The sequence below is a fragment of the Neopsephotus bourkii genome, unplaced genomic scaffold, assembly GCF_033783945.1.
Source record: "Neopsephotus bourkii isolate Nb327-2 ecotype Australia unplaced genomic scaffold, CSIRO-AGI_Nbou_v1 NB_1052, whole genome shotgun sequence".
Classification (NCBI taxonomy): Eukaryota; Metazoa; Chordata; class Aves; order Psittaciformes; family Psittacidae; genus Neopsephotus; species Neopsephotus bourkii.
This window is the reverse complement of record NW_026901541.1, coordinates 1959146-3112578: the sequence shown is the minus strand read 5'-3', so window position 1 is coordinate 3112578 and position 1153433 is coordinate 1959146. Positions and strand designations below refer to the sequence as shown.

The following is a 1153433-nucleotide window of genomic DNA, read 5'->3' as shown; positions in this document are numbered from 1 at the left end:
AAGTTCCTACTGTTGTCTTGAAGAGTCTGAGTGCTAAAATAACACCAGAATATTTTTTTTAGGTGAAATAAAAATATCTATATTATGTTTAGGAAAAAAAAGAAGCATATATATCTACATGTTTAGAGAGCATACTACAAGAGGGAAAAATAACAAAAATATTCAAATCAAGCACCCTGTTTGCCCAAGTGAGGCTTACTTCAGTGTTTTGACCTACATCAAGTTTTGTTTTCACTAGACAAGACCAAATATGGGTCAAAAAAGTCAGAGGGCTTGTTCTGATATTTTACTTACTCTGAAGAATCCTGGGAATTTTTGTCCCCTGGAATGTGCTTTTAATGCACTTTTGACAGCTGATTTCAGGTTGGTAAGTTCTTTAGGGATGGGTATGGAATGCTGAGATATGCATTTTCTTCTTTTCCATCAGAAATGTTTAAATCACAAAATGCTAATTTGTGTGTGCTGGACTGCCAATGTGAAGTGTTACATACAGCTGAATAGAAAATGTACCCATTTTCAGCTTTGGTGGTGAAACAAGTACATGCATCACAGAAAGAATTCTGTTATCACAGTATGCCTGTCTCCTACACTTCTTTTGTAAAATAATAATTCTGGCCCTCATTTTTACATTTTTTTTTCTCTTTTCTAAACCAAAGAGTTAAAAATACCATTTGCAAATAACTAATGGCCCTTCTAATTGAATTCTTTAAGATCAATATGCAGGTACAGTATGAGGGAGCCCTCAAACAATCCATGACCATAGGATTAAAAAAAAGTAAATATGGAGAATGCTTGGAGGCAGTCCCAGATAAGACTGAAAAAGCATCAGAGATTTGGTTTCAAATTGGAAAACTTTCCTGGATGACATGGCAGAACAGATTGACAAAAAGAACTATAGCAAATTATCAGGACAACATGCTAGTTCTAAGAGTCACTTAAAAGTATTAAAGCATTTCAGGGCTTAAAAAAAAAAAAAAGTGTTCAAAGTTATGCACACTTTTGCTTGAAGCTGTCTTTACAGTGCCTAAAGGTGGAAAATGTGAGTTTTTAAAGAGAACTGCAAAGAAAATCCTGAGATCTACAGATAAGCCTGACAAGTTTGTTAAGGATGTTTAGACTGTTTAAAAGAATGGATTAATTAACATAATATGATACATCGAGAAAGAGCTGGAATGCCTTTTGGAAAATGGCTCACAATGTCTGTTAGAGCACTTGGGGATCCTCAGAGCAGTTGATCAAGTCCCCGTTAAATATTTGTAAAATGTCTGGGAATTAAGTTACAAGAACAACAAAAAAAACATAGGAAATGAATAGTCCTTCAAAATGAGATGGTTGCTATGGATCTAGCTGTAGGTATCCCATGCTGTTCAGCATATTAATAAAAGGTTTGCAGAAAAGCATGCATATTGAAGTAAACACATATATTAATACAAAATTATTCCCACAGTTGAGATATGCAAAAGAATCGCACAGCCCTAAGTGACTGGTAATTCCTCAGGATTTAGATTTTAGGATTCTGGTAGGTAGGTCTGTATAACTAGCAGTGCTCAGCAGAAATTAATATGAAGGTAAATCAAACATTAAGAATAATTAGGAATTGAATGGAGAACAAAGCAGCAAATATCCTTAGAGGTATTGTATGAACCCATCAAATGACTGTAGTTAGGGAACTTCTTCCCAACTTCCATTGCAAAAGGTCTAGATAAAGTTCATAAAGGCACCTAGACAAAGCTATGGTGTGTTTTCTGTGCAGGCAGTCAGTAAATACACTAAAAAATGGGCAGAAGGAGAAGGGAGAGAAGAAAGACTGAAACAGGTCTCTCTCTAAAATCTCAAGTGGCACTGAAAATAGGAAAAGGGCATAACTTGTGCGTATAACATAAATTAATTACCAACTACTAGTAATAATTGGCATATTAACTCATAACTGTGTTTGAATAAAGCATACATTCCAAGAAGGCGTTCCTACACAGTGAAAACGGTTTGTGTATTCTTTATGAAAAGGTCTTTTACCACTTCTTACTTTCCCTATATGAAAGTGCAAATACATTATAATCAGGAAGGAAAATTATCATGACACCAAATATAGAAAGATAGCTCATAATGCTGGGTGTGTCTTATACTGAAGAATAGAATTAACAATGGGCGTAAGAACCCTCATTAAAAAGTCTTTTTATTTAAATGTCACACAAAGTAATCTCAAACTTTCAAAGATTCTGTCATAATGTTTCTTTTTCTTTTAATTTCTTTTTCTTATTCTATGTTGATTCCTTGTATTGAGTGTAAAATGTAATTACAACAACATTTTCTTGGTGTATATGCTAAAAATGTGTTGTATTCATACTTCTGAGATTTGTACATACTACATTCTTTCCTTATCCTTTTTTATCTTTATTAACAGTCAAGCATAGGTCATAAAATTAAGAAAATTTCAGTCCTGAATAGTTCATTTAATAAAATCCTTTTTGAGTACTGGACTAAGGCAGAAACTTGGAGAAGAGGCAACCTGGGGTTTGAAATTGCTTTGAATTTCTAAAATTATAATTTTATATCTTTGTAGTACAGCAGATGAATATAAAGCAAGACCACTGCCAATTTGAACATACACTATACATAATATATTCTGCCATACTTCAGACAGGCTTGCGAAGGCTAAATTGAAAGTGATATTTTTCTTCTTTTAGCAGAAACATATCTGAGGTGAAATGTGTGGCTGATCTATAGTAAAAGGAAGTATTTTCCAGCCGAAAAACATACTATGTTTGCCTTAAAGTGAATTCCTTGCTCTTCTGTTTCAAGTATCTTATGACAGCTATTTTGTAGTTCATGCTTTTATCTGTGATTCAAACATGCTATAAACAAGCAACTTTAAAGACTCGAGTGACAAATATAAATCTTGCTAACATAACTACCCAAGTAATAACATTATTTTAGCTAATTGACTAGTTCATTTGTTAGAGAGCACTTTCCTTAACTTCTTAGAAAGCTCAGAATGTCTCAGCCTAGATCTTACCATTTCCACAAGTAATGCATAGTCCTAGTGTGTCATGCTTTGATAGGCCAAATGTATACCAATAACAGGAAACCTGATGCTCCATCTTTAATTACTGAAAGAAAATAAGATTAGTGCCTAATGTTTTTATTTAGATATTTTACTCTTTCTTGATTTTCTTAGTTTCATACTGGAGCAGAAAAGTTCAGGAGTAACTGTGCCACAATTATTTTAGGGCTTTGTCAGACCATTTTATTTCTAGAGAAGACTGAACCATTATCAGAGAGAAAACAGTGTACCATGTGTGTCAAACACCCACAGAAAGCAAATAGCTACAGCACTAATTAACAACTTGCTAAGGTAATGCCATTTGCCATAGATAGCGATGAACCATATTAGCTCTTGAATTATTGCCCATAGGTGATTGCTAGTTCTTTTGGGTCAGTTTCTCACTTGCTACATTTCTCTAATAGCAGCACCGAGTATTTCTAGCCTTTCAGTGTTTCAGCCTTTGTCATGTGAAAACCAAACCAAATAGAAGTTCAGGAATTTCCATTTAACTTCATGAGTTGATGGACAGAAACCTGACCTTTGATAAAGTCTTGTTTCAGCTCAGGCTCAAGGATATAAAAAACTGGGAGAATTTTACAGAAGTCTGCTCCCTGTACTCATGGCTGGTTTAATACAGGAAATGTTTTTCAAGAATTCAATACACAGCTTTTTCATTCAGTCTAAACCAATGAAAAGAGAGCACCTTAAGATACTCATCTTAAGACCTTAATAACAAAGAGCCTGGACATTCCTAAATAAGGCTGTCTAATGATTTACAACTCACAGAGCTAAAAACAGCATCAACATGAAAGTCAAGAATAATTTCAACAAGAGATTCTGCTTACCATATAGCTCCTAACTGACAACTGGCACTGACAGATAGATAAAGGGATTTCTAAAAACTTGCTCTCATTAAACTTACTGCATATATGATTTAACATACAGAAATACTATTCCTTGATGTTGTGAAAACTGGAAAAAGTCATTAGAAAGGTCTGACTTTCAGTCAGATGTTACAAGACTTGGTACGTCACTACAACTAAAAAGGTCTGGTCTCTGAAGATGTGGGATATTTAGATAAATTACTTCAGACTTACCTAATAGTTCTGTGCTTAAGTTGTTACCATAATTTGCTCTTCAGAAATATGACAGATAAACCAGGATCTCAAGTGCCTAATGCTCATAAGAGAACTTTCTCTTTTCTGGCATGACTTTGTGTCTGCAACTACTGCTTGTGTGTGCTGTATGACTAACACCCCAGTTTGTGTTTCTTTCTTTGTTGTTTGAGACTGCTTTTATACCTTATGGTTGCTGGGGCTTGAGGTGACATATTTGTAAATGGAGAACTTCCTATTTCAAGAAATCATTTTGCAATGTAACACTGATCTTTCTTACATGGGAAAGAAAGCAAGATATGAGTTCAAAGTGAGAATCATTCCTGTCCAAATGTGGATAGCACACATGAAGGATAATCTTTAGCCAAATATATGTCTGTACAAAGCAGTCTTTTACCTTTGAGCTAATCATTTGGACACTTGTTACAGGCAAGGAAATGGAACAGGTTGTATGGAGCATGATTCAACTTCTAAAGCAGACTTAAAACTCTGACAGTAGGTATCTTAATCAAGCTTATTACAGGAAATTGCTTATTACACTTTAATACTCTAAGATAACTACAATTAAATTACTGTAATTGCTGGAGAATATGTCAAGTTTCTTGCCAGGAGCAATTAGACTTCAAATGATCTTAAATTTAGCAGCAGTCCAGTTGTTTTAAGGGTTGAATGAGTAATTCTGCCTGCTCAGTGTCATTCCCAAGTTTTTTCTGAGGCAGTTTTATAACTTACTGTATTCAAAGGGCTGATTCTGCATCCTTAGCAATCATCAGTTAGTTTTGTGGTGTGCAATAGTACCTGTTCAGCTAGATGGAATAAGAAACACATTGAATTCCTTAGAAAAAATAGAATCTAATATCGTTTGAAGTCAAGTCATAGAATCATAGACTATCTAAAATTGGAAGGGTCCAATGAGGATCAAGTCCATCTCCTTTTCCTCATACAACTATCTATAACTAAACCATATGACTAAAAGCATTATCCAGAGAGATTCCTTGAATTCTGACATTCTTGGCAACATGACCCCTTCCCTGGGGAGCTTGTTCAGTGACCGACCACCTTCTCAGTAAAGAACCATTTCCTAATGTCTAGTCTGAACATCCCCTGCTGCAGCTTCATTCCATTTCCTCGTGTTCTGTTGCTGATCACCATAGATAGATCAGCACTTCTCTGCCATCATCCTTGAGAACATTGTAGACTGTCATGAGGTCACCCCACAGCCTTCTCTTCTCCAAGCTGAACAAGCCAAGTGACCTCAGCCACTCATCCTAACTCTTGCACTCAAGGCCCTTCAGCATCTTAGTCTCCCTCCTTTGGACACACTGTAACAGTCTTATGACCTTTTTATATTGAGGCGCCCAAAACCGCATACAGTGCCCAACGTGGGGCTGCACCAGTGCAGTCTAGGGACAAGCATCTCCCTTCAGCAGCTAGCTGTGCTGTGTTTGATGCACTCCAGAACACATTTAGCCCACTTGCCTGCCAAGGCACACTATGGACTCATATTCAAGTAGCCATCAACCCCAAACCCCAAACCTCTTCCCTTGGGCCTGCTCTTCAGCCTTTCAACCCCTGATTAGTACATATAACCAAGATTACCCCATCCCAGTTAGAAAATCTGGCAGCTGCTTTTGTTAAATTTCTTAAGGTTGGTGACTGCCCGGTTCTCTAGTCTACCCCAATCTTTCTGTAAGGCCTCTCCACCTCTAAGGGAGTCCACAGCACCTTATAGTTTAGTATCATCAGCAAACTAACTTAATGTACATCTTACTCCTGCATCCAGATCGTTTATAAAAACATTTAAGAGTGCTGTCCCTAAAACTGAGCCTTGGATAATCCCCCGGTGACTGACTACCAGTGTGATGTAACCCCATTTACTCTAACTCTCTGAGCCTGACCTATCAGCCCATTGCTCACCCAGCATATTATGGACTTGTCTAGGTGTATGCTGGACATTTTCTTCAGAAGGATACTGTGAGAGACAGTATCAAAAGCTTTGCTAAAATCCAAACTCACCACATCTACTGGTTTTCCTTGGTCAACTAGATGGGTGACTGTCATAAAAGGAAATTAAGTTGCTTAAGTGGGACTTTCTGGTCATGAAATCATGCTGGCTGTGACCAATGCCATGTCTCTCAAGTGTTTTTCCATAATTCACAGAATAACCTTCTCCATAATTTTACCAGGCACTCAAGTGAGATTGAAAGGCCTGAAATTACCAGGGTCTTCCTTCTTAGCCTTCTTGAAAACTGGGACAACAGTTGCCAGCTTCCACCAACTGGGACCTCTCCAGATTCACAAGACCACTGAAAAATAATGGAGAGGTCCTGTGATGACATCAGCCAGCTCTTTCAGTACACTGGGGTGAATCTCATCTGGCCCCATAGATTTATGCACATCCAGCTGGAGGAGAAAGTCTTGGAAAATGTTCAGGGTTGGCTAGGAACTTATCCTCCCCGGTCAGTCTTCCAGCACAGGTCTGCAGGGGTTCCAAGGCCCATCATTGCTGTTAAAGGCAGAGGTTAGGAAGGCGCTAATCATGAAAGCAGGGAGGCCATCAAGGGAACATACTAATTTATGTCCAGTATACATATACTAAAGTTAAGAATTAAAAATGTATTGATGGGAAAAGGAAAGGATGGGAATTCCTTCTGATCATTAGCACTGGTCAGTGAAATACCATATCAAACAAATTCAGAGGCTCATCTGTCTTTTCTTATACAGAACATCCATTCTCCTTTAGAAAACAGGATTTTGCTACAATAAAATCAAGGTATAAAAAAGTACTTTAAGAATGGGACTGTGGGCAGTTTTTGAGTATGCGTTTTTTAGAAATGTTCACTTAAATATCTGAAAACTCATAGCTCCCAAATATGTTAAAATAATTTGGAATTTTAAGCCATAGTGATCTTAAATACTAATAATAACAATGATCTTAAATATTAATAACAACAATTCCATAAAGGCCCTTCACATTTATTTGGAAATATATAGCACTTGAACTCTCTTGGCTCATTAATTGCTTAACAATATAGACCAGAGATGAAATTGGTGGAAGGTGCTGAATGCAGTTTAGTGATTTTTTTGAAATGCTGAATGAAGTTTAGATTCAAGCCAACTGACCTTGTGAAGATCACAGATCCTCATTTTTACTACACACATCAGTTGTTTAGCTTCTTCCTCTCCAAAAGCATTGCCTATCAATCAGGTATCTACTCTGTGAATATCATGCTGCAAACTATAAAACATTACCGAAGGTTTCTATGTAGAGGAGAGGGTAAATCTAACCTTCTTTTGTTCTTCAATTTCTTTTATCTCATACCAGTATGTCAGACTGATGTAACCCAACTGTGTTTTCTCCTCCTTGTTCCTTCTTTAGTTACTTCTATTTGTCAAAATCCTGCATGTGCCTGTGTGCTGCTTGCTGCTGACATTGCAGAACTACATTGTGCTCGTAAGTGGTTATAAAAATAATTAAAACTCTGATGAAGGAGCTGAGCAGTCATAATAGTGTTTCTGTAACAAGATAGATATATGCAAATAAATATACGATCCTGATTTAATTAATTTGTATAGAGGAGAAAAAGGATTAAATAGTGTCAGCCAGTCACTGTAGCAATAAACTGAAACCTAAAAATTATGTTTCTTACTAACATAGATTAATACTTTCTGTCAGAGGCGCATGGTGCTTTTGTATTTTCTATAGGTATACCTATTTTCCTTAGATGACTCATTAGTAAAGTCAAATCTTTTGTTCTTGTAAAATTACAGCTTTTTTCTTCTCATAATGTCTTTGGCTCAGAAAAAGTTGATTTAGCTTGTTTTAAAACCCCTTTTCTATCATCTGCGTAAAAAGGAGACTTAGCATGCAATACGTATATTGGCAAGCATATGTTTAAGTTTGGGGTGGTCTGTTTTTTAGAATACTTAAAAAATAAAACTATAAGACCATTAATTTTCTATAATATTTGGGGGGGGACACACTGTTTTGTTTCTTCTTTTTTTTTTCTTTTCTTATCCTTCTAAGTTGATTTGTAACTCTTATTTATTCAAGTAATATGCAATCCTGTAGTCTTTATAAAGCAAAATGTCTAATGACTGTGCAAGACTTCAGTCTGAGCAAGGACTGTAGGTCTGGTACAAATATACAGGTTGTTTGACATTCTCTTATAATAATTAAATTACAGTGTTGTCTTTTTTACAAACACAATCAATCTCAAAATGTAAGGGGTCCAGTTTTGGGGTAAGGGTTACAAGGTGAATGTGTTTTCACTTCTTGATTAATTGGTGTCATTACTGGTTAACTGCCCTAATTAAGTATCTGTTTAAATGCTTAATTTTTATAGCTGGAATGTCTTTAATTTTTACATGTTAGCCTAATATCTGTTTTATTTGCTTACTTCACATTATTATAGCTTACATTTGTATGTTGCTTTAAACTGACAGTCATTAGAACAAAAGTCAGCCTTGGAGGCTACCTTAAAAACTAATCTATATTTTAAAGCAAGACTGTTTGTGCATGATACCTACAGTACTGATTCATTTCATCCCACTTGATGCACTATATGGAAGCAACCTATCCATATCTGCACATTCTATGTACTTATGAACCTTTTGGAAAGGGGATCATTTTGATAAAAAAATGCCTCAGTACAATAATTCAGTTAGCTTATGTCCTTAGTCACCTGGATTATATGTCTAGAACTAGGAAGAATTAATCTGGATCTACTGCCTAATGAAGTATAATCCTTATTCTTTGGTATTGAGTGCCAGACTGAAAAACAAAAATTTTTTCATAGCATTTCAAAATATTCATGATTCTTCCAAATGTGTCACTTGTATCAAGGGGTATCTATTCATTACCACTGTATAGGGTTTGATCTTGGTACTGACTTTTTAATAATTTACTCTTGGCTGTGGCCAAATGCTATGATATTTTTGATTGCTTACATTCCAAGAAAGTGCATACTTGTAACATGATTTTAGTGATCAGTATGGAATCTCTTTTGAAAAGTAACCACTGATACAAAGCAGCCTTAAAGGGATTTAAATTCAAAAGGCACAGATTAAGGACCTCAGAAATAATAGACACTGGAAATACCTAAGGCAATAAAATAATCTTCAAATTATAAATTATCAGATTATAAATTGTTTGGAAAATAGGCATTATAAAAAAGACTTCAAGTTTTTGAAAGACTAGGAAAACAGATGGGATTTTGGTGGCATAGACTTACAAATCTATGAGATAATCAGGGTCACTAGGGAAAGTGTGCTATAATAACCAAGTGAAGGGTATTTGAACACATGAGTTTGTACACAAACAAAAAAGGAGCAAATGAGGAAGACTGAAAGTCTGAGGAGGCTCCTGTCTCTTTCAGAAAATACATGAACAAGAAAATGAACTTTCTGGGTCTACTGTAAGCTTAAATTATGCCGTTAATGAAAGTATATTGCAATTTACGTTGACTTCTAACCAACCATTACAGAAAGTGCTTATGATCGCTCTAGTCAGAGAAGGAGTGAAAACATAAAAAATAAACAATTGAAACCCCAATTATCTGAATATTAAAGCAACTATTTATGTCAACCAAAATAAAATGGTTGTTTATGCAGCTTTGAAGATAGGGTGACAGCAAGAATGTGAAAGATTGTGTTTTTCTCTAAAATACCTTCAGGCTATGTTATTTTTTTTTTTATTTTTTTTTCTTCAGAATCTTTTAGTCACTTCTCTTTGTAATGGAAAAAAAGTTAGAATGCAGTAGGTGAATTTTATTGTGGCAAGAAACACACATTATGAATCTCTATCATCCGATCATCTTTTCATGTTGAAACTTATAAATGCAGTAAAACTAGAAGAGGTTATCTTGCTATATATTTCTAGATGAAACAATACTTATTTCAATCAGAATATGCATTTTCTAACCAATATTCTGACAGTGAGCTACCAAATAGACCAGCTGCAGAATAGCAAGTACTATCTAAGCAACATGAAACATTTTTTTTGAGTCAGGTCCTTTCTACATACTTTCTGTGGTGAACTTAACGTGAAGAACAGGGGACCCTACAAACACATTGAACAAAAGGGCAATGTTATTCTGAAATCCACTAAAGTATAGTTATGCATATGAACTGTTATAATTAGTTAAATTTCTGAAATGAACACAATTGCTGCTTCTTGAAACACTAGAGGTTAAAGGAATTGTATTTACTAAGGTAAATTGAAGACAATTTTCTTTTTCTTTCAGGGAAAAACTTCCATTAGCTAATCAGAAAGAGAGGAACAGTAGTTTTCTGCAGTGGGGAAACATCCTGATAAACCATGAGTGTCTTGCAAAACTTCTGATAGAATAGGTTTTCTTATCTGCATATTTTCCTGGGTTGTTTTGTTGTTTTTTTTGTTGTTGTTTTTTTTTGTGTGTGTGTGTTTTGTTGTTGTTTGTTTTTTTTTTTCAAATGAAATGTTCTGTAAATGTCTGAAAGGTTAGAGGGTTGTCTGCTTGTCATTTGGGTACACTTAGCTAATCTTCATTAACGTGCTTTTGACAATTTACTCTTGAATATCTCCAGGGAAGCAGATTTCACAACCTCATTGGACAACCTGTTCCAGTGCTCAGTCACCCTCACAGTAATACGTGGTTCTTCCTCATGTTCAGGTGAAACTTCCTGTAGTTTAGTTTATGCCAGTTGCATCTTGCCCTATTGCTTGGCACCAGTGAGAAGAGTCTGGCCTTATCCACTTAACACATATGATCACAACCCTCTGAGACCTGCTGTTCAGCCAGTTCTCAATCCACCTCACCATCCAGCCCACACTGCCTGAGCTTGCCTATCACTATGTCATGGCAGACAGTATAAAAAACCTTGCTGAAGTCCAGATAGACAACATCCACTGCTGTCTCCTCGTCTATCCACCCAGTCATCCAATTGTTGAAGGCAATCTTGTTGTTTGAGGATGACTTCCCTTTGGTGAATCTATGCTGATTACTCCTCATCACCTTGTTTTCCAAATACAGATGGCCTCTGGGATGAGCCATTCCATCATCTTTCCAGGGACTGAGGTGAGGCTGACAGGCCCTTATTTGCCAGGGTCCTCCTTCTTGCCCTTTCTGAAGACTGAGGTGACCTTTGCTTTCTTCAAGTCCTCAGGCACCTCTCCTGGTTGCAATGACCTTTCAAAGATGATCAAGAGTTACCTAGCAGTGGTTCCTCTCTCCAATAGAGCCAAATGTAATTCTTACCTAATCCCTATATAAGGTAAAATTTCATGGCCTTTAATGAAAATTTTTGTTTGACTATATTAAATGACTTTGTCCTAGTAGAATACTTTCTGTACTGCAAAAAAAAAACACCAAAAACCAAAACAAAGTAAAACAAAGACTTCCCTCCTCCCCACCCCCCTCCCACCCCTCAAATCATGTTAGTCAGGGGCCTTCATTTATAGTGTTCTAATCTTGTTTTGGCTGCTGTTTCTTGAAGTGTTATTATTTGCTTGTACTTCTGATCTTAATCTTATATTTGTCTTTAAAATCAATGCATATAAATTTAAGATAGCCTGGCCCTCTTTCAGCGAACGAGTGCTTGAAAGCACCTTATTAAGGAGCGCAGGCATAATCAGAGAAGGAGAGTTACTGTATTACATCTGGCTAAAGTGTACTAAGATAGGGATTTATATGGGGAATACATGCTGTTGAGAGTAGAAGTAAGAATGGTAGTTGGGAAAGAAAGCTCTTGACTAAATCTGTCCCAAATAAATAAATCTAAAATAAATAAGTCCCTTTGATATTCAGAGATAAAATCACTCACACGGCTCTTGAATTACTTTTTATTATTGATAATTTGGGATGATGCATGAGGAGATTAGGCTCTAAAAATAATATTGAAATATCTGAACATTGTGGGGGTTTTTTTGTGCACATGTTTGGTTTGGGGATTTTTTTTGGTGTGGGTTCTTGTTTTTGTTTGTTTGTTGGTTGGTTTGTTGTTTTTCTTTTGTCTGAAGAAATGTAAAACAATAGAAAGCAATTCCAGAATCTGATCCTGGATTTTTTATTATTTTTCACTTCAGTCCCCAGAGCCTGGTTATAGCATTGGAGAAAGGAAAGTACTAAAATAAAAATTAAGATTGCCTGCTCTATATGTCTGAAGAGTTGGAGATAACTGTGCTACCCAGAATACCACTACCCTCCTACCACTACCCTCCTAGGACTCTGCTGCAAGAGCACCTACCACCACAAAAATTAACAGCTGATGTTTAGCTCTTGCTAAACATGGTCTTCTGCTTCAGTGCTGAGGGTGAAGTTGGGCAAAAAGGGTGACAGATACTACTGCAAGAGATAACCCTTCAAGTAGAAGTCCCCATATTTTAGACATTTTTAGAAAAGTTTGTTTACCTTAATAGAACTTCCTTCTTTTCCAGAAGTACACTGGTGACAACTGCCACTTTCCCATTCAAGTAGCTCACATAGGTGCAGCATGGAATAAGAGAGAAGAAAATTTAAATTGCTTATTAAAGGGTTTATGGGATGAAGTGGTTCTTCAGTAACAAGACTACAAGTTATTCCAATAGAATCATAGAATCAAAATCATAGAATCATAGATTGGTTTGGGTTAGAAGGGACCTTAAAAATCATCCAGTTCCAAACCCCCTGCCACAGACAGGAACACTTTCCACTAGACCAGGTTGTTCACAGCCCAATCCAACCTGGCTTTGAACACTGCCAGGGGTGGGGCACCAACAGCTTCTCTGGACAGCCTGTTTGTATATCTCTGTTTCTTGTAATAGAAGATTATGCATATAATTCACAATTAATTCAATGTGATACCCTTGTATATAAATAATTAAACAGAGATGTTTAAAATATGGAACTGAATTACCCCAGTAGTCTCTATAGGCAATAGAAAGATATAAAAAAATCTGGCTTATCCTAAACAGGGTCTTGGAGATGTGTCAAGAAAATGCAGCTCAAAAATGCGTTCTGAATGTTCTGTAGGGAACTAGCCCAGGAACAGACATCTTCTCGGAAAATTTACAGAGCTGAATGTCGGTTGTTTGAGACTTCAACAAGAAGCCACATAACCAGTAACTTACAAGGAAGCATATACTTTATAAAATACACTTGTTAATGCTTGAAGTTCAATATTATTATGAGGCAAAGAAAAAGCAAGCAAGCAAACAACACACCTGCAGTGTATGATAACCATTCAAATTCTGAAATAAAAGCACCTCAGGATAAATATTTAAAACACAAATAATGTTTCAAGCAATTTTTCAGAGATACAATGCATCAAACATTAAAGAAAGTAAAATATGAAAGTAATTTAGAAGTGTTATTGTTGTTAGATGCTAACAAGAGGGACATCATCTTTACTTTCAAAGTAATTTGTTTGATGTTATTTCTGTTATTTGCCTGTAAAGTGTCTCCTCTAAAGTGACTACTCACCACTATAAGGCTATTTGCTGTACCCAAGGTCAATCTAAAAATAGATCTTTGCCAGAATTTTTTCAATGTCTGAAAATCTCTCCTCCTTGTATAGGCCAAACAATTTTCTATGCTCATCTTTATACCAGCCAAGCCATTTTCACCTTTCTTATATGTGTGTTTCTTTATGAATTCCTTTCTGCCGTTTTCTTTCTTCTCTCATGGTCTCCCTCAGGTCACTGCCCTAAGTGCTTCAGTATCCTCCAATTTTCACTTATGTGATTTCATCTTTCTTATGATTCTGGTGACTTGCATCTGATACATGCTGTGTAGCCTGGAAATCAGTTCCCATTTATTCCTACCTCAAATATGTCCCAGTTCTCACCAAGGAATTGATGTCAACTGTGGAGACAAAGGCAGAAAAGAGGAATAAATGTATAGAAATGAAAATTACCACTGCTAACATAAGAATAACATTGAAAAAGTGCAATGCGCTAAAATTCAGTTTTCCCTAGAAAACTGAATTATATCTGACTGACTACTGTGAAACAACTGATATTTGAAACCAAAAGTAGTTTGAATATAATTATTTTAAAATCTGAAGTATTATCATACGTCTGAAGAACAGCAAATTCTTAAAAAATGGGGAAAAGTTATCCAGTCTAGGTTGTCCTCTATAAGATTTAGAGTACATTGGGAATAAAAGAACAATCAAAGACCTGGAAAGTAAAAATTAAATAAGAGGAAAAAACCCTACATTGATTTCTAAATATAAGTAATGCCAGAATAACCTAATATTTTTCTTTTTATATATCAGCTGACTCTCCAAAGCAAGCAAATACAGCAAACTAACTTTATCATTTGAATTTCAGCAACACATTTTTTTTGGTGCCACATGACATTTCAGATGTTATGGTGGAAAAAAATGGAAATGAATTTAAATATTATAAAGTTGTTGAAGAGCTGAGAAAATGAGTGATAGCAACTGGTCCCTCAGGAGAAATACAGAGCTGAGAGGGTAACAGGTTTCTTAGGATTACCCTTTGGAATAATCTTTTTGGGAAGGATTTAAACACAAGATACAGGAAAAATAAAGAAATTGACTATTGGCTAAGTTGAAAGCACCTTTGTATAAACTAGTAGGAATAACACTTTCCTTGAGGGCTGGAGCAGTGACAGTGTCATAAAACCTAATGACGTTGAACATAAGACTACAAGAAAAATGTTCTACTACAAACTAAGACTTTATCAGCTCAGAATGAAACAAAGATTTATTATAATGATTAATCTGAGACATATGATCAATGTAATGCATCTGATGACTCTTAAAGTTATTGTATGCAATGTTCGTATTAAAAACTTCAGTACTGTGGTACAAGGCATTGTACTCATTACCTTGAGTCCTGTATGTTCTTCTGGTCATTCACATTCAAAAAAGGGTAATTTAAGAAGAAACATCTGCAAAAATGGCTCTTAAGATAATCAGGAGAATGAAGAGCATTTATTTTCTAAGAGGAGAGTAAAACAATTTAATTTACTTAGCCTACAAAGATTAAGGTTAGGAGAAGAGATATAGTTACATTACAAACACATCAGGGGAGTAAACACTGGGGAGAGAGAAAGATATTAAGCCAAATGAAGATGGTGAATGAGAACAAGCATTTATCACTGGTCGTGAATAAATTTAGTCTGGAATTTTAGGAGATGGCTTGTTGGTGATATGTAAGCAAAATTCAAGCATATCCTTGCAATAGAAGCAGTAGCAACTGGAAATCTAATACATTGCCATGTGAGGCCTGGCAAATTTTTGATGTGACGTAAAGTGACTGCATTCGTCAGTCCATGAGATCATTAAAAATCCTATGATCATGGTAAATTTACAGAAAAATTACCCCTTTCTCTGAACTTATATATGCTATTTCCTTAGAAGTGTATCATAATAAATACTGATGTCAATCATACCACAATGATTTCATCCCAATTTATATACCTGAAGATAAAACCTTGGCTGAATATAATGTTGTATTTTGAACCAAATAATAACCATTTTAATCTTTTATAAAAGCTTTTTTGTTTTCTTATTCTAAGAAGACAGTCAAACTTAATATTTATTTTCTAGTATTCCAGTATGTCTATTGTCCTTGCATTGTCAGCATTTTAATTAGCATGGACTATGCTAAAATGTTCTTAATACATACAGGAGTTTAATTTTTCAGAGTGAAGGGTTAATTTTTACACAACTGATGTTATTGTCATGAGCCATGTAAATTGATTCCTAGATGGATTGCTAAGGTTGTTCTTTAGAGGTTGCATTTAAACCCTATGCTTTTAGCACAAAACCAGGCTGTATAGGGCAAAGCCAGGCTGGATGGGGCTTTGAGCAGCCTGGTCTAGTGAAAGGTGTCCCTGTTCATTGCAGGCAGTTTGGAACTACATAATCTTTAAGGTCCCTTCCAACCTAAACGATTACATGATTAGTAAACTGTGAAAGAAAAATAAGAAAACATACACTATGCTGTGGAAAAATAATATGGTGCCCAGTATTCTGTAGTCTGACAAAATTGGAGAGGATAAAGGAATGTGTTAAATAAGATTACTTAGCAGAAAAAGTTATATTCACTTATTCAAAACAAATGTGTACTAGTATTAAACCCTATTCAAAATAAAATTATTCTGGAAAGAACTTGCTATAAATTTCCTTTTGTCAAAACAAAATTATCTGTTTCTGGTGATGAAGGGGTTACTTTAAAGCATACCAAACTCAGTAGATCCCTATGGCTTGATATTAATGAGAGCCAGTTCATCCTGCTTAAATTTGATACTTAAGTGCCACCTATTAGAGGACCTCTATCTCTTCCCGTGTTATCCTTATTTGACAAAAAGAAAATTAAGCTTGCTTAAAGTTAGAATTACCTTACTCATTCTTTCATTTAAAAACTAAATGGCAAATAAATGAGTGGGAAAAACTCTGACTTTAGGTGTTGATTCAGGAGGATCCTTAAGTACATCCCTAAATACTTTACAAAATACAGCCCAGATTCCTAAAGTTATTTTGAACCCTAAATACCCTTGAAATAGCCGGGAATTGCAGTCACCTTCCTTTATGGAGTTCTGCCTTATGATAGGTCTTGCAAAGAAATAAAATACAGTAACATAGGGTTGAAATACCTTAGAGTTTTTTCCCTCCTGAGTGAAGAGATTTATAAAATTCCTTATCACAGATGGGTTGAGAGATCCGGTGGATTAACATCTTTCACATAGAAAAATGAAGGCTGCAGGTGCACCAGGGCAGATCCTGTGTATTGATTGGTAGTATTTAGACACCTGAAAAATACAGTTTCTGAAGATGCAATCCTTACAGCTGAAAGCACAGATTTTAAAACATTTTGATGCCATGTTTTTGCAGTCAATTAAGCTTTTTTTTTTTTCTTTTGTAGTCAGTATGCTTTTGAGACTGCATCCTGGTACACTTTTTAGAGTATGACTTAAAATAAAAAGTACAATGTTTTGTAAACCTACACATAATTCTTTATCCAAGAGACACTGAATCTGTCACCCAATCACAATTTAACAAACTTATTTCATAATTTACTTGGTAATGACACCCGGAAAGCATAACACAAGTTAGAATACTATTTATAAAATCAGCTTAGATGTGTGTGCTCATGGCATATATATGAAAACTGACATCTGGAAGCAGCTGAGTTTTATCAGATACAATATAATTTTTAATTATATCTGAGAAGTCATTAGATTATTTACTGGTTTCTAAGAACTGGTTAGTCATAGCAAAAAATAAATAATCAAAGTGACAATGAAAGCAGATATTAAACTAACCCAGCTTCCAAGTGTTGAAAAGAAACATAATTGCATATTAATATATGGAAAGCCTGAATATACAATTCAGTTATTCCATAAAACAACATCTTGAAAGCTAATCAAAGAGTAGAGTTTTTAAATATCGATGTAAGGTAATACTAGATGTATTACAAATAGGGTAGGTGGTACCCCTGCGGTACCTTAGTAAAGAAAATATCAATCAACCAGCTGACCATTCAATATTTTTATCAAGGTTTTGTCCCAAACAAATATTTTTCCCATAGTAACTGAAAGGCAGCATAATATCCACATTTAGTAGAGTAAGAAAAAAGCAGTTTTACGGTACAAAGTGGCAAGGTGAGATATGTGCCACAGCTTCATATAATGCCTGTGAACAGTGGACATATTTTTAATGGGAAAAATTACACTCAGATTTTACTTAAAGAGAAAAAGCTATTCTCTTTACATATTTCTCTCTTGTTCCTCCCACTAGGGTGTTTCAGTATCTGCACAGGCACAGAATGAGGTAGAAAAAGTGAGGCTGACAGCTGATGTATGTTTTCTGTTTATATTATTCAGTCTTGGGAGTCCAATGTATTGACTGTTCTACCACTGAAAATATATTACTCAAGGAACTGACATTTAGACTGATATTTGGTTTGATCTGGTTTGGTTTGGTTTGCTGTTTTTTTTTTTTTTCTGTGGCAATGCACAGAAAAAGCTAGATAGGACTGAATTTCCAATTTACATCCTAATATACAAGCTGCGCCATCTTAGGCTGTGGGCAGATTACCGCTGACTGTTTTGTTAATATTATTAAACTACATCTTCTGATTACTACTGTTCCTGAAAGCAGTTACCAAATGTAGGTTTCTTATAAAAAATAATTTATTTAAATTACTTTGATAGTGTTGTTATAATCCCTTAGACTTACTCTTAACTACAAATGCAACACCAGTGTTATTGATAATATTCTAAAAATCACTTTTGACCAAGAATTGCTGACAAACACATGGAGGTTCAGACCAAATTTGAGGTATGAGCCATACATCCTTGGATGGCTTGCATCTGCACAGCTTTCTTCTTAATACAGGGAATTGTCCCCATGGTCTCAGCTGCTCACCAGGGAAAGCATTTATTTCAGTATTGCCTGCCAGATGGACCCAAGTAATGAGATACAAAGTGTTTCTTATTCTCACAGAAAGATAATGAAACCTAGAAACCTCATGTTGCTCTGAAAGCTTTTAAAAGAGTTACTCTTTTTATTTTTGTTGAAATAGATGTGAACTATGATGATGTCCATGTTATATGATAGATGCAGTCTAGAGGACCGTCTTTTTTAAGGCTATTTTGTGAAATTATATAATCTTTTGGACGGAATAAAAAGAATGTTAGTTCTCAATTTATAAAGAGAAGGAATAGTTTTGCATAGAAAAACATTGCACATAATACGTAAAAAGTTGAAATAGCTAAAAACTATCTTTATTTTCTTTCTCTAAAATAAAGTGATTTTGTGCTACCAAGCAGTGAAGTTGAAAACCTGTATTTCTATTCAGTACCAAGATAGATATTTCTCTGCAAAGTAGCAGTGAAGTGGAAAAACATGAGATTGTTGCTGTCAGATCAGACATATCTGTTTTTACCGATACGGATAGAATTAATCTGTCCTAATTTAGGTATCAAAAAATACCAAAAATATCAAAATCTAAGTCCTTGAAAATACATTTATTTGTTCAATAGAAAGATACAGCCATTTCCAGGATAAATTTCATCATGTCAGATGAACAGTCTACTGCAGATTCTTCTGCACTGACCGTAAAAGGGGGCATTATTAACTTGTTCAGACTTAGATATCTAAGTAATAGATATCTAATAGCTAGCATATTCCTAACAGGTAAAAATGTAATTCTTCCATTAAAAAAAAAAAAAGCACACAAACGTTAAATAAGGAAGAAAATAATAGTGTACTGTCAGTGTGATTTCTTATGTTTCTTTTCCTTAATAAAGACCTTAACAGTCTTGTAACAATGATCCTTGGATCAAATGCAACTACAGGCAAATAGGTTTGAAAGCTTTTGAGAAGTAAGAGCACTGGCGGCTATACCAGAGGACCCATCCATTGAAATAGTCTTCTCTATTAGAAATCATATTGTGCTACACACAGTCCAGATAATCAGCTGTGTTACGTTAATATCGCACAACAATTCTGAAAGTATGTTTACTTGGACTTAACCTCTAAGGAAAGATGAAAACATCTGACGTAGACTTCCTGTATACTAAAGAAAATGTTTTATCGGTGTTTCAAGTTCCGGCAATTCCTGATCAGCTGTAATTATCACTTCATGCTGTAAAGTGTTGCTTGAAATGGCAACTAAAAAGGAAGTCTGCAAGGAATTTTGTAAGGATAGTCTTACCAGGAAGGCAATGGACTGGGACTTAGAGACTTTGGTTCAGTTCCATGGTCTTAAATAACCTTAACTGTGTGGTCTTTGGCCACATCTGTAGAAATGGAGATGACACTTTCCTGTCTCCATGGGATTTTGTAATAACAAATAGACTAATGGTTGTGAAACATGGAAATACCGCATTGGTGATGGTCATGGAAAGTGCTTAATAGAATGGCAGTTTGTTAGAAAATTATTAAGTTCTAATGAAAATAAATATCTACATGAAGCCTAGGAAGTAAAAATTTAAAAATCTTTGTGTGTGCCCTAAGAAATATAGACAACATAGATAGAATCTGTGGGTTTAAATTGTTATCACAGAGTCTACAGCTATTACAACATTTTATTATACCTACTACGGAGAAAACTAGCTGTCTTTGGTTTGTATAACAATGATGTTAACAATCAAGCTCTTTAACTGACCTAACTATCTTAGCACAGGGATAGAAACCTGATATTTCTTTAAAAATGTAAAACCAAAGAATTCTGATGAGAATTAAAATGTTTGTTTGCATTATACATATTTTATACATAAAATTTAGGAGGGATACTTGCTTAAACTTATTGCTGCAAAAGGCAGTGAACAGACACTGTTTTAAGGAGTGAATATCTGACGGATAAATATTTTATGAAAAGGTGTAACACTGAGGCACATTTTTAGCGAAGATATACTCCTAAAATAACAATGCTTACTATGCATTTCAAGTATTGTTTCTTTCCCATAACAAAGGCCTGAACAGCACAGAGGGAAATTACCCAATGTTTCTGTAAAAGCAAACCTACCAAAATTCTCACAGAGAAATCACAGGCAATTTTCTTTTTCATGAACATCAGAAAAAATGAAGCCTATTTCCTACAATTCTGTGTTGTGATTGATTGCAGTTTCTGATTGAAGTTTCTATTGTTGGCTGAAGTATTTATAAGGTGTCTCTGGCTGTGTCTAGATGACATCTGGTCCAGAAGCCAGAAGCCCCCAGGAGGGCTTCCAAGATTGCAGACCTGGATTCCCTATCTGCCTCTATCAGGGCTATGGCCTTGTCTCCACTCTGTTTTCCACACAGATGAAATCTTATTATGCATCCCAAAGAGCTTCTATCATGAATGGGAATCAGAATTCTAGGCGTATGTGCTGGGGTGCATCAAAGGTCAATTGAGATATATGCTGAAGTATGAACTCATGAATAAGGTATTTGTGCATACCTCAGCTGCTCTACCAGACAAGGCAGCTGTAGGCCTCTCCTCCTCTCTCCATTTGCTACTAACACAAAACACATAAAGAATACTCTCTTTGAAACTTTTTCAAAGCTAGCATTGGATTAAAAACTTACTGGGTACAACACAAAAGCGTTGTACACACATACATATGTGCAACATAGCTGCATGAACTAGTTTCCATATGACCAATCTGCAAAGCTGGCTGATAAATAAAAGGAACAGAACACATATCACTGTGATCAAAACTTTACCTTCCTTTTTCTACTAATCCTGATATTTGTGTGATGTCAAATTCCACATACAGATCTAGGAATCTCCTGTAATCAAAAAAGCCCATGTAACTCCATCCAGAAAAACTGGTCATACAGTTTTGAGCAATACAGAGAGAAGGAGTTCAACAGAACATTCAAATTCAAATACCTTACTGTATGAGAAAAATATAAGCATATCATTATTAATGGCAGAGAAAGCTCCAGCATTAATGTAATTACTGAGTCTAGAAACAGATTTTAATTACACTTATTTAGAAAAATAAACTCAAAAAATAATCTTCTGTGAAATGGCTCAAATGAAATTCTTCACTGTATCATTGGTGGATAAAATTCATTTTAGGCTTTGCAGTAGAAAGACTAAAAATAAAGTCCACTTGGTTATGTTCAAAATACTGATGTTTATGATATTGACAGTACCGGTGGAGTGTGTATTGTGGATATTTGTTCCATTTCACCATTTATTATTTAGATGAGAATCTTTAAAAGGAGAGCTACAATATATAAACCAAATACTCAGATAAATAGGAGTGAAAGTTTCTGGGAAAGATAAGCTATAGACTAATGTGATTCCATGCAAGATTGACAAGTGTTTATAAGCAGATACTGATTTTGCTGAAGCTATAGTAGTTTTATGTTTGTCATAGAGGCCTACCAATGAGATAAGAATTCCTGCTGATTTATAATTTTCTAGAAGAACTATTCCACGTGTCTTTTATTTATTCTCAAGAAGATAGACAAATAAAATTATATCAAATAAAATGGAAGCCTTCCTCATCAATGTACTCCAACTCAAGAAATTATTCATTGTAAAATCTTGTAAATCTTTTTGGGCAAAAAAGTCTAGGAGTAAGCTCTTTGAGAAGTGCACATCTGGAGTTTCACATACAAATTCTGCTGGTTTGGCTTTATTCCTGAAGTTTAACTCTCTCTCTGGTAAATGCAATTAGGTCATATTATTATCAACAGGAGATTTTAACCAGAGTACTGGAGCCTACAATCAGGATTTGGTCCACATAATTTAAAGCAGAATACGAAGTGGAAGAATAACATAAGAGTTCAGAAGTAAGATGTGAAAACTGTTCTTCATTCTCCTGATCTAAGAAACATTGCCAAAGTCAAATTAATTTTAGTTAACACATTAAACACCGCACTAAAGTGCTTTAACACTGTTTTCAATCTTAATGTTGCTCTTTCTGCTTAGGGGAAGGAGACTTTAAAGCATCTATGGCAAGAAAGCTATTTTTATTTAAGAGAAAGAAAACCGTTAAAGTCCTCTCCCCAGAAATATAGAAAGCGGTCAATTTCCAAGAAAATAGGAAGAATATTTCTTTATCTGGACCGAGAAATACATTGTCACAGCTCAGTTCTCAGCTGAAAGACAGGAAATGTGTTTCCATAGGACATGATGGATTCATTTCTCTCAAAGGGCAGTCCAACAGCTCAGTTAGGGAAAGCATGGTAATTTGAAAACCCGTCTGATTGACTGGAAAGCCCTTATGATGATACTGTTTGTTGCCAAGAGTATTAAGAATGTGCCACTGCCATATATTTTAGAGGAAGCTTTTCCACCTAGAATCTGTGACTGTCCAGTTTCTTATGCATTGTCTTCTTGATGAGTTCACACAACCTGTGTGGTACTTAGCCCAAGTATATTTAAGCCTCACTAAATTACAATGCAATTCATGGGATATGATTTTTTCTGGCCTTGTTAATGGCTCCCTAAGTAAAAGCTATAAATATTTCTAGCTTTTCTAAGAGCTCTGTTAGTGATACTCATGTCTGCAAAGGAATCTCTCTTACCCTTTCTATAACATTGCCCTCAATATTTTTGTTTAGACTCATCTATTAATAGTGAGTGGAAGATTTTTAAAGGCTGAACTTAGGAGTAAATGATATTTTGGATCAAATCTGCAATCAAAAATATGTAATTAAAGTTCTATATGTACCCTATCCATAAAAACTCCCACACTGTATCACCGTTTCAGGCAAATCAAATATTATCACCATTAAAAAAACACATAGTTTTTATTAGGAAGGACCATAAAATTTACCTCAATATGGAATCTGAACCATACATAAAACTAACTTCAGGTGACAAAATCAAGTACAGGCCTGTGTGGGTGTTATCTAAATCTTAAAACAAACACAGTAGATGTTTGCTTTGCTCCAGAATCCAGGGAGAGATTAACCTGTTAGATTAAGGTGTTCAGATTTAGATGTCTACATGTAAACCAGGTGCGAAAAATCAATGAAGATCTACAGTCTTATGCAGTAGCCTCCATTCAGGCATCTTGTTCCATTTGAGATATCTTACGGCAATCTTTTAAAATTTATGTTGATCTAAGATAACCTCCAGTCCACACCTCAGAAAGGCTCAGATTCCCCCGTAGATCCTCATCAAACCTGGCAGCCTTATGTCAATTCTTGAAAACCCGCAGACATCTCAGGTATCACTATATTAAGCAACAGCCATTGATGTAGAACAGGATTACAACATCTGGGCTACTGTTTGACAACTGAGTTTAGGGTCTGAATCAGCAGTTTTTCCACTCAAATGCCTGGCATGTTGTGTATGATGACAATGCCTACCGAAGATTGGCAGGATCAGGTTCTGCAAAAAGTTGCAGTTCCTTCTTTTTTTCTTCAAAGATGGCCAGGCAATGTGATATTGTTCCTCTTTTATATAGTACCTTAGTGGTTAGAGTAACAGGAAAGAGAAAAGGAGAGCTTCCTGCTCCAACACTGTCTTCAATATATAGAAACTCATGTTTCCTACTTCTTAACAGTTTATCCTGACCTCTAATTGATTGCAAGGAACTCTATCCTAGTGTCTGACTGCCTAAAATATAAGATGTTGATTTTAGGTATTGATGTCCTTGACTGGCTGCATTTCTATTATCAAGAGACTGATATGAAAAGTCTCAACCACTGAGGAAAAAAAATATAAGACTATTACATACAACTGAAAACGGGAGGTTCATATGAAGTACAGCTTTAACTATAATTTTTATCACAGTACATAGGGTGTCTTCTCCCCTGTAAGTATGAATAAGGGTGTCATTTCCTCCCTCTGACAGTCACCCCAGATAGAACAGTGAATATTTACACATAAGGTCCTTTTAGATGTTTTCTTGAAAGCCTCAGTTGCTTCTTAGGGTGCAAACACTTGCAATAAATAAGTTTGCATGCCAGTCTGTGTCTACGATAGTATGCCTTATATGTATACACTTGTACAAAATCTGAACCCTACATAATTTCTCTGCCTATTACATTTTAATAACCATGATGAACAGGAAATACAGCATAGATTTGAGGCTGTTATTACCACAGATTGGCTATTTGTGCTTTATGATGCATCTGATGATCAATTAATATTTACTGTGCATTTTGCCACCTCTCATCCACTTGTAGATTGCTAAGTCTTGACTTGCATATTTTTATTCCACAAATAGTGCATTTTTTTAAAAAATGCTGATTGCAGTCTTATAAAAGTAAGAAAAGAGTCAATTTCCCCGATTCATAAGTGTATCAAAATAATAGATGGGACTCCTTGCTTTTTTTGGATCATGTTTGCAATATTTTTTCTCCACGAATTTTGCAGTGAGGAGGCTCTTTGTAGTAGCTGATCTCTTCTACAAAAGGCCCTACACATTAAATCCACACATTTTTCTCTGAATTCTCATTATGGAGCACTGACCTGATAAATTTATTTTGCCTAGTAGATATTGGCTGGTAATTCCTTATGTATCCTTGAGGATATTTCCTTTGTAGTGGCAGGAATGAAAATTGCAAGCTTCCACAACAGCCAGACCTAAACATCTGCCCAAGTAACACAGGAAATTATCCATCTCCTCTTGTTTCTAGTAGTTCTGGGTAAATTTCTGAAATGAATTTTCCCTCTAGCACCTGGAATGCACTTGTAACATCAGGTATGGCTCTTTTCCAACAGTACAACTACATCATCTTAGAGCAGTTCACACAGCTAAACATAACTGCTTCTGATAATAAAAAAATGCCTCCACATTTATATTGGAAACATTTGTGTGTACAACATTCAACTCTGTTGATGTTCAGATTAACTAAATCATTATTTAGACTCTTGGAAATGTTTCCTTTCACACTGTGTAATAACCTTTTTGTTGATTTGGACCCAAAGGAAGATATAGCCCAAAGTTAATACTTAGAAAAGATAGCATCTGTGCCTGTAAAATCATTGCAGAGTAATTTTGAGAAAAGGCAATTAAATAATGTAGAAAGTTTGTGACTATGTAAACTCTCTGAGGGATTCCTGATAGAATCAGGACCTTTGTGACATAACATTAATAGCGATATATAGTCCTCAATCAGTTATTTCACAAAAGACTCGGTGTATGAGCCTCAATAAAAAGGAAACATTTCAAAGGAGAATCATCCAAACTATTAGAGACTGTTTAGTTAAAGAAATAGGAAATCATTTAAATATCATTGTAGGAAGACAGATTGCTACTCATCTTCACAAAAATTATCTTATAGAAAGAGCATTGTAACATCATGACAAAAGAACATAGGTGGATATCTTAAGAAACTGATTCATGCCTTTTAAAATATGGAGAAAATTTGAAAATGTATTAGCTTTTAAATTTACTTTACATAATTACAAAACATAAATATGAAATTAAAATAATATTAAGAAATGGAATAGGTGACTGGTTTTGTCCTGTGGAATTTATGCTGGTACTCAATGCTAAGAGGAGTTAAATATTAGAGTATCGCAAAGAACTTTGACCGCATTATTTAATATGAAATGTGGCTATTACCCAAATCTTACCAAGGTAAGATTGTGAAGTGTTGTTTCATTTAAAAGAGAGCTGATTCTCCAGATTCTTAGCAACGATACTTTGTGCATTGGAACCACGAAAGACACGTTTTGTTCTTCCCTTCCTCACTCCTAATTTTCACTTCCTCATTTGACCACATTACAACCTAATCTAGTTTACTAGATTACTTTCATTTACACTTCATATTATTTTAGTTTGAATTAGGAATAATTTTACTGTAATTACATAGCAGCATTTCTAATACAAGATTCTGACAAATCTATAAATGATGCATCTTAGATAATTTACCAAGTTAAGGTCACTCAAACAAGTGACTTTAATAATAAAGAAGTAACTTTATCTACAAGGGTTTCCATAGAACTCAAAGAGTTCTCTAAGAGTATTCCCCCATTTCCTTTACATTGGCCAGTTGGATAGCTGCTCTTATACAAATCTGGAGGGTCAGAATACCAGCAATAACTAAGAAAACAGAGTAGTATGTAGGGAGATATGCTAGATATTTGAAATCAAAGGGTTCTCTATCAGTCTGCTACAGACTTTATTTTTCTTTCTTAGAATTAGATGAGAAATAGAACATTGAATTTGGAAATACTAGGATTAAGATTAATATGCAGGAACAGTTTGTCGTTCAGCTTAATGTTCAATATTTATTATATCACAGCTTAATACTTTCTTCACCTCTGAAGAGAGGTCTTTCAATTCTCAGGCATCTGATACCCTGATTTTGCTATGAAAGCCCAAAAGCAGCACTCCACCCATTGTGAGAGAAGCCAACAACCTTAAGATTATTATTCTTTTTCATTAGCTGCAGCAAGCTAAATCTGCATAGAACTTTATTACTAGAATACATGTACTGTATGTAGATTACAGGATATCTGACATGTCTTTTACTTCCTGACCCATTTTCTGTTACAAATATGGAATGATAATTGAGATCTCTTTGATGGACCAAGACAATGGTACCTAAGGGTTCCAGGCTGAAAAGCAGGGCTAATATGTCTACAATTCTGGTATTCATAAACCTTTCAAAAAGGGAAAGAATTTCTGGTCAGTATAAAATTTCCAGTGATTTTAGAACTAACACCTAGTAGAGCCAAAAATCATCCAAACCCTGACACCCCTTCTTGAAAACGAAAGTCACCTGCCTCCCATCATGACTTCTCCAGTATAGAAGTTCATTTGTCTGATTATTTTTAGAGCAAAACAAAACTAAAAACATTCAAAATGAAGCTGCATCCATGTTCTACTTAATGACAGGGTCAGAGAACACACCTGTGAACAACACATTTGTGTCAAGTGTTAGTACTGTTGCTTAGAATACTATTGGATGCACTCTGCTAAAAAGAAAAATAACATAAAATAAGATTATCTATAAAATAATAAAAAAGTGTCGTTATTCTTGTTGCTTAATAAGTATTATGTGCTTAATAAGTATTATTTTCTACAATTAGATGCCACATTTTTAAAACTCAAGATGACACTGGTTAGTAAACTTACATGAAAATTAGGTTTTTATTCAGAAAAATTCCTTTAAGCTCTAAATCCAGTCTAAATAAATAGTTGCAATACCTTCTGACAATTCTGTATGTAACAGCTGCTTCTTAAATCTGTTTTACACATGTGAAGAAATGAACAGTTCTTGCAGGTTGCTGTTTTTTTAGGAGAAACTAACATCTGTAGTTAAGAATATAACTTGATCTCACACATGAGAGTACGTTAAAACTGAAAACATTTCCACTGGTTAAGGAAGTATTCATATGTTTATTCCTTTTTTTATTCTTTAATCTTTCAATTTTATTTATTTCCTGATAAAATTATGATTTCTACACTGAACCAAGAGCCAGTGTTTTTACAAGCTATAGATGAGTCCAATCTATTAAACAGAAATTTAAGTTGTTCAGTTACAACACAGAAAGAATTGCTTATCTCTTTGTAGTAAAAACTTGCATCAATGGCTACCTGAATTTTCCAGAGCTCTATTCAGAAGCTGAAGAAGCAAGCTCATCCTCTTTTGTAATTTCATAATCCATATTTTTTTTAATTATTTCATAATATGTTATAATTTGTTGGGTTGTGGGTTTGTTGGTTTTTCTTCATGTTTCACCTCACTTCAGATAAATTTTATAAATATTTTAACTTATACTTTGATCTAAAAATTATATGTAAGGTTTTTTTTTATCAAAATGAAAGCCTATACTGCTTCTCAAAGCTGCTGAAACTAAAAAGCAAGAACCACTCTGTTCTTGGCTTGATGCTTGCACTGTTTATCCTTTTTATTCTGGACAGTGACTTGATAAAAAGCAGAAAGAACTGAAAGCGTTAGGAATTTAACACAGACCGGCATTTTTCTAGCTGAGTTGTGTAACTATTACTGTGTTTCCCCCAATGTAAATACTGGCTTCTGCATCCCCATCCTCTGCTGCATTTCTCAATCATGTGGTTCCACTTCCTTTCTTGGGCTGGCTTAGGGGCTTGCTAGGCCCTTCAGTCACCAGTTCTGTCAATGCTATAAAAATCACTATATGACTCCCAGAAGGAACTAACAATACCTGATTTGAGTACCAAAAAGGCGTATCAACCCACAGCTGAAATATACGTTAGTACAAAATAACAACATACAATATAAGCTGGCAGCCACAGACTCATAGGCTGCATCAGGCTCTTCCTCTTTTTTCTTCTCTAGCCTTTAACTTTTTGACTCTGTGAAGATCTAAATTCAGCCAAAAAGGGCAATCTTCTATGTCGTTAGAGAGAATTATCTGAATCTCCCTAAAGCGTGTTAAGAACTTAGCCTACGTTGTCTTGCCAGTGACTACGTTTAGTCTATTTTATCATCTAAAAGGCTGATGATTTCTACTCTATGTCCCCCAAGTCTTTGAGAAGGGCTATGCCTTGTGCTGAACTCTGTGCTGTCAGATTTGCTAAACCTGCTCAGAGCATGCAAAGTTCAGAGTTAGATCTGTACCAGTACCCTGGGCCTGAACATTCTTGCAGCTTGCATGAGAGAACCTCTTTTCTCAGACATTACAGAGCTTATATATTTAAATGCCTGATGCTCAGTTTTGCTGCCAAATGAAATTAGCTCCCATGGGACATGATCTCCAGGGCTATGTGAAACCAGACAATAAATTTTCTGAATATCTCTCTGACTTAGGTACCTAATTAAGCCTATGTATCCAAATCTTCCTTGTTTTCCCAAAGCAAACAAGCAACATTTGGGACGGATTTGGAATGGGCTGCAGTGGTGATCAGGAGACTCTTTGGAGTGAGATCCATCAACTGTATGAATGCTTTACAGTGTTACTCTGTAGTCTGGATAAAATCATTTGTCTGAAGCAGTTGATCCTTTGCTTTCAAGTGTTGTCCAGGCACAGCTGGGGAGGGGAGGAGGGAGGAAATTGTAATAGAGATTTTAACATATTATTTTATTAAAACATTTATTAAAGACTTCAAGTGAACACATTGAAATTACTGAATACCTAAATCTTTAAATGACCAACAGTTTCCTGTTTCATTGATGGAGGTACAGAATCATTGTATAGGATTTCAGTATTAGATGATCCCTTACTAGCATAACGATGACAGTGTAACTGATATTTTTGTACAGTTTGTTTTCAACCTCTACTATCTCTTTCTATAGTTTTTTACAGTTTGGGCCCCAAGTTTGTTTTATTTTGGCTTTAATCTAGCATCCATGTAAAGAAAAGAAAAGGAAAGACATGTGAATCAATTTCATTGAATTATCCCCACAATTGTATTTAGTAATCTAAAGAAATTAAATAGTGGTTTATACAGCAGGGTACACAAAATAGTGTTGATGAGTAGACAAGTTCATTTCATTCTAATGAGATAGCTTGCTGTACCACTGATACTTATTTTACCATTTTATTGTGATGTACTATAACATATAAATGTATGAACTCTATAAACATATTGTGACATACTAGAACACATCAAAGCTCATTGAGCTGCTCATGCTAGTGAAATGGCAAAAAACTCCAGCATATATATATGTATTGAAAACCACACACACATACCCATCACACACCCCACCCACATACATGTATTTTTACATATATATAGCTATAGCCACATATATATTTACACATTAGCATGGAAAACTGTTGTTGTAGTGCTCACCACATCTGAACTCTGCTTGAACTGTGTCTGTGTGCTTCTTAGTGTTCGAGAATAAAGGAAGTAACTGCTCATAGTGTATCAGGTTTGCCTTTGAAATAATACCACAAAACTGTCTACAAAATGCTCACCTAACAGCGGTGCTGAGATTAGGTGCTTAGGGTTATTGTCTTCCTCTAGTCTCAGAGCTATGTGAAATGTCAGTTAATTGAGAATGGTAATCGTTCCACATAACAACATCAACTGTTTCATTCCAGGAAATGTGCTACTCTTAAATTAATAGCCATCGATCCAGAGGTATTTTGTGATTCTTCTCCATCCTTTTCTCAAATTATCCAGCTATCAGTTCTTGGGAGAAAACCTATTTCACCATTTTTATTGACCATTTTTTACTGAGTGACCTGGCTTCCTGTTCAGACAGACAAAAATAGGCCTATCCATCTGAATGTATGTCAAGCAGACTGAGCCACCTAACTTTCAAAGCACCTGCTGCTTCTCACTATAAATACTCAAAATGAAAAGAGTTAAGTAGCAGTACAGCACAGTTAGGTGGTTATTACTGATTAATACGATGAACTACTCTCTTGTGGTAGTAAAAATTGACTGCACTTCAGTCAAACTTAAATCTCAGTTTGATTTCTTATGAAGGAATGTAGGACATCTGGGATTTTTGTTTGACAAAAGAATATGGTATTAATATAACCTGGCAATATGTCTTCATTATTGCAAATGGCAATATGTCTTCATTATTACATAGAGAACAATTGGAAAAGCTTAGGAATTATTTAGCAGCTATTTTGAATGTTGTCCTGGGTTCAGTGCATCTTTTGTTCCATTGTAGGGACATTTTTTGTTCTTTGTGTATTGATAAAGGAATCATTAAAAAAGTCCAATATATCATTTACATTAGCTGATGAAAACACTCATAAAGATGCAACACGTGTTATTTTTTGTGTATTTAGTTTTGCAAATTATCAGTCTAATAAATTTAAAATTTCATTTCAAAATCAGTTGTAAATTTTGTCAATCTAAATTCCATTTTTGGAATCAAATTATTTTTGGTAGTACTGAATAAGAAGACATAGTTTCAGAGCTCTCATTTCCATTCGGACTTGGAACAGTTTCACCTTCACTGATATATTAAAAACTGTTGTCCATTTATTCCTAATGTTTAAATTCCAGAGTGAAATTTATATGAAAAAAGAATGATGAAAAAAGCAGACAGAAATACAAAGTTTTTAAATAGATGTTTATTAAAACCTGGTTGTGCAGTGGGATAGAAAATACCTCCTTTAATCTCAAAAGGAAGTATTCTACATTTCTGTTTTCAATGGTTTTTGCTTACAGGGGTTGCAATTCAGTGTAATCTCTAACAATTGCCTGCAGGAAAGAAAAAAGAATTCTTGTATAATACACCTTTTACTATTTAAAAAATAATATGTTCGTTGCAAAGAGCTTCCATGTGTGATCTTAAGTTGTTGTATTTTTGTTTTCTCTTAGTTATTAATAGACAGTTTTGTATGAGAAATGGAAGAGAGAAATCTGATTAAAGTTTCTAGGACAGCTACAGTATAAAGTCAATTGAAATTACATTGCAATATAACATACATAATGAATTCTGTTGTTATATACCAGTTTTAATGTTCAATCTGGTTTATAGTTAATCTAATCAAAAGGTAAGGGAGCCAGGGAATATTTTAAGAAAAATGTACAGCAGCTCAGAGGGGATGAAAAAGGTCCCCAGGCATATGGTGCTAATGAGAGTAGAATGACTGTTGTGAAGAATCATAAAGGAATTAGTAACAAAAGTTGGGCATCTTTTTGCATCGTTTATACCTGTGGCATTGAGCATGTGCACAATTCATACTGTTTCTTGCCTTTTCATACATACTTTCTCCTTGAGCAGATTTCAGATGCATAGTTACAAAGTAAGTGTGAATCCAGATATAATTGAATGAATGGTTTGGTGGTTATGCAAAACAGAGCAATTTTGAAATGGTTATGGAGGCAAAAGTTCCTTTTCAAAATCAAAAGTTATCCTTTCTATTTTCTTTTTGCAGATTCTGTATTGCTATTTGTCTCCATACTCTAATTTATTCTATTTCAATATCTAAGCTTTCCTATGCTTCATTCATTTTATTAGTTAAAAAATGAGCAAGCGCTGTTACAAATTATTGAAACTTCAGTATCATCTGTCATGTGTCACTTTAAGCTCACATTATTTCATCACGTTGCCGGTTTATTGAGAGCTTTTGGAAATTTGAATCACTTAAATTTCTACAGCCTTGAGAGTCAATTCGTATTATCTGAAAATATTTTAATATGTAAGCATAGCTCTAAGTGCTGCTCTTATCAATAAGCCTTGAAGATCACAGCCATTTCCAGCCTTTGGAGCTTTATCTCTTTAAAGCTTATATTAACAGAAAAAGGATGACTTTATCAGACTGATTTCACATTAAAATATCATAAAAATAACATTAATTATAGAGATGAAGATTACAGATGTGGATAACAGCTAAAGATTGAAAGTGCTAAGCAAATCTGCAAGATAGCAGTAATGACTTAATAAAAACAAAATGCATCTGCATTGAAGCACAGCGATAAAGGAAAAGTGTCAATCCATGGCAAATAGTAATGAAAACACGAATGATTCAGCCAAAGTATGTAAGAGTAGCATGTAATAGATTGGCTCTGCTAAGTATAATTTACGCTAACCTTAAACATTAGCATTCTAACAGCTGCCCAAAATTTAGAATATGTTGTCTTTTGAGTGCCAGGTATTTTACAGGGTAACTACCAATTACCCCAAAACTGAGTAATATTAGAAACGACTTAATGTTTTATTTCCTCCATGGACAAGCTGGCTCTGATACCTTTGCAACAGAATTCATTAACTCTACTCCCTGACTTAAAGTGAAGCTGCCCTTTCCTAGTTATCAAATGGACTGAAATGACCTCAACAGAGATCATTGCAAAGTCAGTGCCAAGAAGCAGATTTACATCAATGCCTGTTCACACCAGGTGGTATACTACCTGGTACATATGGCCTACACTTGGCTCATGCACAATTTATCTCGTGTTCAGGATTGTTTTGAAGAAACCCTTTTATGCCTTATTCTGTATGCTCTGAAAAGTCAACCATTAGTAATTTATATGGAACAATATTAGTGTTTAAAAAAATGCACCTTACAAAGGTTAAATGAAGCAGTCTTTTCTCTCCCTGGTGTAGAGGGGATAAAAACTAGATTCCCCTTGTGTTGACTTTTTCTACATAGTGTGTAGATGGAAAAAGTGCACAGAACAATTCTCACTGGAGATGCAAACAGCAATACCTGCAGTTGTTATAATGATCATAGCTACTTCTTTTCCTGCTCTGCTCCTGTCACAAACCATATGACTTCACTCAAAAGAGTACATAATCCTAAAAAAGATCTTTTTTTTTGAAACATTACATAACACTGTCTTTATTTTAAACATGCACTTAGCTTCTTGTTAATGTGAGAGAGAAGGAGTAATAACGTGAATCATGATAGCAGAAGGTTTGTGCTACAGCAGTCCACACTGCACGTTGCCTCTAAGCAAACTGAGTATCTGTTTTTTGTCTCATGTTGACGTCGGACAAGTAGAATGCATATATTGTAGGAACTTCTGCAATTTCTGATTCTGCATGGATATACATTCTTTAAATATTAATATAATCACTTGAAATTATAGAAATTAAATTAAGATTAGGGTTTTACTGATGGTGGAACTTGCATCAATTGGCTGGTACTCTGCAGTTTTTTAATAATAGGGGAGAAGTAAAAGGGACTTTAACTTACATGTAGTGTAGACATTACATTTATTTGTGTCAATTAGGAGACACTGAATATTACTTTTAACATAGAAATATGTATTGTTCAAGATATTTAAGCAAAAAACTACACACCGTATCCAACTCACAAATTATCACTATAATGACAGTTACTACCTTTGTTTCCCTGAAGTATTTTGGTATGTTAATTGTCTTTGCTTACATATGTGCCTGACTATTCTCACATAATGTTCTGATAATAAGAAAAACTATCTTTATGGTGGGAAATACCTAACTACATTTTTAAAAGATAACGTAGCTTTTGTAAGTTTTGTAACTTCCCCTGCTACAAAAAACCTTCACATTTCCATGTGCAAAATTCTGCTCTGGAAAATGTCGGTTTCAAATTAGTTTCATGTAAACCAGAAGTTACTTCAGCCTAAAAAAAAGAGAACTTAATGAAATTAGTTCTGTTGAACATGTGCAAAAAATAATGAGAATTAATGGTAGCACACATCAATTCTGAGGGAGCCTGAATATGCAAAATATGCAGCATCACCACTGCCACTGAGAGCACCCTCTCTGTAAGCCACTAGACCACCTACTCTCAAGTAAACTTTAGTTTTCCATTAGTCTTTATTGTTCAGCACAATTACTTTGCTGAACAGCATGTTCTTTTTCATGCTAAGTAAAAGGTCCAATTTTCCTACATTTTATGTTCAGGGTGTCATCTTATTGAGAGAATTAGGTTTATGCTACAGTATACTCTGATGGAATATTAAGTAGATTCCATTCAATGACCACTTCAGAGCTACATCATTTTCAAAATATCACCAAGGCATAAGTTAATTAAATTACATAAATTTCAGTCAGTGATGGAAGAAGTAATGTTTGATAGAAATAGCTGTAAGTTTTTACTGAAATTCCTATAAGGGAAGAAAAAAAAAAAAGTGTGGTTATAAATCATCAGTGTAATTAACACTCTTTTTATAAGTCTAGGGGGAAGACATCTCAAAAGTAGGTTAGCTGTTCCTGGGTTGGTAAGCGGGATCATTGGTGTTTCTCCTTCCCATGCCTGTAGGGTGGGCAGAACTCATTCATAAGTCAGGCAGGAAAATCTAATGATGTATAATCTGATATTAATTGTGCATATACTCATGGGTCACAAGAAAGAGCTTGCCAGAGGTGGCAGTTTGCTGCAGGTATTTAATGTCACATGATTCAGAATAATGACTTGAAGCTCCCAAGTATCTGCAACTAAAAATAATTCTGTTCTGTGCAAGTGCCCTCCAGAGCAGAGTGGCTATCTGTCAGCACAAGACAGTGGGTAGCAATTGACTGTAGCTAGCACCATCTATGACCTATTTCTCAAGGATAAAAAAGTGATAATGGCCAACTTCATAATTAGAAACCGTGTTCTTTACACTGGGTTAATTTTTTAATATTTCTCCTTACTAGCAGTATAAAAAACCAGTATATAAAATTGCAAAAGGCCCCATAGGCCAGACTTTAAAAAATACTGTAGCAATTTTTTAAGCTTCCTCAACTGTAATTTCAAAGACAGAAGCACCCTTCTTTTTCCCATTTATTCCCTTAATTGAAACAGGAAGCTTTCCTTGGGGTTCAATTCACATCATACCCAAAGAAAATGATGGGATGAGGGACACTGGAGATTTTGCTTAGATGACAGTGCTGAGCACACTTGAAAATCCAGTCCTTTGGGATTTCACAGTTGACCTAGAACCCTCATGACAACTGTCTTGCCTCTCAAATTTCTAGTGCAACTTCTCACTTCCAGTCCTGCTTAGAATTGAAGAGCTGCAACACAAAGCTGAAAACAAGAAAAAAAGAAATGTAGAAAATGACTAGATAACTTCTAATCTTAAAAATATCGATTCTTTGCTATTTTATGTTTTTAGTAGAAACCACAGAAAGCATATTCTTATTTCACATGAGAGAGCTTTCTTAGTCCAGCACAGAGCATGGAATAATTTACTGAGTATATCCTAAGATCTCATTTTCTAATTTATCATTTTAAATTTGAAAGCAACTTCTAAGCATATAATAAATTGAAATTGCAATCCTGTATTCAGAAACAACACATCAAAGTTTAAAAACATGCCAAATGACAGAACGGCTTTCAGTGTGAGAGTTTTTAAAACACAGTAACTAGATTTCAATGATGTGTCTGTCTAAGGCAGACAAGGTGTTCAAACCACATAAAGAGAATACCTTCCAGCACTCTATCCTGATAACACTGGCAAGTGGAAACAGAGTAGAATTGCTGCATCTTTGGCAATCAAACTTAGTCTCTGCAAAAGTACAATAAACCCAGGAGACCCTATAGCAAGACTGCGTAACACATTTGTGGTGAGGTTCCATGTCAGTGTCCCTGAAGCACATGAAGTACTTTCTCCAGCTATGCACCATGTCCATTCACTTGGGGTTATTGGAAATCTGCTTGCCTTATTTCTGATGGAAACCAAGACGTATGGACATCCTCTGGAAGATCTCTGCACAAAGATCAATTCTTAAAGCTGACATTCTGCTAAGAAAGGGAAGGTACTTGGACCTTCAGATTCAGACACTGAAATTTGTGTGTCAGAAGTTGATTCTTACTTCTGCAGATTTGCATATGTAGGCCCCATTCAGTGGGAAGGGAAAGGAACACCACCTGAAGGTGATAAGGGAGTCTAACTTAAACACCCTGAATTGCTCTGTTCTGACACTCTTGTTCAATGTTTTAGCAGTTGCTATAGTAAGAATAAAGAGAAAGATTATTGACAAGAGGAAGCTGCCTTTGTTGAACTAGGAAAGAAAAATATAAGTTTAACATTGTACCACAAGGCTCTTTCAAGCAGAGAAGACACACGGATTTGTATTTTCCTTCTAATATGAAAGCATGTATTCATGCTACTCACTGTACAGTGCATGTAATTTAGAAAAGTTTCCTCTTTCAGCTACATCAATAGTTAACTGGGAATGATAAACCACTCCAGAGATTTTAGGTGGGCTAAATTATTCCCTGGAAGGAAGGGTGACTGGCTATAGTAGAAAACCTTGGTAATTAAGATTCTGAATTAGACGCTTCAGCTAAGAAGATCGCACACAAGGGTTTTTTTAATAAATATAAAACATTACAGCTAAGAGAAGGTATTAATGCTGTGTATGAAAAAATATTCATCAATTGGAATATTTTTCATCCTGATGGAAATTTTTTTCCTAATATAAGCAAAATGTATATATTTTAGAGATCTCTCAGGCTACCAAAAATTTTGAAATTTTTATAGCTGTATTTGTACCCACTTTTTCATCTGATTTGTAAAATACATAGAGGTTATTCTAGCCATTCTTTCCTATGACTTTCCTATGTGAGTTGGGTCACACAGACCATGAAATCTGTTTTAAAAGGGTTATGGTCTGAAAGAGAGTGGAAAGGTAAATAAGTACTGCTTGTTTTTTGCTAGTGAAGTCGATAACATAAAACATGTTACAAATTTGACAAATTTTATGTCTGTAAATATAAAAATATTTAAGAAAGGGTCTTTTTTGATATGAAACCAAATGCGACCTTTAAAAAAAAATACTGGAGGTGGAAGAAATGATCAATGGTCTTAATGAATATGTAGAAAAGGAGAGCTGGAAAGGTTACAAGTTAAATCGTTTTTCCACCTGTAAAATGCAAATAGTTCCTCATATAGTTGGTTATGCAACACTGATGCAGGAATATTTGCAAATGTTTTCACAAATCCTATCCAAAAGCCACAAAATGCTAACACATACTGTCAGTCAGAAAACAGACTGGAAGACACAGAGGGCAGTGTTCAATTACAAGCCAAGGCAAGAACCAAAACACAGCTGAACTCTCTTAGATGCTTTTAGGATAGAGAAGAGGCAGAACAGAGCCAAAGAACTGAATAAAAATGATAGGTTGAAGTATTAGAGATCTGTTGATAAAAATCTTGACAAAGCCTGCTTTCACAGCTTCTACGTGTTGAAATGTGCCCCAGCCACAGGACTGCTGGTCTGCTGCTGCTGGAGAACTTGCTCTTTCTTAGAAAATCTTAGAAATTTTATGAAGGTGAAAGTCTTCTTTGTTCAGTGAAACATTGAAAGTCTTCTTTGTTCAATGAAATTTTTGGTAAGAACAATCTGGTGAAATTAACTAGCATATTTTGCCTGGGTCTACTTCTGTTCAAAAATTGTAATATTTGTAGACAAGATTTGCAGATGTGCTAGTAATCTAATATCAAAACAGAAGCAAAATGTTGCATAGACCAGCTGTATCATAAAAATGTATACAAAGCAGTAATGGCTGCATTAGTATTTGGAGAAGTGTATTAAAATTTCAGAAATATTCTGACAAAAGGAAGCAGGAAATTGTCTTCTAATGCACACTGTAGATTCTGTGATCTTCCCCTTGTCTTCTGCAAGCACAAAATATGGAAACAATTTAAAGATAATTTTATAAATGGTCTTTAAGGCTGCATACATTTGAATAATTTAATTTGGGAGATAATGCATATACAACTTTCTTCACTAGAAATAAGCTGTATCTTCCATTAATATTCTTTTAATAATGAATTTAGTCTAGCTACAAGTGTAGTTTGATGCACTTGCATTTAAAAGTTGGTTGAGAAGCAGAGCATTCTAGAAGAGCATTCATAGTGCTTAAGAGTAGTGTTTAACCTGACTGAATATTCTCAGGAGTCTTGCTGGCAGTTTTTTAGAAGAGGGTGTTCTACAGTCTCCTAGTCTACTGTTTATGCAGAGTTGGAAGGGAAAATGTAAGCATACCCTGGTGCAGCAAAACCAGCTGGGAATGAAATATTACCTGGAAAAAGGTGTCTACCATTAGGAAAAGTAAAGAGAAAACAGAAGGCACTGTATTCTAGCCTTCTAGCAGGTCCTTCCTAACAGATCCATTCATGGCTTTGATCATGTTTGGTACATCCTTACCCAGCCCCCCTCTCAGAGAGGTGGGACTACTATTTCATCTTTGTACATTTACCTAAAACAATCAAGTTAGTCTGCCTAATGATACTAATAAAAATTGAATAGAAAACTTACATTTTCAAATAATTTATATTGTGGCTTAACATTTGCATTCCATTTCTTGTCGTGAATTTTTTCACATGACCAAAGCAAAACAATATGAACTCTTCATTGGATCAAGCTGTTCCTTCATGTAAAAGGGGCAAATAAATATTCACAGGCAATAAAATATATGGTGTTATCAAACTCTTTTCTGAGCATCAAGGTCAGACATCTGTATGAATAATAAATATCTCAAACTTGATATTCGTACTTGACAGTAGTTTTTACTTCACAGTCATTGACCATGGCTTTGAGTGCAAATCTTCAAACCCCACATTTGTAGAGATACGTGAAAGCTGCTTCACACAACAGCATGCACATGGACCTAATAGTTTGGTCTTTGTATACCCTGGTAAGGATGTTACATCGCTATAATGGTGCACCTTATTTTGGGACCACTTCACCTCATATTCATTTAGTAGAACAAGTAGTTAAAACATTATACTTGTAGTATACCTACGCTCCATTAATATTATATTACATCTTCTTAGCTTGCCCTGCAGCTAAAGCACTTAAGTTTGCACTTCATGACTGTGTGCAGGAGTTTACAGAAATCACAGTTAAATGACATAAGAATCATAGAATCATAGAATAGTTAGGATTGGAAAGTACCTTAAGATCACCTAGTTCCAACCCCCCTGCCATGGGCAGGGATGCCTCACACTAGACCATGTCACCCAAGACTCTGTCCAGCCTGGCCTTTAACACTGCGAGGAATGGAGCATTTACCACTTTTTTGGGCAATGTTTTCCAGTGCCTCACCACCCTCACAGAACTAAATGAGGAGTAACATCTTTTATTATGATTTCTCCTTACATACACACATAGTAGCGTCTCAAATTCATGGAAAGCCCAAAAAAAAAAAAAAAGAAAGAAAAAAAGAAAAACAAAAAAGAAAAAGTTTTGTTATATAATCTCTGTATTATAGCTTAATGTGACACTTTACTTACAATTTCACGGTATCTTGGAAATGTCAGTTTATTAATAATAAAAGTTTTGCAGGCTGTGAGCAATGATGAAAAACTTAATTCTGAGAACATAGAAAACTGCCCACTAGAATTCTTTAAAATAATTTTCTAATTAGTTATAAGAACTGAAACATATTTTAATGGATGTTAGATATGTAATTTAATAGAATCATATGGTATTGTTTAAAAAATTCTCTTGCAGAATTCTTCATTGTAGATATTGTAATTTACTGTAAAGCTATTCATCCTGTCATTAAGCCTCCAAAGGTCTGGCTACAATGCATTTGCAAAATCTTCAAGAATAAAATGAAGCTACAATGATCCCTATTGATGACAAGTAGCAGTACTATTCTCACTGAAGTGAGCTTATACATTCTTTTAGAGTTTGTGAAAGATTTATTGCTCTTGGCTGAACTTATGTGGATAAAGTAGGAATCAGTCTGAATTTTAGCCAAAAGCTGAACTAGATCTTCTACTTTTCTTTTTAGATTAACTCAGATAATATTTTCTACTCTGTACAGATTGTTAATGGTCTATATATGTTATGAATTCTACCCTTTTATGCTTGCTACCATACTATGTCAGCAGATTTGACAGTTGAGATCTGATGTTTTAAATTTGCTGATATTGTAGTTTAAAAAATATTGGATAAACCCTCATGTGTGTAGTAGGGCACTAATAAGAAGTCTTAGAATGTACAAGACTTTCTTCTCTGGATCTGTGTATCAGTGTATGTCCTGTTACTTGTAACAGGAAATCCCTTCAGTGCTGGCAGATTTCCCATGTGTTTTACATTGTGCTGAACAGATGGAGAGCAAACTCACTGTACTTCCTTCCTGAAAGAGGCAAAAAGGAAGGCTCTAGTAATGACTGCATAAATGAATGGCATTTCTGCTTTAAACATTTTCTAGAGAGCACTGTAGACAAGCATGTATAACTGACTGCCGTCTAATATAAAAAAATTAATACATCATGAAGTAAACCTGTCTTCCCTTCTAAAACTGACTAAGGAGGTCACTGATTTAATTTCGTCTAATAAAGTCTTGACAGGTATTTCTGGCAGGGCTAATGATATCACTAAACACAAATATTAACATTTAAGAGGTTAGCCTAAATCACCATCTTTTTTTTAGTTTGTTTTCTTTTTGTTTTTTTTTTCAGGCGTCTGTATCTTGTATGTTGATTTTCAAGGAACTGGGAGAAAAAGCAGTTTCTAAAGCTGTAGGCTTTTATGTTCCTTTTTAGCAGGATAACATTAAGGTAAGTATTTCCTCATTCAGTGAATCATGCATTTATTCCATTCACTTTTTATCAGCAGCTTACAGAGTTCTTGTTTCCTTCATCATTACGAGGTACTCTTTCTCAGCTTAATTTGAACCAGTATGAATGTAGGGTCTTCTGCTGTAACATGACATGTGAATCTAACCTTTTTATTTTCTACCAGATACACTAAATCACTTCATTTACCTGATACTGATTCACTGTATAGTCTGTTGTCACAAGCAGTGACAACTAAACTGAGGTGGCCTCTCAAGTGCAGTAGAAGAATAAATCAAATGAGAAAACAAGGCTGCAGCTTCCCTGTCCAGAGATAACACAGTTGCTTTTCTGTAGTGCATTTAGATCTAATAATGAAAAGCTCTTTGAACTGGGAAATATTTTCAGAAGATTACCAGAAAATAATTTTCAGATTTTGTGTTACATTGACAAGTTGTTCTGTCTGTAATGAAAATCTCAAACAGCATTATTATCATTGTTGTTATTATAAATTGTTAATAATAATAATTATTGGGTTTTGTTATGATTGTTGCTACTACTGCTACTACATAAGGAAATACGTCTCCACTGCTGCCCTGCTTGATTAGGGATTAAGCAAAATCACGATCAAGATCTTGGGATCGTAGTAATAACATGTCAGATGAGACAAGGACGCTGCCTGCTCTGCCCTTTCAGAATCTCTCAGCATTTCAGCAGTCCATGTTACACCTTTCATACACAGGGTTTTTGAACACAAAACCACTGTGCTTGTGCTTTGCATCAGGCTTTTAATGGAAACAGAATGTGCTCTGAATTGCTGAATTGTCTTCTCTACCAACTGCAGCCTGCGCACTGTGCATTTTGTTGTTCAGTTTGTGTCAGACTTTTGTAAGACTTATCTAATGGGACTGAGATTGCAGCCAGCTATTCTTAGAGCTGACTTAATTCCAGAGTAATTTTTTAGTAGGGTTTTTCATAAGTAATTAATAGTTTTTAATTTATTTTCAAATTATTTTCTATGACTTAAGGTACTTCCTTAGAATACATCTGCTTACTCCAGAGATTCTTCTGTACATTTCCATCTCATATCAAGGATATGCAGCCCCTTTTAGAGCCATATAGGATAGTGCTTGCATTATGATTAAAACCACAGATGAATAGATTAATGCTGGGCTAATAAGACCAAGCATTTCAATAGTGTTTCTCAATTTATTACCTTTCTGAAGATCCAAGACCTGTTTTAAACTTCTGGTTTGTTATTTTTGTCCTGATTGAACACACCATTTACCTATATCCATATTTTCATAAGCTTATGTGTTCCTACTAACTAAAAAATTCATATTTGGGGCGAGTTCTGCACAATAAAAAGCACAGAAAATTGTCATAAGAGGGTAAATGTGCCTGTTACAAATACCATACATCTGCATACATAGACTTACCTGCTATGTATCCCATAACTGGGAGACATACAGCTTCATAATGATTTGCACAACAAACAGAACTAAATCAGTATTTTCTGAGACTGCTTTCAGTGCTATTTGTTGAGCCCAAAATGTTTTCTTTTTATTTCTACATTTTATTACTGTATTTACTTCTATGGATTTTCTCATAATCCTCTGAAGTTTTTCTTGTTTACATTCTTGCTTAACTACCTAGAGCCAGAAACTTTCCACCTTTTTAGGTTATGGAATCTGTTTTGTACACTCCCCCTATGGGAACATACAATAAAGAAACTGGCCATGAATTATGTGGAAAATGCATTAGTCAAGTAATATTAATGGTCCGATCCATTAGTGTTAGAATTTTGTATAACCACATAGGTATAATTATGACCAAAAAACACTGAAAAGGTAGAAAGAAAGTAACAAAAACTTTATTTTGACCTACAAGGTCTCTATATAATGACATTCTTGCAGTGAAGAATCAGAATGCTTTCACTAAATTGAGCAAGATTAGAGGATGGACAGCTCTTTGTAAAAACAGATTAACAGGGTAGTGGCAAACATCTTCACAGCATCAGGATTGCTTTGACAATGGAAAAGGACAAATAACACCCTGTGAATTTGAAATTGCTTTCCTAATGTTACTTTTCAAGAGTACCTGTTTATCTCTTGGCTGATGAATTAACACCACAATACTTAATAGCAAAGGCTGACCTGTTGATTTATTTGAGGGATTAAAGACAATATTACCATGTCTTTTGCCATAAAAGGAGGACATGGGGAAGTAGAGGAAAGACTTGCCATCATTAAGGTTATAATAAAGTAATCTTAAAGGTCCTATAGACATTGTCATAACAGTTGTTGTAGTCTAAGTTTCAAGGTGAAAATTATCTTTCCAGGACTGGCAGTCCAGTTAGAAGTCAGGATTTGTTTCCCTCTCTAATTTTGATTACAAGGCTATCTAGTGTGTTTGCTGCAGGGTGGTTTATTTAGAAGAATTTTCAATGTATGAAGGAGTGAAAACTCAGTCTTACATATGTGGCCTCAGCAAAAATCTCTAATCCCCAGTCTGACCAGAGAAAATGCCTCTTTTTGAAGTCCTAAGAAATTAAGGCTTTGAGGGTTTATGTACAGCAAAATAGTGTGTGCATGTGAAGGTTTTTGGATGCTGGAATGAAAACCTTGAAGCCAGATAAGTTTCCCAAAACCCTTGCCTAGGAAGACTCACAGTAATAGTTAATTCTGGTTCCTGGTCTAACAGATGTCAGTAATGTTAGTATGGAGAGGCACAGGTATGACACATGGTCTCCACCTACATTTTAAGAAGGCAACATAAAAGATAGATCCAGTCCAAAACATTTCTTCAAATCTGTGCCTGCATATAGATCAATCAGACTGACCTGAATAGTCACTGTGTTGGCTATCACGTTCAAGAGCGCATCCACAGGGTTTTCTGACTGAGGCTAGTTTGCCTTCTACCAATTCGGCCAGCTATCATCTCAACTCAGCCTAATGCATATTAACATGCCTCAGATAATCCCTGCAGATAGTGACAGCTGGTTCTCTATATTCACTATATGGCCACAGAGGAGTAGGACTTTATGCACAAGGCAAACTGCCTCTACTTCTCACCTTCTTTCTATATTACCATTCTTCCTGAGGAACTGAAAGGTTTGGGTCCAATGCCTTCTCCAACTCAACACATCCCATTCCTACCTGTTTGGTTGCACTACAGGTTGGGACAGATCCACAGCTGAGGTTGAATCTGGGCTACATTGCACAGGCAAGAATGACAGGAAGGTCTGGACCACAGAGAAAAGTAGGAAAGCATAAATGTAACATTGTAGACAGATCTTACTGGCATAACAGCAGCAAGAAAAGGTCCCATGCTGTAACTAGGTCTTTTAACTCATTTATGATTTTTATCTGGTGACTCTTTTCTGCAAACTATGTAAGTAATTTGACACAGTAGGAATTAAGACACCTGAAAAAACTCAAACAAAATGTAAGGTGAAGAAGTCTGGATCACGTTTATAAGTGTTAGGTTTTGCTTAAGTTGCCCTTCATGATTATAACATGACTTTAGCTTAGCCCTAAAATCCTTCTGAAGAAAATTGTGCTCAGAAATTAATTTTAAGCTATTTATGACTTCGTAAGTACTATTCCCCTTTGTTTTTTTTTTTTACTCCCTCCACCACATAGGCTTCCTAATTAGGGCTCTTCCTCGTAGAAATTACAAGCTCCATTTGGTTTGGCTTGGGTTTGGATTTTTGAGGGAAAAAGTAAATGTCCAAAGTTATTATTCAGTAATGTATACAGAAGTGTTTCCTAATTTGGTGCTGCTGCTCTTTTTTAATAAAAATTCTTGTCGTTCCTTGAAAGTTACTCTAATACCTTTGGTACATATAATTTAAAGGCCTCGTGTCTCCAAAGATTTATTGTCATGATTAGTTTTAAACATCTGCTTAACTCATTGATTTTTATGAGGTTAGTTGCGCTCAAAGTTAAGCATGTGAATATTTTATGTACGAGCAAAGCCATGATTTACAGCCTAACAGGGTTAAATAATGAAAACGTTTTAAAATGCAACAACATTCGAAAGATCTACATTACAAGAGTTGCAGTATTTAGATTATTATACTGTTTGATGTAAGTGGAAACCTTTTTAGAACAGTAAAAACTATATTTTCACTATTTACAAAATTAAATAAGAAATTAAGATGTAAGTATATGTATATAAACTAGGAGTGTTAAAATGTTGGAGTGTTATGCATACAAACAACTGGGGTTGGATGATCCTATGAACTCAAGAATTACATTAAAATTCTCTAGATCAAAATAAGGTTTGTTGTAATATATATATAGGTACATACGTGGACATGTCATAAAAGTGAACATTTTGTTTATTCCTATTGCCTGTTTTTTTCCCATTGCACTTGTGAGTTAAAACCCATAGTCAAACAAGTCCCACAGAACAGCGTGTGGAGTCCCTCATAGTGGGAGGGAGGAGAGAATTGGAAGAGTATAAGTGAGAAAACTTGTGAGTTGAGACGAAGACAGTTCAATAAGTAAAGAAAAAGCCATGTGCACCAGCAAAGCAAAACAAGGAATTAATTCACTATTTCCTATTGGCAGGCAGGTGTTCAGGGAAACAAGGCTTCATCACGTCTAACAATTATTTGGGAAGAGAAAAGCCATAACTCTGAATATCCTCTTTTCCTCCTTCTTCTCACAGTTTTTATTGATGAGAATATCATATGATATGGAATATCCCTTTGGTCAGTTGGGGTCAGCTGTCCTGATTTTGTCCCATCCCAACTTCTTGTGCAACCACAGCCTACTTACTAGTGGGGTGGTGTGAGGGGCAGAAAAGGCCTTGACTCAGGGTAAGTACTGCTTAATAGTGAAAACATACCTGTGTTATCAACACTGTTTTCAGCACAAATCCAAAACGCAGCACCATACCAGGTACTATGAAGGAAATTAATGTTATCGCAGACAAAATTAGTACAACACTAAATCTAGGAATCTGTTAGTGTATGCTACTTTAAGAGAGCAAACATGTTTATACTCAAAGTATGCCATAAAATGCAAAGCCTCAATAGGACTATGATGGACAAAGGGGTGATTCCATTAATACAAATTTGATAGACAACTACCAATCTTGCTTCTTTCCTTCTGTAGCATTTCAGTACAAAGCTCATTTATTCTTTCTGCAGCTTTGGGTAGTGAGCATGCAAAGACATATTAGAAGGCACCACGAGAGCCCATGCATACCAGTGGCACAGCCCCAGATGTGGGCTTCCCACAACATGTGCGCAGGCAAGTCCTCAAGCACTACGATAGTGTGGTGTGTACCTAGGCATGTGCCCATCTCCCATAGGCTTGGCAGCCTTCAGCCTGTCTATGCAGCAGCTGGGTGTTGAAGACAGCTCTTGGGGAGAAGGAGCCCTTCCCTTTCCAGCCACTCATGTAATTTCTCTGTCAGAGAGGGCACAAATTCAGGCTGATCTGAGGAAATGATCCCAATCTGAGCTTTCCGGCCAAGAGGACCATCTAAATCCTCAAGCACTGTATGTCCACAGCACCACAGGGTATCCCAGACTTTTCCAGGTACTCCCTAGTGGGCACCATCCTGCAGGTTCTGAACTCAGTGGGCAAAACTAGGGCCATGATACTGGACCATTGGCAGCCCCTGATGCTGGCCCACCATGTGGAGAGAGAGTGCCAGAGATGAGGCTGGAGATAGCCTCATGGTGAGGACCCAAGAGGAAGATGAGCTTCCCACAGCATCAGGTCCAGATGTGGCTGGAGTCAGCACAGAGAGGAGTCTGGGCATAGGCATTCCCATGGGCCAGGATAGGGCCCAAAAGAACCAAAATGAGGTCTACAGATCATGGTCAAGGTGTCCCAGGTGAGGCTTATTGAAGACAGCAAGTCTAGGGGATATCTTTGGGGTTCTGAGGCTATATCTGTCCTTGATATGTTCCCATAGAGTTTCCCCGGCCGCAGAACCATAGAGTAATGAGAGAAGTGACAGAGAAATGATTGCCCTTGGAGTGAGTGTGTCCTCCCACCTGCCATCACACGGCTTGTCTGCCTACTGAAAAAAAATACAAACATGTAATAAGAGTGTGACACAGCCAAGGGCCTGGAGTTCACAGAAGTGACACAAAGAGCAAGAGAAAGGAAAGATCGTGTATGGCTAGTGGCAGGGAACTAATGGCATATTGCTTCCATCCCCTCACTCACATAATTTCATTATTTGTTGATTGAATGAGTGTACCTAAGAGTGGGTTTTCATTTCCATAAGTAGTCTGTTGAACTTTTAGGGAATGAAGTAGTGTAGTATATTGCTGGGGATTGTTAAAGGGTGTTTTCAGAGCTGCTGTCTCTTGGATTTAATTTGTTGCTGTATTATTTGTTGTATGTAAATTTCTATTTGATCCTAGAAGCACAAGGTCAGCAGAGGTGATTAGTTTATATTGCATCAGGCTGTGGGTTTGTGTGTAGGTTTGCTTTTCAGACTAAACAAATTTACCTTTTTCTTTCGATAGCAAAACTGACTTGCCAAATCTTTTGTCATACTCACAATTCCTTTAAGCACGGTTGCATGGCATCTAGTATCAGCCAAGTACCGCCCTTCTCCCTTTTAAACTGAAGTATCAAAAGGTGTTTCTGCCAAACTGTATTCACCCTTACTTGAGTGGGGGAAGATTGTGAGGAATGAGTAATTGAAAATATAAGAAAGTAAATAATTTAGACAACAAGATGAAGCTTTAAGACAAAAGCTTTCTTTGTTAAAAAAAGCCAAGCTACATTCTCCAAAAGTAACAATGATGTGTACTTCTACTTTTTTTCAATGATATATTTAAAGGCAACTTAAAATGTCTTCTAGTATATTGCTAAAAAGAAGATTTTTTTATTGTTTTTAGAAACAGCTCACATGTGAAAGTTCTTTGGGAAAGGAATCTTCTTCATTGCCCATTATAGCACAAAATTGGTGGAAATGTTTAACTAAACTGTAATGAAACCAAGCAATTTTATCTGCAAATTTTAGATCAAGAGGTCAGTCATACAGACACTCTGACAAAATGTTTCCTGAAAGACAATTAATTTATTAGGATCTTTTACAGAGGGTAACGCTCATAGGGGGAATCTAATCACCGGAACAGGACATTCAGCTGCTGTTTGGATGTGACAGCAGTCTCCATTGCAAGGGTCCCTGTAACCAGATTTTTAGCTTGACTGAATGGGATTCTCTTAAGGAGTGTTTTGCTGAAGACTGATTTCTTAATGTAATGAGATAAGAAGGTTATCCCCATGTAAATATATTCAGTCTCTTTCAAGAAAGCTGAATGTCTGTCAGATTTAAGCATTAATGTCTTTCAAACCATGCTTAACACCATTTTTTCTTGCTTAATAGGCATATGCAATCTGCTCCCAGGTGAAATAATGAGCTACACTCAGAGTTACAGCATTTGGAACGGTATCCTTCCACTTCACTGAGTTAATCTTTATCAGCTCTAGGAAGGTCATTCCTGACAGATTTGGTTAAATCTGTTCTTAAGGGCTGCCAGTCTTGAATCTCTACACTTTAGCTCAGTAGCCTATTTAATTCTGAGAAGCCTTTCTGATAGAAACTTTTTTTCTTAGTCTCTAGTATAAATTTTTCTTGTTTTAAGTAAGTCTTATTCTTTTTGTCTTCTCCACTATGGGCATACATAGAGAACAGGAGCTTTTAAATATATTCAGACTGATATAATGTTTTTAGTTTTCTGTTCAGGCTATAAAAACTCTGCTTACTAAAACTTTCTTACTAAGCCATAGGAGCTAGAACCCTGTTAGCCTTACGGATTTTTTTGTGGACTTTCCCAAATTGTACCACATCTTGGATCTGCAATTATCATGAACGCGATATCTTTACAATAAAGGACCTGTATTTAGAGAATAGAAAGCAAATTTCTACAAGGTTAAATTGCTAATATGAAACTCAGATGAAAAAATTATGCTGATTCACATGCAGAATTACCATAAAACATAAGGATAGAAATAGTGTTAATAGTGTGGGTTCTGCCAAGTCAAGCTTTGAGTTTGAACTTCTTTCAGTATGACAGAAATTCAGGGAACCCTGTAGTTAATGGATTCAACAAAGATTTGCATTGTGCCCTTTTCCTGCTCAGTTTCTGCCCATTGTATGGGATAACAAAAGCAGCAGCATCTAGTACAGCAATGATGTCAGGCCTTGCATTTATTGCATGAAATTCTGAAACATACTTATCTTCCACCTAGCAAGTTGCTACAGACTGCCTGATCAAGAAGAACCTGTGGATGAAGCACTTTATAGATAGATAGGAAAAGCCTCACGCTCACAGGCCCTTGTTCTCATGGGTGACATCAACCGCCCTGTCATCTGTTGGAATGCTGGTATGGCCTGGCACAAGCAATCCAGGAGGTTCCTTGATTGTGTGGAAGACAACTTCCTTCTGCAAGTAATAGAGGAACCGACAAGGAGAGGTGCCATGCTTGACCTCGTGCTCACCAACAGGGAAGGGCTCGTTGGAAATGTGGCACTCCAGGGCAGCCTTGGATGCAGTCACCACGAGATGGTTGAATTTGAGATCCTCAAGACAGTGAGAAGAGCGTGCAGCAAGCTCACCACCCTGGACTTCAAAAGAGCAGACTTTGGCCTCTTCAGGAACCTGCTTAGTAAGGTTCCATGGGATATAGCTCTAGAGGGCAGGGGGGCCTAAGACTCTTGGCTGATATTCAAGGATCATTTGCTACAAGCCCAGGAGTGTTGCATCCCAACTAGAAGGAAGTACAGCAGGAGGGCCAGAAGACCTCCTTGGATGGATAAGGAGCTGTTGAGGAAAATTCAAATGAAAAAAAGAGGCTTATAAAAGGTGGAAGCAAGGACAGGAAGCCTTGGAAGAGTACAGGGATGTTGTTTGGAAAACTAGAGACCAGGTTAGGAAAGCCAAGGTCCAGTTAGTATTAAACTTGGTTAGGGATGTTAAGGATAACAGGAAGGGATTCTACAGGTACATAGCAAATAAAAAACAGACTAAGGACAACATAGGCCACCTATTTCCACTATCAGGAGAACTAACTACACAGGATTTGGAGAAGGCTGCGGTTCTGAATGACTTCTTTGAGTCGGTCTTCACTGGCAAAGGCTCTGACCGCACCACCCAAATCTTGGAAGGTAGGCGCAGGGACTGTGAGAATTAAGACCTTGGGCCCACTGTAGGAGAGGATCTGGTCCGAGACCATCTTAAAAACCTGAATGTGCAAAAGTCCATGGGTCCTGATGAAATCCATCCGCAGGTCCTGAAGGAGCTGGCAAATGAAGTTGCTAAGCCACTGGCCATCATATTAGAAAAATTATGGCAGTCAGATGAAGTTCCCGATGACTGGAAAAAGAGAAATATAACCCCTATTTTCAAGAAGGGGAAAATGTATGACCCAGGGAACTACAGACCAGTCAGTCTCACCTCTGTGCCTGGCAAAATCTTGGAGCAGATTCTCCTGGAAGGCACGTTAAGACACATGAAAAACAACAAGGTGCTTGGTGACAGCCAGCATGGCTTCACTACAGGGAAACCCTGCCTGACCAATTTGGTGGCCTTTTATGATGGGGCTACAGAACTGATGGACAGCGGTAGAGCAGTTGATGTCATCTACCTGGACTTGTGCAAAGCGTTCTACACTGTCCCACACAACATCCTTGTCTCTAAATTGGAGAGACATCAATTTGATGAATGGACCACTCAGTGGATAAAGAACTGGCTGGATGGCTGCATTCAAAGAGTTGTGGTCAATGGCTCAATGTCCAGCTGGAGACCTGTAACGAGTGGTGTCCCTCAGGGATTGGTGTTGGGACTGGTCTTGTTTAACATCTTTGTCGGTGACATGGAGAGTGGGATTGAGTGCGCCCTCAGCAAATTTGCCAATGACACCAAGCTGTGTGGTTCGGTTGATAATGCTGGAGGGAAGGAATGCCATCCAGAGGGACCTTGACATGCTTGTGAGGTGGGCTGATGCCAACCTCATGAAGTTTAATCATGACAAGTGCAAGGTCCTACACCTGGGTCGGAGCAATCCCGGGCACAGCTACAGGTTGGGCAAAGAGGAGATTCAGAGCAGCACTGCAGAGAAGGACTTGGGGTTGCTGGTTAATCATAAAATGAACATGAGCCATCAGTGTGCTCTTGCAGCCCAGAAAGCCAACCATATCCTGGGCTGCATCAAAAGGAGTGTGACCAGCAGGGCGAAGGAGGTGACCCTGCCCCTCTACTCTGCTCTTGTGAGACCTCACCTGGAGTACTGTGTGCAGTTCTGTTGTCCTCAATATAAAAAGGACATGGAACTGTTGGAACAATCCAGAGGAGGGCCACAAGGATGTTCAGGGGACTGGAGCACCTCCCATATGAAGACAGGCTGAGAAAGTTGGGGCTGTTCAGCCTGGAGAAGAGAAGGCTGCATGGAGACCTCATAGCAGCCTTCCAGCATCTGAAGGGGGCCTATAGGGATGCTGGGGGGGGGGTCTCTTCATTAGGGACTGTAGTGACAGGACAAGGGGTAATGGATTAAAACTTAAACAGAGGAAGTTTAGATTGGATATGAGGAGGAAATTCTTTCCTGTTAGGGTGGTGAGGCACTGTAATGGGTTGCCCAGGGAGGTTGTGAATGCTCCATCCCTGGCAGTGTTCAAAGCCAGGTTGGATGAAGCCTTAGGTGACATTGTTTAAGTGGGAGTTGTCCCTGCCCATGGCAGGGGGGTTGGAACTAGGACTTAATTAAGGTCCTTTCCAACCCTAACTATTCTATGATTCTGTAAGTTCTGGAACTACTGTTTGTCAGATTTTGAGGGACAGTTTATTCTGTCCTGTGTCTTATATTCTTTACCAATACATCTACAACTGACCAAAGAAAGACTTTTGTTCTGATCCAGTATCATGGGTTTTGTATTGTTATGCTACATATTTGTTCTGATGATCACTTTGTTTTATCTCATTAATTTCTTCATGGCAAAAATGAGAACCTTTATCTGTTGCATTCCTTAACATCTTTTTTTCTTTCCTTCTATTACTAAAGACCTTTCTTTATTCTTTGCCATTTTTTTTGTCTTTTCTGTGCCAACTGATCGTATTTTGCAACTTCCCTTTTTCCCATTACCTTTCTTCTGTTTTGTTTTACAGATAAAGGAAAATACAGACAATGATGCAGAAAATGATTTCCACTTTTTGTTTGGACTGTTGTGTTTATAAAACATTTGTACTGTCCTTATTTCTCATCTGTTTATATTTCTCATGTGTTTTTAGGACAGTAACTGTGCTTGGTTCGCTAATGCTGATGATGTTTATAACAAGATGCCTGAAGTTTTATTTTTCCAATTTCAGTGTCTGTTACCAAAACCACACTGATAAAAAAAATAAATCGCACTTGTACTGTGCTTTCTATCTTGTATGTTGCTGAAATTTCACTCAGATGACACTCAGGAAATGCATTGTCATAGTGCATAAAATTCAGCAGGAACCAGCAATAATGAAGTTAATATTGTTTATTTCTCTGAGTCATTGTTTCTTTCAGTAACTTTACTATTTACTGTCAGTGTCGGGATTATTTCTTCTTCTTATGTTCAGCCTCTCTGCTAAGATGATTTTGAGTAGGTGATAGAATACTTTTGTGAATGTATAAAATTAAATGGGAACATGTGCACTTTATGGCTTTTTATAATTAGCCACTGCCAAGATAATATCTCTCACATTATCTAAAGTTTGTCCTTGAAAAATTTTCAGGCATCTTCTGTTCTCATTGTGCTTTGTGATGATCTTTGCCTTTTTATTGTTTCAGCACTTACATTTGAGCCTTACTTTTCAAATATGTTGAATTTGCCTTTTATCAGCTTAAAAATGTAGATCTCGTACATATTTACACTGCAAGCTGTGACAGCTCTAGAAGAGGTTGGTTGTGTCAACTGCTTTATATGTCTACAAGAAACTCTATTATCTGTTCAACAGACACAGCTTTACAATATGTAAAAATAAGCATATTGTTCTAATAATAATACCTCCTCATTTTGAAAATAATAGTTTGTGGGTTTAGATACCCAGTTTTAAATAAGATCAGTGTCAAATTAATACTGAAATGAAATAGACGTGGTTTGGATGACAAGTCTTAGTTTAATCGTAGTGTTGTGGCTCTCACCAAGAAACTGTGTCAGTTTTAAAATGATAGCTATGACTTCCTTGTCATTGTAGCTTTTCTGATGTCATGGGTTAAGCCCAGCTGGTAACATAGAACCACACAGCTACTCGCTCACACATCCCCTTCTTCATCCCCCTGCTCCCAAAGGGATGGGGAGGAGAACTGAAAGAATGTAACTCCCATGAGTTGAGATAAGAACAGTCCAGTAACTAAGGTATAATACAAAACTACTACTGCTACCTCCAGTAATTATAATGATAAAGAAACAACAGGGAGAGAGAATACATTTGCTCACCACTCGCCGACTGATCCCAGCCCGACCGAGCAGTGATCTGGGCCTTCCACGTAACTCACTCCAGTTTATATACTGGGCATGATGTGCTGTGGTATGGAATACCCCTTTTGGCTGTTTTGGGTCAGGTGTCCTGCCTCTACTTCCTCCCAGTTTCCCATAGCCCTCCTCACTGGCAGAGCATGAGACTAAAATGTCCTTAATCAAAGTAAACATTACTTATCAACAACTAAAAACATGGGTGCTTTCAGTGCTGTTCTCAGACTAAAGTTGAAAACAGCACTGCACCAGCTACTAAGAAGGAGAAAAATGACTATTATAGCTGAACCCAGGACATCTGATTATGGGATGAGAAGAGCAACAAATTTTGACAAAAAAGTATCAGGCATTACCAGTTTTAGTTGATAAGGCTGTTGAATCAGATATTTCATAGGCTAGTACCTGATTCAAAACTGTTCGTTGCAGTACAAGGAGGACATAAAATATTTGCTTGTCTTTGAATTTTATTTATCTTTTTCTGTACCTGGAGTAAGTCTGTGATATCATTTAAAAAACATGTGTCTGTTGACGATGATCAACACTGGTGTCAATTATTGGTGAGACTGGGTTTCAGCTTGATTTAAAGCAGATTTAAAGGTCATGGGGAGAGTTAGGCAAAGGAAAAATTACACTAGTAAAGTAGGTGAACTCAACCCTAATCTTCAGCATTTCAGAGTAAGAGCTGCATGCAAGAGAAAGAGATAAGGCTAGGATGGCTACAAAGAGAAGAAAGAAGGCAAAGTTTTATAAAAATACATAGCAAAACTGACTCTTGGTGGGAACTGATTTCTTATAGACAAACCCTAACCTATCCATAGAGATATTCTTAAAGCAATTGCAGAGTACTGCCTGAATTACTTACTTTGACCTGACCTGAAGCTTAGTTCTGGTAATTTATGTTTGCATTGACACTATCTTTGCTACTACTTTGCTGGTTCCTTTGGTCACTCTGAGTATTAGTCTCTAATATGTACAGTTCTATCTCTTTTACAGTAGCAAGATATCTATTATATAACAAAGGAGGTTATACAAGAATATCTGGAGCCTTACTATGCTCTGATGATAACAGGCTGAAATAACCCAGAAGGGAGTTCTAATATCCAGTGAAACAGAAGCTCCAGTGCTGGAAAAAAAAATATTTAGAAAGTAGAAATAACTGTAATTTATCATTTATGCCAGCATCTGACAAACACTTTAAACCCTGTTGCATAGTTTTAAATTCTATAAATAAATTAAGCATAAAACTAGAAGTTCCTATCTTAAGAAAGAGTGCAAATGGAGGCATTTTAATCACAGCATCATAGAATAGCTTGGGTTGGAAGTGACTTCAAAGATCGTGTAGTCCAATACCCCTGCAACAAGCTGGGACATCTTCAGTCAGAACCACATCCAGCCTGGCCTTGAATGTCTCCAGGGACTGTGCGTCCATCACCTCTCTGCGCAACCTGTGCCAGTGTTTTACCACCCTCACTGTAAAGAATTTCTTCCTCAAAATCAGCCTGAATCTTACCCTTTAGTTTAAATCCATTACCCTTCATCCTATTGCAAAAGGACCTGTTAAAAAGACTCCCCCATTTTTCTTAGGCCACTTTTAAGTACTGAAAGGCTGCAATAAGGTCTCCTCAGAGTTGTCTTTTCTCCAAGCTGAACAACCCTAACTCTCTCAGCTGTTCCTCGTGCAAGAAATTCAGAAGGAAAGAAGGCAGTGCTTAATATTTTCTCTTTGAGTTACAATAGGTTTGTGTCAATGTAATGTAGTATTTTAATAGAAAGAGTAACGCTTTAATTTTTTTTTTTTTTTTTTGAGTTCTTATTAATGCCTCAGTCTCAAGTTAGACTATGGAATGCATTGTTCCATACTCTAACACAGTTAAAATTCAGAAAGTGTTTCTATGCACTGTTACAACTAATGACATTTATTTTATCAGGGAATATATAAATTTCTCTTTTCTTTTTTTTGGGGGGGAAATTACCTGCATTTAACTATTAGAAACTATAAAGTTCTCTAGAATAGAAAAGAAACTCTTCAAAAGAAGATGATTGAAATGACAGCAGAAGAATCATCAGATACTATTTATTGTGTCACAAAACATACACGTTTTTAGCAGTGTCAATGTTGTCCTTCATTCCTCTAGCCAAAAAAAAAAAAAAAAAAAAGACAGAAAAAAAGGGATTTTACTCATGTATTAAACTAAGATTTTATGTTTTGAAATGTATTTCCCCTCCTCAGATTTCTTCTTGGAACTTTCTCATTCCAGGAGATGTTAGGAATCAAGGTAACTTGATCTGAGTGTAATTTCTTAACCCAGGACTGCTCCATCTGTGGCAGCATTCAAGGCCAAGTTGGATGAAGCCTTGGGTGGCATGGTTTAGTGCGAGGTGTCCCTGCCCATGGCAGGGGGGTTGGAACTTGATGATCTTAAGGTCCTTTCCAACCCTAACTATTCTATGATTCTATGATTCTGTGACTCGTCAAGGCATGGAGTCACCTCTTCTTCAGGCATTTATATTCTCGGAGTTTTATCAGAGATTCCTACAGTGGCAGGGAAAGCCTTCAAACTGATACAACAGTATTCCAAGAAATACCTCAATTTATTGTTCCTGTCACATATTGCCCAAGGTTTCTTCCTTTCACGTTCTGATATTTTTGGCTTGTTTTAATTAATGAAAGATAACTAGCCTTAGTTTTTCTTTCCTACCATTATATTCATTCCTACTAAAACATAGGATATAAGGTTTAATATGTGTAGGATAAAACAGATGTACTCAAAACAAACCAATCAAACAAAAAATTATTCCAAATATTTTCACACATTCACAGACTCATTTCAGCACGTTATAATTTTTTCATATTGAGTAGTATTACCCTTGGTAAAAAGTGAGAGTGAAATTACCACTGATTATGGTTTTTGCTATCAGTAAAAATATTAAAATCTGGTTCTTACACATCTGACATTGTTTTAAAACTACTCAGTATCTGAATTAGCATTAAAAAAGATTAATGTTTTTTATACTTTCATTTTTAAGGAAGTGAATCTATATGGTCAGAAAGTATAAGCAATGCTGTCATTGCCAATCACATGTGCACACCGGACCATAAAAATGACATAAACTGTGAGCCAAATGCAGATTAAGAACACCTACTTGAAAGTAGCTTCTTTAGTTCTTTAATACTTATAAACACTTCCACGAAACTACATGCTTCAAAAGGAAAGAAAATTATCAGCTTTTTATTCTATGTTAGCAGGAAAGTGGAAATGGTACTGAAAATTTTGCAGATCTCTAATAAGGTCTGTCTTTGGCCACTGCATCTTTTCACTTTATTTCTTATGTTTGTCATTCGTATTTTTTAATTTTTCTGGGTAATGTGAAATTAATACTTCAGTGTGAATTATTCCTCTGTTAGAGTTTCCACAGCAGTATTTCAGCAGTGAATATTGTTTGTAGCAAAGGCTTTATCACAGGGCAAGGTAGTTTTTTTTCTTCTTGTGTGTGTCAATTGAGACAATTTATTTGAAGACTTTGAGAGTGAAAGAAAAAGCGAAAAGCAAAAAGAGGCTAATAAAAGTCAATATTTCCCCTTTGAGGACTGTCAATCAATTTATGCAAAATAGTTTCCCTGTTTGTTCGATAAGAAAAGTACTTGGTGTCACAAATGACCTAAAAAATTCTTGAGTGTCCTTCTTATCAAGAAATACCTAGTGTTTTGGTCTTGTATTATCCATTTGATTGGCAATGGTACATTCATATTAAGCCATCTGTTTCTGTAGACAATTTAGAAGAAAATATAGTTTTATTAAATTATGTTATACTGCAAGATTAGAAGTTCGCATGATAAAAAATGCCATGATAAGTCTGAATCTTATTTGGCATCAAAACACCATAGTAAACTGAAAATATATAGTGGATGTTTAATCAACTTAGCAAAGACATAGGATTTAAATTTTTATAATTGTATTTATCTAAAGATAGATTCTATTATATTCTTACTCTCTCTTATCTGGCTCGTAATAGTGAAAAATAAGGCAAAGTAAATTTACTTTAAAGATCTTTTTCATTTAATGGTATCAAACATTCAGCTTATGTATTGAATCCAGCATTCCTGAAAATATTAATCATGTAAGATACACTGAGCCTTTAGAAAATGAAGAAATATCAAGTTTTAATAACTTGTTCTAATGAATAATTTCTTTTTAGGTAATTAATCTGCATCTAGGTACCTAACTAAACCCTCCTTTTTTTTTTCTTTTTTTTTTTTTTTAAATAGTTACCATATAGTTAGCACATCAGTCTACAATGGGTTTAAATGGGGAATGCTAAGGATAACTTTGCCTGGATTTTCATAACAGGCTTGTTTTTTTGGTTTTTGACTCAGTATTTTTTTCACAATTTGTGTTTTCAATTTCCAATATTTCAATTTGGGTTTAGTTTTTCTTTTTGCTGGCCAATAAGAACATGCAAAAGAGTGCCAGAAAACATTCCGCAGAGGCATTAAATATTTGTTGGGGTTTTTATGTTTAACAATATTTAAATAATTTTTAGTCCTTATTCAGACCAATCTTCTTAAGGGATCTCTAGGCTTTGTGGCTGTTTGAACACTAACCATAGCTTTGGGACTGTTGTGATAGGAGAAGGGGTAATGGGTTCAAACAAGTGGAGTTTAGGTTAGATAAGGCAGAAGTTCTTTACTGTGAGGGTGCTGAGGCACTGGAACAGGTTGCCCAAGGAAGTTGTGAAGGCTCCATTGCTGGTGGTGTTCAAGGCCAGGTTGGACAGAGCCTTAAGGTCCTTTCCATCCGTAACTATTACACTATTCTATGATTCTATGAATCTATTGGATTTTTCAACTGTATGCTTTCTTTCAATACGTTAGCTTTTTTAACAGGGGAATAGCAACATGTTTTTCTGTTATATTGACTCCATTTCACAACATAAAGGGATGAGCAACTGAATATATGAAATGAAGTGATTCAGTTAGTAGTAGAAATTGAAGGGTGACCCTGAAACCTGCCATAAAAAAATAAAATACCTTTGTTCTGTTACGTTTCTTAAGACTTTTGACATGGCTTCTGAAAGAATGAGTTGCTGGATAATATTGAAAATATCTCTGGCTGAAGTTTGAGAATAAAGTAGGAATTATGATTTCAAAATATCTGAAGGTATCACATTCTGATTGAAGAAAATAAGCAAAGTACTTGACAAAGCAGAGATAGTACTGAGCAAAAGGATGTGGATAAAAGTCAGGGATTTTCTAGGAACTAGAAATTTAGCAATTGATGGGAAATCAAGAAAAATTTCCAGGTGGCAAATCACATATCTCTGAATGCATAGGAGTAATAATGAAAACTTTGAGGGCGACTGCAGTGACGACAGATGCAGGTGGATGACAATATACCCTTACCAAGCAGATAACAGAGATATTGGAGGATGAGGAAAGAATTGTTGAACAAATAAAAAATTAAGTGTGGTTTCTGGGAAAAGAGTGCATGATCTTATGCAGAAAAGAATAGGGAATAATGGCAAATGTACTCAGGAGCTGAGAGTTCATGAAGAAGTAGTAGGCAGAAAGAATAAGAATTTTAATATTTTACAGAATAAGAATTTTAATATTTTACAAACATTTGATGGGATTGCATGCTAGACAGTTTTGGTGGTTTTTAGGTGGTTGGTTGGTTTTTAGCTTTGTTTCTTCTTAAAGGGATATTTCTATAATCACACAATTGCAATTTATTGAAGAATGCTGGCAAGCAGTAGCTACTACTTACTCTTTGTCTACCTGACTTCCACCCAGGGAGTCTAAAAAAGATGCATGGTGAATTCTCTCCATTTGACTGAGCTTAAAGCCTCCCTTTTGCCACTATTGCACTATATTTCTTTTCTCTCTCTCCTTTAGAAAGCATTACATGACCCTGGGTGGTATATAAGAATGCTGTAAATCATGGGGGTGAATAAGAAGCATATCATACAATATAAGAACCTGGAAGTATCTAAAGAAATTCTCAGGTAATGTGTTTAGAATCAGCAACTTTGATACTTTTTCACTCAGCACAAGATATTACACCTTCCAAAAAGTCAAGAAAGAATTCAGCAAGTTCATGGAGAAATGGTCTATCTCTGGCCATCAGAGACCACATTTCAAATACAAGTTTCAGATATAAGAGTCCCATACTTTTGATTCCAGGAAGTGGTAGAGCAAGGCCAACCTTACACACATCCTGGTTTCTATCCTTCCATACACATAAGTTATGGCCTGCTCTTAGAGGTGCTGTAGTCTATTGTGCCTGCTCTTGTGGCTTTATACTCTTAACTTGGTAAAATTTAAGTAGCCCAGAATCAGAGCAATAATTATTTCAGAAATAACTGAACATTGATTTCCAGATTATATTTTCCTGTTGCAGTATTTTATTATTTTGTTTCTACTACAGGAGATTTTTCTTATTAATTTCTGATATAATTTTTTTCCTGGTTTGGCTTAAAATGTGCTCTGTTTCAGCACTTACTGATGTCATGTTTAAACTCTTTTTATGAATAGTTGTGTTTGTATGTCTGGAATGATTCTCAGTACATGGCTTTAGTACAGAAAAGCCTAATACTTTTCACAGATAACATCTGAAATCTCTTAAAGAAAAGCCAAATTAGGTCAAGCTGTAAAACACAAGCAGAAGCATGGTTCATAAAGTAATATTTATAGTTCTTGTATTAGAGAAATTTATATCCTAGAGTTCTTATCATTTCTAGGAAGATATAAATGTACATTTGCAAATATTTAAAGGACTGTGAAATACTTAGCTATGCAATAGAGGTTATTTCTGACTTATGAGTTACCGTGTAGTAATTTACATTTATTCAAAATATTTATGAAGTATCCATGTTAAGGGTAACAGTGATTTTCTGTTTTTTTCTGTTTTAATCCAGATTTTTTTTTTTTAAATATGGATAAATGGATTTCTTAACAGCAACAACGAAACAAAACAAGACTTGCCACATATGTGTTTTGTTTTTTTTTCTGGGTTCAGATTTTTGCAACCAGTAACTAAACTGGGTTTCTCTTGTTATCAAAGAACAAATTTATATACTCTGAAAATGCCAGGACTGTATATTCTGTAATGGAAATGAGAAATTATATAAAGCTCAACAAAAAGTTTCTCACAGCAAATCCATGATCATACAAAGCTAAAGTCAAGAGAGTGAAAAAGCAGTCTGAGGATTTTGTTTTATAGCCATATTGCCAAACTGGAACAGAGAAAATATTTTGCTTCTAAAAGAATACCTCATTGGTTTAGGTCATCTTTTCATTATCTTGTAGAAAGATAAGTTTCAACATAAATCTTAGCAGAAAAATAAGGCACTTCACTGTACATTTTCAAATTACTTTAAAAGAACTACATGTTCCCAACCAGCATCTATTTCTCTAAACCTTTTAAATTAAACAACTTCTCATAATACCTTTTATTACACCTGAAAAATGGATGATTATCTTAGTAATAATAATTCAAGGGCACAAAAAAAAAAAATACAGCCACATTCTATGAAAGGCAAAGCAAAATTATCAAGAATATTATTGGGAATGGTGTCATAATTTATGCACATACAAACTCTTGAATTTTTGGATGATGACTTTTACTTCTATTACTTCATTGTCCTTGAGAGCTAAAAGACATCTTTTTTTAATAATGTTATGTTCCTAAATGTCTGGCAAGATAACAATATATTTTGAGTTATTTTCTGAATTCAAAAGAGCTGTAGATATCTGAGCACACACACACACACACACACAAAGTATTTAGGCAGCGAACAGACATAACATTTATATCACATTCACTTTCCCTTCACCATCTCATGATGAGGAGCATTACAAGCTTCTGACTGAATTATATTTGTTCTGCTTTTCTTCCATAACAACAACCAGCAAAATACAAAATCCTTATTGCGAGCATTGGATAGAGTGATTGGCATCTCAAGTTGCGGACTTGAATCACACATTGAATTCAGGAATCGTTTTGGGTCCTGGTGCATTATGTAACTGAGAAACATGGGGTAAAATCTGTCTGTAGATGTCTTTCAGTAGTCTAGTCCTCCCTTCTTAGGAAAAGTCACGTGCATGTTCATGACCAGTATTTAAACAAATAACGCTGGAATCACTACAAATGTCAGTGTTTGCCTTCCTTGGAACTCTCTTTACCCAAGCAGGATCAGGAATATGTATTATGGTTTGGACAAACCAGTAGACCTTGAACCAATAAGTTTCCAAGAACTATATACTTTCCAAGGTATGGACTTCGTAAGGTGACTTCCTCTGGCCTGTAGATGATGATATGAAAGGAAATAAACTGCTTTGGATAGATATTAAAAATGGACACTTGACCAGAATGCCAGATTGGTTATCCCACTTCATACAGCTTTGCATTGAGTCTGGATAGCAAGGCTTTGGTAGTGGGTGGGATGCAGAGTGGTCTTTGTGAGACAAGAGGCAGCCCTGTGCCAGACAAAATTGGTTCCAGATAAATCCAAAGAGCAAAGCAAGGGGATTAAAAAAGGAGAAACAACAGTACAAACAGTAAGGTCAGAGAAGGCATAGAGGGGAAAATGTGCTCCAAGTGCCAGAGCAGAGATGCCGCTGCAGCCCACAGAGAACACAGTAAGGCAGGCTATCCCCCTGCAACCCACGGAGAACCACATTGGAGCAGATATCCACACTGTGGCCAGTGGATAACCCTATGCCAGAACGCATGCATATTTTCTGAAGAACTTCAGCCCCTGGAAAGCTCACTCAGAAGCAGGTGAAATGTGTGAGGACAAAGGAGCAGCAGAGAGCAGATGTTATGGATTAACCTCAACTCCCATTCCCCATCTCCCTGTGCCACTTGAGGCAAAGCAAGGTGGAGGAGTTAGAAATGAAGGAGTGCAGCTGAATCTGAGAAAAAGGTAGGAGAAAGCTTTTTGCCACTTTAAACTTCCCACTATACAAATCTATTTTAATTGCCAATAAATTCCATTAATTTTCGTGAAATAGAGGAAAAGTTTGGTTTAGAAGGGACCTTTTAAGTTCATCTCCTCTGACCCCCTCCCCCCCCCCGCCCCCCCCCTTCCCCGCCATCATTAGTTCAGGTTACTCAAAGCCCCTCAAAGATCAGGAACACTTCCAGTGATGGGGCATCCACCTGTTCCAGTGTCCTACCACCACCATCATAAAAAATGTCTTCCTTATGCCCACCTAAATCTATCCTCTTTCAGTTTAAAACCATTGCCCCTTGTCCTGTCGCTATAGGCCTTAGTAAAAAGTCTCTCTCAATCTTTCTTATAAGCCCCTTTTAACTATTGAAAGACTACAATAAGGTCTCCCTAGAGCCTTCTCTTCACAATGCTTAATGACCTAAACTCTCAGTCTTTCTTCAAAGGAGAAGTGTTCCAGCCCTCTGATAATTTTCATGGACCTTCCCTCAAGTGAAGTCCGTTTTGCTCATAACAGTAATTGGTAAGTGATCTCTCTTTTTATGTCTCAACCCACAAGCTTTTTCATACTATTTTTCCCCCTTGCCCTGTTGAGGAGGGGAAGTGAGAATGCATCTGGGTGAGCATCTGGAATTCTTCTATGTATCTGGACATTAAAGCTAGCAAACTTCCAGTGATGAGTTCCCCCATTTTTCCATTTATTATGTGTAACATAGCTTTATTATTTATACATAGAGATGAATCACTATTGTATCTTTACCCCCAGTCCTCAAATGCTAGTGGAAATTATAAGAAAAAAAAAGAAAAAAAAAAGAGCAAGCAAAAACCCTAATAATAAAAAAGGTTAAAGTCCCCATTGTATGGTAAATTTTAATCATTGTTCCCTCTGGATGAGATGTACACATTTTCTGACACTGTTCTTTCAAGGTTCTTCTATCACTACCCTGTGCAGTTAATGCAGACTAGCATTATATTTCTGCCAGCAAAGGATTAGATTTGTAAATCAACATGTTTTTATTTGAAAGCAGAGGTCATCCTTGTTTCTGTCTGTGCTATCCATTTCCAGCCTATTGGAACATCAGTAGATGTATTAATTGACATGCTATTTGAATTGCTATTCCTAGGCAACATCTATAATTATGAGGAAAGTCCAGATTAGTGATGTGGTTTTCTAGTTGCTATGTGAAAAGCAACCACTTAGAATCAGGTGGATATTTTGGGCTGCAGCTCAGTCCTTATTAGTGTGTGCTTCTTTTTAAGTATGATTAAATTACCAACCCTGGACTCTATAATAATGAGAAAAATGTTGTGAAATACAGAATTTTTACATAATTGATGTCTCATCTAGCAGCTCTGTAACATATTAATCTCTGAATAACGTTCAATTCGTACCATAACATGGATGTTAATGGTAGGAATTAGAGACCTATTTGGTCTTCTATTTCATGTACTCATTGATTGTTCTCTGAAGAATATTTTCTAGTGCTTTGTCTCATCTGGATTTTAATGTACTTAGCAATAAAGCTTCTACTACTTCCCTTTGGAGACTATGTCACCGTGTAATAGATTTCATTCTTGGGAAACTTTACCTTATTCAATCATGGTAAAATATTTCACCTTCTCAGAAATAAGAAAGAGCAAATCATAACAAAACCAAAAAGATTTATTGGCTAGAAGCTAGCAAGAGAGTTCACTAGAAACCAGGGATGTTGCTTCTTTTAAGAGCTCATTCCTTCTATGATGCTTTTTAATTCTGCTGTTGAATTTTTCATCACATTTTCCTGAGGTAAAGGCAAACCTTACCTGTTCCCTTTGACTGTGTAATGCGGCTGTTATTTAACATTTCTTCTTTGGAGTTGCAAGACTATCTTGCCCTTGAAAATGAACTGCTGAAATAGCCACATAACCATCAAATTTATTTAAGTCAGATTTATTAAAAACAGCAGAAAGGGATTTAAGACAAGTTAAGAGACTTGTTAAGTGTATCAGGATGTTGTAACCTTAATGAAGTACTATCTTTTATCCCCCAAGGAGGGAACAAAATTCCAGAAGCAGCAGAACAAGTCCTGGTTCTGACTGACCTGTGACTTTCAAAGAAGGTTTATGAAGATAGGCTATTTTTCAAATTAATAAGTAAGGAACAAACGTGAGGTTAGTGGCTATATACCTTATAGACCTCTGGTTAGAAGATATCAAACTGACTGGCAGAAACACATGCAGTCACCCATTCCTAACGCATGCCTGGCACAGAGTTTATAGAATATTTTGACTGTGTTAGAATTTAAGAAAGTATGCATTTTGAGATGTAAAATAGCCTAATCACTATCAAACTATATAACAAAAGACATGAAAAGAAACTAAAACAAAGTCAGATAAAGGACAATGGAGGAAAACAAACTGTATCTGGGTTTATGAGTCATAACACTTTACAAGCAAGATAGAGTGTTACAAATTAAATATGCATAGCATTTGCAGGGAAAGACACACACACACTCATGCACATACACACCCAAGTACCTCCCTCAATGCACAGTCCTGGAAAATGGCCTTAACGGGTCAAAAGGCTCTTGAGGAATGAAAGGCACTTCAAGAAGACTGAGAGAGAGAGAGCTGCTGCTCTTGGAGTAAGCAGAGAAACCAGGCAACTCTCCCACTGCTCCAGTGATCTCACACCAATTCAATTCTTCACAAACAGTTCCTGTGGTAACTACTTCCTCCCAACCCACATTCCAGATCCTGTCATTTTACACAATGCTGGCACTTCTAAGAGTTTTAACCTTTGGACTCTTCACCTAGACTACACACTGCACAATGAGGGTGTTAATTTCCCAGGCAGGTGCCTTATCTATTAGGCTATGTTGCTCAGCTCTTTTTTCTTGCTTACCTGCTTCTTTTTTTTAGTATGCTGAAAGCAGTCCTTTGCCCACTGTCAAGGTTGAACTTGAATGACCAGTAATTAATTGACCACCTGTGGGTTGTTTATAGGTCTAGGTCTTCTGTTTCAACTATATTTTCAAGGCACTTGCTATTATCTTATGCTTAAGCTCTACATCATAACAAGAGACACCTGGTACCAAGCTCCAGTTCACACAGCAAGTTCTCATAACAACAACATGCTTAGAAGGTCATGACAGAGTCTTTGCACAGTTGGCATAAGCTTTTGTTTGCATTTTTACTGGGCCACTCTGTAGTATCCCTGTCCTCTAACACTTTTTTTATAGGTAGATGGGAGGGGGTGGGGAGAAATGAAGAATTAAAAAACCTAAGTCACCTTCAACATCAGTGAGTCATACCTATTTGCAAAATTTAAGCAGATATTGAATCAACTTATCTAATACGGTCAAAATAGTTCTGGTCAAAAAACTTTAATTCTGCTCTTGGAAAAGGCACTTTCTTCAGGTTGAAGTTTTTCTATTCCACACAAGTCTCATACCTTAAGAAATTAAGAAACTGGTGTTTCAGAAGCATGTATGGTTTCCCCTTCCTGCTTTCAATGAATTAACAGATAGCGCTTTGTTCTCCCATCATAGAGAAACTTTGTGTTTAAGTGCACATCAGCCTATGGAAAAGAAGCCTTCTGTAGCTATGCTTTTTCATACAGATAATTTATTTCTTTTTTCGGCCTTGGTGGTGAAATAGAAAATAAACTTACAGCATCCAAACTAATTGTGCTCCAACCTTGATATTTTTGTAGCTATCAATCCAAACTCCTTGACGTAATGTTATGCATGTCAGTGAAGCTACAGCTAAGGTAAATGTCTGACTTCTTTTTCACCCAGGAAACTGAATTAAATAAGTATGCCACAGAATGAAATAAATATGGAAGAATAAGGTGGTTCTTTTGATGGACATATTTGCTGTAACTTTTAAGGAAATTCTTTTTTTTTTAAACATGTAAGCTGCTGTAAAAGCAAAAAAGAATTTGTCATGTGGTAAGACATGACATCTGTTATCTGAGGAAAACAGTTATAATTTATAAAGTACAAAACAATACAGATAGTGACAGTTTATTTGTGGTTTTCAGTGCCTAACACTGCTCTTAAATCAAAAGAGAATTATTTAACACATTAGCCTAGTAGATGTGCAGGACTCGTGAGATCTCACTTGGAGTATTGTGTACAGTTCTGGTGTCCTCAACATAAAAAGGACATGGATCTGTTGGAATAAGTCCAGAGGAGGACCATGAGAATGATCAGGGGACCTCCATATGAAGATCGGCTGAGAAAGTTGGGGCTGTTCAGCCTGGAGAAGAGAAGGCTGCATGGAGACCTCATAGCAGCCTTCCAGCATCTGAAGGGGGCCTATAGGGATGCTGGGGAGGGACTCTTCATTAGGGACTGTAGTGATAGGACAAGGGGTAATGGGTTAAAACTTAAACAGGGGAAGTTTAGATTGGATATAAGGAGGAAATTCTTTCCTGTTAGGGTGGTGAGGCACTGGAATAGGTTGCCCAGGGAGGTTGTGAATGCTCCATCCCTGGCAGTGTTCAAAGCCAGGTTGGACGAGGCCTTGGGTAATATAGTTTAGAGCGAGGTGTCCCTGCCCATTGCAGGGGGGTTGGAACTTGATGATCTTAAGGTCCTTTCCAACCCTAACTATTCTATGATTCTAAGGTATCATAGTCTGAGGGCACTGGGCATACCAGATTTTAGAGTGTTACATGTGATTCCATTGGCAGTGCTTTTTAAACAGAGTGAAATTATATGCTATGCCTGCAGAGGCACAATCTTTAGGATTTATGATCATGTATAAACCACCTTTACAGCTTCTGAATTCTAGATGGTTCTGGCAAAATTGGATGTGTTGAATAACTGAGTCCCCAGAACAATCTTTGTAGGAGAGCTGCTAATTTTCTCTAATTCAAAGCATTGAAACAGTGTGAGGATATTTTGTTCCTGAGTAGCTTTTACAGTCAACATGAATGAGACAACACTGACCGATGCCCTCTGGTTTTCAAGACATACCTTTAGGCCTTCAATATATATGGTATGTCTTCATGCACATGTACACAAAATAATTATTATACCTTGAGCTCACAAGAGCTCAGGAGAAGTGCTAGGCAACTAAGACATACCTATTCCTGAGCAGGGTGATGAGATATAAGGTTAATCTTGCATACTAACAGCTACTTGTAGTGTAGATGAGGTGCAGAATCTGCAACCATCCAGAGGAGTACCCTAGTAAGCATGTAGTTCTGCAAGCTGTGTCCCTGCTCAGTTTCTCTTCTTCAACCTCTAAAGCAGGTCAGAAGAGCAGAGGCTGTCTACAACTTAATGGATACATTTCATATTGTAGCAGGGGACCAAAATATCCTGAACTATTACTCATAAAAGCTCCCTTCTGATTTTCTCACTAGTGTAAAAAAAATGAAAACAACAGAAACCAGATTCTAGTGGTTTAAGAACAAATCACACTGTGAATACTAAGTGGACTTGGATACCAAAATGCTTTATTCACAGACATATGTAGTTTTATGAATTACACCTTCACCATAGGAGAGTCAGGGGAGAAGTCGGACAGGTTAGCACTGCAGTCCCAGCCATGTGATGTGCATTACTAGGGCTGAGCCAGAGGGCCTGCTGTAGCATTGGAGAGATGTCCCAAATCCTGGTGCATCAGTCTCACATCAGTCATCCTGTCAGTCTCACAAATTCTCCTTTTTTTTGGGTTCCCTTTGGAGTCTCTTCCTCTTGTGTCTCTGAGTCTTTAGTGTCCTCATTTATATGATTGGGTAGAGAATATGACATTGTGGTAAGTCTGATCAAATTGGATTCTTTTCCCACTTTTCTGTCACTGTTGTTGGCACTCGCAGTCTGTTTTCTCTGGACACTTGCACATGATGATGAGAAGGTTATTTTTATAGTCTGGCTATCTCCTTGAGCTCACAAACCCCCCTGCATTTTGCTGTTTGGGATATGCAATTTATCATAATTTATTTACTCTACTACACCAAGAAGTTGGTACTCTATGCTAACAGCTAGTCTAACTAGGCTAAATTCATGCTGCTAGATTGTTTACTCCGCTGTGAGGTCTGAGATGTAACACTGAGTAAAGGGGAAAACAGAGATTGTTTCTGCATGAAATTTTTTTAAGATGACTTTTGCTTATATCCTGTAGCAAATATATGTATGACTTTCCATGAGTTGTTGTCTTACTCTGTCTTCTGCCCACAGACCATTGACAGTTCTCTCAGTAAATAGAAATATTCGCTGTAAATAAATCTGTCCATGAAGTACTCACTGAATGCGAAGCATTCTGACATTCAGAGCTCTTTCTATTGTGGAATATATTACTGAAGGTACCATTGCATATCACAGTGAGACATGTTCCCAGTCCTTGAATACTCCAGTTGCTAATGCGCTTTATGATCAAATCAATACAATGTGAAATTGAACACCTTTTCTTGTACTGTTTAGAGAATTAACCTTTATAATCCATGCTTCTTCACTTAGTCCACATTTGAAATACACTTATTGTCAGTATTAATTAATCAAGTCATCCCTTTTGGCCCTCTTCAATTTACCTGTGTAGCACATCTACCATGGAAGATTCAAACCTTGGCTTCAGAAAGTTTGTATACACAAACATAAAAAAAAAAAAAAAAAAGTGTATGAAACTGTAAGAAAGTATACCTTTCCCATTGACTTAAATTAATTGTCAATATTAAGAAGAGCGTGCTGGTATTAACTATATTGGATTTTAAAACAGAAATTTTCTCACAGAACTATTATTTAACAATCATAAGAAGTTTATTTACCATTTTTGAACACAATGATTTAATCCATTTTGCTTTTAATAGCAAGGAATTGAATTTGGTCATGCAAGAGGTCTTTACTGTGCACCTAAATATCCTTAATATAAATGGCTTTTTCACAACTGTTTAATTAGCTATAAAAATATAAAACATTAGTTAAATTCATTAGGTAAATCTCTCACTTTTTTTTCCCTATCTGCACTCTCCAATGCTACTTTATGTTCTATACTGTGATGCTTCAGAGAGAAATGTTCTCATTGTGCCATTATACTAAATTCAAAGTGCTTTTTACTGAAGTGTAAGCAGACCCTTTGACTGTTAGTCTAGAACTTTGGTGGTATCTCTTTTTTTTCCTTCTCACCTAAACACATGGTATATGATGTCTTCCCTTTAGATTTCAAGATAGTTAAACTGTATGGAAAAATAATCGAAGCATGGAAAAAGATTTCAGTGTGGCTTCTGTATGGTTTATGAAAAAACATAGTACCTACAGGTTCAAAGCAGAAAACATTTCATTTTCATCGCAGTAGTATGAAGTAACCCATCTGGACTACTAGATGTTAATAAAATTTAGCCATTAGTGTGAAATATCTAGAACTAAAGAATAGTCCAAGCAGAGTTATGATTTAATCTTCCTGAAAGCTAGAATATTTTCAATTCATCATTTCTATACTTATGTGAAAACTGACAGCATTATTTGCTAAATCAGTGGGAGTTGCAGTACCAGGCCAAAAAGTGGTATAGCTGGACTGAGGAGTAAATATTTTGTTCTTTCAGGTTTTATGAGCTGAAACTCCAACTATTGATTCTAAAACCGAAACAACAACAAAATACTTAAAAACCCACGCTACCCTGAGCACTTGTTCTAATACATTTCAATATTATTTCTATCGTGTGTCACTCATTTTTAAAGATAAATATTAAATGAACTTTCATATACAGCATTCTTAAACCTTGAGTTCTCCCATTTAGAATAAACTTCAGGGTTTTGTTTGTTTTGGGTTGTTTTTTTTTGGTGGTGGTTTGTTTGGTTTTTTGGTTTTTTTTGTTTGTGTGTTTTGATTGTTTATTTGTTTGTTTTGTTTTTGTTTTTTTTTAAGAGGAAATATTCAGAACTGATTTTGAATGCCTGAAGAGAAGCAGAAAGGGAAAACTAAAGTTTCCGTTCAGGGGAAAAAGAGGGAAGAAGACAAAAGTTTAACTGCAGTAATTAATGGACCTCATATGTAATATAAATCCCAGCAGTTATGACTTTTTTTTTGTTTATTTGTTTTCAGAAGAAAGTGCCTTCATGCAAATAAGCAAATTCTATTGTGTTTTGTATCATATTTTCGTGGTTTAAGCCTAGACCATAAATCAGAACCACACAGTCTACTCCCCCCTTCTGTCCTTTCTTTCCCCCATTCCCGGAGGGATGGGAAGGAGAAGCGAAAAGAATGTAACTCCCACTGGTTGAGATAAGAACAGTTTAGTAACTAAGGTATAACACAGATCACTACTTCTACCTCTAAAAATAATAATGATAAAGGAAATAACAAGTGAAGAGAATATAACACCTCACCACCCCAACCAATAATACCCAGCCCCCAACAGTGCACTAGTGCTTCTGGGTAACTGCCCCCAGTTTATATACTGAGAGTGACATGCTGCGGTACGGAATACTTCTTTGGCTAGTTTGGGTCAGGTGTCCTGTCTCTACTTCCTCCTGGCTTCCCCTCCTCGCTAGCAGAGCATGAGACTCACAAAGTCCTTAGTCAGACTAAACATCTGAGCAGTAACTAAAATCATCAGTGTTATCAGTGCTGTTCCCAGGACGAAAGTCAAAAACACAGCACTGCACCAGCCACTAAGAAGTGACTCTTACTGCTGAACCCAGGACACGTATGATGAAAAGCAGTGGCAAGTCCTTCAGGGGTTTGTATTGGGACCATTATTGTTTAATATCTTTGTTGGGGTGATGGACAGCGGGATGGAGTGCCCCCTCAGCAAGTTTGCAGATGTGTGGTGTGGTCACACTGAAGGGAAGGGATGTCATCTAGAGAGACCTTGACAGTCTTGAAAGGTGGGACAATGTCAACCTCATGAAGTTCAACACGGACAAGTGTGAAGTCCTGTACCTGGGTTGTTACAATCTCAAACATGGGTGCAGGCTGGGTGATGAGTATATTGAAAGCAGCCCTGCAGAGAAGGACATGGGGATAGTGATGAATGCAAAACTTAACATGAGCTGTCAGTGTAGACTCTCAGACCAGAAAGACAGCATCCTGGGCTGCATCAAAAGAAGCATGATCAGCAGGTTGAAGGAAGTAATTCTCCCCCTCTACTCCACTCTTGTAGATCCCACCTGAGGTGCCAGTGAGTACGCCTCCAGCACGAGAAAGACACGTACCTGTTGGAGTGAGTCCAGAGGAGGGGCACAAATATAATCACAGGGGCTCTCCTATGAAGACAGGCTGAGAGTTGGGATTGTTCAGCCTAGGCAAGAAAAGGTTCCAGGGAGACCTTCTAGCAGCCTTCCGATACTTTTAGAGGCCAAAAAAAAAAAAGATGGGAAGGGACTTTTTGTCAAGGATTGTAATGATAGGACAAGTAGTAATGGTTTTAAACTGAAAGAAGATAGAGTTAGATTGGAGATAAGGAAGATATTTTTTATGATTAGTAGGACACTGGAACATGTGGATGCCCCATTCAAGATATATTTGAGGTCAGGTTGGATGGGGCTTTCTGATCTAGTGGAAAGTGTCCCTGCCCATGGCAGGAGTGTTGGAATGAGATGATCTTTAACATCCCTTCCAACTCAAGCCATTATATGATCTATGATCTAGGCACACTGCCACCATAAAATGGCCCACTCCCTGGAACCAGAAGGAGCATGGAAATTTAGGATGTCATCTTACAGTGTCAAACAGGGCTGTTAAGCAGCATTGGCTATGTTACCAGAGGTGCATTCTCATCTGTCATTCAGAAGCTCTGGTGCTGCTGTCTGTAACTGGTGAGGTTCAACCATTACTGATGCAGGCACTACCGAGGATGCCATTACCTGCAAAGTCCACCATTTGTCAGGGGAAAACAGAGGAATAATGTTAGATGGTGAGCTTTTGGAGAACCCAGGGAAATACCTCCATCTGTCTTCATGAAGGTGATGCTGTCATGGCTGAAAATAGTCATTGTGCCTCAACAGAGGACAATCTGTTGGGGTTTTTTTGTTTTGCTTTTTTTGTTTTCTCATCTCTCCTTCTGTAAAGACACTAATATATTTCAAAACCATGGTCAGGAACAGGTGAAAATCCATTGCATTTACTGTCACTTCTTTATAATATTTGCAGGAAATTTAGAGTATTGAGGAAGAATAAAGAATGTAGTGTAATATGGATGAAGATATTTACTCTCTACTTAATGTATACATTCTAAGCAGCAGCTACTTTGCTTTGTCATTTAGGTGGGCATGGAAGAATATTTAAGAAAATGGGAGCAGTTGGTTATTTTAGCACATTCATAAGAAAATAATGCGGCTTTTTATGCTTTGCTTTAGGTATTTAAAAAAAAATCAACATTTAATCCCATAAAGTCAAATTTCATGGGTTTAATTCAAATGTTAATCTTTATTTTCAACAAATATTTTTAAATTTCTTTTTATCTTTGTATAGTCTGGATATTTAAAAAATTTCTTCCATGAAAGGTTATATTGTGAAAAAACCCATAGCATATGTGTGCAAAACATTAAGTGAAACTTGACACATATTGGAGTGTTTTCTCAGTATGTAACTGAATAGAATGCATTATTACAGTTGCTGTTCCAAAGTGATCACCCTGCACTGTTGTCGTCTAGAACTGCCTCTAAACCTAATAGGCAGGATGTCCTTTGAGCTAGTAGTCTTCATTATTTATCTTGACTAAACATTTAGATAAGGATTTAAAGCAATTACAGTTCACTCTCTTCCGTAGTTTAAGACCCCTAGTGATTTCTTGGCAATTTTTGTGTGCAATCTCTGAAGTTGTTTTTTTTTCCAGGTCCTTCATTAGCTTCAGAAATTATAATGTGGGGTTTGGATTAAATTATATGGCACATAATTTATTGCAGATACATAGTGAATGTTGTACATAAATGGGTAGCTTTTATAACCTTGACATAAAAGTACATTTCACGCTGGGTTTTTCACTTGTTTTCTCTAACAGTTTGTATCATTTGCATGCAGTTTGGGGATTTCAATATAAACATTCAAACAGAATCCTGATAACCTTTGTGTAGATAATGCCTATCTGATAGGGTCTAAATTTTATTAGTGTAATCTTTCTGCTGAATTTAAGATTGACTCTGAATTTCATATCATATTTCTTTTGTATCCCTGTTGATTCTAGAAACACCATTAGAATCCCTATAGTCATGTAAGATGTGAGGTTTAGTTTTGTTAAAAATATGACAAAGTTTACTTTTGTCACAGTGTTGGGAAAGAATGCTAAGTAGATGTGTACACTTGTGTACAAAAGTACATAGTGAGAAGAAGCTCATTACACTTTTAAACTTTGCATAAAATTAAGACTATAAACAGATGTACAATACAAAAACTCTTCAGCTTTCATGTTGTGTACTAGTAGCTGTTTAAAAGAACATCAATCACATTGTGTTGCTGCTCACGCATTATTCAGGAGACATTTTAAAAATACTTTTGTGTCTTCTTGGTGATAAAAATAGTTTGTATGATTCTTGCAAAAAGGAATTATCTGCTGGATTGTATTAATTTATCTTCAGACATGTCAGAAGCTGAATATTTATAACAGATTTAAACACAGTTCCCTGAGGGAAAACTGCATTGCAAAGCATCAGGCATGTAAGGCAGATTTTCTATTCCTTAGAAAGTCTGTTCTGATACATAAAATATCCTGCCTGTGAAGAATATACCACAGATTTATCAACAAGTGAGCGTGTTCCCTCACCTTCAATTTTAGGATTCTCACTAAGTAATTCTAAGGTTTGAGTATGATTTTAACTCACCAAGCAGCTAACTAAGGTCTTCAGCAAATTAATTGAAATATCTTGTCTTTAGCCTTGTGTATGCATCTTCTGATGAAAGCTTTGTCCACAGAACCATATTTTCCTCAAAGTTCTTTATTTGCCAGTGTATTTAGGGCAGTTTGAACTACAAAACTGTTGTTTTGATTTGTCTTGGTTATTTGCCAGTAAGTTGTGGAAGGCCTTGTCCAGCTGTTTGAATGAATACCTGAAAATGCATAAAAGGACATTGATCACATATATAATATTTGCCTGTGTTTATAACTACAATACAACAGAGATGCAGTCTGAAAGAATTCCCTAAATGAGAAATACTTCCAAAACCAAGCCAGCAATTTTCTATGGAGGTTAAGGGGAAAGGAAGAATGCTAGATGAGGATTAACAATGGCTTCAGCTCTTCCTGAACCAGCCTGTTACACCCTGATAGCCCAAAAGCACTCTAGCCACATGGTTCAAAGGAATCATTCTAATACCTAGGAGCTTCTGGTAGAAGAAATATGCCATTTTCCTAATTATCAAAATACTTGGAAATTGAATTTGTAGGTGTCTTTTACAATGAAAAAGAAATACAGTTTACTGTCTCATTTCATTTTTGATGTATTAGGGTTTTGGATTTTTTTAATTTTAAATTATTTTTGTTCAGGTAAATATCAAGACTACATGCATAGAATTAACTAAATTCACAGTGAGACTAAGAGCAACAATACATCTCCTACATCGATCTCTAAATTATTGAACACAAAGAAGAATATTTTGCAACTTTGATTAGGGAATTGTTAATCAGCTCCATAGTAGGATGTAGGTCAAAAAACAATTAAAGGCATCTGACTTGAATTTATGATTAGGCAACCATTAAAAACACTACTTATTAAAGGAAACAAAAAGATGAAGTAGATCCATAAATATGAATTATTTTTTCTGTGTTCTGTGTATGACAGTTTGAGCAGCAATAAAGCAGTAAGTTAATGATCAATTACTAACTTCAGGAACAGAGAAATATTTTGGCTGATGAAAAGCTTATTCAGCCCTTGACAAATACTTGGCTGTCACAGTAGTTTATTTCAAATACCACTGCAGCAACCCCAGCTCTGGCTTTTATTCTTGTATCTTCCAAACAAATAAACTGTGGATGGTGTTTTTAGACAGGCTTTGAAGTTCAATATGTTCTGGCAAGGCAATGGTACTTCACAAACAGTAAAAATACAATTCCTGCTCTTACTTATCCTGCAGAATAATTTTTTCTTTTATCAGAAAGGCTGAAAGGCTTGCACAACAAATGACCAGTTGGATCTCTGCTAAAGGTAAAGTTTTGTAAAACTGTACCAAAGAAGCATGCTATAAAAGTAGCAGGAAAAAAACTTAACAATTCCAACACTTAAAATAAAAAAATCCAGAGAAGAAGTTATATATCTCATCTGATTTTTGATCACAAAGTGACTAGCATACCTCTTCATCCCATCTTCAATTTTATCTCTAATAAGGAAAAACATAATTTCACTCTATTAGGAGCTTTTTTCAAAAAGGCTTTGTCAGTCAAATGTCAATGCCAGTCAATGTGCCTATATGTTCATAAAACATTTACAATCCTATCTTTGAAGTTTAGTAAACACAATGCATTTCACTTTCAAAATACTTTTCTTTTTGTCAAGGTTTGAAAAAAAATCAAGGAGAAAAGTAATGCTTGATATGAGGAAAAATATAAAGATGAAACATTCTCTTAAACTGCAAACTGCAACTGAGTTTCAGAAAAATCTGAATGAAGAAATTCCAGATGGAAAGGGAACACTGAAGAGATTGTTATGCATGAAGTATACACACTTTAATAAGATTACCAATACTGATATGTTCAAGCTGTGAAGAGAAAATTTCAGAGGAAACTAAAGGAATCAAGTGGGTGTTCGAAGAATTACAGGGTGCAACATGTGTCTCATCTCTTTCCAGTGCAGTGTGCTTATACTTTCACAAATTTCAATAAGGAAAAGTGGCAATAGTGTCTCCTGATAGATCCTTTGTGACAACAAATATATGAAATTTCAAGAAAGGTTCTGTGTTTTACAGAAATAAATATGCTAACAGGAAAAGAGATACCCTGCAGGAGGAGGAAAGAAGTGCATGTCTACTGAGCTTTTAAAAATTAACTTGATAAGCTATACTATTTCTGTTACTGATTTTTAATGGATACCTATACATTTATTCTCAAGCAGAAACCTGAGATATTAGGAATATGCATGTTTGTGTCTGCAATAATTTGGGGACTACATCAAACCTTCAGAAAGAGGTAGCTTCAACTAAATTATTTAGAAAGAATTGATAGCAGTATTTCAGTTGTCCCTCCAAACACCTTCAGAAGATCTGAAATCAGTGTTTTAATCTCCATTATAAACAGAACGAACACATGCATGGTGATATAAATGGTGCTACTTTGTCAAGAATAAAGTAGTCTGGTAGCTAAAGGAGAAGATCAACAGCATTTGAGCATGCTGCTAATAGATAAGACCCATGAGTTTTCTTCTGGCCTTGAAGCCAGAGGCAAAACAGACTTGCTGTGTTCTACCTTCATAGCATCTAGCTCTCGACCACCTCTGACCCTGAAAAATTACAATTATCTTACATGTGCATTGTCCTTTCTAATGTATTATGAAGACTGCCTTGTAGCTCATGACAGTGAAATTTTTCATAGCATGAAACAGAGGTTAGGTATGTGCAGGATGTCTTGGATATGAGACATACTAGAATAGCTGAAGGTGCAAGGCTTGCTATAATAGTGTTGGAGGACTGGCAAGGGTAACAGGATGCCAGTTTTGAACAAAACTGCCCATAGATAGTAACTTCTTCCAAGTATTTTTCCTTGAGTTGTGCCTCGTCATTGTCCAAAAGCATGTTGACCAGAGGGGCCAGAAACTTTGTCAGAGTCAGTATAGGCAAGCCTTCCCCAAGGCTCCTGCTCCCTCTTTTATGCATGAGTGCTGACCTGGCTAAGGGGGCTAGGGCTAATGTCAAGCAGCTAATTACCCTAATCCTTTGATTAAAGAAGGAAGAGTCCAGACCTCTTACAATAGGCTTCTATCCTCAGTCTCCAGAAGTATCTATCTGTAATTTATTCCATTACAGGAAGGAAAGCAAAAAAAAATAACCAGCATTTGCATATATTTTGCCACCTCTGTGAAGTGGCCTCAAGACATACATAAATAATAAAACTAAACCCCAACATTATGATATTAAAAAAACTTAAATAATTTAACTTTGCAGTGACAATCAGGTGAGATAGGTAAGTTCTATCCCATGTTTTGCCACGAGGGAAGCAGGACCATATTTACACTTTCAGCTAATTCAGCCGTCACAATTAGCATTCTAAAATTAAAGGAAATAGTTACTTTTTTATTCCATGTTTCATGGTTTTTTATACCATGTTTTATGTCTATATTGCAACTGCAGCTATGACACCTAGGACAATTCTGAACAGGAGATGGCCTGAGTTACTAGGTATGTCTTGAACTGGGTGTGATGGTTCCAGCATTTTATGTAAATCCAATAAGAAAGATATGTAGAGATAGAATATGCTCCCCACAATTTAAAGATGATAGATGTCTGTATGTACTTGAGAAGCTCCTGCTATTTGGTTTCTTTTTTAGGCATTAAATAATGCTATATAAGCTTGAAAATTGGCAATTTTCATTTTAATGTCCCCCTGCGGTGAGTGTGAACTTTCGTTTTATGTCCTTCCAGAGACACAGCTGGAGGTCATGTGGGCACCCCAGGGCATCTAAAATGACACTCAAAGCCTATGCTTAGGCTACAGAACCCATTCTTAGATTCATTTTATTTCAATTGGAATTCTACAGGAGGTGCCAAACTGACTACAGTTAGCACCAGCTCAGAAAAGGAGCTATACAACTCTATTGATCCTTTTTCATGTACATGCATTTTCCAAGGGAAGTGTTTTGGTTGAAAACTCTTAGCAAGCTTTCTCAATAACTGGAGTTTTTTTGGTCATTAGCTATGACTCTTCACCTGCAGCAATCCACAAAGTAATTTCCTGCTTTTACTTATCAGTTTTGAAAGTCAGCTTAAAGTTCTTCTACAACATCCCTGGAAAATATGTGTAACTATTTCCAAAATAATTATGCTCCCTTTTGTATGTATTATACTCCCTATATAGACAACATGATCTGAACAGGTAAATAGGTAGTGTGACCTCTAACTGTGACAGTATGCAATGACTAAAGGGAAGGACATACTATCAATAAAGACATATGAATGCCTGTTGATTCAGCAAGTTCTTAGTCAGGAAAAGTATCAAACTAAGGCACAAGATATTTAATTTGTCTTCAGTGAAGTAAGCTATGAGAAAATCTCTGATTCCTTATCAGACACTTATTCTTAGAGAAAAAGAAACTTAGAATTTAAAAGTGACCTTGACAAATCAATTGGTATATTTTGGTTTATATTAAAAATATAGGCTAAAATACATGCAAGATTTCTGTTGCAGTAAATTAGAAGCAGAAAAATCTAACTTAAAGATTTGATTGTCTATATCTATGCTTTAATTTTCATAGATAGATGTTACTATAGAGACAAAAACACTAGTTTAAAGCAATTTAATTTACAGATCATATTCATATATCTTCTGAAATCTGTCTATAGCAAGACTGCATGCACGATCAGCTCTGTCAAATGGTGCACACTGAATCTACCTTATGCTTCTATGTTACTCATCTAGAAACAGAGAAGATGCGCCCTTTCACTTCTGAAGCCAATATGTATAACTGTATCTAGATTTGTTAGCATAGAAAGGATGGAACTGAGCCAGAAAATTTCTCTGGTGCCCACGAGTGAGCCCAGAGAAACACTATTATTCCTGTCTCTGGTACATGCTTAGAAAATTCATATTTTTGAATGTAGCATATGCACGTGTACAAACCCAAAAGGTCAAGTATACATCTGGCAAATTGCAATGATGTAATTCTAGCAGCTTGGATCCATCTAAACAATATGTATTTTGCAGATGCATTGTAAAAAAAAAGAATCCTTTCTACTCAGTGTTACGCAAACTCACAAGTCGCGGTGTGGTACTATTCTATGGACCCCTAAGCTTTGCATTTTCTGAGTTAGAAAAGCCGGTAGGCATCTGTAACTCTTGAAATAATTGCAGAGGCATTAGAAAATCAAATTTTGTTTCAATAACAATGGAAGAAGCACAGGTGAGAGCAAATCACAGTGACCTATCTTTACTGCAGCTGTTCGTACCTATCCAAAAGCTGCTTTTTATTATACTATACTGAAAAACAGCATAGTGAGTTAAAATAGTGATTCTGATTCTGGTGAGTGCATGGCTTGATTTGTATGATTTAATATTACACACACTGGAGCAATAGTGCTACAAATAAACTATGAACAGTTACGATTCCTGTCTAAAGTTGGTAGGATGAGGACAAAAATCCCAGCTGCAGACAGCCTATGTGGAACCTGGATCTTAGCCATTTAAACTGAAGCGAGAATCACTTTCAATTTTCAACATTGCAGAATTAATACTGATACGTAGTTGGCTATTACACTCACACCTTCATCCGTATTGAGTCACTCTCCTTATGTGTTCTTTGTTTCTGCGTTCGAGATACACATCCTTCAGGATTGTAATGCCACCTGCTCCTGTACATACACATATTGGTACATTTTCTCTCTTGCAATTTTAGATAGATATACATAGACTCATGCACATCAACAAGTAAAATAGTTCCTATGAGCTATTGCACACACATTTACAAGGTGTGAATGAAAAAACTGTGAAGAAGCAACATATCTTCTAAAAACACTGTAGTGTGTAAGACCAGAGAAACAGAGTGGAAATTGCTTTGTAGATGTAATTTTGCACATCATCCCATGGATTGCTTAATTGCTTTTAATAGATATTAAGAATCTGGTCATTATTATCTAAATAAAATGAAATAGTAATGCTTCAGATAATTAGCTTGAAGCGCTTATTTTTAAGTGATAAAGATGTGGTAATGTTATTCTTGTGTTCTGATTTGTATTTTTTTACAAGGAAGCTGCCACCACTCGCATATGATAACCATATGATTTTGTGTATCATGTACCTCAAACAGACCAAAAAGCAGAATATCCTGCTCACTTTTTCCTGAAGTACAGAGGCATTTGATCTTTCTCCAGTTGTAGCTGCCAGTGGCAGATGATGTCTATCTGTTTTAGCTGCAGTTGCTTAAATTCATATTATTAGAATCAGTGGGCTAAGTCTCTAGCTTCAGATTCAGAAGTGTGACCCTGCCATAAGACCTGTGTTATATCTGCCAGCTTTTGGGCAGATGTTTTGGGTACTGTGGGGTTAGTTGCCTGCATTTAGATGCATAAATCCCACCTCTGTCATCAAAACTGTTGCTCCGTTTAGCCAGAAATCAAAAAGTCTATGTCCAAAGAATTTTGCAGAAGTCAGCTACAGTGTCCCCAGTTTGCTAATTTAAGCATAAACATAGTTTTTCCTTCAAAAGGAATCAAGCTTATGACCCTGAGCTTGTAGGCCTATTTTTAAGTGTTCTTCAATGAAATATCTCACTGCCTTCAAAGGTTTTGTCTTGCAATTTCACTTTTCTCTGCTTCTGAAAGGTTCTCTTATAAAGCTTTCTTGCTTTCATGAAAACAAAACGAAGAATATTTTTATCTCAAGCATCTTTACGCATATTAAAATGACAGTAAATCATCATTGCTTTAATAAAATGTTGCATCAAGGCTGTTAAATTTCCATCGCCCATGTAGCTGCATTAAATCTGCAGTTTTTCCAAGGCTGATAGCAAAATGAGAATCCCAGAATGATGTCTTTCAGAAGCAGAATAGGGGTAGCATATTGTTGGGAAAAAGGAAATACTGCTGAGTGTAGGAAAGTTCACAAAGTCTGCTTATGCACAGCACCTGCAGCGGCAGCACTCCCAGACATATGAACAGATTTGCAAAAAAACACATGTGAACTGGTTTGTGAAACTCCTCTGTGTTCATCCAGTTTATTTGGGTTTCCACGGGATAGCAAAGGACCACATCTCTGATATCAGTGAGGCTCAAAGATCAAGCCCTCAGCCTGAAGCAGGACATGCTCCTGAACTGAGAGGTTGCAAATCTTGTTCATGCGGGCAAGACCTGCTCATTGCCTTGTGATTTCCACCCACTCCCATCCCCACCCCTCCCCCAGATCCTGGTTTGTAAAAATACTTGAGTTGTTTCTTTTGGAGCAACAGAACACAAGAGCCTGAGAACAATGCTCCATCAGGAGTCCATCAGACCCAGTACTCTCTCTCCTGTAGCACCCCATACATGTCTAAAGGATGAGGAGTGCAGGTCTACTTCTGTCGGCATCCAGAGGGTTAGGCCACAATGCCTTGGACCAGCATCCCTTGGGATCTGCACTGCAGGCAGCCCCTCGGACCTATGTCAGAGCTTGTCATGCAGGACTATGTGCATGACATATCATAGCTGTTCTGTCATATTCAGTTCTGTTCCATTCAATTTTCTCCCATTCCATTCCATTCCATTCCATTCCATTCCATTCCATTCCATTCCATTCCATTCGTATAATAATGAGACCGTTATTTACCTAAAACGCCAAGGGGCTGTCAGCACCAAAAGCACTTTGAAAGACACAAATCAGAAAGGTTACAGGTGGAAAGAGTATTTTATTTATTCATAAATAAAGTCATTTTATCTTATTTTAGCTTAGCTTAGTTTAGTTGATTTTAGCCTAGTCTAGTTTAGATTATATCTACTTCTCCTAAATATGTCAGAGCGGTGCTGTGGTGGTGTGTGAGCAGTGCAAGAACCCAGCCAGAACGGGCCGGGGAAGACTTGACAAGGGGTGATGCTCAATGCCACAGAGGACAGGCAACAATCCCGTGGCCACGCTGGGGCCACCCTGGGAGTCCAGAACTCTGCCTCCCCCCGGATGCGGGGCACGAGGGCCAGCTGCGTGGAGCACGAGCCGCTGCCTTTGGGTCACAATAACCCAAAGGAGCCCCGCGAAGGGGCTGGGCTCGGCTGTGGGGGAAGGCAAAAAACCCTGGGGACACTTGCTAGTTCACCTGGGGGCAAAAAAGCTCTTCCCCCCAGGTGCAGGACACGAGGGCCACCTTCGTGGAGCATGAGCACCGGGCGATAACCAGGCCAGAATGCACCAAGAAGCCCTGACAAGTGGTCGTGCTCAGTGCTCAGAGGAAGGCAAAAAACCCCCAGAGACCAGTGCCAATCTGACCTTGGGGGAAAATTCCTTCCTGACCCCAGTGCTGGTGATCGGCTACTCAATGAGCCTCTGAGCAAGACCTATTCCTTGTCCCTGGGCTGGTTATGGCTCTTGTGGGACACTGGCATTGCCTTTTCTGCCTCCACCTGGAACCATCTCAGGGGTTTCCAACAACAGCAAAATGACCCTGGCCTGACCAAGGGGCAAGAATCATTCCTGTGCCTTGCAGTGGGAGCTCCAAAGCACTGCAGGAGAGCATTGGGCCATCTGTGGACCCTCTTCCTTACGGCTGCTGCCACTATCTCCCCAGAAGATGAGGACAGCGATCTCCCTGCAGACTGAAGCAGGATTTCCATCCATCCATCCATCCATCCCATGAGCTGCAAGTGTGGCGCCTCCAGGGGCTGGAATTGCAGCAGAGAACCTCCCGCAGCTTCGGGCAGTCTTCCACCCTCTGCCCCTCCAAGTAATTCCACAGGTGTCTCAAGGAATTCCTCTTGGTTGTCTTCAGGCTTTCAGCTCTGTCCTGGTGGCAGCACCAGGTACTCTGGCAGTGGGAGCTGGGAGGATGCTGCCTTATACTGCCCTAGAGCATTGTGATGCTGCGCTGGTGGGAGGTGGCACTGTGACATGGGGCTGCTGCTGCCCTTTCGCAAAGCATCCCTTGGAGAAAGGCCTTTGGGCTGCTGGCCCTGAGGCAGTGCCTGTGCCCAAGAGGCCCCTAGGATGTCCCTGCCCATGGCAGCCGCACACTGGGCACTGCTGCTGGGTGTCCCTGTAAATTAATCTATGTGTTCAGACTGTATCAATAAAGCCTTTATACCACATGCGGTCATTTGACTGTGGCGATCCAGAGGTGAAAGAAAGGGGTTCTGGTCCCCTCTGCATGAACTTTGCAGAAACGTAGAGAGCAGACAGGATTTCCTCACCACTCTCTATTATTACACCAAGTGGCATTTGCTGCTACGCTGCTTATGGTGAGGTCTTCTCCTTGGAAAGAAGAAGAATTTCAGAAATCTCCTCTGCATTTGTGACACAGGGTGTTTAGATATTTGCATGTGTTCCTTAACATTCATGTGGCTAGTCTGGGGGTTTACCTCTTCTTATTACTACTTGAATGCAACATTTCACTGACTGCTAATATTCCTAATTCCATGTTCTTGATAGCTCAATAAAGTGTTTTGTTTCAGCTTAAACCACGTGGACTGAGCAGTTTTTCCCTACAACACTCAGGAAGAAGAAGTAACTGACTCAGTTGTGTAGACCAGTTTTAAAATCCTTAGTTAAGTGTCATGTAATGTTATTGTATGGAGGGCAGGGATATAGAGATTTCAGTTTCTGCAAAAGCTAAATGACCCTGAGGATGCTCCTGGACATCTGTCCTTCAGACATTCATCTGCTTTTGCCTCAGATTTAACTCAAAACAATCATAATTTCAAATATCATTATCATATCTTTTTACAGATAATGCATACTTGTTTTTTAAATAGGGAAATAAATCAGGTTGCCTGTTTTCATTGTACCTGATGTAGCAAGAGACTGTTTCACTAACTTGTTTAAAAATCACATAAACAGAATCACAGTATGGTTGAGATTGAAAAGGGCTTCTGGAAGTCATCTTGAATAACCCTTCTGAGCAAGCAGTACTACCTAGAGCAGTCTGTCCAGGACTGTGTCCATGTAGCTTTTAATATCTAGAAGAAGGTTTTCTGCAACCTCTCCAATCAACCTGTGTCATTGCTCGGTCAACACTACAATAAAAATGTCTTTCCTGATGGTTAGAGGGAGCCTTCTGTGGTTCAGTTTCTGCCCATTGCTTCTGATCCTGTCACTGGGCACCACTGAAACATTAATAAGGTCTTTCCTGGGTCTTCTGTTCTCCAGGTTGAGCAGTTTTCAGCTCTGCCTTTCCTCATAGGTGATAGGCTCCAATCTTTTCATCATCATCTTAATGAAAATTGCCTGGACTGCCTCCGGTAGGTCTATGTCTTTCTTGTACATGGGAGACCAGTACTGGACACAGTACTCCAGGTTTGGCCTCACCAGTGCTGAGCGGAGAGGAAGAATCATCTCCCTTGTCCTGCTGGCAACACTCCTCCTAATGCAGCCCAGTATACCATTAGCCTGCTTTGCACCAGGGGCACACCATTGACTCATGTTCGATTTGGTGTCCAGCCAGGATTCCCATATCCTTTTCTACCTGACTGTTTTCCAGCTGGGTGGCCCCCAGCCTGTGCCAGTGTCTGGGGCTGGTCATCCGCAGTGCAGGACTTTACAGTTTTCCTTGTTAAAGTTAATGAAGTTCCTCCTAGCCCATTTCTTTAGCCCGTCGAAGTATCTCTTGCTGGCAGAACAACTTTCTGACATATCAGCCACCTCTCCCAGTTTGTTGTTACCAGCAATCTTTCTGAAGGTACGCTCTGCCCCATCATCTAGATCATTAATACATACGATAAACAGGACTGGACCCAGTATTGACCCCTGGTGTATTCTGTTAGGAACTGGTGTCCAACTTGACTGTGAGCCACCAGTCATACCCTCTGGGCCCAGCCATTAATCCAGTTTTCAATCCATCTCACAGTCTGCTCATCCAGCCTGTACATGAACAGCTTCTTTACAAGGATCTTATGGGACACAGTGTCAAAGGACTAACTGTAGTCCTGGTAGACATTACCCACTTCTCTCCCTTCATCTACCAGGCCAGTCACTTCATCATACAAGCATGACTTCTAATTGGTGAATCCTTGCTGGCTACTCCTGATGATTTCCTTGTTCTTAATGTGCCTGGAAATTATTTCCAGGGTTAGCTGCTCCATCGTCTTCCCTGGGATCAACGTGAGGGCTCCCTGAGCCCTCCTTCTTGCCCTTCTTGAAGGCAGGGGGTAACACTTGCTTTCCTCCAGTCTTTGGACAAAAACTACTGTTGGATCTGGGCCTAAAGAAATATGTGCTCCCTATGGCCTTAAATGAATAGAGTATAATTCTCAGTGCACTACGCTCAGACACTTTGTTACTTTATCATAAATGGCATTTTTGTTTCATCTGCTTATTTGCATTTCAATACTTCTTTTGCCCCTATATTTCCAAATTATTATCAGATTTCTTTTGCAAGCAGCTCTGTGTGTCACTGGGTGCATTATCAGAAATCCTGAAAATAAATACAGTTAGAAAGTGCTGTAGTGTCTTAATATCTGTGAAAAGTATACTGTCTTTAAGTATTTTTGTGTTTAAAACCATATAAAGAGCAGAGTAAATACATATTACTTGTGCAGTACAAGCCAATACTTTTTCTTGCAAACATCTGCACACATATTTAGTAATACTTGCACGAGAACAAATATTTATAAACTACTCAGGATTAATTTTAAGAGTAAATTAGAAGATTCGTTTCTGAACAAGTAGGCTCTGAAACAGCCTTCTCATCAAATTAGCAGAGGCAACAAAGGCAGCTTCTTCTAAAAAAAGTCTAGATGCTTTTCAGATTGACTAATATAATTGCATGGGCATGTAAACTACAGAGCACAGTGACTCAGGACATGTCCTCTACTCTTGTTTACCTAGACTTCTGCACATAAACGGAAAATAGATTTATCTTTGAATGTCAGTGTTTGCAGTATCAGAGATTAAATAATTGTTGGATAGTTAATTTTATAGGAAGCCTGCTGTCTTAACTTCAAGTGTAAATTGACAAATTTGTCCTTGCTTGTGCTTGTAGAGATTCTTTCTCATTACATTTTATAAAATACTTTTCAAGCTACTTCCAGTAAGAAAGAATTAATAGTTATTTTTTGCTTCACATTCCTATGAAAAACTGGCAATTTGACTGTATGAATTGTGATTTGAAATCAGATGATAAATAATGAATAGTTCAAGTGATAATTACCTTATTTCAATATTTACAGAAAACTGGCACTTCGTTATCAAAGCACATTGAGAATTATCTTATTACCTACACAAGTGCCTGCTTTCTATAAATATTGAAATTTGGCAATTATCTCTAACACTATTTCTTCCTTATCTACTTTTCAGAATTGAGCAAACAGAGGTATTGTTTAGTCATTAACATTTTCCAAATATATATCTGATTTCTTTTTGATGAGAGTACGTAAGTAAGAAAAGTAAGTTGCAAAATAAGGTCAATGAAATGCAATGAAATACCATTGTATCAGAGGCATCCAAAATAATGAGTTAAGAACATGCTATTAAAATATCTGGATTTAGCCTGAATACATTCCTAAAAGCAAAGGCCACTTCTTAGTAACAATAAGAGACACCGACTACAAGAAAAGGAGCCATTGACATGTATGCATCATGAAATTAAAACCTCAATTTTTTTCTGACACATATTAGAGCCAGGCTGCACAGTAACATACAGCCTTCTTCTCTGGATCAGTAAACATAACATTTCCCCAGATTGTTATCCCTTATAAGTCTATTTGGGAGATGATAGACAGGATCAGACTGAATTAAGGTGTATGTTGCAATCATGTATTCCTCTGACTTTAGTTTATGTTTACACTGATCTGTACCTCAGATAATCAAGAAAAAATAATCCATAGGAGAAAATGTATGGAGATCTTTTATATTCTCATCATTCATAAGATACTATGAAAAGTAATGGGGCCCTATGAAAAGAATTTTGTGTGGATTTTAGGGAGCCATCCATAACTTGGAGATCTAGCACAGGTTACTCCACATCTGTATTAACTGCATTTTGCTGTTTTCAGGGAAAGAATGTATCAGTAGATCCATTAATCGTTCTAACTTCAAAATCTCTTGTTTTGTCAATCCATTAGGCATGCTATGGAGTTTAGCTCTATTCTGGAGGAATCTTGGGCTATGTCATGCTTGTCTAGAAGGGTTGGACGAGATGATCCCTTAGGTCCCTTCTGTGGTTCTTATGTCTGTACTAGTGTATGAATCAGGGCCTGAGAACAGCCTCAAGCACTGTCCAGTGGTTGTCCAATCATTTGTTTGCCTGCTCCCTAACAGGTTTGGCTCATGCCATCTTGCACGCTCCCACATGTGCTGGAGAAAAATGTTGAGAATGCTCACAAGAGTAATTTAGATTATTTTCTTATTTACTGGTTGACATACTTATTTTCAACATTCACTTATCTTCCTCTGAAACTAGATGAATTGACCACTAAATATTTTTATGAAGCTGGTTGGATAGGATTCACATCATCTAGCCTGAAATGTCAAGAGACTTTATTATCTTAACATTGTATGAACTGTGACCAGAAGTGTTTCTTTCACTGAATATAAATGGAATCAATACATGAATGTCAATGGCTTATATTATGTCTATAGTATATATCTGAAGGTAGATGAGATTAATTCCTCCCTTTACTGCTTTCTTAGCATCTCCTTTTATACTTCAAGTCTCATTTCTTAGAGGTTAACACCCTGCATATGCTTCAAATAATTCATTATATCTGCATTAAAGAGGAGTTCAGTCAATTTGAAATTTTCAAATGTTTCCTTCCCTATAAAAGAATCATTTGAAATGAAGAACTATTGGGGATTTTTTTACCACCTTCCACCACACAGATATCATAAAAGGGCTGTCAGATAGTCACAGAAGTATCTAATGCTATAGGAGTTCAACATGAAATTATGCCATAATAAAGATCCTACAAAATAATGTTAATTCCCTTCCTTCTCTAGGATTCAAATATGTATATACCTAGCAAAGTTGAATGTGCATTTTTGGAATTTATTCCAAAAGCTATTATCTTCCCATTTGAAAGGTGAGCATTATTTAAAAACAACAAAACATTATTTATAACTTAGCCAGTTATTTATACATAGCCAGTCCAAGCTCTCTATGGAATTCTCTACAGACCAAGGTATGGAACTATTAGCTCTCTATGTAACGAAGTATAGAACTATTTTCCCAGTTTGCTGTGATAGTGAAAATAAATAGGAAGTCCTTGTGCAAATACTGGACTGGTGAAACTGGTAACAAAATTCTTGGGTATCCCTTTACTGTCATTTATTTTTCCCTCTTCTACTGAGGGAAAGCTGAAAGGAAAGTTACTTCCCTGGTTATTCAGTGTATTACTGAAGACAAATACTAGTGTCAGTCCCTGTGCACTTTTCAGAGGGCAACAGGAAAGCTACGAACCCCCTAAATTTTCTTCAGTGTCCTTTGAGGTAGGGAGAAAGAAATTAGGAAGACATAATTTAGACCAAATATACGTAGAACGAGATCAGAGGTGGAATTTATTAAAGAAAACTAGAAGCGCAGATCACAAAGGTGCTCATCTTACAAGTAAATCCTGTTATTAAAAAAAAGTTAAATATATAAAACTAGTAATATACCAGGTCTAGGTTATGAAATTTTAATAAGGAATAGGGGTGAAAGTACCAGCACTGTGAAAAAAATATATTCCCAACTTGTATGATGCCCTTTTTTTTCTGTTATGTTGGCTGAATTGTGCTTTAAAAAAAAAAAAAGGGACTGATATTCTGCAAAACAGCAACACCTTTCTCAAAATTTATAAACCTTCCATTACTCTAGTCATCTTTGCATAAAAAGCATAAAAAGGACTACAGACAGAAAGTAGAAGATGGAACATAACAGGAATAAGAAACTCACTAGGTAATATCTTACATGCAGCACACATGTTTGGTACCATAAAGTGTTGTGGTTGTCTATTCCTATGCTCCTGCAAGTTTCTCAGTCTTAATTCTGAGATGCTTGTGCTGGTTAGAGGCAAGAATCCACTTTGACAGGCAAGCCTCTTTCTGCAGAGCCTCATAAGTGGGACCTTGCAAAGGCCATTTCAACAATTCAAGGACTTTGTCAGAACAGTGTTATCCCCACAGCATGCAACTGTATCAGAGAAATTTAGTCCTTCGCATTAGCATGGCATCCAGTTCCTGAAATTCTGCATCCACCATAATTCATGAAACACTTCTCCAGTCCTATTAATGTACAATATCTATAGCAAAGAAGTGTAAAAACCATAAATTATAATGTGCCATAAAAAGAGACAGGAACTTGGATGTATATGCAGTAAAGTCACCTAATAAAATGTGACATATTCCAGATTTCTATACCGTTTTCCAAGGTTCTCAAGGCAGCTTTACAAATATTGTGGGTTTATTACTTTGGCAAGGGAAGACGATATGTCCAAATAAAGAACATTGCAAACATTCTGTATTTTTACAAAGAATCAGAAAGAAATATTCCAGAGTATCTTAAAATGAGATTCTCAAAACTTTATCATCATTCTATACATTCTTCAGAAGTGGAAAATTGTATTCACATCATGAAAATTACGACAGAAAAAAAATATCTGTTTTCAAGTTACAACTGCATTATCTTCCTTGTTATAAATAACTCAAAAAGATGTTTTAATTTTCATATTTCAGATCTTTAAAATAAGAAGCATTATTTCCAAGTAATCGTGCCATTTTAAAATGTTATACAAGAAACAATCTTGTTTCCTGAAGATACTAAAGAAGATAATAGACAAATCAGAAATAGATTTCTCAAAGTGTCATAAAGGCTGTCTGTCCATGATTTATGAAAAGTTAATACATTTATAAACATGCACAACTTACAATAGATTTACAGAAAGGAATAATTTTAACATATTAACTACTGCTAATGCATTCTCTATATTTAAAAGATCCATATTTCATTATAAATGGTTTACTGAATTAAGAGATGTCTTTTATATCTGTCTTTATTTCATTTTGAGTGTATTATGGTTTATTCTAACCTACCAGCAGCTACAATTCTCCTTACTTCTTTTTCAGAAAACACCATTTTCATTACACATAGCTTCTAAATATCTATAAAGTATTTACAATGAATTTTGAAATATGAAAATATATTTTATGTTATTACAGTAGAATTTTGTGTCAACTGTAAGTGTACTATATTATAGTTTTTAAGGTTTTTTTCTATTTTTATGTTTATTTGCAAACGTTTACATATTACTACTACTGTAATTGCTGTGTGAAGAGCTGGCTGAATGGCAGGGCTCAAAGAGTATGGGGCTGCATCTGGCTGGTGGCCAGTCACCAGCGGTGTTCTTCAGTGCTCAGTCCTAGGGCCAGTCCTAGTATAATATATTTACCAATGATCTGGATGCAGGGGTTGCAGCGCCTCCAATTTTGATGATACCAAAATGGGAGGTGGTGCTGATTCTTTTGAGGGATGAGAGGCCTTGTAGCCTTGTAGAGGGATCTAAACAGAGCATCCAGCAATCATCAATGGCATGACATTTAACAAGTCCAAATGCCAGATTCTGCACCTGAGACAGAATAATGCCTGGTACAAACTGGGAGAGGAGTGACTGGAAAGCAGCCCTGCAGAAAGGGATCTGGGGGTGCTAGTTGGCAGCTGACTTTGTACTTGTCTAGTTTGGAGAGAAGGAGGTTGAGTTGTGACCTGAGGGAGGTGCTTATCTCTTCTCCCTGGGATCAAGTGACAGGACTTGTGGGAATGGTTGAAAGCTGAGCCAGGAGAGGTTTAGACTGAACATTAGGAAGTATTTGTTTATCAAGAGGAAGGTCAAACACCAAAACAGGCTTCGTAGAGAGCCCGAAGCCTGTCAATGTTTGAGGCATTTGTTGCCAGGCTTGCAGCTGTGAGTCCAGAAGAATACAGTTCTGTTGTAGGTCTGGTATAATATATCATCTCTGAGCAAATGAATCTCCTCAAATGGCACAAGATGCTTTTGCTCATGCATCTGAAGAAAAGTCCCATTGGTTGAAGCATTCTCTTACTTCTCATGGAGGCTTTCATGGTTGACTATAATGGTAATTTAGACAAGTACACCTCACATGTAAACATCTGCACTTTAATATTAGGGCACTTTGAACCTCATGCCAGCTGCTTGCCACTGAGTTGTATTCTAGGATTGTACATTCCCATGTCACCTACAGTTGAAGTTAGATGTTTGATTTTTTTGTCCCATTCATACTATGTTATAATTAATCTCCCAAATTCTGACAATACTAAGTAGCTGATTGAAAAAAATTGGCTGGGTAATAGTAATTACCTACATTAGACCAGAAACTTTTATCCTTAAAACAATCCTATAGGAATAAAGTGATTTGAAGATAACCTTAGGTGAAATACTCCATTGAAGATAGTTCAGAAGGGAGATAAAAGATGAGTTTTATTTTGTTTATGATAATGTCTTCATTGTCTTCATCCTTCATTGGTATCTGTCTTGTAGATATTGTAGATTTTGACATCACTGGGGCAATTAATATGAGGACATCAAGCAAGATTAACCAAAGGTTAAATTAAGACAAAAATTTGTTTCTAACAGCAACTAAAAGTAAACATCCAGAGAAAACCCACAACAACATATGGTAATACTTCTTCTAGCCCACAAGACTACCTGAGGCAGAAATGGTTTGAATGGATTTTTCTGACACAAATTTGTCTAGTCTTCCTATGAGCCCATTTACATTTTTATCATCCACAACACTCTGTGTCAAGGTGATGCACAATGTATCTGTAACTGTTTTGAACCTGGCAGCTGACAGCTTAATTTGATGCCTACTAGTTCCTTTACTGTCAAGGGGCAAAGAACAATAGATCAGTTCTCTACATGTTCTGTCATTTCCCCCTTAGTCATTTCTTGTTCAAACAGAAGAGTCCCAGACTACTTATTTATTCCTTGTAAAGACACTGTTTCATACTTTTCATATTCTTTGTTGCCCTTATCTTAACCTTATCCAGTTCCTCTACATAATTTTATTTTCTGAGAGCCTACACCAGACATCGTAAACAAAATGATTTATACAACTTTATAATGGCATTCTCCATGTTGTTCTGTGTTTCATTTCTAATTACTCAGTACATATTGTTACGGAGATTCACTTAATATCTTAATGATTTTCTCTGTTATAAATTTAAGATCTTCACTCTGATTGATAGTGGATGACTCAGAGCCCACTGTGGAAGGCAATTCTTCACCATGAATGCCACCTTATAGTTATGTACACTGTGCTTTGTTCTTTTCTTCCCCAACGCCACAAGAATACTTGGTGGATACTTTACAGTTGGCCTTGGTCTTTTCTACTTCCGATGGCTTAGTATCATCAGCAATGTTTTCAATTTTCTTTTTCACCTCTTTTCTAGGTTATTTATGAATATTTGAATGATGTGGGATGTAGAACAAACTCTTATGGAACCTCATTGATGGCATCCACGCACCATGAAAGCTAGCCATTTACTGACAATTTCTGATTCTCTTTTTGAACCATGTTTAAATACTTGCAAAGACCTGTTACTCTGTTACTGTTATCTTTGGTGATAGTAATAATCAGCCATTTCTTCTTCAGCACTTGCTTGTTAGTCAGTCATGAAAATACAGGAGTGAAACTGTGTGGGTATCTACCTCCAAGAGGTGAGGATATGTGATACTAGGGCCTCCTTGGCCCAGAACTCTGTCAGACTCAGAAGGCAGCTGCCATCTGAGAATGAATAAAAATATGAAGGGCATAAACATAAGAGATTCATTCACTTACGAAAGGGAGGATTGTATTTATAAATTAAGAAGCTCATAAAAGTATATGACTAGTATGTTTTATTATTAAAATGCAATCAAATCATACTGAATCTTCACATTTTTCCCTACATGTCCCAGTAGGCATTCTACAGAAGGACTACAAGAACAACTATGAATCAAGTATAATTCTGGCTGCAATAAATAAGATCAACAAGCATCCCTAAGAGCAGATCCAGCACAGCAGTTTACCATCTTTTTTATTAGTTATATAAACAGCCTCAAGATATTTTGTCATATGATATCCCCAGGGCTTCTTTAAGAAAAAAAAAAAAAAAAAACACAACCTTTTAATCTGCCTATGAAAGCTCATAATGTGTAGCTCAGCCTTGCAACCCTTTGCCTTATCTCCATGTACAGCTAATTTGTCCCCTTTAAGCCTTTCACTGCAACCTGATGCTCTCTTAATCACCCCCTGAAACTCTGTTCTGTTTATCCTCTTTTACAAAGACAGGTGCAAGGATTTTATTAATACAATACCTTCTTAAGTGGTTTAGTTTTATCCTTTACTATTGATCCAATGGTTTAAATCCATTAAGGTGGTGCAAACAGGCACTTTATTCTTTGCTTAATAGAATCCACTCTAGAAAAGATAGGTAAGAGTATTCTGTCCTTTTCTATGCCTTTTTTTTTCTGTAGAAACAATACAGAACAATAACGTATAACAAAAATATGGAACCTCTACTTACTGCGCAATTTTGGTTGAAATGTTTGGTTTTCTGTTAATATTTGGTGTATGCAGATTTTAAAATAATAATATATTATATTTTTAAAATAATTTCAATATTCTAAATAAGACTATATACTCAAAACCTACAGAACTTTTCATATAGGTTATATGTTACACTGGATCCTTCTGTTTCCAGACAGTAATGCAACAATGGTGACATTCACAGTGATCGCATGGTAGTGTTTTTCAAACACATAGCATGTTCTACGTGAGCATATAAAGGATAATTTGGATGATGGGCCAGCATACCTTCAGAAAATTTGCTGATGAGAGGCTAATGGGCCGGAGAGTTGTTCTGCCAGCAAGAGAGACCTTGACAGGCTAAAGAAATGGGCTGGGAGGAACTTCGTTAAGTTTAACAAGGAGAACTGCAAAGTCCTGCACCTGGGGATGGCCAGGCCCAGACAGGCTGGGGGCCACCCAGCTGGAAAGTAGTCTGGCAGAAAAGGATGTAGGAATCCTGGTTGGAAACCAAGTCGAACATGAGTCAGTGGTGTGCCCTTGTTTCAAAGCAGGCTAATGATATCCTGGACTGCATTAGGAGGAGTGTTATCAGCAGGTAAAGGGAGATGACCCTCCTCCACTCAGCACTGGTGAGGCCAAACCTGGAGTACTGCGTTCAGTTCTGGTCTCCATAGTATGAGACAGAAATGCACATATTGGAGAGACTGCAGTGAAGGACCGCAAAGGTGATTAAGAGTCAGGAGATTCTCTCTTATGAGGAAAGGCTGAGAGAGCCAGGACTGTTTAGCCTGGAGAACAGAAGGCTCAGGAGAAATGTCATCAATGTGTATAAATACTTGACAGGAGATTGCAGAAAGGATGGAGCCAGGCTCTTACCGATGGTACCCAGTTACAGGACCAGAGGCAATGAGCAGAAATGGAACTACAGAAAGTTCCTCTGAACATCAGGAAATACTTCTGTACTGTGAGGGTGGCTGAACACTGGAATAGGTTGCCCAGAGAAGTTGTATAGTTTCCATCCTTGGAGATATTCAAAAGCTGCCTGGATGTGGTCCCAGACAACAGCTTTAGGTAGCCATGCTTGAGAAAGGGGTTGGACAGTTTGACCTCCAGAGGTTCCCCCCAAACCTGGCTTTTTTTTCGATTCTGTGTTTCCTTCCAGGAGTTAATGAAAATTCAGTCTTAGGTAACCTGAACATGTATTATTAATAATTTTTTGGAGAAGGCTTAGAGGTCCCATTCATTCAAGATAATACTGACTTTTGTCAGTCTGGGGAAGTCTTTAATGCTTATTTTCTACATGAGTTATATACGTAGATGAATCAATCCAAACTTACGGTGTGCATTGCCCTAGAAACAAATGCAGCGATAGCTTCCTGCCACGAATATTTTAGCAGGTAAAGTAAACAAGCATAGTAAGATATGGCAGTGATAATAAGCAGAAATAAAACAGGAATAATTTTTTTTATTATTTTTATAAGCTTTTTAATACCAATAAATAAAAGTAATGAGGTTTTGAGCAGTGTCTAAGCAATTGCATGTTTAGCCATGGGAAACACGAAGTCCTTACAACAATGGCAGTGGAACCAGCAAAGCACACTCTTCATTAACACGACCTCAGGGATGCAGACTAATTCACCTATTTGTTTGATGATTTTTTAAACATTTATTCCAGCATGACTGTCAAAGAATGATTCATGTATATGTGTAAAGGAAGAGTTTTTAGAGCAGTCCAGGCTGTTCTAATGAAAAGCAATATTCTATAGCATCAAAGAAAACACTAGTGTGCTATTTACACATTCAGTGGAGATGTACTTGGGGTGTGTGTATTGGTAACATAACAGAGATACATCTATTAAAGTTAAAACAGTCCATACATAGCAAAAGAGAAATAGTTCATAGAATCATAGAATAGTTAGGGTTGGAAAGGACCTTAAGATCATCAAGTTCCAACCCTCCTGCCATGGGCAGGGACACCTCGCACTAAACCATGTCACCCAAGGCCTCATCCAACCTGGCCTAGAACACTGCCAGGGATGGAGCATTCACAACCTCCACGGGCAACCTATCCCAGTGCCTCACCACCCTAACAGGAAAGAATTTCCTCCTTATATGCAATCTAAACTTCCCCTGTTTAAGTTTTAACCCATTGCCCCTTGTCCTATCACTACAGTCCCTAATGAAGAGTCCCTCCGCAGCATCCCTATAGGCCCCCTAAATAGTTCTATTATGAAACATCTATGTTGAAAGCTACCTTTTTTTTAAGATATAAATTCTATGTATAGAGGGGAAAATCATGTTCTCTACCCAAGTTACATACTTATCTAAGTTTTCCATGAGTTTTTATATTCTGTTATAGAAGGAATTTCATGTCCTCCAGGTTACATTATTTTTTCCGGTGAAAGAGTAGTACTCCCTTCCTGTAGGACAAGAGGAAGTTTGCAGTCTCTTGCACTTTAGCACATGCTCTCAATGAGGTTATTGTGCTGCTATTGGCTCTGCGACAGACTGAAACCTGGGTAAGCATGAAATAGCCACTTTAGTTTGGGTTGTAGGGCTAGATTTCTGAAAGATAATTTGGTTATATTTTATATCCCTGCTGCCTGTAGGAGCTCTGTTCTTTCTTTAAAATCCTCTCAACATCTTGCAGTCTTACAGATGAAATAGCCATATATTTACACAGGTGCTCTCGGTACCAGAATATAGAATGACTTACAAGTACAGGCAGAGGCTGAATGACAGACACAGGTATGTTCTTCTTCTCCCTTTCCCATCTTCTCCCCTTGTAGTCTGGTTAATGTCAGTGTGAGCTGACAACACACATGACACATGCAAACTGCCACAGAGTCTGTCTCATGCCAGCTGATTGCAGTTCATGCCAGCTCTCACTGAAGGCAGCAGAAAGGCTCCTTCGAGCCTGTTTTTCTTTAAAGTCTGGGTTTTCTGTCTTGTGAGAATTCATGTACTTTAAGAAAGGTCCAAAAAGTTCCAAACTAATATCTTGTTAGAACACTGCAAATCTGAGTCATTAATAGACACAGGATAAAACATTGAGGCTTATGCATAGAGCAGTTAGTGAAAAGGATTAAAGAGGAAGTGCAGCTTTTTCTTTTTTTTTGCTTTCTCTCAATATACTACTTCTCAGGTTTCCACTTTTTACTCCTGAAGGAATTTTTTAGGGTGCTGACAATGCAGTGCTGGTGTAAATATATGAAATCTTTTTTTGCTAATGCAGTATCCAAGCATTGTATCAGCTCTTTTTTATCAGGTGTCAAGGGTATTTGGTTATGCTTCCAGCTATCGGAATTGGAGGGATTACTGCCTACTGTAATTGCAGTCACCCTCCGTTTTGTTACTGCTGCCAGTTACACTGAGCCAAATCAATTCTGACAGCTGGCCAGATGCTTCTTGTGCCAGTCAGCAGGACTCTGGTCTCAAAAGAGCATCTGGTTATAAGGAAGTTCTGCAGCAAACTATACAGCCAATCTTATTTTCTAAAAATAACATCATAAACTCTGAAGAAGTATTTAGTGACTTCACTAATACACCTTTATTTTTAAAGGGGGGGCAGGAGCCCTTTTTCACAACAAATTCTATTTATAATGGTTGTGGGTTAAAGAAGACTTATATGAAGCATTTTTAGTTGATAAACTGTATATGTCATATCTTCATTATAGTCTGTGAAGCCCACAGACTCAAGAGCACCTGCTTAGAATGTAAGCCAACAGCACAGAATGCTTTTTTCCTAGTATTTGTTTAGTTAGGTCACAACATTCATTTTAATTTGGAAGGTCTTTGGGGCATGGACCCTTTAGCTGCCTTAAAAAGGTTTTTTTTTACTACATTATAATTAGCAAATAATAGGGTTTCTTTTTTTTTTTACTGATCAAAGCAGTCAGTACAGTACAGAACTTTCCATAGAAGACGTCATTGGTTTAATGTAATTTCTTTAGATGAATCTGGTCTTGTTTTCTTACAGCTTATTTTCACTTTGCTCACAAAACATTGTAAGGGAAAAATGAAGAATGGATCAGGAAAAAGGAATACTCTTTTTTTTTTGGTACTGTTTTCACTGCTTCTGCTTGATGAAGTAGCTTATATATTACTGGACACAGTAAAAAATGCTAAGGATGGATAGGCTGCCTAGTTTTCTTAATTTATTTTCTTTCCTCAATTGGAACAATTGAGATTATGATCTGAAAATATCTCTACTCATCCAAGGATTGAAGAAAAGGAAATAAAAGTTTATACTTGACAAAGGCTGCTGATGTAGTCACAATGAAGGCTATTTTTTTTTTCTTATTCTTTTGTTGCATATGTAAGTATATATGCTTTGGATGCCTCTGCATATGCTGAAACATATTCACATATGTTTCTTTCTTGCAGAACTGGAAAGCAGGTACAAATGGAGAAACCCTACTAAGCCCTCAAAGAGGCCTCCCACTGCCTGCTTGTATTCAGTTGTTCTAGCAATACCACATAAAATGGCTTGTTCTGCTGACATTTTCTGTGATTAAAACAAGCTGATATTGTCTATATAGAAATTCCAGCATCTGAACTCCACATGCTGGATATAGTTGTTTCTTCTTTGCTGAGAATATTTCTACTGGGGAAAAAATAATGCCACAAAGAGTGTTTATGGTGCACTTTGTTTATTGAGTTAGCATGATACATGTCAACAAAAGTATTTACAAATTGCAGCCTCCTTCCTATGGGAATTTCAGGTTTTCCCTCTGCTGGACTTTTTCAGTTTGGAAGTATAAAAACATCCTTTAGAGTCATTATACTAAAGAAACTCCCAAGCTGTGTAGTTCAAAGTAGTGGGGAGAGAAAAATAGTAAGGTGAAACTGGGAATTAAAACTCCTGGATTCTCATTGTTCACACTTAGAAATAAATGCAAGTGATACCTGGATAAAAACAGGACTTTTGTCATTACCTTATTCTTAAGTTTTCTCAACTTATTTTTACCATATTCAAAATGCAGTTAACATATGTCCGCATTTTTCCCCCCTTTTTGACACAGGGCTTATACTGAGAGCGTATGTTAATTGAAAATTTCTGAGGTTTGAATTGGTGTTGTGAGTGCTGTCTGGTATTAAATTTCATGTCACTATGCAGTAAATTCCCTACACTCATTCTTTTTTCCAATTAATGGAAAGCCATGATTTATGAAGCTTAAATATATCTTGCATTTACATCACTTCAGAAATACAGGTACAGGTGTAAATATCCTATTCACTCAATTTCATCTTTATTTCACCATTTTCATAGTCTAACTGAAATGCTGGAGATTTTACATCTGTTTACCAATGGCCACACATCATTTAACGTAATAACTCATTTAACGTAATAACAGCAGTCAAATGAATCTCTCTCAAGTGTAATGATGTTACGCATGTCACAACTGAGCAGCAGTTGTTATGACCCTTAGTTTAAAGGTAGTGAAATTAGCTCCTAGGGATATATTCCTTTTAAGCAGCAATTAGCATATAGTTCTTTTCTTTGCCATTGCCAGTATAATCTAGTGTGACCAGTGGACAGCAATTCAGAAGATACAAACATCAGCCCAGTCTTTCTACTTATTGTGCTGGGAAACAGTAATTAGCCTATTTACATTCCCTCTCCTTTACAGCAAAGTGATTCTGAGCTTTTATAAAAAAAAGCTCCATATGTGTGGTGTATCCTCGTTATTAAGTTACCAGAAGCTATTTCTGTTTAAACATTTTTCCCACAATGCGCGGTCTTTTTTTTTCCATGACTCAACTCTGCACCACCCTTTAGGTATACTAGGAAGCTGCCCTGCCCATCCCATGATTAATCGTTTCACATTTTTTAGATCAGGGCCAGCAGCATCAAACCTGCTGACTGAAAGGGCTGGAAGCCTGCTGCTATGGAGACCCAGCTGAGGAAAAATGACTGGTGGTTTGATGTTACTTGGAGCAGGAGAAAACTCTATGTAAAAGACTAATAAGCAAACCAGCACAGAGAAGATACACGCCTGTGACTTAATCCTACACTTCAGGAGGCTAGGAAGTATGGACAGACTGCTCAGAATCTATGGCTCATAGTCAAGAAAGCAGGGTCTTCCCCTTCCCATTCTCTTTCTCATTCCCATTCCCTTTTCTATTTCCTGTCCCACATGATTTCCTGTGCAGCACAAATTGAGGTGTAAATTACCAGTATGCTGTGTCTTGAGATGAGACACTATGAATAATGAAATTTTAGCTTGCTCATCTTGGTGTTCTAAAAGCCAGGCTTTCACTTAGAAAATTTACTTATTTCAACTCAGCTACCAGTTGAATGGCTGGTGAAAGTACAGAAATGTTGAAACAGGCATGTTTGCAGAGAGTAAGTTTTCTTTCTTTTTTTTTTTTCGAAGGCCAATCCAAATTCTACTAAGTGATCAGTGACATAGCATGATCTTTATTTGTGTACCCTTATTTTAAACTCATAAGAGACTTTAAAATGTCAGAACAATGAAGATATTTGGTTATTGGTAAATATAGCATTTAAAAGCAGCAGTCTGTTCAATTGACGAGTAAAATATTTCTGAAACACATGACTTCATATAGAAAAGTTTTTTGTTTATACGTCTTAAATTATTTTTATGTTCACTCCTTATGTTATTTCATGAGCTTTATGCTATATATACATTTGTTAATTAATCCCCAATATTGATTTTAAATCTGCCTGAAGAAGAAAGAAATCTTGTAGAAAATATTGCAAAAAATAGACCTAAAATGTAGATGAATAGACAGAAGCTAAGTGAGTATAAATAATTTTAAAAAATAAATTAATTGTTTACAGTTTATTTTTATGCTTAATAAACCTATAAAATTTAAACACGTGGCTTATAAAACTAAATAGTTACAGTTCTACTTGTTTCTGTATATATTATTTTGTATTCAGCATAAAATCCTTGGTTGTCTTTAATCTCAAAATTTAATTTAACTTTAAAGTGAATTAAGAATTGTTGGCTAAAAAAAAGTTATAAAAATATATCTATGTGATTCAAAGTCTGACCTCCAACATACACAAAATATTCAATTGAAATTAATGTTGATTGACTGCCACAGATGAGAAGCAATAGCAAACAGTAGGAATGAAAGCATATCTGACTGTGGGCTGCCCTGGGATCTTTAAAGTGTCTGCAGCCATCCATCTGGGTCTCATGGAGTTGAAGATAAGGCTTCAGCTTATCTGTTTAGGAGAAAAAGGAAACCTCTTTTTATGCTAAACTTCTGTGGTGAAAGCTTTGATTCAGGAAGAGGAGACTGGATGTTTGACTCCCCTGGAGGGATGAAGCAGCCACTGTCTGGGTGGTAGCTGAGTTGCATGCAGACAAGAATTCAAAAGGTATGAAGGCAGAAAGGGAGAATAAGAGCAGTGGTCAGGCAGTATTTATTCTGCAGCACCTACAAGTCAATCTGTGTTACTTCCCATGACACTATATCTATTCTGGACCAAGTTTATTTCTATTTTTAAATATCTTTTGGGGAGGTATGTAAGAAAAAATGGCTTCATCCCAGCTCACCGAAGAAAATTCAAAAGCAGTAATGCATCGAATTTAATGTCTTTATTTAAGCAGATGTTTTCAGACATGTTTCTGCCAATGACTTATTTCATATGAATCAAGGAAGAAGTGAGTTGCCAATTCATATTCAAATATTTTAACATGTCAGATCTCAGGATTTATATTCACCTCATCAGTGATCAGAAATATTACATGAGACCTCTCTATCAAAAATAATTTAGAAACATGCTGAAAATCAAACAAATGACAGAGCAAGAATTATATTCTAAATTCTTTGGGAAGCGATTTCTGATAATTTATATCTTAAAAACATGCAGATGATTCATGTAGCAAAATAGTGACATTTGCTGAACATATTTTGGTAATTACTCATCTGTCCTAACTTAGTGTGCCATTCTATTTAAGTCATATATTTGCAGACTTCTAAAACAAGAACTTTATTTTTAGGAAGAGGAAATTGAGCAAACCACACATTTTTAATATAATCTCTTTTTTGTTGTTGGTGGTGTTTTTTCTTAAGTACATTTTGTTTTGAAGAATAAAATTTTACAGATTTCCAGAGGCTGTTTATTTATGTTGCAATTTATTTCACCTAACTTTAGATGTCTAAATCGGTCACCCTAAGCTACTACAAACAGTGGTAATTGCATTCCAAAGCACCTAAGGCATCTAATCTCTCTGTTTTATGCATATTTATCACAATGAGATGAATTGTCTTGGGAGACACTTTTCTCTACGTTGAGATAAAGGCCTCTTTGAGCCTAGAAGAACTAACTCAGGTACCCAACTTGTAGGCACAGGAGTTAAATTTGATTTTCACCTATAAATTAAGTACATTCCTGTCAAATTAATGACTTTTTGTTGTTGTTGTTGTTCTGCAGAAAGGCTTAGCATTTTATCAATTGTTTGAGAAGGCAAGAGTAAGATGAATAATGTTCATGCTGTGTTTAGAATCAACTAGGTTGGAAAAGACCTCTCAGGTTGTCAAGTCTAACCATTACCCCAGGACTGCCAAGCCAGCCACTAGACCGTATCACTGAGGGCCTCATCTGCACCGGTTTTGGACACTTCCCACACCACTTACCTGTGCAGATTCCAATACCTGATCACCCTCTCTGTGAAGAAATGTTTCCTAATATCCGATCTAAACCTCCTTTGGCACAGCTTGAAGCCGTTACCTCTTGTCCTACAACTTGCTGCTTGGGAAAAGAGACCAACCCCTGCCTCACTCCTTCGTCCTTTCAAGTAGTTGTAGAGAGCAATAAAGTCCCCCTGAACCTCTTCTCTAGAATTAAGCAACACAGTTCCCTCAGACATTTCTCATAAGGTTTATTCTACAGACCTTCACCAGCTTTGTTGCCCTTTTCTGGGCCCATTTGATTCTCCTTCCCTTTGCCTGTGCCTGTAATAGACTTACTTATGATAAACTTACTTTCTTTGCCCACTCTTCTAAGAGGGTTCATCTACATTCAAATGTAAGATCAGTTTTCATACTACTCAAATAAAGATAGCTCCTGAACCACAGCTCTCATAAAGCTTAAACAGAAGCTGGGCCATTTAGGAGTGCCAGGTAGGAGGACAAATGTTTAGCCCAAATGCTACATATATTCGTCCCTAAATCATAGGAGAGAGGGGACTTCAGGAAACTATATGAGAGAAAAAATCAGTCTTTCATTCTTTATTTTAGATCTGATTTAAAGTGTTATGATGCCATATTGAATCTTTTAATGTAAGTTTAATGATAATCCAGACATCCTGGAAGAAAACTCATTGAACTGAAACTCAGCTTCCATTTTCCTGCACAGCTCGTAGAGATTAAAGGCCTGAAGTATGAATTTATCTTAACTAAAAACATTGTTTGACATTATTAGTGTTTAGTCCTCAATTTTTTTTGTCTTTTCTACTATAACTGAAAAAGTAATGAGCATTAGGAAGTAAATTTAAGTGATTGACACCTTTTCTCACAGAAAAAGGAGCTTTTCTTCAAAGATCTCCTGCTGCTTTTGAACACTGAATACTCTCACTACTGAGCTTCTTAACAGTTGGAATAACCGTGATCTCTGAATTGAAGCAGATCAGCCTCCAAGCAATTGAAATTCCTTTTTCATTCAAATATTATATTTATTTATTGCAAACTCAAGTAAGAGCCAAAATTAGATAAGGCAAGACCCAATTTTCTGTTTTCCAAAAGTTTAATATATTGCAAGACCATAAGGGTAAATGGCAACTCTAACTCCAGAATGTGTTTTCCAATGTCTCTGCTGCTGCACACCTACTGTAGATAGATTCATGTCGGAATTTGAAATAACAACAGAGGCTGATTTTTTTGTAGACTTCATTAAAGAATATGCTCACTAAGATTTGTAAATCCAAAGACACTTCATTATATATAACTTCAGTTTTTCAATAGTAGCTAACACATATTTTCCAACAATATTTATGGAACAAGGTCTCTTGGCCCACAATTGACACAGATTTTACAAAAAGTGCAGCAACAGCTGTCATGAGGTTTTACAAGGTAGACACGTTTTGTAATATTAAATTGTCTTATTGGATATGATTATTCCATTGTTCTGTTTTCTACAACTGAACCAGTGCCTATATAGATAACAAAACCCATTGCTGTAAAATGAGCAATGTAATATTGCATTACTTTAGGTTTATGCAGCTGTATCTTTGCTGTTGTCAATGAAAAATATATCGATAAAATCTGTTTTATCACCAGCATGAATTACACTCACATTAGTAATTTAGATCTTAGGGGATAATATTCATAGTTGAAAATGCATTATCTCTTATTAATTGTAAGATTCTGTGTACATGTATTGAACTGATTTTAGTTCTTGCTAGCAATACTTAAGATTCACTGAATACCCTCTAAAGTTTTGTTTGCTTGTTTTAAATTTTAATATTTAACATCACTAGGCTTATTTTTATAGACTCATTATAGTGGGATAATAATTGTTCATGCTGAGGAGTATATGAAAAGATTAATGGGTTATGACTCAGTACCTGCCTAGGTTTCAAGAAAAATCATTTATGCATTCCTAACACACTTATCTTTGAATTGACTCCCCAGCAAAAACGATTATCTAAGGTGAAAGTTTTCATTGACTTGTAATGGTAATAATGCTATCTGGATTTCCAGGTAATATTATGCATATTATTGGTGTTAAAGATAAGATAAAGGCTGCAAAAAATCAAAATGTGTTGAGTCTAGGCATAGAGGTCAATGTGAGAGACACAGTCTTATACAAATACATCAGTGGCAAATGAATTACTGGGGAGAAAGTAGATCTATTAAAAGGATAAAATATTGAAGGCAATGAAAAAATAGTAATTTAAAAGTAGCTGACATATTATTTTAATTTAAACATTCTCCACAGAAAAGAAGTAATATGAATAATTAGCAAGGAAAAAAACACCGTAAATGTACGGTTGAACATGTGCAAATCATCCAGCTTCAATCTTTTGTTTCCCAAGATATTAAAGAATCTATTTAAAAGGTAGAAGAGATTTTCAAAGGTGTGAAGGACAAATGGTTTCCTACTCTCTGAAAGTCAGCAATAGTCAAGAGTGTAATGACTTCATGTTTTGGTATGCTTACCAAAAGAAGATACCAGTTAGGTCTTTTCACCATAGAGAAGAGAAATCTCAGGGGGATCTTGTCACAGTTTTCCAGTACTTAAAGGGTAGCTACAAAGATGATGGAGGGTCTCTCTTCACAAGAGTCCACGTGGAGAGAGCAAGGGGCAACAGGTACCAGTTGCACCAGGAGAGGTTTCATCTTGATATAATATGGATTTTTTTTTCCAGTGACACAATCAATAGCTAGAACAATCTCCCCAGGGATGTGATAAAGTCCCCATCACTGAAGACTTTCAAGTCCCAACTGGACAGGATGATAAATAATCTCATCTAGGCCCTCTTTTCCATGAAAGGATGAATCAGGTGATCCTTCAAGGTCCCTTCTGACCAGGGCTGTTCTATGACTCTGTTTCTGAGGAGTCATAAAAAAAAATGCTGGTACTATAAAAACTCAGTGTAAGGCCCTTTCTTAAAGGAGGTAACAGTATTGGTACAATACCCAGTCATGGGTACTGAGGAGCAGTAGCCGCAAACTAAATACAGACCTAGATAGTCTTCCTTTTCCCTTTTATTTGTGAAAAGATGAAGAAATGGGCATGGTGGGCAGAATCCCACACATGTGACTTCCATTCTGTCAATACTGAAACAGATGTTCTAGGGCAAGAATAACAAGATAGTAAAGTCCTGGAAAGCAAGCAGTATGGAATTATAAAGTCATTTTGGTTTTCAAATTACATTAATTTCTTATACAGCCTTGCATAGAAAGTCTTTTTATTTTATGAGATTATGGTGACCAGCATTGGTCATAGATGAAACAAAACAACAACAAAAAAATCAGTCACACAAAAAGGAAGATTTGTGAGGTAAGAAATGTCTTCTTTTATGTATGGCATACTACTTTAAAGACCTTATTTTCATGTATCTTTTAATAAATCAGCTTTCATCAATTGAATATGCGTGACCAGCATCTTACCACTGCTTGCAGTGCATGTGGTGGGTATCCACATCTTGTTCTCAAGAGAGTTTTTACCTGTCGCTCCCCTGCATTATGTAGCAGTATGCATACACCACATTTATAGCACTGCTCTGGATGTGAGTCTAGAGAGGATCTTTCTGAGTGAAGAAGATGAATTGTCACACAAATTATCTCATATTGCGCCCAAAGGCCTTGTTCTAAATAGATCCACAAACTAATGCAACCTTCAAGGTACATTAATGATGTATTCTTTTCTTATTCTCAGGCTATTCACAATCTCTCCATTAAAAGAGTTGTGCTAGCAATCAGGGTCTGGGTCCAACTTACACTGCTGACAACAAAACAAGTATTCTTGGTAGCCTATTCTGAAAATCAAGATCTCAGTCCATAGCAATCCATATTCTGCACCTGTCTTAAGTACAAGCTTCCAGAAGGAATCTATAGAAATATTGAGAAAGATACAAAGGATTCCAAGGGGGGAAATATTTAAGTTATTTGGCCTGTTTAACTTAGGAAAAGCACAAATATTTCATAGACACGTGAACTACACAGAAGGTACATTTTAGGTACCTTCCACAGTCTTTGCTATATGACTTTTTTCTCATGGTAGTAAAACAATAGCTGGTAATGTGCAATGTAACTGAGGAGGTGGGGTTTATCACAGATATAACTACATCAAATTATATGAGATGTATCTCTTCAATTTCTGCAAACATTGCTTTGAGGAAAGCTGGGAGTATGTGATGTACAAAGCTACATAACCTGACACATTGGGGTGCACTTGAGCAACTGTCTATGAGCTGCACAGATGGCCAGAATGCATACAGTATGTTTTATATGTTCTAGATCAATTGCACTGATTGCATATGCTCAGCGGTGTTATACAGAATGTTTAAATACTTGGCTACAGATCAGAGTTGCAGCTTCTGCTCAGGCCTACAAGGAAATGCAAGAGGATACTCAACATTTTGTCCTAGAGATGTGTATCTCTCTTTGTAATCACAAGAGTACTCTAAGACAACTCTGGACTCCAAACATCATTCCCTTAGCTAAGCACTGAAAGTGATGATGGTGACTCTGATAAGATATGAATATTAACATTCTTTGCAGTTAAAGTATAAAAGATTGAATTTTGAAAAAAGAATTATTGAAGAGAGACAAGGTCTTTTTTTCCTCTGTTCTCTACGTAATACAGAAATAAACAGAATATTCCGTGTGTAAGCGCATGTGGTTGTCTCTTACGTTGTTCTGAAGCTCTTAAAAATTTCCTCAGTCAGACATGAGGTACCTAGGTGAATCACAACTAACCCAGTAGAAGTCTGGGGGTTAATGTAGTCTAAAATAATGAATATTCTTCATCAGTTGACTTGGTAAATTTGTTCCTGAGTTATTTATAGCAAATAGAGAATAAGTGTTAGCATACATAAATAACAGTGTAATTGAACTAAGTCTCTTTCAAAAGCCTAGTGAGAAAAGCACCACTGTACTTTTTATCTATTGTGATATAATCTTTCATTATACCTCTGCTCCACTTTACAGTTGTTTATTAGCTCCCTGCACAACCATTTACTGTTCAGAATTGCTACAGGTGCTTTTCTGAATATAAGTATACTGGGTCTAATAAAAAAAAAAAAAAGTCAAGGAAGATTGTCATTTGCGTGAGGCAATTAGCACATCAAACATGTTGTTAATAGACATATAAATCACTCAAAACAAGCATTTAAATATTCCTAAACTAATAGTAAGGCAGACTCCTAAAATAAGAAAAAAAAAAAAAAGTTGTGAAAAGCTTTCCAGTACTTGTGATTGCCTCCATCTTAATAATAAACCTGGATTTATTTTTTTTTTCCCCTTTCCTAAGTCTGAAGAACACTACTGATTTTGAAGACTAATAACTAAAGGAATTATGAGTTTTGTCATAAGGGCCAAGTCTTCACCTGCTCCTGTAGAAGATTTGACCTTCATAAAGGTCATAGTCATTTGCAGCCTAAGAGTACTGGCATTACACTAATGCTTTGCGGGATATCTTCAGTTAGGCTTCTTGAAATCAGCGTTGTTCCAAAATTCAATGGCCATCTTTCCATCTCTGATGTACCATGCAGAATGCTTACAAAGGGCAAAGTAAAGGACTGATTTTAAAGCTAGCTTGATCAAATAGCTTGATTAGTTCTCACCTTCTACCCAGCTCCTTGGATAGGGATGTTCCAGGGCTGAATTTTCATGGCAGCATCAGCATTTCTGTCTTTTGCCCACATGTAGAGGAACATTAAAGTTATTTTCATCTTTGATTTCTTTCTTTGATGTCTAGTAAAATTTAAAACTAAGAAGTTTATTTATTGCATATAGGACCCAATCCTGCATGGGGCTGGGCATGCCTTACAAACTGATTATGCCTTTAATGCCTGTTGGCAGTGGTGTTTATGGTATTTGAAACCTGATAGGAAGCACTTAGCTTATTACAGGTGGGGAAAAAATACTGCATATAGTAATATCCCATAGGAAAATTCTTAATTGCTATATCTACTTTTATGACTTTACTGAATATATATAAATCCCTGTGCACAGATAAATCTATTAAAAGGTGACCTAAGTTTTTAATTTAAAAAACAAAATTCTGCTGTCCACCACTCTCCCCTTTTTATGATCCTCAGCTAAGAGAAAATAATGCACCTGGGATTATGAATAACATAATTACATTTTAAATACAAAATTAACACCTGAATAGATTGAAAACTGCTCCTTTTAATAACATACAGTTTGAGGCCAGCACTAGGAAAAAGAACATAAAATCACGTGTTCATATATTTAGAACAGCAAAATGATTAATTTATCCATCTGTACTGCAGTATCTTGTGATCTGAACACTGAGAATATCTGAGAATATAAATTCACAGAATTTGAGTCATTTTTTGGGAAGACTTGCTCAAAATCTCTGAAGAAAAAAAGTGTATGGTCTTTCAGCTTTAGGGAAAGGATGAAGAATCATCTCATTTGAGTCTTCATATTGAACTACTCTTGTCGTACCAAAGAGTACAGGTCTTGAACCTGCTTAAGATGAGAAAGACCTGGAGAACAGGTCTTTCTGTAGATAGCACTAGACATTACTACTCTGTTTCTTCTCCTCAGATGCATTTATTATGCCTCTTTAATAATTGATAAAACAACCTAGAGACCTGACTTCTGTGATCTGAAGTAGCCAGATCAGAAATACAGATATTGTGTAGCACCAACGGCTGCATTGAAGAACATGCTTAAAGCTGGCTTGAAATGATTTTCTTACTGTTACACAGACAATTGAATTAACATTTTTCATAGCTCAGACAACTACCAGGAGAAAAGGGAAAACTCTGTTATTTAATCCCCTCGTCTTTATATTCCATATGGCTCACTGTATTTTGTCTGTTTGCCAGTGAAATGTTAGTCTGTTTCTCTGACTTCCCCTTTTTGGGGGGGGGAGGGGTATTTTTTCTTTTTTTTTTTTATTGCATACTATATGAGACTAAAACCATCTCCAGCAAAAAAAGAAGAGACAACATTTCAAGTTACTAGAATTTGGGTGGAATCTTCCAGTTTGCTTGTTAAATATATTATGTTAGTGGAAGTTCAGGTGACAGCAAGGTGCTGGATGTGTGTGTGCATGTTTTACAAGGGAGGAAAAGGGATGCAGCCAAGTAGCATTCTGGCTTTCTTCCATGGTAAAGCAGGAGGTAATTCTGATGCTACCCTATTGATTTACTCAATGTATTTGTTGGAAATGGCTGCTGTCTTACCCATATATTGCATTGTGTGGACATTGACCATATGTATTTGTCTGAAAGATTATTCTGGGTTTTCACAGTGCAGCATGAGTTCTTTCCTAAAACAACTGTCCTAGGTCTCTAAAGCAGATGGTGCTATTTTATTCAGAGAGGGGTTATTTTTGTGGACTCTCACAAATTTTGTTTTGCATTAAGTAATAAATATTATTTCAGAACAGATGTTTGAAAAGATAAACAAGTCCATATCAATATGTTATAAGTCAGTGTAACTAAAATCTTTTGTGCTAGGAAAGTGATGAGATAAAAGAATCAGCACTACTGTAGTCATAATTTGATCCTCTTCCTGGATCCAAAATAGTTGAGAACAAATTCAATTAATGTTCTCATTTCTCTTTTGCATTCTTACTGTAATTCAAATAATTCATTCTAAACCCACAATTGATGAGGAGGCCTGTTTTGAATTTCATGTAAATTAAGCAGGAGTCGGATGTGTATTAAGAAGTTTCTGTAGAGGACATTCCCTAGTTGTGAACGTTTTTAATGGAAGCAATTGTTGCTTTAAAGAAGTAAAATGAAGTTTCAAGAATAACCACAACTTGGTTAAGGGTTTGAAAGAAATTAATGTAGAGCAAAGGATTAGAATGGTCTAATGTGTCTAGCTTGTCCAGATGCCAATTAAAAGTAGATATAGAACTTATAAAATAGAGGTATTTGAAACAACTGAAAATACAGTTCTGTAACAAATGAAGATAATTTTAGGTGGTGCTGATGCAACTGCTTCTTCCCTCCTGTACTTATTTGTTCGTTTCTGACTCTCCTATGCAGTAGCTGATGGTCTCCTGTCCTTTCTTGTGATTATAGAAGAGAACTAAAGCAAAAGAATGCTAGTAGATCTAGGTACCAAAAAAATACACTCTGAAAAGCCAGAATAATAAAGTTTTAGGAAGGAGGAAGATAATCTTGGAATATTCTAATTAAATAAAATATTGTTTAGTTTTAATTTTAAAACATCTAGGATTAAGTAATGACACAGATTATCTTCAGAAAGTCTCCTTATCCAGGATACTTTAAACTTTAGCAAGAAAAATAAATAGGATATGGAGAAAAATCCCACATTAGTTGTGGAAAAAAAAATCATACTTTGTCACTGTTTTTGTTAATTTTTACTATTTGAAAACATAAAAAATAGTAAGCAAGATCTAGATATTCCCAACCGCTAGAAAACTGGTGGAGGAATTGGAAGTGCGAAGAAGTGTTCTATGATTCAGTTCTAAAAATTGTCACTAGCTTCAACTTTTGTTCAAAGAATATAGATATTTTTTTAAACAAAAGCTTGAGAGAAAAAAACACCCTGCAATGTATCCACCAGAGAGCTATTTGTATTGATTATTAATTATTATAGCTGTTATTAACCTTCATATTCAGATTCATTTATTTAAAATGTCTCCCCAGTTCCATACAATTATATATTTATTTTGTGTGACCAGCTTGCACCTTTCTCTTATTAGTAGAAATGTAATACAGCATTGAGTATTTAAAGCATTCAGGGAAAACTAGTCATGGAGTTGAAATAAGTTATTCTGAATATATACTGATATAATGGATTGCCAGTGAACACAAAAAGCTTGGAATTCAGCCACTAAAATCCATCTGCAAAGCATTAATTTCGTTCCAAAAGGAGAAACCTGGGAAATCCTACCAAGAGGGAGTGAGATGATTCTGTGTGAATGAGGACCCCTAAGAAATGACTGATTGTGCTGTGCTTGAAAGGAATGACTTATAGCTTTATTACACAGGCTTGAAATAATGAAAATTAAGTTTAGCTTGTGAATAAAATTTGAACATTCCCTCAGCTGCAATTGCATGCAGGGAACCACTGGCAAACACAGATAATTTAGATGTTTGTGAGTAAAAGACTTGTTTCTAGCTGTTCTTTTTCTGCCCTTATTCCACTGGCTATTTGAGTATCTCCAGTGCTGTGTCACTGCTGACTTCTGTGCAGCAGACTCCATGAAGAGTACCTCAGGCAGGGTTTCAACTCCAGCCTCCTCATAGATTCCCAGCAAGAATTATTCAGGATGGTTGTGTGCACGTCTTATAGACTAGAGTAGCATGTATGCAGAACCCTGATTACTCTTAGGACAAAGGAACATTGAAGGGAATAAGCCATTAATTTAAGAGAAGTCCTTCATGTTATTTTCCCAGAATTCTAGGCACCAGATACCTTTATTTGCCTATTGTTTTCATGGCAGAAGGAAATATCTGTTATCATAGTTCTAGCTCATTCCTTTAGTCTCTAAGATTTTGTATTTTATTTAAGCTACATCAACAGCCTCAGAAAATGACCCAGTAAGAAACCAAGTTGAGTAAATATTTTATTAAATAGACGTTCAGGAAACCTGTCAAAAATACGTGTTTAACTCATTGTGCACAGAGCTTTAGCTACCCCAAACTCATCAACAGTGTCACGCAGTGGGTAACTCAGAACCACACAGCCACTCACTCACTCTCCTCTTTCTTCCCCTCCTGCTCCCAGTGGGATGGGGAGGAGAATCAAAAAAATGTAAGCCAGATGAGTTGAGATAAAAACAGTCAAATAACTAAAGCATAATATAAAACTACTACTACTACCACTAATAATAACAGTGATAAGGGAAATAAAAAGGGGAGAAAGCATAAAATTAAAAGAAGGGGAAAAAAACAATAAATACAAATTATGCAGCTAGTTATCATTACTTCTGATCAGAACATGTTCTGATATGATCAAATTCAGATTCCTAGTTGTGCTTTTTGAGTATTCTTCTTTGCTACTACTGAGAGGTATGAATCATTAGTCATCAAGGCTGATGCAAAGACCAGTAAACAAATTTTTTAAGGTAGAATATTCACAGATTGTCCATATTATCATATGCATTTTGAGAAAGTGACTAGGTTTCATTAATAATAAATTAGCCTGAGCTGTTATTAAATAGTTCTCTTGGGCACAACACTGATAATGCCATATGTTATTTCTTGGTGTTCCTCTCCCTCTCACCATTTTTAATTAAGGGTGCATGGGTGAAAACAGTGAAGTCTCATTAATTTAATTAATGGATTTAAAGGCCAAATGACTATGAATTAACATGAATTACTCTATGGAGACAACATGTTTTTGAGCAAAGAAACATTTCAATGACTTCTAGTCACCTAAGTAAAATGAGCAGAAATAATCAACAACCAGGACTCCTTAATTAACATATTAGGAAATTTAAATACACTTCAAAACCTGAAGGTCTTTTAAAGTAGACACTTCAGGTTATGGAGATTTGTCACGGTATTTCAGTCATCATTTAATATTCAATGGTGTATTTGCAAAGGAGAAAGAATGAGCTCTTTTTAGTCAAGCTAGATGAACAGAAATCAAGATATCTGTAAGAATTTTTATTTTACTTTTCCTGCTAATAAAATGTAAGACTTGATGAAATATTATTCTGTAATTTAGGTTTCACATTTGAAAAATTAAGATGTTCTTTTATAGGCATGTTTATTAAGAACATGTTAATGAAGAATGATATACATATGAAAAAATAAGGTCTTTTTAACCTATAAACAAGGGGTAGAGCAAGAAACTTGCAATTTTTAAAGAAAGTACTTGAAGAATTTTTAGAAACTTCCAGATGCCTCCTTCTAGTGCAGTAGTTGATACTATCATTTGACGACCTACAGAATAGCTAGTTTTATTTATTTTATTCTAAAACTTAGACGTGCAAAAATGAAGCTGCAGAAAATATTTTTTTGGGGGGGGGGAAGAATATGCAATAAACTGTAAAGTGAATTTTTTAAATACTTATTTTAAAAGAAGAAATTTTTGCAGATAATCAGCAGGAACCTATTACTATATTTAGGATGTGTAAACTTCTGAAGGATGGGTTATGTAATTGACTTCTTGTTTAATTTTTTGATAAATAGTTTTATGGTGTTTAAACTGGTTTGTTGTATATGTGTGACATTTGTAATGGATTTTTAGAGATGTGAATAGACACGTTGTTACCTACATAGTTGCACATAGGAGTTGTCCGTATATCTTGAATATCTCTATATCTGAAATATGAAAACATGTATGAAGCAATATAAATTATTAGTTCAATAATTTGGATACAGATTTGTTCAAATATCTGCAACAGCCACGAGATTTATATGGATATAACAAATGTACCTGGGTCTTGAACCAGAAACAAGAGCAGTCATATATCTAATTACACAACAATAAGTAAGCATGTTTTCAGAAGAGTGTTAAAGTAATTCTTGCCAATTTGCCTAATTATTTGAACTGCTTTCAGTATTTGAATCGCCTTTTATCAGAAAGGTTGTCTTGATGCAAGCATGCGCTGGTTGTTTTTTTTTGTTTACAAAGTTCTACTGGAGTCACTTGTGGATCATTTACAGATGTATACAAATGTAGTTAAGTCTGCATCTGAAAACTACGCAGAACTTTTTTGGGGGTTGGGTTTTTTTTTTTCCAAATACACTTGCTCTGCTAATAGCAGTGTCTTCCCTGCAAAGGACTCTTGCACCACTCCTGCAGTATTTTCTCTGTATTCCCACTTTTTTCCAAGTACAGTTCAAGGTACTGTATTTTGCCCATAACACCTTTAACATTTGACTTCTATGTATCTTAGAAATCTGTTATGTCTCTGTTTCATTTCAGTAGTTGAGATCAACTGGGACATTTAAACTGACTGCCTCTATATTTAATTTAAATGTCATGGGGCTGGTGACACATTCTTACAGCAAAGCCATAGATTTCTACAATTCACTTCTTCTGTTGTTACATTAATCTTAGGCAGACTTTATTCACTAGCTATATTCAAATAGAACAGGTTGCTTAGGAAGATTTCTAATGGACTGGGGAATTCTTTCTTTCTCACTGTCAATCTGTATTGCTATGTGACATGTCATCAAGGCATTTTTCTGTATTTGTGCCTACACTTTTTTCCCCTCCTCCATTGGGAAAAAAACAGTTTTACTTGCAAATTGTCAGGACAGCAAGAATGGGCTCCTGGGCGGATATACAAAATTTTTTTTTTTTTTTTTTTGAGACCTTTGCTGAATGGAAAGTAGTAGTAAAAAGTATTTTAAAATTTTAAATGTATAGAAAAACTCAAAATATTCTCTGCACTAGGCACAGAGCATCCCTCACAAAAAAAAAAAAAAAAAAAATTAACCCATCACTTCTCAGTCTTCCTTATCTATAATACATTTTTATCCCCTCTTTTACCTTCCATTAGACTTTGGAATATATGAAGGTCACCAGCATGTGAAATGTTCTTCATGATACCCACTGATCTATTTTAGCTATTAAATGTTCAGTTAAAATACAAAAAGCAAACATGTTACAAAGTAGTTTGGAAATTTTCTGTGCAGTCCACCTCTTACGACTGTCTGCAGGATGATTGATAACATAAATGAGGATGATGTGACCAAAATCTTACAGATGTAAAAGTTTACCCATGTTTCTGACCTTCAGCTTAGGGCATGACTGTATGCTTTCTGAATAAGTCATTAAAATAAAAAGCAGTTTTCTTCTATGTCCATTTGTTTAGCTTAGCTTAGTTCCACTTGGTGTTATTTAGTAGAACGAGCCCTCTGATTTTTATTGGTAAAGGAGGTCAAATTTACTAATGACAATACACCCTAAAGTAATTTCCTTTCTGCATTTAAAAAGACTTTGGCACTGAAACTCCTTAACAGTTAAATGGGAACAATGTTGTTGGACCAAAACTGAAGTTTATAAATGTCTTTAAAGATCTAGCAAGTAATTGGAGTCACATAATATCAACAAATGCTTTAAAATTTTCAACTAATTTGTATGTTGGCTACCTACATTACAAACTTCTACCTGCCTTTTGTGCCTCAGGACAAAAATTATAAATTCCTGCTGATTCACAAAAAAATAAGGTAGAATTCCATCAAAACTCATTTCAAGTTAAACTGGATCCTATCTCTTAAGTAGCTTCTGCTCTCCAATTATCAGTTTTCCCTCCTGATTTCCTGGCTGTTCTGATATAGTTTGTTAGGCAACATGAAAGGTGAAACACCAGGGAAAGAAACAAGGGCATAGTCAAAAATTATGGAAATTGAATTGGGAAGGTTGAGGGGTTGTGTAAAAAATAAGTCTACATATCTGTATGTGTGTATACATACATATGCGTATATGCTATCCTCTTAAAATCTGGAAAGTATTTTTTCTAAAATTAAAAAAGATTGATATACTATAGAAGAAACATGTTTATTTTAGACAATAATTTTATAATGAATAACATAATACATAAAGTATAAAATGCAGTTAGTAAAAGATACATGTCTATAGCCTAATGACTACATTTAAAATGACAAATCAAGTTGCCAGTGGAAAAAATTATTTGCTTTGTTAAATATCCAGGGTAACACAAAGTTGTAGGGTTTTGGATTATAGGGCAGAGAGCACTGAAATTGTGCCTCAGTAATGTATATGGGCTTCAAATATAGTTACATTAATATCTGCATTTATTTCTCCTCTGAAAAACAGTACAAGGTTTGCTAGAAAGTTGTAACAGCCACAGTACTCTAGTGGTTAAAAAGCTTTTTCTAATTTCCCATTTAAATACATTTTATGTATAGTCCAGTTTTCCTCATGTTCCTTATGTTTCCTTGTGTTCTACAAAAACAAAATAATCTTGTCCGAAATGTTTAACACCAAAACATCTGTAGACAGCAAATATACCTCATCTGTTTTTCACCTTGTAGATAAACTAAATTATTTTAGTCTGATACTCATTATTCAGACATCCAGACTTCTGGATCATACATATCTAGATATACTCTACTAGTCTAAGGGTACTTGTCTGTGTTTCAGGTAGCTGTCAGTATTAGCATAGCTGCAAAGTGCATATAAACACTACATACAGCACTATGATTTTCACTTGAAATAATACCTCCCACAGCACATGGAGAGAAATAATCCAAATAAACTCTACATCACTTAGAGCTGTCTGTCTCTCATCTATGACAATAGAGGGATCTTAGAGAACATAAAGTGCTAAATTAGGCACATTCATTAGATTTATTAAAGTTAGGAAATTTAGGAAGTGAGTACTTAGACTTTGGGTACTGAAAACCAATTCTTGAAGGCCTAACCAGGCAAGTTTCTCCAAAATCAGGTTTTAATGAGGTTGCACACAGGCAAAAAGCATTTTGATCCTGTGTCAGGCTTCAAACTGCATCTTAGATGGAAAAAAGTGCCCAAAATGCACAGCATATCTTTTAAGGTTAATTTTGCTGGTCCGCACCGGGCTCTATGCTTGTTTGGTAAAAAAAAAAAGACTACACTTTAAATTTGTTGTTATTCTGAGCTGTAAGGCAGGATAAGATATTTCTCAAAATGGAGGGATAAGTATCATTAATGAGTAATGCAAAATCTAACCAAACTTATTTCTACACTGGAATAACACATTTATTTTCTCTGCAGGGCTTCAACATTTCTTTAAAAGAAAGCATTGCTATATCAAGCACAGTGATAAAAGTTATGATTCCCAGGATAACACCTTTGCCTTTCATTTATTGTCTAAACTACCACAAGTCTTCTAAAGCTGTTTTCTTCTTAGACTCCCTTCTAATATAAATAATTATTATCTAATTAACCGTAGTTTGCATGCAATGTAAGAAGTAAGAAAAAGTATGGTAGTTTAGTAGTTTTCTTGAGGGTAGAATAAAGACTGGGAGGATTTGTCACCAAATAAATTCCAAGATTCTATAGTTTAATAATGGTGTAAGTCAACTTGCAAATAAATTACTTTGGAAACAATCAGTTCTATCCCTAAATCATTAGACTTTCTGTCATGAAGTGCATTTCATACATCATAGTTCATAAAACAAGAAGATAGCAGACCTGAGCTAGCTCAGCAGCATTCTGATGACAATCACTAACAGGTTGACTCTAGCTCAGAAAGTGGTTGACTAGAAGATAAACGAGTCTCCAGAAAGAAAAAAATGACCATCAGTGACACTCCCTAAAGCAAGCTGATTGTCCGACCTGTGCAACACCACAGGCTTTGATCTTGAAGAATATTTGCTGTTCACTGCAAAGCTTTAGAGAATAATAATGGAGTGCATTTTAGAACACAATTTTTAACTCTGCCAGTGGGATTTATTAGCAGAACACAAAAATCAGATGACTGAAATGGGTTTAGAACTGGAAGTAGAGTAAACTATCACTGACCCTCAAGGTTGTCTGAAATTGCTGATGACAGATATTCTACAAGAACTTTAATCTGGTATTTCCAGATGTCTGCTGCTAAACCTATTCTGAGTGTCCTGGAGAAAACAAACAAAAAATCCAAACAAACAGTACAGTTTTGTATTCACTAAAAGCGTCAACTCAATCTAATTTACATACATTCAACATCACAAAATGTTAGGTCACCGGAAGCAGTTACCACCCAAGCTTCTTTCCCCAAGCACACATGCTGTGTCCTGTGGTAGGGGCAATCAAACTGCAGGTGACAATGCAATCTCACAGCAACCCACATAAACTTGCATCAAGTTTTGTCCTCCTGTCATGGTTTAACCCCAGCCACAATCTGCTAACTCACCATCCCCTTTTCCGCTCTCCCTGGGCAAGATAGGGTGAAGAATCAAAAGAACATACAACCCACAAGTTGAGATCAGAACAATTTAATAACTAAAATAAAGTACAATATAACCCTAATACTAATAATAGGAAAATAACAAGGAAAGATTTAAAACTAAGAGGAGAAAGGGAAAAAAAAAGACAATAAACACAAGCAATGCACAATACAATTGCTTACCACCTCTGACTGATACCCAGCCTGACCCAAGCAACAATCAGCCCCTTACGGATGACTCCACCCCATTTATATACTGGGAATGACATGCTGTGGTATGGAATACCCCTTTGGCTAGTTTGAGTCAGGTGTCCTGTTTCTGCTTCCTCCTGACTTACTGTGCCCCTCCTCACTGGCAGAGCATGAGACTGAAAAGTCCTTGATCAGAGTAAGCATTACTAACTGATGTGTTATCAGCATTGTTCTCAGACTAAAGCCAAAACACAGCACTGCACCAGCTATTAGGAAGAAAATTAACTCTATTCTAGCCAAAACCAAGACACCTTGATACAGGATTTCATAATTCCTCAAAAGAAAAGAAGACATCATACCTTGGTATGACGACTTCTGAAGCTGTAGCTCAATGTCAATGAATGCTAAACACCCAAAGTCTCACACCTTCTGGGGTACATGCATTTGTAACCATTTTAATAAAGAGAAATGAGCACAATAGGCATATTGCTATGTGCACAGCCAATATTGTTCTCAAGGTTATGAACAAAATCTATAGCAGAATGTCTAACAGAACAAAATATTGAAATCTTGACTAATTTCAAAACAGTGGCAAATATCAATCCACTTCAATAGGATTATTATTAGTATTTCATAATAGGTATCCTTCAGTTCAGTCTTGGACCTTGGTTTTAGTTGTATGACATACTATACAAAAATATTATGCAAAAAGGAAAAGGCAATATACCCAGACATAAAATGAAATTACCAGTCTGGAAGACCTCCCACTAACAATGTGGGAATGCCAAGGTTGTCAAAAGTCTTCTGATGACACATTAAGGAATCTTTCATCTTATATTTTCATGCTGGCATTACTGAATGCTTTCTAAGAATCTGGGGAAACCATAAACATATGAGACACAATTTCATATACCGTAAGAATGAAAAACTGTACCTACTGCATTAAATTAATTGTGAAAACATGTTTTTATACATTTTCTAGCTATTGCCAAGTACGACCTGGAATGTCAGTATCGTAGAAATCATTAATTACACCCTGTGCAAAATTATCATCTAATGCCAAGGAAAAAAGAAAATATTAGATTGGACTGTATGAATTATTCATCCTCTCCAATTCAATATGAACACTGTTGTAGTTGAGTGTTATCGTAGAAGGTGAATATTTTTCTGACATTAGAATACCAGAAACTATGATCTGACATTTATAAAGTACAGGTCACAAGGAATTAAGAAGATGTATGTCAGGAGAAGAAACAAAAACATTAATAAAGACTTTGCTAATTGGGTCATATAAATATTTGCATAACAGATTAAGATCACATCCATTTATAACAGATTAAGATTCTCAAAAATAATTTTAGAAATCTCTTGCTATGTAATGTCATCTCTCCACTCTTCTAACAATTTTTTTAAGTTGTGTCTTCAGAGTGAATGTACACATCCTGTTTTGCATGCACCCTTTAGAAGACTAACCTCTTCCTTATGTGAAGGAAACGCATTCCTAGAGCAATTGCTACAGCAATTGTTGTTACTGTTCTGGTGCAGTAGCATTTTGACTGTATTTTTCTGAAGGATGCATATGTTGCGGGAGATATGAAGAGGGCTACTGTTCTTCATATCTGTGTATTGTTACCGTAGCTACATTTCCCAAGTTTAAATGTTTAATATCACTTAATGGAGGTGCTATTTGGATAAAATACTGCAACTCAAGTTCTGAAGTTTTCAGCATTTTCCCTACTATTTAGTGAGTAGTTCTCTATTAATTCTTTATTAGTTTATTGCAAGGTTAATTGTAAGCATTAGTGTGATACAGTTCTTTACATCTCCAGATACCATATCCAGCACATGATCACTGTTTTATAATAAATAATGAAGCTTTGCTGTGAAACTTAAGTTTAAAATAATATCTTCAAATAAGTTATGAGTAGGCAGGAAAGTAGGAGATCCTCTGAACCATTATTTTCCACAAAAAGATCAACAATCAGCTATTCCTTATTTCTAATTTCCTGGTAGAAAAAAAATAGAGATATAGAGGAGATAAATGCAAAGAGATATTTTTTCTTTCTCTTTTCTTTATTTCTACCTCACCTCCTTCCTGGCACAGCATGAGAGACTGAAAAGTCCTTGATCAGGATAGGTACTACTTAGCAACAATTAAAACATCAGCGTGTTATTAGCATAATTCTTAGACTAAAGCCAAAACACAGCACTGCACCAACTACTGGGAAGAAAATTAACTCTATCCCAGCCAAAACCAGGACAATCATATTTTATGCTTAACACATCACTTCTTCTCTTTATTTTGGATCACCACTCTGACCTACCTCTTGGAAGAAAAAAAACTGTTGTAGAAGAAAACAGGTCTAAGCAGAGCAGGTAGAAGATAGTCCTATGGATGAATCAAGCCTGTTGCACTTGACTCCAAGCTCCAGGTCTGGTGTCTGGTCACCTTTTTATTTAGTGGGCCAGGCACAATCACTCTCTCTACCTGGATTTCTAAGCACAATAGCAGCTTGAAGCAAGCACTTTGAAGGCTAGGTGATCTTGACTACCTATTCCTCTTACAAAGACAAGCACCTGCAGAAGGCAATATATTCACTTCCTGAGGAGACTTACCAAAAAATAAGGTTAGAAGTTGTCTGTCTCTAATTTAGTGCCTAAACCAAGATGGTACAAATTTAGTGCCTAAAATGAGATAGGGCAGCTATGTAAAATATACTTTTATACTAAAAATTTAACAATAGCGCTAATGCTTCCAAGAAGCTTGGTTTGTAAGGGACAGAAGAAAGTGGTCAAACTAGCTAGCTCTTCAGAATAAATTAGTCCAAAATTATGACAGTGAAGGTCCACTTACTTCTATTTAATCATATTTTTCCAGTGTCTGTTTAGTGAAATTGTAGTTTGTGAAAAGGTTCCTAAAGGATTTTTAATGAATCAAGAAACAGGCACATAACATGACAGACTGTCATTCAGATGATCACCAGGCACTGCATGATGGATACTAGCAAGTTACCGGATCTTTTATGTGATTGTCTGAGACCACAGTTATGCAGCACAGACTAATAGCACACCTACTATGGTTTATAAATATATGGATAAATATTTATCTACAACTAAATTTTGGTACACTCTGATACTTGAACAGCGTGGAAGTAAAATAGCTACGTTAAAAGAAAAGTGCTAAAAATACATTAATGCATAAATTTATCGTTATTTTTTGCTTTAAAAGGTCAAGGGTTTTAAACAGCAGGCATATATGATACAAAAACATTATGTTATTTCAAGTATATCCTGAAAATAGAAACATGTATACACTGATCCCTGCATTGTAACATAGCAATTCTGGTTGTCATGTAGAATTTCTGTAAGAAAGGGTAATAAAAACATTCAGTTAAGAAAGGAAGTTCCAGAATCATGGGAATTTAGCGCAATATGCTGCACCTCCTTTATGCAAGAGTAGTTCAGAATGGTAGAAATTATCTTAAACAATAGTAAATAAAAAACAACAAACCTTTATCTTCACAACATTTACTTTATGGAAGACAGTTTATTGATAGGTGTGCACAGAAGCTTGACGCAGCTATCTAGACAAAAGCACCTAGTGTTTTCTGAGATGCTCTAGAGAAGATGAGACAGCTGCATAAGTTTATCTACTGTGACACAGAATCTGTAGCAGAATCGACTACCATCAGAGGGCAATCACCTTTATGTGGGCACCTGAATTGAGCCCAGGGTAATCCATTAAATAACAGTACAAGAATGAAAAGCAAAATTTTTTTTTGGGGGGGAAGGGGGGGGAAAGCATTTAGTTTCTTGGATATAGATGTCTCACACATTTTTAAGCATTGAGAGTTCTTCCACCTAGCTTCCATGTCTAGAAAACCATAGGTCTCATGCTTAGATCTGTAGTAGATGATATTTAAACAACCTTCTCAGATGTTCTAATTCAGGAGGCACTTATGCTAATACAACTGAATACAAACTCTAAAACCCTACAGTCATACTATGCTTTGATGCCAGATCACTTCTGATGACTCTTATTTCTACTCCCCCTTTATTTTAGGTGGTCAATTACTTATCTGTATCTATGAACTTCCTTTTCTGAACCGAGGCATCTCTCCAGCAAGAACTGGAGGTGATGCATAAGTATCCCAAACACTACAAAATTTTTAAATCTTTCTGTAATTCAAGAATAAAGACAATTCTATCAAACACTACAAAAATTAGAAAAATGAAAAAAAGCATCAAATTTATCTAAAGAGTTTTTCTATTTCATTTTCCAAAGGATTTGATATAAGTATGATGATAAGAAACACAGAGATATGTGCTTCAATGTATCTAATAGTGCTACTCATTCTGTTCTTGAGGCTGCCCCAGCAATCAGTGACCTGTGTGAGAACCTGTGCTGACAAGCTCCACAGGTATCCAAGCTTAATGTAGCTCTGGAGTGCTTTTAATAGATAAGCATACTCTATCTGTTTTGGCAAAGAAAAATAGAGCAGGCAGTCAGACAATCGTCTTCCTTAACCTGAGTGGAATACTTAAGTCAAGGGTAAAGAAAACAGTCTTCCCAGATTGTTTGATGTCTTGAAATACTCTTGAAAAGAGATCACCTGTGTTTATACACGTATGTGTATATATTTGTATTTATTCATGCATCCATTTATAGCAATAGGAGTACAAAATTAGATATTACTCCTTTGCTTAAATATATTACTTGACAAAGCAGAAGCCCTTTCTAAATAATAGCCTAGATACTTGTCGTGGTTTAAACCATGACAATACTGTATCTAATAAAATGGCTAGAAAAACATAATGACAAAAAAGTGTTGACCCATCAGAAAATGTTTTCCTTAGTCATTTCAGTTGTCTAAAAATGATTTTAATGTTACTGCATAAGAAGGCACACAAAAAAAACACCCATAAGGTTTATTTATATTTTTTTACATTTTCCCTTTTACTGAATTTTATTCCCTTTTTGGCCACTAGCAATCTATAGTAAAATGATTCAGGTGTAATTCTGTGTATTGTGAATTCCCTGCTACTACTGGATTGCTTCTTTTCTCCTTTTTTTTTTTTTAATTTATCATGTACAACAAGTTTCTATGGGGAATGAAGTCTATTGTCATGAATTAAAAAAAAACCAAAAAAAAACCAGAAGACAATTTATTAGATTATTGGTTACAAAAACTTTAATCAGTTTTGAAGTACAACACATATGGGAATTAGAAAAATATCTCCATGGACCAATGAGGTTGGACTACCAATAAGCTGACAAAAAGGGATAAGAAGTTGTTAAGGAGTTCCTATTCTCTCTGAACTGTCATCTCACATGATATGATCCATATCTTAGTAACATCAGTGCGAATGTAAGATGAATAATTCTATGGAAGTGAATACTGGCTTCCAGTCAAGTTTTTGAAATGTTACTAGATGAAAACTGTAAAGGGGGGTAAGTGAGGGGAAGGGATAAAAGGTGGGGAGGGGAAATTAATTACCGGTAGAGAAAGAAGGAATCCAGGAAAGAAGAATTAAGTCAGAATCCTACTGAAATATATCATAGAATAATTTCTTATGACATAGAGGAAGACTGCCCAAACATGCATATTTCCTGACCCCAAATGTCTAAAAATCATGAGATTTGTGAGCTAGCAAAAGGCTGTAATTCTTCCTTATGAGGTTGAACCTACTTAGGTCTTCAGATTTGTAAAGATTACACAAAGATTACATGCTTTTTCTCTTCCATGAAATTTGAGATCTTTACATAATCATCACTTCCAAGAGCTAGATATTTATGTAAAATATCAGCTATTAAGAGATCTATGACCACAGCATGAGAGTTGACAATGTTATACATGCAAGTTTGTTAAAAACAATGAACAAAAGGAAAATTATATATATGAATTGCTAGGGACCCTGTACTGCTGTAATATCAAAATCAAGTGGTACAGTGTTCCTTAAACTCACACTTATTTACTATGACTTAGCAAGCTATCATGGTATGACAATATATGCTCTCACAACCACAGATGTAAGAAAAAGAGATGTGAATAGCACTTTGTTGAGAAAAAATAAACTTTTTTCAAATTTAAATATTACTTTTTTCTCTGGCATTCACTTTATGATCCACCCCATATTTTAGACTTCTTGTTAGTACTACATCCAATAAAAACATATTCTGAGATGATAAAACAAGGATAGGTTAAATATTGATAAGTAAATATTAGTCTGAAGTCTACATCTGTGAAGAGCAAGAGATGTGTTTAATGTACTGCTCTTTAGTTGTCTCATTAAAGTGGTGATAAAATTCACACTGCTGAAATCAGACAGGGTTTTTCCATGGTGCCAGCATTTCACTTACAGATTCAACACACACTGTATTTCAGAGTGTGTTGGCTCAGCTTACTCTCTGTTCCATCTCCTAGAGACTGCTATCATAAAAGAAGGTAAAGCTGGTCCCGAACTGATTGATGGTGGATGATCCTGAACAATGAAGGTATGAATCCGTGTATGTGATTTGACATTTCTTAAGGTGCCCAGGACCTCTCAGGGAGCTGTTGTATAAGATCACGAGGCCTCTGTCCTTCTGGAGTTGCAGCCCAGGGTTAGGGAGGTTATGGTAGCTCAAAGAGAACTGGACATCTTTGTTAGGCAGTGACTGAACTTTACAGGCTGTATCTTCATACTGATAGGGCACCTCCTTTTGCTTATTTATCACAATGAACTTGGAGATGTGCTCTGCAATCTGCCACCAAGTGGTTTCTACCTGAGCCAGAAAACAGATTAGTTTTTGTCTGTAGGTATTTCAAGGAAGGACCGTCTTCCTTGAAATATATAGCTGGAGTTGTGTATTTGTTTTAGAGGAGACTGAGCTGGTCATGGAACCAATAACAAGTCTTTATTATCTTTGTATCTGTTAAAAGATAAGAACTCAAATTATTTTGCTGCCAAACCTAAATTGGGTTTTAGAGACTTCTGATAGACTCAGATGTTTGTATAGTGAATGAGGCTTTTGCAATATATGTATCTTTACAGAGAGAAAATTCAGCATACTGTGTAAATGTTTTGTATAGCTAACGTATTCCCCTGAAGAGGAAGTGAACTCCATTAGAAGCATGATTATCAAGATTCTGCATTGCACTTTATTTTCATGTTAAATTCCCCCATGGTTTCCTTTACTACTGTATTTGGTTTAATTGTCTTTTTCCTCATCTCAGAACACCATGAGCTTTACAACAGACAGCATCTTTTAATGACAGTGTTGTTTTCAGTTTTGCTTGAATAAAAGGTGTCATTTAAGTTCTATTGAAAGAAAAAGACCAGAGGATAAAAGAAGGTTTTATTTGCTTGTTTGTTTCACTGACATTTGCTAGAGTCCATTCTGGGATGCAAAATACAGAACACAGTGGTAGAGACTACACTAACATTATGTGATGCACTATGAAAACCTTTTATCACATTGAGAAACAAAGACAGGAAATTATATCACAGTTGAACAGACATAAAACAGTCAGCCATCTCACTGTGATTAAGGGAATACCATGTAAGGTTTAAAGTAAGTTCTTCCAGGTCTGTGTGCCATGCTTTCTGCTGGGAAGGAAAATTCCTCCTGCAGGGAAGCCTGACAGGTGACTCTCCTGTGGACTAAGGAAAAACACTGCATCTTGAGCAGAATTGCTTTTCTTTTTATCTCCTTTTATAGAATCTTATTTTCTTTCAGCGAACAAGCAATAATATATTGTGCTATGACACTTCCATTTGAAATATCTTCTGCACAAATAGAGCAGGGGCATATGATCATGTTTACTCACCTTCTGCTGCTCATATGGTAAGGTCAATGATGAGTCAGACTTGGGCTCTGTTTAAGTCCTGCTTTCCAATCTCAGTTTACTTAATTCTTGGTTGAAAGACAAACCAAAATTTTGTCTTTTCAGACTTATTGGAAGCATTACATGAAGTTAACCTCCAGGGCTATTCTCCATGTAACTCTGTTAAGCACGTATTAACAGTTCACAGGCTGCTACAGCAAGACAGTCACAGAGAAAAGCACCACATTGTTTCTCAATAAATTAATGTTCACTGTAAATCAAAGGCATTGAAGATACTAAAAAATGACTAGTATATAGAATTATCTAGGTGTGCTTTAAAAGGAGGTACAGTACTCTTTGAGAAAGGATTAGACACAAATTATCCTTCTATTTTTATTCACATTCTACTTGCTTTTATTGGTTGACTATAGTACACCACTGCGTGCTGTCAAATGTTTAAAGAGAGCAGCTGTATACATTTATATTTCGCTAAAAAAAAAAAGAATAAAATCTGCTGTTCTTTTGATACATTATTTTCTTAAAAAATCTGCTTTCTAGCTATCCATATTCTGAGCAGAAAACATATCTTTTGATTTTAAAACTTTTGTTTTATGGGAGCAGTAGTTTATTGACAAGGATTTTTCCATTGTATTATCTTTGTCACAACATTATCCTTTCTTTTACAGTTATTGCAAGTCTTGTTATGAATGTACCATTCTCCTATTTGACAGCTTTGCAAGGAACTTAACTGCAAAATTTCTCTTGAGACAATGTTTGGCTTCCAAAGAGTGTATCAACACAGGTGGGTGTATTCAAATCCAAACACAGCATTAACTTTAGTTTCTTATGACTTACGACAAACTAAAAAGCTAAAAAGTGAACAATGGGAACATATCGAAACTGTTAACCTGACAGCATACAACAACCATGGATTAGGTTCTCACAGATTCTGAGAATGAAAACAACTCCCATTAAAGAATCCTGCTGATGTTAGAGACATTGTGTCATATGAAAGCTAGGTATTTATTTTAATGATAGGTGAGATCGTCATGTTTACAGATTCTGAAGCATTAAGGAGATAGCAAGTATCAGCTTCTTGATATTTAGATGTAATGCTGCTATCCCTGGAAGAGGGATTTTATGTGATCATGCTCCTCATTCTACCTTTAGGTGCAGCAACTTGCTTATTTCAGTGTGAAAGTACTTGTGAAATACAAGGTATAAAGATATGAGTTTATACACCTCCCTCAGCTTTTTTTTTTTTTTTCAAGTATCTGTAATATTGCCTAAACAGTTGTAACATTATGGAAGAGCAGAGACAAAGGATTAACTACGCAAAGTATTTCTTTTCTCTAGGAATTGGCTTTTAGTGTTGAAGCTATATTGATTTTCATCTTAATATTTAAGTAGTAAATCCCCTTCTGTAGTATGATATGAACATTTCTCTGCAGCATCTGACACAGTATTCTTGTGTTATATTCTATAGTGTGGTTTTCTACTGCCGTATGAGTACAGGAGATTCAGTATATTCTAGCTGAATTAAGAGTATATTAAGTATGAAATATCTGACTCAGCTTCATATTTTAACTTAAAAAAAAAAAAATCAAACCCAAACTTGCTATTACATGGGCATCATCGATGATAAAAAAAACAGGAATTTTGGTGCATAAAAATGGTTCATAACACAAACGGTTTATGGAGTACATAAAGTTGGAACATAAACATAAATGCAAGATAGTGCAAAAACCCAAGGATGTGAAACTACATTACCTCTGATTTTAAAAACAAGTAATTCTTGGTGGCTGGAAAGAAACATCAGCCATGCTTACACTGCGTAACGACAGAGCTAGCACAGACCTGATTAAGTTGCTAGGTTCAGTGTTACATCAGGGAGACCTAGTAACATGCACCTTAAACGTGTGCTGGCTGAACGAGCCTGTTGTTTTATGTCGGCAAACAGACTAAATTCATTATTGACTGGTCACTACACCAGGCTACAACCATGTTAATTACTATGTTGCACATACAGCTTATATTAGGATGAAAGCTGGCTCGTATAGTTTGGGGTTTACACAGCTGTTTTTTTCCTTCCACCCGGGGGTGTCTTTCTCTAATTTTTGCCAGTAAGGCTATAACCAGATTGGTCCAAACTGAAATGTCATGTGAAAGCTTTGCACCAAGACTCAGTGCATAATATCATGAGGTCAAAGAATCTTGTCCTTTAGGAACTATTTGTCCCAAAAGAGCACAAATCCTAAGCTGCAGCAAAGGTTTTCAGCTACCAAGGTAAATGTAGCACAGAGAAAGTGATTTATTTTTTTTTTCAGGTGCTTTCATAGCAATTAGCATCTGTGAAATAGACAAGTAATAGAATTTAGTCTTAAAATTCAGTTCAGCCATGAGACATGAAAGGCCAACCTTTACCTTTACCTTCTACCTCTGCTGTAGAAGTGATCTAAAGTAGAACATTGATATAATAATTGCATAGATTTGCTACCTGGAGTTTCATTTATGTTTCATTTTATATATTCATGTATTTATTTCAACAATCAAACATATACAGAAAACATCCTAAAATGGAAAAATAGGAAAATGGAGCATAATTAATATTGAAATAAAACACTGTTTGTATAATAACATAAGTAAGTGAAATAGAAGAACTAATTGGTAGTTTTAAAACAGAAGCAAAATTAATGCTTCCTGCTCTCTTTTGTGCCTTTAATAAGCTGTTAAAGCAATTTTGGTTTTGTTGTTCCTGCTGTTGTTTTTAATTTTTTAACCTGTCTAGTTTTTCTTTGCACAATTATTTCCATGAACTCCTTGAACAATCTAGCAACTAGTTCAGATGTACATACGCACACACTAGAGATAAGATGTAGTTCCAAACCGTGGGCATCTAAATGTAGGTTCCTACCTGTGAGTGGAATAATTAAATGCTCTTGCAGTTAATGCTTATCAAATTAATATAAGCACTGGTAACTGGCGAGTTAGTCAGTTTACCAAATTCCTCCATATTTAGGGAAGCAAAAGAACTTTTCAGATGGCCAGATTGATTCAATAGCTCACAAAATATCCACTGTGGATCTAAATCCAACCACATGTATTTGGCTCCATATAGTATCTTACATACTGGTATAATGCTATTTTGTTCACAAAATGTCCAGTGTTACAGCAACTTTTCAAGACAGCTAAACCTTCAGTTTTCAAGATACTTATTAACTATTGTTGTCCAACATTTTATAATAATAAGATAGACAGACATAGGTAATGATAGATAGATGATAGATAGATAGATGATAGATAGATAGATGATAGATAGATGATAGATAGATAGATGATAGACAGACTGAATTAGGAAGTTTCAAAACTACTGTTTTCTAAAAAAATACAACAATCTTGCAAGTATAGGCATTTCTTTCAGACTTTCCTCAGCAAATGTGAAGGATGGTAACTTAAGCAAAGGTCACTTAAAGCAGATATCCACTGCAGATATCCACTGGTATGACTACTGAATACAAGACTTACTTACTGACAAAATAATTCCTTAATGCAATTAATAGGTGTGGGTAGTTATGCACCTTAGGGAAGTATGATTACTAATCCTTTTGTACTTGTACTAGCTGTCTCATAGCCCTAAGTGGTGGAACGTGTTCAGTGAAGAGAAGATTAAATTTATGTAGATACAATGTCTACTTCTCTACAGACATACACACTTTTGAATTGTAAGACCAGTGAAGTACTGGAGTAGGTGGCTAGGAAGGTTGTGTAGCCTCATTATTAGGAAGCGAGTTAGGCAAGTCTGTCAGGAACCATTTAAAGGTATCTGAGAGGAAATGGACTACATGGTTACTTGCATTTTCTACCAACTGTTTTGTTCCTGATTATAACTTTTAGTCACCACCAATAAGCTTTTTTTTTAATGTTAAAAGTAAAATTATCACCTTAAGATAAACAATATAGCAGCATGTTAACGGGTACCAAGTGCATGTCACTGCTTCTGCTTTTATCTGTAAGATAGCTGTGACAATGTCAGATCTTCTATTTGTTCTGAAATGTAATTTTTTTAGCATTTGTTTCAAAATGCATATGCCAAGCTTTTAGAGACTTTTGTTTTGTGCATGCACTAAGCAAACCAAATGAGTTTTATCACACAGCTGGAAATTCATAGTCTCATTTTAGTTTTGCATATTTTGCAATATTTGCTCACAATAACAGAGTGTAGAATCCTGGACTGTTTCCACAGAAAAGACAATCCTAAATCTGGTTCAGGTCATTTTGCTGAGGGCTGAGTCATCACTCAGATAAAACATTTACCAAAGTTCAATCAGTGCCAGGATCATAAATCCACCAAGTCTTTTACTTTGCATTTCTCTCTACTAGTTTAATCTGGTATTTCTCCCTTGCAGAGGCATACGGGTGTAGTTCAGCTCAGATGCTTAAATGGATATACTATGCACTGCTTTAGATGTCATAGAGTCTCTAAGATAACTACATGAGGCTGGTAAAAACGATACATGAGCCATGGGAGGTCTGCACCCTTTAGAAGGAGCAGCTGAAAAGCCAGGGAGGATGTCTTGAGGCATCTCAAATCAGTAGACATCTGTGGTTAGACATCAATTATCTGATGATAACTGAGACATGCCCTTCAGGTCTTCATTTTACCATTTAGTCAATAAACAGCAGTCAAACAGCATATTCAACAGCTGATAGAATATCACTCACTGATTTTTGCTTTTCTTGCTTCGTGCTATCACAGTCCTTTCAGTCAGTTTTTGCTTGGAAGGACTTTTGCTTTTTTTTTTTTTTTTTTTTACAAATAAATCTTGTTTTCTGCCACTTACAGTCCTTTTTCTTGACTTGTTCTTTATTTGTGGTCATATGTATTTTATTGCAGAAGCTCTCTTTAAGTATCCAAATATCCACAGTCATTTGCAAGATGCAATCCACTTTCACAATAGGTCTCTGAAATTAATTATGTGAAGACATAAATACATTCATATTCCCTGTGAATAGCCCACATACTAAGAGATTACAGGACTTCTCATATGTCAGGGCAAAGCAGAAATGCTGTTATACCTCTAGCTGAAACAGTTTATGAAATTATTCTCCACAGCTGCTTGTTACCAGCCTCACAGCTGAGATACCATGACCAATCATGTTAATTTCCAGTCGATTTCTGTACAAAGTGAAATAGATTAGTTTAATCTACCACTGAAGCTGTTTTAAAAAGATTTATTTCTTTGCATAGAAATGGAGGAGGTTTTTCTAATGAAACAGCTGTGACTCAAAATGTTCTTGTTACATGGAAAGAAGTAAAACTACGTGGAAAGGAGTAAAATTAAGAGGAGAGGAGATGTATAGGTAAACAATACACTTCAAACTGAGATTTAGTAAAAAAAAATAGTGAAAGTTTTGCTTTAGGAATAAAACCCCTCTGATTAATCATACTGTTTGCCACACACTCTGCCTTGTTTTAACCATGGTTTCTCCTTGATTAAATAAAACATTTTATTAAGCCAAAATTAAGCATGGCTTGTTCCCTGAATACTCCTTACCCCTGCAGTTACTTAACATAACTGACATTTGCAAAGTCACAGAACAATTACACCACAATTTTTTTCTGATCCATAAAATGTTGCCAGTAGGTGGCCTGAACAACTAGCCATCAATTGTCTTGAAAACATAAATCCTCAGGGAAGAAGCTGATCACTATTGTTCCACATTTCTCTTATTTTTCCTTTCCCTCAGGCTGGCTTGAATCATGTTTCCTGTGCTGAGACAATATATTAAATTGCTAAACTTCTCAAGTTAAGTGAACTGATTTCTCTGCTTGCTTTCTTTCTTCCTGGTCTATTTCATATGATCAGTTACTTCCCTTTGGAAGCTGAAATTCTGTGGGGGAGGCAGCAGGGGTGGCATATACCCTTCATCATCTTAAAGACTCTGCATACATTTGTATTCACAAGTATGAACCCACTGCATGGCAGCAGAGATAGCGCTATTGGGCACTAAACAGGTCTTGATCTGTATAACAGCTAAAATGATTTGTAACATGAAGTACTGTGGACTCCAGTGTGAGTATGTCTCATACAGCACAGATACTCCTTCTGCGCCAAACATAACTAATACTGCTAAAATAAACCAGACTGTTACCAGCTTCCAAATGAAAAAGTCAAGCAGCTGATATGGAAGACAAACAGGGTAGGGGCTATGTCAAGTGCAGCATATACATGCTTTTGCTTGCAGCTACAGCTGGATGTTTCATGACCAAAATTAATTAGGTTGGGAAGGCTTCCGGATTGCTCTCTGGGAGACACAGCAACTAAAAGGATGCACTACATTCACTTGTTCAAAGCCTAGGCAGCTCTGACTGCTCTCAGATATATGTGTTCTACCATCTGGGATGAGACAATACAACCTGGGCATGAAACCATCATCAGCCTGTAGGAAACTCCAGCTGCTTCATGACTTACAGCATATTCTCTCACCAAATAAATCAGAAAGTGTAAACACACCCAGTTATCTCATTTATCTTTTCTTTCTCAGAATATTGAACTATGTTGAAGAGTGAGTTATGTAAGCAGTAACTTCTAGAGCTCTAGGAGAGACACTGCACCTTATGAACTAGTTTTTAGGGAACTTACTGTGACTGATCATGGGTGGAGCTTAAGTGACAAGTTCTTTTTGTGGATGCAAACTTATGGGGTTTAGCCTGTATATTAATCATCTGACATTATTTCTGAGAAGCTGGGAATTTTACAAGAGCACTGGGTCCAATAGTCTGTGATCTGCATCAATATATATAGCATGCATATGCATAAAATCCTGATAGTTTATTTCTCTGAAATTTTATTTCTCAATTTCATTTTTACATGAACAAAAGAATTTTTTTTTGTGTTCACTAGAACTGTTTATCAAGGGAGTAATAGCAGTATTAAGGTTATGTAAATACTGATTTAGTCATAATACAGATCAGCTGGGAAAAAGGGGCTTGTTTGAGCTCCACTGCCTTTCCCTTTCCTCTTCACTATTTTACTTTTCTAAAGCCTTGGAATAGAAAATAGAGATGTTAGAGTAAAGCTGAGCCTAATAAAATGTTTTTGTGGTTTTTTTTTTTTTTTTTGTGTTTTTTTCTTTTAAATGGAACTGCTTTGAGCATTGATGGGCCTTGCCCCCTAATGATCCTGGGCAGATAGATTACAAAGACAACACTAATATATTAAAGTATAACGGATATAAATACCTTCCTTTGAAGTTTGCATCAGTGACCTCAGGAATGGGCAAGCAAAAGGTTTTTCTAAGCACAGCTATTTTTCTCCTCTAATCTAGTTTTTTTTTTACTTCCAGGTTGCATCTGGTCTGTGCTAGCCCAAGCATAAAGAGAAAGTGTCTCTAAAATCAAGCATCCACTTTTGATACACCTTTGAATAAAAGCACCCTAGCCATTGTATTCTGTTTCTCAGAAGCAGGCTTGTAAAAGATTCTGTGATGAAGCTTTGATCTTGAAATTTTACTTTCCCGATTTGTCTGTCTGCTTTCATTCTAAAATCAAATGCAGTTATCAGGCAAGTCCAAGGCTGCTTTTCATCTTTGATATAGAAAAAAGCTCAATCTGCATCTAAAAGCATGCTCAAACCATACAGTTTGTTCCCATTATAGAGACAGATACTGAATTATGCAGCAAGTTCCCAGTGAGCAATTACATTTTAATCACTGTAAAGATTTTTCCTGCAAAGACACTCCTATAGATGATTTATTTCAAAAGATAGGAATTGTGCCCATATAGCTTAACTGGAAAATTGTTCAGCTTCCCCAGACAAATTTCCTGGCAGGCAGAATGTTTAAGGAGACCAATAACTAATATCTAAACCACTTTTGTTATTATTATTTCTTTTTTTCTTCAGTAAATCTTTAAAACAGCATGACCCATAGTAGCTAAGTCTCAGTCTGCAGTTCCGTTTGGTTACCTGCAGCTTACTTTCTTGGATTAAAAACTCTGAGAACTATTTTTAATTTTCTTAAATGGATTGTGGTGTTTACAGTAGTTGCCTTCTGTGCTGCTAAATTGAATAAACATATAGTACTTCAAAGAATGGCTGAAAATAAAAGTATATTATAGAATAATGTACCAGTACAGTTGATGTTAAAATGAAGGTTTTACAGTAGGTGAATAGATGTGATATTCTTCAGAATTAGTAATTTACTTGCCACCATATGTAAGATATAAAGCGTGTAAGCAAAGATTTAAATTAAAACTACATTAAAAGTGCATAAAGTTCATCCATTTGTTTAGGTTCTGACTTCAGATAAATTTCAAACCGATCTATCACAGTGCTACCAGGAACATTTGGTACACTTGACATGGAAAAACATGAAGGACACAATTACAGTAAGAAAGCGATCAGAACACTTCTTCTCTTGGTCTTTCCACTGAGAATTTGAGCACAGTCTTTGTATAGCCCTAATAAACAGAAATCTCCACATTCAGTTGCCTGAACGTACACCAAAAATGAAAAGGGTTTTTTTTTTTGTTTGTCTGTTTTGATTGGAAAAAATTTACAGACTCTGGTAAGAGACATGCAAAATGAAGCAGTCCTTTGCATAGAATATGTTTTTATAGCAGGCAAAAGCAAGCTGGGCTGTGATTGCTTGGTCCATCCCTGTCGTTTTCACCAGCACAAAGTAGCAGATTCTGAAATGGAAATGCCAATCCACTTAGAGATTTACAAGAGCAAACCAAAAAATTTCAGCTCCGCTCAGGAAACCAGTGGGTTGTGTGTTGTTTGAGGAATGTAGGCTTCTGCCAGGCAGCTGGGGCTGCAGAGACACTTCTGTGAAGTAATTCTTAGCTACCATAGGTTGTATCACTAACTGCCTGAATCCATGTATATAGCTATTTAAATAAATAAATAAGGGCTTAACATGGATAAATAAGGGCTTATGCATGGTATAACTATGCAGTTTTTACCACAAGAAGATTCTGGCGCTACATTTTATGACCTGCAACCAATTTTATTAAACTCTATAAAATGTAAATGGATGAAAAAATTTTAGAACCTGGACTGCAGAAATTCTTCTGATCTACTCCAATAGCTCAATATATTTCTAGTATTTTTCTATAGGAAAACAAATGAACAAGATAAAAGAAAAGCTTCCATCACCACAATGGCTAGCTGCAAACAAAATGCACACTATGGTATGGGCAAAATCACTAAATCACTTAGCAAATCTTGTCCCAGTCCTTTTGTATCCTGGAAGACATAGTTAAAAAATACAACATAATAGTTGTTATTTTAGCATTTCTTTCTAAAATAATCACCATATGATTTTCAAGATTACTCTTTTAATAATCAGTAGTAACTAGGATTTAATTATACAGGGATGTAAAATTACTTCAGGACAAATTATTTTTAGCAATACACATTGTCCTTTTAAACCAATATGCTTGGCCAGTTGTTAGCTGAAGTCTTCACATTTTCTGGATATTTAAAAACCTTTAGTATCTTAAGGAACTACCCAGGAGTAAAGGTATATTCTGTCAGTAATCTCTATTAACCACACACAATATTTATCTGACAATAAAGTTAACTAATTTTAATTCAAACCCCCAGTTGCTGACCCAGTGATCCAAGAATCTCATGTTTTATCTATTTTTCAAATACACTTAGAGGTCTCATTATTATGAAAAGAAGTCTAATGAGCAAAGCAACTGTATTATAACAGCTCAGAAATGAATTGCCTCTCTACACAGAGACTTCAAACTTATTTATGTGTTTCTTGACTGTTTAAAGACAATGTTATGAACTTTGTGCCAGATTCTTTATTTTCTGAGTGCTTGAGGTTGTCAATATGAAGTTACAATAAAGCTGTGATTAAAGATTTTCCTGATGAGACCCATAACATTTGGTGTGCCAAATAAAAATAAGCAAAACAAACAAAGATTAGGAACTAGAAGTGAAAATGAAGCAGTGGAACTGAAGCTAACGCAGTCAGATGTATAGCAGGGTTTGTTATGAGCAAAGTGTTGAAATTCTAAATAATATCCTTTCTTCTCTTGTTTCCTCAAAGTATTCTCACACTTATTCATCCTCTCATTTTTTTACTTTTTAAAGTCATAAACACTATGCTAGCTGAAAAGTATAATCCTCTTGTCTGGATGATTGTTTCCTCTTCTGTAGTCAGCTTCTCCACCTTACCTTATTAAAGCCTCCATTTTTGACCCTTGTACGTAGCCCACTACCATGGCAATTTTCCTTTCTATTCCTCGCCAGAAATGCTATTCCTTTACTTAGAGCAAATTTGTCAGCATACTTAGTGAACCTAGTCAATGTTTGCTCAAGGCTTTCAAGACAGAAAGTGGTATGTAAAGTTTAGTGCACTGTATTACACAGTCAGATTCCATTCAAATAATGTACTCACTGTATTTATAGAATAATACAGAAGTGATTGGGTCCTTGAAATAGCAGAAGCACATTTCACTTTCCACCATCCTTATTAAGATATGTTATATTATTATTGGTGGAATATCTTATTTCATGGAAATGCAAGGAATCCCCAAGAATGAAGTCAACACGTAGCTTTGTATTTGCATAAAGCTCTGATATAGGGTTATACTGCTTATGGTGCAGGTGTATCAGCTTCTCATTATGCTTTCATAATATGAGACTTATAAAAGATCAATAGTAAAAGGTAAAATACTAACTTTTTATGATTAATGCAAATTTTACTGTTGAATATATAGGTGCAGGATTTCATGCAAAAATATTTGTTGTGGGAAATGAAGTGAGGAAAGTAATGAATAGGGTTTTTTTTATTTATAAAATATATTTTTATTACAAGCATGCATCAGATTAGTAAATGTGAGGGTTTCAACCAGATGGACAACCCTAAAAAGTACAACAATGACAATTTATTGTATGAAGAGTACGAGGAAGTTACCCCTGAATCTACAAATATTGGTTAGCCTCCTTAGTTTTGTTTTGGGTTGTTTGGTTGTTTTTTTTCATAGATGTTTTCATGCATTAAGAAACAGCCTAAGAAAAGGGATCTATAAATGGGTTTTCTTCTAAAATTAAAATTTGAATAACTTCCTTTTTTCCACCTCAGATTACTTATTCATTTTGTACTTGTCAGCTTGTGAAGCCATAGTCACCCACCAGAAAACTTGCCTTTGCCATGGATTGCTTTATTTCCTAAGTCATGCTGTATATAGTATACTCCTGGCTAGTGAGATCCTTAAAATTTTATTCACAGGCACATGACAAAAGCAACTGGGAAATCTGTCTCTTCTACTTTCATTGTGATATCTAAAACATATTTGGATAACATCGGTGCTGTGATAGGAACTTTTCTGCATCCATACTTCTTCTAGACACATTAGCATTTGAATAGATATCATCCATTCACTTGCAAAGATTAGTTAGAATGTAGTAATTGTCACTAGACACAGCAGCTTTTGATTAACACTTAAAACTCATGAGAATAACTACATGGATTTCATTTAAAATGAAAAAAACTCTCCCCCAAAACTAGTCAAAACTCCAAGCTACATCTTTTGAATCCCATATAGATATATATATAAAACTGGTGTGGGAATAACTTGTAGTAAGATTTAGCGTAACCATTAAAGTTAATTTACTTAAAAATCCCATTGTGAATTTCCCTTTTTATGTTAAAATTAAGTGTCTTTACTCTTTGACCGTCAGCTTAGAGCAAAGCAGAACATAGCATCATTTTCTCAACCACTGCCAAGATGTTGGAATCTCTTTTACATACTAATGGCAATAAAAAAAAGTACAAATATTCCTGGAGCAAGGGCCAGAATCTGGTGCTATCCTCCTCCAAATAACGTCTTAATCATCAGGTGATGGAATCAGGTTCCTTATTTGTGGTCACGCACCTGTCCTGGGCTGAAGTGATGCCTGTCTGGAATAAGAAAAAGACAACACTGAGGATCTGCAATTGCAGTTCAATGCATTCTCAGTGACCTTGAATACAAATTCTCTCAAGCTGAAAGAGGTGGGGCAGAACACCAATTTTCTGTTTCTAGACTGCTTACCTGAACAGATTTTGTCTGAAGCTACTTGTAACAACTGATGTAAGTATTTTTAATGGTGACATTTGAAAAATAAACAGTCTGAATTACCTTCTACTGCTCTGAATTTACTTTGCCTGTTTTCTGAGCTGGCTGAACTTAAACCAGTTCTGGTTCGTGCTCCACACACATTAACAGCATGCTGTAATAGAGTGGATATTCTTTACCGAGTGGCAAGACGCATTAGGTCAGGCAGGGGCAGGATAAATGCAACTGTATGACTGCTGAGCTAGGCTGTGGTTGTTCAGCGCAAACTGCAGAGAGAGATGATTGTGGCCATCCTAACCTATCTGTAGCCAAGGCAAATGTGTCAAAACTGTGCCTGTACTAATCTTGAGCAGAATGTGATATTCTAAATGTCACCTCTAGAGTTTTAAGATTAAACTCTTCTCTTCATGAGAATTAATATGTGATATCCCAGGGTTCACTTAAGCTTTAAAAATATGGAATTTGGGAAAGGATAAATGTAATTAATGTCAAATGGTGTGAATATTTTCACTCAGTGATCATGAGAGCTGAACTTTAAAATGGGGTAAAAGGGACTGAAATAGTTCAGATTTACCTACAGTGTGAAAAAACCTAGGTATGTGTAACTGACATAAGGCAGAATCACACAGAGATTTATTATTAAAATTAAAAAAGGTAATAATTGCCAAGACAGAAAGTGCTGTGCTATAACCTCACACAGGAGTCTGCTCTGGGTCCAATACCACTTTCCCAAAAAACTTTTGGGGGTGAATCACAGAGAAGAGTAATCTAATTCAAAGAGGAATAAAAGCTGAGAAAAAATCTAAACAATTTGGAAGGAAATGCTTTTAACGACAGAACTTTAAAAAAGTATTATTTTCGTAAGCTGGAGGAATTGATGTGGCTGAACTTAGATTCAATTACAGTTTTATAATATTCACTTTCCTTTTAAAGGAAAACAAAACCAGAAAAACTTCATTGCAGTAAGCCAGGAATCAAAATATTATAACAAATAATTTGATTTTTGTTTCTTCCTTCACTTATACTTAATAAATATTTTCTATAATTGTGATCAAGATTTCATTTTTTGAATAGCACTTTATAGTGAGGTACTATGTATACAATAGATACCACAAAAATAAAACCAAGGTTTGGGAAAATGTATGTAATACCCACCATTTCTAAAGCAAGCACTTGTTTTACACTATTACTCTGTTTAAAACAAAACATTCATGCACTTGTTGCAATATCATAGATGTTTCCCAAAAGATAGATCACATATTTTGGTTTTCACCTTTTAAAAACTAAATAGCTGCAACAATTTTTGAGGTACTATCTACTGACACCTCTAAAACTCATTTTGCTGAATTGTGTTACAAGTAGCAAAATACTCATATTTTAATTGAACGCACTGTTTCACTAATAGAAATTTCATACATGTTTTTTCAAAAAAGAAAAAAGTCAAGCTTGTGCATTTAGTGCTGTGCTAAAGAAGCATATATTTATAGCTAATAACATAGTTTTTTTATAAACCTGAAGCAAAACCTCAGCTGTGGCATTACAAACATTCCTTTAATTTACTGCAGCAGTAAACACCTAATCAATGGGAGCTCATTTAAAAAAAATACAAATAGCAAGAACAAAAAAAACAACAAAAAGGATCAGTTTAATCAGGAGAATCTGCGTGTTTTAAACAGCCAGTTGAAGGTCTTGTCCATCACTGTCTATTTCAGTTCTGAGGGCACCATTGACAAGCAGCTCTGTGCTCCACTAAGAAACACTGGTGTGTGAACTGATTTGGAGGTCACCTGTCATTTTAAAACATGATCAATGCAATCCCAAAACAGTTCTCAGATTCATTTAATAAATAAGAAAGGAATAGGTCAGTAATGCCCTGGTGATTTACCTGTTATTTTGTGAAAGGCTCTGTTTTCTGTCAATGTAAATCAGGTTCACTTTGTGCTTTTAAAAACAACGGCATTTTCATATTTTCACAATGAGAAATTCCCTACAGAATATTTATTAACACACTTCCCATATTTTCACATTCATGAACTTGCTTTTACTTCTAAAGTAAAAACAAGCCCTTTTGCTGATTGCTAAGTGGTTTGTCAATCTTAAACCAGAGAAAATAATGGAATTAATAATAGGTGCATTAGGATGCAATAAGAACTTAAACAGTATTTCAAATTTTGTGTTTGAAATCACTAACCTCTAGGGATAATAGCTGGTCGTTACAATAAAGAAGACAACATCTTTGATATGGCTTTGAGCAACCTGGTCTAGTGGAAGGTGTCCCTGCCTGTGACTGGGAGTTCGACCAGATGATCTTTAAGATTCCTTCCAACCCTAAGCATTCTGTGATTCTGTGATTTTATGAGTGTAAAAGACACAGGTTTTTTTCCACTGAAAAACTTAATTGAAGCCATTCACAATAGAAACTTTTACTGGCTGCTTTGCGGCAGGAGGAAATAGAAGTTGGCATAACAATGTTGAAAAGTGTCTTTCCACTCATGACGCCTAGCCATTTGTTCATTGGTCTATATATTCTTGTCTACAGGTGGAAATTTAAAATTTTATGAAAACATAGAAACTATTTTGGGATGTAATGTTGGAAAATAGCAGCAGCACTGGAGTCCATGTCTCAGCAAGGACACCAAGCCTTGAGTGGCAGCACAGATGGTCCCACGTAAGGACAAGTGAGTCTTCCCTTCCCACTGGCTCTGGGTGCTTCAGCAGGATCTAGGCATAAGGGGGTAGGGAATAAGGGGACAAACCAAAAGGAAGGGGGACCTCAGCCTGTGCAGCTCCAAATTGCAGAGAGCTCTGGACTACTGGAGGGTGTTCTCAGTAGCTGGGGTCAGTGTAGTTCCCTTCCTTTTTCCTCGTCTTGCCCCTTTCAAACGTAAATGAAACAAAGCTTATGTGCCCTTAATCTTGGAAGATGCCAAAACACCATACTCATAGCTATCCATTGCAAACAGCCTGTCTTTCATCTGGAATGCAGCTGTCTCCTCATAAATCTGGTGAGATTTCTCCTCAGCAACTTTATTAGCAGTCTGATCCTGGATGCATCTGTCATCCCTCGTCTCCTGTGGCATGCGTTCCAAGAAATTTGACCAGCCCTGAACTCCTGCTCACATGCCCTCAGCACTGGCTTCATCCTGATGTGTTCTAAGGGTTTTTGCTTAGCCTGTCCTGTAATCCAGAGCCTATGAAGGGACAGAGCCATTTCCTTTCAGTGAGCCCAGCATATGACCACCTTGGCTGGTGAGGATGTCCCCTCCAAGCATGGGAGATTACTGACCTAAATGCTAAGAGCTGCTGATTTTGACTCAGGACTACTTTCACACTTCTTTCCTAAGCCGCTTCATGGTGTCTGCAGGTGTATTGGAGGCTGTAAGATTTTAGGACTGGTACTTTTGTTCTGATTTCCTTAGCTTTTTCAGAATTATTTTAATTTCTCTTTTCTGCATTACAGCAGCTTGTGCCTGCTCAGGGGTTTCTTCAGATGTGTGATTATTGGTAAGGATAGCTTGCATCCTTGTATCTCACTGGATTCTTTTCATATCCCATAGGCTTTTCTATTCCTTTGCTGTTCATGCAAGTGAGAACTTTTGTACTATGGAACATTAATGAACATTCGTCCTAAATATGATCAGAGACTATGTCTTCACTAGCTGGTAATGAAGCAGTACCTCTTACTCCGTTGTTCTGTGGAGTGATCTTGAATTCATTCACATCTTTTGATCACCTGTGAAGTTTCGTACCCTTTCTAACCTTCCAGGTACACTTTGATAATTTTTAACAGCTAAAGTAGTGTTTCTTCTTACATTTCCCAGATAATCATCTACAAAGATGATGACAGAAGCCATGGGACACTTCTCCTGGCTTATGCCTAACCCTTCTTTCTTTGTAGCCTATGCTCCTTATAATGATTTCTATTTAAGTTGCAATTCAAATAAAATTAAAAAAAAAATCCAAAGAAAAAAATAATCTTTCATCTTTATTTTAAAATTCTTTTATTTTAAAAACATTACTGAGTCACCTATCAATAGATTCTTGCAAGTGTTGCCGTTAAGAAGACAGATTATCATTGCCTTGTGAGAAGAAACTGGTGATCTTACCCCAATACCCAGGCTTCAGTATTTGGGATAGGACACAAAAAGTTCCCCCATGGGGTACTTTTACCTTGCTACACTAAGTGATTTGGGACCACAGACCAAGAAAGATAAGGTAGACTCTTGGCCAGGGACTAAAACTGTAAAGCACTGACCTAGAAGAACAACCCAAATCGAGGTATATAGACACAGTAGTATTTCTTCTTTTATACCTGTGATGGCTAGTGCAGAATGCCAAACAGACCACCGCCTTGTGCGTTGCAAACTTAATTTCCACTTCAAGCCCAAACCTAAGAGGGGCGGCATTCCGAGGAGGAGGCTCAATGTTGATAATCTTCAAATAGCTGCAGTGAGGGACAGCTTTCAGGCTAACCTTCAAACTAGGCTTGAAGACCAACTTATAGATTCTTCTCCTGAAGCGCTTTGGCAACATATCAAAAATAGCATCCTGCAGTCCTCCGCAGAATCCCTTGGGTTCTCCTCAAAGAAAAACAAAGACTGGTTTGACGATAGCAACCAGGAGGTCCAGGAATTGCTGACAAAAAAGAGATCTGCTCATCAAGCACACCTCGCTCAGCCACTCTGCCATGTAAGAAAAGCAGCCTTTCGTCTTGCATGTAGCAAACTCCAACAGAAACTTAGAGACATCCAGAACAAGTGGTGGCTCAACCTAGCAGAAAAGACTCAACTATGTGCAGATTTGGGTGACCACAGAGGATTCTATGAGGCTCTGAAGGCAGTGTATGGACCCACATTCCAGGTTCAAAGCCCCTTACTTGGTGCAGATGGCCAAACACTTCTTACAGATAAAATCTCCATCCTGAATTGTTGGTCTGAACATTTTCAAACCCTCTTTAGTGCTAATCGTGTAGTCCACGGCGAAGGAATCCAGCACATTCTGCAACATCTGGTGAAAAACAAATTGGATTTAGCCCCTACCATGGGAAAGACTCTTAAGGCCATACAGCAGGTGAAAACTGGCAAGGCAGCTGGGGTTGACGGAGTCCCACCTGAAATATGGAAGCATGGAGGCCAAGCACTTCATGCTAAATTTCATGAGCTAGTTGTGTGCTGTTGGGAACAAGGCAAAATACCGTCAGACTTTCGTGATGCAATCATCGTCACTCTGTATAAGAAAAAAGGTGTCAAGTCAGACTGCTCAAGCTACCGTGGTATAACTCTGCTCTCCATCCCTGGTAAAATTCTTGCAAGAATACTATTGAAAAGACTAGTACCTGCTATCGCAGAAGAACTTCTACCTGAAAGTCACTGTGGTTTCAGGGCTAATAGAAGTACCACAGACATGGTATTTGTTCTCAGACAATTGCAAGAAAAGTGTGGAGAACAGAATAAGGGGTTATACGTAACCTTCGTTGACCTCACCAAAGCTTTTGACACTGTGAGCAGGAAAGGCTTGTGGCTGATCTTAGAACGATTAGGTTGTCCCCCCAAGTTCCTCAAAATGATTATTCTGTTACATGAGGATCAGCAAGGCCAAGTCAGGTATGGTGATGCACTCTCTGAGCCTTTCCCAATAACCAATGGTGTGAAACAAGGTTGCGTTCTCGCAACGACCTTATTAACAATCTTCTTCAGCGATGCTCCAAAGGGCTACAGCAGACCTCGACGAACAAGACGGCATTTATATTCTATATCGTACCTATGGTAGCCTATTCAATCTAAGGTGACTGAAGGCCCACACTAAGACCCTAAACGATTTTGTCCGTGAACTGCTCTTTGCTGATGATGCCGCCCTTGTTGCCCACACAGAAGCAGCTCTGCAGCGTTTAACATCTTGCTTTGCGGAGACGGCTGACGTTTTTGGGCTGGAAGTCAGCTTGAAGAAGACAGTAGTCCTCTGCCAACCTGCACCGCAAGAAGATTATCGCCATCTCCATATTACCATCGGCGAGTCAGACCTTAAGACAGTTCAGCAGTTCAGCCACCTGGGAAGCATCATTTCCTCGGATGCCATGATCGACAAAGAGATAGACAACAGAATAGCAAAGGCATACAGAGCCTTTGGAAAACTCCATAAAAGAGTCTGGTGTAATAAACACCTGAAGAAAAGTACAAAGATCCGTGTCTATAGAGCCATTGTATTGTCTACTCTTTTATATGGGTCTGAATCATGGGTCATCTACAGTCATCACCTGCGACTCCTGGAACGCTTTCATCAGCGCTGCCTCCGTACAATTCTAAACATCCATTGGACTGACTATGTGTCTAATGTCACTGTCCTCGAACAGGCAGGGGTCACCAGCATCGAGGCCATATTGCTGAAATTGCAGCTGCGCTGGGCAGGGCACGTCTCTAGAACGAAGGATCACCGCCTCCCCAAGATCATGTTTTATGGTGAACTTGCCACCGGTAGCCGCAAGAGAAGTGCCCCAAAGAAGAGATATAAGGACTCCCTGAAACAATACCTTAGCCTTGGCCATATTGGCTGCCATCAGTGGTCCACCTTGGCCTCCAATCGGGAGACTTGGAGGCACACCATACATAATGCCGCTGACTCCTTTGAGAGCTCATGAAGAACTAATCTTGAGGAGAAAAGACAACGCAGGAAGAATCGCGCCCCACCTGTTCCACCCAAGGAGACCTTCTGCTGTGCTTTTTGTAACCGGATTTGCCTATCCCACATTGGCCTTCTTAGTCATCAGCGCGCTTGTAGTAAGCGTGGGTAAAGCCTTTCCCAAATCTTTGTTCGCGAAGTCAAGCCATGATGATGATGACCCATGTCAGTAAACACATGAGATTCCATACGGCAACTCCCAGAGCTGACCCACTGATCTCATTTAATACTGAGAGATATTGCAACCAGATGCTGATGTACACAACTTTTGTCCACATGCAGCAATACATGGTTTGGTCAGACTATTTAATCATAGATGCACTGCAACAGCCTTCCGTACTTAAAAATGTTGTTCGTGTGTGTACCTTTGTTCCCTTTTACCTTGCATCAGTTAATGTACTATTTGAGATGGAGGAAATTAAAATCAATGTAGTTGGCTTTTTTAATGTTTCTTCTGAAACTACTGATACTAATAGTAATTTGGCTTTCACAAGGAGAAAAAGGAATATGTGTATTGACAGTAGAAGTGAGAGGTTTTGATTAGCATTAGCAAGCATTAGCAAGCATTAGCAGCATTAGCAAGATTATATTGCTTCGTGCTTGTAGATACCCACATATTGTGTAGTTCTTGTTCTATGTTTACTAGATAGGCAAAGCTGAAAGCCATACTCATTTTCTGAACAGATGGATTTCTTCCAGGTTCAGCTGGAAACTTTCTTACCTTGGAGAGCCTTTATCAGTTTCAAGAGCTGTTCATATTGCTAAGGTAGGAATCTTTCCTCAGGTGACTAAAATGGCAATATTATGTTTGTTATTAAGGAAATTAATGTGATTTATATTGTCAGTTTTGTACTTACTACACCTCTATGTTGTAAAAGTACAAGTATTTTAACTGTCAAAATAGTTGTAGCCATTTGCTCTTTCTGTGTACAATAAAAATCTTTAGACACATTTTTACCACAGAAGTCTTCTTAGCTAGTGGTTTTCCAGATATAAAGGCAGGACAAAAAAGAGTAAGTGTTCCCTAAAGAGGGTCAATTGCGCCAGGAGCAGCATAGCAATACCTCAACCTCAGACCTATCTGTTTAAACGTGCTTAAGCCAGACAGAATTCTAAAGATATAGTAAAGCTTTGGAACAGCCAAAATAGCTGTTCAGGCAGACACAAGTGAGTGGGAGGAGAATAAAAAAAAACAACCCTGAATGTCTTTGTTACGGATTTCTCTGCAATGGTATCTCTCATGGTTTTACCCACAGTATTAGGATTCTAAATTATTTGGGAAGACCCACTACGGTAACACTTTCTCTCATCCATCTCTACCTTATTTTTTCCCTCCTTTTCCCAGCATCCAAAATATACTGGCAAATTTCACAGTTAACAGTGCTTCCTGGAAAGCTGATGAGCCTTCCTCAGAACACTTGCAAATCTATTCATGAATTCCTTATCCATGATTCATGGAAGTAAATTCTTGCTCAAAATCTGAATACTTTATTCATAAATAAAATGATATGAGATGGAGAGAAAATAATTCGTTTTGGTTTATTAAAACTCCAGGTGGCACAGTGTAGCCATCTACAAATACATTTCAGAAGTTTGTCACACAGCATAATGTGTGCTGTACACATAAGGGAGAGGTTGTTATTCTAAAACCAGCATGTGGTAATTCAGCATGGATTTTCTGGTGTGGAGCATGGGGAGTTTATTATTGTTATGGAAACCTGGAGCCTCTTTAGCCAACTATAGCCCTAGCTAGTCTCATTCCCACTATGGCTGCACCTAGGCTAAACCAAAATCACAACTAAGTGCCACAGTGCCTCATATCACGTATAGCTTTTTGTCAGAAGAGGATGACTGCACCCAAACTGCTGATAGAAATAGGTAACTTGAGCTTTCTCTACACCTAGCCATTCCTGAGGGACAGCTAGTTTCATGGGCAAAACTGCTGCAGGACATCTACCAGTGATTAGCAGTAGATCTAATAATAATTTATAATTTACCAGGAATTAATGATTTACTAGTAAAAAAATAAGACTATGGACAGTCCCAGCCCTATACCCAAGCCCACTCACTGGTTCCTCTCTCCACACTGGTGCAAGGAAGGAGAAGCAGGACCTGCGTGCACTTGCTCACAGTGGGAAGGTGAGGCTGCAGGTCTGTAGGAGCAGGGGTCTGGTTGATCTGAAATGAGCAGGAGCTACGGCAAGCCCTGACACAACCAGCAAACCATCATGTGTACCCTCCAGCCAGTGTCTCCACCTCCACCACAGAGCTGATGCATCTCACAAGGGTCTGGAAGGTCAGGTGCTCCCAGGGGGTTCTGAAAGTCCCTTTTGCTCAATCCCTTAGCAGCTAAAAGCGATTTTCTGTTGGTGAAATTACACCAGTGAGTGTTGCTTTTTGCTGCCTAAATAGCATACAACAGGGAAGATCTGAATAAAGTCCTTGGCACAATAATTTTTTCTAATAATAGTGTTGGTTTAGCTGTGATAATATAAACGGAAGAAGGCTGTAGGGGGAGTATCTATTATTATGCCAGCTGCTACAGTTGGAAAAATAAACAGTCAGATCACAGAAGTCGTCCTGCTGGGTTTTAGTTATTTCATGCAATCCTAGTGAATGTGGACATGCAAACAACTTCACCTGTTCATTATATTGATTTCAATTTATTATAACTAATGCCAAAGAGAATGTATATATTTTTTCCTCACCAAAAAAGAGGGGTTTAAGTTATGTTTGAAAATCCCACTGACACACCCTCCTTCCCAAAATAAAGCAAAAAACACCTGTCTTGAAATAAACCATATATGAGTAATCCCAAATTACAATGTTACTTTTGTCTGTTTCCTGAAAGATCAAAGGGGCTGGTAACCAAAAGCAATACTGAAAATGGAACAAGATCTTATAGCTACCAATTAAAATATCTTGGGGTGAGGGGCCTGCTAATGTTTTGGGGTTTTTTTCCCCACATTTTAATACTGTGCTCACTTCAGGTCTGCTCTTAACCCATTGTGTCGCTTTAAACTATGCTGTGCTTCGTATCTCATGTGTGACATCCAGCACTGTGTGAACATTTCCCAGCTTCCCAAAGCAATTTCCACTTTAGGCATATTTCATGAACATTAATGCTATTTTACAAAACTACTTTAACGTTTTGTCTTTGATTTTCAAGGCAAGTTTTTTCCTTTTGCAGTTTTTTCTTTGCTGCTTTTAAGCTCTAATGAAGTATCACCCTGGTATTTTTTTTCTAATTGGAGAATTAATAGATTGGCAAAAGGATCAGAAGTACTCATTTTACACATGTTCTAAAAAGCTTACTCCTTTGTGGTGCTGACTTACTAATTAAACTGGGATTGTTTTCTACTTTTCTGGAAGCTCATTTGAGAGGTACAGAGCAACAAACAATCTTCGCACAAGTAAAATGGGTCACCAGACCATTACAAATTCCTCCATTTGGGCTTTATTTGTTATGTGCTTAATATTTCCAGTGATCTGTTGAGTAACTTATTTTTCCACCAAGTTCAAAAGGAACTGAAGATTCTCCACATTTTGTTAAACTGTTCATTTCTTTGTGAGTCTCTGCTGCTTTCACTGAACACCATTAATGGTATACTGACCAGGAATTTGAACTTATGTTTGCCAACTATTTTCTATTAAGATGATATTTCTCGTCTGCTTATAACTTGCCAAACATGCCTATTTAAAAAAGGAAGGAAGAGCTAAGTTTTGAAGTCTAACAGCCTAAGATGATTCATACACTTCCTGAATATAAATCAATGCTTTAGATTAGGGTTTCAACGCACACTGGCATTCAGACAATGAAACAAAGCAGATGTCCCAACGACACTTTGCGTTTAACCTAACAGTTTATGGTAGCTATCCTGCTTTCAGCAAAACAGAATATAAATTCACAAATGGAATTTAAAAATGGAAATGAACCAGAGTATCCTTGTGCATTCATACGCATTTATTCTTAGGTTTGTGTAGATTATATAAAATAAGTCTTTCTGTGGATATGACCTAGGGAACCCATTTTCCTCTTCCATTTGCCCATCTGAATTGTTTGGAAAAACAATGGCATTACACATCATTAAATTAATTTCAGGCACAAGTGTCTGAGTTTATTCGTACATGATCAAAATATAGTAGTATGGTGAAATTGCTTCAGGAAAGATATATTCAGGTAAATTCTTCTATCAGTGTTCAAGAAAGAATAGTTTCATCCAAATCTCTACCAGATATATTGTATAAACTATTGTGACTTTTATGTCTGACATTAATGTACCTGAGGTGGAATCAGCTTCTGCTAAAAGCCATTTGCAGTGCAAAATTACAACATAAATCTGTGATAGATACTTATTTTTCTCCCATTATGTAACAACATAAAAATCCCTTAGGATTTTCTTTTTTTTCTTTTAATTTTTAGTATTAAGACAAAAGATACACAAACACTAACACAAGCAAAGTAGGAACAAATAATACGTGTGTGAATATACTATTATGCATGTTATAGAATCATAGAATCATAGAATAGTTAGGGTTGGAAAGGACCTTAAGATCATCAAGTTCCAAACCCCCTGCCATGGGCAGGGACACCTCGCTCTAAATCATATTACCCAAGGCCTCGTCCAACCTGGCCTTGAACACTGCCAGGGCTGGAGCATTCACAACTGACCTGGGCAACCTATTTCAGTGCCTCACCACCCTAACAGGAAAGAATTTCCTCCTGATGCACTATCAGGACAGATTATAGAAACCTCCTTGGGAGGGCTCAAACAAGACAAGATATACTTGCAGTGGTTTTTGGCATATGGGATGATGTCCACAAAGAAAATCTCTAACAATCCAGTAAGCATAGTCTTCCCTTATGAATATATAAATTAGGTCTAGGAACATAAAGGTGCTACCTCATCATACACATCTGATAAATGAGAAAAAAAAACCAAAACAAACCCAAAAGCAAAAAAAACCCAAACCCAAATCAAGCTACTGCGTACATAGCACTTTGCCATAGGGATTTCACTTAGGGTTGCAGACATGCTGAATTCCTACATAGGAAATGCAGAAAAAAATACACTCTTCCCTCACACATTTTTTTCTATAGAATGCTAATTTTCTTTGGTAAGGTCCACTGTAGGAGAGGATCTGGCTCAAGACCATCTTAAGAACCTGAACATACACAAGTCCATGGGACCTGATGAAATTCATCTGCAGGTCCTGAAGGAGCTGGCAAATGAAGTTGTTAAGCCACTGGCCATCATATTTGAAAAATCATGGCAGTCAGGTGAAGTTCCCAACGACTGGAAAAAGGGAAATATAAGCCCCATTTTCAAGAAGGGGAAAATGGATGACCCAGGGAATTACAGACCACTCAGTCTCACCTCTGTGCCTGGCAAAATCTTGGAGCAGATTCTCCTGGAAGGCATACTAAGGCACATGAAAATCAACAAGGTGCTTGGTGACAGCCAGCATGGCTTCACTAAGGTGAAGTCCTGCCTGACCAATTTGGTGGCCTTCTGTGATGGGGCTACAGAACTGATGGACAGTTGTAGAGCAGCTGATGTCATCTACCTGGACTTGTGCAAAGCGTTTGACACTGTCCCACATGATATCGTCTCTAAATTGGAGAGACATCAATTTGATAGGTGGACCACTCGGTGAATAAAGAACTGACTGGATGGCTGCACATAAAGAGTTGTGGTCAGTGGCTCAATGTCCAGCTGAAGACCATTAATGAGTGGTGTCCCTCAGGGGTCAGTGTTGGGAACGGTCTTGTTTAACATCTTTGCCGGTGACATAGACAGTGGGATTGCGTGCGCCCTTAGCAAGTTTGCCGATGACACCAAGCTGTGATACGCTGGAGGGAAGGAATGCCATCCAGAGGGACCTTGACACACTTGTGTGGTGGGCTGATGCCAACCTCATTAAATTTAACCAAGACAAGTACAAGGTCCTATACCTGGATCGGAGCAATCCCAGGCACAGGTACAGGCTGGGCAGAGAAGAGATTCAGAGCAGCCCTGTGGAGAAGGACTTGGGGAATGTTGGTCAATGAGAAAATGAACATGAGCCAGCAGTGTGCCCTTGCAGCCCAGAAAGCCAACCGTATCCTGGGCTGCATCAAAAGGAGAGTGACCAGCAGGTCGAAGAAGGTGACCCTGCACCTCTACTCTGTTCTTGTGAGACCTCACTTGGAGTATTGTGTGCAGTTCTGGTGTCCTCAACATGAAAATGACATGAAACTGTTGGAACAAGTGCAGAGGAGTGCCACGAGGATGATCAGGGGACTGGAGCACCTCCTGTATGAAGATAGGTTGAGAAAGTTGGGGCTGTTCAGCCTGGAGAAGAGAAGGCTGCATGGAGACCTCAATGCAGCCTTCCAATATCTGAAGGGAGCCTATAAGGATGCTGGGGAGGGAATTCATTAGGGACTGTAGTGACAGGACAAGGGGTAATGGGTTCAAACTTAAAGAGGGGAAGTTTAGATTGGATATAAGGAGAAAATTCTTTCCTGTGAGGGTGGTGAGGCACTGGAATGGGTTGCCCAAGGAAGTTGTGACTGCTCCATCACTGGCTGTGTTCAAGGCCACGTAGCACAGAAGTGTAAGTGACATGGTTTAGTGGGAGGTGTCCCTACCCATGGCAGGGGGGTTGGAACTAGATGATCTTAAGGTTCTTTCCAACTATTCTATGGTTCTATGATTTACCACATCCTGTTAACTATAGATGGAACTGTAGATGACTACATTCCTGCCTTTAGGGATCTATGTTAAATTCCACAAGTGGAATGAATCAGATCAAACTAGTCAAGTTCATGAAACAGGTAGCATGTGTTAAGATTTCTGAGAATATGATCTATGTAAAGCACTTATACACCACTTTTTGTATTCATCAAAAGCAGGCAGGCAGGCAGATCAGTCTGTGGGGTCACACAAAGTTTTGGCAAATGCTAGAAAAAAAGGCAGAGACCAGAGCAGTAAGATGAAAGTGTCACAAGAGTGAATTTGTCCAGTAAATACTGCAGTGCCAGAGCAACAACTAAAATGGTAGAATTGACGTCAATATCTTAGAAAGAAAAGCAAATATCAAAGTGCTGCAAAATGTGCCTGAAGACCCAAGAATATGTTTAGTATGATTACTTTAGTTAATTCTGAAGTGGGCAAAGATATAAATTTGGAAACGACACAGAGTCCACATTGATAGACAACCACGGGCAGTGCAGCAACACACTCTCTAACAGAGGACTCCTTCACAAGTGTAGTTTGGAACGAACTGGCAGGAAATTTCAAAGGAGATGCCAGCAGTGACTAGTGAGTGACTGCATGCTCCAGCCTTTTAGCAGTGTCCTCAGTGCTCAGTGGTCAGTAAATGTAAACAGCAAATGCAGCTCTTCAAGCCCCAAGTTAAGGAAATAATACCTAGGACTGAGCTTCGTACACTAATGAGCTATTTATGTAAATGTTTTTTATATATATATATATAAAAATGTTTTTTATATATTTATATAAATGTTGGATTATATAAATCAGTACTTTTGAAGACTACATTGTATAAATCAATTAGGGAAAGAGCATTACTTGCAATATAACATACCTACTTCAACATCACCTTTTCTTTGTTAATTAACAGCTCTGGGATACAACTGTGCAATTAAGAATACTGTGAGTGGAATCACTTTGAGATTGTGAGGAGTTAACTCCCTCTGTTAACTTTGGTCATGATTTCTTGGTTCATTTTCCTCGTATTGATTGGGTTGGTATTTAGGGGTTTGTGCTTTCAGAAATTTTGATGTTTGCATTAAAACAGGCAATATTTTCCCCTGCACTGCACTGCCCGCCCTTTCCCATCCCCAGCAAAAGGCTTAGGAAGAAAGCCCTGTTTACCAGGAACATAGATATAAATCTTCTACCTTTAGGAAAGTATCCTGAGGAAAATAAGTAAAATACATAAACATGTTCTACCATCAGTGAGTCACCACTGAAAACAAGCTGTTGATTATTTTTTTTTTTAAAGAAGCTCTGAATCCACTCTCTCCTGCTGCCAACCTCTATTTCAAATGTGAAGTGTTGACTTTCCCCTAGCTACATTCATTCAGGTGACACCGAGACGTGTGCTGTCAATAGCAGGAATCTTGCCCCAGAGCTGTCCTTTTTGCCTTTGCCAGAAGCTTTAGGTATCAGATGTTTTAGCACTATCATTGCCTAAAAACTTGATCTCTATTTCCCATTGACACAGTACTCGCTTTTGCTGCTGCTACCAAGGGTAATACACAAGTGTCTTGATGGGCATCTTGGTGGACTGGATCAGAGGCCCAGCCTGAGTTTAAGGGAGCCCCTGGACACTGGCCTGAGGGGAGACTTCCTGCCCTCAGGGATCTGGTGCAGTCTTTCCCTGCCATGAACATCCTCAATCTTCACAGCAGCTTCACAACCTGGCCAAACACCTCTTGAAATCTGCCTGATTCCTTTCAGCCATTCTTCATTATTGCCCACTCCCTTCAACTCTACAGCTGGTCTGCTGCCACTTTATTTTCAAGAAGAGGAGAAAAAAGCTTATTTTGCCTTCATGTTGGGGAAAGCAAAATTCAATTTTCTCTCACAGTGCTGAAAAAAGCTTTGTACTGGCTTTGAAATTAAAAATAATTGATCTGAAACTTGAGTAATCACTTCAAGGTTTAGTTCAAAATAATCAGCTTCAGCAGCCTAGGCACAAGAGTAAAGGATGAAAGGTTAAAGAAAAGAAAAAAAAAAAATAATTCATCTTGACTGAACTGAACATCTATAATTTTTAAACAACATTGGTAGACAGGTGAAAACTCTTTCTTGGCCATTTCAGATGCCATTTTACTCTTAAATGATAAATACGAGTTTTGAGGATATAAAATTTTCCAAAGGATCATTTTTTATTTAAAAATATGTAAGCAGGCTTTCCCAAAACATTGGGGTAAAGATTTTCACATTCCAAACAGTTTTGTGGAGGAAAAAATCCTATGTCACTGAAGGAAAATCTCAGCTTCCAGAATATATGTGTTGTCTCACTTTTACAATATCCAGGTTTCATGATCCTAGATTAAATTAATCATTTACACAATCTGGCCTAAACAGATCCTTCAAATGTTCTGCTAGTGTGGCAAAGATATTCTAGGACTGAAATCCAAATAAATCAATAGAGAAATGACAAATAATTTAAAGGGGAAAACACTTTCTCCTAGACATCAGCTTTTTTGGACCGTTTTATGACTTTTCGTGGGAGCACTTATCAATTCCTTGATTTTTAGAGATGTGAAAAGAAAAGCTGAATATTCTGGTAGAGTAGGAGAACTAGCAGTATGATAAGCAATAATGGGAGCAGGAAACAAACCTCAGTTGTGCAGGATCTTGAGTGTTAGCAACACTCAAAACTACCCTCCCAGCATCTTTCTGCTGTATCTGCCTACGAGGAGGTTACATCTGTTTTTTAAAATGGAACTAGGGGTGAGGCTTGCACTGTATTCGTTGTTCTGCCCTTTCCACCTTTCCATGAAGGAGGAAGCTTTTCCATAGTTCTAAGAGAGTTTGTACTGACATCTCATTGCCAATAATTCAATGTCCTTGCACTTTAAAGGTTTACTTTGCTAAGTAACCTTCTTTAGTGTTGAGGTATATATAGAAATCTAACAGTTTTTTTTTTCCTGTAAGTATCAGTAGGTAAGCTTTTTTACCTATTCAATTATAGCACATATTAGCTTTTTAGTCTTTCCCCATGTCATGGTTTAAACCCAGCTGGTAACTCAGACCCATGCAGCCACTTGCTCACTCCCACACTTATTCCACCCCCCACTCCCAGAGGGATGGGGAGGAGAATCGAAAGAACGTAACTCTCACAGGTTGACATAAGAACAGTTTAGTAACTAAGGTATAACACAAAACCACTGCTGCTACCACCAATAATAATAATGATAAGGGAAATAACAAGGGAAGAGAATACAACCACTCACCAACCTCCTACCGATACCCAGCCCAACCTGAACCATGATCTAGCCCTTCCAGGTAACTGCCCCCAGTTTATATACTGGGCATGACATGCTGTGGTATGGAATACTCCTTTGGCTAGTTTGGGTCAGCTGTCTTGTCTCTGCTTCCTCCCATCTTCCCCTTCTTCCTGGCAGAGCATGAGACCGAGAAAGTCCTTGACCTGTGTAATCATTACTTAGCAACAACTAAAAACATCGGTGTGTTATCATCACTGTTCCCAGGCTGAAAGTGAAAAACACAGCACTGCACCATCTACTAAGGAGAAAAAAATGACTGCTACTGCTGAACCCAGGACACCCCATTAACCACCGCCTGTAAACTCTTCACTTTATTCTTCTTCCTTAGCTCCTTATCACATGTTGTGTCAAGCAGTTTCTTTTCTGTGGTCTTTTGGCATCTGGCTCCTCTTAGACCCATTGTAGGCACCAGGGTTCCTAATACAAGGAAGGGGGGAGGGAATTATGCCTTTTCTAAGAGATGAACTGCAAACAACAACAGCAAGAAGGGAAGAGAGGGGTGTTTTTTCTAATACAGGCACCAGAACTCAAGTCACATGTGTATTTACTGCCAAAAGCTTTCACCCCTTAAGATCTTCTAGAGCTTCTGTTTAAAAAGTGAACTACAGCAAGGTGTTAAATGTATTAATAGCAGTCCTGTAAACTAACCTGAGGTTTGCAAAAAGATTTAAATGGTTCTGACTGATTATTTCCAAGTTACATTATCTAATGCTTACAGCTGTGGCAAGTCCAAAGAAAGATGAAATAACAGCATTCTTCATTTTCTTTTTTTTTTTTCCATTTTTTTTTATTTTACATAAAGAAGAGGCTCTTAATAGTAATTCTCCTTTTGTTCATTGAGTATATCATTGCCCCTACTAGACAGAAGGTTTAAAAAACCCCCCATCATTAACAGAATTCCTGTAAGTGTCCACATCTTGTGATGTGTGACTGCTGATCTGCAAAATACATCCTACGAGTAGCAGAAATGCACATTCTTTCAGGTACCTTTGCCCTTGTTACCCACCTTGTTCAGATTCATGTTTCTTTCACTGAGACTGGGCTCCCTGGGGCAGCCACTGACCTCTTTCTAGTGAAACATAAACAAACCATTCATTGAAAATTAAGTGAAAGGAACATCTTTTTCTTTTATTGTGGGATCACTTTTACTTAGGAGGAAAAACACACAGAAGTATATATGTTCTTTGAATCTAAAAAAAATAATTGCAGCTCTGTGCTTGCCAACTTTTAAATAGAAACAGACTGAAAACAAGAAGGAAAATTATACTGTTCTCCTCACATGTTTTTTAACAGTCTTCCAAATAAGCCATTCATTTTGGTATTTTTACAAGCAGAACTCCCAGCATTCTTCTAAAAAAGTGCTTGTGTTCAGGGTGCAGCTTCTCACATTTTTTTCATTACCGCAGAGACAAGTCTACTCCCCATGCAAAGTCTGGCAAGTCCTGCAATGCAAGACAAGGTAGATTACCGCCAGTTGCAAAGTTTAACATTTTCATTCTGTTTTTTCTATGATAGTAGATTTCTCCAGAAAACCTTTTTGAAAGAATTAAATTCACATTTGGATATGCGTAGACAGGAAGGTGAGGAATTTAACCTTACTTGCCAGTTCCCTTTCCCAGTCTGTGAATCATTTGAAACTAGAAAAATACAGTAGGATCCAGCACTGGTAAACTGCCTGTGGCTCCAGCAGAGCTGGACCACTGGGAAAATGTAGCAATACTGTTGGCCAGTGAGGGTCAGCTGATCGTTGTGTCTTCAACCGGGAGTGTAACACTGGGCTATAGGCACGATGCCCTTAAATTAAAGACCAGGGAATAATCAGGCTCTTTTCCTTCTGTCATTTCTTTTACTCAAACAGCAATGGATTCCCTGTGCCTTTCCTTGTGCTAAAGTTTGAGTGGGGAAAATAAAAGCACCTTCATAAAGTCTCTCTGAAGTATAGCTGCATCAGTAATGATACAGTTTACTCACTATATATGGCTCTGCTTAGAATCACCACCTAGCTTTACAGCATCTTTTCTGTGTTATTGTAGAATTATAGAATGTTTTGGATTGGAAAGGACCTTAAGATCAACTAGTTCCAACCTCCCTGCCATGGGCAGGGATGCCTCACACTAGACCATGTCACTCAAGGCTCTGTCCAACCTTGAGCACTGCCAGGGTTGGAGCATTTACCACTTCTTTGGGCAACCTGTTACACTGCCTCAGCACCCTCACAGTAAAGAACTTTTTCCTTATATCTAACCTAATAATATCTAAAGATTATGTATTTTTTTAGCTGACCATTGTTTTGAGTTGAAAACAGCTTCCCTTTCTCTCTTGCTATTGATGTTATGTTCAGCATTGCATGAATAGTTAAGTAGACAGCTGAAGGCATGCTCCTGCTCTTTCTTCCATCTGTTTTTGAGTGCTAGCTCTCATTGCAATGGTGTGCATGGACATCAAGTGCTATGACATGTGATGTCTTTGGATCTTCAGGAATATGAATACAGCTGACAGATAGGACCTTATCATTGAGAGAACATGACATTGTATTGTATGATAAACTAATTTGGACATTAGTGTAATAGAAGTTCTTTCAGGCCTTTAGCTAAAGATTCTGCAGTTAAATGCAGAATGGGAAGACGGTCTTTTGTTTTTTTTTCCTTTTTTTAGAACACCTTTAATATAAATGGTGATTTATCCTTGGGTGCTAATATTAACATAGTGTCATATTGGTATATTATAGAGAAATATCCACTTAGTTGAAAGTGAAAACTAAATATGAAGTGAAATAGAGCCATGTCAGCACTCTGTACTGCTAAATTGCTTTTAATTTAAAGAGACAGACAGTACTTTCACTTAATCTTTACCAATAATTGTGAAATTTAAAATTCCATTAAATACCTCCAGAAAGCACGACTTTCCAAAAATACTGAATTGTGCCACTCTAACTGGCACCAGCATAGATATGGGCAGAAACTAGAACTCTCCATTTAAACATCCATTACATTTTAATGCATCCTCTGGACAGAGAGAGAGTAGTGTTGTCGTACATTTATTTTGGAAGGACTTTGGATGTTATCACATGACAGTCTTATAAACAATCAAGGGAAAAGCTGTCCAGATTAAAAAACTGCAATATGAACACAAAACTGGTGTAAAACTGTTTTAAGAAAGAATTAGCTGTGGTTCATTGTCAGAGTGAAAAGTTTATTGTGTGATATCACGAAAGTCCATTCAAGGCTCAGCAATATTTTTCACTCATGACAGTGAAAGAAAGAGCATCTTTATTAAGTTTTCAGAAATTATGAAACTCTAGTTCTGCAAGTACTTTGAGAAAAAATATAAAACTTCAAAAAACAAAACTGACCTACTGTGGCAATATGCTTAAGTAAAATATAACTCTGTAGAAGAAAACATTTGTATTTAGGGAGGGACAAACTATGACACAAATTCAAAATGGGAAATAACAGGTTCTGTAGAAAAGTACCTGAATGTTATTATGGGCTGCAAAAATGAACATTTGTCAACATTTATTGCAGTAGTGCAAAGAAACAGCTTCTTTGTTGGGACTTATAAACTAAAATGACATACAAACTGTTTTTTATAAGTTTTCACTTTCTTTCTTTCCCCTCCAATTCTTTGATCACTGATCAAAAGAAACACAGAATAATTCAGATTGGAAGGGATCTGTAGCTGAGCCTCCTGCTCAACGCAGGGTATCTGCAGTATGCCCCTTTCTACCAGTCTCCAGGTAGGGTGTGACCCGTCAGTGCCATCAGTCAGATGGCAATTTGGCCTCATCCACACAGCTAAGCTCTCTTGGAACCCAAAGAGATAATGACTGGGACCAAATTTATGGGAAATATTCCTGGAACAAGTTATGTCAGGAGTTATGCCCAGCTTTGCCATCTTTGTAGTAGCTGGCAAAGACCAAAACCATTAACAGGAACCATGTTAGGAATTAAATAGTATGATTAGTCAGGAACTAGGCCTTTTATTTATTTCTATGATCACCTCTGCAAAGTTCCTCCCAACCTAGTTTTTCTACAAATATAGCACATTGAAGCAAAGCTTTTCATATTGTGTTCTCCTTTGATAAAAATCAGATAGGTTTATTAGCTGTTCTTTTGTCAGAAGGAAAGTCTTTACCTTACTACTATGATAAATTGTCCAGTGGTGACACAAAGAGTAAAATACTATCCCAGAAACAATCACTCATTCTAAAAAAAAAAAGAGAAAAAACAAAACAACAACCAAATATTTCTTTTCATTTATATGGGAGAAAAAGTGTAAGTAATTTTATAAGTCCCTGAAAAAGTTTGCACAGAAAGCAATACAGCCCAGAATTCCTTCTAATGGCATGTCTATACCTTTGTGCCTTCTGCAGGTAGTATTGACGTATATTTGGAAAAGGTAAGAAAAGTCTCCTCTATGCATTTGAGATGAGATGATAATTCCGCAGTGTTTGCGTACATGCTTTTTTTTTTTTTTTTATATATGTTTAGTCTTTTTTTGTAGCTTTTGAGGTGAAATTAAGTTTAAATCTGTTCTACATACTTTATCCATTGTGCACATTTATTTTCAATACAGTTCTATTTGGTGAGAGAGATTCAAACTGTTGTTTATAAATGTCCTAACTCCACACTAAATAGGACAAACAAAACAGCATACAGAAAATATAATACACAGTGCAATCTAAAATTAGGTCTTTCCTCCTTTAACAAAGTAAGTAAATTCATTTTTAAATTGAGGATGCATATCAAAGACCAATAACTTTACCACCCTTTGTATTAATTTGGCACAAACATACATGCCATAAGTTTTCTTTGGTAACTTTCATCTCCAAAATCTGTTTTCTATGAGCCTGATTAACATGATTAACATCCAGATTTTTTTGTAAACTAACATATGACAGATAAATTAATCTAATTTTATATGTAATCTGCTGTATTTTGCCTATTTATGTATTGCAGTGAAAAAAAATGAAAGCAATTTTTCATATATATTCTGCTAAGCCTTGTTGTAAATTAAAGCTTTCTATTTCTTTTGGAATTAATCTCTAGATCATTTTAGGTCTGCTACCTTTTGACTTAATAGGTGGTTTGTTAGCAGGAACCAGCACACAAAGGAATTAAATCACTAGATATTATTATTTATACGCAACTTGTGTATTTTAAAGGGCAGAAGACTGTGCTGTATCTTACTTGTCAGCCATGTCAACAACACTGAATGCTGGCATCAATGCTCCTTTTACTCTGTGTTTTCTGTTATTTTATTCTGGACTTTGTATTGTCTGGAGGAAATACTTTTCTACACTGTTTCTCCTCTTTTTGAAATCTCTTTTCCATAACATGACTTTCATGAAGAAAGAAATGTTACTCTCTAAAAATGTTTGATTCCTTGAAAGCAAAAGTAATCCAAGTTCCCTGTGGATCTAAAAGTGCACTTTAATTAGTCTGACCATATAAATTCTCAAAGAAAATCATTATTCCAGTAGTGTAAATGAAGGGCAACTTGCAGTTCACTAAGATTTTCTATCTCAGGACTTCACAGTTATATCTGCTTGCAATTTTTCCTTTGCACGGGCTTGTAGACTTTGTTGAATCAAAAGCTGCATGTAGTTTAAATAACTATTGGCAAAGAAATTTAAATAACTGTTGGCAAAAAGAGATAAAAAGGGTTGACAGGTCCTTTGAGTACAATACTTACTAAAATACTGCTACATGCAATCATGTGAGATATAGTTCAAATCACATCTTATGCAGGGTCAATCACAGACCCTGTTAACATTGCTCTTTTAGGGAACAGAAGGTCATATAAAACATTGCATATATTTGGAAAATTTTGAAAAACAGTTTATGGGAAAATGAAATGACCACGTAATAGGTCCCTTAGTGTGAATTTAAGTATAGCTGTCTTATATATCCCAATGACAAATTCCCAAGTTTCTTCAGTGAATAACCCATGACTTATGAGAGTGTTCTTAGTAGGAATCTGAGAAAATATTCCATTATGTCAGTGTTTTAACTCATGCTTTGCACTTTAAAACCGGTTGGAAATGTAAAGTTTTCTTTGTTAGTATCAAATATATCCATGGTGATTGCCAAATTCACAGGTAATGACAGTCTATCTAACAGAATAATGATCACATTTATCACTGTAGCATACGTATTAGTACATAGAACCCAGTGTATATACTGGTGTTGTGATACAGTAACTGCATTGACATGTTCAATCTCCATTCCAACAGACATCATTGGGTTTGGCAATTTATAAGAAAAGTATAAAAATACATTGTTTCCCAAAAAAGATTTTCTTTGTATTCCTGAAGGTAAAGCTAGAACTTTTCTTGGTACACACTTTTCTGAGAATCCATGCATTATTTAGAGGACCTATCTTGTCCTTGTACTGCATTGTGATGAGGCTATTATTAAAAACCATCTACACTTCAAGGGAGAGAGGATTACAGAATTCATATCTACATCTGAACTGGTTGCTTCACAGAACACACAGTGGGATTTTTTATGAGCGCTGAGATTGACCTAACTAGCTGAAGCTCATGGTAGGATCAGCTATAGAGGGCAGTTGAAACACAAAATAAGCACAAGGAAAGCACAGAGTTAGGAGAGAAAAGGACGATAAACCTGTGATATGTTCCAGTACCGCAGGGTTGCTTGGAACTTTGCTTAAGGACTGGTTTAAACAATTTTTGGAAAAACACTCAGTTACATCTATATTAGTAAATAAAACATTATATGTCTTGATTAGAAGATGAATGTCAAGGCATTTTAAAGTCAGATAGGTAACCTCCTCCTCTTTTTCACCCCAAGAAGAAAAAAGTATTGTTCATCTTGCCTGTTGAGACTAGCCTATGTTGTATTCTCTTCTTCAAATGACTCCTAGGCTTCATCTGGAAAAGTGGATCAAAATCATGCCAGGAAGTGTGCTAGCCATTACTGAGGACAGATAGCTGTATGTCAGTGGTAAAACCTGTGCTCTGGATCCGTGTAAATTGTTGCTATAAATGGAGCTTGAGAGAACATGTAAAGAAGGATTTAGAAATAGCTGTGAGGTAGACACAAAGGTTTTCAGTACAGAGGTAACTTAGGAAGCAGAAAGGGGAAAATAATCTGGTTTAGATATGTAGACTTAGCAGTACCTTGATGTTTTGCATGTGTTCATGCCTTCATATAGAAGAGATCCAACAACTCAAGCCACTACATGGAGCAAGTAGGTCCTTTATATTAAGAAGCCTCCAACTCTTTCAGGAGGAACAGTTTGTTTCATACAGCAGATATTGTAAAACACTTCTCTACTGATCTCACCTGAATTTCACTGAATTGCTCAATAACCTTGATAATTGCTTGATAATATTTTTTTCCCCTATTCTGACTTGATCTCAACTCCTAACAATACACAACACACCGTTTCCAGATAAGAACATAAGGGCATATATGTTGCCATACTAAGTTCAGGGTCTGTCAGTGGCATCTACTTTACCTATTATGTGTCTCCACTGGCTAATAGTAGCTGCTTAGATAAGGATTTACAAAAACAACAAGAATACAGCAATCATTGATTATTTCCTGGAATATTTTCTAAGTTCTTGTCATTCTGAAGCTCAGGGATTTCTTGAGCCATAAACAGTTGCTTTTGGTGTTAGCAAAACATTAATACTCTTTCATTTGTATGTCTCCATGCAACTGCTTAGATGTGAGCAAGATATCTAAGCTTTAATTATAGTTAATGGACTGACGTACAGTTAATGAACTGTCTAGTCAAGACAGTCAATACAACCTGAAGAGATTCAGTTCATGTTAAACATCTGGGGTTCAGATGCAGAAGTGTTGTTTGAAGTACACGAGTTTGTCTCACCAACTCTAACCACAAAAGGAAGGGTCTCTTTCAGGTTTAACATCCACTTATATGTCTCTAGGGTGTCTGAAATGACAGTAAATGCCAAAGCTAAAGCAGATAAGCTGAGCCTTTTGTATATAATAGCTTCAGCTGAAGTTTCCTGCATCAGGTTTGCCCAGCTGATTATTGAACTTCAGTAAAACACCAAGTCCACAACATCTTGTGGGAAGATTTTCCACAGACCTCATGCATGTTTTGTATGTAATAATTGCTCACTTCATTTCATTCTCTCTGATCATTTTTTTAGCAGGAAGGTTGAACAATTGTTTTCTTTCAGTCAGTCATGATTTTGTAGACTGCCTTATTATCTTGTGACCTGTCCAGCTACTAGGACTCCACTCTGGTGACCACATCTGAATATTCCAGACATTTTACGTTTTATAAAACACCTCTTGCAGGATCAATTATAACTTTCCAAACACTTAGTTGCCCAAAAACACTGCTCATTCAGTCTCAGTCGATTTCCATCTGCTTCAATTTTGAGGCTTTATTCTCTTGCCAAATCCTAACTGTCATGGGATCTTTTAGTTTTTGAGACAGTCTTCTACATTGTCTCATGTACTGTCTACTGTCTGTCTTGAATGAAGTTACTTTTCTTTTAGGCACACATTTAAGTGCTTTTCTGAAATGATGCCCAATCTCCTACTGTTCTCAAGCAATGTTCTTTCTTTTTCTAATTTTATTCTATTAGTTTATTTATTTCAATAAAATCATCATTACAGTCACAAATATTAAAGTTAGAAAGACATTTCCAGTGAAACTGGAAATCATTTAAACTCCGTTTTGACTGAAATACAGGCTAGCTATTGGACACAGTTGAAACAAAAATTTTGGAGCTCTTCAACCTTTTATGGAAAATCAAACTAAGCAAAATATTTTTTCTGCCTCTTCAGAGTAGCACATATTTTGAAAAAGAGACATTTAATTTCCTAAAAAAAAAAAAAAAAAAAAAGTTCTGAAAAGTCTGGCCAGCAAAATTTAATGAAATCAACCCAAGAGAATCATTAGGCTCTCTCATGAAGCCTTGTATTCTGATAGAAAACTTAAAAGCAAAAGCCAAACTTTAAAACCGTAGAACATGTGCTTACTAGTGAAAAGAAAGGTTTAAAACTCAGAATATCACACCTGCCTGGTTTTGTACAGATCAGGTAAGAATTCATGTTGATGATCCTTTGGATGCTTATAGCTCAAAATCCAGAAATATTTTTAGACTAGACTATTTCACTTGGAAGGACCTACAATTATCATCTAGTCCAACTGCTTGATAATTTCAGGGCTGACCAAGTTAGAGCATTTTGCTAAGGACATTGTCCAAATGCTTTTTAAACACTGACAGGCTTGGGACATCCACCACATCTCTAAGCAGCTTGTTCCAGTGTTTGACCACGCTCTTGGTAATGGAATGCTTCTTAATGTCCAGTCTAACCCTTCCCTGGTGCAGCTTTAAACCATTCCTATGTGTTCTGCCACTGGGTACCAGGGAGAATAGCTCAACACCTCCCTCTCTACTTCCCCTCCTCAGGAAACTGAAGGGAGCAATGACGTCAACCCTCAACCTTCTCTCCAAACTAGACAAGACAAAATACTTCAGCTGCTCATCACAGGACATGCTTTCTAGCCCTCTTACCAGCTTTATTGCCCTACACTGGATGCATACAAAGAAAGACCTTCAGATCCTTCTTAAATTGTGGGTCCCAGAAATGCCTACAGTACTCAGGGTGAGGCTGCACTGATGGGGATAATTACCTGTTTTGACCCCAGGATCTGCTTTGTCCTCTTGGCTGTCAGCGCGCATCTTTTCTGTTGTGTGTTAACGTTGTGGCTTAAGCGCAGTCAGCAACTCAGCCATGCAGCTGCTCTCTCACTCTCCGCCCTTTCCTCCACCCTGCTCCTGGACGGATGGGGAGGAGAATCGAAAGAATGTAACTCCCATGGGTTGAGATAAGAACAGTCCAGTAACTAAGGTATAACACAAACCAATGCTGCTACCACCAATAATAATAATGATAAAAGAAATAACAGGGGAAGAGAATATAGCTGCTCACCACTCGCCAACCAATACCCAGCCCGACCTGCGCACTGATCTAGCCCTTCTGGGTAACTGTCCCCCAGTTTATATAGTGGGCACGACATTCTGTGGTACGGAATACCTCTTTGGTTAGTTTGGATCAGGTGTCCTGTCTCTACTTCCTCCCAGCTTCCCCTCCTCCCTAGCAGAGCATGAGACTCAGAAAGTCCTTGGTCAGACTAAACGTTGCTAAGCAGCAACTAAAAACACTGGTGTTATCAGCACTGTTCCCAGGCTGAAAGTCAAAACCACAGCACTGCACCAGCTACTAAGGAGGAGAAAAAAAGGCTGCTACTGCTGAACCCAGGACAGTCAGCATAATTAAATATCTCAAATATTGCAATGGACACAGGGCCATTGCATTCATGCTGTTGTAGAGATTATTTTTTAATATTTAAAGAAATGTATAATGAGAATAAAACCTTTTTCAAATGAAAAATACCTTATGAAATTGTCTAAAGCAAAACCAAATTAAATATACATGTAGAGTAAATTACATATGTATATGTGTATATAAATATAAATATATATGTCCATGTACACACATACATAAATATACATATATGCATATAAGCATACATATTTATATACATATAAATACATGAATAGGTAGACAAGCAAGTAGCTGGATTTTTAAAAGATCTCATTGTCAGAGAGAGAGAGAGAGGCTTTATTTATTAAATGTAGGTCTTTTTTTCATTCACCTTCCTCTGCAGCATAAAACTTTGGAGAATTCTAAAAGCCCTTCACAAGAAGCAGTGTTTACCATGAAGGGCAGAAAACACAGCCACACATAACTCCTTAGAGGTGTATCTTTGTTGGCATTTTTATCAAAACATTTCAGAAAAAAAAAAAACAAACAGCAAAGTGTAATGAATAGCTACTCTAGTCTGGAATGAGGTATTCTCTTGATCAGTGCTGAATATATTTCTCACCTAACATTCTGTTTGTTGTAACACTAACATAAATAGAAAGACTTTTCATTCACATAAATGTCTACATTTATCTGAAGAAAAGTATTTGTCTTAAACTGTAAGTATTTTGCTTTAAATTTTACCATGCAAATTGTATTCTTCCTGATGAGTAAAATTAATTGAGAGTACATGTCATTTTTGTATATCTAACAAAATATTAAAAAATAATAAATCATGAAAACGTCACACATCTACAAAATATCCATTAATGTATATAAAAACCTTTCTTCAATATTCATTTTGAATATTTTTTCTTACATGACATAGTATTGTGATTAGCTATATTTTGAAGAGTACACTCAGTAAATGAGCAGAGAAAGCTTACAGCAACAGCTTGAAATATTTGACAAGAAATGGAGGTTCGTCCATTCAAGACTGTGACAGGGCAAAATCAGAAATATTAGTGACTCTCCGAGCAGAAAAGATTGAATCAAAGAATAATGTATTTTTCCAAACCACTAAGTATTCTAGCCACAGAGCACATAAAAAACTTAAATTGGGAGCTCCTCCAGTCTCCTATTTCTCCTATTGTCTCCTATTTAATCTCCTGAATAATAAAACAACAACAAGAAGAATCCCACACAAACTTAAGACAGCTTTCATTATAACTACGCAAGTCTTCTTCCATGAAAGTGCTGTGTACTTTTCATTCTCACCAGAGATAAAGTTATATTATTGAGAACAATGTGTCACACTACACTAAATCTTTGAACACTTAATATTACTTTTCCATGAAAGTGGGCTAGACTACAGAGAGAAAATTTCTGTGCAACGTTATTTTTTTCTAGTACCTTATCTGGGACAATCTTTGCCTTTTTTTTATTCCTGTAGCCTTGGAGAAGGGACAAAGTATGACTCCATCATTTTACAAACAATGGAAGAGAAAGCTGCATTGATTTACTCACCTCCATGGCTGATAATGAAAGAACATGGGTTTGTGATTCTGGTTTTTGTGTTGAAGGTTTAGGCTTGTGGATTTTATCATCACATATATTTACTGCAGCTGTGTGGTTTGTTGGTTTTCTTTTGTAGTATCTGTATTAAAATATGGTTTATATTCCAGCATACTTACTTACATTTAATATCTGTTTGGTTTAAAAAGTTATAAATTTTTACTGGATTTTTTTTCAGAGTGTGAGATTTATTTCACAAACAATGAGACAATGAGAATTAATCCCTGTCATTTCATTATGATTTTTAAAATGTCATGTCCATGTTAATACGTTGCTCTATGGTGTTTACCTGCAAAAGTATTGCTCATGTTTACTATTTTACCACTCCATTCCTGAGGGAAATGCAATCAGAATCTAGTTTCTTCAAATTGTGTGGATATTTCAGCTTGTGACTTGCTAACAGGATAGGCTGGCCGGTTAGCCAGATAGAAAATTCTTACTTCTCTTTCTGGAACAGTAACAGGGGAAATGATAGTTTGCACATGAGAAGTTACTTTTTTCTATATTAATGCAGGTGTCACAGCATGACTTTTGAAGAGAAATGTGAAAACAACACAACCATTAAAATGGACATGAAAAAAAATCCTTAATTTTCCAAAATATGCAAATCCAAATATTTTTATTTGTTTAAGAAATTAAGTATTCTTTAAGCTGTAAAGAATAAAAAAACCAAAGTGATTTATTTATAGAAACGTGGTATCAGTGATGATTTATTGCAATTTAAGCCTATCATTCTAAAGTGGTTTAAGATTTTCTGTGTTGTCTTGGTTGTGATTCTCCATGGTAAATGCTATTGTCATAAATGAATATGTCATAGAAACAGTACTACTGGAATTTTCATAATGGTTTAGAAAAGAAACAGAAATTGGAAGAACAATAGCTTAGAGATTAAGTCTCTGTATGGTCTCATGCATGCTAAGCAAATCCCTATTGCATTTGGGGCAGTAATTAAACTTGGGTTTCCCTCTTTTTAAGAAATCTATCTGCTTGGATTTATCCTGGCATTTATAACTTTGCTACCTTTTGTCAAAAAAAATCAAACCCACAACCTAAGCATAGAATCATAGAATAATTTAATTTAGGTTGGAAAGATCTTTAAGATCATCGAGTCCAACCATTAACCTGGCACTGCCAACTCCACTGCTAAGCCATGTGCCTAAGTGCCACCTCTACATGTCTTTTAAATACATCTAGGTATGGTGACTCAAACGCTTCCCCGAACAGGCTGTTCAAATGCTTGACAACCCTTTTGGTGAATAGTTTTTTTTGTAATACCCACTCTAAACCTCCCCTGGCACAACTTAAGGCCATTACCTCTCATCCTATCACTTGTTACTTGGGAGAAGAGACCAACACTCACCTCACTGCAACTTCATTCAGGTAGTTGTAAAGAGCGGTAAGGTCTCCCTACGGCCCCCTTTTCCCCAGACTAAACAACCTCAGCTCCTTCAGCAGCTCTTCACGGGGCTTGTTATCCAGACCCCTCATTAGCTTTGTTGCTGTTCTTTGGACACCCTCCAGCACTTCAATGTCTTGCAGTGAAGGGCCCAAAACTGCACAGTATTTGAGGTGTGGCCCAACCAGTGCCAAGTATGGAGGGGATGATCACTTCCTTAGTCCTGCTGGCCACACTATTTCTGATACAAGCCAGGATGCTGCTGGCTGCCTGGGCACAAACTGGCTCATACTCTGGTTGCAGAGTTTGCTCTTTTTTTTTTTTTTTTTCTTTTTTTTGGCCTACCATGAGCATATAGCCACATTTTTTTAAAGCATTTAGATGCCTAAACTCTGCTATGGCCGAAGGGGAGAGTTACTGTTTATCTTATCTTATGAAACTATTCTTAGATTTCTTTTCTCCTAAAATAACAGACTCAGTTGGAGAGCAATGAGTAATTATTGTTTGCTGAATTTACAAAAAGGCTCTCATTCAATGTCTGCAGTTTGCAGAAAGTGCCCAATCCATGCCTTCTGTCATTATCACAGGCATATTCAAACTCAGTGCAGCTTTTCCAGGCAGATTTGTGTCACTGATTGTCACACTGTAGTGGTTTACAGGGGACTGTTACAAAAGGCACATAACAGAGGAGCTCACTTATTCTAAGTGCTGTAAAGGAACTTACAAATTTGATCTGAAATATAAGACTTTAGGATTCTTCATAACTGCCATCCTGACAAACTAATCTGATCAGTACTACTACAAATATACCTTTCCTTGTTTTTCTGGTCATGTTTCATTGTTAAAAATAAATGAATTATTTTGTTAACAATAAAAACTCTAGAACCACTTTTATGATAGGCTGTATATACAACTGCTTACTCCTTCAGGATAGATAATATTGAACAACTTGGGCAGACAGGAAAAGAAAATAACATTTGATTTTGAATTTAAGATTAACTCTTTGGCTATATAATAATTTTTTGCCTATACTCATAAACTAAATGTGTAGGGGACTCATATAGTACTAAAGCCAACTGTCATGGAAAACTTAAGCCCTCTTGTTTCCCAACACAGAGGGTGTCCATATTCAAATTGGCTATTAACTTACATGTCTACCTTACAGCCTATGACTGCAGTGGATTTGGAGAGTTCTGGTCAGCTCAGGGCAAAAATTACCAGGGGCCATTCTGACAATATAGGATTGCAAATGATCTTTTTCCAGCACCTCAGAACACTTTCTAATAGTGCTTAATCGGTAACAAAGATGTAATACAAGATCCAAATCGATTCTGTAGAAGTAAGTTTGATTTTTACATTTTAGGTTTTTAAACTGATTGAATTTTCAGACAGATAATAATGCTTTAAAACATTTTTGTTCTTCCTATTTTTGCGGGTCTTTTTTTGTGGGTTTTTTGTTGTTGTTTTTGTTTGTTTGTTTGTTTTTTCCCCTAAAAAGCTAACTGGAAGAAATGACTCCATAATAAAAAGAAATCACATAGTCATTTCCCTGATTCTTCATACAGCTACTTACATTGACTGTCAGTGGGTCTCAGAGTTTCTGATCTACTACAAAAATCTCTGCTGTCTGAACTAAAAGATAACAACATGAGAAGGAAAACAGCAAATTCTTTTCAGTAGCAGTTATACAATATCACTGTCTCTGCAACTCTAGAAGGCAGTTCTTCTTTCTAGTGTGGGTTTTGGTACCCATTTAACCCAATGGTAACTGATTTTGTTTGATCTTTCTTTTCAATCATTTCTAGTCTGTTTAAAAACTTACCACTTTTCATATTTCCACTCCTTCACATTTTCCTTTCTAGCTTCATGTCAAAGTTAGTCTGCCTCAATAACTGATTTATTCCCTTTCATCAGATTCTGCTCCAGCACTCTTTGCCCAGCTACTTTATTCATTCTTAAGTCTGGTATTCCTGTCAGTCCCACTGCCTCCCTTGTCACTTATTTTGAACTGAATGCCCTTTTCCAGGAAAAGAGTTTCTTGTCTTCCCTGTATTCCCTTTAGGTTCCAAGTTCTTCCTTCCCCTTCACTAGTTTCACCATCTTGGTATCACTTAATGGGTCTAGCCAGTGAATTCCCTTCTCCACAAGATATTTCCACTGCATTTCACTCCCTGCAGAGGTTAAATTTACAGTAAATATTGAAGAAAATACGATAAACACAGGTTTGACCTGTATGTAGAAGCAATTCAAGCAGAAATAAAATGAGACCCTCAGATGTTCACTTTGCTCCTAACAGTCCTACTATTCACCGTTCTTGATGCACACAATATTTTTATGTGAGCTGTAGAGGGAGAAAGCAGAAACAAAATCAGTTACTGTAATATATGCATCACAATGTACTTCATAAAGAAGAAGATGCAGATGTTTCTTGTGCAGGTGTAAAATCCAAAAGGATTATAAAACTATCAAGGAACATGCAATGAAGTTTGGATTAAAGAGCGCGGTCTTGTTACAACATACTTTCTGAACTTTCATGAGATAGGATTGTATAACATTAGGCATGTACTCATGAAAACAAGAAGACTGAAAACACCTGCAAAAGATGTTTTCTGTTTATGTTCTGACAGGTACAACCTACAGAAGGGGATGAATGCAGCATTAACGTGCCATATGAGTTGTAGAGGTGGTCTGATGCATACTTATCCATTATCCAGTACTCTGAGACTAAAAGTGATCAAAGGTCATTATGACCAGGACATAGGTCTCAACAGTTCCTGGAATTTCTTTTGGTAGAAACAGTGTCAATTCAATCATATATCTGATTATTTTGATTAATATTAAAATGAAAGGACTCATTTCAGATACCTCATTCTTCTCTAGACATTTTGGGTAGGATTAATTTTAATTATAAATGGAAAGATCTGCCAGTCCTTGATTATGGGGCCTAAACACATGCCTTCATGTACTTCTGTGCTAACTAGACACAATATACGTGTCTAGGAAAATATTAGATTTACTTAGAAGGTTATGGGCACTGTGATAAACCCAGGTGTCAGTAACACATGTACACCAGAATTTCATTTTTCATTTTATCATTATCACACACCAGTTAGGAAGTTGCAACAAAACCTGAGTTTCTACCTAATATCAGTGCTTTGTCCAAATTTGCATGCTTATAACTGTAACCATGCAATGTCTAATTTAGAGCAACTGATCATAAACTATAGACATAGAAAAATAATAAATAAATTAATTGCAAGCCAAGAATTAAAAAATAGGAGCTAAAAAGATATAAAAGGAAACAGCTTTACTATGCATGAAGCTTTAGAAATTCATAGTCCTCTTGTACACACTTTCATATGGACACAAGTGAATATCTTCAAGTTATGAAACCATCTGTGAAATGAAGAAAAATAGGAACCTGCCTTAACTCTTTCAGACAGCCATGACCTTGCAAGTGCTTCATTAACATCCGTAATCATCCTGTTTACAAAAACCAAGGACAGCAGTCAGTCAGATAATCAACAGAACTGCACATTCTCTGAGACAGATACTGGATCTAATAGTCAAAATTGGAAGAAATTTAGAAACATTTTGCTTCTGATAAATGCTTATTTGGATATTCATCTGGATGTGACATCTCTTCATTTCAAATTATTTGGGGGAAATTGCTTTGTCCACAGGCAAAGAGCATGCCCAATTATAAACTAATCATGTCAAAGAGCGGGAATATCTATGATACCCATAAATATTTGTTACTAGAGATGGACCATGCAGCAAATGCACAACAAATATAAACATTATCATGATGTCAATTGAAACCACACCTATCCTGATAGACATGTAGCATCTTCCAACATACACAAGGTTATCAAAAATATGAGGCTGATATTTACAACACAGGTCTTACAGAAAGTCACCATTATTCTAGACTGACAGTCAGTAGGTAAACAGGGTACCCAGCAGTGCCTAAAACAGCCTTAGTAGCTGCATGTAGGCAACAGAATTACATAGTGTGTGTCTACATTTAGGAAATGCATCCTGCTGGTGTTATACCGGGCAAGTGACTCCACAGCTGGGATGTACAGAACATCAGAAAGGCTCTATAGACTTGTTCATTCCCTAGGGGGTTTCATCCCCTGCCCTAGTTTCTGCCCTGCTCTGTGGTTCTCCTTGCCAGATACTTTCTACTGTATTATGTTAAAGGACTCCTGCTGTCACCTACTGGTCTATGTATCAAGGCCTTTATTACAAAAGCACATGAGCAATATGGGAATCCATATTCTAGTTGGTTTTGTTCTGAGCCCCATTCAGAATCCATGTCCCATCAGCTCCCTCACCATTCCTTCTAAACACAACAGGCTGCTTGGAAAATTTAAGGTGTGCTTATGATATAAGAATACTCACTTGGGAAATGGCAGAGAGCGAGAGCACAAGCAGATGTACTGGAAAAAAAAAGGAAAAAAGAAAACCAAACAAACACCAAAGAACCTCAGGGAAACTGAGCACAGCTGGAGCAGATATAAAGGTGTATATAAATTTAAAGCATGTATCATATCCAGGTTCAAATGGAAGAATCACCAAGAGGATTGCTCAAAAGCACTAAACCTTTGCTCAGCAATTTCAAGAGCTGAAAGCTTCCACTGCTGGAGAAATCTGGAATAAAGGTATATGGTGCTCGGGGATCGAGGTATGGTTTGCTACCAGCCAGACTGGTAGCAAAAGCTTGAAACATTTTCTGAAGTTCCTATGCATCTAAAACATTCTTACCCCAAAACAACTCCACTTGGAAATTATTTCCTTTGATCTGTTCTAGCATTTCCCTTTGTTCAGCCACAGATGTGCTCACAAGCATGTGTTTGCTTGAATGAGGTTTTCCTTCTTTAGGTACTTTGCTTCACTTCTGCATATGCAGAAACTTAATTTCTTCTCATTATGTTGACTAGAGAACATCTTCTTATTATGCTTCACTAGAGAAGAAATGCTTCAAGGCTCTGTTTTCTCATCTGGAATTTTTGGCTAGCCATAAATTCAGCAGTAACCAGGACCACTCCTGGGCAGTGGAATTCGGAGATCAATATTAATAAATTTTTTGAACAGTAATCAAAACATGTTTAGACTCTAAATTCACAGGTACTGGGTTGAGTGTGCTCTGCTGGGAACACAGGAATTACCTATGCCATGGAAAAGCCCTGTGTGCACGGAAAGTTTAGTCCATTCTTGCTCCCTAGAAATTATGTAGATCATGCTGGGGTTCTGTGCAGCTGAACACACCTTCCAGCTGAACACCATAAAGTTTCAGTTTATTATTTTGGTTTTTTTTAGAGGTCCTTCATGTTTAAAGTTTGCCCACCATGGCCTGCAGTGCCTGCAGTTTATTCAGAAATTGCTTTAAAAAACTGTGGACAGTAGCCAAGGCTCAAAGGCAACTCTACCGAGAAAACATCCCTTTATCGTTAATTGTAAGGGTGCCTTCAGTGCCTAGAGTCTCTAGGCACAATTGATCCTATCATTTGGCATATCTTCGAAAGTCTGAAGCTTTGAACTTGTTGGCTGTTCAGCTTCTTCCTAGTTTGTACAAGTTTTGCAGTGTGATGGACTCCTGTCCCTATTACCAGTTTGGCAGAGGCAGCAGGCAACACTAGGGCTGTTCATGCTCTTCCTGGCTGCCCAGATCCCAGCAGTCTAGTCTGACTATCTGTACAGAGGTGTTCAGCAGTAAGTTCACAGGTAGCTTATCAGTTTCTGTCTGTAAGTATTTGAAAGCCTATCTTATCTTCCTCAAGAAAACAAACAAACAATCAAAAACACAACAAAACAAACCAAATCCCACAAAACAAAAACAAAAAACTCATACCCAAACAAAACTAAAAAACAGCAGTTTTTTAAGTAAGTTGAAAATTATTAAATTTGTATTTCAGCTGAAGGGGGCTTGACAGCCAATTTTGCTTAGTATTGAAACAAATGTAAAAAAATCTTTACTCAAATATATTTATTTTTCAGCCAAGTATATAATTTGCCTAATGTACATGTATACTCCCAGCAGGCAAGGTATACATACATTTACACAATTGCCTGGATTAAATATTAGAAATCCCTATTGCCCCTGGAATTTTTCTCCAGATGCTCTAACAAAATTAAATTCAGTTTGAAGCATCCACAGTTGTTTGGTTGGTTAAATTGGTTTATTGCATACTTTGAAATCATAGAATATTATTCCTGTTTCTTTCTCTGCGTGAATCCTTAATTTTATATTACTCCATGCCAGAAACAAATTGAAATAGACGTGCTGAACACATGGATATGAAACAGTTTGCCCAGAAATAATTGCTTCATGACAGTTTTGTATTCTTCCAGTTTTTCTCCCTTTGGAATAGTTTAGTGGTTTGGTTAGCATTAGTAAGAGTGAGATAAAATTACTATCTCAAGCTAGATATTATTACTGCAGACTTGATAAAAATCTAAACATTTTTGAAACGATGGCCCTCTGAATAATTAAGTGGAGTCTCAAAAACCTCCAAACATTACTGATTTTTACTACACTTTACATTTTTCAAAAGATCACAACTGAATTCCATTCCTGGAGAGAAGTCAGTTTTGTACTGCAGTTGAAAATATTTCAAGAGCAGCAGCTATTCAGAGCAACAGTTCTTTTCAATACACTACTTTTCAATATTGTTGATTCATAAATAATTACAAAAATGTTACATATAAATAAAAGTTTTCTTTAAATTAGCTTTCCAGCTTTTATTGGCATCTAACAGAAATATTGTAGTCAGGAAATTCCTTGTTTAGAGTTCACTACAAGGCAAAAAACAATCACTGTCTCCAAATAAATAAATAGATAAATAACAGCTGTTAATAATTCTTGCACATCAGCTAGTCTTTGCTGTTTTAACCAAAAATAAGTTCTGTCAGGGAAATATGAAGTCAATTCAATACAGAGAAGTTAAAAAAAAACCAACCTTTTTTAAAAGTGTTTTGTTTCACAAAGTTGTATTTTGGCAGCTTCACAGTAAGTCTGTTCAGAAAGCTGAAGGGAATTCTTCAAGTGTCACGCTTGTTTTAGGTTTAGGTCTTGATATTAATCTCGATTTATAGATGAAGGGGTCATTTAAAAAAAAAAAAGAAAAGAAATCTTAACAAATAACACTGAAATACTTCTGCCATATAGTTTCCAACATTAGTAGTAGAATAGATCTTATAATATTTTGCTCAATATTTTGTACAATATTTTTCAAGTGGAGCATAACTATTTGTATGGATAAAGAGTCTAAACAAGTAATATCTTTTTAAAGATTTAAATAATTTATAATACTTAGATGTTGACTTTCTAACTTGTTTTATGGTGAGATGATTTTATATTTCTTTTTTTTTTTCTTTGCAGCATTTATTAGGAAGTTAATCCAATAGATACATAGAAACCTGTATTGTGCATAGAAAGGGCTCCATAAATTAAGATTTCTAAATGTCCAATACTTACAGAAGGGAAGATATTAAAAGTATATATCCTAGTTAAAAATTTTTTTTACAAAGTACTATTGATATATCTGACTAAATTTTTGCATTTAAAGAAAAGAAAAAAAAAAAGTATATTTCTGCCCTATGCCAAATTTACAATTTTGCTCAAGGAAGAAATGTCAGTGCATCTCACCAGAGGTAATTATTTATTTCTTTTAAGAGCAAGCTTTGCTAAAATATCAGCACTTTCACACAATGTTAACAGGCAGCCATCATTTTGCTGACTTTGTAAATCCTGTTTTGCCATCACTGGTAGACTCAAAACTTGATATAATGAATCTTATAGTAGACTTACTGGCACATGCTTTGATTTCCATGTCTTTCTATGGATACAGAGAGGCCACTGGGATAGGTTTTTGGGGTCTTCACTCTCTTGAACGGCATGCAAACTTGTTAGAGGCAGTATGTCTGTAAATGTCTGTACTGTTTCTCTGGGGGGACAGTGTTGTAGGGCAAAGCCATAATTAAACCAAGGGATGTGGACATGAGCAAACTATACAGTCATGCAACTCTAGCATCTTTCCAACATATATTCTTAATATTAATCATAATAAAACATAAATAACTTGACAACAGTAGGTTGTTTTGTTTTTTTTTTTTTCCTTTCAATTTCAGTAAGGAAGATGATAGCTCCTTTGTTCTCTTGCAAAATATCTGGAAATATTGGAAACATACCAATAAAGAATTACGTATTTCGAATCATGAAACTGCTTAAGACTCTTAAGGGTCCTCCTTAAGATGATTGTCTCTAGCTGCATTTCAGTTTGAGCCAAATATTTTGGAAAATCTGGGCCAGATTCTGAGTCACACTGTTATGCTGAGACCACAGTGTAATGGAAAACGTATTTAAAAATAAAACAATTCACATACCTTCTGTTATGCAAGCTGAAATTTTGGTCTAGGAGGTGCAACTCTGAGTAGGAAATTTTTTTCTTTCATACTCGCTCCACAGGGCAAAAATGCTGAGTACAGCCTAGCTGTAGTTTTAATATTGTTATTGAGCATTTAGACCATGAATTATTTTAAAATACTCCTTTAGAAAATAGAGAGGAAGATATAGATCAGTTACACAACAGGCACAGAGGAAGGCTACTTATATCTAAATCATCTTTTTCTCAGACTCTTAGCACCAATAAAGAACCCACAGAAATCACCTACCCTCCCATAGGCACAATATCTTTCTGGGGAAAGTATTTGCACGGAAGAACACTTTGAAAAATGTCATCTGAATACAAAGCTTTGGGAAAAGACTAGGGACAGAATTTCTAGTTTCTAAGTTGTGCCTGGGGACTTGAGTATGACAGTGTTCCATACAGTGCTTCAGGTTAAGATTCTATCAACATTCAGCTAGTAAAGCCCTATTTATTTCACCTTTATTCTAAAGGCATTTATCCCTTTAGAATTTGCAAATTAATTTTGACACCAAAGTGCTCCTGACATAGTGTCTCATCATGAGAAACAGTTTAAATTATTTTTCATTTTACATGACTTTGAAAGATTATTGTCATTTTTGAATTATGAAAGTTCAACAAAATCTCGCAAATAGATTAAATGGAAGAAATCTATGGTAAAAATCAAGTGTTTAAAATGTCTGCATTGCTTTCAATTTTTTTTTTTAAATATGTTGCAAAGTATTTCAAGAATTAAAAATAGACACCACGAGTCTGTTCAAGAAGAGCTCATTAGCTCAGGCTATCCTGTACTTGAGCACTTATATCTGATTTCATATAATTAGTTTTCATTTGGAGAGATAATGTGGAAGTCTGGCTAATAAGTATTAATTCCAGTTCAAGAGGATTACAATCTGCACATTAACAGGTCTACAGCCAAAAGAATTCAGTTTTTAATGTATGTTGTACATTACACAGGCTACTGAATTTCACTGTATTAAGATAACTGTACACATTCCAGATGTGTCATCTAAAAATATGCTTGGGAATGTATAATTATTTGGGTCTGTGTGTCTCCATTTTCCTGCTTACAATTTCTTTTCATGTCAGACAAAAATTTGAATGAGATTGACTAACTGTCCCTAACATGCTATTTTGGGTATTTGTGTCCAAATGTTTTAAATACCACACAGTCAAAATAGAATGTACCTATAATAGACACCCTGCTGTGAGATTGACACCTAGAACGGTGAGAGAGGATTCTTGGGTTTCATTTCCTCAGGAGAACAAGGACAGGAGATATTTGGGGTAATGAAGAGGGAAGAGAAAACCACCACCAAGTTCTTAGGAAGAGTTCATAGAGAATAGCTTTCAGAATGATTTCTGGAAATAGTTCTCAGTCTCCTCCCTCCCCTCCTATGCCCAGACTTTCCTGGAAAGAGACACTGAGTCACTGCATATTGGCAGCAGACAAGTATCTCAGAGGCTTCCATTTTTTGGGAGGATTGTGTTCCTCAGGCTGCTCTGTTGAATATTGGCTAAGAACATAGATGCAGTCCAAGAACAGATGGATACAAGATATCTCCTTCATGTATATTTGACAAAATTAAAACCAGCATGTAACTCCTTCTTAGTGACTGACTACTGAATTTCTGCCCCCAGATGCTTTCTCTTTCCTCCCAGTAGGCTTACCTGGAGGATAAAGTTCACGGCAATATATGTAGACAAGTGGACCAGAGTCATTCACAGGCAGATTATGTTCTAGAAAAACACGTTGGGAGTTAATTCCCAGAGTGTGAGCCAGCTGCTGCTGGCATGTACCCCCAATACCAGCAGGAACTCTCTGGGGCTGGCTTTGACATGCAGTAGTTAATACTGCAGCAGGGGAGGGCTGAGATGGGTGCATGAAACAGGGGGAGTGAAGGGAGATGTGCTGAGTTGTGGCTCAGTGTCCTCCTGGAGACATGTAACAAGTGGTGTCCCTCAGGGATCGGTGTTGGGACCGGTCTTGTTCAACATCTTCGTCAGTGACATGGACAGTGGGATTGAGTGCGCCCTCAGCAAGTTTGCCAGTGACACCAAGCTGTGTGGTTTGGTTGATATGCTGGAGGGAAGGAATGCTGTCCAGAGGGATCTTGACACGCTTGTGAGGTGAGCTGATACCAACTTCATGAATTTTAACCATGCCAAGTGCAAGGTCCTACACCTGGGTTGGAGCAATCCCAGACACAGCTACAGGCTGGGCAGAGAAGAGATTCAGAACAGCCCTGCGGAGAAGGACTTGGGGGTGCTGGTCGATGAGAAAATGAACGTGAGCTCGCAGTGTGCGCTTGCACCCCAGAAAGCCAACCATATCCTGGGCTGCATGAAAAGGAGCGTGACCAGCAGGTCGAAGGAGGTGATCCTGCCCCTTTATTTCGCTCTCGTGAGACCTCACTTGGAGTATTGTGTGCAGTTCTGGTGTCCTCAACATAAAAAGGACATGGATCTGTTGGAACAAGTCCAGAGGAGGGCCACGAGAATGATCAGGGGACTGGAGCACCTCCTGTATGAAGATCGGCTGAGAAAGTTGGGAGTGTTCAGCCTGGAGAAGAGAAGGCTGCGTGGAGACCTCATAGCAGCCTTCCAGTATCTGAAGGGGGCCTATAGGGATGCTGGGGGTGGACTCTTCATTGGGCACTGTAGTGACAGGACAAGGGGTAATGGGTTAAAACTTAAACAGGGGAAGCTTAGATTGGATATAAGGAGAAAATTCTTTCCTGTCAGGGTGGTGAGGCACTGGAATGGGTTGCCCAGGGAGGCTGTGAATGCTCCATCCCTGGCAGTGTTCAAGGCCAGGTTGGACGAGGCCTTGGGTGATATGGTTTAGAGCGAGGTGTCCCTGCCCATGGCAGGGGCGTTGGGACTTGATGATCTTAGGGTCCTTTCCAACCCTAACTATTCTAAGATTCTATGGACACTACCAATCACTCGTTCAAATTGCGTGCCTGTTCCATACTTGGAAGAACAAGTGGAACAAGGACCTTTCTCAGTTTTAGCCATTCCTCTGGAAAGAGCATGAGATCTTGGGGTTTTCCTTGGAAGCTGGGGATGCTGAGAAACTTTCACAAATTAAGAATTATTTTAAGACAGTTTCTATAGAGGTGTAGCCATAGTCCCTACTCCATATCTTAATGGCCCTGACCAGCCTCACCTGCAGTTTCTACCTATGCCTTCTTGGCCGTAGACCCAGTAGCTGCATTTCAGCTCTGTTCTGTACACCTGGGCCTTCCCTGAGGTATTCTGTGGATATAATCTCCAGTCCTGTCTCCTGAATGGCTCCAGACCAATGTTGAAAGAAACATTTTCTCCAGTCCTCTCTGTGGCCCTGTTTGCTGCTGCTGCTCCTGACTGGTCCTCATGGATGGAACTGGGTCTGATGCAACACCTCACCTTGCCTGGGGATCACTGGATAGCTGACTCTTACTGTCACCAACCCAAGACTGCTCAGGTTCCACAGGACTGCACTCCACCAGCGAAAACATGAACTGTGCTAGGGTCACCCTCAGTGCTCAGACAGACAAAGAAGCAATCCCCTGGAGAATTCATCTCTCCTTTCAACCTTCTGTAACCCCGCTCACAGACTCACAGCTGTGTTTGTCAACAGCTTGCTTGGCGAACTGAAGAGACACCAACTTGATCTGGTGTCTAGGAGGATGTGGGAGCTTTATACTCCTCTCCTGATACACACATTGCTGTTCCCTAGTTCTCTGCTGACTGTGAAACTGCTGGAACATGATGAGAGTGTACTGGATAAGTTCTGGGACAGCTTCATTTGTGGAGGAGGAGCATGACATGTTATCCGCAAACCCGAAGGAAACAGAGGGCACAAAGGAGGAGGGCATGCCACAAGGGAGGAAAGAAATGTCATGACTACCATTTAAGCTTACATGACATTCACAGCTTTATAGTTTTATTGACTTACTAAAAACCTAGAATCTGCGTTTTCAGCAGTTCCGTTCATCTGCTTATTCTGCTGAACTATTCTTGGAGAATTTCCTTTGTCGTTTAACTTGCATTAGGTTTTGAATGCATTCATTCATTCTGCTTCAATTCTGCCTTTTTAGTTATGCAAGGTTTCCATCTTTTCACGTCAAATTTCTGGTTTGTGTCTTGATCTTCTTATACTGGTTGCAGATATTGATGGTACTAGATCAGTAGTCTACTTTTCTTAATATCTCAATCGTGACATTACGTTAAGGCATGACCTTATCTCATCTGCCAATTTTTCCATAAGCTTTTAAAAACTACATGAGTGGTAAAACAAAAGTAAACCCAACTTGGATATAGCTCCTAAAGTCAAATGCTTTTGAGTATACAAGTTATTTTAACACTGAGTATGTAAGAGATCTACCTAAATAAATCACTTTCTCCTAAGATGGAGGCTTTTTTCACAATGTAGTAATTATTTTTCTTTATTTATTTTAGGACCCAAGCACTCTAACCTTTTTACGTTATACACACAGTAATTTCCTCCAGAGCTCATATTTGGAGTCACTCAAAAGAGAAAAGCCCAATAGTCCTGAGAAGATAGCTTGCTTCGAGACTGTCCATATTGCTAGAAATAGATATAATTTGGACCAGGTTTTGCTTTTTCCATCCTGAACAATCTCTCAGACCTATGCCAGTGACTTCATGGCTTCTATTCTCTCTAAAATAATCACAAATCTTTTGTGTCATTCTGAAAAAGAAACGTCTGATGGTCTGTGGTGGTCTATACGCCACTGGATATATTCCCTTTTTTTTTTATTAGTTCCCAACAAATGACTGCTGTGCTAAGGTAAGCACCTAAGCTTAAAAAAAACCTTTAGGAAACATACAGGAAAGACAGGAATGTGAATTACTGTTCTCACATTGTCTGGCGTATATTCATAAACTTTTGGGTATGGGCTTCTTGAAAAGGTTTCTGTTTCACTGCCCATGGGATCTCAGTTCAACCTTCCTTCTTTTCATCTAAAAGAAGAAAAAAGTGAGTAGTGTTGTCTGCCAAGGTGACTCTTATTATTTCCCCTTCCCCTGCTAAATGGTGATGCTTCACCAGAAAGCAGGAGTGTGGTGAAGGAGGTGGTCTTGGTCTGCTGGTGCTTGCTTAATTAGAACATTTATGCTTCATGGACAGTGAACAGTCAAGATAAGAACTTGGTAGCTTAAAATAAAAAGAAAGCTCACAGAATGACTCCATAGTGTATCCCCTCAGTCCCCATGACTTACCCATGCATGAAAAGCTAGTGCAAAAGCTAGTGCTTTTAACATTTTCACATGCCTCTTCACTGACAGTAGTTCAGCTCAACTTACCATGTCCCACGAGAAGTAGGTCTAAAGCCAAAATTAGTGTCTCCCAACCCCCAAAAACAGTGCAAACTTATCATACGTTTAAAGTTTAAAGTTAACTTTAACTACAGGTCCACATAGTGTTACTTTAAATAGAGGTCACCTTTCTCTCTTTCTTCTCTTGCTTTTCAACTCTCATCCATTTGTTACTCAATTCTTTCTTTCTTGGATCAATACCTTCAGGTTCAAAACTTAAACTCTGAAAGTTAAGCTGTTTCTCATCTATCTGTTCTTTTTGAAGAGCTAAAAACCTGTTCTGAAAATAGATCAAAATTATCAAATTAGCATGAAATAAAATTTCAGTTTCTTTTTTATGCTTAAGTTAGCTAAGTAGTTAAGTTAGAAGGGCCTTCCGCTTCAGTTAGAAGGAAGGAGCAGACAAGCTTATGTATTTTTAAGAAGAAACTCTTGAAACCATATAGATTTGCTTTTTGTTTTGGCTTCACTCATATCCACACTATCTGGAAAACAAATAAATCATCTTCTTACCTCAATTTGTCTTTTCATTTTTCCCACATGTTATCTTGAGAATTGTTATTACATTACTTGTTTTTTCTGTTACAAGCCTGGAGACTGATATCCTGCTTTTTTTAGTAAGTACTTCCCCCCAGTCAGTTGATCAGAGCCAATCAAGTAAATGATCACCCTTGCTAGGCTGTGGGAGCATGAAGGGGAGAGCAGGCTTTTCCTGTTCAGATACAAAGAGAAGCAGCATTATTTGTGTATTGCTGAATGGGAAGTGTGTATTTGTGTGAAACCTGCATATTGATATGAATTCAGCAAAGCCATCTTTCCTAGGGAGAGGTAAAACTGCTACAGGTATCAGGTGTATGCTTTGAATTGCCTGACAGTTATCTCTAAACTTAAAGAATGCACTTATTTAGATGTTTAACTGTCTATTTTTAGTTACTTCAGATCACAGATTAAAGATCTTGTACCTGTGGAATGCACTGAGACTCAAAACTTCCCATGGCATTTCAAAACATGCTGAGGGATGCAGATCAATATTCATCAGCAAGCACCACAGTACTTATCACAGCCTGAAAGAAATTGAAATGCTCTGCCAGAAAGGACTGTCTCTGAAATCAAAATCAGAAAGCAAAAATTTGTATGAAAGACTATATCTTTAAACCTCATAATCTATTTAGGAAATGCATTTCTAAGAAGATATCAGAAACTAGATTGTATGAGTCATGGGCTTTTGACACATTTTCAACACAATAGATGAGCTAAAACTTCGGGAATCAAAAGTAATGCTAGAAAGGAAATCAGTGACTGAAGACAGTCTTATTTATAGCAAGAAAAGCTGTGCTTTTATTTACAGGGAAGGAATGGAGACAAGGATGAGCACCCACCTCTGGGAACAGGTTCACTCTGGGGATCTTGCATGTGCCAGTGCATGGCAACAGGTGGGTTTATAGCCTCCACCTGGCCAACATGATGAGGAAAGAACTGCAAGCAGTTCTGTCTTAAATCAGCTTTAATTGGGAAAATATATCATTAAATATGCTTTACAGCAAAAAATTAAGGACAGCTTAATGTATTAGTGTTTGGGGGGATTAACCTGATCTACAGGTTATGATTCTAACAGAAAATTGAATGAAAGGAATTGTAGGTGGACTAACCTGAAAAAAAAATAATTACCAAAGTTACTTCATAATCTTAAAAATGGAAATCAGTTTAGTTCAGATTTCTTTTCTGGAGAAGGCTGATTTTATACTTATATTTTAAAAACACCATACGGACAAACGGTAAAATAATGAACTGCTACAGTGAAACTGGGCCATAAATCTTGGGAACCTAAATTATTAAAAAAAAAAAAAAAAGATAAATTTTCTTAATGGGATTAACTGGTAATATTCCACTTTAACGCAAGTTTACACACCACTTTCAGGAGTTTCAGTTCAAATTCTTCTCTCTTTTCTAGATGGTAGTTTTGTATAAAGCAGAATTGCTGATTATAAATCTCCTACAGCAAACTGAAAAAAAAGAGATTAAAGAATAATGGAGAGTAATTTATATGGGACATCTGACTCATAGGAAGGGAATTAGTCCTGATCAGATAAAAATTCAAAGAATGAAGAATTTGCTTACTTTTACTCAGTCTGATTTATGGGTCTTTAGCTTTATTATAATTTTGTATTGATTACAAAGCCTTTGCATAGGTTAATGATAAAGGCTAAAAGTTCCTCAATAGTGAAAAGGATTGAAAAGATGGATTTCTTCATTTAAAACAGACATTATTGACAATGCTGATTCTAGCACCCTGGGGCACTAATGACCAAGACTTATAATGAATGTGAATTTAGAAGCTGTTGCATGAGAGAGCAACAGGAATAGGTGTAATGAAGGTTACTGTGCTTCTGTCTAATTCAGATGAAAAATACAGTTATGCTTTAGTCTCTGTATGCAAAATGAAACCAAGCCTGATAGACATCTAATATTTTGCTATATGCTAAAAATTACTTACAAGTAAAACAGTATGCATTAACTATTTCGTTATCTCCTTCTGATTTTTAAGAATGCAAAATAAATGGAAGTTTTGCTTTGTGACAGCATTTGTTTGTGTTATATTAACTCATGAAAGCTTTGTTTTCCAAATGGCAATATTGGGTTCATCAATGTATAATGTGGAACAAATGACACTGTCAACTTCAAAAGAAAACTTTCAAATTCTAGACTAGAGACTTAATGTCTGCTGCTCTTGAGTTAAAATGACTTATATGTTAAGATCCTTGGTTACACATTATTTTCTCACATATACAGTTTGCTTAAAATATGTGCAGTTAAACATAATATGTTGGATTCATTTCCTAATATATCATTAACCATGCAGAATTTTCTCACTAATGCTGTTAGGCACACTTCTTAATTACTTTCTGCCAATAACAGTAATACTATTCCTTTGTTTGTAGGTGACATTTCTTGCATCTTGATATTCCCTGTGTATATTTAATTGCTTAATGTGTTAATTTGTGTATTATTACAATGATCATTGGAATATATGAGGTCAAAAAAGGAGGATTTAAGATCTAATTATTTCCTCCAAACAAGTGCCATTTACCTGTTTCAGAATGTTTCTTCATAACAGCATCTATGGTTAGTGCATTAGACAGAAGGCAAAAACTTCCAACAACTCAGTACACTGTGTTTCAAAGAGGTCTTACCTGCAGCATGTTATGGCATACTACATAATATGTACAGTGACTTCATTTTCCTTGGAGAAACTGGTGGAAATTCTGTCACGTAAGGATAGAGTGGATAAAGCACAAAAAGTTGCTCTGAGAGATAAAGAAATGTAATGGTGGCTTGATTATGACCACCCTTCACATACAGACTCAAAAATCCCAGTCATTGATGATGTCCCTTTGTAGAGGCAAGCTAAATGTAAATTTGCAGTTCGCTTGTCTCCTGAGTGAACATCATTTTCCTGTTCCACATCACCCTGTGGCATGTAGTTCAGGTTCAGTCCTTCGGTAGTCGTCCTCAAGGTCCTGCCTCAGGTCTGATACAGCTTTCCTGAGGTACTTAGCCATGAAACCTACACAATTGCATTTCACTGAATGAAATGACTGGCAAAAAGCAGAGGTAAGACACGTGAGGACATTAAGTATTTGCTGCTAGAATTTATGTCATAGTATAGAACTTTCCTATGATTCTAAGCAATTCTCCAAATTTAAGTGATTTTTACTGGCTATGTCTATGCTGTCAGCTAACTTAGCTTGTGAATTGTCTGCTGGTTTCAGTTCCCATTACCCACACTGCGTATGAGTTACTTCACTCCATGGCTTAGCATTAAGGAAAACCACATATGTCCCTCCAAAACAAACCTCAAGTTCTGTGGATAATTCATTCCAAGAACTGCTTCCAAAAGACAACACAAACCAGACAGCTGAAGGCTTGGATTTCTCTGCCCCACAAAGTCCCTCAACAGCAGGCTTTTCTTTTTCAAAACACTTTCCCATGCCTGGTTATCACATCCCAGAGCCTGCAATGTGCTGCTTCAGTTTTATGTTTTAAAAGCCACTTGGTGGGTTGCAGCACAGCCCTCTTTTTTTCTTTTTTTTTCTTTTTTTTTAGGCACTTTGAGCTAAAAGCAAACAAACAAAATGGTAAGAGGTTCTTTAGGCAAGTAGACCACTGTGTGTGGCTTAAAGGAGATGCAGGCCATTGTACAAGGTAGTGGAGATTTGTTTAGCACTTTCTTCTATGTGTTTCTCTCACTGAGCACAGTAGACAGAAGCACTCATCACCACTTTGCATGAAGGATCTCCTTCTGCATTTAGCTGCATTCTGTATTTAGCTGCAATGACTTTGTACTGTAACAGTAAAAATTTGCCAGCTATATGATTTGGTATTCAGCTTTGCACTTCCACCAAAGATATAAAGTGTAATGACAGGGAATATGTTGAAAAATATTCACTGGTCACTCTGGTGAGCCTGTGAATGTGGCTAAGTATAGGATTTATCTGTCCAAATTCAGTCTAAATATCTACATCTGGATATTCCATCTTCTTCTACATTTATTTATTTCTCTACATTCATTATGATGGGAGCTGCAGTAAGTAACTTTGATGCAGGGCACTATTCAATTGTCTAAACAGATGTGCCAAAAGCCAATGGAGATGCTCTAGGATGTCCAAGAAATCCTTAAAGGTTTTTATAAGCATAAGTCTTCTTGGTTTTTGTTTTTCTTTTTTTTTGATAAGGCAACTGTATGCCAAGTGAAATACCTCCTCCCCTGCACCTAAAATATCTGTAGATAGCTATGCTTAACCAACTGAACCCTAGCTGTAGATATAAACCATACAGATATGAAAAACTAAGTGGAATTAATGGTGCCTTACATATCATCTGTTACTATCTTTTTTAAGCTCACCATTTAAGCATCAGCATAATGCCATAATCAGTGAAGCCTATTTTGTGTGCTATTTCATTAATTTCATTGGTAGGGCAACAGTTATACATATGTTTGTGTAACAATAGATTCCATAATGCTAAATCATTCATTCTAAATGAATAATGTTGAGTCTTCTGTTCTTTTCTCATGAACCTTGTAGATTTTGCTTCACTGGAAGAGAAGCTTGAAATATTAAGAATTCAGCTGAGTAAACTGATTTATGATTCAGATACTGCAAACCACTGTGCAATGCTAAATAATTTTTTTATTTTTTTTTTTTTTTGTCTAAACTTAAAGCCTAAAAATCCCCAAAGCTTCATTGGAAAAATCGTTGAAAGTTTTGACATTCTTCTGCCTCTATGGAACAGCTGTTAATTTCTCCTTCATTAAATGAAAACTAAACAAAATAAAGCAGAGATACGCTTTTCACTGGGTTGATTCCTGACTTAATTCTCAGCAGAAAATCTCTTATATCACTGTTCACAACTTCAAAAACCATGTAGTCAAAGAATTGTAAGGCAGTGTAAGTTCTTTCCCTCTGTACTACTTGCAGTGAGATCCAGTGGGGTATTTCTCTTTGATTGTTTGCTCATGACTAATGCGGAATTGTGAAACATTTAATACTTACTGAATCACCTAATTGTTGGGGTTGGAAGTAACCTCTGACATCTTCCATTCCAACCCTGCTGCTGTTTTCCATTTCACTTACTGTGCAATGGAGAAGGCAAATGTTGCATTACATCACAAAACCACACACATCACAAAACCACATAGATTTCCTGAAGAGGGTGAGCACATACACTGCTACATGTGTACTGTAAGAAGGGTATAAGTTCAAGCACAGTATAGCATATGCTTTCCTTTTAGGGACAGCCCTATCTTTACCAAGAAAGAAGACATATTCTTCTCCCTTTATTGACACTTCATGCCAACATCACATGAACCTCACATGGAAGAGTATTTCTGCTCATTGCTTGCATTACAATGCGCTTCTAAAAAATGTATGGAAGAATAATATTTTGTGATTATTTTAAAGATTGATGTCTTAAACTCACTAGCTGGGGAATGATCTGATGTATACTGAATATTTTTTTTTCTCACATATAACGACTGTCTTGCTAAAGGAATACATATATTATTTCAAGTAGGAAATGCAAGTTTCCACAGCAACTACTACATATAAACTGAAACGTGTCCAAGGTGTTTATATACAGCTCATGATCTAGTTAATATAACTATGTTTTGAAATATTTTTCATGATATTCTGTAGTTAGGAATGAAACTTGGGAAAAAACCAAACAAACAAATAAACAAACAAAAAGCATACCACCAAACAGTAAAGGGGATGAGACATCTATTAGAAGCTTTAAAATTTCCAGATGGTAAAAGATAGGCTAATTAAAAAAAAAAAAAAAACCCACAAAGTTTTGTAAATAACATTTTAATTTAGGAAATGAAAATGCAAAGAAAATGCAAAAGAAAAAATTGGGGGAGGGAATCTCTTTTTTTTTTTTGTTAAAATCAATGATTTTTGTCTTAAGGTTAACTGCATAAAGTCATTTTGAATTAGAGGAATCAAATTAATATTATGTCTTCCTTCATACTACAATAATATGTTGATACTAGGCAGTGTTGGTATTTCCTTGACACAGTAAGGAGATTGTCCTAGCTCTTGCTACCTGCAAAAATCCTGAACTCCGTGCTTTTGTGTTACTGTCCTTTCATTCCAATAAACCATTATGTACTCTTCTTTTTGCCTTTTCCTACAAATTCTTCAATTTACTTTATCAGTTGCATCCAAATTTATCTTCTGCTTCCCCAAAATATTATTGCTTCTTAATAGCATCTATCAATTCATGGCCAACATGCTTACATGTCATCCATTTGCAGTTATTTTATTATTGCAAATTACATTTCCCAGTTAACATTATACATTCATGTACAACACATCATGGTTTTGGTTTATACACCTGACCTTTACATATTTCGTTAACATCTCATAAAGCTTCTTCTTGATCTTTCTTATTAATTTTGGGACAGAACTTCATCTAGGTATTTATGCTTTTATTCACAGCTCATGTGTAACAAGATCCCAAAATTAGCTTACATTTAATGATTGAAATAATTACTTGCCCTTCTAAGAAGAATTTTGCATGCAACTTCAGAGTGTTGCCTTGCAGAAGTTACATTACACTTTTTTTTTCCTACCATCTGAAACACTGTTCTATCTTTAACTCAAATTCTTCCTCTTATTTGAGGCTCATAGAAAATGCTTGTGCCATAAAAGCTGTACTTGAATCTTATGAAGCAATGTAAGAATGATGCACAGCAATAAATCCAGTTCTTCCTCCTTTCTGAGTCTTTGACAGTGTTTGCATCCAGCAGGATTCCCACAGCAGCTCATTTGGCAGCTTCATTTCCCTTGAAGGCCCATGTTAGTCCTGATATATGTTACTCAGCAGATAGAATATAATTCAGCAAGGTGTTGGAGGTTAGACTGCAGTTACGCAAACACTTTCTGATTGTGTTTCTTACTAGTCCATTATTAGATAATGTTCAATTTAAGGTGTTCAAAGTTAAAGCATGGCCCTTAGTAGGCAAGCATCTACTGCTCAGGAGTCATAGCCCATTTTAGTGGTATTTTTAAAATCTCAATAGAAAAGTTCCATGCCAAATGCAAATCTTCCATGACTTTAGGGTTGACTCATCAAATGTAGCTTAAAGGCTCTTGCTGACTATTGTAAGGTAATTGTGCTGTTGCTGTAGCTATTCTGGAGAACGTAACAGGTCAGCTCTCGAGGCTGCCAGTACCATTACCTGTTACAAGATCATCTTTAGAAGATCTTAAAAAGAATTAAAAGTATTCTGCTGCTATTATACTACAATGAGATGCTGTAATATTTATCACAGTGTCTGGTGAAATTCTTTTACTGATTAGTTTTTTCTAAACCAGAGCAGGACAATATTTTAAATTGCATCCACTAACTGCATTTCACATCTGGTACTGGGGACAGGTAATGTGAAACTTGGCAGCTTTGCTTTATGGAAACATTATATTTGAATTTTAATACATATATATATAAAGATAGATATATAATATATATTTTGGATTGTAATTCACAAGCAATTTATCTTCTGTTCTGCTGCAATTCTTGTTTTTCTTCAGAAAAAAAGCCTCTGAAACTCAGCTGAAACTTCTGAATTCTACCATTTTCCATCAAAATATATTTCATATGATTTTGATACTAAGATAGACATTTATCAGAGACAATTTGAAATAACTGGGAAACTTATATGTCTTTCCTGTAACATAACTCCAGCTTCTAGCATGTGAGGAAACTAAACCAAAAAAGTTTGCTTTTTGCTTTGGTCTATTCTGCTTCAAATATTTGGGTAGCTCTCATTGCAAGTTTGCTGTGAACTACAAAATTAATTTAGAAGAAAGGTTAACTTCCATTACTAACTATGATATGTGAAATGTGACATATATATATATATCCTGATGCATAATGGACAAGAGAACCTAATTATTTAAATAGGAAGTACAATGTAGGTGTAGGAATTAAATTTATAGTTAATATTATATTTTATAATAAGTGATATCCTGGATGTTTACAATGTTTAAGGCCTTATCTTTCACTGCTGTGACAGTGCATCTCTAAATACATTGGGAACAATCTACCCCATTACAACTGTAGCAATTAGTAAACTGCATTACTGAATAGGTGAGAGTTGAATTTTTCACTGTCTGTTGAAATTAGTCTTTTTAAACATTGAAAACCCTCACTTATGCTCTGAAAAACTCACCCAAATCATTTTTATTCATTGTTCTACTTAACAAGACTTCCCTGAAAAAAACCATCTTGATAAACTTTCTTTGGTGAGCTATGAAACATTCATTCAGTGCACTGCTGTGTGACAGATCTTTTTCTAGACAGGTTACCAAACATGCACGATAAGGAGAAGTTGAATTCCCTCTTTTTCAACATCTATTAGCATTCTTTCTCCTTGTACATGCACTTGAATTGTACTTGTAGAGCTAATTTTCATCAGTTCCAGGCAGGCATCACTGGATCAATAAATCCACAAAAATATAGCAGTATATTCTGCTGTCTATGTACAGCAGCAACTAAAACAAATTCATTGTAGAAGGTTTTTCAGACAACATGTTTGGCTTCAGCTAACTCTTCCCTTAATGCATTTTTTCAAAGCTACAGGAAGGAGATTTGAGTACATACAGCAAGTTCACAAAGAGCAGCTTTCTAGCTGCTTTTAGAGAAAAGAGTATTTCTAACACAAGCACCAAAAAATGTTGTTCCTTTTAAAAATGAGGTTTCTCTGTAGCTTCTGTTAAGCTAGCTTAAAAGAGGGTAACACCATGACTAAAGTACTTATACTTCATCACAGTCTTTTTGAATATTATTACTAATAAAAAAGTCACTAGTTTATTCATCTTTCATAATGATACAAAGAAGTACCTAAACAATGAATAATAATGCAGAATTCAGACTGTAAAATCAATATGTCAGCTCAGCAGAGCTTCTATTAATGCTGCTGTTCCAACAGTAGAGTTTACCATCTAAATTATAGATGTATTGACCTAATTACATAAATATTGACTTTGCTTTATATGAAGCCTTTTCAGTCTCAGTGTAATTACAATGTCAATATTTGTTGCATGTATTAACACTGAAATTAGACTTGTTGATTTTGATTGATAGTGGCATGCCACAAGCTGTTGTATGGGATAAGACAGTCTAGAAGTATGCACAGCAACTGACAATGCTACCAAATCTGAATTGTCTCCAAGACCTTCTGTCTCCAATTGTTTAAGCAAGCATAGGAAACAATGTGTGATTACAGCCTTCTTCCATACAAAGCGTTGTTTTGAGATGATGAAATATTTACCCTGGTCCAAAAAAGTACAAATATTCAACAGGGAACTCAGTAAATGATTTCCTGTTTAAAGTTAGCTTTACAATTTTGCCTAGCAATGTTGTAAAGTCTCTTTAAATTGCCCTGAAATGAAGAGTTTACACAGCAACGAGTATACTTCACTGCATACCTTCCACCAGGTATATCATATTTTGGAATAATATTGGAAATTTGGAAACACAAAAAGTTTCATATTAAATTATTTCACTTTTCCTTCAAATCCAAGAAAGATATGAGCAGTAGACTTCTAGGTACTACTGGGACTAGCAAAACTGTTCACTTCAGTCTGCAAATATTTGTTGAGATTTATTTCTACAAGAACAACTTTGTTCAAAGCTGGCAGACTGCTGAACTACTTTCAACGCTTCTAGATGCAATTATAAATGATTTTGAACTTGGCAGTAACATGAGAATTACAAACCAAACTGTGACAGTCTGTGTGCTGAGGATATTTAAATTTGTTCTAGCTATAACATGTTGCCAGTAGTGACACGGCATGCATCATACTGTATTGTCTTATTTGTCTCAGCAAGGTTGCCAGACAAGATGAGCCTCAATGGCGTAAAGCAAATCCATCAAACCAAAGATGGCAGCACTTTAGACATAACTGGAGCAGGATGTACAACAACAGCTGATTATATGACATTTATGCTGATTAGTTTGGTAACACTGTTTCTCAGTCTTTGGTAACTGTTTAGCTCTGGCTTGCTATATGTCTCATTGTCATCTATTTATCCCCACTCACAGGTCTGCAATAAGAAATCAGGTGGATACAGCAATATTCATGATAGCTTATATAATATCTGCCTTCTGATCTTGGGCCTGAACATGAACAAATTTGTGTAATATTTTTCTTGTGATCTTTTTTTAACACCTGTATAGTCACACAAAATCATGCTTCCTTTTCAAATATTTTATGTTAAAAATAGGTTGACTATGATAATCTTTCTCTTAAAAACAATTTGTAAAAAGGAGATCAGAGAAACATGGAGTCATGGAGGGGCCGCGGGAGATCATCTAGACCAGCCCTGTGCTCAAAGCAGAGTCAACTAGAGCAAGCTGCCTAAGGCCATGTGCAGTTGGTATTTGAATGTCCCCAATGATGGGAGACTGTGTAGCCACTCTGGGTAACCTGTTCCACTCATCACAAAAAAAACTTGAACACTCATCACAAAAAAAAAGTTTTTTCTTACACTGAAATGTTATCTATCATAATTCAGTTTGTGTTCATTGCCTCTTGTCCTGTCACTGACCACCACAGAGAGTTTGGTTGCATCTTCTTTACTCCTCTTATCAGTAATTTATACACTTGACAAGATCCCCCTTGTATCTTCCCTTCTCTAAGCCAAACAGTCCCAGCTGTCTCACCATCTCCTTGTATAAGACTTGTTCCCATCCCCTCGCATCATCATGGCCCTTTGCAGGACTCTGTACAATATGTCCATCTCTCTCTTTTCCTTGGGACCCTGGGCATAGGCACAACACTCTAAGTATGGTCTCACTAGTGCTGAGCCGAGGGGGACAATCACCTCCTTTGACTTGCTGGCAGCACCTTTCCTAATTCACCCTAGGAAGATGTTTGTCATCTTTGCTGCCAAGGCACATTTTAAGGTCATGTTCAACTTGGCATCCATGAGGACCCCCAGGCCATTTTCAGCAAAGCTGCTTCCCAAACAGCATGCATTAGCATGCACTGGTGCATGGGGTTATTCCTCCCCAGGTGGAGGATTTGGTGTTTCTTGAACTTCATGAGATTTCTATCAAGCCATTTCCTCAATGTGGCAGAACAGCTCTCTGGTGTATCACCTACTCCTCCCATTTTTGTATCCTTTGTGAGAACTTGTTGAGAGTGTGCCCTGTCTAGGAAGTTAATGAAGAAATCGGGAAGTATCAACCCCTGGGGTAAACCAGGAATAACTGGTCTTGATGTGGAGTTTGTGCTGCTATTCAAAACCCTACATATAACTGATAGAAACTGTTTCAATAATTGACCACCACTTGAGTTTTGTATTTAAAGTCCTGTGTTTTGGGACGTGATCCCTGTAAAATAAAAAATGTTGAATTTTCCTTTCTGTCTTTTTCCAAAAAGGAAACATATCCCTAGTGTAAACTCAGCTAATATTAGTAGGAATGACATTTCGTAGTTCAGAAAATGCCTACATATTAGATGCTGTATATGTATACACAGATATATATATAACTGCATTTTATCTAGAGATAACAGAAATGTTAGGATTCAATGTTGGATTAAGGTATCTTAGTCTGCATGTCCACATACAGATATTTATATACATGCTATATAACTATTGCATATGTACTCTATGTCTCTGAGCTGTCACTGCAGTCAATGAAAATACAGGGTAACATTCAACTGCTGAAATAACAGCAACAAGTGCCAGTTAAGATGCTGCAAAAAAAAAATACACCTGGGTGTCCAGCTACTGCTCTGAAGGGCCTCAGGTCTTTGTGTGGGCAAGTGGCCAGAGCCGTTTGTCAACACATTTGTCACTGAAGCCCAGTAGATTATTCAGCTCATAGACACCTAAGAAAGCGATTCATTTGCCTGAAACAGAGTGTCTGGTGCACCTGAGATTTCTTGGAGTATCCAAGACATCCTGATGTGACTGACATGTATGATGCAGGATGTATGGGAAATTCCAGAGGCTTCCTTAAATAGGAGCTATCCAGAGCCACAGGTGTAGGCTAAGTGGGATGCCGCAGAAAATATATGGACTCAGAGATCAATATGATCAGACCAAAGCCGTTTATTGCAAAGCGTTAACTCCTTATATACTATTGTTTACATGCTCTTATAGTGATTTGGCATATTATGATTGGATACATGTCTTGAAGACCCTTAGTGACTAACATAAAGTTGGTTAAGCACAGGTGTGAGAACTTGACCTTGAAAGCTTGCCAACAGTCCACAGTTCTCATAACTCAGTGAATTCCAGCTTCTTCTTATCTTGCTTGCTTAAGCTTCCTCGGGCCTCTCAAGGCCTTGCTGTATCTTTTGGGATTATTCAGAGTTCATGTACCAATTATCCTTTCTCTCATAAGAACACTGTCTCCACAGTGGGATATCCTTGTGTATCTCAAAAAGATCGAGACATGCATATGTGGGTCCATGAAGCATAACGCCAAGTGTTCCTCAATAATATAGGGAGCTTAGATACCTAATTGAAGCAGTGACACACATGAATGCAAATCTGAATCACAACATGAATCCTAGCTGAAGTTGTTATGCTTATAAGATGAGGCAAGCTAGTGTTCCACAGTACTAATAGTACATTATATATAACTGTTACAATATTTGATTATCCTACCATGACTTATTCCTATATCATCTTAACCAAAAAGTATTTAAGAATAACTTGTAGATATTTCTCATTTAGAGTCCTTTAAAAGACAAAAAAAATAATTGTTAAGTATTATATGCCATCATACTGTACCTAGAACTTTTCCTAGATTGTAAAAAAAGTTAATTTTATATGAGACATATAAAGAAATATATGTAAACATTTCTATTCCCAAATGCATGCATTAGTCAGTAGTGCATGCAGTACAACATACAGGTAAATAGATATAAAATTTAGAAAAGAAGTGAACATTCCTAAGAGCAATTCCATGCCTAGTTAAACATCATTAATAGGCATGTGTACCAGTGTGTACATTTTACTTGACCTCTTTTTTCTTTTGTGGGTTTTGTAAACCAGTCTTTCAAATTCACTTGTCTCAGCATACACCAAAATGATGGCATCCGTAATTCAGGGAGAAAAGTCTGATTTCACTCTTTTCCTTTTATATGCCAGCTGAAGCCAATAGTTGATCTAGTCTGGCAACATTATTTTTGTACAATGACCACTATCAGTCACTTCAAGGAAAATGGAACAAAACTTTGAATAAGAGATTCAGAAATGAAGGAAAAAAATCTACCAATACTTATTACATAGAATTTTATTTATATCTTGAAGCACTGGCTTTCCATTCCTCATTTTTGTGTGTTGCTCAAGACCTTATTGATAGCAGCAAGTAGACAAAGAGATAATAGTTTATTCTATAGTGCTTTGGAAACACAAGTCCCATTTTCAAATAATGACAGTAATTAGATCCTAAGGCCTTTTCAGGTATATGTTAGCTACTAGTCTGTTATCTTGCAGTTTTGTCCTGGCCTGTTTCCCTTATCTTCTACATTGCACAGGTGGTGGGATCAATTGCCCAACTGAAGCACATCTACACCAAATCATGTAGTATGGGCAAGAAACAGGAGGACCTAGAAACCACTGTACAGCAGGAAAACTATGACATAGTTGCCATCAGAGAAACATGATAGGATGACTCACACAACTGGAGTGCTGCAATAGATGGCTGAAAGGTCTTCAGAAGGGGTAGGCTAGGAAGTAGTGGGGTAGCCTTGTATGTTAGGAAAACATTTTGATTGTCTAAAGCTTAATGATGGTGATGATAGGGTTGATTTTTTTATGAGTAAGAATCAGTGGCAAGTCCAACAAGGCAGATATAGAATCAGAATGGTTTAGGTTGGAAGGAACCTTAAAGATCATCTAGTTCCACCCCCCCCTGCCACGGGTAGGGACACTTTTCTCTATACCGGGTTTCACAGAGCTCCATCCAACCTGGCCTTGAACATTTCCAGGGATGGGGCATCCCCAGCTTCCCTGAGCAACCTGTCCAGAGTCTCAGCACCCTCACAGTAAAGGACTTCTTCCTAATATCTAGTCTAAATCTACCCTCTTATCATTTTAAAACATTACCCCTCATCCTATCCTTACATGCTCTTGTAAAAAGTCCCTCTCTAGATTACTTGTAGGTCCCCTTTGGCTACTGGAAGCTGCTAGAAAGTCTTCCTGGAACCTTGTCTTCTCCAGGCTGAGCAATTCCATCTGTCTCAGCCTGTCTTCATAAGAGAGCTGCTCCAGCCCTCTGAGCTTCTTTGTGGTCCTCCTCTGGACTCCTTCTTCTATAGGGGCCTCAGAGCTGAACCCAGTACTGCAAGTGGGGTCTGAGAGCAGAGTAGTGGGAGTCTCTGTGGGAGTCTGTTATAGATCACTCGGCCAGGATGAAGAAGAAGACAGTAAGCATCTGGGGAAAGTCTTGAGATCATAAGCACGGTTCTCATGGGGGACTTCAACTTACCAAATGTTTGCTGGAAATACTGTACAGCAGAGAGAAAATAGTGTAAGAGGTTCCTGGAGCATGTGGAAGATAACTTCCTGACACAGCTGCTGAGTTAGCCAACTAGGGAAGGGACCTCAGGACCTGCTGTGTGCAAATGGAGTAGATACGGCAGTTAGGGACATGGCTTAGTGGTGGACTTGTCAGTGAACAGTTGGACTTGATGATCTAAAAGGTCTTTTCTAACCTAAATTATTCTATGATTCCTTAGTATTCTTTTTTTTTTATTTTCTTTAAATGTACCTGTAGGTTTAAATGTACCTCCTGGGGAAAAAGTACTGAAGTACTTTTTCTCATAATTAATGTCCTAGGATTTTAAATAAATATTTCAAGGTGCCAGCTTTCCTATGTGTAGCTCATGAAAGAGAATAAAAAGCAATTATTTTCTTCAAAAAGAAATATAATTGTTCCTGTCATGACTAATAAAAGATGAAGCATATCTACAGCAATGTAATATGCTTTTTTTCTGTAGATGGACAGACAGATAGACACACATTTATTTCTCTATGCCTGCATTTTCGTATGCTTACTAAGATAATATTCTTGTTCGCATTATAGCAAGGTTTGGTTTAGATTAACCTATCAAAGATTTGAGTTTAACCTTAATATTTCCATAGCATGTTCTCAGGAACCTGAATTATAAGAAGTGGTTGAAACTCTGCTTAGTTGTTTTTTGTTGAGTTTTTAATATACTTCATATGCCTGTGTAAACATTAATCTTATTCAGCAAACTATGCATTTTTCTATGTGTTCTGAGTCACCACTGATTATAATAGGAATTAAAAAAAAAAAAAAAAAAGTGTTCCTAACTACATTAGACTACTAAACCCCAGATTCTCCTCCTGCAAATCTCAGCAAGTTATTATTAAAGTTCTAACTCCTGGTAAATGCATGAACAAAAAATATGGCTTCACAGATTTTGACAGACAAAATTTGCATGTCTGGCAGTTGGAAACTTTATCTTTTTATTTTGGAACCTGTAAATGTGAAATGCTAGACACTATACCTGCTATCCTGTGAACTCTTATCAGCTCACACTGAAGAGGAATAACATGCTAAGCTTCTGTGACTGAGAAGACTTAGTCGATGCATCTCATCACCTGCTGTGCATGCCTAATTTAGGTGTCACAAGTAAGTCTCTCCAGGTTTCTGAGGAAGTCTAAATCAATTGTTAGTCTCTTGAATTTAAGTCACATGGAGGTTTTTCTCAGTGGCAGTTCCTGAATTTCCAGCTTCTCTGTGTCACTCTCTCCCATTTGTGCTGGTATGAGAGTTTACAGGACCATTCAGAGAAACTGTCTGAGTTATTTCTGACACAAAAGATCTCCTTGATCCAGGTCACCTTGCATCTCCACAGCTAACAACACTGATACAACAGACAGGGTCGTCTTAATGCCCATGGAAGTTTAATTATACATTTACAGCAAATGGACACAATGTTATGTACAACAAAACATCTTAATAGCATAAACACATAATGTAAAAAATTATCAGAGTTGCATGTTGTTCAAGGATTCATAGTTCATCACCCAAAGCAAGATAAGGGCATTCAAAAAAATAATCATAGTAAAGTCTGATTTTATTCAAACACATGCCACACATGAAAGACCTCTTGCCAATGGACAATAACCTACTGTACATCAGTATATCTTACCCTGAGCCATTTCCCTTTCTTTGTCCCTTATAGCTGTGTCTCTAAGGGATTGGTATTGTATAGTACGAGAGTGTGCTTTCCTGTTTCCTTTTGGTTTACTTTATTTCAATATATATAGCTAACATGTTTGTGCTGGCTGTTAAAAATATTTTTCATGTCTGTTCACATTCCTACTTTTTGGCAGACAGAGGTGTTTGTGAAATTCTTGTCTTTTACCTTTTCATTTTTTAAAGATCAGGGGTTTATCAAATAAAACAAAATATAGGGCACCAGGCCTTTGGAAAGGTTAAAAGCAATATGATCCTGAAGAATAATTGTTCTTTGTCATGTGTAACTTTACTAAACTACAAAAAATCCTGTGTCTGTGATTCCAGAGCATTGGTAAGACTGGTAACTAGTGCATGAACCATGTTCTTCTTTTAGACATTTTGATACTACTGAATTCTATGGATGCAACTGCAAGCATAGCTTGATTTTGTATTCTCTACAAGGAAAACTGAAGTGATACATTTAATATGGTAAGATTGTTCTCAGAGAGGCATCACAACATTACAGGCAATAGCAGCTTGTATTTCTCTGCTCTATACTGGTTACACGTATAACATGACAAATAAAAAACTAATATATCAAATTAAAAAAATTATATTGTGAAGACTTACCTGCATGATTCCAAGGAAAAAAATAATGTAATTTCCTATGAAATATATAACTTGATGATAAAAGTTTCATCATTTTAGTAACCTAAACAGCAAGGGTAAGAGGAAACTACTTGTGTTCAAATATGTAAGTAGACTTGCACACTAATACCTTTATAAAACAAGTATTTTGAAATGCTGCCTTAATTTCTTTGACTTTAAGCTTTTGCCCTGAAAATCCTGTTTCTCTCTAACACTTCAGAAAATCACTAAGACCATGGACAACAGTTGACAATGGAATTTCGATAAGAAATGTGAAGGTATACTCCTGACATATTTCTAAATTGTATAGTGTTAGTTATGGTGTTCTATGGTTAAAAATCACAAAAGATCAGCTTTATGGAAGACTGTAAGTATCCATGCAATTTCAAATCCTAGGAAACACCACAAATGCACTGAACAAAAAAATAAACAATATCAAGCAAAACTGCCTTATACCTATTTGTTTCTTCAGGCAGAAGGGAAAAGCAGTCTCAACTTATCCATCTAGAAATTAAACCCTCAGTGACTGCCCCTTTTCTGCATTCAGGACTAGTCTAATTGCTGAAATATAGGGGCTAATTTTACACTTCGAGCTTTCTTTGTAAATATCTCAATGAGAGTATGAGAGTGGTAATACAAATAAATTGTAATACATAAGCCATGTAGTTGCTGTTGCTTTTTCATATCTTGATGCTCAACCTTCCCCTGGCTTTAAACTGGTAGCTTCAGAATGCAGAAGAGGGATTATACTGGGTCATAATCATTGGAGGTCCTTCAAAAGGAGGAATATGGTGCTGATGGTTTATTCTTCCTCACCTCAGGTTTCACTTTATGCCATTTTTATGTTTACTAACACTCATAACTTTGCTCTTCTTTCATTCATCTGTTGCTTCAAATTACATGTGAATTTACTATACATGGTCCTATCTACATATGATAGATACTACCTCTTGATTCTCTTTGTTACCATTGAAGCCACTTTTTTTCCACTCTAGGTCTGCATTTCTTCAACTTACCATGGGTCAGTAGCTTATAGCCATAGAGTCCACAGGCCAGCCTCATGCCTTGTCTTCTAGTGTGTAGTAGTATACTATGAGGAACAGTAACTTTGTCTCTCAAAGATTTCCGATGTTTGCCAAACCTCAGATTATTCATGCTTTCTTGACCATGACCTCCTTAAATTCCTGCTTAAGTAAAGTCTTTTATGTGACTTATTGCTATCTATCAGTGAAATGTTCACTGGGCAGCTAGACAGTACAAATGAGTTTTCCACACTTCTGGGTGGGTTTTTAGCCACACTTGCCTACAAGTTTAACAAAGAGAACTGTAAACTGAATCTAGACCTTTTGCTTGGAATAAGTTTCTGTGAGGATTAATAGTGCTATAAACAAAGTGAGTGCTAAAATAATTTCCCCCTATTTCACTACTAAATTTCATCCGCATCCCAGCATCCTAAGCATCTGTCATGGTTTAAGCCCAGCCAGTAACTCAGAAACATGCAACCGCTAGCTCCCTCCCCTTCTTCCTCCCCCACTCCTGGAGGGATGGGAAAGAGAATATAAAGCATGTAAATCCCACTGGTTGAGATAAGAAAAGCCCAGTACTAAGGTATAACACAAAATTACTACTGCTACCACCAATAATAATAATGATAAGAGAAATAACAAAGGAAGAGAATGTAATTGCTCACCACCTGCCAACCAATACCCAGTCAGACCCGAGCATGACATAGCCCTTCTGGGTAGCTGATCCCACTTTTTATACTGGGCATGACATGCTGTGGTATGGAATACACCTTTGGCTAGTTCAGATCAAATGTTCCGTCTCTCGTTCCTTCTGGCTTCCCGTGTTCCTCCTCACTGGCAGAGCATGAGACTGAAAAAGTCCTTGATCAGAATAAACATTACCATGCAACAACTAAAAACATAGGTGTTATAAACGTTGTTCTCAGACTAAAGTCGAAAACACAGCTCTGCACCAGCTACTAAAAAGGAGAAAAATGACTGCTACAGCTGAACCCAGGGCAGTACCCTTCTTGACTACTTTCACATTTCTTTTTCACATCTTTTGCTCATTAAACCTCATATATGACAGCTTTTCATGTAAAAATCACAGTTCAATAGTCACATAAATATTTTCTGATAAGTTTTCTCTATATGTCTTTTTTCTCCTTCCAGCAATGATGGCTGCCACACATACAGAGGTAAAACACATCTATTTCCAGGGATTTACTGCATTAACAATGAAGCTGTTTTCTGACCCTGCATGCATGACAGCATGAGGTTAATGCTAAAAACCTTATCAATAAAGAGCAAGAAAAAGAATTACAGATTATTTTGTTCTTTTTCACTCCAAATTTTAAAATTATGATGAAGACAAAAAACGTTTTGAAAATAAACATACTTTATTGAGAAAAATTGTGTTGCAACTCTACAAAATATTTAAATTTTTGGCAAAATTTCAGGGTGAAAACAAGGGTCCTACTATAACAAAGACATAGAAGGTATTTGTGACAAAGCTGTAAATCACACAGAGGTAATCTACTTCTACATTTCTAGAGAATTACTGCAATTTGAGAGTTTAGAATCTCATAAAAATACTTGATAATTTGATTTAGATAGTATAATAATGAAGAAAATAGACCATGTCAAATTCTGTGGCTTACTAAGGAAATTGAGATGAAATTTGCTTGTATCTGCTGAGAGTTTCTTCTCAGTTTTCTGTTAATTTAATACAAAAGCTTGATGCCAAATTCACTGATTGTCACTCCATAAAATCAAAGCCAAAAAAAAAAAAATAAAAAAAAAAGAAAAAGAAAAGAAATAAAGGAAGACCATTACATTAGTCTAATAGTTAAAAATCTGCGATGGAAGTCCTAAGAAATTTCATTCTTGCTCCGTAAGTGGTTTATACATTTTAAATGTAATTGTTCCCAGACAAAATACTGACACAGTCCAGAGACGATAAGATTTCTGACTGTCTGTGAGTGAATCTCACTGCCTGTGCCCTCTGATGTTGGAACAGCTTTTTTGTTGTGTGCCTATAAAATATGTAATTGTCCATCTAGAAGATACCGTGTCTGTTCCTGCATTACCACATCTTACAGCCTAGTAATTTGCAGAAACACTTTAGGCTCTAAATTGCTGTGGCACAGACAATTTGTAGGCAGTAATGTTTGGCATTTGTGTTTATATATGCTATCTTCTTCATCAGTTACCTTTTCCACTTTCACTCTATTTTCATTTATTAGGGTGATAAGACATATCTTATCAGAGACCCCACCATCCAGAAGGACAAATTTACTTCTATCATGCGCCAGCCTTTTCCAGGGAATGTAGTCACGGGAGCTAGATAAGCAAGGGAACTGATAAGGTATTTGTGAGATGTTTCCATTTTAGACAGGTTCTACAATTTTAGGCAAATTAGCAGTACCACCTCTTGTTTTGATTCTTATCTTTCTCCTGGATTATATCGAACACTACAGCTTTAGGCATGTTGCTATTAGTGCATTTGATTGGCAGCTTCAGCAAAGAGGAAGAGGTTTGAACAAGCAGAAGCTGAACTGAGCCAGTCTCTGTCACTGATTCTTCCAAAATGGAGCTGAAGATGATGCTTTGACAGGGCAATGTCAGAAAGCCTACAGTGCTGCTGCTGGTGTTGTTTGCTCATTGTCTAGATAAAAAATGTTAGATTCTTGCACTGTCACTCTGACACATTTCAGAAACACAAAAATGGCTTGTAGAAAAGACCCTTAAAGCTATCAAATGTTAATGCAAAATTAAACCTACATTTAATGAAGGTTGGTAATTATAATTTCTCAAACATTGCTAGCTGGTTTAGATAAAATGTTCTTGAGGGTTTGTGATCTACAGCACATTGTATTGAAACAGCTTTACATCAAATCCTGACACCAAATTGTATCTTTGCTATATGGTGCATGTGTAGGGAAAGACTCTCAAATTGTGAGGTTAAAAACAAAAATCTTGCTTGCAGACCTTGCTTTGCCCTTTATTTCTATATCCTTCAAGCTATATCTTGTTTATTCAAAAACCTTCAAAACAGTGAGTTTCAGAATTAAATTGAATTAAATTGACACATTCAAATATCCAATCTAAATGTTGCCTTGCCCTTTATGACACAGGGCACTGTGAGAGCTTATATTCTCTCCTTCGTTGCAAAAATTGAAAAACTCAAAATAGAAAATCCATAGTGTACTGTAAACAATGGCCAGTTTCTTGTGCAGAGAACCTCTAGTAGATAAAAATTCCTAAAAAAGCACCATCTTATACCCTCTAAGAGAAGAAACTATCAGGGATTCACTCCTTGATGCCTTACAGGCACATGGCCCAGGTTTAGATGCTGAAAAGACTTATTTAGGAAATTGCTCCAATCAAGCATCTGGAAGCTACACACAATGTTATAGCAGACTTTTTTCCTGGAAATTGTTGTACCAGCAACATGCAACTCCTTATAAAAAAGACCTGTTAATTTCAGGAAGTGTGAAGTTACTAAAATGTTGTCTGTGGGATCTGGGATTTTGCTTCTATGATTCTTTAGACAGAAGTATGTAATACATGGTGATTCCTCTTGTGGAAAGATTAAAAATGTATTATTTGTGCCTCTGCGGTAGAGATCATACTTATTCCTTAACACTGTATGTATGTAACATGACTAATTACTCAGGGCATTCACTATACCTCTGTATCTGGTTTACGTCTCATGGTTTAATTAAAACTTTGAAAGTATGCTAAGGCTTCTTTTTACCATTACATATGAATTTACATTTATATTAGGGTATTGTGAATGAATGCTCATTTTAGAATATCAGAATATTCCCCTACTCTCAGCTATAACTTACAAGTTTTTTGAAAAATAAAAATAATTTTTAAAAACTTTATTCACTGCTTCCTTTGAAATAACTTGATAAATAACTTACAGTAACAGGATCAATACAAAAAGTTTCTGACTTCCGGGCCTCTTTGCACTAGATAATACTATTCTAACTCTTTTCAGATATATTATTAATCAAGACTTTCTTCAATGCATGAGGTACAGCCCAGCTCACTCTGAACCTTCTCTCTATTCTATCAGCAGTGTATACAAAATGTCAAAAGCAAGTAAGTTTCCACTGGTACACCTGAAAAATGAATGAGCGTAAAGATCCATAGTCACAAATAAAAAACATCAGATTAAATTAGAGCTTTTTTCTGTTGTCTCCTCTTTTTCTCAAAAGTAATACCTTAGCTAACAGTGAAGGCTGCTAATTTTGAGTCACCTGGAGGGATATCTCAGCCTCTAGCATTGAAGAAATGACTCATTCTATGATAATAAACTAAAAAAAAAGGTGGGGCAGGGGGAATTAGGTAAGAGGTTTTAATTCTTATGGCTTTTATATAGCAAATAACAAGATTCATCCCCACCTCAGGTGTCCAGCAGGAGTGAGAGAAGTAATTCTGTCTTAATCAACTCTTTCCTTCAACTAAAGCAATTCCAAATACAGTTATGATTCTGAAAATCTCTATTGGAAGGTTGATTATCTATTATGTAAGAAAATTAAATTGATACTTGTCCTGGGTTTAGCAGTAGCAGTCATTTTTTCTCTTTCTTGGTAGCTGGTGCAATGCTGTGTTTTGACTTTCGGCCTGGGAACAGAGCTGATGACACCGATGTTTTTAGTTACTGCTCAAATGTTTAGATTGGCCATAGGACTTTGTGAGTCTCATGCTCTGCCAGGGAGGAAGCAGAGACAGGACACCTGACCCAAACTAGCCAAAGAGGTATTCCATACCACAGCACGTCACGCCAGGGGAGGTAACTGGGAGTTACCCAGAAGGGCACTCTCTTCTCAGTCGGGCTCATTTCAGCAGGTGGTATCGTATTCTCTTCCCTTATTTCCTTTATCATTACTATTATTGGTGGTAGCAATAGTGATTTGTGTTATACCTTAGTTACTGGACTGTTCTTATCTCAGCCCATGGGAGTTGCATTCTTTCGATTCTCCTCCCTATCCCTCTGGGAGTGGGCCGGGTGGGGAGAGGGGGGGTGGCAGGGAAGGAAAGAAAGAGGGAGGGTAGTAGAAACTGTGTGGCTGACAGGGTTTAAACCACGACTGTGCTAAATACACAGATTAAAAATTTTAATGCTTTCCAAGGTCTAGAGACTAAATAAAAAAAGTAGTCTTAACTGCACCTATCAATACAGTTTCTCCAGTATACTGATTTCAACCAACCAGCACTGCAGTTTTATCAGCCCCATAGGAAGAATGAACACGTAATAGAACTTTGGACTGGATACATTCATAAAGCCATGATTAGACCAGACAAAGAAAATATTTTTTAGAGAATCTGACCTTCCAGCTAACAATTAGCATTGCTACAAACTCAATTTAACAGGAGCACACATAAATTCAGCTTTCTGCTTCTAGCTGTAAACTTCAAAAACAACCAAGTCATTTCCAAGGGATATTAATGGAGATGGTCTGGACCTAAAATGAAGGGTTGCTGCATTTTATATTTTTGCTAATGAAATTAATGAAGTCATAATGTCTAATGGATTAAATATTACATTAGCATCCATTTCCAAAGGATTGATGAGTTCTTTGCTTGTTTCAGATGGTATTTAAAGCTGACAAGACTGTCTAGCAGTCCAAAGATCTGAACATCTCCAAAATGCAATATAAAAAGCACCAAACCCACCACAACCACCACCACTACCAAAATAGCAGTAAGAAAAGGCTTTCGTTGATAAAGTTTTGCTTGAAGGCAAGATTAGACTAATGTTCCCTCAGGATATGACTCAGTATCACAGATGCCTCATACAAAGGCTAATGAGCCTCTTGCCAGTACTGAAAACACTATTTGCCAGTGGTGAATTTAACAGTAAGTCTATATTACAACTAATTTGCTGGCTATTTTTCTTCATTCACTAGCTCATAAATTCCAGCAGTGTTGCTTCTGGGGAACTATCAATTGCTATGAAAAAGGCATGTAAATATGTCATAACTCTAAGTGCTTTTGTGACAGGATTATTAATATTTGCAATTCCATATATCTCTAAAGATATGAAAGTTAAACTTTTCTGAAATATTGAGTCAAGGAAATCTGTTTGTTTGGATTTAGAAATGAAGAGTAAAGAGAACTAAATGGCAATTAAAAAAAAATAATGCAGGGTTGTTGTAATATCTTCAGGTGATTTCTAGTTTACTTGCCTGAGAGGAAGAAAAGCTAATAATTTGACAACTTTTAAACACAATAGTTTTCCTGAAAATACTGCTATACACGTATCATCTAATAATGCTTAAAGGGTAAATAAAATATTTATTTCTGTGGGATGTATTTTTGTCAACTCTTAATATCGCTATTGATGGAGAAGCCTTCTTAAAAAAGAATATGAAAGTTAATGGCAGGAAGTTTTTACTATATTGAGCAATTGTTGTTTTACTATGACACAGTAAAATGAACAGAGACCTGAACTTGCATTAGCTTGTGTTTTATCTCCAAAAAGTTTTGTCTGCAAACAGTCCAGATAAGCTTGGTTTACAAACATGATGTAACTCAAGGAAAGAAGGAAAGAAGGACATTTGACTTCTATTAAAAAATAAAATCACATACTGCTAATTTTGCATATTGTATTGGTAGCATTTATTTTTTAAATCCCAAATAAATAAAGGTTTACTTGTAGCAACAAAGATATTGAGATATAGTTTTTTCACATAAGATCGACATTATATGACTGCCTAGAAGACATATATTTTTATAGAAAAAGTGCACACACATTATGTGAATATATGACAAATTGAAAGTCTCATAGAAAAAAATATTTTTTCAGATGTTATATGAAAGGGCAGCTATCCTGGAAATCCTAAGTATGGTACCTGTTCAGTTTTTGATGGAAGACTTGGTGTATATACTAGCAATCTTTCTTTCTTTTAATTTGCCACTTGCTTTAATCTTCTGGCTTCATATATAAACTGGCTGTCATTCAGTAAGAATGCAAATGTTCCTTCTGATTGACACTTGAAAGAGAAGAAGGAAGAAAAGCAAGCAAACACTACCTACCTTCATTGCTCGCCAATACCACCTTTTGTTTTCCTTTTTTTTTTCAGGATGTCGTAAAAACAGATATGTATCAGCAGAAAAAAATTTGATTTGTTAGACTGAAAGTCAATGACACAGACAATAGAGATTCAGAAGATCTTCGCAAAAAGTGCACTGTCCTCACTGTCAGACTCAGATGTTTCCAAAACCAGAAACTGTATTATAAAACAAACAAACAAGCAGCTTGAAGGAGAAGTCTCCTTAGCTGGCTTTATTAGCAAGATCTTTAATATACCATATGGTGGCTTAGCTCTTCCAAGAAGCACAAATCTGCGGATGAATGTACTGAAGTGTGCTGACCAGCACTGGTGGAAAAATTGAGGCCACCCAGGAGAAAGAAGTGCTTTCAGCAGTATTTTTCACTAGCGTCACTTGTGATGCACGTCCAGGTAGTTCGTTTTGCCTCAGTATGCTTTTAATCAAACCAGTGATCCCCATTTAGCCTGTTGTTTAGAAGAATCTCTGGACATCTTGGTTACAAGAAATGAAGAGCAGTTATAAGATTCATCATTTATCTAACACAGCTCACTTGTACCACACTATTCTGTGTGGGAAATCCAAACAAAGGATTTACAAAGGTTTTAAAGCCATTATTCAAGTAAATGAAAAATAGGCAAAGCACACGTTGTTTAAAATGCTGGGCAACTCAAGATAAATTTTTATTTTACCTGAAAATAAATGAATACCCTTATTTTTGCTCATCATCCAGGGATAAATGCTTTTATTGCAGAGTTTTGTGTTTCCTTTTCATTAGGAACTATAGTAAATTATAGTTACTTTTTAGAGGAGTTTGGAATATGAAATGTAATACACATGCTAAATTCATCCTCAAAAAATATTAGGTATAGTCTTTATTTCTCTCTAAAACTTCTAGGCCTTATTCTGTATTATTTAAATGCTTTTTTATTACAACATTTTGCTCTCAGCGTCATGTTACTTGTCATTTTGCAACATTAGCCAGGCACTGAAAATACAAAATGGAAATACTTAAAAGATACCAGCAGACACTCATTAAAAGCCGTATCCTACCTGTGAAGGCAGCAGAAAAAAAAAAAAAAAAAAAAAGAGGTTTAACTCCCTTCTCTGGCAGCGTGAAAAATGTAAAGTTACTGTTGCCTGAAAAATGTCATTAGCTTTAAATTCAGTGAAATAATTATTTTACTCAAATGTATTATCAACCAATGGATTTTATTGTTAATAACAGCACGAAGGCAAAATCTTAGCAAAATCCAGAGAGTAGGACATTGATAAGAACAACAATATTCAGAGTTCTGAAAGAGATGGTCAAGAGGAGTATATTTCCTTCCTTCCTCCCTCCCTCCCTCCCTCCCTCCCTCCCTTCCTTCCTTATTTACCTATCAGAATACAAGACATATTTCTGTAGATTCTTCTCAATTTCTGATACACAAACATAAAAGCTTCTTGATATATTTTTGTTCCTTTTTCTCTGTAAGGCTTCCTTACTGAAAGTTTTCAAGCTATGTTACAGAGAGTTTTTTGTGCTTACCTCTGTTTGCAGCCATACCAGTTGTTCATGGTAACTATCTACCCATCCCACACATGCTCCCTCATGTAGTTCTGTTACTTTTCAATAAGGCATAGCACAAAATATTTTTGTTAAATGTGTTGTTGAAAACACACCTTCTAGCATTTGGGTTGGCTGTGGGCTTTTTGTTTGTTTCTGGTTTACTGTTTACCTCATCTGTTCTTTTCCTTTCCCTACTTGTTCAACATGATAAAACATAAAAGCATAGAATAGTTTTTTTTACCTATTGGCAGTGAGGCTTCCCAAGTGCCTCAAGCCTGTGTGGGACAGTGTTATAGAGTGCCAACCTCCAGGCCACGTCTGTAACTGCACACTTCCACTGCCTCGTGCATTTCAGCTAACCATGCAGTGAGACAGATCAAACTGTTAATCCCCCTGGAAATTTATACAGCAAAAAATCAACATTGTTTTTTCAGTCTCAGTACAATTTGACATAGCAGCAACTGCTTGCAGGATCACCACTTCAGATCAACAAATGCACAGTATCCTCACTTTAGAAGTGCCTGAAGCTTGAAAATTAGGGTAATGAGGACACACTCCCAGACTTTGAAAGGTGTGAAATTGAACCGTTTTGGCCTGGAGAGGTAGGGATCCTTCACTGATCAATCATTCTAGCTAGTTCACTGTCACATAAAAGTGAACAGGTCTGCCATCACCACTAGCTGTTTGTCCAGGTGGTGCCCAATATGAACCTATCGTCTGTGGCTCATGAACAGGTAAAAGAGCACACACACACATACATCTAGAGCCCTACAGGACACTGGAATTTCTGACATAGCTCTACCCTCATCATTCCTGTCAGGCAGTTCCCTGCACATGTGGGACCTGATGTCTTCATGTATATTGCATGGGAAAATTAGCTACTGAACAAAATCTGCAGTCATAAATGTCAGGCCTTATAGAGAACTTTTTAATCCTTAATTGAATATTTTGCTCCCAGACTTAATAACTTGGCGTTATCTTTGACTTCTTTCATTTATTATTCTTCACATGAGTCCCTTACTAGAATGTGATACGATTTTCTGTTAGAATTCCCTCAAAAGCTGAGGGAGGAAAACACACTGCAGCTAAAGCTCTCTATTCTGTAGCTACTTTCTGTCTTAAGAATTACATTATTTTCATCAGCATCTATTTTAAGGGCTGACATGATGCCACTAAAATGATCTTCTTTTTTATCATTCAGAACTTGTTTTCTACCTTTCTTCAGTCTGGCCACTGACTCCCTAATTTACTTTTGCATTTACCCTCTTTAAAGCACTCTATATGTCCACCTTCTCTGCTATCTCACATTTTGTTTCCAGCAGCAGAGATTCCTGTTCCTGACACAATCTGCCAAGCACTTTCTATTAAATAACCCACTGTGTTGCAAAAGAAGCTGATAATCATGTGCTGCATGACCTTCTTCTCTGTCAAATTGCCCCCTCAACCCCACTTAAACTGTGAGAATTGTTCTGTTTGCTAAAGACATTGTTAGGGGTTTTCCATTGTCCATTACTTGCATTCATTGCAATGAATGCACCTTAATATTCTATACAGCAGTACCATAATGAACACAGTTTTTGCATTTCTTGGCTTTCTCCATGGTCATTGCAATCTGTACTTTTTAAAAATCTTTTTCTCCAGGGATTTCAGTGCTTCAATGGGCTTTGAATTAGGACTCTACATTGAGTTTTCATGAACAGCAACTTTGTCTTATGGATATGACACTTGCACTCAATGTGGTTTTGAACACTGGGTGTATCACTAGTGTAGTTGGGGTAGGTCATGTCAGTAGAAGGACAGGGAACGATTCTCTCCACATTTTGAATGAAACACTGTTAAGGAAATGGCTGAACTTGCATGAGGTTTATAAAGGTCTTAGAATTTGAAAAAAGGCTGTATGGTTAATTTGAATGATTGATGATAAAATTTAATATTGGAGCCACTTTAGAAGAGAGCAGTTTTGCTATAAGTTAAGCATCTTCTTGATATACCAGCCTGGTACCACTGGGTCTTTTCAACTCCTTATTGAAGTGATATTATTAAGTGTAAGTACTGATAGTATTACTGTAAGCGCTACTGTTTGCAATATTACATCACGAAAGGTAGTATTCACAAGGGGAAGACTGAAAGGAGCGAAAACAGGATGGAAAAAGAGTAGTTACTTAGTGAAACTGTTAATAAATGTTCAATAAATAATTACTTAAATGAGTGTTGTAATCATAATCGTGATTTTAGCAATAATAATTTCTGCTTACCTCATCTAGAATTGTCTACAAAATAGAGTTGTGCCTGGTATCTATTTCTGGCATGTGACTATGAAATTTTAATATTTATTAAGGCTTTTATGTGCACTTTTGGGAATGGTATGTTTTATATTATGGTTTTGCTCCTTTTCATACACACATTATAACAAGGCTTGGGCTTGCACCTGGTAAACCTTCCTTTCTTGAAACCTTTCTTACTGTAATTAGTGACTTTATTTCATGTTTTGTCAAAATGCAATTTAAAGTAAGCCCCAAAATAAACAGTATTTACCTTCAGAATAATCTAAAATCAGGTTTAAGCATTAGGTCAATACTGTAAGACAGTTTCTTCCTCATTTACAACAGCAATCTTTTATTTAAAATGAGTGTAAGGTAAGATTTTTCATACCACGTGTGCCTATAAGAAATTTCTATTGAACACAGTTGTTTATCCTAATCATAATGTCATCCTTGCCCATTTTATTTTCCATTCTATTGGAACATTATGGTGTAATAATTTTCATAGAGAGAGATCTACTTAAGGTTTTATGAGACAGACAACTTTCAGAATTCCTTTTGAGCTTTGCAAATTGAACATGTGAAAATTAAGTTGCCAGGTGTTAAGAGCAGTGGAGCATTCTGCTAGTCTGGTTTAGAGGATGAAATCACATGGTGCTGTCCTGGGAAAACTGATTTTAGTCACTGTGAAGTGCATCATTATTATTCAGTCTGATAGGTCAAAGAAAGGATTCACTTAATTTAGATCAAGTAAATCTACAACCAAATTATTCCGTACACTTGGGTTCATGCCACCTACCTAATCTAAACCACTCTAGTACACTTCATTTTGTTACAAAAAGTAGACTTGCTCCAGCAACTGAGAAGTAGTAAGTGGATGATAAATAACTCATTGATTGTCAGGCTATATGACCACAAGAGAATGAAACAATACAAAGAAAGACAACTTTTAAATCTTGCACGTTACGTGGAAGGAAGGACACATTTCATTTGATTTTGTTTGAAATAGTGTTGGTGTCAGATAAATTAGATGTAACTTCTGCCAAGCTGTTCACTCAGCTTTGGAAACAGGTGGAATATTTTTATATTGTCAGACTGACCAGCTGAGAAATAGTTCACTTGGTCTGTTTATAAACAACTCTCCATTATTTTATTAGACCACTGTCAAGAGACTTAACATGGCATGTGATTTGGTTTTGGATGTGAAGAAGAAATTTCTGAGCTCCTGGAACAGTGAACAGAGAGACAGTTGAACTTACAAATGTATTTTTTCCAAGATTTTATTTCATATATTCTTTAGACTCATTGACCAGAAATATATACATATTCTGAGATCTACAATGCTCCTTTTTTCATGCTTCACAACAAAGTCTAACTTTCTTTTGTAATTTTTAAAGCAAGGTTAAAATGTGATGATGCCAGTGAGAAAACTTCACCTGTGTGACACCTGAACAAACATTTTCTGAACTCTGTTTAAAACTCTAGTTTAAAACTCAAAGGGTAAAATGCGAATAAAACATTGTCACTTGTTACATATTAATTCTGCCTTTAGCTATGTGTAAAAGAGATCACCATTCATGTTAAGAAGTTTGTAATCAATGAGCTAAACCAGATTATGACCAGAGCCATTTTCTGATGAAAGAGAACACCTCTACGGAACAATGTGAGATGTGATCCCAGACTTTCACCTATCCATGCCAAAACCAGTATTTTAACCATTTTAATGGATTATGCAACTTTTGCTTTTTAACATCAATAACTGGTACTGCTACACAGTAATAGCAAGCACGAACACAACATCCCTTCTTCTTGCACCTCTTTCAGGTTCATCATGGATATTCCACCTAAAAAGACAATGCTGACCCTCAGTCAGTGTTTTTTTATTTTTGTATTTTGAAACAGAGGTTATAATATCCCAACTGAATAATGAAATAAAACTATGAACTGACTAATGACATAATGAAACAACCACCGAAATAAACTCTACCAGAAAGTATGTATCCTGTTTTCAGAAGTTAAGGGGCACACACTGAAAAACAGTGAGAATAAGATAAACTATCAAATCACCAGAGTTCTGTGGAAGGTTTGTTTCTGTTGGAGTTATTCTGATTTTAACAGCTGAAAAGAAGTGCCAAGCGCAGTGAAATTTTTGTAGGTGTTTATCAACAGTTCTGGCATAAACATCATTGTAAAAATGAGCTTCCTAACCTAACACATTAATTTTTATCTAAAAATATGACCAATGAAGAAGGATTGTGGGATAGCAATGAACTTTATGCAATTGGAGAAGTCATTAAAAAAGTTTGAGATTACACTTTCTCCCAAACTTCAGTTTTATTCCATATCATCTGCCATCTCTACCACGGAAGCTAAGCCATGGTGGAGTTAGGAACTCAACATTTATGAGTACAGAATAAAATCCAGATCTATAAAGCTACTGAATCTCACTGAGTACCTTCATCGTGCCCCCATGGTTGCTACATATTTTATGGTAGATGGTTACTGAATAAAATATAGTTATACCTCAGAAGTAAACACCAAAACTCTGTTTGCTGTGTATGTTCAAGCCCATAAGCACATTTCTCTAAATAATTTCAAGATCTACTACATGAACACAAGGATTTTGAGGATTTTTAGTGGGATTTGGGATTGGAATTTAGGCATTAAATTAAATTTCTAAATTTCTATATTTCACTTGAAACATCTTTGTGAGTGGTGTTTTTCTTGAATACGGAAGACTCTCTGCATGATATAGCAGTTAAAGTATATATCTCAATGTAAAGGACCAAATGATGACCCCCAGGCAACTTTAATTCTAAGCATTTGTATCTTCTTGCCTTCTTGGTTTTCTAACTTCAACATTCTTTTAACACAGACATCTAAAATATTTAAAGTATGTATTTTTGAGTAGTGAATAAAATTACTAGAATAAAGGGAAAAAAGAAAAAAAAAAAAGGCAACTCATTGCAAGAACTAAATCCAAGAGGGATTTATTTGATAATCCATTTTATAAATAAAGGATGGATCTCTTCTACCTGTTCACTACCAAACATTTTCTCATTATACAGGAATACATGACAGGGATATTCCAGTCCTTGCTATTGCAGGCAATTTGCTGCTATGGTGGTTCAAAAGAAAACTGAAAACTTCCTAAATAGATTACTCCTTTACAAATATTAAGGGAAGTGTACTCAATGAAGGCTAGAGGATGGTGACAAGAAGGAAAGGATTTAGGTTTCATAGGAGGGCTTAAAATGAAAATGCCTGGGAGATTTCTGATGTTGACTGTACTTATAGGTGAAATTAGTAACATAAATTCACCTATAAGGTGGGGTGAGTGAACAAATGATTCTGTGATATTTAGCTCCCTGTCAAGTTAGACCATGACATTGTTACCTTCTTCCAACATTGACTGCTGGTTGTGATCCATACACATTATTAATTTGTTTCATCTAAGTATGTTCTTAAGTATACTTCACCCCCTATAACTTATCTTAAATAAAAAACTAAAACAAAACCCAAAGCCAACACAACTTAATCAAAAACAAAACCAAAACCCAAAGCCAACGCAAAAGCACATTTATATAACCTATGAAAAGATACCCCAGTATAAGTAGTTCTACAAAAGACAACCAAAGAATGACACAAGTTATACTACATATTAACGATCTACAGTCTTTCCACATTTAACTTTTCATTTAATCAAGATGAGTACATAATGACTTCCTGGATTGTTTACATTTCTTGGTCTTCTGGCATGACATGACTATTGTTAGATATAGAACATCTAATAAAGGACTTTTTCATCAGTTTTATCATTCTCAACTTGCTCCTGCAACTGCTAGTACTACCAGTGAACAGTGAAATTGAGAATGATACAGCTGATAGGTTTTACCCTTTATCAGCCTCATGCTAATTTAATGCAACACAGAATATTATTTGCATTACTTCAAAAGTAAAAAGATGCTTCCTGTGGGATTACATCACTATTAGACATTTCTTACTCTATTACGTGTGAGTCAACACAGCACTCAAAACAGGGATTGTACAAACTTCATTTGTGATAATAAATTTACTGAGCAGCAATGAGAAATGTCTAAAAAACTGAATTATGATGACATCGCATTTGCCAAATAAAGTTTTTTATTTTTCTGTGTATTGTTTCATTAAAGACACACTAGCTCTTTTGGCATGCAATTGAAAATGAAAATAGGAATGTGCATTTTAGACATCTGCTATGCTGGGCAATCACAGGAAGGGAAACAATCTCCAAAACAGATGCAAGATGTAAAATTAGACCATTCAAATTTGTTCTCTATAAAATAAGATGGTTATACTGTTTGTTACATTTCCTGTTGCTGAATCAGTAAAATTTTCTAGTTTCAGTGTGTATCATTGACAGGGAAAGGGAGGAGAGATCAATATACAAGACCTCTTTCATAGAATCATAGAATAGTTTGGATTGGAAGGGACCTTCAAAGGTCATTTTGACCAACTCCCCTGCAGTGGGGATCAAGAGGAGCAGGGAATTAAGAGATGTAATTTTAATCACTTGGTTTAGTATTGGGGGAGGGCTGAAAATGGTGGTACACCAACCAAAGTGAATGGCACCTAACCTGTTCATTATATGCAACCACTGTAGAAAATGAAGAAAAAGATTTTTTTAAGGCTTCGTAAGTCCAGACTGTGTTTTGACTGGTAGCTAGTGACTCTTCTGGACAAAAGCTGAGAGAGATCTTCCATATTTGCTAGCTTTCATGTCTCAGAAATTTAACATGTAGAAGACTCTTAAGAGTTACTCTAAAAGAAACTTACTTCAGAGAGAAACAAAGAAGTGAAACAAAGACTTCATAGGTGATATGTTTTCCTGAAAATGAATATATCACCTTTTGCACTAAGGTTATCTGATACTTCTCTATGAGTCTAACAGTTATGATAAAAGATGTACAGGAGATTTTTGCTCTTCCAAAAGGGCATTTGAGAGCAGAGGGATTCTCCAGAGAATTATGTAGGATGATGGAGATCAAAATGACCTGTGAAGCACTGCATTTGGGGACAGAAAGGTGAGAAGAGAGTTTTCTTAGTTTGAAGGACAAATACACATTAATTTATTTATTTTATAGGAATGTTGGCACAACTTCAACTTGTATAGCTTTTTTAAATCACTTTCCATGACTAATATTCTATTATTTCTAAAATAAAATACTTTTTTGGTGGGTTGTTTTTTTTTTGTTTTAATTATAATTAAAAAAAGAAAACAAGCTGAGAAAGCTGGGACTGTTCAGCCTGGAGAAGAGAAGGCTGCGTGGAAACTTCATAGCAGCCTTCCAGTATCTGAAGGGGGACTATAGGGATGCTGGGGAGGGATTCTTCATTAAGGACTGTAGTGATAGGGCATAGTGATAGGCGTAACAGGTTAAAACTTAAACGGGGGAAGTTTAGATTGGATATAAGGAAGAAGTTCTTTACTGTAAGGGTAATGAGGCACTGGAATGGGTTGCCCAAGGAAGCCGTGAATGCTCCATCCCTTATGGTGTTCAAGACCAGGTTGGACAGAGCCTTGGATGACATTTTTTTTATTGAAAGGTGTCCCTGCCCATGGCGAGGGGATTGAAACTTGGTGATCTTAAGGTCCTTTCCAACCCTAACTGTTCTATGGTTCTATAATATGAAGGACAATTTCAGACTACATTGTTCACCTGGGATAGAGTAGTTAATGGTAAGCTTTCACCCTTTGGTAAGGACCATTATAAAGCTGCATTAACAGAATACAATTTTTTGTAACCTACATCATGCTTAGGGACTGTTGCTATAGTCTACAGGAGCTAAATATTTCAGACTATATACAGCTTGCTAACTTTTTGATCCATCTTCAAACCTGGTTAGGGAAAATATTTGCAAGACTGTGTTTTGCTGCTCTGCTGCAGTCCACAGAGCTGTTTTGAAAGAGCTGCATTGTATAGGTGGAAGAGGAAAATGAAAAAAAAACAAGTAATTATAAATCACTTCAAATTCAGCCTGATCTTTGAAAATGATGTGAAAAAGCTCTGAAGATACAGAAAGTTTAAATCTTGTTTGCAAAAAACCAAAACAAATACATAATTAAAAAATTCAAAAGGGGAAGTGACAATTTTAACTATTTTAAAACTATTTAAACTATTTGAAAAAATTATGTCAATAACTCCTGACAAAGTGTTTGAAAGAATCTCACTAAAATGGTACAAGGAACATCAACAGAAATTAATTTTTCAAGTAAACATAATATCATTCTTGTTATAAGGAGTGTTTCCCCAGCAAACTTATAGTCTTATTTTCTCCTAAGAATAAACATCCTTTTCACTGCTGTACAACTGATAATCTTAAGAGTTTTTTTCACGTCATTAGCATATGTAGAAGTATTTAGATAATCCTGAGATGAATTTTGCAGCCAGAATTAATAAAGCTGACTTTTTCATTCTTGGCTTTTGTTGAAATAATAATAAAAATATATATCCAGCCAACTTAATACCTTGATTTATTAGCTTTTCCTTTCCAGCACTTCAACCCATTTTTTGGTTCACAGAAGCATATGTAAACTGAGCTACATTGTCTCAGTAAAATGCAATTCTGGGAAGTCATCCAAATCTGGGAATGCTGGTTTATGGTCAGCAGATCAAAACTGGATAGAAAACTCACCTAAGAGTCAAATAAGAAAAGCATACAACCAAGGATTTTGAAGCTAAGATTTTGTATTTTATAAAAACTACGTAAGACACTTTCTTGTTTCCTTACAAAGAGTGACAGAGTTTGTACTCTTTGAAAGATTGCTTTCAATTTGCAGTTGTTTTGTTAACAGGTAATATAGTTTCAGTAGTCTTCTACACAGCCAAGATTTCTTCTGTGCAAATATTAAAGATTTGCAGACAGAACCACAACACGGAGTGGTGTTGTCTATTGTTTAAAATCTGCAAAGCCTCAATTAAAAAATAACTCATTACTTGCAAAATCTTTGCAGTCTAACGGTGTTTCTGCTTCAGTAGTTTACTAGTTTCCTTACCCTGGAATCAGAAGGTTATTTAAAAATAAACAGACAAACAATATGCCTTTGTAGGAGGAGTGGGTTAGGGAAACAGTTTAGAAAGGAAGAACTCTGGGAGTAGCAGAGCTGAGTGTCTAAAACAATGGTAGAAATTGCTTTCCAGTGCTGTTTGTGTTCTCTAGCTTCAAGAACATGCAGTGTGGGATGAGTGTCAGCTAATAAACATGACAACTCCAAGAAGGAGTCAAGAAATGACAACAAAAACACCTGGTAAGTACAGCAGTACCCAGAAATCCCAGAACTTAAAAATCACAGATATATAACAGCAGAGGCAGGTAGCAAAGTATTAAATATGCAGCCGTTCTTTCTCAGGTCTGTAGCAGGTTACTTGTCATGGGAAATAACCTGCAAGGCAGGTTTTCTTGTTGGGCTTTCTGCCTTTGTGATTTTGGGGCTTGTCGGATGCCCAGAACTTAGTGTCATATTTTAAGTTACATTACCATTTACAGAGTCTTTACCAATTAATCACCTTAAATAATATACTTAGTTTTAGGTACAATCTACACTGATTGCCGATGTTTCTCTTAAAATCTTTTGTTTAACCTTTATTACTTGCAACTGAAGGGTCATTTCAAGAGCAAAGAACATTGTATCAGGTGAAAGAAAATGTTCATTTCATCTTCAGGTACAATTTGCTCTTTGCAGATCACCCCAAATACTGTTGAAAGCTGAAATGAACCACACAATTATTATTATTTTTGCTGGAGGTTGAATAACAAAATCCAGGCTTACTGACAGAAAATAAAGTCCTCCAAAACTTTAAAGGAGCAAAACTTACAGGTCATCTATACCCAAATGTTTTGGAACAATAGGTTGAGCATAATCAGCACAGGCACAAATAATCCAAAAAACCAATAACCTCTTATAAAGACAAAATCTGAAGCCTTTCTTTGAGAAATTTAATAGAATAGAAAAGATCAAGCCAGTTGGATGAACATGATTCAACACATCTTCACTCCTTGTCATGGAGTTTAAATTAAATTCAGATCCATTTCTGATCTCATCTGCCCATCACATTCTGTGTGGGCATTTCTAACCTGAGGGTAAAACTGACAAAACCAATAATTTGTAGAACAACCAGCCTTTTAAGGAGGTCTGTGCATATCAAAACCATAAAAAGAAATAGGGCTAGGAGAGGCAGACAGGAGAAAAGAAGCAGCAGAGCAGAAAGCTCTGGAAAATGAAAATAAGGGAAAAAGGAAAAGGAAAAGGGAGAGGGAAAGGAAAAGGAAAAGGAAGAAAGAGGAAAGGAAAGGAAAGGAAAGGAAAGGAAAGGAAAGGAAAGGAAAGGAAAGGAAAGGAAAGGAAAGGAAAGGAAAGGAAAGGAAAGGAAAGGAAAGGAAAGGAAAGGAAAGGAAAGGAAAGGAAAGGAAAGGAAAGGAAAGGAAAGGAAAGGAAAGGAAAGGAAAGGAAAGGAAAGGAAAGGAAAGGAAAGGAAAAAGAAAAAGGGAAGGAAAGGAAAGGAAAAAGAAAAAGGGAAGGAAAGGGAAGATAAGCAAAGAGAAGGGAAGATAAGGAAAAGAAAGGAAAGGGTAGGAAAGGAAAAAGGAAGCAAAAGGGAGGAAAATAAAAAGGAAGGAAAGGGAAGTAAAGGAAAAAGGAAGGAAAAGATGGAAAGGGAAGGGATGGAAAGGGAAGGGAAGCGAAGGGAAGGGAAGGGAAGGGAAGGGAAGGGAAGGGAAGGGAAGGGAAGGGAAGGGAAGGGAAGGGAAGGGAAGGGAAGGGAAGGGAAGGGAAAGAGTCTTTTCTAAGTGAAAACATCTATTGCTTTCTTATTCTATTTTGGTTGAATTCTGCATACTATAAGGTACATCTAATGAAGTATTTTCATGTACTATTTGGGACTACACAAGACACTGACCTCATTAGAAAGGAAAAATCATTAATTAGACATTTGTATGGTGAATTGCAAGGTTGAAGAAAACTGTGGCAGATGCTATATAGCATAACGGATAAAATACCATTTTAACAATATTATTAATACTGTGGATATAATAGTAAAATGGAAGGATAAGTATGCCAGTTACAATTTGAAAGGGACAGAAAGAAGCTGAACCTGAAAACTCTATTTGCACATTAATTTCAAAGTAGCTATCTATACACTGCAGGGGTATGCATGAATATTGGATTCTGAATCCTGTATTATGAATCATTCCAAGTTCTGATAAGCAAGGTAGATATGGTGACTAATTATTATTCATATAAATATGTCTTTTTTTTAATAATGACAGAAAGTTGGGAGAACTTTAAGTAATGACAAAGTTGGGGCTGTTCAGCCTGGAGAAGAGAAGGCTGAGTGGAGACCTCACAGCAGCCTTCCAGTAACTGAAGGAGGCTTATAAGGATGCTGAGGAGGGACTCTTCATTAAGGACTGCAGTGACAGGACAAGGGGTAATGGGTTAAAACTTAAACGGGGCAAGTTTAGATTGGATATAAAGAAGAAGTTCTTTACTGTAAGGGTGGTGAGGCACTGGAACGGGTTGCCCAGGGAAGTTGTGAATGCTCCATCCCTGGCAGTGTTCAAGGCCAGGTTGGACAGAGCCTTGGGTGACATGGTTTAGTGTGAGGTGTCCATACCCATGTCAGGGGGGTTGGAAATAAATGATCTTAAGGTCCTTTCCAACCCTAACTATTCTATGATTCTATGATTCTAATAATATTAATGTATTAGTGAAAACTATAGGTTGTCATGTGGAAGATACATACATTACTAAAAATAAATTACAGAAGTTACAATACAGAAAGAAGATATGACAAGATATATGTATCTCAGAAATGCACTACAAAATGAAATAAGCAAGACAGCAAGTCAACTGAATATGTTAAAGAATATGTGATTTCCCAGCTACATTTTTATGTAAAAAAATCCTTCTTCATTCCCTATCTCTTCCAAACTTCTCTTTATTGAACACCCATATGTACAATTTTAAGATGCTGACAGAGGACTTTCAAACTTTTCTTCCAGAAAGAACTTCAGGATGAAGTTATAGTAGTCCAGTCTAAAAATGTTTGTAAATTAGTCAATGTTCCTGAAAGACAAAACAATTTTGTTGTATACTGTGTACTTTGCTGCTCTTCAAAAATGTTGAGTTTATATTAAATTTTATCTTCCAGAAAAAAATATCATTCAAAATATTGAAATCATGGACAGGTAAGTAAAACTTTCATTTCAATGGGCGAAAGAGATAAAGCCTTTTTCAGCTTTTTTTGATTTACGATACCTGAGAATCTGAACCAGTATAGGATTTTTTTTTGTTTCATTTTGTCTGTATTTACTTTGTTCTGAAGTAGGAAGTATGGTAAACATATGGAGAAAAATTTACATGTCTTTCAGACTGCTGTTTTCTCCAGATGTTGCTCAGGAATGCAGGAGAAATAGAAAATGAACAGTTTGTTAGCAATGAGGAAATAATTTATAAACAAAAGAGCCAAAAATACCTCCTGTGTAACCCTGCTGCAGAATTTTGGCCTGGATACAAACTTCTGGGTAATCTGAGATTGAACAGTAACTTCAGAAATACAGAAATAAACACCAAAGTATACATGAGGCCGCAGTTTTAATCATGCTACCAATCTCTTTTATATTTGTCTGTTGAAAACCCTTAATGGGACTGAAGTTATATTCTAAGAGACATATTTTAGAGAGTAGATTCAAAAGCAGCTGAGCTTTCTCAAAATCAGTACAAAAATACTTTTTATTTTTTCTGAAAGCAGTTGGATTCAATTGGTATAATGTTCTCATGCCTTGCAAAGCATTGTAATGACTGGTGCTAGCAGACAGAACAAAATGTGGCTACAGGCAGAAAAGGCTTCTGAATCACTACTCAGTAGGAGTACTGTCCTAGTTCAGCTTAAGCCAGTTGTAAAAACAAACCCCAAGACATTTAAGAACCATCATCTCAAAGTGCTTAAATCAGTCTGTCAGCTATAGATGGTATGTTAAATGATCTAATTCAGGTTTTGTACAAGATTACACGAGCTAAATTTGGGTTTCAACCTCAAAATCAAGGTTTAAAAATGTATTTTGCAACTGAATAGCATTTTTCTCTTTTCTATCTAGTTTGTCTTGTCCTCCACCCCATGTTAGTGATGTACTCAGATAACAGTTCAGAGAGCCTTTATAGCCCTGAAAAGAAAAGGGTCTAAGACATATTAATCTAATCAGTATTTCCTATTAATTAGTTTGCATTAGGCGTTAAGCACTCTGGCTGCTGTAGATTTCAGTGCAGATCACTGGTAAAAATACTCATTTAAGAGCTGTTTCTTTCTGCTTGTAAAAATGGGCCACAGTTATGAAAACTTAATGCAGCCCATTTTGTGTTCCTAAGTTAGGTACTGCCATATCTGAAAAGGAGGTGTTAGTGTGAGCCACGATGATTCTGACAATACAGCTCTGCTGCCTAAATCAGGATGAGGAAAAAATAAATTTGGTTGTTAATAGTTTCGTAAGCTTAAGCACCTAGATAAGCTTGTTCAAATGGAATTACTCAGAAATCATTGAAGTTATTAAAATCACAAATTGAAATAATACATCTTGGTAAAAATGTTTTGCTCACTTCATGATTGGAAAAGATATTTTTTCATATTGCTTAGTAGTTAAAGTATCAGTGAGGGATGTGTTATTCCTTCATCAAGGACTTCATCTTTCTCTTTTCCTGATGCTTCAAGTTTTATATTTTGGGATGTACAGTTACGCTGCTTCAGTGCGTGGCACGTAAGGGATACTCTATTGGTTCTGTTGCCTTACAGACTGCTAGTCATTTAACTACCTGAGAAAACCTACACTGCAGCTGACTTAAACAGTTCTTAAAATGCTCACATCGACAAGAGAATTTTTAGGCAGACTGGGCTATGAAAAAGAGACAGTCTATATTGTTATCTAGCTCTGAACCTTCTATATTTGGTCTCAATGCAGTTAGAATTAATTTGCCTGGATCTCACCTGCTGGAATTAATCCATTTCATGCTGAAGCAACTGACAATTAAAAATTCTTCTACTAATTGGGAGTTGCTCTGAACTTTTTTGAAGATCTCTAGCAATTTTACAGGGAATCTGATTTATATTATTTATCTTTTGAGAAACTAGAAGGATGAGCAGAAGAGTAGTCAGTGTTTCATTTTGGCTTGATACATCTACAATTCATTGTTTTCCCTACTTAGCGCAACAGGAAAGGAAACAGAATCTCCCATGTCTCTGAAGGATTGTCCTTGTACTGAAGATAGAAGCACAGACTTGTATAGTTCAGAAAATACCTCCAAAGGTCATCTAGTCCAACATCCTACTTAGAGCACATCCAGCAGGTTTCTGAAGGCCTCTCTTGGGTGGCCTGCTACAGTGCTTGATCATCTATATGGCTTCTTTCATTTTCTTATACAGAAGGATTTGATTTCATTTCCTGATGTGTTCCAACTTGTGTCTGTTAATTCTTGCTTTCCAGTCTGCACTTCTAAGAAACTTGTCTCTGTCTTCTCTACTTTCTCCCATTGGCTGTTTTTACATAGCAATGAGATCCCCCTTGGCCTCTCTTCTACAGGTTAACAAGACCCATTGTTTCAATATTTCCTCATGGGTAGGACATGTGAATCAGTCCCCTCAATGCTCTTTGTATCTCCCTGCTGATCTCACTCCAAAATGTGTTTCCTTATGCCACTTCTGTGAACAGAACCTGGTATGTACCATTGGTCCACCCTACGTATAGAGTTCTCTTTTCTTTATTCAAGTAGAAAAAATATTGTCTTTTCATTTGCATCCTGGATTGTTTACCATAAAGATATCTGCTCACTACTCCCTCTAAATAGAACAGAGGTCACACATGCTTGATTATTACACAAACAACAAATGTCACACAACACTCTTGGAAGAATCATCTCACAAAATATTTTGAACAAATTATGATGAGTTAGTAACTTCTCTTAATATTGTATAATTTTAATCCTTCAGCTGCTGGGAATATAGAGTGGAATATATTATTCACTGCACGCATACATATATGGACAAATTCACTTTTCCTTTCCCTTTATTTCCAGTGCAAGTAAGCTAGAACAGCTCAGACTCCTTGGAGCCAGAGTTTAATGAAGGACTGTAGCTTAGTATACTTTGTTCATTAATTCTAAATTTAGCCTTGTTATTAAACTAAACATTGAAGCAATGTATTTTTTATAGCATAGTATCTTAACTCTTAAAGTCCATTCAGAACAGAAAACAACAAAAAAAGGTTCTTTTTAGAAATGAGAATTTATTTTAATGACCACATTTCTTTAAATTAAGACTCTTATTTAAGATTTCTGTTTTCTTAATGCTTTGCATATTGAATGAGTGGAATCACTGGGTTTGAAGAGACCTTACAGACCATCTGGTTCCAACCCCCTTACCATGGGCAGGGACACCTTCCACTTGACCAGGTCACACAAAGCTCCATCCAACCTGGCCTTCAATACTTCCAGAGGTGAGGGATCCACAGCTTCTCTGGACAACCTCTTCCAGAGCCTCACCATACTTACAGAAAAGATTGATAAATGGTGGAAAGTGGCTTGGTGAGCACTTCTTCCAGCTCCCTCAGAGCTCTGAAGTGTATTCCATCTAGCCTCACAGACCTGTGTATGTCTAAGTGGTGCATCAGGTAACTGAACATTTCACCTTGGATTATGGGGACTTCATTCTACTTCGCATCCCTGTTTTCCAGCTCAGAGGGCTGGGTACCCAGATAACAGTTTGTCTTACAATTAAAGACTGAGGAAATAAATGCATTAAGTAGTTTTCCTCACCCTTTGGCACTATGTTTCCCCACATCTAATGAAGGATGGAGAATCTCCTTAGCCCTGTTTTTGTTGTTAATGTATTTGTAGAAACATTCTTTTGTTGTCTTTAATGGCAGTACCCAGATTACATTCTAATTGGGTTTTGGCTTTTCTCATTTTCTGCCTGCATAAACTCACAACACCCTTGTAGTCCTCCTGAGTTGCCTGCCCCTTCTTCTAAAGTCATAAACTCTCCTTTTTTTACCCTGAGTTCCAGCCAGAGTTCTCTGTTCATCCATACCGATCTTCCCCACTGGTTCATCTTTCAGCACATGGAGATGGCCTTCTCTTGCACCTTTAAGATTTCCTTCTAGAAGCATGCCCAGCCTTCCTAGATTACTTTGCCCTTCAGGACTGCCTCCCAAGGGACTCTGTCCATCAGGCTCTGAAACAGGCCTAAGTGTGCCTTCCAGAAAACCAAGGCAGCAGTTATGTTGTGACCCCCCTCCTCACTTCTTTGAGAATTGAAAACTACTACTTTGTGAATGATGCGCCCAAGACATTCTCCACAACAATCACATTACCTGTAAGTCTTAGCCTATAATGGGAAGGACATCATTCCCCCAGTCCCTGCCCTGAGGTTCAGGGACTTGAGAGATTTGGGAAGAGTGATTAACAGTGAAAACTGAGTTTAAAAAAAGACAAAAATTTTTGCAGAGATCCTCAGCCTTCTCCATGTTGTTTGTCATAGTTCTGTATTTTTTAAGGGGAGGTTGGCTTCATCAAGGGCCCAGCTGAAATGCTTCTGTGCAAACACACATAATATGGGAAACTGAACAAGCAAAATTAGAGACTTGTGCACTAGGTATCTGCAGAGGGACTTTTTACAAGGGCATGTAGGGATGAGGGGAATAGCTTTAAACAGAAAAAGGGTAGATTTAAACTGGGTATCAGGAAGAAGTCCTTTATTATGAGGGTAGTGAGGCACTGGAAGAGGTTGCCCAGAGAAGCTGTGGATCCCCCACCTCTGGAAGTGTTGAAGGCCAGGTTGGATGGGGTTTTGTGCAACCTGGTCTAGTGGAAGGTGTCCCTGCCCATGATAGGTAGGGTGAAACTAGGCAATCTTTAAGGTCTCTTCCAATCCAAACCATTCATAGCCATGAACCACTGTTCATTATAGATCATCATAGATCTATTGTTCTCATGACATTTAAAGTCAGCCATATATTTACACACACTTCCCAAAACTATCAGTCTTGTCATATAGTCCTCCTACAGAATTTGTATAACTTTCCCGTGAACAGCATCACCATTATTCATTACTCCAGTAAAATGCAGCAGGAAGTTGAGATTTTTAGAAAATATATTTATTGAAACATAGCTGGACTGCAGACCCTCACATTCATAATACTTTTTTTACTTCTGTACAATTTCTGTTGAAGCTTTTATCTACTCTTTGTTGTGATGAGTGTGTTGCCATCTCTTAAGTGATGCTTTAAATTTGTTCTGAATTTGTAAATCTGTTTGATTATGTCTTGCAAGTCACTTACTTTACATCAGTAATTGTTATCTGTATGAATGTTAAAAAAAAAAGAAACTATATTTTTAAATCTCTTAGCTTCCTTTCAATATATTAGACACTGCATCAGGCAATGAAATATTTTCATAACCTCATAAGACTTTCATTGATATTTTGTATCCCAGACAATATTCCAGTTTGATCTCTAGTTACAATTTAAACGTCTACATACTGACTGTGAAAGAAATATTGTATTGATAATACTACATGTACCATCGATCATAACAGAAGATCTTTAAACAATTCAGACAACCATAGAAAGTCCAAAAGTTTGATTTAGATCTTAATATTAGCTGAGGGTAGGTACAAAGTTTTACTCCACAAAAATATGGAACACAAATGATTCATTAGCAAAATTAAATGTTAAAAAAAAAGTTAACAATGCTGAAATGCTGGGAACATTGTTTACAGACTACAAAAAACTTCCTATCTGATCAAGATTTGAATAATCTGTAATGGCAACATCTCTTTTTTGTATGTTATATTCTTCACTGGACAGAAACTTGAAGCACTGCCAAGTGATAACTTGATCATTTTGTGCAAATGAAATATCTATCCAGTAATTCCAGATGGTTAGGTTGGGATACATCCCATCTACTTTTGGGCAGATTATCAAGGTGCTCTCTCTTTAGCTGATGATTCTTTTCATGATTACACATGAAGGGAACACAAATCTGATGCTAACAGAAAATGTTAACTGCCTTTGGCTCTACCAGTAGTCTGGACAGAAAGGTTAAACAGTGAACAGTGAACTTGCAACAGTCTGATCTGTAGAAAAAACATGGCCAAAAGAGCTCAAGAGAGTTCAATTTCTAGAAAATCAATTTAGAAAAACAATATGAAAAAGCAAATTAAATTAAGTAGAAGATCAGGAACATAGCATGAGATGTTGATGGTCTTGCATATCAAAGGACATCTTAACTCTTCTTTAAAAAAAATCTTTAATGTGTATGGTTCAAACAATAAAAGCATGCACATTTAAATGTTCAGTTTGCTCTTAAGGTCAAAGTGAAAAACCTCTAATTCAGACACAAACACACTATTTCATGAAACCAAGAAATGAAAGAAGGCATAATAATAAATAATGGAATCATTTGAATACACAGCAGTTTCAAAGCAGTAATTCTCAGATGTGAGTCAGAAATCCCTTTGAGAGAAACAAACTTTTCATTCTTTTTGCCACCTATTTCTTCATCTCAGGTTTAGAAAGGACAAGTCATTTAAATACAGAAGGAAGACATTGTATTACAGGTATTCCATAGAGATTATATTGCAGTTACTCCCACTTGAAAATTATCTAAAGCTAGTTGTACAGCATTAAAACGCAGTATTTAATCTTTGAAGACCTTAGTTAATTGCAGTCAGTGAAGAAGCTGCATGCTTTATGTAGCTAAATATTAGGTTACTGAGTAATGCTTGAGGCTATATATTTAATTAAAATAAATACTGTGCACTATATATTATACCTATTAAAACTATGATAAATGTTGCTATGAAGTTCCTTAAATAACTAATATTTATACTAAAATTGTCCTTTATATATCTAATGACTGCTAAAGGATGGTCAAAAATAATATAAATTAATCAGACTGTTTTGTTAATTAACAAACGGTCTGTTCCACTTTTTCTGTAGCTATGTTTCAGGAAGTCCATGGAATTCCAATGCTTTTTGTTTTATTGACAGATGTATTTTGAGATATAAAAATAAAAAAATTAGATTACTGGTATTTTATAGAATATTAATTTGAAACGAATGTAATTATGCCAATTTTATTTAATAAAATATTAGATTACTATCCTGGGTTCAGCAGTAGCAGTCATTTTTTCTCCTTCTTAGGAGCTGGTGCAGTGATGTGGTTTTGACTTTCAGCCTGGGAACAGAGCTGATAACACCAATGGTTTTAGTTACTGCTCAGTAATGTTTACTCTGACCAAGGACTTTGTGAGTCTTATGATCTGCTAGGAAGGAGGGGGAGCCGGGAGGAAGCAGAGACAGGACACCTGACCCAAACTAGCCAAAGAGGTATTCCATACCACAGCACGTCATGCCCACTATATAAACTGGGGACAGTTACCTGGAAGGACTAGATCACTGTTCAGTCGGGCTGTGTATTGGTCAGCAGGTGGTGAGGTGTTGTATTCTCTTCCCTTGTTATTTCCCTTATCATTACTATCATTGGTGGTAGCAGTAGTGGTTTGTGTTATACCTTAGTTACTGGACTGTTCTTATCTCAACCCATGAGAGTTGCATTCTTTCAATTCTCCTCCCCATCCCTCCGGGAGCGGGGGGAGAAGAGGGGGAGTGAGAGAGAGACTGTGTGGCTGACTGATTTTAAACCATGATAATCACTTTTTTTTTTTAACAGAAATTTCTGTTTTATAATTTTAAGGGAAAACATAAGAGAGATTACCACTAAAAAGGAAATTTGTGAAAAGAATCACTTTTCTGTCTAATCAAGACAAATTGAGTAGCTGTTTGGGGGGGGTTTATTCCTATTTCTGTTTCTAGAAATATCTATGCTTTTCAGAGCATTCTATCTCACTATACTACCTGCTTGCTTTTATTCTGTCCTGTCTTTCAGTGAAGTAATCATATAGGACTGAAATCCTATATACAGATAGTTTATCATCTGACTTACTGCAGATCAGAAATTACATTGGTTGAAATCATTTTTGTGGGAGGAACAAGAAGGCATCTTCCTTAAATATCATATAAACATAGCATCTTCCCATTTTCAGGACCTGTGAGAGGCTCCCTAAGAGAATAAGTGTTTCATTCTTGAATATTGAAAACTTACAAAATAAATCTTTCTGTACCTTATCATAGTGTCAACTGGAAGTTCGTGATTTCAAATGAAATTAATTCAAATTACTTTCAGGCTAATTAATGTGAATAGGTATTAGTCTGTAGATACTCTTTGAACAGGCCTCTAAGAATTTGGTCCTTGCTGATTAGATGGTGATGAAAGAGTCATTAAAATAATTTCCCCCCCCCTCCAATTAACATAAGTAATTCATATGCCACTGCTTCCTTTCATCCATTGGAATGGCCATACTAATCTCAGTTTTATGATTATGTACAACTGCTTGTTGATATTAGTCCCATTGATTGCAACTTGTTCTATTTACAACATGTGACTAAAGTAAATACATACAGCGACTTTTTTTTTTTGTATAAATTCAGTTACAAGTTTAAAGCTTTCTTCTATAAAACCTATCTACAGCTGTTTCTAGGAAACATATATGAAGATGACTGATAGGTAGCTGATAAGGAGACAAGAAATTTTATTAAATTATTAAAATATTAATACATACTCTCTGTGTTTCTCATGTGCTTTCCCATCTTCTGCACTGCAAGCATCCAAGAAAACTTATCATTCAATCCAATATTTTAAAACATTATTGTTATAGTTACATTTTTTCTTCTTGTATATTTCTGTCTTTTCAATTATTGTAGTGTTTGTTTAAATGAGTGATCCGAACTTCTAATCATAACTCAGATTATTTTTCTTACAAGATATTTTTATTACATCTATAGTAAGAGACTTACAGTTTTATGCAAGAGCTGTCTAAGACACATGTATTTTTAAAAAAAGAAAAGCTTTAAAAATCTGCAGTATTCAACAGCAGGCAAGCTGCGTTTTCTTAAATAGGACGCCACACATTCTTATGTTTTTAATATTTCTGTGTAAGATCAACCAGGTGAAGAGGAGAGGAAATGAGTCAAAGTATGCCAAATAACTCTTATAATTGGCTGAAGCAGCAAGGAAATTTTTATAAAAAGCCCTTATTACAGTAACTTACAGCAGTTTTAAAATTAAGATATATTTTAAATTGTCCCCTGATTTGCAATTCCTTTTTCTAAAGAAGACATATTTACAACTATACAGATCCCCAGCTAAGAAGCAAATTTAATATTCATTGCAGAAGCCTTCAGTTAGAAAACAAAATTGATATTAAAATCCAGGTTAAAAAATATTGGGCTTCAAAAAATTGCAAAGTATATTTGCAGATGTCAACAAATGTTACTAAATATCTTTATACAGAAGGTTTTATTCACATTTGATACATTTTTATTCTTTATTAATCTAATTCATATCATGATAAATATAACTATATAGAGAATTATATATATAAGTTAAACATTTTTATATATAAAATTTTAAAACCACCAGCTTTTTAGTTTGTGCTTTGATTAATTTTCTTTACTTAGCTCTAAGGTAAGGAAATGTGTTCTCCCTTATGAGACTTTTTTACCTACACGACTTCAGAGGATGCCAGGATGCTGAAGATCCTTTTCCTGATTTTCAATTAGATGAAAAAAAAAGCTGGCACCTAAGCACCATAGGCAGGACAAAAGGTACTGGACTATGATCGGTCCAGGGTCCCACAGCGCCTGGCTATTGACTGTCACCATGGCTGCTCACTGCCCATCCTTCAGAACGTTCTCACACAGCCTTCAGCTGTGGTTCAAAGTTTAGTGTTTTAACCTGTTCTGGGCCTGCCAAACAGAGGTGCATACCTCGTTCGCTCTTGTGAAAGCCAGATGGGCTGTTCCTGATACTTCTTTTCCATGTGCCTGAAAAAGGTTTTCCAGATAATTTAGCCCATAAACTTTCCAGGTATCTCCCATATTAAAAGGGAGTGTGAGTGATGCCTGCCTTTTTGCAGTCACCAGAGACCTCCCCTAGTTACTAGTTAGCCTTGAAGAAGTTAAAGCCTCTTCGCAATGGCAGCCAGGTCCCTCAGCACACTCAGATCTATCCCCTCCAGTCCACTGGTTTGCTGTAATGTTTCCTAACTGGATCATCTCCAACTGTGGGCAGCCATGCTTTACAAAATCCGGTAACACTATAGCTATGACAAAACAAAACATTGTTTTGTGTGATTTATTCTGTCTTCTCTCTGTGATAATACCTACTAAATACATATTAAAAGATATGAGCTACCAGATAACCAGAAAATTTGGGGTTTGCAATTCTACCTAAAGTGCTTGTACAAGTACTTCTGACTGAGCAGACAGTCTAGTCATTCAAGCAGCTTATGCTGAAATAAAAAAAGAAGAAATAGAAGCTTGATTTGTAAGCTTATATTTCTGGTTTACAAGACCCAGTAACCACAGAGTCATATTTGAGCTACCTGGGAAGGTGTATTGGAAGCTACCAATGCCTTGTATTGATCACTGCCCTAATGCTATTAAGTTCTCCTTTATTAAAACCTCCCAAAACTTCAGAAATCCCTTCATACTTTTCAGAAATGAATTTTCATCAAAAATTGTTTCCAAGATAAGAAAAAAAAGATAAATAAAAAAGTTTGATTTCTCTCTCTGGATAGTAAAAAGAATGTCTCTCTTTTGTCTGCCTGATATTACAAACTCTCTTACAATGTGCTAGTCTTGATTAAAACCTTTTATGCAGAAACATTAAGTGTAAAAGTGTAAAAGAAAATTCTTTTTCTCATCTTTTGAGATTAAACATGGGTTTGAACTAGAATTTAAAATTGTGATCATTCTTAGCAATGGACATGATTAAATTCTTAATGTCAACATTACACTGAAACTGTGGTTTATAGGTTTCAATACAACAGTAATTCCTGGCACATTTTGTCTAACTTTCAGAGCTACTGCAAAAGCAAATCAAGTATTTCAGAAAGGTCCACTTTGTTATGTGAGTGAGTCCTTTCTGGTAACTCAGGAACACAAAGACAGAACACAACATAATTGCATTCTACCCAAGTACATTGTGGTTAATAAATAAAAAAAAATAAAAAAAAAAAAAAAAAGAGAAGAAAACTAGTAATGTACAAAACCAAAGGAAATATTGGTAGGGAAGGATATTCTTGTTCTACAAGTCATTTTTCTAATGGACTTTTTGAATAAAAGCATTAGTAACAATTTGGACACATGAAGATGCATCAGTCACTCACATCATTTCATTGACCTCCTCACCTCCAGAATGATGCTATCTGGGAGAAATCTCTATTCTACATTTTTACTTTATTAAGGGGCCTCACTAAAACGTATGTACTTATGTAATATTTTATTATACTTTATATAGAAGCTGCATAATGTATTAAAGGAAACTGAATGATTTTAAATCACATTACTCAGCAGTGCACTCCTTTACAGACATAATTTTTGAGAAAGTGGCATTACATACATACTCTCTCTTTTAACTACATACTTGATTTTTACAGCATTTACTCATCTAACTGTCAAGAATGTTTAAGCTTGATTGTACATCTCAGTGTATTTCAGATATCCAAAAAGTTACCTCTCATAGTAACTTTGCTGGTAGGTTTTTCATTCTGCACATTTGTTAGCTTGGAAAATAAAGTTGATTTACTTCAGACAGAACACCTCAAAGTGGACTTTGAAGGCAAATTTATATATAAAAGTTTCATGGGTCAAATAACTTCCTACAGGATGCTTCCTGCCTCCAGATTCTTCTTTGTACACATTCCTCTACATTTGACACACACACTTCTCTGACAGTTCTTAGCATAGCTCCACATCAGCAGCACACTTTTAAGAGAACTGTAAGTGTTCTCATCAACTTAGACATAAGCCTACATTTACTCACCCTTCTGTCATAGAGGGGTGTTGCATCCAGTCATTCTTCCAAAAGGCTTGATTCAGCAAACTCTTGAGTAACATGCATAACAGAGAATATTAATCAATTCCAATTGTAGAGCTTGGGGTTTTTTAGGCTTCCCAATTATTGTTATTATCTTGAAATGAATTAAAAAAAAAAAAGTGCCACAATCAGTAAGTTTAGAGTACTTTTGCTAAGCAGAAGTAAGCTACATTCACAGATGCCCATTTGCAATAAAACAGTAAAATAAAAGTTGCCTGAAAAGGAGATCATCTAGAAAATAGTGGTGTTTTTTTTTTTTTTTTGCTACAGACCAAACTGATATTGCTCAGTTACTATTTTCTCTACCTTATTTCTTTCATTTCATTTATGAGCTATGGTTGCAGTAGAAGAAAATGTGGATCATGAAGATAGATAAGAAGAAAAGTAGCAGGGAAAAGAAGCAAAGAAGGAAACAAAAAGGAATCGACCTTTGAGTCTTTTTCTTAAAGATACTGAGTACAGATGAAAAGTGAGAGAACAGAAAAAAGAAATATAATCATGATGTAAGAAGAAATGGAAAAATACAAAACAATATTTGCTGTTGATCTTATTGACTACTAATGTGAGCAGTTGCATGAGAATTAACTAGACTTTCTGCAGTATGCATTTTTCTCAGTGTCTAACATTTATAAGATTCAATCTAGAAATTTCAGTTCCAAAATTTAGTTGCAAATTCACCTGACTGACCTGATCTGCAGCCGTGGAAGGGGCATTATGAACTGCTAATTGCAATATTCTGTATATGCATAACACAGGAGCAGGTGAACTGAAAATGCAGTGGAGAGACATAGTGTCAGTCCCAGATCAGACTCTAAAGGAATTGTTATTAATAAAGAATGGGGATTCTTTTTACTGCCTGACACAGTAAGGCAGTAACTTGATGAAAATTTTCTGTAAGATTTCTAATTATCTCATCCACAAGGAGTTTGAATTTTGAAAAATATAGAGCATAGATACTTAGTACAACCATAATTTATTTCTGTCTTGTTTCACTTTTCCATGATTTTTTCTATGACACATCAAATTTTATGACAATTTTTTTTATTTCAAAAATTAATTTTTTTCTTAACACATAAAAATACAAAGCCAAAGCAAATTAAAAAAACCTCAGTGATGGAGCCACTTTCTACTTCAGAGGTTTATCAGCTTTTTGAGATTTTGATGTTCTGCCTTTCATGCCAATAAGAGTTGTGGTAACAGCCGGCCTGGATCAGAGAAGAAGCCTGAGTTCAGATAGAGGATTTGACATTGAAAATGTGATTCATTCACCGAAACACAAATATCTAATTGATTCTAGCAGTCCTTGTATGTTCATGCATCTTCCTATGGGGTACTTCTGCAGGTAGCACACACTTTCAGACTATAAAACCTAAAGCAGAACCTGATATGAAATAGAGCTCTTATTATCTTGGTCATCTTGTGGAGGAATATTATTCACTGAAGAACCTGAAACTAAAGTTACTGTAAGTGAGGGGATTCCTCAGCCATCTGCAGGAGTACAGTAGGGTAGCTGCTACACAGTGAATGGCTCCAACTCAACTGTTCAGGCTTGCTGAATTTGGCAGCCGATATACTTGCCTGCAACAGCTATACAGGATGTAAAGCTGAGGGAAGAAAAAGGAAGGGGTGGACATTCAGAGTTACGGCATTTGTCTTCCCAAGTAACTGTTAGATATGTTGGAACCCTGCTTTCCTGGAGATGGCTGAACATCTGCCTGCCCATGGAAGGTGGGGATTGAATTTCTTGTTTTGCTTTGCTTGCATGCGTGGCATTTGCTTTACCTATTAAACTGTCTTTATTTCCACCCACGAGTTTCACTTTTCTGATTCTCTCCTTCATCCCACCAGGCGGGGATAAGCAAGCAGCTGTGTGAGGCTTAGTTGTCAGCTGAGGTCAAACCGTGACACACAGGCACAAAGAACATAGTTGAAAATAAAATTTAATAAGAATATGAACTACACTGAGGCGATGTAGTGCAGGGAGCTGGTAACCTGGTTACATTTGTACCTCTTATCTCAGTTTCTCTCTGTTTTCACAGTTTTATTCCATCCTTTTCCCAGCCTTTGTTTTTTCCAATGAAAATTTTACAATACGCCTTGCACATTCTCAGTCTCTTGAATATTCCACAATTAATTTTAAGCAGTCCTAAAATGATCTTTCCCCTGCATCCCATAATTATTCCTATACCCCTCTTCAGCAATACTCCACTTTGCTCCATAAGGCATCTGGGGTGTAAGCTTCTTTTCATGACTTATCTTGAGGGATGAACACTCAGATGCAGGGCTTGCTGTTCTTCTTGGACAGCCTAGGGCCAAGCAAGGTGTTCTTGCACTTATGTATTTACTGGGGTTCCTTGGCCTGTTGTTGTTCCTCTCTGAGGCACACAATGAAGGTGGCAGAGGATGACCCAGCTGGTGAAATGGTCTAGAAGAGCCATTTACCTCCATTTACCTCATTCCTCTCTCTGTAAAATGGGAACAAATATATTACCCTATTTTAGAGCCTGGAACAATGCACAATATCTGACAGATACTCAGAAATCATGCCACTACTATAACAAATGAAGTAAGCATTTCTAATGGTAAACAGTGTTTCCTTTTCCAGGGAGCAAAGGCTATTTAGGTCTTGTACAAAAAGTCATTAGAAGTCCCATGTCTCCTTCTCCACCTGTATATTTGGGTTCCATCTGAAGAACAGCATGAGGCAGTTCAATTGCTCCATTGTTATTTCAGTATACAGTTAGTATATATGACTACAGACAATGTCAAAGATTTGGAACTGAGAAGTGCTCCCTACACAAAGAACTTACCATGTGCTCTTCAGGAACTTAAAACTCTCTTGTACATGCAGTAAGTAATCATGACTCAGCTTTGAGATATTTTTTTGAGAAAGTGACAGCTGTAGTACAGTAAGGTTGGACTCCACTATTTACTTTGTTTTCCCCAGCTAGTGAAAGAGAAAGAGAAAATATAGGAGTCAAGATAATATTTCTCTAAACCACAGATTTGAGACACCAAGATTTTCAAAAGAGTGATGACAATTGTGATGTGTACTGTGAATGCATAGACTTCTCTAAATGACTCACTTTCTGGCATGCTGAAAAAAATTATTTCCTGCCAAGGAAGATCAAACAACTTTCTACACAGAACAAAAGACATATATAAAAAATTGCCTTGCAAAGTAGCATATCAGGGAGTTCCTATGCCCACAGCAGTGAGAACACCACAGCAGGAAGCCCAGAACCAAGCACCTGGTCTTAGGATAAATACAATTTTCTTTGGGTAATTAAATAATTAAATTAATAATAATTATGCTGTTTGAAAAATATTACATTATCAGTGTATATTTCACACAAGCTACACTGAGATTTATGAGAAGCAGTTGATGTTCAGGTTAATACTGCATATGCCAACTCAGTGACATAGAAGTTCCTTCTTTTCATCTCAGAAAAGTACTGTATACTGTGACATCTGAAAGAAATATCATAAAGGGAAATAATCACAAATTTCATGTGGAGTTTTTCAATTTTAAATGTCATGATTTATTGAAAAAATCTCTTAGTAAAATTGTTTCACTGAATTTCCTACTTAAAATAAATTTATAACTGTCAAAGCTTTTATAAGCTTTTAAAAATCTATTTTCTGATCTTCAGAAGAAAAAGGCTTTTAATATTAAAATATAAATACATTTATAAAGTGAAAAGTAAAAGCCAAAACTGAGATGAAATGTTTTAGAAATTACTGCAGCAGAATGTTTTGATTAAACTTTACAGATGTTTTTCTCTCTTGCATTTTCATGGAGATATACTTCTCATATATTCAGTGTTTTTTTCCAACTCGGAAAGAAGCAATTTAGTTGCTTAAAAATGGGCAGCTAATGTCATTATAGGCAATCTATTGTTTTTTCAGATACTTGCATGGAGCTAGCACATGGCTCACCAAAGTTCAGGACATGAGGGGCAGCAGATGGGTACCTCAAACTGCCCTAAGTGTCTATGTTTAGGCAACTGAATCCTGCATTTTGTCACCCTGCAAGCCAAAATTATTTGGTAAACATAGGTAAGCACATCTTCACATTCAGCCATGCTGGCTCATTTGCCTTTGTTTGATTCTTGACAGAAACCAAGTGAAAAAAATCCACTCTCCTTAAGTCTAATGAAAAATAAAAAAGGGAATTTGCAAAAAGATTACCTACTTATACTCCAATCAAGTAAGTTACAAGAACATTTCAGCTGTTTGTTTGTCTTTAATAAGTTTATATTGTTGATCCCGGGTTTTGACGGGTTGAACGTGAAAATGGAAACTTTAACATCTCACAGCATTGTACTATGTGAAGAATGTAAACAGGAACTGAGGAGAAAAAAAAGAAGCTAAAGTCTTCTGAAGAGTGTTGCTCTGATTTTACATTTCATACCTATCCATAATTTGATACTATTAAATACAACATTTGAATTCACAAGGAAATCAGCTATTTGACTTTTCCTTAATGTTTTGAGGGAAAAAGCAGTAGAAATATTTGCATTAAATTAAGTAAAAAACCCAAAATAGCAGACACTTCTGTGTTTAGTTGTTAGTATTCTGATCCTTGGTTCATAAACCATATTTCCCTTATGAGTATCCGAAATCAAAATTGGATACTTAAGAAAAAATTATTTTATGCTTACATTTATGCTTGTTACAAATCAAGATTGCCCGAGACCAATACTCATATTTCAGCCATAGAGCATGACACAAATACAACATAAACTGTAGAAACTTCTTTTCACCTTATCCTTAAAGCTTCTTTGTTTCTAGTATCTTATCTTTCTAAGGTTTTATCTAAACCTAATTCTAAATACATTATTTCCTTCTTCTTGGATATGTATGTATCTCAAAGTATGAAAACCATGGAGGAAACGTGAAGAATTTGTTATTTTTTTTATTCTCACTACTTGGGGAAAAAATGCTAAATTTTTGAACATGTATTAATTTTTTTGGTGGACATCCAGTGAATTATTACTAAAAAAATTTAATGCTCCCTCCAGATTTGTTTCACTCAAATTAATGGTTGCTCTGAACCAAAATCCCAGGTCTTAATATACATTTACTATCGCATTACACGGATCTGCAACTTGACAACATAGTTTCTAATTTCCATCATGATCCAACCAACAGTTCTATATCTCAGCTCTTACCAGCTTTGGACAAATGAGGACACAGCACAGCTTTGTAGGTCTAACTCCCTTTGCAGTTTTTACAAGTGATATATTCAAAGATATTCACTGGTTTTGAACAAGCAAATAGTGTATATAAGGGAAAAAAAAAGAAAAAAAACAAAACCAGCAAACAAACAAACAAAAGACAACCCATGCTTTCTTTTTTGTAAATATAGTCCCTTTTCTAGTCAGAAGAAATTAGTTTCAACCCTACTAGCATTTGTGAAAAGCTTCGCATATTAATGAAAATAATGCAAAACCTGTGAACTTTGGCTGTGAACAATAAACAAGGCTAATGCTTGAAAATATGCAGTTAGGTCCATAATGACTAACAGTCCTAAAAATGTGCTGTCACTAAACTAACTTGTTGAAGGACTTGAAGGTCAGTTTGAGACAATGGAAGAAGTCACATCAGTCATGGAGCTGCCCTGTCATAAGAAGTATTTGCTTCCAGAACTGACTTAATGACACTTCTTTTCCAACACAATGCATCCTTGACTTATCAGGAATGAGACACACACTGTTAAAAGAGGATATTGCTGAACGTCTTCACAGGGAAGATCTGCTGAGCAGCCTGCAGAAGTGTCACACTTTGTTAGAGCTGCTACCCTGTCCTCATGTTTCATTATGCATGTAGAACTATACTTGAGGGTATCAGCTGATGAAATTAATGTTGAAAGTGAAATAAAACCCAGGATGACTGCATAACAATGCCACAACACATCTGCCCACTTTAGAACGTTACAAAATAAAGGTACAACTCTATTTCAATTGGATTTCTATATTATAATTGGTTTTTATGTACTTATAAATCACTTTAAATGACTGTGGGAGGAACCTATTACTTCTGCTGTTTAATTTATGCAAACATGTCTGAATTTACTATTTTCTTTTCCTCTCGCGTGCATTACTCTGTCTTTTTAACCTCCTGCTATGGCTTGTTAAACAAAGATGTTTTTCATTATTTGCCTTCCTGAATTTGTCTATGCTGGCTTAAATAACCTGTCTAAGATGCATTGGAACCCACAGGCACTATTCACAATGTGCATAATAGAAAACAACAAATAGCAACTGAGAGAATAATGCAAAAACCATCCATCATACAGTTTGAGTGACACTAATGTTGTTTTACCTGAGTATTCTACATGGATGTTATGGAGCTTTTCATTCTTGAAAGAAGAATCTACCACTGAGGCATCCACTATATCATAATAAGTAATGCCAGAGTGTTACTACAGCTCTTGAACAGAGTAGCATTCATCAGTTCATCAACAATAGCTACTCTTTGGAGCATTTAGGCAAGGTTGTGCCATCCAGCATCTCTAATACTACAGTGATGGGGTCCTGAAGGAAGATAAGGGAGTCCACTGGTTGCACAATATAGGTTGGTTTGTATGGTCTTCCTAAATGGCAATTCCTACTGCTCTTGGAATAAAACACTGGGCAAGATTCGTTTGATTTGGGGTAGGGTGGGCATTTCTTGTGTTCTTGTGATGAGGCTGAGCCCAGATCTGCCCCAGATAAATTTCTCTTTTGCCTACCCTGCCTTCCATTTGAAAGGTTATATGGAACGAGAAAGACAAGCATACAGAAGAGTTTCCTGTTGAAAAATCAGCACACAGCTACAAAGTAGAAGAGATTTACAAGATAAGAGGCATCTGGACTTCAGTCTAGTGGTTAAAGCAATTCGTCAGGCTGTGGACTTCTGAATTATACTCCCTGGTTTTTGTTTTGCATTGAAGAGCTATTGATTTAAAAACACCTGTGGTAGTATGAAGAACTGATTCCCAACAGGGTTTCCTAGCCACTAGGATAGCTACCAATGCTTTAAGCCTTTAGCACTGAAGAGAGACAATTCAATAGTCTGGACTGTCATTAAATAACAACATAGATTCTTTAAGTTTTAAACTTGGATACTATATGGCTCAGTCTTACAGAGATAATAGTTAATGATAGTCATAATCTTTGTTATCATTATGCAATTCATTTTATTTTCCCCTTAGATCAGCACTCATGGTTATAACTTTTATAAAATAATTTCAGTCAATATTCTTCAGGATCTTGATTCACAAGGGCATAAGGGAAATGGGAAGGAGAATGTAACGTATCATATAAAAAAATTAGATATATTTTTCTTGGTATTGTTTAGCTCACTTTCTACTCCATCAAGATGTGTATTCTGCTGGACTTTTTTGCTTCTCTCTTTGTATCAGGTAAACGGAAAAAAGTTATTTCAGAATGTGCAACATTTTCACCTATTGTTCCTCAGGTAATCAATAAAGTTGTGCACATTCGACACTTATTTAACTTGCCCATGTGTTAGATTGTACTTTCTTGACTAATTCATTATGCTCCTTAGATTCACGTAGACAGGATACGTAAGAGAATCTGGGATAGAGACATGAAACTGTCGAGGAATTGCTAGCATCTGAGATAAAGTTATAAGACAAATCTGAACCTCTAGTAAGCTAAATATGTAAAAATGGTGCAGAAATGCAAGACCTTTCTTATAAAATTCACAGTATAAAACTTTCAGGATGTAATTCTGTCAGCAGCAACATAGTAGTAGATTAAAAGATGTCTACAGAAACACTACACTATAACTGTTAGACCAGTGCCTGAAAACCACAGCCTTTTTAATCAGAAAGTAATCTACTCTTCTGAAAACACAAAGGTTATCTTGTACACTGTTGGCAGAATGGTTTTCATCTATATGCTATTAAAAAGAATAAGATAAGCACAGAATGCTCAGTTGTTTTTGTGTTTTCCCATTTTGATTGTTTCCTTGCCTGTATGTGTACAGTTGTCATTATATGAACCACTTGCTCAGATCCTACAGACGACTGGTAATCCAGAGATCATGACTTGAGAGACAACCTCAGATTTGGCTTCTCCAAGAACTTCTTTGGTTAGTCCTTCTAGCCAGATGAAGTGTCATGAGTAACACTGGTTGTTATAAATCTTTAGGAGTTATTCTATTTTTTATAGAAGCTGTTTGATAAACCAAGGAACCAAGATCAGTGTTCTGTTGCATCATCAGTGTATACTGTCCATCTTCACATACACACATGAATACACAAGGACTCATTTTACAATGTTTTCTTTTAAGGTGATGGAAGTTGGGTAGTTAAAAAGGTGCTCTCTCTGAAGACATTCATGGTCTCTCTGAAGATACTAGGAGTTTAAAAGTTGTAAAGTGTATTTATATCAGATATCACATGATATCTGATTCCATGTTTAGAATTGCATTTCGGCAGCCATGAAATATGTGATTTTTCCTGCTGACTTCTTTGGAAACTGAACTGTACCTTCAGATCAAAGTAAACATGTTGAGTAGAAAGACAGACATTCATGTGAATTCATAGATGACTAGAAACTAATAACTATTTCATTCTGTACTCAATATATTATGAGATGGGGTTTTGCACTGTTTTCTTTCATATTGTACTTAGTATAAAAGCAACAGCAGGAGATGAGGGAAATATTCACTGTTAAAATCCCCATGGAATTCATTATAAGGATAATTCATTGTAGTACTGAAAAACAATTAAAAATTAGACTGAAAACAAAAGTGAATAATGTGGAGTTTGGCCTTATGGTTTAGGGCTTTTTTTAGTATGCTCTTGTTTTGTTGATTTTTACACTTTTGTTACTTGTTCATCACTGAAAATTCTATTTGTGGTGCCAGAGAGGGTTTGGAAAACTGCAAAAAGGCTGAGAGAAGTGTAATAGAACTCAGAGTTGAACTGATATCTTGAGGGAAAATGGATTTTCTTGTTTCAGAAAATTTTTCAGTTGTTAATTCTACCAAATTTGATCCTTACTGCAGCCACAATGACAAAACATGAGGAAAAGAATATTAGAAAGGTACTACAGAATTTTGTAAGCACAAAACTCTCAGGTGTTAGGGGTGAAATATTAATAAACTTTTTTCCTGTTCTTAACTTTGGTTACAAATTCTTGGGCAACTGGCTCTCGGTGACACTGGCTGAGCAGAGGGGTTGGACCAGACAACCTCTACAGGTCCCTTCCAACTTCTACTATTCTGTGATTGTTTGATTCTGTGGTTAAAAACTTTACTATCTGTGTTTCACAAATGTCAACGAACTATAGAATTTTATTTTTTTTTTTTCTTAATTCCTCTTTAACTGTAAGGATATTTCAGGGGGAAAACATATTTGTTTCACTGACTTTGTTTCTTCAGAAAGCAGTATATAGGCAGTGTAGCTGAACCTATTTTGAAGATGTCTGTCAAATCCATAAGAGATGAGGTTTGGATGTTGGGTACAAACATCACGTTTTCGCTCCAGTGGAGTAGTGAAGCAAATTGAAAGGGTTAATGAGTGCCAGAATCATCCTGCCACATTCCCTTTCCTCAAACCCTTATAAAGACTTTAGCTAAAGAGATTCCTGAATTGCAACAATATAGGATAGATGAAAATCTATCTTACAACGCATCTACAAGATCTTTGGAAGGAAAGCAGAACGCTCATCTGACAGCAATATCTCTAAACCGGTGTCAATTTTTGTAGGTTCAGCTAATCTACACATAGTGTTGCTGTTGCTAATGATTTGCCAAGCTAGAATAATAGTATTTATGTTATATATATATACATGTACATATATAAAAGCATTTAACCAACACGTGAAAGAAAGCAAAATATGGTTTTAGTCAAATGATTGGTTTTCTTCTTATGCAGATTACTTTTTCAAATCAGTTATGGGAATATTATGCTTAGTTTTAAATGATTTATTCATTGCATTTAAAATTGTATTTAATTCATTGCATTACAGTTATGAATGATGACTTTAATATGCTTATCCATACCTAAGTGTACTTTTCCCTCGTCATTTCCCATCAACATTAATTCCTTATAATCACTAAGGGAGCCAATGATAAATTGGATCAGTTCATACTAACATACTAGAATGTATTCTGTTTAATGTAGTAGGGTATTGATTCTTGTTCTAAATTCAGGTATTGCAAGATATTATGTAAGTGTGAAATGCAAGCTCTAAGAGCTTTAATCTAGTTTACCAAATATGGAGCTCAAGTGCCATTTGAACTGCTTTGGGATATACCTTCTGGTCTATAGGCACTTTTTTAAAGGTGCATGGGCTATCCGTAGATCTCATATCAACTAGCCCTATGTAGATAGCTGAAATGTCCAAGACTTTCCAAAATGGCACTTGGTTCCTGTGTACAGGCATTAAAACCTTACACCAAAGTTATTATTCACCTAAGTACCTACCTTCCCATTACAGTGGAATGAAAGCTGGTATCATACTCTCCATTGGCTAGAAAGCAGTAAGATGATAATGTCTTAATGATAAGACATTAGTGACTGGTGCCATCTGAAATATTATGCATTATTGTATTGGGCCCATACTCTTCCAGAAGGGCACAGGGCAACCACAGATTGAATGTAAGATCTGCCAATGTGTGATATCTCAAAAGACAGCAAAATCTCCAAAAGCCTTTAAGTGGGCACCTGAATTGAGTCTAAAACATTCTACAAATACAGTGGCATATTGGATACTAGCTTATAAGTAGACACCTAAATGTAGGTGTTGAAATATGCTTCGAAACCTCTATATTGGCAATTGTCTTGCATTCACTATAAGGGAAGTCACACTCAGCAGCTGTTCTAAAATTGACAATATAACATTTTATTTCAATACAGGGAACAGTGTTTGTGCTACTTTTGTGCAGTCAGTGGACAGCAAGACCCTATGAGCTGAAAACAGAATGTCAACTTATATTGCACAAAATTATCTAAAGGACAAAAACATTATAGTAATATAAAAAAATATAACCAAAACTGTTAATAAAAGTGGGTTTGGGTTTTTTTTTTTTTTCAGAAGAAAGATTCCTTGTAGTGAAATCTGAACTGAGATACTGTTGATTACGTATCTAAGATTACAAGAAGCATTAAACATAGATTCCTTTTCAATTACTTTGCATTAAACTTCTCAATTACTTTGCCTTGAAGTCCATATTTGTAGCTCATGGCATTTGTGCTTAACAATACCTTGTATCTGTTGGATAAAAAGCAAGAATATTTGTTTCCTTTTTAAATTTAAAATAATTAAAATATTAAATTAATCAATTAGCTTTTAAAATTTCTTGTGTAATTGGAAACAGGTAGGAATCTGAATTATTTTATTCATTATGCTAGACAGTCACCACTTTATATGCACCACAGAAGCTTTAGTAAGTACTTGCAGCTGTTTTGTAGCAGATGGCTATAGTCAGAAAACTGATTTTTTTTTATTGCTGTATAGTACACAGCACTTAATTCATCAGCCCAATTAAAAAAAAAATGAAAACAAAACCAAACAAAACACAACTCCCCCCAAACAAAAATAAACAAAACCCCAAAATCAACAAAAAACCCCAACAGAACACTGTCCATTTTTTAAGACATAACTTGTCTTTTTTCTCCTTTTGCTTTATAATTACCATAAACCTTCATAATCCTTTTTCCTCAGCTTGGTTAATATTATTTTTGTTTTGCTATTTTTCAAGACACCTGCTTGATAGGTTTTTGAATTAACATCGTATGTACCACCTGCAGACATTCTCTCCTCCGAAGGAAACTTATGCTGATAGTCTTAAGACTTAATTTCACAGCTTTAAAAAACTTACAATCATTTCAGTCTTGTTTGGAGAAGGGCTGGGAATCAGGAAGGTAATAATCAGGTGCGATTTTACCAAGCAGACTATAAAAATTATCTACTTCATCTGTAATGCCAGAAAACAAGACAAATTAGTCCGAGCTACCTTAGTCAACTTCTAGCCCATTCCTCTTGGAAGGGAGCAGGGACTCAAAGATTACAAGGAATAGCTTCTTAAGCTATAGCCTGTAGCCCACTGCCAATCAGTAATTGAAATGTAAAACAGCCTAAACAATATTGTCCTTGTAATTGTTTCTTTTTCTCCAATAAATTTCAATGCACAACTGTCTATAAAAGTTTATATATGCACACACACATATATAAGTCCTTAAGAATCTATAACTGGACAATAAATAACCCTCCCATTAGCATGTATTAATTTCTAGCTTCATAATAGCCTTGATTTTTTATGCTAAAGCCATAGAGAAATGTCTTTTTGCTGAAGTTCCTTTACTGTTTTTTACACAGTTGTAGTAGGCTTTTAATGGAGAAAACTGCTCAGGTCTGGCACTTTTAACTTCTATAAACTCTGCTGAAGGTCAGGAATTTCTACACTGCACTCAAGAAGGAACTGTTGGAGGCTTTGAATTCAGGACTAGTATTAAGTATAAGGAGACAGCTACTCCTAAAAAGCTAAGTTCTGCCTTTGTATATTTTAGGTCCTTCATAAAAGCAAACTCTTTATAGCCAAGGGAACATATTAGTGTTCTCTATATCATACAGTTTCTGTTAATCAGAATTTAGTTAATCAGATGTCCACTTGATTCTAGAGTAATTCATTCTAGGATAAATTGAGCATTATTTAAGAAACATCTTAGAAGTATCTTAAAACCCATTCATAATTTGCAGGTTGATTGGCAGATATATTAAGCAGCCATAGGCTTGCTGTTGCCATCCCTGCAAAAAGTATTTTGTTTTTCTTTACAGCTTGTTCTAATACAGTCTAAGCTATTGTAAGCATCATGAGAGAAGACAACAAAGGGAGCAACTCCAAATGAAAAATCTGCAGCTGTTTCACTCTAGTCCGAAGCATACAGAAGTAGAGAGACTGATAAGCACAGAATTAAAAGAGGAAGAAAATCATTAAAGAGAGGAAGTCATAAGATCTATAAACCATACTAAATAAAATACCAGGTGAAGTGCTTGCTTTAGTACCAGTTCTCCCATGCAGACTATTATATAGAATAATATCTTGATAGTTGGAACCCAAGGTATCTTAATTCTATCTCTCTACTTTCAACAGCATCTTTTATAGCAATTTTAAAGTTGCTTGGAGAATTTAATTTTTCTTCTCCCCATCCATGCAGCAGATGAACTAACCTAATGTAAGGAGAAATCAAGATCAGGACTCCATTATGAAAGCTGCTGTAACATAACGTGGAAAGAGATACTTTAAAAGACAGTTGCCGCACTATCACTTAGGAAAACTTAGACCTGCTTTGACTGGGGGTTTGGAGAAGATGACCCCCACAGGTCCTTTCCAAGTAAACAATGTGATTCTAAGGCCTGGGTTTTTTTTTTTTTTCAAGGAGTTTGCAGCTTAATTAAAGACAGATCATGATGGCCTATCTTGGAAAGATAGGATTATTAAAGAAAGTAAGGACTGGAGCAAAACTGTACAAACTACCATACTACTGTATTATGCAGTGGTCCTCACATGTAAATCAGCAGGAATGATTTACAAGGAGAATGAGCTATGAGACTAATATGTCCAATTGGAAAATTCTGTCAGTCACTGTCCCTTACTTAATTCAGGGTTTATGCATAGTTGAAAGAAGGGTAGACTTCAGTGCAACGTGTTGTGACAGGACTACTGAAAGCTCATTACTTCACTGATAAATCCACCTAAACACGACTACTCCTACTAAAAGTGTAAACACCTATCACTGTACTGGCTGTCCTTGGTACCCGTTTTAAGCACTTTCTTTACTGTTGTGTGGGTTAGAAACTGACCATGGTAAAGGGAGATTTTCCCTTCTTGTCATGCCTTTCTTTTGCCTTATTTAATCAAAGACAGATATGTCAAAAATCATTCAGATCCAGAAAGCAGGCCTAAGCTGAAGTCTGAATCTGCCCTTGGAATTTTAAAACATGATGAATGTAATAGAGATATTTTTTCTTCTTTGAAGTACTTATCATGGTTATGCTGTTCTAATGTAAACGGCATAGTTCGCTATCTTGAGAAACAGCACTAAACCACATTGATCTGCTTGCATTGTATCTCCCCATCATTGTCTTGTTAAGAGTACACTCAATAATTTCATTCTGTAGGAACAGACTGTTACTTGAACATGCTTCTCTGAAATTGTTATGGGTGCCTGAGTGATAACTGATTGAATGACCTGCCTACACTCTAATAATGAGCAGAATATAGAAAGTAATACAGCGTATTAAATTGAGAATATAAATCTCTTTCTATTACTGCTGTCTTCCACAATACTAATGGAAACTTCAGCTTTTTATGGCAGCTTAAATAAGAACTGGAGAATGATGAACAAGGCAGGATTAACTGAATGCCCAGAAGACATCGCTGTTGGTCTGCCTCCTCTCTACTGGTCTCCTGCTTTCACCCTGCATCTACACATTCAACTACAAATTCATCTGCAATTTAAATTGCATATTTATTGCAGATTGAGTTTAAGATTTTCTTGCTTTATTTGATGGGATTAATTTTCTGCAAACTACAGGGGCCCTCTTGTTGCTGTCACGTGTTTGCGCATAACACTAAACATTTCCAGTTAGGATACTTGCCCTTTCTGTAACTACTACAATTCAGTGGAGTCAGACCCAAAGCCTTCTCACTAAAAAGGAAAAGGTTGTGCTGGTTCTGTGTCCAGTACAAAAGTGTGTCTTGATCATTTCCCTGAACCTCAGATACATAAACTCTGCCTGAAACTTAATATTCTTGGGTTTACCTGCATAATATGCCACCTGATGTGCATACAAATTAACTCTGTGAAGATAAACTCAACTTAGGAACTTTAAAAGAAACAACTGTATCTGACACTGACAGTTTACTATTGCAGACCTGGGCTGTCTGTTGGGTTTTAATTTCTTTTTTCAGAGTGAATTTGGCTTTGGTAATAAAAAGAGGGTTTTTTTGTTGGCTTATTAAACTCTTTTTCTGAAGTGTATTGATCTAGGGTTCAACACCAACAGCCAAGATAGTAGTTAATTACTATTCAGTACCTTTAATTGCAAGCTACAGTTCAAATACTTCAGGTTAAAAAGTAAAGCAAATAACATTTGTCACCAGTAATTACAACCAGTTTTCACCACCCTGCCTCGAAGGCATTGAGCTGCTGCTTTCTTAAGAGGTCGCAAAAGATAAATGAGTGAAAAGATCATACTTACAAAATATTCAAATAGCACTTCACTTTGAGAATTCTTTTTTTGTCCTGAAACATTGCTTTTCTTCACCTTTAACATTGTTTAGACACAGAAAAAAAATGCATTTAATTTCAGTTCTGTTGTTGTTAAGCATTCCAGGAAGCCTCTATATGATTTACTTTTGCTTATGTGTAATACTAACAAGGTCTGAGGTTAGGAATGATTTGGTGACTGTGCTGGGTTTTTTTAACAAACTCCCAGAAAGGCCTGATAGGCAAACACCTTTGTAAGTAATATGTGCAAGCGAAAAATGAATAGAAAGCTCTATAAAATGGAATGGTCAAAAGGATAATGTGATTGTTTCTAAAATTCATGCATACCTCTTTTTCTCTATGCAGCATATGTGGAAAACATAAAACAAGTAAATGGAGGAAGAAAATTTACATCAAGCTGTTTCTTAATTGAGCTCTAATGGATTCCCTTTGAGACCCATCATACCAAGAAGTTCATATGTAAACTGATTTAAATCTCTGCATTGAGCTGACTCACAGGTGTTTACCTTTGTTATCTAGCAATAACAGCCAGTTTTTAGGGCTAGCATGTGATCTAAATCCTCATCTCTTCTAAGCAACACAGCCCAGAGCTTCAAAAATAAGTGTGCTGATAATGCTGGTTCTGGCTGGGGTAGAGTTAATTTTCTGCATAGTAGCTGATATGGGGCTGTGTTTTGGATTTGTGCTGCAGTGTTGATAATTCAGGGGTATTTTAGTTACAGATGAGCAGTGCTTGAGCAGTGTTAAAACCTTTTCTGCCTCTTACCCCACCAATAAGCAGGCTGGGAGTACACAAGAAGCGGGGAGGGGACACAGCTGGAACAGCTGACCGCAACAGACCAAATGGATATTCTGAACCATATGGTGTCATGCTCAGCGTAGAAAGCCTTGGGAAGAAGGAGGAAAGGAGGACATTTGGAGTGATGGTGTTTGTTTTCCCAGGTAACCATCACATGTGATGAATCCCTGCTCTCCTGCTGATGGGAAGTAGTGAATGAATTCCTTGTTTTCTTTTGGATTGATCTGAAAAATGTTCAATGTTCAGTCTGTTGAGAGATGAAACAATGCAAAGAGATAAGTAGAGCTTGCATTGCTATTGAAACTACTTTATGCCTAAAGAAAAGACTTTTATCCTGTGTCTTTTCTATTTTCCTGACTTTCTATGTGGAGAAAATCATGCATAAATTGTCAAGATCTGGACATATACTGGAATAAAAGAAAAAATAAATTTTTGAGAAATAAAGCAATTTAATATGGCAAAGCTAGTCCAGGGCTATGGCTTACTTCTCTTGTGTCAGTTTTTGCACCCTGTAATTTCCTATGTATCACCTTAACCGTGTGAGACTCCTCAGCACCCACAGCAGGGTAAAAACTTGAGGTGGAAGTGGCAGCGGCAGCGCATCAAGTATGAGCACACAATAGACAATAAACCTGAGCTGAACGTGTTTTCATCACTAGTTTGGTTACACCAAATGCTTTGTCAGCAGAGTCCCTAGCATATATGCAGAGCATGGCACCAGAAAATGCTTTCCTGCCATCATAGTTTCACTAATCCTCTGAATGACATAAACAAAGTATGACAAAACTCTTCTCTATCAGCATAAATGTCTCTGCATAAGGTATTTTTCTAACATAACAATGTCAGTCAAGGATATTTTTTTATACCCTCAGCTATGAACGCCCTATTGATAAAAATGTTGAGTGCAATTTAGATTAAGACTGCAAGACTAAGAAATCAACATTAAAATCCCTAAGAACCCTCCTTCCTTTGCATCTGTGTGGAAAAAAGTTGAGATGGCAGGAGAAGGATTTGTGAACCACAGAAGGATAACATCAGGATGAGTTTGATGTGGGGCTGTAAAATTAAGTGTTCATGTTACCTTCATTCAAAGATGATGTCAAGGAGTTTGGGGATAATTAAGTAGTGTTTGGGAACCATAGTGATTTTAATCTGTGATGAGGTTATCAAGATACCACTTTCTGCACAGTGATACACTGGAAAGTTGTTTCTAAGAAATAGTCTACATAACGGAAGCTGTTTTCAATAGGATGCTGCTGGGTCTGTTGCCATTGCTCCTAGTTCAATGCAAGTGAGTGCTCTGTAATACAAAACTAATTTATTTTGAAAAATGTCAGAAATTATAACATTTCATACCTTCTCTTCTTAGGGAACAACCAAAAATGTGCTAGTCTAATGAACACATAAAAATATAGGTAAATAATGTGTATTATGCAGCATGCATATAGACACATACATACCTAGATATAGTATAAACTACTGTAGTACATAAAGTATATGTAAACATATACATATATATATCCATACTCTAACTCATGCCTTGAGATGCTAAGTTTTAATTGATTGTTTTAACTTATTTTCTGAAGCATAAAATGCAATTTTACTGGAAGAGCCCTGATATTTCACTCCTTCCAGTGACAGATTCTGATGACATTTTAGATACTCTAAGGTCTGATCCACAAAATTTGTACATTTCAGTCAGTTAAGTGTTTGTTTGTCATTACCATTTGTCATGGTTTAAATTCAGCCAGTAACTAAGTCCCACACAGCCACTAACTCACCATCTTCCTTACCCTCCCAATTGGGATGGGGAGAAGAATTCAGGTCTTCTCTCATTGACTGTGGCTCAATGTCTCTTGTATCAGTGGTTATGGAGGGAAACACATGTTTTCAGAAGTGGAAAAGGAAATTCTTTCTCAAAAATATTCTAAAATTCGATTACCTATATTATCTAGATTTGATTATCTTGATTATCTAGAGCAAGAATGGTGCTTAACTGACATCTCTGACTTGGTATACTGAATCTAGGACAAGCCTGTGCTTCACCAGTCCTGTCTTTTTGGTGTGGGAGGTCCTTCCTCAGCTGAAGAGTTCCAGCATTCTCAGGTCTCTCCCTGTCCTTAGATGAGACCCTAAATACTGAAAGTCTGAGGTCTGAATCACCAGCTAGTGGGAGGTTCCCTATGCCTGTGTCTGGTTAGATAAATGAATCTCACCTTCAGCTGATAGAAGATACTATATAGTATCATATAATGAGACTTAACTGTAGTATTCATCTAGTTAAATTAATCAACTGTTGTCAAGATGTGATTGCCTTTCAGGAAAAAATGTATAGTATTGAATATAAACCTTAGAATTCATGGACAATTTTCTTATTTTACTGTAGCAGCTCTTCAATCCGTAACTTTCTTTACACTTTTGTGTGCACCACATTAAGATGAATCTTCAAAATCAAAGGCTGTCAGTGCAAGTATGGTTTCCAGACTGTGCAATAAGGATTTGAAAAGCAAATCTCAGCTATTAGCTTCCCTGTGAACTAGAAGAGACCTATTTTTAAATCTATCTCAGCAATTTCTTGAGAATATGCAGATTGTCTCATCTTTTTCATGTGCCTGCAATTCTGAGATGTTAATTTGATCAGCATCTTTTCAATTTCTTTAACTCCATAGCTTTATTAGACTTGATCATCTATGTGTTCTGGCAAGATACAATCTCAGTATCGCAAAAGTATTTTGATTTGTTTCTTCTAACTGCAGATTTATGGATGGTATCCTTGTTACCATCTCTGTATATGAGACAGTCTGCATTGTCTTTAGCTGAAACAACAAGATTTCACATAGTTCACTTTCAGTGCTCTCTCTGAGGCATAATTTCTTATAACAATTACCTAAACGAATGTAAGATTCAATTATCTGTGGGTTTTTATTCATTTTCACCATGATGGACTCTTGTTATTATTCCATTCCTATTGGAAAGATACTTCATAGCTTTTAGCTCCAGCAGTGGGAAATTCTAAACAGTGTTTCAGAATTTGATGCTGATGATCATGTAATAGTTTTTTGCATGCATAATTTCAGACAATAAATAGCTTAGCAAGTACTAAAATCTTTATAAAAAAATCCCAATTGTTTCTTAGAATGCAATTCAGTACCATTTTAAAAGTAATATTTTTCAGGAAGCTGAACCTCTTTCAATATGTCTAAATATTGACAGGTACTAACATTTGAGTCTAGGTGAAACATTTGCACAGAGCTGGCAGACAGAAAGATGGAAAGGCAGAGGATGTATGGCAGTCCTGTGCCTTTCTGGAGTGGCAACAGGCTGGACAGCATGCTCTAGGATTATAAAAATGGCTCCAGACACCTATCTTAAGCACCTGAAATCGTCCCTAGTTGAAATTTTGTTGTGCATATAAGATATCTGAATAACTGTGCTTTCAAAACAAGATTTAAAAGTTTAAATCTCTCAGAATCTCATACATTCAAAAGCATTATCATAAAATTTTATGGGCTTTTTTTTTGCATTTAACACTTATTTTTTACTACAGATTTTATTCAAATATGCAGGGTGAGGTGTAGTAGGGTCTTTCTGAAGTATGTGTTAGACACTTCATGGAAAAACATGCACAGACTATCACTGCAAAAAAAAAAAACACATCCAAAAGGACACAGAACTGAGGCCCCATCGAAAATTAGAGATAAAACTAGTGTATCAAACTTCGTAAGTATTTAGGTTTGTGCAATTCCACTTGCACAGGGACAACTGAGAACAAAGTCTTTCCTGCTAATATTAGTTGGAAGGTGATGAGATGTATTATGGATTTAGCAATTATAATACATTTTTTCCACCAATTAAAAAGAAGCCTCCAGAACAACAACAACAACAGAAAAGCTGGATTTTTATTTTTTTTTCTGGCATAAAGGTACAGCTCTCAGCTCCAACAAGAAGAAATTCCTTGTCGTGATAAATCCAGTATTAGATCTTGATGTTCCAGTGCTGCACTGAATTAAACTTATGGTCAGAGTGCTTCTGAAATGAACACCATTTATACCTGCAATGACAGCCTGTAATTAAACTATTTCATGTTCTCTGAGTCCTACAGAAAGGTTCAGAAAAGTAATTAACATTCTTCACTACAGCAAAAGGAGTTATCAATCGACACTAAAATAAACACATGAAAACAACTGTAAAATAACGGGTTTATAAATACATGGATTTGCAAATATATAGGTTTGCAATGTGAAGATCTGTAAAGTTTAGCAGCCATTTGAGAACTTACTGTAAAAACACTGCATTATTTTTATGTTCCTAAAAGCAAAGGTGAACTGCCAATCTTGTCTTAGCTAGATAGATCAACACTTGTGACTTAAGTGTTGCAACACAGAGATAAACATTAGTTTGAATTTGCCATCTGATGTGATTGATAGCATTATCTCAGCTGTTGTATTTGCTAACAAAGGGGGTATTTGTGAAGGCTTCTTAAACCTCTCATAATTACATGAGATTTATAATAATTTTACATCAACATGTAGGTACAGGTACCTGCAGGTACGATAAATGTATCAGAAATTTCAATGTCTTATTTGAAATGTCTCATTTCTATTATGTACCTGAGCTATGCTGTAGGTGTGATCATGCCTGACCTGATGCCAGCCCGCTGACTTGACTTCTTTGCTTCACCTCAGTCTTGACTGGCCACTGCAAACTTGCCCAGTGATTACAGGACTCTTGGCTGACTGTAGGGACCATCTCCATACTTGTTTGCATAATGCGGAGCAGTGCCCTTCCCAGGAAGAGCTTGCTGACCTGTCCACCTCATTGTCACCTTTGGCACCACGTGGAGGGGGTGGAGACACTGATGTTCGGAGGGATCCACTGCTGATGCTAAGCTTCCTCTGGCAGGGCAGCACAGACTGGATCAGGACTCCTCTCCTGAAGCAAAGGGGCTCCTTAGCTGTAGGCTGGATACAGGCACAACTGCTACATTGCACAGGTGAAAACCAAGAGCAAGGGCTTAGATGAAGTTCCTGAGCAAAGAAACGGAAAGTCCCTGACATGCTACCTAGCAGATAGCTTATCCACTGTCCAAAACCGAGATCCACCTTCTCTCTACCAAATGATTACCATTTTTTCTTTTAACATTTTATTGAAGATCTGTGCTTTCTTTATCAGCTCAGGATGAAAGAATCAGTTGTTACGGTTGACATGGATTGTCATCCACTAGCACTCAAAAATCATTCTGAAACTCTAGGGAAGTTTAAACCAACTCCGCTAGTTCTCCTGCCTTCAGTCTTCTCAATTTCTGTATTCAAGCTTTTCTATGCAATAGTTTTATAATTTTGTGTTTCTTTGACTCTTAATTAAAAGCTCACATTTTCAGGTAATGATACAGGAGTTAAGACATATGAAAAGAAAGTATTTGATTCAGTGAAATCTAGTGACTCTGGGAAATGGTTTCATGCACGTCATCTAAACCAAGGTTGTTGGTATAGCGAGTTTGGAAAAATCCTTTACCAGCAGTTACACAATGCTTCTTCATCTCTGTGTCATATTGTTAACATTATGAATGAAAAGCTGAGAAACCTTCAAAAATTTCCTTTGAAGTAGTTGGCTCTCCTATACACTGACATTCAGCTGACACAGTGGTTGGCATTGCAAATGATCCCTTAAGTTTCTGCAATTCAGTTTGAAGCCAAATCAGCTGAGTAAACCACATTCATGTGGATCAGCTGACGATGTTGGTATAGGGGAACTTATTTTTGCTTTCAACATCACTCCATACATAAGGTAGCTGCAGCTTTGCCAGCCAGTACAAATGTCTTGAAAAGGACTGTAAAATAGGCAGTTTTTACAACAAAAGTTGCCTTAAAAATGTCCTTCTGTAAGCAAGAAAAGATACAAAAAGAAATTAGATGTTAAATAGCTTCCATTACATTTGAGCATACAATATATGTTTTATCTCCCTGAAGCTGTATGAAAAAAAAAATACTAACCAAACAAAAAAAAACCAAAAACAAACATAAAATGTTTTAAAACTCAAACACTGTAGACATAATTATTGGACTCTCTGAACACTATTACTATTCATTATGAACATGTCATCCTGAAAAAAGCGTTCAGCCCTCTTTTTTGCTTGTTACAATAAAGACATACATACAACACCTAGGTTCATGTTTTCCTAATTGTGGTTTTATAAGCAAACAGATAGTTGAACTTTTACTAGAACATGGAGAACCAGGAAAATTAATAGGGAAAACAGCACGTCCCCCACAACATCTATCACCTTCTCCCTTATCCTAAAATTGTCTGGCAAAAGCAACAGCAACCTTGCTCACTGAATTTTTAGTTTTATCAGTAGCAGTAATCCAGTATCCCTGCCAGCTTTGAGAGAGATGGGTTCCAACGTTCAAGGCACACGGAACTTAGTCCACACTGAATATCAAGTCCACATAGAAGGGATTGGACTGAGAGGAGAACAGAGAAGCTTCCCATTATGATCAATCACTGAAACCATTTTCTGCAGCGCCATTACAGCCTGTGGCTGCAGGAACATTCTTCCATTTTCTCATCCGTGCATTTAGCTTAGGTACTACTAAATGCTGAAATCAACACCATAGCAAGTCCCATGAACCAGAGTCATTGAGATTCACAGCTCAAAGGGCATAAATGCATGCAGAAAACAAACAAAAAAATGTCAAAAACTGTAATCCCCAAAAGTAAAGCCTTATATATTCATTTGTTCATATTATGAGGATGAAAACAGGTGCTATGATTTAAAATGTTTAGATTGCCATGTATTTCTTAGCATGATTTTTTGTCATTGCAATCTATCCTAGGCAATACCAAATTTTCACACACTGTTCCAGATTGCTGAATTTCCTGACTGGGGTATTTTGTGATTGCTTGTTTGTTTTTTTTGTTTTGAATGGGTAATATGAGTCTCCTAAATGGCTGCCTATGTGTCTTTTCCTTAGGTGCAAAAGGTATTCCAACAAAAGCTTGCATTTTTTATTTTTTTATTTTTTTATCATTACTGAGTTATTTGATTAGGGGGTCAAGGTTTTTGGTTTTTTTTGGGGGGGGGTGCAGGTTGCTCTTTGGTTGGGGTTTTTGTTTTGAATTATCTAAAATAGCAGAATATTAGGGTTACTTATGAGATGGTGTATCTTGTTTTTATTTACAGGAGATTTTTGCATTTTCTACTGGACGTTTTATCTCTACTTTAAACTTCATTTTTTTTTCTGTAGAAATTGCCTAAGAAATATAATACTAATGTGGAAGTGCAACTCAGAAAGCATTGGACTATTTATTTCTCATGATTAATGCTTGAACTCTTTTTTCCTTATGGCAAGTAAAGCCAATCTCCAGACTTCTAATGAATGTAAATATGATTTAAACGTGAAGCAGAATGTTTCTGACCCTGTGACTCTTATGAAGATAATCTGTGTGACCATTATGCCCAGTTTTCTTTGATTTCCTAAATTTATTTTTATTACTAGAAAGATTGCTCTGATACAATAAAAAGTTTACAGATAAATCAATCTCCTACTTTACCTGGAAATTCTTAACAACTTCCCTACAAAGCAGTTGATGAGAGTAGATACAAAATAGTCATTAATCTCTGTATAATGCATGGTGAGTTTAGACTGTATCTAGGAATTATGTTACTTAAGTATATTGGTCAAGACAAAAATCTTTGAAAATTATTTTGACTGCTGTCTGGATACACTAAAATAAGAAGCATCTGTCACTTGATACAAGTTAATGGTTTGTATCTTTCCAAAATCTTCAGATTGAAATTCAGGTATAAGCTTTATATAATGTCAATGTCTTTCCTCTTTGCCCCCCCCAAAAATCTCACTTTTAAATTAAAAGAATGTGTAAACAGTGAAAATAAGTAGCAACATGGATCAAAATTTGTACAGCAGATGCAATAATGCTCACTGTTGTAAACCAGTTTTTAAATATTTGCCTCTTTTTTTTTTTTTTTCCAAGAACTTCTCTCTGAGCTCTATAGATCTATATAAGATAGCTGTTTCCTGATTTGGGGTTTCCAGGGTGCTGTGACAGAAACAATTAAGTTTCCGACTTCAGACTTCGCATCTTTGAGTTTTACTTTCCCTTTTCATATGGACATGCTCACATTTCACTGTGCTATTCCCCACATGTTTTATACCATCTTCTTGAGAGCAAATGGAGGAGAACATTATATTGGCTTTGTCAGAGTGCAGTGGTAATGCAGTTGGACTGCTTCTGGTATATGAGGTAGCTCTTTCAAGCTGTATTTTTTCTTGATTCACATGTATTTATAAAGCTAAAATTTTAGCTCTTATTTCACTTTCATCAGTCTAACTCAGGCTTACCTCAGGAAATCTATACCTGCACTTACATCTTTTATTTCCCAACAGGTATTTTCCTTCTTATTCCCTTGAAATTTACTCCTGATAAAGTTACACTTGATTTTTCACACAGGAAAAGCCATGATGCCTTTCCACGAGGTTTTTCCAGATTACTCATCATTCTTTTAAGTGTGAAGTAGTCCTGGAATATCTATGAATCAATAGTCATATAAATCAATGCTTAGCTCCTCTGTACAATATCACCAATTCCCTAAATTCATCGAAAGCTGGTCATTTCAAGCTAAGAACATGAGTTACAGAGCTCATTTTTTATATATAATTGATTTAAATTGAATTATTTCAGGTTATTTTCTATTAAATCCTTATAAGGATATCCAGGTCAGTATAGATTTAACACCACTTTTTGTTGGTTCATGACTTAACAAAGAAATATGCCAGCTCTAAGAAATCTAAATAGCCAAGGCTGTTCAGCACTAATATCATTATGAGTTGTATTTATTCTCCAATACTGTGTTTAAGAAATGAAATACCTTTGTAATTATACATTTATAATGATAGCATTACCAATTCACCATCTGTTGAATTTTGACTGGTCTTTATACAACACTTACAGCAAAATTAATATTGAAGTCTTCTATGGTGATTCTTGAGACATAAGCTACACAGCTTCACAAATGTGTCTTCAGAAAGATAAGAGTGAGAAAAGAGTCTAAAACCTTTACAAATTTAAAAGTACATCAGAAAATGTGAATTGGGAAATGTTGGTTAAAAAAAAAAAAAAAAAAAACTAAAAGACACAGTATAAACTAAACAAACAAAAAAAACCCCAAAAAATCCCAAACCACCAAAAAAAAAAAAAAAAAAACCAACAAAAAAACGAAGAAAGTGGGTATGATTGTCCAAAAGCACAGTCATTAGGAATCAAATTCTTATAACAGCAAGTTGAAGACTTTAGCTTACATATGCTAGAAAGCAAAAGAAAGAAACGGTTTCCTAAACTAACTAGGTGACACTAAGGCATTTCAGGAAGGACTTTGAGGATGACCTGCATTTGTGTTTTCTTTACCTAAGGTTTCTTTTGTAATGCTTTCTTAATAATACCATTTAGTTTAAAAACCCTGTCAAGCATACAGCAATTTTGGAGTGATCTGGCAACAATAACTGGGTAAATGAAGTGGGGGCTGGGTCAGCAATGAACCCATTCTCCAGTAGAGGAGTGGCACATTGCTCAAGGGTCTTTTCCTAATCCATTTTTTGCATGCTTGTAGGCTTACATGAGAAAGGGCAGCTCCTAGAGACCTGGTATATCTGCATCTAGCTACAAAGGTTCACTTTGGAATGGGACCTCCCAAAAGTCTAAGCTGTGGAGCATTTTTACTGCTTTTGCATCAAAGAGTATAAAAATGACTATGGTATGCATGATTGTCATGCTGGTCATCCTATCCTGATCTGGTTCAAGGGACAAGAGAAAACTCCCCAAACAAACCAGGAAAATCTTCATTATTTTTTTCTGTTTTGTCCCCAGAAGATTTTGACACACTGTCAGTGTGTTGGTGTTTCTATGGAGAGTAGGATTCTTACAGAAGATTTTCTGATAAAAGGGAAAGAAATATTTAACAGAAGTATCAGTTGGAATGGGTGATAAAGAAACATCCATATTTTCCAGAGCTGAATCTTTCAAGATCAAAATTCTTGAAATAAGCTAATTTATCTTCAAAAGATGCATAAAACCTAAGCCTGTACTATTGTCAGAACTCAACCTCTGTGTCAAACATAGATCGTCTAACCTGCTGTGATAAAGCAATTACCTTAAGCTTTGAAGTCAGCTATAAAAGAAAGATTCCTTAGTTTGGTGGAGTCATCAGGCTAGGAGATAGAAATTAGTGCAAATTTATTGCACTAAGCTAAGATACATTCCAGCCAACAGCCTCAGCAGGGCACCTGATGCTTTCTAAGACTGAAAATGTATTATAGAATACAGAATGTCTGTAAACACAGTGGATGTTAAGGCCCTAAAATAAATTATCCACTGCTTTTGAATTATCTAAACTGCCTTATCTTAAATAACAAAGCCACAGAGATTAACTGTTTAGTAAAACGTAAATATTATTTTTTTTCATTTTATCTTCTACCTGTTGCATTGGGTCTGGCAGAGATGGAGTTAATTTTCCATATAGCAGCCCTCTTAGTGCTGTGCTTCTTATTGGTAGCTAGAGAGGTGTTAATAACACACCATTGTTTTGGCTGCTGCTGAGCAATGCCAACACATCAAAGCTGTCTCTCCAACATTCCCTCACCAGCAGGCTGGGTGTGGGCTGGGAGCAGACATATCCAGGACAGCTGATCCAAACTGATCAAATGGGTATTCCATAACACCGTATGGCATCTGCTCTGTAATAAAAGATAAGCAAATGTAGGAGTGGAGGCATTTATTATTATAAATTTTGTCTTCATGAACAATCAGTAAGCATACTGAAGCCCACCTTCCCAAGAAGCTACTGGGCACTGCCTGCTAATGGGAAGGGAAGGAAAGAATAATTTTTTTGTTTTCCTTTGTTTCCTCACACACGAACTTTGCTTTTGCTTTATTCAACTGCCTGTATCTTGACCAATGTGTATTTTTCCATCTTACATACTCCCTGCTTGTCTAACTGATGAGGAGAGTGACAAAGCAAGGGGAGGGATGATGTCCATCCAGGGTCAACCCACCACAGTCTTTTCTAGCACCCAAAAGACATCAGAAATTTGAGATAAGGCAGAGGTGAGGGGTGGAATTTATTGTGTGGCCTGGGATGGTTGCTACTAGAAGCTATTAGAAGCTTCCCCTGTGTTCAATAAAGCCAGTGCCAGCCAGCTCCAAGACTGACCTGCTACTGGCCATGCTTGAGACCATCAGTGACACTGATAGCACTTCTGGGATAACACAGCTAATAAGGTGAAAAAGAAAACTGCATGGTTTTCATATGGAGAGAGGAGTGAGACCACATGAGAAGCAATTCTGCAGACACCAAGGTCAGTGAAGAAGGAGGAGGTCCTCCAAGTGCTGGAGCCCATGGTGAAGACAATGATAAGTCAGGCTGGGCTCCTGCAGCCTGTGCATGGAGGTCCATGATGAAGTAGACCCTGCTGGAGCAGGGGGATGTGCTTGAAGGAGGCTGCGACCCTGTAGACAGCCCACACTGTAGTAGGCTCTTGGCAGGACCTGTGGCTCCATGAAGAAAGGAGCCCATGCTGGAACAGGCTTGCTGGCAGGACGGGAACCCACACTGAAACAGTCTGCTCCAGAAGGACTGCACCCCATGGAAGAGACCCAAATTGGATCAGTTTGTGAAGAACTGCAGGCCATGGAAAGGACTCATGTTGGAGAAGTTCATGGAGAACTGTCTCCAGTGGGAGGGACCCCATGCTGGAGCAGGGGAAGAGCATTAGGAGTCCTCTCCTGAGGAGGAAGGAGCAGCAGAGGCCAAGTGTGATGAACTGACCTCAATCCTCACTCCCCATCCCCCTGTGCCACTGTTGAGGAGGAGGTAGAAAAATTGGGAGTGGTTAAACCCAGGAAGAAGGGAGGGGTAGAGGAGGGGTCTTGTAAGATTTGGTTTTATTTCTCATTACTCTGCTCTGACTTGGTTAATAATAAATTAAACTAATTTCCTCAAACCAAGTCTGTTTTGCCTATGATTAACTGGTGAGTGATCTCTTCCTGTCCTTACCTTAATCCATGAGGCTTTTGTTATATATTCTCTCCCCTGTCCAGTTGAGGAGCAGGGGGTAAGAGAGTGCCTAGCCAGGGTCAAATCACCACACGGTCATATTTATTAAAAGCAGACGAAATTCTATTGATAACATGGATGAAAATCCTCATGAAGTTTTCAATGATTTTCAGATCCCATAGGTGGGATACATCATTCTGGATTACCTCTCTTTACATCATTTGTGAAGGTAAGACTTCACACGTAACTTAAAACAAATTCATCATTTTCAGGGGGTTAAAACTGAATGAGATGGATTGTACCTTTACTGATTAATTTAATATTTCTAATTTTGTCAGCTTTCTTTCTACAATTCCACTAACAGTTTTCAAGATGCTTAAAACAATATATCTTGATTTCTTTCTTTCAAATAAAATTAAGTCAAATTATGCCATTTAGAAAAGGTAATTGTATAATTTAACCTTTAACTCTCTTACTTAAAAAAAAAATAAATTTCAAACTGTGCAGAGGCACTGAAAAAAACACAAGTAAACCCAAAGTAAAAAACCCCAAATTATTTTCCTAATCTGCAAATACAGCCAAAGGTTTTCCTGTCTTCATGAATAGGAACATGAATTGTTTTATCTGAGCAAATCTATGGGAAAATTGAGATTAGTAGGTACAACCTGCTGTATTTCCCTTTACCTTCATGTTTTAAGTCTTCTTCAGTATGTAGTAGCATAATCCTAAAGCTATGTCCTTTTAACATTCACTTTACATGCTTTATGTTTTTAACTTGACCAATTTTTTTACTATCACGGATGAATCATTAATTAAATGTTACTATTTTTTGCATTAAATTATCCAACTTGTTTCCCTTCTAAAGCTTTTACTGACACTCAGTGATTGTGACAGAACTGTACTAGAACCTTGAAAGAGATTGTTTCCTTTGGGTGGTTACCTCTTCAGACGTAGAACACCAAAATCTTTACTTTCTAATTTAGTGAATAACCTTAGGGGTTTAAATAGCAGTTTTCTTAAAAGGTTAATTCAGAGTCCTAGAGTTCATTCTATTTCCAATGCACAATAAATGATTCAATCACACAGTTCTGACAACTTTGATGGAAATTATTTTTCTTATAAGGTAAAAAAATCTATTAATTTAATTAAACAATAATATTCATAAGATACTTGTTTAAAAACTGTATGTGGTGTAATATGCCTGTTAGGTGATATTGGCATAAGTGTGCTTTCTTTTTGATAATAAATTATTTAATGGACTTTTCTAATGGAACTTTAGATCATCTATTTTTCCTTTGAGCTCCATTTACAGTCTTTGCTGACACAGAAAGCAGATGATGCACAATTAGCTGTTCACTTCAAGCACGGTTGAACTAATCACCTTGCTAAATGAACAAGACTTAAACAATAGAAGAATAAAAAACTGTCAGCTTTTAAATGCTGTTCATAACACTGGTAGAAATAAGAGAGGTGCACAGACCAGCAACTGTGAAAGAATTCGTCTTTTCAGTAGTAACTATGTTGTCATTGCATCACGATTCGATGATTTCTAAAAGCCTTATGGACCTTTAAAATAAATGTTAATAACTTCTGAATATCTATGCCTTATTATGGAGAGTGTAATGTGCTTCCTTGAAATTAAAACTTTCAGCTCTCCATTCTCTGAATTTTTAACTGTGTATGTGTACTGTGACCTCTGTTACTCCAAGTGACTTAAATGCTCCCGCCAGGCTGAAAAAATACAAATAATCTCATATAATTTGACCTTTTCAAAGCCACATTTATTTTTAGATTAAGAGGAGTTAAGTATTTTCATCATTTGTAGAGGCAGCTTGTTATACATTTCTGACCTTTGGTAACAAAATTATATTCTCCTGTTTACTGGGGAGACCAGAAATAGATAACAATGGTAATCTGTTTTTTGAGGCTAGCAAATTGACATTTGCTTTAAACTGTAGATATTGACTTGCCAGTAATTTCTAATCAGAAACTGTATCTAAACACTCTGTATTGACACTGTTAACATTTATATTTTCACTTCATCTGGCATCTAAGTTCTGTGTACCTGCTTTGACAATATGTTATATATTTGCATTTCATAAAGCATCGAAACAGCAAAAAGATAAAAATCTTCCCTCAGTTAACCTTTAGATACAACAAAACCTGAAAGCAGGTAAAGAAGATGGACAAGGAGATGTAATTAAGGCAGTTTAGCAATATAAGCTTTCTCACGTGATTAGTTAATCGTTTTGCCAACACAAGGGAGAGGGCTGTGAGGGCTAGGATGGTTGACTGAATTTTCCCACTTTACACTGATTTTTTTTTACCTTAAAAGTTTTTTTCTCCTTCATTTCCATAACTTTAAATGATACTCTCCAATGAAAAGTAGGTGCCCTTTTCTACTGAAAGGATAAATATGTACAGAGATGATACTGTTACTGTCTAAATGGAGGTAATATCTCACTGAATAAGAGCTGAAAAGAGAAAAGCTTGAAGTATACATAAATACTGGAATCAGGGGAATGTTTTAGACAAGCTTATTCTGTACTCTACTGTGTGTTCACTTGTATTAAAAGGTAAATCTTCAGGGAGTATCTCAATAGTGTTAACTAAGTCCAGTCCCCCGTACAATTGATTGAGAAAAAGGCAGGATCCTGCTTTGAATCATCTTCTGGAAGAACCTAACTAAATTAACAACTGAGAAGCTTTTGTCTCTCTCCATTGAATACTAAAGAAGAAACGAAGATCAGTCTCTTTAAGCACAAATTAATCCTTAAGAAGACCTTTCAGTTGAATCATGCCTCTAGATGATGTCACAGCACAGGATGGCTCTTCAGTGGTTCCTAATGCAGGCAGCCCTGCATGGTAACTGGCTCTAGGGACAGAGCTGCAAAGGCAGGGGGTGAAGAGACCAGTTAGCAAGCTATATCATGGACAGAAAGCAAAGAACAGGGTATTTCAGAGTGAGAACAGAGTTCTTTGGAACACAGGACTCATATAGAAACAGGAATTTTCTTGCTCCAGATTGTCAAGCTTTTCTGCAATTTTATTCCAGCTGTGTAGAGAGAAGCAAGACAGTGAACATATTATTTTCTAATTAAACTGTTGTATAGGACTATCACCAATATTTACAAGATAGCTGATAACTTAAAATTTGTGTTCAATAAGATTTTATGAACTTGAAGTTGTGTGGAGGTAGGTTTTGTTCTTCTACATGTTTGGAAAGTTTAAAAAGCCCTGGTTTGGAGGTTGTTTTCTTCTGAGACAGCTGTTGTCAGATGCATTCCTAGTCGGTGATACAGATGTTTGGAAATTAACTGAACGTGCACTTCATTGCATGGAGAGTTAAACCTGCTTTCAGATGGAAGAAATTTTTCTCCAGTGACACTCAGTTCTGCATTCATATGAAATACAGGGGTAAATGCTTGATTTCCATACCAGTCTCCTTAATCATCTGTGTCTCCGAGATAGATACAAAACTTTTTAACACATATTCTTCTCTGCTAGTATATTCTGCCAGGACACTCACTGCTGACATACTTTCAGAAATAAGCATTTCACTAATCACAATCAATTTTGAAAGTTTCACTTGCTAAACAGATACGCAAACCAGACAAGTTTCTATCTTAAGAAGATTTAAATGACAGAATAATAAGAAACTGTAGTCAGGTCTCCGATCGCATCAAGCTATGGTTTCTAGTTAAAGTGAGCTCAGAAGTGAGCTCAGAATTGATCCCTTTTAGCCCAGAAGTGAGATTCTCTTTCTGGCTGGGAATGGAGTTGCATTCTGGCAACTCACAATCTCAGTGGAGCTGAATAAAAGTTGAGCTAATGCAACAAACGTTATATTGAACTAAGTACAAACTCCAGTTGCTGCATGCTGGAAACTTAGAAATACATACGAGAAGTACTTCAGTCATGTCTCGACTGGACTACCCTTGATAATGGCAAAAACTAAGGGAATACCCTTTGGTATTACTGTAGGGTACCAATTCTCATACAGCTAGAGTCAAAGTGATGTTGCTGATGTGAAGATAAACCATTTGTAAGCAACCATTCACAGTCACATCAAGAAACTGTGTTTTTTCTTATGAGGGAAGACGACCATAGAATCATAGAATGGTTTCAGTTAGAAGGGATCTTAAAGCTCGTCTAGTTCCAACTACCCTGCCATGGGCAGGGAAACCTTCTGATAGACCAGGTTGTTAAAAGCCCCATCCAACCTGGCCTTCAACATTTTCCCACCCACAGCTTCTCTGGACAGCCTGTTCCAATGTCTCACTACCCTCATAGTGAAGAATTTCTTCCCAATACCTAACCTAAATATCCCCGCTTTCAATTAAAGCCATTACAGAATCACACAGAATCCCAAGGGTTGGAAGGGACCTCGAGAGATCATCTGGTCCAACTCCCCTGCAAGAGCAGGGTATCTAGAGTACATCACACAGGAACTTGTCCAGGCAGGCCTTGAATATCTCCAATGTGGGAGACTCCACAACCCCCCTGGGCAACCTGTTCCAGTGCTCTGTCACTCTCACAGTAAAGTTCTTCCTGATGTTAACGTGGAACCTTCTATGCTCCAGTTTTACACCCTTGTCCTATCACTGGATATCACTGAAAAAAGCCTAGCTCCATCATCCTGACACCCACCCGTTACATATTTGTAAACACTGATGAGGTCACCCCTCAGTCTCCTCCAAGCTGAAGAGACCCAGCTTCTTCAGCCTCTCCTCATAAGGGAGGTGTTCCACTCCCTTAATCATCTTTGTGGCTCTGTGCTGGACTCTTTCAAGCAGTTCCCTGTCCTTCTTGAACTGAGGGGCCCAGAACTGGACACAATATTCCAGATGCGGCCTAACCAAGGCAGAATTAGAGGGGGAGGAGAAGCTCTCTTGACCTACTAACCACACACTTTCTAATGCACCCCAGGATGCCATTTGCCTTCTTGGCCACAAGGGCACATTGCTGGCTCATGGTCATCCTCCTATCCACCAGGACCCCCAGGTCCCTTTCCCCTTCGCTACTTTCCAGCAGGTCAGTCCCCAACCTGTACTGGTACATGGGGTTGTTCTTCCCCAGATGCAAGACTCTACATTTGCCCTTGTTGAATTTCATCAAATTTCTCCCCACCCAACTCTCCTGCCTGTCCAGGTCTCGCTGGATGGCAGCACAGCCTTCTGGTGTGTCAGCCACTCCTCCCAGTTTAGTGTCATCAGCGAACTTGCTGAGAGTACACTTGGTTCCCTCATTCAGGTCGTTGATGAAAATATTAAACAGCACTGGTCCCAGCACCGACCCCTGAGGCACTCCACTAGTCACAGACCTCCAGCTAGATTCTGCCCCATTGACCACAACTCTCTGCCTTCTTCCTTCCAACCAGTTCTTGATCCACCTCACTACCTGATCGTCAAGCCCACACTTCCTTAGCTTATCTATGAGAATGCTGTGGGAGACAGTATCAAATGCCTTACTGAAATCAAGAAAAACCACATCTACTGCTCTACCATCATCCCTCCACCTAGTCACTTCCTCATAAAAGGCTATAAGGTTGGTCAAACATGACTTCCCCCTCATAAACCCATGTTGGCTGTTCTTAATAACCCCCTCATCCTCGATATGCCTAGAAATGGAGTCAAGAATAAGTTGTTCCATCACCTTTCCAGGGACGGAGGTAAGGCTGACCGGTCTATAATTACCCGGGTCCTCCTTCTTGCCCTTCTTATAGACTGGTGTGACATTTGCCATCCTCCAATCCTCAGGCACCTCTCCAGTTTCCCACGACTTACCAAAGATGATGGAGAGTGGCCTAGCAATGACCTCCACCAGCTCCCTCAGCACCCGTGGGTGTATTCCATCCGGACCCATCGATTTATAGATGTCCAGATTGCATAGCTGATCCCTAACCCAATCCTCATCTACCAAAGCAAACTCCTCCTTTGCCCTGACTCCTTCTGGGGCAATAGGAATCTGGGGCCCCTGGGGAGAGTCTGCAGGAGTAAAGACAGAGGCAAAGAAGGCATTCAGCACCTTTGCCTTCTTTATATCCTCTGTCTCCAGGGCACCCACCTCGTTCAGCAGTGGGCCTATATTGCCTCTTGTGTTAGTTTTATTTGCTATGTATTTGAAGAAACCCTTTATATGGTCCTTAACCCGACTAGCAAGATTAAGCTCCAAGGAGGCCTTAGCTGTCCTAATTGCCTCCCTACATCCTCTAACAACTGTTCTATATTCCTCCCAAGTGGCCAGCCCCTCTTTCCATAATCCATAGATTCTCCTTTTCCACTTGAGTTTGCCCAGCAGCTCCTTGTTTAACCACGCTGGTCTCCTAGCTCCCTTACTTGATTTCCTGACCATTGGGATGCTCAGATCCTGAGCTTGGAAGAAGCGGTCCTTGAATGCTGACCAACTATCTTGAGCCCCTTTACCACCTAGAACCCTTTCCCACCAGACTTCTCTTAGCAGTTGATTGAACAGGCCAAAGTTGGCCCTTTGGAAATCTAGAACTGTGGCCTTGCTAGGTATTCTATTCCTCCCACACAGGATCCTAAACTCCACCATCTCATGGTCACTGCAGCCAAGGCTGCCATTGATCACCACCTCTTCAACCAAACCCTCCTTGCTGGTGAGTACTAAATCTAGCAGTGCTCCTCTCCTAGTTGGTTTGTCCACCATTTGCATTAAGTTATCATCAATGCACTGGAGGAACCTCCTAGACTGTGAATGATTGGCTGTGTGAGTCTTCCAGCAAATATCCCCTTGTCCTCTCGCTGCATGCCCTTGTAAGTGGCATGAATCTCTCTGTTCACATCTCTAAGCTATGATTCAACTCATCCTAACACAAATGTCAAAACCACGTGAAGTGAACTCATTCTAAAAGCATCCAGCTTGGATTTAGACATCCAAAATTAGGAAAGATATTTCTCCTACTATGTGATTTTGAAACAAGTTCTGTTTAGGCAGTTCCTCAACAAGGAAGCTTCCTTCAGTAGTGAAATGTTTTTTTCCTCATGGGTAGGATACACCTCACTCAACTTTAGACAACTAAAATGGAACTAGTTTGCAATGCTCCCCTTAGAGTTAATAGAGATAAATAGGCATCCTGAAATCAGACTTATTGTCTATAAAGACAGTCTGGACAACTAATCAAATGCAGACATCCTAATTCAATTATTTGAATCCTAAAATGCAATACTAATTGTAGATAAAATATTTTCACTGACAGTCAGTGATATCTCTCTTTTTCCTTTTTATTTCCCCTTACAATTCTTACTCCTCATTCTATTATGAAGATACTTTGCAGTCCTATTAAGAGTGATTAAAAACTAGTTTAAGTAGATAATCAATGTCTGCTAAGACAGATCACCTTATTAAAGAGAAATTTAATTTTAGCTATCTCCAAAAACTGGGACATTGTCTAGAACAAAAGTCAGGGCAGTTCATCAAGGTCAGTTTCAGAAAGAAATGTATTCTATCAAGCAACTGCAGAAATGACTACACACAAATAGTCCAAGTAAAAGTAAAAATCACAGATGTAGAAGTAATTTATGTCTCAACATAGGCAGTGTAGGACTATGTTTTATGAATCTCTTGCTTAACCTTAAATGACCTTCTGACTCTGCACTTAAATTATCCATAATGAAAGGAACGTTTACTTCATTATATGAGGGATTTTGGGGTTTTCAGCTAGTTAGTAATAAGGCTTGCACTGAGAAAAAAATCAGTTACTTCAGCTGTCTGTTTAAATTCCATATATTTTCTTCCTTTCTGATGAAAGGAGGCTCAACTTTTCTTCCTCTTTTATGACTTCATATATCAGTAGTGTGTGTACTGAGGCCATGCTTCCCAGGAAGTGGCTGGACAATGCCTGCTGAGGAGAAGTAGAGAACAAATCTTTTTTCCTTTCTTTGCTTCACCGCATGGCTTTTACTTTTCCTTATTAAACAGTCTTTTTGTCAACTTATGATTTTTTTCATCTTATTTTCTCTCCCTGTTTCATTACAGTGAGACAGTGATAAAGTGGCTTGATGGGCACCTGTCAGCCAACCAAGGTTACCTACCACAGCAAAAGGCAAGACATGGTGGTGGGCAACTCATATAGCCTAAGCAAATCAAGATGAAATGGTGGATAATGTCTTCTTAAACTAGCAGAAAGAATTGGCCCATCACATGCCTTGGTTCTTACAAATGAAGCAGTAATGAAACCAAGTATTTGACTGAAAAAACGGACTTCTGGTGAGCTGAGTGCCTTCTTCAGGAGCTGGTAGATAGTGGTGGGAATTGGAGGGCATCTTGAAGGGCAAAGGAATCCCAGAGAGTTAGTTTGCCTTCAAGGACAGCTTCCCCAAGGCACAAGAGTGGTTCACCTTCACTTGCATCAGAAAGGAAGGCAGAGCATAAAGCCAGCTGGCCTGACTGGGGAGTTCCCTGGAGAGCCCAAATCATAGAATCCTAGAGAAGGGATGGGCTTCACAGACAGAGGGTAAAAGCATCACCTCTGCCATTTCTTGGGATTAATGATGACATTTACTCACAGAATTGAGTGTGTAAGTGAAGGTAGAGTTAAAAATGCAGTACTTTCTATTCGTTCTTCTTGGCTGCATCTATCTTGTTGAGGTGCATCTGCCTTAGTATTTTAGCTCACAGTAAATCCCTTTTGATGAAAACACCTCTGTGTTTTTCTTGCTGCATGACCAGAGCACTTACATGCACCCAAATGTGCAGATGCCATTTCCTTTGTGTGTCATACAGTCAGAATGTGTGCATTTCAGTGCCATGTAGCTAAAAGTATTGATGACAGGGACACAAAGTACAGAATTATGGTATGGACAGTATCAGTGCTGAGGTCCACCAGCACTGCCTGATAGCATACAATTTTGCTGCTGTTACACAGGAATTGAGGTTTTCAAAAGGCCAGAAAGTAGATTCGTCTTTGGCCTTTTTTTTAGCATTTTGTGTGAGACAAAGTATTACACACATCCATCATGGGCACTTTCTCTGGTTTTATTTTGGAAGTCATCATTGCTCTGCATTCAGTACTGCCAACTTTCATTTCCCAAATTCTCATCTCCTATGTGACTCAAAGCCCTCCAACTTCTACGTCTGCAATTAGACATGGCAGCAAATGAGAAACAAAAATAGGGAGAGGTATCTCTGTGGTGCCACCCAGACACCATCTGAGATAGCCATGCCCATAAACCTTTCCAAAAAGTGAGTGTTTATGGGTAGCAGGAGGCTGGAACACAGCTCACAGAGCAGAATACCAAAATGCTAAGCTGACAACCATAGGCTACCTGGAGACAGATGATGCACAAAATTTAGAAATAAGAAGACTGTTTTTCTAGAGACATGGGATGGCATACATAACCAAAAATTTTAGTCCACAGTTTTCCCTCGTATTTTGGCATAGATGGCCACAGCCTTTGACAGTTTTAAACGAACAAAGGCAAAGTTACAAAGAAGCCACCTTTTTATGTCTGATTTTTGTATAAAGTGTTATCTTAGAAGATGAGTAGAAATTTTTAAATGGTGAGAGGTGGAAAAGAAATGTTTTTGTGTACCTGGCTGCTGTTCCTATAACTGTTTTCTACAGGGAGATGAGCTACCTGTGCTTCTACTTGCAGAACACAGATTTCCACGTGTCCTGGGTAGAGAGATTTGTTGATTGCTGGAGCATTTCCTTTCAATGTCACATATAGCTGGGACAGAAACTTTCATAAGTTTAATGCTTGGAATAAAAATGTCTTATTTAGATCATACCAGAGTCAGAGAATAATGTCACCACATATACATGAAAATACTGGCATCTTCTTGCTCTTCCCCATACTGTCCCCCAACATCTCCCTAATTTGTAGTTTTATTTCTGTGTAATTTAGTTTTGTTGTTAGCAAGAAGCAGACTGTGTCTGCTTTCAGAGGATGGGAGTGGTAGAAAAGACTCAATTTTTACAGCTATTAGGCACCGAGAATGATTTTTCATAAAGTTACCAAAAGGAAATATTGGAACACATTTTAGTATCATTTATGAATTAAAACATGCTGAGCAATAGACAACTAGTCTGTTGTCCAATAAGTGAATAAAATGTACCGCAGATGGCGGTACATTAGCTCTGATGTGTTTATTCCAAGGCGCTCAGCGCCAGCTGCACTCACTGGAACTTCCCAATATTAGCATCATTGCCACATGCCACCTAGTGACTTAACACTGAATCACAGCTTAAAAGCTACTAAAACTGACCAGGAATTGTAGCATATCACGACAACCTTGTTTCCGAATGCTTAAAGATGTAAAACTGGCCATGGAAACAGCTAAATGCACAGCACGAAGCATAGCTTTACTTCTGACTGCAGTTTCTCTCACAGACCTCCAAGGACAAAGAAGCAAAATGAAAAAAACAGGTGTACCTGAATGATTCAAATTTTGTCTTCCATTATTTGTGCCCATGAAACTGAAATACTAAAACAGAGATCAGGTCATTCAGACATGAAAATAAAAAATAAAATTGTAAGATAGCATGTTTAAAATAAAAAAGCAATAAGAAAAAGAAAAAAACAATTGCTTTTGAAAGAAAAAGCAGTATATTCAGTTAATGTATAAAAACTAACAAACATTCCCTTCTTCTGACTTAGACTTCTTAAACATTTTACTTAATACTCTTATTTATCTCATATTTTCAGCTTTTTTAAAGTTATGTTTTTGTTCATATGAGTTCTGTGGGTTTATATTTCTATTTTCTAAGAAAATACAGAAAGTGAAAGTCTCTCTGACAGTGATCTAATGAGATATTACAGAGATGTTTCAATTTTCAAAAACAGCGTCACATTTCTTACACAGAATAGTGACAGCATAGTCCTTGCCTTAGAAATTAGAGAGCTGTAAGACATTATTTTAACTGCTTTACCAGTAGCAGCAGCCCCAGAAACTCACAAATTGATGTAATTATAATAACTTTAAATAAGAACTTTTGTCCTTGAGCAGGCATTTCTAAGAAGAAACGATGTGGTGATCTCTGGATTATTCCTGCTTAGGAAACAAAAAAAAAAAACAGACAAAAAACCCCACTATGGGGTACTCATGATGCTTATCAAAATATTGTGTCTGCTTTCTCTCAAGTGTATTTTGATTGAACACTGTCTGAGAGGTTCTTCATTACACAGGCAGTCCAGACATTAGAGATTCAGCATGACTTTATGTAATGCAGATCAGAAAGCATTTGATGGCAACTTTATATTTGAACTGAAATGAATAATTTACTATGTGGATCCAGAACATCATTCTCTAACTTGCTGCATTAATAAAATTGAACTGCAAAGAAGAATCATCTCAAAACAAAACAGTATATCATGCCAAATCAAAATGACATTTGGCATACAGGACTGTTAAAAGATCTTGTAAATGAATACTGCAATATATTTGCCTTTGAGGAAGGATTACTGTGTGACTAGTAACTTAATAATTATGCCATGTATAGTATTTATTTTCATCTGAAATCTCTTGACTTGTTCCCCCAGAAGAAACTTCCCCTAGTCTGCATCAAGGAAGCTGAAGTCAAAAGAAACAAAGAACCGTAAAATCACAGAATCATTGGTTACGGGACCTTAAAGCTCATCTAGTTCCAACCCCTCTGCCATGGGCAGGGACACATTCCACTAGACCAGGTTGCTAAAAGCCCCATCCAAACTGGCCTTGAACACTTCCAGGGATGTGGAAACATCTACTCTGGGCAACCTGTACCAGTGTCTCACCACTGGAATCTGTTAATGGCTTATTCATCTGCAAGTGTACACTATTCAACATAGGCTGGTTTTCAACAAGATTTATTAACTCAAATCTGAAATATATTTCCTTCTTTCTGGAGTTTTTTTAAACGGTCATACATAGCATGACTCCATAGTTTTAATGGTACAAGTTATTCCCTTGTCCAGCATTGAAAGTTTACAGAGATTTCAGGCTACATTCAATAAGCTGCAGTATCAATAATCCTATCCTGTGTCATGATTAGTATAACTGCATTTGAGAATTTGATCACTTGGTCTGTTTGCACTGGATATGACCAACCAAAATTTCTTTCATTACTACATTTAACCTCCAGTCTTCTTTACTTACGAAATCTCAGATTTACAGACATAATTCAGACACACAATTGTGCAATTTACTGAAAAGATCTGAAATATCTGAATAGAAAGCATGCTTGCAATGCTAATATTATATAAAAACAAACTTGGACTGGTACTTCAGTATTTGACAAAAACACAGCAAGAGAAAAGGTGGTTTTGGGCAGGCATTGATAGCAAGCATTCAAAATACTCTTTTAATTCAGGGGCTAAATATTCTATGACCGTTGGTTCTCCTTCAGCCTGTCATGGGTATCAGCCTTGATAAATGGGAGGATGGGAGTGATTCATCCTTCCTAATGCTGTGCACTACTGCTGACCTCAGTCTCTCCTGAGAGCTCCCAGAGTCTGCTGAATTTATTGGTATCACCTATGGCTCATAACTAAAATTCTGAAATAATTTTTACTTCAATTTAAATATATGTATCTCAGTAAAGTTATATCAGAGAGGGTAGTGAGGACAACATACACAGTGCTGCAAAGAATATCTGCATTTTAAAGGCTGTGTGTTCATTTGGTGTTTAAAAACCATCTGTTTTACAGGGAAAGAAGAGAGCACAGTGTAATACACCACAGGCTGTCAGTGCTGTATTTACTAGATAAAGACAATGCCACTCAAATTTTAATGATAATCGATTCTGGTTGAAGCAGTACAGAACAGTTTTCTCCAGCTTCTTTGCAGGTATGGCAGTTTAGAGAAAATCTCTCATGGTTTGTCAAAGTAACTCAGTTGTTAATATTGTCTTCCAGAAACCTCACAGAGGCAAAGAGAGAGAAATAAAAAAAAAAAGGAAGACGAGGAAAAGGAAAAAATAGGTTTTGTGGTTTAATGACCAGCTCTGGCAGGACAGTAGGATCCTGACCTCCTTGAAGGATATTTACCTAAACATAGGAGAGTTTTCAAAATGGTAAAGAAACAGTGGCAACTGTTGTTTGGGATAGGTTATTTTTTTGTTCATAACAGTAGCCATTTGCTGCACTGAATCCACTGAGCGTTCCCTGTTTCACAATCTCATAGGAATGAATGCTAATCATCCCTGTAGTAGTTAGAAGGTGTAATTTAAAGCTATCAAGGAATTACCATGTTGGCCTAAAAGTGTTTACAGAGCTTTTTACAAGTGGGCAGTAGATTAATAGTATGATTTAGGCCACCTATATTCTTCTGAGTCCTAAAGAACTTCATATTGTCTACATGGCAAAGCAAAAGAGGCTAGGGAGCAAAAACAAACATTGGCCTCTGATTATCACACCACATAATTGCAACTCCTTCACTAGCTCACTGTTCAACTGTCGTAGCTAGCTTTTCTCAAGATTCAACCTGGAATCTTGATTTAGTCAATTATCAAAAGCATAAGGGCAAGACTATGCCAGGATTGCTTTCTTCCACCCTCCACATCCTCCAACACAATCCAAGGACATCTTGACCTCTCAAACATACTTGAAAACCCTTATCCCTTCCCCAGAGCATGCAACTAACACCACTGGTTTCACACTAAGACACCATTCTGGTGAGCTGCATCACAGCCCTACATTATTTCAGACTTATCTTAATGGAAACAGAAGTGGTGGTAGTGCAGGCTGTGAGCATAGTCTGTATGTATAGAGTGTAGGACCATATCTTATAGAACAGTCCAGTTTTCCCTTTCATAACATTATGCATGTGCAGAGCATTTAAAACAAATGAACATGCCACCATGCTGCACTTTAGGAAAATTGGCTTGCTTGGTCTACGCTGCAGTTCAGAGGTAGAAGTGGAGGAGCCTGAACTGCTTTTTAGTCTCTGGTAGGGTAAAACTGTCAGGCTCAAAACTTGTTCTCATGGTGTCAGCCATGGCAGCACAAGAGGAGCAAGTGACTCTGTCAGTCACTGAATAAACAGGGTCAGAGCAGTATGAGAAAGGCACATCCTAGATATCTAAATTTTGATCAGACAGCAAGCTTGGAGGTAAGGAATAGTTCACTCTACTGCTAGTGACTTGCTACGTACAGCTTTTACATGGAACATTACTAGGCTGTGCATTAAAGAAAGAATAAATTGAAAATGTGGGGTATTAAATTATTTTAATCTGACTCATTATTAATAACTGGTGTTATATCAATACAGTGTATCATTCTACACACACATTAGTAATATAATACTAACAAAATAATATAAACCAGTTAAGGACTTCAACTGAAATCAGCATAACTCAATAATGAATGCGTTTCTTTTAAAATGCATACTTTCATGCCAGTCAGCCAGAAGAAATTGACTGGTAAAAAGTAAGCAGAGAACTAGTATCTTAACTATGCATTTACAACCTATGATGCTTACTATACCAAAATACAGCCGATTTCAAAGCACCTTCAAGAGCTTGTACAAATGAACAAGCCATTGCAGTGCAACATCTTCACGCACTTCAGCTGATTTGTGGCAGCTGCCTGTATACAAGGTCTTAGCTTGTGGTAATTTGAGCTAGCTTAGCTTCCTTTCATTAACTTCTTACCCTGTGGAAACTTTTTCATGTATTTAAACTCTCTGGCTGACACCTAACTTCCAGACTAATGCACAACACTGAAACATCACAGCCAGACTGGTACAAAAGCCTATCCAGATTTGAAAATGTGCACATCATTTTAACCTACACTGATGTAAAGAGGACTTCACGGGATCATATGGTTTTCTTTGTATCTGAGGAACATAATCAAGCCTTATAACAAAGTAAAACTTCAAAAGAAAGTGAAAAAGATCATGATGCAGGCACTACACATATTTTACCAAACCATGGGCTAGCTTAGTAAAAGCAGAATTCTCTAACAGTTAAAACTCCTTTACCTTATGAAGTTGTCTTCAAGGACATACCAGCTTTTAATAATTTTCTTGTTGACTGATCTGTCGAGAACACTTTCCTTCTGATTCTTTTGTCAACAATGACTGAAAACAATAGAAGTAATAAAAAAGATAATAAAATAATTACATAAAAATACTAACTTTGGGAATGGGAAACTTTAAAAAAAACCCAATACTTTTATTTTTATTAATATTAAATATTTTATAGATTTTTTTAAGATTCCCTCGAAGTTATTTCCTGATCAGTTTATCCCATTTTCTCAGATGACTTACCTGATTTTCAAGTTCTACTCCTTTTATCTGGTTCATGGAAGAACTAGAAACTGTCTCTCCTTAGTTTCATTAAAGCTCTTTATTCACAGTTCTCTGTGCTTTGTGTTGAAATGAACTTTGGAAGGGTTGGAAGCAGAAATGTACTAGGTGAGGGGAAAATACCACACTTTGAAGAATGAGAAGGGTGTGCATACAAGCCTTTATGAATATAGGTAAGAGACTTGGAGGGAAGGATACTTTTCTCATCTGACTGTAGACATCCAAAATGTTATTTAAGTCTGCCATCATCAGTTTTTATTGATGGCAGAAAGAAAGACAGATCCAAAATAAAATTTAGTTCACCTTAACATAGATACCTAAGGCAGGCCAGACTGACCTACAGGTGCTTGTTTCTTTCCACCAAAAGTAATTTGGATGACATCTGACTTAGAAACCAAACTTTTAGACATCTAACCTGTGAAAGAGAGAAATGTTACCTTTAGAATTATTCAGCCTTACTGAACTGATTAATTTCATGCTGCTGAGAATAATACGCAACCAAGTTAAGAAGAACTCCCTTTTGTAAGCATTCCATAACATATATACTCCCAGTACTCTAACAAGCCTATTGTTTTCATAATTTATTTAGGCAAATCACCCAGTTACCTTTTAGACTGATTTCCACAGCTTCCCTTTCTTGCCCCATAAAGTAAGTCACTTTTTTTCTACTGGAGTACTATATCTGAAATAGTTTTTGATCTGTAGCACGTTCCTTTTAGCATCCCTCAATTAATCATGGAAACGTAGAACAGTTAGTGTTGGAAAGGACCTTAAGATCATTTAGTTCCAACCCCCCTGACATGGGCAGGAACACCTCACACTAAACCATGTCACCCAAGGCTTCATCCAACCTGGCTTTGAACACCAGCAGGGATGGAGCATTCACAACTTCCTTGGGCAACCCATTCCAGTGCCTCACCACCCCAACAGGAAATAATTTCCTCCTTATATCCAATCTGAACTTCCCCTGTTTAAGTTTTAACCGGTTACCCCTTTGTTCTACAGTCTCTAATGAAGAGTCCCTCCCCAGCATCCCTATAGGCCCCCTTCAGGTACTGGAAGGCTGCTATGAGGTCTCTACACAGCCTTCTCTTCTTCAGGCTGAACAGTCCCAACTTTCTCAGCCTATCTTCATACAGGAGGTGTTTCAGTCCCCTGATCATCCTTGTGGCCCTCCTCTGGATTGTTCCAACAGTTCCATGTCCTTTTTATGTTGAGGACACCAGAACTGCACACAATACTCCAGGTATGGTCTCACAAGAGCAGATTTAGAGGGGCAGGATCACCTCCTTTGACCTGCTGGTCACACTCCTTTTGATGCAGTCCAGGATACGGCTGGCTTTCTGGGCTGCGAGTGCATACTAATGCCAGCTCATGTTCAGTTTCTCATCAGCCAACATCCCCAAGTCCTTCTCCACAGGGCTGTTCTGAATCTCTTCTCTGCCCAACCTGTAGCTGTGCTTGGGATTGCAGGTGTAGGACCTTGCACTTGTCATGGTTAAACTTCACAAGGTTGCCATCAGCCCACCTCACAAGCGTGTCAAGCTAGAAGGATGTCATTCCTTCCCTCCCACGTATCAACCGAAAGAAATTCAAATTCAACCTGTCTTCCTATCCCATTTGAAAAAGGCATTCTCTTTACAATAATCTTAAACTGGCATCTATCAACTACCCAAAGAAATTTGGAATTTCCTCATCATATCTAAACTATTAAAAGATGTCAATTAGCACTAAATTTTAAATATATATTATTTTAACTACTTCCTGTTATGATATCGAGAACTGCTTTTTAAAGAGAACAGTGCCTTAGTATTACATCTGCAAAACATTTCTGTAGCTATTCCTTTAAGTAAAATGGACATTGACTAAATGAAAACGTTTATGTGTAAGCAGGACCGCACAAAAATACATTATATGTGACTAGGAAAGGAAAAATGAGCAGGGCTCAGAAGAATAACAGCAGCAAGAGATATCACTATCAGAAATAAAATTAAATGTAGACAGGAACATCAAATGAGAATGCTGTATTATAAATAACTCTGTCCCTAACTGAAAAAATAAATCAGACTTATCTTTAATCTCTCTTTTGAACATTGTAGATGTAGCTTCAGCTGCCTAACTGCAGCCCTGAGTGGCATTTGATCCTTGGGACTGTCCGGTCAGCCTTGAAGCAATACATTCTGCCTCACATTAATCCACGTCCTGGACCAGATTTAGGCTTCTTATATGCTCTAAGTCATATCTCTTCCCAGGCTGCTTTTAAATGACTTCCCTGGATCACCTCAAGGAATATTTTGAGAATATGCATTTAGCACTACTCCTCACCAGTTGTCATGCAACCAGTGTAATGTGCCCTGGCACAGGCACATCAAGGGTCCAGCAGTGCCTTCAAGGTCCGTCCCTGCCTGCATATCATCTTCAGGTCCCATTTCAGCCCGACTGCCTCTGCCAGTTCGATGAGCCTTGAAGGTCATCTGGCCAATAAAAAGATCAAAAGCGACTATTTTAAGACACATTTTGTACATTTAAGACTAAATGTACAAAAAGGCAGTGAAAGAAAGCAATGTAATTGTAATACCAGAAATAACAGACACAACTTTTGCAAGAGAAGTGGATATAATGTCAGTTATAGCTAATAAATATATGGCTGCCCATGTGACTTCCAGATTTCTTACGCATAAGGTTTCTAAGTCAAAGCCTTTCCTATCCACCCACAATAGATAACAAGTGAAGAACTTGATTTCATTTCTTTCATCTCTCACTTTCATTACTGATCTTTTTTTTTTTTTTTTTTTTTGCCTTGAAAATTGCAGTATTGGCCAAAAATATCCATTCAAAGTGCTCTTGCAAATGTCATTCTCCTTGTGCTCATCTTGATCATGTTGCTTTCTTCTCTGCATCCTATATCTGGCTACGCATTCTTAGCTCAGCTATAAGCTACTTTGTTTTTAAAGGGTTATATAAGTATACTCAGCTGCATTTTGTGCTTTCTTGAATACCTGCACATCAATATATTCAGGCAACCCAAACTAAATTTTTTAACAGATTTCTGTTCGTTTCTTAACATGGTTCACCTTTCAAACTGCTTATGAGGGTTGATTATTGTTGAAATCAGTTTAAAAATGAGTAACAAAAATAAAATGAAATTGGGGTGAGGAGAATACAATAGAGTTGAGGAAAAGTCAAATCCAAACATTTTAGCTCCAGTGGTGCACTCCTTATTATAAAAACAAACAACATTGACATGGTTTTTTTTACATGAAAAAAAAAGGAATGCTGCACATCTTTTGGTATGAAATTATTTGTACTAACAGCACTGTAATTTTCATAGTAACCCACCTATAAAAAACACACTGAAATTAGAACAAAAGAAATTAAATATGAAAAAACAGTTCTGTTTTAGAATAGTGCACTGCTACAATGTCATAGAACAGAAATAGTGATCAAACTAATAAATAAGAATGAGGTATGTTAGAATTTTTAAAAAAAGATGAATAAAGAATTAGATATAATACATCTATGCTCATTATTTTTTCATTTAAATTAATAAACATAATAATAAATATATATTTTAAACAGTAATTTTCCCCAGCAAAGGTAAAAATAGTCAGAAAAATCTGGATGCAAAATGAATGAATGTCTATCCTTTTTCAGTGACTCCTCTCCACTGTCCCAGGTAATCTGCAACATTGCTGTGATGAATAAGTCAACAGAAGGCATTATAAAGTCAAGGTATTAGTTTCTGAGGAGCGCTGCAAGCAGAAGTCATATGAAGAGTGTGACATGTTGATGGAAGAATTTGAGAAACAAATGTGAAGAAGAGTGTCAGTACTTGGAATCTTCAAAGCTTATAACACTGAGGGTCATAGAAAACAGTATGTACAGCACCACTTAAAATCTTCTAGTTTTGTCAAGCTGAGTGCTAATGAGAAAAATGCAAACCATGATAGATGTGCACTTCAGCTTCATGTATCAAGAAAGAAATTTGACAGCAGGATCACCCTGTGGTTTAGCATCAGCTGTGACCTTCAGAGAGTCCATTTCATTTCATTCCAAAGTCAAGTTAGCCACTTTCTTTCCTAAATAAAATTGTGCTTTTGTTGTGCGTATCTTACATACAAGAGAAAACAAAGACAAGCTTTCCAGGTGTTTTTTATTTTTATTAATAACAAACATTTATTCAGTGATCAATTTTCTGCAATTGTTATTAAAGCGACATAGTAAGAGAGGCTGCCAGCAATTAACATACTCCATCATTAGTTGGTTTGAAATAAGTAAACACAGGAATAAGGCTTCCACAACCAAAGTTGTTGATTCAGCTGAAAGCCCAGGGTTGGATACCATCTGAAAGTAAATTAGAATAATTATTTCATGAAACTAAGTGTCCATTAATGACATTTTGTCAGCATGTATGTGGGCACTTGCTAGCTATACAATTAAAAAGAATCTTCATTTATTGCACATTCCATGGAGTAGATGACTGAGCTGAAAGAGTAAAGATTATATCAGTCAAAATAAAATGACTGGTGATCTGCAGCTATATTCCTATCTCTTGCTTAAAACACAAGTAGAAAAATACCATCTTTTTCTATTTTTTTTTTAAATTTTGCTTTATTAGTACAAAGACTTGCATTGTTATTTGAAACAATGGACTTAAGAACCCTTGAGCCAAACAAATTGCCATGACAGAGAACTGCAAAGGAGTTTAATCCCTTCATGGAAAAGCGTATGAAGAATTAAAGAAAGATTTACACCAAGTTATTTGAAGAGTGAACAGCAGTTAATTCTTGAACTTGGAACTTGAGCATTGTAGTTGCTGTCCGGGCTTTAACATCCATGACTGCTGAGTGCTCATTCAGTTCACCTCGTAAAATTCAGGACAAAAGAGTAACTCAGTTCTCTTACAAACATTTTTGACAGTAGAATAGGTTTTCTTCTAACATAGGCATTAAAATCACCTTGAAAAATTGAAAAAAAGAATACTTTTGAATGTCGTATAGCTAGTTGTTCTCTGACAGCTCCAGTTCTAATTTGCAAACGTCTTTAGTGTGTTCAGTTTCTCTTCCATGTATTCTGAAGATTAATTACCAAACACATAACAAATACATTAATTAATATAATAAAACATAAGTTTATTGTAAATATTATGGAACAAAAGGGTAACAACATACTTAAATGTCAAAAATTATTCTCAGAGAGTCGCAAGGCAGTTTTAAATGCCTGCATTTTGGTAATGCAATTAATGTGCTACCTTTGAGAAGATATTCACAGAAGAAAAGTGTTGCAATAAATCTGGTTACAAATAATTAGAACCATTTCAGGTTTTGTTCTTGTTTTTCATTAAAACAAATAGTAGTTTCTATAAATTTTACCTGTAATTCCTGACCAACCATGTCCTTAGAAATTTCCAGGATGCAGATTTTTTAGTCTCCTGAGAAAATTGGGGCTGTTCAGCCTGGAGAAGAGAAGGCTGTGTGGAGACCTCATAGCAGCCTTCCAGTATCTGAAGGGGGCCTACAAGGATGCCAGAGAGTGATCCTTCAAAGATCAAAGGCTGTAGCAACAGGACAAGGGGTAATTAAACAGGGGAAGTTCAGGCTAGATATAAGGAGGAAGTTCTTTACTGTAAGGGTGGTGAGGCACTGGAATAGGTTGCCCAAGGAAGTTGTGAATGCTCCATCCCTGGCAGTGTTCAAGGCCAGGTTGGACAGAGCCTTGGGTGACATGTTTAGTGTGAGGTATCCCTGCCCATGTCAGGAGGGTTGGAACTAAATGATCTTAAGGTCCTTTCCAACTCTAACCATTCTATGACTATATATAATATTGTTTTATAATCCACAAATTAATCTTCCCTTTCTGAAATTAAACCCCACATAGTCTGTGTACAACAAGCATACAGAATGCTTTTCTTCACATCTAGCATTCACAGTTGTACCTTACCATGTTTTTAATGCATTGCTGAAGTGCTTCATTACAGGAACATTATAACTGCAGCCTTCTGGACTCTTTTTTCCTGCTGTTGTTTGCAGGTGAAAGCATTTCAGACAATTTCACACAAGAAGGAACTCTACCAAGCAAAAAAAGGGTGTATCCTGTGCCTGTGAGACAGAGATCCTATATACATATCCTAATAACAATTATACTTTTTTTTTTTTTTTTCAATTCAAGGACATTAATCACTATTCATTAGCTTTTTCACATAATGCTACCAAGCCTATCATTCTTATCTTTGTGGAGTCATGCAGAACTTTACCGTGTATTTGGAGAATTGCATCCTATTCAGGCTAAGGGTCTTTTTCCAGAGTATTTATCCATTGTGTCAGGACAATTTTGAATTTTCATCTTATCTGATAGTGTGCTTGGAGTACCTACTAGGTGATATATTCTCTTCTATTATCAAGTGTTTCAAGGCATTCAAATCTAAACACTTGAGATTGAGAATTTATTTTTCCATGACAAAATGTTCATAGATGATTCTTAATAACAGAGGTAGAAATAAGCTTAAAAGTATTTTGCTGAACTAATGAATAATTGTGTTGATGTATGATCACTGTCTGCGCTCAATGACATTGTTCCAAGAAATACTTAATTCAGCAAGAATTGGCATTTTTGAGTAATCAAAATAATTTGCAAATTTAGTGAACAGTTTAAATAAAAATACATAAAATTTATATTTTAAGTACGACTTGTTCTTTCTTCAAAATGAAAAATCATTTCTCTGATCTTTTAAAACTTTTTAATCTATTGTTTGGTTTGAATATTTATCTCCATTAAAACCAGAAAGGGCTCAATGACTTTAAAATTAAATCAATACTTTCGTATGACAAAAAGAGGGTGTTTGATTTACGGGGAGCTTGTGAGGCACAAAAGAATTGGTAAATGCTTCATCCTTGGCAGTGTTCAAAGCCAGGTAGCACAGAGATGTGGGCGACACGGATTAGTGTGAGGCGTCCCTGCCCATGGCAGGGGGTTTGGAACTAAATGATCTTAAAGTCTTTTCCAACCCTATGGTTCTATGATATTAGTTGGATTGGCAGAGTTTTCAAAAAGAAAAGAGATGAGGTGTGACAGCTTGACCCACAATAATTGTATTTCCTACAGCTATTTGGGGAAATATTTAGTATTAAACGATTTTTTTTTCCTAACTTATTTATGTTAGATATCCTACTTTCAGTGTCAGATTATAGTGTTGAAATCAGAGTATTTTCTTTCACATTTTAAAATACTGATAAGGTTAAGCTAAACATAACTAAAATTCATAGAATCATAGAATAGTTAGGGTTGGAAAGCACCTTAAGATCATTTAGTTCTAAGCCCCCTGCCATGGGCAGGGACAGCTCTCACTAAATCATGTCACCCAAGGTTCTGAAAAATAATCCTTCGTATTCTTCTCCTCAGCTCTCCCAGTAAATATTCTGCCACCGCTACTCAAAGATGAACATTACTGCTAATCAAATAAATGTATACGCAATTGTATCAGAATAAATTGAAAAAATATAATTAAATCAGTCCAGTGTGCAAATCCTGCTGCACCTTTTCTGGCAAATCTTATTTCATTATGGCCTTATTATTCAACTCCAGGCAGTGATAAACAACAACCAAATCACCACAACAGTAGCTAATTCCTCCTCATGAGTCCTTTTCAGTCCATTTCCTCTGATCTAAGAACTTAACTGCCTGAAAACCCAAGCAGGTACTTCTTCCATTTTTACTGCTAGGACAGTGAGGGTTCTTTCTTTCAGTTGACAAATGACAACTCTGCTTTTCCCTTACCTAAGTAAAGTCATACCAGTGACCCAGTGACCCACCCATGTAGGTTACAATCCTGTCCTAAGAGCCAGGAGTCTAGCATCTTCCAGTTGCATGCCTAGGCAAAAGCTGGGCATGTTCATAGTCCCTAGTCCCTAAGGTTGTCACTAGAGGATTACCTTTTGCAACCACAGGTGCAAAAAAGAGACTTCATTGTGCCCTAGCAGTTCTTTTGGGGAGAGGCCAGGACTGCAAAATGAACTGGGGAGCTACACTACCAAACTGCTCACTAGCAATCACAGGCTTTGCAGTTGGGTCAATGTATTTTAGTTTTATAATTTCAAGACAGCATTTGAAATTCCAGCCAACTTTGTCTACATGTAATTGTTTCAGACATTTGCAAGGTGAGTGGAATATTTCTTTTCATTGCAGTGTAAGAGAAGAAGGCTGTAGCAGCACCAGCCAATATTATCATTTAGAATTGAAAAATTTACCACAGTTTACAACAGCAGATGCTTACCAAGATTTTAGGGGGACAAGTCCTCACGAGTAAGCTTGAGCTTTCACCTGAACAACACAGGCTGAGACTTGAGCTGGGACTGTACAGCTACTGTATGGTATAGAGTAATACACAGTTATTCCCAAGAGAAGCCATCAGGGAGCTTGGAGACACACTGTACCACTGTGTGACAATAATTTATTCAGCTGTTGTCTGAGTTGAGTTGTTGTCCTGTTCTTTTCTGAGTACTGCTGATACTGACTGCTTTGGGTTGTTGTCTGTAAAAAGACAAAGGATCGTTTATAGTTAACTACTTATGAAAACGAATATTGAGAAACCATTAAATTAATTGCTGAAGCCATACATTTCACTTCACAGATTTCAACAGCACTCTCTTTTGAAGCTACCATGAGCTATGTAAGAATTTGTAGCTATCATCAACAGATCTTATTCCTACATAAAAAGCAGAACTATTTCCCATTACGATTTCCTCCTGGAAATACTCCCTGCAGGAAGATAAACATATGGTATATGTGAAAAAGTTAATTGGCTATATATTGGCTATAAAAGTTAATTAGCTGCATAGCGTTCCATGTATTGGTATTTTAACAATTTACCTTCAGATGTCAAAACTGGTCCTTTCATTTTCCTAGGTCTGTTACCTCAAAATGAGCTTTCAAAAAAAATTAATACAATAAACATCTTTCTGTCCAGATACTGTGGGCACCTTAGAGAGAAGTGTTATACTCTTTTGTTAGTCATCACCATGAAAAGAAGTGCAGCCTTGGGATTCTTGCCATAGGAATTTGTGAATGGCCAGTCAAAAGCTAACCTGTTGACAAAAAGTTTTAAGTCAAATCAGCTCCCTGAATCACTTCATTGTCTGGACACAGAAGCACAAAGTCTCAAGAAAAGAAGTAGGAAGATAGTGTCAGGCATGATTTGTGTGGCCTTAATCTGCCAAGAAATTGTAGTCTAATACTCCTCATACCCTGTTGCTATGACTAGCCTACTTTTTAGCTTCTTGTGCTCAAGCTTGTGTTTGTCTCATATTAAGGCTTTGGGCAAGCTTCAAAACATGGTGTGTGTGGGAAAGAGGGGACTTTGAGCTCCAAAGACAGTTTAGGACAGTACATCAAGGACCTAACCAAGATGTATAGACACCTGGTAATGGCTATAGCCACATTGTATTTCTACATTTCTCACACTGTCTACAGATGTAACGTGGCTAATGTCAGGCAGAAAACCAGCCACGCTTCTTCATTAGAGGCACAGTAGGACAAAACCAGAATTCTTAATTTCTCAGTAGCTGAACAAAATCTGTCCATATTACTATGCCCTGTCATAGCCCTGATGTTATGCTCCTGGGAAGAACTGCTTTTGTAGAAATATGCGGTTTCTACTGGAAATGTCAGATACTTGAGAATCGGGTGTCAAATCAACTAACAATAGGCTTTTTAATGGGGTTAGCCGCTACCATACTCCTGAGTCTAAATTGTGCTGCAAGGCTGGAATTTTGAAGTTTGGTATCATGCTTAATATCTCACTGGTCAAAACTCTGGGCACTGCTAACAGTGTCAAGACAGAATTCAAGACCTGAACCCCTGAACATCCACAGTGATTATATTTTAACTTGCTCTTTCATGTCTGTTATGGACTCCTCTGGCTAGCTGTTTCCATGGCAAAGCTACAGTAGAGACAGATAGAACCAACCAGTGTGGAGGCAAGACAGTCTGCATTACTTGGCTTTGAGGTCCTCTTTAATTATTATAATAGTACAATAATCACTTGTTTCTCTTTTACTTATGAGACTTTGGTCCTGACAGTGAGACTACTGAAATCTTCAGCTAGCAAGAATTAGAGAGCCATGAGGAATCCTGCTAAAATTAAGAAGTTTCTTTACTTCTCTCTTTTGAACAAATGAAAAGTAGAAAGGGAACAGCCATTAAAAAATGAAATAATTTTTGCATTTACAGAGGGTTTATTTATGCAAGAACCTTACAGTACTTATGAATTTAATGTACTCATGCAACTTCCTTGTTGAAGTTCGCTTTTCCAGGTGGCTAAGGGTTCAGAATACAACTACCTTGTCAGTAGCAGAATATGTACTAGATCACCAAAGACGTTCTCCTTGATGTCAGCTAACTAATCAGAAAGGAAAAAAAAACACCGGATGCTAAAAACTTCTAATTCAGACTGTGTTCAATTTTCATTAAAGCTGGAGCTACGTTTGTAATAAAATTTGTAATATTCAGTAGAAATTCCCCTCATTATGTTTTCAATTCTTCTCCAACTTCACATGTATGATTACTTATACTATTGATAGATCTTCTGTAGTTACTTTTCAAATAAAGACATCCATCAGAATCTGAACACTGGAAGTCTGATAATCTTTTCCTTTCCATTAGATGTCTTGGTTGTCATGAAACTGAGAAAAACAAAATACTGTGAGTAAATGCCTAACAGTGACTAACCGTGTGTTCTCACCACTGCCCTAGTCTGACTTAACTGGATAGAAATTCCATGATGAATACTTTTTTTTGAGATTTTAATTCCTTCTTTCTATGCAGATTAATCCCAAAGAAACAATAGAATTTTCTAAAGCATTTTAACTCTGTTTATTTCTGCATATTAGAAACAATTCTCCTTGGATTTTATATGCAATTCCAGTAAGCTTTTAATTCAGATTTTACATAGCCAAAAAAATCTGCCTTTTTACTGCTCCATTGGCAAAATTGAAGTAACATAAAATGATTCTGTGATGGTCAAACAAAGCATTGACCTCTTTGTTCAATGTGCACTTGACAAGAATCTGAGGTGTTAAACTAGAAACAGTTCAGCAAAAAGACAAATCTGGACCAATTTCAAGAAAAAAACTCATGCATCTTAAGTCAGTATAAAGCAAATTTTAAATACCCAGGTGCAAAACTAACAGATGGCCATCTCTACAAACACTTACAGCTGGGTACTTCTTTGTTTACATCAGACTATTTCACTATCAAATTGCTTTGCAGTGGCAGCACTTTAGATCCCTGCAAGCCTTAAAAAGTAGGTGTGCTTTAAACACATTTGGCCTTACTAAAGGCAAATTATTATCTTTTAAAAATACCGAAGATGAATATGCCCACTATCTTATCAAATAGATGTGGGTGATCCAGATTCCTGTCCCTTCTCAGACTAAGGAAGCATAAATCCACATCTAAAAGCTACTGTTAGAGCAAGAAACTACTTTTCTTTCTATGCAATGAAGCTGTAGCAGTGTGTGTTGAAGAATATAAAGTTCCAGAAGCCAGAAAACAAGTTAATCAATGTGTCCACAGGGAGATGGTGCTCTGATTTCATTCTACCTGAGCAGAGAACAGGATCCAGGCTTTTCATTTTGTTGTTGAATGCTTTATTAATTTTGCAAACAAGTCCTGAAAAGTGGAAAGTGTGTCATTCTGTTCTCTTGATTCTACATCTGCGCACTTCAGTCTTTCAGTGTATAGTCACATATGTGGTTTCCTGGAGCTGGATCCTAAGTAGTGAAAGTGTTTGTGTTGGGTTTATTTCTTTTAATTTTTGTTTGCTAAGAAACCAGCAATTCCAAAAGAATCGGGATTTCAAGTGTTGGGTAGCCATTGGGCCTGCCACTGCATTAAATACTGAATTTTAGTTTTTTTCCTCTAATGAGCAGACTTTCTCCTTTGGCTAAATGAGGATTCCCCTTCTGAGTTCCTCTTTGGCAGAGGAGCGAATTGGCCTTCCTGGGGTTTGGCCTCCATCTCCTCTGGGAATGATGAATTCAACACATATTCAGTGGTAATGAAGTACCTGAAGGCATGACTATTAGTCTTTCTGAATAAAAGGGAACTTCCCTTTAATCTGTCTGCAGTGCATTCAGGTGAGTCCCCTGGTCTGGACAAAAGGATCAAAACCGTATCATGCTCTGGGAGGGCATCTGCTTCACCTTCGTGACACAGGGTCTGCCAACAAAGAGCCTAGTTAGGAGCTTCACAAAACACTGATTTAGAAACAACAGCCCAAAAGCAAGCCCTTATACTCCTAGCATGTATAGAACACTGTATGTAAACACAAAATCCCTCACTTTGAGTACAAGCTACTTACCCTACAGGTGGGTTGAGACAACCTGTGTGTCAGTTTGTATCACTCCTTACAAATATACCTGGAGGAGTCTCCAGAATGCTAAAAGTTGCCCACAGGGTTTAGGTATCCTATATTTATATGTCTCAGTGTTCTCCTGAAGAACCAGGGGCTGGTTCTGTCCTTCTGGTGACTGATATGAAAGGTCTTGCAGGTTTGCCAAGTCAATTTGATCGTCTTCAACACAAAGGACCACTCTCCCTTTTCAGCCTGGATGAAGTCCTCAGATATGTTGTATAGATCTGTGACTTATGCCAGGGACTGGAGAGAATCTTTTTGACACTTCATACATGTTAGATTTTCTCATTCTCTCTGCAGCTGGCACTCATTTACAGAGGGCAGCTGAGCCTCATTACCAAATCAGGCAGGCAAAGCGGGTAGCCTCAAGTCTTTCTAACAAGCCCACTATCAAAAATGATAAAGGATAGTTGGCTGGGCAGTAAGAAAGGCGGGTGCAGATTGTAAATATTGCTTGAAAAGATCGGAAACTGTGCTGTGAAGGAGTTATTAGTGGACATTTGTATGCTGTTAGTTTTCCTAGAACATAGCTGAAGCTCATAATGTTAGATGCAACTGGACTAGTGCCTGGAGACTTTGATGCTGTGAACTTCAGAAAGCTGCCAGTGGGCTCTGGGTCTGCTGTTTCTTTTCTTGCCAGTAAGTTTGAATATAGCATAATTACTGATCCTTGCTGGTTTTCATTATTATGGATAAATATGATTGTATTATAACTGCATTATATTTGGCTTTGCTGTCTTTCCAAACTGGAAGCTGATCTTTGATGTTTAATATCCTTTTTGCTGTTTAATATCCTTTTTGCTGTTAATGCCTCTATATGCTATGTGTGTTGGACAATACAACCACACAATGCTTCAGTTATGGAAAAGCAGTCAAATAGACTCTTCCCAGGTCATCCAGATGTAAATCATAAAATGACTTATATTTATACTGAGAAACACTTGCATATTATTAAATCTGAGAACTTTAGTTCCTGATGTATCATTACTTTCCACATTGTCTTTTTAACTCCTGCTTTGTTGTTCTATTGGTAGAAAACTAGTGAAATGGTCAGCAGGATTGAACAGAAGTTTCTACCATAAACCATAATCACTCAAAGAAACATATTTAGATCAAGTTCTTTTCTTTATTGTCCTCTTGCTTACCACGACCTTCAAAGCAGCCACGTTTTCCAAAGACAGGTAAATATAATGGTAGTCATATTGATCCTCTGTTCCAAATGCTTAAATACCATAATCATTTTAAGAAACATGTTTAATAGGAACAGATCTCTGCCACTTCCTGATTTGATTTGTAGGCAGGTATCCTGAGATATTTTTCTTTTCAGTTCAAGATTAAAAAAAAAAATAAAATCTGAATTAGTGACATTTCATGGATGTCTAAATAAAACTCTCATTCTAAAAAAAGAATGTGCATATGCAGATTGCCCAAAAATGCAAGAAAAATCATGATTACAATTCTTGTTAGCTTGACAAAACAAAAATAAGTCACTCAAGCTAAAATTTTTTATATATTAGTTCGGGGTAAAAATCAGTGCAGAACTGTAAGTAGCAAAAACTCAGAACTAAGCTCTTTTCCAGAGTTAAAGAAAAAGGAAAACTGAAATAAGGAGTAGCTTATCATAGACACACACTTGCCTTGATTTTTTTTTTTAAATTTTGTTTTTGTGGTTTTTTTTTTTTTTTTTTTTTACTGTGATATGCAAGTTTTCTGCTCCATTTTAAACCTGCCGACCCCCAAAGCTCACAGAAATATTACAGCAGCCTACCTATTTTATGCACGTTTTCTGAAGTAATTTTTTTGGACAAGGAAGTGGTGTCCACTAAAACTAGGGCTGGTTTTGGAAATGTAACACTGTCAGACATAGGAAGGAAAAACTTCACTGTTGGCAGAATGACTTATCCTTCTTTCTATACATAGTTAAGTGAAAAACTCTATTTGTTCATAGAAAAATTAAAAATTTCTAGGCATCATATATGAGATTATACATCTGAGATGAAGAGAAACAAGCTCCATCTTGTACTTTTCTTGTTTAGGGTTTTGGCAGTTCTGAGAGTCAAGATCAACAATTTTTCTAAAAATACAGAACAGATACTGAAACTCAGAGTGAATTTTGCAAGTAGTTTAGGCACATTGCTGATGCAAGTTTGGGTAGCACATTGATTGCTCATCTTTTTTTTCTTACACATCTTTTTTTTTTTGTGCTGATTCTTTTTGTAGCTCTTTCAAATTATGATGTGATGTATTTACTCCTATATTTATTTTTTTTCTTTCTTTCTTGTGAATAGGGAGTTTATAAAGGTTTTTTTGAATGTCAATCTTGTGGTCATTTCATATTTCAATAATGTATCTTAATTTTGAGGTTTTGATCCAAATCTTCAAAGGAATCACAATTTCAAAGTACTGATTTTGTACTTTTTGAAGGGCAGTCTGCTTTTGGAAAGTTTAAGATGCAGCAACCAAAATCTTTATTCAAATATTAATTGTGATGCATGTCTTAAATTTTGTAAAGATTAAAGTATTATCTCCTAGTTTTATTTCATTTCCAACTTGCCACAGGCAATGCATGCATGAGTAAACAAGCCTGACAAACTTCTGTGAATATTTCCTGGTAATACCTTTGTTCGGTTAAGCCAGGGAATTAATTCAATTTAGCTATTTTTCATTATTTCCTTCAGGTAGGAAGATATTGCTACAATCTGAACTCAGAATTCTGATGAGTCTTTACAGTCTGCTCTAAATATTGGGTTTATTTTACCTAATATTTAACTGTTCTCAACCCTTAGGGAGATGGGTTTCATTAAAGACCTTGCATTGATTGAACATCAAGTCCAGCTGGGAGGAAATTTAGGATTTAATTTTACATTAAGTTTAATTTTCCGTATATACTTTTCTTGCACATTATAGAAGAAAAATAGATTTTTTTTCTCTTTTTTTTTAATATAAAGTCAATGTTTTTAATGAGGTTTTCTGCTTTTGTAAGATAGAATCAGGCTAATAATTTAGCTGAAGATTAATTTATAATCTGGTTATGTCCATTTTGCATATTTGGATACTATTTGCATAAACAATGCAACTACTATTATTTGCTTTTCCCAAAAGATTACGAAAATACTAATTAATCTTATTTACATGACAATAAAGATAGTTACCTGAGCTCATTTTCTTTCTTTTTTCCACATTTTCTGCATAATAAAATGTCTTTCTTCTAAATATTCACACTGCACTCATATAGAACAATGTTCCTATAAATATTTTTTGAAGTTTTCAAAGACAGAGCTTAGTATCCTCAAAATGGATTACTCTGTGATTACTTTCCCTGGATATGAACTGATATCATGCATGCATTCAGCTGAAAATGAAATCTTGGAGTCCTGAGCACTCTTAGGAGTATAAATAGCATCCTCTTTAGTTTTATATTCTCACATGCATGCTCATAAATGAGGAATTTCTGGAACAGGTTAACCCCATTGCTCTGCTTGCCTTTAAGCACCAAATTCTTTTTTTTTTTTTTTTCTGACTTTGTGGTTTCTGGATATCTCTATATGCATGTTTTCTTCTCCAAAAAGTAGATATACAGCTATATTCAAATTTGTGTGAGTGAAAAAACATTTGCTTAATTGAGTGGCTACCAAGGTTCAACAGCTTTAAGCTCCCAGATAACTGACATGTACATCCTTTGCATTCAACATCATTGTAGTCAGTGAGCTAAAGGGTTTCGGAGAAAGTGAAAACAAAAAGATCATACCCCAAAAGATTGCTTCTCCCACCACCAGCAATAATAACCCTGAGTTTTATCCTTAGGCGACACACATAGTGGAAAAAAAAATAAAACCAAGAGTGCATAAATGATTTAAAACTATTAAACATTAAAACAAAAGTTTGGGGATTTTTTTCAGAGGGTATAATGTGTCAATAAAAAGAGAATAACAGCATATTTGCTGTACTGTCCTATTAGCATCCAAACTGAAGGATTGGACAGCATTTCCAATGGCTGTGAGTAGTTACTTTAGTAATAAATGTGGGCATACATTCATATAACACAGTTCTTCTGCTATCTGTGGTATGACTTTTTCCATGTGTTAAACAGGTCACAGTCTTGTGAGCTTAAAGGATGTCTCACTATAAGTGGCACAGTTGCACAGCAGCTAGCTGTACTACTTGTCGTGGCATCAGCTACTCATCCCTTGGTGTCTGGTTTTACATTTTTGCTTACCAGGACAAAATACCACAGTTCCCTTTTGGATCAGACCTTGTGTGCCATCTCTTGTACTCATGGTTACTGTGATGGCCTGGGTTTGGTACTTGGGATTCTGCAAGGATGCTGGAGGAGACCGATGAGGCAATTTTCCTAATGCTAGTAGAAAAAAGGTTTCCTAAAGATGTGAAAAGAAGGAAAAAGCTTACAATATCAAATTGCATGGCTATCTTAACTTTCCTTAAAAATGAATTTATTTCTTCAGGCACTACTCTTGTTTGTCTAAAGTAGTTCATGTGGTCTTCTGGGCACTTAAGGGTAAATGTACTTACATTTGCAGTACCGTGGCATTTCAGTCTCAGTCCCTCAGATGCTGCACTCTTCTACATGTTCCCTCTCCTCCATGCACCAAATCTTCCTAGACCCTTCCCTTTTACTGGCATTTTTTTGAAAGAAGGTGAGGAAATTGGTTTTCAGCAGGAGCAGGTCCCTGAATAAATAGTCATGCTGCATTATTTTTGATGCACTAATGCACAAAGTGATTGGAGGTGATGGAAGAATGATTAGCTTTTGGCAATTATGTTGCAAATGAGCTGACTTTCTAATTAATAATTTTTCTTGTCTTCTCAATTACTATCAATTTTTTCATTTAGTTTAATATTGAATGAAAACAACTAAAATTGCTTTGGTTTAGAATAAATATAGATTGTTGTATTAGAATAAAAGTGAAGCAAGGATTTGACATGTTTTAATATTCATTTTATTTTTAAGCAATGTTTTTCCATGTAACAGATGTATTTTAGCATTCCTGTGCTGTACAAAGACTTATCTCTGAAATGTTATCTCAGCTTGTTTATTGGTCTGCCAATTTTGTTTCTTGTTTTGAGCATCTCTGTGAAGTTTCAGCCTGCACTACATGAAAAAGTCACAGGATATGAAGCCAAAACTTTCATAAAATATGAAGATGAATAATATATTGTCAAATACCAACAGGACAGAATAAGATATGGCATCAATAAGATTCATTTTTCTCTGTTCTTTATAGCCATAATTTTAGTCATGCTTTAATTGATAAGAAGTTTTAATTTTTGTGGGTTTTAGTTTTTAGCATTTTATGTTAACATGAAAGAGCCAAGAGAACAAAACCTACGTTTATCACAATTTTAAAATGGTATTATTTAAAAGACAAACAGAAAACCACCATGACTCCTTGGAGGAACTACAAATGTTGTAGTCAGAGTTCTGGGGCTTTTTTAATGCTAAGTAGCAATGCTTCCAGAGATTTGTCTTGTTCTGAGACTTAATGTTGCTGCAGGATAGTACAGAGCAGCACAATAACCAAGGCAGGCCAGACCTTCAGTCTGCTCTCTAAAACACTTCCTGACAATCCTGATGTTGTCAGATATTCCTTGGAACTTGCCATTATCTATGGCAGCTGGGCAGCAAATGCTCTGAAAGGTGGATATATGTTATGCTAGCAAATAATGCTCTGCTTTTGAATTGGGACCATACAGTCATGACTGTCCCTGAACAGCAGCTGCAAAGAGAATGACTAGAAGGCTTTGAGATGCTGAAATTCCCAGGCGTAAAACAGGAAGGAAAGCCAGACAAAATGCTTACGGTCCTTGAATGAGAAATGTGGTCAAAACTAGTAAAGCAAAAATGACAATGTTAATTTTACACTTTAAACTGCCTTATTTTTCATTTATTTAAAAGCAGAAAAAAAGAACAAGTAAGAAAAGCTTGAAAAATTCAGATTCAAATGAGTTGTATAAAACTTGAAGGTTGCTTAGACCATGAGAAATCAGCAATGTGTAAGCATTTCAAAAATATGTTAGGTACTCTTTTAAGAGAAAAAGAGAACAGAAACACTGATCACTTTATGAATAGTCTTCTAGTCTTAAAAATGAGGCACCCATTAGTGCTTCATTTACTGATTTCAGTACGAATAATTTCATGTATGCAATGTGTGACTTGAACACATATATTTGCTTGGAAATTAGGCAGAAATGATGCTGTCAACTGTTGTTGATAAGTTATTTCCACACAACTTGGTATACGCTGAGGTGGCTGCAAGTTCAGCAGGCAGAGTGAACTTTATAGCAAAAGCATTGGGGTGTTTGATTTACAAAGTTTGAGAGGCATTACTTGGCATAATTCAATAATTTAATACCGATTTCATAATGTATGTTTGCAGTTGTAAGCATGAGAAACATGTCTCTCTGTTCCCAGATTTCCTACCTTTTCTAGTGAAAAATTGAGTCCTTGGGTTTACTCACTGCAGACCCTGTGCATTTTTACAGAATATGTATTGTTGCAAGTAGGTCACTGATAACCTCAAACTTTGTGGTGTTTGAATGTTGTTGTATGAACACCAAATGGAATTTCATTTGAAGGTATGCAATTTGCTAAAGGGGTTTAGAAAAAAATAGGAAATTACATCAAACTGTTGTACTCTACTGCATCCTTTCTTATACTCTCTCTATATTAGTGAAATAAAAATCAAATGGTCAGCACGGTAATTACCTGAATTAGCTATATTAAATTATTTGAATCAGCTAATATTAAATTTCTGTTAGACTAATTTATAACTTTGCCTACTAATTTTTATTAAGGTCAGCTCATATTTTTCAGTGTTGCTTAATAATACTCTATCTCCCCATTTACTCAACCAACTCTGAACTGTTAGGAAAAGGAAGTGTTCCAGAGTATTCTGGTTATATCTTTAAATCCCCCTAGTCTGTTTAACTGAATCCACAATGTATATTATGTCAACAACGGACAAACTTTTCAACCTCGCAATACAGTCAAGGATAACAAGTTGCATGGATATAAAGTAAATTGATTTGAAATATCGTTCTGTTATGGAAAGAATGAGGTTTTGGTGTTTCTGTCAAGGGTTTGCTTCTGTGTGTTGTCATAGAATCATAAGGGTTGGAAAGGACCTTAGGATCATCTAGTTCCAATCTCCCTGCTATGGGCAGGGACACCTCACACTAAACCATGTCACCCAAGACTGTCTAATCTGGCCTTAAACACTGCCAGGGACGGAGCATTTACTACTTCTTTGGGCAACCTGTTCCAGTCCTATCACTACAGTCCCTAATGAAGAGTCCATCCCCATCATCCCTATAGGCCCCCTTCAGATACTGGAAGGCTGCTATGAGTTTTCCACACAGCTTTCTCTTCTCTAGGCTGAACAGTCCTAGCTTTCTTATCCTGTCTTATGCTACTGATATGTTTTTACACCACGTACTGCCCAGTGAGCTGTTTTCTGATATTTTTATTACTAACTAAAACATTGCAAGGGCTGAATTAAAATTTTATCATGTCGGTCTGCATTCAGTGAGTGAATAGCCTTTGTTGTTTTTGCTGTACTGATCACGTATTTGAACCCTGAATGGTAAGGATAGGATAAAGGAATTCCAGTCTCCAAGTGCACTGAATATAATCTGAAGAAAGTGTGGATTCAAGAAGCCGAGAATCTAAAGGTGACTGACTGGTTTTGTATATCCTGAGTTATGTTTTCTCTGTGCAAATATGACTACCAGATTCACCAACAGTTTCTTCCCAGCTCTGTTACATGGGAACAAATGCTTAAAAATAGGAGACACATTTAAGTATCAAAACCCTGACCCTGTCTTAACCTCATAACTGCATAATATCCCACCTACTAATCCACTCCATAAGTTCCAGCAGGTTTTTAAACATATGCAACTGATTTAGATTTACAAGTGAATTGTAAGGAGTTGACCACCTCCCACAGTGAGCTGCCATGTAAAAGAAAAACCTGTTCCCTCTGTTTTAGATTTGCCCAACTTCATTTCCCTAGCATTGCATCTTTTAATGCCTTTGAGCAATTGATCTGAGATCTTTTACCTATATGGCTATAAGGTATACTGTAATCCAACACTCTCTTAACTTCTTTTGGGTAAACTGAAAAAACTGCGCATCTCAGGTCTCTTGTGAGAGGCTCTTTTCACGTACCCTCCCAATCCTTTAATGATTCCATAGGTATCCTGATGGGTGAATACCACAACTGCAGATGGTGTTCCATCTGATAACAGCTTCACGGCATAAGATATGTTTGTACATGGCTGGATCAAGCATTGTAATAAATTACCCTGCATAGTTAGAAAACACAAAAGTTGTTACTGATGTTTGAAAACTGCAGTCTTGCAGTTCTACTGAAGTCTATTTGTTTTATGAAAAGGGTCTTTTAAACTTGTGTTCGCATACATTGTATATATTTTCATTTCCTTTTTACGTAAGGTCTTAGGGTTTAGATTTTTCTCAATCCAATAAAAATAAGTAGATACAGGAGAGCAGGCATCGTGTAGCAAATATGTTGGTTTTTTTTTTAATGAAAGATAAGGAATGATTTTCCTGAAAATAAGAATGTTAATTTATGCTTTCAGAATAATCTTCTTTTCCTGTTCTCTGCTTTTTTTAGGGATGACTTAGATCTTTGAATAATGGTGAAAGCAGGAAGAGTGATGCCACTGTAAAATTTGCATGCTGTATCCCCTGTATCACAGAGGTGGGGTGTAATTTTTGAGGCTTGTTCCTGCATTGGAATTCTAAATGCTTTGTAAGCTGGAATTCAGTATGTTAAACCATCTCTGATAAGTAATAAAATTGAGATGATTAAATACTATGTATTTTTGTCGGCATCTTTAAATAGGTAAATATTTGTCAGTAAAACTCTGTCCTTTTCCAGCATCTGGAGAATTATGCTGTGACTCAAATGGCATTCTACCACCCACAAAATGTTTTCGCTCAGAGTTCACAGAGACTAAGATGATAAAAACATATTCTAGCAATGAATGTGTTAGAGGAACATTTCTATTGCAAGGATGCTAAAAGTTGAATCAGAAGAACTTTAAGCACTTTTTTCAAAGAAGATTATATCCATCCTTGTTTTCTATAAAACTCTAGTAAAGAAAAGGATTTACTCATCCTGTAAAGTATTATTATTGTGGAATAAATATTCTTTTTCCCATTCTCCTCCCGTTATCCAAGGTTTTGATCACTTGCTGCGAATATCCTTTTCTATATATTTTCAATTGTATTATTAAAATGGATATTGTTATTGCTTTGTCAGCATTTCATCAGCATACTCCTTTGTGAGAAATAGCATCTTCAGAAACTTAATCCAGTTAGTTTCACAAGGGTTTTCTTCTTCCTAAAAAGAGCAGCTAGCTTGGTTTTCTTTATATTAGTAAGGATTAAGTTTGTACTTTATGGTTTGTGGCATTTACATAATATCATATATAGGAAAATCAGGAAAGAGAAAGCACTAATATAATGAGAGGTAGCCCCGAGAAGGAATATTTGTTCCATACATATTACACTCAGTCTTCCTTTCCAAAGTAGCAGATGGGATAACCAATACTGGGGGCTTCATACTCTGCAGCAGTTTTCAGGTTTATATTTTTGTGAGACCTTTTAGCTAAAAATGTCTGGCTTCACTCATCAACTGCAATCACTAACATTCTGGATTTGACCTTTTGAAGTCTGGGATGTATTTAATGGCTAAACAGATAAGGTAAAGCAGAAATATATGGGGCCACTGAATAGGTCACTAATGTTTTGTTAACAATCATTTAAGCTGAGGTCACTGTCTCTCTAAATAGAGATTTTGTAAGCATCATCCTCCCCTATTGAGCTTAAGTATTCCAGTTTTTCTAGAAAGCACCTTGTAAAATTCTCTGGTGTTAATACTTTGTCCAAGATTCCTTAGGTGCTGAACTAATGCCTCCATAAATATGTCCCTGGTACAAGTCTGATGGTTATTTTTCCCTGAGAATATTTTTACAATGATCACTCTGGGAAAGGTAGGGTCTGATTAGCACTGGTCACCTTTGCTAGCTGTATCTTTAATCACAAGCTCTGCAATAAACAGAGAAATGAAATCAATAAAATCATTGATACAATAAAGAAATATAGATGGGGACTGAAAGTGCTGGTGATTATTTGCCATCAAGACTTTAGGTTGCTATCTTCTTTACCTGTAACACAGCCTGGCAGAACTGGGCGGCCAATTGTTAATAAGCATTGGCAAGTGGAAAAAAAAACACTGAAGAAGTTCCTCTCAGGTATGTTTCTTAAAACCTACCTTGATTTTCTTGACATACATTTTTTTTATTTTTGTCCTTTATTTTGGGGTTATTTGGTAGAAAAATCAATTATGCATGCTAATTTGAAGTGTGCATCATTCCCAATTACAATTTTATTGTAACTTAACTTTCCAGGTAACCACATAACTTAAAGCATTTCTAGAAAATTTTTTGTATTTCTTCATATGTTTTTCATTTTTTTTTAATGGTCACAATTTTGTTTTGCTTTCCAATTAATAAAGTTGTTATTACTCTGAATGGTACAGTATCTAACTTTTTTATAAAACAACAATCCAATTCCCTGATGCTAAGTAAAGTTCTTAAGCCTAAATTTTCCTTTGGTTTTTTTTTTTTTTTTTTTTTGCGTTTATTTTCTGGGAGAAAAAAACTGCAAGCCCTAAACAACAACACCAAAATGAAAAAAGCTCCCAAATATTTAATGGGGTAAATGAGATCTTGAGTTACAACTCTCTTGTTTCTTTTTTGTGGAAGTTGAATGCAACTATCAAGGATTTTCAGAGAAAGAAAAAGGAAATTTATCTTAAGCTTGACGTGTTTATTAGCCATAAATTTAGTAATAAATCTTTCTATGTAACAAATGTTTAAACTCAGGTTATGACACAAAGTATATCTGCATTATATATAGAATACATGTTTGAAGACTCTAAACCTAAAGCATCATTTTAAAGAAGTAAGTTTATTGCTTAAATCTCCTTTGAAAGCAAAGAAATAGAACCATTGCTCTTGATGGTCAGGGAACAGCTCCAATATTTTCTTGATCGTTTTTTCTTTCCAAATGGGATAAAAGTATGATAAACATGCCTACTATCCCATAAATTTATGATAAACTGCCATTGTTTTCCAGAAGCAATTCATCATTGATAAATTTAAGCTAGCAGCTTGAGCATAAACTTCTTGGGGAAGAGCATACCTTCCCTAAAGACACTTACAGGCCTATTTGCAGTATTCAACACCTTGTCATTAATTCTCTTTAAAACAATATCCCATTTTAAAGTTCAAAAAACTTACACAATGACTGCAAGTGCAAAGCAGATTTCTTTCTTATGTTGTCAGTGCTTACTTCCTCATACGCTTAGAAAAATATGAAATAAGATGTGGTTTTCAAATTCAGATGATCTGCCACTTTTATAAGAGCACATAAACATATTTCTAGAAGCTTTGCAAAGGTATTTCAGAGCTGAATTCCAGATGACAATAGTTACTGAGTTAAATCTTTCTTACCCACCACAGCAGAAAATGTATACTGCACAGTATTCATCCTACTCTCTTTCACTTCAGTAATCACACTGTATTTCAAAATGCCAGTATAACTTTATTACAAACTGACAAAAATGAGAAGATCATGTGGTGCACAGACTGTGTATGGGGTATGGAAATGTGCTCTTCGGCTAAATATTTGCATGTGCTTTACACGTCCCCTGAGTTAAGATTTAAATTGTTGAGTCTCCTGTTTAATCCTTGCATCTCTGCAAGATGCATGTGGTTTAGCATTCAAGTGATGTTCAGACTTGTAGATTACAGATATGATTCTGCAAAGCTCTGCCCCAAACTTCCCTGACAAGATTGTATGAAGTTTTTGGCTTGCATGCAGATTAAGTCCTTGGGTAGAAGCACAGAAAAGAATCACTAGGATGCAAACACAACTTCAGGGGCTTCCTGAAGCTCTTGGGCTGCAGCACTGGGTACTTGGGGCATGACTATTCTTCCCTACCAGAAACAAAGGCTGCCTTTTGGACTTACTTGCAAGAGTTATTTTTAATAATCTGTAAGACTGCATAGACTTATTAAGTGGAATGTGCAAATTCTAACATAAAGGAACCTTTTGGCGTTTTCCCTCACTTCACTCTAAAGTGCATTAGAGCATTCTGTATCTGTCAATTCTAGTTGTTACTATTTGTTGTTTGGCAGTAAGTTTTTGCATGTTATCAGTTACCTGAGCTGATTTTTCTGGCTATTGATCTGATTTTTCACCATCTAGAGTCATGAGACTCCAGCAAAGCTAACCTGAAGTCCAGACAAAAGGACTCTAGGCATGCCTTATTAGACTATGTGTGTCTAAATGCTACAGCTGGCTAGACTATTCAACATTTAGCATACCCATTTAAACATGCACAATATACATATATCTAGTAAGATACAAGCAGGGACAGTATGTGTGAAGAAATCAGTTGCAGTAGTTCTACTGAGATAAGAGTAATTTAATACCTTTAAAAAAAAATGGGTTTTGGAAGAACTTTGCTTAGGTTTTGATTTTTGCATTTAATAGTAAGTGCATGATGCAGGAAAAGCATCGAGAGACTGTTTTGTAGCTTTCCTCTGGGAAAAAAGGGAAATGAGAGTCACATGATGATGTGCATGGTGTATGTGCCAAGATACTAAGCTCATTTAAGTTGACATTAAGATACCAATGGTTTCTAAGAAGGTCTTCGAAGGCACTCTAAGAATAGTGAGTTTTGTCAGATGCTTATTTTATAAATATTTATTGCCATCGGATTTATACATGTTTTAGCTTGAAAGCAAACAGTAGGAAGACATTTTATCTAGATAGAAGAACATGCTTATTAAAGCAACATAGAAAGGTTATGAGCTAATGTTTATTCTTGGTAAGTCCAGTTGCTACACGTGCACTGAAAGACAACAGAAGCCAATTAAAACATCCTGGAAGAAAAGAGTACAGAAGACTGCATTCAAGACACAGACATCTCAGAGCTGTTGCTCTGCTCAGCCTCAGAGAATATCCCAGTTTCAGTCCTCCAAAGCCAGATTCATTGTTCAATTTTGGTAAACAGCAAGAAAGGAGTCATTGCTGTCAATAGTCATGCTCATGACTGCTATAGATGAGATCTGTCCTATGAAAGAACAAAGAAAGATGGAGCTTGATGCCAAGTAATTTTCACAAACCTTTCGTGGGTTTTTTTTCTCAACATATCACATTGAGGTCTCAGAGTCATAGAAAAATTTGTTAGAAGGGACCTCAGAAAGTCATCTGGTCCCATTGCTACAGAAAATAGCAATACTAAAGTGCAAGTGCGAGGTTTTCTTTTTCTAGAAATCTTGGAGAACAGTGCAAATAGGCTTATAAATGACCTTCATATTCAGCAATCTTCATATACAAAACTGCTACTGGAATTGTAGATAACACAGTAAAATGCCTTTCTTCCATTTATTCTAAGGAATTGATACCTGACTTGATATTCTAACTCTGCAGAGAAACCTATCTTCAGAGATTTGAGGATGAAAGTTACTCCCCAGCCACTGATTTCCAAGCCTTCTCTTACCTCAGCACCTTCTGTCTTCTAGGGAAGGCAAAGCACAAGCCTGCTGTCTTCACAAGGACACCACCCTAAGACTTTGTCAGATAACAGAAATGTTTTAGTGAATTATCTGTGGCTTGTCAGGTTAGGCAAATGGTCTTTCACAGGCTGCCTGGAGGCAGCTGGCCACCTGCCATGCTGCCCTACATGCCCACGGGATCATATATTCATTAGGAATCACTGTGGAACAAGCCATTTCTAAGGAGTGGATAGACTGATGGATCCTCTGTGTATATGCACACTGTTATCTGCTGGGTTCCCACAGTCTCTGTACGATGTTTTATCTGCTTTGGAACTGATTTATTTTTAAAGGTCGGGATTTTGAAGTTGCTGCAGAGGAAACTGCAAAGAAGTACTTCCAGTGGGAAAAGAAAGTGTCCTGCTTTTTTTTTCTTCCTTGCATTTTGCAAATAAACTCCTGCCCTTCCCACTCCGAACACTTTCTTGAAATCCTAACATTAAGACTCTGAGCTTTGAAGAAAAAAAAAAAAAGAAAGAAAAGAAAAATGGCAATATGATTATACTAATGATAATTTTGCTGACAAAGGTAAAAAGTATCAAAGGAAGACACACTGAAGCATCTTGATGAAGGGTTCAAGTGGGGGTAATGAAAATAATCTCCAAAGAAAGAGGCATTCTCCTGAAACCTGTAAGCCTGGAAATAAAAATAAAGCATCTGAGCTACTTAACAAATACACATTTTATAATTAAAACCATCCACTGACTATAGATTGGAGAGAAGCTGAATATGATCCCTAACTTTCACAGGGGAGTTAAAGGTAATGCTGGGAACTGCAAAGCACTACTGAAGCAGCGCAGGAAAATCTAGCTGCCACTGAATTAACCAACAAAGAACTGAATAGGCTGAGAAAGTTGGGGCTGTTCAGCCTGGAGAAGAGAAGGCTGCGTGGAGACCTCATAGCAGCCTTCCAGTATCTGAAGGGGGCCTATAGGGATACTGGGGAGGGACTCTTCATTAGGGACTGTAGTGACAGGACAAGGGGTAATGGGTTAAAACTTAAAAAGGGGAAATTTAGATTGGATAGAAGGAAGAAGTTCTTTACTGTGAGGGTGATGAGGTCCTGGAATGGGTTGCCCAGGGAGGTTGTGAATAATCAATCCATGGTGGTGTTCAAGACCAGGTTGGATGAAGCCTTGGGTAGCATAATTTAGTGTTAGGTGTCCCTGCCCATGGCAGACGGTTGGAACTAAATGATCTTAAGGTCCTTTCCAACCCTGACTATTCTATGATCCTACGAATAAGATCAGATCATTACCCATATCTGATTTTCCTGTATCAAAACTGTAAATCAACAGAACTCTCTGAACATGAGTATTGTTAAAAGAATACAGGCCTTTCTTTTGCAATGTCTGCAAAAAATGTCCTGAAGGAAGTGGGGTAAACTTCTCATGAAACAAAACCACCGTTTTTTTCTGTAAGCCTGGATTTGTATCTTATTGAATGTGGACATAAGGCTGAAGCAGGCAGGTATTTGAACGTAGGTCGGTAAATATAGCAGAGAGGTTCTGTGAGCTTTCCAATCCCTGGAAGGAGTGATCCTTTTATTCAATTAAATGTGTGGAATTTAGTGTCCTGAGGATAAAAAAAACCTCACAAAACCTAAGACTTTTACACTGATATTAATAAAATCTTATCAGTTTTGCCATTTAAAGGTCAGAAGGACATGAGTTGCATTGAATCAAACTGGAAACTACTGCTGGGACTGGAAAAAAATTCCCTCCCATGGAATACCACTTCGTAGCAAGTCAGGGGGACTTACTGGAAGAGAGGGGTGTGAGCGAGGGAGGGACTGTGCTTGTAAAGCAGAACATATTTTAGAAGGAAGATACTGTATTTGTCCAGCCAGTGATCCTGCAGAATATGGCAGGCAATTCCTGCAAACTGCCCTGACTGTGGGAAGTGGAAAAAAGCCAGGTTTTGACAATCTTTGAAATACTTGCAGAGTGTAGTTGGCAAGCTAGAGGTTTATCAGGGATTCACAAGGCATGCAAGTGAATGGGGTGAATGCGCTGCTTCCTGCTGGAGGTCTGAATTCATGGAATGCATTTTCTAAAGTAGTTTGTTTTTCCAGACCCAAGGAGATAACCATTTACTTTATATTTAGGTTATCTTCTGTTCTAGGTACGTAAGATCAAAACCAGATTAATAATATAAAATACAAATGGCCATATTGTCTTTGACCAAAGAGTACACCTAGCAGGCTGTTTCTTCTCCAGCGGTGTCCCAAAGCAAATGCCAATGGAAAGTACAGAAAAGGACAAATTTATAGAGATACTCTTGTCATCTTGAGCAACTGGTTGCTCATGTTGTTCCTGAGCCAGAACGCAACTCTGTGTACTTAGCAATTCTCAGCTAATTTCTTTCCCATTAGCTTATCTAGTCTCTCCATGCACCCATGTAAATCTGTATTAAACATCCATGGGAAAGAGACCAAATTATCCATTCTTTTACACTCCATAAAAGATTCTATTGTGATTATTAGGCATGTCATGCCCACCCCATGATATCATTCTATTAAAAGAGCCAAGAAAAATTAAATCATACAAATGATGATACCTGAGTTGTATTTTTCCTTTTATCCTCACAATAGGTTTCTTGTCTATCTTTACCTAACAACATGGCCTGTCTTTTCTCTTAGCTTTCCAGTACACAGGAACGAATGCACCATTGCAACCTTCTCCCACACCTTGTTCACTGATATTCCTAAATCATATTTTGTTTCAGGAAATGGAAGCACCCAAGAAAGCTGCCAAGGCAAGCATGCCAAGAAGTGAAAAGAAAATTTACTTCCCAATAAAACCTCACCTATTATCATTATGAACATTCCAAGTCAAGTCTCAAATGTCCTGTATTTCTGCTGAATGTATAAGCTTATGTGACTCGTTAGGCATTGTGAAAATAGACCAGCAAATTACAGCTTTTGCAAATGGAATCATTATAGCTGCAATTTACAAAATACATCGAGCCCTTTGATCTTTGTCAGAGAACATATAATATACTTTTAAACACATTGCTTGGAAATTGTAATTTAAAATCTATAAACCTCACATTCACAGCTTTAATGCATATATTGCACTTTACTGCAAATTGATAAGATAGGGACGAAAATTGTCACCAATGGACACCTGTTGGCTTTTGCATTACTCAAGGCTATGATCTAAATAAAGCCAGATTTTCTAGTGATTTTTCTACTGCATATTGAACATTTTTGACTCTGAAATATTGCTACAATATACTATGTGGTTTGGTGTCATATATGCAAGTTTAAAAGCAAGTAATATTTCTCAAAAATACTAATCTACAGTCTAAATGCTGTTAGAAATCAACATTTTTCTTTGTGTAGCAGGTGCTTTTTTGTTTTAATTCTTACTTTCTAATGTTAGTAAGATGGTGCAGGAAAACAAAGATAAAAAGATGCTTAGCCATTTTTAGGAATCTTTCAGGTAATCTTCTTGTACAGCTAAGAATCAGAACAGATGTTGCATCTTATCCATGGATTAACTAGAGCATATTCATAAAAGTATATCTTTGAAAAATCATCCCAGACTTGCATATATTCCTTCTTATGAAAAATGGCAATTGCTCTTGAAACATCTAGTAAAATGCCAAAATCCTGCCTGGGCTGGTGACCAGTCACTTTGAAGCACAGCATCATAGTGGTACAAAAGAAGCAGTACGTAATACTTAAAATGTTATTCCTTGATCAGTGTAAGATCCACACAAATATATAAATAGTCAGATTTGGGAACTTTGCCAACATTTATTCAAGCTTTAAAAATGCTTGGATAATACTCAATGAAATTGAGTGTAAGAACAGAATTTGTGTATATAGGTGCACTCCAGTCTGATGGTTTCACTGTTTATTGTAATGAAAACCCATCATCTTAAAAATAACTTCATTTTTCCCCCTTTTGTTGGAACTGGAATTATTTAATGAAATACAAACTGTATTAGTTTTATTTAGTATATTTATTTAGTAGCAAGAATGCTACTGTGGTCCATTGTTCTTATTAAAAAAGGTCAGATTAAATGACACTACCTTAAAATATTAGATAGAAAAATATGATTTGTAAAAATTATTATTATGCACAACAGCCCTGGATTGTTTGCTGTAATCCTCACCTAAATGAAGCAATGGTTCTGCCCAGCCTTTGCATACTGTTGCTGCAGAGCCCAGGCATTTTAATCTACCCATTCAGTTGCTATGCATAAACTCCTAGCATTTGTTCACAAAAGGTTTCGTAAAATGAACAGCTAAAATAAAGTGCTGCTATTTGCCCAAAATAGCATAGCCTACAGATTTCAAGAGCAACCACTACTGCTTATAATTAATACGATATCACTGATTACCACTTATAAACCTTTTTTATGGGAGCCTAAGCCTCCAATATTATGCATAACTGAGCATATGGAATCCTAAATAATTTTTTACCTTCTGCCTCTGAAAATTTTCACAAGAATGAAAGCTAGTTGTATTTCATTATTTTGTGTATTTAGCAGGTCTGTCTTCTTGGTCATGAATCTGAAAATCTTTTCTAAGAGGACCTATCTAGCACCTATGTTGACAATTCTACTTTTGAGCGCGACTTCAAGAGTGAGATGAGTTCTTCACACCTGTGCCTCTAGAGCTCACCTTTTGGAAAGAGCTGGACTTTGCATTAATTTTGCAGCAAATACTATACAGAGCAAAGAAAAAATTAAATTTCCAATTCTAGCATAAAGTGATAAGGAAGGCCAGTTCATGCTGTGTGAAGGAAGCTTTTCTATGAAGGCTCTGGACATAACATGAAAAAAAACAGTTTGAAGGGACCTTCGACGCTTCAGTGTATGCCTTCATTGGACAGGTCTTTGGAAAGCTCTACTGGGACAAAATCATAGCTCAGTTTCACGGTGCTACCTCATCACTATACAATTAAGCATTTCTAGACTTCTAAAGAGTCATGTCCAGCTGGAGCAGATAATACAGACCTTGAATAAAAACGTTTTCTTCATGCAGTTTTTTTAATACTTGTCCACACAGTTTTACAGAAAAAGAGCATGTTCAGATTTCCATTTTGGGGCGTACATCCTGGAGTATGAGTAAGTTGTTCCTTAATATCAAGGATGAGTTCTATACTCAAAAAATGCATTGGAAAACTGTATGAGGATGGATCTGTCCCTCAGATGAAGGCAAGACCCAACCAGCTCTCCCTCTCCCAGAGCTACAGCTTCTACAGTGCTTGAGGGCCTGGGGGTGCAGAAAGGGGTGAATTGCCCAGAAGCAGTTCTCTACCTGCAGAAATAACCAACACATTAGAGCCACTTCAACAACAATAATTCTACTGGACATCTGAGAATCTCACTGATTATTGCCTCAACCTGTGAAACCTTCTTGCTAGAAATCCTTTATACGAAAGCTGCAAATCTACGGACCACATAGATTTAGCAGTGAATCCAGAAGACAGTTTCTTTTTTTTCATGAAGTTGAGTTATAGAACATTTTGACATTTGCTAAGGCTTTATTGTCAAGTCAGGTGAAAGATGCTTTTGTGTATGCAGTCCTCTTAATACCCATAACGTCAATGAGAGTTTTTTGATAACACCGACAATAATTCACTGTTTCTTTCATTGTAACATCATTTATCCTGTTTCTAATGGGAAATAATTCAATAAACTAAAAAAAATTGAGCAAAACTTCCTTGTACAATCTCAGTCTCACGCTTACGTGCTACATGTTATAATGTTTAAAAGCCATAATCATATGTTTTCCACCATGTCCTGAAATTGCTCAGAGCTCAAGATGATGGCTCCTTGGCAGATGATGCAGCAATTCAATATTTATTTTTGTCGTTATTGTTTAGAGATTCCATAGCTCCTTTACTGCATAAAACTGTCTCGGCCATGTGGGGCAGAGTGTTTCAGTGGTTGGAGGAATTAATGCTGGCTGCTGCTCCAGTTTGCATTGACATCTTTATTATGTTGGGTTGTGAATGATTACTTTTAACCCAATTTTTAATAGAAGTATTTGGAAACAAAGGTTAAATATCATTTGTCTTCCACATTTTTGGCACAACTTTAGGAAAAATTTGCAGAACAATCAGTAAAACTGGGTACGAATGAACACCTTCAATTTGGAATAATGGGAAAAAAGCCTGCTTGTGATAAACTTGGTCAGTAGATGGATTGCAAAATCTTCACTCTAAGCAATCTTCTATGTTACTGCACTGAATTTGGTTGGTGGAGGGGGCTCTCAAAGAGGGTAAATGATTGATTTTCAGTCCGACTGCCAAGCAGGCAAAACCAGTTTTTTGTATTCTTTTTTTTTTTTTTTAAAGTGTTATTATTTCTTTCCACAGAAATGCAAAAGAAGCGAAAAATTCCCTGGTGATTAAAATGCTCCATTTAACTAAAATAAAATGTTTCATTTTGGTGCTTATGCAAATGAATTGAATGTGGGTTTTTTTCCCACAAATTAATATAGGAAAAGCCAGCCTTTTACCCAACAGCTTAGAGGCCTGAGCACTCACTAATAGGTGGCAGCTCAGAACCAAGTCCATCTCTACCAGAGAACACTTTAACCTGGAAGTCACTAATCTCCATGTCAAGGAGGAGGAAGGAGGACTTTTATTCACCATCTTATTATACACATTAAATTGTTTCTAATTCAGCAACCAGGGGTCGCTTGTGCCTCCTTCTGAGAGAACAAATTAAAGAGGTATTTTCATGTGTTGTGAAACACATAGTTACATTTTTTTTTATAAAGCACACATGAAAGGATGAGTCTGGTGTGACCACCTCAAATAGCTTAAGAGCGTGGGTTCTGAAACAAGTGAGCTTTTAGCTCGTGTCTATACGTCTGGCAGAAGGTGTTATGTTTCTAAGGGATTGCTAAAGCCACTGGCTTTGAGCACGTTCCGACCTGGGCTTTCTTTGGAGCTCTTCCACTTTGTACAAAATTAATTACACATGTACTGAGAACACACAATGATTCTCCCATGTGATGAGCAGGAGGTTTGTTGAAGCGATTTAAATACCTGTGTTTAAATATGAGCCCTTGGGAGAGTAAGGTGTCCTTCGACGCACAGGACTACAAACAGCTGTCTGGGCCATTTTCACCCAAGGCAGGATTCAAGGATGGAAATGAGCCTGATGTTCCCGTTGTAGGTTTCCCAACTTATGTAAAGATTATACCACGCTGTCATTGCCTTCTGTAAAAGTGCTGTCATGCTGGTATTTGCAAAAAATGCAGGAGTGAATAAGCCCCATTTTTCTAAGAAAGTTCACAATTTTCTTAAAAAAAAATAAATTCCATAGGTGCATTCCTGAGTTAATTACAGAATCTCTTCTGCTATTTTACAATGAGTTCTGCACTTCAAACTAGTTCACTGATTTTCCCATTTGCATCTTTGAATTTGTGTCAAATTACTTTCCTATGGGTTGAAGAAATGTTGAAGATGGTTGGATTGTGGGGCAGTCTGTCAAGCATGATAATGCTCTGCTTTGACCACAATGCAGAGGAAAGTTGGAGCAATCCAGAAGAAATGAGATACATGTAACATTTGTAACACCCTGTCTTGGGGTGAAATGTGTGTATCTTACATACACTGAGATATTACCGGCAGACCTGTCTAAAACTTTTCCACACACTAAATATAGAGCCCTAACCTAACTTTTCATCAATATGGGGTCACTAACACGTATTATCAGCCTATTATTTGTAGTGGGCTGATAGGACATGTTCTCTGTGGGTTGCTAAAGCAGTGACTTCACAGAATGATTGAGGTTGGAAGGGACCACTGGAGGTCATTCAGTACAACCTCTCTGCTCAAGGAGGGTAGCCTAGAGCACATTGATCAGGACTGTGTCCAGCCTTCCAACCTGTCCTCTGGGAGATGAAGCTGAGTGATAGCACTTGATACTATTATAATACCTACTCATCAGTCCCCCAGTTCTCCAAAACTAGTTCTACAGAGGATTGTGGTACATAATTATGCCCATGAAGCTTATGGACTGGGAGAAAGGAAGGAAAGCTCTCTTCTGCTAAAATCCCTCCTAAACCTTTGCATTCCAAACTGACCTCATTGGGCTCTGGCATCTGTCCCATAAGACACCTTAGGAGGAGGTTGGAGGGACAGCTGCTTAACCCCACCTTTCTAACTGTATTGCAAGATTCTAATAAAATCCACTACTCACCATTCCTTCCTGACCTCCCCCCAGCCCTGCACATCAAGGAGCTTTGCTAGGAAGAGGGAGGACAAGGGCTGCGCATACTCATGCTCTTTCTCTTTTGTGCACACAAGTAGTGTCAGAGCATCATCACTTGACTGATCAGGAAAAGGGGTGGGAAGAAGAAGCAACGACAATGTGGGAGAGGGAAAACAGTACAGGAGGCAAAAGGAACACAAAATATCTAGTGGGACCAGCCTACATACACTGGCCGGACCCCAAAATAACACTGCAGTTAATTTTACATCACCGCACTACTGACACCCAATAATTTCATTCTAATTTGAACGCATCTTCATGCATTCAAATTATATTGTCCTATGGCTTCTCACTGATACGTGAGTCTCAAAGTTGATGGTGGTCTTTTATGTCTTCTGCTGGCTTTCTCCATCCTGGGCCTGACATCTCTCTGTCTATTTTTGACAAAATACCACAGTTATCTACAGGACTCATAAAAAGCACTGCAATCAAGCCTTTGAAACTGTAACTTTGGATTTTACTATCAAATACTGAAGAACAGAGTATTTTTCTCTCTCTCTAAGAGGAAAGTGAATTCACCTTGCAGGAATTATCTCCAGTTCCCCCACTCGTTCTTTTTTGCAGATGCTCATTTGAACTGGAGAATTTGTTTTTATTCCTTGCTCTTCTCTCCTAAGGTGGCACAAGTTAGCTGGGTCAAGGACTTTCTTTCTTGTTTCCTCCTCATTCTTCTCTATCTGATGCACAGAAACATCCTTCCTTCTCTTTTAGACAATGGACTCATCCTTGTTCTAGCTTTTCAGTTCGGGTATTTAGGTGTGCAACATAATAATTATTGGGGGGAAGGGAGAGGCACTTGTATCTACAAGTGCCACTCCAATCCTGGCATCACAGAGAGCAATACCGAGGTAGAGTGTCTTTTTTGACTTCTCGCTAGCAGGCGATCTGTAATTTTGGGGCTAGAAGCAGCTGGATTCCTGATGCGGATGAAGTTTTCAGGGCTGTGGGTGCTTTTTCTTCCTTCATCCAGCAAACAGCGATCCACGCCAGGATTTGCTTTCTGCTCCCGTATTTCGGCGATGCAATGTGTAGCACGTTTCTATGTGTGTGTGCGTGTATGTGTGTGTCCGTGTGCGGCTCTCCCTCGCGGTGTCTGGCTCCAGGATTTCTTCTTGCCTGGCTCAGGAGGCTGCTCAGCGCTGCGCGGAGCAGAGGTTTCCCCGGATCCCGTAAATACAGGGACACGCACCCAGTGCAGCACACGCACACGCACACACACTCACAGAGGCACGCACAGAGCCGCTGTCCAGTCCATCCCCACGCCGGCAGCTTTCCCCACCACCTCCAGCCTCGCAGAGGCAGCCGGCACAGCTCCGCGGCGGATCGAAGGACTCCGCTCGCACCAACGCGCCCGCGGGTTCAATCTTCAGTCTACGGCCAGATTTTAACCCCCCTTTTTCTTCTTTTTCCTATTTTTGCGTTTGGAGAAGGACCCAGGGGGGACGACTCGACGAGGCTGCCGCTCTCCTTCCTCCGCCGTGCGCTCCTGTGTGTGGGTGCGCACCCATCTGCCCCCCGCCTCACAAAAGTTTGCCTCGGCTGCCTAGGGACTCCCTGGCCGCCTTCTCCGCAGCCAGGGGGCGCGGCGGTGGCGCGGGACTTGTGCGCTGCGCGGGACTTGCGCGCCGCGCCATGCCGGCGGCGCAGGGTGTTGCGCGGAGCTGCGCCTTAGCGGGGCTGCTGATGCTGCCGCTGCTGCTGCCGCCGCTGCCGGCCCATGGCGCGGGTACCGAGAGCAAGGCGCGGAGCTGCGGCGAGGTGCGGCAGGCGTACAGCGCTAAGGGCTTCAGCCTGGCCAGCGTGCCCTACCAGGAGATCGCAGGTAAGGGTCCGGGCGGAGCGGCGGGGAAGATGCGGACCGGGGCTAGGGGGAAGCACCCTTTGAGGAAGCGGGGCTGAATTGCCGCGTTGTTTGCGCGGCGCAGCTTGCCCTAGTGGCACCCGGGTGCTTCCCGGCGGGGCGTCTGTCTGTGAAAGTAAATGAGTAAATAAAGTCTAACGGGGGTTAAAAAAATAAAATGAGAAAAAATAAAGGGGGGTCGGGGGAGAACAGGACGCGGGCGAGCCTCAGCCGCGGTACTTTTCGCCCGCAGAAACTTCTTGAGAGTTGCAGCCGGGCTGCGAGAGGCGGCGAGCGGTTCCGCAGCGGCTGCTGCTGCCGTGTGCGGGGAGTAACTCTGCCCTCTGCCAGCAGGGACAGGGCGTGAGGAGGCTGCAGCGGCGGCGGGGTTGGTGGGTGAAGGCAGCGCTGCTTCTCGGACCCACCTCGGCCCCGGGGAGCGGCGCGCCCCTCCGAGGGCCATCCCGGCCGCGCACCCTTGGGCAGCTCGTCCCTTGGGGGCGCAGGCGGGCGCCTCCGCGGCTGCCCGAGCCGAGCAGAGGCATCGGCTGCTAGGGAGAGGCACCCACACACACATACCCCCCCCCCCCGCCTTCGCCTGAGACCCAGGCAGCCTTTTACTTAGCTTCCTTATGCTGAAACATGCCTACAACAGGTTATATCTCAATCTGCCTACGAAGCTGAGGGGGTTGTGGTTGGTGTTTTTGTTTTTTTTTGAATTTTATTTTACTGCTTTTCCTCACAACCTGTCCCTCTCGCAGCTTTCGGACTGAATGAATAAAAAGATGTCCGGGGCCGATAACCCTGTAGCAGTCGGAGAGCACGACAAAAAGAGAGATATGATACGGGAAGGCATGAGCTTGGGCTGCTTGAGTCGGACTGCTTGAACCCTTGAGAAAGATTTCTGCTTTGCTGCTGGCACTTGCTGTTTGGTTTTGCTGTTTGTAAGAGTGAATTAGGTGCCCCTTGGTTTGCTTGCTTCCTTTTTAAGGTTGGAAGCAGTAAATTTATCTTCCTTGAGGTAAAATAAAGCCACAGTTACTCACTGCGCAGTGTTTAGCACTTTACATGAGGAGTGATAAATGTGGAAAATCTCTGGACAGCAAGGATGTATTTCACAAAACCATGGGAAAGCTTGTTCCTCGTTGCCAATGCAGAACAGATCAGATCTCTGCGTAGCCACCTTAGGCCCCTTGAACACATAGGTCTGACCCACTGATGAGCTTTAGGGCAAGGCAGGAGAGTAAAGGGCCTGTGTGTGTAAGTAACTATTCCACAGACACCTTTGTTCCTACAGCTGACCAGTCTTACTGTGGTCTTTTTAAATATTTCTTTCCACATTTCCTGTCAGTTCCATTAAATCATGAAATCTCTCCTGTCAGCCACAGAGCCTTTGAATATGTAATAATGCTTTCCCTTCTCTCACTGTTACTCCATCAGCTTTGAGATAGGGTGGTAGTATATGCCCTGTCCCGTTTATATAAAAAAAATATCGATAATGTCCAGTGAATTCCAGACTTCCAGTAACTTCGGGTAAACACTTGTTGCTTTCAGCTCATGGAGGAGTTTTACTGTCTTTCTTATTTTCTGAATGTACAGTACAAAGTCACCACGCAATTTTTAAGTAAGCACAGCATATGCAAGTTTCTGTTAACATGTATCAGTACAGGAAGACTTATGGTACTTAAATATTTAATAGTAAGTAGTTCAATCCCAAATTACTCCTCAGTTTCCTGCTAAATTTGGTAAGTCGTATATACTTTTATGGTTAAGTACATGATTTATGCAGGTATGAGTTATTTTTCTGGAGCTTCCTATTGCAAGTTGTTTTCCTTGTGGTTTAGCTGCCTCATTGCTAGTTGGTGTTACCAACTTCTGAGCTGTTCTGTGTGTTTTGTAGTACGCCGTTTGTGTACGGTGCTGAGAGCTTGTGCAATAACTGTTCAGCATCTGCTCTTGTTAATGTGAAAGCTCTTGTGTTGGAAAGCCAGTGCAATGTTGGAAGTTTAATTAAAGCAATCAGTGTACAGGTTTCAGAATCTATATATGTTTTTTTTTTCATTCATCTTTTCCTCCATACCGACTTGGTTAAGGAGGCAATTTGTTACTGCTATGAAAGAAGTGTATTCTGTCAAATGCCTCATGTTTTAAAGACTTCAAAGAACTTTAACTACAGTCATATTTCTGAACAAACCCTGTGTTTTCGAAACATTTTGCATCAATGGCTTGATAATATGATGGAAAATAGTAATACGCAGTATGGTTTATGTGTTTTAATTTAATGGTAGTCATATCCTTTCATTTGTCATTTGTTGAAAAGCTGCTTTATAGCTAGGACTGTTGAAAGCTGGTGAACTGCAGAGGTAGTGTGTATGTGCTGATGGAAAGAGTTGAAGAATCTCTTTAAAATGGAGAGGCTATGGACTCAGAGATAGCCCTCTGTTGAATGGAGCTGCAAACGCAGGCTTGTTAGATGTTTTGTAGAATTATTTATACTGGCACTCACGTTTGAATAGAGAAGGTAGAAATTACAGATTCAAAAAGCTGTCAGGTTTTAGTCTGTAAGGCAAGGTTTTCCTGCAGTGTTCTGTTGCGCATGAAATGTGTTGAAATTGGTAATAACGTGATTGGTTATTTGCTATGCTTTTACAACAGTGCTGAATTGCTCCATGTAATTTGTACAGTACTTATTTGTAATCAACCTGCTGCATCTGACGTCTTGTCTGATCACTAAATTCTGGTGCTGTGACCTACATTGGAGGGCATTTAAAGTTGGTTGTCAGAGTAAGTCCTCAATAGAGAAACTTCAACTGGGAGTGGGGGGAGGAAGAAAATTTGAAGTATACGTAATATGCTGCCATAGGCTTGTTTCTGTGCATCACCAGCATGCAGGGTGGGTAGCAGCAGCTTGTGATGTGTGCTGCGCTATCCTTGTAAAATCTGCCCTCTCATATAGCTGCTGTGGAGGACACAGCATGTGAAGAAGAGTTGAACTGTCAGACTTACGCTGCTGTGACCCAACGTTCATGAGCACTGAGTGGAGCTCCCGAGGACTTTGCAGGAAATGTTTTGCTGTAGGAAAATCTGTCACTTGAAAGTCAGTACAAAAGAGGAAAATCACAGCACATACCTATTAGCAACACTTGTTTAACTGCAGCCATAATTTCAATAACTTGGAGCATCTTAGGGGAAACCATGAAAGTGAAACATGAAAGTGAAAGGTGGAGTGTGTCCTTGCCTCACAGTTTTCTGAATGAAGGTGAATGTCTGATGGTTTAAAAGTAATGGATGTGCCTGATTGGTGCCTTTCCACTTCCAGTTGATCTAGAGATTTTGAAAGGAGAGGATGTTTTGTGTTTGTTTCCTTTTGGGGGATTTTTTAATTTATTTTTTTTTACTAGATGCTGAAAAATAATGTGTTTAAAGAAGGACTAAAAGTGTTCTGGTAAAGCGTCCAACTGTAAAGATGTTGAATTCTAAATGCTGCTTAAGAAGTTGGTGAGCTTTGTTCTCCTGTGCAGGTGATGAACGAGGTGAGATTCTGGCAACACAGGGACATCGTAGTGAAAGTAACTGAAATGAAAGCAGAAGCAAACTCTTCATTTTGAAGGTCAAGCATTCCCTTGAAATAGTACTTTGATGAATAGGCTTCATACTGGCATAATACAGAGGTGCTGACTGAAGAAAGCTAGCAAGCATAACACAGTTGCTTGTAGCTCTAAAGTGGTAATAATAATAATCAAAATAAACTCAGCAGTCACTTACACAGTTGAGCTATTAGTCCATGTCAGATGTTCCCAAGATACTCTTTCTGAATGTTTTGCTTTCCTTTAAGTAGCTGTAAAATGTAATGATAGATTGACGGGAGAGCAGCAGAAAAGCCTCCTGACTGAGTTTGTATGAAAGCGCTTGTTAATTAATGCCTTCTTTTACTGTTTCTCTACTGTTGTCACAGAGTTGTGCAAAGAAATGCCTGTAGACCAGGAGGCAACTGGGGATTCACAGGCACGTTGGGTGGTTGTCTCAGGAGTGTAAAAAACCCCAACAATAGCCTTACTGAAATCAATAATACAATCGATGCAAATTTGTGAAATGTGAATCAGGCCATTAAGGCTGAATTCACTCCTCATCTCAGTGATGACAATGAAGATGGACATGGAATTTAATGTAAACTTGTTTTGTTTTAGCATCATACAGTATATAGCCACATTGTGTATGGCTGCTCCTAAGCTCTGTTTGAGATTTCAGTAACTACAGCATCAAGAGTCTCTCTGGTCACCTCCTCATATGGTCTCCTTATTTTCCCATTGCGAGCGTGTGATGCATGACAATAAAACAGTGTGTGCATTTAGCTAGGATGAAGTACAGCTTTTCTAAGACCTGGCTTTGCTATCACTTTTGTACATATTTATTGGTTTCTATTTGACTGATGCCGTTAAAGGGAATACGACTTACGTATGTACTTCTAAACCTAAAGGTGCTGTTTGTAAAATCAGGGCCTTTGAGAAGAAATAACATGTTTTTAATGCTCATAGATAATTCACTTTTGATTGCAGATTCTAAATCTGATCACCTGGAGTTTCCCAATGTGACTTTGGTAGAGTATCTTGGAAAGAGGGACTTAAAGAAAGAAAAGGCAATGCTTTAATAATTAGTGTAATGATGAATTTTGGTGTATTGTACTCTAATAATCTTTTTTCTTCCTGTCATCAGTGTGATTTATAATCAAAAAGCATACCTGAAGCTATAATATTTTCTGCGCTTAAAAGTGCTAATGTGTTAACTGTTCTAATACTGTATCAGTGCTTATTTCATCATATGCTATTGTGAAATACTCCTGAGATTAGGTGGTGTTCAGACACCAGAGAGGTCAAGCACTATGTTAAAAGCTCAGGCCATTCTTTTTATATTACTGCAATAAAGAATATATTAATTTCATTTATATTACCACTTGGCTCTCATAAAAGGTCAGTTTCAGCTGAATGTACAGTTACTTGCAAATGGCAAATCTTATAACAAGTGATCAACAATAAAAGCTTTTCTGGGTAATTTGTCTTTAAAATTACCACCTGCCATTTCTTTTGAATGACTCGAGCATCTTGCAGTATCACTCGGAGATCTGTCTTATTCCCCATGATACATGTAAGAAAACTATGCATACTAATCTTCCTTTCTGCTTAGTAAAGTAAAAATGCATAATTACATTAAAGTTTCTAGTTGAAATAACAAGCGTGGTGCTTAAAACTCCATTATGGTATCAAAGTATCAGCGCTCCCATTACTAGCAAAATGAAATTACATTTTCAATGAACTATGACTGTATGTGCCCCTTCATACCTGCTTAATGGGTGCTCTCTCCCTGGGAAGGGAACCTTCATTCTGTGGTTTTGACTGTTTGTACTACCAGGCATAATTATTTCAGCAGCTTAAATACGTGTAAAAGAATTAACACTTCTTCACAAATTCCTAAGAAGAGCATATAAAGGTTGGTGTTTAAAGGCAGAATAGTTATGCTAAACAGAGAAAATACATTACAAGATGCAAAAGGAATTTAGAATCTGTTGCAGATGGCAGGAAAACATATGCCTGGTAAAATTCATAGCACTTTATTCCTCTGTATGTAAAACCAGCCTAAAACCCACTGAAACTAAGGTTTACTTTCCTCACTACTTACTGCTCCGTAGCTCCTGCACACATCCAAAAAACCAAGCTTCCCTAATAAGATTTTTTTTTTAGTTCTTGTTAGAGGAGGCTGTCGCAGCGACCACCAGCTCTCTCTGATGAGCTGCTTTCGGCTATCGTGACCTTTTCCTTCCAGCCAAGTGAAACAACGGTACTTTATTCTATTGAGCGGCTGCAAACCACAGAAGACACGCAGCACTTGAAGGCAGGCGCTCCTGCAGATTGCAGGGGTGACAGCAATTTGGACTCTACTGCTTATGCTCGCTGGAGCGAGTCTCCAGTGAGCAAAGCCAGGAGTCATTAATAGCTCTGGAGGGTTCGTGTCCCACCAGTCCACTGTAGAAACCAGGGTGCCCAGCCGGAGGCTCTACAGGGCAGCATCAGCCCAGGGATGGAAGCCCTCCAGCTGTCTGGCCTTGATTCTCAGAACGTGGGACAGGAGACCACGTTTGGTCCATCAAGAAAAAAAAGCAAAAAGGGCTGATACTCCTAATGCAAACAGCAAATTGTTCTCTGGCTCGCCTCGACTGCAAGGTCTGTCACCCTGCACTTCTAATGGCCTTTTAACTGCATCTCCAGCTGAGCAGCAGATGTAAAGGGTACTGAGCATCCCGAGTTGTGCTTTCTTTTTTTCCCTCCTGAAAGAAGCATTTCTACAGACACTCGACTAACAATGGAGCCTTGGACCTGCTCACTGACCTGTTGGGTTTAAATTAGGGCAAATCTCCTGGAATAAGTGAAAGTCTTGACTGCTTTTAACAGGTGCCCTGTAGGACTGTTAAATTAAATTAAGTACGCTTACAGAATAACACGGTCATACCTGTGCATATGCATGTGTGTGCATGCAGGGGTAAAATCATGGCATTCACCTGGAGTGGCCTCAGAGTCACATTTAAACACTGAAAGAGCCTGAGAAGCTGCATGTTATCAGGATAGGTATTTGCAAACCAAGTTGAAACTTTTGTTTAATGGGCCCCATCTGAAAAACACATATGAAGGCAAACTTATGTACAGTAAAAAAAAACCTGCACAGGGCTCGGTTCATGTATGTCAGAAAGATCAAGGGTCAAGTCAGTCATGCTAATCCTACTGTCTGGGGAGCCCTATTAGTTCAAGCCTGGTGATTAACTAAGCAGTAGGAAATACCTAGGTCCTCTGTTGCTGGAAATGAATTAATTGTCGGTCTGTGTAGCTGTGACTCTTGGATGTCTGTTGGTAGAGAAGAGTCACATAGTTCTCTGGTATTTTTGTCCACATCCCTCTGACCTGTGTGTTGAGTTTGTAACATACTAGAAGTTACGGCGACCCCCATCTGGCTTTTTTTGTGAGTTTGGCTTGGAGGAAAGCCAGTACATGGGATGAGTTTTTTGAACTTCTGGGTATCAGACTGTAGTATGGTATAGTGTGAGCATATAAGTGGACACTTCTGTGGTAGAGAAACCTGTGGAAGAAAGATCTGGCAAAATGTAGTCTGTGAATGCCTCACTGTAGTTCTCATGTCGTATGTCTGCACTTGGCTTTTGAGTGACAGTATCCCTTACGACCTTGGAGCTTTACTTTGAGAGTGTATGAACAAGAAACTAAAAAGGCTTTCTTAAACGGAATTATTTTTTAAGAAGTGAAGCATAACATTAGGGAAAAGATCTTTATGCTCAGTTATCCTACCAAAACAGTGGTGCTCACTGATGGTCATGGCCAGGGAGGCTCCCGTCAGGTCCTATGTACATTTCCTGTAAGTTCTTTTAAGTTCAGGATTCAGTTTTTTGTCTTCAGGAAATGGTTGCCTTTGAGCTATTCTTGTCTAAATTTCATTTTCCTGGTGATATCAATCAAGTAGTGTAGGTAATGTTTTGGGTAAAGTGTTGGTATTTATGGTTGCAGCATTTGAATCTGGAACAACCATTTCTCTTGCCCAGTAGATGCCACACTGTTCTGTGTTCTGGTTTGGGGCAGTCTTGTGAAGGTAGCACCATGTGACTTTGGAGTCCGAATACACAGCTCTAAATAGAGGTAGTGAGCCTAGCAAAAATGTGACTTGGAGAACCAGGGAGAGGATATAGGGCAGGATGAATTGTTGAAGAAGGGACTGTTACTGAAGGGTGCTTGAAACACAAATGGGAGCACTTCCTTCTCTCATTGCTTGAGTCGCTTTGCATTCATTGTGTTAATTGTTCTCCCAGAGCACAATTAAAGCTCTGGGAGAAGGGAGGAAAAAAAACCAAAAGGGAACTGCATTCATACTTTCATGCAAGGATTTGTATTATTAGGATGGAAAGAGGGAGGGAGGGTGCAGAAGTGCTCTGTTTCTTTTCCTAGATGTCTTATAATTATCATGAAACTGCAAGAGGACTGTCTTATCTTCTCTCATGTGGCAGTAGTATACTACTCTTATGGTATAGAAGAGAAGATACTACCAGCAGCTGAACATTCTTGGCTATTACTCCCACTTTTGCATTTAACTTTCTAACTGCATCACCACAATTTGACAAACCATACTAGCAAAAGTCATCTGTTCTCCAGAATTGGAGGAGCTGAGCATCTGCCTGAGTTGTGGGATCACACTGAGGATGCTTCACTACCTTAGGGGAATTCTCTGCTTGTTACTATGTCAATGTGTTATAGTTAATGTGGTCATATTAGTGAGTGTCTGCTGATTTTATGGCACCTTGAAATTTGGGGGCTTATGAGGCAAATGGATCAGATTATTAGACCGCAGGTTTTTATACTGCTATTTATTGTTTTCATGTTTTAAATCTTTTCTACACTTGAGGGTACCCATTCCCAGCTATATGTACCTTTGACATATAAAATAAAACTGTGCATATAGTAGTGCTTGAAATACAAGCTGTTAAAAGCAGTGTCAGGATGCTGCTTTTCGTATCATAAGTATCCAGTCACCAGTCAGCAGACTCCAGAAGCTGTTGCATGATTTTTAAATGTATGTTAATTTCTAAGTACCCTCATTTTTAAATGTGTGCTATCCCTAAGAAACTTAAACAGTTCAGTGACAGATCAAAGGCAAAGGATGGTGAGCACTCAGTGGCCAGTGGCTAAACTTGATGTGTTTTGCATCTTTTCTTTTAAACTGATGTGTGTTTCACAGAGGAAGGAGCTGTAGGTACAGCCAGTGTCTGTGTCTTATTTGCACAGAGCCGATTTACAGCATAAACACATAATGCAGATATTATTTATTTGAAACTAGGTTTTGGCTTTACAACTTTTAACATAGAAGATAATGGTGTGTATGAGCAATTTAGATTCCTTGGATAAAAATAGCTATAATATCATACTGTGTGTCAGTATTATCTGAGAACTATGGAAAATACCTATTGAACAGTTTCTGACTCAGACATGTGCTCTTTAACCAGTTAGAGTCATTGCAATTTACAGTATTGACTGTTGTGCAGTCCAAACTTTATGTATCATGCATGTTTCAAAAATGTAAGAGATGCCAAAGCTGACCCACAGTAAAACCTTCCTTAAAAAAATCATCTCTTTTATTTTTTGAAGCAGACTATGCTATGGTAGCAGTCCAGCTGCAAAAGAGAGAGAAAAAAAAAGCAGGGAAGACAGGTAATGCTAATCAAAATGACGAAATAGGTTTTGTTGGCTCAACAGAGATTTAGGTGTTTCTGAGCAGAAAATAAAAATCTAGTTAAAAACACAAAGGTATTTAAAAGAATGGTGTAGGGGAGGTTTATTGTTGAATTTGGTGTAAAGCCAGGAGCAATATTCCTTGACCACTGCTGTTCCAAGATGGTCTGTCGTGCTGACTATGGGCTGGCAATGAGCAGTGTTAACTGAATACCTGGAACATAACTAAAATGCATTGATTAAATGCAGACACCTGTCTTTGCAATGTAGCATGGCCGATGAAGTGAAAGGACTCACAGAAATGGCTTCCTGAAATTGAACACCGAAACAGTGATTAGCTTGTTCTTAAAGCTGATCTTCAGAAGTCCTGTACTGTTCCTTGAATAGGAACTTCAAAGCTTCTTTCTTCTTTAATTACTAAGACATCATACTAAAAGCCATCTATGAATTGACTATAATCAGATTGGTTGTGGGGCATATGAACATCTCTACTAATAGTTTTCTGAGTTAGAGACCCCCAAACCTGATTTCTGCATATCTATCTCCATTGGATGCAGCTGATGGCAGAATTTGATTGAGAATTAATTGCAGGTATTCTTACACAAGTATGCAAAGCAATAAATGATTCAAGTAAATTTAGTAAATTCAAAATCGCAATTTAGTTGTGTGAAGCACTGAAGCAATGCAAAGAAGGGACAGTCCTGTCTGCAGAGAGCTTTATGCCAGTATTTCTGTTATAGTTATGTACATACCATTTAAACTTTTTTCTATTATGTAAACAACAAATGTAGTAGAAATAGATATTCTGCCTAATTTTAACATTTTCCGTTTAAAAGACACCATCTTCATACCCTACTGAGATTGCCACAGTAATTGATGGATGCTTTATGGAAGTGTCTTTGTACCTTGTTAAATTGTATTTTAAAGTCTGAGTTTTCTTTTTAAGCAGCTCCAGCTGGACACTGTAAATCATTGTCTAGAGGGGACTGTCTATGCTCCGAATAGAAACTGGCCAAACCACAAACTCTTTGCACTTTGTATACCAAAATCTGGTTGACTGTTGCTCAAGTGGAATTCATCTGTATCTGATGAATAAATTTAAATTGCTCTTCTCTCAAGGTCTGCCCAAGTAACTAATGCTTTCTCTTACACTGAGAATGCGCTGAAGTATTATGTCCACTGTGTAGACAATATGTACCCAACAGCTCCTTTTGTTCAAAAAGTCTGCTGAAATCATATTATGTACCTGACAGCTTTTTTTTTCCATAAAAAAGTAAAACACTGTATAAAACTTTTGCATTATAAGTGAGGTCCAATTTTCTTTTTAATATTTGCATAGTTTTCCATTACTTTTTAGGTTTTGCTTCTTTGTATATTCTAGAATAATCTCAATTTTTCTGGTGACAAGATGGTCATTGCTATTACTTTCATGCCTGCTGGATATCACAAAGTAAAGCTGCTTTTGACATAAGAGGAAACTACAGAATTTCTCTGTCCTTTTTGCCTGAAACACCAGCAAAAGTCAAATTCAAGATGAAGAAAATTCTGCAGTTAAGAGGAGATTCATCCAGGTCTTAGTCTTTAATGTTGAACAAATCTGATTCAGCTCCATTAATTTATTTTTGGGCTGAGAATCACACATGTAACTTTGCTATTGATTTGTGTAGTTTTAGGTTATTTTTTATAGTCCTTTCAACATCATTGTTACAGTTATTGTACATCACAGACAGTAAACCTTTCTAGAAAGACTAATGGAGTTGGCAAATTAGGATCATCATAATTTTAATGGCTGACACACAAATGCTTATCTTTTTGTTCCATTCTGTGGTTTGCCTGACTGGGAGCTGATTAAACTGTTGCATGCAGTGACTGTTCAGATGAGTTAGAAGCACTGAAGTAGCAGACTAAAACTTCTCCAAATGGTACCTGGAGCTTCTGTAAGCTTGTGTCACTTCGATACACAGTACAAACTTAATTAGTTTGAGTTGGCAAATACGAGACTAGTTATTTATAATTTTCAGCAGTCAGCATTTTGGGGAAATGATAGTAATAGCTAGCAGACATATTTTCTGATCAACAGCTATTTGTATTTTTGACATTCTCATATGAAAGGCAAATTTGTAAACATTACTGATATTTATTCCACAAATACTTGTCTCATTTTTATTTCACCCTGCTGTGATCTGCAAGTGCTAATCATGTGGAACCCTTTGGAGTAAAGGTACTTACTAACTTGTGTTAGCTATAGCAGGAACTCAATATTCAAACAAATTTTTGTTGAAAACACATTTTGATTGTTCTGATTTTACAAGAGAGCTGCATGGTTGCCTTTCAGCAGTGAGGAGTTAATTTACAAAGACAAGCTAAGGAATATATTCTGAATGTTTTCTCAGTTGCTTATGGGGGTCCTCTTCTTCCTTTCTAAATCATTCTTTTCTATTCTGCCCCAAATATTTCATGTTTATGCTACATAGACACATACATACCTCCACATTTCAAAAGAATAAGAAATAACAAGTAATTTTTTAACATTGCTTGTGTTTGCTGGAATATTTATTGCTTCCATAAAGAGTTAGGGCATCACTGTATTTACTGATACAGCCCCTTATGTTTAGGCAGCTTCTCCCCTTGTAGTATAAAGTGCTTAAATAAGACTACAGGATATGATGCACAAGAGAGTTAGTCAGAACTGAGTAATCAGCCAGTGAATCTAACATAGGAGAAAAATCCTGTGAGTGATGCTGATGAGTGAGAGAGTTGAGTCGCCACTCCTCACCTTTTGGGAGAACATCTTTGAGACCCTTTTTGGAGGGAGTCATGCAATCTTTCCTTTTGAAGTGATCTCACCGTGCATAAATAATACCACATTCACTAAGCCAGAGAAGATGCTTGATTTCCTGCCTGTTTGTCAGCACATTGGAGGACACTGTTCTGAAAGACCTGCAATATTCTCTCCGGCTCGAGTCCAACGAATACATAAATGTGTAAGGTAGCTACTGGAAAAGAGAGTGAAAGCAGCATCCCAGATACGACCCCATCTGCAATTCCTCTGTAATGTGAGGGCAGGCTCTACTCACTAGATAGCTTCTTCACCCTGTTTCTGCCCAAGAAATAATTATTGCATGCAAAGCAAAAAATACTGTAATAGAAAAGATTGAGAGCAAGTTCTCAGAATTATTTTTCTTTGCCCTGTCTGTAGTAAATCTATTTAAACAAAAAGTACCTTTGAAGTCGACTGGTATTGCTATTTGATCTTGAAGCTTTTTGTAATAAAAAACTTAACTTGAAAATTGGTCATGAATTGCATGTTTCTTTCACCGCATTATAATTTCTCAGTAGTGGTGGAAGACCTTTTCTCTTTAAGTACTCTAAAGGAACAAACCACAGTGAAAACCAGCATCTACACCTTGAAATGTGAGGTTCTATAGGGGCCAGTTGGCTTGTGGATTCCCGCTAAAGGCAACCCAACCCCTTTTGAGATACCAGTTTTGCTTCCAGCCTCAGAAGGTGTGTATTGCCTGCTCCTACTGGCCAGGATCCTCAAAAAGGGATGCTGAGTCGTCATGAGAAATATTTTCTGCACAGAAATATTTCCTGTTTTCTGCAAGAGTGACTCTTTTTTCTTCCTTAAATGTGTGCACAAACCAGAAGGCATTCTTGGAAGATGCTTTTATTTTCCTTTTAGTGGGAGTGGGTGGTGGTGCAGAGTGATTCCTCATAGACCCCTGCTAAAGGGTTAAACACTTTGCATCCTATAAATACGGGTGGGTTTTTTTTAAGAATAATACTGTAAAAAAAAAAGAAACAAAAAATACTCCATGGAGACTCAGCAGCAGAAATCCTTGTGTTCTCTGCTGAAGATGAAGCTATTCGCCTTCTAAGGTGTTTCACGAAGGTTAAGGTGGAAGAGAGAGGTCTTGAACATCCCATGGGTTCTGTCTGTTTTCACTGAAAGTTTTATTTGCTTTCTGATTCTAGATACAAACACAGCAGTGGGAATAACAGCAGCTTTCAGATTTTCTCCTGGGGAAATTGCTTGACTTCAGAAACACCTTAGAAGGTTAGAAAGGTATTACTGGCCAACAGGCACAAAATAATTTGATATAAAACTGAGCTCTAAGTTGCTGTTGGAAACCACCAGGATAATGAGTCACTTTCAGGAAAAAAAAAAAAGTTTCGTTATTTTTTAATTGGGCTCTTTTTCAAGAAATGGAGAGGCTGCTCATCAAAATGCAAGAGGTTTCCAAAATCATATAGGTTTAAGGAAATTAAGTTCTGATTAATTCTGTATACCTGATAGGATGAATCTATTGATTGTACACTGCTGACCTTCACTACTGAGTTTTTCTATCTTCATATATCTTCTCTTGTGAAAAACAAGCAGTACATAAATATGAACTGAAGTACTTAAAATGAACCTTTAACAAGACCAAAAACATTTTGGCAAGATTATTTCAGGGAGCAGTTAAATAAATGAGAACAGCTTTCCTTTGTGATTAACACCATTACAGTCTCATTCGTTCAGGACTTTATATTCAGTCAGGACATTATATTCATTCAGGACATGATATTCATTCAGAACTTACACAGCAATTTTCAGAGGAGCTTTGAGACTGGGGTATGTCTACATTCAGCTTGCTGCAGAACTGTGATGCAGGTAGATATAGGAACTACAGAAGCTTTTCTTGTGCAGTTACATAGATATAACCATGACTGAGGAGGTGAATATTTGGTGGAATGCTGATGGGCTGACTTACAAGGTTTTCTGAGATTGGGGGTTTTTTTAGCTTTCACTTTAAGTATGAATTCTTTCCTTAGTGCCATCAATCCCAAAAATAAAACTGGGATCAAACCTCCTGTACAGGGAATTTTGTAGTCATTTGGTAGGACCTTAGTTACTGCTCAGCTCAAAAAATGATATGAGATTTTAATCACGTATCTTTGATTGTGCTTCTGATTGACTAACAGTTGCATCAGTCCTGTGTGATGTCTTTCTGAAAGTTTCTCCCCTTAGTTTCTTCCCTTTCTTTTTCTTTGGTCCTTCTCTAAACATCCCATAAGTTTTCAACCTCTTCACGGCCTCCTTAGCATATCTCAAAAAATTTGATATAGTCTCAAATGCTTTTCCTTCTGCAATAAGGAGTCCTTCACCTGTGTAGACAGTTATTCTGGTTCATATGCACAGCATTCTGGGAAGAGAGTTTCTTTGACTTATTTTTGGTTTCATATTAGATTCAACAATCTCATCAAGAAATCGTTCTTCTTGGGTAGTCAGGGGTAGCTGGCTCAGTGTCATTGGTTTTCACTGACTAGGTTATTAGAGTTCCTCCACCAATATTGTTTCCTTGGTCCCTGTCAGGAGTTTAGTATTTAATTTGTGTTTCCTTTATTATAAAGATAGCATGATAGTAAATATCCAGTCGATTCACTCCATGTCACTTTTTCTCCAGTTGCTCCATCTTTTACTAATAATCTGTTGGTTTTTGTGTCGTGTCACCCACACACAGACACACACATCTTGCCTTTCAAATTATCTTAATATTTTGCTCCTGCAACTCCAAACTGTTGTTTTATCGGCCAGTTACTCTAAAAGAGGTATCATTGAGTGTGATCTGCTTACATTCATGATGTAGTCTCCTTTCAGGGCATTTTCTGTCAGCTTTTTTGGGGAGTAGCTTCTTACCTTGTCAGGCACAAGGTTGGTTTTATCTGTATTTCTGAAATCATACGAGGATGGGTTCCGTCACTGCAGCTGTTCCTGACTGGTGGATACACTATGGATTTTTACCAAAGCCTGTCAAAACGCCGTTGGATTTTAGTAGGGTCAGGATTTATTTCTTTGTGTAGAATTTTCTTTCCTGAACTATTTATTTTGAGAGATTTAAATTATTTGCTCGACAGCTAAACCAATATTTAAGAAACTTTTTGCCCTTGGGGATATAAAGAAAAGTCCCATCAGAGTTTGTGAAGGAACAAAGCGTTGAGGAGCAGAAGCATGAAATACTCAAGTTTGGTTCTGTGGAGCTATTTGAAAGTAGATGAACACAGTCCAAGTCCAGCAATACATACTTGGACAAAAGAAGCAATAGCTAAAATAATCTGTCATAATTTTAGCGTGTGTGTTACTGTAGCAATTTTGCTTAGATTTTGACAGAATCTTGTTTACAAACTCAGATTTTTATGATCCAGCTATAATTAGTCTCTGTGTTTTATTTTTAGACTGTGAGACTTAAAAGCCAGTGAGTTTCCATCATTTTTTCAAAAAGGACATGAAAACCACTAGCCATCCCTTCACATTCCTGGCACAGCACTGGGAGTTACCTGTTAAAACCCTGGTATACCCACAACAGCTGCAGAGGCAGCCTTCATAGACCAGCAGAAAGGGCACCTGCGTGAGGGCTGTGGGGAAGAAATGCCAATGGCTTTCCAGTGGTCCCCTTGCTCTGCTGTGAGGGTAGTACCAGCTGTAACAAGCTTCTCTGGCACCTCCGTCTGCCATGCAGCCGAGTTGCAAATGATGTGGCGTGGCCCAAGCTGGGGCCCCCAACATCGGAAGGATGTGGAACTGTTAGAGTGAATCCAGAGCAGGGACACAAAGATGACTGGGGGCTGGAGCCCCTCTCCTACGAAGACAGGCTGAAAGGGTTGGGCTTGTTCACCCTGGAGAAGCGAGGGCTCCAGGGACACTTTCTAGCAGCCTTCCAGTATCCGAAAGTGGCCTAAAAGAATGCTGAAGAGGAACTTTTTACAAGGGCATGTGGGGATAGGACAAGGGGGAATGGCTTTGAAGAGAGGAGATTTAGATTAGACGTTAGGAAGAAATCGTGCAGGTGGTGAGGGATTGGAGCAGGTTGCCCCATCCCTGTGGATGGCTGTAAATACCTCATCGGAAGCATTCAAGGCCAGGTTGGATGGTCTAGTGGAAGGTGTCCCTGCCCATGGCAGGGGGGTTGGAACTCCATGAACTTTAAGGTCTCTTCCAGCCCAAACCATTCTATGATTGTATGATGATTCTACGTTCCACCTGACTCAGATCACAGTATCACAGTATGTTAGAGATTGGAAGGGACCTCAAAAGATCATCTAGTCCAATCCCCCTGCCGGAGCAGGAACACCTAGATAAGGTTACACAGGAACGTGTCCAGGCGGGTCTTGAATGTCTCCAAAGAAGGAGATTCCACAACCTCCCTGGGCAGCCTGTTCCAGTGTTCCGTCACCCTCACTGAGAAGAAGTTTCTTCTCAGGTTTAAGTGGAACCTCTTGTGTTCCAATTTGTACCCATTTCCCCTTGTCCTTTCATTGTTTGCCACTGAGAAGAGCCTGGCTCCATCCTCGTGACACTCCCCCTTTGTATATTTATATACACTAATAAGGTCACCCCTCAATCTCCTCTTCTCCAAACTATAGAGACCCAGCTCCCTCAGTCTTTCCTCATAAGGGAGATGCTCCACTCCCTTAATCATCTTAGTTGCCCTGTGCTGGACTCTCTCCAGCAGATCAGCCACATGCTGGCCAGTGTGTAATATGTACATATGTAAGTGTGTTTCGGAGCTTAACAGAATGTCAGGAATTTAACCTTTAAAATGCCCTTAACAGCTCCAGTGCAGAATACATTTACGTATGTGGAGTAACAGCACTTCTCACCTTATGCAGTTATTTGATAGTGTGTGAAGAGTGCTATGCAGAGTTAGAAGAAGGTGTTAGGATCAGTCTGAATTTGGATAGGCCATGACATCAAATGAAGATACTAGGAATGAGAGGTTTATTACATTTGTTACCTTCACATTTGAAGAAGGGAGAAGTATTAATAGAAAACAGCAGTATGGATATATTTTTAATTCTCAGTCATCAACACTTTGCGAAGAATACAGACAAAGGGCAAAACAAGGAAAAAGCACAAGTGGCAAGACAGAAGTGTGTTGAAAAGGCACCGTCTTTGCCATTCTGCTGTAGTCAGAAAAGTCAAAATTCTCTTCAGAATACAGGAATAAAAAAATGACAGTCTGCTAGACTGAAGCCTGACAAAATTGCCATGAAAATAAGCTAGCTCCACTGATCATCTACTGGTTACCATTATGTTGATTTTTAAGATGAAAAGTCTGATTCTCTATTTGGGGAGAGGAAAATTATTCATTAGCATGGCAATTTTTAATGCCATTATTTCATAATTACTCCATGAAGTTTGGAGCAGAGATGTCTAGCATTGCCAATAGCTATTTCATCCTGTTGAATAACACTGAAAAATAATCAGCATAATCAAATCCAAATGTAAAATTAACGTGAAATTGCCAAAGCTGACAGGTGGACTTTGAAAAAAGCTTCATTAAAAAATGAAAAAAAAAAAAAGTATAAAAAGAAAAGTATAAATTATCTTTTTATTAACAAAAGTAGAAAGTGGAGGTTTTGACCCAAAGGAGGCTGTTTCAGAATAATGCATGAAATAAGCTGTTGCTACCTTAAAGCGTGGAACACTGAAGACAGATGCAACTTCTGTCTAAATCAGTACTGTGCCAGGACAGTGTGTGTGCACCACAGGTTGAACTCATGCACTTAGTGCTCCTTTAATCTTCCCTCCTTGCCTGCACATGTTCAGCAGGTGTGAACTTTATTGACATTTTTTATGTTAACTGAGATTTTAGTAACAGTGAATAAATAAAAGTTTTAGGAGAGGAGAGAAAAACCAAACCATTTTTTTAATTGTGTAAAAAAAAGTACAATTTAACATGCTAGCATATCGTGATTATAACCTAAAGCCATGTGATGTGAAAATTATTGCGTCAGCAAAATTATTTACGTTGTACTCTGGGGTTAATGTTAAGTAGTGGTGGTGTTCCATGCGACTTGCTTACCTGTGACTAATTTGCCATCACTATATGAAAACTACATGGTCAAGGTATAGCTGTAACTTAGGTAGTCAGAACAGCCTAGAGTTCTGTCTTTTGGTATCATGCCATGTGTCTGTACCACAAGGAATGTTTATTTAAAACTAAAAAATCCACTTTCTCATTCCTTGCAAAAAAATTAGTAGTTACTACTGATTCAGATTCTGGGCACAAACAATACAAATACACCTACCAAACCAGGTACTGTGATCAACTGCTTAAAACTCTTTCATACACTACAGTTCATGAGCAGATACTGGTAGAAAAATCTTTACTCTGAACAGAAAGTAGGGAAAACACAGAGCTGTGGAAATAAGTAAGAGAAGTCTCTGAACTGGGTGAGGTGTTGGTTGAATTTGTATTTCTGTATGCTGCTAGTTGCAAGTAACTAAGTTCGAAAGAGAAGTATACTTGGAAACCTATTTGTGATAGGATCAAAAGGAAAGCAAACGAGAAATAAAGAGAATGGGGAAAGAGGCACTCTAGCACTTGGAGGGAAGTGGAGGTGAAAGAAGTGGCATGTAGTACTTTCTCTTCGGATGTGAGACTTTAATTTGTTTTGCATGTTTTGCACATTAATTCTGTAGAACTGTATTTGCTTTCAAAATCTCATCAGTCACAAGTGCTTGTTGGAGTATTTCTGACAGTATTGCTAGTCTCTGAACTTCATAGTTGTGATTAGTTCCTTCAACAGATCTTCCATGCAGTTGCTTTGGTTCTCATAATTAATCACTCTCACTCAATCAAGTACATTTTTCAAAGACTGAAGTTGTTAAATATAAACACGTTGGGGATCATTGTTCATGATCCCATACAAAAAGGGCAATTTTAAAGGTATTGATTTGTAATATATGTTCCTGCAATGAAGAGAACCTGGTTACCTGAAAAAGAACCATGTTCTAGGATACCCCATTTAAGGATGGAGTGGGGAACTTTCATAAAAGATATTCCTGATGTGTTAAAACGCCAGTCAGCTTTTTAATACTTTCAAATCTTGGAATCGATTTATTAAAGGGTGAATTCTGCCTCGTGTTTGTGAGGTGCAAATGTATATATGTATAGCTCTGCATAGGTGGTTAAAGCAAGGCTGTTCATTTGCTGACATTTGTGAAACAACTTTTTTTTTACTATACATGTGAGATTAGAGAGGCTCAGCGTATGAAACGGTGTGTGATATTAGCAAACAGAAAAGCAAGCAAAATGAAAGGTTGCTCAACCTGGAAATGAAGGCTGGATTGGAGGCTGTGTTTTACATGTTTTACTGCGTGCAAATTTATAATCCACTTATGCAGGACCTATGCATATGCAGACCTACTAAAACGGAACTTACAAGGACTGTAAGCAAAATTTAAATACTAAAATCTTTGAGAGCAGTTGAGGCAGCTTCTTCTCAAGAACCATGGCCTCTGTAAAAACATTACCCCCCCCTCCCCCTCTGCCCTGCTCCAGGCAATTGCATTGTCTGTTTTGGGGCAGAAAATTCAACTTGCTAGCCATTAAGCTACTGAGATAGAGGAGTGCTATTCTCCTGTGTATGTTTATCAGCCAAAAGTAGTGTTTGGCACTTGGAATCCCAACTGAATTTAGACATCTCCGTAATCAGGTTTGTGAGCCCTTCCATGCCTGGTTTTCTGATGCCCTGCAGTTTCCCATGGAAATACATAGATTTCTATGGTCTATATGTTTTCTTCTTATAGTACGTAAAAGGAAAATACAAAATGTATGTGGATTTTTTCCCCTTTGTAGTTACTTATCGTCACTGGAGAAGGGAAGACTTCTAATTAAGATATCCTGCATCATTCCCAGGAAGCATACAGAGAACGTACCTGCATTAGCAATTTTGTATGAATTAGGAATGTGTTTTTGAAGTAAAGCTCCTCATTGTCTCGATACGCTGTGCTTGGATTCACACCACAGAGCGGTCTTGGAGAATGCAAGATGGACTCTTTTTTTTTTTTTTTTTTTCTTTCTGGTTAATGAGAAGATGTGCTCCAACAATTACCAGATATTTAAATCTGGAGGCCCAGAGCAGAATAGGTCCAGAGCCTTTGTATGTGTAGTGCAGATGTCAGCTTCTCATCAAAGGATTTGCTCATATTGCACTGCACTGCTTGCTGATAGAGATACAACTGAGATTTCTTCAACGCTTTGTCACTTTTAGCTACAGGGTGAGTCTGGGTCCTTCAGCACAGGCAGTCTGAATCACTCTGCTGCAGTGAGGTGCCTAAATCTGAGGCACTGAAATGTTCACATTAGCTATCTGAAAGTAGGTGATATAAATACAGTTCATAGCATTCATATCATAACATAGAGCAAAGCAGTACAGGCAGCAGCTGTGTATTGCTTCTTACTTTAGTCCTGTTCAGTGAGTTATTCTCCCTGGGGGAAAATGCAGTGGGGATTGCACCCCATCTGTGCTAATCCAGCTCTTGACTGCTTGCTGTTTGAGAGAGACATGATGATATTTAAAAAGAGAAAGAACCAACAGAAAATAGGGAACCCCCCATCCCGCTTTTTGGTTTTTTGAGACACACCCTTTCCATACTCAGCCGTTTGTAATCACTTGGCTGGCACAAAACAGTTTGATTCTTGTACTAGGACTATTAAGTAAACCATCTAAATTGTTACTAGCATTAACTTCTGTTTCCTAGCTTGTTCTGTTGAAAGCTATTTGGTAAATCTTGTTTCACTGTCAATTTTGATATTGTTCCTCCCTCCCAGAAAACACAGACCTCTCAATTCATTCAAGGAATAGTTTAACAGTACACATTTCTTCTGTCAGGGCCATAATAAATCAAGTACAGAATGGTGCAGGCTTTAGTGATGTACTTTCTGTAATTTACTGATTCTCATAGCCTTTGCAGCATATATTTCTACTTAAAACACTTAAAAATACTACATTAGCTCATATGTAGGACCAAAAAAAGAGTATTATGCTAGCATATTATTAGAAATTTAGAATTTCATCATCCAGCATTAAAAATATAGATAATTAAGATTGGTGCAAGAACTTCCATTTAGCTCCCTTGTATATATGAGTGAAGATAGTTGTAGAAGTATAATAATACACAAATCCTCATATATGATCAACTGCATTTATATAATTAATTATTTTCTTTGTTTTATACTAGATTTTTATTCAGATTTTGTTCTGAAGACTGTAAATATTCTCATACCCTTTTCTCTTACAACTGTCATATCAGGAAACTGGATTAATTCCCTTTATTGTCGCAATACTTTCTGAGATGTTAATTTTTCTTTTACGAGTGAGAAAGAAGCTTATTTTTAAAGTTTCAGATTCTCAGTTTGTGTCATATGAGCACTTAGCACTTCGTATTTTCAGACCTTTACTAACACTGGTTTCAGCTTCAGTTTCCAAGTATATCTTCTGCATATCAGGCTCCATTATGTCTGGTTTTGAACATCAGAAAGTGGTTAATGTAAATGGAGAACCATTTGTGAAAATTGGCTGAGACACAAGAGACTATAGCAAGAATGGTACAATGCAGTTCTCCATGGAAATGCTCTTGAGTATGATAATCTCATACTCATGAGATTATCCTTTCTTCAGCTGAAACTCCCATCTCCATTCACTAAACGCTTTCCAAGTTCGTCAAAAAAGACTTGCAGACTGAATAATACTTAGTCTCGCTCATTTTAAAACCAGTTTAGTTCTATACCATTCACCATTGTGATGTATATGCATGCAGGACAGAAGGTGCAGTTTTATCGTATGAATGCTTCCTTTTCTAACTTTCATTATGATCTTTAAACAGGACTATTTACTTGTGTATAAAAGTTACAGTGAAGGTGCCTGAATTTAGACTTTCTTATTGCCATGTAATCCTTCTGTACAAAATTAACACCACATCTGTCTTCCTGTGGTCTTTGTTCTGCCCAAATCACATCTTGGTTCATTAAAAGTGCTTTATGCCTCCTTTGTATTGTGATAAATTTCCCTGATACTCATACAGTAGTAGCTGAGTGAGAATTGTATTTAAATAAGGAATATGATGACAGAAATTGAAAAATGTGAGTTCAGCTGCACACTTATGTGTTCTGTGACTTTGACCAGTCAATAGGATTGGGAGATCTGCTTCAAATGATAACCAAAACAACACCAAATTGTGGCACTCTTACCTTGCAAGGTTAGGAGGAACCTTAGAAGGACAGTTAGGGGTGAAAAAAATAAACTGTTGGTGTACAGTTTGATTTTTCTGAGCATCTGAGTGGCATTCAGGTCAATACATGCATGAAGAGGGTGGTTTGGGGTTTGACTTACAGGTCCTCTTCTTTGTGAATCTTGTTCTACTCCAAGACTGACTGGCGCTGCAGGACCAAAGACAACTAATGAGAAAACAGATTTTGCAAGTGGAGCAGACTCGTCAGCAGCAAGTTGGAGGGAAGGCACAGTTGAAGAGCAAGTGTTTGGTTTATGGCTGAGCTTTTCCAGAAAGGGGAAAAATGCAGTATGCTCAGGTCAAGTGTCAGCTGCTAAAGCACTCCTTTATGAATGTTGAAGTGCCAGGTTCATGTGGGACGTAGACTTATTTTAAACACTCCACAAAAATGAGAACAGTTCTTCAAAGCTGAAAGCTAAAGCATTCATTAATTTCAAATGTTTCTCTTAGAATGATTTACTTTTAGTCGACTAGACTCTTCATTTACTATTGAGTAGTTTATTATTGTTTCTGTTTCCTTTTGAGAGTTACTTCAGATATTATACTGCAAATCTCAGAACCTCCCTGAAAAGAGAAGCCTGGCTTATCTCCTCCTTCTCTCTGGTTAGTGAGGTTACAGCTACAATTGAATTACAGGATATGAGCAAGTGGAAAGGTTTAGGAGACATACCATATTGTGGTACCTCTCATCTAATGCATTTCACTTGGTACAAGCCTCTTTACCACTTTTCCTGTTTCACGTATCTGCCTTGAAAAGCTTTTCTCCTATTATTATTTTAGCCTTGTAAGGGTTTTGTTTTCATAGGTCTCACAAACATTTTGCATTATGCTGAGGTTTGCAGCACGTAATGCAGCTTCTATCTGCAGCTCCATGACCTTGTACCAGCCAGCAGAATGGTGTCAGTAAGATCTGTCACTCACTGTCAATGAATGCTCCTCCTTCTCTGTTGTTTTACCTGTCTCCACAGCAACTGACAGCTCAGATGGATTTCCCAGAAGCTGATCTTCCCTGTTGAAGGTTTAATTTCAAGGCTTAATTTTAAATTCTAATTCTAAATTGTGTGCCCTACCCACATCTCATTCCATTTGTGCCTTCTCTGCATGCTGAAAAATTCCATCTTCTCCCTCTCCTGTCTTCTGTCATAGTTGTAGCAGCTGGTGCCCCAGTAGATTTCAGGGAGCATAATAGAGGCAACCTCAAAAACAAAGAAACAAAGTAAGACAAAATGAACCCCCCCACCTTAATATGCTTTCCTCCTACTTAACTTCCATGCTCAATCCCTACAGTCGCATATAACTGAGTATAGGTAGAGTCTGCATCATCATCCTGAAGAAAAAGGTCTAAATCAGAACTTGAAGGTCTACTCAAAGACATGCATACAACAGAGTATTAATAAAATAAAATCCAAAACGGCTTTGGTTTTTGCTTTGTTTTGTTTCAGTGTTTAGGATTTTTGTTGTTGTTGTGTGTTGTGGTGTCTTGTTGCTGGGTTGTTGGCTTTTTTGTGTGTGTGTGTGTGTGTGTGTGTTTTTGTTTTTTTTTGTTTTTTTTTTGTTTGTTTTTTTTTTGTTTCCCCTCAAATGAAAGTTTCTTAGTCAATCTTTTCAGAGATTAGGTAGAGAGGCTTTTCCTAATGCTGATTCATTGTGGGCTTCCTTCTCTATACCTTTGCTAAGTATACCATCCTGTTGAAATTGTTGTGCAGATGTTGTGCACTGTAAGGTTATTCAGTAAATAATTTTCTGTTTGGTCTTGTTTCCTGTTATTTAATAATTCCTAAAGTTGCATTTTGTTTTTAACTGCTACTGGGCATGAAGAACAATAATCAAAGGATTTAAGTTGGCTATTAATACTAATGAAATTTATAGGAGTCCATGATTGTTGTCTGTAGTTAGGGCTGTCCCTTCTTGCTTTGCGTATGCAGTGCTTGCAGATAGCTACTTTGAATATCATCTGCCTTTTTTTTTTTGCCAAGTGATTCAGTATTACAAGATTCTTCTACAGCTCTTCAAAGGTTAGCATGGTACAAAACAGTAAGTGAGGTTGCTAACTTGTGTTATCAGCATACTCAAAGAAAAACCTCTTTCTTACAAATTAAGTTCTTAGGGTTACTTATTTTATTTCAGACAAGAAAAGTGAAGACCTTGGAACAGTCTTCTTACAGACCCATGTCGATCAGCAATACTACTGTAAGGAGGTCTGTTTGGCTAGAGAAATACAGCCAAAATCTTCAGGCAAACATCTTTTCTGAAGCTAAAAGCACTTACAATAAGATATGGAATCACATTATTAATTCAGATGAGTGCTTCTTATAACTCACATTGCATTCATTTTCAAAATAAATCCAAATAGCGTTCTTACTTTCAGGTAAGCATCAGAGCTTTTATAGCAGCACTATCAATCTGAGGCAGAGAAGTCATGACTTCTATTTTGGGATATATGGGAGTGGATGCATGGCTATCAGTACATAAATTTATCATTTATGCTGTTGGTCATACAGAGTAGAGTAAGGTAGAAATTGCATGTAATATATAAAGTTTTCTTTTGAATTTCCATATTTGGAGTTTGATCTGGCTTTCCAAGCAAGACTTATCTTTCCAAGCTCGTAACAGTGAAAAATTGCACATTAGTTGATTTATGGACAAAAAGTGTAATTATGCTTATCTGGAGGTTGCTTTCTTCAGTGGTAGAAGTCCTCAGATCATAATATTCTAGAAATCCTGTGCAGAAATACGGAGATTTATGTCATTATGGTAAATTCTTATGTTCTGCAGTACCAGAAATCTTCCTTCTTTTCTCTCTCCATCTCCTCCCCACCACCCTTGTTTGGTTTGTTTATTTGAACCAGTCTATTACTTAGGAATGTAACATTGAAGTAACTTGGCTGTGAAAGTTTCCTGATATAGGTTGAAATTTCAGGGAGATCTGGTATCACTTGTTTGATTTTGCCCTCTTGTTGCAGGGATAAATACATGCCAGTCTTAACAGACTTGTGATCTTTATAGGAAAGGGAAATCTCAAAAGTTAACTGTGACTGAAGATCACAAGGGTGGGGATTTCTGTTCTTTAACTCATTTATTGAAAAAAATGTCAGGTGTATGTGAGGTCCATTAAATAGCCCTAGAATATTCTGTTGGGTTTTTTTAAGTGGCTGAATTGTTGGCATTAGAGGATTAAACTTTAGATGTATGAAACTTTTAGATCTGCTTTCTCTGTTCCCATTTCTCCTAACCCCATGCCTGCAACTTGTCTGAGTCATTTTATTACAATATCCAATTATGGTATGTTTGCACTGTTGAAGTTTTTATTATATGGCTTGCATATATGTTATTTTTTTCCCTGGACTTTCATCTTCCATCCTTATCCCATAACCCATGATAAGCTATGGGTTTTGTTAGCCAACATTAATGGTAGCCTGCTTTCAGTGTGTTCTTTGTGACCACATTTGAAGTGCCAATAAAAAGTTATGAGTCCCAGAAGCTGAGGACATAAAAGATACAAAATTCAATCCTCTACCTCCTAGTCTTTTAACCACAATATTATTTGAATCAAGGACACTGTTATTATGTGCCATAAAGCCCAGTATTTTTAAAGAGTGTTTCCCAAAGTAGTTTTGACAAATGGGACAGACAAAATCTTTTTACCTGTTCATCACTTACCAGGGGTTTTAAAATATCTATATATCTAGTAAGAGAATAGTAAAAAAGGGACTTAACCACCGTGGATACTAGAACAACTAACGTGGTGATCTAGGCTCGAGATGAGCCTTCCTCAGGAGTATTTCAGCACAAACCAGTTGAAAAACTACCCTGCTTACCAGAGATCACTGAAAAATGATAGCCATGCCTTGCCTATATCTTTGTACAACAGTCAGGATGGGTCTTAGGCTAACCCAGAAACATTTATTTTGAAGGAGTCTAGTTAAAGCAGTTTAAAATTGTCTTGGAGCAAGATGCTAATTAAGTAGTGTAGAATTGGTGCTTGAGCTCATTACATAGACCTTTTTCCTTTTTTTTTTTTTCTTTTTTTAATAATATAAATGATAAATCACAGATATTTAGAGAACAATACTGGGTGATTTAGTGGTTGTCATGTCCTGTCCCAAAGTACTAGCACTGAAAAATACCCTCCTTGCTCAGCGTATTTACAATGCTCCCCCTGTCCCCCTGTAACAGTTAGATGAGCATTCATTCCCTGGAGAAGATCAGTCTCCCTGGTATTTTTACTGTATCAGTATTAACTCTTCCCTTGCAGTCTCATCTTTCTCAGGCTTCTGTTCTGCTTTCCAGAAAACATAACCTTGATACAGCCAGCTCATTTTTCTTACCTTAGTTAGACCTCAGAAGCTTCTTTAACATCAGCTTACGACAAGAAGTTATTGTGCCTTGTTTGTAGTCTAAAATCAGTGGAAAGCCACTCTCCAGGCAATGTGGAAGAGTTATCCTTGTTTCCCCCATATTGTGAGGGTAAAAGGGGTCTTGGGGTGGGTCCAAATGTCCCTAATGGGTGGAAACTTCACACATATACGCGACTTGTAGAGTTTTGGGACAAAACACTAGAAAGCCCTTGTAAACACTTTTCCTGAACCAAAAAATAGCCTAGCACTTTTCCTAGCCAGAAGGACCGCATTACTGTATGGATAAGAGGCTCCCAAACAGTCTCTGAGACTTAGACATAGGTATATATGTGTTTGCACAAGAATAGATAACTGTATAGAGATATATTGCGCTTTCTTGTTTTTCTCTAATTGTGTAGCTATGTACACCTGTATATCTAAGAATGTGCATATAGTTTGTAGGTGTATATATACGTAGGTATATATACTTGTATATAGTGTATGTGTAGGTATATATCCTTGTCAAAGAATAATGTTTGCAGCTGGGATGCCTCTGGCCACAGATCAAGCAAATTAGGAAAGTTCCCTTCTTTGAGGGATACATGTGCATCGCTGTACTGACCATTACTGAAAGCAAGTTAACTGTGAAGAGTGGGTGTTCCTCAGTAATGAAATTACCAGTTTTCAAGTAAATAAAATTCTCTGAGAAAAATGGTTTTATGCTGCAGTGGTTCTGTGAGCAGCATGATACATACATGTGATAGGGACTGTGCACTATATAGAATATAGCTGATGTTTTGTGCTCTCACTGCAACAGCATTTCATGCAGTGGAGCAGCATGGGTGCTACAGCTGCTGACTTAAAGTGTGAGATTAAAAATCGAGTGACATGTTTGAGGTCAAATAATGGGACAGATCAGATAGGCTAAATCTAGTTAGATCAGACGTTATTACATTGCTTGTTAGAAGTGTGGACAGGATTTAAAATTCTTGGATGAAATAAAAGCTGTTCACATCTCAGAATTTTATTAGTTTGTTTTGCCTTAATCCTTCTGTCATACACTAGTTTTCCTCTCTACTGCTGTGGAATGTGCCAGAGAGTTTTTCCTAGCTATTGCCAGGAAGCCATTGGAAAATGCTTCTTCCTTTCGTGTTGATTGTTGTGCTGATTCTTAAAATATCCCATTCTGAAGGAATATATTTGTTATACCCTGGATGCCCTAGAAATTGTCTGTTGTGGGGCTGGGCAATTTTAAGGGTTTCATTACCTGTATTTGAAGATTTACCACGTACTTTTTATCAGGAATGTCTTCTGGTGTGTTGGGTCATCCAGGCAGTGTTCCCTATTTAAGAACTAAATAGCATGTGTTTAAAATACAGATTTGCAGTAATGGGATTTAAATACGGAATGGTACAACAGCAGAATTAAGACAGTGCTTTATAACAGCAGTCTGCCTTGGCTGCTCTAGCCTCTCTGAAAGGTTTCATCTCTTTTAGTTTTCTATCAAGACAGACTCTTCCTCTATTAATTGAAGCTCATCTGCAGACCCTTTTTAGTTTGCTTACACTGAAGTGTCTCCAAGTAAAAGCTTGTGCTTTCCTCCTCTGCCATCCCTGTTCTAGAATGCTTCCATCTCTTTACTTGTCGTGTAAGATGATAGACTCTTTTCTCCTTTTTCCTGAGCACTCCAGGTGATAACTACCCCTAGCACTGAGGAAAGTATTACTTTGCTTTTTCCCCAAGGTTCTCAGGGTAATGCTTCAGTGGCTGCTTACTTCAAAGTGGTGAACAGAGCAGTGCCTGATGGTGGTGTGTCTGCTTAATTTATGTGAAAACCGAACCACTCCTAAGACTTACTGAGATTTGTCTGGGATCAACAGACTGTATAATATGCCTTTTCATTCACACAAAAAAAAAGTGAATTTTGTGCCTTTTTTTTTTCTTTTTGCATGGGAAATATAATGACTCAGGTGTTTCAAGCTTTGGACATAAGATATGATCTTTTATTAGGACACTCAGAATATGTAGCTTTAGCTTTTATTTCATCTTAGACAACAAAATGTTAAAGCAAGTGCAAAATCTCAGACTAGAAAAAGAAAACAAAGTAACTTAAAAAAAAAGCACAAAAGGTGTCAATATTTCAGCAATATACATAAATGCAGAAACAATTTTTAATCCCGATAAGCTATCGGTGATGCAGGTGTTGTAACTACTGTTTTTCCTATCTTATTTCTGAATATTGATAAATAATTTTAGCAACTGGGAGCTCTCACCTTCAACCACTTTGTTCCTGGGGATTGCCTGGGGGAAAATCACTAAATGAGGTTGTACAAATTCGTCCATTTTTTTCTGGCAACTCTTCAGAAACAGGAAGTCCACAGTCACAAGAACATGTGAGGGAGTCTCTGATCGTTGATCTTACGTTAATTAATGTCAAAATAAGCCATTTAGGAAACCCACCTTGCATCCTCTGTGTATTTATTTAGGTTTTATGCAGGTGCTGGTGTAGTTCAGCTTATAACTCTAGATTCAGAAGAATTGCATGACTGCTATAAAGGTTTTGATTTCAGACAGCGTGTCTCTAAATGAGAATGTCACCAGACAAACAATACTAAAACAAACTTCCTTCTCCACCAACAAAAAAGTCTAGCAACATAGATTTCTTAGAAAGTGGGAATGATGATGTAATGGTAATTTTTACAAGACAGGGGATAAAGCATACCCTAGAGGTACATTTAGATCCTTTTCAAACCCACTAGAGAATATATGTAATTTCAGTAGTATTTTCTGTTATTGCTTGCTGTAAGTATACTGCACTTTCTCTTCTAAATAGGAACAAACTCTGTCCCTTCAGGTACATGTGTAATTCCCTGAGAAAGTGATAGATCTATATGAAAGTGGTTTCTTGAAAGGGTTTTCAGCTGCTGAGAGGCTTAGAAAGGAATGGTTGATGTCAAATTGCAGGTGACCTAAGTGCTGTACTTTCAGGATGGAGTTTTCAAAAGCTTTTCTTGAGGTCCTCCATAAAACTCATGGGAACAACCAAAGACACTTCTGTGCTGTTTTCAAAATCTGCCCTGAACAGCTCTCTAAATGCTGCATAAGCATGTGAATTGGGCTATCATGTCCCCAAGAAAATCCCTTGTGACCACTCCTGGTACGCCCTTGCTCTGTCATGGGGGCATTTCTGCAGTCTGCATGCAGTGCAGAAATGGAAGTTGCCATAGCATCCAAGGGCTGACATAAAATTAAAACCTAGCAATTGAATTTATGTGGAATCAGCTGCATTTTCCTTTTTTTACTTCAGTTGCCTGGTTCTGTCTAACAGTAAACCATGTTATTCCTTCATGAAAATGTATTTCCCCTCTAATTCCTTTAATTAAATGGTACCAGGTAGGTAGCAATATAGGATAAAAACACTGCCAAATCAGGGGCACACAGACGTTCAAAAGACCCCCTTGGCAAAAGTTGGAATTGTGGTCTTTTCTAAATCGGGATTTATTATTAGTGTCATCACACACAGCTCACTGTGCCTACTTAAAATTTGCAGACTGTGTTTCCTGCTTCCTCAGCCTCATCTGGGCAGCCCTGGGCTGTATTTATGAGACACTTCTCTTTTTTTTTCTTCTCTTTTTCTCTGTTTTAAACTTATCAGTATCCTTTTTCAAACTTGAAGTGTGGTCATTGCTATAGATTCAGCTGAGTATGTAGTAGAATGGTCACTTGTGTTTGGATTTAATAATAACTGGGAAGGCAATGTGAGGTCCATTTATAAATTGTAACAGCTTGAAATGCATTGTATATAATGGCTTGGGAAATACAGGAGATATATTGCCCAAGTTCAAGAGCAATTGATTAAAATACTGTCCAGAGAGACATACTTACAAGAGTGCAGTAAGTGAGTCAGTGCTTAAGTTCTGTTTTCCTGACTGCTGGATCCAGCTGTTGTCTCTCATTTTCTGTACACATCATAAAAGCTACATGAATGTGTTGCTGTTTCTCCAGCCTGATGAAGCCTTGTGCCCTCATCAGTGACACTAGGTTTTATCAAGATACAGGCAATAAATGCATTGCACAGTGAAAGGAGCAATTGGTAACTGTTGCATAGATGTTTTTCATGGAGGTGACATCCCTTTTGGTGAGGATCAGCTCATTCATCTCATTTCTAGACTATGCTTCCTGCACATCTTTTAATTCCTTCTCACACTACCTGAAGTCTTTTATCGCCTGCGTAATAGATTGGTTTTAAAATACTGTATTAATAAGTATTTAAATATTTTATAAAAATACGAGCTTTCTAGCTAATATTGTTTCTGCTGTTTCTGCTAGATCTGGGGGCAGTCTTAACTCTTAGGATTAGACATAAGGGCTCCTGTGCCCAAATGGGGTCCACAAAATGCAGACATTTCCCAGAACTTAGTAAACATGTTGATTGATAATGGGAATAAGTGTACTGACAGTGAACTCTCCATCAGCACCCATTTCTCACCTATTCTTTCCTAAGTAAGGTAAAATCGGGTGTGTAGTGACTTGAGTAAGGAATCTTAACATCTCAGTGTCTGTCTATTCTTTCAGATGCCATTGTCAGTGTACTACTTTTATATCCTTACCACCACTGCAAGTACGTGTTTCAATCCAAACCTTCTGTACTTTTCATGACTGCTAACTTTGTCTCTTTTACAATGTTGTATGTCATCTGTTTCTTTGGATGGCCTTTTTATGGAGGTTAGAAATAAACAATTAAAAAACTATAATAAAAATAAGATTTTAGCTACTGAATGCTCTGCATAGCCACTGACTAATCTTTAAATGCCGATATTGGAAGTTGCAGTAGGCATGACAGCTGTTTATCTCTTTCATGACAATTGTATAGGCTGAAAGGTTGAGAACTGGGTGCAAGAGAGCATAGCTGCTGTGGGGCAAACAGGGAGTCGAGGGTTTGAAACCTGCCTCAGGAGTGGTCCACAGAAGGACCTGCAACACATGGCTGGTCTGTCCCTGAAGTTACAGAATCATGCTCTTTCTTTTTTCTTCTCCTCTTGACTAAGGAAAAGGCTGGAGAGGGCACTTTGCCAGACAGAATAATGTACAGCCCACTTGTGAAGACACTCTCCAGGGAAGTTGGATGCTAGGGATAAAGGTTTAGCTCTGCCTGCTCAAAGAAATACCAAATACATTAGGCAAATATATATAGGGGAAGTGGAAACATCAAATGGATTTTAACCTGTGTGAGCTCAAGGAAAAGAGTGATCCCAAGTACATTCTTGAAAGAGTGTTTCTTCTTCTTAGGAAAGATTTTGCCTTGTGTACCTCTGCAGAGATCTAGAGAGGGATAGCACTTAAGGTATATGTGGGTCTGCTAAGGTATGTATGGGTCTGCTTTGCTAGTTGCTGGCTACTTCCAGGCTGATTTCAGCACTGTTCTCCGAGGTTAATTGGGTCCTCCTTCAGCCTGGATTGAATATCTATGTCTGTACAGTGTGAAGAGCTGTACAATTGAGTATCTACGTCTATACAGTGTAAAGAGCTGCACAGAAAAGATAAAGATACGTTAAAGATAAAACTGTACAGTGCAAGGACCTGTGCCACTGATACCTCATTCCTTACTCAGGTTACGTAGCTTGATGTTTTGCATAACCTCCAGAGTACTGGGAGACAGGGGCTCGAAATGAAGTACACAAAGAAAGGGACTGATCTGTCATCTCTTGAAATCTTCCTGAGTATATCCTTGACCCAGCGAGTCAAGAATTTGAAGTCTTTGCCCTGAATTCTATTCTGGCTGAGATGTGTATCTGTAGCAAAAGTAAGTCTATTGGTGACAGGCGACCTACTGGCAGCATGCATCTGATTCCCAGCATGAGCAGAGGGAATGCAAGGGAAAAGATACCTGACACTATGGACAACAAAAAAAAAAAAAAAAATAAGAGAGCTATTGCCACAAAAATGAGTGAAAGCAAAGCTCATTTTTTTCATTTGTTTTTCCTTGAGAATTAATAGGTAGGGAGGGATTAAATATCAGTTATATTTCAGGAACTGCTAGCTGAGAAATACTTCATAGATTTTGACATTTTTGGGCAGAGAGCTTGGAATTTGCATTTTCTGTCTTGATAAATCTTGGAACAGAACAGTCTTATTTATAGTAAATACTGGCAGAATATTGGACATGTAATGAAGAATTATGCTTATTTGTGTAGCAAATAACTTTTCATACCACTTCCCCATGTCAGTGCATGCATTTCAACAATGAATCAGTGAGTATTTGGTGGTATTTTGGGGAGTATTTTTGGACCCGTCAAGGAGAAATTGTGGCATAGATAATTATGGTAGAGCATCTCAAACTTATCACCAAAGAGCTGTAAAAATGGATTTGGTGGAGGAATCCCTGTTCTTTAAACACTGTGTTGCTGCTTGGCTATAGAATACAGGCAACAAAGAGAAAAATCTTTTCTTTGTCACATACCTGCATGAAAAAGTAGGGTTGTTTAATATGTTTGGTTGGATGCAGCTAAAAAGTGAAGCTCACAGTCTTCTGTATGCATGTTTCTGTGTGTGTCTATGTTTGTGTATAAGAGTTCTGAACCTGGTAAAATTGGAAAGGGATTTAAATGCACCATAGTACATAACTTTAAAACTTGTCCATCGTTGTGTAGCTGATAAACTCCTTATTCCACCTCTTCTGCTACAATATGGATTTTCTATGACTTTGTTTTCAGTTAAACTGTTCCTCCTTTTTATTTTTTCCCTCATCAACCTGGTTATCTCGGCTGTCTAGTTAGAAGTGCTAAAAGAACCAGAACTAAAGAGGACCAGCTTCTTGCGGATTTATGTCTCTTGGTTAATAATTTAGTTATAGAGGTCTTCTTTTATCTCTGAATATGCATCTATTCTGGTAATGATATGCAGGCTGCCACACTTGAAAGGAGAAATGGGCTGATAAGATTGTTAGCACCGGGCACGTTAATGATAGGATCCTGGTCTCTCTTCTCTCCAGCAGCTGCCACTTTCAAAATCTATAAAGAGCATAACTATCTTTGAGATTTCTATCTGCTCAGTCACATTTGGTTGAAATTGGGCTACTTAGTTCAAAAATTCCAGGGAGAGGACACACAGACTGTATTATACTGTTACACAGCCTTGTTTCCATAGGAAACCAGGCTAAAAACAGCCTGATAAAAGTCAGCTTTATCTTCTGCCAAAAAATACCTCCTTGCAATCTGTGTGCTATAGACCTATAACATAGTTGAGGATACTCTGAAGCAATTACTTTTTAGGAAGATAGTATGCCTAAGCACATGTGCCAATGCCAAATACTCAGCTTCTGTTAGAAAGCAGCTTTTCACTGGAGCAGGTGTAGATAGGAATCAGTCATCTATGGAGAGCCTCCTCTGCCCAAACCTTCTCACGTTGTTTCCAGTGGATGAGGGTTGACATCTTGTTTTGTGTGTCTGTGAGGAGAAGTAGATGAAGGAAGAGAAGACTATGTAAAGGTAAAACATTTCTTCCATACCTGATGTTGAAGATCCAGATAAGTCTTTTCTTCTGCCTGCACTTTGCCTCTCTGTTCAAATCTCTATTTCTCTACAGGTGTGCAGGGAACATTATGAAACTAATTGAAAGTACAATGTGAAAGAAACTGGAGGTATGACTTTTGAGTTGTATACTGCAGCAGCTGCTTGTAGAACGTAACCGATGCATGACAAAGCAAAGGAAAGAATATTTGGCTAAATCACAAAAGAACTATCAAACCCCAGCATCCTGTAGAGATACATGATTCAGTAGCAGGAACTTTTAAGAATAGTTTCACATGAAAAGAATATTATATACAAAACATTATTGAAATTTTTAATAACATGACTTCACACATCTCAGAAAACATTAAATTATCAGGAAAAAAACTCACCAATATTTCAATGATAGAAAGTAAACTATTAAAAACCAGTCAGAGTCTTATTCACCAAGTGCAACTAAATCAGTAAGAATAGCTTAAATTGAAAAAGTACAAAATTTGAAGAATTTTGGCTTGGCAGACATGTCAGAAATTTGACAAGTGTCTGTGAATTTGTTATATATGCTAAAATATTTAATACGTGTGACAAGGGAAAATATGGCAGCTCTGTATTATTCATTAATTATTGAGTTTTTGGGGTAAGTACTGATCAGTCAAGTCTATCAAAAATAACATACATTGTATGTCCAGTACATGTAACAGGCAAGGTATACAAATACCAGCTTACTACCTTCACAAATACGTATCAACTAAAGGCCTGGTTAGTAGAAAGCATATGTATATTTCTAGAAATCCAAATAATGATTGCTTATATAGTAATATATTTGGAAGTGTAAAATTCTGGAAATGACCTAGTATGTGTAACTGAAAACTCGCTTAAATTGAATACAGCCGTAGATAATCCATCTCATTTGTATTAGACATGCAGAATGCAGTAAGTTTTTAAAGGGTTAAGCGTCAAGCCTTAAGTTCGTTACCTCAAATCCCTCTGTAGTCAGTGGAGAGAAAGGGGCATCTCCAGAGTATGGTTCATCCCATGCTAAGTGTATGATTGCCGTAAAAGTAGACAAAAAAGAAGAAAGGAGATATTCTCATTTTGAAGATAAGGAGTGTTTAAAAAAAAAAAAAATTGTCACTGAACTCAAAGCATGTCTTTCACCTTCAGAGCAGCACTTCAGACACATGCTGATTTTTCTCGTGACATCTGGAGCATGTGACATACAAGCATATTAAGATGTATTTAGGGTGGCTTAGGGTTAGGGTTAGGGTTAATCCTCTGCAAGGTGAGGATTTTGTTTATTTTTTCTTCAGCATTTTGCAAATGGACGGAGGTTATGACAAGATGCAGATAGAATATCTTTCACTCCAGAGTGCTCAGAGGTACTTTGATTGGCTTATTGAGTTCTAAAAATCTTCAATTTTATCTACTATTATTTAATCAGGCTTAGTACGAGCAAATATATTCAGTAGCAGTTTTACCATCTGAGGAGCAGACTCTGATTGCAGATTCCCAGAGTAATGTATCCAAGATACGATGTTATGACAACCGCCATTTTTATTTCATTGATTGAGGATGGTAATGAGGTCAAAATCATACATCTATAACTGGTTCATTTAAACCTCTAATGAGCTGTGTGGTATGAAAGCTTTTTCATGTCTTATAGTATAGACACATACTGTGCAGTTGGAAAAATACAGAAAAGGCAAAACATCTGAAAGAAATACATAATTTCTAAAGGCTACAGAAATAGCAAGATCATAGTAATATGGTTTTGAATTTGTTAGTCATTGTAATAACATAAAATAAATTCATGGTTAATTAAGGAGTTGCAGTCTAGTAACTTTAGGCTGCAATGCCATGTTGTCTTGCAACCAGAAATTGTTTGCCATTGTCACTGGAGGAATATATATGCACTGAAATATGTATTTCTGAAGTTTTTGCTGCCCACAGGTTGTGTATGGTCAAGGGTCCACTGTGTGGAGACTTGTGGAGGTGCACAGTAGGAAAGCGGTGATGATTAGAGTTGCAGTATAATTTAAGATGCAGTCAAAAGGTTAGGAAATATTCCTGAAAGGACAAGTGAGAGCAGGAGGCTTCCAGTACAAGGGGAACAAAGCCATGGAAACTAGCTCTGTTCAAGTCTCATATGCATGGTTTTATTAATTTATTTATCAGTGCTGTTATGCCATTTCTAACTATTTTTTAAAGTTTACTGTAAAATCATAGGCACTTACTTGTTTGTATCCATTAAGAGACAAACGTGTTCAAATGCCAAATGCATATGTATGTGACTTTTCACTTAGATCAGTCATATTTTGCAAGACTGTATTCCTTTGTTTTGCAGTGCCTAATGGGCTGGCATACCAGTTATCAATACTGAAATACATACACTTCAGACTGTAGTAGTTTGCAGTAGAATCACAGGTGTATGTTACTGTCTTAAGAACTTATTTTAAAACAATCCTTCTCGTGGTACCATGCTTCAAACCACTGAAACTTGGTTTTGCGTTTAACAAAATTCCCATTAAGTCAACACCACACTGACTAGATTTAAATCTTCAAAGATCTCGCCTGAAAGACTTTCAGTGTAGAGCCAGGCTGTCACTTCTGTTTCTGTTGTGCTTAACCTCTTGCTGATTTTCGTGGGACCACAAGTAATAAAGCACTGGAAGATTTCTGTCTTGAGAGACAATAACAGCCATTATTACACGATCATTCTGTTTATTTCAGCCTCTTCCAGTGTTTTCTCTGAGTCAAAGTTACCAGCCTGACCTGCCACAGAGGCCAAGCAGCAGTCATCCCTTCTCCTCAGGAGATGCTAGATACAGGGCAAGGAAAAGGAATCATTACTGTTGCAACAGAAAGCTAAAGCCTTGCCATTTTTGTTGGCTCTCTTTTCCCATTGCCATTTTATAATTTTTGAAAATCTGTTAATATTTTAAGTTCATTCTCATCTCCATCCTTAGCTCTTCATGCCTGGAAAAGGAGAGAGAAGATCAAACTTGTTTTGAGCCGGTTTCCCTCCAGGAGTGAGAAGAGGCCCAAGATATGATGATGGATGTGCTGGGTATGGATGCAGAAGGATGTACTGGAGAAGTAGAGCTACTCAGGGCATTAGCTACCTGCTCTCTTCTCCTTATCTACCTGATACAAGAATCTCCATCCCTGCCCAGTATGCTTAGCGTTTCTTCTTATCTTCCACTTCTCTTACTCACTCTTCCCACTCTTTTCCACCTTTTTCTTATGTGTGCTTTCCATTAATGAGCTGTGTTGGCCTCACACACTTTTATTCCTTCCATCTTGCACCTCTGTCCAGTTTACTAGGTCCATGACAGCTTTCCTGCAGACTTTGCACCCCGATACATGTTTTATTCCAAGCAGAAAAAAAGCTGGGATACTTGGTTTTTTTCTTAGTGTCAGGCATAGCTCATGTTTCTGAGAGGCTGAGCAGCAAAAAAGGTGTAACTCAGGGGATCATAGAACCATAGAATGCTTTGGGTTGGAAGGGACTGTTAAGAGATCATCTGGTCCAACCCCTCCTGTAATGAGAAGGGACATCTTCAATTAGAGCAGGTTGCTCATGACACAGTCCAACCTGAGTACGAATGTTTCCAGGGACGGGGGATCTACCACCTCTTTGGGAAACCTGTTCCAGTGTTTCACCACCCTCATCATAGCAAATGTCTTCCTTTTATCTAGGCTGAGTATACCCTCTTTTAATTTAAAACCATTACCCTTTGCCCTATCACTACAAGCTCTACTTAATGCCCTGATTCACCACGGTAGCCTTGAACCACGGCGTATTCAAGTACTGAAGGATTTCTTGGAGCATCTAGTTGCCAAATTCATTTCCACAGTGTATGTCAGGAGAGCAGTCTTCCAGAAGAGTTTGTGTTTTGTTCAGTCAGTACTTTTCCTCTAGGAACTACAAAAAAACAGCTTTGTTTACACATTTCAGTTTGCTGCTCCAGAGTGTGAAGTGACAAGTTATCTGATGAGACTGGGGAAAGAATTTGTAAAGCTTTGGCAAAGAAAATATTTTCCTGCCTTTCCCTGTCTAATTTAAGCCTGGAATTGAATATCTGAACAATTTTTGATACTTAAACTATGAAGCTCAACTAGATAACAGGTGAAAGAGTTTTTGGCAAAATTGGAAGTTCCTGGTAGTAGGGAATGTCATAGAAAATCTTGAGCAATACAGGTGCTAAAATTTCCCATCTCCTGTAAATAGCTTCAAGGTTTTGCTTTTAACAGTGTCTCTAGAAATAATGAGAAATAGCGCAGAAGATCAGTGACAGAACCATTATCATAATACTGATTTTAACTGGGTACATATTACAATAGCTTCATATCATGATTAGGTGTTCAGATTAGGATTATTTTAGATTTAGAGTTTTTGAATTTTAGAAAGGTTTACAATGGTAGTTATCTGCTTTCTGTGACATATTTTTTTTGTAGCTTTCCCAACATCTTAACAGGGAGAAGTGAAACAAATTTGTTCTTCCTCTATGTAGATTGCTGTTATTTGATATTCTGTTTATATGCTTATAATAGTGTCAGAGTAGCAGACCAAGAAAAAACTATTTTCCATTTTACATTTTAAAGACATTTGTAAAATTACTGTATGCCAAATCCTTCTTAATAACACTATTTACAAGGCATAACAAGACTATTACAAAGCTGCTGTTAATTAATAGTCCACCTTCCAGCTCCTTTGAACTTGCTTTTAAAGTGTGGATATGCATATAAATTAGTACGAGAAGAATCTTCCCTGTTTTCTAAGAGTTACTGGAGAGAGAAAGGGAATGAGAGAGACAGACAGACAGGTGGACAGACAGGTGGCTGTAATATTGCACAGTTTGTGTTTGATAGTCACATACCCTCCAACATTGATCTGGGGTGTAATTTTTTAATGTATTCAGCATAATACAGAGTAGATGCTGTTTAATACACATGGAAATGCTTTTTATGTCCTTTCTTCAGATGTTTTCTTGTGGAATTTTAATTTAGTTATTCATAACCCCCTGAGTTCTTCAGAAGCCAGTATATTTTCTGTTACCATTAATCTCTACCAGTCTGTCTTCAGATTCCTGCATTTTTCAAGAAAAGTCCAAAAACACAGCATAAAGTTTAGAAGCCTCATTGAAAAACCAGTGCTATGCCATAGAGTTAAGTTTTACATAGAGATAACTCCACCAAAGTGATACTTCATATGACAAAGGGTAATAAACTCATTGGTGAGAAGACACCATGTTTCTCATGCAAAAGCTCTTTTAACTGAAAATGCAGTCCTTCTCAGAGTTTTTGTTGTTAACAGTTTGTGGTAGTTTGGAGGATTATAGGGAATGCGTATAGGAAGCAAAGAGAATTCTAATAATTTGATAAAAGTACTGTATTACTAGATTATGCCTCCTGAATAATCATGCCCTGTATGTACCACAGTGAGATCATCTTGCAGTCCCCTTTGTGAATATACCTATTTTAAAAATAATGAACAGGTTTTGCTGACTTATGTTTTTTATCCTTCTTACTTACACCATTCAGTCATGCGCTGTTCCATTCTCACTTCATTTTGCATGAGTATTGGACAGAAGTATTCCGGACAGGGTGCATTGCAAAATAGCACAGGTTCTGTTCTCTTTCTTTCTGGATTTCTGCTCCATATAGTCCCAGGATAGTATTGTACTACTTTTTTTTCTTTTCTTTTTTGGTTTGGTTTGGTTTCATCATCTTGTTGGTAGTTCTTAATCTTCTGGGCTGGATCTCATAATGGCCCATGGGGATTATCAGGGGACTGGAGCACCTCCCATATGAAAATAGGCTGAGAAAGTTGGGGCTGTTCAGCCTGGAGAAGAGAAGGCTGTGTGGAGACTTCATAGCAGCCTTCCAGTATCTGAAGGGGGCATATAGGGATGCTGGGGAGGGAGTCTTCATTAGGGACTGTAGTGATAGGACAAGGGGTAACGAGTTCGAACTTAAATAGGGGAAGTTTATATTGGATATAAGGAGGAAGTTCTTTACTGTGAGGGTGGTGAGGCACTGGAACGGGTTGCCCAGGGAGGTTGTGAATGCTCCATCTGTGGCAGTGTTCAAGGCCAGGTTGGACGAGTCCTTGTGTGACATGGTTCAGTGTGAGGTGTCCCTTCCCATGGCAGGGGGGGTGGAACTAGATGATCTTAAGGTCCTTTCCAACCCTAACTATTCTATGATTCTATAATGTGTACTCTGAGTCACCTGAAAGGTGAACATCCAGCTTAAATTAGTTGCTGAAGTGGAAAGAAAGACATGGATCATACACACTAGATGCTTACTTAAGATACCAGTTTTAGTTTAGTATGAATTCATAAACTAAAGATCTCTTCACTAACTGCAGAGAAATCCTCAATGACTACCTTAGACTAGACATCTTTTAGATGTCTGAAGTGGGTAAGTTGAATAGTCTGTGATCACTGTACACAAAGGCTTTTTCTTGCTTCTCATGGTAACAGAGAGTTCCCTTGGCAATAGATAACACTTGTGTATGCTGACAAGGAAAAAGCTATGCAAGAGCCGGAAGATCATTGCCTTTATTCTTGCATCACTCTTCACAAGGCCATGTGACACCAGGTATGCTGGAATTAAGTGTCATTCCACTGAAAACACGATTACTGTCAGATTTTGAAGTAGCACACCACTGCTCTAAGCATTCTAAGACAGAATTATGAATTCTTCTGTCTATATAGTTACCCTCCAAAATTAGTCTTGGGATAAGTGGTGGATTTAAACTAAAATGACAGCCTGGGAGGATCAAATGCTAGTTCTTCAGCAGAATTGAGATAGCAGAATTTTTACTATGACATCTGTGAAGAAATGTCAGAACTAAGTTTATTAGTAAAGTGGAAGGCAAAGTTATGCACATCTTGGTATGCATATCTTGAATAACTGAATTTATTATGAAAAATTGACATTTCTGACTCTCCAATGGTTTTCACAGTTTTCAAATTTCTCAGTGATACCTCATGTTGCAGAAACATTGATGAAATGAAAGCGTCATTTTCCCTACTGCTTTATATGGTATTACAGACCTCAAATACAGTCTTTCAAACTTAAGTAATCGTTAGAGTTTAAAATAAAATTTTTAATATCAAGTAAGTTACAAATTTTTTTTCTTTTTTTTTTTGTTCATACTCTTGGAGAGCTCATTCTTGTCTTTATTAGCTTGGCAGCTTGCTTAATCATTGCCGGATGATTAACTAGCTACCCAATTGAAATCAGTATTTGATTGTTCAGTGCTGATGCTGCATTGCTAACCACTTATAATGTGAAATGACCTTACATTTTTTATATGTAAAACACTTTTTGTGGGTTGTATTAGTATGGATAAAAACTGTAAGTACTGCAAGATATGAATACAGAATATAATTATTTTGAGTGATATGATGTACAGGTTATCTAAAAGTTGTACACATACAAACAGCTACATCTATCAGCCTTAGAGAAGCGTGTGATAAGGTAACTTTAGAAATCAGTAGAATTCTAATTTTTAGCTGGTTTTCTTGTCATTGTATTTGTTACCAGTTTTGCCACTTACAAGGGTCATTTATTTCTCACGTAGCAACCCAAAAAAGTCCTGTTTATCTCGTTGCAGCAAGAGGTAATTATGTATTGGTATTTCCCTTTAATCTGGGAAATGCTGACATTCCCTGATTGAAATGGTCTCTTATCTATACTAATTTCAATTTCAACAGGTTTTCAAATACCTAAGACAAGCACACAGTTTAAAGAAACCATCACTATGGTTCTTGAATCTTTTATGCTCAGACAACAGCAGGAGATCAAGACCCAAAGCTTCATGACTATTGTCTGTCAAAGGAGCTATGGGAACTGGTGATGACTCTGTAACCATAGCCATCTGCACTTGTAAAATGCACAAGCTTAAATCGGGGGCACTCAACCTTCCTAACTGGGTGGACAATGCTTATTATAGGGCCCTAGTGATTTCTGTCAAGAAGCACCCATTTAGATGAATAACATTAACAGAAACTGGGACAAACGAAGCCTGAAGTGCTGGAGATATCCTGATGGCCTTGAAAGTGGTAATTTGTCTGATGAGACAAGTGTTTGCTTAAATCCCCTTGGAGTAGGTGATATCAGTTTTAGCTTTTAAGTTTGATACCTGAATAAATTAATTCCTTCTGATGTCACAGAAGTCAGCTGCTGCCAGGATTTTTTACATGCTGTCTTCTGCTGTTCACTTAAACAAACAGTGAAAGGAGTCAAACCTTAGTCTTGCTAGCATAGGTAAAATGTGAGGGCATGAGTCTCAGTGTGTCCTGTCCTGTATGAATCTGGTGGGATCTCCACCCGCTGGGCTTTCCAGCCACTTTTGATCTCATGGTTGCCATTTCTTCGCTGCTACTGCTACAGGGTCACCTGGATTAAAGCTACTGTGAACACTTCTGTCCCAGTTGTATGAACAGCTGTGCACACTGTGTACAAATGCTGTGTTCCTGGTCATGGGTCATCAGCTTGTCTTTCATAGTACTGTGATGGGGACAATTATATTAGTACACACACAGATCGTTGCTATTCATAGGATATGATCATAAACTGTTCTCCAGTTTGTGCATCAGAAATTATTTATTTAAATTCTGTGCAAGTTTAGAATTTTTCTGTTGTAACTGACCTTTGCCATGTGCAGTTAGAAAGCTGGGCCTGTATCTGGGGTTGGATTTTTCTAAATTTTATTTTCAAAGTCCTAATTCCTTTTATGTTTAGAAGAAAGAACCGTTATATTTTTTGCGTTTTATGTGCTAGTGATTTTTTTTATTGTTGTTACTTTCATTTTAGACCATGTCCTTAACATTTTTTATTCAGTGTTGCTGTTTCATGGAAAGGTGAGCACACTCGTACTTTGAAGAATGAGCTACTCAGTGATCGCTCGTGTTGCACACAGTAAAAGAACTTGGTTCATTTGACCCTGTTCTTTTTTTTTTTTTTTTCCTTAATCCATCTGAGCCCTTAGGTGAAGCCAGAACCTCCATAAAGATATGTTGCGTGTTTTTCTAGAAAGATTAATACTTAAATTTGATTTTTATGGGGAAAATGTAGACTTAACTGTTAAAATATAACCACAAATTTGTTTACTTAAAAGGCCAAAGTTTTGGGTGCTTTGTGTCATCTGAATTGTCTGCCCAGGTGATGGAGATTATTCAGAGAATACCTGTTTGAGACAGCTTAAAAACTAACAAAGATGAAGACCAATAATTTACCAATACAGAAAAATACAGAAGTAGACCTATAAAGGACAAGTTCTGGACACTGATGTTGGTGAAGTGAACGTAGTACTTGTTCGTGCATTGCTGACTGGATGAGCAGGCAAATTACTGGTTAAGAGTGATATGAAACTGAAGGATACATGGAGAAATACAAAACAGTGGAGATCATTCAGCATGGCTTTTGTGGAAAGGAGTTGTGTTGCTGTCTGCTAAAAGTTTTCTGAAAGAAGTAAGGTAGCATACGGACCAAGGCATATCTAGTTAATATAGTCTGCTTGGATTTACAAAATCTGTCAGCAGAATTCCTTACCAAGTCTTCAATAAGAAGTTAAGCTTCTGCGGAATAAGAGGAAAGATCTTTCCATAGTACCCTGTTTAAAGATAGGAAGGAAAGAATAACAATGATATTAAAAATAACTTCTACAAATATTTATAAAACATTTATATTGCAAACATAAAAAATATCTGCAGTAGTAGGGTAGCGGAATTCTACAGCTATACTTTGCAATGTAGGGAAGTGATAAAGTTTTCTAGAGATACAGAGCTGTGCAGGGGAGTATACTCAGGAGTGGATGGTTTTAAGATACTGCATAAATAAGTGATAAAACAGATGAAATTCCATAATGATAAATCCAAAGACAGGCATGCTGAGGAAAAGCAGTCTTACCTATTCATGTAAAGGCTTGTCTCTGAACTATCTGCTAAAACTGTGAAAATGCATTTTCAAGCTCTAGTTCTATAAAACATTGGAGAGGGATGACAACCTGATCATAGGTATGGAGTGGTGTCCGAGCAAGGAGATCTAACTAGGCTTCAGTAAGAAAAAATGTCTTCAGTAATGACTAAACATGGGTACAGTAAAATCATGCTGGGGTTGAGTAGATAAATGATTATGCACTTTTTCTCATAAATGTCATGTATCATGAAATCAAATTACCAGGTAGCATGTATAAAATTAGGAAAAGCAAATATTTTTTCATACAGTGCATAATGAATTAGTGGATTTAATTTCCACAGAAGGTTGTGCAGGTAAAAAATACACAGGGTCAGAGAGTGACTCTCTCTATCTGTCTATCTATCTGTCTATCATGGTATTAATTTTACATTTTCCCTCATAGTGCTAAGCTTTGTACTGGTAGCCAGAAAGGTGTTGATAGCACACCAGTGGTTTGGCTCTTTCTGAGCAGTGCTCGCCCAGCACCAAGTCTGCCTTTCCAGCATTCTCTCCTTACCAGCAGGCTAGGGCTGGGAGAGTTCTTGGTAGGGAACATAGCCAGGACAGATGACCCAAACTGATCTCAGGGATGTTACATACCATATCATGTCCACTCAGCAATAAAAGCTTAGGGAAGAAAGCAGGAGGAGGGGGGACATTCCTTATTACATTATTACTTGTTTGTCCTCCAGAGCAATCACTACGTGTACTGAAGCCCTGCTTCCCAGGAAGCGGCTGGATGTTGCCTGCTGATAGGAATTAGAGAGTAAATCTTTTGTTTTCCTTTGCTTCTGTGTAATGCCTTTGCTTTTGCTTTATTCAACTGCCATTATCTTGACCTATGAAGTCTTTCCCGTTTTATTTTCTTCCCTGCCCCATCCTTCTGAGGAGCGGTGTGATAATGAGGCTTGGTAGGCACCTGGTTTCCAGCAAGGGTCAACCCACCACACTAAACTCCTCTCAAACAGAAGCTGATCCATAACTTTGCTTATCTTTGCCGTTTCCATCTTTGCTGTACATTCCCTAGTTATTGTGCACCTGCAGAGGCACTTCAGACAGATTTTATGATGGGTTAATATTAACCAGGTTTTTGCAACGCTACTGATGAAGAAAGAGAAGTCTGACTCGTGTCTTGTATCATTTGCAGGCAGGCTCATGGACTCCACTAGGAGCTCTTCCAAAGCAAAGTAACTACGTGGTGTAAATTTAGCAACGTAAAAATGCAGAGATGTCTTTCACTACTCTGGGTAGACATAAACTGGTACATGTACAGGACTGTCATCATACCGAGCTTTGCAACCACAGTAATAGAGAGGAATGCTGGAGTAGTATACAAATAGCTTAACTGTCTTTATGAAAACAAACATTTGGAAATACTTTTTGTTTTATTTTTTTTGCAGTTAGTTCTGGTAGTTACATTTGCAGTCTAAAATGAATGTACAGATTTGTTGAGATAAGGGTCTGAGGAGTTCTGTCTTCATTTGGCAGCTTACTGGTCAGCCGTGGTTTCAGATTTAATGAGGTACAAGTGCAGAGGTGTTTTTTTTTCATCCCATGGGCAAAAAGGCAATGCCTTCCAGTGCAGCTGAAGAAGACTTGATCAGGAGGTCTAAGGGCAGAGGTCTTCTACCCTTCTTGCACCTTCATATGGGTGTCATGGGGAAGGTTAGCCTTCTTCAGTCCATGGCAGGGAAGCTCCTGCCTGTTGAAGTAAATTCTAGAAGACCTAAGACCATAAATTCAGTGTTTCTTAATCTAATACCCTATGTTAGGTGTTTAAATCATACTTGAGCTGGGATTAATTTAGCCAACCCAAAGGATAATGATGTTCTTATGTTTAAAGTACTCATCTGTATTGTTAGCTGTCATGCAAAGTCATGCAAAAGTAGTATTATTTCCTCATGGTTTTGTGCCTTCAGAACACTATCAGAAAAAAAAAAATCTTTCTTTAAGCTGTGCAGTATGCTTTCCATTTCAGATTATCTTCAAATTCATTACAGGATTTGTAAAATCCTTCATTGCAGCTTTAATCCTATCATGCTTTTTTCTGATTTATTCTTCTTTAAAATTCTGTTTTTTCTTAGATTGCATAACATATAGTCAAATACTATAAATAAGAATCCTCTGATTATGAAATTGTATTAAAACAAACTTTAATGATTGTAATAGGTCTCTTTTATATGTGCTTCTTAACTTTTTTTTTTTCCTTATTATAAGAGTGGTTCTTTTTTCAGATGAAAACTGAGTCATGAATATTGATATTCAAATGGATATCTAAGGAAAATACAAAATAATCTAAGACTTTTGGTAACACTGTATAACTTAAACCACTGGTGGTAGAAAAGACGACCTAGAAAGAATTGCATCCGCCTGTACCACCCAAGGAGACTCTTTGTTGTCCTTATTGCAACCAGATTTGCCTATCCCACATTGGCCTTTTTATTCATCAGCGCGCTTGTAGGAAGCGTGGGTAAAGCCCTTCACAAATTTTCATTTGCGAAGTCAAGCCATGGTGATGATGATCTGTTTAAAATATATTTTACATTTCTACTCTCTAATTTTCTGTATTTATGTAAGAGAATAAAAATAATTTATAGCAGTGGAAGGTGAAGGTTTGAAGGTAAGATTGTTCCCTTAATCTTAAGATTTTTTTAATTTAGATATTCATAAAAAATCAGATAAGGTACAGCTGTTCATTTACCTGAACAGTGAAAAAAGGGCAAGACTTGACTTCCGCTTGTTAGACCATTGGCTCCACCGTAGGTTTCCTGGCTGACTTAAAGTGCTGCTTGTGTATTTTGGCCCTCAAATACTGTAATGCTTTATCTTTTCATTTTAATTACTTGAGGAGGAACAACATTTATGGTCCATAAGGCATAGTGGAAAAAGGTAGACTTTTTTGTTAAGGAAAGGGTTAAAAGTTCTGTTGGCATCAAGGCCACTTCTCTTAAAGGCTCCTTTGTTTTATATGTGTACATTTACAGTAATATTTATTTTTGATATTATAAAGGGAATAAGCCAAGGTAAAATAGAATCATAGAATAGTTACGGTTAGAAAGGACCTTAAGATCATCCAGTTCAACCTCCGTGCCATGGCCAGGGACACCTCACACTAAACCATGTCACCCAAGGCTCTGTGCAACCTGGCCTTGAGCACTGCCAGGGATAGAGCATTCACAACTTCCCTGGGCAACCCATTCCAGTTCCTTACCACCCTCACCATAAAGAACTTCTTCCTTATATCCAATCTAAACTTCCCCTGTTTTATGTTTTAACCCATTACTCTTGTTCTGTCACTTCAGTCCCTAATGAAGAGTCCCTCCCTAGCATCCCTATAGCCCCCCTTCAGATACTGGAAGGCTGCTCTGAGGTCTCCACGCAGCCTTCTCTTCTCCAGGCTGAACAGCGCCAACTTTCTCAGCCTATTTTCATATGGGAGATGCTCCAGTCCCTTGAAAATATTAGAAATTATAAATTGGTTAATTTTGTGGCATGCCATCATCAATTTAGTTTCATCACATTACTGCTAGCATTTTTAGATAGGCATAGCATACTTGCTAAAAATGTACTTTAATTATATGATCAGCTAAATGTTAGGGTTTTTTTTCATAAATAATACTACTTACAGAAATTATGTATTACTGTAATTTTTTTTATTTTACAATTGCTTTACTGCATTTACTCAAACTGACTAGGTGTTTTAAAAACGAAATTAAGCATTATTTTTTAATGTGCGTAAATTAAGCAGAAAGTTGGAATGATTCCCAATCCTCTTGGATAAATGTGTACAGATATTTTTTAAAGCATAAAATCCAAGTCTGAAAAATATTTTTTGCAAAATATTTCAAACCTGATATTATATAGGTGCTATTGCTTTAAATAATATTATCTGTGAAAGGTGGACAAGTAAAATGCAGGAAATTTAGTGTCAAGACTGATGTCCTATATATATATTTTTGTGATACTTTCTATTAAATTAGATGAAAATGAATTTTTCTTGGAGATGGTACTGATTTTCGGGGAATTTAGGCTGCATTCTTTAAGAACCAATTACTCTGAAAGTCTGGTCTGTCCCTTTTTGACCCTTCTACTTATTTTTTTACCTCAGACTCAATTTAACCTGAATAACACAGATATTATAACGTGATTAAGAGGAAATTACACTGGGGCGGCACTATAGTACCTGGAGTGGTAGCAAGGTGAATAAATACAGTTCTGATATTTTTTCTTTTTTTTTTCTCCTATTAACGTTCACCGCCTCATGATCTTTGTTTTAAAGTTAAAAAAAAAAAAAAGGCACAAAAGCCCCTTAACCAAGAACAACAACAACAAGTCTATAACTGCTAATTCAATTATTTTCACTGTGTGCTACAATAACAGTGGTTATTAGTTATGGTTAATGCTCTTAGGCAGTAGATGTTGATCTGCCAACATCTCTGTTGGTTTGGTGTAAGTCTGAGAACATAACTGTTACTTCAGGTGAGTGGAGGGAAATTAAAAAGTTTCTTTTCATGATTTCAATCACCGTGAACTGTATGGAATGAATTTAAGATCTAAAAAAGCTCTTCTTTGGATTGGTTTTATAAGTATAAATTAAACACTGGTTTTCTTGAATTGCTTGAACTTGTTGGAGCTTTTCCTTTTTCCAGACTGCAAGGAAACATACTTGTTGAAATGGACATTGGGCTTTGTGCACAGGATTTCTAGCCATCACACTCAGCAACATGGTGCATCGAAGTGCAGGGCCAAGATAATGTCTTGATGGGTGGTCTGATAAGGTTGGGATGGCTTTGGCATACAGAAGACTGTACACACACTAGAGGCCTCACAAAGTGTTTGAGGACTGGGTTCTTCTATCATGCCTATTTTTCCTGAAGTATCTGACAGTGGTCCTGGAAATCACAAAAAATCTTCACTATAGGGGTGGTGAGACATAGGAACACATTGCCCAGAGAAGTCGAGGATACCCCATCCCTGGCAATACTCAAGTCCAGGTTGGCTAGGGCTCTGAATCTCTTCTCTGCCCAACCTGTAGAAGGCTGCAACCTAGGTGTAGGACCTTGCACTTGGCTTGGTTTATGAGTCTGGCATTGACCTACCTCTCAAGTGTGTCAAGATTCCTTTGGATGGCATCCCTTCCTTCCACCATATCAACTGAACTACATAACTTTGTTTTGTTGGCAAACTTCCTGAGAGTGTGCTCAATCCCGCTGTCCATGTCGCTGATAAAGATGTTGAACAGGATCGGTCCCAACACTGACCCTGAGGGACACCACTCATTGCTGGTCTCCAATGGGACATTGAGCTCTTGACCACAACCCTTTGCGTGCAGTCATCCAGCCAGTTCTTTTATCCATCGAGTGGTCCATCTATCAAATTGATGTCTCTCCAATTTAGAGACAAGGATGTCGCGTGGGACAGTGCCAAATGCTTTGCACAAGTCCAGGTAGACGACGTCAGCTGCTCTGCAAGGTCCATCAGTTCTGTAGCCCCATCATAAAAGGCCACCAAATTGGTGAGGCAGGATTTCCCCTTAGTGAAGCCAAGCTGGCTGTCACCAAACACCTTGTTGTTTTTCATGTGCCTTAGCATGCCTTCCAGGAGAATCTACTGCAAGGTCCTTCCAGGCATGGAGGAGCCAAGTCCAGTAGCTCCAGAGAGGACGCCATCAACACCGGATCGTTGGGAAACAGTGTCCAGGAGCCTCAGTTCTGAGTGGCAAGAGCCACCAAGAGACCCTAAGAGGATCCTCAATGACTTTCCCCTTTCCCTTCCGATAGATCCCTCAAGAATTAAGCCTGTAAGCAGTCATTCTGCATTTTAAGGATTTGAGTAAATGTGCTGGGGGTATTTGTTGCCAATTGCTAAATCTCTGCCCTCTATGCAGTGCCCTTATGTGATACTTAGCTGAGGTTTTTAAAGCTGTTCTAAACAACTGAGTCAGTTACTTGTTCTTCCTGAGTGTTGCAGGGAAAAGCTGCTCAGTCCACATGGTTTAAACTTAATTACTATCAAAACGCTTTACTGAGCTATCAAGAACATGGAATTAGGCAGCAGTCAGTGAAGTGTTGCATTCAGGTAGTAAACACAAGAGGTAAACTCCCAAATGAGGTGCATAAATGATAATGAACACAGGCAAATATCTAACCACCCTGTGTAACAAACACAGAAGAGATTTCTTGAATTCTTCTTTCCAAGGAGAAGACCTCACCATAAGCAGTGTAGCTGCAAATGCCACTTGATGTAATGATAAGGAGTGGTAAGGAAATCCTGTAAGCTCTCTATGTTTCTGCAAAGTTCATGCAGAGGGGACCAGAACCCCTTTCTTTCACCTCTGGGCTTTTGGTGCTGAAAGCCCCTTGGCATTTCAGGTAAATAATGGTCTTATCATCATGCAACTCATTGTGAGTGCAGGGAATGGGATAAAATGGAACGGAATAGTACAGAACAGAGTGGCTATTATGCACATAGTCCTGCATGACAAGCTCCGGCATAGGTCTGAGGGGCTGCCTGCAGTGTAGGATTCCAGGAGAGGCCGGTTCAAGGTATTGAGGCCTGTGAGCACACCCTGGGCCCCAACAAAAGTAGACCTGCACTCATCCTTTAGACATGTATGTGGTGCTACAGGAGAGAGAGTACTGGGCCAGATGGACTCCTGATGGAGCATTGTTCTCAGGGTCTTGTGTTTTGTTCTGTTTCTCCAAAAGAAACGACTCAGGCATTTTTACAAACCAGGATTTGGGGGAGGGGTGGGGTTGGGAGTGGGTGGAAATCACAAGGCAATGAGCAGGTCTTGCCCTCATGAACAAGATTTGCAACCACTCAATTCAGGAGCATGTCCTGCTTCAGTCTGAGGGCTTGATCTTTGAGCCTCGCCGATGTCAGAGATGTGGTCCTTTGCTATCCCCGTGGAAACCCAAATAAACTGGATGAACACAGAAGAGTTTCACAAACCAGTTCACACGTGTTTTCACAAGTCTGTTCAGATGCTCAAATGATCCAGAGACAATCGACATCTTTCACCCCCATCAGAAGGCACAGGCCTCCTTCCCACAAAGTGACAGAGCCAATGCCTGTGATGGGATGTGATGCCCATTCAATCCCTTCCACTAGTGCTGTCCTGGGAAGTAATATCAGCCAGTATTTCCTCAGCGTGTAGTGTTAGGGAAAGAAGGAAATAGGGAGAAAAAAAAGGGAAGTTGGAAGAGACCTATAATGATCATCAAGTCCAACTGCTCGACCACTTCATGGTTGGCCAAAAGGTAAAGCATGTTATTAAGGGTTTTGTCCACAATGCCTCTGAAACATTGATGGGCACAGGCCATTGGTCACCTCTCTAGGAAGCCTGTTCCAGTGTTTGGTCCCCCTCTAGGTAAAGAAATGCTTCCTAATGTGTAGTCTAAACCGCCCCTTTCGCAGCTTTGAACCATTCCCACACGTCCTGTCAATGGATCCCAGCAAGAACCTCCCTCTCCATTTCCCCTCCTTGGGAAGAGCAATGAGGTCCCCCTCAGCTTCCTTTTCTCCATACTAGACAAACCCAGCGTCCTCAGCCGTTCCTCACAGGACATGCCTTCCAGCCCTGTCACGAGCCTTGTTGCCCTCCTCCAGACGCATTCTTCTTAAATGGCAGGTCCTGGAACTGCACCCAGTACTCAAGGTGAGCCTGCACCAGCGCTGATTACAGCAGGACAATCACCTCTTCTAACTGGCAAGCCATGGTGCGTGTGATGCCCCCCAGAATGTGGTTTGCCCTCTTGGCTGCCAAGGGGTGTTGCTGACTCACCTGGAGCCTGCTGCCAACCAGCACCTCCAGAGCCCTTTCTGCAGGGCTGCTCTCCAGCCACCCCTCTCCCAGTTTACACTTGTGTCTGGCATTCCTCCATCCCAGATGCGGAATGCAGCTTTTGCTCTTGTTCTGTATCACGCCACTGACGACTGCCCAATGCTCCAGTCTATCTAGATCCCTCTGCAAGACCTCTTGTCCCTCAAGAGAGTCAACAGCACCTCTCAGCTTAGCATCATCAGCAATTTGCCAATGATGCATTCAACTCCTGCATCCAGATCATTGATAAGATTGAACAGAACTAGGTCTAGCATCTACTCCTGAGGAGCACCAGCGGTGACCAGCTGCCAGCCAGATGTAGCCCCATTCACTACAACCCTCTGAGCCCTGCCTTTCAGCCTGTTCTTTACTCAGTGCACCATGTATCTGTTTGTCTCACAGCTGGGCAATGTGTCCAGAAGGATGCCGAGAGGGATAGTACCAAAAGCCCCACTCAAATGTGCAATAACAATATCCACCACCATCCCTTCACTCACTAGACAGGTGACCTTATCACTGAAGGATCTAAAACTAGCTACGCAGGACTTTCCCTTTGTGAACCCATGTTGACTTCTGTGCCTGATGATCGCGTTGAGTTACATGCCAGTTTTACATGTCCGCAGTAAAGGAGATGTCATAACGAACAGAGTGAGGGCTAATGATACTACCAGACCCCACAGGTAACTGCACTGTAATCCGGGGTTTTGTGCTCAGTGGCTTGTTTACCATCCTTTCATACAATTGACCTGAAACAAAAAAACCTGCAGACAAGCTTCAAGTCTTCATATTTCAGGAAAGTGTCTGTTGGTGAAAATATAGTTGTATAAGTGTGTCCTGGGTGTAGCAGTAGCAGTCGTTTTTCTCTTTCTTGGTAGCTGGTGCAGTGCTGTGTTTTGACTTTCGGGCTGGGAACAGAGCTGAAAAAAATGATGTTTTGGTTCGGCCAAGGACTTTGTGGGCCTCATGCTCTGCCAGGGAGGAGGGAAGCTGGGAGGAAACAGAGACAGGACACCTGACCCAAACTGACCAAAGAAGTATTCCATACCACAGCACGTCATGCCCTGGATGTAACTGGAGAGTTACCCGGAAGGGCTAAGGGGACTGCAGGGTTGGAGGAGGTATTGGTTGGTGCTTGGTTGGGCTGGGGGGATGAGTTATCGGTCAGCTGGTGATGAGGTGGTGTATTCTCTTCCCTTGTTATTTCCTTTATCATTACTATTATTGGTGGTAGCAGTAGTGATTTGTGTTATACCTTAGTTACTAAACTGTTCTTATCTCAACCTGTGGGAGTTGCATTTCTTTTCGATTCTCCTCTCCGTTCCCCCAGGAGTAGGGGGAGGGCAAGAAGGGGGGGGCGGGGGGGGGAGTGGGTAACAAGCTGTCTGGCTGGGTTTAAACCACGACAAAGGGAAACCTCTTTGCGTAACTGAGTAATAGTACTTTTATTACGTAATTCCTTTTGGATTATGTGAGCAGAGTTGCAGTTTGGGGCTTCAGTTAGTTTCCATTTATCTGATTTATTCACATAAACAGACATATACCTGTGAAACTAGGAAGGAGAAATTTTTCTGTAAAGGACCATGGGTACGGGGCTGACACTGGGGCCCATGAATGCACATGCCAGCCTGTGCCCAAGGACACCAGTCCTTTGCCCAGCAGAGCAAAACTTGTCAGTACTTCGCTTAATTGAGCACACAATATGTTTCTGTAACACAGAGAACAGATTTTAATCCCTTGCCTGCTTTTCCCCATGGCCCTGCTCTTCCCCCACCTAGGGAGGTCACTATTCCTTGATCACTTCCTTCTGGAACGCACCCTTCCCTTTTGGTACCAATTTGGGACACCGTGTGAATTGGCATCAAGCTGTCCCTTCAAAGCATCTCCTGTTTCATTCCTTCAATTATGAAAGCTTTTGCAACAGCATCGCTGCTGCAGTTCCCTGAAGTGTGTCTCCCTTTGCCTTGCCTGCAACTCTTGTGTTTCAAACCGGTGTCCTCAGCACATTCCCTCCATTCCACTTACCAGTGCTGCTATGATGTGAGGACTTATTTTCACTAACCCAGCAGATAGGTAGACAGAGACAGAGATGTAGATACAGATGTAGAGATACAGAGATAAAGCTGATATACCTACAGATAGGGAAGTGTGTGTTTCTGTTTGGGTATAGTTTTTTCCTTCTTGTTTCCAAGCGGTGATTATGCTAACTTTCTACGGGAACTGGGCAGAGGCAGTAGCATTTTCTACTATTGTATGTGAAAAACATAGGTGTTTTGCCTAAAAGAGCACTTTGTTCAGAGAGACACAAAGATTTTCTCATTTCAGATAGGAACCCAGCTGGAGCTGTCTTCTGCAACCTACACCAGCATCTCCAATAACAAACTCGGTGACCTTCCCTTTTCTCCCCTGACAGACCACTCAAGAAATAAGCCTATGGGAGAGAGAACAGCAGTCATTCTGTGTTCCAAGGATTTGAACAAGTGTGCTGGGGAGATTTGTTGCCAGTCTCTGAATCTCTGCCCTCTATACAGTACCCTTATGTGATACTTGCTGATGTTTTTAAAACTAGTCTACACAACTGAGTCAGTTACTTGTTCTTCCTGAGTGTTGTAGGGAAAAGCTGCTCAGTCCAGGTGATTTAAACTGAATTGGAATCAAAACACTTTATTGAGCTATCAAGAACATGGAATTAGGCAGCAGTCAGTGAAGTGCTGCATTCAGGTAGTAAATAAAAGAGGTAAACTCCCAAATGAGGTGCATAAATGATAATGAACACAGGCAAATATCTAACCACCCTGTGTAACAAACACAGAAGAAATTTCTTGAATTCTTCTTTCCAAGGAGAAGACCTCACCATAAGCAGCGTAGCAGCAAATGCCTCTTGATGTAATGATAAGGAGTGGTAAGGAAATCCTGTATGCTCTCTACATTTCTGCAAAGTTCATGCAGAGGGGACCAGAACCCCTTTCTTTCACCTCTGGGATCGCCACAGTCAAATGACCGTATGTGATATAAAGGCTTTATTGATAAAGTCTGAACACACAGACTAATTTACAGGGACATCCAGCAGCAGTGCCCAGTGTGTGGCCACCATGGGCAGGGACATCCTGGGGGCCTCTTGGGCACAGCACAGCCTCAGAGCCAGCAGCCCAAAGGCCTTTCTGAAATGGATGCTGGGGGAAGGGGCAGCAGCAGCAGGGCTGCGGTGGGCAGGGCTGCGGAGGCCCCATCACCCCCGTGTCACAGTGCCACCACCCACCAGCGCAGCATTGCAATGCTCTGGGGCAGTATAAGGCATCCTCCCGGCTCCCACTGCCGGTGCTGCCACCAGGACAGAGCTGGCAGCCTGAAGGCATCTGACAGGAATTCCTTGAGGCACCCGTGGAATTACTTGGAGGGGCAGAGGGTGGAAGACTGCCCGAAGGTGCAGGAGGTTCTCTGCTGAAATTCCAGCTCCTGGAGGGGCCATGCTCGCAGCTCATTGGATTCATGCAAACCCTGCTTCAGTCTGCAGGGAGATCGCTGTCCTCATCTTCTGGGGAGATAGTGGCAGCAGCCGTAAGGAAGAGGGTCCACAGATGGCCCAGTTCCCTCCCGCAGTGCTTTGGAGCTCCCACTGCAAGGCACAGGAAGGATTCTTGCCCCCAGGGTTGATCAGGCCAGGGTCGCTTTGATGTTTTTGGAATTCCCTGAGATGGTTCCAGGTGGAGGCAGAAAAGGCAGGGCCAGCGTCCCCCAAGAGAGATAACCAGCCAGTGGACTGGAGCAGGTCTTGCTCAGGTGCTCAGGGAGTAGCCGATTGCCAGCACTGGGGTCAGGAAGGAATTTTCCCCCGGGGCAGATTGGCACTGGTCCCAGGGGTAATACAAAGGTAAGCGCTGATCACGCCTAAAAGTTAGCATGTAAGCCTTCCACTGGGTGGCGTATTAACACGTACATTTAGAGTTACCAAAAAGAACGAAGTTTTGAACTACAAGCATTTCATCTGTGACCTGTCTTAGTATTGATTACATTCATGGGAAATGCAGACTTCCTGGTATAAGGTGAGTTCCCAAAGGAACATCTGGAAAAGGCTGTGCTCCAAAGAAGCTGGGACAAGCAAGAGACTAGTGATGTGGTGACAATAGCAAGAATTGTTCCAACAGGAATGGATTTCTGTGCATCTTTGAGGTCCCCTGACCTGTTTGAACCAGCCATGATACCGGTCACTGAAGGGAAGAAGATGCCAACCAGCACCATGAATGAAGTAGGTATGTCTGAAAGCACATACAGATGGAGGTTGCTCTTCTGGCCTGCCACACCCACAGACAGGTGATGTGCTTTCTCCAGTATCTCTCCTTTCTCCAAGTAGTTGCTCCATAAGTTGTCTTTCAAAATGCCACTAGCAGCTCCTGGAATTCCTGTTATCTCTGATACATTGTTCATTAGAAAATATTCATCACAGTTCTCCATGGTTAAGTTTGTGCTATGGCAGAAAAGCTCCCAGAGCTTAGAGGCCACAGTAATGTTATCCTTCACTACGGTTTTGGCACAAATATCAAACTGGTCTCTTGACAATGTCCTGTTGCCCAGCATGCAAATGGGAAATTCAGGTGGATCAAAGATGGACTTGATAGCTCCAGCATAAATGGACAGTATAGATATTACTACACAGGCCAAGCAGAGGGAAGCAAACTTGTTTACGTATTTCACACCCACAAAGACCACCACTGCCATCAGGATGAGGAATACAGTGCCATACACCCTCATGTTGTTCAGCATAGCACTGTATGCATCATGGGCACCAGATGGATGAAAAATTGCTGCTTGTGGTACAATGTATGTCAATAAAATCTCAATGGCACCAAGGATATGCACAGCTCCTGCAAAGGTTGTTCCCAGATAAAAGCATAGCCCTACAGCTCCACCAAACTCTGGGCCCAATGACCTAGATATCATGAAGTAGGAGCCACCAGCTGGAACAACACCATTTGTGGCAATAGCACTCATTGATATGGTAGTCAGCATAGTACAACAGCAGCAAAGTAATACTATCAGGAAGGACTGAAGAACTCCAGCCATTCCCACTATCCAGGTCAGCTGAAGGAAGAGAATAACCCTGAAGATATTCTGCATGCATGGTAAATATACCCCCATCAGGGTGCCCATGCTGGGTGAATTTGACACTTTCTTCTTCGAGCCATCTTTACTTTCTGCTTCTTCATGTTCCTTAGCACCTTGGGTAAAATTTGTGTAGTTGACCAACTTGCCAAGCAGAGATGACACTTTTGGTCGTATATCAAGTTCTTCCTCAAATAAGGCCAGATTTCTGTCATAGTAATCACCTCCCTTGCCAGCTTCTGAACTGTTCAGGCAAGAACTGTTTTCTTTATGGTTGCCATGACCCTTTAGCAACAGCTCTTTGCCATTTTCAGTAATTTGGTTTACCACTATTCTTCTTTCTGCTCTTAGTACATGCTCTAGCAAATGCGTTCGCCGTGAAGTCCGTAATCCACTTCAGAGGTTCTTTCATGTGGAACGTCTGCAAATTATTTCTCATGACTATCCTCCCTGAAACTCTGTCCTTTCACATGCACGAAAGCACCTCAGATACAGCACATCCGTCAGAGCTGACTATGTCGTAGGAGCCCCCAGTTTTTTGCCTTCCTCTGAGCACTGAGCACGACCACTTGTCAGGGCTCCTCCATCCAGTCTGGCTTGGTTATCGCCCAGTGCTCATGCTCCACGAAGGTGGCTCTCATGTCCTGCAGCTGGGGGGGGAAAGGGCTTTTTTGCCCCCAGGTGAACTAGCAAGTGTCCCCAGGGTTTTTTGCCTTCCCCCGCAGCCGAGCACAGCCCCTTCACGGGGCTCCTTTGGGTTATTGTGGCCCAAAGGCAGCAGCTTGTGCTCCACGCAGCTGGCCCTCATGCCCCGCATCTGGGGGGAGGCAGAGTTCTGGACTCCCAGGGTGGCCCCAGCATGGCCCCGGGATTGTTGCCTGGCCACTTCATGGTTGGCCAAAAGGTAAAGCACGTTATTAAGGGTGTTGTCCAAATGCCTCTGAAACACTGATGGGCACAGGGCATTGGTCAACTCTCTAGGAAGCCTGTTCCAGTTTTTGGACACCTTTCAGGTAAAGAAATGCTTTCTAATATCTACTGAAAACCAGCATTGCCGCAGCTTTGAACCATTTGGGGCAATCCCAGACTCAGCTACAGGCTGGGCAGACAAGAGATTCAGAGCAGCCCTGCAGAGAAGGACTTGGGGGTGCTGGTCGATGAGAAAATGAACATGAGCCAGCTTCAGTGTGTGCTTGCAGCCCAGGAAGCCAACCGTATCCTGGGCTGCATCAAAAGGAGTGTGACCAGCAGGTCGAAGGAGGTGATCCTGCCCCTTTATTCTGCTCTCGTGAGACCTCACTTGGAGTACTGTGTGCAGTTCTGGTGTCCTCAACATAAAAAGGACATGGATCTGTTGGAACAAGTCCAGAGGAGGGCCACAAGAATGATCAGGGGACTGGAGCCCCTCCCATATGAAGATAGGCTGAGAAAGTTGGGGCTGTTCAGCCTGGAGAAGAGAAGGCTGCGTGGAGACCTCATAGCAGCCTTCCAGTATATGAAGGGGGCGTATAGGGATGCTGGGGATGGACTCTTCATTAGGGACTGTAGTGGTAGGACAAGGGGTAATGGGTTAAAACTTAAAGAGGGGAAGTTTAGATTGGATATAAGGAGGAAATTCTTTCCTGTTAGGGTGGTGAGGCACTGGAATAGGTTGCCCAAGGAGGTTGTGAATGCTCCATCCCTGGCAGTGTTCAAGGCCAGGTTGGACGAGGCCTTGGGTGATATGGTTTAGAGCGAGGTGTCCCTGCCCGTGGCAGGGGGATTGGAACTTGATGATCTTAGGGTCCTTTCCAACCCTAACCATTCTATGATTCTGTGATTCCCACACATCCTGTCAGTGAATCCCAGCGAGATCAGCACTTCCCTCTCCATTTCCCCTCCTTGGAAAGAGCTGGAGAGAGCAATGAGGTCACCTGTCAACCTCCTTTTCTCCAAACAAGACAAACCCACTGTCCTCAGCTGCTTCACTTGAGGAAGAAAATGATTTCCAAACCCTGAAAAAAGATTTGGAGGCACATAGCTCAAGCTAAAGCGAAGGAAGTGTAATCCTTTTTCCTTCATTGTGCAGCTGGTCAGATTGGAGTGTCACAGAAATCTTTATGGCTTTACAATCTATCATTAACATTCTAATTTTTAACCCTGTGCTTTGGTCCTGTTGTTTGCAACAATGCTCATATAAGCATGTCTTTGGAGCAGGTGGGGCCAAAGTAAGGGGTTAAAATGAGGCTGATGTTGAAATGCTTTGCAGGCTGGAGCTCGAGTCCTGATATCTTGCATTCTCTTTGTCAGAGTACTTGCAGTGAAATGTCTTTTTTGATATCGTGGTCTTCATGCTTTCTAGCTAAAAAAGAAATGAATTTTAAGATTATATTGCTTTTTCTTTGCCTAAAGAAACATTTTCATCAATTAAGAAATGCATTAAAATAGGTTTTATTTAGGTGGAATAATGTACTCTCCCAGGTCCTTTTCCACAAAGCTGCTTCCCAGCCAGGTAGATCCTAGACTTTCCTGTACTCATGGATTGTATTTATCCAGATGCAAGACCTTGCTGAATGTCATAAGGTTTTTGTTAGCCCCCTCTTCCTGCTTATCCATGTAATCCTGCAGGGTGGCTTCTCCTTCCAAAGTGTCCAGTTCTCCACTCAGTTTGGTGTAATTGGCAAACTTCATCAGGGTACACCTGATCCCATCTTCTAGGTCACTTATGAAGACATTAAACAGCATTGCGCCCAATACTGACCCCTGGGAAATCCCGTTATTGACAGGTTACCAGTTTGAAAAGGAGCTGTTCATCACCACCCTCAGGCTGCAGCAGTCAGCCAGTTCCCCACCCACTGCACAGATCACTGGTCAAGACCGTAACATGACAGCTTCTCTAGGAGGAGGTTGTGGGAAACAGTGTTAAAAGCCTTGGTGAAATCCAGGTAGACAGTGTCCACTGCTTGCCCTTTGGTACTGTAGTTTACATCTCTGAATGTTTCTGCTACGAGTTGCAAATGTAATTCATAGCAATGATGCAATTAACAAATTTACGTCCATTTGCAAAGTGTGTATTGTCAATGCAATTGGTATCGTTACCCATGTTGCACTGGAAAATTATGATTAATGATCTCTTTTGAAAGAGCTTTAAAGTTTTGAATTTAAAATCTTAAACTTCAGTCTTTTGAATTAAAAAACCCACAACAAAACAAATTTTGAGCTACTTTCAAAAAATGTGAACAGCAAAATTAATGTAACATTTCAGTGATGATGTAAATATCATAATACACCCAAAAGTAGTATTGCTGTCTTAGACGCAGCATCACACTTAAAATACATTTTTAACTGTTCATTTACCAATTGGTCATTAATTTTAAGTCCTTCTGAGTTTCACTGAATTCCACTGAAATTATTCTGTCACTTGAGTATTCATCTGCATTACCTGTTTTGAGATGGAACCTTACATTTAAACTTCTGAAATTCACAGTGCTCTAGGTATTCCACATTACCAAGTAATCTTAAGTTTTCTTTATAGTGTACTGGTTTCTTCATTGCTTTATGTCTGCAACAACTTTGGATTATCTACAAATGTCTTCTGTACTGATTTTTTTTAACGAGCAAGAATTTCCCTACTGGGATGATTTCAGATATTGCACAGTCATAAATACCTAGGAAAAAAACACAAGTTGAGGAAAACAAAAATACTATAGTGAAGTAGAAATAATTTATTTTTTTCCCTAAACAAATAGGCTTTATTTATAGTGTGTCATTTAGGTGTGTTTCTTTAAGACTATTCCTATATTTATGCAGTTTGGCAGTGGAAATATTTTGTATTTATGTAGAAATAAGAGAAAAATAAAAATCATGAGACAAATCAATTTATTTTTTTTTTAAATCAGGTGTTCAAAATTTGAAATTTCAGGTACTTGAATATGTATGCAACACTCAGTAGAATAGTTGCTTAGTTAATCATCTTCTTTACCGCATTATGTCACCTGAGTACAGCAGTAATTTTATGTACATGTGGGATAAGGGATAAAGAACTTAAATTTAAATCTATAGAAAAAAACCCCAAATATGTTAGTACAGCTATTGCATTTCTGATGGTTGTACCTCAAAATACATATTTTCGATTAAATCTTTCATTAGAGTATTTCAGCATCAATAAGTTAATAATTTATACCAGCTGAGAATGTAGCCTATAGTGACAGGTGATAGCTGGCATTTCCTCCATACCCTTAGAGATAGTACAGAGAGCCTCAGTCATTTACCTTTCACATAAGCAGGATTTTCCCATCAGTAGCTTTACAAGGTTATCTGTTTATAATCCTTCCGCAGTTCTTGAACATAATTTTGCTCTTAACACTAATGTTGAATTGTCTTGTAAGTATTGTCCTCATCTTTTGTTACAGGGGGTTTAAGTAGGGTAATAAAATATAGTGATGTGGTCGTTGTCATATCCTAAAAGCCTATAGTCAGACAACTTCTGCCAGAAGTGAGATTGGAAGCATTATCAATGATGATGTTTTGTAAGATAAGATGAGCTTAATTATGTTTTATAAGCACCGATGAGAAAGCAGTGTACTTGTTAACTACCATTTCATCCCATTTATTCACTACAGTTCCTCCAGCGTACTATATATGTTTCACAGGAAGCATTCCAAAGACAATATTTTGAAATTAATTATTATTATGACTTAGTCTTTTTGCTTTTAAAACAAATAGCACTGCAGAAAATCCCTGGACTTCCAAAGGGCACAGTACAGGGAGGTCTTTTGATGCAAGGAGTGTTGCAGGGTGATAAGAATGCAGCTTGCACTTTTCCCTGTTTAGAAACCCTATGAGAAAAAAAGGATTGGTGGAACTACAGCTTAATCTGCATGTTGGTCCATCTCAATTGTGTCTCATGAAGGAGATTCCTATGCCTCGTTGTCAATGAAAAAGGGCTAGTTTGTTGGATTTTTTTTTTTTTTGTGAATTGGGGATGCAGTTGGTTGATTTTTTTTTCCTTTTGCCTCTGAAAATGCTAGACCATTAAATGTTGCTTAGTAAATACCCTTGTTCCACACTTTATGTCTTATGTCGTACAGCTTGCAAGAAAAGGTCTAAAATCCTAAAATAATACAAAGGTTTTTCTAGCAGGGATGAAAATCCACTGGGGCCTAGCCATAAGTCAAAGCCTTGATTTTTCTTCTTTTACCTTGATAAGTGGGTTACATTTTAAATTACGTCTTCACAAAAATATTACCAATGTATTAGTTTATATAGTGCTCTTCAGAAGTGCGCTGCCTTTTCCAGAAGCTCAGTTTGTGCTGGCTAAGGGTTAATGGTGACAGAGCAACAGAGACACAAAAAATATCTTTTCTTACCTGACTTCAGGTATCTGCATTGTAGATGAGCAGCGCAGTAGCTGTAAATGACATTTAATAGAAAGAAATAAACACTTCTCAAAAACTGTTAGTCTGGTCAGCATTAAGATGAGATGCCTTCTTCTCTCCTGTGACTAGAGAAAGTGCCTAGGATGAATTCCTTAGAGGTAGATATCTATGGTATAAACACTGGGACAGATAGATGCCCATTTAGAACATCTGTCATTTTTAGTGATGAAAACACAACACTTCATTAATGCTAACTGATCATTTGCATAAATAGAGGCAAATATACATATATAACCTATATTTTTGGTATCGTTTAAGGAATTATTTTTTTCCCCAACTAAAAATTCTATTTAAAGATGAATACTTCTGAAAAGCAGTTTCCAGCTTGTTTATGGGAAGGTTGATTGAGTTGAGCATATTATGCATTTAATGACAGAATAAAGTAAAGTTGTAATATTTTAGTTCAAATGTAAGCCTACTTGGTAAAATGCATAAGGAAGATATTATTAAATGAAATGGAAATGTTAGTGACAGAGAAGCACTAGATACTAAGTGACTAAGTATATTTAGGGAACTGAATGAAGATTCAGGCTGTTTTTCACGATGTGTAAAACATTACAGGCTCCTCATTTTCAAACATTTATATATTGAGTTAAATGCAGTATAAGAGTAAACAAATCAGCAAGGTTTATATGACTTACATCTAATGATAACTTAAGGCCATGTGTCAAGTATGTGCCAAGAAAATGACATATTTAACTTTGAATTTGAAAAGATATGTCAGAAGACTGATTTTTAAAAATGACTTTTCTTGTTCAGTAATTTCTTTGGGATAAAGAGGTGGTTTTTTTTCCTGATTTTAAATCAGAATGTTTGAACCAAGTACAACAAATTAAATTCCATTATATTCTCTGTTATTTTCATAGGGAAGTAATAATACTCTTCAGAAAGGGCCTATGAACTGAAACATTTTTTTGGAAAGCGATTGTTCCAGCAATTTTCAAAATGACTTCTGCATAAGTATGAAATTATGGTAAAGCATCATATGTATCAGTGATCAAATGCTCCTTATAGAATATTTATAATCAATCAAGAATAATCAGAATCTCGATTGCAGGAAAAAAAAAGTACATAGCTTCTCACATGCCTTCCTGGCTGTCTAGGATAGCGTGTGAACCAAAAGCCAATGAGGCTATGACAAAGATTTCCCTATAGCTCAGCACCTTGGATTTGGATAGCTGCCCCTTGGCTTGTCAGAATAGCTGCGTATTTTAATTAAGGTTTGTTCAATGGTGAGAGGCCTTTCTGTCTGATGGAGAAAATAGCAGCATTGCTTCAATAGCAGGGCCTGCTTTGCTATCCAAATCATATGATCTATTCATATTTCAAGAGCTATATTCCAAGCCAAGCAAAATGGTTGTAGTGCTGATGAACGCATTGGTTTGTCAGACTGTGACATGTCTAGTTTTGAATAAAAGGGCATAATAGATGAATCTGGATTCTTTCTTCTCTGCTTTCTTTGGACCTTCCTTGATCTTCTGCTTGGCAGCTGACTAGACTGGTTTGGGAAGGGGTGCAGGTATCTAGATCAAACCTGAAATTGATGGTTAATATTAGATTTTGTCTTTCAGGAATCATAGAGTCATAAAACAGCCCAGGTTGTAAGGGACCTCAAAATACCATCAGGTCCAACGGCAGAATCCCAGATTGCCCCTTGATCCCTGTAGATGTGCCATACTGATCCGTATAAGAAATACTACTACTGACTGATATTTTCTTACCACTTGTTGAAAAGACCAAGACTGCTTTCTAGGGCAGCATCAAGGATCTTTTCAGAGTCACAGAATCTCAGAATAGTGATTTTCCACACTGGAATGTGAAAGCATGGCTCTCTGACATCTGTGGTACCCAAGTTGACCCAACGTGAGCTGGTACAATTCAATTGTCTAGCAGCACACAGACATGCTACCTTGAATCTAAAGCCCTCATTTGGGTCAGTTTTGTGCCCCATCTGCTTAAGTGTTAATTCTTTGTTGTGGGTCTCACACTGTCAGTTGCAGCGATGTACTAATAAAACCAAGCTGCTTCTGGCTCTTGACTTTATGTAACTACTGTGGCGATTGGCTTGCACTGGCCATTGCATTTTCCTTTATGGTGGTGGATTGAGCCATTGTACATCTGTAACTCCTAGAGATCACCTCATCTGAAGTATCCTCAAGCATGCATTCAGTCAGTCAGTCAGTCAGTCATTTTGCATGTTGCATTTATTACTAGTGGCTATATCATCTTTGAAGCCACAATTGTTTTCATTAACAATTTTATGCTGTATGCTAGTGGCAATTACATAAATTGTAACAAAGTAATAAGTTGCAAAATGTGTCTACATGCTTTAACTTCATTTAAACAGCACTAGGGTGTAGAAATACTCTCTGATTTTAAATACAATGAGCAGATGTATAATTAATGAGAATTAAGTGCTTTGTCCAAAGTGACACAACACTGCAGGTGTTCGACAGACTTGTATCTAGGATCCACTTAGACTAGGAAACAGTTATAATGCATCCCAGGTAAGTTTTCTGCTCAACTGAAAGACCAGAATAAACCAAACAGAGTTGAAATCCCATACAATACATATATTTTAAAGTAGATATAAACCCAAATTGTAGCTAACTATTCCTTTACAACACATGAAGTTTGAAATAGCCAGTAATGTAATCACAATCAGAAAGGTGTGCAAGAGAAAACTGATTATTAAGCTTAAGTTTACAGTGAAAGTGCAGAATTATGGTACAGCAAGAAAAAGTCTATCGGTTAAATAATAGTCTTTCGTAGTGTGGTTTTATATGATTGATGTGACATTCTGTTGGCTGTAACAACTATATTATGCTCTGTACATTGTTTGGGGGTATATTTGCATAGAATACATAAAATGCAAAACCGTATTGTATGAAAGTAGCTTTCAGAGACTACTCAGGTCCTCTTGCATTCTGTATTTATTTTTATGTGCTTTTATATATTGAATAAGAGCAAACTTACTCACATTTAAGAGTATGGTATATCATTGTACTATCCAAATATTTTTGTAAGATGTATTACAGAATAATAACCAAAAGCTTAAAAACTTTTTTTCTTTTTTTTTTTTTTTTTTGCTGGCTAAACTGTAAAAGGTGCACTTACTGCATTGATTAAGTTGTAAATAGAATAATTATTTTAGATTGTGAAAAATACCAGGTTTTATCAGTATTGTTTACCTAGAAGTCATTGTGAAACACACCTGCCAAACAGAAAGCTCTGTAAATCCTTAGCACAAATAAACATATTAAGCCACAAAACTGTATGGGAACTGAAATTAAAAGGCTGGTGCTCTTTGATGGAGGAGAAACTTTGGAATATTAAATACATGTTTAGTTTTAATTTTCCTTCTTAATATGTCATTAATGAAGAGAATACAAGTAACATTTTCTTTATGCAGTCTGAGGTAGTGGGTGAAAAATGTACCAACTTAGGGATCATTCTCACCCTCTACTCCAAAATCAATAAAAGACTGATCGATTTTTAATAGCGTTATTGTGGTTTTTCTGTCAGACGTGCTTCCTAATAATTGTTTGCACATAGCTGTGCATTTTCACACTTGGTTTGAAGTTTTCTAGCATGGAACTTGTTCATACATGGCCTGACAACAAATTGGTTTAAGAAGGAAAGGGGCATCTTATCTTGTTGTTTAAAGCTTGTTGGTTTTATGAACAGATGAATACTTCAGCTGCTTTGGATGAATGCTGCCTTAATTCTCAGGCCATTTTACTGAAACGAATAGGCTTTCCTCCTGAAAGATGACAAATATGTTAGGAGACAGACCTTAATCGTGCCTGATAAGATGAAAATATGAAAATTTATCATTTGTTTTATTCTTATTACACTAGTTCCCCAAATGTTTTGTGAAATAGCAATAAACCATATATCTTTTAACAGATTTTACTGGTGCGTATATATGGTTTGTGTGTCTATTCGTGCAATTAGCTGCTGGCAGTGGGCAGTAAAATGGCTATTACATACTGTCCATATGGGAGTTAATTTCAGAAATAAATGTAGCTTATTGCAGAGGAAATATGCTCATCCACTGTCAGAAGAGTGTCATTTGTACCAATCTCTGCTCCTTGGGAGAGGTGGGACAGTGGTAATGCTGGTGCTGGGGACAGCAGCAACACGTTGAAGCATAGAAACACTGACTGGAGGAAAAGAGTGATCCAGACAACACAGAAAACAGTGTGTACCCACTTCAAATGGAGGAGAGGGTGTTTGGCATGGGTGGGCTTTTTTATTATAATTATTGTTTCTTTTCTGAGATAGCATATGAAGAGTTAAAACATACTTGACGCCAGGGAGCAAAGAGAAGAGAATCCGTTTAGTTGACACTGATCTACAAAGAGCTAGAAAATTGACTTTAAGGACAGGGAGCAGATGTCTGCATCCAACCTCTGGTATTATACAGGTCTCTAGTTCAGTGGCACTTATGATAACCCATTCACTTCCCTTAATATTGAGTTAGCCTGTATTGTGTATTGGCCTTCAAAAGGTTTTATGCCGTTTTCCAAAGCTATTTCATTTTGATTTGTCAAAAATTAAAAGCCCCTGATTTATGCCACTAATTCCTAAAAATGTTTGCTCCATCAGGAGTCCTTAAGCCACTAACCTCATCCATGACTCCCACTGAATTCAAGGAATTGCATTGCTGTAAATCTGCCATCTTTTATTTTTATTACTATATTTATCTTAAAGGAGTGCAGTTGGAATAAGAAAATTCATGTCTTTTATTTGATACTGTTTTAATGTTTAAGCTACTTCCAAAGAAATTCTATACCAAAAAAACCTACATACAACAGTAATGAACAGATGAGATAAAAACTATCAGAAATAATGGGAAGCTCCATGCGTGGGGTAACCATAATTTATTAGCCTTGTGTAATAAACTGTGTAGTGATGTTATTTTTTTAAATTATCAGTTGAGCATTTGTGATGACAATGCTGACAATGTTTGTCAACAGAAATCCTGCTCTGATACATTTAGCCAGACCTGAGGCCTGAATGGTTTACAGAATTAGAGATGATAAGCTTTGCATTCCTAAATCAGGAATGTCACATTTTTAATACCTATTAATTGGTATCATAGAATTTGGTGTTCTCACTAAGTTGCAAAAGAAGCTGTTTTTTATAAGCAAGTATTCTTATCACAACTACTAAGTTTCTCAAACAGCTGGGATCGTTAAATCATGGAAATGTAAAGCTCGAATTGACTTGAAGAGATCATCTAAATCATTACCTATACTGAAAGCAGGATCAGGTACATCCATATGTGACAGATGCTGGTGTATATTCTGTTCTTAAAGTGAGAAAGCTTTTCCCAAGATCAGACATACATCTTCTTTACTGCAAATTAATATAATCTGTTCTTATCGTGCATGGCTACAAAGAACAATTTATCATCATATTTTCTATGCCAGCTTCTGCTTACTCTCCTTTTGCCCCTTCCCACTGCTGCTTCCTGTTGGCTGCACCTCATGGACTCCTTTCAGTTTCCCTTCATTAAAATTACATGTTTTGGTCATTTAGTATCTTCTTGGTTTTGTTTGGGCTCTTCAATTTGCCTGGGCTTACTTGCCCCAAAACACTGACAGTTCTCTGTAAAAGGTCCACTAGCAGTAAGCAGAAGAAAGTAAATACTTCCAGTGTCTCATACGTTAACAAAGTCAAAGCGATACTGCTTTTTTTTCATGCAGCAGTGTCACGTACAATTAGTGATGATTCACATACATTTAGGGATCAAGTATAAGCCCCAGACACTTTCCATCATACTGCTGAGTTTCCAGGCTGTTGTCATTTTGGTATTATATTTTATGGCCCTTTTTAAGTATTGCACTGAAGATTATGTCAGTAGATTTCTTTGGCTTGCCATGTTCACGTGGTGTTCTGGTGTTCTACACGATTATTCAGAAACTTCCCCAGAGGCATGCTGTACCCTGTGAGCATTGTAAGCAAAGTCTTTTTACCTCTCTGCTGATGCTGGATGAAACTGGGTCCAAGACTACAGAGGTCTGTAGGTCTGTAGGATTACGGTTGCCCATATGGTTGCTATGATTGTCCCACAGGTCATTAAAGAATCCTCAGAAGCATTTTTTGCATTGTTTTTCAACATGTTTTGCACCATATGGGGCTCTGCTCACATGTCCCATATAGACACTAGATCTGTTTGAAAAAATCCTGTTTTCTACCTGGCTTCCAGCCATGAGGTCTTGTAGTCCAGCAGGACAGGGTGCTCCCAAAAGGTCCATGTCATGTCTATGAGCCTTGTTTCAGGAGCGTCTGGATACCTCCATCTCTCTCTCTTATTCCCCATGGCTTTTCAGATGTTACCATAGACTGTGCTTTATTATTCCTTTTGCCTCTGACCCTATTTCAAAAACATATCTGTGGTATAACCTGACTTGATTTCTCACAGTGTCAAATCATGCATAAATATGTAAAATGTTCCTGTAGGCTGTTTTTACTGATTTTCTTCAGACTTAGCTGAACTCTTCATTATTGTTTCGGGGAGATTTGGTGTGTTTTCGTATTTCCCTCAGAAGTAGACAGAGAAAGAATCCTCTGGTCCAGTTTTCTTTTCTTATGCCTTTTAATAAGATCCATCAATAAAGATTTTAAAAAGATATTACATTATTCCATTAAATTTTAGAAACACATTAATTCAAAATAAAAACAATTTGGTGTAGCAATTAGAAATACACCTGTTTGTTTGTTTGTTTGTTTTTTTCTTTCCTCCTCATCTGTAAAAGGAAATCATTGTGTCCAAAACACGATGGTATTCTCCCTTGAGTATTGTTATACTGCAATGCCAGTATCTGCAGAGATGTAATACGTAAGTAAAATAATGGAATAATTGGTATTATATAAATTTCTATTTTACCAATTTTAATTTTTCTTCACCTTTACAAAAGATCAAGTGCTTTCAGAAGAGATCCTGTCAAACTACACGTAAGTCCTGTGTAAAGACAGTCAGCAAAGTTGCTGAGGATAATTTCAGAAATGAAGTTGAGTAGTTCAGTTTTTGCCATGAGGGATGTGTAACTTCAATGCATGAGAACTTTTTTATGTGGCTTGCAGGAAGATCATTTCGTTTAGCTGAAGCAGTTGTTGCTGATCTTACAGTTTTATTTTTTAATATAAATTGAAACATTTCTGGTAATAACATATATATTGATATTAAATCTTTCACTGAAGTCAGTAATCATATTGATATAAATACATTGTACACAGATAGTAATACTTGGAAGTAGCATATTTTATGTTAATCCAAAATGGATAGCTAGAAGTAAGTTGAAAACTCTTCTTCAGTATCATTTTTCAACATTATTTGAAATAACGGGGATTGTTTGAACCTTTTTTATCAGTATGGCTCCAGAATATATGCATTCATTTTAGTTCCCTTTGAAGATGATTGCCACAGGAAATTAGTCTTTGTTATTGCATTGGCCTTATGCAGCAGAATAAAGCCTGAAAAAACAAAGTTTGAAAAAGAGGAGTACTTTGCTTACTGTGTCTTGATTTTTTCCTCCATTTTTTTGTCAATGGAAATCACTAGTTAACTTGTGGTTAAATTGCTTCTCACTTAACAGAGTTTCTAAATTATGTTTGGGATTATATGTACTAGCTGTAGATTGGGTAGGTACTGCTGAGATTAGAAGTTGGATATGGATTCTTTTAAACATTTACACAAACATTTACATGTTCAAGTGGAACGTTTAGCTGCCTTGTCAACCTGTAGTCCTGATCTGAACTCTGTGAGCTGCAGTGGAAAAGTGTGATTTATGACTGATGAAAATGGAATAATGTTGCTATACCCAGAAATACTCAGCTAATTTTATCTACAGAGATAACTGGATTGCATAGTCAGAGATAGTTGGCTGTTGGTGGTGGAGTAGAGAGCATCTGGGATGTACTTTGTTCTGAAGGAGAGCTAATCAGTTTCACAGGCTGCCTTCCAGTAGCTGCACTGTTGTTTGTCTGTCCTCCATCTGTGTCTTAACACCCCGCCCCCCCCCCCCATTTACTCTGGCTTGTGTTATTTATTCATTTGTTTCCAGTTTTTGGCAAAAATACTTGCAAAACATGTAAGCTGCATATGGGTGAGGAAAATAATAAATTCACTTGTTGCTTACTACAAAAAAATCCGCTATATCATGGTTTTATAGATCCTTTATTCTGGTTCTAGAGCTGAAGTGAATATTCAGGTTTACAAAGAAAATCAAGCATCTTTTTATAGCATATGAGATTATGCTTTTTAAGTATTGTACCTCAGCTATACATCTTTCATGTGAGATTATGCCATAGAGATTATGTTTTAACAAAGATATTTCAGTAGTAAAGTCTTCTTTCTAGTGTTTTACTATTGGTTTAGGTTTCAGATGAAAGTCTGAAAATTGAGTTTCTCTTTGCCATAACAGGAACATTTTTGTGACGAATCTTTAACATACTAGCTTCTGTCAGGTAATAGAGATGCCTCAAGGAAATCTTAAAAGCTTTTAAAGTGCAGTGTTGCAAGTACATGGCTTGCAATACCCCAGTTTCCCTTTGAAGACTGACTCCAAAACATACAATGATCAGTCATTATGCGTAAGAATATACGCTACTTTACTTCTAAAGCAAAGTAGGTTATATAGAATGAATTAAGCAAAAAATTCAGACAGACAGCTAGAAACTTTATAGAAGTGCTTGGACCAGAGAAAAAACTAGAAGAATAAAGAAAGAGTGATCTTCTCATAATAGAGGCAAACTTGTATTGTCTTCAGTTTTGTACAGTGAGTTGCAAACAATAGTAACAAAAACTTTCTTAGGTTTACAACTTAATACCATTATTACCTGTACATTGGAAATTGGAAATTGATGAATGATTGAATGATCCAAAGTGTATATTTTCAGCTACTGGCAAACTCCAGCCACCAGCTAGGAGAGGATAACAGCAAGTTGTGGGAGGGCTTGCAGAAAAACAAGGTAGGTAATATGGAGATGCAGGACAGGGAAGAGACAGGGCAGAGTATACAGTTTGTTCCTTGTGCTGGTTTTGCACTGACAAGGTTTATCTCAGGTCTGTCAGGTAGAGGAGCAAAGTTTTGGAGACAGATACTACCCATGAGAGACTGGGATAAAATTAAAGACTTTTCAGGTGAGCTGGACAGGCACAAATCTTTCATAGGCAGCTAAGGTTGTTGTACTTTTGAAAGGCTGTAGCAACTTGAGGGATGTTACAAGGAGTTACAGGCCAATCAGTTTCACCTCAGTACCTGGGGAATCATAGAATGGGTTGGGTTTGAAAGGACCTTACAGGTCATTTAGTTCCGACCACCCTGCCATGGGCAGGAACACGTTCCACTGGACCAGGTTGCTCAAAGCCCCATCCAACCTGGCCTTGAACACTGCCAGGGATGGGGCAGACACATCTTCTCTGGGCAACGTGTGCTGGTGTCTCACCACCCCCAAAAAAAAACCCAGAAAATATGGAACAGACTGTTGTGGAAACCCTTTAGAGCTACATAGAATCATAGAATCATAGAACAGTTAGGGTTGGAAAGGACCTCAAGATCATCAAGCTCCAACCCCCCTGCCATGGGCAGGGACACCTCGCTCTAAACCATATTACCCAAGGCCTCATCGAACCTGGCCTTGAACACTGCCAGGGATGAAGCATTCACAACCTCCCTGGACAACCTGTTCCAGTGCCTCACCACCCTAACAGGAAAGAATTTCCTCCTTATATCCAATCTAAACTTCCCCTGTTTAAGCTTTAACCCATTACCCCTTGTCCTATCACTACAGTCCCTAATGAGGAGTCCATCCCCAGCATCCCTATAGGCCCCCTTCATATACTGGAAGGCTGCTATGAGGTCTCCATACAGCCTTTTCTTCTCCAGGCTGAACAGCCCCAACTCTCTCAACCTATCTTCATATGGGAGGTGCTCCAGTCCCCTGATCATTCTTGTGGCCCTCCTCTGGACTTGTTCCAACAGATCCATGTCCTTTTTATGTTGAGGACACCAGAACTGTACACAATACTCCAGGTGAGGTCTCATGAGAGCAGAGCAGAGGGGCAGGCTCACCTCCTTCAACCTGCTGGTCACTCTCCTTTTGATGCAGCCCAGGATATGGTTGGCTTTCTGGGCTGCAAGCGCCCACTGCTGGCTCATGTTCATTTTCTCATCAACCAGCACCCGCAAGTCCTTCTCTGCAGGGCTGCTCTGAATCTCTTCTCTGCCCAGCCTGTAGCTGTGCCTGGGATTGCTCCGACCCAGGTGTAGGACCTTGCACTTGGCATGGTTAAACTTGATGAGGTTGACATCAGCCCACCTCACAAGCATGTCAAGGTCCCTCTGGATGGTATTCCTTCCCTCCAGTGTATCAACCGAACCACACAGCATGGTGTCATCGGCAAACTTGCTGAGGGCGCACTCAATCCCACTGTCCTCCGTGTCAGCGACAAAGACGTTAAACAAGACCGGTCCCAACACCGATCCCTGAGGGACACCACTTGTTACTGGTCTCCAGCTGGACACTGAGCCATTGACCACAACTCTGTGTGCGGCCATCCAGCCAGTTCTTTATCCACCGAGTGGTCCATTCATCAAATCAATGTCTCTCCAATTTAGAGACAAGAATGTCGTGTGGGACAGTGTCGAACGCTTTACACAAATCCAGGTAGATGACATCAACTGATTTACCACTGTCCATCAGTTCTGTAGCCCCATCATAGAAGGCCACCAAATTGGTCAGGCAGGATTTCCCCCAACATGAAGCCATGTTGGCTGTCACCAAGCACCTTGTTGATTTTCATGTGCCTTAGCATGCCTTCCAGGAGAATCTGCTCGAAGATTTTGCCAGTCACAGAGGTGAGACTGACGGGTCTGTAATTGCCCGGGTCATCCATTTTCCCCTTCTTGAAAATGGGGGTTATATTTCCCTTTTTCCAGTCGTCGGGAACTTCACCTGACTTCCATGATGACAAGAAGATGATTGAGAGGAGCCAGAATGGATTCACCAGCTAAATTTCCTCCTGTCTGCTGTCTGAGGCGTGTTTCTCAGGGATGAGACTGGAGCAGATGATGTTTAATGTCCTCATCTGCAGCTGGGTGGTGGGATAATGTCTGTGGCTGACACCGAAGAGGAGGGAAGGCAGCTGAGAGGCTGGAGGATATGGCTGCCATTTGGAGGGGCTGCATCAGGCTATCAGAATGGGCCTACAGGGATCTCATGCAGTTAAACATGGAGTCCTACACCTGGATTGGTGTAACCCCGAGCAGCATACACACAGGACAAACCACCACATTGCAGCTCTGCAAATAATGACCTGGGGCCCAGAAGGGTAAAGACCTGGGGTCCAGAAGGGTAACAGTCTGCACGTTAATCAGTGTTGAACCTTTGCAGTATTGCAAGTTAAGAGCCTACTGGGCTGCAGTAGGAAGTGCAGAGTCTGCTGATGACAGGGACTGATCGATCTCTCTGACACCAGTCAAACTGCATTTGGGAAGCTATGTCCAGTTTTGGACCCTACAGTAAGGAATTCTGGCAAACTGCACAGTGTCCACTGGAAGGCTGTCAAGACTGTTGGGAAGCTAAAGGCTGGTGTACAAGTATAAGCACAGAGAAATGACTTTTTCACCCTGGATAAAAAAATGCTAAGGGCAACCTGACTGTACTTTGCCACTACCTGTAGGACATTACAGAAAAAATCAAGTTAGGCCCTTTTCAGAAGTGCGTAATGGAAGGACAAGCATCTGTCACAAACTGCAATATGAACTATTTCACTTGAGTATAAGGAATAACAATAATTCAGAGCAAATATGATTTATCATAAGAAAAACATGCCCAGAGGGAACCTCAGCCTCTTCCTTGGAGTTTTTCAGATGTTCTCTGACTTGAAGCCGAGAGCAATCTGATTAAGTTTTGCATTCAGCCTTTTGTTAAGCAGAAGCTTGGACTAATCACCTTCAGAGGCCCCTCCCAGTTGCTCTGTGGTTCTTTGAAGGTAGATAGCAGGAAGCCCCTAGAAAAAATGTAGGTGAAAATACAAAAAGGTTTTGCTCTCACTTTCTTTAACCTGCTTAGTGGGGACATAAAATGATTTATTACATCAAAGAACAGAAAGTACAGATCATAATAAAACCAATAAATTATAAAAGAAACAACTGGTAGGGCTGACGGGTCAGATCTCATTACAAGTAAATCTAAGGGAAAAACATTTACAAGCGCTGGCAGTTCCCCCTAGAAATTACATTTAAGGGAGACGCACAAACCATCTCAATACTTGTGAAGCATAGAAATAGCTCCCTTAAGTTTTTACTTCAGTGGCCTAAGGCCCAGGAAAAAAAAATCCATCAGAAAGTGAAAACTATGTCAGATTACCTTATTAGTACCACCAAATGTGATAGGTCACAAAACTGGAAAGACCAAGGCAAAGGATTATGCATGTTATAAAAGGAAACTGCAATCATAAAATCATAGAATACCAGGTTGGAGGGGACCTGAAGGATCATCTGGTCCATCATTTTATAAACACATTAATAATAACAGCAAGAAAAAAAGAAAACTGATATGCTATAAAAAGAAATTGAAAAATAAATTTAAACCTGCAAAAATGTTCAATATCTTTTTCAGTTTTCCCTATCTGGAGCTACTCTGCTCAGTTAACACAACTCCTAAAACTAAGAAAGGACTAAGATGTCAAATTGGAGTGATGAAGAAGCTTTTGAAATAGTACATAGAGAAATCAGATATTTTTAAGTGTGCTGGGTTTAATGAAGTTTATTGTATAGTATTTATGTAACTAGATGAAGCATTCTCAAGATCCGTTAGCAGTTCTCTGTTTCGGAAACTGGAGGAAAACTCAAAAAGAGCTGGCTCAGTGCCTGCCTTTACAAACGAGAGGAAGGAAGTGCTGTTTAGATTATTGTCCTGGGTTTAGCAGCAGCAGTCATTTCTCTCTTTCTTGGTAGCTGGTGCAGTGCTGTGTTTTGACTTTCGGGCTGGGAACAGAGCTGATAAAAACAATGTTTTGGTTTGGCCAAGGACTTTGTGAGCCTCATGCTCTGCCAGGGAGGAGGGGAAGCCGGGAGGAAGCAGAGACAGGACACCTGACCCAAACTGACCAAAGAGGTATTCCATACCACAGCACGTCATGCCCAGGATGTAACTGGGAGTTACCCGGAAGGGCTAAGTGGACTGCAGGGTTGGAGGAGGTATCGGTCGGTGCTTGGTCGGGCTGGGGGGTGAGTTATCGGTCGGCTGGTGATGGGGTGTTGTATTCTCTTCCCTTGTTATTTCCTTTATCATTACTATTATTGGTGGTAGCAGTAGTGATTTGTGTTATACCTTAGTTACTAAACTGTTCTTATCTCAACCCGTGGGAGTTGCATTCTTTTTGATTCTCCTCTCCGTCCCTCCAGGAGTAGGGGGAGGGCAAGAAGGGGGGGGAGTGAGTGAAAAGCTGTCTGGTTGGGGTTAAACCACGACAGTTCTTTTTGGCGCCCAACGTGGGGCACGAGGGGTTGAGATAACGACAGATCTGACCGTCACAATGCTGATTTATTGGCTCTCAGAGTTGTTCCTCTTGATCTCACAGCTTCAGAATGTTGTAACTTACTTAGAGCCGGTATTTGCTGTGTTAGTGTTTATCAAGTGTGGGGCTTGGGCTAAGGTTTCTGTCTCACTGTACTTTATGGCAATGACTTGTAATACGGGCAGGCTCCAGCAGCAGGGCAGGATGGACGTGGCCGTGGACTGGTCCCTGGCCGTCCGGCTGCTCCTCACCGTCCTGGCCCTCGCCCTCGCCTGCGTGATGCTCTTAGAAGCCGAGGGAGAGCGGCCCCGGGCACCAAGCGGCGGTGGGAGCGGGGCCGGAGGCCGCGAGAGGACGGCTGCTGGTGGAGGAGGTCGGGGCGGGCGAGGAGAGGAAGGAGGCGGCTGCCGAGCAGCGGGAGAAGGCAGCGGAGGAGCTGAGCCCTACGGCCGAGCCCAGCCCCGTGACGGCCGAGAACATTCCCTGGAAGCCGTCTGCCGAGCCCCAGGAGGACGCAGGAGACCCCGCAGCATTTCCCAGCAAGGCAGAGGAGGAAGATCTGGACTCAGAAAAAGAGAAGCTGGTGGTGGGAGAGCCGGCAAGCACAGCAGCTACACCAGCCCCAGTGACAAGTACAGCAGCATCGCTTGAGAGTTCTGAAGGTTTTGGATGGCCTTTGGGTACCCTTGGGACCTGCCTGCTGATTGTGATGGGGATCAGCATGTTGGCACACACACAGAGTGTGTTTTACCCACCACCATTGTGTCTGATCCCGAAATTTAAGCAGAGTCAGGTTTGGGTCTTGTCTGGGGTTAGACAACAATACAGGAGGACCAAGAGGTTTTTCCCAAGGCTGGACAGCCATGAGTGGCAGGGCATGTGGGACAGTATGGGCAAGTATCTAGTCCACTGGGCCCCTCCAGTGCTTTGGAAACATTGGAGATGGAAGGCAGCTGTATGGAGTCCCCAGCAACAAGCTGCAGAAACTGCTGAAGGGGACAGTGAATTATTTTGAGCCTGGTGGGCCCATGACCCTTAAGGCCATCAGAGCAGAGATGCAACATAGAGATGGACTCATGATCGAGGGGTGGACTTAGCAATGGACACTATTGCCCAGGTTATTCACAAGTGTGAACACTGCACACAGCCTCTCCTGCTCTGAAAGACTGTTACAAGAGATGGAGCCTGGCATCATGGACCAGATGGACTCAGCAGCTTTATAGGGACTGGTCCATGCACTACGATGAGAGTGCACTTAGATAAGAGTGATGGTATATTGAAAATGTAGGATCTGAGCATGACGTGAATGGTATGGAATAAGGGGTGGATAATGTCCTGGGTTTAGCAGTAGCAGTCATTTTTCTCCTTGGTAGCTGGTGCAGTGCTGTGTTTTGACTTTCAGGCTGGGAACAGAGCTGATAAAAATGATGTTTTGGTTTGGCCAAGGACTTTGTGAGCCTCATGCTCTGCCAGGGAGGAGGGAAGCTGGGAGGAAGCAGAGACAGGACACCTGACCCAAACTGACCAAAGAGGTATTCCATACCACAGCACGTCATGCCCAGGATGTAACTGGGAGTTACCTGGAAGGTCTAGGGGGCCTGCGGGGTTGGAGGAGGTATCGGTCGGTGCTTGGTTGGGCTGGGGGGCGAGTTATCGGTCGGCTGGTGATGAGGTGTTGTATTCTCTTCCCTTGTTATTTCCTTTCATTACTATTACTGGTGGTAGCAGTAGTGATTTGTGTTATACCTTAGTTACTAAACTGTTCTTATCTCAACCCGTGGGAGTTGCATTCTTTTTGATTCTCCTCTCCGTCCCTCCGAGAATAGGGGAGGGCAAGAAGGGGGGGGGAGTGAGTGAGTGAAAGCTGTCTGGTTGGGGTTAAACTTCGACAATTATGCATCAGCATAATCTAGATTTTCAAAAAAAAAAACCAAAATACTGGAACAAATAATCATATCAATTGAACTGTAAGCACCTGCAGAGCAGTGGAGAGATGACTAATAGCCAAAATGAATTTATCAAAGAGAAATTGTGTAATACCAGTCTCATATCTTTTTGTGACAGAATAATAGTTCTTGAGAAGAAGATGAACCAGGAGATGTCATTTGTCTTGACAAATAAATCTTCTGACATTATCTCACATCACGTTTTCATAAGAAAGCATTTAAAAAAAAGGAAATTACAGTGCCATTATGTGAGTGTGTAATTACTAAGGAAGGTATGGAAAGTGTATTGCTCCCTGTCAAGTAGTGATGTGTGTTCTGTGGGTATCCATCTTCAATCTTGCACTTTTATACATTACTGTAATGACATGGACAGTAGAATAAAGACTATTCTAATTAGATTTCCACCAAAATGTGTGAGAGGATCAGCTGAATCAGCAAGCAGGATGAGACCTCAAAAACTGGTAAGTCAAAAAACCCCACCAAACAACACAGTTCTGTGCTGAGAAAAGCAAGTTCTCATTTTAGGTGGAAAAAAATCCCGATTCAGATACAAGGAGAAACATGTTTTGAATTTAACCTTAGATGACCTGGCTCTATCCTTTACAGTCAGTGATGTTATTTCCATGATTTTAAAATAATTCTTGTTCTCATTTTTTTAAGAGAAGTTTCACATAATTTAGATGAGATACTTGTACATTTAGTTCATTGTGGAGGTAAACACGGGCAAATATCATACAGGTCTTTCAATATCTTTAATTTTGATTTCTTTACAAAGTTATTGCTAGTAATAAAGATAGAGCTTACACCTTTGAATTTAAGGGAAACCCCCAAATTTAGAATTTAGGACATTTTGATTGAATCTTTGTAACTTCTTGATTTCTAGATTTTTTTAATTATTTTTTTTCCCCTATATGCTCCTCTGGAACAATTATGTCAGGTTTATAGTCCATGGTCCTTAGTTTAGACTACAGTGTCATAGTAATATTTTTGCTAACTAATCAGAAAAAGCATGCATCTTTTATAATGTTTTCAGCCAAGAGTTTTCTAGAATGTATTTAAGGTTTTTTATAAAATCCTCATAGATACTCTAGAAACTCTCTCCGGTTAATGGATGCAAACACTAATTTTAGGGCATGGGTTTTTACCATTAGTAAAAAACTGGTTTTATTCAAACACTGTTGGTTGATTTGAAGCTCAACATGAGCCAGCAGTGTGTGCTTGCAGCCCAAAAATCCAACTGTATGTTGGGCTGCATCAAAAGGAGCATGGCTAGAAGGTCAAGGGAGGTGATGCTGCCCCTCTACCCTGCTCTTGTGAGACCACGTGGGCGGTACTGCATTCAGCTCCATGACCGCCTCACAAGAGGGATATGGACCTGTTGGAGAGAGTCTATAGGAGGTCCACAAGGATGGTCAGAGGGCTGGAGAACCTCTCATACAAACACAGTCTGAGGGAGTTGAGCTTGTTCAACCTGGAGAAGAGAAGGCTCCGGGGAGACCTTAAAACAGTCTTCCATTACTGAATTAAACTAAAATAAGGTGGATTTAAATTAGATGTTAGGTAAAAGCTCTTTACTGTGAGGGTGGTGAGACACTGGGACAGGTTGCCCAATGAGAAGCTGTGGCTGCCCCATCCATGGCAGTGCTCAAGGCCAGGTTGGATGGGGCTTTGAGCAACCTGGTCTGGTGTGTGGTGTACCTGCCCATGGCAGGGGGGTTGGAACTGAATGATCTTAAGGCCCTTTCCAACCCAAACCATTCTGTGATTCTATGATTCTATGAATTACAAACACATTGGAATCAGTATTTAATATTGTTAAAATAATATTTTTATAGGTGTGGTTATTGTAGACTCTTCACTGTTTACAGTTTTGTTACCATTGCCTCAACGTTTCAATTTTATACATATAGGTTGTTTTGGGTTTTTTTTTTTGCATTTATTTTCGTACCATATCAATCTTCACCATATGTTAATAAAGAGAATTTACAGGAGATGTCTTGTGTAAAATACAAAAGGGTGAGTAAAAAGTAAATGTTACGTTCATCTAGACTGAAAAATGGTTCATTAAATAAAATGATATATTTTAATGGTGCTCCTAAATTTTACTAATGGTGAGCTAACCTTACTCTGAGTATATTAAGAACACATTAAAGCTAAGAATTCTGTGATCTCTGCTCAAAATATGAAGGACATAATGATAGATTTAGAAAGAAGCATTACCTCTGGTTCATATTTGCTAGTTAAATACCACTGTGTTCTTTAAGAGGAGAACAATGGCAGTGAATTTCCAAATGCTTTATTTCAGACAAAGCGTTTGGCTCTAAATGCTCCGGATTCAAAGCTGGGGGTGGGGGGAAGCAAGCTGAATCAAAACATTTGACTCTTACCTATTCCAGAACATATGTATGTGTAGGTAGTTCTAACATTTTTTTAAAGCTTTGAGTAGGGTATGCAGAGAACCAGGAAGGGAAACAATAAGTACACCACTGTTGTGAAGAAGAATTTTGCAAAATTAGTAACATTCAGGTTAAACTTAGAGGCCTGGCTTTACCTTGCCCAATTTAAGACCATCTAGGTATCACACCTCATTCAAGTCAGGCTGGGTCACTGTCACTGGAAAATACTTACAGCAGTTAGGCCTGGGGATGGTTTTGCATTCTTATTGCACAAACTGAAAATTACATGTGGCATCTTTTGTGAGTTGTTTTGAAGTCGCTGAATCAAGTAGTGTAGACCTGCTAAAGTCACTGAGTACCTATGCATGAAAAGATGGTAATTTTACCTAGCAGGAATGAAGCATTTACATCTAAATTAGCTACATTTTTTGATAAATTATCAAGCACTGGCTTCTGAGTGTTGCTCTGTTTTAATAACTTTATCTTGAAACTAAGCTACATAACTTCAGCATAGATTTTTGAACTGTTAAAATTGTGCTTTTGATTCAGGATCAGCTTCTTTTGTACTGAGCATCTGTCAATGGGCAGTAGATTCAAATCATCTGAAAACAAAAGGAGCAGCAGTGATCATACCTGCAAGTGATTATCTTTATGACTGAAGGCTATTCTATCTACCTCCTTGTTTTTATTACCATAGAATCACCGAGTCATTTAGGCTGGAAAAGACCTATAAATACCATCAAGTCTAAGTTGAATATTATCTCATTATTACATCTTCCTGTAAACAATCTTTTGGTCTGGCTTAGTTTAGAACTTCCCGAAAATATGTTTTCAATTTCTGTTTTGGAAAATCATCAGTGAAATTTGAGGTCTTGTGAAGTGGCACCTTTGAGTCTGAGGTTGTCATTCTGTCTTCTGCAGTGTGTATTCAATTGGGAAATACATGCTTTTGTCGAAGTTCAATCTATTTTTAAAAGAATAACTAAAGGTAGATATACACTGCAGAAGAATACAGAACAAAGATTGATAACCTTAGTTTGACTAGCATCTAGCATGTGTCATTGTGCAGTACTCTACAGAGGCACTAGCTGGTGTCCCAAAATTCATATTAACCAAAATAGTTAAAATAGCTAACCTTTCTAACAGAGGCGTTGAGGGAGAAATGAATTTTCATCCCCAAAATTCATGCCTGGTGAGTGATTAAGGGGATTGCTGGAGGATGCTAGGAAAGCAAACAGAAGAGATGATCAACCATGTTGCCCAGAAGCCGGAATGTTTATGTGTTATCTCTCTCCAGTGTCTGACAGGAGGTCTACAGTTTGTGAGCGAGAATATGGTTTTTACATTTTGGGGCTGAAGCAACAGATGATTGCTTTTGTAAGTGAAAAAGTCAGAAAGCAGACTAAAACCATAAAGTGTTATTGTTTTGTTTTAAAATCTCTTGGGTTTAATAATAACCTTTGTGACTGACAACTGAGAATAAACTTGAACAGAATTCAGCACTTTCAATGCTGTAATTAAAAACAAAATTGGAAGCTGAAAATTACACTTGCTCAAGTTTTTCTCTGTTGTCAAAATCCACAGGCAGAGCAGACTGAGTTTTCCATCTTGTCAACAGACAGGACAATAAATACAAATCTAGTCCAGGCTGAGTAACTCAAATTTTCAAGATTGGAGACCATTCAGGTAAGATATGGTATTAAGAAAGAGAATTTCTTATGTTATTTCACTAGACTGTGAAATATTATTTAGGAAAGCAGAGAGCATTACTTATAGTTTTGCACACTCCCTACTGCACTCATGTTGCTAAACTTCTCTACTGTAATATAGGACAGTAAATGTTTCTGGGTAGACTTTACAAAGAAATGAAGTGGTAAATTGCATTATGTTTTGTATTATCTCTGCTGCTAAACAATGCAGCATCAAATTGAGCTCATATGTACAAGAGCTTTTACTAGAACAAACATCAGTTCTGATAAACTCATTCTGTAAATAGCAAGTTTTCTTCCTCATGCATCCTGAGTTGTTTTTCTCTGCTCTCTTTGAGTGTGTTGCACAAGATTGTGAGCCGAAGTTCATCAGGTTTTGAGGTCTGCAGAGATATTTCATTTAGTCCCTCAAACCAGTCACATCCAGCTCCTGGGAAGTGCCTGAGATAGGATGGTAGATGCTGTGGTCCAGCTGAATCGTGCTGGCTGCGGCACCCCACAAGTGGATCTCTTCACAACCCACCTGTGCTGTGTGCTGTGGGTAGCACAAGCTTAGTATAGGCATCAGTGCTAACAGCTCCAGTACTGCAGCCTTGGCCGTGTGGCAGGAAAGGGGCTATAAACCATGATCCTAAGCTGCTGCTAAGGAGTTATATGTCTCTGAAAGTCAAACCAGCTGAACTTAGAGTAAGAATTTAAAATGCATTAGTTGGTGGATGCAAGTCACTACCTTGATATTTTGGTAATTAAGTGGTCTTTATTCACAAGAAACTAGTTTACATCTCTGTGGTCACATGCACACATTTACTTAATGTGTATTAAAAAGACACCCTTGGCCAATTGGTTTCATGCCCCATCTGAAAAAAAAATAAAATATTCATTGTACAAAATGAATGGTATAGACTAACAGACTCCTCAGTGATTTCTCTAAGCCCCGGCAAAGGTCAGAGCAGTCATAAAGCAATTCTTTACAGTTAGTCCTTTATCTGCCTCTGAGCAAGTCAAGTTAAACTGCAGTGTTTATACTGATGGCAGTAAATCCTGAAGAAGATCAGGACATATTCTAGGTAAATAAATAAATAAAAAAGAGCTGGAATTAAATACCTGATGTGATATACAGTTTAATATACACTCTGTTCATGGCAAGTCACAAATTAGAGCTGACCAATTCTGGGCATCAAAGTTCATTATTCTTCATTTCCACCCATTTGAAGATCATTGCAGTGGAAGTAAAAAGCACTTTCAAAAACAAAGTGGGATGAGTGAAACTGAAAATTGTAAGCAGCCAGAGGTTTTTATGTTTTGCTGCTGGTGTCACTTTTTAGTGGCCCTTGTACCACTTCCATTAAACAAATCACTTCTAAAACTTCAATCTTATCTTTCACCTCTAACAATGAAGTTGCAGTGCACTGTGTCTCAGCTTACACACAAGTACCTTGAAAACCTTTTCTTGACAAAATCCTTTCAACCTGTGGGAGAGGAAGAGTATGAGTCGAAAATACTCAGTCTCATTCGTCTTTGAAGAATTTGAAGGAAGCCTTTCTTTAAGGCTATCTTTTTGCTATGCATTTCATTTCTACAACTCCCTCATGCATGTTTTAGAAACTTCTTTGGTTTAACTATAAGGATTTTGAAATGGATTTATTTTTTTAATTATTTGCAGGTAGTTCAAGAATTCTGAATAAAGTAGTGTATCAGAACAAAGAGATTGGCCAGTCATTGTATGGATATTATTAAAAGTTACATACAGGATTTTAGAAATAAAAACCTTGTAGCAAAATCCTGCTCTGGAAGCTGCACTGCTTGTATGACAAAACTCTACTGATATGAAAGAGTTTAACTATGAAACAGCTGTGTGCTCTGATGGCTGAAGAAATTCCTTTTTAGTGTAATGGCTCATATTGTTGAAAAACTCCACTAAAGATGATGAACAAAAAAAGTACATTAAATGTTTTTTATTATAAAATATGATTAGCTTTTCACATGATTGGGCCATATGAAAGAGATGAAAGAGGAAAAGGTAATTTAAAAAATAATTAAAATTGATATTTGCAAAAGGTTTATTACCTTGATTTTTAATAAGGTTTTCTGCTAGCTGCCCTACTCCCTGCTGCTCCAGATTTTTCTGCTAGAAATCAGTCATAGATTTGAACAGTAATCCGCCTGTCACCAGGAATTTTAATTGTCAGTGTGATCATTTATTAAAACCAGAGGTTGATCTGCCCTCTGCTATGCAGCAGATTCAAATTAAAGCAATTGTGCAAGCGTGTGTTATACGATAGAAATAACACTGCAGTAAGAAAAGCTGCTGTGTATAGGCAATTCTCTACTGCTAATAATGCTGAAGGTGTAGATACTCCTGAGGGGTTTAATACTATGAGCCACAGTATATGCTAACTTGGAGGAACTTCTTTTATATCACTAGGGGTATTTGAAAAGACTTCACCAGAGGTGACTATTCATCGAGACAGAGGCGCTTTAAAAGAAACTGCCCTTCATGTCAGCTCTGCTCCAGGCACCAATGGAGCAGGAGGAGCTGGGTGGGGTCAGCTGTTCTCCTGGAGTAATAGATGCTTGTATTTGGAAACTGAAACCTGTAGCCTAAGAGGCCACATGTTTAAATATAATGATCCTCAGTGATAAAGGCTGGACCTAAGTTATCTTTGCAGCAAGGAAAAAAAAGAAGACCCATAATGAGTAGTAAATTGAGATCTATCTTTCAGGAATTATGGCTTCTAATCTTGTTCTTTAACCATGTGAAAATAGTGTTTCACCTTTTTGTATATGAATTAATAATTAAAATATAATTTTTGTGCCAAACCTACGTGTGTAAAGGAACATGAGCTCTTAATTGCTGTCAACACAGGCCATTCTCTTTCTTTACATTAGGCACCTGATTGAGGCACTGAAGCTGGAAGAGTAGCTGGCTAAGAGCCCTCTGCCATTAGAGGAGAGTGTTAAGACTTGATTGCTCTGAGGAAGAGTGCGTATATCCCCTTTCATTGGCTCTAGAAGCAACTTCAGGTCATTAAGCTTCAAACTTAGATACATCAGATTTCGTAAATGTAGCCACATATGGGGCACTGGCCTCTGTGGCCCTGTGTTGCAACTTAGTTTTCTTTGACATTCTTCACCTCTTTTCTTTAGGTTTTGTTATAGGACGACAGGTAAGTTTCAAGGAACTAGGAAGAAAGAATGCAAGAATATATAGGTGAAATCTATACATATTTAATAACACAGCCATGACTCAATGAAAACTATGCAAGTAGTGATGAATGCAAAGTGCCACCTTGCTCCCATGTTAATGAAGAATCCAGCATGTATATCCAGCCATATAAAGACTATGGAATTTGTTAGTGTATGTAGATTTCTTGGTTCCCTTTCATAGTCTCCATAAAACAGACTTAAACGTGTGTGATTCTATTAAATCAAATGGAATGGCACAGCACAGGTATGATCCATTACAGTCCTTGAGAATCGTATAAAGGTACCTATTAAAGCATATAACTTTGCATTAAACATGCACATAAACAGAAATCATTACTTAGTTATCAAGAATGGCTTGTTTTTCAGCATAATTCCCTGCACCTGTAAATGTTGTAGCATTCTCTACAAAGTGGAGTCCTTCCTGTGAGTCGGAAATCTGGACTGTGATAGAAGGATGTTGTATGTAAAGGATGACAATATTCCTGACAAGTTTTCAAAAAGGTGTATGCAAGTAGGAAATTATGAGGACAATACAGTGTTAAATCAGAGATCTCTTTCAGGTCTTATAAGTACGGGAGAGGTCAAAGCTGCGGCCAACCCATCAGCTGGGATAGCTAGCATTTGAGGGCTTTCAACAGTCTGATTATGAAGGAGATCCATCAGGAACTTCTTTCAGAGGTTTGCTTTCAGCAGGGATCTCCTGCCTCTAGCAGAGCGGATTATCTAGGCACTAGAATGTACCTGACATATGAAATAGAATAAAACTCATTCCGATGTCCTGCATTTACCAGGTTTTGGCTAGCAGGATATTTAAACTGGGGAGTTTAAAGCAACCATCCAACAGAGATTTATGTTACACTGGCAACATTGATGCCCAAATAAAAAAATACTACTGTGCAGCATGATGCCTGGAGTCCACAGAATGCAGACTGAGTTCAAACAGCCGAGGCTGTAATTTTCTCTTCTCCTCTGGACACTAACCAGGTTTACATTTCCCTCTCTGTTGGTAGACACTCTTTCCTGTTGTTTTTTTTTTATTCTTTTATGCCTCAATAAGTTTTTCTTGCAATATTTACTGAGGCCAGGTTCCCACATGCTTGGGTGACTGCCAAGAACTTGGAATTTCACTTAGCAACAAAAATTAATCTATTTCTGATCAGGAAAAACACTTTATTCATGAAAGTGATAGGTAAATTCTAAAAGGTAGCATTTATTAAACCCTCCTTTTCAAAGGCTGGATTAAATTAAAGACAAAGGGTTTTGTAATCTGTTTTCTTATTTGTATAGAATGCAACTTCAGTTAAAATTAAAAGGAAATGCTATTAAGCTAAGCAGCAGTCTCAGTCATTTTATATGACTCCTAGACCTTAATAAAAACTGTTGTTCATGTAACTCAGTATAACGCTAGTTAGCAATAAAATGTCTTCTTCATTACTGTCAATACCTATGAATAGCAAAATCCTGCAGTGTGCCATGGCCTTTCTCCATAGGCAGCCTCACTTGGTGGTAAGGAAAATTGCTATCGTCTTGTATGAAACTATTTTAGCATCACCCTGAGCTTAATAGAGCAGTCTTTCATTGCCTGTTAACAAGCTGAGTTACTGCCAAGAAGTATTTAAACTGACAAATGTTGTCAATGCTCTTTCCTTGCAAAGATTTCTTTTTTCTTTTTAGTGCATTTAGTGTGTTAATATTAGTTTGAATTCTGTCAAAACATATGTTGATTATTTTATTTAACAAAGCAATCAGTCCATTAGTTCAGGGTACAGAAAGTCTCTAAATAACAATAGTCAAGATACCGGCCTCCTGGTGGTAAGTCAGAGCCTGCATGCTTGTAGTAAATTTCATCATCATTTCAAGTGCATTAAAATGTGTATCAGATACGAACATTAAGGGCTGTGTTGTGTAACCCAACCCTTTGCTCAGTAGTCAGTGGCCATTCCTATGCAATATACAAGACATTGCTGTTACAGTAACAACCCACATTTATCAATGTGGTGGATTGACAGATGTCTCGTAAAGGCCAGATGTGCTGACATTCTACAGGCATTTATAGTCGTCTATGTACTTAGAGCTGCATATGATGCATACTGACAATAGCTGCATAAAATAGAGCAAAGGAAGGTACACAATGTTTATAGAGGTTTTGTTTAAGGTGAATAGTTACATAAAGAAATTCAAAAGTATCATTCCATTACTTTCTGTTCTGGGAAGGAAAAGATGAAGCTTAAACCTGTTCAAATTTATTAGCAAAAGGAAATTAAAACAAATTTATTAGCAAAAGAAAATTTGGATTAAAATCCAAAAATGAAGGACTTTTGGGTACATACATCAATTTTATGATTTCAGTAGTTAGGGTTATAATAAAAGTGCATTATTTGTGCTGTACCAACTTTAAATTACACAAATGGTCAAGCTGGCTTTGACCATCTGCCCTCCATTTTTGTAAAGCTCTCAAGACAGAGAGGAAGAAGCAAGAGGACACACTGAAAAAGGAGATAGGCGCACTCCTCTAGACAGCTTCCTCCCGGCTTTATTGCATTGCAACCTCAGTTCCATAATTTATCACAGGGTAACCCCCTTCATGCCTCATGACACAAAGTTGTGCTGTAGTGTTGTGCTTAACCAGCTGCCTAGTTCGGTGAGTGCACTTCAGGTAGACCTGGTGGATGAGATATATGATTCTGTGAGTGTCATAGAACTAATGGTGGTTTTGCTTATAAGCCTTACAGTTAGGATGTTACTTTTCAGTAAGCCTGATAAAAGGAAGTAGTAGTTTTTATATTTTACAGGAAATATACTCATTCTATTTTCTGCACCTCCCAAGGAGCCTGTAGCTTCACTGGATTTCCTGGACAGTAAAGTGGAGTTGGATGTGCAGGGGATAAGATGCTATTGCTAGTCTGGACCCTCTAATTTCAGTTGGTTTTCAGGAAATAATTGTCAAATTTATTATAGCTCTTTATTTGAGCTAGAACAGTTATTAGGCTCTTTAAATAGAATCTGATATTTTCATGCAGTCCAGAAGTAACAAAAAAAAAATCCTTATGATAAATTAATGATCTTTCACTGAGAATTACTTTTTCATTCCCCTTACTAATATCAACTAAGTTGTAGCCTTTCTGTGACATGTGGTTAATGTGTAGGGAAAAGTAACTCTTCAAAGATAATTGTTTGTGTTTGTGTTCTAAGGAATGACCAGAATACCGTAGTGATTAAAACTGAGGAAAATAACTGATTTAATACCTTTCTTTTGCCAGCTGTGGCTTCAAATCCATATTTCTTGCCACTTTTTTCAAGATACATAGATCTAGAAATAAGGCTTCAGAGCAAGAAAAAGCCGAAACATAAAGAGATATAGAATCTCACAAAGGGGGGAATTGTCTTCCTTTCATACTTGAAAAATCACATGGAGTGAAAAGGAGGACAGAGCAGTGCTATAGTCCCCTGAGAAACAGTCCTCTATATCCTGGGAAAGGAGGATTGTGCATCAAAATGAGGCTCACGCTACAGCAAGCCTCAATACAAGCACTGTATTAGTTGAGACATGGGGAAAATGAGAGGAGGGAGCAATCAAAACGGAAAGATACAGGAAACTCCCACTTCATTTAAAACACTTCCAAATTGCTGAGTTCCTAAAATATGTTTCAGACAACTCTGAAATTTCATGCATTATAATTACATACAGCAAAGTAAGATGCAGTGTTTTTTTCAAGAAGCTGATCTCCATTTTCCTTTGCATGTCTGTGAAATGCCAGTGATGGTTGAATGTACAGCCCTCTTGATTAGGGGACCAAGTTAAATTGAGTGCTGTTACTGCATAATAACTATGTTCTTCATAAAATGTTTCTTATATTATGGGCCAAGGGATTTAGCACAGTTGTGTTGGTGCTGAGAATATTATGCAAAACCCAGTAATTTCCAGTAGCTATGCTTCTGATATCACAGAGATACCAGAAGGTTTAGCTAGCTATATTTTGTGCAGCTTGTGAGAAAAAAAATTGCGTACACACAATTTAATTTCTAAGTCTTCCTAAACAGTGTTTCAAAAACACTTTCAAAAATGCAAAACCAACTTTTTTTTCATAAAATACATTTTTGTTTATTTATAACCTTTTACCTGAAATACCTCATCTTGAATGTGTAAATGGAAAATGGCCCAAACCAAATGATCAAAAATAATGCCTATGGGTGCATCTGGTAGATAGAATGTCAAAAGTTAGTATACTGTAATCAGCTTGCATGCCACTAGGGATGAGACCAACATTTTTGTCATCTGGTCCTCATGAGTATTAAAAAGAAACATGCAGCAAATGTTTATATACTATGTAGTATAAAAGAGTTTGGAAGCAGAAATCTTTTTCTTCATAATCACGTAATTGTACTTCTGTTCCAAAATATGTTTATCCATACTGATAAGCTTTGGAGTCTAGTTTATTACAAGTTCTGAATTGGACTAAGCACTTACACTTACTTTGAGCAGCTTTTAATTTTTGGAGAAGATTCTTAGTGCTAAACAAGTATTTTCATTGAAGAGTGCGTCTGCTGTAAAGGAACAGCCTATGGCTGTTAATATTAGTGAAGATATTTCACATGGGGGCTTTTCTTGTCTTTTTTTTTTTTTTTTCCTGAAGTTTGCATAAAGTCTTTGGAACATTTCTCACTGAATCTTCATGCACTAATACATTAAAGCTTTTCCAGAACAGCAGGGATGCTTCTCAGAGTTCGCACTGCATTCATAAAACTATCATCAGATTCCTTTTGTTCAAGTAGATCTCATGTGATCTTTCTGAATAGCTGCAGAAATCAAATAGAACAGCTTGCTGGCCACAAAAGGAAAAGATTAGCTGGAAATCTGAGGGTGGCCTTAGTGAAAGAATAATGTTAGAGAGTAAAAGTCCCAATCAGATAACAATTTCAAAAGTGTGGAGAGCAGGGAGAAAAAGAAGAGCTCTGTCTTCTGAGACTTGGACTGAAGCTTATTAGTAATGGCTGCTATGCTAATTGCTTAAGGAATTATTGTTAGATTGCTTTTGGCTGCATACAGGTGAAACTTCATGATTAAAAAAAGCACCCCATAAAAACAACAAAAAGCCTATTGCAGTTTCAAGTACTTTGTGGTCAGTCTGTGGTTTATGCTGTTTTATGCATTAAACTCTAAGCAGTGTAGTTGGCTAAAAAGGGGGATATGCAAACAATCCTATGGTTTGGAAGCACATAACTGAAATCTACAACATCCATTTGTTTTCCTCCTACAATCATTCAGCCTCTTTTGGAGAAATAATTTAATAGTGTGATTACAAGAAAATGTATGCACAATTTAATGTGCATAACCAAGGTAATGCTGAGGTCTGTTAGGAAGGAAGAGGATTTATTTTGGAGTCTGTTTATGAAATGTGTCCTAATTAATATCTCAGAATTGTGTCTGGATTGTGTCAGTTTCCTGTTTTGACTTGAAGTTACACAGGATCTGCTTATGTGAGAACTGAATCTCTCAAAAATGCTGACATTAATTTTCAGGCTTTGAGTCCAATTTTGAGCAAAGCTTTTACTCTGGGGAGTTGAATTAGGGCCTATAAACTGTATATCCTGTGAGGGGCAAACCAAAAAGATGCAGTAGCTTTTTCTAATAAGGGCTTATGTTTTCAAATACTTGACACATTTGTTTGAAGCTTCATAAATGCAGTCTCTTTTTTTTTAATTTCCTGATGAATTCTTGCTACCTGGTGTAAACCTTGCCTGAACAAACCGTTATCCTCTTCTTTATCTGAAAGTGCTGAATGGAAACAGAAGCCCATGTTACTCAAGCCAGACTGTCCAGCTTTTCAAACAGGCTGTGAGGAGAAGTTTAAGAGACAGCCTTGCACTGACAGTTTGAATTGAGTGCCTTAGGGAGCATGTTGTCTTGTTGCATTGCATCTAGAAATGGGGTTGCACTAACAAGCCGCAAAACCTGCTGCTTTTCTGCTCATTTTCATGTAAGGATTGTATTCCGTTGCTGTCTTAGAATCTGTACTTTTGGTTCTCAAGCAAATATATGCTCTTCATATAGTCTGCAGCTTAGCTGTGATAGTAGAAGCATAATTTATTGATATGTGTATGATTTTGAGCAGTGATCATGCTGGAAATCCTTGGTGGAACTGTGTGACTACTGAGCTTCAGAATTTCCTGTATAAGTCCAGAAATTCACATGTAGAATCTTCAAAGTCAGACATCTGAAGTAGTTACAGCATTTTGTGTTAATGAAATATTGGAGTAGTATAATATGAATTATGATTATTGACAGTTATTGATAAATTATTGGCTTGCTTTGCTGCTACTGCTAGAAAACTGATTTCTGCAGCCTTCTTATAGCACAGGTAAACAATAAATGTTTATACTAACAATTTTCTCATAAAAAATCAGTGGTTGCATAGGGAGATGCTTACAAGCTGTTAACTAAGGGTTATTTGTAAAATACCAAAATGAAGTATTTTCTCATGAAAGATTAATCCTTTTTTCTAGGGATTTGTGGAACTGAATTCACAATAATATCAGGCAGTTCACCAAACATGCCAAGAAATACATAATCTTACTTCAAGCACAAAAATAAGTCATCCTTGTCATGGAAAACTGCATAGTCCAAAGTCTGTTAAAGTCGGTGGGAGTGTCTTAACAGAATGGATGTTTTCTTCATGCCTTTTCAGCTTATCTCCCAAAACCTTCTGTTTCCCATACCTACCATAAGTGCACTGTGTCTTCTATGATTATGAACAGATTAATATACTATATAATAAAATATTCTCTATGTCTCTTCTGCCTGTCATCCACTCTTACTCATGCAGTCTCCCAGAATTGTCTGTTTCTTGGTATTTTCCATATAGGTCATACTTACTCTGACAGGTGTGCTACATCTGTACTAGAAGTTAGTGTGTTGAATGCTTTGTGTGATTCACTACATTTCTTAAATGTAGATGGTGTCAGGAGAATTAGCCAGTCAGAACTACTAGGTATGTTCATTAAACCAATGATCATAGAAATGCAATGAGCAGATATTTATCCATCTGTCAAGAAGGAGATGTAAAACTAGCTCATTGGGAATGCTTTGGATTCCCCAGTGCAAATATGTGCTTTATAGTCACTGAAAGATATGTTTTCATCCCTCAACCTTATCATTGCAAGCTCTGAAGCTGATCCAGGTATTTTCTAAGGACAGAATGGTTTGTTGCACTTTGGATATTCTGGAATTTGTTCTGAGGACATAAAGCACTTGTTAGCTTGTCAAAATAACCACTTATAAATATGGTAGGTGGTCCTGAATGAAAAATCCTGGCAATTACTCCTACTTCAAAGTTGTTGTTGATGATGATAATAATAATAATAGTCTGTTACCATTCTGTCTATTTTGCATGTTGTAAATGTTTCAAAAAACTGATGAGTAAGTAAAAGAAAAAAAAGATTTGTTTTCTGACATCACGATTAAAACTGAAAGGTGTCTCTGTGCATTAGATAAAGGACTGCATTTTCGACGTGGCATTCAGGTTCATTTTGGGAAAGAGCTGCTTTTTGTCAGAAGTGTAAGTTTTATAACTAACCTTTTTTGAATGTCAGTAGCACTTTGGATAGATTTACATGTTCTCCTTCAGTTCTTTCTGCCCTATTCTACTTCTGAAGGACTTAGTTTTACTGTTCCTCCAACTGACACAGCCATTTCCATAAGCGATCAAACTTAACTCTGATGGTCAGGTATCAAATCCTGCATCTGATGGTCACTTCTGAGTAATTGAGGTGTGGTGTCACACTGCCACCTTATCTGTTGACCTGCTGAGAAGTGTCTCCGTCTGGCAAACATCCACTCACATGTTGTATCAGTCTAGATACTGAGAATACATTTGGTGCAAATATGTAAAGGGAGTAATGTATGTAGTCATTACTGAGTCATGACTGTTCCTAGACACAGTGTAGCTAACCACTTTGAGAGGATAAGAAATTTATGTCCTCGTTGATCTCCTCCATATTTTTTTCTAAATATACCACTTCTGAATCCCATAAGCTCGTAATGAATTTAAAACCTATGAGGAAGAGACAAGATTCATAACACAGAAGTGTGGATCAGCACAACATATTGCACTTGCCATACTGTTCATGTGAATAACCATAATTCAGTTATGGTGAATTAAAGGTGTCACAAATGTTTAGACATGAAATAATGCCATATTTTCACTTAAGCGGTAAGAGCATGAAAAAAGGTCTCAAGAAGACAGACGAGGTAGAGTAATGCTGAATGACAGCACTAAATACAGTCAGATTCAGCTGAAGAGTGAAGATGATTATAGCATCTTCTGCTTCTACTGTCCTTTCTTTCCTTTTTTGCCATTTTCTGTGCTATCTGGCTAAAATCGGAGCATCCAGGTAATGCACTGTGGAGCCCTGTATTTGCCACCTAGTCCTCTGGCTAGGTAAATTGTGTCATCTATACTTATGCTTTCATGATCTGCTGTATGAGAAATGCTTCATTCCAGCCAGTAACATATAAATTTCTAATTAATGACTTTACTGTTTGTGTTTTCAGCAGGATAAAAGTTTTACCAAGGCAAAATGAGATTTTTATATGCCCTCAAACTCTGAAAATGCAGACTGCTTTGAAGTTTTTGAGAAGATGACCCTTAAATTTATTAGGGATAAAATGCTCACAAATTTTCCATCTGGCACCTATCTTTTAAAAAAAATTGTTGGTCAAGAGACTAATTAATGACCTTATATATGATTCTGAATCCTTGTAATGAGCAGATGGTAACTGATACTTAGGTTTGGTAGTAAGTCAAGAATCTTAAATTATGCTGTTTAAATACATCGGAGGGATTTTTTTTTCTGGTACCAAAGTCTCCTTTAAACTGATTTTCATTGTTTCTCTGTGTGGTGGATCTGTACTGTGGAATTTTATGATAAAAAGGTTTCTAAAAGTTATGTCTTAACTATGTTGCTGGAATTAATTCTTACATAAATGGTGTAAGAGTGTTAGATCCCATATTATTTCCATAGTGGGTTTTTTGTGTGTGTGTCTTTGCTTATTATTATTATTATTATCTCCAGATTTTTAATAAGCATGCTGAGGTAGATTTTCTTTTCTTTTATTATTGTTCCATGTACAAGACAGTATCAAAATGTGCATTGAGGAAGGTAGGTGGCTTCAAAGATGTTGAATAACAGTTACAGAAATGTTGTATCATGAAAATACATAAGTGTATGATTTTAGTAATAAAAAGGTTAAGAGTTGAATAACAATAATTAGGTAGACTGAAGTTTTGGGTTAATCGAAATGCAGTTTAACATGGCTCAGTTGGTAATATAGTTGTGGTAATACAGTTCTGTAGGAATACTCTCCCAAACAACTCTGTGGCATTGTTTTCCAGATGCCATAGTAACAGAACTGTATTTCTAAGGGTTCAAATGACCAAAGAATGCCTAAGAATGAAACTCCAATGACATTGAAAAAGAGATGGTACATCAGCAAGGTGAGTGAAGATGAGGCATCCGCAGTGAAATGGAGAGTGGAAAAGTCTTACAGAAGCACAGGAGCTAGACGTGTATAGATTTTTTAAAGGATACCTATCTTATTGGAAAAGTCTAGATTATACATGAAACTAGTTTCTTTCAAGGAATGCTGTCGTGTATCCATTCCTAAGTAGTAGATGTGAATTTAATTTGGAGTTGCTGAGGAATATTTGAGAATTACCTATGGGGACTGCAGTCAAAGATCATGTCTGACTACAAATGTCCTTTGCTATGCTTGTGCTTCAAATTTATACATGAAAAGAGCAAGGAAGGAATAACATTTCTGGAGATCTGAGGGGGAAAAGTTCACTAAATTCTTAAAGTTAATTTGAATTCTCATGAATGATACCAGGTGCCCTAGTACTTAAATTGCATATTTTGGAAAGCCAGTCAATCGTATTCCAGGAGTGCTTCCAATTTATACTTTTCACTTTATGCTCTAAGTAGGGGAATGAAGTTGTACTTAAAGGAAGACTAAAAAACATTCTGATTGCCTGTAACAGGAGTGATAGATTTTACATTGTATGCCTTTTCAGAGAGTTTTCTCAGGGACCCTTGCTCACTACAGTATTTTGGATTTTATGGGTTGATTACTAAAGCTAAAAAAAAAAAACTGTTTTTTTTTGCTGCATCTTGCTTTTCTGTCAGATTGATATATGAACTTCAGTGAAAGGAGCTTCTGAGATATGTGAAAAAGGACTATTCAGACTCTTCCTCCCCTAGGGTAAAGTGCATGCAATTATTTTAATATCTCTTTGCTTACTTACAGAGAAGGGTATTATATTATAGAGAAGTGAATAAGCAGGTGAAACAGCATCTATAAAGGATGCATAAAAGGATTTTGCACCAGTGAAGACACAGGTTCAGGATCTGGGAAACGCACAGGTTGCATATGTGGATATGAAAGGCTGTTTCTCTTAAAAGGTTCGCTGAAAAAGTCTGCAAGATAGAGATACATTGAATATAAGGAACTAGAGCCAACACTTGAGATAAGTCTTAGGGTTTGTATCGGAGGAGGAGGATGGAAATATTCACAGACATACAGAAAAGAAAGAGTAAAGAGCTCTCAGGCTGAATAGTCGAGAGTTCTCTTTGAGCCATTATCATCTTAAGCCAGTAGTTAGGAACTTGCTGAAATATATCGGAGTGTTACGTTAAAGCCAAATTGGAAAAGTAGTATAAAATGCTGAAAGGAGTGATCTCAGAGGTTGAAAGATTACTGTATTTCAAGAAAATTCTTGTTTCAGAAATGTTTGAAAAAAATTGAAGGATGAAAAGCTTGATTCTGCTTTTGCCTAAGAAAAAACAGGGAATCTTTCTCAGACAGTTGCATTCATGGAATACAAGGACAAGAGTCATGCTGAAGCAGGGGAGCTCTAGACACAAAATGCAATTAGAGAAAAAGTTAAACTCAGAGATAACTGTAAGAATATTTAAGATGTTGGGGAAGCAGGTGGTTGATTATGACTTGTTTCTGTTGTGTTTTTTTATAAAGTGGAAATGAGTGAGGGGTTTGGACAGATTAGTATTGCATCTCCAGTGTCCAGAGCATTATTAGACACACTAAGATTAAAGGGCAAAAATTACATATATATATAAACTTATCTACAGTAAACCATACGAGTGATAGCTCTGGATCAATCCCAAGAGATAGGTAGTCAAGTAATATAAGCAGGTGAAGTTTAGATTGCATATAAGGAGGAAATTCTTTCCTGTTAGGGTGGTGAGGCACTGGAATAGGTTGCCCAGGGAGGTTGTGAATGATCCATCCCTGGCAGTGTTCAAGACCAGGCTGGACGAGGCCTTGGGTTATACGGTTTAGAGCGAGGTGGCCCTTCCCATGGCAGGGGGGTTGGAACTTGATGATCTTAAGGTCCTTTCCAACCCCAACTATTCTATCATTCTATGATTCTATTCTGTAATACTGTAGTATTGTATATCTGAGAGCCACCACTATCAGATGATGAAGCAATAGTGTGATGCTGAGGAAGATACAAATGTTGCTCCTGACTACTTGTCCAAACTCAGTGAATTTGTAGGTCTTATGTCTTTTTCTTCTAATAGTTCTTAACTTAATTCTCTGTCATGATTTAGGCAACGTTTCATTTAACATTACAATAAATTTGATGATGGGGCATAGCCTGACATAATCCTTCATTCATTTCTGTTTGGAAAAGATAGCTACAGGTAGAAGCTGACATCTACCTCAGTTGTGATCCTACCTAACCTGTTGTTGCAGCATGTAACTTTCTCTTACACATGCTTGACTCAGTCTGTTTCTCTTTTCATGATTTCCTTGTGGAAAACAATGTTCTTGTTTTTACTTACTGTGATTTTTCCATGATTGAAAAAGGCAGGAGGGATGACAAGGTTTCAAAGGGCGACTCCTTTACTTGTGAAAATAAGGGATAGCTCTTTTTGGAAAAGTTTCTGTCACCACAGAATTTATTTTTTTAATATCTTTACAGCTTTGAATGTTCATAACTGTGTGGTTGCCCAGCTAAGTACCTCTTAGATTTCAAGAATTCAATCTGAGAATCAATATTTTAGTGTTGTACTTTCAAGCCTTTTCCTCTAATCTCAGGTTTTAGAATAAAACCCCTTAGCAGCTGCATGACATAAGGCACATCATATTGCTTCTGTCTTGAAATGCTATGAATTTTCTTTTTTTTTTTTTAAGGGATTTTTAGGTCTGTCATTTTAACTTTCCTTTTTTTCTTTTTTGTTAGTTTTATGCTGAAACTTAAGCTGTGGCATTTCTCATGAGTGTCTTTCTGAGGTGTGTGTTTTTTTTTTTGAAAGAGCATTACTTTTCCGTCAACCAACTGGCTGTGCAAGACTGGTGATCAATTACATAATATTCTACTATATAATGCATCTAATGTGTCTTCTGATCACATGGCCATTCATTATCATATAAAGAGCAAAAATTCTATATTATTTTGCTACAGATGATTTTTTTTGTATTATTTTTTAATAGGAAAATGCATTGTAGTTCACTGAAAATGTTATGTGGTAAAGATTGAAAGGACTGGAAAGCAGTGCGTTCTTTTGAAAGTCTGCTATGTCACCTTTGCTTAATCATAACAAATGTAGGTGCATTGCCCACAAAGTCAGGATTTACTGACTTAGCCAGTGAAGGTTGCAATACTCTAAGTTAAAAAACAAGTCCATAAAACCACTCAATCCCTTCTGAGCAAGATGTGACAGAAACAGCATTAATCTGTGTCACTGATAGCAGATATGCCTTTAGTTAAGTTCAGACATTCATTTTGGTATTGATAAACCTAGTCGTGTTGATTATGAAAGTTTTTTGAAGCCGTATACTTCCAGTGTTGACTTTGTTCCCACTACTACAAAAAAGCAATATGGCTAGTGCAGTTTTCGTTTTGGGTTGTTTTGTTTTTAATGCCCACAGATACTAATTCAGTCATGGAGTAAGAGGGCTGACTTTAGCTAAATTATATCCACATATACATTATTTGACCCAAGTCAGCTGATGGAGCGAAACACCATGTTGAACAGTAAATCTGCTCAAAAAATGTACCTCTCAACCCATCAAGGCTCAGATTTCCATCCGTAATGTGGAACAAGAAACAGCAATGAGAGAGGCAAATATTCCTGAGGCAGAAAATCTCAAAATCTTAAAATTAAAAGATTCTTAAGAATCTTTATTTCTGATACAAATAGTTCTTAATAGTAGAAGTAAGGAGAAAGCAAATATAGTGGGACATCCAGGTATCTTAGGTAGTAAGAATTATTGTATGACAAACATGACCTTCTTTAAGTGAGCATGAAAAATGCAGCTTCCAGATTTTGCACTCACTGGAATGCAAAACAGGCTATGTAGCTGAAAAAATATGTTGTCAGTAGCAGAAGTAAAAATCAGTGCCACAAGCTAATAAAGAGTCATTGCAAAAATAAGCTGTCGCAAACGAAGGAAGGATAACTACTAATATGTGTGCAAGTTATTTGAAGTGCCTTTAGTGAACGTTTGTACTTAGAATAAAAATGGAATTTGGGACCATTTATTTCCGTCTATCTTGAATTCATTCTTAGGTGATACTGAGTCATTTCGTAGTTTTACTATTTTGTCTGTTCTAAGGCATTTTTATGTTAGCTGCCAGACAACGCTTTAAATTATTTTGTGCAAATTGATGATATTTGGTTGTATTTTATTTACAGAATATGTTTGATTTATAAATAGCTTTGTTATGAATACCATGGCATTTATAGCCTGCATTTATTATATCTTTTGAGTTATATAAAACAATTATTTTACTGTACTATGTACAGAACCTATAAAGCTACTAATCTATGGTTTGATTAAATCCTGGAATCGTTAGGAAATTCCTAAGGATTCCAGGCATCAGAGAACCTGTCAAAACCAGAGAAAAGTCTTACCACAGACGGAAATTGTTTGCGCAAGGCAGGCAGCTTTCCAGTTCAGTGAAAATGATCTGAAACTGCAGCTGTGATTTCATGTTTGCTTATGCTCCTTTTGCATTATTTTATAACCTGTGGAAGCCGGAAGAGTGGACTGTAGGAGGACACAAAGCACCTTGGCTCACCTTTGCAGACATTTTTCAGGATGACTGAAAAGATCTTTATTTTTTTCCTTTGCTACCATACCAAACACTTAGCTTTACTAATGTCAAGTGCTTTTGGTTTCAGTTTAGAAAATGCATGGGACTGGGAACACCAGTTGCACAGGCAGCTTTTCCTTTCTGCTGTTCCTCATGTAACTTTCATCAGAGAGAGGAGCATACAGCTGGGACAGTCACAGCTTCAGTGGTTTCATCATATCCTATATGTAAGCATTCATTGTGCAAGCCTGAATCCTAGTTTTTATCTCCCTAAATGTAAAAGAATGCTGTGATTTTGAAGGATGCTGATTTCTCAGGCTCAGTCTACTCTAGCAAATGTGTGTTAAAGGTCATTCTGTGGCACTGAGGCCACTGGGGGAGGAAGACCACATCCAGGGCAGCACAGCCTGTCTCCTTGATCATGCATACTCCTAGGAAGCTGATTCAAAGACTGCCAACTGGCATTTTGCATTACAGACTATCAAATAATGAATTATTGGATAATTTCAGGACCTGAATTTCAGCTAATAGTTATTAGCAGTAATTTCTAATCTTTACCTTTGCTCTATATATTACATGAATATGCTAGCAGAGTAGAAGGTGTGCACCCTGTCACCTGCTGTATACCTCAGAGTAATGTATGGGGCATTGAGAGCTGGTTTGGAAAGTTGGCAAGCCTGTATGGGTGAAAGTCTTCTTGTCCTTCACATCGCTGAATCAGCAGAAATTATTATTTTGCTGTCTTTTTATTTTCTTTTTTTTTTTTTCCCCCTCCCTCAACCATCTTCAGGAAAAATGTGTATATTTAAAAATTTATTTGGAGGAGCTATTTAACATTAACAAAAAATCCCCAAGCAAACAAGCCACACCCAAAAGACACAGCAATAACTTTTTTCTGCAGTTCTATCAGTGTTCTGGCAGGTAACAGGTTAAATAGCACTCTGCTTTCAGCCTCAGAGTCCCTGGCTTGAGAGTTTTTAAGTGGGATTTTATCTGTTTCAAGTGCTGAAAATTGTCTTTGAGCAGCTCAGAGTGGATGCTCTAGTGACTAAGTCTCTCTACTTCTAAATTAATAAGAGCATTGCCTTCTTTCATTCCTTTCTGTCCCTTCCTCCCTCCCTTTCTCTCTTCCACCCTCCTTTTTTTTCCTTCTTCCCTTCCCCCTTCCTCCCTTCTTCTCTTCCTTCACCTTCTCCAGTCCATTCATTTCTTCTGAGAGACAGGGAACACTGTTGGTGACTGAGTCTTCCCTTCTGTCATACTGTTTCTCAAAAAATATGATAATGCTTATGTCTATGTATATTTTATATAAACAACTATGTATTTGACTTCTCATATGTTTATATATATATAAAAATCACAAACATATAAGCATATAAATATAAAGCATTATATTTATAAAGCGATAAATATATATACATGGATAATTCCTGACTTGAGACTTATTTCCCTGCAATTCATCTGCTAAAAATGAAATAGAAATTTTTTTATACTGTATCGTAAGGAATATTAAACATTGGAGCTAATTCCTTTGACTCGCTGCCATGTTTGATCTGTGCACAGGAGCCAGGACAGGTGAGAAAGAGCAGTTAGGTGTTAAAATACGAAGACACCCTCACCTACTCATCTGTACAGATAGTTTAGGAGCCCTCTCTGGGGGCTTTAGGAATTGGAGCAATTGGACAGACTGAATGAAGGCTGTGCTGATTATAAACCAAAGAATATGAAGTAGCTCTGGGTGGAATTTCCTACCATGTGTTCAGGCCCCTAAAGTGAGAAGATTTAAGATACCAGGAATTCTCCTCCATTTTCTGGAATTCTTGGAAAACTTACCCCAAATTCCCTCTCTCCCAAGTAAAAGTACTCAGTATAAACTTTTCAGAGTTCATGCCACCGTAATCATGGGTTTCATAAGCAATGTTCTGTCCATTCAATTAGTTAACTAATTTTAGCTTTCGAAGTACAAAAAAGTCTTCTAAAAGTGGTGAGTTTAGTTGCTTCTGCAGATTTCCTGAAAGGTGTAAAACTGCAGTATTAAAGTCACAGAATTGTTGAAGTGTAGGTATTACTTGTACTTCTATATTTCCATCTTAAAACAGAAGATATACTTAGAGAAAATTGTCTGCCATAATTGTTTCTGTTTGAAATTAGAATATGTGGCCTAAATATGTGGCCATAACAAGGGTGAAGCATTTAAAGCACTGAAAAATCTTTCATTAGGGACACAGACAAGCCAAATTCATTTGTCTTGGAGTTGTAAAAACTATTGAGTGCTACTAAAACAAATGATCTTAATAAGATAAAAATTATATAGATAGATACACATAGGATATAGATACAGGGCATTGAAATTGTCTTGTGAAGTAGTATACTAGAGTTCTAATTTTCATTACAGAACAGAATCATTATTACATTTCTACATATTCAAAAGTTGGTAAATATATTAACATACTTTTTCCCAGTGCTATGAAAGAATATCCATTTGAAATGCATTTTTTGCATAACCTCTTGTATGACTTTTTAGATTTAATTTCTTTTTTCTGGATTAATATTTTTAATTTAGTAGGAACTTAGAAGGAAGTGCAAAATAGGTTTGCATTGTAATGTATGGTTTAATAACAAGAATAGAAAAAAGAAATTTATTCCACTGTAGCTATACTGAAATACGTGTGGTTTTGCAATATCTGCATATATTCAGATTTTCTGAATATTTAAAAAATGTATTTCTTTAAATTCCTAAAATTTAGTTTCATAAAAGGAGATGTATCAAATTGCAAAGTATTGGTGTAAAAATATTTGCACCAGAAGCAAGGATAAAAAAGTCTTTAACATGGTCTCAAAACATTACAGTGCCTACAATTTATTTTCCTGTTTGTGGTGCTGTTAGGATTACATTACGGACATTGTTAGACGTGTGCTTAAATTACTTGTAATAATGCTGCCTTCTGATCTGACATGTACAACAATCTTAAAAACACTACAATGATATGTGTCTACCTGAGAGTACAATTGATGCTATTGTGCCTACTCTGTGAAGCAGATGGTATTTTCAGTAAGTTACTCAGGAAGGGTATGCCTTACATCACCACTTGAGAGAATTAAGTATCTTGTTTGCTACTTATATCCCCTTAAAATCTTCTTTCACCCTTTTTTTTTTGGTGTATATGTCCAGTGGGATAAATTATATCCCCATAACCATATGTGTCACGGAGCACAGAGATCATAATAATGATATTTTTTTTTTTTACTTTTTCAAAGTAACTTATGTGACTTATTTTTTTTTGCATATAATTAATGATTTAGTAAGCATATGAAAGTTGAAGTCTTACAAATTTATGACTAGTTTTAAACTTAATATCATCCTGATCATCAAAAATATGAGAAATTGTGAGATATATTTGAAAATGCCATTTTCTCTAGCAGTGTTTTTTTTAAAATGCTATTAGTTTCACATCTTCTAAATATATTAAGTAACTAATATGATAAAGCGATCTTTATTGCTAACCTTGATGTGGGGCAGAAAGAGCAACAATCTATCTAATACAGACAGCTAAACTAATAAAAGGCTATATAATGGAGTGATATGAGAAAGGGATATTGTCTGGACACTATCTAAATATGATACTCTTATACTTGAAAGAAAGAAGGGATAGGTTAGTGACTTGGCCAACTTGTCCTCAGGTTCTAAAGTCCATCAGGTTGCCTCCTAGTGCATGGATGAACCCAGGGACTGGAGCCGTTTGCTACCTACAGATCTCTGCCACAAGTGAATCTCAAACTTCAGGACCCATTATCTGTAGCAATAACCTAACAGTTGTTATTATTTCCAAGCAGAAATAACTTGTCCTTTCCAGCTGTTTTATTTGGAATGACAAGTTTCAAGCTCAGTGCTATCCTTCCTAATTAGGAGGCCTTGGAGATCAAAGCCTGGGGGTTGTTTAAGCAAAAGGTGTTCCCCAACACAAACTTGTTTTATCTCCAACGTGAGGATGCTTTCGTGGTCTAACTGCAGTTAGTTATTTCAGAGACATACACATTTAACTGTGAGCAAACATGATGAGCAGTATTTGTATTCAAGACAATAGGCACTCATCAGTGTAAATTCCTCTCTACTATGCAAGGTGCCTTTTGATCTTTTGGAAAGCTGGAAAATTGGATGGTATTTGCAAAAGTCTTTCATCTGAGAAGTGTCAATAAAATAATTGTGTTGAGACCATTACATGGAATTGACTTCTTGGAGGGGCCACAGGGATGGTTGCAGATGCAGGAATGAACTGTGTAGCTCTTGATTACATAAACTGAAGTTCACAGGTGAGAAACTGCACAGGCTAAGCAACTCCAGGCTGTAACAGCCTGTTGCTTGACATGGTAAACCGGAGTGGAAATACTGGGATACAGTTTTTCATAGCTTTTTAATGCAGTGTGTACGGAAATGCTTTGTAAATACATTGCCTTTAGCGTGCTAGTAAATACATAAAGGTAGTAATGAAGTGTGATTGCGCAGTTATGGTGGCTGCCTGTTAACAAACAGGAGTAAATGCAGGACATGATTTCTTACTGAAACATTCTTTCACAGCCTGGCTCCCAACAAACACTTTTCCTCTGTGGATTTTTGCAAATTTGTAGTGTTGATTTAATGTGTCTTTCTGCAGGTCACTGCTCCTTATCCACACTACTTCCGTAGATAAATAGAAATAGTTGCCAGTGTTTTACAATTATGAGTATTCATCTAATGCATGGGTTTATTGTTAGTCCATTAATTTGAAAACATTATTGTTGTTTTATTTTTTAAAATATATCTGGGAGAGGCAATCTAATAAGCATACGTAAATATTTTCCTTCTTGGACATTGCTACTTTGAATACACCATTTTTCAAAGTTTGTTCTTTTAATAGTCCTGTAAAAATGTCAAGATGTTTGTGAAGTACAAATGCAAGCACTGTACTCAGTGCAATATTGCAGGATTGCCAGGTTAAGCTTATGGTTCATTAAAAGGCTGGTTTTAATATAAGAGAGACGTAATCAAGAAGTGGAAATGAGAAAATAATCCAAATGGAAATGAGGGAAAAAAAACAAAAAAATCCTAAGGGAACGTGTAATATCAGTCCTTCCTTGCTAAAAAGGTGGATGTATCATATGTAGGAAGAAGAAGGCAGTAGATTGGTGATTCCAGCACTAAACCCACAAAATATAGGTTTTCCTGATGACAAATTAAAATCTTCAATTTTACTGGTTGATGCATGTCTCTATTGTTCCTGGAGTAGCCAGCAGCATGTAGGAGCTCAGCAATGCGTGCCTGAGCTGCAGAGGAGCACTTCAAAATAACTTTTCTGTTGTTTACATGTTAATATCTTCCTATAATTTTCAGTAATGTTTTTTCCTGGAAAAGCTTCATTATTCAGCAGCCACAGAGCAGAGAAGCTGATAATGCTACAGCAGCTGCTGAAGATACTTATACATAAACATAATGTTTAATGCTGGGTACTGGTTGCTTTTTTTTTTTTCCATACAGGTGATCTTTTCAGCTACAAGATGTACCTGTTAGCTCATTGAGATTTTCATGTGTGAGTTCTGCAGTAGAAATATTTCATATTTTTATTTCAGTTTGACTAAGTATTAAGCAAATGTAGGGTTAAGGAACAGTAAAAAACAGAAGATAGTGGTTTACTATCCAGTACTTGGAGATTTCAAAGTACTAAACAGTGACATATATATTCAGTGACAAGTTAGGGGGTGACAGCTACAAGCTGAAACACAGGAAGTTCCCTCTGAATATGAGAAAAAACTTCTTTATGTTGAGGGTGGCAGAGCACTGGAACAGGCTGCCCAGGAGGTTCTGAAATCTCTTTCTCTAGAGGTACTCAAAACCCACGTGGACACATTCCTGTGTAACCTGCTCTAAGTGAACCTGCTTTAGCAGGTCAGATTAGACAAAATGCGCAGTCAATTCATATCTTGACTAAAATATACTAATTATAGGGTATTGACAACCTAGGAAAGAGTCTAAGATGAAAGCAACACTGCACAGAAATTTTCCCAAGGCTTCCTGAGCCATAACGATAGGTTTGTATTTAATGATTCCCAAACGGACTTTTCCCCATGAATTTGTCCAGTCAGTTTTGGAACCCTGTAAAATGTCTGCAGAGCTCCTTATGTTCGTGCTGTTATGTGAGGCAAGTTATGGCTTTCTGCCTTCCTGCCTTCCTTACTCCCTCCATCCCTCCCTTCCTTCCTAGCTGATGTTACTTACAGAGGGTCCATTACTTGATTAATTTGTGAACAACTGAATTTTAAAAACTTATGTTTGAATTTGTGTGGAAAATGTAAATGGAAATTAACGATGAGACTAGAAGGAGTTAAAAATGAGCATTTTAAGGTTTGAGGGGTTTTTTACAAGACATAGTAAAGCAGAATTAGGGAGATTGCATTTGTTGACAGATGTCACACAGGATTTGCCATTTCCCAACTCCTAGCTTTGTGTTGAATCTCATTAAACAAATACTATTTATCTCTCAGTTTGCAATTTTGAGCTGGATTTTAAATGCATTGTTGCCAGCTCTTTCTATATATAATCTTACAGCTTTATGGGTTCTGTGGAAACCCAAACTATGGGAAGGTGAGAAATAGATTTAGTCATTCTGCAGTTCCCATCCTGCTGTGATTCCTTACTACCACACTTTCTGCTTTGGTGTGTGGTGTAAGAAGTAGCATTAACACCTTCCCCTAACTGTTTGGAGAGCTTAGCCAGATCCACACCTTCTGTGAATGATGCTTCTTTGATGCTGAGTAATTGTTGCATGCACAGTTATGGACAGAGAACTTGTTCTTTCTTTAAAAAAAAAACCAAACCACCAACAACAACCCCCCCCCCCCAAAAAAAAAAAAAACACACAAACAAACAAACCCCCAAAACAACAACAAAACAAACAAAACAAACAAGCAAACCCCACCCCCACCCCCCACCCGATCTTAGGACCTGGACACATGCTAAAACTTGTGTTAGGAATGCAGTCAGCCAAACATTTGATTCCTGTCTAGATAGAAAATGTAGTCTTTGTTGCAAGGGTCTGTGCTATGGTGTTATTAGACTGGACAAGACTCCCCAAAGCACTCTTCTACTGGCTTGTGATATTACTTGACCACTCCAGGACATGTATGGTTGATTTTTATGAGCTGTCTTAACTGACATAGAAAACATCTAGCTATCTTAAAACCGCATGCAAAAGACATAAACATTTCTGCATCTGCAGCAAGTTTTTACAGCCTATTTTCATGTGTCTTACCTACATGCAATTTGATCAGTTCTCCATTAGGAGCTGACTGGGACTCTCTACTTAGGACATTAATCAAGACATTTGATGTCTTGATTCAACAAAATTGAGTGAGGCATGGCAGGAGCTGCCTGGGGGAATCTCTACAACTCTCTGAAATTCCCACCTGGAGAGCTCTTCAGTCAAATAATTCATCATGGCAGAAGGTGGCTTGAAGTTCAGTCAGTCTCTTAGCTTCAAATCAGTCCCTTGTCTCCAGCCAGTCCATTAGTCCATCTGAGCAGAAGACTGCCCTGGGACACTCAGGAAATTCATTACACGGGCACAGCCATGGTACCCAGATGCACCACAGTTGAAACTCTGGACAAACTTGAGCTTCGTACTTGAGAGTTTACCTTTCATAGCCTGTGACACAGAAGAGCAATAGGGGAGGTGCCTTAGTTGGAAGGGATGTGGAAGACAACAGCCTTGGGATTTCCGGCTTCCCCAAACTGTTACTTTTTGCAAACTGTTACTTAACAACTGAAATCAAAAATTACCCCTCCACCCACAAACCCAAAGCATTTTGCCTTCTTCCACTTAACGAATGTGACAGTGTTTCTAATCTTAGCAGCTGTAAAAAGTCTCAATATCCCACCAAATTCTTGCAATAGGACCCTGTGGCATAAAGAAAAATTCTAGATTCCTCATAATATTTGCACTGGCATTATTGGAGGTCTATCTTCCGATTTAGGAGATTAATTACATAATGCACTGCAGTTCCTTTTGCTAGATGATGTGAGTTTTGCCAGTGATCAGTAGTAGGACTGTGCCTTGTGAGTACAGAAAACTGAGTATGAGAAACAGCAGTGAAGTCTTTTAGTGCTACTACATCATTAAGAGCATGACTCCTGGTTTGTCTTTAAAATAAAATTTGGATTAAACTATCCACACACCATAACTCCCAAAACCTCACAGTATATATCTCTCTTACTAGTGAGAGCTGTGACACAGTTCTTGGGTCAATCACCATTCTGTCTGGTTTGCTTGCATAAATTTAAAATACCCCCGAAGAGCACACTGCAGCAGTTAAGACCATGCCCTCTTGTGTTAGTGAGGATGCTTCAACCATCAAATGAAGCTTTGTTTTGAGTCATATTCCTGGAATGACAGCATGATATTTAAAATGAAACACTGTCCCATCAGAATAAGGTTTGTTATTTGGTTTGCTAATGTCATGATTTTAAAATTAAAGAATAGGGTCAGCACTGTTCCAAAGATCTCTTTGTTTTTAATTTGACTTTTACTAGGCCAGGTGGGTTGACACTTGCATTGTTATGTTATGTTATTATTATAACGTTGTTATGTTATACATTATAACATTGTTATGTTATTATTACTGCACGTTAGCAGTAGGTGTTTCTTTTCCACCTCTTAACGTTCCTGTAAATAAAAAATTGGAAAAACAATAAATTCAATTTTAGTGAAGTGTTACACAGTATCGTGTCCTTTCCTGCCAGTCTTTCAGTAATGTCAATGACACAAAATGTCGATGTCCCTCCTTTAAAGTTCTTGTGGAGATGATGCACTTTGCAATGCATCCTTCCAGACAGTTGTCTCCCTGCTGGGATTTTATGAAAACTTCGAAATTCCTATTTCCTTGAGGATGCTTCTTAAAATGACATTTCTTTAACTCTTAGATTGGTGGCAAGATGCCACAGACGGAATATCTTATATCTTAAAAACATATTTGCAAACCTTTCACCCCTCTGGGAACATCAGCTCCTGTTCACTCTGCTGATCTTCAGAAACAGCTAGTAGCATACCACAGCTGAATTATCCTCAGATATGAATACTGGTTAAGTACATGCTTCTGTGTCAACAATTTTATTTGCCACAGTAACTTTTATTTTTTTTAATCTGAGCAAAATTTCAGTTTGGCAACCTGGAAGGTTGATCCCTTCCTAACCGGCAGGTATGCCTTGGAAGTGCTGTAGTTTGTATGTCAGAGAAAGTACGCAAAGACTGGCAATGAATATAAATGTAAATTGGTATGAACTGCCCCACATATTTGTCTAGATTAAAATATGTCTTTGAGATATTTAAGCAATTAACTATATCTCTCAGTTCTTAGCCCAGAGGCCTTTATAGATTTGACTTTTTTGGTCTGGTTTGTGTTGTTTTATCTGACCAGTCTGTATTTTTTATTTTATTTTTTCTTAGTAGATGATTCCAGTCTTTCTGCTGTCATTGATTGGTTTTCCTGCTGAAGTACGATTAACTACCTCCTGTTCCCCACCTCCTTAGTCATGATACCCATGCAGGGGAATCTTTCAATGGTCAATCAACAGAAGGAAAAGGAGTTTTCTCTAGACAGCTCCTTATTTTCTGTCACTCTTCCTGCATTTTGTCCATTGGGAAGGGGAGGACAAAGCCTGTGTTAGTGTCTTACTTCTAGTTTTAACTAAGACATGTTCTTCCTTACTGAACAGAGCTTCTTTCTCTGAGCAAAAATAATTGACAAGACTCACACTACAGATGCAAAAATTTACAACTGATAAATCTATACAGTGACTTCTTAAAAGTCATGGAAATATCAGAAACGTGAGCAAAAAATGAGGACTATTTTTTGGCTATGCCTATTTTGGTTACACTGTTTTCAGTTACTATCACCAAACAAGTCACTATTTGAATGAAAATGCAGTTGTTTTTCATAATGAAATTGAGGAAGTCTGGTCTGGATTGAACAGTAAGAAGAAGAGACAAGAGTAGATTAGAACTGTATGAAGCAGAAATCCATACAGGGTGATAGGAATTGATCAGACACTTATTGCCAGAAACATAAACATGAAAATGCCTCCCACAAACACATCTGTACTTACAAATAGACCAAACCAAATATGTTAGCATGTAGTGCAGAACAAACTTTTTTTTTTCTTATAATTGGTGGAAGGGCAGCTGCTACAGTACAGATTATCCTCAAGTGCAGTAAAGACATTTTTCCAGGGCTAATCTAATGTTGCATTGACAGCACTGTACACCTACACTGTATAATGTTAGCCACTGCAGAAACGCTGGAGGTGGCAGCATCTTACACTGACTCTGGCATCATGGAATGTAACTTACAATTAAGTAATTTAAAAGCAATGCAACATCATTTGTATGATGCCATATTCGTTCTCTATTCCTGCTGAGAGATATTCTGTTTTAGGTATAATATTGCATTTTTGTTAGGACATGTGCATCCTGCTGAGCTGCCTCATGCAGACACAGGAGCTTGGTCAGCATTAGCTTCAGGATGTCAGTAATCTGCAGTGTGGTGGAAGGATGCCCTGTGGAGTCCCTTGCTTGCACGTAAGAGTGCTTTCTCTGACTCTTAAAAAAGAGATGTGTTTATCGAGTGTGCCACTGAGAAGCCTGTGTGATGACTTCCTTTTACTTTCATGTTGATGGTGAATTATGTTATCAATATTCTTAACAGTTAATTGCTGTCAAAAATCTCAGAATCATCGAAAACTGCAAATAAGCTTATTTTTTGTTCTACAGAAGAACATTCGTCTTTGGTCAGCTACATTTGGGCAAGACCTCTTGAAGCTGAAAATTACAGTATTTTTTCACTTACAGGATGATATCCCACTGGGAGACACCAGCAACGTAAATACTAGGAAAAAAAATTAAATGCAGTTGTTGCTTGTCGTGTTGATATTAAGCTTTACATTTGTCTTCTCCTCTCCAACTCTCTAATTCATATTTCTGTGCCTGTGATCAAGCAGACAATGTCCAGAATCTTGTAACACAGCATACTGGTGTGTGAATTGAGTTGTGCAGGGAGCCAGGCAGTGTGCTGGGAGAGTGGTTCCTGAAGGACATACCAATTTGTGCATTGTGCTTGTACGTGATTCTGCCATGACTAGACAGATGGGTGGCTATAAATGAAGTACCTTCCTATTCCCTCTGAGATGCATGCATCAATGTCCTTCTTTAGATGTTCTGTCATGGCAGTGCACACGATTAGCTGCAGAATGTTAGTTACTCTGCAGGATGCAAATCAACATCTTTGTATAAATGTAGTAAAGACACAAACCTTTCATATGGTATCAATATACTAGATTTTCACAAATACACAGGACACACATACATATTAGTGATTTGGTTGCTCACCAGCTGAGGGATTATAATGAATGGACAGTCTTATGTTTATTTGTAATGAACCACAATTTAATGTTTTCATCTCTTCGCATTTAAATGCAAAAGAGCACATTTTACTTTGTAATGAACCACATACACTGATGTACAACTTCAGTGAAATATCAATTTCTTCCAGAGCTTCTCATTGAGATGTAATAGCTTCACAGTGGAGACTGACATTGTGGTCAAACACCAGTAAGGATCTAAGCCAGGAGTAGATTCTTTAATATCTTTTATATAGAAAAGAGAAATACATCTTGCTGTTAAATTTAATAGTTTTTCAACCTGGAAGATTTCCCTGTAATTCTTTGTGACCTTAGCTACACCCATAAGTGTCTGGTTATCTATTATGAGCTTGCTCAGTAGATTGCTTTAATTGAACAATAGGTAAACCACCTTTAATAATGTGCGTAGAAAGAAAGATGTGATCATTAATAGGTTGAGGAGTGTCAGTTTGTTCTTAGACGTTAAGTCTAACTCATTTCTCTTGCACAGTCTTGCTTTGAATCTAGATGTCTAGTAGGTGCCTTGCACCCTGAGAATCAGACTTGACTGAGACTTGAAACCTTAGGACATGACATAATTTTGGAAGCAGAAAAGGCCTTTTGATATCTTTCTCAGTCACTGTCCAAATGTCAAATTCTGTACATGCTTATTTTATTGAGAGCCATGTTGTGGGAAGATCTAGATCAGTCTTTTTCCATCAGTTCTGTCTTCAGCAGTTAGTCATCTCACATTTCTCAGACAGAATAAAATTAACTCTCTGGAGAAGCTAATTTATTCTCATTGATTATAAGGTAGCATAGGGATGACCAGCTTGATGAAGGTGTCTGAAAGCTTGCATATTATTGTTCAATAACCTTACTCTTAAATAAAGCAAAACTTTCTAATGATTACAGTCTGTGTCTTTGTAATATACTTTCTGCTAACATTTCCTCAGCAGTAAAATACATTTATTCTAAAGCTTATGTATGGCTTTTGGAAGGACTAAGTCACCAGCAATGTTTAGATCGTAACATGATCGTAACTGTATTGGTTTACATACACTATTTTCCCTGCATTAAGGGAGTACTCATACCCATAAACACAGCTTCTTCTTGCCTACTCCTAGATAACAGTTCTGTATGTTCAGATTTGCTTTATTTTAAGCTTTCTCTTTACATGTGAAGTACCACGAATTTGCATCCAAATCTTAGCATTTATGACATGTTAAGCCTTAGGAGTAGATAGACAATATTATGTTGTTAACAGTTTGCTGCTTCCCTATTTCCACAAGAAGTTGCTGATGAGCCTTGATGATACTGTAAAAGTAGGAGAGAGAAAATATAGCCATAGCATTTAAAATTGAAAGGCCTTTGAGGACATGATTCTCCAGCATGATATACCAGGAATGACCTTGAGTGTTGGCTCTTCTGGAAAGCTAGAAGACTGATCTCCATATCAAAATCAGATAGAGACCTTTAACAACAATGCAAGTCAAATTTTCAGATGCTTCAGGGAGTCTATTAGAGTTGTGGGGTTTTTCATTTTGTTTGCTTGTTTGTTTGTTTCATGCCTACTTTGCAACAAACTTGCATTTGTTTTAGAAGACTTTTCTGTTCTGTGATGGTTGAGACAGGTAGCTGTGTCTTCTGGAGCACAAGTATTCCTTTCAACAATGAATTATTTGTTCTACTTAGGTCAGTATTAATGGTGTCCACTGGGGGAACTGTTGAAGGGTTAAGGCTTTAGAATTACACTGTTTGAACTCAAGTATGTTGTATTACCACAACACTGAGAAATTTCAAAACCATCTGTTAAGATCTGAGATTCATGACTCAAGAGAGGTCTTGAAAGGGAGTAAAGCTTGCCCCAGCCTCAAGCTTCTTTCAACATCGACAACACTAAAAGCAGTTTAATAATAAGCATTGCCATCATCTTCTGTTGGGTTTTCTTCTAAAAAAAAATAAATAAATAAAGAAATGCCCTCAAATCAATTTTTTTTTATTGTAAAGAACTGTTGCCTTTTCACGCTCTTTTTCATTCTTGTGCTGTCTTCTCTTGTACATATGTTCAGTTCCAGAAAGGTCTCAAAAGCAAGAATTCTAAAACAGAAGCACCTGCAAGAGTTGTCTTCAAGAATGATTTTTCTCTGCTGATAAAAGAAGTAGTTTCTCAGTCTGTTTAGAAAGTGATGTAAGTATGGCAAACCCAAATACGCACTAGTAAATGTATAATTGTATAAACCTCTTAATTTCTGCAAGGCTCCACTGGATCCAGTCATTTTGCATCACTTCAGTGTTCATTTTGTAAGCATGAAGTCAGTGTGAATTACTACTTTCAATCACATTAGATTAATTTCCATTCAGATTGAAGATGGGTGAATAGCCTCATGCTATTTTTAAATATGTTGTTTCTAGTGTAGCTAGCATACATTAGTTATGTCTAGGTTTAATAAGGAGGCTAAAAGTAGCAAGTAATCCAGTAATTCTTTGTTTAATTCTCTAAATGCACATAGGCTAGTAATGGGTATACCATGCTGAATTTATCAGTACAGCCTTTGCGTTCATTTCTCTTGCCTGACAGCAGCTTCATTCTCTTGCATGGGCTTTGGGCAACTCAGATTAACTACTCACTGTGAAGCATGTATTGCAAAAATTGTGCCAGGTCTGCATAATATTGGCAAGTTTTTGGTGAAAGCCTTGTGCCCCAGAGGTCTAAAAAGTCTAGCCAATTGGGGGTGACTCCATTCCTGTTCCCTACAACCATTAATCCAGGCTGTTATTCAGAGAATGCTCCTCCTTCGGCAAAATAAAAGGAATTTTTTGTTGGAACAGTCTCATGTCTCTTGCTTTGAGTGTCAGTATATTACGAATAGATGTCTTATAAATACAAAATCTGTTAAAGTGTTACGTCAAGCTCAATTTTGTGTCCAGATGACTGACATACACTGTATGTATGAAACATCATTTCTAGCTTTTAAGTTCAAGTTACAGGTCACTTCCATTAGCAAATTCAGAAGAAAAGTTTGACTGGCATTGGTTATTTCACAGAAAACTTAAAATTATGACAGGCAGGCTGCTGTTTATCAGTTCTTCTGATTCTTTTCTACTGCAGCCTTTGATAACTGCCAATACAGCAGAGTTTTAGCATTGTTTTTAAAGTCAGCTTCTTGTTTTTTCAGAAATCACCAGATGCTGCTTTGATCCCTTTTTGCACCTCTTGTCTTTTAGTCTTATTTAAAATTAATGTGTCCATTTTAGAGTTTTTTTAAACATGCTTGCATCTGCTCTTTTGTGGTTCATCAGAAAAACCTGTTCACAATTTTATCTTCTTAAAAATAAATTTTGTGTCTCCTACCAGCATTTCTCTTTCTTGATGTGAGAAGTTAGTAATTACAGTCCTGAGAATCCTTTGTGTTAGAAGAGAAAATGACAATGAGGTTAAATCCCTCTTTGTATTTCCTTTGTAAAATAGTAGGGTTGTGTCAAAGTACTGTTCCTGAAGACATTATGATAGGAATGTGCTTTTATTTGCAGATTCAGTTCTTCTGCCTGCTTGCTTTGTTGCCTGCTGCCTCTGCTTCTCTCTTCATTTTTTTAATCACCCTGTCTCAGAGATAGGTAGGCCTTTGTACAATCCAGTGAGCTGTCTACACACTGTGCCCATCTTTGCTAGGAGCCTGCCTTGGGTTGTGAAATGGGCTGTGTTTGTTCTGTCCTGAAACTCAACAAGAGTTCCTTCCCTGGAGCTGTTATGGGGCTGTCCCAGCCATTTGTGAAACAGCGCATGGGCAACAGCCCCATTTCCAAGTCATTTAACCAAAACATAACCTGTCTGAGAAACTTATGTATGATACATAGTTGGGGTTGGGCAAGATGACCTGCACAGGTACCTTCCTACTTCAACCAGTCTGTGACTGATTCTCTGACAGTGAACAAACTCTGTGAAGAAATTCCCAGATAGGAAACATGGTGACTTTCAGCTATCCACATAGAAAGTGGAACTAGATACACATCTCCAGACAATGACCTACTGAAAATCTAATTGCTGTATGCAAAACACTGCCTCCTCCTTGTTGACAGTAGTGGAAATGCCCTAACTACCTCTGTGTTAACACTTCACTTAGGTTGTATGATTCTCTGATCTCCAGGTAGGTATTGGAGTGAATGGTTTGCATGAATTTGAAGGGGCACCTGATTTTAAAAGACATGCGTTTGAAGGATTCTAATTATACCACTCTGGAACAAAAGACATAGAAGCTGTCTGTATTAATTCATCTTATTTGATCTGTTGACTAAATAAATATGTCTCCATCCCCTCCTTCATAACTGAACTTTCATCTTTTTTGCTAGAGCACTTGTTTTCTTTTTTGTTGTGGTATTCTACACATCTTCTGGCAATAAGAAATTGTCTTAAAAGTTTGACTGTTGGGACAAAAAAGGCAGTTACTAAAATCTAAATTGTTGAATATATGCTCTACCTTTAATGGACAGTTTAGAGTATAAATTTATATACAGTTAGGATGAACTTTTGTAGCATGAATTTCTTTTTAGGAATTCCTCTGAATAATTTGGGAATAGAAGGCCTACTCTAAGTCATACAGATCTTTTTATATTTGCAGGCAATATTTATGTCTTGAAAGCAAAACAAGAAAGGAAATTATTCTTTCACCCTTAAGACACTTCTGGTATTTTGATGATTCTCCCACTATTGTACTGGAGTAAACCCATTACCTTTTGGAATAAAAACAAGAGTATAAAGATGAAGTTATGTGTCTGAATTAGGGAGAACAGCATTGTCAACCTGCCTTTCAAACATCCCATACAAGCTTTGTGATCACTTGTCTGTTGGATGGATGTGTGTATGTGCTCCCTTTCACAGTTGTTTCCATCTTTGGTAAAAACAACAAAATGCTACTCTGGAAAGCTTCAGTCCTGCAGCCAAATGAGCAATGATTTTTGTCTGAAAATTCCAGCTGTCTTCATCTGTAGTATTTTCCTTTGAAATACCAGCCTAACCTACCATAGGAAAATGGAGATCCATACTTTTATCTTTTGCTGCTTTTAAATTCAGTTTAAGTAGCAGTTTTGCATGTTATTACCTGAAGGAAACGCAAAACCAAAAGCTTCTTCTTAAAATTTACTTTTGTAACTGCACCTCAGTCTTCCACTATGTTTTTAGTCAGTTATTCTGTTTCCATGGAGCCGTACAAATTAGTAGACATCTGGGTAGGGAAACAATAAAAAAAAGGCACAAAGCTTGGGTGTGTATCTTATCTGACATTTTCAGAAGAAAAACACTGCAGGCTTTTTCACTATCAGGAATGTAGAAAAGGGCACATTTTGAGTGTTTTGAAAGTTTCAGTTACTCTTCAGGCAGAAGTATCATTACTGGAGCGCTTCAGCAGAGCTCTTTTCTCCCCATTGAATTGTAAGTGTTCAGCATATTGTGGCAGCTGCAACAGGGTTTAGATTTTATCCCTTCTTTTGATGAGAGCAAAATGACTCTCTTTCAGTGAAAATAGCATCAACAATGCTTCTCTGTGTTTGTGGAACTTTTATGGTTTTGTGGTTGAGGACACTTTTTGTAACACAAGATTCTCCTTGGTGTTCAGGCATGCTGTGACACGATCACAGTGAAAAAATTCATTAATCAGTACATCCATCAAAAGGTCAATCAATCTCTATGACTTTAGAATGACTCATCAGTTAATCACTGCTAATTTAATTGCTGCTTGCCCCTTGCCAGGTTGGTAAAGATACCATTGTGGTCCCCATAAATTAAAAATAGTATTGTGCTAATGTAATAGCAGTTGTGATTAATTATTCATAAATTCTTATTTATGTTATTATTCTTTTGAGTGTGATGTAAATTATATTTAAACCCTAGACTCTATTCTCAGAAACCTTAATGGCAGAGAAAGAACTGCCATTTAATCTGAGGTGAATTGAATCTCTAAAGAATAAAGGGAGAAAATAAACGGAACTGTGATGCACATCCTAGATTTTTTCTTCAGGTTTATGGACCATTGCATAGTGAAAGGTTAACAATTTTCCTCTAGAATAACAAGCTGCAGATTGTTCTGCTTTAAAAATGCATTTGCTATCTTCTCAAGTGCTTGAAACTACCTAGATGACTTTTATATTCATATAGCCTTCAAATAATAGAGATATACACAAAATGCAAAACAGTGGGTGTTGTACTGATTTAAAATAGAACAGAAATAGCTAACTAGAAGTAACAAGACAATCTGTCTGTGGACTTCCGTGCTTTACAATGATTTTCTGCTGATTCTAGTAACAGTATCTCCTGCAGCAAGGTCTCCTTGACACCCCTACACTTCCACCTCCAGAGGATGCAAAGAGACTTTGAGGTGTTTCAGTTTTCATATACAGGAGGGACTCATGATCTCTCTGTGTTTCTGGAATTTAGTATAACATAATCTGTCATGCTAGAAGGCGCTATTGTTAGTAAAGGTGAAAACTGGTTGGGATCCTTCATTAGTATGAATCTTGAGCAGCACTGACGTCCCTTTCAGGCCAGGGTAGGTCCCTTGACCCTGAATCCCAAGCTGTAATATTGCTCTGCCTTCCAGTTTCCTTGTGCTTTTTCATTATATTCCTCTAGGAGAAATGCTCAAGTTTTTACCTAAAAATGTTGTGTCAACTTCTGGAAATGACACATTAAACTTCTACTCAGTTCTTCAGTTTCTCTAGTTTCTGGAGAACTGTGTAAGGATTCCAGGTTGGGGGAAAGCACAAGGTGCTTCAATAGAAGTGTTGACATGATAAAGTAATACAGAAAGATAGCCACTAGGTATGGTAGCCCTAAAGGAGCTGAACAAAGGAAGATGACAGATTTCTGTCTACTGCTGAAAATCAGTTTTGCCAACTCTTTTAAGGTGACTATCCACAGCACTCTCACTACTTTAAGGTCAGTGAAGACAGCATAGATTGAACCCTAGAATATACATTTTTCCTAAGTGTTGGCAAATATTCTAACTAGTATAAAATAGAATCTCTTCTGGGGGAATCACCAGACCTAGAACTGATAAATTATTTTTGTGAAGAATCTGCAAAATCTTATATGGATCCGCTGCTTTGGGTTGCTATCATAAATACATGGTGTTTTTATGATTCTATGATTTTGAAAGAAAATGAGTAATATAACTATGTTATGGGGAAAAAAAACACCAAAGGTTTTCTCTTTTTCATTAAAAACAATATCTCACATTTGTCCTTCATTGCCTCAAAGTGCAATTACAGACACTTTACATATACTTTTTTTTGGATTAGAAGCACTACATCTCTTCCCATCAGCAAGAGAAGAACAGTTGGCTTTATGTTTTTCTTCTTAGAACTGTTAAAAAGGAGATAAACTCTTTCCCCCAGCTTCAATTAAAGTGGAAAAAATGAAGGATATCCTGTAATTACCAGCACTGGAATCTCATCAGGATTCCGGACTTGGTTTCTCTGAATTCCTCAAAAAAAGTATCATGGGACCCACTAATTATAAGAAGTCTGGACCACAGTTCCGTATTTGACATGAAAGACCGCCTCCAGCATGAGTCTGGTCATTTGCTCTGTACTGACTAAAAAATGCCATCTAGTGACTCATTAGTCCTATCTTCTGTTGGTTTGGTTTTTTATTTTTGTTTTGCCATGTAGAGCTTGTCACAATATCTTAATAACCAACATGTACATTTTACAACACTGTTTTATACAGGCAATAAACTTGCATATAATCCAGTCTATACTCCTTAACACTATTTTGTGAGATAAGTGTGTGGAAAATGTATGGCAGTACATTTACCTTTGTTCATGTGATTTCATATGATAGAAAGTAGGATAGAAATGGTATTTTAATTGCAAGGAGTTTTAAAAACATTCATATATGGTAATTGCAAATTCAGCAGAAAAGAAGAGTAAATTAGTAAGCTATATCCCATCATACTTTCATGGCTATAAAATGTGTCAGAGACTCTGTTTTATAACTTACTGAGAAAAGATGCATTCAAACTCCAGTCTCAAAGCTGATCAACATCTACAAATGAAAAATACTTGAATTTCCTCAGAATGTTGATAAAACAAGTCCTGGTACTCTTGTGTAAAAAGGTGTCCCTGGTATTTTTAAAGAGGAGGATGCTAAACTCTAAAAAAAACAAATGTAAGTGAAAAAGGAAATTGAATGGGCTTGCTCTCATAGAATTATTCTTACAACATACATCAAATAGTCGATGAAGATACAATAAATGGATCATGTTTGATGTGCCAGTTCAATTAAATAACTTTGTAAATTCCTGGAGTTGAGATGTCTAGGTGGAAGGAAGTGTGTATGTGTGAAAATCCTCCCATTCCAAGCTATGAACAGCCCTAGTTTTTACTGTAAGAAGGGAGAACTGGTAATAGAATATCAATTGTAGAAAGCATATAAAGTATCTTTGTTAACATGCTAAATAATTAGGAAAAAAAACACAAAAGTTATTAGGTAGAACATATATTTACTCTTTAATTTACCCATTCCCATTTATATGTAGTGCATGTGGTAAAATCAGTGATCTGCATGGGTAAATGAAATCAACACCAACATGTTGACTTCATCAACATGAAGACAAAATCAACATCAGCACCGCTTAGTAAAATATTTTTGGAAATTACTGTGATGCCTCAGGTTGTTTTCCATTTTAGAAATCATGCTTAGTCCTTCCTAAATTTCCCGTCAAACTGTTAACCATATAAAATAGAAAAATTCCAGCTGTAGATGCCTGGAGAGAAGGAGATGGGTATTTCCGTTATTTTCATGTGTGAAGGAGGAGTGTGCATAAGGAGGTTCCTTTCTTCATATGAGAAACCTGTGACAATTTTGTCTCCAGTGACATTAGAAGCTGTGGGGTTGCCTTGAATAAATTTTGTAGCCTTGTCTGGTCCTCAGTGACGTGAGAGCCTTTTTGAAGTGCAGTGGACATCAGTACCCTTAAAAACTGGTCACATAATTTTTGACTTCAGAATTTAGACAGATCAGGTCCCTAGTTTTGGTACATGCAAAGTCCTTTAAAGAAGCCTGTGTGTGTGAAAGTGGGACAGAATAAGACAGGCTTTCATCCAAATTCAGTAGGTTTTTTTGGTGGAAATTAACCTGTAGCAATGTGATTATCAAGGCAAATTCTTGCCTGTTTGTATCAGCTAAATTTAGATTATATTCCTCTTCGTGGGAATGTCAAGCTGAAAGCAGGTCGGGACAGATGTATTCACAGATGTAATTCTCAAATTTTCAGGGTATATGTAGGTGGCCTCCTATGAGGGAGACCCAAATTTAAAAAGCTAATAACAGACAAATAGGAAAAGTGGCATTTGACAGAAATGCAATTATGTGCTGTGCAAAAACTTTAATAATCTGGAAAAAGAGACCTGGCAGCATACCGTTACAGAGAGAATAATACCAAGTGCTCTGTATGCACTTGGTTGTTGTTATCACTACATTACTAACTTTCAAACAAACAAACTATAACCCAGCTCTGGAGCATTACCACAGTGATGTTCCACAGAATGATTTAAGCAGAATAACGATATATTAATCTGTTAATTGGTAGCAATTTAGTTGCAGTTGTGAAATAATACTTCACTGGATGAGCAAGAGAAAAGGGCAAGTCATGAAAGACATGCTTTTACTGGGAAGGCCCACCTCCTCATTTAGTCAGTCAAGGGTTGTTATTCCTTTATTACCCTATAATTTGAGGGCAAGTTCAGTGAACAATTGTAGAGACCATTAGGAGCTGTCACTGAAAATTTATTTGCCTTTGAATGGGAGGTGGAAGCAGTACAGCAGATGCTGTGTTGCTTCGAAGTGGATAATTCTCCTTTTGCAAGCTTTTTAATACTGTTTATTGTTTCCTAGTATGTCTCCCTAGACTGTTCTTTGTTGCCTTTGCTGCTCTTGTCAGGAATAAAATTTATCGAAGTGTGGCCCAGGAGAACCAATCTTATTTTGTGTAGTGACTGTGCTACCAGCCCACAGTGTGTCTTACTGAAAACTTGAAGAAAACAGGAAAATTCACACCTCTGCAGAAGCTAAAGGTCTTGCCACATTTTCTTACTTCACTGCTGTAAAATACAGGTAGTTGTGGTAAAACAGACTCTTTATTCCAGTGGTTTAACTCCAGAGCAAATCTCATTAAAATTTGTAAGAGCAAATTAATTCAGTTAAGTTGTTGCATCCTAGTTTAACAGTGTAAGCATCAGAGTTGCTATGAAAACAGTTGTTCTTGCGTTTCCTGATATGTAACAGTTGGCTTGAATGAAAGAGAAAAATCCATGGAACTGTTGGAACAAGTCCAGTGATCAGGGGACTGGAGCACTTCCTGTGTCAAGATAGGCTGAGAAAGTTGGGGCTGTTCAGCCTGGAGAAGAGAAGGCTGCGTGGAGACCTCATAGCAGCCTTCCAGTATCTGAAGGGGGCCTGTAAGGATGCTGGGGAGGGAGTCTTCATTAGGGACTGCAGTGACAGGACAAGGAGTAATGGGTTAAAACTTAAACAGGGGAAGTGTATATTGAATATAAGGAGGAAGTTCTTTACTGTGAGGGTGGTGAGGCACTGGAATTCGTTGCCCAGGGAAGCTGTGAATGCTCCATCCGTGGTGGTGTTCAAGGCCAGGTTGCAGAAAGCCTTTGTGACATGCTTTAGTGGGAGTTGTCCCTTCCCATGGCAGGGGGGGTGGAACTAGATGATCTTAAGGTCCTTTCCAACTGTAACTATTTTATAACTCTGTGTGAACTTAAAAGGCATAAGAAGACACGTTAATTTAAAGAAGAGACTGACAGCAGTAAGTTCATCCAGTTGCAAATGTAGAAGGAATTTGCAAGAATCAATGCTGCTCAAAAAGTGGAGGGAATGATTTTGCTCTGACTTGACTTTGTTTCGAGGGTAGAGATGGGAGAGATGGAGATCTTTTTCTAACAGACACTGAATATTAAATGTGTAAGATATCTGTAAGTAAAGATAAAATTTCCAAAGCTTATGTCACCACTCTTTCTGTAACTCACCCTGTGGATATGCAGTGTTACAGAAATGTTAGAGGAGTGATTTTATTTATTCTAAGTGAAATGAACCCTTTGGGTTTTGAGCCATTTTATAGGTACAAGATTTCCTTACCAAGTCCCTTCTGCCAGTGTCTCAGTGAAAGAAAATTAAAAAAACAGGGGGGTTGAAGGCATTAAGTTCATAGCCATCTAGTGCTAAATCTGAGTCCTGTGTATTTCTCTTCCCAGTTAATGCTGCTTTGGTTACCACTCAGTATTCAAAATTTACAGGACCTTACTGTGACATTGAGATCATTTATTCAAGTACATATAAATTGACAGTTGCAGTGCATCTGTATGGATTTATACCCGCCAATTTACTCATTCTTCTTAGTACTAAATCCAAATGGATATTTTTAAATGAATGTCTGTGCATTCGCTATTAGGCTTACTCTCTGAATTTAAACACTGTTTTGTTTCCTGAAAAGTGCAGTGTTGTTGAAATACTACTGAATGAATCTAAATTCTTTTAAAACTATAGCTAAACTATGTCTGCGCTGTCATTCATCTGAAAAAATGAAATAATTTGCAGATACACAAAATAATTCTTCTTCATAGATGTATTTCCTGCCCAGCAATGCCCTATAATTATAGCATGAACTCTTAATTATGGTTATATACTTAATCTTCTAGTCCAGACAGAAAAACACAGTCCCAAGTAGTTTATTAACTGATCAGCTGCATCCAATCAATTGCAAAGATTCTGGCACTAATTTTCTCCTCTTACTTGCCTTATCAAGAAAAAATGATTAAGATGAACTTTTCAATGTGAAATTGACAGAAGGCATTGTCTGATTCCTTTTATAAATATCTAGACATTATTTAAAGCATTTCTTTCAACCAGTGCCTTTAAAGGCTTTCTGCTTTTCTTCTTTTATCTTCAGGGTCTTAAACAATTTCTAGGGGCACTACTAGAGGTTTCTTGTGATGTTATTGATTTTTAAGCTAAAGGGCAGTTTATGGAATAACAGTAGTTGGTACAGCCTAAGGTAGAAGAAAAGTTGGAACAAAATTGATGATAAATATTTTAAAATTGAAATTACATGCGCTTTCAAAGGAGAGGCAGTAGTCATTTGCTAACCCTCAGTTACTGGTGGAAATGTTGCGTTTTTTAAAATTCTGTCTCAAATTATGTAGCAAATAGCTGTGAAAATGTAGCTATGTAGATGCTACTCTCTGTGTTTAGTTCTGATGAACTGCAGTTCCTCAGTGAGCAATGTGCTTACTTAGTGGTAAACGATTAAATCATTAATGGGTGAAGAAAAGAAATACATCTATACATATGAACAAGCATTATCTGACATTCCCAAGTCACCACGAGTGTGGGCTTCCCTTTCACATGTTCATTTATTCTTCTGTTGTCATTTGTAGGCTACATCTACAAGGCCAACCACGTTGCCCATTGTGCAGGAGTTGGGAGTATGCTATATCCCTGTTAGAGTCACAGAGTTATCTTCTTGGTCTTTTATGTTTTTAGATAAACAGTACAAGACCTTCATTACATACATGCTCATACTTTCCTGTTAGACTACTTACCTTGAGCGGAGCAGTACTTAACATGCACTCACTCCCATCTGCCGTGATTAAGAGGAACAGGAGATTGCACTTCCATAGTAACAGTGTGAGCAGTGTTTGAGCTGCCACGCAAAACTCATTTCCATCATTACCAGCAACAACATTCTTAACAGGCGTGGTGCCATTCCCCTGCTGCTGGCCCTGTCCTTAGTTGTGAAACCCTCTACTCTTACCTTGGTGTTTTTCAGAGTGCTGGCACACAAGATGTGTACTACACAACTGGTTCCTGCAGCTTCTGTGAAAAGGATGCTTTGGATGCACTGTCAATGTAAAATAAATCAGCTACTTTGTGAAGTAGTAGGTACATCACTTAATTCCCAGGCTGTCTGGTGTAGCAAACCAAAGTGTTTCACCTCTCCAAGGTGAATGCAGCTACAGTTCAGGAGATGATTCATTCTGAGGACAAATCGTTCCTCAGCCAGGACCAAGCCAGGTTTTGTTTCTTCTGTCCTGCATGGTCCTCAACGCCAAACATACGTTCTGGTGCTATATCCTTCATTGCCTTAGCAGCATGCTGTGTACATACCACTCTGCACTGACAGGTTGGATGACAGCCTTCCTGTTATTTCAGATAGTTTGAACTGAAACTTAAAAAAAATCAAACAATTATGTCTAACAGCCACAAAGGTACTGGATGAGGGAGTGGGACTGGACTGTAGGCTTCTGTACTGCAAGTCCAACCAAGAAGGACGTTATTCACTATATGGCCTGAGGCCCAGGGATGTTATGGGTACAAACTGGAACACAAGAGGTTCCACTTAAACTTGAGAAGAAACTTCTTCTCAGTGAGGGTGACGGAACACTGGAACAGGCTGCCCAGGGAGGTTGTGGAGTCTCCTTCTCTGGGGACATTCAAAACCCGCCTGGACAAGTTCCTGTGTAACCTTATCTAGGTGTTCCTGCTCCAGCAGGGGGATTGGACTAGATGATCTTTTGAGGTCTCTTCCAATCTCTAACATACTGTCATACTGTGATACTGTGTTTAGCAGTGTAGTCCTTAACTGGAAGTGCAATTAACCTCCGTATTGCAGGATATTTACTTTCACAGTGTAGCTACATTAGCAGAATGATGTGAAAAGGTGTACCATGTATCAGAGGTGAAATAATAGCCTTACAGTGGCTCATTTTTTTTCACTGTCCACATTCCAGTGTAGGTGGCTACTAACAGAAAGGTCTTCTTAGACCTCCTCACCTCCCTTGTATCAGTGTGAAAAAGCAGAACTTGCAATCAAGACCTGAATGAATAGCTGCTTTTAAGGCATGCTCACGTATTACGCCTTTTAATTGCCTGATTTTCACAGAATGGGTTGCTCTGACATGTCTACAGGGCATACCAGTGTCACTTTAGTGCATCATAGTTCCATATTGAACTCAGAGGGAAAACCACTCATTAAAAAGATGAACGGTGCTTGCTTTTCAGCACCTATTACAATCAAGACATGTCTGAAATATGCAATGCACATTCTTAATGGGTACTGACAAAGTACTTTTAAGCATATTGATGTTTTAAATGTATATTTAGACTAATGAGCAAGATGTAGCTGAAGATTAACCTTCTGAGTCTTATCAGATCAGTGGGATAGCCTCCCCTGCTTTTGAATCCCACTGTTTTCTTTCTTAACGTTTTATCACTATAAGGGAGATAGTGAGGATCTAGCTGTCCTTAAAACATCCCAGATCATAGACAGAAGAAGTGATAATTCACCAGGATAAAAAAGAACCTGCATAGTAAAGGCATAAAGGACACACAGTCAAGATTATTGAGAGTATGATTTTGACCTCTGTATTTAATGTGTTTCAGATTTTTCAGCTAAAACTTGCTTAGCTGGAGAGTAAAGCAGTGTTGTTCTTCCAGAGCTGCCATCCCTACTGATGTTGCCTCATTTCTAGTGCCCAGCTGAGCTCTCGTTGGCAGCATGTTAGCAGTAAGGGTGCTTCTACTAATTGCCACCCACCCATGTGTAACCTTCACCTAAGGGATTATTTTCTTCAATTCCTGTGAAAGCCCATGAGAAGGCTCTGACCTTATTCTTGATGGATGGGCATGAGAACAACAGGTTTTAGTGATGCTGTGAGTAGTGCTAGCAGGCTTTGGGAATGTGTAGATTGAAGGGCAGGTGATATTGATGGCAACTCATGATGTGAGCAATCTGGGATTGTTTTCTCTGTACAGGCTAGACTGAGGGCATGACTTGGTCTGTCCTGGCATGCAACACGTGCACCCATTCAGTTAGGAAGGAAAACAGAGCTTTGATTACTTGACAGTAAAAATAGGAAGAGATGGCTATATTCTGTTTTAATCTGAAATACTGGTTGCTGTAGCAGTGTAAGAGCTTGGTGTAATTTTACCTAAACCCTGGTTAGGAGGAAGAATATTTTAGCTCCCTAATTTATTTCACCTGTTGAATGCTCAGTTGTTTCTGCTAGTTTCTAGGTCCTGTTTTCTACTACAGTTTACACTTTCCTGTAGTGCTGTGTCTTTGCAAAACACATCACAAATGGACGTCTGTGCAACAGGTTCTAAGTCCTTGGATGGCTTCTTGAGAATGCAGGATCATCCATCAAGATAAAATGATGTGGGAGACTCCCTAGATCATAAGTGGTATTCCAGTTCAGTATACTTAAAGATAAGCCTTGAAAATATATGACTTGGTTTACTTATTTTTTTCCTTTACTAGCAATTTACTTTCCTTTCTCCTTAGTATCAATTTTCATCACACCTAGCTTTAGGAATATTCTTGATGTTCCTAAACTAGCAGGTTATTTTCCCTAGGCTGCCTTAATAATAGCTGAGGTAGATAGGTGTTTCTAACAGGCTGATCTTCATGCTTAAATGTAAACATTAAATCTTATATTTTCTTTATCACTGCAGAGGAAGAATGAAAGTGGTTTTAGAATAGGAATCTATTAAAATGTGTGCCCCAGAGACTCTAATGCTAAGACTTGCTGTGCTATTTCATCTTTGTGCTTGTCTTATCAAAGATACAGAAATATGAGTCTTCTGATTTAGCTAGATCCCTCTGAATATTAGTAAAATAACTCATAATATGTGAATAGCAGCTTAGCAGTGTGAGTTGTTTACATTCATAGAGAACTATGAATGCTCTTTCTTTATTTTTTTAAGTATGGGAAGAGTAAGGGCTTCAGCAGCATTGTATACACCAGATGTTTGGAACTTGGATCTTCAGTATTGGTGTTTATTTCCAGCGTCCCATATCCTTAATGAACAGTTTTCCTTTATGTAAATTTAGTAAGACAGAAGTGTTTATGCCTGCTGATAATGTGTTTGTAAGCTTTCCAGATTTTAGCTGAATGTTTTGCATGTGGTAGTTTGATCTCCCAGTAAGTGGGCCATTCAGCTCAGGTTATTTCTTCTACCTGAAACTAACTTTCCTTGTACTGACTTTCTACTAAGTTACTTGTTGCTTCTCCAGATACTTGCAGTTCCTCAAGAGCGTGGGATCCAGAAGACTAGAAATAGTGACAAAGATCTGCTTTTTGGTAGCTGCAGAATTGATAGCTTCCATATCACTGATGTGTTCTGGAACATTCAATGTTTCAGGTTAACCCAGTAAGGATGTTGGATGAAACCTTCTTAACAGGACTTCAGGAAAAATGTGGCATTTCTAATAAAGTGCTGAAGATATAAAGGTTTGATTTGAGCCCCATTCACCTTATTATACACTGTTCAGATAAACAAGACCCAAAACAAGCTACAGAGAAAATGGCCTCAGTGAGCCTGGAGATTTCATTGCATTAAAATCCTATTGCAAAAAATGTCACTGAAAGGATTGTTAATTAGTTAAAAATTGGAAGACAAATCAATGTGAAATTTGGATCTTTCAGATTATTCTCTATTTTCTTAAAAAAAAAAAAGAAATAAAAAATAAAGGTTGAACTCTGAAATTCCATTAAAGTTTTGTATAACAAATAATCGTTATGTATCAGTACTTCGTAATTTCACAAAATACCCTTTTAATTTAAGCTTACACATATTGTTTACTGGTAAGCTTTTTGTAAAGTCTAGATAAATGCCCTATTTCAAAATAGAAGTCTTAGGCATTTTGTTCCTGGTACAAACAATCATTTACTTTACCAGCAATTGGTGTTTCTCATTCAATCTCCTAAGTTGTACAAATCTATATGAAGTTATTTACAATCTTTCATACTTCATTAACTGAAATGATCACCTGCAGGCTTCAATTATTTAGTCAACTTTCTCTTCCAGTATACTAATGAGTAATTTTAATTAGCATATTGTCGTTAACTGTCTCTTTGAGAAAAGCAGTCTTTTAGATTGCCTTGTGTTAACATATTACAGGATTTTTATTTATTTACCTATCTACCTACCTATTTCTCTATTTACTTATTTATTTGATAAGTGGCCTTCTCACAAGGTTGTGATTTTTAATATTCTTCTGCATGTTGGATAATATTTTGTTTGCATATTTTTATAAAAAGAAGCAGAAACTCTACTATTGACTGTGTATTCTACAGTACTCTGTATACTGACTGCTATGAAAAAAGTTTTTTTCCTGGAGCTGAATATATAGACAAAGATTTTCAACGAAAAGCATGGTGTTTGCACAAGTCAAGAAATGTGGTTTTGTCTTGGTTTGTTTTTTTTCTGCAACTGTAAGTGCAAGGACTGCCCTAATCACTGTCTTGATATCCTGTCTCGGGAGCTATAGGCAATTGTCCTTTACAGTGATGTTTCTATTACATTCCTTCCTTGATGTGTGGCTTCATAGCATAACTGAATCTGTAGCGAATAACCTTTTTACAGAGCTGTCCAAGTATCTGATTTGCAGTCAGTGATTTGCTACATTTAGGATTCTCCCTAGAGATTTCAATTTCTAAGGATCAGTTCCTGAGAAATGTCTTCAGGAGAGCGCAGCAACTTCTCTTTCCCTCTTTAAGACTGACAATAAAAAAATTAACCACTGTGCTTCTTAACCATCGTTTTTAGTTAGTATTTCTCCCTTTGAATTTCATTTACCTGATTTTCCTATGTGTATTTAAAAATCCCACAATACTTATTTTGCCATTTGCTTCATTATTGTTTGTCTTATGAAATACAGTGATGTGTGATGTCCGTTTTCTGTTATCTCATTGCTCCTGCTGAAGCTGTACATCTGTACATTTTTACTTTCTCCTCTCCGCTCCAGGGCTCATTAAGAATTTCAGTCTGTGCAGTAATTTTAATGTGAAGGAGATAGGAAGAGGGACCAGTTGTGTCAGTACTTAGCAGCAATCTCCTTATTAAGGCAAGAGCGGAGTAAAGCAAAAGCAATTGTAGTAGTTGGCTGCTGTCATACTTCAATCTGGTTTTTAAGGTATCAGTTTGGGAAATAATTTCCTCTCATTAAAACAGTACTTTACAGTTGAAGAAACACTGAATTTGTATGTATTTTGTTATTATTAACTTCCTCATGTTCACTTGAAACCAGTCATCGTCAGAAATATTTAGATGGAAATTACACATTTCACATTGCACATATGTTACAAAACAAATTCACTTCTGCATTGTTTTACTCACTACTCCATTTTTTACTTTGCATTTTCTACTTAATGTGTCCTAGCTGGGATGGATGAAGGTGGCGAACTGTATGAAGAAACTTGATAATTTTCATATCTTGAGCAGTTATTTCTTTCTCTGCCTCACTGCGGTATATTGGTGATCTGATCTGAGACATGGCATTTGCATTTATGAAGCTGATGGAAATATTGTAGGTTACACTAATGGTTCTGAGGTTCTGAGGCCCACTGAGACAGCAGCCTTAAAACCCTCCTGAGGTTGATAACATAGGGATCTCACTTGGGCATGTAGGGAAGTGGCAGTAGGTTGAACCTTTTCTGCCAGCTCTGGCTCAGTCTCTTGGGGCTTCAACTAGTCAATAATGGGGCTTATGTGCTCTCTCTCTCTCCCTATGAGAACTTTTGGCAGAGTTGCTGCTGCCAGGGACCTTTGTTCTGCTGTCGCAGAGATTGAAATCTGCCTATAAATGTGACAAATGTCTGCCAGATGTAATTCCCCTGGCTTCAATAGAGTTACACAAGGGATGATTTTGGATGTTCTCAGCAGTACTTTGTGATTTTAGTATCTGTATGCATACAGTTTGGAGCACGTATTTAATCTGCATAAGCAATTTGATAGCTGTCCCAGAAAGATAAGTCACCTTCTGTCAGAATTATTGCTCTGTATATTCCACAGTTAAGAGACTATTAAATCATTTACTCTAAAAGCTTAACATTCTCCAACTCTGAGACTTTATTCAAGGAAATATAATGTCTAGTCCAGCATCATGTAATTTTTTTCCTGTTGCTTTTTAATAAATCTATGAAGAACTAAATAATTAATAATGCTGCAGTTGGTTTAGGACCTAAGGCAAATACAGTTTATTAGGACAAAGACCAGAAATGTGAAAGCTCCTCTTTTTCTCTTGGAGTGCTGCATTTCCAGGATATTTTTTAGACTGTGGCCTGATATCTACCTGTCTTGTGACTAACATCATTTTCTGTATTGAGTCCTCGATATGTGACCAGAGCCAGGAATGAACTAACAATTAAGCAATTAAATGGGCGATGAGAGATCCCATGCTTAAGCTTTCTGCTTGCCCTCTTTTAGTTTGCCGTATGGATATACTCAATTATTCAATCACAGAAGCTTTTAAGCTAATTGCATCTAGATATGGGCTGCATTTTTAGGTCTGTGAGGCCAAATTTCAGGTTCAAAAATCCTTTTGGTGGCTCTTTCTAACTATCATCGAGTAGCACTGCCTCGGCTTTGAAAAATAATGTCTGATGCTTTTTGGCACTCCTAGGAGTTGCAGACAGGCTTTTGGCAGTCTGGAAATCCAGTCTGATTTATCCGTTTAAAGATGATAGGCCATAAAAGAAGGCTCATCAAAGGCTTATTCACCAGGACTTTGTCCTTAAAACATTAGGCATTTCAAAATAATGCATATCCTGCTGCTGCTGGCCCTTCATTGAATGTGATATTTGGCATTTGGGCAGAGGTGATTCCTGCCAGCCTTCGTCCTTATGGAAGCCTGTTGGGCAGCCAGCATGGTTTGACTTCCTTCAAGCAGAGGACTTTTACAGAAGATACCCTTATTTGTAACAAAAAGTTTAAATTTGAGAATGCTCTGAGTAGTCCTGTTCATAATCTTTACATTCCGCTATTGCAGCCATCTATATGGCAGATGCTTTTGTGGTTGGTTAGTTGGCTGGGTTTTTTCCTCCAGGAAGGTTTTAGTAGGGAACAGCAGTAGTAGCTTTTAAGCTATTCCATAGCCTTTCCATGAGTGAGCAACATGGTTTGCAGCATAGAGAAGGCACTTGAGGTGTTTTCAGGGTTATGCAGTTCTGTAGAGCCACAGTGTCCCAAGACGTCTAAATGTAGACCTGGAAGGTATAATGCATTTGATAGGATTTCTTCTAACAGCTGTTTCTCTCCTTCTCTGTGTTATAGCCTCTAAAGCACTGTGAGCTGGTTGAAAAGCGAATGTGCTTCATCTGGATATGGGTTTTTACAAGTTTTAAGAAATTAGTTCTTATTTTGCTTTTAGGGAGTTTTTCTTTCCAAACTGTAGAGGAATTGTCCTAGAAACATGAGAAAGCACTTAATGCACCAGATGCTTAAAAAAAGGCAAAGCTGCCTGAGCAGAAGTAAAGGTTTCATTACCATTAGCAGCAGCAATGCTGGCTGCTCATTAGGATTCTCCAGCACATTGGTACACTGCATGAGAACAGTTTATTTTGTATTCTGGGTTAGACCTTAGACCTTTCAGTGAACGAAAACTTCCTGCCATTCTGACAGCTTATTTGATAGCAATGATTGTTAACCTTGAAGGCGCCTCAAATGACATTTGAATAGTGTTATGGATTTATACTGCACATTGTGCTCTTTTGCTCACTCTCCATTAAACCAAACAAGACATCTCCAAAAGGCTCTATTGATTCTTGACCACAGATCCCTGCTCTGCAGGATACCAGTCTATTCTTCAGAAAGGTCGTGCTCTCTCAGAAGTCTTTTTTGAAGAAAATACATATTGCATTGCCGCCAAGAGCTGTGCAGATGACCACATAACCTAGTTTTAATGAAGGTTACTGTCCTGCTCCTACTACATCAATAGTGCAGTAAGTTTTGCAAAATACATGCGGACACAGTATTGCAAATTCAGCTTTATTAGTCTAACAAGAAACAGACATATTAAACCCATCATTTTGTGTGGGCTTCAGTGAGTTCTACCTGAATTTTAGAGATAGAAACATCTCATTTGCTTCTAATGTTTTTCCTCTGTTGACCTTTACCTCTACAAAGTAACATGTCCTCCCATGTCTTTTCCTGTTTATATTCTATTTCTTTACTCCTGAGAAATCACCACTGGGAGAAGCCACTACTCTGTACCCTTTTGGCTCACCTTACAAAGGAAATAAGCCCTAGCTGTAGCTTTGTATCTTCTTTTGTACTTTGCAGAGACTTGAAGACTTTTCTGCTTTAACTGTGCCCTATAATTTGCATCTAGCTTTCTTTAGACTTTTCTTACAATTAGAGGGAAGTCAATGTTCAAGTATGTGCCTCGTAGAACGTGTACTATTCAACAACCCATAAAAGCAGTCAAGGCAAAAGGAAAGAGAATCATCTACTAAGCAGCAGTGGGCTTCAGGGTGATCTGTTACAATTTTCTGAAAATTGTGGGTGGTCTTTTGCTAAAGCAGTATCTTGGAAAAGCTGTTCTGTGTATGATGAGCCATGTTTAATGTGGCCTTTTAGAGCCACTTCGGGCATATGCATTTGCAGCTCTCTTCTAGTAATCAGTAATGACCTCTGCGACTTTCTAGTTGTGTTTATCAAGCTAAGTCCTGAAGTTCTGGTGTAAAGCAGCTATCAGAATTGAAGACAGTGAGCAGAATTGTGTAGGTGTTGATTCACAGAAAAAAAACAAATGTCTAGGAGGCAAAAATGAAACAGGAAAGTATCTTCTAGAATGTGTTCAGCTTAGTTTTCTTGTTTTGATGTTACAGTCAGCAGAAAAACATAAAGAAGAAACACAATGCACAAGTTCATAAAGTTTGATGGAATACAAAGCAAGAAACTAGAAACCTAAGGTTATTTCTTCTTTAAAAAGACATTCCAAAGCAAATTACTTTTGGACTGCAGCCTTTATCTTTTGCATCTGCTAACGCATATTTAAATATGTGTTCATTTGCTTTGATGCTAATGACATCATTTCCCTATTTGTAATAGTCTCATGTGATAAGTCTTGTGAATCATGGACTTTATTTCCCCAAGCCCTGGAGTCCTTTGTACGTAAACTGAAGCAGTTGCTGATATAAACAAAATAATCAAAGCTACTAATCTGAACATCAGACCTGAATTAAAGCCATTAAGTAAAACAATGACGTTGGAGAGCTGATCTATAATTTAATTTAAATTAAATGAAATTGAAAACATTAGCATTATTATACTGTGAGAAATTAAATACTTCTACCTTATAGACATGCACGAATACTGGTGAACTTTCCTAATTAAATTTTATTGTTATCAGTTTAGAAAAAATGCAGTGCAACATGCATGATTTTTTGGCTCAATGAGAATAAAGGCTTCAAAAAGCAGACATTAGAAGTACTTTCTACCAATTAATAATGATATAAAAAGACATAAAAAGTGGGGAAATTAATAGATTACAAATTGTTTATATAAAATATTCTTAGAGGAAAATGTAACTGTGATCCTTTTCTACTTAGTGCTGCTAACTACTGTCTAAAGTTAAACAGAGATCATTAGAAAATCCACTTTTGGGGGGTTTGGGTTTTTTTTTTCAATTGAGATTATTGGGAATTTTTGAAATTAGCTATGGAAGAAAATTGAGGGGTGTAAAAAGTACATCGGTCATTATGTTGTGTTTTGGTAAATTAAAATCTTGTTTTCCACTTTTAAAGCATTTCCACTTTTAAAATATAAAAATATGAACTTCAATAATTATGAAATATAAGAACATGTACTAGCTTAACAGGTTGTGGGTTTTTTTAATCAAGAATCACAAACATTTTGCAAACATTTCTCAAAATTTTCAGGATTCTTTTTTTAATTTTTCAGATTTCTCAGATATTTATTTTGGGGGGTTATAATTGTAGTTAAATATCTAATTTTAATTTTATTAACTGAGTATTTGGTAAAAAAAAATATTTCCACACAGAATTCAGAACCTGCTGGTTTACTACCAGTACTTCCCAGCTTCTCCCTAGTGATAGTGCCAGGGTAACCAGCCTTTTTCCCCACCACTTCTGTGCTAAGAAGTGCAACCTTAGTGTCAAGAGGATTGATCCTTCTGCCTCAGAATTTGCTTCAGACAAACTGCTAAAGTGAGCTGGAGGAAAAAAATCTCTGGAGATTTTGTTGAGACAAAGGGACTATTCAGCTGCTATCACAGCCTGCTTTTCCTGCTGACATATTTATTTGTTTGAGGCATCCAGTGGTTTATAAAATTCCTTTGGTCTCTCATTGACTCTTCACAGCTCTTTCCAAGAATGCATGAAGACTCTTTTACACACTGAAGAGATGCCTGAAGATTACAACACAAGATTCACCTCCAAAAATCCGTATTCACAAGAAACCCCCACCTCTGCTCATGGGGTCTATGATAGCGCATAGAAGAGAGGGCTTGGCCATTGCTTGGTTGAATGGCAAGTGGGATTGAAGACATGCACTGATTTTTTTTCTTCTGTTGCTATCTCTGCTGCAGTTTACATAGTGTTTATTCTCCCAGTGCTGATATCAGGGACTAACATCACCGTATTAAAAGGCACAGGTAATATTTATCTGGAAGCACTGCATATGTATTATGAATGCTGTGGTTATATCCTGAGAGCAGATAAAGACAAATTTGCTAACCTGAGACAGTAGTTTACTGTTCGTAAATGCTTTATTGAGTTGAATTAAGTAAGCATATTTGCTCCTTTGTATGAGAAAGGCAGTTATAATCAGTAAAGGAAGTATCAGCTTGTGATATTGAAGCTACCGTGCATTGGATGTAACAAGTAATAGATACAAAAATTAAAATAGTACACATAAGGAATAAAAAGAATTAAGAATAAAGAATAAGGAATGGAATAAGTGATTACAATAATTAACAGAAGGTTCCTCTTCTAAAGTTTAAGGCATCCAAGTATTGTTAAGTATAGTATATTATGTGTTTCTCAGAATAAACTGAATTGTTCTGGCTAATTAGAAATCAGTCTTCTGCTGGCAAAAAGCTATAACATGCTGGCTGGTTCCCCATGCAGGTTGTAGTGCTCTGTTCCCACACATACTTTGCACATCAAGTGATCCCAGCTCATCCTACTCAGAGGTGTTAGACTCCATGTGCAACACTTTGTAGTTGTGCAGATATGACTTCGGCATTTAGGAAAGTCACTGGTGACAGAATAGAACATATAGAAGATCTAGCTCTTCTGGGCTAATTGGCAGGAGGCCATGAGGGGTTGGTTCCTTGGACGTGTTGGATGGCACCAGACAGATAAATGCACACAAGTAAATTGAACACTTGATTAATGTTGAGGAAAAGGAAAGACATTTTAAGGGCTGGGAGTACTCACCTTGTGAGTGATACTGCCTTGGGCAGGAGGTTGGACTGCAGACCACTGATGTCCCTTCAAAACTGAATTATTGTGGGATCCTATGAAAATAAGTTGAATTTGGCTTTTGCACTGGTTTCTGAATACAAAATATCACTTGGGTGGAGATGCTCCTGGGATTTTGGTATTACTGTTGAGTTCAGGTTCCTAAAGGAGACTGTCCTTCAGCCTGTCTTATTTTAGTACTCATGTTTATGCATAAGTGAAATTATGCATAATCTGAGATTATGCATAGATTCTGCATCACTCATATCCCCTCTGCTGGGAAACTGAAACAAATGGTTTGTGCTTTTTCACTGAGTTCAGAATTATACGTTACAGCCCTTCCTGTCACTCTTGGAAAGTTGCACCACAAAGAAGTGAGCTACAGCTGCTGGTCAGTCATTATAGTTTCCCCCCAATGCTACAGAACGTTATCTTAGATAAGCAGCTCACTAACTCAATTTCTTTTAAGTGTCTAGAGAAAGACTGTAGTCGTACATCTGAAAAACTACTTGGAACAAAACCACAATAAACTGAACTGAACTGAGTGTTCCTATTGTGAAAAAACAGCCAATATGACCAGTCAAAAATACTTGGATAATTTGTCATCACTTGAGGAATGGCATCACAGTATCACAGTATCACAGTATGTTAGAGATTGGAAGGGACCTCAAAAGATCATCTAGTCCAATCCCCCTGCCGGAGCAGGAACACCTAGATAAGGTTACACAGGAACGTGTCCAGGCGGGTTTTGAATGTCTCCAAACAAGGAGATTCCACAACCTCCCTGGGCAGCCTGTTCCAGTGTTCCGTCACCCTCACTGAGAAGAAGTTTCTTCTCAGGTTTAAGTGGAACCTCTTGTGCTCCAATTTGTACCCATTACCCCTTGTCCTTTCATTGTTTGCCACTGAGAAGAGCCTGGCTCCATCCTCGTGACACTCCCCCTTTATATATTTATATACACTAATAAGGTCACCCCTCAATCTCCTCTTCTCCAAACTATAGAGACCCAGCTCCCTCAGTCTTTCCTCATAAGGGAGATGCTCCACTCCCTTAATCATCTTAGTTGCCCTGCGCTGGACTCTCTCCAGCAGGTCCCTGTCCTTAAACTGAGGGGCCCAGAACTGGACACAATATTCCAGATGAGGTCTCACCAGGGCAGAGTAGAGGGGAAGGAGGACCTCTCTCGACCTACTAACCACCCCCCTTTTAATACACCCCAGGATGCCATTGGCCTTCTTGGCCACAAGGGCACAGTGTCGGCTCATGGTCACCCTGTCGTCCACCAGGACCCCCAGGTCCCTCTCCCCTACACTGCTCTCTAACAGGTCGTTCCCCAATCTATACTGGAACCTGGGGTTGTTCCTGCCCAGATGCAGGACTCTACACTTTCCCTTGTTATATTTCATGAAGTTATTCCCTCAGCTAAATCGTTGATGAATATATTAAATAATACTGGTCCCAGTACCGACCCTTGAGGCACTCCACTAGATACAGGCCTCCAACTAGACTCCGCCCCATAGACTACAACTCTCTGGCTTCTCTCCTTCAGCCAGTTCACAGTCCACCTCACTACCCGATCATCCTTCTGTTAATTTCTATTTAGCTGAGCAATAACTTGCTCAATAGAATATTATATTTTCAGAAGCACACACCTGAATTGTATAATGCTTGTAATTGACTTGTGGCTAAAGTGTAAACTTATTTCTGTAAAAAAAAATGTACCTCATATCACTATGAATAATTGAGCCGATGAAAGTAGCAAAAAGTGCTCCAACTGTTAAAATTGTTACATGGAGTAGTACATTGTGAAAGAAGGCAGTAAAATGTCAGCAGAAACGAAGACTGCGTACTGAAGTATTTACAGAGTAGAGATATTTCACTCCCCTGGTCATTTCTGAGGTGAGTGATTCAGCCAAGACGTGCATGGAAAGGCTGTGTAGGGATTGCTATGCAAAGACCTTGAGAGGCTGAGAAGATGGGCTGGGGTCATTTTAATGCTGTGGCTACTGTCTTCAGGGATGCCTTCTCATCACTAGGGAAGAATGGGTTATGAAATTGATAATTACCCTCACCATTAAAACCAAATTTTAAACCAGTGTGATGGAAATCTGTGATTAGATGTTGATTATTTGCATAAGTGAATGTCAAGAGAAAAATAAGCTTCAAACCACTGATTGTTATATTTGAAATTATATAACTTGATGAAAACATTCACATAATTTGGGAGAAAAATTTGAAATAGTTATTTAATTAAATAGACTATTTACATTCTCAGCTTTCAAATAACTTTGATCTGAATATTCCTTTTTAATGACAATTTTTAAAGGAAATGTCCAGAGTCATACAGCTTTACTGGTGTGTGGTAAACTTTTAAGATAGGAATGGGATCCTTGTATAATTTTATTAATTAGGACAATTCATACAGTGGTGTTAAGACACATACATTTACAGAAGACATTCCTGTTTGAACACTCTTAAAAAAACTACAGAAAGTAGCATATCCATTCTAGCAAATGTTGACAATTCTTGTTGATACTTTGTTATTTATCAGGCACTTATTTTGAGGGGGTTTTGTTTGTTTTATTTTTCTTCTAACAAGTAAACTTTCTCTTTATATTACTGATAAGAATATGTCCTTTTTAAGTCAAAATGGTTGTTAACATAAACCTATTCTCATGTGCTTCTGGGTTTTGCTATATCATAAAAAAGTATTGAAATAGTAAAGCTTTAGTTATGACAAGTAGTCATAATATCTATAGCTAAGAAAAATTTCTTGGGATGGTTAAATAATGTTTTTGCAATATGCAATTTTAAGCTCAGTGAAATAATTAATGAATTGGGGGCAAAACTGGTGAACAGTTTTCCCCAAGGCATAAATAAAATCATAAAATCTAAAAAAAAAAATCTCATTTTTCTAAAGACAGCTTGAATTTCCATATGGAAATATTTTGAGATACTATCTAGTTTATTTCATTAAAAAATCTTTACCCAAAGCTTTTTAGGAAAATCAATTAGAACAGATGTTGCTTGAAAATGAAATATGCAGGAAAGTATTTTAGCTGTGAATCTGAAGAAAAAGCTATCCCCATACTGCAATGAAAATTAAACAATGCTTGTTTATTTTTAACTAGTTTTAGCATCACAATACTTAATAACATGGAGCTTTTACCCAGAACATTCAATTAGCAGATCTCAGAGAATCTGGAGAGGATTTAATTGCAATTATATTCTTTCCACCCCAGACCTTTGAAAATAATCAAGTATTAATAATCTGAAACACAAAAGAAACCAAGGAAATGTCTAGTCAGACATTAAGTTTGCCTCCTGAGGGAAATTTCTGTCTGTGACATATTCCATGCACGTTTTTTTTTTTTTCCAGAACTCTTAAGAAGCAAAGAAAAAAAAGTATTTCGTCTTTTTAAAACCTATTTTATCAGTGTCTTCAGGCAAAGGCACGTGCATCAGAAGATCTGTGACCATACATTTTGTTTTTAAGGCATAGATAGTAAGTTATATATGTAAAGGTAACTGCTCACATTGCCTGATAAATATGTTCAGTTCTCTGCTGGAGATACTGTGCTGTTTATTTCCCATACATATTATTCATCCTATTTAACAATTACACTTGATGCTTGTAAATAAAAACTGGTGTTTAGTTTATCACTAGTACAGACACTGCTTGACTGTGTGGTCTGTCAGTGCACTGTGTTGGGAAAGGCAAGAGAAAAAGTTGATACCAAGAGCATAACACATACAAAATATTGTTGCAGGGTTAAAGAAACTTGTAAATTGTGTTCTACTGTGAGAATAGTTTGGTAAAGGAAACCACATTTCTACTTATAAATGTTGTTTCTAGCGGTCTTTCACCCAGCTGTCATATAAGGGACAAAACAAATAATCTCTGCAGTCATGTTCTGGACTTTGGTAGTGTGTCAAGACTAATGCAAATAAAGGTAATATGAAACATTTGGTTTATGATCAATATTTCTTTCTCTTTTAGGCCATTCAAAGGCTAACTTATTGTCGTGGTTTAACCCCAGCCAGACAGCTTGTTCATTCACTCCCCCCCTTTCTTGCCCTCCCCCTACTCCTGGAGGGATGGAGAGGAAAATCGAAAAAGAATGCAACTCCCATGGGTTGAGATAAGAACAGTTTACTAACTAAGGTATAACACAAATCACCACCGCTACCACCAATAATAGTAATGATAAAGGAAATAACAAGGGAAAAGAATACAACACCTCACCACCAGCCGACCGATAACTTGCCCCCCCAGCCCGACCAAGCACTAACCAATACCTCCTCCAACCCTGCCATCCCCTAGCCCTTCCGGGTAACTCCCAGTTACATTCTGGGCATGACGTGCTGTGGTATGGAATACCTCTTTGGTCAGTTTGGGTCAGGTGTCCTCCTCCCTGGCAGAGCATGAGGCTCACAAAGTCCTTGGCCAAACCAAAACATCATTGTCATTAGCTCTGTTCCCAGGCCGAAAGTCAAAACACAGCACTGCACCAGCTACCAAGAAGGAGAAAAATGACTGCTACTGCTAAACCCAGGACACTTATATTTACTGTTAAATTTTTGTCTGACCCACGTTCTTTGGGTAATACCGACAGTGCAGTAGTTAACTGTTAAGGATAACTATCTGATGTAATTACACCTCAATTAGCTAATCTGTTGCTTTGCTTCAGTACAAATAACAATTGCAAATCAATGTCCAGACAGTGATTCTTTCATAATATTTTGGGGATCTTAGTACCAACAGTATTTTTTGAGTATGTTAGAAACTCGCAATAACCACTTTCAGGAGACCTAAGTTGGCAATGCATTTGTTGCTCCTTTATAGTAAAATTAGGGTGGTTTTGGTTTAAGATAACCTAATTTTAAAAGAACTCATGCAATCATGTGCTCTTCGCACATGTGCCTGTTTGGAGCTCACTGGCTAACTTCCACCCAAGCTTAAAGGACAGTAGAAAACTCACAGACAAATTCACAAACGTGGGGCAAAATCAGTAGTTGAGAATAGAAGAGAAACCAAAAAACTATTTTCTTGATGAAATATTCAGGAGAAGTCAGCTTGGCAATGTATGGCTGTGTAATTCTGTGATCACCACAGCTCTGGTCTTCCTTGCCCAGTGGACATAGAGAAGGAGGTAAAGGTTACTGTGGTGAGGGAGAAAAGGATAAATATTATTTAGTTCCTAGTGCGTGTGAACAGCATGTTGCTCTTATTCTGCTCTTTTACAGATGCATCACAGAGGTGCACCTAGCACCTGGCTGTAATGTTTGTATGGAGTACATCCATTGGATTGTTAACTATATGATGGGCATAGAGCAGTCCCATTGAAAAATACAGTTAGCTGAAGTTTATTAATTCAGGAGTGGACAATTCAGGAAGATCAATAGCTTCCTGACCATGCCATTGATTGTGGGAGTACCAAAACAATGTGCTCAAATGCTATTTTTGTTATCATCTGCCAATTTTAACAGCTTCTCTGGGCAGTTAACTGAAAGTCTCTTTAAAAATAATGTACCAGGTTACATTCTTCAGGTCTTCCACAGGTGAGCACCAGTTGAAATCAGTAATAAGGGCAGAAATACATTTTCTCCAAGGAAAAAAGGATAATGAAGAAATGTGCAAAAAAACAAATGCCTTTGTTTCACAATATTTTCTATACAGAGACTGTGTTATGGATGGGGAAGAAACAACCTTCATAAACAAATATGTCCACAGTTGTTCTGATAGCTAGTTCATAGAATCATAGAATCAGCGAGGTTGGGAAAGACCTCTAAGATCAGCAAATACGACCATTACCCCAGGACTGTCAAGACCACCACTAAATCATTTTACAAAGGGCCTCATCTACATAGTTTTTTGAACACAATTTTCATGCTATTTAATGCACTGGAGAGGTAAATAAACAATGAAAAAGTGCCTGTATCTCTGTTGATTAGTGAAGATACAGCTATTGTGCATTCATAAGGCAAGCATTATTGGTGAGAACAGTAGTTATATATCAGGGAGCTCATAGCCTGAAGACCTGGTGTGGGACTGTCATTAAAGTGAATACTAAATGAAGTTCATTCAGCCTAGCTCATACATGATGCTGATGATTGATTTTCACAGTCAGGCTAATAGAACAGTTTTAGTCAGTCCTGCAATTACATTACAGAAGCATTCTAAGGGTTTTTTTCTATGGTACTGAGGTTTTAATAGAATTTCTGAGTCTTTTTCATCGCTCATAAACTTAGATGTAATTGGATCTTGAAATCTCAATACTGAAAATTTCACCTTTTACTCTTGGGAATAACTGCTTTCTTGTATTCCCACCTCCTCAACTGACTGACCTCAAAAGGATATCAATGCTTTCATGGTGAGAGATATTTAAAAAAAAATATAATGCCTATGTGGCTTAAACTCAGCCATGTAATTTATCAAGAGGAATGCTTTATGAAGGAAAAAAAATAGGATAATATCTCTCTGTTATTTTATGTGAGGTTAGAAGTCTTCAGATTTAGATCACAGTTTATAATGAGAACATATTTTGTCATGTTATTGAAGTGAACCACAGACACTGAAAAACAGTGGGGGTTTTTTAACATTTTTCCTGAAACAAAGCTTTTCTTTTAAATAGCACAGATCAGACTGGTCCCTAACAGAAACACGTAAGAGTCCAAACAACACAAAATTATTTCAGACTTATTAGTAAGTTATCAATGGTGCATGTGATGTTGTTAGCTCTGAAAAAAATAAGACATACATGAATGGGAAGAAAAGAGAGCAAGGCTGGCTGGTCAGTTGTGCTGTATCATCAGGTACTTGCAGTTGGAGAAGTACTTGCATATTTGTATATTGAAAAAGTGGCAGAAAAATTCTTTTGTTAAATTACTATTTCAGATCTTTTAATAAGAGTCAGTCAGTGCTGACAGCTTTTAATACAGAGTATTAAAAGCAAGAGTTCTCAAAGTGATGCATAGTCATTAATTCGGTGAAATAATGCTGAAAGAGTATTTTGGTTTTTTTTTCAACTTGAAGAGTACTTCTGAATGAAGTTGGAGTTGTGTGGGTCATTGCATAGTCATCATGAAGCAAAGCTGGATCTAGAGGCACTGTCTGTAATGTCATCACGATCTGAAACACAATTGGTAGACCCTGCGTTGTGAAAGAACAGAGTGTCTCTTCTGGAGTCATTTGATCTCTGTGGTTTATAATCTGTGGAAATGCTGAATGAGAGAAGCTGGGGGGAGTATGCATTGATGATAAACTCTTCAAAACAAATACAGATTGTGGACTTGTTTGTGCAAAAACTGCAAATGATCACCAAAGAAAATATTTTTATGTGATAAAGCAGGTCTTTTGTGCTTCACATGATTGACCATGACACAGATAAGAAGGTAAAAACAAAACAAAAAAAGAAAGTGTTTTGCATGGTAATTTTCACAGTAGCTGCAAGTAGCTCCTATTTTCTCTTTAGGTGGTTGGGCAGAAATGCATCCCACGATGATTGTAAGCAGCAGCCATGTAAATACACTGGGGAATAGTTTGTATCATAGAAGTTATGTGCCTAGTGCAAAAGACTAATAATCAGCAGTACATTTGCCAGAAGCAGCAGCATGACCTTTTCAAAAAGTATTTGGGCCCGCTCCCCAGCTGCTAAATCTCACAAGGCTGTCTTTATGTGTATTTACACATTGTATTTCAAGGTGTTTAAAATTACAAGAAGGTCATTGGTTTAACAAATAATTAAGGCAAGGGAATTTCACCTTTTTATGCAAACGGTTGCCATCGGCATGATGTAGTTTCAGAAGGCTTAATGTGAATGAAGATATCAAAAGTAAAAAAGTAAATTTGTTTGTTTAGTAATGTGTGTCAGTCAAACCTAGAAATTATTTGGGTTCCTTGTCTGAAAATATATGTGAAATGATGAGAGAGGGCACAGGAGTTCCACATGGTAGGCAAAGGTCTTATTAGCCTGTTGATATTTTCTGTGAATTCACCTACAGCCATCTCTCCATTTCTGTAGGTGTTCGCCCCAGGGAAAGATCTTTGTTCTCTAGCCAAGGGATACAGAAAGCCTTTGTGGTTGCACTGAGTGCGACCAGGAGGCTTGTGTTACTGCTGCAGGAGGAGGACCTGTGTCCTTAGGCATTAGGACTGTCGCAAGTGTTTCTCAAAGTCCCTGAAATAAAGTGAGGGCCAAATTGCAGCTCAGCAAAGTGATGTTTTCTTAGGAGGATAGTTTGTCTAGCGTACCTCAGGATGTGGCCTGAGAAGGCAGTAGTTCAAGGTCTGATGATACATTAGAATCATAGAATAGTTAGGGTTGGAAAGAACCTTAAGATCATCTAGTTCCAACCTCCCTGCCATGGCCAGGCACACCTCACACTGAAACATGTCGCCAAAGGCTCTGTGCAAGCGGGCCTTGAACACTGACAAGGATGGAGCTTTCACAACTTCCCTGGGCAACCCATTCCAGTGCCTCACCACCCTTACAGTAAAGAACTTCTTCCTTATATCTAATCTAAACTTCCCCTGTTTAAGTTTTAACCCATTCCCCCTTGTCCTATCACCACAGTCCCTAATGAAGAGTCCCTCCCCAGCATCCTTATGGGCCCCCTTCAGATACTGGAAGGCTGCTCCAGTGGCCCTCCTCTGGACTTGCTCCAACAGTTCCATGTACTTTTTATGTTGAGGACACCATTACTCCAAGTGAGGTCTCAGGAGAGCAGAGCAGAGCGGCAGGATCACCTCCTTTGCCCTGCTGGTCACACTCCTTTTGATGCAGCCCAGGATACGGTTGGCTTTCTGGGCTGCAAGCACACACTGAAGCCATCTCATGTTCATTTTCTCATCGACCAGCACCTTAAGTCCTTCTCCACAGGGCTGCTCTGAATCTCTTCTCTGCCCAGCCTGTAGCTGTGCCTGGGATTGCTCCGACCCAGGTGTAGGACCTCTCACTTTACATGGTTAAATATTGTAAAAGTGTAGTGTATAAAGCAAGGAGGCTCATCTGTACCTACATCACAATCATTTATCCTTCACGGCTGGGGAAGGGATTTTCTATTGACTTCAGTGGCAATAGGATCCTCAGTGGAACTTAAAAGATTAAAAAAAAAAAATAATAAATCAAGTGAAAGAAAGTATCAAACAGAGCATCAACAGGAAAAAAGAAAAAAGAAAAAAAGAAAGCGGTTCTTCTCTCTGGGTTACTTTGTAGCCTGCAAAACTGTTTGGCACTGTGGATATCAGAACTGTACAGGAGTGCAAGAGGGAATCCTAAAAATTAATGCAATAAATGCTGTCTAGAGTTCCTACATGCAGGAGTGTCATCTCTGAATCGGGAAATCTGTAGCTGGAGAAATGCAAGGACTGACTTTTACTAGTGTCGCCCTATATGCTTATCTTATTTGTATACTTTCATTTTGGTCATTACTGGAAACAGGATAGAGGGATAAATAGAGTGTTTTATATTGTTGTGCTCAACAGAGCCAAGGTTTCCTCCTGTGTCTTTTGGTTCTGTGGGTGGAAGTTCCCTGTGTTACTGGTGTTCATTTTTTTTTTTCTGCTGGCCTTAAGAGGAAATTGCTTACCTGCATCATTAAGAGGAGGGTGCCACAGTTATTTTTTAGGAACACGGGCAGACCTGATGGCTGCACTAAAAGGGCTACAGAATCCTGATACTGTAATTCCTAATTTTCAGTGGGAATGGAGGGCTATCAGTCAAAAGATGTCTCTGGGGGGGACTTAAGTGAGGAACAAAAGCTGTGAAAGCAACAATTGGTCACTAACAACTCTCCTAAGCCTTTGGGGTAACATCAGTGAAAATCTGTTTTCTCCTGAGCAAAAAAGCAAGTGTTATGGAGAAGAGAGTTAAAGGGACAGGAGTTTTACAAAATGTGGAACAAGTAGCAATCTGATACTTGCCACTGAATTTCAAGAAAATTTGTCTATTGTTTTAAATCAAGTGTTTCAATTACAATGTGAGAAGTGGACATCTTTTAACTCAGAATATTTGCTAGTGAACTTACATATGGTATCAATTCATTGTGGTAGTAGCTGTAGATTGAAATAGTTTTTGTAGTTTTATATAATGATTAATATTCATTAAAATGTAAAAATAAAGTAAGTTTACAGCAGAGGCAGGCTTTTAACAACAGACCTTTTGAAGGTATTTTTAAAGCCATCCATAAAGTCAGGCAAAGTATCTTATAGCCATGAATTCTAAAATATCCTGAGTAATTATTATAATTCTATGTTTCATGCAACGAAGATTTCTGATAAAATTGTTTCACTAGAAACAAGAAGGTAGAAGATGATGGATCTGGGATAGAGTAAAGCAAAGGTATATGTGCAGTTTCCAGAGCATAGCAGTAAACATTGAGTATACTGTCAGTGGGAGTATATGCTCTGAAAAATATGCACTGAGAAAGACTGGAAATAACTTTACTGCCTAACAAAACAAGCTCCTGCTTTACTTTTAATATTAAAGAGGACGTAGTTATAGCTCACTTTAGGTAATGTAGATGTTCAGATAAGTTAACATAATTATATTGAAACCTTACCAGAATGATAAATTACCATGCTTTTAAAGTAGCCATTTATTTGTGTGTTTAAAAGGGAAACATAAATGTATAAAGGGCAACAGATTATTGTGTAATTTAAATCTAGCAGGACATATTTGTTTATGAGAAAACATTAAAAAAACCAGACGGAAAACTGACTTCTGCAAAAAAACAATCATAAGTATAGGTCAGAAAGGCACTTTGCAAGCAGTGCTATCAATCCTTTTAATTCAGTTCAAGCCATCAATTCTTTTCTAGGAGAAACTGTTTTATTTGATTGTTTGTGGGGTTTTTTTGTTTGTTTGCTTGCATTTTTAAACTTACATAAATATTAAAAATGTGAATTTGAAAATTAGAAGGTAGAGTGTGCAAGAAAGATGCTTTGAGACAGTGGCTCAGAGAACCAAAGCTCGCTGTACACTATTTCCTATGCTGTCAAGTTTAGCTGGCCATTGGAGCCATTTATCTAAGGTTGTTTTCATGTTTCCATTTTATTTTATTTTGAGTAATACAATTTAAAATCCATTCAGATAGTTTTTCTCTGACATCAGGGGAGAAAGGGGTAGGTAATCATTTCATATACTGGAGGCTGTTGTTATAAATCACCAGCTTTAGTAAGGGCCAGTAAAACCTCTTATATTCAGACTCTGGTTCTGCATCTGCCTTTCATCACTGCAATGCAGATGACTTTGGAAAGTGCCTGCTTTAAAAAATACACAGAAGTTAGTGTGCATGAAATGTTTGTGCTCATATCATGCTAAACCCTTTGATGACATCTTGCCAAACTGGGATGTTCAAATGCTGCCTTATAAAGGCTCTGAAGGAGGAAGGTCTCTGTTGGGATGCAAAAGATGTTATTGTGCCGATACATTTAAGTGGAAGCTTCACCTGTTCCTTTCCACCTTTTCTTTAGAGCAGTCATCTCTATTCTTAAATTCTGGCAGTTATATATTTGAGGTGAAGTTGCTACTTACTTCATGTTTTATAGTTTCTAATGAGGTTTCTTTGCTCATTCAGCAAGTGTTTGTTAAAATGCTTCTTCAAAAATGTTGGTTTATGGAAATTGTTATTTCACAGAAGTTCTAAAAACCTTTCTTCCTTCCTGAAAAACTGTTGGGAAAATTGACCTTGTTCTCTAAGGCTATTTAATATAGTAAATTGTTACCTGTATTTTCGTACTGTTTAATAGCATAAACTGAGCATTATGATCCCATTTTTATTGGTGCTGTAAAACCACGGATGGGTAAAGAAGGTCCCCAAAATATGCAGAAGATAATTACAAGATGGGCAAATGTCAGTTGCAGAATACAAGGTATGAATTAACCAATGCAAGTACATATTGCTGGCAGTGATTTCAGGGCATCCTTGTGTTAAACAGTTATTTCAGATGAAAGTTTGTTTCTAATCTAGAAGTGCAGTTGATTGGATTTTGGTGAGTCTGAGGGTTCGGCCAGTGAATCTGGATGCAGTTTTACTATTGAAAGGTTGTTTTAAAATTTCTGCATTCTAAGTTCCTATGGTCTTTCTAATCGTTTAAGTGGTTCCCTTGCTCAATTTTTTTAATTCAGTTTACCACATGGCAAGAATTTGTAGTAAAAAGAGGAAAGGTGCAGGTTGCCTGAGTATTCTAAAGGCAAAATGAAGTAGAAAATTAAAGATATTTATCTCCTTTATTCTCTTCTAAACTTGTTATTAACAAATTCAAATTCAAAGAAAATGATGGCTTATTATTCAGACTGTAAGAGCAATATATATTTTAATGGGATGAAAAATAGCCTGGTGTTTGCATGTTGTGCTCCTTTCTTTCTTTTCTGGAATAAATGAGGTTGCAGCTATTCTGTGGACATCCCTGTGTATTCCAAGCAGTTAGATTATGAGGGTGGTGAGGCACTGGAACGGATTGCCCCAAGAAGTTGTAGGTGCCCCATCCCTGGCAGTGTTCAAGGCAAGGGTGACAGGGCTTTGGGCAGCCTGGTCTAGTGGAAGGTGTCCTTGCCATGGCAGGAGGTTGGAACTAGATCTTTAAGGTCCCTTTCAGTCCCAACTATTCTACGTCATGTGCTTTTTTGGCAGACTGTACCAGTTGGTGTCAGTAGAGAGGTCAGCAATAATTAAAGCAGGTTCCAGTGACAACAAAATGTGAGTTGCCTCTCAAGTTCAAACTGTTAATGGCATTAAATTAACCCACTGATTTTTAAATTAATTCGGAGATATGTTAAAAATTACATCCCTGAATATGCAATATGTTGGATAATGTGCTTTTAGCTTGTATTTGGTGCTTATTGCCTCATAAGCTTCGCTTAGGGAAGAGATTTTTTATCATTTCATGACCAGCCTTTTCTGTGCCTCAGAAGAATAATTATCCTTCTCTACTATTTGTTTCTGTAAGTCAAGTTTGCTGGGTATGTTTTCAAATACACTGTGTGGCAGCCAGCACACCAGGCTGTTTCCGTATGTTGATGCCTGTGCTGTCTCAAAGGCCTGGCTATGCCTCCAATCCTGCAGGGATGTCAGAGGAAGTTGGGCCTTAGGGAGGAGTGTCCAGGACATCAAACTGCCTACCACTTAAAGAGAGAATCTTGGCCCACTATTGTAAGTAACTGGAAAGTAGTGCCATGTTTTACCAACAACAATAGTACTCCTTTCTGTGAACATTAGAAGTACTTGTGCTTAAAATAACCCTGTTTGTTTTCAGTTCATCTAGCGCAGCTGGCATACTTTTTATCAGTGATTACTGTAAATCAACTGTCCAGCTGCAAACAATCTTTCCTTTTTCTTTTTCTTTGTCAAAATAACTATAGGAGTAACCCCTAAACATTGTTTAATCTCACAGTGTACCAATTAGATTACTGCATATTATATTTTTAAACATTCCTTCATAAACTCAGTTAAATTGCATCATATTAATACTTTAAAAATACTCTAAACAAATTGTCAGCTGTCCAGGAACATTGGACTACCAGGTAATCCTGATGGATTAATGTGTTTACTGTAAGTTTAATGAAGTGTGTTTTACCTGGAAAGGTTTTAATTAGGAAAGCATCAGAGATTTCTGTAACATCAAACCATTGATCTAAAAATGGATTTATAGCAAAACCAGATGAAAACACCTCATCAACTAAAACCGAATTTGCTATAATTATAGAAAATTACATAGTCTGTTTAATACATAAATTGCAAGATAATAAAATTAGGGGTCATCTACTTGAGTAATAGTGATTGGTTTTGGAGGAAAGCACACTATGACACATAATGGAGTGGAAAAGCGGTTATGATAAAAGCTTTTCAAACAGTCTCTGCTGATGCGAGTAAACTGAAGGAGTCAAACATGGTCTTGAAATATATTTCTAGAAGGATGGACATTAAATAAGAATAATCATATAATACACTGTTGTGCTCACAATATGTTATATTTAAGAAGTTTTTGTAACTCTAAGGCAAAGAGGTGTTAAAGGTCTTAAAGATCATATTCTGCAAATAGTTTTGCATTCTTTTCTAACTTCTTTCAGTCATAAAACATGCAATAGAAGGGCAAAAATTTTGCTAACAGCAGTGAGTTGGTGATAAAAAAAAGTAGCTCTGTAAGTAGGTGACTAAAATGAGAAGGGCTAAATGTGTTAACAATAGCAGTTAAAAGTCTTTCTGTTCTGTAAAGTCAGTATTGTTTACTTATATAATTAAAACCGTGCCTGTGAATATCCAAGTAGATAACAAAATAGTTACAATGTATAACTGAGAGTTCAAAAGACCTGAGATAATTTTTAACTTCACATTATCAGGGCTTAACTTTTCATTAGCTTTGTCTTGTACTTTTCATCCATCTTGAAGTTGCTTCAGAGAAGTTGGGCTATTTTTACCTCTAACATAGATCTTTAAAAAGTAATAACATTCTTTATCACTTTTGCCTAGGTGTAGTGACCTAGGTAAGATAAATGATTAAGTTTATGACCTCATACAAGCTTTTGAGACTTACAATTCAAATTATTCTAATGCAGACCTATATTCTGAGCCACCATTTCCTTTTTGCCCTAGCCTAATGATCAGTGCTAAAATCCAGATGTTCAACAACTTTATATCTGCACTGCTATCGTAAGCAGGCTCGTATTTTACTTTGGAGGACAAAAATAAAATGCAACATTTGTCTCTGTGGACTGATTATTATTCAGCATTGCCTAAATTTGGCAGTTTAGCAAAAAGCGTGGCAAAATGCAAAGCCTTTGGTAGATTTTGACCAGGTTCATGCCAAATTCTGACTGCAGCTGTATCAGCACCTGGAATCCAGCTACAAGATAAAAAAGTGCTACATATTTGAGATACGTAATATGTAATACTGATTAGAAGATCCCTTCTGTAAGTCATAAAGTGATAGTGTAAATAGATACACAGCAAACAAACCTTTGAAAAGTTCAAAAATGCCTTGAATGCCTTAGGTTTCCTTCTGTATTGTGATGGATTGGTAAATCACCTTCTGAAAGTACACACTACCCATCAGAAAGAAAAAAAGCAATATGATATCAGACTTCAATCTTTATACAAATTTTTTCCACTTTTAAAATGTATAAATATTTCCTGTACATTATATATAATGTATATATTACACATAAATTTCTTATATGCTACATATATATACATGTACATATAGACACACACCTGAGTTAAGAAGACTCATTAAATGGAAGGTGACATGTTTTGTGATCACAATTAACCAATCAGGTAAAATATAAGCATGCAATGCAGAGATATTAGGAAGTTTTCTAACCTATACTGTCTGGTTTCACAGACATCATGGCAGCTACGAAAATATAATTTCATTAAAATGCCTTGTCACAAAAATGCCATCTCAGCTATTAATACTACTTTATGAAGAAGACCTCTTGCCTTGTAGTATTGTTACAAAGACTGACTATGCAATATATTCTTTTAAAATACCTTGCTTCAATATTTTGTATGCTTCAGTGATTCATATGGTAAATGAAATTACATGTACATGAAGTAACAGTGATTCTAACTGTTAAGATTATTTCATCCCATTGTGGTTCAGTTTTAAACCTGAACAGTAATATTGTTTTTATTTTCTACTAACTGCACCACCCGAGAGACAGATGTTTAGCCTCAACGTCATGATTCTGGAGGAGCTTTGATTCCTGCAGTCATTAATAGAAATATCAAGAAGTACCAAGGAGCCCTAAAGGACACTGAAATTTGATTGAGAATATCCAGTTGCTGTTACTTTTTGTCAGGGAAATCAGGCATATTTGCATAGTGATTAACTTCTCCTGTGTCCCGTAAAATGGGCCAGCTAAGGTCATACTGAAAAAAGTTAAGACATATACTGGTAAGAAAAAGAGATAGAAGTAAAATTTAAATTGTGTGAACTATTGTATGAATTGAAATTATTAAATTTTCTGACAATATTTTTTCTTCCTTATAATTAATGCCATAAATATTGTTTGAACACTTAAATGTAGATAGCTGCTTCAGAACTTCATTGTGTGCATGTTTGCCCCTAACGCCTTCGGGCCACAGTGTTAATCAAATGAACTAATGTTTATTGCTCCTTTATTTTTTTCTCATCTCATTTATGTAAGGAGATGTCTACTCCTCACTTATGTAGTTTAGTGCCTCTAGGCTACTGACATGTTAGAGTCTCTTTAGAAGTGTAATAAAACATATGGGTCCACAGCAGCTGTGTACTCTGCATAGTATTAGACAAATCAATGTTTTGGGGTTTTTTTCCAAATCAGCCAGAGGATATTTATTTCATTATTTTTTCTTGAAGCTGCATAAACAGAAATTCTTAGCTCTCCAAAATGGTCTGTCCTTTTATTTTCCTTTGTATTTTTGCTTACAGTTTTATCCTAGACTGTAATAAAAACAAGTTTATTAAAAAAAAATAAATTTGCCTAATACTGTGTCTCTTATCTTTAGATTAAAATTTTATTTTCTATTCCTGTGTATTTCTAATGTTAAGTTTTCTGTGAGAAGCAGGATTTTAGGTTAACATTAAAGAAAGCAATTCATCATTAATTATTCTAAAACTGTTGGGTCATCTTAATCTTGTCTTTAGCAATGAAGAGCTTGGTACAGGTTGTGAAACTTGACTAAGAAGCAGGTAGACGCTTCATAATGCACTACATACATAATCTTTTGTCTAGACTATCATGACTAGATTTTAATATAAATCTGAGCTACAACTTGGACTGTAAACCATATGGTTTGTTGTTTTTTTTCAACACTCCATTCAGTTCCATTGTCAACTACATTGAGTTGTGTGCACATTCATATCCGTTATGAGTTAAAACTTGACAGAAAACATTAACTCTGTTATTAAAAAGTTTTGTGTACACTGAGCTGTTCCTCAATTAACCTTCAGTACACCAGTTTCCTCCGCTAATAATTTGTTAGGGTTTTACATATGTAAATGCCAGCCTCCAATAAGGTCAACACTGTGCCAGGGTCAACCAGATAATGCATGCTCAGCCTTTCCTGTCAGTCAAATTTGGGATAATTGAAACCTCCAAATTTATGGCTGAGTGCTTCTTGGACACCAATATTTGCTCATACTCTTTTTACCATGAAGTTATTTTGTCTTCAGAACAGTAATAGAAAATGTATGCCAGGAACAGCAGCTAAAAAGAGCATATAATCAAGTAGCAACATTTTAGAGTTTTCTCTCAAACCAAAATATTTGCATGTTCTTAATCTTCTCCAAATGTCCTCTCTACTTTTTCTCTTCATGACAGTTTATGAAAGAGAGCCAGGCAAAAAATAGGAAGGAATCAGACAAAGCTACATTCCAGGTCTTCAAATTTAAACTGTGAATCTGCATAAAGAAAACTTCATGGCAAATACAAAGGGCATAAAATATAGATAATAATTATTATAACTATTTACAGATATTACAGAAAGTCAGGAATTTATGGTCCATTTTAGGCTACTTTAGAACATACCCTAATTACAGCATAGCTATCAATAGAAAAAACAGGTAAAACAGCACAATTCTTTAAGCAGTGTAAAATCACCCAGTATATGTCATAATGTGATACTAATCATTCGTATTGTATACATGGACATAGTTAAAGAAAAGAAAAAAAAGAGTTTCAATTGACAAAAAAGATTTTATATTTTCTTTTTTTCAGTGATTAAAATATAAAAGGAATAAAACAAGGGATAATGGTTTCAGACTTAAAGGGGAGAGGTTTAGGTTAGATACAAGGAAGAAGTTCTTAACTGTGATCATGGTGAGCCACTGGAACAGGCTGGCCAAGGAAGCTGTGAATGTTCCATCCCTGGCAGTGTTCAAGGCCAGGCTGGATGTAGCCTTGAGCAACCTGGTCTAGTGCAGGGGGTTGGAACTGGATGATCCTTTCCAACCCTAACCATTCTATGATTCTAACAGCTCCAGCAATCCTTCTAATATTACGTCTATTCATGTATTTGAAGTATTCACATAACAAGGAAGTCTTAGCTCTTTTGTTTTTACATAATATAGACTGCTTTTATACTATATGCACAGTGTGCTAACACCATTAGAGAAATGTAATGTGAGGAAAAATTTTTACAGAATGGTTCTGTATAGTATTAATAGTGAAATAAAATTATTTGTAATGACAGGATGAGGCTGCAAGGTATGAAAATTGCATGCAGTGTGGTACACAAAAATGTGAGTGTCCATAAATTTGTCTTTATTTTTTCACCTGGCATTTTTCATTAAAGAACCGTTCTGAGATGCCTGAAGCGTTGTCAAATGTAACTCAAGAATATTTTGGAAGGATCACCACATGCTAATTTTTCCTTCCTTTATTTCTTGAAGCTTCAGAAAATTCTATGGATGTCTGTAGACAATCATTTAACCATTCTGGAAGAGTATTATAAGTATAGTTGCTAACAAGAATAGACCACATGTAATCATCATGACACTTTGCTGCCAAAGGAAAATGTAAGAGCAAAGGGAGCTGCTGGATACACGGACCTGGCATTCTCCTGGATGTCAGCAGTAAAAATGTCTTCCATGATGTATGTCAGGCTTTTCAGACTATCCTGAATGTTCCAGGTGAACTGAGAAGACATTTGGATTTCACACTTTTAGAGTAAGAGAAACATTTTTAACATCTTTTGCTAGCATCTTGCTGAAGCTATTTGTCTACTCACCTGAGCCTGGAGAAGTTCTCAAACCTGTCACTCATTAGCCTCTACTCTGAAGGCATGATTAGATATCTCCTAGAAATGAAATATGTAAGTAGTGTCATAAATGACTGCTGTCTCTGAAGACATCCTCATTTTGCCAGAGGAGTAGAATACCGCAACTGGACAAGTTATCTCAATTGCAGTCACTTGCAAATATAGGGAATAGGTAAATATGCTATGTCTGGAGGGCACATAAATATGACCTAGTAATAATAAGCAGCAAATCTCATTCACTGCACCTCAGAAATACAGTTTTCCTTCATAAAAATTCATGGTGAGATAACAAGTGGTAAAATGCCTGTAGCATGTTTAAGGTTGGTATTTTCTGGTCTTCTATTTGCTGGGTGTGCTAACACAGACCTCAAAATTTACAGATTTGCTGTGTCCTCAATCAAAAATAGATGGTATATGGTCTGTAAACACTGATAACCTTTCCTTAAATATTTTTTATTTTTTATAAATTTCTCAAAATTGTCATTTAAGTGACATACATGTACTTTTCCAAAATAAACATAATTGCTGGAGATGAATAATAAAATCCTGTCCAACACAGAATTGTCAGCAACTGTAGTGTGCCTATGATTTACATCAAATCACTGAGTGTTGCTTTCTATTGGGACATACAGGCATATTCTGCAGCAATTCAGAGCACTACTAGATATTCTAAAACGTTAGTTAGTAGCAAAGCTTGAACCCTGTTGAATGCGCCAGAGAGAAGAAACAACCAAATGTTACATTTACTCAGCTTTATGCCCCTAGGTAACTTGAAGTATGGAGTTCTTTTTATCTTAGATGATTTTTTTTCTTTATTTCTTTATTTTTCATTCTATTGTCTGAATGTACTCAGCATATCTTCAAGATTTCAAGGTTTACATTCAGGCCAAAGATCATGATTAGTGTGTCTGTTGTGTTCAGCACTGAAAACCAAGTGGTTTTAGTGCTGCTTGGCTAGAATGGGAACGAGAGCAAATTAATAATTTTGTAAAATATTCCTAGAAAATCTTTGACATACTAGAAATACTGACATTGGACTCACTATAGCAGACAGATTTTGAAAACCATCAGAAAAGGTTGTTTAACAAGGCGGTTTTAAGAAAATTTCTTCTGAGAAAATACACATAAGAACCAACTCAGCCTTAAATAATGCTATTTTAATTCTATAAAAAAGTTCTTTTTAGAGTTGATATTGTACCTTAATGGCTCATTTAAAAATTTTTATTTGGTTTCTGTAGAAATATACTTGAAAACATGAACAACAGAATTGCAACTTTGTTAAGATTTTTATAGTCTTGCCTTCATAGTAAGAATGAAGTGAATATGAGCTTCAACACTGCACTATCAGAAAAAATTGTATTTTCCAGTTTTCTTTTTAAAGTTGTAGTTGAATTTAACACTTCTGAACTTGATAGATTAATAAATAGCACAGGTATTAAATGGTCCTTACAGATCTCCCTATCAGCTTTGCTAGTGTTCCCACTGCAACTGTTCTGAGCTTCTCTGAGCAAAGACTGATTATGGGAGTAGTAATCTGTGGTCTGTGAAACTTGAAGGAGTCAGAGCACCATCAGATGCACTTTTCCCTTTTTCCTTAGGGCTTAAGCTTGTCATCCAGAAGCACAAATCTGGTATACTTACTCTGTAGGTCTCAGTTACAACGTCAGGAGACTGTTTAGTAGTGGAGACTCTACTTTCTAACATCTGGGTCCTCCTATGGAAATTTAGGCATATGTACTGTGCATACAAGTGTCCTCACATGCCAGTTACAGGTATCAAAAGGTTCTCAGAGTTATAATGTTGGTTGAGGGGTGGGGAGGGGAAATAATCTCTGTAAATTTCATAGAGTTGTGTACAGATGAAGAGATGTCAAATGAGAGAAGCTGATCAATATATACAAGAGAGATATTGTTCAGGACACTGTCAGCGCACAAAAATGAACTAGACTTAGCTGTTTACACTCTGAAGTCAAGTTTAAGGGTTTTTTGCCAGTAGCCTACAACCCATCGCTTGAACTGAATCTCTCAGCAGTATTTTGGGTTGGCATTTATTCTATCTTCTCTGCTTTTATTATTCTGTACTAAGAAAGGAAGAGAGCTGTGGAACAGTAATTTTCCATGAAACTGAAGAGTTGATTTTTTTTCTCCATTTTCTACTAAATTGTCCTTTTCCTACTATATCAACCATTATAGTGATATATAAATAAAAAATACTCTATCAAGCAAAGCTAGAATTTAAGAAAACAGTAAAGGAACTTTGCTCTAATGACTGATGAAAATGCACTCTCTTGTCTGTAGATTTTAGTGTTAAATCTTTTTTCTCTTTTTCTATTTTCTTTGACATTTAGCTGTTACAGTCAATAAGTATCATTAGGACAAAGGTACTATTTCTGAAGAAGACTGTGACTCTTACTTTACTTTTGCATTAAGATTTAGCACTGGCATTATTTATACTTTTATCCAATAAAGAGAAGCTTTCTAGAAAGTGATTCATGTTTTGTCTGTTTAAAGAATGCAGAGGCATATACACCATGCAAAGAAAAAATTTCGGTCTTTTTTCATGTCATATCTATCCTTTTTATACCATTTTAATGGTTCCTTCAGTTTTTATGGAGTGGAAGCTTTATTGACTAGTCAACCTAAAATATAGTGTTAAATATTATATGGGAGCTAAATTGATTGTTATTTTGCCAACTAGGTGTCTGAAAAATATGAAACTCCGCATTGTGATCATCTAAGAAGAAAGTTCATTTAGTCTCTGAAGAAACTACAGAAGTGTTAGGTTTTGGGGTTTTTTGCATTTATTGCCAGAAGTGAACTGAAGAAGTACAAAAATTCATACTGGGGAAGAAAAAGAAATATTTTAGGGAAAATATTTGTTACTTTGATTAAAATAATAGTTCATTCCTTCAAGTTCAAAACTTGTAAGCAGATTTTTAGATGACCCTTGCTCCAGTGATCTGAAATAAACTTTGGGTTGCAGAAGAGAAATACATTCTTGCTTAGAATATTATCCCCATGCTATAGAAAGAATCAATATTAACTTTTTTATATGTTGTTTTCCTTCTCCAAACCCATCCTTTTAACTGGCTAGTTAGTTGCAAATGTTAAAGAAGTAAAAGCAGGCCAACATGCCAAGCTTGTTCTAACTCTTGAACTACTGCATGTGTAGAGTGGTAACAACTGTAGTTGCCTTTAGGACAGCAAAATGAGGAAAATATTTTCCAACTAAGGAGAGGAAACTCGTGCTAAAAAGCTAGACTACTGTAAATAAGTTATATGTAGGTGGAACTTAGGTGCTCCTTATGTGCAGGAGAAAATATTTTGAAGGTCTCACTAGAAGAGTTAACAGCTGCAGTGTTCCAACATTGGTGAAACTGGGCACTTGGCTTCTGTCTCCGGAATTAGAATACAAGGCAACTAGTAAGATTGTAAAAAAAATTCACTGTAAAGAGAAATTCTTCATGCATTGTCAAGTTTTGTGTACAGTTGAGTTGGTTGATCAACTGTTGGTTTTTGGTCTTACTCAACGTGTTTATCAGTTATCTGGATGAAGGGCTAGAGAGTAACCTGAGCAAGTTTGCTGATACAAAGGTGGGGGGGGGGAGTGGCTGACATACCTGACGGCTGTGGTGACATTCAGTGGGACCTTGTTAGGCTGGAAATTTGGGCAGACAGAAACCTAATAAGGTTTCACAAGGGCAAGTGTAGGATACTGCCCTTGGGGAGGAAGAACCCCAAGTACCACTACAGGTTTTGGGCTGACCTACTAGTGATTGGTTCAGTTGAGGAGGACCTAGGAGTATTGGTAGATGATAAGTTGACTTTGAAGCTATTTAAAACTATTTCTTCATTCCTTTTCAAGTGGTACTGAGTTTTGGAATGGGTTATGAAGGATACATGGATTGAGATGCAAGATGCAAGACTCATAGTGAGAGTAAGGTTCATAGCTTCAGGTTGAATAATGACTGCATGTAATGTCTTGGCAACAGGCACATCTATATTAGCATATTATTTACGATGGAAAATACTACATTGAAGCAAGTGTTCTGACTATCCCACCTTTAAATTCTTCCATTACTATCATGGAAACAGTGCTGGAGGGCAGAACATGAAGGCTTCTGGGATGAAACTTAACCAGACAATTTTCTGCGAATCTCACGTGCACCATAAGAATGAACTAGAATGAGTCTGTAATAAAAAAATCCCCCAAACTCAGCAGAAAGAGCTTTGTTCTACAGATCACTCTGCTGTGGTGCCCTGTTTGCTAATGTAAAGATGACAATGCACAGCTACAAGCCCAGGAATTTATTTTCTTCGTCTGTCACAGACATCTAGATCATTTTGGGGTAGAAACCCTCATCTTTTTAAGAGGCAAGTTGACAACATGATGGATCATTTGTAGGAACAGCTTCCTTGTAGCTGAACCTATATGAAGTGTTTAGATGAAGTTTGCTAGTTAGACTTCAGAGAACAGAGGAGCTAACTGAACAGTATCTGGGGAGATGTTTGATTTTCTTCAATGCTGATGTATGTATGGGGATATGATTTGTTTTCTTTGCAAATGTTGACGCTGCTAAACTAATGATGTGAGAAAACTTACTGCAACATATTTGTATGTATGTGTATGTACACACAGACACAAAAAATACACACATGCACACCAAAGGTACTGCAAAGCCCTGTACTCTAATCACCTTCCTTCAAGTTGTGTCTCACAGAAATCTTGCTGAAGGAAATTTTGCTGGTACAAATGTGAAAAAAAAAAAATAATCCCTGTGTCCTCAATGAGGTGTTTCTATGTAAAATACCCTAATGCAGTTAATTAGTATTGACCTTTTAGAATATTCATCATGCCATTGCTTTATTATCCTGGAAGTTCACTTTGAAGGGGGTATAGCTGGTCCTGCAGGGAGATGCTGAAAGAATTTTCAGTTGGGTTTTATGTTTATGCTAATGTTAGAAAAAAGTAAATGGTTTCTGCCAAGTAGCCTCAATTTTCAATGTCATTACACATACCATATTTATTTAATGTTATTGTAAACTTTCTTAGATTATATTATTCATCAGATGATTACTTGGGTAGAATATGAAAGTTTTTTGTACTGAAATTGCTTAACAGTCATGCTTTAGGATATTTTCTTGCAGAAAAAAAGTGTCTTTATTCAAATAAGCAAAGTTCCTGAAATACCATCACAAATCCATTGAAGTTTAATAATCGGGAGTAGTACTAAAGATCTTTTAATACAGCATAGGAAAGATTCTTGTAAGTCTTCAGTTTGTGTAGAGATACATACAATTATTGTTTATTTGAGTTTCCATGCTTTCTGTTAATATTTTTCTGGAGCCCTACTGTAAAGACTTCATATGCTGTTTTATAAACTCAAGAATGATGAACTAATAATTAAGCCTGCCAGAAAAAGAGGTGGTACAGGCCATAGCTGTGCCTGGTCATTTTTTTACTCCCCCATTTAGACTTCTCTCATGAAAACAAAATATCTCTTTAAGGTATAGTTTCTATATCTGCACTATCCAAGTTACAAACACATCTGCAAAGAAAAAAACTTAAAATCTACATGGCTTCTCATACACACGTTCTTTTAATCAGAGTTTTCACAGTGGTATCTTCCCACTGCATTGGAGGCTTGCACTTCTGCAACATCTGAGTTTGGTTTTCTACAGTTTTAAATCCCTGCTGCTATATTGGGATTATTCCAGTGCTTCTTGCCTAACTAGATGGTGGCACTACTAGTCTTTCCATCTGACAAGTTACTATGGTACCTTCCAAAGATAGGTTAGGGGATAGTCACTCCAAAACAGCTGCCATCTCAGCAGGGTTAATGGAAAGGCTCAGTATTTATTTATGAGGTTGCATAGTGAGCTAACCATATTTATCTCATTTCCATATTAGTATTAAGTATATTTGATAATGTTCAAGTTAACATTAAAAAAAATCATCTGATCTTATGTATACAAGTGGAGTCACTGAAATTTCTGCTTTGACATTTTTACACAGGCTGGAAAAAGAATTATCATAAAGCAAAGAGATTGCAGTTGGTCAGGTAGATGCAGGAAGCAACATTGCTCTGCTGCACCTCTACAGCAGCAGCACAACTTTTCTTTGGATGGGAGGGCTATCTAAATCATCTTCCCAATAAGTCAAAGAGGTAAATAAATTTGGGAACTGGGAAGAATTAAACGTGTGTATAACTCCCAGAAAACACCCAGAGAAATAGTCTAGAAACCCCAGTATATTTCAGTAGGAACAGATGCTCATTAATGACGTGCAAGAGGAATGAAGGACAGGAGGATCCCTGAGGGTGTCTCTGGGAGCTGGATATATAGAGAAATCTTTTAGATTTGAAGTTCACACATCTGGTTTAAGTATAGATTGATACAAACATTTGCAGCTGCTTTCTATTTTACATTTGCTTTAAAGGTCTTTTTTATACTACACTAGCTGAGTTAAAGGAAGTGTGGAGGGTCATCAAAATGCTTCTTGAACACTTAGAGGAGAAATAATGCTTGTACACTAAAACTGGACCACTGGGGACACTTTTACATTCACCTAGCTTTATTTCTAGTTTTGACACATAGACATAACTTGGCCTGGTCTGAAAGTTAGCATCACAGAAGCCAGGAAAGGGACTTACCTGCTCAGAGATGGATGACATTTAGGAAGGCTCTTTAAAGTAATAGAAAGTTTATATGAATGTACCAAGTCCCAAAGGTGGTTACAGTTGTACATATTTGACAATAGAAAAACAGCCCTTTACTAAGTGTATTTTCAGAACTTGCCACAGAGGGGCCACACATTTTCTGTGTGCCCCTTCTGAGTTCCTATGGGCTGCTGTTCTGCTGTATAAAACTATTTCTGCTGAGTCACACAAGGGTAAAAGTGGCCAGAGCTAGGCAGGTAAATACAAGACTGTAAGGAGATTCCTGTGTTACCCTGAACAAGTTTGTTCTTCAGAGTCTGATTTAGTTTCCAGGAGCAGGCATCCAATAAAACATAATTAAAACTCCTAATCTGATTTTGCCACTGCTGCTGCTTCTATTCATATTGTCAAAGGACAATTACGCTCATTAACCAAATGAAAGTACTGTTTAGGGGAATGCAAATTCAAGGAATCTTACTCAGCGCTTGGCCTGTCATAAAGGTAAGCAACCTCTGATTGTCTGCTAAAACTTTACACTTCCCATGGGCAGTAAAGCGGTGAATTTTTAACCAGTATCATGCTTCTTTCTATATCTGATGATTAATGTGCTGGTAAAAACTTTATGCACACTTAATCATTCATAACCAAACATATCTGATTCTGTGCTGCTAAAAGCTTCAGCATTTATAATTAAATGACATCAGCAAAAAGAAGCCAGCTAAATCTGGAACTAGACAGTTTGAAAGCTTAATGATAACGTCTAAATCTCCCTGCATATTGCACTGTGGCATTTAAGGGGTATTCTTGGTGGGGTTTTTTATTGCAAGGGAAGGAATAGATAATAGCAGATTCTTCACAGTATTTTCTTGGGTACACTGTGTTGTCATAGCTAGAGGGGGGGAAAAAAAGGGACACTGCAAGAACAGACTAATTATTTTACAGGAATATATATTACAGAATTTGAAGCCATGAGCATGAATTTTCAGCATGTAAGTCTGAAGAAGATTCTCAAGAAGACAACTGTTGGCTGTGAAGAGAATGGGAAGGACGGTCTTGGGATTCTACTTTCTCACCCAGGGACTCTGTTTTACTAAATTAGGGTGTTCATCAGAAATAAATTCATGCCAAAATCACAAGACACTCCCATCTGCTGATCCCTGTCTTGCCTTAGAAGAGAAGGAAATTTAACTTTAATCTTCCAGCCTGTGTGACAGGGCGCTTGAACCCCTGAAGGACTAGGTGGCAGATGAAGCATTAGCACCTCCTTCTCAAGCTCTGTTTTTAATGGCAAACAGGGACTGTACAGCCCCAGCATGTTCATAGCTCACACCTTGCACATAGGCTCAGTTAAGAAATAACACAGTTCATGAATTTTGACTACATTTAGATTGGACTGCCATTTCTCATATAGTAAGTTCAAGAATAGAGCCTTATAATTTTTTTATTATTTTTTCCCACAACTTTTATGGTTTATCGTAACTCATCAAATGCAGCAGATCTTAGATCGAAAACAATTATTATCTAAAACACATATGTGTGAGACAAATTACCTGTGGTTGTAAACTGTTTATATGTTTGGAAGCAGACTTTTGCATTTTCATGTAAGCTATTAAATAAATAAATAAATAAATAGATAGTCACATCCACTTTTAAATCTAGGTTTTTAAATAGACTGTCTGCTGGGTGTTTTTTTTTCAGTTGGGAAGATGTTAAGCAATAGTAAAGGGGAATAAATTACAAGATAAAATGTTTCCAGGCTGATTTATTTTTTTCATTTTTTTGTGGTCCCCCACAGCAGGTGCAATATATGGATCAGTGGTCTAATTTATTAATTCCCTGAAGCTTGAAAGAGATATCTTAGGGGAAAAGAATGTGGAGGCTATATGAAGCAATGCAGTATTCAATTATTTATTTGCCTCCCTCCTTAAAGACTGCTTCAGTTCCAGATCTTCCCTTTTCTGCTATATAATTAATGGGAAGTATAAAATACAGCTCAGAGAAACTTGCCTGGATTTCAAAGCATGTATGCATATCATGTCTTTCATTCATCAGAGGGAAAACATAGGCATATATGTACCAGTTTCTGGTTATGTGTTCAACAGATACTTATGGCATGTGTTTCACTATGTCCTGAAAGTGAAGACCCCTGTTTTGCCAGCTAGGTTAGTTTTAAGTATATTTTGCAGGAAGATACCTGCATAGAGATTTAAATAGAATTCTAATTTTAATTGTATATATCTATAATATTCTTTAGGCCTAAACCATTATTCTAATTTAAAAGTACTGAGATAGACCTCATCTATGTATTCTGTTTGTTTACTCACCATAGGCAATCTTTTACAATAGTAACAGAAATCTTCCCTCTAAGATATAGAAGGTATGAGGACATGTTCTTGGAAGGCAGAAGGTTTAGAGGCATATTCTCCTGGCTGAGGTAAACGTTGAACCCAGATCTTCCATTTGAAGGGTAGACTCTAAGGTGAGAACTACCACTGTATTCTTCAGCTTCTTTGCTTTTGTTTCTTGGGAAAAAGAAAAAAGAAGAAAAAAAAAAGAAGAAGAAAGAAATCAACTGATTGCCGCAAATGTGATGTGTAAAATCATCACTATGACACTGAGGAAATGCCAGGTCATTCATCCGTGTGCTTCATAAATCCCCAGATATGTTCTAGATCCCATACCTCTTCTGCTTCTGTAACAGATGCCTTAATCTTAGACACATTTTTTTCCCCACCAAGGAATATGCCCAGATGGGAATAGATAGCTACAAGCTCACACTGCCCGTGCTCTGAACCAACTTGCCATCAAACTTGTGAAAGTAAAGCTTTCTAAAATCAGGGTCTAGACGTTTAGAAGTATGCATGTGCCAAGGAGTATTTTAAATGTAAGGCTTTGCACAGCTGAGGATCTGAAACTCTACCATTTAATGCCTGAGAAACTTTGGCTCCAAAATACACAGAGGTCAGTGAAATACATCAGCTTGTGCATCTATTTATCACAGTAAATTGTAGATAGCTCTTAAATTATAATAAAAAATAAGCCTGGGTGTCAAGCAAGATTTTCAAAATATAACAAATGTCATTGTGTTGTTTGAGGTTTTGTTTTTTTTTTAAGGCTGATTTTTGAGACATATAAATGTGATCAAGAATATTTAGAACATTATAATCGAATTCCTTACTCCTGGCTGTCACGTGTATTATCCATAGTGAAAAAAGTGTGCTTTTGTGTTTGAAATTTAGGATTGGATTTGTAGACTAAGAGCTCTGCAAGAAATATAAAAGCTAAGTTAGATGGTTGAACAGAGGATATGCTTTGTATTTGGGTTCCCTGAGTAGTTTCTAGACAAGTAAAATCCAGTAAACACAGCATTTCACTACTGATGAAGTCTTCCGCTTCTGGAAATCACACATTTCCAGTAACAAGACTGGCCAGTCTTGGGGTTGTTTTCAACAATAAATACTTTAAAGCACAGTGCTTTTTGCTTCTATTTCTAAACCTGTGATATAAAGAAAAATGTGCCTATGGATAAATGCATGCTGTCAACAAATATTTTAAAATGCAGTAGGATTTGTTTCTATTTCAAAAACTCTCATACAAAAAATGTGCCTATGGATAAAATGCTTGCTGTTTCAGTGCAGCCCTCTCCCACCTTTTCTAGACTGATCTGCATAACTCACAAGATTCTCACAAGATTCCCAGTACTGATCCGAGCCTTTCAGCAGGAGAGAACAGATGCAAAAATCATATTATTAAGTGTGGTAAATATAGTGATTTATAGAATTCAGCCTTTGCAGGCTTTCTAAACAGAGGTTAACACTTACTTGTTTCTCTCTCTGTAGCTGATTTAGAAAACCCAAAGTAAATACAGTTTGCCTTTCAACAGCAGTATAGTTTAGGAATGTAGGGCAGTTTCTTCATTTTGAAAACTGCGTGAGCTGTGTGGATAACAAGTTTCTTAATTTGCTCACATTAGATAGACCTTTCATGGGGTTTTTAACGTTTAGGGCATGGTGTGTGATGCTGGAAACAGGGTGAATGAAAGCACAACCTCTCTCTCTCAATTGTGACAAAGGAAAGAGTGGGGAGGAAGAGAAGTGTCTTTAACAACTGCCATTGCCAAAGATTATTTAAAAGCTGTAAAAGCTTTCATTTGCCTTCAGGAGTTGTGACATATGGTCAGAAATGGTTTGAAGATTTATTGTCATCTTTGTTGGATGAGATTCAAAGTTTTCTTTAACAAGTATCTTGTCCCTTATCATCCTTGGGAAAAAAACAACCTTCAGAAATGGTAAAGCATACAGAAAGCAGATAAAGCCTCAGATTTTTTCAGATTTTTTTTTCTTTTTCTTTTTTTTTTTTTTTTATTTAGAAAGATGATAAGCAGGGTTTCCAGATGAAATAAGAGAAACTTATTTTCTACTTGCAATTATTTTTTTATGTGGCACCATTTCATCATATGCATTAATGACATAGAATCATAGAATCATAGAATAGTTAGTGTTGGAAAGGACCTTAAGATTGTAAAGTTCCAACCCCCCTGCAATGGGCAGGGACACTTCACTCTAAACCATATCACCCAAGGCCTCATCCAACCTGGCCTTGAACACTGCCAGGGGTGGAACATTCACAACCTCCCTGGGCGACCCATTCCAGTGCTTCACCACCCTAACAGGAATTTCCTCCTTATATCCAATCTAAACTTCCCGTTTAAGTTTTAACCTATTACCCCTTGTCCTACCACTACAGTCCCTAATGAAGAGTCCATCCCCAGCATCCCTATAGACCCCCTCCAGATACTGGAAGGCTGCTATGAGGTCTCCATGCAGCCTTCTCTTCTCCAGGCTGAACAGCCTCAACTTTCTCAGCCTGTCTTCATATGGGAGGTGCTCCAGTCCCCTGATCATTCTCATGGCCCTCCTCTGGACTTGTTCCAACAGTTCCATGTCCTTTTTATGTTGAGGACAGAAGAACTGCACACAATATTCCAAGTGAGGTCTCACGAGAGTAGAGTAGAGGGGCAGGATCACCTCCTTCAACCTGCTGGTCACGCTCCTTTTGATGCAGCCCAGGATAGGGTTGGCTTTCTGGGGTGCAAGCGCACACTGCGAGCTCATGTTCATTTTCTCATCGACCAGCACCCCCAAGTCCTTCTCCACAGGGCTGCTCTGAATCTCTTCTCTTCCTTCCTCGGTTAATTCAAATTTCAGGTACAGACTGTGAGACTGTGCACACTATACATCAGAGGACTTTTCAGTTGTGGTTTGGAGGCATAAAGCTTCTCCATGCAATAACAGCTATCCATTTTGTCTGGGCCTTCCTCCCCATAGCTAGCAGATGTGGATTTCATATTTTGAAGACACGAGACCTTTCCACCTATAGAAGCCTATCAAGTCTTGTGAAGCTAACAAAGCTACAGGAAGGTACCAAATGACAGGCCACCTGATCAAGTGAAGTAAAGATTAATGGCAAAGGGAGGACAATTGCCTGAGCACAGAAATGCTCTCAAACAAAAATAGCTGCTTAAAAAGTGTGCATCTTAAAATGGTAACGGACAAATCTTCTCTAATTTCATTTTCTAAGCTGAATGTACATGGAACAACACTCAGCCTGCTCTGACTTCCACTGACTGCACACAAAAAATCATAGGTGCACCTATGGGAATTTAGAATAAAGCCCATCATGATGAATATTGAAAGGCACATTGATCTCAAGGTATATGTGGTACCAGTGAGATACGGCAAAGGGCACCTTTCTTATCCCTCTTAAATGTTGCATAAGTCAGATTGATTTAAGCTTTAGCTGAATAAAATCCTCCAATTTTAGCAGGCTTGACAAGAATTTATTGTGTTCCAGTAAGAAAATAACACAGAAACATAATACTCCAATCATATTTTTAAAGGTAGCTTCACAGTATAAAGTTATGGCGCTTGCACAGTAGAATTATAGTGACTTTCACATTCAGTGTCCTTGGTTGTTTCCAGAATAACAATAATATATCACATAAGTGGGAAATGAATCATCTACATATGTAAAACTTCTCACTGCCTCCTAAGTGGGCTTAGAGCAGACCTGTTGCAAGCAGGATGGGGACAGGCCACTTCTGTGGCCATGATGTTAGTGCTCCTCTAGCTCATGGTGGGAGGAGGCGAAAGGCACCATGCAAGCAATGCGTGCTTTTATAACAGCCATATGAAGATTATAAGGAACGTGATCCAGTAGTAGTGACAGGCAGAGAAACCATGTAAATGCATTTTCACCAGGGTTTTTTGGAGCACAAGGAATCAGGTGAAGACTGGCACAGGTTGCCCAGAGAATTTGTGCCTGCCCCATCCCTGGCAGTGTTCAAGGCCAGGTTGGACAGGGATTTGATCAACCTGGTCTAGGGGAAGGTGTCTCTGACCATGGCAGGGGAGTTGGAACTGGATGATCTTTAAGATCCTTTCCAAACCTAGCCATTCTATGATTTTGTGAAGAGCAGTAAAGGAAGACAGAGTTGGTGAGACATTTGGCCAGGGAGTTTTAGCACTCCTTTGATTTTGTTGCTGTTGTCATTGAAGTTTTGTGCTCCTTTTGCAAAGATGGAGAGTATCTAAATAATTCCTTGGTGTACTCTTTGCCGTGTTTCCAGGTTGGGTGAAAACTCAGCTGCGATTATGTAAAAATAAAACCATTCATTCCAGCATCCATTTACTCTCTGAGATAAAAGTAAAAATTATGTTTGAACAGAAATGACTTCATCAAATCTGCTGGAAGATTCTGGGCACACAAGTGGCAGCAAATTAGACCTGCCCATAGCTGTCCTCCAGCAGTGGGGCCAATACTGCCTGCTGATACCTGACTACTGAGCTCTCTTCACCTCCAGGTGTTGCTGTATGCAACATGCCCATGGGCACAGTGGCTGCCACATGCCACTCCTAACTTTGTTTTTCCATACAGGAATTGCCGTATGTCAGGGTTCTTTTTCTGAGTATGTTTTTTACCTGGTTTAGTCTTCAAATTTTCCAGACTTTACATGGAGCTTCATACATCCTGGCAGGAGATTCGTTTTCCTGGCAGCAAGACCTTTCTAACCCTCAGGCTGTACTTTAAAATCTTGATTTGCATAAATTTCCATAAACCCACCAATATAGGGCCTCCCATCTGCTTGCACTATTACCACTGTGTGGTAGGAACAACATGAATGTTCAAAACAGAGCTGCCAAACCTGCCTGAGAGACTCTCATCTCTCACACAGGGGCTGCTGCAGTGCAGCAACTTGAAATCAAACTTTCAGGCATGAACACCACTTACCATGATGAAAAAAGACCCCCTTCCATTCTACCCGAGGGTTCAGACTGGCAAGTGCTGTTCTAAGAGGCGCACAAGCAGCTGTGGGAACATCGCTGGTGAGAAGCCAAGCAGTATAGATCCTCATGGACTAATGCGGAACTCCTGGTTGTGGCAGCAGGGAATACCCTGCTGTCAGAGAGGCACAGCTGTGTCAAATACTTGATCAGCAAAGCACACACCACTTCTGTGCCCTTCCAGAGGGCTGTCTTCCTAGGCCCATATGAATGTCAGGACTACGGGATGGATATAAGGAAGGAGTACGTAAAACCAGAAATGTCTGCTTCAGAGTGGAAGGGGAACCAGTCTTGATAAGGAGTTAAAAAAACTTTTTGTCTCCACAACTACACCTTCAATAACCAAGATGAGTTATTCAAGATTATAGTAAAACAGTCTTGGCCTTTTCTGAGAGATGAATCAACACATGTTGCCTCAGAAATTGCTCCAACAGGGTATGCTTCACAGTATTATTCACAGTTTCTGAGATGCAGAACTAAGCCCTAACAGTTTTCTGAATCACTTGAGATTTGCTCCGTATTAATACTAATTTATATCTTCTTGGAGTTTGTAGCAAATCTGTCACAGGCAGAAAGTCTCCCTTTTTTATTTTTAGTTTTAAGGAATGATAGATTATACTTGGAAGGAAATATTAGTAATTTTCATTTGTGTATTTTTTTTTTTTTTACTTGAATCACTGAGGTACTGCTCCATGACTTAAATGGGCCTTATTGACACAGTTATGTAGAAACTCACACTCTCCAGTAGACTTTAATTCCTAGTCTTTTTTCAGACACCTGTTTTTGAACACAGAGCCAAGGCATATATATGACATATCATCGTACATGTATATTAGTAGGAACTTCAAATATCCTGTCCCAAGGATTCTTACTGTCTTATCAAATAACTTGTAAAAACGAGTTTGAATTATCCACACTAAATAATAGCTAGGAGATCTGCGTACTGAATTTAAAAGTTTATCATAGAATCATAGAATGAATAGTTAGGGTTGGAAAGGACCCTAAGATCATCAAGTTCCAACCCCCCTGCCATGGGCAGGGACACCTCGCTCTGAACCGTATTACCCAAGGCCTCATCCAGCCTGGCCTTGAACACTGCCAGGGACGGAGCATTCACAACCTCCCTGGACAACCTATTCCAGTGCCTCACCACCCTAACAGGAAAGAATTTCCTCCTTATATCCTATCTAAACTTCCCCTGTTTAAGTTTTAACCCATTACCCCTTGTCCTATCACTACAGTCCCTAATGAAGAGTCCATCCCCAGCATCCCTATATGCCCGCTTCAGATACTGGAAGGCTGCAATGAGGTCCCCACGCAGCCTTCTCTTCTCCAGGCTGAACAGCCCCAACTTTCTCAGCTGATCTTCATATGGGATGTGCTCCAGTCCCCTAATCATCCTCGTGGCCCTCCTCTGGACTTGTTCCAACAGATCCATGTCCTTTTTATGTTGAGGACGTCAAAAGCTGGTTTTGAGATATAATTTCTTGACTGAGCCCTGGGCTAAGGACAGCTCGGTGGGGTGTTAATTATAGTGGTGCTGCTAGTGTGAAAAATAGTTGCTTTCTCTTACGGGAAAGTTTCTTTACACTACTAAGTCAAGATAATGAAGCACTCTTTGGCAGTTTTGAAAACAGCAAATTGCAGATGCTTTTCTTAGAATTTGATGTAGGTGATTTTGATGAAATTTATTGAAATCCTTTGAAATACTTGCCATTGTTTCCAGAGAGTAATTCCAGTGAGTAGGACAAGTAGGCTACTGTACTTTATTTAAAGATATTACATTAGAAATGTCAGCATGCATGAGTAACAGATCATGTGGGTGAAGGAACCATTGCTTCTAAAAGGAAATCAATATGTAATAACTACTAATATCAAGCCTCTATTCACTGTAATGAGGGACATTTTCAAAGAGCCTGCAGTATGCCTGCAAAGAACATTCACTTATCACTCCAAGGATAGTTGCTATAACTGATCCTGCCATTCATACATCACACTACCCATGTGTCTCTTACATCCCCTACATAGTGAGCTGTAACTGTAGCTACAGAGGAAAGGGGAACTTTTCTTATAGTTGCATAAAAACAGACTAGTTTTATTGTTGTCCATACATTGTAAGAATGGAGCAGAATAGCAGAGTTCAGATCTCTGAATCTGGTAATAAGTATGTTGGATAAACATGAATTATATGGATTACAGAATATTAGGACAATCAGGCTTTTGGTTTAGGCCTTTACTGCTACGCAGCTATTACCATGTTGCATACTAAGGGCAGGGAAGATTTTATCTTCTTCTTCTGGAGTGAAGATGTATACTCATGTGGTCTCAGAGGAGGAACAGGCAAGCAGATCTCTGTTTGAATTCTTAGGTATTGACTAAGTCTCTGAGGCTGGATTCTGAAACTATTTTGCATGATTTTTATTGCCACTGCTAACTAGTCTAGTTTAGTTTTAATTTAGGGAATAACTTAATATAGCGCTTTCTGTGAAGCATTTATTTCCTATTAAACACTGCCAATATTTGCAGTACAGAGTGTAAAGTTAATGAAAAAAATACTGGTATGTGTCTTTCTAACATCAGCTGCATTTCACTGTAGTTCCACAGCTATGGTGTCTAAATGGGGGATGAATGAATGTGCATGGTTTATAATGGGATTAGGTTATATGGACCATTCAAATGTCTTTTATGTCAAAGCTCCACACTAATCTCTAAGAAATTTAGGAACTTAGTCAAAGTGGGAAGACAGAATGATCTTCCTAATATGCAAAATTGTCGGGGAATTTCTTACGACTGATTAGATAGTATCATCGTTATTTTTCTCTTTTTTTTTTTTTTTTTTGGTTATGTCTTTTGTCATGAAGAGCTATTTCTTACAAGTAGTTCTCTGGCTTAACCTTTCTAATTGTTACAGATGGTTGGAGATGTTTTGACTTTCATTTGTCTAAAGAAATGATGGCAAATTTGGTCTCTGTTTTATACACTTCTTTCTTTATCACTTCTTAACTGGAGGGTAAAAAGAGAAAAAGGCTGATAAAATATAAGGCCATTTACAGGTTAGAGTGAAGGCTGCTTTTTAGAATGCAATACATAACCTGAAGTGAATATGAGGAAAAAAAACCCAGAACATTAAAATGAGGAAACCACAGAAATACAGTACACAATATTTGATTATAACCCCATAATTCCTGTTTTACCTCAGGAATATTATGAATGGTCATTTTTGCTGTTTTATAATCAATAAAACATTTTCAGTTCTTACTAGTGACAAACAAAAACCTCAGAAAAAAATCCCAAACTTTTCTAAGTATGCATACATAAGTGCATATATTCTACAAAAATGGAAACACAGACAATGAAGTAACTTACATTAGGGATGAGGATAAAATAAAGTGTTGGTCTTCATTTTACTGTTGTTGAAAGTGTTCCTAAGACTTAACCGTACAGGTCTGAATACATCCTTTCTACAAATTTTAGACCACATGCAATTTTGAAGAACTGACATGACTCCTTCATCACTGTGTTTAAATGCCAGTTAGAGCAGTGGTGACTTAGCATTTGAGAGTCTAGTTTAAAGAAATTTGAAAGTAACGAGTGTGTGTTTTTTTCCTTGGTGCCCAGGAATAACTGTGGTGAGCTTTGGATATAGTGAGCTTCGAAGCAAACACATTTCCTTTCAAAAGTAAGAAAAACAAACTAATGTGTAGGTCTCTACATTATATGCAAGGCATGAGTAACCATGTCAGATTTACTCTTTCAGCATTCAGCAGACTACTTAAGGAAAGATATTAATCCATTTTTAATGTTATGAAAATATAGTCATTAAAAAGCAGATAACATAAAATGCCAGAAATGCTTTTAACATTACATGAAGTGCACTACTTGCCTAAATAGCATGCTACTTTTGGAGATCTAGATATGCTGAGGTATTAAATATTAAAATAGAGGTTGCTTTTTAAAATGCAGTGTTTCTTATCAGAAAAACAGTTTGAACAAGCAGTGCTGTTGTATAATGCATGATATTGCTAATAAGAGTCTTGGAAAATAACTTTTCAGGCTGTAAAAGTGACTACTGTTTTGAATAAGATTCTCTGTTCAGGTTCTTTTAGCTGTTCATGTTCTTTTAGCACATGTATAACAGTGCTGTCAAACTTCATGCAATTATAAATTTGTAATACATTTTGAGTGACATGAAGTCTATTCTGGGTTTTTATCTTAATTTTTGTATATTTACTGGTCATCAACTCTGTGATCAGGCTATACATAACCTTGATTGGAAAGTCTTTCTCAAAGATTAATCAGTGCTTCAGTGCTGGTTTAGATGAATATATTGGAAGGGTTCTGCAGGGTCTCTTCTATATCTGGTGTTACTTAATATTCATGGTATTGATTTGGATGAAACTCTAGAACAATGTTTATTCAATTTTCAATGATACTAACCTGCTCGTGGTTGAATCTGCAACATCAAAGAAAAAGATTCCGACATGTTGGAGAAACCATTGGGAAGAAAATATGGTGAATTCAGATTATTAAAAAAAAAAAAAAAGAAAAGGAAAACTGGGGAGAAATAGCATCAAAAGTACAGGGTAGGGAATGGTTTATTATTTAACATTTTAAAGAAAAATCCTTTTATGGCCATAAGGCATTACAAACTGAGAAGAAGTCACAAATGGTGTGACATTGACCAAAAAACCCCCAAAGTATATAATGGGATGGATAGGCAGAAGCATTTTCAGAAAGGTACATAAATATACTCCGTGCTGTGTTGCAGATTGTCCAGGTTTGGACACAACTGAGAAAGAACAATTGCAAATAGTAAAGCCAGAGTAATAAGAATTATGAGGCAGTATAATGTTACTCTGAGAAAAGATGGACGAAACTGGAGTTTTTCAGTTAAGAGAATGTCTTGAAACATGAAAAAGTATATATAAAAAAATTCCAAACCTAAAAGCTCTCCAGATGTATATTAGAAAAAAAAAAAAAAAAAGGCATATGACATCATAAACTTTCTAACACTTAAGGCCATTGAAGCACTTGAATGAAAATTCAAGAGCAAGTTACATAAAAATCTTTCAACGATATCAGACACATCAAGAAGTGGAAGATGGATGACAGCTGTGTATTTCGTTTTGAGAGAGATCTTGTCCAGGCTGGATACCATTCTTCATTCTGCAGAAGACAGTGAACCACGGTCTCACTTCAGGGTACACTTGTGATTGAGTAGAGCTTCCAAATCTTTGCCCTTATAAATCAGTGATATTAAAAATTTGCTATGATTTTTTTCACAGCAGAAGTTATGTGAGCTATATGTTGGTAAGAACTAAGTAGTGTAGTTATGATGTGGGGTATGACTTTGAATTTGTATTAAAATGGACAGATTTTTTAATCTATTTATTTCCTTTAAGCAAATTCCCAAGACATTGGAAAATTTCAGCCCAAGTAATTAGGGATGTGAAGCAGATGGGAATAACGCATTTGTTATTGTGTGCTGAAGACTGTATGTTAAAGTCTGGTTTGGTTTGGCTTCTTTTAGTGGTAACATGCAGTGATATGGCTTAAGAGCAAGTACAATAGAATTTTTACTCAACATTAAATAATACATGATCACTGTTATGGGAAAGTGAGAGGCTTCAGATAGGCCATATGATAACATGGAGCTAAATGACTTGAGAAAAGGGACCTCAGACTGGAGGGACCCAGATTCAGTTTTTGCCTTTGACTTGCCACTCTCTTTGAGCGAACCCCTTAGTCTCTTTCTCTTCCCTTGGCCCCATTTGCGTTATGTAAGCTAATTCTTTGGAAAGGAATGCAATGTATGCTTCTCACTGTATGTTTAACTGGCCACCCTTGTTCTGCTGGGTACTTCACAGAGCCAGTATTATATATGAACAACAATGTAACACATGACATAAAAGGAAAGATTGTAAGTAAGGTTCGTATTCATAATACCAATCTAGATGGTTAGACATATAAAGCCTTGCAGTGAGAGATTAGTACTATTCAGGCAGAATCTCCTTTACTGCTTACACCCTTTAAAAATACTAATATTCTTCACTTACTGTGTTATTCAAAGCAACAACAATAAAAGGAAGTGAGTAAAAAATTTTCATAATAGTCACTCTTGTTGTCTGCATGTATCCCTTGCATAATCCCGATCCTGTGCTCTTTCATCCCTTCTGGTATTATAAAACTCCTTTTCAAAAAGTACTTTAATTAAGAAATATACTTAATGCTATAAATATTAAACTTGGAAATTGTGTGATAGCTTGAAGAACGCACAGATTATCCCCATACCATTTTATCTTTACATTTGCCTTCACTTTTGTTCTAAATCAGAAGTCTTGATGTGGTAGTTTTATAACCCACTGGTTTTAAAGTCCAGTAACCCATTCTTTGCAAGCATTGTAAGTGAAATTTTCGGCTGCCTGTGAAAGAGTGATATTAGGTCCCTTGAGGCAATTTTTGGGTAAACAGAGTTCCCTCAGTGTCAGGTAGAATAGCTTTCCTGAATAATTTTAGGAGACTAATACCTCCAAACTAACCAGTTTTGCTGTTTCAAGTGGTCCGCTCTGGAGCCAATTGTGAGTCGCAGTCAGGATTTTCAGATTTGACAACACTATCACTTATGGAAGTCAAAATCTTCTGGATTCTGGTGCATTCTTGACCAGTAGCTTAACTGGAAAACATTAGAAAGAACTATTCAAGAAGAAAATTAAAGTTTATAAGACTGTAATAACTTTTTTAGAAAAAAAGTTCTAGTTGGGTCTGAACTATAGTAAAAAAAAAAAATAAATAAATTTATTAGATTTTAAAGCATGTAGCCTTTGGGGAGGGCTGGGCAGAGGGGAGAATGTTCAGTACTTGATTTTAAATTATTTTATCTGTATTCATATGTTTCAGTCCAAAATCTAGAAATATTGATACATGAGATGGTGATAAATGGAAAGCCTGAGAACTTTACTAACACTTGACTGAATATTTACTACTGCTAATATATCAGCATCTGAAGATCTAAACTCCTGTCTAGGCCAGTTTCCGTTGCAACCCTTAGTCTACTCCTGATTTCTCATGAAGAAGATAAGAGTCTGACTTACAAGTTTAATTTCAGCCTCAGGATAACTTTCTTGAATTTAATTAAATAAGCAATGACTGAGGAAAGCTAGTTTTGGCCACACTACGACACTGAGTAGTGTGTTCCCTAAACAGGCCCATTGCCACTGCATTCAGCAAAACTATGCTAAAGTGATAATAAAGCAATGTGGCTTGTAGGTCATACTCAGATTAAAGACTTCAGCAACTGTCAGATTCCTTAGGGGATAATATATTTTGGTAAGGTTCTTGTAAACAGGCTCACAAAATGATACTGTGATACTGTGAAAATGTTTAGCCATTTATAATTTAAATTGTGCTCAAATACATTTTTTTTCTTTTCTAGAAAGATTTATGTTACGTTTCTCAAGATTAGTGTTTACTTTCTGTTATAGTCTCACACTACAGACTGTTTCAATTTGATGCTTTTACATGCACATCAAGTGTCAGTAGTTTGAACAGTCTTTTGTATCTCTTGCACTCACCATGAATAGCTTTACATCGTCTTTTAAGTAACTGTGACTTCAGTGCCCAAGCATGAACTCTCAGCTTCCCTTTACAGTCAAGGAAGAGGTATTTCCAGAGACAATTCCTCTCATCCTGAAATAGGTATCTATATGGGTTAAACAAATTTTGTTCTAGTGAAGTCTGTTTTTTCTTCATCATTGTACATATCCTAACACTCAAATTTAGACAACTTTTAGATGTCTGAAATTAGTAGAGCTAAATTTTCTTACTTTAGACAGATTACACACTGCACATAGGCAAATATTATTCAACCAAAAAGTGTTATCTGGAATTTCAAGTGTTGTTCTTGCTCAATTTCATAACTAATTGGTTGAATTTCCAATGAGATCTGTTTATATTGGTCCCATACCTTGTAATATTTAGCAGCTGAGAAACATTATGATTTCCTGTTCTGAAGTATCAGAAATCACTTATTCCCAAGATTATATTGTATGCCTGTGTTGATGAAAATTATACAGACAATATTCAAAGGTGAGAAAGTCATACTTTTGTTTCATACCAAGGAAATAGGATTTGATTTTGTACTATCTTTCAATTGGTAATCATTTACATATGTGACAAGAAAAAACCTTCAGCAAATCAAAATAGTTGGCTTTATGGAATTCATTTCTGTCAAATGTCATGCACTGAACATGAGATTCCTGCCCTTCTATTTTGATTCTTGTCTCATGTTTCTTTACTATTACACATTTATGTTTGCTGTACAGACCCACAGTCTCTCTCCCACTCCATGAAAATCTTCACAAAAAGTGTTGCATTGACTGGTCTGAAATCTGGTGACCAGTTGCATATACAATTTAATAAATAAAATAACAACAGTGCTGCCAGGGCATTCCTTGTAGCATGGTCTTGCTTCAAAGCACCTGTAAGAGGCATTTTCCCTTTTTGCTGTCCTGTGCACAGCGTTGTAGCTGTCATGCTAACATACAGAACAGAGAGTCATGGAATCATAGAATAGTTTGGGTTGGAGAGGACCTTAAGATCATCAAGTTCCAACTCCCCTGCCATGGTCAGGGACACCTCCCACTAGATCAGGTTGCTCAAGGCCCTGTCCAGCCTGGCCTTGCCCACTGACAGATACGGAGCATTCACAACTTCCATGGCAGTCTATTCCAGATGATTTCTGTAATAGTATAGGAAAAAGCTAAAAAAAAAACATGTACATTTGTCTTTACTGCAGGAATGAAAATGGGAACTAAAGATGTAAGACTCTTGTGACTCAGACCCAACGGAGGCTTTTTGAGGTTTTACAGCAATACAGACATGAAGCATCTGAAACAAAAGTCTTTGATTCTGTAGGAATTCGCACCTTCAATATATTTGGTCATATATAAGTAGCATTTTGTGGCTGAAAGAGGCAATGTAACACATGACAACATAACAAAAATAATTTGGTAAAGCAAAGAGAAATTATTACCCCTTAGTTCAATGCAGAAGTACTGCATAATCACCCAAGGCCCAAAAGCAAAACTGTAAGAAAGTGAAGCCACTGCCTATCCCTTTCAGGGAGTGAAATCTGCCCACAAGAAGCATTTCTTTTCCTGTATGCATGAAAAAGAAATAAATGAGACATTCAAATAATGGGAGAATCTGCATATTCATTACTTAAACGGAAATGAAATTTGCTATGATATGAGTTGCATTTCAGTAGCATTGATAAGTGAATGTCAAAGCATACATTTTTAGGAGACAATCTGGTTACTTTGGCAACTCAAGCATTATTTAGTCACTTCTGATAAGGCATCCTTCTTTCATTACCAACTGTGGCCTTTGTCGCTCTGTTTCCTAGTAACGTCAAATTATTTTGATAAAAAGTAATTAACATACTTGGTTGCAAAAAGACTACACATAAACTAGATCTCTCTTTATTGTTTCTTCTCGAGGCAACATAACAACATTTAAAAGTATGCTTTGTTTCCTTTTTTTTTCTTTATTCCTAACCAAGCCTGAGACAATTACACTAAATTACCAGAGCATCCAAATATTCAAGCCCATTAAAATAATACAGTTAGGTTTAAAAGTGACAGGATTGCTGCTTTAGATCAGGGGATATTTGATTAACAAGGGTAAAAAAATAGCCTTGAGTTAAAATAGAAAAATATTATTGTGAGAGCTTTGAGAAAATTGCAACAATTCAGAAATACAGAAGATTGTTAATACCAACTTCAAAATATAGTTGTGTATTACATTGATTTATTTAACCCTATCATAAAGTCCTGATAGTTCTAAGTCAGGAAAAAACCTAAACTTTAGAAAGTTTTGTACATGGAGTTTTGTTCCTTTTTTTCTCAGGTGATTACTTATATTAACATACAGAAAAAAATACACATTCATGTGTATGTGTATATATACTAGGGACTCGATTTTTCAGGATGTACGATTTTTTTTCTTCTGATGCACTTAATATGGCAGAGGAGTCAAGGCAGGGAAATTACACTGCTGGTGGCAGTAACAATTCCCTGAATTAAATTACTAACTCCTTCACTACATTACAGAATTAGTGAATGATTGAGCTTAGGATTCTCTGAAGACATCTAGTCCAACCCCCTCTGCTCAAAGCAGAGTCAACAAGATCAAGTTGTTTGGGATGGAATCCAGCTGGGTTTGAACAACTCCAAGCTTGAAGTCTCAAAAAAAAGTTTTTTCTTGTGTTTAAATAGAATTTCCTGTGTATCAGTTTGTGTCCATTGCCTCTTGTCCTGCCAGTGGACACCACTGAAAAGCATCTGGATCAGTCCTCCTTACACCCACCAAGTATACACTGAGAAGACCACCCTGAGCCTTCTCTCATAGAACCTCTTCCACCATTCATACTTTCCCTAGTTTTCTATTTGCTATCAATATACCTATACAGATCCTTCTTGTTGCCTTTCCTTCCTATTGCCAGGTTCAGTTTCAGGTGAGCTTCAATTTCATGCCTCAGTTTGAGACCAGATATCATTTTTAGGGGAAAAAACATGGAAAATATGTTAGTGTATCTGTGGATGTGTGTTTTTGTGTATCAGTGTGTATATACACATGTGCCTCTATATAATGTCAATAAATTCTATTGACCATTCTAACAGACTGGAAAGGAATGCAGTCCTATTCTGTGTATGGCACAGAATCCAGGAGCCTGAAAGAAATTGAAAATATGTACAGATAGCAGGAGTGAGCATTTGACCACCTGCCAGCTTGCAGGTGTAGCAAGAAGTAACCACTCCATGTCCTTGAAATGTGACCTCATGGGTCTTGAAAAATAGGTGTCGTGGAGGCAGTTACTTATGGAAGTAATTTTAAATTTGAATAGGTGTAATTCAATTTGTAATATGGAAACAGCAATTCAACAACTGATTAGTCAACACCATATACATTGCATGCTGTGCTCATAAACTACACAAAATAGAAAATTTGTGTCTGCAAATGAATGTGACTTTGAATATTGAAGTGATGTTGGTATCAATCCCATTGATTACAATATAACAGCACCAGAAAATAGCAGTTTACAGGGAGATGAGAAGAATAATTTTCAATAGCTTTAATTGAAGGCAGAGAAATCAGTGAATATTTTTTCTATTGAAATTCAGATAGATATATTAAATATTTGCAGCCTCTGGGTTTGGGATTTTTTTGTGAAAATTGAGAAATTCTGAATATGCTATGATGTTGCATAAATCTTTTTGTTAGCTATCTGTCACATCTGGTTTTTTTTTCTGTAGGTCTCTTTAGTTGCTAGAAAAGCCTGAACATCGTAACAATGGCATTTTCTGATTGAACCTTCTAGCAGCCTTCCAGTACTTAAAGGAGGCCTACAAGAAAGCTGGAGAGGCAGTTTTTACAAGGGCATGTAGGGATAGGACAAAGGGGAATGGCTTTAAAGTGAAAGAGGGGAGATTTAGATTAGATATTGGGAAGAAATTCATTACTGTAATGGTGGTGAAACAGTGGTACAGGGTGTCCAGAGAGGCTGTGTCTGCCCCATGCCTGGCAGTGTTCAAGACCAGGTTGGATGGGGCTTTGAACAAACTTGTCTAGTGGAAGGTGTCCCTGCCAATGGCAGAAGGGTTGGAATTACATGATTTTTAAAGACCCTTCCAACCCAAGCCATTGTGTGATTCTATGATTCTGTAATCCTCCTCTATTTATTAACACTTTGTGATTCCATTTAAGTGTCCAAAAATATGTCAGTAGAATCAGCACTTTCAGAATATTGATATATGCACTGGCATGTAACCTAGTTCTCAAAAACTGCAGAAGATTAGAAAACAACTTGGGGACTCCTGTGAATATTCTGTATGAACTTTAGTTCTCTATACAGTTCTCTGTAAGACAGTAGCATAAGGTAGACTAAGAGTAGTTACAGAATTTGCATTCATAGAATAGAATAGTTAGGATTGGAAAGGACCTTAAGATCATCAAGTTCCAACCCCCCTGCCATGGGCAGGGACACCTCACTCTAAACCATATCACCCAAGGCCTAGTCCAACCCTGCCTTGAACACTGCCAGAGATGGAGCATTCACAACCTCCCTGGGCAACCTATTCCAGTGCCTCACTACCCTAACAGGAAAGAATTTCCTCCTTATATCCAATCTAAACTTCCCCTGTTTAAGTTTTAACCCATTACGCCTTGCCCTATCACTACAGTCCCTAATGAAGAGTCCATCCCCAGCATCCCTATAGGCCCCCTTCAGATACTGGAAGGCTGCTATGAGGTCTCCAAGCAGCCTCCTCTTCTCCAGGCTGAACAGCCCCAACTTTCTCAGCCTGTCTTCATATGGGAGGTGCTCCAGTCCCCTGATCATTCTCATGGCCCTCCTCTGGACTTGTTCCAACAGTTCCATGTCCTTTTTATGTTGAGGACAGAAGAACTGCACATAATATTCCAAGTTAGGTCTCACGAGAGCAGAGTAGAGGGGCAGGATCACCTCCTTCAACCTGCTGGTCACGCTCCTTTTGATGCAGCCCAGGATACGGTTGGCTTTCTGGGCTGCAAGCACACACTGCGAGCTCATGTTCATTTTCTCATCGACCAGCACCCCCAAGTCCTTCTCCACAGGGCTGCTCTGAATCTCTTCTCTGCCCAGCCTGTAGCTGTGCCTGGGATTACTCCGACCCAGGTGCAGGACCTTGCACTTGGCATGGTTAAACTTCGTAAGGTTGGCATCAGCCCACCTCACAAGCATGTCATCTGGATGGCATTCCTTCCCTCCAGCATATCAACCGAACCACACAGCTTGGTGTCATCGGCAAACTTGCTGAGGGCGCACTCAATCCCGCTGTCCATGTCAGTGATGAAGATGTTAAATAAGACCGGTCCCAACACTGATCCCTGAGGGACACCACTAGTTACAGGTCTCCAGCTGGACATTGAGCCATTGACCACAACTCTTTGTGTGCGGCCATCCAGCCGGTTCTTTATCCAACAAGTGGTCCATTCATCAAATCAATGTCTCTCCAATTTAGAGACAAGGATGTGGTGTGGGACAGTGTCGAACGTTTTACACAAATCCAGGTAGATGACATCAACTGCTCTACCGCTGTCCATCTTTTCTGTAGCCCCATCATAAAAGGCCACCAAATTGGTCAGGCAGGATTTCCCCTTAGTGAAGCCATGCTGGCTGTCACCAAGCACCTTGTTATTTTCATGTGCCTTGGCATGCCTTGCAGGAGAATCTGCTCCAAGATTTTGCCAGGCACAGAGGGGAGACTGACTGGTCTGTAGTTCCCTGGGTCACTCATTTTCCCCTTCTTGAAAATGGGGGTTATATTTCCCTTTTTCCAGTCATTGGGAACTTCACCTGACTGTCATGATTTTTCAAATATGATGGCCAGCGGCTTAGCAAATTCATTCCCCAGCTCCTTCAGGACCCGTGGATGGATTTCATCAGGACCCATGGACTTGTGTAAATTCAGATTTTTAAGATGGTCTCGAACCAATTCCTCTCCTACAGTGGGCCCAAGGTCTTCATTCTCACAGTCCCTGCATCTGCCTTCCAAGACTTGGCTGGTGCAGTCAGAGCCTTTGCCAGTGAAGACTGAGGTAAAGAAGTCATTCAGAACCTCAGCCTTCTCGAAATCCTGTGTAGCTAGTTTTCCCGAGAGGTTCCTAAGAGGGCCTGCATTCTTCCTAGTCCGTTTTTTATTTGCTATGTACCTGTAGAATCCCTTCCTGTTATCCTTAATATCCCTAGCCAAGAGTAATTCTAACTGGGCTTTAGCTTTCCTAACCTGGTCCCTAGCTTCCCAGAGAACATTCCTGTACTCTTCTCAGGCCGCCTGTCCTTGCTTCCACTTTCTATAAAACTCTTTTTTCATTTGAGTTTTCCTCAGCAGCTCCCTTTCCATGCACGGAGATCTTCTGGGCCTCCTGCTGCACTTCCTTCTAGTTGGGATGCAACACTCTTGAGCTTGTAGCAGGTGATCCTTGAAGACCAACCTAGAGTCTTGGGCCCCCCTGCCCTCTAGGGCTATATCCCATGGAACCTTACTAAGCAGGTTCCTGAAGAGGCCAAAGTCTGCTCTTTTGAAGTCTAGGGCAGTGATCTTGCTGCACGCTCTTCTTACTGTCCTGAGGATCTCAAATTTGACCATCTCATTATCGCTGCATCCAAGGCTGGCCTGGAGCACCACATTTCCAACGAGCCCTTCCCTGTTGGTGAGCATGAGGTCAAGCATGGCACCTCTCCTTGTCAGTTCCTCTATTACTTGCAGAAGGAAGTTGTCTTCCACACAATCGAGGAACCTCCTGTATTGCTTGTGCCAGGCGGTACCATCATTCCAACAGATGTCAGCGTGGTTGAAGTCACCATGAGAACAAGGGCCTGTGAGCGTGAGGCTTTTCCTATCTGCCTATAGAGTGCTTCATCTGCAGGCTCCTCTTGATCAGGCAGTCTCTAACAGATCCTCACAGTAATGTCTCCCATCGCTGTTTTCCCTTTAACCCTGACCCACAAACTCTCTGTTAACTGCTCACCTGTCTCCAGACAGAGTTTGATACTCTCCAGCCTATCCCTAACATAAAGGGCAACTCCCTCTCCATGCCTGCCAGGCCTGTCTTTTCTAAAGAGTCTGTAGGCTTCCATTCCAACACTCCAGTCATAGGAGCCATCCCACCATGTTTCTGCAATGCCTATTATACCCCCATAGACATTCACACATCTCTAATTCCTCTTGTTTGTTCCCCATGCTACAGGCATTTGTATAGAGGCATCTGAGTTGAGCTCCAAATGAAGCCGGCTCATTGGCTGGAGCAGCTGCAGTATCTCTACATTGCTCTGAGCATTTATTATAGGTGCTGGCAACTGACATGGTGTGTTGAGATGGAATGATGCCCCCCTCACCCAACACATCTAGTTTAAAGCCTTCTTGACCAGTCTGGCAAGCCTCCTACCAAAACTGCGCTTCCCCTTCTTCTTCAGACCAGCTCCACCAGCCCCCGCTAGACCTGGCCTACAAACTTGGGTCCCATGTTCAAGACACCCAAACCCCTGACTGTGACACCACCCTTTTAACCATTTATTAACCTGGCCAATCCTCCTAGCTTTTTTTAGGTCCTCCCCTGTATCCTGGAGAATAGATGAAAAGACTGTCTGAGCTCCAGAGCCCTTAATCACCTCTCCCAGGGCTCTGTAGTCCTTCTTTATGTTCCCCAGGCTACTACTATCTATATCCCTAGCACCCACATGTATCACCAGAAGTGGGTAATAGTCCGTGGGGCTTACTAGAGCAGGCAGCCTCTCTGCCACATCCCTGATCCGTGCCCCTGGTAGGCAACACACCTCCCTTGAGACCCGGTCAGGCCGACAGAAGAGTGCTTCTGTCCCTTTCAAAGTAGAGTCCCCTACTACTACGACCCGCTGCTTTTTCCTGGCAGCACCAGTAGAGATCTTCTTTACCAGTGCATCAGCCGGCTGGTTCTGGCCCGAGTCCGCTTCCTCATGAGCCCCCTGCAGGACAGCAAAGCGGTTCTGCGTGGGGACAACAGATTTAGGAGGAAGTCCCTTGCCTTTAATTGTCCTTTTCCTCCTTTTTTTTTTTTTTTTTTTTTTTTTTGGCACCAATTCCCAGCTTCGCGGGTTAACGACCTTCTTTCCTCCATGCGCTACAGGGGAAGCTTGAGGACTCTGCACAGTTTGGCCTGGAGCAAGCATTCCTGTTTCCTCTCAGCTACCCTGACATCTTGCAGTCTATCAATAGCATCCTGCAGCTCAGCCACCTGCTGCAGGAGAACCTCCACTAGGGAGCACCGAGTGCAGCCCTGCCCATTGTGTACCTTTCCCTCACCAGATCAGTGCAGCCACTCTCTACACCCCAAAGTCTTCACTGCAGCCTCCCCTCTCATCGGCTCGCTCTGGGTGTCTACAGTGGCCACCGCTGGGGCAGCCAGAGCAGAGCTCCCAAACCGGGCCCTGGTCATACAGTGAGTGCTCACCATCCCGCTCGCACTGCCGTGTGAACTGCCTCAACCCGCTCCGTTCGCTGAGCTCCCTGGGGCAGGTTTTTAACCAATCAGGGCTGGTGAGGCTCCTCCTGGCTCCACCCCCTGTGAGTCCCTGCTCGCATCAGCTGAGCTGCCGGCTCCTGGGCAGGTCCTGTTGAGGGCTTGAGGCTCCCTCGGTGGCTCTTGTCGCTCTGAGTTGAGGCTCCTGGACGCTGATCTCCCCCTGCTCCAGTGTTCAAGGCGTCCTCTCTCGAGCTACTCACCTCAGCAATTGACCGGCAACCGTTGGTGATGCGCGGTTTAAATCTGTAAGTCCACTGCTCAAATAATATTCATTGAATAATATTCATTAAGTACCATTTATTGTTTCACTGCCATGATAAAATGGTTTTCAGAAGCCTGATGATGAATTTCTATGACTTTGTACTATTTTTTTCTGACGAGTTTTGCAAACAAACTCTCCCTGTTCTTTGGAAGGAATGGAGGAAAACAGCTCATTTTATGTTATAACATAGGAATCAGATGATTGCTTGCCATTATCAGCTTTATTTCTATTGTTAGTTACTGGGAATGTATTACAATTGTATTCATAATGTTTATTCATTTTTTAAAAGACAAAACCGTTTTCTCTAACTAGATATGTCTCATGTTGGTTCATTGCTGCAACTGAACTGGGAAGAAGCTTAATGTAAATTGCGAATTGTGTACAAATGTTACGTAGCATTTCCTGAAAATGAAACCCTGCAATTTTTATTTTTTTCACGAACTATTTACTCATAATGTATAATGTAAAATTCTACTCAAGATCTGTTCAAACCAGAAATAGTAAAATATCAACTGAGTCACAATCTTTTTAGGATGCAAAGAAAAATGGATTACGAATTTTCTGTTGCTCAGTCTTTCCTGTTTTCTTTGAGAAGAGTGTGAAGTCTTCATGACCAGAGAAAAGGACAAAATTCATCAAATAAATTAGTCATTAAAAATTATTGCCCATCTATAGCAACATCATGGAGAGTAATGGTCTCTTTTTACTATTCAGGCCAAACTTAATCCAAAAGTGCATTAATATTTGAATTTGATACTATGAACTAATTGAGTTAGCATTAGGAATTTTAATGGAAAAAACAATTTAAAACTTTGATCTGTCTATTTTGTTCCTAGAAATAGGCTTTTCCACTCGTCATACTAGATCCTTCCCAGTTTATGTCACTACAGTGAAGATTAGTGAAAATTCAGAGTAACGTTGAAACTGCGATAAACATGGGAACAACTTACATACAGCAATTGAAACCCAAATTATTATGTAATTTTACATAGTAAAAATCATTGGTGTGATCAGCAGAGGTCCTTACCATTTGTTGCAGTACTGAATTTCTGCCTGGAGCTACTGGGAATGATTCAAACACTCAAGTAGCATATGTTCGTAAAGGTGTTTTTTTTTTCTCAGCTTAGCTAGAAGTCAGCACTACAATCCACATAATCTAATTTCTAAGTTATTTAAATCAGTCATTTTATCTAAGTTGTGAGCTAGGATGTATTTGTAGGTAGGAGAGACAGTCAAGAGCACCGCATCCCTGGCTGTGTTCAAGGTCAGGCTGGACAGAGCCTTGGGTGGCATAGTTTAGTGGGAGGTGTCCCTGCCCGTGGCAGGGGAGTTGGAACTAGATGATCTTAAGGTCCTTTCCAACCCTAACTATTCTATGGTTCTGTGATTCTATGATTCTAAGAACATATGGAAGGCAGCTAAATTATCTCCATTAACTACAGAGAAAGGTCAGTAAATAAAAGAAAAGGCACATATATGGACATCTGGTAGAAGAGAAACCAGAAATGCGATCACATGTGACTTGGAAGACTGGCAACATTTTTTTCAGTAATGTCATGATCATATTCATTTTACCTGGTATAGACTTCTCTATGTCACTTTTTATCCCTCTGACTTTGAAAGTCCCATATGATGTAAATGTGGCTAGCCCAAATGTAGACACCTACAATGTAGAGAGATATGTTGTTGGAGTAAATAAATCTTTCTTTCTTTGCCTCTGAAATCTAATTACATATACAAGAAGGGCCACTGATTGTGTTACAGTAGAGTGAGTCCGAAGTTTGATACTCAGTTTCTTAACTGCCTGGTAGAAAGCACTTGATGTGAAATCTCTGTGACCATCAGCAGCTATTTTTTCAGTCTTTATAAATAGATTCTTTTGCAGCTCTTTCAGTTATGAATACTGTAGGAAATTAATTTACTTGCTTTGTGCTAAAACACTGCAGCTATATGGAATGGAAAAAGAGCAATAAACTTCTACATGAATTTGCATGTGTATTTCTACCAAAATTTGATCTCAAAATCACACATCCAGAGCCAAATCCTAAACACAAATTGTGTATACTATATTGGTACTCCTGTACGAGATGTGTTGAAATTAAAAGTCTGTAGGCAAAGTGCAATTTTAGGGATCAGGACTTAAAATTGGAAACAAAAATAAAACAAACTTGTTGATCTCAAGCCAACCAATCTCAGTATTCAAAAGAAGCTTCACAGGGAATTCCATCCCTTGATATTGAAAGATGCTTGAAAAAAATCTTTATCCAGCAAATAGTTTTATGGCAATAAATTCAGGTACATTTTTAGTCCAGAAAAATAAGGTACTTGGATAAAATAATAACCACAGTGCATTCCTTTCAAAAATGAATATTTATAGACTTGAAAAAAGAGTGTGTTTAATATTCCATTATTTATTTTTGTTCTCTGTAACCTGATTTTGGAGTTATGTCAATGTTAATAATTCCTATATTTACCCATTTGAAAAATATAATTTCTGTAAGTTTCTACAGAAAGCTGATTAACTTACCTTAGAATCATAGAATCATAGAATAGTTAGGGTTGGAAAGGACCTCAAGATCATCAAGTTCCAACCCCCCTGCCATGAGCAGGGACACCTCACACTAAACCATATCACCCAAGGCCTCGTCCAACCTGGTTTTGAACACTGCCAGGGAGGGAGCATTCACAACTTCCCTGGGCAACCTGTTCCAGTTCCTTACCACCCCAACAGGAAAGAACTTCCTCCTTATATTCAATCTAAACTTCCCCTGTTTGAGTGTTAACCCATTACCCCTTATCCTATCACTACAGTCCCTAATGAAGAGTCCCTCCCCAGCATCCGTATAGGCCCCTTTCAGATACTGGAAGGCTGCTATGAGGTCTCCATGCAGCCTTCTCTTCTCCAGGCTGAACAGCCCCAACTTTCTCAGCCGAAGTCCAGTCAAATGGCACGGTGTGTTGAAGTGGAGATTTGATGACCAGTATTCAGATTTTCAGCACTAAAAATGTGTTAGCAGAAATACATATGCTTGGATTATGATTTTTTTTCTGTAACTACAGTATTTTTCATTTTTGTTTGAAGCTTGTTTACATAAGTGAATTTGAGAAAATATTTCCAAAAAATAGCTGAAGACAGTGATGATATCAGCAAGAAAACAGTTGCAGTATAGTTAATGCAGCAATATCACCTTGAGATTGGGAAGCTGTATTCAGGACACAGTAGGATATTAGGAAACGTGAGCTGTGACTATAAGCAGTTGTTTAGAAAGAATGAGAACTTACTGTAAGAAAACAGATACTCAGCTTTATCCTTCTGTGTCCCTGGGAGCTGATGTAGTGGAGCAAAGTTCTCTGCTGGAATCAAGGAGAGATGGCATGGCCATCATCAGTAAGATGAGATGCAGCTGACTCAAGATATTCCCTTTGCAAATGAATCGAACTTCTAGGTTAAGAATAGGAAAAAAATTTTGCTAGTAGTATAGCACTACAAGAACACAATGCCCCTGTCTCGTCTGTGTTTATGGTCAAACTCTTTGATGGGCAGTAAGTTGGTTTAGCTCTACAGACTTACAAGCACATGGTAACAGGTTCAGAGAGAGGCAATATAGATTAAAAACAAGAAACAAATAAGAAGTAAAAGGTGAATAGGCTTTATGTTTAGAACTGGATATAGTATGGTTTTACTACTTTCTGATTACCTTCTGCTTTGGGGTATTCCTCTACACTGTTTTGAAAGCCACTGTGAGGGAAATACAACCAAAAGTGTCAGAACTTAAGTTACAATTGAGTGGTGGGCAAAGACCAGCACAGGGCTAAATGATTCTCCATTTTATTTAAGTTTACTGTTGCTTTCTGGATGGAGCTGGAAGGAACTGCTTCAAATTTACATGCCAGAAGAAAGCCCTATTAAAAACTAGCAGAAACTGTATACCTTGTTGTTTAAATTTCCTCAGAGTAATGGGAGATGACAACTGCAAAATGACTGTTTAAAGGTGGCTTTAAAAGATTAAGGGAAATACAGACCTGTTAGTTTAAATTCTCTATTGGAAACAAAGTTGTAAACATATGTATAGTTATCACAGATAATAGCATTATTCATCCTTTATTTACAGAAGATCACTGAAAAAGAATTTATAAAGGTGTTAAATATACTTGATTTTCAAGAAGAAACTACTCAGTGCTCCTCAGGTTTTCTAGGGGAGTAACTGTTTAAAGGAGACTAAAGTTAAGAATAAATGGTCAGTTTCTTCAAAGGAGAAAGGTTCCGCTCAAGCATGAGATGAAACTTGTGCTCTTTAAGCTCTTTATGAATGACCTGAAAAAAAAACCAAAAAGATAGGAGAGGGGAGATAAAACTGAAGTGATTAAGTTGTTGTAAATTGTATCAAATTATTAAAGGTAATGAAATTAAAATAAACCTAAGTAGTTTATATTATAGTTACAGCTGTATGCAGTAGTACGTGTGTGAGTGCACAATGCTGTTCTATAGATTAGATAGATTTACTTTTCAGGAAAGATTTCTTAGAGGACAGATACCAAATCTCACTTATGTAAAAGAACAAAAAATCCCCCAAACTAATTTGGGAATTTTTAAGAATGGCCAGTGAAAAAAGAAGCATCATTATACTGATTACCAAATAAATGTTTTGCCCTCACCTTAAACATTTCATTCAGTTATGCTCACCTCTAATAAAATATAAATAAGAAAAGATTGAAAATGCCCAAAAGCAATCAGGAAAAGATCATCAGAAATACCGATTTCCATACAAACATAGGAAGTATTATTAAATAGACTAAGATTCTCCAGTATTGAAAGGAGATGATTGATTGAGGTCAAGGGAGATTCTGGAGATGTCCATAACACACAGAGAAAATGGTCAGGTCATAATGGGTCACTATGTTTTGTTGTACAAGAAAAACTTATTGGCATTTAATTAAATTATCAGGCAATAAGTTGAAAAGAAATCTAAGTAAGCAGTTTTTTCACATGACCTACAGTTGTAGAACAAGTGTGGAACCCACAGGATGTTGCTGTGACCAGATGTATAAAAGCATTGAAAGAGTAATTGCATCAGTTTCGTCACAAAGTCTGTTAAAACTGTAGCCGAGCTGTTAAATGCAGTTATATATAGGGGATCAGCTTATCCTTAAACCACAGACTAGTGCCAGCTGGAAACATGTCAAAGGAAATGTATCACTATACTATTCCCCTGTTCTTATATTTCTTCTCTAGATATCTGCTGTTTATGCTAATTGTTACATCTGCAATGCTGAATGAATGAGATCTGGGGCCTTAGGGTCTGGAGGTTAAGTAGCTCAAGACTGGCTGTTGTCCATTTTTACATTAGCCCTTCCAGAGCAGGTTGGCCAAATCTGGCTCATAATGCTGAGTCTCTTCTTAGACTCCTGTAGTGTTCCTATGGTCCTAGCACACAATTCTTCGTGTGTGTGCATTCTCATGCGTGTTTGGTTTTTTACTAAATCTGCCTGAAATAATATGGAGATTGTGTTGCTGCCACCAAAAAGGCTCTTCCGGTATACTGTGGAGGGTATAGGTTGCATGGCAGCAGGTAGGAGGAAGTGGTTATTCCCTCTACTCAGCATCTGTGGGGACATATCTGGAATACTGCATGCCTTGGATACCCGGGATAGACATTGTTATATATTGACATGTCATCGACCAAGAACCTGAAGCCGTCTTCAGAGCTACTTCAGTCATATGTTGTTGTTCCATCCCAGAGACAGGACTTGTTACTTGTCTTTGCAGAGTTTCACAAGGTTTATGATGGCCCTTTTCTTCAACTCTCAGTCTTTCTGAACAGTATGTCTGACCTCATGCATATCAGATGTTCCTCAGCATGTCATTTGTTAACTTACTGGAGGTCTGTTCTGAAGTATAATTCAAATCACTGATGGAAGTTCAGTGATTCACTCAGTTGATTCATTCAGCCTCAATCAACTTGAGAAATAGTACCCTGAATTGGTTGCCCATTAGACTGCACCATTAGCCTTGATTCTAATTTGCACAACCAGTCACCCACCCTGTAATTCACACATCCAGTCCATCTTTCCCCAGTCTGGTTGCTAGGAGACTTTGCCAAAAACTCCACTAAAATCAAAACAAATGTCTTCCAGTGCTTTCTCCCCACCACCTTCACCATCCACAGAGGCCTCATAGAATGCAAGCAGGTTGGTCAGGTGTAGTTTGCCCTTGGTAGATTTGTGATGGCTGTTCACAGTCACCTCTTGTCCTTAATGCACTTGAAACAGACGCATGGGTCCTTGCTTCATAAGCTTCACAAGGCCTTCAAATTTTTAGGTTTCACACAGTGAAATGCAAACTAAGGTATATGGTCTCTTCCAAATATTCTTCTTTAATCCTGGTAGTACTTATTCAGACTTATTCCAGTTTGCATTTATCTTTTTTGGTGAATTTTGCATAGAGTAGTCTAGATAAGGTTCTTCCTTACAAAGTTGGAATAACACTTCAATTCTGCAAATGCAGAGTGTGACACATAACATATGCGTGTTGTAGCCTTCATTGTCCTAGTGTCTTTTAGTTAGCCTCTCTTTAACAAGTAAACCTAGTTCTGTCATATATTCTACTATTCACTGTTCACTTAGAAACGTTATTGCCTAACTGTGTGGCCTTTGTTATTCCTGAAGATCCACATATCCCTATACAGTATCCTAATCCTTCTTTCATCTTGAATCAAGTTAGTGTACTCCTGCTCTTTATGCCAAAAATCTATAATGAAAAGATTCTTAAGGTACTCCATAAATAAATTCCAGTGAAATGCATTGCTTTCTTCCCTTGAGCTAGTTTTGTCTCCACCTCAATTATTGTAGTAATCAGTGTTAAACAATTTTATATAAACTAATAACTTTTTGAGTCCTATAATATTTGGGGAAGTCTGAAAGAATATATCCATGATACATCATATTTTCCAAATAATTTATTCTCTAGATATAAAGCTAGCCTGGCACCTGTGCTTAGTGCATACTTTTTTTTTTCTGCTTATCAACATTCTTTTAAAATATTTTTTTCTCTCAAAAATCACCCTAAATCAGCATTTTAAACATTCATCCTAAAGGAATGTACATTTTTCTAAGTCTTGTTTTCTCTTTCTCATAGGTTTTACATTTGCTGACATCTAGTCATATGAACCCCTGTGCAAGATGCTGATGTTTCTTGCTAGACAAGAGCATCACAATTACATAATATCTTCCTAAAATAAAATAAAAATGTGATTGGACAGAAAGAAATTGGTGAGTCAGCTTGTCGCAGACAGCATCATGAAAAGGAGACAAGTCTGCTCTCGGTCTACAGACATTGAGGATCCTTGGCTTGTTTTCGCTTGTCTTGAAAGGCTGAGAACTATCCTACCTTCTTTGATCTGTGTGATGGATGCACCTATTTCCTAGACCCCAGAGCAGATTTAAAGGAGAGAATATGAAGGACACTCTAGCTTTTCCTATTGATGTCTCCAAATGTAGCATTGCAGTGTGTTGCATTTGTAGCTACATAGCTGCAGGGTACAAACTGTGACTGTACCCAGCACGAAGATATTACAGGTACACACAGGGCAAGCAGAATCACAGGGGAAGAGAAGCGCTTTATTACAAATCTGTGGTCTGTAGGTATGCCTGGGATATCTTGCTCAGACTCAACTCTGCAACATTACAGCATCTTGATCCACACTTATCCAAACTAACTACATTATTTGTCATCCCCTATGTAACATGGTTATAGTCGAAAAAAAACATGGTACAGGTGCAGGTATACCAGCAATAGGATTTTATTCTTCATTAAATCAGTGGGAGTTTTACCATTGAGTTTGGCAGCTAGAACACTGTATGATTTTATAAAACTCACCTGACATTGAAATGTTAATACTTTAATTCTCTGGAATTAATCAACAGCCACTAAAATATTATAATAAATAGAAAATGTGTGAGAGAATTGCCTTGACTATCCTTCCTACATGTCTTTATTCATTTTCACTTACAAAGAAAGTCACTTAAAAAGCCAGAAAAAATATCAAAACGTTTCCCTGTGGCTAAAAGAGTGTTATCTTGCTTTCCTTTCAGACAAAATACTGGCTTATAACATTTACATTCAAACAGTGTTCAGATCAGTGAAGTGGAAGTAAAAGTAACAGGGTGGCTGGGTTCTTTTATAATTGTGTGAAAAGAGCAATCACGTCACTTTATGAACAGCAAGTTCTTAGGTCAGGGAGCATTGAGAGACAAGCCATAAAATAAAGAATACTACAGCAAGGATATCAGTAAAATAGTAGAATCAGCACTTCTTACTCTATTTAACTGGAAAGGATGAGGCCTGCCTTGGGAGCTAATGCTTCTTAGCAGTATTTGGGAAGAGTGCCAAAAGGAAAATGCATTTCAGAAAAAGAAAGATGGGCCAGTAGTTGGGAGGATAGGTAATCACAGCAAGCCACCCTAAAGCAGCTAAATCCAGGTTTTTAAATTGAGCATGAATGAGACTTTCAAGTCCTTGTGGATGAAACTAGAAATCAGTGGTGTATTTATTAGATTACTAATGAAACAGGAGCCTGAAGCTCAGACATTTGCTTGCTATCCAATCCAAAATTGAATTTATGTAAATAACCTAACTACTCACATGGGCACTTAGGGACATGGTTTAGTGGTGGGCTTGGCAGTGCTAGATTAACGGTTGGGCTCAATGATCTTTCCAACCTAAACAATTCTATGATTCTGTGATATTCAGTTAGGTCTAAATGGGCTTTGCAAGATGTAACTGAAAGCTATATTACATTAAAGATGTGTCCATCCTGGAATAGTCCATGCAGAGTTCACAAAATCTAGTTTTTCAGTTATTTACTGCTTCATCTTATGGTATTGTTCGTTTATTTGGAATTTATTATAAAATGCAATCAATGCAAATAGTTAAGTATAAATGCAGATTACTGCTCCTTCATCCTTTTCTTCCTCAAGCTGTTTTCAGCTTTAAGCCAAGATTATAAGTGCTTTCGTAATAATCAGCAAACATAATTCTTTAGGCATACACCAGGGATTTTTTTTTTGTTATTTTTTTTTTTTTCTCAGAAGTAACCACATTCTCAAGATCAAACGCATGTGAGGAGCTGTTGGAACAGAAATCTGTATTCGTACTGACGAAAATCATTATATAGTACAACTAAGTGCTCTCATATTATAGCAAAGGTATGACATGAAAACTGCTGATATTAGGAAGAGTGATAATTAAAGTACACATAGTAGAATATTTATTTCCCTTTAAGAAATATTTGACATTGCTTTTAATTTGAGTCCTAAATAGGTGCTAATCAACTTTGGCATCAAGACCAGTCTTGGTTCTAACATGTTAGTCTTTTTTACATAGAATATGTTTTCTATGTTTTTGTGAATATTCATGTGTCTACAGACAGCATACAGAAGAAGAAATCTAAGGGTCTCAAGTCTAAATCCATCCTTATATTAAAGGTTAACCAGCCAAACATTAACTTTCATACCTTTCTGTAAACTAACAAACCACCCTTAATCTGTTACCCATTTCTCTTCAAAAAGATTTTAGAGATATATGATTTTGCTGGCTTGATCCAGAAGATCTTTTCCACCATTGAAAAACTGCTTTTTTTTTACTATTTCTTTAGACTTTCAGTTTGTACGCACCTTAAAACATACAGTTTTCTTTTGTAGCAGAGTCCTAACAGTCCTTCAATCTACTACCAATACTTCTGTTCTCAGAGAGAGACTCAGAAAAATCTTGAATGCTGCACATTCCCAGAGCACCCTGCTACTTTATTAAAACCCCCAAACTGCATTGTATCTAATGCGTTACTAGATTATCATGGAGTTTCTCATTTTGAAGAGAGGGAAGGAAAAAAAAAAAACAACTGACCAGCCAGCACTGAAAATTTTACAGCATCTATGTATTTTGTTCAGTGTGAAGGTGCAGTTTTCCTTGTCACTGAAAGTGATCATGTAACCATCGATATCACAGATAACTAGAAATAAATAGGCACATTTGTCATCAGTTGGTCTTTAGAGTTGAAAGATTCACAATGCTGTGGATGACTAGTGATGTTTTAAAATATAATAAGCACTGAGTTTTGATTTTAGAACTTCTCCTCTGTTCAATTAGATTGACATCCGTAGATACAGCAAAATCATAAGTGAGCAGACTTCTTTTTTTTTTTTCCCATAAGTCCTTGTGGGTTCATTTTGTTATTCTATAATTGTAATTTTCATACTAAATTATATCAGCAATTTTAATCTCTCTGTGACTTAATATCCATCTTACTCAAGTCTAAACACTGCACAAGCACAGAGGAAAGCTAACATACAGCCGTGTCAAATATATGTATTACATAATGGGGAAACTTAAATTTCGTATGGTTCTGTCTAATGAATGGTGGAGGAGTTGCGTTCTTAATTTTCCCACAAGTAACTAAACAAAAAAGACTGGACAAGTACCTGGAAATTTTCAAGTCGGGCACTGACTGTTCCATGAAGATCTAATGCAAAAGTGTGGAATTATTGCAGGATCTTTGTCTGCCCTCACAAAAAGAATACTGCACATTTTCTAGAGAGATACTCTGAAGGATTAAAATAATTTTTAAGCATGCTATCCTCATATTTACTTTATTTGTCTCATGGCTTATGAAGGCTAACAAGACTTGAACTCTTCTTCATTTTGGGAAAAGTAGCAAAAAAGCTGCTAATCCAGATCTTAAGGTCTTAAGGGATAAATGTGCTTCACTCCCCTGATTTATACCATAAGCATGCTATAGCCTTTTTGCTGAGATCATCTTTTCCACAGGTTCATCTTTCATTCTTCTGCTAAGTAAACCACTAATGAAGTAATTGATTAGAAGAGATTGCATAAACATAGTTAAAACTTGAACTTTTTACCACCACTTCAGATGAGCTTCGTATATTATGCTGCTAGAGCAATAGTGAAAAAGAACAGGATATAACAACCCTTTCCCCCTATTTTATCTAAAAGCAGCAACAAAATTAGTGATGGCCTTAACTGACAATGTTTCTTTTCCTTTTAAATATTCAGAAAGGATATTTGGTAGGCACAGCACTGGCATGAAAAAAGAGTTATGTGGAAAAGACAGAAATTAATTTCACAGCAGATTTTCTATGCACCTGTAGGAAAAATAATGCAATACTTTCAACATGAGTGAAACATAATCAAACAAAAGCTCTAATTTTCTAAATATTCTATAAATGCTTTCAAATCGGTAGCCCTTTTGCCGTAAGATTGCCTGTGTATTATAAATGCACAGTTGCTGATGCAGCACAACTGCTTGCATGCTGTTCTTCTAAACAATAGAATCATGCTGTCTGTATCTGTCTTACATAAAAAGTTTAATATATCTTACATGTCTTACATACGTTAAACTATTCACAGAAAATTTAATAATTTCAGCAGGAGAAATTGAGAGAGAGCCAACCTTTGACATTAAATATCCTGCCTGGAATTCATCTCATGAAACATTAACTGCTAAAGAGGTATTGAGGATTTTTAGTCTGAAGCAGGAATTTAGGATGAGTTAGGTAATGGGGGGAAAAAACAGAAATAGCCATAAGTTAGGACTCCATCCTAAAATGATCATCAAAAGCAGATTGCTGTTGTAAGTATTGACATTGATAACTAATGACATTTATACAGCTAAATATAGGTGAAATGTATCTAGAACAGATAATATAAGTACCAGGAGAATTTGAATCAGGTTTGCTGAGGCAGAGGTAGAGAACTGAACTGGAGTAAAGTCTCTAGCCAGTGAAATACACTTCGGTCATTTAAGGAAAGTATGTGAAGGAATAGTCAGTTTGTAAGTCCAGCAGTAGTTAAATGTGTGCCAGAAACCTGCCTGCCTGCTTCAGTCAGCATGCATGCAGTCTGAGTGTGGTCAAAAACTGAGACCATGGTGCTGAAAATACACTGAAGTAGTTTAAGTACCTGGGGAAGTCACCTACTGCAGCTGTTAGGTAAAATTGCTATCTGGGGTTTTGAGGAGCTTAATTTTTTATTTAGGCATTTGAAAGTGGCTGCTGAACACTTGTGTCCCATTTGGGAATTTGGTGTAAATGAAATTAATGTGTTCTTTGCTGTTTCCTAAATCATGTGGCAATAAAAAGTCTTTGTTTCACATGTTATTTATGACCTCTTTTAGAGGTGATTCTTGCCTTATCTTACTGTGTTCCCAAAGGATGATCATAAGAAACTATGTGCTTTAGGCCTAGGAAAAAGAGCTTCTTTTCTATTATTATTTTTAAGGAAGTATATTCAGAGACTGTGAGAATATTTAAGTGTGTCCTTAGACACATAACAGAACTGCTATTTGCTTTGGCCACTTACATGAACAATTGTGTTTTAGTCATTGAGATTGTATTAAAATACTTTGTATACTGTATATTTCAATATATTTTATGCAATTACCTTTATGCTCCAAGGTATGTAATCATCTCTGCATGGTAAAGGAGACCCAAGGAGCTAATTTTGGATGGTGCATTTGAATTAGTCACCTGAACCCTGGAACACATCAACTAACATTTGCTAGTGCATCTCTTTAGTCTTCAGTGATGGTTTTGGAGAAGGGAGGTTGGGAACAGTCATTTAACATAGCTCCTCTGTGATCAGATTTACAGAATGTCATAACAGCCTCATTAATGATCCAGACTTTTTCTTCTTTGCGCAAATCATTTCATACTGAGTATTCAGAAAGATAGCAATTCCCCAGCTGATTCTGATCTCTGACATTAATTTTGGTCTCTGTTCCCAAGCCGAGGACTGTTTTCCTTGGCTACATTTTCTTTAGCCCTAGACCCTAGTAGCCAATAATAATAAAAAAGTACTAATGGGAGGGTGAATGGTAAAGAACAAAATAGCATACAGAAAACTAATATCTAGTGGAGCAGTTCAAATGTCGATATTTGGTGCCATTATCTTCCCTCTCAGATCATTAAACAGCTGATGATACTGAAATGGAACAGAGAAATGCTTTGGCAGTAGTTTGTGTGTAACTATTATGCTTCCTTTCCTGGACTAACTATTTGTAGAAGCATTGGGTGGAGTTCTTACTTGTTCCAAGGAAAGCTTCTTTTACAATTTCATAAATAGCTGCTGAATTAAATGCCCAGTACTTTCCAACCTTTCTGGATATTTATGGGCTGAATCATTCTACTCAAAGCTTTAAAAATGTACAGACATTTGAATAAAATGCAACTAATCCTCTGTTTTATCCATCTTTTCTCCTAGAGAGGTTAAATGGGAAACAACAAATTAATGCTTGATAAAGCATGTATTGTAACTTCAAAGCGGGAAATACGAAAACACTAAAGTAAAATGGTACCAAAGTAACAAGAAAGATAATACTGTGCCTGATAACTGTGATAGTACAATAACAGTAGAAACTTAATTGAAGTATGCAGCAAAGTTTTAGAATATAAGTGTGTGAAATGAAAGGATGATAGGATTACTGCCATATGAACATGATGTTGTCATACAGATTCTCAGACTGTCAGCGGGACTGAGATGTTTGTATATATGTGTGTCCTTCCTATTTTTAGTGAATGAGCTTTTGCTCTTCTCTATCCTGTAAGATACCAGACAATATCAGCTGCTTTGTCTCTAAGAGATCTTTTATCCCAATGCAAGCCACAGGCAATGCACTAAACATTATTCTAAGGCCTTACTTTCAGCCTTATGCCTGTATCAAGCTGATACTATAAGGAAGAACAAAAATAATAATAAACTAAACTAGCAGATAAAATTCAGAGTAGAAAAAAAAAATACATACTTTCAAAATTCAAAATGAGCTGACATCATAAAAGTGCAGGTCCTTATTTTACAGCTGTTAGGCTGAAGAGATAAAGATCAAACGAATCAGAAAAAATAGGAACCCCTAGAAGGAACTTCAGAGGTTCATGTTCCCTATTTTGATCTAAGACAGAGCCCTGTACCAACAACACTGCAGATCTGACCCTTTTCTGAGGATGACCATTTCACAAATTCCACAGTCAAGCTATTCCTGTATTCAGTTAGCTTTAATCTTAGAGAATGTTCATATTTCTTAACTAAATTTTCCTTGCTAGGATGCAATGCCATTGTTTCTTTTTCTTATATACTGAGGACATGGAAAGTAGCTTATTTCTTTTGTCTTTCCAACTGCTTCTGGATATTAGAGACCATTGTTATATTCCAGCTTCAGTAATTTCTCTTCTATGAACAATAAATCTGCCAGTTTGTGTAGGTTATGATTATTAGACATCTGGTTGCTCCCCTGTAGGATCTCTAATTGGCCAATTTTTCTTTGAAATCCAAGGCCCAAAACTAGACTCAGTAGACAGAAAAGGTTTTGCCAATCCCAAAGAATTATTCCATGTGGCTTGCAAACATGTGGCTTGCAAAAAATATTTCTCTTTATGCATCTCACTATGATTCCCTTTTTCCACTCACCTGGCATTGGAGCTTAGTATTAGCTGTCATGTCTTAGACTTTTCCCTTTACAGCTGCCACTCTGCCTTTTGTTTCCCATCTAGTATTTTTGGTGCTGATTATTCTGCCTCACTGAAAAGCATGCCAATTTATTGGTTCTTTTTTCTGAACCATTTCTTTTATATTGCTGTCTGTGAATTTAGTAGATACATTCTCTGTTCTGTCGCACAGGTTGTCAATGAAGTATGAAGACTATTGACCTGTTACTGGATCTGTAACTGTTGATCATCATATATCTTTCCAGTCTTACAATGAACTACTGATGACTACTCCCTGAGTGCAGTTCTTAAACCAGTGTTGTAGGTGTCTTAGAATATTTTTTGTCTGTAACATAGCTTATAAAAATGTCTTGTGAGGCGATGTCAAAAATATTTTTTAAGCTAGTATGTCTTCTGATGCTCTATTTTTCATAAGGCCTTATTCTTAGAAGGAAATTGAAATGACTTCTTTCATGACAAATACAAGCTGGCTGCTATTCATCTTCTTGTTATCTTTCAGGTTTCCGAAATACTTAATTTCTTCCAGTATTGTTTCAGGAACTGAATGTAAGATGAGTAGTTTATAATTCCTTGTCTCTTCCTTTTCCCACTTTCTAGAGATAAAGGTTATGTTTGACCTTTTTAAATCTTCTGAAATGTCATCGTCCTCTCGAAGGTCTGAGAGATAACCATGAATGCTTCTGACGTTGTAGTCAGTGTTTCATGTACTCTAAGGCAAATATCCTGAGATTCAGTTGAATTGACAACATTTGATTAAGCCAGATATTCCCTCCTTGGTTCTTTTTCTGTTCTCACCTTATTTCTTGCCTCTCTGTTAAAAATGTTAGCTGCCTGATACCTACCTGATAAATGAAGTAACTGCCCCTTGATTTCTCCAACACTAGTGAGAAATTCAGTACAGACTGCTCTTCAGAGTTCTTGTATCTTTTTAAAGCAAATTTGAACCTCTACTTACAGATACGTTTTTGTGCTCAGAAAGAACTAATGTCTCTCCAAGTAGCCATCACAATATTTTCTAAAGACAGGCTGAAATTTCTATGTGTTCACTGATACGAAGAGTTGTTGTTTTTGTTGGAGGGTTTGTTGTTCTATGTCTCTAAATTGTCATTAAAGGTAGGGTTAGGACTGTGATTCAGACACCTCATTGTAGAAGCTCAGTACAACTGCCTAAACATAAATACTCATTTTTTTCTGATACATGCTACAATAGCCAGAACACCCTTATAACACAGGACTGGCACGACACGGTCTTAATATGTCATAGAATCATGGAAACATAGAATAGTTAGGGTTGGAAAGGACCTTAATAACATCTAGTTCCAACCCCCCTGCCATGGGCAGGACATCAGTTCAGGTGGTTGGTGCTGTCTGAAATGGCCTACGACGTGCTCTTAAACCTTCAGCTGCAGATGCAGACAGTCGTACACCTCCCATATGTCTTCTGTCTTACCTGACAGCAATTTCAGGTATACCAGGTACACCAGGATGTGTCAGATGGAGCTTAACACCTATGTTTAAGCAACTGATTCCCCCCCATCATAATATATATTTAGACCACCTATACCCTGTAAATTAGGAGTCACACAACTTAAATCCTACCTGGATTTCAGAATAATACAATTATTACTAGTTGGAAATAATCCTGCTTCTTATGAAAAGTGCTTGCATGCCCTTCAGAAATGGTTTCATGCTCCTATATGCTTAATTTGTTTCCTGTATTCTTTAGTACTAGGGATATTCAGGCGGGGTGGTGGGGTTGCTCTTTATGTGCGAGAGCAGCTACAATGCGTTGAGTTCTGTCCGGGGACAGATGATGAGCGAGTCGAGAGTCTGTGGGTGAGAATTAAGGGGCAGGCTGGCAGGGGCGATACTGTTGTGGGGGTCTGTTACAGGCCACCGGATCAGGGTGAGGAAGTTGACGAGGCCTTCTACAGGCAGCTGACAGCGGCCTCACAGTCACAGGCCGTGGTCGTCGTGGGGGATTTTAACTTCCCTGATGTTTGCTGGAAGGACTACTCGGCAACCCAGCCGCAGTCCAGGAGGTTCCTCCAGTGTATGGATGATAACTTCCTCATGCAAATGGTGGATGAGCCAACCAGGAGAGGTGCGCTGCTGGATCTCATCCTCACTAACAAGGAGGGTCTGGTTGAAGGAGTGAAGGTTGAGGGCTGCCTTGGTTGCAGCGACCACGAGATGGTAGAATTCAGGATCTTGTGTGGTAGGGTCAGTAGAATAGCAAGTAGAATCGCAACCCTGGACTTTAGCAGGGCAAACTTTGGCCTCTTCAAGCGATTGCTAGGGGAAATCCAGTGGGCTAGGCTGCTTGAAGGGAAAGGGGCCCAAGATAGTTGGTTGACGTTCAAGGACTGCTTTTTCCGAGCTCAAGATCGGAGCATCCCGACACGTAGGAAGTCAAGGAAGAGGGTCAGGAGACCTGCGTGGCTAAATAGGGAATTGCTCGGTATGCTCAAGTGGAAGAGGAGAGTTTACAGGTCATGGAAAGAAGGGCTGGCCACTTGGGAAGAATATAAGGCTGCTGCTAGAGGATGTAGGAAAGCTGCTAGGATGGCTAAGGCCTCCTTGGAATTAAAGCTGGCGAGAGGGGTCAAGGACAACAGAAAGAGCTTTTTCAAATACATGGCAGGTAAAACTAACACCAGAGGCAATGTAGGCCCGCTGATGAACGGGACGGGTGCCCTGGTGACAGAAGATACAGAGATGGCAGAGTTACTGAATGACTTCTTTGTCTCTGTCTACTCTGCTGGAGGCAGTCCTGAAGAGCCCTGTACCGCTGAGACCCCAGATGAAGATAGGTCAACGGAGCGGTCTGCCTTAGTCGATGAGGAATGGGTTAAAGACCAGTTGAGCAATCTGGATATCCATAAATCCATGGGTCCAGATGGGATGCACCCGCGGGTGCTGAGGGAACTGGCTGAGGTCATTGCTAGACCGCTCTCCATCATCTTTACCAAGTCTTGGGAAACGGGAGAGGTGCCTGAGGACTGAAGGAAAGCAAATGACACTCCTGTCTTCAAAAAGGGCAAGAAGGAGGACCCGGGTAACTATAGACCGGTTTGCCTCACCTCCATTCCTGGGAAAGTGATGGAACACCTTATCCTTGGTGCCATCTTAAGGCATATCAAGGATAAGAGGGTTATGAGGGGCAGTCAACATGGCTTCACCAAGGGGAAGTCGTGCTTGACCAATCTCGTAGCCTTTTATGAGGAAATAACACGGTGGATGGATGATGGTAGAGCGGTGGATGTGGTCTACCTTGACTTCAGCAAAGCGTTTGACACGGTCTCCCACAGCATCCTTGCGGCTAAATTGAGGAAGTGTGGTCTGGATGATCGGGTAGTGAGGTGGACTGTGAACTGGCTGAAGGAGAGAAGCCAGAGAGTTGTAGTCTATGGGGCGGAGTCTAGTTGGAGGCCTGTATCTAGTGGAGTGCCTCAAGGGTCGGTACTGGGACCAGTATTATTTAATATATTCATCAACGATTTAGATGAGGGAATTGAGTGTACTATCAGCAAGTTTGCTGATGACACTAAGCTGGGAGGGGTGGCCGACACGCCAGAAGGCTGTGCTGCCATCCAGAGGGACCTGGACAGGCTGGAGAGCTGGGCGGGGAATAACTTGATGAAATATAACAAGGGAAAGTGTAGAGTCCTGCATCTGGGCAGGAACAACCCCAGGTTCCAGTATAGGCTGGGGAACGACCTGTTAGAGAGCAGTGTAGGGGAGAGGGACCTGGGGGTCCTGGTGGACGACAGGGTGACCATGAGCCGACACTGTGCCCTTGTGGCCAAGAAGGCCAATGGCATCCTGGGTTGTATTAGAAGGGGGGTGGTTAGTAGGTCGAGAGAGGTCCTCCTTCCCCTCTACTCTGCCCTGGTGAGACCTCATCTGGAGTATTGTGTCCAGTTCTGGGCCCCTCAGTTTAAGAAGGACAGGGACCTGCTGGAGAGAGTCCAGCGCAGGGCAACTAAGATGATTAAGGGAGTGGAGCATCTCCCTTATGAGGAAAGACTGAGGGAGCTGGGTCTCTATAGTTTGGAGAAGAGGAGATTAAGGGGTGACCTTATTAGTGTATATAAATATATAAAGAGGGAGTGTCACGAGGATGGAGCCAGGCTCTTCTCAGTGGCAAACAATGAAAGGACAAGGGGTAATGGGTACAAATTGGAGCACAAGAGGTTCCACTTAAACCTGAGAAGAAACTTATTCTCAGTGAGGGTGACGGAACACTGGAACAGGCTGCCCAGGGAGGTTGTGGAATCTCCTTCTTTGGAGACATTCAAAACCCGCCTGGACACGTTCCTGTGTAACCTTATCTAGGTGTTCCTGCTCCGGCAGGGGGATTGGACTAGATGATCTTTTGAGGTCCCTTCCAATCTCTAACATACTGTGATACTGTGATACTGTGATATTAATTATGAACACCCCATCCCCAGGTTGTTTCTAAGAGTTAATCTTCTTGCTGCTCTTTTGTATATTGAAGTCATAATCCTCTATTTGTGACACCAAAACTGGTTGCTGTGGAAATAATTGCACTGTTATCAAACCTTATGAAAAGCTCAGGTAGAGAAGCAGCTGGAGAAAAAAAGAATCTTAGAAATAAATATTCTACTTCAACCTTAATATCTTTGGTAAGGAATACAGTATTAAAACAAAATTATTTCTAAACAGAATTGTTTTTTACTAAGTTCCCCAAGATGTATGACTATTTTTTCAGCCATCATAAAATATTTTTTCCAGATGTAAATATCTTTAATGAGAGAAAAAGAAATAAAAGAAGGAATATATGTAATACAGCGAACAAAAGTATTTCTAATATATATTCTGAAGTGGCAGGAAAAAACCCTGAGCTGCAGTTGCTGCTGACATGCATTATTCCTTCTTCTCTTCTGCATATTAAAACATCCAAAAATATTTTTTTCTCAATCTCTTTTTTCAGGTTATTGCCTTCTTTTTTCTTTTTTTTTCAGAAAGCGTATGGTTTTCATTCCTGTATGATCAGCCTAAAAATAATAATAAAAAAAAAGTGAAACAAGTTAAAACTAGATCACTTAAATAGAAAAATGCAATAGGGAAAAAAGATTTCTTAAATGGCATCCTAAAGCACTGGCTGCTTCAGGGTAAATTGAGTAATGTTGCCCATTTATCATCATATGTAAATAATATTGGCAAGCCTATCTCTTGTATGCTGAGAGCACCACTAAACATTCAGTCACAGAGGTTTACACTAAAACACTTTGACAGCTTGCAGACATTTTAACCCAGAGACAAGTATCTCTGTGTGACCACTAATGATACTGACGCATGAAAAGCAGCAACTGAGCTGAAACAGTAAGAGGAGACAAAGCTACTAAATTGAATGTAACTACCAGATACTTGAAAGCATTGCTGATAGTCTCTGTAGTAGGTGTACGCCCTAATTGTGAAGCCTGAGATCCAGACTCCTAAGTGCATATGATTTATTTGTACTTAAAAAGTAAATCATGTTGACATTCTGTGCATTATTTTGGCTAAATGGGTAAGTCAAGAGGAGATAAAGTCTGAGGTTTTGTTTGATCAGATGTGCTTAGCAAAAACAAGAATGTTAGAGAATTAAACCAGGCAGTAACAATCTTCAACACTTAGGTGAACTGCCTGATAGAGTGTAATTAATGTATCTTGGGTCATAGGTGGAATACAGCTTTAAATATACTGCATCCTCTAACTGCAAAGCACTTCATTTCTTATTTCAGAGAGAACTATATTCACCACTTCACTGAACAGCAAAAAGAGCCTGCACCCAACATGGCGGAATTCATATTGCAGTCAGGTTAACTTGTTCCCATTTCTTTGTTCTTCCCACTTGTCAGTATTTTTGCTCCTCTATACTGCTGTTACCATCTCCCTCTTCTATGTCGGTACAGCTCCAGCTGCAGGAGATGTTTTGCAGACATGCACAAAGAATGAGTCCCAGGGATCCAAGAATACAAAGAAAAAGCAAAATGTGAAGGCAGGGAAAAGAGATAGAATCTAAAAAGTGTGGAAGAAAGAGGGCTGTTATAAACCATCTGTGTTTCATATGTGCAATTTCATATTCTGGACACGGCATTAAAGACAAACTTACTGAAAGCATAGCGATGCTTAAGCTGTGCTAGACTCCCTCCCATTACTGGCCACACCAAAAGCACCAGGCTGTATTTATGGACTCTGCCTGCAATAGTTTGTTTAGCAGTACCTAATCACTATCAGCCTGCACCCTTAAGCCCAAACTGGTTTACAATATCTAAGTTCCAGTATAAATCACAGGGGTTTTTAGATTTGTTTAAGAGGAATGAAGCTCAGCATTCCTACTAGTGCATACAGGCAATGCACGATTTCTAATACTCATGAAGCAACAGTGACCAATCTCCTTTCCTTAAATTAAGTAGCGCCATAAAAATGTCTCTAGTGGTGCCATGGAAAACCTCAAGTTTTAACAGTTTGTTGTTTGTTTTTGTTTTTTTTTTCTTTCACTAAATCTGTGTGTGATTGAATAAGGAAGTTAAAATGTGGAACAAATTTCAGCTTATTGACTGCATTGCCAGCCAGTTAATATTGTCACACCTTTATTAGGACCATGTTTTGGCTGTGGAGCACTTACAGAGAAGTAATAATCTGAACTCAGTTTGGTCTGAAAAGTGTAAAATCCTAAGTGTGAGGTAGATCTGGATTTCTCACTTCCTAATGCAGCAACATGAAATTATTAGGTCAAAACTTAACACAAATTGAATTAAATTGATTTTGTACAGATGAAATAAACTACTTTCTTTTTTAAGTTCTACTCCAGACTTTGGTTCAAGCTTGAGAAGTGTTTTGTCATTTCAGTCAGCTTCTTCACACATACTTTAATTGCTCCCTTGGGATCTTGTAAGGTGTCTTTAATTTGTAATTGCTAGCCCTGGTAGTCAGTAGTACCTTTTAAATTTGTGACTTCTAGCATTGGTAAGAGAACATGTATCATTAACTTTCCTATCACTGCTTCCATTTTGAGCCTTCTATTAGATTGGGGTGTTTTTTGTTTTGGTTTGGGTTTTTTTAATTTATTGTTATCAAACTAAAACAAAACAATTCACCAGTGGTTAAGAAATAAGGGTTATGGCTATATTAGCAAATAGTGCAGTCCAGTAAGAGTAGATCTGCAAAGTGAAATAGCTGCTATTGAGGTTCCAGTGTCTATATTATGTGCATTTCAGGGTGTTTATTTCATTCTGGCTGTAGTATTTCTGTGGGCTGTATTTGTGTTAGATACTGGAATACTTTAGGTGAAGTCCTGGAGTGCATCTTTTCACTTGCTGCAGTTTAATTGGAAAGCAATGCAGTTTGTACCTGCTGTCTGAGACGTGACAGGAATCAAAGCACCGCAGGTGTAGGCACGGCAAGATTCACTTCAAAAATCTCACTCCCGATCCAAACCAGAATGCTAAAGTGAGCACACCCATGGATTGAATGCATATAGGACCATTGTGAGGCAGAAATACCTGGGGAAAAATGTTCTTCTTTTCAGAAGACAAAATATCCCACAATTCTTGATCAAACAGTAGCAACTCCAAAATGCCCATCCTGTGTTCAAGGCGCTGTTCAGCTGTGTATAGAGGCATGCAACACTACTGAGATACATGCTTATCTCAGTATTTGGTGGATGGTGTTTTGCTCTGCCTTGAGCATACAAGTGGACGCTTGCTCAGCACCACCAGAAAACCATCCTGCAACTCTGAATCTCCTAGGTCTATTGAAACTGAATTCAGGGAGCTCAGCTTGAAATAGGAAATGACTTTGTGTTGTGCATGACAAAAAGAGGTATGATTATGTGGCAAGCATGGAATTACCTGTCAATTGATTTGATTTTCTGATAATCAGCGGTTTTCGTATTTTCAGTGCAAGAAATTCTATCTGTGTCAGTATATTAAATAGACATCTTGTTTGTTTAATAACTCCTGAACACATTTAGAACTTTACCACTTTACATACCAAGAGTATGTAGCAATGAGTCAAATACCAAATATCTATTTTGTAAAGCCAATACTTGATTTGATGCCTTCAGGGTTTTGTAACAGAAAATATGCTAACTGAGGCAAGTAATACAGTGTGATGGAAATGAATATGTAGAATGAAACTGTTCATACCGATGATCTGATGCCCAGCGATAGGCCTTTGAAGGGGTTTTACTTCAAGGTAACTGTAGTCCGATTCCGTGAACACCTATTACTGGCTGGATCATTTTAGGTGAATATCTGGAGTGTGCCTTTCAGTTTATTTTCCCTTCAAAGGAATCTATTTCATGTTCATTGAAGCTGTTCTGTAGTGTGAACCGAAGTGGCTATTTGTTTCAAGTGTTCTTGAAACAAAACACTGATGTGGATGCACACGACCAGTAAGAGTTCCCTAGTCTTCTCTGCTATTCATCATTTTACAGATCTTCACATTTCCTCAGTAATCTCTTTTCCTTGATGAAGAGCTCTAGTTTATATATTTCCTCTTTGTATGAAAATATTTTATCATCCATACTGTCTTCTTAAGTTTATTATCTCCTTGGGTACTGAACTGCAGAATTCAAATTCTTCACAGCTAAGAGACCTCCCTGACTGCTATAGCAGGGCTACAGGAGGAAACAGCTCTGCCCCATTTGTGGGAGCACAGAACCAGAGCATGGAACTGAAAGCTTATCATGTTCTTGTCCCTTAGGTTGGCACATGTTCACTGTGGAGAAACCTCATTCAAGTACAGGGACAAAATGGAGGAGAAGTGGAAGGAGGCAGGCAGGAAACTGGCAATTTGTAGGACTAAAGGAATGAAAAAAATGGCAAGGGGCAATTTGAGTAAATTAAAGATGAGGAAGATAGGAAAGACAGAGCAGGGAGGTCTAAAGTCACACATTTCCTTCAGAATTTGGAAGCAAAACCAGTATTCCTCTGCAAATACCTGTCAAATAGACTGGCAAAATAGCATCCTGCTTGCACAACTGGTTCCATTAGGTTGTGTCTACATACATTGTTTGCTTTGAGGCAGAACTGAAGTTCTTGGCAGAGCCTCCAGGTCATCCCCACTTACTTGCACATCAAAGAGCTGGGTCACAGAGCTGTTTGCATTTTTAGAGGAAACCAGTAAAGCCTTCAAAACGTACCCCTGCAAAAAAGATTCACTGCAGGTGTAAGCCAGATATACTCTGATCCTTCTCAGAGAGCAGCTAAGGGTCCTTATCAAGGACCAGTCCTTCGGTCTGTTGTTGCGACATGCCTGGTGGGTGCACTCAGTCCAGGAGACAGTATTAAATGTCACCTGTGATAAAACTCTGGTACCAGATATATCATTGCAGGGGCCTCAATGCCATCTATTTTGATCTATTGATCCTCTTCTATTGCTCCAAATTACTCGCTAATGTATACATAGCCTGCAAAACTAACTGATAATTAGATTGAACATCCAGTGCGTCTAACATTTAGTGTAGAGCTCATTATAGTTTCACAAAGCATTTGTGACATTTACTTTCTTTTGTTTATATACAGCAAAAAAAGCAGGTTTTAAAAGAGCAATAGACCCCTGTAAACAGGATCTGGAAAGGCTAGAAAGGCTGGAAGGCCATTCACAAATGATAGAAAATGTCAGCGTCAATCAGCAAGTCAAGTCAATTAGAGCAGAATTACATGCATTAAGTGCTAATGCTATTAAAATGCATGATCCATGCAGCTTTACAAAAAACGTAGCACATAATTTCGATGGCTTTCTTTTCTCTTTAACAAAGTGCATATTCCTATTAGTTCTCTAGCACTTTTGGAGCAACTCTGCTGACAGGGACCTCTGCATATATTGCATCATAAACATACACTTACAGCTCTGTGAGTTTTGCCATCTTAGTCACTGATAAGCTATACCAAATTGCAATCAGAGCATTTTTTAATTACAGCCAAACTATTGCAGGACTGAGAATAGTCCTAAATATAAATCAGGCTGTACCGGCTGTCCTGCTGTGATCATGCCTTTCTTCCAGACGGAATGGTGCACTGATGTTGGGAGTGTGTTGCTTGCTGGCTCATGGGTTTGCTGTTGTCCTGCAACATCAGATACAGATTCCACTCGCACTTCCCATGCCAAGCCCCTTGTTTCTGTTTCAGTAAAAACACACCCTTTAGAGGGGATCCCAGACTTTGTCTGTTGTGTCCATGCTTTAACATATGATCTTCTTTCCAGATGAATTTGTCTAATTTCATGTTGTGTTCATATTTCATATTTTACTATGAGGGTGGTGAGGCACTGGAACAGGTTGACCAAGGAAGTTGTGAGTGGCAATGTTCCCTGGCAGTGTTCAAGACGAGGTTAGATGGGACTTTGAGTAACCTGGTCTAGTGGAAGGTATCCCTGCCTGTGGCAGGATGATTGATTTTAAGGTCCTTTGCAACCCAAACCATTCTATAATTCTGTAATTCTATTCTAGATGGGACAAGATGGTGAGAAGAGAGAAATGGGCATGGATCTGATACACTCAGATTCTCTCTCATGTCCTGATGTTTTCCAAAGCTAATATTAGCTGAACTGACAGTATCATCATGTCAGATTTTCAGTCTGTGTTTACAGGCATAATGTAAAATTCTTAACGTTGCCTAGCAGTGAGATTAAACACAGCTAAGTGAATCAAATATATTGGCTTGCAATTCTCCTGTTGTCTGTACTCTGCTGATTGCTCTAATGTTCCACTTACTGATTGTGCTGTAGCAGACACAAATTGAAAATATACATATCCAAATCTAGCTAGATGCTTGTTTGGCTACAATATTTTTTTTGGAGGTAGTAAATACAATGTAGATCAGATTATGAAAGGTCTTTTAATGAGAATTTTAAAATGGTACAGAAAGATAATGTGCTTTTTCAGACACACTTCTGAAAAGATGCTTAAATAAATCTCCATTTGTGTAGGTTTTATCTGTTATGTAGTTTTGGAATAGAAATATACAAATCAAATGATTCTGAATACCTCTGTAAGTCAAGTAAAAGACATTGAAATATTTTCTGTGTGGAGGAGATGCTTTCAAATATCCAACAGATGTCTGCTATCCTGTTTTAATTTGCCTTAGTAAACTGACTTCTTTTTTATTTGTTTCTAGTTTGCATAAAAGTTACTTCTGCTCAAGCTGTTCTCGTCTCCTAAGGAGGGTTTGCAAATGGTAGGAGCACATTGATTTTTTGATGAGATAAACTGAATTCCTTTCATAAAAAGATATCTTAAAGATAACATTGTGGTAAACACACTTATGCTAAAATACCAGGTTTCTTTAGAAGATATGACGACTTTAATTGCCCTATTATTGTGAACGACACTATAGCTATAATCACAAAAAACCCCACATATTTTGATTTGGGGGTTTCTTCCCATTTTAATCCACTGTGTGAATAAGTTCAGCAATCCATGTTGAAAGGAACTCAAATTCATAGAAAAATATAGGTTACCTGTATTGGTATACCAATACATAATCTAAGTGTCAGATTGTATTGTAACAAGATGCTACAAGAAGTTGTCTCAAATAAGAAAAACCTGGTATGTCAAGTTTTGAAATCTCTCTTTGTTTATTGCAGAGAAAAAAAGGTTAAAAAATCCTGTGTAGCATAAAATTGCCACTTAAGTGTGCTTTAAAGCATATGCCTTTTTTTATTATATGCCTCTGTTTTTCACATTCTCCCTCCAGTTTGGCTTTCACATAAAACCCAAGCCATGCCGCCAGAGTTTCATCAGTAATGCCAGTCCTAAAGCCCAGCTGCTCTTCTGTCACTTCTGTCATCTCTTTGCATGCCTCTGCAATGCACTGATTATGTTCCAATGAAACACATCAAGTACAGCCATCTGCCTGTGCTAACACAACAAGAAAACCTCTCTTGTCTTCTTGTCACTTGAAGCAAATCACTGCTTCCTTGTTTGTGCAGATTGTGAGTTGAAAAGGAATAAAATGTCTCTAAGTTAATTCCTTCTATTGTTTTCCAGGCTGTCTATTCTTGATCCATAGATTTCATGTTCCCAACGTGCATAGTCCTCTTGTCACTGGGGACAACATTGCCAGTTGAATAGCAGCTTATTATTACCTCAAGCATGTGTAATTCTAAATCAACGTTTTAATCTTCATCTCAGTTATATTTTAAAAGTTTACCAACAGGCCATAATATAGGTGATGTGTATCATCCAGGCTGTATTTTGGTGTGAATTCCTTTTTCTCATACTCTCAAAGTCAGTAACAACCAACCAATAACAATAATTTATTATTATACTGTGGACAGAATTATCTGTATGCTATGAATATTCAGTAGTTCTCTGATGGCTTTAAGTGAAGGATTTTTATGATCTGAGGCTGGCAAATCTCCCCAAAATAGAAACCAGGATGTCAGCTTAGGCCAAAATAGGCAGCTACCATGGTACCCCAGAGCTCAGGAGGTAACATCATTTGTTTTCAGAAAGGTGGCTATGAATCATCTGAAAAAAAATAAATGTATGTGACAGGGAGGGAGATAATTTAAATTAGAGAGAGCATTAGGAGCAGATAGATGTCTTGGAGAAGATCAGCAGAATCACTAGCTGTCCTGCAGCCACAGAGACATACACAACCTTTTCAGGATACACATACCTCTTTAGGATATACAATAACCCGCCATTCGGGACAGATCTCTTCCTTCATGGACACAAATTCATTGTGCAAAAGTGGCACATAGACGAGCAGTATTTGCTGTTGTGGTGCATAATATCCACGTAGCACAGTGGTAGGGAGACTAGGCTTTTGCCTTTGAAATCCGTGTCTCAGGGGAGAGATATGGATTGCCCTTGCATGCAATAGATGCCTTTGATCCTTACTCTTGTAACAGGAGAAGTCTACTTGTAAGTTTATCAGATGAGTACCTGAAGTAGTTTGAGAGCTAGCGAGTGGTTAGTATTTTCATAATTTAAAAGAATTCATCTAAATTATAGGTTTCATTTCCTTAGAAATACAAAATATTTAAAAAGCTGGACATGAAACTGTAGAGATGAATTTAATTTTGATTTCCTGCTGATTCTATAAGCAGAAAGAAGTTTGACACAGCTTCATTTTTATTTTCATTTTTAAACTTTTGGTTTATATAATTATTTAAAAAAATCTTTCAGGAGACTCAGGTTTGCAGCAAAACTTGCCAGCACTCAAAATCATGAAATAGTTTACTTTTATTATAGCACTTTATTTAGACAAGCTGCACTGAGCTGGAGGATGAAGTGGGGTGATACCTTATCTAGTTATTCACCCCTGCTTTGGAAGTATAGCAATGCAGTGCAATTCTCAGAGTAGTTGTTACCAGCTTCAAAGAGCAGTTCCAAACCAGCCTGCTAGCAAATGGGCTTGCTGACTTGATCTTCAGACAAGCCTCAGATCCCTACGGTCACATCTTCTTGTTTTCTTCCCACCAACTACCATATTTCATACTGTGATCATAGTTGACAAAAATTTACAGCAAGTGATTAGTGTTGATGTATGTTTCTTATTCCTAATAATTTGCTGCACAGCCTTATTACATCTCCATTGGGGTGATTCAAGCAAACTTTTTAATTAAAGATGGGAAGGAAAATTATGATTTGGATCAGAATCTCCATTTTATAATACATACGAGATTTGAAACATGCAGGGTTGTAGCTTTGTTCTAAATGTGGGAACAGAGGGAAGTTGAAAGTTTGATGATAATTGGTATCTCAGAAATCTAAGCTCTAAACAATAAATAAAAGGATTTCTCAAATTGTAATCCAAATTGCCAAGAAATTTCTGTAATTAGTAATATTCTTAATTAGAATCATACAATCATCTAGCTTCGAAAAGACCTTGTAAGATCATCAAGCCCTCAGCACTGCCAAGTCCACCACTAACCCATGTCAGTAAGGTTTACCTATGACAAAAAATCTCAGGTTTATTTTTTCTACTTGCTTTATTGAAGGCAATTTTCAGAAGAGTAGCCTTTGGGTATCATTATAGAACAGCAATTCTTTAAAAACTTCAGGGAATAGTCTCATTCTTTGATTCTTTCAGAGGGAGTTAACTTGTTTGTATATTGTGCAAAGAGATAAATCCCCTCATTAAGAAAATTAAACCAAATCGCCATATTCCTACTTCTTCATATACCAGTACAAACTTCTCATATGGGACCTGTGTTAGGAATTTTATCATTTGCAGATATCCAGAGAAGAGTTAGTGATCAGTTGTTGATCTCTGGAAATGAAAACTAATAATATTTTTTTTTAAACTCATGCTCATGTGATCACAATATTAATGACAGGACATCAGTATTTCCTGTTTCTGTGGTAAAGATTGACAAATAAAAGGTTCATAGCTGCCAAAGGGAGCACACCAAAACTTCAGCTGGACAACAATCTGTCCAACACCTAAATGATGATTACGGTTATTGTTGTTGTCAAACATTTACTTCAGTAAAAGTAGGTATGTAATTCAGCAAAAGCTATATGGCAGATTTGATCTAATCTGAGAATCATTTAGTCTGTGAAAAAAAATTATCTGAGTGGTAAAAAGAAGGAAGAAAAATTATTCTTTGTCTCATTTGGCTGACAAATAAGAAAAATCCAGTGTTCCCCCATTAAAGCATGATCTTTTATATAGCTGATATTCTGGAGACACTATACAGATAAAATACTAATTGTGAACTCTCAGAACTTTTTTTTTTTTCCTATTTAAATTGAATAAAGACTGGTTGGCAACCTGCACTGCTGTTTTCTGGTGAACATACTGCTAATGAGAAGGACAGAGCGGATAGTCCGGCCTTTAAAATTTTGCGTAACATGTTTTTTTTTGAGGAAAAAAAAATATTTCTTTCAGTAGTCTCACAGTGGAAGTTCAAAGAACTAGGAAGGAGAGAAGTGAGAGGAAATCCTTTAAGTGAAAAAAAAAAGATTTAACAGAGTGTTCTGAGTAATTTGATGAAGCTGTCAGTCAAGATCTGTACAACAAACCAATCATCTTCACTAATTGCTTTCCACTGCTTGAAAAATGCATACTTTGGAGAAAAAAAACATGAAGTCATGATAGTGAAAGATACATCTGGCACCTTGGGAAATCATTTCTTCTGTAAAATTTGAAAATGAAGGACCTAGTTTTTCAATTAGCAAACAGTTTTTGTGTGCTGTTTTAGCTGAGCTTCTTTTTAAATTTAAAGTAATTGAACCTTACTCAGGAAATACAAAAGCTTTAATCAATCTTGTGAAAGGTAAGCCCTGTTTCAGTAGTATGGCGCTTGGGTTTCACGTAGACTGACAAAGCCCACTGACAGTTACAGCTGATAAGTTGAGGAGCAGGTATCATTCAAGTTTCAAATTCTAAGACGAGGACTGAAATACTACCAGTAGTTTTCTTACGAGAAGAGAGATGTTCAATAAGGAGCTATCAAGTCCTTTTAAATACAAACATATTTAATTTCATTCTGTTTGTCTCTCAGGTACTTTTGAGTCTTCAATACTATTACTCAATCTTTTTGATAGCCAAAATACTGTTAACTTAAATTGACTTTTGACAGTATGAGTACAGAAAAATAATTGGTAATGTGCTTGAGTTCTACATGGAATTGTATTTTATGCTTTCAGTAGCATGTAAGAAACATAAAATAAGCAAGATTTTTTCAGTGTGCTTATTATTGCCCTAATTAGGCCTAGAAATTTCTGACGGTGGAAATGAGAAATTGATGGTACAGTGAAATTATTACCCTCTGGAAGCAGTGCTTGATGGACAGTTTTGCTGCACTTTTCTTTCTCCTTCTACAAGAAAACCTAATCAGAATGCCTTAAAACCTATAATGATAGAACTCCCAGAAACTTACATATGAACTCATAGTCCCTGAAATCCGTATGAGGCACTCAGAACTGAGATTTACTATACAGTTTAAAGATGCCATGACATTTGAACATTATTAACTCAATCTCTGACTCCCCCCCCCCCCCCCCCACCTCAAAAACTTAAGGTTCCTCCTCTGTTTGTAAATATCATTGTGGCTGTTAATGATATTCCATAGATAAAGGCTGGTCTTTTGTGATGGGGAATAAATGACACAGAAAAATATCCTTATCAACTGAAATTTTAAAACTTTAAAACACTACTTAAGCTCTGTTTGAGACCAGGCCACAGTATATGTAGAGCTCAGATTGAAAACTGAGATGAGAATTTCCTGGCTATAAATCAGAACACTAAATCAAGTTGTTTTTCTGTCGGTGACAAATATACACATCACAAGTCATGAGCAATCCATGTAAAAATGTGTTTGCCCCTGCCTGTGTTTGTGACACCTCCTTGACCTCTCCAACACACAAGTGATGTGTGTTTTAAAAACAGCATTAAGAACAGCAAACCCAGACACTTTCAGCTTCATGGATTTCTCAGGAGCAGAGATCAGAGTTAAAGGCTTTGAACTAAACTTGAGTTTGTCCTGGTCCTGGAGGAATGCTGTAAGCACAAATGAAGCATATTGGAGAAGTATTAGCTGTCACAGGTCCAACTAATAAATAGTGAATAATTTCTTTTAAAGATGGACACTGATTCTGCAACACCATCTTAAGGACATCAGAACAGATAATGGTATTTTTGACAATGCTACTTCTTTATTTTAACTTCTGGTGGCTACTTAGCTGCCATTCAAGAAAGGGTGTTTATTTTCTTAATTTGTAGCTATTACTGTGTCCTGCAGGATTCAGAAAATCAACTTACCTGACTTGATAACTTGTATCCTTCAATATGATGAAAACAAGAAAAGGAAAGTTGAATTTGCAGACTTAGTTTCTCTGGGGTTAGGAATGTTATTAAATATGTATTTTGATAAAAATGAATACTTAGATGAGGTAGCCTCAGCTGGTATGGCATTTCTGATGTTCTGAGGAAGAGTCTATGTACATCTCATTGTTGTCAGAAAAATATATTTAATGAGTCACAATGAAATAGAAAATAATCTGAAGAATCTCCTTGAGTGTAGATGAGGCTTAGTATGATAATATTATATATATATTGCACACCCTTATCACAGACCATGAAGGAAAGCATCGCTCAGGTGTAGTTCTGAGAAGGTAACTTTCAATTTGTCCTTTTTCTACATGTACTTAGAACTGGGTCAGAAAAAAAACCCCACAAGTATTTCACAATTACCTTTTTTGTTCTAATGCCCCCATATGAAAGTAACACCAGTGTTTAATGGCGAGTTCTATTTAAAATACACAGTCAAGCAAATGTGAAATAGAAGGTTCAAATCCTGAGCATATAGAACATTCTCTTTTACCTGAAAAATCAAAGCACAAACCTGTTAGATGTAAAAAAGTGCTTTTGATATGTATGCCACATAAAAGACACTTTTTTTTTCTGTTAACTTTTTTAAGGCAGTGTAGATGCAAGCTTAATAAATAGGAAATTTCATATTGCAAAGACAGTATTAAATATGCAGGATCCCAGAGGTTTCTGGGATAAGAGAAATTTTTTCATTCCTCAAGCTAATAACCAGTGCCACGTGACGATGTACGTAGTAAAAGGTATAAAATCCCAGTTTATTATATTGTCCAAAGTACTTTTTGTCCTCATCCACTGGAGTGTTAGGTTTATCTTTTATTCAACACAGACACATTTGGGAGTCTGTCTTTTGGGTTTTTTTTTTTTTTGCTGTTATAGCTCAAAATCTGTTTGGGTTTTTTTTGGTTGGTTGATTTTGTGGTTTGTTGGTTTTTTTTTTGCATTTCATGATTTGTAACTAATAATCAATAATCAGGAACAACACTGTTACACAATACCTTTGGTTAATATGGTATGGTATCTTATTTCTCAGCACGCAGAGGAGAAGAAGGTTCTAGAAGCTAACTGATGGTTATATAAAAGTAGTTTCAAAATGTGTGTATGGGCTTTGATTTTTAAATATTGTTGCTATAGCCTTGATATTTCCCAAACTTTCTGGTGACAAGTCCTCTAAACATTCAGAAGTCAGTTGTGCAATCTATCAGTCATAAACTTTCAAATCATTTTATCAAAATGAAGTTTCTCCAGCATTTTGCAGGAAGCAGGGCTATGAAGCTCCATCATCAACACTCAAATGAAAGTCCTCAACCATAAAACCAGAGCTATGCCAACTTAGGATAGACAAATTTGTAGATAAGAACATTTAATTTTCAGTTACTGGGTGCAGACTGCTTCTGCATTGATCTAGCATAAGGAATTGTTGTTATATATAAGCAAGTACAGTTTTATTGATATATTTAGATAGTATTGTCAGTGAGATGTACTAGCAAGCTATCAACAAGTTGTTAGAATTTTAACGTACCATCATGTATATGATCCTAAGCCAGAGCTTACAAAAAGAAAAAAAGGTGAAGTTGTTAAAATTTGAAAAATAAATAAGAATAAAATTAATTAAGGTTACAAAATATGCAGGTTTTCAAATTGCTCTTGACAGTTAGTTTAAGTTACAGTGCAAGTCTTGATGTTGGATTCAGTGGCAAAGCACCACTTACTTTAAAAGAAGCAAACTTAGCTTTGCATCTGTAGAGGAAATAATGGTTAATTAGAATAAACTAAAAAAAGAAAAAAATACCCAGAAAAGATCTGCCTATTGTCATAAGCAGAAAAGCTTTTCCTGGGGAAAAAAAAATAATAATCAAAAATCAAGGCAAATATAGCGTTGATTTTTTTTGGTTTTTTTTAATGTAAAACCAGAGAGGTAGCCTGGGAAAAAAGAGAATGGCAAATGATCAGAAAATAAAGGCAATCTAAAGAGAAAATTGTAGCGCCTTTAAAACAAAGACAAAAATATAATTCATAGTGCTAGTTTAAATAGGTTCCTTTAAAAACATCTGTGGCAGATCTAGTACTGCTGTCTTAAAATTATGTGGTAAGAAATGTATCTTTCACTTTAAATACTCTGACTTGTGGAAGGTTGGATTAATATTGAAAGCTACAAGAAATATTTTGAACCATGCATTCTTTGTGAGTGTTTATACAACATGTATATGTAAGGATGGTGGTCACTGGCAGTAATGATTTCACAATTTGGCATTATCTGCAACTTGTGGTGACTATTACAAATCTGTAGTGTGGTAGAATCCAGTTACAACTGGGAGGGAGTAGTGTGGTATGTAAGTGAAATAGTGGTATTGTTGTCTGTAATTAAACATAAGTACTTGAACAGTGTATGAAGGTCACAGAGCTTTTCCTTCTGCTTTCTAGTAAAGGGTTAAACAGATACAGCTACAGATTTAGCCATACTGTTGAATAAATATAAGTACTGTTTAATACTGATTTTAACTATCTTAACTAACATATTTAACCAGCTTAACTAACATAACAAAATAAAAAAACATTTAAATTAGTTATAGTGAAGCTCATAGAAGATGAGTGAAGAAAAAATATTTTTCTTGATTCTTTTATGTCTATCTAAATATAGTTTCCCACCAAACATCAAGAGGGTTTGTTTATGCTGCCATTGGATTAGTGCTTAGTAACTGGCATCTGCCTTAAAATTATTTCTTTGGGAGGAATGACTCTTTCTTTTAAGCATTTTTTCCCATAAGTCCTTTTTTCTTTTCAACATTTTCATTTTTACAATTTATTCTATATTGTCAAAACAGTGAATATATCCTTCCGGACCAAAATCTAAACATGTCGATACAGTTCTATTTATTGACACAAATGTATTTTTCTTATGGTCTTGTCTCTTTTATCATCTACTGAGTAAATAGACCTTTGGCCGTCACTGTTTCTTCCCATAGTCTTAGATGACAAGCCAGCTATGCACCAGTGTGCCTAGGAAATGTCAACAGTTTACCACTGATAGAACTTTCTGTTCTTCTGAGAATATCGAGGTTTGCATGTAAACACTTATGAACTGAAAGAAGAGCATATGTAGGTTTCTCCCAGCTTCCAATTCTTCGCATTTGCTGTGCAAATTTATTCACATTAATGTTGGACATTCATAATGCTGTATTGTTACAATGCCAATATAAATAAATATATAAACAATCAAATAAATGTTCTTATTTCTGTGTAACTAACTGCGTCTATTTTTTGTCTAAGCTTTATATCAAGATTAACACATTTAATTTACAAATGAGTGTGAAAAAAATAAATGAAAAGAAAAATGTTGCCTAACACTGAGATTTGTGACAAAACTGGTTGTCAAAATGAGAACTGAAATGGTTTTTTTTCTCTGTAGTCACTGAGACAAAATTTAGGACCTAGACAGTAACAAGTGATCTAGCAGGATTCCCCAAGCAGTAGCGGAATGTTGAGGATGCTCTGGGAGCTTCCTAAACTGCAGGGGGTTCCAGAAAGTATTGTAGCATTTATACTTGGGGAGATGCTTTTCTTCTTGTAACTAGCAGAAGTTGCATCTGTTTGACTGCATGTTGAGAGTGTTCACGTAGAAAATATGTAATGGAGTTTGTCCCACATTGCTTATGGTCTCAAACCATAGTGAAATGAATTAGTATCTTTCTAAAGTGGTATATATTTAAGCTAGGCAGTGTACATTTCTTTTGAATGAAGTCGAATGAATAGTTGCCCCTTAGCTTACTGGTTGGATAGCATGTTTCTCGTTTTAAAACTGAAATTTTGGTACATTTAGGAGAAATGTTTTTCCTACTGTTCCTTCCTACCTGCTTGCTTTTTTAACTCCTACTTCCAGTAAAGGAATTTGCAGTAAATATGAAGTAAATAAAATTCATTATAATGCGCTGAAGTGCCTGACGGGAACTATATTGGAAAATAAGGCTCTTTTTTTTTATTAAAAAAAAAATAAAATAAATGAAGTTTGGGCCAGTGTTAGCCTGTACTTTCTCGCATTCTTGTCCTTGACATAAATGCTTTAATATGAATCTTTGCACTTTACTCTGCAGAGATGTAAGTCCTGAAAGATGTGAGTTTATGGTTTAAGACTCTCATTCCAGTAAAACAGCTAATCTTTTGTCTGCACACGTTTGAGGATTATCTGTCTAATAAATTGAAATCATACAGCTGTTCTACTGTGTAGTAAATACAATACTTTGTGTAGACAATATGTGAAAACTTCTTTCCAAGTACTATGTACTCTTTTTTTTCTTCAAGGACAGTGAGATGATACAAAAACAAGAGAATAATTTTCAACATCAAAACAAGTTTCTGAATATTTATAAGAGATGTAACATGGGGAGAGGTGAACCCAGTAGACTATCACTTTAATAGACAGCTCATTTTAGTCAAATGTTAAAAAGTTGAAAAAAAATTTTAAATGGTCAGATCTTCCTGTTATTTAAATGTAACACTTAGATTGATCCCATGTGAATATACAAATTGTTGGCTTTTTTCAGAAAGAAAAAGGGAAGAAGATCACTAGAAGTCAGAAAGGCAGCAAAATGCATATGAAAAATATTTGTGCAGAAGAGATTTCATAAATTTACAGATTTTTGAAAACTGGTAAGAAAAGAAGATTTTCAGTCCTGTGAGTTATGCCAGTCATCGTATCTGCAGCCTGTTCTACAGAATTGAACTGAAGAAGACAGAGACCAGAGAACTCCCTTTTCTTTCTGTTTACATTAAATATTAGTCATTAAAGCATCAACGTACTGAGAAGAAAATATATTTTTATTTTCTCTAATTAATCCTTGCTGAAACTGACAAAGCATCTTAATTTATTTTGTGAGTGAAGAATCCTAGGTAAATTTGTGCCCTGAAGGCATCTACAATAACAGAATACACTCAGCATGTAAATCTTTGCATCTTGGTAAGGCACTATGCTTATCATGGTTTGACAATGAAAACTCTTGTCTACATTTTAATTTTTTAGAGGTATTAGATTATTATCATGGAAAAAAACATTTTTAGCTTGCAGCAGTATTTAAGTGTATTATTATAAAATACTGTATGAAGAACTGCAGTATTTTTGTAAAGGCCTAGTTGCCTTCCTTAGCTGCAGTGTAACAGCTGGGTTGCTTGGGTTTGCGCTTGTTGGTTTGGGGATTTTTTTGTCAAATTTCTGATTAAAGCTGAGCTTTAATTTATATTTTTAAAATCTCAGGCTGCTGCCCTTAGATAATTTATAATTTTAAAACACTGCTTATCTTTGAATCTAACCCCTGTAGTAAATTTCAGTGAGACCAAACAGTTCTGAGAACTAAAGGTGTATATATATATATATATGACCATATAAATAAAGAAAACTGTATATATGAAGACCTTTTATGTATCATATACCTAAAGTGGTATGTGTTTGGTTTTGTTATTACGGTACGCTGACAAATAGCAATAGTTATAAGTGCAACTTTGAAGCAGAAACATCAGTTAGTAAAATAAAATGATCTGAATGAGATTGTTTAAATTGAGATTGTTTAAACTAGTTCAAGAAGTCTGTAATGCTACAAATTACATCTAGTAAAATAGCACTGCATTTTCTACTTTTCAGCATTTCAAGAAAAGGCTAAACTTCATATGAGGAGTTATCTGCTAGCTCTTCCTCAATGATTTCACACTTTCACACTCCATATGCTTGATTTGTCACTTATACCCAGTTATTTGAGCTCCTTGCTTCTACCCTCTTTTGGATGTGTTTTGGCATGAAAAAAATATGCTAATCAACATAACCTCCTCAAAGTTACTGTGGAAACAAGGTTTTTGTGAAAATATACCAAGGTATTGCATTTACAGCAAAGCTGTACAACATTGAGCGAAATCTTGACAGCAGAACAGAATCACCAGCTGCAGTGTATGTTTGCAGAGTGGACCTTCAGGAAGGATGACTGCTGCCTACTGAAGATGAGCAGCTATAAAGCTTCCCCTATATCCAAACCCTCCAGCCTGACACTGGTTCTTGCTTTCTTAAGAACCATTTTTGAATTAAGAAGATGTAGAAGACCTAGAGATGTTTTCTGCTTGCATGCCTGGCTTAACCAGAAAATTGATGACAAAAGGAGTTGATTTTCAGCCCCAAAGCATGTGGCATAGTCAATCACATATCCACATTACTGTACATCTTCTGGAGCAGAAGCTGCCTACCTGATCATACACTTGATACTGTTCAACCTTGACTCTGCTGTGATCCCATAATAGGGTGAAGCTGTGGCATTATTGGTGCATTTATTCAGGTGATATTTTTGGTGCATTTATTCAGTACAGAGTGTCTGAAATAATGTTTTGTCCTGTCTAAAGAATTAGGGTGATTTGCTTTTATATTCTACTTTAGTAGAGAGCTTACGAAAATTAAAAAAGCAATGACATAGTTCTTTCTGCACAAATCTTACATTATTTATACCCCCGATTATTATACTTTGCCTGTCTCTCCTTTCATTTCCCTTTGAGTCCCCTTTTCCTTCTCATATTTCATAAGCTTTAGGCCTTCGTTTGACAATTTAATTACACTGTCTGAAATCAAACTGAGAATATCTAAGGGTCGTAGTCTGATCCTTGGTCACATTTGAACCTCATAGTTACTCAAACTTATGCTTTGAATAAGTAAGTAAGGAAAATACAGCAAGCTTGACTAAGTTGTCTTGAGGTTTGTGGCTTCATTCAAATTTGGAAAAAGAGCAACTTAGGCAGATCAAAACTGAAGATGACATTAGGTCGACTCCATGAAACAAATAGGTAAACTTTGCGCATCTCCGAGCATCAGATTTAAGTGCAGAAATGATCATGTAATGCTATGGGAGCATTTAATAAGGTAGGATATAGTCAGTCAGAGACAACATGATTCCATGTATTTCTTTGATCAGCCACACTTTCACTAGTATAGACATTGCTCACTGTATTACTTCTACTTTTCATCTATCTGTTCTGATACTACACCCTCTTGTAAAGGAAATTCTGCAACATTCAGAAATTTGATTTTCTCATAAAATAACTGACACAATTTCAGTTTGATCATTTTGTATTTTGAATGTGTCTTCTTAAACTAATTTTTGGATGGTGTCTTGTCTCTGAATGATGCATCAAATTAGCATTAAATCACTGCTTGATGTTTCTCTTTTCAAAGTCTGTACTGCAGCTTGACATGAAGTATGCAGTATCTGCCTTTAACAAACGCAGGGAGCTCAATTCATATGTTTACTCTAGAATTCATTCCTGAAGAAGACAGTACAGCTAAAGCCTTGAATATTTTTTTGTATTATATTTAATCTTCATGCTTATTGTAAACTACAAATCAATTTAGAATTATTATCGTGTAACCTCACAAGATTCTGTCACTAGCACATATGCCTGAGTCTTACTATTGTATGATTACTAATTTTGTAAGCTTTTTAACAGATTTTTATGTTAATAGTAATAATAGTTTCAGATTAATACAGGAATTTAAAATCTTTATTCCACAGTTATTTCCAGTTTCTTGCCTGAAAAGCTTAAATATCACTTTGAAAGAAGAGGACAGTGCAGGTGCTCAGTTTGATGTTTTCTTAGGTATCTTAGATGTAATCAGTGCATTAAGGTTGTCTCAGCTGAATTTATCACCAGATTATGGTTAAGTAGCCATTTAACTGTGACCACACATCTATAAGTTACAATAAGGAAAGGCTGAAGCAAGACCTGATAATGTGATACATGAATCATACTAGTTAACTGTATCCTGAGTAAAACTTTACCTGCAAATTACTCATTTTAGATCCTGTTTGGCCAGGAGAACAGAGTCTTGGCTTTTTCATGGAACACATGATTATCCCCAGAGCTTCCTCTGTTCTAGAGGGCTAAAAAGGGGAAATCAATAATTCAATAATCAATACATAATCAATAATAATTCAATTGTAAATTTAAAACCTGAAGATCAGTAAAAGTTATGTACTCCTGCAGCTTATATTGCTGAATTTTATTTCTGGCAGTATTTATGGATAGGTAACTTAAGGTGTTTAAGTCATCCCGCCAGAGCTTGGTGGAGCTTTCAGGTGCAGAAGCTATTGCGGAATTATTATCATCATCATCCTCATAATTTCGGAGTTTCTTTTGAATGTTTTGGGTAGCTTTTCATATTTTAGGAAGTAATGTTGTCCTGAGGTAGTTATTTTATGAGTTGTCAGGTGACTTATTAAGTGACACAAGAAATCATCTAGATGGCTAGTTCGTGACTTGTTTTTACTAGGGTTTATGTAAAGTTTTAGAACTTTGTTAAGAGCCTATGCAGTTAATTTTGGATGATAACTCCATTAAGATGCAACTTTAGCTTTAGATACTTTGTAACTATATTGTGAGAAGGCTAAACCTACTCAACCATGCTGGATTGATTTTAGAAAGCAGGCTGTCCAAGTGGAAGGGGATTGAGAGTATTCCTAAAGTGATGTTAAAAGAATGCAAGTAGTAATCTGATTCTCCCTTTAGGACATTAATCTTTTAACAGTAGTATCAGCTAAAATTGCCTTTGATAATTCAGTCACTCGGGAAGTGAATTTGCATTTGGCAGAAAACAGTTGGAAACATCTGCAACAAGTGCTGAAAACTGCTCTTGTGCTGAATGGATGTAGAAACTAGCCATAAAGTTTCAGAGAATATTCATTAAGCACAGTACTCATTAAGCAATTTGTGAACTCCACCAAATTAGTTACGCTGCTTAGAAGTCACCTTGAAATACAGACTTCTTCCTGAGAAAACAGTACACAAGGAAAAATCTTAGCAAAATGCTTTTGTATTTTCTATTCAATCAAAATGTACAGGATTTGCTTTTCCTTTTTTTCTATGCATAACTTTTAGTGAAGTTAATAGCACCTGTACTATATTGTTCCTCATTATAAACACATAAATCTCTTTCAAAGGCATAAAATGCTGTGAGAGCTATTAACCAGTAGTATATTGTATTTATTAGGATCATGAATCCCTAATTCATAATTTAAAAAGGTGCCAACTCAGTGAAGAGGTTATTTCCTGTCCGGTGTATATATTTTGTATATGTCTTTTTCATAAACCATTTTGACTTGTTTTGTTGATGACTGAATCTTGGCTTTTATGTAACATGATTATTGCCTTTTCTCAGAAACCCACTGTAAGCAGACCAATCTTGATATTTTTCATCACAGAGGCAGCCAGACTTCGTTTTTTCTGAGAATGCCTTTCAACAGTTTCACAAGAAGAAAGTATATTTTTTCATGCCATGCATTTAGTTACATGTATATGTATAAATGTTTGTAATTTATGCATGCTATTTTTAAACTTACTATTTTAATCACCAGCTCATAGTGAAGCTACATCTCCTGATATAGAATCATACAATCACAGAATCAAGTAGGTTGGAAAAGAACTTCAAGAGATGCCGTCTGGACACGAGGAAAATTTTTCACAATGGGAACAATCAACCATTGGAATAGTCTCACCAGGGAAGTGGTGGATTCATCAATGTTGAACACTTTTAAGATTCAGCTGGACAGGTTGCTGTGTCATCTTGTGTAGGTCATGTTTTGTCTTAAAAGGTTAGACTAGATGATCTTCAGGGCCCTTCCAACCTGGTATTCTATGAGTCTGTGATCATCAAGTCAAATGGTTACCTCAGGACTGCCAAATCTACCACTAAACCATATCAGCCTCATTTATACGGTTTTTGAACACTTCCAGGGACAGTGTTTCCACCACTTCCCTGGGAAGCCTGTTCCAATACCTCTCCTTATTGCCCATGAATTGAACCAAGAAAAGACTACATAGGCTCTGTCACATTCAAGAAATGTGCCACAGGTGTGCAGTAACTTAGTCATATAGAAATGCTTACAAGGATGCTGGAGAAGGACTCTTCATTAGGGACTGTAGTGATAGGACAAGGGCAATGGGTTCAGACTTAAAACAGGGGAAGTTTGAGTTAGATATAAGGAAGAAGTTATTTATGGTGAGGGTGGTGAGGCACTGGAACAGGTTGCCAAAGGACATCGTGAATGCTTCATCCCTGGCAGTATTCGAGGACAGATTGGATGGAGTCTTGGGTGACATGGTTTGGTGTGAGGTGTACTTGCCCATGGCAGGGGGTTTGAAACTAGATGATCTTAAGGTCCTTTCCAACCCTAACTATTTTGTGATTCAGTGATTAAATAGAAGGGCTGTTCCTGTAATAGTGGAGACATTCCTTCAGATGCTTTACAGTTTACCAGATAACTTTATTTTTTTCCTCTGAAATAACAGACATTGCCTTTACTTGTCAAGGAGACAGGTACTCTGAAAAGGCTGAAAAAAACAATTTAATGTTGCTCACACATATAGTTTACTAGATGTATTCCTTAGCTGAAACTTGTCAGTCATCTTTTACAGGTGTATTTGTGCATGGATGTGCAAGGAAAATAAAATATGACCTCTTTTTGAAAGTCAGTAAAGGCAGTGATAAAGAAAAGCATAATGTGAATTTTATTAGGACATTTTCTATTGAATATAATTTTATTGACAGTAAAAGTTAATACTGTTGAACGGATATATCAACATTACTAGAATTTAGTGATTGCTAGTAGCTCCTGTTTAAAGAACAACTTCAGGGGTATTGTCTAGTACTGTTTTTTCCTCTTTTCAAGTTTTCTTTCCAAGGTGAAAAAGGAAAAATATTGTACGCAAAATATTTTAGTCATGCATTGGTAAAACACAGCACCAGAAAGTACTGTGAAATATTTACTACAGCTGCTGTCAAGCCCAGAGTTGAATTACATAATTAGTCCAGAAAAAGGGAAAAAAATAATTCCCCAAATATTACTATCTCCTAAATATACATGATTCATACTAGAATTATGTCCATGTTGACCTAGCTCTTATTTTATTCTTGCTGTTTGCCAAATGTCTGTAAGTAATTGTTGGGTTTGGGGTTTTTTTTTTTTGGTAGCTGGTGCAGTGCTGTGTTTTGACTTTCGGGCTGGGAACAAAGCTGATAAAAATGATGTTTTGGTTTGGCAAGGACTTTGTGAGTCTCTGCTCTGCCAGGGGGAGGGGGGGGGGGGGGGGTGTGGGGTTTTGGTTGGGGGGAGTTGTTCCCTGTTATGGGTGAAAAAGATCACCTCTTAAACTCAAAAAGCACTTCTACTTTTGGATGGGGACAGCAGCACACTACACAGCTCCTTCTGAGAACAGCCTTGCAACAGAAGAAGGAATGGAGGGCAGGAAGACAAGGCAAAATTCAACCTGTTCAACCAGAAGCACCTAGGGAAGCTGATAGGCACTTCTGCAGGGAATAAGAAATCCTTAGATGTAGACCTTCAGAGATAACAATACTTGGAAGCTTTATGGCAGCATCTGTAACACAGACTTGCACATTTTTTATGATAAAGTTTTACAGTTGTTTTCTTTACAGTATTTGGGGTAAGGTGCGCAAAGTCATTTGAGGCTTGTACAGACATGCCCAGAGCTTTCTTTAAATTTCCACCTGTCATTACTGTGATATATCTTACTGTGGCTTCATCCACACAGTGGAGGCCAGGGAATGCCTTAGTCTGAGTAGTTTCTGAGAGAAGGAAGCAGTAATGTGTGCAATGGGCTCTGAATTTAGGCAGATGCCTTATAGTCTTCCTTGTACTAAAGAGAAGCACAAACAACTATGACATAATCTTTGTCTATTTTTTCCTAGTTCCATCTACTGTAAATTTGCAGACATTTTCCTCCATATGACAAGTATTCTCTTTGGATAATACGTGGCCATTTTGTGTCAGCTGAAGTACACAGAATAAATAGGAATAAAGAGTGTCTTGCCTTCTCTATAGGAAATAACCCATTTAGCCTTAATGGGGAAGAATTACATAGTTTCTTCAAGGAAAATACTGTGCCTATCAGACTCAGCATATGATGTTTCAGTCAATAAATTAAAAAAAAAAGTTAGTTGTTGTTTAGGGGTTCTTTTTTCGAAAGCATTGGCCATAAGCGAACCACAGGTTAACCAGAGATCCCTGCTGTAAGCAGCCAGTCAAAAACAGTGATTGTACTGGACAAATGTGCCAAAAAAGGCGTATTAAGAAGGCAACAGTAATTCCTTAAAGGACTGATAGAACCTGTTTAGCGTATTACTATATCCTTCTATACTTAAATGTTTTGATTAAGTCTGTAAAAATGCACAGAGGCCTTTTATTTCTGCAGGCAAAAATGTCCATTCAAAAGTATAGTTACTTAAGAGAAGACTTCAGACATGGATTTCCCTTCAAGCTGATCTTTAATCAGAAAGGTCAAACATTTAACATTAGAACACCTGAAGAGAAAGAAACTCTGTTACATTCAGTTATTAATTTTGAAGACCCTGACCCTTGACAAGTGTCACAGGCCGTAGAGAGCATTAACAAATATACACTAATAAAAATAACTAAAAAACTTGTTGGGCCTTAATCCAATTAAAAAAGGGAAAAAAAAAGAAAAAAAACCCAACATACAAACAGAAAACCCCATTATGTAGGACTAGCAGTAGATTCAGATCTCAAGCACTGTTGGGTATAGTAGAAATCTACAATTGCTGCATCTAAGCTACTATCCTCTTCTCTAAAAAGCTTTCATTTTCCTTTTGGCAGCCATTACTGTGCCTGACTGACATTATAGAAGCATAGTTTCTGTTAATTAGACTGAGCTAAAGGTTTTCAGTGCAAACAGTGTTCTGTTAGAAAATATTGACTTAAAGAAATATGATATTTTAAGTAGGTCTTTCTGTTAGACTGCAGGACTGCCTACATTCCAAAGCTTGCAGCATCAGCAGTGCAGCACACACCTGGCCTGTATGATCCTTCCAGCCAGGAGACCTTGTAAAGTCTAGGGCACTGGCACGCCTTCTGTGGCAGGCACTTGAGTCCAGAGAACTTTGACCTCTGAAGGACCCTGCTCTAATTGATTGTTCAAATCATAGAATCATAGATTCATCTAGGTTGGAAAAAACTTTTAAGACCATCAAGACCAACTGTTAACCTAACACTGCCAGGTCCACCACTAGACCATGTCCCTAGGTGCCACATATACATATCTTTTAAATATCTCCAGGGACAGTGATTCCATCACTCCCCTGGGCAGCCTGTTCAAATGCTTGACAGCCCTTTAGGGGAAGAATTATTTTCCTAATACCCAGTCTGAACCTCCCATGGCACAATTTGAAGCTGTTACCTCTTATCCTATCACTTGTTATTTGGGAGAAGAGACTGACACTCATCTCACTGCAGCCTCCTTTCAGGTAGTTGCAGAAAGCAATAAGGTCCCCCCTGAGACTTCTTTCCTCTGGGCTAAATGGCCCAGTTGCTTCATTAGCTCTTCACAGGTCTAAACCACCTCACTCCAAGCACCTCCAGGCTTCTAAGCACACACACCAGCAGCCTCCATTTTCACAGAGATGCCCGTGAGTCCAGCTTTCCTGAAAGGTGGTAGGACTGAACAGCTAGCCCAGGTTGTAAGAGCTCTAACAGCTGGTTATTGAAACTGAAAATCTAGCAGCAGCAATGAACAAAGGATTTCAAGAATGACAGTCTGGATTGCTGAACTCTGAGATTCTTAAGGAAATACCATTTAATAAAACTGTTTCAGAATTCCCTGCTTATTCATCAAAAGCTTGCCTATCCATGGTGTTAATAATAGGATGCCTAGTCTCATGCTATGGTTGATAATATCCACAGAGAAGCTTTATATTCATATTGATAATTAGAAGCCTTGTAATTCAGAATATTTTTATTCATAATTTAATGCATGGAGTTTTTCAGTTCAGTGAAGTTCTAATTTGTCATATAGGTGAATCAAAACTGCCTAAAACTAGTCAAAGTCAATAGAAAAACAATAATGCACAAGAGAATTTTCCACTGGCACATTTTCACTGGAATTCTTTTTCCGCCTGTGCCAGCTGGTATGCCCTTTCACTTAAGGAGAGTCATTTCAGCAGTGTGAATTTTGCTAGGAGTGGGCAGAGAAAGGTGAGATTTCCTTAACTGCATGAGATTTACTGCAGGAAGTCACAGAACATTCTTTAGTGCACCCTTATGAAAGAACCAAATGCATATTTCTCTAGTTCTGAGGCCCTCTCACCTGAAGGAGATGCCACTGGAAATGAGCAGCATGCAGAAAAAAGGCAGTTCCTTACTGTGCTCTCTTCTCATGCTTGTCCCATCAGGAGGAGCATCTGGGGAAGTTTTTCCCCTATCCTCTGGGAGTCAATGATGTAACACCAATTGGATCTGTAAAACCGAACCAAGGGCACACAAACTTCCACTAAACTTGGCTCACAAACTATAGAGCTCTTGCAGCGGGGTAACAAGACATTATGTTTTGCATGTTTTGGATTCTTGTGCATTAAGCAATTCCACTTATGGCCATATTCTTTGAATGTTTCTCAGGGCGGTGGGGGGGAGAAGTAAGTTTTTTTTCTCCTTATAAAGTAAAGTAACACAAACTTGGAGAAAGTGCTTTGCTTTCCGCCTTATGATTTGTGACATAGTAAGGTTAATACTTAGGAGCTGGTGAAGGCAGTTTGCTCTTTACACTGGTTGTTTCCAAATAAAAATGAAAGGCCAAATGCCAGCATTTCTGGCTCTGAAATTTCATGAGTAGACCTTGAATCAGTACAATAACAGAACTCTGAGATCTTTGTAAGTTGTAGCCTTCCTTTCTGAACCCTCTTTTCCTTAAGTGACTAGGAAAGAGATTAGGCTGACAAGTATCTCTGTAAAGAGGTTATGGCAGAAGTACCAAAATCTTATCACTGCCAGACCCATTAGAGCCTTTGACTTAAGACCAACTCAACATACATTGTGGTTGACTTTGTGAATTGTTTCTATGATTGGCATTGCAGGAAATCATGAAATTTTCAGACAATGGGGAGGTAGATTCATGTTTAATGGTAGCATGTAAAGGTTTCCTTGGACTGACTGAAGCCACGTGAATAAGAAAAGAGCAGTTTGATTAGACTTCTAAACAGTTGTTGCTTAGTTTGTTAGAAACATGGATTTTGTACATGACAACATAGTGATCATCAAGGCATCTGCATAGCTTTAAAATATACTTGACAGTGCAATCACATGGCATGACCATAGCTCATGCAGCTTTAACTTTTGATGCCTGTGTATTAGTAATGGTGTAACTACGTTAAGGACTCGTTTTGGCAGTACGGCATACCCAGTTAGCCTCAGGGAACTAACTGCAGTCTGTCCTGCTGTGATTGTATTTCTTTGGATACATTAACAAAGTGGTGTAAATCTGTGTCTGGTACATCATGTGCTTTAGATTTCAGTTTTATGCAACAAATATTGATTAAAATCTGTATGAGTTCATGTCTGCATACAATCTTACCCTGTTATCTTAGTAATAAAATTGTTCTGAGAGCAGCAGAAATACAAAACCTCACTGCATCATGTTTTATCATCATTGTAAAGCAGTGTGCTGCTTGCATACTACTTCACACTATAATGCCGTATGAGATATTTCTGCTATTATAGTAGGGGATATAATAAACAGACAAAATCAATTGAGGGGGAGGGGAAGTTGGCTGCTGTTCTCAGGAGGAAACATGCTTTGAAATCAGAACATTGCAGACATGTAGAGAGCAAGATGTTGGAACTATAAAGTGCTGAATCACAGCCTTACCATTTGCTTTTCATGAGGCACTGAGCACAGATCCAGTAATACACCACCAAGAGGTAACTAAAGATTCTTCTCGCAAACCATTCTATCAAAAACTAATTGACTGTATGACAGGAAAATAAAATGGACCTGAGTGTCGAAGTACTGGTACTGCTTCTAGTAGCTTAGTTAGGAAGACCCTAGGTACTTCATCGCTTTCTGTAGCATGTGTATAATCCTAGTCTTGAGCAGGTTTACCTTGGCCTCTGATTCTGTAGCTTATTACTGAGGGCTTCCCAAGGACAACTGGGTCAGGACTTCTTGTAAATGACTGTTCCCCGTGGGACCTGTAATGAAGAGGTTTAACAAATTACCCGTCTGTTTGGAAGGCATTAATTTTTTAATTGAACTCAAGGAACAAAAGGAATCTGGGCAAAGATGGTTTGGGTCCAAGGCAAACAAATGAGTTATTTTCTTTTATGACGTAGTTGCACAGGTTTTTTGAAGTCTACTGGACATACAAATTTTCCAAGTTGAGTATTCCATTGAATAAAATTAGGAGTGTTGTGTCTGACAACGTGATCTGTATGATGCAAACAGTTTCCCATTCCTTCCTTCAGCTGACATTTTCTGTGCAAATATTGCTCTTGTCATCACTTATCAGGCCAATATTACAATGGAATTAATTTAAAACATAATCTGTTGCCTTTCAGTTTGAGTAGGAAAGATCAATTCTGCAACTTGAATGTCAGGTGCAGTTTTACAGAGGATGATTGCAGGGCTGTTATACCCCACAGAGAAGATAATTACAAAGTCAGAAGGAGCCTTAGGACTTTTTGGTTAGGGAACAGGTTTTGTACAACAAAATGATGTTTTAATTTTTACTACTTGAATATTGGCTGAAATGATATAACTCTTATTTCTAATTTAGTTCTAACTGCTAAATAAGTTAATACAGAAAACATGATACTGCTTAAACATGATTGTGAGTCAAATTTTTCTATAGCACTGTTTTCTCTTTACATATGTGAGTGACAGAATGGTATAAGTGTATTGGAGGAGAATAGCTTTTGATAACAGAAAATTGATAATGTCTTAATGAATAGTTCTCCCACACTCCTTGTTTTACCAGTAGAGCACTTCAACCGAAAACTTCAAAAAGCGGGTATTCAGAAACATCATTTCCAGTACAGAATAAGATCCAAATCTCAAAACAGTGGACAAAGGTTAAAGCTGAATGAGTATTTTGTTTTAGCTTTCTTCATCATATTTTTAAAATAATTTAAAATAATTAAAATAAAATAAAATTATGTGGGAAATGTTAATTTAGAAACAAAACTCCATCTGTTCCAGTCCTTTATAATTCTCAAGGGTAGGAAGCTCTGAAGTGTGTGATTGCAGAACCATAGAACAGCCCAGGTCAGAAGTCACTCTGACAAATCATCTGGTCCAAGACATTGTGGTTAAGGGAGCATAGATGAGATTGTCTAGCACCCTATCCTGTCACATCTTAAAAACCTCCAGCAGTGGGGACTCCACCACATCCCAGGGGAGGTTGTTCCAGTGATTGGTAGTTCTCACTATAAAAAATTTCTTTCTTATGCCAAGATGAAACCTTTCCTGGTGCAATTTGTACTGTTGCTCCTTGTCTTCTCCATGGTACTCCTTGTGAAGAGAGAACCACAATCTTCTTTGTAGCTGCCTTTTAAGTGCTGAAATACTGTGATGAGGTCCCCCGCAAACCTTCTTCAGGGAGAAAGGGCCAAAGTCCTTCAGTCTGTCCTCAAAAGACAGGTTCTCCAGCCTGTTGATCATCTTCATGTCCCCTCCTTTGGACCCTCTCCAGTCTGTCTGCATCTTCCTTAAACTGTGAGGACTAGAACAGGGCACAGTGCTCCAGGTGCAGCCTGATAAACACTGAATAAAATGGGATGATCATATCTGTGTTACTTCTTGTAATGCCCCTGCGGATCAAAACAGTATCTGATTTGTGTTTGCTGCTACCATGAGGCACTGCTTCTGTTCAGCTTCTTGCTCACCAGGAGCCCACGTCTTTTTCAGCAGGGCTGCTCCCCAGCTGTACAGACCTAGCCTGTACTGGGCTCTTTGGTTATTCTGTCCCAAGTGCAAGACTGTTAAACTTCATAGTTAATAAACTTCATAGTTAATAAATTACACTGCCTTCTCTGCAAATGGTTGAATATGAGCAGGTCTGAAGCAGGCATTTCTAATTTTAAAGAGCATGCTTAATGACAATGCCTATCACATTATTCTAATCTGCAAGGTGGAGGATACAGAACTACCTTCTCTTAGGCTCTGTTGATGCATGAGGGGTGACCACGCTTGAAAGCACACCTTGAATTTCCCCCCTTTAATTTATTAACATTTATTCATTGCTGGATTTATGAAGCAGTGTTGCTAACTATGTTTCTATTCTCATCAGTCCTACCATTCTATCAACAGAACAATATAAGTGCTTTTAATTTGTGGTTGGGATAGAAACTATAAAATACTGACTGGCTCAGAAAGAATTGTTTTGGAAATTATTAAACTTGCAACTTGACCCCTAAAAAAATTCTGGCTGATTTGAAGTATTTTATGTGACCATACTTCCAGTTCTGATAATGTAATCAATGCTTATATCCAGTATTCAGGACATCTGGCAGTGAAATTGTCAAGGGTAATGTTATGTTCCATAGGGTTTACTGCTCCTTCAGATTGCATCTTCTGCAAGTAGTTACCATGCTCAGATCAGTTCTGGCATTTTGATACACCATAGAAGCATTTATTCAGCTTGAGAGTTTTAAGTTGCAATTCCTTAAAGACTTATGAGGTTTGTAACATGTTATGGGGACACAGAACTGCAATATATCTGAATATAAAACAAGTGCTTTATAAATTGTTTTATCACACTTCAAAGTGACATGCTAACAGGATTGCCAAATTCAACTGCAAAATTTGCCAATTTGGATCATGTGAAGGCAGGTGTGAGATTACAGCTGTAATAAAACTGAAATTGAATACTGGTAGCTGAATTTGTAGTAGGCAATTGATGTGATTTATATAACATGAGCCACATGAGGAGGGATATGTAGGTCAGCATCTTCAGCTGGAAAGGGTGGTTAGACGAGTTGTGGTAGGTCACTGGGAACTGCTGAGTTAATACTTGTTTAGTCTGGCAAAATGCTGGTGCAGCATAACTGCATTCTATCAAACTTATCTGGGGGAGACATCATCTACAACAAGGAAAAACTAGTCAGTTATATCCAGTGTCACTTGTGCCATAAAAATCTTCACTAAAATTAGGATAAGAGCGTAGACCATATGAAGTTTCCTAGGGTAGGAAGTCGTACATTAATTGTGAGCACATTTTCAGTTTGCAAAATACTTAAGGTATATAAATACACAAATCAATATTAAACTCCTTTTAGAGTAATAGAACAATATATTACAAAATGCAAATGGCAAATGATCCTGTTCAGGGAAATAGAGGAAGCACAATCAAATATAGCCTGCAGAGTTATTTCTAATCCAAGCAGTCTGTTATATCACAGATTTGCACAAAAGAAGCAAAAAAAAATGCAAAACAAAGTACATTCCCCTTAAATAAAAAAAAGAAAAAGAAAAAAGAAAAGAAAAAAAGAAGCACAAACTAACTGGTAATCTCCACTTTAAAAAAGAAATTAAGATTGAACATACAGAAATTGCTTTTTGTCTGAGTATTTCCATCCACCATTCCTAGGCAAGGGTCCAAAATTTTGTCCAAGTTGTGAATGTTTTGGAGGCTGCAGCCAGTCGTGATCAGTACAAACATGCAAGGGCTTATGAGCCACAATTTCTGAAAACTTCATCTTTGCAAAATGTACTTGAACCTCTTAAGCCTACAAACACTCCACGGACATGGAGCAGTGGAAAATGCTTTTGCTTTATCTACAATCTGATCTGAGCAAGAAAGAGGAGGAGGAAAAGAATTTTAAAGCATATTTACATTATTAGTTTTTGCTAACAAAATTCAGGGAGAATATGGCAGGGAAGGAGAAGAAAACTAGAAATGTTGTTTTAAAAAAGGTTGATTATAGTTTAGCAAATTTTTTGTGATGAATGGAGGTGGTTAATATAGATGATTTAGGAGAATACATTGTTAGGAAAGCAATGAGGTAGTATAGGAGGTGTGAGCATTTCTGATAAATGTGAGGTTCATGTCATCAGTCAAGAGCCTCCAGAATGAATGAATGAAGATTCCAGTGAATTAAAAAGAAGAAATTTAATGGAAATAGAAGAAATAAGTAGAGCAGGAATTTGAATGAGTTTGTAACAGCCAAGGTGGGAAGTTGATTTTGCAGCAAAGTAAGACTGCAAATAAATAAGCAAGAATAAAGAAAATAAATGATGCTACAGAAATGACTGCAATACTGATTCAATATGATTTATTTTTTTATAATTCTCAGCATAACATAATTTCTTAAAAATCTAGACCCATGGCTACTACTAAGTACAGTGCCTTAATTATTAGCATTATTACAGTTGATAGTTTGGCCATTATGAAAAACACAGAGCCAGATAGAAGAGAAAAAAAATAAAATTGATGCTAACATAAAACTGTATTTTATAAAAATTCTTCACTTCAGCAGCACTGCAGGACATTATCATTACAGAAAACGTAAACTACCACCAGGGCTGGAACTGGGATAGGAGGTCTACCCAGTGCTTTCCAGTGAGGAAACCCCCCTGGGTTTATTGAGGAAGGGGGTTACAGAAGTTACAGATGGTTTTTTGTTTGTTTGTTTGTTTGTTTGTTTTTAACCAAGCACATGGCAGTGCTTCTAATGACGTAGTTTTTCAGCTTTCCTTGTCTTTCTGACAGCTAATAAAAACTCAGAGCACTGTTGTTACTAAAAGAACTCGTATCATATTATGATGCCCCCACAGTCAGACATTACCTGCTGAATAAATTCAGATTCCTGTGACAGCGATGTAGATAGTAAGGCAACCATTATTTTGCCACTATCATTTATGTTTGACAGCAGCTGGCTCACCAGTCCCTGTATGTGTTTTTTATGGCTTAGATGTATGATTCTGAGAATGGAAAGGAAGTAATTTACTGTGTTGAAGGGTGTAGTAAACATGGGAAACAATCCTTACAATATTCTGACGATTATCTCTTTTGATGTTTATACAGTGTTTTATATCATAGTGCTTTTGTACATGACGGGGACATGTATGTAGGTAGTACTGTTGAACAGTAACTGATAATAAGAAAATGAGCCTTCCTGAAGATGTATAGCTGTGAGCTTTTAAAAAAGGCTTGACACTGCTAAAAGAAATCTCATGGTACTATAGTTAATGTATTATGAAAACTTGCAGAAAAAACAGATTAAGATGGGGTGATATGTCAGGGTTGAGGAATGACTAAATTTCAAATTAAAAGACATGATTCAAAACTGAAATTGAAGTAAGGTGAGGACAAACTCAATATGATGTTTATTCTAAGCATGTGGAAACATGTTTCTGATGCTGTCTTCAAAATGGTGCAGCAGCTAAATGTATTATACTCCTGGGAAGCATAAATCTTAGGGCCTGATTCTTCTCACTACATATTAAAAATGGTGAAAAGTATACTTAAAGTAGGTATAAATTGCATTTAAATCTTCTTTATGCCTCAGCAGTGATAGAGTCTCAATATAAATGAGAATCAGGTCTCTGGTATTTATTTAACCCTTAGGCTTTGTATATAATTTTATTTTCACCTTTAAGAGATTTGCAAAGGGATTTTTAATCAGGATTTTTAATCAGTATTTGGTGTACAGTAAGCTAAATGTTTTCGTTGCCTTACAAGTAACTTTAATTATAGAGGCAGATCATTCTTTTTATTTCTCAAGAGGGAATGGTAGAATTTTCTGCCTTTGTAGAAACTGAGCTAAATGTTTCTGACACCCATAGTACAGTGTCAATTGGAAATTCACATTTCTTGTAATAACAGACAATTTTAATTTCATGAGCTAAAGGATTGGTTTCCACTTGCAGATTGTACCAAAGAAAGCAATATTGTCAGAAGAACTGGCACAGTGCTTCCAGAGATAAATCTATTGAATTAAATAAGAGGCTTTCATTACCTTTTACATTGCATTTCCGTATAACATAAGCATTAATTAAACTCTTCGTTGCTGTCTCCGATTCAGCAGAGCATTTGCTCTGTCTGAAAAGAAATGCAGCCTAAGAAAACGTGGTTTCCAAATACAGTCATCAAAATACACTTACTCAAGCAGAAGGGAAGGAAGGGTAGAAGGGGGAATGCTCAGGTACATTTGGGCAAGTGGGACCTATCTTTTTCAGCTTTTGACATCAAGACAGCTTTGGTGACTTGTAACAAGTCATCTCACTAAGTATTTGTCCAGGCATTTCAAATACAAACAGAAAGGAAGCAATTGTCTTTAAATTTTTAGGTATACGTCTGTTTATGAGGAACGCTTCTTCAGTGTGAGGAATCGCTTTTGGCATGCGACAGTTGTACCTTCTAAAGTATCAAAACAAGTCTCCAAAGTATGTCTTCCCTCCTGTGTATGGAGTGCCCAACTATAGCAAAGTGGTAGATAGAGACTCAAAGTGTTTTCCCAGTCAAGTGGTCAAGCCTTAAAGAGCTCTTCAGGTACCCCACCTCCCTTAACTGAAGAGAATTCATGTATGTTTGGTACCAACACACTTCTATCTGTATTCAGATATTTTAAACTTTCTTTTTTCTTGTCATTCCAGGGGAACATTTGAGAATCTGCCCTCAGGAATATACATGTTGCACCTCAGAAATGGAAGACAAGTTAAGCCAACAGAGCAAACTGGAGTTTGAAAACTTAGTGGATGAGACAAGTCACTTTGTACGCACCACTTTTGTATCCCGGCACAAGAAGTTTGACGGTAGGCTGGTGGATGTCATTTACTTATTTTCAAGGTTATGGCACTTAAAAGTCAGTAATCCATAATAAATTCCAATGTTCTTTTTTTTTATGATTAGATATCACATTTGCAGTTGTCAGTTTGGCTAAGATAAGGGTTAACTTACAGCTGGTCTACTTATCAGCCTTGTGAGTATTGCCTTTAATTACAATGACATCAAGAATCAGGCTGTTAAGCGCTTGCAGGCTTGGCTGATGTTGAAAAAAAAGAGATTAGATATGCATAGAGGGGTTTATAATTTTTGTCTCCTAGTTTCAAATGCAAAATTTAGGTTTGCAATTATGTTCACTGTTGCAAGATGAACTATGATCTCCCATGATTTTTGTAATTGCAAAGCAGGTTTTTTTTGTATCCTGCCTTTTTGTGGCCTTGAGGCAGTAGTTTTTTCCTGCATGATTTTCTTGTGGTGTACAGAGTCTCTTAGAGGGCTTCTGGCTTCCATACACTAAGGCCTCAGTTGCATTTGAGAGGGATTGTCATGTAAACCACTTAAGTAATATGGAACACGTCTTTTATACCTAGAAAGAATTGACAAGGACAGTTTGAGGTTTTTATTTGTTTCTAATCAGTATTCCAATCTCTTCTGGTCCTCATCCTTTGTAAGATCTTTGTAACATCAAGGATTCAGTGTCTCAATTTACTAAATGCTTGTCTTTAATAATGAACACTAAGCAGCTTTTATGGTTGTGCCTGTATTTACAAGTCACACTGTGTTGAGCTTTTCTCATAAACTGCAGATTAGCAAAGAGTAAAAGAGCTTCAGAATATCCTGTCATGGTTTTATCTAAATATGAAATCTGTGTTTGCGTAGAAAGTGCCCCCTGAGCATTTCTGCATATTTGTAAGCTCAAAAGGGTCTGAGACTAAGAGGTGTAAATCAACATTGCAAAGAGCTTTGCATGCAGGTAGGAAGTCTGCAAACAGATATGGTAAAGATGGCTAACCCCAGGTAACGGGGCATATGCACACATACAGGAGAATGGAGTAAAAGTTATCCCTGAACTTGGAAGATTACTTCAAAACTCTGAGGTTGCCTTCAGGAAAAAGTGAAGATGTCTTAGGGTAATTCTGTATCATTCTCTCTATCCAATTAAAGACTTCTTTTTGTTAATATTGTCTCAAGATGACACAGAAGGGCAGATGAATTATAAAAGGAGAGAATGGAAAATGAGTATGAGCTGGATAAAAGTTCCCAGCAGCAGATCAGATGCTAATATAATATAGAAAGTGTCCTAAGTGTCCTTAGGCTTTGGGAGGACTGTGGTGTGGATGACTGTTGTTCTCTGCATTGTGATGGCTTCCCTTTTTGATGTGAAATTGGAACTTTTTATGTAGTGGATTTTCAAAATATTACTTGACTTTAAAGGCCTAAAAAAAAGAACCCAAAAGTTGTGTGCAGTATTACATGATGAATATGCCCACAGAGCAGACATTTCAAAACATCTATAGCACATAGAGGTCTTTCCTCTTTTTGGAGAAGGAAACCAAGAACAGCAGTGTAGTTTACTGAAAACACTGGGGTCATTGACCACAGGGCTCTGATGGCACCTCACTAAATCTTTGTCAACTTGAGGCCTTTTTATATTGAAATGAACTTAAGCACATTATGGCTTTTTGAGTAACCTGAAATTCTCTATCTTAATACTGATGAGAAGGTACATAGCTGAAAGTTACTGACCTGCTGTAAGTACTGTGTTCTGGGATTCTTAGAGATCTGCTCTGCAGGAAGTTGGATTAAAAGGTGTAGTGATTTTCCTAGTTTATCATTGATGTTTTAAAGGTAATTTGCAATTTGAAGCCTTATCAAAGGGTGTTTGAACTTTGTGTATACTGTCACTATTTTGTTGCTATTCTAAAACTATTCAGTTGTTCACTTATATGGAAAAACTGCTTAGTTTTTCTAGAAGGCAAGTACATTAATGGAAGAATATATTTTCCTAACAGGCAGACTTTCACTAAAAAAAATCTAGATATTTTGTAGTTTAAAACAGGGCGACAATTTCTGGTATAAAGCAAATACTGGATTGTTAGATAATGTCACTGTTTCAGCTCTTCAGGAATTATCTTTTTTGTTTTAATTGGTACTTTGATTGCACAAAGGAGTTCTGATAGATGATTCTGCCATTTGACGCTACTATACCACAAATAAGAAAACAAATACAGCCAATTGTGATGATTTTGTGAAAGATTTTTTTTGTGTACAGACCTGTGTTTATCAAGAACAGTATTATCTAAGCATTAACTCCTGTGACGAATTAATTTAAACTGGTGGTGCTGCCAACCTTTTTGTTCGTGCAGACATTTGTATCATTTTTTTTCTGCTGTACCAAACATGTCTTAGGGTGATACTTTATAAGACTTTCCGGGGGTATGTAAACTCTTTGTTTAATTATGATCTGACCTTTATATGTCTCGCCTTTTTTATTTGCTTTCTGCCCCAAAACCGATCACTTAAGCATCGATGGAATAATTTTATGATTTTCATTTTGAGAGGTAATTTGAGGTCTGTTTTCCTTCTCAGGATTTTATCCCAGATTCCTATTCATGATCTAATCTACAAGGAAACTCAATCTGCTGTGATTTAAACATTGCCTCTTTAGCCTCTCTATGTAAGGTACACATTCTTACACAGAATCACAGAATCAGAGCATGGCTGAGATGTGAGATGGAGATGGCCTAGTCACTAGGCCAGTGTGACTAGGCCAATGGAGATGGCCTAGTCACCCCCCACCTTAGAGCAGGGTCAGCTCTTCTGGGACCGCGTGCAGCCTCAAGCCTTATTTTGCATATCTCCATGGATGGAGACTTCACAGCCTCTTCGAGCAACTTGTGCCAGTTCTCACAGACTATTCTCACAGTAGAAATGTGATTTCTTGTGTTTAGATGGAATTTTACTTTTTGGGTTTTGGTTGCGTTTGTTGGGTTTTGTGTTTTTGGTTTTTTTTTGCAGGGGGGGGCAGGGTATTAGTTTTGTTTTTTTGCTTGGTTTCTTTTTGTTGTTGTTTTGTTGGTTTTGTTTTTAATTTGTGCTCATTGCTTCTTGTCCTGTCACTGGTCTCTATAATGAGCATCCTGGCTCCATCTTCTTTAGTCTCCCTCCAGCTGACATAAATACACATTGACGACTTCCCCTCCTTGAGCATTCTCTTTTCCAGTCTGGATGTTAGCAGCCCTCTCAGCCTCTGCTGGTATGAGAGATGGTTCAGGCCTTTATCATCTTTCTGCCCTTTGGTGGACTTGCACTGGTATGTGCGTATCTCTCTTGTACTTGGAAGTGCAGACCTGGACCCACCACTCCAAATGTGGCCTTAACAGTGCTGAGCTGAGAGGAAGGTTCACCACCCTCAGCTTGCTGGCAATGTTCCTACATAATTTCTGTGTAAGTTTTATATTCAATTTTATGTTAAGTGCAGTACTTTCCAAATCTCTACAAGAACTAATTTCTGTAATAACTCTAAGTAGGAGAAGCTAAATATTAAACTCAGAGATTTGGAAATTATTAGGCATTTTGGAACCAACTGTGATCAGAAGAAATGATGTCTTTCTTTTAACTGGTAATCAGTTCTTGCATCCTACATCTTACTAGTTTCTTACGTATTTGTCGTCCATATTTCTAAGGGGCTGTAATTGTCTTGAGACTTTCAACTGCTCCATTCTTCTATATTCATTTTTTCTGAAGTGTTTTATTCCTCAGAGTATGTTATATTCAAAGGTTCCTCAGAGCGAAAGGTCTGACAATAGTATTTTTCATTCCATCTCCATATTCTAGGTAATCAGTGTGAATTAGCATGCTGTCAGCTGTTTCTTGGCTTAGCCTTTTGTGATATTTGTAGCTGTATTGCCTACACCTGTGTGTTTGCCATTGTATTACCATACTGGATGGTCGTTTCAAAAATATCAGTATCTGGAATTTTTTATCTGGAAAATATCAGTATCTGAAATGGGTGAATGAGGATCCGGAAAATCTCCTGGGAATCTTGCCTAAGAAATCAAGCCTTGAAATGAGGAAAATCCCCTTGAAACAGTAGGTCCTCAATGTTCCTACCAAAGAAATACCCGATTCAGTGATAGGACTTGCAAACCCTTCCAAAAAATAGGAAAAGGAACAAAAACCTATCAGATAGGAAACACACAGGTGAAGAGTTCCATCAGATACAATTCCTAGCAATAGACAAGCAATCATGATCCAATTCTTGGACCTCCAATTCTTGGACCACCACTGTATACTTCAAAGCAGCTTAAAATATATTACACTCTCAGTGTAGCTGTAATAGCATCATCTTCTTATCACCAGTTCATGCATAGTGACATTGCTGAGCAGCTGTTTCATAGACTAGCCAATTTCTTTTAAGTATTGCTCCATCAGCATCTGAAACCAGTCCTACCAGGAGGTTTTGTCAGGAATGTTAATGAAGAGGCAAGTGGCAGTTCAATGACATTTTTTCACTAATCCTTTGAACAACTACAGGACAATTATAGCAAATAATTTTAATTTAAGCTAAATAGATCTGAACCTGATAATAGAGGCACTGTCTCCTCATAAAAAAAAAAAAAGGTATGGTAATAGGCTTGGTAATGGTATTAGAAATGAAAGACTCTCTAAGAATAGCTGTCATGAACTTAAATGAATATGGATAGCCTTCAGCAGAATGTGTGAGGCATGATGCCATTTAAGGAAAATAACCTGGATAGTGTAAGAACCAATCTGCAGCTGCATTGATCTCTCTTACAGGCTCATCATTCCCTATGCTCCTCTTTTTTACAATCTAGGAGAACAGTGATCCATACCCATTAGTGCTGGTTATATTTCTTACAGTCATTACCAGCAGTAGCAGTGTGAATTACAAGACAGGAAAGTTTCAGTGATGATTTCCCAAAACAATACCTACAAGATTAGATACTATCCCAGACACCCTATATTCCCTTTTCTTTTCTTGCACAATTTATGAAAGAACTTGGGGAAAAATAGTGGGTTTGAATCTTTTCTTGATACTAGAACTGAAAAATATGTGCTTTGTGAAGCTGCTTTCCAGCAAAGAGCCAAGTAAAGAAGAAATTATTTACTGTGAGGGTGTGAGACACTGGCACAGGTTTCCCAGAGAAGCTGTGTCTGCCCCATCCCTGGCAGTGTTCCAAGGCCAGGCTGGATGGGGCTTTGAGCAACCTGGTCTAGTGGGAGGTGTCCCTGCCTGTGGCAGCAGGGTTGGAGCTACATGATTTTAAGGTCCCTTCCAAACCAAACTATTCTATGATTCTGTGATTCTATGACCTCTTCAAGGAGGTGAAAACTTGTAGACAGCTATAATTATCTCATTAAACATGGAAGAAAAAAAAAAAAGAGAAGAAAAAATAACAACAACAACAACAAAGAAACTCCACAAAAGCATGGAAAGTAAAATAACGGCAACAAAAAAACTCCACAAAAGCACGGAAAGTAAAATAACGGAGATGCTGAAAGTTGGAATTCACTGAGATTCAGTTGCATGGTCAATGGAAGTTTTCTGCCCTCTGCTCCCCCTTCGTCCCAGCCTGCCAGCCCAGGCCTGGAGCTGCACTGGCCTCCAAGAACTTCTGCAGAAGAGGGATAGTGCTGCAGTACAAGAGCCCACTTGCACACCGGTGTTGTCACCCGGTTCTGTCATAGTTGGTGGATGAAAGATAGACTTTCAGCAGGATAATTTTTTCAAGTTTTGCTTACTTTGAATGTGAAAGAGCATGGTTTTCACGGGAAGATTTTGGGTTGTTTCTTTGTTTTTTGGAAGCAGGGAATCAGGAAGGCTTGCCTTTTGCACAGACCTGTTTGGGAGGCAGGAGGCTTCTAAGAAGTCTGGAAAGTCAAATAGATACAGCATAATCTTACCAGCTACTGATATTATTCTGGTGCTGCCATATCTGCAACAGAACATAGGGTGCACCATACGAAAGCTGGACACCAGCTATTTTTTGGTTTTAGTTTTGGAGAAGGTGGTGGGATTCTGTCCTGGTTTCTTTCCTTGTGTTACAAACTTCAGTGTTGCTTTGCAATGTGTTTCCCATCAAATGCAAAGTCCGTCGTAGGACAGGTGGATTTTTTGAAACTCCACAACTGGTCAGCTGTAACAGTCCTAGCAGGGCCACAGTTTCAGTATAGTTCATACTGGGTTAACACACTACATAACTTCTGCACTTGCCCAAATACAGGCCTTAGAGCACTTAGAAGCCTTAAAAAAGGTCATGTTTGCTGGCTTGTTATTTAACTGCTTGCAAGCCTTTGTTGGACATCTGGCACAAGTTTCTAAACTTTACAGAGGTTCTTGATAAAACATCCCTTACCTTATATTTGACAGGAAACAGTAATTTGAAAATAAAATATTCTACACCTGATCCAAATCCTATCAGAATTGACAATAGCCTAAGAGGAATCTTTACTGTCTATAAATGATTTTGGGTTATAATCCTGTAAGATTTGTGCTGAGATTACTTGAAGTCCTCAGAGTTAATAATAGCCTAAGAGGAGTCTCTATTGCGTACAAATGCTTTTAGGGTCTAATCCTTTAAGATTTACCCTAAGATCACTGTTTATCAGTTTTGCATATTATGTCAAAAATTTTTAATTGCATTAGATCAAAATAATTTTTTAATTAACCAAAAGAGGAGAGGTGGCAAGCCTATGAAACTTGGACAGTTTGGATTGGCCCAGTAGTAAGAACAGTTTCCAGCCAGGGGTGCAAATTCCTGTAACCTGGTCAAGTCCCCTACTGAAAGGCATCACAATGGGAACTGGTGTCTTCTGCACATTCCCTGCAGCTGTAAATGCCTTTCATGCATTTGGATGTCTTGTTCTCTCTGCTCTTCCGCAGCTTCATTTGCTAACAGCAGCTGGTCAGTGAGGCATGTAATCTTCTAACCAGCTGCATCAGGTTTATGAAGCTGCAAAGGACAAGCTGCTACCCTGTGCTGGAACAGGCGGACCTGACACAGTCTCAAATGAATCTCATTAGAAAGCATGTTATCCAGGTATAGGAAAATCCAAACAGGCTTTGAGAGGGTGGAGATCCAGTGTTTTTCCTGTTAAACAGAAAGCAGAATTTGCCTTGCCAAATATTATATGTCCATGGTGTAGGGTACTTCTGTAGCTGATAGGGAATGATAGGTGCAAGTCATGCTGGTGTGAAGTTTACACCTCAGATATAAGTCAGGAAAAATCTCTCCCTCAAGTGCTTATTTCTCCATATTGATTAGAGAGGACATTTAGTTCAGACGTACATGCCTATACTGTGGACTGACTTAAACATTTGTTCAGCTATATTCCACCCCGAGGAATGGAATAAAGGAATGAAACATCTGAAATACTTCTGAGGTTCTCTTTGTGCTTTATTTGCCTCTTTTACAGAAGTAATCCTTTTTTTCTGTAGTATTTTGTGGGGGAAAAGACATTAAAATTATTGAAGCAAGTAAGCTGGTTGAAAAAAAATCTGTCCTGTTAAATTTGAATGACATTTAATCTTTGCTGAAGCTCTGAACAGTGTATGTTTTTAATATTTTATGATGGAAATTGTTTTCTGAACTTAGAATCCAAGACTTAAAAATAGTAACCCATAAGTAAAATTACTGATCTACAAATACGAAAAATCTCGAGATTAAAGGTACCTTATATGCCTATGGACAAGAATAGGATTAATAACGGACTTAGCCTCAAGTCCATAACATTGATGAAAGACATCAGTCTTATGACAGTCAGCTGTCAGATGCTCTGTTACCCATATCTGATTCTCACTATGACAGTAGGTGTTCACCTGACACACAACAAGGACAAAAACATGCTCTAAGAATCAAAAATAGAGACTGCATATAGAAAACAAGTTACAAAACAAGGGTATTTGTACGTAGCGTCAGCACCCTGGATAATAAGAACTGTAGCCTTATAATTTTTCATTTGTTACCCTCAACCCTCATTAAATGCAGAAATACTATTTCTTAGATTAATATTTTGACTGTAATACACAGACTTTGTTGTCTTTTTGCTACCCTTCTTTTCTTAATTCTTTGGCCTGTGTGTCCAAACAACTGAGAAATTAATAGCAAACTTAAAATAATATATCTTGAGAAGGATTCTGGAATATTTGAAAAATCTCTGTCTCTGTATTTGCAGGGATTCACTAAATCTCTGTAGACAAAGATGTAAAAGACTTTTGCAATTTATTTTAAATAAAAGTTTCTTTTTTTTCCCTTTTACCTCTGTTCTGTGGTCTACCAGAAAAATATGGAAATGGCTTTTTTTCCTGGAGGAATGTTACAGGAATGTCACTTTTAGCAGTAAGATAAATTATTTAGGGAGAGAAAGGAGCTGTATACCTATGTGCCTTAAGAATACTTCTAGAGATAGTGGCCACTTCTGCTATACTTAGTGGTAACTGTGAAAACTGGATATATAAATCAGAGCAACCAGATATTCAGGAAGAACATAAGAAAGATGTGGCACAGAAATATTGCTTCTGAAGTCTTCCCTGCTTGCTATACATAAGCACTCATTCTTTTCCAGTAGCTGAGAGGTAAAAACCCCACATATGGTGCCTACGCACCCATAGTGCAATCTAGCTGCTTGCCTGTGTAGGTGCTGTTAGAAAGGAGCAGCAGTGGATCTCTGTGTTGACGGCCCCACTCACTGCTGGCGAGGGCTGTGCAGGCAAGCTGGTTAGTGTAATGCCATGCTTGCCGCGCAACTGTTGTGAGAGGTGGCACCACCATAACTAGCACAGTTGCTGCTGGCCAGACCACTGCAGACAAAATCAAACTAAATCACCAAGATATTAATCCTACCAGATTATACATGCTTCAGGATTTCCTGCTTGTTCATACTGTGGTGAACATTCAGGTGTCATTTCTGAAACACTGGGACTTAAATGAATGGCTCGGTAGAAAGAGGAACCTCAATTATCAAAATGTTCCAATTTTCATAAATATACTGGAGCACTGTTTCGCTGATTCTCCATAATGCTTTTTATGGATTCTTTTTCTGAATATTACTGATACAGCTCCCACTTGGTCACTTATTGGGATATTTACATAAATTTGGATCTGTATTTTAAACTTTCACATCTTTTCTAAGTTACTCTGAAATGGTTTTGCTTCATGTGTTTATTGTGTATGCATCACATGCTCAGTTTACTCCAGGGTATGTATAGATTAATTTAGAAGGTTTATCAGGAATAAACTCTTCCATTTTCTTCTAGTTTAACCTGCGTGCTTTGAGCATTCAGAATGATTTATCACTGAAACAGCAGCTGAATGTTTCAGCAATGTGTAGGTCAGTTACCTGCCATTAACAGCAGTGATACTGTAATGACAATGCATAGAGTTGGAGGTTAGCTGGAAAAGGGGGAATGAGAGTTAGGACCAAAAATGCTATGTATGTCATGAGTGATCTACTGTGACTATAACCATGATCAATCTTAGATGGTAACTTGATGCAGCTTTTGTGGAAGGTAGTCTTTATATTAGTGGAGAGACAGATGGTGGACACCATTGCTACTTGAAGTGTGCTTTGAAGCTATACTAAGAATTTTAATCAAATGAACAATAAACCCTAAGGCCTGAAATAGACCTTTAATATATGGCAACTTACTAATTAAACATTCTCAGGTGAAATTATTTATTCTGAATGATACTTTTTTTTTGTGGTATCAAGCCGTTTGCCATTTCTGAGTTAGGAAATTAATCATCACACAGCAAAGAGGCTATCCTTGATTCTGAAGAGCTACACTCAAAGTGAAAACATTAGACATATGTGCAACAGGAAGGAGGTGAAAACAGCTCATTTCAGGGACATTTCTGTCAACGAAATCTTAGCAAGATCAGAGCCAAAAAAGGCAAAGGGAGGTTACTGAGTACTTACTTCAGTGAGTGGGTATGATGCATGTGATTTAATTTTTACTCTATAAAGAGCAACTTGACTATGCAGGTACTAAAACTACTGAGGAAATAAATTCTGTTGTTGTCTGCTTTTTTGTTCTTCTGACATCGAAGCATTTTCATGGGGGTGTGTGTCTTAAGGAAGATACCAATTTATACATACTTGTTGAAGTTTGGTAGCTCCATGGATTTACCACGGGAAGACAAGGTGATTTCTGCCTGATGCAACCTAGTTTTTGGAGTATGTAAAATCTCTAGAGGGGAAACATACAGAAAGCTTGCAAAACATAACAAGAAATAGATACATGCAAAGGACAACAGACTAGGTAATTTAGTGTTTTCTCAGAGCAATAAACTACTAAGATTAAGCAAATGATGACTGGATTTTTTTAATTTTCAAAAAACTGGAGACAGTTATTTGAAGAAAACACCTTTCAATCACCACACAAAGCAAGAAGCAAGATTTGAAGTTGAAATATGTATTTCATTTTGAAGGATTTCAAATGAGTGTTGAAGATTATTTTCAACTAAAAAATACATTTGCATTTTAAAATGAGGAAGCAAGTTATCATAAGCTTTTTTCCAGTAGTGTATTTTATGGCACAGTGAAGTTTTATGAATTTGTGAAAAGCATCAGCACTGCATTTTTCATTTTTTTCAAGTTTCTGATGTTAACACTTTGATCAGCTTTACAAGCAAATCTCAGACACTCTCAGGAGTTTTTTTTCAGTTTCTACTGATGTATATATCTCCATAGCTTTCCTGGCACTCCTACAAATAAGATGTTAATTTAAGCTCTTATTAAATAACTTGCAGGGGAAACCTGTCTCACCTTCTCTTGTTCTAATGAAGTTTTAGTACTGGCCGTGAGCTGAAAATGCTTCTAGGCTATGAGGAGTGGATCTCAGAATCATTTTTGGACTCTCCCCAAGCTCAGATAGCTGGGATCTGCTGCCTAGTGAAGAGACATACAGCCAGTGGAAAACTACAGCTGCGAAATCAGTCTGGATTTTTTAGCGTGGTGTCCAGAAGCCATCTTTGTCCTATATATAGTCAATATTTGAGATTTTTCCTGTATGTAGTCTATATTTGAGATTCAGCTTCCTATTTTAATACCAAAACATACATGATCTGATATTTTAAAAGGCCACTGTGTCCTTTTAAGCCTGTTGGTAATCAGCTGCTAAAAGTTATGATTTATTTATTCACTTACTGGATTTTAAATCTAAGTAAGGGTATACCAGGCTTCATCATTCTAATCTAATTATATATCACTGTGGGAGGAATTTTGTTTGTTTCTATTAGCTGGAAACTTGAACCAGTGAAAATTCAGTGTTTAGTGAGTCTCATTACATTGCCACATCTTGCTTGGTCCAGTTTTGCCACATTAACATAGAACCTGATTATTCTTGGAATGTTACTTCTTCAGACTCTTCTAGCACTACAATCAGTGGGAATAATGACATTTCAGACAGAGGCAAGATGCTGCTAAATCAAACAGCCTTTTTTACTCCCCAGTTTATCATGCACCTTGTACCACACATGACATTTTTCTGCACCAATGTGTAGTTTGGATTGCCATGTTTGAAAAGTCACAGCAGCATGAGAACAGTTAGGATATAGGGGAGAAGAAATGGAGCACTGAGTGTTTCTAGTAACAGTTTCAAATAAGATGATGGGGAACACCTACTATCACACATTCCTGTCTCTGGGATGGTTCCTGGGGTTTGTTACCAAAATGTCATTAATAAATAGAAGTCTTCCAACACGTTCCTCCTTAAACACTTTTCAAATGCTTTGGCACAGACAAAATTTTATCAGTACCAACTATTAAGATATTGTGAATTGTCTTCATTCTGTTGATTTAAAGGTATTACGTAGCAGATAGATACACAGTTGTACTATTTAAATATCAGTCTATCCATGTTTATGCCACGCTTTTTACACTGGGCACAGATATAGCTCTAAATGACAATAGGGGACTGAAATAAATAAGTTAGGATTCTGTGGGAGCTTGCATCCAAGCTGAAGTTATTTTAATGTGGGGTTTTGTTTCTTTTTTATCAGTCCTCTGCCACACACCAACTTCTCAAATAACTTATATGATGACATAATTAAAGATAGAATAAAATGCCTTGCATGTTAGGCATCCCTATGTGACAGCTTCTCTGATAAATAAAAATGAGATGTTAAGTACCAAGTGATCATTAAGGAATTTTAGATTAAGAATTTATACAGCTCCTAGACTGGAAATAACCCTGCCACAGACTTTTCTTCTCTCCCCTGTCATCGTCATTCCCCCCCCAATTTTACAGTCATGGTATCACACTTCTTGAATAAATATGGGCATATCTTTAGTATTTTTAGCAGTGATATGATTAGGATTAGGACCCACCTTATTAAATCTGCATACCCTTGTGTAAGTACTTCTTTTTATGCCAAATCTAAATACCATGAAAATAGGAGAGGCTTTGGAAAGTAAAAAAGAAGCAGGAAAGTTTTCAAATGGCCCTTCAATAATGCTTCTTACAGAAGGAAGATATTGGTGGTCTGAGGAATCTGAGTGTACCTGAATTCTGGTTTGCTCTGATTTTACATAGTTTTTGAACAGAAGAAAAATATGAGTGTTAGTTGAAAGTAATAATTGGTCAGTTCTAGCAACAGAGCCAGGAGACAATACTACTCTTGCCAGAATAATATCATGCTTAACTGTTCACAGGGAAGCCTAAAAGCATAGGGATTTATTTGGATTTTCTGGCTTCTTACATTCCTACTTTCTTTTCCTTAATGTGACTGGGATTTTTTAACTGCTTTCTTTCATACATACTGAAACACTTGACAGTACATAAACTAGAAAAATTCCTGTTCAGTTCTTAGCTCAAGGATAAGACTGTGCTGGACTTAAATATGCACAGGCTTAATGCCAGGCCTTTGCATGAGGATCAATTGTGTTTTCAGCTAATGCAAAATGCAGCAGGCCAAAGCAATCTTGAGCCCACCATTTTTTTTTTTTTAAAGAAGCACTTTGAAATGAGACTCCTTACCCTCACCTTCACCTGGGCTATGCACATGATTTATGTAGTTACATTGCTGAGAGATGTGTTTGTGTAGTGTGATCTAGTTTTCTACTTACACATCAGTAGATTGCTTGCTAAAACTTTATCACTTTTGTAGCTGTGTGCCTAGGAGGAAATGGTTTTGTTCATCTGTTTCTAATGAGGCATATGAAAGAAAAACCATGCAGAAGATTAAGGGAGGGGTATAGGTGAGAGAAGGACAGATGGGAATTGACTATACTTTTATAATGGCCTCTGAATCCCATGAAAGAGTGGATAAGCATTGAACTCTGGTGGCCTGAAGAAGGCCACCTTGGCAATTGCCACTGAGCTGTGGTGCCGTTAAAGTCAGTGGATTTATTTGGCAAAGGTTGCAGGATCTGGTTAATCATCTAAAGTTATGAACAGAATAAGGCAGCTGTTATCTGAAGATTGTTTGCCAGCAGGAAGTTTTCGTTGTTCTTTAGCATTATGTGTGGCACCTACTTTTCAACTTGAGATTTCAGAATGCAAGGAGTATCTGTAATTAGGCTTTCAGATGCACAGCTTGAAAGAAATCAATCTTAGCACAGTATAAAGACAATAGCAGTTTCCTGGTTTGACTAAAATTTCTAAATGTCTCCATCTCTTTAATTTGCTTCTCTAATTCTGTGTTTTACAAATTCCCTAAATAGAAAATGTTTTGCTATGCAGACTGAAAATGCCCATAACAATAATATATATTGTATTTATTTATTCTTACTACTTTAATCAATAATCTGTATCTAGTTACGACTGTCAGTGATGTGAGAGGCCTTTTATGTTATCTCTGGAATTAAAACAAATGCAGCGTTAGGGGGGGGAAAAAACAGACCCAGTGACCATTTATGGGTGCAATTTGTGCATCTGTAATGCTGTAGTTGTGCAGAAGGTTTCCCTGGACATTCTATTGGCTGGTCCCAAATCTGAGACTCGGGTGGTAATATTACTTGTGAGTTTGTGTGGTGCTGTTCATGCCCATGTGAAATGAAAAAGTTGATACTGCGGCCACGTGTTATTTCTTGTTTATTGCTTGCTCAATATTTTTGCTTGTGGCTCACAGAAACTTAATTCTTTTGCACGATTACTAGACATACTAGTAGCAATGTAATTTTCTGATGGCTATAGGGTGTGCAGATAGCAAAACAAGGCATCTTTCTAACAGCTATATTTTTAGATCAAAACATTAAAAATCATTTAAAAGACTAAATTTACAATAAAAAGGGGGGGGGGAATACTTCTGCATGCAAAGATTTAAATGATGCTGCCCGAAGTTAGTCTTGTTTAATGAGTGACCTTTATTTTCCCTGCATACAGCTTGTATACAGGACCTAAATGTTCCTAGGTGTGTGTTCTTCCTTTTAAAACGCCCTTTTCTACTCAAACCTTACATATTGTTCTCACTTGAAATTTCCAATGAAGGGTATGATGAACACATTTAGGCTGGTTGTAGTTAAACTCATATTGTTCAAGAACTTAAGATGTGGAAGTTTAGGATCAACCACAAGGTCACCTTACTGTGATGAGCATGCATACCATCAGCCAACTTTAAACCAGGTAAGCTGGTTAACTTGTTAAATCAGCAAAAATGTGCTGTCGTTTCTTCAGATAAAAGAAAGGGGAGGGAGGTATAGAAAGAGAGGTGAAAATTAAATGTTTTGGCCATGTAGTGTGGTAAATCTTGGAGATAACAAAATACTGTCAAGAGAGTAACAAAATTAGGAGGTAAAATTTGGAGGAACTTGATAACTTAATGCTTGGTTATCTGCTTGTGTTCGGCTGTGGCATAAAACCATCAAAGTACCAATGTAGATTTCAGACTAGAAAAGGACCAGACTCTGCTCCCACCAATGCCTCAGTCTCTTTAAAAGACTTTATTAAGCTACCCAACAAAACATCACACTATCAAATTCAATAATAGACCATCTACAAACAAGTGCAGCAAGTTCTGCAACAGCTAAAAGGTTTCTTCTCAGCTTCTGTTTGCAAAACATGTGTGAGTTAATGGAGTATCACAATTACATAGTCCTGGCACATTAACGTGAAGTCTCTTCAGGAAATAGATCTAGGTTTTACTTAGATGTGCTGTGCTTTACAGTGGAAGCAGCTCACATTTTCTAGCAACATGATAGTGTTATTTGTTCATTAAATGATAAAGGTGGATGACAACTTTTCTAGTCCTAAATCGTTACCATCTATACATTACTATGCTGTTCCTTCTTAGAAGGAAGTTATTTTCCAAGTAAGTATAATTTCTCTGTGTTTGCCAACTTGATTATTGAGTAAACCAGGACAGCTCAAAGTTTACATTAATGGCCCCAGTTTATATGACTAGGGGAAAGAAAAGAACCTGATTTTGTTTCCAAATATTTCAGTGCCATTTGGGAAGGAATTTGGGGAATAGTTTAGAAATACCTAGAGAGTAGAGTACTTCCAAGGTCACATTCATTGTGAAATCATGATTCTGCAATTAGTCTTCCAGATAATTAATAAACAGAAGGTTTTCTGATGCTGATGTCAAACTATCTGTCATATTTTAATGGTAGAATATCTAACATGCTTATGGCTTGTCAGGCTTTACCATTCTTAGGTAAGATATTAAAAAAGGCTGAAAACAGATTTAGCAATGACAATTCAGTAGGTAAATTAACATTGCCTGAAAAATATTATCCCCATCCACTACCAAAAAAGACATTTATGAATTGCATGTTCATTCGCCTAATACTAGAACTTGTTTTCAAATCTGCATCTGCTTCAGACATTTCTGAAATAAGACTCAAGACACTTTGATGAAAAGCAAATCTATACTCAGATTTTGTGGAGTTCTCCTGCATTGTCATATTTTAGCCAAATACATATTTCTGTCCAGCCACATAGAAAGACTTCACACATATTATTCACAGGGGGAGTAATATACGAAGGATCAGTGTTTCAGAATAACAGAGATGGAAATCATAGGTGTTAAGTGAGCATGTAAATCGCACATCCCTAAAGCTTTGATCCACAAGGATGTTAACTCATTCTTTCAAGCAGTTTCACCTATCCAGTTCTTGATAGTTCTTCTGTATGTGAAAGTATCCTTGGCATATTTTGATTTTTCACCCCATGAATTTTTATTCTACTATTTATATTTTCCTCCTTTTTTTAAATAATTTAAATCAAGATGGGTTAATTGAAGTCTTGCAAGTTCTCTGTGAACTAAGAAACTATTGATATACCTATAAAGATGATGAAGAAACTGAGGCACATAAAAGCAGTCTGACTTTCTTGAGGTCACGGAGTTTGATAGCAAGAAAATGGCAAATGTAACAAGGGCTGCTTTTCATCTATATTGTCTTGGACCTTTAGATATAACCTCACCTTTCTTGAATTTAATGACAAAGGTTTTAGAGAAAGTCACGGGGTTTCCTTGTTTTCATAGATAGAAGCTTTTTCTGTAAGCAGCAATACTTCTTATTTTCTCTCATGAGTTTAATTTTCTCTCATAGTCACTTTTTATTACCTTTTGTAAATTCCTTTCAGTTCAGATGTTTGTTTAGAAGTGTCCAGACCTATACACAATATTCAGTGAGTGTACCATGTTGCCATAGAAGGGGTTTCTGGTTTACAATGTCCTTTGCCTTATGAAATGAAACTGATTTATTTCCTTGCTGCAACAATGTGTTATGCCTTCACATTACATTTATTACCGTCAGGTTATTTTTCCCCAGGTATTCCTGTTTTGTTTTTTTTTTCTTACGTGTCTTAAATGCATTCACTTATATTTTTCTCAGATAGAACCTACTCCACTACTGACTGCCAGTTTTTATTTTCAGTCACTAGAGGGTTTTTGTCTTACCTCTATAGAAGTTGTTGCAGCGCCTCCCATTTTGGAATTATCTACAAATTTAATTAATGTGCTGTTCACTCCTTCTACCAGGTGATTAATAGATGATTCATTTTCAAAAAACACCTATTCTTTATGTGACACCAGCTCTTTGGAATATATTACTAACATAACTAATTAGAGTGCTGAAATTTTGCCATAACCTTCTCTCATCATTGATCTTTTTGAAACAACAACGCTCTCATTGTATCAAATTTCTGCTGTGCAGCTTCATGCCACAGCTAAAGTGGATTATTGAATCCCAGTTATTTATCAGACAGATCAAGCTTTTTTCTTAAGGCCTGTTACCAAGTTGCAGTTGACTTGTGGCCTTCTTAGATTAGGTGTTCATAAAGACATTTAAGATTGACTTGCACTGAAATTGTTTCTCTGAGTACTGCATTGACCACTCCATTTTCTGGTTATTAAGGTGCCTAGTATGTCTGTAAACCAGCAAATAACTAGTCATCCTTATTTCAGTTGCCAAATGCTTTATATTTACCGTATTTCTATACAGAACTGGAAAATCAATGTTGTCCTCTTGTGATACCTAACAACAGTGAACAACAGTTCAGCTCAGCTTTTGCAAAATAATACTCTCTGATAAAATTGTTGCAATCACTTTTACTTGATGTGATATAAATAGTTGTGACAGCATACTCAGAATGTCAGCATGCCTGCATAAAACAAACAAACAAATAGACAAAAGGAACAAAAATATATGAAGGTGAAAACAATAGAAAAGGAGAAACTAACCATTACATCTTCACAAGGACCAGGAATGAATAGCATACTCAGAAAGAAAAATATATAATCAACCAGAAAGCTGGAAAAAGGTGTGTGTTCTATGCCATCAACAGGTGAAGATGATAGGAAATTAGTTTGTAAATACTACAAATACACTTAAACGTCCATTCATTCAACTGGCAGCACACAGTGCACATAATTATTTTCCTGGCTGGCCTAGCACCTGCTTATTACAGCACTCAGCTCTGAGCTATCCAGCATCTTAAGGCACTGTTCTCAGAAGAGTGGAAATCAGGATGTCATCTTGAGCTTTTTCTCTTGAAATATCTGTACAGAGAACATCAAGCTAAATGTTCTATTCCTTATACAGCTATTGCTTGAAGATAGAATCATAGAATAGTTAGGGTAGGAAAGGACCTTAAGATCATCTAGTTCCAACACCCCTGCCATGGGAAGGGAAACCTCACACTAAACCATGTCACGCAAATCTCTGTCCAACCTGGCCTTGAACACTATCAGGGAAGGAGCATTCACAGCTTCCTTGGGCAACCCATTCCAGTGCCTCACCACCCTAACAGGAAAGAATTTCCTCCTTATATCCAATCTAAACTTCCCCTCTTTAGGTTTTAACTCATTATCCCTTGTCTTATCACTGCAGTCCCTAATGAAGAGTCCCTCCCCAGCATCCCTATAGGCCCCCTTCAGATACTGCAAGGCTGCTATGAGGTCTCCACGCAGCCTTCTCTTCTCCAGGCTGAACAGCTCCAACTTTCTCAGCCTATCTTCATATGGGAGGTGCTGCAGTCCCCTGATCATCCTTGTGGCCCTCCTCTGGACTTGTTCCAACAGTTCCATGTCCCTTTTATGTTGAGGACACCAGAACTGCACACAGTACTCCAAGTGAGGCCTCGCGAGAGCAGAGTAGAGGGGCAGGATCACCTCTTTCGACCTGGTGGTCATGCTCCTTTTGATGCAGCCCACGATATTGTTGGCTTTCTGGGCTGCAAGCACACACTGAAGCCGGCTCATGGTCATTTTCTCATTGACCAGCACCCCCGAGTCCTTCTCCGCAGGGCTGCTCTGAATCTCTTGTCTGCCCAGCCTGTAGCTTTGCCTGGGATTGCTCCGACCCAGGTGTAGGTCCTTGCACTTGGCATGGTTAAACTTCGTAAGGTTGGCATCAGCCCACCTCAGAAGCGTTTTAAGGTCCCTCTGGATGGCATTCCTTCCCTCCAGCGTATCAACCGAACCACACAGCTTGGTGTCATCAGCGAACTTGCTGAGGGCGCACTCAGTCCCACCATCCATGTCACTGACAAGATAGCTTATTAGTGAAATGATTGATTTATGCTTTGACCTTTACTGTTCTGTAACTTATCTGTTTGTCTTTGCCTCTGATAGACAGAAATGCATGCCTTAAAAGGTAGCCCTGCCATGATTTCAGAACATGCTATTTTAAAGGGAAACAATGAAACCTGGTATTTGAAAATGCTGCATTAATAGATGTGATGGTATTCACAATAATAGAAACTAATTACTGTGAACACACCTTTAGTTTACCTGTAAACCGAAGATGTACATGTATTGTATATAGATGTATACTCTTGTAAACTTTAACAGATGTTATCATTTATTCACAGAAGACTGCATTAAGAATTGCTTTTACTCAGAAGCCTTCTAACTAATGTTTAGAACAGCTAAATGACTTTAAAACACCATTTCTGTTTATTACTCAATAGTTTCAAGTTACTTTAATTTATGTTTAAGGCTTTATAACGGAAACAAGAGGCACCCCCAAAATGAGATATGGAGGCATTTAGGAATTTAATATTTTTATTATTGATATTAATTTGCTAGTATGATCCTACAGAGTCGATTGGCATCCCTAGAAACAGCACTCTGAGAAAAACAAATACAGATCTATGATGTCCTGAATTGCGGCAGGTGCTGGCTATGTCGTTTCAACATTAGTTTGGGGTTCAACAGCCTTACAAGACTGAGATTGTCTGTTTGCAGGTGTTAAAATTAAAGGACTGTGAGGCCAGCTGTATCCAGGCACTGCAAGCATTCACAGTAGGCATTTAAGGGCAAATCATGCTTTCGCTACCTGATTGCCTCTCCGAGAAAATGGCTGGCTCTGCAGATGAAAGAAGAGCTGTGGAGATAATATACCTTGACTTTGGTAAGGCTTTTGACATCGTTTCCCACAGTGTTTTCATTTGGTAGCTGAGGAGACCCTGGCTGCCTTATCTGACTGCTACGTGGGTAGAAAATTGTCTGGGCTGTCAGGCTTAAAGGGCAGTGATCAGTGGCTAGATGCCCAGCAGGCAGAGGCTGAAGAGAAGGTACACAGCATGCTAGGGGATGAGTGGTGGGGCCCACAGTGTTCAGCATCATCAATCTGTGACCTTGATGGTGAAACAGAATAAACCTTTTACAAAAGCACTGCACCTAGGAATGACAGCCCATGTGCAGACTGGAAAACAGGGGCCTAGGGGTCAGTGCAGAAGCCAGTCTGAGTATGAGCAGTCTGCTTTTTGCCTTACTGTGACAAACATGTACTTGGATATATGAGGAGGAGAATAGCCACTGGAGAGGACAGTGGCCACAAATTGCAGCTTGAAAGCTTCAGGTAAAAAAAAGAATTTTCCAGGATGTAGCAGAGATATTGATCAGAGAGGCTGTGGCATCTCCATCTGTGGAGGTTTTCCTGGTCTGTCTAGGCAAGGTCCCAGCTGGCTGTACTTTTAGTGGGAGGTTGGGTTAAATGACCTTCAGGGGTCCCTTTCAACCATCATTTCTGAGATTCTCTGGTATGTTTTGTGGCAATATCTAGAGTAGTCAGAACAGCAAGAACCTCAGGTATTTTAAAGATTTTAAATTCTTAAATAGGAGCAACAATCAAATAGCGTATATATGAAAAAGGAAGTGGGCTATTTTTAACCACATATGTAACAGAGCTGTATGGGCCCAGAAGAGTTAACCTTGTGCAGAAGGCTGGAAAGTCTCCCTTCCTGTTGTGTTCTTGCTTCAGTGCTTTGTGCACATTTATACCTTTTTTTTTTTTTTTACTTTCCTCAGGCTTGGTAATATAGTTATTCAGAGCATTCTTCTCTCTGCCTTTAGCAGTTAAATATATTCATCACCTTGTTCAGTTCTGACTTATGTCCCAGTGTCTGTCTGTACTTTTCCCACTAGCATTTCAAACAATGGCCCCTCACTGTCTATTAATTTAAATATCTGTGTTGGTTGCTGCTCCCAGTTCTTGGTGATTGTTCTTTTTGTTTACATAGGACTTAAAAGATTAGTCACCTTTCTGATAATAGGCCTTTTCCATTTAGCTTAGTTCCTTTTGTTCTGCATCTTTGGAAACTCTCCCTCCATCTTCCCCTCTCTCTCTCTCACTCCCCCTCTCTCATTTTTGAATGGGAATGTCAGCCAGTGCATGGATGACTTCATCTGAGCAAATTGTCTCAAATCCCTTGATAGTCAGTGGAAAGAAATAGGAACTCTCAGGACATATTTCCTACTTCGGAATAGGTTAGATGAATACATCTTATATGTGGCTCCTTTTCTCTACTGACAATATGAGAAATTAAGATTAAGCCTCTCAGATGCATGTCAGAGATATCTAAAGTTAGGTAAGGTGATATCACAATAAATCAGAGTGATCACAGCCAGGAGGAACCGTGCTGCCCCTATCCCACAGTAACGGGAGATATTCCTTCTGCATGTTTTAAGGACTTGTTATTCCTTCCATGTTCAGATTCCCTGACTACATTTCTGTGCTGGCTTTTGTGTTTCACCATATTTTTAAGCTTTTTATTTACAGGCACAGTGTATGGAGACATTATTTCCTTCTTTTTTGTACAGCATTTTATGCCTGCATGTGTCAGAAGGTTTCAGGTGCTGAAATCACTTGTCACACTCACAAAAAATGATCAAAGTACTGGGTACCTGGCTGCTGGATTTGCAGATGCAGATTTCATCCAACAGAAGGAGAATAGATTAAATACTTTATTTTATTTTTTTTTTAACTTTTTTAATGGTAATTTCCTTCCCATCTTTTACAGTCCAGATAACTTACTGGCCTCTGTTATGTTGAATACCGTCAATGTTCCCCAGTCTGAGAAATGTTATAATGTTATTGGCTGGTACAAAATGCTTCTGCTGTGTTTTAACTATAGCAATATGCAGCCAATGAGATTTTAATGGCTCTTTATCACAGCTGGACTGTAGTAATAAATGCATCAAGACTTCAAACACTTACATTCTCCTTACATGTGGCTGAGGACATTAAGCGATCCAAATTCATGGGAAATATAACTAGAATATTTTGATTTACAATAAAGTAGCCAATGCTGTAGCACTATTTCCAGTCTCCTCAGATTTAAACTTGGCTCACTTCAGATTTTAATGCACCAGAAAATCGATATTAGGCTAATTGTATAGACATAGCAGCAAACCTCCAAATTTTTTATTTCCAGATATTCATGAAATCTCTGGTGACTCTTACAAGATGGGCTTTTCCAATCACAAGCAATAATGAAGCCATCTGCTTTAGAGATGTAAGATCATCAAGTATCAGGTTTCCTACTCTCCCAGATTTCATTAAAACTATGATATAAAAGAGAAAAGGTTGACCTAAAAGTTTGTTTATTAATTTGTTGACTGACTTTTTGTCCTTTCTTATTGCAGGCATGTTTTCATCCCATGTTAATCATTCTTGTGGCAACAAATACAGCCCAAGCAATTTGCATGCATATGTGAGCATATACCTATGTATATTATTAAATAATATTGCACAAATATGGACACCTTTGTCTTTCACTTGCACTGAAAAATACAGATTTGAAAAGGTAAACTTGGAACAATTCTTGGACTGCAAGTTATGATATATTTTAGATCATTGAAATTAAAGTAACTTCCAATGACAGTGTAAGCAAAATTAAACATGAAGAAGCAACTCTCCTCACACTTCATTTTAGAAAAGAGCCTGATAAAAGCGTTTTTTTCCTACCCTCTATGAATTTCATGTGAGCAGCACAGTCAGAGACAATTACGAGTCACAGAAAAAACAATCTCTCACAATGGAAAATTTCTCATCTTTTTTTAGTAAATGGTAATAACTTTACCTCTGAAATGACACCATTCTTAGTGTCTCATTCCTGTTTATCTCACTGAGATATTAGGACTAAAGGGTCTGATGTTACTCGTCCTGCCACAAGCCTCCTTATTTCGCATTTGGCTATTTGATCAAAAAATTTGAGTGTGAGTGTAAAGAATGTGATTCTGTCATGCTGCTCTAGGATAATGCTGGATGAGCCATAATGTAGGTATTTTATTTGTATCTTTCTCAAGAACAAAGATGCAGTTATATATTTAGGTTAGCCCCATATCTTGTTTTGGATATCATGAAGTATCCACATTCATATTGACTTTGATTTTCACTACAGAGAAAAGTGCGTCTTCACTGAGTCCCTGTGTGCAGCATGCATACATGAACCCATGCCCATCTCTTTTACTCATGGTAGTGTTGCCTAGATTAATAATTTCTTATTTGTGGGTTTTCTTTTTCATGTACAGCTGGTTCTCTATAATCCACAGAATAAACCTGTTCTATGGTATTTTAACTTTTCACTTCCAGTCAAATGTGTGAGAAGTGTTGCAAAGTTTAAACGTTTTTGTTGGGGTTTCTCCAATCCACTCTGTCTAGGAGGGCTTCTTTGTTCATTGTAAGGGTGTTCTGCATTGTGGAAAGTGTACGACAATGCTGCACAAGCTTTTTCCTCCAGAACAAACAATGAAGATTTCCCACTGTAATAGGGAAAGTGATGTCAAGATTTATAACAAAGATTTTATAACTTGAGTTAACCAAGATGCTGTTTCCTTACTACTTCTTACACAGCTGGGCTACTTCGTATGACTTCATAACACCTCAGCCTATTTCCCTTTACTTTCTGGCTGCTACACACTGTTGTAGGTAGTTTTGCTAGAAGATGTTCCTTAACCACAGTCAGGGGTTCATTTGTAGCATGCACAAGTGGGGATTTTAGCATGTTTTTGAAAATGGTACTTTTGTCTCTTTGCCCTTGAAAAGCAGAATGAAAACTTTCTTGACCCTGATTTCTTAGTCCTCACTTTTTTTGTTTTCAATATATGAAAATGTAATTATAAACAAATCATTCCTTTTTCTGCCTACAGACATATTCAGTATGGGTAAAGAGTTTGGTCTTTGAAAAAATATGTGCTTGCTTGCATGCCAGACATCTGGTACTAGATAGATTAGGCTTTGTTATGAACATATCTCAGTAACATCTTGCTATAGTCTAGTGTTAGGCTACTTTACATGGCTCATTATGGCTTCACATGTAATTGTTCTCCTTCGAGAAGAATTGTATGCTGATGAATGATAAATTGCATTTGTAAGTAAGCAAAATTTGCTGAAGGGCAGGGATAATATGTTTACCTGTTATTATATTCACCTTTTATTCCTTTGAAATTATGTAGTGAGAGGATTTTCTTGGTTACCTCTCTTCTCCAAAATTAACATAACAGGTTTTTGTCATAATAAAATTGAAAACAAGAGTATGCTATTTTAATTCATTTGACCATCAAAATGCTTCTTTCTAAAACTTTTTTATGAATACATTGCAAATTTATTTGGCCTTAAACCAAAATTCTTGGCATTTTAAATGAAAATGTGAATTTAGAAACAATACATTGTAATTGCATTGTGTTGTTAGTTACCTGCTGTCTCTCATTTTCTAAATGGTTATCAAAGTTAATAAGATATGTTTAAACTATTTTGTTGAGAAAAATGTGCCTGTGGTTAGCTTTTTTTTTTTTGTTGTTTCAGGTGGTATTTCACCTCCAGATACCACACATCAAATTACAAGGTGGGAGATTCACTCACCTTAAAAATAGACATGTTTGCCATTTAAGGTGTTTCAGGATTCCAAGACACATACAGAAGTTTGGCAAATATAATACATATGTGGGAGAGCTGGAGGGGCAGCTGGATGCCAGAAGGACCCATCTTCCAGTGTTCAAAGTATTACCATATTGTTGTATTCCAGCAACTGATTCAAATGCAGAATGTGATTCACATGTCCTCCAAAATGCACCTAGTGCCCTATGAAAAACCACCAGTTTTCCTGCCTGGCCTTCAGCTATCCCTTCAAAACGGTATGGTTGACCCGGAGGTCCTGCACCAGCCTTGTTAGACCTCCGAGGACATCTTGCATACCTTAAAACGTCTCAAGTGGCACCAGACCCTTCTACATGGATGACTGAAGTGAGCCATCAGCTTTTTTAAGTGCAGAATAAGCCTAAGTCAAGGAGATACTGACTGAAAACCCAGGAGCTCCTTGTTTAAGAGAAATGGAAAAGGCAGTTTCTGTGATCAGATGACAAAAGAAAAGACAGTAGTAGAAAGAGCTTGTCCATGGAGTAGTCACATGTGTCAAGTTGCTTTATCATTGCATGGCAGACACAGCCCAGTAGAAGCTGACTTGACTGGCATTTATGTTTTGAATTGGTGAGCATTAAAGGTGTGAAAGTTTTAGCTGATGACTGCACAGTAATTACATGGATGCCAAAAAGTCCCATGATGAGGATGTTACTGTGAATCAAAGCTGGAGTTGTTTAGGCAATGGTCAAACTCTGGAGCAGCCAGGAACATTTTGCCTCCTGCTATAGTGTGAAGGATGGAGACGGCGAGGTTAGACACCACTTTTAAACACCAACAGAGTACGACCCCAAAGTCACAAGCCTTAGATGTCAGGAGGATGTATGGCTTAGAGCAATAAACAATAATGATAAAGCAGAGAGAAAGTAATGAGAAGACGGTTTGGATATTTAGAGACTTTTTTGCCTGTCGGTAAAAGAAATAACAATAAAATAAATCCTAATGAGAAAATGAGGGTGCTCGTCAGTAGAAGGCTAATTCATGCTTTATTACAGCTGATGTTTTTCTTCCTGAGGTTGTTTGTTTGTTTGTTTGTTTGTTTTAAACAGTGTTTATTTTCTTACTTTTGTTTCAAAGAATGCATTTTCACTGAGGTAAAATCCATAATCTGCATATAAATGTAAACCCTTCAAAATCATCACAGGAAAATTTCATTTTCTTGTCCAAGGATGGTACTATTATATACAATTAATACTGAAGTGTAAAACAGAATATTTTATGTAAATGTAAGTTTCAAAAAATGATTGCAAGGGTATCTCTAAGTTAATTCAGCATCAAAATGCTGTTATTAGGTAAAAATGAATAAGCACTTAAACAAGGTACTTCAGCTTTTTTTTTTTAATATCCATTTTTTTAACAAGTCTGAAAGCAATACTACTCAAGACACCTTCGTTTATGAAAATTGATTTGTGAGAGGTAGGACATAAGTCTGTAACTCTTTAGTTTCCCTTTAGTTTGTGTTTGAGAAAAAAAGGGCAAGAAATTTCAGTATCCTTCTCAATAAGATATTTTATCAAGGAAATTACTACTGGTGTGGCTGCCAGTATTGTTCAAAGACTCTGCTTGTCTTAATCCCAATTTCCCTCCGGTTAAGTATTATTACATGCTTTCCCTGTTAAGACATCTGCTATGGTGTAATTGCTGTTGCTGTTTTTTAAAGGAAGAAGTGCTCTGGCTTGTTGAATCCAGGAGAGTATTCCAAGTAATGATGCGGCAATAATATGGTAGTTCTTCACTCTCTTATTTACCTTTGCTGTAAATAAAGCTGGTTCAATACTGGTTTCTGGTATATTGAAATTAAAATAAGGTACTGTTTTCAGGATTCCCTTCATGTGTTCAAAGAAGAACAACAAAGCTGGATAAGGGTCTAGAACATAAACTTATGAGGAGTGATGGACTGGTGATGGATTTCACCAAAAGGGTTGTCAAGAACTGGAGCAGGCTGCCCAGCAAAGTGATTGAGTCACCATGCCTAGAGGTTTTAAAAACTTGTGTAAATGCGGCATTTATGGAGGTGTCCCTGCCCATGGCAGGGGGGTTGGAACTAGATGATCTTAAGGTCCTTTCCAACCCTAACTATTCTATGATTCTATGATCTAGTGGCAGACTTCAGTGTCAGGTTAACAGTCTCAAAAATCTTAAAGGCCTTTTCCAAACTAAATAATTCTATGATTCTGTTCTTAGTTACGGCACACATTCAATGTGATGTTTACAGTCATACCTGGCCGTTTGTATTTGCCATTTTTTAATTAGGGTGGTATTCAGTAACTTTATTAAGCCCCATACACACCTCAACTGAAAGAGACTGTAAAATATTTCAGTACTCTTTTCCTGGCTTTAGCAATTTAAAACCCACTTTTTGGTCAGTACTGAGAAACAACTTGCTAAAAACCATGATGTTTTACATCTGTAAACAATTAAAGAGCTGTAAATAACTATTTTAACAGACTAGTATTGAATTTAAAAATACAGAAAAGTGCCATTAAAACACAAACTGTAGCAATATACAATTATAAAATTCAGCACTGTTGCAAAAATAATAACAGAACACAGATACCTTTCAGACGGATTACTATAGATGCCATTAGAGGTTTCTCACTTTCTCTTTTTTGCAGTGACGTGATGGTACACTCCCGTTAACTCTTGATCTGTCATCTGCAGTACCGAAATCTGTTGTATACCAAACCTGGCTAATGCAACTCTTTTCAGTGTAAAAGCAATAAATCACCAGGTCAACCACTTTCTCCTGCAAGTAGAGGCACATTTTATTTAGGAAACAGAGCCTTCAATAAATGGCTTTGAGAGACTTAAGAGTCTGAGAGTATCCTCCAGTTCTTCCATGTTCTTTAAGGGTAGGAGGATCAGAATCTGGCTCTATTAGATATCTGAGAAGGATATCTAATCTTTCTTGCATAAGGACTCTAGGTAGTCTTTATGCAAGAAAGATAAATAAATGTCTCATTTTGCCATTAGGGGGGTTTTACAAAAAAAAAAACAAAACAAAACCATAAAAGAGACACAATGCTTGGCCTGATGAATATTGTATTACAAATATTAATCTTCTTACTCGCAAGCTGCAGTACCAGTGTTTGAATCAAATAATCAATGAATATATTTGAATTGCAGGATTTGTGTGACTGCAATTTTCAAGTATTAGTTAGTTTTGACATAATACATTTTTTAGAAGCCTGTTGTAACACAAGCAATGAGCAGAAAGAAGTAAACAGATATAACAACAGAAATATGCAGTGAAAATTCCTATAAATTGACAATAATCGATCTCTTTCGATTTAAGCAGTGTTTTTGTTGGGAACTTGAAGCCAATCTTTTCACAGTCAACAGGAGCCTTTCTACACACTGCAGTGAGCTTTGATTTATTTCTTGCTATACAGATATGAAGAGACAATGTTAAGGATACCTGTGCATAGAAAGAGACCTTTCAAATTCACATATTTTGTTTTCAGGTTATTAGCATAACACAGATTAAAATTTTAGCCAATTGTAAGCTAAGAGCATCCATATTATAAAAAGTTCTGCAACTTATTCCTGAAAACAACCAAGCTTCATAAGCTTTCCTTTGTGAGCTCCTGTTCTCCTGTTATAGATTACCAACTCCAGTATTATTGCAAATCCAAATAAACTTCCTGGTGATTACAGAGTACCATCACAAATCCAAACGGTACAAAACAATATACATTTCTTAGCTAAATTAATTATTTCAGTTATGGGCAACTCAATAGTAAGAACTGAACCACCAGCTGGCTAATATGTACAGTCAAAACATTTAGCAGCAGGTTTTTACATTAGCAACAGCAAGAATCCATTTCATGGAAGACAACAGAGAATAAATGATTCTCATTTTAAGAGTCCTTAAGGCTAAAGTGCTTTATCCTCCTTAAATGTTCTGACTAACTAGCTCCACATGATGTCATCAAGATTAATTTTATGTAGGTAGATTGTATTGCAGAAATAGAGCAGAAATGTGTACAAAGCTGTGGGAAGTAGGGGGGGGACAGAGCAGAACAATTTATGTAAAATTAAATTGTCCAGCTTCACAATCAGCTCTTGCAAGTCTTGGTTGCTTTCGAGTGTAAAGGAATCTCATTTTACCTACTGCTGATACTGTGTTTGTAAGCTTAATGTTAAATGTACTAAGCTCTTCCTTACTCTCAGCTCAGAAGCTTTCTTTCCATGAGTCAACATGTAGGCTAGACTTTTTTAAAGTTTAATTTGCAGCAACGTGGTTCCAACATTCTTCTGGAAAATATGCAAAAAAAACAGTATATCTAAGAATGTACACTTTTGCTATTCAACTCGGCCAGCAAAGAGATGTGGTAGGTTGGGGTTTGGTGGGGCTCTTCAGTTGAGTCCGGTTTGGTGGGGCTCTTCAGTTGATTCGCCCTGAGAAAGAACCTTTTATCATGTAGTTTGAGGGAACTATGTTAGTTGTTAAAAACATTCAACACCACCACCAGTAGCGCTTTAGCTATCTGAACTTCCATTGAAATCAAAGGAGTTACAAACGAGTCATGTAAGCATCAGGGTCTAGTTTCATTGGAAAAAAAAAAACACAACAGAATATGCAGAATATGCAGAATGTATCTACCAGGGTAGCAGATACGATGCAAGACTGTTAGAGATATTGATGGGTCTGCTTTGCTTCATGTTGTTCTTTTTCATGAGTGGTCTAATCCAGGCTTGTTGCAATCAACAGGAATTTGTCCATTAATTTCAATCAGAAGACATGACACAGGATATTTTTGAGACCCACATCTTCTGGTGTGACAGTTCAAGGCCAAGAAGATTACAGTAATGCATTTCAAATGACACTGGATGTCTGTGATATAGAAGCTGAACTGAGTGTTTGCAATCTAGCCAAAATCACCATTGGATGTTGGCATTTCTTCAGCTATCCAGTAGGATAAACCGAGCAGCTCTCCGGCTCCACTGAGTCATTTGCCTGAACACAGTTACCTACATAAACATAGAAATGTTAGTTGTCTAGCTGCTTGTGTCAAATGTGGAATGTCCTGTACAACCCTAGATACATCTTCAGTCATCTCAGTGGCTTTAGTTTTTAGCAACTGGTGGTCAACAGTTGAATTGAGACAACAGTTGAATTGAGACCAATCAGCTCCCCAGATCTTCAGCCAGTATAACAGGAGGCTTTACGATTCCCAGGACTTGATGTAGCTTAAAATTCAACATAGTTGGCAAGGGAAATTGGATCTTCCAAAGGGAATTTCAGAGAAGGAGCTCCTATAAAGCTTTTATTAAAATATTTTTCTTGCCCACTTCTCTAACACTTTGGTGGTATTTTGGTTTGGGTTTTGTTTTTTTTTTTTTGTCACTGGAAGAGGGCATTCTTCCACTCCATGAATTGTGGCATGGAAGTGAACAAAAGGTTCATATTTGACTATGATGGAAATGATTTTAATATTGTCATAAGGATACTGATAATAATATGATTGTTCATTTTATATATCTTTTTTAATTCATTGACAATAATTTTTTTTCTATAGATATCCAGTTAGTTTTTAGAGTTGAGGAAATGAGGATGATTAAAGATCTAAGACAGAATGAGTCGGTGTTTGTTTCTTACACATGCACTTTTGTGTGTGTGCATATCTGTATCCCACTGAAATCAGTGGGATACAGATACATGAATAAAGTATTCCTTACATGCACTGCTTAAAGATGAAAGATGTAATTCTGGTCCTGTCCTGACTTATTTATTTGATTGTTTTTTCTAACCCAGTTACATTGCTTGAAATTCACAAAATGTTTTTTTGGTTTAGGTAAACCGTATGTTTTTCACAAAAGTAAGCTGAATCCAATGCTTACATTTTGTGTAATGTAAGCTCATGCTGAACTAGTTTGTTGACTTGATGGGTCAATGTTTCAAATATCTGAGGTACTGAACCCCAAAGTCAATTTTCCAGATATCTGGGCAAGAAGACATTGTGAAGGAAATCCAGAGTTTCACTAGGAATAAAAAAAAAATAAAAAAAAAAGAAGAACTTAAAAATACTGTTGTCATTGGGTGTTAAATACTTCCAAATGTTGAAGTAGAATACAGATGAACAAGTTGGTGCAGAAAATCATAGTAGAAAAAGACTTAAAGCAAGAGAATAAGTAGTATTTTGAAAAACAAACTTTGTGGAAGGATATCCTGTCTACCTTAAACCCTACATGAACAAGATTATTCTTTAGAAGTGAACTAAACCCAGCTTCACCCAGCTCCTGAGACCAGTGCTGATCAGGAATTGACCTTTGGCGATTCATTTGTGGTGCTGGGACCTCTGTTACTGTCTTATGTCAGCACTTCCACAGCCTATTCTGTCATCCTACACTTGGCACTGCTTTACATGACATTTTTAGTCTAGAGCAAGAGAGTGTGTGTCATTCTGTGCCATTTTTGCTATAAAACAGTGGATAATGTACATTCAGTACAGAATTACAGTGTGCTGTTACTCTCCTATAATTACATATGTATACACACACGTGTGTGTGTACAAACTGAAATTACCATAACAATTTCTATGCCACCACAGAACTGCACAAAGCTACAGCTAGAACAAGTTGTTACAGCAACCTGGTTGTTAGACCGCTGACATTAGAGATAAACCAAAACAAGATCCAGGACAGAATAACAATGGCACATCAAATGGAATACACAGCACAATCATTTTGCTAAATGAAGAAACTGAATTTGCAATTGTAACCTAATTCCTGGCTTCAAGATAAACAAGTTTGCAGACTTCTGTCCAGTTTTGACTCCTGTAAAGAAGAATTTATCTTATTTTTGTACTTTTCATGTCAGTACAGACAGGAAAATATAAGAAAAATTTCACTAACATCAAATTCGCAGATGCTCAAGTTGGAAAAGATGTTATCAGATACAGAGAGGTCTGTAGATCAAGGCGGTGAAGTCAGAGTATTGAGTTAGATTGTTTTAAGGAAAATCTGAGATAATATGACAATTTTGCCTACCACTTATCTGACATAAATACTGAAGATTTGTAGTATGGCTTCTTTCTCTTTCATAGAATTTCATGCAATCCTGTTACATGATGAATACGTCTTTGTTTCTTGCTCTCATGCAGCGCTATATGGCACAATAAAATGATGATCACATGGCTTCATTCAGAAAGTGAAAAAAAGAAAATTGAAAATTTCAAGGTAAGGAAAACAAAATGGAAATATAGGGTATGACTTTTTAAAATATCACATGGGCTTGTAGAGAGTTTTTCTTTAAAATACCAGTTTAAGACAAAATGAAAAAAGGCAAACATTTCTGCTATTTCACATTTGGGATTTGGTTCTTTTTCCATTTCTTAACTCATTTTTTTCATTATTTAGGTTTATATTTAAACTGTCTTATTTTTGGATAAAAGTAGGAGGAAGGCATGGATTTACTATTTGAAGAAAGAAATTCCACAAACATAAAAGTTTACAAAGTTAAATCCCTGAAGCCCTTTCAAAAGGCCATAGTACCTTAAACTCCAAGAAGTTTAAGCTTTTGCATAGTTTTGACCTTTTAGTCGTATTTCTTCAGAGTGCTACCCAACATAATTTAAGAAGAATTAAGAAAAACAGGAACCTCATGCAGTTCAACAGTGGGAAGTGCAAAGTCCTGAGCCTGGGGAGAAACAACCCCAAGGACCAGTACAGGCTAGGACCAACTGACTGGAAAGCAGCTTGGTGGAAAAGAACCTGGAGGTATACGACACGGACATACTGAGGAGTCACTAACAAGATGGGACTCTTTGGCCTGGAGCAGAAAAGTCTGGGGGCAGTGGGTCTGCAGTGTCTTACCAGTGTGTAAAATTACCTGAAGGGAGGATGCAAAGATCCAGAGACAATGGCACAACCTGAAACACATGAAGATCCCTCTGAATATCAGGAAGCACTTTTTGACTGTGAGAGCAATTGAGCACTGGCACAGGTTGCCTGCGGAGGTTGTGGAGTCTCCATCCTTGGAGATACTCAAAAGCTGTATGGACATGATCCTGGACAACCTGCTCTGGGAGGCTTTGCTTGAACAGGGAGGTTGGACCAATTGACCAATGTGTTGGGGGAGGGGGGCATCGTTCCATCCCAACACTCCCAGTCAGTTGCCAGCACCTATAATAAATGCTCGGAGCAATGCAGAGATATTCTGGCTGCTTCAGCCAATGAGCCGGCTTCATTTCGAGCTCAGCTCAGATGCCTCTATACAAATGCCCGTAGCATGGGAAACAAACAAGAGGAATTAGAGATGTGTGCTCACCTACAGGGGTATGATATAATAGGCATTGCAGAAACATGGTGGGATGGCTCCTATGACTGGAGTGTTGGAATGGAAGGTCACAGACTCTTTAGAAAAGACAGGCCTGGCAGGCACGGAGGGGGAGTTGCCCTTTATGTTAGGGATAGGCTGGAGAGTATGGAACTCTGTCTGGGGACATTACTGTGGGGATCTGTTATAGACCGCCTGATCAAGAGGAATCTGCAGATGAAGCATTCTATAAGCAGATAGGAAAAGCCTCACACTCGCAGGCCCTTGTTCCCATGGGTGACTTCAACCACGCTGACATCTGTTGGAATGATGGTACGGCCTGGCACAAGCATTCCAGGAGGTTCCTCGATTGTGTGGAAGACAACTTCCTTCTGCAAGTAATAGAGGAACTGACAAGGAGAAGTGCCATGCTTGACCTCGTGCTCACCAACAGGGAAGGGCTCGTTGGAAATGTGGCACTGCAGGGCAGCCTTGGATGCAGCGACCACGAGATGGTTGAATTTGAGATCCTTAGGACAGTGAGAAGAGCATGCATCAAGCTCACTGCCCTAGACTTCAAAAGAGCAGACTTTGGCCTCTTCAGGAACCTGCTTAGTAAGGTTCCATGGGATATGGCCCTAGAGGGCAGGGGGCCTCAAGACTCTTGGTTGGTCTTCAAGGATCACCTGCTACAAGCTCAGGAGTGTTGCATCCCAACCAGAAGGAAGTGCGTCAGGAGGGCCAGGAGACCTCCTTGGATGGATAAGGAGCTGCTGAGGAAAATTCAAATGAAAAAAGAGTTTTATAGAAAGTGGAAGCAAGGACAGGCAGCCTGGGAAGAGTACAAGGATGTTGTCCGGAAAGCTGGAGACCAGGTTAGGAAAGCTAAGGCCCAGTTAGAATTAAACTTGGCTAGGGATATTAAGGATAACAGGAAGGGATTCTACAGGTACATAGCAAATAAAAAACAGATTAGGGAGAATGTAGGCCCCCTCAGGAAGCTCTCGGGTGAACTAGCTACACAGGATTTGGAGAAGGCTGAGGTTCTGAATGACTTCTTTGCCTCTGTCTTCACTGGCAAAGGCTCTGACCGCACCACCCAAGTCTTGGAAGGCAGACGCAGGGACTGTGAGAATGAAGACCTTGGACCCACTGTAGGAGAGGAATTGGTTTGAGACCATCTTAAAAATCTGAATTTACACAAGTCCATGGGTACTGATGATATCCATCTGCGGGTCCTGAAGGAGCTGGCAAATGAAGTTGCTAAGACGCTGGCCATCATATTTGAAAAATCATGGCAGTCAGGTGAAGTTCCTGATGACTGGAAAAAGGGAAATATAACTCCCATTTTCAAGAAGGGGAAAATGAGTGACCCAGGGAACTACAGACCAGTCAGTCTCACCTCTGTGCCTGGCAAAATCTTGGAGCAGATTCTCCTGTAGGCGTGCTAAGGCACATGAAAATCAACAAGGTGCTTGGTGACAGCCAGCATGGCTTCACTAAGGGGAAATCCTGCCTGACCAATTTGGTGGCCTTTTATGATGGGGCTACAGAAAAGATGGACAGCGGTACAGCAGTTGATGTCATCTACCTGGATTTGTGCAAAGCGTTCGACACTGTCCCACACGACACCCTTGTCTCTAAATTGAAGAGACATCAATTTGATGAATGGACCACTTGGTGGATAAAGAACTGGCTGGATGGCCACACACAAAGAGTTGTGGTCAGTGGCTCAGTGTCCAGCTGGAGACCTGTAACGAGTGGTATCCCTCAGGGATCGGTGTTGGGACCAGTCTTGTTTAACATCTTCGTCGCTGACATGGACAGTGGGATTGAGTGCGCCCTCAGCAAGTTTGCCGATGACACCAAGCTGTGTGGTTCGGTTGATACGCTGGAGGGAAGGAATGCCATAGAGAGGGACCTTGACACGCTTGTGGGGTGGGCTGATGCCAACCTCATAAAGTTTAACCATGCCAAGTGCAAGGTCCTGCACCTGGGTCGGAGCAATCCCAGGCACAGCTACAGGCTGGGCAGAGAAGAGATTCAGAGCAGCCCTGTGGAGAAGGACTTGCGGGTGCTGGTCGATGAGAAAATGAACATGAGCTGGCTTCAGTGTGTGCTTGCAGCCCAGGAAGCCAACTGTATCCTGGGCTGCATCAAAAGGAGCGTGACCAGCAGGTCGAAGGAGGTGATCCTGCCCCTTTATTCTTCTCTTGTGAGACCTCACTTGGAGTATTTTGTGCAGTTCTAGTGTCCTCAACATAAAAAGGACATGGATCTGTTGGAACAAGTCCAGAGGAGGGCCACAAGAATGATCAGGGGACTGGAGCACCTCCCATATGAAGATAGGCTGAGAAAGTTGGGGCTGTTCAGCCTGGAGAAGAGAAGGCTGCGTGGAGACCTCATAGGAGCCTTGCAGTATCTGAAGGGGGGCAATAGGGATGCTGGGGAGGGACTCTTCATTAGGGACTGTAGTGATAGGACAAGGTGTAATGGGTTCAAACTTAAAGATGGGAAGTTTAGATTGGATATAAGGAGGAAATTCTTTCCTGTTAGGGTAGTGAGGCACTGGAATAGGTTGTCCAGGGAGGTTGTGAATGCTCCATCCCTGGCAGTGTTCAAGGCCAGGTTGGACGAGTCCTTGGGTTATACGGTTTAGAGCGAGGTGTCCGTGCCCATGGCAGGGGGTTGGAACTAGATGATCTTAAGGTCCTTTCCAACCCTAACTATTCTATGATTCTGTGACTTCCAGAGGTCCCTTCCAACCTCAGCCATTCTCTGATATGATAAGAATAAACAAAACAAAACAAATACATGAGATTGAGTAGAATACATGGTGCTTTAAAGTTGGTGATTTGTTCAACTCTCAGTTGAAGTACCGAGTGTCATAGATAAGTCTGTATTTACTATCAAACAGGGCTTTATGGCAATCTGCAAAGCATCTGTTGATTTTAACTAGTTCTGTCTCTGCTATTGTTTCTTAATTTGGGGAGAGTAAAGTTCATAAATTTTATACCAAAACAGTAATGATCCAAAAAATAGCTGCATAAAGGGGAGCACCTCCCTCCCACAAGTAACATACTTGTGTAATCACAGAACAGTCAGTATAAAAGTAGGTTCACTTGAAATACCTTGTGAAGTTGTGAGAATAGTATTGCAAATAGTGAAAATTAAATGTGTAATTTATTTTCTAATACAATAAATCTAAAGCAGTAAATCTATGTGAAAAACTTCTGTCTGACATTGGTGAAGCAGCCTTTTATGTCATTTGAGAAAAAGCAGTAAAATAAAAGAGTTTTCAAAAGGCTTTGTAAGAAGTCTTTACCACCTGGAGACATGCCTGATTTCGAACAAAATTCCCATATCCCAACAAGAAACTGGAAGGTATCTTATGAACTAATTTTAAATGTAAAATAGTTATCTCCACAAGAAAATTTTTTGCCACTTGTTTACACAGATGTTCTGTGATTGTGAAAGAAAATAATTGCTGTAAGATAGCTGAAATTCCAAGTATAGCTCTAAAGATGGGAGTGTGTAATCATCTAATGATCTTTCAATACTTAGAAGATCGAGTTTGAGTTTCATCAGCATTTTTAATTTAGATAAGCAACTTAGGAAAGTGCAGTTGTGTGATAACAATGAAAATTGCTCAGCAGTGTTTTGTAATACAATTGTAATTTTACAGTGTTATTTTCTATATAGCTAACATTCTTTTCTGTTTAATTTGAATGAAATAGCTGTTACTGGGTCAGAATAAGCAAAGTCAGAAACTGAACCAGTTCCTTTCTATAACACTGTGAAACACAAGTATTCTCTTTCATCTTATAATTTAAATTCTTGTGAGAAAAGTTCCAGGGAAGTAAGAAATAGATGTACTTCTACAGAAGTACAAACCAGGTACGTTTAACTTTGAATGGCATGGAGCAAAAATGCTTTTCAGTGTGTCTTTCAATTCATGCCAATTTGCATTAGAAAAGTGTCTAAGTAGTTAACATATTTAAATAACAGCTTTGAAGAGAGGTTTTATATTCTCCATAAGGATAGGTATTCAGCAATGTTTACTGATTTTTTAAAAGCTTTGAGTGTTAAAGGAGAGTGTCTATCTTTCAAGAAGAAAACCTATTTCTTTACATACATGCATAAGGATTTTTTTTACAGACATAATGCTAAATGCTTGAATTTGAGTTGATAATTTACAGAGACAATCAAAGAGTATAAAAGCATTTTTTTATAAATCTCATGTGATTAAGCTTGCAATTAAATGCATCCTCAGTAATATTTGGGGTTATATTTGCAGCTGTGTTTATTCGTGGAAATTTTGCTGAGAAACCACAAGTAGTATTATTTTTAAATTAAATTATTATTGATCTCTTGTTTAATCTCTCTGAAACCAACTTGAATTTCAAAAAGATAATTAGCAACACTCCACCAATATAGATCAAATATCAGTGTTACAGCAGCCACTTCAAACCCAAATACTGTTTTGAAGAAAAGCCTTAACACTGTGAGTAGATGATATACACATGTTTGATTGTATCCCCTTGACCCCATTTTGATGGGACATTAACTTCCATTATGCAGTTCACTTGTATTTCACCTGGTATGTCAGGCACAGTCCATAGTAAAGACTCAAGGCTTCACAGAGTGTTCAAATAATATAGCTAAGATTTGCAGGGAGATCAAGACCAAGTATTTGCTCTGAAGCGCATAGGAGAATGGTTTTAGTGTAAATAAAGTTGTGCAAGGAAGCATGAAATTGAGAAAGTTCTTGAAGCCTCTGGGAATGGAGGGAGCTAGTGCTTCTGCCGTATTTGACACTCTTGGTTGCGTGATTTGTCTTCAGAATGGGGTGAAATAAGATAAGAAATCAAGAATTGCCCATTATGCAGACCCTTTAACTTCTTAGAAGGTTATAATGTTGTGAGCCAGTAAAATGCATGGCCAAGGGAGAAACTGTTCTATCAGTAAAATGTTATGGTGATGCAAAGTGAGTGTATCAAAAACTTTACAGAAGTTTAATTTTAGTTAGTAGGGTTTTTTTAACAGATTAATTTTTATTAGTAGCAAAATTCTTCACTGTTATTAGTGCTGCCTTACTTTAATTCTTTAAAGCAGTTGAGAAGTAGTCCTTATAATAAATTGTTTCACAGAACTTTGAACAGGTTCCTTGCCTCCTAGGCGTATCACTGCAGCTCAGCTAGAGCATGCAAGAAAATTAATTAACCAGTGTTTTCTGAAAGAAGCAATTTTAAAGTGTCTGAACAAAATGCATCTGTGTGAAGCGATACAAGGTAGGAGATCAGGGTGATAGTTGGAGGGAGCTCATCCAACTGAAGATTTAATCTAAGTAGGTGTTTACATTGAGGTCTTAACATTTCATTCAGAATGGATAACCAGTGATTGTAGACCAGTTAATTTATAATGGATTTTTTTGAGCCTCTGTTTCTTGTATTTTAATGAACAGCTTATATTCTTAAAAGTAGTTTTGCTTGAAAATCTTCTCTATGGAATATCTTTCTTTGGTTTGGAATATTTGGCTTCTCAACATTTAGCCATGCAAGATTTTGGGGAGTGGTCTAAACTAAATTGTCTGTGATAATGCAGAAATGGCCTAATTAAAGTACCTATATATAGTCATCCAGTGCCATTTGAAATGCCATGGGATAATGGTTTTGACCTCCAGCTGTCACTTCAGAAAAATACAAGTCTTGCTATATCCCATGGCATAATGCCTCATGTCTTGAGTATCTTAGAACATCCAAAGTAAGACTAGACATCTCTGTCTCGGCACCTGAAATGACACCGAAGTTTTACTGGGCTTTTGGAGAAGAATGCCATTGCTTACAAGTGAGCCAAGTGACTAAATTCCTGTCATGTTAGTGGAGATCTCTTAAATACAGGCAACCTAGTTATCAGTCTCAATTCAATGTTCATTTGACATCTCAGATGGAAGCAGACACTGCTTAGGTAACTGAACCATGATTAGGGGTTAGCTTCCAGGGCTCTGACTAAATTGGCCAAGGATGCCTTCTGGTTCTTGCACATAGGTGCTTAGTGCTACTTGAGCCATTGCAGGCTTTCTGAGATGATTTTCCAGGGCTGACAGATATGAGACAGCACTTATGTCACTTCTGGTGTAGCAGCTGAAGGGCAGGCAGGATATCCTGAAGAACTTAAAATGGTGCTAGATACTTACATGCAGGAAAGTTAGTGAAAATTTTCATCCCTGCTGCTAATGGAGGGAGCTGGGGCATGTAAGTAAATATAGGTATCTTTACCTGAGAGTTGACATCCCATGTGTCTGTTTTCTTTTCCCCTAATGTAATTGTTTGTGCCATTTGAGATGCCTGTGGTATTTTTCCTGTTCTCTAGCTGAAAGCCCAGAAGGGCATGAATCTCTCATAGATCTTGCATCACTTCAACTGGGATCATGCCAGTATCTCAGGTCAAATAGGGTGTCTTGAAGGGCCTGACACTTTAGGTTAGGCCACTGTGGGAAATCCTTAGCATATATGTCAATGAAGTGATAACACTTCAGGAGCTTCAGAATCTGAAAGTGACCCTGAATTGAAATATAATGGCAAGTAGTTTTTAAGTGTTAATTTCTTAAGACTTCAGATCATTTGGAAACAGGAATAAAATAAAATCAGTCTTACATATCTGTAAATTAAAAATAATAACTACAATTTTTTAAGTGTTATCCTTCCAATAGATTAGATAAGTCAGATATCTCCTAAGTAAGATTTACTAAGATTTTCACATCAGAAGTAGGCGTACTATTCAATATAAGGGCAATTGTTGTGGTTTAGCCCCAGCTGGCAACTAAGCCCCAAACAGCCACTTCCTCACTTCCCCCTCGTGGGATGTGGGAGAGAATGAGGAGAATAAAAGTGAGAAAACTCGTGGGTTGAGATGAAGACAGTTTAATAGGTAAAGCAAAACAAGGGATTACACACCACTTCCCATCAGCAGGAAGATATTCAGTCATCTCCAGGAAAGCAGGGCCCCATTACCCATAATGGTGACTTGGGAAAACAAGCACCATCACTATGAATACCCCCCGTTCCTCCTCCTTCTCCCAGTTTTTATTGCTCATCATGACATCATACAGTATGGAATATCCCTTTGGTTAGCTGGGGCCGACTGTCCCGGCTGTTTCCCTTCCCTACTTCTTGTGCTTGTTGGTGGAGTGGGGTGAGAGGCAAAAAAGTCCCTGTCTCACATATATGTAAGTGCTGCTCCAAGGTACAGAAGTCATGCCTGAATTATCAACACTGTTTCCAGTACAAATCCAAAACTTAGCTCCATACTGGCTACTATGAAGAAGATTAACCTACCCCAGCCAAAACCAGCACAGCAATATCCATGATTTTTTACTATGTAAATAACCCAAGATTTTATGGGATTTGGGAAAAAAAATGAATCAAAACACTAAGGACCCCAAAAGAAGGAAACTGCTATTCATTACAGAAATGTTACTGTTCTAAGAGTTGAGTGGTAATCTGGAATACTTAAAAAGGGTATTTTTTGCCTCAAAGTGAGGAGTAGGAGGAGAGATAATTGTTTTCCCACTGAGGTGTTGAATGCTGTCAGTTTCATTCTTAGCTGTATTTGGTGTAGCATTCTTCATCAAAGTATTAAGCAAAGACTTGAACCTCCTCTGGGAACATGTAAGAAATGACCTATGACTTTCTTGAAAATAGAAACTATTGAAAATAAAGAGAATTTATACTAGTAAGGGTAAAGAGAAAATAAAAGAATTTGTACTAAACATTGTCACCCATGCATACTTTTTAGTACACGTGCTGATTTTTCCTGTGTTTCCTGTGAACTTTATAGTACTGTTATCAGGGGTATGGTATCACCTAACCAAGAATAGCTCTTTTTTTGCTAGTCAGAGAGGGTCAACAAACTACCACAGAGGTGTTTTTGACTTTAGAAATTGAAGTTTAGATAGAACGTTTGTGAAAGGAGAGAAGAAATAAGATGTTGATATACATAAGAGTATAAGAACATGCCTTTCTTACGGTTCAGAGTTCTACATCTTTCTTCACAAATACTTGCTGCCATGAAGTACTGCCAAGATGCCAAGTCTCTGGCAGCATGACCTCAGATGCTTTTCCTTTTTTGCTTTTGTGAAGTACTTGAGCATAGATTATTACCTCCAGTAAGCCAGACAGTCCTATCTCTAGTTCTTCCTGCTGCTTGAAATGGTCTACAGTTTCATTACATTCCAGTAGAGCTACTGGAATGCTTTTATAACCTGTCCATTACACATAACTTCAAGTTGCTGCCTATTTCACTGCAATTAACCTTGCACTAAGTGCCTTAGGTTCCTGACAGGCTCTTGCCTTTGCCATATTTGTTGGCTTTAGCTGATTTGCTAAGTGTTATCTATAATCCCTTGTCACTGTAGTTGGTTTTTTTTTTATCCCTTTGAGCCTGGTATGTTGTTAACTGATTGATTCTGTAGTAGCGATTTGGATGTGTTACTTTAACAGTGTGTCTTAAAGTTTATGGCACTCAGCATTTACCTTAGTGCAAAACCTTGGTTCCTAGCTGCAGCTTCCTCCATTTTATAGATAGGATTCAGTTACATGTAGCTGTTCATCTGTAAGTGACTTTAAGCTCTGACTGACATTCATAATCAATCATAAACTGGAAGAGAAAATTGCCTGGTTTAAAAACTGTACTTCCATCTTTACACAGAAGTATCATTTTTATAATTAGACCACAACTCATTTTCTTTACTAATAGCACAGTTTTGTTTCTACAGATGAGGGAAAATAAATGCTTTATATGACTACAGGGGAAGTGAATTAAATCCACAGTGTTTGGCTCTGATCTGATAATTTTCTGTGTTTTTTGTTTTATTTTGTTTTCATTCCCCTAAATTGGCTTCATTTAATACTGAATTAATGTTCTGTCTCTCCCTTGGTTCTAATTTCTGCATCAGAAATTCTGCTTCTAATGCCACACATTGTTTTTCCAAATGTCTGCTATTCTCGGAGATGTGATTTGATACCATGTGGATCAAAGTAGATTTTTATTTATACAAGGCAGGGAGACTATATCCAGTGAGATGCAGGCTTATCTTTATTATTTTATTTTTAGTTAAAGAATTTGCTTGGATACACATTCTTTGAGACCCTTTATTCTTAAGTGGGAATTTAGAAAACCATGCTTAAGCAACTTTGTTGTATGTACATTTTCTGCTTTTTCTTTACCTATACTGCTTAGGAGCAACCTAGAACGCAGTTGCCTGTCATAGTATCATAGTATACCAGGTTGGACGGGACCTTGAGGATCATCTGGTTCAACCTTTCTTGGCAAAAGCACAGTCTAGACTAGATGTCCCAGCACCCTGTTCAGCTGAATCTTAAGAAGTGTCCAGTGTTGGGGAATTCGCCACTTCCCTGGGAGATTATTCCAATGGCTTATTGTTCTCACTGTGGAAAATGTTCCTCTTGTGTACAGTTCAAATATCCTCAGGAGTAACTTGTGCCCATTAGCCCTTACCTTTTCCATGTAACTCCTTGTAAAAAGGGAGTCTCCATCTTCTTTGCAGCTACCCTTTAAATACTGCAACATGGTGACAGGGTTTCTCCTGAGCCTTCTTTTCTTAAGACTAAACAAACCCAGTTATCTTAGCTTTTCCTCATATGACAGGCTTCCCAGTCCTTGGTCATATTTATGGACGTTCTTGGGACCCTTTCCAGCCTATCCACATCCTTTTTGTATAGCAGCAACTAAAACTGAACTGAACTCAGTATTCCAGGTGTAACCTGTCAAGCACGGAGCAGAGTGGGATAATAGCTAACTTATCTCTGTTGGTGATACTATGGCTGTAGTCTCAGTGTTTGGAGAATTCTGGTACATTGCTGTTGAAAGACTGATTTCTCTGTCTGTTAGCTGTCTGTTACATGGATTCTCAGGTAGTGCAAGTGTTAATTATACCCTGCCTTTGTGGTCTGTTTCATAGTAGGGAATGACTAAAGGAAAGAGTATGTGAGCACCATATGTCAAAAACTTGTAACCACTTTAACTCTGTGGGAACACAATAGAGTTGCTGCTGAAGGGGGTCTGGTGGTCCTCCTCTGCAAGTTCTGTGTTGTTTTCTAACTCACCTACACTTGAACGCACAATCTTACAAGTGCATGGGGATATCTATTATAAGATGTAATGAACTTCAAAATGTCATCTGTAATCATTTGCAATTGTTTTGCTTTGCTTTGAATGGTATTTTTTAAGGCAATGCAGCCTGAGTTGCTTCCAAGGTAGAGAGACACAGATGGCTGTGAACTGATCTTGTTAAGAGTTTGTTAAAATAAAATGACAGATCTACCTTAGAAATTGAATACAGATGCTGAAAAGTTATTACTTTGTATCTGACGTCGTCTGCAAACAGCTGGTGCTGCAAATTTGTTTCCCTTTTTTTTTTTTTTTTTTAATTGTGATTCAGGCATTTTGTTTGTCCTCATCTGATAACTCACTTTCAAAACATAGTTAAATGGCTCTGAAGATGACTATGAACTAATAAATGAAGAAGGATTTGATTCTGGTAATTGCCAACTATCCACAACTCCCAGTGACTTCAGTTTCAGATATTTTTTCTGTAATTTGTACCTTAGTCCAGGCTAATCAATATAAACATAGTTAGGCATAATGCCTATATATCTTACAAAGGAGATGATTTTTAATTCTTTTTGGTAGAAAATTAAATAGTTCTGCAACTCCTGCATGGTACTTCATGCCATTTTTTCAACTCATTTGCTTTTTACCCTGAAAAGAGCTAACTGAAGAGTTACACCTTATATTATTACATCAGTACAGGAAGCTTCTGTGGGATTATGTGTCCATATATAAACTCAATTTCCAAATCAGAAAAAAAAAATAAAATTACTGTCTTTTGTTAGATGGATTGACTGAGCTGAGGAGAAACAGAGCACTAAACCACATCATTTAGATGTGTACCAGAAACAGAAATTTAAAAATAGCCACCAGTTAGAAACAGTTATATTTAGTTTCATTCTGCTAATCAGTAAAGCAATTTGAGAGAAAAGGGTGGTTGGCAGTTAGTGAAAGAAGGGGCTGTTATGAAAGCAGAGGTGGCAAGATGATAATTCTGCACAAAGCTGACAGAAGCAGGTGGTGAATGCCTATGAAACATTCAGGGGTAGTTGGCAGATGTCACTGGGAAAAAAATGGAATGTGCAATATCTTTATTCGGTCCATAACTTTTACTGTCTGGTATAATAATGGGTTTTGGTTTTCAGGCTCATATGTTGAAGGTATTTTATAGGTTTCACTTGAGGTCTGGGACAGAGAGAACAGTGATATAGAGACTGTTCTGTGAAAAATGGTTTCCTCCAGCAACTGGATGTTTCTGTCCTCTGCCAATTGGCTTTTCTTTTTGAGATGTGGTGTAATTCAGTTTCAACTGTATGACTTCAACAAGGACATTCTGTGCAGTGACTGAAGTGTATTACACCCTGAGATGAATGGCTACAGGGCATGCAGCTTTTGATGACTCAATTGTCCAGCTAATTAACTATGGCAGCTTAGAAGGCAAATTGAAAAGTTTTACTCTGTAATGGTCTCATGTCACTGATATTTGTTAATTTGGGGGGATTCTTCCTCTTAAGAGTGTTAAGTGAAGTTAGAAGATGCTTTTAGGCTAAGGAAAACGCACAGTACCAGGAAATTTGTTCTGATATGTGTAATTTCTATAAAAATTGCAACAGGTTGATTACTTTGATTTTTTTTTAATACATTCTAGAGTAGAACATTATGAAACACTAAAAATGCTCACTTAAGCAAGGTTAGAAGGTGGTTTTCATGACAGGGGTCAGTGGTGTAATAAAGGTATATAGAATTCCTGTATAATTCATGTCTGTTGTAAGGTACGATCTTGTTTTGCCATAGCAGTATTGAGTGGAGGTCATCTTTCAGTTATTAGTGTGGCATTATCCTCAAATCAAATGCTCTTATGTTTGAGAACGTAATTGTATATCACTTTCTCTTTGTTTTGTCTGGATCGTGACTGGTGCTATACATGCCTAATGCTCCAAGAGAGGCTTACAGGCATTCAGTTGGACATTGAATTTACGAAACTTTCAGACATCCTGCTAATGCTGAAAAAAGACCTCATGACACATACTTAACTCGGAGCATCTTAAAATATAGGTATCTAAAATGATGTGTCCACCTTGAAACACAATAGTTTGGTCATTATTGATTTACCAAAGTTTCTTTAGAAGTGACTATATCAAAATGTAGTGTGACATTCTTTTGTGTTCTAAATTTGGTAGAAATCAACATCACTTATATTAAAAAATGAAATAACCTTTGTGTGAAATACTATTTTTTCTTACATAAGTAAAAAAATATACTCTGGTGGACTGACATATCTCTGATAATGATGCTGGCAGCTCTGGGCAAAAATAATACTTTGTGGACGGTACTGTGAATCACTAGGTAATTTTCATTAACCACTGGAATAAGAAGAGATTTTTGAAGCACCACTAATGCTATGCATATATTCATATAGCCCAACAGGTATAAAAGCCCGAGAAACAATCTTGGGCTTTCTATCTAGATTTTCTGTAAGTGGTACAGAGAAAGAAATATTAGGATGGGAGGGGGCTTATCAGATGCTTAATTAAAAAAAAATAAAATTGTGATGCATTGGTAGTATTCAGAGCATGCAATTGTTAGGCATAAATTCATGCCTTTTAAGTTAGTATTTAATATAACTGCATCAAGCTGGGAATAATATTTCCAACCAGAACTACAGACAGAAGTTTGCTTTTAAGCTTGTTACATTAGTCCTGCTGAATATTGTTGATTAGTTCTGGTTTGGGTTTTTTTTAAGTAATAGAATAAAATGTGTTTCCTGTAAGAATTATAAGTAAAAAGAGTGAAACTGATTTTTCTGTTTCACTGTACTTAGTATGTCTGAATTACACTGTACCAGCAACTGAAGACTTGCTCTGCTTCACACCTGTTGTCATGTTTCCCATTGACCACAATTTGTTTTAAAGGATTTAAGGGAATCAATGAGTATATTAGCACCAAATTTAAAATTATTAACACCCCTGTCCAAGCATCTGAACCATAAATTGACCAAAATTAATGTTTCAATATGACAAATCTACTATGGTGAAGATGCTGGAAATAGAGAGACCCGGAAGTAACCAAATGAATAAGGAGGGACAAGGTGAGCCCTAGGAAGTTACAGAGATGCACACTCAGTAGCTAGCAACCAGGATATTTCAGGTACAGGATTTCTGTAAATGATTAAAGTCATAATAGAGGCCTGATAGAGGCCTTTGAAATTATAATGGTAATAATCCTTTAAATATGAGATATACAGGGAAAAGACATTAAAAAGTTCCTTGCATTTTTTAGTTTTTTTCACTGCATTCTTTTATATATATCTGTGGTGGCTGACTAAAGTTTTCGATGCTTGAAAATTGGACAGGTATCACACCTTTCCTTCCTCGCTATATGTTCTAGTACAAGGGCAGTACAAAAATTGCGTTCTTGCCTCATGAACTGCATTTAACTGTGGCTTCAGAATTCCCAGGGATGCTAGTTCATATGTCTTGATCCAAAGTCCTCTGGAGTTACTGGAAGCCTGTTGATCTCAGTGTAATTTCAGTATAACTTGTATGCAATTATGAGCACCTTTGTAAGAAAATTAGAATAGTTATCTATCATTTCTGGAAGTATAATAACTGTTGGCATACTCAGCTTCGTCATAAGGGAAGACTGTTTTGGTAGAGAGATTTGAGAAAGCCTGAGTACTTACTCAGGTTTTGGCAAGGAGTAGTCTTTAATGTTATTCTTTTCGTTGTTTAACTGAGCAAGAATACTTTATCATCCATTGATCTGCCTTTCTAAAAAATTATACCATGACCATAATGCCAAAACACTGTTTGCATACTGTTCCAGACCATGACTGGAAAAATCTGTTTTCTTTCTGTGGGATGTGAAGACTACTTTGGAGGCAAATATGTCTTCACTCACAATTTTCAAAGTGTTTTATTATTCTTCTTCTTCTTCATTTCTTTTTCTATTTTACCTTTTTCTTACTCTGCTCTCTAACGCAGAGCCAGAAAAATTTTCTTGGTCCCTTCATATTTCATTAATTGTGACAGAGGGTGCCTTTGGAGACGCTGCATCACTCCAGGTAATTTCATCAGTGTCGAAATGGATTTTAGCCAGTGGCCTTGACACTGTAAATTAGTCTTTTAGGAAAGATTTAACCAGACAACAATAAGGTGTAGGTATCTTTAGAATAGACCATGGGGAACTCAGATGGCAAAAGCATACAGCATTCTCTGTAGTGTTTTTCAAATTTTTTTTAAGGTTTTACATTTGCAACAAGATGCACACTTTGAAAAATCAAAGCAGTAGTGGTAATTTCCAATAGGTTGTCAAATACACGTTTCACAATCTCTCTTTCTCCTTGCTTGGATGTAATAAAATGCCATAAGGTCTGATAGTCATCCACATATACTACTATATTAAGTCACTGTGAAATAAATCCACAGACTTTAAAGTGCTTACTTTTAGCTCCTGCAAGTGCTGTGTACTAATCACACAAATGCAGTATTTTATTTGTATAGTAAAAAAGCTAACCTAGTATATGGAATGTGACAATACTGAAACAATTCTGAATCTTTGAAATACTTAAACTGAAATGTTATTAAATATTTCTCAGCTTATGTCGTTAATACACAGGATAAAAAGACTTCTACAACTGAGAAGCTTGTGATGTGTGTTGCTGGAATTTTTAATTCATGTTTCACATTTTGTAATAAAAATGAGTCCATAATGTGATTTATTACATAACATTTTAGTATATATTCAGTAATAATCTGATTTTTTTGCAAGTACTGAGAATTCATTGGATAAACAAAGAAGTGATCTAAAGTTATATAAAAATATCAGAGATTTTATTCTACACTTGAGTAATTTTGTTCCATTTCTAAAGTTGCTTTTCCATCACAATTTCCAGAAAGTCCATTAGTGATAAATGATCTGGCTATGTGAATAAGCAGTTATGCGAGTTGATCTAGAAACTGCCATTTTCAGCCCTTAACTAGATCAGCAATTTTTTTTTTTTAGTTTTTTTTTTTTTTTTTACTCACTGTAATGGGTTAGTTTGTCTCTTTTTAGGGTTTAGTAATTTAAGGAGGGTGCAGCCCTAGCTGATTAGGGCTGCAGATGCAGTAAAAATAAGTTCAGATAAGTTCAAAGTAAGATTTTATTTAAGGAACAAATGCAGATTTTTCGTTCTGTTTGTACAGCTTAACATTAGATCAAGGACTGTCTAAGATTTAAAATAGTAATTATAAGCTAACAAATAATAGAAAACCAATTCAGACAAATAGAATCTATGTCACTTCACACAATTAGCTTACAGGGAGACATCAGAAGATGAGACTGGATGGTGGCTGAAGGGGCACTTCTTCCAAAGTATCACCTGTTGTATCTGCTTTCTTACTTTATGTTTTGCCAACTTGATTTACATACTTAAAAGGAATTTTCTTTTTATCAGTTTTGATTATGAGGCTAACTTTAATTTAAGGTCTGTATTTTTGACAAGCTAATAATACTTCATCTGTTAGAACTATTAATGTTGCATTAGTTGGTTGCCATGGAAAAATTATCTACAATCTGCCCACTTAAAGAGTGCCTTATACCTATCCTTTATCTGAACAGATTCCTCCTTTGTATTCATTACCCATAGTACTCCATAAAACCTCTGGAAGAATGGTGAGATCTTGTATTTAAATCTTGGGTTTGGTTATTTATCCAGTAATTCTGTAGTCGTATGTTATACGTTCATGCACAGTTATGTTATATTTATATTTTTACAGTTCTTACCATAGCATAATCTGTTAATAATTATGTCAGAGTCATCTATTGTAAAAAGAAGTTTTGGGGGTTTGAATGGTCACAGAAACAGCAAGGAAGCTTTAAAATAGTAAAAATTGAAACATTTCTTTGTGTTTTTAAACACAAATTTGAGGTAGGGGAACAACAATAACAAAAAAAAAAAACCAAAAAAACCAACAAAATTGAAAAGAGATTTATCTGCCCAGCTTTGACAAATGTAAAGTGTAGATATGTAAATCTCAGCCAGTTCCCTAGGCTTCTTTTAAAGTCAGTAGAGATAAGTGTTCCAGAGTGTAATTCATCTTGCTCTTCTTAGATGCATTTCTTAGCATAAGATTAATTTCCCTTCAATGGATTGTAAAGGGAGCTCGTATAACTCCCTGAGACTTAAATTCCCAATCTGGAGTTGCCTAAACTAGGGCTAACTAATCTGTGCATCATTTGAAGCAGAAGGCATTGTTAGCCCATTTAGTCTGAATTTCTGGGTATCACATTTCACTCAGTGGCTGAATCCAGCAACTTCAGCTAAAGCTGACTTGAAGCTGAGGCAGTATTAAGGTCAGATTTAAGCTCATCCATTGCAGAGGCTTTTGCCATCACATACCAATCTGAATTCCAAAACCTCTATTGGAACACTCATCTCTGAAAGAAAGTGGATGAGTGAACTCTTAGCCTTTTATTTTTCTCTCTCTTGTGCTGAACTACGATAAAATCCATCTCCTATGTAAGCCAGGTTTTCTGATAAATGATGAATACAGAGAATTATTTTATCCCAGTTATTAAGACCCTGTTTCATTCTAGTTAATTGTCTTGCCTACCTGTGGCTTGGTTCCAGACATGAAATAATTGTTGCAAATTTTTGCTCTTCTTCAAACAGCATTTTGTTCATTTCACACGCAGCAACTTTGTTCCCTCGCAGCCAGTAACTTTCAATATCCTCTCAAAACACCATTTCTGCGTATTAGGTGTGAAAAAGTCCCTCTGGATTCTATGGCTTCTAATCTATTTTTGAGAATAGGGTGCTTGCTCTAGCTTCAGTTTCGTTTTCCCACCTTCAAAATATTGCCATATTGAGATACATTTAATACCAAATGCAGCAGCTTAACTTCTGTCTGATTCCATTCTGTCTCATTATGTTCGACCTGTTAAAAAAAATTAAAAATAAAAATTCACTGTACTAGTTTCCAGTAAAGTTTCTCATAGACTAAAAAGTGCTCTTTTTTTCCCCTTTACAAACGTTTTCACAATACTGGCCTGGTATGCTGCGGGTCTCTGACCATCTTTTATCACATGACACTAGCTCTCCGTCTAGACATGTATGCATCACTCTTACTTGAAATGTCCTCATTATCAGCTGTATTTAGCCTTTAGCAGCTGTAGCTCTGACTGTAGAGTTACCCTATGATCCAAATTCAGCAAACTGACACCATCCTGTCTTTCAAGTCCACATTTAAGTAACACAGGTATGCTGGAGATTTTTAATGACTGTTTAATCTGTCAAGCACATGGTGTCTACTGTGAAGAATGCCTTTGATGTCTGTGATTTTAGTATTGACAACATCTATGATTTAATTTGTAGTGTAATAGAATTCAACAGAGGAAATCACACGCTATGTTTTGGTTCAGTTCTTAAAATATGTTCTGTTTCAATATATCACTGACTTCATCTTGTTTCCGAGATGCAAGTAATACAAGAGATTGACTGGTGATCTTGTAACATTGTCTCAAAATGTAGGATAACTTAAAATATGAAACAGTAGCAATACATGGGTAAGTATTTTTCAGGTTGGCAGCTGTCAGGCTTTCAATGCATGAAGATTATTTTTGGTTTAGTTTTTTCCTTATTATTTGTCAAGTTTTCATACTGATCTGACAACCAAGCTTTTTTTCCTATCAAACTAATTTCAGTCAGCTACTGACTCTTTAAACCAGAGTTTCACCTCCAGAATGCCTAAGGGACACAAGCTGTTTGCAGACATCAATGCAAATCTCAAACAATAGACTCTTGCTTTGCATAACTGGGATTTAGGTCCTCTTGTTGAGCCTCCTACTCTGGCTTGCTCACCTTTCACAGAGCGGCTTAATCTTTCCCAGCCTTATCAACCATCGCTGTCAGATGTATACAAAGTAATGCAGTGGTGTTTACAGCTCTTTCATCCCTGGATGATATCCCACTTGATAAACAGCAGCAACTAAGAACACTTGGAGTCATGGGGTTCATCAGGGCTCAGATTTCTGCCAAAGTTGAGCACTGCAGATGATATTTATGTATCGCAGGACGCAAGGGGGAAACCTTTAATGAAGAATATCCCCTCCTCTTCAACCTTTGCCATATCTTAATGTTAGTTGTTTTTTTCCTCTTTCCCTTTTACTCAAACTCTAGTCTATTTATTCTGACATAAAACAAGAATTATATCAGTTGATCAGCAGTCCCATTAGCAACCTGTGCCAAAGTAGGGTTTCCCATGGCACCCAGGAGTAGAAGGCTATCAGCTTGGGCAGCAGCATATCCTTCCCACTGGCAGTGGCTGGAACACTGGCGAAAAAAGTTGATGTATGATTCTGGAGAAGAAACAAGGATCTGCATATGATTAAATAAGAAATATAAAACTTTGACTCTATTATGCCTGTACCTTCAGAAGGTCTAAGAAGTCAAAACAGCTATAAATACAGCGGAATCACAGGTTTGTAGGGGAAGGCAATGGTGGGTTTAGAAAATAATATGTAAATTCAGGTGAGAGTTAACAGGAGGTTGGCTGTCAGCTGGTCTAGATAGCTCATATTTAGGAGGAAAACAAGTACCTGGTAAAAATAGGATGTCCCTGTTTCTAGCAATCAGTTTATTTTAACTTTCTTTCTAGCTTCATGATGATTATATGTTCTATAATTCTGTGATTCACCCATTGCTATTTATGTACTAATATTAATTTAAAAAAATGTGCTTCATATTAACCAATTGGAATTGCAATGCTTATATATCTTTTTAAATATACTTCCAGATGATTCAGTGAGATTTGCTTATGTTCATAGCTAGCTAATATAAAATATGAATCAGAGTCTGGGTATATGTATACCTTGTGCCATATGTGTGTTTTACCTGTCAATATGCAAACAGTTAAAAAAACCCAAAACTGTAGTAGGGGACATTACTGAATATTTACTTAGCATTAGAACTTAGACTACCTAGCATTAGGGAATGCTAAAATTAAGGTCTGCACACATGACTGATAATGTAGTCTTTGCTTGTATGATCATGTATATTTTTAACAAGAGGCTTAAGCCAGTACCTCGTTCTCTCAGGCTTCATTGAAAGAAAATGCTCTCTGTAGGTTACCTGACTCATTTATTTATGTTCTGAAGATGTGTAACACCAGAAATGGAACTGATGACTGTGAAACAGGATGATACCGTCATTAATGCAGCCATGTTGAAGCAGTATCTTTATAAGTGGAAAAATAAGAGAAGCTTTTACGAACCTATGCTCTTTTTCTATTCTTGATGTGAAGCAGCAGATTTTAAGATTGAATACCGCTGTTTAGAACAGTGGCTTAGATATCTATCAGTTATGCCACCTGTGGTAGGAAGAGGTAGCCTATGGAGCAGAATGCCACGAGAAAGTGAGGGGTGATAGACTAGTTATCTTTTAGGGGAAAGAGAAACAAAGCTGTAAAGCATGGCAGAGTCTGGAGGGAAGGAAAAGGAAATTCCTGGAACCTACAACATGGGAATTTCAAAAATGTATCTTCCATCTAGTGCATTAAATACTCTTGTAAGTATAAACCATGAAAAATGTGAGGACAGATTTGCAGAACTCTTGTGTTTCCAATTGTAAATAAAATCAATTAACACTTCCTACAATTAGGACAATGCATTAGGGACTGTAGTGATAGGACAAGGGGTAATGGGTTAAAACTTAAGCAGGGAAGTTTAGATTGGATATAAGGAGGAAATGCTTTCCTGTTAGGGTGGTGAGGCACTTGAATAGATTGCCCAAGGAGGTTGTGAATGCTCTGTCCCGGCGGTGTTCAAGGCCAGGTTGGACGAGGCCTTGGGTGATATGGTTTAGAGCGAGGTGTCCCTGCCCATGGCAGGGGGGTTGGAACTTGATGATCTTAACGTCCTTCCCAACCCTAACTATTCTATGATTCTATGATTCTATATGAAGAAGTCAGGTCTCAAGTGATCAAAAGTGTGTAAAAAAACCACTACTGGGCATCTCAGTACAACTGTGATTAATTTTGAAACTGAAAATTAGCTGTAATAAATCAAATCTTAGGAATTTGTGTTTATGAAGCATTCATTGACTATAGCAAAGCCACCATGGAAAGAGTGATGAAGAAAATAATTTCACTTTCAATGCAAGGTTTGAATGGTGTGCTAAATAAGATACCGGGTCAAACACTGAATAAAGAAAACAACAAAAATGCTACCTTGAATAACAATAAATGCGACTAGAAGCTTTGAGGTAGAAATGTAACTAAAATATTATGAAGGATGTGTCAAAGAGGCTATAAACTTGCATATGCATAGGCAATTTTTCTGGCAAACTTCAGTGCTTGAATATGTAACCATGACATTCTGCTCACAAAGGGGTGTGCATACTCCAGATTAATAGAATTCTGCATATTTCTAACTTCTTAGAAAACAATCTGCCATCTGATCAGCTATAACTGTGTTGGTAATGAATTAGGATCATCAGCATTTTTCCAGTCAGTGCCACAAACTGCTTCAGCTTCAGGCAGTGGAGTAACAAGTAGCAGTAGTAGACTATGCATCATCTATGTACCAGCTGCTATGGATAATGTGACTTAAGGAACCCAAAGTATAAAAATATTGAGGATCTTTGAAGATCATTGCAGTTTCTTTAAGGAAATGTACCCTACTGGTTAAAGGCACTTCTACTCATATAATATCAGCAAATCTGGTTCTCTATTTCTATATATATATGCATATACATCACTTCCTAGGTGTGTCTTTTCTGGCCTCTGGGTACTGCTTCGCTCCCGCAGGCTGGAACACCTGAGAGCAAACCTGGCTCATTGGGTACCTCTACCTTTTCCATGTCTTGTATCACTAGTTTTCCTGCTTCACTGAGCTGTGGACTTCTACTTCTCTTAGCTGCCAATATACATATATAAACTCTTTTTGTTGCCCTTCACCTCCCGAGTTCATTTCCACTTCAGCTGAGCTCTCTCTTTCTTAACAGCATCCTTTCACGCTTGGGCAGTGCCCTTGAATTCTTCCTGGGTAGCCTATCCCCACTTACACCTTCTCTGTACTTTGCTTTTGGTTTGGAACTTGTTCAGGTGTTCCTTGTCCGTCCATGCTGGCCTTCTGTATTGCTTGCTTGACTTTCTGCATACTCGAATGGGCCATTCTTGTGATCTGAGGAGATTGCCCTTTAAGATGAACCAGCTGTTCTAAGCTTGTGCCTAGATCACTGAGCAAGATAAATTCTTCTGAAGTTCAGTATTGTAATTATTTTTCTTGGTCACTCCTGTGAGATTTTTAAGCTCCACAATCTCAAGGTTACTGCAGTCAAGGCTACCCTTGACTGCCCCATCTCCAAACATTTCTTGATTGCTTTTGAGTAGCAATTCCAGTAGAGCATCTTCCGTAGTTACATTGGCCATCACCTGTGTCATGAAATGTTTAACAGTGCACTTCAGGAGTCTCAAGGGATTACTCCTACTCTACTCCTGTTCTGTTCTGTTCTTTGCTATTTGCCCCTCCAGCATGATATGAGAATTGTTATGTACCATAAGTAATAGGGCTTGTTGTCACGAGGCTTTTTCCAGCTTTCTAAAGAAAGCTTCATCTGTTTCCTCTGCTCAGTCAGGTAGTCTGTAGCAGAAGCATAGCATGGTGTCAGCTGTGTCAGTCTGTCCTCTGAACTGGCTCATCACCAGTCTCAAGGCCAAACTCTAGGCATTCAGTTTACCCCTTTGCTCAGAGCTCACCTCTCCTCATCTCTATCCCAGTTGGTCTTTCCTGAACAGCCTATGTCCGTGCAATGCAGACTGCATCTGCTGTTGCAAGCTCCCCCACCTCAGCTCCTCACTGCACAAGAGATCATTCCAATGAAAATTCCACTAAATAGCAAACACTATTTTACATCAGTTTTGCAGCCCTGGCTATTAGGGTAGCTGCCAGATGTAGTCATTCCTTTTATGAAATCCTGTAATGAAAAAGTTACAACACTCTAGGGAGTAAGCAGCAATTGTGGAAAGCCACAGAGCAAAGTGGTCCTCAGTCAGTTTTTCAATTGGTCAACTGTGTAGGCTTAAAGATTTGAGCTTTCTTAAAAGTAGGAATGCACTTAATGGTGATTGAAAGCCCTTCTAAACAAATAAAAAATCAGTCTTAATATCTAATTTAAAAAATCTCTGATGAATTAGCCATCACTAATGGGGCAGAAGACTAGCTATAAATATTGGAACTCTGATGTGTCATGAGCCATCTCCCCCAAAAACGAAATTACAGCTATGATTTAAACTGTCAGATTATTACTGTTCTAAATTATGTTTAGTTGCAGCAACTCTCTATGTAGCTTGAATGTATATATTCATTTTGCTTCAAAATAGAGAATCTGACAGTTAAATCAAGCACTATAGCGTAACATGTGAAGGCTGGTAATATATACAATATGAGAAGCTTGCTATTATAACTTTTGCAGTATCACATAATAATACAAAAATCTGTGATTAAGGAAAATCAGAGGAGGTAAGATTAAGGATAAACTTGTCTTATCTAATAACTTTTGTGTATGCTGAGGATATACCATATAGATTTGTCATATTTTGTATGAATATTTCATCATTACGAAAAATAGGGATGTAAGTTTGCCAGACGCCATACTAGTAGATGCAGGAGTTAGGGTTAGGGTGGTACAGAAGAAACAAAAGAAAAAATTAATTTAGTATCTTTGTGTAATCACACATCATGAGATAAACATAATGACAATGTCAACACTTTCATGACTATTATGTTACCTTAGGCTTTGCGGTATCATGGTTGATTAAAGCATATAAGAAAGTGTGAGGAGAAAAGATTAAGATAGAGTGAAAGGTATGTTCCAAAATCCATGCAATCGTGGAAATATCGCCCTGTTTTGGTAACAATAATAGTGTGTATCTGGGATAGGGTGTGAAACTATTCCTAAGGCTGTAATAGCATGCAGCTTCCAAGTCATCATCTATGTCAGTGTTCTTTTATCACAATCACAATTAAAGTACATTCATCTAAGGCAGTCAATGATGATAGATACCTTGAATTTAGATCTCTGAAGCACCATACTTTTTTTAGTCATAGTTTTATCATTATTCCAAATGTCATCAGTTCTCAAATGCAGCAGAATATTAACATAAAGACTGGCTCACTGCAAATTTATGGTACATTATACCATATAGAAAAAAAAAAACATTGTGCCTTTACCTTGATATGACACTCTTAAAAGAAACAGTTTAAAGCTGATGCATTGTTCAGAAATCATTCTTTCTTTTTCATTCCCTCATACTTCCCCTTCTGAAGAAATATTTTGTAAGTACCCAGAGCAGTATTACTAATTCTAAAGTAATTTTAAGACTACTTGTGATCCTACAGGTTGTGTTGTCCCATGGTATCCTGAACCTGTTGTCAACCAAAATCAGATACTTCATTGTGTTAATCCTGCTCAAATACCTAGTAGACTAGATTCTTACTCTGAAGCCCTGATCTTTGACTCCTGATTACGGAATATATTATAATGTTGCTATTTATTAGTCTTGGAATACTGCATATTTCATTTTACTTAGCATTTGGTACTATTCAAATATACTGGGAAATATTTTTCTCCTTTTTTAATCATAGAAACTCTCTTTCTGTCCCCTTAAAGCAGGAGACAAATATAGATTCATAAGCATTTTGTTTGGATTGTTTTATGGGAGGAAGAAGTTGTACTCCATTAAGTTTCTTCCCACTCCCTTTAAATCCAATTTGTGTTTGGTTTACTATATGTAAGCAGGAAATTTGTTAATGCATTTGGGGTTTTTTTACTCTATGTGCTGAGCTATATCCCCTTTAAGTTGAAACGTAAGTCATTATACAATCAGAGAGAATTTAATTCAGAGAATTAATAAGCATATCAAATTGCTTAATTTTCAAGTCTTGGTCATATTTGAGTTACTTTTTCTGCAGTGAGACACTCTTGATTATAAAGAGGGAAGGTAACCCACAGGACTAGGATACCTGGAGGAAATATTACATCAAAATTTAAAACCAAAACAAAACAGAGTAACTCTACAAATGCACTTTTAAATAAACTGATATGTTTTCATTAGCAAGGCAACATATGGACATTATTTAAGTGCTGCTTAACTGACTCCTACAATAGATCTATTTTCTAGGTCAGCTTAGCAAAGTGCCACAAATCCCAGAAGTCACTGCAACTGTGAGACAAGAGATTTGTCGCTAGCATGGAGTAGAGATATGCTGCTAACAGCAGGCATGTAAATTTGAGAAAAAAGAGAGGTGGTAACTATTACTAGTCACAGCATAGTTTATCTACTAAAATATCACAGAGCTTAAGCCCAGACAACACAATAAAATATCCAATCTGAACTTTAGGTCTTTGTCTTGGCAATATCTGAGCCTTGAGAAGATCTCAAGACCTCAAATGCAATGTGAATATTCATCTATAAAGTTAGATGTGACAGTATAATACCTGTGAAAGACATTAGTTAGATAAAACCGCTCTAGCCTTCAGGAGACTAGGCAGTGTGCCAAAGGAAGAAAACTGCAATCAAAAGTGCAGCAAAGTAAGATTATTCAGATGAGATTTGGGTGCGGCAAATCTTGCCTTCTGGAACAAAAGTGCGCAAAAATAATCCAAATTATTTGCCTGAAGGGGGGAATAAATTCCTTTTAGAGCCCAAATTAGCAAACAGTATGATCTTGATTTTTTTTTAGGGTATTTATACAAAGTGTCAATCATCCTAATTATGATAAGCCAGCAATACTGTATTGAAAACTTATTCTTTTAGCAATTGCTGGTAACAGCCACCCAGTATTTCCCAAAGAACCTAAGGCAGCCTTATGATTCCCTCTGTGTATATAGCATGGGGTGTAGGTGGTAGCAAGATGTTCCTGAATGCTATACTGGACTGTAATTTGCAGACACGTATTAAGAAAGAAATTCTTTACTGTGAGGGTAGTGAGACACTGGAACAAATTGCCCTAAGAAACTGAGGCTCTCCCATCCCTGGGAGTGTTCAAGGCCAAGTTAGATGGGGTTTTGAGCAACCTGGTCTAGGGGAAGGTGTCCCTGCCCATGGCAGGGGGGTTGGATCTAAATGTTCCTTTCCAACTGTAACCGTTCTATGATTCTGTTATTCTAAATCTGCATGTATTTTCCTGCTCTCCCATCCTGCACTTATTTTAGTCTACCTTTATGTTCTGCTGGATGAAATTAGTCATGTTGTGGAGAATAGTTTCTTTATAAGAGAGGGAATTTTAAAAATTAAAGGACTGCTGCTCCAAATTTGGAAGTTCAGGGAACTTTCATGGTACAGAATTCTACAAAGAAGGTTACAAATGTAATTGAGCACAGCTATTCAGTACCTTTATGAACCTCTCATGTTTTCATTTCATTTCATTCCAGAGCAGTAAAGTTGGGTAAGTCTGATGAGGTTTCAGGAATGTTTCCAAATCTCTGACATTTACTGCTATGGTGTCTGAGTCCAGGTGTAAATGTGCTAGTGTATGTTGGCTCATCTGGACTTTCAGCAATGTCTGGGACTGATTCAGTGCCTCCTCCTATGTGTATTCTGGCAGCGCTAGGGGGCTGGGCAGCCATATGCTTCTATATTAATTTTGGCAAGGCTAGCATTGCTTCACTGCACATTCCACAACACATTCATAATGTCAGACTTACTGTTGTCCCAGTTGTGCTGCTGGTGACATTACTTTGAAATCCTAGAGGTAAGGCAATGGGGGTTTTTTGCTGTTGGAAGAGGGGCTTGGTGTTTGGTTTTTTTTGTTTAGTCTTAAATGTTGCGAGTAAGCGTTGAAAAGATGTCACTTGTAAAATACTTCATATTTCCGTAGGACATGAGAACTCAAACTCTTAGTTTTGCCTTTGGATGTGAAATACATGATGAGTCAGTGTCGCTAAAATTAGACCTTGACTGTCTGAGCCCATTTAGAATAATATTAGTAAATTTCCTGGGCTTTAAGGTAAAAAGGGCTTTAAGTTTTAGCATACATTCTTGTTCCTAATAAAGCTAAAATTCCTACTTTGCTTAAACAGCTATCAACACAAAATAGGCTTCTGTCCATGTACTTTTACTAACTGAACCGAGTCAATAGTTGTTCGTGTAAAATAATACTAATAGAATAGAAAAAAACGTAATTTTGATGTTTTAACTATTTCACAACTAAAAAGGTGTCTGAACAGGTCAGACAGATTAAAATACTTTTTTTTTTTTTTATTATTTATGAAAAACCAATATATCTGATTCAGAAAGATTCCTCATCACAGAATAAATTTGATTATTTTGTTAAAATAATACTAATTTACAAAACCAAGCAATGCAGCTGAGTGGGGATAAACGTAATGGACTTGAAAGTTCTTGTGGATTTCTACTTTTACTGAACAATGCATCATAAAAACAAATTCAGATCGGCTGTGGGAACTGTGGTTTATGGTGTCTTGGTCTCTAAGTGTTCATAAAAAGTGTTTTTAAAGAGTACTTTATTTTAAAGGCATTTCATTCTTAGTATGTCTCCTTGCAAGGTAATTTTTATTTAAATGAGAATTGTCCATTTTATTTTATTGTACATGCAGTTAAGGAAAAGGTGGCATTTTAATGCTGTGTAACAAATAATGCTACTGAGAGGCTGAACATAAACTTTAAAAAAAAAAAAAGTCAAAATCTAGTTACTGAAGCGTAATCATTTTAGCTGTTGTCTTGGCTTTTACTGGTAAGTGAAGAAACAAACAGTGCATCTTAAAACAGTGTGGAGCAGTAAGGGACATTTTAAAAGTTACTTTTCTCTACAGATTCCTACTCTTTGCCAGTATGTTAGGTACAACATTCCATTGACATTTTCTTTCTCCTTGATTCTGTCCTTATAATGCTAGTGTTGACATTCCTTCTTTGACATTTATTTACTCCCTTCAGTAATTTTGTAATTCCATGAGAAATTAGCATAAAACAGAATCCCCCTCATAGTTTCATTCAGTTTTATGTTTTTATTGGCAATACTGCTCCTTATTTGGATGAAAGAAGTTCATCTTGTTTCATGCCCAGAAATAAGTGCTAGTTAAATGATGGAAACCCATTGGGATAAGCTAGTCTAATTCTCAAATGTTTATATTAATCCAAACAGGTAAATTTGCTTAACTACAGTGATGCATCAAAAGCCTTAAGTTAGGAAGAGTTTGGACCTTTTTCTAATTAGCAATGACCTTAAAAGTCTTTGTGTTTAAAAATGGATTAAAGATAATGCACCATTATACTCAGAAATAGATTCTCTTCATGACACTTTAGGATAAAAATGGGGGCGATATGTAATACATTTTTCTTTAGTCATTTTAATAATATTTAACATAGAGCTTTCACAGCTTAATTGGGAGAGATGGAGTAGCACAAGGCCATTTTTATTTTCAGAGGTTTGACTCAACTGGATTACCATTTTTTTCCTTTGAATTATATGTGTGATTATCTACAGACAACCCTGTGAGCTTTTAATTTTTAAAAAATATTTGTTTTCTCTCTTTGATATTGCCATGGTTTCATCTTAACACTGATTTTTTGGATGTCATAATTTTGACTTCCAAACCTCAGCAGACATAATTTTGTTAAACTTGTATTTTTTAGGCATCATAGGTAGTTTTATTTTTCAAAGCTTTTGTTAGGCCCGAGTGTTTTGGCTGTGTGAGGGCAATTAAATACGTGTTTTCTTACAGAGATGCATTTTACAGTTAAGTGGCATCTTAAAGACAAAGATGCTGAACATAATTTTGAGGAAGGTATGTTGGTCGGTATCCATAACCTCCCTACCTCTAACCAGTTTTTTTTTTTTATTTCAAAGAATAGGTATTAGCACTTGGAAGGGAAGGTGCAGCAGTAGCAGCAGGGTTTTCAGGGTGAAGATTGCATTGGCTAAAGAAAAGCATGGATGGAGAGTACTGCCAAATTACTGCCAAGAACTAGACAGAAGGGCTGTAGCACTCCTTCTGAAAAGGCAGTTTATTTTAAAAAACAACCACATTGCTTTTTATTAATAAATTATTGATTAGAAGCTGGATGACTGAGAGGTTACAATAGTGGTGTATTATAAAACAAACGTGACTACAGTATTCAGTACCTTTTGAAATATTGAAATACTGGAAGAAAATGAAAGAATAAAAAAAGAGAAAATACAAAAACAGGAGGAAAAAATAACCATGGAATGGTCAATTATCTTCAACCACTTAAACCCGTATCTTCGTTTGTGGAGTACCTGCTGTAGTACAATTAAATATAAAAAACTATTTCTTGAAATTAACACTGAACGTTGTACCTGCTCGTTATATCCTCAAGTGCAATAAACTGAAAAGGATCTTGAGGTCAGAGTTAACAGTTACCAGTGCTACAGGGCTACACACAACAAACTAACTGTGACGACTGGGAGTTACTTCCAGTAGCCAGGACTAGGGAAGAAGTGTTACTCAGTAAGCAGCATCAGTGGCCCTGTTACTGAAATACTACATTTAGTTCTGCTGGTGATGTTCTAAAAGTTGTTGATGGAGACAAATTACTAGAGTATTAAAAGAATAGTTAAATTCAGATTTATCGCTCCTTTGTGAATTTAAAGTAGTTCTCTAGTTTAACAAGTAGAAAGCAAAGGGTGGCTCATTCTAAGATTCCAAATTAATAAATGACTTCTGGCAATAGATAGGTCTATAATATAGCAGAAGTTAAAATAAACTGTACATGAAAACTGAAACTAGATAAAAGATCAGTCTAGATGAAGGTAGTATATCTTCACAAGTAGTCATGGGGAAAATGTGTCCGGAAATTTGGTAGTTGCTTTCTGACTTTAAATTCAAGCCACCACCATTCTCTCAAACACATATGATAACCCTGAAATAAATGAAGGACTTAATTCCAGAATTACTTCGTGACTTTCTTATAACCTGTGTTATGAGAAGTCCAGATGACTGTTAAAGAGTTCCTTCTGGCCTTTAAATATGATTGTCTGCAAAGAGGCCACTGAAGAAAAGAGCTCACTGAAATTGGAGCTGACACTGGAATCTAAACCCCATGAAACAAAGGGAATGAAATACTGGTCTACTGGTAAAAATGAACATTCCTTCATATTCATGAATTTCATCCCACATGCCTATATCAATGCCCAAATACATATGGAGATTGATTTTTGCTGATTGTCAGAGCGTAGCAGTATTTCATGTTGCCATCTAATAATCAGCTTCTAGATCTGCCTTTATTACTTGTGCTCATTACAAACAATATTGGATTCATACTGGTAAGAAAAATATAATAACCAAAATTATCAGATGTTAGATGTGTTTTGTTAAGGTGAATTAAATAATTTTGTGTTGAAAACTTCATAGGAAGATGATCTGGGGTATTTGAAGGTTTAATCAGGAAGCCTCGAACCTCTCTGGTCAAGCCTGACTTTTCAGATAGTTTTGCTGTTGTTTCTAACCATGATTTGTCTAGGAACAATAATTAATTAGATGGTTTGGGATTATGTTGCTTATGGTTCATCCAGGCTGAAATTAGATGCTGTGAATTGATAGTACTAGTTCTTATGTAAAAACAGGTAAGTGCTATAGTTTTTATTTTGCTAATTTATATACATGACTAAGTTCCATGAGTCTTCAAGCATTAAGTAAGCCTTATGAAGATGATCTACAACTCCTCCAGTAGCATCATAAGTACTAATGGAAACTAGGAAAAAGTCTCCCATTTTATGTTAATTAAAAATTGACAACTGAAGAAATCCCTTTGTAGACTTCTCAGAATTCATTTACATGAAATTAGGCAAAATGTTATTTGAGAAGACTTAAATTCATTTCAAGGAAACATCCAAATGTTATTTCCTGTTTTACAAGTACGCTTGAAGGACTGTATGAAATTCAAATTTGTTGATAATGACGCAGGTTTCCAAAATGCCTTTTTGTGACTAAATGAAAAACAGGGGAACATTTTTTGTCAACAATCTTTTAAAAATCTTGCTAATTAATAGCTATTTTCTCTTTTATGGAACGCTTCTAGCATATTTAGGGACAGAACCAAATACATGGGATCGTCCTGAAGATTTGGATGACCACGCTTTAAAAGAACAATTAAAACTGTTATTTGTTTCCTACAACAGGAATTACATTTTGTGCCACTTGTTCAATTTCCACAAACCCACAAGCCACAAGATTGAAAAATCTATTAAGAGTCACATGTGAGTGAACCCACTAGCCTTTAATGTGCAAGAATAGTCATCAGTCATTCCTCTATCCCTTATTTGTTCTAGTTTTGCTCACTTACATAACAAGTACTGCATGTGTAGTATTGTATATAGGATTACCTGTTTCAGTGGCTGCATCCCTTAAAGTTAATATTGATATGTGAAAGCTGTGCAATGCAAACTTTTTTTTCAGTTTGGCAGCTTTGCATGTTCTAGATGATGTGTGTCCATCACAGCTTAATTATTTGTATGATAGCCCAAGCAATATTCATAAAACCTGATTAGTTTTATGTTTGGATATAGAATTAGTCTTTTGCTGTCCTGTAGATGCAGTGCGCATACCTTTTTATAAGCAAGGCAGGCTTCACTGTCATAAGCAGTTTGCATGTCTAAGTCATAAAGGTGTAATATAAACAAGTAAGATGAGTCAAGAAAACAGAACTAAAGCTTGTTGGAGAGAATATAATTTCACGTTCCCTTTAATGTGTGAAAAGCTTCAGTGTGTCAAAACAAAGGGCTACCTAGCAGTGGCCAGTTCAGGGAAGAATATAAATAGTCTTAAACTCTTTTAGATCAAGCTTTTGCAGTAGTACAAATCACTTTCCAATAATCCTATGATCCATACTTGGGTACTTCATGAGACAGGGGTATTGTCTTTACGTTAAGTTGCCTGATGGATTTTCATTTATGTCAATAGGAACTTTTTTGGCCCTATGCATATGCCATTCGCAACTTTCAGATAGTGGGAAGGTAAAATGAGGGAAATGGGTTTCAAAGGAGCTAATAAACATTGATAAGTGCAAATGAAGGAGTGGGACCTCCCAAGTGCGGAAACCAATATTTAGGGAAAATATATTAACTGCTTGCTATGTGTAGCCCTTCTGCTTCTAAACAACACTACTGAGCTTTCAAAATAGACTAAAAATATAAATATAAAAACTAAATATAACTGCCTAGCCTACCTTGACTGAAATGTGGCTATTCCAACACTTCTTGTCATCAGTACAAAAGGATTGGCAGGAACACAGCTGGACTAACACATTGAGCTGCAACCTAGTGTATTTTCAGTTACTGAAGGGTAAATCTTGTATTTGTCTATGATACAAGAGTTGATGCCTCTAAATGAAAACATGTAGTGTAGTTTTACTAGTCAAGCTTGGCCAGGACTGGGATTCTATTTCACACCTGAAATATTATGTCCCCCACATCCCCATCCTGATGCCGCTTCCTGCATCTGACAGGTGTTTTATCAAAACAGAGGAGCAACCATACAGCAGCTGGGCATACAGGTCTGTTTAGCCCAGAATTTGTCTCTGACAGTTGTCAGTAATGAATGGCTATAAAAGTGGGGCAAACAGTGATCAGTCATTACCTTGTTTAGGTTTTAGGCTACCAGAGAAAATAGCAGTACATGCTGCATTTTGATATATTTTAAAGCTAGTGCTTTCTGATATTAGAAACCACAGGTATCACTTCAGCTGTTTTCTTGAGCAGTAGGAATGCTGACAGCAGCTGTACAATGAAACCTGATATAACCATTGTGCATTCCGTGTATCTGTTGAATACTAGCTGCTAGTATTTAGGGACTCCTCATTTCTATTTATTTTTTATTTGATCTGCTTTTGTAAGTGGTCTAGGCACTACACTGACTAATTTTCTCCCCACAGTTTCTGATGATAAACACCAGCTGTCAACAGTGAATGCAGTGGCATGAGAAGCATACACTGATTTTCAAGACAAGGTCAAATGACAGGTAGTTAAATAATGTGGAAAGGATAATCTTCTGAACAAACAAAAATCTGAGGTTGGCTCAAAGTTTTTCACAAAATTTGCAATCATCGTATGACAATCAGAGGTCAAGCTCCCAGACAGAATATATCATCTACCTGAATAAGTAATTTTTCTATAAAATATATTGTATTGAAACTAATTTTTGCTGTTGAGGTACCTACCTGACCTTGTGATGTTACTGTTAACACTCTTTAAGTTGTTGTCTTACTTGCATTTTAAGGTAGTGCTTGAAATCACATGTTGCTACTGAAGTCACATTCATGTTGTTAAACATTTAAAGATCTAATGGTTTTGAAAGCCTGAAGGCTTTTTTTTCTGTGCTGCTCTGTATCCTTATAAGTGTCTTATCAAGAGGAACCTGCAGATGAAGCACTCTACAGACAGATAGGAAAGCCTCACGCTCACAGGCCCTTTTTTCATGGGGGACTTCAACCACCCTGACATCTGTTGGAGAGACGGTACAGCCTGGCTTAAACAATCCAGGAGGTTCCTTGATTGTGTGGAAGACAACTTCCTTTTGCAAGTAATTGAGGAGCCGACAAGGAGAGGTGCCATGCTTGACCTTGTGCTCGCCAACAGGGAAGGGCTCATTGGAAATGTGGCACTCCAGGGCAGCCTTGGATGCAACGATCACGAGCGAGATCCTCAGAACAGTGAGAAGAGCGTGCAGCAAGCTCACTGCCCTGGACTTCAAGAGAGCAGAGTCTGGCCTCTTCAGGAACCTCCTTAGTAAGGTTCCATGGGATATGGCCCTAGAGGGCAGGGGGGCCCAGGACTGTTGGTTGGTCTTCAAGGATCACCTGCTACAAGCTCAGGAGTGTTGCATCCCAACTAGAAGGAAGTGCAGCAGGAGGGCCAGGAGACCTCCTTGGAAGGATAAGGAGCTGCTGAGAAAAATTCAAAGGAAAAAAGAGGCTTACAAAAGGTGGAAGCAAGGACAGGCGGCCTGGGAAGAGTACAGGGATTCTATAGGGACATAGTGAATAAAAAACAGACTAAGGACAACATAGGCCCCCTCAGGAAACTCTCGGGTGAACTGGCTACCCTGGATTTGGAGAAGGCTGAGGTTCTGAATGACTTCTTTGCCTCCGTCTTCACTGGCAAAAACTCTGACCCCACCACCCACGTCTTGGAAGGCAGATGCAGGGACTGTGAGAATGAAGACCTTGGGCCCACTGTAGGAGAGGATCTGGTTCAAGACCATCTTAAAAACCTGAATTTACACAAGTCCATGGGTCCTGATGAAATTCATCCGCAGGTCCTGAAGGAGCCGGCGAATGAATTTGCTAAGCCGCTGGCCATCATATTTGAAAAATCATGGCAGTCAGGTGAAGTTCCTGACAACTGGGAAAAAGGGAAATATAACTCCCATTTTCAAGAAGAGGAAAATGGATGACCCAGGGAACTACAGACCAGTCAGTCTCACTTCTGTGCCTGGAAAAATCTTGGAGCAGATTCTCCTGGAAGGCATGCTAAGGCACATGAAAATCAACAAGGTGCTTGGTGACAGCCAGCATGGCTTCACTAAGGGGAAATCCTCCCTGACCAATTTGGTGTCCTTCTATGATGGGGCTACAGAACTGATGGATAGGGGTAGAGAAGTTGATGTCATCTACCTGGACTTGTGAAAAGCGTTCGACACTGTCCCACACGACATCCTTGTCTCTAAATAGGAGAGACATCAATTTGATCGATGGACCACTTGGTGGATAAAGAACTGGCTGGATGGCGCACACAAATAGTTGTGGTCAATGGCTCAGTGTCTTGTTGGAGACCAGTAATGAGTGGTGTCTCTCAGGGATCGGTGTTGGGACTGGTCTCGTTTAACATCTTTTGTCGGTGACATGAGCAGCAGGTTTGCCGATAACACCAAGCTGTGTGGTTCAGTTGATATCTTGGAGGGAAGGAATGCCATCCTGAGGGACCTCAGCATGCCTGTGAGGTGGGCTGATGCGAACCTCATGAAGTTTAACCATGACAAGTGCAAGGTCTTACTCGTAGGTCAGAGCAATCCCAGGCACATCTACAGGCTGGGCAGAGAAGAGATTCAGAACAGCCCTGTGGAGAAGGATTTGGGGGTGTTGGTTGATGAGAAAATGAACATGAGCTGGCTTCAGTGTGCACTCGCAGCCCAGAAAGCCAACCGTATCCTGGGCTGCATCAAAAGGAGTGTGACCAGCAGGTTGAAGGAGGTGATCCTGCCCCTCTACTCTGCTCTCCTGATACCTCACTTGGAGTATTGTGTGCAGTTCTGCTGTCCTCAACATAAAAAGGACGTGGATCTGTTGGAACAAGTCAAGAGAAGGGCCACAAGGATGATCAGGACACTGGAGCACCTCCCATATGAAGATAGGCTGAGAAATTTGGGGCTGTTCAGCCTGGAGGAGAGAAGGCTGCGTGGAGACCTCATAGCAGCCTTCCAGTATCTGCAGGCCTATAGGGATGCTGGGGAGGTACTCTTCATTTAGGGGCTGTAGTGACAGGACAAAGGTTAGCAGGTTCAAACTTAAAGAGGGGAAGTTCAGATTGGATATAAGGAGGAAATTCTTTCCTGTTAGGGTGGTGAGGCACTGGAATGGGTTGCCCAAGGGGGTTGTGAATGCTCCATCCCTGGTGGTGGTCAAGGCCAGGTTGAAGGAAGCCTTGGCTGGTATGCGTTAGTGTGAGGTGTCCTTGCCTGTTTCAGGGGTGTAGGACCCTGATGATCTTGAGGTCATTTCCAACCCTAACTATTCTATGATTCTATGAGAACATGATTGAAATCATATTCTTCAGAATTTAAGCTAAACGTAGCTGTTTCCGGGATTTTGCCTGGTTGGTCTAGTGCCTTTCCTTGCATATTCCTTTTTCACTTATGTCTGGCTTCCTATGTTTCATAGTGTCTCTTGACAGGTATCCCTTTACATTGTCCAAACACCTACATCTTACTGACATAAAATTCACAATGTGGTTTATGCTACTTCCAGAACTTAATTTTGATCCTCCCTTAAGCAAGAGATTCTTTAATTTTTTTTAAATTAAGAGCATCACATACACTTATTATGAAAAAGTTTAATTGAACTCAGTAAGTATCTTCTTCCTGCCTTTTAGAAAACAAACAAACAAACAGATTAATCTTTTTCTAAAGTGGACCTCTTACGTAGGTTAAAAAAAATGCAGTAAAGCAATAATCTAAAATCAGTATGTAACCATAGAACCCACAGTGAGCTGTCACAGACATAATAATATAACACTAGTGAAAGATTTTTTAATGGAAATGTCAAATACAATTGTATTAATAGGAAGTTAGCTCCCTATGACAATATAAGTACTATTTCATTGTCAGTTGGGAGCTTAAGAGATTCTTTTCCTTTTATATATTATATTTTAATAAAGGAAATTAAAATATCCATCAAAATCTATGCTAAAATCATGTTAAAGGTTTTAAGGAGCTAAGCAATGTAAGGAAATTCACAGGTAAGGCTGCCACAATATCCAGAGATTAAAAGCAGTGAAACAACCCCCAGGAATTGCTTGCCTTCCATGAATTGTCAGTTGATGATGAGTTGATAGCAAAGTGAAATATTCCTTCCCTGTGAGCTGAAGGTGTGATATTGACTTTTGAAGGTGCAAAGATAACTTGATTAGATTGAATTTATTCTGAACTTGCTTTCTAGTTTTAAAGAGACAATCTCCCTTTTGGTTAATAGAATACTTGTAAGCACAATCTTGTAAATTATATTATTTTTAACACTCAGGACATTCTCCAAAAGTAAAAAAACATTTAAGAATTAGTGCAACCACACTGATCTTAAAGATCACAGAATCTTTGACTATCAAGACAGAGAAGACAGTATTGAAGATGGTGTTTACAGCTACACTGCTTACTGTTCTGATCACAATGTTATGACCTTGTTTCTGAAAAGGAAGTTAATATAGAATATGAAGGGGGGGGATTTTCCTGATAAAGCAATAAAGGAAATATACTGCAGTCACTTTGTGCTACCCACATTCCTTTACTGAACCAGAAAATACGAATAAACTGTAAGATGCATATCCATCAAAATGAGAAAAGATGTTATTGACAGCTTGAAGATGCTAAAAGTTATATACATGTGTATATATATATGAGACAAAAAGGATAGTATATTGAAAAATGTGGGATCTAAGCATGACATGAATGTTATGGAATAAGGGGTGGATACTGTCCTGGGTTCAGCAGTTGCAGTCATTTTTCTCCTTAGTATCTGGTGCAGTGCTATGTTTTTGACTTTCAGCCTGGGAACAACACTGATAACACTGATGTTTTTAGTTGTTGCTCAGTCATGTTTACTCTGACCAAGGACTTTGTGAGTCTCATGCTCTGCCAGGGAGGAGGGGAAGCCAGGAGGAAGCAGAGACAGGACACCTGACCCAAACTAGCCAAAGAGGTATTCCATACCACAGCACATCATGCCCAGTATATAAACTGGGGGCAGTCACCCAGAAGGGCTAGATCGCTGCTCAGGTCAGGCTGGGTATCAGTCAGTGGATGGTGAGCAATTGTCTTGTGCATCACTTGTGTTTATTTTTTCCTTTTCCTTTTCCCTTTTTAATTTTATATCCTCTCCCCTTGGTTTTTCCCTTATTATTATTGGTAGCAGCAGTCGTTTTGTGTTACACCTTAGTTACTGGACTGTTCTTATCTCCATCCGTGGGAGTTACATTCTTTCGATTCTCCTCCCCATCCCTCCAGGAGCAGGGGGAGGAAGAAGAGGGGGAGTGAGTGAGCGGCTGCATGGTTCCGGGTTGCCAGCTGGTCTTAAACCACGACATGGCTATAAAAGTCAAGTGTTTATGTAACTCAGATGAAAGCTGTTGTTAAAATGGCGTTATGTTCCAGTTCTAAAAAACCTTCTTGCAATACCACTGTCAGTAGCTACAATTTGTGCAAATGCAAATAATTATTATTTTCTTCTTCATAACATTCAAATAAGAACACATCCATCTCACTGAAATAATAAGGATGAATTACACTGCAATATTATATACACCAAGAGAAGCGTAGAGGAGGTCATCGGGTTCTAATATTGCTGTTGCTGGCATTTGAAGATGACCTCCAACGGTTTAACATACGATATTTCTATGAGCATCTCTAGCTGAAAGCAGAGAAAATATTTTAATATATGTCTTTTCCTAGCTTAGCCGAGAAAGTTTGGGACTTAGAAGGAGTTGTTTGCTTTTTACTCCACACTTCTATTGTCTTTGAAGTTGTTGCAGAGTACTTAGAGGCTGACATTATAAATAACCTAGCAGCAGCAGTATAATTATTTGGTACTGGACATGCATGTCCATTGCTACCATCACCTTCTGAAGAATGTATTTGTTAGCGTAGGCTGGAAATTATTGAGAAGATTGAAATTCATAGCTGATGTAGTAAGGTCTGTCTACAAGCAAAAGGTTTCCATGTAAATGGTACTTCTCTTGGCATTTTACCCTTTATGACACAAAGTTGCTGGCTGACAGAACTTGTGTAGCACTGAACTGGTAAAAGGCCTGATTAAAAAAAAAATAAAAAAAAAAAATCCAACTGGTAAAAAAACTGAGCTGGTAAAAGGCAATTGAGAAGTGAACAAAGGGGTTTGAGTTGTGTGTTCTGTATATTGCCTTTCTGAATACAAGGCAGTTTTTAACAACCATATTTCCCCCCTTTTTACATGAAATTTGTGCAGAACAAATTTTAAGATGTAATAAAAGTAAGGAATCATTATTCTGGGGGTAGTTTGAGTTTGTGGGTTTTTTTTTTCTGAACACAATGTCTTCATATCTCTTCTCCAACTGAATTTAGCAATGGTTGCTGAAACAACTGGAGATGAGGAATGCAGTTGTAGCTACATCACCGGTGAAACTCACATTGAATTCAATTACTGTGTGAGTGCTTTCCCCCCATTTACACATTTTAGTGAACCTGATGCTCCTGAGACCTTAAGTGATAGTCCTAAAGAATGAAGTCTTCTATTTAACTGCTAAACAGTTATAACCAGAAGCAACAAAACAAGTGACACATAATGACTGGAATTTATTTCTCTTCATTGCAGTACCAGCTAAGAGCAGTGAGAGAAAGCAGTAAGGAACGTTTTAACACAACAGCATATCATTCTTGGTGTGGCTGAGTATAATTAAGCATGATACAATGCATGCTTTTGAGAGTTGCTAGCTTTTATAAACCTTTCCTGTATAGAAAAGTGTCTAGGGAGACACCAGCCATTTTGCAGACTATGTTGCATATGAGGAACATTTCATCGTCAGATTGTCATAGGCATTTAAACAAGTAAGTCAGTGGGGAAAGATCAAGAAAAGATTTTGATCTGTCAGGGAATTCTTCCAATCCCACAGTCTTAAATATAAACACTAAATATTGTTAAAGCCTTTCAGTTGCTCCAAAGCAGATTCTCTAATGCTGCTGCCAATAGTGTAAAATGCACAGCAGGTGGGGTGCAGTTACAGGGAACCATGGTTCTCCTGTCACCCAACTTACCCTTTCTTTCATCTTTCCAGTCTTTCATCTGTTCCACCAGAATTACGTCTTCACCAATAGTCACTTTATAAGATTCATGTCATAGTTCTGCAGTATTTATCCATATACATTACAATTTGTATTTTTACAGATTTGTCTTCTCCTCAGATGTAATCTAGTATAAAACTAGTAACTGACTATAAGGAAGGGACTGTAGAGGTGTCAGTCTTTCTTTATGGATTGAAAAACAGAGCCTACACGATCCGTTTTGAGTGACTACCACCAGTTAAAGGACAAGTATAATTAGCGCAAAGTTTAATCCAAACCTGTGGTGTGCAAGAATGTGTTTCCTTTGAAATTTGAATCTTACATAGAAATGAAGTTTTGAAAGGAGTGAGTCATATCAGTATAAACATATCCATATATGAAATCTTCAGTTAAGATATTATTAGAATATTTTACAGCTCTGTTTTTAAGGGCAATTTAATTATAGAGAAGATTTTTCTCCCACCATTTATGTTAATGTTCATATTTGAATTTCATTGAGATTTTGGGGGGGTATTTTTTGTGGAATTTTTTTTTTTTGTCTTTTATAGAGCTACAAATTTACTTTGGCCATAATGTTTCAATATCTTGCTGTGTATTGAAGAAGCAGCCTTCTACTATTGTTTAAGCAACCTGAGGTTTTACAGTCCTGCTGGTTTTGCATCCTGCAAAAGAAATAGATGACAGCAAGAAAAATACTTTTTTACTGAATGATGAGTTTAATAGCTATGAAACTTCCTGAATGTTTGAAGAACACAAAACTTTTAAGTTCCATACTGCTATACACAAGATAAATCTATAAAGAGATAGGTAGTGTCCTATGTTACCAGTTCAGAAATAGAACAAACAGCTGTGAAATCAGACTGATTAAGAAGGCTAAGGGTAAACAAAGTAAAAATAGTTGTTTTATCTGAAAAATATCACATGAATCATGAGTAGATTGGCAAAAGTGATGCATTTCTAGATGTGCTTATTGGAAAAAATATTTTGCATAACAAAATTAAAAAGGAAAAATGTTTTTTGTTTGTTTCTTGATATTACCACATAAACAAATGAAACTGAATATGAATTAAATTGAAAACAACTAAAAATCAACACTTAAACTCCATAAAAAATAACACACCCCAGGATCAGTTTGTGGACAAATGGTGAACAAGTGCTGCAGCACTACACTGAAGTTTCAGGGTTCAAGCTAGGATACAGTAAAACATATGCTGGAGATTATCGGTTAAAAAAAAAAAAACAACAAACCACACACACACACATTTACCCTCAGAGAAGTGTTCTTTTCTTTCACCATTTTCAGATTATGGTTCATGCTTGGTTTATGCTGATTTACAGGAACAGCAGTCCTGCCACAGTGATGATTCCGCTGCCAGCAATGTTTGCACCACATGGTGGGAGGGATGTGGTCAAGGCTTTATAGAAATGTAGTGATTAGGATAACACCTTCTGTATTTTCCACAGAAGGGGAAACTGTACAGTCAAGCTTCAGTTTCCATCTTCATTTTCCTCTATGGCAAAATCCTGAAGAAAATGTGGCTAGTATTTTACTTTTTCTTTCACCGTGGGACTACTGTCTAGGAGCTAGCATGGTAGGAGATGCATATAATTTGTGCTGGCTGTGATTCTGTATTTCAAGATAGTCTGTAAAGAGACGAAAAAGGATTTGAGGAGGAAGTTTCAACACGTTTCAAGCACAAAGCCTGTCTTCACATTTCTCATTCAGAAGAGTTTTTCTTTTTTTATTAGCTTATCTACCTTCAACACCAATTAGTGGTTAAAGGTGCTAACACATGAGCTCAACTCTACTGAACACGTACTGTGTAGCAAGCTGCCATCACATCCTTTGCAGTCACATTTTTTCTGCACTTATAAGTAGTTTCAGTTGTGCATAGAGAACATTTATGTACAAAGATCAATCTTGTACAAAGATATTGTACATTTGTACAATTGTACAAAGGCATCAATTTGATAGGTGGACCACTCGGTGGATAAAGAACTGGCTGGATGTCTGCACACAAAGACTTGTGGTCAATGGCTCAATGTCCGGCTGGAGATCAGTAACAAGTGGTGTCCCTCGGGGACCTGTGTTGGGACCGGTATTGTTTAACATCTTTGTCGCTGACATGGACAGTGGGACTGAGTGCTCCCTCAGCAAGTTTGCCGATGACACCAAGCTGTGTGGTTCGGTTGATGCGCTGGAGGGAAGGAATGCCATCCAGGGGGACCTTGACATGCTTGTGATGTGGGCTGATGCCAACCTCATGAAACTGCACCACATGAGAAGTGCAGAAGTGCAAGGTCCTGCGCCTGGGTCGGAGCAATCCCAGGCACAGCTACAGGCTGGGCAGAGAAGAGATTCAGAGCAGCCCTGCGGAGAAGGACTTGGGGGTATTGGTAGATGAGAAAATGCCAGCAGTGTGCACTTGCAGCCCAGAAATCCAACCGCATCCTGGGCTGCATCAAAAGGATTGTGACCAGCAGGTCGAAGGAGGTGATCCTGCCCCTCTACTCTGCTCTTGTGAGACCTCACTTGGAGTATGGTGTGCAGTTCTGGTCCTCAGCGTGAAAAGGACATGGAACTGTTGGAACAAGTCCAGAGGAGGGCCACGAGGATGATCAGGGGACTGGAGCACCTCCCATATGAAGATAGGCTTAGAAAATTGGGGCTGTTCAGCCTGGAGAAGAGAAGGCTGTGTGGAGACCTCAGAGCAGCCTTCCAGTATCTGAAGGGGGCCTACAAGGATGCTGGGGAGGGGCTCTTCATTAGGGACTATAGTGACAGGGCAAGGGGCAATGGGTTCAAACTTAAAGAGGGGAAATTTAGATTGGATATAAGGAGGAAATTCTTTCCTGTTAGGGTGGTGAGGCACTGGAATGGGTTGCCCAGGGAAGCTGTGAATTCTCCATCTTTGGTGGTGTTCAAGGCCAGGTTGGACAGAACCTTGGGTGGCATGGTTTAGTGGGAGGTGTCCCTGCCCATGGCAGGGGGGCTGGAACTAGATGATCTTAAAGTCCTTTCAAACCCTAACTATTCTGTTTCTATGATTTTAAGATATCCTTGTAAAATGAATAATGCTTTCTTCTATTTTTTTATTCCTTTAAAACACACTAAATATAAATGTATAAAAATAGAATTAAAAAAGCACAAGAAGAAGAGAAAGTGAGTTAAAAATACTTCAGCAGCAAAGAAGATCATCAGAAGTTATAGTTGTTGTCATGCGTCACTTTTAAACTTATATTGGAGAATACTCAGGTACCATCATGATTAGCATAAGAATACAAATATAATTGCTTTTAAAATGCATCATTGTAGGGAGAACTCCATTTCACTTACATAAGGAACTAGGGAAGAACTTACTAGGAATTTCTGGGGTGATAAGGACGTAAGAGAAAAGAGGAGAAAACTGTTTCTGTCAGTCAGGATTATAGCTAGTCTATGGAACTGGACAAAAGTTTGCCTTTTGCAAATATGTAGTTGCTCAGTCTTTATATTGCAGGTGTTGGCGATATCCAAAAAATTAAATAGTATTAGCACCTGAGAAAATCAGAGCATCCAGAAGCACACTGGTTAAACAGTTAAAATAACTTGTAGGGCACAGATCTAGGACATGATACAGCTAAAATGCATAGTGAAAGCATATAATTGTATGCTACGAAACCAAAATAAGCACTATCACATATGTAAATCATAGCTTTCTTCATATGATATTCTGCATGTTCATATGGACTGCATGCAATTAGTGAAAGCCATATACTTTACATGGTGACTTGAAGGAGTGTGTTTGTCTGAAACTGAGTCACAGCACCTGGTGTATTTTCATGTCACAAAGCAGAATTTACAGGAAAAACTGCAAAATTTAACTAGGCCACTGTCAGGAAGTGATGAATGAGGCCAGGGGTGGTGTAACTCCAATTCTTTCCCGTGGGTGCAATTGGCTCCCTTAGAAACATTTGCTAGCTGATTTCAAAATATGCAAGGTTTTCTAACAAATATCTGAGGACTAATAGCTTTTACAAAGCTTCTTAAATGCTTTCTTATCATTCAGGAAGGACCAGAGTATGCAGTAGTGTACTGTTCTCAACAAGTTAGATAGTACGTGACATTGATAGAGGTAGAAAGAGTTACAGGTTGGACAAGGACTTGAGCAAGCTGGTCTAGGCAAAGGTGTCCCTGCCAATGGCAGGGGGTTGGAATTAGATGATCTTTAAGGACCCTTCTAACCCAAACCAGTCTATGATTCTATGATTCTATGATGCATGAACATGTACAGATTAACTCATTTATCAACTTTAAAAGCTAGCATTTTTATTACAGTAAGTAAGAAAATTGACATTTGCGTAATTTTTAAGCAGTCTTCTATACTGCCTCTTACGACTTTTTGAAATACCAACTCTATGATGGAATTGACAGAAGTATGGTAAAATTCACAGAATAACTGATGGAGCAAATCTGCTGTAATGTTACCCAATGTACCTTTTCCTCAGCTATGAAAAGTACCAGTTAACTGTCCTATTTTCTGCTTGATTTGTGAGTTCCCTTTTGATACCAAAAGGCTATATTTGTGCAATGGTTATAAATGGACTACTGACTAATGTGAAATTAAGGTTTAGTTTGCAGTTTGCCTATAGTCAAATCAGAGTTTAATAGAAGTAATAGCTGAGATTTTAGGACCTTAGGACCTTAAGTATTATGGTCCTTTGTTGTGTTGTTTTCAGCATAATTCTCTCAGTGAAATGTGCATTTATCACCAGAACTGGCAAAAAGAGATAAAGGAGATACAGGTCAGGTTGGACAGGGCTTTGAGCAACCTGGTCTAGTAGAAGGTGTCTCTGCCCATGGCAGGGGGGTTGGAAGTAGATGGTCTTTAAGGACCCTTCCAACCCAAACCATTCTATGATTCTGTGACTGTGCTCTCTGAGAAGTCCTATGCTGGGTGAATATATTTCATATTCATACAATTTACTTTCACATGTCTTTGTATGTATCACTAGTGTATATAAACATAAAGAAAATATGTGGTGTAGATCTGTGTTTACATATAGCAAAAGGATCTAAATTCTTGTAAATTCTTGTGATACTCAACTTCGCAATTACCAATGAATACTAATGCTCCCTAACTGTGGTCTAGTGCTAGGAATGTTTTTAACATTGCCAAAACCATGACTTTACAAGAAGAAAACAAATCAGATGATAAAAAATTAATGCATTCATTATAGTGGGTTTTTTTTTTTTCTCTACTGAAGAAATCCACCACCTGTTAATAGTACTTAGACAAAGGGGAAGAGGGGAAGAAAATGTAATTTCACTGCACTATCCATTAGTAGCAGTTTTTAAATCATCAGCAGAAAGATGATGGTATCCTGTGATTTCCTCCATCCCTATGGAGGAAATGTAGGAAGTTTACAGTTAAATCAATATCTCTAATTATGTGGTGATAATCTAGTTTTAAAAAAGATGCTGCCCTTACCTTCTCAATTATAAATAAGTGAAAAAGCAAACAAAAACCTAGCAGTCAACAATATAAACAAAATCTGATCAAACAAAATGTGGAAGTCAAAAGTGGTAAGAAAAAGGGCTGATTTTTAACAGGCTGGAAAAGGGCAAAAGTAACTTGCTTCAACTCAACCTTATCAAAAGGCACATGGCATTTTAATTCCCACCTCCTTATTTTGTAAAATTTTTGCTGGGTAGAAAGGAATGAAATAATAAGGAAAGGAAAGAAGGCAGAAATGTCTGACTGGAAGCTTAGACTCGGTATTGTATTTCTGAAGCTCTTCTGGCTTATGCTGCCCATTAATGATGTGCACTCCCTATCCAGATCACAGCTGATCTTCAGCAGTTAACAAAATCTCATAATCTGCCAGTCTCATACTCTGTAATGCATAAAGCCGAGTCTGATCACACTGTTACCAGTATCAGCAGATTTATATGTTAAGCACAAGAACACTGAAGTCTTATTTTCATTACAGAGTAACATATAGTAGCAGCATTCTTTACTGATGGTCAAAACCACAGAGAATCATAGGATCATGGATTAATTTGTATAGGAAGGGACCTTAAAGACCATCTAGTTCCACTGCCCCCTGCCATGGTCAGGGACACCTTCCACTAGACCAGGTTGCTCAAAACCCCATCCAACCTGGCCTTGAACATTGCCAGGGATGGGGCAGCCACAGGTTCTCTGGGGAGCCCGTGCCAGTGTCTCACCTCCCTCATAGTGAAGAATTTCTTCCTATTATGTAATGTAAATCTTCCCTCTGTCAGCTTCAAGCCATTCCCTCTTGTCCTATCACTCCATGCCCTTGTAAAAAGTCTCTCTCCAGGTTTCTTGTAGGCCTCTTCAGGTACTGGAATGCTGCTATAAGACATCCCCAAAGCCTTCTCTTCTCCAGACTGAACTGCCCAAACTCACTCAGCCTGTCTTCCCAGGAGAGGTGCTCCAGCCCTCTGAGCATCTTTGTGGCTCTCCTCTGGATTCACTCCAGCACTTCCATGTCCTTCTTGTATTGGGGTCCCAGAGCTAAATGCAGCTGCCATGTTTTAAGCCCAGCCGGAAACTCAGAACCATGCAGCTGCTCGTTCAGTCTCCCTCTTCTTCCTCCTGGCTCCTGGAGAGATGGGGAGGAGAATCAGAAGAATGTAACTCCCATGGGTTGAGATAAGAACAATCCAGTAACTAAGGTATAACACAAATCACTACTGCTACCACCAATAATAATAATGATAAGGGAAATAACAAGGGGAGAGAATACAACCGATCACCACCCACCGAACCAATACGCAGCCCGACCCAAGCAGTGATCTAGCACTTCCCATAACTGCCCCCAGTTTATATACTGGGCATGACGTGCTGTGGTATGGGATACCTCTTTGGCTAGTTTGGGTCAGGTGCCATGTCTCTGCTTCCTCCTAGCTTCCCGTGACCCTCCTCACTGGCAGAGCATGAGGCTGAAAAAGGCTTTGATCAGAGTAAACATTACTTAGCAACAACTAAAACCGTTGGTGTGTTATCAGCACTATTCTCATGCTAAAGTTGAAAACACAGCCCTGCACCAGCTACTAAGAAGAAGCTACTAATTGCACTTGGCATTGTTGAGCTCAGGTTTGCAGAGGCCCACCTTGGTTTACATAGGCCCACCTCTAGTAAATTCTGCTCTGCTAATAAGGGCGTATTCAAAATCATTAACACCTATTTTCTCCAACTTCCCTTCTGTCAGTTTTATTTTCTTTCCTGGAATGTAACGATACTTTCTTTGCAGGAAGGTTTTATGTCTTGCCAATGTCAAGACATTTCTTCCTGTTTCTCCCAGAAATGTCATAGGGCTTTGCTTCGTCATCCCTTCAAAATTCTGTCAGTGGGAAATGTTAGTTTCAGCCTCCTCATTTTTTACTCCCTTCAGAGGACATATATTAATGCTAAATATTGATGGCAAGTAGATTCCCTTTTTAGTCCATAGAAATAAGTTGCTTATGTTCTCAATTTATATGTTGTTAATCCTGAGTGTCCACACTTCAGTGCTGTTTGCATGTGTGTGCATATATGCAATGCACATTCCTTATTAAATCAAATTAGTACTGAAGTTTATGACGGACCAAATGTTCACATTGATTTATACTGTAAGAGATCTTAAAATTACATATTCTGACAGCTAGAAAGATTTTTTTTTAGTTTTTTTTTATTGCAAATGTGGCTTTTTTTCTCCTTTCCTTTCCTTTCCTTTCCTTTCCTTTCCTTTCCTTTCCTTTCCTTTCCTTTCCTTTCCTTTCCTTTCCTTTCCTTTCCTTTCCTTTCCTTTCCTTTCCTTTCCTTTCCTTTCCTTTCCTTTCCTTTCCTTTCCTTTCCTTTCCTTCCCTTCCCTTCCCTTCCCTTCCCTTCCCTTCCCTTCCCTTCCCTTCCCTTCCCTTCCCTTCCCTTCCCTTCCCTTCCCTTCCCTTCCCTTCCCTCCCCTCCCCTCCCCTCCCCTCCCCTTCCCCTTCCCCTTCCCCTTCCCCTTCCCCTTCCCCTCCCCTCCTTCCCCTTCCCCTTCCCCTTCCCCTTCCCCCTCCCCTTCCCCCTCCCCTCCCCTCCTTCCCCTTCCCCTTCCCCTTCCCCTTCCCCTTCCCCTCCCCTCCTTCCCCTTCCCCTTCCCCTTCCCCCTTCCCCTTTCCCCCTTCCCCTTCCCCTTCCCCTTTCCCTTCCCCTTCCCCTTCCTTCTTCTTCTCCTCTTCTGTTTCCCTTTCTTTTCTTTCCTTTCTCTTTCTTTTCTTTCCTTTCTCTTTTTTTTCTTTCTGTCTGTACTCAGCCTTTTCATACCACTAGTCCCCTCAGTCAGAAAGAACCAGCATGACCTTGAACACAGATCAAAGCAAATGTAGTAAATTTGCATAGTATGTTTTCCTTGCAGTTTCCATGCAGTTTTCCTTGAAAATATATCACCTAGTGGAAAATGGGAATATGCATATGCCTAGGCAACATGAAATGCAGGATAGCTTCAACCAGAGGAATTTGACATATTAAATTGCGCTTTCTGAGAAATTTAAAACTTGCGCAGTTGTGTATTACATCAGTTCAGTGAATCAGTCACTCAAAAGTGTAGTCGACAGAAATAACAAAATGAAATGTCTACACTTTTTTTTTTTTTCTTTTGCTTAGACTGTAATGATAAGAGAACAGGAACAGACAAGTATTCAGTAGCTGAGTTGTGTGCATGAAAAACTACAGAGTTAAGCACTGACCTTCACTTTGGATAACTATCGTTTTCTCCATGTGGGCTGACTAGAGACTATCATTTTGCATGGGAAACTGCTCTTTACACTTCAGGTCTTTAAAAGTGAAAAGCTAGTATGTTAATGCTATAGGTCAATCAATGCTGTCAAGAGTCCTGAGAGCTGGTACCATTTGCAGATGTCTTCCTTCTATCTTTGCATTGCTCTTTGCTGTTACTTTTTACTATATTCCTGAAATATTAGGCAACCAAGCATAGAAAAGAGGTCAGACTTTTGGCCAACGGAGTTTTATTTCTTTAGTAAGCACATTGAGCACTAGCAGGATATTCCTACAGGACACAATGAAGATAAGAATTAGTGTCTCTCTTGAAATAGAATGGTACAGATGTGTCTCTGTTATAGCTAACTTCAAACACCAAATGCCAAGCTCCTTTGAAACCAAGAAAAGACACTGTGAAAGTTTAAATATAATCTCTTCATGGAATACATTAGATGATTACTGAATTTTTCCAGAAACTTTTACAATGCTTGTTGTTGAAATTATGATCAAGCAAATTGTATAATGATGAAAATAACATGACAAGAGTCTGGGGAGTATTAGCATACATGAACAAAACATCTTGTGCTCCAACATATTTGACTATGATATGGTGTTATGTTGGGCAGTTTCTGAAGAAGATCAACTTGACACAGAAATGCAGCGTTTTCTTTTTAAAGCATCCTCCATAATTTGCTTAAGTTTATGATTTGGAAACACAGAGGCTGGAAGGATAATATAAAATTTTATGTCGGTTACCCCTGAAAGGCTATTTTTAATGGTGCTAATTATGTGTGACCTGTATATCTGTCATATGTTTATTTTAAATGTAATCCTGTATTATTTTATAATCTAGTATTTTGAAATTGTTTGTTGCAGTGACTGTACGGGATTAGTCTTTGTTCTTTAAGGATCTGATCCAATGCTCGTTAAAGAGTAGGATCAGGTACTAACAGAAAACTGGTTAGCTCCCTCAGGACTCAGTTTATGCAAGTAGCATCTGAAAGATTTGAACCTGCATTTATAGTCACTGTTTTGAGGGGAAAGGTTCTTGGAAATTGAAAAAGAAGGAAAAAAGATTTAATTTGTGTATTATTTGAACTCTTACTGAAGAAATTAAAACAAAGATCCCCAACAACTGAAAGATTTCTCAACTTCATAGAGATATTGAAAATAACTGATTTTTAGCAGATTCGTGACCTTTTCCTGTCCCTGTAATAGGTTCCTTTTCTGATGACCTGTATGCACTTTTCACATAACTGCTATTCTTTAGCTATTTTTCTAGTTTATTTGTCTGCCACCTGTTCTTTCTGTTACGGTCACAGCCTTCTGAGGAGCTGAGCTCCTGTGGTAAACTATGCTGTCATGAAGGCAACATGCTTTTTTTTTTTTTTTTTCTTCCTGTATGATGCAACTTTCCCTCTAGCATAAGGATTCTCCACCTTAACTAAAGAAATCTGTAAAACAGATTGTGCTGGCCAAAGGGTTGTGAGGGTTTTTTTTGAGTTAAAAGAGTGGTCATTTAAACAAAAATTGTGTTCATCATCAGGAAAGGCGTGAAGGCAGACCTGATGGGTTTCTTATTGCACAGTGTGATTCTGTGAAGGACTCTGAGCTTCATTGCTGCTAGTAACAGAGGAAAGTAGGAGGAAAAGCAATTCCAGCAGCTTTATGCATTTATTTCCAACAGTGAATCATCCATTACCTCACAAACTGTTCAGAAACATAAGTAATCCTTCATTGACATCTTCTTAAACCTGTAAAATGCAAACCAAATGAGAAGTTGGTCAACTTCCAAAGTCACACTGAGACACTTCTTTGTCAGGTTTATGGCCATAATAACGTGTCTCAGAGCCAGAGCATGACTATTAGTGTGCCAGGGAGAAATAACAGGTATCGGCCAACTTGTAGCACCCTGTCATGGGAAAGAGCATGGTTGGGCCTTATGGGTAGGCCTATACTGGTAAATCAAAGAGGAGCTTCTTGTCCCTGAGAGCGAGTGATATGGGCTGCCTCCCAGCTATACTGCCTACAATTTCACTACTTTCCACATCATTACTCTCTTGAAAAAAAAAAAAAGTCTGGAACAGTTCAAAATGGAATCAGAAAGTAGACTAACAATGACAAGACTATCCGTTGTATGATCATATGACTTGCTTCACCCTTTATTTAGGACCTTAAACTTAGCCTCAGAGGGTCATTGATACCCCACATCAGTAGCCACAGCCGGCTTACCTTCCCAGACGTATCCTCCCAGCTAATCTCTTTGTCAGTCACATCACTCCACAATGCCCATTCTTACCTCAAGTTCTTGGACACCTTTCAGCAGGTGACGTTTGGTTGTTTCTGCCACAATGGCTTGATTCCATACCAACATGTAACCTCAGTTTGTGAGTATCCACAACATGTATATTTCATCTTGTGTATTTACTATACATACATGTGTTCCTGTGCATTTACATTTTGTGTGCACATTTTATTGCTATGATGTCTTAAGAAATGATAATACAGACCTTTTTTATAAAACCTTGTCGTGGTTTAAACCCAGACAGACAGCTTGTTACCCACTCCCCCCCCTTCTTGCCCTCCCCCTACTCCTGGGGGAACGGAGAGGAGAATCAAAAAGAAATGCAACTCCCATGGGTTGAGATAAGAACAGTTTAGTAACTAAGGTATAACACAAATCACTACTGCTATCACCAATAATAGTAATGATAAAGGAAATAAGAAGGGAAGAGAATACACCACCTCATCACCAGCTGACCGATAACTTGCCCCCCCCAGCCCGACCAAGCACCAACCAATACCTCCTCCAACCCTGCAGTCCACTCTAGCTTTTTCGGGTAACTCCCAGTTACCTCCTGGGCATGACGTGCTGTGGTTTGGAATACCTCTTTGGTCAGTTTGGGTCAGGTGTCCTGTCTCTGCTTCCTCCTGGCTTCCCTCCTCGCTGGCAGAGCATGAGGCCCACAAAGTCCTTGGCCAAACCAAAACATCATTGTTTTTCAGCTCTGTTCCCAGCTGAAAGTCAAAACAGCACTGCACCAGCTACCAAGAAAGAGAAAAATGACTGCCACTGCTAAACCCAGGACAAACCTAGAGGAGACTTCATCAGATTACAAGAACTAGCTGGATTTGGGAATGTGTTAAGCCTTTCCCATCTCTAAGTTTGTAGTTACAGGTCTTGGTAGATACCACTTGTTTTCAGTGGGCTCATATGTCTTAAAACAATCTGTAGAGCACACAATATTCATTCTGCTGTTATTGAACAATTTTGAAATACTAGCTGTTCATTTTCCAAAGCTTTAAGATAATAACTTGGAATAAAAATAAGAAGACCACTCAATGAAAAAAAAAATGAACCAGTGAAGCAGATCTGCAGATTTTGTTTAAAAGAAAGAGAAAGCTGATATTTTAGAAGGCAAAGTAAAATCTTCACCATTTCCTGCAGCTACAAGTTTATGAGAATGGGGACCTCTGTGGGTACCCTGCTTTGCCTCACAGAAGTTTCTTTATCAAGATTGTCAAAAATATTATAATAAAGGGTCTGAAAAAAAGGGTCTGAAAAACAAGTTATGTAGATCTGTCTGCAAAAAGACCTTCTAAAACTTCAGTAGCAGTACTAGGCTTATTTTATTACATACAGCTATATGCATGTAAATGAAAAATCCCTCCTCTACTACATCTTTTCCTTTGCTACACAAGATGAGTTGAACTCTTGAGCTTTAAACACTGATGTTCCCCTTATTTTTTTATGTTGCTAACATGTAGTTGTCATAGAAGTGAATGTACTGTGTTTGGAACAGTACATGCCCTAGAAAATTTTCTTGCAGGTGGCATCTGTGTTCCTGATTTCTCCTTTGTAACCTGGGACACAAAAATCAGGGTGCAGTTGATTAATCTGCAGGGTTTAAAGCCTCTCTTGCATGCAGTTTTGTAGCCCTGAAAGCCGCTTGAGCTGGCCAAAGTAGACCTTTCCCTGTGCACTCTTCCTGCCTATGGGGTTATGGTGACATGTAGAGCACTTTGTGTGATCAAAGAAAGCCAAGTTTCAGAGTCTTCATCTAAAGAGTATTCAGTTTCATGAGTATTTCTGAGACTTAAGAGTTTAAGGAACACTCTGTATTTCTTTCATGGGTAGCCAATTTGTGTTGGCCAGTAAATCAAGAAACTTTTAACAGTTCTTGTCTTATTCCCACCCATTTTATTTTCCAGCACTGAGCTCATGTACCAGTAAAACCTCTCACCCACCAACTCTGAAAACCACCAACAAATACAGTTGTTTGCTGTTTTGTTTTTTTCCTGAGGAACTCCGTGAAAATATGCTGAATGTTTTTAGACATACATAATAATGAGCACACCTAGAAATTAATTAATTACATGATCTTTCTGAATAGGATGCTAGCAGATTAAAACATAATTATGAAGTCAAATATAATTTTCAGCATATAGATCAAGTTTTAATTGCTAGACTAATTGCAGAAAGACAGGAGACCTTTGAAATTATTTGACTGAACAATTTATCAAATATAAGGTTTGTATTTTTCCTCTCCTCTCCCTGTTCCTTTGCAAGTAATACCAGTCTTCACATAGTCATGTAATAAAAGCTTTTTATTTAGCAATTTAGAAGTTTAACTTCTCGGATAAGACCAATGAACCACTGCATTAATATGCTAATTGGTACCTTAAGGGGTCTGGAAATTATTCAAGTCTTAAAATATTTATTGCTCTTTTGCTTTCAGCCAATGTAGGAAGAGAACACACAGTCTAAAGATTTGTTTGTTAAAGATTCTAAAATGGAGAGAACTTTTAATAGTATTAAGAAATATATATCCAATTTGGGTATTTAATCCTATTGAATATTTTTGACTCAAATAAGACATTCTCTATTGCATACAATTTCATTCTTTTGGGATGTTTTTGCTAATTAAACAAGGTGAAATACGAGATTGTGTCATTCAGCAGCTCAGACTGTTTTTTCTGACAAATATAATGCCAAGGAATTACAAAATCTATAGTAATGACAGACGTTTCCACCAGTCCAGGAATGAGGGTCTGTAGGGGTCTGCTACAACTCCTGAACATCACAGAGTATCAGCGTGAAACATTATAGGCAACGGTTTATAATTAAATTACAGAGAGAAGTGTGAACATAAAATATTTTACAGCTACAGGAAAAAAAAGCTGCCTTATGAAAAGCAGGATTGAATTCCAAACTTCTTCAAAAAATGAAAATCGGATTTTATTTTCTGTTTTTATATTTTCAGTAATCTGTGACTTAATGGTAATGTTGTCTAAAACCAGAAATAAGTATTTAAAATAGACAATGTAGGATTCATTTTTATTAAAAGGTGCAGTATAAGGTCCCCTAATCTGGTTACATAAAACCACACCTACACCCGACACCCCTACAGAACTGAGTGCTTTCCAAACCTGTTTAAAATAGTACGTGTAATATGCAAGGAGCATGCTGCAGCTCTTTGTGAAGGTAGAGGAGGTGTCTTCATTTTTGAGAGAGAAACAGGTGTGGTGATTTTCAGATTGCAAAGAGGGAAATACCAGAGACAGATGTTGACTATGATAAGGAGATGATGATGTATATATGCTTAATATATCACTAAGTATGCTTTGGGACAGTTCTGTGTGACCTCTTTAGTCAGATTAAAAGCATGTGCTCTGAATAACAGTAGGCTTTTAATTTAATCAGCATTTACCTTTATACAGATAGGACTCAAACGGAAATGTTGTGGGCATTTAGGTTGATGAGACCTTGCAGCTACTATATCATTCTTGTTAAGGACAGTAAATGGCTACATATTTGACCTCTCCTGTTATATTCAGTTATGATGTAGATTGAAAAATTATAGGAGCTGTAAATAATTGTTGCTATGTGCTTTGCCTAATACAGATTAAATCCTTTTTTTGTGCATATCCATTTTGTTGTGATTCTTGAATACTGTCATAGAATCATAGAATAGTTAGGGTTGGAAAGGACCTTAAGATCATCTAGTTCCAACCCCCCTGCCATGGGCAGGGACACCTCCTGCCACCATGCCACCATACCACCCAAGGCTCTGTCCAGCCTGGCCTTGGAACACTGCCAGGGATGGAGCATTCACAACCTACCTGGCCGAGAAAAAAAAATTCCCCTTTTTTTCACGATAATCAGGCTTGAAATTCTCAAGTTCCTGTTTTAAGGTTGGTGCACTGGCCTCCTGTTGCATTATTTGTCCTGAACTAAATTCAAGTTCTCACAACCCTTGGCACTGTTGTGCCTTCCTTTCCACTTCTTAGGCATAGTATATCCACTCTCAGAGCCACTTCCATCGTTATCATACCCTTTCCCTACATAGCCATTTGCGATATAGCTGGAGTTATTGGTTACCGCACCGTCTGGAATAAACATTCTCTCTGGCTTGTCTGAGAATTAGCTTTCTCTAAGTTTGTTTTTGTAGGACTTCTCATTCTTGTTGTTCACATGGAATCATATCTCACAAGACTGCTTTCACAAGACTAAAATTGAACATATGTGAACTGCACTGTTTAACACAAATGCTGCACACTAATTCTGAATAAAGGCGTATATTAGAAGTTGGATATCACAGTACCAGGTTGTTCATAAGCCCAGCAGAAATTCCATGCCTTGGAAATTGAATTCCATGCCTGTAAATTAAAGCCTTGAGTTTTATTGAGACTTGAAAGAAATCCATCAGTCTTCACCTTACATCTGTGCGTACAACATGCATAGTAGACCATGTTGTACATGACTACATTTTTTTTTTAATTCAAGAATCATTCAAAATTTGTCTTGATAAATAGGAAAAGTCCATTTAGCATTTTATACGTTTTATGAGTAGTATCATGTGATATTGATACATAATGCAAGAAGGAAAACTACTTTTTAGAGGCAGAACATACTGATAGAACTCTGGTACTCTAGTGGAAAGCAGCTTTGCATGCACCTCTATGACAAGGCAGCCTGCTTTTAAACAGCTTCTGCAGTCTTGTGACAAATCACTACTCTGAACTGGATGGAAGTATCTAAAGGTAAATGCAAATATTTGAATTATCTATATTATGTCAGAGTTAATGAAAATCTGGGATTAATTTATTTACCTAACCACAAGATCCAGTGCCACATGATCCGTCCTCTGATACACACTCTCACACCAGATACATCCCCGTGGTGTTTTTATAGATTTTGCATCATTTCTACTAGTCCCGTGTGACTATATTGCAGGGCTTCTCATATGGCATTGGAAGCTTGCGTGCTGACTTTACAATCTAGAGAGTGACTCACCTACTTAATAATGGGATAAATGATCCCTGGAAATATTTCTAAAATCAATGGCAAAGTACGGGTAACGTACATGATAAACCTATACATAGGCCTAAATTGTGGGCAGATAAAATTTGAGGAGGTGTAGCCTATCCCTTTTGCTTTTTTCTCTTATATCAAACATTTTCATAACAGTAAACAACATGCCACTGACATAATCATTTGTTTTCCAAATGTTTTTTATAGAAAACATCATGATTCTTGAACTCACATGAAGTGAAACTGTCTTATACTGGATTTTTTTTAATCACTAGCAAATTCCTTTGATTAAAAAACCAAGATGCTTATACAAATCAGTTTATACCTGCTTTCGTTTCTAACCCTAATACAGATAAATAAATATGTCTGTCATGGTGAACTGTTGTGAAATTCCAATAAGAAAAACTGTCAAAAAGAATTTAAGGAATTTAAAGAATTAGACCACTGACCATGAGACATTTAGCTACTGAGAATACAAACAGAATGCTGGCAGAGAGAAAAGAGGAGAAATCACATTTCTGAGCTAAGAGTTTCCTTTTTTTTGATCTAAGAGTTCTCAGAGATAAAAACAGAGGAGATTTTCACTGGCATTTCTGCAAATAAAGATACTACCTCATTTGATAAAACATGCCATTTCAGCACTCAGTAGAGCCTCTTGGAAGACTTCTGGGCTTCTTTTTTTCTCAAGATGATGTGCAAAGTCACTGTTGGTAAAGGGACTGTCAAGTGACTTTGTATCAGATAAACTGAAGTGCAGGAAAATAGATTTATTCTTGAAATACCTGAATAAATGTAGTAAAGTTTTCAAAAGCTACCAGAAAATATACTAGAAATAATGGAAGCCTTTAAACACTCTTATAACGAAGTTCATGAAGGCTTTAATTACACAATCCTTCTGTGACTATTTTCAGGCTAAATACGCGCTACAGTAGGGCTTTTTTTGACTGCAGTGACATTTGGAAGAAAAATCTTTTTTAATAAAATGTAAAAGCATGAGTTTATGAATTTCAATTCATTTCTACTTGTCAAAATTATTTTATCTTAGTTATTCTGAGAAAATAGTCTTCCTAATTGCTGTGATGTATAGACTTTACAGTAGGTTTTAAGAACACAGACCTCTCTATAAATCTGCTTATACAGATTGCTCAGTTCAAATTAAATTTGGAACTGTGTAATATAGAGAAAACTTAAGTGCTTTTTGTCAAAATACAATAGAACAGATGTAAGTTATACACAGACCTACTCTAAATCATGAAAATATTCTCAAAAAAAGACAAAGAATTCTATATAAGCTTGTATCAGCAGTTTGAACTGAAGCTATTCCTTTTAAAAGCTCTCATTATAGCAGCATCTTTCATTTTATTACTGTTTACAAAGCTTAGCTTTTCATTTGCTGAGGGGCATCTCATCATTTCTCATGCTTTTGAGTTGAGATAGACATGAGCATGAGCATGTGCCCTAGTGAGAAAAAGGTGATGATATCCATGAATAAGAGGTATGTCAGGCCCTATCATGGTAATGGCTGGCTTGTGTGGTGTATCTGTGTAGCTTCAGAGAGCATACACAGCTTTATGATAATGAAGAACAAAGATGAATAGCTACTCTTGTACTCAAGCTATGACATTTACCCCTTCAGTGACACCGTCCTGACACTCTATCCTCCATCTATCCACAGCCAGGCTTTGTAGAGCTATACTAGAATTATACCACTTGATGACTTCATAATCACAGAGGAATCATTTTTTTCTCCCTTTTGGTCAATTTTCTTCAGACAGATCTTGACTCACGGCTATATGAATTTTCTAGCCAAAGAACTTCGAGCTGAAAATGTGCTCTCTCAATCATTTCCAATAAAAAATAAATGTGGAAAAAAAAAAAAAGAAGTCTAGGACTACAATGTGCATGTTTTTAGTTTAAGACCATAGAAAGGTTTGATGAACATGGACTGTATCATCTGAGATACTAGTCTGTTGCTAGGTTGCAGTGCAGTGGGATGCTTTGCTATGCTTGTTGCTAATCTTTCTTCTGCCACACAGTTAAGTATGGAACAGGGAACTGCAAAGTAGCACTGCTTTAACACACTGCACAACTGGCAGCAATATAGGTGTGCTGGTATAGAACAGAATCCGAACTCATCAAAACTCCTTCTAGGCAGCAAATTAGGACCACACTAATGAATTTAGACTGCTTTTGGGACCTCAGGTGGTTTTTTTTGACCTGGTGCTGCACCAACTTCATATGATCTGTCTCTTATTGAGATGTTTTGCATGCTTTTATTCTGTGCTCTATTGAAAACTACAGATATGCTAATGAAAACTGTATGAATTGGGTGCTCACAAATATGTTTGTCATAGATTAGAATATCAATGCATGATGGAATATTACTTTAAGAAAAGTAGCAAGTGTTCCCTCTGTTCATTAAGTAAGACATGAAATGGTTTTGGCTGATTTATGCAGTTCTTTTGAATAATATCCAGATGTGTAAATGTGCATGCTCACAATTTGTGGATGAATTCATGTAACTGAACACAGATATCTAAAATACAGATGTCTTCATCTGCATTAATCATACTTACTTCCACTTATAATCAGTGGAGAACAACAAAACTTGAGTATGATTCACTGCATCCTGAAATAGACTTCTAAATCTGACTATAGGATTACACTGCCTGTTTCTCCCCATTGACTGTACAAGGATCTTACCATGACTAGCAGAGATATAAACTATATTGCGGACATCTTAAGTCAGAAATCCCATGCTAAATGATCAAAATAAATTCTCTTTTAGCACATATCATAAGGATCTGAATTTTCCTGGAAATACCATGATAATGAATAATCAGTGTAGGCATTAAAATACCTAATTAACTCTATAATGATATCATCCCTACTGTATATTTGTCACAGAGCTTATGAAAATGATAATACGTTCAACATTTTCTTAAAATACACAGTAGGTTTTCTTCAAATTGTATTAAGAAGTTTAAAAGCAAAATGGCTGTACCACCACATTGTGTTGATGTGGCATTGCTTTCAAACAATTCCAGTGGGTCCACTCAGGTGAAACTGGGTGTCTATGATGATAATATTAATAATAATATAAAAAAATAATAGATAAGAAAATTAGAAGAATTGTACAGATATATAGTACTAGACTGTGCAATTTTTCTAGTTACCTACTAAGTGTCTGGACCAAAGGATGGCTTCTGTGTTTTTCTCTTTGTCTTCAAATACATTTCTAATGTAGGAGCACTTGATTCAGGGGCTCTTTATGAATAACTGCGCATTTTTATCAGAAGAGGCCAAGGAAGATTCTTCCCAAATTACCTAACAATATTTATGAATGTACTGATCTGCATATATTTTTTCAGTATGCAGAATTACCTGACTTTAAGGTATTATTCCACGTTTGTGGGAGACTGAGATTTTGGAAGAAAACCTAAGATCTACAGTCTCAGTGTCAAACATCTGTTTCCTAAATATCATGGGACAGAGTATATATAATTTTATAAATATATACATATATACAAATTCTTTTGTTAAAAAAATGTGCTGCTTGTTAAGGTAGTAAATGATAGCAGTCCCTAACCCTAACAGATGCCTAGAAGTTTGAAGCCAGAACTTCAGCTGACTGTAAGTGTTAACGTAGGCACCTTTTGGACACCCATTTTAGGATAAATTAATTTCCTTTTAGCTCAATCTATTTGTCTTCAGAGACAACGAGTACGAGGAGAGTTCAGATTACTAGGTTCAGTGCTAAGTGGTTAGCTTACATGTCTCCATACGTTGGAAACAGCATGCCCAGTGGAATTCAGGTGCCTTAAAGGCCACTCAAATGAGTTTAATTTAGTCCAGACTAATTTTCAGATGTATAATTACTTTCTTCCCCGAAACTGAGTTGGGCTGCTGCAAAAATTATGTGAAGAGCAAAGTGATCAGATGCCTACTAGTCAGCTTTATAAACTAGCCAGAATAGGTCATGGGCTCCCCTTGAAGCTGTTAATATTAGAGTTTCTTCTGCTCCTCCATCATAGGATGGAGACCTTATTCTTTCTTTTGCCTCTTCTGTGCCCTTTTCAAGCTTAGAATTACCTACCTACATCCTAATGTGAGCTGCTTTTCTTTTGCTATGCTGAGTGTAGTTACCATCATTTCCTTGGGTTCTTTTCTATGAAGGAAAACCACATGACTATTTAATAGTAGCAATTTACACATTTGTGTAAATTTATTTACATTTTACTACATTCAGTAGTGATTTTGTACTTTTGAATTTTAATATCTTGAAATGTTATATCATGGTCTGTCATGAGGATTTTTTTGGTAGATACAGCATAAATGGGAGGTTTTAATATTACTCAACTTACTAGTGAAATCATTAACACTGAAAATATAAACAAACTGTCTTTCTGATTAAGGTAAATCTCAGGAAGTTGAACTAAAAATATGACATGTTATCATAATCATTGCATAACAAGGAAAGATGATAATAATGATGATAAATAAGAATAAATGATACCCAAAATTATTTCTATCTCTTATGGTAATTATTCTCTCAAACCCCCTTTTAAACAGCTTTTCTTATAAATCCTGTACACTAGATTGGTTCAATGAGGCAAGAGCATTTTTAAAAATGAAAAAAGACCCCTTCTGTTGTAACTGGTAATGTAATAAACTGACAGAGATTGTCTCTTACTTCTGTCCAATCTCAAAATATTTATAATCTCTTAGTTCCCAAGCAATAGACATGTCAGTTCAGCAGAAATCAATAGCTGCTTATGTATACAGAGGTAAGGATAGAGAGGTTAAATATAAATAAACTGACTACTAGGAATTATGTGGTTGCTGGCTGCTTTTATTGTAGACAGAACTGACACTGATGATGAAGCGTCCTATTGCAATCCGTGTTTTCAGTAGGTTGAGTAGCTGTGAGACATCAACAAACATTTGGTTTCTGCTAAAGGCAGATACTAGTCTTAAAAGTTTTATTCATCTGTGTTTATGGCACTTTCTAAGCCTTACATTCTTGAATTTGAAGTATTACACTTCTTATAAGATGATTGGAGGTTTTCTCATTTTATATAGCAACATAATTCGATAAGCAGGAAAATACATTGTTAGATAGCTATCAAAACGTGCAGTGTTTTCTATGTCCTACTGCAATAACTAGAAGACTTGCACACTTGATTTCAAAATAAAAAAAATGTAATAAAATTATTTTTAAAAATAAATTCATAGTGTCAGAATATTTTGCTATATTTTTTGGACTCTCATGAAGATTTGTGTAGTAACATCATTAAGACATTGAATCAAAAGTATAATTTTCACTTTTCTTACTAAAACCACTTACTATGCTTTGCCCCTTTCTTGCACTCTCTCTTTAAATGCTTCTCTTCAGAATGTAGATTCTATAGACTTACTTAGATTTTTCTCTATTTATCAGGCTCTACCCTTGCAGCTTGAAAGGATGACTTTGCAAGTGCCATGATGCATTGCTTCTACCGCTCACAGCTTTGGAAACCTCCTTCTCTAATACAGGGTTTTCATTATTTATTGTAGCTGATAAAGCATTATGATGCAGTAATATAAATACATAAATAGGAAGATCGTTTTGCCTGGCAACAGATGGAAAGATTGAAAGTAAGTCTTGCCTTTTGTGTTGGAATAAAATACCTTACTGCTTCACAAAAGTCCCGTAGTTGTCATATGTGGTAGCATTTGAGGTGTAAGAAGACATTTCATCTGGATATATTCTCAAAGGGACTTTGCTAATATTGTAAGTGAAAATGAAGGGAAAATTATAGCGAAATATTAGAAATGCTAAATTTCTTCTGAGAAATATAAAAGCAGCTTACTCATCTAATGATACTTGTGGTTAACCTTAGAAAGAGAAATAAATTAATACCAAATTGTTCTGTAAACTGAAATGTCCCACAAATAAATACTTTCTTGTGGATAAATCTTTTACTAGGAAGAGGGAAACAGCTAATTCGCTAATTCTGTGGTATTCAGATGCATTTTCTGACTAAGTGGTGAGAGTATTGTGGTCCTCTCAGTAACTCTTACCAGTAATCAGACATACTGCCTTCACAAGAACATCAGGTAAACTATTTTTCAAGCTATATATGGTCGTTGTTGTGATATCCTGCCTGATTTCGATGGTCATAGTAAATACTGATTTTGTTAGGGAATGAAGGAAAAATCCAACAAACAGATTATCTTCTTGTACCAACCACAGGCAAGTCAGACTAAAACGTGAAGTGGTTTATGGAGCACTAAATTGAAACTGTCTTCGTTAAAATACAGTCAAATGACAGTGCACAAGCATGCTTTATTTTAGTTCATTTCCAGTCTGTCAGGAAAAATTGGTGATGTCAGTCCTGCCCTCTGTTTGATTATTCTATTATCTAAAGAATGGGGAGTGCCAGAAACATACATGTTGATTTAATGTTGCACTGATTAAACCATTCTGTTTGTGCGATGTGTCATTTTTCATTGCTTTCTCATCAAGGAGTTTCACCTGCATCTAACCCAGGTCTTGTAATTGCTTCAGTTGCTTGTGGCAAAGCTATGTCAATGTCAATTGCTAGATAACTTTTGACTGCTTCATGTTGGATCTCTTAGAAAAGAAAGAGTGCAGAATGGACTTTTACATACCAGTGTTGCACTACTACAGATTGCAAAAGAAGGATTTCTACCAAAGAATATGGCTACTAGTAACTGTATTAAATGTTAAGTATTAAACATCAAACTCTGATACAGGGTTTAGAGGAGTGAAAAAAACACATTTACATTAAAAAGATATATAAAGCTATGAGGGGATCAGATGACACATTCACAAAATACCAAGTAGACATCCAAAGGCAAACCCTGTTATGCATACAATTTAAATCTGAATTTCAGCAAAAGATATGTCCCCAGCTGAGACTCAGTGGACATGCAATGCTCAACCAAAGGCAGAGAAAATGCCCATTTGGGTGCTATCCACAGGCATTCCCACATTTTGTTGAAATGAGATGGCAGTGCAATAGGGAAGGGCTATATAGGGAAGTGCATCAGTGGTAATTAGCAGTTACTGGAATATGGAAGCTTGTTCCTCCTGCTGAGTAGACAGCTGCTGAAGCATATTCCAGAAGACACCACCGTTTTTCCTGATGCCCATTATGTACAGGGAGTGAGAATTTCAGATTCTTGTATCAACCCTACATTTTTTTAACATCATATATCAAAAGAGAAACAGAGTGAGTCTGAAGACTAAATATGCCGTGTGTCAGACAAATCAATGCAATATAGTATTTATTTCTTGAAATAGTCATGTTAACTGTATAGCTTACTAAAGTACAGGGTCATATGTGTACATGTGAAATAGGGAGACAAGAACAATTATCTGTTCTTCTGTGTTATAAGTTTGGAACAGAAAGTTGATGCTCAATTCTCAGATTACATTTTTCAGTGAGTCTATTTCAGAAAAGCAATGGGAACATATTTCTAAAAATAATACCACTTTTTTACAGCTCTGAATTTTTCATATCTATGTCATTCAGATACTGCTATAGCTCAGGTAAAACGTTGCTGAGCTCAAAGTTACTGTTTAGGTTCCAAGAAGCTCTGACATGCCAGGAACTGGGGTCTCAGGCTGTTGGAAACACAAGCAGTAGAAGCAGGTGCAGGAAATCTCTGGGGAAGAAAGACAGAAAAAAAGGAAGGGGTAATGGCAGACTGGTTTTCAATACCTGCCTTTGCTTTGAAGGTATGCTTTGGAAGTACCATGGATGCTTGGGAGTCAGAATAGGATCGAAGACAGAAAAAGATTTACTGACATGACCACCACTGGTGTGACCAGCTACCACTGACCAGTGACCTTTGCTTGTAACCATCCACAGTGCCTCTACATCCTAGTTTTGGCATGCCTTAGGAATGAAAGCACTCAGTCTTCATTTCAGAGAACCTGAGGACCATAGAAGATGAATCACTGAGTTTCTAGATAACTGCAAAATAAAAATTATAAACAGATATTACCATAGGATTTCTATTGGCTTTGCACCCTCGTTTAAACAGGAGTGAGCTCCTACCTGCTGGAACCTACAGGGCTTACTGAGTACTACTCATCTGTGTTTTCTTCACATTTACTGGGAGACATGACATTTACAAAATAGCTCTTGTGCCTTTGTACTTATTTGTGAACTTCGGAACTGATTAAAGCAATATGACTCACAAACACATGCAAGTGAGATCACAGCTAAGATTCAAAGAGAAATAGAAAACATTTTCCATTACACAGACTGGACAACACAGTCTGGTAGAAGCAACATTTCTTGGCTGTATTGCACTCTCTGAGGCTGAAATCACTTCAGACATTTAGTTTTACAGAATCTGGTATTTAACTTTAAAATAATGTGTTATCTACACCAACACACACACAGAGGACACTACAGCAGAGTTTACTTCCTACTACTTGCCTGTGTTCACTGGGAGGCAATTATGAATGTATTCTACCTGCTCAAGCAGGCTTTATAATCCATGTTTTGATGGCAGGTGCAAGAGCTTTCTAGTGAGTACTTCCTGGGACTAAAAGAATACTTTCTTTCAGTCACATACAGAGCAGTAAAGATACAGAAGATAAATTCTTCAAGATATGGTACCTATGTGAAGATGTCAGTGCTCTCAGGCCAATCAGATGCTCCATCAATATGACAGCATTGCTTTCTGTGTGTATCTCACAGGCCAGTTCTGCTGCATAGAGCAGAACAAATGATCTGGTTTATATTTCCTGACCCCACCAGACACATATTCTTCCTGATTCCACCAAATCAAGTTAAGCATCTTCCAGAATCCATTAGCTTTTCTGTGACCCCACAAACTCCACTGAGCTGTTATTCCTGTTGTTGTGAATAATTGTATAGGTACCATCCCCTAAAGTAAAACTCAGTAGAGTCACTGAAGATAATAACAAAGATTTAGACATTATTCAGGATCCTTGAGTAAGGATCCATGCTTGTGCTCTTTTAAAACAAAAAGGAACCATTCTAACTTCTCCACATTGGAACAACGTTAGAGATTCAGTTGCTGTACAAAACAGTGATGTTTACTACTTAGATGATTTATATTTGTCAAGTTAACATGAAAAGGGCTCAGAGTTTCTGCTGACAACTCACCACAAAGTTAATTTAGACTTTAATCACAGGAAGACATTTTAAATTTTTTTTTAATCTTTTTCAATTGTTACAAATTATAATTTTGTTATTTCATCCCAGAGATGTGGCTTTAAAAGGATGTTCTTCCGTGCATTTTAACTGAATGGAAAATGAGTATTTCAGGCAGCCTCCTTTGGCAGGATTTCATTTCTTTTTGTTCATTTAGCATTTCTTCTTAAGTCTTCAAAAGAGTCTCATTTCTGACCCATGAGATAGGTATGGAAACAAAGCAAGCTATATCTCAGTCGGATGGAAGTAATACAGTATTTCTTTCCCAGTTTTTAAAGTTTTTGTTAAATAACTAGTCCCAGAGTTTCATAACACTACTTTTCAGATTTTAGAGCTTTTAACTTTCCCATACATTGATAATTCTTTATAAATTTCAGTGACTTACAGACTATTTTTGTGTGCTCTATTCTCTTATAGTTGTTTTTGATACTTTTATATTCACTTAAATCCTGTTATGTGCATTGATACTTTTGAGTCAATAATACTAGAAAAAAAATTCTGGTGATTTTTAAATGCTACCTTTACTTTGGTGTGCAAAAATTTGTGCATGCTCCAGGATGTTTATAAAGCTCTTGGAGACCAAGAGACAAATGGGAGATGTAAATATCTCTTTCTAATCTTTATCTGCTTCTAACATCAAGAAGCTGTCAGGACAATTTAATTGAGCTTATATTTTGTTTCTTAGACACATTTCACTGTGCAAAATCAATAGTTTGCACAGGCAGTGAAAACACTTTAACATTTAAAAAATGTTGAAAATAATTTAATTGCCTGCCTTAATATGCACTGCTCACCTGCTTGGAGTTGTTGGTGTGTATTTCTGCAGCAGATGCCTGAATTCCCTTTTCTTTTTCCTGGTTATTCCACAGTTCCAGTTTGTCATTAACCTGCTTCTTAGAGGAGAGCACTTAGAAAAGCATAAAATGCTGACTGCTGTGGACATTGATGTACCCTGGATAACCATAAATGAAAGAATAAAACTTTGCTAGAAATAAAATACTAACCCTCATTTGTAAGACAGGTAAGTATCAAATACTGCCATAAATACATTTATAATACAAAAGAGGGCTAGATAATTTTCAGATATTATGTCTATCGCTATAGATTCCATAGGAGATCTTGTAACTGTTTGCAAACAGCAAGACAATAATAGCTAAACATATATTTATAATGCATCTTCCAGTGAAGTCCTGAGGAGAACTTCACACCATTTTGGTTCTGATTGGAGTCATGTGTTATAGCCTAGCATCTAAAATTGTAAGCTCATTGCAGACATCAGAAAGTCAATGTTTCTTTTTCTTTCAGTCTAAAAGTCATAATAATGTAAATGTGAATTACCTTCTTAGGGAACTTTTAGATGTTTTTCAAATAAAAGGCAGACTAGGGACAATGTAGGCCCCTTCCGGAAGCTATCGGGAGAACTGGCTACCCTGGATTTGAAGAAAGCTGAGATTCTTAATGACTACTTTGCCTCTGTCTTCACTGGCAAATGCTCTGACCACACCACCCAAGTCTTGGAAGGCATACACGGGGACTGTGAGGATGAAGACCCTAAGCCCACTGTAGGAGAGCATCAGGTTCGAGATCATCTTAAGAAACTGAAAGTCCATTGACACCAAGCTGTGTGGTTCAGCTGATATCATGGAGGGAAGGAATGCCATCAGGAAGGACATTGACACGCTTGTGAGGTGGGCTGATGCCAACCTTACGAAGTTTAACCATGACAAGTGCAAGGTCCTAAACCTGGGTTGGAGCAATCCCAGGCACAGCTACAGGCTGGGCAGAGAAGAGATTCAGAGCAGCCCTGCGGAGAAGGACTTGGGGGTGTTGGTCAATGAGAAAATGAACGTGACCCAGCTTCAGTGTGCGCTCGCAGCCGTATCCTGGGCTGCATCAAAAGGAGTGTGACCAGCAGGTCGAAAGAGGTGATCCTGCCCCTCTACTCTGCTCTCCTGAGACCTCACTTGGAGTATTGTGTGCAGTTCTGGTGTTCTCAACATAAAAGGGATGTGGAACTGTTGGAACAAGTCCAGAGGAGGGCCACGAGGTTGGTCAGGGGACTGGAGCACCTCCCATATGAAGATAAGCTGAGAAAGTTGGGGCTGTTGAGCCTGGAGAAGAGAAGGTTGCGTGGAGACCTCATAGCAGCCTTCCAGTATCTGAAGGGGGCCTATAGGGATGCGGGGGATGAGCTCTTCATTAGGGACTGTAGTGGTAGGACAAGGGTTAGTGGGTTAAAACTTAAAGAGGGGAAGTTTAGATTGGATATAAGGAGAAAATTCTTTCCTGTTAGGGTGGTGAGGCACTGGAATCGGTTGCCCAGGGAGGTTTCAAATGCTCCATCCCTGGTGGTGGTCAAGGCCAGGTTGGACAGAGCCTTGGGTGGCGGTTTAGTGTGAGGTGCCCCTCCCCATGGCAGGGGTGTTGGTACTAGAGGATCTTAAGGTCCTTTCCAACCCTAACTGTTCTATGATTCTATGCTTTTCCCTTTCACCTGTGATTTTGCTGTTAATAATTTTCATTTGCTTATCAAAGGTAACAGTGAGTAATGTTCATTTGCTTACCAAAGATAATAATGGAAATTACACCAGATTCATTAACTTAATTATTGATGACATGCTCATTTCATCTAGGTAAGCTGGATCAGAACCAGCCCTAAGACATCTAATAATTTCACTGGGAATGAGAACATTGGACTCATCACTGTCAGATTTTTGGCAAAGTACTCAAAATTCCTGTAAAAATGTACAGTTCTCAACCGCGTAAAGTTAACATTAGGGCTCCAGTGAATCTTAGCAGACTGTTAGTATTGCTCTTTAAAACACAGTGCTAAGCAACAACACTATATGCCACTCCAGGATAATGCAAAACAGTTTTAACAACCAGTACTAAATTAAAAACCATTGCATAGAGACAATGTTTTTGAAATAAGGAGGAAAACAAGGAGGGGAAGGCTGCATATACACTCCTTAAAACATGCCTAGGACATTAGCTGCCTAGTTCTGATTGCTGAGGCAATGTTATTTTCAGGTATCACTCTTTTGCTTTATATTCTTATGTTACTGTACATGTACTTATGCTTCGCTTAGTGACCTGACTAAAATGTCTTATTTATATTTCATTAAGTAAAACATAAGCTTACAAAATAAAGATCTGCCTGAGCGGACTAACCATAACACAGTATATTCTTTTTCCTTTTTTATGTTTATGCAGTTCTTTTCTATGTCAAAAAGGGTTTCTTTATAAAATTATATATATAGACCATGTACTTTTATTTTTTTTTCTGGGAACAGATCAGTGAATGCTGATTAAGCACCAGTCAAATAACTGAAATGCTAATGGAGAGTGAAATTATGAACAAGATAAACATTATACTATGGAGTGCTATCAGTAGAGAAAAACAAAACAAAACTTTCATTTCTTGTTTAAAAACCTTTAATAGACTACATTGGTAGATGAAGAGAATCTTAATGGCATAATCCATTTTCACTCTGAAAGAGACTCCAATGAAGTCTTTCACAAGTGGCTGTTAGCAGTAGGGTGTCAAAGACAAAATTCAGAAGTAAGCTCAGTGATGTCTGACTAATAATTTTGAAGAAAAATTCCATATTTGAAGGTGATAAAAAATTATTCAGGTTATTAAAGAAAAAAGGAAATGGGTAGCACCTCAAAGCTAGGTGGATTAAGAAAATGGGATCATGGTTCCAGATAAGTTCACTGTTGAGAAATGCTAGGAAATCTATTTATGCTTGTATGATTCTATTTAAAGAGTATGTGAGTTGTTTAACCAGCTCAAACTTAATTGCATAGGTTCAGGAGAAAGGTGACTGAAAATACTAATTTCTATGAAGAAAACATAATAATGGAATGGGCGAGAGCTGATAAAGCTACCAAAAAAAAAAAAAAAAGAATAAGGCTTCTTAATTGAAGGAGAAAAAAAAAGGATTAAAACTCTGCAAAGAGAAGGGGAGAAATGATAAAGACAAGGTAGAATAGAGAAAGCTGATTGGACGCTGTGGACAAGGTACAGTGATCTGTCCTATACTTTAGAAGATGCAAGCAACAAAATAATAATATTTGGTGCAAGAAAACCTAAGTATAATCAGGGTGATTCATGGAATGTGGGAGAGTGAACTTCCATTACTGTTGTCTCTTGTGTTTGTCTTCAAAACTGGGCTCCATTTATTTTTTTTAAAAGACATGTCATCTATGCCTAGGAAGATCTATTTATTTTTAGTGTTTCCTTTAAATATTCTGAGTGGTTCAGCATTTAACAACCTTTTTAACATTAATATATTTTCATTCATTCCATATTTTTCAGGCTTTAAGCATGATACAGGCATTATTTGTGAATGAAGCTATCAGCATTGTATCTCATCAACGATTACATTAATAAACAGCTATTTTTCAAGAGTTTATTTGTTAGATAAATATTAATTTACTGGATCCATCTATTGTATGCACAGTACAATGCAATTAGAATTATTTTTAGATTCATCATACAATTACATTTCTTTATGCTGTAGACATTAGTGGTTTTGTGAACTATTCCATTAAAATAGGGCAAGTTTAAGAAAAAAGGTTTCTTGCTATTATTAAAAGTTATATTCAGAAATGTTAATCTTATGCTGTTAATATTCTAATAGCTAAGGCTGAGGTATTTTTATCTGTGGAAATGTATTCAAAAGCATGCAGCAGTTTGCTGCTAGGCTTAAGGTAAAAGAGTTTCTGAACATTCTGTAATGAGAATGTAATCCAAGAAAATTATTCATTCTTAAGCATAGGTTCTTTAATAAAATTTTGTAACCTTCTGAATATGCCAAATGTACTTGAAAGGATAGAAATCATTACTTCTCAGAGATATATATGTTTTTCTCATTAAGAGTGGGAAAATGTTGAGTAATTGGGGATTAATGGACTAGGCAGGAAAATCATAAACTCTTCTACACACATCCTAACTTGGAGAATAGCTTTTTGGAAAGGACACATTTTAAGAAGCTAGAAGTTTATAGCAGTAGATGACCATTTAACATATGAGCTTGAAATGTAGTACTTATTAAGAAAAATTAAAGATAAAGAAAAATATTTCCATTGAAGAAAGCACATTCAAAGATGCTTAAAGTAAAACTGACTCTGAAATTCAGTTAGTAGTAATTTAAGTGGAAACATGTCCATGAATTCTTCTTTGGTTTAGGGAAAAAACATACACGTCTGCTTTACAGTCAAATATACAATGAAGTTCTTTCCCAAATAATAGGATTTGTGAGCCATCACATGTCTAAACAAGGGACTTCTCTTCACACACACGCCATTGTATATGATGTTGTACAACTACATTTATTTTGCTGCTGGTTTTAAGAACTAAAACAATGCATGAAAATAAACCAGCTTTCCAAAAAATGTAAAGTTCTTGGATATGATTTTCAACAGGGTAGCACTAAACTCAGTTCCAAACCTCCGTTAGAGGCTGTACCACGGTTTAAGGAGCGTTTCTGTTTTCCTTGATGTAACTTGATCCATTTCCTTTTCCAGTCCTGATGCTTCCCAAATGTTCCATGTTCAATTAGGTAATCCCACAAACAAGGAGTTACTACCCCCTGAACGTCATTGAATTAAATAAATTGTTATACCTACAAATATTGCTCCCAAATGAGTACTCCCAAATAGGTAGCTGTCCTGACAAACGCGAAAAACTTTTGCTAGAGAAGATGGAAATCCTAACTTAAGTCAAAGAGATTTTTTTCTTACACCAGCTTTGAAGGTTAATAGTAAACAAATTTTTATTAGAGGAAAGGTGTGCTTATCAGGATGACATGCTCAGAATGTGGCATTTCGTAGGGTTGATATCATGTCCAAAGCTTTTGATTGTGCTCATCAGACAGCTTACCCCTTTGCTGCAGAGTCAATAGGAAGTTGCATTTGGAAGGCTTCTAAATCCAGTTCTACTTTGTCATTTCAGCCGTGGTTTGAATTTTACTGTCCATTGTTTTGAAACTAGCAATCAAGACTTCAAGTATGAGGACATAGTAAAAGGTAACTGTTAACATTTAATAGAGAGCATTTAATGTCTCTGAAGTGTCACTACAAAATCTTATAAAAATTGATCTAGAGAGCATAGTATCACCACTATAAAACTAATACATAAAAAAACAAACAATAAGGTATGATGGGAGCAAGTTGAGCAGATAATTTGTTTAAAGACTTTGGGGATGGATAGGTGGCAGACAGAAGAGAGATGTATATACACGTGTGCACATGCAATCCCATTAATTCGACTAGTGTTTGTGTATCTCACTGCAGCAATTTTTTGCACAGCTCTCACATCCTCTTTTATGTGTTGTGATCTTCTGAAGAAATTAACTTCATGGAGGCTACAAAAGCATCAATATTCTCTTTTTTTTTAAAGTTTTTAAGCTGCTTTTGTCTTGAAAATTTGCACTTTATAGTTTTTATTGGGATTTACATGTAAAGGGGGGCCATAAGCCTTCTGTGCACAGGTCTGTGATGGTAATAGAGAAGGGTATTGCTAAGAAACACGTCAGCAGTGCTGAAAGATGAAAATAAAAATAATCCATAATTTCTTATTTCTTTGCATATTTTGGATTTTGTCTTGATTCTTCGTATTTGAAAACATGCAGTTGTGTTCTACCTCCAGAATTGTCATTACTACATGAACGAGAAAAAATCAAAAGAACAAAAAAAAATCACTTTTTTTTTTTTTAAGGTGTTCTATCCACCAGGATTTCCATTTAAACAAAAAGGGGTAGAAGCCTATAATCTCATATCTATTTCCAGATTTTTCAGGATGTAGGGCAGGGAAAACATTGATATCAAGCACTTAATCAACTAGTATCTTCAAACAATAAAGACTGAGGATAGGACAGCCACAGTATGTATAAAAAATAATGTTTGTTCCAAACCATTGTCTGCATTTCAGAACATCACAAATGCTAGTGACAGTGCACATGCGGACCTTGTGTTGTATTCAAGTAAATGGCGTAGTTGCACCCCTTTTTATTATGAATTTCACATGAAAGACTTGTAGAAGAGACAAATTGATTTGGAGAGTTTCATTAATGTTATGAGTTGACTTACTGGCTTTACATACGTTTTCCTAAATATCTCTGCCTTTTTATTTCACTCTTTTTCTTCATGCATCCCATATCTACTTCCTTCTTAGAGAAGTACTGACTTCTTCCTGCTTCTCTTTTTTACTGAGCCATCGGATTCAGCCAGGTATCTACTTTTGACCTAGTCACTGGGTATGCGTAGTAAAGCATATCCATAGGATGGGTCTGAGAACTGGAATGCTGCTTATCTTTAACACACAGTCCTGGCATGGTTTTTGGCCAATGGCACCTAGTCCTTTCATTGCAAGATGGTGCCAGAGAGTTGTTTGTGGAGGACATTTAAGGGGCCATTCCCAGTACAGGTTATAAAAAGGACAGCATCAGACCTGGCTTTTCATAGAAGCATAGAATAGTTAGGATTGAAAAGGACCTGAAGATCATCTAGTTCAAACCCCTCTGCCATGGGCAGGGACACATCCCACTAAACCATGCCACCCAAGGCTTTGTCCAACCTGGCCTACATAGTTCTTGAGCCCACACGGCAATGCCAGTAATGTCCCATCTGTCCTCATGCTAATGGCATTTCTGGCGCAGAGGACTCTCTGTGACTTATTTTAATTCACTGTTTGCAGGTATTGTCTCTTTACAGACAGTGGAGGAACCCAGGCATTCCTTAAATGGAATTAATCTCATTCTGCTGTAAACATCCAATTTGGATTAGCTAAATTCTGCTGAAGGAGACGCCTTTAGTGAGGTCGGTCCCACCCCAGTTTCTGTTGCTGTATACTCTTTTGTGGTGTGTTTTTTTTTTGTGTGTGTGTGAGGTGGGATTTCTGAGGGCTATTGCACATAGTCTTTTACAACAGCTAGCCAGACTCCGGTTCAGGAGTGTTCCTTCAGAAAGTACATTATATACTGAAAGTCTGCTGATAACTGCTGTATTTCTGCATTTGTGCATCAGAAGAGAGTTTGCCCTTGCTTGAGAAAGGAAAATTGAAAAAACAGTTTCAAATTGCACTGTCACAGGTGTTGAATCTGATCTTATTGGAACAAATGTACAGATGAACCCCTACAGAGTTAACTCAGGTTCAATAAACAGCTTAGTTATTAAGGTTAAACAGTGCTCCTGAGAGATATGCTAATGTCCACCTTGTTTTTGACAAACAGTTTGAACTGTTTTACAGTCTGAAGGGACACTGGGTTGGAATGGATCACATAGGAATGATTAATGATTGGATCTAGAATCAGAAATTAAAAGCATCTTTGAGGATTATTATTTTTTAAAGATATATGTAGCAAATATACTTTAAGCATATTGATAAAAATCAACTGCATTTTACTTCGCAATTAAAATATCTTGCATTTTTTCATAGTTCTGATAAACACCAAAAAATGTAATGCAGTTAATATTGGTATAAGTTCAATGTATGAATTAACAGTTAACATAGTGTAGGTAATACATTGATTTAAAATTGAAAAGCCTCAAATATTGAATCTGTTGCAAAAAGTAAAAGGTTTTCTAATGCTTCTGCTGTGTCAATGGTGATATATAAACCCAGAGCAAAGCTATTGCAGCAGGTAAAAGACAAATATTTAAAAGCTTTCAATGTACTGTTATGGTGTACCTTATTATAGAAAACATAGCTAGTCCCTAACAAATATTCTGAACTTCAGTTCTTAAATAGCAATCTTCTGAGTGATGAATATTTCTTTAAAATATTCTTGGCTAAAGGGAATTATATGGCTGATTTTTAATGTATAATGAAGCAAATCATTCTTCTGACCTGGAGAAATGGCAGTATAAATCACTGAAGAGCAATCAAATCTTTAGTTATGGAAAGCCTGGATACAGGTTGAAATGTTGCTTTCAAAACAGCATGAGGAGGTTCAGCAATCATCATATCTTACTGGTTTTCTAGACAAACTGGTCTTTTGCATGAAGAAGAGATAGTTTTGTAATTGTCAGAGCTGCAGAACAGCTCCAAACTGTGGTCATCAAGGTGAGCTCTCTTCCTGCCATGCACCTGCTGCCAAAAGGCAGCAGAGCAGTTGCACAAGTTTCAGCAGGGGTGTATGTCAAAGACAAGTATTGTTTAGTTCCAAGTCAGGCATCGTGTAACTGAAGATGCTCTCCTATGAATTTTGTGCAGAATGAGAAACCTCAATGTTTAGAAAGCAAGAGGAGGTTAATTTTAAGGTTCTGTTTAGTATTTGTGCCCAGAAATTGTCTTAAAGTCTCAGTGATAAGACCTGGGAAACATAGTGAAACTGTGTGTTGTAAATTGAAGTGACAATATCTAAGTCAGTAAAGTGACAATATGTAAGTCAGTAAAGACAGAAGAACCATAAACATGAGATTATGCTGTCTTACTTCAATTCATATTCAGCCTGAAGCATTCACTCTTACAAAGTTTATTTTGACTTAAATGGTCAGGCTTTTAAGCAGAAATATCAATTCATTTGTTCTAACGATTGTATCATTAGATCAAGGATGCAAGTGAATGAACTGTAGCAGCCCTGTTTCCAAACCTGTGATGTTAGCATCACACTTAGGGGAGCAAGCATCCACCACATGCTGTGCAAAATATCATGGGTTTGGGTGGCAGCAATGCAACTATAAATACTATAAATCAGAGTTATTTAAGTCTGTAATTCCATATAAAAAGACAAAAACTACAAAACAAAAAAAGGTCCAATAACTTCAGTATAGTGATGTTCTGTCTTTTTACGTGTATGTTCTCTTACCAGGTGTGTTGGTGTTGTATAAGGATGGATATTTCATACACTCCAACATATTTCCCTGCCTATGACAGGGGGTTTGGAGTTAGATGATCTCAAGATCCTTTCCTACCCTAACCATACTATGATTCTATGATATTTAGGTTAGTTCTATAGGTAATCTTGTCACCTCATTCATTGTGAAGGTGTGACAGTGCAGTTGTGGAAATAAGAAAATACTTGCTAATGGTAGAGCTTTACTATTCTGATCGTCAGTGTGAAATTTATAGCACATATTTATTTACAAAACACTTGAATACTTTATGAATGTAATGTAAGTGTACAGAGAATATAACGTACATTCTCTACAAATAAAGTTTAACACAAACAAGCAACCATCACAAATTAAGTAAAATGAGTACAATGAATAAGTAAAATGAAAATAATCCTGGTACAGATTTATGATTTGCCTACCAGAAGTTTCTAAGTAAATCCATCAAGGTAATTTCTTTCTCCTCCCTGTAGAATGAGAACAGTAGGTACATCTTTTCTGTTTATTTGAAACCAATCATCATCTCAGAGCAGAGCTTTTATGCTATCATTTTGCAACAAGCAAAACAGGACAAAGCTTTGAATGTAAGAATGTGTATTTATGCATATATGTGTAAGGATAGGGATTGGCTGTGTGAATATAGCTTTCCTTAACATCAGAGTCACTGTGAATAGATGGTAAACATAGACAGAAAATGCATTAGATAGAACAGGCAATGCTATATAATTTATATATAAAGAGAAAAGAAACTATGAATCATTCCCTTAAATTTTCAGAAAGCCAGGATTCATTTGTGATATGCCATCATCATACAAAAATGCAACAAATGCAAACTTCCTGCACCCGCCTGGAAAATCTTGAATGCTTTCATAATGAAGTCAGCTGTTTTAAGATTTTTCACAAGAAAATTAGTAAATATTATTCTCTACCAATGCATAAAGATTTTCAATACATAACCACTAGAAGATACAGGAATCCTCAGTAATTCGAATTCCATTAAGCAGAACACTGAAGAAATTAGGAAAGAGAGGAATGAAAAAAGCTTTTTTTGCCAAAAACTCTTTTGGTTTGGTTTTTTTGTTTTTTTTTTTCCTTACACTGTAGATTCTCATTTCAGGAATTAAAAATATTCATCACTGTCTTCTGATATTTAATGACTGGGAATTTATTTTTGTTTAATTAATATATACATACACACAACCCTGATGTACCACTCTAAAAGGGGATGAAAATTAAACCAGCTGCATACATGTTGGCTCTGATCACAGCTTGTGTCCTGATTGTTTTTGTGAACTCCAAATTTGTCTAATTATTGTTGATAAATATCAGTTACTTTCCCTCGGGGTGTATGTGGTAATTCCTAAATCTTCTGGCATTTTACTTCAGATCCTGACTAATCTTTGAGAAAGCCTTCTTAGCTGCCGAGATTATCCTTATACTTGTTTCTGACAGTTCTAGAGAAGGACTTGGAGATGCTGGTCAATGAGAAAATGAACATGAGCCGGCAGTGTGCACTTGCAGAAAGCCAACCGTATCCTGGGCTGCATCAAAAGAAGCGTGACCAGCAGGTTGAAGAAGGTGATCCTGTCCATCTACTCTGCTCTTGTGAGACCTCACTTGGAGTATTGTGTGCAGTACTGGTGTCCTCAACATAAAAAGGACATGGAACTGTTAGAACAAGTCCAGAGGAGGGCCACGAGGATGATCAGGGGACTGGAGCACCTCCGGTATGAAGATAGGCTGAGAAAGTTGGGGCTGTTCATCCTGGAGAAGAGAAGGCTGCGTGGAGACCTCATAGCAGCCTTCCAGTATCTGAAGGGGGCCTATAGGGATGCTGGGGAGGGGCTCTTCATTAGGGACTGCAGTGACAGGACAAGGAGTAATGGGTTAACACTTAAACAGGGGAAGTTTAGGTTGGATATAAGGAGAAAATTCTTTCCTGTTAGGGAGGTGAGGCACTGGAATGGGTTGCCCAGGGGGGTTGTGAATGCTCCATCCCTGGCAGTGTTCAAGGATGGAGCCTTGGGTGGCATGGTTTAGTGTGAGGTGTTCCTGCCCATGATGGGGGGGGGTGGAACTCAATGATCTTAAGGTCTTTTCCAGCCTTAACTATTCTTTGATTCTAATCAAAGTTTGACTACAGGCTTTGTCTAAGAGTCTGAAGTGATTTAATTACAATGGCCTAAACCATTGGGTATTCTGTAGGCAGAAACTGAGGATTTCAACTTTATTTCATAGATGAAATAAGGGAGATATGAGAGATTTCTTTTATTGTTCTTGCGCAAGTGACTCTTCTGGAGACGTGACCTACTACCTATTTTACTCTTGATGGATTTTCTTCAGTGACAGAGGCTTCCTGTCTAGATGATAGTTTGTGTTGCTGTATACAATGGAGACATAATTTTGGAACCATCAGATGGTATCAGTCATCATCTACCAAGAATGGAATAAATTATTCTCATCAATTAAGATGGTATTCTTCATTCATTTATCAAATCTTTTTACCAATGAGTAGTCTAAGATTTTTTCTAAACTGCTGGCAAGCTGTGGACATGTGCCTTAAAACATTCTGCAACTAACTTTTTTCCCTACAACTTTCATTGGCACATTTCTCACCGTATGCATACCATTCTTTCCCTGGGAGATCTTGCTAATTTAATTCAGATACCTCCTGTAAGGAAGGGGGCATTGGTGGTGTGGAGAAAGGCTTTAAAGTAAAAGTATGGTTTCTTCTTCTCCGAAGAAGACTCCTTAATCTCATAAATTATTTATTCATGGTGCTTAGCTGTGCACTAGAATAACCATCCATGTCATTGAAGCACCTTTTAAGAATGCTTAAGAACAGCTACAAAATATTTGCAGAAGGAGTACACAAGTTTAAGAACAATGTCTTAATATTGTATGCCTTGGGATGCAAAAAAAAAGTACAGCTGAAAGAGAAGAGCAGTTTAGCTTCTTCATGGTAGCAGTCGTATTTCTCCAGTATTTCTATCAAAGGAGAATACTCATGTAGGCAAAACGTAGAAGAAATACTGGTAGAAGAGATTAATGAAGTAAGTCAGTCAATAGCACTAAATGGAATTTAAAAGAATGAACAGATGGGTTTTATGTGAGTGGAAGTATCAGGATGAAAATCAGCACATGTGTTTGATAAAAGAGCTCTGCTCCAAGAAAACACACCTGTTTACTTTTCTGATAATAAAAATATTGTTAATACAATTTTTATTTGCAATTATCTTTGCATTTAAATTACTCTTCAGTGGTTTAGTCCCTTTTGTAATCACACAGATAATCAGCTTTAAACTACTTAATATTATTCATATAAGTGGTTTTCCCCATGGGTCCAGTAACATTAATCATAACATCAGAATAGCAAGGTGATCTTTCCAGTTTCCTTAATCCTATTTACACCATATGGCAAACACAGTTCATCTAGAAACAGAACAAAAGTTGTATCTTCACAACTGGAAAATAGAGTTTATTCCAAGCAATAGCAAAGGAAATTCCAGCTTTCACTGAAATGTATTGCTTATCTTTCTAATAGCAATGGAATAGAGATGTAGCTACAATAAACTTTTCCTACATTGCCTAAAAAAAAGGAATGGATGTTAAGCATTTTTCCTTAACATAGCCAAGACGCAAGTAGTGTTATTACAAAAGCATTAACACTGTGTCACCTTCCGACTGCTTCTTACTAAAAAGTGACCATCATCAAAGGATTTGCTGTGGCAAGACCTTAAGCCAGTTCTTGGAGTTTGGTGGGGAACATGACCCAATTCCAAGGATTCCCAAGCTCATTTTGAGTTTCAGAAACCCAAGAAATGTGACAGCAACATGGCTTTATTTAGAATTTAAGAAAACTGATTTCTTTGTTTGTTCACATGACCTTGCATGCTAATTAGAATCATAGAATCATAGAATTGTTAGGGTTGGAAAGGACCTTAAGATCATCAAGTTTCAACCGCCCTGCCATGGGCAGGGACGCCTTGCTCTAAACCATATTACTCAAGGCCTCATCCAACCTGGCCTTGAACACTGCCAGGGATGGAGCATTCACAACCTCCCTGGGCAACCTATTCCAGTGCCTCACCACCCTAACAGGAAAGAATTTCCTCCTTATATCCAATCTAAACTTCCCCTGTTTATGTTTTAACCCATTACCCCTTGTCCTACCACTACAGTCCCTAATGAAGAGTCCATCCCCAGCATCCCTATAGGCCCCCTTCAGATACTGGAAGGCTGCTATGAGGTCTCCACGCAGCCTTCTCTTCTCCAGGATGAACAGCCCCAACTTTCTCAGCCGATCTTCATACGGGAGGTGCTCCAGTCCCCTGATCATTCTCGTGGCCCTCCTCTGGACTTGTTCCAACAGATCCATGTCCTTTTTGTGTTGAGGACACCAGTACTGTACACAATACTCCAAGTGAGGTCTCACTTAATTGAATTGAACTTTAATTGAATAAGTCGACTAAAGTGAAAAGAAACTTGACTATGCAACGCATATCTAAGTATTTAAATGCTTTGTTTGGAAGACAGTTCTAAAGAAGAAAGTCAAATAACATGAATCTCTGTATGTTCTCACCAAACTCATTGAAAATCTTCCTTTGTTGCTTTTACATTTCTAGTAATTCTGAGGGAAATGGCCCCTACAGTTTTCTGAAACTGCATTTTCTTACTGAAATTGCTCAGGATATGAATCTCCTCCAGTATCTGATCATCCCTAAGTGTCCCTAAATTATATTTCTTAATCAGCCTTTGTGTGCTAAGCTTTGTTCATAATATTCAATGCATTTTCAAATTAATAAAAATATAATAGTAATAATAATAATGTTATAATAAAAAGTAATAAATTACTTGTGTATTTTCATGAGTTGCCTGTATATACTTCATAATATAATGAAGTTCCAGTAATTGATAATTAGAATTAGGTTAAGACCATATCTGCTAGCCATAGCATTAGCCAGTTAGGCATGAGAGCATGTTTTTCCTTTCCCTGCTTTCTTCCATCCCTTTTACCAGTTTTGTTGCTCCTGAGGTTATGAGAAACACATATTGTGTCTTCAAGTGCGGCTCACATAAATTCAGGGGCACAATATTGATTAGTCAATTGAATATACATGATACCATACTTTCTGCAACTGTATTGCTAGCCCTCATGGTGATGAAACACCATTAATAATTTGTAAGCTCTTTTTTTATATGTCAGACTTTTTAAAAAATGCACTTAATTAGCACGTTAAAAAGAAAGAAAAAAAGTGATGCACAGCTTCAGGTTTTAAATTTGCAGTAGAGTGAGTGCTGCAAACAAACAATTGCTACAAGTTTTACATTCAGAAAGTTAATCTGTTTCAGGACCTGTCAGAGACCTAACTCAGACCAAGCATAAACTTATGTTCTTTGATCCAAAACTCAGTAGATAGCTCAAGTGTTCAGGCTTGTTCTTACATTTTGCATTTAAATGATAGCCTTTGCAGGCACGCAATCAATGATGTAAGGGAATGGCACTGAAAGAAAGTAATACCTGGTGAATCATAAGTAGCCTGTAAAATAAAAGGTATCATAGGATCATGTAGGTTGAAAAAGACCTTTCAGCTCATTGAATCCAACTGTAAATCTAACACTGCCAAGTTCACCAAACTCTTGTGTAATATTACTAGGCCTGACTTTTACTGGAAGATCTTAAAGAATCTCCACGTCTCTAAGGTATTTTTATACTTGTCTTATCAATATTGTAGTGAAAATCAGTAACTGATAAAATTCAGTGCATAGCAATACTAAAATCCTTTTATTCAGACTAGGTTTTACTATGAAGAACGTGCCCGTGCACCTGCCATCATTTTATTATATTTAAGACTGCATATGAACCATTTGAAAATCAAAGCTAATGATTCTATGCAAAAGTAGTGCAGTAATGGCAATATATTTTAACTGCAATTTAAGACAGAGGAATGAAAGAACAAAACAACTATCTATGCGATGCCCTGTAGACTAGGGTTTTGAGGGTCTGCAATCTTTACAATCAGGATGGATTCTTGATCCATGTCTAAGCTCTTATATACGTTACAATGAGTGCAAGAAACCTGACTGCTAATAGAAATATTTTCTCTAAGATTGTGTATATTTTTAAAAAAACTATTAAAGCACAGTACTTTTCAGCTGTTAGAAATTCTTCAGTGAGAAAGCAGCTGAAGTTTGTTTTTTATTAGATCAGTAGCAGTTAACGCAGCAAAACTTCATGGTTTCTTGAATAGTTGGTCCCACTTCAAATAAACAGTTCAGAAATCAGGTCAGAGGAAATCAAAGTACACATCATGCCCTCAAGCTGAAAAACATGTTCACTATATCATTTACAAAACCTCATTAAGTTATTTACAAGCCATGGGTAGTAAGTTACAGCAAAAAAAGGGTAGAATAGAACAAAAGTAATTAGAAGATTGTTTAGCCCCACACATATATGCCCCACAGTGCTTAGCAGTTGGAGATTGACCCACACTGTGAGTGAATTTCGTTTAAGCTTCCTTGTCTTGCTGTGGAAATTAGAGAGTGACAAAAATACACCTTGTTAATAGGCATCAGAATACATTTCACCCCACTAAAAAATTTTCTTATCATGTACTAATTCGTATTATCCATATGGTTGGCATTTAGGCCACAGCTACTGCATTTATCTTTTATTGTTCTTTAATTTTATCCATAAGTAATAGAATTTCAGAGAACTTAATTCTTGTCATCTATCACTATATGTAACAAGCATAAAATAAACTGTAGCTTTGCACAGATGGCCAAGAGCTGCCTGATAATGGTTCACATGATGTCTTTCATCACCGCTTGGATGTATATTGTTGCTTAAGTAAACCATACATATGTATACCCCTTCTCACTGAAATGCTCTCACCTGCGTGGCATGAAACCTGATTCTAATACCCAGATGTGCTTTTATAATTTTCTACCATAGCCCCAGTTCTACAAAGCATTTAAACCAGGGATCAAATTAGAATATGAGCATCATTTGACTCAATGGGATTACATATAGGCTGGAGGAAAATATATTCAAATCACAATTTTTCCTTTGAAAGGGTTTGGATCTTAATGTTAAAAATGCCCTAAGTGTTTTGCTGAATCAGAACTGCTAGGGAGAAACTCAGAGGGTGAAGAAGTGATTACCTCCGTCTAAATTTGACACTGTACCATTCTCTTCTACACAGCAATCCTTGTGATGGCTTGCAGAAATTCTTGACAGATAGATAACCCATTCAATCAATTGAGTAGTTATCACCTCATCATTCTTTTTTTCATTTATGGCTTATTTTGGAAAAGAAAGTTGTATTTTCAGTCTCTTTAAATGCTTTTAGAAGTGTTCAAAAGATGTACTTTAGCAGTTTCTCATGGGAGTAATTTGTACTTTATGTATTATATCCATGGTAACTTCAGAGAACAGGAACAGGGCTGTATGCTATATTGCATCCATCTTAATTTAATTTAGGACATGTTGTTTTTTCCCAGGGTCAGTTTTCATTTAACAAAATATTAAATGGCCTGTAAAATGAAGATTGAAAAGGCAAATGTCCTTTAATATAATACTGTGCTGAAGTCCTTTTTCACAGTACATTAGCTTTCATCTTTGAATAAAATAGCAGAGATCTTTTTATTATTATTATTTTTAGCAAAGCAGCAACTGAAATCTGTTGTAAGTTTTCTGTGACAACAATGTGGAATGTACCCTGAATCACTTGGAAACTTGCTCCTTGCCCTTTTTGCTGTACTATTCCTTGTTAATGAAAGTACTAGTCATGGACAGAGGCAACTTTTTTCAAGTGAATCCAAGCAGCAGATTGGTTTGATATATCCTCAGGAGACACCCTCAGGTGCTTCTGTCTTTGCTTCTTTTTAAACTACAGCTTTGAAGCACTTTTCTACGTTCCTGCTTGCCTCTCCAGCCCACACATTTTGTCAGTATAATTAACAGTTTTTGAGCTCTGCATCATATTTAAACCAACCAAACATGCTTTGATTGCCCACAGTGCTTTTATAATCTTTTGGTTCCCAATTCCATAATCAGTTACTTACAAATATTTGCATCTGTGTGTATATATATATCTCACTATATCAGATTCCCTATGCAAGTGAAGTTGTTACTTAGTATTCTCACAAAGGTAATTTAATTCTCTCCAAAGTGGGACTTCTTATTGATTTTCTTCATCTGCCTATCCCTTGGCCAAATATGCATTCATTTCTAAGTAAGTTACGCAAGAAGTATTGAGACAATAAAGGAATAAATAAAGCTATGAGAAATGAAAAAACAGGTACAACTGTTGGGGATAGTGGCATGTTAGCTGGAAATGTTTAGGAAAAGATTAGGTTTCATTCTTTGCCTGCATATTTGTCCTCCTAAACATAAAAAAACCACTAAGTACGATACCATACAACTTCATCATGAAGCTGTCAGGGTGCAAAAGCATGCTTTGCAGACTCTGAAATATACTGGATAGAAGGCATTTTTACAAAAATATCAATAGAAAATGTACTTCAGGGAACAGTTGTGCCATGTAGAGACAGAATTACATTATAGTTGTCTCCATTAAGATGTCAGCAGTTACTGATAGTTTCTATGAAGTCATTTCCTGTTTGCAGTGGGAGGAATAACAATCAGCTGTATGATGAAAACAATTTAGTTTAATTATGCATAATGTTAATTTATAAGCATTTTAATGACCATCACTGTATCTCAGATACAACTTCAGAATATTTTCATGTTCACTTCACAATGAGACTGTTTTTTTTCACTGGAAAGCCTTGGATTTTTTTAATATAAAATAACTCTTCATTTTGAAATTCTAAGTGATTATCGTAGAAATTTTGAAGAGTAAACAAGCGAAAATTGAAACACTATTTCAACAAAACTTTTCAAAACTGAAGCTTTTTATTAGGTTCTTCTTCTTTTTCTTATTTTTGTAGGGAGAGTGACTTGAGTACCCTGATTTGTTAGTTCTTTTTTTTTCCCCCATCTTTGAAATTTTGAAATGTTCCTATATGTTTCTCACTCCTGTTTTAGATTTGGATTTTGCATTAATTTGGACATATGGTTTCAAGTTCATGAAAGAAATTGTGTGCACTAAGTTTTGGCTGAAGCAGAGAAACATGGAAATAGGATTCTGTAGGAAGCATTTTCTGTTACAAGTGACACTTTCATCTGTAAAGATGCTTCTGACTCTCCTCAGCTCCCTTCTTCTGCTCTTTACAGCCTCTTCTCACTTCTTACAGTTGTTCCCACCGTTTGCTCAACTTGGTGCCTAAACAAGGGGAATCGAAAGGCTTGAGCATATTTTGGTCACTACATGCTGTTTGCTGTGTGTTTCATTCTCCTACTATATTACAGATTCAAATAAAAAAAAAAAATAGAAAACCACAGCTGACATCCAGGCTCACTTTCCTATGGAAAAACAATCCCTTTTGAGTAGCTTTGAGAGAGGGCATTGAGGTCATTGCATCTCTGTAATTGTGATTTCAAAAATTGAGAGAGTCGAGGTAGTTGGTTGCCAGTGAGGGCACCGAGTTCATATATTGTGCATGTATTTTAAATCCCACAGGACACACAATGTTTGGATATTGTGGTAAGAAAAATTTTGATAGCAAACACAGTAGCAGAATCTCAAGGGGTTGTTTGGTGGTTTGTTTTTTTTCTGGTCCTTGTGATGAATAGTTTTACTGCCTATGCAGAAATAATGTCTTAACTGATGCAAAGAGAACCTCAACATAACACTGAAATTAACAGAAAGTTAATACTTTATCCTTTTGAGTATAAGATTTGATTTAGCTGCTGCTTTGAAATTCATGTTTTGTTGTTCAGGTGCAGGCAGACCAAGAATCTAAGTTAACTTTCTCAGTTTTGTGAAACACAATTTATGTTTGTTTTGATTTTTTAATTAAATCATTGTTAGAAAATAATTGCTAAATGTTAACCAAGGTGGCATTAAAGCAAATTATCAAATCACATTTTGCATGAAGTATACGCAAGCTGACTACAGATATCTCCCAAAGACCACCTCTTTGAAATCGTTTGACATAATTTTTACCTTTCAAAATAATTGCCTCACTCTTTTCTTTCAAAAAGTTGTTATATCAGGGGAGGCATCTGATCTCTTTTATTATAGAGATTTAGGTGGAAAAGATCCTCAAGATCTTTGAGTCCACGGCTACTTAAACCTGAGAAAAAACTTCTTCTCAGTGAGGGTGACGGAACACTGGAACAGGCTGCCCAGGGAGGTTGTGGAATCTCCTTCTTTGGAGACATTCAAGACCCACCTGGACACGTTCCTGTGTAACCTTATCTAGGTGTTCCTGCTCCGGCAGGGGGATTGGACTAGATGATCTTTTGAGGTCCCTTCCAATCTCTAACATACTGTGATACCGTGATACTGTGATACCAAAAAGTGGCAGACCTGGGTTATTTTGCATGCTTATTCTGTGGGGTATAATTTCATGTTTCTATGTTTGGGGCAAATTCTTCTTGAAGCTGGATCTTGGTTTTGCTAGAAATGTAAGGTGTGTGGGACCATGGAGTATGCCCGACTTGGTGGCCCTGTATGCAGGTACCAGTATTGCTTTTCAGTCTGTGAACCTTCAGCAAAAACAATTAGGGGATGCCTGCAGTGTGGATCGTAACATAGCTGGCATTTCTCCATGGAACCCTTTCATTCCCATAGCTTATCCTTTTTGATGCGTATGTTCTGTGAAAAATGCTGTTCTCACACATCTAATGATTATTGTAACATGTGAAGAGACCAACCCTAATCCTATTCTTAACCAGCATGTTGCTTCATGTTTAAGAACATTAGACATCTAAAGTCAACCTACCTACCCACAGCAACCCTGAGCTTCAGCTGGAGAAAAAGTCCTGAGGAACTGTGCGTTGTACCATGCCGTTATAGCCAATATCTTCAAAAAATTTAGGAGTCAAAATTTAAGTGTCTGCTGGGAAAAAAAAACTGTAATTTTGACCTAATGTGGTCAGATCTGTGTTAGGAGTGACAGGAGCTACTCACTTGCACAGAGGCTGTGCAGATGACACTGTTATGATTGCACTAGGTTGGAAGTGAGGTCAGTGTCTTAATTTCAACTTTTCTTCAAACTTGTAAAATTATATATGTTCTTGAATGTTTTGTGTTCTGAATCAGCTTTTGAGGTCATTCTTGCCTGCAGTGAAGTGACTGTCTGCCAACTCTCATTAAGGTATATTTACTGTCATTTGCAAAAGTAAAATTAGTCCATTAATCCTCCCTTATAGTGTGACCTAACTGTATATTGAGATGGTGCTGCTGCTGTTGCTAGTATCACTGATTTCCTCCTGAAGGTGACAAAATGCCTTGAAGATGCTAATGAAGTAGGAGTCCCAACACCCTTGCAAGAAAATTAGGTAACTTTATTCTGCATTATAAATGGAAGAAATTCAGATGCACAGAGGACCGAGGATTTTCTCTGAAGGGCATATTTTGAGACAGGATAATTTATAGGGCCAGATTCGAACAAAGGCTTCTGTATAGCACTGTCCATTCCTATCATAAAAAATATATTACAGTGGCATATTTTCAGTGTGAGAAAGTTTGCTTTCTGTTTTTCCAGTCATCCCCTGCAAATTCAAATTTATTTCAAGATGGGGTTTTGAATTATCAAAAAATTAAAACTACTGCCATTATTCTTCTTGGGTCTAACTTAAACAAAATTAAGTAAATCTAGGTAGCAACTTCATCTGTGGGAATTTTCAAAGCCAGTCTGGAAAAAGCCCAGAACCTCATCCGGCTGAGTGGCTGACCCTGTTTTCAGCAAGAGATTGGACTAGCGAGCTCCCAGATTTTCCTGTGTACCAATGTTTTGTGCTGTTTAGCGATAGAAGGTGCATTCCCATGACAATTACATGCATGTATCTTTAGCATATTATTGTGTAGGAACCAAATATCAAAATAACCTTAATGGAGGATACATTCTATTTATTGTAATATAATACCATAAGTAGAACCTTTTATCATTAAAGGAGTGGTGATATCTTCTAGAACTTCTCCTGCATTAAATTAGCAAATTACTTTGTTATAGCCAAAATGCTTTCTGATAATAGAGTAGTCATGCAAGCTGGAACTGGAGGATGCAAAATGTAAATGACTCAGCAATTATTCTGAGTACCTGTAGTGTATCTTTTCAAGTTGATTTAAAAGATACAAAAAATATGAAATCAAATTATGATCTATCCCTTTCATAATAATGGTAAAATATGCTTTGTCTGTGAAGTTACAAGAAGTTATGCATAAAGTTTATACAATGAGTTTAAACGAGTTTGCATTGAGTGTAAATTTATCATCTGCTTGCATCATCCAAACACTGGAAGCCAAGCGACTGCAGCCTAGATATTATATCCTTTCAACAGATTAATGCATTAATTGGCACATAGTGTACATAAGCTTGTTTATTTAATGAAGTTCATGATGGTCTCTCTGGGTGAGTACGCACATTAAAATATTGCAAAGCATGCCTAACAGTTTTTCTTCCTCTAATTCCTGGACATTTTTTGGAGTTAATTCTTGATTATTTTCTACTCTTCAAGCTTAAGGCAGAGATAATCCATAATTAGGGAAATCTAGGGAACGCCTAAAATCAGGGTGTGCTCTCTGTCTCTCAGCCTGTCTTGCTTTGTGTCAGCAGGGAGCTATCATGATGCTCTTTGGAGCTTTGGCAGATGAGAATGCTCCCCTTTGTATTTGAAAGATTATTTCACTTTCTGCCTGTGTAGACAAGCTATCTTAAAAGTCAGCTGTCTGAGAGAGAATAACTAGATACAGGCTCTTTAGAAAGTTATTTTCCCAGATAGGAAGAAAAAGCAAAAGACCCAATGCCCCCCTTTGAATGTGCAGTTCACAGTGCAAAACTGCAGTTTGTCAATCTAGTGAGAAAATTCTGCCAGTGAGGGTTGCTACGGAAATCAGTACCGAGACTACCAGAAAAGTAATTAACTTCAGAAAGTAAGAATAAAGGAAAAGGTAAAGAAACAAAAATGTTTTCCAGGACAAGCATTCGTTGCCAGCTGCTGTAGTATGTTACTGTAAAACTTGACCCAGAGGTCAAACCCATTTAGTGGTGACTGCCTATAGGTAGTGTCAGGATCTCTTCTTCAGTGAGTGACTGTAAAGCACAGCATCTAAGGTATTAACGGGAAAAAAGTAGTTTGACTCTGATATATATGAACTTTATAATTTGACCTCAGTTGTCCAAGTAAGACCAAAAAGCTTGATCTAATTTTGTTTGCACCAAAGAGAATACATTTGGAAGAGGTAAAAGAGAATAACAGAATGCAAACCAATCTCCTCCTTTGATTTTTACTTACATGAAATATTTATAACTTGCATTCACTTTGTATTTTCCACTCAAGTTGAAAGCATACAACTTAATACTTATGTGGAAAGCATACATCTTGGTATTTGTCATCATGTGAGTGGGCCACAGTAGCAGTCTGAAATCTGACCTATCTGTTGTCTGGCTATTTAATTGGGGCTGTTATGGGATGACTCTGTATACAGATAAATGTTTGAAGTACTTTATTTTTTTGCAAGTATTGTGTATGTTTGATTTACACTGGCAATGTACTTATCCATTATGCAGTGAAGAAGCATAGTCCAGATGGTGGCCATACAGCTATGGACAACTGGAAGCTTCTTTCTCCTAAAAGGAGATATTTGGGTACTGTAGCCCCCCCAGTTAGAAAATGTTCCATGGCGGAAGGGACACAGTGCTCAGGAAATATGCTGACTTCCCAGCTTGGTTATATTATTCTCTTCATTACCTATTCTGTGAGCGCTTCTGAGCAGTATGGATAGTAGTCCTACAAAGAACATGTATATGTTTAAACCTCAGCAGACTTTCAGGGTCAGGTTCACTTAAAACCATGTCAGCAGCTAGCAAGAAACCTGTGCTGGGGCATTGACTTCCAGCTCTGATAACATCAGTGGACCAGAACCAGAATCAACAAGGAAGCCTAATTTTAGAGAAATGGTCCATAACCATGACCTTGAAGAGGTTTGCTACACGGAGAGACTTACCGATTTTTTTAATTTTTCTTCTTAAGGAAGAGCAAGATAACAGGAATTGAATTAATCTGCACAAAATTAATCCACAAAATTAATCTGCAGCACCGATGTCTTTCACATTTCTCCTGACACAACTGCACCAGACCAAAAAACCTTTTCTTCTGCCACCACTACTCTTCCCCAGCTGCCTTGTACAGCTCTGACCACTGTGGTTTTGTGCTTACCTCTTCTGCCTTCCCCTGTGCCTGGTGAGCATGCACAGCAAGTCAGATCAGCCTAGATGACCCTTATTCCTAGTTCAGAAGTGACACCTTTGAAACAAATATTGTGGGTCTTTCCCTCCTCTGAGTGTTAATGTGTAGCCTGAGGAGCCTCCTGAGTCCTGGTTGATAAGCCTGCGGAGAACAAACCAGGAGGGATTAATAGGCAGCAGAAAGCTCCAGCCCTCACACTCTTCTTGCAAGGTATTTGGTTACCACCTCAGTCTTTAGGATTAAAGGATTTTGTCCGGATAGCCATGACACAAAAAAAACCCTTCACAGATCAGATGCAAAGGCTGTGCAAGCCACATGCAGGGATTCTATGGGGTGTGTGAATCTTTCTTGCTTGCTTTCTGTAGCAGCCAGCTCTCTCAATACAGATCGATAAATTTCAATTAGCTACAGAGGCTTAAAATAACCAGGCTTAAAATCTGTAGAGCAGCTTTTAGCACTTCCCTTTGTCATCTTTTATCTTAAAAAAATTTAGTGAAAGTGAAGTAGGGAATATTAGTACCATGCAGTTAGATAAAAAAAAAATAATCTTCATTTGGGTTCTTTCAGTCTTTTATACTGGTATGCTTTCAATTTAATAAGACACCACCGAGTTCCTGTAGAAAAACAGCATGCAACAAGCAAGCTATTCTTTGCAAGCTGTTGAGCTTTGTGGGTGCTTTTCTGTTCTCTATTGGGATTTAACTTGAGGTCAGACTACATATGGGTTAAGATGATGCTTCATATACAATACTTCTGGACTTTTTTGCAATATTAGATAAAGCTTATAGGAAAGGTTTAGTAGGAAAAATCTGTATGTTTCTGTAAAAAGATTTCTGGAGAAAGAGAAACAAGAAATAGCAAAAACATTTACTGTGATGATGGGTAACCTACATTCAAATATCTTATTGGAAGCTTGGACTGATACTTCTTTATATCCTGCTCTACCCCTGACTTTGTGGAGGGGGTGAGGTGTTTGTTCTTTTCTGTGTGATGGGAATTCTTTCTCATGATTTATCTTCAGTGGGTTCTTCTTTCATTGCTGGATATCCCACTTCAGTTATAAAGGCAAAAGTTTAAATAGCCTGTAGTGGCAACCCTAAACTATTTAATGTTTCCATTCCTACTTTTTTCCTCTTGAATATATTTCAAAGTTCATAGATGTTTACCATATGTCTAAGTAAATTTTGGTATAAAGAACAGTGGATCAGATCCTATCCCTTCCAAGTCCTAATTATGATACTGTAAATTCAAAGGGATTTTTAGTGCTTAGTTGTTTTTTTAGGACATAAAAAACAGGCAATAATTTGTCATGGAAGGAGTACATTTTAGTGGTGAAACTTCCCATATTAGCTGGCATAACCAATGTCAGCAAGTCACACCCCCGTTCTAGACTCAGGTGGGTGGGGGTGGCATATGTCCTTTCCTATCCCCTTCTCAAATACATACATCACATATTTTCAATGTCTGTATCTATTAATATTAAATGTTGTTGGACAGTTTCTGTAACATTGGTTTCAGTAACATTTGTTTCAGTTTATAATAAACCACAGTTAACTGAGTCACCAGTCTGGCTTCCAGTGCTCTCTTATCTTTGTTAAAGACCATGCACACTGGTGTGTTATTTCTGGTATAGACTAATATATTGCTTCTGAGATACTTTGGTTTGCCATGCTGGGTGAAGTGCCAACTGTTTAGAAAACAATCTCTACCTCTCATTGCAAAAAACATTCACATAAAGAGTTGTCTGCAATGTGTGGCTAGATGGGCAGTGACCCAGCTAGACTATACATCAAATTTATGTGTCAGGAACTTCACTATTAATAATTTTTACTGTCAACTTTTAATATCAAAGAAGAAAGTGTTTTAACACACTCCAGAACACTTTATTAAATAGCATAGTGGTATGCTGCTGTAAATTGAGGTCAGGCAGAAGGATAGGAGTACTTCACAGGCTTAGAACATGATGCTCCAGTATACTACTGGGATAAGAGTCTCTATTCCAAAACTGTGGCTGACAGTATGTTGTGGTTTAAACCCCAGCCAGGAACTTAGCCTCACACACCCAAGAGAGAATCTGAAGGGTAAAAGTGAGAAAACTTGTGGGTTGAGATAAAGACAGTTTAATAGGTAAAGCAAATGCCACTTGTGCACAAGCAAAGCAAAAGAAGAATTTCATTCACCATTTCCCATCGTCAGGCAGGTGTTCAGCCATCTCCAGGACAGCAAGGCTCCATCACATGTAACAGCTACTTGGGAAGGCAAACACCATCACTCTAAATGTCTCCTCTTCCTCATTCTTCCTCCAGCTTTATATGCTGAGCATGATGCCATATGGTCTAGGGATATCCCTTGGGTCATTTGGGGTCAGCTGTCCCAGCTGCGTACCCTCCCAGCTTCTTGTACCCCCCAGCCTACTCACTGGTGGGGTGGGGTGAGGAGCAGAAAAGGCCTTGACTCTGTGCAAGTACTGCTGAGCAGTAGCTATAACATCCCCGTGTTATCAACACTGTTCTGAGCACAAATTCAAAACATAGAAAATTATATCTATCCCAGGCAAAACCAGCACACAGTGCTATCAACAGCTCTAGCTCATTAAGACAACAATAATGGGCTGGGGAAAAAAGAAAAAAAAGAAAAAAGTCCACCAAAAACCAAAACAAACCAACCAACCAACCAAACAAACAAACAAAAAAAAAACCCCAATGAAGTAATTAGCAGAGATACAGGCACAAAAAAAAAAAAAAAGAAAAGAAAAGAAAAGGATTTTAGGATTTTTTTTTAACTCAAGCAAAAGGGCAACCGAAAGGGACCCCTGGGACACCTCAGGGAAGAAACTCTAATGCTAATTGACATGATTTAAAAAGATGACTACTGTTATTGCCAACAGTCTAATTTAGTCATTATCTCCCCTATGTTGAGGCAATCAAACCAGTTGTTATAATTTTAGTCGATGGATAACAAGGTATACCTCAGTGTACAGCTGTACATGCTAGAAGGTAGGCTAAATGAACACGAAACAAGATTTATAATAAATACATTTTATGTATCTTTTTATGAAACATCATTTCTTAATGTTGTCTGCTGAATGAGCTTCATTATATTTTGTGTAAATTCTGTAGTAGCAACTTGTCATAAGATTTCAGAAAAACAGCAAAACCAAACAAAATTGCCCGCATCTCCTTAATTTCAGCATATTTCAAATTAAAAGGTTTACATCTTCTACATAAAACCAATTATTTGTTAGAGAGAAATTGGTTTTGTTGTTGGTTTGTTGTTTTTGGTTTCGTTTTTTTTCTCCCTACACTGAATGCTTGCTTTGCAGCAGATATCTCTGTATTAAAAAACTCTAGTGTTCACCTGGAAGTTGACGTGCATACTCAAATGTCTGCTGCCATGCTGTCCTCACATCTTTTCCCTGAGTACAATTTCCGCTCTGAAAGTGTCCTATCAGTACATACATTTTTGCCAGATGATTTGACAATGCCCTGTAAAGTGGCACATCTGCACTAACTAGCCTCTTTGTTAAATCAGACATGGTTCAAATGAAGAGTGAAGGGGGAAAAAAGGCAATATATAGGTATATATAGAGAAAAGTCTCTTCCCAGACCTCCCTGTTGTCCCAAAAAGCTCTCTGACCCTTTCATAAAAAATCGTTGTTCTCTCTTGACTTACTAAATTTGCTATAAACTTTTACATTTTTCAGTGAATTTGTTACAACTCAAAATGCATGTCGTCATAAGAATAGACTTTGAGAGAGGAGATAGCCTTTACTTTAGAAAATCCTTGGAGGGCACCTTGCTGATACAACACCATGATGCTAAAAGTAGCAGTGACTTTATTCCCATTAAGAGAATCAGAAGCTTGAAACAGTTTTATTTATTCTTTGTGAGGGCTGCTAATGTTCCATAGGGCCCTTCTGCTACATACTTTGCTTGAAGAGCACCTGCTGCCTTCCTTTACCCTCTGCTTTTCCAGGGGTTATCCAGTTCATGCAATTTTGTCAGGCCCCAGTACAGCTGATATACTGACACCAAAAAGAAAAGCTTCCATTGTGCTTTGTTTGCTTCTTTGCCAGAAATGTTGATGCTTTGAAATCAATGCTCTGTCTCAGTGACAGGATTGTGCCAGTCACAGAACAAATGTCTGAATGAGAAGGGGAATAGCCAAAAGCCCCAAAGATAAGGTGTTTTTATGCCATGTGGAGTTAAGAGGTTCAGTCTTTACTGACTCAAGCAAGGTATTAACAAATATATATCCTAATGTCCCTGTTTCCAAATTCTTCAAACGTAAAATTCTCAATGGTCTATTTCAAAAGTTCTAAGGTGTCTTTTTAAATTAAAGATAAAAATAATGGTGCAACCCTCAAAAAAGTTGGATTTTTAAATTAAATGTTTAATATTAATAACAGGTTATTATTGCTTACAGTATTTTCAGGGAGGCAGAATAATATAAAAATACTAAAAATGAGCTTTTAAAAAATAAATCTTGTTTGCTTAGCTGCTATCTGCCAAGATTCTAGCAAATTCTATAGAATTAATGCCCTTCTGTGACATTACTATAGTTTATCCCTGGATGTTATAAAGGGGCTTTAGGAAATGATACTGCCAGGAATGGATTAAGAGAATTAACTTGCATAAGGAGTCAAATCTCTGACCTTTACTTAGTTTCACCTCTCATGAGTGCCACAGTCCACTGGGAGAAAGATGGAAGTGATATCCTTTACTGATGAGCCATGATGTACAAGAGCAGATGAGTGCTCTTGTATATAGAAGGGCTTTTGAGGCCACTCTGAGACTCAGATTGCATCTGGGTCAGTCCAGTTACAATTTAATGTGGTATGGGCAATTTGCATAGGGGAGATTTTTTTACAGTTTATTGAAACAAGTATAAGGAAATTATGGTAATATTAACAAGCCAGCAATCCGTCATTTCCTGATAATTTTTTAAAGCATAAGCTAGTCATAATCTACAGTGTACAGAATGGGAAAATACCATACAATCCCTCATTCCACACAAATACTCCAGCTCTGTTTGGGGAAAGAGTAGCATCTCTGCAAAAAGGAGCCAGTAAGGCAGAAGCCATGCCTAAATAGTGGTTCTCCTCAAAAAAAAAATTGCCAGTGTGCTTTGCTAGTCATTCCAAAAGGAGAAGGAGTAAGGACAGGAGGAGAGTTCTGCAGCTGTGAGTATGGTCATAAGTCAGGGTTGGATTTCTGTGAGGTTCACAGTTCTGAAAGTGTAAAGACATCCACATTGTGGAAAGTAGCAGTCATTTTAGCATGAGTTAAAAACAACCAAAATTCACACCTGGGTGACAGGAAAGTATTTCTACCCCTTGATGTTAATATATTTTCTGTAGGTATCATATGTGTAACAGAGGGCTGCAAATAATTAAGCATAAGCTTTCTGTCATTTGAACTGTGTGATGCTGTGCCTAATAAGGGAAACATGTCTGTATCTCACATAAATAGAGATCTGTAAAGATTTCTCTGCTGGCTCTTGTGTAGGATTGTGATTAATTTTGTTCAGTTTTAAGAAGGAATTGAGCTAGTACTTGGATCTGACAATTCTGATACTTGTAGTTGCATATTATTGCTACAGTTGAATTTTGAGTCCAGGAAATAGTTTTTCAATGTATTGAGAACCCACATCTGTTCCTCTGAGGGGTGATGTGCATTCCCTGGGCAAGGGAAGATCTTGATGCTGCTGCAAATTACCTGCCAAGTGGGGCTTTGATGGCTCTAGAGCACACCTACTCTGCTATAGTTTTGGTTGTGCAACTCTGATGTAGTGAAATGCTGTTGCTTTGGTGAGTTTGTGTAGAGGTCCAACTGGATAAAACCCAGTGTTGGAAATACTTCAGTTGTGATCCCCAGAGTGAAATTAAGATGCAAACAAGGCCAAGTACTGCAATCGGTCAAGATAAAAAAAGAGGACAGATTGGAAAAGAAGATAGAAATTAAGCAAGCATTCAGAGTACAGAGAGATAGTCACCACTGTGGATCCAGTGGCATCCTGAGGGTCCAAAGTCTTAAGGGATGGGTGGCCACAAAGGTGATTACTTTCATCCCCTTCTATTGTGTGTTAGGGGGAGTACCTCTGTTCTTAGTGTCATTGACTGCTCATTCCTGATTGATCATGCGCATCCGGTTTTGCTGGTCTTGCAACCAGCTCTTCAACTGCACATGTCTGTCAGCAATCCTTGAGGTAATAGGCAGCAATCTTTGCGACAGTGGACCTCAGTTCCTCACACCAGTCCATGAGACAATGGACAGTGGAGTCTGATATCAGTTCAGTTTCTCACAGTTTGTTACTTTATTTCTTTGTTCAGAGCAGAGAAATTCTGGTGTGTTAGTGCATGAGGATTTCTTTGCTCTGAGTAGAGAAATAAAGTGTCACTGCTCACTTGTCCCATAACTGGTGTTCCCAATCCTAATGCTCAACTGATGTAATGCACACCTTGCATCATATAAGTAGCATCACACACCTAAATCTGTCAGTTGGCATGTGCTATAAATGACCACAATACAGAAACAGAATAATTCCCACTACAAAAGAAATTTCTAAACTTGTAATTCAAAGCTAGACCATATTTGCACATAAACTCTGTCTGCTAGTAGCTTTCTTTCACTTATTTTATATTGAGTCCCATAGATCGAAAAGCTTGGGCTTGATGAGAAAGGAGGTATATGAGACCACATTTACTTGTAACTGTGAACTGTTCATAGCTTTCATGGGCTCTGCCCTTCCTCTACCCCATAGAGTATCACACATCCCATCAAGGCCCTAGATAAACAACACAGTTCTGCAATGCCTAGCAGCTTAGTCTTTTCACAGTTGCACTTTGGAATTTAAGTATGATGGGCAAACATGGAGAATGCGTCACCTTAATGGAATACCAGGTACACTTGTCCTATTATAGTCACAGAGTTAGGTGATTGTATGAATGTATGACCTTCTATAGAAAACTGTCTAAATTATCTTCCTTGAGCTTATATAGTAATACTGGTGATGAAATTGGGAAAGAACTAATTGGGAAATAATTAGAGAAATTAAATTAGGTAATTGGGAAAGAATTAGAGCTTATGTTATTTCTTTGTTCAGTAGAGCCTGTAGGAAGATCCAAATATCTTAGATCATAATTTTGAAGGTGAAAATTTTCACAAAATAGGAGTTAAGAAAGTTGTTTTTTTGGGACTGCTATTAGACAATAGAAATACATCTTGCCTGGTTTTGATAAGAGCATATATATTAGCCATTACCAAGAAGACATCAGTGTTTGGTGTAATTTAGTCCTCAAAATCTCCAGTAATTTAGATTTTAGCATTAACACTTGTGCATTTGCATTATGATTTCAAAATACATGAGTGCCTATATAGGCATGCAGTAATGATTCTGCCTTGGAAAGTTAAAAGTTTGTGTGGGTCCAAACAAATTAGGGCTAGAACAATGCGCTCAAGCACATATATATTTTTATATTTTATTTATATTTTAAAATTACAAAAATTTTAATACACTTCAAAGATCTGTAATATTCTCTAAAATTTAGATATTTGTTAGAGTATAGTGCAGTTTAAGTTTTACTTTTGAAAACAGGGGCTCTTCTGAAAAGTCTAGTTATGATAGCGTCCTACCTACCCCTTAAATTACTTTTCCCTCAGCTGCTGGCCTTAAGTTGCCCCAAGGGAGATTTAGATTGAATATTAGGAAAAAGTTATTCACCAAAAGGCATGTCAAACACTGGAACAGGCTGCCCAGGGAAGCAGTGTAGTCCATCCTGGAGGTGGATACATGAATGTGGCACTTAGGGGCGTGGTTTACTGGTGGACTTGGCAGTTTTGGGTTTACAATTGGGCTTGGTGATTTTCCTACCTAAATGATTCTATGATTCTACTAATATTTTGATAGCATTTGTAAAGTGTTTAGAACATGTAGGGGCCCTACTCTGTAGGAAAGAGTTAACATAATTAATCATGATAATTATGGAAGGTGTATGCTTAAGAAAGCACAGTACAACAATTGTGCAACAAGGGGACTGTCACTGGTAAATCAGTAAGCAAACAAATGGGGCAACAGTCTTGTTTTAATGTACTACATTACGAGATGCAGAAGATAAGCCTGAGTGGAAGTAGATAAACAATCGAATACTCCAGTGGGATGTTGTGCATCAGAGACAGAATAGAGTGAAGATCCTTCGAGATAAGAGTCGTCTGATCATATTTCTTGACTCTCAGCAGAAAAAGAAGAACAGTACATTTAAGCATGCAGATTGATGTGCTGAATGTAAGAACTGGGTTGAATGTCAGCAAGAAAAGGGTAAGGCAGAAATATGAAAGTAGGGAGAACATGACACTCTCGTGTTCTCCAACCGACATGCATTAAGGTAGAAGAAAGTCTGACACTGGCTATATTCATCTGAGAAATCTATATTCATTAAGATAAATTTCGGTCTTCCAGATATATATGAAAATATGCACATACTCACAGACCAACTGCACCATTTTAGTGTGGGGTAGATTAAATCATATCTTTAATAATTAAAATTTACAAACATTTTATTTAAACAATGAATTTCAATACCATTTATGAAATACACCAGGGAAAAACCCTACAAGTTATACCTTTGTAGGCCTTCGAATTTTTAGCTGAAATTTATACTAATCCAACTACAGAATATTTTTATGGTTTGATGAAGTGCAGGACAAAATGACAAAAGAAAGTAATGACATTTCTTCACATTTGCTTTGTCATTTCCTCCATAAGAGGAAATTTGTGACCATTAGCTGTTAAAGTGACCTGCATATCTTTTTAGAACATCGTCATATCCATAGAACTTGATACTTATTGCCAGTAAGACACTGCAGATTATTCTCACATAAAAGGTTAATCATGTGAGTAACTGTTTGCAGGAAGAAGCTATTTGAATGTGCCCTGTATGCACCCCACTAGTAAGTCAAACCTTGAATAAAAATGAAACAGAAAAATTCCATTCTTTAGTCCTTGCTGCTTATCTGGCAATTTTTAGTGTTCAGCTCACACAGCCACAGTCTGGAGGAGCATCAAGCAAAGGGAGAGAAATCAACATTGCAATTATTTGGAATATTTTGTATCAAAGCTTATAACGTAACTAAGAAGCAATCAGGACCAACGTCTCACTGCTAACATGTGTTGGCTCTTCAAGGTTGAATGCCCTTTACTCTCAGTGATACCAGAAGCAGAATAGTGAATTACCTGCCTTTTGCCATAGATTTGTAGAACAGTTGCTGAGCATCAGCCAATGCACTTTTAACATACTAAAAACACTGTAAAACCTTCAGACACTGTTTTCAACCCACTGCCCATCAGAAGTGGTCACACGGTCCATTCTCACCTGCATCTAGCAGTTCCCTCACCTTAATTTCCCTCCTAAAGTTTTTTTAGAATCTCCAAATCCATCAAGAAAAGTACCTTTCACTTTCTATTTCAAAATAAAATACAGGCATTCAAAACCACATGTAGAAGCATGAGCTGCAAAAGCTAGGCAAAGATTTAAAATGCCTTTAGTTCTAGTACATATGGTAGGATTTTCTGCAATTATAAATATTTTCATTGTTGCTTTTCTTGTAGTCAGATCATAAGTGAAGGTTGAATCCTACCTTCTACATTTCTACCCTTGGAGTTCTCATCTAAAGGATGCCACAATAGCAGACCACAATAACATATGTCAGGCTAAAATGTTTGATTTCTTAATTGCTGTGAAAGATCTGTTTCTCTTCATGCGTTGTACACACATCATTCCAGCCTTCAAGTATTTTCCAAGTATCTTTGTGTCCTAGGTTTATTGCTTTGCTTGGTCTGGTTTGGCTTTGAAACCAATCTTATGAAATATTTTTTCCAAATTAAGCTGTGACTTTCTCTCTCCACATCCATACTTGATGGAAGAAGTTGATCATGTTTGTTGTTTTATATTACAAAATATCTAGGTAACACTGTGCAAATCTTTCAGAATGCTTCTTATGAATCTGCATTTGCCAGACAATGTTGCTTTCCCTTTGGGTGCACTGCCTGATCCACCACAAATATAGGAGCATAACTCAGCTGTGGGCTACAGGCAGAAACTAGTCTCATAAGGCTGCAGGGTCTTAACATAAAAAGCTAAGCCCAGTGCAGCCAGTGGGGGTTTTCATAAGGCATTTACAGCCCTCATCATGCTAATATATTGCAGAACACTGAACAGCATTAGAGGCAGCGCACTTGATTTTACACACAGAGCTAACCCCCCCCAGTACAAGAGAAGATGCCATATACTTTCTGATAGCTGGAATGGGCTCAGTGTCAAACTTCTTATACACAGCTGTGCCCACACAACCAAACAGCTACACGCACTTCAGATTCAAATACCAAGACCCAAGTCTGTGAGATAAGCTGCCACCATGGAAACCACCTTTTCCCTTTTATTAAACATGCAAAAGAAGGAAATAAAAAAACCTGAAGTGGCTGAAAATGCCTGATATCTAATAACTCTTGCAATTCTAATGACCTCAGGAGTTTCTAGGAAAACAATCCTTTCTGCTCCACAGTTTTTAGGTAGTAACGCTGATATTATAGAAAAAGGTTAGCTGAGAAGGACTGCAGCTTTCACTACTCCAGTTCTGTCCTTTTTCCTGGAAAACAAAATAAATCAAACGCATGCAAAAGTGAGAGGAACAGATAAAGCAGAAAATACAACATCAGTGACGAGGGCTGAATTGAACATCATTGCTTTTGAAAAAAAATACAGGTATTACACAGTCTTGTCAGCTAGTCTGACACTCAGCAAACTTGTGGCATTGTCAAGCTGTTTGAGATATTATCATTAGCTGCCTTTCTAGTGCTAAGCTTATTGCAATCGAACAAAAATAGAATGTTTTAAGCAGCTAAGACTAGCAGGCTTGCAATGAAATGGATTAGAAGGCATAATCTGCTAAACACATCTGTTTTGACATTCCCTGTTAACAAAGTGTGCCCTCTCATCATATAGCTGAAAAGGGTATTTCAAGCATTAGCAAGAACCAATCCTAACATGCTGAGTGTTTCTAGTCCCGAAGTCTATGAAATAGATTCTTACTCTGAGGTAGAGTTCATCACATCCATAAATCACTGAGTTGGTGGATGCACCTGTGCAAATACAGCTGTGGTCATCTCTCTCTGCCTCCTTCTTTTACTTGCACTTAATTTTAGGTCTTTCCTACTGCACTGTTTTTCATGTTAATAGAAAACATGTTCAGGGTTGCTGGGGTGGCTCTGCAACTGGAAATGTTTGAAGAGGAGAAGTATGAAGTCAACATGAAATGGATACAGGAAAGCAAGTGATGTTAGGAACATAAGTGTTGCATAAAACTGGAGATCTGCCTTAGTCCAGGGAAAGTGATGATATCCTCTGTATGCCTTTTCGGGTCTTCTGGTTTGATCAGGATTCTAAGGATCAAGATGAAGAACAGCAGTGTTAGGTTTGGGGGATGAAGGAAGAGGGAAGGAGAAAAAACTCCAGGAGGTGGTAGAGTCCATGGGTAATTCTCATTCTATTATTGCAGACTATGGGTCCTGATAACTGGTACACTCCCTCTTCTTCTTTATTTTGCTTCCTAGTTAGTTCCCATGTTTTAAACGGTTTAAAGTAAATAACTTACGATCCACACATATGTTCCATAGTTATTAGGTGATAGATGTAGAGAATTTAACTTTGAAATGTTCTGGTTTCATATCAGTCCTGGGTTCAGCTATATCAGTTATTTTTCTCCTTCATAGTAGTTGTTGCAGTGATGTGTTTTTGGTTTTAGTCTGAGAGCAACGCTGATAACACACTGATGTTTTTAAGTTGTTGCTAAGTAGTGCTCACTCCAATCAATGACTTTTAGTCTCATGCTCTGCCAGTGAGATAGGACACAAGAAGCCGGGAGGAAGCAGAGACAGGACACCAGACCCAAACTAGCCAAAGGGGTGTTCCATACCACAGCACATCATGCCCAGTATATAAACTGGGGGAGAATTGCCCAGAAGGCCCAGATTGCTGCTTGGATTGGGCTGGGTATCGATCAGCAGGTGGTAAGCAATTGTATTGTGCATCACTTGGGTTTATTGTTTTCTTTTCCTTTTCCCCTTTTAGTTTTATGTTTTATTTACTTGTTATTTCCCTTATCATTATTATTATTGGTGGTAGCAGCAGTAGTTTAGTATTATACCTTAGTTGCTGGGCTGTTTTGATCTCAACCTGTGGGATTTACATATTTTCTATTCTCCTCCCCATCCCTCCAGGAGCCAGGGGGAAGAAGCCGTGGGGAGTGAGCGAGCGGCTTTGTGGTTCTGAGTTACCATCTGGGCTAAAACCACAAAAATATCGTAATTGCTGACTGTCTTTATAATTTATGCAAGTAGATGAGTCAGAGTTTTTTGTTACCTTGGACAGTTAAAATAATAACTTTATAAAAATGTGTTCTCCATTCTTCACTGTGAATTTTTGTACAGTTTCATTAGAATAATGTTAGATTAGACACGATTTCCTCTGTCGTCTCTGAAAGTCTGGGAAAGAATCCAACCAAATCCAAGATATAAATACTGAACAAAAAATAAGCTCAAGTTTAGCATTAATTAGCTTACAGTAAAATTGACACAAACTCAGCATACTGGCAGCCCCAAAGTATAGAATTCAAGATGGAGAAGTATGCCAACACAAGAAGGTTTGGTAAAGCTGAGAGAAAAGGGAGAGGACACCTGGAAGAGCATCCCGATTGTACACCAAGGCAATTAGACATCAAGTCCTGCAGGAGGTCTTGTTGCCTTGACAAAACTCCTGGAAAATTTGTTGCCATTATAATTGTCCTGCTGAAAATAGCAGGGAATTCTCCTCGAAGGTGAGGGAAAACCCAATGTCAGCTGGAGACAGAGGTAGACTGATGAAAGTCTTTAGTTACTTTACATGATATACCTCACTGGACCCTGCAACCAAGTCCAAACAGAGGACTTGCTAAAATGTATAGAAGAAATAGAGTACTATTTCCAGAAAAGAGCAAAGCTAATGGAAATCTGGAAGAGTTATAAAGAAACTGTCAGATGGAGAACTGTAATCGTAGTGTAGAAGAAGCAGGTTATCCCTTCCAACTAATAGAGAGACTGGAACAGAGCATCAACATGCTTAATTACTATTATTTTTTTAATTATGGCATTTTGAATTCTTGTTCCTATTACTTGTAAACGTTTTATGAAGTAGGTCTTGGATACATATTATGCTGCTACTCATTGTGTTAGTACATTTAGTATTAAAAAATGAAAATAAATAAGAAATCAATTATTTCCAGACAGGATGTTTCATGACTTGTTTAAGAACCTCATACAACAAAAAATCTGCTCTAATTAAATGTGGCTTCTACCTCTTCCCCAGACCCTAGGCCTGTTCTCTTTCAAACCCCAGTTGATCAAATTCCTCTCTAGGAAAGCGTGAGACTTGCTTAGTAATATACTTAATCTTTCTGGTCTCCTTGATATAATGTTTCCAGATGCAAGATGCATTAAATTCCCTTTGCAAAATCAATAATGATAAAGGAAGCATGCAAAGCTATATAATCCAAGTGTCCTTCTATTTTATGTGCATCACTGCCTTAAATCTCAAGAACTTCAAGTGCCTTCTCGTTAAGGCATTTGACTCCTTCTGTTTTCTAAAGACATAATAAGATTTGTGAGCAAAGAGGTGAGATCTAAAAGCAGAGATTTCTCCATGGCAAAGTACAAGAAATCTTTCTGCTAACAATGACAAATAGGGATTGATATCTGGTTTCCTTTGTTCTTGGTTGGTTTTTTTTAAGTAAATTGTTGGGATTTTGAGAGAGAAAATTAACTCCATTAAAAAAAAAACCAGACTTTGAGAACAACTTAGGATGAAAATTAAAAGAGGTCAGAAACCAGGTCATATACAAAAGGTTTAGCAGTAAAGTAAATAGTAATTCCAATTTTTCTGCTTTCTGAGAAATGACTGAAATAATTGACTCGCTGGCTCACTACAAGTTTTATTACCCCAGTAAACAGACAGAAGCAGTTTTGGGGAAAAAAAAAATAAAAATCAGTAACAGCTTATTCCTGTTTCTAGAAGAGCCACTGGAAAAGCTGTCAATTCCATGTCCACTAGTGAATGGAATGTATAATTAACTTGTTCTTTTTGCTTGGAAGGCGTCATCCCTTTCTGTGACAGTTCTGATTAGAACAAATCATCAGACCTCTAAACCACTTCCTGCTGTGAATGATTAACTCTCAGAATTATAATAAAGGAAAAAAAGTGTTATCCAGCATATGTTTCTCGTAGCTTTAGCTTAACATACTAGTGTCAGCTTATGACTCCTGTCATATTAAGGGCTATATTTTACACTTAAAGTGTCTCACAATTTTGAGAGAAACGCAACAACTGTAGTGCATAATTTACTTTTCATTGTCAATTTTAAACACCTTACAAAGGGGTCAGAGGCTTATGCTGGATGCTCATTCAGTGTTATAAATATATGGAAAATTAACTTCAACATTTAAAATGTTTGCTGTTTTTTTGAAACAAATGTATTGTTCATGATTGGTGTAAAACAGTGCCTTTTTGCACATTCCAATATAAATGCACATTTAGCTGCATAGAATAGTATCATAGGATCATGGAACCATGGAATGATTTGAGTTGGAGAGAACAGTAAAGATCATCTAGTTTCAACCCCTCCTGCCATGGGCAGGGACACATCCCACTAGGCCAGGTTGCTCAAAGCCCTGTCCAGTCTGGCCTTGCACACTGCCAGGGATAGAGTACCCAAAACTTCTTTGGGCAATAGTCTTGGTGCTGACGTCATATCATGAATGCCACAACATGATTACTGATGGAGGAAGTGTTAAAAAGTCCATACAGGAATATTTTCTCTGTCTAACCACTTTTTTTTTTTTTTTTAATCTTTCAAATTATATATATTTAGTAGCATTATATAGTTCATGTATTATGTGCAAGTAATTTACGAACACTTGTGTATTTGTGGATAAGGCTGTGTGGAGACCTCATTGCAGCTTTCCAGTATCTGAAGGGGGCCTGTAAGGATGCTGGGGAGGGACTCTTCATTAGGGACTGTAGTGATAGGACAAGGGGTAATGGGTTAAAACCTACACAGGGGAAGTTTAGATTGGATACAAAGAGGAAGTTCGTTACTGTGAGGGTGGTGAGGAACTGAAATGGGTTGCCCAAGGAAGCTGTGAATGCTCCATACCTGGCGGTGTTCGAGGCCAGGTTGGACAGAGCCTTGGGTGGCATGGTTTAGTGTGAGGTGTCCCTGCCCATGGCAGGGGGGTTGGAACTTGATGATCATAAGGTCCTTTCCAGCCCTAACTATTCTGTGATTCTATGATTCTCAACTGGGACTTTGAAGAACCAGATTTGTGTTATTCTGCTTTATTTTAGCACCTAGACCAGTATTACCCTCTTTAAAATTCAATTAAATGTTTGGGGATATTAAAAATTGCACACATTTTGTCACTGAGGTAAACCAAGGCAAACAAATGTGTATTAGTGGAAAATGACTCCCAATAGAATCAATCCATATTGTTTCATTAATTGAATAATGTATTAAGCATTGCAAAGTGTGATGGATTTTAACAGCTACATTAAAATAGAGGTATCATGTTGCAAATGGTGACAACTGTACTTTGGACTTCCTTTAATGTGTGTCATCAAACCATTTAAATTAGCTCAGATACCCACACATACAAATTCTGTATTGGCTGAATTGCTTGCTGGAGCAAACCATTGTTTGGATTGAATTACGTATCCAAATATTTGTAATTTTGCTGCAGTTTGTTTTCCCCAGTTCCTACCAAGATATACCCCGATATGCTGACTTTATTTACAGGCCTTTTGCCATTTTGTCTATTTCATATAAAGTGTTATTTACATAAGTTTAAAGTATTTACAATCCTTGGAATTGAATTATACTGTATGATGTGACTTTTTAGCACCACATGCCGTGAATCAAATCATAATGCTCAAAGTTAAGATGTCATACATAAGGGTACTCATAGCATCAGGCTTGGTGTTTGTTTTTGCAGAGGAATAACAGTAATTCTGTTTCCTAACTTGTGTTTGAGTCACTGCTGTGCCTATCAACAGGGAGCTTATCTGATTATTCTCTGAATTGACATGAGTCCTTGGTTTCCATTATACAGCTGATAGAAATACACCATGCTAACGTTGTAAAACAGAGGCACTGTTTCTAGTAATTAGCTCTAATCAGATGTTTGTTCCCTAAATCACATATACCTGCTTCTTACAATATAGTGTTCTGGTTGCTGAAAGACAGAATTCTGTTTGCCTTTTACTTGTTTACCTGGTATTATCATCCTGATTTTTGTAAATATTTGTGAATTAGTGGATCCATTGTTTACAGGCTCTGTAAATTATCACACATTATCATAAGCATAAAGAATTGACTAAAATTCCTTTATACTGTAGTCATCTTTCTTACATTTGATTAGACATATATTAAAACTCTCACTTAGGCAGTCTTTGGGAAAGTTAAGGTTGTAAGTTCGCAGAATTCGTGTTAATCAAACCCCTTATTAGTCACAAAAGAGACCATCCTATAGCTGTGCAAGATCTTGGGGGGGTGGGTGGAGGTGGATGTTTGAGGAGACCAACCATTAACATACAGTATTTGCATCTTGAAACTTCGTTCTAGCCGTGGTATCTTAATGATAATCTGTACTGAAACTGAGTTTTCTTCAGCTAATTGATATTCATTGAGAGGCCTGACTCATACCGATGAAGAATCCTTAATCAATTCTTTTTTTTTTTATTCCAAGTCTTGATGTTGTGGGGAAAAAAAAAAAAAAAAAAGGAGAAAAGAAAACTATCAGTTTTGAAAAGGAATTTTAGGTAATTTTCTCTCTTCTCAGGACCCAGAGTAGAAAGATACGTTATTGCCAATCCCATCAAGGACCGTGAAGATTACTGGCTAGACACATGATGGAGTGGCACAGTTATTGGGGTAATGTTACAGCATGACTGAAGAATGCACCTGTCAAACCTACTACTGAAGTTTGATAATTAATGCTCAAATCAATTCAGTAAACTGCAATACATTCACTTGTAACTGGTCTTAATGTTGGAGATGGAATCAGTCCAGGAATTGTTCTGTACAAATTAGAAGTGGCCAAGAACTTAATGACAATGTTTTGTTTGTTTTATTTTAGCTACAAAATCCAGTTAATTGAAACAGAAGCTCTTCATTGGTTTGTACCAGTATAGGACTTGATTTTTCTGCCAAAGCCTTCTCGGCTCCCTAATGCAGCTTTTGGTCAAAACCAATAGTGAGAGAAACTGGATTTAATGTGTAGGGTTGTGGTCTCCAGCATGAGAGGACAGTTATTCTGGATTAGGCTTTTTCAGGTTTTCCTGCTGGAGCTCTTCCACTTTGTGTGACTAATTGTGTATGAATTGATGAATTAGTATCAGCAATGTCCGAAGTAACTTCCCTGCCTACTGAATTTATCCTTAATATTTTTATCCAAGATAGAAGTTCTTCAAAACTGAACAGTCATAATAAGCAAGGCTGAAATCTGGTAACTTCATCAAAAAGAGCAAAGCGAGGAAACCAAGAGGTACATACATCAGCCAGAGCCAACAGGAAACAGTATAATTCAGAGCATGTTGAAGGCTGGACATCATTTATCCTCCAGCCGTCAAAGCAGTGACATCAGTAGAAGCAGAAGAGTTAACTTGTGTGGAGATAATGCTGTATGATACCTGAGATAGCAAAGTATTAAATTCGATGCTTCTTTTCGAAATTAGTCCATTTGGTAAGGATCCCTAGGCACTACTAGCCTTCAGCACTCACTCCTCAACTGAGGATTCCTGGCACATATTATGCATCCAGATTTATTTCTCCTCCTTTCTTTCTCAACATTTTGGAGTGGTTTTGCTGCCACTCGCTGATCAAGGTTTCTACTCTGTTCTCATGCAACCAGATAGAAGAGAACTTGAAGGGAGCTACAGCACGAGGTAATCCACTAAGTGGGTTTAGCAGAATGACTGCAGGAACCTGGCTGAGCTGCTTCCCCAAATGATGACTACAGATTAGATGTCATAGTAACAGCTGTCAATGAGCAGCGTGCAGAAGAGTTTTTTTAAGTCACAATTACTCGTCAACCTCTGTTCCCCTTGGGTACCAAAGCATGTTTGATGTGCTGTTACCTCCCATCTAGCATTCCCACTGCTCTGGGTCATACATGCTTACTGCTGCTTGCAAAATGAGTCACACAGCTCAGCAAAGCATATCCTTCAGCTGTGGAAAATGAGTAATAGTGACACCAGCATGCTGGCTACATATGATGTACTAGTGCTTTCTCAGTCTAGCATGAAACTGTTTGCATTTGGGAGTGGTGTTGACACGACGTTGGAAGTGACGCCTCTGTGATAGCTTTTGTCTGTAACTGGCCTCTGCTCTCTGACATCTCAGTGAGAATAATTAATCTTTCACCCACTCAGGATATTGACTGTGTAGTTGGAGCTAAGATGGATCAGCTAGAATTGCCCTGAGTGACCAAAAAATTGGCATGGGGAAAAGCATGATAAGAAAGGATAAAGGTTTTCTACAGTCGTGAATGCAAGACCATGCAGGGAAAGAAAATAGTGCCTTCTTTTGCTTTCCTTACAGAGCAGCTGAAGAAAGTGTTTTCTAAATAACAGTGTAAAATGTTGGATTGATTAAGATCTACTATACGAAGTATTACTTGCTCTGTTTAGAAGGCAGATATCTAATAGTGACAGGTAAAACGTTATTTTCTTGCCTTAAAAATGATAAGATAGTTACCTAAAAATTGGTTCCATGTGAGATGAAAAATGTGCAAACCCTGATATAGCTCCAGTAATGTATTTCCTTGGTGTTGCTTCTTTCTGCATTTAAATTCCATCATTTCAAGTCTCTTAAATGGTATATAAATCAAGAAATCCAGGATTCTGAGAATGCCTGATGTGCATGATACACATTTTGACAGTGCAGAAAGTAATACTGATTCAGCCGAAAAAAAACCAAGTGCAGGAGAAAAAGTCTAAGTGTTGTTACTTGTGCTCCCCATGTGTCAGTCTTACATGGGGAAAGCCATTTGTGAGTGTGGCAATTATTGTTGGGCTCCTGTTATGATGTAAGCAGCCAAAGGTTTTTAAGAAATGGAAAAAATGTGGTTTTAACCTTTACCTTTTGCTGTATTCCAAGGATAAGGCTACGTACACTTCCAAGTCTGCTTATAGTGAGCGACAGGTCTTTTGCACTGCCTTGAAGTCTTAGGGGGATTTTGGAAATCAGTACTCCTCTCCTTTATCCTGGATAGATCATGACACACCGTACTGACTATCTTATGTTAAAATTCTGTTTAACTCTTTGTAAGCCAGCTGGACTTCAATACAGATTTAAATGCAAGAGGAAAAATGGAGAAGGCCGAGTCAGGAAAGAGTTACCTATCTTTCTTCTCTTTTAAAATTTGAATACATCTAGAAGATTTCCTTGTGCCTATAGGATTTTGGCCAAAATTTAGTCAAATGTTTTCTAAACCAACCTTTCTGTCTGAGTAAATAGGATTTTCCATACCCAGTTTCAGCACAAGCACAGTAACAAAATAAAATACAATAAAGTAAATAAAACAATTCAATTTAATTAAATGAAATAGATTTTAGCAATTTAAAAATTACTTTTAGTGGAAAGATCAACTGGTTAAACCTGCTGGATTAAATTCTTCAACTAGGTTAAGTATGGATAACATACATGGGTCCCTATATTCATATTTTTTTTAGGTAAAAGCCTTAGTCTTCATAAAGTAGTAAATAATTGTAAGATAGCAGATAACAACAGATAACTAAAAAAAAATCATTAAAGTGATAATGATTAAAGAAAATACATTGGTATACAGAATTTGGCTATTTCAATTTACAGCATCTGCTTTTGTTCTAATTTTCTAAGTTCTCATTAATAGACCTTCTAGAAAATGTTAGACATTTTAAGACTGCCCTTCAACTAAGAAAAGATGTTTTGTTGAGAATTCAGTTTGGCCAGGTTATCCAGGGTTCAGCTAAAGCGCATGACATTGAAACTTTACCTCAGCTATTATTTTTTTTTTGTAAGTTTTAGCAATGATTTTTTTCGCTTTTTGTCTAAACTTCCTTAGAGATCTTGTTAAAGTTTCAAAACTTGCTCCTTTAATCCCTGATAAGGTTTATTATTTCTCTGTTCATTAAACAATATGGTTTTGAAACTTTGGGGTTTTAGATTTCTCTAGGGTATGAATTAAAGAATTCACATTTCTTTCCAAAATCTTCTCTGTGGACTTCCAGCAACTTGTTGCTATTGCAGCTTCCCATCTTCCTTTACATTAAAAAGCAAAAATTTGAGTTTTATAGCTGCAGACTATTAAGGTAAATAAAAGAAAGTGCTGGAAGGTGAAGTCTGGGAATGAGATATACCCTGTGGCCATGTCAAAATTGTTAAATGTCCATCATACAAACTAATCTTTTGCTATTTCCCCACCCCCCACGAAGCAACATGGTGTGATCTCATTGTGCTTTGTAAGCTAAGAAAGGTCAGGACAGTCTTCTCAGTCACTGGATGAACGAAATCCCAAGAACTCAGCTGTGCTTAGGATGATGCTGCTTAAGTTAGTGTATAGACAAACAAGATCTAGCTAGAACAGTTTGAATTTACTTTTCACAGCTGTTTATTGCTGCTTCTCTAGGTAAGCATTACAGCCCCCACAGATGACGCCCAATAACAGCTTGTGGGAGCCCTCTCATTGTTTCAGCACATACCAGCTGGATTAATTTCAGTCACTGTGAAAGATGGCTCAGGTGACTTTCTAGTGAAGCTCAATATGGGGATGACGAGGAGCAGCTGTTAACACCAAGGACTAAAGCTGCTATTGCTGCCTTCAAAGTGAGTACTTTGTGGTTCTCTAAGCTACATTGCATGGAAGGGTGATGGCAGGAGGATGTCCTACAGCATCACAGGTTGTTTTGGCAGATACAGTTCTTATTTATGAGAGCTTTGGCAATGAAAACGCCACAATGAAGACTTTAGGTACAGTTAACAGTGTTAGGTGCCACAATGGTTCAAATACCTTCATATTCTTCTTTTTCTGATAAGAATGGGTCCTCTCTTCCTCTTAACTTCAAAAGAATCAAGTGAGAAAGAAAATATTTTTCAAGTAGAATTTTAATTTCTTAATGCTACATTGGATTGATTATTTTTTTTCTCTCCGTGCAAATGAAAAGCAATGCTGTTTAATAAAAAGAATGAGTGAAGTGCATGCCTTTAAAAATAATGCAAGTTTATCTCAAATATTATTTGTCCATGACTAATGCTAATTTTCTAATTACATTTGGACTAAAATACAGTGAATTTGTTTGGGATTTATATCCAACTTTATATAAAAGGGAAATATCATTTAATATTTCTGTTCCACAGTACGGCATGATGTTGAGGAATGCTGTTAGATATACCCTCATTATCAAATATATCAATGTTGGTAAAAGAGACAGAGGAAATCAGCCTGAAAATTCAATCCCTGGTCATTTCTACCATTTATTTTTAGGACATTCTTTTGGTGTGTTTTGGACATCCCAACTAGCTCACTCTGATAATCCTGAGCATTGTGAACACAGAGACTCATGAGCAAAAATTTATTTATTTTATTTTCAAACCCTGATACTTTAGGGTAAGGTAACTGATAGAAGTTATGCAATGAATGCATTAGACTATTTGTGTCTCTGTTTTCTAAAGTTCAGCTGTGCCCTGTCATTAAATTTCTGGTCATCTTTTTTTCCTGAAGTTTCCTGTGGCACCCCTTGCTTCTGCATATGAGATTACGATTTGCATAGAAGAAAAAGGAGGAGATAAAGTTTTTGCTTAGATCATTTGTGTGGAGTCAGAGATAGATGTTACCTCTTTTGACTCTCACGATGAAGAAGTATATGCAGTCTTTGCAATACTATCATTGCTTATTATTTATTATCTGAGAGAAAGACCATGCTTCTGGCAAATGAAGGATTGAGTTGCTGTCAGTACTGTCATTCCATGGCCATTGCTGAGAGAAACATTTATTTCCCTCTGGGCTATTTTTGTCACTGCTTCCTATGCAAGGAAATGAGAAAAAGATACCTGGTACTTTTCTCCCATATGATCCCAAAGAACTCTACAAGATGACCCTTGGAGAGATTCTTAATTCCATTTATAATGACTGAATTGCAATTTATGAATTATTAAATGATGCTTATACCTACATAACTGTGTGCATAAATAAAAGTTTTGTAGTAGGCAGTCTCTTTTCTCCTAAACAATTTATAAAATAACTATCAACAGTAGCATGCAATTAATGACACAATTCAGTCAATGCCATAATTTAGAGATGGGTTTCAACTAAAATTGCATTAATTTATTCTTATTTGTCTCAGATTGGAGAAAAGACCTGCAATGCTCTTTGAATTATTTAGTTACTTTATTGTGGGGCACCAGTGAACAGCAACTCCATGATCCACCTCTGTGGAAAGGTTCATATTAATTGTGATTCATAAATGTTATTCCTCCCATTGTCCTATCTCAGAGTAACACTCAATCCAGGTAATTATGGCCCATTTCCTCCACTGCAAGAACACACTATGTAAATCCTTCAGACAAGGTGGGCTTGTCACCTTGCTGAGAATAATGTGCAGGTCCTCAAAAAAGGTTTATATTCAAGATCCATTCAGTAGGTGTGTTTTGCATTTTTTCATTTCTCAGAACTGATGACAAACGAAACTAGTTGGCTATTCCCCACCAATGCTGTTCTAGTGATAGGATGATCGATAATCTGTGATTAATTTAGAGTCACTCATACGTTAGTACTAGGCAGTTTTGACAGCCATATTTTAAGTATCGATTTCTTGTGTAATTTACACAAGAGGGGCATACCAGATATGACAATGCTTTGCAAGTTGTTTGCATTCTTCTTCTAGACACCCTCCTCCCTATCAGAAAAAGCCCTGTGGTATAAGGTTCACTTGAAGGCAGTAGTACCCTGCTCAGGAACACTTACTTTTATTTGCTCCATCTTTCATTGATGACGGGTTTAAATTCAGCTTAAAAATAAACAAATAAATCTTTCAGCAGTGTATTAACAAGAGTCTGTCCCAGCAACATAATGTGCTAATCCCTTCTTACTGCATGTATTCTGGTTTTACAAGGCCTCACAGTCTCAGGGGCTGAGAAATCAAGACATGTTTTGCTTTCTTACCTGTTCCAAGAAAAGCCCTTCTCGGTCAGCATAACTAAGGAAGGACATAATGACATTTGACAAAAAAATTCACATTATGGTCTTGTTCTAGAAACAGGAATTTTTTCTTTTCCTGGAAAAACATATGGTATTAAATTCCTTTTTCTTATTTAAGTAGTGCAGTTTCCATTAAAATCAGTAAGATTATTATGGCTGAAAAAAAGATTTATTAGTACTATGTCAGGGTGCGTGGTTGGAGCACACAGAAGTTCATGAAGGATAATAAAAAACTGTAGTGGAGAATCCAGGATTTTTGCCCAACAAAACATCATTTTGGATAATACCTTCTATTTGGAAACAGCAGACAAACATTTTGGAACGTTTAATGAGGCCTAAGGATAACAGCCTTCAGTTCATGGAAAAAAATGAGTCATTTATAGCAAGAAAATGTTCCTCTCTGTTAATTGTGATAAATGGCTGTTTTAATAGTGGGTTAATCTTCCCTGACATCCCTAAAACTGTGAAGATTTGTTAAACAAAAATAAAAGATTCATGGTGAAAAACGAAATAATTCCCTTCCTTTTCTTACTAGTGGAATCCTCAAACTGTAAGATATGTAAATAATATTGCAAAAATAATTTCTTCTTAGGAAATCTGCTAAAATAAATTTATCTAATTATTCTTTTTCATTTCAATAATTAAATTATTTAAATGAAGCTAAATAATAACAGAAAGAAAAACCCTTGTAGCATTATATGAAAACAATGGACAACAGTTTAACAAAAGATCGAACAACTGTGCTGCTGATAATATTATAAACACTGAGCTCATTTTCTGTTTTTTTTTGGAGGGGGAGGGTTAGATCAGAAAACTGTCCTGTGGAACATTAAAAGAATAAACTAGTTTAGGGGTGTTTTGATTGTTTGTTTGTTTGGGTTTTTTGTCATTAGGTATCAAGCTGAATGTATTAGTACCTGCATCCTGCTGTTTTGCTAATTTATCTCCAACTAGCTCTATTCCATATAGCAGAATACACAATATCACACAAACAACAGGTAAATATACAGCTGTATACTCAAAATGAAATCTGAATGCAATATTCAAAACAGCCATCCAAACCCATTGAGAACAGAGGCACTTTTAATGTGATCTGTAGAACTGATATTTTCAGCAACATAAAGATTGCTATAAAGATGCAATGTATGCAAAAAAATACCCAACTTCTGTTGGCTATATCCTGTTCACCATTTCTGATTACGTTTTCTTTTGCCCTCTCTTGACCAAACAGAAGGTGTCAGCCACTCAGCCTTTGTAAGAAGGACTGCTGCCTAGTCCAAAAGCTGTTGGATGTTGCTACAGAAAAATGAAGCACCCCCAGTCAGGAGCTAGGGGGAGGAGAGTGGTAATACAGTTTACAATATAGTTTTATGATTACAGCTGTCTCATGAGTACAGCAGTTTTAATTCTTGGTGAGAATTTGCCCACTGCTTTGACAAACATGCACATCTCAGGTGATCAAGGCTGTGCCTGTATAGCATAAAGCAAGCATGTGCTGAAATAGTACTAATTTTATTTGAAAACATTGTGACACAAATATCTGTGTGATAGTGGTAAGGGTATACTTTATCCACATTTTGTGGCTTGGTATGTAATATCAACCCTAAGGCTCTGATCCTACCATCTTTTGCTCACTGGCATGGTGATAAAGTAAAGCAGCACTGCAAAATATTGCAAACAGCATACAAACTTTCAAAACACTGGACTTAGGCCATATTTAGTTTAGAAGGACTTTGCTAATAAAAAGCCTTACCTTCTTCATTGATGCACTGAAGCCTAGGTTTATTCCATGTAATTTAGGCATTTGACAAAAATATCTAGGTCAGAATACATTTTCCACAGAATCCCACACTGAGGAGAAAGAGGTGCACTTCCACTTCCAGAGATTCAGATCTTAAATTTCAGCAGAGCACAGAAAACTCCATATTGTACAAGAAGTCTACAAAAGTTATGTTCTTCATTTAAACTCCTAAAAGGAAGGCATGTGAATCTGGTACTACTGAGCATTAATCTATTTTGTAGACTTGTATTTTTATCACTTGTCATACCTGAAATAATTTGTAGGAATTAATCAAAGGAATTCTTAATCACACTGAACATAAGATTTGTGTCAAAATTCTGAAGAAGCAAGCATATTTCTATGCAACACAAATTATCACGCAGTACGAAGATTAATCTCGCTTAATAATTTACCTGTGTGCTCAGTCAAACAAGTTATGGTGGTCTTGAAACTATCACTACTGAGTGAATTGCTATCAGAAAGGTCCAGAAAAAAGTGTATTTCAGATTTTGCAGAACAAGTGGGTTAAACTTTCAATGAAGTTGTACTTTATATTGTAGGGGGGGTTCATGAAATTCATGACAAAACAAGGAACCTGGTTGTTGATTTCTGTCATGGACCTGTTATTTTTCTAGCTAGTATCTCTTATGCTGGCAGCTGCATCTGGCTTTCTTCACAGTCTGCTTCTGAGGGCTGGGCAGATGGGTAAGGGATTTGCACAGGCATAGGGATAGAAGCTAAGGGTTATGAGAGCAGTGACCATAATAGCATGAAAATCCCAGGCAGGGAATTTCATTATCATGTTAGATCATATTTAGTGCTGTTCCAAAATGTTTTTATTTTAGTTATTCCTGCTCTTTTTCAACCTAAAACAAAGAAAAACAGAGATTCTGCATTTTCTTTCTTTGTTTAGTCTGCAGAAAACACAGTAAAAGAGAAATTACATTTAAAAGGATGATGGGACTGACAGGAAGGCTAAGGAGGCTTTTATCTTCAGCATAGGTTCAGCAGTCAAGGTATTCCTGCGTTAACACTTTTACTAGGGTATGCAAGTAGAAGTCCATCTTATGGCCTGGTAATGAAATGACATGCAATATTCTATGATTGCCCTCAATTATCCTATGCAAAGCAAGAATTAATTACTAGCATTGAAAAAGTTCACCTTTGGCCTGCATTTCAGGCTCTCATTTATACTGAGTGTTTCTCAGGTGATATTAATAGAGGTCTAAGTACTTGATAGCTGTTTTTTTTCTCCTTTTCTTATTTTTTTTTTTTTTTTTGCCATGGGGCTGATCCCTTTACATGATAGCTGTAGTCTAATCAATCAACGGCTGAAGTAAGCATTAAGGTATATACAGAGCATTTTAAAAGTGCTGAACCCACCCATGTACTGTTTGGCACTTTGTTGTCCAGAGTTGTAGTACACAGGATGGTTAATTTGATCCGTTTGTTTTGCAACAAAGACTGCCACCACCAAGTTATTTTAATGTAATACTATAAATCAACTTGAAGGCTGCAAGAAAAATAAATAATACAAGTAAAAACAACCTAGAGATTAATCATATTTTGTCTGGTTTTCCTTGTTGAATCAAGAGATGTGTTTCTAAAAGAAAAACAAGGCTAAATGATCATTACCCTTGACTCCATTTGATTCCCAAGTTGCCAATATAGTATTATATTGGTGGAATGAACTGGCTGCTTGCATATGATTTTGAAATACTTTCTGTCTGTGCATATTTAGTGCAAGTCTAGACATTAATGCAGAGTCATGACCAAAAATTTAAACAGAAATTATTCCCCCCACCCAAAAAAAAAAAAAAAAAAAAAGTTATGTTAATAATTGTATTCCTGCATGTAATACTTATCTTACAGTGAAGTTGACCCTTTATTCAGGTCTAATTGGACTGGTAGAAGTGATAGAGTGATATAGGAGAATAGACACTAACAGCTTTATTTGGTTCTAGGCATTTTCATGGAAATAAAAAAGGCCTAGGAGGTATGTGTCCAGACAGTTATGGATGATACTAAGGTGCACTAAGATTTTGTGCATATGCTGGTATAACATTCAGGTGCATATTAAGGCTGAGGGATTTAGCCACTTCATATGAAGTACACAAAGCATAAAGGTAGTGGATGGGAAATCAATTCCAGAGACTCAGTAACGTTGGAATCTCTAGTTCCCAGTGTCAGGTGGTGAGAGCTGGTAGGGAACTGCTGGTGAAGTGGAAGCAGATTGTGAAATCGGTTGTTCAAATTAACCTGCTTGACTCTGCTGTGAAAAGTACTGTAAATACTTACTCACTCAGGAAAGAGTAGGGTGAAGTTTCAAAAGCCCTCTGTTTTTTCAGCAAAAATCCATGAAAGGAGGTCTCTGATCTGTGCATGCGTCTATAATGTGTTGGCAGTATCTGAAGTGGTCATTCAAGCTTCCTTTATAAAAAAAGAATAGTCACATATATAGTGCTGTTCCCCTGATATGTTACGTAGAGATCTGATACAGACTACTTTAATTGTTCTCTAAAAGTCCCTACTTCTCACTACAACTGAAAAAAGAACATCTGGAAAACTAAATCTGTTGTAGGTGTGTACAGAGAACTACAGGTGCATGAGATTAATCCCATCTCCAGTGACTTACCAGTGCTTCAATCCCATCTGGTACTAAGTCAAACTGATTATTTTGTCTGATAACTGAAGATTTAGGAAGCTGATCCTAACCATTTCTAATAGTTAGAAGATTTCAATTGAAAATAATTTGAAATACGCTATTCACCTTTGCACTGAAGGGGACTGGAATATGTCACATGCCAGCTATAATCAAGAAGGGTTTCAGAAAGCATCTCTCATCAAGGAAGGGGTATTTGACTGTAACAGAATAGGGAAGCATCCACATCAATTTGGCATATTAACCAGCAGATTGGGAATGAGTTCCAGATAGACACCCAAGGCACATAATCAGGTAAGTTTATTCTTAATTGCTTTCTAAATAAACAGTAGCAACAGAGGTGCTCAGGCAACACAGAAATGTTATCAGGTGCTGTTCATAATGAAGACTCACACACTGAAGACTAGTTTCATTTTATACATATACTGCACTTTGTCTCTTTATCATTTTTTAGTGTAATGTTAACAAAAGATAACATAAAAGTTAGAGGGGGGGTGGGGTTCTTTTTCCAATAACTCATTATTTTCTTCCAACTTTCTCTGTTCCTTGCTTTCCTACATTCCAACTTAAGGGATGGCGCTTTTTTAACAATTTTTTCTGCTGAAAGGAAATATGATTATTTTTTAGAAAAGTAAAAGTATATAAAACCAAAGAATTATAGAAGTTAGGCCGTAATTCTGGAGTTGAAGTTTCATTTTCATGGAAAGGAGGATTAAAATCCTTCTCTTTCACACATTATAAAAGGAAGTAAGTTTTTAACCTAAATTATAGCCTTCACAGAACATGGTTGGCTTTTTTTTTTGTTCTTGTTGCTGTTTCTCCTTGGTTCTTAACTATATTATTATGGAACTAAATGGAGAAAATATATATCTGCAACTGTTATTTGTTTTAATGAGCTGTGATCTTTGCAGTAACTGCACCGACTGCCTTCACAGCTGAATACACCACAAGCTTTCCTGATCTGCAGCATTTTTTATGGAAGCACAAGCTCAGAAAAATAAAAACATTAACAGAAAGAACTTAAATCCTTGCATGTTTTGTGCCTGTGACTGAATATTAAAAAAAGAAAAAAAGTCATTCTATACAAGAAACTCACAGGTCTATGTTTTGTTGACTTTACTTAATAAATAGAGAAAAGTTGTAATAGCACAGCACTGGACTTGGTGAGAGAACCAGACTGGCATACTGGCTGATGAGATGATATGATATGTGTAAGAGTAGTGCTAGCAGAGATACTTCTAACAGAGGAAATAAAGCAGGTATTAGCAGAAAGTCATGTAAGAATGCTGATGCTGAATGAGTCAGAACCACAGTGCTTTTTCCTGGGCAATACATAGCATTAAAAGCTTCTTGGGTAATCCTGAGAGTGGGGTGAGAAAAAGGAGAGCAACTACATATATTTACCTATATTTTATTGCACATGACATGGTATGGTATGTCAGTGCAAGCATTTCATCCTTCTCACCCTGCTTAGAAATCTGAGGCCAGCAGAGATTTTCACAGCAAAATCTGATCATCTTAGTGTCTGAATGATTCCTTTTTTTTTAAGACTGTATATGCAGATGTGATGGTAGGAAGCTTTGTAGGATCCAAATGGGAAATAAGTGTTTGCAGATTTTGGATTATGATACCTTTATGGTGCACAGAATATGGAACAAAGTTAAAGTCTGGCCCTGAAACGGTAAGGAATAAATGTTTCTCTGCCCTTCAAGTTGAGGCTAATTTGAAACTTCTAAGGAGTAAATGTGCCATTAGAACACTGATAATATCTGATTATATTTCACCTGTAAATGAGTATGTTTCTACATAAACAACTGGTAAGAATAGAAGTTTCTGAAAGAATAGTTTTGTTTTCCATTGGTTTTCAGGAATCTTTATGCCGTGAAACATCCCTAATGAATGTTCAATCTCAACACAAAACAGTTAAATGAGCAGAAGCTCAGAGCAGTAAATTGTGGGCTACATTGATTTTCTGGCCTGCATACACAGTAAATTTTTCACATTGAGGCTACCCACAAAATCCTTTGTTTTCCACTTCTCAGATTTCAGTTTGGAATAATTGAGAGGGAGCTTTCAGAATCTCCTTTCAAGAGGCATCTTTTGGAGATGACCTTTGACTTTTAAGGGACAGTTAAAGCATCTCTTCAAATATTGCAAAATTACATTATTTTCAGGGAACTTTTACTGCTTGACCTCATAGCTAAGATGTTGGAAATATAGTATTAAAATCAAAATTATCCAGAAAATCAGAAATTCCTTTCGGTTTAAATTGCTTGGGTGATGATTCAGGAAGGAATTAGAAATGTAGCCTTCTCACTGAAAGTCAGGATCCTTCCAGCTAATATACTTGCATAGTCTATTTGTCATAGAAACAAGAGTTCTGTACATAAAGATTTTGGTCAGGAGGTAGAGATGATTTAAATAAAGAAAAAATATGAATGCCAATGCAGAAAGCAAAATTTTATATGAATGTTTAATTTTTCTAGAGAAGCAGTTGCATTCCTTCCAAGATAGCAATAGTCTTTTTGCGTTGGCATTAGTTCGGGGTTTTGAGGGGTAGTGGTTTTTTAGGAAGGGAGGGAATAATGTGAATAGTGTGGTTTTAAAGGGATTTCATCCCAATAAGGCTGACGGGAAGCTTTGTGTTTGATCTTCTTACTTCAAATAACCAATTTAAATCTTGCTGCTCAGATCCAACTCTTTTCCTATATCTGTTTAACTTCTGGGAAAACAGCTGGCTTTTTGCATCACTGACTTAAGATGTGAGTTTTGACAAAATTACATGTTTTCAGTATTTTTCAGTCTTTGCTTTTCCTTGTAGGAAACTAGACTGCAGGAATTTCTGAGGAAGGTGAGAGAATAGAAAAATAAAACTAAGATTGAGTATTGACTGCCTTATCATCATGAGAAAGCACTTTCCTGTTCTGAAAAAAATAGTGAGACTTACAGCACATTTTTCATCCATGTTATTCTCTGATTTGGTGGGAGAGGACATTTATGGCTAGTCTGGTAATGAGAGTCTTTCTAGCAGAGACTGTAAATATAACTTAGGGCTTTGCTGCCAAAAGGTAGGTTGTTGCCATGGGTTAACTATCACATATCAGATGCAAAGTATAATATTGAGCTAAAGACAAGCCAGTGTTATTTTATTTTGAACTAAATCAAATGTGAGCTGTAGATGCCTAAATTAAAAAGAATAGTAGCTCTATTAGGTATTCAAATTCAGTTAGTGAGGAATGAGTATGTGAGTAATGCCATGGTAAGGAAAAAAAAAAAAGGCACTTCTTTTCTCTAGAAGACATCACTAGACCATGATGGAAAATTATTTTAGTGTTGCTTTATTTCTTTAGTCAGCCTCAGCCTACACTGATATTGATAGGAATTTCAAGTTTGGTTGATACCTCACAATATTTTCCACTGTGGGAGTAAAATTTTCCACTTGATTAAAATGGAAAATACAAAAAATGTTAAAAATACAGACATTGCAGTTGGCCTAGATGATCATTGTAGGTCCCTTCGAATTGTAATAGTTTAATTCCCTTCTCCTTTCCTCTCCTCTCCTGTCTTCCCCTGTCTTCTTCCATTCCATTCTATTCTCTGAAAGAATTAATCTTGTTTTCTCATGGCCACATCCTAAGATGAACAATAGGATCAGGCCTGAGACCTGAAACACATCTCCAGCCCATAGCAAAGAGCAATTACAGCAGCTCCTAGCAGGATGTCCCCTTCCTTTTACCACTCCCAGTTCTGATGGAAGAGTTTTACAGAGCTTTGCTCCTTCATTGCATTTGCTATTAACTGTGGTTAAATTTCCAGATCAATTTTTGTCCACTTGATACTCACCTGTATTTGTGCCAGTATTTAACTTAAGCCTAGCTAGTTCTTTTCCATACCTCTCTGAAAAGTTACATAGCCAAAAAGTTGTAAATATGTTACTTTTAACATATATATGTGTATATGTATACACATGTACTGTAAAGCACAAAAAAATTGTAAAACAGCTCAAGGTAGCAACCTATTCTTACATTTGAGAAACCAGGGACTTAAAACCCATGTAGTATTTGCATTTTGCAGTATGAATCACAGCTAGAAATCAGTCTGTTATCTGGTGAAACAGCTTAGCCAAAAGGGAATCTTACCTGTTCTTGGTGTTCATGGTTAGCACTTAAAAACTAGCTATTGTGCAGAAGCACTGTATTCCTTTCATCCCGGTTAACTTCTGAAATGTGTATCTTCTCAGGCTCTGATATGCCTCTGAGCCATTTAGACTAAGTCCAGGTAAAATATTTTCAATTCAGCAAATCAGCTTCGTGTTGTGGTACATCGTTAGGAACTACTGAAAGGTGCTTTCAGATTTGTAAATAACAAGTTGTATAAGGATGATCCTTCTGTTATAGAAAACTTTATGTCAACCAAAGTATTCACTTTAGTCTTTGGAGATAGTGCAAGCACCTGGAAAGCCCTGTTAATAGAGAAAAGAAATCCTACAGATTATATTGCTAAATGTAAAGTTACTAGATTTTATTTTTCCATTAACAATTTTCTCAACTCCTATGCTGAAAGTGATGGTTCAAGAATACAGATGAGCAGGTAACATTTGTCGCTTAAAACCATTTCAGGAAGGAACAGAAGATGCTGGAGTTTGGCAGCTGACTTTTGAAATACAAAATTGCACTGAAATTTCCGCTGACTGTACTACAGGTCAAGAGGTTCTCAAAGGATTAAAAACCTCCATAAGTTTGATAAAAACCATTACACTCATGAAGAACAGCTATACCTTCTGAACTCTTTCATAATACTGATCTGGGCTAGTCCTTTTTGAAATTGTCATGTAACATAACGAGAGCAAACTAAAGTGACACCAGCCCACTGGTGGAAGTTTATTAGACCATGGCCTGTTTGTAAAAGATATGAATCGTCACAGCTGCCTGATGTGAAGTCTTGATTTTGTTATTTCAAGCTACTTCTTTTTAAAGCAAGATGCAATAAAAGAGCTAAGTAGCATTTGGACAGTATTTAAGCATGTGCAGGCAAAATTGCAATTCTGATGTTTTACATAAATTTCTTACAATGTACTTGGAGAAACTGAGCTCCTGTCACATGCACCTTGCTTTCTGATCTTAAACTTTTGCACTTTCACACCACTCAGAATGGCACAGACAAAGTCATAATCACAAAACAGTTACTCCTTGCCAGAAGTTGCAGCTAATGGTTATTCATGGAGCATTCCTAAAGCAAAATGTAGGATGGGATTCCCCACGAAAGAAAATGGTGATTTCTGTTTCCTTTCATGATATGGAAGGCTTCTGCAGTGACAGTTGCCATAGCAGTGTTCTTGCTGTAGATGTTTGTGGATGAAGGACTCTCCCAGAAAAAACACTCTGTATCTACTTTGATATGCGTAGGCACAGCTCTGTATTATGCAGGTCCTGAGGAGATGGTTGACATCATACCTCTCATCATCACCTGCTGCTTGAGCTGTAGCACAGTCTTTACAGAAGACAGAAAGAACCTTCCCTAAGCTAGAGCAATTTGAGACAGTCTCAGTAGGTTCTTGTGAGAGCCTTCAATTTCAGACTATAGGTGTCTGCATTTAGGTATCTAGAAATTGGTGTCTATATGTGATGTTGTATCTATGGTCCCATTTTAGTCTGGAGAGATGTGGACCTTGATTCAGTTGCCCTTCTTGCCCATTTGAAGTGCCTTAATGTAGCCACAGGATTGGCAGGTGTGACAGGGTAGCTAGAGCTACATACAACATGGTAGCTGTGACCTATAATCCATGACCAGAATTACAGTAGGGAGTAGATTATCTGAGATACTGTGTGGCTCAGCTACAGTCATGCATTCTTAAAATAAGGACAGATAAATAGTAAAAATGAAATTATTACTGATAGAAGTCATTTTCTGTGGATGACTGCATCTACAACAGAGCAATAGGAGCAGCACATTTGTGCTTTAAGAGTTCTACAGAAGATGAGACAACAAAATACATGGAATGAAAATTAGTCAGTGTCAAAGCTACTTGAAGTGTAGCAGAACTAAAGAAAATCTATATTATTACATTTCTTGTAATGTACTTTGTTATTTCATATTTTTGTAAACATTGTACTTATTGCAGATTATATTTTTAAGGAAAAAATATCATTCTAGCCTTTCATTTTTATCTTGAAGTGGACTTTTAGTGATTTACCACAACTCAGAATTCTATCCCTGTGAGTTTTCACATGCTTAAAAACCAGTGGGAACAGTTGCAATCTAAGAAATCAACACTTTTCCTCGTAGTAAAAGAAGAGAGAATTTCTCTTCACTGCCACAGGAGCTCATTTCAGGGTAACTTGGTTAGATGGTAAGCTATCAAGTTTTATGTCATTCAGTGTTTGATATGGGACATGTTATACAACTGGGGGTCTTTTTGTGCTGCCCAATTCATAGGATTCTGCTATCAAAAGCTAGCAGGCCTTAGTGCCTATTTCACTACTTAATCTACAGGCATTTCAGAAATAATTACATTAAAGAAATTTTTTTTGGTTGGTTGGTTGGTTGGTTTTTTTTGCCTTGGTAATGTTACTGGTTTCCCTCATTCAGAAGTCTTGCAGTTGGTGAAAGGACGAAAACTGGAATTATCAAAAACAATGCATGGTGAGTGGGCTCAGGTACACTAAAGATCTGTGCTGAAAAGATTTGCATGGTAAAGTGTTTAGGACTATAGAAAGATATGTGATAATTTACATATAAATTGATTTTCTAAAGGAAAAGGTTAGCTTTCAGAAATTTGAGGGAAGAGGCATGATGCAAATTATATTTTGTTGACTGCTGAACAAGCTTAAAAATTAAATTATAAAAAATGAAATTATAAAAAAACCAAAGACATTTTTAAAAATGTGTTTCCATAAAAGACACGGAAATTAGCTGTTAAAACAGTGGGCCTCCAGTTTCAGAACTTTGACAAAAGCAGAAGTTCAGAGGCTTTCTTGCCTGTGAGTTTTCAGGAACTGGGAGGAAGATATTTGAATACAGGTGAAATTTGCAGTGAATAGCACTTTGTTTTCTGTGAAGTTTTACAGTCATCCTTTCTTTTTACAGTATATTACAATGTTTAATACAAGTGGTCTGGATATGTTGCCAACTCAAAAAACCAAGCTCTCAAATTCATTTTTTTGTTGGCATTTTCCAGAACATTTCTATATTTAGGGGTGTTGATTGTGTCTTTGTAAAATAACATCTTGTGAAGTACAGAAGATTGCTCAGAGGGTATGGTGCAGAAATAAAGAGGCAATATCCAATCGACCAGCAACCCCTTTTTTCCCTTACGGGAGAACGTAAGTTTTCCCTAGTCTCAATTTAAAAACATGTGCCAAATCGTTACCTCTTCTTGTACCATGCTGTTTTAAAACTACGTTTAAAAAAGAGAAGAAATTTTATGTAACTAAACCAAAATAATTTAAAACCCCAAAAGATGTCTCACTGCACAGCTAACATTTCTCAGGCTTAACCACTAGTAAAAGCCTTTTTTCCCCTCTTCTGTCTCTCCTTAGAAAAATCATCTTGTTTCAAAAAGGCAGTGATTAAATGTTTAGTGAATGCTGCATCACTTTTCGGCCTCGCAGAAAGTTCAGTTCTCAGTGAAGTGTTAAGCGACTTTAAATGGGCAATGAGCAAATTTTGCTGCTTGACGATTGCTGAAAGCAAATGATGGGTTCCCTCAAGGATTTTCTCTCCTGCAGGGGAGGATAGCAGAACCCAGCTCAAGAAAGCGAGGAGTGGCTGTGCATCCTCTCTACAGCAGGCAGGAAGAAGATTAGCCATTGCAGGTGAAATGCACCAGCAAAGCTACTTCATCCAGGCCATTTCCAGTTCATGTGAAGGGAGTGAGACAGCCCCAGAGTGTTCCACGGCAGTCAGGGCATTAATGCATATTTTAAAAGAAATATTTTTTATATTTTTCTGGCCTTTATTTCTAGGTTTTAAAATTACTGTAATTCTTGCTTTTTGTCAGCCTCTTTTCCTACATAGTGTATCTCCCAGTTCTCTTGTCTACTCACTCTCCCATTGTCTCGCTTTCTCCCTCATTTCTTTTTCATAGCCTTCATATGAAGCCTTGATGCTGCTGCCTAGAAACTGGAGAACTTGAACAAGCAGCCAAGGTCAGACACTGAAAAGGGAAAGGGGTAGTTTTCCCAGGTAGTATTTTCATGAGAAGCCAGCTCCTGCTGCCTTCTGCCACCATCACCCCGTCCAGGGAGAGGACACACTGTTCTTTGCTGCTGCTAGCCTGGATTTTGTTTCTTTACATCAAGTTCAGGCCAGCAAGTCCAGAGAAGCACTTTTCTGAAACTAATCTGATCCTTTACTGGAAGCAATACAAGCATTCTTGCTAAGGATTGATAATAGCACAGTTCAAGGGATCCTTTGGTCTGCAGTTACACTCCCTATCTTACCTCTTAAAACTTACTGGTTTCTTTCAAATTCACAATGACGTGATAAGAATTTATTGCTGAAAACCTGGGACAGGACCTTATCCAGTACTTATACTCCTGTATCAGAGCAGAGGACAAATAAACTGCATAGTTAAGAGCTAAGAGTTAGTGTTGGACTTGCACGTAACACTTAATGTGACTGGTATTAGTTACCACTTCAAACTTCGAAATGCGAATAGCAGTGCCCATTTTATACCAAGCATGAGCAACTCACAATGTGGTGCTTTTCAGAGGGATTAGAAAATCCATACAGGACTGTAGTATTAACTTGGAAAAATGACCTATTTTAAAATGGACTTGCTCAGGAAAGCCATACTAAGAGCTACAGAGAGGCATGTTTAACACCGTAAGAAAAAAAACAAAAGAAACAACACCAAAAAAAAAACACCCACAAAAAAAAAGTCCCAAACAACCAACCAGAAAAAGAGAAAGAGTTCTTCAGGTGACTGGATAAAAACCTAGCTCTGTAAGAAAAATTATTTTCTGTGCTTTTTGAGCCCTGTGGTGCTTGCAAATCTCCTGCACTTTTGATAAATAAACAGGACTCTTGGAAGAAACACGAGTCATCATGTCTTTCTTTTGCTGATTCAAACAATTCCCCCCACCTTTGAGTACCAGTTAACCCCTTTTTGTAAGAACAGAAGTCCTAAACAGCTGCTTTCAGCCAAGCCCTGAGTAGGAGTATAATGTAAAAGTTAATATTCCTGCCAAGACAGGTCTGTTGTTTGCCCACAGTAATTTCAACCAGCATTTCAGAAAATATTGGGCTACGTATTTTATTTTATTCTCCCACAGTTATCTGACCTGAACCTTGAGATCTGTCTGTTATTGTTGTACACTTGTAATGCCAGGCAGGACAGCTTAAGTTCCTAGTTACCTGTTCAATTCTCAGTTTTCAATTGCATAAATAGCATGTAATGTTTCCCAGTGTGCAGCCATATAATATTTCTGTACATGACAGGAATGAATACTCACTGAGACTGCTAATCTCAATGGCTGTGCAGTAGATCTTATTTCCTCTCCCTTCTTCAAAGCTGTGAAGTTTAGAATCACTATTAAGGATAAGAGGTTTGCATTTTAAATCCTTTAAAATCAGGTCAAGCAACCAACACCTTGTAAAACCAAGATTAAACAGCAAGTGATAGTGCTTAATCCGATTCTGTTAGATTTTACATCAGAAGTAACACATAAGCAATATAAATCTTATACTTCGTTTTCCTCCAAAGTCCAAATGTGTTTGCTGTTTCTTCCCCAAGCTATCTTAAAAATATTAAACCTTGGCTAAATTAAATATTTGTATACGCTTAGCATTTAGCTTCCTGAAGTATACTTTATGACTTCTGTCATTGTAATACCTATGTACTTCATAGACTGACTGGGTATGTTGTTAAAGCTCTCAAATCCTCTCTGAGGCATGCAGAGTCTGATTAGTCCCATTTTTCTGAAGAGGGACTAACACATAAAGTTATGCTTAGGTCTTTGGCAGTAGACACCTCACTATGCTGGACCTACAAATAGTGTCCTCAGTAGGATCTTACAGTAAAAGTTAATGTCTTTTACTTCAGCATCTGCCAAATTAGAATGCAGACAGGCGTAACTTGACTCAGATTGCAAGAGATTCTGTGCATAAGTCCAAAGAAAATCAGAGTAGGAGCTATAATCTCAGCCTTGAGCGCCTACATTTGAGGTTATATGAATGCCTGACAGAGGTTTTTTTCTCTGGTGTTGCTTAAAATGAGACAGAGGTACTTGCTCCCTATTGCACATGCTGTAATACCAATCATCATTTAATACTGATATGAAATTCTGAATATAATGGGATTCCTATACCTACATGCATTGAAGGCATGAGTTGTGACTTTTCACAGCCAATCATTCTTTGGAGGTGTATAGAAACATCCTTTCCCTATCTGGTTATGGGGATTTCACTCACTCTTGTTATGTATGGTAGCAAGTTGCTGTCTTCACTAAAGACAGTGACCCAATGGTAGTTGAAGTAACATGAAATTCCAGCATAAAAGGGCTTTCCATAGTTGCAGCTTATTTCTCAGACAAAATCACTACACATCACCATTTCCTTAAATATTAAACCACCATGGCTTACATGGGCTGCCTAAGTGCTTCTGGTTTAACCACACAGTCAGAGATAGCTTTTTGGCTTCTCATGATAGCACATCAGAGACACTTAGTAATGATAAATAGGTACCTGTAACATGCATTACAAAGCTTTAAAATGATTTTAAAAGAGAGAAATTATGTATAGTCTTAGACATTTCTTCTGCTAAGCTTTGACTTTGTGCTATTAAAAAAAAAATCAAAAAAAGTAGAATTCAGGAACTAATTCATGTCTCTTCATTCCTTTTCATTGCTGTTTTGTCTGCCTTTTGATTCTTGGTAGCTTTTGTTTTTGGATGTATCTCTTTGGAAGAACCACATGTTGCATCATAATTGTGGTTGATTTCTCATAGGATGCCACACTGTTGTAAAATCCTCATTTCACAGGAAGTTTTTCACACTTCCTGAAGATAAATAATGATTTTTCCTACTGCAGCTCTGTTGTATCTTTCTTTCTTTCTTGCATAATGTGGTAACAGCATCTTTCAGCAAAAATGGACTTGAAACATACAAATATAGTTGCATAGCTAAAAAAAAATAAAATACTATTTTCTTGGCTGAGGTCGCAACACCAGCTGAAGCATGTTTGCTATGTTCACAGAGAACACCTTCTGAATTTGTTTAATTTCAATGGAATCTAGTTGCACAGAACAGGGCCATCCTGCCATATGAAAAAAGCATGATTAAGTGAATCAAAAGTGCATGCCTGTTCCAAACTAAAATCTTTAATGTAGATCCATCCCTTCAGTGTAAGGAATAGTGTCCCCAGTCAGACACAAGCTTCTCCCTTGTGGAATCTGCTAACTAATCACAAGTATTAAATCTGATAAGTAGTAATGATTTGGATGGTTGGACAAATAGGTCACCTACCAGATAGATAGGGATGAGATCACATATCAATATGCTCAGTGTTATGTCAGAAGGTGGCTGAAGTAAATACTATAGGTCAGAAAAGGAGGAAATTAACCTATGAAAGACATTAAAAAAAGATGGTGATGCTGCCTTATTGAAAAAACTAATCGGTACTTACACAGAATATTTTATGAAATGGCAAATTTCCTAAAATATGTTTTACCTCACTTATGCCTACAAAAATGTGGTGCTTTTTCTTGTAAATTATTTTATTCGTGAACAAAGTATGTGTAATGTGTTTTGTTAAGTAAGGAAAATTACCAGTGTAAATAAAAACTGTGTTAACGTCATGTGACAAGTTAGAAAACTAGCTCAATTTTATTCTGTATCTCTATTTCTTGTTGTCATAGACAATTCATTTTTTAATTGTTATAAATATTTACAGAAATAGAAAGAATACTTTGGTGTTATCCATTGCAACCTAATGAGTAAAAAAATCTACTGTCTGGCTTAGGCTGCTAAGGGGTCACTGCCTTCTACTAACTCAAGGAAAGATAACTAGGCAAAATAGTTTGTTTTGTGTGTGTAAGCTTTTAATGTTGCCATTATTTTAAAATCCTCACTATCTTAATGAATAAGGATTTTTTTTTTTATTTTTACTCATTTGTAATGGAGTATTTTGTATAGATAATATTCATCAGGTTTCATTATAAATCAAATTAGCATAGGTCATCCACGTCTAAAGGCTAAAGCATGACCCTGTCTTCTTAAAAGCCTTCCTCAGCTTTATTGCTCAGTTATTTTTATTGGAAATGTGTTGAAGAAATCACCTTTAATGTTTAATAGAAATTATCTAATTCCTAGACAAGCTGTTAATGGCCTTTTGTTCTTATGCATATTTTATCCATCATCTTAAATAGCTCTCTTTTCTCCCTGGTGTTTAACACTCTTATGTACTAGAATGTAATCATATCTGGCCCCTACCCAACCATCATAATGTTAGGTTAAGCATGACACATTCTTTTAGAATCCCATGATATGACACATTCTCTGTTCTTTTGATTATCCTAATGGTCACATTAAAATGACCAATTAATCCCTTGTTGATGTGTTTAATTTGTTATTATATTTCTTTTCAAAATGCTGAGAAGACAACCACAAATAAATGACGTCCATTCGTTGCACATTCATTCCAATGGTCCTATCTGTCCTTGTTTTAATGAAAACCGGATTCCCTAAGTAGCAAATAACCCCTAAATATAATTATGACATTTGTAAGCTGTGGTTATAATCAAATGAACATCAGGAGGCAGCTATGATTTACCAGTTTGTTTCTGCCCACTGGGACTTCACTCTTTATCAGCCGTCAGATCAGCAGCTACTAGAGCAGTTCACATGTAACTCAAATGAACTAAGTTCTACCTTATTTTAAGCCAGCCTCAGCACAACATTTGCTTGACAGTTTGTTTCCCAAATTGCTATCACCCACTTTGCTTTTAAGCTACAGGTTGACAAGGTCTGTTCCATGGAAAATCCCACATCTAATAGTTACCCTGAAGTTAGAAGTAATGTTTCTGTTCCCTGGAGGAAATGGCTCATGTCATAGAAGTAGACTTGCTGGTCAATCAAACCAATTATCACATGCCTACTTGCCTTTCTTATCTCCCAGGGTTTGCAATGTGTTCTGTCATCTTTAGACATGTTTACCAGGAATGTGATTGCCAGAATGAAACTCCAATTATAACGACATAAAAAAAAAAACAAACATACAGAACTGCCAGGGCTACCTTTTTGGTTTGGGTTTTTTGTTGTTTTGGGGTTGGTTTTTTTTTTTTTTTCTTTTTTTTAAATAGAAATTCCTCAGAAGCTTCCATAGTTGAAAACAGTTTATAAAGTGCTTTAAGATCTTTAGATGAAGAACAGTAAATAAATGCAAAGTATTAGGTGCTTTTATTTGGGCTAGAATCATGCATATTATGCTTATTTAGGAGGAAGAGTATCAGTACAATATGCAGACTAAATATCTTATAAATATTGTGAGACATGTATAGATAATCAGAAATGACAACGTATGGACAGAAATACAGTTTTATTAGTCTAAAATTTATTTTCTGTTCTTGTTTACATAAATGGCATGAAGCTCTAGAAAAATCTTGGAGGGAAAGATTTGGAATCACTTGGTCTCTTAACATCATCAATCTGGATAGGTCAAGTAATTAAAAGGGCTGAAGAATCTAGCTGGCAGATAATCACAAGCTTAGCTTTTCAAACAGGGAAAGTTTTCAGAGTGTTTTCAAACACCCTGAATGCAATTTACATGACCAAGTGAATGTAGGCATCTTCATCTGCACTGTCACTCTTGGTAGTTTTATAGTAAATTAAGAGAAATAAGCACTTCAGGGTGCAGTTTATATAGAATCATAGAATGGGTTGGGTTGGAAGTGACTTAAAGACCACCTAGTTCCAACCCCCTGCCATTGGCAGGGACACCTTCCCCTAGACCAGGTTGTTCAAGGCCCCATCAAGCCTGGCCTTGAACACTTCCAGGGCAACTTCTCTAGGCAACTGTTCCAGTGTCTCACCATCCTTTCAGTGAAGAATATGTCCTTAATGTTCACTCCACTGTCCATATTTCTAAGAAGCACTATCTGTATTTCTGAGAAGCACTAAACCTATTTACTAACTAAAAAGGGACCCTCCTGTGACCAATTTGGATACAGGTATCTGCACTGACAGCATCCCAACTTAGATGACATGAATACACATCCTTAAATAAATAAGTCACAAATCAAACCTTTCCCCAAACTCACTCTTCACCTTGCAGTATAAGCATAGACTTGTGAAAGTGAATGCTACATTACCTGTGTTTCTGTGTCATGAACTGTGACAAAACAGCATTTTCAGACCAGAGGACAACCATGTCTTTAATAAACTGTACAGAATTAGCACAAGCTTCACCCACCTTTATATCTTGTCACACCCATGCACACTTGCACACTTCTCTCCCATGCAGCACAATTTACACTGGTTTAACACATCTGACCATGAGTAGATTCTACTATGAGGGAGAAATAAAAAATTTTAAAAAACAAAAAAAATTGTGGGGCTTTTTTTTCCTAGTTTTATCAGTAAAGAATAAAATAATATATAGTTTTTTACTAGTTTTTACCAGTACTATTTTTATGTTTTGGTGGTATTTTTCATGTTTACAAGCTGGTCATTGTAACCTGAATGCTTTGTAAGTATAAGAGAGAGTAGTTTAGGGAAATACTCCTCTCTGTCACATTCATTAAGTATTTCTCCAGAGACAATTTAAAGTGCTGTATAAGGGAAATAAACATTTAGAACAAAAAAGGAAAAGAGAGTCATAAGAGGTTAAGAATTCTAAATTTAACATTCAGTCACTCACTATAAATATTTAAAGTACTATTGATGATGAATGAAGTGAAAGGTTATCTGGAAATAATGAATCAGTCAGAAATTCTGACTATGTATTTGTAGAAATAAACATTTTCTTACCAAGTAGGCGCTTTCTATGGAAAGGAATGTTTTTTTGGTTTTTTTTTGTTGGTTTTTTTTTTTTTTAGTTTATACAGTTAGAAAAGGCCTACAATGCATGTTATTTCAGGTTGGTGAGAGAAAGTCAATATTTTTAGCATTATTTTTATTGTAGCATAAAAAGAATTGCACTTAAAATTTACAAGTGTGGATCTAAGTAATGGTGGTCTTAAAAAGTGACAATGAATTGGTAATCTTGTCTATTTTTAACAGTCATAGATTTATTACTTTCTGAGGTTTTATGATAAACATTAGAAATACTCTGATGCACAGTTTTGTATTTTATGCACACTTGCTAAACATGCTGTTGCTACGTATATTAGTGTGCATAAAAATGTATAATACTGACTTTAAAAGTTCCTTCTTCGTGCACATGCATACATATCCACACATGAGAGACAGCAAAACAGGTTGGATAATGTTAGAATTGTGTTAGAGTGATCAGTAGCTTATTATCTGAGCGTGGTGTGTCAGAAGTCATGCTGAGAGGAAAATGAGAAAGAATCATCTGCTTTGATTTCTATGACTCACTCTGCACCATTTAGGTTGATTCAGGCCTCTTCCTCATCTCCTGGGTTTTGTTTGTTTGTTTGGGATGGGTTTTGGAAAGTTTATCTTTTGTGTGTGGAAAGGGTCAGTTACATGCTTATTAAAAAACTAAACATAATTCTTCTTACTTGGTGGTGATCTTCACTGTTTTGAACAGTGATTGGTGTAACATTTCCTTCAAGGTTCCAGACCTCCAGCTCCAAAAGGATTGTGTGAATGACCTTCTTGTCACAATTTGGCATAAACATTGGCATTTTATGTTCTTAATGCTTTTCTTTTTCCTTCTGTCTGTGCACATCTTGCATTGGGAACATTTTTAGCAAACTTTTATGGAAGAGAAAACTGTACTGTTCTCAGAATTAATAGAATCTGATTTTTATATCGCATTTGCAGGTGATCATGCTAGCAATAAGAAGTTAAGCATGTTTGACAAAAATTGTCTGCTAAAGTATCCATTGTCACCATTCAGACAGTCACAAAGAGACGTCTTTAGAGCTTGCTGGAGCAAGGTTACAATAAATAGGAACAGGGAAGAGACTTATTTTTGTGGTCAGCCATGAGTTGCTAACACAGTCCAACTGTTTTAACAGGTTGTCCAAAGTCTGTATATTTCATTAACGGTCAAATGTGGAAAAAAAAAAAACAACAAAAAAACAAAAAAACCCTGCTAAGAAAATTTGAGGTGGTAGATAAGTGTTGATTTTGGTGCTTTTCTTAATCTCCTTTGATACATGACAGTCTTTTTTAACCATAGGCACAATAAATTCATCTTTGGGGACAGTTCGTTCACTTTTGTTGACCTATGCCCTCAATGGAGATTCTAATTAGATAATGAGAGGGACAGCCTTCAATATCAACAGCTACCTGGCCAACCCATGTCTGATCAACCATATCTGCGTTATAATGCTGTATGTGTATGTGGGTTACTGCACTGGTTGTAGCCCTTAGTCTGGTGAAGAAGCATGGGGAACTGAATCTCTGTCTTGGTAGGTATACAGAGAATAAATCTTGTCAGGGATCAATAATGGTTTCTTTGTGTCCACTTGGCAAAGTGAAGAGACCACTGAGGTTTTCGATTATGTTGCTGCCCTTATAGCATGTGTGTGAAAGATAACCAAGCTCATGCCACAGAACTTGATGTGCAAATGAGAAGCAGAATGAGACAGCAAATGAGTAAAAGACCTTCTAACTTTGAAAGGCAGGAAACATTTCTGGCACTTCAGAGGACCAGCAGCTTCCTCTTTCTGTTTTCTGATCCTTCAGAATCTCCCTCTCTTCCCCAAGCTAACTCTCAGGGGTGCCTGAGAGACAGTCTCCCACATTGCATCATTAAGACTTGCCTCAGGAATTTAAAAGCCTATCATTAGCAGTTTCCTGAAATAATGGATAAAAAAATAAAATTAAAATCAGTTCAACTGCCAAGGTCATTACCTTCTTGGACAAGATAGGAAGAAAGTGGAAATAGTTTTCTGGACTCTTTTTTGGCTTCTTTCAGAAACGACAGTTTACAGTGGATTCACATAGAGTTGATATTCTGAACTTTTTAAACCTGTGTTTAAAATCCTTATTAATAGCAGTAACTGCTACAATTACTTTTTATTGTAATGAATTATAGTAATTTTGTATTTCAATCTAGGATAGGCATATCATTTGAGGGGCAGCAACTTCTCATAAAATCCATATTTGTTCATTTGTTTATTTTCTTAAATGTTGGGTTTACTAGCTTAACAAAGCTGTATTTTTTTATTTATTTTTTTTTTTGTGTTCATGTTATTTGAACAGCCAAAGTTTTATCAGACATGTCAGCCTAAGGTGATGTGTTCCTTAGAAGAGTTCACTGGCAATGTGCACTTTGGTTCTACAGAACTTTTTCCAGCATTTGCTCAAATGCCTGTGGCCAAACAAAAAATGGATGTCAGAATACTGTGCTAACAAGAAGCATTGCCAAATGATAAAATATTAATTATTTTACTTTAGATGCAGATATAAGAGAAGAAGCAATTACCCCAACTTTAATTGTTTCATAGATGAATACAATTATTATGTTATTCATTCTGTCTGCAGACCAAATGTAAAAAATAACATCCACATCATATAGTCAGAGATTTCATTTTAAAGTAAACCTTAGCAGTGTTAGATATATTAAAGCAATAAACCAAGAGATTAAACTTTCATAAACAGTAAGAGCTCATTGTTTTGTAAATGGTCGTATAATAACATCTTTGTAGCTCAAATGAAACCATAAAACTGACTGGGTGCTTTAGTCTTTCTGCAAACTTTTGATTTATCTTTTTAATCACTTGTTAGCTTTTTTGTATAGCAATTAACCATTGAAAACGGGCTCCAGTCTTCTTGCTGCATTATTCTTCTCTTATTGAACTGCTGTCATTTCTTCATGATGACAAGCAATTTAGAGGTGCAAAAAAAAAAGCAGTTAAAGTGAATGTGAATCCCACTGCTACAGGCATCTGTTACTAATGAATGAAATGATAGCTGTTGCTGGAATGTTAGATTTATCTTTCTTTGTTACTTGTGCCACAAAGAATGAATGGGATACCTTTGAAAAGCTGGTGTAAACAGTCCATGATCACAGAAATACTGTAGCTAGAGCATAAATCCATAATGCCAGAGATGTTAGGAAAAGGTTAACTAGGTTCATTAACTAGATTGCAGTTTTGAAACTTGATGTAGGTACAAATAAAAAAAATATTACAGCAAGCATTATGGTCGATCCATTACAGGGACCTGCTAATGTTCCAAACATTTCTTATTAAAACCCCACCTAATATTTAGATATATATCATTAAGAAAATGAAACATAATAAATGATAAATAGCATAACTGCTATAAAAGAATTAAACACTATAAAACTGCTGGCGCATGGACTGCAGCAGCCATTGATAGCAGTAGCTAAACCTAAGATTGGGAAGCAGTTTCTGGATATCCCCAATTATTTCAAAGTTCTCCAACTACACCTTATGATAACAGTTTGGTGGTGTTTTTTGTTGTTTGGGGGGGGGGCGGGGTTTTGTTGTGGGGTTTTTTTTTTGTTGATTTGTTTTTGTTTTGGGGGTTTTGTGGTTTTTTGAAAGACTGTTCATGCCTAACTAAAATTACTAGGACCCTCTCTGCCCCCCTCTGCCATGTTACTGCTTCAGAGATAAAAGGACTAAAGAGGACTAAGAACATATTTTGTCACTGAACTAATCTGTTGACTCAAACTGCCATTTTTTATGTGATGACTCCTGAGAGGCAAACAGCACCCTAGAGAAAATTTCTCCGTGGAAGAGGGAAAGTAATAACAACAGCAGAATTTCAGTTTTCATTTCGCACTGCAATCCAGCTGCTTGGAAATGTTATCCATCTCTGTACCCAGCCCACACCAAGGAGAGAATCATAACCTCGGAATGCTTCAGTGCTGATAGGGTAGAGTCTTTCATACATTTAAATGCTAAATGCCCTCAGTGACTTTCTGTTTTTTCCTTTGCTTTTAATTTCCAGCATCCTGTCTTCGTATTTTTTCATAAAGCATTTATTGAATTTCACATTCATGTATTTAAAATGCATTATTTTAGTCTATCACATTAATTACTCTCTGCATCCGCTAATGATTTTTTCTGGCAAATATAATCAGTGTGGCTCTGCAAATAAGCTTGACCTAAAAATAAACCAGAGAATGAACATCTAGATGTCATGGAAGAAGGTAGTAAATCCTGAAACAGAATCAGCTTTGAATTCTGTCTTTTTAGATGACTTTCCAGCCACAACTTGCATCAGTCAGTCTGTGTATTGCTAGGTTATCTCTACTTTGTGGTATTCTTTTAAATAGTTTTATTTGTGTGGTGTTTATATAAGAGGGAATGGAAAAAGGAGAATTTAAGGGATAAGTCTGATATTTTTGCTTTCATTTTTTTAAGCTACAGGCATTATTTGCATGTAACTTTTGTGGTATAATTATTTGGTTTTTGTTCTGCTGACATTGTGGTGGGTTAGCAGTGCAGATAATAACAGATGACAGTTCCTTTTGTGGAAGTTAAGAACTAGCTGATTAATTGTTATTATGTTACACTCTACAAGGTTGTAATTAAACCACAAAAAGCTAACATAATGTTAAGGGTCTGACTTGATCCCACAAAAGCAAGAAAATTCAAAGTTAATGATGAACAGCATAGTGTTACGGTGTTTTAGGCCAAGTGCTGTTCTTTGGAAAAGAGCTTTGTCTGACTATTGTGGTTGTTTCTGTGTGTGATTAGGGCAGCTGCTTTTAAATCAAACAACTCCTTTGACTTTTCTTTGCGGGTGCTTGCAGATCAGGCTTTATAGAAAAGATTATTGAGCACTTGGTTCAGCAGTTCCGGAGCTAGATCTGATGCTATATTTCATGCTTCCAGGTACCTAGTCCTGGCTTTAAATCAGAGGATGAGCTCCTCAGTAATTCCTTTATTTGTAAGTATATTTCCTGAAAGCCTGTCACGCTAGTTTATGTGGCATGTTTTGAATTTCAGTAAAATTCATTTCTTTACTTGTATAATATGGAAGAAGAGATACCTTTGTCATTTAAAGGAGTTCTTTGCTAGAAGCTAAAATCTTCTAAGTTTTAATACACACTTTGTTCTGGAGACAATTTTAAATTCTTCGTGCAGTCACACTTCCTGCTTGATGTGTCTTCAGCTCTTTTATCTCACCTGTATATACTGACAAGATTTCAAATGCTGTAGAGAAGTCTGTGGAAACAAACTGTTGGGATGAAACATACCACTAAAATACATGTAGGTAAATGTTTGAGGTAAGACAGTTACTAGTCTGACAGGCTGATCACAGTGATTGCTTCCCCATCTCTCCTTCCTCCATTCCAGCCCTCGAGTCTTGGAGAGCTACAGGATCTACCTGCAGCCTGGGTTGTTAGCTGTCATACCCTTCTCCACAGCTCTTTGGGAGCTTTGATATTCCTGAAAAGACTTGATTTTACATAGTCCCCTTTTGTGTGAACAATTCAGGTAGCACAGACATTAATTCTCTATTGTCTAGTCTGTATGATCCTGTGGCAATTTAATACCCCATTTCACATCTGTCATGGGTAGAAAATTACACAAAGGTTGATAAGGTTGGCAGTGAAGTGGCAAAGACAGATGATTATCTGAAAAATTCACATCCTCTAAGAAAAAGACTTATCTCCTTAGGTATGGGCATCCTCCCCCCTTGCATGCCTACAGATTACATTTACATGTGTTTACAGAAAATTAATGTCCAATGCTTGATGCCAGGGAAAGAAACATGTAAGTTCATGAATTGATCTCAGGATTCATGTGTAGTGGGTTATTTCTTGCCATTTGTAAAGACATGTACCATAAAATGAATTTCAAGAGCTTGTTACTATACAGGACAGTAATGACAAGTGAACTGTCTATCTTAAAACTTTATGAAAACAGAAACAGTTTTTTAGATATTGAGAACTTACTCAATTATGAAATCTAAGCAATGCAAATGGACTCCAGAGATATGATTGCAATTCTAAGAATAGAGTAGTTTGCAAGCTGTCACAGCTAAAACATTCAAATTGAAAATGCATTTTTAATGTCGTTCTAAGGCTCTAAAAACAGTAAAAGGATTCTTTAACTTTCTTTTCCAGTTTCCAGATTTCAGACTTAGTCCAGTACCGATTTTAGATGCAAATTCCATCAAATCTGTCCTACTTAGTTATCATGCAAGCTCATCAACCACTGAATTTTAAATATGATGTAGTTGTCCTTGTTTTGGGAAGCTAAAGGAATACAATATTACCTCCAAAGGGTTTGTTATTCTAACTTGTCACCCCTATAAATATGCAAGAATTAAGTCCTATATAAGAAAGACAGGGTTTAATTTTTGAGCAATTTCTTGTTTGTTCATTGGGTTTTATTTCTAGAGCATACTTTTTTTTCAGTTCTGCCCTAGATCTGAGCATACATCTCTCTGACTTTCTCTGAGCTTTCCTGGCACTTTTTATGTGCGCTTCTAAATTGCATCATTTGCTTTTATCCCCTCTCTCCCTCTCTCTCCTGGAGAGGAGTCTGGCCGCTAGCATTCGCACAGACAAGGTAGCCTCCAGCCTCTGTCCTCCTGGCTACATCATGAAAGTGCCATAGTTTGCGTACAACTGATACACCTTCATCTTTAGCGTTCTGGTTTATATAGGCCTTTTAATTAATTTTATCCTTCCCCTAAATGAAGGCCAGACACTATACTCACTGGCTTCAATGATATTTGTTCTCTAAGCAGATTAGTTATAATAATTTAATTTTGCTTTACTAAACCACCGAACTAGATCAGTTGGCATTTTTTAATAGATGCAAACTAAAACCTTAGAGGTTGCAGGAGATTTTACCTATTTTATCTACAGAGGATCCTAATTGATTATGTAGCAACAAACACCAAAACTATCATCTCAAGGAATCTTCTTAGAGGACCTGCAAGAGCCTTGTCTTCATGTCTGTAGATATCTGACTTAAACTTGTGCTTGACAAGCATGTTAAAAATGGTCACTCATGAGCTACAGATCTCTTAGCTTACAGCTACTGCATACATTGCGCAGCTGGCTGTCATGATGCTAGCAAGATTTTTCTTCCATGATCAACGAGGAGCTTAACATTTGAAGCATTCAAGATGCTTTTCATTATTGTCATCTCCGTGTCTTCCTGAAAATGCTAGGAAAACATGTCTCCATCGTCCAAACACCACCCACCTAAGATGTACTTTTAGCAAAGTTGCCAACCCCATGCTGAATGAGAGTACCTTGCTATTTTTGCTGAAACTAGACCCTTGCCAAACTCTGCCTGTTGGGGCCCCATTAATTTGAAATAGCTGGAGCACTGTACAGAAGCCAGACACAGGAGGACACAAAAACTACATTGGCAAATGTTCTGTCAAGTGACCCATGAACAAAATCGAGATTGAGTTGCCCTTTGAAATAAACCTATTTGAATTTTATTATCTCTAGAGCACCTTGTGTCTCTAATCTTGTGAAAGGTTAGTATTCCATCCATCAGAGCAAGATCAGAGCTCCTGTTGATGCCTGTGCTTGATGATAACTGAATGCAGCAGTTTGGGCTGGAGGAAGGCAATTCATTACCATCAGCAGTTCAAAGAAAGACTGGGGAAACAGATGCTCAGGGAAGCAGGTTCACAACATAGACCACGTATGTTCCAGGTCGGGGTAGCAGAAATCATAGGAGCAAAATGTCAGCAAAGATTTAAACATTTTAAAAATAATCCAGGCAAGGTAATGTTACCTTATTCCCATCCTTTTATTTTGTGTCACAGATTAGCAGACCCAAATGTCTGCTGCCTACAGTGCTAATCACTTCCTCAGTATATCTATCCAGAAAAAAAGCTAAGGCTGAAGGAGTAAATGAGAAAATAATAAAAGAAAAAAAATCCAGGGCTCATGACCAGATTAATATCCACCATTAATGTCCACCAGACAGAAACAAAGAAGGCAAACTCTGTGGTATTAAAACATAATGCTCTGGGTTTATTAATTCAGAAGTTGTCCCTCTCCTACCTCAGGTAAAAATCATTACTCCAGTGTTATGTCTTCTTAAAGCTTACCTGACATTTTGAAGAAAACTTTTGTGAACAGGCATCGTTTTCATCTCCTTGTTTGTCTGAACTTTCTGATTTTGTATTGTGCTCTGATTTATACATATGATTAAGTTAATAACAGTGGTGACCTTCCTTCTTGTTTTAAAAATAGAAATACGATTCAGTTCTTCATTGTTCTGTGGCAATGTCAGCTCCAGCCCTATGCATTCCTTTGAGAATATAGAAGTAATCCAAAGAATTAAAATGTGTATATTTTTCTAATTCTTTAGTTCCTTTTGGTGGGTCTGGATGTGCCTCTGGCTTTTCTGTCTGTCCAGAGCAGACTGTGTATTCATGATCTCACATTTGGCTTTGAAGGATAACAAGAGGGCTTTTGGCCCTGATGCCAGTGTATCAGCCAGCAGCAAAATAACATGAGACTGCATTTTTTATTTGCTGTCAAACTTCATAACATCACAAAGGAAAAGGAAATAGAGGTAGTTCTGAGGTATTCCGTAGGCAGAAAGGTTTGTATGCAAAGTAGGAATCTGTTTAGTTCTTATGCAGTATCTGCAACGTAGTCACAAAATTTAAAAACAAAAACCAAAATCCAAGCAAAACAATGCCAAAATAAATCTCAATTTGTAATAAATTATACTGAATTTGTAGTAACTTATACTGATGCTCACAGTATAAAAAATCATAACTTTCAGGATAATCAGATTAAATCAGAGCCTGTAACAGAATGTACAAACCCTGATGTCTCCTTAGAATAAATAAAAGTGTTTAGAAGAGGCCAGTTTTAAAGCAAATAACAACAACAATAAAATCCAGGGTATTTATGGTGTTATGAAATATTTCTGTACAACTTCATTCCAGAGACAAAAGCTGTTGTTTCTGTGTAATCAACAAAAAAGATTTTTCAGAACCCTCTACAGTTCATTTTCAGCTACTTAACTAATTTCCTGTATTTAAGGGACTGACACTATAATGGGTGCATAACTCTAATTAAAGTGCTTAATGACTAAATGTATACTAGGTATGCTCTGTGTCACCTGTTGCAATTATTGTGACATTAAACATAAAAATTTCAATTGAAATGTATTATAAATACACATATTGCAGTCAAGTCTGAGTGGACATATGGTCTTTACAAGAGGAATTTGTGACTAATAAAATAATGCTTCTTCAGTGAAAGTGGACGATATTTTTTACATAATGGCTTGAATGAGCAATAGAATTGAATGCTGAACCCTAATATGAAAGTCACCTATTGGAAACACATTTCTAATTACATGTTATGTAAATGGGGAAGCACTGAAAGTATAAGGTCATCTAGGCTACATAAAATTATAATGTACTTATGAAGTTTCTCATTATGGAAAAGGAGCAGTGTAATTAGTGTCACCTAATATGTAGCATACCTAATGTTTTCATTTCAGAAGTTATTGCTGTTCTATTGTGAGCTTGAAAGTCTTCTCACAATTATTTAGTTCTCCATTCAAGGCAGTGTGTTGTGTCAATTAAAAACCAAGTGTATTCTCTCTTGTGCCCTTTTCAAAGAAATACGTATTTTTTTTCTAGCTGTACTGAAATATGTGCCCCTTACTGTGTTTTATGTCTCAGTGTTTCTCCTAAATAACTAATATATATACATTTGGTAAACATAAATAAAGAAGTTATTGGATAAAAAAAATTTACAATAATTTCTTACAATAGGTATTTGTTTTACTTCTCTATCTTACCAGACTGCTAAAAACTTAGTCTTTCAGATCAAGCTGTAGAAGAAGCACTAAAATCACCTTATTGAGCAATAATACATATACTCATGTGTATTAAATGAAAATACTAGTACTGATTCATTGGGGTCGATATGAGGAGAGGGTCCTGCGGGTTTGAAAGGAAGCTCCCATTTCTGAGTCACAGCCAGATTTCTGATCTAAAGCCTTCTTTCTCTCCCCATGGAGAACATAAAGGCAGAGCTGGAGCAAGCCTTCATGCCGAGGTTCTGCGGTCCAGTATCTGGAAAGAAGCATCATGTAGCCTGGACTACAGATCCTCCTGCATTTGACAAGATACACAGTTTTTGGGATCCTTTTTCTGTCTATGTGGCATTGATAGACTGTATCCAAGGAACCTCTGGAAAACTGAAATTTAGCTATCTTCTTACTGTTTTCTCCCTTTTATTCAATTGCCATTTCCTTGGTTTTCTATCTTCTATACTACTATTTTTGTCCTCTCTGGCTTTTGAATTCCCACGACACCTGTACTGCCTCATTTATGCTTGTTTATACTCCCATTTTGTAATGTAATTTAATTTCTGCAGTACTATAGTGCAGGAAAACAAACATAAGGCCTGTAGTCAACATGACTCACCTTGAACACTTCACTAGGACTGATCAGCTTTTCAACTTGTTTCTCAAACTCCATCTCAGAGGGCTGTCACTCTCAGCTGGCATGATTTTTATAAGAACAGTTAGTGGGAGTTTCAGCTCAAACATGACACAACATTACTGTTAGGGCAAAAAAAGGTGGAGAAAAACACTATAATATTATGCAAGGAAATAATGTCTAGCACTAATTCTAGTCACTGAATGGAAACACTTTGCCAACAAAAGTGACATGGAATCTCCACTAGTCTCAGGAGGATGCATGGGACACCAATGAGGAAAATTTGGCCTCCCCTGTCAAGCTGTCTGATAAAAGCCATATAATGTGAGAAATCACATATGTCTGAGAGATAAGGATGAAGATTGTACAGTACAGAGGGCACACAATGGAGTCTCAAGATTGCAGATATGGAAGAAGCAGTAAATGACAGAAAGTCTGGAAGTCCAGTGGCTGCTCTGCAAAAAAAAAAAAACAAAAAAAAAAAAAAAACACCCACCTCAACAAACAGACAAAAAGCCATTAAAAGAAATCCAGAAATAGGTTCTATATTGCCCAGTTTCTACTGAGACATACCACTTCATTTCATGATAGGACCATAGGAAGGAGCTACAGGCATTGTTTATTTGCTTAGCAAGTCATCAACTTGTGGGTTTATTGAAATATTGTTGTCTGTATGCTCATTAAGCAAGTAATCCACAGACCAGCATAGAAGTACAAAACTTCCTTAGCACTACATGAAATACCCACTTAGATGGAAGCATTATATGCAATGCAATTAATGCTAATAAATGGGAACAATTCCCCAGATAAACTTGTCCTAGGAATTTTAAGGCCACTCCTCTGTAGTTCAATTAAAGAAAAAGTAGATTATACTGTTTTGTATCTAATATAAGCCTAAATATAAAGAAATCTTGCAAAGATCATTTTTTCATCTCACGATACTGTATCTTACATTGAAGTTTCCTTCTGACTGGAAAACTTTCCCAATAGACACACTCATAGGAGAAAAGTTTTTTGTTGAGAAGATAGGTCAGATAAAAATTGATCATGCAGTTTCTTGACCTAGTGAACTGATGTCTGCAGATGAAGATTTCTGTTGACTTTAAAGCTATTCAAATACAAACTTCATTTTTTGATCCCTGATCTTTGAAACATCCAAGTATGAAAGTTTATTGACTTTACAAAATCACATAGGGGACCCAAGATCTTCCTACCAGTACATGCAAGCAGATCCATGTTCTGAAATAGTTTCCTTCAAAATAATAGATCTTTTCCTGCATTTGTAACTTCTTTGAAGTCAGCTGAATTATCCTTAACCTTTGTTCTTAACCGTATTCTTAATCTATGATTTTATGCATTGCCTTAAGTCACTGACTGCCCAAATATGCTCTCCAAGACCACTGCTGCTCCTTAACTTTCCTACTATTACCTTAGAAAAAAAATATTATCCCTCTAACAATCTGAGAACATCTAAGTTGACTTTCTGACATTTAAGTTAACTTAATTTGAAGTCACAAAAGAAAAAGGTTTTTTTTACTTCAGTGAAGTTTGACTGTGTAGCTCAATTTACAAGCAAGAATTCAATCATACCTCTGTATTATTAGTGTGGCAAATAGTACAGCATGCAGTGTACAAACAGTCAAGAAACAACTGGGAAAACAGCCTGGATATACTACTGCCTGGCCTTAATGGTGCATGGGGTTCCTTTGAGTGTGGAAGTGGGGAAATTGAATAAGCTTAAAAATAAGCAAATTATCTTGCAGGTAGTTTTATCTTTTTTTTTAGTGGTGTTAAACCATAACCATAAGTTATTAGCTGCATTCAGGGGTGTCTGGAAAAAACATCAACATGGCTTCATTACCTCTTAAACTGCAGACTTACATACAAAATTGACTTTATAGATATAATATTTTCAATAGGAATTTAAACTTCAAACTGCTCTTACAGCAGGCTTCTGCCACTTAGCTCAAATAGAAGTCTTTGCAGTTATTGTAGTAACATCTGTCTCTGGTCTCACATCTTAGAGGGTTTTTTTTGATGTAATATTCTGATTTCCTTAAAAATACTAAAATGAGCTTGTTTCAAAGAGAAAGGTGAAATGAGATGGAAACCAAAATTGCAATGGATTTACAGCAGTTACATTAAATAAATATAACTGTGCAAATATGTCTTAGCCCTCTGCACTTGCAACTGTGATGTAAAAGTAGCTGCAGTTCTCACTTAAAACATACTGTGATACACCCAGTCTGATCTGTTTGATACCTGGCTTTCCACACTGGGATTCAGGAACTGCACTTCCTACTCCTTTGCCAAATAGATGTGATCAAGTGGATGCATCAGAAAGCACGCTGGTCTTGACGCTAAATAGGGCCCAAGAACGGCTTTTCAAAGTCCTCAATGACAGCTCTTCACAGTAGTCTATTTTCTTTAAAAATCAGAGGAAGAAACAACAACAACAAAAAAGATACTGTTCTATTCTAAAAGGGGCAAAGAAGCCGTCCTCAATCTCTTATGTGTGTAAATCCAGTTTGAGATTTCTGCCTCCAAAGCCCAGTTCCAAAGTGTTACTGCTGTCAGTTTGTGGTTAATCACCACATGGTAAATAAAAGTAAATGAAGATTTCAGTGTTTTCCTCTGGCCAGCCAGAGCCTCCTTCCAGATGAATGACTCCTGCCCTTAGTCAATTCAAGCTGTGTACTCTGAGAACAGGCGTGAAGGATCACAGTGACTTCAGCATCACATTCCTTCCCAGCACAGCACCTGTCCTCTGAACACCACAGGACTGAGTCTACTGATAGCAAATGTTGCCTGTGGTTTAGGATCTGCTTCTCAAAAAATTGCCTACTTTTTTTTCTGTTTTCCTTCTTCAGGGAGAATATATAAATTATCCTGGCCTAAATCAGTTTTATCTGGATTCTAGCAAGGCTAGAAATGGTTGTTAATTTCCTCCGTGTCTTCTGGTCCACCTTACGCTTCCCTATATTAAAAGTCAGCAAACTTTTAATACATTTAAATGAGTGATATAGATTATAGGTATGGCAAAGAATTTTCATACAAAATGTTAGATGGTAAATCTCCTTAACTATAGAACTAGGTATTTAATAGCCTCTAGTGGTATGTAAGGAAAAACAGAACAGTCTTTATATTTTAAAACAATTGCTGCACTGGGTCCTATAGTTTATATTTTGTTAATATCATTTTCATGAAAGCTTTAAATTTCTCAGAAGAAACTGTGGTGACTCATGAATGTTTCATGAGGCATTATGTGTTTTTATGAACATATGATGTAACATTCATCATTCTGAAATTCACAGATAGCCATGAAATGCTACATGCCTCTTTTTGGTCGTGGATATTCATGACAGTACTACTGCTATAAGCATTTAAATGCCCATTTATAAATATTCTAGAATGTTGCCCTTCTGATGCCATGTCACATTTTGCTTACATTTTATGAGTACTTCACTTGTGTATTTTCCACTTGATAATGAAAGTCAAACCTTCAGGTATAGTTACTGGTGTATATATATATATATATATAAATTATGTGTAGAACTATCTCATTGCTTTGGTTTTATTCCTAGCATTTTCTTTCTTGGTTATTTCTATGAGTTCAGTAAACTCTTTGAGGGGATCTTGTGAATTTCAGGTTTCATATTTATAATCAAGGATACATTATCAGTATAAAGTACCAGATGCAACAGATTCCAGATTCTAGAAAGAAGTAAAGACTTCAAAAAGTATGTGTTAATATCTAATTTAATTGTTCTCATGTGAAAGTGTTATGTTTTGCCTAGTTGCAGGATTGTCTGTATAGAATCAATGGCAGGATGAAGTCTCCCTTTTAGACATACTCAAGTGTTAGTAAATAACCTTCTGCAGTGAAGAAACAGTATGTTTAGCATTTAAATGTTGCACCTGCATCCCCTGAAGTTGTTAATAAAGATCTTATTGATTTCAATGTTGCAGATAAGGTCTTATACACCTTTATCAATGCATATAAATCAGCTTTGAGGAGATGACAGCTCATTTAAGTCTATATTAACTTTCATTTGTACAGTAACTTCTTTGTACATCCATGTTAAATAATGCCTTAAATTCTTCATTGGATTAGGCTGCCATTGTGGTAATGGCATTTGATGTATAAATATCAGCCTAAAGGTTTTTTTCCCATTTGCCCATACTTGATCTAACCTGTCCAACCCAGCCCATGATAGATGTTCATGTTTCTTCCCCATCCTCATGTCCCTCATTTTAGCACACAACAATGCAGATTGCATTGTCTGCATTCTCAGCCTTGGGGAGTAGTTAAGGAGGGAACCTCAATGGATCCTTCTCCTGAGTGTCCTTGTTTATTCACAGCAGATTGACCCATAAGGGGAAAGTAGTCATGGACTCTGGGCAGGAGGCAGGGAAGAAGATCACATTTAATTGTCTTCAATTACAAGTCTTGCAGTAATCTGAGAAATGGAGGGATTAAAGAGGAGATAGGGACCCTCATTTTTACTAACAAACATTGAGACTGCATGCTGGCTTTTAACAAATTTAGTAGGCTCCAAAAGATTTCATAACGTCATGATATTTACAGGTGTAGGACATTCTAGAAAGGTATCAATATCCATGAACAGCTAAATCATTTCACCTGTAGATGATTTTACCCAAGACATATAAGTAAAGGATGTGAATCACCAATTTTGAATTTTGCAATTATACAAGTATCTGTATATACAGATTTGTAATTATACATTTATCTGTATTACCTTCTATTTCTTAACTTTAAATGCAATGTGTATCAAAATTAGTTAAAAAAATGAGAACGATTTTCAACAGACCTCATCACACTGCAGCTTTTGTTGTTCCTAATGGGAGATGCAGTTGGTTTCCCCATTGTGGCTGTTGAGTCTTTCTGAAGGTCAAAGGTATAAGGGAATTTTAAAATTAGTTATTCAGGCTCACTAAAAGGTAATAGCAATGCACTGGTAGCCTTATGCATGAGATTAATTCACTCTTGAATATGAGTACAAACGTAATGTCAAAAGATAGGGGAAAACATCATCTGCTCTAAGTGTTCTCCTTACAGCAATGTTTTCTCAATCAGGAAGTTAAATTGAGTTCTTTTTGTTTTGTAAGGTTAGTTACTGCTAGAAGAATGTCTCTGGAAACCTAAAATAAAACACTTAGAAAATATAAAAGTATAGAAACCAGACAGATTAATTTCACTTGAATTTCCTTGAGATAAATCACAGCTTTTACTGATCGATAGCATTGTGAAATACTTCTTTTTTTTTTTAAGAAAAAGAAAAAAAGAAAAAGAAAATCATGCCTTTTCAAGGATCCTGCAAAAAGATGAAAGTTCACAAAATTTTTTTTTTCATGAATTACTTTATGAACAAAGAAAAGCAGAAATAGGGCAGTGAAAAAAAAAAACACCACACCAACCCAAAGCCAACAAAACTATGATTGATGCATGTCATGAATGTAAGTATCTGTACCTAAGGAACCCCCAAAGAACCTGTCTAAAAAGTCAGCTTACCTGAATTCTAATACTGTTCTTACCATCAGCCTTATCAGGACTGGGAAGTTCAAAGACGTGACATTAATTTAGGTAACTAAAGCCCACATAGGGTGTAGATGCATGCAAATCTTCACAAGAAATGGTAGATCAATAGATTTTGTGCATCTAAATTCTCAAAGCTCTGTGCAAATCAATGCCCACAAGCAGGAGAACAAGGCTGTAATAGGGTATTACCTGTATGTTTTGGGTGGTGTTAGTCAATGATGGATTAAATCAGTATGCCACCCTGATCAGTCTTTTCCAGAAAGGCTGATAAGGCTGATATAAAATCAGACATATATCTCTGTCCAGAGCCTCTAAAGTGCTCTGTGCAGCTGTGCTGGTTTTTTTTCAGATAGGAGTGAGACTGCATTTCCGGTATTTCAGGTGCTCCATAGTATGACATTCAGATCTGAAGTTCTGCTTTAAAAAAAAGCTGAGCAGACTATATGGTAATTAAATTTCCTTTTGGTCTTTATGGTCTTAAAGCTCATGAATACCTTTTTTGTTTTGGGGCTGAGAAAGTTGGGGCTGTTCAGCCTGGAGAAGAGAAGGCTGCGTGGAGACCTCATAGCAGCCTTCCAGTATCTGAAGGGGGCCTATAGGGATGCTGGGGAGGGACTCTTCATTAGGGACTATAGTGATAGGACAAGGAGTAACAGGAGGTTGTGAGTGCTCCATCCCTGGTGGTGTTCAAGACCAGGTTGGACGAGGCCTTGGGTGATATGGTTTAGTCTGAGGTGTCCCTGCCCATGGCAGGGGGGTTGGAACTTGATGATCTTAGGGTCCTTTCCAACCCTAACTATTCTATGATTCTGTGATTCTATTCTATGATTCTATGAATTGCACAACCAACCTTTTCTAGCTTCGCATCTTGTCTTACAGTCAGATGTTGGTTTTGCTTAAATTACAGATGGAAAAGAAAATGCAGGGGAATTTATCATGCTAGAAATTATCATAGAACATCAACTCCAACATAACACAACTTTTTTTTTATCTAATAATTGCCAGTAGATGGTTGTGAATATATTTTGTTGAAGGTAGGTATTACATCATGTCATACTCCGATATTAGCCCAATCCTGATGCACTGACTGGGGTAACTAGTCATCACTTTGGAATTAGGCTAGCTCCTAGGTTGAACTGCATAATGACACTAGATTACCTCTGCTAAAATGGAGTGAGGAAGTCAGCTTTCAGTTGAGAAGGTACTGTGAGAGCTAGCAAGACACTGCTTTTAATCTAAGAGCAGTACCTACCATTCAGTAAAAAAATCTAGTAATGCAGTCCTTTCACTTTGTAAGTGAGTTGTCTTATCACAGACAAAACATTTTAAAGCAATTCAGACTTCATCTGCACAGTCTGTTATTATCTATCTTTGATCCTTAATTTACAAATAATATTTAAAAATGAAAACTAGCTCAAGTGTTATCCACTGACTGGAAACCTTCCATTTAAGCCTATATAGAGCATGTAATGGTTTAAAATTGCAATCTTCTCTCCATCTTTTCAGTAGTTCAGTGTGCTTTAGAACTTATCTTTTCCAGCTACCTCATAAGCAGGACAGAATGGGCTTCCTGAGACCATCTGGGTAATAGATGAGACCTGTAGAAAAAAGTGTTTGCAACATAAGATGTAGCCAGGACATATTCTGTCATATAAATGAATCACCACTTAAAATTAGGAAAAGTTATTTCCAGAGTTAATACTTCTCATGACAGCCTATTTTGGCAGCAAAAAATATCACAAGATATATATTTTAAAACACTGTGCAGCTCTGTCTTGTATAGATTCTCCTCTCCCACCCTAGTACTTGAGTGGCTTCCAGAAGCACATTAAGCAAGATGACTAATGTCTATCTCATCTTCATTCTTTTACTTTGAGCTGAAATATTACATTATTTTTCAAAAGCTACCTGCAAGTTCATGAAATATCATCTTTGCAATGAACATAAAATCTTTACATTACTGTGAAGACCATGGGAAAATTCAGCCTTTGGAGAAGCTAGTACAGTTTCTCCTAACTGGACAAGTGCCCAGTTATACCAGGGCACAGTTTCTGTACATAAGATTACATAAAACAAGATGCAAATCAGATATCCATCTTGATGTATAGAGGATTAAAAAAACAAGTAATTCATCAAAGCAGCATTTATTTTGCTGGACAGGAGTTGATTGAGAATTTTTCTAATTAGTACAACAGGAGATCTCTTTCTTTCTGGAACTAAAATGGTATTCAATTTTCTAGTTGTTGCTGCATTATTATCCTGACTCTGCATAGTGTTACTGATGCAGATAACTCACTTAAACTGTCTTTTGTATCAAAGCATATAGACAACTAACAGTCTGACTTTTCAATGGCATAATAACTTACTCTAAGCAATAGCTCTCAAAAGACTAGAGACCTACGAGAAGACTACAAATTAAATAAATGTAATGCTATTTAGAGGATATTAGCTTTCCTACAGAATGCATATGTATGGTGTCACATTTGGACTAGCATGAAATTTTAAGCTTGTGGAGTTACTGATAATGTTTGTATTGCAGTATAAATAAACATTGCAACCAGCATGACCACATTATGTTACATGCTGTAAAGCACAGAATAAGTATCTACCCCTCCCTGAAAAGTTTGATTGGCTTCCAGCAAACTGACTATGAGATTGCTAAATGATATCCCCGCACAAAGAAATAGTAGGCTAACAGTCTCAGACAAGAGCATCCGCCAGCAAGCTCAGTTATGGTTTGCTGTGACTGACTTATGCAGTGCCGTCATCTTTTAAGATAAATAGTGGGATTCCCAGTATAGCTATGGAGTGGGAGGATCCAGCATGTGAATTGCTTAACAGCAGCCCCCCAGGGCTACAGGGAATTACAGAAGAGAAAATGAAGGTCCTGGATTTGCTTTTTTTGTGATCATCTTTCCCAGTTGTCGTTCAGTTGCACTGTTCTGAAAGCCTGGCTTAAACTTTAAAATAAATTTTAATTTAAGCCTCAAGTTCTCTGCCATCTTTTTGCCTTTCAGATTGTGTGACTAGAGAGCAAGATGTATTCAGCCAGTGTGCACTATTTCTTAGACCAAGAAATGATATAAAATAGTGTCAGGATGGTTCAGACATCAGGGATAACACCAGGTCAGGTTTAGAATGAAAAACAGCTTTGTTTTGCTTTTCTCTTAAATAGCTTTGTTAGAACTAGTGGATAATTTAGAAAAACAGCAGAAAAGACTGTGTTGTGTACCTCAAGTTATTCTATTTGGCAACAAAGAATAACATGGGTTTCTTTTTCATTGTGTGTTTTGTTGTGGTGATTTTGGGGTGGTGGTGTTTTGGGGTTTTTTTTTTTTGCTTCTTCTTATATAAAATATTTGGCAAAAGCATATTCTTTTCCAGCTGGAATTTGTTGCCTGTGAATAGATATGGTTTTAATGGGAGTTTAGACATTGATACATTTATTAGAATATATTTTGCCTTTAATAAATGCTTTGATGTAGTGAGTACATTCTCAATGTTCTGTGTATACATTTTCATGATAAGCCCTTTGCAGTTATCTGGGAGATCAAAGACTGAAGCTCTGCACAATTTCTGCCAAAAAGATGAGGCTCTTTTCTTACTGAGTCCTTGTAGACTGGTCTGTAGTGTTCAGTGGGTTCTGCTTTCAGCTGTTCACAGATGCAAATCCTCAAATTTAGTGTAGATTTTTTCTTACACTGTCTTAGTTGCCATCATGTCTTTAGCACTGCAGTGTTTTTTTCATTTTTATGAGTCACTGCAGCCACAGCAGGGCCCTATTTTTTAAAGGGTATTCACATTATAGCATTAGCCAAGACTGTAAGAAGTCAGCACATCTCTGCAGTTAGCACACACAGATGTGTTTATGAGCAATGATGACCACATATTTAGAATCTGGTATCCCAGAGTTGGCTGTGGAGATGACTCCTGCATCAGTATGAATCATTTAATTGCAGCAAATATACATGTTTTGCCAAAGGTGTTGCCATCTCTGCGTTGCTGTCTGCAATGCCCCATTTACAGGCCACAGCAGTCAATGAACTTCCTCCCAAAAGAGGTCTAAAAAGGCTGACAAGCAGAAGGTGGGGTCTTCTAAAAACCAGGATAATCTATGCTTACTCTTAGCAGATGTGTTTAAAGAACTACTGTACATGCTCAGTTAATTTCTTGGGAAAACATAAGCACCATATGGCAGTTCAAGGATCGTAACAGAAGAGATGGTAACATATTTCCACTGTATCTCATGGGCTTGGTTTCCAGTGTGAATAAAATCCAGAAGCTGAAATTCAGAAATAGGTTATAGTTTTGGCCTCAGTAGATAAAAGGCATAGAAACAGTAAAGTCTGATATCCTTTCAAAAAATTTTAAGGTCTGCTGTTAAAAAACCAACATCTAGCACAAATTGGAATTAGAAGGCTGGCTGTGACATGACTAATGGAGGGTTCTAGTACTGCTTTTCAGCAGCGTAGCAAATTATTGAAAATACTAACAATTTCTTAGTATTGCCTAGACACATAATCCTTTTAAGAAGGATCCTGTTCATTTCCACTCAGGTCTCTTTCAAATTCTCTTCAAGATTATTTGCAAATAAGTTTTCAGATTTATTTCAATTCTATATTGTATATTGTTCTATAATGTAAAAACTTCAGCAAAATTGAACTTATCTAGGTAGTCTGAAATCCTTAAATTTTCAGTTAAACCATCATATTAATGACTTCACTTTTAGCTTAGATGATGTCGTGTAGTAGCTATGGAGGATATTGCAAGGAACAGAGATTGCCACATCCAAAAAGGCCATGAAGAAGTGTAACTACCTTCACTGAAGTTCTTTTATATGGGTTTTTCATGTTCACTGTTACAGGTTCTGCATCTTTCTGCTTGGGGAATTCAGATTATAATCTATTTTTCTTTACATCTAAATTAAGCTCTTTCCTGTCCAAATAGATGCATTTCACTAGTAAAGTGCTGTGGTAGCAGTATGTTTAGACAAACTTTACTAATGGCCACAAGAATGCAATCAAAAACCCCTTTGTACCTTACTGCTATATCTGTTAACACTTGCTTGTTTCCCCTGCAGAATTTTTCCGAGAACTTCTGGAGAATGCAGAAAGATCCTTAAATGACATGTTTGTCCGGACATACGGCATGCTGTATATGCAGAACTCAGAGGTGTTCCAGGACCTTTTCACAGAGCTGAAGCGGTATTACACAGGAGGCAATGTGAACTTGGAGGAAATGCTGAATGATTTCTGGGCTCGGCTGCTGGAGCGGATGTTCCAGCTCATAAACCCTCAGTACCATTTCACTGAGGACTACTTGGAGTGTGTAAGCAAGTACACAGACCAGCTGAAGCCGTTTGGAGATGTACCCAGGAAGCTGAAGGTTCAAGTGACTAGAGCGTTCATTGCTGCACGGACCTTTGTTCAGGGACTGACAGTAGGAAGAGAGGTTGCGAACAGAGTATCCAAGGTAATCTGAAATCGGGAGAGTGAGGCGTTAAGCTTGAATTTATCTCAAACTTGCTAGACAATTGAAATGTGACTCTGCAACTTCATTTTTAATATGAGTGGTGGGCATTTGATTTGTTAGGTTTTATGTCCACTGATACACCCATCCTAAGTTTATAAACAGGGGCGACAGTTGTTTTTAATTCCTTCTGGAGATATTAAAGCAATACTGACTGGAAAGCTTTTCTCTGTGCTTAGGACACAAATACCAATATACATCAATGTTACAGCGTCATACTGATTGTCATTAGTAATTCAAAACTGGCTACATATATAAAAGATGATGGTTATGATCAGAATTTAGATGTTTCGAGCAAATTTATGCTGCTGTTCATTAGGGCAATACAATTCTCCCAGCATTCATTCATCATGCAGCTGGGTGATGGATTTTCTTAGAAATGTCTAGTCATGTTTGTGATGAGAAAATAGACAAACAGTGACACCTCTGAAGCTTGAGCTTTCCCGAAGGATGGTTTGACTCACATTTATTTTAGTTTTGATTATTTATCTATGCAAATATTTTCGATAATTGTTATCTTTGAGGGCTTCACATAATTAAAGCTGTGTAAGAAAAAAACACACAGAGAAATAGCCCATCTGGGTAGCAGAAATGTGCCTGAATTACTGTATCTTATACAGTGGTTCAAATTCAGGTTTATTTTTATGAATTGCTCTTCCAGCTAGATACTTGTTCTGTGATCTGGCTATTTCACAGTCCTCGTAGTATATTTGGACCTTAACTGTATTCTGAATTCTGAAATGCTGTAGTGAGATCCACTATAAAATGCCCAAAGACATTTGAACAATAAGCATATGAATGATTTTGACATTTGCCCCATGCAGTACTTTCATTTACAAGCCTAAGCCATTCATCTTCCTCCTGAGGACTGCCTCACTTGCTTCATTTAAATCACAGCCAGAAGGTGAGGTAGAGGTAGAGACAGATTTTCAGTAGACTGAAAATTCAAGCACAACAGGGTGAGGCTTCTAAACTTTTCTTATCCTGTATGATGAGATATTTTGCAATTACAAATTCAGAAGCCATGAAGACAGAGAGGTAGTCAGCAAATGAGAGCCTGATTTTTATGTCTAGGTGACTGGATGGGAGGAAAGGGTCATTTTGCACTTGGAAGTCAGTGAATGAAATACATGATTGTGGTTACTCAGCTAGAGCCAAGGTCTCTCCCTCCAAAGTGCTTCCTGGACTATACAGTTGTCTTTCCTTTTCTTCTGACACTGTCAATACTTGCAGTCCTTTCCAAACAGTGGCAGGGCATCCACAGCCCACGTAGTCTGATATGGGGAAGATACATCTTTCTAGCCTCCAGGTTGTGGAACTCATAGGTATGCAGCCCCAGAATTCCTCTGAAAAGAGATGATGTCCCCGTGGCCAGGTTTTAAGAGAAAGTGCTGAGCTCTGATGTCACTGTTGTCAGTAGGCATGAGGCTGCATCAACTGGATCAGACTGTATGGAGTAAGCTATGTAATTTGTGCAACAGATGTGTAATTTGTGAATCCCAAACAGATTAAGGGTTTAAGGTTTGAATTGTCTGCTGAGATGTCACTTTCCCTGTGTCTGTACATGACTACACAATGTGCATGTGTCTTCTCTCTCACATATCCAGGAACTGTTTTCATCTTGCGTGCTGAGGTTTGGGCACATAAGCCCTTTCAAGAACAGGGCTTGTCACAAGATTTGTAAATGATCCTATGATCCAGTAATGAGAACTACTAGCCCTGTAATCATGTAGAGAGCCTTTTTGTTGTGTTACTACAAAAGTGTAGTCATAGGCAGACCGGCATAAATGACAAACATAGAAAATGACATCCTTTTCTTTAAACATCATTAAAAAAACCTGCAGCCATACCTTAGAGTTTATATGTAATTTTAGAAGCAGAAAAGAGGCATGTAAATATTTTTAGTTGCTGTTTTGGAAGTCATCCAGATTCAGCATGGATTTCATTTTCATTGTACTGTTAATATTGAAAGATTCTGTGATAAGAATGCCACATCTAGGAAAGTCAAGATAAAGGAAAAAAAAAAAAAAAACCAAACAAAAAAACCCAACATGACCCAGAAAATGAAAAGAGCTGTTGAGGCTCTTTTACAGAAATCTTTGTCCATTGTCTGCACTGGCTGGGAACAGGGGGGATCTCCTAGCTGCAACATCACAAGCTAAAATGATTCTTTGCTTTGTATTTGCAGGCCCATTATCTCACTGAACTGTCACTGCCAAGTGCCACTCGCATAGAAAAATGTTGAGTCTACGCTTTCAACTCTGAAAGAGTTTTATTATTGAGAAGGTTGTAATAACATCTCCTTTGCACCTTTATTTTCTCAGCCTTTTGTGGCTCATTTCTGTAAAGCAGTTGGTGGGCCACACACTCAGAAGTATTTGTTACCTATCTAATGTAAGGGACACATCATTTCTAAAGATTTCAGAAAGGGTGCAATGTTGGTGCTAACTGAAAATGAGGCCGTTGAATTCCTTCCAAAGGAGCAATATCCCCTACTTTCCAATTAATTATGCACTCAAGCACATGCAAAATAGGCAACACATATCACAAACATTTTCCACTTGCAATAGTAGTTTGCAACTTGCTTATATCAGGGAGATTATCATTTCAATAAGTCCCATTTAGATAAATAGGGAGGGAGGGTAGTTAGGACTTCTTGGGTTTGTAATTTTTTCTAATATATTTCAATTGTAAGTAGTCATAGTTACATTCAATCTTTCTGAAGTTGTGCAGTCTTAGTTGAACAGTGTTTTCATGATCTCAGAGTTAACTGCATTTTTTAATTTTCAGAGATTGTAAAAACATTTTATTTATCATACCACTGCATTAAAACTTTGTCAGTCTGTGTTGCTAAGGGCATGTTAAATCTCCACTCAATGCAGTGTATTTATTTCCACTGTTTTGAGTAGACCTCAGCTCATTAAATTATATATATGCTTTGTAAAGATGTGTGTGCATACAAGCAAAAAGGAATTACAGTATTTCTTACAGTGAAAAAATGAAACCTATTCCTTCATCAATATATAAGAATCATAGACTGTTTCAGGTTGGAAGGGACCCATAAGGATCATCAGTCCCACTCCCTGCTTCTTGCAAGACTATCTAAAACTAAACCATATGACTAAAGAGCATTGAACTCTGACAGGCTTGGTGCTGTGACCACTTCCCTGGGGAGTCTGTTCCAGTGACCAGCCACCTCCTCAGTGAAAAACCTTTTCCTAATGTCCATTCTGAACTTCCTCTAATGCAACTTCAATATATAATATTCAATATATAACATAAAAACTGTCATTTAGGCACACCAAACATTTATTTAGTTGGGATGTTTTTCCTCAAAGCTCATTAATTTAAAGGTTAGTACAGGAGCGGAGTTCTCACATAGTATACTTTCTTAAGCTATAGCTAGTAGCTGTTCATAGACTTTCTGAGCCACAGTCTCAGAAATAATTGGTAAAATTTTCTGCTGCCTGTTTTTCCACTAATTTGTCAGAACCTAAACCCCTGTAGAATGGGCTTTTCTGCTCTGTGACCATTTGGTGGCCAAAAAAAAGGTGCTGTCCTTCTCCTTTATGCTATCTTCTCGCATATTCCAATTCAGTATTCTTAAATGTATTTTGTTTTTCTCAAAAAAAAAAAAAAAAAAACCAACCAACCAAGCCCTCCTGACTGGCTGTGATTTAGTATTTAATGCTAAACTGAACAAACTACTGAAAATATTTCTGAAGTTGCTGCCAGCTGTGATTGCCAATAATATGATAGAAAAGACATGCGTATATTTTTCATTTTCATGTTCATCTGAGCTCTGGATACTTTACAAGAAAATAATGCTAAGTTATTCTTTCTGATTCTAAGCAAAACATTCTCAGTGGTCAGAATACTCTCTTTCTCTTTGAACTGAACTGCCACTGAGTGGTGGAAAATGTAGCAGAAAAAAAATGGAGAGGAAAATTTTAAAAAGGCAGGGCATTTATGTCTTTTGAGGAGCTTATTATTCCTGAAATACTTTTCACAAATATATTCGTAACTGAATTAAGACAATTATAAAGCTGCTTGTACTGGAGAATCTTTTTCATTAAATAAGGAAGAGTATAAGTAAGAGTTCCAGACCAAACACAGAATGCAGAAAAAAGAACTAATTCCCCCCCAAAAATGGATTAAGACTGAAACTGAGGATGGCATTCCACCTAAGGAAGATTTTTCCTGGAAACATTTTCTTTCCATATACTTTTCATTGCAAGTTATAGAAAACAGGAGGAAAATAAACCCCAAAAAAAACAAAAAAACAACAACCAAAAAAAAACCCCAACAAAAAAAAAAACACACCAAAAACCACACACTTTTTTTTTATGTTTCATGAGCATAATTTCCCAAGCCTGACTTATGCCAATTTCATGTTTTAACCAGGGTAAACTCGCATTAAGAACATAGGAGTTTAGTAGAAAGAAAAAACAAATAATGACTTATGATTGGTCAGTCCTATCCAAAAGCACAGTCATTAGCCAGCTGTCATTACCCCACTGCTGTTCAGAGCTCTAATTTAATCCTAGGCAGACAGTTACATCTTCATTGCCTCTTGCAGTGAATCTGGCTCACTAGGAACAGCACGCGAATGCAGAGTACTTTTATTTACAGAGATCTAGAGGTTTAGTTATTGTCTGCCAATTTTGCTTTTCCCTAAGTTTGACTGGTTTGCAATTTTTTATTTTTTTTTTCTAAATTTGACTGCTTTCTTCCCATTATATACTGGAATAAAGACAAGAAGAATTGTTCTTAGTTTGACTTCGCCTTTCACACTTGCAAATCTGTGCTACTGGCAACAAAAGTAGTTCTTATACCAGAAGGAAAGTGAAGCTTAGCTCAGGGGCATCATTAGGAGCAGTTAGTGATTTTGTTAGTGGAATAAACACCAAAGATTTGTGACCCAGCCACTAAGAACTTATTTCATTAATGCATTTAAATATTAATTATCATTTATTGCAAAATAAAAAAGGCTGTTACAATACTTTTCTCATTGTATGGCATAAGCTATATGTCTCCCTCTTTTTAAAGGAATTAAAACCATTCCTCCCCTGAATATTATCAAATTATGTTAATATCAGCCTTCTTATTAGAATCTGGTGATAAATGGGCAAAGTGAAACAAGTTCAATAATACAATTATAAGGTTAAACCTAAGATTAGTAGTGAAAAACAGTCTCTAGTAATTGCCTGGATGACTTCTACTCACAGAATGCCAGGCCACTGCTTTTCTAATACACTAAATCAATATTCTTACAAACTCTGCTTTTCATGGTTTATAAGTAAACATTCAACAGTTTGTGAGACACATAAACAAAGGTCAATATTGAATATCACACTGATTCAGAATGTAATTATTGCATGGAGGGGGGGAGAAATATGACATGCTGATAGTTCAGGTAATTCAAAGCCAAAACAAATAGTACTTCAATGCTGGAAAATGTGATTTGCAGAGTGTGAGAGATAAAGAGCTACATGTCCTGTATATTTTAACTTCATTGGATGAAGAGATTTGGCGTTTTAAAGTCAGAGGGAAGCAGATCTGAAAAGGACTCTGGTTTTCACTAAACTTTAATCCTTAGTTCAGATTGTTAGTTAGGAACAGCCCAGCTGAGCAAGCATAGTGTTTATGATTTTTTGTTTCTATTGCATTAATTTTTTTTCAGTCATTCATTCTTTGAGTTTTAATTGAATTAATCTATCTTTCTAAAAACTGGATCACAGCAATCCATGAATGGGCCATGTTCTTTTTTAGCTTTTCTATCCCTTGGTGTTCCTCAGGCAGGGAGTCCAGGGATTAACGAGCCAGGGGAATTTCAGAGCTCAGAGATGTCTGTGACACAGGACTGCATGATACCTACATTGGAGTGCTTTGTGGGAAGTATCCTTTAAATTGAGGTTCTCCAACTATGCAGGGAATCTTTCCTACTTTCTTGGGGAAAAGAAAAAAAGAAAGAGACATAAACCAATCCTGTTAATTTGTAGACATTTCATGGAAAAATAAATGATATCCAGATATCTCAAGCTTGCTGCAGGTGCACTAGAACATGTCCCAGATGAGCTGCTCAGGAGAAAAGGCCTAAAATGAAACAGCAACTCCAACAAAAGGAAAACAGAGGTAGGACGTCTGCAAAAGCTGTGGTCCGTGGCCTATTAGAATTGTTAGATATAATCCTGCCTGGCTTCTACATTTCTTATGTCTTAAATTTTATCCAGCTACCTTTCTAGCTAGCTTGAGTTTAGCTGAGTCATACCACTCAGTAAGGTATTCAGTCTTGCTCAGTTCCCCTTAAGTAGGTCTACTAACACTGTTTCCTGCTATGTATCAGTTCACATCTCAAAATCTGCAGTAGTCCTGTCTTCTTTGTATCATTCATAAGCAAAGATCTTCTGGTTACAGTGCTTTTGCTCAGTTTATGTCTTTTTTAAAATTCCTCTGACACAGAAAATGAACTTTTATGAGCTCTACATGAAGCTTCTAACTACATATTAAGAGACAACTGAAAGTGTTTTAATTTAACAATGTCATTAAAAACTGTCGTTACACATTAGAAAAATACTCAAATCTAGGTTTTCTTTAGGATTGCCAAAAAAAACATTTTCCACACAATCTTTCAAAGTTTTCTAACCAGTTGTATTGCTCACCTATAAAAGATATTTGTATGGCACTTGCAGAAGCTATTTAAAGAGATAATGTAGAACATTTCCAGAGGAATTCCTGGAACAAAGGATGTATCCTAATGCATGTCATGATACACAGCCAAGTCATGATAAAAATAATGGAGAAGAAGCAAAGCTAACCTGGGAGCTTGCTGACCTTGCTAGATTTAGACCTTCTCTGTAATTAATCTTACAGCAGGATTTAAATTTTTGCTGGTTTAGCACAGGAGCTTACAGTAAAATTCAGAAGAATCAAATGGAAATTGGAAGATGAGAAAGTCTGAAGGTTAAGCAATGTGAGATCTGTATCATTTTGCAGCATGCTGACTTTTTAGAATGCGTCTTTTTACAGATTGTCTTCATCCTGTTTCAAAGGCTGCTTATGGAAACACTGTTTTTCAATCACAATTTGTTAAAAGCAACTAATTTTAATTCTCATGCGAGCCACAATCACAAAAACTAACAGGTTCTTCTACCTTCAGGTTTCTGCAGAAAACATTAGTCAAGGAAATACCTGATTTACCTAAAACTTGTCAGGAATACTGACTGGAATTTAAATGTATATCTGCTTAAGTGCTATAGTCAACAAATTCATCAGCAACACATTGAAAAGGTCAAATTTTCTTTGAGACTTTAAAATAATTAATTCAGAAATCAACAGTGTGGATCCAAGTTCAATTCTCAGTTATTCCAAGGTCAGTGACAGCTGGCTTCGTTGCTGAAGTCTTGAATCTCAAAATATATCTCAAACAAAAGAAAAACAGCATAAAAATAGAAATACAAATGAAGTATTTCATTTTGGAAAATAACAGTTCTGGTCATCTATAAAATTTTAAACTTATCCCCATACTCCAGTGTCTGCTTCTTATGAAAATTTTTTATTCCAGAAACTTGCTGATTTTTTTTCCATAGTCTTTTCTGAAGAGAAAATGTTACTTCTGTCCAGTCCACGTGTCAAAGGCTGTAATTGCTTTCTTTTTCTTCTACCTTTCTCCTTCTCCCTTTTTTTAATTTTTTTAAAGCCCTTAGAAAGAATTCATTTTTTGAGTGAAAACTAAGTACCAGACAAAATAGTGGAAAAGTAGAGCTCCAAATAAGATTAGGAGGATTTAGCTGGCCTCAGCTATACGTATCTGTCACCATTATACGGCCAAGAGCAGAAACTAAGTGTATTGAGAGAGGATTTTAATGTAGGAAATGCCTGCTGGTCTTTCATAGTGGGTTGCCATCCTTTGGCAGCTGACATACAAGGTTTTGCCATTTCCCAACGTCTCAGCATAGTTTTAGCCTGTGAACACCTTCACCATTCTTGAAAATGGTTTTACTTTTAAAACTGCTGGGGATGTTTTCATGTCTGTCCCAGGACTGGTCAAGTTTGACTTCAGGTCTTTGATTTTAAAAGGTTTATCAATTTTGCATGAATGCACCAGTGGAGATATTGCTTGATTTATTCAGGAAGCATGTACAGCCTCCTCACTTCACTCCAGCTTATCTGTATCACCAAGCAACAGAATTGCATCTACACTTGCCTGTTGTACTTTTTCTTCCCGTGATTCTTTCATTCACATCCACATGTTGGCACTATCCATGGATCCAGAAGCAAGTGTGTGTAAGGCAATATCTGGCAATCTGACAAAACTAAGAAGGGCTAGTGCTCCACAATAGAAGACGCTGATGTGATTGTTCTGTTTCAGATGCAGGTTTTATGCATCCATTTGGTAGAGAGAAGCCTGAGCGGCCATAGACATGAATCTGAATTTCACAAAAGTAGCCTTCAGTGTTTAAATACAAGAAAGAGAGAAATTACAAGCGGTATTCTTTAGCAATTTGCTGGCCCAGCAGTACCATCACTTGCTGTGATGTTATGGCACACTGTGGCAGCTGTTAGGAACCATTTTTCAGACAAAACAAGTGAATGCATATGGATCTAAGCACTTAGTATTCTCTGGGGAATGCAGTAATTGATCAGCTGTGGTCTGTGGCATCTAAGCTGTATAAAGTAAAATGAGCTCAGGCCCAGGAGCCAGAAAAACTTAGGAAGAGCTGCTCAGCTCAAACACTGCCTTCTTTTAGCAGCCTGATTTAGTTGAAGATGTCCCTGATCATTGCAGGATGGTTGGACTAGATGACCTTTGAAGGTTCTTTCCAATCCAAACTATGATTCTAAGACTGTATGGTCTTCAGTGTTGATGGAACTGGGAATTAGGTTGGGGCAAGTCTGACTTAATTCTCACCCATATATGTGTGGCCATCAGTATTTAATTCTCATCTTTCACTATGCCAGAAATCAAACCCATATTAGGTGGCAAACTCCTCCTTGTCAATTCCACACCCAAACCCCTTTTGCCATGTTTGCCATTTTTCCCTATCAGATTGCTTTTGGATATGGCCTCACCACCTTTTGTATTTGTCTCTTTCCCTGTTAAAGGCATTTATGTATCCAATTTCTTCAGGCTAGATCTGCTATTTTGTTGCTCTTGGCTTCAACTGACTATATTAATATTAGAATGCCAGTCAATTCGTTATAGATTTGAAAGAATTTAATTTTGTGTGCTGTTCTGCAAAGGACAGCCTGAATGAAAAAAAAATTTTTCTTCCAACCTCAGTATTAGCTTTGAATTTGCACTGACATTTTCTTTGGAACCTATCTCTTGTTGTAAGATGTAGTTTTATAGGAAAGATACAAAGGTGTGTATCATTCATCATCACCCATCTATTTGTAAATAACATTGCACATCTGCTTTTCCAGAAAAACATATAGAAACCAAACTACAGGACAAACTGCTGTCAGAAGCTTACACACTGAACCTCAAAACTGAAGTTCTTTTGAAACACTCAGGAAGTTTCCTGGCCATACATATGAAATTAAAGAAATCTTTTTTATTGCTTTTTTATTGGTTTATTGCTGCATAATTCATTGTAGCTGCTATTCAAAATTTAAAAGAAGAGCAGCAACTGGAAATTAATGCAATTCACATTTTCACTTGAATGAGAGTTAAAATTTTGGGTGAAGAATGTTTGCAGAATAACTTACACTCTGGAGTCTCCGAAGCTAACAGAGGAAGTTGGAATCTTTACTACTATATATTTACTTTTTCTTCCATTTTATTTTACAGTCTTATAATGTATGCAATAAAGTTTGTTAAAAATAAAAAGGGGAGGGCAAGGAGCAGGAGAGGTAAAAGTTAAACCCAAAGTGCCTTGACTGTCTTATTTTTACCCTGACTCCAGAGAAAGCATCCTAAGGCTATATTTTATTTTCAGTCTGATTACCCAGAACTGCTTCTGAGATAAACATCTTCCAGTCTTAGCCTAGTACTGAAGCACTGTGAATGTGCATATATCGGTATACTGTATATTTGTATGTGTAAAGGTCGATTCTCTATTTAAGATTCATTCTGTGCCTCCCTCTCCTTCCTCCCAGTACCCTTCCTGAATCAGTAAAGAGTGCCTTTAGCCATTGACTTCAATCTGAACTTGATTAGGGTCTGATTGTTCAGATCTGGGTAAAAATCAGGTATAAAACAAAGTTTATTAAGGCAAAGACCTTCACTAGGAAACTGAAGAACTTACGGAAACTTATTGCTGAGGAAATATGGGTGGAATAACAGATTTTCAGTCAAGAAATAACCATTTAAAGCACTTAGGAGTTAAAATAGGTAAAATGTTTATAGACTATCAGTATATGTAGTTAAATTCACATAAAATTATCATCAGTGAAATTTCACCCATGTGGTTTCTTTAAACATACTGTGAAAGTTTAATACATTTCTGAAGCATATAACCTGCCACCAGAGGCGTGTTCTAGACTGGGGAGCACAGTGCTCGCAGTCGCTAATGTGAATTAGGGTAATTTATGTGTCCTGTAGCAGTTAATTACAAATAAAAAAGTAGAAGAGATTACATACATGAAGAAGAACTTGAACAAAATTCACTTCTCCATCTGACTTGGTAAATTCTTCCTCACTCTAGTGAGCCAGGGTTTGTTTGACAGCTGAGGATTAGTCCAGTCACAGCATGTATACAAAGGACTGAATAAGGTGTATCTGTGAAAATGGATTGAGATCCATCATTTACTTTTTATCCATCTTTTTGTAAAAAAGTTATATGTGTGTGTGTGTGTGTGTGTGTGTTAAAATTTTCTGTAAGCCACTTTTTTGAACAATAGCTATAGAGTGACAACATAAAACGCTGTTCAGAAGAGGTGTTGGAAGAGAAAACTGCTAGAGACTGAACTTTTTTAAGTTTTAAGTATTTCTTTTTCATCATCCCATCTGCAGATATTCAGTGCTACAAGGGCATTCCCTTAAGCAGTATCAATACAGTGTGGAGATTTAAGAGCCGAGACTTTTTAACAGCTGGCTGAACGTGAGTCATCAGTGTGCCCAGGAAGGCCAATAGCATCCTGGCTTGTATTAGAACTTCTGTGAGTGTCAGGACTAAGGCAGTGATCATCCCCTATACTTGGCACTGGTGAGTCTGCACCTCAAATACTGCGTTCAGTTTTGGGCCTCACAGTACAGGAAAGACATTGAGGTGGTGCTGGAGCATGTCCAAAAAGAGCAACAATGCTGGTGAAGTGTCTAGAGAAAAGTCTTACAAGGAACAGCTGAGGGAACTGGGGTTGTTTAGCCTGGAGAAAAGGAGGCTGAGAGGAGACCTTATCACTCATTACAGCTACCTGAATGGAGAACAGAGCAAGGCTGGTGTCAGTCTCTTCTCCCAAGTAACAAGCAATAGGACAAGAGGAAATGGTTTCACTTTACACCAGGTGAGCTTTAGATTGGGTATTAGGAAAAATGTCTTCCCTGTAAGGGTTGTCAAGCATAGGAACAGGTTGCCCAGGGAAGTGGTTGAGTCTCCATCCCTGGTGGTATTTAAAAGATGTGCAGATATGGCACTTAAGCACATGGTTTAGTGTTAGACTTGGCAATTCTAGAGTAATGATTGGACTTGATGATCTTAAAGGTCTTTTCCAACCTAAATGATTCTATGATTCTGTACACATCAAAAAGAATTTTAATAGGCCTTGACATATGTTGCAGTAATAGTGCTGATGTAGTGGCATACGACCTACACAGTGGCATGTATAAAGCACTAACATATTCTTTAATGTTCTCCAAGATATGACATCAAACAGACAGTCATTTGGTGGAAGAAAGAAATGTGTTATATAAATGTATTTAATTGTGTTTGGTTTTTTTAAATTACCAGAATTCTTTTCTCAGTGACTGTGTACTGCTTCTTAGTAGGAGGACTAAATACTTATTGATGAATGATTAGATTTCCATAAAGAGACTGATCTTACTGCTTAATGAAGTGATGATCGATGTCAGCAATTTCTTCTCTTGTCCTGTCTTCACACACACACCTACAGATTCACAGAGTATCACGTTAGCAACTGAAGTAGTGGGAAAACTCATCCTGTTCTGAGAGGTGAATTGGATTATCTTCCTTTTTAAAAATTAAAAGTTGTTGAGGTCCACTCACCTATGTTTATGCTCAAATATATTTCAGTATACAAATAGCTTGAGAGGAGTAGAGTGTGTATATGCATATGGGTATATAATTAACATCAGGTAATAGCACACAAATTTTGCTGTTTGAGCTTGTAATGACTACATGTAGTTACCATCTGATGAATATTTATTGTATTATGTGAAATGTCGATATATGTATGTACATAGATCACGGAAAGCAGTCTTTGATCCAATAAATTTGCAGTTGATCCTAATGCAGAGGAAGTCAACAAGTACAGAAAATTACTTTAGATTTTCTATACCATATAGATTTAACTTTCGTAGCTTTAATTTTGACTTTTGGGGTCAAAGCTGAAGCAATGCTGAGAGTCACATTTTCTTGTTAAATTTTATCATTGAGTAAGAACTCAAGTCTGCTGTGCTGTCAAACTGATGTCCTTTAAAAACAGTAAGAACAAACAAATGCATTCTAATGGAGACATTTTTCACTATTATGCTTTTACCTACATCTATTTGCAGCATGATCCAAAAAGCTTCAGAAGTAAAATGTTTCATAAATGCCCTGAGATATTCAAATATAATGCTGTGTTTAACGTGAAAGTGGCAAATGGGCAGATGTGAAAAGAATGGACTTTTTTTGGCAGATTAAAATGCTTAGAATTGTGTTTATAAGCAAGAAAGGTTAAAGGTTTATAGTGCAGAGAATGTTAAATGAGTTGAGAAGGTGCTAAGCAGCAGAATGCTTGATGCGGAAAAAGTAGAGGAAAGGTGTTTTTGGAAGCTAAGATCAAGAGTCATATTTAATAATAAGACATTTATATTGCCTAGGATAGGCACTGATCTAAAGTAACTAAGTTGAAAACAGAGTGACTTGATGCTGTTTCTACAATCCTTGGAGAAAAATAGGCACCTCCAGGGGGGAATTCACATCTTGTGCAGGTTGAATCATGTTCTAGGGCTGACAGTCTCTCAACAAAGGAGAGGTGTTCTTGCCAACATTTGATAAAATTCTTACATTTTTTTCTGTACTTTTTCCCAACTGCAGAAAAGACACCTCTGTAGTTTGTTTGCAATATTTATTTTCTTTGAAATTAGCTTCTAGTTTACATTTTCAAATTACTCTTTAAATTGGTATTTATTAATCATGGTTAGGATTTCATGAGGCAAGTTAAGAATAGTGATGATCCACTCCTGAAGAGCCCAGATGGTTACTCTTTGCCTCCCACTTAGCTCTATATTACTTATTTCTTAACAAATAGAAGTCTGATTAAACTCAGAATTATAATGTCTTCCTGCATAACCTGTATCATCCAAGTATACAGTAACTCAGTGATCAGAAGCTAATTTTGAAGATGATGAATAAAGATTAAAATTTTGACAGAATCAACCTTAATTTCCTTTATATATAAAATGTGGTGTTTCATAATTCATTTTCCTGAAATCAAACTATAAAAAGTGGGACTGCTATGGAATTTAATGTCCTTTTTAATCTGTTGCTACAGGTGTATATAGATTATTTATTATTAGAATAAGGAGACCTTGTAAATTAAAGAATGGGTGACACGACAAAATAGTTCAGCTGTTATGCATGCTTATAACAAAATCGTAATTTGTTTTTCTTAGAAATCATTAGGGAAAAGAACCTTTAAATTACATTACAGCAACATTACAGCATAACTGCAAATGTAATAGGTATGAATTTACAGCTGTTGGTTAGTACCTTCTGAAACAAGTAATACTTGAGTATAGAAATGTGAGTCTGCCTGCTTAATATTTTTTTTTTTAATTGCCAGTATTATATTATTGTCTTACTCTTTTCCCGAGAAAGGAATCTATATCCTGATGCACAGCTGATTTTGTTCTGATTGCTGTCAAACATATTTCCTGATGTTTTGGCTTGAGGTAAAAGTGAGGATTTTTGAGCAGTTGCGTCAAATTAAATGGTGGTCATAGAGCAGTAATGAAGGAAAAAAAAAAAAAAAGTTAAAATATCCCATCCCTGTCCCTGTACTGTGTGTGAAGTGAGTCAGAAATAGGCATTGGCAGGTATCAGCCATAAAACATCCAAGAACTGCTCCTGTCAGCGTTCAAATGGTAGGGTTTGCTGCTGGTAGGATCTGAAAACAGGTGTAATTTCAGGAGAATAAATCGGAGCTATTTGTAAAAGAGGTTGGATTTTTTTCCCAATTATCCAATTACTGAAAGCAAATACCACACTGGGGAAAAAAAAAAAAAAAAAGAAAAAAAGAAAAAACCAAAAAAAAAACCCAGATAAATGCATCATTTGAATATCGATAAAGTTCTGCTTCGCTATTTTGAAGTTCCCAATTACTTATGTTCCATTTAGACAGGTAGATTTGCCTTTGAGTATTATTGATCTGGAGAAGGGGAGTGGTTGTTTTTTACCCCCTGGGACCATAATTTTCTTCCTTTCCTTTTTCTTTTTTTTTTCCTAAGAGTTGATAGATTCTGGGTTTTCCTTTTTGATACAGAGCATGAAATGAACCTGGTAAGGGAGTTACTGCCTCAGTAAATACAAACAGCCATTTTCTGGGATGTGCTTGGGCATTTCAGTGTGTCTCATCTTAAAGCATGTGGTTTAGATAATGAGAGAATTGACTTCAGGTTGTTCCATAAATTGTATTCTTGTGTAGTCAGAAAGGTATAAACTGATTTACTGTGAGAGAAATCTGTTCTGCCTCAGGAAGCTGCGGAGATGGTAGGTAAGATTCAAGGGGAGCTGTAGTTGGAAGTAACAGCCTACACTAGCTTGGCCATACTGTGACAGGGAAAGAGCTCTTTGGTCATGTATTCTCTTCTCTGGAGCCTTGTCAGTCACTCTGCTTCACATTGTGTGAAGGCGTGCTTAAAAATAATTTTATCAGTCTGATATTATGTATGATATAAGAGTTTCAGCTATGTACTCAAGACTAAAACTTTAGATCGTGTCAAAACTTACTTTCTGAGCTAGAGATTAAGCACACGTATTGAAAGATTCCTTAGCTCTTTGTTTCCATTACAGGGAGAAAAAAATTTTTTTTTTTTAATTTTTATACCCTATGCACTAGTTTTAGTGTATATTTCTCACCGGGGAAAAAAAAAACCACCTCTCAGCTACTAAACTAAGCAGTCAAGAGCTGTACGTGAAAGCTGACCTTCCCTAACATATTTACTTTCATACGGATTTATTCAGAATCAGGTTTCTCTGAACGTGGAAGTCCCTTGGGTTAGTTCAGCTACCCTGATTCATTAAGCAAAAGAGTGTTACTTTCTTCAACAGAATTTCAGGTAATCCTGATTTTAGATTAACCAAGGTATGTAGGTTTGGAGTGTATTTATCATAGGCTTCTTCAATAATCAATGAAAAGAAATAAGCATCTCCAGGAGCCAGTTCCTCTCCCCAGTAACATGAGTTGACCTCAGGATGCTGCCGTCTTTACCAACTGTAGAGGAAAAAAATAACTCTTAGAAGTAATATTTTCTTTGCTTATATTCTTTGATTACATGCACAACATTAGGTAGGAAAAGAAATCTTAAATACAATTATTACTTTTTCTTTCTTGGCAGTTTTGTAAATTGTAAAGTAATTAATCACAGTATTTATCTGAGGAGCCTGCTGTCAGTTTGTCAGTAGCTGAAGAATTTTATTTTCAGTAAAGGATCTAAATACATGGCAAACTAGTCAGGCATGGAATTATCCAATTAAAATACCCAGTCTGTAAATAAATCAATAGTAAACATAATTTCTTAAGTTCCGGTGTGCTAATGCTGTTGCATAATGAAGACATCAAGAGAAATAGAAATTTGTCAGCATTAGGAAAACACCCTGAATCTCATAACCTGTATAATTTGCAATGATATCTCATCAGATATACTGATTAGGATTATAATACATAATGCCTGTGTGGTTCTATAGCCATGAATCTTAATGAATATTATATTTACTGGTTTTATCATGGTTTGTATCTCACATTTTCCTTGTTGCTCCCCTACATCCCAGTAACTCAATCATTAATTAATTAGTTAATTAAGCTGGGTGGTGGTGTTGCTGTGTTGTTGGTTTGGTTTGTTGGTTTGGTTTTTTTTCCTAAGAAAAGACTTATTAATTCAAGCAAATTTAGATGGCTTATTGGCTAGGAGCTCAGTTACTTCCCATCAGCAGTATAATGTAAATAGCCTCTACCAGTGCTGGTTCAACAGCTGCATGAAAGTCATTAAATAGATCAAGCTCAAGACATGGGCTTATGCAGTACTACTGCAGTACTGCACTTGTTGATCATAATGAAAATGCTTAGATTTTATTCAACTTTTTACATCTGACTTTTGGTGTGCTTGTGGTTAACATTCTGCAATTAGCACAGAGATCTCTGTAGCACTTACATTAAAAGCAAAACATTAGCATGAGCGTTAAATATCCTGGGAATACAATTTGTGTCTGTACAGCTTAAGAATTTATATTGCTGGAAAGGTTTTTAAAACACAACTTTAAAGAGTTACATAAAAAGTTATGTAAGTACATAAAAGCATACATTGGTTGGCAGAAAAAGTCATGACCAACAAAAACTGAGAATGTGACTGGAGTGTGAATAATGTACCTATTGAAGTTGCTTCTTTCATACCTAGTATCCCATCATCAGTCACATCATGTGATTGGACTAACTCAGTTTTCTCAAGGCAAATGTAATATGTGAATCCTGGGCTCTAGCTTATTGGTGCTTGAGATAGTTTCCTCACATAGATGTATATATATATGAGTTCTTGAAGACTGCACCTATTGCTGCAGATGCTGGACACCTGTGTTCTTCATGGGCAGCCAAGGGTACCTACAGCAGTTCATCCACTCTCTGGCAGAGTCAAGTGCCTGCACCACCACATCATCCTCTCTTCTTTGTTCATGTATCTCATTTTGGCTTGGGTATTTGGCACTGGTATGTTACTCTCTCAAAAAACAAAGCTATTCATGCAGATATGGGATGGCCTTGGCAGTGCAATATACTCTCCACACCTCAACCCACAGCTGACTGACAGCTGTGTCCTGAAAAACTGGCATATTACGTTGCAAGGGGCATATTGCCACCCATAGGCAATCCAGAACCTTGACAGCAAAATGTTCACAAATGAATATCAGCTGTTAACTTTCAAGAACTGATTCCAAGTCATTGCAGTTGGCTAGAAGCTTGAAGTCTTTATTCACTTTATTGCTAAATGCAGAAGTCTCTATTTACATAGAGCCTGCTGTCTTTCACATAAGAAGGATAATTGCCCATACAATATTTACAGCACAGATATCTGTGCTCTTTCATGAATAGAAGAAGATACACAGCTTTCACAAATATTTTGAATTGAAAAATCAGAAAATATGTAAAGCAAGTTAGGCTTTGATATCTTCTCTTACGCATGCTTCTGAGAACCAGTCTGTGGTCAGTAGTGAATTAGATGCTATCAAAGCTAGTAAATGAATGTTTCATACCACTGACTTTTCAGAACAAAAGAGAAGAAAGAAATGAATGATCTGAGCCTTACCCATACTCATGGGTGCAGAACACACCTTCTTACTCAGGAAATCAGATAATGCAATAAGATACCGCAATAAAAAGCACGTATCAGACAAACTTAGCTACCATTTAAAAATGTGATTTTGATCAGAAAAATATGCCTGGAGCCATTTTGAATTCAGTTTTCTTCACAGATTTATTGTATTTAGCCAATTTTAACAGATTGTTAAAAGAAAAAATAAAATAGAATGAATTTTTAATTAGCAAACCTGGTTGTTAAAATAAGCTCAGTTTGGCTCTTATGAAGATCCACTGAGACAGGGTTCTTACGTAGTTCTGGTTTCACACCAGGTAAATGGGACATTTGTATTGAGGAGCAGGATGAAACACTGAGCAGTTGTGGAGGCCTAGAAGCAAGAACAAAATTGAGTTCATTCCCCAAAAATTCTGTGCAGTTTATAGTACAAAGAGTAAAAAATACTGGTGTTTGATTTTTCTTACCAGACAAATATAACACTGAATGCATGTAGCTGTCTGGAATGTTAATAACATACTGACATTTTTGCATACTGTATTCTCAGACCAAAAATGAATTTTGATTTATCACACAGGTTTTAGGGCAATTTTATTTGACCTTTTCTAAATTCTACCTCCATTTATCCCTAGGCAGCTGACAAAGTTGCCTTTTGCTGTGATACAGTATTTGTTAAAAAATATGAAAGTCAAGGTTGATTTTAAATTACTGGCTTCCCACATTTAGTTATATTATGAAAAATCTGGTCCAGCCTTAGCCTTGTTAAGCAGGCTAATGAACTGCCCCTGCACCCTCCCAATTTATTCCAATATTGTTGGAACATTTTATTTTTCTCTCTTTTTAATTGCCCAACTTTTCCCAGGTTAGCCAGTCAGCCCCAGCTACATGGATAAGACAAAAGGGATAAGGGACTGAAAGCCTTGCTTCAAAGTTGAATGACACATATTAATTCACATTTACATGCCCCTGCCACTATGTACAGTGAATAGTGCCTTCCACATTCATGCACAAACTAAATGTATTTTTTTAACAGGGAAGATTAAGCTTACAATGGGGGGGGGGAAGGAATATTATGTGCTGGTTTTCAGCACCTCTCCCTCCTTTCACAGGAAAATGTGTTATGATCGTCATGTGGAGTTTCAGCTCAGCTTTGTGTTGTAATTGCCAGCAGAGCAGCAATATATAATAAGCTGGCTGCCAACCGGGCTGAGAAAACTCACAGCAGGGTGGGCAAGTACACGAGAACCCCACATGGAAGGACACATCTGAAACACGGCTCTCGTCCAGCCGCTCTGAGGGTCTCTGGAGTGCAGTCTCTCCAGCTGCAAGTTTCTCACAACCACAGTGCAAACAGTATGAGATCTTTTAAATGTTCCAGCAAGCGACAAATTTACAGAAGGGAAGGAATATGCTGTCAGCACTTTAGTCACAGCCCATTGCAAGGTTATGAGAATTCAGCCTTAAAAACCATAGAACTGGCACTTTTTAAAATAACTGGAATGTCAGTAGGTGGAGGTGTCCAAGTTTATTCCCTTTTGTTTTATAAAGTCAGCCCATATTAGTAAGCCGACAAGGTGAACTTCCTATGAGAATTAGTATTCACTGCCAAGTTTCCCAGGCCTTTATTTCAGGGAGTGGAGAAGGTGCTAATGGCAGGGAGGGGCTGTGCACCCGAGATGATGTGGGAGTGATATTGTGTGGAGGTACCTATTTCACATACTAATGGGAAGGTTAAACTTTCTGTGCTCCCATTGTGATAGATCTGTCTCTGGACCACTGAGCTGCTCCTGCAACACAGATGTCATGCCTTTGAATAATGCCTCATTTTAAAGTGACTTAGAGTTCGGCTTTATGGTGTTTTGCACACTATCCTCACACTGAAAGGATTACAGATGTCAATTATTTTATCTTTTAAATAGTTAAATGAGATTTTCTGTACATTTCTTGATCCACTGTGTGTCTGGGAATGCTATTACTGTGAGTTTACAAGACCTCTAAGGCTGATTAACTGCACATAAAATAGTAATATGAGAGAGCATCCTGTTAAGAACAAAGAAGCTATAAAATAAGCCAGATGCAGCTGCATCTCAGAATTACTTCATATGCTGGCTGTTAAACATCTTGCAAATGCTGTTGACTCCTCTTGAATGCAGCTCTTGTTAACTGTGCGTTAATCCTATTTGTATGCAGTGGCTATGTAGATTTCTTTTTTAAAGGGCTTCTTTTTCCTGGCAAATTGGACTTGCATACAAGAGGTTTTGATGATGTTGTAATTCATAGAGGAACCAATATATTACACAAAGGGAGGCATGACAATCACTGCAAAACGGTATTATGAATCTCAGGTGGATGTCTGCAACCCTCTTCTAGCTGAAAAGAAACAGAAAAATATCTTAATTTTTTTTTTCTCTGAATATGAAATTCAAAAGCATCTTTCGTTGCCCTATCATAGGAGAATTCCATGTTTTCTGTGCTTGCTGTTCTGTTACTGTTTGTAATATATCTCAGTATGTTGATTTTGTACATTAGTTAGTTAGGACCTGACAAAAGACCTAAAAACATACTCATCTTTTTTAATCTGATGTACTAATTCAGAACTAAGAAAGTCACTTAAATACTTTTCTAAATCAGGGCCGTGGGCTGAACAAATAAAATGTAATATATATATATATATTGAATTTGTAGAAATGCCTTTTTCTCTTTTTAAAGTGAATAAGTTTTGGTAATGCTTTCACACAATGGTTTTGAAGTGTTTAGCTATTATTCAGCAAAAGACACATAGAAAGTATATGTGGGTTTTTTTCCACAACCAGTAATTCACGTCTTCTACCACACCAATTCAAGATGACATCCTTATCAGAATTAATATTAAATAATTACTGCCCAGGGAGTACTGTCATGCTCATTGTTATGGCAGCATTAGTAGGGATTAAAGGTAAAATTTATTTAATTATTTTTTTAAAGGAAAATGAAAAACGGATTGCTGAGTCTAAATTTTTCCTATTTTAAATAAAAACAAGGATTCTTTTTGAGGCTAATATGCTCAAGAGTTAGGACTAATATGATGTTTACAATAAAATGATCAAAAATAAAATTATTTAATTATGTAGACTGATGTTTGCTAAAAATGAAGTTATTTTTGAGAGAAGCCTGAATATCCCTAATGCAAGTTATTACTCTTTCAGTGCAATTACTAAATTAACATTCAGTTTTGCGTATTACATAGATGCCATTAAAGCTAAGAGTTTTAAAAGCAGCTAGAGATTTGTGTAGTTCAGTCTGAGACACCACAGAAGTGGGATTCCATGAATCCTGAAACTACTGAGCAGTTTCTCAAACTGTGGACTCTGAAATGCTCAGAGTCTGGGCATCTGGATTCTCTAATCACTTTTTATAATCTTGGCTTACTGTTTAATAGAAAGCAGACCCCTTAGAAATTAAACTACTAGCTTGAGACAGAGGTGATATTTTTTTTCTAGAATATAGAAATCTTGTATCAGGAAAGGTTGGATGGGGCTTCAGGGCCAGGTTGGACAGGGCTTTGAGCAACTTGGTTTAGTGGAAGGTGTCCTGCCCATGGCAGGGGGTTTGGAACTAGATGATTTTAAAAGTGCCTTTCAACCCAAACTTCTGTGATTCTCTGACTGTGATTCAATGAAACTCCAGGGTATCTAGAGTACACACAGGCTTAGACTTCTGTTTGTTTCACCAGGCTTTCGATCGGACCTAACAGTTTTGGAAAGATCATAATTTTCTCATTGTGAAAGCATTTGCTTGTTTACACATCACAATCTTAGATGTGACTCTCTTTGATTTTTGTTTCTTTTCAGAGCAGTTTTGTAGCATGAGCACCAGAATGTGTTTTAAGAACCATCAGTTTGGTGATTGCAGGGGGGGGAATATCTTTGAATAAAGATTGTTTATACTGATTTTTCCTTTCTGGCTTGTTCCTCTTCTTTGTTTTGCTTCTCCTACATCAACCTAAGTAAAAACCCCTCTGAATTATTATTGATTAATTTTGAATTGTTCTATCTGTAAAACTTGAACTTCAAAGAATAGAGTCAGATTTCTGTGCAGAAGAAAGATTATGACACCACAAGTATAGTGCAAGAAACATGGCTTTTTAAACAGTTGTTGGGAAAATACAGGGATGAATAAAGAGGAAGCTTAGGGAACTCCTTTGAAATACATGAAAAGTGCAGAACTAAGTATTTTATTTCTAAAGAATAGCAGATTGGAACCTCTTGACTCAAAAAGGTTGCAATGGATGAAAAATTGACAAATAAACTTGAATTTATCATAAAATGAAATTATAAAATTGGTGAGATTCAAGTGGGTGTGTTTAGTTTGGTCTGAAAAAGATTTGGCCACAGTCTGCTTTGAATTGAAAAAATGTTCTCAGTGTCCATGTGTCAACAGTCCAAGAAAGATATCAAAACAGTAATGAATACTCAGAGGAATGTCATAAAAATATTTCGAAGCAATTAAAATATGCCCTGTAGGAAGAGACTGAAGGTCTCTTTTATTTACAATTAAAAAAAAACCCTAACAGTAGAAAAGTTGATTTAATCATGGCTTTTACACACATATGTGTTGAACAGCAGCTTGATGATTGAAGAGATTTGTTTTTAATTGACTAAGATAGATGAATATCCTCACACTGGAAGCTGAAACCACACAAATTCAGGCTCTATTCACTACACGCATTTTTATTGTGAGCAATTATCCATAGAAGCAGCTATTGAAAGGTTATGATGGCCTCCTTAGCACTTGAAATTCTGAATATTAAATTGGATATTTTTTGAAATAGCTTTTCCAAAACATTCTGCTGTGGTTTTAACCTAGTTATTTGACCTGAAGTAGGAATTCATTCCAAGAGGACTTACTAGCTGTGTTTTGCTAGTCTTTAAAACAGGTTACTGTAATGGCTCTTTCTGGTTTAAAATGCTGTCAATAAAAAGGTTAAGAGCTGAACAGAATGACTTTAGTAAGCTTATGTGAAAACTTACCCTGATCACATTCATTTACTAAATATTATGGCCACACTTTGAGCACTCAGATAAAACAGCAGAGAATAAGTTCAGTGAGGAAGACTTGTCCTGAAGTAATTTTCTTAGTATTTTGATCCTTTGCTCAAGAACACTGAAAGACCCTTACTGAGTAACTTAACATTCTGGTGATTTAGTATGTGACCTATGTGGGCTGTTTGCTATTATTATTAATGCTGATATTAATAAATTGTAATTTCACAATATATATATAAGCCCCCATTCCTATCCTACAGGTCCCATGTGCTGGATGCTGTTCAAATGCAGATTTTCCACTCACAAACTGTGTGAAGGGACAGGTCTCCATCTTGCTTTGTCTACATAACACCACTCTGTAAAGCAAAGCCTATGCCTCATCCTCTTTCTCATTGAGGCTAAGTAGATTTTATTAGCCATGTCCAAGGCCCATAAGAAAGAAAATCCCTTCCTACTGCTTTTAATTTCATATTTTAGAATAGAACTTTAAATCATGGAGGACATGATCTCCAGGACCTCATCTCTGGGGTAAGTGTGGTGATAAGATGTAGGGTGTTCCTTTTTACTGAACAGGAGCCACAGAGCCACCTCAGAGTATAACCTAGATTAATGCAGCAGAACACACTGTTCAGAAAGTTTAAAGCATATTCAGGTTTGGATATAAGATTTCAGGAAGTGTACCATCCAGAATGTTAATCATGTGAGGTATGTCTCTGTATTCACAGAATGCATTAGAAAATTAAACACTTTCATACTTCAATATGAACTTTGCTTGAATGAAAAGGTAGAATACGTTCTCCTATTGAATTTCAGCTAAAGCTATTCACAGTTTAGTTAAATGGTAAATGTCTTTGTTCAAATTCCTCACCCCTTACAGGGGACTAGTTTGTCATATTTCTTTGGAAAGAAATCACCTTGCTACTTTAAAACCCTGTGTTATCTACTGATGTACACATATTTCTCGTTCAGTGAGTCAGTTCTTGCAATGTTGAGTACACAAACTGCATGTGAGACTTCAAAAGGTAAAATGATTAGGGAGTGTGCTAGGCTACAGTGATGTCTCCATGAAGTGTAGGTTGGTTTAAAAGATATTTTAAATATCCATTTAACATTGCTTACTGGTCAAACATGGATATTTGATTCAGAGAGACAATTTGTTATTTATGAATGTCAGATTACATGAATAATTTGAATATCATTCATGACATTAAGGTTTAAACAAACATCAACCTAAAGGTATGACCGAAACTCCTTGTAAGCATATAAATAAATGTCATCATCCAAGGTACTTCAAAAAATGAGGTCAGCCATTACAGCACCGATAATGATATAGGAGATTTTAAGGAAGCATTCCCTATAAAAACGTTGCATAGGATATTAACATTACTTAGTAAGTGGCACTTGTCAATACAAAAATTCATAGTATCATAGAATGATTTGTGTTGGAATGGAGTTTAAAGACATTCCAGTTTATTAAAGAAACATAAACTGTTCAATAAAGTGTGATTTTGTATCATGCTCAATATCTTTTTGCCGTATTCAACATATGCACCAACACTGCACCTTCAACATCTCTCTCATTTGGGCCACCTGTGGTGCTGTGGTCCTCAGCCTCAGATCCAAGATGCCTTTTAGATTTGGGTTAGGGTTCAGAAAGCCTGCAAAGCCTACAGCTCCAGGGATGGTGGGGCTGCAAAAGGCTTGCCAAATCTTTTGGCCCTGCTTGAGCATGTCCAGAGAAGGGCCACAGATATGTTAAGGGGGCTGAAGATCCTCTTCTGTGAAGACAGGCTAAGAGAGTTTGGCTTGGTCACCCTGAAGAAGAGTGGCTTTGGAGACACCTTTTAGCAGTCCTCCAGTTCCTAAAGGGATCCTACAAAAATCTGGAGAGGGACCTTTTGCAAGGTCATTTAGTGATAGGACAAGGGGGAATTATTTTAAACTGAAATAAGGGAGATTTAGATTATACATTAGCAAGAAATTCTTTGCTATGTGTATTGATGAGACACTGGAACAGGCTGCCTAGAGAGATTATGGATGCTTCATTTCTTGAAGTGTTTGAGGTCAGGTTGCATGGGGCTTTCAGCAGCGTTGTCCAGTTGAAGGTGTCCCTGCCAATGGCAGGTGTTTTTGAACTAAGGTCCCTTCTGATCTAGTCTTTAACGTCTCTTTTAGTACCAACCATTCTATGATTCTATAACTCTTATGATCTCATTGCATTTTCTTTTGAGTGGGAAGTATGTAGAACTTTCATTCTTTACTTATCCTTTTTAGCACAAAGCGTGTATCGTAATAAATGACCAGTGTGCTTACACTGTTTGCTGTAAAGCAGCAGGAAGTTTTCCACGTTGAAAGCAAGAGCAAGATGGAGACAAGACTCTGTGGGACACTCCAGGATTTGAATTATGATTTATTTGGAAATAACTCAATAATGACTTGTGTGCAAGCTTCTGTAAAGCTTTTATGAATGTTCTAGGTGCAACATAATATAGCATGTTCAGTCCTCTGCTCATTATAAAAGGGTATAAAAGGTTGAAATTGTTGAAAAATATGCAGTTGGCTTCCAAACAGTTACTTTTCAGTGTATTTAAAAGAGAAACGTATGAAAATGTCGTTAAGTATTAGCAAAGCAAAAATTCATCTGTTCCTTACAGGGCCGCTGTTAAGTAATCAAAAAAGAAACAATATAAGGGGAAAAAAAATATAAAAAAAAAGCAGATAGGTAACTATATTTGTGTAATCAGATCTGTAATTTCAGAAACATTCATAATTGCTAATTATTTATTTATTTATTTCCTTCTGTGTTTGAAAAATTGCTTCTGAAATAAATGCTAATGCAGGATTCATTCCTAAGGGAAGAGATACTGGCTGATCTGAAGTAAATCTCTCTGAGAATCCAGCTCTTTGCAGTGATGCTTACAGTATTGACTTGTACTGTTCATAGAGCTGGTGCTCTTTGCAAGCTATGTAGGCTTATGTTCAACACTAGAACTTTAAAAGGCAGAATTTCAATGTGCTGTCATCTTGTCCAGTGCAGGAAAACGAAATAGTATCAGATAACCTTTAACACTGCAAGGAGTGATTTCACTGTTCCTTACTGAGGTGCAGGCTGAACTTCTCATATATCCTTGGGACCCTTCACTCCCAAGCTGTCTCTGGACAGGAGAGCTAATTTTGTCTCATTATCCTAATATCTGGCTCTGTTGACATCCTGCCTTTGAGCAAAAGGGTTCAGCTGTGGGCAGTGACCCTGCTAGGTGGAAATGCATCCAAAGTCAGCAGGGAGGCAGATGGCAGCAGATTCTCCAGGTTGTGATAACCATTAGTAACTGTCACTTTTCAGCTCAGACCTGCATAGTTTTCTGGTTCCAGGTGGCTTCATTTAAGCAGTTGGGTTTAGCCCTTATTCTTGATTGCCAAGGTTGCTGGCTATCTCTCAGGATTGTTTTGGGAACCAAGCCTTTACACAACAGGCTTGGGTGGCAGTTTTGGTGCTGCAAAATGAGTTCCCAGCTTGGAACCTGATGACACTCATCCTTTTCCTCTGCTTTGTGCCCGGAAGGCCTTTCTGTTTCAGCAGTGGTCTCAGATAAGAGACAATTATCAATCATCTCCAGTGAATGGAAAGGATGGAAAATGCTTCTATTGCCATGTCCTCTTCTCTGCTGAGAAATGACAAATGAGAGATGAGACCTTCAAGCCACCATGTGCGTCAGAGCTTAACATGGATGGTAGGTTTGCCTTGATGACTCCAGATGTGTCAAAGTAGGTGTTTAAGGGTTTAGCAATCAAATGGTGTGCACACATAACAAATTAGGATTTAAACCCAAGCTGTGACCTGCTGTAAATATGTTATAGTGACAAATGCTGTAAAACTATACATATATATGCATAGTTATCTAAATTGTAACACTGCATAGTAAGACAGCCTTTAGTTCTCATTCAGGGCTTTTTCCTTCTAACATTATTTTATTTATTTCTTGTTACCTCCCCATCCTTTGTATGTTTTCTTCCTCTTATGTTTTATTGGACATTGAGTCCTCTAAGTATTCACTTCTCCATACCCATTTCATCAATTACACCTCCAGCCTTATCTTGAGCTCTATTTTTTTAACAGTTTTATTCATCTTTTCTCTGCCACTGTATTGTTTTCTCTTGACCTTGACTTTGCAAACCCTCTGTTTTCAACTGAAGAGTATTTTGGAAAGTAGCTTTCACACTGTGAGTAAGCTGTCTTACAGGAGTTGTTTTTCCAACATAATGTCCTTTGACTCTGAGGTTATTTTATATTCCTGGAGTGTTTCCTTACCCACCCCTCTGGTTTCTTTCTGCTCTGATACCATCCCTTTTTAATGAAGATTTTATGCCCTGTATCCTGTTTGCTTCTTTCTGTCCTGTAATTGATCATTATTGCATTTATCCAAATAAGTATCAGTGACAAGTGACATCCTGAGGTCAGTCACGGAACCTCTGATTTCCATTCTTCCACTGTCTATACCACTGTCATAGTGTTTCTGCATTCATTTTCCAAACTATGAATATTATTATTTTCCTAATGTCTACATACACTTTCACTTTGAGAAGTTTGATTATTTGAATACCTTTCTTGGGAACTTCTCAAGAATTACCTTACTGTCAAGTCCTGGATTCTGCTCCTAATTTCAAACACAAGAAATCACTATAGAGTTCAAATCTCTATCACTATTTTATGTTCCAGATACATTCTCCTCATGCCGTATACATTGTCTAGGTGATGATAAAGAAACGGGAAGCAGTTTCTATTTTCCATAGATATACTGTGGACTTCATTTCTTTGAATTTTATCTGGTCAATTGGCAATAGATTATCTTTCCAGAAAACTTGGCCTATTGTCCTCACTGATCATTTCATACAAGTGTTTTGAGAGGGGCTATTCTTTGCAGTGGTCCTGTGTCAAAAACCACTCTGCTATTTTCAGGCTCCTGTCTGGTGCTTTTTTTTTTAAGGTTAACAAAACTGGAACTAGCACATTTCAGTCAGCAGATCAGTGAAGATAATTTTTCTTAACTTCAAGATAAAACTATTCTTACAGTATCTTATAGTATTTTGGTCTCAATTCATCATTTTCAGCCTTTCTTCACTGGGAGACAACGCAAGTACATAGTATTGCCATCCTGCTATTTCTTCCTCCTACAAAACACAATTCTGCTGTATGTGGCAGTTACCATTTTTTGTCCCACTTTATCTCGATTAAAGTAGTGGGAGGAAAACATGTGTCCTGGGGAGCTGGTGTCTATATAGCCTTTTTACCTATTAGGCTAGTGTGTAGGTTGCACCTGAAGTTATAGCATGCTTTCTTTCCTCCACTTGAAGGTCAATGGGACTGCCTGATTGTTAAATAACATCTGTGTTTCCTACCCTCATGCAGCTCAAAATCACACTTCTCACAGAGGAAGATCAGGAGCAAATTGAGTCTGCTTTTTTTTTCTTTTTTTCTTTTAGTCTGTCTTTTTGATGAAGAACAGTAAATTATTACAGTAAAATCCTATTACTCTGTCATAGAATCGTAGACTCATAGAAGGGTTTCGGTTGAAAGGATTCTTAAATATCATCTAGCTCCACCCCCTCTGCCACGGACAAGGACACCTTCTACTAAACCAGGTTATTCAAAGGCCCGTTCAGCCTGGCCTTGAACACTTCCAGGGATGGGGCATTCACAACGTTTCTGGGCAACCTGTTCCAGTATTTCACCACCCTCATAGTGAAGAATATTTTCCTAATACCTAATGTAAATCTGCCCTCTTTCTGTTGAGAGACACTATCCCTTGTCCTGTCACTGCATGCCCTTATAAAAAGTCCCTCTCCAGATTTCTTGTATGCCCCCTTTAGCTACTGGAAGCTGCTTTAAGGTCTCCCTGGAGCCTTCTCTTTTCCAGGCTGAACATGCCTAACTCTCTCAGCCATTCCTCATACGGGAGGTGCTCCACCCCCCAAGCATCTTTGTGGCCTTCCTCTGGACTTGCTCCAACATGTCCATATCTTTCTTATGTTGGGTGCCCCAGAGCTGAATGTAGTACTCCATGTTGGGTCTTATGAGGGTGGAATAGAGGGGGGAGAACCACCTCCCTTAATCTGCTGGCCACACTTATTTTTATGTAGCTCAGGATATGGTTGTCTTTTTGGGCTGCAAGCCCACACTGACAGCTCATATTCAGTTTTTCATCCACCAATAGCCCGAAGTCCTTCTCTGCAGGGTTGTTCTCAATGGCCAGTATCCATGTTTGGCCCTGACCCAATTGCAGGATCTTACATTTGGCCCTATTGAACTTCATGTGGTTCACATGGGCTCATTTCTCTAGCCTTTCAAGGTCCCGCTGGATGGCATCCCTTTCCCTTGCAGTATGAACCACACCACACAGCTTGGTGTCATTGGCAAACTTGGTGAGTATGCACTCATTCCCACTGTTAAACAGTGCCAGTCCCAATACTAACCCTGAGTCTTCCATTTTTCCCATTTTAAAAATGGAGGTTATATTTCCCCTTTTCCAGTCAGAGGGAACTTCACTGGTCTACCATGACTTCTCAAATATGGTGGATAATATTTTAGCAACTTAGTCTACCAGTTCCCTCAGGATCTGTGTATGCATCTCATCAGATCCAATGGTCTTGTGCACATTCAGGTTCCTCAAATGGTCTCAAATCTAATCTTCTCCTCTAACAGGCAGGTCATTCTCCCAAGTTCCTGCATTTGAGTTCTGTGAATTGCATAGTGTAGCTAGAGCACTTGCTGGTGAAGAGCAAGGCAAAAAAAACCTGTTGAGTCCGCATTGTTAATGTCCACATGGACATTAAACAACTCTAGAGATAGTTTCTTTTAACATATGTGTATTGTCACTCTTATTTCTACTCACTGAATGTCAAAATTCTGCAATCTGGAGGCGGGGGGTCTCGCTTACCAACCTCTATAAATATTTTTTTCCAAATTTTATCTGAAATAATGTGTTGTTTGTATCGTGTGTTGTGACATCTGGAGCACTAGCCCCAGCTGTCTTTGGAACCAGTGTTCATGTGGCATCAAAATTAAGCGAAGCAAGCTTACTCATTTACATATTTTGCATATTTATAAAACCACCATTTTCTTGTATCAATAAAAATCTGGGTGAGGAGACAAATCAGGCCAGCTCCATTGATTTTAAAGCACCTGATATGATTGACACCAGCTGAGATTTTGGCCTGCTATATTTAGCTGTGCTTTACATTGAATCACATAAAGCCAGGAAACATAATGTGGCAAATACGTAGAAGTGTTTTAAATCTTCTCTTGAGAAGCTGCTGCAGAACAACTAATTTCAAATCCATGAAACTTTACAAGCAAAAGTTTTAAGCAAAAGGTATAAAGCAAAAGCAGTACTGGACCCATGAAATAAGGCTGAAAATTATTTCTAGTGGAGAGTATTGGGATGTAACTAGCAAAAGCTGCCACACTATTTGAAGTTACACTGTTGTGACCACCACATAGGTGGAATGGTACCGCCAAGATACATTTCTGCTGAAATATTATTTCTTGATTTACTTTTCAGCTTCCCCTGCAGCTGGAGACTTTCCCTCAGTTTTAATGAAAATAAAACCACAGCTGGGTAGGAACATCATCTCCTGGAAAACAATGAATTCTTCACACTTCATGGAATAACATAAATAAAGAAAAACCACAGTAGGGTATCAAAGATTACACAGAGGAGTCAGTGACTGACAGAAATAAAGGAAAGAGCTCCATCTAAAAACACAAGCCTGAGGAAACAGTCTCAGGGGAGGTGTAACAGGGGTGGCTCTGAGCACAGGTTCCTGGGGAGGGGATGAGGAGTGTAACTGCAGCTGTACCAACATGCAAGCTCATGTTGTTCTGGTCACCTGCAAAAGCCAGGACACACCTGCAGCATTTGAAAAGGGATTCAGGCATAGTAGCCATTGCTAATCATATAACTAATCCTAATGGACTTTATTGCAGATGTTTCCTTATTCATATGTGCATGTAGGCATATTTTATATATGAATACGCACAGATGTGTTCATTAAGATTGTTTATATGGTTGCCAAAAGTTTTACAGTGTTATGTTAAATCATTAGAAGTACTGTGTTACTGACAGGATTGCTTGATATGTTACTAGATTTAAATACTGGTTTTATGAGAGGACAACACCAACTTGAAGTCTCACTTGCATCTGAAAGTACTTTTGGTGTTTCAAGGCTTACGTAAAGTTATTGTAACTGTAAGGTAATAGAGGTTGAAATATTTCACCTGTTGTTCTATTTAGTATGTTTGACAGGGTTTCACATACCGTGGGTTTCCCCAGCTATTCTGTGTCACCTGTAAAGATCTTGTTGAAAGCAAAAAGAAAAATAGCTCTCAAGGGTGAATATTTTTCTGCGTTTCTCTCTTTACTACTTGTCCCTGATCCAGACCTGTTTTTAAGCATGGCTTTGAATGTAAGCAGGGAAAAAAAGCTGTGGAAAATGGTATTGTTTGTATGCTTAAAAAAAAATTTCTGTAAAGCTCTCTGCTAGATCAGGCCCACTGCCAGGGTAATTAATGGGCAGATGTAGTCCTTGAAACTACTTTTAACTCATCTCATAAAACTGATTCAATTTTAATTTTATAATCTCCCTTTCATGGTGCCTATTGTACACTCAGTGCTAGTTAATAGGAACATTCACTTCTTTGGCAGGAAGTAGTTTCATGTAAGGTATTTATGGATATATTTTAGACCTTATGCCAGATATTATGGATACCTGAGCATTTATTATTACCTTCATGCATACAGTAGTCCCTTGAATAATATCTTTGAAATGGGAAAAATGCATTATTTTTCAAATATGTGGAGATATCACAGAAGGAAATAGTGGTATCATTACAGGCTTAACAATGCAGCTTACATTTCTTCCATTTTTACAGCTGAAAATGAGTCCTATTCTATGATTATGATATCTTTTGGTCCTTTATATGTGACAGAAAGGCATATCTACGTTTCATCCATCATGATAACAAATGCTTGCATTTGCTAGAGATGACCTTCAGTTTACAGTAGGAAGAAACTGAGGCTTTGGTGCTCCAAGGATGGATTGTCTTACATAAATGAAGCTGTCTCCTCTGTACAGCTGTGTTTGAGACCTGGTTTGAGCCATGGTAATGATTTGAAAATGTAGAGGAAAGGAGGCAAGTGATTCTGAGAAGGAAATAGACTGGGGTTTATTTTTTCTTTAAGCAGTGTGAGATTTGGCTGTGCTCTGTACCTCCACAACAGAACCTTTATTATGCTCTCTGGAATGGCAGTTTTACCGTCAATTTTCCACATTCAGTTTTTCAGCAACATCTCTTGTTAGTTTTTGTCTTTTTTCGTTATTTTTAATTGCCTTTTAAAATAAGACTTCCAACACTTTCTAACCATACTTAAAATTGTCAGATCAAGGAAAAGGAAGAAATAATTTATTTTATTTTTCCCAAAACTGTATCTCTCACGTTGAAGTTTTGGCTCAGGTTAGGCTAAGTCTTCACCAGGTGATGGAATATTGTGCCATTACTTGTAAATGGAGCAATTGCAGTTTGTCAACCTATTAGTTGCAAGCAATTTTTTTCAGTAAGACTGGGGGAGGAATGACCGTGGAGTGAATGAGCTGTGTGGAGAGGGCAGTGGCTGTAATGGGAATGGTCTATGAATTCCTTTGTTGTGAACAGAATGGCTCTGTTAATCTGTTCAGAAAAAAAAAGAGCAGAGCAGTCTGTTTGCCACTTCCTATATGGTTTATTTCCTCTTCTTTTGAGTCATAGTTCAGATCTCAAAGACTATTTGCCCTCTTGGTTTTAGTTAATGTCTCTGTTTTATTTCCATTATTTAAATAATTGACAAGTCTCCATAGTTCAGGATGGTTAGGAAGGGGCTTGAGTTGCTTCTTGGTTTCAGTTTGGCTTCAAAATAACAATAAAAAACACAGCATTTCATTAGTTACATAGCAGTTAAAGTGCCGTCAGATGAAATGTTGACTTAGTGTTCCAGGATCAACTTACATAATGAAAAGGAAGAGAAAACAGGAAATACATATTTCATTAATTTTTTATTTAGGTTGCACATCTTAAAAGGGTGTTTGCTTCAGCGGGTCCAAAATATAATTTATACGTTACATTCACTTTATAGCATTAGGCTGCCTAAAGCAATAACACCCAACAGATGAAGTAAAATGTGTTGTCAAGCAAATAGTGAAAAAGGGAATTAAAGGGAACACCTGTGTCTTGTTATTAGAAATCATATCCATGCTGGACTTGTAATAGCCTAAATGATACAAATTTAGCTAGAAGTAACAAAGCAGATGGAAACATCTGTATATTGTATGCAGTGACAGTTACTGGATGGTAGAGTATCTGTCCCTGGTTTTTCCCTTCAGTGAACATTATTTGCATAGTAGTTTTCATTCGTTGCTTATTAACCCTTAAACATCTTTCATTTCTGATGAAGATAGTAGCCTAGTTCATATCAGAAGATTAGTACAGGGAGATAGTCTGGTCCTGATGCCAATACACAGGTACAGATGTAAGTCATGCAAATGTCCTATACAGAAGTACAATGAACATACTGATTGGCATAAGTGAAAAATAAAACATTAAAACTTCCTTGAGCATTCCATTTTCTCACTAAGTAAAAAACTCAAAGGAATAGGTGTTGCAATGCCAGGTATGACTGAGATAACAAACAGCACATCAAGTGAAGCCAGATTGCCACATCATCATAGGTCAAAGCTTAAGTCAGAAGAATTTAGCTCTCTCTAATATCAGGTGTCTACATTGGAGGTACAGAGAGCACAAGCAAGCTGTCTAGTTCTAGTAAGTGAGGTCAAACTAATGGGGAAACCATTCATCTGGGAAGTTATCCATATCTGTTTTAGTGTGAGCTGAACATCTCTGCAGCCTCCATCAGCTGTATTAACTAGATGCTCCTCTGGCTGTCATGGGAGCTTGGGCATTGACCTTGCTTACATACAATTAGGCTGTAAATCATCTTAACCTAAGTTTCTGAAACCCAAACCTGAATCCCACGTCTGTAATTTCGTTAAACACAGATTCGCCTCCCAACATGTTAACTTTTAAGATAAATCTGTTAGATGCCACCTGACCATAGTGGGAAATGATGCTTTCCTGCTAGAGTCACACATTTTGTACCTTGTGTCTTCTCCAGCCAAAATTTCCTGAGAGAATGGATAGAAACCACAAAGCAACAGTAAGAACAGATCATACACGATGTGCGGATCATACAGGACCTTAAAATTAAAGAGATGACTATTTAGAAGATGAATTTGAGTGAAAATTCCACAAAGAAGAATTCTTAAAACGTGTCCCCTCTTTATAAAATACTTAAAGGGGCCCAGTGCAATAAATCTCCTAGACCAGATTATCTTTTCATCCTTCAAAGATGTAGCATTAAATATGATTATTTTTTTTTTCAGCTGGAAGGTGTTCTCTGCTTTGGCAGCACACTGTGATGGTTGCCACTAGGAATGTTGAGCCAGAATAGCTCTATGGTGCATCAGTGGCAGATGCTAAACCAAACCTTGAAGTAGATAAAGCTAACAATACAGGGAATGGTGAAAACATACTTTTCTGGGAGTGATTAATGACATGTATTATGCTTTTTGAGACATGTAAGTGTTGCAAGAGAATACATTCAGAGCATGACTAAGAACTGACTTCTTGCCTATATGGACAAGTGAACTGCTGATCCATTTCACTCTGGTTTATATCTAATGGTTCCAATGAAAATGTTACCTAATGCACCTATCCAGTTGTGGGACTTACTTCTGACAAAAGGATTTCTTCCTCAGACTATCTGTGCAATCCCTGATTGCATTCATGTTTCTGAATTAATTTTTGTAACTTTTTTACATAGGTATAATGGATATAGATGGTACTGCTCTTTGCATAAATTAGAGAATACTTTTTAAATTCTCCCAGTGTAGTCTCAATGATTGATCGACAGCAGTCCCATTTTGCTTGACTTGATGGCTTTGAGTTGCTTTCTGGGGATAGCTATGGCTAAGAACACTCACTGTTAAGATATTATTCTGATGCAAGAAGAGTTGTAGTTGTAGAAACAGTAATTTATTTTAGTCCAGCTTTCTTTCATATTGCTGATGTTATTAGTAAGAAAGTAAGTCATACATTCTTCTTCTTTCAGCTATTAAACATGATATAGAACGAAGGGGAAACATACTACTAATGAAATTACATTTCTTAATGTATTATTCACCAATCTCTAGGGTTTCAATGCTATTTTGTATTGCTAAACACTTACTATATTCATTATTTAACATGCAGCGAAAATGCAGATAAACCAGGCCATTTGGGTGGTAGATCAGAAAGCAGAGGATATGAATTAGCCAAGGAATGTCTTTTCATGTCAAATCTTATTATGCTCTACCACTGAATTTTCAGAAATACTGAAAGAGCAAATCTCAATTTTAAAAAATGCCTTGCATCTGTTGCATTCTCACCTATTTATCTTCCTCATTTGGAAGGTTGCTATGGCTCTGCCCCATCTTTAGGCTTAGAGACCACCTCCCTGTTTTCTGACCTTCCTTACTCTCCTTTTCCAGGATACTGAACACATTCCTTGATCTCTTCATCTCTGGTTATATGTTGCCCATATATATCAATGACAGTTGTCATCTTGTTCTGTAGCATCATGTGAACCTTTGTGTACTGTTCAAATCCTTGCTGGCAACCAACCTAGTAAAGCTGGTGAAGGCAGGAAAACTATAGAAAACTAAAAAAAGATTAAGAAAAAATAGTAGTGCTTTCTCTAATCCAGTGAAGTTTACTGTTGAAAAGGTGTCTACACTTTTAGTTTTATGTCTTTTGTGTTTTCTACCACTTGCTTATGGCAAAACCCAGGATTCATACCTCACACACTGCCTAAATGTCTCCAGTAATAACACTGTTCACTTACCTTTTAAGAGAAACCTGGGGCATTGTCTAGATCCTGTGCCATTGGTTATACACAGGCTCTGCTTACAATTTTAATAACCAATTTTTGTGCTTCCATTAGGACATAATTCTCCTTTAAGGAGGTAAGTCATCTAACACTTTGTGGTAAGTTGAGATGTCCATGGTATCTCTTGTCCTAGACACTGAGATGACATTTTTATTCAGTCAAGAACCAAACCTCCAAGGTATTTCTTTATGAAGTCACTATAAACCCTTAAATTCTTTCCATGTTAAAACTCTTTCCTCATGAGATGGTCTAGTAGAGGCTGTCTACAGAGGCTATCTAGTAGAGGCTGTTCCTTTGTCTTTAGAACACCTCAGGGCAGAGAGCCAGGCCGTTCCTGTATCTGCCTCAGCTTGTCCCACCATTATTTGTTGATATACTGGTTCCTATAGTTCTCTGAATTATATTTCACTCATCCATGTGTCCTTGCCTGACCTTGGTGTCGGAAGTAAGATGTTTACTTCTTATGCAGTGTCCCTTAATGATCTCAAAACCATCTTTTGATGAACATGTATGAAGGCAAGGCATCTGCAAAACTTTCTTTCCTGTGTCATGCTGAAGAGTTCCTTGGACATTGTCCATTTTGGCTCAAAGTCATAAATTACTTAGTACCTTATTAAACCCGTCAATTTAAAGAGCTTGTTTAATCCTGCAAACGGGAATAAGAATATGCACAAAATATTCTCTGTACTGAGCCTGGAGTTGGACACCATCAAAACCTAAAAACCTCTGTCCTTAGCAGTGTTTAAAAATTACTTTCTGTGTTTTCAAATAAAAACAAAATCTTAAGAGGAACCTGGTCTGCTTTTCTGAGTTTAAACTGAGAGATATTCTGCCTAAGGTTCCATATTCTTTCTCTTGATTTTTATGGCAGCTGAATAGAACCAAGAATCTGATCCTCTCCCTCCTTTTTTAAACAGTTTTTCTTATGCATCGTGGGCTTATTTATCACTTACTTCATATGTAGAGATAGTGGGTTTTTATAGGGTAGAGGAGGGCTTAGCTTTTGATTTAGTGGTAAAGGCACCAAAATCATATTTTCTTTTTTTTTTTTTTTTAATCTTTGGAATTAAAATTGCAAATTTAATTTGGGCTATGGTAGTTTTGGTATTTTTTCCTGTCTTAGAAAATATTTTAGGGAAAGCAAAATGTTTGCATGCGCATTTAGAAGTGTTCTTCAGTCCTCTGAAATATACACAAAATAATAATAATAAAAAAAAGTATGGAGCATGTATCTCAGTCCAGTCTCTGTGCCGAGTGCATTAATGCTCTCTAGTCTCAATACAGAAAAAAATGAATCTCTGCATTATATTAGTGAAATCAGTAAGATAATCTTGGCTTTTACTATTAGGCTCCTATTAACATTTTATTGGATTTGGGCCATTAAGGCTTTCTTTAATATGCATTCTTATACTCCCCAATAACAGAAACATGCCAGTGTTATTGCAAGCACCACATCATCTACTGAGCAGTGAGTGCCTTTGGTTCATTTGTTTGAGGTATGTTTGAGCATTGACGTAAGGTATGTTTGAGCATTGATGTGAGATGCATGCCCATGGAAATTCAGCACCCTTCACATTGATCAGCTTCAAATTCACTGTACTTTGCAGTTATAATAAAGAAAAAGTTCACCACATACAACCACAGCAACTGATTGGCCTATTTTGTAGTCTTTACTCCAAAGAAGAAATACGATGAATCATCCTGGAGTAAAAATGACGGTGAGTTCTCTTTAAAGATGCCAACAGACAAGGAACACTGTGCTCCCTTACACTGCAACAGGCTTTGTGGTTTTCCTTCTCGCACTTGCATCTGTAGTGTTAGTTTGCCATCCATCCCAGGTGCTACTGACGAAATGAGCAGTTTGCTAGTGAAGAAAAAAGAAAAGTTATCATCAGGGAGATAGCACAGAAATCCAGAAATATGGAATGAAATAAATGGCAAAATCTTCTCTTTGTTTACATGCCAAATTCTAGCCAAAGAAATCACCTGCAGTTTGAAAAGGGTCCTGCCAGAATCTCTCTGCAGTCAAATTAAAATTCCAAGCTTGTCTTGGAGACCCTGTGATTTTATTGCCACTCATGTGCAACCCAAATAAGCCACCAATGTCTAAACATTTCATACACTGAGTAATTTTTCAGTTTCTGAAGATGACACCATAATTCCCATAGCATATTTTATACTGAGAAATGTTTTCTGCACCTTATCAGTACTGCATGTTCTGCATACAAATAAGTGCCAATATTAAATGCTTCGGTGAAGTGCTTTTCACCTTATTTCTATATAACTTCAGAATGAAGTGGGGGTGAGTAAGAGAACAAGCTTCCATTTTCAGTAATTAATATATGAAAAATGCAGCAATCTCCTGGTTTTCTGCAAACAAACAAATTTCCCTTCATGTTCACTGAATATCAACTTTGAGCAATTTTGTCACTGGGATATTATACAAGGCAGACAAGGAGGCCCCAGATGGTAGGTAGGAGAGGACTGCCCCTCAAAACTCGATGGGAAGTGCTTTCTTGTATAGAGGAGGTGGAGGAAAGCATGTTAAACATCATAGCACTGCTATCTATTCATTCCATTCACTGATTCTCAAACTTTCATTCTGTTATGGCTTTAAAACCAGCCCAGCCTTCATGTGAATGCGATACAATTAGACAACCTTTCAGAGTCTGTTGCAGATATCTTTGGGTTTTGGTTTTGTATTTCTCAAATTAGTAACCAGGTTTTAGAAACACAAGAAGAGTTCATTAACATGTCTGGTTTCATAATTTCTCCAACATCCTTTTCAAAGGGTGTCATAACTCTGAGTTACTTACGTTAAAATTAAACTATTTAGCTTCACGGCTGACCCACAAGAATGGTCTCTGTTTTATCACGTTTCCAGCAATTTCACCTTCCCCTTCACAATGAAGCAGTTGCAGGATTCTCTCAAACCTTATTCCTCCTTCCTTTAAAGAGTAAAAGTTGATTTTTTTTTCAGGCTGTAGAAGTAAATAGAGAAATTGTTATTATTTCAAATGTGGGAATATTTACTTGCAAGACTACAATAAAACTGCAGGAATGGATGTAGTCTTCTGTATTTTACAAAAACGCTTGAATGAATTCAGAGTTTCCTAAGCAAAATTGTTTTCCTGTGTTCTCTAATTAGAAAGTGTGAGGAGCTTTAGTTGCTAATAACACACACATCTACCTGTAGTGTTTCAGCATTATTTTGTGGCCTTTAAAAAAATGGAACATCCAAATAGAGTGAAGTATTTCGTATGAAATAGCTGGCAGCCATCTTAAAAGCTTTATGTTACCTCAAGAAGTTATGGTAGGTTTTGAAACAACTCTGTTCAAAACTTTGCATGTGGAAGTAAAAACTAAAACCAGAGTGCTTACAGAAAAACACAGTTCAAAACTGAAAAAATAGGTTACTCTTGTTTCCATATGAGAAGGTTAAAAAGTGTTGAAGTTGTGTTGAAGAAAAATGTTTTGTTTGTGTTAATATGTATAGTTTAACAAAAAAAAAACAACCCTCCTGTATGGACTGCAGGTTGGTAAATTGTAAATAAAACTATTAATGACAAGAATTACAGTAGTATATGTTGCGATGGAGATCACTTGAGAAAAGAGGTATAAAAGTATAGCTTGCTTCTTTCAGGAATTAAAAAAATGGTTATGAAAACATTTAAAGGAATTTGTTCAATTGCAATATTTAATAGAACAAAGCAATGGAAAACATGTATCTGCTTATTCACAGAATTTCACAAAGAGAGGAGGTCTTGATGACAGAATTGTATTTTTGGTGATAGGAAAACTAGGAATCTTCTATTTGTCTAGTTAAAACCAATGGAACATACTGGTAGTCTGCAGCAGTGGCATATTCATAAGGAGAGGTTTGCTAATCCAAATTATGCTTATGGAAACTTGTATCTGGGGTTATTTTCAAAGCTCGTAATATTTGCTGGATATTTATGACTATGTACTCTAAAGAATTATTCTAAATGGAAAATTCTGGTTTAAGGAGGACAGAAGTATTTGAGCACCGTTTTTTTGAAGGGTGTTCTAAGTAAATAATTTGTAGACATAGCCTGTTCATATTCAGTGGCCATTGTGTCCCCCAACCTAAGAAGGACATGGAATGGAAGAAGGACTATTAGAACAAGTCCAGAGGAGGGCCATGAGGCACTTCCCATACAAAAATGGGCTAGGAAAATTGGGGCTGTTCAGCCTGGAGAAGAGAAGGCTGCATGGAGACCTCATAGCAGCCTTCCAGTATCTGAAGGGGGCCTATAGGGATGCCAGAGAGAGACTCTTCATTAGGGATTGTAGCAATAAGACAAGGAACAATGGGTTCAAACTTAAAACAAGGGTAACTTAGGTTAGATATAAGGAAGAAGTTCTTTACCGTGAGAGTGCTGAGGTACTGGAACAAGTTGCCCAGACAAGTTGTGAATACTCCATCCCTGGCAGTGTTCAAGGCTAGGTTAGACAGGGCTCTGAGCAACCTGGTCTAGTGGAAGGTGTCCCTGCCCATGGCAGGGGAGTTGGAACTAGATGACCTTAAGATCCTTTCCAACCCAAACCATTCTACAATTCTATAAAAGGCTGCAAGAAGCATAATGTTAAGGCAGCTTATGTTTTAGTTTTCTCTTTAGGCTTGGTAGAGAAATATCTCACTGTTCAGTGGGAGTGTGGAAACCAGTGAGTAGTGTAACAAAGGGACACACTTCTGAAATTAATACGTGCCATCATCAAATGCAAATGTGTGAGAAGGGAGTTTGGAGCAAAAAACAAAAGTAAAAAAGAAGAGTGAGAAGTGTATAAAAAGATGGAAAAATGAAAGTAAAAGAAAGCAAGGGAAAAGGAAAATAAAGTTTTATTGAAAGCTGGTTTAAGTTTTCACTTCTGCAGTGGTCATTTCTAGTCTTCATTTAGCTTTGATGTTTTTTCCAATTATCTTTCTCTTTGCCAGTTCTGTTTCTTCTCTGTTCAAATAACTCAGAGATGCTTCTTTTCACTTATTCTTATTCTGCTTTCTTCACATTTTTCATCTCTTCTCTAAGAAAAAATATGGCTCCTGAGGGTATTTCTTCACTTGTTTGTCAGAATTCTGCTTCTGAAAGGGTGGTTTCTTGGAAGCTCTAGTAACCAAACCCAAATGTTGCCATGCGTAGTTTTCTACCCTATTTCCAACATACTTTCATTCTGGATATTTTCTGGGGCCTGAGTTTCTGTTATTATTGCCTGTATAGCACCATGCTTTCTGTTCAGGCTAGTGAAAGTCTGTGGTCTTTCCAGTTCTATTGGTCATCTTGGTTTTTTTCTTTTCTTTTTTGTTTTTTTAACTCATTTTGATCTCCTTTTTTGGCTAATTTTGGAAAGGACTTAGGTAAGAGTGCCCACCTTCCTTCTCTGAAAGCCATATGATGAAAAAGCTAAAGGCTGTCTTGTGGTTCATACATTGTTCAAGACTGTGGGCAAAGCCTGCATGGGGTAGTTAGGCAGGGAGGAGAGGTCCGGAAGCATTTTCAAGCCAGAGAGAACAGTGATTCTCATGTCATCATATCACAGCACTGCAGTGGAGGCTGAGGACTGGGCAGGGGTTATCTGGGCTCCAGGGTGGCCAACCCATAACATCATCATAAGAAGCCCACAGAGTCTCATGTCCTCCTGTAAATGACTATACTCAGCAACACATGGCATAACGAGAGCATGGGAGAATGTTTGTGAGAAATGAAGACCACATACAAAAATATTTTAGCCAAGGTTTCATCAACTTAGGATACTTCTTGTCCACTTGGTAGTTCATATGAGTTGAAATGACCTTTAGTCCAACTCAGTCATATATACCTTAGTATTTGCTAAGGATTAAGGGACAAGCATGCACACAGCATGAAACAGCACTCTAATTTTCCTTGTTTAAAAGTAATTTATTTTGCATTAAGTTCCACTTTTCCCTTGTCATAAGTGGAAATATATTAAGTTTAAGCCAAGAATACACATTTAGTTACTTCGATTGCTAAATTTATCCCCACAGCTTCTTTATTTATAATCTGAGATTGGGATGGAATTCTTTTGAGAACAAAATGGTAGGCAAGGAGAGAATGAATTTTGAAGCACTTGAGAGAGAAATAACTGAAACTAAACACAGAAAAGGAAATGTAGCACAGATGAGTGTGAGGTACTTTACATTCAAAGCAGAGATGGAAGCTTTGTGAATTTAAATTAGTGTAATGACCTACAGAAACTACAGCAAGGTCTCTGGAATTATTCAGCCCTGGCAACCAGAAGGTATTCAGATTTTGTTTTATTTAGAGTTCAAGCTAAGCACAAGTGCTGCTAGGAGTCATTTCACTGTTCATATGGAGGAAGCACTTCAGAGAACTTTGTTTTTCTTAGCAGAGCCTGTTGAAGTGCTCCACATTGTGGTATTGGAAATCAGTGTTGTACACTCTCTTCTTAATTTTTTTCTTTTTCTTTCTTTCTTTATTCTCTCTTTCCTCTTTCCTAGAATCATAGAAACAATCACAGAAGAGCTCAGGTTGAAAGGGACTCGAAAAGATCATCTGGTTCAGACTTTTGTGGGAAAGGGAGCTTAGATGAGATTATCTAGAACACTGTCCAATCGCATCTTGAAACTTTCAGTGATGGGGATTCCACCACGTCCCTGGAGAGATTGTTCCAGTCATTTATTCTTCCCACTGTAAAAGATTTTTTTCTTATGTCAAGATGAAACATCTCCCACTGCAACTTGTACCTGCTGTCCCTTGTCTTCTCCATGTGGCTCCTTATGAAGAGAGCCACAATCCTCTTTGTAGCTACCCTTTAAATGCTGGAATACTGTGATGAGGTCCCAACTGACTCTTCTTTTCATGGCAAAAAGACCTAACCTCTTCAGTCTTTCCTCACTGGGCAGGCTCTCCAGCCCTTTGGTCATTTTTGGGATCTTTCTTTTGACACACTCCAGTCTGTGCACTTATTTCTTGAATTGTGGGGACCAGAACAGGAAGCAGCGCTCCAGCTATACTCCTCTTTCTTCTTTCCTCTTCACCTTCATTTTATTACTGAAATAAAGTGCTCTTGCTTGATTTTGATTCTTTAATTTAATTCTATGGTGCTTTTCTTAGTTTCTACATTTTTTCTTTTTCTTTTTTTTTTTTTTTAAAAAACAGTGAACACTTGAACTTTTAAAGCATGTGAAGGTAGATAAAAAGGCCACCCATTCGCTATTTCAGCAGTCAGTTGGAGTATTGTTAAGAATCTTGCTTTATTTCAAGAAAGTTACAGATCTCTGGAGCCTAGTTCATAAAATTTAAATGGGTAAGTTTGGCAATACTGAGAATCAAGCTTTTGAAATATTTCAAAGAGGATGATTCTTCATTTGTTAAGGTCTATCTTCTAAAAGATGGGATTGTTTGGGGGTTTTTTTAATAAAGCACAATGAATCAGACTGTTATGATATAGTATTTATACTTGCTTTTTCTTAAGCCTAAAAAATGCAAATACATTTGACATTGAAACCAAAAGACAAAGTTCATCTGGGAAAAAGTTAGGAACTTAGATTTGCTTCTTTTCCCGAAAAGACTGTATCCCTGGATAATCTACCTGTAATCAGCAGCATTAAGGGGGACGGTACACAAATCAGTGCATAAATGTTATTTGGAAATGACATCTACACTATTTTACATACGATTAAGTTCTGAATTGGCTGTAATCTCTCAGGGGAAGTTAAAAAAAAGAAAGCTTTAAATGCCATTGTGGACAGTTCAATGAAGACATCTGTTCAGTGCACACTTGCAGCCAAAGGGAAAATGTTGAGTGCCTTTTATTTCAGTTCAAGACTTGCACAGGGGAGAATGACAGGAGCAGGCTCAGGGTACTGAATGCCTGCTTGAGATGTCTTTGTCCTAGTAAGACAGAATAAGACTAAGTGACCCATTGTTTTGTCCCAGTATGACAATTTGTGTGTTCCTATAATGAAAGGAGCAAAACTTTATGTGCAATAAAGAACAAAGAGATCTGCAGATAATGGCCAATTAGTGGATCAAAGGCTAATTAGGTAAGTTCTAAAATAAAGTTTTGAAGGTGATATGGGCAGCTAAGCAGGGAATTGTCACAGAAAAGGATAATGAAGCTCTCTATACGCTCAGGAAAGGACAACCAGAGAGCTCAGTGATGCTTGAAATAGTAAGGAAAAGAAATACGTTGAAATACAGATGCCAAAAAAAAAAAAAAATTCCTTTAATGAGTGGTTCTGGAAGTCACTGGTGGCATTTGGACCAAATGAATTATGAGACAGATATATTCTAGTTTAAAATAGAACTCATGTTCTACTCTATCAATACCAATATGAATAAAACACAAACATGAATATAAATAAAATTATACATGTAGATATACATAATATGCATACTGTACATATTTTGGATGTTATACATATACATGTATATATACATATACATGTACATAGATATGCACACTCAGATATACACACTTAAATACACACATTGCCTGTAGTCACCCTGAAGTATACTATTTGAGACGAAAGGCATATGGCCGAGTTCACTCCTGAATTAACAGTTCAGAGAGATACATCTTAGATGCTAACATACATCAGCTTTCCATCAAGCTAATAACCAGAGATACCAAATGAGCTAAATTACATTCAGGTGTGAAAGTTTCCCTCACTGGGTTATTATTTTTTAAAACCTTCGGGTGTTCCTCAAACAGGAAGGTAATTTGCAGATTGATCTAGTCAACTTTTTCAGACTCTTGTTAGTTTAATGACAGCTAAATAATGGAGGGTCTGAATTTTGAAAGAAAGGAAAGAAAGGGGGATGATTATGCTGTGTGCAATTGCAAGCATTAAACACTCAGGCAAGTACAGAAGTTGTTAGTGGCAAGTAGGTTCTAAATCAGTAATGAAGTTACAGAAAAGATTCCTGTATGTAAATTGCCTTCCTTGACCTATAAAAGGAAACCCTCTCCCAGCAAACAATGGCATACTTCCTTAGTGAGAACCAGTCCTCACAACACGCCTCAGGCAGTCCTTCTCCTGCTCCCTCAGACTGGTTGCTTGAAGCCAGCAGTCCCCTAGTTTCATCCTCCTGCACACATGCTAGCACTTGTGAGGTTGCAGGTGCCTGCCAGAGTGCAGAGCATACCTACTTGAAAACCCAGCTGTGCAGAGCTTTTCTGCAGGACTGCTTTCCAGAGTAGTTTTGTGGCCATGCAGTCTTGTCAGCTATGATGCCAGCACAAAGGAAATAACAGGCATTCGCCACCGAGGCAAGGCTGTTGCTTTCTGCCTAGTGTGAATTATCAGGAAATCATGAAATGTCACCCTTATGTGTTCTTCCTTCTTTAGTCTCCCAGATTTACAAACTGTCTTCTTTTGCATACTCTGATTCCTTATTCTTCTATGCAGACGATATTTAGGTTTTCATATGGTAAATCCTCTTATAAGAAGCAAATAATGGAATATATAATATTTATGAGTTATTATAGTCTGTCTCCAAAATTTTCAGTGTGAATTAATGTCCTCCCTAGTTCAGTGCTACAGCACAAACTATGAAACATCTTAGATGCTAACATATATCAGCTTTCCATCAGACTAATAACCAGACATACCAAATGAGCTAAATTACATTCAGGTGTGAAAGTTTCCCTGACTTGGTATTATTTTTTAAAAACTTTGGGTGTTCTAAAACTTTGCAAAGTTGGATTTCTGAATTTTATCATTGTTGTGTGTTTTGTGATTCACATCACTACTAAGTTCATTACTCATTAAAGAGCACATTACATTGCAGAATATATGGGATCACTCTTCTTTCTAGGCAAGGGAAAGACTTCATAATGCGCTCCTGGTGCCACCAAGGACAGACAGTGCTTTCAAGATGTGGCACCCTGCATCTTGCCTAAAGGTCCCTGTAACTTTCAAAGAGTTACTGAAATATGCTATATAGATGGAATGTTCCTACATGGTGGTTTTTTCCACATTCAAGCAGAAGAAAATATTCATCATAAAGGAAAATATACTGAGCTCCATGCTTGGCAAACTTGGTGTGTTCAGAAACATATCTATCACCTATACTATATTTATTTTTGTTTAAAATACCCTGCTCTGGAGATATTAAAAACCCACCTGGATGCATTCCTGTGTAACCTGCTCTAGGTGGCCCTGCCTTGGCAGGAGGGTTGGACAGGATGATATCCACCCTTCCAACCCTAATGATTCTGTGATTCTGTGAACTTCTGTAACAAAGGGCAGGCTTCATGTAACCTAATTGTAGTAACCTAAAAAGGCTTTTAGTAGCGTACACTAGTTATATATGCTTGCTGCCTTGGCAATCAGAATGAGATGGCACCTCCAAAAGCAATTTGGTTAATTCTCCTATAGGCGTTAACAGAGTTGGGAAGAGTTGCTCTCTGGGACTGTGTGTCTCCTAGAGGGCTTAAATTAATTGAGATAAAGCATGCTGCTCACAGTTAGCTGTCTTTTCATGTAAAATTTTCTACTGTTGATAGGAAATAATATTCGGAAAGCAAAGGGAAAAACTATGCTTTTTGACTGTGGATTAAGATCTTTAAATAGGAATAGCACAATACCAATCATGCTGCATTTCCATTGTTCGTTAAAGTTGTTGCCATATTTTTTTACACTTTATTTGTATCCTGTGTGTATTCATTGTATATGTATGATGACTGTTAAGTTTTACAGACAACTACACAGGTTTCTTAGAGGGACTTTGTATTCTTTTAAGGGAGACAGATGGTGCATATTATCTAATTAACGAAAATCTTTGGCATTTTTTTTCTTTTTGTTAAGTATCCTCTGAGTGGGTATCTGGAAAGCAAATATGTACTAACAGAAGGTGCAAATGCATGGGGCTTTGCTTTGGTTAAAATTTGTGCAGGTTGTGCTTTATAAATTGGAAAGCTCTAGTCTGCACTTCATAAAGGTCATTTAGACAATTACGATCATGATTATGCTTCCTTTTCTTTGCCCATTTCATCTTTCACTATATTTCACATAGTGTGTCTGTTTTGGGGTTACTTTCTTAAAACCTAGGTCCACAAAAAGTGCAGTTTCAGAAAAACCCATGTGCTGAATGTCGTACTAGTGCAAGGATTCCTTTAATAATTTTTTATCCTACAGATCCTCATGAACGTAGTAAGTACATACATTCAGGTGATGTATTCCAATGTGTATAACCAAAGTTATTCTTGTAAGATAAAGCCTAAAGGTGTTTAATGCTTTGCATTCTGAATATGCTGAAAAACCCTCTAACATCTGTTTTAAGCTTTTTAATGCAGAGTATAACCCCTCCATAATAAGTTCAGGCAGTTCTATCCACTTCCAGTAATGCTGCAAATTATTTGCTCACCCTTCTCGGAATGACAACAACTGCACTGAATGTATTATCAGTTTTTCAAGGCCCTGGATGTTTCATAAACTTTTGAAAGTGAGTCTGTGCACTTTTAAAGGTGACAGAACAGTGCGCACCAAGGATGTATCACAAAGATGCAGTTACCCTGCAAAGTTAGATGTATTTTCTTGTCAACAGAAAAAGAGATACATGGCATTCTTAATGCGTTACTCATTTCCAGTGATTTTATAGGGTATTGCAACTGCTTCAGAGTGGTGCTTTTTCATCCTGAAATATTATTTTCTTCTTTATAAATACACCACAGGTAGCCATTACAATACCACTGTGTTTTCTGGACCAGCCATAATTACACCTCTCTTTTATAGAATGATTAAAACTATTACTGAGATGCTTTCATCTTTAAAAGCTGTTTCTCATTTTCTTAACCAAGTATCTAAATCTACTACTTATATGTGCTATTTGAGAAAAAATATGAAAGTGACAACTCTTATTTTAAAAGCTGAGTTCGTTGTTCTGGGCTAAGCAGCTTCATCAAAACAAAAACATAAAACCCTAGAAACTTAAATTCTAAAATCAAATTCCACATTTAAGAAGCTCAGGAAAGAAGGAAAAGTTAAAGAATAAAAGAAATTGCTTCTTTTTGATCATTGGTTAGTAACTAAAATTTTATAGTGTCATATTATACTAAGTTTTGTAGCAAAAAACGGCTTTTAAATTGGTTAAAGTAGTGATGGTTTTTCTTAGTCTTTTACTTAAAAAAAAATGAGCTCAGAAATATAATTACTTTTGATCTTTTCCTTTTTTGTTTTTTTTTTTGTTGTTGTTGTTGTTTGTTTGTTTGTTTCTTTGTTGGGTTGTTCGGGGTTTTTTTGGTTTGGGTTTTTTTTTGTTTGTTTTTTTAATGAGACCAAAAAGCCTGTTGTAAAGCACTGTTGGAACAGAGGGGAAAAGGAAAAAAAAAAAGGAAAAAAAGAAGGGAATAAACTATTTTTTTAAGATAGACTATTTAAATGAGAGAGAAAAGAACAGGACAATTTTGAATCTTCATCTTAAAGAAAAATCAATGCTGTAGTTGAGATCAGAAGCAAGAAACATCCAGGTTAATGATCTGGATGAGAAAGTGGGCAATGAGTCAGATATTTATTAATGACAACACTTTAATGTTTTTTACTTTGATTAGCATGACTGGGCAATTAAAAAAAAAAAAAGCTATACAAATGTAGTCACCTCTGTCCCTGAGCAGCATGATGCCTATGAAATTCAAGTTCAACCAAGCTGAGTATAATGTTCATTGAATCACTGGGTTTGGGGTTTGGGGTTTTGTTTGGTCTCATCTGAAAGATGAGAAGTGGTGACAGGAGGATGGAGAGAATGGCTCATCTAAAGAAGTTTTCTTCTGGGAGTTTTTGTTTGACATTATTTGTGCTATTTGTTACAGCTTAGCTAAAAGAATAACCCTCTCAAAAAAAAAAAAAATCTTCTCAAATAAGAAAGTAAAAAAGCCAGAAAGCAATAGTCATAAAGATGACATTGTGAACCAAATAATGTTTCTTGCTTAATTACATCTTATATCTTTGATCCTATGACTTTAAGGCAGATGTTGCTATGACTGAAACCACTGTCTCACAATGATGTTTACAAAATAAACAGCATCACCCAGGAATGTCCTAGTCTAATAAGCAACTACCATATAGCTCAAGAATTAAAAAAAGAGAAACAAACCCAAACTCAAAGCGAAAAGCCAGTCAATCAACCAAAAAAGCCCTCCCATAATAAAAGCACTTAGAGCTATGGAAAATGAGGGCCCAAAAGTCTTTTTTATATCATTCAGTGGGAGGTGAGCATGTTACACTACTGAAAGAACAGGAAGCCCTTTGGTAAACAAGCCTAGGAAGACTAGGGCCCACTAAGGCTACTGATGGCATTTTTCTACAGACTGTCCTCAGACCCTGCAGTCATTGATCTGAGACATTTTGCTTTCTGTGAAATCAAAACATTTATGCATGAGCTGCTTCATGACACTTTTTTCCATAGCAGGAAGGAAGAGTCAAGTTGAATAAAGAGCACGTATCTGGTTTTATATATAAGTAATCCTGACTTGATATCCATTGCTTATCTAGTTAAAGAAGTGAAAGCAAAGTCATAATAAAATCTTAATCTTCAGGGTGACAATCCATCACCTACAGAGGTCGGGAAGGAATTTTCTTTCCCCTACAAAGAATATTGCCTTGGGTGCACTAGACACATTCTGTCTTGCTAAAGAGCATGAAGTGTTTGATCATTGCCAATGACAGGCAGGGCACTGTGATAGTTCAGTTGTCTGATTCAGTCTGACAAACGCTGTGTTTCTAGATTTAATTTATTCAGGTTTAAAGTTTGCTTATGGAGTTGATAGGGGCATAGTAGCTGGCAACACAATATCATTTAACTTTTTCTGGAGAAATAGTTATGGTTTCAGAACACACAGCCTCTAATTAGGGTAAATTACTCCTGATGGAATAAGCAATCCAAGAAAAGGAAGAAGAAAAAGTGACTTTAATTTCTAGTGCCACAGGGAAGTCTTGACTGCTCAAAAACTGTCTTTAAATCTTAGGAGCTTTGCTTTGAAGTGATAGCTAAGAGCACTGGGCAGAAAATAGGCCCGATTAACATTTTGTTTGCAATTTCAAGCACAAAGATGTACTTATGATAGCCAAGGCTTATCATCCTCAACTGAACTTGATGCTTTTTTAAGGAAAAAAAGCAATTTGAAGCCATTAAAATGACATGAAATAAATTAGGATATTTATTTTGTACATTGCTTATCACTTTCTCGTTTTAAAAAATATGGTTTTAGATCTCCAAATCTAACTAAGGGAGAAGGGTTAATATTAATATATAGCACAAAAATCTCTGCACTTTAATGCAACAAATCAATCAGCAATATCTACAATAAAATTACTAGGAGAGATGTATGAGTTTTATTGCAAACAATTCACATCTGTAACCTTAAGGCCTTATTCCACAGAACTGATTTGAATTCTTTTCAATGTATGAAGCAGTAGTGGGGTTTGGGGGTTGGTGGTGTTTTTTTCCTACAGAGTAATTTGATGTAAAGCTTGGATGGGCCACATCTTTTTCTCTTTGGATTCTCAGGGTACTACTACATCAAGTATTTGTAAATGGATTTGAGAAGGGAAAGAGGTTTTCTTTTTTGCTCTTGATTTACCCTTTGTTTTTCATATCTTTAATGAAAGTATTTCAGAGTAACTGCTCTTTGCTTGGACTTTTTTTGCTGTTGTTCAGTATTTGTTAGCTCAGTTTTGTGTAGAACATAGAAGACAATAATGAAAAGCTCAGAATAGTGAAGAGAAACAATATTTGTCCCTTCATACTGAACAGAATAATCCCTTCAAAACCTATAATCAGTACAGCCAAAAGGCAGAGACTTCATGTGATCACACTGCTTAGTTGTAGAGATTGATTTTCAGACATTTGGGGTAAGGAAGCGAACTCAAGAATATATTTTGTAGACAACTCACTTTCTTATAAAGAAGGTTAAAAAAAAGGGGGGGGGAATAATGAGATTGAAAGATAGATGGAAAAGAATACAAGTAAAAACTATGGCAGTAGATGAATACTAAGGTATTCATCGATGTGAGCTTTTCTTTCTGGGGGGTTGTTTTTTCCTTACTGCTCTACAATTTCTCTGGTAGTTTTTCTGGCCCATGGGGTTTGCTCTCCACTGCTTACAGTAGGTTGAACATGATTAGCTGGATCCTCTCAATGTCTTCAATTCCCCTGACTGCTTTTGGACCACTTATTTCTGTCTGGAGGAGGCTTCTGAAGGCTGTGGCAGGAGCAAGAAGTCTGTTGCCACACTCAGTAACAGGCAGCTACGTACTGATAGCAGTAGGTATGTATTCCTTTTTAATGTGGATTTCAAAAAATTCTATTTTCAGCTTTACATATATGTATTAGCATATGAACTTCAGTAATTTCTTTTCAAGACTTGTGGCTCAGGTGTGCAATATGCTGACTCTGTTCAAGAAGTCCTTCGTACCCCAGAGACAGATTTGTTTAGCCTAATCCTCCCATGTTCAAACATGAGATTGATGTTCAGATCATTGGCTTGAAACACTTAGAGGACCTTGGAAACTCTTTCTTTTTCCCAGGTATTAGAATTCTTTATAAACATAATTAGTGCCAGGTGGTTAGTAAAAACACTGACTCTTTCTGTTTCAAGTCATTAATTATTCAGTTTTCCTCCATTTAGTTTATATTTCAGTCTAAATGAGTTCTGATTCCTCAGTGAAGAAAGGGATCACAGAAAAACTGCTGTTGGTATAACCCCAATAATTCTTATTATTCAGCATTGCAACCTGTTCAGAGAAGTGGGTGCAACTGTGCAACCTTCTTCCTCCTAAAAGAACTCCATACAGCAGTTTAACTGCTGAAATTTAACTTTTTGCAGTTCAGTGTTTTCAGCTGTAAAGAAGTGATGTTCAGAAAGCACATATCTGAGAATATAATCGATAGATTGTATGTGTGCAGCATATGTGCCCTAGGGCCAGTGAAAGTTTGGTCTGAGTCCCATAAAAGTGCTTTTAAACAAACTTTCCAAATGGTCACTAGTCTCAGTCAACATGTTTCATTCTTACATTAAAAATTACCAGTGTAAATAAGGAATTGCTCTACTTGCATGTATCCTTATTTAAAGATCAATATCAGGTTGGAAAGCCAATAAAATTGAATCATTTTATCTTGGTTATACACTGGAAGATTATACCTCCAGACATAGACCAAGGACTTTTCTCAGATGCCTAGTTTTAGATTTAACCTGACATATTGCTGCCTTGCCAAAACCAGCATGTTCATTTGCCAGTATGTGAAGTTTCACATAATGCTATTTGCAAGGGTGTTTGTATGCAGACTCTAAAAGTTCAAAGGTTATATTAATTTCTTAAGGGGAAACAAATCTTGAATTGTTCTAATGGATATCATCAAATTGTGTGTTGTGTATTGTGAAACAAAAGACTAATCCTGTAGTCTGCCCTTGTCTAGCTCAGCTGAAATGAGATGCTTGAAGGGAATCAAATTTCCCCTTCTGACACTTCTCTTATCTCCAGATTTTGAAAAAAATATTTTTCCTCAAAATATTTTGCCTTTTGCCCCCATGACTCTGTACAGACAAACCCGACCCAAAACCTTTAAGAATGCTGGAAGTGTTATATTGCAGAATATCTGTAGCCTAACTTGAGGCTAAAACCTGCCATGGATGAGATGATAGGCACAAGCTGTACCAGGGGAGAAGTGAGGATGCAGCCTCTGCAGACTTTGGCCCCTGCATTAACATTGCTTATTTTAAAGAGTCTTTCTCTCTAACCCTACTCCAAAATGATGTACCACAGACATCAAGGCAGGCTAATTCACAGATTTCCTTCCTGAATCTCTGTACCGTAGGGCATGAAGATATATATCCATTGCAGGCAAAACACATATTCTGTTTTCTATTTTCCAAAGATATCTGTTACACTGTCCTGCCCATAAGAGAAGAAACCGCTCAAAAAAGTGTGTAGATGCAAGTTCAGCTTTAAACTGCAGCATTTATACTAATACCTGGTGATACCACTGAATCAGCAATTCTGTCAATAATTTTAAATGCTCAAGTCTTTCGCACCAGTCTTAACTTGTAATTATTCTCTCCAGGTCAGATGTGCCCTAGGATCAGAGTAGGGTGAAGGGAATGTTTTTTTTTCTAGCACTTAAGAAAACTCGGATTTGTTTCTGAGCTTGACCTTTCAGAAAAAGGAATTAGCTCTCCTCATTACTGACTGTAGGATTTTCTTAACAATGGATCAGTTCAGGTCAAAAGGTGAGAGAAACCAAGGCATATAGAACATAAACAGGAATCAGATAATCATCATTGGCTGCTTTTCTCCGTTCTGTTGCCTTGAACAAAGAAATCAGTCATCAGAGAGTCTCTGCAGTGCACTGAGCTGCCAAATTCTAGGGTTATGCCCTTTTTATTAAACCAAGCATGGGAAATATGAGAAAACAGAAAATCCAGAATCTCTTTAATTGCTGTCTTGTTTTTCCATCTCAGATGTGGGTTAAAACTTAAACAGGGGAAGTTTAGATTGGATATAAGGAGGAAATTATTTCCTGTTAGGGTGGTGAGGCACTGGAATAGGTTGTCCAGGGAGGTTGTGAATGCTTCATCCCTGGCAGTGTTCAAGGCCAGGTTTGACGAGGCCTTGGGTAATATGGTTTAGAGCGAGGTGTCCCTGCCCATGGCAGGGGGGTTGGAACTTGATGATCTTAAGGTCCTTTCTAAACCTAACTATTCTATGATTCTATGATTCTATGTGGCAGTGTTACCTCATATATGCTTTAAATAGTTTATCCGTTCCATTGTATCTGCTTGGTAGTCCATCACATTCCCAGATAAGTGAACTGTGATTATTTTTCCCACATGTCAAAGTCATATATATATTTTCTCATGTATCTTAAATGCACTCCAGGATTTTGACTACCCTACAAATTGTCCGGATTGGCTGTTTGGATAAGACAAGAAAGCATAAAAGCAGGTGCTAAGTCTGCATCATACGATGAAGTCCGGAGCAGAGGCCTGAAAGCTGGACTCATGCAAATTACCTTCAGAGCTAAGAGCAGCACAGATGTAGCTGTACCCCACTCTGAGACAACCCATGGAAAGGAGAATTTTTTTGAGAGGAAACCATAGCATCAGTTAGAGTAACACATATATATATAAATTTCTCCTAATATATAATATTAAAAGGGTATCTTTTTTTTTTTTTTTTTTTTTTTTAACTTAGGCGGACACTACTTTATTTAGTGCTTATATATGCAGTTCCACAGGGCTGGAGCTGATTTCTCATTGTATTCTCTATATCATAGCTCTAATAAAAGGTTTTGGAAAGCTTTTCTATTCTGTTTGCCTGTCTTGTTGTTAATAAGATCGATCTTTTCCTGGCTCTGATTGCATCTCAGACATTCTGGGAGCAGCAGTAAAAGCAGGGAGAGAAAAGGACAGTCTTGAAGACATGGATCGTTTCCTTCACAGGTACCTATGGACAGACAAAATTTCTCTTGATGACCTGGAAGGCCTAATTACACTGGAGTACAGTGGGAAAATGTAGAGGATACTAGTCTGCTTTGGAAAAACAATAAAATTGAAGAATGATCCTTAACACCCTCTCATTAAAAAAAAAAAAAAAATAAAAATCTTGCAATTCAAACCTAGTAAGAGTCTCCATACCAAAAATTCACTTCACACTCCAGTCACAAGCTAACAAGTGATACACCTTTCAGTGGAAGTGAAGGATCAACAAATCCCATCAATGGAAGTGAGAAGCAGATTTCAAAGAAATCCAGCAGGTACTTGCTATAACAGCTGCCAGTAAACTGTAATATTACTTTTGTAAGAACTGCTTATGGAACAATTTATTCTTATAAATGTTTGCACAAGCTTTTGCAATAGTGAATAAGTGGCATGCATAAATAGGGAGACAATGCAAAGGTTAAATAATAAAAAACCTACTGTATGAGCGGAGATTGAGGAGCCTTCCTCAAAGGCTGCTGTTATTTGCAAGCTTTCATTTGCAAATCTTAACTCATGGATAACAAGATAAAGTATGCAATACCTAATAGTATTTTTAATTTTTAGTTTAGACATTTCCATTTTAATTTCCTGAGCAATGTTCCTTTTCTTTTCTGGATTCACATTTTCCTGTCTTCACCTCAATGTGCTCCCTAGTCCATCACACATTCGTACTTCCATCTTAATAGTATTTTCTATAGTCTCTGTATTTTATTTTTCTTTCTTACTATTCATCCCAAAAGGAAATATTTGGCATTTAGTTTTTATTATCAATCATTTCCTTTCTCTTGTGGATAGGCATCTGCTGAGGGGATGCTACTTTTGCTACTTTTTGCTTTTTTGAGGTATAAAACCTGGATCATTTAACCTCCTCACCAATTGTAACACAAATCTGAGAGAAGTAGAAACACTTTCTTTCCTCTTGGTGAAGCACACGAGGTGGATGCCAGAATTCTTTCCAATATTAGTCCTGGCCTGTATATGATGGTCATAATGTAAGCGTCTAACTGGTCATTGATACATCTATTGATCCCCTTGGTCATGTCAGTACGGATTTATACGTGTCCAGTAAAGTTCACATGTCACCCTACCACCCAACAGGTTGCTCTGGTTGTCAAAAAAAAAACACACCCAAAAAACAAAACCAAAAAAAACCCCAAACCTTTCATTTCCTCCCTTTCAGGTCAGCCCTCATGTCTAGACCAAGGAGATGAAGAGTTTCAGTGCGAAGAAAAATCTATGAGTAGGAGAAAACTGCACCTACAAGCAGTATTGGATCTACAAGATTAGTAGACAGCAGAGAATTTCCACTTATTTTTCAAGTTCTTCTTGTTCACCATTAAAAATTGAAATGTATTTCACTTACCTAGGAGAAAAACCTTATTCTGAAAGTGCTCGTGGTCATGTGTTCTCTGTATTGGGCATACAAGGTAAAGTAGTTTTCCAACTGATCACTTTTTAATCCATGAGTGCATAACAGCAAATAAATATTTTACTCACTTTTTTATTTGTCTGTTTCACCCAGCTATGTTTGTTGATATGATGTAGAAGGAGAGTCTGCGATAATGGTGTTTGCTCAATCTTGAGAAGAGAGGGTTTTGCAGTGATCCTATTGCTGTCTATAAATCTATAAACACCCAATGTGTGCTTGCGGAAGGGAGCTGAATTCTTCTGAAATGTGCACAGTAGGACGAGAGGCAACAAACCCCAGCTGCAACACTGGAAATTTTAATCAGATATTAGGATTATTTTTTTTTTTTCTCCATGAGGGAAGGCTGTGGAATCTCCATCTTTGGCAATATTCAAAATAAAATAAAATTTGAAAAAGTTATCTCAATTGAGTAATAATACTCTTAGTGACATAACAGCTGTATTGTCAGTTCTCAGGGCAGTATTTCATAGATGCCAGCTATATTTTTGGCACAGTTTGTTCTCTATGAGATAGTTAAAGTAGCTGAATTTCAAAATTATTATATTAGTTGATGTGGATGTGGAACTGAGCTAACCTAGGCTTTATTTAGAGGTGCTCTGGAAATTAAGTAATTCACTGCTTCTCAGTGATTTTTTTCAGGCTACTTTAAAGGTACAAACATTACATTATGATGAAATCATACTTTTTATGCATTCTTTCCTTTAAATTCTAACTTAAGTACTTAATTCACAGAAAAGGTGAGGGTCTGTAGCTTGTCAGCAAAATCAGGAGTCACTGAGCATGCTGAGCACCTTTGCAGATCAGTAAGAGAAGTTTTTATACAATACAAGTCAGACACTTTAGCGGAATTTCTCCAGAGCCATAATGGCAATTTTAAGGAGTCCTCATAACTTAACACACAAGAGACAGAGAGTGCAGTGCTGCTTTTCATATGAAAGTGAACTGAACTTAAGACCTGGCATTATATTTTTCTGTCTCTGACTACTGCTTATTTTTAAAATGTGCCTGAAGTAACCAAGGATGTTTTTTTCTGTAACATTGATAGTACTGTTCTCAAACACAGCTGAAGTCCTGGACTTCCCATTGACTATTCCCGATACTGACATCTACACTCAAGAAAATAGGAAATAAATAAATAAATGCTTAATCAACTCTAGAAATAGTAGTCAAATATTACTATGTCAAGCAGCCTGTTCCACTCCAGAAAGCAAAGCAAAAAGGTGTTGGAGGGAGAGAAGAGAGATAGGGGAGAATGGAATTAAAACTACAGAAGCAAACAGTAAAAAAGTGATCTATACCACAAGATTCACAGGCCATAGACAAGAATAAAAAATAAGCTAGAAGACTCAGGTTAGGTTTGTATTTTACAACATAAAGAAATACAAGCAGGCTGTAGATCTGTTCTGTACAAATCTTCGTATCAGTCTCATATGCTTTAATCATTCCTCAATTTGGAAAATGTTATACCTTACATCCAAATAAAACCTTTTTTTTTTTTATTAGCTACAATGACTTAAGTTGAATAAGAACAGAAACAAAACTGCTGAAATTAGTCAATCCAGACAAGCTTTGCCACTAAGTTGTTCCTGGTGCACTTCAATCTAAAGGCAGTCTGCAGCCGGGCAGAGACTGCCCCTGCTGACATGGGTTTCCTCTCCGCTGCAGTAAGCCCTGCAACAATCACCACGTTGCAGGAAGGTATTGCGGAGAAAAAGTGTCAAAAGAATCAGTGCAAGCCGTTGTTATTTTCATGGAAAGCAAAAGTGGCACTTAGTATTCAGCTGCGTGTTTGTTGTGGTTCTGGAAGCTCAGGCTCCTGAGTGCCAGTGCTCTGGACTGAAACAGTGAAAGGCACTCCATGAGCACTTAGTGCCTAAGTATCCTTTTATTTTGGTGAGACTCCTCTTCTTGAAATGTTCTTTATGCATTATACATCATTTTTGTTTAGGCACATCAAGAATCGTCCCACAGTGATTAAAAATCACTATTCCATTAACTTGCATGTCTAAAAAAGAATTAATGACTCCATGAATCATAATTAAAGCTTCTACTTCTTTTGGCAAGCAGAAAGCCAGACATTCAACAGGCCTTCTTGTTACCTATTTTGGCTCTTCTAATGCTTCATTTTTCCTCTTGCTTTCATGCTGAGTTCTACATGATTTTCCTTCTTGATTCTTTACGGTGCTTGGCCGTAAAGTTCATAGAATCATAGAATAGTTAGTTGCCTATCCAGACTTTTCTTTGATCTGTTTTGCTCTGCTGCTCAAAAACTTTTAGATTGGATATAAGGAGGAAATTCTTTCCTGTTAGGGTAGTGAGGCACTGGAATAGGTTGTCCAGGGAGGTTGTGAATGCTTCATCCCTGGCAGTGTTCAAGGCTAGGTTGGACGAGGCCTTGGGTAATATGGTTTAGAACGAGGTGTCCCTGCCCATGGCAGGGTGGTTGGAACTTGATGATCTTAAGGTCATTTCCAACCCTAACTATTTTATGATTCTATAATTCTATGATTTGATACAATCAGTTGTTCTTGAGAAACAAACTAATGTAACTTACTGGCTTTCTCACAGCTAACCTGTGTGATGATCCTTTCCTCTTGAAACCTGGCCCTTCTTTCCTCTTCAGTTACCTCTCTGTTTGCCTTCTGCATCTTCCTCCATTTCCTGGTAGTCCTCTAAGCCCAGCCATGTCAGCCTGCTATAGGGTAAATTGCAGATGAAAGCCAAGCAGCACCTAACACAATGAATGCCCAGATCTATTGCTGCTTTTAAGTAGTAGTGCTGCACTTCTGAAATAATTGTAATATCTGCAGGGTCTGAAAACAAAAGATCTTTCCTGTGGAGGAGGCATTCAGGCTGTTACCTGCTAAAGATCAACTTGCAGTTGGAATTCTTGTATTCCTTCGTTGCAGTGTAGGGCTTTTTTTTTCTTTTCATACCACAGTATTAATCATAACGCATGTGTATACATAATTAAAATTATGATTATTTAATATTTAAACAAAGAGTTTTGTTATAATAAGACACTGGTGATACTGGAAGAGATGGGGTTTCTTCCCTGAAGCATTTTTCCTTGTGGATGGCAGGAATCATTAATTTATCTCAAATACTAACTTCTTACTACATTTTTTACCCAGCATAGCAGACCAAGCCTTACAATATTTGAAAGAGGTGATTTTGAAGGTAGCCTTCCTTGACTCACTAGTCTGCTCTGTTTCCCTGATAGCAAATAATGCCCAGTGTCACAGATCTTAATATCTAAGACATTTTTGATTCAATCTAGCAATAGAAAATATCCTGTGAAGATACTTCCTTCTGCTGAAGAAGGGATTGCAGGTTAACAGGACCTGCTTTGTTGCTACAAATCCTATTTCCATATTAATTCTGAAGAATGAGACTGCTGAAAGAACTGTTTGTTAAAGAGTGATTCTTTCTCATTGTTGTTTTAGTTAATGGTCATGCAGCCTTTTTTCCCACAGTGCTCTAAGATGTGAATACAAGTTATTTGTGTTTTTTTTCCAGTGAATCCACAGTAACAAATTCATTTTGTCTGGTCAACCAGGAATTTACAGACCTGCCTTTGCAGCACCACAGAACTGTTGGTGTCCTAAGGTGATATTCAAAGATGTCCATAATTCTTAAAACTCTGGTTGAGGGTATTTACATTCAGCACCTCGTTCATGAGTCTTAGCTTCTGAGTCACAAAACGTATAAAAGGGTTTGATTCACTTGCCTTCTGACAATACTTTTTTACTGGCAAGCTAAACAAGCACTGCCAAATTGTAGGAGACACAAAACCACTCCAGTGTCTGAGTGGGGATACAGTCTGGTTACAGTATGGTTTCCCAGGACATTTTCTCATGCCCATCTACCATTGGCATCTATTGACATTTTGATGGGAAGCTGCCACAAGTTTTGGCATTTCCATCCCTCTTCCTATTCTTCTCAGACTTATAAAACAGTGTTAGTAATGTTCATTAAAAACTAATGCCAAAATATTTGTAGATTTAACGAGAACAATCTAAATTTAAACAGAGATAAACAATAATTTATTATGTCAAGTGTGGAAGCTGTTAGCATAGTTGATTTTTTTTTTTCTTTTTATCATCTAGCGTTGCAACTCGTAGAACTTTTTTCAGCAGCAACCTGTGAATATATATTATGAACAGTGACTTGCAGTCTCTTTCCCTTGGGGACATGAAAATCTTCTAAAGAACCTACCATATGTATTCCTATAAGCTGCTATTCAGAAGGGAACAATACACTCTAAATTCTTTGGAAGATATAACAATGCCACAAAATAAAAATTAGTAGTAGGACATTGAAAGATCCCCCACCCCCCGCCTTTTCTCCTTCCCCAGTAAAGCAGAACATTTTCTAAGTTTCATCACAGCAGCTTTCAGCAGAGATGATTTCTTGCCCAAAGGCACAGGAAGATTAACCAAGTATTCAACTGCTCAACCAATAACTCATCTGAAAAAGAGTATAAAGAGCATATTGTAGGCTTCACAAACACAATCAGTTTATCAAGGTCAGATAAGGACAAGTGCCTGAACAGATGTCATTCAAGATAAAAATTGAACAAATACTGATACTGTATGATTAGGACAAAAAAGAGGCTACATGCTGGATTGCAGGGGTGAAAGACCACATTCTGCAAAAATTCACTTTCACTAGAGCATACACAGGCTGAAATTCCTGCTGATGATAAGAAATTAGCTTTGTAGTCAACAAATTTATTGATGCTCTCCTTTCACAAATGTTCGGTGGAATTACTGATGAGATTAAGAGGGAATTTGTAATGCATAAGTGAAGAGCTTTTATGAGCATTTTCTATTGTGTCAGTGAAATGACAGTAAACCTCCATCAATGACCTCTGGTGTAATTATCATTAGTGACAGGGCAAGATGGCATCTGCTGAAAGGCTGGCACCTGACAGGTGAAATATGGATATCTTTTATGTAATTTAGGGCAACATTTGAATGAAAAAATGCTGCATAAATAAAATAAAGGCAGCAAACCAAATTGCTGTACAACCTTGAATGTGTAAAATGGGGAAACAAGTAGCCTATTTTCCAGATGATGTAAGGGAAGAGGGAAAATCAGAGGGGAGAGGTTCATCCCAGGATGAAACCTGAGAGGAAAGAATGTAGTGGCAAAGGCGTGATTCAGCAACGAAAACAACAAACAGGCCAAGGCAAGTTAAAAATATTTTATATCTTTGCAAATCTTATCAGTTGAAATCAATTGCATAATTTCTGTTGTCACTTTTTAATTCATAACTCACAGGAATAGATGGCCTGGTATTTCCTAAATAAAGGTCCGTGTACTAAGATACTATTTTTTTCTGCAGAGTTGGTTGTCCCTCAGGACAGTGGCAAATAAGCACCTAGACTTCAGATTTGCTGTGCTGCTGTGCTCATGTCCTAGCACACAGTCACTAGGACCTCAGGGTTCAAACTGCACGTTTCTTACCATCATTAAAAAAATCAAATATCCCTAGGGATCTTTTCCTGAGACCATTTTGTCTTCTTGAACATGTGGGTGGATCGTAGAAATGCATGGGAGAAGGTGACTCAACATTTGAGGCAGCATTGTATTTCTTCCTGCTGCATGGGTCTATAACCACCTGTTATTCCCCAGCGTTTCAAGTTTTAGTAGGAAAACATGCCTCTATGTGGTGGCAAAAGAAACCTGTCTTCAGCCCAGCATTCTGGTAAAAGTTTATGGCGTTTTAGATACTGTAGGTAAGGTAACTGCTAGCCAGTGCTTCCTGGTGGTTCACATTAGCAATGCTCTCTCATATATGGACAAAAGAAAACACCATCTTAAGACTGTTTTTAAATAATGTAGCATGTTTTTACTACTTAATCTCGCAACCCAGAAGTCACTTTGGATCCTTATGTAAATAGATAAGCATTGAGAATGATCAAACCCTTTTTTATTGCTTATCTACTGAGTTTCCCTTGTTTTCTGTCAGCACTGTAACCCTATAGTTAAGTTTTCTGTTACAAGTTTGATCTTTACATATGATGTCCTCTAAGTCTTTCAAAAAGAGATTTGCTACATGAAGCTGTTCTTGAATCGTCTTCAGCTAGAAAGGTTTGTGTATAGGTACACATTGTACATATGATACGGTGAGACTGAGATTAGTCAGAGATTAGCTTGACAAGAGGTTGTAGAAGTCAGAGGCATAGAAGGGAAATATTTCCTTTCCACTGCTGTTTGGTTCACATTCTTGGTTTCCTTTCCCTGTCAGTAAAACCTAGGCCATTACAATATTTTGAAAATATTCCAGTTTTCATTTACATATCAGATGCAGAAAAATAGATGGCTCTTCATAATGAAGCATATCAATCTTACAAATGCAACGTAAACCCATGTAAAATATGATTTTATTCTGTCCCTCTTACATGAAAAAACGATAGCTTGCCAGTGTGTAGATGCCCAGCCTGCTGCAGTTCTGCGCACTGGTTCCTCCAGCTGCACTCTCCAGAAACAGTTCTGCTGTATTCTTTGTACTATATTTATACACAAAATTGTCACTCAAAAAAACCCCAAACAAAACAACCAAAACATAGTGCATTTGATTGTGTGAAGCTTCTGTTGCCTTTATTTTACTAGTGGATAAAATACTCCCCACTGCCACAAATGAAAAGAATACACTGAATATGAAAAAAGGAACAAACTTAGGATTTATCTATTTAATTTTTACTGGTATACTTTTTACCTGTTTAGTATTATGAGTAAGTTTCAAATTTCCAAGTTTCAAAATTCACAAATTTTGCTTTCCTTTATGAAAGACTACATGATAATAAATGTCCAGCAGTAGTTTACTGTTCAGAAAACATATCAAGAACTGGAGCACATAGGAAGTATATTTGTAGAGACAGAAGACAAAATCTAAAGCTATATTAAAATGTCCGGAAGTAGAATATCTGAACACTGAGAAGCTAGAAACAGGGCAAAAATCAGATGTCACGATTTAGAAGTTTTGGGTCTTTTCCCCAGAACTTCTACATTAGTGCTGCAAATTATTCTTGTAATGCAGAATATGGAAGAAATCTCAAAAATTACCTTAGGATAACAGTCTCTGGACCTTTGCCAAAAGATACAGTCATAACAAGAAAGAAACTCTTAACTTTAAAGACTTCATAGTTCAGACAGAGGTTTGCACATACATCTCAGCTACATTCTCATAGAATCATAGAATCGTTTGTGTTGGAAGGGAACTTACAGATGATTTAGTTCCAACCCCCCTGCCATGGGCAAGGACATTTTAATAGTCTTCACACTTAAAAGTGCTAGTGTTCTGAAAACTTCTAGAAAAATTCTAGAGATTGGCTAAGGCAAGGAAAGAAAGGTTCGGTTGGATATCTGGTGCTATAAACAAATAATAGAAATGTACCATAGCAAACAACAAATGTTAGAATAGAAACAGACTACTTAAAACATCTGAAAAAGTAGATGCGGAAAAAAAAAAAAAAGTTGCAAATCTTTCAATGTCTTCTAATTCATAAGGGCCAACCCTTCAGCAGAACCAGCAATAGGAACACTGAAGCTTAGCACTTTGTTTACAACAGGGACAAGAATCGTGCCTTTTTTTTCTTTTTGTGAGGTGCATATTGTATACCAAGCAGAGATTAAAGCAGAACACATATGACAGTTTCAGTTAAGAATAGGAGTTGATGTTTGCTCAGTGGACCAATGTTGATGTGGTGGTAATCATGTGTCAGGCTTGTGCTGTCCTAGTGAAACCATTGCAGTTCCCTAAAAAAGTGGTGTATATTGAAAAAAAATAACATATAAAACAGACTCTAAGTGCATCTGAAATTCGTGAGCACTGCAAAAGTTATTATTCAATGTGCTGTGTACATCAAGGGTGCTTTGGGGGTATGGATCAGTGCAGAGTTTGCTGAATTTTATAGCAACAAGTGATCAGATTGGTTTTTAAATGAAAGGTAAGAATAATATTAGCTTAACATAGATGTTCTTGCAAAACATTGTTTGTTGGCGGTTCTTTTCAGGATTGAAACTTTTTTCTTGTGCACACCAGATTTTTCATACCCTTATATGAAGAAGACAGGTAGAAAAATATTAGGAAATGTTTAGGGAGAGATGGACCAAAGGTATATAAATAAATAATAGATCTATTAAGACCTGTGCTTAAGCTGGTGAAAATATATATATATATTTCTAATGCTGAAAAGAAATTAGAAGTCCTTGATCATTTTCCCATAGGCAGGGTAGCCAAAGCCAACTCATGGAAGAGCATGAAAGAGAAGAGAACAATGACCTCAAGCCAGATTTACAAAGATCTTTGTGACAGGATTTCTGCCTTAATTTGCGCATATAATTATTACGGATCTGTGTCCGCTTTCAAGTCAGTTGAAGATGCATCAAGAGCTTGATTCATCATCTCTTTCAATAGACGAGATAAATTAGCTAGAAAGAGGCCCTAAGGGAACTCACACTGAGCTGTCTAATTTGTGAGCAAGCAAACCTCACCTTATGCTGTCAGTGAAGTAAGATTACAGGGTACATGCTCTACAGTCGGCATGCTGAGCTATTTGCCCATTCTTTCCTGTAACCTCTAATCCCACTCTAATGAAACAGCCCTCATGAGAATAATTTTTCAGAGCTAAGTTACATTATAAGAACTTTATTTTTACCTTCTTCTATCTTTTCCTCACTTTCAGGACCTCTGTCATCTTCTTGAAATTTTTTGAGTCTCTGCTCCCAGGCCTCTCTTGTTTTCTGATTCTCTGCTTCTTTATTTCCCTTCCAATATAGTAGTTTTAGCTGAAGGCCATCTATGGTCTGTCCTGGTCTTTTCCCTCCTTCCACTACACCATACCTGGGGCTAATCTCATCTAACAGCAATCTGATTTACTACTTTTTCTACAGGAAGGTATGTAATTTACTATCAATACCAATCCTGTTTCCTTTGCTCAGGCTAAAACCTTGTTTCTGTGATACCTCCAGGTTACCTGTTCTTAAATTTACCTGCAAAATCTCTATTACCTTTCTCTGCAGCATTTGAACAGCCGTCTTTCTACCAGAAGGTCTTGTATGAACTGCAGATATTAGTCTCCACTTGGCATTTCTTCCAGATTACAACACCCAAGTATTATAGAATAATTGTACATTATATCAAATATAACCCTTTTTCTTGCATTAAAATGCTTTTAGCCAGGCTCCCAGATCATATGTCATCCTTTTCTGGCTTTGACCAAGGCAATCTTTCTTTTACTCAGCAATCTTGCTAAAGCTTCCATAATGCTGTTAAGATTGTTCTTCCAATGGGTTGGTTTGGATTTTTTAAATCCCTTTTGCAGTCCTCCACTGGATCCCATTTTTTATTAAACATAAGCTTTGGGTTACCTTCGTAGCTTATCTTCTCCTCTCATCACGTCACCAGAAACACACAACCAGCTCACAAAAAGCCTCCATCATTGGTCTGCTCCTGATGCTTATTGAGGAATATCCTGAGGTAAACCACTTTTAAATCTCGTGAAATCATGTCTACAAAGTAACACCAAAACTGTCATCATCTGTGCTATTCATGTGCTACATGTTTCTACTGCCTATTATGCTTATCAATTTTTGGTTCACTTCTTGTTAGCAACAGCTTCTTTCCACTCTTCTATTATGCTCAGTCTATATGCTTTCCTTTGTCCTGTTTTGTTGTGGGTTTCTTTTTCTCACAGTCTTTTTTATTCATCAGGTCTTGATTTATAGCCACAGTTCATGGTAGTAATGAATTAAAAGAAAGAAAAATAAGGGAAAACTTCGGGATTTATTGTAACATGTTACCTGTTAGCAGGGTGGAACTTTTTGCAGGAAGTACTAGAAGCTAATTTGTATTTATTTCATATAACAATTTAGAATGAGATAATTTCAATGCGCAAGGACTATTTAAATGATATTTCATTACTATAATTACATTTTTCTAATGAAAATAATTGAAATCTTTTAGCACCAGGAAAAATAAAATAATGCAGAAGTGAATGTATGCATCCACAATCTTGAAAATGAGCATACAAGATTAGAAGTGATCATATGTTTCTTTGAACATGGTATTTTGGTGAACATCACAGATTTATCATGTCCCTCATAGCTTCTGAAGGGGTAAGTGTCCACTCAGGCTGATTGAAAGTGGATTCATTATTTTAGTCTATACAGCTTAGCTGTATTGTGTTACATTATTAGGAACTTTAAGCTTATAAGAGATTTCTCTGTGTATTATTACGTAGTGTAGCAAGAACTCCTCAGTCAGGAAAACAGTAATTTCTGAATTATCATTCTCCGGTAGCAGAATTCAGCAACCATGCTTATAAAATTAAAACCTTAGAAAAGAAAGCATAAAACCAATAGTCCATATAGGTGAGAAATAGATTTCTCAAGATTTGCTCAGAGGTGAAAATCAGTGCAAGCTATACAATAACTCACATGTTGTGCTTAGAAATGGATTTTCATAACAATATCATTTTAGCAATTGCATGTTTTATTTCTGCATGGTAACAGTACGGGCTGATTTCTAATCATTTATATAAGGTGAAGATATAAAACCAAAAAACTAGGATAAAAAAGAATGGAGAGGCACAAAGAAGGATTGGGTAATTGAAGCCTCTTTATAGCAATGCACTACTCCATCGAATTAGATGGGGGTTTTTTTCACCCCTCAAAATTTGGGCAGGAAGCTATGAAACTAATTCGAAGTTTTGGCACACAAGCCTGTGGGAGTTAGATACCCAGATCATAGTTTGATTGTTTCTTGCAATGGACAGGCTCTTTTTCTCTGCATCTGATTCAAAAGCCTAATGCAACTTCCAGTTTTCTTTTTTTTTTTTTTTTAAGTTTAAAACAGGTAGATTCCTGCAGACGGCATCTCCTTGCTGTATTACCTGTTGATTAGAACTCCTTCTTTCCTGTTACATTTTTTTTTCACAGGTGTTTTTATTGGAGTCAAGCTGTCAAGCAACAGAATTCGGATGGCATTGAAAGAAGGCAAAACAAGCTACTTTGTTTATTTCACAAACTGCCTCTGAACAATAATTCTAGCAGGTGCAAACTAAAAAATCTAATGGGCTATAAGGGCAGGCAGTTCTCCAAGTCTAGGAGAAAAGTAACTGATATAGTCATGCTTTAAATAAAATCTTGCAAACTATTTTAAGCATTTGTATTAATAATAAGTCTCTTTATATACTATTCATGCAGTAGGTTTGTTTACATAAAGTTATATGGGAAGGGCAGATGAAGTATTGTGAGCTGCAGGGATGCATTTTTGCCCTGTTGGTGCATAAACAATTTAAGAGGCTTCACATACACTCTGTATTTTAATACTGCTGTGGGGCCTATGAAACACCAGGAATATGAGTTGTCCCTTCAATGACACATTAGCCTACTGCAAATAATGACAAGCAGATGTGTGGGGAGGAATATTCCAAGCAAATATAAAAATGGACACCTTACATTGAGGTAGAATGTTTTCTTTACAGAAGCTTCAGATTTAATTAATTCCAGTACCCTGAAGGAAATTATAAAACATCAACTTTGGTATGTTTTGTGTGTTTAATCTGCCTGAGGCTTATGCCTGGGGTTTTTAAAGATGCATGGAAATGTTAAACCACAAACAAGCAAAAGCAGTGAAAAAATAATGCTAACGAGCGTATGTGCTCTGTCTTTTTCTTTCCCAATAAGGGGGGTGTTCTAAATTGAAATGCTCATACTTCGGTTCTGCAATTCTTACCATAACAATTAAACACTGCTAACAACACTGAATTTGTTCTTTGAGGACCAGGCTGGGTAGTTTTTAGCCCAGATTGTTCATATTTATTGCACAAATGTTATAGAGAAAAAAATGAAGTAACCAAACCAAAAGAAGAAAAACCCAGTCTTAATTCAAGCTGATTCTTATGAATTGCTTTTAGTTATATTTTTTTGTTCTTTATAAGAAAACCTTTTAAACCCAATATGGTTTGGATTTTTTCAGCTAATTTAAAATTAGTTTCTAAATAAACAAACAAGAAATAATAATAATAATTAAAAAAATCACAAACAACCCTATGTTAAGATGCAGAAGGGGACACTAAAATTCATAATTTTTTAAAATCTTTCCACATTGTACTTGCATTATTGGCATTATTTACTAAATTGTGTGCATAGAAATTCTAAGCTTACTGGAAACTGTTCACAGACATACCTCCTAATAAAAAAGTAGGTTTTTGAATTTTGTACAAAGGTATAAATGAAAGGAGGTTTATGTAATGTTTAAACCATCTATCTTGCCCAGGAATCAAGCAGTCATGGGATAGGAAACCATTTTAAAGTGGAATTATCACAGTCACTATATGTTCCATCAGAATAAGGACAACTGTCCCTTTCTGACATTGCCCTGGTGACAGAATATTGCATGATTTTTAGATGCTGTTACTATTAAACTCTGCAATCCTATTCTTACAGGCCAATGAAAAACCTTTTGAGATCTCTTGTAATATTTCAGCCACAGACAAATGAAGCAGAAAATGACTGTATAAGAGACTTGTCAATTAAAGAAGAAAAAATCTTTGCCTTTTCTGCCCTTGTTTTGACAGATTTATTTTTGTTCCTCTAATAGAGGGGGTTTGGGGTTTCGGGGTTTTTTTGGAACTTCAAAGACTGAAGAAAAAGCTTATATAGGGAAATGAAACTTTCAGTTTTGAACAAGGAAATAGAATTTCTGCTTAGTACAAGGATGCAAGATTTGCTGAAATATTTTTTCAGTCCTCTCAGTAGTAGTGTTTTACCTCTAAATTCCATTGCCTGATGCATTGAGGAGTAATGTGCTCTCTGCAGTTGCTTTGAATCTTTCACATACTAGTAGGCATTTTAAAAAAGGTACCTTGGTCTATCTATTGATTATGTTACTGGGACATGCACGGTACTAAATTACGGTCCTCTCTTTCAAATTTTATTAATTGCTAATTTATAACACATTATAAGCTACTTCTATGGAAAAAAAACCAATAAAGCAGATATTGTTAGTGTCATCCATTCCCATGAACTGTGCAAGTAGTTCACTATTCATTATTTATGTTCTTTTGTTAATATGGAAAACCCCTAAGCTTTCCAACTTTCCAGCTTTGCAAGTTGGGTACATGGACTTGTGACTTACCTAGGACCTAATGATTGAGCTGGGGTGCAGCTTCCTTCCCAATTTTGAGCATGAGTTGAATATGGTCTGTGTGATGTATCTTTACACTGGCAAGTTCCATGAGATTCACAGGCTTACTGGTTCCCTTTAGAGTGAAGAGGACTTTTGGCTGTAAGCTCACTGTTGCAGTGTCTAAAGACATTAAATACAGTTTTCTCTATTTTCTTTCAAAAAGCAGAATGGAAGAAAGAAACTTAAGTTTCTTGCAACAAGCAACTACCTTTTTCTCCTCACTTCAGCCCATTTCTATCCCACTGAGGTTATATGGGTCCATTATCTATACATATTCCCTATTAAGACATCTGTTTTGCATGTTCTTCTATCAAATAGTGAGGAAATCATTTATTAATACTGCTTAAAGCTTTCCATTTAAATTTTCATTGCACTTGGGAAAGCTGCTAAGTGAACAAACATTGACATTCTGAGGTGAAAATAAACCTATAGTGCTTTGGGCGGGGGAGGGGATGGCAGGAGGAGAGCAGGGCAAAGAACCAGCATTTCATAATTTTATCCATTTGTTATGGGCAAAAATGCACTTTTAGTGATCTGACTCAATGACATGATAAAATTCCATCTTCACTCCAGCTTTTTTGCTTTTTAGCCAGACTTACTGGTTCATACAGACGTTTTCCCATCTTCAGGCCTCTGGTAGATGGAACAGTGTCTTCTGCTTTTGCTTTTCCCCTGTGCATTGTATGTTGTTCTCCTCCATTCTGGCTGCTCTTGTTGCACAAAAGCAGCTGAGTATGCTCAGGACAAAAGGCTTCTGGCAGTGGGAGAACAGACTAATGGTAGGCATTCAGCAAGACAGAGTGATGCCACAAAAACTAAAGGGATGCCATGAGGGAAAGTCTTCCTATCGATTAAGAGGAGATTCTCTTCAGCCTGAGAGGCAGTTGTGGTGAGGCAGGTGTCACAGAATTGTAGAATCAGAGAATCATAGGCTGGTTTGGCTTCCAAATATTATCTGGTTCCAACCCCCCCTGCATTGGGCAGGAACACCTTCCACTAGACCAGGTTGCTCAAAACCCCATTGGTCTCTTAAGTAACAAGGGATAAGATAAGAAGAAATTACTTCAGGTTGCACCAGAAGAAGTTTAGATTGGATATTAGGAAAAACTTCTTCCCCAAAAGGAAGTATTGGCTGTCCAGGGAAGTGGTTGAGTCACCATCCCTGGAGGTATTTAAAAGATGTAGACCACTTAGGGATATGGTTTAGTGGTAGACTTGGCAGTGTTAGGTTTATGGTTGGACTGATTTATGTTAAAGGTCTTTTCTAACCTAAACAGTTCTATGATTCTATGATTCTAATGGCCCATTTGACAATATCCTTCCTCAGTACCTGCTGTTATTAACAGTGAAATAAGTAAAATATTCAGGCTCTAAGTAGAGAAAACTACCCATATTCTTTATTACTTTTAAACTAAAATAGACCTAGACCGTAGTTCCATGAGGGCAACATCAGACAGACTAAACGCTAAAATCAGGGTGAGAACTGTAGTCGTTTTTTTCATAATGGGCTCTGGATCTGGAGCTGCTCACAGATCTCTGATCAGAAGAGTTGTGTAAAACAAGGGCAGGGCATCCTGTACTCTGCCAGGTCATCTAAGACTTTCATCGGGATGTTGTTTATGGTGATCTGCAATGGCCTGCAGCAGGAGTTAGCAGGGCTCATTGACAGGGCTTTAAACTAGATATGAAGGGGAAAGGGGAGATAACTGGGCCTGTTGGGGACAAGCCCAAGAGAAACATGCTAGGGCTTGAAGGATGGCGTACTACGGAGGATTCTCAATCTATTGCTTCATTTGAGGGAAAGGATAGTTGTTTAGACCCTGTCCCACAGGGGAAAAAGGATATCAGGGTAAGAGTCAACAGAGCTCACTCACAGAGCTTTAGGTTAGACTCAAAGTGTGAGGGGGTTGTAGCTGGGTCTGAAGTAGTGGGGCATTGTTCTAGTATTAATGAAGACCAAAAGGCCTCCCGCCTTCCAAGGGTGCCACTAGCATGCTCTGATCGCTCCCTGAAATGCTTGTACACCAGTGTGCACAGCATGGGGAATAAACAAGAGGAGTTAGAAGTCTGTGTGCGGTCTAAAGGTTATGATCTGGTGGCAATTACAGAGACATGGTGGGACAACTCACATGACTGGAATGTGGTCATGGATGGCTATGTCCTTTTTAGGAAAGATAGGTCAGCAAAGCGAGGTGGTGGAGTTGCTCTTTATGTGAGAGAGCGACTAGAATGTATTGAGTTCCGTCCAGGGACAGATGAGGATCAAGTGCAAAGTCTGTGGGTACGAATTAAGGGACTGGCTGGTACAGGTGATACAGTTGTGGGGGTCTATTGTAGACCTCCTGATCAGGACTAAGGAGTTGATGAGGCATTCTACAGGCAGCTGAAAGCAGCCTCACGACTACATGCCTTGGTCCTCATGGGGGATTTTAACTACTCTGATATTTCCTGGAAGACTCACACAGCCAATCATTCACAGTCTAGGAGGTTCCTCCATGCGTTGATGATAACTTCTTAATGCAAATGGTGGACAAACCAACTAGGGGAGGAGCGCTACTGGATCTAGTACTCACCAACAAGGAGGGTCTGGTTGAAGTGGTGATGGTCAATGGCAGCCTTGGCTGCAGTGACCATGAGATGGTGGAGTTTAGGATCCAGTGTGGGAGGAATAGAACACCTAGCAAGGCCACAGTTCTGGATTTCCGAAGGGCCAACTTTGGCCTCTTCAATCAATTGCTAAGGGAAGTTTCATGGGAAAGGGTATTAGGTGGTAAAGGGGCTCAAGATAGTTGGTCAGCATTTAAGGACCACTTCTTCCAAGCTCAGGATCTGAGTGCCCCAATGGGTAGGAAATCAAGTGAGGGAGCTAGGAGACCAGCATGGTTAAAAAAGGAATTGCTGGGCAAACTCATGTGGAAAAAGTGAATCTATGGATTATGGAAGGAGGGGCTGACCACTTGGAAGGAATATAGGACAGTTGTTAGAGGATGTAGGAAGGCAATTAGGACAGCTAAGGCCTCTTTGGAACTTAATCTAAGTCGGGTTAAGGACAATAGAAAGGGCTTTTTCAAATACATAGTGGATAAAACTAACACAAGGGGTGATATAGGCCCACTGTTGAACAAGGTGGGTGCCCTGGAGACAGAGGATTTAAAGAAGGCAGAGGTGCTGAATGCCTTCTTTGCCTCTGTCTTTACTCCTGCAGATTCTCCCCGGAGGCCCAAGATTCCTGTAGCCCCAGGAGTCAGGGCAAAGGAGGAGTTTGCTTTGGTAGATGAGGATTGGGTTAGGGATCAGCTATGCAATCTGGACATCTATAAATCGATGGGTCCGGATGGAATACACCCACGGGTGCTGAGGGAGCTGGCGGAAGTCATTGCTCGGCCACTCTCCATCATCTTTGGTAAGTCATGGGAAACAGGAGAGGTGCCTGAAGATTGGAGGATGGCAAGTGTCACGCCAATCCATAAGAAGGGCAAGAAGGAGGACCTGGGTAATTATAGACCCGTCAGCCTTACCTCCATTCCTGGAAAGGTGATGGAACAACTTATTCTTGACACCATCTCTAGACGTATCAAGGATGAGGGGGTCATTAACAGCAGCCAACATGGTTTTATGAGGGGGAAGTCATCTTTAACCAACCTTATAGCCTTCTATGAGGAAGTGACTAGGTGGATGGATGATGGTTGAGCAGTAGATGTGTTTTTTCTTGATTTCAGTAGGGCATTTGATACTGTCTCCCACAGCATAATCATAGATAAGCTAAGGAAGTGTGGGCTTGACGATCAGGTACTTGACGATCAGGTAGTGAGGTGGATAAAGAACTGGTTGGAAGGAAGAAGGCAGAGAGTTGTGGTCAATGGGGCAGAATCTAGCTGGAGGTCTGTGACTAGTGGAGTGCCTCAGGGGTCGATGCTGGGACTAGTGCTGTTTAATATTTTCATCAACGACCTGGATGAGGGAACCGAGTGTACTCTCAGCAAGTTCGCTGATGACACTAAACTGGGAGGAATGGCTGACACACCAGAAGGCTGTGCTGCCGTTCAGCGAGACCTGGACAGGCTGGAGAGTTGGGCGGGGAGAAATTTGATGAAATTCAACAAGGGCAAGTGTAGAGGCTTGCATCTGGGGAAGAACAACCCCATGTACCAGTACAGGTTGGGGACTGACCTGCTGGAAGGTAGCGAAGGGGAAAGGGACCTGGGGGTCCTGATGGATAGGAGGATGAACATGAGTCAGCAATGTGCCCTTGTGGCCAAGAAGGCAAATGGCATCCTGGGGTGCATTAGAAAGGGTGTGGTTAGTAGGTCAAGAGAGGTTCTCCTCCCCCTATATTCTGCCTTGGTTAGGCCGCATCTGGATTATTGCATCCAGTTCTGGGCCCCTCAGTTCAAGAAGGACAGGGAACTGCTTGAAAGAGTCCAGCGCAGAGCCACAGAGATGATTAAGGGAGTGGAACATCTCCCTTATGAGGAGAGGCTGAAGGAGCTGGGTCTCTTCAGCTTGGAGAAGAGGAGACTGAGGGGTGACCTCATCAGTGTTTACAAATATGTAATGGGTGGGTGTCATGATGATGGAGCTAGGCTTTTTTCAGTGATATCCAATGATAGGACAAGGGGCAATGGGTGTAAACTGGAGCATAGAAGGTTCCACGTTAACATCAGGAAGAACTTCTTTACTGTGAGAGTGAGAGAGCACTGGAACAGGTTGTCCAGGGGGGTTGTGGAGTCTCCCACATTGGAGATATTCAAGGCCCTCCTGGACAAGTTCCTGTGTGATGTACTCTAGGTTACCCTGCTCTTGCAGGGGGGTTGGACTAGATGATCTCTCGAGGTCCCTTCCAACCCTTGGGATTCTGTGATTCTGTGAATGCGCAACATTATCAAGTGTCAATTATGTCCAACTGTTAACAGCTGCTGTGTGGCAAACGTAAGTATGGCCTGCATTGCCTGGAGCTTTAGCAGACAATACCAGTCCACAAAAAGCACCTTTGAAAAGGCCAGCCTGCTTTGGGGTAGAAAAGAGTTTAGCCCTTATGGATGCAGTCACCATCCATGGGCTAAAAAATAGTCCCTGAACCTGTTTCCTGGTATATCTGTTCTGCATCTGTTGACCATCTCAGAAGACTTGCCAATAAATTGATACGAAAAGCAAGTAATTTAACCATTTAGTGGGATAAAAATAAAATTAAATTATCATATATGGCCTGATAGGAAAATTACATTGTTTTTACAGACTAATCTTTTAAATAGTAAGCAAATGATCTCCTGTTGAGGTTACCTAACCCTTGTCATTGTAAATACATTTCTGGCCTTAAAAATCCTCAGAACAGTCTTTAGCAGAACTGTATCATTTCATAGTATATGAAATTTGGAAGTGATTGGGAAAATGTCTGTGGCTATCCTTGTGAAAATCTGTTGAGATTTAACTGAGCTACAACCAGGCCAATGTTGTCATTTGTACTATGCTCTGTAGAGCTTGCTAAACTACCTGGAATAGAAACTGTGAACAGGCTGCCTGAATTAGACATGTTCAGTCCCGTTGAGGCTTCTGTTGCCATGCATATGTAGGCTACACGTAGCACACAAACTTTACTACAGCAAGAGACTACAGCAAGGATGTCTCAACTGAAATTCTCTGCTATACTGTAATAAAGATTAATGTGTACTGTTATTTCATTGCATATTGAAACCCTAAGAAAATGTAATGAATATATTTGAAAATTACCTGAAAATTCAGTCACAAATCACATTCTGTTACTTTGGGGAAAATAGATGGATACATGGTAATCCTTAAAGATGTCAGAGTCTATCTTTGTTTCCAAGGAAAAGTACGAAATTAATTCTAGTATGCAAATAATAAAATGCCCCTATATTAACACTGGATAAGTAATCTGCTGACTTTCTGATGTGTATTGGTCCTCATGCACCAGTATACGTTTTGGATCATAGTTCTTCCTTCCGAACTAAGAAACTATACCCCTTACATGTGTCATTACTGAAGAGTGATGAAGCCATTATACCCTTGTTCTTCAGGACTTTGAAAAGCTCCAGACTTTTTTGGTATTTGAGTGAGTTTGAGATAAAAGTACAATCAATCAGTTTTGACAGTATCAGTTCTGAGCCAGATTCTGTTAGCCTGGATTCATGTTGAATGGTGCCTTTTTTAGCAAGGGGTGTGATTGATTTTTATGGTGTTAGTTGCCAAATAAGAAACTCTTTAGACTAAACAGGATATCAGAAGTCACCTTCTACATCTAAAACCAAACCTTGTGAAGACTATTAGACATTTCATATACTCTGAAGTATATTTTTTAATGTAAAAGCTCTTGAACAAAGACAAATTGATTCTTTTTAAAGTACCCTTTTAATTTTAGTGCTTTTTTTTCCTTATTTTTCTGACCACTTCAGAAAACATATATGAAATGACTTTTTAAAAAGCTACAACAGGAAAAAAAAAGAAAAAAAATGGAAACCCCTACAACTTGCACTCTTAAGTAAGGCTTTTGCCTAGGAAAGCCCCTGAAGTTTTTCTTTCAGTCCTTATAGAGATGTTCCTTACAGAAGAATTGCTATCAATGGTGTTATTACCAAAAATAACATCTCTGTAAACTGGCATCAGAGTGTGAACCAATTAGCGCTATGAGATGCTGTGGAAGTTAAAAACCAAATGTGGCAATAACCATCTGGGTAGACAAAATATTCTTTTTACCTGCGGGTCCTTGAACACAGCAATAAACATATGGCAGAGAGAGCTGGGCTTGTTCAGTGCATTTCTAATAAAAATCTAGGTGACACAAATATGCCATGATAGGTGTCATAGAAACTAGTGTAATGACCTTTCACATCTGGATGCCTCATTTCTAATTAGGAATGAATAAGGCATAACAAGGTCAGGTGACACTGTCTAACAAAGCATATTACCTGTATATGGATGAGGCATTTTGATGAAAAACTTCCAAAGCGTTTCTACCAATTACCTTATCTAACTCAGTATGACAGAAGACTGTCCTCTTAAAAGAGCTTCCAGATGTGAAAGGTCAGAATTTTTATCTTGGAGTATGCAGTTTATTCTTTTTCCAGTTCTTTGTTATTGTGAGCTGCCTTTAGTCACTTTTTTTGCTATGAAATGTCAATTGGGAAACAAAAAAAAAGGAAAAAAAAAAAAGAAGAGACAAAGAGATGGAAATGGTGCTCTGAAAAAAACATCAGTTTGTCTTACAGATCACTCAAACAAGGCCATTACTGATTGAAAATGATCATTCTTGCTCTTTCCAGGTAAATGTAGAATAAAACAAGTCATAATATTGGCGTGGTCAGCTCTGCCTTTTTCCCAACTAGACTAATTTCTCACACACCTTTAAATTACTGCTTCCTTCATTGTACTTAAGGTAAAGGATTAAGAAATGTTTATTACATTTTGAAGATAAAACACAAGCCACCTTAATACAGAGCTGAAAGTAAGCAGATGTTTTGGTGATAAATAATAGAAAAGGAGAGAGGCAATGTAATACATGATGAAACTCGCAGCATGTTTAGGATAACATGCAGACCATTGTAAAGGTTCATGATGTTTAGTGAAATCAGTCTAGGGAGATGTATCAGGAATTATTCACTTGATCTTTGCTGGATCTGAAACTCATAACTAATTATATCCAAGGTGAGGTTTCTTACAGAGAGCAGAATTTAGGTAGCTGGTTTTAAAGCAATTTAATTTTAGTAGTTCTTGGAATATGAATAGTGTACACCAAAGGACTGCATCTTTTCCTATGATTTGGCAGCCCACTGAACTTGCAATTCTACTTTTGTTAACATGTGCTGACTGCTTAGGCTTACATTTGAAGTAACTAGTAAAATGTAGCATGGAGATTCTTGAGCTGGAAGATAATTAAACTCTGGAATTGCAGTAGTACAGTATTATTATCTAAGCTAAACAGCCTTCTGAAAGATATTGTACACTTATAACATGATAAAGGATATCACTGTAGCTCATTTACACACATTTCTAACATAAGCTGCGTAGAACTGGGATACATCTCTTTTCAGATCTTCAGTTTTCTGAGTGGGCCTATGCACAGAAATACCAGTCACTAAAGCATCTGTTCCTAAATCAGTCCTGGGTTTTTTTTAGGACTTCTAATATGAAGTATTTGGAAAAAATTCAGACTGATGCATTCTTCTTTCCTTTACATTCCTTACTGTCCTGCTGCAGCCTACCTATCTCTACTTAATTCCTTCCATCTTTTCACTCAGTAATAGCTGAACTTTGTTTTGAAGTTTTACAGGACTAGGGATTAAGATTTATCATGAGGACAGTAAGACACCTAGCATATCACACAGACTGTAAAAATAATAGTAACTGCAATAACTGGCATTCTGCATTAAAATCCTGTTTTATTTCAAACTCTCAGTCAGTGTAAAAGTGCATTTTGTATATTTGCTTTTAACATATGCCAGTCTGTATTTCTTTAAAACTTTCTGGTTTGAGATGGAAGGTTACTAATCACACAGTGCTGCTGGCATGGTTTTCCTGCAAATGAGTCTGGTTGTCTCAGAAGATTTGCCTCCACTAACTACATATATACAGACTAGTAAAAAACTAGGGGAAAAGCAGGTAAAAGCAGGTATTTCCCCCTGGGTTTGGCAAATATGTTCCTTTGGTATGTCTATTAAAGTAAATGTTATCTTTGCACAGCAACCTAGGGTTTTAGATGTACAGTAAAAGATGAAACTAGTCAAGGTTAGACTTGAGCCCTGGTTGGTCATGGGGCCCTAAGGTCAACCAGTAATCAGTCAAAGTTCATCCTTCAATGTCACCAATGTTCTGACCTATTTCACTTTGTTCTGAGCAATCATAGTCACTTCAAAGATTAGCCAACAAGGGAAGACTTCTAATTTACCACAGTCAGTACCCTGAAGAGAAGAGGTCATGAGCCAGCCACTTTCCTCGTTCCAGCTGTACCATGTAGGGAAAGAGCATCCTCAGGTGGTCTTAGACAGTCATCTTTCTTATGAAGATGTTCTGACATAAATGAAATTCAGGAGACCATGCACAATGTTTGCCTTAGCTCTCTATTTAAACAGTGTCTTTTGACATATTGCATCACCTTGCAATTAAATGATTATGAGTAAGATACAAGACGGAGTTAAAAAAAGAAATTCGTAAAACCCTAACTATAAATATAGACAGCAGCTGTTCTTTTCTGATGAAATAAAAAAGGGAAACTGATACATGAAGCCTGATAGTTTCCTGCAGATCTCTAAATAATGCTGTTAAAAATAAAGTATTTATTTTTTCCTAGAAGGAAAGCAACACAGACTTTCCTCTGTGCTTCATGATACCAGAACAGCAGGTTTTGTGAGTAAAAATGACTCACACAAGTCTCTTTCTCTTTTTAATAGTGATTAAAGCTTTCAAAATGCCACAAACCACTGCATTTGACCACTACATCAGCTACACTGGAACACAATGAAATGTATGCTATGGATTTCAACCCTGCAAATGCATGTATTCTTACATTAACTATGCCAAACCAGGATACACCTATCAAATGAAATGCTAGACTATTTGCCTGTATAAGATTCCTTTCCATAAGACTACATATAGTGCAAATGACTGCTACACTGTACAGGGATACTCTCTCAAATTACTGTATTTTGGAAATTATTTTTTAAAAGGTCAGTTGAAAAAAGAGAAGGAAAACAAATCCTTGTACTGCATTGCACAAACATACTTAGTTCCTCAGATGGATCATAACAGAAGAAAACCCACACTACTTCCAATTACTTCTAATCAGATAATCTGCATTTACAGGAAAACCTCCTTTGCAGTGAAAAAAGGGTCTCACTATCTAAAGACTGATAATCTGTACCAGGAGAGGAGGAGGACAAGGAATCCAGCTCTAACCCCAGTCCCCCAAAAAAAGGGACTCTAAGCTGCTGGGAGGAAGTGCCTTTAATTCTACGTTACCTTCATTTTCCTCTAAAGAATATAAACCCCATTGCTTCCAAGATGAAGTTTTGTTTTGGTTTTGGCTTTTTTTTAATATCTCTGTAACAATCTATAGGCTATGCACATGTAATTCTTTTTTGTTTAGCGCTTTCCGTCACTTTGCGGAACTAATGCATCAGTATTCCATGCTGAATGGAATGAACAAAATGTTTCTTTGCAAAGGCTGAGTTCTAGTCCTTGAACTCCTGGGAAGGTGCACCGTCACTGCAATTGCTATTAAGTTGCTGTTAATGGCTTGTTTGTGATTGCTCTGTCTACATGGATAAAGAGGGCAAGAAGCAAACAAGACAAACAGAAACAAACAAACATTATTCAAGGCCTAGACTGTGTTTGAGAATTTTCACCAGCACCAGGGTATTTCTAGATTCTCCATAAAGCTGCTGCTGAAAGGCAGCACAAACAGCATGAGACTCCAGTGCTGGGCTTCCTCTTTTCAGTTTTTGGAAGCATTTGAAGACAGGGCATTAATGCTGCACACAGTGCCATCTGTGACTGTGGTAAAAGTCTGATCTGACTTGAATTCAGAATCTAATTTTAATGCAAAGTTCTTCTTATTTTTATTTTCTAAAATAAAAGACTATTTAATTTCAAAGTATTTTAATCAGAGTATCTGACATTTCAAATTATGTTTTTCAAATTCACACTAAATAAGGAAGGAAGGGGGCTGAATACATAAAAAGTTAAAATACTTATTTTGGATCAGGACAATTATTTCAGAAGATTAATTTTTCCTAATTTAGTCTTTTCCCCCTCAATTTTGTTAGTATGCTACCACTAGTTGACGGTCATCCCATCGCAGTCATGATCACATTCACTTCAGCTGGTCTGAATATGTTGTACAGAAAATGGTACATTGTCATGACACTGTAAATGATATTTTTATGTTACCCAGTATGCTATAGAAAGGCAAGTGTCAGATCTGTTTTAAATCTTCCATAGTATTTTATATACAAACCACTTATTTTACAGATGAATAAGCTGTCAGCTGTGAGGACTGACTTTTTATTTGTTTATTTGTTTACATATTAAATAGCATTCCTTTTCACTCCTGATGTGGATGGTCAGTTTCTCTACCTGCCTATTTTGTTTTCGCATTCCATTCTTACATCATCTGAATGCAGAACATCATTGACATTAAAATTCACATGACATTCTCCATAGCATACTTTTTGCCTCATTCAGATTTGTCAACATTACTTTCTGTTTTCTTTAAAATTTTGCAGTCAGTTTTTTCTGCTGCAGAATAGGGAATCACTCAAAATACCCTGAAAAATCGGGCTACTGCTATGGTTGTGAGATAGGAACGACTAGCCCTTAATCCTTCTACAGAGTGTTACAACTAATGTACCAAGAAGTGTCATTTCTGATCTTGATATTTATGCACTGAGACCTGGACTGACAGTAGAACAGTTATAGCCTACCAAAATGAACTCATATAAATACATACTGAGTTTACTAAATTGTGAAATAATATTGTAAATGCAGTGTTCTCTTAAAAAAAAAGACAAAGAATCCAGACAACACATGAGGCTTCAGGCTGGTGTTTGGCTTATTTTACCTACAAATAACAAGTTTCACACTGAAATCATAAAACAACATTTGCAAAGAAAATAAATGAAGAAAAGCTCTGTTCTCTTTCCAGTATAGATCCAAGTTTCATACCTCAAAATGCCTCATTGATTAATTAACAGTACTTTATGTGGGGAATTTTGGTTCATTTATATCCTTAAACCATGACAGTCATTTAAATATGCTATCTGTTGCACATTCATGCAGTGCGTTTATGATTCTTGAACTCACACTGATGATGATCTAGAGAATTCAGCAGTTGTACAGCACAAAACAGAGTACCTGAGACAGTGAATAACTAAAAACCTCCCTGAGGGGGAGAGACAGAGCCTGAAAGTCTAAAGTTCAAATCCCTCTTCCGCATGACCACCAGGTTTATGAAGTAAGGGATTTTTTTGCCTCTGCCTAATGACTGTTCAATCTCCCATGTAAAATAGAACAGCTACAAAGCTGAGAAGTGGAGTATATAAGCAGTGAATGTATTGCAAATATTTTGTTTGGGTAACAGGCAATGAGATTTTGGTGTTTCTGTGTTCACACTTAGACACAGCAGGGATCTTTGTACTTATTATTTAAAGAAGCCATCCGTTCTTTCGGTTCTACTTCTTCCCTTATGCCATTTCAGCAAAATCTTTGTTAAAATCAGTTCTACTCAGGGAAGAGAGGAAAAAGATAAATTAAAAAATTCTCTTTGTAGACCCATAATAATAACTTTACATAGGAATGCTTAGTGGAGTGAGCAAAATAACTTCTCTCAGAAAGCATATTTACGATATGTAATCAGATGCATCTCTGTTTGGCATTTTTCAAGTGTAGTACTCCAGAGCTGCAGGTGTTTGGTATTTTTGGTCTTGCTATTCCCAGTTTTGCTTTGCAAACAATAGGAAAATTCTCTACTAAAGCTTAGTTTCCTTCACATATTCACCTCAGATTTTAAGTTCCTATGCATGTGATTTCCTTATTTATTCTGGCCAGTTGGGGATCAGGGAATGCTATTTTACGTTTGGTAATACTTATTTCTAAAAAGTACCAGAGAGAACAGCATACAGAAAAAAAAAACCCAAAGCACTGCAAGGAAAAAAAAAATTGATAATGTTCCATCTAAAATGATCAAGTTGTCAAAGATGACACTGATATCAATTCCTTTGTTATTGCAGATGAATGTAATACCAGGGGACAGAACATGAGCCAGATTTGATTTGTCAGGTTGTTGCTATTATTTTGACAACATTTCCACAAAATTGTCACATCTGTTGAAATTCTGTTAGAAAATTAGATGTAGCAAAGAACACCAAACAGCCTTATTTTCTCCTACTGCGTGTGTTGGGATTTTCCTTCGGTGAATCATCAGCCGGCAGCAACAATGAAGTGTCAAAACAATCAAAAAGATACCATCTGTTTAAGGGAGATGATCCAAAAGCAGACATGTATCTTTCTAAACATAAAATCCATCAGCACAAAAAACTACACACACACACAAGTGTATAAGTTTGCATACATACATATAATTTCTGCAATTCTTGACATGTTATCAGAACACCCGGACAGCAGCAATTATAAAATTTCCTGTATGGATTTCTACCATCAGCTAAAGTCACAGATGACAGTACTTGAACTTCGTCTCATGGGAGCTCATGACATTTGGAAATAAGGAATATGTTTTCCATTACATGATGCTTCTCACACCTGGTGCTTGCAGAAATGAAGCTTTAATGATTAGAGTGCTTCCATTTCTTTCAAAGTATTTTTAACAAATACAAGCAAAATGCATAGCTCTGCATTGCCAAGAACACCTCCAGCAAACAGACTACAGGATGACTACCGCTATAGGACTTATCCAGATGACCTGCTTTTTTAACCTTTTTAGCACTGTGCATGTGGAAATCCTTGTTTCACTTGAACGAAAACTGTTTTAGAAAGGTAGTTCTCCTTGCCAATCCTGGCAGTAATAGTAAACATCCACAAATGTAAAATTTTCATCAGTATATTTCTTGTGTGATAGAAAAAAACCCATCTCTAATGCATTTTCCAAAGTAAACATGACAACGAATAAATTGGGGAAAAAAAAAGTCAACAATATTTTCCAAACATGCAAAATTAAGCTTAAAGAAACATCTGCATTTCAATTCATGAAAATATTGACAATGAAAACGTTATTATTAAAGTGGCAAAAAAAGGAGGGCTGATTGACTGTAGCTCATCCACTCTTGTTTAAAACTTCATTGATACATGAACAGTAGTATGCTCTCGTGTTCATACAGAGGCTTACACTTATTTTTCTTTCATTTATACCACCCAGACCTTTTAAAACAAAGCATAAAGAAAAATAATGATCATTAGGTGACATAAATGTTGCTGTGATCCTTACAATTCTCAGTCTGTTCTCATTACCACAGTGGGCGTCATGAAGCAATTTCAAAAAACCACAAACAGCTACCTTCTCTCTTTGGCCAATGTTTAGATCCTGTATCTGTTCTTTTGCCTTCCATTAGAAGGTAAAATGTAGTTAAAGTGACTTAGGTAATGCACCCATAGAACCAAAAGGCAATATCCAATAGGAAAATCCCAATAGGAGCTGTCTAATGATGTTAAAATAATCAAGTATTTTATTTAACCCATGTGCTTATATTTAAACAAAATGCTTAAATATGAGCAAGACCAAGGATAACAAAGTTTGCTTAAACATCTACTATGTTTTCCTGATTATGTTCTCATACAGCATGAAAAACCCTGCTATTATTTTCTGCTTAAATTTCCAAAAACATATGTCTGCTTTTCTTTCTTCTAGAATTCAAGTGATCTCTGGTGCAGGAGTGGAAAAACTGTACTTGCCTTCACTTGAATGTAAAGTGAAATATAAAGATACATGCCCACACTAGATTACAGCAAAAAGTTTAACTTCACTGAAAAAAAATCAACAAAACTCAAACATGTTGCAAAGGAACCTTCCTACTGTATGTTATTCTCCACCCTTAATACTGTAACTTGGTCAACTTCTCTTTAAGCCACTTCTGATGAAACATTTTATTTTTTTTTCCTGGGTGTACACCGTACCTGATACATCAACATTAGGCCATGCTGTTACTCATGAAATATAATATAATGCTGCAAACTAGTCATTTTGAATCTAACATAATGATTTGCACTAACACAGAGATAGTTACTAATGACTGATATAAATGCAATCTAAATTTTGATAGTATGCCTGGTGATTTTGTGATGACTGATTTAATTTCGTATGTCCCTGCATTAATAAATAAAAAAGATAAACCAATTACGTCAAATTTGACTCTGCAAATACATGCAGCAGTAGCAAATGGCAAAATTTAAGCCTGTTTTTAAATGGCAGCAGAGTCTCACCTGTTTTTGGTGAATTCTCTGTAAAGGTTCCTATGAACAATACCAGTGATTGTGATGATGGTAGTGTCATAAAAGAAAAAGAACTTCAATGATGAGAAATTTAGTTGGAATAATGAGCCAGGTATAATTTATAGCAGATCAGGTTTCTATATGTTACTCTCTGCCACACACATGCACACAAAAATGCAGTGATGGAAGCATGTTACATTCTGAAAATTCAGCCTTAAGGATTATAAGTATGAAAAACGAAATGACCATAGGTACGATGAAATATGTAACAATTCCTTCTTATATATAAAAATAAATTCAACAATAGGCATCAACTTTAACAGTTCACCTGACATAAATAGGCCAACATCAAAGCCAAAACCCCATGAATGGGTAGTCTTTGAATAAGCACACTGGAAATGAAACACATTTGGAAAAAACATTTTAAAATGGAATTCAAACAATGTTTTCAAATGTGGTTCATCATTCCAGCTAGATGGGGTATAACTGATGACAAAATGTGGTTTTCTGCATTCAGTCAGCAGAACTATTGCATTACGTGTATCTTTCATTGGGAGTGAAGATGAGTGTGGAATGAAAACAAAGTGACAGATAAAAATGAAAGAGAAGTTATACCACATAGATAAACTTGTCTTGGACATATCAGTACTTGCTATTTCATTTCTCTTATATGAAGGATGGATAAAGTAAAACCAGTTTTGGTTGTCAAGGGCAGCCACAAAATTGGGAGAAACAACATGAACAACAAAAAGTTGTCAAGAATAGGTCTATCAATAACACTAACTTATTTTACACATACACAGTAAAATCCCATCCAGCTTCTAACTTCACATATATAAAATACCATTCCATTTCTACTGGTTACCATAGTTGCAGAAGACATCTACTGCTTCACCCGCTACTCAAACGTCTCGAACTATGAAAGTCGGTTACCTGAATATCTTAACATTCCAGTACCACATCTGTACAGTCTTGAAATTTTTAATAACTTGTACTAAAACACTTCTTCAACTAGGACTCTACTGACACAGTTTTTGAAGATCCTGCACAAACCTCTTGTTGAAAGCAGTAGAAACTTTGGCTGCTAACCATCTTTGAAAGTCTGTTCGTATATATTTTATCTCACCAGTATTCACTAAACATAATGTCTGCAAAAAATAAGAAGACTGTCCAGACAAGAAGGTAAATAATCTGAACAACACTGTACAAAGTTTGGGAAGTTATAGAAAAATACATTTAAATTTACCACACAATAAGAAATATAGCTATAAATACTGAATGCATCCTTGAACTGAGGTATAAGAATGATTGAAGTTATGACAGAAGAAAAATTAAACAGCCTGTAACAAAAAAATTGGGAAGGTAGGGAAACAAAGAAACCCCTTCCTATGTGGAAAATCTGCTGAAACAGTAAGTTTTCTGTAGAAATCCTAGTGTCATAAAATATTGTCCTTTTATCTTCACAGTAAATCTCATATTAGAAGAAGATATAAGCAAGTTGTTATTGTGTAAGTCAAGATTCTCCTAATTCTGGTTTTGCCAATAATTTATTAACTACTACTGAATTGATTCTTGCATTAAATCTACATGGAACACATACTTACTATCAACAAAAGAATCTGAAAGTTACAACACAGAACACAATCAAAACATGAAATAACACGTGTGGAATTAGGCATGTGATTTAAATTGAATCATAATAGAAGGAATTTAAATGGTAGAGATAGCCACATGAGATCTGACCTTAACTACCTCCCTGTACTACATGGTCAGATTGCATTTCCCAGCAAAAGTAGTATCAACAGCTTGGTGCAGTACCTGCCAAAGTATTTCTGCTAAGGACTGAATTCTTGCCCCCAGTGGTTTGATCCAGTCGTGTTGACAGGAGTGATAGACAGCCTGGACTTTTTCTTCTGTGATATGCTGCAGAAAACTCTTTCAAAGGCTTTGCTTTATCTAGTGTGATCAGATGATTTCTTCAGAAAACAAAAATAAGCAATTAAATCAACTCTTAAAAGAGATACAGTGAACGACTGTATATCAAAATTAAATGCATGTATAATAACAGAGCTCAAACAAACCTCAACTGAAAAACATGATTTCTAAAAAAAATACAGAAAATAGATGTCCCTTCAACAAAGTAATGTAATACAAGAGATACATTTAAAGGGATAAGCCTCCATGTTACTCATGAGGATCAGGAAGTGACACTGACTTAAAATCTGACTACTGTAAGAGTATGTGATATACGTGATTAAGAATAAGCATACACATAGCCACCAGTTCAGTTTTCTTTAAGTTACAATGAGCATATCCATCCTATGCTACCTAGAGAACTTAAATGAAGAAGGTTATCTTCCCATTTCAGTGAGTGAGCAGAGTATTTTCCCTTTCTTTTATACAAAGAGAGTAACTACCACACTAGAGACATAATAAAGTTGTGATGTTGGAAAAATGTCCACTGCTCCAATAAATACAATGCATTGAGCTGGTAGCTGCCTCACCTTTCTTTAGGTCACACAAGGAAATTTAAATGGCAATTAAGTGCAGCCCCTCCAAATTTGAAGCCATAAGAACTCACCATGACAGAACATTTGGAAGGTGCTTAGAAGCTTAGGGTAACATAAAAGGCTATGAAGAGCCTTCTGTTAAACCTTTTTTGACAATTTTCTTGAAACAAGGTTGTCTCATAGCTGTCAACACTCCACCTAATTTGCAAGTTTATTATATGAGTTCACTGGTCACTAACCTGATGAGAGGACAAGACTGGGGAAAAAACTGGGAAACAGGTTTTTAAATCCTGAAATGCTGACTTGACAAAAAGCTATTTGCTCTACAGCTATACTCTGGTGTCCTGCAGCAAAATATCTCCCAGTTCTTTAGAGATATTGAAGTTTCATGGTATTCTTTAGAATGAAAGATATTACAAAACAAAATAATTACATAATTCTATGGACATAAAATATTCTTACCCAATTCTTCTTCAATTGAACATTAAAAATTGCGAAAGACAGAAATGTGGATGTCCTTGTACTTGAATGGTACTTGTACTGAAAGGTAATTTTCTTTAAAAGTATCTCTTTTCCCCTCAATCTCCTACTATTCAAAGGTAATTTAAGGCATACTCAGATGAAATGCAATGGAACAGGTACTATGTCTACTGGTGTCTTCAGAAGTTATGAAATGCCCTCCACAGTCTTCGACATATTTGTTTTACCATGTTCTTTGTAAGATTTATCATCTTTCACCTTCACTAAATAGGTACCTAAAAAGCTGAAACACGCATAGACAGAAGAGCTCAAAACCTTTTCTTGTCTTGGGACCAAAATTCTGGATGCTAATAATTAATGCAAGTATGGGAAGTTTGCTCAACTTACCTAAATAAACAATTCAGACTAAAAATAAACCAACATAAGCAAGAAAGTTGTTACCAGAAGTCTGCTGTGTTATTTCATTTCATGTTTTTATTAGCCTTCAGAAACATTCCAGATTTATATTAACATTGCTGCCTGGAACAACAATTCCAGGGCATTTTCTGTGCATACAGTTTTACCAGGTGCAGATCATCAATGGCAGTGGCAAAAGCCTCCTGGTAGTGCTTCATCATATACATCCATGAACTCACAGCTGTATTCAAAGGAGACCTTCAAAAAGAGATGCAGGCAAGCATCTCTTCTGTACTGCCTGATAAAAAAAAGAGCACTAAATGTGATCTAGCTCCATTAATGGGGAGCCTTTTCCCTTCACTTCCTCCCTTGCAGAAGCTTCTTGCAGAAGGCTCAGAAGACTTCTGCCTAGTCAGTACAGGAACTGCAGCTTACCAGTTTCTTCTGGCCCAGAAGGGAGAGCGAAAGGACAAAAAAGAGACAGCAGATGCTGTTCTGCATCTCTGTCCAGCTGTATGAATGAAAAATCTTGAAGTTGGTGCTGTGGTACACCTGCTATTTACACATCAGGACCCCAAAAGCTGTTGCTTCACTCAGTTATTTTCATACCACAGACTACAACAAAAGGACGATGGCCAGCAGGTCAGTTCACCTCCTCTACTTCAGTCTTGTGAGACCTACCTGGAGTCCATAATATAAGGAAGATATGAACCTACTCAAGCAAGTCCAGAGGAGGGTCACAGAGGTGCTCAGAGGGCTGGAGCATTTCTCCTACAAAGACAAGCTGAGAGCTGGGATTGTTCAGCCTGGAGAAGACTTGGGAGACTTTACAGCAGCTCTCCCGTACCTAAGGTACAAGAAATATGTACAGGGACTTATTACAAGGGCATGTAGTGATAGGGCAAGGGGAATGGCTTTAAACTGACAGAGGGGAGATTTATATTAGCTATTTAGAAGAAATTCTTCTCTATGAGGGTGGTAAGGCACTGGAAAGAGGTTGTCCAGAGAAGCTGTGGCCTCCCCATCCTCGGAAGTGTTCAAGACCTGGTTGGATGGGGCTCTAAGCAACCTGGTCTTGTGTACCTGGTCAATGTAGGGACATTGGAACTAGATGATATTTAAGATCCCATCCAACCCAAACCATTGTATGATTCTTCCTAAGAGCATTTTACTCATTTTATACAATATGTACCCTATCAAGATTACTTCCATTTGTTGATAATAATTTCAATACTGATATCTGATATGATTTCTAGTTTGTTTTTTTTTTTCTCTTCTGACAAGACAAAATGTCCGAGAAGAGAAAAACCAGAGTAGAACAATCTGGAGTTGAGATAATCGGATAAAATTTTCAATCTATTTTTCTTGGAAAGAACCATAGGATAGCTTGAAAAACCAAGGGAGAACCTAGGCACTCTAAGCATACTTTACACAACCATTAAATACAGAAAACTCTAACTCCTTTACCTTCATCCAAAGGCTGACTGCCAACTGTGTGATTATATATCATGTAGATCACTTCAAAACTGCTATCCAAGGTAGCATTGTCATTAAAGATCAGCTCAGATCTTCTCTACTGTTATTTAGGATTGGACATTCATATCACCAAAGCATGAATATAGTCTAAATGTAGACTGGGGGTAGTATATATATTGACCACAGGAAAATAAATCATTGAGATGGGAAACATATGCAGTGGCAAAACATGGGACTTGTTGCATCAGTTCAGTGTTAAACTGTTATCAGTCTAGTTAATTCAGACTTACATTCACATTTCCACACTGCAAACTCTCTCTCTGACCAAGAACTTTTACTGACTTTTCAGAACCCATAAATATCTGTATTTTAAACAACAAAATCGATAGACATCTTGTTTATCTAGTAACATGAGAATGTCCTAATGGTTTCCTAAACATGTAAAATATCTAAGTGCTTCAGGCTATAAACTTACCTACAAAATTATACACATGGCTTTTTAAACCTTTTGTTGTCTGGAGCATGGAGATACTCCGAGTCAGTGCTGGTGAATCATTCAAGTGAAAATTTGTTTCAGACTTCTATTGACTGTGAACACTCTTAAGCAGCACTTTCCCCCTGATGGCTTTTTCATGATTTCCCCGCTGAATTTTGCTTTTAATACATTGGGATAAGTAAATAAGCCATTTCATTTTTATTTTCCTTTCTGTGAAATGCTTCCCAAGTAACTTGATTAATGTTCAAAACCAATATTTGAGCAGCCACATAATGTAATTAAAATTTCATAAAATGGCTATAATCATCCTAGGTTGGTAATAAGCAACCTTATTTATCACACAAATGATTCCTTCGGATTCTCAACAAGCACTTTATTTAGTTAACTAAATAATCTTTTTTCTGCAGGAGGTTTGTGTTTTAAAACAGACAATTGAAGTCACAGCCAGAATGCCTTGCCATACAGAGCCAATATTTAATCACAGGAGGTTTCAGCTACTTGTGCTTTGAAGTTAGCCTGATTTATCCAGGAAAGTGTGCTTGACTGAGTTCCATTTTAAACCTGTCTGCCCAAAATGCGTTTTTTATCTTGAAGTGGTACTAAGTGCACAATGAGCTAATTTAAAAGGAGAATGTTAGGTCAATAGGACTTTCTTCTTGAGTAATGTGCAGTACTGTGTTATCTTTAATGCTGTATCAGCCTTTGCTGTCAATAACAATAACTGTGAAATCTGCTAGTTGCTGAAGAACCTTAACCATGAAGAGAAATGCATTTTATTTTTTATTACTGTTCTTTACATAATATCTATTTCCATACTGTCCCTACAGTCCAACTCTATTTGAGACTGAATGACTGAAAGGTCATTTTTATCTATGCGTCTGTTCTACAAACCTTCCTGGAGACTGGGAACTAAACAATGCTGTTTCTTCCATGCACAATATTATCAAAAAACCTTTTGACTGGGCAAATGCTTCCTTCGGGTACAACTGGGAAAGAACAAAGCATCACTTCAAATCCTGCCCTCATTTACCTCCCTCCATGTAGCCTAGGGCCCACAGTGGGGCTAGAAAGATGCATCTTAGTACTCATTTGAAGCTGTAATAGAGAGGGCTCTGCATATTTAACTGTTCATAGTTATGCTGACAGTATAAACAGTAGAAAACTATTCTGCTTTCTACTGCTGAATGCAGTCAGTTCTGTAGGGATGATGGGATTGGAAAGGAAATAGGAAAAAAAAATACCCCAGTTCATTTTCCAGAATGTAAGCAGGAAAAGCTGTTTGCTGAAAGAAATGGTCACTGTATACTATCATATTTTAGGGAAAAAGCTGAGTTAAATATTATTCCAAGGTTCAGTACTACACCAGGAATCTTTTCCTCTGTGAAAATACCAGTCACAGCAGTTGATGATTTGTGACATTGCGTTGCAATCCAGGAAGAACTTGGAATATGACCGGAAGGCGTTACTAATATTCTGCATGACTAATTATTGAACCTTCCTCTGGGTTCAAACATCCCTGTGTTTGCATAGATGATGCTTTTCTTCATCCATCATTTAAAATGTCTTGTAGCTGAAAAGCTAACAACATTCATAAAAGTCCATTCAATAAAGCCCTTTGGGCGGGGGAGTCAGGGTGACAGCTTGCATTTTTCTGGTCTTTTAACTTCCTTGCTTCTGACCATGATTACAAATATCACGAGCCACGGCCACTGGGAAGGTGATTTGTAATATTTTTTATAGAGAAAAAATGAAATATATTACATTAAGGCAACAGTCAACAGAAAATCTGTTTCCTCTAAACAAACATTTTAGTTCTGTGTTCCTGACAAGCTGGAACTTGTTGCATCACACTTCTGCTTTCACCAGGTCTTTACAAAGGGAATCTCCAAAGGCAGGAAATGAAGGAAGGAGTGGAGCATGTCTGAAATTTACCTTAATATGGAGCCAGGATGCAGAATTGGAAAATGCTGGGTTATCTACTCTAGATTTATTTTAACTGATTGTCATAGTGACAAGAAAAATGTCACTCTTCTCTGAAAGTCATTTGAAATATCTTTCTGCACTAAGCAGACAGTTGAGGCTGATCAGGACTCTGTCCGTTACCAGGTGCAAATTTTACAGCATCTTGAATCCATGACCAAACCCTGTTGATCTTTGTAGTCCCTTCTCAGTTTGACCTTTGTGAATTGCCTACATCTTCTTCCAGCATTAAACAAGAATTCCATGTATTTTTCGGATCTTATGCAAAGTTCCTGGAAGAAGGAGATTAGATTTAAAGACTGGCCTTAAATCTCATAAAAGCTTTCATGACTCCAAGAGCTGTAACAGTCACTGTAGTTGAACACCCACTGTCACTGTAGTTGAAGTATGTCATGAGTAGAACACCTAGATAGCAAGAGAAGTGTCCAGATTTCATGTATTTATTTTCATAGACTTTGCTTTGAAGCGAGTCATGGACACCAAGCTCAAAGCTCCAGAAAGCATATGCCTCTTCAGAAAAAGAGAATGTACTAAATATCCTTCCACAGACCATCTAGTCTACACTCAGTTTCCTTTCCTTTGTCAGGAGCCTTATTATTAGATTTTTTCAGCAGAAAATCAGTACTTATTTAATAAGAACTAAGTTGACTTTGAATTTGAAATGGAAATCGAACCTTGCAAATATTTGATTCTTCAAATATGAATCTTTTAAATGGACCCCCATAAGTCTGTTTCTTCCCCTGTTTTAAAGAACGGATGTGCACAAAAACATAGAGGGAAATTACTGGAAAACTCACACACTTGCTAAGTAGATGAAAATTATGGAGAAGCCTAGTGCTGTGTTCAATAATAGCTACTTACTCAGTGACATCCCTGCTGATGTTCTTTTCTGCTTCCTATTTGAATGACAAAAATTCACATGTGATGTGCATAGCATGTCTTAAGCACACATATGCATCTATGTGTCAATGCACAGGTATCTGCACCTGTCAGATGGTTAGTTTTTATCATGTGTTGAAATTCTGTTTCTGAAAGGAGAAAAGAATAGCCTGCTAAGATTAAAACACCACTCAATAAAAGAAAGATATCTGTGCAGCTATCTCTAAATGTTTGATGATTTTATAAATGCAGGTGCTAACTGCAAAGGCTGAATGCATGATTTCCACTGGCTGCAGAAAAATGAGGTTTAGGATTTAACTCTCATCATCTGAACATTAAATACACTCAACAGTGCACAGTCCTTGCTCCTGCATACAGCCCCATTGATGAAAGGTTATTTACAAGTCTAGGGGAAAAGCCCACAGCCTTTGTTTATGAAATTTTTAGTAACAGGATATTGTGAAGTAGAAATTACAGAGAAGTGGAGTGCTTCATTGAAAGCATCACAGCCCCTCTCTATATTGACTATATGACTACAAAGTCTTGCATAAAGCTTTTTATTTCGTAACTTTTTTTCCCTTGGGAAGTATGTTCTGATCTCTTGACATATGATGAATTAGTCTTCAGTACAGTACAGAAGATTTTCTTCATATGGTAAAAGCATTAGTGGAGCAAGGTGAGAAGTATCTATTAGGAACCTGAAGACAAGTATCTATTAGAGACAAAGAGTTTTAGCCCTTAGAACGCCAGGAAAGCTGGTCTTCCCACTGAAGAGGGTCAGGAGAAGTACTGATGAAACTAAGGTTATGGTTCCACGCACATTAATATCAAGTCTGAGCATTGCTGAATCACTAGGGCAGTACAAAATATGTCTGGACAAAGCATGAACCAACCATTCAGCCAACCAACCAACCAAAACCATTTTGCCTCATTAATCTGAAATTGTCCCAATTTTCCCCCATGCGTTAGAGATCACCAAAGTTAGTTCCAACCTATCAGTGTTGACGAAATCCCTTGCATCCTGATGTCCACCAAATCCAATGGCTTCTAAAATCTGTCAAATTACACAGCTCTTTGGCAGTTGCATTAGCGTGGGAGCACATCCAGAAAGGTAAACTCTGGGGAACTCTCCACCTAGAGAAGGCAAAGCATTGTCATAGAATCACAGAATCACAGAATCCCAAGGGTTGGAAGGGACCTCGAGAGATCATCTAGTCCAACCCCCCTGCAAGAGCAGGGTAACCTAGAGTACATCACACAGGAACTTGTCCAGGCGGGCCTTGAATATCTCCAATGTGGGAGACTCCACAACCCCCCTGGACAACCTGTTCCAGTGCTCTCTCACTCTCACAGTAAAGAAGTTCTTCCTGATGTTAACGTGGAACCTTCTATGCTCCAGTTTACACCCATTGCCCCTTGTCCTATCATTGGATATCACTGAAAAAAGCCTAGCTCCATCATCATGACACCCACCCGTTACATATTTGTAAACACTGATGAGGTCACCCCTCAGTCTCCTCTTCTCCAAGCTGAAGAGACCCAGCTCCTTCAGCCTCTCCTCATAAGGGAGATGTTCCACTCCCTTAATCATCTCTGTGGCTCTGCGCTGGACTCTTTCAAGCAGTTCCCTGTCCTTCTTGAACTGAGGGGCCCAGAACTGGATGCAATAATCCAGATGCGGCCTAACCAAGGCAGAATATAGGGGGAGGAGAACCTCTCTTGACCTACTAACCACACCCTTTCTAATGCACCCCAGGATGCCATTTGCCTTCTTGGCCACAAGGGCACATTGCTGACTCATGTTCATCCTCCTATCCATCAGGACCCCCAGGTCCCTTTCCCCTTCGCTACCTTCCAGCAGGTCAGTCCCCAACCTGTACTGGTACATGGGGTTGTTCTTCCCCAGATGCAAGACTCTACACTTGCCCTTGTTGAATTTCATCAAATTTCTCCCCGCCCAACTCTCCAGCCTGTCCAGGTCTCGCTGAATGGCAGCACAGCCTTCTGGTGTGTCAGCCATTCCTCCCAGTTTAGTGTCATCAGCGAACTTGCTGAGAGTACACTCGGTTCCCTCATCCAGGTCGTTGATGAAAATATTAAACAGCACTGGTCCCAGCACCGACCCCTGAGGCACTCCACTAGTCACAGACCTCCAGCTAGATTCTGCCCCATTGACCACAACTCTCTGCCTTCTTCCTTCCAACCAGTTCTTGATCCACCTCACTACCTGATCGTCAAGTACCTGATCGTCAAGCCCACACTTCCTTAGCTTATCTATGATTATGCTGTGGGAGACAGTATCAAATGCCCTACTGAAATCAAGAAAAAACACATCTACTGCTCAACCATCATCCATCCACCTAGTCACTTCCTCATAGAAGGCCAGCCCTCCCCCTAACCTGGCTTAGTTTGAAGTATAGGCTGTGATGGTCTGTCAGAGCCCTCCTTAAGATTTGCCAGGGTAATGTGCTCAGGAGACCTGTTTCCCAGGCATCCAGATCACCTTCATGCCACCATGCCTGAGTTTAGTCAGGAACCCTGGAATCAGTGATAAAGATTACAACTACAGACATTTGTGGTAATAATGCTCAAGGACTGCATCAAAGAAAAAGTTCTTTTATATTTTTTCAAATCAATGTACAGTGCAATAAATTGAGAGCACTTTTATGTATCAGTAACTGAATGAACCCATGTACATTAAAACTAAGGGGAAAATGTGATATAACTCTTGTGGGGTATGGTTTAAAAACAAAACCAGATGGTAAGGCATCTCCGGCACTGTAAATGACTTCTCTATGCAACCTTGAGCTTGATGACTCTTTCATGTAAATCAATAAATTCATACCCATATAAAGTGAAATTTTAAAATATTAAAAAAAATCAGTTTCTTATTGTTAGCAGTAGGAATTGCTCTCCAAATTCTTTTTCTCTACTACCAGATATCTCATTTATAGACAAGACCTTGTGGTTGTTCATTATCTGTTGTCTCTAGGCCCACTTTTCAAGGAAAACTGGACATAAAAGTTAAATTCAGTGTAGCCCAGGTGAATATTGGCCTTGAGTGAGTGCTTTAAATGAATACATAATTTTCAGGAATATTGTGTTATGATGTTAGTCTGTGGAAATTTCATTTTACTACAAATGTGAAAGGTAGATCTTCCTCTGTGGACACACTATTTACATTAGCCTAATTTCAGAGTCTGAGGATTTTTCACATTTCTTGGTGTTTATCTTAAACTACTCATTTATTTTTAACAAAACCTGTTTAAGAAATCTCTCAGATGTTTGAAGAACTTCTCTAAAAAAATTCAGTTATTGACTACAGCAGCTTCAGGGCTTTTTTAATTCATTTTCAAACATCACTTGAGTTTTCTAAGGACATCAAAATGTTGATCATTCTGACTGAAGTCTTTCTTTGCATTTCCTATTGCCCTGGGTTTTGGAAAAAAAGAAGAAAAAAAATAAACATGACTTGAATTTTTATAATATGTAGTGCTGTTAGAAATACCACTATTTGTTGAGACTGCCATAGCACTTCTGGGTGTCTGGTGGGTTACAATCACAGGTCAATTTTTTGTGGGTTAGATGTGGGTCAGAAGTTTGTTATTTACTTGTAACATTAAAAATTAGAAGGGGATAGGACTTATTTATTGGCTTGGAGATTGTGAGACAAATGATGCAGTCTTAAAAAAGTCTTACGTTTTTTGCTGCCACTAAGTGTATCAGCTATATAGCAGGTATTTCCTGTGGTGTGGATCTGTTTAGTCTGAAGCAAATGCTCAGCGTAAAAGATCAGAGAGGCAAGACAGAATGAAGTCAGTATTGTTCTGAGATGTATGGCAGCATGTTTTCACTTAAAAAGGAAAACTGCAGTTCCCGTTCTCTTCTAGCTCCATTCATCTTCACTTAAAAGAAAGTTTTGTTAGTATTGGAACTGAAATATAGTCAAAATACTGGGTCCAGAAGTAAGCAGGAATGCTACATCTCTGTGTTGGCAAATAGGTGACTTGAGCCAGAAATTATTTTCTTTAAAGCAAGCTAACAGACTCTAAATTATTGTGTTTCACACAAATTTACATTTCCTCCCAGATGTAAGCACTCACTTGCTGGTTTTCCCACCATCCACCTCATCAATAGAGTTATGACAACAATCAGGGAGAGACTAGTCATGTCAAATGGCACAAGCTTTACTGTCTGCTAACTTTGCATTAAGCAAAATTTGTTATGCTGTATTAAGAAGTTTGTTATACCACATATGGAGACCATGAGGTTTCCAGAAATTGGCACGGTAATTTGTACTTCCTCCTTTTTCAGGCTCCTTGCTCTTGGAAAATAATCGTTTTGCTTGGGTTTTCCATGGGTAGAAGAGTGATCAGTCCTCACTGCCCAAGAAAAACGGGAAGATGTAGAGCACAAGGCAAGATTTCCTTTCTCAGTCTTTCTGTTTCCATGGCTTCTGCTTAGGAATTCTTAAAGTAACTCTTGGAAAGCTCTGTCCAGAACTTGTGCAAAATCCCATTTCGCATATTTGTGGTTTTGTTTTTTATTTGCAGGACCAAGTTCTACAGTGGTGGAAATGCTGACATTGAAGGTGATACAAATCTTTTTAGTTTTTCATAGGTGGGACTAGTACTAGAAGATACTTGGTAAGGGTGGATCAGAAGACATGTAATGTTATGAGATACATCAGCCTCTGTGGGTTTTTTATTATTAATAATTGTTAATTTTTGTTATGAATGGTCAACTTTAAAAGTAAACAGCTTTCACAGCTTCCTCTGTAATTCCTAGTCAAGTAACCAGAAAGTGTTGTTTTAGTGCTTCTTAGTCCTTTGCCATCAAATGTATGCCAACTTGAAACAAAAAACTAAAAATATTGATTGCAATGCATTATAGGGGACTTAGGTATGTTCAGCTGTTCTGCAGGCTAACTTTGAAAACATTAGCACCTTCCCTCATTCAAGATTTAGCCAAGTTCCTGCTTATGTACATGAAGCGATACCTGGCATAACTGCAGATGGAGGTCATTAGACTCCTCTTGGCAAACAGCTGAGCAAACTGAATATAGAAGTTATTAAAGGAGCGTTGACTGGAAGGAACATATGCTGTAAAAACATGGCAAGCATTTTATCTCAATTTCTTTTCTGGTTGCAAGCCATGCAGTAGATACAGCAACTGGGTTTGTTGTCCAGGTTTTAATGTGGAAGATAAGATGGCATGGGATGGAGGAGGGGGAAGGATGTTTCTCCCATCATCACACAAATACTATTTGTTACAGAATACAGAGATGTTGTAAAGTCATTGAATATAAAAGATCATTTTAGGATAAATAGGTCACTGGCATTCAGTAGAATTTCTGTTCCATGAGATCTTGATTATCATTACTGACTGTTAAGTCAGATGAAGAGCTTGTATTTTGATTGCAATCACCCACACTGCTTGATTTTTCAGAAAGAATGAGTTACATGAAGCTTACCTACTGATTCACAAAGAATTTACCAGTGTTTTTTCATTTTAGTATGTTCCAAGGATAACCACTCTATTACCATGTTGGAAGCTGAAGATGCTTGGGGAAGCAAGCAACAGACATTTTTTAAACAGTGGAACAAAGCTTCCTGCTGTCCATCCTCCTAGAATAGAAAGAAACTCCATGTCACTATGGCCAAACATTAGAACACTACAATATGTTACATAAATAATTAAATTATAGCTGATGTTTAGCAGTTTTCCAATGGTATAGCCCTCCCCTGTTTTTTTTTGCATTTGAAACTGTTCCTTGGTATCCATTGCTTGATAAAATTGACTGCTATCACCAGAATTTGAAATTACGAGTTTTTGAGATGATATGACGCAAACTTAAAGATTTAGAGTATTTATTTAGCACTTTATCTTCTTGACTTCTTGCTTCAAATATTTGGCAAGTATTTCTGCACGATGGTAGATGCTGTGGAACTGGGGCCAAGTTGTTAAGGAACAACAATCACTGTTATGCTGTATGGATGATTACTTCTAGTTATATTCTCGTCACATGAGTTTTGATTTAGGACCTCGTTAAATATTAATCTGAATGAATTTGCTCTTAAGTTTCTACCTAGTTTAAGTAATAAGTGGACCTCATTTTTCTTTATGTGTTTGAATTAGCTGATATACATTTGTCTATGCAAACAAATTTCATTGCAAATGGATGTTTTGTGAAATCCTATGAGCAAGTGTTAAAGCAGCATTAGGATCCCAAAGTGGCTGTGGCAATCTTAATTAGTTTTATAGACTGAATCCAATTATTCTTTATTGGAAGCCATGCTGTGTAATTCCAGTGCTTGCTCTTGGCAAAGAGTCTATTTCACTATTGCAGAAAAGAAAATTTTTTTAAAAGGCTCTTTACAGAACTGAGGAACTCTTTGCATGAACACGATGCCTGTCATTTTGACAAAATGCCAGGGAACACCAGGACTGCAAAACATAAACTGTTTCAGATTGAAAGGAGCCATCAGGGCCATAACACTGAGGACTGTCATGCCCTGAATCCCATGCAGACCAACCCACAGAAGCAGCACCCAGTCTCCAGTGGGTCATCTTTTTGGCTGCTCTAAAGTGTTTTCTCAGCACTTGAGACCTACTGCTCACCTAGTCCTAGGTGATTTCCCCCTTAGGAGACTGCCTGGTGGCCAACAGTAGAGGCTGAAACACAGATCTCCAAAGCTAGCAGCACAGGTCATTGCGCTTGGGTGTAAACATGCTGAGAGTAGGAGGGTGTGAGAATTAGCATCAACTCCTGTCATCTACTGAGTAGCAAAACCGGTGGTTTACACAAATGTTTGCAATTCAAATGAAGAAGGTATGATTGCATGTAATTTAACAGACCTGATCAGCCTTGTCGTCCCTGAGTAGTGAGAACTCAATCTTTTGCTATTCAAACACTAATTAAAAAAAAGTCTTCCACTGGTTCTAGTGATAATAATTTCACTATATCTCTTTTCTTCATAGGGCTGAATGTCTTAGCATTTAATTACTGTTAACAAGACCTTTAAGAGCAGGATAAAAAATTTCATGTACTGTTATAGCATTAGCATATTAAATGTAATTGTCAGGTGCCCCTCTTAGGATTACTGCTCTTCATTGAAGCATATTAGGCTTTTTCTTCATTGTCATTTAAACTTCATTAATATAGAAATTCATTCCTTTTACTTTCTATGGCACACTTGCAGTAAAGATTGTGTAAGCAGACAATTCATTTTGTTTGATTGATAGAAATTTGATCTGATTGCATTTTGATTTGGAACGGTCTGAAAGGTGAATTAGTCTTTCTGAAGTTGAAATAAGCATGGGAATAGTTGTGCTATGTAGAAGTAAATAAATTAGAAGCTACTTTTCTTTTTCTTTTCTTTCAAGGTGTTCATATTTATAGAAATTTGCACTTAAATGGCTGGAGTTTAATACTGCTTCAGATTTCTAATAATTGGCTTTTGTTTTGGAAGGGCAATCCTGATTATTATAAGGAAGCAAATATTTTAAAAGTCATTCTTAAAGTCATAAAGCGTGACCACAGTTAATATTCTACATCAAGGCTCCTGTTACTAAGCGAACGCAGTTCATCCTTCCAGAAGTAGTGTAGTGGTTAATTTTACGGCTTCTCTGGTTAAAACAGAAAAATAGGATGAGAAGTTGTTTTCTTAAAACAGTGTGTAATATTCCCCACTCTGCAGTAGTGCCAAAAAGCTTCTGACACGTGGAAGAAGAGAATAAAACATCACTAGCACTGACCTTTATAACAAGAGGTTACTTCTCAGTTCTTCTGCTACTAGTTAGCATTAATATCTAAACATTATTTTGCATTGTTTTAATCGGCAGTTCTACTAAGATTAGGACAAAAAAATAGGTGATGTTTCCATGCATAGCTAATTTGCTATTATTTTTCCCAGTCTCATTTGCTTTGTCAAACAATAATGTGTAGATTCCCTCAACCTTGTGATACAAGCATAGCAAGTGACGATTTTAGGTGGCACAAGACATTCTGTTTTAGAGCAGTGAAACACACACATCTTTTTTATATCTGGTTTGATTTGCATGGTTGATGATGATCCAGAAGGAAGCAGTGAATGCTTTACTTTCAGGAGATGGCAGGTTTGGAGCACAAGGTCATGTTTGTATCAGGGAAGCATTCATGTGGGGCAATGATGATGTACCAGCCTGCAAAAGCATTGCATGCACAGACAAAAGGTCTTGGCTTTGGTGTCAGAGAAAGAAAGCCGAAGCTGGTGGAACATGTTTTCACTTGATAAAAATAAAGCTTCCTTTTACCCCCTTAGTCTTAAGGATTTGTTATCTAAGCTTATTTCAGTTAGTGCTTTTTGTAAAAAAAATCCTTTTCTTTCTGCAATTCATTCTGATTTTGTCATTAGTACCTTTACACTGAAGAAACATATTTTAATTCAAATGTATACATATGTGATTGTGCACAGGGCACCAGTTTGTTATTTTTTCCTCTCTTCCTTATTTAAACTTTTCAAGAGGTCTCAGATTGAGTAAACATGACAAAAACTTTAATGGATAAAACAAGTTAACAATTATATAGCAAGTGTTCGATTCCAGTACAACGTGGTTGAATGAGAATGAGACAAAGATTGCCAAGAAACACTTGATTTCTTTTATGTGGAGAAGATGCAGCTTATTACGTAGTTATTTAACATGACATAATATCACAGAGCCATTTCCCTCTGTGTGTGCTGGTGGTTGTGCCTCAGCTGAACACCAGATGGACCTTTCCCAACAAGCCAGAGCTGGCACCTCAGCCTTGGCATGGACACCAGCATGGATGTGGCATTTCACATTTTCATCTTCATTGGATTTGGTGAAAGTGGAGAAGGGAATCATACATCTGAAACAAACAATTTAGATTTACTCTGCTTTTTTTTCTGAAACTAAGGGCTCTAATCATAAAAGTGATGATTCACTGCACCATAATCCAAGAGCCTTTGTCTTGGACTTGGGATTCACATTGTCTCTTTTTCCTACATGCTAAGTGAGTAAAACTCGGAAAGGTGCTTTTGCCTACTGACACAATGCATGCAATTGCCCTTACAATGACAGCAAAGAAACAATGTCCCAAAGTGCCGAAGTCTACTTGGTAAAACAGCCAAATTTGCTTCATTTCTTTCACAGTAGCTGAAAGGAGAAATTTGCCTAAAGGAATGATTCTGGAAACTTCCTCTTCTCTGAACTGCTAAAATGATGCTACCAAGAAGTTTTGTTAGGAAGAAAGAGAAGTAATTGGTGGTTAAAAATATGAGGGACCTGAAAACAACCAGTGTAATGTAGTGTTCTCCTGAAGAAGCACAGGGAAAGGGAGCAGCAAATCCCTGTATAATCAGTTATTCAGATCATTATCTTATGTTGTAAATAGGTAGAATGAAGAATGGACTGGCTCTGTTTAGAATGTGGGCTGCTGTTACTGAGCAGCGCTAAAAGCATCCAAGCCAAATGCATTCATGAAGATGACCTCATAGACATTTTATTTGTGATCAGTTTGTAGGTAAAGAAGGGATGGACCAGCAGACACCATTATGATAACAAACTCAGTTCTAGTACAGAAGTATTTTTCTAAATTAGCTCAGTGACAGAGTTAACACTGTGTTAATAAAACCTGCCGGTGTCATAGCCTGGGACAAAGCCTGAGAAATAATTGGAAGGAATACAAAGAGACTGAAAATATGAGCAAAGGGCTCTCTTCTAAGGGTTCATAAGGAAAATGAACAATCACACACTCAAAGGAAACAAAGAAATCAAATTCCCAGGCAGAAAAGTTGAAGTTAGAGCTATTTAATAAACAATGAAAAGATACAATATTTATTACAGAAAAAAAAAGAACAAGCTAAATGAGCATGAGTATACTAGCTGTATTACACAGAAATATCTAATATGACGACCTGAATTTCAAGCAGAAAGGGGAGATATTTCATAAGGGTACAAAAGCTAGGTAGAAAAATATCATTCAGAAAAGGAAACTTTGCTTCACACAGTAACTAAACCTTCATGTCTAGCTTTGTATGAGCCTTCCAAACATGATGAGAAAATAAGTTCTTCCTGCAGGGGAGGTATGGAGGAGATTTGCACTGTGAAGAAAAATCTAGGTTTTCAGGAATATGGACTAGATGTCCAAAGGTGATTTTTTTTTCTTTAGCTTTAGTAGTTTTGACATAAAAAAATATTTTCCATAAAATACCCTAAATATATTCAGTAAGTTATAATTTGGAAATAGAAAACAGCCATCTATCAGTAAATTTCTACTTTACAGAGAAGGTTAATCTATAGTTTCTTTTATTTTATGTTGCGGTTATTGTAAAAAAATATCCAGAAACTTCAAAGCATGAAAGATTCATTTCACCATCCCAGAATTCTTTGCTATTTTTCTCCCAACAAATTGAGTTGTAAGTCATTTTCAGGTGGTTTCTCCGATAAGCTTAGGCAAGTGTAATTTCATGCAGTGCAATTCAGGCTTACATTCCCACTGTGCAACAGAACTCATCAGTCTGTCTTCTGGACAGAAAGGCAAAACCCCTCAGAATTTCTTAGTGTCAGTTTTTTGTGGGTTTGTGTTTTTTTTGCAGTGCAGCATAACTCTTTCCTGGGAATGGAATGTACCTTGTGTTTGTTTCCATTTATGGCCGAGAACAACCAATGTAATTCAAACAAAGCTTTTATAACTATTTAGAGAACTACATAGTTGCTAATAGTGCCATATTAATATTGTGGAGAATTAAATGCTCTGTTAGCTGAAGAATGAAGGCAGCAGTAAAAGTTTTTATCCTTTCTACTGGAGACTAGCATGGATAACAGACTGATTGAGCACCCTCAGTATAGTTCTTCAGTTTTCCAGCAAGAATACCACTGAATGCAAAACATGATGGTGATGATGTGATGGATGGAGCTTGCTAACTTGTCTCTTTGTCTCATGCTGGCCACCAAACAGTCTTCAGACAGTATGAACAGAAGCCAGAATCCTGCAGTTATCTCTGTATGAAGAGAATACTTTTCAAGACTGGAGCCATAATATAGTCATTATCAGTTTGCCTTAAGATTGGAGACTTTATTTTCTTATCCAAGGCCAAGATGTAAGGGCTGCTTGCAAGAAGATTTTGTTTGCATCTTCTAAATCATACAAAAATGAGGAAAAAAGAAATTGATGACTTGATTAATCCTTGAAATGGTCAATGTTGGGGGGAGTTCTGTCAAGCTGATACTCCTATTTTGCTATTGACTAAGAAGTACCAGTCTTTTGCAGCTCTTAAAAGGTAAAGAGATTTCATTACACACTATTTTCACATTCCTACTTTAGTCGGAATTCCACATTCCTACTAATTCCTAGTGGAATTCCTCATTCCACTGAATTACTTCACCTTCTATTCCAGAATCTCCATTTTTAGAGGAAGGGCCATAATATTGTAGAACTTTGAGGCAGAAGAAAAAAATAAGAAATGGTGGGAAAAGCTCTTCATTTTATGTTTCAATGCCACTTTGATTATCACATGACATAGATAAAGCAACAAACACGTACTTGAAGATTAATTGCTTTTCAGCCAATGGCCTTGTAAAGACACAAACCAGCAAAATCTTGAGCAGAAAAAATTGTTGTGATGGATCAATCATCCTGATTTTATTCTCAAACTATTAATAACATTAGAGTGTGCGTTGAGTGAGTTATCATAGATCCTTCCAGTATTGAATTATGAAATTAAATTTCAGTTTATAAAAACTACATAATATAAGAGAATTACCTGTTAACAGTTGAATTCTTCAAAGAAAGTTGATTAAGTGGTTTATTTGGATGAGATGGCAGGAATGATGAAATCCTACAAAGGGTAGGAACTATCATGTAACAAAAGTGAAGAGACAAAGCAGACACAGAATAGAGGTTCTTAGTAGGAGATATTGTGGCACCAGCTGACGGATTCAAAATATGAAGACTGGTGTTTGGAATAATTTTGTTATTTGGGTTTAATTTGTTTGTGCTCAGAAAAATATTTTTATACAGTTGTTTGAGCTGTTTGAAAATAATTCTAAAAATGTTTGTAGCTTAACACAAGCTCTATATGTTTTAATTGTTCCCTAGACTGTTTCCTGGTGCCTGATGGGCCTACTGCTACCCTATAACATAATGAGCACTAACTTTCCCATTCTCCACCTCATTACTTAGGTGCAAGATGTGTGAAAACAGCAAGACTTGTTGAAAGAGCATTCAGAAGTTTAATTTCTGCTACTGTACTTAAAGAGAGCTCTTCATAGGAGATCCTCTTCACTTCTGGGGTTGGGATGGGCAAGAAGTTTGGAGTTCTTTAATTTAGGCAAAGATAGATGAAAGAGACTCTAGACAAAAACAGAGAACTGTGGAAGTGCACATACTGCAGCCAAACTACACACCCCTACAACTATGTAAGTTTCACTTCTCTGCAAGCTGTTTCTTCACTTCTTATTGCATTCCTATACTACTGTCAGTGATCACTTACCTCCCATATATGCAATCATTTCTTCTACTGCTTTATTTCTTTTCTTTTTCAGGAAATTTTTATGAAATTTGTGGCATCACAAATGGTTATATCCCCCTCAAAAACACTTTGCCTCTGTGCATTATAGTGGCCTCTATTATAGTCGCAGTTCATTGCACTGTAATAAAAAGCATAAAAACTTTCAAGGCAGTTGACGCTGTTAAGGTTGCATTTGCCTATTGCACCAGACATTGTGTACTTACAGAATAAAGCAACATGTAAGTATTTAGACTGAAGCGGTCTTCTTTCTCTAACTTTATGTAATGCTTCTATTGAATGTTTTCTCAGTTGTCTAGAGGAGTTTCTATGTGTCACTCTTTCTGCTGCTGCTGAACCCAGGACAGCTATGATTTTCTTGCACCTTTAAATAATAGTTCTATTTTGAAATTCTATAAAGCATTAAATTTATTTTTCAATGGATACAAATTACTTTCTGAAAAATGTTAGGGCTTTTTCTTTTTTTTTTTTTTGCTTGTTTTATTATAGGAGCCTGATGATAAGGTCCTAACCCTATATTTATGTTCTTAAGTTTAATCGTCTACTTTTTGGAAGGGCTAAGCAGTCTGTTCCATGCAAGTTAATAGGGATTTGTTAGATGCCTGGTCATTTTGAAATTACCCAAAGACTAATTTTGGTAGATGCTTAGTTGGAGGTTTTTTGAAAGCTTGGTCCACATACCTAGCTTTTCACATAAATCAGAAGCTGTAATTTATGAATAGCTTGTAACCTATCATCTGTTCCTCTTAACACCCATCTTATACTCATCATTTACGAACAACAATCAAAAAAAACCCCAAAGTTGGCATCAAGTATAAATAAAATCAAAATGAAATTAAATAGCACTAGAAGGAAACTGGTATCATGCCAGGGAATTCAAAGAAATTGGGACCATTAAATTAGATGAACTAAATATACCCAGTAGCCCTCTTCAGACAAAGCCCAAAATATGCAAATCCTTTTTCTGTCTTTGAAAGAGAGGAGTGTATTTCCCTTCACCTTGGATCAAGAAGAAAGTATGCACTAAATTTTCCAGGGCTGAAAATAGAAGAGGACATGACTCTAAGCAATAGGGTCAGATATCCCCCTGCAATTAGCTACTTGGAATAATTGGGAAGCAAAAAGAAAACCCATAATGTTCAGCATTTTAGAAGAGGTCCGTACTATGATTTGTTCAACTATACACAGATATCAAAATCTAACCTACACTCCCTTAAACATATTCCCTTCGACCCAAAACCAGGCATCTAAAATTCTCTCTTATTGCTCTCTTTTGGTGCTATAATGACTAATTCTTGCACAAGTATCTCCATGTGTATATGTTTAAAGGTAAACACGAAGAATCCACTTTTTTTTTCCAACTGGAAAAGTGGAAGGATGTTACTGGGCAATGATGTGCAATTGCTTTGTAGAATAATCATAAGAGCCAAGTTGAAAGAAGCATTAAGAATGGTGAGGAAAAAATGCCAGACTAGGCTCTGCATAATCAAGCAAAAGTGGTTCTGTGCTCACCAGAAGGAAAAAAGTGTTGCAGAAAAGTAGGTTAAGTATTACCCAGGTACAAGTCAGAAATAGAAGAGGAATTCCTTGATAATATGGAAGTCAAACCCCCAGATAAGCAGAAGTGAAAACTCTGAAAAAGCATTGAGATAGAAAAAGAGAACTGCCACAGCAGGAGATAATGATCAAATTGAGCAGTTAGACATGTTGTGCAGTAGTGTTTGAATAAGAAAATGATGTGAATTATGGTCAGTTAGTCCTCCTTGCAACACCTGAGAAGCTTGAAATGCAGACTGCATATCTGAGAGCAGTCTTGCTGACTGCATGTCTATGATCCCAGTGCAAAACAGAAACGCATCTAAAAAGAAAATCAGTTCTCTCAAATAGAGAGAGCAGCAAAACTGTTCTGATCACTCATAAGTACCCAGAAGTACTCACTAAGTCTTATTTGCTGTTCACTGACCTGTGAATTGTTTTACTGACTTAAAAAGGGCATTATGCTCAGAGTGGTGCAGAGGGCTGTGGGATGTCTTAGTTGCAACATCAGCAAGAACTTACTAGCTCTGATGAGAAAGAAATAAATGCACACATAATATTGGCCGTCCTGGTCAATGATAAGTTATGCAATAATTTGAGGTGACAAGTGACACCAGATTGACCCAACATGTTTCAGCTCCTTCCTGCACTAACAAACATGGAGAGTCAAAGACACTTTAAAATTTATAGTAAGGTTATCACTATCTGAATTTCTTGACGATGCCAATCTCCTAGATACAGCCAGTAAGTATATGCAGATTCCTTACAGGTGCCTTCCCACATGACTGATGAATTATCTCGGCTGCATATTTGCAGTGAGTAAAGGGTAGGGATGTGGTGGATTAGCACTAAAAGGAGAGTATTCTACTAGAGAGAGAAATAAGATTTTAGGGGTAGCAAAGCAGGCAACTCCAAGGTTGATAGCTTTGTCTACTTGATAAACTTCATCATATTCCTACATCGAACATTTTTCAAGTGATTTCAAAGGGTAAAATCCCACAAGTAGCCCTGGGCTATTTTGAAGAAAAAAAGCAAAGGAATCTGTAGAAACAAAACATGTTTAAGTTGCCCATATTCTTGGTCCTTCTTCATGAAATTCAAAAGGCCAAAAAGAAATTGAAAGCATGCGTTAAAGACTGACTATTTGCTGAAGACTTTCCTATGCAATAGAAAGCAAGATGTTGGTTATCCAGGACACAACAGAGTATATAATGCTTTGCTTATGCTCCTGCTTCATTTCATGATGTTAATGAATCACAAGATGGAGAACAATAGACTGGACAGTAAAACAAAGTCTGTGTGGATCATATGCAAGTACAGAGATGGAAAGGGAGCATCTTGAATTGTTTTCCTGATTTCTAAAGTGAAGAAGTGTCAGATTTTTAAGATATCCCAGTAAGGGATACCTTAAATATACATTGCTGGGTTCTAATGATCAGCCACTGGCTCCGCAATATAATACACAATGTCTTGTGTATTAATATTAATATACAGAGTAGCACAGAAGGAGAACAATACTTTATAAATAGCTCACTATCTATTTATAGGATCAATAAATCCCCAGTCCATTATGTGGGCCCAAATCAAGTGAGATCACCTTATAGCTCCATGTTAACATTTCCTCTTTTACGGTCTTTCAAACACTCGTTAGTTTTTCACAAAGCTACTTGTAAATATAGATACCATATATAAAATATTTAACAGATGCTGAAGTGCACCTTGTGATGGTGACTATGGTCTGGAATGACCCGTTTATGGGATGTGTGCCCACATTTCTGCTGAGTATTGCACCTGCAGCTTTTGGAACTGCATAGTAAAAAGTAAATGTAAATCTTCATCCCACCATTTAAGTATTATTTTCTTTTCTTTTAAATCTCTTCCTAGTACCTCCTTCCCTATAGACACAAAATGTATCAGCAGAGGGGTCCTCACTAGTGTCTATATGTCTTACCTCCAAGCCATGGTAAGAGAAACAAAGGAAGGTATTTAAGTTTATAATAGTTGGGAGAATTAATATCTCTGCAGTAAGAATAGGGATTCTTCTCAGTGTTTGTCTCCAAGTTAAGTTATGTGCTAAAGAAAAGCATGGTCCAAAGTACTAACACTAGACGACTGCATTACATGAAGTCAAGTATATCATTTTCCTGAAATTGTTTAATTGGATCATATTAAAATAAACTAGTTCTCTGTAAAAGATCCATCTTTCTTCTTCCTTCACACTGATGTCTACATAAACAAACAATCATCTAAATATATAGTAAAATTAGATCCATTGTCTTGTTCCCTCATATTTAACGGGAGGGTGAATTACAACAACAAATTGCCTCTATTACACTTATTATAAAATTACAGCTTAGGTACTATAAATTTTGGAAAGTATTTTAATGGAAAGTGAGGACATTGTAGCACTGGTTTGAAATAAATGAGTACCCAATGAAAGAAAATTTGCTGAACTCAAACTGGTTATTTGTTCACTCTTGCAGGAAGCGAATAGAAAATTATGCTATAAAATTATATCCAACAATCAGGTTTGCTCTTTCCTTTTATGGAGAGATAGACTAAATGTGAATTTACTATTCAGACTTCATCTAATCTACTGTGAATTTTAGGTTCATGTACAAACCAGAGGTAGAGTCTACAAGCATATGAAAACATTCCTTTTAACATTTTTTCCTTACAAATTCTCAGGAGGTACGTGGTAGTTGGTGGTTGCTTTTTTTTCCTTTACCCAAAACTGAGCAAGAAAATGTATTCTATGTTGAACTGACAAGGACCTAGAAGGCACCAGATCTATAAATATAAAAATTAAAAGAAAATGTTAAGCTGGGAAAAAAGTATACCCTAAGAATATTTTCTTTTGCTCAGATAATTTGCCATAGTAATGTAAAACCCAACAATTTCAATTATCACATTAAACTACTGTAATTGTCCTGATTTACAGTCCTTACTTTCTTAAGTGCAGAAATCACTCATACAAAATAACATTTATATTATGGTTTAGATCTGTCAACAGCCCTTGAAAACATTTATCCTATCTCATCCTCAGTGGGATGGAAGTGCTCTGCAGTACATACTGAAAACCCTTGTCCCTGATGCACATTTCCTAGCCTTTTGCTAAGATCAAGTGCATCATCTTTTCTTATCATTTTAATATATGATACATCCTCACCTTGAAGATTTTGTATTAAATGAATTTGGAGGGCATGGGAACAAGTACCTGCTTCCTCCATCCACTCTATACATAAACCTGTGCTACGGGGAACCGTGGCCAAATCGTGACTGTGTGTCAAGATGTGATATCTGCACATAAACCCACTCTGTATGGTGTGGGCTGAACTAGTTCTGAATACACCTGAAGCCAGCCAGGGCAAGGGATTTTGTATTTCTCCCCCAGCATGCCAAGTTCTCCTTTAACAAAGTGAAGGATGTTCAGCTTGTTAAATAAGATGTCAGTCCCTGCTAGATGGCAAAACCCCATTCATGATGAACCGGAAAGGACCACAGAGATTGGACTGAATAACAGTTTGACTCATGTCTCTAAGTGGCAAATGACTGAATTTACTGCTGCCTAAGTTAGATAATCCAGTGAAAGTAAAATACAGAACTGTATAATGGCTACCTGACAGTAAATTTGTATTCAAGCCAATTCACTGCCATTTGTCTTTATCTGATTAAGCCACCTGATTTCTAAAACATGCTGGAATACAATTTATATACAACAGTATAAGCCACCTCGTGGTCTGGTTTACAGAACCACAAGGATAAACGTGCTCAAACCATAAAGGCACTCTCAGTGCCAGATACCCATTTATAATGCCTGCTGAAAGATGTCTCATCATTTCCATCTCCGGTATGGATGAACTGTCATCTACAGTACCACAACCTCTTTCCAAACCTTTTAAAAGTAAGTGAAGCTTCAGTCATGTCCAAAACACAAAGGTATTTCAGAAGCTGGGAGGTTTCCTTATCAGTGCAGTGCTCTCATTCACTTTTATTCACAGTGAAGAAGATAAAGAGACATCACTGTGAAGTTAGTACTAATGTAAATCTTTGATGGAGAGACCAAATTTTCAAAAGGGTATGAGAAATAACACAAACTTGATAGTGTGTTGTGTATATAAAGGTGGACATTGCAACAGATTCTGAACCTGACAAATTTGGTCCAGGTACCACAAACCAACATTAAAAAAGTACAATTTCCCCATGCCAGACCATTCAGCAGAGTACATTGTTTCCGACAGTCTCTCTCTATATAAATGTCATACATAGAATACTAGTTCTTAAAGATCTGTGTCTTACAAGGCTGCTGAAACATTTCTAACAAAAAACTAGAGGGTAGAAGACACCTGGTTTTCTTTCTTAGACAGCAGCAGAATGAATAAAATAGATGCTGCACTGACAGATACCAAGGTTCAAGTTTTTATTTACATGGGCAAATACTGTGAGGTTCAAAACTGTGCAAGGTCTCCTGGCCATCCCATGTATTGCCTGGATTTGAAGTATTGCTTCCAGAGCAAAATAAAGAGTAAACTTGCTAATGCTTACTTGATTTTCAGAATACCTACATAAGATATTTTAAATGTAACAACTAACAGTAACTGGATTCTATAACATTAGTATCTCTGGCCCAGTAATCAAACTGGGATCACCTGCTGATTCCTCGTGTCAGTAAAATGCGATTTGATGTGTGGGGTTAATATCACTTACGTGTTTAATTCTATATTTAGGCACCAACATCTGATGTAGTTATTTGGAACCTTTTTAGAGATAACAGAGAGAAACAGATACAGGGTTTAGTCAACCTCATATTTAAGGAGGTATAAGTGTCTCAGATTTTAGATAGAACTATCAGGAAATTATTATAAAACACACAAATGAGAAACCTTGGAGTTATTTTAATGTCAACACTAAATGCTATGTATATCTGCCTTTATTCTCCCTTCATTATTCTTTGCTGTCTTGGTCAGTGACATTGACTCTCCTCCAACCTCAGAAACACGTTTCAAACAGACTTTGCTCCTTTTCTCTTTGCGTAGAACATTTGGGCTTTCAAGCAGAATAGAAAATGGAGCTGTGAGGGTGGCTGAGTTTCTTCTTAATACAGAAAGGTCGGTCTCTAGTAAGCAGATTAGGATACATCAGGTGTCCCAGACCTGCCCTTCACCAAGTGCCAAAACACCAGCGTTGATCCGGCTGTTCCGTGCATTGTCAACAACTGCAGATATAAAACCCAAAGACAGCTTTGGCAAATAATACTGGAATAATAAAAGTACAAAAATATAGAAATATTTCCTTGTACAAAATGACTTGTGGAAGTGGGTTCCTACTATAATCAGCCCTTTACAACCCATGTTCCCATTTCCTCCTCTACCTACCACGCTTCTGACTGGCTGCATGAACAGATCAGTGACATTGCTGCTGCTAGAGATCAGACAAAAAGAACTGCTGGGCACCTATTGTGATAAGGAGAAGTTGAAGACATTAAAAGTAAAAAGACTTTATAAACAGAATACATTGAGCCAAGACTGGAATCTTGAAGCACATTAAGTAGTCTCTCTCCCTTAAACGTTAGAATTGTCAAGTGTCAAGGGCAGTGAAAGACAACCTGAACCACGATAATTTCCCTATATCTGGATTTCTTCATTCAGAGGAAAAGCATTAACAAAACATTTTATATATTATCTCTCCAATTTAGATGTATATGTTCCCTCTGTAGTAGTTGAAAATAGATGTGAAAATTTTAATACTATCACTTATGAACTTTGGTGCACAAGAGAGAAATTTCTTTAATCTTCCATTTTTTTTAAGCGTACTATTCTTGCTATACAATCATTTAATGGAGAGTCACATGATACTGATTTAGCATGCAAACTCCTTATGTACTCCATTCTGTTTATTTTTTGAATGTCTGATTAGTAAGTGGCAACTGGAGATGATTATTACAGAAAGCTATTATGTTACTTACTCATCTAATATGCTGAGCTTTTATCTCTCTCAGGAAAAGTTTTAAAATAAGAATAGCATTTGCAGGAGAAAAGTCCACACACTGGACTAAATAACACTTGGCTGTCACTGGGAGTACTTGCAGTACTTGCAGAAGGCTGTGTTAGTTTCATGCATTGCATCTTTTATCTTTCATATTCCATGAATTATATGTTTTTTTTTGATTTTTTTTAATAATGTAAAAATACAGTATACCAGAGAAAAAAGAGTCTTTGAAGCTGAAGCATTCATTAATATGGTGGGATATAGTGAAGATCAGACTAAACTCTGCAGATGGATTTTATGTATTACTCTTATTTAAAAAAAATAATAGATTTTACTCCCTTTTATTGATTAATTAGACTCTAAATCTCTAATCAACTTTTTGTGAAATGGAGTTATTTTTTCCCATAATATAATTATTGTCTAAGATCCTTGTTCTGAGCAACACTGTACTATGTATAATACAAGCCCAGAATTAGATGCTTCCATGTTCTAAAACACTAAACATAATCCTGCATTTAAAATGCAAATTCTGCCAATTTTTACATGTTACTTTTCATACAATAACATTATAATGACAACCAGTTGCAGCTTCTTAATTGTCTTAAAATCTGTGTAATTTGACAAAATAGATTAAATCTTGGTACACAAGAGATTTAAACCTGAATTAATGATAACTTTTTATTAGTCACAAAGTTGCCAGATAGATCTGTTTCATAATTAGGAGAATCAAGGATCTAATAGTCAGCAATGCTATTTTGATTGTTCAGTTTATGTTGGTGTCATTTTATAGATGCTTAAATTTTATATTTCTATAGCAAACCCCTTGCTGTTATATCTTAAGTCCCAATTACTTATTAACTTCTTGTAGGTCCCAATTAAATTACTTGCATTTAGTATGAACAGTCACTTTAGAGTCTATTTCTAGAGATGGTAAAAAAAAAAATTAAACCAGTCAAGAAGAGGAAAACCATCTGAACATTGATTTGTTTCTATGAAATGTAGAGAAACTTTTATCTGAAAACCCTTAGAGAATTCAAGACGTGCTTTCTGTACTCAGAATTATATCACAGAATATTCTGAACGGAAAAAGTGAAAACATTTGCTTGTTTGCTTTTTATGGGAAAATGACAGCATGTGAGGTATAATACATGAAAATTTTCTTGAGTGCATATTCGCATTCCCTACTCACTTATGAACACAAAAGAAAAGTGAAGATGGGGCTGCAGACATCAAACTCGAGTGCAGTCTATTCTGGGAACCATTTATAGTCTAAGTAAAAGTGTAGTTAAATAATTACTTCATTTCAGCAGGATCCCATGGTAAGAATCAATAGTCAGGCCACTGATCTTGCATTAATTTGCCCTTACATTGTCACTAAATCTTGTCACAGTCACACTTTTGTGACACCCTGAATTAACCTTGACTATAACCTTCATTTTAAAATAGAAGTTTGGGCTATTATTCTTTTTCTTCCCCTCTCCAAGGCTTCAATGGCTGCGTTCTGCAATTAATCATATTCAGCAGAATTCACATATACAAGACATGATCTTCAATTTTAAAAGGTGTAACAGGTGTAACAATCATGCAAAAAATGTCTTCCAAAACATAACGAAAACAGTTACATGTTTAACTTACCTGAGCCTCGGCTGAAAATCACTTAACTTTTACTTTAAGCCTTGCATATTCTTTGAAAGTAAACACTGCATTTTGAACTGAAGTCATAACTCCAAAAATATGTTAGAAAAAACAACATACAAAGATACAAAGAAAACAAAACAATTATGACTAAAACATTGCAATATTATTTGCAAGTTTTTGGCTTATTGTTGATGTCTTTTTTGGTTTTATTTTCCATGTGAAAGAACCTTCTGATCTTTGCATTCAGCAGACAGCACCTGCAGTACATTTTAAATTTGCCTGGATTGTATTTGCTGTCAGAGATCTCATGTTCCTGCAAATACAAAAGGCTTCCTGATCCTTTCAACTCTTCAGAGATCTACTAAAAAAAATGAATTGCCTCAGAAAATTTTGTGGATACTATTTTATAGCTTTAAAACTGTATGAATGCAAACATAAAGCAGCTCCCTGTCCAGACTGACAGATTGGGATTTATGGACAGACAGCATTTTCATGTCAGGGTTTGTTAAGAAATGAGAAGCTGCAACGAGTCTTTATTGTTCTGGAAATACAAAACGTGCTCTTTCAATCCTGTCTAAAGATTTGATATTATGTAATTTCTTCTCTGGTGATACTTCATTAAGTTGTACAGAAAACTCATTATCCTCCCTCTCTGGAAAAGTCAATGTAGTAAATGGATCTTTTTATTAAAAGAATCAGTTTCAGATCCTTTGCTTTCCTGAAGGCTTGGAAGCTGAGTGTAGCCTCACCTTCTGTCTAACATCCATGGAGGGACCTGTCCTACATGTTATACCCTGCCTTAATCCTGTGCCAGACTTGGCCAGGTTACTTTCATCAAGACACTGGACTGCTTTCTGCCTCTGACTAGGAAATGGGATAGCAACCTCTTTGCCTAAAGGGTGCCTCAGTGTTCAGAGTCAGTATTGGTCCCTGAAGCTCAGCATTTGTACTGTAAAAGACAGTTGCCACCACAGCAGACAGTAAGGAAGGTCAAAGAGCTTGGTGTCGTTTACTGCTTTACGTTCCTGTATCTGTGTATTGTGAAACACAGAAGCACACAAATGAATTGATGTAATTTTTCACATCACAATATCCATAGCAAAGAACTCAGTTATGAGGAGTGAAAGGAAATTTAGTATCTTCTATATTTAGGCTTCCTGAATGGATTTTTTTCATAGTGGTTTTATCCTGTACTACTTTGTGCTACTGTTTCAGGCAGTTTGGAAATATAAATACCAGTATAAATAAATGCAGGAACAGCACTTCCTAAGAGACTCAAGAACTTGCTGATACTCAGGTACTGGTAGTCATGACCACTTCAGGGTCCTCTCCTGTGTTGACATCCAACACCCACACTATTACACACAAACCACTGTCATACTAACTATAAAATTACAGACTGGTCTATTTTCTGGAGTTTCCCAACACTCATTATTCATTTAATTTTCCAAATTTAAACTTACAAAACTAAGCATAAAGGAACTCAGCTGGCTAGGATCTAATGAATGCTCCAAATGACACAGACTCCTAAGGGCATACGAACAAGTTTCTGAAAGGCTATGCTTCATCCAGCATAACTTATTTTTTAAATACAATATTCTAATCAGTAGTTCTATATTCCTTGCTGTTCATTTGGTTTGTTTTCCTGTATTCAAAGAGATTCAGATGTAGGAGGAGGGAATAGCTCAATAAAAAACTGGTACAAAATACATAACATTCTTCTTCGAAATGTGTTTTTAGCAAAGCCACTGACATACAGATCTGTGCTTATTTCTGCCTTATCTTCACATGGATTAATGCCTGGTTTTGTGTGACCAAAGAAAAGGTTTATCTTTGTTACTTAACTGGACAATGCTTTTATAAAATTCAGTTTTAGAGCGTTAATAAAAGCATGATAGTAAGTAATAAAGCTTAATCCACAGTATTATTTAAAATTCATATAAAAAACTGGGAAAGCTGCTCGGAGAATTTAAGCTGACAAGTCAGCATTACATGTGCTTTCTCCATTTTCTTGTTGCCAAATATCCAAACATAAAAGGACCATTTTCTAGCACTCTCAGGACTTAGCTGACATTAAATTCTTGTATTAGTCCAGAAAGGGCAATTAAACAAAGCAAAACCAAGTAACATGGACATAGCTAATAAACTAGTGCCTGCTATTTCATCTTCACATCAGTGAGAGTATCTACTAACACCAAGTAGAATCAAGCTAGAACAAAATAGATTTATTGCCACTAATGAGTGACCATAAGTGTGTTCCAAAATGTGTATTTGTAACCCATTTGTAACCCATTTTCTTTTTGGTTTTGACATTATTACATGGTAGAGAAAATACAGACAGGGGGCCTACTTGTACACAAGATAAGCTAAGAGTTAAAACATTCTATGTTCCACAGTGGCAAATTAGCTATTTTTTTTTTCTTGGAAGCCAATAAGACAAAATCGAGATCAGCTTGTCCTTTTATCCCATAATATACTTATTACAAAACCACTATTCAGATTACAGTCACATATTATTAGACAACAGATGGTCATACCTAAATTGGTTGGTTAATTCAGGTTCAGGATTTCTTATTAATAAATGAATCAAGCCTTCCTAGAACTCTCCATGAAGCCAGCCATGTCTTGCAGTTAATGACTGCTATTCAGCAAGGAGCAACAAACTTATGGAAAGTCCATCTGTATAAAATGTGTTACTGCAGCTACTTATGAGTCTTCGCTATTGTCTCCTGTAAGTGCATTTCTTCTAACACTGATAGGTACCAGAGTCTATTTTCCCACTGTGATGTAATACACTAACTGTGAAAAGTAAATGAAGGTAATCATAACAGAAAAATCTATGAAACTGACATGACATTCAACTTTAATTTTATAAAAAAATTTATTCTTCTAAATGAGATATCATGTCAAACAAGCTTTTCTAAACATACAATAATTCTTCTGCTATAAGCTTTCAGCTAGTAAAATATTTCTTAAAAGATGAAGAGCAGAAACCTGACTACAAGATCTTTCTGATTATGGAAATATAAATTCTGGTTTTGCTACATGCTTTTATTTTTCATCTAAACATTTATGTGAAATTGTGCATTATGGCTTCTGCCTACAAACTCTAAATTAAAATTCACATTGTTATCTCCATTATCCCACGTACAAAACTGAAGTGCTCACTGATGACAATACAGTGTAAGTCTGTCCCTTTTCAGGAAACATTAAGGGAGGGCTTAATCTCCAGTGACTGAAAAGCTCCTTCCTGCAATGTCTTTTTGCGTCTGGCCTGAAGATCAGGCTAACTGAAATAATTTATTGCTCTCTTCACAGGGATTGCTTACCTTTGGGTGCCCTCATGAGAGCTAGAGCTCTTCTGCACGCTAACGTGCAGTTACAATGCCTGGAAGCTACTGATGAGATGTTTCCCTCTGAAAAAAATGCAGTGGCTGTATTAGCAGGCTAACCCTTGGTGACAGCAGATTCTAAAAAGCTGCAAGGTCATGACAGAAAACCTGGGGCAAACTCCATCAGACAATGAAATGGCCCCAAGCTGGCTCACTTTGTACAGAGCTGCCAGTGTCTGATTTGGTCTAGGTTTCTGACATGAATTTGATGGTCACGCTCAAATAAGGAGATTAGCCATAAGACTGGACTTCTCACACATGAAATGAAAAATGGGGCCAGTTCTTAGTGCAAGTCAATACTTAATTTGCTCTTAAGGAGATCACTGAGACTGAATCAGTTGTGCTCAGAGCAATCTGCCCTGATAGAGGTCCCTCCCTGTGGCAGACAGGGAGTCAGTCTGCTTTGATTGCAATTGACCACTGTTTTGAGTGAGCCTGTTTTCTAGGATTAACACAAACTGTTGCAGAAAGCTTGAGGTTGAGCAGAGACAGAAGTTAATGCCAAGAGTGACAATGAAACAGAAGTCTTCATTTGGTCTGGAAGCTGAAAGAGATGTGATTGAAATTACATCTTGAAATAAAAGTAGTATTTCTTGATTCAGAGATAAGTAACCTAGAAACAGTTGTAAAAATAAATGAGAAATCCTAAGAGAAGAATTTAAAAAATACCTAATATTTTACCAGCCCAGCCCGTTTATGGGTTAATACAGGGGTATAAGATTCCCAAGTAACAGTACCTTTCAAGCCATTAAACTAACAGCTATGCTATACACACCAACGTTCACATCTCACAGCCATACCATGTAGAACAGAAACAATTTTAACAAAAGAGGACACAGGTTTTGAAAGATAACCACAACCTTGTCAGTAGTATTTGCATGCTAAAGGTGTAACATAAATTCTTCATACTCACAGAAGATGAAAACCACCAGAAGCAGCAAATAGCTTCTAGGAATCAAATCCTGACCTGTGCAAATTTGATAGGAAGACATCACCTGGCCTCAAGAGCCAGACTGACCCCTCCATTTGGAAATTCATGTATGCTGTTATAAAAGAGCTCTGAAGGTAAATAATTAAAGCAGAAGTCCTCGTGAGTCAGAGGAATAGATCCTCAGGATCTATTGGAGGCCATAGACATTTCTACATGAGGCTGTAAGAAATCAGCACGCTCCCTTTTAAGTGAGATGCAGTGGGTTGTTTTCTCCAGGAAGAAAGCAGAGGAAGTACTTTTTATTAAGAGAGTGTCTTAAAGTTTATGTGCCAGAAGAACTGGTGGGATTTGAAAGGCCTAACTATCTATAAGATTTCTTCCTTATTTCTGTGCAACAGAAAATTTCTCATCCCCTGGGAGTGAAAGAAATAAATTATTTCAGAGATTTTTTTCACCTTATCTTTGCCCTTGAAATGCTGGGGAAACAACAGGCAAAATCCATACCTCAAATTCTATTTAATGTGGGCTTACTCTAACAAGAGATGTGAAAGGTAAATATTTTTCCAGAAAATTTGCAGGACACATTTTTCAGCTCAGTAATCTCTCACAGCATGTAACCCCCCATATACTGGAGTATTTTGCCAGCTTGCAGTATTTTCAGTCTAAGAAATTCTCAGTTTAATCCTGTTTATAATCAAGCAGCATGCTTCCAGCTACTTTGTTTGAAACAGTTATGCCTCTGACAGGTAAAATTTAAGGGATGTAAGAAGAACATTTTAATGTTGACATCTGAGCATTCAATGTTTTATTTTGTAAAAACTTAAATAGTAAAAAAAATAACGCTTTAAAATATCTCACAGAAGTGATTCAAGAGATTAGAAAAAAATGTTGTAGAAAAAATATCCCTGTGACTGCAGCTTTCCAAGTGGTTTTCTAAATTTGGATTTTCTGCATTCAGATAATCTGATAAGTAATTTTCCTAGTTTCCTAAAAATAGGAGAAGCTATTCTTTTCCTCTGTAAATAGAGGTTTAGTCTCACCCATTTTGTCCTTATGTGATTTTGCCCTTGACTTCTGTGGGGAAGTTGTGAAATTCCACAGTTCATTTCTCCAAGAATAATTTATCATTTGATACGCAACCTCCTGTTGTAATCACTTAGAGACTTGCAGTCCTTATTTTCCTGTAGCCAGTTTCAGAATTACATGTCATGATAACTGAGGTAAATCACAGATTAAAATGGCACTTATGAGCAGTGTTGAAAAATTCTGGTACATAACTTTTAGGGGTTTATCCATATAGATACCTTTAAAAATTGCCTGTAAATTTTATTTTTTTTTTCATCTGTAAAATGGAAGAGCAATATTTGTCAGCCTTCCAGAACTACATATATATACAGGAACACAACTATAGACATACTAAGAAGACCAAATAATAACGTATGAAAAATGCCTCAAATTTTAATACAGCATTGAAATTAAATCAATTTGCCGTATTTCTCATGATTTCAACATTGATGACAATGAAAAAGGACATCTCAGCTGGACAAGGGCAATAGCTAAAAGTTCCTCTTCTTTTAGAAAAAAATAAGGAGGCTTCTCTCAGTTGCAGTGTGGTAACTGCTTAATGCTGAACAGTTTGTATCAAATAGTAAATGTGTAATTTCTTTTTTACAGTATAAAATTTTCTAGGTTTCAATTATATTGCCCTAAATTTTTTTCTAATAGCTTGATTACCATATTGAACTATGTATTCTTTATTTTCTAAAAAAATACATATTTTATTAGATGTGAAAATAATACATGTAAATTTACCTGGTTTTATTTCATCACATTCTAGAGATATACTATCCCAGAATTGGGACAATCTTACATCAGTTTAACTGGCTGTAGCTATTTACTTTTATTTTTGTACTATTCAAGCACAAAGTCAAAGATGCAAGTATGAAGCTGTAGTACTCAAACCAGATCTTCTATCGTTCAGTCATCTGGAATGATATCAATTGTTAAAAAGATAACTATTTATATCTTTAGGAGGTTAGTATTAGACTGGACATTTGGTTGATATAAGCAAGTATTCTCAAATTGATCTACAATATTAATTCCCAACTGAGTATGGCTGATGCGGTATTTCCGGTTTTATATCAGGTTGTGCTATTAAAGCAGTGAATTGAGATCTTAGCATCTAAAAGCCAGACTGAAACAACGAGAAGTACTTCAATAAAGCATTCAAATATCTTATTAATATTTCTATGTAGTTACAGAGATATTTTCATCTGAAATCTGATGAAAGGAACTTGCTTGATATCTACATTATTAAATAAAATCTGCACTAGCACAGTGCTCATGAAAATAGCTAAAATATGGACAAGGAATAAAACAAATCATTTGGATCCAACTGTGAGCAAATCTTGTTTGAAGAAAAGAAAGAGCAAAAGGAAGAAAAGCATCATTGACTGCTAAGCTTTACCTGCTTTTCCTAATATTAAAAAAAAAAAAATAGGGAACAATTGTAACATTTTGAGAAGATAGTTTCAAAGATATCTGACAAAAATAGCAAATTATTGGGCTAAACTTTAGTCTTTGTACTGAAGTGAATTAAAAATGAGAGAAAAAAGGGCCTCTAGCTCTTAGGACGGGTGATCCAAAGGTTTGCTGTAATCCTGTGTACCTTATAAAGTTTACTTAATGATACATCTCAATCTGATCTAAGTTACTTTACTGTTGCAATGGGTGATAAGAAACCCTTTTTTCTTGCTTAGGAAAAGTGTCCTCAGTTGTAGCAGGCTGAATGCAATAATCAGCAACTCTTAATTAAAGGTTTTTCTTCCCTCTCTTCTGAAATTACAAGTATGAACTTCTATTCCTTATGTCCCATTTGATTTTAAATATAATTTTGGATAGAAATACTAGAATTATACTGTGGAGATTTAGGACATAAACACTCTCTCCAGTTGAGCACCATTTACGTGCGATTGCAGGAATAAAACTCACCTTCTTGTCTAAAGGAAAGTATTTGATACTTCATCTTGAACACCAAATGGGAAGGAAGTAGGAATTTTTACTTTTTATCCAGCAGCTAGTTGTTAATGCATTCATCAAGTTTGTAAGAAATAAAATTCAATCCTCTTGTCCTTCCCAGACTATGGGTTATTCTAGTATAGAGCATTTTAAAAGAGTATCTACTTCCTGGGTCACTTGGCTAGTTATCAACAGGTTCTTACTGCCGGTTTCCCCCCCAAGGTCTTCATGCTGAGGGGTGACTCTGTGTGATTTCAAACAGGATCAGTTCCTTTGGGAGCATAGGAAATGCAGGAAGAAGTTGTTTCCCTCCAGCTGTTGTCTCTGGATGGCACTCAGTTTGGATTAATTTTGCTCGTATTTGATAGATTTTATTATATGCCAAGATTTTATTATATGCCAAGAAATGGCAGTATCTGGACCTAAGTATGGCTTTATGCTGTGAGTTTAGGTACCTTCTTTGAAAGAAAACTGCTACCTTATTACCAGACAACATATACCAGCTACTTTGGTAGGAAATCTATAAATTAAAGTGAAGAAACTGCATGTCAGTGTGTTTGATCCTTCTAAAGGTGACCAGCTGTTTAATCAGTTTGTCTGATTGCGTATATCAGAAAGAAGATTTATGTTTGTGTACCTGACAAAGCCAAGATTTTTGATTATAAAAAACAGGTCAATTACATAACAAAGCAGCATTTGCAAATGCATTGTTACAGGAGAGTACAATCTCAATTATTTATATTTGCAAGTTCACCATGCAAAATCTGTTTTCTAAATGAAATACTCCCCCTAGAATTTCTGAAAGGGAAAACAAGTGTTGAGTAATAAAGCCCTTAAGAATCTTGCTTTGGGGTGTTTTTGCATGTATGCGAAACCATACATTTAGATAAAGCTGAAGTTGTCAGAAAATGTTACAAAATGCAGTGATATAACATGTCCTGCAGCTACTAGGTTGAGTCAAAGCTCAGAAATGCACTTTTCTAATGGACTGTCTTCCTCATATGCTTATACTAGAATGAAGATGTCCTAGTCAGTCAGGGAGACAGCATGATATAATTAATGACTCCTTTATAGCTGTTTCCCCTGTTATATCATTCAGTGGGTTCTGATTGATTTATAATGCATGATTTACATGAGGACTACTTATTTCTAAACTGTGAGGTTCATGGAAATGTCTGCTGTGATTAGCACAGAGCCAATTGCAATGTATTTTGAACACACACCCCAAAAAAAGCTGTATCTATGGATAAATATCAGTTGCAGAAAAAATATTTAAACTCCTGAGTTGAGCTTCAGCTTTCCTCAGCAAATGCAGGTCTTAAATACTTCTGAATGAAATGAATATCTGCCTTTTGACTGGTCTGCAGAAAAGTATTATTAGCCTTGAGAGACTCTAATTATTTTTTTCTTTTTTTTTAAGATAGAAATGGGCTTTGTAAATACACTTCACAGAATTTGCCAATAGCAAGGAGTAGCAAGACAATTACAGGTGGCTGAAAATCAATTGTCTGTGATAATCTCCAGATTTCATGTGTTCATAGCTTTCTGAAATACACTCTGAGTATTTTTATATATGGGATTTTTTTTTTAACAAAGATTTCATCATGTTAGAGAAAAATTTCAGTATTTTTTGCATGATAGGTACTTCAGCTGTTGAGTGAGGAAAAAGATCTGACCGTCAGCTGAGGCTGAGAACTAAAACATGGCTGCTCAGTGAAGGCTAGGTTCACAAAGGCACATAACTGCTGTTAACACAGTATTTAACTTCTAGATTTCAGACTTCCAAGACGTGATAGCTACTTACCTCTCTGACTACCCTTGTGATAAAATAAGGCTCATGTAAATATTTATGATATTTGATATATATAAATATAGAGGCTCTCTTCTCTCATCTTGCTCTGCTTTTACAGAATGAATTTGTCAGGAAAATTTTGTGCAAGTTCAAGATTCTGTAGGTATATGTGCTGTTAGCACAAGTACAAAGTGGTTTTCGGAATTAAGTTCTGTTTGGGAGAACATGTGGATTCCAGCTGAACTCGGGTCAACTAGGTGCTGACAACTTTACATTGACAAGACTTTGGGGCCTGGGAAGAAGCATAGTTTTAAGCATAAAAGGAACTTTGTTGATAAAACTCTCAGTACCCACAGGCAGAAATTACTCAGGCTTTAAGCAGCAATCTCAAAGTAATTTTGAAGATTCCATGAGTGTATGTATTCTGCTTACATCCTGCTTTTGGTGCTAAACTTTTTGTAAAAATGGGCCTGTTCTAAGTTTGGAGAGAAAAAGTTAAAACAGTTGGATAAAAGCCTCTAAAAAATAGTTCTGAGCAGTGGAAAATGAAGTCCAGCTTTCCTTTTTGCATTTTCTGCTTTTTTAACAAGGTGAAAGTTCCCCCTGGTGGTTTTTTAACCCATGGTTCATTCATAACATCATTCCTCCACATGGATTCTTTGATATCTGTGAGGAACTGACCTCATGCTTCAGCCTTTTCCTTAATAAAGGCAGTAGTAGATCCTCTCTTCTTGTTCTCCCAGCTGTCTATTTTCACAAAACTCATAGGAACTTCATGTTCTGAGACCTGAAGTTCTCTGTCAAACTTGATTGAAATTGGCTAAAGATTCAAAGCTATCAGAAAAGGATGGATAAATATACTTTCACACACACCATCAGAGTGTTGTGCTAGTAAAGTGCATTTCCCTAGGAAACGAAGGCAAAATTCACTTCTGAGCATACCTGAGTATAGCATCTGCTGTAACTCTTAACAGAGTCATTTTCTGGTAAAAATGCCCAGTGTGAAGAGTATGTTCTGCATACTTCTCTAAAAATCAGTGTTGCATTTATTCATAAACCAACAGAATGAGTGAAAGGAGTGCCATTGCTTTGTGCTTTCCTGTCCAGGAATTTCAAAATCACTGAGGAACATGTAGCCCTTTGTCATTGCTCTAGATTGTCACCTCAGCACAAGAAACTTGCGCTCCACTGCACCATGACAAGTTGTTATTGCAGTAGTACCTAATGTATGCTTTTAATGCAAAATTTCTGGCCTGAAAACGTATATAGTAGTAGTACATAGGATTTTAAGTCTGAGATGAAACAATTAAATATGGAAATGAGAGGATGAGGGAAATAATATTCACTCAAGGAACTTCACATGATTGTCAGACGTGACTAATTTGTGTGTTTTAAATTTAAGTATGGAGGATTCAGTGAATGTCCTCCAGAACATGATTTACCATACCCTTCCAGAGGTAGGATAAATAAAGAAACAACCCAAAAAGGACCTATTTCTCTCCACTGAACACAGAAGATACATTCCTGAATAGATGACCAGCATTTTGATTACTAAAAAAGATGAAATAAAAGGAAACAATAATGGAGAAGCCTTGTGCAAAAACCCTTCTCTAACCTCCATGTTCCCTTTCAAGGAAACCTGTACAATTCTAGAGCAAACTGTAACACATATTGCTAAAAAGTAATATCTACACACTGCTTCTTTCTGTCAGCCATGCCCAGTGTTAAAGACTGACTGGAAATCCTAAACTCATTGGGTATCTTTCCATTGATGCTGGTGGCTGCTTTAAGTTCACCACTTGCAGCCATGTTGTACCATGCTGATATGGAAACAGAAATGCATTAGACTGCTGTTGATAATGCTTTTGTCACTCGAGATGTTGAGAGCATACAAAAAAAAAAAAAAAAAACCTTATGAAACTGTCTGAGAAGACAGAAGGATGTTTTTTTTCCTGAAAACAGAATGATATCCCTCTGTCATGGTGCAGTTCTGAGTAATTTTATAGAAATCATCACAATTGTCTGGATTTACTGTGCTTTAATGAAGTGGAGAATCTGATCCAGTGACAATGTGACTGACAGTTCTAGCTTGAGTAGGAAAAGCATGGGGTCTCCTCAGGATCCTCTGTGTTTAGGATCAGTCAGATACTGTCCAGATGATTCCCTGGAAGTTTTTCCTTCTCTTTCCTGTAGACTTTGTGTGGGAGGGCTGGGCACACAAGTACTTCCATCAGTAGGTGAGTGTTGATTTTTGCATTCCTGAAAATTGCTGCTGGCTGTACTAAATGAAATTAATTGACAGGAATCGATTAGTCTAATAGGAGAATGTTATTAAGGGTTGAGTTCTTTCCACAAATTGCCCCTTCTGCACTTACTGCCTGAAAGGCATAATCTCAGCAATCCCAAAATTCACAGGAGATTGATTTCCTCCTTTTTCTTTTTCTTTCCCCCCCTTAAATTCTGCAGGTCAGTCCCACCCCAGGGTGCATCCGGGCGTTAATGAAGATGTTGTACTGCCCTTACTGCAGAGGACTTCCCACTGTGAAACCTTGCAACAACTATTGCCTCAATGTAATGAAGGGCTGCCTAGCAAATCAGGCTGATTTGGATACTGAGTGGAATCTGTTCATAGGTAAGAAGAGTTTAAATATTAGCGAAAGGAAATGCTTATAATGGCAAACATCTGCAGAGTTTTGTGAGGTTAGAAGACACTGTTGATACTCGCAATGAAGCAACTGCAGATGTACCTTACTTTCTAATTGACCTTACGGTTTGCAGTAGGAGATTACTCTTCACCTCCTGAGCCAGTAACATTTTGTATTTCACATTTCAAAAGGAATGGTGTGGTGTTACGGCTTCTGAGCTGAATTATTACAAGATATGTGAAATGCTGAGAAAGCTTTCATTGAGGATTTGATAACGAGCTTAACGTGGTAGAAATAGTATGTATTACAATTGAAAACTAGGCTTTTGCAAGCTAAGAGAGTAACACTATATATACAGTCAACATAAATCACAACGGCTGCTGTTCTTTATTCTGGTAGTACATAGGCAAAAATCTTCAAAAGTTACATAAATGACAAATTATTAATTCCTTGTTCTTGACTGAAATATTTTAAGTCTCCCTTTTACTGTGTTGAATAGAAAGTACCAAACATGCAATCAAAATGTTAGGATTGAGCACAGAGTATGCATTTAAGGAATACTGCTATTACAGTTTTATTCACATAATTCTTTACTCAACTAAGAAATTTCCTTTAAACAGCCATTCAGATATCCTGAACCAAAGAAAAACAACAACAAAAAAAACCAAACAAACAAAAAAAATCACCCAGTAGAGTAATATTTCACAAGTAATAAGAGCTTCAAGTTGCTTCTGATTATAGACACGATAGGATAAAGAATTAGATAAGGCTAATGATAATATAGAAAGAAGAGAGCCAGCTAGTTACACCAGGCACTAATGAGCATCACAGTCTAGACTGGGTTTCAGGAAAGTAAAAGCACCTGGAAAACATGGGATGAAACACTTTTTATGACAACTAAAGAAAAGAAATGCATTTTCTACTTTTGAAAAGGCAAAATACAAGTAATCTCATCTTTCTTAATTTCAAACCCCACTGACCAATGTGACTTCAAAAATTTGACTCTGACTCATTCATGGATTTTCACTTTACCCAGTGGTGCAAGATGGATAGGAAAAAGAAAAGAGACTGAAAAATGAATCAGAGCATGAAGAGTGAGAAAAATCCAGTGCTCTATAAAAATAGCACATGGCAAAAATGCAAACAATAATAAACAAATGTTGTAAATAAATGTGTCTTCTCAGTTCCTCCAACTGGTTAAAGGAGCTGACACCACAGGCAGTGCTGTATGGAAGGATAACTGTGGGATTACTGGTGTGAAAAGAAGAGTCAGTTCATCCTCAGAAAGCTAAGTAGGAGCTGATGAAAACACAATACCAATCTACTGAAGACATTAAATAAGTTACTTACCCTTTACCATTAAAGAGTAAGCAAGAGCTGGACTGTCACCAATTCTGATAGAAGAAAATAATGTAGGCTTTCAGAAAAACAAAGAAAGAAAATCCCAAACATTTTAACTGAAATAAACAGCAGGTTTTATTATGGCAAACAGCTGTTCAAATCAAAAGCTGAAAGGTAGGATTTCAGGTCTTAAGAGAAAGCACCTTTTCTGGTGCTTTAAATTCTGTAAGAGTGCTGGGCAGGGTGAGGTATGTGTTGGAAAGCATGGAAATGCTTACAGATTGAGACTTTCAGAGTCTTTGATGCAAAGCCCTTGTCTTCATCACTGTCCTTCAGATTTTTATTGTTCCTGCTCTCAGAAAAGAAAAACTGCATGAAAGCTTGTAAGTTATGTTAAAACAGAGTAGTAATTCATTAAATGCTGTGCAATACATTATGTGCTTCCTTAAAGGTAAACAGGCTTAAAGGCAATTATCCCTTCAGGTCAGTGATGACAAGGTAGTATAAAGTACAAACACATCAAGAAATGTTTCCTCTTTCTTCTACCTATACGACTTCTCCTCAAGAACTTGATGGGGAAGGGAATAGAGAGGGAGAGACGGAGGTTTTCCTGTGTTTGGAAAAGGTATTCTGTTTTATCCCATTTTTGAGGCCTCTGACAGTTTTGCTGAGCATGAGGATCCTTACTCCTTCCTTTATAAAAGATTGAAATGTGGCAAGTTGTCTCTGTTTCCGACAGCTGTCAGAGGCTTTCTGATAACACACATAATTCCCTTCATACTAAACACACCAAAACTTCTACTCACTGAATTAATACGGACGGCAGCACTTTACAGCACCGCTGAGCTGAAAGATTGGAAATTATGCATGGGCAGTTTTTATCTCTGTTCCAATACTAGGAACCATGCACTAGGAAAAATAAAATATATATATATATATATATATATAATTTTGTGCACTAACAGTCTCTGCGTGGGCAGGAATCCTCAATGTTAGAGCATATTAATACACAAGAAGATAGTTTTGCTTTGCTCATAATCTGTGTATTGCAAGGATGTTTTGGCAGAAGTGAGTACTAGGAGAAAATTCTCAGATGTGTTGTCAGTAACTAAGCAAATACTGTAGTTTGGACTGTCTCTGGTATTGTTCTGTAGTTCCTGCAGTTGTCCAGCAACACCCAAGATATACAAGTGAGGAGGAGCAGAGGAAAGTAAATGGGGTCTCTGACAATAGGATGTATTACATGTTCCACTTAGTTTATAAATATTAAAGTTGGGACTGAAAACACATTTATATAGCACTAATAAATCTTGCATCTACTTTCAAAGCTAGGGAGAGTGGGACAGCTTCCCCTAAACATCTGGTGCTTTCCAAGATTTTATAGACTGTGAAAGGTGGGAAGAGGTGAAACAGCTGCAGCAGCATGACACATGGTTTATTGTATTTTTCCTGTTTGTATCACCTTAAGGTCTGTGTCCTTTTCATGTAACATTTCATTACAGGCTTTTTGTATTTTGTTGCCTTCATTACTGCACAATAAAAGCCAAATGAACCACATCTCACTCTAGCAGAAATCCTCTAAAATTCAGAATTTTGCCTGAGAAAGGAAAACAGTGTTTAATAAATATATTATAGCTATAAAACTATAATGAATAAATGCTTCTTCTAGGTAGCTATATAAAAAATGTAAGAGGCATTTAAAAGTAAACCAGTCACACCAACTTTGGACATGTGTATTTTGGCAAAGCTTGTTTTGCTTATTAGTTACGCCTCATAATCTCCTTTGCACCAGCCTCAAACAAAGTTAATAAGTGCAAGATAAAAAGAATGAGTAGAGGAACTGTACTGCTGAGGAAAGAGGTTGCCTCAGGGGAGGAGCTGACTGATTCTGTGCAACAGGGTAAAAGGGATTTTCTCTGTCTCATGGCCCCATGGATATAGTCAAAATTATACCAATTAACAGCAATAAAGATCAGGTATCCCACTTTTCGTTCTGTCATGGAAACACAAAAGAGACATAAAATTATTCCCATTTACAAAAATTCAAACCCCATCTATCTTCAGGAATTACTTTCAATTTTAGCAATACTGTTAGTTGTCTTTCTCTAGCTACTCTGTATTTCAGTCCCTGTTTCTATCTCGAGATTGTCTGACTTTCCTTAACATTGGCTTTCTCTACAATTGATCATTTATTTCCCTTTAACTGCTCTTTTTCTCAAGCAGGAATGTCAGTCAAGGAATGAGCTCCCCTTAGTGGGCACCACACTTTCTCTTGGTGCCCTCCTTCAGCTTCAGAATCAACACCCTCAAAAAGACGATTTCCATGAAAGTGGGTGCATCTCATTCTGACCACTGTGTTATCCGCTAGTTCATATCCACAGCCATCCTTCTGATCCAGCTGGAGAGCAAGTGGCTTTGCTAGCAGTGTCTTCAATATTTGACAAGCTCTGTAGTATATAGCAAGGCAGATCAGCATGTACTGTAGAGCTCAAGGCCAGCAAAGCTGGCATCCAGGCTCAGAGATCCAGAGCCACCTCTTACTGCCACTGCCGTGCCGGACTTTAGCCACAGGAGAAAATCATATCTGCAAATTTTCAGCAAAAGCTTCTCCTTCCAGTCTTGAAGTTGTTTCATGTAATGACATTACAGCAGCTCTGCACTACAAATAAATTTTCTCATTACTGTGCTTTAAGAATCCCTCTTTTTAATTCTCATCAGTATGACTCAGACACCTTAGGAGACCTCTTGAGGTACAGCATACCATGCAGTCTCACTTGATTGTTTTAAGCAAAACTCCCCATCAAAACCTTAACTACTTATTCCTAATGGAAGCTTTACAGTGATGAAAATATGCAGTCAGTTTTATTTAATGCTTACAAAAGCCCTCAGGACAAGGATAAACATTTTCTTTTTAGTGCTTCAAAAGACCACCTAAATTTGTCCTTTTTAATGGCTTATTAGAAGAATAACTTCAAGACTCACTTTGGTTCATGGAAAAATCAGTCTGTAATAGTAATCCTTTACAATTTTCTTGTTCCTGTGTGAACAGCTACTGAAAATGAATACAGCCACAGCAGTTAGGCATCTACATATCAGGTTCATGGAAGTAGGAAAGCTCTGAAGTGGATTGAGATAGGGTTTTTCACCTCTTCTTTCTCTGAACTGTGCAATATCTGTCACTTCTATTTACCACCAGTACAGACCAATGTCTGGCAATCTGTTGTAAGTCTCAATAGGCCCAAGTCTTGCTCCTGCTTGATCATGGTTAAGTAAGAGCTAAAACCAGGCATGTTAGCAATCTTGGTTGCCTGGCTCTTGAATTTCTTCCCTTTGCCAGCCTCCTCCTTAATCATTATATGAACATATGCTGTATGCTCATAAGGACTCTGGGAGAAAAAAATATTATTCTCTTCATGGAGAGGCACTTCAGAAGGTTCCTGCATTCCTGCAGTGCCATTGCTCTGAATTCTGGTAGAAATTAGTGAATTTTGGTTTCACAAGAATTGAATGGGTAATTGAGTGCAAACACTAAAATTTCATAATGTTCATCTTGTGCTCATATGAAAACTGACAGTATTTGCAAAAAGAAGTTCAGCCTAAAAATCAAAACCTGTAAATATAAAGCTTTACTTTCAGTTAGTGTCAATATTATTAAATGCAAATATTTAATTGTTTAGGCTAAAATCATCCTTTCTTACTTTCTCCCTGAATGAAATATATCATGACACCTCTAGTGAAACCATCTTTGCCTGTTATCAGAATGAGAATAGATAAATGTTAACACAGAAAATAGAACTTGAAACTACATAATATTTTAAATGATCTGTTCTTTCTGATAGATTTAATTTTTTCTACCCATTTCTTAGAGAAATTTCAGTGCCTCCAGAGTTTGGAGAAGAAACATTTTCTGTAAGTCTCTTGTCTGTACAGGCTACAGGAGCTCTTATACACCAGTGTCTATTCCCTTAGTTGAAGTGGCGGGTTTGGTGGATAGCTCTAAGGACTGTGAAGCCCCATCCTGATTGTATATGAAAAAATGGAATATGTAGTTTAGAATTATTTTTCCCCACTTTAGCTTATGTTTCCCAAAAGCAAGGGAAAATGAGCAGAGTACTCTGTTGTGTGGTACAACCGCAAATTCAGTTGTTTGAAAGTTGAGAACCGGATTTGTGGATGTAAATCCAATGTTTATGAAAAAATCTTTAGTGTGCTTCAGGCCCACTAGTCTCCAGAATGCATAAGTAGCCTATTTGAAGGAATTTGCAGGGATACTGAAAAAAAAAACCCAAACCAGACTTAGCATCATAAAACAATTGTGTCAGTTCAGGATAAAAATATGTAGTTGCACAAATGAAATGTGATCTCAACTTGATGATACCAAATTGAAAATTACAGTATTATAATTTTTAAATTCTCTAATAAGCAGTAGCCTTCATGATCCCATATTTTCCCCTTGTTTTCCAGAAATAATAGAATCGCTGCCTATAATTTAAGTATGACACCAAGACCTAACAGCTTACTTAGAATATATAGGAGAACCCCTGAAATAAAGGGAACATCACCATTCAGTGAGGTAAATAATGTGTAGAAGAAGGAAACTGTATTAGCTGTTCCCCTACTGTTTTTTTCCCCTCAGAAGTAGAAAGCATGCACAACCTGGGCATGTCATTCCTTAGATGGTAATGAATTCAGCCTGAGAGAAGCTTTCTGAAGTTGTGGGAGTCACAGCAGCATGCAAATAGCACCAGCACTTGCCTGCTGCTTAAACTCTACTTGCCCTGCTAAATCTCTGTGACTCCTCCTGGGGCAATACAGTTTCTTACAAGCAGCTCACAGCATCCGTTGCCCTGTATATTTGCTCTAGCATATGTCACTGAAGAAGGAGGTTCCCTTCTGTGGGACTATAGGAATCTTCTTCTCCAGTTACTGGCTAGGACTCATCTGGCCTGATCTTGCTGTTCACTGACACTGTTGGCAACTATTGACTAGGAAGATGCATCCTGAAAGGATGCTAATGGCTTCACTCCAGGTGACTCTTGAAACCTGCAGCTCCTGAAGAGGATTCTTGGAAATGCAAATGTTTAGTTGAATGATAGCATCAAATTTCTTGGGCTCCTGAACTTTGGCATGACTTGTGGAAACGAAGTGTGGTGACTAACTATGCTATTTTTTGTTAAGGGTAGAAAGATATTAGCACATGTGAAGCACATCACCCATCATCATGTCATGTGACAGCTAAAAATACAGGATTGAAGTCAGCAATTCTAGAATTCTGCCTTTGCCACCCATACACAATACTCCTGAACTGTATGATTTCTGCATTTGTAGGGAAAAGCTTCTCAAAACTTGGAGTGGTATGAGAGCTGCACACTCAGCGTTTCTACCAGGCATAACAGAGCCCCAAGTTGACTGCAGCATTTAGATCGTACAGCATCTTTTGAAAATAACAAAGCTGATCAGCATTTTCAAAAAAAGTTTAAAAGATTTTATAATGAAACCATTGGACATAAATGATGACTTTTTAGTTCCATTTTCATTCCTCATATCCAACTCCTTCACATCATTTTAAATCAAAGTGAAATGAATGGCTCATGAGCGCAGCTTAGAAGTTGCACAGAATAGCAAATTTGTCTGTGTTTACATTCAAGGGATGGGAAGTGCTGGGGAAGGTGTTTTGCTACTGCCCTTCCAAATGCTGTGAATGAACACAGCATGGTTACATGAGACACCTCTAGAAACAGGAGAATATGTTAATTATGTATTGCTTGAATACTGCATGAAACAAGCATTATTATTTTGTACTTTTCTAAGTCCATAGCTATGCTTCCTCAAGAGAGTTCTTGCTTGCAGGAGTGCAGTAAACAGTACTGCTTTTTCTGTCCTAGGCTACCGTGTATATTAACATCTCAAAAGAGTTTTCAGTGGAGGAATATAGCTCTCAATTTATTATGCTTATGTAGGGCTGAATCCCTGTTTACCTACAGGAGCATCCCTCAGGCACTTCACTGTGCTGATTTCCCTGTTGCACAGGCCAGGGACGAGATGCAAAATACTGTGCTTCTTACCTGGTCTGGTTTCACTTTTGGTTTAGGGGATTTGGGACAGCATGTCTCCCTGGCATATGAAATAAGGCTGTGAATAGAGCACACACCCAAACTGCAAAATTTGGCCATGCTCTTCCAGTTAAGTTACCTGAAAGAGCTACTTCAATGCAGTTGTTTTTTCAAGGAGTACAAATCCAAATGAAGAACATGTGACTTTTTATTTTTTCCCAAACAGAAATAAAAATAAATTCCACTTTAAGAAAAGCTTGGTTAACCAGTAATGTGTGTTACTTTGAATGATATAAAGCAATTTCTTTCAAATATTGCGAGCAGGAGTGGTTAAATATCAATTTAATTGGTACTATCAATTTAACTTGATACTTTGGCTGTACTTAATTGGGACAATGTTGTATTACATTAGGAAGGGTAAAAATTACATTATCTCTATAAACACGTCTTCAGTTACATGATCATTTGGCTTGGTCAATATTGATAAACTTCAGATGATCTGAATTTTGTTTTGCAGTCACTCCTTTTTTAAGGGAAAACATAATGATGCAGTAATTTGAATTTTACCCAGAGGAATACTGAAAGTTATATTTCAACTTTTGCCTCTGTGTCTATTTTTTCTATTTTATTTCTTTTTGTATTCAGCTGTATTTAAGACCATATATCTGTATTTTGTTGCACTGTGACACCATTTTATAATTTTAACATTTTGTCTTGGAAGCTGCATCTATTTTAGAAAATGCATAAAGAAAAATAAATTTTCATACACAGAAAATAGAATTTGAAACTACATAATATTTTAAATGATCTGTTTTTTCTGAAAGATTGGTTTACAAACTATTCCAGATTCTGTAAACTTCATATTAGAAACAAATGTCAAATTATGTTCTCCATTATCCAGGTAAATGTAATAGAGAGATACATGTAACTCAGAGCAAATTTATTTTACAGCAAGATATCTTCCTACTTTACTACTGTCAAAACACATGGTTATGTCTGTAAATGCTTTGCTGAGGTTATTACACATTATCAATACAAGGTGATAGGTGTAAATCCCTTACCACAATCATGTCAAAGCAAAACTGGCATTGATTCACTTTATTGTAATTTTGAGCCATTGCCTGATGAAGGCTAATCTGTTTATGATAATAAGCTCTTAGGTAGTTCATTATGTTTTTTACAATCCTGTCCTGGGACCTTAAAAGGAAACTGCACTTTCTTTTTACTTGAAATATAGCTTTAATTTCCTTTTCGAAATAAATCTTAATGCTCTACATAAACAGTATGCAAAAAAGGAGATTTGGGGTTGTATCTGCCAAATTCCAGTAACGAGATATTCAGGGGCTTCTTAGTATCAGTTCCCTACGCTTTTTTAGTCCTTGAACTTCAGATCAAGTCTCAGTTTGACCTTTCTTGAAGAATAAAAACTCAACCAAAATTCAGTAAAAGAATTCAAACATGTAGATAGTCTCAATTTAAATCACTACATTTCCTTTAATTTTTAACTGCTTATGTAGGCCTTTTTTGACTGGCACATAAGTGACACCATGTTGCCAAAAGCTCCAAACCTTCTCTAGCAATATGGCAAAAGTATGTAATTTTGTATGGATTTTCCTTTAAGTAAATATGTTCCTTAGTGTAAACAAAATAGCGGGTTTTTTTTTCTAATGATGCCACATAAATAGACAAGGGCATAGATTACACTCAGTCAATTTTCTCATTTCAGAAAGTCTTTTTAAGGATAAGCTGATAGAAAAGAGTGAAAAGTGGTTGACAAAGCTATAAATTTTTTATGGCTTGGCAAAGAGATTATGATGAAGATCCCTACACAGTACCTCATATCAGCACCAGATTTAAGTAAAAACTTCAAGTTCTTGAAGCAAAATCTTGAAACCATTAGATCAGATTTTTAGTAAAATAAAAGACTGAGTGAATAATCCTTTCTTTCTGGAAAAGGTCCTACGAATTCCCTTCTTGCAGTATGTGAAGCCTCCATTTCATCTTGTAATTATTTTTTTTTTTCATATGCAGGAATTATTGGGAAAAACACGGGGTTCTTTCCCTCTTTTCTCTCTACCTCAATATCAGAAAGTCTTACCATTTCTATAGTCACGAGAACCAGTTTGGCCGACAGTGCTATGACAGAGCTGCTACGCACAAAATTCATTCAGCATTTTGGCAACTGTGAAATCTAAAAATGTTCTGAAGCATTTGGAAGATTCCAATGTGTTTAGAAGGTAATATGAAGGTCATATGAAAAACTCAGCTCTTTATATTTCTTATTTCTCTATGTAACTCTGTCACCTGCCTTGTAATATAGCATTCAACATCCCTTAATGTCGTTTATATTGCAAGTTAACCTATGGGAGTTTAAACTCCCATGACACGTATTTTTCATTTAGCCACCAGAAGCACATACTGAACTTTCCATTTAAGTGGGAACTCACCTTCATAATATCACACTTCCATCTGCAGCAGCAATAAAGAGCCTTTCTATCTGTCTCATCTTGTTAACTCTTAAGATACAAATAACTATGTAGGGAAAAGAATAACAGCTTGCAAAATAAAGAATGCAATTTTGGGTCCACTGGATATTTGTTGCTGACCTCAAAAGAGAATCCAATATTTCAACCAAACTTTGCGTTTCATTGTGATGTTGTGAAATGAGATGAAGGTCAATCTTTGCCTTCAGTGTGCAGGTTACAATAGCATCATGATTAGCTCAACTGTAGGATGAGATGAAAACTATCACTAAACTGAATTATGTACCATAGTAAATGGACAGTGCCAAAAAGGCAAGAAGTTATCCTGAGCATAAAGCAATAAAACATAGAGTACTCACAAGTTGCTAGTTTGAATTTCATAAATGAAATTATACAGAATGACTTCTAGTAGATTCCATTCTGACAAAACATGTAGGATCACACCCACTGGCATTTAGTTATTCTTCAGCATTCTTATTTTAATACACTGGTTAAAGGAATCTGGTAAACAAGATATAGACTTTCCCTACTGTAGGAACATGAGTGACAGTTACAGTTTTTGATTTGTGTTTCAGTTACACACTCAAAAGAAGGGGTTTATCTATTTCTTCTGACAAACTAAAAATAAATCCATGAATGTTTTGTTAGTTGAAACTGCTGATATCTGCTCTGCTGGAAACATACTCTAAATCAGATTCTCATCTTTGTACTGCACTTACTCTTTCATTAGCTTTTCATACCAATTAGAAAACTAAATGGTTGTGTTTCCTTTTTGCTTTATCCTGGGAGATTTTCTGTCAGGAAAACCTTTTTGTGGGAGGCATAAGAGATGCCTGCTCCAAGCTATGCTGATGGCTTAGAACACATTTTAGTAATAGGGAAATCTTCTATTCCAGATATTAATGACTGACATTCTCAGTTTAGCTCGTTGGCTGCACTCAAATAAATCATTTCTAAATTATTAGACAGTTTTGAGACCTTTCATAATATTTGGTGTAACTGTCTTACAAGATTAATACATTCTTACAGTATCTTTCAGTCTTTTATTCATGTAAGTGCATATTATATTTGGTTTGTTCAAATGCAGTTGCAAGGAAAATACATATAGAACCTAGTTTTCTGTCTGATGCATGTTTTGAAGACTGGATATATAAATTAACGTCTTTAAAATTACAAAAAAGATAAACTATGTCAATGATATGTTACCTCCTTTTTAGGATGCCTCTCTCAGTTGTGATCAAGCTTTTTTATAAAAGTTTAATAAAAATATAATAAAGTACTCAGGTTGAAATCATTAGGGACAGCATAGCAGAACTTTAGCTGATGCAAATCATGTACTAATGGAAATATGGCAGTGAGCAATACATAAAGATCTAATTCCACTGATACTGAATGTATCTCTAAAAAATAATTCCAAAATTATTTGTTCCTGACAGATAAACGCACCTTCAAGTTCCCTGGTCCCCATTCAATTCAGGAAGATAATTCGATTTTAAAATTTGGGGAGCTTTTGCTCCCATTACAAAAAGGAATTTCATAGTTTGAATATCTAGTTATACAGGTGATGAAGTCAAAAGCAGAGCTGCTGCAGGAAGTCTGATGGGTAGACTAAGGTTAGTCTTGTAAAAAGGTTCAAGTTGTATTCACATTCGTTTGAAATCTGGCAATATTAAATCCAAGCATAAGCCCAGGTAGAGTTTACGTGAAGATACTTCTGATCCAATCTGCCTTGTCGCTACAAGGCGCAACCTCTAGACGGCTACTTCTTACAGGGAAAGAAACCATCAGGTAAACGTGACTTGCACTTTTTGAAGAATAAACAGTCTCAGAGGGAAACAACAGGTTACAAATAGCTTTTTCCAAAGTACACAACACTGATTAATAATTCCCATTTGTGACTTTATAGTACACTGTGACAAGAATGCAGCCCTTTTCAGCTAATTACAGTATACGTAGTGTTGTTGCTGTAAGGGTTTTCCCAGTTGAGATCATCTCTAAGCTCTTTTAGTGTTCCATATAAATATGCAAAGCATGTTGCACATAGGAATCATACTGCAGTTTAATCAGTGCTGTAGATGTGTTTCTACTCATCACAATTCTTCGCTTACTTTTCTAAGAGCATTCTACTTCATTGTAGCTTCACCTCTGTGGACTTCTGAAACAAATGGTTAAGCTGAAGAATATTGCTTTTGCTGTGGGTGAAAATAATAAGCATTTATGAAGTTGAATAATCTCTCTTTTTAACTTGGTTACAAATTCTTGTGTTATCATAAGTCTTTTTGTTCAAATTTTTGAATGCTTGCCCATAAACCTTCACAAAGTTTGAGAGATCTGGGGATACTATGCAAAGTAAATAGTTCTGCCTAATGTCAGTCTTCTGTATCTCATGATGTTTTAGTATTCTAGTTTGGTTTATTTGCAGATGTTACCATAACATCCTTTTCTTGGAAAATCTGTCTTTCAGTATGTGCTACACATACTTACTAAGTTGTTGTAAAAGAGAAATGGAAGACACTCAGATCTCTGATTTACTGTATTTCAGGACAGGATTTTTTGAGGGGAGTAGATTTTCTGATTTTTTTTCCCTCTAGTTCAGAATAGAGTTCAGGTATTCACTACAAGACCTTCTTCATGCATAAAAGTATTATTCCAAGCACTGGAGATCCCTAATACAGACAAGAAGAAAAAATAATTAGCTTTTCCTGTAGACCAAATTACTTTTCAGTACTTGCAAGAAATATACTCTTTAAAATAAAAAGTGAAAATGGTATTGAATTAGTAGTCACTGGATGTGCACTCACTACTTTGCATTACTTTTTACTGAAATTCTATTGAAATTAATAGAATAAATAGCTATTACATTGCCACAGACTCCTTGCACAAAAGTTAGAATTCAAGGCAAATGAGTTAGTTATGAAATCCCACTATTTTCAGTAGAAACTATGTAGCTATTGAATTTTCTTCATTTCAGTCTGAATTCCATAGTTATTCATAGCTTTGGTTATCTATCAGATTCCTTTAATTTAAACACATGCAGATAATATAGAAAAAAATCCTTCTGTTTGATTTCCTTTTGATTCGTGGACATTTTGATGAAGCATATAAAACGAGCTCACCGTCTCCAAACTACCCGAGGTGACCTCATTTGAGACAAAATTGGAGAAGTTAGGTAATGTATTGAAAATGTAAGAGAAAAGGTGTAGAGTTGTGCTATTGCATTGTATTATATGCATGGATGCATTTTATTTATTTTTCATATTTAGCAAATATAAAGGTATGGGAGCTGAGTGAGCTCCCACGACTATGTCACAAGACTTTTTAATGAACAAAATTTAAGGATTTTAAAATGTTCTTACATTAAAAAGCTGTTTTCAAGAAGAGGCAGCAGTCTGCTTCTTGAAGTATAGCAGCTGTATTTTGTTTACTTGGGACAAAGAGAGCAAATGCCTTCATAGGCTTTAGAGAAGTGCTAAGAATGTGAATGGGCACCATTCCAACCAAAGTGTCTTCTTACAATACTACTATTTGAAAAGAAAAGATTCAACATTCTGCAAATGTACGTACGTCACATTTCAGTGAGTTAAAGAAGCACAGAGATACAAAAAAACACACCTTTGGGAATCAGGTGGGTTGTTGGGTTTTTTTGCTTGACCACAGGACATCAGAACAACAGGTTTCTTCCACTAGAAAATTCTCACAGTGTTCATAGAGTCATGTGGATGATCAGCATGCCAGATGGAGCACCTGGACTAACACAAAATATTTTCTAATTATTGCAGTAAATTGTGGGGTGAATTGCTGTCATTTGGGGCACCTAGGACACCCTGATGACTTACACATCCCTTCCCACTATTTTAAAAATTGAGCTTATCTATCATCATTAAATGGAAGATTGTCTGCCTAATGACTGTCACCTTATGGGCTTTTTTTTATCCACACATGCCTATTCTCACACTAGCTTGCTGGAGTAAGGGAGTTTGTATGGGTTGGAAATTCAGGTAGCACCATAAAAGTGTTACTGTTAAATGAGCAGTGAAATGGATACTGGGAAGATGCTGTGTCACATGGTTTCACTTCAGGTTAAGGTGCAACCTGAGTTTTATTTAGTTTAGGTACTAGTATCTGGTTTAAATATTAATTAACAATATAAAATGGCACCACAGAATAGAGCCTCGGCTTGCTGTCTGTATTTCCCCGAGTTCCCAACTGAGTCTTCTTGTTTACAGTTCCCAACTGTAACATGTATTGAGCATGTAAAACAGCCCAGCCACATCTGTTAGCACCTGTGAAACTACTGTGGATATTCCCAAATAGAGTACCGTCTTCCCTCTTGCTACAGAAACTGAAGGAATGGGTTAATTGCCTTTTTTTTAAGGAAAGAAATGCACAGGCAAGAAGAGATGCTGAATAACAGTTTTAATCTGTTTGATTTCCAATATGTACAATTCCTGCAGGTATAGACCTGAAAAGAGATTAATTATCACAGTTTAGGGCTTATGTACTCATAAACTGCTAGTAAGGCATCTCAAAATTCCCAGAATAATTCAGACTCTGTCTCTACATCACTGAATTTCAATCTGAAAAAGCTTACTCATTTCCCAGTGTTTAAGGTAATAATTTTTAGATTTCAATGTACATTCAGATAAGTTATCATGACTATCTGAAATTTCTCATGAATGTGGACAATTGTGCCTTTAGGAAGCTCTAACCTACGACAGCTGAAATTATTTCTTTCTCTACAGAGATTTTCTGTGTAATATATGTAGCAATGATGCAGAAGAGCATAAGAAGCGAACAATACAGTTCTCATGGGCTCTGAGCAGCTGCTGACCAATGCAGATTGCACCCAGGCATAAGAGTAGATGTGCAGTTTACATGCTTTTCATGCAGAATTCTGAATGTCGCCTGAAGGTGCGTCTTCATTATTAGCTGACCTAAATTGATCTAAGACTATGCTGCCTCAGAAAAGCATGATGCCAGGCACACACGCTTGCACTTTCCTGTGTTCCAATCCCCGCTCCAGAGGCCAGAAAGCTGATTTCTATGATAACCACTTTTTTTTTCCTTTTCTGTTTTTTTTTTTTTTTACTGAGTGTGTTTAGCTGAGTTTGTTTGCTGATTTGTCTCTCCCTGTGACCCAATGAGCTCTGGCACCATGGCAAAGGAGGAGATGTGAACAATGAAACAGTGAAACAGCGAAACAGCACCTTGAGATGCTCTGTGATCTAATTTACTTGCATTGGGTATCCTAGTTTATAACAAAAAGCTAACCAACCAAACAAACAAACACTAGATTTTTTGTTCAATACTTTTCAGTCCTTTTCCCTTACAGTCACAAAGGGTCTAGCCAGACCCTCCTCAGGGATTCACTTAGGGTGAGGTGTAGTAAGGTAAAGGCCTTTTAATATTCAGGAGTCAACACAATACCCAAAAACTAACAAGTCATCTCCCTCCTCTTCCTCAGAGGAGACAAAGAGAAGCTGAAAACCTCCTCCTGTGTGAAGGAGCAAGGATCTGACACTTCTGTTACTAGTGTCTGTCTCATGGGAGGGACTGGGGCCAGTCCCACATCTTCTCCTAAGCATATGGTTTGGCACAGAGTGGTAAGGTGTGACAGAAAACATTTCTAGTCCTATGAAGGCAGCATCTGTGCAAGTTACATTTGGAAATCACTGTCTGGCCACTATTTCACATTTTGCATGCATCCTGGTTAAGCCAGTTAAGGCAACCCCCACAGAGCAACCAGCTGTGGGTTTGTACCCCTGTATCATCAGCGATCCCCTGATCTTGTGATCCTCTCCACAAACAGCACTGCCAACACAGAGCAGGGACAGGCAGCATCCTGAGAATGAGCCACTGGGAGAAGAGCAAAAGAGTTCTCTAGGTCAGTGACATCAACAGACATACCAGTCAGGTTGTGATTTAAGAGATTAGTTTGATGTCACAGAGAGATGAAACTATGGGCAACTGCCGCAAACAGGTCAGTCACATTTCTGTCCTCACCATGTGTTTCTGCTGTGTCTTTTCCAGCAGCACTGGAGCCCTCAGCCTGCAGAGAGCTGACTGGGGCCAGAACCATCAGAAACCTAACCCCTACCGCAAAAGATCCTTTCTGCTGCCTCAGATACCTGAATTAACTCATATACCACAATTTTATGGCAGAAGGAAATAATGCAAGACAAGAGGTGGAAAGCAAATTCATCTTCAGCAGTAGATCTTTAGATGCATTTAGCAGTAACATCCCAAGGTGTTACTGCATAAGGTGAAGCATCCTGAGATGGCTGAGCCAGTCTAAGATCTGGAAGCTATCAAAAGCAGAAAACCCTTTCCCAGCCATATGCTCCTTCTGCTCCCTTCTGTTCTTCTTTCCAAGCTTTCTTCAGCCTACTAACCTGGTAGAAGTTGAACCATAAGGGGGAAAATAGCTTGAAATTCTCAGCCAGACTGGTGTGCAGCAGTAACTCAAGGAGTGACTATCTCAAGTAGAAATGCAAATCATAATTTTACATGAGGTGGCTGAGGTCACCATTGCAGAAAAGGTACCCTGTCACTTATTTTTTCTCCATACCTATGACCTCCTATGGCTGCGTATTTGCACTGGTCCATTTGCATTCAACTTTGATGCTGATAGGATGTTTTTGTGAACAGGATCATCATCCAAGCATGAAATAATCCCTCTACCCAATCTTTTGAGTGGGCTGATAAGCAGGGATATATAGGAATGCTGACAGAGATGGCAAAAGCTTCATTTAAGAAGGCTCCTGCATGAATAATGGTAACAAAATGAAAAATGACAAAGAAAAAGATAGTATTAGAATGAATGGTGAAATGTGAAACACAAAGACTGGGTAGTACTTTGCAGTAAATATGTCCAGAGTATCACAAGAGGTCCGGTTTAATCTGGATTCTGAGATTAATTGTATTTTTAATATAGTTGTTTTTCATCATATCCATGAGAAAATAAAAAAGCAGTTGTGAATACAGGCCAACAGTGCTGAAAGCTCTGAGAAATACTACTTCACCTCAGAACTGTGTTGACAATACTTCTCTTTCCTTGTTTTTTTGAGATTGTTAATAAAGAAATTAGAGCTGCAAGAGCAGGTTAGGGTAATCAGCACCAATAGTAAAACTGAGAGAAGGCATTACTAGAGGAACTGAAGGTGAAAACTATGGTTAAATTCACAAAAAAAGTTACCATTTGGGACGAAGTCCTCTCCATCCTCCTTACTATGACTGTTTCAGGTAATGAAATGTTATTTCCTCATAGCTGTGCTTTAAATAACTGGGTTGCTTTTTATATAGATGTTAGTGAGAACTAGAACACAATGAGAATAGTTGTGCACATGAGGAAGTATCACTTTTGATGAAACTTGTCCAAGAAAGATAAAATACAATTTCTTGTCAAAGTACACAATGCACACTCTGGAGTTGTTATAGTAACTGTCTCTTCAAAGATGGTTAAGCAGAAATGTGGATTTGACAAGTCCTAGGAATGACCTAGATTACATTGGTGAATTTTTTTCCTTTTTCTCTTACTTTTAGTATATTTTCACTTTACATAATAAAGCCATGGTTTAAGCCTGATTTATTAACAAGAAGTTTTTTAACATTTCAAGGTTTCACTGAGCTATACATTGGCTTTAAAGCTTTTTGTATGGCTGGTATGGTGCCACAGCCTTTTAAATCACAGTAATATCACATTATGTTAACTACAGAGAGCTTCCTAAATAGATATTTTAGTTAACATAGCATTCTATGTTATCTCCTAAATAAACATGAGGTTTTCTGTTACCAGAATGCTCAACAGTAGCACAGTTCTGAGATAAGAGTAAGCACATGAGGAGGACTGTAATTACAGCAATTATGGAAAAGTAATTTACTGGTTGTATAAACCGAACAGCTTTGAAAGAGAGTATATCAACCATAAAAAGAAGTTCAATATTGAAAATAAATATTTTGGGATCTGTGAAACGGTTGTTATGTGGATAAGCAAACTGTAAACATTTTGCCTGAAGTGCATGTATTTTCATTTTAGAGGTCCTTATAAATATAAGTTTGTCATTTTATAAAAAGACTTAAAGATGTCAGAATTATATAGAGATATGCAGATCTGTCATTTCCCATCTGGTATATACCCAGGGCTTACTAACGAAACAAATAAATACAGCTGAATTTACATGTTGTTGGGGGAAAAGAACAAAACCCAAGCTTTCACATTTGGAAACAGGTATAAAATGTTTGTTTATTTAAAAGGAAATTAATAGGTTAATGCCAAAGCACGCGATAAAGAATAGTTATCTAGACAGAAACTGGAGCCAAATATTCCTCCCAAAATGTAGATACGGCCTTACACTGCATTCAGATGGCTCAGAAGCCAAATCTACATGTAAACAGTTATGTTCTAGCTCAAGAGCATTCAACCTTAAGTTGTCAGTGCTTGGTCAAGAGAACAGGGATTAGTCAGATGTTTCTGGATACTCCCCAAAATGGGATTAAGGGAAGAAAGTCCATGTAAAGAAGTCTGCACATGGAGTAAACAAATTTAAAGAGTATATAGGTAGATGGATGAAAACAATGTTCTAGCTAAGATTTTTATCAAATAGGGCCCATTTTTGAAGTGGCAAAAGTTAGACACACATTGCAGGTATCTGTGATCCACAACACCTACCAGCATTCTGCCCTCCTGGCCAAAGTGCACTGTACTTCACTGTGTCTCCATCCTTCCTTTCAGAAGTTAGGGAGGAGAGCTTTATGTCTCAACTTCATCCAAGATGGAGATGGGACATGACCTGAGTGCACCCCCAGGGCCTGAGGGAAACTCCAGTATCTCATGCTTAAACAAAACTCAAATGGTTTACTTGCAGTGAGAAAGGCAACATCTAGATCTCACTTACCCATCAAGCCAGAGCAGCTCAGTACTTAACATAACTGATTGAATAATATTAATACTTGTTTGATCTGATGCCTGAAAATGGATGGTCTAATTATCAGCTGCCTATTACCTGCACATTGTGATTTTACATTCACATTTTTCTCTGATTAATAGCATCCATTACCACCACTGGCCATATTCCACAGTCAACCTAAACCACATGGCAATTGTACGTTCTGTTGCTTTGTAGTAAGTCACAGCGTTTAATTGCATTATCACAACACAATATTAAAAGCAAGTCAGAAGCAAGGAACAAGGCCTGAATATTTACCACCATTCAAGCTTTGAGGACTGTTACATAAGAAACTGCCACTTACACTGCATGTAGAAAATAAGGATTTCTGTCTATGAGTTAAGTGCTACTGAAAACTAAAGGGCTGGGCCAAAACCATTATATAAAATAAACTGCTTTAAAAATAACCCTGCTGCTGTAAATGCTTCTTTTTTATGTGAAGCATTTGACATTAAATGGATTGTAGTTACTCTTGACTGTATGAAGGAAGGTACCCTGAAACATTTTTAAAAGCTCTTGTATTCTACCTTTAAAGCTTTTGTGTATTAACTTGGCAGAAAATGGCTTATAAGAAAACCTTAGTTACATGAATGTCAAAGCTGAAAAGGTCTGTATGCTAAGGAAAGAATACATCACTTTGTCAGTAGGAAAGAACACAGGTACTGGTTCGAGCTCATAAAACAAAAAAAAAAAGAGTATCCAAAGGGATAAAATATCATAACCCTTGATCATTTATTTTGCAATATGTCCAGAATTTTTCACTCCTGTATATAACTCTTGGTTTCAAAATAAGTGAGGCTGAGCAAGAGGGAAAAAAAAAAGGATACTTACTTGTACCTTACTTATAATTCTCATTTGATACAACTGGTTTCTTAATTACATCTTTCTGAAGCAGTCCTGAAGAAGTGAGTAGGTAAGGAAGTACCAGGGCTCTGCAGAAATCTTGCAGGTATTTGTACACAATACTGCAAGATCCTACTTAATGAAATCTGCACTATAAAGTTACCAGCTTTAACTAGATAGCTTTAACTAGAATTAAATTCTATTCTGTGGAAGGAATAATGAGGTTCCAAAATGTATAGGATGGCTCAAACCTTTATGATTATTCCAGAATGAAAATTCTTGTATAGTCTTTAACATATTATTTGTCGTCTTTAGGTTATTTACTTTAAAGTAACTTCATTCAAATAAAAACTACTCTTAGCTAGAAGACAAAAGTAGTCTTCTAATTAAACAAAATACAATTCAAACAAAAATAGATACCAGGAATAGAAGCCCAAATCTATAGCAGAAATTATCTTATACTTTCAAAACAAAAAAACAACCAAACAAACAAAAAAACATAAGTCTCCTTTCATATCCCAAAATTTTATTATCCTTTTCAGAATACCCTCTCAAGTACTATGAAAAAAACACTGAACTTTTCCCACATGTCTAGAGCTGAACTGGCTACAGACACCTGTAATAAAACAGAACTTGAATTCCATTTGAGGAACTTTAAAAGCAATCTCATTATCTGCAGCCTCTTATAATATTGACCATGTTTTTTATTAGTAGATTTCTGTGATGGAAGGAAATGAAAAATATTTCTGTATGTTGCTTTTGAAGACTATGTTCTTGCATAAAAACCTGATACATTTTAAATCAACTGAAAAATAAGACACAAGTTCTTGCAGATGAGAATTATTAGGAAATACATTCTTTCAATTTTCTATTTCTTCTCTGAGCAGAAAACTCGTTTTATAAAACCTTATTAAAGGAACCATTCAAATAAAGATAATTTTCTTCTTTAATTCATTGTAAAAACTGCAAAGGGTGAGCAATATGCCTTTGTATCATTTTAAATTCAACTTTATCCCGAACATTTCTTTTCTTAACAGTGCAGAGAAGAATGTACAAAAAATTGCTAGATGTTGTAGTTAGTTTGGGGTAAGTAAACAAACATTAATTTCTAGGATAAATTATGAGGACTAGATTGAGTCTGGATGTTAGGCATATACGAAAGAGGAAAAATTCTGATGGGATTTAGAAAGGTATGAAGTTGATGAGATGGAAAAATGTGAAATGATATGGTAAATGCTAGCAGGTATAGGTGAGGACACACTCTGAAAGCTTGTGTAAAGTGAGAGAAATACAGTCTGTTTTGGACAATGTGAGGAAAAGCAACAGAAAATGAAAGCAAGCGTTTTAGCTTAGTGTTGAATAACCTGTCACCATGCTGAACAATCTTTACAAGAGTAGTGGTGATTCTCAAGGTCACAGGTCATCTGAGATAAAGGAACTCACTCCTTTGTTTGGAATTAACTCTTGCTTCCATCTTTTGTAGGCAGAACAGGTTACTTCTGCTCTTTCTCCCAGGAAGAATTTTCTAAGAGCAAAAAGTCTGCTACTTTCTTTTCACATAGGAAAGGCTACCAGATGAGCTTTCCTTGTCTCTCTGTGACACAGACAAGCAATAATGCATCAACCAAGAAGCCTAGTGGGGCATCATTTTACTTTTGTATATTTCTGTTGGCTTGGGCAACAGTATGTGCCTGAGACAGCCAAATAGGCAAAGTAGCTCATAAAAGGTTGTAAAAAGTTCATAAAAGCTCACTCATAAAGATCACCTTTGCCTTGAGCTTGAAACACACACAAAAATAGGATCCATGTTTGGTGATAGTGATCATCTTCGCTTTCTTTGTGCATCTTGTGGTGAGCAGTGTCCTTGTTTGGCACATGGGAAAAGAAGAGAGGCAGTGAACTAAATGATTGAGCCTATGTCTGTGCTGTGAGGAGGGTGAATACACCTATGTCCCACAGCCATGGCCTCCTGAGCAGCCTGGAAGGCAGATCAGAGCATTCTGAGAGCAAGGAGGGGACAATGCTGCAAGCCAAGGTTTCGTCCCATCACAGTATTAGTAACTAAGACACACATGGAAATGGAAAGCATTTCTAGTCCAACAATATAGACAACCAAAACGAACATACAGGGCAAGATGTGAAAATTTCAAAATGCAGGTGAGATCAAGGTTTATACAGTATGTGTGGATGACCTAAGAAATACACAGTTCATCTGCATACTGAAAACAGGAGCCAAATAAGTAGCATGGAGGATGACTCTCAAGTTATGAAAAGAGGCAAAGTAGAGGGAGAATAGTCTTTCTAAACTGTTTAGCCAATAAACACATTGGGGAAAAGATTGTATCCTCTAATAGATTTATGGATTGTTTTCCCCATTACTGAGTTATCTGCTTGTGGAATAAAATTGTTACAAAAATGAATAATAAGAACATCAACACTGACATGATAAATAAAACACTCCAGTGGCATATCACCACCCAAAAGCCTTTCTTTCTAAAGAATCAAGGTAGCAAATTTGAATATAGGTAACTCACAGTGAGAGAAAATAGGTTTCTTATACTTTTCAGAATTGGTCAAGTTCATAATAGTCATCAGCAGTTTTCTCAAGGGCTTATATCTCTCTAATGGAATTATGCTGAAGATTGATTACCCTAGTAATTAAAAGGTCTTTATAAGCAGTTTACCTTTGATAAATAGTATTGTTAGAAACTACTGTAGTCTTGTTGTAAGCTAATAAGGTTGAAGTGTCAAGTTTTAGAATGCATTTTAAACTTGGTGTTACATGGTAATTAAAGGCAATTAATAATCCAGCAATAATCACCGACAAAAAACTCCAATCCCTTTTCCTTGTTTAAGAAATTTGTACGGGGAGTATAGATGAGGTATTCACATAACAGAAAAGTTTATAAAAGGGAAAAGACACTTTCCTTCATTTTGAATCAGCACAGGAGGGGAGGAAATTGAACAGGACCAGAAGCCTTGAGCAAAGGCTCAACACAAAAAACTTTCTGGAGGAGCAGGGTCTGCAGTGAGATCAAGAAGTAATAGGGCTGTGGGCTGAAGTGGCAGACTTGCACAGCTCATGGTTCTGGTGCCGTGAACTGCCTCCACATCTACAACGTAGCTGAGCTGCTTACTGCTGGCCTGGATGAAATCCTATTCCTGATGTGCAGACTGTGTTATGGATTCACAGCTTCTTCCTAAGGTGATGTATCTGCCTTTCTAGGAAGGACCATGGTCAATTTTTTCTGCCCAGCATTGATCATGGAAGATTACTGCAAAAACAAATAGATAAACTGCTCAGTGCTCTGGGATCACGCACATACTCTGAGTGTGATTTTTAGGGAATATGTGAACTCTTTAGCAAGGACTATCCCAGTTATCCCAAAGGCAGCCCTGAAGACACTCCTACAGCACATAATGTGGAGAAGAGGTGAATTTGGTCTTGGTCCTGATCTTGGGCTTGCTTCTGTACATCTCCATAGGTGCGTACAGAGAGGCACTACTGAAACAGTTGCAGCTTTTCCAAAAATCCAAACGGGCTGGATTTGGGGAGAGGAGGTAAAATTGGAAACCTGGAACCGGGCCCTTGGAAGAGTGTGCCTGTTCCTTGATCCAGTGTTCACCTCATTGTCTAGTAGTGACAAAGTATTTTCAGACACACTCCCACTTGACATGCTTAAGTAGAATGGGTAGAATATTCATTATCCTGAGGCAGTGTGAAATAAAAGCAGTCCCCCTCCTCTTGGAGCACCAGGATTCTTATGAAGTTCATAAAGCTCTTGCAGTAATACAATATGTCTTAAATATTAAGCAAGTGAAAAGGTAATTCATTGCAGGGTAATTAAATATGTTAATTCCCCTCACTGTCCCAAAGGGACTGATCATGACTATTAAGTGGGCAAATTTCATTTACTTTATTTAAAAGCAGATGCAGTATAATCAATGTTAAATTTCCTGATTAACCATAAAAGCCCTGTTTGAATAAGTGATCCCTGGCATTTTAATAGATTTTGATACAACTACAGTGTGTAAGCAGGGTTTATTAATGCCATAGGACTGGAAGCACAGTGTGATATGGGTAGAATTGGTTCCTGTTTTGTATAAATGCTAATATCCTGTGTAGATGACCTTCCACCTCCTTTCACATATATTTTAGCTCAAGGCACGTAGTGAAATTTAAAGCCTAACTACATAGAACAGTGTGGCAGAAAAAGTATTTTCATTTGTGAGGAATCCAAATAGAATTTTATCTTATTAAGAAGATGGATAAATAATTACGCATGTTAAAAACTAAACTGTGCAACAAAGATAAGGTAGTGAACACTAAAAGAAGTGAACAGCATTACAGTTTCACTAAATACATGCACTAAGTATGTGCATCAGGTAACTAAGGCAGAGAGTTACCTAAATCTTTAGGATTTATTGGCAGACAAGTCAACTCACTTTGCAGGTGGAGAAATAACAACATTTTATTTTTATTTTAAAAGCTTGCTAAACTTTTTTTCTTTAATGTTGTTGCTGTGATATACTCTCTGTGGCATGACTGAAATGTAATAGTGAATATTGCTGTAAAAGTTTTGCCACTTGTTTGGGATGACCTGTATAACTCACAAGTGACATACTGGCAATAAAACCGTTAGAGCTCTCTACTTGATTACTGATTCTAACCATATGTTGACACATACACTTATATACAATAAATTTGATAGCTACTAGGTAAAAAAGCCCATCACTTATATATAGATCAGGAAGTCCCAGAATCAGACATCACTTCAGGCTGAAAGATTATCAGAAAAAATCATAGAATCACAGAATAGTTTGGGTTAGAAAGGACAGCAAGCTCATCTAGTCCCAACCCCATCATGGGGAGGGACATCTCGCACTAAACCATGTCACCCAAGACTGTCCAACCTGGTCTTGAATACTGCCAGGGGTGGAGCATTCACAACTTCTTGTGAATGGGCAACCCTTTCCAGTGCCTCCCCACCCTTACAGTAAAGAACTTCCTTATACCTAACCTAAACTTCCCCTGCTTACGTTTGAACCCAATTACCCCTTGTCCCATCACTATAGTCCCTAATTAAGAGCTCCTCTCCAGCATCCTTGTAGGTCTCCTTCAGATACTGGGAAGCTGCTGTGAGGTCTCTACACAGCCTTCTCTTCTCCAGGCTGAAAAGACCCAACTTACAAGAGGTGATTATGCTCACTTTCTATCAGAACTGGGCACAGGCAGTAGCATTTTCTACTATTGTATGTTAAAACATAGGTGTTTTGCCTAAAAGAACACTTTGTTTAGACAGACACAATTCCTCATTTGAGATAGGAAACCAGCTGGAGCTGTCTTCTGCAGCCTACATCATTTCCAGTAACAAACTCAGTGACTTTCCCCTTTCCCCCCAAGAGACCACTCAAGAAATAACCCCATGGGAGAGAGACCAGCCATCATTCTGCATTTCAGGGATTTGAACAAATGTGTTGGGAGGATTTATTGCAATTGCTAAATCTCTGTCCTCTATGCAGTACCTTTCCATGATACTTAGCCGAGTTTAAACACTGAGTTTAAGTTTTGAATTTAAGCTTAAAACTGTTCTGCGTAACTGAGTCAGTTACTTGTTTTTCCTGAGTGTTGTAGGGAAAAGCTGCTCAGTCCATGTGGTTTAAACTGAACTGGGATCAGAACACTTTACTGAGCGATCAAGAACATGGAATTAAGGAGCAGTCGGAGAAGTGTTGCATTCAAGTAGTAGTACAAGAGGTAAACCCCCAGACTAGACACATGAATGATAAACACAGGCAAATATCTAAACACCCTATGTAACAAACACACAAGAGATTTCTGAAATTCTTCCTTCCAAGAAGACCTCACCATAAGCAGCATAGCAGCAAATGCCTCTTGGTGTATTGATAAAGAATGGTGAGGAAATCCTGTATGCTCTCTACGTTTCTGCAACCCCTTTCTTTCACCTCTGGGATCACCACAGTCAAATGACCGTATGTGGTATAAATGCCTTTATTGATACAGTCTGAACACAGATTAATTTACAGGGACACAATTTTTAGATTGGATATAAGAGGAAATTCATTACTGTTAGGGTGGTGAGGCACTGGAATGGGTTGCCCAGGGAGGTTGTGAATGCTCCATCCCTGGCAGTGTTCAAGGCCAGGCTGGACGAGGCCTTGGGTGATATGGTTTAGTGCGAGGTGTCCCTGCCCATGGCAGGAAGGTTGGAACTTCATGATCTTAAGGTCCTTTCCAACCCTAACTATTCTATGATTCTAAGACACCCAGCAGCAGTGCCCAGTGTGTGCTGCCATGGGCAGGGACATTCCCAGGGCCCTGGGATGCTGGGCAAAGGGGCAGCAGCAGCAGGGCTGCTGTGGGCAGGGCTGCGGAGGCCCCGTCAACCCCGTGTCACAGAGCCACCGCCCACCAATGCAGCATCACAATGCTCTGGGGCAGTATAAGGCAGCATCCTCCCGGCTCCCACTGCCAGAGTACCCGGCGCTGCCACCAGGCCAGAGCTGAAGCCTGAAGGCATCTGACAGGAATTCCTTGAGGCACCCGTGGAATTACTTGGAGGGGCAGAGGGTGGAAGACTGCCTGAAGGTGCGGGAGGTTCTCTGCTGCAATTCCAGCTCCTGGAGGGGCCACACTCGCAGCTCATCGGATTTACGGAAATCCAGCTTCAGTCTTCAGGGAGATCACTGTCCTCATCTTCTGGGGAGATAGTGGCAGCAGCCATAAGGAATAGGGTCCGCAGACAGCACAGTGCCTTCCCCCAGTGCTTTGGAGCTCCCACGGCCAGGCATAGGAAGGATTCTTGCCCCAGGGTTGATCAGGCCAGGGTCACTTTGCTGTTCTTGGATGCCCCTGAGATGGTTCCAGGTGGAGGCAGAAAAGGCAGTGCCAGTGTCCCCCAAGAGCCATAACCAGCCAGTGGACTGGGAGCAGGTCTTGCTCAGGTGCTCAGGGAGTAGCCGATCAATCGCCAGCACTGGGGTCAGGAAGGAATTTTCCCCCGGGACAGATTGGCACTGGTCCCCGGGGGTTTTTTGGCTTCCTCTGAGCACTGAGCGTGACCACTTGTCAGGGCTCCTCGGTGCATTCCGGCTTGGTTATCGCCTGGTGCTCATGCTCCACAAAGGTGGCCCTCGTGTCCTGCAGCTGGGGGGGAAAGGGCTTTTTTGCCCCCAGGTGAACTAGCAAGTGTCCCCGGGGTTTTTTACCTTCCCCCGCAGCCGAGCACAGCCCCTTCATGGGGCTCCTTTGGGTTATTGTGACCCAAAGGCAGCAGCTCGTGCTCCAAGCAGCTGGCCCTCATGCCCTGCATCTGGGGGGAGGCAGAGTTCTGGACTCCCAGGGTGGCCCCAGCGTGGCCCCAGGATTGTTGCCTGTCCTCTGTGGCATTGAGCACCACCCCTTGTCAGGTCTTCCCCGGCCCATTCTGGCTGGGTTCTTGCACTGCTCACGCACCACCACAGCACCGCTCTGAAAGATTTAGGAGAAGATACGGTCTAACCTAGACTAGGCTAAAATCAACTAAAGTAAGCTAAGCTAAGGTAAAATCACTTTATTTATAAATAAAAAACTCCTTCCACTTGTAACCTTTCTGGTTTGCATCTTTGAAAGTGTTTTTGGTGCTGAAAACCCATTGGCGTTTCAGGTAAATAATGGCCTTATCATACAATTCATTGTGAGTGCAAGGAATGGAATGGAATGGAATGGAATGGAATGGAATGGAATGGAACGGAATGGAACAGAAGTCAGCGGAATGGAACGGTACAGAATGTAACAGAACAGCTATGATATGTCATGTGTATAGTCCTGCATGACAAGCTCTGACGCAGGTGCTATCTGCAGTGCAGGTACCAAGGGCGGCCAGTCCCAGGCACTGATGCCTATGAATACCCTCTGGACCCTGACAGATGTAGACCCACACTCCTCATCTATTCTCCTGTATACATGTACGGGGTGCCACTGGAGAGAGAGTATGGGGTGCCGACGCTGCCACCCACGGGGCAGCCAGAGCAGAGCTCCCAGACCGGACCCTGGCCCTGTGCCGAGCGCTCCCTCTCCCCTCCACTGCCCGTCCGCGCTACTCCGCCAAGTGCCGCGCCGCGCTCTGAGTGCCGCGCCACGCGCTGTTCCCCGCGTTGCCCAGGGCGGGGCCGTCCCTCCTGGCTCCGCCCCCTGTGAGTCCCTGCTCGCCGCAGCGGAGCTGCGGTTCCTTGGCAAGACCTGACGAGGGCTCGGGGCTCCCTCGGGGGCTCTGGCCGCTCAGAGCTGAGGCTCCTGCACGCGGGGTTTCCCCCGGCTCCAGGGCTGGAGGCGCCCCTCTGGGCTGCTCCCCTCGTCAAGGGAAATAGTGAAAATATTGCAATACTTGCAATGTATTTCTGTCATTATGGGCTTGTCCTGTCCTCACAGACTTCCCTGTTGGGTCCCAAGGTCAGAGACAGGGTGATAGCGTATAGTCTGACCTCGTCTGGACATCCTGGTGTTCATCCATCTGAAAGAAACGTATCGTGTCAGAACACATGCTTCGTGATCCTGAAGTATAAACCTTCATTTACCACTGAGCCCTTATGTTGCCTTCAAAAGACTTTCTGTTTCTCCAGCTGTGGAATACATAAAGTAGTATTGTAGATTAAATGATTGGTTACAGGCTTCCACAGGCTCATGTGTGGTGGATTTAAAGGCTTGTAAAAGACTGAATTACAGTTTCATAAAAATACTTCCTAACAGAGTATCTTGAGCATTAATCATTGTGCATATTAGGTGAAACAGGCACCCCTTGGGAGAAGTAATGTGTGGGCATGGCATTAAAAGTGGTCACATCACATGTACACAGGGGCAGCAGCAGTTTTATGTATAACCTAAATTATGAAATTTCCTGATTTTCAAGCTCTTGCGTCTGCAACAGGAATTTGTTATTTGGGTCTACACTGCTCTTCAGTGCAGCTTCAGAAGGGTTGGATCCTTTAACATACTACCGCTTTCCTAGGTCCAGCACAGACCTAAACAGTAAACATAAGAATCTTTCCAGCAACATCTCAAAGTTGACCCTTATGCTTAAAACTAAGTAAGTGGTTTGTTCGACTAGGCTGGTTTATTTTCTTGGAATGGAGCCTTTCTGGCTCATTTGTCTTCATTCATTCAGAAAGCTGTAAACCCCGCTTCCAAGTTCTGTTTGTGTTGCATACCTCCCTTGAGCTCGAATTTCCAGAATTTCCAGAATGGTCACTTTCTGAGTTGGGTTTTTTTTTCATATTCACTTTGCTGGCAGGTGTTCTATGACTGTCGTGTCCAGTGCCATCCCATCCCACATCCCCCCCTCCCCCCCTTGCTCCCTTCATATCTGTAAAGCAAATAAAATTCATTTTGAATACATTTCTGGAAGGGGCAGCTGAGTTATGGAATCACTCTCCTGTAATCACTGGCGGAACATAGCTTGTATTTCTTCTCATAGTCGCAGAAATTAAGAGCATTGTCCAAGCTAAGTTCTTGGGCAGTCTCGGTATGGAAAAACTGAAGAAGGAGAAGTTTTTTGATGGCAAGTTCCTCCTATACTTTGGCCGTAAAACACTCATGGGCTTTCAGCGACAAGCTTGTAATAGGTGTCTAATACTTAATTTCTTAAAGACAATCATTGGGATAGACTCTGTAACTCAGCCAGGTCGAGTTCAAAGAATACTTCCTTAAGTTGCAAACATCTGTTTAATGGCTTCACAGAATACAGTATATGTTTGTTAATGTGCATTAATCAGCTTCAAACTGGAAAGAGAGGAGAGAGGCTTAACAATTCTAGGTTTTCTAAAAGCAAGGAGTGTTTCTTAACTTAGGAAAGTGTCCAGTATACCAACCCATACTTTCCTCAAACCAAATCGTAGCCAGGACTATGCATGCTATTTTGAAGTGCTAATATATAAACATTTTTTAATCGGTGAAACAAGCAGGAGTACTGGCAACATCAGAAGTATATATTGATGAACTGTTGAAAGCAGTCAAAGTTCTGGTAACATCTGGTTCTTTGTGACCATCTATGAATACTTTCTAGGGGCCAAAGTTAAAATTTGCCCCTGTTAAGTCCAAAATTAAATAAAGTGCTGTAATTTTTATTATTTTCCTACTAACATAACACCACCTGATAGCGCTTGAAACTGATACTTATTTTTCCAGTAGGAATAAACTGACTGTAGCACAGACAGTTGGACTAAAGGGAATAGAGCTGTTAGGTTACTATAATTGCAACCCACTATAGCTTTGCCAACGCTTCTTTTTCTGTACCTGACTACCTTCTGTACCTATGTTCTAACACATTTATCCTTTCATCTGTAAATTGATACTTTTCAAAGGTATTCTGTGAGCACTACATGAACTCTTCCCAGTAGAGCTTTTATTTAACGTTGAAATGCCCTTTTTAATTAAAAAGAAGTGGGTTCACAAGTGCAGTATTGCAAATTGTGAATGGCTTGTCAAACAGAATTTGAACTCTAATTTTCTTTACTGTTCTCAAGATACAGGAGTTTTAATTGTATTTATTTTACTTTTAGAGCCCTAAAGTTTGTAGGGTGTATGTGTTTGGGAAAGGAAAAAAAAAAAAAAAAAAGCTACCCCTGAAGAAATTTTGTGATTCCATTAAAGACCATGATTTTCATTTATGGAATTCCTAGTTTAATATTAATTCATGTTGTGGGTTGACCCAAGCCAGCAGCTAAGCACCCACACAGTAGTTCATGCCTAAAAAAATGAGATTTTTTTACGGTATTTGTTGCTGTTTTGATGTGGCTGGTGAAAGTAAAAAGAGAATGCAGAAGTACAGTAGGAAAAGAGCGAATGCTTGGACTAAGCCCAGCAATGTGAAAGCACATGAGGTTTTTTAAAACAACTGAATAATCCCAACCTGATTTAGTATAAGATTTTGCAGATGAATTACTGGAAGAAAAGTTCCATCACAAAAGGTTGTTTATATTACTAGTCATGATGATTTGTCTTCATTATTTTATTTATTTTTTTTACTTCTAACTTGTGGCAATATTCTTAGGAATATTAAAGAATTCAAGAGAACAAATAGCACTAAACAGTAGAAATGTTGAACCAGTTCATATACAATAAGCTACCCTAGTTGTTTGCCAGATAAAGCATTTGAATGGGTTTTTCTTCTTTTTCAAGGGCCTTAGAGAGCTGGGAAATAAGCTAAGGCAGTCATCCTCCAGAAACTCTTTTTAGAAATCATGATGTCTAACATAATTTGCTTGTTTCAAGGCTAGTGAAATCGCCTAAATCCATCCTTCATAATGGTTTCAACAGGACTGTGGTGACTGCCACTGGTCCTGCTTTGCAGTTAAAGCAAACCTCCCTCACACCCATTTTCAGCAGATCCTAGAGGATCTCTTGCAGGGAATGGGGATATTGCCACTTGGCCCATGAAGTGTGTTTGCTTGGACAAAAAGTGATGGACAGATGTGTTGACTGCGATCTAGTTACATGGTTCTCCCAGGTTTTACTTGTGTAAGGTTGGCCAATTCCCTTTCTCCTTCACATTCTGAATTATCTACCCATCTTTGCATGAGTCTTAACCCTTCAGAAGTTATGCAGAATGAACAGAGAAAACATTGGGCACACCTCAGAGAGAATTAGAAAAGTGTCTCATCTTAACTATATTGATAAAATATTGGATACGTCCATATTTTTCTTCTTGGTGGCAAATGTTTTTGCAGTTTATAATTAAAAAAAAGGAAGGAAAGGATAAGGAAAATTTTCAGTGCACCCAAAAGTACCTCTGAATGACAGGCAATAAGAAAATGAGTCCTTCCCATGTAGAACTCCACAAATACTGACTGGACTAATGGTGTCTAAAATGGCATTGAATACATTGTAACTTTTAATTAATTTTAAAATCACAGTCACTATAAAAACTTCCTGGACCATAAAAACTATCCTAAAATGAACACTTTTCCTCTAGTATTCTTTCATAGAGATTTTGTCATCAAACGTGGAGGTATTAGAAATTCTCATTCTCTCCCTCAGTTCTCTCTTTCTCCCTCTCAATGGCATTTTAAGATATATGTACCACAACAATTTGTTTCACAAGGTGAATAAAAAGAGGTATTTAGAACAGTCTTGGTCTTGTTAAAATATATAAAAAAGTGGCCAGGTTTTCAACATTACTCTGCATGCAATTCTTAACAGCCTCTTTAGGATGTGGTAAATGCTGGACATGTGACTTGAAATGATAGCAATTCTAAAGGTGATGAACTCATGCAGTTAGGAGGACTGGGAAATTTTTTGGTGCTTGTTTAATTACCAAGACATGCATCCGGTTTCTGCAGCAGCAACCTGATTTTTGTGAAATACCAGCATTCATGGCCTCTGTCAGATCTTTCTGACAGCTTTCAGATGGTTTGCCACTTCCACACATCACAGCTGAGACAATGGGTTAGAGGGCTCCTTTTTTTTTTTACATCTGTAAGTAGCATGTGTTTATTTGTTCAAGCTTTCACTTTTTCTTCTGCTGTCCAGATCAAGCAGTCACTTTTAACTTGGACTAATAGGGCTGTATCTGGGATATAGTGCTTAATCAACGGACAGATTTCTGTTTCTCCCACCAGACAACAGAAGCATCCACCTGTTCTTAATATAAACTCCAGTATGGTGAATGAATATTAGTCATTTTTTTCTTCCCATTACAAAGTGCAGTGCACTCATTGTGTAACAGCAGAATATGAGGAACAAAAGGACATAGCTACTGGAAATAAGTTGCTTTGGAATATAGATTTTTGAAGTGTGGCATGCTTTTGCTATAAAAACACTAGAAACAATTTCTCCTCATTGGACAATTGTAGATGAACCAGAATCTGTACAAATTAAAAAACAAAAAGAAATACATTATCTTCATGCTAGCAGCTGCTTCTGTAAGAGATACACCACATTGTTGCATACACGCTATTGCTAAATGTCTTGAAAATTCAAGAAGAGAATCCACATGCAAGCCTAATTATACAAAAAGCAATGTCAGTGACACTAAAGTAATCTTGAACAGAACACTCGCATAAAATGGAGGTGTTCATCTGGGACCTTGGATGGTATTAATAAGGATTTCATCAAATCAAGAGATCTTATTAAAGAGATGTGCTGTATATATCTTAATGACAGACTATTTAAGAGCTTATAAGGATCCCAAATGAGTACGGTAATTACCTTAATGGCCTGCTGATTCTTTCCAGACATAGGACACTAGCTATTGAAATAATGTCTGTCTCCTAATTTTTTTACTTACTGTAATAAAATAAGAAATACAATTTCTGTTACTATAAAAACAAAAATAATCACTCCTTCAAAGTTTAATCACTGTAGAGCTCCATTAAAATATCTGAACTAAACTATCGTTTACCTTTTTTATGAAGTCTGGGTTGAGTTTAAACAGAATTTATGGATAGGATACACTGCTAAATTGGTAGGGACCAAGGCAATTGCCTCTGTGCCTGCTGCTTAAGTCTTCTTGGTTGTCTTAGAAGGACCTTCTGTAGCACTGAAGAAAAATTCCAGTTTTATCCTGGAAATCTACTTTGGTTTTTTGGGGTTTTTTTTCCCAGTCATGTATATTTTGTATTGTAAATTTAGGTTATTTGAAAAAATGGCAACTAAATCTGTACTAGAAAGATACCATAAAGGTAATTACAGAAATAGATATGAAAAGAAAAACAGAGATTACTCTTTCTGTACAGATATCTGTGTTTAAACATCCTTTACTATCTGTCAGGCTTCTTGATTCATCAAGTAACAGTTGTCTTGATAAAATTGCTTGTTTCATTGATCATGAGAATTATGGAAAAGCAGGAATAAACAGCAAACCCTTTCATTTCTTTTTCCCCTCTGAATCATGCAAAGATGTATCTGACCTCCATCCCAGAAGAGGAAAGCTGCATGAGTAAACCACCGATACTAGACCTCTCTGGACTGTAGGTCATAGGTCTGCTACTTCAAAGAAAATTACTTGCAAAGTGCTCCTAAGAAAGAAACCTTAAAAATGAAGAGAGGTTGAGTTGATCTGGTTTTCCTCATGGTTTAGCTTGTGTTGCCACTCAGTGGACAAACTCTATTAAAATAGGGGCAGAGTTATCTTGGGCCCTAGTGTCACTGCTGAAGAAGCCAAGCATGGTCTGGTTTGGATTTCCCGTGCTCAGCAGTAGCTGTATTCACAGAAGACAGGCCTTGTCTGCAGGACATACTATTAGGCTCTAGACTTCATTTGATGCTCCTCTGTCCTTGGGATTCGAATTCTGTGTCTCAGTGCGGTGTCTGATATGATTTGAGGACTCTATACAAACTTTGTGATATTTCTATAGCATGAAAAATTATTGCTTTGCATGAGCAGTGATGTATCAGTTGGCATGTATGGATGTCTGAGGGCGTAAAGCTGGCTGGAGGAGTGTTGCGTGGAGGAGATTAAACCTGATGCAGTTCAATCTCAAAAAGTACCCACTTTCAGAAAGGATATCAGAGTGAAATATCTTTCAAGCAATGTTTTAGAACTGTCTACAGAACATATTTTTGGAATAATCCAGATCATAGGTAGGAAATTGAACTATGAATTAAGCAGTATAGGTGATCAAATGGTTTAGACGTGCTGTTCTTAACAAAACTTACTAAACTCTTAGTAAATTGACAGCTGCCAGAATACCATGGTTGCTGACACACACAGGAGGAGAGGAAGAAAATTATTTTTAGATTCACCTCACTAGTGCAGTCCTTTGCTCTGGTTTGTCATTTGCTGAAGTTCTTGAAGTCTTCTCAATATTAATGCTTTAAAAAAATCCTTTGCAGTACCATGAATGGGCATGTGGCAAATGAGCAAAATACTACAAATTCTGTAGTGACAGAGTCACTTTTGTAAGACCATGCTTATCCAAAATATCTTCACATTTATTAACCTTTAATTCAGAAGTACTAATTGTTTCATTCTGCCTCTTTGTTATTTCCAAAGGCCTGAAAATTAGGGGAATGGGCACTAGTGGATGAGAACTTGCATTGTTAAGCTCTGCTTTCCACTACATTTTTTTTCAGCAGCTGGTGACAGACAAGAAGATCAGAAAAAGTTGGAAATTATGTCTTGTATGGAAGACTAATTTCCTTTACATCACCCTGTATAACAGCACAGTACCTGAGACTGCCAAAAAAGCTTATCTTAAAATGCTTGTGCTAGTAGCTACTAATTCAAGAATTACTAAGGTGAAGATGCAGCAGCATTTTAACTGACCTCAAAACTGAACCCTCATTTAGTTCAAACCACACATTAGCAGTCAAGCAGTTAATGATTTTTTTTTCCCCCATGTCCATGAAGCTGTTGACCTGTGACATGGTTTTTATTAGAATATCATTTACATTTCATCCTTAAAATTTCATGTAGTCATTACTCATTAAAATATGAAAGCAAGGATGATTATCAGAAGGAAGATCTGCCTGTGTGCATATGTTTCTGATCTTGGTATTGACCAGCTGAACTGAACGGAGGTCCTTTCCTCCTGATCCCTCTGCTGACTGCTTCTGTGGGGAGTCAGGCACTGGGAAGAGATTCTTTACTGTGAAGGTGGTGAGACACCTGAAGAGTTGCCCAGAGGAGCTGTAGATGCTCATTTCTAAGCAGTGTTCAAGGCCAGGCTGGATGGGGCTTTGAGCAACTTGGTCTTAGTGGAAGGTGTCCCTGCCTGTGGCGGGGGGGGTTGGAACTGCATGATCTTAAACGTCCCTTTCCAACCTAAACCATTTGATGATTTTTTTGAGTTGCTGAATTTCTAAGAGGAGAAACAAAACACAATCCCTTTAAAACGTGTCTTTGGCAGAGAAATGTTCAAAGTTGCAAAGAAAAGTGCCACTTGCTCAGTGTGTTATTACCTCTGCACTGTCGTCTTTGTGGGGCATGCATAGGCTTACTTCTCACTATAAATTGTCACTCAGCCGCAGGAAGTAAAAAAAGCAACAGTAAAAGTATGTGTGCTCCCCAGCTCCTTCAGCTTCCTCCTTTACACTGCTGCAGATCTGTTTCCCTCTCCCCCGCCTGTTTTTCCAGGGTGTTTTATGGATCATGTACCTTTTTATCAGCCTCTTTGAATTCTCCAGCTCTACTATTTTTATGTTTTTTTTTTTTTTTTCCTGGAGTCACTGTGCATTTATTCTAAACTAATGCAGAAAACAGTTTGGTGTGACTGGTTTTCCTTCACTCTCTAGTCAGCTGAGGCATGCATATATTGATAACGATGGAAAAAAAAGCTGTTATCTGAGTTTTGGTGTTGGCTGGTTGGTTGGTTCATGTATTTGTTTTTCTGCTGAAACTGGCATATGTGAATTGATGTTTTCACAGCTCTGCTCAAGCCTTGTACAGTCAGTAGTGCAGGTAAGCTACAGGCTGGGTGTTTGCATTCCGATAACCTATTGAGCTAAATATCTATTGCTTATTTGCATGCTAACAGTTTTCAGAAATGCTGAATTGTTTATCCTAAATTCTGTATTGGAAGTTTTGTGCTCCCTTGTTTACTGCACAGTGACTGACAGAATGACAATTTACACATACTTAACAGGTTCTCCAAACCTCACAGTATAAACCTTGCACAGCCTTTGATGATTTTTGCACATAATGCCCATTTACGGTCTCTTGTTATAGCCAAAATTTTCAGATACACACAGGCTTACATCAGTCTCTTTCATGATCAGGAGATGGAAATAATATTCTTCTTGAAGCTACTCATTTTCATCACTTTTGTACCATTTTCTAAATGAGCAGAATTAATAGGCTGAATGGATAATTATTGGTAAAAAATATTCCCAGCTTCTCTCCATCACCTGACAATAAGAGTGCAAGAGACAGTCATTCTGACACTGAGCTATGATTAATCAAGTCAAAAGAAGAGTTAATCACAAACATGACATTATAAAAATCTAGCTGGAATATATTTCTGTTGAAATATATATATATATATTCTGTTCTGCTTCTCCATCTTCCAGGGGTTGGGGTTTTTTGCCTTATTTTTAGTCATAGCCTTATGTGGGTGATATTTTTGTTTGGTAAAGGGCACCTCAGTTTCACAGAGATCATATGACTTCCACAGCCTTGTCATTTTTCTTAACAAAATAGCTACCATTAGAAGATTATAAAAGACACAAAAAAATCCTTGATTGTAATAACCTGTGTTTGTTTCTTTATCATTATTTTGACCCATAATAAGAACTGCTAGAGATTTTGTGAAGTACATCTTTTGCTTATTTGCAGTGGAGGATACAATTACAGAGCAATTTTGTTCTTAGACAGTATAAAGATGTTCTGTAAGCAGAAAGCAATGACAGCTGAAGGTATTTTATGTGGTTCTGTAATTCACTAATTAAAAAAGATCATTCTAGCAAACAGAACTGCCTCTTGAGATAATGCTTAATGAACATTTCAGTGACTGGAAGCCTTTAAACTCTGGTCAAGATTGCTACAGTTCACATTGCATTCAACAAGACTGTACATTATAGCACACAAATTAGTTTTAGCTTTCGTCAAAGAACTTTGAACTGCTTAGCATATTTATATCTCTGTATTTACATTTGCTGAAATAATTGAATTTGTAACATTTATAAGCCTGCACAAATCACTTTAACGGCATGTATTGGTTGTTACACAACATCAGTTTTATCTCATTAATAATAGAGTCTTTTGGCATAATGCCTCCATACAGACACTGGTTATTATTCTTCGGGGAATCATCTGTTTTGGGAGATATACCCAGGACTCTTTACAGGGTGACATGTACAATGCTGACTGTCTGAATCTTAATAAAACCAGCCTTCTGTGAGCACAACCACAGCTTTGGGAAGACTCCTTGTGGTAAACGTCTGGTAGGGTTTGATGGGGTTAAAAAAAACCTTCTCAGGAGCACTCATTATAAGGACTAAACTTTCTTGATGATCTTCATAGGTTCCATTGTCTTCAGAGGGGAATTAAAAACAATACACTGCCCAAATTAAAAACATAATGGTATAAAGCCAGTGGCCATTAATAAGCCAAACCAGATGTTCTTCTTGTCATCTGGGATACTGCCTGGGACTTAGCAGCTAATTGCTGATATTGAAACACTACCAGAAAGAGCAGGGGATTTCTGTTTGTTCAGATTATAGAATCCCTATTTAACACTGAGGAGTTGAAGATTTTAATGCACTGTGAGCTGGTAGTTGCTGCCACAACGAAGCCTCACCACGTGTTCTGTCTTAGCAACAGGCTCTGTAGGATGGCACATATAGTTCGGAAAAAACTAAACAAGCTTATAAGGTGAAATGTATGTAGAAATTTGTCAGATCAGAAGTGACTGAAGGTAACTTACGGAAATAATATACTACTGTACCTGTTCTTCCTCTTATTCTCAGGATAATTTAAATACTTTAAAGAAAAAGCAGTCTCATGGGTATAGAAGCAGAGCTCCAGTTTTAACATTGTCTTATGCTTTGTCTCTTCTTTTTTCTTTTTTTCTTTTTTTTTTTTTATTTTTTTCCTGAGCTCCTTATGTCTGTGCCTAGAAGGGTTGATACTAACTTGGTATTCAGTCAAGAAAGTAGAACATTTGATAATTTCCTTTCTAATTAGTTTTTTATTCATTTTCGTCATCAAGATTGCCATAATCCTGCAGGTTTTTGGTAATGCTTCTTTCAATTCATATAAGTTGCGTAATAGAGGACCATACTCACTGTATATTGTGAACCTAACAGTGAGTTCCACCAAAGCACACAGGCACAAATTATTTAGGATTCTCAGTGGTTTTTATTTGAGTATATGGAATTTAAGATACAGGGAGTATTATTATATCTGATTTTCAGGTGTCTGGCTCTCAGGGTGCTACTACCTATAGAGTATATAAAAAAAGACACATGGAAATGTACTCCTCATCAGCCAGCATGTCGTTACCTAGATGTCTGAATTGCTTAAGAGAGATTCCTCTCTTTATGAATAGTGCTTTAAGCCCAGCATTGCATCAGATTTGAAATTCCTCCTCCCTTTGATTTAAATGAACCATTAACTTCAATTGGATACAGGCATCTCAGTATCATCTCTGGATTTCAGCCTAAGTGCAAGAATGTTGTTTCGTACAGCATGTTTTCTTAGATGCAAAGTGATGACTGTATGAAAACTATTTGCCTCTGTATTCTGGCTTTGATAGTGTGAAGCTAACTTTTTTCTTTTTTTTTTTCGAAGCCCCCATTTGTTCCGGTGGTTTGGTTTTGTTTTCCTGTCATATCACATTAAATGGCACTCTCTTATTTTTCCTTTATCCACATATTCTTTACCTTAACTGTGAGAGTTTAATATTTACCAAAAAAAAAAAAAAGCCAATTCTAGGTTTGAAAAGACAAATTTCAGGTAAAGCTTCACATTTTCTTCAGTTTCACTTGCTTTTAATTAATAACTGCTTTAACATTAATAATTTCACCAGGGCTGGAGATTAAATAGAAAACATAATCATTAAAATGGTATTGAGTTTAACTGCATAATGTTCCCTTATAAGATAAAAATGTTTAAATCATAAGAAAATATAATGATTGGAAATTATTTTAGTGTCTGCCATGTGAAATTATGTCTGTTTTAATCAATTCTCTATGAAAGCAGCAGGAAACCTTGTGAAGCAGTGAGCAACACTTAAGATGTTCTTCAAATATGTTTGCACTGTCAAAGTCCAGTGATGCTTTTTGTTTCTGGCCTTGCAGATCACTTGTTAGCTGGGGCAGAAATTTTGTAACTAGGTGGGATATTCTGCTTTTCACACAAGGATGAAGTTGCCTTATTTGAATCTGAGACTGAACTAAAAAGGCCAGAAACTGCCCTTATGGCTGTGCTTTAGGAGCAATGTAGAGCCTGATTTTTTTGCCTTCCTTCTCAGGCTGACACTTGACACATGGGCAAAGCAGGTTGCAGTCCAGCGTGCATCACTTTAGTCTTTCATGCTTGCTTTATATAGGTGCTCATGTGTAGACATTCAGACCTGTTCTTCACGTGGCAGGGTGCATGGTAAAAGAGCCTGGATGAAGTCAAAGCCTTGCTTGCATTTTGCTGGCTGGGCTTACTCCTGTGTCCCCTGTACTGCCCCAGAGCAGACTTCTCAGAGCTTTCCCAGGCCAGAACCTTTCCATGGCTATGGCTGGTAGACAATAAACAACACATTTCCTCTTTTGCCTGCAGTCTCCTCATGGCACTTTTTATTCCTGCTGAGTCATTTTTAGTTCGCTGGTTTTTGTCATTTTGTCTTGCTGCCCCAAATGGAAGGTTTGCATTTTTGCTTTTTGCTTCCTTTAACTAGCCTCCAGAGCACACCTCCTGTGTAGACACGTAGTGTCATTAAGGTTAATGACTTTTCACTGTGCCTAATCTGGTGAGTGTTACAGAGCTTTTCAGAAAATAACAAAATTCTCCAGCCATAGATTGAAATAAAAAAAAAACATACTTTTCACAATAATTTTATACAATTGACTACATGTCATAAATTGCACATTGTCAAAAATCGCAAATCATCAACAAAATCTTGAAAGTATTTCTCCAAGATAAAAGGAGGCAAGTTCTTTCTGCACTTCCCTTCTCCAGGAAATTTTGGGTCACTGGATGTTTCTAGTGTTTCCTGCTGCTATCTCTAGATGTTGCAATTGCAGAATTCCACAAAACACATTTTAGATGCTGAGCATAAAGTGGTAGTTAAAAGAGTATGGCTAGATTTATCCCCTGTTGTGATAGGGTGCTGAATATAATTATGTGCAGTGAACTTGAACTCAACATATATGAAGTAGGAGACTGCAAATTATCTTTGAGATTGAGTTTAAATTTACAGAGTCTTGGGGGAGTATACTGAGAAGCACTTGTCAGTTTCACAACATCTGCAGCCTGAGCTGAGGGGCAAATTACTGTGTCTTCGGAGAGTGTGAAAGTATCTAAGAGTAGCCAGTGACATATAGTGTTAAGAAATGCCTAACAGAATTCAATCTAAATTTGTGTAATCCATTAACATCACAATTTGAGTTACTTAGGTCAGGATGAGCCACCAATGCGGTAAAGAAGAGTTTACTGTCTTTGAGATGAAATTAAGATTATGTAACAGTGATCCAAGTCAAACAAACAAAAGTCTTGAGTGAGCAGTGTCTGAAAATAAGTATTTGGATTCTGCTTAGAATTAGGCAGCTTTGAAAGTTCAGATCCCTTGATGTTTAGAACAATACAAAAAAAGGCTGACATTTGTGTTTAAAAAAAAACTCAGGAGAGATAATTGCAGGCACTGCGAAACAGTCCGATCAATTGCCTACAACCATCAGAGACACAGCGTAGGGGATCCTTTCCCCAGGTGCTGGTCTGGGGAAATAAGCCAGGAGAAGGGATCAGTCTTAACACCTCTCACAAAGTGGACTATGATTATGGCATCTCCTCATGGATCTGTGCTGGCCCACATGTGGGTCAGCATCATGCAGTGCTCCCGCACTCTGGCACTAGGATGCAGAGTACACGAGACACATGAACATACTGGACCAAGTCCAACAAAGGCCCACTAAGGTGCTTAAGGGACTGGAGCATCTCATACGTGGAAAGGCTGAGACAGCTGGGACTGTTGCCTGCAGAAGGGAGAGCTCAGGGGAGAATTCATCAGTATGCATCAATACCTGATGAGGGAGGAGTAAAGAAGAGAGACAGAGACTGAGAATATGGAACACAGCAGCAAGACACACCGGTGGTAGAGTAATGCCAGAAAGTAACTGATATATGCAATGGACCTCATTAGTTCTGCTACTCATGAAACAACTCTTGATAGCTGATATTTTACTGTAATGTATTGCCCTTGAGTTAAATAGCTACACAAGAAACTCCTTGTTTATTTGGAATTATATACTGAATTAATGAGTTGCAAATTGTAAACCAATCCAGCTTCAATAAATATCAGTATGAGCAGCAGTAGGTTTTCCTACACAAATGTGCAAAACAAAATTATTCTGTGACTACGATAAGATTTAGAGCATAGTTATGCTCCCTATAATGTAAGTACTTAAGGAGAAGCTTACCATGTGTTTAAAATTATCTGTAGCTGCATTTGTGATCTGTGATAACAGTGCATATATTTTCTGGACTGCAGCACTTCAGAGGTTTTCCATTTTATTTTTATAGTGTTAGTGTACAATTCACCTCTAGCAATTTATAGTAAGGCTTTAAAAATTCTAATAATAAAAGAGTTTCTTTCTATGGCTGTGAGTAGTAATTTAACTTTACATTAAAATGTTCTCTACAGAGAATCCAAAAATAGCTATTGCTGACAAGTTTAATAAACTGTATTTCCACTTCAGTGCAGCTCCAAATTTCAGGTACTGAATCCTGCTCTAGGATTATCATCGATGTTCTTTTTTAAAAAAAAGGAATTTATGGTAACATGTTTACTCATGAACAGTAGGGGACTTTATTTTCTTGTCTGAAATCAACAAAGAAATATAAAGCACTGGTAATACGCCATCTGTAAAAGTGTGTTCTCCTAACCACCTGGGCCTTTGCATAGTCTGGTATGATTTCAAACACGATGTGGACTTTTTTGACCAAGTCCAGGGAGGACCATGAAGACCGATGAAGATGGGTTGAGTGTTGGGGTTGTGCAGCCTGGAGAAAAGAAGGCTCCCCAGAGATCTTCTAGTAGCCTTCCAGTACCTAAAGGTGGCCTATGGGAAAGCTGGAGAGGGACTTTTCGCAAGGGCATGACAGGATAGGACAAGGGGAAATGGCTTTGAATTGAAAAGGGGAGATTTGGATCAGATGTTAGGAAGAAATTCTTCACTATAAGGGTGGTGAGACACTGGAGCAGGTTGTCTAGAGAAATTGTGGATTCCAAACATTAAATGATTGTGAGTGTCAGTAAGGGCATTGTTCTTTCTCTGAGGATTCAGAGGAATCTTGGATCACTGAGTTGTAATGTTTTCAGATGCCTGCATTGATAAATAAGTATTTTACAGCAGTTTGTATATGTGGATATTTTGGGACAAGTCCCAGAGAATGGAGGGAAGCCCTTCAGGCACTGCTAGAGATCTTTAGTACCAACTGATTGTTACAGCAGAAAGCAATCACCTTTTATATAACCTATTAGTCTTGAAGGCAGATCATTATGTTAAAAGTAGTCATTTGTCTTTCCTGTCAATGGAGATAAACAGATCGCTTCAGCAGGTTGTTGAATTCTTGAGATAGAGGTCAGAATAGGTCAGGTGAATCCCTTATAGGAAGCATTTATTTCTTTCTGTCATCAATCATGAAAGAAATCCAAGTTGCGTAAATTACACCTGATACCCAGTGATTACAGCTCTAGAAGGAAGAGCTGAATGCTACCTGAGATCTCTGTTGAAGGCAGCAGGAGTTTAGTCACAGTCACTAATTCACTTTAACATGTCTATCCTGTAGACCTTTAAGTACATATAAATTCCATCTAAGGCATCCAAGAGTTTGCCTCAGTGGTACAGACTGGCAGTGTAAGGAAAGATATCTTCAATGCTAGAACTGTTTCAGTAAAAATAAGTATTTTGAGATGGTCCAGAGAAGGGCCACAAAACTGATCAGAGGGTGGAGCACCTCTCCTACGAGGAAAGGCTGAGATAGTTGGGCTTGTTGAGACCTGAGAAGGCTCCAGGGAGAACTTTTTGCAGCCTTTCAGTTCTTAAAAGGAGCCTATAAGAACAATGGGGAGAGACATCTTATCGGGGCCTGTTGCAATAGAGTGAGGGGTGATGGTTTGAAACTAAAAGAGGGAGATTCAGGCTGGATGTGAGATGAAAAAGCTTTCCAGTGAGGATGGTAAAACACTAGCACAGGTTGGCCAGAGAGGTGTTGGATGCCTTGGAGATACTCAAGACCGAGCTGGATGTGGTTCTGGGCAACCTGATCTAGTTGAAGATGTCCCTGCTCATTGAAGTGTGGTTGGAATTAGATGACCTTTGAAGGTCCCTTCCAACACAAACTATTCTATGATTCTGTGATTTTATAATCTGTTGTGGTTACGAGCCTGGGGTCCATACTGCCTTGTTCGTATCTACTTGGTTTGCAACCATTCAAGAAAGATTCTGGTCATTGGAAAACAGAAATTATGCAATATTTGGGACTTATAAAGCCATTAGATTCTAGATTTTCTATATTTTCACTTACAGAAAAATACTGATTTCATTTGTAGTGATGAGATAGATAGATTTTTAAAGGATGCATTCTTTTTGCTTTTATTCCTATGCTGCTGGACTGAAAATGGCACTCTAGCTTTTGACTGAAAAGAGAGAAAATATATTCTGATAAAACATGAAGTCTCTCTAAAATTCTTTTTTTTTTTCTCCTGTAAAGTGTCTGATAAAGACTATGCAATGAATTGACGTTACAAGAAACTCGTGTACTTATTTGTTTGATATGCTTATAATATGTTCCTAGATTCACCCTTGGGAATTGTGCACCCATTGATCAGCTCATGATGATTGAACAGATTATGCCTATATTATATGCTATATCATGTAAGTATGGTTATTGAGCAGAAGTACATGCAGATTAGATACGTATTCGTGTGCACATATTACTGTTTGGAGGAAAAGACTTTCATTCTAGTGCAGACAGCTAGGGGTTCTTTCTCCTATAAGTTAAATAATTTTGTATGAACTAAGAGTGAATTATTTTGTCATTACTAATGAATAAGGTAAAAGACATCACTGTCCACCCGTGGAGCAGTCTGTCTTCTCTGCTTTTTGCCATCATTGAAATTCAGTTCATCATCCATCTGGGAATCTTCCCCCAGAGTCTATGATTAGGAAAGACAGTATTCTGCCAAAGTGTTATTTAAATTCTGTTTCAACTTTATTGTATGATATCAGACAACTTCAGAAATCTTGAACACCCAATTTAACACTTCATAATTATTCTCTGTGAATGTGAGCATATCTGTAGTACTCTCCACAGGAATTCCTCAGGCATCCCAAGGGCCAGATTAACACATGTATTGATGGAAGTCTTCACCTGCCATAGTGTTTAATAGTGCCCCATCAAAATCAGATGTGTAATGGGATATTTAGGAGACTATAAATCCTATGCACTTTGGATATAACACTCAGAGTATCTTTGACTATACCTGTTATGTCCCTTCTTCATCTCAACTAATTTCTTCCTGTGAGCAGTGTTTTTTGCTGGTTTTGTTGGAACCACACAAACTACAGAATCTTAGAATCATAGAATCATAGAATAATTAAGGTTGAAAAGGACTTTTAAGATCATCTAGTTCCAACACCCTTACCATGGGCAGGGACACCTCGCACTAAACCATCTCACCCAAGGCTCTGTCCAACCTGGCCTTGAACACTGCCAGGAATGGAGCATTCACAACATCCCTCGGCAGCCCATTACAGTGCCTCACCACCCTTATGGTAAAGAATTTTTTCCTTATATCCAATCTAAACTTCCCCTATTTGAACCCACTAACCCTTGTCCTGTCACTACAGTCCCTAATGAAGATCCCCAGCATCCTTGTAGTCCCCCTTCAGATACTGGAAGGCTGCTATGAGGTCTCCACACAGCCTTCTCTTCCCCAGGCTGAACAGCCCCAACTTTCTCAGCCTATCTTCATACAGGAGGTGCTCCAGTCCCCTGATCATCCTCATGGCCCTCCTCTGGACTTGTTCCAACAATTCCATGTCCTTTTTATGTTGAGGACACTAGAACTGTACCCAATACTCCAAGTGAGGTCTCACAAGGGCAGAGTAGAGGGGCAGGATCAGCTCCTTTGCTCTGCTGGTCACGCTTCTTTTGATGCAGCCCAGGATACGGTTGGCTTTCTGGGCTGCAAGCACACACTGAAGCCAGCTCATGTTCATTTTCTCATCGACCAACATGCCCAAGTCCTTCTTTGCAGGGCTGCTCTGAATCTCTTCTCTGCCCAACCTGTAGCTGTGCCTGGGCTTGCCCTGACCCAGGTGTAGGATCCTGCACTTGGCATGGTTAAACTTCTTCAGCCCATCTTACAAGCATGTCAAGGTCCCTCTGGATGGCATTCCTTCCCTCCAGCGTATCAACTGAAACACACAGCTTGGTGTCATCAGCAAACTTACTGAAAGTGCACTCAATCCCACTGTCCGTGTCACCAACAAAGATGCTGAACAAGACCAGTCCCAACACTGATCCCTGAGGAACACCACTTGTTACTGGTCTCCAGCTGGACATGGTGCCGTTGACCACAACTCTTTGCATGCGGCCAACTGTAGGAGAAGAGGAGTTTGAACTTGGTCAGAGTATGCTGGGTGACCTTAATTCTTTGGGGAATTAACTTTGAGCCAGACTCTCTAATTTTAGCTCTGTGGGGAACTAACCTCAAGCAAGAAAAGTGGAGCAAAATAGGTGGAACAAAAGGGGACAAAAACAAGGAGTAGAAGAAGGAACTGAGAAGTGAGGGGAAGGTCGAAAGGATGGTGTCAAAAAAGCAGTCTAATCAATTATAATTTTAGATTATGCATGTTGACAGCAGCAACTAACCAATTGTGTTGTAGATTTAAGCACATGGGTATGATCAAAAACATATAAACCATGTAATCTAAAGTAAAAAGGGCTTTGACCAGCAATCGGAGTCTGTGCCTTAAATCCCCTCAGCCATCCAGCCAGTTGGTCCACCAAGTGGTCCATCCATCAAATTGATGTCTCTCCAATTTAGAGACAAGGATGTTACGTGGGACAGTATCGAACGCTTTACACAAGTCCAGATAGATGACATCAACTGCTCTACGCCTGTCCATCAGTTCTGTAGCCCCATCGTAGAAGGCCACCAAATTGGTCAGGCAGGATTTCCTCTTAGTGAAGCCATGCTGGCTGTCACCAAGCACCTTGTTGATTTTTATGTCCCTTAGCATGCCTTCCAGGAGAATCTGCTCCAAGATTTTGCCAGGCACAGAGGTGAGAAGGATTGGTCTGTCATTCCCTGGATCATCCATTTTCCCCTTCTTGTAAATGGGGGTTATATTTCCCTTTTTCCAGTCTTTGGGAACTTCACCCAACTGCCCTGATTTTTCAAATATGATGGGCAGTGGCTTAGCAACTTCATTTGCCAGCTCCTTCAGGACCCTTGGATGGATTTCATCGGGTCCCATGGACTTGTGCACGTTCAGGTGGTCACGATGGTCTCGAAGCAGATCCTCTCCTACAGTGGACCTAAGGTCTTCATTCTCACAGTCCCTGCGTCTGCCTTCCAAGACTCGGGTGGTGTGCTCATTTACCAGTGAAGACTGAGGCAAAGAAGTCATTCAGAACCTCAGCCTTCTCCAAAACCAGGATAGCCAGTTCTCCTGATAGCTTCCTGAGAGGGCCCATGTTGTCTCTAGTCTGTCTTTATTTTCAATGTACCTATAGAATCCCTTCCTGTTATCCTTAATATCCCTAGCCAAGTTTAATTCTAACTGGGCCTTAGCTTTCCTAACTTGGTCCCTAGCTTCACAGCCAACATCCCTGTACTCTTCTCAGGCCGCCTGTCCTTGCTTCCACCTTTTATAAGCCTCTTTTTTCCCTCAAAGTTTCCTCCACAGCACCTTCTCCATCCAGGGAGGTCTCCTGGCCCTCCTGCTGCACTTCCTTCTAGTTGGGACACAACACTCCTGAGCTTGTAGCAGGTGATCCTTGAACATCAACCAACAATCTTGATGCTCTAGATTTACAAAACTTTTTACTTGTACTTCACTTCTGATATTTGCATTGGTCTTTATTTTCCCCCTTACTTTATTCTTCATTTCAGAGACTGTCACACATAAGAAATTCTGTTGGCACCTGAAAGGCTGGATGACTAATGAAATTAATTACGTTAGAGTGCTTGTGCCTTCCAGACTCTATAATAATCTGAAGTACAGAGGTATGCTAGTTTTCTGATAACAAATACTATTTTATATAAATAAAACCAGAGAATGCTAAAAAAAAAAAGTAAGCTTCATTCTGAGTCCTTTGTGAGTCAAAGTAGGTACAACTGTATAGCTGTTGTAAAGCAGTTGTGAGAAGGTCCTGATCCTACGTAACATTAAATTCCTGACACTTCAGTAGATTATGACCCCTAAGGCAGATACTCACACAGGCATAGTTCTGAGCCTGTGAACATAATTAATGAGCCAAGATCCTCATCTGGCTGACAAAATAGACAGTACTTTCAAAACCATGTACAAAGTGACTTATTTCTCAACATAAGTGGTAAAATTGGAAAGAGGTCCCAGGAGCCCTACCTTAATACCCTCTGAAAAGTTGCTGCTGTTGTTTCCCAGCATCTAAATAGTACTTTATTTGTTGGTCACCTTTTCCACCCCTCTGTGCTCTTCTTCCTCTGAGAATACGAAAGCACAGATAAACATCCACATTCCTCCCCCACTGAAATTGAGAGAATGGTTGCTGTTATCTTCAGCAAGACTTGGCCTTTGCTTTGTGGCATACAGGTTTTGGTATGCTGTCAGTCTTTGAAACATGACTCTGTTTTTCTGCATTGATGATGCCTTTTTTCCCCAGTTCTCATTGCAGGCTGCTCAAGTGGCATTTCATTACTGAGTCAAAAGGACATCTCCTCTGAGAGGCTTTTTGTGTCTGTGTATGTTCCAGAGTAGGCAGTATAAAGTTACACTTTAGGCTAGCTTGAACAGGATATTCCTGATAATCACATCCCCCCTTGTCTGAGCTGACACAGTGTCCTGATTTCAGCTGGAATAGAGTTAATTTTCTTCCTCATAGCTGATACAGTGCTGCGTTTTGGATTTAGAATGAGAATAATGTTGAAAGCATACTGTTAAAGTTGTTGCTGAGGAGTGCTTACACAGTCAAAAGTCTTTTCTGTGTCCCACCCCACCATCTGGGGGTGCACAAGGTGTTGGGAGGGGATACAGCCAGGACAGGTGATCCCAACCACCTAAGGGATATCCCATAGCATATGGCGTTGCACTCAGCATATATACTAGGGGAAAAGCTGGCTGGGAGGCTGCTGCTTGCGAACTGGCTGGGCATGTCTACAGGTGGTGAGCAATTGCATTGTGCATCACTTGTATTGTACATTCAAACTCTCATCATTATTATTATTGTTTTCCCCTCCATCTCTGTCCTATGAAATTGTCTGTATCTCAGCCTATGAATTTTACCTTTTTTATTTTTCCAGTTCTCTCCCCATCTCACATCTCTCTCCAGTTAATCTTCCAATGTGCAAGTGGCTATGTGGCGCTCAGGTACCTGCTGGATTAAACCATGACACACAGGCGTCTTTTTTCAAGCAAAAGAAAATTCTTAAAACTTTAGGCTGGTGGAATATCTGAATGAATAGGCATAAGAACGTATGAAAGGAATAAGGCAAACTGGAGATGTCCGTCTGCTTTCAAAAACAAGCTAGTGTTTGGACAGTCACACCAGGTAAAGAGTATGCTGCAGCAACTGATTTTATGGCTCCTACTATTGTTCCTTTGAGAAGTCATTATGTAAAACCTGCTTCATTCTCTTCTATTCCTTTTCCGTGGGCATGTGGTGCTGACATCTTTTGTTTATCTATTTTTATTTCTACTAAACCAATCAGTTCTGGTTTTCTCGAATTTGTTGTCCCAGGCACAAGGGCACCTAGACAGAATGCAAGGGACAAGAGTTAAATGGATCACATGACTACTATTAAATTAATCTGCGGTCCATCAAGCAATAAATTTTCCAGTTCCTTTTTTGACTGGCTTCCAGCTGGTGTAGCTCAGCTGTCAGTGCTCACAGCCTGCTGCCCTGCATCCTTTCACAGCTAGCCTGTTCTGAAGCCATCTTATTTCCAATTTTAAGGTTAACAGACTGAGGAAAGAAGATTTTATCAGACAGTGAGAGCTCATCTCCTTTTTTGCCTTCCTTAGGGGATGCATTCTCCCAAACCCACAGCTCTCAGCTAACAAAGCTTCTCATATTGATGGCCTATCAGACATGGGTGATGACCTTGAGTTCCCCTCATGGCTCATTATCGTTTGTGGCTTCTGCTCTCTCCTATTGTACAGATTTATAGATTTATAACAGGGTATTCGGAAGATTGTGAGATTGTGCTTTGGGAAGTAAATGGAGTTGATGTTATGTTACAGCATTGTCTTAATCAGGGCTGGAGGATGACCGGAAAGGATTCAGTGGCCCGAGAAATGTCTTTCCAGCTGAACACACCTCTATCAGATAACTGCCTATGGATGAGCAATAGCACAGCCAGGACAACAGGGATCTCAATTTATGTTACCAGTTTAGCTGCTCTTCAGTGATTGTTATGGAGTGCTATAATGGAAAAAATCTCTTCTTTATTATCAAGAAAGCCTGTTGTGACCAAGAAAACATTACTGTGACCAGTAACATCCCTTAGGATAAGAAATACTTCGGTGTACAGAATAATGTGAGACTTGTTAGAGTTTTTCTTCTGCCTTAACATCCTGATGCCTGTTTAAGTGTGTTTTCATAGGGAAGGTCCTATCACTCAAGAATGAAAGATGTCTTAAATCAGTCGAATGTCTGTAACAGCTCAGAGTTTCTGATCTTCTACAGATAGAATCACAACACAGAATCATACAATAATACCCGTACATATATTGGTAGAAATAGTAGTTCAAATAGTACTGTTTTCTAACAGCTTTGGTAGTTACCTTAGATATTCCAATACTGGACCATTTGACTTAATGATTAGTGAACACTAAATATCATTCCTAGCTTCCCTTTTGAAAAGCAGAAATTATTCTGTTAGGTACAAAACTATGATTTGTTAGAAATCCCCTGTTTGATACATTTTAAGTAAAAGCTGCTTTATTTCAGATGTTACAGAACATAAGTGTACATGCATAGCACAGCACAGCAGAGAAGATTGATACAGTACGTCACAAATTGCCCGTGAAGACTTAAAATGTCATTACAGGACACCCTTTGACCTTTCTGATTTCATCATTACATTGTTTTAAGGGTCTTCTTTAGAAGGCTTTTGATACATTTTTATTTTATGCTTGTACCTCAGTATTTGCCAAAAAGCCCACTTTTTTAGATTTATAAATTCTGCTAGACATTTTAAGACTCATTAGCCTCACAGTATTTAGGCATACTAGGAAATCCATCTCACTCCAAAAAGAACAGCTGTCTGTACTTTTTAGGCACATTTGAATTCAGTTACATTTCACCATATCATCATACCCCAAAATACCATAAATAAATAAAAGCAGCAGTATCATTCAGCAGAAACCCAGACCAGCATGTAAACCAAACTGTTTTCAGTTCCAAATGCCTAGGACACTAGCAATGCTTTGCAACATGATGGAAGGTCAGTCTAGTCAGTATTTTATATGATACTAAGCAACAGGTGCTCTAGCTAGTACATATAATCCAGCACTTTGGTCTGTAAAGGTAAGAAAGATTTAGCTGAGCTTTCATTTTGTAATTGAAACTAACTGACCTATTTACTGAGATATCGGTACGATTATGAGAAAGTGGCTTTAAAACACCAGTTCAAAATGGGAACTGCATCCATCTCATTAAGAATCTGTATTGTGATCTTCCATGTGTATGCATGATCTTCCAAGAAAATGTTACGAGCAACATGAACCATACATCCTGATCTAAAGATGAGGTTATAGAGCATACTGAGTTACAGTCATGGAAGAGAATGTAGTGTGTGCTATTTAAAAATGATGAGGTAATTCAAATTGTAAGCAATGACAACAAAAGTGAGAAAGAAGCATGAGTTAAATCTCTTTTTACTTGGGTTTTTTTCTGGGGGGGGGGGGGAGGGGGCGATCCTTAGGTTTGATCTGTTGGGTTTTTTTCCCCTGGCTTTTGTGGGTTTATTTGTTTCTTTGTTGTTTTTTTTAAGAAAAAGCTAACGTGAACATACCCGTATTGTTACAGGCTTCACTCATATGTTAGGGCTCTGTCATGGCAGCACCTAGATAGAGTTAATGAGTTTGGATCTGGTGATCTGGCCCCAAAATTACGGGGATTTTTGTTTACCTATAAGCCTGAATATGTAACTGTGCAGTTCTAACACTTTAGTTAGATTCCCATCTCATTTACCATTTGTGTTACATGGCCCAACTGTGCACATACCTATAAGCCCTTCCCCTAGGGAGCAACAGCTAATTAAAATAGTGACTGAAAATTGCATCTTCAAACAAAGCAGTATGTGATTTTGAAAGGGGATTTTTCATTTTCTGCTCTTGTGAGGCCTCACTTGAAGTATTGTGTGCAGTTCTGGTGTCCTCAACGTAAGAAGGACATGGAACTGTTGGAACAAGTCCAGAGGAGGGCCACGAGGATGATCAGGGGACTGGACCACCTCCCGTATGAAGACAGGCTGAGAAAACTGGGACTGTTCAGCCTGGATAAGAGAAGTCTGCATGGAGACCTCCTAGCAGCCTTCCAGTATCTGAAGGGGGCCTATAAGGATGCTGGGGAGGGACTCTTCATTAGGGCCTGTAGTGACAGGACAAGGGGTAATGGGTTAAAACTTAAACAGGTGAAGTTCAGATTGGATATAAGGAGGAAATTCTTTCCTGTTAGGTTGGTGAGGCATTGGAATGGGTTGCCGAGGGAAGTTGTGAATGCTCCATCCCTGGTGGTGTTCAAGGCCAGGTTGGACAGAGACTTAGGTGATATGGTTTAGTGTGAGGTGTCCCTGCCCATGGCAGGGGTGTTGAAACTAGATGATCTTAAAGTCCTTTCCACCCCTAACTATTCTATGATTCTATACACAGAACAATCACCCTTTCCCTTCCCTCAACCATAATAGATGCATTTCTAATGCAGAGAAGCCCAGCTTCCTCCAGCATCTTGTCATTTTTTATCATTTCTAGTCAGATCCCAATGACAGCAATTGCCTTGCTCCCGAGTCACTGCAGTAAGTTTAGGTTTAGCATCTCAAATTGCTCCTAAGGGTCAACCATTTTTATCCAAATGGAAATAAATACAGAGATTTCTCAATTAACAAAAAAAAAAAAAAAAAGAATTCCATTGTTTTTATTTTCTTACTTGTTCTTTCAGCAAACACTATGATGGAAGTATAGGTATTATTTCTAGAAGGTACAGTATAGGTAAACTGGAACATTTATGGCATTTATTAAAAAAAAATACATTCCTGTTCTATATAAGATTAGAAAAAATAAATCCAGACATCTAAGACCAGGTATTTTATAGTTTTTTCAGTAAGTGAGTTTAATACTTTGTGAACCTACTCCTTGAATATTAGTAAATTAAATATATATTGCATTTCTGGGTCTGATTTTGATCCCATTTTTATGGGTAACAAGTGAGTTTGCTGAAATCAGTGAAGTATCACAAAAGGAAAGCTAGTACAGATGAAATCAATTAAGATTTGTTCACTAGTTCTCCACATTCACTTTAGAATCAGTTCATGCTAAATTGCATCTCATATCCATGAGATAAAACTTTAAATTTAAGAAAAGGAAGTTTCACATGAATAACAACTGGAAATGCTTAATGACTCCTTTAATCTGAATGAAAAAAATAAAGCTTCATAAACAGCATTTTAACTCAGCTGAGTCGACTTGCTGCTTAAGCTCCCTGACTTAAACACGTTATTCTGCAAACATGAACATGAAAGTGTTTTTCCTAACCACAGCATATATTGTGCACTAGACTGGCCACTCTCCAAACATCTTAATATTTACATTTAAGTCTTTTTCCCTTGTAATGGTATAGAAATTACTCTAAGTTAACTTTTATGGACCAGGCTCTAATTTAGCTCTACTTTAACACAGAATCTGACTTGAAGCAGCTACCTTTACTGACATATGGAAGAAATTTGCTTAATTTTGGCAGTTAAACCAGTCATATTTCAAATATGGTTACTGGCCATTAGCACAAATTATCTTGGGCTGGGTACATTTACATAATACATTTTTTTTGCCAGGAAAATCCATTACAAGAAACATCTTGTTTACTAGGTTATTTAGGGTACGAAAAGCAGCAATAAAATGTTACTTTATATAAAAGAAATTAAATTTAGTTAATATAACTGTGATGACCATTCTGCAATGACCAGTAAAGCAATAGACTAGTACTGTGCAGATGAGTCACAACTTCAGTCTAAACCCAGTTGTTGCAGCAAGTTGAGTGGCTGCTCTGTAAGATGATTTGAAAATTGCCTCCTGAAGCTGAAGAGATCAATAAGAAAGAATGTGCTCTGAAATTTTATTTGTTACCAGATTGTTCTAGATTTATATCAGCAGTAAAACTATCTTTTAAAGACTGTTGTATTACTAGTCTTCAAGTAATGCTAAGTTTCTAGACATATTTTATAAAGCTTTCTATAATGACAGAAATTTTGAAAGCAAAGTTAATGGAGATTAAAAGATGTGAATTTTATCAGTGGACTTCCCAAATCATGCCAAAAAAATGCCCTAGTAAATGACACAAACAGTGGAACTGCTCTAGTATCAGTTTGAGCCACTGGGAACATTTTCATTCAATTTAGCGGGTGTTGGATCAAGCTCATTTGCAATTTGGGAACGATTTTAGACAGTAGCAGTGTTAAATTAGTCAAGACAGTTAACAAATTTTAACTAAGCCAGTAAGTCCCCTGGGATCGTAGGAAAAAAAATCAACAAACAGAAGCCATTGAAACATAGGTCTCATTACTAATCTCTGTGTGCCTTTGTTTTAATGTGAAAACTTTATTTCATTCACATCTTAAAATACTTATAAATTCACACTTTAGTTTGGAAATTAAATAGAAACAATCTAGTGCCTCCTACATTCATATTTCAGGGTTTCATTTCTGATGCAACATATAGTATGAAATGCTTGACCTGACCCTTTTGCTCTTTTCTTGTCTAGAATATTATATGTTATATGGCATCAAGTTGTCCTTGTTCCTGCATGATCGAGTAACATAATTTGGGAGAGGTCATGACACATTACTGGAAAGATTAAAATACAGCTTTATAAATGAGCAACATAACTATAAAAATAGCTTGGTTTTACTCAATTTCTTTGGACCAAAACTATAAATCATAACATTCTGGCAGAGCTAGAGTAGCTATACTAATTTAATTAGCAATCACTATATTTCAATTATCCTTGTGAAGGGAGATATGTAACAAAATTAGAAGCGTTTCCCTTCCACGAAAGCCAGAACAGTATTAAAGTGTAACAACTTCTTTCTTGTAATTAATCAGTTCTATGAAAATTTATAGACCTAGTGTAATAAAGGGTAAAGGTAAGAAAAAAGATCATAAACAAATGAAACTAATAGTATTAACAAAGTATTAAAGCAACTAATTATTCAAGAGACATAAAAGGTTAGCTGACCATGAAATGAACATATTAATTCAGTGTTATTTTATGATGTACTCACAATTTGTTTCTAAATTTACTTGAGTGGTTCAGGAGAAAATGTACTTAGCCTTACTTATGTTAGGTTAAAAGAATACCCACCTGCAGGTGAGATTTATGGTAATCATATACACTGGTGATTCTGACAGCACCCTCCATTTGTCAGAATAGAAGTAAATCCATAACACTACCTCAAGGTCTGAGCTGCTTCCCTCTCCATTTTGAAATCCAGGCAGGCCAAGTAAATTTTTCTCTTCATCAGGTACACAGCTTTGTGTGTGGTGGACCCAGGGCCAAACTCTAAAAGCTTCAAACACCTCCACCTAAGAACTGTGTTCACAGAGAGTTGATCAACTTCCTCTCAATAATGAAATGACTGAGATGGATACTTAACAAATTTAACGGAAAAGTCCTTAAGTAAAATTATTCTCCCAGCATAATTGAAATGACTTACCAAACTATTCACACAGGTTAACCTTAATCTGTTTGGAACACGAATGCCAATATACTCGATTGGCTGATTGTGGTTTGGTTCATGTTCCCTTGAGATGCTGTTATCTTAGCTTTGTGAAGATTGATTCAAAGAGAGGTAATGACAATACATAATGAGTTTTGAAGGCAAAAAATACAAAATAGCCTGGCCAAATTAATGAGTTGTTGACAGATATGAACAGTTCTACTGTCTTCTTTTTGGTTTCCCAGGATCACCCAGGCTGGGAAGGACCTCAGTAGGTCCAGTCCAGCCTCCTGCTCAGAGGATGGTCAGTTGTGAGATTACACCACATTGACTGGGGCTTTATGAGGCTCCCTTATACATGTGTGATATATCAAAATATTTCTACCTCTCAAAAGCACTTTAGCTGTGAATTCCCTCTTTTAAAATTTAATGTGTTATAAAATACATGTTATTAATTAATGAAGAAAAATAATGTGTGCATTTTCATATAATTAACATACATGTAATAGATTTATAGATACAGACATATATGCTAAATCATGAAGTGGCAGTTTGTGATTTTGACTTGTATCAGTAGCTGCCCTTGTCATGGAGCTTGGTCTTGCACATCAAGTTTTTCCACTGGCAGCAAAGGATGGCTGAGAGTGCTGCCTAAAGGAAAAATGTGTGCAGGGGGAGCACTAGGTACACATTTAATGAACCATAGAATCATAGAATCAGCCATGGTGGGTGAAAGAATGCAAAAAGGCAGGAACAGTTTCTAAGTTCAGTGTGAAAGACAGTACTGTCACCCCTGCCCATGAAAATGTTTACCTGCTGCACCTTCTCTCTTATCTTTGGTTGCTTAGCTGGGCACTTAAGAAAATTAAGGCTTTCTACATCTGTTTTTCCCAAAGATCTACAGTGTTACGTTTTTTGGCAGCTTGCATCCAATCTTTTCTTTCTTAAAAATTAGATAAATACTGCCAAGGTTGCTGCTTAGAGAGGGCCCAAGTGTCTAGTGTACCTTTGCCATATAATAAACTAAATGATTGCTTTGGTTTGCCTGTGTTTTTTTTTAGGTACTTGAGAAATAGAAAAGCAATGAGTGCTTATACCTTGGGGCTGAGTGGAGCAAAAATTCTATAGATTAGTGACGACTCTGGAAGGCCCATAATTGCAAGTGGACTTAGTTTTTTAGTATCACCATTAACAGCAATGCACATAGACTGCTGGTTTCATTTGCTATTTCATTACAAGCAGTGGCAAAGAGGTGCACCTTCCCAGTGACCAGGGGTCACGCAGCATAACTGTTTTGATTGGTTTTGTCTCACTCCAGGTCTCGCAAAATGGCACAAATTTCCAGCTTATACCAGCTTTCCTGTTTTCTTTCCCTGACACCTCTCCCTCCACAACAGAGGGAGCTGCTGCCGTCTCCCTCAGGAGATGTTCAAAGAGCATTTCGCTTTTTTCCTTCTCTCTCTGTTCTTATTAAGAGGAATTGGATCGGGGAACTGTCTCATGTCTTGGCTTATTCAGCTCTGTGCTTCCTCATTTGAGAGCATTTTCTCACTCAGGTCTGACAGTAAGAGACATTGTTCAGCTGAGGAGAGAGGGAGGTACAGCATATCACTGTGCTGTTCCTGCAGTGTAATGCTAGGGCATTTGCCCCAGGGTGAATTTCCCCCTAACCAGCTCTCTGCTGTGAGAAACCACTTGATTTGTATCCCATCACAGGGTAACTGCACTACTATAACCTGTTTGCCACCCTTTCAGTGTCATTTTGTTTCCTAAGGGGATTATCACAGAAGGTGCTTCTGCCTTCGCTTCTCTCCCTGTGCAGCTCTCATTATTGATTTGGTCCAAACGATATCCCTGAGTTGCCCTTCTTGACCAGGGAAAGAAGGAAAAAAAAAAAAAAAAAAAGAAAAAGAACAAAAGATGAGTGAGTTATGTAGAATAAGAATAATCTAGTTTCTGGCAGGAACTATCATCTTTGCTAGTAGACACTAATGTCTACGTAATTCCCTTCTTACTAAGTGTAGAAACCACTAGGTCTTTGAAAGTTTAATAGCACAATTTGTGAGATTTCATATTCAACCAGTTTCTTCCCTGTTGGACATTATTTAGATTTACAGATTTGATGATACCCTTTCCCAATTAAAATAGCAGGAGACCAGAACAGGATCTTTGCTCTTGAAATCTTTTAGGTCGTCACCTAAAGCAGAACTTGCAGTTTCTCTCCTGCAAGAACACAGGGAACAGTGAGTGCTTCTGTGCCTTGCAAGCTCGTGCAACCTTACTTCCTCACAAGTATTTTAGGGTCCCAGTAGAACTGCTGGAACCAGAGGAAAAGTCAGTTCACTCAGTACTTTTCATCAGAGGTTGTATTTCCCACACAAAAGCTTCTAGGTCTGGCAGTTTTTCCCGTTATTCTTGTTTCTGCAGCAGAGACAGGTGTATTGCGCAGGCACGGATGTTTGGCATCTGGCTTTAAATATGCTTATCTATTTAAATCCGAGTGAGCAATGCATCCCAATGAATTGGATTCCAAGAAAGCAACTCTAAATGGAAAGACTGAAATCTCCTCCCATTTCATACTGCCACTGCCTACTGCAGAACTTTATACCTAACATACCTGACTTATACCTAACACCAAGGAGGTGGCATAGGCAGATTCTGGACGGTGGAGTTTGGAGCTACAGCCTCCTAAGCAAGACCCTGGGAGAGGAAAACAGTTTCTTCAAGTTCCCCAATTCAGCAAAAACAGAACAACAGGTTAATGCCAAGAGAATGGGTCCTTTGAAAAGCAGCATCTCTTAGCCCCTCTAATATAATCTGGCATGTGACCTCTGAAACATTGTCAGCTGTCTTTTTTGGTTAGCTGTGCATACTTTTCCCAATAGTTTAGAGTGTTGGTGATTTGGGGGGGGGATATGTGCTAAGTAAAGCCTTTTCTTTTGAAGTTGGGTGATTCTATAAATAGCCTGAAATTATATTTTTTTCAGCAGGTTTTTCACCTGTTCAATCAAAAAGCCCTTGAATGACAAGTAAAAGCTTTATCAAAATGAAGGCATTTCTACCGTCATCAGAATGTCTCAGAGGAAATGTCTCTTCTGTTTGTTTACTCCACACAGAACATTTAAACTTTCCTGTGGGGGTTTTCTTCAAGAGACTACAGCACAGGCTATTTGTAGAAATTTCAGAAATAAATGTATAAAATCATCTCCTTAACTTTCAGCTGATAAAAAAAGATACACTTGCTATTACATTGGAAAATGACTACAAAACCTGAAGTGAAAGCTATTTCATGATGGTCAGCAAGTAGTAGCTTACACATAATAGCAGAATTTTTTTAATCAAGCAAACAAGTGAGAAAAATGTCTAATGTAGTTCTTCTGCAGAATAAGTTTAATACAAGATGGTAGTTTTCAGGTATCACAGGCAAAGTTGATCAACTTCACAGCTCAGGCACAGTACATTTCCCAGATAGCTCATAAGAAGGGACTCGGACTAATTCTGTGAAAAAGCATACTGGCACAGACATTGCAGCTTCACAGTGTTTATGAAAGAGAACCTTAGCTTTGAGATGGTACAAAACATCTTTTGACAGCAACTGCGTAGCTACCCAATTGTCTGACTTCAGCTCCAGACCAGGAACTGAGACAATAAATACCCCAAGAGGAGATGCTTTGCCCATTACCCACTGTTTGAATAGTAGATTCTAGTTTTCCAACCTTTGCCTCAGACCTGAACAAAGGCTAGAACCATCTAGAGACAAGGATTCATCTCCTTAAACTTCTTCAGCCATCTAAAACCTGGATATCTAATCTACCTGGGTATCTTGTCTAAGGTGGCCACCTGGGATGGCTTTGTAGTAAACAGAGATAGATGGGTGGGTAAGACTGGTGAGATGAATCATCCTCTGTGCCTGTTCTTCTGCTTCTTCATTGTTTGCAGAGAGAGAGAGAGCTTAAATGGTGTTTTTATACTAGACACAACTTTTGGAAAACTAATCTTACCAGGAAGAGTAAACAGTTAAAATGCACAGCACCAAATAGGCAGTTGTTATAACCAGGATTCTTTTTTAGTATTGCAGGATAAGATTACTCTAAAAAAAATCTTCCTCAGTATCCTTTGCAGTTGGACCCAAGGGAATTTTATGTGACAGTATCTTCTATATTTTCCCATACTGAGAAGAGCTTATAATTGCCAATACTCTCATGAAGAAAATAGTAGGAATCCAAAGTGTCCATACGTGTGTTGCCAATTTGGTCTATACTGTATGTGCACAGGCCAGCTCTTGCCTGCAAGTCCCAAATGAGAACAGTCTTCATGTGGGTTGGTGTCATATCTGCACTGAGTTAAAAGTGTCAAGGTTGTGTTTGATGTGTTGCACACAGAGCATGGAGTTACTTTGGATGCAGATAGTGACTATTTGTCTTATATTCCTGGACAACCAGAAATCCAGTGCATTGCACAGCCAGAAATCTGGTTGGTTGTTAGGAAGCCATCGCATGGCACATTATTGCTAAATGTAATAAACCCAAAAGTGCATGTGGCAGATAAATTTCTGTCATCAAACGAGAGAACTGTTTGGGTAAAAAGACTGTGAAGACCAGCTACCTTGCAATAGTAGGGTACTGGAAAAAAAGTTCAACTGTGTATTGAAAGTGTGTACAGACTGGGAAGAGCTGCAAGGAGTGGCATCCACCTGAGATGCATGATGAATAGTTACACAAAATCTTGATGGGTTTTTATGAATCCAAGTGAAGTAAATCTACAACATGAGCCAAGAGGGATAAAAGATTTCTAGCAAAATCTGAGAGGAGTTCAGATACCAACTAGGCACAGAAGGTAAAATCTACACATATTCTGTAATTTTACAAAATAGTTACTTCCTGTCAAGCCAGTGCAAGTCCGGCATATCAAGTACAAACTGAGGCCACTCCCTAACACTGTATGAAATGCAGAGTGCCCAAGTTGGTGCATGGTCTCCTTGCTTAAATCCACCAATTTCAATAGTTTACCCCAATTTCATACATAGTAAATGCTAGGAATAATTCTTGTCCTAAAACAATTACTCTAAACTGCTTGGTGGTCACTGCTGGAGTTCACAGCTGATTGCAGCCATGTGAGGCAATTCATATTACTGAGATGGGAAAGCATATTAAATGAGGAAAAGAAGAAATATTCAAGCAGTGCAGTTCAGTGTGCTAGCCTGCTATCCACCCACCCAACATGTCAAATGAAGCAGGTTAGGAGTGAAAAGCAGATGTAGTAGGCAGCTACAATGCAGTGGACCTCTGCACTCAACAGATGGCATTAACAGGATGCAAGAAAATCATCAGTGTCCTTGTGGACTCAAAAGAACAACAGGAAGGTTTCCAGAGAGAGTGACTGAGGGTCATGCCACAATATTAATAGCTGGCACATGTCATAGCAATTCAGCACCAGCTCAATAACTTTCAGAAATTAGTTCAGTATATGTTCCTCCTTTATTTCGTCTAAACCTTTAAGGACAAAAATCCCTATTCTTTCAGAAAGTTGATCCAGATCCAAATGTACAGCTTAAGATGATATTCACAACCTGTTCCTTTGTCTTTTTGCAGCTTACTACATCTCAGTATTCCTAACTTTAGAATAATATTTCTTTTCCTATGCAATTCCTATCCCCTTCTTGGCAAGATCTTATTTGTTCCTGGTTGTCTACAGTTTTTCTTAATTTTAACTGCAGTAGCTGCTTTTTCACTTGTGAAAGCTAATTTTTGACATATCCTGGCAAAAAGAAAAGCAATGGTAGTGTCACACTCCCAAACTCACTCCATGAAGAGTGAGTTTGGTATGTTTTCCCTAAAGTTATATTCACATACAGGTATGCCTAAGATGTTTTGGATGGTGTGTAGGCCAATGGCTCTTAACTGGTTTCAGGTGAAGGACCAGTTAATCTTTTCTGAAAACACATTCTGAGACTATCTCACTGTGATTCGTGGGAGGGAGTGGGAGATAATAAACAAAATAATGAGAAATTAACTAAATGCAAATTATTTTATAAAAACATGGTGTTCTAATTACAAAAATTTTAATTGCAGGTATTGATAATAAGAAAAATAATTAGCAGTGGAATTATGCCTGAGGGTAGACACCAACAGCAGCTGGAAGTTAGTTCATGATGCCATCAGTTCACAAGAGAAGACTTTGGAAAAATGTTAGATGTTCAGTGATTATTATTCCCCCTTTTTGCATTCCCTGCTTATGAAGTGTTAAAAACAACTATATTTGCAGTGAGACCATGTAACATCCACTGATGCAATCTGATATGCAGATTGGAAGGATAAAGATACAATCCCTGTCTCCATAAATATAAAATCTAAATTCTAGTCAGGTAGCGAATAAAAGGGTATGAGGCTTTGTGTGATTACTAAATACCTTGAAATTACCTTTTAGTCACACTATTATCTTCATAACAAATTTCTGAAACAGTTCTTCATAGATACATACTCATAGCTCCTCACATCTAAAACGAGTTCAGTAGGATGCATGGGTGTTCTCAGTGTATGAAGCATTGTTTTGTAAATACTGCACAGATAAATTTTATTCAGTTTGTGACAGAGGTTTTTTTATCACAATGTGCTCATGGAACACTTAGGAAAGCATCGCTCCAGTCTCACATTGAACCAGTATCAACAACTATAGTATCAGGAATAATTTATGCAGTATGCTCACAGGGGTTCATCCACACTTCTAGCTTTGACGTTTGTTTCTTACAATTAGCTGTATTCATGTTCTTCACCATATGCTTAGTTGGACCAGATTTTGGTAACTCTGGAGATACTTGCCTCTCCCCATGTTTAGGGAATTAGGCAGTCTGAAAACCGGAACATTCTTGTAAGATCTATGCTAATCCATAGCTGGATTAGAAAAACTAAGGCTAAAATTATGAAGTTTTCAGAAACACAATATCCTAAAAAGTACAGTGATTTCATCAATCTCTAAAATTACCATATAAAATATTTTCACCAAATTAGGTGACTGACATATTGGAGTCTCAGAGTGCACTTTCGCCAAAAATACTGAAGGTCACCTAATAGAGGCCCCTGAGTCAAGACCATAATTGTGTTTGAGTCTCACTAAAGCAAAACCCCGCAAGAATAGCTGTATGGCTGAGTCTTTTGGGAAGTCTAGGAGTCATGACTCTGCTCTTGAATACTCTGTCTTACTCTCAGTTGTTGATCAGTTTTAGATGGATAATGTCAGTGTGGGATAAACCTAGACTTTTAAAAGTAATAAGGTTAAAGCAAAACCAAAGTTGTCTTTAACAGAGTTTGGGGAAATGTTGACTTACAGTATCCTAACCAAAGATCCAAAAGAAGGTTTCATGGTTGATGCAGGCACTAGGAATATGGTGTGTCCTCAGTCATTCCACATCATTGGAAGGTACCATTCCAGTCACTACAATAACGCTTTTAACACAAAGGCATTTGAGACCTGCAAGTTAGCCTGTAAGCAGTGGTCAGGAATTCAAAGGGAAAAGCAGAGCACTCATCTGCTGTTCTTAGTAACGCATGCATGGGTCTTGTTTTTCTCTGCAGTTCATTCTAAAATGCTAGATGCACCATCAGGTTTATGATTTTTACAGCATCTGCCTTGACAAAAATATGACTGAAATGAGGATAATATGATCATGGTGCCAGAACAGTGAGAACAGTAGTAATGATAGCCTCTCTGTTTATTATGATCATCATTTTATTACACCAAACAGTATAATTTATTGCAGTAATATGACCTGGCTATGAGTGATTATACAAATACATATTTTATATTGTTTGGGGTTTTTACATATTCATGCTTTCCTGATGAAAATATATTATGTACCAACAAGAAGGTCTTAGATGAAAAAGAAAGCAAATTTCTTCTACTTGGCAGCTATCCGTTTGAGATCCAAGCAGGGTATGAGAAATGCATGCAAATGTGACACCTGCCTCTTGATACCAGGATTTCTATGGATCATCTATTAAAGCAGCACTGTGTTATCATCTTCTGCATCCTGATCCTGAACAATGTGAATTTACACTTAATAACAGTTGACTCTAACTTTAAAATACATCTGTCTGCTAAAGATAGAAAATAATCCCTTGGGTAATGCATTTCAAACAATCTCTGCTTTCAGAGTAAAAAGAACTTATGTTCATTTACCATCTAAACAGGTTTTAAAGCACTGATCCTTAATGGTGTTTCTTAGAGCTTTGGAACTTCCCTTCTATAAAGAAATACGGAAATTAAAAAAAAAAAATCCAAATTTACCTGAAAGATGTCTTTATATAGCTATCTGCTTGTATTCCATTTCATGAAAGATGGACCTGAGCATGCAAATAATTCTGTTTGCATTAAAACTGTCTGCAGTACTCAGTGATTCTTCTCATATAAGTCAGAAGTAAGCTTTTTCACTTGATCAAGCACTTACAAGATCAAAGTGTCTGAATTGCAAAATAACTTAAAATAGTGTAGATTTTAATTTTGTCTTTTGGAAGAAGTCAACTCAGATACTGTTTTGTAGACCAGATTTTAAAAAATTCATTTTCCATCTAAGAAAACAAATTTGGGTGGATCTAATACGCTTTGCAGAACATTTACAGCAATCTATTGTGTGATCATTTTTTATGAGGAAGGATAAGGTACATGGTGACCTCAGTCATAATTCATGTTAATGCAGTATATATTCTAAGCTCCTCAAAGACAGGAAATACTACATTTCTTAGACCAAAAGGGTCTAACATCCAAAGGGCAGATTTTCAATATTTTTGAAAGCTATTTGTAATCTAGTTATATCTGGAACAGTTATATTGCAAGAAATGTTTGGAAGAATTCTGTAACACAGTAATAAATTAAACTATAAAGTAAACTACAGATATTAAACTACAGATAGCAAACTAAATATATTAAGCAGTCTTCCAAATAAATACTAAGCTTATACTATAGTTAATACTTTATACATAGGTAACTGCTGAATTTTGCTTCATAGATTTTACACTATCACTCTAGCAAACCATGTGCACAGCCTTCCTAAGAGAAAATTTGGTGGTTTGTTTTTTATTTGGTTTTGCTGATTGGGGGCCTTTTTATATCCTGAGAATAAAATTATGAACTTCTTGCTGCATGCTTTGCTGCAGGCATAATTTTCAGGCACACTCAGTGAGCTTTAACCTGATGGTGCTCTCATTGTTGGCAGTTGTAAAGCTTTCACTGCAGCAGCACCGTGCTCGTCCTGAGGACATTTGAAATGTCACCTGGAAGCTGTTGTTGAAAAAGAAAAAGATCAATCTCTAAGTGATGAAAGAAAAAGAAACCAGCACTTTTCATTGTTGGCCTGAAATCTTTCTTGACGCTCTAGTAGTAAAAGAAGAAAGAGATATCACCCATACATTAATTAGTTAATACCTTTCTTCAGTTAGACTGAATTTATACATGCTTCTGAACTGACACGTGGATATCAGTTTGCTAGTGCATGGGTTTTGCAGCCTGTTTTTTATGAAACTGAAGACATTCCTTTTTCATCATGGCTTGACTTTGCAAACAAAGATTTGGAAGGGCTTTTCCCACGCTTCCTACAAGCGCGCTGATGACTAAAAAGGCCAATATGAGATAGGCAAATCCGGCTGCAAAAAACACAGCGAAAGGACTCCTTGGGTGGTATAGGTGGGGCACGATTCTATGTTGTCTTTTCTCCTCGAGACTAATTCTGCATGAATTCTCAAAGGAGTCAACGGCATTATGTATGGTGTGTCTCCAAGTCTCCCAATTGGAGGCCAAGGTAGACCAGTGCTGGTAGTCAGTATGGCCAAGGCTAAGGTATTGTTTCAGGGAGTCCTTGTATCTCTTCTTTGGGGCACTTCTCTTGCGGCTACCGGTGGCAAGTTCACCATAAAACACAATCATAGGGAGGTGGTGAGCCTTCATTCTAGAGACGTGCCCTGCCCAGCGCAGCTGCAATTTCAGCAATATGGCCTCGATGCTGGTGACCCCTACCTGTTTGAGGACAGTGACATTAGACATATAGTCAGTCCAAAGGATGTTTAGAATTGTACGGAGGCAGCGCTGATGAAAGCGTTCGAGGAGTCGCAGGTGATGACGGTAGATGACCCATGATTCAGACGCATATAAAAGAGTAGACAGTACAATGGCTCTATAGACACTGATCTTTGTACTATTATTCAGGTGTTTATTGCACCAGACTCTTTTATGGAGTTTTCCAAAGGCTCTATATGCCTTTGCTGTTCTGTTCTCTATCTCTTTGTCGATCATGGCATCTGAGGAAATAATGCTTCCCAGATAGCTGAACTGCTAAACTGACTTAAGCTCTGACTCGCCAATGGTAACGTGGGGATGGCGATAATCTTCTTGCGGTGCAGGTTGGTAGAGGACTACTGTCTTCTTCAAGCTGACTTCCAGCCCAAAAAGCTCAGCCACCTCCACAAAGCAAGATGTTAAATGCTGCAGAGCTGCTTCTGTGTGGGCAACAAGGGCGGCATCATCAGCAAAAAGCAGTTCACGGACAATAATAATGCAGATACACAACATGCATTAGCTGGCAGAAGTGTGCTCCACAACCCAGCTCTGAGAGGGTGGGTGTCCCAGCAGCAGCAACAGTGACTAAAATCACAGAGGTGCAAGACCAAGCAGTGCTGCTCCCAGTCTGTTCCCTGCAGGGCATCTTGCCATGGGGCCACACAGCAGGGCTGGGCCATGTGGTTTGGCTTTCCAGAGGTCAAAATCTCTCTTTGCTTTCATAGACAAAGGATGGTTTAACACATCTTTTATTATATTGTAGAGTTGAACCAGAGTGTTTACAGTAATAAGACATGTTTCTAATAACGGTTCTCTGCTGTGTTTTCAGTCACAACTGTGTTTCTTACAACATCCCTAACAAAATGTTCTTTATTGGTGAGCATGTTCCCTGACAAGTTCCTAAACACTGAAGAGGAAGTAATGGCAGTAGCAATTTGGAAAGAAAAGAATGACATACACATTAAGTAATATCTCTTTGGCTTTGAACACTCAAAGATGCTTCTAACTGCAAAAGGAATCCTGATGGTCTTTTGGTCTTCAGCTACCTCTAATTTATTGACTTAGTTTAAAGCTCTAGCAAAAGGATTATGAGATAAAGAATATTATTGGTTGTGTTGTGATTAAAGGAAAATTGGCAAATATGGGAATATGGAAATAAATGGCATTCCACAATGCTTTCTCATTAAAGATCTAGTGGGGTTTTTTTTTGAGAAACTATGCATACAGACTACCACATGTTTACCACTAGTCTTAAATGCTGATATTCACATGAATTGAGCCTTGCTGATTTACAATCACACAATTGTAAATATCAGAAAATCAAGAAACACAGAAGTAGTGTGTTGCCATAAACCCTTATATGCGTCCAGTACACACTTCAGAAAATGTCTACATTCAAAACTGGGTAGGCTGTTTCCACAGAGAAAAGCTATACATCTTTTCCCTTCTTTTTCAGGCCAGCACTGCACTAACAAGTATTCATTCTAATTACTCTTCTTTAGGAGACACAAGTTGTGAAAGGAAAAAAAAGTTCTAGCCTCCAAAGAGCTGTAGTGTAGAACACCAGTATCTTTCCAGGAATCACAACTCTCAGAGCCTGTTTCTCTTCTGCAAAATGGTGACAACAATTTTTTGTCCTAGGCAAAACTCATGGCTAAAATGAACAGTTTAAGATACTTCCAGCCTCATCTTTTGAACAAGTAAGGGAGGCAAGCAGGTGGCATGAGATGTATTATGGTTCGCCAAGGTTATCATAGGACTTGGACCTTGAAGGATGTACCAGTGGTTACAGACCTGGTTGTGATTCAGAACCCAAATAAAAGCTCAAGGTACTAACTTTGAACTACAACAAATTGCTTTTCAATAAACAGAACTTTATTCTTTTCATTCTTCTTTTAATATTCTCATGTCTTTCTGAAACATTTCCATTTTATCCTTCTTACTAAGGTGCAGGAAAAAAAAATTAACAAAGTATGTCAATACCAGACGTGTGTAGGCAAATGACTTCTGTACCCTTCAGTATCCTTTTCATACACCTGTCCCATGGGCTGGAGAGTAGATCTGTCTTGCAGATCCCCACTTTTTGGCTTTGGGTCCAGTGTCTTTGATACCTCCAGTCCTGATCAGGTATAGGATTTTCTAAATGAGGGTTGTGAAACAAAAATACATTCTGTTTAATCCAAGGCTTTTAGGACCTTTTCCCTATTTCTAGCTGTAGGTTAACACCCGAGTTCTGCAGGTCAGGATCAGAAATAATTTTCCCTTTCTATTGCTTGGCTTTCAGTGAAAGAAAATTCTCTCTGAGTGACAAAGCAGGTCCCTTGGACTTGGGAGATCAAGACTGTGGGAAGTGCCTGAGCGCATCTTGCCCTGTGGCTCTTCCTTCCTTTTATGTCGAGTCCCATGTTGCTGCATCTGGAAGTTAGCCTCTTTTTATCGCTCACCCTGGCCCTTTCTCACACAATGCCAGTAATAATTGTACTAATGCTTACACATCTTGAAAAAATACATGATGCATCCAAGTGCCAAGAACCAGTCCCTGAGGGAGTTCACTGAAAGGATTTGATGATGAACAAGAACAATCTCAATTTATAATGACATTTTGAGACCTATCAGCCATCTTTAATCATTTTTAAATATTCCTTGCAGAGCTTTAAAATAATTTTCATTTGTTAATTAAAGTGACATGTAACATCAAGTCAAATGTCTTCCGTAAGCTTAATTCAACACTTTTACCATCTCCATTGATCTTACAACTCATCAAGAAACTGTTTAAATTTGATCTCCATAAGCTTCACTTACTTAACAACTACAGTTTCATCTTTTAGCTCTTTACTTACTAGGTCTGTAGCACCCACACCACTGTTTTGTCTGTAATATTTCTCAAACTAGCTTTTTTCATATGTTTCTTCTACTTAGAGCCTGCTTAAATTTAAATAGAAGTGTCAATTACTGAACTGCTTCTCTACTTCTTTCCCTCTTATTATCCTTATATATCTGTATTTATTTTACACTTCTGGATTAAATGTTTTTAGTTTCTTAATAAAATTTTCCTTTAAAATGTCTATAAAATTAGGCAAAATATATTATAACACTATGATTATTAAACAGCAACTGTGAAGACTACAAATGTTTTCTTGTCAGAAGTTGGAAAAGCAAAGTTTTACAACTTTTCAAATAGGTTGTGATCCTTAAATAAATTTACAGAAGCATTTGCTCTTTTTAAAATAAATGCTCTGAAATATCTTCTAACAAGCCTTTATAGATGAGAAATGAATTTATGTGTGCACTGGATAAATTATTGCACAGGAGAAGATGAATTATATGGATTGGTAATAGTGCAACAAAACTTATTCATTCCCAACAAAGCACAGTTTTGAAAGAAACATCTGGAATTACCTTTGGCATTTTATACTTCAAAACTTTTATTTTAAAAAAGTTGCAGCTCTTCAAATAAATCATATCCAACATTGTAGTTTAATTAATGATGTGTTGCCTTTTCTCTTCTTAGACAGAGATCATAACTGAACTTTTGCCTTGAATCACCTGCATTTTTAATCTGGAGATTAATACACTGCCTGAAGAATTAAAAACAAAAAATAAAAGGAGTATGTACTCCCATCTATGTTTAATATATAGCTCTCATTAGCAGTAATAGGAGCTTGATTTTCACACTGAAAGTAGGACAAACCATGTGCTGTATGCTTTCAGTTCTGACTGGTGCATAAATAGAAAATAACAAATTATCCTAGCATAGCAGATAATGAATATTGTCAAGAAGGGGGAAAAAAAAAAAAACAAACCACCTAAAAGTAAAACAACCAAACCACAACAATTACAACAAACTTTCTCACTTACATCCTACTTAATTTTACACTGAAACCAGTATAGTGTTTATTTTGATGTTTTAGTGTAACGAACTCTAGACTTAAAACGTGTGGTGTACAGCTACATAAACCTTTCAACTTTGGAGCTGCCTGTGGATATAATGAAATAATAGAAGATACTGTAGAATACAGACACCTAATCACTGTCAAGTAAAAGAAAGTTTCACAGCAGGAGTAAGTTTCTGCATTTTATAAAATGACTTCTGTATCACTGTCATCCCCAGATGACTTACATTGCACCAACTTTGACATTACATCTTTTGAAAAAACTCAGGTTGGGATTTGTCATAACACTTCTGAGGAAGAAAAAAATAATTTTTGAGAAGTGGCATATGAAATTTCAGGAGATGTCACAATGGAATGCACAAAATAAAATCAATTTATATTATAAAAGTAGCTCTAGTATTAATTTTTAAATTATTGTGATTCTGTAACTAAATAGTATGAGAAAGTGGGGTAGGTTTTCAGAAGATATCTTAGAAGATAGGAGTACAGACAGGGTGCAGAAATGCTCTTTCAAATCAGCTATATAAACTGTAGATAAAATATCATTTGTCAATGTCAGATCAACAAAAGTCTTACATATGCTTAGATATTCTAGTAATAATAACAGGAAATTTTTTGCAGGTTGTGCTCTCTTCTACTAAAGAAGCAAATTACCTTTTAGGACCTGAAATGTACAGAAATAAAAAGAGTATTAAGCAGAATTAATCTTGTTGCTAGACTTACCAATATGTCTCTTAAAAGACCAAGGCTAGGCAGATCAATTTTTCTGCTTTCACATAAAAGATCATTGTAATTTACTCTACTTAAATATTTAAAGTCATATTAATTAAAAGACATCAGCTTTAATGACTATATTCTGGAACTGATTTGTCCCACTTACATTTAGACCCCTAATGACTCAAGGCATACTGCAGATACTTCCAGCGGGCAGTCCAGACCTTAGTTTGGCTATATGGTCTTCCAGAGTACCTGTTTCTCTGCGCTGATAACTTCTGTTGCCTCCATTGACTATTCCCTTAAATGAAATCCAGGTCTAAACCCTAACCTACTAAAATCCGGGAACAGGTGATGGCAGCCTGGGGCTGGAGCAGCATGCTAGTCCCTAAGGGCAGAATCTGACTGACACTCCAGTGTTGGAAAAGGAGTTAAAAAATACTGTGTGGAGGTGGAAAGAGAGATTACAAGCTGAGGAAAAGGTGGAAATAAGAATATTGATAATTTCACTGCACCATCTTGGTCTCAGTTGCATAGCTATTAACAGCACGAGCTAATCGCTTTAGCTGAATTTGTGTGGCTTTGCTTGTATACAGCTAATGTAGTTGCATATGGCATAGAAATAAGTTTGACGATGCCTGAAGACTTTTGCAAAACAGGGAGCTTTAGAAGCACAGACCTAATAGCACTGAACAAATGAGAGTTCTTTGGCTAATCACTAGATATCCTCTTGTGAACACCTTGCTACCATTGGGTTAATTAGAAAACAGCTGGCACTGGCTGGGGAGAAGAGGGAATTGTAGGGAGATGGAGTTTGACTATTCCCTATAACATTTTATTATCTTTCTCCAACCTTTTAGCCTTAATTGCCATTTTAGAAAGCCTAACACAACTTAATGAGATGCATGTTTCCAGAGCTATACCCCTGAAGTGGTAGGAAGTGGATTTGCTTGGGTAAGTGTGTTTAGTCCTGTGGGTTTTCCAGCAAACTGCTCAATTTAGTTGGATTACACAAGGGGTCTGACTAGGTGTGACAAGGGCCCTCTTCACAGACCCATGATTGCTTCGTGTCATGTTCATCCTCTTTTACTTCAGCCTGGTGGGTTGTAAAATGTGACAGACTGTATATCTTAAGAGTTAGTAAAACCTGAAGTTTGTAACTAGGGCAGGATACACTGATTTCCTTCCAACGGAGGACACTTGAGAAATGTGGATACATACGGTATGTACAACATTAACCAAAGTATCTGACAGCAGTATATTTTTTCAAGTTAATGAACTGAGTTACCTGGTGTTCAGAAACAGTATTTCATAGCAAGGATATCTGGAAAAGATGAGCACAGCAAGAATAAGATCAAGAGCACCTGGGTTTAGAGCTAGTAAGAGAGGACAGAGTAAGAGAAAAAGAAGATGCTGGGGAAAGAAGAGCTTATTAGATGTCAAGCCACATGCAGAAACTTCCAACCACCTGTCAGTTTGCTGGTGGAAGAGGAACTCCTTGGGGAGAGAAAACTAAAGGGGTAAAGAATTAAAACCTTCTAGAAACAGCCACAAGTGAATATTGCACAAAAAAAATATGTAGATCATGAAATCATACAAAAATGTATGTTATGTGGGTGATTTTTAGTCTAACTGATGTGCAATTATAAGAGATTTAAAAGTTTTAGAACATGGTGGAGAAACATCTGCACTCATGCATGAAGAACATGGATGGGGGGACTGCCACATGCTGTGGTGTGGGCAGATGATATACCCCAGTCTGGGGATCAGGGTTTCAAGGAGGAAGTCACACATGCATCATATCGCTTTCTTACCTAACCACCTCCCAGTGTTACCCCACCTTCCTATGCAGGAGGTCACTGCACAGGTAGCCATAGGTTACACACACACCCAGACCCCAGTGCTATTGCAGCAGTTACTAAAGGGAAGTAAAGACAAGGCTGCTGCTTAAAAGGAAAAGGGAAACAAAATGTATTTTACACTGCAGGACTGGATTGGGAATTGAAATGAAGAGACTGCGAGATTTCAAATCGTTCCCAGTACTTTCTGAACTTCAGTACAACATTGTTGAAAAGCAAAATTCATTACAATGAAGTTTCAGGTGAACAATTTTTGAAGTTCCTACATCATTGCCTGTAAGTTATCCATGGGATGAAGGCAATCTGACCGTTTGTCAGGATCTATGAGTCTTGGGGGCTAGAAAGCAATTTGAAGAAAAATGCAATAGGATAATTTTCTAAGAAACAGAATAATTTTCTGAGCATACAGTCATAAATATAATGGAGATAGGAAATCATAAAATCTTGAATATTTTTAGATGCTTTCTGGTCCACAAAACTGTTACAGGTGAAAGAAATGACAACTCAGTAGGTTAAATGCATTCACCAGAAACAGTGGTAGGAAGGAGCTGGACAGAAGGGAGGAGAGTATGCTCATGGAAACCAGCTACTGTAAGCAAGGGAAAGTTGCCTAAATGAGGAAGGAGGAACAAATAAGAAGACAAAACAATGGGTTGGGGTTTTTTAACTGTAGCCACACATAAATTCTCATAGAAGCATCAAGTATTTGGACCTAACTACTCCTAGTATACAAGTGACTGCAAATCGAATATTCATTACACTACAGCTGTACAATACCCAAGTACAATTACAATGACATTGTCACCATGGCAAAGACTGCCAGACACATACAAATGAAAAAGGTGTGTTATACAATTAATTCAAGATTGATCACATGAATGCTGTGAAAGTCTACAAAGGATTGCTACAAAAATTTAAAATAAATTAGAAAGTCAAAAGAGTAGAGGAGGAGGAACAAAGAACAAATTTTGAACAGCAATTTAAGACAAGCGTTAAAGAACAAACGTTAAAAAGAGCAGAGGAAGAAAAGAAAGGGTTGTAAACTTTTTTGTAAGACAGATATAAATACAGTTTATATCTGAAAATGTGACAGTGGAGGTCATTTGTCATACTCTGAAGTAAGGCTAGAGCAAAAGAGAAAAGGAAAAAAAAACAAGTTGATAGCCTCCAGTTGAAAAACGTATAGGAACATACAGGAGTTGTAAATACCAAATTAGAAGAGAAAAGGTGAGGAGTCTAAAGCAAATGGTTCAAGTTCTGAATTAGTAAATTTAATCTCATTACATAAGATAAATAAATCAAGAGATTTATTAGTTCTGTGGTTAAGGCACAGCATTATACTATATATCCAGTAGGGGAAAAGGAAGAATTTAGAGAAAAAAATCGATTTTTGGCTAGGACTGTGTGTGGTAAATATAAAGGGATTGCAGAAATGAATAGGGCTCTTTGCAATTGTGTTCATAACCTAATTAGGGTGGTAATTAGGACACAGGTAAAACCACAAAAGGAAAAAAAAAAAAGGATGTTAAATTTCTAAGAGTGAATTTTAGAGGAATGTAAAAGCACAGGATGAAATCAAGTAGAATAAATCAATAGAGATAAAGGACACAGAGGGAAATGGAAAACATTCAAAGATAAATTAATGTATGCCCAAGGGTTATGCATGCAATCTCGCTAAAAATACACCAGAAATAAAGAAGGCTAATGTTGATGAACAAAGAAGCACAAACCTGAAAATACATACTCTGGCTATATCCCAGGGACTGTATAAAATGAATACAGCTGAAAAAACAAAAGGTCAGGGATAAAGATAATAGTACATTTAACAAATAGCAAGAATACATTTTCTGTTAAGAAAATATCTCTTGGATTTGGAAGTAATCAGATGATAGAGACCAAAATAATTACAGAGATCAGGATTTCAATGTAAGATGGTGAAAAAAGAAACAAAAACTGTGAAAGGTATTTTGAATTCAGAGCAGAAACTGTTGTGCTTGAGGACTGCCACTCTTGATACTTACTTTTTGCAGTATTTTGTTAAGCTACTTCAAGGGACTATATGAAAATCCTAAAATTAGTTCTAAATGCCTCTTCAAATTCACCCACTTATTCATGCCACTTTATGAGTTCTTTTATAGGTAGCATGCACGTTGTTAGGAGATTGACCTCTTGCTATTGATATCTGTCCATGCTTTGGACCCAGCACCTCCTTAGAAGAATAACTTGCACTCTAGTAACCCAGATCCTCAGAGATACACTGTATACCTGCTACATCAGAAGTTGTGAAAGCTGAAAGTCTCCCAAAGTTTCAAGCTAGCAGATGGAGAAAAACTTCAGAAAAATTTAAACTAAATTTCATTAAGTGTGTTAAAGGAGAACAGTTCCATATTTGCCAGAACCATACTGGAGTTCAAAACGGTGGACAGTGAATCAGTTACCTGGCTGTGTGTTAATGGCCATAGCCAAAACCTGGCCAGGTTGATTCAGTTTTCTCCCTGTGGCCACTTAACATCCAAATTTCTCTGACAGCCTTGCTGCTTCTTCTACAAAAGGTAAAGGGAGCATCTTTAACAGGAAGACCAAAAGCAATCACAATTTACTCACTTAACTGAGATGCGTAAAGTTGTGGGAGGGTAAATCAGGTCTGAGTATAGTTTATTACAATAATTACAAAAACAATTGCTCTCTATACATAATAATGAAATGAGAAAATTGAATGAGTAACTGCCTGAATTGAGTTGATAAATGCACTACAATGTAGTAGGTAGAATAGATCCGTTGAGATAGTTGGTTGAAAATGAGTAATTGATAATCATTTTACACCAGCAGTGCCTACTTGCTACAGCCCATAAGATGTCTTTCTGTAATTTTCACAAGTATATGACCCTTTTTTTTTTTTCTCTTTTTATTTTTTTAACCAGATAAGAAAGTATCTTGGCTTGACAGAAATTCTGTTCATCCTTAAAAAAAAAAAAATAATTAGAAAGCTAAAATACAGGGCAAGAAAACTTCATGTGCCAGGAAGCAAGCATTCACAAATCTCTTTAGCTGGAGGAAAGAAGGACAGGGTATTATGTTTTAATTTGAATCTGATCTTCACGGTCCTTTGTTACTGTGTCAAAAAATTCAGTATTCTGTTCAGAGCTGAAAAGAAACTGAATTTGGCTTATAAAATTATAAAATAAAAGTTAGAGAAATAAGGTGGAAATGAAGAGTATTTAGGGAATACTTCTGGCATGGCAAAATAATGCAAAAAGAAGTATTCATATCACCGAACATTAAGAGTAGCATTCAGCTCCAGACTTAGGCAACTTAATTTGAATATCTGTGGTGTAAATGTTTACACATACATATCTGAATTTTGATCTGAATTGCATCTGTATCCTGGAAATGAAGTAACCATCCCTGTATCCCTAAAAGGATAAGAAAGGAATTAGCTTTAATCTGCCCAGAAATAGGTTTATCTTACTATTTAGTATGTTTATATTTAGGGCAAGATGAACTCTGCCTTATCAGTGCCTGTCTTCTTATGTACAAGGGGAAAAAAATGACAAAATAAATCTGTGTTTTGACAGAGATATTTCAACTCTAAATTTTTGTGAGACAACATACCCAAGCCAATTTCTTCTGGTCAAGGCAAGCATTCAGACCCAGAAACCAGGCAACCGTGTTTCACCTTGTTATCCATGATAGGCACATAATGCTTTATTGTAAGATTTGTGGTATCCACTCTAACCTTAATATTTTGCACATTTTACATGGCTGAAAATATGAAGCACACAGCTTAAAGAGTTCACACTTTACTCTCTGCAAAGTACCACTGATGCTTCAGATATTTGAATCCTGACCTCACTGTACAGTTCTTTAAAAAAACTGAGCAAGTGCAAATGTTTTCCTTAAAAATGTATGCCATCATAATATATGTCGGCAAAGCCCTTCCTAAATCTTCATTCGCGAAGTCAAGCCATGATGATGATGATGACATGTCGTGGTTTAACCCATCCAGACAGCTTGTTCACCACTCCCCCCCTCTTCTTGCCCTCCCCTTACTCCTGGGGGGACGGAGAGGAGAATCAGAAAGAATGCAACTCCCACGGGTTGAGATAAGAACAGTTTAGTAACTAAGGTATAACACAAATCACTACTGCTACCACCAATGATAATAATGATAAAGGAAATAACAAAGGAAGAGAATACAACACCTCATCACCAGGTGACCGATAACTCTCACCCCCAGCCCGACCAAGCACCAAGCAATACCTCCTCCAACCCTGCAGTCCACTCTAGCCCTTCCGGGTAACTCCCAGTTACATCCTGGGCATGACGTGCTGTGGTATGGAATACCTCTTTGGTCAGTTTGGGTCAGGTGTCCTGTCTCTGCTTCCTCCCAGCTTCCCTCCTCCCTGGCAGAGCATGAGGCGCACAAAGTCCTTGGCCAAACCAAAACATCATTTTTATCAGCTCTGTTCCCAGCCCGAAAGTCAAAACACAGCACTGCACCAGCTACCAAGAAAGAGAAAAACGACTGTTACTGTTAAACCCAGGACAATATATAATAACAGTAAATTATTATTTGATTTGTTTTAGTAGTGTGAACACACCTCTGATGACATAAACAGTATTTTCCTTTTGTTTGAGCTGTGCTGGTCAGAGAAGAAATGGTTGGCAATACCCACAAGAACACGAAGTAGCAATCAGAAACTTAGTGTATCTGAGTGTGACCCATTAGTGCAATGAAAAAGAAAACTAAATACTGGGATGCATCAGTAGAAATATTTTCATTAGAGAAAAACAAAGCAACACAAAAAAAAACCCTATGGCATAAAAGGCAGTTTGTAGTCAGGATAGGGGGTGCAAAATGGAACTGGTAGAGAATGGTTTAGTATGTTCCAGCTCTAAGAAGGGGTACTAAAATGAAGACTGGAAGAGAGTTAAAAAACATGATTGTTGTCTGTATCAGTGGTGGGTTGACCTTGGCCAGCTAAGCACCCACCTTGTCACTTGCTCACTCTCCCCAAGCAGGGTGGTGGAGAAAATTGGGAAAAAAAAAGCCGTGGATGGAGATCAAAGCAGTTTACTGAGTGAAGCAAAGGCTCATGTGGAGCAAAGCAAAATAAGGTATTCATTCACTACTTTCCATCAGTTGGCAGATTGTTAGCCATTTTCATGAAGGCAGAGCCTCAGCATGTGTAGTGGTTACTTGTGCAGGCAAGCACCATAACCATCAATGTCACTCTCTTCCACCTCCATTCTTTGAGCTCTTGGTGCTGAGCACAACACCACATGGTGTGATTATCCTTTTGGTCAGTTGGGGTCAGCTGTCCCAGATGTGTCTGTCCCCTTCCAACTTCTTTTGCACTTCCAGTATCGCTATTGGTGTGTTGAGAGAAACAGAGAAAGTCTCAATGTGCAGGCACTATCCAGCAATAGTTGAAACACTGATGTGTTATCAACGCTGTTTTAGTCTCAAATTGAAAACACAGCACCGTATGAGTTGCTGTGAAGAAAATTAACTCCATCCCAGGCAGACCCATCCAGTACATTATCTGAGAAAAAAAAAAAGCAGAAGAGAAATTTAAGTTGAAGGATGATGGCACAATATTTATTTTTTTTTCTGGAAGTTAAAGCACAGCTTTGCAAAATTAGAGCAGAGAGATTCTAGAATTCCTGTTCATTGAAGTACTGGGGACAAAATTGATTGCTTTTAAGGTGCAGCCTGGTAATTTTATGTAAGAATCTTGGAATACTGAATCTCAGTGATCCACGTCTCTTCCAGTCCTTTGTTTTTCATTGCTAGGAGAAGTTTTTTAACAAGAAATATATCAACATCAAGAGTTGCTTTTACTCCCTTTTCAGTAATGGTAAACAAAGACTAAATCTGAAGCACAGTGTCTGCAGGTGATTTTGAATTAACAATGCTGCTTTATATCTGTCATTTCAGACACTAGTAGCTGTTTAGCTGAGGTAGCACAGCACAGAATGCAGGGAGAAGCCACCCATCAAGAAAAGTAGAATATCCTGTCAGTTAGGACACACTGGACTCCCTACTGCTGCAGCCTGCTGATAATTTTCAAATGTGATTAGGAATATCTGCAGTGACTGCAGGTCAGATCTAATCTAAAGGTACAACAAGGAAGGAACTTCCTTCCCAGCCAGTGTGTGAGTGAAGTCCACTTCCAGGAAGCTAAGGGATAAATAGCATGGAGTACCTAGTCACATCTCCTCATTGATTCCCAGCTCAAAGCAGAGACAGAAACCAGTTTTTTTTATCTTCTGAAGTGTACAGTTTGTCTCCAGTGATTCTAGGCAACTTCACTCTGTGCAGTCAATCTGTTTACAGTAGTTGCAATAGGCACAAGCAATTTAGAGTCTCTTCTGTGGAAATACCTACTCCTCAGACCCAGCTGACCTTAGCAGAGCCATCCAGTTGTCTCTGTCCTAGACTCCCACTGTAGCAGGGTGTAACAGCTTGGACATGGCATCAGACCAATGCTGGCTATGTATATTCATTCCATTCTGTCTCTTAGCAATAATCCCTTGGACTATGAGAGCTGCTGGAAAACATCACAGAGACATGGAGAAAGAAAGCTCTATGAGCCGTCATGCAACGCCCATCAAACTCTTTACCTCCTTTCCAAGCTAGTTGTGCCAGACTTGGACTAGCTCCATGCAGAGCCATTTGGTTGACTCTGCATGGTGCAGAGAGACCACATGGTATTAGTTTAGGCCCTGTAAAGTGTCTGAACCACTTCTGGGCCAACTTGACTGTGGAAACTATAGGCCCACCTTCCCACAGAACTGTATATTAGCATACAGGCCTTGCCAAACCAGACGTGGCTCTGCAAGGAGCCAGCTTAGTGTCCCTCCATCTGCAGTTCAGCTAACCCACAACTTGTAAACCTCCCACAAATAACTGAGAGTTGATGGGGTAGAATTCATTTCATCCAGGTAAATTCCCATTAATCTGCAATGTCTAAACAGGAAACTGGGGGGAGGGAGGGGAAAGGACATTTTACTGCAGTGAATCCAAGTGAGACATTAAGAAAGTCATTACGTTAAATTGCAGAAATAATACATGAAGCAGGATGGTTTTGGAAATTAAACAAACCTCTGTTCTCATAGGCTGTGGTATGAATGGTATCCGGTCATTTTCTGTGTGGCTTCTTTGGTTGGGATAAGTGGAGGAAGCTTAGTACAAGGACTGGAACAAAGTGGATTCCTTATCGCAACTCTAAAACCAAAAATAATCTGGCCAAATGCTGCACTCCTTTAACAACAGAAGTTCTGAAATTAATCCTTGAATTTATTATTGAGCAGCCTTCTCTGCTCAACAGAGCTGCTTTACACAATCACTCAGTTATGCCATTTTTACATGTATATGAAAATAATCATTCAGTCTTCAGTGGTCTTACTCATTCTCAACAGTGTATTTAAGTGCTTTGCAGTGTCGTTCAGCTTAAGACAGGGAACATACATACTTTTCATAGCACCCACTGGCAAGACCTATGTGGTGTGGCATAAATAGCCAACTTATTTTTAAGAGGTGGCGATTGGGCAACTGTTCTCAAAAACACTCAATAAATGGCAGTGTAATTCCTGTTTCATGAGGATACAGCACCAAAAAACAAACATTATCTTATATGTGTCAAGCAACAGACCTCCAAGGGAACAGAGGAGGACTTCTGGAATGTTAAGATGTAAAAAAGGATTGACTGGAAAGGCAAAGCTGCTAATTATAAATAAGGAAAAAATGCTTAGGTTTGCCAATCCTTCACGAGAAATAGCTCAGTTGCCAAGAATACATCTGACATTTTACAGGGGCTTGGTCTGTTTATTCAGCGTAAAAGGGAGCAAATATGCTATTTATACTTTAAAGCATCCAAGTGGCAGTACCTTTGTGCCCTAAAGAAATTCTGGAGAAAGCCAAAGAAAACAAATATATTCCTTTCTCATTTTGCTATGCTAGTTAAAAACTTCATTCCTGAAAAGAAGTGATAAAGTTGTCACAAGTATTCAATTGCATTAAATTCTTGGACAATATGCATTCTAACAGCAAGCCACTGTTATAAAGGGGGAGAGCAGTTGGGTATATTCTTATGCCAGCAAGGTGTTGTCCTATGAAGGTGCCAATAAAAAGGGAAAAAAGAAAAATCTTGAGCAGAGCTATGCCAGTACTTATGGTATAAGTACTGAAAAACCACTTCCTTGCTGCTTTGCAGATTGAAAGCTGCTTGAGAAGCAGCCTTCAAAGTTTATTTTAGAGGTATCTGCAGAATATGGATTCCTTTTTTTAAAGTAAGTCAAATCCATAAAAGGTCACCTAAAAACAAATTACAGATTTTTGCTCCAATATTTCTATTCCCAGCAAAGTCAATGGTCAGATTTTTTCACTGGCAGCAGATAATATAAGCATATTTAGGGAGAAAAGTAGGTATTTTGAAATGCCTAAGAAATAGCTACAGAACTAGAGATACCTGTCTTGATATCTTTGAAGGGATGAAACCTCCTGCTGTGGGTTATTTTTGGGGCACTTATTTTCCTCTCTTTCCCAAAGGAAGTCTGCTGACGTAGGGCTTGAGTGTTAATGAGTTCCTGCAATTCCCATAGCTGACATAACAGATGCAAAACCCCATCCGAATCAAGCATTCAGCTACAGGAGAAGCAGGAAGAAGCATCTGGTTTTGCCAAATGAAGCACTGCTCAGCATTTCAGTACAGGAGGGAAAAAACACAGTGAAACCCTAGCCTAAGGTGCACTTCCATATTCAGTAATAATGTACAAAGTATGTAGTTATTTCAAAGCAATAATGAGCAAGCAAAGACTTACGTCTTAAGATATACAACTCAGAGCAACTGTGAAAATCCTGTTCTCACGCATGCTGACACTAAAAGCAAAACCCTTGGATTCTGTGTACAAGGCAGCAGCATGATGCAGCTTTGTGTTTAGAAAATGCTGCTACTGACTGGGAACATTTCTGTGAAAACATACACAATTAGATGAAGAGATAACTGGAAAAAGCCATTTTGACTCATTGGACATTTTTCAGTTTGAATATCACAGCCATTTTTTAACCTAGCAGTTCCTTTAGTAAGGGTGTCATGACGTTCATGTGAGCTCTGGGAAATGTGTCATTTATGTATAGCTCTTAGCACTTTTTTGACTGCTGCTCATACTGGTAATGGTATCCTGGTTATCTGGAAGACCACAACACCATGCAACCCAGCATTACTAAAACTTCAGTTCTGATGAGTTGGTTTACTAACTTATGACACTTTGCAACATGATCCTTGCCAGTGTAGAGTTTTATTTGATCAGAAAGAAAGACAGTGCTTGAAAGGAGGCATATGAAATAAGGCAAATGTCTTAAAGAGCTCTTTGACTTTTATTAGGAGAAAAGGCTTGAAAAAGAAAGCTGTAGTTGCAGCCTTAATGATTGATTTATAAGAACATTTACTTACTTATTCAATAGTTTTCCTAAACCCTTATTCAATTCAATTGCTGTTATTTTTTCCAAATTCCTTTGGGCTCTTGAATTGCTACTGCTTCAAACAGAAACCTGAATTATTCTCAGTTCAGAATGGATATTAATTTTGCCATTTACTATTCATTTCTAAAGATGCTGCTTTTAATAGGTCATCCTTTGTAATTTATTTTCTAAAGGAAGCTATTTAATTTAATCATCTATGAATTCTTGATACTGGCTTAACTTGAACAGAAACTATACTAGAAGACAATAGAAACTGTGGGTGGGAGCATGGGATGGAGAACAGGGCACACACAAGGGATGTGTTTTCTTCCTTGCTTCTAAATCGTCCTCTCATTGTCTATAAATTAGCTTCTGTTTTCAGTTTAATTTTCATCTTTTTTGGTTTTGGGGTTTTTTGGGGGGCGGTTGGGTGTGAGTGTTTTTTGGTTTTCAGGTTTGGGGTTTTTTTTTTTATTTTTCTGTGCTTGAGGACTATTATTCAGGACTGTATGTCTCAGCTATTCTTCAGGGATGTCATCCCAGGATCTGCTGATTAACTCACAGCATGACAGAGGCCTGGCCTCATAGCCCATCCTCACAGGATAAAGAAAAATATGTATTCTTAAATATGGCCGAAAATAATGTGGAGGTGAAAGGAAAGCTTAGAGGGGTCCCACCTTTCTAAACACAGCATAATAAGCAGCATCCCCACCATCCTGAGAGTTTGCACAATGCCTCTCTTCAACCTGACAGCCCTACAGCCCTCGTCCTTAGCAACTCAACCCAGGATCCCAAATCATAGAATTACAGACTAGTTAGGGTTGGAAAGGACCTTAAGATCATCTAGTTCCAACACCCCTGCCATGAGCAGGGACACCTTGCTCTAAACCATCTCACTCAAGGCTTCATCCAACCTGGCCTTGAACACTGCCAGGGATGGAGCATTCACAGCCTCCCTGGGCAACCCATTCCAGTGCCTCACCACCCTTACAGTAAAGAATTTCCTCCTTATATCCAATCTAAACTTCTCCTGTTTAAGTTTTAACCCATTACCCCTTGTCCTATCACTACAGTCCCTAATGAAGAGTCCCTCCCCAGCATCCCTATAGGCCCCCTTCAGATACTGGAAAGCTGCTATGAGGTCTCCACGCAGCCTTCTCTTCTCCAGGCTGAACAGCCCCAACTTACTCAGCCAATCTTCATATGGGAGGTGCTCCAGTCCCCTGATCATCCTCATGGCCCTCCTTTGGACTTGTTCCAACATATCCATGTCCTTTTTATGTTGAGGACACCAGAACTGCACACAATACTCCAAGTGGGTCTCACAAGAGCAGAATAAAGGGGCAGGATCACCTCCTTCGATGTGCTGCTCACACTCCTTTTGATGCAGCCCCGGATACGGTTGGCTTTCTGGGCTGCAAGCGCACACTGCAAGCCAGCTCATGTTCATTTTCTCATTGACCAGCACCCCCAAGTCCTTCTTTGCAGGGCTGCTCTGAATCTCTTCTCTGCCCAACCTGTAGCTGTGCCTGGGATTGCTCCAACCGAGGTGTAGGACCTTGCACTTGTCATGGTTAAATTTCCTGAGGTTGGCATCAGCCCACCTCACAAGCGTGTCAAGGTCCCTCTGGATGGCATTCCTTCTCTCCAGTGTACCAACCCAAGCACAGAGCTTGGTGTCATCAGCAAACTTACTGAAAGTGCACTCAATCCCACTGTCCATGTCACAGACAAAGATGCTGAACAAGACCAGTCCCAACACCTATCCCTGAGGGACACCACTCGTTACTGGTCTCCAGCTGGACATTGAGCCTTTGACCACAACTCTGTGTGCGGCCATCCAGCCAGTTCTTTATCCACCAAGTAATCCACACACTTCCTTAATTTTCCCTCACCTTCTCCACACCAAGAAACCAGCTCTGTTTCTGTTTTTTCTTCTGCTTCCACCTCTGTTTCTCCCTGTACTCCAAACATGATTCCCACACTCCTCAGCACTGAACTATGCACTTGCAGGCAGGTGAGGCAGGGTCACTCTCCAATACCAGAGCTGCCCACTCCTTGACAACCACTGCAAATGCTGTCTGCAGGCTCTGTTCATGACAGTTTCCAGCCCCAGAAAGCTCCAAGCAGCTCCCTTCACTGCTTGCCTGAGATTTGCTGCAGCTCTTGTTACTCTAGTTATCCCATGAGCAGACAGAAGTGCTGTTTCCTCATGCTGCCTTTAAGTTCATGGGAGAGAAATACACTTCAGGGGTGTGGTGCATCATACGCTAACAATGGTATGTAAAACAGGTGGTTCTGTGCAGCCCAGACACTTTTATTTTCAGGGTGCACATGCCAGCATAACGGGGGTCACTGACTCTAGCATAGGACTATTCTGCTTTGCCTACAGCATTGAATCACCTTAAAGCTATAACTGTTCAAACTGCTTCTTATGAGCTAAAAGGAGAGGGGAAATGATGCATATGGACATCTACTACTATTTGGTATCTTTATTTTACTCTTCTGAAAGGAGCAGTTACAAGGTTCAGTTGCCTTAATGAAGGCCAAATCGTTTTGGTTTGATTTGTTTGCTGGTGATATACCTACCCTAGTAAAACCATGCCTAACTGCCCTCATTTTCATTTCAGAATATATAGTGGAAAGCAAGAGCTGCAATGAACCATTCACCCATACAGAATAAAAATATGACTACATCTATACCCACTAGCTTCGCTATAGTTTTGATGATGCTGCAAAACTGTTTCCTGCTCCAAAATTACATACATCAGTGTTGCTTTTGTAGCAGTTTTGCAACCCTATTCTGACTATTTGGCCTGATTTGGAATTGTCCATAACATATATAATAGGAAGTACATATTTGTGTATATCATTCATTTTTTTCCAACAATGAAGACTTGTGGGTGAGTACAGGCAACGGTTCAAGGGCACGCAGTATTGCAATGCAGACAGGAACTGAGAAATGACATTTCCTTAGTTAATTAATTCAGTCACTGATTTTATGCTTACAATGTTTGTAATTTCTTTGAGGCTGTTCCAGATATGCAGCTAAGCCATGATTGCTCATTCTTTCCTATTCTGTCACTTGCAATGTCATCGTCTTCTATGAAATATATATCAAATATAGCTACAGTAGTCAGGGTGGTTTAAAACTGATCTGGGGACATCAGAAACAGAGTGCATGTCTGTCTATAACCTAAGCTGTTAGCTACTGATTGTCGTATTTGAGCATAATTGAAGCACAATTGAGCACCCATAACACATTGCTCAATAGATTATTCTAACAAAATGATCAAAGTGGCTTTTTTTTGAATATGATCTGTAACTTAGTGTATGATCTGTAACATGGTGAGATGTTTATAAAAGAGACTTGAAAATCTCTTGATCTTGTTCTTTAGTGTAGTTCCTTCAGGCATGTAGCTTGTAGTCTTTCGTCCTCCTTAAACATTGTTTTAAGGAGAAATAAACAAATATGGATTACTACATATCTAAGCTGGGTATCTTACTTTTAATATTTATATTGCAGTGTAGATCACCTCATTCTGGTAGAGATGGTTAAAATAAGTTGAATTATGCTTTCAAACTGTTGTCATTTGACCAAAACAGACAAAAGTTGCCTAGATTAACTGGCTAGCTCAGCTCTAAACATCTACATTGCAAATGCCTGAAATTAGGTGAGATGGATTCCATCTAAGATTTCCAGTAATGTTTAGAATCATGTGGATAGGGAAAATATGCATTCTGTGGGCATTTCTAAGCCTCTGTTGCTTAGTATTCCATAACTGCAGGGTGATTCATTCTCAGTTCAGAAAGTCTTTGGTCAGAAGTCATAGCAAATCATGTCCAGGAGCAATTTTGATGAAAAATTCTATTTCCCATTCTCTCCCCTGGGACATAAGGACTGTTGCATGTTTTGGGAAATGTCTTGATTTAGAGGTGCCAAAGACCGAGTACACTACTGAAGAATAGAGTTATAGCTTTTTATTATTATTATTATTATTATTATTATTATTATTTAAAGGAAAAATACTCTGCACTCTTCATCCCAAGCTTCTGATAAAGCTTTTCAGCGGAATTGACCCACTTTGTTGGTTATGTCTGCTATCTGTTGGAAGAGTAAAATATCCAGGTATGGATTGCCTGCTCATTATACACATATTTGTGAGTGCTTAGTGAATCTTAATGTGACAGAGAAAGGTGTAGAACCTGGCTGTCTTTCAAAAATTATGCTGTCCCTGTTTTGTGTTTGATTGCACTATCAGATATATCCAGTGGCTTTTCCACTATCAGTCTTAGGCAGTTGCTGTTATTCCTGCAAATATGAAAACAGTCAAACCCCTGAATGCAGAAAAGATGGGAGTATAGCTCAAGGTCTTGCTGTCTTTTGGGAAGGTGGATACGTACTTTGTTCATCTGCAGAGAGCTGTTCCTTCATTTTAGCTTTGCATCTCTTTCAGAAGATATCATTATGTCTCTGTTTTGTTTCTTTGCCTTTACCATGCTGTCAGGACTGAAGCTGTGCAAATTCTTCGCTGTAAAGTGAAGAAATAAATTAAATTTTCCTTGCTTCATGTTTCCTTACATAACTGAAAATCGAATCCAGATAAATCAAAAGGAATAAAACTCCCTTCTTAGTAAGCATTTTGGTTGAAATTTATGTGGAGAACAATGGTAGAGGTGTGAAAGAAACCAAACTTGTTCCTTTACTCAGCTCAGTATTAAAAGAGAAAATAGTGGGATACCTCTGTTCAGGAATACAGAATGAAACAAAGCAACTGTCTAGGTTACTGGAAACTGGATTCACTGGGTATTATTAAACTCCAGTAGACATCCTTATTTCTTTCAACTGTTCACCAATTTATGTTTCTACCAAGAAACTTTTCATTTAGAATTTTCAGTGCTAAATAAATTTGCATCTACTTCACTTCTTAACATTTTCTCTTACTTCAACTTTCTCTTTGTTGTGACAGTAACAGCAGTAACATTAATACATAATTAGATGGGAAGGAATGTGCTCGCAGTCAATAACTTGTAATAGCTCCTTTGGAGCCATAGTAAAGTATCTCCTACAGCAAATACATGGTTATGGACCTGTTAAAACAGACATTTGTTACTCAGTAGTCCATTATGGCTCCTTATAGTCTACCATTTGAGTAGATCTATATTTAGAGTCATATTGATCAGTAATTAAGAGATAACATGGCAAAATAGAAGTATATCATAGAAAAATTTAAACAAGCAATTTATAGAAATGGTAAAAACCATCAGGAATTGGTAAATGTCTTTTGCACTATTTTTGCTTTCATGTATAAACCAATAAACTCAAAATTAAAACTGGTATTTTGAGATTCCCTTGTGTAGGCTGAGAAGCTTACTTCATCTAGAATTAATTTTTAAAAAAGAGCTATTAAAACTAGGAAAGAGTTGTGCAAGTCATCACCATGTATGCAGTCTTCAACCACTAATTATAAAAATTAACTTTATCAGTAGTGAAAGTAAGCGCTGGAAAAGGGAATTCAGCCACTTCTAATCTGAGACATCAAGAGCTTTCCCATCTCTCATTAGTCTATAACACTATACATGTTAATTTATCCACTTTGCTATCTTATAGCTATATTCACTGAAATACAATTATAATAATCAATTGATTACACAAAGTTAAAAGTCTTTATTAGAATATGCCTAGAAAAGATGTTCAATCTTTTAGAGTACTGGAAATGTCACAGTAGCACTAATTCCTTATGGTTTTCTCAACATACTGGGACATGATTAAATGTAAACCTAGAAGGAAAAGCTATTCCGCCCTTGGTTTACATTTCCCTCCACAAGGGGACTGTGATATTATTGCTTGTGTTGTGTGTAATGGACTTGTTTAATTCACAGTAGCTCTTGTGAATGTAAAGATTTAGTTATCATGCTTGTACTTACTGAGAAAAAAGGGATGTTCTGCTGTGAGCCTATTCTTCTAATTGTTCCAGTCTCTGCATTAACGTTAATTAGCAAATTTTTCTTTCAGTCTCTCCCGAATGGGGTATGTTTAGTCAGGGTTGGATCGTTAGGGAATTTAATTAATTTATCAGCAAATTGGATTTTTCATTAGGTGCCCTTGATTTGTTGTTTTTTTTCTCAAAAATTTTTGATGGTTTATATAACTACAGTTTTTTCATCTCCAATTCTCTAATGCAGAGGTTGTTAATGGAATGATATTGAACAGAAATACCTCATTTATAAAGGGTTGCAAAAGGGAGGTTCTGCCTGTCTCACTGGTCATTTGTAAGCAGGTACTTCTGTTAGTGGAAACTTTTTCCTGTGTCGGCTTGCAGTCTAGTGGGAATATTACTTTACAGTAAAGCTGCCAATAGCTGGGTGTATAAATGCCTGATATTTATGGTATAAGTAAAAAGGGTACCAGTGTGTGAGAATTCAATTCAACAAGGCTAATCTCAAATGCAATTAATGTTCACATTCTTTATGTGCCCCTATGGTAGTTTGCTTTGCCCAAGGAATCTATTGGAAGTGATACATTTAATTAAACTTTTTGAAGCACTTGGGCAATGATATCATTTAGGCGCTAAGGCACTACTTTTGGAAAGTGGAAAGAGGAACAGCCCAACTGTTGAATTCATTCCATATTTCATTACATTTACTAAAGAGTATGTGTGGTTCCATGGAGGGTGCATGTCAAGTGCTGCTCAGAAGAGGTGATTTCCTCATGGTCTACTAAGCTGCTAAATAAAAGTCAGAAACATTTTGATCTTGTGTCAGTTTTGATTTAGCTTCTGTAAAGTAGTTGTTACATGGACTGTATGAACAAAGGTGGATAAGCAAGGAAATTTGCTAAACAGCTCATCAGAAAAATTGTGGCTTGCTGTATTTCGTTGGGGACTGTTATGTTGCTAATAGATTTTTTTTCTGCCTATTTAGCATCTGTTCTTTCTAACTTGTTAACCATAACAAGTTAAAACCATAAATAACATAACCAGTTCTGGGGAAGGTTATGGAGCCCATTGTCTATAGTGTCATCCCGTGGCATGTACAGAACAACCAGGTGATCAGGCCCAGTCAACATGGGTTTATGAAAGGCAGGTCCTGCTTGACTGACCTGATCTCCTTTTATGACAATGTGACCAGGTTACCGGATGAGGGGAAAGCTGTTAATGTTGTCTGCCTGGACTTTAGTAAAGCCTTTGACACCATTTCCCTAAACATTCTCCTAGAGAAACTGTCTGCTCATGGCTTGGATGGGTGTACTGTTTGCTGGGTAAAAAACTGGCTGGATGTCCTGCCTTGAAGGTAAAAAGGCTCTGCAGGGAGATCTGGACAGGCTGGATCAATGGTGTTCAACAAGGCTGGGTCACAGCTGCCCCATGCAGCACTACAGCTTGGGAGGAGTAGCTGGAAAGCTTCTCAATGGAAAAGGACCTGGATGTGCTGATTGATGGCTGAGCATGAGCCAGCTTGTGCACAGGTGGCCAAGAAAGCCAATGGCATCCTGGCCTGTATCAGCAATAGTATAGCCAGCAGGACAACTGAAGTGATTATCCTCCTGTACACAGCATGGGTGAGGCTGCACCTCCAATCCTGTATTCAGTTCTGGATCCCTCACTACAAGAGAGGCATTGAGGTGCTGGAGCAGGTCCAAAGAAGGGCAAAAAGCTGGTGAAGGGTCTGGAGAACAGCTCCTATGGGGAGCAGCTGAACTAAGTGAAGTTGTTTAGTCTGGAGAAAGGAGGTTCGGGGGGACTTACTACTCTCTACAACTACCCGAAAGGAAGTTGTAGTGAGGTGGGTATCAGTGTCTTCTCCCAAGTAACAGGTGATAGCAGAAGTTCCACCTGGGAGTTTTAGATTGGATATTAGGAAAAATTTCTTCACTGAAAGGGTTGTCAAGCATTGGAACAAGCTGCCCAGGGAAGTGGTTGAGCCGCCTGCCTTGGTACCTATGTGGTGCTTAGAGGTAGACCTGGCAGTGTTATGTTTGCAGCTGGTTTGGTGATCTTAAGAGGCTTTTCCAACCTGATTCTATGATTCTATATAACTTTAATTAAGGAGAGGTTCCCTTCCTTGCTACCAAGGCATCTTCCATTTGGTGTTAAATGTATGTTGTTACAGAAATGACAATGTGAATTTTCATATTTTTGTATTTCTTGTGCTTTTTTTTGGTTAGGCTGTGCTAACCTCGCTCTGCAGATTCTGATCAAGACCATTCTAAGATAAATTACACAATGCATGAAATTATTGTCATTGTTTGTCTTCAACAGCCCTGTTTTCAGAATCATCTTCTAAGAGCTCAGCACTACAAATTAAATCAGTGAAGGCTGGATGGATAAAATTTTCCTTTGTGTACTGTATGCCAAAGTGGAAATTTGGGATAGTTTAAATCCCCAAACCCCAAGTTTTGACTCCCACAGTTTAAAAATGATTCTTTGCTAGAGAAGGTGAAGATAAAAATACATGTGTAGGTGAGTCTCAGTAGGGTAAAAAAGGCAAGAGGAATTTTGGTTAATTGCTTGCAAGGACCTTATAAATTCTAAGTTATTTCAGTAATTTTCTACAACACAAATATATAAGCAATATCTCATGTGAAGACTAAGAAAATTTCCTCTGAGCCTATAACCCCTAATTCAGTACTTATTTCAGGATGACCTTTACAATGAAAGTTCCTCCTGCACTCTCTTAAAAAATAAATAAGCACAAATAAACAAACAAACAAAAAAAAAGCCCACCAAAAAAAAAAAGTCAGTTATGAGATTTATGAGCACAGTTCCAGTACAGACAGCAAATTCTTCAGTAACACTCTTGTCCCAGACATGTTCTTTCAGAGAATAGAAGCATGAGAGTTGTGATATGTTGGTTCCATTTTTTGTTATAGAGGCATTTAGATTAGACTTTTCAAATACAGATTAAAGACAGTCACAAAATATTAATCATTAGATGTGCTTCAGTAAGAATGATGAAAAATCTTAAACTCCTGAGTAAATGTAAACGCTTTCCACCATCTTGTGTGTATGTCTTTGTGTCTCATTCAAAGAAATATAAAAAACATTAAATATATGTAATGAAAAAATGTGCTGATTTCTTATGTATGTGTATGTGTACTTATCAGGAAAAATTAGAGTAAACGAGGTTTTTGCTAGGGTGCTCTAGAGTGAAGTTCTATAATAAGCTCACTTATGGCAAAAGTGAATTTATTGGCAAATAAGGGCAAAAGGGATAAACAACCAATGCCTAAGTAGTGTTGAACATGCCATGCTTTCATGTCTCGTCAAGTACCTCTTGAATAATATGAATGCTTGCTCTTCTGCTTATGTACTGGCACTATTTACATTATATGGAATACCATGGAGAGCTGATTTGTGTTTTAGAAATGACATATTTCTCCTGAATTTAAACACAGGTTACTGTAGGGGGCTTATTTTCATCTGTAGGGAAATAAACATAGAGAAAATTTTCATCTTTGAGAAAGCCTCCTAATACTTGATTAAAAAAAAAATGAGGAAAGGGGATTAAAGAGACGATAACAAATGAGAATGTATGTGCTAATAGTATCCCGGCATGAGTCCATGCATCCTACCAGGTGTGAGTGTGCCAGTCTTCAGTCAATCCACAGAGCTTCACTGACAGTAAGGTTATGAGGTATCCTTCAGTCTCATTAAGTTAGACTGTCTGTTCATCATGCAGAGATTTTGAGTGCTGAATTCAAATGAAAGGTTTCAGACATCCCAGTAGGGATCTGCTGAAATTACTTTGACAGCATCTTAAGGTCTTAAGTATTACTTTAATCTATGCAAATACCCCCAAAATTTACAGAACGTCACATGCAGTCAGTCAGATCTACTATTCCTTCTTTTTCAAGGAGCCAGAGTACATGTTGGACCTGTACTTGAACCACCCTTGGACCTTCTTAGTTGCACTTCTAGCTCAATTGCAATTCAGAGCTATTTAAGACTACTAAACGTTGCCCAAATTCTGTGTGATTTTGGCAGACGTAGTACAGAGAAGAGTTCTTTCTCATTGACTTCATGAAAAGTTTTCATTCGTAGAGTCTTTGGAGGGACAGGAATAATAACTTTATCTCCTACTACAATACTCTGGAAGAGCTGTTTAAAGCCACTTATTCAACCGGCATGAATAGTAAAAAAATGCTATATTACATAAAAGAGCCAAGTCTGAAAAGTTCTATTGTTCTTTCTTTTCTTAAATAAATACAGTACATCTCACTGCCTCTTAAAAATCCATGAAAAAACAATATCACTTTCTTATTGCAGATTGGTAATGAAGCTTAGCATTTGCTTCTGTGGTGAAATGTAGAAGCATAATTACACTGCCAGTGTAGGAAGAGCATAACTCACCAAGCAGGAGAAATTCAAATATTACTTAGAAATAAGAGTATCCATGCAAAAATCGCATTGGTAGAATTATTTTAGTAAATATCATCAGAATGACAAGTCATCCTGTCATGGAAGCAGAAATCTCAGCTTCAGGAGAGTAACCTGATAATTTGGAGATAAGCTTGAATCAAGTACTCATGAACACAGTCAGCTCAGACTGGCATCTGAATATTGCACTTCATTATGGCCTCTACTTGTAGGGAGAACATCATATTTAAAAGTAATGACTAGTTCTTAAAACCAGAGTGAGAAACCACTATTATAATTTCACAGAGAGTGAAACTATACTGATAGATATAGTAGAGGAACATGAGTTTATAGTCTGACTTTTTTGTAGCTGCTAAGAACAAGTAGATGAATGATCAATTTAAGTAAATAAATATGGTAATGTGAAGCATTTGAATGTGACAAACTTGGGTGGTAAATCAATCTCAGTTAATCATAATTGTGTCTGATACCACTGAGCATCATTTAATGGTATTTTAAGGCTCATTTTATATAAATAATAAATAGATAGTAAGATGCATTTGCATATTGAAATAATTTTACTTTAAATATTTGATGCCACTCTTTTATTATGTGGCAATTTTAGAGTAGAACCTCTAATCCAGACCTCCACATTTATTTTTTTTTAACACGTATGAATATCAAACATGTTCAACATTGCTGTTGCTAGTCTAACACCAGTTACAGAAACATAAATAAATGTATTTGTTACCTGTTTCTTCAATCAGTTAGTTCAAAGCCTGTAGCAATGGTTCCCTTCACTGTGTCAAACATCTCCTCTTGCAAGCAAGCTAGCCCTCTGTATGCCTTTAATCATTCCTACACTGCCCAGTGCAGTCAGATCAGCTGAAAGAACTAGGGAAGTGTCCTTAGCACCAATACCACTTAAACCGAGGTGCTTGAACCGAGGGTCTTTTAGTCTAAATGGTCTAGCTGTTCTCACAGCTATACTAGTCCCAAGGAGACAGAGGGCATACAAGGTGTTGATGGGCACACATGGTGTTGGAACATGTATAAATCAAAATCAGTTCAAACAGAAAGGTCCTGTAACTGTCAAGGAAGTGGTGTAATTCACACCTGGTGAGTATCACTCCTGTAGAATGGAAGATCATTTAAAGTTACATGAAGAGGGGAACCTGCATACAGTATTTTTATTAGACCTAGATAATTTGTGTTTTGTTCTTCTCTAGTGCAGTGCAGTCTCAAGTTGACATGTTGCAGGTGAGATAAAACAAGCTGTTTGGACAAAACAAAGCTTAAGGTGAAACTCAAAGTAGCAGATAACTTGCAAAAGTATCCCTCAGCATCCCATTGGAGAAAACAGGACTGTCGTACGCCCCAGGAAAATGTCTGTACTCTATAATAGTACATCACTGCAATCTTTTAGAGCATTCAGGCTAACTGTCCCTAAATATAAACGTCACACAGAATCAAATATAGTTGTGTTTTTATCACACCTATTACCCTTTCATGTTCAAGGATCACCCAGAAAATGAGATTTGTGTTTTCCACTGACACATGAGCGATCTTCTGAAAAATCTGAGTAATGGACATACGTTTCCTGAACAAGTCTGTCATCTCCCTCTTATGACCCTGGGTAACAGAACACCTTTTCAGAGTGTAAGCAGCTAGTGTTAAGAGTTCTTCCCACAGGAGAAAATCTTTTGGATAATATGTAGTTAAAGAAAACATCAACAGTATAAAATATGAAGCCACACTTAAGGTGTGGTATGTTTTATGAAACCTGTAATTCACTACACAGGCATAAGAAAACTTCAGATGCAAACTGCAGTCACATAAATTGGAACTAAGGTCTATAATGCTACCAAAATGCAAAAAATAGTCACACTACATCTCTACACACTCCATACTAAAGCAGATACTTGTTCAGAAGCTCATATCGCTCAGCTCTTCATCTAAACTGTAATAATAGCTGATGTTAAATACTCTGTAAAGCTTTGTCTTGCCATCTTGAAAAAGCTTGAGTAAAACCAAATGTGATACAGAACAGGGCAAAGAGGGTGAATGAAGAAACAGAAAATCTTCCATGCTGTGAATGACTCTGTGGACTGGTACTTTTCAGCTTAGAATAGGGACACCTTCACGAAGACCTTGCAGTGACCTATAAAACCCTGAGAAAGAAGGGGAATGTGCACAGAGAATTTATTTCTTGTCTCTCATAGTACAAGAAGTGAGAAATACCTGATTCAATCAACAGACAGCAAATTGCAAATCAGAAGTGCTTTTCCATACATTGCACAGTTAAGCCTCATATCCTAGTGCAAGACGGTGGTGTGAGTGCTGGAAAAGTATATATGAGTATAGAAAAGGGGTTAAGCAAACACATGAAAGAAAAATGAGGTAGGGGCTTTCAAGTGCAAAGATGCTCCTCTGGCATTTCAGCATGTGCCTGACCTGCTCTTCCACACTTTTCTGGACATCTGCTACTAGCCACTGTCAGACATTAGTGAATTATGTAAACCTTAGTCTGACCTGAAATAGCCACTTACAGCTCTTAAAACTACCTCAGACATCCACAAAACATAAACCACCTACTTATTTATTTAATGCTGTATAAATCAGTGTAGCAATTGTATACATGTTGTATACAGTGGTAAACAATATTTCTGTATCAGTTTTCATTTGTGTTAAACTTAACAAGTCTCTTCCATTATATCACATCCTGTTTTCTAGTTCTATATTATTTGAATATATATAACTGCTTCCATTAATAATAGTGGGGGGAAGTTATGTAAATCCTTATATGTAAGTACAGAAGAATAGGCCCCCACAGCCTATTATCATGAAGAACAATATGGCATTACCAAACTGTGAACTAAGATTATAAGATATTATTTCCTTTCCATGGAAACCAGGGAGCACAGGAGGGCCAAATGCAAGTATGAGGCAGTCCCAAAATTACAGAAGGAAGATATACAACCTGAGAACCATTTTGGTTTCAGGACAGGCTTACTTTTCAATCATAAGACTTAGAAGTATTTTTTAAAGCCATATGCCTCTGGAAAGGAGCCAGGAGGCACAAGCACACACCTCAGCAAGGGAGCACTACACAACTGTGAAATGCTTTGGCTGAACAGAACCTATGCAACAAGAGGCCATATACAGGCATGTGTACCCTGATGGGTGCAGAGACATAGGAGTGCTCATCCATCCAGGAGCTGCATGTACCCTGTCTTCATTTTAGATCTGGCACAGGGAGGTTGGGTCTGCTGACATCAGACATGTAAGGTGCCCTACATTTATCTCCCTCTAAGCAAAACTATGTAACCTTCATTTTCATATGCACCAGGAGTGAAAGTCTTTTTCTTTCTTCATATTCCTATGTAAGTTAAACAGGGTTTTTTCTTTTTTTTCTTTTTTTTTTCTTTTTTGCATATTTGGCAGTGTCTTTATACACAAGTAATGACCGTACTGTGATAGTCAGTGTAAATTTAAAAACATTAGACAGGATCTGGGCTTAGAAGTGAGGAAAGGCACTAAATAAAGAGTTATGGATCTTGCATTATGAAATTCATATGTCATTTCCTTTTGCAGATCTTGTTCTTTGTTATTTTAGTTCATCATTTTTGCTATATATCAAAGCATTTAGTTTTCTTTCAAATGCTCTAAGAAAACACATCTGATTTACAGCCAAGGAAGAAAGATTAGTGCACTTCTGCATTCCCCAACTGAAGAAAATGTATTATTTTTTAAAACCTTGCCAGTGTAAGACTGTCTTTACACTAAAGTTAAAGCATTTGCTTAGAAGGAAAAATTTTATGAGGAGTTTGTGGGTCCGAATTATCCCAAGTGTTTCTGTAGGAATGCAAGCTGTGTAACAATAGGAAAGAATCTAATAACATTTTTTAAGATGCTCATATTTTGTCTGCCATTTAACATGACATGTGCAAGAAAAAATTGAAAGTATCTGAGGTAGCCAAGCACACTGACGTTAGAATGTGAGTTATGATGTCCTCAAAGAAAATATATCTTTACCTTACATAAAGGTTTCATAGAGTCATAGAAACCAGGTTGGAAAGGACTCAAGGATCATCTGGTCCAACCTTTCTAGTCAAAGCAGGACCTAGACTAGATGTCCCAGCACCCTGTCCAGCCAAATCTTCAAATTATCCAACACTGGGGAATCCAGTTCCAAGGGGAGATAATTCCAATGGCTGATTGTTCCATTGTGAAAACTTGTCTTCTTGTGTCCAGTCAGAATCTCCCCAGGAGTAACTTTTACCCCTCAAGCCTTGTCTTTTCCATGTAGCTAATAGTGAAAAGGGAGTCACAATCTTCTTTGTAGCCACCCTTTAAATATTGGAACATGATGACAAGATCTCCCCTGAGCCTTCTTTTCTCCAGGCTGAACAAACCCAGCTCTCAGCCAGGTTTAGTTTAGCCAGTCTATCTAACTATGACATTTATTGGACATTTAACTTTAAAATACCTAGGACCTATTTAAATCTAATTTGCTTTCTTGTCTTCTACAATTAACATCAGTCTCCTCTGAATGTAACAGTTATCTTCCAGTTAAATATGAAGTAGCTAATCACTTAGGCAGGTAGCTTCAACATGAATTGAGTGGGCAGACTGAGACTTTCTAAATGTGTATGTTCTACTTCATAATTTAAGAGACAGGGAAAAAAGATTTTCAAAAGCCAGTTTTAAAAGAAGTGAAATAGAAAATCTCTGTTTCAGTTTTGCCATTAAAAGAGAATATTTTCAAAAAGCTTTTAAGCCCACGACTGGATTCTATGTCATAGAATATGATTCTATGACTGGAAGACAATACATGAAAGTACATTATTTTAATATATAAGAGTCTATAGCATTCATCCTTTTCTCCTAAAATGTTTATTTGGGTTCTTTTTTAAATCATAGGAAAAGGACTGTGGAAGGAAACAATAGTGTCAGTACATTTTAGATGTATTAGATGTAGTACATTTTGTATTTTACTTTTTTATTTGTTTATATTATAAACTTTCTATTAAAAGAAAAAAGGTCGGTTTAAAAGACATTTGGTAATTAAAAAGCTGCACTCAGTGTCATTATTTCTCTTTGTTTTTTGCTTATCTTACTCTTACAAAATGCATACTGTTATGTAGTATATGTAGTGAAGGTTTTTATAATGGTTTGTGATAATTAAACTGCAAGATAAACACAATATATATTCTGTGATTTTATTTCACTGTTTTAACTAGTAGGTTTTTATTTCATAAAACAAACAGAGGCTACAGGATAAAGAACATTTTTGTTTACTTATTTTTATATATGTATATTTTACAAGTTTCCTCAGATTGTCTGGCATGCAACCCTTGTTCACAAAATAAGTAATAATAGTCCTGTGTGGTTAATTGTGATATACAGATAACGATTGCTTCTTATTACTGCATATACATATTATCCGGAATCGAAGCACCAGCTTTGTTGAAACCAATGGGAGTTTAGCTATTTGTTTCAGCAGAGGTGGATTTCATTCTGGGAGTGTATCTGTAGTTGCAGCTGCTTTTCTGTACAGCAGGTTAGAGTGCAGGTTGAAGTACTCATGCCTGAACACTATTTTTCTGTTCTCACTTTACTGCTTCTCACTTTTTACATTGGTAGTCCAAAGTAATTCCCACCATATCTCTCTTCAGAATTGTTTTCAGACTTTTGCAAATCCCATCCCAGCTCTCTTAACTGCTAACTTGCTCCATACCCAATATTAATAAACTCTTTTCATACAATCTTCCCAGAACAGTTACAAGAACTTTCTCCTTTTTTCTCTCCAGCCAAGCAGAACAGCCCTTCTCTTCACCTGCTTTATAGCTTGTTCCTGATATTAGTTCAAAACTTTGTGTCTTCTCTTGGTGTTCTCCCACTATGCTGCTTGTCATTGTGACACTTTATAAGAAATCCTCTATGCCAAACAAAGTGAAGCTATTTATTATTAATTCAGCATGACTTTTTCAAGTAAAGTCGGCCTGTTCTTTTCATAAAGTTCTGGTTCTAATAAGAATTCCTTGGTAGCTCCTTTTCATTAAAAAGAACTTTTTAAAGTGTTTTTCAAAATGAAAGAGTCAGAAATATTTGCATGCAAATATTTCAGTAGAAAAACATGATTGTGTGCTTACACAAATTACTATTTTTACTTATGAGTGAGTACACAGAGAGGAAGTCGAGCCAAGCGGTTCAAATAAGGGTATGCAGGAGAGCTTTTAACAGCACCATTTTAAAGACAAAAAATATCTCCACTGCAGGCAGATTCCTTTGGTTGGATAGGCCAGCTTTTTTCAGATTACTTTCTTTTTTATAGAGGAATGGCTACTCCATTCATCCTTCAAAAACCTCTTTCATATGACAAAGTTTAATTTAGACCTCAATTTAAATTATAACAGGAACCAGCAGAATTTCTCACTATTCCTTTTCTTGCATTCCAACTAAAATAAAATAAGTTTCCAGCCCCGGTGTTGTACATGCACACACACATCACTAGTTCCCATCACATCATCCAAAATATATATATCAGCATTTACAATCTCCCTCCCAGAAGTCAGTGTTGTGAGTCTCTAAATATGTTGGCATTGACACTAAGATTAACAGCAGGACTTTTTTCCAGCAATGTTGTCCTGGGAGAGCTTGTAAAGCATTTTTAAATGACACAAAAATCCATATTTTTCAGAGAAATTGCCCTGATTTTAAAGTTTTATGCACTCCTAGCTTGTAAAAGTCTGAGGAGCACTAGTCCAATGCATTCAAATACTCAGTGTGAAATGAATCATAGATTCAAAACACTGGAAACACTACTTTTTTAATTACTTTTTTTTTGCATTTAAAAAGTAAATTTAAAGTCCTTGCAGGTTATTTTTTTATCAAAAAATATCGTTTTAATCATGAAATAACATGAACATAATAACATATAACCACCTATTTTAAAGATTGGAATCTTAAGTTAGAAAAGTCCCTCTGACTAACACTGTGATGCAGACAGATTAAACTGTGGTCTCAGGTCTTTAATGTGTGTGGTCAGTAGTGTTGTAAATTGTCAACAGCATGTCTGAATCAAAATCTGAATGTGCTACCGTGTATACTTTAAAAGTCTGAACTGGGTCTTGATGCATATTGAACAAACAAATCAAAGAGTGTGGGCAATGCAAGCTCTGCCAGCTCAATCAATAGCTCAGAAAACACGCGTACAACATTAGTTCACTAATTTTAGGAGGAGTTACAAAAGTAGCATCCCATACTTTTTTCCCTATTAAAAGAGAAAACCAACTTCAGTATAAAAAGCCCACAAGAGCTGAAAAAACTTTTTTCACCCAAAAATTTAAAAGGGTTAAAAAGGATTCTGTTCAGCTTCTAATGTTATACTAAAATACTAAATTTGAAACAGCTGTGCTGAAATAAGGGTATGGCGAGAAGCTTTTCTGTTTAAAACAACATTCCTCCTTTCCCTGAATTAGCTCAAGTTTCTGGTGGACTTCTGAGGTCAGTTGATGGAAAACTCAATTTTCAATAAAGTTTGGGTTGAATATGGGGTAAATACCAATTTAATTTATTAGAATCATAGAATCATGGAATCATAGAATCACAGAATAGTTTGGGTTGGAAGGTTAAAGATCATCCAGTTCCAACCGTCCTGCCATAGGCAGGGACACCTTCTTCTAGACCAGATTGCTCAAAGCCACGTCTAGCCTGGCCTTGAACACTGCCAGGGATGGGGCATCCACAGCTTCTCGGGGCAACTTGTGCCAGCGCTTCACCACCCTCATGGTAAAGAGTTTCTTCCTAATATCTAATCTAAATCTGCCTTCTTTCAGCTTAAGGTCATTCCCTCTCGTTCTGTCACTACATGCCCTTGTAATTGAACGACGATGAAGTGAAAGTGATGAATTCTTGTTATGTGCCCTGCTTTTAGAGACACCTCTCTTGCAGTGACTTGTCAAACTTCTCCAGTTCTTCAGAGGAACCACTTGGTATTGCACAGGGAAAAGAAAGACTGAATTACCCTCAGGGTAACTCCTCAGATTACAACCAACAAAGAGATACACTTACTGTTTATGAAGAAAAGAAACAGGTGTTTGATCATTTATTACCTTAGACCATTTTTTATTGAAATGCCAGAGCTTAGAAGTTGGCTTGCATCATTCTGTGGTAGAAGTAAGAGCAACACAGATCTGCGCTCCCAGGATTCACTAACTTGAAAGGCCTTTTAATATGCAGAATGGAAGGTCACCATCTCTTGATGAACAGGATGAGGAAGAGAAAGATAATGTCCCTTTCAATGGATATTCATCCTGTTTAATCATGTATAAACACCATGTGGCTACACACTGTTTTCTGCTTGCAAGGCTTCTCTGGTTAAGTACACTTATCATCCTAGAACAATAATTATGTTTTGGGCTCCATGTAGGTAACTCACTTCAATACGCAGAGTTAAGTCCTACAGCTTTGAATACCCACTTTGATGTTAATAGAGTTATTTTATGAGCATAAGTTAGGGAATAATATGATCCATTCTGTTTCATCTTCTGCCTTTTTAGTGGATAGCAACTTTACCAGACCATCTGTTTTCTATAAAATATTTATATGTACATATAAAAAAGAGAGAGACCTAGAGAGAGAGAAGTAGGACACTACAGAAATAGAAAGAGTGTCTGAGGGCTACTTTAAAAATGCAAGAGATTTAAAACTTTTTGTGTAAAACGTAAGTATAAACCAAAAGTCAGATCTGAAATCCTTTCTAAAGGGGTTTATTTTATGAGCATTGATACCTGCTAAAGGGAGTTCCTTTACAGAGGAGAAGAACTTTGGTAGTAATATTGGTCTGTTGTACACATAAAAGTTAGGGAGCCAATAAACATTCATATTTTTAGGAAAATTATCAGTCTACATGTCTGCTCAAAATAATTAATTGGTTAAAGAGAGTTCAAAAGCAGGGCTGCCAGCACTCAGTCAGCAAGGAACCTGAACTCTACTTCATTACAACTTGCACCCAAACTTTAGGTTTATAAATATTATATTCCTTTATTTAGACAGTGAAGAAGGTGGCTCCGAAAAACCTCTCAGGAGAAATCTTGACAGACTGGTTATGGTTTTAGGCAAACCAAGATCTCCTGGAGGCCTCTGCTGCCACCTCTCCCCTCTGACTAAAGAAATTATATGTACATTAGCCAGAAGTGTGGACCCACAGGGAAGATTTGCAAAGCAAACCAATTGGTGGTGAGGACCTAATGTCTGCAGCATATGCATTTCAGAACTTTCCCTTGGTCCTGAGCACTGATACCCAGCAACACTTGGGAATGAAATGGATGTGAGCGTGAAGTACATCTTCCCATGCAGCTTCCACCCCAAGGGATTCAGTTTGTGTACCTCGAGCCCACTCTGCAAAGTGAACCAAAGCACCCTAAATGAGGACAGGCAAGGAATGCAGGCATGCACTTAAAAAGTCATCTTGATCTGGGCTAAAATACTAGTGCAAATGCACCCACAGTAGATGAGCTGTTTCACTGGACAATTAAGCTTCCTGTGCAAGCCAGATACCTAATTTAGGACGCTATTTCATTTACATGTTCAAAACTAAAATTTTTGTGATTGAGTTTTCAAATCATAAAAAGAGCTAAAGAAATTGGACTTCTTTCTTTTTTTCACAGAATATAATCTGTAATTTTTTTTCAGATGCCTTTACTTAATTGTCTAAGGAAAAGAGTATCAAAATTGCATGTAGTGTTTGATCAAACAAAACTACCTTCAGTCAATAATGGAACAATTTCCATGCCCATTTTACAGTAACTAAAATGAATAACAAGGCACAGATGCACATTCTAGAGATTTGTTCTTGGGTACCTTGGATAAAGCCCTGCAGCTTGGATAGCTGCAACTCTCCCTCTTCTCTACATTTCAGTGTAGAACAAATTTAAGACTCTTCAAAGGGCTACTGAGTAGTATTAATGTTTTGGTTTTCTATAAATTACCTCCTAAATTTTGCAGTACACCCATTTTGAAAGGAAGCATCCTTGCACTGTATTCCCTTACATTCCCTCAATTTTTTCTAATCAAAGCCTCTCCTGATATTCTCCTTCAGAAACAATTGTTGTAGTACCATTTCCAAGAAAGGCCAATTTTATTCTTTTAAAGATAATTGTATATGATGTTTGTCCTCTTGCTGGGGACACCACCAAAAAAACAAGCCAGAAGAGACAAAACACAGAATTTCATTTGTGGGGGCAATTCAGCCCGGGGAACTTTTTTCTGAGCATCATGGGACAAGTACAACACTGCTCTTACTCAGAGAGCAGGGCAGAAGGAGCAGAAATGCTGATGTCAAAAATGGGAAACACTGGAATGGGAGTTCAGTTTCTTTCTCAAGCACTAGACACCATGGGTCTCATGGACTGGGTGAAGAACAAGTCTCCTGAACAAACCAAGAAAGAATTTGACCCAGTGCAATGAAACAGAGTAGTTCAATAATTAAGTCAAAACAAACAACTGACAGTGAGTGCACGGGAAGATTGGGACAACAATCCTTCTATGGTTGTATCAATGACCCAGTTGTTAGAAAGCAAACAACCTTCGGACCAAGAAGATCTGTCAATGCTCGTGTCTACGACACCATTGCTATCAAAAGGTACCTACAGGAAGGGCTCCAATATGGCCAACAGCGACAGCAAAAGAGGAACTACAGCCTCTGCAACATTGAAGCTGATTGTTACAGCTGGGAGAATCAGCAAGATGCCCACTGCCTTCAGTTGGGTACTAATTGCCCTCAGCATTTTACTGGTGAGCTTTTTCTTGTTGACAAAAATCCCTGATACTGAGGGAGCTAGACTCGTGGTGGACTTCTCTCAGTTTTCCTGTGGAAAGAATACCTTGTCCTTTTTCAAAGGGTTTCAGGAGGTAGTAAAGCAAGGTGACAAATCAGTTTGCAGCACTTTTTCTTTCTTTATTCTCTGCCTCACCTCTGTTTAATGAATGATCACGGAAAGAAAAAGAAAGGAAACAGTTAAACCTGAAATTATGAGAAACCCAGAGGCTGCAGCGCTTCTGTAGAAACAGCTGCACCTTCTGAAAGAAAGAAAGTAAAAAAGAATTTTTTTTTAAGGTGAACTAACCTGATGAAAGAAGGAGAGTACGTTTTATTTTCAAACTGGGGTCCCACTTGACAATTTGCAGAACAGACTAGGCAGTGAGTAAAGATGTGTTTTAACGGGAAACATCAAGAAGGCAGCTTTCTGCTTGCCACTGCCTTGCTGAGCAGCCTGTTCTCACAGAGCTCTCACTGTACTTCTCTCTAGCTAACATGGCTCAAACAGGCATAACACTTGGTTTATTTGTACAGCCAGGCATGAGTGCTAAATGATTAGCATTAAAATAAAATGAAAATAACCCCATGCAGTCATTGGTGCCAGTGATGTTCTAACACAGATGCTGACTTAGTCTGGCTTCAAAACCTGGTACTTCAGTTCAGTGCCCAAGTTTAAGCAGGATAAATCAAAGCAGAACAGAAAGCCAGAGATGAGACGAGAAGGAGGAGGAAGAGGTATAAAGAGTTTGGACTCAGCAAGGGCTTGCAGAGAGGCACCACGTATCAGCTATCAGCGTGGGGTTTGCTGAGTCTCCCCTAAGCCCTCTGCACTACAGGTGGGTGATCACCCCGGGACTGCTTTGAAGCCACAGCACTGCAGAGCCTTGGGTAAGGTAAGAGCTGCTCTGGTGATGTTTGACAGTGTGCTGGAGCTGCTGGGCCCCAGGAGGTCACAACCTGAGTGTAAGAAATGCCAAGCAGTTCCGGTGCACCAGCCAGGGAAAGGAATGGGGTCTCACTATGCCAGTCCTATGGGAGACCAATGATAGCCACTCACAGCCCTGATGCATGTGGGAAGGCCAGTGAGGGAAAGGAGGCATGAAAAAATGCCCAGCGTTAGGCACATTTCCCACTGGAAGCAGGAATCCACTTGCTTTTCTGGTCAATGGGCGCATTAGTCAGAAATAGCTAATGCCCAAGGCTCCTGGCTTTTGGATGCCCCTCTGGAGCTGGGAACCTAGGGTGGTGCATCAAACAAAACATCACACAGCAGCTTCTATAGCCCAAGATACTAATTTTCATTTCATTACTAAAGAAACCTACTTACTCTGTGCCTACATCATCATAACATTGAAAGAAAATACACATTTATTTAATATTAGTGACTTTCAAGTGCAAATAGAAAAAAAATCTTTTGCCAATAAATCAATTTGACATTTCTGTTGGTGACACTGATCTGGTTTTGACATCATAGAATCATTTAGGTTGCAAAAGATCCTTGAGAACATTGAGTGAAATGCTTCTTTCCCATTGTACGAGACACAGTTTCAGCTCCAGCTCACATTGTCTTCTGCCTGAAGTTAGAAAAGTGTTGCGGAGTGGTCATTTAATTCACTTTTATCAAAGTGGATCTTCAATCAGAGGGAAAGTACTTATCCAGATGCAGTGTTCAGTAATCAGTACACAAGCAATACATCAGTGCTTGAAGCTATTCTGTATGAGCCCTGCCAGGGCCCTAAATTGCTTATTATAGGCAAAACTGATGCATTACATTTTGTCTCCAACTTTTCTAAAAAATTATGGCTTCATTTCTGGAATTATTCCAATATACCAGGCAGGTAACTAGTTTTGAATCAAGGTCATATTGTATGGTTAGGGTTCTGATATTTTGCCATCACATAAAACAACCACTGCTTTCCCTCTGCAGCCTTGGTTGGAGACAAATGCACACTCATATATCCAAGGTTCTGCAGGCAGTGGTACACACCAGAGCTCAGCCGCAAGGGCTGTCATTGCTCAACTCACCACTTAACATTACAGGGCTTTTTTCATTGAAAAGCATCTGAAGGGGGAAAGATGCAGAACTCTGCATCCTGAAAACCTCTGTGAACAGAAGTTAGGTGAGGACTTCATGCTTCCTTGCCAATGTGCCTGCTGATAAACGTCCATAAGGATTGAATGAATGGCTTGATTGCTAAGCACTTTTGGACATGGCCTTTTTCAGAGCTGTGCACTGGGCAGCAGTGTGTTGATCAGCTCCCAGCTAGACTGCCTCACAAAACTGCTGACAAAATGGGCTTTTATGAAAAACACTAGTTTGTCAAAAAAAAAAAAAACAACCCACATTTAATCAGATGTTTCACATCATTTCATCTCCATTTTTAGGTTTTCCCTGCTTGGTTGTAGATGCATATATATTTTATCTTGTGGGGTTCTGCTTTATGTGTGCAGGACTGTGTTCATACACATGTACTTATACATGTACATATACACATACACATGCACATTTGCCAGCCTGCACATAAATCTCATACAGCTTATTTGACTCAGCCCTGACATGCAGAATACACACATGGAGGTCCCTGCACTCCTGCAGCTCCTGCTTTGTACTCAGGACCAGACACCCCAGGATCTCCCAGCTCTAAAATGGTGTCTGGCAAGATATTACAGCTTCTCCATCATGAGGCAGGGGATGTTTTGCCAGCCAGCTAGAGAGATCTCCCACTTCCCAATCCCATAGCCCCCAGGAACTGGAGCAGATAATTGCTCCATTTTACAAATTATGAAGCTGAAACCATTAAATAATTTATCTCATTTTCCATAGTGTTTTCCCCCTTTCTGTGGGCACTTGTTGTAAATCATAATAATGTACAAGCCAAAACTGCAGTGGAAAATTATTGAATTTTCCAGGGACAGGAACATCATCTTTTGCTCAACACTCTGCCCAGTTTCTTTGCTGGACTCTTGTGCAGGTCAGTTTTAAGCAGCATAAATAATCATGCCCTGCAACTGCACAGAATATCACAGAATCATAGAACAGTTAGGGTTGGAAAGGACCTTAAGATCATCAAGTTCCAACCCCCCTGCCATGGGCAGGGACACCTCGCTCTAAACCATAACACCCAAGGCTTTGTCCAACCTGGCCTTGAACACTGCCAGGGATGGAGCATTCACAACTTCCCTCAGCAACCCATTACTGTGCCTCACCACCCTTACAGTAAAGAATTTCCTCCTTATATCCAATCTAAACTTCCCCTGTTTAAGTTTTAACCCATTACCCCTTGTCCTGTCACTACAGTCCCTGATGAAGAGTCCATTCTCAGCGTCCTTATAGGCCCCCTTCAGACACTGGGAGGCTGCTATGAGGTCTTCACGCAGCCTTCTCTTCTCCAGGCTGAACAGCCCCAACTTTCTCAGCCTATCTTCATATGGGAGGTGCTCCAGTCCCCTGATCATTCTCATGGCCCTCCTTTGGACTTGTTCCAACAGATCCATGTCCTTTTTATGTTGAGGACACCAGAACTGCACACAATACTCCAAGTGAGGTCTCACGAGAGCAGAGTAGAGGGGCAGGATCACCTCCTTCGACCTGCTGGTCACACTCCTTTTGAAGCAGCCCAGGATACGGTTGGCTTTCTGGACTGCAAGTGCACACTGAAGCCAACTCATGTTCATTTTCTCATCGACCAACACCCCCAATTCCTTCTCCACAGGACTGCTCTGAATCTCTTCTCTGCCCAGCCTGTAGCTGTGCCTGGGATTGCTCCAACTGAGGTGTAGGACCTTGCACTTGTCATGGTTAAATTTCCTGAGGTTGGCATCAGCCCACCTCACAAGCGTGTCAAGGTTCCTCTGGATGGCATTCCTTCCCTGCAGCCTATCAACCGAACCACACAGCTTGGTGTCATCGGCAAACTTGTCCCACTGTCCATGTCAGTGACAAAGATGTTGGACAAGACCGGTGCCAACACCGATCCCTGAGGGACACCACTCGTTACTGGTCTCCAGCCGGACACTGAGCCATTGACCACAACTTTTTGCATGCACCCATCCAGCCAGTTCTTTATCCACCAAGTGGTCCACCTATCAAATTGATGTCTCTCCAGTGTAGAGACAAGGATGTCATGCAGGACAGTGTCGAACCCTTTGCACAAGTCCAGGTAGATGACATCAACTGCTCTGCCCCTGTCCATCAGTTCCGTAGCCCCATCATAGAAGGCCACCAAATTGGTCAGGCAGGATTTCCCCTTAGTGAAGCCATGCTGGCTGTCACCAAGCACCTTGTTGTTTTTCAGGTGCCTTAGCATGCCTTCGAGGAGAATCTGCTCCAAGATTTTGCGAGGCACAGAGGTGAGACTGACTGGTCTGTGGGTCCCTGGATTATCCATTTTCCTCTTCTTGAAAATGGGGGTTATATTTCCCTTTTACCAGTCTTCAGGAACTTCGCCCGACTGACATGATTTTTCAAATATGATGGACGGATATGCCAGTCGTATTTCACATGAATGAAACTGTCTTGTCCTGCCCTTAATCCCTGAAGCCATCCAGTATCTATTATAAATTTAGCAAAAGAATGGAAGAATAAATTTCAGTAGATTTCCTTTGTGGAATAGATCCAAGAGAAAAAAAGAACAAATCAACAAGTGGCTTTTGAAGACTGTATTTTTACAGGGCTGGAAGTTTCTGCTAAAATTCATGAATCTACTGCAGATTTTGAGTCTATTTGCCATAACTTGGTACAAGCAACTAGAAAAAAATCCTGGTGTTTGCATCCAGATATGCATCTGTGTGTCTGTGTGTCTGTTTACTTACTCTGTCAATTATGAAATTTGTATGCATTCTGGTAGATGCACACATGTGTGCTCACATACATGATGTATATAGTCATGCATGAGTAAAGCACAGCCCTGCAAAATACAAGTGCATATATATCCACATGTGTAAAACTCCAATCTTCTATATAGAGATAGCATAAATAGACAAATCCTCAGTAATCTAAATGATAAAAATAGGTTAAAAAAGTCAATATAAAGAAGAAATTCTTTTACCACCCTTCACTATGCATTTTAACATTAAGTAATAGATGAATCTGAGCAGTCTTTGCAATTAGAATTCTTTGATCTTTTCTTTAAAACAAGTAATGGCAGGGGGAGGAAGCACCTCTTGCCATGTTCCATTAATAGTGCAGCAGAGAGAGCATGAAACAAAATGAGAAAAGGACTTGAACAAAGGAGTAGTTTTTTACAACTGTTATAAAAAGACAGATGGATCATTACTTGGGTGAAGCCCTCTTATCTGCAGCTCTGTGCTGCAGGATTCATCAGCTCTGACTAGAGAGGTGCCTTACTTAACAGCTGCAAGACATTTATCCCCATAAAGTAGCTCTACTCCATGTTCTCCTTCCCAGTCTGATGCATGCAGTCTGCTCCATTTTCCAGTAGTCCTCGCTCCTCTGCTGACAATAGTAACAGTGGAATGACTCTTTTCAGGGAGATGGAGCTTATACGAGGCACTTTGGGTGGCCCTCTCTCTCGGATGTACTTTCCTCCTGGTTTAGCTGCAATAGAAAAAGATTTGTCATCCACATGCCTCGGAGTGCACTGTAGAAAGGCCTTTTATAGAAGGCTTAAGGGGTGGCAGACACCTGTCTTTTGTGACAATTTGGTATGAAAACAAACATATTAACATAGAAGTTCAGTCACTTGGATATGTGGTCTCTTATACTTCTCCACTATCTGGTATAAAAAAGTGTCTGTTTATTCTCTTGCTTCTAACTCAGTTAAACTCTTGGTAAATAAAATGTCTTTCTGGTGACTGCATCCAATTTGTGCATGATATTGAGGGGAATATGATACATCAGGGAAATTACTGTTAATTTTCTAACAAAATTAAATGCATTGTAAACCTTCCAGTGATATCTGGGAATTTTTTCAGTGTGTGACCCATGAGGAAAAAATCCAACTGCCAGCAGAGGCTTATTTGCTTGCCCTAAACTGCTTGCACAATCTGCTGCTTACTGCAGGAAAGCAATAGGAGCAGACAAGGTGCATTTCAGATTGACTGTCATGGTCTTATTTCCCATGCCATCAAGCAGTAAGATAGGATTGGAGATATCCACACAAAATGCTGTCCACTTTTAAGAGAAAGGAAAGAAATTCAAAGCTTACAAAGACCCATGTTTTTTTCTTGCGTCATCTAAGTTCAGGGAGAAATGTGAGCAAGTGATTTATACAAACTGGCTAGCTAAGTGTGGAACAACTAAGCTGAATGCAAACAAGGGTATTTTATCTGCTTGTCGAGAACATGCATAACACAGTGCAATCTCTTTTGTAAACAAATCTGTAAAACTACTAATCAGAGAGGATGCCCTAATGGTGAAGGGATAAATAATTGCATAATGATGGTATTTATCTGAGAAATCACATTCTTTCAAACATGAAGCTCTACAAAGCAACTACACTTCAGAAACCCTTAGATTTATTGTAAATTACAATAATAATTAATAACCATCTTTAACTGAACAAAAATATTGTGAATAAATATGTCTTTAGTGGCCTCTGTCCCCATGAATCTTTGTTTTGTTCTTCAGTGTGCAAAGGATTGTGATCCCCCCATTCTTCCCCTGTATTTCAGATTTTCTAATCAGCCAGAAGAACCCATTAATCTGCTATTACAGCCTGCTCACTGTTTTCTCAGGCACACAAAGTCAGGGAGCTGGAAATGAACAGAAGGTGGTACAACGCATTACACCCTTCCTGATTAGCATTTATTGTTACAACCTTCCTGCTTCTCCACAAAATACAAAGGACTAGAAATCATTTACTTTTTAAAACAAGATTGATTTGTGGGCACCTTTTTGTTTAGGAGCAATTAATTTTTATATCACAGATTCATTGAAAAGCCTATATGTTTCGGCATATCAAGGTGTCATTTTACTGTTATGTTTTCTTTTTCATTTGTTCTGTGGAGGCATTCAAAACTTCCCAAGTGCTTTTGAAGCACACAGTGGTTACTGTAAAATAACAAAAGTCTAAGAACAACAGCAGATGCAGGAAAGGAGCCCAACTGAGAAGCAGAAATTGGGCAGAACTTTGTTCTTGGTGCTGTTTTCAACAGTGCCCTGGTGCCATTTTCATACTGCCCTGCAGTCACCTTTTCCTGCAAACACCTGGGATGGTGGGCACCACTTGAAATCCTGAAGCAGATGGCAGCACTGGTTTGAGTACCTGTAAAAGCCGTCCTCATGCAAGCTGCTTTTTGCAAGGCAGTCTTCTCATTCCCCTCATCCCTCCAGCTGCTCTGCATTCGGTCACACCCTGATGAAAATGAACCTGATGGGAAAAGCAATTCTGTTTCCAATCAGGTCCATCCTCCCTGCAGCTGTCTCTGTACTCCCTGAGCACCAGTGCTGGCATGGAGCAGGATGAAATTTTGTCCTCAGTGGTGTGGGAGGAGAATAGGCTACTCTTTCAGTTGGCTTAAACAGGTTGTGTGACTGCACACTGAGCTCGGCAGGCACAGCTGGCACATCTTCTGCCACTGCTTTGTCCCTTGGGAGTTATCTCTGCCACTCATGACATCCCAGTGCTCTTTTTCACTACTCCATGTAGATTTCCAGGCTGCATCATGCATCCAGGGTAGCAGCAGAACAGAAGAAAGTGCCTGAGGAGACACATGAACACTGTTGTGTCCCTCGTTCCTTCAGGCAGTATCCAGAAGCACGCAATCATGCCATGACTGCAGTCATTTTTACTACATGTTGAAGAACAGCTTTCATAAATATAAGTGGATTTTCAGTTCTTCTCAACCATTTACACTAAAGGAAATCACAAGTAGGAACTTTAGCCAATCTGGTGTGTTTATTTTGTAACTGGTCATTCAGGTTCCCAGTCCTTCATTAGATATTCTAGCCTTTCCGTAGGAAAGAAGGAAGGAAAAGCTTTATAATAAGAAGTGTAATAGAGGTATGGAAATATTTCATATTCTTTCCTTGCCAGAGTCTCTTTCTCTTTAATTTAGTGAGATTCCTTCTTATCAAAGGAAAGAGAAAAATAAGAACTGTGCTTAACGTATTTTTACATTTAAGTGACTGATGTTTTAATGAAACTTCTCTGTGTCATATTTCTGTCAAGAAATTGCGGGCTGGTACATGTGACAAGGCTGAACAAACTCCTCTAAAGCACAGGCACAATAATTTGTTCATGACTAAAAACTCCTCTACCCATTTGTAGAAAACTAACACCAAGCACAGCAATATTTGGAGAAAAATAAACAAATAAAGGAAGTTAAGCAATATGGTCAGTGCAAGGGGTGGGTTGAATTTAATGGCTGTTATGTTTCCAGAGAGAAAGAAAAAAACATGTTTGAAGTAATCAAAATGAATATTTGGATTCCATGGTTTTAGTGAACATCACCAAGGGAGCAGACTTGTTCCAGTTCCATTTGTTCAACTCACTTTTGGAAGAACAGGTTGCCTAACTTGCTTTTCTAGAAGAAAATATAGATGATTTTTTTTAATCTATATTTATATGTTGCTGATATAAGTATTAGCAAAGCCTTTTGGTATTCCTTCTTTGTCAGGAGAGGAACATAATGTTACTGAGTTAATCATCATTATTTATATTATTAACTGTTAACTTTCTGTACAGAGCTTGTGGCAAACAATGAGAACAAAAAATGTGTCTTAAATTTTCCTTTTACTGAAGTGGAACCAAGTTGACATATCTTTGGAGGCCTCTTTTGTTTACTTCATGCCATCAGTGTTAAGTGCCTGTGAACTAGTTTCCCCTCCTAACAGATAGGATCCAGTATCTAGCGCAGCACAACAGTGTTGGATGATGTTCTATTTAGTGTTAGATTTTTCCTATTTTTTTCTTTGAAAAAATATATGACAACTGTAACCAGCATTTTAAGAAAGCAGACATTACTGTATCTATTTTTAGAATGGTGATTGCTACAGTTTTTCTGCCTCCTCACTTTTTTTTTCTATTTAAACTATAAATGCAATTTCCCCCATCAATGCCATCCTATTCTGTTTGACAAACACTAATTTTTCGCCCTCATGTTTTGAGTGGAGCCAAACTGCAATGGCTTGTTTTGTTTAATAGGAATAAAAATACCAACTTAATTACCACCTAGTCCCGTCCTGCCAGAGCATGTTGATTTCTGTATAGCACTGTCCACTGATATCAGTACAGTACTGAGAATAATAGTTGTTCATTTGTTGCTGTATGCTTAGCCAAAGGGAATGTCGTGGTTTAACCCATCCAGACAGCTTGTCCACTCACTCCCCCCCCCTTTTGCCCTCCCCTATTCTCGGAGGGACAGAGAGGAGAATCAAAAAGAATGCAACTCCCACAGGTTGAGATAAGAACAGTTTAGTAACTAAGGTATAACACAAATCACTACTGCTACCACCAATAATAGTAATGATAAAGGAAATAACAAGGAAATAGAATACAACACCTCATCATCAGGTGACCGATAAGTCGCCCCCCCCGCCCAACCAAGCACTGACCGATACCTCCTCCAACCCTCCAGTCCTCCCCCTCCCGGGTAACTCCCAGTTCCCCCCTGGGCATGACATGCTGTGGTATGGAATACCTCTTTGGTCAGTTTGGGTCAGGTGTCCTGTCTCTGCTTCCTCCCGGCTTCCCCTCCTCCCTGGGAGAGCATGAGGCTCACAAAGTCCTCGGCCAAACCAAAACATCATTTTTTTCAGCTCTGTTCCCAGCCCGAAAGTCAAAACACAGCACTGCACCAGCTACCAAGAAGGATAAAAACGACTGCTACTGCTAAACCCAGGACAGGGAAACAAAATTGGAACAGCCTTCTCTAAACCACATTGTTGAAAAGATGCTTTGTGACTTTAGCAGACCTTGGATCACACCCTATTTGCTTGGCAGACAGAAGTATTAATAATAACCTTAATGTCTTCATTGGAAGGTATAATGTTTAAAGACTTTTTTAAATATTTTTTTTTCTTTACAGTTTGGCATTCAGGAAATCTGAAATTGATTTTATTTCGATAGCAATAAACCATGGGTACAACAGCATAGGATAGAGCCTAATTCTTTTTCCTCTCTATGCTAGTGGCTCCACACATTCTTGCTTATGCCTGTATGGAAGTGGCAGAGCTGCAATAAAATCAGTGTTAACATCCCAGAACTATAGCCAGGTTAGTGATAGCAGAATTTCACCAACATTTGTTATTCCAGTAAGCAGAGGAGCTGGGTTAAGTGGGTGTGCATAAAATTCAGGACTTGCATGAAAACATCTCCTCATTTAGTGTACAGGGAACCGGGGAGGACTCCGAGTTCTACTAATTCAGTTACAGAAAACTGATCTCAAAACATCCCCGTAAGTCCCTAGATTCCCCAGTCTGTTTTTATGACATTCAGCAGTCTTATGGGGAAATATAGTTAATTCATATTCATAAATCTCTCTTAGATGAAACTGGAACTGATTGGATGAATTTCCTTCTGTTGGAAGATGCTCATTTTAGAAAATAACTTTTTTTTGAGGAAGAATTAATGGAATGGTTCCCTGGACACTGGCCTGCAAGCTGATGTGCAGCCAGGCAACATCTTTCAGTGAAAACTAAAACATTTTTTTCCTGCTGTGAAAGTTTTAGTAGGAACAGATCTTTCTGCCAACACTGTCTGTGTGTTGTTATTAATATTTATGATGATTACAACATATCAGGCAAGTGGCCTTGTGTGATGAACATTAGGTTTTTATATTACTTTGACCTTCTCTACACTGGACAAACATTTTTACTCTTGATCTCCCAATCGTTTAAGAGATTAGGACACAGATAATTCAGAATAATAAAGGAGCTCAAGTGTAGGACTTTACAATGTTGCCCTATCTTATTGATTAGTTCTGTTTCATCCCCTTAATATAGTTAGTGCAGCTGAGCAAACATAGAGAAATTGCTCTTTCCTTTTAAGAGAAGTATCAAAACAATAAATAGATCAGTCATAGCAGCTGTATTGATTTATGACAACTTCAATGTATGCAGTCATTTGGGATTCAAACATTTATCTTAGGGGAGGAGGGAGAACCCACTATTTTTATTTGCTGTATTGAGGCTCACTAGGAGAAAATGCTGTTAGGCATCAAAATTCTCTGCAGAGTGGCAGGGTTTTAAACGCAATGAGATATCTGCAGTACATTTCCATATTAATCAATAAGATGAGAGGCAAAAATCAATTTTGTCTGTTCAACTGTGTACGACACCTCCCTAAGAGCTATTCTGTTGGGATGGAGTCATGCCAGCAAAACTGGCCATAGATTGATTGTTTATTTATGGCAAGGAAAGGCATAAAGTCAGCTTAGTGGCTAAGTAACAGGAAAGATGTTTCTCATAGGATGTCTATTCAGAACTTTGGCACCGGTACCTGAGAAATATGTATTTCAGATCTTAATAGCAACTGTGGTTTCCCACACAGAACAGGGCAAAAGTTTTCTTTGATTCAGAGGAATAAAAAGCTGAATTTACCAAAGGAATTGAAGATCATCCAGCTGTTTTCTGATAGTTACGGCAACACTAAGAAATTTGCCACACAGTTTTAGGATTAACAAGGCATCTTTGTTATAACATTACAAAATTAATAAAATGTGATCCTCTAGTTTCATATTCTACATTACCCTTCCTGTACTGGAATAGACAATGAACATGTCCTCATGTCACCTGCAGTTTGGCTGGCCTCTATTACATCCTCCCATAATTCTTCTAATTCAAGATTATAGAATGTTAGGTTATTATTTTTGTCATATTTGAAAGCTTACATTTACAACTTCTTCTGCAATGCAGTATCCAAGATGTTATTTCACTGTAGATATGTTCTTAAATATGTTTTATTTGGTGCTCTGTTCCTTTCCTAGTTATTTCTAATATTCAGTGTGGGATTCTGTGTACCCTGTAATGGTAGGTACTTTCAGGACTGCATTCTTCTTCACTATTCCTTTGAAGAACTCTATGCTCTAGGCAGAGCTACAGAAACGATTGGCTCATAAGGCTGAGTGTGAAGAGATCCCCCTCAGACTGCCATGAGGTATTATTAAGTTTTAGAATACATTGAAGACTGGCCTAAAGTTTGTATAGGGTCTAACTTTTGCCTTGCCTATTGCCAGTGTTCTCTCAGAAACAGTTCTGCCACACCAGTCAGGATGGGATTCTGGCCGCTGTGGCAGTTCATTAGGGGAACACATGTAGACCCCTTTATTCACATGCGCACAAACATCTTGAACCAGCTCCTTTGAACCGCAGCATGGACCTCCAGGCTATGCATCCGGAGACCATCCAGACTCTGCACCCAGACCTAGACCCTTCACCAAGTACCCAGTTTACACCTTGGGTCTTTTCCAGCTGCTGGTTTCCTCCTATTTGTCAGATAGTCCAGCTTTAAGTTTGCTAGCAGGACATCACACATACATACACAGAGAATATGATGCATACCCCCACTATTATTGCCAACTAGAAAATGTTTAGGAATAGAGTTAGTAAGAATATAGAGCATACTGCAGTGATCAGGCAGCCAACAAGTTTGCTGACCATCAGTGGTTCCACTTGGATGGCACTTTCATATGCCCCCTTCTCCCCATTTTCCTAGCTCATGTTAATCCATCTTTTCCTTTACCCTTGTTTTCTCCCATGTAACAAACCACCCTAGGTGCTTTTTCTTCATCGCTCCATGTTCTGCTAACCATCTGTGACTTTTGTTCAGCTGCCTGCTCTGTTCCTTGTTACCTCCAAGAAAATCTCATGCCACATCCAGCAGTGTCTCATGGTTTGCTCACTCACCTGAATCTCAGGCAAGGTCTAGTCATTTTCCTACATACCTTAAAACTGAATATTCATACTGAATAGTCAGAGAGGAAATCTGTCAATTACGCCTCATCACAATAGTACCATACAATGTTCTCATATGAATAATGAAATAAAAAAGGGGTCTGTGGACCCGAAGTAAAAAAGCAGCAGACATCACTGCCATGTCTTATTCTGATTTCCTGAGAAGAGAGTTCTTAGTACCTAATTAAATGTAAGGTGCAGTTCTACTTTCCTCTTCTTGAGTTTTTTTTTAGTAAATCATAATCTAGCAGTAAAAGTTTTGGCAGAGTAATACAGAGATGTATTTCCTCTGTTATTATATTTCTTAAAAGTCGCTATGTACCCATATTTCATTTTTCAATTTTTACCTTTTATTTTGTTTCATTAATTTACCATATAATGCTCTAAAGATTTTATGGCCACTATTTATATTTAGTGTCATGATGGAAAGCTCAACTGAGTTTTGCCTACATGGTGTAATAAATGCAGCCTTCCTGCCTCCCCTCACTTTTGGTCAGAAGGTTGGGAAGCTATCAAATGAGCATTGCTTTGGAGCCCAGCATTTTAACAGTTACATCCTTTTCCAAAACAGTCATTGCTGTTCTCAAGGTCATAGTCAACTACAGTAAGTTGCTCAGTCTGTTTACAGCTGGTTCATCTCTCTTCTTGTTTAATCCACGGACTAGTCCGTAGACAAATCCTTTGAAGCTTCCCAAATAAAAATTTATCCTTATATTCTTTCATAAGCAACTATGTGAACAAGCACTTCACATTTCTCCATACATAAGTGGAAAACATATATGGGAGTAGAAAAAACAGGAACCTCCTGATAGGAAATTTAATAACTTCCTCTTTTTTTTTTCCCCAAAAAAAAATATACTTTAAGATTTTGTATAGGATTTGCACTCTAGTATTTTACCATTCTTTGTCTCCCTGAAGAAACAACATTTTTAGAGATTTTATCCATAGATGCTCTTCTGGATTTCTCTGGGAAAAGCTCAGCCACTGCTGGACTCTCACTGATAATTTAAAAGTAGAAGAAAAAAAACCGTGCATGAAAGGAAAACTTATGTCACAGCCAAGCTAACATAGACCCAAAAAATGCCTTCCCTTATCAGCTCCCTGAGTCTTTCCTATCAGACTTTCCACATTTTCTTGATGTTATAGGTGTCAAGAAAAAGGAGGTCCTAATTGTTTTTACAGGAACTTTGTATTTCAGTCTAGTCTGGGGGGTCTTCCACTTGTCAGATGTCTCATAAGTCAGTGTTCTTATCATAGAATCATAGAATAGTTAGGGTTGGAAAGGACCTTAAGATCATCAAGTTCCAACCCCCCTGCCATGGCCAGGGACACCTCGCTCTAAACCATATCACCCAAGGCTTCATCCAACCTGGTCTTGAACACTGCCAGGGATGGAGCATTCACAACTTCCCTGGACAACCCTTTCCAGTGCCTAACCACCCTAACAGGAAAGAATTTCCTCCTTATATCCAATCTAAACTTCCCCTGTTTAACTCATTACCCCTTGTCCTATCACTACAGTCCCTAATGAAGAGTCCATCCCCAGCATCCCTATAGGCCCCCTTGCAGATACTGGAAGGCTGCTATGAGGTCTCCACGCAGCCTTCTCTTCTCCGGGCTGAACACCCCCAACTTTCTCAGCCTATCTTCATACGGGAGGTGCTCCAGTCCCCTGATCATCCTTGTGGCCCTCCTCTGCACTTGTTCCAACAGTTCCATGTCCTTTTTATGTTGAGGACACCAGAACTGCACACAATACTCCCAAGTGAGGTCTCACGAGAGCAGAATAAAGGGGCAGGATCACCTCCTTGGACCTGCTGGTCACGCTCCTTTTGATGCAGCCCAGGATATGGTTGGCTTTCTGGGCTGCAAGTGCACACTGCCGGCTCATGTTCATTTTCTCATCAACCAACACCCCCAAGTCCGTCTCCACAGGGCTGCTCTGAATCTCTTCTCCACCCAACCTGTAGCTGTGCCTGGGATTGCTCTGACCCAGGTGTAGGACCTTGCACTTGTCATGGTTAAACTTCATGTCCCTGATCATTTGTTTCAGTCTGGGATTTGCTAGGAATTTTTCTGGAAACTTGCCCTGAAGGAAATGCAACATGAACAGGAAGCCATCATTTTTTGTATCAACATAAGTCAAAAAAACATTGGCTTGATGCAGTTCCTAGAAAACAGAGGCAGATTCTTGTCTATTTATATTATTAGTCTATCCATTATTTTCCCTGAAGATGCTCAGGGTTCACAAAACATCATCATCTCTTGAAGTTCACACATGGCCTTCTGAATTTTCAAGTTACACAATAAATCATCTAGCATGGTGATCAGTTTTGTCCTGTGCTTATCATTAAAAACTTAATTAAAAAAATAATAATCTGTGAAGTAAACCAAACATTTCTGCAGGATCTTTTTAAATATATGGCTTAAAATGAAACAATGTCCTGCTAAGAACCTCTGTCAAATGCCTATGGTATATCTTGGTGTGGACAAGGGAATACCAAAGCAGTTAAACAGAGCTGCTGTGCCTAACCAACAGAGATATTTTGGGGCCCCTGGGACTACACGTTTGGACTCCAGCAGTCTTGTGGCTTTTGCTTTCTCAGGAAGGTCTCCAATCCTGTTTTGAGCAACATGCATCTACCAGAAGAGGTTACGAGCAGTGACAGTGATGGTTAATCTAGTGTGCGGTACGCTCTGCACATTCTCAGGACTGTTTTGCAAGCCTGTGTGAGTGAGCAATTAGTCATGTTTGTTGTTTCCCAGTCACTGACAAACCTGCAATACAAGAATTACTTACCTAAACTCAGTTCCTGATCCACTGTTTAGATGCCAGCTGTTTGCCAAGTGCTGTAGTATATGGAGAGAGAAGACATGCACTTAACCTAAACAATGCAGATTTCGAAAAACGCAAAAGAGGTAAAAATAAAGAGCATACGCAATTGAAAAACACAGTCCAAGTGTGTTAACAGCATAAAAAACACGTAGTCATTTAACAACCAGTTTTCAGATTTTTGTAGTGCAAAATAATTTATCTCCCACTATCTACTATTTGAGCGGACTGAGAAATTATTAAACCCATACAGAGTCCAAACTACTAAACAGAATTAGGCTTTCTTTGAGTTCAAGGGTCTGTTCTTGAGAATTAAGATTTCAAGACTGAGGCATATAGATTTTCTTAACTTCATTTTGAAATCTTTCCAGTTTCTCCTGTAATAATGTTCTTAACATTTTTAAGAGAAAAAAGATTTGGGACAATAGTGGTATTTTTGTTTCTATATTATTATAGATTTGAAGAGCTACAGTCTGGGAAGGACCATTACATCATTTTGACTGCCATATCATAAATCTCAGATCATTAAATTTCATCTGATTTTCACTATATTCAACCTAATAGCTTTTATTTCATCCAGTTGCATAGGATACCTGATGTGTGTGTATTGTATGTATTCTTATAGTACTGGGCAAGTGAATAATAAGGTTTTGCACTGGAGTGAGGGTTAGAGTTGACAAGAAGATGAACCTAATGAGCTGAGGAAATATTTTCCAAAGGAGGGATTCACCTTAAGACAACACACTGAGGGTGTGTTGGTTGGTTTGTTTGTTGGTTTTTTTTGTAGAGATCAATGTTAAGGATAGGAAATTCAGTCTGAATTTTAATCTGAGGGTTAGCTCAAAAAATCAGTAGGTAGAAGCTGATTAACTACAGTAGCGATTATGTTCCCAAGAGACTTGCACACTTGCAATGACTGCCTTGATCTTCAAGGCTTCTCTCTGTCTAAGGCTGTCAGGTAGCATCTGGATGGCTTTGATTTAGTATTAAGAACAACTTGATGGTTAGAGAAATGGTGAAAGGAAGAGCTCAGTCAGAGGCTAAGAAAATAATTTAGGAGTTTATAGAAGTGGCACTTGCTCATCGTATTTTGCTCAACTGAGCTTGTCATGCTCCTACCAGAAGCAGACATTAGTCCTACCAGAATCAGCCATGGACCCACACACCCGCTAAAACTCAAGAAGATAAAATGAGTCCTCAGACAACATGAGTTTTCCATTTGTGCAAGAGCTCATCCAAACTGTGAAATTACCCAAAACTTCTAGTCCGGTGAGTCCTAAAATCAGCTTTAACTGGAAACACAACTTGTGTCAGCCTCAGAAATAGTGTTGCAGGAGGAACCTGTTTCACCTTAGCCCTTCAGGCATTTCCCATCCCAGCATTTAATCCGTTTCTTAGGCTCTGCCTCTGAAAATATGTCCCTGTATGGGCTTCTAGTTTAACACTAGTCTTGTCCCAAATCCTAGCTCCAAAACAAAAATACAGACTGCTGATGTAAAGATGTACCTGTCATCAATAAAGGTGTGGAAATTTCAAATTAAACTTTCCCGTAACACATTGGTCCCTAGCCATACTCCTATACTGCTAACTAAATAAAAGATTGCAGGGCTCCAATGTCAAGTGATACTGTTGGCTCACAGCTTCACTGCTTCAGGCTCACTTCTCCACAGATTTGTGTTGTGAGTAGCTGCCTGGAGTGGTCCAGAGTCATTCCACACTAGAGAAGAAAATAGTAATTAAAGATTATGGACAACCTGGGATCCACTGCTTTGTCTTGCTCTCTGTTCTTTTATTACTGTTGTTGTTCTTTTCTTTTTTCTTTTTTTTTTTAGCATAAAGCTATAGCCCATGTGATTGAAATATAAACTTGCCTCTAGCCTTAACTCGAACCCAAGCTCTTGAACCCACCATCAGGCCTATACCATACTATACTAAACAAGGAAGCTCACCACAGCAAAATCCTCAGACCTTTGGCAGCTAGAAATTACCCACATCTCAGCCTCTGCCAACTTCCAGTTCAAAGACTAAAGAAAGAATAAATCTATGGATAGGGTTAGGGTTCAGAAAACAGAAGCTGATGAACTGAAGGATGTTCTCTCTAAAAATAGAAACTGTGTAAGTCAGGAACAGATCTCTGCATCTCCTAGAACTATTAATTTTGAAGTTGAAGACACTTTGCTTGAGGAAAGGCTATTCTTAAAATTAAATCTTAATGAATTAATCTTATAATTAAATGGTGCACTTTTCTGCCATGTAGCTGAGATTCCACTTCAAGTTTTAATTCATAACTAGTGTCCCATGCCATCAGAAGGAAAGGCAAGTAGACTCAAGCCAACACCCATTCTCACGAGCGGTCTCCAGCAATTGCCTTCTTTACTGAACTCTACTTCAACACAGACCCTTATGCAAAACATGTTCTTGAGCTTAGCACTAGGCTTGTCCAACCTGCTAGTTCCACAACTGAAGTGTGTTCACACAGAGGCACCGGTCTTTAACTTAAGCCGTGGGCTACTTCTACCAAAAAAAAAAACAAAAACAAAAAAAAAAACACTATCTCATGACTGTTTTATGCATTAACCCTAATCTTTACATTAATCCTGACCTAAATCACCGAAATCCAGCCACGAAGACGTGTCCTAATATTGGTTGTGGCAGCTAGAATTTAGGCTGATCATGTTGTTCACAAAGTGCTAACACATAAATGTTGTATACAAGTCGTTCCACATGTGTGAAGAAAAAAATATTTTATTCTCTTTGCATGTGGAAAAATAGCTAACTTATTGCAGGAATCTCTAAGTGTATGCCTGCGCATGTGTATATGTGTGTTATCTTTGTGTGCATAAAACCTGTTTTGTTTCCTGTATCACAGCTAGATATTGTTTTCATTAAGATTCCCACTGGAAAGTGTTTAAGCTAAAATTTTTTAAAATCACATACAGTCAAAATAACACCTCTGTTTGAAATCAAATTCCTATCATCTCACCATTTCTCACAGTTAGCAACAAGTGCTACACGCCCCACTCCAAGTAACTGGCATTAGGCTCTTTCCAGTCTAAAAATACTCTGAAATAGTAGATCCAGATTTACCGAAGTGCTTAGGCTTGCATGCCCAGTAATTTCAGTTTCAGTAGGATTTTTGGGCATGCACTGAGTGCATATAAACAACATACTGTAGAGCTCAGGTCAGGCTGGGCATGGGAGTCTGTGTCTCAATTGCTAGGGTGAGGCACCAGCCTCTTCTTCCCATACATCCACACATGTGCTTCTGTGGAGAGGGAGAAGCTCACATAGCTGCCATAGGACTAGTGCTCACCATAGCAAAGCATGCATGGGTTTGTTTTGGAAAGAATTCTGTTTAGTACCTTTTGGAGTCTAAGTCTGAGGAATAAATAAGACAGCATGTGAAGATTTTTGTTTTTCATGTTAAAATTGCAAGTGGCATCTGTTTAATTAGATACTGAAAATGTTAAATGCTAACATGTGAGACAAGGATCAAATATGATGTTCAAAGGCATAGTATAAATCACACAGCTGTTGTCATAGAAAGTGTGATGAATCTGTCTCTGTGTACACAAACATATGTGATGTATGGAAAAACCTTTTTTACTGTTATTAATTTCTGTTCAGTTGCTTGGTTTCTACTTGTTAATGAATACAGAAAGAGAAAACTATTTTGCAGAGGGGCTTTAATGTAAATTAAGCAAACGATCGTTTTTAAAATCCGAAACATGCAAAGAATACATGATTCTGCATACAACTTTCAAGCATGTTTTGAAAATGTAGCAAGGCAAATATGGTTTATACCTATATACTATGGCAGAAATCCAATATTCATCTGCTGTTTATACTGCAAGAAAATGAGATCATTAAGGTCAGAAAGAACAGCTGCTTTAATTATAACACCCTGATATATCATATCAAAGTTTTCATCATCTCACACAAACTCTGAGAACATACCCCAGGGATTCACTTTTATCTTCCTGCTTTTTTGCAGGAAGGAAACTATATAAATACATGCCAAAGCACTACTGGCTGCTTCAAGTGAAGCGATGCTGTGTAAAATGATTTTACCCCAAGCTCCATAATGTTATGGCAACTATTATGAATCTAACTTTTACAGTATTTCTTCCTCTTTCTATGGTGGCAGCAATAGTGGAAGATACTTTTGATAGCTGGGAAGCTGCCCTGCAGGCTTCATGGCCTCGCTGCCACATGTCCCCATGGGCTCCTGCTCAGGAGCATTCAATACCCACTCCTCCAGCTGCCAGTGCTGGTCTGCCTGAGTCATCTAAAGGTATTCCTTCTTTAAGGGAATGGCTGATTTGTGTTTTAACAGATGCTATGCTTCTGGTAGCGGAGAGATTAGAGGGACCATTCAACATTGAATCAGTCATGGATCCTATTGATGTCAAGATTTCTGAAGCCATCATGAACATGCAAGAAAACAGCATGCAGGTGTCGGCAAAGGTACTGTGTGAGTTGCGCCTTTTCTGTTGCTGCATAGTCACAAGTAGGGGGAAAAACTTCTCCACCATTTTTCTGTCTAGACTTGGAGAAAAAACGTCCAGACCACTAGGAATTGCTTTTGCTTGTTCAGCCGTGCACCAGACTGCCTTTGAATCCTTCACCTAGTTAAGCAAGCTCAAAGTTTACAAAAGGGAGTGATAGGGAGAAAGGAACTATTTAGCTAAGTCCAAATTATAGCTGTAAGAGATTTAAGAAAAACAGAGAATGTCAAAAAATAGCAATAACCCTGTAAGCAATATCCTGCAGAGTATGCTTGGTAACTTCTGCTCGTGTCTCATCTGTGATTCTCCACATTAACTTCTGAACACATTTTGATCTGTCTAGGTCAAACTGAAGTACAATGTGTTTGAGGTGAATACACAAAATGTTCCATTTAACCTCCTTTAATAGCCACTCAAGGGAAATATCATTACATTGGACAGTCTGTGATTACCAGACCTCAGTTTGATAGAGTTTTGGCTGGATTCTGACACAAAGATAAACAGAGTTAATGATACCAGCTTCCTCCTTTCCATTTTCAGTGTGTATATGTGTACACAGCTCATCACCACCTCTGAACCTCCTGTTAATAAGATCCTTTGAATTCAGTAGCAAGTGCTGTTGGGCCAATAGTCAACAATTAATGGCTTTTCCTTAATACTTATTAGTGCACTGCAGCTCAAAATCTAAAGTGAACAGTTTGCAGCTTCTCTGCTTTAGGAGTTACTACGACCCATTGATCTCCCAGTAGTAAGTTAGGTGTTGGCTAGACTGCCATCTGAGATGGTGAATTTCCATTGCTTGGAAGGAAGCTGCATAGCTAGGAAAAATGTGGGGATGGGGTGGAGGCTGAGGTTAATATTCTTCCTGCCAACCCAAAATTAGATGCTTTTCATGGCTCCAATGCTGAAGGTTTTTAAGGATTTCCTTTTTACTTCCAACTTACATGAAGTTACTTGGATTTTAAAACCTGTCTACATCCTGCACGATGAGACTTTGTTCTGGCAGCCATGATCAAGGCATCTAACAGCCAAATTCTCTCCAATACTTTGAGAATGAAAGGCTAGCTTCAGCAAACTGAGCTCATACCTCAGGAAAAGAAATAAGAAATATTTTTACTGAAAACTCGCCCAAGGCTCAGGTGTATTCCATTTTCCTTTTTACTTGCTTGACTATCAGGTTTTTTCCATCAGTCAGGAAGCTACATCCCCGGCCAGCATCCAATGACATCTTGGCACAAACTCATCTCACTACTTGTTTGCAGCAGATCAGGCTGTTTCTCCTGCCCCTCAGAAATACTTTATTTTCTGCAAAGATTAATAAATCACAGCAATTCTGTTTGCAATGTAAAGATTTTTTTCTAAGAGAAACCTTAGCCAATGTTTTTAAACTCTTGAGATACAGAAACCAAATTATATCAATGAAATTTATTTTATGATATTTTCATAGATAACAGAACTGTCTATCCTTGAGGGGCTTTTGTATATTTCTGTGTAGACCATTATTCTCCTAAAATGTGATTTCCTTGTTTTCTTAGGTCATATCCATACTTTTTTTTTCAGGTCCTAGCACATGGAAATGCTTTATTCTTAAAGAAAAGTATAAGAAGGCAAGGACTTTGGGTTTGGTGCTGCATTCTCCAATGTCCTGTCAGATCTGTAGATATGATATATGAGCAGATTTCGAATCAGTCATCTATAGTCTAATTTTTCCCCTTATACATACTGACCACTTAGAGCTTCAGTGAGAATGACAGATACCTTGCTGGATGTAATGGTGTGCATGGAATGCAATTGCAGACCTAATGTAGGAGAAAAGACACACTTGCCAATTATTCTGAGACACTGCTCAGAAAGCTTCAGGCAGGGTGTTGAAATCTTCAAACAATTTTGTTATCTTGCATTTGACTGTACCCACTGAAAATGTGATGACTAGGAACCAGAGCTATTTTTCCATAAGTCAGTCAGCATGCTTTTACAATGGGAAAATGATGATGCACTAATAATGTTATGCCTGCAACACCCACATACACACAGATTATTTTTCATCACTGACATGCAGCTTTTTCTACCTAAAAATCTGTTTGACATATGGGAAGAGGCTCTATGCTGAATTCAGTAGAATTTGGGGCCATTTTGAATAATGTTGTTTCTCTTTTAAAAGGAATGGAACAAATGAAAACAGTTTCTTCCTCAAGAACCTCTCACTAATCTTACTGTCTTTGTAGGCAGAAGACGCAGAATTCATTTAACCCCAAATCCACCCCCCTCCTTTTTCAAGTATTTATATAAGATTTCCCTATTTCGAAAGTCAGTCACATTAAATTGCAGTACCAGTTTGTCTTAGTATCACCAAATGATGTTTTATATTATAGCAGCTGCAATCATGTATTGAAGTTTGTTTGAGAAAAATATATGTCTTATATAACACATTGACTGTACATGGAGGCAAAATTAAATGAGCAACAATGTACACTCTCCAAAAGAATAAGTGTGTAAGTAAAAATGGGTGCTCTTCATGAATGATGAAGTCTTCATTTTAAACAGCAGGAGAAAAATACATTGTGCGCTTCCTAAGTCTCCATTTTTATGGTTTGCCCCTCCATTCTTTGCTTGATGTAGTACTGAAGGCTTTGTCCAATATCTTTTTCCTATAAACCTACACCTCCTATTCAGCACTATTTTTCTGAGAAATAGTCTTCATGGTTACAGTTATACTAATAAATAAAAGGGGGACAAAGACCAGTGCCTGATCTTGAGGCCAAAGTGTCACAGCCTGATTCATTTCTGTACTTCTAAGAGCTACCTACTCTGGAGCTGTTTCATCCTGCCAAGAGCAAGTTGGAGGAGTCCAAGAAAAAGACAGTAAGTTAGCAATTAATCAGTGCGGACATTCAGGGCTTATTGCTTGGGTTCATACCTTGTCTTTCATTTCCTTAGAAGACACAAACCCTCTGTCTTCAAGTCTTGATGGGTGCACATCAATATCAAGACAGAGAAATATAGAGGTGCCACAGGTACTTATTCTTTGTACTCCCAATCAAGGACATACATCCTAGCACCTGTCACTGCGTAAAATGGAGCATCTCTGTTCCTAGGCCATTAACTTGTCTTGATAGTGTGCTGATTGTGGCAGATTCTTTTAGCACAGTTCACATTAACCAGGTACTAATATTATGTTAAGATCCTCAAATTCATCCTAAAGCTGGAATTTTTCTGCGTTTTTGTGGTGTTTCTCTACAGCCTATATTCGGGACTGCACATCTAGGAAGTCTGGCCCACAGATCACCAGGCTTCATAGTCTGCCGAACCATGTGTGGCTGCCATGTCCCTGAAAGACAGCCACACGAGGTCCTTATTTTGCCTCAGGGAAAGCCCCATTCCTGACAGATGCAGTATCTGGAGATGCTTTTCAAAAAGGAGCAGTGGTTTAGAAATTCAGACTCCAAGTCCTTTCTGCCAGAGAAATATATGTGCTCTGAATCGGACCTGAGTTTCCCTTCTCCAAAGAAAGGCAAGAACTGAAGATCATCAAAACCAGCTTCATCATCTAACACTGGCAGCCATTCTGACAGATCATCATCTGCAAAACAAACCACAGAATTCAAAAACAAGTCCGTGTGTGCTCTCTGAGATGCCTCCCAAGACACTGGCACTTTTTAAGAGTAGGCTTTTCAATCTGGGTCTGCCAAACCTTCAGTGGTGTTCCCTGAATGTTACTTCTAGTAGAAGTTAGGTTGCAATAGATTAACCTCTTGATTTCTCCTGATGTCTGGAGACATTTATCTTCATTATTGAAATCTCTTTGTTATTTGCCAGTGACACTTCTTTGGTATTTGAACATTACATCACCAAACTCAGTGCTCAGCAACAGTTTAGTTATCTCTCAGGTAAAAGTTTTGAATTCTGCATATTGTTTCCCACGGCTCAGTTCATATGCAAGACTTAGTCATAGCATACACTTACCTTATTCGTATTCTCATTCTCCCTGGGGTAGTTCAAGGAGTCATATTCAGAGAGTCATAATATATAAATCGCTCATTTCAATCTTGGCCACAATAAACACGTTTTGGGGACCTTTAAAATCTTCCCATAAGGCTGTCAGTACCATTACCTTTTATTTCTGCTTCAAGTCAAAGAGTAAGCCCTACATCTGTTCCATTTTGACAGTATGAATGTTTACTAGTTGACATCTGCAGAGATTGCTTGCTTACTGGTGGAGGAAAACTCAAAAAACAGCAGAAAAGAAGTTATTCATTTTTCTTCAAAATGGACAAAATTCCTAATCTGGTTGCGTCAACATAATTATTTCTCAAAATGCAACTCAAAGCACAACAGCTGGCCTATCTCCTGTGTTTTAAATGATCTGGTTCTATACAGCTATGATTGGCTGCTGTGTCATTTGGATGACATGCCAGTATTTTTCCACTTTCATAAAGGCTATCCCATAACTGAGTCTCCTCTTAGTAAGTCTTAAATCTACTTTTATCTGAGCTGATGGATGTGCCATTTTAACCTATAGATATATGTTCCTTTTCAGCAATTAACTTCAGCTAAAAGGATGAATGAGCTCCATGACATAGCAGACTACGTGTGCATTATTTATGAGGAAATCTTCATAAAAACTACATCCAGTGTTCTTCTTAAAATAGTCCTGAGTCTAATATTAGTATAACCTCTTAATTTATCTGTGTTCTTTCCAGAGCTCTGTGCAGAAAAAATATAATGGCATTTCAGGAAAAAATCCATTCTATATGAAGATGAAAGAGCCAATGGAGCAGAATGAGAGAAACTCAATAGGAAACACTGAACACTAGCACATGGCTAAATAACAGTATAGCTCAAGACTATAGCTAAGACTCAAAACTTCAAGTTCTCCTGGGGAAAGGACTTTTTTTACAGTATCAATGTCCTCATTTTGAAGTATATACCTCCATTTAGTCAACTCGCTAAAATGTAATTCTTAACTGGATCTGTTAACTTGATCTCATAGCTCATTTCGTATCTCTTCCCATAGAGGTCTTTGGCATCCCATTTCAGTTTTAGCTGCAGTTCAGTGCAGAATGGTCTTCTGTTAAGACAGTCTTAAAAAATGTCTCAGATATGTCAGGATATCACAAACTATTGTAGATGCTGATGTGAGAGCAACTGAAGGGAGCTTTTGATCTCCACTGTCTAAAATGGAAGTTTTGATGTCTAGCTTAAATATAGGCACCTATATGTACACACCTAAATTAAGTTTCTTGATTTAAAATGGAATCCCTTCTCTAAATTCAGCTGAAATTGACTGCACCAATTATATATAAAATGCAATATTTTGAAGAGAGTGGATTAATGCTGCCAATTCACAGCATGCATAAAGATACATCTGGATATTTTTCCAGAAATTGCTCAATATCTCTGAGTAGCATTGTGAAGAAAGTATTCCATGTCCTTCTGCTTAGGAAGTACTTGTTAATTTCAGATATCAGCTTTACATTTTCTGTTCTGTCAGTTAATACCTGGACACAAATTAGAAAATGTCTCTTTCCCACTCAAAATGCAGTTACTGAATATTGTATCCTTACTGTATTTCTGCCAGGTCATTTTAAAAGTAACTTATTTCTTCTTCTGTCATGTAAAAATTGTTACCTAATTTCCATTTCTGTTATTGTCTGGCCTTAGGTAAATTTGTTCATATAAAATCTCTTGCTACAATGATTTGTAAGACGCTAAATGCCACAGAGTCTATGTTGCATTTTATTCAATATGTCATAGGAAAGATGAAATATAAATGTTGCAGACTCACAGTCACATATGTCGCAAAAGTAGCCCAGCAGTCACACACTGTGAAATTTAAGGAGAAGATTCAGTACTCTTACTTCTCTGCCCCCTGAGGATCAAGCTGAATGTTTTGGATAGCTTGCCTTTGTAAGCAAATACCTGGTTGCTTATTTGACTAAATAGGCTTGCCTTTGTAAGCAAATACCCAGTTGCTTATTTGACTAAATAGAATTTGTTAGCTATCTAAATAAATGGTTGTTTTTTCTGCACATGATTTATCTTTTGTCAGAAGAAATATAAATACACTTTTGTAAGTGTAACTGATGACCCCAACATATCTATTTTACCCTTTAAAATGTACAGTAGCATACACAATCATATAGAAATCCTGAACATTAATCTTAGTTGAATTTTCTTCAAAGAGGAAAAATAAGATTTTTACTGCTGAAAAATATAAGAGTTTACAAGCTAAAATCATCTTTCCAGATTGATTAAATGAACTTGTTGTCTAATAGTCACCATGGCTAAAGAAGCTAGAAACTCCTAAACAATTCTTACAGATATTGTCAAACCAGACCAAGCAGTATTACACTCATCAATTAAAAATCCCAGTGGCTATAGAAGAGCTGACTTGCTGGACTTTGAGCAAAAAATAGATCTGATGTTAGACATAAATTTAGTATGAATCAATGTCTTCCAGCAAATTTTTAATCATTTGGGGCCTGTAAATAAACATTGTGAAACCTACGAGCAGACTGTAATGTATCCTGAAACCAACAAAACTCACACCATCCATGGATACATAAGGACAGAGCAGCTCAAGTCTCAAAATCTAAAGGTCTAAAAGTGAAATGCGATTCTTTCTGATCACTGCCTAACAACATAGGTAATGAGCTCATCATCTTATTTGCTACACAAAAAAAGTAATCTGGTCCTACTGTTTGTTGTACAGCACCTGTAAGAGTTTTCACCTCCACAAAGCTCATTCAGACAGATAGTTTTATGACATTAGGGATTTGTAAATTACATCTTACAAGAAATTCTGACATTTAATTTCTTTTTTTCTCTGAATGAAAGCAAAATGTTGAAACAGCCAAAAAACAGTGGTCACAGAAAAGAACTGAAAGTGTTGGCGTGAAGGCAAACATTAGGATCCTGATTCATGAGAGCACTTGAAAAACTTAACTCTGAATATTTTAGCTCCTTTCAGTTGAGCAGCTTCTGTGAGAAACCCTCTGGGATATATACTTGACACCCACTAATCAAAAGTGTTTTCTGTGTCCTTTAGTATCCACCAGTTATATGCTACTGAAACTTTTTCCGAGTGGAAATACATGAAAAATTTAATAACCCTGAATTATTTTTTATACCTAGAAAACAAACACACTAGCTGAAAATAATCCTCGCTATTGCTCACTCAGTATGCCTCATCCCTCTTTTATGGAGGGATTGGTAGGGAATAAGAAAGTTATCTAGTTAATAAGACTATTCCATGATTGCCATTTTCTCTGAAACAACAAACAAAATTACAAGGTAGGGAGAGCTGTGGTTAGGGATTACGGAAGAGCTGTGTTTCTGGATAAATACCGCATTTTAGCAAAAGCTAAACCAATTTTCAATTAAGTCCTGCCACAAAGGACTTCTTTTGCTTATCTGTCTTCTTAAAAAGACAGCAGTTAAAATGCTTTCAGATGTTAATTTCTTACAATAATCACTTTCCTAAATTAAGGGGGTCCCTATATGTTTTTATGCCTTAACCAAGTAATTAATAGTGCTTAATTGTTAACCTGAGTTTTAATGCAGAGCAAATGCTCAATTCACTAGTATCAAAATGTCAGTCAAAGCTCATTTCAAATATATGAAAGAGAGAATAAAACGTCTATAAAATACGAGCTCTCTTTTTTTTTTTTTTTTTATGATTCTCATATAACCTGCAATGTCTTTTTCAGGTTTTCCAAGGATGTGGCCAACCTAAACCAGCACCTGCCCTGCGATCTTCCCGTTCTGTCCCTGAAAACTTCAATGCGCGGTTTGTATCATATAACCCAGAGGAGCGACCTACAACTGCTGCTGGCACAAGTTTGGATAGGCTGGTAAGGCAAAAATATACTCCATTTTCAAATCAGTAGAAATGGCTTGGTAATGTAGTGGAAGAGTGGTAAACTCCTGACAACTATTTCTGCAATCATTTCCTAATCACTCTATAGAATTTCTATACCAGCTGTTCCAGCATTCAGTAATTATTTTTTCTCCACTGAAATGGTAAAAAATTGCATGCTAGGAGAACAATATGACTTAGTTTTTATGTATTAGAAATGTTAGAAGAGAATAAGCTCTTTCTTGAAGGCCAAAAAAGCAGATGAGCCACAGCAGGTACTTTACTGAATAAATTCTCTTTGAAAAGTGATCTACAGCTATATTATTTTTTTTTATTAAAACTAATTTTATGTATTAAAGCAATTTTTAGCAGCTAGTTCTTTAACATACGCACTTGCAAAGGTACATTGATTTGTTTCAGTTATTTACTTAGTTATAAAGTTACCACTGCTCTTTTTCCATCCATTCCATCCAAAATTTGACATTTATCAGCTAAAACTTCAGTGATCATTAATCTTACTTTATTTACTCTATCATTTTGAAAACAAGAGTTTAACATAGCACTATTTTCTTTACTACCAGTCATTGGATTTACATTTCAGACTTCGATGTGCCTTCTATTTACACATCTATAGATTTATAATGGACTAATTATGATAGCTGTTAATACTGTCTCAGCAATCATCTAGAGGTAAAGCCAATGAGCAAAATTAGAGTTGTACAGTGTCTGAATCAAAACAGACTGCATCACACACCCTCCGCTTGCCGAGCTTATTGCTAAACGCTTGCACAGCATTGGTCTGTCTGGCCAAAGACAGTTGTGCTCAGGACTGTAGCAAGAATGAGGAGAGACCCTAGCTGGAAACAGCCACCATTATCTGGGGTATGAGGTTTTGTGAGCTGCACTCCCGCTGAGTGTCAGGCAGGTGCTGGCTGCACTAGGGCACCAAAATGTTTTGCTATGGTTCTGATCACGAGCCTTAAATTGTCTAGAGGTTTCTCTGACATGCAGCTTAAATCACTGGGCAGAAACCCAAATATACTAATTCAGATGAGGACCTGGGTATCTTCTCAACACCATCATTCAGCAAATACCTTTGACAATCACAGTAGTTTTCCACAGTGCAAAGTCACCTCTATCCATGCTGTATTCTATTTACTGTATTCTGTCAGTCTTCATGCAATTCAAATGGAAAATAACACTGCATTTCTAGTCAAGACATGGGATTACCCTGCAGCAAAAAAATCAGCATTTCTTAGTTCTCTGCTCTTCTGGAAACTGTACCCTGGTTATGGCAAATGGAGAAACAGAAAAAAAGGGTGTTTACTTCCATAGCAGACTTAGGTCTTTCTACCACAGCAGTTTCGTAACCCAGTGTAGGATCTAAGTCTAACAATGTGTATGGCAATATTAAATCCATATTTGGCAGGATCTTAATTTTACCCTTTCACTTTGGATTCAGAGAACCAGCCCTTGTGTATCACTCAGTGCAGTGAATAAGGTGAAGTTAAAAGTCATCAGAGCCTGTAGGTTTCAATTATGCTCCATCAAAGCTAAAGGTTGCAAACAGAGAAGGTGGGAGGAAGAGCATAAAAAGTAAGGTTGCTAGCACAGCTGAATTTGCATTAAACTGATGCTGTAAGAACAGTTCAATTGTTTTTGCAATGAAAAAGACAGGTTTAAGAAACATTCCATACTGACATAAGAACACTTCTAAACACATTAATACCCTTTTTAAACTAAAAGCTTTGAAAATACTGAGCAGCATCCTCAGTAAAGCAGAGATGTGTCATATGCTGCCAGCCTCTAAAGGCTCTTACTAATGAAAACTGCAAATGCAGAAAATACTTTGTAACTTTTAATAACTTGTAGATTTTCAAAGGGGAACTTGTCTCCATATGATTTAACTAGCTTTGTTCATGCATTATTTCAGAAAAAAACAAAGAGCATTGCTGCTGTTACTTTAAAAAATGTTCAAGCCAAATACCTATTTGTTTTTCTTGCTAGTGATATTTGAAAGAATAACTACTTATGCTCTGTTTGTGATGAGTGTTGGTATCAATTCCATCTCCAAATGGCAGCGATGTGCATGTTATCTCCTTTTGGGCTGAGAACAACAATCCCTCAAGTCAGAGGTGGCCACTGATCTCCGCTGAAGCGAGGAAAGGCTGTTTATGTGTATTTGAGCAGAAGGCCTTGTTTCAGAGTTGTAATCCCTTAGCAACACTTGGGAAAGGTCACTGCCTGCATCACACACCGACTTGGGTAATTTTATCCAGAAGGTTATAAATGCTGCGCTCTTGCCTCACAGGAGCACCATTCAGCCTGCCTACATTAAATCCTTGGTGTTTAATGTGCTGAATCATTCCCTGAATCATGTATCTCTCTTCATTAACTATAGACAAAGCCTGGAGGACCAGCTTCATTTAGATCCTCCTAACCCTTGCGCTGTTAGCAGAAGGCGAGGAGAATCCTGCTCACAGTCTGCACAATGATCATTTCTTACTGAGTGCTTAATACAAACATGCAGCAATATTAGTATTTTGATGGTCCTGTCAAGCAATTAAAACCCCTTTTGAATATTATAGATATAAGAAGCAGTTCTTTCCTGAGTCAGGTGACTGTTCAGTGTTATATTACTGCTTTTAGAAGTCTATTCTGGAATTTGTATTCATAAAATACTGTCAGACCACTTAACTTTAAACTGTCATCACAAAGTCCAAACATGCAGGGATGTAAACCTCAAAAGAAGTGACAAACTATTCTGCTTTCATCTGTCTTTGACAGCATGTCCTCAGAAGACACCAACTTTAGAAAGTATTTCCTCTGCATCTCAATCTTATACAGACATGTAGCATATCTGAACCATTTATGTTTACTCCTACTCATGTCCCCATTTATAAGCTTAATTCAGTTGAACATAACTCATAAGAAGCCTACACTGAAATCACCAGGTACTGCACCCATCTGAGAAAGTGCTCATTCGTCCTTGCCTGAACTAGTGTGATTAATTCAGTTATTCCATTCCAAGAGGAGGAAAAGTAGTTTCCTTATGTTGTTATCATAGCTGTAACAAGCAAAGCCTGATAAATAAGAAATAGATCAAAATAAGTTGTGCAAAATGTGAAATAAATAAACATCCCCAAAAAGCAGTGGTATAACTGGTTTAAAATTATCATATGTATTTAGGAAGATATGTGTACCTTGAGAGAATTGTCTAAGCATGGATTTAAAGCACCATCTGAGACATTCCAGAGTATCTGAAACATGGAACCAGCAGATATGGCGCAGGACTAGAAGAGACAAATACACTTACGGAGCAGCAGTGGGGAGCTGGTTAGAGTATGCTGCAGCATCTCAAGCAGCTCAAGATACCTGTGCTCAAGCAATTCAATCACATATTCACAGCACAGGGCCTAAAAGTCAGGCTCTTTTTGAAGTGAATGGAGAGAGACACACGTTTTTGGAGACTGATTCACCCCATTTGTCACAGACACCTCTCATAGATTGGGAAATGAAGGGCTCAGCTGAGATATCCCCAGGCAGACATGCAACATTAAGATACCTCAGAGTATCTAAGACATCTAATTGAGCTCACAGGACAGTAATTTGGGATGCTCATGCCCTCCTGACTGGCAGTTGAAGGCTGGGTAGAATGCCGTATAGGATGCCACCCTATGTGGCATCCAAGTGGTAGAAGAGAACTGAGCCCCAGCTGTTCTCTGCAGGTCCCACTGGGTGGAACTCAGCTATGTAAACATAGTCACCTAAAGCTATTTGAGATGCCTATGGTCTGCAGGATGTCCAGATGTGAAAGCAAAGTTACAGGAGACCTGTCTGGAAATAAGATGGGATACCTCAGAGCCCCTAGATTCACTTAATATTTAGGTAACTGCATTTCATCCTATTTCTCTACTAACTGCAGCAGAAGCAAAAACAAGGACTTTTCTGACTCAATATAGATACCCATAGTGTAGATACCTGTAACCAGCTATCTAGATTTGAAGACTAGATGACTGTAGTTTTGACTGTTAACAGGAATAAAGGTCTTCATTCAGTTGTCTAAACATAGGTTTAGGCAACTGAATAGGCATCCAGTATTTCTAAAGCATGATTCATCACTTCCTAAAGTACAGGTTTAAACAGCTCAGAGAAATCATTCCATATACCTCACTACAAAGTGCCAAAAAGTGACAACCTTACTCTAGGCATCTAGCAATTACACCTGAATTTCAGTGAGATAAATACTGTCAGAAATTAAACAATTCTAACCACTGAGCTCTGTCGCTTCTGTAAAGCATGATCTAAAACTTCTCATTTAAAATCAACTGCTTATAAAGATTCGTTATCTTCTCTGTGGTTGCCTGTTTGGTATAACCTGTGGTTTATTTTGTTTTGTTTTGTTTTTGTTTTTCTGTCCCCTGAATCTGTTTCCCTCTTGCTTCCCAGAGGACTATCTGGAGGACAATGCAACATGGTGTAAGCTTTGGTATTCTTATTCTTCACTTTCATTCCCATTTGTCTTTGTACAGTGCTGGGCAAAACACTTCTTTAAGTTTCATCTTCACCATCTTTACTTTGTATGTGTCTTACAGGCTAAAATGCTAGCAGTTCTTTCTGTAATTTTTCATTCTGGCTGATTTAATTCTGCCCAGTGCCCAGAGCTGCTGGTTCCTTCCAGTATTATTTTCTCACTTCAAGGATGATGCCTTACCCCCAGAAAGGAGGGTATGTATTCCTTCAGTGAGCTAAAAGGTGGCGTGTCTCCATGGTCTCAGCCCCCACATATGCATGTTCAGCAGTGCAGACACCACTGTGGCATTCAGCTCTGAGTTCTGTGCCTTGAGATAGCAGTGGAGCAATGAAACAAACTCCCAGGCCTTCCTGAGCTCCCTCCCTAGAATTGCCCCTATCTTGCTGTCTGATTTTGGGCAAACCACTAAGCTTCTCCATGGAGCTTGATAAAGTAGATTCCCTTATGCTTTACAGCTTTGTAAGTTTCTGCGAATGTTAGAGGTTCCCTGATTTCAGACAGAAGGCCTTCTCAGCAGGGTTCAGCACAGCCCAAGGGGAAGACAGACACACAGCACCATGCAGATATGCATCATCTAACTTGTGAAGTACCTCAAAGGACTTAGCTTAGACTATTATATCCTGCTTCTTAGCAGGACTAATTAGTCTGCAGAGAGCCCCATGCTGATAAAAACATGCTACCTCCTGCTTTTGAGCTGCCCCAAGTACCTCTGTATCCACCACGTCACCATACAGCACGGTGCTGTCTTAATTCATCTGGCATTTCTCCCGAGAATATATTGCAGCCTGACCTGGCTGAACGTGTATAAAATAATTCCACATTTTCCTTCAGGAGGACATGGAAGCCTTCTTGGTTATCCGCTGTGGAGCTGATGCACTATTAACCATATAATACATAATGCATATGCACACTATAGAGATAGGCAAATGAGAAATTGACTGTGGCATTTTGCGAGTGATTTACATTCAAGTACAGTATAGAGGTGCATAGATAAGTGGATGGGCATGCACCCAGTATCAAAAAGAAAACCTTTCACACTCTTTACCCTGAGGAGAGGAATATACACTTTGTAGGAAAATGTTCTTTTATCTTCCCTCATATTTTCCTTAAAATAAAGTAAATAAAGTCTCAATTTCTATGAGCAAAAGACCCTGAAATATTGTTTTAGGAATAAAGTGGGATGTATTTTAAGTGTTCATTCTGTCATATTTTTAACTTTTTTATTCCATTGTGTAATGATTTTTGTTACAATAAGAAAATGCAGTAGTAACCCAATAAATCTGTTGTGAACAATTCCTTACCAGTGCTCCAAAGACTATATAAAGTAGAAACTATGATTTTTTTTTTAAATCTGCTTTGCATTTTAGCTATAAAAAGACTAAAATTAACAGGTTGGTATATACTGTGAAGACACTGATCTGAATTGCCCAGGAAATCCTCTGGGACATTCCTGAAAGTAGAGCTTATGTTTTAGGTTTTTTAGAATCCCTTTTGTCCAGAGTCTAGAAATGGTAAATATATGCAGTGATAGGACAATTTCCTGAGATAGGATGTTTATTCTCAACATTTTATTTCCCTAGAGGCCTTAGAATAAAGCCCAGTAGGTATAAATCTTAGATAATTTAAAATACTGAGATTAATTTTTCAAATACCTGCATAGAGGGGCCATTGGGAAAATACAAATAATGAGCCTGTAAAAGACTTCATAGCTCAGGAGGTTTTGGTCACACTCTTAAGAGTGAAGATGACAGTTTCGTGCAGGTGTTTTAGAAGCACACTGACTTCCCACAGGCTACTTCCTCCTGCAGCCCTTAGATGCTGTGTTGTTGGACATGCCACTTCACACTGTCTGATGTTAATCAACAGATAAGTCCTTTAAAACACAAGGTGTACAGCTCCTCCAGTTTCAGGTTTTGTGTGTTTAAACAGTTCTGTTTCTTATTAGCTGTCTGTATACATTGCGCACAATGAATAAATATGTTTTACAATGTTTGCTGTGGTCATTTAATGTCAGATTCAGGATCTGCTTGAATCTCCAAAATAGGTGTTTGCTTAGTGTCAAGTTTTGTTTATTCTCAGTTTCTGTGCCAAAGCAATATCTAAGTTAAAGTCTGTGAAATCACTTCTTCCCCCATGGTTAATACCAGTTTCAGGTGGCAAAGGTGGATGAATGATGGCAGCTGTCAGAACCCTCCTGGGAGACCTGCCAAAGTCCTGTTTTTAAAAACGGTGGTACTGTTTCATCCCGCAGCCGAATGGTTCTGCATGCTGCTGTATCTATCTGATGCATTGCACTCCTAATGCGTGTGAGACAGTTACTAAGAGCATTATTACAGTGGTCACTTCCATCTTCAGGTGGAATAAGTCTGCGTACTGCTCAGACCCTACTTAGTGTTAACAAGGAAAGACTATTCCAACAGTAACAGGAAAGACAGATTTCTACCTTAATTAGTTGTCAAATAAAATGCACGATCTTGACTGCCATGCAGTGTCTGCCTTGCCTGAAGTGATGTGGTTTCTGCCTTATTGAACATAGTGCCTGCTGGAACATCTGAAAATGTACTTGTTAGTATTAGTTGAACTTCTTTACCTGATGGGTGGTGAAGACCTACTGAGAGTCATCATCTCATTCCCAGGAAAGTTTTAGCGGTATGAATAGTTTTTACAATATGCAGAAAGTTTGTGTTATCAGCCCCTGGAAGATGAATCTAAGCAGGAAATACATCAACACTGCTCTTTTAGCTGAAAGATAGATCACGTTTCATTTCACGTGTCTGTGCATGAATCTGTGCAGAAGGAAAAGTGAATTCTTAATGTTCTTGTTAATGCCAAAGAAATGCAGTAACTACATAAACATCCTCTGCACTTTAGCATTTTGACATGATAGTAAAAGAAAAAATGTGGCTTAAAAGTTGGTAGCAAGGCTTGTGTCTCCACTTGCTGTGCATAAACTGTGTTCATTTAGATGCTTCCAAGTAACATGACAGTAACAACAGTAACCTGCCTGGAAGGTGATGAGTTCTTGAACTGTTAATATGAGTACAACCAACAATTTCTCAGTTTCCATAAATTAATGGATTTATAATACATCGCTAGATCATTTACCAGTAGAGAATTAGAGGGTCCTTCTGTGCAAGTGACTCCAGACCATAAAATGCATTTTCAGCAAAAAGTTAGTTGTGCACAAGTGTGGATACCAGCAGAGAAATTAAAGTTTTGGTAATTTCTCAATTAACTTCAAATAATAATTCTCACTCTCCAAATAAAAACATGTGTTATACTTTAGTGGCAATTAGTTTTCTCCAGACTTTTGCAGTGATTTTTATTTTGCTAGACTGCAGCACATAGATATATTGTGAACTCATAGCAAAAGTGTGCAATGCCAGACTCCACTTATAACAAATTGTAGGTTACAGTGGACTGAAAACTGATTTCCCAAGCCAAACATCTCATACATTTTTCTTTGGTTGTAATAGACAGAAATTGACACTTTATGGACTTTCGTGTGTATTACTAGTGGTTAGAAGGCAGATAAAATACAAGGACTAGAAAGGTTTACCTTCACACAAATAGTGACCCTTTCATGAACTTTCTTCAGTCAAAAACAAATATTTCATATTAGGAAAGATTTCCTATATTTTCCTCCGGCTTTTATCCCCCACCCCCCAGTTGTATCAATGTATCAGTCTGGGTTGCTGGGGTAGCAATACAATGCTTCTAGAATGCAGCTGCCTATAAACAGCAAAGCTTTAGTGGCTAGTTACAGATATCACTGATGGGGAGAGGTAAGACTAATAATACTGGGGAAAGGGGAAGGAAAAGAGCCATCATATCTGATTTTATCCATCATCCACTAAGGGCAAGTCTAAGGTTGTGCAACTGTTGGCAGATCCAGCAGCACTTCTTGGATCCCAGGTCTTGGTGTAGGCCGTAGCAGCAGCATTGCTCCACATTAGGGCAAAATGCATAGCTCCCATATTGCCACTCCATGTTCTTAGACACCATGAGAAATAGAAGAATACCCACAAGATGCTTCAGCAGATCCCACTCTGGACACTGGCATGTACTAAGGCACTCCGTAATAGAGAACCCCACCTACAGGCTTGGGACTTAGTAATATGGAGTCCCTTCATAGATGGGTAAGAAAACAGGAATTTTCAGAGCATAATTCCGAGTCTAATGTAGACATCTGCCTGAGACTGCATGAATAGTTTCCTGGAAGTGCCACTTCTGCTCTTTCAGCTATGAGCAGCTTTAGGCTTGACAAGGTACTTAAGCTTACAGAGGGCCAGAGCTGAGTTAGATTAACCCCTGCTGAGCAGTCAGTACCTGACTTCTCCACGAATAGCCCTAGTGAAGTGAATGTGACTGAGGCTGTAAAATTCAGAACTTAGGTGTGCTCACTGAGAGCTGAGTAGATGCTCACAAGTTTACCATGTTCAGTGGCTTTGCAGTCTGGCGGCAGCAATCATAAATGACTGTTGTGTACATGTCTTTGTTGGTTTTCTTGGGTTTTGGTGCTCCTGCACTGAGTATGTCATGTACATGTCATTTCGAGTGCATAAGAAATGGAGTTTTGCTGTCTTTTATTCAGTGTCTATAATATACATGCTCTGTGGAGCTGGGTTTGTTTATCTCCCATGGTAGCAACAGTTAGTCAAGGTGGTTAATAGCAGGCAGAATTCACATGCTTAAACACAAGTGCCTCATGCTGAGTGAGATATCCTGAGCTATCTAGGTACCTGCAAGAAGCTAATGATGTGATGAAGGCCTTACAGAAGTTCTTCAGCCTCTTGAATGCTCCAGAGGACTCCAAAATGGCATTAGGTTCATTTATGTCTGTATTGAATGAGGGATCTAGGAGCTACTTGTAAGGTCCTAAATAAGACCAAAATGAGGCAGCTGTCTACCTGAATAACTCCCTACACTCCAGTGACTGAAAGATCTTAGGCTGTCCAGAGACAGGCATCTAGGTCCTTCACATGGGGGTCTCACATACGGTACAGGACATACTGGAGACCTGTAGTGGCATGTGGAAGAGAAGGAATGTCTTCAAAGGCAGTAGATACTTATGTGCAAGCAACTGAATTCCGCCCCAGGTCTCCACTTTCTGTGGTGGGGTTCTTGGACACCCACCTCACATGGCAACATTGAGAGCTTTTAAATTCAAGCAAGACTACACACTACCAGAGCTTGATGGACAACTGACATTGCTATTCGTGTCAGGGCAAACCACATTGCTGGTATGCACCCAGCTCTTAGCAGTCCCTAGGGTAATTGTCTTGTCTTTAAAGTGCTGGGAATTTTGCTTTCCTATTATGTATTTGGACAGAATAAATACTATATAGCAACCCAAATGAAACCAGACTGAAATGAAGTTGTTTTTCTCTTTAAACATTCAAGCCCACAAAAATTTGCAGTGCATCATAATAACTGTGTTACCTAAGTAACTGCTACAGTGACTAAAGTAAAAAGCTAATTGCTTGAAGTGCAATGCCTTTTTTGATGTAGCATACTTACAATGTTCATATATTAAAGTGTGATAGATATGCAGAAATAACAGGAATTTGAGGAACATATTTCTCCTGCTGAAAAAAGCAGCAATCACTTACAGGAAAAAAAAATCACTGCATAATAAATGAACCTGTAAGAAACCTCCTTTTCCATGATCTCATAGTGAATGTCAATGAGGTTAACAATCAGAGAACATTTATAATCTTAGAAATAATACGTACATAAAAATCCTTTCAACTGTTATTCATTCATTCTTTCAGATAAAGTCCAGTTGACAAAAAGGAGGTATTTAACCCTAGAGCTACCCAAATAATGTATCCTTTACTGTCAATTGAGAGATATTTTCAGGGTACAGCTGTTCTGAGCTTCTTTAAGTCTCTGTTGGATTAAGATACACTTGCACCCTTCAGTTCCTGTTTCTCGCCATTGACTGGAGAAGAGTTCGTAGCTTGAACATAGACACTAACATCCTGTGAGATAAATTTCATTCTCAGACTCTGTTTTATGGAGCTCATGGTCTACAAACCTGTATAGACTGTGAAATTACTATCATACACCTTGATGGTATTTCTACTTCATTTGTTTTGGCAACGAGGGGTCACCCTGTGCAGGGCATTGAGCATGTATTAAAAATATCACAGTATCACAGTATCACAGTATGTTAGAGATTGGAAGGGACCTCAGAAGATCATCTAGTCCAATCCCCCTGCCGGAGCAGGAACACCTAGATAAGGTTACACAGGAACGTGTCCAAAAAATATGTTCTTGTCTTGAATACTTTAATGAGATCTTTCAGGCATCTTTATCTTCTGAAATAGAAGATGAGGCTGGGTTCCTAGTCATTGCTCTTTGTATGATTTTCTCACCATTCATTTGCACTATTGGAATGAAGTGATCCAGAAAAATTAATCAGCTGTTTCTGTAAAGCATGATCTTCATAATATCCAAGTTTACAAGAGAGAGGAGAAAGTTGACATAGTCTTCCCCTTGCCACTTATGCCCAAGCAATTCAGTTCAGATTATACCTCTAAGTGCAGAGTAGTAGAGAAGCAATGCTGTCCAGGGCACAGGGCTCGTGGAGACAGTGAATACCCTACTCTTTGTGAGGAACAGAACACTTTCACAAGTAGTGATGGACTGGAAAACCATGGCTGTTTTTACCTGCAACCTATCTCTCCCAGTATAACGTCCAGACTGCTGGGAAAGACCTCCTGTCACAATCCCACCAAGTTACGTATTCCCAGGCCAGCTAGAGTACATTCAGCTAAAGACCTTTATCTTTAGATGGAAAATAGTGAGCTCAGCTCCTCTCTGCCCACAGAGAGAAGCCCAGCTTCATCACACTTTTCATCAAGTCACCCCTTGCTTGATAAAAATCAGCATGGCAAACCTGAGTCACCTAAAAATCTCTTTTATCATGAAGTCAGCTGGATATAGAGACACAGGAGATGGATTGATTGAATTAAAAATGCTGCCTGTGAAATGTGCAGTAGCTCACTAAAGAATGCAACCAGCTGCAAAATTACTTGGTAACATCCTGTGATAAACCCCCTGGAATTCTCAAGCTACTTGTGGAAGCACTTTTCAAAAAAACCCTATTTCCCACAGGTTGTAATGCTGATTTATTTTTATGCTAAAATGTGAAATAACACGGCTAGCAAACACTCTTTCAGAAATCTAGAATATAATTAATGATATATAGGGACATATTCTTCAATGTCATTTGTTCCTTAATGTTGCCCCATGGCAAAGACACCATAATCACTTCAAGGCCACTCGTCCCCATGCTAAAACACTCTCTTGTGTCTCTCAGCCATTTGCTTTATCAAAGAAAACAGAGATTACAATGGCATCATTGTAAGAAAGATGTGACCAAGATATTTTAGTGTCCTGTAATGACCCTAGGATATAACTCTGCCTTCCCGGACAAAATGACCAAGGCTGTCCTCTCACTTCGGGATATGAGCCATACCCTGCCATACTCAACAGATGCTAGAGACATAAGCAAATTGCTGAGCTTTATGCCTTGACAGGTGCCCACACACACTCTGGAAGCTTTCCAGAAGATGCAAGTGAACTTACCAGGCTTCCAGGAAGGGCTCAGATGCTCCATGTTGACCTGCATATTTTTTTCCCTACTTGAAGCACTAGAGTGTCTGATGCTTAGAAAATCCAGATTTGCTTTGCACTTGCTCAGGTAGCCGTGCCCTAAACCAGCCAGGAATGTTTTTTTTCATTTTTTACAATTAATAGTGACAAATTGCAGGATTAAGAACACTTATGATTTATTTCACTTTTGAATGCAATGTTATGTGGTTTTCATATCTTACTCTGCTAGTTGTTGGCTTGCCGAAGTGTTTTATAAAAAGAAAGCAATACTTACATTATAATCCAGGCTAATTACAAACTTCCAACAAGGAGTCCAAGGCTCAGCCCTCATTTGCACAATTCACCATTTAATTTTAATGGATTAAATTGCATAGTCAGGGGAAATGTGGACTGATAAGAACATGCCTGTGAATGCTTCATTCATGCTGCACTGGTGGAAGTTGCCATAGTAAATCAGGATAAGTTAATCAAGCTTTACCTGTTATCAGAAACCAGACAGAGCAAAGAATCCCAACTATGAATCTTTAGGCAGCTGTTAGAAGTCAGATTGAAGTTCAACTAGAGGTAAATAGGGAAAGGGTCTGTCAGGCAGAAATCATAGGCATAATATGTTGGTATAAAGGAATTGCAGAGGCAAATGAAGAGATGAGGCAGAGTGTTTTAAAATTTTATTGCTGACACTTGAATGGTTTTCTGGTTTAGAAAGTATGTTTATTTAAATAAGATTCTGATATTCTGTATGGTTAGCTCTATTCTTTATGTGACTACCATATTTGCTTAGTCAAAGCAATTTTTCTTTTCTGCTCAGTTTTATAGGGGTTAGCCCAGCTTAGGAAATAATTCAAATTATCCTAATTCTTTTTCATATGCCATCATTTATAATCTTCAGGGAACTAAACTCACTTTATTTTACAGTACATGTCTATGACTGAGTGGCAATTTGTGAAAGGGAAAGGCAGTGATTTTCATGGGCTAATGTGGGGATCCATGCTAGACTTGCAAAAAACTCATTACATGGAGTATGACAGACACCAAGAAAGTGATGCAGAGAAAGGTGCTGGATTTTCCACCAAGGGTGCCCTGGATAACATAAGGAGAGGCCTGAATAGGCTACCCCGTGTTGTGGATATGCAGACAGGAAGATTTCAGGGTGGCCAGGAATTTCAGTTCTGGGAATTAGCTTTATGCTTACATGCAGATTCAGGGAACGTCAAAGCTCTTGAGGCCTTTGTGTGGGAACACAAGGTGCGTCCTTTTCTCTTTCCAGCAGCCAAAGAGGGCAAGCAGTTAAGTCTTTACTTCTTCCCGTGTGTACAGGTTTTAATTTACCTGTAGGCTTTGGGTGTGAAAAGTCATGAAGATATGACCAGCACAAGAAGGTTCCTAATGCCCTGTGCCTACTGGCCTACATGATAAGGGACAGCAGCACAGTAATCCAGCCTGGTAAATATAATCTGCCACTTTGAGTGCAAAGCATACCATGCTAGCTGCCCCCATGGGAGTAAGCTGCTACTCTGCACTGCAAATTCAGGGGAGGAAGCCATGGGTAGCCCACTTATGAACATAAAAGGAAAGCCAAGAGGGCTTTTCACCAGCACAATCACCAGCTTTAAGCCTTTGGGGTGCATCATACAAGACAGCTTGAGCTAACTTTGCTCTTCATTAGAAGAGGTACTAATCCTGAAAGGATCCAGGAGCATGAAATTAATTTGAATTTCAACAAGCTAATCGGAAAGCCCAAGGTTAGCTTGGCTTGAGAAGGTAGTAAGCATCCGTCTAGTTTCCATGAAGAGCACCCATCTGCTCATTTTTCTTTTGATATTTTGCCAGGTTTTCCTATGTAGGAAAATAAAATGAGATAAAATTGCTAAAAACACCTTGAAAGAAAGTGTAAACATCTGAGAGATTTGGCTTGCATAATACATTTCTTAAAGGGCTGAAAGGCATCTGCGGGATAATGTGAGGCAAGTTATATCATCTGAAAATAATTGAACCCAAGAAGCATATGCACATAAAAGGATGATGGGTAAGCCCATTCAGATAAAATAAAAAGTGACTCTACATTTTTTCCCACACCTGATTGAGTTTAAACATTTTGTGTTTAAATTAGTGGGACTATTTTCTTATTTACTTGTATGCTTATAATCCTTTTTAGGATTCCCAACAAAAATGCAGGATCTATTAATCTAAGAACTGTACAAACATAGCTCTTGAACCAAGAACTTGAGTCAGAAATTAATTAAGATCCTGACCACTCCAGCCCTTGGCCATCAAACCATATTTCCTTTGGAAAGCAGCCAGGAGATATGAGTAAGGCAGATAATTCTTGTATGTTTCTTCTTTATCCTGGTCAGGACTAGAAACGGAGACTGGCAAATAAATGAAGTATAATAAGCTTCTGACCCAGTCTGCTGCCTCAGGTTAAAGTTGAATTGCAGCTGCATTTTGCAGATTTTGAAGGTTCAGAAAAATTAAGTACTCCAGTTTTAGGGTGGGTCTGAAATGCAGCTTTAAAAATAAATCATAGCTGGGTATCTCCTTGCTTTCCTTGCTTGATGCATAACACTGCAGAAGCTGGAATGCACAGCTCGGCACAGCCCAGGCAAGACTCCTGGACAATGTCACTCCCGCTTAGAGACAAACCTGCAGAAGGATTGCTCTGAGAGCAGCCTACTGATTGTTGTGATGCTTTGCACTTTTCCAGTTCTCTGTTTCTGTGGTTTGAATAACAGCTTTCGGCTTGACTGCTTGCATGATTGTAAGCAAAATCTTAAAGAAGTTTTGATCACAATGGTAAAGTTCTCCTGGATTTTTATGAAGTAGCATGCAATCTTTTTTTTCTTTTTCTTTTTGTAATACTTTTTACACAGCTTTGCCTTCCACTTGAACCCGCAAGTGGAGTACTAACATTGTTTTTCCATCACCGGCTGTAGTTATCCATACAGCAGCTGAGTTAGTTACAAATTCAGCTTCGTGAGCAGTTGTACTGTAGAATAATGTTACACAGGCAAAGCATCTATAAGAAACAAAACTTGTTTAGATGTAAGTGCCTTTGATCAGCAAATGCGTCAAGGGCATGGGGAAAATAAATAGGCTTATCTTAAAATAGGACACAGTTTAAAGCAAAGTCATTCCCAGTGTGAAAACATTCTCTTTGCACAGCTGAAACATAAATGATGTAGGATCTATGTTAGATGTTGGCTAGGCTATTCTAAAAAAGAGCCTGTAGAAACTGTGCTAACTGATCACTGCCAGTGAGTTTACTTGCTGTATGCCTCAAGAAACAGAAATTGGAAAAGCATGTGAAACTAGGCACAAGTTGATGAAGAAATTAAACTACAAAAAGACAAGTAGACAGGAAATGTAATGACCAGTATAGGTTGGTTCAGCTGGTTGTTTGAAATAAAATTATTATCTATGCAGCCTCAGGAAATTAAAGCTCCCATTCCCTTCAACACAGTTTATAGAATTTTGCTCCAGTAATGAAAAATGGAAAAGAGCCTCTTTAATGACTTACAGCAATTATCTCTCTGCTGGGGCTAGGCAACTCTGAATCCTGTCACAGTCCCCTAAGAAAAGAAGCACTTTGTGCTGTTATTTACCACACACCTCAAGAAGTTCAACAGCATTTTCTTGTTATTCTTTCTTTGAAGCATGAGGGTGCTCAGCAGCCTGCCTGTGGCACTTCTGGATTTCACACTGTGAGTAGCCTTCAACTTCACTGGGCTGTTTGCACAGGGACCTCTCTGTGTGCAAGCAGCAGGTTGACACAGAATTAGGTTTGTTTCCTACATAGTTACAAGGCAGTTAATTTATTCATGGATTATGAATCTGGTTAAAATAAAAGCCAAATTATTTCTCACTAATGGATTTTAGCTGATTTATGCGAAAGGAAACTGGTGTAAATCATATTTTAAATGAAAACACTTCTATGACACCTGTCATGGAACGTAAGAAAAGTAATTCTACTGTTTTCTTCTAAGACTCTATTTAGATTTCCTGGTTGTTGTTATAGAGATGGCATAAGTGATGTGCCAATGTGAAAGGACTAGTACTAAGTTTAAGTCCATCTGTACTCATTCCTCTACAGGTAGGAATGCTGTGAGTGCTTCATTTTACCATACAGGTACATTTTCTCATACACAAAATATTTACATTCAGACTGGCTGAAATACATTTTCATTCAAAACCTTTATCTAAAAATTGAGAAATTTTCCCATTAAGTTATATTTGAAATGAGCAAGTAGTAAACCAGTGCAGGGCAAATAGCATTCATTGCAGGGCAAAAAGTCTGTTATCTCTTGGACTTTTTTAGTGAAGAAAAAGCATACTTAATGTGTCCCCTCTGCAAAATTAAGTTGTTGTTCACCTCTATTAATAAAAACTGAAATATGTTGTCTGTGAGATCATTGTGGAGAGATTAATAGAAGCTCTTAATTTCTGATGTACCGCAGCTATGCTAGAGCATTATTTTTATGCCAGATGTTATGGTAAACCAAAAGCATTTGAAGCATCTGGGATGTCTCTATCTGAACATTTTCATAAAAGTATAGAGATATTTGTATATTTTTATCATATAGGTGTACCTCATATACATATAGCTGAGTTTTTCAGACTTGCAGACTGAAAACTTCGCACTCTAAACAGAGATGTTTTTAGCATCCAGGAAAGAAAATCTTGAACATTGCATGTCTGTACTTCCATTTAACAGAGAACAACCTCTACAATTAACTGTTTAAAATGGACAGACCCTGTTTTTTCTTTCTCTTTTGATAGTGATAAACTCTTTGCATTATGAACAGCCCTAGTCATAAATCTCACTTAAGGCCAAAGCTGTCATTATTCAGGCACATCACCCTGCACCTGTGAGCTCCAAGCTCAAGTCCCAGGATTCATAAAACTGCATCAGGAGCTTTTGTCTCGACACACCAGGACAACCCTGATTTCTGAAGGCAAAGCAGGCATCATCTTTCAGAGCTCATGCTCCCAAATTGTGACTAGGGGAGCTGCCCTCCAGAACCACTGTGTGCCTCTGGCCACCAGCTAATCAAGAGGCTTGTAACTATCAGGGAGCAAAAAGCAACAAGCAGAAGAGTTGTCTGCCTCGGGAGTTTGCAGAGTTCATTGCACTGTAAAACAGAGCTGAAAAGAATGAGACTGGCTAATTTCCAGCTCATTTACATGATATTCTATTGAAATGAAAATATGCCTAAAAGCTGCACAGTGTAGAAGAGGGGCAGACCCCTGAGGCTTTCAGCTGAGGAAAGCAGATACTTTCTAGGACAAGTCTTCACCCTGCAGCCTCTGTTTTATCCCTGTGGGTCTCCTTGTTATTAATACCCATGAGTAACCTAGTGGCAAGTTGCCATCTCTTTCAGGTCTCTTTTTTTTTTTCCACTCTCCTTACACAAAGTCCTTAATGGTTTCTGATTGTTCTAGGAGATACTGCTGCTCTTTTCCCTCCAGATTTGAACTTTACAATTAAGAATGTGTAACGGGTCAGCTCTGTACTCTGCAGTAACACAGACTAAAAACTGAGTGAGCTGGTGTACCTCTGCCACCCAGCACTGAGCCACACCATGGGAAGCTGCCAGCTTGGGTTCTAGAGGCAATAAAGATATTTTAGCACTGTTCTGCACCTCCTGACCTGCCTCTCCACAGGACTAACTTGTTCAATTGACATAGCACTGCCATCCAGCCCTAGGTTTGTAATGAGCTTGGCTGGGGTTCTCTCAAGGATCTGTGACTGCCATGACATAGCTGCACCCCTTGTTCATCCTCTTCCTCATTCATCCCTTTCTAAATAGCACAGGGCTTTCTATGTCAATTTTTCATTGTTATTAGATTTTGTTTCTCCTAAAGGAGAATATCTCATGCTGCTGAAGTAGGCTGTTAGTGAGCAGTTCTGCACCTATATCTGTATTGTTTAGGGCTTGGTTTTGATGTGTCCAGTTTGATGTGCAAATTACAAATAAAGTGCAGCAAAAGCAATCTCACAACCATCCAGACCATGTACTTTCTCATAATAGGTTGAACTGGCATCTAGAAATTACTGCAGTGGGAATCCAGGCTTCCAGCAAGGAATAATGGGTTCTCCCTCTGTCATTTTTCAGTTATTTTCCATCTTTAGTATAATTCAGGGGCAATGGGTGAAAGTCCTTTTGCAGAAGTTTTAAGACTGTTTTCTCTCTGTTTGCAACATCCACAGATTCAGGACTGTTAATTCAGAAGATAAAGAGTTAACTGGGAATATTCTTTCCAGCAGAACAGATGAAACTTGAAATAGATCTTGATAAAAGGTTCACTGGTAATATATTAGTATAGAAGATCCGAACGAATGTGTAATGTGTTCTTGGCATAGCATACATCTTAGAAAGCAGTGAAGCAGTGGCTATATTCCATGCTTGTTCCATTTTCCAAGTGAATTCAACAGGTCACTCCAGATAGAGTACATTACAGTAATCCAGTCTTCAGCTGACAAAGGTATGTGGCAAGGTTTTATTGGAGTGAAGAGGTTGTGTTTGCCTTTTCAAGCATAGATGGAAATGTTATTTGGGGCTATAATTGCAAACCAGGCCTGCTGGAGGTTCGTAAGATTCTATAACACATCTTAATGGCCACCTATGACCTCCCACAGTGCAGTTTCACTCTTCCCATTTTGATGCTGATATATTTGATACCATTCACACCTGCTCTTCCCAGTTCACGGAAGTTGTCTCAGGTGATCTGTAATACATCTGCAGACAGCTAATCATCTTCCAAACTGTCTCGCTCATGGGGGTACTCAGTCAGTTGGCTCATTACACCAGCTGGAACCAATGGGACAGATACGTAAAGTTTCATCAGCGTGCTGTGTGCAGGCCTCCCCATGCCATCTACTGTCTCCCTCAGTTCCATTTTGAGCTAGCTCAGTTATTTTTTTTTTATTGTGCCTTTAAAGCAATTCATTCAGAGCTGGAAATAATCCCCAAGCTAGAAATAAAACACTCCCTCCTGTTTCAAGGGAGGGCTGCTAATTAGGTAAAAATCTCACAGCATTTTATTTATATAGAAAGCAAATTTGACTTTGAAACCACTGAGAAGCAATAACCACCGTATTTTATGATGTCACTGTTAAAGAGATGTTTTTTCAGGCTTTATTTATGATCTAATTTTATACAAACCACCTGCAGTATTGTGGGCATATAGGAATACTAAGTGCAGGGAAATCAGATGTCATATGAAAAAGTCATTAGCTCTGTGATCACCATGGGCTGGTTTCAGTAAAGGACTCAGGTACCTGCAAGTTATGTCTCACAACACCAAATTTTCAAGCATCTGGATTCCAATGTGGAGTCAAAAATACTGAGGCAACTAAATTGGCATAGGAAGCCGAAGAAGTTCAGAAATATCATTTAAAATACGTGTGCTGAGTAAGTGGTGAAAGTGCACTGACAGGCAACAGAAAATGTAAGCACTGGAGTATATCCAAGCTATAGCAACCACACACTAATATAACTAACAATATAGCATTATTATATTATACTAATATAATATAAAACATGAGACTAAAAGGGGAATCACAGAGTAAAGATACACAGGTTATAATATACTTAAATTTATCAACAATGGTTCAAGCACTGCCTTGCCCACTGTGCTCACATTTCTAGCTGCCTAGGTTTAGGTGGCTCCACTTTCCACAGACAGGATTTTAGGGTATCCTTTGATACACCCCTGACATTGCTGATTTGTGTACTGCAACCTCAGTCTAGCTCTCTCACTCACCTTCTGGGGCCAGGAGTTTGTAGTGCTACACTGGAAGCAGCAGTGTGTGCCTTCTGTGGTGACTATGCCTCTTTTTTTAAGCACATAGAATCATAGAATAGTTAGGGTCAGAAAGGACCTTAAGATCGCCTAGTTCCAGTGTGCCTGCCATGGGCAGGGACACCTCACAGTACACCATGTCACCCAAGGCTCTGTCCAACCTGGCCTTGAATCCTGCCAGGAGTGGAGCATTCACAGCTTCCCTCAGCAACCCATTCCAGTGCCTCACCACCCTTACAGTAAAGAACTTCTTCCTTAGATCCAATCTAAACTTCCCCTGTTTAAGTTTGAACCAGTTACCCCTTGTCCTGTCACTACAGTCCCTAATGAATAGTCCCTCCCCAGCACCCCTATAGCCCCTCTTCAGATACTCTTGAATTATTTCTGAATAGTAGTACTAAACAATAGAAAAGAGATTAGTATCTTGCTGAAAATTATTCTCCATCACACCCCAACTCCAGCCCCAGGACACACTTTCCATTCATCCGTTAGTAGCAGAAAGTCTGTAAGTACAGGACATACGGCTCTGCAAATGTGGTACTGTATCTCACAGCTTATTTTGGCTATCAGTAGCTTCCTGTCATGAATACCTCAGGCAGTCTCCTTTACTCTGTGTAAGGTCTAAAAGAGACAACAGACAACCTCCCAGCATTTAGGTAATTTTCTCTCAGGTACTGGATCTCTCCCAGGCTTTGTGTGCTCTACTTTTGAAGCTATTTTGGTTATTTGGATCCTGAAAGATAGACATCGTCTCCAGACACTTCTCTTCTGCCAATGCTTAAAATCCCTTGTCCCAGGAGGGTGAACAAGCCATTCTCCTCATCTCCGCGGAGGGCAATGTTCAAAAGTTTTATTTATACATACATCAACTTAAATCTCAGCTTCAAGTGGTATGGCCTAGCTGCAAAACCTGCCAACTCCCAGATGTTCTTTGTCTCCTGCTGCATACTTATCTTTTGGAAGACTACCCTGGGTCAGGGGGTGCCAGTGATTGCCCGTATTTCTTTCCTACATTCAAAGCAATCATTTTGAAGCCGCACAGTCTTTCTCACAAGCCCTTGTCAGGGTCTTGTCTAGGTCATATATTACTACTGCAAAGTCTTGCTAGATTGACTATAAAATATCCTCAGGTTGCTGCAGGTTTTTGATTTGTTGCAGAGTACCAGATGAAATTTCTTTCAGCTAAATATGAATGCTCAGGTTTATATAGCATCCATCCAAGAAGAGAAGGTCGTCATAACTCTACTCTCTTGAAAAGAAAATGAGGGAGAAAGGAGTGTAATTAAGAATTTTTTCTGCAAGTAGTAGGACAGCATTTAGTAAGCTCCGTACTTGAATAGTTTAGGGTAGCAATGGCAACCACTGACACTTATGCCACATTTGCTGCTGAAGGTACTTGGGCCGGTCCCAGCAGTACTGACTTTCACTGCTTTATAAAAATACATTTTTCAAAAGATGACAAAAAAGATGCACTATTAGTGCTTTAAGAAAAAGGAATGGCTTACAAGCTTCAGTCCTTGTAAACCTGAGAGAGACCCTGTGGCCTTTGTTTTGAGAGTTGATCATCAGAACTAGACATATCACTTCATGACTGTATTGTGAAAAACACCAAGCAACATATGAAGATCCATCACATTGGTAGTACACACAGGTAACGGGGCAAAGCTACTCCTTCACAGTCTGGCTGGCAGCATGTTTCAGAAGAGGCACGGGGGCTCCTATCGAGGTGTGGCCCAACCACCCGCATGCAGAGAGAGTGGAGGGTTTCTAGATGCTGCTGCCTGATCTGCTCCTTAGGAACTATAGCATCAAGGCTTCTGTGTGGGCACACAGACTTCTACCAGGGAGATTATTTTTTCAGTTCTCTACCCCCCACCTTGTCCCAACACTTTTCTTACACATCCAGACAATCTTGGATGCATCACAGAAGAATAAATATTGCAGATTTGGTCTGGATTTATTTTTTAGAGATGTTCCCACCAGCTGTGTTTGCTGTACAATCTGCTAGCCACAGCCACTGCCCTGCTGAGCTATGTCTACTGAACAACTCCCCCACAGAGCTACAGTTCCCTTAGAATGGGATCATTAGCAACAGGATTTTCATAAAAGCTTTGCAAGAAAAGAGGAATTTCTTTTTCCCTTTTTAACAAAAATAAAATAGCTACAAACTCTGATCCCTTCTAACAATGATAGTCTCATCCTACCGATTAATGCAGGGTACGACAGATACCAAGGTGCTTTTGTCTTGGTTTGACTGACAGGATGTTTCTAAATGCATGGGCTGCGGCTGTGCTTCTGCCCCTAAATACCTCAGCTGCCATGAAAGCATTAAACACATGTCTAGCTTAGCCAGAAGACTATAGACCCACCAACAGTTCTCAGGGAGCTCTCCCCCATCCCTGCAAGAAGTGCTGCCACCCAGCCATTTCACTCTTCCAAGGCTTCCAAATAATATCTTATATAGAGAACAGAAAACTGCAACTTTTCATGTTTATAAAGGACCTGGGTGGTATGATTCTCCAGTAGGCATTGCCCGTGCACGTGAAATTAGTTTCAGTCATGTATCTAGTTAAAAAACAGAGAACAAGTTAGGGCTATTTTTTGCTTTTCAGATTTAATTTCTAGGGTGACAAAATACAAGATTGTTATTATAGTATTATTATTCCCACTTCAAAGAAATCTAGGACATGGTATAATTCCATGGAAGCACATAAAGCCTGTACACATTTCTCCTATACCATATTTTTTATCCTCACAGTGGCTACACAGAAATATAGGAAGTAAAAGTACCACTCAAACATAAACTTCTAGAAAGAAATTGAGTCATTGGATGCTTCAGAAACAAAGATGACAAATATATTAGTTCATTGTCGAGTTTCTGTTTCAAATTGCCAATTGCTCATGGCCAAAGGTAAATTAATTATGGCAAATTATGAGTACACTGAGAAACAACTTTAGGAATGAACAAAATCGTCACAGTCACATAGAAAGCTGTGAAATCTTTGTGCCAAACAGCTTTGAATGTCTTCAATACTAATTTGTCACTTACGTAGACTACATAACAGTGACGGTATCTTCCTGGCTGCAGTCCTCAGACATCATCAGAAGTGTAGGTGACAGTGAAGAGATGTCCTTGCCAACAGCAAATATTTTCAGAAGAAGGTCAGACAGGTCTTACTGCATGTTAAAAACTATGTGTTGTTTTTAGGAGGATTCTCTGTCTGGGAGAAAAATTAAGTCAGGTAGCATATAATCATGCCTCTGACAGAAAACTCTTTACTCTGTGATTTCCCTTTTAGTCTTGTGTATTAACATGAATATGTCAGGAAATGCAAGCAATAGATGATTTTTTATGTTATCCAGTTCTTTTGGCGTGACAAACTTGTGTACTGGACCTCTCTTTTGTCAGAATCCCCCCAGAATTTTGTCAGAAAAAAAAAAAAATGACAAAAAAAATCTGAGCTACAACTTCCATTCTCAACATTTTCGCTCCAGAGTATGTATGCTTGCACGAAACTTTAACAAAGCAATATCAGGTAATATCTATTCCTTTAATTTCTCTATTCCTTTTTTAGGTTTCTCACATGGTTGTCTTTTATCTATAAGGATATAACTGAACTATATCCTTCTGATCTGTCCACATTACCCATCCTGTCCAATTTCCTTCTCCCCAGGAAGAAAGAAGAGTGGAGGCCATTTTACATTTCAGACACTAAGTACTTTGATTCCCGGTTTGAGATTCATATTGTGCACTAAGTAATTCTACTACTAGCTCAGGGAGTTTGATTTGGAGTTCTTGTCCTCAAAGGTGCACATTTTCAGATAGCTATAAATGCTTTTGGTATTATTTGTCTAGACTTCTGCATTTGTATCTGCTGATGTTTGTAACCCACCTATATTTGATAAGACTTGCAATGATTTAGCATTTCAAATGACTCTTTCACACTTTCCCTCATGGTAAATGAAACGTATGTAAAACTTTAAAGGGCATTGGAGTAAAACCTAATTCTATTAACCTCTACAAAGACACTGATCAAATGCTCAAATGTCACCAGATTCTCTTCTGGTTCTTCTGGGTCATATAACATCACATGCAACATGAGAATTGACCTTTATTGTTTGCTGACATGCCTGAGGATATTTACATACACAGCCCAGAGATGCAAATCTCTGCTCCTTAAAATATCTCAATAACTCACTGGATGCAAAGCAAAATTGTATACTCATAGAATAACTGAGATTAGAAGGAAGTTATGAAGGTCATCTAGTTCACCTCCCACCTCCCTTTCATATCCCCATTCTCTTCAAAGCAATTATAAGTTCAAAGACGGATCTATCTTTAAGTTACATCAGATTGCTTGGCCTTGACTCTGTCAAGTTTTGAGTATCAACAAAGGTGGAGATACCACAAACTGTCTCAACAGTCTGTTCTGATATTCAGCCACCTTCACTGTGCAAAACATTTTCTTTATATCTAAGTGGATTTTAGAGTGTGCTGCTCATGTCAACTGTCTCTCACTTTTAGGCTGTGGACCTTCAAGAAGAATCTGCCTCCATCCCCTTTGTAACCTCCCATTATCTAGTTGAAGGCAACAATACAGTCCCACGAGAGTTTCTATCTGTATTTGTCCTCATTTTAGTTAAAATGAAAGGCATTACTGTGACAACTTTGTGTGTGTGTGTAAAGGAAGACCCAGACAAAAAGATAAACTGAAACCAGCCTCAAATTGTATTCTTTAACTTTTCATAAAACTAGGCTTCTAACTACCCTGGATACCATTGGTCTGAGAAACAGAACTATTTTACTGACAACAAAGGAAGAAAACCTATGCCAATCACAGTCTTGCTGGCAACTGTACCATAGACCCCAAATATTAAAAAGGTTTAATACATATATTTAAGTACCCATGTCTAAGACTTTTAGAGCAAAATCTATATGGATCCCACACAGTAAAAATCAGTGTAATCATTCATATGTAAACACATCTTTTTTCATGTAGACTGTCCTTCGAAAGTCTTAAAAACCGTATTTGTTTTTCAGACATGTACACTTCCCACCTGAAACCCAACACCCAACACTCAGATTAGAGACAGATGAAGATGTGATGGTGAAAAAGACAGCTAACAGTTTTCTGAATATTTTGTACCTGATGTTTGCCTCCTTTTATGAAGAAGCAAGAGATTGAGAAAAAGCTCCTCTGCCACCTTTCATGACAGTATGAAAAGTGAAGTGCTATCACTGAAGTGATAACTAATGGTCAGAATCTTTTAAATACCTCTGTCAGGCATGCTTGAGCTATCTGACTGATTTTGCTTTTGCATCCAGGAGGAACGTGATGCTCAATTAGGACTCAATCATGTGGTGTGCTAAGAGGAAAGTTACTTATCTACTCAGTAATTGGAGGTCTTTGATGTGCATTACCTCTGTATGCTTTTTAGCTCTGCAAGTGGGGGTGTGCATAAACTTACTCGCTGGAGACTATTTCCTGGCCAGGCATCCCAGCAGTAGTGATGTACAAATGGCATTAAGTGAAATGGATTTCACATTCCTTTTATTTTAAACAGGAAACAATTCTAAGGGGGTTGGCTCCCCTGCATATCCATTCAGAAGCAGAGATGGCATATTCTGGGGCCCCATAGGACCCTCTGAAGGGTCCAGTGTTCTGTGGATGATTTTGAGTTCCGTACTGGAGAAACTTGTTGCTCTGTCCCATTTGTATTTCCCCAGAGCCCTCAGCAGTGTGACAACTGCTGAGAATGTAGACATTAATTGACCTGTCAGTGCATTAGAAAAGCATTCTGGATCTGATGCCTCTTGAGCAAAATTTGACACATCTTGCTTGTGCCGCCTACTGAGAGGTTCACAGCTAGACACCCGCACTTCTGAAAAATTAACAGGATAATCAAACTTTAGATCTCCTATTCATGATCTGTGTAGAAAACACTCATGAAGATTTCCAGCTGCTATTCTCTGTGGGCAGCATGTGCATCACTGAAAGAGAGCTCTTACAGTACATACACTGCTATCAAAACATTGGCTTTGGTGTAAAACTAAGGAGGCTGTTTTCTGGTTTTGTCTATGAATATGCTATTTTCATGCTGTCCAGTGTTAAGGTAAGGGCTGATTCTGACAGATAAGGATGGATGAAGGGCTGATTCTGCTGTGTACTGAAATACTGCTGTGGAACAATGACTGTTGGGGAATTCATGCTCTCTTTCATGTGTCCAACCAAACAGGTTTAAAATCAGAACAGACTGTTGAGACAGTGTGTGGTACCTCCATCTTTGTTGATACTCAAAACTTGACTGAGGCAAGGCTGAGCAACCCAATCTAACTTGAAGACAGACCTGTCTTTGGAGGTGTCCTGCTATGAAGAGAATGGGGATATGAAGGGGAGGTGGCCTAGATGACCTTCATAACTTCCTTCTAATTGGTTATTCTATGAGTATACAATTCTGCTTTGCATCCAGTGAGTTACTGAGATCTTTTAAGGAGCAGATGATTGGCATCTCTGGGCTGTGTCTGGATGGTGTAAATATCCTCAGGCATGCCAGCAAACAATAAAGGTCAATTCTCAAGTTGTGTGTGATGCTATATGACCCAGAAGAACCAGAAGAGAGGCTGGTGACATTTGTGGATTTGATCAAAGCCTTTGTAGAGGTTAATATATGCACAGTGTCCAAGGATTAAACTTTGCTCCAATGCCTTTTAGAGATTTTAAAAACAAATATCTTATTTGACTCTTTGCTGAAACTCCTCCTTTACTGAGGCTATATCCTCTATCAATTTATTTTCCTTCTTTTCCTCTCAAACAGTGAGGTTTTGAAATCTTCTGTTACTAAAAGTAAATGTTTATCCTTTTTGTAATTTAGCTCATCAGTACTGTTCAATGGAAACATCAGTGATACAAATTTAATGACAATTTTGAGCTATGTGTATCTATGTCTTCATTAGAACATGGCCCAGTGTTAACAATAATCATCCCACTGCTGTCAATTAATTTTGAATCAGGTGTTTTAGGACTACATGCAAAAAAAATGGACTCATTGCATGAGCCCAGAGCTGAATCCAAATATTTGGATTTGAGTCAGGCGTTAGAGCTGCTTGTATCATTTCTAGGGACGGGTTTGTGCCTCCTTGTGAGATGCAAAACAAATTTCAGAACTTAAACCAACAGTCTGCAGGCTTAGTATTCAAAACACATAAAACTGTGCTATTTATAGTGTTTTCAGCAAAGTGTTTCTAAGGAAACAAAGTTACCCAGGGGAAAGTTTAAAAGTTTGCAGTGATTCGTTGTCCAAAATTGTTTAATAGCCACTAGCCTAGAGTTAGCCAGTCACTGCTCAAAACAGGCTAACATGTTAGATCTTGACTTTCCTGACATGTTCAGTACTTTACCCATCAGTACTAGGAAGCACCTCCACATATAGCCTGGATCATATATTTATGCGTGTTCAGCGTAGCTATCACATTGAACCACTAAGCAGAGCTCATCTTCCAAAATGGACACCAAGCATGACAGAGCGCATTATCACAGCATTCACCAGGACACAGAAAGTCTGGGTATAATTTCTTTCCCTGGATGAAGAGACTCCAACATCCTACCTACCTACCAGAAAGGGCCTTATCCATCACCTGTTGTTCATTCTGGCACAAGAACATCCTACAGCTGAATTCAGTAGTGCAGGAAAGACATCAAAATGTCTTAGGGCATTGTGTGGGTGCGTGACTGAGCCTCACTGTGAATTGCAGTGACTAGAAATCTCACAACCCTCCCAGTTAGCTAGTGTGCTGCTTAGGTGACTTCCCCTCATTTCAGTTTACCACTGTACATTCATTGTTGGTCTCTGTGCCAACCAGTTTTGGTTGCACTTGATGTAAGAACTGATGGCTTCAGCACATAGGCAATCCTTAGGAGCAGATTACGTATACTTTACTACCAACCTTTTTAGATGCAGTGGGGAAAAGTACATCACAGCAAAGATAAAACAGAATGCTGAGTTTTGCTGAAGATTTTAAGGGGCAACATGAAGCCTGAAACACATTGTTACTCCCCTGGAACCAGTGCCTCTTTCCTAGTGAGTCTTATCTGGGGGTATTTGGGCAGCTGTTCTTCTTCTCCTCTGCTGAAGGTTTACTCCTGTTGTTTTCTTCCACACCCCTGGGTAGAGAACCTTTCAATCTCACATGGCAAATCCTCATTTGACTGTCAGCACAGCAGTATTTCACTTTTTATCAGTGAAGCACTAATTGTTTCAGTGCTGTAATTAAAGGATATTAAACATTACCTATAATAATAGATACAGGTTGGGCAGAGAAGAGATTCAGAGCAGCCCTGCGGAGAAGGACTTCGGGGTGCTGGCCGATGAGAAAATGAACATGAGCCAGCTTCAGTGTGTGCTTGCAGCCCAGAAAGCCAACCTTATCCTGGGCTGCATCAAAAGGAGTGTGACCAGCAGGTCGAAGGAGGTGATCCTGCCCCTTTATTCTGCTCTCATGAGACCCCACTTGGAGTATTGTGTACAGTTCTGGTGTCCTCAACATAAGAAAGACATGGAACTGTTGGAAGAAGTCCAGAGGAGGGCCATGAGAATGATATGGGGACTGGAGCACCTCCCATATGAAGATTGGCTGAGAAAGTTGGGGCCGTTCAGCCTGGAGAAGAGAAGGCTGCGTGGAGACCTCATAGCAGCCTTCCAGTATCTGAAGGATGCCTATAAGGATGCTGGGGAGGGACTCTTCATTAAGGACTATAGTGATAGGACAAGGGGTAATGGGTTAAAACTTAAACAGGGGAAGTTTAGATTGGATATAAGGAGGAAATTCTTTACTGTAAGGGTGGTGAGGCACTGGAATGGGTTGCTGAGGGAAGTTGTGAATGCTCCATTTCTGGCAGTGTTCAAGACCAGGTTGGACGAGGCCTTGGGTGAGATGGTTTAGTGTGAGGTGTCCCTGCCCATGGCAGGGGGTTGGAACTTGGTGATCTTAAGTTCCTTTCCAACCCAAACTGTTCTATGATTCTACAATTCTATTCTATAAAGTTTTTTATTTGTTTGGGCTTGGAGGGAACCTGAAATATGTTACCAAATTATGAATGTATCATCAGTGTCATCCATTCTATTAGAACTAATGATAGGTAGAAGAGAGACAGAAGTATAGCATAAAGATTGTATCATCCATTTTTGACAAATTGTAGTTTTATGGTACGTGTCGTTTTGGAATGCCGTCAGTTTTGAGGAACTCTAAGATGGGGTCATTTAGCCTATTATTGATTCTGCCATTATGGCACCACTCATAAATATTTAAAGCATTTAACCCTCCATGAGGAGCTTTGAACTATAAATGGCTTTCTCTAATAAGGACAGCCTGCTGTTTTATGACAGTGACACCAGATGTGTGGTCTCTTTCATGGCTGCCTCTAATGATACAGTAATTTCTCTGATTCTCATGTTGCTTGGAATGGTATTTTCATTGAAGACAATGAAACTACACTCATGTTAAGATATAGCAAGATCATTTTTTGTCTATATGCATAAAATCTTTTCAGCTACATTGGACTGTCTTTTCTGGAATGATGTTATCTGAGCTTGGAATCGTGATGAGTAAACTAACAGAATCTTGTCACAGGTAAACAGGAGGCACAGAATAAATATTAATATAAGACACCATGTTCCTTTACTAGAGCCCACAGTTAGTCTAATAACACCATACTGAGCCTTTTCAGCAAGTGGTCTTGATTTTACAGGAAGCATCTGCTCATTCCTCCAAAGAGCATAAGTGCGAACATAACAGGCTTAACTCAGATACCATCTTAAAACAAACCCGGGTATAACATTTACAAATCAAACTGTACATAGAAAAGAAAATCTAGAGCCTAATACCAAGTCCAGAGAAGTAAATGAGAAGATTTCTGTGCATTTTCCTAGGTCCTGATTGAGTTACAAGGCAAATTCAGAGTTCCAAAGATTAAGTAACAGCTTTAAGCTAATTCTGGCCTAAGCATGAACCCCCAAAGCATGAACAAAAATAATTAATGCATTCAGTTCACAGATATATTTTTTCCTACCACTATCCCTTTCAATTTCAGATATACCAGCAATTTAATTTTTTAGCCAATTTTGCCTGAAAAAAAGCATGATTTTTGCACCATTTCTAATTTTCAACTCCCTATGGACTCCGTGGCTGCCCACAAATACAGCTCTCCTAAGTGTGCCCATCTGTGGTCTGTACCCATTCTGTAGACCACCTCTTCCAAGCTGATGGAAGAGAAACATCTCCCAGGTGCTGTTCATTACTGTCAGATAAGCATGAGTATACATCGGTTCAATTCTACTTTGAACTACAAAGGGATGATCCAGAATTTAGTATGCACCTGATATTTTAGCTGTCAGAGCCAAATGTATATGCTTAGATATGGTACTTACTGCCCTTTGAAATGGTGTAGATTATGTGAGGCATATGCATGGGGCTATCACACCTGACATAATATACATACCACAGCAGTGCTTCAGTAGGATAGCAGCAACACAGCTTTCTGAAATGACAGTAAAAAGCCACGTAGCATTCTCCAGGGCATCTCCAACATCAATGGCAGCCTACATTTGGGCAATTGGACCCTAACCATCAAGTTAGGCAGAAGAGTTTCCACATGCATTGTAAATGCCAACCTGGCCTATAAGGGTATATCGATACTATTAAATAGGGCGAGGGCTAGGATGTGATCCTGGCATCTTGAGGCTATACAGTGTAAACTCTGCCTTGTTCATGTTTCTGTGGACTAGTTTCTGCAGAAGCAAACTGCCTGCATCCACAGACCACACCACTTGGTCTGTTTCTGTATCTGCTACCTATAGAAACAATCTGAAATAATGTTGGATGTGTGCTGCAGTCCATTAGTGTAGTAGCATGAAACTGAGCATATATGTCATGAGCCCTTGAACATATTCAGGCAGGTACATGAATGTGCAAGAGAAGGCAAAGCCTGCCAGGGTGGCCTTAGAGAGCTGCACGGAAGGTATCACAAATATATAGTCCCATGTGCACCACCTGCTGGGAGCAATCCCTGGACTGACCTCTTCTCCAAACCATGCCAGGACATTGTGATGGAAAAAGCACTCGAAGTAGTCCAGTACAGTTCCAAGGAACAAGTTAACAATTTAGCACCATGAATCATTTGAGGTCCCATGCTTATGCCTTCTTCCACTTTTATTTAGCAATCTAGATCTACTTCCAGTGTCTAGTGGTTAGTATTATTGATGTTCGGGTTAAAAATAAATGCCTTTGCATATATACTTAAAGTTATAATTTTTAAAATACAGGATTAATACAAATTAAAGTGTGCTTGAAACTTTGGTATTATTATTTTGACCTAGAATGACTGTGTCCAGTTTGGACAAGAAAACTTGGATGAGCAAGTGTACTTGCTCTTCCTGGAACTTCACATGCCAGTTCCCTTAGCACACCATGCAAAGAACCACATTCAATAGCATTCCTGCTTCAGACATATGAGATCATTATATTCATTGATGTAACCGAGATCCTACAGAGAGTAGGTGGTCTGTGGATAGTGTATGTACCCCAAAAATGACAGTCAATAAGAATTAAGCACTTAATGCTGGCTAAAATGCTAGACCAAATCGGTACTGTGATGCACTGTTGCTTTAAGTTTCAGTGACTTTCCTGTTGTGGGGAATAAGGGGGCTCTGGGGAAGCAAATGATCAAGATATTGATTCAGTATCAGTTCCGATTTAAGTTTCTTGCAAAGAAGTGTGTTATGCTGGCTCTCATCCTGTGTGTGCTATTATTTGGCTTCTAGATCCACAATGGTTCATTAGAAAGACACTAGCACTTTTGTTTTGACTTCTCAGGGCAGGAAGGCAGGGGAATATGCCTTACATTTGCATTTTTTTAAATTTTAAGCATTGGGAATCACAGGTAATTTATATGCCATGTATTTTCATATCAGCTCAAAATAGACTTCATGAATTTTGCTGCTGGTAAAGGAGCCATGTTTTCATGTAGCTTTGCTGTTCATAAACAAGTTTTCTCTTTACAAGTGGATGCACGGATCACTTTGTAATTACTGTACTGCAAGTTCCCATCAGCAAATCACAGTATTTGTGGCTTTCACAGCATCATTACTTCTGCATGTGAGGCATCTCATCCACAATGGTCTGTATTGTGAGCATTTTGCACAGGTTATGAGGAACAGTGTCTTGGATTTTCTAGGATGCTTTAGTCCCCAAGATTGGATCTTTATTTTATTCAGTAGTACTTTTTCTTTGCTGAGGTAAAAAACTTAGAAATCATCCCTCTGCTGAGATAAAATAGGTGAGCTTGTTGTATTTAAGGATGGCAACCAGAGGCATCTACTCCTGGTGTTGTATTGGCAAAATTCTATTTTGATGAAAATAAGAGCTGTAATGCAGGCTACCACTCCCCGTGTTCGAGCAACCAGCTCTTGGTGCTTGAGTCAAATTAATGTGAGAAGGAGACAGTTTAAGATGCTGTGAACTTAGTCTGCATAAAATAATTTTGTTACTGATTGCATAGGACTACATGTACCCATTGTACAGCCATCAAAAGGAAATTCTAGTTCTATCCCTAGAGTTACCAGGCATGTCTTTCTTTCTGTAACTAAACTTCAGTTTGCACATTGCGCTCACTTGACTTGTCGCTGTGCATTGTTTTCCTCTTCCTGTCTATAATAACCTCTTTTTTCTATTTCTGGTAAGAATATTCCTTAGATTTTTCATGAATCTGTGCCATCCTTAGGGAGCTTTGTTTAGTTTATTTTTCTGGAGTTTCTTCTGGTGCTTTCTACCTACTGAATTCCTTTTGAATTTCAGATAAAAATAAGATCCTGTTGTTTAATTTTGAAGGAAAAACGAAATCATCTACAAACTGTCCCTAGAATCTGAATCCAGCCTCGGTAAATCTAACTTGTCAGATCTTAAAAAAAATAATGAGAGAGGTTTCCTTGGGCTTTGTTTTGCAACAAAGATGTTTTTCAGAAAGTTATTCCAAAGCATCTACTGTGACAACCACAGTGTTTTGGAAAACCAGTTAAGAGAAATGTCCCCAAAATTACATTGCTCTGAAATCCTTGTTCCACTGCTTTTTTTATGAATGCAACATGATCATCCAATGGACTGATATGAAAAGAGACACTATAAAAATGTATTTTGTGCACAAAGGTGTGTATTGCTCCTTGAACAGTTTAAAAGTAGGATTTTCAGTTCCTGTATCTTCAAGCCATATTCAAGGGCACCTTGATTCAAGCTGTAACCAGTGTCCCAGTGTATAGTCACAGGGTTATTTCTGTTCTTTGGGGAGAAAATCAGGCTGCCAATGCACATGTCCTTCATGGCAGAATATCTGTCTAGAGAGAGGAAAGCAGATGTATGTATAAGGCTAAAAATCCCAAATATAGCCTGTAATAGGCGTGATAATTATTTTCAGGAAAATGTGATAAGATGCAGTTTAAATCCATGGGGCACATTGTTCCAATGAATGTGTAGTGCATTTATTAGGATACTCATAGGACTTATAGCTGCACCAAAGAAGTACATCTGCTCTGTGTCTACAGGCAACATTATTTTCAAGGGAAAGTTTCTTGAAACATCTTTTAATGTGCTTTAACCTCTTGCATGCTGGCTTGATATATCTAAAAGTGAGTTGCTTTGCTTAGTCTTCACTGACAAAGGCAAGATGACACTCCCAGCTGCTCTGGATGCTCAGGCTGGAGTAACTCCTCTGGCTTGAGTCCCAGCTCCAGACTGGCAAGACTCAAGTACACACCACCCAGAACCTGTTTAATTCCTGGTTACTGGGAAAGGAAAACTAGGTATAAAGGCCGGATAGAAATCATAGGTCTCCAGCAGTACCTGATTTAGATCACCGGGGGTTGTAGGACACACCATGGCATGCAGCAGCAGTTAAGTGTAGGGGGGTATGTTTATGTACCTATTTAGAATGACCTGCTGGTTATGTTAAATGGATATGTTAAAGGAATAGCCCAAAAAAAACCCGTGTCTACATTGCATGCTTGACTTAGCCCTGTATGCAATCAGTGCTTTGACCCAGCAAATCTCCTGCCCTATAGCTGTGCTCATGCAGGCAGGCTCATAGCTTTGAGGTGCAAGGAAGAGTCTCTTAAACCACCTCCTATCTCTGCATGCCTGCATGAGTTCACCATCACAGAGCACAGACTATCCTGTCTCACCCAGCAGAGCAAGCTCCCCTGCAAGTGTTTACAGAATAAAGATGTAGCTGCGATTATCCTGGACGATGGTTAGAAAGCTGGACCACAACCTCAGCATATCCCAGTTGTGCAGAACAGACACAACCAGCTCTGAGACAGCTGAAGAGGAAAATTCTGTTCTGTACAAAGGAAGAAGAATAGGGGAGAAAGATAAAATGTAAAATGAAAAAGGAAAATAATCCAATGAAATGAGAAGCAATTAATTTTTCATCGTATTTCATGGCAAGTTATTACTGCTGTGACAAAAAAAGTTGGACCTCAGCAGCTCTCCCTATAGCTGCTGAATTTATATGACCAATGCTGCATGACTGTTCCTCCTCCTATGTGCCCATTTGAGGCTGAAAATGTGAAACAGAATGTAAGTACTTGCTTGATATTCAGGGCAGAGTAGCCAACAACTGTTAGATCTGCTGGCAAATGACCAGTAGGTCAGGCTGTTTCTCAGAAATATTACAGGGCAATGTTGCCATTCAGAGTGCTGACTAAGGGAGAGAAGGAATGCCAAATGCATGAGCAATCATCACGGTGTTGTGCTTAGGATGGAAATGTCAGCTAGGATTCTATACTTCTCCTGTTTCTCTTTTTTCCTTGTGGCGGTCTTTTTACACAATAGCAAGGTGTTAACAGTGCTGAATAAAAGGCATGCTAATAAGTATAATTTTCCTTGAACATCATATTTACTTCATGTTCTTTCTTGCATTGCACATAGGAATTGAATAAAGATTGGGCTGTTTCTTTCCACAAGGCTTTTAATTTTATTCAAGCCAGCCCTGTCTGATCACTTGTAGAGCAAGTGTGCATTTGCTCCCTTTCCTCCAGAAACACCAGGTCCCTCTAGATACCTTGCTGTTCTTGTACGCAAAGATGTAAGAGCAGTGGGTAGCAGCAGAACAGTGTCCCAAACCCATTATCACCCATATTTTTTTTTATCCCAAGTGTTATCTCACTCATTATAAAAGAGTTCTCTTCCTCTATTATGTTTTTTAAGCCTTTTTTATTTTTTCCCAAAAATTCCATGTGTCTACTGTTATTGGCTTTGGTGGTCAGATGAAGTATGATAGCCTGGGACCCATTTGACAGAATATGACTTTAACCTGAATAAATTACTGTCAGGGAATTTTCAAGGAAATACTGAAGTAAATGTGTTATAAATTATAGCATAATCACTGCTGCTGAACAATTTGATGGGTAAAGCAATTAACCAAGTTTATATTTTAGGTAAATCCTCATAATTTCTCCTTATACTTCATCTTCTTACACTGCGCTGAGCCCTTTGGGGAAAAAGATTTTACAAGGGGCATTTTGCAGCTCTCTTGCCTAAAATCATATTAGTTTTCTGCCAACACTGTGTCCTTCCTCTCACAAGTAGTCCAGAGATAGTAGGTTTTGGTCTTTCCTCATATATTCATATCAACTTACATGGGTGGTAGATAACACCCTACTGCCCTGTGCCAGTATCTGCCTGGTCTTTTTCTACTCCATGCCACAAAATCCCAGGCTTTTCAAATGATATTCTTGAAATTTTCCAATTAAGAGAATAAGAAATTAGAGTTTGTGAAGCTCAGGATCCTTATGGGATGCTCCTGAAAATATACTTCAGGCAGTGGCCTATATTTTATGCATTAGTATCAGTGGTAGCTTTGACTCAATGAGGGTAATCTCTTCTGTCTGGTGAACAGCTCCTGGCTGGAAAATATCAGTGGCTTTATAGCTAAAATAGAGAGAAAATGTGAATGTTTCTATTACTATCTTTAGCTGATTTGTGACACTGGCCTTTGTGAGGCTGTACATATTTTTTAATTTTGATTATTTTTTTCTACACTGTAAATAAGTCTGGGTTTAGTTTTTGTAGACAAAACTGCAAATTTTCTAGGTTTTTCACCCTAGGTCTTGTGAAACTGCTTTTCTTAAAATCAGAGGTCTATCATGGTAAAGCAAATCCAATTTTCCAGCCTTTGTGACTATTACTAAATCCTCCAAAACATGAATTCTAAAGCTTCTAGATTTTGAAGGCAAATAAACTACAGCACTTGATACTTTCATAATGTCATTTTTTTATGATAGACTCATGACCATGAGGATACAGCCTGTGATCACCAAATGCCTGGCGTGGCCTTGCATGAATCCTCACTGAAACGCAGCCGCTGGCTAAGGTGGGGAAGGTGCTTTACAGAAGAGACAAACAAACCAGTGTGCAACTGCCTCAATCCTGAGGGTGCTGACACAGAGGCTAGGCTGCTTTTAAGCTGCCTGTGTGCAAGGACCAAGCATTGATTTTCTGTCTAGCTGCTCACTTCCATCAAGAGGGGTAACCAGCAGGATTCTACCTGCAGCTATAGGCACCTCTGCAGCAGGTAACACGCAGTTATACCTGTTTGTGCTCACAGAGGAGCTGTGAAGACCAGGCAGAGGATTTCCTGGGCTTAAAGGGAAGAATGAGACAAGAATATTTTACTGTTCCCTGTGAAGTGACTCCCTAGCTATCCATTGCAGCTTGATTGCTTCAGGTCTGGTGGCTTTGCTTTCACCACCCACCCTGACTTCACAGCCCACAGCAGAAGACACATATCCTATTTGCCCCTCATATCCCACTGACAGCATCCTAGTCACCCCAGAGCCATGCCTTCCCTCTATAGCCTCTGTGATGCAGGGGTCTCTTGCATTAGAAGTAAAGGAAAGGGGAAGGGGCAAGCACAGCAGGACAGCTGATGCCTGTTGCCACTTGTGCCTGTCGCAGAAGGCAGACTTGACATCACTGCTGTCACTGCCTAGCACATGTATCCCCTTTCCCAGACCACAGCTTCAGCTCCTCCAGCTCCTCCCAGCTCTGTCTGCTTGTCTTCCCATTCCCAGGTTGGTGATTGCCCTTCATTCTTGGGAGGCAAAATCAACTTTACATATGCAGATGCCTGACTGAGGCTTTTTCACTTGGCAGCATCCAGAAAATGGTGTGTCCCCCTCAGCAGTGTTGTGATACGCAGTGCCCAGACGCCAGCAGCACACTTGTGGTGGCAGGGAGATGGATGGCAACCTACAAGACCTCAAGAGCCACAATAAATACTCATGCAGTGACACCAAGTCTAGTTGCATGCTCTTGTTCACCTGCTTGATTTAAATATAACTTGAACTGTGCTATGTTGTCACAACCATTAGGTAGACTTATCCTTGGAGGAGTGGGGAGGTTTATTACCTAAAGCAGTACCCAAGCAGGGAAAGTAGACTTTTCATTATGAAGAAGGTGCTGGAGATATGGGAGTAATACCTTGCTTATTCAGTGACTCCCTGTTTGATTTCAAGTAATTTTCTTCGTATATAATTTTTCACATATATATACTTTTATATATAAAAGGGTTATTCCTTTCTGCTCTTCCTTTTTCTGCTTAGAATGAAAACTATTTGGGATGCACACCTTCTCATTCAGATTCACACAGTATGCCTCAAGTGCTTGCTACTGTGCTCTTTCTTATCCATACAAAATTTCTCCATCAGTGTTTGCTCTTTATATTCTCCAGATTAGATTCCACAGATGGTCTTCAGAGTGTACTGAATTTATGGCAGAGGTGAGCAGTGCACCTTGATTTTCATACTGCTCACTGAGTCACAATGCTCAGACTCCTTATATATATGCATGCACTAGCACTTTTAGCTTCAAAGTGAACCAAAAGCTAGAAGGGGTCCATTTCCTGATTCAAGATTAGATTGAATCCAGTCTTGCAAGAATATCTAAATTTATGACTTTCCACCCAAGCCACAGCAGAAAAGAGGAAATCATTTAGTCTCATTAGATTTCTGCTGCTTTAGAATAAAATCTTATGAGAACACCTAATTACTTTGCTGTACTTCATACTGGACTTAAATTTTCTCCCTCTTTTAGAGTAATCCTTAGTGGTCCTGTAAGCACTAGTGGCAGCTGGACCCTTACCCATCCTCTGTGTTTCCTGCCTGAGTCCCTGGCAGCCCTGAGAAAGCTGCATGCAGTTGTTCTGTTACAATCCAAGAACTGAAGTACTTAATGCTATCATGAAAGGACAAGAGAGTGCAACTTCGTGCCAGCAGAGGATATCCCACCTCTCCTTAGTAGGGAGGCAATGAAAGTCATTAGTATATTGACATAGTAGATTTACAGTACAAGGCTCTCTCTGACTCAGATTGTTTTCCTGATAAGCACTTTTCTTGCTGAGCATACTTGTCTTGACATAAATGTCCTTTGATAAACCTTTCTGTCTCCGAAAATATCATCGTTTTCGTTCTAAATCTTTTGTGATTTTCATTTTGGACATAGATGCTTTAACAAATTATATTTGCATGTGATACAACACCAATTTGTTGAATCTCATCTATGAATCAACTCTGAAAATGAAATTGTGCATCTTCCTTGGAGGGTCTGGAAAGAAAATTTAACAAAAAATAACTACAGAACTCCACATCACTACAATCAGCACATGCAGTGCCACAAAGCCTCTACACTGATTTTTAACTCTTTCCCAACTCTATATATTCACCACTTGTAATAATGCAGATTTGTATATTTGGATTAAAATAATCCAGAATGCAAATATCCAGGCCACTGAAATCAAACTCTGGTTTCAGTTAAGCTGAATGACTGGCAACCAGAAGCACTAGGGGAGGGAAACCTACCAAGCATTAACACTGGATGAAGTGAAAACCTAATACTGAGGGAAGCAGGAGTTTGCATGCTGTGGCTGAAAGTTTGGGGGGGCTCCACTAAAACATTATCTACAGGTTATGATGCAGAAAAATCCGTTTTGCCAGCTCTAATTTCTTGCTCTTTGCAACCTCCCTCTCTTGGACTGGGCCTGTAGAGCCTGACATTCCTTGTGGGATGAGAGGGCTGGGATGTGACAGGAAAGTGTCCAGGCCCAGGGGTGGCAGGGGTGTGCACCCCTGGTTGCACCAGGCATGCAGATTTCTGCATGATCATCTCCTTGGAGCACACAAAGGAAAAGAGGCAAAAATATTTCCACTAACCTTAAAATAGGGGTTTAATGGGCTGAAAAAAGATGCTATAGTCTGATTAACTAATTAATTAATTAATCACTTTGCAGCATAAGAATGCCAGTCGTAGAAGAGCAGGTGCTTTTACAGCTGCACTCCCTCAGGAAAGATGTAGCTGGGCTCTGAAAAATGGACACTGACAAAAGATGCCTGAAGTCCATAGGGTAAACTAGTGGTTTTTACATTGTATGGAAGACATCACAAATACTTTATGACAGTGTACAGTAATTTCAAGATTTTAAGGTGTATCCTTTATCAAAGCCCTCACTTGCATAGTCTGGCTTTATATATTTCTTTGCTTTCTGTATTTTCAGCCACCTTAGCACAACCTTTTCTCCGTGGCTCTACCTACCCTGGATAAAAGGCTGGATGTGCCACCTGTGGCTGAGGGAGAGGAAGGTCAGAAGTCTAGAAGCTTCTGCCCAGGGTAGCCATCATCTTGTTGCTGAATCTTGAGTTATTTCAAGGCATTAAGAGTCCCTGAGAGCTTCTTTAGTTTGGAAGATAGTGGAGCTATGTCAAGAAGTAACCACTAGAAGAAACGAAGTTAAATGAAAGGCTACTTCAAGTATGAAGTACTATTATCCTTCTTGCTCTGTTTTGAGAGGATATATCCCAACTCTTGCTGCCCTTAGAAATCATACGCTTCTCACAGCTGTTGGGAGGCTTGAACTACTCATCTGTTACAACACATGCAGTTCCTGTAAACACTTGAGATTTAAGACAAGAAACAACTGCTTCACTACTGGCACCAGATGCACATTTCCAAGACGAATGAAAGTCTATATAAGCTTGAAATACTCAATTAGTAATTGTTTACATTAGCTATTAAGATTTTTGTTCGGTGAGATGAAGGACTGTTCACAAAGAATCAGTGCTTAACGGCTAAGCCTTGCCACAGAAAAGCCTCTGGCACTTTATCTTCAAGATTCCAGCATATTTCTGTTGCTACTTTTATACTTATCTGCAATAAAAAGCTGATTCCTCCAAGTGCTTTGGATTTGCTTGAAGCAGATTTATAGACCAGCTTTTCAGCACTGCTCCCAGGTACTACAGGAAAGGGGAAAGCTGCTTCAATTTGCTGCAGAGTCCCATTTCAAGGCACTGAAGTTTCCAGTAGCTTCCACTTTCTGAAAGCAATGTTTTTATTTACTGGGGGAGCCAAGTGCAGTGAAGTTGCATACCTACTTAGATACCTACTTACAGAGGCTTAAGATTGTGCAAATCAAGCCAAGAGCAAAGGTGAGGGTAAATGGAGTACAAGTTTAGCCTAGGTTGCTCCACCATTTCAAACCCCCTGCTTCCTCTCTCCCCAGCCAAAATGAAGGCTGAATGTGGGAAGAATTTTGTGTCAGCTCTACCTGCCTGTAAGCAATAATGTCCGTGGTTTTATTAAAAAAAAAGAATTCCATGTTTTTGTGATGATATGAGGCAGTGTTAAGCTCTCTGCAGAGCCATGGAGACTGCTGGAGGCAGGGTCTCCAGGTGAAGACACAGAAAGGTAGCAGTGCCATAAGGCACCTGATCACTTTGCTTACATTATTTCTGAGCATGGGGCTGTCAGCTCTGAGCAGTGACAGTCTAGCCCCTTATACAGGCAATGGCACCTGTCCCTGGAGCCAGCTAGCATACTGAGTGGTACAAAGCACTGCCAGGCCACAGATGGCAGGGAGACTTCTACAAGCATTCATGCAGACCTGTAAACTATTTTCCCTAAAAACATACAATAGGCAAACTGTATTGCTTTAAAATGCCTGCTTCAGATCAAAGCTGAATGAAACAAAGTGCAACTAGGTCATCCACAACAGCATACGGGGTGATCACATATAACTCACTACTTCAAGGAGACTTGCCTAGATCACCGCAGGCATCTCAAATGGCACTAGAAACTTAACTGAGTAAGTGCCAGGTTGCTGTCAACTATACTGTGAATGTAGATACATAATATAGTACTACGAGTATGGGAACTGAACTCACCCTAACTCTCCAAAGTTACATGTCCATTAGTCTGAGAATTCAGTAGGGCTAATAGTCATTCTTTAGAATCACAGAATCGTTGAATTACAGAATCATAGAATAGATTGGGTTGGAGGGGACCTTCAAACGCCATCTGGTCTGAGCCCCTGCAATGAGCAGGGACATCTTCGACTAGATCAGGTTGGCCAGAACCACATCCAGCGTGGTCTTGAATGTCTCCAGGGATTGTGCACCCACCACCTCTCTGGGCAACCTCTGCCAGTGTTTTACCACCCTCACTGTAAAACATTTTTTCCTCACGTCCAGCATAAATCTCCTCTCTTTTAATGGGAGCTTTAACTTTTTCTTGTCAAAGACATGGATAGCACTTAGAGACAGTGACAGCAAAAAATCATTTCATTTCACTTTAAAATACTCCAGTGAGCGAAGTCTTGCTTTGGACAAGTCGCCTAGCTCATTTGTTTTATTTCGCAAATCACTCAAGTACCCATTTGTGCTTTAGAACTGGGATTCGGCATTAGTTCTTGATTAGAAGAGCTGTCATCTGCCTTTCTGTGCAGATATGTGAATCATGAGCTGGCAGTTATCGGTAGAGCTCGGACCATTTAAAGTCACAAAGTCAAATTAAAAATAAATAAATAAAAAGGGGGAAAACCAAGAAGCATTTGTGGTGCAAGAAGGTCCAGGTGAAATTCTCAGAACTTCTCTGACCTGAGAAAGTATCAATAACCTTAACATTTCACAGCCCCCTTTTTAGAATCACAGCCTTAACGTTTTGTAGGGAAAATAAAGCTTTGGTTAACCTTGGCACTGGCAGACCTCATTAAAATAACAGCCTGTCACTTTCGAGTTTAAAATAACAGGGTTGTCATTTTTATATTCAGCAGAACAATCTACGGTCTTATTCTCTGGGAAACCCTGTAGATGTGCACCGGGGGAGGCTGGCAGCACCACAAAGGCTGAGCAACACTGCCATCTTGAGGACAACACCCCCCTCACCCCCTCCACCCCCCCGATCCAGGCTGCTTCCCGGCAGCTGGGGTGATGCGATGCTCAAATCCTGCCGAATCTGTGCCCGTACGCACTGCATTTTTAAAAGGCTGAAAAATAATCCCTGGTCAAGCGTGTGGTGGTTCAGCAGCTGCTTGGCGTTTGCACTTATTTTGTGAGAGTGGGGAAATGTGTAATGTGTGAAGACATAATGTCCATATAGAGCAAATAAAGTTCTGCTTTTAATCATTCTGAATAGAAGCAGGTAGCCCTCACTGAGGTAGCTAATGTGCATCAAAATTTTCTAATCTGTTCTAAACAAAAATATCTAAACAAAAAGCGTATTAAACTCCCTGTATCTAATCAGTGGAGAAATGAAGGTGTCTTTTAAAAAGCGCAGAGAGGTCCTCCTTATCTAAATTCAAATACCCGGGTGATGCAGAGGAAGCCCAGTTCAGCTGTTTATACGTAAGTGCCTAGTGCCTCTGAGACATCTGTATGAAGATGGCAGATGTAAAACAGGACATACAGGAGATGCATCTTTCTCAAGGGGCAGCCCCTAAAACTTAGAGATCCAAGTAACTGTTTTTCATTAAGCTCAGTTTATAAGGAAAACTGTTTGGCAATTAAAATGCCCAACTGTCCTATACTAACCTGCTTGGGACATACGATTCTTGCCCTATGACACCCACGTGTAGCAGAGACATAAACATAATGACCAGTTAGAAACGGTATATAAAATATGTTTGCTGACTTAGTCCTTTTAAATAAATTGTACCTTTAGAATGCTTTTACATTAAATCCCTAATGGACATAAATACTGACTGATGTATGAAAGTCCAGCACAATTTTCTGTTAGTAAAGCACAGCAAAAATCTCCCTCCCTAGTCATGCCCTAGCATGCTCTTCATGATCCCACTGGTAGCTCAAGTGATGAAGTACTCTATCCTTAAATGTGCTATCCAGATGCCAGTCATTATGCAAGGTCTACATCATTTTAATAAAGACTGCAAGGGTGTTGGGTATGTGGCTGGGTATGTTAGACATGTCTAGAGGAAAGCAAGCAGCAGGCAGTAGAAAACTGCCTGTTTTTTCACCTAGAAATAATGTAGCATGAAGAAGTGGCATTAGTTAAATGTTGCCTGTGAATTAAAGGGTGAAAGAATACGTGACACTGAAGTTTAGTTTCCAATGGAAACACACTTCTTCAGCAGTAGGATAATGTGTGCTCAGAAACAATGGGGGCAAAAAAGCAAATTTTAAGGACGGGGGGCCCTAAAAAAATTTGGCTGCCCACTTCACAAGCAAGTGTCTTTCTGGGATCTTCCATGCCTTATAAAATGAAGTCATCTCACTTTTAGTTTTGCATGGTATTTTCAATGCTTTTTTAAACTATCCTGGTGAGTCTTTCCATTTATCCAGATGTCCTGAATATAAAACAAGGAATGCTAAGGTCTGATTCCTGCCAAAATGATGGGCTGGCTTTTTAGCTTGCTTCATTTATTTGCAATGCAAGGTGAGTAAATAACACAGAAATGTTGGTCAGCTTTATTTACCTGCTTATAACCGTGCCCATGCTGTTAGGACTAGAACTGAGTTCATGGGTGCTGTGCCAAGTTCTGCTGAGGAATTGCATGACATACATGAGTGACTTGGTCTCATAAGAAGTCAGTGTCCGGAATAAGAAATTAACTGCATTTCTCTATGTATGACATGTAACTATACAATTTCCGTAACTCTGGCTATGAATTTCTCTTTGGAAATGATGCAAATATTTAACTTTTCTCACCTACACAATAATAGCTTTCCTCTGTTAGCAAGTCTAGATGAAGGCCAGGATATTCTAATATCCATTTCTATATATTCCCTGCAATTAAATTAAAAAATTAACTCTTTGCATGGCTCTTGCTATATCCTTCTTCTCATTAGAAAGTATTGCAATGCAAAACAAATCTAGTACTTTCAAAGTAGCTGAAAAAAGAGTTCAGTATAATATCAGGGCTATGTCAGGAAGATAACTAAGGAAAGTCAGGCTAAGTACAGCCCAAGAAGTCCAGCTGGCTTAATCCGAATAAATCTCTGCTAGAGAAAGTGGAAAGGAAATATGTAAAATATCAAAATTGCATATGTCTCATGTTTGAATGCTTCCACAGAGTTCTAACCGAGCTTGAAAGTTAATCTTTAATTCAAAGAATAGGAAATACCAAGGAATCATTTACAAGGCCACAGGTCACTAGGGGAATACAGTAGCCTGACATCATAAATTACAAGCAAGCAATGCTAACAGAATCCTTTAGTGGCTTTTATCTCATTTTCAAGGGACTGTACATCTGTTACATATTTTTTAAGTGCTGGTGGTGAGCAAAATGATATGCAAAGGAACATGTATAACCATGGGGACTAATAAGAGACTTTCTGTGGTCATGCTTGAGGACATCCCAAACTGAAGCCACCAAAACCCACAGGGAAACGTTTTACATGTGATGGCAGGCATTACGTTGCCTAATTCTATTCTGCATCTAAAGTTGCATTAGAAGTACTCCAAAGTCATTGCCTGCCCATACATTCATCATGCAGAAGTGAACATGGCCATCAGGCTACATCCTGAAAGAGGAAGTGAAGCAATCAGTGTACATCATTCCTCTTTCAAGGCCAGCAGAAACCACACTGCGCCTACAGAACACCAGTTTCAAGGTGAAGTTCAAGGAACTGTGTAGGTAGATGTGTAAACTCCACTACCAAAAGCTGAGAGGATTAACAGAGATCCAGTCACACACTGGGAAAGAGCAAGACTTCACAGAATGAGTCCACAGGTTGTTTAAAGCTCAGTGGGGAAATAATGCAGTGGGGAGGGGGGGAACAGCTGCGAAGAGAAACAGTTGAGGGGGAAAAAAGTGTTAGAATGCACCAGAATTGGCAGGATCTATAGAGGGCTGCAAATGGTAACCTTTCCCTAAACCGCATTCACTTTTGCTATTGCTGCATTTTGTGACTCATGTAAATGTCTCCCTTTTCCCCAGGCTCTAAAATGGAAATGACACCTCAGGGGAATGTCTGTGGAATTTAATTAGCTGTCATTTACCAACAATCCTGGATAAAGTAAGACCTTTACCAGGTGTACTTCTGTAATACAACAACAAACAAAACAAAAAAAAAAAACATAGTTATTGTTAGGAAATTTAATGAAATGTTGTCTGTATGCAGTACACATGCAGAGTATGTAAACATCATTTAATAACTTCAGAAGTGACGGGGGGAATGGGAGTCTTCATTCTGATTTTCAGGGAGTATCTGGAGACCATGTGCAGCATGTGAGCTGTGAGAACCTCCATTCTTTTGCTGCCCTCTATGAAAATACAAGGTTTGTACTCCATATTGCAGCCCTTACAAGGGCCGGGGGGAAATCACTTTCCAATGTATGTTAACTCACTGTGGTTCAAAATAGAAGTCTGCAGGTCCTAAAGCACCAACTCTTGATTTGATTATGGTAGAAATCTGAATATAACTCCAAACATCTTGAATTTATTTTGAATAGCTTAAATTAACTGCCAGCTAACAACAAAGTTACTGCTCTGAAAACTAATGGCTCAACACTGATCAGTCAGATTGCTTGTGTAAATAGTTAGCCAGACAAAAGTAATATATGAGAAGATCTGTCCCTTTGACTCTTGTGTTCCTCAAACTTATATGAATAGACCTTCCTCCTTGTAAACCTTCCTTCCTACATCTTGCACACAATTTCTCTGATTTTCTGCACTGTGGCATAACAGGAGTTTACACACCTCTCCATGAACACCACACAGTTTAACTGAGTTTCTTGTGCTGGTTGGTTGCACCAGTAGGGACCTAGGGGTTTTACCCTCAGCGTGGGCAGAAGGGGAAGAAGAGGGGCTGCTGTCTGCCCAAAGTCCCTAGTCCTGTGAACCAAAGACATCAGAAAGAGCAGGCATCCTGAGACCATCCCCACTTGTGCTGAAGCCTTGTCCATGGTCTGTCAACTGGAATTTAATTTTTGCCTTGACAGGGCTCCCCTACTGAGACTTTAAAGGCTTGCAAATGCTGCTAGTATCTCATATGAAAACAAAGCAACAAAGGCTTGGTGAGGGGCACAGAGATTTATAAGGTGTCGGTCATGACAAGAAACACTGTCAACAACCCGTGCAGCCAAATACTGTCCTACTTACTTCTTACAGATGAAAACACGGACAGTGCTTCTGAAATAATATATCTGGCTGTTTCTATCTGCTAGCTTATAAAGTGACTGCTCCACAGAGTTTAAACATGGCAAAGCAGCGTGGACCATTTGCTCGGAGAGCTATCATGTCTTCAGAACAAAAGATAAAAGAGAAAAACAGCCAAGTACAATATTGTGCCTCAACAACCTAAAAGCCAGTCTCAGAACTGAATGGAAGAATGGAAAGCTTTTATTTCTTTTTTTTTTTTTTTTAAGAATAAAGCTCAGCTATTTCCTTTAAAAGCTATTGAACAAGCTCCCCTAAATCCTGTTACAACTTAACGTGAAATGCATCTGTTTCCTTAAGAACAACAGTGGCACCATTCATCCTTTGTAGTCTGTCCTTTCTTGTGTTTTCTATCTATTCCTGTAGGTTTTGCACTCTGGTATACCAAATGCAAAGCAAGAACTGATAACATTTTAGCCAGAGCATTTATTTATTAAGTTGATGCTCGAAAATCGGTTTGTTCCTGCTTGCTGTCTGAATCATGACAAATTAAATTATTGTTCAAGGAATTTAAAACATAAAGAAACTGCTTTGATACTGTCCCAATGTTTCTTGAATGTGGATTCCATATCCAGCTACAGATATCTGTCTACTCCTAGCCTCAAAGATGGATATAGTCTCTGCATGCATGTATATACACAAACTTCCTGCTGTTGCTGAGATCCAAATGTACTGCAATGTATTTAGCCTGTGTCTTAAATCAGTTCAACATCAGCTCAGCACTGCTCCATTTTTTTAGAACCTGTGCATGGAGCTCTAAATATAATATTTATCTAAGACATGACCAAGTTGGGGGGTGAAACATTTTATCTGATGTACACTGTTTAACTGAATTTACATTCAGCAGACTGCAAGGCATATTAGTTCTTAGAAAAATATATATTTAGAAAACCTTAGACAAATGGAGACTAGAAAGAGCGAGATGTAACACACTTTTATTAATGTCTTGCCTGTGGAAAAAGGTGACTTTGATTATTTGTACTCTCTGAATCCAAATGCTGAGTGCCTTGCTTGTAAATACAGGAATCTAAGTTTTAGCACCTTCATCCCTTTTAACCTTCAACATCATCACCATTACGGAATTAAACAACCTACTATTGACCATGATAATTAGCGTGGCTAATGTTTTTAACCTGTTTTCCCTCTCATCTCTTAATCAGGTAACAGATATTAAAGAAAAGCTAAAGCTCTCTAAAAAGTTCTGGTCAACATTACCCTACACAATCTGCAAGGATGAGCAAGTGACAGCCGGTCCATCAATCGAGGAGGACTGCTGGAACGGCCACACCAAGGCAAGGTGAGGTGGCCTCCTCACCACACTCAGTCCAATTCCCCATTTGGCCTGAAGCAACCATGAAACTAAGAGTATTTCACAAAACTGTCTGTAAGAGTGGAAAAGAAATGGGGAGAACAATTGTCCACTTGCAGCTTGTAGCTGAGATTACGCATTGTCAAAGTGCCATTAAAGCCAGGGTAAATGTGCACAGTGTGAGGCAGGGTAAATGTGCATAGTGTGTCAGCGTGTGAACACAGAAAATGTGCACTGGTTCAGCTCCAGAAGGATAATTTATACTGAGATTTCAAAGAGCTCTTTAGCTCCATTTGGCATCCCTGTGTTGGGACTGACAGCTTGTGAAGCAATTGCACTCTCGGGATATCATACTGGGATGAAACAGAAATTGGAATTTTGGCTCTATTTGTGATTGGCTGGCAAAGCTTAGGGCTATTTGCTGGGGAAAAAAATAAGAAAAACCTGAAAAATACCCAGCAGAGAATAAATGTAATGCTTCTACTTATGTGGAAGGTTTGACGTTATGTTACTTGATCAGACATTCTGTGGTCATCCACCCTTGTTTGTGATGAGTTTTCTGTGAAGTTTCCTTGGCTCTGGCTGTGGCAGGGCTGGAGCTGGCAGATGAGCAGGTGTCTCCAAAGGTGCCAGTGTGGATTCATCAACTGAAAAAGGAAAGGATCTGATTATCCCTTCTGAGAGGGGAAGGAGTTGATTCAAGGACCATTTCAGGGGCAGTCAGGCTTCAGGTCTGCAGTGGTAGCCTGGTTTTGGAGAGACAAGAGGGGTGGTTTGAGTGTCTGGTGAGCACTGACAGGAGAGCAGTGATACTTCTTGGCACTCGGGGACTGGAAGCTTTATTTTTCCGTTTACCTGATGATACATATAAATCCAGAATAAAAAATGCTTCAAAACCAAGGAAAAAAGAAGGAAAAAAAAAAAAGTAGGGGAGGGGGGAGAGTGAGACAAGCACATTTGTAAAAACTCAATAAAAATAAGGCAACATTTTGCATAGATGGGTGAATGGACAGATATATAGACTGCACCCACCCCATAATCTAATCGTTTTTATAAGGAGCACACATTACAGAGGGAGGTTTTGCACTGAATGCACACCCTTTTTCCTAGCCTTACTACATAATGTTCAAAAGAATTCATTTTGCAGATGAGAATAGAGGGATGTTTGGGATGCTGCTAGCCCATTTAAACCCACTTTCACATGCACATGAACAAATCTGTCCAAAGGCACAAGTCACTGCTCGGTTCGCAAGTCTCAGATCCAGGGAAAGCCCCTAGGGACCCTGAGAAAGACAGCTAGGAGGAGCATCTGGCTGTTACAGGACTTATCACAAAGGAACAATGTGAAGATAGAAATAAAAAACTGGTTTTATCTTCCTCTATTATATCTTTTTTGTCGGCAGGCTTTGGAAGATATGACCCCAGGCCAGTGTGCTGCAGCAGTTAAACAGAATTTCCAGGCTTCCTAGCTGGATGCCATGAGTCACATCAGGATGCACGCATTAATAAGAGATACATGCTTTCTACAAAAGAGCAGTCTAACCTGCAAATACCCCTGTTGGTTTCTGTGACCAGCGCTAGTGTCTGTATCATGTCAGGCTGATACTTTTCAGCTCTCTTCTTTCCCAGCACTGAAGGGTCTGGCACAACTTTCACGTTTGTTAGGAGTTATGGAGATGCATGTAGTTTTTCACCCTCCTTTTGCAGTATTTATCTTATGAGAAGCCTGGTTATTTTCATGGTCTTCTCAGATTAATGGTCTGGAGCCACCAAGAAAATGTATCCTCTGCTGATAATCTCCTTGATTAACATAGACATTTCACTGGATGTGGAAACACAGCTTCAAAGCATCACTTGAAAACATGTTTTCAACCAGCTCAGCCACCCCACCTCTGTCCAGTTTCTATTTCATATCTATTCACAGAATCAGTGTATAGTCATAGTCTTAATAACAGAATTCAATTAGTTCTTCAAGTAGAGAGAACAATAATAAATCAGAAGATACCATAGAATACTGTGACATATATCTGAAATAATACTGAAAATATTATTGAAAATATTATTGAAAGTAACTTACTTTAGATGTAAAATCACCTCTTGGGTGGTGAACAAGGACATTTACTGTAGGGTAAAGAAAAATCATTAATATTCCTTTCATTATATTGATTAGTATCTGGTAACAAACACTAGTTCACAAGAGCAAGGGTGGCAAAAATCTGTCCATTATGCATATATCTAATCGTGTCCACTGTGTCACCTCTCATAAGCACCCCTGTACTATATGAGGAGCTGCATTTTGAATTTCAGAGAATATGACAAAAACCCATCATAGAAAATATGAAATTTAGCCACCTCCTCTTTTCTTAGACATTAATACCACAAGTAAGAAGACAACATGGTGTTGACTACTGTTGGGAAAGGAGATTGTTGCTGGGTTTTGATCAGATCCTGTGGTGGTATAAGGAATTAGAAACTGAGTTGCCACATAGACATTATGCTTCATATTTCATTTTACACATCACCTTTTGATGCTGCTTTTAACAGAGGAAAAGAGTTACAAACCTGAGGTCACAGAAAATGAAAGCTAGCCTTTCTCCTGAGAGAGTCATTGCACCAAGGTCACTTGTGGTTATTACACTCCCCAGATACCACTTTGCTGCCATGATTAATTTACAGTGACAACAGGTTGCCAAATGAAGGTCACCAATTTGGAAATAATCATAGGGTAACAGAGCCATCCATTCTCTGGAAGGTGCTCTCGAAGGGTGCACTTGGCTCATTGCTGATCCTGTATGAAGACTGGTTTTAATCAGGTCACATCAGGTGGAAGTGCTGTGGAAATGGGAGAACATTTATTAGCTGGATGAATCTGGGTTGGTTTTTTTTTTTAAATCCACATTAAAAAGTAACGGCTGCTTATGACAAAACCTCTTTTAGAGAAACACCCAACAGAACTTGCCATCATATCTGTATTCACAAAAGCACATAATTTTATGTTTAAAGAATTAATGTCTTCTGCCAGATGTACAAAGACAGATTTTTTACAGATATTTAGAATCTAAAAAACATCATTAATATCAGACCTTAAAAGTTTATCTCCTTCCCTGTATGTGGATAAATTCTTAACAACAGCTGATAACCTCTTCACTAATAGACATTCACCAGGAATTAAGGAATTTTCCCAAGAATGGTGGAAATCAGTCTTTAGGACTTGAACCAAATACAAGGTATTAGCCCTTGAATGAGTGACTATTACTAAAGTGGGAACAGTAACCAAATCTGCAACCACTCTGCTCAGGAGAATAACCTCAAATTGATCCAACTAACTCAGCCAACTCTTTTCAATCAGTCCATTTGAGAGAATGTGCTCATGCACTATTAGCCTGGTGCTCATGCTCACCGGGACTATAGATTCATTAATATGTCTTAGCTCTGGAAGTCTGTAATCTATGGAAGAGATGAGACCTGCGTTCTGTTCCATGAGGAACCTATTACTCCTTCAAGTACAAAGAAGAAGAAATGGAATTATATGTGAGACAGACAGCAATTATAAACAAATTAAAAAAATAGAGAAAGGTGAGGAATACAAGGAAAATTTACCACTGTAATTTTAAAAGTCTAGCGAGAAGCTACAAGGTATTTCACCAAAATGAACACAGAATAGTCTCAGGTGGCCTGAAATTTTCTTTTTCACTCTATCCCATGTATGGGAGTGCCTACTTCCCTGGCAGAGAACCTTTAAATCCTGGTGAGGTTCAGGTGAGAAGAAAGACCCAACAGATTAGTGGCTGCTTTGGAAAAGTTGCTTGTTACCAACCAACAAGGCTTGCAGTGAGAATCCGTTGGATGTCCTTTACCAGGAAGTAGGCAAAGATAACCATTTAGCACCACTAGTAAAAGTGTGAATAAACCACTTCTTGGTAAGTGCAAAAACTGTCATTTCTCAATTGATGGCTCTAGCTTATTTTTACATCTTCTTCCTTCCAGCAAACTGGCAGATGAACCATTTTCTGCCTTCTGTCTCTTCAAGCTTTTCTCCAAGATGGAGAGAAAAAAAAAAACCCGAAAATATCCTACGGGGACTACCTCCTGAGCAAACAGAAGTGGGTCAGGTGGTCTAGTTAGCCAAACAAGCCAATTTTCCACTGCACTTATCTTTCTGGACCAGATGTGGCTGCCTATCCCCCTCCCAGCCCGAGTAAGCCTATGCTGTATACTGAACTCTATTGCCTACAGTTCTGTGCACCTGGAAAAACTCCAGTGCTGCCTAGGTGCAGTGCTGCAGTTGAACTGCAAGCAGCTGCTGTGGCAGAACAGTATGAAGAATGCTGCCCTTTGAGGCAGATGTCTTTTAAAAACCAAAAGATTTCTTCTCTGATTTTCGGTTGGGTTTTTTTGCAGGGGAGAGGGTTATCTACAGCCTTTATGTAAGTGACCTGATTCATCAGTCATTTTTAGACTTGAAAAGGAAGCACACACCCTGCAACATTAGCTGGATATTAAAAAAGAAAAAGATTTTAAATAGGCTTTGTGGTACTTGGCTATGATGTGCCAAAAGAACATCTTTGTTGTGTCTGCTGAGACAAGCAAGAACTATGGAAAGGCAAAGAGAAACAGAAAGCATTAATATTTTAGAAAACAATGTAAATTACACTAAAATCTGACAACTGAGCAAGGAGCAAGTAGCAGAAAACACTATTGTTCAGCTTCTCTATACTCAGAGGGCTAAGAAAGAAAGCTAGGGTTTTTTTGGATTTTTTGCTAGGATAATGGAAATAGCAGACACTGATTCAGGCTGGCACTTCGTTTATAATGGGCATACAGTTCTTGTAATGGCCTACAAAGAGATCATTAACAAGACCAGAAGCAGCAGGAAAGCTTAAAATTCACAGGGGTGTCTCCTCTTACAGAACTGCAGCAAAAGCAGATGTGTCCAACAACTTTTCCCAGCCAGCAACAAATCTTCCGTCAAAAGCTAGTCCCAAGACATGGCTTCCAATCAGTGTGACTTAACCCTACCCCACACACATCAAATGCTTTTGTCAGAACAGAGGCTGTCACTCACAGAACACCTTGGGCTGCATGTTCCCATATCTCTACCAGTCCTTTAAAGAAAGGAAAACAATTCAAAATATTTACATACAATATTGGCTTTTCTGCCTTTTTTCCCCACTGAAGGAGCAGGTGAACTAGTTCAGTGATGAGGATAGAATCCAGCTTCACATTCAGACATGTAAATTCATGCACTTAAATACTGGTGAGACAATAAGGAGTCATTTGTGTTGCTCAAGTCAGAATAGTGTAATTTGAGACTCTCCAGGGTGTCCGAGGTGAGTATGACACAGGATACTACCTCCCATCTGGACCAGAGGCTAGGCTAGAACTGCTTGAGTATTTTAATAATCGCCAGTGTCAGTGTGCCTGAAGAAAGCCCAAATATCCTGTCAGTGTCGTCAACGAGGCAGTTTTCCACAGCCTAAACACATTTATCTGCTGCTATGTTAGATGGTCTAAATAGTCAAGACACCTTCATGGAACTGAAAAATAAGACACTGGACCTACGGAATGTGTAAACCCTACTGGAGTGGCAGCAGGACACCAAGCAGCATACACCCTGATAGCTAAAGTGGCACTCAAGACTCCATTCATCTGCCTAAAGAAAGATACCTAATACAATTTTAGATGCCCCAAATGTCCAAGACCTTCCCGTCAAGCCTAGAGATATGATGCAGAAAGCTGCACCTTTCAGGGCTGGTAATGAGAAGAGGTGAAATAACTGAAAGCACTCAAATGGCACCATATGTCTATGTTTGTGCAATTAAATCCCAGCAGGTGAAATCTAATGAGCAGTCATCTGGCCAAAGGCATGTGGGACTCCAACAGCTGTCCCCACTCCACTGACAAATAAACTCCTGACTAGGTTTGACTAGATCTTATGTTGACTCGATCTGATGAGAGTGGGACTCTGCTCATAAGCAGACACTTAGGTTTAGACATACAGGTTTTGGTATCTGTATAAACCTAGAGAAGAATCTTTAGCCTCTCAAATTCTTTTGCTTTTATACTCTAAGTGCCAAGAGGCTCATTCACCTGGGAATTTAAGTATCCACCTAACCTTTAGGCAATCATAAGGTAATGGATTTCTTTTGACTCACATCCAGTATGGTTCCCTTGAACATCCATGTGAGAATCACTGGACCATTCTCCTTCCATGCCAGGAATGCTTTGGGGATCACCAGATCCTGAGGCAGATACTGCAGGGGGTGTGACAGTCTGAATGGATCAATTCCTACAACTGATAGGGTAGTCCAATTAAAGTTAGATGGTCTTCAGAAGGACACTGTGATCCACACTGATGGCAGTGCAGAATATGACCCTCAGTAAAAAGCACACACTACAGCACTCTCTAATTATTTTAAATCTCCAAACTAACTCATATTGTCTCCATATAAAAAGCTCAGTAAGAAGTCAGTACATTCTTTTTTTATTATTGATGATAAGACAGGATGAAATCAAACATAAATCAGACAAAGAAAGTCTCTGAACTGCTGTTCAGAGCTAGCCATAGCTTTTCATGTATGGATTGCAGTAAAGAGCAGCTAACTCTTCATAAACAAGGAAAGCAATCCACATGAACACTCAGTGATTTCTAATCACTTCTGGCTGCTAACAGCTATGGCCACTGTCATGCACAAGATACTGGGCAAGATGGACATCCTCTCTGAGCCAGTAGGGCAATTCTTACATTTTTACCTTTTTTAATCAACTGCACCTTGATACCATTGATTTATTTCTAGGCTGAGTAATTTATCTGCAGCAGCCATTTCATTTGTAGAGACGTGTGACAGATGGAGGTACTGTTCCTTTGCAGCCCAGAGCTTCCCTGCATGTCAAGGTCTCCATCCTGCTGCCTCCAGGCAGCTGTGCAGAATTATTTCCAATTTCTATCTTTGGTGATTCATAACACCCTGGTCTGCAGTCCTCAGTACTAGGGGAGGTGGATCTGTATTCTCACCATAGTTAAACCTGTACCACAGGAGTCTGGATGAGAAGCCTACAGCATTGTTAGTTCTCATTATGGTTCTAATGAAACAATGGGACACGCAGTTTGAGGCTGGCTATTTTTGGCAATCATGTTTTGTTCTTATATGTTCACACTCCCCCAGGATTATTTTCATGTAAGCTTTCAAAGGCCACTGGTGACAAATGAGTCTCATCTTGCAAAGCCAGGACCTATTACAGCAAGGCTAAAGCCTTCCCTGGTGCAGCAAAGCCATCACTTTTTGAACCTCCAGAAGCAATACAAAACTTATTTTCCCTTAACCATGACTTCAGCAGAGAAAGTCCTTTACTCTCCCTTACTTTCATGGCTATTTTCAAGGGATATATTTATTTTCCAGGCCAATATGAGAATAACACTAGCGCTAAAGCCAAATTTGAATACTGACAGAATTGGGCTGGCACAAGTGAGAGTGAAGTGAAATATTCTTAAACTATATTTGGTACCACGCATCGTGATAGTTTGCTGTTAGTAGGCTAAACTGTGCTGTCATTACTGCCTGAGCACATACCCACACAAGGAGTCCCACAAACATCAGTGGGATAGCCTGGTATGCAAACTAATTACAAAATAGATCATATCCTGATAAAGAACATGAAGGAAGGGTAGATCTGCCCCAAATCTTTTGTAGTCTAAATATAGGACAAAGATAGTAGGTATTTAAAGATGGATGAGAGACAGCACGGAAGCATTGATACTGTCTTTTCCCAGGACACCGTGCCAGCTCAGAGAAATAATGTCGGCCCTTTATCAGCCTAGCAGCTGTAAAATGCACAGATAAATTTTAACAGAGATTCAAAGCAGGAAAAAAGGTAGCTTTGCAGATGCTTAAAAGGAGAGTTTCCTGAGGACAAAGAGCAGCAGGAGACAAATTGTGTGTATTTAACAAAAGATGATAAAGACTTTTACCACAGGATGATTGGAGGCATGGGCTGATTTTTGCAGGGGAGAGATACCTGCAAATGCACACTCGATGCCTATGAACATCCCAAGACTGCATTTGCCAAGGTCAGAGAAGGGAATGATGCAGTAATCAAGAAATGATAAGCTAAAAGCCTGAATAAAAAAATTCAAATGTGTAGATAGATAGGAAATGTCATACCTTTAATATGTTACGTACAAAGCACATGCAAGATGCAAGTATAATCTATTTGTAAGGAATAAGGACCAAATCAAAGAGCATACTGGAGTTTGGTAAACTCACAACACTGACTGGAGATGTTGTTCACAATGGCCAAAAAAGGGAGACCTGAACGAGAAAAAAATTGCTTTCTTTAAACAAGGAGAGTGATAATGCCTCAAGATAACCTTCAAACTATCCAGAACAACAAATATGCTAAATATAACAAAGGAGTTCATATTTTTTTAAGCCGAAATAGATAAAAACAGAGTAATGCATTGTTAGATGCTTAATTTAGTGTGCAACCATTCATATCAGTAGAGGAAATGAACATGCAGTGACTTACTCCTGCCTGGTGAACTTCTTCCATTGTTCACAGTCAGTACCTTTGCTGTGGACTATGTGCAGGATTAGGAGGTTAGAGAGCTTAAATTCTTTCTGTTCTCAATGCAGCTGAGGTACTAAAAAGATCCTTTAGAGTCTGTGAAATTAAAAAACATGTTTTGAAGTGGCTTCACTGTATCTGTTTAAGAACTATATAATCATTACCAAAGTGCTCAGCACAGTATTTACTGTGCAGTGCTGTCTTTCTGAAACTTAATGCATTTTCAACTATCATTCATCCTGCTATATAGATACTTGCCTGAGATTATGAATGATGGCTTGACCAACCAGATCAACAATCCAGAAGTAGATGTGGACATCACAAGGCCAGACACCTTCATTCGACAGCAAATCATGGCCTTACGTGTCATGACTAACAAACTGAAGAACGCGTATAATGGAAACGATGTAAACTTCCAGGATACAAGTAAGAAACCATTAACTGCCATTAAATAAGCATATTTTTGGAACATATTTGGAACACAATGGCTTTCTTTGTTCTTTGTGCTCTGTGCTGTTGAGGACATTAAAAAAAATATTATTCTGTCCCATGAAATTACAATTATATATTTGTTTCTTTTGCTTATCTGCATGTCAAATGGAGTCCATTCCTTTTTCAGAAGAGCTCTTAAGTACCTAATTGAGTCATGGTGGCTTTCATTTGGATGCTTTACCAAATGAAAGTTAGCACCATCAAAACTTTCCCATTTCCAAGTTGTTCATCCCTACAGGGTGGAACTGGAACAGAGAAAAGGAATGAACCCTGTTACCCATGGCCCTCATGTTGTTTCCCTCCTTCCTTTGTGCCAGGTGATGAAACGAGCGGCTCAGGCAGCGGAAGCGGCTGTACAGACGACATATGTCCCACCGAGTTCGATTTCATCACCACTGAAGCACCACCAGTTGACTCCAACAGGAGGGAGGTGGAGGCTTCAGCCACACAGCCTGGCTGGTCACTGCAGACATTGCTTGTCATCTTCATCAGTCTCGTACTACAGAGACAGTGGAGATAATCCTGGATCTGGTCACAGAAACTGTGTTTTAGCTACAGAAACAGCCAACTTTATTCTTTTCTTATACTCTTGGACAATGGACCATGCCACAAACACTTGCAGTTTTCTACAAGAAGAGAGCAGTACTGCAACCTGCTTCCCTTTTTTGTTTTCCCAAAGAGTACCAGGTGCCAGACTGAACTTCTTCCTGCTTTTTTCAGATATCGCTGAAGACTCTATCCACTCTTAAGAGAATTCTTTCTCAACCCTTTATTACAGACTTTCTGAGCTTCATTTCCTTTTATGCTGCAAAAGTAAAAAAGGATCTTACAGTGTGTGTTTTTCCCTAACGAGAAAATAAGAGGGGGGAAGAAACCAAGAAAACAGTTTTCTTTCTGAATCAGGCCTGACTCAAGGCTGCTGCATTTCAACAGCATATCAACAAAACAAAAAAAGAAACAAAAAGAAAAGCAACCACTCTTCACTGACAGACAGGTTTCCTTTAAGAACTTCTGTAGGATGATTCAGGTCATCAGAATGATCACTGCTTTAAGGAGGAAGTCTGGATTTTTTTTGCAACACAAAAGTATGTCTCAGCAGTGAATGTCTTGCACTCCATCTGCCAACCACATCAGATTGGTATGAAGGTAGAGAAGCTGAAAAATAAGTTTATCTTTTAGTATGATAGTAACTCCACTAGCTTCAGAATATCATGTTACAGTTGTTTAGGATTTAAATCTTAATGCCCAGTAAAAAAATTGAGTAGTAGCATGATTTCACCTAGCTTCTTTTAGGATTTATCCATGTTATACAATTGGCACAGTTTTCCGCTTAGCTCACCATCAGCCATGGTGGTAATGCTAAACAACGCTCCTGACAAACCTCCCCTCAAGGGTTTGGACAGAAAATAATCTCTTGTGATATAATCTCTTTCCTTTGTCACTGTTCTGACATTGATTAGGACTTTCTGCTACCATGTTCATTATCCTACCAAGACAGATATTCTCTAATGGACTAACAGCGACGGGATCAATAGTGTGTTTCACACCTTAGCTACATCTTTCATATCAGTTAATTTCAATGTCACAAGGATTTCTTCTACAAAATTTCAGAACAAATATATAGTACTGACATGGAGATTTCTTTCACTTTTTTAGTCTTAGTATGATCATCTATTTTTATATATATAAATATATATAAATCACAGATTTTAACTTCTTAATTACAAGCTCAGGGTTGACACCTCTTTGTAAGAAAAAAAATGTTTGGTCAACCAGCTCTTCTGTTTTTGTGCTGCTCTGAAAAGTAACCCTTTAATGACTGGTGAGCATGAAAAACAAAGAAGAGAATTTTTTACATATCCAAGTTGTCCATTTATTAACAGGCTTGCAGGGTGAGAGAGAAAAACTCTCTCATAATGTGCGTATATGGGGGGGACATGTGTGTTTGTGCGATAGGCCTAGAGAAGGACATGGTTGTTACTTGGATGGCAGTTGTACTCAGATTCTTCAAGGATACATTGCTTTAATATTCACTGCATAAATGACTATGGTCCTGGACAGTCATAAGACCCAGGATGGAAGCTGGACAACTGAGTGTCAAGAATTAGATATCAAAACCTTCCATCAGCCACAAACAAAGGGCTTCTGGGAAAATCCTGCATGGTGTTGAAATGATCTGCTAGAAATTTATTTCCTGATTCTTATAGTGACTCTGGAAATGGCATAGACAAATTGTGGTAACACTATACAGCCAGCCAACCACATTACAATTTAACAGCAGAGCAGGTAGATCATATCCATTGCAATCTTGTTTTCTTCTCAGATTATAATTAGCTATCGATTTAGGCATGAAATTAAAATAGAAAACACACAGCACATTAGGATAAAGTATATTGAAGCACTTTTGCCACAAATTATTTACAGACTGTCTATATACTATGTCTAATAACAAAAAAAACATAGGTTTTGAGCCACTTGTATCCATTCCGTTTTTTCTCATTTGCTTGTTTACTTTATAATGACCTATTCTTCTGGGCACAGCCCAGGAGTTGCTGGCTGGGTATTCAGTTCCCACATCTTACACAGGCCGCGGTAGCCCTTCCTCCTTCTCTGATGGTTCCCTCTAGAACAGATCTTGTGATTCAGCATTTAATGTCTTCAGGATGTTAAACAGAAGAGTTTAAAGCAATTCTCACAGGCTTTTTTGTTGGCCCTGGTACAGCAGGTACCAAGCAGAGGATATTTTAATTTCCTGAACTTGCACATGCAGCTTTCTTCAAGGAGAGTCCTTTCAAACTCTTCTCTGGTCCACCTCTTTCTATCCATACACACATCCTTTCCACACTTCTCCTCCTCAACAACCTTATTTCAGGTGAAGTTGAGTGTCATTTTGATTTATTACCTTGTGTGTGTGTTCAGTGGCAACAAATACTATTTCCTTCTGATTATTCTGGGCCTGAAAGCTAGTGACAGGTAACAAAGTCCAAGCCCTCTGAGGCAAGTCCTCTGTTGTACTTGCCCTCACTGTACTTGCCCTCAAGCCCTCTGTTGTACTTGCTCTACACTGCTGGTTAAGAAGCTCCTGGATGGACTCGTAAGGTCTCTGTTAGCTTCAGTCAACATTTAGGCTATCCAATGACAGTTTTCAGCTGGTGCAGCCAAACTGGTATCCACAGTGCTCTCAGCTGCTTGTGGACCTTCAGGGACTTGTGGGCAAGGAGTAAGAGGGATACCTAAAAACTAGGGGGTTTGATGAAGGCTGTTTTCCCTCAGGGAGCTTGCAGGAGGTGCCTTGCTCTGCTTGGACTGGATGTTACAAACTGCTGGTGAAACAATAAACAAGACCAATCTTTACTGGAATGTGATTGTCTCCTGGGTGATCTGCCAGAAATTTATGTCTTCCATATTATTTCCCCTCTTAGTTTCCTACTATGCATGGTGATACGTTGTCAAGAGATGGAGATGCCTTTGCATGAGGTATTAGGCATACATTTCATTAATAGTCCCTAAAGGCTGAATACTGTCTTCATATATTGCATTTTTCTGAGATTAAGAGAGCTATTAAATCTACAGAGCAAATGAATTTGGGAATGAAGGAAAGAAAAGAAAAAGCATCCATGTTCATAAATGTGAGAATCTGCATAGTTTCCAATGTTTCTATTTGCATATCCTTTGCATTCAGTAACTCTCTTCTAAGGTAATTTTTTGGTGTTCCACAATTTAAATATTTCTCTTCTGTTAACAGCTGGTAAAGGAAAAAATGATAAAGAAGACAACTATCTGTTCAAGAAAGAGTACCTAAGTCCTAAGAAAAAATCTTTTGACTGTGTAAACCTTTTATGCTGTGCAATCCAGTTCTTGACATTAGGTACTCTTTATAAGTGGACACTATTAAAAAATAGATGCAATTAATAAAATAACCAGTGCTGTAGACCCCTGTGAGGTTTTACATTTTAATATTAATTGAATTGTGTTTGCATCATCCCCAAATTTTTAGGGTTCAGTGAACTGCAAATTTTCTTTCTGATGACTCCGTACACACCGCTGTAATTGCAGTGCAGACTGCCTGAACTCTGGCTAAACTTTGGCATTTCAAGAAAGATAATCAGGAAAAAAAATAAACAAAGAAGAGGGTAGATATTCCTGCTAAAGAGGAAGAGCAGAGGAACATGTGTCTCAGGTTCTGGGTAAGGGCTGATGTATAGCAGTTCCCTAAGAGGCATCGCAGAGCTCTGCCCATGGAAAACTCCTAAAATCTGAGCCTCAGACATACAAATCATCTCAGTTCTATGGGATTTTTAGGAAGAATGATTCCCACAGATGTGTGAACTAGTTTGCTTCCATGCAAAATGTCTGTGAGCTAGAGCTGTTCTTGGGAGGTGGACTTCATGTGCAGTGTCTCAGCAGGCAGCGGTTGCCTTCAGTTTACTAATCAACTCTGAATCATTATCAAATGTAACTATACTTATTAACCTAGACTTTTATTACTTTAACATGAAAAATAAAGTAGAGCACTGACGCAAGTTGTGGTTTTTGTTTTTAATTTACTTCCAGAGATAATCCATTAAAACTGAATACAGAAAATTATAGAGTGATTCTGCTGGGAAAATCAGGTTTCTACAGATTGCATTATGGAAACAAATATCTGAACAGGCTTCAGATGTTAAGAAGAAATCCACATTTCAAAGACCACAAAGCTATATTTACTATATTAACCCATAAATGTTCAGACTTGCTAGATGAGAATGAATAAACAACAGCGGAATATTACATAGAACTGCAAAAACTGTAATTCTGAACTGAAATTAAACAGGCAAAGGCTAAGTCTTATCTGTGGGGCTGAGATAATGTTGTCAAAATATAATAGACACATCAATAACTACTTCCAAGGAAATTAGGGCACGTGATGCGCTGAACGGGGCAATGTTTCCATTACAGCTACTCCCATGGACTGCAAGAATTGTATTAACTTGTGTAATTATGACCCTTTTTGATAAAACAATGATAAAGACCTGAGTATCATAGTAATAGGGCACATAGAAAGATAAACAACATGATAGTAACCATTTTCTCATCTGTTAAACAAAGCAGGAAATGTCATGGAGAACCAAGGTCTTTGGAACTGATTTATAAAGTAAAATTCTAGCATCAATCAAGAGATATGATCTCAAATTAATTCAGTCAGAACATTTTCCAACAGGCTATCCTATTCACATCTGCTGACCAATATAGCCAATCGCCTGAAGGTAATTTGCCAGCGTAACAAAAAGTGTTCACTTACAGTACTTACTACTTTTTTATTAAACTGACTACATAGTTTTCAATTCTGATTGTGCATCATATGTGATTACATAACAAACTTGTGCATTACACCTGTGTGAAATCCTGTCTCTGTGACAAAGCAAATGAGAGCTTTGTCATTAACAAGGATTTTGACCATAATTAGGGAGAAAAAAAGTAAATCCTTTTTTTCCAGAATCTCTTTGTATTTGATTTCTTTCTGACAGTAACTTTGTCCATAGAAGAGGTGACATTAGCATCCTCACCTGCAAGTTTCCAAACTTTGCTCCAAAGCAGTTGCAGTCTTTTTGCCCAGCTTTCCCACAGCCAAGGTCTCTGGTCTGTTCAGAAGCTGAAGAAAGTCAAGTAGGTTTTTCCATACCTTAAAGTCTACACAGTTAAATCAAACCAGTTCAAGAAAATGGGTATTTCGGTCAGCTCTCATTTCATCTTTATTTTTAATTATGGAGCATTGACAGTTAACAGTGTAACATGCATGAAAGGCTTTTGTCTTATGGTACAATTTCTTCTTCCTTTTCCTCCTTTGTCCTGGCATCTCTGTGAGGCTTAATACTTCAAGCACAAGGCAGCATCCAGGGGTGTAGTTTGTTTATTAAACTCAGAACAGCTGTGTTACCAAAAGAAGTTGTCTTTTTTCTTAAGAGGGAGTAGGGAAAGAGAGTATCCATTCATCATTAGCAAAAAAGAGGTGCAGAATGGCAACCATTTATCTTAGATATATGGTGTACCATCTGTCGGTATCTCTGAAGGCCTTTTTAACGGCAAATTTCCAAGGAAGACAAATCTACTTCCTCTGAAATAGAAATCAGTATGATTTTCTTCCTTGAAAAAAAATTCGAAGGATGCAGCTTTCTGTTCCAAGTGTTGAGGAAGTTCAAAAGAAATTGTCCTTCTTGAAAGTGAGAGGCTAGCCATTTAGATAGTTCTGCAAAGCAAGGAGCCTCCTGGGCATTCAAGTTGTCCCTTGTCAACAGCGGAGTTTGTTCTTCCAGAATGGTTAGAGAGACAAGTGAGAAACAAGTGAGGGGAGCAGTGACTCCACAGTGAGACCCATGATTATGAGGGATTAATAATAAAGTCACACAAAGTATAGGTGGTGCTCCTCACAGGTGTCCAGCTCTTCCTTTCTACCTACTGTCAGTGAACTTTCTGCGTAATCTAATTATAACCATCCACTTGTGAACATAGCAAGGGCCCAAATATTGCTTCACAAGTGAGTGGTATTTCTATAGTTTGCTGCAAGGTTTCTCTCTCCTTTCTTAGTTTCCAGGTATGCTGGCTAATGCTGTATCTTTCAGTGTGCAAAGAACTTACTATCTAAAACAGATTTCTGTGTGTCAGTAGTTCTTTTTTCCTAAAACATACATTATTTAGGCACAAAAGTCTTTCACATCTCTCACAAAAATTAGTCAATTCCATTATGCACCTAGTGAGTTTTCTTCTCAAGCCTGAAGACATATCTCACGGGGCTTTGGAGAATGCCCAAATTTCAGTCATTCAGAGAAGGTTTCTTAGAGGTCTCCCATATTCCACTAAATACCCCATGTACAAGGTCACAGGTGGGCTATGCTCTTTCTCCTCGCTCCTCTTGTCACTACTCACCTCAAAGTATCATCTTGAGCCTTGAAAAACCTTTCAAAATGAATGTTTAAAAGTCATTTTTGACAAATTCATATTTCCTGATGATAAACATTTCTAACTAGAGCTTCCTGCCTCACTCTCCTCCTGTGTGCCACACGTCCCATCCATCTTGCAGTCATCAGTGTCCCTGTGACCATTTTCTTGTCCAGGCTAAACTGTCTTTTCAGTCATTTTTAACTTACTGGATTTTCTGTCTCCCTTCCCCTGATCTCTCTGACTTTGGTAGCTCTTAATGCTTTTCTTTTCAGAGGATATAGTGATATAGCAACAAAGAGATTAGTTCTACTTATTTTGTGGAGGGTTTTCAGGCTTTATCAGACCCCACCTTTAGCTTTTATTTTCTATTCTAAACATGTTCTGCTGCGGGTATGTTCTGGATCATCTGACATAAATTCCTTCTCTTCCTCTTAACTATAGCATAGTTTCTGTTTTGTTATTGCCTGCCATGCTGTTCAGCCAGCAAGGCCAATGGCAAAGAATTTATGGATTTTCTACACCAAGATTAAGTGAACAGGTAACAACATCAGGGAACATTTTGTGTCGGTTCTTGAATTGATTGTTTTGAGCTTTGGTGTTGGATTTTCTTTTTTCCTTTTATTTAATTTAAACATGCCAAGCTCCATTTAATTTACTTTCACATTGGCTACGTGTATATTAAGTTACATGGATGTAACGTAACTACAGATTAACTCCTTCAATCTGTAGATATCACAGGCTAATTTGAAATAGTTGCTCAATTTTAATTTGCTTGTAAAAGCTACAAAAGGATGGTAAGTCTTAAAAATCTGTCCAAAGAGAAATCAGAGAAGTTCAGGTTTCAGATTTGTGCAATTAGTTGAGTTTGAAGCTGCAGGAATATTTTGTAAACAATTTGTGAATATGCATGTGTACTTGAGGGGGGAGAAAGGAGCATTTGCATCTCCAAAATATTCTGTAGCTTCTTTTCAAATTGTACATAATCTGGACACAAATTTACAGATGAAGAATTTGCATTCAGATGTTCAGGGACATCAAACTATATCTGTCGATGGACATTTATATACCAACACCTCCCAGGTTACTTTGCTTTGTTGGTGAGCAATATGATTTAGTTTCCACTAGCAATTTTGTGACATTTATCAAATTCAAAGAAAGGTTATTTAAGTAGGTCAGATGTCTTGATTTGGGTATCAATTGATATTTATACGTGCTTGTTAAAGTTTACAACTCCAGGCATATGAACATTGCTTGAAAACATGCAAACTGTTAGCTGTTTTTGACACTGCATTTCTAGATCAGTATTTAACATAGTTAAATGTGAATTGATGGGGGAGTATTTGAATGCAAGTCAAGTTTAGAATAAAATCGGTTTTAGACAGAAATAGGGTTGGGTTGAAAAAAAATATCATTAAACATTAAACTTGCTTTGCTACTGATTCAATTTTAGCATTTCAGCCTAATCTGACAAAAAGAAAAACAACCTAAATATCCTGTTTATAGATCATACCTGAAACTAAATGGTACAGTTTCTGTTTTGGAAGAGTTCCAATCAAAATGAAAGCTAAAGAAAAATCCCAAGATCTCCAGTCTCCAAGCACTACTTACAAAGATAGAGTATTTAGCAGCATATGGCAGTGTGTGCGTATATATATAGCAGTGTAGCAAGGCAGAGTTTTGACTTCTAAGGAAATTCTTTATGGCTTTGTAACTTCAGAGAACTTATGTACCATGGACAGAAATAGAAAAATATTTACAATCATTTTGATACATTTGTGAAATAGGCTTCACAGAGCCCAATATTTTTTGTGTAAAATGCCTTAAATCACTTTCTGTAGGGCTAATCAATTGAATTTGTTTCTGTATATAGGCTTTTATAATAATTACTTCGGATGCAACGCTAGACTTTTATTTCCAGTACCATCATATACAGCCTTATGATTGTTAACTACAGTAGACAAACCATAAAAGCTCTGCTTTCTTAGCTGTAAATGCACTTTCGGTCCACTTGTAGACTCACAGCTTGGAAGTGAGAAGACGTGAGAGTGCCAAAGAGCACCAAGACCTTCCTGCTGGGTAATCCCTATATTCTCTCAGGCTTGAAATCTTTTCCCACCAACTCCTTTTCCTCTCACCCCATCTGTCTTCATTAAAACCAGCTGTGTCTTAGGGCCTCATGTCATCCCACTTAGTACTAGGCACTTCAAGGAGCACGTTGCTCAGCAGGGCTGTCTTTTTAGATCTCTAGTTAGTCAAAAGAGATGGGCACCTCCATAGCTGAGAAGCAGCTTACCTCTCTTCCCTGTACAGACAGCCTGGGATGTTGAGGCCTGTTATTAGACACCTTGCTTAAGTGCCTGGAGGTAGATGCCATGGGTGAGACAGGAGATCCGTGCTTCGCCCAGGCTCTCTCCTGTCCTCCTTGTCAGCACAGAGGTGCCTCCTCATCATGCCAGTGCTTGAGTGAGAAGCCTGGAAAGGGCATCCAATCTAGGGAAGTTATAGTGTAAGGACTTTGTTTCTGGGCCAAACCACCCCTGATGTAACTACACATAAAACCAACATGAATTCATTGTTCTGAATACTGCCCAATGCTGTTATGTTTATATTCTTCCTTGTAAGACATTTGAACCTGTCAACTACCCTAGCTACAAATACGCAATGCAATTGCCTCCAATGCGCATATGCACAAGGGATGGATCTCAAACAGATCTCTCCCAAAGTCCTGGATGCCTTTCCAAGGCTGGTGAAAGCAGTGTACAGGGCTCAAGCCAGCTCAGAGAGTTAGCGTGGAGTACGGTGCACACCACTAAAAGGCAGAAAGCTGATACAGTGCCTCAGGAGTGAGAACTGTGATAAAGATACCCTTTGCATTTAATCATTAATGCACTTGTTTTTCAGTCTCAGCCCCAGTGACAGAAAAATCCACATCTTCTAAGAGATTGGTAGAGAAAGCAAGGTTAAAATACACAGGTTGATGCTGACAAACTGCTAACATATCTCTTGCAAAATAGCTGATTGTTATGCTAGAAAATAAGATTTTACAAAATGAAAATAATTAAGTGCAGCTTTGTTTGTATCCTCTGGAATCTTTTGGGACTCCATAATGAGACTCTTTCTTTCCCCAACCTGCCTTTTAGGGGTTGGTACTTGAAATGTGGCAGAAACCAAAAGCCCCAGCTGTAAGGCACCCATTCAGTGTCCAATTTCATAGTTCTCTTGCTTTTCCACTTTGTTTTCCTTTTTGCATTTCTGAGAATGGCACACATATAGTATATGCAAGTGTGCATCTCTCTCCCTATATACACAATTGCTTACACATATACACTCATATGTATGTCTATAAATACAGCCACAAGCCATTAGATTTCAAGTGCACATGCTATAGAAGAATATTGGAAGGATTCCATTTACCACAATATTTGACACAGATGTAACGAGGTGAGTCCCAGGCAGGGACCTGTGCTTTACGATGATTATAGCTTGTGTCTCTGTAAGTGCTGTTGCAATTTTCTGAAATAACTGTGGAAAAGGATGAGTCTGCAGAAGTTATTTGGCAACATCTGCTGGTACTGGTAAGGAAAATGTAAAAAAATCCCACATAATTATCCAGATAAAAAAAGCAACCAAGTGGTATCTCGTTCACAATATTTTGGGGGTTTACTAACAAAAATTTCATTATTTCTTGTCTTTTATTTGAACACAAAACACTTGTAAAAGCTTGCCAAGCTTTTCAGAACCCCTACCTCATTCTTTTCAGTCTACAGTAACTATCGAATTATAACTTTTCTGTATTTATGAAAATACGTTCTTCAAAAATTACTTGGGTAAAATACTGATGATCAAAACCATCATCCTATTTGGTGGTTTAGGATTTTTAGTTTAAATTCATAACCCATAGAAAGTGGCTTTTACTTCTGATGGTATCATCTCACCCCCCCTTAACTGAATTACAGATTTATAATTATACTACCACTGTCCATCACCCAAAACGTATGACACAACAATACCCAATGGATTACCCCAACAGCCACTGGGTCTTTTTCATTTCTTTCCTTTCCACACACTTTCCTCCAGAAACTTTTGATTAGTAGAAATACATTCAGATTTCCCTGTGGATAAAAAGAAGGAAAGTGTTTGACATTTTCAAGACAATCTCAGATGATACTGTTCAGCCCATTGCTTTTCCATTTCCCCTTGAGTCTTTATTAAGTCCAGTGCACAACAGTTAATATGGTTTTCACAAAGCAGTGATCAGTAATGTAAATACCATTTCTTCCCTCAAGACTTATAATGAATTCTGTGTTTCTTAAGCTTCTTTTTTTCACAATTTGTCATGTCAAGGATATCAAAGATGATATTTGGAAATCACAGAACAGTTAAACCATAAACTGCTGTGTTCCTGTCCATTAGTAAGAAAAGTTTGACTGCAGGGATGTTTTGTTCAAAGGGTTGTATTAACAGTCATTTACATTTATATATATATATACACATATATTTGTAATACTGCACCTGCTTCTTTTATGTACCTTAAAATTACTACCAAGTAATGAATGACTTCCTATTAAACTCATTTTTCATAACGCATCTTCCTGAAATATAGGCATTAGAAGACCTTGCTCCTCAGCAACGGCAATTTTGCCTAGTGTAATATTACATTACTAGAGAAAGGCATTTGAAAAAGGCCATGCATTTTATTTTCTAAATCAATACTTTCTTTGCTGCCTATTGAAAAATCCTTTTTTAGTGCTTACAACACGTTTGAGAGTTAGGATAGGATTGTAATATTCAGTAACAGACTGAGACAATAACTAGCATTCTTAAAGATTAATTTTATTTACCCTGCCTTTTGCCTGCAAATGTTATCCACATAATGCTTTTCAGACAGATTGTACGTTGTTAGTTTCCCTGCTTCATAGTATACATATATTAATGAATATGTATTTTCACTGACTACAGTGTAAGGCAAGTTATTTCTCTCATAGTGTTATTCTACTGTTTACTCATATGCATATTTTATATTTGCAATGGCTTGTTGGAAAGTTTAATTGATTGTCACTGATTACTAGCCAAAGTTTTGTTTTTGTTAGGACACCATTACATAAAATGCTGATCATTACATGAAAGTTTAATTCTAGTTATTAGATCTGAAGGATATTGTTTTCAAAATCACAGCAAACTCTTTATCTGTGAATCTCCACAAAAACACTGTGTTAAAGATGTTAGAAAACACAGCTTCTCCAGTTGTCTGTATAATGAGAAATAAAAAGGTTTTTCTCAGTTAAACAAGAAGATATATTGACCTTTATATTAATCTTGCCATAATTGAACTGGTAAAGCATTAGAACATAAAATCCACGATTAGCCATCTCTCCATGCAAAGAGAGCAGTATCTCAGCTAAAACAGGATCAGATTTCATGTCAGGAAAGTCTTACTGATTCAGTACACAAAGTCATGCAGACCATCTACTATAATTATCCAGCTGCAGCAACTACTGTGGCATGCAATGTCAAGAAAGCAATGAGGAGGTCAAACTATATGCCACCCACTGCCATGAGATCTTGACTGTCTACGGTTTCAACAGATAGAAGGAGAGAAACACATTCTCTCCACCTATTGTAGGTGCGTATGTTATATGTTGCTCCTACTTCTCTCCATTGACAGTACAGAGGATGCTTGATTCAGCATCATGGCGTAATAAGCCACATGAAGGATCCATGACCGTCTTCAGCTTAGAAACCATTATAGACATGCACAATGCCATAGTAGGTGGTTTGCACACAGCCCATTAACCCAAGTATTAAAGATAGGTGATCAGAAGTAGTCATTTTTGGTGAGGTAACTGTTCCCAACGTGTATGGATAAGGACTCCCAAAGTAACCTTTTCCAATCCAAAGCTTCAAAATGTTACAGCAACCTGGACAATGTAATTTATGCTGTGTGAGGACTATGCAATGGAGGATCAAAAAAGCCTTCCCCAGCCTTTCCGGTCCTCCTTCCACTGAACCTAGTGAGAGTTTGCCATCAGCTCCAGTATCAGGAGAAGCATATCTAAGAAGTTTGAAAATCACCAGTTAAATCTGTGCTTATATCCTCAGTGTCTATCTCGCAAACAACACTGAAGACACTGACTTTATTAGTTCATAATTACAACAGTAATAAAGTGTGGGGCGATCCTTTACACTGTTGCTTAATATTCAGTACTGTATGTATATATATATATACTTGACACCTCAGTGAAGACTTCAACATGCCTTATTCATTCTATTTTTATGGTACTGGTTTTGTTAGATTGCTTTACCATATAAAGAATAAAACTATAACTGCTCTGACTTAAAAATTGTCCAATTCATTTTTATCTGAGATGTGTTAAACAAACCTAAATCATGTTCATCAGTTCTTCTCATTCTCATCACCCTTCACTCACACCATGAAGGCAATGTATATTGGTGGTTTGAAAACAGGGATTTGATATTCTCTGAGGGACTACAATAAATATCTGAAGTAAGTATCTGCCTTGTGTCTTGTGATTTCTTGGCTGCAAAACGAAAAGTGGTCTCTGCAGGACAGCAATATTAACCCCGTGACTGTCAGCTCCTGGAGTATCATGAGGTAAAATGAATCTTTAAAATAATATGATTTCATTCTACAGTGTTCTTTTTCCAGCTATATTCTTGTACTAGGCTTGTTCCCCTAGGGGAAGGAAGGGGAGGGAAGAACATTGTGGAATTATCAGAAGTCATGACATCTAAAGATGAAATTTCAGGCAGGAGTTATTTATTTATTCTTTTGCAAAAGGTGAGATTTTTCCATGACTATACATAAGATAGCTTAAAAAATTATACCCAATTGTTATTTTGGTTTACTTACTAGTTCTAAGTCAATCAGATTGTGAGCTAAATTAATTATAGTATTTTGTTGCAAGTGTTGAACACTTTATTTTTTATACGCTGACGATACTCAGTCTTGTTCTCTAAGAAATGAGGGATCTGGCAAATCAGAGGGGACTGTTTTTCCATTTTGATTTGACTAATTCTGATTCCTGCAGTGAAGTATAAGGTTTCATACTAGGTTTTCAGCCTTTCAAAACAGACTCCTTTAAATTCTTCTATTGATTAGGTTCTAAGTTTTAGGGTTTTGTTCAGCTGTCTAAATGTTGCTGTCATGTCACTTGAAACAGCTTAGGCTAGCCAAGTCATCTGCCCAGAGCCAGCAGACATGACACAGGACCTGCAGAGGCCCTACACCCTTCCAGATTGGCAGCTGGATGTCCGGGTGGGGTGGAGTCAAGAACCTTAAATGAAACTAAAAGCCTAAGTTTAGACAATAGAATCACCTCAATTTGGGTGAGCTGAACCCCACCCTAACCTGGCACAAACCTAGATTTGGGAGAACTGAATCTCTCCCTGAGAAGGGGTTTTGGTTTCTAAGAAGAGGCACTGTTGCCCTCTACTGCAGGATTCAGTTCAGCTGGCCGCTGGATCTGTCGTGTATCCTGTGCCTACATCTTCCAGTCCCACTCATTACACGTTGAATTTTCTAGGATATCTCAAATGCCACCAGATGCTTTTGTGGGGCTTGTTGAGTCACAGCTTGTATTTCATCGAAGATAACTGTGTGTAGCTGTCAAACATGCAGAGCAGTAAGAAAGCCATGCCTTTCTGGGATAGGAGCTGGAGCCCGTGTGTGGCACCCCTGAGCATCACCAATGGTGCTGTATTACCTACCTCTGGGTAGCCATACTACACGTATAAGATGAAGTGTGCTACCTTTTGGGGATGTCTGTCACTGAACTGAGAGAGATCAGCTCCTTTTAAAACAGTATTTGTGAACTAGTTGCTTGGGCAGCATTGGGGATGCACTCTCTTGTAAAGAGCTGGCTGCTGTGTTCTCCATTCTGAACCAAAACACTGAGTTTTCAAACAAAAAGCAGTATTTTGCAGTTTGAAGGATCCAAAGAATAATTTCCAGGTTCTAGTAATTTTGCAGTATTCTTTACTTTCTAAACACAAGGCAAACCTTGCTGTGCATGCCCCATAAAGAAGAAAACAATTGAGGAGGAAAAAACAATTGCTTATCATAGAAGAGCTTAGAGGAACCATCAGTTGGAACTTCTGCCGCTTGCCTGAAGAGACGTTACCTGCAATGGTGCATAGAGTCTTCTGTGAATCATGGAAAATCTGGCAATTAGCAACTCCTTTTAATTCTACAATTCTATGATTCTATGATTCTATGATTATTCTTTCCACAGGCACCTACCACAATCTCCTATTAATTAATGATGCCTTGCTTTGAATCCTGCTGGAACAGAATGAAAATGGGAACTGTTAGATTGGATTCAGTTAAGTGTCCAAAATCTATCTGCCTATTCAAACATCACTGAGTCCCTTCAGCCTAGATATACTATGATGACTGTTTTTCTCTGCCAGATTCCTGATATTTTCATGACTGTATGAAACACTGCAAGTCCATTATGATTTTTTGTCTCATCAGAATGCCAATAAAATTCAAGGAGAATGAAATGTGAGAAAGTATTAAAGAGTGAAAACTGAGCTAGCTAACTGAAAACAACAGATGCTTTTATTTGAATGGCAAGTAAAGGTTCTGGTCTGTTCTTTTACATTTTAGAGATGACATTTGAAAACCAGCCTTAGCACTTAAATAGTATCAATACAATAAACTCTGAGGCTTTGCTAAATTTATTAGCACATTCTTTTTTTAATATGCTATTGAACATAATGTCATATTTGCATCTGTGCAATGTGTATCCATTCACTTGAATGCTTGGGTAGTATAGACGGAAAACATTAATAAATCCAATCGAATGCTGTCACTAATCCAGGAAAAACTGGCCTAAGGAAAAATTTTCTAATGCATTGCTAAGCTCAGACACACCAGAGAGCCATCAAACACAGATGCCAAGCTAATATAAAGAATGTGATGTAGATGCAAGAAAACCTCCCCTGGAATTTGGATCTGCAAGGGGAATGATATTGTCTTATAAGAAGAGAGATGATGGCTCATCTCATACATGTAATGGGTGGTTTTCACTTCTGAGATGAGCTTTATCTGACCAAGCCTGACTCACAGGAGGGAGTGCAGGGCTGGACAACCTGCCCACTCAGGGGCTCTGAGGCTGAGGCAATGAGACATCATTAAAAAGGTGAGGGGCTTGGAGAAGGGACCAGCCTATTGCAACAGGTCAGCTTTGATTCTTGTGATTACTGCATATAAAATTATTTGATAAGATGGTGAGTATGGAAGAGAGAGGAGAGAAAAGAATGGGAGAAGTCCAGGAGCCACAGAATAATAGAATCAAGAGGAAAAAATTGAGCTGTGTGTCAGTAAAAATATCCTTAAATTGAAACAGATAAAAATGGAAAGTATGGCTCCTGAATTTATTTCTTGGGATGAAGTTTCTCTTCTTTGGTTTGTTTGTTTGTTTGTTTTCTGGTTAATTTATTTTCCATTTTGTCACAGACATTGATTATCTATAAAACAATCGTTAACAAAAATCATCAACAAAATTAATATAAATATGGAAATTCCTCACAAACTCTTAATTAGATTTTAAAAGCTTCCATCTTGTAACTGTAACCCTGACTATATTTAAACCAGCATACAATAGATAAAAGAGTATATAGAATACAGATGGTTAGTACCAGGACAACTATTTGTGCCATACGTTTCATAATGCTTTTTAAAAATACAGCTAGTTTAAGCTTTGTTCTACCTTCTCCCACTGTTATAAATATTAATAGATAAGTCAGAGGAGGCTGCAATAGGTGTCTTTCTAAAGCAAAGCAGAAAGAGCCAAAAGGACAAGGCAAGCAATGTGGAAGAGAAGATGGAGGCTGGAGAAGGAACCTGAGGAGCCAGCAGAGGTGAAACCTGGGCACTTCCCAGCAGAAAACACAGCTGGGAAAATCCTGCACCACAGCACAAATGCACTAGAAATTGTGTGCTTTGGGATTTTTTAATAACTGCTGTGAAGTAATTCTCACTGTACTGTATGTGTAGTTACAGTGCCCGGAAATGCTGAAATACTGGGGGGGAAATCCTCCCTAAAACAGTTTCAAAGATCCTCACCCATGCCCCAGCCACACCTAAAAATTAAGGCATTCCTACTGTAGAGCAAGCTGCTCTGCTACACACTCCAGAAAATGTGGAAGACAAAATCTGATATTCTCTGGCTGCAAAATGAATTTACTGGAACTTGTCAGGCAAAGGCAATATTCCAAGCAGTCACTTTGCTGTTCAATAAATTCCCATTCCCATTCACTTTGCTCTATAAAACCTGCCCTTACCTTGCTTCCAAGTGAAATAAATCATGGAATATTAGAGAAAAGTAGAGGGAGCAATTTGGTGAAACCCTACTAGAGATGTGCTTTCCAGCTAAAAACCATACTGATACTGAATGACTGACAGCAACTAAGGCAAAAACGAGCATGAGACAAGCTGTTGCGATGAGCTGACATGAATTCCTCTGTCTAAATAACACAATTAAGTGTGCATCAGAAAAACATGACTAGCAATTCTCAGGCCAAGCTAAAATATCTAGGCAAGACTGAAAAAATGACACTTTTCCCCTCTCTTTTCAGCTTTAAGTAGAAATATACCTTTCATCTCACTGTTTCTCTATCCTAGCACATCCACTAGGGTATACTTCTTTCTCACCAGCAGAAAGACATAGTGTAAATTAACACTGAGCTCTGTCCTCTCTCTCTCCATATGCCATGTCTCTGATCAATTATTTTTAGTTGGGAGATTGCATTTGATAACAACAAGTTCTACATTAAAAACAAATTCCTTAATTGTTTTTGCAAAATCACGGGTCTTATCCTAAGACTACACATGGAAACTGTTGGAGGGAAAAGAAAAGGAGGTAGGAAAGAGTGTACAGGGTCTGAATAAAAGGATGCTTTTTCCTTCTGCTAAAAAATCCAGCTTTTTCTTTTCCCAGGAAGGATTGTGCTTTGCCCTCACAAGTGGTATTTTTCAAAGCTCTGAGATGAATCCTAAACCCATAGGATTTGGCAGACCGAGTGAGTGTACACATCTGCAGAAGCAGGCTTCCTACATCTCATTGAAGCTCCCATCTCCACGCTTGGTGAAGAGATGCAGGGATGTGACATGAATCTGAACAGTCTTAGAGCTGCTCTAAATGAAGCCATTTGTTCACATCTCTGCTGGACAGCTAAGCCAAGGGGACCAGTGGGAGCACAGCATGCCAGGCACGAGTGCACCTGCTAACCACAAAGCCAGTTGTTAACATGGGTCCTTAGGACTCTAAGTAAATTTGATGTGCATCTGCAAGGACTGAACACACCAACTCTCCTTATTATTCTCTCACAATGCACAGCCAACCACAGCAACAGAGAAAGAAGCATCTCTATGGCAAGATCTCCCCACCCTGAGCAGCTCCTGACCATGGGATGGCAGGGCACAGCAGCAATAAAGGTAGTGGAAGAATGTGTTGATAAAAGACTTTCTGGAGTCTGAAAGTCCCCAGTAAAAATGAAAAATAAGTCTAACATAGAAGGTTTTATAAGCATTTCAGGCTCTATCCGAGACTGGTGGCAACCAGCCCAAAAGAAGTCAGTCTGTCAGTCATCAGCCTTATTCCTGACAATAACAGCTTCAGAGCATTTAATGTGTTCAGAGCATTTAATGTGTTCAGTAGCTTTTCAGTTAACTCAAGCAGAGGAGCCAACTTTGTAACTGTTACAGATATTTGAGCAATAATGTCTCCACATAAAAATTAAGCTGCTGAAAGATGTTTTCAAGCAAAAGGCACCAAAAAAAACCCAAAGCCAGTGAAATCTCAGGAGAGATTTCTTCTCTCTTCTAAGTCAGAAATGACAAAATCTGCTGAGAGGTGGGATGGACCAAACCCTCAGAGATGGATGGCACAAAACGGGCCTGGAAGCAGCAGGAATGCAGCAACAGAATCACCAAGTGAAGGAAGTGACAAGAGGGGACTCTGTGGCCGCACCACTGAACACTTAAGCACCTCTCTCCCAGGCATCAACCCACATAATGCAATTCACCATATCCAGACCAGACCGCTGAGCTCTTTCCTATGTGACTGCAGAAAATTAGAGGAACCACAGAAGGAGACCCGCCACAGGCAGAACCACAAAGGGAGCTCTTTAGTCTAAGAAAGCCTGACAACAGAGATAAGCCCTGAAAAGGCTGACCTCTGAGCTGGAGATCAAGTGGCTGCCTCCTTTATTCAGGCACTTTGAAGTGCTGCCAAGGGCAATGGTTGGAGTCAGCCCATTCTTTCTTTCCATCCTGCCTGTTGATGTTGCTCCAGGGTTCATGGGTTTGTCAACAGGTGAGGGAGAGCAAGGCAGTGAAGGGAGGAGAGGCAAAAGGAGGGATCATCCTGCTGTGGAAGAGACCTGGCTGCTTATTCCCTCCTTACTGAATAGTTTGGTATGTCAGGTTTCTTATTCTCATCATCACATTTACTAGCTTAGTTGCTATCTGCAAATCCCATCTGTCCTGGCACAAGGGTGGCCTCAAGACCTTTTGAAGGGGGAGCACACGGGGATGGTAACATCATCATGAGTGCAAACAAGATCGGTGAAGATCATCACAGGCAAAATGAACCAGACATGCAGATTCTGCAGTTATGTAGATATCTGGAACTCTCTTCACATATTTCATCCTTGGAGGGTGCCCTGCTAGTATCAGAGCATGATTTTGGATTTACACAATGCAATCGCTGTACATTGGCTTAATTTGAAACCCAGTGTAAAGGTAACTTTTGATGTCCATGGTTTTTCAGCCCTTAGGAGGGGAGGAGATGAAATCTCTCTTCCTGGATCTCACAGGGAAAGAGATCTGGTGTATAAAAAGATGTCCAGCACTGGTACCATTTCTTCTGTCAATCCAGGTCTCAGAAAGCCTACTTTTTAGCAGAGCTTTAGATAAAGAATACCTGCTGTGTCTTGGCTGCAGGAGTACTGAAGCAAAGCAGGATCATAGATGTAGCTTTGTTTGTAACCTGACTTTCTCCAGGCAGCTCTGTGCAGAGCGTTGAACTGGGCACATATACAGCATAAAGGGCCAAAGCAGGTACTTCAGGGAACTAGGTTTCCTTCCTGGTTGCCATCAGCCTACTCACCTGCTTCTGTAAGTGTGTGCCTTCACTACTAAATTCAGCTAACAGGATTTGAATCTGCTTCTCTTCTTTCTCTTTTCTCCCATTAGAAGTACGGGCGCACATCTCCCCAAAGAGCATGGCATTGAGTGGGTGTATCACATCCCTTACCATGCACCAGCCTCTGGGAAAATCGAACGGTACAATGGGCTGTTAAAAACTACACTGAGAGCAACGGGTGGGGGAACTTTCCCTTCGGGATACACACTTACCAAAGGCCACCTGGTTGGTCAACACCAGAGGATCTGCCAACAGGGCTGGCCCAGCCCAGTCAGAACTTTTACCTACTGTAGAAGGCAATAAAGTTCCTGTGGTACACATGAAGAATTTGCTGGGGAAGATAATCTGGGTTATTCCTGCTTCAAGTAAAGGCAAACCCACTTGTGGGATTGCTTTTGCTCAGGGACCCAGACATACTTGGTGGGTAATGCAGGAAGATGGGGAAGTCTGATGTGTGCCTCAAGGGGATTTGATTTTAGGGGAAAACAGCCAGTGAAATTAATTGTATGCTGGTGCCTGCTATGTAGCACTTTTATAGCCCACCAACTAGATGAAAATTCAGGTCACCAGCAACTGCCCTGACTTCCTTCCTACCATCATCCCAACAGAGAATGAACTTTGACAAGACCAGAGGAGTTCCATGGGTAAAACACATTCTGTATGAGTGCCAACATGGTGATCCCCATCACAATCAGCAGGCAGGTCTCAAGGGTACCCAAAGGCCATTCAAAACCTCCAGAACTCTCAAATGATGCTGTAAACAGTCTGTTGGGGGAGCTGGGAAGGTAAGGGAATGTCTCCTTCACAGGTTGACCACCCAAGGAGGGGAAAAAAGATGTGTACTTTTTAAACAATTCTATTATATACCTCCCGAAGTACAAAGGTAGTGACCACACTGGGAATGCAAGACAGATCAGTTTCATGATCAATGAGTCTATTGTATTACAAGTCATTAACATAAGGTACAGTGAAACAAAAACCTTAGCCCAAGGCCCCCAGCCGATAAACACTAACACAGCAAATACCGGCTGTAAGTAGGGTACGACATGCTGAAACTGTGAGATCAAGAGCAATGACTTTGAGAGCCAATAAATCAGCATTGTGACGAGTGACTATTAATCCAAAACAATGAATGCTTATCACAAATACGATGAAACACACTCTGGTCAGATCTGTCATTATCTCAACCCTTCATGCCCCATGTTAGGCTCCAAAAAGAACTGTTGTGGTTCAAGCCCAGCTGGCAACCCAGAACCATGCAGCCGCTCGCTCACTCCCCCTCTTTCTCCCCCCCCACAGCTCCCAGAGGGATGGGGAGGAGAATCAAAAGAATGTAACTCCCACGGGTTGAGACAAGAACAGCCCAGTAACTAAGGTATAACACAAACCACTACTGCTACCACCAATAATAATAATGATAAGGGAAATAACAAGGGAAAAGAATACAACTGCTCATCACCCACTGACCGATACCCAGCCTGACCCACGCAGTGATCTAGCCCTTCCAGGTAACTGCCCCAGTTTATATACTGGGCATGACGTGCTGTGGTATGGAATACCTCTTTGGCTAGTTTGGGTCAACTGTCCTGTCTCTGCTTCCTTCCAGCTTTCCCTCCTCCCTGGCAGAGCATGAGACTAAGAACGTCCTTGGTCAGAGTCAACATGACTTAGCAACAACTAAAAACATCGGTGTTATTAGCGCTGTTCCCAGGCTGAAAGTCAAAAACACAGCACTGCACCAGCTACTAAGAAGGAGAAAAATGACTGTTACTGCTGAACCCAGGACAGGAAGTCAGTACTGGTATTGCAACTTCCAATTTTACAATAATAGCCATAAGAAGTGGTTGCTTTACATTGCTACTTTCCTAAAGCAGGGGCAGACTGGTAACAGATTCTTTTTCAAGCAATTAGCTAAACAGCCAGCAATGAGATTTAATTCCGTTCTGAAACCAGGTTCTCACTAATTCCTTCAGAGTATTTTCATGATAATCATTTGCACAAAGGCTCAGGCCATGACTGACATAGATAATGTGGTTGCCACCAGCTTACTACAGAATCAAAAAATTAGGCACCTGATCCACTGGAAGACTCAGAAAGAGGCATTAGCTGCCCACAGCTCCAGTACAACCAACTGAGAGAGTAATTAACTAGTGACTAGAGAGAATTAAACTCCTTAGAAAGATAATCCACACAAAAGCCCTGCAGGCAGAGCTGGAAGCTGCATGGGTCTAGCTAACAAAAAGGCTGGCAAAGAGATGGTTTTGGGCACTTATCCCTCTCCAGAGCTTAAACATCCCAGTGGGACTCAGAGCTTTTTGTCAGAAGAAAGCAGGGATTCAGCAAGAATTATTTTAAGGGTGGAAGTTCAGTGGGGTAGTGATGATTACACCCATCTCAGCTTGAATTCCTTCAGGAGTGCATCTCCCATCTGACAGCAAAATGTCTAGAGTAAAAACCGACCAGAAAGATGGATATGTTGGTCCCTCACCTTTCCTCTCTGCGCCAGGCTGGACGACTGCTCAGTTATGAGTCTGAGAGAAAAAGGTGATGGGCAGAAATGGACCCTGGGCACCAGCTGAGGTCAAGATTTGCACTGATTTGTAGGAGCAAAAACCCAGAGAGTGCTGGGCTCTGTGGAGATGTGGTATGGTGTGCTTTCAACAGTTTCCCTCATCTTAGGAGTCTATGGAAGCCTTTGGGAGTTCCTCTTCATCCCACTCCAGCAGCAACAGCTTCAGTACGATTTATGCAACATGAGATGGGAGGTATTTACTAACGCCCGCATAAACCAGCAACAAAAAAAAAAAAAAAAAAACAGACAAAAAAAAAAAGTCCCTTTTCTGTAGGTTTGGATGAATGGAACATTAGAACATGTAAAACCAACCTTTATTTGCTGCAGGATTTCCTCCATCCGTTTTTTAATGTGCTTGTGCTCAACTTCCTTTCTTTCTAAGCATTTCATGTGGAGATTACTTACCCTTCCCCCTTTCACCAAGGACACAACTGTCCTCGGTTTCTAGACCCAGGCTGTACTTCTAGAACAGCTTTCTGGTGTCACCAGGTAATTTTCCACTTAGCCGCTAGAGGGCAGGCTGTGCACTCCAGACAGCTTGCCTCTGCCAGGTCTTCGCAAGCAGCTCCTAAGTCGCATTTAAAGCCCTAATTATTAAAGTAAGGGCCAGCGAGCGGAAAGAGTAATGCATGGATCTCTGACCCCAGTATCTTTTATGTGCATATTATCAATCTAGTGTCCTCAATGTTTTGGTTTTTTTCTGGAAAGGAAAGTAGCTTTCCACTTAATTTACAAGCAAGAGCAGAGCAACTCTCCTTTGTCAGACAAAATCAGTTCTAACAAGTTATCTGCTATTCTACATTTCTTTTAATACGTTTCTCTACCCCACCGCCACTGTCATTTGCCCATATCCAGGGCAGCTTGCAACTCAAACATTTGGGACTCCAAGGTGGTGAAGCTAGTCTGGTACCCTTTGACCCCAAGGGAAAATCTCATTCAACCTTGGAAATAGCAGCCTATCCTGTCTCCTAAGCTTTGGTGTTCATACCACTTGAAGGCCAAAAAGGTGTCAATGTCTGTCCAGCGGCATCTCTCTAAATCAGTATTTAGCATTAACTGATGCATGTTTTGGCTTGTTCTGACTAGAGAAAAGGCTTCAGAGAGACCTGTTTGTGGCTTTTCCATACTTAAAGAGGGCTTATAAGAAAGATGGGGACAAACTTTTTATCAGGGCCTGTTGCAGTAGGACAAGGGGTAATGGTTTTAAACTGAAAGAGGGGAGATTCATGCTAGATACAGGGAAGATTTTTTTCTACAATGTAGGTGGTGAAACACTGGCACAGGTTGGCCAAATAGGTGATAGATGAACCCCATCCCTGGAAACATTCAAGGTCAGACTGGATGGGGCTCTGAGCAACCTGATCTAGTGGAAGGTGTCCCTGCTCATTGCAGGGCAGTTAGATTATATGACCTTCAAAGGTCCTTTCCAACCCAAGCCATCCTATGATTCTCTGTGAAGACTCATAGTCTTTTAGTGCTGGAAAGTGGCTGACATCTCCTTGAGAAGGGCATGTGGAGAACCTCAAGCCTAGCTACAAACTGAAACTGATCATGGTCTAACCAATATGACACATGCTCAAGCCAGGTCCCTGGAGACCTCCTCTGATGTCCTTAGCGCCATGTAACACTGGTCCCTACATGGCAAAACCACCCAAACAGCAGCCTGGATTGGGAGCTAGGGCACTGGGCTGAGCAGCTGTACATAAAGTGCTCCAACCATTGATATCTTGGGCATAAGCCAGGAACAAGTACGCTGGGACCCCCAAAAGGCACCACAAAAGAGCAGAAATAGCGGCAGATCATTGCCCACTTGATGCAGCAAGGGCGGTCTGAGCATGTGGTGAGCAAATCATAACTTTTCTTTGCCAAAAAATGTCTGCATTTTAGAGGTAAGTTTTGTGAGTTACACATATCCAAAGCTAAATGAAGACCTACTGAGATCTTCTTTCTAGTCCACACCACCAGTATTGAGCAGGCCTAGAAAAAAAGTCACAAAATTATGACTAACTGGAATCTTTATTCAAGGCTACAATAGCAGATTTTTTATAAGAACCAGGACCTAACAAAATGCAAAATCTGAGACTCATTTAATATAACATATTAAGCACCAAAGCTGACACAATCTCTTCAGGACTTCATCTGCTGTGTAAAAACCCTGTCTCAAGGTAACATAGGAAAGCTACCTAAATGTGGTCCAAATCTATGGCTAAATAAAGGAATACACAGGGAATGTATAAAAGAATGTTTATGATGGGGTCTAGGGAGTGCCATAGCCAAAAACCTGATTCACTACCTGCAGACTAGGTAATGTGAGCTATCTTAGCCTTGGTACCTTGAGCCCTGGGTTCCGGACTTGGGAAATTTAAGTCTAGATTAATGAACAGTTCAGCAGAGCCAAAATAGAGAAGGATGAGCAACATTTTCAACTCTGTCAGAGGTCCTTAACATTAGGGGTAAAACACAAGTGTATACCTAGCTGATAGAGAACTTCTGCTCTAAAATTTTCGGAATATTGGAGGTTTGTCTATGTCTAACATCATCCTGATTGGGGATAACACACAGAGTTGATCATGGTTCTGAAATAAACTGCAACCAGGGGAGTTCCTAGTGTATTTTGTCAGACAGCATGAAACATTCTGAACCTTAAAAAAAGACTATGTTATTCAGCATATTTATTGATAACTGTAAAATAATATGTTAATCAAATATATATGTAGAATTCATAATTTTAAGCAATCTTAGGGCTGCTAAATGAAATCAAAAACACATTGAGGTGAAAAATTATCTTGGTTATTCAAGTTGGTTTTCTTCTATTTGTATTCTTACCTGTCTCGATCTAAATCTATAGAGGATGACTTACAAGTGTCACATAGTCCAGATAACATATGGTAATAAGTCTGTCCTGTCTTGGGCCTTTCACCCAGAGACTTCATTTATTACAGTTCACAAGATAACAAGAAAACCTAAATGAGAACAATGCAGTCAGCTGCCAAAGGAGTATGTGATAAACTCTCAATGAGGCAATCAAGGTCAGTTTCTACAAGAATAAGCAGAGAAACCGAGCAAGGGCTCTAGGCCTCTTCCATGTACTTTTTGGGGCTGAAGCTCACATTCATCAGTGGCTGAAAACCTCTTCTCTGCCTTCGGTGCTGGAAAAATACAAGCAACAGAACAAGCACGGCCAGAGCTATAAGTGCTCCTCCAATTGTGGATCCAACCATGACAGCCCGCACTTGAGTTTCTTCAAAGGAACCTGGAAATATGGAAAGTCTGATGTGAGGACAGCGCATAATTTCATTTTTCAAATCACATGGAAGAAAAACCATGTCCGACAGCCTGGTAATTATGATTGCTTGTGTAGCTTAGTGACCCACTGACCACAGGGGAAGCTGGTAATGTACCATGTAACTGACACACATAACAGAGCCAGAGATGTTTCCTGCCAGAGCAGTCTACAGCTAAATTTAAATTTCAACCTCTCATACAAATTAAAGTCTTGAGAATGGGAAAGATTAAGAGTGACAAGACCAAAAGACCATTCTCTTATCTAATTTGTCCAAAGTTATGAATGATTTAAGCAATTTTTTCTATAATGACATTTCAGCATAGCTGTTTCCAAGCTATTTGAGTCAACAGAAAACCCTCAAATTTTCCTAAGACCACAAAGCAGCCTATTGTCAAACTTTTAACTGAAAGCACTACTTAGCAACATTCTGCAGACCAACTCTAGATTTTGAACCACTTCTGAGGAACCACTGTCTTCTCAGATAATACTGTCCATTCTTAAGTTAATACTGCTCCACTTGGATGAATTTTGAGTTTTCTTTTATGCTTTCAGAAGCAAAAATTGCCTGCTCTCCTGTTCTGAAAAATAATACATATCATGAGATGGCAATAATTACATTTGCCTAAATAGTCACAAAAAAACTCCCAAAACGACTTGAGGTATTCGGAAGTTAATAAGACATGCAGGTTTAAGGAGACATGGCTCAGGGAGATGTCACACTGATCTGTAAAAGCTAAAAGTTGTGTGCCCCAATCTGCAGTCTCTGTCAACAAGAGTCAAGGCAATCACGCCCAAATTCAGTAAGGTCCCAAAATCAATTGTTTACCACTTTACCATCTTTCAAGCAAAAGCCAGCAGTGTATGTTGATTTCTAATGTGGCTACATGAAGTCGAATTAGCAACCCATATATCTAGATAAAAGGGAAAGGCTTGGATGTGAAAACTTTGCCTGAACACAGACCATGCAGACAGGGATAGATATGCAGCTTCACAGGGAGCTGTTTAGGTGGGAGTAGAAGAACAGCAGAATCACAAGATGTCTTTGTTCCCCTCTGCACACCTCATGCTCAAGGGGCAGTAGCATTTCCAAAGCAGGAGGTGGGACAGTATTCCAAAAGGAAGAAAAAAATTTCATAAAAGGGGAAGTTTAAATTTTTAGTGAAAATTCTGGGGACATCCCTGAGAAAAGCACTGCAGAAGCAGCTAGCAAACCTCCCTAAGTCAGGGCTCTCCTCTGTGGGTGCAGCCTGAGGACAAGGTTTTCAATCTTTTGCAGTCTACAGACCTTTAAACAGTCTCCACAGATTAAAACCACAGATATATGGTAAGCATTTAGAAGAAATCCCTGGCCACATAGGTTAGATAAGCACCTACTGCCTCCCAAAGGAATGCAGAGGTGAAGAAAGTAACTGTTCCAATTTAATCTTTGGCAAAGCAGCTGAAGCTTGATTTTCATGCATCTATTACACTTGTAACTGCAAGTTAAGTAACTGCAACTTGTGTTGCAAAATTTGGATTTTGTGCATAAACACTTTGCTTTCTTGTTTTTTATATTTAGCTGATCTGCGTCAAAGGTATTTTCAAATGAACAGACAAACCCTAAGTCACATCACACTTACAGACATGGAAAAGCTTTAAAATTAGGAGTTTATAACATAAAACACTCAGGTACATCTCCACAGGGTATCGAAAGATTAACAGAGTTCATCTCTAATAAGATTTTCAGCACATTATTATTCAGGGCCCTGTTCAAAACAAGTATTCTCTAAAATGACTGGCATTAGCCAGACAAGCTCCCTGGCAGAGTGCCTGACCTCTGACAGGTTAAAGGACCCTGTAACAGGTACAAACAGTGCTGGCACTGGGAGCCAAAATCAAAGGCTCCTTCAGCCTCAGAGAAGTGTTATTGTCAAGAATGGAGCAGTTCAAGTTGATGCATTTTGCAGCAGAGTAAACTAAGTACATGCAGACTCAGTTTCCACAGCTTACATGGTGAGTTGCAACTACCCGTGTGTGCGTGCTAGCAACCATGTGAACAGACCCATGCCTATTGTGAAAGGTGCCTTATTTTTCATATGCCTGTGTCATTGAAAACATGAGCTGTCTTATAGCTTGGAACAGCCTGCATACCTCTGCAACATACCTGGCAATTCAATGGCATAGGTGTAGCCAAGCTGCTCCGCAGTTTGGAAGAGCTCATTGTTGGTCACAGGAGGGAAAAAAGGGACCATGTTGTAGAGTCTGTTGTGACCGATGGGGGCCAGCTGCTCAGGCCAGGCATTGTCAGGGGGGTTAAACCGTTTCATCCACTCATCAAAGATGGCATCAGTAAAGGAGTGAAGAACCTGCAAAGCCAGTCATGGGCAAGCACATTTATTAAGCTCTTTCATAACTTGGCAGCATTTAAAACACTCTCACCTAACGTGGCAGCAGCTTTTGAAAGAGGGAGAAGAGAGCAATCTAATTTAGGTGGATTTTACAGAACAAGAAACCAGGAAAGCTCATGAGAATCGAGTAAATTGCTCTACATAGGACATTTGGCAGTATACATCTTATTGCTGCCTTTTCATAATAAGCTCTTCCTCCAGATGGCTTAACATCAGCTGGCTATTGAATAGGCAGGCCCATCCTCTCTGGTGAGTGCCCTCTGACCTCATTCAGGTGAATATATCTCTCAAACATATTTTAATCTCTCTCATCTCTGAGCAGATATGGAAAATTGCATGAAATTTGATTCCTGCGTGTTCATATTAAAGTGCTCCACCAGCTCCACAGCTCCAGGTACCCGTGAATTAGATCAGGTTTTTCCAGTGAGTTTATAAGTCTATAAAGCACTTAAATACAGGAAAGTTGGTTTTGTCAACTGTAACAGATGTCTGAGGCAATTCAAATTAATTTATGAGGCACTCATGTTTTTTTTATTACAACCTTGGAAAAAACTTAGTAAATATCCTATATAAAATAAACTTGCACATAACATTAGAGCATTGTGAAATGAAGATTTCATTGTGTAAGAAAGAAACCAATGCAGGAATTCAAGAATTATTAAGGAAATAACCTGAAGATCAATACGTAAGTGTTTGGACTAATTTCTCCGATAAAAGATTGAAAACTTAAAATAAAGGTAAGAAAAAAATTCATTGCACTAGAATTTATCTATGTAATCACTGTGGTTTAGCAAAGAGTAAAATCAATTGGCATAAATTTATTAGAAGACAAAGATGTGTAAGCAGAGTCTACTGTTGGCGTTTTATTCACACAGTTGTGTTTGTGCTGTTCATTGCAGCACTGTACCAGAGCACCACATCATTTCTATTTCCCAAAAGCCCCTGAAATTAGATGTGCTTCTTTTTAGCCTATAAAATTTGAAACAAAGGAACAAACTTCTCAGTCTGCTGCTCTAAACTAACAAGCCCCACTTTCAGTTTACCTTGTTGCTGTTAAATTGTCTGGTATAATTAAATTTAGATACCACCTGATGAAAGGAGTGAGAGCAACATGACTTGGAATAGCAGCTTTTCTCCCTAGGAACTTATTTTATATTTTATATAATATATTTTATATTTTATATATTCTGCACTTATTTGACCATTGTGCAGGTGTAGCAGTGTTCAAGAAAAGATACAGAATTTTTCCTTTTCTACTTAAAAGAGTTATTTTTTGGAATTCACTTTATTTCTGTTCTTCAAATCTCTGGTGAGATAGGTGCCTTTCAGCCACAGCTACTGCCATTCACACTGGGGAAAAAAGACATACCACAAAGATGGGATCATTGGCAGCTGCGTGAGGGAGAACGCTGGTCCCATTCAAGAAAGAGTGAACCAAATTATGAAGGCTCAGCATTGGCGAGTTAAGGGCTCCACTTGGTTTATCGAAGCCTTCTAGTGCATTCCTGTGGATAGGTAAAAGCAGCATCCAGTAACCATATTTTGCTGAGAGATGCTCACATAAAACCTGTGACCCAGGCAGCTCTGGAGAAGCCAAAGAACAAACCTGAAACTGAAATTGGAATTGCGGAAAAAGGGGGGGCTGTCAAACTCCTGCAGGGAAAGGCACCTCCTGACATCCTCTGCAGTGGGTAGCTGCTTGCTGGAGCTCCCATGCGGCCTTCGCCGCAGCGGCCCTTCATCACTCCCATTACACAGTGTGACCAGGCGGTTGTAATCATCCAAGCTGAGTGTGAAACAGAAACACAAGTCAGAATAAGGTGAGGACTTCTTGGCTTTTAGACCAAGGCTTTTAGAACAAGGCCTTGGCTATATGTGTGGGAGAGCAGGGGTCAGGGACTGACACCTCCTGGGGCACCTCAGTTTACCTCTTGTGTCCTGGGAGATAAATTCATTGCAGAACTGTCACTGTGCCATACTTTTCTGTGGCTCTGCATCCTCTGTGGACCGTCAATCATTTGGACAAGAGTTACCAAGTTCATTGTCCACAGAGAGAGGATGCTTCAGAAAAAGCAAGCATAACTCTCTTCACACCTTCTCTCTCAAGGGCTTTGGAAGAACAGCTTTTGCCAAACAATATAAAACATTCTTTTGAATTCTGAACTGACAAACTCTCAGTCCCAAATAAAGACTAGTTTTTTAATTTAAAAAAGAGGGAAGTCCCACTGCGAAGCTGCAGGGTGGGCTGAGAAAATGCAAGGAATAACAGAAAATGGGATTTCACTTTCCATCCCTCATCTCCTCTAGAAGTAAAGCGACTGCAATGCTTTCCATCCTCTTTTTCAGGATCTGGAGGACATCCTGCTTTTGCAAGGGTTGCCCAGTAGCTAATGGTGAGCAAGTCCTTTGTATCGGAGAGAAAGAGGAAAGAAGGAGGAGAAAAACAGTGTAACACTTGTGAAAAAATTCTTTGCTACTCAGTGTGAGATGAAACTGCATTTTCAGAAACTCCTGAAGTAAACAAAACCTCTTCTTTGTTTGACCTTGGCAAGGCAAGAATTTAGTCACTTCAGTTTTCAGAAAAAACAAAGCCCTATTTATCTTAGAGAAAAAGTAAGGGTGAGATTTAAAGCCAAGTGGTGCCTAAAGCTAGAATTTCAAGTAGCTCTTGAAAATCCCTGAGCTCTTGGTACCTCCAACTGACTGATTGCACACTATTCCTGCTCTGAAAGGAGAATGTTATATGGGTATTGTAACAGGTAGCATCATATGTCATAAGCACCACAGTCCTGCATGTGTATAACCTGTCAAAGCCCTACTCTCACCCCAATCAGTGTATGCCTACAGAGAGCTGGCAGCAAGCTCCTGGTTGTCTCTGTGTTGTTTTCCATGTGAAATCTCAGGCACTTTGAAGTCACTCCCCAAACCGCACTAAGTATTTCAGGATTAAGGTCTCACCCAATACAATGGAACAGATTTTTCAGCCTGTCTCTAGCTTCCTATATGCCAAAACAGTTTTCTGTTTCTGCTGCCAGAATCAGTTGGGTTAGGCAACATGCAGGCATTTCTTCTTTAAAAAGATACTTGCCAATGTGCAAACTCTTCGCTTTTGGCATCCTCAAATTGGCTGAACCAACTAAAATCCTGTATCAAAAGAGTCATCTTCAAAAAATATACTTCCATAATACCAGAGAGAGAATTTACACAGCACCATCTACACACACACACTGACCATGATTCCCAGTTTTAAAAAAGATGACTTGGCTTTTTTCCTGCCTCTCACCCACTGAGAGGGGAGCCCATGCTGTCAGTACTGAATTAAAGCAATGTTTGATCAGTATGCAAGCTTGCCTTGGATATTCTCATACCTGTTACAAACTATTTGCCACTGGGAGAACCTGGAGTTCAGGCTGATCAGCCCCAGGTCATCTGGCCGCGGTGCTCCGAAGAGCTGATCCGTGCAGATGTCACACTCATTTCTACCCGTGGCAAAGTTCCAGTAAGGCAGCGCAAAGGAGTCGTTGCCTATCAGCCGCTGCAATGGACAGAAACATGTTAGAAAGAATCACCTTCAAAGGCAAGAGGAAAGAAAGGACTCCTGCAAGATTTTTTTATTGGGTATTCATTGCATATTTCACTGGATAGTCTGCTTTTCGTTCTGCGTTTCAACTACGTGCACTTCACAGTGTTGCTTCAACTCCTTTCAAGAGATTGGGGCATTAAGTGTGTCGTAGCAAATACATTGTCACTAGTTTCTCTACTGTTGGACTGCACTTCTTTTGGCCATGTTAGGCTTTCTGCCAACTCAGAGACCATGCAGGAGAGCAGGAACAGCCTGAATTGAGCCATAAGCAACGAAGAGGCTTTCTGAGTGATGTAAGTGGGTAATGGGTAAAATTGTGCATGTGGTTTGCTTTCGCTCCAGAAAGCCTAGCCCTAGGGAAGAATCTGAACTTGTATTAATAGAGGAATACAGTGCATTTGCTTGTGCATGCTTGTTAGTTACAATTTCACACAATCAAGATCCTGAAGATATTTTGATATCAACCATTTTTATTAGAGAGCTGCAAGGCTGAAATACAGTAACATTACCAATGTAGAAGTAATGCAAATGGAAACAAGTCAATGCTTCAGCAACTGACTGTCAGCCACATTAACATATATTTCTTTAAAAGATGTATTGCTAAATATATGTATGCATTAAATGTACACATTGGCACATTTAAAGAGGTTGATATTTAGATTTGCATAATACTTAGATTTGCATAATACTTAGATTTGCATAATGTTTACAGTTGCTTTCATTAGGGTGGTATCTTCAGCATCACCAGATGATACCTGCTACCATGGTTTACGTATATGTGTTGCTTTGATTTTGTTAAAAAACTGTTAATTCACAGTTTCTGTCCTCTGTTGTGGAGGTGAAATAAAAATCTCCATGATAACCTTCACATCACTGTTCACAGTGAGAAACTGATCAGTACCTGGAAAGCACTAATTTCACTTTAAACAAAAAAGGATCAGTGAGCAAACACTCCTGGGAGTTTGGGTAAGAAGCAATCCTAGGAAATAGGTTACCCTTGTCTGGCTCAACAAAGTCACATAGTAAAAGAATCTGAATGAGGAGCAGGAAGACTGTTCAGCTAACCTGCAGATCTCTCTCCAGCAACAGCAAATGGTACCTATGCCAGGTAACAAAGGCAGGTCCTTGGTGGGAGAAATCGATACCTGTGAACGGGTGGCCAGGTCCTACAAAGGGAAGATAAAATAAGCACTTAGGTACCAAATGAGGCTTGAGAGAAAGACAGCACGTTCTTCTATTGCCTGGAGTGGAGTTAAACAAAAACCTGCAGCTCTGCACCTTTGGACAGAGCGTGCACATCACAAGCTACATTTACCTGGGACAAGTGAAAAAAACTCCTCAGGGGCTGTTCACTTCAGCACTTCTCAAAACTTCACATTCCCCTTCAAGTTGGACATTGTGAAGATTTCTTATCACTTTAGTGGATTTTGCTTTTAAGAAACATTTTTATTGTCTGAAATCTTAGCTCCTTGCTAATATGTACTGCATTATCTCATTCTCTTGATCAGCCGCAGGACCTACACAATGTATCAATCGAGAACCTCAGCATTTTCCATAACCTGCCAACAGTAATTCAATGTTCTTTGCCAATTTTCTTTAAATTGTGCTTGTTGTTTCTTGTATTGTGTTCTTGTTATTACACATGAGAATTACGACACACAAAGGCTGGCGACTTCAAACCACATATGGATTTATTACCACAGCAAGCTTCAATCCACATGTGAATTTATTTGTCACTGCAGCAGTACTAGAAGTTGCCTCTTTCCCTTTCCACATTTCTGTGCTGTCCCTGAAGGACCTTTGCTCTTGCTAGGCTAGAGAATGCTTCTTTCAGCCCTGCAAAATAGAACAGTGTCAGAATGACACACTGAAGAAAACCCACTGCAGAGTAGCAGATACCCTCTAGCAAGGAGGTAGATATGGGCTGTTCAGCTTGCACATAGGACTGTCAGGTAGAAAAGTCATATTAGTGCTGTCGCCAGTGAGAGCTGGTCTTTGCAAAATGGGCTTAGCATAGGTACTTGTGCCTAGAAAAGCTATGAGGACTGGAATTCAGATCTGGGAGAAATCATAGTATTAGATACCCAGACCTCTGACCTGGTTTGGTTTTAAAAGCTGGCTGTGGTTAGTCAGGCAAATCTCATCCTTAGACGCTTGCAGATGGCTACAGAAAGCAGAAGTACTCAGGTCCCAAACATGTCTGCATGTTCTCTGCCTTCACTGCAGAGCCCTTTCCTTCTGCTCCTGCATTTACCTTGTCCTGTGGAGTAGGAATGCCTTTTTGAAGTCAGTCACTGTCTGACCACGCTTCAGTTCACCCAGCGACGGGGCCTGAGAACCACTTCTCTGTCAGACAGAAGATGCACCGTGAGTGTGCCTGGTGTACTCCATCAGCCATGGGGTGGGGAGCCAGAGCACAGCAGGTCTGAAGCACACCTCCCTGAACTGTGGATGACCACCAGCTTTTCATCATCAACTGTTTCACTCCTCAGGTCTGCCCTTCCTGGGACTCTCACTGCCCAATGAAGTAGCACAGCTGTAGTAAGCATACTTGCCTTTGTTCAGCAATGATACTTTTCACCCTTCCCTTTACCTGCAGAGTATCACTGGATAAGAAAAGCACTAACCTAATAGTGTGTCTCTGACTGAGTAGTAATGAAGCCAAACAAAGTAGTTATAAATACTACAGTTGGCAATTTGTGGTTCCTCTCCTGTGGGACCAAGCAGGCTTCTCCAGTGCTGAGTTGCAATTACATAGTCTGGGTGAATGGTTGTCTTTGCACGGTCTAGAGCGTTGAAGAACTGATCTCTCTCCTCTGGCGTCAGAGAGTGGATATCCTTCCTGACAACTGCTGGCTTCTCCATGTTGCATTCGGGGCCAGTCCAGCCGAACTTACAGTCACCACAGTTATAGCCAGCAAAGTTTCCTGAATCAGAAGGGAAAGAGAAGTCATGACATTGTGAATCAGGGAAAACTAACAGTGAACGCAGAAAAATTATGAATTAGCACTCTTTTCTGCCAGAGATGCCAGCTCCTGGAAGGGACAGCAGCTGAGCACACTGGCAGCTTTGCCAGTTGACTAACCAGAAGAATGGCTTGTTTCCCAGAGACATACAAGGGCCAAGAATCACACTGAGCCAGTTGGGGAGGTGAAGCACTGGGTAATGGGTTTGATGCTGCAAGATGCTCAGAGCTCCATGAAGCCTTCAGGCATGAGAGGAGTCTCAGTGAACAAAGGGCTGAGCACTTCAGGTTAAGTGAAGTGCTTTGCTTGACTAGCTCTCAAGTACTCCCAAGCTTTCAGGATCAAAGCCAAAAAAGGGTCAGCTCACATGGATCCTTAGCACAGGAAAAAAAGAAAATCCCAAACAAAACAGTTCTCTTAAGAACAAAACTTTGGAAAAACTAATGCCTCTTATCTGAGACCTGATACGGTCCAGGATGAGCACCAGGAGTGCTGCAGGTCATGCTTTAAGCATTATTAAATGGTGCTGCAATAGGAGCCTGCAGAACACTGAAGTACCATCATTCCCCACTGGCATCATTCCTAAAACAAGTAATTGGGTCCACTATAGGCTATTAGCTCAGACTCTGAAAGAGCTCAGGAAAACAGAGCTTTCTTCAAGCATGGCCTCTCATCCACCACAACAGACTGCCAGCAGCAGCAGAAAGGCCCTTCTGCCGCTGCTGATGCCTTTGTCTTTGTTTTGCCTTTTCCTGTCAGGGGAGATGGGGAGCAACCAACCAACTGCTCCTGCAGCAGACATCTGCCTCCTGCTGCACACAAGCAGGCTGCTGGCATAGCACTGGTGTAGGACAGTGGGCATTGCTGCCAGAGGAAGGAGGGAGCAGAACAACAACCAAGGGTCCTCTGGGACCAGTGCTAAGGTTAGAGATCACAAAGGTGAAGACTTCAACTAGGTTTTCGACTGTGCATAGCCCAGTGACATTCCATGGGGACAGCTTCCAGGTGTGTGGCTTATATTTTGCCTGTTACGGGCAGAAGCACCTGGGCTTAGCTGCCACACTTCAGTTAGAACAGAAGGCACCCAAAACCAGGGGTCTGCATTTGTTTAGGGGGATGATGACATGCCAGAAAAAGCAAGCACGTTATAGTTTTGCAAAAGAAATAAGATAGCATATGTTACTATGATGAGGGCAGAGATTAAGACAGGGAACATGGAAAGTTGATTTTATTACAGTATCCTGAGAATCCCAACAGAAGAGCACAACTGCTGTGTGAATTTGGTGTATTCCACTATCTGCATACTTGCTCAGTACATGGACCATGAACTTCTGGAAAGCAGCTCTTTTCCCCTCACGACAGAAGGTACAATTCAATCCTTTTAAGAGAAGGGGGACAAAGCAGAAATTAACCATGAAAAGATCTGTCAGCAACCTTTTTTGGTCACACTTCCATTAATTCAAATGACCCATCTACTCACAGTGTTGGATAAGCATCACACTGAAACATAGCACAAACAGAACCAAAGTTAGGGCAGGACCACGTTTCTCCTGTCTGGTCTTAGTACCAGAACAAGACTCCACCACTCACTTGCTGAGGCTCTGATGGTGCCTATTCCTTTCTCAATGATGGCCCTGTGAATTCATCCAGCTCTTGATACCCATGCTCATTTTATCAGACAATACCCATATTTTAGGTATATTTTATGCACCTCCCTGAGGCTATGAATAGGAATTTGCAAAAGCCTAAAGTTATGAGTTATTTTCATGGGGAAAAAGCTTTTCTCCACGTGTATGTGATCTGAAGCCAGGTGGACCAATGAGTCCTCACCTGTTTCCCTTGGGCATGTGCTAATTAAATCCAATTGATGCTCTGCAGAATTAACCAGCTTAACCACCTAATCTATGAAGAAAGCCAAGTGGTCCTTCACCCAGTTCTCCCACTGACACTTTTCAGTAGGAAATCAGCTTTTACTGAGTAAGAAGGAGGACTGCAGTGAAGAAGACACTGGCAAACAGGAGGAGACAATTTCCAGGCAAAGTTCTGCTGATTGTGTGGAACATTTTTGTATCATCTGCAGATCTATTTGGCAATGTCTCTCGTCAGAAATGCACACAACAGCAACACTTCATGAAATAGAAAGTTGCTTTTTGTCATTTTCTTTCAGCAGACTTCATGCATCACAGGACTGTCATTATGGAATGGTAAGGAGCTGATGGAGGTCTGGGATTTCTCACACTGCAAACAGGAATGACTGCAGTACCCAGACCCAGGTGTTTTACGTCTCACCCAAACCACTTTTTCAGCATTTATTTCTCAAGCATTCTACTAGGCCACTGGTCTGGAAATGATGCATTGCTGCTTTCAGAAAGTCCATTTACTGCCTTGTGGACTTCCCAGATGATAGCACTGTGAATTGTTATGTCCCAATCTCTTACAACTTAACTTCAATTTCTGCTACACTGGTGATGGTGGACTCCAGCTATACAGCTCTAGGAAAGCAGGAAAAGCAGTCTCATGTTATCAGGGTATAACACACAGTAGACATTTTCAGGAACACAGTGAGACCCTTTCAAGATTTTTTTTTCAATACAGGGACCTTAGGAACATGCAAGGATTCATGCCTTAGCACTTTTTTTCCTTCACTGACTAACAAGAAGCAATTCAGTGTACTACCTTCCCTGAGGCTATGCCAGGAACAGCAGAGATAATTTTCACCTCTGGTGGTTTCTAGAGAACATGGTGTGAGAGGTCATTCTGGCACAGACACAGGAAACCGTGTCACAGATGGGATCCAGACATTCCCTGCTTTTTCCACTGCTTTCAGGAATTACCATCATGCTGCCCCTGGGTAATAAAAGTCATCTGGGGTGTCTTCCCCACTAACCCTTTTGTCTGGAGATGGGATCACATGCTTTGGGAACTTTATTCTGTGTCTAATCTTACCATCATTAATAGTGCTCTTTCCCAGTCAAGTTAGGTGAATCTGGCTGTTTCTGTAGGCACTATGGCCACGCAGCTTCCCCTAGTGGGTCAGTCCATGGGCATGACATTGAGAAAAAGACACTTCTTATGACACAACACTTCGTATGTGTTAATATATATCACTGGTCCATGCTAACACCAGCTATCACATACCACTGTAGCTGCTCCTCCATCACAATGATTGCCTGACCTCACAGGGATTTGCCTACCTCTGAGCAGTCATAGTATGTGGCTGGCCTTCAGACACTGAGCATAACACAAATAAATAACTCCATCAATTTGGTGTCTTTTGTTCAGTAAAAAGGAATCCATCCAACACTCATCATCTTCTGCCTTGTTTTTTTGTACCAAGATGAAACTGGAACAGCTGTCATACCTCTTCAATTCACAAAGACCAGCATAATGAACATCATGTATCAGATGGGGAAAAAGGACCATTTTCAGACTTCTTTAGCCATTGCATTAAAACAGGAGTTACACGAGATTTGAAAGACCAGCATACTGCAGTATCCCAAATGTAGAATCAGGATTGCTATCATGCAAGACAAATAGCTCTTCTCTTCTAGCTCTTCATCTGGACATACTGTTAGGCTATAGAATGTGGAAGATCTGTACCTAGCAGGGTTATCAAGGTATGGTTGCACTTTACTATTATCCTGCAGCCACATTGCCATACAATTAAGTAAATGAAGTGCATTTTGTAACTACTTTGAAAACTCATTTTAACTAATGGGAGAGCCATCATATCAGCTACATGGCTTACCTGGCAATTTGCTTACAGCTAAGTATTTGAACTTAAATTTTCTGTCCCCAGCTTGATTATAAATTGAACAGGAATGTGAAAAGATTTAAATATTTTTTATCAAAAAACTTCTATGGAAAAAAAAAAGTCATGTTCAGCACATGTCCACACATCAACCTTAAATGATGGCTGGAAAAAAAATGAATTATGTTTAACTCCTCAGTGAATCAAACTACATCATTGTTAATCACTGTCACAATCTGTACTAGCAACCACATGACTGACTGCAGTGACTTTTTCACAATAACCTTCTGTACTGAGTTTTAAAATGTTATGGCAGATCTGTATCCCATTAGTACAATTTGTTTCCTTTAGAACTCAAAATAGTGCTTAGCTCCTAAATCTTCTAAAACAGTATTCTTCTAAATTAAATTTAACTATCCCACCAAAATACTGCTTTGCTGTGTAACTACCTACAAGTGTCAGTGTTCAGGGTTAGACCACTAAATCCAACATTTGGTCTATTTCAACACACCTTATTGAAAAACAAATTGCCCTTCACACAGTACTGCACACTGTCAGGAACTGTCATCAGGTCATTGCACTTTAAGAATTTATATAAATTGAATTAATACTGTGTAAACCCAAATCAATTGTAGACCACACAATGGATTCAAAATTGAAATTAGGAACTAAAACCTCTTTTCTATCTCCTGGCTACATTCATGCCATAACCACATCCTTTTTTCTAGAGATTATATTTTTGCTGCCACCAACACAGAATGAAACATTCAAGAAGCAGCATCGTGACAACAGACTTACAATTATCATTTTGATTACAGCTCTTTATACAAAAAGTGGGAATTAAAGCTGAACCTTTCTGTTGTACTAATCTTACACTGTTATGTTTGTCCCCAGCTAAAGAGACACTAGTGCATATTATCTGCTAAAGCCTAGAAAGGAAAATGTGGGGTTTTTTTTTCATTTTCCTTAGAAAATCTACATTAATTTGAGAGCAAATGTAAAAATAATCTGATCCCACAATAAATACTCATCAATATCTGTTTGCGTTAGGGATATTCTCCCCACCCCCCCCCCCGACATATTCAGCACCCAGACCTGGATGGACGTGATATTAAGACACTTTTCCTCAGTGAACAGCAACAAATAGCCAGATTTTCAGGGTTCCTTTTATCCTTAGGTAGAAAGTTTTCAGCAGATTATTTTATTGCAAGAACTCCAGAATCCCTCTTTTGGAAAACCCTGGCCCCTGATCCTCACAACTCCTCCAGGTTTCCTACCACACCACCATCAGCTATGTGACACATTTAAATGGCAGTGTCTAAGCAGATACAATTAGCTACATGGCAGTTGGATTTCCCACAGCTTATCGTTTACACCATGTCTAAACTATAAATTAAACAGTGCCAAGATGGCATTGGAACACAACCGTTTATATTGTTAAAATGCCAGAAGGAGCCTTGGCACAGGTTGGAGTTTGCACAAGCCAGGAACTATTTCAAATAGGCAGTTTGCACATAACATTCATTTGGAAAGTAAGATACCTTAATAGTAGACATGTGCACTGTTCCATGTCCCTTTGAATGTGGATATTTAATTTATGTTACCTACCACAGGCATCATAGCCCTAGATGCCTAATAAAGGCCACATGTCACACGATTTAAAACTCTGACGTGCAGGCAGCGAACAGTGTATAAAACAGAGTGAAAAAAGTGCAGCAAAATACTAATAGACACAGACACACAATTGCCACCATTGCAAAAGCATCAGATCTAATTCAAACCCCGTGCAGTTGTGAACTTGTTAGTGTTCACCCAGGAATGCCTTTGCTTGCAGCACCAAGAAGGGCAGAGCCCAGGAAACCTTTCTGCAAATCATCCTTAAGAATGCTGTCCACGTTATCTCTGGCATATTTAGATAAATAAAGACTGAAGTATACAAATGAAATAAAAATACAGTGGGAGAAGCTGGAATTAAAGAGCCAAGGAGAGCAGACAGCTCAGCAGAAGCAAGGCTGAATGAGGTGACAATACATTCTGGTCACATAACTTGGGACCCAGCCATGCAAATATCAAATACCAGTGCTAACCTTTACCTGGACAAGCAAATTAATGTCTGCCTATGCAGACCATGTCCGTCTACACAGCTTACTCCTAGGTTCTGATACCCTAATCACTTGGACTGGTGTATGCCCATGTGTTTCAGTGCTCTTCTGACTCATATTCTATGTCTGTATGCAATACCTGTCTTCAGTTTTGGAGTTATGTAAGTCCTTAAAATGAACAAAAAATATATTCAATTTTTGTAAGTTGTCTGGAAAAGTACTTCCGCACAAGCATTTAAAATATAGTCAAAGGACAACATAAAAACCAATTATACTCTGAAGTCTGTTATGATTTTGAAGAGCTTCAGTAACACCATGTATAGTGTTACATAGCATGTAAGTCACCTGCCCCTACCTCTCCGCTTTCACTTGATAATAGTGCTGCAAAACTTAACCCCATCGGCAGAAATTTTCTGCAGTGCTTCCTTCTCAGATTGGTCTGGGCTTTTTTGGCAGTGAAAGCCAATATATATTTTAGACAAGTCAGTTCAGCTAGTCCTAAGAATCAGCTTAAAAGAAAGCAAGCTATTCTTCCCATGTTAGAAAATTCATACAGTTTCATGTTCCCAACAAGAAATCCTAAGCTGTATTTGACGTCTGTCCAGCAAGTGATTTCAGTGCTTGAGACGTGCCTTTTGCCTGACTCCTGCTACCATCTCCTACCAGCCCTGCAAAGCAGTCTGGTCTGCAAAGCAGTTGCTGCTCATTTTAACCCTTCTTCAAACAGGGATGCTGCTGAGAAAGGGTCCTGTCATCTTATTCTGCCCTGGTGTCACCTTCCTATTCTCCCTCTCCTGCCAGTACTAGTGCACTAGTCTTATTACAAGCTGGTCCTTTTGGCCAGGTTAGTCTTCAAGTAGAACTCATCCCTGATTGTTTCACCTCCAGCATATGGAGACAGAAGCCCAAGCAAAGTCATTGGTGGGAGGGAACAGCTGGAAATGGAGAGGAAAAGGACAGATGGCCTCTTTGCTGATGTACAAACCGAGTGAGATGCAGACTTAGTTAATAACCCTAAGAAACACCATGGCCAGACATCCATGCAATTTCAGTGCACAGGGATATATTATACTGCCAAGTTCTATGCCAAAAGGAATACATCTCTGATCAACAATGATCAGATCTGATCAGATTGGAAGTGATCCACCAAACCATGATTAACAGTGACAGAGGTTTGAAGGCAGCAATGAAACATTCAAAACCCTATGGAGAGAGGTGATGGATGGCTATAGGGGCAGCTCCAGAGGCAAAGAGGAAAACCCAAAAGTTTGCATGAGAGAAAACACTTTTTAGACTCCACTGCTCTGAAAAAGAGCTGATAGTATCATGAACACAACAGTATTTTTTAGGAAACAGATAATATTTGAAGTCTTTTTGTTGCCTTACACCACCAGGGATGTTTCTGGTCTTTGGAGCATCCAAAGCTCCAAAGTGGATCTTTAGTGGACCCATCCATCCCCCAGCACCCCTCTCACCTGTGCACTGACAGCTCTGGTTGAAGAAGTTGAGGGGCCATCGTTCCCGATCATCCACATTTCGAAGGGTGTAGGGCCCACTCCAGGGCTGAGTGTCTGCCTGCACGCCCTGACACCATCCCCGGCCCTGCAGGGACCCACAGATGTTGTCTGGGTCTGTCCCCAAGGCTGGGCAGCAGCGCTTCGAGCGAAGGGCATCCACTGTCATGCAGGCACGGGGGAACTGTGCCTGAACCCTGGGAAGACAGCAGCAACCCAGGTAGCCCAGCCCAGCCCAGAAGAGCCACCTCAGGGTGCCCATTATGGCTGGGTGCAGGTTCTGCCTCTCTGCTGGACCTGAGTGAGTGGAGCAGGGAAATCGCCGCTGTGGGACAATCTGTCCTTCACGTGGCTCCATGCCCCAGGCAACTGGGGTAATCCCTCTCACTGCTGAGGATGCTGCTGTTGGGTGTTTGTTTAATCCTGGTCTCAAATTGTCTTGAATGCAGTTCAAAAGATAGATGCTTTGGATGTGTGATGCCAGCCCAGCAGCCACAGCTTTGAGCAGGGTTTATATAGAGGTTGGGAGAAGCTCTCATTAGAGGGATTAGCACAGCACAAATCCTCGTGTTTTGCACATGACATAACAGAAAAAATGCCAGCGTGAGAGCAAGTTCTGCTCTGGCAGCCTGTCAGGAGAGTGAATGCCTCAGAGTCATTTCTCCAAGTCTTTCACAAGCTTTGAGAAATTGATGGGGTTTTCTTAGATGAGGTGGCTGGAGAAACAGGTTAAAACTTTTAATCAAAACCCTGTAAACAGATGATAAATAGAAGAGGAAACCGCTTCTCCTTTCACTGCAAGGTAACACTTCCCACTAAAGCAGTAACAGTAGAAAAGTAGAAAATGTACTGGAAGCACAGTGGATATAGGTGCACCATTAATGAAAGTTAACAAACCTGGTAGTAATAGTTTGGGATAGAGACTCCATCTGCTGACTGCAGAACTCCAGTGCTTGTACTGTAAACAGTGGCAAGGGGAAGGCTCCCTTCTTAATGGCCTTTTTGCATGTAAAATAAATTATTTAAGTGTTTTTAAAGGGTAAATGGTCCTTGTTTGCTCTCTGATCCTTTCCCCATCATTACAACAAAGATTGTTCTGGGACTGGTCTGGCGGCTAGACTTTCAGAACTGTCACAGCTGAGTATTTATTACCCACCTGGCAGGAGACAGTCTGTAAGATCAATACACACACCAGACACACAGACAAGTGGTTTTGTTCAGGACATCGACAAAAATTGCTCTAAAAAGCTCCTCATACCCAGTAGTACTTCCCCACAATGCAGCTACTATGTGCTAAAGGAATAAAATTAATAAATCAAAATAAAGTAAGGATAAGTCATGACAGAAGTGTGAAGCAAAAGCTATTAGTTCAGCTCCACCATACTGAATACAAACTGGCACCTCCCTCTGCTTCACTAAAAGCTTTCGCTACCTCCCCCCTCCACACCTCTATTGTTTAGCCAATTTTGGCTATGCATAATGAAAACAACTGTGGTTGTGTTTGTTCTATTCAATATTTCCATGTATGCTCAACCGCACCATTGTGGCACAAGAAGTCTATTACCTATGCAGCAAACATACTGCCATCATGGAAGCTAAAGAGCTCATCCACATTGCAGACATTGTCATCAGCACTTTCAGGTTCTCAGACCTTTATATCAAAAATTTATTATTTGCCAGACAAACTAAAATGGGATTATACTTCATTTATGGAAGCACAAAGCCAATCACCAACACCCTGTAGTCTGAAATGGGTTTCAACTCATCTCTCTGAGGATTCAATTTACCTGGAACTGGCTTTTGCTTGCTCTTTTCAATGCAACATGTGAAAAAAACAGAAAGAACAACTAGTTGCTGGAAAAACATGTTGAAGAAGCTCAGGTTATAAATGGAGGCACTAACCCAAGGACACTCTGAACAACACACCTCCCTGTACTACTGAGCACCTGAATACACCTTTCTGGTGTGGAAAAGATGAGTCTTTGAATCTAGATTAGACAATGTCTTGAACCAAAGTTATCAACATACCATGTGAAAGCAATTGACGGGAACACACATTTATCAGCATCACAAAGAAAAAGAAAGGATAGGATTCAGTTAGCTGATTAAACTGCTGAACTGAATTGTCTATACATAAGAAGTGTCCAAGTAGGCACTATAATCAAAGCTGGCTCAGTTTAGACACCCATAGGAAGATTCCTATGGCCACTTGTGATCTTATGTAAGACAGTGTCGTGGTTTAACCCCAGTGTTCTGGGTTTAGCAGCAGCAGTCATTTTTTCTCCTTCTTGGTAGCTGGTGCAGGGCTGTGTTTTGGCTTTCAGCTGGGAACAGAGCTGAAAAACAATGATGTTTTGGTTTGGCCAAGGACTTTGTGGGCCTCATGCTCTGTCAGGGAGGAGGGAAGCTGGGAGGAAGCAGAGACAGGACACCTGACCCAAACTGACCAAAGAGGTATTCCATACCACAGCACGTCATGCCCAGGATGTAACTGGGAGAGGGACCCAGAAGGGGCCTAGAGTGGACTGCAGGGTTGGAGGAGGTATCGGTCGGTGTTTGGTCGGGCTGGGGGGCGAGTTATCGGTCGGCTGGTGATGAGGTGTTGTATTCTCTTCCCTTATTATTTCCTTTATCATTACTATTATTGGTGGCAGCAGTAGTGATTTGTGTTATACCTTAGTTACTAAACTGTTCTTATCTCAACCCGTGGGAGTTGCATTCTTTCTGATTCTCCTCTCCGTCCCTCCGAGAGTAGGGGGAGGGCAAGAAGTGGGGGGGGAGTGAGTGAAAGCTGCCTGGCATTGGTTAAACCACGACACCCAGCCAGACATCTTGTTCACCCAATCCCCCCACTTCTTGCCCTCCCAGCCCGAAAGTCAAACCACAGCACTGCACCAGCTACCAAGAAAGAGAAAAATGAGAAAAAAGAGAAAAATGATTGCTACTGCTAAACCCAGGACAGACAGAAAGAAAGGCACAGAGAAAGGCAAAGTGCTGAAGCACACAAGGCAAGGTAAGGCAAGGAAAAGTGCCTCTAATGTAGTATAGGAAAAGGAGAAATCTGTCATGTTCAGAGAAGTCAGTGAGGAGAAAAGGAATACCAGGTAGATGATAACGTGGAGATTAACTAGTGAGCAGGGGAAAGAACATTGTGAGTAGAAGAGTAGCACATACGTTAACTTTTATGATGATTACTTCCCTCCATCACAACCATGTAATTTTACAAAACTGCGAGCATGCTTCAGCACACAGAACTTGTACAGATGTAGCGCTGGCCTCTGGTCCTCAGTAACGCACCAACATTTTAGGAATACCCAGAAGGGAACACCTAGACAGAAAAAGGATGGATAGGTCCCACATCCTGGCGTCACAGTGTCGCTGCCTGTTGCAGGCGTGCCAGCATTGCAGCTGCATGCTGCTGCGTGACAATCCATGAAGCAAAATTATAGAAAGACAGTTGTTTTTCTATTAGCCATTGGGAAAACAGGAGGCACTGTCCGTTCCTTAGTGCCTTCCTCTTGAGAATGTCCTGCAGCTTCCCCGTGGCTATTGTGCTTAAATAAAGGAGCAATTGTCAGTCACTGCTGACAGTAACAGCATTATACCAGTTTATAAAATAGCATGCTGAATGATTTTTTATTTACTACAGAGTTTTACTGCCTTCTGAGAAATAAGTAGTACTGTGTGTCGGCACTGCTGCCCAGAACTGCTTTGCAGCAACTATCAGACTTCTCAGGTGGTGAATCTGAGCACATGAGCAGTGGCCAATGCCCTGGTCATCCAAATGCTGACTGTGCTGCCTTGCCGACACTTCTAAACTAACAAGTCAGGCTACCACACCACAAACTGTGTTAAATTTCTTAGTTAAGATACATAGGCTTTACACTGAAAGTATAAGAAAACAGTATATCAGCTACCTCATGTTCTGGATTCATGTCCATGTTCACCCCCAATAGCAAACTTCTCACCCTATTGTCAAAGGGAGGTGAAGAAATATATCACACAGATGCCAAAGCATTTTAGGGGTTAATACACTCATGCATTTTATTTTTCAAGGGTAGGAATATAGAAAAAGAATACTCAAAGCTACAGGCAAAGAAATCACTGAACACAACTCTCCCAAGCAATACAGAATTCCTGAGCAGCAAGTAGGCAGTGGGCTCACATTTTTTTCTCAATTACAGTATTGTTTCTCAGCTCCTTCTACTGTACTCAAGCACAGATTAGCATTAAGCCAGAGAAATATTTAGCCCTTGGAATTTTTGACAAAAAAGGAAAAAACAATAAAGGAAAGAAAAGGAAAGGGAAAAGGAAAAGGAAAGGGAAAATGAAAAGGGGAAGGAAAAAGGAAGAGAAGGGAGAAGGGGGAAGGGAAGGGGAAGGGGGAGGGGAAGGGGGAGGGGAAGGGGGAGGGGACGGGGAAGGGAGAGGGGAATTGAGAGGGAGAGGGGGAGGGGGAGGGTGAAGGAGAAGGGGAGGGAGAGGGGGAGGGGGAGGGGGAGGGAAAGGGGGAGAGAGGGGAAGGGGGGAAGGGGAAGGGGGAGGGGAAGGGGGAAGGGGGAAGGGGAAGGGAAGAAAGAGGGGAAGGGGCATTGAGAGGGGGATTGAAAGGGAGAGGGAGAGTTAGAGAGGGAGGGGAGGGAAGGGAAGGGAAGGGAAGGGAAGGGAAGGGAAGGGAAGGGAAGGGAAGGGAAGGGAAGGGAAGGGAAGGGAAGGGAAGGGAAGGGAAGGGAAGGGAAGGGAAGGGAGAAGGGAAGGGGAAGGGAGAGGGGAAGGGGAAGGGAGAGGGGGATTGAGAGGGAGAGGGGGAAGGAGAAGAGGAGGAAGAGGGGGAGAGAAAGGGGGAGGGGAAGGAGAGAGGGAGGGAAAGGATAGGGTAGGGTACGGTAGGGAAGGAAAGGAAAGGAAAGGAAAGGAAAGGAAAGGAAAGGAAAGGAAAGGAAAGGAAAGGAAAGGAAAGGAAAGGAAAGGAAAGGAAAGGAAAGGAAAGGAAAGGAAAGGAAAGGAAAGGAAAGGAAAGGAAAGGAAAGGAAAGGAAAGGAAAGGAAAGGAAAGGAAAGGAAAGGAAAGGAAAGGAAAGGAAAGGAAAGGAAAGGAAAGGAAAGGAAGAGATCACCATATGATAAGAAGGAAAGGGGGAAATGGATGACCCAGAGAGCTACAGACCAGTCAGTCAACCAGTCGGTCTCACCTCTGTGCCTGGCAAAATCTTGGAGCAGATTCTCCTGGAAGGCATGCTAAGGCACATGAAAAACAACAAGGTGCTTGGTGACAGCCAGCATGGCTTCACTAAGGGGAAATCCTGCCTGACCAATTTGGTGGCCTTCTATGATGGGGCTACAGAACTGATGGACAGCAGTAAAGCAGTTGATGTCATCTACCTGGATTTGTGTAAAGCGTTCAACACTGTCCCACACGATATCCTTGTCTCTAAATTGGAGAGACATCAATTTGATAAGTGGACCACTCGGTGGATAAAGAACTGGCTGGATGGCCACACACAAAGAGTTGTGGTCAATGGCTCAATGTCCGGCTGGAGACCAGTAACGAGTGGTGTCCCTCAGGGGTCAGTGTTGGGACTGGTCTTGTTCAGCATCTTCGTAGCTGACATGGACAGTGAGATTGAGTGCGCCCTCAGCAAGTTTGCCGATGACACCAAGCTGTGTGGTTTGGTTGATGCGCTGGAGGGAAGGAATGCCATCCAGAGGGACCTTGACATGCTTGTGAGGTGGGCTGATGCCAACCTTACGAAGTTTAACCATGCCAAGGGCAAGGTCCTACACCTGGGTCAGAGCAATCCCAGGCACAGCTACAGGCTGGGCAGAGAAGAGATTCAGAGCAGCCCTGTGGAGAAGGACTTCGGGGTGTTGGTCGATGAGAAAGTTGAACATGAGCCAGCTTCAGTGTGCACTTGCAGCCCAGAAAGCCAACTGTATTCTGGGCTCCATCAAAAGCAGCGTGACCAGCAGGTCGAAGGAGGTGATCCTGTTCCTCTACTCTGCTCTTGTGAGACCTCACTTGAAGTATTGTGTGCAGTTCTGGTGTCCTCAACATAAAAGGGATATGGAACTGCTAGAACAAGTCCAGAGGAGGGCCACGAGGATCGTCAGGGAACTGAAGCACTTCCCATATGAAGACAGGCTGAGAAAGTTGGGGCTGTTCAGCCTGGAGAAGAGAAGGCTGTGTGGAAACCTCATAGCAGCTTTCCAGTATCTGAAGGGGGCCTATAAGGATGCTGGGGATGGACTCTTCATTAGAGATTGTAGTGACAGGACAAGGGGTAATGGGTTAAAACTTAAACAGGGGAAGTTTAGATTGGATATAAGGAAGAAGTTCTTTACTGTAAGGGTGGTGAGGCACTGGAATGTGTTGCCCAGGGAAGTTGTGAATGCTCCATCCCTGGTGGTGTTGAAAGCCAGGTTGGACAGAGCCTTGGGTGACATGGTGTCCCTGCCCGTGGTAAGGGTGTTGGAACTAGATAAACTTAAGGTCCTTTCCTAACTATTCTATGATCCTAAGAAGAAATGTCACTGACCCAAATGAATCCATGGTGTCTCAAGCTGCATATCCAGAAGTGATGAGGATTTCTGAAAATTTTAGCCACTGTGATACTTTTTATTTTCTTTTCTCTGAAGAAATATTACACCTCTGATTATGTGTTCTGCCAAACCACCTTTATATTCATTAACGGGTATTTGCAATATCACAAACCTCACCTGAGAAAGAACCTGAGAAAATTTCTATTCTTATATACTCCAAAGATCATGTAACATATCTATAACTTACACATGGCATGAAACTGGCCATAATATGATTGTTTTGAAGGGAAATTAAATCATGCTATTTCTCACTCAAAGTTTTCATCAAATTAATCTTTTTGTTTGTACTTTAAGTGGCAGATAAGCATTTTGGCTGCTGATTTTAACTACTGTGAATTTATGTACTCCAGAGCTCATGAAGTAAGAAGCATGATCTAATGCATGGCTTTCCAGCAGTGCCACCAGAAATGTGTTACTTGAATACTCATGAAGGTTTCTCACTGAAAAATATGTGAAGCAACACTATCATACAAGTTGAAAGACAATTCAAGACTAAGTTACCTTTATTATGCATCTAATATGTAGGCGTTCATGTAGAAGCTACACATCTTTAAGTTCCCATTATAGACAATAGACATCTTAATCATTATAGTTGAAGGACCCTAAGAAGTAATTCACCCAGAAGAGAGAGATCTCAAAGACATACATTTCCTATGAGGTTCAGGAAACCTGGATACTAGAAGAGAGAGCTGTTAAGTGCCCCACCAGAGGTAAAGACTTGTCCTGGGTTCAGCAGTAGCAATCACTTCAGTGAGATGATACCTCACCAGACACTAGGGACTCCATAAGTAAGAGAGCCATTTTTAATGTTCTGACAAAAGAAAAAGCAAGCACCTGAAAAGAAAAGCTACTCCTAATACTAAAAACAGCCACCAAACAGAAATACGTGGGAAGAAAGGCTTCTCTGCAACTCCTCATCTTGGTCTTGTTTGACTCAACACTTGCAGAAACAACCTTTGCTCTCTTAGGCTTACATCTCAAAGCAGTACATCTTAGAAAAATAGCTTATCTAATATTTCAACATTTTCAAATCCTTCAAAACTGCAATAATGGATGACCTAAGAAAAGAGTAGCTCCCACTCCCTTCTATGTTGAACCACTACCCATGTAGTTTTATATATATTTGCAAGATTATCATTCATTTCTAGTAAGTCTGATGATGCTTCTTGAAACTTTTAGATTGTCATATTTATGCCTTTGATTATTCCTATCTCTGTACTGGAAATGTTTCTCTTTTTAATTTTGCAACTTAAACTAAAGAGTAGATGACCTTGAATCTTTTCTCCCAAATTTTCTTTCTCCTCCCCTATATTCTAGTCTTTCTTTCTTACACAGCCTTTTATTCATTCATTCATGTCTTCACTCTTTCTTTCACCACCTTACCCTTTGTCTCCCTGTCCTGTAGCCAGGTGTCGTGGTTTAAACCCAGCTGGCAATTCAGAGCCATGCAGCCACTCGCTCACTTCCCCCCTTCCTCCCCCTGCTCCTGGAGGGATGCAGAAGAGAATTGAAAGAATGTAACTCCCACAGGTTGAGATAAGAACAGTCCAGTAACTAAGGTATAACACAAATCACTACTGCTACCACCAATAATAATAACGATAAGGGAAATAACAAAGGAAGAGAGTATAACCGCTCACCACCCACCGACCGATACCCAGCCCGACACAAGCAGTGATCTAGCCCTTCTGAGTAACTGCCCCCAGTTTATATACTGGGCATGACGTGCTGTGGTATGAAATACCTCTTTGGTCAGTTTGGGTCTGGTGTCCTGTCTCCGCTTCCTCCTGGCTTCCCCTCCTCCCTGGCAGAGCATGAGACTCAGAAAGTCCTTGGTCAGAGTAAACATGACTGAGTGGCAACTAAAAACATCGGTGTTATCAGCTCTGTTCCCAGGCTGAAAGTCAAAACCACAGCACTGCACCAGCTACTAAGGAGAAAAATGACTGCTACTGCTGAACCCAGGACACCAGGAGAATGAGGCCAAAGTCTGTGCATGCAAAGCAGCTCTGGAGATCTCATGATCCTGCCCTTGCAAAAAATCCCTCTGCATATGAACAGTCTCATCAGGTCCTGCTTTCTCATATTTAAGTTATCTATCCAGTCTGTTTCTAATTTACGGACCTTTCCTGAAAACCAGTTTATAGGCTACAACCTGTTCACATATCGTTAGAACAGAAGAGTGATTCAGAGAAGAGTAATCTGGTCAGGTCTTACAGAAAAAAAACCCACAAGATTGCAGCCAGGAATTCAACCTATTGTTATTATTGTTGTATTGTTATATTGTTATATGTGTTAATATTGTTATATATGCTATATTGTTATATCCTATTCCCTCACTTAACCTGTCTGAGAAACCTCTTCAGAGATCATGAAGAGGTACCATGATTTGGCTAATGAGACTCAGTTCCATGTCACTTTCTACCGAAACAGGCACATTTTTTCCAGTGTCCATAGTATGCAGGAACATGGATGAAACCTTAACCTATTTATAGTTCAGACAAATACAACGCTGACTGGTAGATGAAACCATCCTGAGTAAGCAACACCACTTATCTCAGCATCTTCAGCTGGCAAGAGATGTGCAAATAATGTCAGATAATCTGCCACTCAAGACCCTCTCTGTATGTGCTTCTGCACCACGTGCTCAAAGGCTGTCCAAAGACAACTTCATATGTAGTGTTATTTCATCAGCTTTTAGCTTGGGTTAACTATAAATGTAGTCACAGAATGTAAAGTATGATTCATCTAAAGAACCCAGACATCTAGAACGTAAGAGAGCTAGATCTCAATTAGGCTGTGATTCCCCAATAGTCTGTGAAGGAAAGGTAGAACCTCCATGGAACAACTTCTCCCATTCTCAGACAGTCATCTCAGCAAGGTCATATGACCTCTCTCTATCCTCATTTCTCTGCCTAGACCTTAAAAGGAGGTGAGGGCCACTAGTCTGAACTTAGGCGCTGAACTATTAAATGTCTAAAGTGAAGTGAGACAAATGTTACTCTAAATGGCTGTGGCAGGAGAGGACCTGATTTATACAGAGTAAAATTATGATGGTTGACAAAGAAGACAAATAAAATTCAAGCTGGTTTAATATCCTGTGTTCGGCACTTGTGGAGCTCTGCAGATGTTGTGCAAAAGCTGCAGTGAGCCTGCAGCCCAGCTAGCACACAGACTGCCTTTGGGGCTCATCATTCAGGACATGGTCAGGAAGGCATGAGCCTAAGACCTTATGTTCAGCATGAAAGAGTGGGACAGAAGGTCACATCCGTACAATTCAGCAATGCAACAAATTGTCCCAGTCACAGGGAAAGAAATATGAAGGAAATACAGATCTGGCTCTGTACCACATTAAAAAAAAAAAAAATCTGAAAGACTGTACAAATACAATATTCAAAATAACATTACAAATTCTCTAAAGCCTTGACCTTAGATTAATCTTTCAAGGGCCAATTCCAGAAGATACTCTTCTCTCACAATTTTTATTCAAAAACCTAACTCTACTACTTATCCCAAAGGAAAATATAAAATGGAACAAAAGATATTCATCCCTCATGTCATGTGGGCTAAATCCCAAGAACATTGTTGGGCAAAGTAATGAATGCTCCCTTGCTTTAAGCAAGTAGATGTATGTACATCCAAAAAACTATAATGTTTCCCCTGAGGTTCACTGAGGATAAAGATAGCATTGATAACCATAGCAGGATTGGAAGTAAAGATTTCACTTAACTGCCCCAAATCTGTCTTATTCTACTATGGAATATGAGTTCTATGCTCCTACAAAAGCCAAACCAAGAACCCTGGAATATATTGCTGGGGGAAGGAAGGGGGAGGAAAGCCCCCAAACTCCCAAGGAACTGGATCAGAAAAAAGCCTCCTTACATGGGGTTCCTGAGCTGAACTCAAACAGAATAAAGCTCTCCTAACTTGGTCACTCATAGGGAACAAAATAAAAAGACTTGAACATAGAGTGCTAGATTCTATAACTGCATCATCAGCTGAAAATTTTGTTTCTCTTTTTAAACACATTTCTTTCTGAGAAAGTTAAAAACCCCAGTTCTAGCTCTTCTACAGAAACTGGATAGAAATAACTAAGACTTGTTATTAAAAATACACAAAAATCATAAAAACTAAATGAGAGTCCTGACTCACGTTTTTTTAAATCCCTTGCATCAGTCATACTGCTTAACTAAATGAGATTTACCGGATGTCTGTAAACAGTACAGGAGACAAAGTCAGAGATCTTTTAGTCAAGAGACACAAACAAATCTTTTCTATCAGACAAACCCAGATTTCATTCAGAGAGAAGGAAATTTTACTACATGTTACAAGAGTACCATTTATTCACTGCTGAGAGGTGGACAAGACAGTAACAAATATCAGGTGCATAAATTGCCTGCAGAGACAAGGAGGGGGCAAATGGTAAATATGCAAGTCTGGGGTCATAGAGGTGGAGGAGGAGCATCTCATCTGAGGAGCACCTCAACATGAACCTTCAGAAAGCCTATAGAAAATGCCAGGCACTTCAAGTTTGTCCCACCACTGTCAGAAATACCAAATAGAGGTATTTCAAAGTAAAGCTTTAAGCTTCCTCCTTGCTTGTCATGTTCTGTGGCTGCAAGTGGTTGTAGCTTGCAGCAGAGCTAAGATGTGGGGTACACTTCTTGCTGAGCTGCTCCTCATGGATGGTCATGGAAGAAAACATGTGAACAAATTCCACCAGATTCTGAATATTTGAGGGAGGCTGAAACAACATTTTAAAATGTGATTTTTCCCCTGAGTTTCTGTGAGGTATCAACTCCAGTATGTGATGGTCATTTAAAAAAAACATATGCAACCATATCTGTAGTGGCAGGGAAGTTTCCTAGCTGCAGAGAAAGAACCTTGTGACCAAAACACAGTTAGACAGACATGACAACAGTCTGCATTTGCTTCCTAGCAGGAGGTTCCTCTTGGGGGAACAATCTAAGTGTTCTGGGTTCAGCAGTAGCAGTCATTTTTCTCCTTCTTAGTAGCTGGTGCAGTGCTGTGGTTTGACTTTAGTCTGAGAACAGTGCTGCTAACACTCTGCTGGTTTATGTGTTGCTACGGAGCACTTGCCCTGACCAAGGACTTTTCAGTTTCCTACACTCTACCAATGAGGAGGAGCACAAGAAGCCAGGAAGAAGCAGAGACAGGACACCTGACCCAAACTAGCCAAAGAGGTATTCCATACCACAGCACATCATGCCCAGTATATAAACTGGGGGCAGTTACTCAGAAGGGCTAGATCACTGCTTGTGTCAGGCTGGGTATCGGTCGGTGGGTGGTGAGGCGTTGTATTCTCTACCCTTGTTATTTCCCTTATCATTATTGGTGGTAGCAGTAGTGGTTTGTGTTATACCTTAGTTACTGGGCTGTTCTTAACCAGTGGGAGCTACATGCTTTCCATTCTCTTCCCCATCCCTTTGGGAGTGGGGGGAGGAAGAAAGGGGAGAAGTGAGCAAGGGGCTGCGTGGTTCTGGGCTGCCAGCTGGCTTTAAACCGTGACAAATAGAAGAATATACGCAAATAGAAATTATTGATGGCAAAAAAGAAACCTAGAAAGCAGCATTGCTAGCAAAAAGATGGTGTAAAGAAGATACAGCTGAATAAAATATGCCTGGATATTCTGTGACATAAAAGCAATAAAGCAACAACACTTGGGGTTCTTTTCCCAGAACCTGCCAAATCACATTAGAAACCTGCATCAAGCCTGCAAAATCAAACAGACAGAAGTTATTAAATACCAAAATTATGGTTATCTCTTAATTTTATCTTCTTCTTCCACATAAGACCTGAAGCCTTATTCAGCATATGCTATTCAAATTCTATATGAAACAAAAATGAGATTTTCTTCTCAGTGTCCCCATGGCTATCACACTCGTTATTTCAGTGCTCCACAAAATTTCTGTTTAACATCACAAAACCTGTGGGAATGGAATTGCTATTACAGGTAATATAGCCTAAAAATAGACATTTCAGACACTACCACACCACTGTCATACATCCATGTGTCTGGGTATTCCTGCTGAAAATCAGACCCTTCGAAAAGGCAAGAGTGACCCACACTGTTCCTGGCCCTCAGGGAACTCAGTGGCAGAGGGGACCCAACCTCTGGTGCAGCACTGATGGGGTATGCCCAGACAACTTGGGGCCATACCCTGCCGCCGGGGTAAGTGGCACCAGCCAGCTGGTGTCTGCACTATATGGGGCAGGTCCCTCCATACCAAATGTACCTTGGCAAGAGCTGGCTACCAGGGTGCTGGTGCGAAAGCCAAGCAGAGAGAGGTGCAACATTCAAGTTTGCTCTTTTACTCAGCAGTATGGGAAGTGTCAAAAATTAAATGGCCATTCTCTTATTTGCCTCTTTGATTACACATCTGCAAGAAATCAATACCTTCCTAATTCATTCCCAAAGTTAAAGTCTTTGATGAATAATTAACACTTTTTGCAGAAAAATGTATTTGTTTCTAATATCACATGCACAGAAGTGCAGATGAGAAATCACAAGTAACCTTCATTTTAGCATTCCCATCTGTCACTGAGTACTCAACTGTGCAGTCTCAATATTCTCTCAAAGGCTTAAGAAATTTTTAGTAAAAGTAGTAATATAAGCAGTTGTACTATGCCTTATCTGTCTTACTAGTAGGAGTCTCAGTAACACTTCTGTCTGTGCTAATAGGATATTCATCAGCAGTGAGAGCTCCTTGTATCAGACAAGCAATTCAACAGCAGTGTTTGATGGGATGCTGTGATTAAAAAGGACTAGTGACAGCTTTTCATGAATAGATGAAAGATGCTAAATAAGGGTAAGGATCTGATTTACTGCTGTGTTTTGCAGTGGTCATGCCAATAGTGAAAGACCATTTTCTGTCTATTGCTCTGGTGTCAGTATATTACAAAGGTTACAAAAATTCACCTGAAAGCAGGAGAAAGTGTTTTAAAATGAGGAACTCAAAGCATTCCAAAAAAGGCACCGTTTCCCTCAGTCTCACCACTGGGAATGCCTCCACCGCTTTTCATTGATTTAAAATGAGCCACCTGAGGAAGACAACAGGAAATGCCAGGCCCTGGTGGAGCACCCCGTGGGGGACATTGAGCCCAATGCTGCCACCGCCTCCAGGGAACTAGCCAGGAATAACACGTACGGTGCGGTACGCTCACAAGCGGCACGCTCGCTTAACACCCACAGCAAGCGGCCCCGGAGCCTGGCGCCAAGACAGCGCCTGTGCCGGGCAGGAACTGGCCCGGCCGTGGGGATCGGCCAGAGCCCGCGGGAGGGCGGCAGCCGCCAGCCGCCTTCCTTGAGCCGCAAGAAAAAGAAGAAAACGTTACTGCCGAAACCCGGGATCGAACCAGGGACCTTTAGATCTTCAGTCTAACGCTCTCCCAACTGAGCTATTTCGGCTCCTATAAAAGGTGGGCCGAAGCGATATCACTAACCCCTTTTTCTCCACCCACTTCTGGCACGTTTCTGCGTATGACGGGTTAAACGAGACAGCCGCCACTCGTCCCACATTGCCGATCCATGAGTACTGCGAACTAATTGATGACGAGTCTTTGTAAATAAAACGTCTTAAGGCAAAGACAAACGTAACAATAGCACTAAACTACATCAATACATCCATGCACAATACAAAACCTACATGCATTTGGTATCAGGCTTATAAAGGTTTTTCAGCTGTGGCTCCCTGGATTGTTTGGGGAGCAACAGTAACTAGAATATTCTGTGGTATTCAGGAGTGTTAAATCGGCAGTGGTTTTGCTTCGGTTTTCAGGGACTTTATTTTGAAGTCTGACAAGCTGCAGAGAGATGATGTACCACAAACAGACACAAACAGCAAGGGCATCTCTAGCCTCATTTTTCCATGGTCTTGCTCAGAGATGTACAGGAGACTGTACAGACATCCTGACTAAGCATAGCTACAAGGAAAAACAGTTCATCCTCACACTGCCAGATAGGCATGTGTTGCAACAGGCAACTGTTACCACATTCCTACGGTGTAATATGTGTGGCTACAGGTCAAACGCAAAGGATGCACCCAAGTGTGCACACTGACACATGTGGTGCTGGTGCTGGACACTCACATCTCAAGTTTGTGCATATTTACACATCCCATGGGTCTAGACGAAGCTCCCTATGAGAACATTCTCTATCCATGCTCCCTGCATGCTGTCTGTGGAGAAATGCTGCTTTGCAAGCTTGTCCACTGCTGCTCCCTCGTGTCAGTCAAAAAAAAAGCCAAACAAACCTCTGCCTCTTCCACAGCAATAGAGGAGTTTAACAAATCCCTCCTTTTCGAGTGTGGAAACAGCCTTCTCCCAACCTACCCCATGACTATCTGAAGACATACACACGCAATTTCCTTCCACTTTCAGAGTGTGTTTTTCCTCAAGTTACCCCATTTTTTGAAAGTCTTTTGTGAACAGCCACTGTTCTTCATGAGCTGACTTTTTCAGAAGTCAAAATGCTGAGGCCTAGGCCAGCAGTTCAGTGTCTGGGACCAAAACCTCTATAACAAAACAAATGCAGTTAGGAAGAGGTTAAAAAAACAAGCCCAAACCCCACACCATTGTACTAAAGAGATGTGCTAACAACATACAGATACAAAATCTCATATTCTCATGATTTTCCATTGCCACTGGCAGTGATTGTTTCACTCATAAACGATGAATGTAATCACTTAATGAGCGTGTCTCCTACTGATGCAGTTAACATAATCTTGTGATCTCTGGTGCAGATAAACTCCAGATGTGTGATGACAGGCATTTAAGTCAAAAAAACACTATTCACTTTAGCACTTTCATACATTACCACAAAAATTTGAGCTAAAAACTGAAGATAATGCAAAACAAAAAAAAAAAAAAAAAAAGGAATTTAGCCTCAGATATTACATATTTAATGAAACACTTTCCCAAACAAAAGTTGGGGGTTTGCATGAAAGTTCCTCTTACTGAAAAGTAGCAACATAGCAGCATTTTCAGGGCCATTTGAAGAGCACAAGAACAGAGTTTTAGCAGAATGGAGCATCCCAAGTTCAGATGAAGCTATTCAGAACTTTCTCCTGATGGGAAAACAGATTTGTACTATTTTGTACCCTTCCAGAATAGGCACTGGAGTAGGGAACAAAATGAAAACCAAAAAACCACCAACACCACCACCTTTTTCACCCACAACCTCTCTCCTGTATCTGGTAAAGGGCAGGCTAGAAAAAAAAACAACCCTGTTTTCTAGTCCATCTCCTTACGACAACATAGAGCAGCCTCAACCACAGCTGGCACCCCTTCATGCCAAGCAGCATACGAATATAAGCAACGAACTGGCAAGGTCAGACCAGAGAAAGCCTCAGGGACAGCAAGGGTTATGCCCATCGCGAAAACAGGAACAGATACAGACATACAGGCCATGAATTGCAGGACAGGTGGGCTTGAGGCAGCCCTGCATCAGCTATAGGCTTCACATCTTCCCAAACCCTTCACTTGCTGCTTCAGCAAGAGTAGTAAGCCAACATAACGGGGTAGCAATGCTGGCTTTCCCCAGTGCAGAAGGGATTTCAGGAGTTGCTTTCTGAAGCTCTGATCCAAACAACAGTAACTCCAAAAAGGGGTGCAGACCTGACAGCTATCCCCAAGTAATTTCCCATATGTGAGCCACTTGTGCATGACAGAACCTGGACAGAAACCCTCCAGCAAAGACCAGCCTCCTCCATTATAAACTTTTAGCAAGTTAATTGACATACATGTTTACTCCATTTATTTTTCTTACTGGTGTAGCCTCACATTGTTCTGCAAGACAAACCTTGAGAAAAGTGGACTGAAAGATTCCTGTATTCACAATGTTGTTGTAATCACTACCTTCACTTTCTGCAGAACTGCTTCTTCCTACCTTCCAAGTGAAAACAGTGAGAAATAAAAACTAAGAGCATGAAACTCCTCCACATGAACAGTTCACTAGCTGATCCTCTGTCCTTTTCTTCCTATAAAAGCCAGAACTTTAATGGCAAAAAAAAAAACCTATTTTCTTTAACAGTAAAAAGACTTTTCCCTATGAAAGGAACACTCCTACTAGAGCACTCACCTGCTAATGCAATCTGATTGACAGTACACTACCGAGCACAGTAGCTCAAAGCAAAAGCCTCCTTATTTTTTTATATTTTTTTAATGTACCTGTATATATTCATATAAATTTAAGTTTGAACACCAAGCAAAATATCTCAAAAACTTTGAAGGATTAAATCTCCAAAAACATTTAAATACGCTAGAACACCCTCTGCTAAAAATTAAATGATCCTTTTTGAATCCTTTTGATCCTTTTACTGCTCCTAGTAATATTGTTGGGATAGCCCCACGAATGTCAAGGCTTGCATCTTCAGCATCTGAACATTCAAAACTTTCGAAAGACCTATTTAATAAACCAAACACACACTATTGCTTTCTTCTATGTAGTTCTGATAACACTATCACAAGTTGATTTTTAATGTTCCAAAGACACTGTACCTACTTGCAAGGCTTAATTTAATAATCTATACTTTAAAATTAAAGGCAAATCACACAACCAGTATTCCATCATAAGCTGATGTGAAATAACTTTCATGCAGTCCACCCAAATCAGCTGCTACAGCTAAAGCAGATCTTCGCAATACTCCAGCTATTTCTGGTATTGATTTTTGTAAAATACAAAACAGTAAGATGGATAAGTAACTTTCTGCATTTTGCAAGGAAAGCGTGTATGAAGATAGGCTGAGAAAGCTGGGGCTGTTCAGCCTGAAGAGAAGGCTGCAAGATCTCATAGCAGCCTTCCAGTATCTGAAGGGGGCCTATAAGGATGCTGGGGAGGGACTCTTCATTAAGGACTGTAGTGAAAGGACAAGGGGTAACAGGGTAAAAATTAAACAGGGGAAGTTTAGATTGGATATAAGGAAGGTCTTTACTGTGAGGGTGGCGAGGCACTGCAACAGGCTGCCCAAAGAAGTGGTAAATGCCCCGCCCCTGGTGGTGTTCATGGCCAGGTTGGACAAAGCCTTGGGTGACACAGTCCAGGGTGAGGTGCCCCTGCCCATCAGCAAGGGGGCTGGTACTTGATGATCTTAAGGTCCTTTCCAACCCTATCATTCTGTGAGCTCAAGAGAATATGAAAATTAAGAAAATATTTGAATGCTACCAGCAGTGCATGTTTGACAATGATATTTAAGTGATTCAGCTTAAACTTAACGATCTGGTAAGCCAAGTATTCAAATAATCTCAGACATATCAAGTCCTGTAATTTTCATCCTTCCCAAATGGAGGTTTCAGCTACCAAAATAAGTATCAGAAACCCCCCAAAAATACAAGTGCAATGTAATTCTAGTATAGTAGTATTATCCTACTTTGTCCTAGAAAACTCACTTCAGTAACACATTCCTGGACTTTAGAGCCTGCAAGCTTTACTGTTCAGCCTTAAGATAACTCTTGAAAAGCAAGTGGCATTTTATCAACAGCACCATACAATGCAGAGAATCATAGAACACTTAAGGTTGGAAAGGACCTGAAGATCACCTAGTTCCAATCCCCAACACATAAGAGGTGTTACAAAGCTGGGAGCAGCATGGGCCCAGAGGCAGCACTATTTGTAGAGTACCTGGATCAGTACTATTAAGTTCTATGTTCAGTTACTACTGAAACTCTAGCAGGTATTTGCTAAGGCAAATGCCCCAAGTACTGTCCTTCCTGCACTTTGGGTGATGAGAGAAGAACTGCACATACTCCTGTTTTGAGAGTTAACTCCCAATTTCTGAGAGTCTTCAAAAGTTTCAGCAATTTCCAAGTACACCATAGTATCTTAGTCCTATGCTCCTGCAGCTCTACGCAGGAGCAAAAAGTCTGTGACTGTGCCACATACAGAAGCTGAAGTGGTTAAGAGCAGGAAGAGATATCCCTTCTGTACCTTCCACATAAAAGCCAAAAAAGTGAAGCTAGTTCTTCCTGTATGCTGAAAAAAAGTAAGAAATACTAAAAAAAACACAAAACACCACAAAACCCACTATTTGCTTTTTCAACTTTTACTTATGAGAAAACAGTTGCACTGTAACTTTTATTACTCAAATCAACTTTGAAAAATATTCATCAACATATTCCTAGAATTGAATTTTCCTCCCAAACTTGACATTAAAACTCAGATATTTAAAATGTTTGTCACCAGAAAAAAAAATAAAAAATCTGAAACATGACATTTAAGGTCCTCCAACCCACAAGGAAGTGTTGAAAATTTTTCTCCATAAATATCCTTCATATCACAGGAAATAACACATCACTGGAATGTTAACCATGTTACAATATTTCAAGTTGGTTACAATTAGTTATGAAAGGGAAATTAACATGTAAAAGACAGTAATAGAGGTAAAAAACAAACAAATAAACAAAACCAACATCTGAAATGGAGCAGTTTAAGAAAATGCTTCTGGAAATCTCAGTGAGAACACCTGCTACGTCCTGATACTGTTTTTTCCCTGCCTCTCTCAAAAAAGGACATTTAAAGTTTTAGAGTAGGTAACAGTTTAATCAGTCAGAAGGGAGTACCACAACAACAGAGAAAAGGACTGAACCATACAGGTGCTATATCTAGCTTTTGTGGACTGATTTATACTCTCCAGGAAAATATAGCATTCTTCCCCCTGATTAAAACCAAAATGCAACTCTTTAAAGTGACAAAAATAATATATTACAGTGTAAATACAAATTAATACAGATCAATGATTCCAGAACTAAAAGAATTTTTACTGAATGTTCCAAAAGCTGTAACCACAAATTATTCTTATTAAGGCAGACTCGACTTCAGTTACACTAATTTATAGCATTATAAATATTCTTCACCCTGCAAATGTCTTTAAAATCAATACCTAGTAATTTTAAACAATCAAGACCTATTGCACCATAAGCCGAAATTAACAGATTCAATTTATAAAGTGCTGCAACCCTTCCAAATTTGTGCCATACTGTAGTTCTCTATTCATCTTGGTTCCTGTATCTTGAATACATTAAGAGTTCAGTGAGACCACTTGATTGCAGGCTTTGAAGGAAAGGCTGTACGAGGTAGAATAAACTCCTTCAGCTTCTCTGCTACCCTAGAGACCACTGAGCTGTGCAAATGGCTCTGCCACAGGAAAGGGCTCCAAAGCTTTCTCCGAGTTCTTCCAGTTGTGAAAGTTTTCTTTGTACCATTCAACTAGTATGAAGAAAATGCTAATGAGTCAGGTTGACCAGCGATAACAGGTAAATTAAAATACTACACATATCATAGGACTACCAACATGTTAACACGTCATTATGCAAACATTTAACCTACAGTATTTAAAGAAATCTATCATAGGTTTTGTAAAGTCTTCATGCAAGACTTAATCTAGCACTAAAAAGTAATTCTAGTAGCTCATGCTTTACTGTGAATAACCTTTTTTTATTTTTAATCAGGTAAATTCCCTACTTAAAGAACAGCCCATTTCTGGAAAATTAAATGCTAAATTCATTCTCTTTAGCTTCTCATTAACAAACCCATATGCCTGTTTTCCACCCATTCCCTCCTCCCATCACTTCTAAATCAATTAGTGTAAAAGCCATCAGTCCTACTTGTTTTCTTTATTCCTTCTTTCCAAGGCACTTTAGGTCTCCATCCTAAGCTGTGCATTTTTTCTGAATTCATGGGGTATCTCAGGTCATTGGTAGGTCTGATGCAGTATAAAATGCAGATGGAAAACAATTTGATTAGATTACTTCATTAATTGGAGATGCAGTACCTCACACTGTCTTCAACATTACATATGCTTTAATTCTGAAAGCTCCCATCAACATGAACGAATTATATTGCCTTCAAAAACTATGTGGTACTGAGTACAGCTTCTACCCCACAATTCAGTTTGTACAGTTAACTCCTTGGAACTGAGTAGTATAAATACGAATTATTATCATATTGGTACAGAAGTGAATGCAAAACTTAAATTACTACCGATGCAATTGTGAAAACCAGTGCCTTTGCAATGCTTTAGACAGTCACTATCCAAACCAGTGTTTTCTAGTATCTGCATTCACATTTTTCATCCTGAAAGCCCAAAATTTTCACCTACTTCACATTTGAAATACATAGACTTCCAAAGCACTGTCATTACAGTCCTTCAGTAGCTACGCAAACTTAATAATACTCAATATGTAGAATCCCAGGCTGCAAGATTCAACACAGAAAGAGATTTCCTACATTTAATCATGACACAAATTTTCCCTTTCACAGTCTGGCAGTTAGGCAATCTGATCTAGCACTCCTGCACTAGCATACTGAATCTTCATGTGCAGAGAGAAACCAACTACTTATTAAAACATGCTGATCTCAAGCAGAAGCAGAAATAAATTTTCCATGGCAAATAACCCCCATGACCCTTAAGTTGCTCATTCTAGAATTAAATAACTGTTACTTAGGTATCTTAAGAATCTTCTGTAAGTCTTCAACATTCTTTGAAAGATGTATACCTGTGGGGTTAGTTTTCTCAATCTCATTAATGTTTAAGCATCAGCAGACAGGACCTAGTACACATGAAGAAACATCTCAATCTGAATTATGCGGAGACCTACTGAACACCCAAATCACGTGAGCCAAAGACAATTTGTTCAAAGTGCTGCAATACACCCAGATTTCTGAAAAACGCTTCCTTTTAAAAACAAAAATTAGTACATTTGAAGACACTTCAGTTTGATAACAACTGACACACATTTGGGTAACAATCCAAATGCAAACAGGAAGTGAGAATTCTAAAGGATGTAATACTTAAACTGCTATCAGCAGTTAAGTCGTTTCTAATCACTAGTGAGAGTGCAATGTCTAAAGTAAGCAGACTCATTGTTGCAGAAAAAAAAAAAGGAGATAAAAGAACAGAGCCAAACCAAGGCCTGAAATTAATGACAAAAACACAGAGCATATTTATAAAAGTTATCAAATTCTGCCACCACCCTAAGTTTGGCAGCTGGGAATCTAAAACTTACTACACTCCACAGGTGCGTATTTCTGCCTGTGGAGAGCGGGTCTTATCTATAAAGCACATTTAAGTCTGAACTAATTACCTTATTCTCAAAATACTAATGCTACATGAGAGATGATGGAATTCACATCACTCAAGTGATGTTGAAGAGAAAGTACTGAATAAATTATCTAAACTACTCTTAATAAAGTATTTAGCTACTGTGTAAAACCAGCCCTTTTCCCGAAGCACACTTCAGTACTGAGAAGTCCGAGTGAAGTTAAGACAGACAGATTAGCAATACACGCTCTCCTATGTATGTCTCCAGTTATCTACTCTGACCTAAAGATCTAAATAATAAATGGAAATATTGTTTTTCTATACTATATAGTTTTTCTATACTTCTTCTAAACTGCTCTCACTCCACAAAATAACTATTTGGCAATAGTCCCAGAATTCCTCAGGATAGAGTTATTCTGCATGTCCTTCACGATTTCCTTACCTGTCTTTGACATAATCCATCCAGTGCTCCATTTCAGATTCTGAACTGGTCTTCTTTATCTGTCAAGAAGAGAAAAAAAAGTCACCCCCATACATTCTGCACTATCTTAACATAAATTTTAAAATAGATTTTTTTAGCAAGATTTAAGTCTGTTTAAAAAGAATGCACACATACAAAATGGAAATGGTCTTTTTCTAAACAGAGTTATTAAACGACTGAAATTATTAAAATCATCCAGAACAATTTCAGTGCTGCTTCTTCATCTGAACGCCATTCTCAAATCAGAACTGAAGCAGCTAGCGTGAAAAAACCCTAACAATTGGTATTTAACCATTAATGTCCCAGATGAGATAACTGATGCAGCAGTGCAACACATGATAGCTTGTACTGAAAACTTACATAGTACAGCTGCCACAGAAAGGGCAGCACATTGTTCTGTTACAATTACCTTCTAAGACCCACCACAAGCCTAATTTCTCTTACAGCTACAAATGGTTCATAGTAGAATTGTTTATATGTGCAGTGACTGGTAGGAAACTAAAGGAAAGCACCATAATTGTTTATATGTGCAATGACTAGTAACTAAAGGAAAGCACCATAACTGTTTACTCACTAAATGGATTAACTCCTTAGCAAGCTGGGAAATGGACATCTCAAAGTTTGTTCCAATGTTATAAATTTCACCTGGCTTCCCTTCCTTCAAGACAGTGAGGAATGCTTCTACCACATCAGCTGCATAAAGGAAATTCCTTCTTTGAAGTCCAGAACCATGGATACAGCTTAAAACCAAGAAGAGACAAAAAAATTTTGTTAATCCTTAAACAGAATTATTCAATTAATTAGTGTGTATTTTGAGCAGTTTTGCCCTTAGCTGTTACCTGAAGGTATCTTAAGTAACTGACATGCAAGCAATCCTTTAGTTTAAGGAAATGATATTATCAAAATAAGCAATTCATAACTTAGTTGTGAAATATAAGTATGTGGTATAGTTTGTAAGGACAAATGTCACAAACAAAAAAGTAAATTACATACCATTTTCTGTTCTGCTGCAACAAAGATATAAACTTTGGAATGACCTAAGGAATTGAACAGGAGAAGATAGGAGGAAAATAAATAAATCACTATTTTAGAAACTGTTACTCTACAAAGAACATTGTGCTTCACAAGTAAGTATCATGAAGTATCTTAACAAGACCCTTTAAATACTTTTAAGTTTTCTTAAGTCTAATCAAAAAGTGCATCAAGCTTAGGAACTGTAACAATTTTCCAGGGGGGTGGGCGGGTTAACAGTATGTGCCTGTTGTAAACTTTATCTTTCTGGTCAACCATTACAGATCACTTGTTACAAACTTAACATTTTTATGAATTACTTTTCACACACACAACTGCACTAGAGTCTCATTAGTGGTAACTATTGGAAACTGTTTAGAACACAATTTAAACATCCAGCAAATTGCATTAAGTCTATAGCCAAAAAGTTAGTCACTCAAATAGTTAAATTTGGAAGAGAATTTCAAGATAAGTAAACACAGATCAAGCAATAGCCACTAGGTAAGCATAAAGATTTACAGTATTATGCTCAGCTAGAAGTTTAGATCCATTCACAACAGTAGTCCTGCTATTAAAGTTATTAAACTGAAGCCATTAGAAAGCTATTCCAATTATTTTACTTTTGTTAACTTACTACCCTAAACACAGGAGCAGGAGCTGACATACTCAGTAAAACTAAAGATCCATCCAGCCTAGTAACTGCACAGCAGTAACCAGAAGTGGATATTTGAGGAAGAAATTATATAGGCCAAAAGCAATGATGCATCCCCTGAATACACTTCCAACATCATGCAACCTGTAAACAGACATTGCCCAAGCCACACATCAGTGAAAAACATTCTTAAAACCATTGCTTACCCTCCTGCAATAACAGAGGGAAAAATAAATATGCAAATACACAAAACAAAAAAAAGCGAACACCCAACCCAACACACAAAAAGGATTTCAAATTTTAAGAAATACCTCACTAGAACTCAAAATACAGCTGCATTTCACACAAGCTCTGAACTCCAAAGAGTACACAGGATTATCATTTTTGTCAGTATATTTCCATTCACTAGCATAACAGTATTGCATATAAAGGCAACTCCCTCTCACCAGTAACCATTTTAAATAGTTACACTGCAAGGTACACGCAAAGAACAAGTCACTTTGCAAAGCTGCTTGCCTCACAGCTGATTGCCACAGCTTCATCTTACCAATTTTCTGTACAGGCTGGAACATCACTACGTCAGGCATACTGCTTTCAATTTATTTTGAAGCTCTTACCTCAGTTAAACATTCTTTGTTACAGCACAACATGTGAGTTAATTGTAATTTGTAGGGGAACCATGACAGACATAGGGCAGTTAAATATCCTTTGAAAAATAACAAAGTTACAAAATATTGTAGTAAAACTCATGTCAGTAACTAGAATCTCTGATGCTTTACTGATAAGCAAAGCAACGTGTATTCATTATGTTGATAGTTAAGACACATCAGTGTGAGACCAAAATACATAATCACAGCTAAGTGTAGACATATATATTTGCAAGACAATGCTTTTTTCAAAAATCAATCCATTCTCATAAGAAAAAAGTAGCAACACTGTAATCCTGAATTACAGTATACTGAAGCTCAGAGAAAAGCATAGATGTAACTTACTTTTTCTGGATACTGATGCGGTCCATAGACATTACTGCTCCGTGTGATAACAACTGGGAACTTAAGAGCATGAAACATGCATACAATTACATAAGAAAACATAAACCAGTAAAAATCTGTGGGCTTCTTGCTGATCAGTAAACTGACACATACACAGTGCCTCTGCAAGGCCTTACTAACCTTAATGAATTAAGCTATCCACCAAATAGGCAAGGGCCTCCAGCCTTCTCAGTTGGTTAGAAGCATCACAGGTGACAAATATTTGCAGTCTCAGTCCTGCTACAGCTATACATAGTCCACTGGAGACTGACTTACTACTACTCATTCCAAGAAAATGTTTCAGTCACTAACATCTTATTCAAGTAAACTAGGTCAAAAAGCTTTGCAAAAGGACATGTCAAGAACAGAAGACTAAAGTATTAAAAATGTTAAATATTTTTGCTTAAATGAGTCTGAATAATAGGGGGTTTTTTGTTCCCTTCTTCCCCCGTTTTCTTCTTGCTTTCACTATGAGACCAGTCTTAAAACAACTTGAATATTACATACTCCACTTCCCTATAAACTTTTCTTCAATCTTAACACTGTTTCTTCAATTGCTAATGTTCTCTTTATCATTTTATCCAGGAACATTTTCAGACATTAGAGCTCAGATTTGCAAAAATATAAAAACATTTGACCTCTCCCCACTGTCTTGCAATGTATCTCCAGCAGTAAGTGGTGGCCATCCCCAAACACATCCAAACAAGAAGAATAACAATCAGGAAAGACACGGCAGTTAAGGACAGGTTTTAAAGTTTTTGAAGGTTACATCAACTTACTTGGTACCTTTCCCAGTAAGACTGAACAAAACATTCTGCAGCTGCTTTGGAGGAGGCATAGGGATTTGTTGGACGTTTTGGTGAGGATTCATCAAATTCCTAAAATGAAAAAGGAAAATTATTTCATGCATTACTTCATTTCATCCAGATAAATCTTAAAACATTACAAAAGCTGCAGTTGGAATGGAAATAAAAATCCCTAAATAACCAAGCACACCAGTCTGAGAAAGTCACCCTTCCACTTACAGCAGCAGACCAGTAACAAAAGATAGTCTATTTATCAAATAGAGGAGGCAGCCAGCCTAGTAGCAGTAATGTTCCTATAGCAGGGTACTTCACAGTAGCAGGTCCTCCAATCTTTATCTTGTAAAATAATCACTGTTGACACAGGTAGGCTGAATCCTTTTCAGGCTCATATTGCTTCAGAGTGCAGTTGCACTAGCACTACTTAACTGACCTTTCAGTCCTAAATAAGAGAGGTCCATTCTCCCTTTTCTATAAACTTTATAAGAAAATTAGAATTGCAACCCAAAGCCCTCCAAAGCAAGGCATTAACAATTCTGACCTATTCCAGAACAGATAGCTTCACAGCTATCCTGCCACTTCTGTCTACTTCTCATTCAGGTCGGGGGTGAAAGGAGGGAGAGGGACAAAGAAACAAACTAAACCCAGATACAATAATGAACCAAAGGAAGGATGGATGCTACACTGTCCAAAGTTCAAGTCATAACAATTGCCTTAACATGTGATTAAGCCTCATTTCGGAGGCAAAGGTCAGACAAGAACAGCGAATTGACCTCAATTTATTTTTTGACTTCCCACCCCCCCTAAAAAAAAAAAAAAATAATCAAGAACTTCTATGACGACTTACAAAGAGAACAAAACCCAGAATAAACGGAAGAATCCTTTTCAAGGCCCCGGGGCAGAAAAAATTCACTTGAAGTTCTCAGCCAAACCACTGGTTTGCATGCAGGTATTGTAAGCCATGGGTATTGTAAGTGTCTATAGATTGAAGTTGTGTTGCAGGAATTGATAAAGGTGTTTCAACAGTAAGGAAGTGCACAGAGCTTTTCTGAAATACATTAATATTTTCACAGACTATGGCACAAGACTCCCTGGCTGTTACTTATGCCTTTAGAAAGACAACTATGCATAACTGTCTTTATTGAGCTAAATTGTATTTCCTGAATTAACATTAGGCATAAATTGCCAAATACCAAAAACATGTTGCTCTATGGACAAGAAATATCTGCATATCTCTTCTAGTAATACGGAACCATTTCCTCTTCAAACTGTCAGCACCTACAGTCTGTATTTTGGCTAGCAAACAAAACCAGTTCCCTGCCTGTTCAGTTCACAGTCAAAGCAGAGCAGGAAAAAAATCAATTTAAAAGAAAAACCAAAACCAAAATATACTGTGCACGCTGCTTGAAGTCTCATGACTTCAAGGCAAAATTTGAGCAATACATTCATTTGATAGTATCTCTGAGGAGCATTCACATGCCATTAATGACCCCGAACTCACTGCTTTAGGTAATACACATTTAATACAGAACATGCTACAAAAGAATTCAGGACAGTTTTGATACTTGGCTTTCTAGAAACAACCAATGCTTGTTTACAAGTTCCAGTGTTACCAGGAATAGCTCAGAAGTCATACATTGACAAAGACCAAAGAAAGTTAAGACAACTTTGTTTTCACTATTGAAAGCAAGTAAAGCTAGAAAAACCCTCACACGCTTCAAAACTCACCTCATCAGTGCTACCTCCATATACTTCATCTGTACTAACATAGACAAACTTCTCCACATTGGCTTCATGTGCAGCAGCAACCAGCACGTTAGTGCCATAAACATTCACATAAGCGAATTCCAGGGCATGCCAAAATGAAAGATCTACGTCAAAAATACCAGACAATTCTGATTAAATTTAGGCAAGACATGGCTTCCTACTGAACCATAATATTAGAGGTTGCAATGTAGACTGGGATTTTACCACTAGTGCTTTCTTTGACTGTCAGATAGCAAGGTCATTATTAAAGATACTCTCTACACTTAAGGACAAAATCCTTACTCTCAACAAGAGGCTGGAACTGGGAGAGCAAAAGCTTGTTGACTGTGGACAGTTCCATTTGAAATAGCATTATCTAACTTTTAGTGGCAACATAACTACTTCCCCTTGGCACTAGAAAGGGCCAAGCTCAGGAAGAAATTCAAAGACATCAGCAAGATGCAGTAATAGGTGTATATACCAGTGTGCGTGTATATATATATACACACACACCAGTAATAGGTGTATATATACACCTATTACTAGTAATTAACTAACAACTGTTTTAATTCTTAGAATTGTCCCACTGACCTAATGACTTTGTGCATATCAATCTGAAAATTTTCAGAAACATTTTCCTGGAGAATTTTTCAAGTATTTCTTCTTGTGATGAAAGGCACTTTAAGTGTAATTCATGCTCTGCTTTTTAGAATCCAGGCAGGACTCTGAAGGGAGCTATGCCTAATCCTTCATATTCTGCTGTGGTTTTTCCTGCAAGGTTGGAGCCAATCAAGTAAAAACTCAAGAATGCATACAAATTCTTTTCCCATTGTCTTTATGGCTACACTGCCAGTTATGTGTATGTTTAGATGGAATTTAAAAATGTAATGCAAAAAAGGGTACCACAATTTATGCACAATGAAATTAGACAACAGTCAGATGAAGCACTTTTAAATCAAGTCTGTAAATCCCTTGAAGTTAAAAAGGCCACCAGACACTGAATCATGTAGTCTGTCTCTACAACGTGAGTCTTTGTTTTCTGTAAGGGAAAAGATAACAGTCTGCATTTCAAACAAACATACTTATGCAAAATAATACCAAAACATGCAACAATGCTCACCTACATGTGTTTGGGCTGCAAAATGAAGGACTATATCTATTTTCTCAGTTTTGAAGAGCTGTTTTATAAAATCAGGTTCACAAATATCTCCCTAAACAGGAAAAAAAAGAACAAGTTACTTTTGATAGAAAATAGTAAGCTCTCATTTGTATCAAGCACCACATAACAAACGATTACAAAGAAAAAACAGCTTACTACCAACTGAGTTTTGGCCAATTTGTCTCATGTCTTGGATAAATGTCACATTTTAAGCAACAGCCTCAAATTTATTTCAGGACTTTTATTACTATTGAACATTAGAAACAGCATTGCCTCCAAAACATACACAACGTAAGTATAGTGCAGTTTGAATGCTGAGATTAGAATGCAAGTTCCCTCACCAAGTAGGAGTCTGGCTAACGGAGAGTGACATCTAGTGGCATTATCAAAGGTGAACTGGATTTACACTTCAGTCAAAATACATGGTTGGGTGTCTTGAAAGGATTTTGCATTTTGTTTTGCGCTCTGGTAATTATTTATTTTTTTAACAGATATAATTAGAAAAGAGTCAGGCATCAACACACAAACCATTCTTTAGTTTGACACAGAAAAAAACAGCAGCCTTTAAAGGTAAACACAAACTAGGAAACAGTTTTTTGTATTTATCTGTTGACTCAACTTGTTTAAACAAGAGAGTACCTGAGCACAGATGTTTTGGGGACAAAGCCTTGTGTTTTCAATAACAAGGCAATTAACAGTTCAAATGCACATATGTTTTAAGAAGTTCTCAAGCAACAATTCTGAACAATAGCCTCAGATGTCGTCAGACATGGGAGGAAGATGAACTGATTTTCCTGTTTCTCATCCCTGAACAGATCTGAAACACTCCAGTGAATACATTTTCAGGCTCACACACTGACTTTCTTTTTTTAAATGAAATTCAAACTGCATACATCTGTGCTGAGCAACCACAGAAACTGTTAAAACTGAATCTTACATACAGTCCCTTAAGCAAGTTTTGTAAGCTTTTACTTCTCCATCTTCCAAAACAGGCCTCTTTTCTATAGCACCACTACAGCATTTATCCTTCCTGCTCTCTTCTAAAGCCAGCAATAGTGTTACAGTCCTAACTGTAGGGTTTGCCCATCAGAGATTATTTTTCCAGAACATTTTTTCCTATCAGTGTAAACTCTTTGGCTGCATGGCTGCATCACAGCTGCATATTAAGCTCTGACCAGCCTTTGTTAAAGAAAAAAAAACAGTTTATACTATTATAATTCTACTGACATAGTTTTTGTGAGAATATACTCCTACCCAAGTTCATAAGCAGTATAGCTACACCATTCCTTGTTGCTACTCCCCTTTTCACACGGGAATCTATTTATAGGGTGCCTTCTAGAAGTTAATGCTAACCCCAGCAATTAAATGTTAATATATAACCAGGTAACAGGGCCTTTCTAAAGCATTCATACATTTGATATCACATACTGGAAACCATCAAAAACATTAGGAAACAATAACCCTAAGGCCAGTTTCGGCATGCTGAAACTACATTTGCTTAGCAGACATCCCCTTTCTTCTCATGAAACTTTTATCTCAACAGCTTAGAGATAAATAAATAGGTGATTTACAAACATGGAAACCGCCATGGGAGTCACCAGATAGGCGAGGACAAATTCAATTCCCCACCCTGCCTGGATCCAAGAGGTACATTTAACTTACATTTACTACCTCCAACAAAGTTGCCACAAAGTTCCTATTTCAGAAAATTAAATTATATAGATTTTTCCCGTGTCCTGCAACCTCAGGCAGCCCAGACAGATAGAGAGATCACAGTATCACAGTATGCTAGAGATTGGAAGGGACCTCAGAAGATCATCTAGTCCAATCCCCCTGCTGGAGCAGGAACACCTAGATAAGGTTACACAGGAACGTGTCCAGGCGGGTTTTGAATGTCTCCAGAGAAGGAGACTCCACAACCTCCCTGGGCAGCCTGTTCCAGTGTTCTGTCACCCTCACTGAGAAGAAGTTTCTTCTCAAGTTTAAGTGGAACCTCTTGTGTTCCAGTTTGTACCCACTGCCCCTTGTCCTATCATTGTTTGCCACTGAGAAGAGCCTGGCTCCATCCTCGTGACACTCCCCCTTTATATATTTATATACACTAATAAGGTCACCCCTCAATCTCCTCTTCTCCAAACTATAGAGACCCAGCTCCCTCAGTCTTTCCTCATAAGGGAGATGCTCCACTCCCTTAATCATCTTAGTTGCCCTGCACTGGACTCTCTCCAGCAGGTCCCTGTCCTTCTTAAACTGAGGGGCCCAGAACTGGACACAATATTCCAGATGAGGTCTCACCAGGGCTGAGTAGAGGGGAAGGAGGACCTCTCTCGACCTACTAACCACCCCCCTTCTAATACACCCCAGGATGCCTTTGGCCTTCTTGGCCACAAGGGCACAGTGTCAGCTCATGGTCATCCTGTCGTCCACTAGGACCCCCAGGTCCCTCTCCCCTACACTGCTCTCTAACAGGTCGTTCCCCAATCTATACTGGAACCTGGGGTTGTTCCTGCCCAGATGCAGGACTCTACACTTTCCCTTGTTATATTTCATCAAGTTATTCCCCGCCCAGCTCTCCAGCCTGTCCAGGTCCCTCTGGATGGCAGCACAGCCTTCTGGCGTGTCAGCCACCCCTCCCAGCTTAGTGTCATCAGCAAACTTGCTGATAGTACACTCAATTCCCTCATCTAAATCACTGATGAATATATTAAATAATACTGGTCCCAGTACTGACCCTTGAGGCACCCCACTAGATACAGGCCTCCAACTAGACTCCGCCCCATAGACTACAACTCTCTGGCTTCTCTCCTTCAGCCAGTTCACAGTCCACCTCACTACCCGATCATCCAGACCACACTTCCTCAATTTAGCTGCGAGGATGCTGTGGGAGACTGTGTCAAACGCTTTGCTGAAGTCAAGGTAGACCACATCCACTGCTCTGCCATCATCCATCCACCGTGTTATTTCCTCATAAAAGGTTATGAAATTGGTCAAGCATGACTTCCCCTTGGTGAAGCCATGTTGACTGCCCCTCATAACCCTCTTATCCATGATATGCCTTAAGATGGCACCAAGGATAAGGTGTTCATCACTTTCCCAGGAATGGAGGTGAGGCTGACTGGTCTATAGTTACCCGGGTCCTCCTTCTTGCCCTTTCTGAAGACTGGAGTGACATTTGCTTTCCTCCAGTGCTCAGGCACCTCTCCCGTTTCCCAAGACTTGGTAAAGATGATGGAGAGTGGGCTAGCAATGACCTCTGCCAGTTCCCTCAGCACCCGCGGGTGCATCCCATCTGGATTTATGGATGTCCAGACTGCTCAACTGGTCTCTAACCCATTCCTCATCGACTAAGGCAAACCACTCCGTTGACCTGACTTCATCTGAGGTCTCAGCGGTACAGGGCTCTTCAGGACTGCCTCCAGCAGGGTAGACAGAGACAAAGAAGGCATTAAGTAACTCTGCCATCTCTGTACCTTCTGCCACCAGGGCACCCGTCCCATTCATCAGCGGGCCTACATTGCCTCTGGTGTTAGTTTTATCTGCCATGTATTTGAAAAAGCTCTTTCTCAGCATTAGTACCAACTTTCATAGAGGAGAAGAACTTCAACATACAAACCCCCCCATCAGAACACTTGTCTGAACAATAAATAAAAATCTATCCCATGTCTGAAGATAAAACTGTATAAACAGTAAACTAATTTAATTGACAAAATTTTTAAAGGAGAAAGCATACCTTGAATGTCCTGTTCCAAGACAACTATGAACTACACAGCATCTACAGCAGCAAAAGTAATTAGCCTGATGTCTAATACTAGCGGAACAAGAAAGAGTACATTGCACATGATGGAATATGACAAGTGGCAGCGTTTGAAGGTGCAAAATCTAAGAGAGCATCAGAGGGGCATGGAGGAGATTAATACAAGTCCATCTTGTCCAAAAGACCATTTCCAAAAGACTACTTCATGTAAGAGACAGAATTAGCAGAAGTAATTTCAACTTGACCATACATAGAAACAGTGGCTGGGGAGACCTGGAGACATTATCTTGATACAAAGGCATAAAAATAAGTATAAAGTTAAATTCCCTGGAAAAGAAGCCTTTATTACCTGGATAAACTTGTAGTTTTCCTTCTCAGAGACAGTTTCAAGGTTCTTCAAGCTTGCACAGTAGTTGAGCTAAAGAGAAATACACACACAATCTCACTAAGTGAGTTTCATGAAAATAAGCTAACACAAATCCCACCTAACCACTAGTAAGCTTGAGAACAAAATTTACAACAGAAAAGGCTATTTCGCAAGTAGACATGATGTTTTAAAAACACAAAACTCTGAAATATATCTTAACTGAAAAAAAAAATTAAACTGATGTCTAGAACTCGAAAAAAGCCTTGATTTTTTAATTAATTCTTTGTGATGGGCACATGAACAGTAGCTGATTTTTTTAATAAGAGCAAATAGATAGTCAAACAAAAATAATGAAGATTATACCTCACATAAATTTCAACATGCTATAGATTGCATTAAGAGTAATTTAAAACAGTTTTCCATACCAAGAAAGAAAACAAGATATTACCTTATCTAGATTTATAATCAGATAATTTGGATAGTTTTTCACAAGAGAGACGACTACATGCGAAGCACTGTGGAATAGAAGAAAAACATTTTACAGTTACATAGATAGCATTAAGGTAACAGACACATGATAAATTACAAGTTTAAGAGCTTATTATTATTATAAGAGATTTGGGTTTAGAGGGGACTGTACTCAAGACAAGCAACAGAAATTCACAAATATATTTCAAGATATGTCAACATTATTCTATTGAGAATGCCCACAACTGCATACTGTGAACTAAAAAAAGAGCATAAAAGTCCATGCTATAACAAAAGAAAGCAACAATGCTCACAGCACCCAGTCCCCCACCCCCACAAAAAAAATCCTACCAAAACTAATTCCAACCAGGCACTTCCATGCTACATTCAACTGTGAGGCTAAAATAACTTTACAGCATTAATTTTATAAATCAGGAAGAACAGTCAAATCTCCTAACCCACAATATTGACTCTCAACACTCAACCCTCTGTCACAACTGCCAGGTGCAAAAAGCAACGACTTCCTGTCTGCCAGGCGGCATTTTTCTTTGGTACAGTCGTGGATATAAGAAGCCCACCCTGCTAGTTCAGGTTTAGCAGGGCTTATTCACATCATCTCGCCTCCCAAGCTGGGGGTGGTACATAGAGATCTAGTCCTCTCACAGTTTCAGGCTCTGAGCACGCTGACGGGCTCAAGCTTAACATGGATTCGAATTTTCTCTTCCTCCATCAGGACCCGCAGCACTAGCGAGTGAAGGTTAAACACAGGAGCTCACTGAAAGTCCTGCCACCCGCTACCCCACCACGGCTGAGGCCGAGCACCGACTCCCACCGCCAGCGGGCGCAGGACATCCCCAGACAACTGATGCACGGCACCGGAGAGAGAGCCTCTAAGGCAAATCCGGAAGCGCAGAAACCGATGCGTTCCCCCCAGCCCGAGCCTGAGCGAACGCGGCCCGAGGCAGCGACGCCGCGGAACCGGCCCGGGACAGGCCCAAAGGAGGCAGCACAGCGGAACCCCTCCCATCCAAACCACGAGAAAGAGAGCAAGCAATCCCCACCCGAGGCGGAACTCAGGACACCACGGCTGCCACTCACATGAACCCCGCGCCACCCGTCACCAGCAACCGCTTCTCGAAGGCGGACGGCTCCGACATCGTCCGCCCTTTACGGCAACAGTCTTCATTCCCCCCCCCACACTGCCTTGCGTCACGGTCTCTCGACTGCGCATGAGCCAAGAGGTCCGAAGCCGCCACTCCCCCGCAGGTTTCACAGGCAGAGCCGCAGCTGCAGCAAGAGCCTTCATTTAAAAACGCCTTCCTCTCTCCCCGTGACTCCGAACAGCAGAACTTGTAGCTCTGAACCGAGCGGCAGCGGCACGAAAAGACCAAAGCTTTACTTCCGCCTTTAACGGCGACGGTCGTATTTTACGACGCTGGGTCTCAATTTACGGCCGAACCCAGCAACGGACACGTCGTAGTCGGGGCGGGGCCTAGAGTGGGCGGCTCCCCACAACGGCTCCCTCTCGCGTGGCTCCCATTGGCTCTCGTTCGGCTCCCGCCCTCCCGCTCGGCTGTCCAGCGGCCGCTTGTAACCCGGGCGGGAGGTGGAGGCTGTCACGTGACGTGCGGCGCGAGCTGGGGCTGGGGGCGGTCACCGGCGGCAGGTCCCGAGGATGCGGTGGCGGTTGCTGTGGCTCCTCTGCGCCGCCGCCCGCTGGTGGGGCGCCGGCGGCAAGACGCTGCGGGGCGGATTCGCCAGCGCCGCCGCACGGCGAGACCCGTGGCGGCCGGTGGCGCGGTTCCAGTTCTACGGTGGGTGCTCGAGGGAGGAACCGGGGAGCAAGCTGTTGGTGTGAGGCATTAGGGTGGGATGCCTCAGGCGGGGTGTGTAACAGGTCTGATACGCGCCGCGGGCCGGCAGCGGAGGGGCAGCTGGGTCAGGAGCGGGATCCCGCGTTTCGAAGCAGCGGAAGAGGAGCTGGTAGGAACCCGGCAGCGCCGCTATTCACTAGAGAAGGGAAAAATGCCGCTGTGGGCGCTGGGCGGCGCGCCGCCTTTCGTGTGCCGCGGCCTGACGTGGCGGGAGTAGCTGGGAGCGCTCGGGCGCTTCAACTTTGACATGCATCTCTGATTCTTCCCCCCCTGGAACTCCATCAGGCGAGCGCTGTGCTGGACCCTGCACGTGGCTGTTTCACGTCACTGGGCGTTTTTAGTGTCACCGTGCACCAGGACGTAAATTCTCGCCTGATACCTTCCAGATGGGTTTTCTTCCCTGTGTTGTTAACTCCTCGTTAGTAGTAACCCTTGACTGTTAGTTCTGAGAGGCTTAGCAGTAGGCTAGAATCCTGTTAAAATAGCCTGTGCACAAATACAGGTTGGAATTGACACTGCTACACAGAAGTTTTACTTTGCAGAATAGATGCAAGCTTAGTGAGTGCTATATACAACGAGGCTGTGCTGATCAGCATGCCTTTCCTACAGGCTCAGTATTTCAGTAGCTTAGACTATTAGTTAGCTTCATGGCAGAGGAAACTGATAAAGGGTCTGGAGAATAAGTCCTATGAGGAACAGCTGAAGGAACTGGGGTTGTTTAGTCTGGAGAAGAGAAAGCTCAGTGAGGACCTTAGTGCTCTCTACAGCAGCCTGAAAGGAGGTTGTAGTGAGGTGGGGGTTCGTCTCTTTTCCTAAGTAATAAATGACAGTAGAGTAGAAGAGGTAATGTCCTCAAGCTGTGCCTGGAGAGGTTTCGATTGGATGTTAGGAACAGTTTCTTTGGAGAGGGGGTGGTCAGGCATTGGAACAGGCTGCCCAGGGCAGTGGTGGAATCACTGTCCCTGGAAGTGTTTTCAAAAACAGATAGATGAGGCCCTCAGTGACATGGTTTAGTGGTGGTATTGACAGTCCTGTGGTAATGGTTGTACTTGATCTCAAAGGTCTTTTCAAACCTAATTGATTCTGTGATTCTACAAAACGTCTGTGGAATGCTTCAAAAGACAACCATGAAGATCAGGCTTCCTCCCAGACTGGAGGAGTCCTGTGAGAGGAAAACAAAAATGTCTGCAAGAAACAAAATCTAGTGGGATGAAGGAAAACATGACATAAACCCTAAGAGTTGGAGTGTGACCTTCCAGCACTGAATGAGAGATGATAGATAAGGTGGGGATAGCTAAGTAGTGACTTGAAAACAGTTAATTATTGCCGTCCTAGAAGATATTTGTAGAAGTGCTCTATATAGGTCTAAAGAAAAGAACATTGCTTAAATCTGAGAAAAGAATGTTAAGGTTCAAGATGACTGGTTTAGGTGTTCAAATATAATTTATTCTCCAACTGTATGTATTTGCAGTCTCAGTGAAGCCAACAAGGTCTTTTTTTAAGAGCCTTATGTTAAGTTTTCATAACTTTTATTAGCAGTTTAGATAAACTGTAGTCCATATAACATTTTACAGATCCCAGAATACCACCTTTTTTGAGATTTTATTTCAGAACTGCTGTATTGCAGCTGGTTCTGAACAAGCAGATACTCCTGGCAAAGCCTTATTTGAAGCTGGTAGTAGTCCATTGACTCACATCCAGCTGGTGCCTAGGTTAGGTGGGAGAGAATATTGCTCTAACGGTTTAAAAAACATACAAAGCTTGCTGAAATTTCAGTAAATTTATGCTCTTGCAGTACTAATTCTTTTTTCTTCATTAAATCCTCTTCTAATTTAGGACACTGTTACATTAAAGAATTATATGGCAGCATATAATGAAAGAATTTATCAAAGTAAGTTTGAGGATTGTGGAATTACCCAGACAAGATAATTGTGTCAAATAAGCTGATTCTAAAGTGGTTAAAGTATTTTTCTAGGCCAAGATGCAGCCTATAGGTACACTGACACATTAGAGAACACTTTTGAAGTTTGATTTTCTTTGTATCAATTTGATGTCTGTCATCTACAATTAAGTATTTTAGCTCTAATCACCCCTTAATATGAAGGCCAATTTACATAACTTCTTCTGGTATTAGATTCAAGAGCTATTTTATGATGCTCATAATCATGCTACTGAGGTCATAAAGCACTAGACTTTGAACCAGTTATTGAAACTGCTTGAGACACTGTCTTTACTTAACTTGGGAAAATAAAAATTGGGGTGGAAATAAATAAAATGTCTGAAATTCTGTATTAAAAAAGGGGGGGTAGGGAAGGCTGTAGTAGAGAAGGCTAATGACATTTGGGTTAGGGCAAAGGTTTGTTTAAGTATCATCACGTTAAATTGTGCATGCAGTATTGTGTTAGAGATATATACAAATTGTTTTCTGAAAGAGTTTGAAGAATTTTATGGGAAGTAGTGGTAAAAGTTTAGGAAATAAAGTGAAGCTTTAGTGCTGCTACTGATAAAAAAACCTCTATGCCACACTAGTTTTTTGTCTGTAACTGACATCAAAGCAGATTAGTTGATTTTATTTTTTAAAAATCAAGGTGACCATGCTGTTCTGTGTGTCAGAATCAAGAACGTAGCAGTAGCTGTGACAAAAGCAGCTAGACTTCACCTGTTTCAAGCACAGGAATGGCAGAAGCTGCAGAATGGCATCGAAGATCAGAGCTGTACAGAGAAGTTCTCCAAAGCTCAGCTGACAAGTGAGTTGTTACTTTTTTCCCCCTACTAATTAAATCTTCTATGTATTTAGAACCTTCTGAAGTTACCTATGCATATTTACTTCAGTGAATTTGGACTTTACATCAACTGAAGTAAAAGCACGACTTCATCCTTCGGTAATTAAGAATTATTACAGGGAAGTAAAATTACTTTGTTCGCATCACTCCAGAAGACTTCGTTTGCAAGTTATGATTTATTTTGCTGCTGCAAAATGAACAATCCTTGACTAGTAATGGCTTCAGTTCAAACAGCCAAACTTTATGAGCAGTTCTAGCCTCATGCTCTCACTTGTGCACAGCTCAGAAAGGGTACATGTTTGGCTGAAGTTTCATTCTTCATTCAGTACAGAGATTTTCTTTAACTTAGCTTGGAATAAAAGTTTGTTGGGTTTTTTTTTTACCTCAAACTTTACCATAAAAAAGCTAATGTTGAGTATTGGGAAGAATTTTCAAAGAATACTACTGTAATATGAAACTGAAGAACTTGAGAATCTAAATGCTTGGGTCAGTCAAATGTACAATTTGAGTTGCGACTACAAATGTACAGTTCGTGTTTTATTGCAGTGGAATGAAAAAAATTAGAGGCAGCCTGCTGCAGTTACCTCTAAACTTCTGAAATGAATGCTTGTGAGGTGGGAGTATGTAGCCCAAGTACACAGTAGAAAGCTGTAATTTTGTACCTGCAGAGATTTTCTTTTACAACCTTATAATCATTACTTTTCCAGAGGTTCTTTTTTTTCCTGTCTGTAATGTTACCTGCAATAATTAATCTGGGTTTTGGTGCATTACTTTAGATCTTGCCTGTGTTATCATTTAATGTTATTTCACCCTTTAATTTTAAAATTTGGTATTCAACACTGAATCTCATATTCATATGTTTTTAATATTTGAGCTGGGAATTATACCAGTGCAGAATAGGTAGGTTATCTTGTTACTCTGTTGTTTATGAAAGAACATTTCTCATTTGTCAGGAGGGTCTTGTTCCCCAGTTCCATGGAAATGGCATTTTTCAAAGATGAGAAAGCAAAAATTAAATTGTATTTTCATTTCCATGAAGGCACAAACCTGTCATGCTTTGAGGTACAAAACATGTTAGAAAATTTTTAATACAGTAGCAAAGAGAAGCTAATCAGATAAAGCTTAACTTGAGTATCCATCTAAATGTAAAAGAACAGTAAAAAACTGAAGCATCCAGTTATGTATCTGGAAGATAAACATACTGAAATAATTTTTTCACCACTTATTGGTAGTAATGTTGTGAAACCCACTTAAAGCATAAATTTCCCTCTAAGGAATTAAATTAGCATTAGAAACTTCATTCAAATGTATCTTAAATGAATACAGCTTCTTTTAAAAATACGTTTCCTCTGTGCGGCCAGAATCCCTAGAGTTACAAATTGATCTCCTGGAACGCTGTCACAGTGAAATCTTAACACAGATGTCACTTCTAAGGATGTAGCTCCCTTACTCTTGATCTGAGCTGAACATGAAGTGCTGCTGAAATGACTAGCAGTTGGTCCGTCACTCCTGTCTGTCCCAGTGGTGTATCGCTGTTTTCTACTGTGTTTAAGAATGATGTGACTACAGGGTGAGTTGGATCTGTTTGTGGATCTTGGGCAAAATGAGTTGCATTTTTATTTTTTCTTCATTTCCTGTGTGTTTGCTTGCAGATTTAATGGAGAACTGGTAAAATACACTGTGTGATCTTTAGGCTTGATGCAAATAAGTGTGTCAGAACTCAGCTGAGGGTTGAGGTGGAGAGTAAAGCTAACCCTGTCAGCTGCAGTTTGCCTTTCATTTGAATTAAGCATCATATGAAATCTAAAATCTGTGTTTTTAAAAATATTGGTTGTTTTGAAGGGAGCTGGTTCACTTTGTATAATCTGATTGACAAGATATGTAGCTCCAGAATGGAATACATTCTTATCGTTACCTGAACAAGAAAAATCACCTGTGTTAAAACAGTTTTCTTTTTTTATATGATTCTTGTGTCTGAATTTGTACTTCATGACAATTGCTACAAAGAAATGTATAATATACGTTTCTTAATGGATCATAATGTTGATCAGTTTGCACCTTTAGATAACAGAAAATAATGAAGTTGAAACAAGTTTATTTAAATACATAAATGTTTTTCAAGGTAAGCTTCAAGTTAGGAATTAGTTCTAAATTTTGCCTACCAAATGTTTAGAGATAATGAGTTTGCTAAAGGTTGTTTTGTAAATATGTTTTCATTTGGAAAGGCCTTTATGTAAAAAAAGCAGAAATAGCTTGTTTTGTAGTTTTTAAATGAAAATTTTTCCTCAGCCTTGGCCATTGTTATCTTCAAACTGTTAAGCTTAAATAATTACAGTCCAGTCATTATATTGTTGTTTCTTCTACAGAGATGGCTTTCATTTATGGTTGAACTGATCAGCACTCGAGTTCAGTAATCAGTGTAATAGTATTTGCAGTTCTTGCAGTTTCATCCAGACATACATAGCTACAGATTTCATTTGCAGCAAAAGTTTATTTTGGAGAGACTGTGCTTGGTTAATAGTTGCTTTTAGGAGAAACAGTGGTAAGACTGTTGAGCAGATGAAACTTCAGACTCTTGCCTAGTTGATTTTAAATATAATCTGATTTGTTATGGTCTTAGGAAGATGCTGTAAAATATGCTAATTTGCACCTTTAATGCGTGCATGCTGTTGTTTACTGAGCTCATACATGGCTGTTCCTGTTTGGTGCTCTAAATATCTTTGAAAACAGAACAGAATAAATTTCATAAAGGTATTTTTCACACTGCAGAAGTATCTGTGGAATAGCTAGTCCTGTTGGTACTGTACTAGGGGACGGAAATGTGCTAAATGTATGAGACACAGTCTGAAGTTACTGGCTTGTGGCAGAAAGGAGCCCTGCCAGTGAGTCTAAGAGCTGAGAGATGGAATGAAGCACGTATGCTCACCAACTCTTGTCTCCACCCATCTGAAATAAAAGATGAAGTTGGAAATCTGATCTCTGGTGTTATGGCTAGCTTTGAAAGCAAAGACTGTTTGGTACTGTTTGTTGTTTATAACCGGTATATCGTGACGTGGGTTTCAGTTTTATCTTTGTTCAAAGATGACTTTTCTAAAAAAAACAAACTAATCAAATATTTAATCCTATTTTTGTTTTTCTTCCAAAGTGACTGTGAACCACACAGAGCAAAATCTGACAGTGTCCCAGATTCCTTATCCAGAAACATGGTATGTGTTTTATGTAGACAAGTTTACCTGCGAGGAGAATTATTCTGAATCCGAGGATATTCAGTTTGAAATGGTCTTACTAAACCCAGATGCAGAAGGCAATCCATTAGATCACTTTAGCGCAGGGGAATCTGGTAAGATTTTTTTTCTTAAAATTAGATTTGTAAGTTAAGGATTTGATTACCCAAACAAATCAGTACTTAACTGTGCTTGCAGAAGTATGGGGAACGGATGGTAGAGTCTCTTAATATTCTGCTTTCTCATGGAGAGTAAACTTTGTTTTCCAGCATTACAGAAAACTCTTTAGACTGACTTTCCAAAACTTGCCTAACTGGAAGAACAGATGCACAAGGAAAGTTAGTGTTAGCTATCTTCGTTGACAGATATTTTTCCTATGTTGAAATTGTAAATTTCCACTTGAATGTGAATTTAATCTTTGATTTTTATTGAACTCATTAAATGCATTAGCTGTGTAAAGTTTTATTCTGTGCAACATGAACACATGCACAATAAAAAATTTTGCCAGTTCAGTGTTCAGGTCTTGAAGTATCTTTGTCACAGACCTGCAGATTTAGTATTTGTCAGTCCAGAATTTATTTTATTTAAAAAATGCAATTTTTAATCCTTACACATGCAAGGAAAAACTTCTTAGAAGTGGTTCAAGACAGCAGTGAGAGAAATGCCTATAAAATTGTATGGTTTGGATTATCTGAAGCAACCTAGTGTCTGCTTCTCTACAGCGCTTAGTTACAGCGCTCTGGGAGGCCTCATCAACCTGTCACTAACCTAGGTCTGTTGTAAGGGAAGACTCCCGTATGTTTAGTCTGCCCTCATATGCAGATTTAGCCTGCATACCCAGAATGAGCATGATTGCTATGCTTAAAATCATATGCCTTCCTCTTATTCGTGGTCAAAGGCAGCTCCCTTTCTGGAGGGAAGAAAATATTCCCTGAAACATTTAGCAGAATCTGTAAGAAATTAGCACTGTTAATCATTCATTTTTCAAGGCTTATAAATTGACTGGCCTGTCTCTTTAATTTCTTAACTGTGCTTCTTAATTTGCAGACTTAGTTGGCAGGTTTTATTTGGTGAATCCATATCCAGAACTGATAAGGTTAATTTACTAATTCTCAAAAAACAATAGTAGTATTCTTTTGCTAAATCAAGAGGCAGAGCAGCTATAAGACGTTGTGTGGCTACTAGAAGTGGTGTACAGACATCCCAGAGAGGTATCTCAGCTCTGTATTGATTATATACGCAGATTTTGAGCTCTTTGTAGCAGAACTCTGAACAGCTTGCCCACTGAGTAAATGCATTAGATACAAATGTTTAGATATAACGAGTAGGAAACGGGATGAGCTGTACACGACATTTCTTCCACAGTTGCAGAGGAACACCTCTGTTTATTCAGAGTTAAAACTTGCATCGGGGCCATAAATCCTGAGGTTATATGCTTGTGTCTATTTACAAAGAACTGAAGAGAATTTAATGTCTCCTTTGCTCTCTCTTTTCATGTTTGGTTTGTTTGGGTTTTTTGTTTGGGGTTTTTTTTGGGGGGGGATGTTTCTTTGGGGTTTTTTTGTTTGTTTGGGGGTTTTTTGGGGGGGGTTGTTGTTGGGGTTTGGTTTTTTTTTTTTGTTTTGGGGTTTAGTTTGGTCTTGTTTTTCTTTAATGCGTTTCTGGGGAATAGTAATTGTCAGTTTTCCAGAAAGGTGTGCAGCTTAGGACATTAGGGTATCAGAGAGAAGATCCAGCTTTATTTCGTGGTTCTTTCATTCAGGCAGCTAAAAATTGCATAGTTACGGATGGGTCTAGTTAGGTCATGTTCCACTGAAGATGTGTGGCTTGACACAGGAGATCTCAAAATTAAATGGACTATAAGGAAAGTATAGGAAAGTATTTGAGACTGTAACGTAGTGAGATGTTTGCCTTGAGAGAGAGGAAGCCTGGCAAGTAATCTTCTACCATTTTACATGGTAGTGGGTTTTTTACATAAGACATGACACCAGTGGAAGCTAGGATTTCTAAGGGAAGTTGACGAGGTAGACAGCATTTTGAAGATGAAGTTAGGTGTTTCAGATTAAGGTACATAAGTTTTATTTTCTCTGTCAACTCTAGGTTCCTTGAAAGTCAGGAAACTTAAAGACAGGTTGAAAATCACCTTTCTGTGTTCTTCATAGTTGTATTTCAGTGCAACTTTCTCTAAATCCTCAATCATGTGCCAATCATCCACAATCTGTCTTTGATTGGAAGGAGCTTTCTATCGTAAATGTTTATTAAAAGCTAGTTCATTTTCCTAAAGAGTTTTCCATGTGTACCCATTCATCATAGTGAGAAATAACTTATCTACAGAATCCCTGCCAATGTCAGTGGGTGTTTTTTGAAGCAGAAAGATAAAAAGTAAAAGAAAGAATAGCAGATTTGATCTGAAGTGCATATTTTGTCATTCATAAATCATGCTTTTGGGTAGGTATGCAAGAGAAGCAGAATATTTTTTTGTTGTTGTTTTTAGGAATCTTTACTACCTTACGCTTTTTATTCTCTCATTTCACTATAAGCATGTCAAAAATAATTCAGTTTAGCCATAGAAGTTACAGTACTAGCAGCTATTCAGAACTCACCCAGTTCTGATGTTTTTCAACTTAGATATTGAAATGTGGATGATTGCACTGTTTCTAATCTGTTTGTGGAGCTGGTTGAAAGTTATTTGCAGAGTTATTTTCTTGCTGAAGGAAAAATGCTGCTCAGAATCTGATTTTTATGGGCAGTACTTGGTTTCAAGGAAGGTTGGAGAAGGAAAACAAATTTTCTGTGAGAAACATCTGTTTACCCATGTTTGCTTGTCACTCGCTCGTTTTGACCCTTCGAGAGCTCATATTATGGGTTCCAAAGCTTCCAGTCAACAAAAAAGATTGCCAGGATGCAGGTCTTCAGGGAAGCATTTTACTGGACTACTTCTAGACTAAACATTAGAGGATTTCTGATTTATAAATAATATCAAAAACTTTGGGCATTTTTTCAAATTGAAAAAAAAAACATTCTGTGAACTTACTCAGTGTGCTATTTTTTGTCCCATTTTTCTTTAATCTAAAAATTTTTCGCCTTGGTCAACCGTGCTCCTTGGACTTACTATTTTCTGTGGAGGAAGAGTGACACCCAGTGGTTAAATAGATTCAACAGAAGTCTTTTCTGGTTTTCTCTCATCTCAGATTATGCCTTTAAAAATTGAAGGGGGGCAGGGGAAAGAGCTAAAAGTGAGTCCTTTAATAAATATGTTTCTGACTTATCAAATGAGCTACATTTATTTTCTGTTTATCAAGAAGCTGTATGCCACTTCATACTATTTCAGTAATTGCTGCGAACCTCTTCCTATTTGAACAGAATCTCTCCTACACTCAAAGCTTTTGTTGAATACAAAATACTTTATCAGATCAAATAATAGCTCTTTGAAAAAATTCATTGACTTTCTTGGATAAAGTAGGCTAGGATTTACTTATTTTATGTGTACTGTCACTTTTAGGTGACAGTTACTATGTAATTTCACCGTGATTTTATAAAAATACCCAAGATAGTTTTAGTTATTTACTGCTAGTAGCAACGTTTCTTTACAAAAACTAACCCATATTTATTCTTTTCTTTTTTTTTTTTCCTCTTTCCCCACAGGGTTGCATGAGTTCTTTTTCCTGCTTGTCCTAGCATACTTCGTAACTGCTTGCATATATGCACAGTCCCTATGGCAAACACTTAAGAAGCGTGGACCTATGCATACTGTACTAAGGGTGTTGACAGTTGCATTACTGTTGCAGGCTGGTTCAGCTCTTGCCAACTACCTGCATTTCTCAAGGTATCTTTGTTTATTTTTACTTTCAGGTCTTGAGACTTCAAGAACATTGTGTTGTAAAGATGAGTACATGATCTCTTTTGTGTCAGTTGTAACAAAACATAGGACTGAATTTTTAGAACTACATTGTTGCCTAACTGTACTTTTAAGAGAGGGCATGCACGTAAGACTCACCTAAAAATATACTCTTTTTATTCTTTCATCAGTTATTCTAAAGATGGAATAGGAGTACCTTTTATGGGAAGTTTGTCAGAATGTGAGTATGGTTGTCTACTTCTACACATTAATCTGTATAATACATTAGCAAATGCCATTGTTGGACTGTACAGTATCACTAGATTCTTTAATTAAATTTTTAGATTTAATTTGGAAATACTAAAGTTACTCTTCTGAAAAACAGATTTCATTCTGTTTACAGTAACTGCATTTAAAGTTACACAATTCTGATATTGTTTAGGATTTTTTAAAGTATTTTCTTGTCTGGAGATTCCTTCCTACAAACATTGAAATAGGTGCCTATCACATAAGTAAATGTTTTGGTACCTTAAAGGGTTTTATGGAGTTTGCATGAGCTAGAATAGTGAAGTTTTTTAGGAAACCTAATCACATTTTATGGGATGTGTGTCATTTCACTAGCAAATTTAACATTGGTCATAACAAAAAACATCAGTCTTTTGCAACACAAATGATATGACTCCTATGATGCAAAAAATGCTTATATAAAGCATTATGTTAACAAAATATTTTTTTTCTACTCTGTATAAATATTCTGAGTTATCATTGGAGCTTAATTCCTATAACATCCCTTCCCCAAATGCACTAATTTACTCCTGCTGTGTTCTTCAGGGTTAAATGCTGTTGGGGCTGTTGGGGTGGGGGTTGTTCAGGGTTTTTTTTTCTGTACTTCACCTTTGAAGCACGGGGGGGTCTTTCTAAGACTTTTGATTGGCTTGAAAAACCTCAAGAAAGTAGTACTGTGGTCATGTGATAGCATTGGAGAGTTAACAGCCTAAACAGAAAAATATTTCCCTTAGTTCATTTAGAAGCTTGCAGTTGGAATTAACGGCCTCTTGATGGCACTTGGCACCACAGTAATTTCCTCTTTCTTGTTTTAACATTTTGAGTTAGCAGCTCCTTGCATTAACCTTTCCTTCTTTTCTCCTGAAATTAAATTAAAGCAAGAATATGGAGGTAGTCATAACTCCTCCACAGTGAGAAAACCAATATTAACTACCCAGCCAGAACTTCAGAAAGAGTAGCTGCACGTTAGATTTTCTCTGAGTGTTGCAGTGAAGAGCCAACTTTTACTTGCTTAAGGCAAAGTTTATTAAGAATAAATTTTATTTTTTTTTAATCAATAAGCTGAAATTCAGATGTCCTTGCTGGTTTTAAGGTTTATGGTTCCTGAACAAGTAGAAGAGGTGAAGTAATAGAAATGTGGAAATCTTCAGTGTCAATTACAATTCTAGGTATGTCTGTTAGGAAGAAGTGTAGTTTGAAAGTGGAAGGTGCTGCCATTTTTCCTATATCAGAACAGAAATCCAAGTTAAAAATAAATGGTAGAATTTCTGTTCACTGCAGTGGTGCCAGAATTGCTTTCTAGAAACATGTTCGGATACTGTCCTAAACAATTATTATTTTCATACCATCACTTAGTCTTTACCATATATAAAGACCTGACCCTCGGTCTAATTTATCACTCAAGTTAATTGTGTAAATCACACAAGTAATGCTAATACTCAAAAGCATCATAAATAATGCTGTTACTTTTTTGTAAGATTGAAATGCGAAAGTCAATATTATTATGCCTGTTGAATAGGCAAAAAAGATGAATTGTGATGAAATCAGATAACTATGGTGTCAGTTCAGTAGCATGTGACTTTACACTGACCCTGGATACTGGAGGATTATTGTAACTTTAGAAATTTCTTTCGACCTTCTCACTTTCTGACAAGGTGTATGAGATGTCAAAGATTAAAGCTGGTGCTGAATTTTTGTCTTATACCATTTTGCCTGGGAATCCACTTGAATTGTTGCCACACTGAAGCTGAGCAATATCTGTATCCAAGATGTGATTGAGAGATGATGTCTGGCTATATCTTATAGAGCAAGTTATCTTAAGGAGTGATAGAAAATAAAATGCTCTCTAGAACATCCTGATTTGCTCAGTCATTTCTCTAGCTTGGATTTGGGACACTGGTTTGGCATGCCTTTGGTTCACGTAACAATTTTTAAACATTTAAGCATACAGACTGTGAGAATACCCAATATATCCCAGGAATAACATACTGAATTCTGTTTATATTCATATTTTGCTAGTGTTTGCTGTCAGAGAAATACTATAGCTGATCTTCATTCAACATACTTCCCTTGTGTGCATAATACTCTCTGTACAGGGACAATATTTTCTGTTCCAGTATTTTTAGTAAATGTCAAAGTGCATTAATCTTTAATAATACAGCCCAGCTGATCAGGTCTAAAGCTAACAACCACCTAGAAAGAATCTTCAGTTCTTTCTACCATTAGGAGTACTTCAGCAAGGCTAACAAGTAAAGACTTTTAATATATTCTAGCTTGGTTTTCTGTATTCAGATAGAGCTTCAAACACAGGTTTGAGACGCTGATTAAGAATGTAACTTCATGGTGTATGTGTTAATTGTTCCCAAACAAAGGGAAAAAATGGACATAGCAAAATGAAGCAAAGGTAGTTTGCATTTAATAAGGTGAAATACAGGCCCAAATGAACTTTGTGTTAGGGCTATTCATTATATTTTCCCCTTTAAGTATCTCACAGTGGAATTTGTCCTGAATATTTGTGCTTTCTGATGCAAGCTACTGCATCCTTAATATACAGTGCAATTACTTTAAAGTACAGTGCAACTATCTGACTTTTGAACAAAAGGTTTTCAGAGCAAAAAAAGGAGCTAATTTCATCATGTTTTATATTTGCAGTGTGATTAGCATACATATGATTTTAGTTCTTTAGCATTTATAAGTATATTTATGCAGACGGACTCCTGAGCCCAGAAGTCTTTGACCCAAGAGTGGGACGTGGAAGGATGTGTGTGTGTTGTTGCAGAACTGCAGCATAACTAGACAAAAGCTGATAGTGGTCTGTTTTGTCACTGAAAAGTACTCAAAATATCCACATTTTGTGGGAAAACAATCTCATCTAGTCAGACTACCGTCAAAATTACGACTAAAGGTGATAGAGAGGCATAAATGTCCATCCTTCGTTCGTGGGTATATAAAACATTCTTTTTGCTTTAGAAAAGAACTTTATTTTTGTTGTGACTATTTTTCTTTTGTTTTCAATAGTGTGTGACATAGTCTCACAGATACAAATGCTGTATTTATTGTTGAGTCTGTGTATGGGTTGGACAATAGGCAGAATGAAGAAATCTCATGGCAGACCTCTTCAGTGGGATTCCACTCCAACATCTACTGGCATTGCTGTAGTAGTTGTCGTTACACAGGTTTGTGTTTTATATTCATTCTTATATTGAAATATACAGCTGCTATTAAGTATGACAGAACCAAGAACCAAATAATTTCAATATTTTATGAGGGAGAGAGTATCAAGACTGGAAAAAAACCCACAGCATAATGTGCACCCAGTATGTCTAATAGGTAACAACACCTTCTATTTACTTGAACAATTTAAGGTGTAGCTCCACAGTATGTTTTTGTTCAGTAGTAAAACCACTTAAGAAGTTCCCACAGTTTTTCAAGCTTCTAGTTGTGCCAGTTGTTTTTAGCATTATGCTGTAAACCAGATCAGTGGAATGATCTAGATTTGCACACACACAAAAAAGGGTGAGAGAGAGAGAATGATTTCAGCACAGTAATTTTGCTGGTTTATAATGTGATCCTATAAATAGTTGTAATCTGTGCAACTGAGGGGTTGTGAACTACATTGTGCAAGGTAACAACAAGCAGCATGAGAGGAAAAATGAAAAAAGCTGCTGTCAGAAATTCTGTCACAAAAAAATTTGAAATCCTCAGTGCCCATCTCTTAGAACCACTCACCTAGGATGTTTAATGGTCTTTGCAGTCAATATCAGGGAATTCTGGAAAGGTTCATGTGCATGATTGGTCTTGCAAATATACAAATGGTCTGACACATAATTTCATTCAAATATTTTCCATTAGTATGAATTAGAAAGTCAAGTAAACCAGTTAACTTAAAAGTAAATTGTAATGGAAATCTTTCAACCCTCGTGGTGCCTTTTGTAAACAAATTTTTTTAAATCGCAGCATAAAGGCAAGAGAATCTGAAACCCATTGAGAAAGAGGAGCAGGGAGAAGCTGGAGACAGTAATGAGGAAGAGATTATACTGAAGATTTTGTGCTATTTGAGTAGTATCTGTAATTAGTGCTGCTTCCAAACTAAATAAGTGGACTGCTAAAACATTAAGAGTAGCTGGGAGCTGATGTTTCTTGCTAATTAGGAATATAAACCAAAGGCTATTAAGGTCAGTGGGACTGTTGAATTTTAAAGGTAGGTTCATTCCACCTTACTTTGACACCCGTCTAGCACCAGAAATTTTACATGCTGGTAGTAAAGAAGACTTCTGACGTGTATTTTATTCATGTCTCTCCAGTTGTACATACATGGGTGTGTTAGTAGTTTGTCGCTTGAGACTGAAAAGTTTTTTTGTTGTTGTTTCTTTTTTAACTGTACATGGAAAGGACACAGTATCATCAGCTTGATCTTTTTTTTTTAATTGTTACTTGTGGTAAAAATGGGGGAAGGTATCATATGTCTGTGCTGCTTCCCCCAGTGTTGATCCATTACACATTTGTGTTGGCTTTTTGAGCACTGCAGGAGCATTGGCTATTTTACTTTTCTCCACAAAGCCACAGCTCTACCCCATCTCCTGGTACTGGTGGGAATGTCAGGCTTGGAAGGAGTCTTGTAGGAACAGAATATGGATATTGGAGTATGTCATTGTCTGGGTGGTTTTGCACACCCATCTCAGTGTCTGCTGTCTGCAGCAAAAGTTCACTGGCACCAAGAGTATCCTTGCCGCTTCTGGAGAAGATACTCTTCATCGCATGGTTCAGTACATATATACAAAATACATACAAAATACACCTTCTGCTGCATTTCTTCTCCTTAATACAGGATGCTGCTGTTGAGTGCAAGGGTGCAGGTTCCAGACCACATTGCCCCTATCAAAGATTGTGAGCTCATGACTTCATTCTCTGGATTATTTTGTTGTTCACTGGTCTGTCTAGGTTGATGTGGGTGTTGGATCTGCTATAGCACTTCTAATGACTAAAATCTAGAATGGTCTCCTTTCTATCCTGCTCTTTCCTGGAATTTCCAGTTTGCTCCCCTGCCAGAGCTTGGACAGACTTACATGGATGATCAAAGATGTTCTGAGGACTTGTAGTGGAGGGTGTTGGAAACCACATATATTACCCTAATACAGCAGGTGAAGACTGAATCGTATTTTATTGCCATTCACTGCCTGTCCTCATCTCAAGCAAGTGGACAGTCTGGGAAAATATGTTATTCTTCAGCTTTACTGCATTTTGACTGGCAAACTATCTGACCCTGTTTGCTTGCTACTAGATTCAATTACTCAGCAAATTTTCAAGGTTTTTTTCATCCTCTTTGTACCAATGCTGTGGATTCTTTCTTTTTGTTCTTTTAGAAACAATAGCAATTTCCCAAGCTGTGTTTACAGGTTACCGTCAGTGTAGGGTGGACACAGCCTACACTGTGGAGGTGTGGAGGATTCCACTTCTACAGGTGGTGTCAGCAAATCTCTTGTGGTCTTTGCAGCTGCAAAAGAGGACAAGTCTGCCATTCATCATCTCCCTTTGCCTTAACTTGTTCTTTATTTCAGCCTCAAACAAAAGGTTCCCCGACTGCTCTGTATTCATGAAAGATTCCACCCTCTGCTGCTGAGACACCAGTCTTGTTCAGAACTTTCTTGGTGGCAGTCCTTTCCCATCACATAGACCTGATGGGATGTGTGATGAGCAGTTTCAGTTTTCAGGGCCAATTGGAGTGGGGGCAGTGATTCTGGGAAGACAGCTGATCACTTTGTACCTGACCAAAATGACATAGATTCTTGCTGCATTAGACATCACACTTCACAGGGGTTCTTAGGTACACACCAAAGGTGTGATCAGAATGAGCTCTACCTCTGACCTTACATCTCAACCAATTTGCTGTACTGGTATTGCATGACATCAGATACCCAAGGACTAGATATGGTTAGAAGCAGGTAGTTAATCCACTTTGCCTTGCTGCTACTTTTGATTTCCCTTTTGCTTCCCCCTTCTTCTTGTGTCTCAAAACTGATCTGCCTCATGAGAACCTCCCTTTAATGGAGATTGGTATGTTATCTTGGTTTGCCATAAAGTCAGTGTCAGCATAGCGAAGGCAAGGAGTTCTACCATAATGGTTTACTCATGAAAAAAAGGAAGAGTGTCTGGTTCTTCACTGTATGAATGTGAGGTTCAGCTTGTATTTCTGGAGCATCATGATGATGTCTGTGGCAAACATTCTTCTAGCATTTGAAGAGGAAGACCAATGCTGGCCAGTGGTTGGTGTCCACTGGGAACCAACATAGGTCAGGAGTATGTGCAGGTGAAGTCAGGCATTTTGAACAGTGTGTTATGTAAATAAGGACATGGTCATTCTCCTTTACAAAGAAGCAGTTGTGACTTTAAGGCTGGACATAGCTAGTGTGAGTCAGCTCTTTAGCTGCCTAGTGCATCCAGTTCTTTTGTCTACAGCCTAAGCAGAATTGTTCTTCGGGATAACAATTAGAATTCCCCCCTTGATTTCTTCTCAGAGCTCAGACGTAGTTCTGCTCATTGCCAACAAAATAAAATGTCCCTGATAGCCACTTCAGCAGGTTGCTGTGTGGGTGTTTTTTAAGCTTGTTCCTCATATTGCAGCTAAGTGAGGTGATACATGCCTTTCTGTGATCAAGATAAGAGACTTCAGGACTTACTGACCTTAGTTTCTCAGGCATAGCAAATTAAAGAGGTCATGCTTGGCTGTGAAAGTTCTTCCTTCATTGAGAACAGATTGCTTAATCCATTGTAACTTACGATCACTTCATAGCAAAGAATTCTCTTTTATAGGATCCCCCTCTTCCATCCCAGCTTATAGTAAGAGCAGTGACACATGTTCACATTGTCTGAGTTTCTAGTGTCTTGCATGGATGGTTCTGTCTCTGCCTCTAATGTCTCTGCCTTCTGCTTATTTTGGAATAATCTAATGAAACTGAAGGAAGCTGTATTTCTGTGATCTTACATTGCTGTTACTATACACAGTCTTTGATCAACTGATTCCTGTGTTGTTTACACAGCTTACAGTCTTTAAACAGCTAGTCCAGAGCATACCCTGCCGTCAGACACTATTTTCCCATGAGGATTTGGACTTTGTTCTCATGATTCCTTTACTCCAGCTCTTTGTCATCTTCTCATGAAAGTGGCTTCCCTCATTGTTGTTACTATTGGTGTAGGTTAAGGAAAATTCAAGCCCTCATGAGCTCTGCTCTTTATTTTCTCAGACTATGTGTGTCCAGTCCAGGGAAGTGTAAACATCAAAAGGGAAAATGCTCTGTACAAGAGTGCAGTGTAACACAGCTTACAAAGTTCTTTTGTGTAACCGATAGAACTCTTGTTGCCTAAGCCTATCCTACCCGGACTGAAATAAATTCTGTGACAGGAATACATCAATTTTGTATTGCAGACACAATTTTACCAAACACTACACTGTATTTCGGGGTTTCAGGAGCCATTTAGTCTTACTTCAGTTTTACCCCCTGACAGATTTCTCAGTCAAGTAATGTGATCATTTGAAGATGTTTGCTTCTGAAATAGAGAGCTATGGTGGGGACATTTGAAGCCTCTTGGTCAGATTGTTTACTAGTGATCAGTGATGTTCAAGACATGCATGCTTCATGTCTGTCCTTCTCCCATCCTTTCATTTTCCATCCAGGTGGTTGAGGAATGACTGAAATGACAGCAGTCATGCTTGCCCATGTCATGGCCTAGGTAAGGGAAGGGAAAAGTGTGAGAGTACTCTCTGAGGATAGCCTAAGCAAAAATGATCCTGTTTTGACTGATGAGGCCCAAGGCCACCCACCTCTGGAAGGCACAGGTGGATTTTTTTTATTATTATTTTTTATTTTTTTAAGTTAATATCAGTAAACTTTTTGTCTTTATGTAGTTAATATAGCGAGAGCACCTTTGAATGTGTTCAGGAAGGAATTTGACTAATTTAGTTTTCTAAATTGAGGCACACAGTGTCTGCTTCTGAAGGCCTTCAGAGCTACCTCACTCATAAATTGAATTTGCCTACCCTTCTTCAGAAAGCCTGCTTCATTAGGCACCTGAAACCTAAGTGCAGGTTAGATGTGTGTAGTAAGTAGACTGGATTCCAGTGTATATTCAAGTCGTAAAACGCCATTCAGCTGCTACATGATGCTGGGAGAATCTAAACTTTATGGGTATTCTAATTTATAACGTTAACATTCCCAAAGTCTTAAAAAGGTATTCTTCAGCAAAACCCATTTTTTATGCAGCAAGTAGGCGCCTGCCTCCTACCCAACTAAGATTCATAAGCTTAGGCACTTCTTAGTCTGGTTTTCATTAGAGGATCTATCAATTTTCTTTCTCACAGTGCTCCTACAAAATCGAGTTCTGCAGCAGATGGATGCAGTGCTGAAAGTTAAAAGGATTACTTTCTTTTCTGTAGTTACCTGTTGGCTAGAGCATTTGTCCAGATGTTGGAACAGTATTTGGAACCTGTGCTGCTCCCTATCCTGGACCCTCAGAGGTTTCTGAGCTGCTGGCTTGCAGAGTCAGGCTCACTCACCTTTCTGACCTAGCTGATGTTGAATTCTTTTCTCCACAATGGCACAGCTTCAATAGAAGGGGTGGAGAGTGGCCCACCCAAGAACAGCCTATAGCCTGGCAGTTGCGGCACTCTCCAAGAAGGTGGGAGATGTGAGCTGGATATCCTTTAGGCAAAGAAGGGAATTGTGGGAGATCCAAGTTCAACCTGGGTGAATGCTTGAGCCTTTAGGCTATTGTATAAAAGGGGCAGCAGCACCACCCTCTTACTTCCCCATCTTTGAAAAGAAAAGTGAATCCTGTTAGGATTTTGAAAGAAAAGGCGTAGTCGCCTGCCTTTGAAACAAGCTTTACAGGTTGTGGATCTGAAGTGGAAGGAGACACCTCCCTGTAGCCCTGTGGAATCATTTCAGTGGGCTTCCTGCTGGGTAGGCCTACTCCTTCACTAGATTATTTTTAACTAGGTTATGTTTAACTAGATTATTTGGGATCTTATGCTAAGGTGCCACATTCCTTCTGTCCAAATTAAAGGAAACTTTATCTTGTCAAACTTTTAGGAAGTTACAAATTTCAGGAAGTTAGACTGTTCCTGCCAGTTGCACTTGGAGTAATAATAGAGAAGTGACAAACTAAAAGCAGTTCAGGCAAGGGACTAGTTGTGCGAATAACTTAATCTGTGGTGGGAAGATGAATTGAGGTTTAGTGTAACGTTGTTTACTCTAAATGTGCTTTGCTGCTGTTCTTTTCCAGAGCTTTTTACTAATCTGGGAGCAGTTTGAAGATACGAATCACCACAGCTACCATTCACACCATGGCTTAGTAAGCGGTCTGCTTATTGGCCTCAGAGTTTGCCTAGCTTTATCACTGGCTGCTGGTCTTTACCAGATCATCACAGTGGAGAGAAGCACGCTGAAAAGGGAGTTCTATATCACCTTTGCCAAAGTATGGGTTGCATCAGGGAAACTGATCCTTTCTGCTGTAAATATAATTGTGGCATGCAGTTGATGGAAGCACTAAACTCTCTTCTTCCATAAGAAAGTTAATGTTTAAGTGTCTGATTTGATTAAATTGCACTCTGTCATCAAACTCTGAGTAGTCGTTTTAATTTGACAAGGAGTAGAGAGCTTTTTTAAACAGAAATCCCACCTTTCATTGTGTGGTTTTTGTTCTGTTGATTGAAAATTAAACAATGGGTTCATAAAATAGACAGAAATGTAAATGCAGTTCCTCTAACTGTCATTTCTTTCTTCTAAGCTGGCATGTAGTCATTTTATAACTTAAACTCATCTTCTCTTTCAGGCCTGCATTCTCTGGTTTTTGTGCCACCCATGTCTTGCAACCATTGCTGTAATATTCAGAGAATATCAAAGAGAAAAGGTATGTACAGGCAAGATAAAAGAGATGGAATTTGAATAGTAGTTGTTCTTCATGTTTGGTGTTTGTTAGCAAACTCATGCTCTTAGGCGGTTAATCTTATGACCCCAAAGCAACTTGAAAAGTCTTAGTCACACAGCTCTCATTGATGCTAATGTGAGTCATATTTTACAAAGGCATACAGGGTTTGAATCATCTAAGAGTAGTAATTTCTAGGTTAAGGGAGGGAGAGGGGGGAGATTGTTAAGTCAAAGGAAAATGTGGAGGGGTGTTTTGTTTTATTGTTTGCTTGTTTATTTTTAATTAAAAACACCTTGGGGTTTCTTTTAACAAAGCTAGTAGAAAGATAAATCAGTGGATTTTTTTCTGTTGTTTGCTTTTTAGTCTTCATCCTTTAAAAACTTTATGTGGCTAAATAGGTCAGGGAACCTGTAGCTGAACTGTATTCTTTAGATTAAGAAATCTGTCCAACTGTGTAGTTTGGTTAAGCGCTAAACAGTTAAAAATAAAGGTGGACTTGCTGGGTTTCTTGGTTGCTTAAACATATTGGGAGTTAGAGAACTAGTGCGTGGAGCCTGCCACGTTCAGATAAAAAGCACTACTATTCTCAGGTGATTGACTGCTTCATTCCAGAGTAGAGTTTGCTTCTTTTCTTTATGGTTATAACCATCTGTGCATTTGTATGCAGATATGTTCAGAAATTGAGCTTTTGTTTGTATAGAGGATATGTAAGGGAAAGAAAAAGGTTCCACTGAAAATATATAGTAAATTAAATACTTTGTTTCATTAAAATATATATATATTGAAGGAGAAAAAGGCTCCTCTAAAGCTACTAATAAGCCTTTTAATTTTTGTTTGATTAAGTTATCATCAGCGCAACAGAACATGAGAGATCAGTAAAGGAAACTTTTGCAGTTTTGAGATTTTAAGCTTGCTGAAGAGAGAGTGCAATTTCTCCGGTCTTGCGTTTAAGCAAGTTTAACCATTGTGTGCAGCTGCAGTTCCTACGTGAACTATGATAATTTAGCTGTATTTCCTTCTTTAAATGCACTTCAATATAATCAGTAAATATCATGTTTACGTAAGGAAAACATGTATTTTAATAGAGTCTTGTATACATAAACTTAGACTTCTGCTTTCTCAGAAACAATAGTTACCTTTATATGTTTGATAAATACCACCTTAGATATCTTTTACACCTGAAGAGATTCACACTGAAAAAAGGTCTGGCTAAGTGAGACTTATAAATCACTATCCTCACAGCTCCGTGACCGTGTTAGTGCAAAGTGTTTATAGGCTTTTCCTCCCTCCCCCTCCCCAACTCTGTTTGTTGTAAGAATAGAATATCTAAACATCACCTCTGCTTGTGAAACTGCATGGGTGGTGAATTGCAAGTCTGAAATTCCCCAGAACAGAGACTGCCAGAAGGCTTATGTGACTTGCCAAGGGCTACCTACCAAGTTAAAAACACCCAGGTGTGAGAGTCTGAATCCTGGACTTGAGACTCATGTTCAAATCTATGTAAGTGCAGCAGTATTAAAAGGTTTAAAGTTAGACCTCAAGTACTTACACAGTATGCTGTAGAAATTTATTGTGGGTTATTTGGTGGAGGTTGGGTTGGGGTTTGGTTGGGTTTTGGTTGGGGTTTTTTTTTCACTTTTTTTTTTTTTCTTTTGTCTAGATTATTACCATGGGTGTTATCCTCTGTCAATGCATCTCCATGGTTATCCTCTACAGACTTTTTCTATCTCATAGTCTATATTGGGAAGTATCTTCACTGTCATCAGTGACATTGCCACTAACAGTATCCTCTGGACATAAAAATCGACATCACTTCTGAGATGTTTAGGAAGAGTACCTTCTGTAATAAATGTGCAATAATGACTTAAATATACAGGTATTTTTGTCACAGGTGTGTCATAGATTGGTTTCACTGGAAAAGAGTAATAATATAAGAGCACTTCACAGACCTTTGGTCTGACAAGTTCCCTAGATTGATCTGTTGAAAGTATTGTGGAGTAGAAAAATCCATAATTTGAATAATTCCATAAATATTATATGCAGCGTGTGGTGTTGAGCTGTATCACGGAGAAGTACAATGAATCTTTTCTCTCTCATTCAAAGACACAAAAAAAAGTCCTTGTTTTGTATCAATACAAGGTTTGAATGTCTTACAAAATGCAGTTCTTAAAACATACAGGCTCAAAAAAGTCTGAAATTGGCCAGTTGTGAAACTGGTGTGATGTGTAATGATGAGTAAAAGTTCCTTTATTTTCATGCTTTAGAGAAAATGTATTTTATATATAAGTATAAAAGAAGGGCAAACAAAAGAAGGGGAGTCCTCTACAAAGCACATGTAAAACGTTCCCAACTGCCTGTGAGAAACTTTGCGTTATTATTGGTGTAAAAGAAAAGACACTTTTGCAACTAGTATTCATACTGGTTAAAATTTTAAGGGGAAGGAAAATAGGGTTTATCTGCCTTTTTTTTTTCTTTTTTTTTTTTTTAATAAATGTAACTACAAATTTAACCCAGTAATGAAGGTCTAAACAGTATTTGACACTTAGAAGGCATAGCAACATGAAGATACTTAAAACAGCAGGCTTGCATCTTTTAAATAAAAAAAAAGGCAGAGAAAATAGAATGGGTGATGTGGTACTAGAATTTTAATCCTGATATAATTCATTTCTGTTACATTGAGGATTCAATCATAATTAAGCCATATACACAGATTAAATTAACAGAAGCATTTCAAATAAATGTTGGTTTCAGTCATCAACTACCCATGAATTCCTGCCCAAGGATACTTAATCAGGATTAAATTTTCTATGAATAATTGAAAAACAAAATACTCACTGGATTTGTTATAATCCATGTTGGCACTGGGTTCTAAGTAGTTGCCATCTTCCATCCATTGTAATAAAGCCATACTACTTTGTGATGCCCTAGTATTCAGAAAGCCATTGTAAATGTATACTTTATTGAAGTGCCTATTTATTATGATTAAATCATGCTGACATTTTATTTCCTTCATAATAAGAACATACCTGTTACCATTGTGAGTGAAATCTTTCTTTATGGGTTTGCTTTAGTATTTGTCAAATGTTAGACTTCTTTTCATACATGTGTGTTTCTTCACAAAATGGGTTTTATTTTCTAGTAAATGGATGTTTGTTTCTTCTTAACAGTGTGTATTTAGTTATGTCTCTATGAAAACGTGAAGACACCGGGGTTCTAGCTTTAAAATAGCCCTAACTTTTCTGTTCATGTTTGCCTCAGTTGTAAGCATAGTTCAAGTCTATTCCATTTTAGTTTAGAGGCAAAACTAGACATTTGCCTTTGACTAAGGCAAAATGGCAACATGACAAAGTTGCTCATTAAATCATCTCCTTTCTTATTGTTTGTAATTCAGATTAAGAATGGCAGGTTGAGGCTGGAAAAGATGAGATATTATGATTTCACACAATCTTCAGAATGATTAAAAGATTAATTATTACATTCCTCTGATAACCACACAAAAATATTATTGGTTAAACTTCAGTCTTTATTTTCCTGCTTATCTCTGTACTTTTCATCTTTGCAAGAAAAAAGCATCCTGTTTTTTGATAAGTCTCCAATAATGCAGTAGAAGAGTTCTATCTGTGCTCATGTGTAAGACATGAAATTCACACATAAAATAGAATTTTCTGATAGACACAAGAACTACTTTACAGTTTACGATCCGTTATGATAAAAGTTCTAACCTATGCAGAAAAAAAAGTATGTGACTTTCAGAAGGACACTATTTGCTTTATTCTCCAGAAGTGTTTTTTTTTTCTTCCTGTAGTCCCTCACTTCAGTCAGTCAGTATTAAGGTAAATGATACCTTAATTTCACCTTATAAATACACCCTACAACAACTCATAAAATGAATTCATAGTCAGTCTGATTGTAAATACAAAGCATAAGATGTTGTCTCTTAATCTTTTGCAGATTGCCCCGTAAGTCATCCGGTGACATTATCCTCTTAGTTTTGACATTGAAAATAGAATTTTAATTTTGCTATTAATGTAACTCTGGCAATTAAATATGGCTTCCTAATGGTAAGCAGTACAAAGGACGTGTTTCTACCCAGGGTCTGTTAGTGTTCTTTCAGTACCAGCACTCCCCAGTTTTATGTTACTAAATCATTAATGTGTAGCAGTAGGTCAGTATGACTGCAATAATATTCAAGGTGTTAGTTGATTCAGTACAGGATATCTTGGGGGAAGGCTTCAAGTATGACTAATTTACGAAGCTTCATCCTCACCTGGTCTCTAGCTAGCTTAACTGCCTTTGGATCGTGCCTGAAGAGTGGTTTTGAGTATGTGAAAGCCTATCTCTTCTTCCCAACTTACATCTCCTATGAAACCAGCTGATAAGACATTGCTTTTTTCATGCTTATTCACAGTTACCCATTTTATCAATTTGGTTTCATAACCTCATCTTGAAAGAATAGCTTCCAGCCTTTTTTCAGTTGTCTTCAATCAGTGCATCTTGCCTGGAAAACTTTCTTTCTCTTTTTCTAAAATGTGCTTCTCATCATGAAGAAAAAAGTATGTTTCCTGTCACAAACTGGGGCTTTTGCATACATCGGAGGAACTTGTGATGCACTCTGTGTCAACTGTGCGTTGGGTGACAGCAGCGGTCAAAAACACTCCTGCAGTATGCCCATAGCCCCAGTGCATAGGTGGTGTGGATTTGTGCCTGCTGAAAGGTGCCATGTATTCAGGGAATTCTCGCAGAGAGCTAGGGCAGCTCTGGGCTCCTGCCACCTCACCACTGCAAGGGGTGTTCTCCCCTAAGGCAGCACTGTGCAGCACTGTTCAGTTGAGGTCAGATGACAACACCTCACTTGAGAGTTTCTGTGCATTCTGCAGTTCTGTTTTGAAGCTGCAGTTACATTAATTCTATTGCTGGCATATTTCAGTGCTCAGAAAAGTGTAAATTGAAGTTGGTTGTGCTCCGAAGAAACCCACTTCTGTGTGTGAGGGGGCACCTTCTTACCAGCCGTCACCTTTCCACTGGTATAGATGCCAGTTTGCATCAACTGTGATTGGTTGGTCTGGGGGAAAGTATCCCAGTTCAGGAGAAACGAGGGTGAGATCATCGACTTGGTCTATGAGACCCCCCACAAGCTGGCAGGAGGGATCATCCTGCATTGCTCTGGACCAGCTGTGTGGAGGATGGAGCGGTGCTAGGGCTCATCACAAGTCTCCTTAAGCTATTCACTCATCTTCTGTGTAGAATGTGGTTATTGTACATTTATTTAAAGTGCTTCAGGTAGGAAAATTAATATTTACAATTAAATATATGTAGATGGAAGTGGGAAGGTTTGATTGGAAAAATATCAAGTTTCTAATACATATTGCTATACTAAGACCTCCCACACAAGATAAACATTTATAGTCAGGTCTAATGAATATTCCTTGCTGGTTCATGTGCCAATGGAGAGCCATGGAAGTATCAAAATCTTTTTGTTTGCATCTTGAGCCTCTACAGAACTGGAAGAATATTTTATTTGGCTCTAGTTTATTGTGTGCAATGTTATGCCTCTAGTTAATCCAGTGTTTATTAGGCTGGCCAAAGCTGATGCTGTACCTTTTAATTCTTCTTGTGTGACTATGCAATGTACAAAGAGCAGGTGATCCTTGCAAATGTCAGACATTAAAAGAGAAAGTATTGAGCTGGTTTTCAAAGGATGGTTCTTTCCTAAGCGCACTGATACAACTAGGCCGTGAATTTCCAGTGAACAGTAAGTCCTAATTCCAGTTTTTCTTAAACCATTATTTTCTGCAGATCTTTTTCCTGTTGTGTGAATTCCATCTCTCCCACCATGCTGTTTCTGCCCTCCCCTCTCTCATACATATGACTTTGAGTGTAATGGGTGTCATTTCTCTATCTCTCCATCTGTTCCCACGATCAACACTCACAGTCCAGCCCCTACTTTGCATCTAGTATGCGTACTCTCTTTATCCTTCCTCTGTTTTGATTTCGCGCTTTTCCTGCCTCTCCTTCACCCTCTCTATCATGTCTTTAGTCTCCCTCGCCATCAGACCTGAGGGCGTGGGTTGACATCGCAGCTAATCTGGGCTGCTAGCTGCCTAGAAAAAAGAGTGTCCCTGTTTCCCTGGCCACACACTGCCCTGGCTTCCCCTTGAACTGGCACTGGCTGTCACCTAGCAGTTTAAGGGAGATAGAGCTGAGGAGTTAAATGAGTAGAAAACTCAGCCATTAGCAGCAGCAGAAGAAAAACAAAACGTTGTTTAGCTCACTTAACCAGGTCATCAGGATTTGATGAGTACCAGTACTGCTGCTTGGGGACAGGGTAGGAAAGGCACATTAAAGAGGAGCAAGATCCCCTTTAGGAGAGCAGCTGCAAGGTCAGTCAGTCTATTGCGAACTATCAGCCTTGAAACTCCTCCATCTCACTCTCCTGTATGTCTTCTGCTGCATTTTGAGTGCTAAGGATTGGCCTGTCCCTTCCCTGAACAGCTCTTTACAGCAGCATCAGGAGGGGGGGG

General features: G+C 37.9%; 4 protein-coding genes, 1 non-coding gene and 1 pseudogene across 8 annotated transcripts; 3 read left to right on the top strand and 3 right to left on the bottom strand.

Moving 5' to 3' along the window:
* Window positions 1–312913: 312913 nt before the first annotated feature.
* GPC6 (glypican 6) lies at window positions 312914–1051662 on the top strand. The gene is made up of 9 exons (XM_061361119.1): window positions 312914–313231; window positions 551192–551350; window positions 736199–736590; window positions 861944–862109; window positions 984762–984892; window positions 992643–992786; window positions 1040401–1040537; window positions 1049365–1049540; window positions 1049924–1051662. The coding sequence occupies exons 1-9, from the start codon at window positions 313042–313044 to the stop codon at window positions 1050124–1050126; spliced, it is 1698 nt and encodes a 565-aa protein (XP_061217103.1). The 5' UTR covers window positions 312914–313041; the 3' UTR covers window positions 1050127–1051662.
* LOC133216439 (U2 spliceosomal RNA) lies at window positions 845817–845986 on the top strand (annotated as a pseudogene).
* A 22627-nt stretch (window positions 1051663–1074289) lies between the features above and the next one.
* Window positions 1074290–1092413, bottom strand: DCT (dopachrome tautomerase). Its single transcript, XM_061361118.1, has 8 exons — window positions 1091819–1092413; window positions 1084152–1084451; window positions 1082590–1082690; window positions 1081310–1081476; window positions 1079548–1079727; window positions 1079311–1079446; window positions 1077698–1077899; window positions 1074290–1075521 (listed from the first exon to the last, which is right to left on the bottom strand). Exons 1-8 carry the CDS (start codon window positions 1092213–1092215, stop codon window positions 1075340–1075342), a joined length of 1665 nt encoding a protein of 554 aa, XP_061217102.1. The 5' UTR covers window positions 1092216–1092413; the 3' UTR covers window positions 1074290–1075339.
* Window positions 1092414–1105812: 13399 nt separating this feature from the next.
* TRNAF-GAA (transfer RNA phenylalanine (anticodon GAA)) lies at window positions 1105813–1105885 on the bottom strand. Its single transcript has one exon. It is a non-coding gene; the product is annotated as a tRNA-Phe (tRNA).
* Window positions 1105886–1111086: 5201 nt separating this feature from the next.
* TGDS (TDP-glucose 4,6-dehydratase) lies at window positions 1111087–1126229 on the bottom strand. 4 transcript variants are annotated; one of them, XM_061361113.1, is made up of 12 exons: window positions 1125817–1126002; window positions 1124965–1125031; window positions 1124499–1124567; window positions 1120357–1120447; window positions 1119219–1119361; window positions 1117467–1117565; window positions 1116649–1116708; window positions 1114987–1115030; window positions 1114568–1114733; window positions 1113955–1114013; window positions 1112077–1112174; window positions 1111087–1111678 (listed from the first exon to the last, which is right to left on the bottom strand). In XM_061361113.1, the coding sequence occupies exons 1-12, from the start codon at window positions 1125834–1125836 to the stop codon at window positions 1111578–1111580; spliced, it is 1017 nt and encodes a 338-aa protein (XP_061217097.1). In that variant the 5' UTR covers window positions 1125837–1126002; the 3' UTR covers window positions 1111087–1111577. The 4 variants fall into 4 exon arrangements, with proteins under 4 accessions (XP_061217097.1, XP_061217101.1, XP_061217099.1 ...); XM_061361115.1 differs by lacking the exons at window positions 1112077–1112174; window positions 1125817–1126002 and adding an exon at window positions 1126083–1126228 and having other exon boundaries at window positions 1111575–1111678; XM_061361114.1 differs by lacking the exon at window positions 1125817–1126002 and adding an exon at window positions 1126083–1126228 and having other exon boundaries at window positions 1111581–1112174.
* Window positions 1126230–1126617: 388 nt separating this feature from the next.
* On the top strand, window positions 1126618–1152595 carry GPR180 (G protein-coupled receptor 180). Its single transcript, XM_061361097.1, has 9 exons — window positions 1126618–1126798; window positions 1129447–1129605; window positions 1132787–1132981; window positions 1136511–1136691; window positions 1136895–1136944; window positions 1140007–1140164; window positions 1146268–1146459; window positions 1146817–1146894; window positions 1148573–1152595. The coding sequence occupies exons 1-9, from the start codon at window positions 1126660–1126662 to the stop codon at window positions 1148729–1148731; spliced, it is 1311 nt and encodes a 436-aa protein (XP_061217081.1). The 5' UTR covers window positions 1126618–1126659; the 3' UTR covers window positions 1148732–1152595.
* Window positions 1152596–1153433: the final 838 nt, after the last annotated feature.

Coding starts and splice junctions, on each gene's coding strand:
- GPC6 (XM_061361119.1), top strand. CDS start 313,042: ATGCCGGCGGCGCAGGGTGTTGCGCGGAGCTGCGCCTTAGCGGGGCTG. Junction 313,232..551,191: donor GCCCTACCAGGAGATCGCAG/GTAAGGGTCCGG, acceptor TTGTCATTCCAG/GGGAACATTTGAGAATCTGC. Junction 1,049,541..1,049,923: donor TGTAAACTTCCAGGATACAA/GTAAGAAACCAT, acceptor CCTTTGTGCCAG/GTGATGAAACGAGCGGCTCA.
- DCT (XM_061361118.1), bottom strand. CDS start 1,092,215: ATGGAGCCACGTGAAGGACAGATTGTCCCACAGCGGCGATTTCCCTGC. Junction 1,084,452..1,091,818: donor CCAGAGCTGTCAGTGCACAG/GTGAGAGGGGTG, acceptor CTTCTGATTCAG/GAAACTTTGCTGGCTATAAC. Junction 1,082,691..1,084,151: donor AGTCAGAGACACACTATTAG/GTTAGTGCTTTT, acceptor TTCCCTTTGTAG/GACCTGGCCACCCGTTCACA.
- TGDS (XM_061361113.1), bottom strand. CDS start 1,125,836: ATGTCCTGCGCCCGCTGGCG. Junction 1,116,709..1,117,466: donor CTTACTGGGAAAGGTACCAA/GTAAGTTGATGT, acceptor CATGCTCTTAAG/TTCCCAGTTGTTATCACACG. Junction 1,114,014..1,114,567: donor CTAAGGAGTTAATCCATTTA/GTGAGTAAACAG, acceptor TCTTCTTGACAG/ATAAAGAAGACCAGTTCAGA.
- GPR180 (XM_061361097.1), top strand. CDS start 1,126,660: ATGCGGTGGCGGTTGCTGTGGCTCCTCTGCGCCGCCGCCCGCTGGTGG. Junction 1,129,606..1,132,786: donor CTCCAAAGCTCAGCTGACAA/GTGAGTTGTTAC, acceptor TTTCTTCCAAAG/TGACTGTGAACCACACAGAG. Junction 1,136,692..1,136,894: donor AACTACCTGCATTTCTCAAG/GTATCTTTGTTT, acceptor TTCTTTCATCAG/TTATTCTAAAGATGGAATAG.